The sequence below is a fragment of the Eurosta solidaginis genome, chromosome 2 (genome assembly GCF_040869045.1).
Source record: "Eurosta solidaginis isolate ZX-2024a chromosome 2, ASM4086904v1, whole genome shotgun sequence".
Taxonomy (NCBI): Eukaryota; Metazoa; Arthropoda; class Insecta; order Diptera; family Tephritidae; genus Eurosta; species Eurosta solidaginis.
Genome location: NC_090320.1, coordinates 198,058,680 through 199,212,112, shown reverse-complemented (window position 1 = coordinate 199,212,112; position 1,153,433 = coordinate 198,058,680). Strand labels below are relative to the sequence as shown.

General features: G+C 38.1%; 3 protein-coding genes, 1 long non-coding RNA gene and 1 pseudogene across 4 annotated transcripts; 2 read left to right on the top strand and 3 right to left on the bottom strand.

The window, feature by feature from the left end:
• Window positions 1-34,105: 34,105 nt before the first annotated feature.
• On the top strand, window positions 34,106-34,682 carry LOC137242545 (uncharacterized). The gene has a single exon (XM_067769817.1). The coding sequence runs from the start codon at window positions 34,141-34,143 to the stop codon at window positions 34,621-34,623; it is 483 nt and encodes a 160-aa protein (XP_067625918.1). The 5' UTR covers window positions 34,106-34,140; the 3' UTR covers window positions 34,624-34,682.
• A 13,304-nt stretch (window positions 34,683-47,986) lies between these two features.
• On the top strand, window positions 47,987-50,212 carry LOC137241788 (dynein regulatory complex protein 1 homolog). Its single transcript, XM_067769190.1, has one exon. The coding sequence runs from the start codon at window positions 47,987-47,989 to the stop codon at window positions 50,210-50,212; it is 2,226 nt and encodes a 741-aa protein (XP_067625291.1).
• A 389,747-nt stretch (window positions 50,213-439,959) lies between these two features.
• Window positions 439,960-1,049,087, bottom strand: ds (dachsous cadherin-related 1). The gene is made up of 13 exons (XM_067766860.1): window positions 1,048,789-1,049,087; window positions 978,489-980,654; window positions 572,089-572,269; window positions 569,655-570,140; window positions 567,203-567,381; window positions 566,382-567,050; window positions 548,930-549,449; window positions 528,293-528,795; window positions 478,902-480,123; window positions 463,160-463,624; window positions 462,655-463,024; window positions 449,933-451,296; window positions 439,960-449,404 (listed from the first exon to the last, which is right to left on the bottom strand). The coding sequence occupies exons 2-13, from the start codon at window positions 980,442-980,444 to the stop codon at window positions 445,902-445,904; spliced, it is 11,418 nt and encodes a 3,805-aa protein (XP_067622961.1). The 5' UTR covers window positions 980,445-980,654; window positions 1,048,789-1,049,087; the 3' UTR covers window positions 439,960-445,901.
• Window positions 1,049,088-1,107,664: 58,577 nt separating this feature from the next.
• LOC137242544 (uncharacterized) lies at window positions 1,107,665-1,110,344 on the bottom strand. Its single transcript, XR_010950284.1, has 3 exons — window positions 1,110,309-1,110,344; window positions 1,109,945-1,110,150; window positions 1,107,665-1,107,722 (listed from the first exon to the last, which is right to left on the bottom strand). It is a non-coding gene; the product is annotated as an uncharacterized lncRNA (long non-coding RNA).
• LOC137240091 (pancreatic lipase-related protein 2-like) lies at window positions 1,108,463-1,109,479 on the bottom strand (annotated as a pseudogene).
• Window positions 1,110,345-1,153,433: the final 43,089 nt, after the last annotated feature.

Here is a 1,153,433-nt window from a genome sequence, read left to right as displayed (position 1 = left end):
CTCGTGCCAGGAGCCATATAAAGGAAAGGGAAGTGCTGGGAAGGGCATCACTGCAAAAAACAGGGCAGAACGGGCTCGGGCATCCCAAGGAGGCGACCGAGTTTGATAGAAGGGTCCTTCAGTTGATGGCAGCAGTCGTTGTATCGGGAAACGACAACATTCAAGAAATGTTAAATTTTAAGGTAATATTAGCATTTAAATACTAACGTACTAAAAGCATAAGTATATGTCCTTGGGTTAAGTTCAGTACCCTCTATCAGCAAAAACTCAATTTTTCTGAAGCGCAACAGACAGTTTTGACATTCTATATTGAAAAGTGCTTTATTATAAACACGGTGAAGTATACCATTGAGTGATACAAATTACCGTCACGTGTTTAATCTACTTTTTTTAAGCTCAGTTGAATTTACTAGTTTTAAAACCAGATACAGCATTTCGCTATTCATATGAAAAATGTTTGCTTTTGAGGAGCAAAGAAAATATTATATCTGTGTCGAATTCTTCACACCATTACAACCCAACGTTATCCGATTAAAGCTATAAACCCCTGTGTGCGTATATATTAATACCATTTGAGCTACGTTTAAGAAAAAAAAATGTAAGGCGCGACGGGACCTACATGTTTTATGCCGACTCCGAACGGCATCTGCAAGGCAGATGAGTTTTCACTGAGAGCTTTTCATGGCTGAAATACACTCGGAGCGCTTGCCAAACACTGCCGAGGGGTGACACCGCTTACAAAACTTTTCTTCTAATTGAAAAATCTTATTTCTAAAATTTTGATGTCGCTTTTGCCCGGGGTGCGAACCCAGGGCATACGGTGTGGTAGGCGGAGCACGCTACCATCACACCACGGTGACCGCTAGTTTATGAGCTGGCATTAATGTCATACATATATGAAAGGTGAGTCAAAGGTAATTTTACAACTAAAAACTTATTTTGGTTAAATTGCTGATAGAGGATATTGAATAAAACCGACAATGTCTGCCTAAGCAATTGATAACCTAAGTACATTGCAAAGTGTAAAAATAAAATACTGTCAGATCTATAAAACTTTCTTAAAATTATAAGGTATACTGTTAAAAATCGGCAGTACACCTTTCCAATTGCCAACTATCTAAGATTTAGGTTGTTTTTGCTTGTGGTCACAGATATTATGTATTTTGCTAACGCTTGCTTGCAACTTTGCAGAACGACGAAAGTGTAATAGACTATCAGGAAGATGCGGAATATGTTGAATGTGTGGTGCAAATACCACAAACGACCCCACCCTCTCCTCCGCGGACATCAAATTCGACAAAGAAAAAAAAAACAAAAAAACGAAGGATATCTACTTTCGAAGAGAAGATGCTCGAATTTGAAGAACAAAAAATTTAACTCATAGAAGAAAATAATAAAATTTTAAGAGAAAAAAATGAACTTAAAAGGGAAAAACTTCGCGCAGATAAGGAGTGGAGGAAAACGAAGCACGAAGAAAATTGACCATTAAGGAGGCCCAGCGCTAGAATTTAATAAAAAAAAAACATCATTATAGGGACAACATGTTTAACGCGGGTCGCCTAAAACAAATTTTCTTGGATAACTTAAATAGTTACCTTGTTTGATAGAGGATCAAATATTTGGAGTTTCCCTATACTTTGGTTTTAAATTGCATACTTTACAAAAAATTGTTAATTTAAAGTGGAATTTCCATTTCTTGTCTTGTAAAGTTATGACCAACACAAGAAATGAATGTTTCGCTCTAAATTCGCAATTTTTTGTAAAGTATGCAATTTTTTTAAAACCAAAGTATAGGGAAACTCCAAATCTTTGATCCTCTATCAAACAAGGTAACTATTTAAGTTATCCAAGAAAATTTGTTTTACGTGACCCGTATTAAAAATGTTGTCGTTGTAGGTTATAATTAAAAATTCTTATATTTTGGATTATATTTTATTTTGATCTTTTTTCAATTCTTTTATAGCTGGTTACATGTTATCCATAGGTGTGGACGTGCCTTTAGATTCTTAAATATTAATTAGGTAGTTAGACTTTTAGATATTTTTAATGTTAAGGGCTTCTCAGCCACAGCCAAATGAGTAAGTCATATATTTATTTTTGTTATAGTTTAATAACACTGGCACACAAAAAAGAAGTGGTATGTTCATCGAACTAGAAAAATTTTACATACCTTTTTATCACCAAGTGGATGAAACTTGCAAATTTTGAAGATAATTCTGCTTATTATTATAAATTGAGCACGAATTCGAATCAAGAATCCAAAAGTAGACAAAAGCTTGCTTAAAATAATTGTGAAGTAAGCGGGAGAATGAATTACCTTCAAAATTCGGTAGTTTCGTGCACTTTGCGATAAAAAGGTATGTAAACAAACAATAATTCAAAAATTTTTATAGTTCGATGAACATACCACTTCTTTTTTGTGTGCCGGTGTTATTCAAATATTACTGTAATTGTTTAATTCAGTCTTTCCATAACTTATTGTTTACAGCTTTGGTCTCGAAAATAATTTGTTTGCATTAAATACTAACGTTGTTACATATGAATAAATAAATAATCCAGTATTATATCGTTCTACAAAAATAAACAAATTCTTATTATTTAAAGCGACAACAAGATACAAGTACATACTTATTTCCCCATGAATTCATAAAGATTTAAAAAGGTAATAATTAAATATAATTTAATAATCGTAATAAATTTATGAACTCTGAACAAGCATTTTGCCTATTTGAGCACTGTGAAGGACGCATCTCAGGCATTTTGTTAAAAAGGTCGTATCTCAACAAACTCGTTAAAAAAGTCAAATCTCTCTCTCTTACAGTATAAAAAAAATAAATTAATTTCAAATCGTGTCTGTAAAAAATGTTAGTTCAGTTACAGCCTTTAACAGTATTTTATTGACTATTTCGCTCAGATACGACCTTTGTAATAGCATGTCTGAAATATTCTCTGCTTAAGAAAACTGATAAGATATGAACTTTCTACAATATCTTTGTATACACATAAAATAACGTATTAAGGTAGGGTTGTATTAAAAATATAAATATATATATGTGTATATATCCATATATGGTTCGATAATTCAAACTCAGCGTGAAAGACTCAAACACTTACAGCAGTCAACACGAAAATAGCAGTCGAAATTTGGTATAAAATTTCTTCAATTAAACTACCTATTTTATTTTCGATAATTTTTGTCAAAACTTTTACGAGAAAATTCGAAATTTCCAGAAAATTTTACGTCAATTTCGAAGTTTTATTGAGATATTTCCGAATTAGCCTAGGATTGCTTGGGTTACAAACACACATACTCAAACAAATTCAGAAAAATTTTAATAAAAGTTCGAAATTATCGTTTGAGTTTTCGAGAGCGAGTTTGAGATTGGTTTGCATGGTTTAAATTTCAAAATTCATAGTTTTGTCATAAATTATCGAAAACAAATAAAGAGATTTTTTAACTAACGAAATCTTTAAATAGGCCCACTGTTATTTTTGTATTTGTTACTGTTTACTAAAATCGTTTTTTATTCTTTGGCCAAATTTGGTGTGGTCTTTTTCAATTTGCCTTATTTTGTTAGGTTTTTTTAGAATATCAATTTAAGAGGTAGATACTATGTTAAGATGTTTTAGAAGATTATTTGAGCAATCTTATGGAAATTGTCCTCAAAAAAATTTATTAAACATTGTAACCTTTTGCCGATCTCTAAAATATCATTTATTTTATTCGTGCTGTTCAAAAGGCAGTCTTTAGCAAAATAGGCAAATTGTTCCAAATTTAAAACGACCATAGAATGCATGATGATTTTGATGTTAACTGTATGGGTCTAGGTCTCTCATTCAGAGAAAAACCGCAGAGAAATACTCTAAGATACTTGTACAGGGTAATTAGAAGTGATAAAAACAAGATCCACTAACATATTTCAATTATATCAACGCCTAAAATATGTATTCACAATCTGCAGTCGAGTTGATCTGGTTTATAGAGTGTCCGCCCAAAAATGTTGGAATTTTAAATATTGACCATTATACATGATACAAAATACCTTTGCGACAATAATAAGCGCTTTCGATGGCGGCTTCTGGAGCAACAATCTTGATATGAGTACCATCCATCAGTCCCAAAATTCCGGGGAAACCACAGATTTCGTAGAACTGACTCTTAACTACGCTTTCTTCAGAGCCAGTAGGGAAGTTCACATAATCTTTTTGGACATGATTCAAAACTTTCGTTACCTCATCTACACAGCGACTTACAGAACTTTGAGAAGAACATGCGAGGAAGTCTTGCCCAATACATCTTTGATAACTTCCTGATGCGAAGAACCGTAAAGCTGCAAGTAGTTTTAATTGCGACAGAATCGCTGTGTTTCGTTGTGATTGTCCAATATAAGGCTTCAGTTTATCAAACAAATCTGTGAAAACTGTCTTTGGAAATCGATAAAGATCCTGAAACTGCCGGTCACTCACTTCGAAAGGATCTTGAGTATCGCGTAACATTCTCCGATTAACCATCATTGCATTCCTGTGTAAAGAGAAATAAAGAACTTAAGTTGGAATGCTAGGAACATAACGTACTCAAATGTGTAAAGCTTTGCCAAATTCGGAAGTGCGCCCGCAAACATGTTACACAAAACCCCTTTTAATGTCTAATAAACGCATTCGCTATTTTGGCATGCACATTGCGTGCGCTTTTTTGTTGTTGTAGCATTGTTCTATCAAATGCAACGGAAGTTGTAGTAGTGGTAAGCGGCGGTTGCGCTGAGGTTCAGTTTAGTTCGGTGCGAGCGCCAGTGGATCTCCTTGGACGCAAACAGCAAGCGACTACAAAAGTTTGGTAATAGTGCAGTTTACGCTACCCACCGAAATTTGGGCCAAAATTTTCGAGTGAGGTATAAAAAGACGCGCATTCACGTCTAGATCAAGAATCCGAAAGGGGAAGTTAACTTTTTTACCCGTTCAAAAGATATTAACGAAAAACCGAAAAAAGAGCCGCGGGTCCCTCCGAAATTCTGCGTTGGCGGCCTTCGGCCGCGCTTATAAAAAATAACCCTGGGCTACGCCATGCCAAGTCCGGGTGTGTGGTATAACCGTGGCTACCGCCACGGTGATGCACAATTTTTTTTGTGGGTACAAACACAACAACAACCACATTAAAATCGCCAACTTCAACTGCAAATATCTCCGGACAGAGATACAATTTTTCTTTTCCGCCTTCGGATTATTGTTCTCGAGATTAAGACACGTCTTTTGATACCTCACTAGAAAATCTTGGCCCAAATTTAGGGTGGGTACCGTACACTGCACTACTACCAAAAGTTTTTTCGGACTTGCCGTGGATTGCGAAAACGTATTCGGATCGGTTAACATTGTTTCCTTCAAATACTTTCGGCTGCGCCAGACGTAGTAAACCACAGCACAGCACATTTATTATTATAAATAAACATATTTTAACGAAAATATATTCTTTGTTGAAACCACCAAAGAAATTAAAACAAAAAACGCATGCACCATTGCATTTCCTTCTCTTTATTACCTCCCTCTTCTCTGCAATCGTCGCCACAGTGCTATATTTCTTTCCACAAATGAATTCTGCATTTTTTCACTATTTATCTAAAATATTATACTTTTCTACAATATTTTTCGTTTTCAATGTTTACGTTTTCAATGTTTACGTTTATTTTGCATTCCATCTGTCAACTCGCATTCAGCACTCATTCAGCAAAACAGTGTTCACTTCGCCTTACAGAATCGCATGATAAAATACAGTGAAAACTGGCAGTGCAAATGAGTTTTCAGTAAGTGTACATTTTTCAGTTTTTCACAGTTAGTGAATTGACCCCCTGATCTGGATCGCTCCAATGAGATTTGATCGTAATCCAGAGGTCGACAACTCAATGGAACGCTTCTATTGAATGTGCATTGTTTCTTAAGGCCTCCTGCGATTTACAACGAGATTGACTGAATTTTTGTATGCGCGCGTGTCGGCAGGGATGCACCTTAACGTTAAGCTAATCGTTTATCAAAAAATTTCCACCGTTTCCGTTGAAACACTTCGAAATATTATCGATAAAGAAATTATCAATAATCAACATAAACGATTTTATTTCGTTTTGATATGGCAGAAAACGAAACAAAATCATTTCGTTAATTTGACGTTCTTAACGTCAATGACTTTGTTTCGCTTATTAACGTTAATTATCTTAACGAAATGATATCGGTTCGTTGTATAAGCATGCCTGCGTTTCGGGTATTTGACGTTTGCCCCGCGACTATCAAATAAAAAGCCATCAATCAACATTTGCATTGCGAAGCCGTAGCGTTCGGACGTGAATATGTCGCCATCGGATGATGATTTTTTTTACTTGCAACTACAGCAGTTTTATTAAATAATAAAAAAATTAATAAAAATTTTATTAAATAATGATCAAAGCTTTAAATTCCATAAAGCTAGCAAACATTGATAATTTTCAATAAATTTTAATATGAATTGCTGTTCTTCGCCCACTTGTTCATTTTGAATGTCGACACAAACTAAATACAACACTGCTGTTTTGTCAATCACGCCCCGCGACTATCAAATAAGCAAGCGTCAAATGAAAAAACCAAAAATTTTTGATTTTCATCAACGTGTAGCCGACAACAAATACTTGTGCCACGAAGCCACCCGACTGCACAAAATTCAGTCTGGCTATCAGACCAGCTTTGGTGCTAATAGATGCTGTAGGAACGAAGGTGCGCTTAAACGCGGCGTGAATCGCTCTTGGTTGTGAACAGAAAGCAGCCGTACATGTTTTAAAGAAATCGCGTCGACAATAAGTATTAGGGGTTACCCTAAAACATCGCGTTTTGCATGTGACATATTGTTACGGTCTGCTGCTACGGTCTATGGCTGCGATCCACTTAGGAGCGAGTTCACGGGAACACGCCTAGCGGTGTGGCGAAGGTTGCGATAAATAAAAATATCGAAAAGAGAAAAAGATAGACCGGCCATCACTAGAAAAATTTTTTCTTGCCTACCATGAGTTTCCGCCGACCAGACACGAAAAATTAAGAAGAAAAAAAAAAAAAAGAAACCCACTACTAGAAGGAGCGAAGAAACAAACTACAATTGCTTGAGCCTAAGTTTTGGCGGCCCTGCGATTGCACAAAAATCACACACAGCTCAAATAGAAGCTCGAAACCCGGCTGAGAAGTGTGAAGAACGCGAGTGTGAATCAAAAAGATATCTCCTACACCTGCACAATTAGAGAAAAGCAGATATCACGAAAATTGTTGCAAGAAGAATTCTATCTGTGCGCAAATAAGTTACGTTCTAGTACTTAATGTTTTTTATACTACAACAAAAAGCTAGGAGGAATCGATAGCGCAAGTACCGGCACAGTCCATTCCGGCGAACCTCTTTTCGTTTCGTCTATTTTGGGTGGTAATATACATTACAACGGGTGTGTTGTATTGGCACAAACTCAACGTGTGGAATATCCTGTTGAAGTAGGTCGGCGGGTCACAGGCACACCTGGCGAGGAAAGTACTAGTGATTCCGATTCAGATTCAGACGGCACTAGACTAGTGGTGATGAGAATCCTTGGGGTCCGAAGATAAACCCCTCTCCCTACGGTTATGAAGTACACCACCACTTTTGGGAAAGCCTCCAACACCACCCCCGCCTACCGGGCCAGCAGTACGCAGCAGCATTACACAACGAACGCCAAAATTATCACCAAGTCATCAGGATCGTAAAGGTCAACACGGAGTTCCATTGCCACCAGGTTCACTTGATCACCTCAGACAGAGCGCAACAACCAAGGACAGTACCAACACCAACCTGCAACGACAACGTTTAAAGCAATGGGTGAGTTCGTTCCAAAACGAAAGTAATATTAATTCCCAAAATAAACGCTCGCTTTTAGGCACAATAAAATAAATTTTTAGATGATTACATATTTTCGGTAATACATTTATACTTAGAGTGTTTATAAGTTGTAACTAAACATTTAAATATGAATCTTAGTATTTAAGGAGTTGTGCTTTTTTGTTCTTTTAACACGCGCTCCCAGTAACATTAACGTTTAGTTTCACTACATTAGGAATTTGGTTATATAGATATATATAAAAGTAGTACATACATATAAAATTGTTGCACATTGACGCGCGTTGACGCATTTAGGATGCTACAGTCTTAACTCTACTAGAGCGCAGTTCCAGTTGATTTATTTATTTACATACATTTGTTTTGTGTTTTCCTACTGCTAAATATTGTTGTTAAATTTGCCGAAAGGAAAGACAAAGTTAGTAAATGTGCTAAATCTTAATACATTTTCACGTTTAGAATTTCAACTAAGTTTAGAAATGTTTAAAGGAATTTCAACACATATTAGAAATGTTCGAATGTAGTTTATTGTAGCGCATGCAAATGAAAATTTAAATCAGCTAGGAGCTTGCTGATACGAGAAAAGTATAATTAACGTAATTGGATACAATCGAATGAAATTATCGTAAATTGGAACTTAGAAAAGAAAAAAACAAAAATTTTTACTAAATACAATCCAAGGTAAATTGGAGTTTGGAAAACTATAATTTCAAATGGATATGACATAAGGAAATCTAATTAAATCCTAACCAAAAAGGAAAATTCTAAGTTAGAAATAAGAAAATGTAATTCAAAACCAAACAAAAAGAAAAAAAAAAGGAAATTAGGATTAGGAAAACCAGGCTTAGAAAACTAAAATTCCTGATAAATTAAAACACGCAACCTAAGATAACTTGAGGAACAAAAAGGAGAAAAAAAAAAAAGTATATATAGGCAATTTTTTTTCTGAAATAACAACATGCTATACACATACCTATGTAAAAGAACACCCAATAAACCAAATATACCAGAAATAAAAGGAACTATAATAAACTACAATGCAATTAAGCAAAATTTAATAAACTAAACGATTACAAATAATAAGAATACAAATAAATTAAATAAAATACAATAAAATAAGATAAACTAAAATAAACTAAAATAGAATAAAGTAAAATAAATAAAATAAAATGAAATAAACTGAAACAAAATAAAATAAAATCAATTTCAATAACATTAATCTAAATATATCAAAAACCAAAAGCAGCCTACGATCAAACAAAATATTTTTTTTCTCTTTTTGCTTAGGGCTATCCTTAAAGCGTGTCAAATAAGTTCTTAGACGTTTCGAATAAGTTCGTAGATAAGGGCAGCTTGGTTTGCAACAAGCACTTAAAATATAATATCGGAACGGTTGTAAGGAATATATAATGAATTGCTGTAAATAAATTTTGTAATAAAATGGGAATGCTGACGTCGCTATTTATTTAGAAGGCACTTAGGGAACCAGGTAAGAGGCCACCGAAATTTAGGTGCGTCGGTGGCCATGGTTTTTGAGGGTGGGCAAAGCACCGGGCGTCGCAACTACACCCGCGGCGCCCCTCTATATATTCGGCCCTTTATGTTTATTTTCCTTTTGGTTCTTTTATTTTATTTTCAGCAGTTTTTTTGAATTTTGATTTCAGAGTAGTAACCGGTCATGTCCGGTTCGGTAATTTTTTTTTGCGTCAGTTTTTTTTTGAATTTTTTTTGAATTTAGATTTTGAATGTCAACGGTCTGTCCGTGACATCCGGTTCGGCCGGATGTTGTTTTATTTTGAATTTTTAAGCGTTTTGAGTCGGTCTCTGCGCTTCTGTCGGTTTTGTTTTGAATTTGACAGCTGCTAGTTTTGATAGGCATGATAGGAACATTTTTCTGATTATGGCGCAGGAACAGTAAGGTTGGCAAGGACCCGCCCCAGCCGACAATGACTAGCCACTGTGCACCAACATATCATGCCGACCGCCTTCCTTACTGCTTCCATCGTAAATGCGATTCCATAACAGATGGCGCCCAACGTGGCACCTAAGGCGCTGGCCGCGGGGGTCAGTCGGGCCAACCTGTGAGGTTGACCATTCCACCAGTCCGAGTGCGCAGCCACAGAAGCTGCCACCTACGTTGCGGTGGGATGGTTAGACGGATCAGGTTGTCCGGGCTGGTCATCGGGGGCAGTGGCCGAAGGAGCCACGGACTTTACGTCAAGTCTCCAGATTTTTTTTTCCATTTCACCCGATGAGGCAGTGCTGCACGCACTTGATTTTTTTTTGTAGTTGGGATTTTGGTTTGCCGGATGTTTTGTCCGTTAGTCGGCCCTGGTAATAATATGTCCGCTAACTTGGGTTTTTTTTTTGTAAAGTAGTTTTTTTTTAGGTTCCTTTAGCCGAATTTGTGTTGTCCAGGGTGAATGTGTGTGTGCGGGTAGTGAGGACCCCAGCTCATCCCACGTCCCAGGTGGTAGCTTGGAATACCACCTGGAGGGTGATGGGTTGAGCTGGGATTCCGAGTGGCACTCCTTCCTGTCCCCACCAGACTGGGGAGCGGTTTCGAAACCGCTCCACCCATTGCGGCGGAGGCAGGAGGGGTGTCCAGGGAGAATGGACGGGAGGCCTCAACACCCCCAACCAGTCCCAGGGGCAAGCCCCTGGAGACTGCCCCTGTGTTGCGGCTGGGCGTGTTGAGACCAACCCGTGGGTGCCTGGAACGGACCCTAGTGGGCCCAACCTATCTCGGAGGGGGCCTTAAGACCCCCCCTCGATTGCGGTTGGGAGCACTAGGGCCAAGTATGAATGTGTTGTACCAAAAAATTTTTTTTTGCCTGGCCTACTGCCTTCTGATGATGGGATGTCAGCGTTCCCATCACCACCTACATTGTTCATATAAAATTTATATATAACTAACCGTTTCCTTTTCAGCTTTTGAAATTTTTTTCTATTTTGGTGCGATCATTGATAAATGATTGCATTAATTCTCGCACAATTTTTTTTATATATAGATATATAAATTTTTTTTTTCCTCTTTCAACAAACCATCTTCTGGGAACAGAAGTTTTTTTCGAATACTAGGATTTGACAAAGTAATTTTTTTTCTAACGGATTATGTCGCGTGACCAGTCCTACGGGCAAACGGGCCGGAACACTCCGTTCGGGAGTGCGGGCAGTTTTCGAGGGAACCAGCATCGGGGCGGTGCTAATAGGGGGGCTTTTTCGAAAGCTAGGCGTCCTTTGGTGGTGCATACCCCAGTAGGGGGGTCCTACGGAAATCCCGCGGGGACTCATATAGGCTCAAACCGGAACGACGACCGCGACAAATTGGACATACCTGTAAGCACCAGCAATTTGAATGCATCGTTGCTAAACACACATAACATCTCGGGGCTAATGACCAATGTGTCGAACTATGCACCAGATGGAGCTGGTGCCTTACCACCAAATCAAGAGGTTGGAAATTTTGGGGACGCTACCAGTGATCAGGCGAACACCCTAGGAATGCAGGACGAAGCCACTCGTGGAGGCTCGTGGGTGGACGTGCTACACCAACTGTTTCAGGCCTCGCAGGAGGAAATGCGGAGAGAGATGGGCTCAATTAGAGCCAACATGGCCCAGCTCAACGCCGCTCTCGAATCCACGCAGCAAGCACACCAGCAACACAGGAACGCAAGTAGGATGGACCGTAACCCATTGCCATCGGTAGTACCGCCAATGTACCCGACTCCAAGCAGCATAGCAGTAAAACCGCAGGAGTGGAAAATCGCATTCGACGGCACTGGCAGCGTAGCCGATTTTCCTTTCAAACTGAACACCTTGTGTGAGCGCACACAATGCACGGATGAACAAATAATGGCCAGCTTCCACTTGTTCCTTTCTGGACGAGCCGAAGAATGGTACTGGCTATTTACCAAACAAAACCCAAATGCGACTTACGCCTTTTTGTGCTACTCGTTAAAAAGAGAGTTTGGCACTTTGAAAACGGACCACGAGATCATGATGGAGATCTCCATGCGGAAGCAAAAGGCAAGTGAGTGTTATGACGTGTTTCACGCGGACATAATCTCCTTGAACGCGCGCTTAAGGGAGCCAATGTCAGAGCTTCTACTGATTGACATAATAAAAAGGAACGTCAACAGTAGCCTTAAGCTAATGCTTTTTAATGCGGACGTAAGGAACCTCCATGGTCTACGCGATGTAGCACGCAGAGGTGAACAAGTGCTGAAAGAGAGCAAGCTGCTGGGAGCCATTTACCCAGGACGGCATGTAAGCGAAGCACGCGTGACAACCCCGGACGCGAAGATGGACGGCGAGATAGATCCCCAGATAGAGGCGCTGGAATATAGACGCAGCAGAAGACCGGACTACTCGGGAATCCAGTGTTGGAATTGCCAGGGAATGGGGCACTCCTATATATATTGCGAGGAACCCATAAAAAGTCCTTTTTGTTTTAAATGTGGGTATAAGGGTGTATTCACTCCTAAATGCCCTAGGGACCATCGCAGGCAGGGAAACCAGTACCCGAGCGAGAAGGCGGGGGAACCTCGTTCGGCTTCATAGCTCCCACATCAGCCAGTGCTCGAGGCGTCGTCCCGTGCGCTGAACCAGAGGGCGAATCTCTGCATGGAGGTGGTGAGCTTCCGAGGTGCAGTAGTACCCTGGCAGAAGAACCCTCGACTGTAATAATAACCTTCCCCGATAGTACTGACGATTCGAATAGTTCTGAATCCGAGAGTCGAACGTCCTCTTTCACGATGGGCGAGCAAATCAAAATTCTGCGACGCCAGCATAGGGATGTCGCGTGCCAAACGCAACTTTCCCCAACCCTAGAAGGAAGGGAGCATAGGTATGAACAAATAAGACATACCATTTTTGACCAATATCCGGTATCGGACAATATTTTGAAGTGTAGGAAGAGATACCACCGGAGAGTACAGGAGCGTAGACTGCTGCAAGCCACCACGTTAACGCTGACAGAGGACGAAAGGCCTCTAGTAAAGGCTAAAATTAAAAATAGTTTTCTTGTAGGGTTGTTGGACTCGGGAGCCAACGTCTCCATCTTAGGGAAAAATGGATTAGAATTCCTAAAGGATAACAGCTTCGAATATCAGCCCTTACATGCGTTCGTATATACCGCAGGCGGCAACAAGCAAAAAATTTTAGGCTCAGTATCTCTACCGGTCACTTTTAAAAATATCACAAAGATTATTCGTTTTTACCTTGTTCCCTCATTGCTCCAAGAAGCATACTTCGGGGTAGATTTTTGGAGAGCATTTGCGTTAGCTCCCGAAATATTCCCGAGCGTAGAGTGTTTAGAGACTAGGCTGGAAAAGGAAGAGGAACTTAACCTCCATGAATTGTCACCAGAACAGAAATCAGAATTGCGAAAAGTCATCGAGACGTTTCCTTCGTACGAGAAGTTAGGCCTAGGGCAAACTAAATTAGTGGAGCATCACATCGACACCGGTGATGCTGTACCTATAAAAAGCAAGCATTTCCCCCTTTCGCCGCCGAGGCAAGCCGAAGCTTTTAGAGAACTAGACAGGTTACTACAGTTAGGAGTTATAGAAGAATCCAACTCCCCGTGGTGTAGTCCTGTAGTACTGGTCCGGAAACCAGGCAAAGTCAGGCTGTGCATAGATTCGAGAAAGGTCAACGCGGTGACTAAGAAGGATTCGTACCCCCTGCCTCATATCAACGGCTTATTGAGCAGACTCAAGGACACGCATTTTATTAGTGGCATTGATCTGAAAGACGCGTTCTTCCAGATCAAATTGACAGAGTCCTCTAAGGAAAAAACAGCATTCGCAGTTCCGGGGAGGCCTCTGTACCACTTCAAGGTGATGCCATTTGGTCTGTGCAATGGACCGCAGACTATGAGTAGGCTGATGGACAAGGCGATCCCTTCGCGTCTGCGAGAGAACGTCTTTGTCTACCTGGACGATCTGATGGTATGTAGCACTAATTTGAGGATCATCTAAAATTGCTAGCGGAAGTGGCGAACTGTTTGAGAGATGCAGGTCTGACAATAAATGTGGAAAAAAGTAAATTTTGTCAGAAGGAAATACGCTACTTAGGGTACTTGATAGGCAGCGGGTGTCTGAAAGTGGATCCGGGAAAAGTAGAAGCAATACAAAACTTCCCGATCCCTAAATCCCCTCGGCAAGTGCGTAGGTTTGTGGGCATGGCGAATTGGTACCGAGCATTTATTACCAATTTTGCTGACTTGGCAGGTCCCTTGACCGACTGTCTCCGCAAGTCAGCAGGCCCGTTTAAACTCACTCCTGAAGCTATAGAGGCGTTCGAAAAACTAAAAGTAGCCTTGAGTTCGGCGCCTGTCTTGGCCCAACCAGACTTTTCCAAAGAATTCGTAATACAATGCGACGCTTCCAAAATAGGTGTTGGCGGAGTGTTGTTCCAGGTCGATGATGACGGCGCTGAGCATCCAATCGCGTTCGTGTCGAAAAAGCTGAATAATGCTCAACGCAATTATACAGTAACCGAGCTGGAATGTCTTGCAGCCATAATTAGCGTGAAGCGTTTCCGACCCTATGTCGAAGGATTACCTTTTCGGATTGTTACGGACCACTCCAGTCTCAAGTGGTTGATAACACAAAAAGACTTGAGCGGGAGGTTGGCGAGATGGTCACTCTTACTGCAAAGATACGATTTTAGAATGGAACATCGTAAGGGCACCCTGAATGTAGTACCAGACGCGCTGTCGCGTTTTGATGTTGACGAGTTAACTTTCACTACCACGCCCGGAGAAATAGATTTAGTCTCTCCCGAATTTTGCAGCAACGAATATTTAGACTTAATTCGGACCGTCACCGAAAACGAGGAATCACTTTCGGATTTACGAGTGGTAGACGGTGTAATCTTCAAAAGAGTTAAGTTTCGTAAGGGGTTGGAAGGGGAAGAAGACTCGCTGTGGCGTTTATGGTTGCCAAAAGGGTTGACTGAGGAAGCAGTGAGATTAGCACATGACGCTAACCGGAGTTACCATGGCGGATGGCAGAAAACCTTAGAACGTGTTAGGCAGAAGTACTTCTGGCCGCAGCAGGCTAAGGACGTCAGGGACTACGTCCAGCGTTGTGACACCTGCAAAACGGTAAAACCCACCAATCAGCAGTCGAGACCACCTATAGGGAGTACCTTTGAATCCGAAAGGCCATTTCAGCGGTTGTATTGCGACTTTCTAGGGCCGTATCCGAGATCTAAACGGCGAAATCAATTTCTTTTCATAGTACTAGACCATTTTTATACTCAGTTGAGCAGAGCTCACAGAGTATATTAAGTTTGATTGGATAACGGTTGGTTGTACATATATAAAGGAATCGAGATAGATATAGACTTCCATATATCAAAATAATCAGGATCGAAAAAAAATTTGATTGAGCCATGTCCGTCCGTCCGTCCGTCCGTCCGTCCGTCCGTCCGTCCGTCCGTCCGTCCGTCCGTCCGTTAACACGATAACTTGAGTAAATTTTGAGGTATCTTGATGAAATTTGGTATGTAGGTTCCTTAGCACTCATCTCAGATCGCTATTTAAAATGAACGATATCGGACTATAACCACGCCCACTTTTTCGATATCGAAAATTTCGAAAAACCGAAAAAATGCGACAATTCATTGCCAAAGGCGGTTAAAGCGATGAAACTTGGTAGATGGGTTGACGTTATGACTCAGAATAGAAAACTAGTAAGATTTTGGATAATGGGCGTGGCACCGCCCACTTTTACAAGAAGGTAATTTAAAAGTTTTGCAAGCTGTAATTTGGCATTCGTTGAAGATATCATGATGAAATTTGGCAGGAACGTTACTACTATTACTATATATGTGCTAAATAAAAATTAGCAAAATAGGATGAAGAACACGCCCACTTTTTAAAAAAAATTTTTTTTAAATTCAAATTTTAACAAAAAAGTTAATATCTTTACTGTATATAAGTAAATTAAGTCAAAATTCAACTCCAGTAATGATATGATGCAACAAAATCCAAAAATAAAAGAAAATTTCAAAATGGGCGTGGCTCCGCCCATTTTCATTTAGTTTGTCTAGAATACTTTTAATGCCATAAGTCGAACAAAAATTTACCAATCCTTCTCAAATTTGGTAGGAGCATAGATTCTGTGACGGTAACTGTTCTCTGTGAAAATGGGCGAAATCGGTGGAAGCCACGCCCAGTTTTTATACACAGTCCACCGTCTGTCCTTCCGCTCGGCCGTTAACACAATAACTTGTGCAAAAACCGATATATCTTTACTAAACTTAGCCCACGTACTTATCTGAACTCACTTTATCTTGGTATAAAAAATGGTCGAAATCCGACCATAACCACGCCCACTTTATCGATATCGAAAATTACGAAAAATGAAAAAAATGCCATAATTCTATACCAACTACGAAAAAAGGGATGAAACATGGTAACTGGATTGCTTTATTGACGCAAAATATAACTTTTGAAAAAACTTTGTAAAATGGGTGTGACACCTACCATATTAAGTAGAAGAAAATGAAAAAGTTCTACAAGGCGAAATCAACAGCCCTTGGAATCTTGGCAGGAACACTGTTAGTGGTATTGCATACATAAATAAATTAGCAGTACCCGACAGATGATTTTCTGGATAACCTGGTCCACATTTTGGTCGATATCGCGAGAACGCCTTCACATATACATCTAAGGGCCACTCGCTTTTAAAACCCTCATTAATACTTTTAATTTGATATCCATATCGTACAAACACATTCTAGAATCACCCTGGCCCACCCTAATGGCGATATCTCGAAAAGGCGTCCACCTATAGACCTAATGCCCACTCCCTCTTAATATGCTCAGTAACACCTTTCGTTTGATACCCATATCGTACAAACATTCTAGAGTCACCCCTGGCCCACCCTAATGGCGATATCTCGAAAAGGCGTCCACCTATAGACCTAATGCCCACTCCCTCTTAAAATGCTCAGTAACACCTTTCGTTTGATACCCATATCGTACAAACATTCTAGAGTCACCCCTGGCCCACCCTAATGGCGATATCTCGAAAAGGCGTCCACATATAGACCTAATGCCCACTCCCTCTTAAAATGCTCAGTAACACCTTTCGTTTGATACCCATATCGTACAAACATTCTGGAGTCACCCTTGGTCCACATTTATGGCGATATCTCGAAAAGGCGTCCACCTATAGAACTAAGGATTACTCCCTTTTAAAATACTCATTACCACCTTTCATTTGATACCAATATCGTACAAACACATTCTAGAGTCACCCTGGCCCACCCTAATGGCGATATCTCGAAAAGGCGTCCACCTATAGACCTAATGCCCACTCCCTCTTAAAATGCTCAGTAACACCTTTCGTTTGATACCCATATCGTACAAACATTCTAGAGTCACCCCTGGCCCACCCTAATGGCGATATCTCGAAAAGGCGTCCACCTATAGACCTAATGCCCACTCCCTCTTAAAATGCTCAGTAACACCTTTCGTTTGATATCCATATCGTACAAACATTATAGAGTCACCCTTGGTCCACCTTTATGGCGATATCTCGAAAAGGCGTCCACCTATAGAACTAAGGATTACTCCCTTTTAAAATACTCATTACCACCTTTCATTTGATACCCATATCGTACAGAAACATTCTAGAGTCACCCCTGGCCCACCCTAATGGCGATATCTCGAAAAGGCGTCCACCTATAGACCTAATGCCCACTCCCTCTTAAAATGCTCAGTAACACCTTTCGTTTGATACCCATATCGTACAAACATTCTAGAGTCACCCCTGGCCCACCCTAATGGCGATATCTCGAAAAGGCGTCCACCTATAGACCTCATGCCCACTTCCTCTTAAAATGCTCAGTAGCACCTTTCTTTTGATACCCATATCGTACAAACATTCTAGAGTCACCCTTGGTCCACCTTTATGGCGATATCTCGAAAAGGCGTCCACCTATAGAACTAAGGATTACTCCCTTTTAAAATACTCATTACCATCTTTCATTTGATACCCATATCATACAAACACATTCTAGAGTCACCCCTGGCCCACCCTAATGGCGACATTTCGAAAAGGCGTGCACCTATAGACCTAATGCCCACTCCCTCTTAAAATGCTCAGTAACACCTTTCATTTGATTCCCATATCGTACAACTAGAGACACCCCTGGTCCACCTTTATGGCGATATCTCGAAACGGCGTCCACCTATGGAACTAAGGATCACTGCTTTTCAAAATACTCATTAACAGCTTTCATTTGATACCCATATCGTACAAACATATTCTAGAGTCAGCCTTGGTCCACCTTTATGGCGATTTCTCGAAAAGGCGTTCACCTATAGAACTAAAGCCCATTCCCTTTTAAAATACTCATTATCACCTTTCATTTGATACCCATATCGTACAAACACATTCTAGAGTCAGCCCTGGTCCACCTTTATGGCGATATCCCTAAATGGCGTCCATCCATAGAACTATGGCCTACTCTCTCTTAAAATACTCTTTAATACCTTCCATTTGATACACATGTCATACAACCACATTCCAGGGTTACCCCAGGTTCATTTTCCTACATGGTGATTTTCCTTATTTTGTCTCCATAGCTCGCAACTGAGTATGTAATGTTCGGTTACACCCGAACTTAGCCTTCCTTACTTGTTCAAAATATGTTTGGCTAAAGCCCATGCAGAGAGCTACCACTGTTAACGTTATAAATTACTTCGCGTCAGAAATTTTTCCGGCTGTAGGGGTCCCTGAGTTTATTCACAGTGACAATGGTAAACAGTTTGCCTCGAAGGAAATGAACCAATTTTTAGTAAATTACGGGGTGACGCACGTGAGGACGGGGCTATATTCTCCCCAAGCGAACGCATCCGAACGCGTCAATAGAGAAATTGTTTCTAAGATTAGGATTTTCCTGAAGGATAAACCTGACCACACTAATTGGGATAAGCATATACCCGAAATTTTATCAGTTTTGAGAAGTGATTTTCATACGGCGATTCAGTGTTCTCCATACTTTGCATTATATGGCCAAAACATGGTCCAGCATGCCTCAACGTACAACATTTTAGGGAAACTCGGCAGCCTTCGAGAAGACCAGGTTACGGTAGTAAGCCGAGCTGACAAGTTGACTAATATTCGTGAGCAGATCCGCAGAAATTTAGATCAGGCCAAAGATAGGGGAGTAACCACCTATAACAAGCGCTCTAGACACGTCAACTATAAGGAAGGTCAGGAAGTTTTTCGGAGAAACTTTGCCTTAAGTAATTTTAAACAGGGCATTAATACCAAATTCCTACCCAAATACCTGAAGTGTCGCGTGCTTCGAAAAATAGGCAACGCATTGTATGATCTCGAGGACCTAAACGGGAAATTGATAGGTCGCTTTCACGCTTCGGACATTCGTCCACAATGAACCAGCAAACGTCTCCTTGCTAAATTACAATTTGATTTTTTTTTATATATACCCACCAATTGGACCTTTTTTTTTGTCCGGGCGTTTTGGCGGTCGGGGACATCTCGCCCAGTATTCTCCCCGAGCACTGACCTCATAGGATGTTCACACGCGTACTCACCGAGGACCGTGAACACCCTGGCAGTTCACGCTTAAGGCGGACTAGCCTTTCGGAGTTTGGACGAGTTCTCCATAACAAATGTCTAATTGCCGCAAAGCCCTTTTAAACTAGGAAACAGAATTAATTCCCAAATTTGACTTAACTTTTTTTTGATGGACCTATGTTGCCCGGCTAGCTTCGGACTTTGAGACTCTTATCTCAGGGGTGAGTCGTGCCCCACGTTGCTTGTCGTCGAAGATCCCTGGCAGTAGCTTCCCACAGATGACCCGGTTTCCTGTTCGCTTCATCGTCAGGTCTCCAAAGCGAAGCCGGTTTGTTACGGTCTGCTGCTACGGTCTATGGCTGCGATCCACTTAGGAGCGAGTTCACGGGAACACGCCTAGCGGTGTGGCGAAGGTTGCGATAAATAAAAATATCGAAAAGAGAAAAAGATAGACCGGCCATCACTAGAAAAATTTTTTCTTGCCTACCATGAGTTTCCGCCGACCAGACACGAAAAATTAAGAAGAAAAAAAAAAAAAAGAAACCCACTACTAGAAGGAGCGAAGAAACAAACTACAATTGCTTGAGCCTAAGTTTTGGCGGCCCTGCGATTGCACAAAAATCACACACAGCTCAAATAGAAGCTCGAAACCCGGCTGAGAAGTGTGAAGAACGCGAGTGTGAATCAAAAAGATATCTCCTACACCTGCATAATTAGAGAAAAGCAGATATCACGAAAATTGTTGCAAGAAGAATTCTATCTGTGCGCAAATAAGTTACGTTCTAGTACTTAATGTTTTTTATACTACAACAAAAAGCTAGGAGGAATCGATAGCGCAAGTACCGGCACAGTCCATTCCGGCGAACCTCTTTTCGTTTCGTCTATTTTGGGTGGTAATATACATTACAACGGGTGTGTTGTATTGGCACAAACTCAACGTGTGGAATATCCTGTTGAAGTAGGTCGGCGGGTCACAGGCACACCTGGCGAGGAAAGTACTAGTGATTCCGATTCAGATTCAGACGGCACTAGACTAGTGGTGATGAGAATCCTTGGGGTCCGAAGATAAACCCCTCTCCCTACGGTTATGAAGTACACCACCACTTTTGGGAAAGCCTCCAACACCACCCCCGCCTACCGGGCCAGCAGTACGCAGCACCATTACACAACTAACGCCAAAATTATCACCAAGTCATCAGGATCGTAAAGGTCAACACGGAGTTATATTGCCACCAGGTTCACTTGATCACCTCAGACAGAGCGCAACAACCAAGGACAGTACCAACACCAACCTGCAACGACAACGTTTAAAGCAATGGGTGAGTTCGTTCCAAAACGAAAGTAATATTAATTCCCAAAATAAACGCTCGCTTTTAGGCACAATAAAATAAATTTTTAGATGATTACATATTTTCGGTAATACATTTATACTTAGAGTGTTTATAAGTTGTAACTAAACATTTAAATATGAATCTTAGTATTTAAGGAGTTGTGTTTTTTTGTTCTTTTAACACGCGCTCCCAGTAACATTAACGTTTAGTTTCACTACATTAGGAATTTGGTTATATAGATATATATAAAAGTAGTACATACATATAAAATTGTTGCACATTGGCGCGCGTTGACGCATTTAGGATGCTACAGTCTTAACTCTACTAGAGCGCAGTTCCAGTTGATTTATTTATTTACATACATTTGTTTTGCGTTTTCCTACTGCTAAATATTGTTGTTAAATTTGCCGAAAGGAAAGACAAAGTTAGTAAATGTGCTAAATCTTAATACATTTTCACGTTTAGAATTTCAACTAAGTTTAGAAATGTTTAAAGGAATTTCAACACATATTAGAAATGTTCGAATGTAGTTTATTGTAGCGCATGCAAATGAAAATTTAAATCAGCTAGGAGCTTGCTGATACGAGAAAAGTATAATTAACGTAATTGGATACAATCGAATGAAATTATCGTAAATTGGAACTTAGAAAAGAAAAAAACAAAAATTTTTACTAAATACAATCCAAGGTAAATTGGAGTTTGGAAAACTATAATTTCAAATGGATATGACATAAGGAAATCTAATTAAATCCTAACCAAAAAGGAAAATTCTAAGTTAGAAATAAGAAAATGTAATTCAAAACCAAACAAAAAGAAAAACAAGTAAGGAAGGCTAAGTTCGGGTGTAACCGAACATTACATACTCAGTTGCGAGCTATGGAGACAAAATAAGGAAAATCACCATGTAGGAAAATGAACCTGGGGTAACCCTGGAATGTGGTTGTATGACATGTGTATCAAATGGAAGGTATTAAAGAGTATTTTAAGAGAGAGTAGGCCATAGTTCTATGGATGGACGCCATTTAGGGATATCGCCATAAAGGTGGACCAGGGCTGACTCTAGAATGTGTTTGTACGATATGGGTATCAAATGAAAGGTGATAATGAGTATTTTAAAAGGGAATGGGCTTTAGTTCTATAGGTGAACGCCTTTTCGAGAAATCGCCATAAAGGTGGACCAAGGCTGACTCTAGAATATGTTTGTACGATATGGGTATCAAATGAAAGCTGTTAATGAGTATTTTGAAAAGCAGTGATCCTTAGTTCCATAGGTGGACGCCGTTTCGAGATATCGCCATAAAGGTGGACCAGGGGTGTCTCTAGTTGTACGATATGGGAATCAAATGAAAGGTGTTACTGAGCATTTTAAGAGGGAGTGGGCATTAGGTCTATAGGTGCACGCCTTTTCGAAATGTCGCCATTAGGGTGGGCCAGGGGTGACTCTAGAATGTGTTTGTATGATATGGGTATCAAATGAAAGATGGTAATGAGTATTTTAAAAGGGAGTAATCCTTAGTTCTATAGGTGGACGCCTTTTCGAGATATCGCCATAAAGGTGGACCAAGGGTGACTCTAGAATGTTTGTACGATATGGGTATCAAAAGAAAGGTGCTACTGAGCATTTTAAGAGGAAGTGGGCATGAGGTCTATAGGTGGACGCCTTTTCGAGATATCGCCATTAGGGTGGGCCAGGGGTGACTCTAGAATGTTTGTACGATATGGGTATCAAACGAAAGGTGTTACTGAGCATTTTAAGAGGGAGTGGGCATTAGGTCTATAGGTGGACGCCTTTTCGAGATATCGCCATTAGGGTGGGCCAGGGGTGACTCTAGAATGTTTCTGTACGATATGGGTATCAAATGAAAGGTGGTAATGAGTATTTTAAAAGGGAGTAATCCTTAGTTCTATAGGTGGACGCCTTTTCGAGATATCGCCATAAAGGTGGACCAAGGGTGACTCTATAATGTTTGTACGATATGGATATCAAACGAAAGGTGTTACTGAGCATTTTAAGAGGGAGTGGGCATTAGGTCTATAGGTGGACGCCTTTTCGAGATATCGCCATTAGGGTGGGCCAGGGGTGACTCTAGAATGTTTGTACGATATGGGTATCAAACGAAAGGTGTTACTGAGCATTTTAAGAGGGAGTGGGCATTAGGTCTATAGGTGGACGCCTTTTCGAGATATCGCCATTAGGGTGGGCCAGGGTGACTCTAGAATGTGTTTGTACGATATTGGTATCAAATGAAAGGTGGTAATGAGTATTTTAAAAGGGAGTAATCCTTAGTTCTATAGGTGGACGCCTTTTCGAGATATCGCCATAAATGTGGACCAAGGGTGACTCTAGAATGTTTGTACGATATGGGTATCAAACGAAAGGTGTTACTGAGCATTTTAAGAGGGAGTGGGCATTAGGTCTATATGTGGACGCCTTTTCGAGATATCGCCATTAGGGTGGGCCAGGGGTGACTCTAGAATGTTTGTACGATATGGGTATCAAACGAAAGGTGTTACTGAGCATTTTAAGAGGGAGTGGGCATTAGGTCTATAGGTGGACGCCTTTTCGAGATATCGCCATTAGGGTGGGCCAGGGGTGACTCTAGAATGTTTGTACGATATGGGTATCAAACGAAAGGTGTTACTGAGCATATTAAGAGGGAGTGGGCATTAGGTCTATAGGTGGACGCCTTTTCGAGATATCGCCATTAGGGTGGGCCAGGGTGATTCTAGAATGTGTTTGTACGATATGGATATCAAATTAAAAGTATTAATGAGGGTTTTAAAAGCGAGTGGCCCTTAGATGTATATGTGAAGGCGTTCTCGCGATATCGACCAAAATGTGGACCAGGTTATCCAGAAAATCATCTGTCGGGTACTGCTAATTTATTTATGTATGCAATACCACTAACAGTGTTCCTGCCAAGATTCCAAGGGCTGTTGATTTCGCCTTGTAGAACTTTTTCATTTTCTTCTACTTAATATGGTAGGTGTCACACCCATTTTACAAAGTTTTTTCAAAAGTTATATTTTGCGTCAATAAAGCAATCCAGTTACCATGTTTCATCCCTTTTTTCGTAGTTGGTATAGAATTATGGCATTTTTTTCATTTTTCGTAATTTTCGATATCGATAAAGTGGGCGTGGTTATGGTCGGATTTCGACCATTTTTTATACCAAGATAAAGTGAGTTCAGATAAGTACGTGGGCTAAGTTTAGTAAAGATATATCGGTTTTTGCACAAGTTATTGTGTTAACGGCCGAGCGGAAGGACAGACGGTGGACTGTGTATAAAAACTGGGCGTGGCTTCCACCGATTTCGCCCATTTTCACAGAGAACAGTTACCGTCACAGAATCTATGCTCCTACCAAATTTGAGAAGGATTGGTAAATTTTTGTTCGACTTATGGCATTAAAAGTATTCTAGACAAACTAAATGAAAATGGGCGGAGCCACGCCCATTTTGAAATTTTCTTTTATTTTTGGATTTTGTTGCATCATATCATTACTGGAGTTGAATTTTGACTTAATTTACTTATATACAGTAAAGATATTAACTTTTTTGTTAAAATTTGAATTTAAAAAAAATTTTTTTTAAAAAGTGGGCGTGTTCTTCATCCTATTTTGCTAATTTTTATTTAGCACATATATAGTAATAGTAGTAACGTTCCTGCCAAATTTCATCATGATATCTTCAACGAATGCCAAATTACAGCTTGCAAAACTTTTAAATTACCTTCTTGTAAAAGTGGGCGGTGCCACGCCCATTATCCAAAATCTTACTAGTTTTCTATTCTGAGTCATAACGTCAACCCATCTACCAAGTTTCATCGCTTTAACCGCCTTTGGCAATGAATTGTCGCATTTTTTCGGTTTTTCGAAATTTTCGATATCGAAAAAGTGGGCGTGGTTATAGTCCGATATCGTTCATTTTAAATAGCGATCTGAGATGAGTGCTAAGGAACCTACATACCAAATTTCATCAAGATACCTCAAAATTTACTCAAGTTATCGTGTTAACGGACGGACGGACGGACGGACGGACGGACGGACGGACGGACGGACGGACGGACGGACGGACATGGCTCAATCAAATTTTTTTTCGATCCTGATTATTTTGATATATGGAAGTCTATATCTATCTCGATTCCTTTATATATGTACAACCAACCGTTATCCAATCAAACTTAATATACTCTGTGAGCTCTGCTCAACTGAGTATAAAAAAAAGGAAATTAGGATTAGGAAAACCAGGCTTAGAAAACTAAAATTCCTGATAAATTAAAACACGCAACCTAAGATAACTTGAGGAACAAAAAGGAGAAAAAAAAAATTATATATAGGCAATTTTTTTTCTGAAATAACAACATGCTATACACATACCTATGTAAAAGAACACCCAATAAACCAAATATACCAGAAATAAAAGGAACTATAATAAACTACAATGCAATTAAGCAAAATTTAATAAACTAAACGATTACAAATAATAAGAATACAAATAAATTAAATAAAATACAATAAAATAAGATAAACTAAAATAAACTAAAATAGAATAAAGTAAAATAAATAAAATAAAATGAAATAAACTGAAACAAAATAAAATAAAATCAATTTCAATAACATTAATCTAAATATATCAAAAACCAAAAGCAGCCTACGATCAAACAAAATATTTTTTTTCTCTTTTTGCTTAGGGCTATCCTTAAAGCGTGTCAAATAAGTTCTTAGACGTTTCGAATAAGTTCGTAGATAAGGGCAGCTTGGTTTGCAACAAGCACTTAAAATATAATATCGGAACGGTTGTAAGGAATATATAATGAATTGCTGTAAATAAATTTTGTAATAAAATGGGAATGCTGACGTCGTTATTTATTTAGAAGGCACTTAGGGAACCAGGTAAGGGGCCACCGAAATTTAGATGCGTCGGTGGCCATGGTTTTTGAGGGTGGGCAAAGCACCGGGCGTCGCAACTACACCCCCGGCGCCCCTCTATATATTCGGCCCTTTATGTTTATTTTCCTTTTGGTTCTTTTATTTTATTTTCAGCAGTTTTTTTGAATTTTGATTTCAGAGTAGTAACCGGTCATGTCCGGTTCGGTAATTTTTTTTTGCGTCAGTTTTTTTTTGAATTTAGATTTTGAATGTCAACGGTCTGTCCGTGACATCCGGTTCGGCCGGATGTTGTTTTATTTTGAATTTTTAAGCGTTTTGAGTCGGTCTCTGCGCTTCTGTCGGTTTTGTTTTGAATTTGACAGCTGCTAGTTTTGATAGGCATGATAGGAACATTTTTCTGTTTATGGCGCAGGAACAGTAAGGTTGGCAAGGACCCGCCCCAGCCGACAATGACTAACCACTGTGCACCAACATATCATGCCGACCGCCTTCCTTACTGCTTCCATCGTAAATGCGATTCCATAACAATATATGTGCCCGTTTTATAAATATGTATATCTTCGGTAGGCGTGGCAGTGCTAGTCTCTAGGACCTAGAGTTGTGCTTTTTCGTTCTTTTCAGAGATTCGATTTTTTCGTTCTTTTTCTGATGAACGAAGAAGTTGTTCTTTTTGTTCATCTATTCCTTTTTTTTCAAGCAAATTTGCTCACTGCTGCTCACACCCACGAAAAAAGTCAGCAAGTATAGAGGGGGGTGTGTATACAGCAATGCTTTGTGTAGGTATTGTAAATATTATATAAGATTAGATTATGAACGTATAATAAGGTTAGATTGTAAACGTAGTATAAGGTTAGTTAAGGGTGGCGGAGCACTCCCGAGAGGAGAAAAGCGTCGACAACGTGGAAAACTAGAATCCAAATAAAACAAATAATAAAACCAACATCCACGCATTTTAAAGCTTCAGGTGTGGGGTTTGAACCAAAAGTAATTGTAAATCGCTTAAATTTTTCGAAAATGGCAAATACCAGACAAGATATAATAAATGCCCTTAATGACGCCGAGGTAGATTTTCCATCTACTGCTACCACGGGTCAACTTCGCAATCTGCTACGGAGTATTATAGGCGCACCAATATCAGTATTAGCTGAACTTGATGATACAACCGCTGTTGCAGACGCTGCTGTAAATTCTGACACCGCCGATGATGAAAATGCTGCCACAAATGCCGACGCTGCCGCTATTGTAAATTCCGAGAATGCCGACACTGCCGCTATTGTACATGTCGAGAATGCTGATACTGCCGCTACTGCAAATGCCGCCTATACTGCCGCTTTTGGAAATCTTGAGAATGCTGATACTGCCGCTACCGCAAATGCCGCTGCCACAAATGCCGATACTGCCCACGCCGCCATTGCCGTCGCCGAACGTATTCCGCGATCATTAGCTAAGACTGACCAAGAGGTTTTGGCCCTTCGAAAACGCCCAGAAATGATGCAGTTGATGCAACAAATTGAGCAGCTGGAAAACCGTAAATTGGATGGAAATCAACGCCGCTTGGACTTTGGTGGAATTGAGCACGCATTGCCAAAATTTAGCGGAGATGATGTTACCTACCCGGTTCACCATTTTATGCGAGATTTTGATGAAATTTTGGAGTCAACAGGTGCTAACAACCATTTTAAGCTTCTCGCTCTTGGCCGCTGATTAACTGGCACGGAACGGGTATTTTTAAATACTACAAAAGCATTAAACTACAACGATTTGAAAAAAGCCATTATTAAAGAATTTGACTTTGAGGTGTCCCGGCAGGAAATTTTTAAGATGTTAGCAGAGCGTTAGAAAGATGTTAGCGGTTAGCTTCATTCGGAAGTCAGACGTCCCAAAACACCTGCCAAAAGGAATAATGAGGGGAACAGTGTCTAAATACACGGCGATCGGAGGAAACAAATTGAATTTTCTTGGAAATATTATACTTCCTATAAAATTTAAAAATAAAATAAAAGCTGTTGAACTTAAAATAGTATCAGATGAATATATGTCTTTGCCAGTTATTTTGGGATGTGACTTTTTAGAATTGTTTAACATAAAATTGGTTAAAGTTAAGTTCGATGGGCCGGTTAAGAGAGAATTTGAGATGAAACCAAATGCCGAGGAAATAACTAATTTTGTAAGTGCGATTGAAAACCATGCCGCAGTTATCGAAGCCGAAAATGAGCCAAAAATATTTCCAAATTATGCAAATGATGGTACTGACATACCAGATGTTTTCTGTATAGACATAGCGTCCCATAACGATATCGAAGTAAATATAAAGTTATTGAAAAGTCGCCAGTTAGAGTTAAAACAAATTATTGACGAGACTTATTTAAATACCACTATTAAGGTAGAACCGTATAAGTATGAAATGAAGATACATTTCACAACTGATGTCCCATTTCATTGTAATCCCAGACGACTTTCTTATTCAGAACGAAGCGAGGGTCAATCAATGGTAGACGAGCTGTTAAAGGAAAATATAATTAGGCCTAGTAACTCTCCGTATGCCTCTTCAATCGTGCTGGTGAAAAAGAAAAAAAGGTAATACTCGTTTGTGCATTGACTATAGGGCCCTGAACAAGATAACAGTTAGGGATAACTACCCTTTACCTCTAATTGATGACTGCATTGAGTTCCTTGAAAATAAAATTTTTTTTTCGTCGTTAGATTTGAAGAGTGGTTTCCACCAAATACAAATGGAACCTGGTTCGATTCCGTATACTGCTTTCGTAACACCGAGTGGTCAATACGAGTATCTTAAAATGTCATTTGGACTAAAAAATGCCCCGCTGTCTTTCAACGCTTTATTAACAGCGTATTTCGTGACTTGATTGAAAATAGGACGCTTATAGTCTACATGGACGACATTCTTATTGCCAGCCAGGATTTTGAAGAGCACAAAGATGCACTTAAGACTGTTTTGTAACGGTTGTCTATGCGAGGACTAAAACTCAATCTTGTTAAATCGAAATTTGGATATTGTGAAATAGAATACTTGGGCTATGAAGTATAACAATCAGGTATCAGACCAAATTATTCGCATATTAAGAGTATACGCGATTTCCCAATACCTGTCGATCAGAAACAACTACAATCTTGATTAGGACTTTTTTCATATTTTCGGCGTTTGGTCCAGTCTTTTTAGCAAATAGCCAAGCCATTTCAAAACCTTCTTAAGAGAAACTCTGATTTCAATTTCGAGGGGGATTGCCTGAATGCCTTTAATGAACTAAAATCTCGACTGCCCAACAGTCCAGTCCTTGCAATATACAACCGTGATAGAGAAACAGAATTGCACTGTGATGCTAGTACAATTGGATTTGGTGCTGTCTTACTACAGAGGCAAGACGACAAAAAATTTCATCCAGTTTCTTATTTCTCAAAGACTGCGTCAAGCGTTGAATCCAGGTACCATAGTTTCGAACTCGAAACTTTGGCGATTATTTACGCCTTAACAAGATTCAGAACTTACTTGGAAGGTATGCCTTTTAAAATAATCACGGACTGCAACTCATTAGCCATGACTTTAGAAAGGAAGCAGCTGAGCTAAAGAATTGTTAGGTGGGCGCTTGAACTAGAGAACTACAATTATAAAATACAATATAGGAAAGGAGCCTCAATGGGACATGTTGATGCTTTAAGTAGGGCAGAGATAGCATTAATTATAGATACTAACGACGTAGAATTTCATATTCAAATAGCACAGGAGAGGGATGAGACTATAGCTGCAGACATTGGTGCTTTATCGGTAACCGTATAGGTAACCTTATAACAGCTGATTCGACCAACCTTATGGGAATCAATGCAATCGAATATTGGCGCCGCTAAGGTCGTAACCATATCGGAGCCAACCAATTGGTTTTTGGTTTTCCGTCGTAGCGATAATCAGCTGATTACGTTAGGATGACTACAGCGATACGACAAACGGCACCAATGACTAGTTGTTCTTTTTGTTCATCTGTTCTTTTTTTTCAAGCAAATTTGTTCAGTGATGCTCGCACCCACGAAAAAAGCCAACAAGTAGAGATGGGGGTGTGTATGCAGCAAAGCTTTCTGTAGGTATATTTAAATGTGTTATGAATAAATAAGTTAATATATATATGTATAATTAACTTCAAGAAAAGTTACAAATTTCGGAAGATCCAGGAAATTGAAAGAGTACAAACACAAATTGTAAATATGAAATTTTCAAGAATTCATGAGCTTAACACCGGCTTATAATAATTGAATTTCAATTATTATGTTTTTCTAAGAGAAACTGAAAAGAAAGAAACATTTACTGGCATATTGCGATGGACCCATTTCGAAAACCGCCAACGTAATCATTATCAGGCAATTTTGTAATGTTATCAAATGTTTCACAGGGAATCGAACCGTGAATCACATGGTGAAACTGCAGTAGCCTTTAACCACAAGGCCATCCTGCTGGTATTTGTTTTCATGCTTAATTCAGTTTTTCTCATTTCTACACTAACAACACAATTGAGACATTTTGTCTCTATATTAATTTGTGTGCCATGTATATTTGTTTTTGTAAAGTTCTTCTTCGTTGTGAATGAGAAGCTTTGTAAACTTGGGCTCAGTTGTACATATTTATGTATGTTTGTTTAATGGTGTGTTCAGTTTATACTTATATTTAAGAATTCATGAACTTACCACCGGCTTATAATAATTGAATTTCAATTATTATGTTTTTCTAAGAAAAACTGAAAAGAAACATTTACTGGCATATTGCGATGGACACATTTCGAAAACCGCCAACGTAATCACCATCAGGCAATTTTGTAATGTTATCAAAGGTTTCACCGGGATTCGAACCGTGAATCACATGGTGTAACTGCAGTAGCCTTTAACCACAAGGCCATCCTGCTGGTATTTGTTTTCATGCTTAATTCAGTTTTTCTCATTTCTACACTAACAACACAATTGAGACATTTTGTCTCTATATTAATTTGTGTGCCATGTATATTTGTTTTTGTAAAGTTCTTCTTCGTTGCGAATGAGAAGCTTTGTAAACTCGGGCTCAGTTGTACATATTTATGTATGTTTGTTTAATGGTGTGTTCAGTTTATACTTATATTTAAGAATTCATGAGCTTACCACCGGCTTATAATAATTGAATTTCAATTATTATGTTTTTCTAAGAGAAACTTTTACTGGCATATTGCGATGGACCCATTTCTAAAACCGCCAACGTAATCATCATCAGGCAATTTTGTAATGTTATCAAAGGTTTCACCCGGATTCGAACCGTGAATCACATGGTGAAACTGCAGTAGCCTTTAACCACTAGGCCATCCTGCTGGTATTTGTTTTCATGCTTAATTCAGTTTTTCTCATTTCTACACTAACAACACAATTGAGACATTTTGTCTCTATATTAATTTGTGTGCCATGTATATTTGTTTTTGTAAAGTTCTTCTTCGTTGCGAATGAGAAGCTTTGTAAACTCGGGCTCAGTTGTACATATTTATGTATGTTTGTTTAATGGTGTGTTCAGTTTATACTTATATTTAAGAATTCATGAGCTTACCACCGGCTTATAATAATTGAATTTCAATTATTATGTTTTTCTAAGAAAAACTGAAAAGAAAGAAACAATATGCCAGAAGGACATCACCGTGGCATGGCGTAGCCCAAGGTTATTTTTTATAAACGCGGCCGAAAATTGCCGAAGGCAGCCTATGCAGAAAGGTGTTCTACGCAGAATTAAAATTTAAAAAATTTCCACCAAAAAAGAGCTTTTAAACATTTTTGGTAAATAAAGATTAGAAAATTTAAAGATATATATACATGAGATGAAAGGTATTTTTATAAGTTATTTTTGGATTTTTTAATTTTTGAAATCCATCCACTAGTTTCGGAGATATTTTGATTTGAAAAATTCATAATTTCGCCTTTTGACATGGAATTACCCCCAAACCTTTCATTTGCACCAAACAAGAAATATACCGTTGGAATCAGCATAAAAATCTCTATAAAACCTTTTTTTATTTGTTTTTTGACAAATGTATGTATTCTGCACTTAAGCCTAAAAAATTTTAATATTTACTTAAAAATCTCGCGTTTCGCTAAATTAAATACATAATTTTAAAATTATTCAGAGAATAAAGCTGGAGACATTAGTGCTTTAACGGTAACCGTATCGTATCGGTAACCTTTTAACAGCTGATTCGAACAACCTTATGAGAATCACAGCTGATTACGTTAGGGATACGAATACAGCGATACGACATACGGCACCAATGACTCCCGCTTTACAAAAACAAAATACATTGATAGTGTATGTTTGTTTGCATTTATGTCGACGTGCCACCACCTTATAATGTTCTACCATGATAAAAATATATTGTTGCGGAGCTGGCAACACTATTCACCACCTTCATATGTTTTCGTTTGTTTAACTGCAACAACGAAAAAAGCGACAATAGTACCGACGGGTTTTCCGCGAATAACTTTTAAACAAGATGAACAATATAGTTTCTGCTTTCGGATTCGGAATCTTGACGCAAATACGCGTCTTTTGATACCGCTATCGGCATGTGCGACCCGAATTTTAATTCCGTCCTGGAAGTTGAAATTTTACTAAATTTGGAAATTAAAAAGCTTATATTTCCTAAACTAAGAGTTTTCTAGAGTTGCGGATGATAATTTTGTGATTTTTAGAAGCCCCGCCACCCCTCGAAAAAAAGTTGGAAAATCGTGGCACCTTATTCAAAATATTCCCCTTCTACGTACATATGTATGTATGAATTTACAATGTTCGCGAACGAGAAGAGAGAAAGAACTAAAAGAACAAATTGAACCGAAATCGAAGATCTAGTCTTGTTCAGTTGAGAGACCGGGTCAATTGAACAAGTTCAGAACGAAACGACCCAACTTTAATAGAACCGAATAAAGGACAGTCGCTCCACAAGGAGCTACTCATTGGATGACCATGCCATGCTTTCGTCCCGGAAAAAAAACCCCAAATGACTCCAGTACATATACCAAGCTACAGGTGGAGGTGCAGAGTTTGTACGTACGTATTTGTCTTTTTTTTATTCAGTAGAAGCATACGTATATGTATATGTCTGTCAGGTGTTAAAACAACATAAAAACAAGAAATACCAACTCATAGATGAAGGCTATTACGATCAATACATCGTACAATTGTTTGTATGTCCCTTTGAAAATCAAATATTTCTGCTGAAATGTTTAAAAAATTTACTTTTATTTATTTTCAGCAAGTAATTCAAAACCAGAATTTCGGCTGTTAAAAAACAGAAAAATGTTTACTTCAAAATAATTGATCATGAAATATTATAGCTTCAAATCACAGTAAAATATTCAAGTTTTTTTCTGTTGACGACGACAGCTCGCGTCCATTCAAGTTACATCTGAAGTAAAATGAAAAAAAAAAAAACAAATTTGTTTGCTTTGCTTTTTTCTGATGCTGAAATATTTTCAAATACAAATGTAAGCGTTATACAAAAATTCCAAACCGGCAATAAACTCATTGCGGTAATAGTGCAGTTTACGGTACCCACCGAAATTTGGGCCTAAATTTTCGAGTGCGATATCAAAAGACGCGCATTCACGTCTAGATCAAGAATCCGAAAGCGGAAGTTAACTTTTTTTACCCGTTCAAAAGATCGCGGGTTCGAATCGAGCTCAAGGCCTAACAACAATTTTTTATCATTATTATTGTTATGATAAATTTTTTCTTAATTGAAAAATTTTTTTTTTTTTTTAAATTAGAATAGAAGAAAGAAAAATATAACAACAAAAATCGTTGAAAAGATATTAACGAAAAACCGAAAAAAGACCCGCGGTCCCTCCGAAACCGGGGGTGGGATCCATAGTATTTTTGCGCAGAACACCATTCTGCGTTGGCGGCCTTCGGCCGCGCTTATAAAAAATAACCCTGGGCTATGCCATGCCAAGTCCAGGTGTGTGGTATAACCGCGGCTACCGCCACGGTGATGCACAATTTTTTTTTGGGTACAAACACAACAACAACCACATGAAAATTGCCAACTTCAACTGCAAATATCTCCGGACAGAGAAAACATTTTTCTTTTCCGCCTTCGGATTATTGTTCTCGAGATTAATACGCGTCTTTTGATACCTCACCGAAAATCTTAGCCCAACTTTACGGTGGATACCGTAAACTGCACTACTACCCTCATTGCTGGTAATGCCTAAAATTTGTAAATTTTACAATTTTTCAGTAAGCAATTCAAATCCTGGTAGTTATGTCCGATAAAAAAACGCAATGCGTTTTCATTTGTCACTGAATTGTTTTCATATATATCCGTAGCGAATAATTTTATTTCCAAAAAATTTGGACACGGCAACTTTGCCCTAAAAAAAATTCACAATAGTAAAATTGGCTCTCCATCGCACCCTGTGCAGAGCAGCTGATCTCTTTTTGTTTATTTATTATAAACAATAAAGAATTTGCTATGAAAACCAAAGCAGCTAAACGGCGTCAAAGAGTTAAAAAGCGTTCAAGGAAGAAAGCGATACAACCTAGTAATATTGAAAAGGATCCACAGACAGCGAAACCAAACGATGTACCAAATACACGCTATAATTCTGCAACTAACGTTTCAGCAATGTGGCGTGGAGTTTATGAGTCGCTTATATTTCGACAATGCGATGTCCAAATTGAATACTGGAAACAACGTGCGAAACGATTAGAAGAAGAAAACGAACAGCTGCGTCTTCAATTAAGAGCAACTGAAATACCAGCTTATGAGACTTCATCTGAAGAGGACGACGACGTCCAGGAGCGTTACCTAAATGGCGAAGGCGAAGAGTACGATGATGACGATATTTCACCGGAATACATGGAATTTAGAACTATAACACTTAAGCATAGAGAAGATTTACGAAAACAACGAGAAGAGGAAAGCCTGAAAAATAACGTATGCTTCCATGGCTGATGAAAGGTCACCAACTAATAACCAATAAAAAGTATAAGTAAACATTTTATAAAATATAACTTTTATGCCTTTAAATTTCAACCATATTAACCAGAGAGCAGCTATCCTTTGGGTTTAAGGCAGACTTTTTCTAAAGATTTCCTTCGTAATACCTCAAACGCTATACGTGCAATACCGCCGATCTACATGTCCTACGAGCGTAGCGAGAGATTCTGAAGACACTTTTTGTCTTGAAAGGTAAAGGGCCGGTACAAGGCATATACGATCTTTTTGAAGAAAATGTTTTCCGATATAGTTCAAAAGCGAAACCTTCTTCGGAAGATTTCCTAAGGGTTTGGGAGATATCGATATAAAAGATTTGAGTCTTTCAATACCTGTACCCGCTGGAAAGTATCATTATAGGCTTTTGGTTTGTTCACATGCTCTTGTTAATCGAGTTCTTGATCAATGCAGTGGAATCAACTAGAAGCAGTTCGCTGCCAAGAACTTTTCTGCGAGCCTCCCATGACGATAATACCGGATTGCGAATGAAGACGCCCTGATCGAGACTAAGAAGAAGTGATTGACTGCAAGTGTTACACTTACTTTTAAGAAACGGACAGTAAGGGAAACGTGAAAACGGAACAGCTTAGTTTCATGCTCATAAAGATGTGGTACGAATTGAATACATCGATTCAGCCGGATGGTACAATGGAGCAAAGTAAATAATGCGTACTGTTTAAGTGACTTAAACTATGAACATTTTTCTTTCGTTTTTTCATTAGCCATTGAGTGCGCTTGTAATTCTCACCTGGTTAGTGAAATATTCTAAAGACAAAGTTTAAAATTTTTATCCCAAGGGGGGGGGGGGGGGGGTTTTCAATGCAAAATAAGATGGCTCAACCTGCTGCCAATACCTTAGAGCCACCAGTGCTCGCCACCAATGAATACATACGAAAGTGTAACAGGTGCATAGCGGCGTCTGTTCTACAAGAACAAACAAATAAAATAAACATGTAAAATAACATAATATAGTTATAAAAACAAAAAAGCTATTCGCCCTGGGAATGACCAAGTTTCCTTCGACTTCCGTTAGACGATATCGATGACAATTTGTAAGTGATATAAACATTTAAAAAAATATAATTATAATTTATTAATATCAAAGTTAGTTCAATCACATCTAGGAGGAAGAATAATGCGCGGGGTATATTGTTGTATGTTGTAGGACAACAATTATCATATGCTCGCAGCAGGGGAGGAAAAAAACCTCGAGAACCTGATTTCAGCAGCACAACATGAAAACGAAGCAGAAATGGCGGAGATGGTGGAAGGCACAAAGAGCGCTACTATGTTGTGAGTATTACAGATAAACCTCGAACACAGCAAACGGGCATAGACCGAATTCCTCCCTTTGCTCTTGAGGAAGATCCGTACGATGTGGTGCTTAAAGAAGTCGTGGCTCTCATGTGTAAAAAAGGTTTCGAGACGATAGATTACCCAACATGCTCTAAGGCCTTGTGCAAGTCTTACATTATTTGACTAACAAAGTGCCTTCTGCTGTATCATGCTTACAAATTATGCCTCGCCACTGGCCGTACATGTGGTAAGTCCAGGCTGTAGGTGAAACATTCGTGCATAGTGCTCGCAAAGACTTCTAGTATTTGTCAACGAAGTTATTTTATAACACATGGTCTGGTATGTAGTTGGGAGTTTCCGTATGGTTGTCAAACATATTCTGGTAACACTATGGAAACATTCAGTATAGATGCGGGTCTAGCGCTGGATATGTAAGGCCTTGGCCTCGTCTGTCAAAGCGAAGCACTGGATCAAGCTTTTTTTCTGTTTTTCTGACTTCAGTCTGAGGTTTTGCCCGTCTTGAACTCGAACTAATCTTGAACCCGTATAAAATTGTTTGCCACTCGCCTCGTTTTATAATCCATATAAACCGTAACGGAAGGAGTCAGGTATGCTGTTCACTGTCGATCCAGAACTTACATCACACAGGCTGCCAGCTCCCCGCAGTGTCTTTCGGACGGAAATTGTTGCCGTGAAGAAAGTAGTAGAAATTGTGTAGGAAGCGTTGTAAAGCTGCAGTTGCGTCAATGTATACATACATATGTATAGATAGTCAGGCGGCCATTAAGACAAGTACTTCATTGGGAAGTGTTCTGGAATGCAAACGTACTCCTATCAGGCAGGACCATACATCTATACTGGGTTGGCGGTCATAAAGTGGCAGAAGGTAACGAAAAGGCCGATGAGTTGTCAAAGGAGGGTGGTGCACTTGATGAACTGACGATAGACGTCGCAATCCACTTGGGGGAAAAAATAAGGATACAGGGGTTGAATATGATCTCTCAAGCAGAACAGACGTGCAAAGATCCTCTGCACAAATTCTTAGATGTTGTTGTTGCTGTTGTTGTAGCAATGTTTCGCCCCACCTAATAGCTGCGACCGATCACAAATTGTCATCAATATCCTCTAACTGGAGTCCAAGGAAACTTGCTGTTTCAACAGGGGTGGACCATAATGAAAGGGGTGTTAGAGGCGTTGGTTCCACATTACAATTAAAGAGATGGTTGGTGTCATGTGGGGACACATTGCAAGCGGGGCATACATTTTGTATGTCGGGGTTGATTCTGGATATGTAAGAGTTTAACCTGTTACAGTTTCCAGAACGAAGTTGAGCCAGAGTGACTCACGTTTCCCTGGGGAGTATGTGTTCCTCTTCCGCAAGTTTTAGGTACTGTTCCCTGAGTACTGCATTCACCGGGCAATTCCCGGCATAAAGGTCCGACACCTGTTTGTGGAGTTCACCAAGGACCTGCTTGTGTTTTTTTGCTTCATACGGCTGAGTTCTCAGGTGCCGTATTTCCCCAAAAGGCTTACGGAGATGACTCCTTAAGTCCCTAGGCGGTGCTGGCTCATCAATCAGATGTCTGTTGGGGTGCCCAGGTTTCTGGGTATTCAACAGGAACTGTTTGGTTACCATCTCATTTTTCTCCCTGATGGGGAGTATTCTCGCCTCATTATGTAGATGTTGTTCTGGGGACATAAGAAGACAGCCCGTGGCGGTTCTGAGCGCAGTTTTTTGGCAGGCCTGTAGCTTCTTCCAGTGGGTAGTTTTTAGGCTTGGCGACCATATAAGGGACGCGTAGCACGCAAACGGCTGTTGTTGTTGTAGTAGCGATAAGGTTGCTCCACGAAGGCTTTGGGGAGTGCTATCGATGTGATGGTCCTTTGCCGGATACAGATCCGGTACGCTCCGGTAACACAGCACCATTAAGGTGCTAGCCCGACCATCTCGGGAACGATTTATGTGGCCACATTAAACTTTCAGGCCATTCCCTCCCTCCCCACCCCCAAGTTCCATGAGGAGCTTTGCAAGGAGGACGGATTTAATTTATATAACATAAGCCCTGGTACCTAATTGGAGTTTTTCCGTTTTGTCGTCAAAGAAATTCTGCAAGAACTATAGAACCATTCAGTCCATGTGAGATATTGATCAAATTAAAGATAAGTACTTAGACTTACTATATCAAATGATTTTTAGTGAGGTATGTAGCACCCTTTCAAGGGATTGTCTATGCATTGTATAGCTTATCCAACCCAATTGTCAACCTCACCTACCCATGGCGAATCCTGTGTCTTTAGCAGCAGAGGCTCTGCCGAACCCAAGTTCCTCATGGAACTAAGGGGCGGCGGTGGGATGGCCTGCAAGGTTATGTGGATACATTAAATCCTTCACAAAATGATCGGGTTTCTACCTTAATGGTGCCTGTTACCGGAACATACCGGCTTTATATCTGTCAAAGAACCATCAACAGCGATAACACTCCCCAAAACCGTCGAGGAGTGTTTATCGCACAGGTATTGTGGCAGTTTAATACAGAGCTATACGAGCTTCCCGCAGGCCATGTATGTATGTATGTATTTATTTGAAAATTTGTTCCTAGCACAACAATTTTGACAAATTATTTAACAGTGCTAGTCATGAATAGCATGAGCTATAAAAATTGAACATTTATAATAATAATAAATTACATTAATCAAATTAAATTAAATATAACGGACAATAGTGAAATATTTATGTATGTAAATGTAAATCTTAAAACTAAAGAAAAGTAGTTAATAAATATTAAAAGACAGCAGTAGTGATGATAACCTTTGGCTGGTTATAGATTGTTTTTATTTATAATAGTATTTAACAAATAAAGAAAGAAGACACAGAGAAAGGAAAAGGACTTAGAAATGAACATTTTAACAACAACAATTTGAGATCCAGTTTAAGAGTCGTTAAAAAATGATGTTAGCTCCTTTCTGAAGTGCAGAGCATTACTTAAGAGTCGAAGACTTGTAGGTAGCGAGTTCCAAAGACGTATTGCAGTAACAAAGAATTGGCGCTCAGAGGTTAGCGAGCGGTATCTGATGTGCTTAAGAAGAAGCACCGATCTTGATGATTGCAGAAAAATAAGCTTACGATATAGATAGTCAGGTTCCTTCGTGTGTATCAATTTATGGAGGAAGGACAGTGTTTTGACTTTTAAAAGATTTTCGAAAGAAATGTTTAGCAACCTTTCAGCATGTTGAGATACGTGGTCAAACCAAACATACCTTTTCAACCCATAAACATATCTAGCAATGTTGTTGTAAACAACATTTAGTTTGTTCTTGCACAGATAGTCACAGTTTGAGTAAATCACACAACCATGGAGTAGCGTAGGTATTAAGTACGCTTTAGCCAGAAGTAGTCTTATGTGCAAAGGCGTGAAATTCTGTGTTAACCATAGTGTTCTATACACTTTCCCAACCGTTCTAAAAATATGGTCTTTCCATGTCAATGTTTTGTTAAAAATTACACCTAAGTTTTTCGCCGTATCTACGTATTTTATCACGGAATTGTCGAACACTACATTCTCTAAATCATTAGTGGGAAAAGACCTATGAATAACAATACATTTTGACTTATTCGGGTCTGTACATAAGCCATTCATAGCAGCCCATGAAAATATTTGATTCAAATCGTGGTTTAAGTTACTTATGCACAAGCTAGTTTGATCACGAGGACAACACGTAAACAACTGCACATCATCAGCGTAGATATGAACATAACAATACTTAAGGACATCGGGTAAGTCATTGATGTACAGAACAAATAACACAGGACCCAGGATAGAGCCTTGAGGGACGCCTCTTAAGACATGAAGGAAGTCAGACTTTTCACCATCTATACATACTGCTTGAGTCCTATCGCCAAGATATGATCTTATAAGGGCAACTGCATGACCAGAGAAGTTAAATAGGTTTTCCAGCTTCCTACAGAGCAGTGTGGTCTACAGAATCGAAAGCTTTGGAGTGGTCAAGAAGTGTTAAGAAGGCAATGTAACTTTCATCCACTCGCTCACGAATTTCTTCTGTCACAGATAATAGTGCCGTTGTACAGCTCCGCTTTGACCTGAAACCGCACTGACTGTCTGACAGGAGCTTGTATTCATGTACATATGATACGATTTGCCCATTTAGAATACGTTCAACGACCTTAGAGAGGAAAGGGAGTATGGCTATTGGTCGATATTCATTATTTTGTTTACGGATTGGAATAACTTTTGCAGCTTTCCAGTATATTGGGAAGACACCGGTCGTCAAAATTGAGTTGACCAAGTAAGTAATGTGGGGAAGAATGACTTTTAAAAACTTTGAACATATACCATCAAGCCCCATTGCGTTAGACTTCACAGAAAGTATGGCTTGGACAACATCACAATTATCACACGCTTCGACTGTTTTGTACCTTTTCCACCGTGAGTAGGCTGGGTTACGAAGGTGGATAAGGTGTTTTAATGTAGCATTGATCATCGAATAACTTATTTATATTATCCTGCAGAAACTTTGTCTGGTCATCAACCGATGTTAACGTACGAATCAAGCTCCATTCAACCGACTCAACGGACTCAGCAAGAGAATAATAATCTATACTTCTGTAATCGCGATACGCGAACGAACTTGGCCTACATGATGTTTGGAAGTTGTAGTTTAGGAATATCAGGTCGTGTTTTGAGAAGCAGGAGGCGGATAGTTGCGTGTTGTGAATCATTTTATAAAGATCATTGACAAAAAATAAATCTAATAGAGAATAGTTAGTATTTGTGAAATGCGTTGGTGAATAGTAAAATTAAGGGAGCTCATTGAATGCATGTGAATAACCAGATATTGAGATGCAAGGGTAGCAGCAGTAGAAGATCTCCGTTACATTGCTAAGATCAATCGGAGAAGGAATTGGACTCCTTTTGTGTGGATGACTGAGTCAAAATTCAACAGGCTGTTAAGCTCCAACTAATAAAGAAGAAATAATTTTAGAGCAAAGTGAATGCAACTTAAGAGAGATATCGTAAACCCAAAAACAAATCGGAAACAAGTTTAGATGGGCGTTATGAAAAAATCGGTATCAGGGTTGACGGGATCGGTATTAAATATTTAGTCCCGCTCCCATCTCCAGTCTTCAGGTATGTACTTATGTGTGTAAGTAATATCGAATGCTATGCATTCGTGTGTGTGCGTATGTCATTGCAACTCTTCAAGCGTCTGTAGTTATGACAAATCACAAAACCGACACCGAAAGCTGTCAGGTGGGACAAGTTGCGTTAATGTCACACAAAAGAGTGTTACAAGAATGAAATAAGAGGGAATCGCAAAATTATTTTCATGTCATTCTTTCTTTTTTACACATGACTGACGCAATTTAATTAAACCTTCACATACAGACAGACAAACGTATTCATTTTTAAAAAAGTGGCAAGAAGGCGTGGTTATTTAGTCCGGTATTTTTTATAATACTTTGGCCACCATTTTATTAACACCTTTGCAGCTAGCAGCCATCTGTTAGATAGATAGGGACCTATGTATTTGCGAATACTTAGTGTGTTGAGCTTGAAATGTGCTAATGTGTTTTAAGAAGGTAGATAAGCAAAAGAACTTAATTATTCAAAATACTTATAATACCAGAAAAAGATGAATGAATATGAATCCACGAGGTAAATCGAAGCTTTATATAAGTGTTCGTATAGTGCCTATGGGTAAGTGGGCTTAAACATACACCCGGTAGGTATGCTTGCCGCACGTATCATGGACCACATCCGACCATGGTATTGTACCGGTTTCTTCAAAATTCTCCAGCATCGACTTTTTAGCAGAAATAACTGAACTTTGCCTAAGACAGATAAATATAGTTCCAAACATGTACGGGAGGGTACTTGATCTGGTATTTGTTGATGATACTTCAAAATCCATTCTTAGGAGGGGTGAACCTCTTACTGTACCTGAGGATCCTTACCATCCTTCGCTGGAAATAGTTTACGAATTGGAAGAAAGTTCTCGGAGTTGCACTACCACAGAAACCGACTCTAGTTTTAGATTCGAATTCGCGAAGGCTAATTTTAATAAACTCAACCAAATTTTATCTACAATAGTTTGGCCTAAATACGGTGCAGATATTGACAAAAACGTTTCTGACTTCAACGCCGTCATTCACGCTATTCTGGACAGACATGTGCCTAAGCGTAAACGTGTTTTCACTGAACTAGTCCAAATATGGTACACCAAAGAACTGAAATCTTTAAAAAACAAAAAAACGCGTTCCTTCAAGCTGTACAAGAAGACGGGGTCACACTCCGACTACTTGAAGTACTCTATATTGCGTCATAAATATTTTGAATTAAATAAAAAGTGTTACAATACCTATCTCTGTGCCATGAAAAAGAAAATAACTTGCAATCCGAAAGCTTTCTATAATTTCGTGAACTCTAAACGTAGGGTTAAAGGCTTTCCTTCTGGTATGAAATACCGTGATGATTTCTCTAGCGACGATCAAGTTATTGCTAATTTATTTGCACAATTTTTCAAATCTAACTATTCCGCTGAATTAATTTCTTTGTCTAGTGAATACCCGTATGAACTTGACTCACTTAACGCAATTAATATTCCATCAATATATCCAGAAGAGGTTCTTACATATTTAACTTCTTTGAAGGAATCTTATAAATACGGTCCTGATCTAATTCCCACATGTTTTCTCAAAAGATGTGCAGAACACATTTATCTGCCCCTAACTGATTTATTCAACATGTCCCTAAAACATGGAGTTTTTCCTTTTGCTTGGAAGGAATCTTTTCTAATACCCCTCCACAAAAACGGCAGTAGGTCATGTGTAGAAAATTATCGAGGAATTGCAAAATTGTCTGCCATCCCAAAGGTGTTTGAAGCCATTGTTACTAATCAGCTAACATTTTCCATTTCTGCATTGATTGCAAACTCTCAACATGGATTCTGTAGAGGCAAATCTACCATTACCAACCTACTTGAATTCACAACGCATGTTTCTAATGGATTTAGAGAAAATCTTCACACCGATGTTATTTACACTGATTTCAGTAAAGCATTTGACAAAGTTTCCCATTCATTGCTTATCCACAAGCTAGATCGACTTGGTTTCCAACCAGGTCTCACTCAGTGGATATCTTCTTATCTCTGCGGTAGAACGCAACAAGTAATTTTTAAAAATACTCTTTCAGAGGTCATTAAAGTTCCTTCTGGCGTCCCACAGGGCAGTCATCTCGGTCCAATTCTGTTCTTGCTATTTATTAATGATATTTGTACCATAATAAAATATTCCAAAATTTTAATGTATGCTGATGATGTAAAACTTTTTAGGTCTTATGAGTCTATTGAAGAACGTCCATTGCTTCAAGCGGATTTAAACTGCTTAGTTGCTTGGTGCAACGCGAATTCAATGCCGCTGAACATCAATAAATGTAAGTTCATGTGCTTCTCTCGGAGATCTTTGCCAGCAGCCTCTTACGTAATTGATAATTTTTGTCTTGCATCAGTAAATTATTTTGTTGACTTGGGAGTTACGATGGATGCTAAACTTAGTTTCAACCTTCATATTATGACTACTGCCAATAAGGCTAGAGGTGTTCTATCATTCGTGAAGAGATGGTCTAAAGAATTTAGTGACCCTTATGTAACCAAAGCCCTTTTTACCACATTGGTTAGGCCGATACTAGAATACGGATCAGTAGTCTGGAATCCGCGATATCAAGTTCATGCAGATAGACTTGAGTCAATACAGAAGCAATTTTTACTTTTTTCTTTAAGGAATTTTCATTGGGACTCTGCATATAATCTTCCACCTTATACTAGTCGGTTAAGGCTTATCAATCTTCCAACTCTCGCTAGCCGTAGAGAAATGCTAGGAGTATTATTTATGGCTAAACTACTGAATGGACTAATTTCTAGCCCCTTTCTTTTGAACGAAGTAAACTTCAATATCCCATCACGAGCGTCAAGACATTACAAACCTCTTCTTTTGAGGCAGTGTAGAACTAACTTCGAATTAAATGAACCTTTCCGGTGTTTGTGTTATGATTTTAACTCTCACTCGAATTCATTTGATATAACGGATTCACTTTTTACTATAAGGAAAACTGTCCTATCCTATCTTAACTCGTAACAAAATAAAAATAAAAATAAAAAATAAAAATCTTTATATGCTAAATCCTTAACTTATTTAACAATTTACTATATGTATAATTTTCTACTGTTATGTATATAATACTCAGCTGATGATTTTTATTCTGTAGCTGAGCAGTTTTAGATCTCGACGCTTAACAAACCTCCGCCTATCAACAACTCGGCAAAAACAAAAACAAATCCGTGCGTCATGCGGATGCGCCCCTCGTGTCGGTTGGGCGGGCTTTGGAGGGTATTAATCCGTTGGGTTTATTATTATAAGAGGCGACTAAATTCCAAATCCTATACATGAGTTGAGTTCTAGGATTGAAACCATTCCCAATGAAAAATAAAAACGAGGCGCGGATGAGAAATGGTTTTTTTGAAGACGACCACGGCAAAAGTTAAACGGACCTTAATTAAACGTTTCTTGGGGAGAAAAAAATTTCGCCGCCTGGAATTGTACGGTTCGCTGCGATCCACGTATTGGCGATAACTTTCAATATAACTTTTATAAGTGTATACGCACAGATATGCGAACGCCGAGGATAGGCACTCTTTCTATAAGAAACTATAAAGGACATGAGACGCACAGATATACGCACAGATATGCGGACGCCGAGGATAGGAACTCTTTCTATAAGAAACTATAAAAGACATGAGATAACCATCTGCGCCATGACATCAAAATCATGCTTTGCTACTTTAACGCCAAGGCGCAAGGAAGGCGTCCAACAGTCGGAAAACTCATCCTCACAGGGTTGAGGTTGATTGACGTCGGCTAGAAACATGATAACCTGCAGTACAAGGTTGCAACAAATCCCACATTTTGTACCGCCGCTGCTGGTATCATAAGTTTTCAGAGAGCCGGAAAATATTAACTGGTACGATAAGGAATGTCGCGCTACCTCGGAAAAAAGGACGCTGTGTACGGGTACAGAAATGCGCCATGTATTGGAGCTGCTTCCTGAAAAGAAGTAGAAAGAGACAGCATCGCGTATGTCACCATTCCCACCTTACCCGAATCTTCCACTATTGTGGCTTTATGGCCCTATCAAAGTGCAGACATGAATGAGGTATGGGGAATCTCCCGTTATACTTATCATTACTATCTGAAAACTGGGTTTGCGTTCCTTTTGTATAGCTGTCCACCACGCACACACTTTAAATATCTAATGAGACAACCCGCTCAACTCCAGTTAACTCTCTTACACATTGAGCTTCTACGATAACTTAGATACCCGCGGCAGATATGCTTGTCGTAAGAGGCGACTAAAGTACTCAAATGATTCAAGGATATGTGTAGCGCAACCCTTTCAAGGAGTTTCCAGCGCAATTTATAGGTTCTCCAACCTAATTGTCAACGTCGTCTATCCGTAGCGAATCCTGTTTCTTTGGCAGCCGGGGCTCTGGAGACCCAAGGTTCCATGGAACTAGAAGATTCTATGTGGTCATATTAAATCGTTCCCGAGATGGTCGGGCGTGTACAAGAACAGGAGCAGATCTGTCTTTTCCGCGTAGACGGCCAATCAGACGTCAGTTGGTGGGAGTGCGATTCATCCGAGAGGGAACACTGTAACGTTATCTGCCTACGCCGCGAGTTTGACGGACCCCTCATCATACCGCCTGGATAGCTGGTTGATGAACCTACGTCCATAGAAGTGGTGATTTATCCCTTTGTTTATAACAACACTATGCAGCGAGGTGCATACCGACATACTTTGATGAAAGCGGTTTGTGCATGTTCGGCTTTTTATAGATATATGTCTTTTAGCCTTTCATGGGCTTTGAGCAGAAAAATTTTTAGCAGTATGCTTACAGTCTTTTGAATACAAGTGATTGATTTTTAAACTTTTGAATTCGAAGAGACGCGAGCCGTTTTCTGGAAGGAATATGTGTGGCGATTTGCGCCATAAAGGCAAATTATTTTGTTATTAATTCCCCATTAACCCACTCTATCAGTCTCTGAATTGTTTCGTCCGAACATACATATGAGCTCGCTTAATTTTACTATTTCGCAACAGTTCGATGTCTGTACATCCGTTCTTCTAAACCGCTATATTTGTTTTGGCAATGTTTCCTTTGTTTATGATCCGCCATTTGAATCTCTTCGACGGCTGCCGTGGTGCGAAGGTAGCATGGTCCGGGAAAGGTTGCATTAGCCGGTCCGTGGGGAACTCACATAAACTGAATGACTCCATAGTGTGAATAGCCGTTACAACAACTTTTTTTCTAAGCGGGGTCGTGGATTGGCAAACACTCCGAATGTATTTTTTACCATGAAGGATTCTCAATGAAAACATATCTGCCTTAAAGCTGCCGCTCGGAGTCGGCATGAATTTGTAGTAAAGGTTAAACAGGAGCACGACATAAATTGGAAGAGAAGCTCGACCAATAGCTCATCGGAGATAAAACGCGCCAAGTATTACTTTTTAAGTCCATAGTAGATGCCTACATGCCAAGTGCTTTATCCGAAAAATGTGTAACGCAGACCGTTTATCCCACTCTATGGACCTTTTCAAAAAATTTAACATACTTCCCATTCGACACTTGTACTATTACAAAGTTTTGAAAATTTTTTTTATAAGGAGTGGGTATTCACAAAGCCCGATATATAACCCTTACATCCTTAGAAGTAGACCGTTATCAAGAGTAAAAATTCCTCGTTTTCGGACCACACTTTTCCGTAACTTTTACACAATCGTGTCATGTAAACTGTATAATAAATTACCTGCTGTAATACAACTCATTAGAAAACTTTCTAAGTTTATGAGGGAAGTGAAACGGTGGCTACTTAGTTTCAATCATGAGGGTGTAGAAATTCTGTTGCGACCCATCGTATAAATTCCGCTATGTAATATTTATGAAGTTTTTAGCTTTATATGTAAGTACTTTGTTATTTATAGTATTTTTTTTTATTTTTATTTAAAATAGTTATTCTCTGGTCGTTACTTTAACTAGAGATTGTAGCAATTATATCTTGTGATTATTATGCGCCCCACAAGCATTTATAATTATATTTAAAGGAAATGACATTTCCACTGCTTTTATAATTAGCATTTAATGTCATTAACTATTTTCTTATTTGAATTTGTTACTTTTTATATTGTACTACTTGGAAAATTGTACGTATTTATAAGAAAATAAAGAATATACAATACATACATACATACATACATTCCTTTTAGCACTCCTCGCGTTCTCCAAATTTCGAGAGCTTCAAACTATTCTTTACCCACTTCCGAAATATCGCCAGCTCTTCGCGCTACCACGGCAGATTTGCTTCGCCCGGGACAGGGTTTGTTGCACGCACTTAGCAATGTTTTTCGTCATGATGTTGTTTAATTCCCCCAACTTTTCTGCTGTGGTTAGTTTTGAATCTATTATATCTATAATTTCTGAAATTTTGTCCACTCCGTTGTTATATGGGTTCTAAAGGCGTTGCTGTTCTCCACCCTCTTTAAGGGGAGGCCGAAGGTGATATATGAATGGCCTGAAAAGGATGATATAACGGACACACGGACGGAAATATCTCAGCAGATTTTTTTTATAATGCTGATAAACTTGATATACAGTAGTCCGTTGCTATCTAAATCTATTGCAACTACAAATTTGATATTACACATCCTGCGGCTTCCTTTTCTGAATGATGCGCCCACATGGCAACCAATGTTTTTTGTTGACGTAGGCATTCAATAAAGTGCCATGGAAACAATAATTCAAATTGTTTGATTAAATAAATAAATAATTCAAATTGGCAAAGAAATATTTCAAAGATTTAAAAATTAGTTAATTTTACTGGGGCAATAACTTTATTTGCTAATTGTTTTATTTTTAATACATTAACCACTTTCACTAGCTCTTAACACTAAACATGGAAGCTGCCGCATCTCTTATGTCCATAGAACCTCCTTCAGGCAAATCCTCTATGCATGGTTCCGTATCTGAGGCAATGCATGCATCTTATGCCTCAGGCACCAGCAATTGGCATTTGGATAGAATGAAAAATCTACTAACTTCATCAGATCCAACACATGCTGCCAACGATTTGGATGAGAGACGCAAACAAATAAGGGAAGAATATAGAACGCGTATGAAAGCTGCACCGAAGACGCTAGTACAAAAGAGTACAGAAAAGAAAGATGCCATAGAACGGCAGCTGGAGGAGAGTGATCAAAAATTACAAGATTTGCTAGAATTTGGAGCAGAGCTAGTATCCAATATGAAAGTGGCCAACGAGAAACGTGAACAATTGCGACGTGAGCATGAACGTGAATGCGGACATTTATTGCAGAAAGATTTAGAAAAGGAATCCATAGAGTCAATTGCACGTTTTAATGAAATATCAGCTAAATGGTCAGAGTTGGAAGAGTTCAAAGAACCGATGGCATTATTCGAACATTTGGAAGAGCAAAAAGAAAAAGTGGCAGCATTAATGGCGAGCAAAGATAGTCTAATTGAACAGTGTCAGAAGGAGATCGATCGTATAAATGAAAAATACTATGCGGATCAAATGGCTCAAGCAAACGATGTGCGATGTTTGGTCGAACGTATTGATCGTCAGATCGATGTGATCAAAGCAGCCTATAAAAATCATTTGGATATATTGGAGAATACCATTAACGAGGAACGTCGGACAATTGCGCTCACAGAGGCTGATAAATGGAAAAAGTTCTATGATGAAATGGCTGAGAGTGAAAAGACGAAATTTGATATGGTCAAACAAAAGGAAGAATTTTATGCTGCAGAGATCGCACGTATAACGGCTGTGCAAGAAGAGCTCACTTGCAGCACGCGCATACGTCTTGAGAAGGAAGCAGAAATGCTCGAATGGGAGCTACGTAAGGTACGTAATACGGTGTTAATGAACTCGGAAAAGTTGGACTACAATTATCAGGTGCTACAAAAGCGTAACGAAGAGAATATTGTGATAAGTAATCAACAAAAGCGTCGTATAGCCAGGCTTAATGAGAGCATTGCAGCGTTAAAACTAAAAATTTCTACCGTCAATAAACAACATCAAACCAAGTTGCAACGCTCATCGGCCGACTTACAAAAGTTGCACGAGAGCAAAAGTGAGCTAGAAATGAAGGCGCACCAATTTCGTGCGAATAATAAACGCAAATTCGATCTCGTGTGGGAAATCAATTTTAATGAGTTGAAAGATGTAATCACAAAAATCTACGAAATCGATCGTATTTTACACGAACAACAGTTGGCTGTGCCATGGTCTAAGCCTGACCTTGATATGACCGACATAAATGAGACTTCAAGAAAAGAGTTGCAAAGTTATATCCAAACGATTAAGAAGAAACCAAGTGTAGTTCGTACACGTGAGACCGAGGTGGAACGGGGTTTGTTACGTAATATTTTGCGTAAAATAGCTGATCGTGCAGGTTTCCTAATCGAAGAGAAACTATTCCGTATACTCGAACCCTATTCAGAAAATGAACAATGTATTGTACGTCTCGATAATGTTTTTATAGCTTTGCGTGTCGAAAATGTACAAATGCTATCAACTTTAACCGAATGCTTTTTGCCTTATTCATACTGTCCGAATTGTTCCGATGGACTACCGAGAGAGACAATGCAAGATTTCTATAAAATAGGTCGGGAACTCGATGATTTGGTTTCTACAGATAATGATTCTACGACTTCAAAGAGTGAATTGACTACAAAAAATGAATCGATTCCGCCGAGCTCCTCTCGTCTTCGACCAGAGGAAAAGAATGCCAAATTGGAGGGACGCCCATCATGTCAAAATCATTATTTAGTTATAGAACCAGTATTTGTTTTGACAGCACTAAATGAATTCACAAAAAACCAAATGCAAAAACAAATTGATTACAAAGCCATACTTGAGGAAAACCAATTAAAATGTAATACAATTCCATTTAGTGATGATGAAATTAAAGAATTTTGGAGTAAATTTAAGGATTATTTCCCGAAAGAGAAACGAAAACTTTGGACAACTTTGGAACATGGTTTGAATCATTATGTGGAAGTGTTGAAACAGCGCACTAAACTCGATGAAGAATGCGTGTTTCTGCGTAGACAAAATATGGAACTAAAACATTTGCTACAGAAATTTAAGGTCTGATGAGATTTAGAATGGAAAATGCTGAAAAAAATTACAATTTGCATGAACAAAAACTTGAATTTTGCCTTAAAGTTGTGTTATATGTATGTACCTTTCTATGTACATTTATATTTGTTTATAAATAACGGCTTAGTCCCACAACAACGAAAAAAATAAATAAATAAAAATTGAGCAAAGAACTTACTTACTTACTTAATTGGCGCTTAACCGTCTAAACGGTTATGACCGTCCAACAAGGCACGCCAGTCGCTCCTTCGCTCCGAAAACCGGCGCCAATTGGTCACACAAAGGGAGTTTAAATCGTTTTCCACCTAGTCCTTCCAACGGAGTGGGGGCCGCCCTCTACCTCTGCTTCCATAGGCGGGTCCCGATAGAAACATTTTCTTGGCCGGAGCATCATCTTTCATTCGCATAACATGGCCTAGCCAGCGCAGCCGCTGCGTTTTAATTCGCTGGACTATGTTGATGTCTGCGTATAGCTCGTACAGCTCATCATTAAATCTTCTTCGGTATTCGCCATCGCCAACGCGTAGAGGTCCATAAATCTTTAGAAGAACTTTTCTCTCGAATACTCCCAAAGCCGGTTCATCTGCTGTTGTCATGGTCAATGCTTCTGCCCCAATGAACATATGAATGAAATATATCTTATTTTGTATGAGTTAATCGGGGATTGCCCGTATTGCTTTAAATGTATGAAAACATTTATTTGAAGCAATTTTTAATTTTATAATTTATTTAATAATTTGGGAAAAATTTAAACAACGTGCCTTGTCCGTCCTGATGTCACGTTGTTTAAATTTTTCCCAAATTATTAAATATATCTTATTTTGTTTAAATTTATTTTATTTTACTTTTTTCATATTTGATTTATTTTAATTTAATTTTTGACTATTTTTTATTTTATTTTATTTTCTTTTATTTATTTTTTTCTTTTATATTATTTTATAATTAATGTTAGAGAAAAAGTACAAAACACGGCGATGGTTGCCAGAACATGTTCCTGAATGCGGGGCATTCATATGCTTGAGTGGTAGAGTCATCTGCCTTCACACCAGTATAAAGTATGAGTGTTGGAGATTCCGAGTTCAATATTCAGCTAGATGATGAAGAAGTGAAGTTGTTTCGCAAATTAAATACACATGATATTATTTTATTTATTTCATTTCTTCAATTGAATTTAAAATTGGTTTTTTATTTAATTTAATTTTGTTATATTTTATTTTAATTTATTTTATTTTATTTTATATTGTTTGACATTATTTTATTTCATTTTAATTTATTTTTCTAATTTTATTCTATTTTATTTTATTTTTATATTTAATTTTGTTATATTTTATTTTATTGATAATAGAGAAAAGTTGCAAAGTTTACAAACGGCGATGGTTACTAGGACATGTTTCTGTATTTCACTTCTTCATCAGCTAGCTTGTCGGGAGCTGAGTATTGAACTCGAATCTCCAACATTCATATCAGTGGAAAGTCAGATGCCTTTAACCACTCAGCCATATGAATGTCCCGTTGTTCGCTATACAATTGGTCTCTAAGAATTGCCTTTCTGTTTCTATTCCTTTTATTCACCATTTAGGTACATACTAATTCTTTATGATATTTAAGCCTAATTGTGTGGAATGTTTTAGGCGCGCTTAAAAGCTCAGTAACAATGGATTTTTCAGTATTGCTTTTTTATTAGCAGAACTTCTGCTGTTAACTATTATATCAATATAATCATGTGTATTTAATAGCTAGACATGCTCAAATTGCTTTATACAATTGTTATTGATATTAGAGAAAACAACTTTGCAATTTTTCTCTAATATAAATAACAAAAACAATTGCATAAAGCAATATGAGTTTGCCTCGCTTATTAAATACAGATGATTATATTTTATTTTGTTTTACTTATTTATTATTATTTATAGGTCTGGAAGCACTGTGACCTTTGTGCAGATCTATTGTGGAAGACCTTTTAGCCTAATTTTGTATCTGGAGGCTTTTGATGTAGTACCGTTCCTCAGGCTTTTTACTACATATGACATAGGGATTAATAGTCTCACCACCTAGATGGGATAGTCTCTGCCTAGCTAGAGCGACGCATTCGCAGAGAATGTGAATCGGCGTTTCCTTATCCAGCTCACAGAAACGACAAATTTGGGTATCCGATAGATTTAATTTACTTAGGTGATATCGTAGACCGTAGTGCCCCGTATAGTACCCAGTAAGAGTTCTTAGGTCCTCCTTGCTTAAATTAATGAGTTTCGCTGATACTTTCGTTGTTGGAAGTATAAACAGTTTGGCCTGCCTTTGCCCTAGGCAGTCAATCTAGTGACATCTGGATTGTTTAGTTTCCCAGTTACTTATTGTTTCCCTGATGTGTGCGTTTTTAAGTCCACAAAAGGGCTCTGGACCATAGAATGCACCCCTGCTACATTTGGAGAAGGTGAGGGAATCTCAAAAGAAAAAAATCGTCTCCAAGCACATTATTTGTCTGATGGAATACAAAATGAGTTCATAGAAATCTATGCAAGTCAAGTAAATCGAAAGATAGAAGGCGAGAGAAAGTCCGTCAAGTATTACACAGTAATAGTGGATGCAACCCCTGATTCGGCGCATATTGAGCAAACTGTTTTTATATAGCGTTATGTTTTATTAGGACTCCGGAAAATGGAAAATCCAAGAACGCTTCTTAGAGTTTGTCGATTGTAACGCAAAAACAGGAGAAGCTATCGCTGAGTTGACTCGCAGCACTCTAAAAAAGCACAATATTCCACTGGATGACTGCCGTGGACAAGGATTTGATAATGGCAGTAATATGAGCGGTCATTAAAAAGGAGCGTAGAGTCATATCCTGAGAGATAACTCCCTGGCAATATTTGCACCTTGCGCTTGTCATAGATTAAATTTATTGGAGTGCAAGCTGCTGAATGTTGTGCAGAATTCATCACATTTTTCGGTATTATGCAGAAATTTTATAATATATTTAGCGCAAGCCTTCAGAGATGGGAAATTCTCAAGGAAAAAACTAATTGCTCCTTGCACAGCATGTCACAAACACGATGGTCTGTTCGTGTGGATAGTGTGAAACCTTTCGCAACTCACATTCCCCAAATATTGAAAGCTATTGATGAAATCAAACTTTTCAATCTGAGTTCAGAAGCAGTAACGGATTTGAAAGGCATTGAAGCATATATGGGGAAATTTGAGTGTATCCTCTTAGCCTCCATTTGGCTCAAAGTGTTGACGGTAATCAACCATCGACGTGGAAACAGAAAATATACTTAGCCTGATTGATGAGTTGAAGAAGTTCAGGGATCAATGGTCGATCATACTTCAGGAATGTAAGGTTCTGGCAGGGAGTATAGGAGTTGTGAACACCTTTGCAGAGAAAAGAAGGAAGATAAGAAAGCGCCAGTTCGATGAATTACCTGGCGAATTACCTGAGTGTGATTCCGAAACTCAATTCAAACAGCAAGTTTTTTACGTTCTTTTGGACTGCTTGTATGGTAACATGACAAGACGATTCGAAGCCGTAAATGACATTGCGATTAAATTTAGTTTTTTGTGGAAGTATCAGGATCTGACGGAAGAAGAGCTCAGAGAAAAGGCACCGGCATTCTGCACAATTTATGGTATCGATATTTCTACGGATCTAATAGATGAAATCATTCATCTCAAAGCCATCCACTTAGCAAATTTGGGATGCGATTCGCTGCTACCATTTCAATTTCTGAACAAATTTCATGACTTCAAGATGGAAGTATTATTTCCGAACATCTGCATAGCATTAAGAATATTTTGCACACTTCCAGTCAGTGTGGCGTTCTTTTAGTCTATTGTCTCGCGTGAAAAATTTTTTACGTTCTACTATGAGCCAAAATCGCTTGACAAGCCTTTGAACATTGGCGTTGGAGTCCAGCCTAGCTCGCAGCATTAGTTTTGAATCCCTAATTTTCATATTTGCAGACCAAAAAGCACGGAAGGTTTTCCTTGGCTGATTCAAGCTCTTAAAATGAACATATTTAGTATTTTTTTACTGTATTAAGTTTAGTTTTTAGGGGGGCCCGTAAACTGTGCCAGGGGCCCGGCTCGGCTCTCTGCGGCCCTGCTGGTCGGCAAACTGATTCCTAAACAGAGGGAGTTTATTTAGATTGGCCTCCCTGATATGCTGATCTAACATTTTCTCCATACCTCTTAGGAGAAACGAGCTCAGGCTTATTGGTCGATACGATGAGGGCAGTTGCTCGGGTTTCCCTGGCTTTGGTAAGAATACTACATTAACCTCTGCCCCACCTGGAAAGAGCTGGGGCTATATGTTTCATCCCTTGCTGTAACATAAAACAAATACCCCATCCGGTCCTGGTGACTTGAATGGACTGAAATTAGACAGATCCCATTGCACTCGTTTCACAGTGGTAAGCTTTGTTGCTAGGATTTTTCCTTTACCGCTGATGGTTGGCAAATCTGCCATTATGGGTGGTGACTGATAGCCTGCTGTGCAGACAGGAAAGTGTTTGGTTTTACTTTGTTTTCTTTAATTAAATTTTATATTTTTATTTTATTTTATTCCATTTTATGTTGTTTTATTTTACCTTATTTTATTTTGGGTTTTTTATTTAACTTTATTTTATAGTGTTTTATAAAATTTTTTTAAATTTAACTTAATTTTTTATTTTATTTTTTATTTTTGTACATTATTCTATTTCATCTTATTTTATTTGATTTTTGTACATTTTAAATTTTATTTTATTGTATTTTAAATAAAAAAAAATAAATAAATAAAATTAAAAAACATGTAATGCCCGATAACCTCCGAAAGGGTTTTAGGCCGAGCAACTCTTCCAGTTTGCGTGTGCTCCTTTTAATTTTTCCTACAAATTGGCCGGACGGGACCTACATGTTTTGTGCCTGCTCCGAACGGCATTTGCATTGCAGATGAGTATTCACTGAGAAGCTTTTCAAGGCAGAAGTACACTTGGAGTATTTGCCAAATCACTGCCCGATTATAAAAGCTTTCTTCTAATTGAAAACTTGCTTCTAATATTTAAATGTTGCTTTGCCCGGGGGGTGAACCCAGGATCTTCGGAGTGGTAGGCCAAGCAAGTTACCACCACACCACGGCGATCGCGATTAAGGTTATTAATTTTTCTTTAAATTAGTTATGTTTTATATTTCTTTATTTCATTATACTTTCCTTTAATTTAATTTAATTTAATTTTATTTTATATTAATTTATTTTATTTTATATAAATTTATTTTTTTCTATTTAATTTAATTTAATTTGTTTTAATTTAATTTAATTTAATTTAATTTAAATTAATTAAATTTAATTTAATTTAATTTAATTTTACTTTATTTCATTTTATTTTATTGTGTTTTGTTTTATTTTATTTTATTTTATTATATTATAAGTTTAATTTAATAAATTTTGTTTTACTTATTTTCTTTTGTTAATTTTCCGACAGGGTGGATAAAAGATGTATGTTGGAAGGATTTTCCATCATCCCTTGTCAAATTTGGTTTCGAGATCTCAGAAATCAGAAGAAAAATCGACACTGATGATGGCAGAACGCCGAAACCGGTTTGTCTCGAAACCAAATTTGAAAAAGGATGATGGAAAATCGTTGCAATATACATTATTTTGTTTTGTTTTATTTTTATTTTATTTTAGTTTTTCTTATAAAAATATATTTTATTTTATATTATTTTTTTTACTTTTAACTTAGTTTAATTTATTTTAAATAAATTAACTTAAATTAAACTAATTTAATTTAAATTTATTTTTTTTTAATGTATAATTAGTGCTGACTAAATCCAAATAAATGGCCAAGTCGTATTGAGTCCGGTATTATGTTTAGAAGTTCGCTCTAAGCTTATCTGCGAATTGTCATATATTACCAAAGGTTCGTTGCTTGTGATTTCTAATGAGACATTTTTTAGGAGCAGGATTAATTTGTACAAAAAATTTGCAGAGCAAGACCACCGTAAGGCACATACAAAGATATTTGTAAGTAATCTTTATGATATGGGACGAATTTTACTGGCTGTCATTTGAAAATCTCTATTATATTTTCATATATCAATGCATCATTTGCATATACAAGGAAGGCAATTGTTTTGGTCTTAAAAAACTCTTCGTTTTCTCTCTTTGGATGCATGTTTTGCAATTTTTCTCGTGCTCGATCTTTGTTCTAGCACATTCACATTTCAAAATGGATGACTTTTCAAGAGGCCAACAACAGGAGCCTAGTGATTTCGTATAAATGTCGCAGACGACAGGAAACATTTGCAACTGAAACTGCATAAGCGACATTGAATACAACAACAACAGCTATTAAAGTTATTAGATTTGTGTGATGCCATAGAATAGTTGCGGCTTCATCCGAAACCTTGGTGGCGACAACAACCTGGCCAATAGTCCATCAACTAGCATCGAATCGAACATTCTACATTGGCAATTGCACTTCTTGCTCTTCCCTTTTTATAAGGAATTTTGTCATTTGTTTTACGCTGAGTGAATGATAACTGACAGTTGAACAGGCAAAACAGTGAAAATTGTCAATGCAACCAAATAATAAAAATAAACTGCAACAACCACAACATTGGCCACTAGCGAACAAGCAAACTGAAATGTCCATGACAGGAGCAACAGACACAACAAGGAAGAAGGGTTACATTTCATGCATTTGAATGTAAATATAAACGACGAAAGACATCAGGCTCCTCTGTACATTTGTAGATCGCACGACACCGAAGGGGTATTTTTCCTATAGGAATTTTGTTGATGCTAACATTTCCACCGTCGCTTTCGTTGTGACACGTCGCCAACGTCTCATGTTCTTGCAACTTAAATGTCAATAAATACTGCCAATAACACCGAAAAAAAAACCCAATGGGAATTTAGAAGCGTCTAGTTTTTGTTTTCCTTGTTGCTGCAAGTAGTCGCTTCTACCCTAGATCGTAAATTTTTTCTAACTCAAAAACAATCTGTATACTTTTTTTTTTATAAATAACTTACAAGTTTCAAACATAATGTACACAATTTAAATGAGTAGTCGCGTTTCCTTCTTCACCAGTATCGATATTATTTTGGTATTTGGCGGGGAATTGAAACTTTCCGCCATTCGGCAGATTTTTTTGTAAATTTTTCGTGCATTTTTCCTATCGAACAGCATGCGAAATTCCTCTTTCCCTGAGTCACTATTTGACTCTTCTTTGCTGGACAGATGCGCGTCCAAAGCTTGGCTGCCACAAGGTGGGTCTCATAGTGCGTGGAGCAGGACACTGTCGCTATCATTTCCAACCCTTGCGTTAAAGTCGCCAAGTAAGATGTTGTTGAGATGGCGGTGCAATCATCGTAGGTCTTTTCCGGTTTCTCATAAAAAGAGTGCTTATATCGGTCAGCAGCATAATGGATTTATACGTAGGCGTAAATAAAAACCGTATTGAAAAGCCCTGCCTAATGTGAATCACGGTGAGATGCTCGTTAACAGCCGTGAACGACAGTACTAAGCGGTGAATGACTTTTTCCCACCGCAAAACCAACACCGTTGCTCTGAATTGCACTTCACTTTTCAAGGCAACTGCTGTAGATGTCGCAAGGTCGTTGTTCTGCCATATTCATTGACAATAATGACTCTTACTGTCTAGGGGTCTTTATTTAATGGACGCTCTGTTTCATAAGTATTTATGTCGAGACCGCATATGCCAGCTTAAATACTAGGTGGTCTCTATAGTGATAGGAAAAGTAATTGGCATTGTGTGCTTTATCCTTTAATATAATTCTCAGTTCAGTTTCTGAATAATGCTCGCTAGCTTCCTAACTTCATTATATCTTAAAATCCACAATCTATCTTGATAGCTAATAATGGGATGTGTGGGTCTTTTTGTCCAAAGTTTACCTTTAAAAGAGCTCAAAACATATGGAGGGACATACACATTAGGGTGGCCCTTCGTTGTATGGAGGGATAAAAAGTGCTTGGATTCTTGATCTCGCCCCCTGAAAATATGCGAATAGCTCAAAAATGAATATATACAAAGTTTTAGGTCAATCAAAAAAGATTTAGAGGTGGCGCAAATTTCGTGTTTCAGGCTTCCATATTTCTAAACCCTACGGAAATTTACTGCTTTTCCATATCGTAATAAGATCTCTATTTTATAACTTTTCTAAAGCGGCCACAATCTTCAAAATCGGTTGATGAATAACAGAGTTACAAGGCAAAATATATATTGCTTTCAACAAACAAATATGAAAAGTAAATTAAGTCTGCAAATGTGTATATCAGTGAATCGTGGTATGCGGGTAAAAACGCTCAAATAAACTTTTTTATACACAAATACATATATCCCTTGAAGCCAAACTTGAAGTTTATTTATTTAAAAAAGTATACACATATATTTTTTTATAAAATTTCTTTCGAAATGCATGATGCCACAACAAATTTAAGCCTGCACTGCAACTTGTCCTTGCAACAAGCACGTCGAAAGAAATTTAAAAAAAAAGTATAAAGAAATGAAAATATATATTTTAAAATTGCAAAACAACTACACAAAATTTTTTTGACGTTTTCTTATTAAAACTGTACTGCTCTTGAATGAAAAATTTTGAATAGTATGTTTTTTTAAATAGATAAATTGCGGAACTTTGCATTGGGATGGAAAACCACTTCCAGAAATAACAGGTCGTGAAAAGGTGAAACGACTTCCAGTCGTTGTTACTTACAGGAATGGCGAACAGTTAATAGGAGCTCCAAAATTATATGCTGCAACAGGCTCGGAAATAGCTGATACGTTGTATGAACTGTTATTTGAATGGGATTTGAAGGATGATATTGTGGCCTGTTGTTTTGATAGGACATCGCTTAACACAGGCGTTATAAAAGGAGCTGCAACGTTATTAGAAAAAAAAAAAATTGAGCGAAAACTTTTGTATCTACCTTGTCGTCATCATATTAATGAAGTTCTGATGAGAGTTATTTTCCATTAAATACTAGTAAGGACGTTCAGTTATTTCGGCGATTTCAAGAAAATTGCAAAAACATCGACAAAAATAGTTTTAGAGATTTGCTACAAAATAACGAATTGAAATTACTTTTAAGCGATAGCAAAGATACTATTTTAAAAAACCCTCTAAGGAATAGTTGAAAAACAAAATAGTAAAGGTTGGCTATAGGGAATTTTTGGAATTAACGTCTATATGTCTAGGAGCAAGTGATGGCATAAAGTTTCGTGTACCAAAGCCCACTCGATGGATGTCTGAGGCATTGTATTCCTTAAAAATCCATTTATTTCGTGAACAGTTTAAACTACCGGAGTATAAAGAGAATTCGATAGCAACCTCTTCAAAACTTATCTTTTATTAAAGAAATTTATAAATAGAGAAATGTTAATAAAATAATATCTGACATTGCAATAAAAAAGTTTTGTAACCACCTATGGTACCTGTCTGAAGAATGTATTGCATTGGCATTGTTCGATGATGACGTCTCTTGTACCATGAAGAAAAAGATTGTGGAAAAATCAAAAGCATAGACAACTGCGACAAGAAAACAGAAAATTTAAAGAGGTTACACTTAAGGTCCAGTGAAATCAACACATTTATAGAAAAAGAACTACACGATTTTGTAACAGGAAATACAATTGATTTTTTTGGTCGGATTGGGATATCATCTCAATTTCTGGAGGTAGATCCACTATACTGGGGGGATACAGGAACCTATAAAAAAGCTAAGGATACTATTATTAAAGTAGTTAACGAAACAGCAGAAAGGGGAGTAAAGCTTATGGAAGAATATAATAGAATACTTAAAAATGACGAACAAGAAAAACAATATTTTTTACAAGTTGTAATTAATTACAATAAATAATTTGAATCACATACTAAATCATCCTTAATTAGATCCTAGGAAATAATATCATATTATATACGTATCAGCTAAAGTTTCACAAGATATATGTATATGTTTTAAAAATGTATTTTCAAAAAAATGTATAATATACAAGTAAGGAAGGCTAAGTTCGGGTGTAACCGAACATTACATACTCAGTTGAGAGCTATGGAGACAAAATAAGGGAAAATCACCATGTAGGAAAATGAACCTAGGGTAACCCTGGCATGTGGTTGTCTGACATGTGTATCAAATGGAAGGTATTAAAGAGTATTTTAAGAGAGAGTAGGCCATATTTCTATGGATGGACGCCATTTAGGGATATCGCCATAAAGGTGGACCAGGGGTGACTCTAGAATGTGTTTGTACGATATGGGTATCAAATGAAAGGTGGTAATGAGTATTTTAAAAGGGAGTGATCCTTAGTTCTATAGGTGGACGCCTTTTCGAGATATCGCCATAAAGGTGGGCCAGGGGTGACTCTAGAATGTGCTTGTACGATATTGATATGAAATGAAAGGTGGTAATGAGTATTTTAAAAGGGTATGGGCCTTAGTTCTATAGGTGAACGCCTTTTCGAGATATCGCCATAAAGGTGGACCAGGGGTGACTCTAGAATGTGTTTGTACGATATGGGTGTCAAATGAAAGGTGTTAATGAGTATTTTAAAAGGGAGTGATCCTTAGTTCTATAGGTGGGCGCCTTTTCCAGATATCGCCGTAAAGGTGGTCCAGGGGTGACTCTAGAATGTGTTTGTACGATATGGGTATGAAATGAATGGTGTTAATGAGTATTTTAAAAGGGAGTGGGCCTTAGTTCTATATGTGGACGCCTTTTCCAGATATCGCCATAAAGGTGGACCAGGGGTGACTCTGTAATGTGTTTGTGCGATATGGGTATCAAATTAAAGGTATTAATGAGGGTTTTAACAGCGAGTGGCCCTTGTATGTATATGTGAAGGCGTTTTCGCGATATCGACCAAAATGTGGACCAGGGTGATCCAGAAAATCATCTGTCGGGTACTGCTAATTTATTTATATATGCAATACCACGAACAGTATTCCTGCCAAGATTCCAAGGGCTGTTGATTTCCCCCTGCATAACTTTTTCATTTTCTTCTACTTAATATGGTAGGTGTCACACCCATTTTACAAAGTTTTTTCCAAAGTTATATTTTGCGTCAATAAGCCAATCAAATTACCATGTTTCATCCCTTTTTTCGTATTTGGTATAGAATTATGGCATTTTTTTTTCATTTTTCGTAATTTTCAATATCGAAAAAGTGGGCGTGGTTATAGTCGGATTTCGGTCATCTTTTATACCAAGATAAAGTGAGTTCAGATAAGTACGTGGACTAAGTTTAGTAAAGATATATCGGTTTTTGCTCAAGTTATCGAAGCCACGCCCATTTTCAAATTTTTTTTTTTTTGTATTTTGTTGCACCATATCATTACTGGAGTTGAATGTTGACATAATTTACTTATATACAGTAAACATATACAATTTTTTGTTAAAATTTGACTTAAAAAAACAATTTTTTTTAAAAGTGGGCGTGTTCTTCAACCGATTTTGCTAATGTTTATTTAGAACATATATAGTAATAGTAGTAATGCTTCTGCCAAATTTCATGGTGATATCTTCAAAGACTGCCAAATTACAGCTTGCAAAACTTTTAAATTACCTTCTTTTAAAAGTGGGCCGTGCCACGCCCATTGGCCAAATTTTTTCTAATTTTCTATTTTGTGTCATAAGGTCAACGCACCTACTAAGTTTCATCGCTTTATCCGTCTTTGGTAATGAATTATCGCACTTTTTCGGTTTTTAGACATTTTCGATATCGAAAAAGTGGGCGTGGTTGTATTCCGATTTCGTTCATTTTATTTAGCGATCTGAGATATGCGCCCGGGAACCTACGTACCAAATTTCATCAAGATGCCTCAAAATTTACTCAAGTTATCGTGTTAACGGACAGACGGACGGACGGACGGACATGGCTCAAGCAAATTTTTTTCGATACTGATGATTTTGATATATGGAAGTCTATATCTATCTCGATTCCTTTATATCTGTACAACCAACCGTTATCCAATCAAAGTTAATATACTCTGTGAGCTCTGCTCAACTGAGTATAAAAAATTTAAAACAAACGCATTTACGTATACTCATTATATACACATTCTTGAAGTAATGACGCCGTGTTTCAGGCATAATTTATTTTATAACTTTATCATTATTTGACCAATTTTTGTTGTTTCAGATTTATTTAAAAGTCAAATATCTCTGGAACTTACTAATAACACGATAAATCACGTTTCGCCCATAACAAATGAAGTAGGGTTGACCAAATTTAAGAAATTGTAAAAATTCGTCATTTTTCAGTACTTCAAGCTCATTGCGCCACCTCTAACCCTTTTTCGATTGACCTAAAACTTTGTATATTTTAATTTATAGGCTATTCGCATATTTCTAGGGGGTGAGATCGAGAATCGGAACACTTTGGAAAATAAGGGCCACCGTAATACACATAGCCATTTAATCTTCGCCATTGCTTGTTTTTGATCAACGAAAGTATCTCAATATAAAATTTTAACTTTACTTTATTTTTACTTTTGTTGTTATTATCTACTGCCTTTGAAACGATGATTAACTTCTTACATTGAAACTCATCTCAGAGCACATCTGTTCATACATACATATGAACAAGAGATTTACGCCGATCATTTAATAATTGACGGCGGCGGAGAGGTTACTTGAGAGGGTAGTGGCCGCCGCCTGGCGTATGTGTCATTTTGATGTGCGAATAAAGGAATAAATATATCGACTGCTGAGTGAAATATAACCCTATTGTAGTAATTGAAAGCGTTTTTATTTTATTAAAAAAAACTTTTAAATTATATTTTTTAAAACGCATAAATGTGTGCGTCAAATTATTCTTTATTTTTCACAACCTAGAAAATTTTTGAAAATTGAAAATCAATATTGAAATTTAAAATATTGATAATACATTTAAAAATTAAAAAGTTCAAAGTAACTAAAATACAAAGTTAAATAAAGATAATAACAACCCTACATTACTCCCCCTTCAAGAAAATTTATCATTAAACAAATTGAATGTAACTCTCTTTTTATGTAAATTCTTGGTGTTGTTTGTGTCTGTTGTCTCAATTATTGCCGGTTTTAATCTATCAATAGGAATAGTTTTAATATTATTATCTATTTCAAGTTTAAAACATTTTTGGTCTTTTTCCACAATTTTGTAAGGTCCTTCATATGGTTGTTGTAATGAATGTTTATTAATGACTCGAACGAATGCAAATTTACAAGTTTGAAGATCTTTTGGAACATAAATTCCAGTATCAGCATCTTTATGATGACTTAAATTTGATCTAACATTTCGAAAATTTTCACGTAAATTACTTAAAACTTCAGTTGATGAGAAATTTTTAGCTGATGGCACAACAAGTTCCCCTGGCAAACGTAAATTCTGACCGAAAACCATTTCCGCTGGTGTAGCCGAAATATCTTCTTTGTAAATAGATCGCAAACCAAGTAATATGACAGGTAACTCGTCATACCAATTATTTGTGTCCTCTCTAGATATTATAGTAGTCTTTAATTGTCTATGAAACCTTTCAACCATACCATTTCCTTGAGGGTGATATGCGGATGTTGTAATTTGGTGACTACCAAGTAATTTAGTTAACTCTGAAAACAATTTCGATGTAAATTGGCTACCTTGATCAGTTGTTATCTTTAACGGAACTCCAAACCGAGAAATATATTCTCTAAAAAACTTATTTGCAATTGTAGTTGCTGAAATATCTTTTAATGCATATGCCTCAGGCCAACGAGTAAACCTTTCAATAATTGTTAAAATATAGCGATGTCCTTTTGAAATAGGTAATGGTCCAACTATATCTAAATGGATGTGTTCAAATCTATTCTTGGGAATTTGAATTTTGACAACAGGGGATTTTGTATGACGATAAACTTTAGACTTTTGACAATTAAGACACTCTTTTGACCAAATATTAATATCCTTATTCATATTAGGCCAATAATATTTTTTAACTATGAGCCGTCGTGTAGCTCTTGTACCCGGATGTGCTATTCCATGTAAAATATCAAATACTGTCTTTCGCAAATTACTCGGTACAAATGGTCTAGGAGTTTCTCCTGAAATTTCACACCAAATATTAAAATTTAAAATAGGAATATTAATTAACTTTAAATTTAGATATTGAGAATCAGATACAAGTTGATTTAAGTCATCATCTTTTTGTTGTTCAGTTTGTAAAATTTTAAAATTCAGTTCTGTATTATATATTGCATTAACCTCAAAAGCTCTAGATAGCGTATCTGCTACAACATTGGATTCTCCTTTAATGTATTGTATGTCATCAGTAAATTGTGCTATAAATTCCAAGTGTCTCGTTTGTCTAGGACTTCGTTCTGTTTTTATACTCAGTTGAGCAGAGCTCACAGAGTATATTAAGTTTGATTGGATAACGGTTGGTTGTACATATATAAAGGAATCGAGATAGATATAGACTTCCATATATCAAAATAATCAGGATCGAAAAAAAATTTGATTGAGCCATGTCCGTCCGTCCGTCCGTCCGTCCGTCCGTCCGTCCGTCCGTCCGTCCGTCCGTCCGTCCGTTAACACGATAACTTGAGTAAATTTTGAGGTATCTTGATGAAATTTGGTATGTAGGTTCCTTAGCACTCATCTCAGATCGCTATTTAAAATGAACGATATCGGACTATAACCACGCCCACTTTTTCGATATCGAAAATTTCGAAAAACCGAAAAAATGCGACAATTCATTGCCAAAGGCGGTTAAAGCGATGAAACTTGGTAGATGGGTTGACGTTATGACTCAGAATAGAAAACTAGTAAGATTTTGGATAATGGGCGTGGCACCGCCCACTTTTACAAGAAGGTAATTTAAAAGTTTTGCAAGCTGTAATTTGGCATTCGTTGAAGATATCATGATGAAATTTGGCAGGAACGTTACTACTATTACTATATATGTGCTAAATAAAAATTAGCAAAATAGGATGAAGAACACGCCCACTTTTTAAAAAAAATTTTTTTTAAATTCAAATTTTAACAAAAAAGTTAATATCTTTACTGTATATAAGTAAATTAAGTCAAAATTCAACTCCAGTAATGATATGATGCAACAAAATCCAAAAATAAAAGAAAATTTCAAAATGGGCGTGGCTCCGCCCATTTTCATTTAGTTTGTCTAGAATACTTTTAATGCCATAAGTCGAACAAAAATTTACCAATCCTTCTCAAATTTGGTAGGAGCATAGATTCTGTGACGGTAACTGTTCTCTGTGAAAATGGGCGAAATCGGTGGAAGCCACGCCCAGTTTTTATACACAGTCCACCGTCTGTCCTTCCGCTCGGCCGTTAACACAATAACTTGTGCAAAAACCGATATATCTTTACTAAACTTAGCCCACGTACTTATCTGAACTCACTTTATCTTGGTATAAAAAATGGTCGAAATCCGACCATAACCACGCCCACTTTATCGATATCGAAAATTACGAAAAATGAAAAAAATTCCATAATTCTATACCAACTACGAAAAAAGGGATGAAACATGGTAACTGGATTGCTTTATTGACGCAAAATATAACTTTTGAAAAAACTTTGTAAAATGGGTGTGACACCTACCATATTAAGTAGAAGAAAATGAAAAAGTTCTACAAGGCGAAATCAACAGCCCTTGGAATCTTGGCAGGAACACTGTTAGTGGTATTGCATACATAAATAAATTAGCAGTACCCGACAGATGATTTTCTGGATAACCTGGTCCACATTTTGGTCGATATCGCGAGAACGCCTTCACATATACATCTAAGGGCCACTCGCTTTTAAAACCCTCATTAATACTTTTAATTTGATATCCATATCGTACAAACACATTCTAGAATCACCCTGGCCCACCCTAATGGCGATATCTCGAAAAGGCGTCCACCTATAGACCTAATGCCCACTCCCTCTTAATATGCTCAGTAACACCTTTCGTTTGATACCCATATCGTACAAACATTCTAGAGTCACCCCTGGCCCACCCTAATGGCGATATCTCGAAAAGGCGTCCACCTATAGACCTAATGCCCACTCCCTCTTAAAATGCTCAGTAACACCTTTCGTTTGATACCCATATCGTACAAACATTCTAGAGTCACCCCTGGCCCACCCTAATGGCGATATCTCGAAAAGGCGTCCACATATAGACCTAATGCCCACTCCCTCTTAAAATGCTCAGTAACACCTTTCGTTTGATACCCATATCGTACAAACATTCTAGAGTCACCCTTGGTCCACATTTATGGCGATATCTCGAAAAGGCGTCCACCTATAGAACTAAGGATTACTCCCTTTTAAAATACTCATTACCACCTTTCATTTGATACCAATATCGTACAAACACATTCTAGAGTCACCCTGGCCCACCCTAATGGCGATATCTCGAAAAGGCGTCCACCTATAGACCTAATGCCCACTCCCTCTTAAAATGCTCAGTAACACCTTTCGTTTGATACCCATATCGTACAAACATTCTAGAGTCACCCCTGGCCCACCCTAATGGCGATATCTCGAAAAGGCGTCCACCTATAGACCTAATGCCCACTCCCTCTTAAAATGCTCAGTAACACCTTTCGTTTGATATCCATATCGTACAAACATTATAGAGTCACCCTTGGTCCACCTTTATGGCGATATCTCGAAAAGGCGTCCACCTATAGAACTAAGGATTACTCCCTTTTAAAATACTCATTACCACCTTTCATTTGATACCCATATCGTACAGAAACATTCTAGAGTCACCCCTGGCCCACCCTAATGGCGATATCTCGAAAAGGCGTCCACCTATAGACCTAATGCCCACTCCCTCTTAAAATGCTCAGTAACACCTTTCGTTTGATACCCATATCGTACAAACATTCTAGAGTCACCCCTGGCCCACCCTAATGGCGATATCTCGAAAAGGCGTCCACCTATAGACCTCATGCCCACTTCCTCTTAAAATGCTCAGTAGCACCTTTCTTTTGATACCCATATCGTACAAACATTCTAGAGTCACCCTTGGTCCACCTTTATGGCGATATCTCGAAAAGGCGTCCACCTATAGAACTAAGGATTACTCCCTTTTAAAATACTCATTACCATCTTTCATTTGATACCCATATCATACAAACACATTCTAGAGTCACCCCTGGCCCACCCTAATGGCGACATTTCGAAAAGGCGTGCACCTATAGACCTAATGCCCACTCCCTCTTAAAATGCTCAGTAACACCTTTCATTTGATTCCCATATCGTACAACTAGAGACACCCCTGGTCCACCTTTATGGCGATATCTCGAAACGGCGTCCACCTATGGAACTAAGGATCACTGCTTTTCAAAATACTCATTAACAGCTTTCATTTGATACCCATATCGTACAAACATATTCTAGAGTCAGCCTTGGTCCACCTTTATGGCGATTTCTCGAAAAGGCGTTCACCTATAGAACTAAAGCCCATTCCCTTTTAAAATACTCATTATCACCTTTCATTTGATACCCATATCGTACAAACACATTCTAGAGTCAGCCCTGGTCCACCTTTATGGCGATATCCCTAAATGGCGTCCATCCATAGAACTATGGCCTACTCTCTCTTAAAATACTCTTTAATACCTTCCATTTGATACACATGTCATACAACCACATTCCAGGGTTACCCCAGGTTCATTTTCCTACATGGTGATTTTCCTTATTTTGTCTCCATAGCTCGCAACTGAGTATGTAATGTTCGGTTACACCCGAACTTAGCCTTCCTTACTTGTTGAATTTAAAGCAGTAGTCAAAGGTTTATGGTCCGTATAAACTGTAAATTGTCGTCTTCCAAAAGATATTTAAAATGTTTTATATTTAAATAAATCGCCAATAATTCCCTATCAAAAGCACTATACTTAATTTCAGTTGGAGAAAGTTTTTTAGAAAAGAATGCAATGGGCTCAATTTTATTATTGTAATTTTGATGTATAACGCCCCCAATCGCTGTGTTAGATGCATCTACTGTTAAAGATAATTTAGCATCTTTGTTAAAATGATTTAACAATATCGTAGATGCAAATTTATCTTTAATGCATTCAAAAGCTTCATTCGAATTCTCATCCCATACCAAAGTTTTGTCACGTTTCTTATTTACTTTGTTAATTAGATCATAAATTTTGTTTGTAAATTCTGCTAGTTTTGGAATGTATCTATGATAATAATTTACCATACCAATAAATTTCTGTGCCTGCTTAACTGATTTTGGACGTTCGAAATTGCGAATAGCTGATACCTTTTCATCGAAAGGTCGAATACCTGTTCCAGAAATGTTATGTCCTAAAAAATCTATATTCGTTACACCAAAAGTACATTTACTTGGTTTAATGTTTAAACCGTACTCTGTAAGGCGTTGAAAAAGGATACGTAAATCTTTTAAATGTTGTTCTTCGTCTGTACTTGCAATAAGTAAGTCGTCGATGTAAGCATATACAAAATCTAAGTCACCTACTACCTCATTTATGAATCGTTGAAAGGTTTGTGCAGAATTTCTAAGTCCGAAAGGCATTCTCATGAATTCAAACATACCGAAAGGAGTTGTAATAGCAGTTTTATAAATATCTTCTTCAGCCATAGGAATTTGGTGATATGCCCTAACTAAATCTAATTTTGAAAATATATTTTTATTATGAAGGTTCATATTAAAATCTTGAATGTGAGGTAAGGGATAACGATCGGGAACAGTTACAATATTCAATCTTCTAAAATCACCACATGGAACGCCAATCATTCAACTCTTTTTTAGGTACAAGGTGAAGTGGTGATGCTACTGAAGAATTTGAAGGCCGACAAATGCCTGTTTTAACTAAGAAATCAAACTCCGTTTTCGCGACTATGTATTTAACGGGATCTAAGCGCCTGGGCTTAGAAAATGGAAGACTACCTTCTGTTACAAGTCGATGTACTGTTGTATGTTTAACAGGTTTAGTATAATCTGGCTCTGAAATAAGTGACGGAAACTCTTTTAATAATTTTGTAAATTTATTGTCAACCACAAATAATTTAGGTAATGGAATATCACAAAAGTAGGATACTGTATTAACTGAGAGATTGGTTAATGGATCTACTAAACGTTTATGTTTAATATCTATAAGAAGACCATATTTACAAAGAAAATCAGCGCCAATTATTGGCTTGGCTATATCCGCAATCAAAAATGTAAAGGGAAATTCACGTCTTAAACCCAAATTTACGTTTAAAAGCCTTTTCCCGTAAGTGGCAATTGTTGAGCCATTAGCTGCAGTGAGAATTATGTCGGAACGTTTCGTATGAGGAAATTTAGATGCGGGTAATACCGAAATTTCTGCTCCACTATCAATTAAAAAATTTTGTTTATTTTCTCTATCAAAAATAAATAAGCGACGCGTCGAAAATTCTAAATTTCCGCTGTTCGTCGCTGCAAGAACGGAAGAATTTAGTTTGTTGAATCTTTGTTTTTTGTTATAAGAACAAGGTTGTTCACAACTTCTAGCATTATTTCCAAATTTGTAGTGAAATCTACACAACCAATTTGGATTATTACGCGAGTTAGAACGACGCCTAAAAGAATTTCTAAAATTGTTCCTAGAATTGGAACGCGACCTAGATTGATTCCGATACATTTCTGCTTTAATTTCACCTAACTCCAAAGAAAGTTTCTGAAAATTTTCACTCACCAAAGAGGTGGTTTTAACCAAGTTTTCAACAACAGAATTTTGTGCTTTTGTATCCGAAAAATTATTAACCGAAAATACTTCATTTTTGTTTATCACTTCCCAAATATTATCTGCTAATTTTGTTAATTCGGTAATATTATTAGAACTCGAACTAGCTAAAATCATACTCAAATTTTTAGGAAGTTTACGCATCCAAATTTTCTTTAAAATATTTTCGCTAAAATTTGATCCGGCTAATATAATTAATGAGCGATAAAATTCTGATGGCTTACGATCACCCATCTCAGAATCGTTTAAAATTTTATCAAGTTTCGAATTTTCGCTAAGTGAGTGTCTTTCTATCAACACTTTTTTAAGTTCAGTAAATTTGTTATTAGTGGGGGGATTTTGGATAAAATCCAAAATAGTTATTATCACTTCCTGCGGAAGTGCTGTAATGATGTGTTCGTATTTAGTGTTTTCTTGTGTAATGTTTTTAGTACTAAATTGTGTTTCGGCATGAATAAACCATGCTTCCGGAAAATTAGTCCAAAATTGTGGAAGTTTTACTGAAACTGACAAAATTTCATTTTGAGTAACATTTGTATATGGATTTGTAATTTGTTGTTGAGGAGTGTCATTTGTTAAATCTATCAAAGAGTTATTTAAATTATTAGCAAATGTAGATGTTTGTGTATTATGTTGTGGTGAACGAAACATGTTAATTTAAATGAAAAGGAGTTTACGAACAAAAAAAAAAAAACTGTAAAATTAATCAGTAATTATATCGGAAAATGTATTAAATAGATAATTTAAAGAGAGATTTTACAACGATTAAATAAATTAAAAATATATCTATATATATTGTACTACTTGATGCGTTTAATATCACTCTAGCAGTTTGAATCACTTGATATTCATTCACCAGCAATATAAATTTTAATCAATTCACATACCTTAAACTTCTAGTTATTGTATTTAAATTATATAGAAAGCATCCTTGCAATGACATTTGTAATTTGCAATGGTATTTATTATTTTGCAATGTCATTAATGAATTTCTTTAAAAATACAGCAGCGTGTGATGATCTTGATTATAGTAATAAAATGATACTTTTTGTTGATGGTATGGTATTTGATCCCAACTTATAATACGATTTAAATTGATTGAGGAGTAGTTTAATCGAAAATTGTTGATTGTTGTTATTGGTAGATAATATGGAAATTTGATAGAAGAAAAATTTGTATTGCACAATGTTGAGGATTGTCGATATATGATAGAGTTTTAATTTTATAATTGTTTTATTTTTGTTCACTATTGTAGTAAAGTTTTTAAGATTCTTGATCAACTAATTTGTTGATGTTGAAGTGAAAGTTTTACATATAAACTATTTGTAAATAATAGTCTAGGTTTTAATCAAAACTCTCTTTAAATGTTTTTACACTATAAAAATTAGTTAGTATATTTTTGGAATATCTCTGTTATTTAAATTCTATAAAAATAGCCTTTGAATTTTAAAATAATCACTGCATTAATGGTTTGGCTTTTGTGCACGTTCAAGTAATTTAAATATTTTACATGTGTTTAGTATATTTGATAGTAGGCAGACACAAAATATGTTAGAAAAACTATCCACTGATTGACAACGACGCAGTCTTAAAGTCCGTTGGCAAGATCGCCAATGTAGTAATTGAAAGCGTTTTTATTTTATTAAAAAAAACTTTTAAATTATATTTTTTAAAACGCATAAATGTGTGCGTCAAATTATTCTTTATTTTTCACAACCTAGGAAATTTAAAATATTGATAATACATTTAAAAATTAAAAAGTTCAAAGTAACTAAAATACAAAGTTAAATAAAGATAATAAGAACCCTACACCTATCTCGGCTGCCGTTATTCAAACTTTTGTTCACAGATGCGGCGTTTTCGAAAAGGCACCGGGTGATATTCGAATCAGCGGTTGAAAATTTCTTCAAATAGGTGGCCGTAAAATTCCAGTCTAAATAATAATAAGTCCTGCCATGTACATATTGTGTATGCATATAAAAAATTGAAACCGAGACCGAGTTTTGAACACGGAACTTAAACCGAATCGAAAATCGGAGCCGAAAACAGAAAGGAGAGGTAAACCAAATCGAAACCCGAGCCTAAACCGATCAGTCACTGGAATTAGAACCCAAAACTATCAAAAGATGAGCAATGAAACCAAAATTGGAACCTGAAGCAAAATCAAAAGCAAATGTGAAACCATATGAAGTTATGGAACTGAGTACAAAACCGAAACGAGCCCGGGAGGAAACTGATACTTCATGCGGAAACGAAAAGTAAACTGCCAGTGGTGCAAATCGAAAACCTTAACCGAAAGCAGAAATATAAATAGTAGTAAAAATTAAACCGAAAGTGGATTCAGAGCTTAATGCGGGCCTAAAAAGAACTGGAGCTGATATTGAAACTTAAACTGAAACCGGAGCCGATTCAAAATTTCAGCCGCGAAAGCGTCTGGGAAGGATGGTTGCTAGCGAAAAAAACGGGGATACAGTCATTCCTTGCCAATTTGGTATGGAGATAAACTAGTTTCGGTTTTGTATTTTGGGAATTCATTCGTCTCCTACGACCTGTATGCAATACCGTACATATGTACATTCTAGCTAAGCCCGAACCAGCAACGTGAAATGTCACCCAACCTCGGCTGACAGTTCAAATACGGCCTATCTCAGAATTTTTTGAAGAACATCCAATATCAGATTGTTTTTCGAAAACTTCCAATCTTAGACCTAGGTTGAATCCTACTGATTAAATTTTTTTCGTTAACATCCTCCCTTAACTCAAAATGTATTGAATTTATGCTGAGATAGGCGTCTTTAAGACAAATTCTTATAAAGGTCTATTTTTTAAAGTTCGCAATGATAGAGCGTTCTCGAAACGGCAGCCCAGATTATGCCCCTATCAGCAGTCGAAATCATACCCAAAGAGTTTAAAACTGTTTCCGAGAAAAAAATGATCTTATGAGGAGTTTTGAAAATAATATTTTAACCTCCCTCTTATAGCCGGTGTTTTTGGTAGAAAACGTTACAGGCCGCCGAACGCCATTACTTACATAGTTCGTCAGGGGTGACATCGGCCGCCGGCATGAAAGTCTAAATCATACAAACTTATCTCTGCACATGCATAACAAACATTGTGGGCATTCAACACGACTTAGGCGAACTTGATTGAAAACCCATCGAAACAGTTAACTGATGAGGAAAACGACAACTGAACACCAAAAAGAGGAATAGCTAAAATCAAGAAATAGATAGACAGCTTAAGAAGGTGGAAGCTCAGGTGATTGGATGTTATTGGGGGAAAAGGTGGCACAGTGGCGATATTGATTTGGCCTCATTGATAATGATCAACCAAAGCCGCTAGCTGCCACCAAACACCGCAAGTATCATGAAAGAAAATGAGTGAAACAAAACTCGGGGTTCGGAGTCACTCTATTGTATTGTTTTGGATGAGTTCCATTAAAAGTTTACTTCTTTCTATACACACATGAAAATAAAATAAAAATAGTTTGGCGGTCCGCGCTGTGTATGGCTGAAAATATTACTACCAGAGCTGAGGAACACCTACGGCAACTACCGGCGGCTATTATGACTTTGTTTGCTGTAAATTTCAATGTGGTGTAAACATTCTAACCAAGGAAATTAATATTGCAGCTTATTATTATCCCGACTCTTAGGTCCCTGCTGGTGCACTTTTGGCAACCCATGTGTATGTTCGGGAAAGCTTCAGGGCGGGAAAATTAGTCTCCCTTTGTAAATTAGTACATAGTAAAATAGACGTAAACAAGGCGGACAACTTTGAACGACTAACATTAATGTCCACGACTTCAGACAAAACGACTAAAATGTATCTAATGCGATAGTCCCATGGAGATTAGGGATATAAATCTTTCGCTCGGCACACTCCGAGAGCATTCACAATGGACAAAAATGTCTCCGCGTGGAAGTTTGGGAAACTTCTACACCCTCTCAACGCAAACCAACTAAAAGCAAAATAAATCATCCTCTGCAAGCTCAGGATCTTTTCTTTTATTGCTTATCTGGGAGTCTAATGCAGAAATTTTTGTTTAGAGAGATGTATATAACCTCTGGTGAAATTTTGAGTCTTGAATCCACTTCATTTTGAGCTGTCTCACTGCGCTTTGCAGTATCTCGCTTAGATTTTGAAGTTATTTGATGCGTTTTTTTGTTAAAGCTGTGCCATAGTTTGGCAACCAGTCTTTTCTGGTTTCATAAGTATTTGGGTAATTGCTAGGTTCAATGTTTTGCTTGGTGCGATATAGTGCAGGAGTCTCCCGACTTGATTGGTTAGTTAGGCCTTATCGTTAGAATTTGATTCACAAATTCTTTAAGTAGCTATACGGCTATGCTCTCACTATGTCTACAAACACGTCTAAAAGGAGGGAAATTCTAAATCTATTAGCCTCTGGTTGCGTAGTGCTTTTGGCAGCTGCTTGGTTTTCCACTTACCCTGCGGATTGTTTGTTATCTTTCAGCCATGTGAAACCCTTGCTCGCGATGGGCCTGTAAGTTGGTACGAGTTGGTCTTTCCCTATGGGGGATTTGCCTTTTTCGATTCCAAGTGAATTTTTTTCTAGGGACTTGATTGGTTGCCGTGAATTCCGTACCCGAGGATGCAGACGCTTTTGCTGCTGACTAAACGCAAAATTGCGTAACATCTTGCGTAAGAGGGGAGGATATATTCGACATCCTTCAAGCCTAGATGTGTACCTTTCTGTACGAAAAGATCACGACCAATTGCGCTATTTTGAGGAGCACCTTCAATGCCGCATCAGCCAACAAAGTCCACTAAATGAGACAGTTAAGTCATACGCTACTATCTTGATGTTACAAAGGCTTTCAGTTTCACTTTGTGATAACTGATAAGCATCGGAATGTAAGCCACCGGGTTAGGGGTTTTGAATATTCCTGCGGTAGGCACGGCTGCCATAAGCAGTGGATAAAATCCACTCACACAAAGCTTCGAAAGCAAACAAAAAATTGTTCCCGACGTTGGTCTGGTACCAGAAGGTGCTACTACCGGAGAACATTCTGAAAAGGAGACGGCAACACTCCTTTAAATTTTCGTCGAGTGTTTTTGTGGCTACTATCGACATTCATGCTACGAGCTTGTGATTTAGTGGTTCTCATATTGTGGTATGAATAAAAACATGACAGTTATGGCAGACATGACAACCTAATTTAGCCTCCCAACTCGACTCGTTGTCCCATTGTGCAATGGTTATACAACAACCACAATAGCTCAAGCATGTACTAGTGCGCACATCAAAGTTAAAGCCAACTATTTATGTACATATTTGCAATGACCCTGGGGACGTCCGAGCTGTTAGATCTACGCTACGCTACGAGCTCTCTATGAGCACTTGCGGATTGCCAATTTATGTTTATGCAGACAAACACAACAGAACATAGAAGTGCGCGGTGGCAAGTGTCGTAAGTGGCGCAGTTGACAAGAGATTTTGGCGAAGTTCAGCAAAAGCCGCATAAATGTTTCGTTCCAATTGTTGCGCCCCATTTTGTGGTGTTTATCACCATTCAATGCCCGCCGCCTTTGCCGGCGTCGAGTCGATTGTTTATTACTGAGTGGTGTGTGTTGTTGTCCTATGAGAAAATGCGTCATAAATGCGTAATGTTGATGACAATGACTGTGAATATGATGCATGAGGCACATTCAAGCAGGCCGAGTTCACTGCGCAATTGCAATTGTTGTCCGTTGCTTGCCTTTACAGCCTGACTGGCTAAAACCCCAGCAGAACATTGGCTGGTACGGGTGTTTTTTTAATGACAAGGGACGGCAAGAGAATGATCATGTGGAAAACATTCATAGCCAAACATGATTGTGGCGACTATCATGGCCGTGAATGCTCCATCATCATCATAATCAAGCGTTGTTGCCTTTTGCGTGTGGCTAAGTAAAGTTTGCGGTTTAAGTTGAGTTGAGTATTCGTTGGAATGTCGATTCGGTGTATGCGGAAAATGCGCCGAGAATGGGGTATAAAGCAATTTAATGAAGTAAAAATTAAGCGTATACCTGAAGATTAAATGTTCATCATCTGGTGATCATCATAAGAACCAATGCGAATATGTGAGCTGAATAGCCAAAGGAAGTAAATAGCGGAGAGTTGTATTTTAAAACGAAAGCTAGAAAATGTTTTTAGCAAAATACCTCAAATTGCGGAAATAATTTTTTCAGTTAATTAAGTTTTTACTGTACATATAGGAAAAATGTATCAACATATTGTTTTTTTCTTGACGCTTAAACCATTGAGAATTAAACTCAGCGAAGAGACAAACCTATCTCCACTTGATCATTCCAACGTCGACGTGGTTTTTTGCTAATTCCGAGACAGACGAAATCTTTCTTAATCATTATTTGACGCTTATTTGCCTAGCGATTTTGGCCGTTTTGTAACAAGTCACGCCAGCTATCGCTGTTTCGGCATAATTGATGCCAATTGGAAGCACCAGGGGAGGTCAAGTCTTCCTACACTTGCATTTCCCCTTTCCTCTGATTCCAAATTACGGTGTCGACTGAAATACTTTCTTGGGCGGAATGTCTTTGTCCATTCGCATAACATGACCTATCCAGCGAAGCCTATTGGGTTTTATTATCGCCATATCTGCATAAAACTCATACTTACTTACTTAATTGGCGCTTAACCGTCTAAACGGTTATGGCCGTCGAACAAGGTGCGCGAGTCGCTCCTTCGCTCCGCCAACCGGCGCCAATTGGTCACACCAAGTTTTCCACCTGGTCCTTACAACGAAGTGGGGGTCGCCCTCTACCTCTGCTTCCATAGGCGGGTTCCGATAGAAACAATTTCTTGGCAGGATCATCATCTTTCATTCGCATAACATGGCCTAGCTAGCGCAGACGCTGCGTTTTAATTGGCTGGACTATGTGGTTGTCTGCGTATAGCTCGTACAGCTCATCATTAAATCTTCTTCGGTACTCGCCATCGCCATCGCGTAGAGGTCAATAAATCTTTCGAAGAACTTTTCTCTCGAACACTCCCAAAAGCCGCTTCATGTGCTATTGTCATGGTCCATGCTTCTGCCCCATATAGCAGGACGGGTACGATAAGTGACTTGTAGGGTATGATTTTCGTTCGCCGAGAGAGGACTTTACTCTTCAATTGCCTACCTAGTCCAAAGTAGCATTTATTGGCAAGATTGATTCTTCGCTGGATTTCAGTGCTGATATTGTTGCTAGTGTTGATGCTGGTTCCCAAATAAACGAAGTCTTTTACTATTTCGAAATTAAATTAAATGGGGTTACACTGAAATGACAGTCCTTGGTCAGGAAAAATCCCGAGTCGCTCCGGTACATAGAACCGACTGCCTCGCTAAACCTGGCATTATCACCGACTAAATCCTCCGCGACCATATTTACAACATGGACGTCACAAATGTCGACCATTTTGAACATCCACGTCAATGGCACTACGCTACCGACTGTCCTACACCCCAAAATCTTGGGTGTGACGTCTGATCAGGATCTACATTTTGGTGAGTACGCAGCCGCAATTGTTCCGAAAATCCATAGCCGTAATAAATTCCTCAAATCCCTTGCTGGCATTACTTGGGGAAAAGACAAAGAAACGCTCATTACCACATTCAAAACAATTGGCCAGCCGATTACATGCTAGGCGTCCCCGATATGGTCGCCAAGCCTAAAGATTACCCACTGGAAGAAGCTACAGGCCTGCCAAAATTCTGTTCTCAGAACCGCCACGGGCTGTCTCCTTATGTCCACGGAACACCATCTACATAATGAGGCGAGAATACTCCCCATCAGGGAGAGAAATGAGATGCTAACCAAACAGTTCCTGTTGAATACCCACAAACTTGGGCATCCCAACAGCCATCTGATTGATGAGCCAACACCGCCTAGGGACTTAAGGAGTCATCTCCGTAAGCATTTTGAGGAAATGCGGCACTTGAGAACTCAGCCGTATTAAGCAAAAAAACACAAGCAGGTCCTTGGTGAACTCCACAAACAGGCGTCGGACCTTTATGTCAGGAATTTCCCGGTGAATCCAGTACTCAAAGAACAGTACCCAAAACTTGCGGACGAGGAACGCACACCCCCAGGGAAACGCGAAACACTCTGGCTTAACTTCGTTCTGGATATTGTAGCAGGTTAAACTCTTACCTATCCAGAATGAACCCCGACATACAAAATGTATGCCCCGCTTGTTATGTGTCCCCACATGACACCAACCATCCCTTTAATTGTAATGTGGAACCAACGCCTCTAACACCCCTTCCATTATGGTCCACCCCTGTTGAAACAGCAAGTTTCCTTGGACTCCCGTTAGAGGATATTGATGACAATTTGTGATCGCTCGCAACTATTAGGTGGGGCGAAGCACTGCTACAACAACAACTATTTCGAAATTATGGCTGGCAACAGTAGGGTGGTTGCGAAGGCGCGTATGCGCTGACTCTTTGCTCGATGACAGCGGGTACTTCGTTTTGTCCTCATTCACATCAAACCCATCTTTACCTCTTCTTTTTCCAGTTTCGAGTAAGCAGAACTAACGGCGCGGGTGTTTAGGCCGATGATATCAATGTCATCAGCATATGCCAGTGATTGCACGCTTTTGTAGAATATTATTGCAGAGCGGTTAAGTTCTGCAGCTAGTATAATTTTCTCCAGCATTAAATATTAAAGAAATCGCACGGTAGGGGTCACCTTGTCTGTAACCTCGTTTAGTTTCTAACGGCTCGGAGAGGTCCCTCCCAATTCTGACTGAGCTGATGGTGTTGCTCAACATCATTTTGCACAGCCGTATATGTTTTGCGGGGAAACCAAATTCAGACATAGCTACATATAGGCAGCTCCTTTTCGTGCTGTTGAAAGTCGACGACGAGGTGATGTGTGTCGATTCTCTTTTCACGGGGTTTTTCCAAGATTTGGCGCATTGTGAAAATCTGGTCGATGGTAGATTTACCAGGTCTGAAGCCGCACTGATAAGGTCCAATCAGCCGGTTCACGGTGGGCTTCAATCTTTCGCACGATACACTTGAAAGGACCTTATATGCGATATTAAGAAGGCTGATTCCACGATAGTTGGTGCATTTTGCAGAATCCCCCTTCTTGTGGACTGGGCAAAGAACACTTAGATTCTAATCGTCGGGCATGCACTCGTTCCCCCATATTTTGCGAAGAAGCTGCTGCATGCGCCTTACCAACTCCTCGCCGCCGTACTTGAATAGCTCCGCAGGCAATCCATCAACGCCCACGGCCTTGTTGTTTTTCAATCTGCTTATTGCTATTCTAACTTCGTCATAATCGGGCGGGGGGACAAATATTCCATTATCATCTATTGCGGGATCGGGTTCGTCATCTCTGCGCGGTGAATCGCTGCCTCCATTTAGGAGAGCAGAGAAGTGTTCCCTCCATAATCTAAGCACTCTCTGGACATCAGTTGCAAGGTCGCCGTTTTCGTTCCTACAGGAGTTTGCCCCGGTCTTAAAACCTTCCGTCTGTCGCCGTATTTTTTGGTAAAATTTTCGGGCGTTATTCCTGGTGGCTAGCAGCTCAAGTTCCTCACACTCACGCCTTTCTGCTTCTGATTTTTTCTTCCTGAAAAGGCGTCTCGCTTCCCTTTTCACCTCATGATAGCGTTCACACACCCCTCTTGTTGCGCTCGCTTTTAACGTAGCCCTGTAGACAGCGTCTTTTCTTTCGGTTGCAACGCGGCATTCTTCATCGTACCAGTTGTTTTTTCGTGGCCGCCGGTACGAAGTGTTCTAGAGATATGCTCCCACTGCTCCTGTATTCCTTCAGGCTGAGTTGCGCTCTCAGAGAGCAGGTGTGAGAGTCGAGTTGCAAAATCATTGGCAGTCTGTAATGATTGAAGCTTTTCGACGTCTAGCTTTCCTTGTGTTTTTTGTTCTTTGGTTTTAGCCGCGCTGAGGCGGGTGCGTATTTTAGCTGCAACGAGATAATGGTCCGAGTCGATGTTAGGTCCTCGGATCGTGCGCACAAGCTCATACAGCTCATCATTATACCTCCATCGATAGTCGCCATCAGCATAACGGAAAGGACCATAAATCTTCCGGAGAATTTTCCCTCAGACACTATAAGAGCCATCTCATCATCTCTCAACACCGTTCATAATTCTGAGCCACACATCAGGACAGGTATGATGAGCGATTTGTAGAGCGTGATTTTTGTTCGTCGAGAGCGGATTTCACTTTTAAATTGCCTATTCAGTCCTAAGTAAAAGTAATTTTCCGTTGTTTTGTTTTTGCTGTTAATGTTGGCTCCCAAATAGATGAAATCCCTCACAGTCTCGAATTTATAGCCGTTGGCAGCCACCCAAAGGAAAAATGCGCCGATTCTTTCTTGGATAACAACAGTAAGTACTTCATCTTGTCCTAATTTACCGTAAGACCCACTTTTTTTGCTTCTTTACCCAATTCCGAGAAGGCAGAAATCCTTCACATTTTTTAATTTATATACGTCGATAGTGACTTGGCTTGTGTGGGCATTGAGTGTTCGCCTAGACCTCATTTACCGCAAGACCCACGTTTTTGGTCAATACGTATTAAAATGGCGACTCCTGATTAAAATATTTATAAGAGTTTATGATATATCGCTTTTTTTCGTGAATAAATTTCTTGCGAGTATCGACTTCTCGCGAGATTCTCAAAACTTGAAATTTTCCTAAGGCTCATCATCTTCTCGACATTAAATTCATTCGCTAAATTGGAAGCGAGAATTTGAAAGAAAAATCGTAAGTTCTGCACATAATACTGTCATGCGGCGACTAAATTGAAAGTCGAGTAGTTCTACGGCTTTACAAGTACCTTGAGATTCGGTAATCCTGCGAAAAGCCGAATTGTCGAATTCTCGCTTGCTCGAGTCTCAAGTCTTCGATTATATTTGAGAATATATCTTAAGCTCTGCATATAATATAGGCGATGTAGCGAATAAATTGAATGTAAAAGCCCACGAGCTTAACCAGTATTTCGAGGTACGAGAATATCAGGTGAAAGATAAGTTGATCTAACTTGATAGGGGTGCATTATATTCTATCTAAATTATTGTGCGAAAGGCCGAAGCTAAAATTCGACGAAATGGTTGGAAAACATCAGTGCCGCTTAAGACCTCGTAAACTTACTAGGGAAGAGTTCTCACTTTTGAGAGTGAAAAAGAAGTTGTTTGGTGTCTGCATTTAAGTTTCCTGCAAAGCTTATATGACTTTGTTGTTGTTGTTGTAGCGATAAGGTTTCTCCCCGAAGGCTTTGGGGAGTGTTATTGATGTGATGGTCCTTTGCCGGATACAGATCCGGTAGGCTCCGGTAACACAGCTAGCCCGACCATCTCGGGAACGATTTATACGGCCACGTTAAACCTTCAGGCCATCCCTGCCTCCCCATTCCTCATGGAACTTGGGGTCACCAGAGCCTCGTCTCTTAGTGAAACAGGATTCGCCGCGGATAGATGAGGTTAACAATTGGGTTTAGAGAAGCTATATATTGCGCTGGCAACTTGAAAGGGTTGCGCTAGACAGCTCTTACGACAGGCATACCTACCGCGGGTATATTCTGACCCCCTAACCCGCTGGGGTGCTTATATGACGTCGAATGAAGCTCCAGACCTGAGGAATCTTTTTTGCTCAATATATTTAACTTGATGGTCTAGAAGGTAGTTCTAACAGCATATCTAGGCTGCGAGGAAAAAATATTGATTACAGAGTAAAATTGTTGGCATTGGTTGGTATGTTGCTCTGCTGCCTGGTAAGCCTGGTGCCTAATTTTCATGCACATTCTCCTGGACCAATTACTTAATGTGCTTACCAGAACCATTTGGTTAAATAAAAAAACCTATCGACGTCCTTTATGTAGAGTTTTGACACCGCCCTAGATCGGGCTTAGTTCGGGACCTTATGTCCGGTAGGACTGGGTATTCATAGAGGAATTGGATGACGGTTGCTTCATAACAGCTCCCACACCTGCCATTGAATGAGGTTTCCATTATTTCCGCGAAGACGGCCAGTGCCCTGTAATAGTGGGTGATTTCACAGGTATTCGTGGAATACGAGTTACGGTTTTCTGGAGATTGAAAGAAAAAAATATGAATATAGCACCTTGTGCGCTGCTTAGCTGTCCTAGTATATGCATATCTAACTGTCGCTTACATAAATCTTTAAAAGGAAATTTACAGGCGCTGTCTACAACTAATAGCTCTGCTTGGAAGATACTGGTTGAATATGGAGGACGGATTGATCTTGTGGCGTTTGGCGGTTCATAGAGTGAGGTTACACCCCCTTTATAAAATATGCCGGCTGATCAATCCGTTCTTCGATAGGTAATCCGCTATCGCATCAACTATTGCTTCCCCTGCACATGCTGCCCACTGTATCTTAGTTCAATGTTGGTAGTAAATAATCTGGTCTAAGAGCTGTTTGGCGTATGTGGAGGTCCAATGGCAGCCTTCAACATTTAGTGCTTTCATTGGACTCGACCTAAGTGCTTCTGTAAGCCCTGCACACGCTGGCCACTGTATCTTATTTGGCGTTTAATGTTGTATTGAGCCTTTGTTCCTGCTAAGTATTCTTACACGAGTAGTGTGGAATGCAAGCCTTCTCTGCTCTTCTATCAACATTGACTTTGGAGTTTAGTTATTGTCTATTGGCTCTTGATGCTAGAGGGAGTTTATTGCCATTTACTGAAGGCAGTTAAAAGTAAGGTATTTTTGTTTGGCTACTGAATAGTACAAGTTCTGTGTTTTCACTAAGGGCACCCTGAAAGATTTCACTCAACATTGAGGGAAAAGAGGCCAAAACTGCGATGACTACGACGCCTGCATATGTCACTAACTTTGCTTCATTCTTATCAAGATACAGTAGTATCTCTCTCAGTGTTACAAGTGCTGGTATAAGAAAAATATGTTCTCCTGGAGGTTTACAGTACTGCCTGTGATAGCAACGGCGTGCACCGAATAAAAAATTTAACCAAATCAATCCGGACCAGAAAGTATTCTTTCGATACATATATGTGGAAGCCCTCGGAGGTGGTTGAAAGCCCATTCAGGTGTTGCTAAAAACTCAACTGTCTCAGCAGATTTCGTTCAGAAGGGCAAAACAAAAAAACTGTAGATACCACTCGAAATTTGCAGGAGTAGTTTGGTCTTAAACTGTTCGGAAATATATCGTTTTTCGCCTGACGGACTGTCTTATTTGAAATAAGTTTACAGATATCTTAATAATAATAACTTGTCCCAAAAATACAGGGGTTATCCCGCATTTCATTTGACTCGAGAACGTGGCCGCCACCAATGAGCTTGTGGAAGCATAAAAAAAAATCTAGTTAGTTTCCTCAACGCTTATTTCTGTAATAAAAAGTCGTATATTAAAATTTAATGCTTTCTACATACCGACAAACGATATAATAACAATAAAAATGCTCATGCTAGTAATACATACAAACATCAATACTTAGCAAGTAAATCTTTCATTGATTACATCTGGGACAAGAATGAAATAAATAAAAAGACTAGAAATAATCAACGAAACGATTTTTATGTTTTATTATATGGCGATTATTTTTATTGTCTCTTTATTATAGAATTTCATAGCACTCAAATAAAGAACGCTAGTGATTTCTTTTATTCATTTTTACAACAATTGTATTTTCTTTCCACCAGAAGCTCGTGAGCGAGATGTTTTTTGATGATAGTGAAATAGCTAAAATTAAATTTCCTGAATTAAAATTGTTCTTATAAACTATTGTGCAAAGCTTTCTATGTAAGTCTGGCATAAGAGATAGAATTAAGTATGATATCTGCTCTTATCTTAGTGATTGAATGCTTTAAGTCAGTTTAGGTCGGGTTGAACTGGCTGGCCCGTGAGGACCTGATGTAGACTGAATGAGTCCATAGTGTTACCAGAAGTTTGCTCAATGACTAAAGTGAATAACCCTATCAGAAACGAGAACCTGTTATAAAATACTTCCGTCCTTTTGGAAAACACTAGAACCCTTCTAGAACCTATGCTACTTGCTGCTTCTAGATCTGATAGCTGTGCCACACCTAATAGCTGGCACTAGCTAGCACTTCCTACATCTGCTATCACTGACCAGGCCTTATTTAAAAGCATGAGTAACTTTGTTAATCTGAGGTCATGGGACCTGCAGATGATGTTCGACGCTTTGCGGCCCGCTTTGATTTTACGCCTCTCTTGCTTGGTAGATCGTGTGGAACTTGTCCCTTATTTTGATCTCGCCCAATCTGATTAGAACATCTACAATACAAGGCTCGAAATTAGCTAGATCATTCGCTTTTTCATTTCCATCTATTTCCATATGCCCAGGGACCCAATATAGATGCATATATTTCCCCCATCCCGATTCTCTCTCGAGGGATTTCTTATACCTTATCACACTTTTAGATGTTGTGCTATAAGAGATGATAGGCTTAATTGCTGCTTGGCTGTCAATGTAAAAATTTACGCCGCTGCAGTTGAAGCTATTTTCCTGCAACATTTCTACTGCTTTAGTCATGTGTACTACCTCCGCGTAAAAAGCCATACAGCGACCTGGCAACTTGTAGGGTTTGTTGTTTTCTGGATCTGTGCAGTATACCGCATACCCTTCTCCTTCGATTACCTTGGAACCATCGGTATTAACGTGTATCGCGTCGTCTGGCATTTGAGCGCCCTCGCGCCAATCCTACTCCGATGTTGTGGCTCTAAGAGATCCATCGAAGCGCTGGTAGAGAACTTAGTAGGATGCATGCCCAATATTTGATGACGCTATACTACTATGGTCGCATGGTTGGCGCCCAAGCTGTCCCGAGGCATTGAGTATCGTTGCAGTTATGTTCTTCCCCACTAGTTCTACAAGTGGAATGTGCAGAATGGCTTACAGTATAGCCATAGCGGCTATTTTCATGGCTCCCGTTAAGTTAAGCATTCATATGCCTCTAATTTTTGGAGGTACGTTCTTTTTTCAGTGGCCGTACACCAAACAAGGACTCCATTGTATATGATAGGCTTTACAATCTCTGTCAATATTCAATGAGAGAGAGAGTGCGATAGACAACACCTACACCTCAACCTTCTTCCACATGCATAAAGTTCCATCGGGTCCTTCCTAACGTTCTCCTCCGCGTTGAACTTCCAAGCAAACTTACTGTTTAGAATGATTCCCGAATATTTGGTAGAAGGTTTCTCCTGTAGGGTGACGCCTACTAGATTAAGCCAAGACCAATTCGAGACCTTATACCTCTTAGTAGACAAAACCATATCCGTCTTCTCCGCGTTGGCGCTCAACCCGACAATAGATGCTCAGGTATGTATGCGCTCGATACATCAAAGAACTAATTGTTGGAACGCACTTTCCACCTTTGTAGTTATCAGACGTCATCTGGCTGCCAGGAAATTTAAAATAAAACACATTATTACAATTTAATTATTTTATTCAAAGTTAGTTTAAAGTTTTCTCGAGTCACACCCAATCGCTATAACTAAATGCAATGACAAAATATTTATTCGCAAAGTTGCACAATTAATAAAAATCGATTTTTAATGCAATTTTAATTGATTCAATTCGAATTTTAGCGATACTGACAAGTGTTCGTGTTCATTTATGCTATTTACCTTCTAACAACTGCCAAGCGCCAAAGCGTCTAAGCGACACAATTAACACCCGTTAAATACCAAAGCGCGCGAAATTCCAGTTCAATGCGATCAATTGTCAACTATCAACATTGCAGCGAAAAATCTTGCTAACAGCTCTCGTTTTGTTTCTAATAATTTTATTAATTTTTTTCGTTTTGTTAAATGCTACAATTAAGTGCTTCAATATGGAGAGATATACTATGTATTATCATATATATGTGTATTAGGGTGTTCCTTTTATATCAAATTCGAGAATTTTTCCGGCTCACTCCTTCCATCTCCTATTTGGAGATAGCTTAAGGGTGTCGCACCGGGGTCAAAGTTAAGATTTCTCTATAAAGACTGAAAAAATTAAAAAGCTTTTTTTTGTTTTCCGAGACCCAAAAAAAAGCAGGTCCTTGAGGTGGGTTTAGTCAAAGGCTGAGGTATGCTCAAGTCAATCCAGAGTCGGATGGAGGTCCCACTTCCCCCACCTAAATAAATACACAGTTAATTAGTGTTTTGATTTCGAACACACACACACACGCGGCTCTCGGGCTAAAATATCCACAACCTTGAATCCAGAAGAGAGAGAGAGAGAGAGAGAGAGATGTTCACTAAGTAGTATCGCTGATATTATAATCCAAGGACGACGGCTCTCCGCAGAGAGAGAGATAGAGTGCTAGCTAGCGGTGGCAGAGGTGGTGGAGACGACGGTGGCTCTCGCTAAGGGGTGCTAACGGCGGTAGTAATGACGGCGGTAGTAATGACGGCGGTAGTTAGGATCACGCCCAGAGAGAGAGTACTGGATGACGGTGGCTCTCACCAAATAGCTATGACAACGGGTGGCTAGGATTCGGGATGGGATGTCCGTGGATCGGGATCGCGATGATGATGGTACCCCTATGAGGTGGGTTTGGTCAAAGGCTGAGGTATGCTCAAGTCAATCCAGAGTCGGATGGAGGTCCCACTTCCCCCACCTAAATAAATACACAGTAAATTAGTGTTTTTATTTCGAACACACACACACACGCGGCTCTCAGGCTAAAATATCCACAACCTTTAATCCAGGAGAGAGAGAGAGAGATGTTCACTAGGTAGTGTCGCTGACAATATAGTGTAACCCAAGGACGACGGCTCTCCACAGATAGAGGGAGATAGAGTGCTAGCTAAGCGGTGGCTGAGATGGTGAAGACGACGGTGGCTCTCGCTAAGGGGTGCTAACGGCGGTAGTAATGACGGCGGTAGTTAGGATCACGCCCGAAGAGAGATTACTGGGTGACGGTGGCTCTCACCAAATAGCTATGATGACGGTGGTGGCTAGACTGCGGGATGGGATGTCCAAGGATCGGGATGGCGATGATGTTGTACCTACGGCTATGGAAGCGCATTTCCCACATTTCAATCATCGCCAAATTTTGGTTATAAGAAAAAAAAAATAAATGTAAGGCGCGATAACCTCCGAAGAGATCTAAGGCCGACCTTCTCTTCCAATTTGCGTCGTGCTCCTCTTGATTTTCCCTACAAATTGGTCGGACGGGACCAACATGTTTTATGCCGATTCCGAACGGCATCTGCAAGGCAGATTAGTTTTCAGTGAGAGTTTTTTATGGCCGAAATACACCCGGAGCGCTTGCCAAACACTGCTGGGGGGCGACCCCACTTTGAAAAATTTTCTTCTAATTGAAAAACCTTATTTCTAAAATTTTGATGTTGCTTTGCCCGGGGTGTGAACCCAGGGCATACGGTGTGGTAGGCGGAGGACGCTACCATCACACCACGGTGGCCGCCTAATTTTGGTTATAGGTTCCTTAGATCAACGGGAAGGTTTTAGGCTAAAAATAATTTCGATATATATAAGAGGCGTGGCACCTCCCATACAAATGGAATCTTTGGTACTGCATAACTTTGAAGCTATACATGCCGGGACATTGAAATTCAGTAAGGAGTTATATGAGGTCAATCCCTAACACCAGAATTGGGAAAAAGTGGGCGTGGCACCTCCCATAAAAATGGAATACATTATACTGCATATATCTGGATGTCGTAATGGTAGGATAATGAAAATTGGTAAGGAGCTATATGACGTTAAGTCCTAACACCTCCAGTAAAATGTGGAATGGGGAAAAACTATGACTCCCGTACAAACATTAGTTATTTTAACACCTAAAGTTTGACTGCATTGTTGAGTTTGGCTGTTATGCCTTTTGGACGTTTAGTAATCTGCCGCCGTTAAAAAAATTGTTTAGCTTCAGTCTATCTACATCTTCTATAAAAATCAAATTCTGTGTGTGTGTTCCCTATGAAAACGTGTTTGCCATACTTCAATCATCGCCAAATTTTGGCTCTAGGTTACTTCGATCAAGACGAAAGTTTTTCATATTTCGAATTAAGAATTTTAAATTTAAATGTTTTTGTTTTTTGGCTATGCGAACGAGCAATCTTAGCTCCCAAAAATGATCATGTTAACAAAATCAGTGATCGCATTCAAAACCAATTTCCTGGGAAAGTGACGAAATATAAATCGATCGACACAGTTACAGATGAAGATCGAATTGTGAATTATCCAAATGAATTTCTAAACTCCTTAGAACCAAATGGAATGCCTGCGCATATATCAACTTTGAAAATTGGCTTACCAATCATGCTTCTTCGGAATTTAAACCCACCAAAATTGTGCAATGGAACTAGATTTGCGTTTATAAATTAATGCCGAATGTAACCGAAGCAACAATCATCAGCGGTAAAGCAAAGGCGAAGATGTGCTCATACCACGGATCCCAATGATTCCTACAGATTTGCCATTCAATATTAAGCGCTTGCAGTTTCCTGTACGCCTTGTTTTTGCAATTACAATCAACAAAGCACAAGGATAATCGCTTACTGTAGCAGGATTAAATTTAAATTTTCCCATGGTCAGCTATATATTGCTTGCTCTAGAGTTGGAACACCAAAAAATCTGTTTATCTTTGCACCGAACGAATAAACCAAAACTATTATGCACCCACATGCATTACAATAAGATATAAGAATAAAATGTTTTAACAGAAAGTTTTACCAAATATGCGTACAAAATTAAATTCAATTTACAGAACAATAAATTAAATTAATAACAAACAAAACAGAAAAAATAGCGCAACATTCATTCGATCTCGGGCGTTACAACGTACGCCGGGTAAAGCTGGTAATATTATAGCAGGCGATATGGGGAAGATGTTAGAGAAATCTTACAAAATATAACGAAAATTTTAGTTGTTGTATCTATTTCGTTTTGTATGACGGTTTTTTCTTAATTTTTTATTTACGTATACATACAAAGGATTACTGGATGAAAATTCAAAATCAGTTCCGATTCAATAAAATACGAGTTTTAAAGATGTATTTAGATGTTATTGGTGTATTCAACAATTTCATATGAAGACACAAAAGAAAGCAGCACAAACTACCTTGCATTTTACTTTTCAATTTTATTTGCTTAAAAAATATATTTGTCGATCAGAAAGGGTCAAATGGGAATGCCTAAGCCAGATTTCGTGAGTTTTCGAACTCAAAATTATACATACCCGCATGGTTAATACTGCCGTTCATAGCAAAAAGGCAGTAACGTGCTCTTACTTAAGGAATTTCGATACCAATATATTTCTGCAACGCCAATTTATTCATTAATTTAAAAATAACCATTAATGATAAAGGAAGGTTTCAAATTTGATTTGGATTTCAAATAACTTTAATTTCTCAACAAAAAAAGCAATAAATTAATTTTTCAAGCCAGGAATGCAGTATAAAATAAATATTACTGCTTCTATTCTCTGAAAGTAGAAATGGTATAATTTAACATTAAAAAAACTATTTAATGCAATTTTACAGTAAGAATGATTCGAAAGCATAAAAGCAATGTAAGCCAAACTCTTGTGGAAAAAAAGAATAAAAAAGCAGTATAAAATTTCATTTTACATAGATTAACAAGACATGAAGGCAGTTCGCGTCTTATTTCTGGCTCCAAAAATAATTTTGTACTAGAATCACATGATAATGACTCTTCGTAAGGTCACTTAACAGGTCACATTCATTAATTTTTGTCGTGGACCCAAAAAACCTATTTCACTTTTTCCACTTTACTGCCTTTTTGCTATGGATGACAGAATACTCTTTTGTACTTAGTGATGAGCAAAATATTGAAGAAAACGGTTACCCAAAGTGCAAAAATTCGAGTTGTTATTTTGTAATATTTCTTAGATATTTCTGTCAATAAATATAATCATTAGCACAAAAACGTTCAATAGAGTACGTATTGTACAGTATGACCTAAAAATTGATCAAAGAATAAATGGATGGACAGTTACTCTTATTTGTCACCGCTTATGAAAAGATGGTTTTTGGCCGAATTCTCAGGGCGTGCTCGAAATTTCAGGTATATAGATTTTGTTTACTCGACTAGACCTAAAATCTTAGGTAGTATGTCTTGCTAAAAATATATTTTCAATGTCCTATAAAGTTATTCATTAAAAAAGAAAAAATGTCTCGTCCGTTATGTTGTTGTTGTTGTAGCGATAAGGACACTACCCAACGATCTTGGGAAGTGTTATTGATGTTGATGGCATATAATTAATAATAAGCACCATTAAGGGACTGGCCCGACCAACTCGCGTACGTTTTATTATAACCACATGAAAGCTTCTAGGCCATACCGCCCTCCCACCCGCTACATCCATGAGGAGCTTGGAGTCGGCAGACCCTCGGATGTTAAAGAAATAGGATTTGGCAAGGGTAGGTGAGCTTGAAAATTGGGTTGGAGAAGTTATAAATTACGCTGGCAGCCCCTTGAATCAATTTTGTATATTAATCGCCTCTTACCACAGGCATACCTGCAGCGAGTATATTCTAAGCCTCCAACCCGCTGGGGATTTGACACCTCCTATTTTGAAAAGGTTGGCCGCATCCTTTAATTGTGGCACTACAAGTCTGAAATTACAGGAGGGTTTAAAATGAAACTGACATTCGTTATGTAGCATCCGTAACCGTACTCAAGTTTATTTCCAGCATTTTAAAAAGATATTTGAGATTTCGTAAATCTACGGGCATAGGGTATTCTTTCACCTTTAGTCTCTCGTTTAAGGAATGTAAAATTTCCCCTCAGCTTCGCTAAGTTTTGCATACTTTCACAAGCATTAACAAAGTTGTTATATTTCTTGTCCCGGCCCTCATATATAATATATATGGCGGCCACCGTGTGATGGTAGCGTACTCCGCCTACCACACCGTATGCCCTGGGTTCACACCCCGGGCAAAGCAACATCAAAATTTTAGAAATAAGGTTTTTCAGCGTTCGCCCCTCGGCAGTGTTTGGCAAGCGCTCCGGGTGTATTTCTGCCATGAAAAGCTCTCCGCGAGAACTCATCTGCCTTGCAGGAGTAGGCATAAAACATGTAGGTCCCGTCCGGCCAATTTGTAGGGAAAAATCAAGAGGAGCTCGACGCAAATTCGAAGAAAGGCTCGGCCTTAGATCTCTTCGGAAGTTATCGCGCCTTTCATTTTTTATTGTTATATAAGTACTTAAATGTTTGAGGTACTCAACAATTTTATGGAATGAAGAATTCTGGTGGTTTTATCCAAACATTGAAATATCCGCTCAGTTCCCTTCTCATGTTCCCTTTTATGCAGGTTGAAATGCGAGCGAATGACGCGTCCGTTACGAGGACTTGCCCATATATGTAGGTAAGAAATATCACTATGTTTTTCAATGAAAACATTTCTGATTAGATTTGCCACCTGATCTTAACTAAAACTTCTATTTATTTAAGTCGCTTTAAAAATAATTTACAAACCTAATAAATGTGTGTACAAACGATTTGTTTGCTCTCATGTTTGTATCTATAAATGTGCACCACCGCTAATAAATGAATAAATATCGTTTATTAGTCAACACGATGTTTTGTGGCAATTGCAATTAGAATCCATGACACCAATAAGCATTTCAACGTGTATCAATTTTACTAGCCAATAACAACACATACGGCATTTAAGATCTAAGAATAGAAAGAGTAAAAATATAAGAATTGCATGGACACGGCCGCCTAGTTTTATTTGTGATATTGTTGTTATAGTCGGCGCTCTAAGTGAGCACGTGCGAATCGCGTACACTCGACAATGCGACATTTTTTTGTTTCTCCCATGCATTTAACCACTCCACTACCAATTATCATTTACTTAACTATCAACTATGTGCTCTTTTCCCCTTGCTTTCCAACAATATTGTGCACAATTGAAAATATGAAATAACATCAACAATTGCTAGATCAATAACAGCAACTGAGAAAATAGTAAGTAGAAAATATGTAGCATGAAGGAGGCGAGGAAAAGAATCACAAACGACAAATAAACCACCGATGACAAACAAACAATTTCTGCAATAATTATCACACACACCGAGTTAGGTAACAACAACAACGCTTGCAATGGGAAACATGTTGGCAACAATATCACGTAGTAAGCGATATCGGGCTATGCACACTGTGCAATGATCTTCAATTGAGCCCGTATGGAATCTCAAGATTGCAGAAGTATAAAAATATCATAAGTTACAGTTACATTCTTGCAACCAAACTGGCGTTGGAGAACAACTAATGGCACAGATGGTTGGTTTGTTGGAGTGGGGTGTAGCGCCTTCCGAAATTGATCTCTCAGAATAGCTGTGGGGTTTGTCTGTGATCTCCTGATTCTTATTCAAATTATACAAATTTTAAACAACACCGAGTTCTGTCTGATTTATCGGTGCTTCTTTGTACCATGGCGGAACAATACAAAGTGGCAGCATGGTAACATACCTACAAACATAGATAAAAGTTCCATGTACTTTGTTTTTGTAAATTCGATGGACAAATATCAAAATCGTACTGCGCCGGAAGTCGATGTATCAAATCAAATAAAAAAAGTTTTTAATCAGCTGTCCCGTACCGCCACCTTGTATCGTTAGACCATGCTTTGTACAAAAGAAATTATTTTTTCGGCAAATACGTATTTTAAATCTTACATAGTCTCCATTTAACCCGATATGTTCAGACCTGGGTTCTCCAATATTTTATTCGACCTTACCTTTCAAGCTTTCAGTGACCTATTTATTTGGTGCTAATCTACATAATTGAAAACTATGCCTGACGTCACTATTGACAAGATGGGTAAGGGAAATTCAGCCTGCACAATGAAGCATCTCTCAGCGGATTGAAACATGATCATCTGCAGTACAAGACTAAAGCATAAAAAGCTATATAAAGTTGTTGGGGGGTCTTTTGATGGGAGGATCCCAAGGAAAGTTAGTCGTCGAGAAGCTACCAACGAAACAGACAGCTGATGATAAGTCCACTCATCATATCATAACGATTTCACCGGATAGTGAGAGCCCATTTTTCAATCGCTTCGCAACGCAGCTGTAGGCATTAGAGGTTTCCGCGAACCTCGAAGAACAAACGGTACGATTAAGAATGTAGTGTAAACAAAGCAAGCAGCAGTATATGGTACCGTTATGTAAATTCTAAGAGGAAATAGCTGCGCCTACCTGAACGAAAGCAACCTACCTGAAGGCAAAGCAGCAAGAATGATAATATCTTCAGATGCTAGCTCATATGAATAATACCGAAAAATTTTACAAGAAACTCCTGGGTGGATAACGGAAGTCTGCAAGACTGGAGAATACTCCAGCAGGACTGATAATGGAGACCTGGCAATTGAAAATAGTATGACAAACCCGATATCACAACCCCTTACGGCGGAATATAAGTTATGTAATGAGCACCAAGTTCTCTAAACACTGAAAAGAGTTGTTGGTATAAAGCTGCATCAACTCCTATAAAAAATATGGCCGACCGAGTTCAGGCCTTTATATTGAGTTTTGCTCAATCCACACGGAAGACTATCTTGCACACAACACAATTACAGTATAATCAATCTATTTAATATCGTAAGGGAGAATCCATCTGATGTATTGTGCGAAATACTGTAGCCCAAAAGCTACGAACTGATTGGCCTTATCAGTGCGACTTCGCACCAGGCATATCTTTCGTTAAACATCTATTCGACTACACTCTTGGGCCCACTTGCATAACGGCAAGTTGACCTCATAAGTTTTTTAAAAGTTTTTCAATTAGCTCTGAGTTCAAAATATAACTTGCCTTTCCGCAAGTGGTCCTCAGAGACGTGTTTCAGTTCCCCTCAATGCTTATAAGCCATCTCCAAATAAAGTTTAGTTATTCGACACAAAACGGGGCTGCAGGAAAGGCGACTTTTTATCGTGCGGTTTTTAAACCAGATCTCGGAGAAGATAATTCTAGCAGCAGATATAAACCACGAGGGCACAAACTATTATAAGAATGTACAAATACTAGTGTATGCTACTGATACTTATATCATTGGAAAGTCGTGGGAACAAGAGCCGCGCTGAAAAGTATGATGGATCATGTGCTGGTCTTGTGACATCACTAAAAATACAGGACGATCGAGTCAATGATGGGCTTATAGGACAGCTCCTTTTGGAACCACAAGCAATTTAAGAGCCAGCTCACATAGACACTTTTGTTTGGTTCGTTGTATTATCCCACTATAGCGGCGAAACTGGCTTCCAGTTACAAAGTGAATCGCTGAGTGGAACCGATAAAGTTACGGCGCAAATTAGTCTGTTCTACCAGTCTAAGTGGGTTCCGACCTATTTATTCTAAACTGACCTGGTATTGGATTCTGGGATGGGCAGCTCTATCGCACATACATATATATTCACCTATAATACATACCTATTTGGACATACAAATTATATTGCGATGCCATAAACGAATGCCCAAATACACTGTCAATAATTATGATTAACACCAAAAGTAGCAGCTAAAAGAACTACGATTTCGGAAAAGAGCAACAAGAATCATATTTAAAACTTAACTTACAATATTAGTTGTTGTTGTCAAGTGGAAGAGACGACAAAGCGCGCAACAGCAGTAGCAGCCATATGAACCGCAAGTGGCAGCTACAACACACCAAGACCGGCAATCACACAATACCATGCCAAGCTAACAATATCAACAACAACAATACATGTTGACCACATAAAAGGGAAAAATTAACAAAGGCACGCAAGGCACCAAACTAATATGCCAGGTAGTCAATCAAAATGCTCCAGATCCGTTGATAGCTACATGGGAAGCAATAAGTAGATGATTGCCTCGTCGCAGCAGCGTTGATTGCTGCTAAGCAGCCAGAGTAGCCAAGGCATTCAACAGTCAACACTAGCTATATATATAAAAGAAGAGTGAATAGCAAAAAAAAAAAAAAAACCAACAAAAATGCAACATGTACACGCACAGTGCGAAATATGAAGTGGCATCATAATCACACACCGACTACAACAACAATACGCACAAAACAATAAAAGAAAATGGAAAGAGTCAGCAACTTCTGAATCTCAAACGAGCTTGTGGTAATTCAACATATGAATGTGTTGTTGTAGTTAGCTCGAAACTTTGCTACTCGTTGAGAATGCAACCAATAAAAATAACTTTCCACATTATGGCACTGTTTTTTGTTGTCCTATCAACCGCAATTGCTTCTTCATCCACTAGTTAACTTCCAGCCTATTTGGTCACTCTTCTATCTGTCGCCGAGAAATGACAGCGGCATTGCAAACACTCTACTCACCAAGCTCACACACACATATACATACATGCTTAAGGCGTTAAAGTTACATAGTTGGTAAGTGATGCTGTGAAGTGTTTTTGTTGGCATTGTAGTCATAGGATAATGGCATGTGTGTCGTCGACCATTTGGCAATCGTCCAGTGATTGCTGTTTGGATCTTAGATTACTGAGGAGAAGCTAGAGTTGATGTGACTGGAATGAAAAGTACAAATTCCATAATAACTGAAAGCTGAGGCCGATATGATTATCCAAATTACTTTATCCAAAGCAGTCCGATTAATATAAGCGATATTCACACCTGGCTCGTTAATCCGTTAGTGGTTAGTTGGTCGTTTTTTATGTTTAATTTGTACTTATAAATTTTTCAAATCCGCAATTAAAAATGTCTTCATAGTTATGCCGCGAAAGCTTCCCCACCTTTTGACTAACCTTTCCTATAACTTGGCTTTCAGCTTTCTTTGAGGTGAGGTTTTTAAAAGCTGATGTGATACTCAGTCAATCCAGGGTAAAATAGAAGTTCCGCAAATCCCTATTAAAAAAACAACACAATATTTTAATGTACCAAGAGTCGTAGAAAGCAGCGGAGAATATCGGGAGAGCAACAGTTGGTTACTAGCTGAGCGACAGTACTATATAGGGCGGCCGACGGTAGAGGCGCGAGTGAGAAGTAACGAGGCGGCAACAGGTTAGCCGAACAATAATGGCTCTGGGGAGACGGAGCGCCCGTGATGTAGATATGGTAGTGTAAATGATGACGCAGGAGTTTCGGGCTGACGTGAAGTGCTTGAATACTCGGGGTTGTCGAAGGTTTCGGTTGAGTTTCGGGCTTATGTTTAGTATTTGCTTGTCGGTGATGTACGAGGAAGAGGGATGAAGCAATCTATAAGTATAACTTGATCTGTACATTGCATTTTTTCAAAATGATGAGCTATCGCTTTGTTATGGGTGACAACAGCTATTAAAGGGTTATCGATTTGTAATCGGCGAGCAACGACTTGTTATCTTAAGCGCCAAATACACGACACATTCCGCAATCTTGTTCGCAGCTTTGGCCATACACCATACGAACTTTTGGCCGAACATTAGTTCTCTTTCAGACAGCGATGAATACGGACAACAATTGTGCTGCAGCAATATTGTGGCATCAGGATCTACTTCTTTTAATTTTTCGATTAAAGTCGCGTAATCATTATTCTTTTTAATTCTATTACAATAATCTTTGCTTTTTACTTGCCACTATGATGGCAAAGATTTATACATTTCAATAAATTCACTCAGAAATTTTTTATTGTCCATTTTACTTTTCCGCGCACGTCTGTTCCGTTCAGAAATTACTACGATTATGAGCTATTTCGCCATACACGCACGAACAGATCGCGCAAATATTTTGATTTTTGGCGAACATTTGCGCGAACTGGCAAACACCACCATACACGACAGAAAAGGTCGCAGAAACATGACATAACGGGAATGTTCGCGGAAATGTTCGTGTTGTGTATTTGGCGCTTTAGTGAGATCAATTTGTTATCGATAATAACCACCATCAATTAATTATTGGTTTTTTGTCGTGAATGTTGCGGAATGGTCAGTTTTTAAACCGTCAATTAAATCGGTACCCAATTTTTTAGGCTCGGCGGGTTTATTAGGTCTTCGGGATCGTTGTGGTATTTAAAAGCTTGGTAATAAGTTTAAGTACGCAAGTTAGGTTTCAGCAGTTCGTAAGTCTGTTTAAGTTCGTTCAAGCCATATAAGTCTCCGGGCCTGGATTGCATCATTCCTGGTCAACTTCAAAGGTCTTTAGGGATTCCCTGCCTCTGGTTGGCCATCATTTACACTAACTGCCTAAGGCTTAGCTATGTTCCGAAATCTTGGAACACAGTCAAGGTTATTTTTATTCCAAAGGCCGACAGAAGCTCTCATGTATCACCTAAGGATTTCAGGCCAACCAATCTCTAATTGTTTCTCCTTAAAACGTTTGAGCGGTTGATTGATCTGTACCTATGGGAAAGGATTCCTCGGGAGTTACTGTCGGCTTCGCAGAATGCTTATGGTAAAGGCAGATTAATGGAAACGGCTCTCCATTCAATTGTAAAGCAAATAGAGGAATCCTTAGAACACAAAGAGTTTGCTTTGGTGGCCTTCCTAGACATCGAGGGAGCTTTTAATAATGTCTTAACAGGAGCAATCGAAAAAGCTCTGGTAGGTTTAGGAGTCGAGGGGCTCTGGTTGATTTTATTAATAAACTTCTCTCCAGCAGAACTGTCGCAGCGGAGTGGGAGGAGCCATAATTGTGAGGAAGGTATGCAGGGGCACGCCACTGGGGTTGTTCTATCTCCTCAATGCAGATGGTCTGGATATACTAGTCAGGGGCAAATTTCTAGGCACCTGCCGCGATGTTCTGCAGGGCTACCTGGATATTGTGGCTAGGTGCGCTGAATCATGTCATCTGGTGGCCAACCCGAGAAAAAGGAACTAGTTCTTTTTACTAGGGGACATAAGACGTCCGATTTCAGAACTGCCTCGATTGTACAGCTATCGTTGGTTAATTCTGATAGTGTTAAATCTTTTATGATAGTTTTGGGAAAGAAACTGTCCTGCAGACCCAATGTGGAAGATAGGGCCAGGAAGGCCACGGTTGCCTTGCACCTTGCAAGGGGGGTTATCGGAAAGAGATGGTGGCTCTCACCTGGAATAGTACACTGGCTTTATCAGATGGTGGTCAAACCGATTCTGCTCTATGGGGTGCTGGTCTGGTGGAATGCACTGGACATGGTGAGCACTATCAAAATGCTAGTGTCAGTGCAACGAACGGAGCTGGTCGGTATCAGCGGCTCTCTTAGAACAACACCTACCCTGACATTGAATGTCATGCTGAACATAAATTCATTAGATATTGCGGGAAAGGCGGCCACGGCCCGGCCCGGACACGACTTCGAACACTCTAGCCTTTTTACAAGTTAGACTTTATTCTTGGCATAACGGATTATTGTATGCCGATAACTGCTCCCTATACGACCTTCACCCCAGTCATTGCCTCAAGAGAGGAATGGGGAAGAGGAATCATCTTGGGCAGGGGACCGGTTAAATTGTTCACAAATGTGTGGTAATTGGATGGAAAGTTTGGTGGGAGGGTATTTTGTCAAGAGCTAAATGTAAGCCGCAAGTTTAAGTTGGCTGATCGCTGCATCGTCTTCCAAGTGAAAATTGCTGCGATTAAGGATGCAGTGAATGAAATGCTATCCAGTGCTAATACGGTTGGGGAATTTAACATCTACTCTGATAGCCAAGCGGCCTGGAGTTCAACTGCAGTGCGATCGAAGGTGGTCTAAGAGTGCCTGACCTCGCCTGCGATTAGATCGAACTATTTCATAATTAAGGTTATGTAGGTCCCGGAAGATATTGATATCCCGAGCAGCTGTCAAGCTGATCCCTTAGCCCGCATCGGTACAGCTGAACCGGATGAAGATGGCTGTAGGGATTTCGGGATGCCGCTGGCCACCTGTGGTTTGCTCTTGCATAGATTGGCCCCGATTCAGCTCAGCCAACGTTGGGCGGACACTAACTCATGCAGGGTAGCAAGATCTTTCTTGCTGAAAGTGGATGGCAGGAGGTCTTCCGAAATAATTGGGCTCACCTATCAAAGGTCATTGGGGTTTTGACAGGGCACTGCCTCATGAGAATCCACGCGGTACATCTCAATATATTGGAAACCCTATCCTGCTGTAGCTGTACGGAGGAAGATGAGGGGGAATCATTGAATCACTTTATGCTTGTTTACGCAGCTTTTGCCAGAACTAGGCGAAAGTACTTCGGTCGCGATTTATTAAGGCTAGAAAAAGATTATATCTGTATAGCTACTCATTTGTTCTCGGAGTTTGTTGAGCTTTGGAATCGCATCAGAAGAAAGAAAGCGTAAATGTGTGACTCTAGCTGTTAAGAATGTTATTGCACCATGACATGAAAGCAAATTTGGAGTATTTGGGAAGATTTCGTTACATGGGGTATTGTACAATTTGCAAAGTTCGCCGTTTACAATACTTAAATTAAAAAAAAAAAAAACAGAAACGTGAAGATGTCTCACATTCATTCGATCACTAATACATCAGTTTAAATCAACTTATTCACTCATGGACCAATTGACTAGGGCTCTGATGTGGCATGCCATAAGGTGATTAATGCAACCAGATGCTACCACCGAGTTCCACACATATTTTTTGCCATTATTAGAAATATTCTCCAGTTAAGCGTTGAGGAATGAATAAAAAATGCGTGAACATAACAACAACACTTGTGTAAATTTCTCATGTAAGAGAGTGGCAAAAATACTAACTCACACGCACTTAATGGCCGAGTCACAATGAAGTTTTTCATATTACTGCGTTTAACGCAACCTTGTGGCTGTCAGTAATATCGCCACAATCATGGCACTTTAGCAATTTGACTATATGAACCACAATTAACTTTATGGTAATTCAAATTGATTTTAAGCTTGATTGACGTTATGACCGTTGAACTAGTGTCACCCTTCCTTTAAACTTAGACTAAATAAAATTAAAAAAGTAAAATAATTGGAAAACTCTTAATTCCAAATTAAAATTAAGTAAATAAATTGAAAACTTCCTAATTCCAACTTAGTACAAAAGAAAATTTGAATAAATGCTTAGGCCGATGTATGTCTAAAATTTAGACCCGAATTTTTAACTCGGCGTAGAATCACGAGTTGTAGTTATGTGCAACTCAGTGAAAGATTACTTACCAATTCTGATCTTATTTCATTTTAGATGGCACTGATAACTAAAAATCATACAAGAACTATGGAAAGCTGACCTAGATGGTACAATACGATCAATTGCGCAAAAGTCGGCATTTCATAAAATCAAAACGTAGCATAGGCTAGTTTGCAAGGTCTCGAAAGCAAAAAAGTAGCACACCGCAAATTGCAAAAAATGATTTACAATGCATCTGCTGTTTATTTTATTCTATAAAGTAACACTTTTTAAAACATTACCATTGTCATTCTAACCATCCCATCTCTCTTTACTGAATAGGTAGTGAATGACAAGTGATTGTTCGGCAAGCGTGTTCAATCTTTGTGACGATAATATGCGTCAACAATTGACAGCAAATTCGGTGTGAATTTTTTATATCTAAATGCCACACAAAATTATCAATGACAATAGTTGGTTAGCGTGCGAAAAGGCTATTATAAATGTAAATAATTCTAATAAACTACTTAACAGATGAACTGTGATTTGATGGACATATCATTTGATTGACAGCGGCTACCGCTATGAAATGGCAAGGATTTTAATCAAAAATATACAATTCATTGTTGCTGATGCCTGTTTTTTTATACTCAGTTGAGCAGAGCTCATAGAGTATATTAACTTTAATTGGATAACGGTTGGTTGTACAGGTATAAAGGAATCAAGATAGATATAGACTTCCATATATCAAAATCATCAGTATCGAAAAAAAAATTTGATTGAGCCATAACTTGAGTAAATTTTGAGGTATCTTTATGAAATTTGGTACGTACATTCCTGGGTACTCATCTCAGATTGCTGTTTAAAATGAACGATATCGGACTATAACCACGCCCACTTTTTCGATATCGAAAATTTCGAAAAATTGAAAAAGTGGGATAATTCATTACCAAAGACGGATAAAGCGATGAAACTTGGTACGTGAGTTGAAGTTATGACGCAGAATGGAAAATTTGAAAAATTTTGGACAATGGGCGTGGCACCGTTTACTTTTAAAAGAAGGTAATTTAGAAGTTTTGCAAGCTGTAATTTGGCAGAGGTTGAAGATATCATGATGAAATTTGGCAGGCACGTTACTCCTATTTCTCTATGTACGCTTAATAAAAATTAGCAAAATCGAAGAACGACAACGCCCACTTTAAAAAAAAATTTTTTAAAGTCAAATTAAAAAAAAAAAAACTTAATACCTTTACAGTATATAAGTAAATTATGTCAACATTCAACTCCAGTAATGATATGGTGCAACAAAATACAAAAATAAAAGAAATTATCAAAATGGGCGTGGCTCCGCCCTTTTTCATTTAATTTTTCTAGGATACTTTTAATGCCATAAGTCGAACAAAAATTTAGCAATCCAATTGGTAGGGGCATAGATTCTAGGACGATAACTGTTTTCTGTGAAAAAGGGAGAAACCGGTTGAAGCCACGCCCAGTTTTTAAACACAGTCGACCGTCTGTCCTTCCGCTCGGCCGTTAACACGATAACTTGAGCAAAAAACTATATATCTTTACTAAACTCAGTTCACGTAATTACCTGAAATCACTTTGTATTGGTATAAAAAATGGCCGAAATTCGACTATGACCACGCCCACCTTTTCGATATCGAAAATTACGAAAAATGAAAAAAAATGCCATAATTCTATACCAAATAGGAAAAAGGGGATGAAACATGGTAATTGGATTGGTTTATTGACGCAAAATATAACTTTAGAAAAAAACTTTGTAAAATGGGTGTGGCACCTTCAATATTAAGTAAAATATAAAATGATAAAAAAAAATTTTTAAAGTTAAACGGTTTTATTGAAATCAATAATTACATTAAGTAGTAATAATAATTAAAGATAGAAAATAATTAGGTAGGCCCTAGGTACTAGTCATCACACTCCTCATCAGTCTAGGGCGTTGATCAGACAATTAAATAAAATCGTTGGATGCGTCAAATTTCTATGGATAGTCATATACAAGACCAACTGAACCTTAATCAGGTTATGCTACGCCTCACATTTTTAGAAATTTCACACGCCCAAGGCTTTTGTTTAATTGTCCGATCAACGCCCTAGACTGATGAGGAGTGTGATGACTAGTACCTAGGACCTATCTAATTATTTTCTATTTTTTAAATATTATTACTACTTTATGTAAGTATTGTTTTCAATAAAACCGTTTAACTTAAAAAATTTTCTTTAATTATTTTATTTTCAAGTTTTTAGTCTTTATTTAATTGCCTATTATTTCTCATTCTATTTAGTTCATTTAGTGACTCATTATTACAAGGACTCTTTCCTGACAATTTGTTACGACCTGAGTCCTCAATACATAATCCTTCCAAAGGCTTTACTCGACTCTGCGCAACGTATGCTTTTCCCTCCTCCAACTCCAAAATATTTTGATGTCACTTCTACCGGACTGGATGCAATATTTGATCCAAATATGAGCCAAATCGGATCACAAATACGAGTTTTGTGAATACCTCGATCCATGCGCCACCTAGCGGCGATTTTTTCTTATTATTGCATTGTCATCGGGTTCTGAACTACATTCCAAGTTTCAAGCTTGTAGCTTATCGGGAAGTTACATAAATTTTAATTACAAGATTCGTTCACAACGGCCGTGCAGCCTGTCAACTCAAGCTAAACAAAACCGTTTAAAAATGAAAAAGTTCTGCAGGGCGAGATCAAAAGCCCTTGGAAGCTTGGCAGGAATATTGTTAGTGGCATTACATATATAAATAAATTGGCGGTACCCGACAGATGATGGTCTGGGTCACCCTGGTCCACATTTTGGTCGATATCTCGAAAACGCCTTCACATATACAACTACCACCACTCCCTTTTAAAACTCTTATTAATACCTTTAATTTGATACCCATATCGTACAAACAAATTCTAGAGTCAGCCCTGGTCCACGTTTATGGCGATATCTTGAAAAGGCGTCCACATATAGAACTAAGGCCCACGCTCTTTTAAAATACTCATTAATACCTTTCATTTGATACTCATATCGTACAAACAAATTCTAGAGTCAGCCCTGGTCCACCTTTATGGCGATATCCCTAAATGGCGTCCACCTATAGAACCATGGCCCTCTTAACGTACTCTTTAATACCTTCCATTTGATACACATGTCATACAAACACATTCCAGGGTTACCCTAGGTTCATTTTCCTACATGGTGATTTTCCCTTACTTTGTCTCCATAGCTCTCAACTGAGTATGTAATGTTCGGTAACACCCGAACTTAGCCTTCCTTACTTGTTTTTTGTATTTTTTGATTTGGAAACTAATACAGTTAGTTTGTGCAAGCATACATGAGTGTATGTGTGTGTCAAAAGTGGAAAACACTTGCATGCCATTGTTTACTGTTTAGCTAATGGAAGTTCGTTTCTTAATTCTTTCGTTCATCATAGCCATTGTGAGCAAGGCCATTAACAAAACAAGTAGGGAAGGCTAAGTTCGGGTGCAACCGAACATTACATACTCAGTTGAGAGCTATGGAGACAAAATAAGGAAAATCACCATGTAGGAAAATGAACCTAGGGAACCCTGGAATGTGGTTGTATGACATGTGTATCAAATGAAAGATGGTAATGAGTATTTTAAAAGGGAGTAATCCTTAGTTCTATATGTGGACACCTTTTCGAGATATCGCCATAAAGGTGGACCAAGGGTGACTCTAGAATGTTTGTACGATGTGGGTATCAAACGAAAGGTGTTACTGAGCATTTTAAGAGGGAGTGGGCATTAGGTCTATAAGTGGACGCCTTTTCGAGATATCGTCATTAGGGTGGGCCAGGGGTGACTCTAGAATGTGTTTGTACGATATGGGTATCAAACGAATGGTGTTACTGAGCATTTTAAGAGGGAGTGGGCATTAGGTCTATTGGTGGACGTCTTTTCGAGATATCGCCATTAGTGTGGGCCAGGGGTGACTCTATAATGTTTGTACGATATGGGTATCAAACGAAAGGTGTTACTGAGCATTTTAAGAGTGAGTGGGCATTAGGTCTATAAGTGGACGCCTTTTCGAGATATTGCCATTAGGGTGGGCCAGGGGTGACTCTAGAATGTGTTTGTACGATATGGGTATCAAATGAAAGGTGGTAATGAGTATTTTAAAAGGGAGTAATCCTTAGTTCTATATGTGGACACCTTTTCGAGATATCGCCATAAAGGTGGACCAAGGGTGACTCTAGAATGTTTGTACGATATGGGTATCAAACGAAAGGTGTTACTGAGCATTTTAAGAGGGAGTGGGCATTAGGTCTATAGGTGGACACCTTTTCGAGATATCGCCATTAGGGTGGGCCAGGGGTGACTCTAGAATGTTTGTACGATATGGGTATCAAAAGAAATGTGTTACTGAGCATTTTAAGAGGGAGTGGGCATTAGGTCTATAGGTGGAGGCCTTTTGGAGACATCGCCAATAGGGTGGGCCAGGGGTGACTCTAGAATGTTTGTACGATATGGGTATCAAACGAAAGGTGTTACTAAGCATTTTAAGAGGGAGTGGACATTAGGTCTATAGGTGGACGCCTTTTCGAGATATCGCCATTAGGGTGGGCCAGAGGTGACTCTAGAATGTTTGTACGATATGGGTATCAAACGAAAGGTGTTACTGAGCATTTTAAGAGGGAGTGGGCATTAGGTCTATAGGTGGACGCCTTTTCGAGATATCGCCATTAGGGTGGGCCAGGGGTGACTCTAGAATGTGTTTGTACGATATGGATATCAAATTAAAGGTATTAATGAGGGTTTTAAAAGCGAGTGGCCCTTAGATATATATGTGAAGGTGTTCTCGCGATATCGACCAAAATGTGGACCAGGTGATCCAGAAAATCATCTGTCGGGTACTGCTAATTTATTTATATATGCAATACCACTAACAGTATTCCTGCCAAGATTCCAAGGGCTGTTGATTTCGCCTTGTATAACTTTTTCATTTTCTTCTACTTAATATGGTAGGTGTCACACCCATTTTACAAAGTTTTTTCCAAAGTTATATTTTGCGTCAATAAACCAATCCAGTTACCATGTTTCATCCCTTTTTTCGTATTTGGTATAGAATTATGGCATTTTTTTCTTTTTTCGTAATTTGCGATATCGATAAAGTGGGCGTGGTTATGGTCGGATTTCGGCCATTTTTTATACCAAGATAAAGTGAGCTCAGATAAGTAGGTGGGCTAAGTTTAGTAAAGATATATCGTTGTTTGCTCAAGTTATTGTGTTAACGGCCGAGCGGAAGGACAGACGGTGGACTGTGTATAAAAACTGGGCGTGGCTTCCACCGATTTCGCCCATTTTCACAGAGAACAGTTACCGTCATAGAATCTATGTCCCTGCCAAATTTGAGAAGGATTGGTAAATTTTTGTTCGACTTATGGCATTAAAAGTATTCTAGACAAACTAAATGAAACTGGGCGGAGCCACGCCCATTTTGAAATTTTCTTTTATTTTTGTATTTTGTTGCATCATATTATTACAGGAGTTGAATTTTGACTTAATTTACTTATATACAGTAAAGATATTAAATTTTTTGTTAAAATTTGAATTTAAAAAAAATTTTTTTTAAAAAGTGGGCGTGTTCTTCATCCAATTTTGCTAATTTTTATTTAGCATATATATAGTAATAGTAGTAGCGTTCCTGCCAAATTTCATCATGATATCTTCAACGACTGCCAAATTACAGCTTGCAAAACTTTTAAATTACCTTCTTGTAAAAGTGGGCGGTGCCACGCCCATTGTCAAAAATCTTACTAATTTTCTATTCTGTGTCATAACGTCAACCCATCTACCAAGTTTCATCGCTTTAGCCGCCTTTGGCAATGAATTATCGAATTTTTTCGGTTTTTCGAAATTTTCGATATCGAAAAAGTGGGCGTGGTTATAGTCCGATATCGTTCATTTTAAATAGCGATCTGAGATGAGTGCCCAGAAATCTACATACCAAATTTCATCAAGATACCTCAAAATTTACTCAAGTTATCGTGTTAACGGACGGACGGACGGACGGACATGGCTCAATCAAATTTTTTTTCGAGCCTGATTATTTTGATATATGGAAGTCTATATCTATCTCGATTCCTTTATATATGTACAACCAACCGTTATCCAATCAAACTTAATATACTCTGTGAGCTCTGCTCAACTGAGTATAATAATGAATGAATGCTTGCTGACCCAATCGCTCGTCAAATTTACTAATTTTAACCAAAAAAATTGTTATTTTATTAGCACATTTGCAGATATATTGTAATTGCATTTCATGGTGTGTGTGAGTGTAATATTTAAGTATTTCGTGCGCTAATAAATGTTAAGTTTACTATATTTACCATATTTTTTTACATTTTCTGTTTGATTGTTTTATTGTAAAACGATTTTCATGTACTCAGAATTGTGTTATTGCTTTTAATTTTTAATCGTTTTTTTCTTTGCCGGCAATGTAAACCGCAATCTTTTGTTTATTTTAATGTATATACATGAATGCATTACATATATAGTGAGTTGTATGTATTTGTTCAAAAGAATTGCTATTTGTGTTCATTTGTTTTAATTCCTTTTGCCTTCAATTGATTACAAGCGCGGCACATTCTTTTTCAATTGGCCACAAAATGTTCGCTTGTCTCAACTGCTCCCTTTCTATGTGTACACCTTCGGTTGTATATGCTCAGTTGTCAAAGTCAGTAACTGCCGGCAGTTATGCTTCTTTGTTTAAGTTATTTATTTATATTTGTTGTTGTTTATCGTATTTTTTTTTTTGAAAATTTAAGTCATTTTAATTCAATTACACAAATTCTAAATGCTATCGATATCGGCCCTTGTTTCTTGTTTTGTTTGTGTTGTCCTACTATGTATGGTATGTGTGCATGTCAGTGTTATTGTGTCCTGCTATGTGCTTGTCCATCGCTTAATGACAACGTTGAACATATTTTTCGGGATTTAAGGAGTGTGAATTAGGCTGAGCTATGTATGTATTTTCTATAGGGGTTTTTGCGAATTCTTCGCAAATTTTGTAATCGTAGTTAAACGGCATTGTATTTAAAGCTCGAAATTTAAATAAATATAATCAAAAACCTAGGAAACGTATTTAATCAGTCCAATGTTCTATATACCCAACATATGAAAGCAATACTTCGGAAGACCAAACGTACCGAAATTGGGTCGAAGAAAAATATATAAACAAATACCGTCATTAACTTAATATGGGCGACCTCAGGTCAATGGCCGAAAGCTCAGTTAAAGTTATGACCTCTTCAAAAGATCAACTGGCTTGATTGCTTCTCTTAATTTGACCTTATGGTTACTTATTTTAATTTTTATACTTGAAGGTGCGAAAAAAATTGACTTAATGGCCACTTGAGAAAGAAAAAATTGAGGTTATGGTCATTTGAGAGAAGCAGGATGGTCATAATATCAATATTGTTGGCACTGTAACCATTTCAAATTGACGTTATGATCATTTCCTATGTGGCGTTGGTTCCACATTGGAATTAAATAGATTGTGTCATGCGGGGACACGTTGCATGCAGAACATACATTATGTACGTCGGGGTCGATTCTGGATATGTAAGAGTTGAAGTTGAACTAGAGTGAGGCGCGTCTCCAAAGGGAGAATGCTTTCCTTTTCTGAGAGTGCAGTGTATTTATTTGGAAGAACGGGGTTCACCGGGCAATTCCTGGCATGGAGGTCTGATGCTTTTTTGTGGATATTACTGACCGCTTTGTAAGTCTTTTTTACATATGGCTGAATTCTTAGGTGTCGTATTTCCTCATCATTCTTGTGGGGATGACCTCTTACGTACCTGGTAGATCGGGTATCTTCAATTAGATGTCTGTCGGTAATGGTAAGGTTTCTGGGTGTTCAACAGAAACTATTCGTTCAGCATTTCATTTCTCTCCCTAATGGAGAGTAATCTGGCCTCTGTGTAGATGATGTTCTGGGGACATAAGCACGTAGAGGTTCTGAGAGCGGCAGGCCGTGTATTTTATTCCAGTGAGTAATCTTTAGGCTCGACGACAATATTGGGGACGCGTAGCATGCAAGCGGTAAGTGGTAATGAGCGTCTCTTTATCTCTACCCCAAGTGCTATCCGCAAGATATTTTAGAATTTTATTACGGCTCTGGATTTAAGGTCCAATTGCGCATATATGCTCGCCAAAATATAGATCACATCCAGCATTTTTGATTGTAGAACAGTCGGTAGCACAATACCATCGACGTGAATGTCTAACATGGTCGACATTTGATTTGGTTATGTTTTAAATAAGTTCGCCGATGATTTGGTCGGTGAAAAAATCAGGTTTCACGAGGCGAAAAAACTGGAGAGATCAGGGAGATTGTTGGCCGTTGACCTTGTGTCCCTCTTCCAAAAGGAAACTGGCACATGGAACCATTCATGGAAGAAGTGTTTAAAACAATAACTGCACGGAAAGTCCCTATTCCCTCCGGCATCCTTCCGTTCACTTGAGGCATGATGAGCAATGCCGAAAAAATTATGAAGAACCTTCGGAACTGCTTCACCGAGAGCATGGATTTCCGAGAGGGTACTCCACAACAGATGCCAAAAAAGTTATAAAAGCACCAAGCAAGACCGATATCTTTGCTGATCATGTTGAACGTCAAAGATGCTTTGAGCTCCTTTTGGTGCGATGATATGCTCGAAGCACTAAACGGCTTTTCAAAGATACCGCATTCCAGCTAAATACACTTAAGGAACTTATGGGAAGACTGGTGTGTGAAATATCCTCACTTAACTTCAGGCACAGCAATTAAGGGTGCGGTCGAAGGCCTAGGTCTATAGAAAGTTACTCCCGACAGAATTTTTTACTTGAACATGCCTTTTGGCGGATGCCATAACATCATGAAAGTGCCGACTGGAATAGCTTCAAACAAATCGGGTTATGGGCTGCCTAAATTAATCGACAGAGGCGGAACAGAACAATCATTAATAAAAAGGTTGAACGAGGTACATATTTGGGGTAGGGATAGAAAGCTCATATTCTTAGAACACATTAGAAAAATCAGCGAAAGCACCCTTCTAATACAGCAAATATGAGTCGATTATTTATGAACAAAGGTGGTGTATGGACATACAAAGGAAAGCTGCGCGCATCTGTCTCGATCGGAGGCAATCAAATACCGAAAGTATTAAGCCACTATCCCCTGTTGTTGTTGTTGTTGTTGTAGCGATAAGGACACTCCCCGAAGGCCTTGGGAGTGTTATCGATGTTGATGGTCCTTTGCTGGATGCAGATCCGGTACGTTCCGTTAACAAGCACCATAAAGGTACTAGCCGGACCATCTCGGAAACGATTTGGTATGACCACATGTAACATTCTAGGCCAAAGCCGCCCTCCCACCCCCTAGATCGATCAGGAGTTCGGCGTCGCCAGATCCTCGGCTGTTAATGAAACAGGATTCGGCACGGGTAGGCGAGGTTGGCAATTGGGTTGGAGAAGCTATATATTGTCTTGGCATTTGCGGGAACCATAGCGATATTGCTTCGCTAAAGAAAGAGGGAGGAAATAAGTCATCGGCGCAGAGGTAAGTAAGAATAAGTCAGCCACAGAAACATAAGCCGAATCGATCGATCACTGGCAATGCAGGGAAGCAGCAATATCGCTGAAAAGAGGCTAGGACAACTTATTGTTAAACTTGGTTCATGGCTAGAGAAATTAATTTCAACGTGACAAAGTTTATAACTGAACACCGCTACACTGTAAATACCTTGACAGAATTCGCAAAGTTTCAATTTGAAAAATTTTGGCTCTGGACTTAGGTGGAACGTACCGAAAGCCTTAAGAAAAGTATAAATTCCTTTCTCGGCATCAAATTTGTCGGTCGGTGTAGTTATATTGGTGCTTATCCACCTAAGCGATTTTGGCCGTTTCGTAACCATTCAGGCCAACTAATTATGTTTCGTGGAAATTGACGGCAATTTGGAGCACAAAGCAAAGTCACGTCTTCCTCCACCTGCCTTTCTCTTCCTCTTCTTCAAAATGGCAGTGTCGATTAAAATACTTCCATGGCCGAAGCATTTTCTTCCATTTACATAACTTTACCTAGCCAGCGAAGAATTTTGATTTTACTCCTTGCACTATTTTCATATTTACGTTAGCCTCATACAGCTTATCATTATATCGCAGGCATCACGGTTAGGACCATAAATCTTGCGGATTACTTTTCTCCCGAACACTCCAAGGACCATTTTATCTTCTCTTTACACCTTCCGTGATTTCGGGCCACACATAAGATCAAATATTATGAGTGACTTCTGGAGCGTGATTTTTGTTCGTCGAGAAAGGACTTTACTTTTCAGTTGTCTTCTAAGCCCAAAGTAGATCTAGTTCGTAAGAGCTATTCTCTGTTTGATTTCTATGCTGTCATTGTTTTCGCTGTTAATGCTGGTTCTAAGACAGACGAAACTCTTCACAGTCGCAGTTATGTACGTTCCAAGCTACAAATCCGCTGACTCTCTGATAACAGCAAGTACTTTATTTTGTCCTCAATTACCGTAGGTTTTTGCCATTTTATTCAATCCAGAGAAGGCAGAACTTACAGAAAATTGTTAAAGCCAAAAATATCAATATAACCAGCATACGCCAATAATGATACGCTCTTAAAATAAATTGTGTCATTGTGGTTTAATTCTGCCGCTCGAACTATCTACTCCGTTATTAGGTTAAAGAAATTGCACGAAAGGAGATATCCTTTCAATTACTACGAAGCTGATGGTGTTGCTCAAAGTCATTTGACAGAGCTCTTAAGTCTAGACATAGCAGCACACAGGCAACTTCTTTCCGAATTAAATCAAAAGCTGCTTTGCTGTCGACTAAAATGTTGAGGAGCGCCAATACTCTTATAGTGGGTGTTATGAGCAAATGAAAATTTTATTTTAAATATCTTTTAAATAATGTAATGTAATATTAGTTATCAAAGTAATCAAAAATTTTCTTTCTTTGATATAACAATTCAAAAATAACTTAAATCTATATTTTTCTAATTTAACAAAATTGAAATAAGTAAAGTGGAATTATAAACCTACACTACTCCCCCTTCCGGAGAATTGTTGTTAAACAAATTAAAAGTAACTTTCTTTTTGGTTTTAGTGTGCAACACCAATAAATGCTGGATTTAAACGATCAACAGCAATATTTTTTATTTCATCATTTATTTCAACCTTGAAGTTTTTGATGTCTCTTTCAATATCTTTATAAGGACCCTCATAAGGTGGTTGTAAGGCACGTTTGTTTACAACACGCACAAATGCAAACTTACAATCTTTTAAGTCTTTTGGAATAAAAATATTAGAAGAATTTTGATGATGGACTAGATTCGATCTAAAATTTTAAAAGTGTTCACGGAAACTATTTAAGACATCTGATGAACTTAAGTTTTCATTAACCGAGACAAAAAGCTCACCAGGTAACCGTAAATTTTGACCATAAACCATTTCTGCAGGTATAGCCGAAACATCTTCTTTGAAAGTTGATCGCAAACCTAAAAGTATTATCGGCAACTCTTGATACCAATCTCTGAGCCCATTTCTAGCCATAATTGATGATTTTAACTGTATATGAAAACGTTCTACCATTCCATTAGCTTGAGAATGGTAGGCAGATGTTGTTATATGATGACTCCCAAGTAATTTAGTTAGTTCCGAGAACAAATTTGATGTGAATTGAGTGCCCTGATCTGTTGTTATTTCTAAAGGAATATTCATTAAAAAATTTCTTTGTAATAGTTGCAGCAGAAAAATCTTTTAATGGATATGCCTCCAGCCAACGAGTAAATCTATCAATTAAAGTAAAAGTATATCGATGTCCTTTTGATATAGGTAAAGGGCCTACAATATCCAAATGGATATGCTCAAATCTACTTTTTAGTATTTGAATTTTGAAAATAGGTTTTTTTGTATGACGATAAACCTTCGACTTTTGGCAACTGATACATTCTCGAGACCATAGATTAATTTGTTTGTTCATATTTGGCCAAAAATATTTTTTAATTATTAGTAGTAGCCTTTGTACCTGGATGTGATATTCCATGTAATATTTCAAAAATCGTCCGGGGATATTCACCCGAAATTTCACACCAAATATTAAAATTTAGTACAGGAATTTTGATTAATTTAAGGTTATTAAAATTTTGACTGTTCGTTAGTTCATTTAGTTAATTATCTTTCTGTTGTTCATTTTGTAAAACTTTAAAATTTATCTCTGAATTTTTAATGGAATCAACTTCAAAAACTCGTGACAATGTGTCAGCTACAACATTATCTTTTCCTTTTATATACTGTGTGCCATTAGTAAATTGCGCAATAAATTCGAGATGTCTTGTTTGCCTAGAGTTTGATGCATGTGTACGATATTTGTACACATACATACATTCATAAATAAATTAAATCACAAAGAAACGTTTTGTTTCTGTTAAATATTGTTTGTTTATTTAAAATTCACTTTTTAACGTTTTTTAACAGATATTTGATTTGCTTAAATTTTTGATTGTTACAAAACGATCCGCATAGGTTAAGAGTTAAACATTGATTCATTAGTGCTTGTTCTTAAAACTAAGGTAAGAGTTAAAACTATGTATTCATATTTGTTAAGCTGATTGAGAGTGAGATAAATATTAAAGCTAAGAAGAAAATGAATTTATAAGCAAAGTCTGATGAGAGGATAACGGTTATATAGTAAGTAAGTAATAAATGAGTAGTATATTAAGAAATTAGAAATTGTAGGGTAATGAATACAAAGACGGTAAGTAGGTAAATTATGTATTAGTACTGTAAGTATATGTAGGATTAGGGGTGTGGATACATTTATGTAACTTCCCCATCTTTGATTAACATTACTCCTGGAATGTTGAATATATACATTGTTTTTTTTTGCTCTATTTAGTAAACGATAAATATGTTTAAAACTAAAAATACTGCATTTGACGGAATTTAAAAACTTTGGTTAATTAAGTTACTTAGGTATATAAAATATTCTTAATAATAAATTTTATTTTCGCTTTGATCTATTTCTTCCAGTAATGTTTCTATCAAAATTTACATTTTCAACTTCATTTTGATGCTTATATTTTCTTTTAACAATTTGTCTGTCTCTTTTGAGCCCTTTTTCGTCGATAAAATTACTGACTCGTTTTTCCTTTACAGTCTTTATTATATACTTCGGTTTTTGTTTCAAATTTTGAAATCCCAAATTTTTTACAAGTTCGCGATCTCCAAATTCTATAGAGCCGGCTCTATTCTTGTTAATTTTGTCTATATATTTTTCTTTTTTAATATGAATAATTTCTTTTAACTCTTTCCAAGCAGATTTGTCAACGTGATTATGCAACAGATCGAATGGCTTTTGTTTAGTCGTCGAATGGATCGTGTTATTATATATATGAACAGCTTTTAACACAAGCGTTTTATCATCTAGATCGGTGTGGATTTTGCTCAATCTAAAAATACGTATCTGTTCATTGAGGGTTAGGTGAAACCTCTCAATGTCTGAATTTCCAGTATAAGTATTGGGTAATGTAAAGTGATATTCCACATTTTCAGAGCTAAGAAAATTTTTTATTAAAGCTGTGTTAAATTCATTGTCTGCAACAATTTTTTAGGCTTACCTAATATAGCAAATCTTTCATTAAGAGAGTCTACAATAGTTATCGAATTTCGATCAGAAAGGGTGTGAATAGAAACGTGTTTTGTTAGCTTGTCAATGCACGTTAAAAACATTTTAACTTTATTTAAATACCATATATCGATATGACATACTTCATTAGATTCAGATGGGGTCTCCGTAAGACATAATTTTAACTTATTGGGACTTCTATCAAATTTGCGCATATTACAAATTATACAATTATTAATAAATTTATGTATTTCTAGTTTTAAATTTGGATAGTATATTGTGTTTTTCATTTCCTCATATGTTTCCTCGATTCTTCTATGATTTTTTCCTCAATGATATCTTTCAATTTCTTCAAGAAGACGGTCTTTTTCACAAATGTCCGTTAAATATTTACAACATTTTAAAATACTCATGCCTGCAATATTTGAGAAATATTTAACTAAAGTCTTTTGAAGTAATTTAAAAACGTCGAAATCATCGCAAAATACCCCAACAGTTCTTTTATTGGGAATATATCTTTTAAAACGCTTAATACGCAGCACTCTTCGTAATTTTCGATTTTTATTATATGCCTAATTTTTCTTTGAAAAATAACATTTTTTAAATAGCTATTAGATTTTCCCTTTTCTATTATAATTTGGTGTTTATAAATATTTACTTGTGATTCGGTTATATAAACATGGTCATCAAGATTTTCATGCCCACTGTGGATAGTTGCTAAGTCACTTCGTACATCACAATCATTACCAAAAGCGTTTACTTCAATCCTGCTCAAACAATCTGCAACGCAATTGGATTTCCCTTTGATATATTGTATATCGAAATCATATTCATTCAAACTTATCTTCCATCGTTGCATTTTCATATTTGGTTCTTTCAGTGAGCTTAGCCAAACTAACGGACGGTGATCAGTTTGTATTTGAAACTTTCTGCCAAAGAGATACGGCCTAAAATATTTTGCTGACCAAACTATACTTAACAGCTCTTTCTCTATCGTGCTGTAATTACATTCGTGGTTATTTAAGGTACGCGAAGCGTATGCTATTGGACGACCATTTTGCGATAAAACAGCACCTAAAGCGGCGTTGCTTGCATCCGTGGTAAGGGTAAACATTTTATTAAAGTCGGGATAAGCCAAAACCGGACTTGAGCTTATTAGCTTTTTCAGCTTACAGAAAGATTCAACAAAGCTAGGGTCATTTATATTAATTTTAGATTTTTTATTTAAACAAGAAGTAAGGGGAAGTACAACTCTACTGTAGTCTTTTATAAATTTCCTATAAAAGCCAGTGAGCCCTAGAAACGAACGAATTTGCTTTATTGTTTTCGGCACAGGTATTTTCTGAATGGCATCTATTTTATTGGGATTAGGTTTAATACCATCAATCGAAATAATATGGCCTAAATATTCGGATTGTCTTTTGAAAAAATTACACTTATCTATCTGAACTTTCATATTGAATTCAGATAATCTAGTGAATATTTTTGTTAGTGAGTGGACATGTTCCTCTAGTGACGTTGAAAATATAAGTATATCATCTAGATAAACTACGCAAATCGTATTAATGTAATCATGTAAGACCTCGTTTATCATCCGCTGAAATGATGCCGGGGCGTTTTTTAAGCCGAAAGGCATTCTTGTAAATTCGAAGTGACCCGTTGAGGTTGAGAAAGCAGTTTTATGCCTATCTTCAAGAGCCATGGGGATTTGGTGGAACCCTTTAGCCAAGTCCAGGGTTGTAAAATACTGAGAATTGCCTAATTTGGAAAACAAATCCTCCATATTCGGCATTGGAAATTTGTCTTCAATTGTTACGGCATTGAGATTTCGATAATCAATAACCAAGCGCCATTTCTCGATTTTTGAATTATCTAATTTCTTGGATACAACCCAAATGGGGGCATTATAAGGACTGGAGGATTCTAAAATAATTCCAGAGTATAGCATCTCATTTATCTGCGTTTCTACTTCTTTTTTATGGACCTCTGCTACTCTATATATTTTCGAATAAATCGGGGTGTTATTAAAAGTTGGGATTTTATGCTGGTATTTACTGATAACAGATAATTTTTCACCCTCGTGATAAAACACTGAATTACATTTTTTTAACAACGCGGTAAGTTTTTCAATCTCTTCTTTATTCAGGTCATTTGTGATTAATTTCTCCTGTATTATTTGTATATCTGGCTTAATAAATTTTATATCTGCTACATTTGAACTAAAACTGAGAATATCCTCATTAGAAAGATATATAATTTCACTATTAGGGTTTGAAAAAATTAAATTAATTGTAGCATTCTTTATAATCAATTGTTGTTTATCAAAATCAATTTTAGCTTTTAAGGGGCTTAACATATTGCAACCAATTATGCCGTCGAAATCAGTATTTAAGTCTGCTTCTAGAATTTCTATTTTAATATTAGGGTTGTTAAACTCTTTGAATAGGGGAATAGTTACTTTACTGTTTAGAGTTGATTTTGAATTAATTGTTGTAACTGTAATAGGTTGATCTATTTTTGAACTAAAAGAAGAATGAAAAAGATTTTATTTTTTATCAATGATGTACCTGCATCGGAGTCAATTAAAAGTTTAAGTGGTATTGACTGACTTCTGACCACTATATGGGGAAGATTTCTGTGGCTGTTGATTGAAAATTGTGCTGCTTTTCGGTTTCAATGGTATCTATTTCTATTGGGGCGGTTCTGTTGGAAATACTAGACTGCCTAGTCATATTAGATGGCATGCGCGTACTACTATTGGTGCCTGTCGCTTGTGAGTTATAGCTTCTCATGTTGGTTTGCACAGAGCCTCTGGGATTACTTAAACATCGCTCCGTAAAAGTATGATTATTATTACTATTTCTCGCATAGTTATTAGTATTTGCTGTACTATTATATTTAATAATTGCTAAATTTTCCCTATTGTTGGCCAAATTCTGTTGGAAAGCATCAGAATTTTTGTATTTCTTAAATTTAAGTTTTTATAGAAATATTCGTTTTCAATTAACATTTCTTTAGCTTTCAGTAAATTACTGGGATTTCTAGCTTGAAGAACTAATTTTGCATCGCTGGGTAATTTACTAATAAATATTTTCAAAACCATTTTTTCATTGGTTTCGCATCTGTACCAACTATTTTCTTCGACTTGCCACTTTAAATTTAGCTTTGTTAAAAGATCTGTAACGTACTCAAACAAATCACTAATACTAGACCTTATTTCAGCCATTTTAATTTTATTAACAAGGGTTTCGAAGCTTTCATTTATATTGAAATTAGTTTGTAAAATAATTTTTATACTCTGCCAATCTACAGGGTTATTGTTATTAATAAGTACCACGTTTGCCCTATCCTTAATTTTAGATCTTACCCTTAAATCAAATAAACTTAAGACATTCGGATCAGCTGAAAATGTTATGGCACGCAACTCGTCAATGTTTTTGATAAAGAGAGACAGCTCTTCTGGTTTTCATCCGAATTCTTCAAAATCTGCTAATAAGTCAAATACTGTGAGTCGAGACATGTTGATTATTTCTGGTTCACTACCACAGCTCGTTGATGAATAATGCTTTACAAGTTTTTTGTAGTTTTGTTATTGCATATATATTGTTAACTATTGTTTTTATTTTAACTTTCTTTAATCACGCTCACAAAGTCTCTCTTGTTAATGCGAATTAAAAGTCACTCTTGTTAAAGATGGTGTTAGCAATAGTTTCCGCTTTCTTCATATGCGTGCGTTAGTATGTGGATGTATGTGAGCATAAAACGCAAGACCAACTTCCGCTCTTTGTTTGTGTTAATCTCATGAGTGAGTTGTGTTGAGTCATTCAGTGCAGCTATGAGTGTATTGCAACTACTTGATGCAAATATGTACCTAAGAGAAGATGACTGCTCAATTAAAATTTAGCACAAGTCACAAGTTATTTTGTTTGGTCTCTTAATTATTGTATAACAGTATATGGAAAAAATTGTATCCGTTACTTTTTTGCACAGATTTTCTTCAAAGAAAAAGTTAATGTTTCATATATGACAATGTTTTTTCATATTTTATATTAAAAAATATCTTATTTTTATATTTAACTACACATTAATGTTTGTATAAGTAGCAATATTTATTATTTTTTTGATGGTTTTCAATTTTCAAGGCTCAAGAACCGAGTGCGCCAGCTTGATGCAAGTGTACGATGTTTGTACACATACATACATTTATAAATAAATTAAATCACAAAGAAACGTTTTGTTTCTGTTAAATATTGCTTGTTTATTTGAAATTCACTTTTTAACGTTTTTTAACAGATATTTGATTTGCTTAAATTTTTTATTCTTACAAAACGATCCGCATAGGTTAAGAGTTAAACATTGATTCATTAGTGCTTGTTCTTAAAACTAAGGTAAGAGTTAAAACTATGTATTCATATTTGTTAAGCTAATTGAGAGTGAGATAAATATTAAAGCTAAGAAGAAAAGGAATTTATAAGCAAAGTCTGATGAGAGGATAACGGTTATATAGTAAGTAATAAATGAGTAGTATATTAAGAAATTAGAAATTGTAGGGTAATGAATGCAAAGACGGTAAGTAGGTAAATTATGTATTAGTACTGTAAGTATATGTAGGATTAGGGGTGTGGATACATTTATGTAACTCTAGGGCTGTGCTCCGTTTTTGAGCTTAAAGCAAAAGTTAATGGTTTGTGGTCCGTGTAAATCGTAAACTGTCGCCCTTATAAAAGGTATTAAAATGTTTGATATTTATATAAATGTCTAATAATTCTCGATCAAATGCGCTATACTCAGAATCGCCAAATGTTATGATCAAATGAAAATTTTATTTTAAATATCTTTTTAATAAATAAAGTTGTAGGGCCAAGTATTTTAGTTAAACTTTTTGTTGTTTTATTTGGAGAATTATGGCCGGTTTATCTCAATAAAATCTACTTTTTTATTTCAATCAACGCGTTTTGACGCATATTCACGTCTTCATCAGGATTAATATTGTCAAAATTAAATTCGGGCACATATAAACATATATACACATAACATTAACAAACAGATACATTTTCTAAAAAGTCAAACCGCACAGCACGTCTTTATTCGTCAATCTTTTGCATTGACTATAATGTAATATTAGCTATCAAAGTAATCAAAAAATTTTTTTCTTTGATATAAAAATTCAAAAATAACATAAATCTATATTTTTCTAATTTAACAAAGTTGAAATAAGTAAAGTAGAATTATAAACCCTACAGTGGCTATTTTCTAGGATTTGACGTATCGTGAAGATTTGGTTGATAGTAGCCAGTGGCAGTGAGCCAAGAATTCTGAGAAGCTTTCCGTGAAATTTTGTTGTTTTTAGAAGAGCGCTGGACACTTGTGCATATTGTATTGCAGTACTTTCTATGCCATGTAGGACAAAACTTCCAATACTTGGCGAATACCACAGTTAATATTTATATGGGAGAAAGCGCGCCCATCTTAATTTCTTCGATAAATACGGACAAAGTCTGATGAGTATCCAAATGATTTGCCAAAATGAGCGGATCACCGAAATTCGAAGACGAGGGGTTAATGGATTAGTCCATAGCTCTAAACCAGCGGTCGTACCTCATAAGCGCTTTCACGCAATTGTTTTAGTAAAACATTAGGCAAGCGTACCACACATCCCCACGCGGACGCATTCTATCCTCTCGCCTACAACCGAGTGTGCCCATTACGAACTAAACTGCTATAATTTCGTGTAAAATTACTTTTGAAGTAATATTTTTGGTTTACCTGTTTGATTTATTTAATTGCACGCAAGTAGCAGTATTTTTAAATGCATTCAAGAAAACAATGCAATATTTTAATTTTGAAAGCTACCAAGTCCGACTGGGCTTGTGTACGTGCCAGCGTCATCTTTGCTCGCTGATTGCTAGTCGTTATGTTTTCGAAAAATCAAAATGAAGAATACACATGCACTAACAAAAATTTAATAGAATATAATAAAACTTGATTAAGCGTTGATTGCTTTATCGTGATTTTTATGAGTGCGTAAATGCGCAGAACGTAAATTATTTCGTCCCTCTGTTGGCCAAATCCTGTGACGTATATGCGCAGACCGTATTTTTTTAATTTTGATGTAATAAAATAAACTTTGAATATTTCTAAAAATTAAAATATATATTTAGATTTTTTACAGTGTACTTTTTACTAGGTCCGTCGCCATTTTTTTATTTCTGGAAATCAATTTTTGTTTCAAAGTAGGTGTGGTCACAATTCCATAAGAAGTTTCTGAATTAAAGTGATTGCACTTCTTGTACTTGCAATTTGACTATTGTCATATTCGAGAAGTTGGGTTAATTGATTAACCGATTATTCCGAGCTCCCATATTACTTAACTAACATTTTAATAAAAAAAAAAAAACATTCAACAAAAAATTTTCTCAGAAAAAATCATTCTGTATTGTGAACGATAGCTCAGACGAACGAATCGCTATAAAGCCATTTGGTCTAGCAATTGTATTCGCTATCATTTTCGTTCAGCCTTTACTATTCTTACGTTATGTCAAACAGAAAAGCGAAAGAAATAGTCATATTGTACCGAATTTTTTAGGATTCCGACTATTTTGCACCTTCTGCTAACGTTCTAATCGCTGAACTGTTGAATAAATGACTCCAATATTGTACTGAAAAATGGTCTTTATTAGACTACTTTGGGAGTAGTACTTCACAACTAAAATTTACTTCAAAACTAATACCGTGATTAAATAAACTGATTAACTGATTCCTCAGATTGCTTTGCTTTCATACTCTCGGTTACTTCGTTCGCCCATATCTCTTAAGGTCTAATCGTTTCACGATCATGTGTTCTAAAACAGTTGTATCTCATGCTTGGTTGTTAGTTATATACAATATCTATCTATCTGTAGTTTATGAGTAACAATTTCTGCTCTTAGCTGCCTGCTACATATATGCAAAAAAATCTCTCTGCTTCAAGCTGCTGGTTATGTGTATTGAATATTCTTCGTTGACTTGTACATAAGTGTCGCTGTTTGCTTTAATGTGTACATGCACATAAGTGTGGCTTCTTACTGTTTTTGTTGTTGTGATTATTTACTAACAGCATAGTGATGCTAATATTCGCCACCATATGATATGTTGCCATCGTTTAACATAGCATTAACGATTCGTCTCTGAGGCGAAACGAATGTTCGTTTCGTAATAGAGAATGAGGCCCTTATTTACATAAAAAAGTTATCAAAACTGTATTGAACCTAATGTAACTGATGGGAAAGTAAAAATTAAATAGCCTTTAAATCGATTAAATTATACGGAACAAGAAATGTGAACTGAAACAGCAGGGTGTCCAGTAAAAACTTTGCGAATTATAGTTTTTTAACGATTTTTATGGCCGCCTCTTCATGTCGTGATTTAATGATAAAAAAGTAAGCTTAAAACATACAAACTCACACATGCCTAGTTTAAAAAACAACAAAAAATTTGCCAACCATAGTTATGAAATCCTAAAATAAAGCTTCATACTTGCATGTGAGTAATTGAAATTCAAGGACAACTGTAGAAGAAAAACCATCAGAAAACCTGATCGAGCGACATCAACGGCAAAACATTTCAGGTCTACGTCGAATGTTGGTGGTTGTAATTGACAGTAAAGACAGAAATTGAAGCTTATGTTAGCAGATATTTGGATATGTTTGGATATCAAATTTTTTCTTAACAAAGCCGAAAAATACATACTGTGATATCTTATATTATAACAATGTCGCAGCATCCTACCAAATTATTATTTTCTATATGCTAAGTGTTTTCTTACTTTTTGCCTAAGCAATTAAGAAAAATCTCACACTACACACTACCACACACAGCTAGATAGCGACCTATATAACAACCATGTGTTCTAATCCCTGACGACAGAATGTACGTTCCCCCACCAGAATTTGATAACGAGAGACGGGCACTATCACGGCTAAAGAAAAACAAAAATATACCCGCGGCAGGTATGCCTGTCATAAGAGTCGACTTAAATACCCAAAGGATTCAAGAGGTTTTTAGTGCAACCCCTTAGTGCAGGTCTCCTACTCGGCGCATGTGTTATGTTTCAATCAAATTTTATGTTGGAAACCATGGCAAACAAATGAGGAATTAAATTTACGAGAAGCTCCTGGCACTAGCCCTTCCCTTACGTCTCAATTTGCCTTACGTTGTATGCATTTAAAACTAAGGCTATGGTGAATGCAGCTCATCTCCAACATATATGTTTCTAAACTTTAGAAAGCCGCAAATCTCCGCTATATTTAACCTTCATGTTTAATGTAATTCGAGGCCTCGACAAATGTTCCGATCTCTTGAATAAAACAACCTTAATTGTTGTAAGGTTGGTTTCGTCAAAAGCTGGGGTAACACTAAGTCAACACAGAGTCGAGAAGACAATTATTTGCTTTCTAAATTAGCACATGTAGCTTCGTAGGTGGCATTTGATTCAGATGCACCAACACACACACCGTAGTGAAGAGTTGTACATAGTTGTGATATTGAAGGTTAACTGTTACCAACCGTCGAGTTATGGAAGAAGTGACAAGCCTAGGATCGATGAACAGCATCCGCCTGTCAGTGCGGGTTAACGGGGTATCAGCTGTACTTATTAACATATTATTTTTGTTATATACAATCTTAGTAAGAAAAGTTTGAATAGAACCAAACCGGAGGTTTCACTGCACCGAACCACATCGACCTCTAAGGCAGTTTGCTGACCTGATTCAAATACTCTTGCCACGCGAGTATTCAATATTTTATAGGAGTGAACAATTTGGTGTATGAAGGTTTATCGTATCTATGAACGTAAGTATTAGGGTGCCCGCCATTTAGCATTATAGTTTTTTACGAGATGCCCTCCAGAATTCGAATTTAAAGCACGGTGAAGAAATAAAAAAATGCATACGAAAAAACGCTGGCTCTGCTTTCTTTTTGTAGAGATTTAATAGCAAACGTGCACAAGGTTTCACCAAGAAATATATGTGCGTCTCATTATGGGCTTTCCAATGAACCATACAACTCTAAATCATGATCAAATCTCATTGGAACGATCCGGATCAATACTATGAGAGTTGGCAGCACTCAACTTATGTGTACACGAATGGGATTCCTGTTATTTACAACTTTCCTGAACCGCCCTGTAAAATTTAGCTTAAAAAGTTGAAACGAGTTATCACACTAATAACTGTTATTATTAGTTCCTTCAGCCATGCCACAAATGCGATACATTTTCCATATAAAATTGTAGGAAGCTTTGCACCTAAAAGAAGCTATGTATAGTACTAATACTTAACAAAGGGTCGGTAGTTAAAACACGTCCAAAAATGTAGGGAGAGTTATAAAAAGAACACGTTTTGAACTAGATAACAATCGTCCCAGGGCGTATATTAAAAGTTCAACTTCAGTCAAGAGATTTTTTGCAAAAAGCAATTGCACATTATGTTGCGGTTCTTGTATTTTTCATATTTTGTTGTAGATACGCAAAAATGTGTAGTTTTTCTATTAGGGTGTCAAATGAATATAATGTAAATATTTTATGGCCTTAATGATTTCTTTTTAGGCTTAAAGTAAAAAAGTATGGCTGGTCGAGTGGAAAAATTTGTTAAACATCGGATACCCTAGGGCATATGTCTATAAGTGCTACCAAGTAAAGGGCCAATTAATGATGACTTATAACCATAAAACCATAACCAGATAAAACAGCTGATCGAACCTACCTTATGGAAATCAATGTTGTCGAATAATGGTGCCATACCATAACGCCAACGCCATAACCATACCATAGCCAACCAATTGGATTTTGGTTTCTCGCCATATCCATAACCTAAAATATTTGAGTTGGTGAATTTAATAACTTTTTGTAGTTTTTATTCATTGTTTTGGATACGTTATGACTTATTTTTTTGTGGAATATGTTTGTAATTTTTTGCGTTTTCTTAATTTTTATGAAATTTTCACGATTTTTAGGTTAAGGCACCATTAATGGATCACATTGGAGATGGTTATGGATATGGGTATGGTTACGGCTTTGGCGTTAGGGTTAAGGAAGTTTAATTAGCCCTTAAAGAGAGTGAGCTGTCAAAAATTTTCCATAAAAACGAAACAAGCAGAGTCATCCTGTGGATACGAAATTGATCCAGATAGATATCAGGATCAAAAACGTCGTTGTTGCATTTGCATATCTAATTTTTATCGGAGTCTGAATCAGGCTCCATTGTAACGCGACTAATATTAATTGAGCTTCGACCCTGTACGAACACAGTCGGTTAAATATAAAAATTCGAACTATCATTTTAAATACTGTTTATTTTATGTTAAAATTTTTACATAGAAAATGTTTTTATTTTAATATCTCAACAATGAGGACCAAGCGCTTGCAAAAAGAGTTCAGCTTATACCATAGGCGTCGCAAAATTGAAAGTTATTGCCGCTTCGCATACGTGATGAGGGTACAATTGTGTTATGCTGGTTTAAGGCTTGGTTTCCTCGGAAAACGGTGCCGCTATATTATGACCGCTGAATAAATAAATAAAAAAATAAATGTAAGGCGCGAAAACCTCCTAAGAGATTTAAGGCCGGCTTCATTACCAATTTATGCAGTGCTCCTTTTAAATTTTTCCTACGAATTGGCGGAACTGGACCTGCATGTTTTATGCCGACTCCAAACGGCATCTGCTAGGCAGGTGAGTTTTCATTGAGAAGCTTTTCATGGCAGAAATACACTCGGAGTGCTTACCAAATCATTGCGGGAGGGGAGGGGACTTAGAAAACTTTTTTCTAATTGAAAAAACTTATTTCTAAAAGTTTGATGTTGCTTTGCCCGAGGCGTGAACACAGGATCTTAAGTGTGGTAGGCGGAGCACGCTGCCACCACGCCACTCTAAATAGAGGCCTTTATATTCACCGTCATCAGCGGCACCAAGCTTTTAGACCATCTTTTCAATGAGTAAGCTTAGAAAGTATTCATTGCAGGCTCATTCTCTGTGACAAAGGTAATCAATTTATCAAATTTTGCTATGCCAACTTAAACCGTTTCTGATTTTTGATCAACAAAATTGCCACGCCCTTATTTTGGGATCGTTATTTCAACCCACACATGAAAATCGGTTGTTGCAAGTATTATTTATTGAATGATCACGTTCTTGCTGCTTTCCAAAATTGTATATAAATAAAAAGTGGGTGTGGCTATCGTGGCTATCGTCCGATTCCGCTCATACTGGATTGGGAGATAAGTGCCGGACGGACAATGCTTTTCTTTATTCACCATGATCATTTTGATAGACGAAAATCTATATTTAATCGTCCCGATTAATTAAGCAGTAGCAAGCCATCGTTACGGGGCAAAAAGCGAAGAAGATACACGATTTGTTTTTTAAAGGAAAACTAAGAAACAAGCTAATTTTGGGGCAGAGCAACGTCAGCCAGATATGTTAGTAAGAAATAAAAAAATGACAACTTTTGTTATGTTTCAATGATAAACGAAACCGCGCTAAAAAGGCATGAAGTACCCATTAATACTCGTACTCGTCAAATTCGATGTGTAAACACACAATTGTATGTCTAAAAAATTAATTTTTTAAGTTTACTAAAGCCCGTTTAGAGACTGATGAGTCGTCGACAATAACTTTTATAGCAAATCGATTGCTTTTGGATATATATATTCTATAAATTTTCGATAAGAAATTCACATCTTTGTGATAGTGTATCGATAAATTTTAGATAAAAGATCGATAACATCTCGAAAACATATCAATAACTTTTTGATATTTAATCGAGAAATTTTTCATAAAAAAACGACAAGTTTTCAATAGAAATTCGATAATTATTTAATAAAATTAAGATAACTTTTCAATATATAATCAATAATTTTTCGAAAGTTAATCGATTACCTTTATTATCGATAGCAAATTTTAAACAATTCGATAACAAATCGACAACTCCTCCATACTTCGTCGATAATACACGAATAACATACTGATAACTTGTTGATATGAAATGGATAACACGCCCATAACTCGCCGATAACACATCGGTAAGAAATTGATAAAACGCCTTGCCTTGCGTTAATTTACTGAGAGAGATAGTAATTTATTATATTACAACAAAGAATTACAAAAGTAGAAATTGTAAGACTATACTTTAAAATAATAAATAGTGGATCTTAGACAATAACATTAATTGGTGTGTGTCTACATAGCACATATAGTTAAAAACAATAGTTTAGGCAATTTCTGTTACAATAAGTTCCCTATATTTAACGCAACTACTTATATAAGAGCGTAGCGAGTGATAGGTACCACCACTAAGAATAGTTAAAACCTTTTGCAGGTCCAAAACTTTCTCACAAAAGCATTGAAAATGGATATCTTTGTAGATAGGACATATCCCAATAAAATGTAAGGTGTCTTCAGCAGTACATAAGTTGCAAACCGAGCAGTTTACAGAAGTTACATTTTTAAAAGCTCTTGCATTGAGGTTTAGCAAGCCACCCCTAGCGCGAAAGATCAGAATTATGGTGTTGGCTGAAAACTCATCGGAGAAGTAAATAGCGTCCATAGCAATCAAGTACGGGTAAAGATCGTGTGACCTAGATTGCAGCGCACTCTCGGTGTAGCTAGCAAAAACTTTTGCAGCAATTTCTCTAGTACTACAGGAATTCGCAGTTTTAGCGCTGCAGGCGTGAAATCACGCTGAGGGTCCATATCAACACTTACATAAACATTTTCCCAGTTTTTCACCCAGTACGAGCCTTGACGCACTGTCTTCTCAGCTACAATGCGGGGCAGTCTATTTGGTGATAAACTAAAACAGCGCGCGATATAATACATGTATGTGCTTAAAGTATGGTAGTACAGCGAACATAAACCTGATTCGAGGTGCAACATATAGCTTGGAGTGTTAGATGGCAGAAATATTAGCTTTTTTATAAAGAACCGCAGGAGTTTCTCTACGGACTCAAACTTATCAATACCCCATAGTTGCGCACCATAAAACATGACAGACCTGGACGCCGCTTCGAAAATTTTCATCTTGCGAGATGGGAATTCTGGGATTATTTATATATTTGAGCCATGTAGCAACTATAGCAATTTTAAATTCTGGCAGTTTCGCATCTAAGTGCTTTGTAAAAGAAAGTTTATAATTTAAAAGCACGCCTAAGTATTTGTACAATCTCAATAGTGTCATTAGCATAATTCCAGCAACACCCCGCGGACATCCTGCTAGATTCCCTAAAAACTAATATTTTGGATTTAGAGAGATTAACTGTTAACCCCCACTGCTTACTGTAAAGGTACAGCGCATCTATCATTTTCTGTAAATCTGTCGCAGAGTCTGCCAGAAGCACAATATCGTCAGCGTACAAAAGAACTTTAACTACAACGTCAGCAACTTTTACACCACAGGGGAGAATGTCACTTAAGTCATTAATATATAAAGAGAACAGAGCTGGACTTAGCATGCACCCTTGCCGTACACCCTGTTTAACAGAAAATGGTTCCGAAAGCGCTCCATCCATCCAAACCTGACTAGTTGTATCTTCATAAATTAAGCGAAGTACCTAGTAAGCGTTAATTTACTGTCTGATTTCCCTCGTATCAACCCTACCACGTACATTGTTCTCACTTTTAAACGAAAGGGTATTGACTACACCTACGCTTACATTCTGTATTCCCCCATAAAGAATACCAATATCACATAACACAATTAACACAACAACAAAGCCTACACGCCACTATATAGCGTGCCACCTCCAAAGCCTACGCGAACGATTACACTTACTTTATGCTTACATTGTGGATTCCCCCATACCGTACGAAAAGTTGTTTACATATCAAAAATCAGCTTGAAAAACTACGGACACCCTTATAAGTATATTTAGTATGAGTTGTAATAAAAACATGTAATATTGATTACAGCAATTGTTGATTGCTGTTGTTAACGTTGTTGCTATTATTGTTTCTTCGCTCGTAGCTGCCACTGAGAAAATAACGATGCAGCACTCCCCTGTGCCCAGCACAATGAGCTCATTTGAAATTTTTACGTTTTACATTTACAGACGCTACCTCGGTTAAGGCTCACAATACTTACCTACAGTTTTTTGTTTTTGCTGTTGCCGCTGCAGCTGTTGCTACTGCCATTATCATCAGCTCCTCCACCAGCATCATCCCGTCAAACATATAAATAGTTTGTATTCTTTGAAGATGATTTAATGTTATCAAAGCGGCTACAAACGTTACATGCAACTAAAATTGCGAAATAAAAACCAAGTAAAATAAAAACAACAGCAACAACAATAATAGCAGCAACGGATATGCCAACGATGTGTGGACAGTAAAATCGCTACTGACAAATAATGAAGTCGGCCAATCTTTGGAAAAAATGTGTATGACTAGAAATGCTGTGCTGCACTGGAAAAAAATGAATCATTTTTAGGTTTTGCAATGCTGGAAAAAAACTTAAAGACGAACATTGCTGCTGCAAAAAATATGACAACAACAACAACGGTCGCAGCAAAATTATCATAAAAGCCCAGAGTTGTTTGTGTGAACAGCGGGAGCGTTTGCAATGATTTTATGTTGTCGTCGTCGGCAGTCAACGTGCCGGTAGTCAGTAGTCGGATGGTACCTGTTGTCTATTGTCACCGCCTGACTACTGTTGCTGCTGCAGCATTCACAGTCGCTGCCCAGACATTCGACGTCAACCAACAAATCGTGCTATCCACGTGGTCATCCGTACTTGTGTTGCTTTTATTGCAGTCTCGCTGCTATCTTGAACAATCACCAGCTCGTTCGGGTTGTTGCGTTGTAGCAGCTTTATACTGCATAGATCACAGCATTTGCTGGTAACGTCCCAGTGTCCAGCAACGCTAAGCAAAAACCTCAATTTGGCAAAATTGCGCCGGCGCAGCTGTTTTCATTATTCCTTTTTGCACTTTTTTGTAGTTGTCCCTTTTTGTGTGTTGCACTTGCGCGCCAACGTCAAAATTCTTGTCTTGAATGCTGCTGTTACCGTTGCTCCTGTCGATAGTTATACTCAGCTTGTTATTCTTGACAAATGTCACTGCTGATACGCCACCGGCGCCGCATCACGTTAGTGGTTACACAGCATCGCAGCCTATCAATTGATTTCCACTCTGAAATTGATCTACGTTTTTAATTATTCCAATGCCATCATACCGCCCATTTCTGATGCGGCTCGTTCGTCGTTTTCAGTTAATCATCTGTTTGTTTTACTGTCGTCTTCTCAAGAATCACAAGTTGGAGTAATAAGTAGGTATGTACTTGCAATCGGACATAAGAAGCCACTAATAAGTAGGTAGAAGTTGCTTTGTAAGGCTGTAACTTCAGATTCGGTGTTGCGGTTTTTTCTCTAAGCAACGAACTTGCTGCAATTACATCGAGCTAAATATATTTTACTTAATTCAGTTTGAGTTGCAGCGTTTCCCTTGTTTGGCTGTCTTTTGTGTTGATTCCTGACATTGGAGTCTGTAACGAGAAGTGTGTAATGTTCAATGAAAATGTAAGACAAAGAGAGTCGAACGAAAATATTCTTATAAACCCACCTCAATTCAAAGGTGTACCTTATCGTAGTCGATAGAATTTTTCCCTAAAAGTCTTAGTAGATGGCACTGGTTCCATACTTAAGCAATTGGAAGAAATGAGAAATTATAGTAATGAAATTCTTTAGCAGCACCGTCAAAGCATCTTGTATTGCAGGCGTACAGCAAACATGAACAAATTTAGGAATAGGTATTGTTGGGTAGCGTCGATGCATTCATTGCTTAAAAAATATTGTAGTTGTAGCGATAAAAACACTCCCCGAAGGTTTTGGGGAGTGTTGTCGATGTTGGCAGTCCTCTGCTGGATATAGATCCGGTACGTTCTGGTAACAAACACCATAAAGGTACAAGCCCGACCATCTCGAGACCGATTTAATATTACCACATTGAGTCTTCTAGGCCATTCCGTTCTCCACCCCTACTTTCATGAGGAATTTGGGGTCGCCCGAGTCTCGTCTGCTAAAGGAACAGGATTGGCCACGGGTAGTGAGGTTGAAAATAGAGCAGGAGAAGCTATAAATTACGCCACACAGCCCCTTAAACCATTTTAATGTTTTAGTCGCCTCTTACGACAGCCATGCTTGCCGCTGGTTGGATAAAAACACAGGAAGGGCTTTGTTGTAGTAAATTTTTCTGTCGTTATGTCATGAAACCATTTTTTATACTCAGTTGAGCAGAGCTCACAGAGTATATTAAGTTTGATTGGATAACGGTTGGTTGTACATATATAAAGGAATCGAGATAGATATAGACTTCCATATATCAAAATAATCAGGATCGAAAAAAAATTTGATTGAGTCATGTCCGTCCGTCCGTCCGTCCGTTAACACGATAACTTGAGTAAATTTTGAGCTATCTTGATGAAATTTGGTATGTAGGTTCCTGAGCGCTCATGTCAGATCGCTATTTAAAATGAACGATATCGGACTATAACCACGCCCACTTTTTCGATATCGAAAATTTCGAAAAACCGAAAAAGTGCGATAATTCATTACAAAAGACAGATAAAGCGACGAAACTTGGTAGATGAGTTGAACTTATGACGTAGAATAGAAAATTAGTAAAATTTTGGACAATGGGCGTGGCACCGCCCACTTTTAAAAGAAGGTAATTTAAAAGTTTTGCAAGCTGTAATTTGGCAGTCGTTGAAGATATCATGATGAAATTTGGCAGGAACGTTACTCCTATTACTATATGTACGCTTAATAAAAATTAGCATAATCGGAGAAGGACCACGCCCACTTTAAAAAAAAAAAATTTTTAAAGTAAAATTTTAACAAAAAATTTAAAATCTTTACAGTATATAAGTAAATTATGTCAACATTCAACTCCAGTAATGATGTGGTGCAACAAAATATAAAAATAAAAGAAAATTTCAAAATGGGCGTGGCTCCGCCCTTTTTCATTTAATTTGTCTAGGATACTTTTAACGCCATAAGTCGAACAAAAATTAACCAATCCTTTTGAAATTTGGTACGGGCATAGATTTTATGACGTTAACTGTTTTCTGTGAAAATGGGCGGAATCGGTTCATGCCACGCCCAGTTTTTATACACAGTCGTCCGTCTGTCCTTCCGCATGGCCGTTAACATGATAACTTGAGCAAAAATCGACATATCTTTAATGAACTTAGTTCACGTGTTTACTTGAACTCACTTTATCTTGGTATGAAAAATGAACGAAATCCGACTATGACCACGCCCACTTTTTCGATATCGAAAATTACGAAAAATGAAAAAAATGCCATAATTCTATACCAAATACGAAAAAAGGGATGAAACATGGTAATTGGATTGTTTTATTGACGCGAAATATGTATAACTTTAGAAAAAACTTTATAAAATGGTTGTGACACCTACCATATTATGTAGAAGAAAATGAAAAAGTTCTGCCGGGCGAAATAAAAAACCCTTAAAATCTTGGCAGGTATTACATATATAAATAAATTAGCGGTATCCAACAGATAATGTTCTGGGTCACCCTGGTCCACATTTTGGTCGATATCTGTAAAACGCCTTCACATATACAACTACCACCACTCCCTTTTAAAACTCTCATTAGTGCCTTTAATTTGATACCCATATCGTACAAACTCATTCTAGAGTCAGCCCTGGTCCACCTTTATGGCGATATCTCGAAAAGGCGTCCACCTATAGAACTAAGCCCCACGCCCTTTTAAAATTCTCATTAACACCTTTCTTTTGATACCCATTTGTACAAACAAATTCTAGGGTCACCCCTGCTCCACCTTTATGGCGATATCTCGAAACGGCGTCGACCTATGGAACTAAGGATTACTCCCTTTTAAAATACTCATTAACACCTTTCATTTGATACCCATATTGCACAAACAAAGTCTAGAGTCACCCCTGGTCCACCTTTATTGCGATACCTCGAAAAGGCGTCCACCTATAGAACTAAGGCCCACTCCTTTTTAAAACCCTCATTAATACCTTTAATTTGATACCCATATCGTAAAAACACATTCTAGAGTCACCCCTGGTCCACCTTTGTGGCGATATTTCGAAACGGCGTCTACCTATAGAACTAAGGCCCACTCCCTTTTAAAATACTCATTAACACCTTTCGTTTGATGCCCATATTGTACAAACATATTCTAGGGTCACCCCTGGTCCACCTTTATGGCGATATCTCGAAACGGCGTCCACCTATGGAACTAAGGATTACTCCCTTTTAAAATACTCATTAACACCTTTCATTTGATACCCATATCGTACAAACACATTCTAGAGTCACCCCTGGTCCACTTTTATGGCGATATTTCGAAACGGCATCCACCTATAGAACTAAGGCCCACTCCCTTTTAAAATACTCATTAACACCTTTCTTTTGATACCCATATTGTACAAACAAATTCTAGGGTCACCCCTGCTCTACCTTTATGGCGATATCTCGAAACTGCGTCCACCTATGGAACTAAGGATTACTCCCTTTTAAAATACTCATTAACACCTTTCGTTTGATACCCATATTGTGCAAACGCATTCTAGAGTCAACCCTGATCCACCTTTATGGCTATATCCCTAAATGGCGTCCATCTATATAACTATGGCCCACTCCGTCATAAAATACTCTTTAATGCCTTTCATTTGATACACATGTCATACAAACACATTCCAGGGTTTCCCTCGGTTCATTTCCTACATGGTTATTTTCCCTTATGTTGTCACCATAGCTCTCAACTGAGTATGTAATGTTCGATTACACCCGAACTTAACCTTCCTTACTTGTTTAAAATATTTTTTATGCCTGCCTTGATCACCCACCCAACTCCACTTCGCTCTGTGAAAAGCTTGCTCTGAAGTCAACAAAAATATGGTGCGGGTCGGTTCGCTCATCGGTAAGTAATCTCTAAGATTTGGCGCATCTGGTCGATAGTAAATTTACCAGGTTTGTAGCCGCACTGATAAAGTCCAATCAGTTCGCTGACTTTGGTTAGTTAGTCTTTCGCACTATTCGCCATATAAAACCTGCTACGTCATATTAAATAGGCCGTTTCGCCGGTGCCCACAGCTGCGGTATATAGCGAGTGAAAAATATTCTTCCACTGCTCGGATTCATCATCAAAAAGTGCTTTTCAACTGTATATTTTTTTAGCAGATTTTCGACAGAAAACTTTACTTTGGTCACTGCGAGCACTTTTTTCGCTAGGCAGAGGCACCATCATCATCAATAATTGCGTTTAATCCTTTTCGCGATAACAGGCATCAATTGAGAGTCGCAATGGATCTTAAGTCTTCTAACACCTGCCTCTTTCAACTCATTGGTCTCCCTCTTCCTCTGCTTCTAAACTGCGGTGTCGACTGAAATACTTTCTTGGCCAGAATGTGTTTGTCCTGCGCAGAGACGTTCGCGTACTTTTGCTGCAACAAGGCAAAAATCCGTGTTAGAGCTGAGAGTCGATTTCCCGGGTACCCTACTAAACGGGTATTATCAGGGTAATTCAATACTTTTCTTACCATAGATAGCATAGTAGCAAACACTTGTAAACATGCACATACATACATGCAAACAAGTACCCGGTTCTGAAAAAGTACCCGGTTCCAAAAAAGTAGCCGATTTAGTGAAAGAATATGGATCTGAAAAAGCACCAGGTTCCAAAAAAGCACCCGGTTTAGAAAAAGTACCCGGATCTGAAAAAGCATCTAGTTCCATAAACCTACCCGTTTCATAAAAAGTAACCGGTACCAAAAAAGGACGCGGTTGAACAAAAGAACAAGGTACCAAAAAGCATACGGTTCAAAAAAAGGACACGAGTATTATCCAGGTACATGAGTAATGTCAGGGTACTTCATTTCCCGGATAAAATCATTAGCTTTAATCTGTGTCGATATTTAAACCCCGCGTGCGCTCACCTAGGAAACTGGAGCTATGCGACCCGGCAATAGCAACGTGATCGATTTGGTTTCAGCTGTTTAGTTCAGCTGGTGTATCCTTTTTATGAGACCTGGCACTGAAGTCTGCAGATTACCATATTTTTGGTCGCGGCAAAGTCACCCAATCTCAACCTACTAGGTGATGTTACTCTAAGAGGCTGCACTTTCAGACTGTGTGATTAAATACACCTTTCTTTCCTACCCTGGAATTATCAAGATGGTATCATTCATCGTATGTCTTTTACAGCTTATAGGTAATTCTTATATATTTGACGAGGGCTTGGCAGTCAAAGTGGAAAACGGATCTGGTCTTATTAACTTATAAAATAAGGTCTTAAACTGTGCTAGGCATCAGTTATGAAAAGTCAAACTGTAGAAGAAACCTTGTACAATGTCAGCTCTGACACCATAGAAATTTCCTATAAAAATATAAGAGAAAAATTTCAAGTAAGAACCTTAAAATATAACTGAAGGAGTGCTGGAGATATTGAGATCATATACAATTTCTTCGACATTACTTAAGAAATGCTTGACTTAATTGGATATCTGGAAAAAAGACGAATACAGTTACTGCCTGATAAATATCCCTTTGTACGGCGAAGCATTTTTAAAATGCCGCTATGTGTGCCATACTAACGAGGGATGAGGAATGAGTCTACAGGATTTCCTAGGTAAATAATATAAGCAGTGTTCTTTTACGTGCTTATAGGTACATCTGCGAACGCCATGATGTGGCGTGCTCCGCCTACCACACCGAAGATCCTGCGTAATGCAGGAATGAGTGTATTTCTGCTATGAAAAGCTCTCAGTGAAAACTCATCTGCCTTGCAAATGTCGCAAAGGAGCAAATTGAAGGAGAAGAGAAGCTCGGTCTTAAATCTATTTGGAGGTTATAGCACCTTAAATTTATTTATTTATAGGTACACCTATGTACATTTGAAATTAAAAAAAAATAATGAGCATTTCCGGCACCAAACTTGATGGCATGAACCTTCTACAGATAGTGCTCCATTATTCCAAAAATAAAATTACAAAAGTAATTATAACAAGTAAGGAAGGCTAAGTTCGGGTGTAACCGAACATAACATACTCAGTTGAGAGCTATGGAGACAAAATAAGGAAAATCAATCTGGGGTAACCCTGGAATGTGGTTGTATAACATGTGTATCAAATGAAAGGTATTAAAGAGTATTTTAAGAGAGAGTAGGCCATAGTTCTATGGATGAACGCCATTTAGGGATATCGCCATAAAGGTGGACCAGGGCTGACTCTAGAATTTGTTTGTACGATATGGGTATCAAATGAAAGGTGTTACTGAGCATTTTAAGAGGGAGTGGGCCTTAGGTCTATCGGTGGACGCCTTTTCGAGATGTCCCCATTAAAGTGGACCAGGGGTGATTCTATAATGTGTTTGTACGATATGGGTATCAAATGAAAGGTGGTAATGAGTATTTTGAAAAGGAGTGATCCTTAGTTCCATAGGTGGACGCAGTTTCGAGATATCGCCATAAAGGTGGACCAGGGGTGTCTCTAGAATGTGTTTGTACGATATGGGAATCAAATGAAAGGTGTTACTGAGCATTTTAAGAGGGAGTGGGCATTAGGTCTATACGTGGACGCCTTTTCGAGATATCGCCATTAGGGTGGGCCAGGGGTGACTCTAGAATGTTTGTACGGTATGGGTATCAAACGAAAGGTGTTACTGAGCATTTTAAAAGGGAGTGGGCATGAGGTCTATAGGTGGACGCCTTTTCGAGATATCGTCATTAGGGTGGGCCAGGGGTGACTCTAGAATGTGTTTGTACGATATGTGCATCAAACGAAAGGTGTTACTGAGCATTTTACGAGGGAGTGGGCATTAGGTCTATAGGTGGACGCCCTTTCGAGATATCGCCATTAGGGTGGGCCAGGGGTGACTCTAGAATGTTTGTACGATATGGGTATCAAACGAAAGGTGTTACTGAGCATTTTAAGAGGGAGTGGGCATTAGGTCTATAGGTGGACGCCTTTTCGAGATATCGCCATTAGGGTGGGCCAGGGGTGACTCTAGAATGTGTTTGTACGATATGGGTATCAATTGAAAGGTGATAAGGAGTATTTTAAAAGGGAGTAATCCTTAGTTCTATAGGTGGACGCCTTTTCGAGATATCGCCATAAAGGTGGACCAAGGGTGACTCTAGAATGTTTGTACGATATGGGTATCAAACGAAAGGTGTTACTGAGCATTTTAAGAGGGAGTGGGCATTAGGTCTATAGGTGGACGCCTTTTCGAGATATCCACATTAGGGTGGGCCAGGGTGACTCTAGAATGTGTTTGTACGATATGGGTAGCAAATGAAAGGTGGTAATGAGTATTTTAAAAGGGAGTAATCCTTAGTTCTATAGGTGGACGCCTTTTCGAGATATCGCCATAAAGGTGGACCAAGGGTGACTCTAGAATGTTTGTACGGTATGGGTATCAAACGAAAGGTGTTACTGAGCATTTTAAGAGGGAGTGGGCATTAGGTCTATAGGTGGACGCCTTTTCGAGATATCGCCATTAGGGTGGGCCAGGGTGACTCTAGAATGTGTTTGTACGATATGGGTATCAAATGAAAGGTGGTAATGAGTATTTTAAAAGGGAGTAATCCTTAGTTCTATAGGTGGACGCCTTTTCGAGATATCGCCATTAGGGTGGGCCAGGTGTGACTCTAGAATGTTTGTACGATATGGGTATCAAACGAAAGGTGTTACTGAGCATTTTAAGAGGGAGTGGGCATTAGGTCTATAGGTGGACGCCTTTTCGAGATATCGCCATTAGGGTGGGACAGGGGTGACTCTAGAATGTTTGTACGATATGGGTATCAAACGAAAGGTGTTACTGAGCATTTTAAGAGGGAGTGGACATTAGGTCTATAGGTGGACGCCTTTTCGAGATATCGCCATTAGGGTGGGCCAGGGGTGACTCTAGAATGTTTGTACGATATGGGTATCAAACGAAAGGTGTTACTGAGCATTTTAAGAGGGAGTGGACATTAGGTCTATAGGTGGACGCCTTTTCGAGATATCGCCATTAGGGTGGGCCAGGGTGACTCTAGAATGTGTTTGTACGATATGGGTATCAAATGAAAGGTGGTAATGAGTATTTTAAAAGGGAGTAATCCTTAGTTCTATAGGTGGACGCCTTTTCGAAATATCGCCATTAGGGTGGGCCAGGTGTGACTCTAGAATGTTTGTACGATATGGGTATCAAACGAAAGGTGGACGCCTTTTCGAGATATCGCCATTAGGGTGGGCCAGGGGTGACTCTAGAATGTGTTTGTACGATATGGGTATCAAATGAAAGGTGATCAGGAGTATTTTAAAAGGGAGTAATCCTTAGTTCTATAGGTGGACGCCTTTTCGAGATATCGCCATAAAGGTGGACCAAGGGTGACTCTAGAATGTTTGTACGATATGGGTATCAAACGAAAGGTGTTACTGAGCATTTTAAGAGGGAGTGGGCATTAGGTCTATATGTGGACGCCTTTTCGAGATATCTCCATTAGGGTGGGCCAGGGTGACTCTAGAATGTGTTTGTACGATATGGGTATCAAATGAAAGGTGGTAATGAGTATTTTAAAAGGGAGTAATCCTTAGTTCTATAGGTGGACGCCTTTTCGAGATATCGCCATAAAGGTGGACCAAGGGTGACTCTAGAATGTTTGTACGGTATGGGTATCAAACGAAAGGTGTTACTGAGCATTTTAAGAGGGAGTGGGCATTAGGTCTATAGGTGGACGCCTTTTCGAGATATCGCCATTAGGGTGGGCCAGGGTGACTCTAGAATGTGTTTGTACGATATGGGTATCAAATGAAAGGTGGTAATGAGTATTTTAAAAGGGAGTAATCCTTAGTTCTATAGGTGGACGCCTTTTCGAGATATCGCCATTAGGGTGGGACAGGGGTGACTCTAGAATGTTTGTACGATATGGGTATCAAACGAAAGCTGTTACTGAGCATTTTAAGAGGGAGTGGACATTAGGTCTATAGGTGGACGCCTTTTCGAGATATCGCCATTAGGGTGGGCCAGGGGTGACTCTAGAATGTTTGTACGATATGGGTATCAAACGAAAGGTGTTACTGAGCATTTTAAGAGGGAGTGGACATTAGGTCTATAGGTGGACGCCTTTTCGGGATATCGCCATTAGGGTGGGCCAGGGTGACTCTAGAATGTGTTTGTACGATATGGGTATCAAATGAAAGGTGGTAATGAGTATTTTAAAAGGGAGTAATCCTTAGTTCTATAGGTGGACGCCTTTTCGAAATATCGCCATTAGGGTGGGCCAGGTGTGACTCTAGAATGTTTGTACGATATGGGTATCAAACGAAAGGTGTTACTGAGCATTTTAAGAGGGAGTGGGCATTAGGTCTATAGGTGGACGCCTTTTCGAGATATCGCCATTAGGGTGGGCCAGGGGTGACTCTAGAATGTTTGTACGATATGGGCATCAAACGAAAGGTGTTACTGAGCATTTTATGAGGGAGTGGACACTAGGTCTTCAGGTGGACGCCTTTTCGAGATATCGCCATTAGGGTGGGCCAGGGGTGACTCTAGAATGTTTGTACGATATGGGTATCAAACGAAAGGTGTTACTGAGCATTTTAAGAGGGAGTGGGCATTAGGTCTATAGGTGGACGCCTTTTCGAGATATCGCCATTAGGGTGGGACAGGGGTGACTCTGGTATGTGTTTGTACGATATGGATATCAAATTAAAGGTATTAATGAGGGTTTTAAAAGCGAGTGGCCCTTAGATGTATATGTGAAGGCGTTCTCGCGATATCGACCAAAATGTGGACCAGGTGATCCAGAAAATCATCTGTCGGGTACTGCTAATTTATTTATATATGCAATACCACTAACAGTATTCCTGCCAAGATTCCAAGGGCTGCTGATTTCGCCTTGTAGAACTTTTTCATTTTCTTCTGCTTAATATGGTAGGTGTCACACCAATTTTACAAAGTTTTTTCCAAAGTTATATTTTGCGTCAATAAACCAATCCAGTCACCATGTTTCATCCCTTTTTTCGTATTTGGTATAGAATTATGGCATTTTTTTCATTTTTCGTAATTTTCGATATAGATAAAGTGGGCGTGGTTATGGTCAGATTTCGCCCATTTTTTATACCAAGAAAAAGTGAGTTCAGGTAAGTACGTGGGCTAAGTTTAGTAAAGATATATCGGATTTTGCTCAAGTTATTGTGTTAACGGCCGAGCGGAAGGACAGACGGTGGACTGTGTATAAAAACTGGGCGTGGCTTCCACCGATTTCGCCCATTTTCACAGAGAACAGTTACCGTCATAGAATCTATGCTCCTACCAAATTCGAGAAGGATTGGTAAATTTTTGTTCGACTTATGGCAATAAAAGTATTCTAGACAAACTAAATGAAAATGGGCGGAGCCACGCCCATTTTGAAATTTTCTTTTATTTTTGTATTTTATTGCATCATATCATTACTGGAGTTGAATTTTGACTTAATTTACTTATATACAATAAAGATATTATATTTTTTGTTAAAATTTGAATTTAAAAAAATTTTTTTTTAAAAAGTGGGCGTGTTCTTCATCCAATTTTGCTAATTTTTATTTAGCACATGTAGAGTAATAGTAGTAACGTTCCTGCCAAATTTCAATATGATATCTTCAACGACTGCCAAATTACAGCTTGCAAAACTTTTAAATTACCTTCTTGTAAAAGTGGGCGGTGCCACGCCCATTGTCCAAAATCTTACTAATTTTCTATTCTGCGTCATAACGTCAACCCATTTACCAAGTTTCGTCGCTTTATCTGTCTTTTGTAATGAATTATCGCACTTTTTCGGTTTTTCGAAATTTTCGATATCGAAAAAGTGGGCGTGGTTATAGTCCGATATCGTTCATTTTAAATAGCGATCTGAGATGAGTGCTCCGGAACCTACATACCAAATTTCATCAAGATACCTCAAAATTTACTCAAGTTATCGTGTTAACGGACGGACGGACGGACGGACGGACGGACGGACGGACGGACGGACGGACGGACGGACGGACATGGCTCAATCAAATTTTTTTTCGATCCTGATTATTTTGATATATGGAAGTCTATATCTATCTCGATTCCTTTATATATGTACAACCAACCGTTATCCAATCAAACTTAATATACTCTGTGAGCTCTGCTCAACTGAGTATAAAAATTACACTCTTAATTGATTACTAGTTATTAAAGCATAATGAATGCAGCAATGGACCGAAATCGAAACCAAAATCAAGGTCAAGTCGTGCAAACTTCATCATAACCGATACTTGTACGAAATACATATAAGAAGATTAAGACATATCAGTGCTACTTAACACTGTTGTTGTTAAAATAAAGATAAAAGCTTCAACAATACCAATTAGCAGAACATCACTTTTGCTTCTAATCAGTTCCCTTTCTTCTCTACTAACAGTGTGTCCCATTTGGGCTAAAGCTTCTTTCTTCATTAGATTGAAATGACTTAACCACATTGCAACCAGTATGACTTTTTCTGTTAGCAACATGTGTATATGTCTTTATAAAGGTATTTACAAACTATCACTCCATTTTCATAGGTGTTATCTCATCAATATCCATGACTTATCATCGTTCTTGCTTGAGCACTATATAAGGAGGGCTTTGTTTCTCGGAGGTATATCGCGCTGTGTATTTATTTATTTTTATTATCTATGGTGGTTTGAACATAGTCTGGGAACTCATTTTATTTTAAACAAATTTTCGGAACTGAAGTGAAATATCTCTTATTTGACAGCTTACAAAATGCTAATAGTCACTTGTAGTACCAGGTTACAACAAAAAAGGCTTGCCGAGCTACTTGGGTGTCTCTTGATCAACGAGGACAAAACCAAATTGATCGTAATGTGATCGACAGTGGATATAGTTTTGGCATCCTGGCCGTGCTATATCGTTTCCCACTACCACCTAGTTTCAGCGAAGATTCCGTGGGCCTCTGCGCATCCAGGATGGAATTGTTGTCGAAGTTTGCTGACGAAGTGCTACTTACTGAAACCAACTTTCGACTTACTGAAGTAACCACGCAGTGGCGTATATTGACCTCCTATCCAGATTCCTCTTACGTTGGTCGGTTGATTTCCGGGCAATAAATGACCCACTTAGGTGCTCTTGCTCTAAAATTGTTTATTGTTTCCTGCCGTTAGATCACTCAACAATATGTACGAACTATTTGGTTAGGTCGATGAAACTGCTGATATACTTAGCGTAGCAATTTTGCAAGATATGGATCCCGATGACCTAATCCTTGACTACGAAATATATATTCTATCCCCTTGGTATGATAAAGTCCAATCCATTCGAAACCAGAGGAGTATTTGGAAATGGTTTATTCCTATCTTGTCACATTTCTCAACTGATGCTGAAGCAAGGGACAGGACTAAACTGCAAAGATACAAACCGTTTCAAAGTCACACAACTAATGCCGATCGCTGATGATATCACTGATCTCAAGATAAGTCCTGTTGTCCCTGACCTGTAAGAAGAGGACAAAAGTCGCTCTTGCGACAAAAAGGACAAGTTGAAGAACTTTGTTAATTTTCGAGCCAATGTTAACTGCGAAGAAAACATTTGCTTAGAAATCCTACGAAAATTACCGCTTACCTACAAATTGTCCATTAAACTAAGAGACAATTGAAAACTAAAGCCCTATATCTAAGTGAACTAGATGATTCCATAATCTTTCGTCATGCACAATGGATTTTACACAGCTGAAGTTCTCCAGATTACTGAGCTTCATCACACACATCAGACAGAAAGGACACTTTGCAAGGGGTGGAGTCATCCTAAAGCTTGCTTAGCTTATCCGCGGCCCACTTTTCTATGAAATGCAGCTAAAAGTATTTGAGGGTCCCTATTAGCATCCACCTGGTGTTAGCACGTATCTTCTCGGGCTATTCATATAACACTAGCTGCGGATGTCACATTACCCAGGAATCCAGATTTTCTCCACAAAAGAAGTAGTTCGATGCGACTACGAGTGAGCTAAGATAGAACTAAACACTGTACCAAATGCGTGAAGGTTTCAACTTCGGAGTATCTTAAAATTTTCTTGGGTCTCGCGGACTCCTTGTACCTTCCACGTTTTGCAGAGGCTTTTACAGGTTTCCAACGGACCTCTCCTTAATTCTGAGTTATAAACACCAGCTCCAACCTTGTGAAGCTCCCCGTCTGAGGCATTGCTGAAAAGCTGCCTTTTGGAAAAGTAAGGCCATCTAGTACTTCCCTCGACTACGGAGGTTCGCTGCTGTACTTGAAAATAACTAAAATATAAGCGGCTCATAATCAGTATCAAATATTTGTTAATGGCAGATCCGACATATACCGTCTCGGTTGAAAGCTGAGTTGATTGCAATCTCTCCTCTTCACTCTAATCTTGTTTCTCGCCCCTCACACTGTTCTGTTCAGTTGCTTCCCTCCTTATCATCCTATTATTTCCATATACTTTACAGTAAATGTATACGAGACACCATATACCTCAAATGAGATTAAAGCTTAGCATTTCTTCCAATTTGCTACTTTTTAAATTTTTCCTACAAATTGGTGGGACGCCGTTACCATTTGCTTTGCCTCACTATATTCCTTTTCTATTTTCATTTAATCAACGCTCTATACCATTTCTATTCTATCTTATTTCATAATGACCACACCTGGGGAACCAAGCCGCCAGTATATATCCAGGTTGGTATTTTTATCGGTCAACGAACCAACGGAAATTTTGTATACCGGGTCGCCTAAAATTATCGATTCCGATTCTTTTGATATACAACATAGACTTACTATTCAACCCTGGTTATTTGGTATCGGTGCACCATTCAGGCATCGGTGTACCATTCATAAATCCATTGGTCCATTTTGACATCGCCGATCCATTACTGATTCTCCGATTCCACTGGAAGCTAAGAACCTACTTATCGATATTACGTTAGCACCCCCTCCCGTTAGATAATGCTCCTTCTTTACATTGTGCGTCGGTCTGATTCATTTGGTGAGATTTAATACATCACTGGTTCCTTGATTCAATGGCAGTTTGGACCCTTTTAACTGATTTTGCGGCCGCATCTAAATACGTCCCATCAAGTACTCCGCGCCACATTGTTGGGAATAACAACAACCCTCTGCCGCGGTATATATATGTGTGTGTGTGTGACTCATTTGGCCACCTTTCATATTTATAAAAAAAGATAGCAGTTTTCCCATTATCACAAAAATATTTTTGGGTGCTTCCATAAACGGAACGTCTATGGACATCACACGAATGAGAAGTGTAGAGGAAAAATTGCGCACTAATGCCGTCTAAAGGCCAGCCTTGATCTTTAAGTACAAAATTGCATGATTTTTCAATTTTCTGTGAATAACTTGCAGGTTTGCACATACTCATATCGACCATGCCAGAGGTCCACATTAGCCGCATCAGGTGCATTTCACCAGCGGCCAAATATACCTTCACTGATGAAGCCAGTTGGTGTAACCGTACAACCTACATATTTCTATTTTTAATTCAATTTGATTCAGATTTCTTTCTTTCTATTTTTGATAATAGCAAAAGTAAATACCAGGTCAGTTCTTTGTACTGTTCAGAAGGAAAGAAAAATAAAAAACTAAATAAATAAATGCAGTGTTTTTAATGGAGTAGTCACGAAGATGATGCATTACAGATTAACTGTACAGAGCAAAATGGAAGAGTTTAGAGCAGCAGGGTGAAGGGAATTGGAGCTAGTTAGAATCACTGATATGAAATTGTATAAACTTGAAAAGATACTTCTTTGCTAACGAATTCAACGAGTTACAATCAACAGGCATGGAATCACTGGAGTCCAACCAGCAGCAGCAGCAACAACAATAATATAAGCTCTAAAGATTTTCTGATTTTTGTGAACTTCGAATTGTTGTTGAGTGCACAGATTGTGTAACACTCGCCTATGAGGAGGGTTCTGTAATGCGAGCTTAACTAGCCACAACGTGTGCCACACAGATATTGTGATTTACGATAAAAAGTCAAATGCTTACTGATACTACAGCCAAAAAATTATATAAACCTCACATAAAGCTTTAAACTAATTTAATATACTACGCTGTATGCCTTATATTTTAAAATCATTAAGATAATTTTTTGCTGGGTGTTTACAGCGGCGAACAGTAAAAAAGCAGTGGTAATTTTATCAAGTATCATCATTTCGTTTTTGATTTCCATGTTTTTATACCCGCTGTACTTGTTCACCAACAACGGTTGGTTGTACAGGTATAAAAGAATCGAGATAGATATAGACTTCCATATATCAAAATCACCAGTATCGAAATAAATTTGATTGACTTGAGTAAATATTGAGATATCTTCACCAAATTTGGCACACGAGCTTATCTGGGCCCAGAATAGATTGGTATTGAAAATGAGCGAAATTGGACGATAACCACGCCCACTTATTATATATATAACATTTTGGAAAACACATAAAACCTGATTATTTAGTAAATAATACACCTAGAATGTCGAAACTTGACGTGTGGACTGATATTGGTACTCTTGATAAACATTTGAAAAACATTTTTAAAATGGGCGTGGCACCGCCCACTTGTGATAAAATCAATTTTAAAAATATTATTAATCATAAATCAAAAACAGTTAAACCTATCGTTACAAAATTCGGCAGAGAGGTTGCCAAAAAATAGCTTTATATCAATGGTATTTCATTTCCCAAGTGGATTTATAACAACAAATGGGACAAATTTAAAATTAAAAAAATGGGCGTGGCCCCGCCGCTTTTATGACTAAGAAATTTTCTATGTTTCGGGAGCCATTACTCGAAGAAAAATTAGCGGATGGTAATAAAATTGGGTACACAAATTTTCCCTATAGCAGGAAATATTTCGAGAAAAAATGGACGAGATCGGTTAAAGATCACGCCCACTTTTATATAAAAGATTTTTAAAAGGGTCGTAGATGAAAATAATAAGCTACATCTTAGCGAAAAAGAGCTTTGTATCAATAGAATTTTACTTTCTAAATTGAATTGTAACATTAAATTGGAAAACACTAAAATTTTTGAAAATGGCACCGCCCCTTTTTTGTCTAAGCAATTTTCATTGTTTCGGGAGCCATAACTCGAAGAAAAATTAATATATCGTAACAAAATTGGATAAGGTTGGTTAAGGACCACGCCCACTTTTATATAAATGAGGCTCGTAGGCAAAAATAATAAGTTAAATTTTAGAGAAAAATAATTTTGTACCAATAGTATTTTTATTGTTCTTTTATATATTTATTTTAAAATAAACAGTAGGGAAATCCCCATACCTGAAGGAAAACTACATTATTACCCGCTCAAGGTCATTGGCGTTAGCCTCTGTATCCTTCTTGCTTCTTTTAAACGAAAATTAGTTCAGATTAGAACCATATGTATATGTATTATTGCGCAGCCTTGTAACACTATTAAGAACACAAAACAAACAACAGCAGCATTTAAAGTGTACAGCTGGGTATGTAATGTTCGGTTTCACCCGAACTTAGATTTCCTTACTTGTTTTTAAACGGTTTTATTGAGCTTGACTTGACAGGCTGGCTGGTGGCTGGTTGGCTGGACGGCTCGCATTTTGTAATTGAAATTTAAGTAGCTTTCCGATAAGCTACAAGCTTGAAACATGGAATATAGTTCAGAACAGGGATGATAAATGAATTTCTTCATTTTGTACCAAACGAGGAGAAAAAATGTACCAAATCATCCAAAAATGTACCAAAAGTCTTCGGATGTGAATTTGAACCAAACTAGAGCTATATTCCGCTTCTTTATCCAAAAAATGTTTTTAGTCAGGAAACTTTCTAACACAAATTAAAGGTAGTATAACAGGAAAATATGATTTATGAAGAAATACTTTTCCTGTAAAAATAATAAAAGAAGTTGTCGATTGAAACTTACAATTATGTACATATGTAAAATATTTCTTTATCCAGTACCAGTAAGGAACATATTATTGTAACGAATTTGCTTGCAAATCCTCTTATTTGCCTTTTTGCTAAGTTTGTATCACTAAACTGTTGAATAAATAACTCCAATATTGAATAAAGGAAAAATGGCCTTTATTAAAGTACTTCACAATAACACTTATACTTTGCAACTAACTGGCTTAATAACCAAACTGATAGCTTAAATGAAACTGACTTTCAAAATAATACCGCTATTGCTCGCTAGATATCGTCTTAATCGAAACTGATTGACAACTCAAATCAAACTGAACTCCAGCGCCTCTACAATTGTCGCCTTTTATACTCTTTGATTTCAACCTTCGCATCTTCTAGGCGCTTCCAGAATCTACTAGTCCAGCAGCTCTCAAACTTCTCAGCTGTAACTACAATTGCACAATTTTATAGTTTTTCTCATTGCATACTTATAGGAGTATCTCAGATATATACATGTGTTTGTGTATTGACTCTCCGCTGCTCGTATACGTACATGGTACATATGTGTAGACGCAATTATTGTTTCGTTTATGTAGATACATAATGATTGATCTATTGATGTGAATTCGCGTCACTGCTTAGCATCGGCTTAGAGATAGCAGCGCCCCTTAGTTTTGCTAATATTCGTAACAATATTACAGCTGCATTCAATGCAAAAACATTTCATAAAAACATTTTAGGAACAAAAGGTTTAGATTCAGGTATAAAAGCTGACAAATTGTCGCCTACATCTATACTAATAACTCATGTTTCAATCACTACATAGCAGTTCTTCTTATTTGAGTTCTTTAAATACCTCAGTTGACAAAAAGCTTTTTTTTTCGTATCTATATTATGACAACTATTATTAGTTGATTTCATCAAGTTTTTAGTTTTTATTAAATTCGAATCTGTGTTTGTTTCAATTCTATGTCTGCACTTAGTTTTAATTAAATTTTGTATAGAAAATATCCTTTCTACGTTTGTGGATGAATGTGGAATCGACAATATGCCTTGAACTATTCTATAAATATTGGAAAACATTTGCGCATTTAATTTACTTTTAACTGATCTTAATTCTTCCCAAAAGTGGCATATATTTAAACTCTTGAATTTTTTAAGGGTCTCATGCTCTTTTCCCTATTTTATCAAATGCAGATTTCGGAAACAAGTCCATAACTAAAGGCACACTACTATTTGTTTCACCGCTTAAAATACTTTCTGGTGAAAGCTTTGCAGCCCACAACAAAGTTCTATCATTCAAATTTACTTTCTTTAATAAAGTACTACAAAATTTTATATAAAATTGTTTAGTAGAGCTGGTAAATATGTGTACGTCATCTTTTTCGAAGAGGTTGTTTGATAGAATAATATCCACATTAACACCGCAGCAAACTTCATCTGGAGTTAAGTGATTTTCTTCTGAATCTATATTTAACACCCAAATAGGACTGGAGTTTAAATAAGATTTTTTTATAAAATTTTTAATTTAGCAATAGTAAATGTATGCGAATATCTTCAGACTGCATTTCTATATTCACGTTGTTTTTTTATTTAAAATATAAGAAAGAAATGTAAATACTTTATAAATCGGACTTTGAAAAATTTCAGATATAAGATTAATATTTTGAGTACTGCTTTTATTTTCAAATACATAAAGATTGAAATAATACTTGAGGGCATCCCATTGCTCAAGAATTCTATCTATGACTGCTTGTCTAGAAAGCCACCTTGTGGGGGCTTACTTTAGTGTAACATTCATTTCTGTACCGAAATGTTCTTGAAAACTCTGAAATTCTTCCCTCCCAAGGAGGCTGTTAGAAAAATGATAGTTTGCGTCTTTTAAAAATTTATCAATTTTGTTGGGAAATACATCACAAGCGGCCATTGAAGCTAAATTTAAAATGTGACAAACACATCGATTAATATGCAGATTTGGAACAACTTGCTTTCACTCCGCTTTTTGCTCCCATCATAACCGAGGAATTGTCGGCAGTGAATCCAATAATTTTTTCAGTGATATTGAATGGTCTTTCAAAGATTTAATAATGGCATTAGAAATACCCTTCGTGCTACTAGGGGTCAAAGGTATCAAATCTAAAAATCTATCAATGCACTTTTTATCAAAAATTCGAATCAAAACTGCCAAATTTTTTGATATTCATATATCAGTCGTTTCATCTATTATTAGAGAGTAATAATTCTTCTGACAAAACGCAATTATTGATTAAAAATTTTCCGGCCCTGTTATTTGAGTTCTTATTTTCTGTACTTTAATTCTATTGATGCAAAATTTGTTCACATTTTTTGAATCAGTTATGCTATTTTTCATAATCATATTTAAATGATCCCTAATTGCAAATGGCAAATTGTGCTCGGCAACAAAACAACTTAACCATATATTTTCTTCCAAAAATATAAAATTTTTTTGTACATTCAGTGCTGCTTTGCAAATGACTTGAGGTGTAGTGCTGTATTTTACAAAAATGTAACAAATATGTCAATGTGGTACCAACGTACTTTCGGGAAGCGAAATGTACCAAAAAAAGTACAAATGTACCATGATTATCATCACTGGTTCAGAACCCGATGACAATGTAATAATAAGAAAAAAACTCCGATAGGTGGCGCAAGGATCGATATATTCACACAAGTAAAGGTGTCTAAGTTCGGGTGTAACCGAACATTATATACTCAGCGTTATCTTCAATTGTACATTTCAATTCAGATAAATTACTTTTCTACATAACATGTGGCACCGCCCTTTTAAAAAAAAATGTCTCCCCATTTCCTCTTACAATAAAATTTGATAAGTGAAATATTATTGAATCAAAACTATTTTTTGCAAAGTTATATCTTAATATTTTAGTCTACGAAACTTTTAAATTTGTTTTGTATCTAAGTTGCCTTGGTCTTTAACCGATCCCGTCAATTTTTACTAGAAATATTTTCTGCTATAAGGAAAATATGTGTACACAATTTCATTACGATCCGTTAATTTTTCTTCGAGTTATGGCTCCCGAAACATAGAAAATTGCATAGTCATAAAAGGGGCGGTGCCACGCCCATTTTTTTAAATTTGAAGTTTTTCCTATTCCACTTGGGACATGAAATACCATTGATATAAAGCTCTTTTTTGCAAAGATATAGCTTATTTTATTCGTCCATGACCCTTTTAAAAATCTTTTATATAAAAGTGGGCGTGATCCATAATCGATTTCGTTAATTTTTTTCGAAGTATTCCTTATAGTAAAGGCAACCACTCTGAAAATTTTGTTACGATAGTTTTAACGATTTTTGATTTATGATTAATAATATTTGCAAAATTGATTTTTATCACAAGTGGGCAGTGCCATGGCCATTTTAAAAATTTTTTTTCAAATTTTTATCAAGAGTCTCAATATTAGTCCACGCGTCAAATTTCAACATTCTAGGTGTATTATTTACTAAATAATCAGGTTTTTTGTGGTTTCCAAAATGTTATATATATAAAAGTTGGGCGTGGTTATCATCCGATTTCGCTCATTTTCAGTACTAATCTATTCCGGGTCTAGATAAGCTCTTGTACCAAATTTGGTGAAGATATCTCAATATTTACTCAAGTTATCGTGGTAACGGACGGACGGTCATGGCTCAATCAAATTTTTTTTTCGGTACTGATGATTTTGATATATGGAAGTCTATATCTATCTCGATTCCTTTATACCTGTACAACCAACCGTTATCCAATCAAAGTTAATTTGATCTGTGTGCAAAGCACGCTGAGTATAAAAAAATTGTATTTGTGGTCAGATTTGGTCCATATTTGGAACACATAATACATACATGAATAGAAAGCGACCTATGATGTCCGATTTGGCTCATATTGGGAACAAATATTATATATAGTCCTGTAGAAGTGACGCGAAATTATTTTGGAGTTCGAGGAGGGACAAGTATACGTGGCGCAGAGTCGAGTAAATTATTTGGAAGGATTATGTATTGAGGGGCGGCCGCTGTGGTGTAATGGTAGCGTGCTCGGCCTATCACACCGAAGATCCTGGGTTCACGCCCCGGGCAAAGCTACGTCAAAAATTTAGAAACAAGTTTTTTCAATTAGAAGAAAATTTTTCTAAACGGGGTCGCCCCTTGGCAGTGTTTGGCAAGCACTCCGAGTGTGTTTCTGCCATGAAAAGCTCTCAGTGAAAACTCATCTGCGTTGCAGATGCCGTTCGGAGTCGGCATAAAACAAGTAGGTCCCATCCAGCCACTTTGTAGAAAAAAATTTGAGGAGCACGTCGCAACTTGGTAGAGAAGCTTGGCCTTACATCTCTCTTAAATTGTAACAAATTGTCAGGAAAGAGTCCTTCTAATAATGAGTCACTAAATGAACTAAATAGAATGAGAAATATTAGGCAATTAAATAAAGACTAAAAACTTGAAAAAAAAATAAAAATTTTAAGTTAAACGGTTTTATTGAAAACAATATTTACATGAAGTAATAATAATCCTAAAAGCTAGAAAATAATTAGGTAGGTCCTAGGTACTAGTCATCGCACTCCCCATCAATCTAGGGCGTTGATCTGACAATTAAATAAAAGCGTTGGACGCGTCAAATTTCTATTGATAGTCATATATAAGACCAACTGAACCTTTATCAGGTTATGCTACGCCTCACATTTTTAGAAATTTCACGAGCCCAACGCTTTTATTTAATTATCTGATCAACGCCCTAGATTGGTGAGGCGTGTGATGACTAGTACCTAGGACCTACCCAATTATTTTCTAGCCTTTAGTACATTATTATTTCATGCAATTATTGTTTTCAATAAAATCGTTTAACTTAATTTTTTTTATTTTATGTTTATATGAAGTTTGTTATGTAAATATGCAAACGAATATCAAAAACATTTTCGAAAAAACTCGAATATTTTAGAATTTTTACAAAAAGTTTCGATTTTTTTTTTTGAAATTCTCTAAATCCTTTTGATTAGGCAGTTTTGTGGTCCTATCAATTTCAGACCCACAAAGTACAAGTTATAGGTCTCTGAAAACACGCATTGATTTTTGAAAAATTTTTTCCGAAGGGTGTTTAGACTTTCTTCCATATAAAAATAATTCCCACTTTGTATGGGAGAAAATAGAAAATATTTTTCGTAAAAATAATTTTCGAAAACCAATGCCAATTCGGAGAGACCTATAATTTTATATTGTTAGCCTTAAATTATTAAGACTTCACAACTACAAACTAAAAACAGTTCAGGGAACTCAAAATAAAAAGTTTGAAATTTTCGTAAAATTTCTTCGAGTTATCGAACTTTTTAAAAATGTTTTTGAGATTGGTTTGCATAGTGTCAGTAAAAAAATAAAGAAAAGTTAAATTGGGGAAATTTGTTAAAAATTGCCACAGCTATTTTTCTGATCGCTGCTGTATATATGACAGTTTTTGTTTGTGCCCATACTAGCATACATTTCATTTAACGGTTCAAAACGAATGCTTATGCGCCTCTGCATCACCATTTTCTTAGATTTATAACGATTTTCGTTGATTATATATTGCCAATGCTCAACAGCACCAACGCACTACAGAAGTTACCTACCAAAAAATGGTGTAAGTTTATTTCAGTAGTAAGAACATACATTCTTACAATAACGCGCGGTATGCGTTCGAATACATTTGGGTCGAGCTTCTCTTTTAATCTGGGAGTTCTGATTTTTCTTTTTTCCTACAAATTTGCTCACCAGAATGTTATACTCACGCGTCGTTCGTGGGGAAGATGCTCCAAAGTAACGCAAAATAAACAGGAGCCAGCGATCTCATCGCAGATGCTATGAAGTTACTAAGAGTCTGAGAATGGTTGTCAAAATCATATATGAACCAAACAAGGAAAGTAACCGTAAAAGCATAGCTGCAGATTGAGGACAAGCTCTCTCCAACCCTAGAAATTACGTTGTCGGAGTAAAGATGCGATATCTCCATATGCAGTGATTATTTAAAAACTGGATGTAAGCCTCTTCTACCGGTGCAACTAGCTACATACATCGGAGTTCAAGAAATTAGCAAAATATTGAGGAAAAAGATAAATTCAAACCAAAACAAAAAAAGGGGGAAATTAGGAAAAAAATCCTACAGTGCAGAAAGACGAACCCACATTCCCTTCATTAGTGGGACTTTTAGAGAAGATAGGGTACGAATTAGAACCATGACCTCTTTAGTCTTCCAAAATAGCGGGAAGGGGGCTCAGTACGGTTAGAGTCCCGCACTGATTTTGAGACTTTTGATGTTTCCTTTTCTGGAAAAACAACACATCCCAACGTCATCTGCCTAGGCAGATGAATATTGCTCAGAAATTATTCGTGGCAGAGATACAATCGTATCAATCGAGCCATTTTAGAAAAGTCGGGGACCTTTGGTTAGTTAGGCCTCTACTACTCTGCAGTACTGCGGCAGTGTCTTACAAAAGCTTCATTTTTCATGACCAGTAGCATTACTTGACGTGGCTACTGAAGAAGATAAAAGGCCCGATACTTTAATCGATATCATAAAAAGAATAAGAACTTGGCCCGATTTAACTCCGATACTGTTTGAACAGAGCTTCTTTTCCAATTTGCGTTGAGTTCCTCTTTAATCTTACCCACAAATAGCCGTGGGGGTATACGTATATGTAATACTCCTATACTGCTAACAGAAAATTCTCGCAATCTGTTTTGAATTCGAAATCAAAACAAGACAGCCTATAAAATTTTTGTGATTGTAGCATAGCGGAACGATACAAGGTGGCACCATGGAGACATACCTACAAACATAAGTAAAAATTTCATGTACTTTGATTTTGTAAATTCGATGGACAAATGTCAAAATCATACTGCGCCGTATTTTGATGTATCAAATCAAATAAAAAAAAGCTTAAAATCAGCTGTCCCATGCTGCCACCTTGTATCGTTGCGCCATGGATTGTAGCAGCATAAGTGTGACAAGAAAATTTTTAAATTTAGGTACATTCGATTATTGAATATAAAAACAAAAACATTTAAACAGCAATATATCGGCACTCTGATGTTTGGGAATTTCCCCAGCCTTTTGTAGCAATATAGGAGTATTACATATATGCGTGGGGGACTCACATATTTTATGTCGATTTCCAACGGCAACTGCAAGAAAGGTGAGTTTTCACTGAGCAATTTTTCATTTTTCATTTTTACCACTGCCTAGGAGCGACTTTGCACAGAAAAGCTTTTTTCCTAAGTTTTTGATGTAGCTTTGCATGGGACATGAACCCAGGACCTTCGGTGTGGTAGGAAGAGAACGCTACTACCAGTCCACGACGGTCAAGGTCATCTAATCTGTCTCGGCAGTATAAGTGGCTTTTAAAAGATGCTCATTTGCAAATGGTATTTCATTGGAGCTTGTCGGTCGGTCGAAGGAATCTATTCTCAATTAATTAGAGGGGATGCGTTCTCAGGAATTTTCGATCCTCCACTTGATAAACACCAAACTATCACCCTGTTTCTTGGGTAGGTGATGTAGAGATGTCGGAGTATCCGAACTCATTCCAAAGAATTTGTAACAAAAATATACCAAAACTATTTCGGTTTCCGTATGGCTTTCTTTTCTCAATATTATTTCCGGTTCATCATGGCGTCGGTTTCAATTTCAGAAAGTAGTCCACTAGACACAGATGGACTTTGTCCTATTCTCACTGGCGGTGAGACACATCTGAATTCAGATATTATTGCCCTAGGATTACACTAGACAGGAAACTGCTTTGGCTCTTTTGTGTATTGTATATATTTGTAAGCTAATAATCTGTTGGTGTAACGATAAAGACACTCCCCGAAAGTTTTGGTGATCGTTATCGATGTTGTTGGTCCTTTGCTGGATATAGACGTTACTTTCTAGTAGCGATTCAAATTAATGTACAAGTCCGACCATCTCCGGAACGATTTTACATGATCACATTGAATGTTCTAGGCCATCCTGATACCCACCCCCTAGTTCCATGAGGAGCTTGGGGTGGCCAGAGCCTCGTTAGCAAAAAAACAGGATTCACAACGGAAAGGTGAGGTTGACGATTGGGTTAGAGAAGCTATAAATTGCGCTTGAATCATTTGGGTTGTTGACCCGGTTTGAAGCACTGAAAATTTAATGCTCCACCAAAACTCCATGCAGAGGGCGGCGGATGAACTTGCTTAAGACCAATGGGATACGTTGCACAGTATCTTCTCAGAGTCTATGATTACAAAAATGTTACAGACTAGATTCCATATGGATATATGTGTACATATATATATGGATAGTACTAAACTATTTAGCTTAAAACAGAAAATAACATATTTTTAAAGCAAGTTCGAGATATAGAAAAGTCAGTGCAATGGTTAGAATTAATAGGGTTGATTACACTTAGAGCGCATGTGATTGGAGCATTCATCGCATAATTAGATCTTAACTTTTCAATAGTAAACACATTATGTTGGCGTAAGTTACGTGGTGGCACATGAAAGTTCAATAATGCAAGAAGTATGGGACAATCGATAATGCAATTAATGATATCATAAATGAATATAATAGAAGAAATTACCCTTCTACTCTCTAATATATGCAGATTAATTAACTTAGACCTGGATGTATATGAAGGGATCGGCAGGTCAAAATTCAAGTTCAATCCTTTTATTTTGAACTTCATAATATGGACACCAGCCTTGATCTTACAAACGCATTATACAATAACTTTTTAGTATATGGTCCTCTAAACTCTGAGCCATTTCTTTTTATAAATGCCAATAAAGAATACGCTTTAGGGATTATAAAATTTAAGTGTTCAATGAACATAAATGGTGAATCAAATACGATACTTAAGTCTCGAATTTTATTGACCCTTACCAAAGGTATATCAGAAACGTGATAAGTTGAAATCAAATTCTTATTTAATTTAGAACACGTAGCACTTTAACATTTACTGACATTGAGAGCAAACCTATTCCTGTTGTACCAATCATTAAAAGCAACAAATTCTGTTTGAAGTACAAGAACATCAGACTCATTTTTTATTTTGAAAAAGATTTTCAAGTCATCAACGTAAATAAGATGACCGCACTTTTTAAAGCAAGCACTGAGATCATTAAAAAACATTATAAAGAAGAGCGGACCAAGGATGCTTTCTTGAGGCACACCCGAAGTAGCCACATATGGCGCTGACTTTACATTATCGATAACAACAAAATTGATTCTTTGGATAAATATGAACTTATCCATTGTAAGAAGGTGGAATAAACCCCCAATGCTGTAGCTTAGCCAATAATACTCGATGAGATACTCTACCAAAATCTTTGGATAAGTCAGTATATATGCAGTCGACTTGGCAACCATCTATGAACGCTGAAATGCAGTAATTGGAAAATACTGAGAGATTAGAAATTTTTGAACGTCCTGGAACAAATCCATGCTGATTTGGGGAGATATGCCGCTGAACTAACGACATTAACTTTCCCATAACCACTTTCTCAAAGAGTTTCGATATAACGGGCAATTTAGAAATTCGTCGATAATTTGAAACATCACTCTTATTACCATTCTTGTGAACTGGTTCAATATAAGTAAATTTCCAATCATCCAAAAAAATGCCTGACTTTAGGGACAAATTAAAAATGTACAACAAGGGTTCCGCAACCGAAACCATACATTTCTTTAGAAAAAAAGATGAAAATTGTTAATAGTCGCACTGCTTTGAGCTCTTGAAAGTCTTAATACTTATAATAATATCATCTATATCAAGAACTAATGTTGGGAAGTTAAGACAAGACGATATGTTATTTAGCATACCACTATTGTCACTCGGAGCATCACTAAAGTCGAAATTCGCTTTGAAAAACTCTGCGAAAAAATTTGCCGAGTCATAAGATGATGATAACACAAAATTTAATAATAATTTGCCCCCTAAAACGCTTTGGCAAAATCTTCGCTCGTTGGGAATATCTAATAACAGTAAAATTCAATGTAATTTTGATCCAAATGAAATGAACCAACATTTTTTGGGCAGTAGTTCTGATGGTAATACTAATGATAGTATCGATAATATGTCTTTCAGTGTAGGCAGTACACCAAATATCAAGCGCTTCGATTTCTCAGTGGTTACAGAGGCTGAAGTGTTAAACGCTATATTTGCTATTGAGTCGAATGCTGTAGGAATCGATGGAATTAGCATACGATTTATCAAACTGATCCTTCCTGTTTTTATCTCTCCGCTTACTCACATTTTTAATTTTTCTGTAACTAGCAGTAGTTTTCCTAGTCAATGGAAAATAGCCAATGTTGTCCCGGTCCCAAAAACTAAGTCTCCGAGCTCCTGCAATGAGTTTAGACCGATAAGTCTGTTGCCTTCTTTATCGAAGGTATATGGGAAGTTATTGGCAATGCAAATAACTGAACATATAACTACGAATAACTTGCTATCGGACGTCCAGTCGGGATTCAGAAGAGGGCACAGCTGTGCGTCATCCGTGTTAAAGATTCTTGAAGATATACGTCCAGCCTATGACAATAATGAACTTACTGTGTTAGTACTACTGGATTTCTCCAAAGCATTTGATACGGTTGATTTCAAAATACTTCTTTTCAAGCTCGAAGCCAGCTATAATTTCAGCCCTTTTGCAATCAAGTTAATGCGAAGTTATCTCCTCGAGCGATTTCAACAGGTTCAACGCGATAACCAAGTCTCTAGTCTAAAACCAATCACATCTGGTGTTCCACAGGGATCGATCCTAGGACCATTATTGTTTACACTCTTCATCAATAACATAGTTACTTGTTGCCACAATGCCTCCATACATTTATATGCAGACGATACCCAATTATACATGTCTCGACCTATCGGTCTTTCCGAAGACTTATTTGCTAGACTGAATGAAGACTTAAGACGTATAGCAAACTGGGCTAACCTAAATAAACTATCTCTCAATGCAGCTAAATCTAAGGCGATTGCGTTAGCAAATACATCAAATGACGTAAACAACTTTCCTGATATTATTCTCAATGGAGATAAAATCATTTTTCATAATGTGGTAACTAATTTAGGTTATAAAATCCACTCTAAACTGACTTGTGTTGACCATATCAACCTTGTGGTGAGGAAGATATATAATACCTTGCGTAATTTATACAGAACTGCCTATTTGTTACCACGAGACGCTAAGATGAAACTGTTCAAAGCTCTAATAATACCTCAAGTCTCTTATGGTGAACTAATATACGGTAACCTGGACTCAATGTCACTCAACAAATTGCAGCTGGCCTTTAACAATGTTGCCCGGTTTGTTTTTTCTAAAAGGAAATTTGATCACATATCTTCTTATGCAATGCAGATTCTTGGATGCGATATCTATAATTTCCTAAAAATGCGAAATCTCTGTTTTTTGCATAAGCTAATACACTCACAAAAGCCGCCGTACTTATTTAACAAACTAAGTTTCTGCCAATCTACACGGACTTTGAATCTAGTAGTCCCGAATTTTAAGTACACAACGTCATCCAGAATGTTCTTTGTCAGTACAATCCGTCTATGGAACTCACTCCCATACGCAACTAAAGCTATTAGAAAGCAGGATGTTTTAAGCAGGCAGTATTATCTTTTCTCAACTCTTAACCTACCTTTTAATTATATATCTTTATCCTTGTCACAAAAATCTTGAACTGAGGATTTTTAATTGTTAAAGAATAAGTTTATTTTATTATATTTTTAACTCTTGTATTTGCGTTATATTCTATTAGATTATATTATATTATATTACTCTACTTTTATTTTTGATAATGTGACACGATTGATGTACTATCTAAAAGACTATGTCTTACTTGTACAAAAACTCAAATAAATAAATGAAATGAAATGTTGAATTTATACCTTGGTAAGACACAGACCGCGGAATAGCTGAAGATGATCGCTTAAAACGAATAAAATTCCAAAACGACTTTGGATTGGATTTGATGTTATTCTCGAAGTTATTAATATACTGATTGTAGAAGAATTTATCAAGGCAATTGAACTCCTTAACGTACTTTTAGTATTCTTCCTTGTGTTGAAGGGAATTCGATTCCTTAAAAAGATTATAATATTTATTACGCTGGTTTTTAAGTTTCTTTAGGTTCTTTGTATACCAGGGTAACTTATAAACCCTTGCTGGAAGACGAAGAATATTATTTTCTACTATTCCCGAGATATTGCTTTTAAATAAATTAAAACAGCCCACAAGACTGCGGTGATGAAAAAGAAGTTGCCAGTCAACATTGGAAATTAAATTATTTATCAATCCAAAATCACACCGACTATAATTGAAACCAATCTCATTATTAAGTGCAACATTTGCATACTCTTAAAACTCAAGCTCTAATATTAGTGGTATATGATGCTTGTCAGTATTCGATAACGGAAAGCAAGAGCAAAGTAAATTACAATTTAGATCATTGCTAACAAAAATTAGATCTAGTATTTTATCGAGTGAGTTTACGAAGTTATTAATTTGAACTAACTTTTTAAAAGTTTCTTGATATAACTTTTTAAAAGGCTGAAAATAAAAATAAAAACAACATCAACTAATGAAATGTTAACTGTAAAAACTATCAACTAAATACATTTCATCAGTTGATGTTGTTTTATTTTTATTTTCGGCCTTTTAAAAAGTTATATCAAGAAGAATTTCCGAGCTCTAGGCCACACATATATATTACAAATAAAAATGCAATTAATTATACCATATACGTTGTATTTATTTATTTTGTCAATATTTCGATTTCAATTAGAAATATCGTCAAAATAAATAAATACAACATATATGGTATAATTAATTACATTTTTATTATTAATATATATGTGTGGCCTAGAGCTCGGAAATTCTTCTTGATATACATTTCATTAGCATAATTTACATTGGTTGGTATAAGAACATTTTCACCTGGAAGATAATTTCAAAGGATTCTATTTAAATTAAAATCACCTAATACACATAACTGCGAATTCAAATCGTCCCTCGACACATACATAATATTATTAACATGATCTTCATAAAGCTTCTCCGGACTATTTGGCGGGATATAAGATACACTAACGTGAAGAATACCGGTTTTGCTTTTATTGAAATTATTAGTTGGTCTATAGCAGTATCAGCTATATTAAGAGGAACCTGAGATGAATGTATTTCTTTCTTAACAGATATTAAGACTCCTCCTCCTCAAGAGAGACTAGTGCTTAAACTATTTCGATCTTTGCGAAACACATTGTACAGATTCTTATCAAAAAACTCCTTATCTTAAAAATCTTCGGTTAACCACGTTTCCACGAGAACAATTATATCATAAACACTCTTACAAGTAGCGGCATAAACAGTTGAAACTTTAGTCCTCATTCCCGATATATTTTGAAAATAAATAGTCAAAGATTTCTTTGTAGAGCGAGCACTACTATTCAAACATGGAATAGTTGACTCATTATTAGTACCTGAATTAACACTCACACATTCTTCTGCAGGGACACAGCCTTTTGAAAAAAACGAAACGGCCTCAATTTGACAGCAGACGGCCAAATTGATGCATCAAGAATCTTATTATAATTGGATGGGGATATACCAAATTTAAAATTCAAATGAATTAAAGAATTGGCATCGGCATACTTTTTAACAAGCTTTTGGCAACGCATTACAGACCATAATATTAATTGCATCAATATAACGAGTTCTTAATGTTTAAAACTGCAAGGCCTCTGATCAAATAGAATAAGCCTTATATAAGGTGTAAACGTTTTGATGGGGTTATTAAACGCACATTCATTCATATATCAACTAACATGCACTACAAATTCTCTAACCTGACCTACAAACAAATGTCTGTGTTTCTATTTCTTTCATATTTTGTTTTTGTAAGAAAATTGTTTGCCATTTTTCGTTGAAACACGTTCAGCCTCTAGGCGGGTGGCCGTGGTTCATTGCTCAATGAAATTATTGAGCTAGATCAAACGCAAAGGAGGAGGAGAAAAAAACATATTTGACCGATTACAATGAGAATTTCGGGTCAACTTTTTGAAAGTTTCTAAGGCTGAAGAGGTTACTCACAAAAATGTGTTTAATTTTAATTTAATGGGAATTTTATTGTTTTTCTTGCAAATTAGTGTGTGTGTGTGCATTTAATTCCAGTTACTGATAAGCGAAATTTTAATTGAGCTTGATGGTTTTACGTTAAGGGATGCAAGGACCTGTAACGTTTTCCTCTTATGTATGGGCTGAAGTCGTATAGAATAATAGAGAAAGATATAAGTGGATGGAAATCACAAATTAATCGTAATAACAGTTCAGCTTAGTACGCGGCAAGAAATTTGAGCCTAAATCCTAAACCATTCAAGGGTTTAAGCATTTTTTTAAACATTTTTCTACTAAATTGGAAACTTCTCAGTTGAATGCTAGGTTTTTTAATTTAATTCGTTTTCAATTTAAAACTTTTTTGAATAAGAAGTCTAAAATTTCAAATTTTTTTTAAACAAACCCAAAAAAGTTGCAAAAAATCTTAAAATAGAAATTTGTATACACGTCTGGTTTAAGAACAAACCCCAAGAGTTTAAATTTGCTGCTGAAAACTATTGCTTTATTTAGATATCATAATATTGATTTGAGGCGAAAGTAAATTAGCTTACTACGCAGAAGTTATTCTGCACTAACTTGGGTTTATCTGCATGATTTTTAGGAGGCTTTTATCTCTTGATCTCCCTCTATCTCACCCCGTTTACAGCTCCCTCTCCCTTTTCCCCCATCCGTTCTCTGCTTTTATTTACCGACCTAAGGTCATGGGTTCAACGCCAGGAAAAAACTTAGTAACTTTAAAATAAAAAAAAAAAGGTTTTTTCAGTAAAAAAGAAAAAAAAATCTAAGCGGGTTAGCGTCTTGGCAGTCGTTTGGCAAAAATACCAGGGAATATCTGCTTCTAGATGCCGTTTAGAGTCGGCATACAATATGTAGGTCCGTCCCACCAGACTGCAGCACGACGCAGGTTTGAAATATAACCTCAGCCTCGGAGGATTTATCTGGCCCTGTATGTAATCTATATTACTACCTCTGTCTCCAGGTCTCTGTCTTGCTCCTTCACCTTCTCATTCCCTCTATGCTATCTTCGTCTAACCCTACATCTTCCTGTGTCTCTCTGTTTTCTCTTCCCACGTTGTGTATATATATCAATTTTTTTTTATTTGTTATAAAAAGCTTAATATGTGCGTACAAACGTACAAGCTAATATATATGTTAACTTTCTTTTAAATTGATAGCGAATTGGACTGGAAAAGCTGCTTCATCCATTACGATGAGAAAATTGAAAGAGAAATAGGTCGACGATATTATTTTTTGGGTTGAAGTACTTCGACAGCTGTGTAGGTATGTATGCAGGTGCAAACTAAATATAGTAGAAACTTTCACCCCTTTTGCAGTCTTACCAAAACTCGCCTTCGGTTTGGAGAAATCTGAGCCAACAGCATTTTTATAGTACACTGCATTGATACCCGGCGTAGTTAAAAAAATGATCTGGGGTGTGACAATGCGCCATACTATGTTGACTTTGAGCAACATGTGGATAGTAATGACCCGCCTAAGCTATTACCATTCAAACCATGCAGACGTTCTATCCGCAAAGGACCGAGAAAAAGTAGAACAGCGATCACAGTACTTTGGAGAAAAGATGGAAATGTGTATTTTGATGATTTCTAAAAGTGATTCATACTGTGGCGAATAAAGGCACAACAACAATAAAGCTAGCTGCCACTCTAAAAAAATCAATCATCATTTACACACATACATACAAGGCAACGAAGAGATACTACTCACAAATACATGTAATCATCAGCCGAAGTAGTACTTACATATACACACGCATATGGCTACTAACTACAAATGTATATGGCTGGTAACCAAACATGAAGTTCGCGAAATTACTAGACCTTAGGAGAAATTGCTGAACGAGGAAACCGAGAGTATAAAAGAAGCGCAAGCTGAGGCATGACTAATCTGTTTTGATTTAAGGACGGTTGTGAAGTATAAGTGTTATTATGAAGTACTCTCAAAGTAGTATAATAAAGACCATTTTGCATTATTGAATATTGGAGTTATCAGAGCCCGGATACGAGAGCCAATGGAGTCGCCAGGAATTAATGTGGACGAGTATGTCTGTCATCCTGATGGGGGCGAGGCAACAACAAAAATGGAAGAGAAAAACGAAACATCGCTGACAGTTACGAGCACAGACTTTTGATATTGGCTGCTATATCTACACAAACATCGACAGTAACATCCAAGATGGAAGCACACGGGGCACGCATTTCAGAAATGTCGTCGCAAATGTCATCCCAACTGGAATCGCAGGAGACACGCATAACATCAAAGGTTGAAGCACAAGAAACGCGTATTTCAGAAATGTTGACACAGATTACATCCAAGATGGAAACACAACAAGAAGAACAGAAGACATATATGGCCGAGCAGTTGAAAGCAAAAGAGGCTCGCATATCCTCGCAGCTGTCACAACAGGAAGCAAGGGTATCATCAAAACTGGAAGCGCAAGATGCAAAAATCGCTCAATTTCAAGCAGAGGTCAGGATTTAAAAGGACGAGTGCAGGAGTTGCAGCTAAATCGCCCAGCACTTTCAGCGAGTAATCCAAAGGTAAAAACACCATCCTTTTACGAGTCTGTTCCTTTCCAAGTATTTAAGCTACAGTTTGAGCAGACCGAAGCAGTGAACAATTGTAATGCCAAAGCTAAAGTTGCTGCTCTATTAGTAGCATTGAAGGGGCCAGGAGCCGAAATCCTACAGACGATTCCCGAAGGAGAGCGGAATATCTCTGAAGCATTGATGGCTGCTGTAGAACGATGTTACGGAAGCGAACACAGGAAACAAATCTACCAAATAGAATTGAAAAAACGCTACCAAAAATCTAACGATACTTTGCAGGAGTTTGCTTCGGACATTGAAGGATTCTCTCATCTTGCAAATGCGGATGCACCAGTGGAATACACTGAAAGAGTAAAGATTCTGAGTTGTATAAATGGCATACGGGACGTCGAAAGGAAGGGAGCCACATACGCGAACCCAAAGCAAACATTAGCTGAAACGGTATCACAAGCACTGACACAGGAAACAGCCTCAGTTTTGAGTAAGCCTGCGTACAAAGCCCATCGTGTGGAAGTAGAAAGGCCAGATTGGGTAGACACAATTTTGCAAGCACTGAAGAAAAATTCTAGAGTTATGAAATGTTTCAAGTGCGGCAACCCAGGCCACATTGCACGTCATTGCAGCACCGGTCCTAATAGTTTCAACAATGTGGGTGGTCGTAAACGCAAAGCTGGAGGAGATAAGCAAGAGCGAGTCAGATGTATAGATCGAGAACTTGCCCCAGCTATTGAATGTCCTGTGATATCTATCTCGCAAATTTGAAGAAAATGGAGCAGTCTTACCGTCAAAGGAAATGTGGATGGCAAAGAGCGTGTACTGACTGTAGGTAAAGGGTGCATCTCACTCTTTAATCCGATCTGATTTGGTCAACAGGAGGGTAAAGCCATTACCTGGAGCAAGATTTCGTACGGTTACTGGTGAGTATAACCAAGTACAGGAGAAGTGGTATGTGAAGTCTTAATTGGGAAGGTCATGGTTCTGCACAACTTCGTTGCGGCAGAGATCGTTGATGAAGTCATATTGGAGGTGGATTTCTTATTTGACTATGACATCTGGATCGAATTGCAGAGAAGGATTATGCAGTATAAGAACAAGAATGTGCCACTTAACTTCAGTTTTGAGCAAGGGTTCAGCAGTAAGCGAGTCCTGGTGGAAGAGATTCGACAAAAAAGGGAAAGGGTTGATAGAACGAACGGGCAAAACAAATCAAAACCGAAGATACCTGCGAGAAAAACACTGGCATTGACAAACCCTAGTGGACGGACTAAAACAAAGGAAAGAATTTTCCAGAAAGAATTCAAGGGTGGTTTCAAGCCAGGGAACACTACTGTTGTGAAACGTCAAGAGGATACTGATGATTCAAATTCAATCCGTCAAGCTCAAGCTCTTCGAAGTAGTCCAGTGGCCAAACAACAGAGTGTGAGGCAGCGAACTAGGATAATGTGTTGCAAAATGCAACACAGGTTTGACAAGAACAACAATTCGGAAAGTTTCTTGGAAGGAGATTTGGTACTGTTATACAACCCTCACCGGCGGAAAGGTATTCCACTCACATTTTGGTGCAGTTGGGAAGGCCCGTACAAAGTTGTGAAGAGGATCAGTGATGCCATCTACCGCATACAAACAATTGGGGTACCACGAAATAGAAGGGTGGTTCATTTTGAGAGCCTAGCAGCGGTTGTATCCAGAGATTTGTCTGATCGGGACGATCAGACTTAGGTGGAGGGCAGTGTGACGAATATTAGCATCACTAGGCTGATACTAAGTAAATAAAGGCACAAAAACAATAAAGATAGCTGCGGCTCTAAACAATTCAATCGTCATTTGCACACATACAAACAAGGCAACACATGCAATCATCAGTCGAAGTAGTACTCACATATACACACGCATATGGCTACAAAATACAAATATACATGTATATGGCTGGTAACCAAGCATGAAGTTCGCGAAATTACTAGACCTTAGGAGAAATGGATGAACGAGGAAAGCGAGAATATAAAAGCAGCGCAAGCTGAGGCATGACTAATCAGTTTTGATTTCAGCACGCTATTGGTTGTGAAGTATAAGTGTTATTGTGAAGAACTCTCAAAGTAGTCTAATAAAGACCATTTTGCATTATTGAATATTGGAATTATTTACGCAACAGTTTAGCGATTCGAACGTTAGCAGAAGGGCCGGAATAAGTGGAATTCCCCAAAATTCGTTACAACACCTTTGGCGAAAAAAACTCACTGAATCGGATTTTTTAACCTTAAAGTGTGAGGATGCAAATATTTTAGCTTACGTAGAATCAACCGTAAGCCAAGATTTGTTTGTTTAGCGGAGAATACACTCTTCATTGGTTTTGGCCAGCGCTGATCGTGCCACAATAATTAGCCGGTTAAGAATACAGAAGACAGCTCCGGTAGTAGCACAGATTATTATAGCCCGACGGACGCATAAGCGTTTTGATTTTTTATGTCTAGTGTTCTTGGATATATAAACAGGCATGGCTGATCTCTAAAATGGAGTTTTGATTGGTGTCATAAGAATGAACATCGATAATACTCCCCAAAACCTACAGGAAGTGTTTTTATCGCTCAAGAAAAAAGATAAGAAGATGAACGGAAGCCCATCCTTTGGCGATCTCGCAGGGCAAGGCCATTTTCGCCATACGCCGCAGTTTTTTCTTAATAAAAGATGAAAGAAACGGCAATAACATATTTTTCACTTTTAACTTCTGCACTGTACTAGCTTGTGTATGTTATAATTTTCTTACCCACGCGCATTTCGTTGACAACAATGTTTAAAACTTGATTGCTGATTGAATATCATAAGTTGATCACGATTTTGATATTACCGTTAGAAGTGGGTGCACTAGCAACATTTAGCATTCCATACAATCACGCACTCAAATGTTTGTAGACGCTTGACAAATAAAAAACAAGTAAGGACGGGAATATCTTCGGCTGTGCCGAAGACTTCATACCTTTCATGAATGGGGCTGAGCAATAATCTTATGGATATATATATATATATATATATATGAATATATATCACCAAGTTTCACGTTTTTATATTGGAAACTAACGGAGAAATGGCCAAAAATCTTTCTATCTGAACGATCGGTTGTATGGGATATATATTATATATAGCTCCGATCGAAATAATTTTTTCAGGAAATCTTCTATGATATATTGCAATAAATATCACCAAGTTTAACGTTTTTATATTAGAAATTAAGGGAGAAATTGCCAAAAATCTTTCTATCGGAACGATCGGTTGTATGGGATATATACTATATATAGCTCCGATCAAAGTGATTTTTTCAGAAAATCTTCTATGATATATTAGAATATATATCACCGAGTTTCACGTTTATACTTTCTAAATTAAGGGAGAAATGGCCAAAAATCGTTCTATCTGAACGATCGGTTGTATGGGAGATATATGTTATAGTGGTCCGATCCTACCGAGTCTGAAAAATGTCTAATATAATACAAAAATACATCCTTGTGCCAAATTTCATGGAGATATCTCAAAATTTGAGGGACTAGTTTGCGTTCAAACAGACAGACGGACGGACAGACGGATGGACAGACGGACATGCCTATATCAACTCAGTTCGTCGCCCTGATCAATTCGGTATACTTAATGGTGAGTATATCTTCTATTTTTCTCAACGTTACAAACATCGGACCAAAGTTAATATACCATTTCATGTTCATGGAGGGTATAACAAAACTCGATACTTGTTTGTATATTAGATATGTAGAAACGATGATTTTATCAATATTGATGAATGTAATTACAGCTTGTATATTTGTAGTATCTATTCAAATGAGATAGCAAACTTTCAACCCGGAAGTGTATCTAAACCTCACCGATCTAAGCACCCAATTGCCGAGTATCGATTGGTTTGACTTACCTAAATTTCAATTACATTTTTGTCACATTCGATGATCGGAGTGATCGTTCTTATTTAGTTTTGTTTAATTTTTCCCCTCGGATTACTTCCGGGCTTTTTTTTTTGGACAAGAGGGAAGGGTTGAATTTTGTATATCTTGGAGTAGGAAAAGGCCGAAAACATTGTTTAGTTAAAGATGAAACAGAAGAGGAGGAAGAGATGAAACAGTATAATTACAATGTAGATTTTCATTTGGACGATAATAACGATGTAAGGCAAAGTAAGGAAGGGAAGGAAAAAATAAGAAAAGCTAAGATTAAAAGTCAAAACCGAAGCCTAAACCGAAGCCGGGCGGCGCTTATCAAATTGTTATCGAAATGTTGACAGCTTGTTATCGATGAGCTATCGGTTTGTTGTAGGTATGCATGCTATCGACGAGGTACTTACGGTTTATCGCAGTGTTTTACATTTGGTATCGATTAGTTACGTTTTTTTGTCGACGATTTATTGGCTTGTTATCAGGAATATATATACTTACTATCGAATAGTTATTATCGAAAATTGACCAATATGTTACCAAAAAGTTATCAATTATTTATAAAAAATGCTATCGATACTTTGTTGAAAAGTTATCGGTTTATTATTGAGAAGTAACCGATTTTTTAGCAAAAAGTCATCGATAAGTTATGAAAAGCTATAGATTTTTTATCGGACTGTTATCAATTTCTTTGTGAAGTGTAATCGATTACACATAGGTTCGTTGTGAAATAGATACCTATAAAATTCACTATAAAATCCATGACAAATCTGTAACCCGGCTATAACAAGCCGATAAGAAACCAATAAAAAACCGCTATCTCAACGATATTAATTAAATAATAAAATTAAAAAAAAAAATGTTTAAGTTAAACTGTCTTATTGAAACCAATACTTACATTAAGTAATAATAATACTAAAAGCTAGAAAATAATTAGGTAGGTCCTAGGTACTAGTCATCACACTCCTTACCAATCAAGGGCGTTGATCAGACAATTAAATAAAAGCGTTGGGCGCGTGAATTTTCTAAAAATGTGAGGCGTAGCATAGGTTAGGTTAGTTTAGGTTAGGTGGTAGCTGCCCTGATAAGGATAGCTCACTTCGACAACACGAAGGTCCGTTGTGATACCACATACACCAAAAATAACGGTGACTTAGATCTAGCTACTTAGAGAATCGTTGGGTAGCAACGATAAAGCTCCGAATGATACCGATCTCAACTTTGGATAAATCCTCGGGAGAGCCAAGTGAGTCGCAACCGATGTACTTTCGCCTAGTAGAGGCGTAGGATAAGTTTATTAAGGTTTAGTTGGTCTTATATATGACTATCAATATCGAACGCTTTTATTTAATTGTCTGATCAACGCCATAGATTTATGAGGAGTGTGATGACTAGTACCTTGGACCTACCTATTATTTTCTAGCTTTTACTATTATTATTACTTCATGTAAGTATTGTTTTCAATAAAACCGTTTAACTTAAATTTTATTTTATTATTTTATTTTCAAGTTTTTAGTCTTTATTTAATTGCCTATTATTTCTCATCCTATATAATTCATTTAGTGACTCATTATTACAAGGACTCTTTCCTGAAAATTTGTTACAATCTAAGTCCTCAACACATAATCCTTCCAAAGACTTTACTCGAACTCCAAAATATTTTGATGTCACTTCCACCAGACTATATGTAATATTTGTTCTAAATATGAGCCAAAGCGGACATTATAGGTCGCTTTCTATTCATGTATGTATTATGTGTTCCAAATATGAACCAAATCGGACCATAAATACGATTTTTTTAATATCTCGATCCTTGGGCCACCTGGCGACGATTTCTTTTGTTATTATTGCATTGTCATCGTGTTCTGAACTATATTCCAAGGGAAGTTACTTAAATTTCAATTACAAAATTCGACCCAGCCAGCCTGTCAAGTCAAGCTAAACCGTTTAAAAAACAACCATAAGGCGCGATAACCTCTGAAGAGATTTTAGACCGAGCATCTCACCCAGTTTGCGCGTTGCTTCTTTTAACTTTTCCCATATTGACTACAAGGGACGGACATGATTTACGCAGAGGCAAACGAGTTTACACTGAGAAGTCTTTCATGGCAAAAATATACTCGGAGTGTTTGCCATATCACTGTCAAGGGGCCACCCCGCTTGAAAACATTTTTCCTAATTGAAAAAACTTGTTTCTAAATTTTTTATGTTGCTTTTCCCGGGAATTGGACCTAGGATCTTCGGTGTGAAGAGACGCAGGTCCACTAACTTGGCGTTAATCACATTTCTTACAGATTTTTCGCCAGGGATCACATGAAACTTTCGACCAAGCCTTTGCCTAATAAATGGCGATCCGAAGCCTCTCCCTACTTTTATAACTTCTACACACTGCTTCATTCTCCAAAAGTTACTTTAATTTAATATATGTAACTTGAAAAAGGAATTAAGATTGTATTAACTTTGCGAAAAATTTACATAGACCATCCCAATTCTATACGTAGTAGACGCCATTGAAGTTTTAATACTCGTGCGCTTATTGAAAGTAAATTGAATTTAATTACGACCATAATAGAAATCAATTATGGTAAAGCTAAAGCCTGAAACTAAGTTCGGTTGCAGTGTGAGCACGTCGAGCTGAGCCGCTTTTTAACAGACACATACCAAAATATACCAACGAACTTATGTACGTTGAGAAGCAGACGTTAAGTGTTCACGCTAGTAGGTCTACATATGCAAGTAGCTAAGCATAGAAGTTAGCAAGTATGTAAGTACGTAAGGAGCTCAAAATGAGATCTTATCAGTGGAGCGCACATTTAATACCAAATTTGTTTTATGCAAATCTGTTGGCGTGCACATTTCAACGCACCAGCACAAGGTTTGTATCTGTACATTAGGATGGTTAAATACTGTGCAGCTTACTTTTTTTCGTGGGACTCTCTACTATTAGTGGGTCGTAAACATATGATATATGACTTATTTTGTTTTGTTGATTTTCCGACAGAGTGGATAAATGATGTATATTGGAACAATTTTCCGTCATCCCTTGTCAAATTTGGTTTCGAAACAAACCGGTTTCGGCATTGTTCGAGAACGAAAATCGACACTGATGATGGCACAACGCCGAAATCGGTTTGTCTCCAAGCAAGGGATGACGGAAAAATCGTTCCAGTATACATCATATATGTTTTTCCCAATAAAAATTACCGAAATTATAGAGACGCCGTCTGAAATGATTTTGATAATATCCTGAGAAGGTGTAGAATACGATTATCAGGTCATGTTCAAAGGGTTCTCCAACAAACTTGTGTAGTGTAGCTGCCTATCATATATGTAGAAGATACTTAGTTCAAATACTGGGACAAGTAACATAAAGATAGCTAGTTTTGGAAATACCACCGAGGTGTCTTAGGCAGAACCGATTTCGTCCATTTTTATTGTGTACCAAAATATGCCTCTATCTGCACCTGTGTTTCTCCCTTTTCTGGTCCGTCTCCACGTCCGTGCCCCCTTCCCATCCCTTTCAATATCATTTTATCAATACAGTAGACCCTGATTCAAGTATTCCCAATATAACTCAGGCAAAAAGCAAAACGCATCATAAATAATATTTTATCGAACAGGGCATTACCTGGTTCATATCTTGGAGCAAAGCAACCAAAATAATAACCTAGACACAAGAGTATCTTAGTACCAAACTCAAGCCAGAAAAAACAATGTCGTACAAAAAAGTACTCAAGTATGAACTTTCAAACAAATCGGATATAAAGTTTGGTATTGTTACGAATGGGAGGGCCCGGAAATTTCCAAATAAAAGATCTAAAAAGCCAAAATCGAAATAAATGGAAAACCCACCCGCACTATTTTTTCCAAATAAGAGATCTCCAAAGCCCAAATCGAAATAAGTGGGCCCGCACTCTTTTTATACTCAGTTGAGCAGAGCTCACAGAGTATATTAAGTTTGATTGGATAACGGTTGGTTGTACATATATAAAGGAATCGAGATAGATATAGACTTCCATATATCAAAATAATCAGGATCGAAAAAAAATTTGATTGAGCCATGTCCGTCCGTCCGTCCGTCCGTCCGTCCGTCCGTCCGTCCGTCCGTCCGTCCGTCCGTCCGTTAACACGATAACTTGAGTAAATTTTGAGGTATCTTGATGAAATTTGGTATGTATGTTCCTGAGCACTCATCTCAGATCGCTATTTAAAATGAACGATATCGGACTATAACCACGCCCACTTTTTCGATATCGAAAATTTCGAAAAACCGAAAAAGTGCGATAACTCATTACAAAATACAGATAAAGCGACGAAACTTGGTAGATGGGTTGACGTTATGACGCAGAATAGAAAATTAGTACGATTTTGGACAATGGGCGTGGCACCGCCCACTTTTACAAGAAGGTAATTTAAAAGTTTTGCAAGCTGTAATTTGGCAGTCGTTGAAGATATCATTATGAAATTTGGCAGGAACGTTACTACTATTACTCTATATGTGCTAAATAAAAATTAGCAAAATTGGATGAAGAACACGCCCACTTTTTAAAAAAAAAATTTTTTAAATTCAAATTTTAACAAAAAATTTAATATCTTTACTGTATATAAGTAAATTAAGTCAAAATTCAACTCCAGTAATGATATGATGCAACAAAATACAAAAATAAAAGAAAATTTCAAAATGGGCGTGGCTCCGCCCATTTTCATTTAGTTTGTCTAGAATACTTTTATTGCCATAAGTCGAACAAAAATTTACCAATCCTTCTCAAATTTGGTAGGAGCATAGATTCTATGACGGTAACTGTTCTCTGTGAAAATGGGCGAAATCGGCGGAAGCCACGCCCAGTTTTTATAGACAGTCCACCGTCTGTCCTTCCGCTCGGCCATTAACACAATAACTTGAGCAAAATCCGATATATCTTTACTAAACTTAGCCCACGTACTTACCTGAGCACACTTTTTCTTGGTATAAAAAATGGGCGCAATCTGACCATAACCACGCCCACTTTATCGATATCGAAAATTACGAAAAATGAAAAAAATGCCATAATTCTATACCAAATACGAAAAAAGTGATGAAACATGGTAACTGGATTGGTTTATTGACGCAAAATATAACTTTGGAAAAAACTTTGTAAAATGGGTGTGACACCTACCATATTAAGTAGAAGAAAATGAAAAAGTTCTACAAGGCGAAATCAACAGCCCTTGGAATCTTGGCAGGAATACTGTTAGTGGTATTGTATGTATAAATAAATTAGCAGTACCCGACATATGATTTTCTGGATCACCTGATCCACATTTGGTCGATATCGCGAGAACGCCTTCACATATACATCTAAGGGCCACTCGCTTTTAAAACCCTCATTAATACCTTTAATTTGATATCCATGTCGTACAAACACATTCTAGAGTCACCCCTGTCCCACCCTAATGGCGATATCTCGAAAAGGCGTCCACCTATAGACCTAATGCCCCCTCCCTCTTAAAATGCTCAGTAACACCTTTCGTTTGATACCCATATCGTACAAACATTCTAGAGTCACACCTGGCCCACCCTAATGGCGATATTTCGAAAAGGCGTCCACCTATAGAACTAAGGATTACTCCCTTTTAAAATACTCATTACCACCTTTCATTTGATACCCATATCGTACAAACACATTCTAGAGTCTCCCTGGCCCACCCTAATGGCGATAACTCGAAAAGGCGTCCACCTATAGACCTAATGCCCCCTCCCTCTTAAAATGCTCAGTAACACCTTTCGTTTGATACCCATATCGTACAAACATTCTAGAGTCACCCCTGGCCCACCCTAATGGTGATATCTCGAAAAGGCGTCCACCTATAGACCTAGTGTCCACTCCCTCTTAAAATGATCAGTAACACCTTTCGTTTGATACCCATATCGTACAAACATTCTAGAGTCACACCTGGCCCACCCTAATGGCGATATTTCGAAAAGGCGTCCACCTATAGAACTAAGGATTACTCCCTTTTAAAATACTCATTACCACCTTTCATTTGATACCCATATCGTACAAACACATTCTAGAGTCTCCCTGGCCCACCCTAATGGCGATAACTCGAAAAGGCGTCCACCTATAGACCTAATGTCCACTCCCTCTTAAAATGCTCAGTAACACCTTTCGTTTGATACCCATATCGTACAAACATTCTAGAGTCACCCCTGGCCCACCCTAATGGCGATATCTCGAAAAGGCGTCCACCTATAGACCTAATGTCCACTCCCTCTTAAAATGCTCAGTAACACCTTCCGTTTGATACCCATATCGTACAAACATTCTAGAGTCACCCCTGTCCCACCCTAATGGCGATATCTCGAAAAGGCGTCCACCTATAGACCTAATGCCCGCTCCCTCTTAAAATGCTCAGTAACACCTTTCGTTTGATACCCATATCGTACAAACATTCTAGAGTCACACAGGCGTCCACCTATAGAACTAAGGATTACTCCCTTTTAAAATACTCATTACCACCTTTCATTTGATACCCATATCGTACAAACACATTCTAGAGTCACCCTGGCCCACCCTAATGGCGATATCTCGAAAAGGCGTCCACCTATAGACCTAATGCCCACTCCCTCTTAAAATGCTCAGTAACACCTTTCGTTTGATACCCATACCGTACAAACATTCTAGAGTCACCCTTGGTCCAGCTTTATGGCGATATCTCGAAAAGGCGTCCACCTATAGAACTAAGGATTACTCCCTTTTAAAATACTCTTTACCACCTTTCATTTGATACCCATATCGTACAAACACATTCTAGAGTCACCCTGGCCCACCCTAATGGCGATATCTCGAAAAGGCGTCCACCTATAGATCTAATGCCCACTCCCTCTTAAAATGCTCAGTAACACCTTTCGTTTGATACCCATATCGTACAAACATTCTAGAGTCACCCATGGTCCACCTTTATGGCGATATATCGAAAAGGCGTCCACCTATAGAACTAAGGATTACTCCCTTTTAAAATACTCCTTACCACCTTTCATTTGATACCCATATCGTACAAACACATTCTAGAGTCACCCCTGGCCCACCCTAATGGCGATATCTCGAAAAGGCGTCCACCTATAGACCTAATGCCCACTCCCTCTTAAAATGCTCAGTAACACCTTTCGCTTGATACCCATATCGTACAAACATTCTAGAGTCACCCCTGGCCCACCCTAATGGCGATATCTCGAAAGGGCGTCCACCTATAGACCTAATGCCCACTCCCTCTTAAAATGCTCAGTAACACCTTTCGTTTGATGCACATATCGTACAAACACATCCTAGAGTCACCCCTGGCCCACCCTAATGACGATATCTCGAAAAGGCGTCCACCTATAGACCTCATGCCCACTCCCTCTTAAAATGCTCAGTAACACCTTTCGTTTGATACCCATACCGTACAAACATTCTAGAGTCACCCCTGGCCCACCCTAATGGCGATATCTCGAAAAGGCGTCCACCTATAGACCTAATGCCCACTCCCTCTTAAAATGCTCAGTAACACCTTTCATTTGATTCCCATATCGTACAAACACATTCTAGAGACACCCCTGGTCCACCTTTATGACGATATCTCGAAACGGCGTCCACCTATGGAACTAAGGATCACTCCTTTTCAAAATACTCATTAACAGCTTTCATTTGATACCCATATCGTACAAACACATTATAGAATCACCCCTGGTCCACCTTAATGGGGACATCTCGAAAAGGCGTCCACCGATAGACCTAAGGCCCACTCCCTCTTAAAATGCTCAGTAACACCTTTCATTTGATACCCATATCGTACAAACAAATTCTAGAGTCAGCCCTGGTCTACCTTTATGGCGATATCCCTAAATGGCATTCATCCATAGAACTATGGCCTACTCTCTCTTAAAATACTCTTTAATACCTTTCATTTGATACACATGTTATACAACCACATTCCAGGGTTACCCCAGATTGATTTTCCTTATTTTGTCTCCATAGCTCTCAACTGAGTATGTTATGTTCGGTTACACCCGAACTTAGCCTTCCTTACTTGTTTTTTTTGGATTAGTTCTACTATGCGTCACCTTACTCAAGTGCTTAACGAAATCCCTTGAATGGTTTGCGAGCATCACGCAATGCATTACTCTCGCGCTACAGGTTTGATGACTACCTCTGAGCTGAATGAATTTAAGTTAATCAAAGAAAGGCAGCGACTATTTCAGATCCTCCCACGACTGAACGCGTTTAAAACATTCGCCAAGGGGAACAATAGCCATTTCGTACGACATCACAATGTTAGAAGTGTTAGTTAAAAGCAATGGAAGGGAACAGACTTAAAACCAATATTGTCTCGCAATGTGATAGTTCTGCGTTAGTTCGGACCTTTTGCGATTTGCTGCAGGAATATTTTTCGTTTTGCGATGTCAAAGAGTTTGTCCGAAATACACAATGTGGTTCGCTGAAAATATCTCAGCAAGAACGGTTGAGTTCTCTCTCTCACCAACTAATCGGTACGAGAGAGGTTTGTTGCTGGCAATTTGTGAACGGCTGTGAACAGCGAGATAGATATGTTGCCGCCTACCACACCGAACATACTGTGTTCAAGTTCCGGGAAAGGGAGCATCAAAAATTTAGAAACAAGTTTTTCCATTTAGAAAAAAACTAAAAAAAAAAGTTTTTCTAAGCGAGGTCCCACCTCGGAAGTGATTTGGCAAACACTCCGATTGTATTTCTGCCATAAAAAGCTTTTCAGTCAAGGAGCACGAGGAAAGTGGAAGAGAAGTTCAACCTAACCATATTCGGAGGTATATCACGCCTTGTATTTACTTTATTTAATAACGATTCAACATGTTTCTTATTAAAATGACTATTAAAGAATACCGTTATATAAATATGTGGCAGACGTCAGTTGTTTCAAGACGTGAATTAGGAAAATCGGCCCGGTAGATCGGCTGTTTTGCTCGAAGGAAAAGATCTTTAATTCGTATGTAGTAAAGACTAAGATACCACCCTAGTGAAAACTGCTAATCAAGAATATATGTTCCTGAGTATGTATGTAAATAAATAAGTGAATAGGTAAGCGCATAGCATCGAGTAATACGATCGAATCAATGGGGTCGCCTGTTGCCAGCGACGGTGTTAGAATTACTGCAGCCAAGCGTACTACGTACTTAGTTACATATAAACACACCTATCCGAGGTATATGAATATGATCAAACAGCATACATATGCATAACCTTGAAGTATACAAACCGACAAGACTTTTGATATGCAATACGCATGCGAATTGACAAAATAAAATACAAGAGCACACGGGAATTGACGACAGCTTGCGCCTAATATGTGCTTTGCCAGCAACAAATTGCTAACCAAGATAGATAAGTCATTTTGTTTGTACCTAGTAAAGTTGTTGTTATAATTGTTTGTGTTGCAGGTATAGTTGCTGGTATAGCATTTGAAATGCAATACGAAGCAAACGCCGCATTAGGCGACCAATTGAGAGTCTAACAGCGCCACAACATTAACAATCATGGATAATAGCAACAAATACAACAACATTGACAGCAGTAGCTGCAGCGCCAGTAAATCTGTAAATACGAGAACGAGGCAGCAATTGCAGTCACACTTTTAATGTGTGAATTGATTGCCAATTGGTGTCTCGCGGTTGTCGTCACTACTAAAGCGCAAAGAAAATGAAAAAACGAAATATGCTGGTATTTTTTGACACCGCACCCCACTTGTCTCTCAGGAAGTGGTTGTTGTTTTTTGCCACATGCTACACATTTCCAACACATATGCAACCTTGTATGCCGCTTCTACCTCCAAACTCCTCCATAACCACCATTCGTAGCGGAAAGTTCGATATCAGTGTCAGTCCGCAATGAAACCCTCCAAAGGTGGTAGAGGTTTGCTTAGTCGCTGCTGAAAAATCTGGTCATGCGCAAGTTACAGATTTTCATCGGTTGATAAGCCAAATGCAACGCTTCCAATTGCAGCCGCGCAAATAAGTTTCTCAAATTATTTTAATAAGCTGCGCGTTCGCTTTCACGCAACTACTTTTAAACTTGAGGACAGTTTAGCGGGTTGGGAATGCAGCAAGCAACGTTTTGGGGTTTTTGCTTAACTATTTGTCATACGACTATATCAATTTATTACGCTGATATACCAAAGGTACATTAATGTGGCTAGTAGATTTCGTGTAGTTGTTGTTGTTTTATTTATTCTGACATGATATTGATTATTATGTGATTTTGGGTCAAATGACTAGCCCCGCTTCGCATTGATTTGAGCTAAATAAAAAAAATGTATTTATTTATTTTTGTAATTTTATAGATCGCGCAAGAAAATGCAAAGAAGCTAAACTTTTATTTTTTTAGTTTCCGAAGACTTATCATGAGTTTTGGTGAAGCATTTTAGTTTAGTATCGAGCGGCCACCGTGGTGTGATGGTAGCGTGCTCCGCCTATCACATCGTATGCCCTGGGTTCGCACCCCGGGCAAAGCAACATCAAAATTTTAGAAATATGGTTTTTCAATTAGAAGAAAATTTTCCTAAGCGGGGTCGCCCCTCGGCAGTGTTTGGCAAGCGCTCCGAGTGTATTTCTGCCATGTAAAGCTCTCAGTGGAAACTCATCTGCCTTGCAGATGCCGCTCGGAGTCGGTATAAAACATGTAGGTCCCGTCCGGCCAATTTATAGGGAAAATCAAAAGGAGCACGACGCAAATTGGAAGAGAAGCTCGGCATTAGATCTCTTCGGAGGTTATCGCGCCTTACATTTACTTATTTATTATCGAGCTAGCTTATGAACAAAATGCAGGACAGCTTCGGGGATTATTTCTGAAAACGATAGATAAAATTACATCGATATCTGCCAGACGATTTACGGATAGTTTTGATACAATTAGATGCCTTTTTATGAATAGTTTCAGTGGTAGGTATCTTTTCGATGGCATTTAGGACGCTTTCAGGCTGACCTTCATAACGTTTCGCGATATGTTGTGAATCTCTCAACCCGAAATAATTGAAAATCAGTCTCAAGGTTGTACCGAAATAAACCGAGCGGATTCTGACACAAAGCTATCTTAAAAAAAGTTTCATACGATATCTATCATAATTCATAAATCACCAACTGGTCCCCCGGACGCCACAAAAATGATCCCTGCGCAGCATGGAACCTTTTAAAGTAGACGGCCGCTATTCATAAGAAATCGGGTGTCTTAAATATAAAGTAGAAGGCAATTTTGTGAAAGTGGACGATGGCCCGCCCTTTTGTGGAAGTAGCGAAACCCGATTTTTTCTCAAATATGTGTCCAGTATACATATATCTAATACTTCATATAGTGCTCCTATATATGGCGGAGATGAGTAGAGGGATATTAAGTGAGGGAAAGGGATAATTGTTGGGAGATATAGGTGAGAGTTGAAGAAGAAAATGAGGGGAAAGAAGAGAGGGAAGGGAAACTAAAAAGATATAGAGAAGGAGAGATAAAAGAAAATGGAAGGGAAGGAGAAAGGTTAAAAAAAAGGATAGTTTGAGGGTAGAATGAAGGACAAGGAAGGGAAAGAAAGAGGAGTCAAAATGTGAAAGGGAAAAAAAGGAAAAGTGAAAGATTCAACGGCGTGTGCAGCGAGATTTATAGCTTTCCCAACCCAAATGTCAACGTCTCGAGCTAGTAACTGAGTAGTGCCAATTTGCGGAATGTACCGCATAAATATCCGGCAAAGAACCGTCATCTTCGATAATAAACCGAACACACGCCAAATGCGTAAAACTTTGGCAACAAATCGATAACTTTTCGATAAAAAATCGATAATACTTTGATAAAAAAACGTAAACTTTAATATTCATTATTTATAGCAAATCGTGGCATTTATGATAGTAAATCGATTATTTTTCGTTGACAAATTAAAAAAAAAATCGATAAATCGTCATCGGAAAACAAATCCAAAAAATTTGGCACCAAATAGAAAAAACGCCGATAGCAAATTGGTATAACTCCGATTGCAAATCGATAACTTAACGATAACTTTTAGGTAACAAATCGATCGTTTTGATAGCTCGTCGATAGCTTTTCAATGAATAATCGATAAGTCTTCGTTGATTCCAGACTATATGCCATAACGCTTTGATATTACAAAACTTTGAACGCGTACAAACGTTACAAGACACGTGTAGCATTATTTACAATTCCATACATTTTTTTCTCAGTTTTACTTAAATAGAATATTAACATTTATTTATTAATTTGCAACGTAAAAACGAAACTGTAAATACAAATACAGACATATATATGGGGTATTCCATTCCATTTCGACCAATTTTGATCCCTTTAGAATTGGCTGAAAGTTTTTCTTCTTTTTCTAGCTTACGAAAGACGTTTTTCAGAAGTTTTTCAAATTTTTTCATCCAACTCAAAAAAAGTTATTAATTTTATTCTGAGTTGGAAAACGGTGTTTTTTTCAAAATGCTATAAATTTTTCAAAAATTGACCGTTTGGGATCATTTTTTTTTTTTTTAAATATGTTTTTAAATGTACTTTTCGGAAAAAATACAAAAAAATTTTAAAGTTTTTTTTCAATTAAATAACAAAAAAAAAAAAAAAAAACAAGTAAGGAAGGTTAAGTTCGGATGTAACCGAACATTACATACTCAGTTGAGAGCTATGGAGACAAAATAAGGGAAAATAACCATGTAGGAAAATGAACCGAGGGTAACCCTGGAATGTGTTTGTATGACATGTGTATCAAATGAAAGGTATTAAAGAGTATTTTAAAAGGTAGTGGCCCATAGTTCTATAGGTGGACGCCATTTAAGGATATCGCCATAAAGGTGGATCAGGGTTGACTCTAGAATTTGTTTGTACGATATGGGTATCAAATGAAAGGTGTTAATGAGTATTTTAAAAGGGAGTGGGCCTTAGTTCCATAGGTGGATGCCTTTTCGATATATCGCCATAAAGGGGGGCCAGGGTTGACTCTAGAATTTGTTTGTACGATATGGGTATCAAATGAAAGGTGTTAATGAGTATTTTAAAAGGGAGTGATCCTTATTTCCATAGGTGGGCGCCGTTTCGTGATATCGCCATAAAGGGGACCAGGGGTGACTCTAGAATGCGTTTGTACTATATGGGTATCAAATGAAAGGTGTTAATGAGTATTTTAAGAGGGCGTGGGCCTTAGTTCTATATGTGGACGCCTTTTAGAGATATCGCCATAAAGGTGGACCAGGGGTGACTCTAGAATTTGTTTGTACGATATGGGTATCAAATGAAAGGTGTTAATGAGTATTTTAAAAGGGAGTGATCCTTATTTCCATAGGTGGGCGCCGTTTCGTGATATCGCCATAAAGGGGACCAGGGGTGACTCTAGTTGCGTTTGTACTATATGGGTATCAAATGAAAGGTGTTAATGAGTATTTTAAAAGGGAGTGGGCCTTAGTTCCATAGGTGAATGCCTTTTCGATATATCGCCATAAAGGTGGGCCAGGGTTGACTCTAGAATTTTTTTGTACGATATGGGTATCAAATGAAAGGTGTTAATGAGTATTTTAAAAGTGAGTGGGCCTTATTTCCATAGGTGGATGCCTTTTCGATATATCGCCATAAAGGTGGGCCAGGGTTGACTCTAGAATTTGTTTGTACGATATGGGTATCAAATGAAAGGTGTTAATGAGTATTTTAAAAGGGAGTGATCCTTATTTCCATAGGTGGGTGCCGTTTCGTGATATCGCCATAAAGGGGACCAGGGGTGACTCTAGAATGCGTTTGTACTATATGGGTATCAAATGAAAGGTGTTAATGAGTATTTTAAGAGGGCGTGGGCCTTAGTTCTATATGTGGACGCCTTTTAGAGATATCGCCATAAAGGTGGACCAGGGGTGACTCTAGAATTTGTTTGTACGATATGGGTATCAAATGAAAGGTGTTAATGAGTATTTTAAAAGGGAGTGATCCTTATTTCCATAGGTGGGCGCCGTTTCGTGATATCGCCATAAAGGGGACCAGGGGTGACTCTAGAATGCGTTTGTACTATATGGGTATCAAATGAAAGGTGTTAATGAGTATTTTAAAAGGGAGTGGGCCTTAGTTCTATATGTGGACGCCTTTTCGAGATATCGCCATAAAAGTGGACCAGTTCGGTTAATGAGTATTTTAAAAGAGCGTGGGCCTTAGTTCTATAGGTGGACGCCTTTTCAAGATATCGCCATAAAGGTGGACCAGGGGTGACTCTAGAATTTGTTTGTACGATATGGGTATCAAATGAAAGGTGTTAATGAGTATTTTAAAAGGGAGTGGGCCTTAGTTCCATAGGTGAATGCCTTTTCGATATATCGCCATAAAGGTGGGCCAGGGTTGACTCTAGAATTTTTTTGTACGATATGGGTATCAAATGAAAGGTGTTAATGAGTATTTTAAAAGGGAGTGGGCCTTAGTTCCATAGGTGGATGCCTTTTCGATATATCGCCATAAAGGTGGGCCAGGGTTGACTCTAGAATTTTTTTGTACGATATGGGTATCAAATGAAAGGTGTTAATGAGTATTTTAAAAAGGAGTGGTCCTTAGTTCTATATGTGGACGCCATTTCGGGATATCGCCATAAAGGTGGACCAGTTCGGTTAATGAGTATTTTAAAAGAGCGTGGGCCTTAGTTCTATAGGTGGACGCCTTTTCAAGATATCGCCATAAAGGTGGACCAGGGGTGACTCTAGAATTTGTTTGTACTATATGGGTATCAAAGGAAAGGTGTTAATGAGTATTTTAAAAGGGTGTGGGCCTTAGTTCCATAGGTGGATGCCTTTTCGATATATCGCCATAAAGGTGGGCCATGGGTGACTCTAGAATGTGTTTGTACTATATGGGTATCAAATTAAAGGTATTAATGAGGATTTTAAAAGGGAGTGGCCCTTAGCTGTATATGTGAAGGCGTTTTCGAGATATCGACCAAAATGTGGACCAGGGTGATCCAGAACTTCATCTGTCGGGTACCGCTAATTTATTTATATATGTAATACCACAAACAGTATTCCTTCCAAGATTCCAAGGGCTTTTGATTTCGCCCTGCAAAACTCTTTCATTTTCTTCTACTTAATATGGTAGGTTTCACACCCATTTTACCAAGTTTTTTTCTAAAGTTATATTTTGCGTCAACAGACCAATACAATTACCATGTTTCATCCCTTTTTTCGTATTTGATATATAATTATGGCATTTTTTTCATTTTTCGTAATTTTCGATATCGAGAAATTGGTCGTGGTCATAGTCGGATTTCGGCTATTTTTACACCAATACAAAGTTTGTTCAGATAAGTACGTGAACTGAGTTTAGTAAAGATATATCGATTTTTGCTCAAGTTATCATGTTAAAGGCCGAGCGGAAGGACAGACGTTCAACTGTGTATAAAAACTGGGCGCGGCTTCAACCGATTTCGCCCTTTTTCACAGAAAACAGTTATCGTCCTAGAATCTAAGCCTCTACCAAATTGCACAAGGATTGGTAAATTTTTGTTCGACTTATGGCATTAAAAGTATCCTAGACAAATTAAATGAAAAAGGGCGGAGCCACGCCCATTTTGAAATTTTCTTTTATTTTTGTATTTTGTTGCACCATATCATTACTGGATTTAAAGGTTGGCATAATTTACTTATATACTGTAAAGATATTAACTTTTCTTTTAAAATTTGAATTAAACATTTTTTTTTTTTAAAGTGGGCGTGGTCGTTCTCCGATTTTGCTAATTTTTATTAAGCAGACATACAGTAATAAGAGTAACGTTCCTGCCAAATTTCATCATGATATCTTGAACGACTGCCAAATAACAGCTTGCAAAACTTCTAAATTACCTTCTTTTAAAAGTGGGAGGTGCCACTCCCATTGTCCAAAATTTTACCATTTTTCTATTCTGCGTCATAAGGTGAACTAACTTACAAAGTTTCATCGCTTAATCCGTATTTGGTAATGAATTATCGTACTTTTTCGATTTTTCGAAATTTTCGATATCAAAAAAGTGGGAGTGGTTATTGTCCGATATCGTTTATTTTAAAAAGCGATCTGAGATGAGTGCCCAGGAATCTACATACCAAATTTCATCAAGATACCTCAAAATTTACTCAATTTATCGTGTTAACGGACAGACGGACGGACGGACGGACGGACGGACATGGCTCAATCGAATTTTTTTTCGATACTGATGATTTTGATATATGGAAGTCAATATCTATCTCGATTCCTTTATACCTGTACAACCAACCGTTATCCAATCAAAGTTAATATACTCTGTGAGCTCTGCTCAACTGAGTATAAAAATTCTCGGCCCATTCCGGGATTAGTGGGGATGATTGCAGAATTGATTGAGGATTTGTATGAGAAAAAAAAGGGCGAAATTCGAAACATCTCGAAAAACTGAAAAATTATAAAAAAAAACTTTAAAATTTGTTTTTGAATTTTTTCCGAAAAGTACATTTAAAAACAAATTTAAAAAAAAAAAGATCCCAAACGGTCAATTTTTGAAAAAGTTATAGCATTTTGAAAACAAAAACGGTGTTTTTTTTTTAAATTCATAACTTTTTTTGAGTTGGATGAAAAAATTTGAAAAACTTCTGAAAAACGTCTTTCGTATGCTAGAAAAAGAAGAACAACTTTCAGCCAATTCTAAAGGGATCAGGTTCAAAATTGGTCGAAATTGGATGGAATACACCACATGTATGCACACGTTCAATGTACCGTTTCATATGAACAAATACGTGTCCACATTTTTTCTTTCCGTTGAAATTTAATTGAATTTGTCATTTGTGTGTGCTCTGCGCCCGCTTCATTGGCGTTGTGTAGTTCGGCGTATGGCGGTGCGTTGCTTGTAATATGAACACCTCTTTGAGTTGCATTGCTGCATATCTGATCTGTGCCATATCTCTCAATTTTTCAATTACTTATTGATTGCGTCCATGGTTGCCACTTTGTAAAATTTGGACCAGAAATGGCCCTTTCCAACCCTATTTGGTTAGCTGGTCTCTTATTTTTTTCAATTATGATCCTTTTTAGGCTGTAGATTTTGGTACTTTTATTTTTTTCACTGAGGTAAAAAGGTTCAACACTGCACACAAAATTTTCCACACCATCACTAACACTCAGATAATTTTCAATTTACCTCAATGAATTTCTTACGAAAAAACTGCTGTCATTAAAATGAAGCAGAATAATTGCAATTCTGCTAGCAGATATTTTAGATAAATGTTGTTTTGAAGCAACTCAGTTTTCGCAAATTTTTGATGAAACAAGCGGCCAACCGGGAAATCTTGGTTTGATAGCTAAATATTTCGATGGGTTATAAAACACTTTTCCTGATAGATTTTTGCCACTCCTTGATCTTAAAGGAATATATTTGACGGACTTCGCCACTGATGAACCCATTCTTGAATTGAAAACTTAATCAAAGCATGAAACCAATTGATTTTATATTAAGAGCACCTACCACTGCCTTAATTTAAGTTCAAGTTATTCGTGTAAGCATACCAATAGGTACTAAGAGTTCGTTGTTGTTGTTGTCATGTTAACCACTCACAAATTGTCCTCAAAGTCCTCTAACGGGAGTCCTAGGAAATTGGCAGTTTCAACAGGAGCGGACCATAGAGGATTGGTGTTACATACGTAGGTTCCTCATTAAAATTAAAAAGATGTTTGGTGTCATGTGGGGACACATCGCAGGACATATATTACTTATATCGGGGTTGATTCTGGACAAGTAAGAGTTTAACTTATGACTGTATCCAGATAAAAGTTGGGCCAGGTTGACTCGAGTCTCCCTTGCTAGGGGGCTTTCTTCTTCTGCAAGAGTAGGATATTGTATATTAATAACAGGGTTGTGCTCTTTAATGTTGAGCTCTTTGGCCTCACTTTGTAGATGACAGGGTCGTGGCAGTTCTGATTCCATAGCAGTTCTGATTTCATCATTTTGACAGGCCTGCAGCCTTTTCCAGTATGTGCTTTTAAGACCAGGCGACCAAACTGGTAACGCGTTGCTCATCGTAGAGTTTGTGAATCAATATATCGACACGCAAAACAAAAAGTGACCTTTAAAAAGTTTTTACAAAGAAATTTAGGTAAAAATTTCGAAATTGTTACTTTTCTTTTGGGTTGTCTATGTTAAAATTTGTCTCACACAGCCCATAACAAATTGATGAGTTTAAGGAATTCCAAGACTATTGTGGAACGTGTCATCTTGCGCACGCCTGACACTGTGTCTGGAAGGTAACGCCGTTTCTACCATACACCTTTCAAATTCAATATCAGTTACTGCATTAAAGTTTTGTATAAACCGGCCTGCCGTAACGAGTTCAATCAGAAAAAGTATGTATGTCTATATTATACCATCAATATGAAGCACATTTTGAGTAATTTTAGGTACAATGATTATATCCAATTATTGGATATTTGCAAAATTTTAGTGTACATAATTTAGAATACTAAGTATCTTAACCCAAGGAATATTTTTATTGGATGTAAGGCAAAAATATTTTTTGAAAGTGATAACTTTATAAATGCTCAACGTAGATCTCATACAAACGCTTTGTGCCAAATTATTCACGTTGGAGAGCAGAGCCCCAGAAACTTCAATAATAGCTGTGTTCTTTTACATCTATGTACGTTTACGCTTAAACATTATATGAATTGCTAAGCGTTAAACTTTATCTACTCTTTTGAAATTGGAGCGCATAAAATTAGTACTACTAAATTTCAATACGCAAAATACTCAGATTCAACTGAAATATGTGTCTGTGTTTCACCTCTAAAAATGATGTGTGTCCACTATTCATCGCAACAGATTCAGCTATATGTTATACACTATGGCCACGAGAGGGTTGTGTCTGCGCTTTTCGGTACACAATGTTCTGTAGCTTGTTGCCGCTAGATGGGTCTCCTAAGCATTATCAAAGCGAGGATAAGCGTTTTTTTACGCGCAAACGTAAATGTATACGCGTGTAAAAAAAAAAACATTGCTAATAACATTGCTAACTAACTTCTTGTACCTAGTGAAATGTGATCAAATTTCCAATACAACTAAGTTGACACTTGTAAGACTGCTCAATGGTTAATTTGAGTACTGTGGCGAGATTCAATAAATGTGAGTTTCGAAATGTACATTTCTCTCTAACAAAAGTTATATAGAAACAAGTAAAGGTGCCTAAGTTCGGGTGTAACCGAAAATTATATACTCAGCGTGAGCTTCAATTGTACATTTCATTTCAGATAAATTATTTTTCTACATAACACGTGGCACCGCCCATTTAAAAAAAAAAAAACGTCTCCCCACTTGCTCTTACAGTAAAAATTGATAAGTGAAATAGCATTGATTCAAAATATTTTTTGCTAAGTTATAGCTTATTATTCTAGTCTACGACCCTTTTAAACTTGTTTTATATCTAAGTTGCCGTGGTCTTTAATCTTTTCTGCTATAAGGAACATATGTGTATACAATTTCTTTACGATATGTTAATTTTTCTTCGAGTTCTGGCTCTCGGATCATAGAAAATTGCTTAGTCATAAAAGGGGCGGAGCCACACCCATTTTAAAATTTTTTAATATTTTCCAATTTAATGTTGTAACTCAATTTAGAAAGTAAAATTCTAAAGCTCTTTTTTGCAAAGATATAGCTTATTTTATTCGTCCACGACCCTTTAAAAAATTTTTATATAAAAATGGGCGTGGTCCTTAACTGATTTCATCAATTTTTCTTCAAAGTATTCCTTATAGTAAAGGCAACCTCCCTGCCGAATTTTGTTACGATAGGTTTAACGATTTTTGATTTATGATCTATAATATTATAATAATATGATTTATAATATTTGTAAAATTGATTTTATCACAAGTTGGCGGTGCCAAGCCCATTTTAAAATTTTTTTCAAATTTTTATCAAGAGTCTCAATATCAGTCCACACGTCAAATTTCAACATTCGAGGTGTACAATTTACTAAATAATCAGGTTTTTTATGTTTTCCAAAATGTTATATATATAAAAAGTGGGCGTAGTTATCATCCGATTTCGCTTATTTTCAACACCAATCTATTCTGGGTCCAGATAAGCTCGTGTACCAAATTTGGTGAAGATATTTCAATATTTACTCAAGTTATAGTGTTAACGGACAGACGGACGGACATGGCTCAATAATTTTTTTTTTTGATACTGATGATTTTGATATATGGAAGTCTATATCTATCTCGATTTCTTTATACCTTCACAACCAACCGTTATCCAATCAAAGTTAATATACCCTGTGTGCAAAGCACGCTGAGTATAAAAAGGAGTACATATCAAAACTCGCACTTATTGAACCTAGGCCATAAATGGGAAAATTGAAGCGTGAAGGGGCATTGGTAAACGGAAGAGTAAAGAATTAAATAAAAAAAATTGGAACACCCAGCTATTGGAAACAATTGAGTTTAAAAATAAGATGTTTATGTAAAAAAGCAGAACTAGTTTGGCTTGTGGCATGAGTTTTCTTCTACGGTTTTTTCGTTAAAGCATATATTTATAAAAAACCCTTTGTTAAAATGAAAGTGTGCATAACTTTGTACTTTACCACAACCTGAAACTAAAGATTTTACAACGTAATCGACACATTTGTGAATTACCGAATTGTTTGTAAGCCAATTAAAAAATACAAAAATTTGGTCCATTTCTTTGAGATTTGGTCCTTTTTTGCGATGAATTTAGGTCCCAAATGAAAACATGGTCTGGCAGCTGTGATTGCGGCGTGCTGGTGCAATTTTATTTATTTGCTAGCATTGAACTCGTTAGCGTGTTTCAACTTCATTTAAAAAATAAAATAAATGTAAGGCGCGATAACCTCCGAAGAGATCTAAGGCCGAGCTTCTCTTCCAATTTGCGTCGTGCTCCTCTTGATTTTTCCCTACAAATTGGCCGGACGGGACCTACATGTTTTATGCCGACTCCGAATGGCATCTGCAAGGCAGATGAGTTTTCACTGAGAGCTTTTCATGGCAGAAATACAATCGGAGCGCTTGCCAGACACTGCCGAGGGGCGACCCCGCTTAGAAAAAATTTCTTCTAATTGAAAAATCTTATTTCTAAAATTTTGATGTTGCTTTGCCCGGGAGTTGAACCCAGGGCATACGGTGTGATAGGCGGAGCACGCTACCATCACACCACGGTGGCCGCAACTTCAACTTCATTTGCCGTTTTTTTATTTACAACTCCACTTTTATTACTGACAACTTTAATTTCATTAAAAAAGACATGGAAAATATTGTTTGGTGACATGCGTGAGAAAAGTATGTTGGGCATTTGAAGTGCGACCTTTTAGGTGATAATAATTATTTTTGGAGCTTGGGCTTTCAATATAATGCAAAATTCGGTGCTGAATAAGCGGAAAGGATCAGACAGGTAGAGAAAAGTTTGCCCTTTGAAGGCCTAGAATGTACTCGTGGTTACGGTGACATCAAAATCACACAAAAAATCTTCATAAAGCTGAGAATTTAAAAACTAAGCAAGACCAACTAAAACCTCGTCCTCTCAGTACGGTAGCAGGGACACAGTGGTCTCTGTAAGGAATATAGGCACAGTTGCTGCTGTGAAAACCCCAATTTTCATCTTCTACTTGTGACTGGGTGGTAGAGAAAACATTTTCGGGGGTCTATTTTGCTGTCAAAGCTACCTTTGGAGCAGAAGTTACTCTGATAAGTTTGCGTATTGCCTTCATATATCCAACGACTACACACAAGCCACTTACAGGTCGAGGTTGAGACGCTTATAGTTAATAAGGATGTATAATTGTATTACTTGGCTGGGGGCTGTGGTATTCTGCAACCTTAGTAGATTTAGATGAAACCCGAACGAAACAGTACCTGCAAAAACTTGGAAAGCTGCAATATATTCGGGAGGTTCAAACAAATTCGCTCAAGAATAATGCCTCTCTAGAGTATCTGAGGCTTGTTAGTGTTGCCTGGACTATGAGCTGCGAAGAATCTTGCATCTTCTGTTGGACAATAATTTCCTGATGACTCGGCTGCGCACGAAGCTTTACCTTCATCGGCGGTTATTGATGGCTCTGTAGAAATAATTGTCTTCCAACAGCGAGGAGGCTTATTATTCTTGAAGCCCTTCAAGTCTTTAGGCCCGCATATTCTGCATATTGGGCCCGAGTGTATTCTGCCATGATAATATGCAGATGCCGTTCGCAATCGGCATAAAACAAGTAGGTCCCGTCCCGCCAATTTGTAGGATAAATTAAAAGGAGCACGGCGCAAATTGGGCCTTAAATCTTTTCGGGGAACGTGGTGTCTTCAGTTTAGTCCTCAGGAGCAGTGTATGCCGTTTGAAAGCTGAAGGGGCGCGGTTAAGCACTCCGCTCTTAAGACAACGGGCATTCTACCGAGCTTAACGTTGACATTGCAAAGGATGTTAATTCCATTGCCACTATTGAAGGTCACTAGCTTAACCTTACCTTAGAATATAGTAGATATGCCAGATGAAACATTTATGCTTGTATTTGGTTCACTTTTCCCAAATCCAAGTAGAACGGCGCTCTGCCATTGACATGGCCCGGTTTCTTTCTTTCTAAGAACAAAATAATTTTTTTTGGTTTACTTTCGGTTTTGAAAAATGATACGGATTCGAGTGGTTACCTTTGCGGTTTCGGTTCCGTTCCATGAGATAAACAAACGTTCTCTTAGATTGTTATTGTTTATTGTTTTTTTTATTTAACGATATCGATAAAAATACTAGTACAAATACATTAGACATTCGAACAACTAAACAACTTGTAAATTTCATTATCGTGCCAAATTCAGAAGCCAATTAATTGCCAAACAAAAGTCAACGCGTCGATTATCTACAAAATCGTTTGAATAAAAAAAAAAATAATAATAAAAAAGTATATAAATGAAAACAGACAAACATCGAACGCTAAAATAAACAAAAATTAAGTGCAACGTTTGGCGGTTGCAGCGCCTAAATGTATGTTTGTATGTGTATTGCATTAGAATGGAGTCCAAGTTTTTCGTGCAAATATATTTTGTTATTGTAAGCTATAAAAACATTTAAAATTATTTGGTGGCTTGTTGAGAATTTTGTTGTTCTTTGGTTGTTGTACTTCAGCCTATTCGTTACAAATACTTTTTGACTCAATCACGTTTAATGTGTGCAAAATATTTAACACTTTGAAACGATTAAGACAACCAGTTGAGTATGAACCTTTTTTGTATTGACCATTTCTTATTGACAAGCTCTTGGTTTTGTTGTAGTTATGTAGGTGTTGTAATAGCGAGTAATAGACGAGTTATCGAAGTGGTCTAAATTTGCTATCGATAAATATGATAACTTTATGAGTTTCCGATTTTCTGTCGAAAAGAGTTTTGATATTGACCAGTTATCGATCTATAATCGAAAATTATCGACATCTTATTAAAAATTTATAGATTTGCTATCGAAGAATTATTTATATTTTATCAAAAAGTTATCGAAAAATTGTTGAGTTTGTGATCAAGGAGTTATCGACTACCAAAATGTTATCTATTTATTATCGAAAAGCTATCGTTTTTTAAAATAAAAGTTATGGATATGTTAACAAAAAGTTGCCGATATGTCTTGACAAAGTTATGCATTTTGATATTAACTTTATCGATTTGATAACAAAAATTTATGGAACTCTTATCTGAGTTATCAGCGCGTTATAGATTTGATATCGACATTAAGTTATAAAACAGATATCGATAAAACTTCAACACAAAATCTATGATCCATATCTGACCAGTCGACTTAAACGAAGTAGATAGTTTTGGCATTAGTCTTGTTAGTCCCAGCTACGTGGATGGATGACCTTGCCTAAGGTTGTATCTAGCACCATCACACAATGGACTTGACTAATGCATTACTATTATTATTACTATTATTATTATTAGGCCTGGAAGCACTGCGGCCTTTCCGTAGAACTATTGCGCATGACATTTCAGCCTAATTTTGTATGTGGAGGCTTTTGATGTATCTAAGTACCTCTTCAGGCCTTTTACTCCATATCACATAGGGATTGAGAGTCCCACCATCCAGATGGGAGATCATCTGCCTTGCCAGAGCGGCGCATTCGCAGAGAATGTGAACCGGCGTTTCATCCTCCAGCTCACAGGAACGACACATTTGATTATCGGATAGGTTTAACTTACTTACGTGATATCGTAGGACACAGCGTCCGGTGACTAGTGCAGTCACTGCAGTAGTTCCTTACTGAGAAAAAATACGCTCATGAACTTGCGGTTCACAACTCTCCAGCTTCTCTTTAGGTTGTATTCGGAGTGGAGGTAGGCAGTTTTTTTTGGTCCCCAAATATACGTGATGTTATGCCAGCTTTGGAGAAGAATAAAAAGAGCTATAGAGAAAAAACGTGAGAGTAAGAGAGATTGGGATAGATGGAGCAGGGGAGGGACAAGGAGAGGGATCTAGAGAGAAAAGAAGTGATGGGAAAGACGGAGGGAGAAAAAGACGCAGAGAGCGGAGTGAATAAAAGGATACAAAAATGGGAGAGTGGGGGAGGAATTGTAAGAGGTAAAAGTTTATTTAAAGTTAAGCAGCTAAGTAAAAGTTAGGGCAGATAAACGTCTGCCGGATCTGTTAAAAATGTTTGTATTTTTTCGAGATTTTTTATGGTTTATGTTTTGTCGAGTCGAGTCTGGGTTATGCTTTTCGGAATTTTCTAATACGAAGGTTTCGCCTATTTTGCCCTATAAGTCTGTAGTAAAAAGTTGGGAATTCTCCCCTGTTACAAACGAAAAGTAAGTAACGACGCTCCTCTCGTATTGGTTCCCGACAGTTTGGTGAGTATTCGCATCAACACCAAAAATCAAGCGTTCACTGTGGCACAAGTTTTACTCGGAAGGAGGGCTGTGGATGATCTATAAGGTTAAACGTGGTCACATCTAGTTGTTCCCAAGATAATCGGGCTAGTACCATAATGGCGCTTATTTCTGGAGCCATCAACATCTGAAATACTCCTCAAAACCGCGTAGAGTGTCCTTATTGCTACTACAAAAAAAATGAGGGCAGACTCCTCTCGTCCTTGCTTCGGCGGTGATCTCGACCAATAAAGCTGGAGGCGGCCATCGCTATGGGCAATATACTCAGAAAGCAACCCACCGAGGTTGATGGGCGTCACATCGTTTTTAGCTAAAATTTTAGAAAAAAGTGCTTTAATCTCGTTTTTGGCAAGCACACAGTTTATTGGCCTGCATCCATAATTGTGCATTAAAACGGCAATATTCGCCCATCCCTATACAGAAATCTATCCTCCCTGTATACTCAACCACGGACAAGGACTTTATCCAGTGCGCCGCGTTCAAGACAGAGCAGTATTATAGTGACCGCATTTTAGTGCTTAATATTGATCTTCTTTTTACGATCAGGAGACATCCCCGGTTATTGATCCGGCACATTCTGTAAAATAGCACCATTAAGTCACTATCCCCAGCATCGCGGGAATGACTTGATATGACCACGTTAAACCCTTAACGTCATTCAACTCCCTTCTAACGTGAAGATTTAGGTCGGCAGGGCCTCGCCTGCTAAATAAACAGAGTTCGCCACGGGTAGGTGTGGTTGGAAACTGCACTAGAGCATATTTAGATTGCACTGGTAACCCCCCGAAATTCATGCGCTGCTCAGTCCACTGAATTTGTTTTTTCTCTAAAAGAAGCTAAACGCTTCTCCATAGTCCTAAAAAACACATGACCGACACACGGAAAAGATGGCGCAATATACGAGACCCCTACCATGTATGCACTCTCAGGATTCAGCATCCACATCAGTGGTTGCTGGTATAAGAAGCCTGCTCCTCTTAAGCGTTGTGCTAGATCCTGAGAATTACACGCTTTAGACCACAAGAGGTAAACATTTTTCGTGTGAAAGAGCGGGTCGACGCTTATGAAATAGTATATACAGGTGGGTGTGAAAAGGGAGCATGGCAGCACAAAAAAGAAAAAGATAAATAACCTCGTAAAAACGAAAAAAGGGTTTTCAAGTAACTTGAAACCATGGTTCAATTATATGGTTGGCTCATCCCATCAGCTGAACCATGCTTGAAACACTTGAAACGCCAAAACACCGCGCGCTGCAACTGCAACAAATGAATTTATGTATGCAAAATAGCATTGTGTTTACCGACGTCTTAAACTGACTATAGACGAAGAAGGGAAACACCAAAATGTGGACACATTGATGCACAGTGAATAATAGAAGTTAAGGCAGAAGAAGATGAGTAAGTAAAAAGGTAGCAACCAACAACTGCGACTGACAGGACAAAGGAGATATTTTTCAAAAAGCTTTCCACCGTCGACGGTAGGTAGTGTGCATGATAGGCTAGTGGTGGTGGAGGGTAAGTGAATGCTAGATATGCAAAAACGGCAGCAGCCTAGTGTAGTAATACAGCCGAGGATGAAAAAAAAAAACAAATCGACGAGCACTGCTGAGCAGTGCAGTACTGGCAATTGCAATGGCATTGGCACTTGCAACGCTAACGAAATGGTGGTAGTGCTGCCAGAGTGTGGTAATGGCATTGGTAGTTGCTGCACATGTGGACGCCTTTCGTCTCAGCAGCTACAGCTGCGTACCGGAAAGGAAAAACAGTAGCCGATTTAAGGGGCGTATTATAGAATAAATTAGCAGCCATGGACGAACACTTGCACAACAATAGCAACAATAAGAACAAGAACAAAAAATGCCAATCGAATTGTTCCTACCGAAATGCTTGCTGCCTCAATTGAACTGAAAAGCGGTCTTGTTAAATACATTTGTAATGCCGGCAGTTATTGTTGTTGTTTTATAGAAAATAGTACAACGTCAGGGTTCACTTTAGCAGCAATTGAGAAATAAATAGATAAAAGTAATATTACAAAAAAAAAAAAAAAAAAAATGGTTCAAGTTCACAAAAGTAAAAGTAGTCGTGGTTGGGCTGTCGGCGGCTGGTACAAAAAGAGAAGAAAAAAAATTTGTGCTACCACTCAATATAAATTATCTTCGCGCTGCGGACAAATCTTGGAAGCTGTCAATTGCCATGCAATTTCGTTGTTGTACTTAAAACTATTTATGCTACGAGCTTTTATTGTTGTTTTGGTATTTTTCGCATTACCCACATGTCAGCAGTGGCGCGTTTAACATTTTTTTTGTTTGGAGCAAATTGAAGAATTTTCATTTCGTATTTTGCTTGCAGTCAGCTCGAGTTTATGCAAAACGGCTATGCCATGTATTGAGCCGATAATGCTTTGTGGGAAACGGCATATAGCGCTGATTCGACAACAATACGAGCAAATGCGACGCGAGGGATGGTCTGAAGTCGTAAGGGACGAACAAACAGATTTCGACTTTTGTTTTGAATTTTGAAATTGTTCGGCATGCCAGAGACAAGGATATCTAGAGCTTGTTAAAAAGAAATCTAAAAAAATGTATATGTATAAAAAAGAAAACAAAAACCAAGCTTGCAACATCCTCGCAGCGGCAATAGTCGAGACGTTTGTCATTGCAGATAGACGTGGAATCGACTAGGAAAGCAGGCAGGCAAGCAGGCGGTACTCATTATCGTACACATTGTGAGTGGCAGGCCGCTTCTACTTAGGCAGCTTTTCTGCGCGGCTGCTGGACAGGATGAGCTTTGCCAAAGGTAACACACATCTCAACACCAGCAGTAGCAGCAGCACAAAACATTGCGCAGGCCCTCTTTTTCTGTTGCAGATTTTTTTTTATACTTCTGTCATTTGCCGCGCTTTTGCTTTGTTAATGTCAAATGTCGGCGTTTGCATTTTCGTTGTCGTCCTCATCGTCAAATAAAGAACTTTTGATTAATTTATTGCCTCACCGAAATGGCATACGAACGAAATTGAATTTCGGCATTGAGCATCAGCGTTGAATTGAAAGTAAAATGCTGATGACAGTCGCGTTTATCGCAAGTGGACAAACAATTTTTATAATTTTTTTTTTGTTATTTCTGTTTTTAGCTGACATTCATCTTATTTATGTAGTGTATTTTGGAATTGTTTAAAGTAACAGCCGTATGCGACTGTGTGCATTTTTTTTGTACTGGTTATGAAATTTGCATTTATCCGTTTTTATATCGCGAAAGGTCGAAAAACTTTGAGTTGACAAACCTTAAAAATGCCAAAGAAAATACAACTGAAAGTATATTTTTCGTAGTTCACATCACATACTTACCTAAAAAAAAAAACAGAAAACGAAAGAAATCACATAACGAAGTTGGTTACTTAACATATTTTGAATGTATTTAAGAATAACATAAATGTAAGCCGCGACAACCTCCAAAGAGATTTTAGGCCGAGCTTCTCTTCCAGCTTGCGTCGTGTTCCTTTAATTTTCCTACAAATTTGCCGTACGGGACCTACATGTTTTATGCCGACTCCGAACGGCATCTGCAGATGAGTTTTCACTGAGAAGCTTTTCATGGCAGAAACACACCAGGATCTTCCATAATCGAATGAGCTAAGATCCCGCATTCCGGAATTGTTGTATTTGTAATCGAATTTGAAAAAAAGTTTGATGACGTAGCGCTTTTGAAATTTTTCGATTTATTACATTTCTCTCATGTTTCGCTACCAGTGCTCGGAGTATTTAAAACTGTTACTTGAGCAAACGACTACGACGGAGTAAAAATAAAATTTTCGGAGTATATTTTTTTTTCCTTTTTGAAAGCGGGCGAACAACTAACACCAAATTGAATTGGTGGCTTGGAAAACTTTTCGATTGTGTTTTTGCTATAAAATGTTTCTTAGCAAAAAAGTTATCTGCCTTATCAGATGCACATGGAGTCGGCCTAAAACGTGTAGGATGACTAATTAATGCTCCCATTAACACACCAGATTCTATATCCCCGGATATATATCGCGAAAAATTATAATTGTTATTATTTTCGGTCACCATACATATTTCATGCTCTTTTAATGACAGAAGGTTTCAAGACCGGGCAGATTCCAGTAGGAACGATAATGGCGACCTGTTAACTGGCGTACAGAGTGTGGGGGAAGGCAAACCCGATACCCCCATCGCCGATGATGAAAAACACTCCCCGGCATCCAATATCACTTCTAAAAAATCACAAGGTGCCAAGTAATGACGGGATACCCGCCGAACTGTTCAAACATGGAGGCGAAGATAAAGAAGCAAAAAAAATGGGTCTTGCCGTAAATTTGGACAAAACGAAGTACTTGCTGTCATCGTGGCACTGTGGACGGATATAAATTCGACACTGAAGGATTTCATTCATTTGAGAAGCAGCATTAAAAGCAAAAAAATGTCTGCCTAAAAATCAAACGGAGAATAATTCTTGCCAACAAGTGTTTTTTAGGCAATTGAAAAGTAAAGTCCTCTCTCGACGAACAAAATTCTTGCGCTATAAGTCACTCATAATACCTGTCCTGATGTATGGCTCGGAATCATCGAAGGTGTCGAGAGAAGATGAAATGGGCAATAAGGGATGCAGAAGAATGAGAAGAAATTGAAAGAAGAGAAACGAGAGAAGGAGATTGAGAAAGAGATAGAATGAGACGAAGATGGAGATAAATGAAGCGAAAAAGACGGAGAGAGGAGTGAATAAAAGGATTAGGAAAAAGTGAAGAGGGGGGGAGGGAAGAGTCAGACGGAAAACGCTTATTAAAATATATGCAGATAGGCTAAATTTAGGGCAGGAAAACATCTGCCGGGTCTTCTAGTTGTTAATAAAATGTTTTCTAGATGAGCGTAATATGAATTATTTTGTATTACAATATTAAGTAAATTACGTGAAAGATATGTCCAGTTGTTAACATCTATTTCCAAACGTGTTATAGAAAAAAATGTGACCCACTCTAACGTACACGTACAAGTAATACCACCTGTTTTTCTTTTTCATGGTTCCACATTTTGGTGGAACGATCGCATACACTACCTAAGGAGAGGGTGTATTCAGGCCAGGAGGCGCTATCAACGTGCCGGAGGGTGACCTGACTTCATAGAGTGCAGCTTTGCGATGACGTCGAGAATGACCCGTGAGGCACAGCTTATAAATTGGTGTTTAAGAAATTAAAACACAAAGGAGAGGCGATGCCAACATGCCCGTATTTTCTTAGAAACGTGGTAGATACTTTATTTCTCACGCAAAGGGAGCTAGTTTCTCCCACATCATGCGCAGAACTATACTCATTTGACGAGGTTGCCTTCGTCGAGGTCCTAGTCTCCTGGCCTAGATGGAGTACCAAACAGAGCACTCAAACTAGCTCTCACTTATAACACTCCAGCATTTGCGAAACTATTCAATGCATGCTTGGCTGAGGGGACATTTCCTATAATATGGAAACAACAAAAGTTGGTACTGCTTCTAAAGCCTGGTAAAAATACGGCGGAACAATCTAGCTATAGGCCCATCTGCCTGCCCGACTCCGCCGGTAAGATTCTGGAGCGAGTCCTCTATAATCGACTCGAAAAATAAATCGAAGATGTGGGGGGTATTTCCGATAACCAGTTTGGATTTAGGAAAGGAAGATCTACAAGAAGCCATAAGTGGCACTAGATGGCTCGAAGGTTCTAAGGAATATTGCCTTATCATAACTTTAGATGCGAAAGATTCCTTCAACACTGCCAATTGGGAAAAAATTCTAGACACGCTGGAGCAGAGAGGCATATCCCTTTATCGGCGTAGGATTATGCGCAGCTACTTTGAAGGTAGAGTGCTGGAATATGAAACGGCTGCTGGAGTAGAAAAGCTTCACGTCACAGGCGGCGTTCCTCAAGGCTCCGTGATCGGTCCACTACTTTGGAACATTATGTACGACGGAGTACTGCGCCTCAAGGTACACAATGGGGTGAGAATTATCGGCTTCGTGGACGATATCGCATTGGCAGTCACGGCCAAGCACCTAGGTGAAATATGCGCCAAATCTAATGCAAGCATAGCGATGGTTCAATCGTGGCTTACGGAAAATGGACTGCAGCTGGCGGAACAAAAAACAGAGGCTGTACTCATATCAAGTAGAAAGAGGGTGGAACAGGTCACTATAAGAATCGGCCGCCATGACATCGACACGCTGCCTGCAATAAAATATTTAGGGGTTGTGATAGACAGGAGGTTGTCAATCAAAACCCACTTAGAATATGCCAATGAAAAGGTAGCAAAAACCGTAGCAGCATTATCTAGGATAATGATAAATTCAAGAGGACCAAAGCAACGACGACGTCAACTTTTTGCTGGCGTTGTAAAAAGCCAAATACTTTACGGCGCCCCTGTTTGGCACCAGGCTACGGAGTTTAAATCATACTTCCGCTGGGTAAAGTCAACCTACCGCCTAAAAACTTTCTCTGACGACGCAGCACTAATCATCACAGGAATATGTCCTATAGACATATTAGCAAAAGAAGCAGCGACGATTTATCAGGGACGTTGGATGTACCGATGTATCCCAGATATTAATATATGCATATCGAGAAAGCACGACGAGGTAGATTTCTACCTAACACAGTTTCTGAGTGGTCACGGATGCTTTAAGGAATATCTGCACCGCTTCAACCACGAGCCTAACAATATATGCGATCACTGTGATGGCGATACAGTAGAAGATGTTTACCATTTATTTTTCGAGTGACCTAGGTTCCATAGCGCGAGATGCAAACTACGCAGCATTTTTGGTGAGGATTACACTCCTGGAACAATTGTTGGATGCATGCTACAAAGCAAGGTAAAATGGTCCGCGGAATGCGATGTAATGGCGGTAATTACGAAGTGTCTACGAAGTCTGGAAAGGCTCCGGCGCAGCAGCGAACATTGAACAATCGATTTTGTTGGTTGAGAACAAACTGCAAAGGTGGAGGGAATCGAGCTGAGCACGTATTGGATGCAAGGCCTTCGTACAATTAGCGGCGGCAGAATGATAAAATAAGAAAAGACCGGAATATATGTAGGTAATGTAATAGTAAACCAGGCGACGGATTGGAGACAAGGCTTCTTCACCCTTTGAATACTGCCCCAGGTGAAGGAATAAAGCACGGATTGGAGGCACCGCCTCTTCAACCGTGTGACCAAAGACAGTCAATATACACGTAACGACAAACCTAAGGATTGGAGACAAGGCCTCTCCAACTGTAGAAACGACGAATAGGAGTGTAAACGTCTCACATGTAATCAGGGTTTATACACGGATTGGAGACAAGGCCTCCCCAACCGGTGGAGGTACGAGAAAAGCCATCGACACGTATTGTGGAAAAAAAACTAATAAAATGTATTTATATATATACATATTGTAACGAATTTGCTTGCAAATCCTCTTATTTGCCCTTTTGCTAGGTTCGTATCGCTAAACTGTTGAATAAATAACTCCAATATTGAATAATGCAAAAATGGCCTTTATTAAAATGCTTCACAATAACACTCAAACTGTGCAACGAATAGCTTAATAACCAAACTGATAGCTCAAATGAAACTCCACTATTCAAAATAATACTGCTATTGCTCGCTAGATATCGTGTTAATCAAACTGCTTGACAACTCAAATCAAACTGAATTACATTTTACTCGCTTGTGCCGCTTTTATAGTTTACGCTGCATACATCTAGGCTCTTCTATTTCCAGAACTTACCAACTATTTCGAGTGTTTATAGTTCTCATATAGTTTCTACTTGTTTACAATTTTCTACTTTTCAGCGTCTCTCAGATGTATGTGAGTTTGTAGTTTACAGTCTCTCGCACACACATAGGCGTATAAGTAAATGCATTATATATGTGTATACATGATTTGATTATTGACGTGAACATCGCTTAGCATCGCCTTAGTGATGGTATAGCTTAGGGATGCTAATATCCGTGACACTGCCCTCCACCTAAGTCTGATCGTCCCGATCAGACAAATCTCTCGATCTAAACGCTGCTAGCATCGCCAAATGTACCACTCTTCTACTCCGTGGTTTCTCAATGCTTTGTATGCGGTAGATGGTATCACTGATCTTCTTCACAACCTTGTACGGGCCTTCCCAACTGCACCGAAATTTGGATGGAACACTTTTCCGCCGGTGAGGGTTGTATAACAGTACCAAATCTCCCGCCAAGAAACCTTTCGAATTATTTTCCTGTGTTTCATCTTACTACTCATTATCCTGGATCGTTCCCTCGCACTCTGTTGCTTGACCAATGAAGAACTACTTCGCAGAGCTTGCGCTGGACGGATTTCCTTTGCATAATCAGTATCGTTCCGACGCTTCACAACAGTAGTGTGCCTTGGCTTGAAACCACCCTTGCATTCTTTCTTCGTTTCAGTACGTCCGTTAGGCCTTTTCAATGCCAGTGTTTCTCTCACAGGTACCTTCGGTTTTGATTTGTTTGGCCCATTTGTTCCATCAACCTTTACCTTTGAATTCCGTGGCCTTCGTCGAGTCTTCTCCACCAGTACCCGACTACTGCTGAACCCTTTTTCCAAATTAAAGTTAAGTGGCACTTCTTGGTTCTCATAACACATCACCCTTCTCTGCATATCGATCTTGATGTCATGGTCAACCAAGAAATCCACTCCCAATATAACTTCATCAACAATCTCCGCCACAACAAATTTGTGTAGAACCATGACCTTCCCAATCAATACTTCACATATCACTTCTCCCTGAACTTGGTTATACTCGCCAGTGACCGTACGCAACTTTGCTCCAGGTAACGGTTTTACTCTCCTGTTGACCAAGTCAGATCGGATCAAGGAATGAGATGCGCCCGTATCTACAGTCAGTACTCTTTCTTTGCCATCCACATTCCCTCTGACGGTAAGACTGCTTGATTTCCTTCCAATTTGCGACACAGATATCACAGGGCATTCAATAGCTGGATCTAGCTCTCTACCTCTTACTCGCTCTTGCTCATCTCCTCCAGCTTTGCGTTTACGGCCACCCACATTGTTGGAACTATTAAGACCAAGATCGCAATGACGTGCTATGTGACCGGACTTCCCGCATTTGAAGCATTTGATAACTTTTTCACTTCGCTTTTGCGATCCTTTCAGTGCCTCCAATATTGCGTCTACCCACTCCGGCCTTTCTACTTCCACACGATGAGCTTTGTATGCTGGTTTACTCAATAATAACGCCGTTTCCTGAGTCAATGCATGGGATACCGTTTCAGAAAATGTTTGCTTTGGGTTCGCGTATGTGGCTCGCTTAGTTTCGACGTCCCTTATGCCATTTATAAAGCTCTGAATCTTCACTCTTTCCGTGTATTCCACGGGTGCATCCGCATTTGCAAGATGAGCCAGTCTTTCAATGTCCGAAGCAAACTCCTGCAAAGTCTCGTTAGCTTTTTGGTAGCGGTTTTGCAATTCTATTTGAAATATCTGTTTCCTGTGTTCGCTTCCGTATCGCCGTTCTACAGCAGCCATCAATGCGTCATAACTGTTCCGTTCGTACTCTGGAATAGTCTGTAAGATTTCGGCAGCTGGTCCTTTCAATGCTACGAAGAGTGCGGCAACTTTATCTTCCACATTCCAGTTGTTCACTGCTGCGGTCTTCTCAAACTGTAGCTTAAAGACCTGGAAAGGAACAGAACCGTCAAAGGATGGTGTTTTTACCTTTGAATTACTAGTTGAGACTGCTGGGCGATTCAGTTGCAACTGATCGATACGTCCTCTCAAAGCATCCACCTCGGCCTCGATTTTTTCTTCAAACTGTAAAATTTTTGTATCTTGCGCCTCCAACTTCGAGGAAATACGTCCTTCTTGCTCTTCTAGTTGAGCAGAGATTTGCGATGATATCTGTGCTGAAATTTGAGCCGACATTTCGGATATCCGTGCCTCTTGTGCTTCAATCTTCGCTGTAATCTGTGTCGACATTTCTGACATACGCGTTTCTTGTGATTCCATCTGGGATACCATATACGTCTTCTGTTCTTCTAGTTGAGATGACATATACGTTTTCTGTTCTTCTAGTTGTGATGACATATTTGTGGATATTTGTGATGACATTTCTGTTATACGTGCCTCTTGCGCTTCCAGTTGGGATGCCAATTGCGACGACATTGATGCTACTGTCGATGTTTGTGCAGATATTGCAGCCAATATCATGCTCAAGTCTGTGCTCGTAACTGTCTGCGATGTTTCGTTTTTCTCTTCAGTTTTTGTTGTTGTTTCGTCCCCATCAGGATAAAAGACAAACTCGTCCACATCAATTCCTTGCGACTCCATTACCTCTCGTAGCCGTGCTTGAATTTCGATCTTATTGCCGTTTGTATTTAATCCACGGTTCTCCAACTCCTTTTTCAGTTGCTGGATCTTCAATTCACCGAACTTTGCCATGTCCTTGTTGTCCTCTGGAATTTATTCAACAATCCCACTTCTGACACCAATTGTAACGAATTTGCTTGCAAATCCTCTTATTTGCCCTTTTGCTAGGTTCGTATCGCTAAACTGTTGAATAAATAACTCCAATATTGAATAATGCAAAAATGGCCTTTATTAAAATGCTTCACAATAACACTCAAACTGTGCAACGAATAGCTTAATAACCAAACTGATAGCTTAAATGAAACTCCACTATTCAAAATAATACTGCTATTGCTCGCTAGATATCGTGTTAATCAAACTGCTTGACAACTCAAATCAAACTGAATTACATTTTACTCGCTTGTGCCGCTTTTATAGTTTACGCTGCATACATCTAGGCTCTTCTATTTCCAGAACTTACCAACTATTTCGAGTGTTTATAGTTCTCATATAGTTTCTACTTGTTTACAATTTTCTACTTTTCAGCGTCTCTCAGATGTATGTGAGTTTGTAGTTTACAGTCTCTCGCACACACATAGGCGTATAAGTAAATGCATCTGTGTGTGACATCTCTCGGCTGCCTTATATATGTGTATACATGATTTGATTATTGACGTGAACATCGCTTAGCATCGCCTTAGTGATGGTATAGCTTAGGGATGCTAATATCCGTGACAATATAAAAAAATAAAATACAAAATAAAAATAAAGACAAAAAACCCTACAATACAAATAGTCGAACGCACAAACATGCCACAAGCACTGTATGCACAGTGTTTAAGGTATGCTTGGAAATATTCGTAGAAGTGGTTGTGTCAAGCACATTGAGGTAGTAAGCATGGCGTGCCAGTCCCAGCTTTAACTATACCGCGGGACTGTCAAAATACAGCAACGTGACCCCGACAGACTTAGAGCTTAGTGCTCAACCTACCTCCCGACGGAATACCTGACGGTAGTACCGGAGGGTAAATGGTACTCAGACGGTAGGAGGTTTAGTGCGATTAAAGTCCCACACTGACTATGAGACTTTCGATGCTTCCTCCTCGTAAAAAAAACCCCTTTTGCTCTATCTATGTAAATTACCCCAGCTAGCTCAGTGTGTGGTTAGTGATAGAAATTAAAAAAAAAAGTATCGATACCGGTACTCATATAAAATAGTCGGCTCAAAGTATCGATGCTAGTACTCATACTCAGTAAAAAGTATCGAGTATATTCGATCCAAGTGAATACTTCGGAAGGTTTACCAAAGGTGAAAGAACTTTTTTTTTTATATGAGATCTTATGTTTTGAATTTAGTAGAAAACAAGTAAAGAAGTTAAAGTTTGGCCGAAATCGAACACTATATACCTATATATATATGCTCTTACATATATTTTAAGGAAACGTCACGAACATGAAATGATTTAAACGATTTTTGATCGACTTATTGAATTTAAAAAAAATTTGTTATATGTTGTCCCCCCAATTTGTAAGGAAAATAAAAAATAGCACTACGCAAATTGGAAGAGAAGCTCGGTCTAGATCTCCTCGCAGGTAAATCGCGACAAGTATTTTTTCCACGGCACTAAACGATTTTTCGAGAAATTAACTAAATAGAAGGGGCTTATAACGATTTTTTTTTCTTTAACTTTTGTACTTTGTACTACCATATCTATACTGGAAGTATTGTTACGTACCAAATATATATATATATACATAACTTACTTTCTTAATTGGCGCTTAACCGTCTAAACGATTATGGCCGTCCAACAAGGCGCGCTAGTCGCTCCTTCGCTCCGCCAACCGGCGCCAATTGGTCACACCAAGGGAGTTTAAATCGTTTTCCACCTGGTCCTTCCAACGGAGTGGGGGCCGCCCTCTACCTCTGCTTCCATAGGCGGGTTCCGATAGAAACACTTTCTTGGCCGGAGCATCATCTTCCATTCGCATAACATGGCGTAGACAGCGCAGCCGCTGCGTTTTAATTCGCTGGACTATGTTGATGTTTGCGTATAGCTCGTACAGCTCATCACTAAATCTTCTTCGTTACTCGCCATCGCCAACGCGTAGAGGTCCATAAATCTTTCGAAGAACTTTTCTCTCGAACACTCCCAAAGCCGCTTCATCTGCTGTTGTCATGGTCCATGCTTCTGACTCATATAGCAGGACGGGTACGATAAGTGACTTGTAGAGTATGATTATCGTTCGCCGAGAGAGGACTTTACTTTTCAATTGCCTACCTAGTCCAATGTAGCATTTATTGCCAAGATTGATTCTTCGCTGGATTTTAGTGCTGATGTTGTTGCTAGTGTTGATGCTGGTTCCCAAATAAACGAAGTCTTTTACTCTTTCGAAATTATGGCTTCCAACAGTAGCGTGGTTGCCAAGACACGTATTCGCTGACTCTTTCCTCGATGACAGCAAGTACTTCGTTTTGTCCTCATTCACCATCAAACCCATCTTTACCGCTTCTTCTTCCAGTTTGGAGTAAGCAGAACTAACAGCGCGGGTGTTTAGGCCGATGATATCAATGTCATCAGCATATGCCAGTAATTGCACGTTTTTATAGTATATTGTTCCAGTGCGGTTAAGTTATGCAGTTAGTATAATTTTCTCCAGCATCAAATTAAAGAAATCGCATGATAGGGGGTCACCCTGTCTGAAACCTCGTTTAGTTTCTAACGGCTCGGAGAGGTCCCTCCCAATTCTGACTGAGCTGATGGTGTTGCTCAACGTCATTTTGCACAGCCGTATAAGTTTTGCGGGGAAACCAAATTCAGATATTCGTGCTGTCGAAGGCGGCTTTAAAGTCGACGAAGAGGTGATGTGTTTCGATTCTCTTTTCACGGTTTTTTCCAAGATTTGGCGCATTGTGAAAATCTGGTCGATGGTAGATTTGCTAGGTCTGAAGCCGCACTGATAAGGTCCAATCAGCTGGTTCACGGTGGGCTTCAATCTTTCGCACAATACATTTCAAAGGACCTTATATGCGATATTAAGAAGGCTGATTCCACGATAGTTGGTGCATTTTGCAGTATCCCCTTCTTGTGGACTGGGCAAACAACACTTAGATTCCAACCGTCGGGCATGCACTCGTCCGCCCATATTTTGCTAAGAAGCTGCTGCATGCGCCTTACCAACTTCTCGCCGCCGTACTTGAATAGCTCCGCAGGAAATCCATCAGCGCCCGCGGCCTTGTTGCTTTTAAATCTGATTATTGCTATTCTAACTTCGTCATAATGGGGCGGGGGACATATATTCCATCATCATCGATTGCGGCATCGGGTTCTTCATCTCTGCGCGGTGAATTGCTGCCTCCATTTAGGAGAGCATAGAAGTATTCCCTCCATAATCTAAGCACTCTCTGGACATCAGTTACAAGGTCGCCGTTTTCATTCCTACAGGAGTTTGCCCCGGTCATAAAACTTCCGTCTGTCGCCGTATTTTTTGGTAAAATTCTCGGGCGTTATTCCAGGTGGCTAGCAGCTCAAGCTCCCCGCACTCACGCCTTTCTGATTCTGCTTTTTTCTTCTTGAAAAGGCGTCTAGCTTCCCTTTTCAACTCACGATAGCGTTCACACACTCTTCTTGTCGCGCTCGCTTTTAACGTAGCCCTGTAGGCAGCGTCTTTTCTTTCGGTTACAACGCGGCATTCTTCATCGTACCAGCTGTTTTTTCGTGGCCGCCGTTAACCATGTTTTTTCTCGGCGGCAGTACGAAGTGCTTTGGAGATATGCTCCCACTGCTCCTGTATTCCTTCAGGATGAGTTGTGCTCTCAGAGAGCAGGTGTGAGAGTCGAGTTGCGAAATCATTGGCAGTCTGTTGTGATTGAAGCTTTTCGACGTCTAGCTTTCCTTGTGTTTTTTGTTCCTTGGTTTTAGCCGCGTTGAGGCGGGTGCGTATTTGGCTGCAACGAGGTAATGGTCCGAGTCGATGTTAGGTCCTCGGATCGTTCGCACATCTAAAACACTGGAGGCATGCCGTCCGTCTATCACAACGTGATCGATCTGATTGCGAGTATTTCGGTCAGGAGACTGCCATGTAGGTATATATATATATACATATGTATTGGAAATTTAAGATTAAAACTATAAGTTGATCTGATCAAGTACATATATATATATAAAACCAAGGACCACATTTCCGTCAAATTACAAAAAGATATCAATAGATTTTGATTTACGGTTTGCAACACATTTAAATTTTCTTCTGACAAGTTTCCCCACTTCATCAGTATTTGTTAGAGCTGTTGCCTTTTCCCAAAGTGGGCGTGGACAGAATATGATCTCGACCATTTTCAGTACCAATATATCGTCAACGATGCTGCAAAAGCTGCTAAGTCCATCCACCAAAGTTTCATAGAAGAGCGAAAAAGCTCTATTGCTTAAAAAGTTTAAATGTATTGAAATTTGATGAAGTTACCAGCTTTTCGTTATTTCGTTGGGGCTAGTGATCCCGGACAATAAACACGTTCTTTCTTTTTACCACCATATGCAGAAATCGTGTCCCATTCAACCATTATCAAAAAGTCAGTTTAAATTGAGTGCGGAGCTTTTACCGCACCGTCGACCATCTCATTTTATGCTCAAGTTATGGTGTTAATGGACTCAACTTTGTTGATCTTAAACCTGTAGACTATCGGCACTTGATAAAGTAACGGGGAAAATTATTGAGGTAAAGTATCGATATTTTACTCAGTACTTAGAAAAAAGTATAGAGTACGAAATAATCGAGTATTTTTGGAAAAGTATCGATACTACTTACACAGTACTCGTATCTTTCTATCACTATGTGTGGTATCGTGGTCCTTAACCCATGTCCACATCTATGCCGGACGGATGTTACGACCGTCTCAACAGTCCTTCTCTATTCCTATTATGATTGCTTGAAAGATATTAGTTGCGTTTGGATGACGGATTGAAAGTGTGACTTCCAGCTGTTCAAAGAAGACCCCTGCACGAATATCGTAGTCCATTTTGGTCCCGTCAGTGCATGGTGAGCTGACATCCTCCTTACTTACCATGTCGGCTGACCAATCCGTTATCGACGGTGACAAAATATAATCGGTTCTCGAATCTACATTGCGTAGCCTCCAAAGGGCACCGCTGTGGCCATACTGCTTTTTGTACCAGCATCCACACATTCTGAGTGTGATGGCAGAAGTAGTAGCTGTAAGGAATATGTGCTCCAGTGGCAACTGGTAAAGGATAACGTTAAAAGCGTCTGTTGGATACGACCCAAGTGCTCCTGTTACCCATGCATAGGCTTCCCGTTGTAATTTGTTTAGTTTTTTAAATTCATATAGCTTGTCCAGGCCACCATACTATCGCCTTATGATTGCTGTAGAAAGACATATCGTAAGTTTTGGTCTTAGGCCCCAGCTTCTGCTGACTATTCTCTTACACGAGTATAGTAGACGATATACGCCTTCTGTACACTTCTTTTAACATAAAGTTTTCATTGTGGCTTATTGTAGATTTCCATTCTACGGTAATTAACCCTAGTTGATAGCGAGAGCTCTGTGCTGTTTAGTGAAGGCAGATATAATTGAGGTTCTGTTCCCGAAGAGTATAAAGCCACCCGATGACGCCCAGCTACGTAGCCTGCTCAGCGCACCCTGTAGGATTTCGCTTAACCTTGTGGGAAAACCTCCCCAGAATGCTATATCAACATCGTCTGCAGATGCTACGACCTTTAAAATAAATCCAAGGCGCGGTAGCCTCCGAAGAAATTTTAGGCTTAGATTCTCCACCAATGTGCGCCGAGTTCCTTTTAGGTTTTCATACAAATTGGCGGGGCCGGTCCCACATGTTTTAAGCAGACTCCGAACAGTATCAGCACAACAGATGAGTTTTCATGGCCGAAATATACTCGGAGTGCTTGTCATATCCCTGCTGAGAGCGACCCCGCTTAGAAAAACTGGTCTCTAATTAAAAACAAGTAAGGAAGGCTAAGTTCGGGTGTAACCGAACATAACATACTCAGTTGAGAGCTATGGAGACAAAATAAGGAAAATCAATCTGGGGTAACCCTGGAATGTGGTTGTATAACATGTGTATCAAATGAAAGGTATTAAAGAGTATTTTAAGAGAGAGTAGGCCATAGTTCTATGGATGAATGCCATTTAGGGATATCGCCATAAAGGTAGACCAGGGCTGACTCTAGAATTTGTTTGTACGATATGGGTATCAAATGAAAGGTGTTACTGAGCATTTTAAGAGGGAGTGGGCCTTAGGTCTATCGGTGGACGCCTTTTCGAGATGTCCCCATTAAGGTGGACCAGGGGTGATTCTATAATGTGTTTGTACGATATGGGTATCAAATGAAAGCTGTTAATGAGTATTTTGAAAAGGAGTGATCCTTAGTTCCATAGGTGGACGCCGTTTCGAGATATCGTCATAAAGGTGGACCAGGGGTGTCTCTAGAATGTGTTTGTACGATATGGGAATCAAATGAAAGGTGTTACTGAGCATTTTAAGAGGGAGTGGGCATTAGGTCTATAGGTGGACGCCTTTTCGAGATATCGCCATTAGGGTGGGCCAGGGGTGACTCTAGAATGTTTGTACGGTATGGGTATCAAACGAAAGGTGTTACTGAGCATTTTAAGAGGGAGTGGGCATGAGGTCTATAGGTGGACGCCTTTTCGAGATATCGTCATTAGGGTGGGCCAGGGGTGACTCTAGGATGTGTTTGTACGATATGTGCATCAAACGAAAGGTGTTACTGAGCATTTTAAGAGGGAGTGGGCATTAGGTCTATAGGTGGACGCCCTTTCGAGATATCGCCATTAGGGTGGGCCAGGGGTGACTCTAGAATGTTTGTACGATATGGGTATCAAGCGAAAGGTGTTACTGAGCATTTTAAGAGGGAGTGGGCATTAGGTCTATAGGTGGACGCCTTTTCGAGATATCGCCATTAGGGTGGGCCAGGGGTGACTCTAGAATGTGTTTGTACGATATGGGTATCAAATGAAAGGTGGTAAGGAGTATTTTAAAAGGGAGTAATCCTTAGTTCTATAGGTGGACGCCTTTTCGATATATCGCCATAAAGGTGGACCATGGGTGACTCTAGAATGTTTGTACGATATGGGTATCAAACGAAAGGTGTTACTGAGCATTTTAAGAGGGAGTGGGCATTAGATCTATAGGTGGACGCCTTTTCGAGATATCGCCATTAGGGTGGGCCAGGGTGACTCTAGAATGTGTTTGTACGATATGGGTATCAAATGAAAGGTGGTAAAGAGTATTTTAAAAGGGAGTAATCCTTAGTTCTATAGGTGGACGCCTTTTCGAGATATCGCCATAAAGCTGGACCAAGGGTGACTCTAGAATGTTTGTACGGTATGGGTATCAAACGAAAGGTGTTACTGAGCATTTTAAGAGGGAGTGGGCATTAGGTCTATAGGTGGACGCCTTTTCGAGATATCGCCATTAGGGTGGGCCAGGGTGACTCTAGAATGTGTTTGTACGATATGGGTATCAAATGAAAGGTGGTAATGAGTATTTTAAAAGGGAGTAATCCTTAGTTCTATAGGTGGACGCCTGTGTGACTCTAGAATGTTTGTACGATATGGGTATCAAACGAAAGGTGTTACTGAGCATTTTAAGAGGGAGCGGGCATTAGGTCTATAGGTGGACGCCTTTTCGAGATATCGCCATTAGGGTGGGCCAGGGGTGACTCTAGAATGTTTGTACGATATGGGTATCAAACGAAAGGTGTTACTGAGCATTTTAAGAGGGAGTGGACATTAGGTCTATAGGTGGACGCCTTTTCGAGTTATCGCCATTAGGGTGGGCCAGGGAGACTCTAGAATGTGTTTGTACGATATGGGTATCAAATGAAAGGTGGTAATGAGTATTTTAAAAGGGAGTAATCCTTAGTTCTATAGGTGGACGCCTTTTCGAAATATCGCCATTAGGGTGGGCCAGGTGTGACTCTAGAATGTTTGTACGATATGGGTATCAAACGAAAGGTGTTACTGATCATTTTAAGAGGGAGTGGACACTAGGTCTATAGGTGGACGCCTTTTCGAGATATCACCATTAGGGTGGGCCAGGGGTGACTCTAGAATGTTTGTACGATATGGGTATCAAACGAAAGGTGTTACTGAGCATTTTAAGAGGGAGGGGGCATTAGGTCTATAGGTGGACGCCTTTTCGAGTTATCGCCATTAGGGTGGGCCAGGGAGACTCTAGAATGTGTTTGTACGATATGGGTATCAAATGAAAGGTGGTAATGAGTATTTTAAAAGGGAGTAATCCTTAGTTCTATAGGTGGACGCCTTTTCGAAATATCGCCATTAGGGTGGGCCAGGTGTGACTCTAGAATGTTTGTACGATATGGGTATCAAACGAAAGGTGTTACTGAGCATTTTAAGAGGGAGGGGGCATTAGGTCTATAGGTGGACGCCTTTTCGAGATATCGCCATTAGGGTGGGACAGGGGTGACTCTAGAATGTGTTTGTACGACATGGATATCAAATTAAAGGTATTAATGAGGGTTTTAAAAGCGAGTGGCCCTTAGATGTATATGTGAAGGCGTTCTCGCGATATCGACCAAATGTGGATCAGGTGATCCAGAAAATCATCTGTCGGGTACTGCTAATTTATTTATACATGCAATACCACTAACAGTATTCCTGCCAAGATTCCAAGGGCTGTTGATTTCGCCTTGTAGAACTTTTTCATTTTCTTCTACTTAATATGGTAGGTGTCACACCCATTTTACAAAGTTTTTTCCAAAGTTATATTTTGCGTCAATAAACCAATCCAGTTACCATGTTTCATCACTTTTTTCGTATTTGGTATAGAATTATGGCATTTTTTTCATTTTTCGTAATTTTCGATATCGATAAAGTGGGCGTGGTTATGGTCAGATTGCGCCCATTTTTTATACCAAGAAAAAGTGTGCTCAGGTAAGTACGTGGGCTAAGTTTAGTAAAGATATATCGGATTTTGCTCAAGTTATTGTGTTAATGGCCGAGCGGAAGGACAGACGGTGGACTGTCTATAAAAACTGGGCGTGGCTTCCGCCGATTTCGCCCATTTTCACAGAGAACAGTTACCGTCATAGAATCTATGCTCCTACCAAATTTGAGAAGGATTGGTAAATTTTTGTTCGACTTATGGCAATAAAAGTATTCTAGACAAACTAAATGAAAATGGGCGGAGCCACGCCCATTTTGAAATTTTCTTTTATTTTTGTATTTTGTTGCATCATATCATTACTGGAGTTGAATTTTGACTTAATTTACTTATATACAGTAAAGATATTAAATTTTTTGTTAAAATTTGAATTTAAAAAATTTTTTTTTTAAAAAGTGGGCGTGTTCTTCATCCAATTTTGCTAATTTTTATTTAGCACATATAGAGTAATAGTAGTAACGTTCCTGCCAAATTTCATAATGATATCTTCAACGACTGCCAAATTACAGCTTGCAAAACTTTTAAATTACCTTCTTGTAAAAGTGGGCGGTGCCACGCCCATTGTCCAAAATCGTACTAATTTTCTATTCTGCGTCATAACGTCAACCCATCTACCAAGTTTCGTCGCTTTATCTGTATTTTGTAATGAGTTATCGCACTTTTTCGGTTTTTCGAAATTTTCGATATCGAAAAAGTGGGCGTGGTTATAGTCCGATATCGTTCATTTTAAATAGCGATCTGAGATGAGTGCTCAGGAACATACATACCAAATTTCATCAAGATACCTCAAAATTTACTCAAGTTATCGTGTTAACGGACGGACGGACGGACGGACGGACGGACGGACGGACGGACGGACGGACGGACGGACGGACATGGCTCAATCAAATTTTTTTTCGATCCTGATTATTTTGATATATGGAAGTCTATATCTATCTCGATTCCTTTATATATGTACAACCAACCGTTATCCAATCAAACTTAATATACTCTGTGAGCTCTGCTCAACTGAGTATAAAAACTTGTTCCTAATTTTTTTATGTTGCTTTTGCTTTATGCTTAAGGTTCTTGAGAGGCTTTTGGACATCTATATTAGGGCAAGAATAACAGGGCCAAAACTTTCAAAGGCGCTGTTAGACGACGATAGGCTTATTGGTACCTAGTATTATCATTTTCGTGCGTTCGTCTGTCTCCCTTGTACAGAAGAGTTACTTTTGATTTCCTCCAGCTTTGTAGAATGTAGCTAAGGGAGATACACGCTTTGTACACTAGGGTGGAGTGAATTTATTTTTTTTCGAAATCGCTTTTGACTGACCTCCAGAAAGTTGCCTTTGTAGACCAGAAATAAGGTAGACAATTTTTATTTCACTCATCGTATGTTTGGAGGTGCCCCAACGTAACTGAACTTTGAAAAAGTCGGTAGGTACAAAATTTTTTTTTGTCATTCATTTACTTTCGCTTGTTGTTATTGTGCTCATTGAGTTCAAACCCTACTGATTTTCATGGCATAGTCTGTGCCAGTAAAACTTTTACTTATACACTTGATTAGAAACATACTATTATCAACAAAAAACTGTAAAACACCATTTAGACTTTGTCGTTTTTAGTTTTAATATGTAATTTTGCTAAAGTTATGTATATTAAAAAAGAAATAAATAAATATGTAAATAATAAGCTTTGTAAAATCGCGATTATTTTGCTCAACTTCTTGGGGCTGGGGGCACCTCAAAACGCCATCCTACGAAAATAATATTTGGAGGTTTTGGTTAACTCTTGTAAAGACAACTTTTCATTGCTAGGCCATTACAAAAAAAAAAAAAAAAACAAAAAAAATCCATAGGGTATCACTCCACCCTATTGTCCACCCTTTCCAGCCAGAGGGATAACGCCATCTAAGCAAAGAGATTTTAATAGGAAAAAACTGTTGACTGTGGAACTTATATTATTCCTGTGTGTTATCAAGTCCACGCGGAAGAGATCATTTCTGTTGAGTGCTCACATCTAGGGAAGCATGTATTTATGAGGGTGTTCGCATTAATTGAATAAAATTTACCTTATTTAAACCTATCCTTATCTTTAAATTTAAAATAAGGATTTTTTAGTTATCGAGTAAATTATAATCGTAGATATTTATTGGAATCAAAATTCTAAAAAGACAATAAGTGAACTTTATTGCTTTTAGCTACCAACGCACGGTGGGGTACTTGATCAATCTAACTGGCCAAAATTAAAACAGCGATTATTTCTGTTCAAAAAGTGATTCTCTCACTTCATTGTTATGAAAAAAAAATATTTGGCAGTAAATTCACGGTGTTCCGCGCAGAATTACTATGTAGGCGGTACCACGCCCACTGTCCAAAATTTTACTAATTTTCTATTCTGCGTCATAAGGTCAACCCACCTACCAAGTTTCATCGCTTTACCCGTCTTTGGTAATGAATTATCGCACTTTTTATGTTTTTCGAAATTTTCGATATCGAAAAAATGGGCGTAGCTATAGGCCGATTTCGTTCATTTTAAATAGCGATCTGAGATGAGTGCCGAGAAACCCACATACCAAATTTCATTAAGATACCTCAAAATTTACTGAAGTTATCGTGTTTACGGTCAGACGGGCGAACATGGCTAAATGAATTTCTTTTTTCGCCCAGATCATTTTGATATATAGAAGTCTATATCTATCTCGATTAGTTTATGCCGTTACGGGGTACCGTTATGCGAACAAAGTTAATATACTCTGTGAGCTCTGCTCAGCTGAGTATAATAATTTTATTCAGGATATTTTCAGACTAACCTCTTCTAAAGGGTGTGTTTCCTGTTATAAGGGAATCCGAGTTACCACAAGAAAGTATTCATGCGAATGTTCAACATACTCACACTTATGCAAAGTGGGAAATACGTTTGGGCTAATTTCTTTTGATCATGCGAATACATTAACATATATAAATATATGTATATATACAGATATGTGTACATGTTGGTAGGTATATTATAATGGTAAAACACTCGACGAAATGAAACTGCCGTCATGTTCACGACTAATTAACATGTCACTCAATGCATGATAAAGCAACAAAAAATTAAAACAGCAATACCCGACAACAACAACATCAACATGAGCACATTTGCCGTAGACATTAACCTGTTGCATTAAGCTGTGTTTGGTTGGGCTTTGTCTGGCATTTTGTCGGTGGTTGTCGTTTTGTTGGCTGTTGGTTGCCCAATTCACCAACGAAGGCATTAAATCATTTGTACTTTTCCAATGTGAGTTATAAATTGCATATCCACATATACATACATACATACATATATGTACATATATTGTACAATTGATGAGAGTAGCCAAGTTGCCACAGCATGAAGGCTAGTTCCAATAGTTGGTCCAAAGCTGCCTGAAAACATACTTTAGAGTTGGAGCATAAAGAAAAGGAGCTAGAGAGAGAAAATTGTTTTCAAACATAATCCAAATTTCTGAACCAAAGCTAAAATGCATTTGGTTTTAAAAACAAAATGATATCTTAGTATGATAAAGCTGCGATTCGTAAGTTTTCCATGTTCGGTGTCCTTCACAGAAATAAATCAAAATATTACGGGTATAGTCATTATAACAAATGTATGATATTTTCTATCGAACCATAATGGAGCCGAAAAAATAGACGGTCTTGAGGGGTTGCATATTATCATAACGGAATAGCATAATGGGATCCCTAAAGACCAGATCTAATGGCCATATATATCGCGTTGGCCACTGCAACGAGGCCTTGGGATAGCTTGATTGCAGGCGTATTGCCATTGCAGTATAGTGTCATCTAAAATCGGACAAAGGAAATGTATGGTCTCGTGCCTGAGCTTTGAAAGTGATGTTGGCGCCACAATTTAGCCGGAGGGTTAGCAGCAAGGTGCAGAAATGGCAGAACATTGTATACACGGGTATACTGATGGTTTCAAATTAAAGGAAGGGGTCGGGTCTGGTGCTTACTGCTTCAATTCAGAAATAAGTAGATCCTACAGGCTGCAAGATCACTGCAAAGTCTTTAAGGCGGAAATTGTAGCCTTGAAGAAAGCAGCAAAAATTCTGGAGGAAACATGCTTATGCTGCAGTCATGTCAATATATATATATTGATAGTCAGGTGGTGATTAAGGCATAACTATCACAAGGTACTTCATCAAGAAGTGTCCTGGAATGCAAAGAATCATTGGAAACACTTCTCTAAGGCCGGACCAAACATCTAAACTAGGTTCTTGGTCCTAAGGGATAAAAGGCAACGAAACGACCGAAGAGTGAGCATAGGAGGATGGATACAGCACTCGCTAAATCGACGGTTGACGCCATAATCCATTTGGGAGAAATCAAAAAGAGATAGGAGTTGCATATGATCCATCAAGCAGGAAAAGTGTGGACATAAGAATGCGGCTGCAAAATTTCTAAGTTCAAGTGCGTATCCTAAAATATTAGACTAACAACGTGGCTCACGATGGGCATACTAACTGGACACTGCCTTCTGGCGTGACATACTTATTAGTTAGGCCGTGTAAGTAAATGCAGATGTATGCAGTGAAAGCTGCAGGAACAAACGGCAGAGTAGCCAGATCTCGAAACAGCAGTTAAGCTAGGTCCTAGAAAACTTCTAGTATTTGCCAAGAGGACGCAGTTTTTCTATAACCTCGCACCTGATTGGGGTTCTCGTTAAACAAATTCTGTTACTACTATGGATACATTCAGTTAATGTGAGGTACTTATTGACCGGCTGGTTCAACCTAAACTAACTTACAAAATGCCTGAGAAAAGCTGGCTGGCAAAACTTAGGCGGTTCGGGCATAATTTTAGGTTTTAGAATTGAGCTTGATTTGAAATCTCCACAAAGCAAAAAACTGACTCTTAATTCCTGTCTTTTTAATTTTTTTATTTCATATTTTATCGATTCGAAGCCGTTTGGCAAGTTGGGTATAGACTTAGACCAATTTCATCGCCTTAATATTTATTATGTATGAATCCAGGTAAAGCATTATTTTTATTGTATGTTTGTATGTGTGTGTTAGCTTATAGCTCAAATGGACATGCCATTTGTATTAACTGGCAAAAAATAACGAATTAATCGAATTAAATGTACCGGAATTGCTATTTTTAACCACACTTATATGCCATAGAGCTCGGGAATAAAAAAGGATTTAACTTCAATTGGTTAGTATGGAGAATACGCAGAGACAATATTTTACTTAGGTTGACGGCAGAGTGCTTGAATTTAGCTTAGGTTGGCGCGAAGCGATATTTTTGTACGCAATCGATATTTTTATGTTCACGGAATCGATAAAGATATAATTTTCCTTATATCAAAATTGTCATGATCGAAAAATATTTTGTAATTTATTTAATGATTTCGGAAAAATTTAAACGGCTTTGAGAGATTTACAAGGTATAATCGAAACAGCTTTCACCTTGTCCGTCCTGATGTCACGTTGTTTAAATTTTTCCCAAATCATTAAATAAATTATAAAATTAAAAATTGCTTCAAATAAATGTTTTCCTACATTTAAAGCAATAAGGATAACCAATGCTTAAAACTCATACAAATAGACAACACTGGGTAATTCGTTGTAGTTCTATAAATAGAAACAAGTAAGGAAGGCTAAGTTCGGGTGTAACCGAACATAACATACTCAGTTGAGAGCTATGGAGACAAAATAAGGAAAATCAATCTGGGGTAACCCTGGAATGTGGTTGTATAACATGTGTATCAAATGAAAGGTATTAAAGAGTATTTTAAGAGAGAGTAGGCCATAGTTCTATGGATGAATGCCATTTAGGGATATCGCCATAAAGGTAGACCAGGGCTGACTCTAGAATTTGTTTGTACGATATGGGTATCAAATGAAAGGTGTTACTGAGCATTTTAAGAGGGAGTGGGCCTTAGGTCTATCGGTGGACGCCTTTTCGAGATGTCCCCATTAAGGTGGACCAGGGGTGATTCTATAATGTGTTTGTACGATATGGGTATCAAATGAAAGCTGTTAATGAGTATTTTGAAAAGGAGTGATCCTTAGTTCCATAGGTGGACGCCGTTTCGAGATATCGTCATAAAGGTGGACCAGGGGTGTCTCTAGAATGTGTTTGTACGATATGGGAATCAAATGAAAGGTGTTACTGAGCATTTTAAGAGGGAGTGGGCATTAGGTCTATAGGTGGACGCCTTTTCGAGATATCGCCATTAGGGTGGGCCAGGGGTGACTCTAGAATGTTTGTACGGTATGGGTATCAAACGAAAGGTGTTACTGAGCATTTTAAGAGGGAGTGGGCATGAGGTCTATAGGTGGACGCCTTTTCGAGATATCGTCATTAGGGTGGGCCAGGGGTGACTCTAGGATGTGTTTGTACGATATGTGCATCAAACGAAAGGTGTTACTGAGCATTTTAAGAGGGAGTGGGCATTAGGTCTATAGGTGGACGCCCTTTCGAGATATCGCCATTAGGGTGGGCCAGGGGTGACTCTAGAATGTTTGTACGATATGGGTATCAAGCGAAAGGTGTTACTGAGCATTTTAAGAGGGAGTGGGCATTAGGTCTATAGGTGGACGCCTTTTCGAGATATCGCCATTAGGGTGGGCCAGGGGTGACTCTAGAATGTGTTTGTACGATATGGGTATCAAATGAAAGGTGGTAAGGAGTATTTTAAAAGGGAGTAATCCTTAGTTCTATAGGTGGACGCCTTTTCGATATATCGCCATAAAGGTGGACCATGGGTGACTCTAGAATGTTTGTACGATATGGGTATCAAACGAAAGGTGTTACTGAGCATTTTAAGAGGGAGTGGGCATTAGATCTATAGGTGGACGCCTTTTCGAGATATCGCCATTAGGGTGGGCCAGGGTGACTCTAGAATGTGTTTGTACGATATGGGTATCAAATGAAAGGTGGTAAAGAGTATTTTAAAAGGGAGTAATCCTTAGTTCTATAGGTGGACGCCTTTTCGAGATATCGCCATAAAGCTGGACCAAGGGTGACTCTAGAATGTTTGTACGGTATGGGTATCAAACGAAAGGTGTTACTGAGCATTTTAAGAGGGAGTGGGCATTAGGTCTATAGGTGGACGCCTTTTCGAGATATCGCCATTAGGGTGGGCCAGGGTGACTCTAGAATGTGTTTGTACGATATGGGTATCAAATGAAAGGTGGTAATGAGTATTTTAAAAGGGAGTAATCCTTAGTTCTATAGGTGGACGCCTGTGTGACTCTAGAATGTTTGTACGATATGGGTATCAAACGAAAGGTGTTACTGAGCATTTTAAGAGGGAGCGGGCATTAGGTCTATAGGTGGACGCCTTTTCGAGATATCGCCATTAGGGTGGGCCAGGGGTGACTCTAGAATGTTTGTACGATATGGGTATCAAACGAAAGGTGTTACTGAGCATTTTAAGAGGGAGTGGACATTAGGTCTATAGGTGGACGCCTTTTCGAGTTATCGCCATTAGGGTGGGCCAGGGAGACTCTAGAATGTGTTTGTACGATATGGGTATCAAATGAAAGGTGGTAATGAGTATTTTAAAAGGGAGTAATCCTTAGTTCTATAGGTGGACGCCTTTTCGAAATATCGCCATTAGGGTGGGCCAGGTGTGACTCTAGAATGTTTGTACGATATGGGTATCAAACGAAAGGTGTTACTGATCATTTTAAGAGGGAGTGGACACTAGGTCTATAGGTGGACGCCTTTTCGAGATATCACCATTAGGGTGGGCCAGGGGTGACTCTAGAATGTTTGTACGATATGGGTATCAAACGAAAGGTGTTACTGAGCATTTTAAGAGGGAGGGGGCATTAGGTCTATAGGTGGACGCCTTTTCGAGTTATCGCCATTAGGGTGGGCCAGGGAGACTCTAGAATGTGTTTGTACGATATGGGTATCAAATGAAAGGTGGTAATGAGTATTTTAAAAGGGAGTAATCCTTAGTTCTATAGGTGGACGCCTTTTCGAAATATCGCCATTAGGGTGGGCCAGGTGTGACTCTAGAATGTTTGTACGATATGGGTATCAAACGAAAGGTGTTACTGAGCATTTTAAGAGGGAGGGGGCATTAGGTCTATAGGTGGACGCCTTTTCGAGATATCGCCATTAGGGTGGGACAGGGGTGACTCTAGAATGTGTTTGTACGACATGGATATCAAATTAAAGGTATTAATGAGGGTTTTAAAAGCGAGTGGCCCTTAGATGTATATGTGAAGGCGTTCTCGCGATATCGACCAAATGTGGATCAGGTGATCCAGAAAATCATCTGTCGGGTACTGCTAATTTATTTATACATGCAATACCACTAACAGTATTCCTGCCAAGATTCCAAGGGCTGTTGATTTCGCCTTGTAGAACTTTTTCATTTTCTTCTACTTAATATGGTAGGTGTCACACCCATTTTACAAAGTTTTTTCCAAAGTTATATTTTGCGTCAATAAACCAATCCAGTTACCATGTTTCATCACTTTTTTCGTATTTGGTATAGAATTATGGCATTTTTTTCATTTTTCGTAATTTTCGATATCGATAAAGTGGGCGTGGTTATGGTCAGATTGCGCCCATTTTTTATACCAAGAAAAAGTGTGCTCAGGTAAGTACGTGGGCTAAGTTTAGTAAAGATATATCGGATTTTGCTCAAGTTATTGTGTTAATGGCCGAGCGGAAGGACAGACGGTGGACTGTCTATAAAAACTGGGCGTGGCTTCCGCCGATTTCGCCCATTTTCACAGAGAACAGTTACCGTCATAGAATCTATGCTCCTACCAAATTTGAGAAGGATTGGTAAATTTTTGTTCGACTTATGGCAATAAAAGTATTCTAGACAAACTAAATGAAAATGGGCGGAGCCACGCCCATTTTGAAATTTTCTTTTATTTTTGTATTTTGTTGCATCATATCATTACTGGAGTTGAATTTTGACTTAATTTACTTATATACAGTAAAGATATTAAATTTTTTGTTAAAATTTGAATTTAAAAAATTTTTTTTTTAAAAAGTGGGCGTGTTCTTCATCCAATTTTGCTAATTTTTATTTAGCACATATAGAGTAATAGTAGTAACGTTCCTGCCAAATTTCATAATGATATCTTCAACGACTGCCAAATTACAGCTTGCAAAACTTTTAAATTACCTTCTTGTAAAAGTGGGCGGTGCCACGCCCATTGTCCAAAATCGTACTAATTTTCTATTCTGCGTCATAACGTCAACCCATCTACCAAGTTTCGTCGCTTTATCTGTATTTTGTAATGAGTTATCGCACTTTTTCGGTTTTTCGAAATTTTCGATATCGAAAAAGTGGGCGTGGTTATAGTCCGATATCGTTCATTTTAAATAGCGATCTGAGATGAGTGCTCAGGAACATACATACCAAATTTCATCAAGATACCTCAAAATTTACTCAAGTTATCGTGTTAACGGACGGACGGACGGACGGACGGACGGACGGACGGACGGACGGACGGACGGACGGACGGACATGGCTCAATCAAATTTTTTTTCGATCCTGATTATTTTGATATATGGAAGTCTATATCTATCTCGATTCCTTTATATATGTACAACCAACCGTTATCCAATCAAACTTAATATACTCTGTGAGCTCTGCTCAACTGAGTATAAAAAAGCAACAATACCTACAAGATGCAATACGAAGTATGGACTGCGAATAAAGAAAAATATGCAAAGAAGGCAACTGGGATAAGGTTTACAACAAATAAGGAAATACGTGCCCGAATGCGTTTGTAACACTTCAACCATCGTAGGAGTTCGGGTTCAAATCCCACTCCCGGGAAAAAGGCTGTGAAGAGATTTACAAGGTATAATCGAAACAGTTGTTGCCTTGTCCGTGCTGATTTCACGATGTTTAAATTTTTCCCAAATCACTAAATAAACAAAAAAAAAAGACGATAAAAAAATTTTAAGGACTACCTTTATATAAATGGACCAAAAAATAGAAGGCAATTTTTCCTTTTATACAGACATAATCTTGTTGAATTTTGACTAAAAAAATTTAACAATAGCTCTTGTAAAAGAATTTTGGGATTTAAAACTGTAAAGGTGGAGCGAAATCTTTCAATTTAAGGCAAACTATCTACTTTGGATTAACTAATTGATTATTTAAAATTTAAGCACGCGCTCTACCTTTATAATTATATCCCAGAATTCTTTTACAAGAGCTATTGTTAAATTTTTTTAGTCAAAATTCAACAAGATTATGTCTGTATTAAAGGAAAAATTGCCTTTTATTTTTTGGTCCATTTATATAAAGGTAGTCCTTAACATTTTTTTATCATCTTTTTATTTTCACTTTTTTAGTGCTGCCTACAAAAAGGCATTTGGAATTTTGGGTTCTGACTCACGGCCCGAGTTTCAAGTCTCTAGCTCACCGGGAAGTTCCTTAAAAATCGATTGCAAAATTCCCTTCGTCTTTCAAGGATTTGCAGTTATCTTGACCAGCGCGCCACATAGCGCAAATTTGTTTTCTATAAGTTGTATTGTCACTAGGCCTCTAACTAAGTGCCAAGTTTCAAGTCTCTAGGAAATCGGGAAGTTAGTTAAAAATGGATTGAAAAATTCACAAATCAAAATTAATTCTCTTAATATCTCGATCCATGCGCCACCTAACAGAATTTTTTTGATCAAATAGTGCATTGAACCGGGTTCTGACTCAAGGCCCGAATTTCAGGTCTCTAGCTCACCGGGAAGTTACTTAAAAATCGATCGCAGGATTTTCCCGTTTTTAAAGGATTTGCAGTTATCTTAACTAGCACGTCACCTAGCGGAACTTTGTTTTCTATAAGTTGTATTGTCAGCAAGCCTCTAACTAAGTGCCAAGTTTCAAGTCACTAAGTAACCGGGTAGTTAGTTAAATATGGATTGAAATATTCCCAAATTAAAATTTGTTTTCTTACCATCTCGATCCGCGTGCTCCACCTAGCGAATTTTTTTTTGACTAAATGTTGCACTGTCACTAGCTTCTGACCCATGGCCCAAGTTCCAAGTCTCTAGCTCACCGGAAAGTTACTTAAAAATCGATCGCATTGATTAAGTATTGCACTGTCACCGGGCTCTGACTCAAGGCCCAACTTTCAGGTCGCTAGCTCACCGGGAAGTTACTTAAAAATCGAGCGCAAGATTCCCTGCGTTTTTTCAGGGATTTTCGATTATCTCGATTCGTCTGCCACCTGGCGGCATTTTGTTTTCCACCAATTGTAGCGCCATCGACACGCAAACTATGTGCTAAGTTTGAAGTCTATGGATCACCGAGAAGTTAGTTAAAAGTCGATCGCAAAATTGCCATTTTAAAATAAATTTTCTGTATATCTCGATCCGTGCGCCACCTAGCGGATTTTTTTTCACCTGCATTGTAATGTCTTCCAGTAGGCCGATTCTGTAACTCTTAACAATAAGAAAATTTGTTAGCTTAGTCAAAAGCTTTTGCCGTTTGCACTAACAATTCATTGATTCTGTAACTCGGTCTAAACAATGGCATTGAGCTGATTATTCAAAGTAATGATATGTGGCATCTCCGGAGAAAAAATGCGAAAAACACAAAGAGGAAATGTCAAAATAAGTTTGTGCGCGCAAAATTAGTTTTACAAAAGTGGAATTAAAGGTAAGTACATAGTGCAGTGCACTTTTTGCTAATTGAAAGTGTTTAAACTATTTGTATTTTACTAGGATGTGTGATAAAGCAAAAAGGAGTCGTGCTTCGGGTGAGCAGTTGAGTGCAATGCTCGATTTTTTTATTTCCACCCCGAATCTTGCCAGCGGAAAGTTCCAAAAATTGTATGGAAAGTTGGAGAACAAAAAAAAGTGGACCGAAATGGCGGCGAAGCTGAATGCCATTGGAGGGGCGGTAAAGACGGTTGGGCAGTGGCAAAATGTAAGTTTATTTATTTTCAAACAAGAAAGGCGCCTTTTTGTCCCCACCTTTTCATGTTCGTTTGGACAATAGAGGCAAAACTTCGAAATACTTTTGCGTTTGTTTTATAAAATGTCCGATTTTAGAATGGTAAAAATGTCACTTTTTCTGCCCTGTGAAACCATTATTAATAAAATGTAGTTGTAACATTTCTTTTGTCATGGGAGAGTTCTTTCTTTCCATTAGCTTACAACTGCTAAGACACGTCTAAAAATGTCGGGAGAGAGGTATCAAAAGATGTGTTTTGACCTCGTTACCAAAACCCGAAAGTGGAAATTAAAAATTTAGTTCTGTATATACTTTTGAAATTGTTAAATAAACTAAAGCCAAAGCTCGGGCATAACAAAACAGAGTATGTGGGGTCCGCTTGTAACAAATAAAATATAAAAATATCTTTTTCTATATAGGTCTGGCGAGATTTAAAAAGTCGCACATCTACTCATGTGCGTGATCTGAAGAAGGAACAGAATATGACTGGAAACAGACCCCTTCAACAAACTGCTCTTACCAACTTGGAGAAAAAAGTCATAGATTTAGTAGGGATCCCCTACATGGAAGGAGAGTCAGATGTTAACGAGAATATTCTCATGCAAGAAGTAATTCGTTTTGTATCATCTTTTATGTGCTCATCAAATTTCATTTTAATCATGCGTTTATAGGATCTGCAATTGTTCATGGAACACGATGAAGATTTTCAACTGGTCGTAGATGACGATGAGACCCCTGAATTACCGTCATTAAATCTGCCCGAAGACGAATCGGAATGACGGTGCGAAACTCCAAGAACCCCAAGCCGTACACCACGTAGGGGAAGTAAGAGGAAGCGGTCTGAAGAATCACCCATCACAACAACATTTTTAAAGATTGCCGAAACACAAGCCGAAACACAAAGGGTATATACGCATATGGTAAAACACTGCATTTCTTTTCAAAAATTGTTTCTTTTATTAGATGCATGTAGAGTCCTCGCAGAACCAGATTGAGGCAATAAATAGAATGGCTGCTGCGACAGAAAAAATGGCAGACGCAATGATAGCATTTAGCGAATGCTTTCACGCAATTTACATATTCTTTGGGTCCTTCGCAGTAGATACTTAGTTAGTAAACAACTTTTTTTGCATACTAAAAATTTCGGAAATTTGGCCTCAAGATGATTTTTTTAAAACCACCGTATCTTTCTAAACTGTAACAATAACTTAAATATTAATCAGTATGTTTTATAAGCCCATTTTTATTTTATGAAAGGCATTGTACGCAAATCGAAACAAAAGCAAGCGAACGGGTAATATTTAAATTTTATTTAATTAGATTTTCTCTGATTCTCACAAAAAATAATAAAGAACTACTATCTCCACAGATTTTGAAACTTAAAAGATTTAGTCTAATTTCCGGCAATACAACGGACCTTTTTGGCTTAATGAACAAAATTCACTTTTTATGCATTTTGGCATGCAATAAAATATTTTGCAAGTGGGTTGCCTGAAAATCTCCTGGCAAGGATTTTTTCAATTAATTTTTTAAAAGTGCATTATTGCTTAAAATTTTGTACCCATTTACTTAATGAACAAATTATACACCAATCGAAATTAGAAAACCTATGGAACCCGAAGTGTTTAATAAATAAATTTTATTTCACTGCATAGAGGATATTATTACTGTATAATTTGTTCCTTAAGCAAATGGTTGCATTATTCGAAAAAATGTCCTTTAGAGAAAATAATGTAAAGTATCATTGCAAGGATATTTCCAGGCAACCAACCCTCAAAATATTTGCATGCATTCCAAAATGCATATAAAGTGCATTTTGTTCATTGAGCAGATGGGTCAATGTCGTTGTATATCTGGATCTCCTACTATTTGAGTACAGTTTTCATTGTACTGAGTTTCTTCGTTCTACTACACTTCACGCCTTTAATTGCTTTTGTTTTGGCCTTTTTGTGCAATGGTTTTCATTTGTCTTTTCTTAAAGTAAAATGATTTAGAAATGTAAAATGTAATACAAATGTAATACTTCTCCAACAGAAACAACAAGAAAATTTTTTAAAGTAAAATGTAATACAAATGTAATGCTTCTCCAACAGATATTACAAGAAAAATTTTTAAAGTAAAAATGACTAAAATAATGGTTGACGCATAATTTGAAAAAACAAGAACAGTTATTTAAAAATATTTAGGCTTAAATTTGATGTATTATATTTTTAAATAACTATTCTTTTTTTTTCAAATTATATGTCAACCATTATTTTAGTCATTTTTACAAATAAAATTTGGCATTGTATAAGTGGCATTTAAAGTAAAATAAATAGTTTGATCGCCTTTTATTATATGTATTGCAACAATACATGGCGAAAAAAAAGATTAATATTCAAAATTCATATTTCGAAAACAACGAGCGTTGGCCAATGGATATTTACCCAAGTTGAAATATAAACTGCTCACTCGATATAGAAAAAGTTTAAACAAAAAACAATAACCGTTTTTTTGAAATATTAATTTTTGAAAAAAGTCATAAATTTTTACTAAATACTAAAAAAATAATTTTTTTTGTAACTATATGCAATTGTTTATAAATTTATATAAAATTAAAAGTAATAACAAACATTTCAAAGAAAAAGTCATGAGAATCGGTTAATTTTCGACAAAGTTATTGTATGCTGTAATGTATTGCATCAATAAATGGGGGGGGGGGGAGATGTTCAAAAATTCATATCTCGAAAACAACAAGTTTCGGCTTATAGGCATTTAGCCAAGTTGTTGCAGTCAGTTGCAGGTTATATCGTTTTGAGTATTTTTATACTCAGTTGAGCAGAGCTCACAGAGTATATTAAGTTTGATTGGATAACGGTTGGTTGTATATATATAAAGGAATCGAGATAGATATATACTTCCATATATCAAAATAATCAGGATCGAAAAAAAATTTGATTGAGCCATGTCCGTCCGTCCGTCCGTCCGTTAACACGATAACTTGAGTAAATTTTGAGGTATCTTGATGAAATTTGGTACGTAGGTTTCTGAGCACTCATCTCAGATCGCTATTTAAAATGAACGATATTGGACTATAACCACGCCCACTTTTTCGATATCGAAAATTTCGAAAAACAGAAAAAGTGCGATAATTCATTACCAAAGAGAGATAAAGCGACGAAACTTGGTAGATGAGTTGAATTTATGACGCAGAATAGAAAATTAGTAAAATTTTGGACAATGGGCGTGGCACCGCCCACTTTTAAAAGAAGATAATTTAAAAGTTTTGCAAGCTGTAATTTGCCAGCTGTTGAAGATATCATGATGAAATTTGGCAGGGACGTTACTCCTATTACTATATGTACGCCTAATAAAACTAGCAAAATCGGAGAAGGACCACGCCCACTTTTAAAAAAAAAATTTTAACAAAAAATTTAATATCTTTACAGTATATAAGTAAATTATGTCAACATTCAACTCCAGTAATGATATGGTGCAACAAAATACAAAAATAAAAGAAAATTTCAAAATGGGCGTGGCTCCGCCCTTTTTCATTTAGTTTGTCTAGGATACTTTTAACTCCATAAGTCGAACAAAAATTAACCAATCCTTTTGAAATTTGGTAGGGGCATAGATTTTAGTTTGTTAACTGTTTTCTGTGAAAACGGGCGAAATCGGTTGATGCCACGCCCAGTTTTTATACGCAGTAGTTCGTCTGTCCTTCCGCATGGCCGCTAACACGATAACTTGAGCAAAAATCGACATATCTTTAATGAACTTAGTTCACGTACTTACTTGAACTCACTTTATCTTGGTATGAAAAATGAACGAAATCCGACAATAACCACGCCCACTTTTTCGATATCGAAAATTACGAAAAATGAAAAAAATGCCATAATTCTATACCAAATACGAATTCTAGAGTCACCCCTGGCCCACCTTTATGGCGATATCTCGAAACGGCGTCCACCTATAGAACTATGGCCCACTCCCTCATAAAATACTCTTTAATTCCTTTCATTTGATACACATGTCATACAAACACATTCCAGGGTTTCCCTCGGTTCATTTTCCTACATGGTTATTTTCCCTTATGTTGTCACCATAGCTCTCAACTGAGTATGTAATGTTCGGTTACACCCGAACTTAACCTTCCTTACTTGTTTTCCCTTATGTTGTCACCATAGCTCTCAACTGAGTATGTAATGTTCGGTTACACCCGAACTTAACCTTCCTTACTTGTTATACCTGAAAACACGTTTTTAAATATTAACATATTTCCATAAAGGCTTTTTTAAGAAAATCGAAATTCGAAAGCCAAATTTTATTTTGCTCAAAAAGTTTTTCGAAAGTGTTCACACGGTTTTTGGTCAGAAACTTAACTAATACAAATCCATTGTTTTTTTTTAAATTTACATGTTTTAGTGTAAGAAACGTTTTTTTTTTTTGTTACATATTGATATTACTTTTTTCTAATTCGATATCTAATTAGGAATTTAAGGCTTCGGAATGAAGAAAATTTTTTTCGAAATTTCGAAGTGATTTTTGTTTCCAATTTCCGGCTTAATATGTCTAAACTTCAAATAAAAAAATGTTTAAAAAACAAGAAACATATCGATCTACCCTATATAAAAAAAGGAGTAACTGGGCGGATATGTTTAAAACTTGTATCACGGAATTTCAGTAAAAAAAAAGTTTCTCAGCAAAATCATATCTCAGGTCAATATTATCCGTTTTTAAGGTCTCTTAATAGTAAAGGGAAAACATTGGGAATTCTTGGAGAATATCCAGCGAGTGTAAAAATAATATTACTTATAAAAAAAAGTTTGCAATTATCCGTTGTTGGACACGTTTTGCAATTGAACTTGGCACACCAGCATCGGAACCAACTTGTATTTGTATTTCGGGATCATAAACAATCCTATCGTCGAAGTCGGGTGTCTGATCGCTTAGCTGTATATTATGCAATGTTGCGCACGCATTAACTATTTTTCCGGCAAAACTAGGCTTATAGAGGAGTACTCTTTGGCGGGATAAACAACGCCATGTACTTTTAAGGACGCCAAAGAGTCTCTCGATAGGATTGCGTGCTTTGCACAGCGCCTCGTTGTACCGAAATTTAGGCGTTCCTTCAGTCTCGTCTGGTAGAGGTGTCATCAGCCATGGCTCCAACGGATATCCAGAATCGCCTGTAATTTGTTGCTTTTGATATTGCACAGTCAAACGGAATTAAAACAACTTACCTATCAAAAACGTGTTTAAATTTCCAGTTTCGTATGAGCGTTGCAATACCCGATGCACTGCAGAGGAGGTCCAAATAAACGAGTCATGTCTTGCTCCAGGAAATTTCGCATTCACGTTTAAAATTCTAAGGTGGGGATCGCATATCTGCAAATTTTAACAAGCAGGCACTATTGATAAAGTTCTTTCGGGTAAGTGTGTTATTCTTACCATTTACACGTTGATCGAATGGTACCCATGATGATTGACGTAATTCGATTCATTATCCTTTGGACCCAAAATTGACACGTGAGTGCAATCGATTGCACCGATAGTGCCCGGTACAAATGGTGAAGGCGCTGATGCAAAAATTTCCTTTGCCGCCTGGCGCTCTATTTGGGTCATAGGGAATTGTATGTGATTGAAAAACAGCGAATTGTTTATTGCATCAGTCACACGATGTACGCAACGGCTTATTGAGGTTTGGCTCATGGAAATTCCCCACTGCTCTCCCACCGGGCGCTGGTAGCATCCAGTGGCATAAAACCTTAACGCTGCTAGAACCTATCACCATTTTAAATATCACATATAATGCATGTATAAAAATAAGTTTATAGCCTTTAGGACCTATTACCTGCTTATCGGGTGATAGCGCTGTTATTCTTGATCCTTTTAACTGTATATTCAGCTGCGACACTATATCCTTAGCTATACCGGGACTCAATCTATACAATTTACGGAACTCCGTTGAAGTTAAATCGAATGGATCATCAACTTCCCGGAGCCGGCGCCGGTCAACAGTAGGCATATTTAGTTGCTCATTACGGGACAGATTCAATCCAATATACTCGAATGCCATTTTTCACGATATTCACAAAATTTGTAATTATTTATTTTATATCCTCAAAACTGTGTAAACAATACAAATGTTATTAACAACACAAAATGAAATGTCTTTAGGCTAGCCACAAAAATAAACAAAGAAAATCAGCTGATTGTTATTGTTGCCAATAAGCAAGTTCAAGTATTGTCTAAAATGTTACAGAATCACATAACAACAAAAAAAATTGCTAAACAGAGAAAACAACAAGAAATGTTGTTTAAATTTGTTACAGAATCGGCCTACAGGTCTGAACTATGTTCTAAGTATGAAGTGTCTAGCTCGACGGGAATTTACCGAAAAAGACTTTTCCGTGAGTCAAAAATTCGTATGGAAATGAGGGGACAAACAGGAAAGCGACTTAATATAAAGGTATAAAAAATTAAAAATTGCTTCAAATAAATGTTTTCATACATTTAAAGCAATAAAGGTAATTCCCGCTTAAAAGTCATACGAAAAAGATTTTGATTGAGAAAAGTCCGTTCGCTTATCCGTCCTTTAACACGATAACTTGAGTAACAATGGAAATATTTATATTTGGAACACTGGCATACCTTGGCCCAGAATAGACTGATATTGAAAATGGACCAAATCGAACGTCTACCAAACCACGCCTACTTTTTAATATCAAAACATTTGATAAATGGAAAATATGGATACCTTATTATCAAAGAGCACTAAAGAGATGCAACTTTATATTTGGGTTGATTTTATGACAGAAAATAAAAATTCGGTAGATGCGATATACCACATAGAGATGAAACTTTTGACTTTAAGGCAACCACTAAAACGAAAGAAAATTGAAAAGTTTTGCAAGCCTTAAATCAAAAGCAGCTAAAATTGTTTTGGTAAAGCTTGGCTTGGACTAGCAAGTAAGGAAGGCTAAGTTCAGTTGTAACCGAATATTACATACTCAGCTGCCAAATTACAGCTTGCAACACTTTTAAATTACCTACTTTTAAAAGTGGGCGGTGTCACGCCCATTGTTTAAATTTTACTAATTTTCTATTCTTCATTATAAGGTTAACGCACCTACCAAGTTCCATCGCTTTATCCGTCTTTGGTAAAGAATTATTGCAATTTTTCGGTTTTTAGAAATTTTCGTTATCGAAAAAGCGGGCGGTTATAGTCCGATTTCGTTCATCCTAAATAGCGATCTGAGATGAGTGCCCGGGAACTTACATACCAAATTTCGTTAAGATACCTCAAAATTTACTCAAGATATCGTGTTTACGGACAGACAGACGGACGAGCATGGCTTGATAAATTTCTTTTTTCACCCAGATTATTTTGATATATAGAAGTCTATATCTGTCTCGATTATTGTTTGTTGTTTAAGCATTTGGACTACAATCTTTATAGACTAAATTATAAAATTTACTTAAAATATTAAGAACAATCTACTTATGGTTCCGTATGAATCAAACTACTTATAGAACTGAATAAAATATTATCAAAAAATTAGCTGTAGGGAGCGACAAGTCCAGAGCAACTGTACTACTCAGGGAGTTGAACTCACGAATAGCGCGATTTATAAGGGCATTATTTGCATAGTTGGTTCTAAAGTTATCACCATAGGAAGGATAAAAATTCCGGAGAGTTCGTTGAGGGACATTGAAATGAATCTTTTCCAACAAATATGGACAGTCAATGGACCCATTAATAATGTCATACGCGAAAGATAAGCAAAGTATGGATCTACGACTTTCAAGAGACTTCAAATTTAAGAGCATAAGACGAGCCGAATAAGAAGGGATGGGTTCCGAGAAGTTTTACGACCGAAGGGGGTATTTGAGAAAAACTTTCTGTATTCTCTCAATTCTGTTTATAGCTGTAAGATTACTTGGTCTCCAGCAGCATATTCTAAATGAGACCCGATAAAAGATGTATAGGGTAGTTTCATAGTATAGGGATCGAAAATTGCGTCTAACAAAACCAAGCATGGAGTATCACTTGGAAGTTATGTAACTTATATGGTTGATAAAAGAAAACTTAGTATCAAAGATTACGCCAAGGTCCTTAATCTCACTAACGGACTGAAGATCACAATTAGATATACTCTATTTTTTATTCAAAATGTTAACGGACCTAGAAAAAGTCACTTGAAAACATTTAAACGTATTCAAAGAGAGACGAGATTTCTCGCACCACAGATGTAGCTTATTTATGTCGTTTTGTAACTTTACGGAATCTTCTGGTGCCCTAATTATTGAAAATAACTTTAAATCATCAGCATACAGTAAACACTTAGCAAATGAAAAACAACTAACAATATAATTAAAAATAAAACGAATAGTAAGGGACCTAAAATACTTCCCTGCGGGACACCAGATTTCACTTTGAAGGGACTGGAGGATATGCCGTAAATAGTAACAACACAATGCCTGTTGCATAAGTAGGGACTTATCCACAGCAGAAATGAAGAATGAAACCCGATATGGCGCAATTTGCTAATTAAATCACTATGAGACACTCTATCGAAAGCTTTTGAAAAATCTGTGTAAATGCAATCCACCTGGGAACCTGATGAAAAGGAGTCAATGCAGTATTCACTGAATACAGCTAGATTAGTTACTGTTGACCTATCAGCGATGAATCCATACAGATAGGGAGAAATGAGAGACTTAACCGCAAAGCTCAACTTTGCATTGACCGCATGTTCAAACAGTTTTGAGATCGTAGATTGCTTGGTTATAGGTCTATATTTTCGGACATCATTCTTGTTACAACACTTGAAAACGGGCATTATAAGTGTGCTTCCAATCATCAATGAAAGTCCCAGATACAAGAGACTTATTGAATATCAGTCTCAATGGATTAACCAAAGCCGGACAATTTTTTAGCAAGACGGGTGAAAACCCGTCGACATCTGTTTGAGAGGACGATTTAAGTTTATTAGCTTTGGCAATAAATTTTTAGTCCACTTTTATAGCTTGTAGGCTGGAGATTACTCCTTGCTACACGTTTTGTGGTTATTGTTGAGCCTTCCGAAAAAACTGGAAGTGTTTGACCGTTACGTTTGTCGGCCAAATATCGGAACAAATCAGTTTCTCGTAAGAATACTCAGGAACTCCCAATTTGAAATTAACTCTATGGAGAGTTGATACTGAGACATTTTTTTTTTACGAGTTTAGAGCATGATAAGGAAGATTTATCTAAATTAATTTGTCTAGCCACATAATCTCTGATATCATCTTCAGATACGGTCGGAGAAAAAGAAGCTAAACGTAGTCATGTATACCGTGCCGCAACAACAAGGTCGGTGCAAGAATTTGGATCCCTTATACGTACTTGTTTATTTTTATTCACAGTATTATTATACTCAGTTGAGCAGAGCTCACAGAGTATATTAACTTTGATTGCATAACGGTTGGTTGTACAGTTATAAAGGAATCGAGATAGATATAGACTTCCATATATCAAAATCATCAGTATCGAAAAAAAATTCGATTGAGCCATGTCCGTCCGTCCGTACGTCCGTCCGTCTGTCCGTTAACACGATAACTTGAGTAAATTTTGTGTATCTTGATGAAATTTGGTACGTAAGTTCCTGGGCACTCATCTCAGATCGCTATTTAAAATGAACGATATCGGACAATAACCACGCCCACTTTTTCGATATCGAAAATTTCGAAAAATTGAAAAAGTGCGATAATTCATTACCAAATACGCATTAAGCGATGAAACTTGGTAGGTGAGTTGAGCTTATGACGCAGAATAGAAAACTAGTAAAATTTTGGACAATGGGCGTGGCACCGCCCACTTTTAAATGAAGGTAATTTAGAAGTTTTGCAAGCTGTAATTTGGCAGTCGTTGAAGATATCATCATGAAATTTGGCAGGAACGTTACTCTTATTACTTTATGTCTGCTTAATAAAAATTAGCAAAATTGGAGAACGACCACGCCCACTTTTTAAAAATTTTTTTTTTTAAATTCAAATTTTAAAAGAAAAGTTAATAACTTTACAGCATATAAGTAAATTATGCCAACATTCAACTCCAGTAATAATATGGTGCAAAAAAATACAAAAATAAAAGAAAATTTCAAAATGGGCGTGGCTTCGCCCTTTTTCATTTAATTTGTCTAGGATGCTTGTAATGCCATAAGTCGAACTGTTTCTGTGAAAAAGGACGAAATCGGTTGAAGCCCAGGTTTTATACAAAGTCGACCGTCTGTCCTTCCGCTCGGCCGTTAACACGATAACTTGAGCAAAAATCGATATATCTTAATTAAACTCAGTTCATGTACTTATCTGAACTCACTTTGTATTGGTGTAAAAAATGGCCGAAATCCGACCATGACCACGCCCACTTTTTCGATATCGAAAATTACGAAAAATTAAAAAAATGCCATAATTATATACCAAATACGAAAAAATGGATGAAACATGGTAATTGTATTGGTCTATTGACGCAAAATATAAATTAGAAAAAGACTTGGTAAAATGCGTGTGACACCTACCATATTAAGTAGAAGAAAATGAAAAAGTTTTACAGGGCGAAATCAAAAGCCCTTGGAATCTTGGAAGGAATACTGTTCGTGGTATTACATATATAAATAAACTAGCGGTACCCGACAGATGATGTTCTGGATCACCCTTGTCCACATTTTGGTAGATATCTCGAAAACGCCTGCACTAATACAACTAAGGGCCACTCCCTTTTAAAACCCTCATTAATACCTTTAATTTGATACCCATATCGTACAAACAAATTCTAGAGTCACCCCTGGTCCACCTTTATGTCGATATCTCGAAAAGGCATCCACCTACAGAACTAAGGCCCACGGCCTTTTAAAATACTCATTAACACCTTTCATTTGATACCCATATCGTACAAACAAATTCTAGAGTCACCCCTGGCCCACCTTTATGGCGCTATCTCGAAAAGGCATCCACCTATAGAACTAAGGCCCACTCCCTTTTAAAATACTCATTAACACCTTTCATTTGATACCCATATCGTATAAACAAATTCTAGAGTCACCCCTGGTCCACCTTTATGTCGATATCTCGAAAAGGCATCCACCTACAGAACTAAGGCCCACGCCCTTTTAAAATACTCATTAACACCTTTCATTTGATACCCATATCGTACAAACAAATTCTAGAGTCACCCCTGGTCCACCTTTATGGCGATATCTCGAAAAGGTGTCCACCTATAGAACTAAGGCCCGCACCCTTTTAAAATACTCATTAACACCTTTCATTTGATACCCATATCGTACACAAAAGTTCTAGAGTCACCCCTGGCCCACCTCTATGGCGATATCTCGAAAAGGCATCCACCTATAGAACTAAGGCCCACTCCCTTTTAAAATACTCATTAACACCTTTCATTTGATACCCATATCGTACAAACAAATTCTAGAGTCACACCTGGTCCACCTTTATGGCGATATCTCGAAAAGGCGTCCACCTATAGAACTAAGGCTCACACCCTTTTAAAATACTCTTTAGCACCTTTCATTTGATACCCATATCGTACAAAATAAATTCTAGAGTCACCCCTGGTCCACCTTTATGTCGATATCTCGAAAAGGCATCCACCTACAGAACTAAGGCCCACGGCCTTTTAAAATACTCATTAACACCTTTCATTTGATACCCATATCGTACAAACAAATTCTAGAGTCACCCCTGGCCCACCTTTATGGCGCTATCTCGAAAAGGCATCCACCTATAGAACTAAGGCCCACTCCCTTTTAAAATACTCATTAACACCTTTCATTTGATACCCATATCGTATAAACAAATTCTAGAGTCACCCCTGGTCCACCTTTATGTCGATATCTCGAAAAGGCATCCACCTACAGAACTAAGGCCCACGCCCTTTTAAAATACTCATTAACACCTTTCATTTGATACCCATATCGTACAAACAAATTCTAGAGTCACCCCTGGTCCACCTTTATGGCGATATCTCGAAAAGGTGTCCACCTATAGAACTAAGGCCCGCACCCTTTTAAAATACTCATTAACACCTTTCATTTGATACCCATATCGTACACAAAAGTTCTAGAGTCACCCCTGGCCCACCTCTATGGCGATATCTCGAAAAGGCATCCACCTATAGAACTAAGGCCCACTCCCTTTTAAAATACTCATTAACACCTTTCATTTGATACCCATATCGTACAAACAAATTCTAGAGTCACACCTGGTCCACCTTTATGGCGATATCTCGAAAAGGCGTCCACCTATAGAACTAAGGCTCACACCCTTTTAAAATACTCTTTAGCACCTTTCATTTGATACCCATATCGTACAAACAAATTCTCGAGTCAGGTCTGGTCCTCCTTTATGGCGATATCCCTAAATGGCGTCCATCTATAGATCTATGGCCCACTTCCTCTTAAAACACTCTTTAATACCTTCCATTTGATACCCATGCCATACAAACACATTCCAGGGTTACCCTAGGTTCCGTTTACAACATGGTGATTTCCCTTACTTTGTCTCCACAGCTCTCAACTGAGTATGTAATGTTCAGTTACACCCGAACTTAGCCTTCCTTACTTGTTATTATTATTTCTGGCTCCTTCGCCCCCTGTCCATTATCAGCATTAACAACAGGCGCAGCTAAAACAGAAGAATATGTAGTGCCGGCAATAGCATTTACTTTACGGGCATAAAATTTAGCATCAGCTTCTGGCATCGACGACACAATGCATGAAGTCAACGAACTAGTGTCAGTGCAGGCACTAGCAGTTGACTCAAATTTTATATTGGAAATCATGGAAACAACTCAAACCTCAAAATTTAACATGAACGCGACAGTCTTGTGAATAGCCCATTTGGTAACAAAAAATTGTTTACGCTATAACTAAATTATATTAATATTTGTCCTCAGTAGTGAAATGGTCTAGCAAAGTAAATTTTTTAAATTTTGGATACGAGGCGTGGACCCTCCCTATTATACTAACAATGCTTTTGTTCAAACAAAAATCGACAAATCCTAACGAAAATTGGTATTAGACATATTTTTATGACAAAAAGTGTTTCTTTTTAAAGGAGGCGAAATCGCTTGAAAACCATGCCTACTTTTTATATCCAGTATTCCTTCTATCCTTCGATCTCTCCGTCACCATGACTACTTGTGCAAAAATTAAGTTATTTTCACCAAGTTTTATATGCGAGCAAATCTGAACTCAAAATATATTTATAATGGGGGTGGTATCGCCAATATTTAGTAGAAGAAAGCTTTAAAGTTTTGAAAGCTTTCAAAAGAAAAAAATCCAGCTAGTACCAGTTTGCAGGTTGGCAGAACTATGGTTCTTGGTATAATATCTAGATCTGGGTAAAATCGGTTGATAAGCACTCCCACTTAAAAAAATTGTCAAAGAATTAATCTTAACAAAACTTCCAATTATTTATGGTACGTAGCTGCATAACCAGTGGTAGCAACATTTTACTGCCATAAATGTAACAAAAATTGACAAAGTCTACCGAAATTTGGTAGTAACATCATCTTAAGGACGTCATCATCATTAATTGGTGCCTAACCACCAGCGATTTTGGCCGTTTGGTAAAAGTGCATGTCAACTATCCCTGTTTCGCGATAAGTAACGCCACATGGGAGTACCAACGGAGATGAAGTCTTCCCCTTTCTCTGATTTTAAACTGAGGTGACGACTGAAATACTTTCTTGACCAGAGCGTCTTCGTCTATTCACATAACATGGCCTTGCCTTCGAAGCTCATACAGCTCATCATTATACTTCCTTCAGTACTCGCCGTCGGCATCACGAACAGGACCATAAATCTTCGGGAGAACTTTTTTCTCGAATCGTTCAATAGCTATCTCATCCCCCCTGCGGAGCCTTTACAACTTTGCGGATAGAGAACTTTACTTTTCAATTGCCTACTCAGTTGTTGCCAAGAGTTACTCTCCGTTTTATTCCTAAGCTGCCTTTTTTATACTCAGCTGAGCAGAGTTCACAGAGTATCTATATTAATTTTGTTCGGATAACGGTACCCCGTAACGGCATAAACTAATCGAGATAGATATAGACTTCTATATATCAAAATGATCTTGGCGAAAAAGAAACTAATTTAGCCATGTCCGTCCGTCTGTCCGTAAACATGATAACTTGAGTAAATTTTGAGGTATCTTAATGAAATTTGGTATGTAAGTTCCTGGGAACTCTCTTCAGATCGCTATTTAAAATAAACGAAACCACGCTCACTTTAGCCTTCCTTACTTGTTTTTGCTGTTAATACTGGTTTCCAAATAGGCGAAAGCTTGCTGACTCCCTTGGTTTTATCCCAGTTATTTTTCTAATTTTGAAACATAATTTCAACTTTCTTATTATCTAGTAATGATACTTCATTCGCGTCTATAACTTGGACTTTTATGTAGGTGTGATGCATTGGCAATTTATTGACAAGAAAAGCAGGTACATCACAAATGTGTGTTGTAGAAAGCTTAGTAAGTATTTAACGTTCAACTATCGGAAGGCTAATTATCACCCTTAATGATGTTTTAACAGCGTTGAGTATCACTTGTAAGCCGCTGCAGCAGCTAATTCTGCCAAATGTTCCTTGGCAAACTGCTAACTACCGGCATCCGACATATTGCAAACAGAAAAGAGCAGGCATGTTCCAGCATCTCTTACTCCACCACAACTACTACATACAACAACACCAGCTCCATCAGCAGCACACCACAGTCGCAATAGCCAAACAATCATTGGAGAATACTAAAAACACACCCGTCCATCTCTGTTGGTGCGAATGAGTTATTTGACAATTTACTCCTCCGTTTCAGATGTTTCTTTGGTATTTTTGTTGTAAAAATTTTGTTTGTTGTTTGAATAACTATTTGCGTACTTATTCATTCACTGCAAAGTCGTTTTGTATATCCGTCTGACCGTCTGTGAAGCAATGAGGTGGCGGTTTGAATGTCTGCCGGCATTTCGTGTTGTTATTTTCTTTTTTTGTTACCTTAGGTGTTGTTGTTGTATTTCATTCGAATATGTTAATTGTATGGCTAATGACAGGACACTTGTCATATTTCAACTCATTTTATCATTTAACAATTTAACATAATCGTTTGTGGTATTTAGCATTGCATATATATATATATGTGTTTGGATAAACCCATACATATGCATTTAGGTACCTTCCATATTTGCTTGAGCGTATTTTGATTATTCATCTCCTTTTAATGAGCTCCTTTCATTGGCAAGAACAAGATCAGTTAAAGATAATAATACTGGGAATTTCAACTGTTTTGTGAAATTTGAAGCGTACAATAGATATTAATTGCTAAGAAAAAGTTTGTTACCAATAAAGAGTTAATTTGTATGACAAATGACGCATGCACTTGGTATTTTCTCGGTACTATTAGGATTCTGTCTTAACCATTTACATATATGTATGTATAAGCTACAGTGTGTGAACCCCTCTGGGGTATCTGAGAGATGATGATGTGGACTGGACAATCATTTTCCCGATGTCCCAGTTGCACAGAGATCTTCGCCTGCATGGTCGGCGGTCGCCGGCCGGCAAGGATACCTCGGGGGTTACTGTCGGCTTCACAGTATGCGTACTGCAAGGGCAGATCGACGGAAGCGGCCCTTCATTCGATTGTAAAGCAAATACGTAGAGGGGTCCCTAGAACACAAAGAGTTTGCTCTGGGTGCCTTTCTAGACATCGATGGATCTTTTAACAATGTCTTACCGGGGGCAATCGAAAGAGCTCTGGTGGGTTTAGGAGTCGAGGCAGCTCTGGTTGAATTTATGAGCAAACTTCTATTCGGCAGAATTGTCGCAGCGGAGTGGGGAGCGGCCATAATTGAGAGGAAGGTGTACAGGGGCACGCCACAGGGGGATGTCTATCTACTCTGCTTTGGACGGTCGTAGTCATCGAGCTTCTTGTGGAGCTGAAAGCCAATGGTTGTCGGGTGATTGCTTATGCAGATCTCCTCGCCATCCTAGTCAGAGGAAAATTTCTGGGCACCCTGCGTGATGTTCTGCGGGGCTACCTGGATACTGTGGCTAGGCGGGCTGAATCATGAGGATTGGCGATCAACCCGGGAAAAGCGGAATTGGTTCTTTTTACAAGGAGATATAAGATGCCCGATTTAAGAACTCCCTCGATTGGAGGAGCGCCGTTGATACTCGCGGTCGCGGTTGCCTTATATTGCTGCAGAGGGGCTATCGGAAGGAGATGTTGACTCTCGCCAGGAGTAGTACACTGGCTTTATTAGATGATGGTCAAACCGATTCTGCTATATGGGATGCTGGTCTGGTGGAAAGCACCTCCAAAATGTTAGTGTGAGTGCAACGGACGGCGCTTATCGGTATCAGTAGCGCTCTCCGAACAACACTTACCTTGGCACTGAACGTGATGCTGAACATATATCCAGTAGACATTGCAGGAAAGGCGGCCGCAGCCCGGTCGTTGGTCAGGCTTCGTGATATGGGCTATGGGCTTTCTGACTTCGGACACTCTAGCCTTCTTACCAGTTTCGACTTTATCCCGGACAGAACGGACTATTGTATGCCGATAACTTCTCCCTATACAACTGTTAGGTCCGTAGGTAAAGACTTTCAATTTTAATATATTTTAATTAAGTTTATTTACAATAACGAAATATACATTAATAAGTCGACTTACAATATTACAAATATATATTTTATTTAAAACTCAAATAGACTACGTGCGCCGGCAGAGACAAGTGGACTGGTTTGCTCGCCAAAGGTGTTTGTTTATAATGACAATCACTCGCTACAGTTTATGGGTGTTGCCACAGTGCATACAATGTGCCAATACCCAACAACAACTTTCATCCCAGTCCTTCCACCGTGAGAGGAGTGGTGAAGAGGAATTATATGGAGCCAGTTAACTTGTTCACAGATGGGTCGAAGTTGGGCGGAAAGGTTGGTGGGGGGTCCTTTGTCAAGAGCTAAATGTAAGCCGCGAGTTTATGTTGGCTGATCACTGCAGTGTATTCCAAGCGGAAGCTTCTTCGATTACGGATGCGGTGGATGAAATGGTATCCAGTGCTACTACGGTTAGGGAATTTAACATCTACTCTGATAGCCAAGCCGCTATCAAGGCCCTGAGCTCAACTACAGTGCGATCGAGGGTGGTCTGGGAGTGCCTGACCTCGCTTGCGATTACATCGAATTATTTTACACTTAAGATTATCTGGGTCCCGGGCCATAGTGATATCCCGGGTAACTGTCAAGCGGATCTCTTAGCCTGCATCGGTGCAACTAAACCGGATGAAGATGGCTGTATGGATTTCGGGATTTCGCTGGCCACCTGTAGATTGCTCCTCCATAGCTGGGCCTCGAGTCAACTCAGCAAACGTTGGGCGGACACCACGTCTTGCAGGGTAGCAAGATCTTTCTGGCCGAAAGTGGATGGGAGGAGGTCTGCTGAAATAATTGGGTTTAATAAGGCTCACCTATCAATGGTCATTGGGGTTTTGACAGGGCACTGTCCCATGGGTATCCATGCGGCACGTCTCAATATACTGGAAACTCCATCCTGCTGCAGCTGTATGGAGGATGATGAGGTGCAATCACAAAATTACTTTATGCTTGATTGCCCAGCTTTTGCCAGAGCTAGGCAAAGGTACTTCGGTAGTGACTCACTTGGATCTTCCGAGGATTTATCCAAAGTTGAGATCGGTATCATTCGGAGCTCTATCGTTGCTACCCAACGATTCTCTAAGTAGCTAGATCTAAGTCACCGTTATTTTTGTTATATGTGGTATCAAAACGCACCCCCGTGTTGTCCAAGTGAGCTTTCCTTATCAGGGCAGCTACCACCTAACCTAACCTACAGTGTGTGAAAGGAAAAACTTGGATACACTTATTGCGAGACCTTAAGTTGTACTAGGGTATACGTTAGATAAGTTGAGTACCTATACAAAACAGAGGACTTACAATATGTGAGCCCGATATTTTCCAAAAACACTATCTTAATTTTTCTTTGTAAATATATTAGTTGCGATACGGCATCTCTGAATGCAACCCTGGATGGGAACATCTGCAAAGTGCAGGAAAACTGCTTTAAAATGAACCCTTGCATATTGTCAATTGGAAATCGTGTGCGAAGATCGAGTTTCTATACGAGTTGATCTTCCTTTTTTGGTTCCTGATCGTCAACAAGTGAAGTTAATTATATATTCGGTCTCCTCCGCGAGTTTTACAAGTACAGATTAGTAAGAGTTTTAAAGTTAAAAAAAACTAAAGTTTTCTAAAACAATAATTAACAAATTCGATCGCGCAAAGCAAACTAAGATTTAACGGTGCATGGCAAGTGCAACAAGGTCTGTTTAAAAATAAAGTAAACGGGTAGTTCACATGGTTTCCTTCTACGCAGAGTCATCTTTAGTTTGAGCCCCGTGTTATACACTTTCGCCCTTTCCCTTCGAGATCAAAGTCAATACACTAAAAATCTGACGCCTTACCCAAGCTTTGCTACGCCCATATTAAGATGTGCATGAACTAACGGATATCCGTAAGCTACCGCTACCATCCTTGAATGTTTTCGCAACTTATAACGAAACAAAGTTGTGGAATATTTTTCAACGCGTGATATTTCACATACCACGCTATTGGTTACAACAAGAGGGTTTAATCGTGAGTTTATCATTTTGTAAAGAACAGCTGTCGCAATTTTTCTTCTTTGTTTTAGTTGTTGTTGTTGCTCTTCGGCACTTAGTAAATTCTCTTGTGTGGAGACAACGGTTTTCTGATTTTTGCAAAAATTTCTTATTTAGAAAAACTTTGTTAGGCGCTCGCACACCTTCCTTTGCTTGATTGTTCCTTTTTTCAGCATTTCCACGCTTTCAGTTTGACAATTTTGTTTCCATTTTTTCTTATTTCAATCAACTTTTTCTATGCACTTTAAAAATTTACTATGTTGATTTTTACGGATATTCTTTTATTTGCCTTTTTGCATTTTGTCGCTGCCTACCGAATTTATCGCTGGCATAAAAATGCAAATGAATGTCGATAATTCAAACGATAAGTTTGTCTTTTGGCTTGTTTCTGCTACTGTTTAACGCTGCTTGCAATAGCTGCCACATTTGCTTTGATGGTATTTTTGTTGTTGTATCTAAAGGTTTAGTTAGTTTTTTTGTCTTTCATAAGCTCTTTACAAACAATGCGCCTAGAGGGTCTGAGATTTAGCTACCGCTGGCAAAGCGCCTCAAAGGATATGAAAAACGTAAGCAAGCAGCAGTGTGGCAAGGTAACTACAACAACAATGACACCAACAGAAAAAAAAAAACATTGGCATCATTTACAAACAGAGTTGAATCATTGAAGTATGATCACGATTTTCAAGTTGAGACATTTGATGGCTACTTTTCTATTTACATATTTCTGTTTGGGTTGTTTTTTTATACAAATTGTTTATCATTTTCCATCGGACTGTTTCGTAGAGACATTAACTGCACACAAGTGGCCACATAACAGCACAGTTTTTTGTAAAGAGAATGTGAAGGGTTGTCAGGGTGACAAACAGAAGAAGTAAAAAGCCTCGTGAAACAATGAATGGCCAAAGTGAAAGCAGCCGGAATATCTTTTTCTAAGTAGTCCATTTAACTAAAATTTTACAGGTCAATATATATACATGTTCATATGTATGTGTGCATATAAATTTATATTTTTTTTGAAAGACGAAATTTTTATCAAAATTAGCCAATTAACAGAACTTGTCACGTATTCCTTAAGCCAAGACGAAAAAAATATGAGATACATTCTTTTGAGTTATACCATCATAAAATTTCAATATCTACAAATCGAAATATGTAATTAACAAAATTTCTTCAAAAAAAAAAAAAAAAAAAAATTGAAATTTGATTTTAAAAATCGAATAGTCGTTCAGTGTCGACTTTTCAAATAATCTAAGTAAATCAAATATTCGGGTAGTGAAATTCGATTAATAATCGACCAAAAATCTTAAATCGAATAATCCAACCAATACTCGATGAATCGAATTATTCAAATATTTTCAAGAGCCCTACTAATTTTATGCAAAAGTAGAAGTTGTTGTTGTTGTTGTAGCGATAAGGCTGCTCCCGAAAGCTTTGGGAGAAGCTATATATTGCGCTGGCAACCTGAAGGGTTGCGCTACACAGCCCATCGAATCTGGTATTTTAGTCGCCTCTTACGACAGGCATACATACCTACCGCGGGTATATTCTGACCCCCTAACTCGCTGGGGGTAGAAGTTAATATGCTTTAATTACAAACTTAATTAACATAATATATTTAGTTTTCTTTCCACTTTGCTGGCTCGAGGTCTATGTTTTTCTTGCAAAAACTAATAAAACACAAGTTTTTCGTTCTGCCAATATATTTCGAATTACCGTCGGTAATCGTCTTCAGGACCAACTAATAACAATATAAAGCATTAATATAATAAATAATTATCTCTACAACAAATTTATTCATATATGTACATACATTTATTTACACGTTTGTACTGCTTAACGTAGAGTATCATACTAACTCTTTTTTGATAACAAAAATCTGTCCGCCTGTGCTACGTTCTCTACATCAGATTTGTAATTTAATCTCTTGTCTGTCGGTATGTTGATTATGTGCAGCATTTCTAATGTGAATCTCTTCTTGTATTGTTTTTCTTGTTGGAGCACAGAAGCTTCATCAAAGTTTGGTGAGTGTTCATTGCTAAATCAGTTTTTTTATAATATATTTAGTTCCTCGTGTATGAGGTAGCGGGTAATAGCTAGTATAAAAATAAAATTATGCGCTTCATATATAAAATCTGAAACACCCTTCGAAAAAAAAGTTTTCAAAAATCAATGCGAATTTTAGGAGATCTAAAACTTGTATTTTGAAACTTATTGGGCTTCAAATGTGCATACTCGAAAAAATTCAAAAAGCTCTAAATAAACAGTTGGAAATTCTCGTACACTCTGTTTTAACTTGCGAAACATTTTTGAGATTGGTTTCCCAAGTTTACGTTACAGAGTTAATGTAAGTTTTTTATTCAATTATCAAAAGTAAAAAAAAGGAGTAATTAAACTATTGAAAGTTGGTAAAAATGGCCACTGCTATTTTCGTGTTCGCTGCGGTAGATCGCTGTTAAGCAGTAGCTTCGTTAATACTATGTACGCAAAATTCTAAAAATTAATTAGTTAAACATTAGCACTAACTAGAAAAGCAAGAGGTCCACTGACTATATGCGCAGACGGCAATGAGATGCCTCGTTTGAGAAGATACGTGAACGCTGTTGACTTGAGATGATGGCTTATGGGTGTCACTCATAAAAATGTGACCAATAAATTCAGCGTATGAAGGAAGGTTTGAAAACCGGTGTGAATTCATAATAGAAAAACTGGCGCTATAGAACACTTTAAATGCTCGAGTGAGGGTTATTATAAACTCTCAACCCCTTAAGTGGAGAAATATGAACGACTACGTCGATATACGGTCTACAAGCATGAACGACAATGCCTTGGTCAAAGCAAACACCACGCGTTTTCTCTTGCTCAGGCATCAGACTATAATTCGAACTTCGATATGTAGCATTTAATCAAACCGACGAGCTAGAAATTTCGCCTTTTATAGCCAGAATAGAGAGGCCAACGAAATTAGTGCCAGCATTAAATGGTCGGAAATGTAATGGAACACTTCTATTGTAAACAAGATATTATCTGGACTGAGTAGGCAGCTGACAATTAAAATCTTCTTTCGACGAATAAAACATATGCCCAATAAGTCTCTCAATCGAATGCTATAAAGCAGAATTTAGAATTTGCAGAAGACTCTGCAGGGATGCCAAAATAGATCAGTAGTTATTCTAAGATATTTGTATAGGAAGCTTGCTATACAACAACTAAGACGTAATTAGTTGTGATATGATGGTGTGAATATGACATTTCTATTTGAATTTAGAAAATAGGCGCAGTAGCTCGACTGTTTTGCTCTAAGGATTTCAGACATTTTCATTTTATATGAAGTTTTGTGTCAAATAACCACTTGTGTATGTATGTATGTATGTATATATATAATTTCCCCATATTTTCCAAACAAATCTTACCTTTCTAAAATTGCATTTTTCAACTTGTTTCACAAAACAAACCGAAAACCGTTAGAAAACTTACTTAAGAGACAAAAAAATGTACGGAATTTTCGTGTTTTGTTTGCTTGACAACATTTTGTTACTATTATTGTTGAATAATGCTATTTGTTTTTTAGCCTTTGTAATTGACGGTATATATATTGCAAATGTGGCTACCGAAAAAACGTGATCACTTTAGAATGTTCTAACTGCTAAATCGCTTTCTTACGTATATCTACTTCTTCTTAATTCAAGTTGTTGTTTTTTCGCCATTTGTTATTCTTGTAATTGCGTTAGAGCCTGCGCTTTTTCTTCGAACAATTGTAATGGTGTATTTTTACAATACAGAAAACAAGATTCCTTCCTTTTTGTGTTGCGCCATTATGGCTTAACTGTTTTATACACATACTATGGTTTTTGTTGTTGTTGCAGATGATTCTTGCAATAGCAGCAGCAGCTATTAAATCTCTGCATTCATTGCAACGGCTACTATTATTTACTAGCCAAGTGGTAGGTTTGCTTGCGGTATGCCACCTTTTGTTGTTATTGTTTTTAGTATTCTCACTCAAAGTTATGGGCAAACCGTGTCTATTCTCATGTTTTATCCCTCCTTCCCCTTCCCATCAGATAAACTAACTGCAAATCCCAATGTTTCAAATATCTTTCTAAGTTTATCTATTTCTTTCTATAGTTGAGCTAAAGACTGTGCTTTATTTTTGTTGTTGCAGTTACCCAAACCGTTCGTTACAATTGATCGATTGTGGGTGATCCTTTCCAATAGCGGTTTCTAAGGTCATTGTCAGTGTGTTCGCAGACCGTTTGTTGCAATTGCATGTACTCACACTACAAACAAAAGCTCACATAAATCTCGGAATCATGAAGTACACGTGTCTAACAATCTTGTGACTGCAGCTCTGCGATACCGATATTACATGGAAGAAAATGTGCAAGAATCACATGAAATCCTTATTTTCTTACATAAACTCGTGCTAATATGAAATACATACTTGATTTCATAATAATACTGTCCCATTAACCGTTACTATAACCGTAAATGAACCGTTATCGTAATTGAAAAAGTAACCATAACATTCACCGTAGACAGAACGAAAAAACTGTAATAACGAAAATAACCGTAGGCGCAACTGTAACTGTAACTGTATCTTTGACCATAACCGGAACCGTGATTGCAGCCGACATTATAGCGATAACCATAGCCGTAACCGAAACCCTGATTGTAACCAAAGTCCACACGGTATTCGCAAAACTTACAGTCCTTATAACAATGTTGGATCCGCGCCCTATTTAACGTAAACGTAAGAAAACCCGAAACGTAAACATAACCGCAAAAGTAACGATAACAACTACTATAATCCTTTTGGCATACGTTTGCCTAATTCGTAGTTCTTCTTCTTCTTCTAGCAGAGCAGAGATTTGCCCCCTCCAACAGATGCAATCGCTCACAAATTGCCATCAATATCACCCAATGAAAGCTCAAGGGATATTGCAGTTTACGCGGGGTTGGACCAAAGAGACATTGATAAAATTTAAAAGATGTTTGCTTTCCTGTGTATGCGTCCTTTTTTCGCTATATCTGACTAAGCGGTTTTAATAACGGCCACATAGTATAAGTGGGTACTTCGCAGGCTAGCATATATTGCTTTGGATCAAATGGCTGCGATAGATATGTGGCTGGATCTCCTAATAGAGCGTTTGAAGATGTTCCTTTTTACGTATTGGAGGTGCAGCCGTATCCAGCAGCTGTCTACTGGAATACATTGGAAATATTTGGTACAGCACTTTCGACGGTGTATTTTCTTTCCGCAAGTGCTGCCAGCAAGCGACTTGAGGATTTTGTTGCAACTCTCTATTGAGCAAGAGATCGGACGTCAAACTCGGAAATTTTGGGCTTTTAACAGATGGTAGCATAATTTCAGACACGTTTATGTCAATTCCTTGTGCCATCTGCGAGGTTCAATTATTGAACAATGTACCGGATGGGAATGTCACAAAAGAAGTAATACATTTTTACATGGAATGAGGAAGCTGAAATTTATAACACATTTGCTTCCAATGACATTTGTCCATCCGTTACAAGCTAAAATAGTCTTATAATTTTTCTTTTTCAAAAAGTTCAAATTGCTAGTTTATCTTATCTAGTTTATCTTAAAATCATGTGGTGCAGCCAGTTTTGAAAATATATGTAAATTTTGTCTGAAATTGGGATGTAACGTCGTTTGATATAGGCGATTCATTTCGATGTCCCACTCGTCACTCCTAGATAAAAGTCACTTCTCCTAAGCTTCATATTTAATTAGTCACTTATCAAACAAATATTCACATTTAAGTGATACAATTTTAAATCTTCTTAAATGAGTAGTCAAAGAGAAATTACTTAAAATTTGAATCAAAATCGGGCCAAAAGTTCCAAAATCCCGTGGTTGTTAATTTGCTGCGGGACTGCATGCTCTAATACTTAGTACCAATATTCTGTTGTTCAGTACTTTAAGTAAATATTGCCAATAATGTCTTTGTTATTATTTTAATTTTTTTGTTGCTCAGTCCAGTGCCTGTTATAATGTGTAGGCGGAGCCATAATGAAAGCAGTTGCAAGTTGCTGGTTGAAAATTGCTGGCTTGATTAGTACCAATATACTTATAATAGATTGTTTAACTGTGAAATGCGTACAAGAATAGAATTATGTACTCTCTTAATGGTCAAGAATCACTCACAAGAGGTTGATTAACTTTTTAGTAATGTAAGGATTTGTTTAAAATCAAATTTTACGCTGAGTTGCCTTTGTGTGACTTCACCTTTGGCTTGCTAATGTTATAGTCAAAGTATTATTGGAAATAATTTCTAAAAATTTCTGGAGAATGGATTCAATGCCTCAATACAGTTTAAGTAGTGAAATATAATCGCGAAAGCTCTGACTATATCCAAAGCGGTCGCAGGTCCGCTGTTAAACAATTAACACTCAAAACATTCTTTAATGAGGCTACAATAAGGAGCCATTCTTTTTGCAAGCAAGTAATCTTTAGAAAATGATTGATAAAGTTTATATACTCTGCAGACAAAAAAGACACGCAAATCAATAGGTTCGCACTCCAGGTTAATGACTACCTTCCAACTGGCGATGATCGCATACACAGGGGACAGCTGGCAGCCACTCTTGTGCCAACATCGCTTAAGTCTGAGCTATATGTTTTCATATTATTAACTAACCATGCATTTCAGAACTAGCCAGCAGTGAGTCGCACTAGTTCCGAAGCAGCGCAGAAATATAGCTTTAAGAGATAGTAGCAGTTCCATACTCTGTCCCCTCGCAGTGCTTCCAACGAACTCTTTTAACATTGTGATGTTGTATGAAATGGCATTTGCCACCCTTTGCGAACATTTCGAGCGTGTTGAACAGGAAGTGTAACTGCTGTAGAAGACGGCTTTCATCTGGCCCTTTTTCTTTGGTCTTGTCGGGCAAAGATGAATTACAGCAAAGATGATTTACTGAGACTTTTATGTAGGTAGGGAGGACTAGAAATCGAAAGTAACGGAGAGTTAATGGAAACCGTGATGGAAATGCGCATAACGCGGACGAAGAAGTAAAGTGAAGAAGGGTACGAATCAGAGTGACTAAGATAGCCTTTACATAGTACCGGGTAGCATTGTGAATTGCGCTCCGGATCAATGCTCGGCCCAATAGACCGGGATAGTAAGCATTTGACATAGGCCCATAAGATGGTAGAAGTAGATCGAAAACAGTGCAAGAATTTTAGAGCAAGAAATATTCGATACTGCACAGCCGTTATGCGGAGGAAAAAGAAGCTTCCGGCTGCAGAATGAATATGCTGTGAGGACCAAATATAACACCATTAATTTGGCCCACACAAAACGACCCCACATCATATTCGATACAGCACTAATACAACAGCCAGTCACAAAAGGCTATAGCAACAGACCAACCAACAAGTTCAATACAGCATACATCATATTCGATACAACACTAACACAACAGCCAGTCACAAAAGGCTATAGCAACAGACCAACCAACAAGTTCAATAGAGCATTGACACAACAGCCAGTCACAAAAGGCTATAGCAGCAGACCAACCAACAAGCCTCAGCAACACAACGGGCAAGCACAACACTTTAATGCCAACACAACAAACTAACAAATCTCAGCAACGCAACGAGCTTTCGCAACATCGAACAGCAAACATGGCAACGCAACCATTCGAGCCAGCAATACCAAACAAAGCAATAAAAGGAGCAACACAACAGGACAGAAGTTAGTTAGCACGGAGCTGTGGCCGTGACCAGAGCTACTTGTGGAGCGTCCCTTGAAGTTGTCGGTTCTACCAAGCGGACAGGTCGTTTCACAGGAGTAAGTCGTGGCCTCAAGTGGTGAATGTGTCGGTTATACCACTAAACACCGCTTGAGACTTCGCCAGCAACGGCACTACCACAGTAACGCGCACCCGCGAACAGGCAGCGTCCGCTCGCCTGCGCCGATAGTAACAGCGCCACAAACAGCGCTACGCAAGCATATACGTTGGCCGCAGCAACACTACGCAAACATACAACGCTAGCCGCAACAGCATCATAGCTAATATATACGCTGGCCATACCATTACGCCAATCTACTACGCTGGCCGCAACAGCACCATAGCTAATACACTACGTTGGCTTCAGTACTGCGCCGATCTACTACGCTGACCACGACAGCGCCCCGATAATATACTGCGTTGACACAGCAAAGTTACGCAAACCTACTACGTCAACTGTACCAGAGTTACCCTCGTGCCGAAGGACGGAGCTGTGGTCGTGACCAGAGCTACTTGTGGAGCGTCCCTTGAAGTTGTCGGTTCTACCATGCGGACAGGTGGCTTCACAGGAGTGAGTCGTAGCCTCAAGTGGTGAATGTGTCGGTTATACCACCAAACACCGCTTGAGACCTCGTGAGCAACGGCACCAACACAGTGACGTGCCCCGCGAGCAGGTCACATTCGCCAGCCAAACTACCACGCTGGTCACAATCGCAAACATACTACGTTGGCCATAGCATTACGCCAATCCACATATTACGTGGACCACATCACTACGCAAATATACGACGTTGGCCACAGCATTCCGCCAACCCACTACGCTGACCGCAAGCGCCAACATACGACGCGGGCCACAACAGCGCTACGCAAGCACATTACGTTGGTCACCGCACCACGCTGGCCACAACAGCACTACGCACACATACTACGGTGACCACAGCAGAGTCACGCAAATACACGACGTCAACCACACTAGGGTTGCGTACATACTCGCCAACGCAAGGCGTCACCGAAACACGTTTTAACGCACTCAGGCAACGACCAGCCGGGCGTCCTAACGGGACGTTCCTAACGGGACACGCACGCCGACGCAGGGCGTCACAAAACACATTTACACATACAAGCAACGACCATCGAGGCGTCATAACGGGACACGAGTACTGTTGGCCCACCACGCAGTATAGAGCAAGCATACAGTGAAACGAAAAGAACAAATATTTCTTCTTTTGATTACGTAAAATTTTTCATTTTAATTATAGTGTACATACATATATAGAATTAGAGAAATAAAGTGAATTTATATGAAAACGATTTGCACGGTGTCCCAAATTTACAAATCTATTGTAAGCGAACCTTGGACACGGCGAGTATACTCCTAGCACTTATTGAAGAAGCGCCGGGATGGAAAAAGCTTTTTTACAATTGGCGCCCGAGCAGGGACCCTGCGAATCGTTACCACGTCAGAAGAAACATTCCTTACGAGAAATCTAACCACAAAATGGTCGACCAGATCGATACCACGTGGTTAGACACAATTTCAAAGGAGCAGCTGATATCCATCACACAGGAATTGGGTATTGAGCAGACAGGTACCACCCGAGAAATCCGAAAGCGCATAGCAGCACTGGCCTCAAACACAAACACGGACTGGGAAATCCACGAAAAATGTTTATCTCTACAAGGAAACTACGCACATGAGCGAGGTAAATGAGGTTAAGACACCGACTCCATCGAACGGAGGAGGCACACCGAAGGTCGCCGTTACAACAGTAGAACAAACTCAATTCGCGTTTCCTCCTAGGAATACAGTACCCACACAACAGTACTTACCATCAGGAATAGCGGTACCACCCAACGGTACATCTCAGGCACCTCCCAGGAGTACAGTACCCACACAACAGCACATACCATCAGAAATTACGGCATCATCAACCGGCACATCTCAACCAACGCAACCGTACTTACCAGCGGGAATGACGGCACCAGCCATGAACTATACATGCCAGGTAACTCAAGCACCGACCGTGGTGTTCGCGCCCATCATCGACCAGGTAAGAAAGTGGTCCGTAAAGTATGAAGGTGGACGGGACCCGTTAGCGTTCATCGAACGGTTAGAGGAGTTAGCCGAAGTATACGCGTTAAACGTGGACCTCTGCCAAAAACCATGCCCGAGCTACTAGGGGGCGCCGCGCTACAATGGTACCGAAATAACAATGCGCACTGGGGAGAGTGAACAAGTTTCAAAAAGGATTTTTTACGTTTCTTCCTACCAGTCAGGTACTTCGAGCGGCTCGACGACGACATACGCCAACGAAGGCAGCACAACAAGGAGAGGTATAAGGACTACGTACTAGGAATCCAGAGCTTGATGAGACACGCAGGGTACACCAGCGAACAGCGGCTGGAACGAATTTTCCGTAACAGCCACCCCGATTACAAACTTTACATCCGTCGGAGGGACTTCACTAATCTCGCAGAGCTCCTGACACTTTCCGAAGAATACGAGAACATACGCGAGGACTATCGAAGATCATCAGGCGGACATCACCGCGAAGTTACGCGATACATCGCCAGTGACACAACCCGGGTGTCACCATCAAAACCTGTAACACAACCACCACCACCACCGAACCTAACGAACCGCACGCCTCCAGGCAATCAGAGATACGACCCCAATGGCGTATGCAGGAGATGCGGCGAACGAGGACATTACACCAATAGGTGCCGAAACCCACAGACAATTTTTTTGCTGGGAATGTGGCCGCAACGATATACGAACCATCGAATGCTGCCGCCGACGTCAGGGAAACGACAGAGGGCTCCACGAAGAAGAAGGCGCCGTGAGCCCAAGGGACCAAGCGCCGAAAAAGCAGTAAAGATACCCAAGGAACCTAGCGCTGAAACGGCAGTAACAATGTACCAAGAGCATGGTCGCCTCTACGCCGTAGCCAAGCTCGGCGCGGAATCAGCCGAGGCGGTCATCGACACAGGGGCATCAAGAAGTTTCGTCTCGAGCAGCTTAGCAGAACGTGTGGTGAACTCGGGAAGCGGAGAAATGGTGAGAGTGGCCATCAAAATAACGATGGCAAACGGGACTACCATCTCCGACGCCATAAGGACTGAGGTACGCCTCGGAGAAGCGTCACTCCACACAGTTTTACACGTCATGCCCGGAGCGGAGGAAGCATGGGAGCCACCATATCATGTGGAGAAGGCCACCTCGTGCTAACCAGACCCCTTGCCCAGCACACACCGAATCCTGGAGCCGCGCCAGAAACTATTCAGAGAACAACACCAGCAAGAACGAATATCGCCAGGTACGACAGCCCTGGGACTATTCAAAGTACACCATCAGCCAGAACGGATATCGCCAGGTACGACAGCCCTGGGACTATTCAAAATTCAACATCCTCAAGAACGGATATCGCCAGATACGACACCCCGGGGACTAATCAGAGCATAACACGAGCGAGAAAGGGTAACGCCGGGCACGAAACCCCTGGAGCCCCATCTGGAACCATTCAGAGTGTAACAGCACCGAGCAGTAGTAACTTCAAGCACGACGGCATTATGCAAAACACCGACGACGACATACAAGAAGAAGCGGAACGAGTGCGCGGTTTTCTGGCAAAGGATCTCCGAATATTCGAGAGCATGAGTGGAGTGACGACAATAGCCGAGCACAAGATTGTCCTGACGGACGAACGCCCCATCAAGCAACGTTAATTTCCACGCAACCCAGCCATGCAGACAATTATCAACAGCGAAGTTGGCGAATTGCTCCAGAAAGGATGCATCCAGCCATCCTGTAGCCCACACAGCGCACCGATCGTACTGGCCAAGAAGAAAAACGGGAAGTGGAGGTTATGCGTGGACTATCAGCAGCTCAACGCCCGATCCGTACCCGACGCATACCCCTTACCCAGAATACAACACATCCCGGACAAACTACGACGAGCGAAGTACATCAGCAGCTTGGACTTGAAGAACGGCTACTAGCAAATACCACTGGAGCCCAAGAGCCGACCCTACACAGCTTTCACAGTACCGGGACGCGGATTATTCCCGTGGCGCGTTAAGCCATTCGGCCTACACTCTGCACCCGCAACTTTTCAAAGAGCACTAGATCAGATTATTGGGCCTGAAATGGAACCCAACGCCTTCGCATACCTCGATAACATAATCGTCATAGGATCCACTGTCGAGGAGCACAACCGCAATCTGAGAGAAGTAATGCTACGACTACAGCGCGCCAACCTCAGAATAAATCCGGAGAAATGCGAATTCTTCAAGAAGGAAATCCGATACCTAGGACACCTAGTAAGCGACAAGGGAATTCACACCGACCCCGAGAAAGTCACAGCGATCAAAGACTTGAAGCCACCAACGAACGTGAAAGAGGTACGCCAATATCTCGGTATAGCATCCTGGTACCGACGTTTCGTACCCAAATTCGCCACGATCAGCCAACCACTCACAACCCTGCTGAAAAAGGGTAAACACTGGAAGTGGGGGGCCGAACAACAGGAGGCCTTCGAGGTCTTAAAGCAAAAGCTCACGGAAGGACCGATACTTGCCTGCCCGGACTTCACCAAGACCTTCACCTTACAAACGGACGCCAGCAATTTCGGGCTGGGTGCCGTTTTGACACAGGACCTGGAAGGCGGAGAACGCGTGATCGCCTACGCCAGCAGGAAACTCAACAAGGCGGAAACCAACTACTCACCCACCGAGAAGGAGTACCTCGCGATAGTCTGGGGAATACGCAAGATGAGGCCATACTTGGAAGGATAACGATTCAAGGTAATCACGTACCATATGTCTCTAAAGTGGTTAAACTCCATCGAAAGCCCTTCAGGCCGTATAGCACGATGGGCCTTGGAGCTTCAACAACACACTTTCGACATCGAGTACAGGAAAGAGAAGCTGAACCTGGTAGCGGACGCATTATCACGGCAGCCACTGGAGACCCTACGCCTAGCAACGACAACAGAGCCACAATGCAAGTGGTGGCACAAGCGCGTCGGCGAAGTACGCACTAACCCCGAGAAATTTTCTGACTACATGATACAAGATGGGCAACTGTACCGCCATATTCCCTGCCGATCACACGATGAGGAAACGGTCCCTTGGAAATTTTGTGTACCAACACCACTGCGACAACGAGTGTTAGAAGAAAACCACAACATCCCAAACGCTGGACACATGGGCATCCGCCGGACGGTAGCACGGATTGCGAACCGGTATTACTGGCCCGGCATTTTTCGGGACATCAGTCGATATGTACGGCAGTGCGAGTCTTGCCAGAAATACAAGGAGGCACAGCAAAAACCAGCAGGAAAGATGCTCACACAGGTGGCCCAAGAACCATTCGCCACGGTATGCGTCGATTTCGTCGGACCACTCCCACGATCCACACACGGGAACATGATGTTATTAGTATTTTTCGACCCCTTCAGCAAATGGGTGGAATTGGTCCCCATGAGGCGTGCGACAGCAGAGGGCCTTCGCCGCGCGTTCAGAGAACGCATCCTAGCAAGATTTAGTGCTCCCAAGATGCTGATATCGGACAACGGCGTTCAGTTCACCAGCACAATGTGGCAGCGTTACCTCAAGGAAATGGGGATACGACAACAATTCACGGCGCCCTACACACCGCAAGAAAACCTAACGGAGGAAAGGAAAAAACTGTCAACATCGCGGAACTAAAAGCATATCATACAGCAGAGAACATCGCGTGAAACCAAACAAATTCAGGGAGAAGAATTTTTTATATTATTAATTAATATCAAGGACAATCAAGCGCCGGTCATTCCAACGCAAACCACCGAGGTGACAACATCGTTTTCTTTTGCTACGAATTTTTTTCACAAACCAATAATCTACAATGCAGAGCTATAACGCTAGACTAACCAACAGCGTCAAGCGCATGCGCCAGCGCTACGAGGAGGAGGAAGCAAAACGCCCGAGGGCCGTATTGCTGGAAGGAGTTACAGGTGCCGAAGTCAGCCATACGCGTGCAACTATATGCGCAAACAGGTACGCTGACGTCGAGCACATCATTACACCATTAAACACTACTGGGGCCGACGTCAGCCACACGCGTGCAACTATACGCGCAAACAGGTACGCTGTCGTCGTACACGGCATTACACCATTAAATATTACAGGCGGCGACGTCAACAGCACTCGTGGAACTACACGCGCAAACAGGTACGCTGACGTCGCACGCATCATTAAACTACCACACATCGCGGGCACCAATGACAACACCACGAACACCGAACCAGTCACGGCCAAGGCCCTAAATAAGACCAGAGCATCGCCGATAACATTCACACATGGTAGGATAGAAGTGAAGGCAGGGCAGTTGCCGGCAGCCATCGAGTTCCCCTCCAATGAGGACACAGCTCCACCGGAAAAGCCACAGTCGCCGAAAATTATCGAGCTCTCCTCGGATGAGGACACAGCCCACCGCCGAGAGACACGACTAAAATAATATTCCCGGCAGGACCAGGCGGCATACCCCTCTATACGACTGACCTCGACACTCTCAGAGAATCGAAATGGTTGACCGACACCGTCATTGACGCTTGGGCAAAGGGATTGGAAGAGCAACATGAGCAACAAAATACGACTCTCAGCCCGTTCGTGATCTGGCAGCTGACCCAGAAGAGTAACACGGAGGAAGACTACCAACGCATACGCCGATGGGTTCGGAACGTCGACCTGTTTGGCAAGAGTGCGGTCCAAGCACCCCACAACACAGCTAACCACTGGTACCTGCCCGGTCTGGCAAACGCAGCAGTCACCCACCACGTCACCGACAGGGAATGCTGGCAGGAACGATATATATGGGTAGCAGACTCAATGCACAGTGCCAGAGTCCCCCACGCAACCCAGGTTTGGGCAGATTTCCTCCGGTGGGGATACATACAGCGGTACGGACACGACGGTTTTAAAGCGCAGGAACTAATACTCGAGGTGCCCCAACAACTCAACAACAACGACTGTGGCGTCTACGTAGCCGAGAATATGGAGCGGGTTTTACGATACACAGGGAGCGGAGAAGGAATGCCCGGACTGTGTAAACAGCCGTTCACGGAGGAAATGGCGAGCAAGAAGCGCACAGAAATGCTGGCACGGTTCCTACGAGACGGCCGAAAGCCCAAGGAAACCATACAAAACACTACCACCACATACCACTCTCACGGAGCTCCACAACCAAGTACCGAGGACAACACCCACCCCATAATATCGGACACCAAAACGAAGCCACACACGACAACAGAAGACCTCCAAGTAATAACCATCGCGGCTAAAGACGCAGATGGACCAATCTTGGATCGATACCCTGAGATAGCAGGGGAGGTACGGGACAAACTCCGACGCATCGCCAAAGGCAGAACCTACTCCCGAACACGATTCGTGACAGAGAAATACCGGGTAACCATAATGAAAAGCAAGGCGCGCATACGACTACTGAATAGCGGGGGCTCACTCTCCGGAGTGGGGGGGGGGGGGGGGGGTACTTACTTACTTAATTGGCGCTTAACCTTCTAAACGGTTATGGCCGTCCAACAAGGCGCGCCAGTCGCTCCTTCGCTCCGCCAACCGGCGCCAATTGGTCACACCACGGGAGTTTAAATCGTTTTCCACCTGGTCCTTCCAACGGAGTGGGGGCCCCCTCTACCTCTGCTTCCATAGGCGGGTTCCGATAGAAACACTTTCTTGGCCGGAGCATCATCTTTCATTCGCATAACATGGCCTAGCCAGCGCAGCCGCTGCGTTTTAATTCGCTGGACTATGTTGATGTCTGCGTATAGCTCGTACAGCTCATCATTAAATCTTCTTCGGTACTCGCCATCGCCAACGCGTAGAGGTCCATAAATCTTTCGAAGAACTTTTCTCTCGAACACTCCCAAAGCCGCTTCATCTGCTGTTGTCATGGTCCATGCTTCTGCCCCATATAGCAGGACGGGTACGATAAGTGACTTGTAGAGTATGATTTTCGTTGGCCGAGAGAGGACTTTACTTTTCAATTGCCTACCTAGTCCAAAGTAGCATTTATTGGCAAGATTGATTCTTCGCTGGATTTCAGTGCTGATGTTGTTCCTAGTGTTGATGCTGGTTCCCAAATAAACGAAGTCTTTTACTATTTCGAAATTATGGCTGCCAACAGTAGCGTGGTTGCCAAGGCGCATATGCGCTGACTCTTTGCTCGATGACAGCAGGTACTTCGTTTTGTCCTCATTCACCATCAAACCCATCTTTACCGCTTCTTTTTCCAGCTTGGAGTAAGCAGAACTAACAGCGCGGGTGTTTAGGCCGATGATATCAATGTCATCAGCATATGCCAGTAATTGCACGCTTTTATAGTATATTGTTCCAGTGCGGTTAAGTTCTGCAGCTAGTATAATTTTCTCCAGCATCAAATTAAACAAATCGCACGATAGGGGGTCACCCTGTCTGAAACCTCGTTTAGTTTCGAACGGCTCGGAGAGGTCCTTCCCAATTCTGACTGAGCTGATGGTGTTGCTCAACGTCATTTTGCACAGCCGTATAAGTTTTGCGGGGAAACCAAATTCAGACATAGCGGCATATAGGCAGCTCCTTTTCGTGCTGTCGAAGGCGGCTTTAAAGTCGACGAAGAGGTGATGTGTGTCGATTCTCTTTTCACGGGTTTTTTCCAAGATTTGGCGCATTGTGAAAATCTGGTCGATGGTAGATTTACCAGGTCTGAAGCCGCACTGATAAGGTCCAATCAGCCGGTTCACGGTGGGCTTCAATCTTTCGCACAATACACTTGAAAGGACCTTATATGCGATATTAAGAAGGCTGATTCCACGATAGTTGGTGCATTTTGCAGTATCCCCCTTCTTGTGGACTGGGCAAATATAACACCATTAATTTGGCCCACACAAAACGACCCCACATCATATTCGATACAGCACTAACACGACAGCCAGTCACAAAAGGCTATAGCAACAGACCCACCAACAAGTTCAATACAGCATACATCATATTTGATACAACACTAACACAACAGCCAGTCACAAAAGGCTATAGCAACAGACCAACCAACAAGTTCAATACAGCATTGACACAACAGCCAGTCACAAAAGGCTATAGCAGCAGACCAACCAACAAGCCTCAGCAACACAACGGGCAAGCACAACACTTTAATGCCAACACAACAAACTAACAAATCTCAGCAACGCAACGAGCGTCCGCAACATCGAACAGCAACCATGGCAACGCAACCATTCGAGCCAGCAATACCAAACAAAGCAATAAAAGGAGCAACACAGCAGGACAGAAGTTAGTTAGCACGGAGCTATGGCCGTGACCAGAGCTACTTGTGGAGCGTCCCTTGAAGTTGTCGGTTCTACCATGCGGACAGGTCGTTTCACAGGAGTAAGTCGTGGCCTCAAGTGGTGAATGTGTCGGTTATACCACCAAACACCGCTTGAGACTTCCCCAGCAACGGCACTACCACAGTAACGCGCACCCGCGAAAAGGCAGCGTCCGCCCGCCTGCGCCGACAGTAACAGCGCCACAAACAGTGCTACGCAAGCATATACGTTCACCGCAGCAACACTACGCAAACATACAACGCTAGCCGCAACAGCATCATAGCTAATATATACGCTGGCCATACTATTACGCTAATCTACTACGCTGGCCGCAACATCACCATAGCTAATACACTACGTTGGCTCCAGTACTGCGCCGATCTCCTACGCTGACCACGACAGCGCCCCGATAATATACTGCGTTGACACAGCAAAGTTACGCAAACCTACTACGTCAACTGTACCAGAGTTACCCTCGTGCCGAAGCACGGAGCTGTTGTCGTGACCAGAGCTACTTGTGGAGCGTCCCTTGAATTTGACCAGAGCTACTTGTGGAGCGTCCCTTGAAGTTGTCGGTTCTACCATGCGGACAGGTCGCTTCACAGGAGTGAGTCGTAGCCTCAAGTGGTGAATGTGTCGGTTATACCACCAAACACCGCTTGAGACCTCGTGAGCAACGGCACCACCACAGTGACGCGCCCCGCGAGCAGGTGACATTCGCCAGCCAAACTACCACGCTGGTCATAATCGCTAACATACTACGTTGGCCATAGCATTACGCCAATCCACTACGCCGGCCACAATAGCACACACACGACGTCGGCCACAGCATTACGCCAGCCACTACGCTGACCGCGACCACACCACGCTAACATATTACGTGGACCACATCACTACGCAAACATACGACGTTGGCCACAGCATTCCGCCAACCCACTACGCTGACCGCAAGCGCCAACATACGACGCGGGCCACAACAGCGCTACGCAAGCACATTACGTTGGTCACCGCACCACGCTGGCCACAACAGCACTACGCACACATACTACGGTGACCACAGCAGAGTCACGAAAATACACGACGTCAACCACACTAGGGTTGCGTACATACACGCCAACGCAAGGCGTCACCGAAACACGTTTTACACCCAATTAGCCACCGACCAGCCGGGCGTCCTAACGGGACGTTCCTAACGGGACATGCACGCCGACGCAGGGCGTCACAAAACACATTTACACACACACAAGCAACGACCATCGAGGCGTCATAACGGGACACGAGTACCGTTGGCCCACCACGCAGTATAGAGCAAGCATACAGTGAAACGAAAACAACAAATATTTCTTCTTTTGATTACGTAAAATTTTTCATTTTAATTATAGTGTACATACATATATAGAATTAGAGAAATAAAGTGAATTTATATGAAAACGATTTGCACGGTGTCCCAAATTTACAAATCTATTGTAAGCGAACCTTGGACACGGCGAGTATACCCCTAGCACTTATTGAAGAAGCGCCGGGACGGAAAAAGCTTCGTTACAATGCAAAGAGCAAATGGTGGTACGTTGATCCGCGATCTTGAAGTGGCTAGAGGAATTTGTTCGCAATTTCGAAAAGCAAGACTGAACGCGTGGATTAACGAAGTTAGTCGAATGCAGATCCCGACGATACCAAAGGCCATGACATGGTTCCCATATATAGTTAAATCAGAGGATACGCTGCGCCTTCCGCAGAACTTGTGAAAATGTACAGGCAGGATTTATCAGGGATAAAACTCCTTATATGCTACAAGCGGGAAAGGTGGAAAGGGACATCAAAATAAAATATCTTGGCTTAAAAAGGTAGCCAAAAGTGAAGAGTGTAAGGGCGTGTATAGGGATATGTTGAAAATATACAAGCACAAAATTTACAGGACGAAGAGAGTCTCATAGAATAATTTGAGGTCGGGAATCGATTGATCAGCGCGGTTGAGGAAAATTCTATCTTTAGCAGGCATCGTCTAGGGACTAGTAAGGTAAGTGGACCGGGAATGGCCGCTTAGCAATGAATAGTTCATTGAAGGGCTTTTGATACATTTTCCATTGAGAGATGTTGCGTAAGAGTCGGTAAGAAGTAGCAACCATCTTAGCAAACATCTAACAGTGTCATGTTTAAGGCCTGTTCCAAAGATCGAGTGGGAGATGAAGCCTTTTTCTATGTTTAAGTCGAGGTTAAATGCCTCAAACCAATAAACACCGCAATATGTGATAATTAAAAGGATCGCGTGATAGTTGGATGCTGATCATAAGATAGGCTGAGTAATCTTAATTATACTTTATAGATTTATATTGCGATTTTCTATTTCAAGGGCACTCCATACATGTTTTTTGTTTGGAGTACACACCCTTTAACCAATAACGCTGCCACATATTATCCTTAAGAGGACTGCATGATAATCGCATGATGATCATAAGATATATAGGTTAAATAATAGTATTATAAGACTTCTGTTGCTAATTTTGCTAATTAGCATTTAGGTGGCACCTCATTTATATGAGTTTTTTTTTGAAGCACTAACCCTTTACATAAATCTTTTAACGAATATTATTGCTAAAAGTGATGCCTGAGAGAATCGCATGATAATAGCAGGATAGTTACATGATGATCACGTGATGGGTAATGTTTAATGTGCTATTAAGATTGTATCGCTAATTTTTCATTTTCTTTTTAAAACTTATGTTATCGAAGCTCCAAGATCTAAATACACGACTATAAATGCGAAAAGCTTTTCTTTATCTTTCGATGACATCGACCTCAAGATCGTATGCAATAGCAACAAATGACATGAACCTTTCCAATTGGAGCCACCCCGCGTATTCACAATCTAATTTCATTCATTTCCCTACATTACGGTCGTCTTTTCTTTCACATCGCTCTGTATAAGTATAGGAAATTTTTGCGGAAATGTCAACATTGAATGATTCAATTTACATGCGCTTTCATTGCAGCGCCATCACCATCAACATCAGCATCAACATCAGCATCAGCAGCAGCAACGTCAACAGGCAAGCATTTTGTCTTCGACAAACCAACAAGCTAACGTCATCACTACTACATCTGCCATCACAGTTACCATCACCAGCGACAACAACTAGAACAACGACAGTAACATAAGTCAGCGACGACAAGTCGACGATACTAACAACAACCAAACAGTGAAATGTTGAAGACCAAACTGTTCCTCTTGTTTCGCAAATTTTTTTTAAACGCGTTTTTGTTTAAGCTTTTTCTTGTTGCTTCATATTTCGTGTGAGGCGGCGGCTTTTTTATTATGTTTTCGTTTATTTTTTTTTTTTGAAACGTTGTTGGTGTCTTACTGAATTGTTTTACGTGAGCTTCGTTAGAAACAATTACATCGCAAGCGCAGATTACACACAATCGCAAGCAACAATCACAACAACAGCTATAACAAAAATGACAATCATTTGAAGAAAAGCAGTGTACATCAAATACTTGTACAACAATTACAACAATAGCAAAATTTCGTTCATACTCTTACTAAGATTTTCAGTCATGTTGCCGATGAGATTTTGCTGCGCTGTTGTTCGACAAGTTGCTTGTAGAACATACACACATCCAATGATACACGTATGTATGTGTGGTAGTTGTTGCTGTTATGTCTTCTTAGGCTTTTGAAAAAATGTTTCTTCATCATTTTTTTTTTTTTCATACAGTTTTAATTTTTGTCATCATTGCCGACCCTTGTTCTATTTATGCAGTTTACCAACGTCTGTCATAATCCACCCACTCCCAAGTCAAATACCGAGAGCGATTTTTTCCGTTGATAGTGAACTGTAGATGAATAATAATAATACAAAGAGGTCGCAGAAGTGGAGCTTGTTGTGACACATATAAAAAGAGAATACGTAGTGTAGCAAAAGAAAAATGATTGCAATCACAGACGCGAGGAAAATGCGCTTTAATTAAAATTTTCGTTACAACGATCGATCACCTGGTGAAGTTTGGTTTCCGAAGAGGTTCTCAAAACATGACAAGCTTCAATTTGATTGAGTACTTAAATTAACTCGGCGAAATACAGAGCAGTGGGAGCATATCTCTTGAGTACTTCCATACCGCCGCCAAGAAAACAAATTGGTTACTGGAAATGACGAAAAAATACCTGGTACGACGAAGCACGAGGATTTGCCACCTCTTGTCAAATTCTGAAGTTTTCTAGAACTCTGTCGCTCCAAAAGCTGTAGCCTTCATTTTTTGAACGCAGGACAAATCTCTCTTTATGAGCCTTTGATCTTATATTAACTCCTGTCTCCTTTTAATTTCTCACAAGCGGATTGAGATATATATTTTGTATTTATCAAATGCTGTACCTGCATTAGTCAGCTCATCGGCCTTCTCAGTACCTTCTTCTAATAATGCATGCGAGGTTCTGACAAGAATATTGTGTGAACGATTGAAATCCAACGTGTACCGCTTAATGGGACCTTATCGGAGCGACTTTATAAATCTAAAAACTACCAAATTTTCACTGTGCGTCAAATCTTGGAGTAAAAAAAAAATAATTGAAAACCATCACCTCTACCACGAATTCCAGGCCGCCTTTGACACCATGATATGAAATAACCTTCTTGTAGGCTTACCGCTTTCAAATATTTTGATTTTTCTTAAGAGATGTTTTCCGGAAGATTTCCAGATAATATTCGAATTTTGTCTGGCGCTATGTCGTAATCATTTCAGAATTGTTCTAGCCTAAAGCCTTAAGGGTTATTTTTAAAGCTATTTTGGGATCATTTCGGGTTGCATAATTGTTTTCGGCATGATTCTGGGACTGTTTTTGGGAACCTTGGCACCGTTTATGGAATTTAGTCGTATTATTTCGGGTCTATTTCGAGATTGAAGTCTGGCTTCCGCTTAAGATGCCCAGAGGCATTAAGTCTCGTTGCAGTGGCTTAAGCTTCACCACCATGTATACAGGTGGCATGTGCAAAACGGCATTCAGTAAAGCCGTCGAGTTTCCGCCCGCCTCTAACACTAATTGTTACAAGCCAATTTCCACCTGTAACAATTACAACGTCACCTGTTTACACCGTAAGTTAAATTAGTTCCTCGTAGAGCCGTCTGAGCGGTTGGTTGACAACCAGCGACAGCAAAAGAGGTGAAAATACCCCAACCTGCGGCTTGCTTCTGTTCACTGATTTCGTAGCCACATACAGCCTTCACTGCGAAGTAAGAATGGAAACAATCAATCTACTTAGGGCTGAATTTACTTCAATTTAAATAACACCATCCATAATAGCGCATTAAGAAATATTGTTGAAAGCCCCGGCAATGTTCAAGAAGACTCCTGAGTCCTACTCATTATATACCAATGCTTTCGCTGTTTATTACCAACCTATGAAGTGCCGTGTCTACCGACTTGCTTTGTATGTACGCCTGCTATGTTGCGGAGAATATTTTTACCAATGTTGAACTTAATATACAAATCTATTAGCCTTTCATAGGTTTTGAACATACTTTCCTTTGGATTTTGGGATTATCTCGTTATTGTTTTTGAGGTCTGTAAAGAATAGCTCGGAATTGTTTTCGTTTAAGGACTATTTTGAGAATGTCATGCGATTGTATTTAGGATAATATAAATATTGGGCGACTAACGTGGGTGTGCTTAATAGTTTATCTGTTTATTGTTTTATAATTTTTATTCTATTGCAAAAAATCAACACATTCATGGTTACGTGAACAGCCCAGTTTCCTTTTTGGGGCTTATTTTCAGATGTGGCCTATTTCGGGGTGTATTGGGATCACTTAAGGATTATTCCGGGATAAAGGATCATTTCGAGATTACTTTGGGATGATTTCCCGATAATTAAGGGATAGTTTCGAGAATCATTTAGAGGCAGTTTCGGGATTAAGATCTAGATGATTTTGTTATTAACACGGGATTGTTTTCCGTTTTGGCACCATTTGAATATGGTATTCCGGATCACTCCAGGACTGTTTCGGGGCATTTCGACATCACTTCGGAACTATACCGGAACCGCTAAGTAATTATTTCGAGACTGCTTCCGGTAAATTTTGTAATAATTTTTGAATTGGTTTTGAAATAATTTACCGGTTGTTTTCGTGGAGTTTGAGGGGTGTAAATAATTTAGGAAAAGAAAGCAGGTTTCGAGAAAATTATAAGAGTCTGTACGAACTAATGTCTTCGCATAGTTTCCAGATTGCTTTTGGAATAATTTGGGGAACTATTTGATAACATTTCGGGACCATGTACTGATCATCGTCAGAGTCATTGGAAATCGTTTACGTTATAATTTGGAGAATACTTCTGGATAATTTCTGGACTGTTTCAGAATTGTATTCCGAACTTTTTGGGTACTGTTTAAGTATTATATTATACTATTTAAAGGGTCAAACATGACCTCGCTGAAGACAAATAAGATTTGTTCCTAACCATGCATGCTTCAACCCTTGCAAAAACAATTTTTTGGCCGGTAAATTTTTTTTTGTTTTTGACGCCTTACTTTAGTTTTGAAGGATTATCAAAAATTCTGAGTATGTAGCTTTTGTATAATCGACTTGAACTAAAACTTGATGTGTCGCAGAAATTATACTCATTCCTTTTTGTCATGCACTGGGCTCGAACCAAATATATCAACAGTTTGATTGTTGATCCCACAGATACGGCTGTTACCGAGTTTCAATAAGATGTATTTTATAAGTCTTGAGATATGATGCATATCATAGAATGTCTTTCGATTATATGCATCGGTCTGAGTTGTAAGTTCGTTACATACAAACATGCAGAGATATATAACTTCAGAAGTATATAGTAGATACAACACAGTTACAAAGTCAATGGAACTTCACTGTAACAAAAACAATTACTTAAGATATTAATAGACATCATAATATTTGTTTAAATATTCTCATTATATTTTTGAGTATATAAATATATGTATTTTTTTTGCACAAATCGAAAACATTCCAAAATATAGACCTTGAAGTAGCCAAAAATATGAAAAATAACTGTTGATGAACACACAATCAAACAAACACAAATATGTAATTTACACAGCAATCGCATTACTCGTATAATTTAAACCATAAAACTGACATTGTTTTTTTTGCCAAGTCAAAACATGAGAATTATGACTTGCGATAAAAATCTGCTCAATAAAATACTCAATAATTGGTGATTTTTTTCAGTTAATAAGCATTTATGTAAACGTTTGAATGCATTTAAGCCCAAACATAGTGCAGGTGTTTACGGCGACTTCCAACATAAAACTGTCTGAGCATAAAAAAATCAAATCAACATTCGGCTTTTAAAATTTTAATACACCTTTTTAAACGCTTAATAATCGAACGGCTTTGCTTTATCTCATGTAATGAAAAAAATAATAGTAATAATATATTTAGCACATAAAAACGTTTTTCTTGTACACTAAATCGACATACATACATACATACTAAATGTATATGTTTAAATATATTTATATGTACGTAATTACGAATTATTTATGAGCCTCTATATTAAACTTACATACAAGCAGACTAGCGTATATATACCTAGAAAAAAATTTTTATAGTGGTCAGAAATGAAACTACTTACTTTAGAAAGTATAAGAATGAAGGGACCTTCTTTTTCAATATAATTGTTCCGGAAAAACAACTTGCCCAGTACGACAACGAAGTACTTTATATAATATAATCTTGCGCGTCTCAAGAACTCAAGATTTAATTTCCTTTCAGTAATCATTCGAATCATTGATTTTTGGAATAAATAAACTCAAATGTTTTGTATACAAAATGCTATTTTTTTCACAATTTAATATATAAGCAAGCTTCATTTATAACGCCGCGTTCGCTCGCCTATTTCTCTGAATCACATATTCTCTGCTGCCTTCTATGTGATGAGTGCATATGAGTCGTTTATTTAGAAAGTGGTTTAAATCCATTTTTTCTTTTATTGACATATTTAAGGGCTTGTGTTTGATTTGTTTCAAGAATATTGTTAAGTAGCATTAACTTTTTTAATGTCTTGTAAACTTTACTATAAAAATAAGCTGTGTTTCAGAACCTAAAATGGACTTAAACCACTTTCAAAATTGATAAAATGACTTTTTTGTTTGTGAAAAGGAATAAGTCCACTTATACTTAAGAAATTAAATAAGAGAAATGGTAAATATTATATCTTTGATGTAGATGAATGTAATAGCTCTAAAATAAATAGGGAAGTTTTCAAGTTAGATACAGATTTTTATTTATGTAATTAAAAATGTTCTCAAAAATAAAAAATAATTCATTTATAAAAAAATTAGATTCACATTCATTTATTCATTAAGAAAAATGTTGAAGAGTTTGCCGTATTATTTCTCCTCATTTAGATTACGTGTGAGGTTGTTAAAATATTCATGGTGCATAGGTTGTGTATACCTTAGTAACTCCAACATATCCTTATACTTGGGAGTTGAAATGGGACGTACATTTTTGTACAATGGTGTTAATTTCATTTTGTTGAAGTTCCTTGGTCTTGCATAGATTCTTTATAAAGCATTTTATAGGCTGCATTTTTTATAAATCGCATCCAACGTATCCTTGACCAATTTACAGGTTCGCCACTAGAGTTTTTTAATCTTTTATGAATTGCTTTTTCCAAATAATAATTAATAATAATAAATTTTAAATAAATATTAAATAATAATTTTTATTTCAGTGGATTTAAACTAGTTTCAAAATAAATTTTTTGGATTTTGCTAGCTAAGTAACACCCGGTTAACAGCCAAAATGCACCAGAGACGCGCTTATGAAATTCCTATGTCAAATCACCCCCTGATTCCGAAAATCAAGGTTATTTTTAATTCTATGGTAACGCTTTGGAGATATTTACGAATAACCGTTTCAAAAAAAAAATTTTAATTGAGTTCACTTAATCATATATATCTCAAAAACGAATTGAGCAATTTCAAAACCGTTTGAAGGTTCTAAAATGCATAAAACTGTACATACAATACTTTATGCCCAGGTTAGGCCCTGCAGATTCAAATATAACGAACAATCATTACGGATTTTTCCAATTGTTGCTGTAATATTATAAAAAAATTGTTCTTTGCGAGGAAGGGGTCGAAAACTTTTTATTTTTTTGCAGATTTTTTTTTTCTCTCTACGCTCTGTTTTACTGCAAAAAAAAAAAGCTTTCGTTCAACAAAATCGATGAACCAGTACAATAGTTATAAGCACTCAAATAAATATATCCATACAGTAAAACTTAAGTACCCTCCAAATAATAGCATAAGTATATATGATTCTGTCTTAACTCTATGATCTTATTTTATAATTGAAAATTTATGTGTCTTGTTTGGACGCTCATTTAGATTAGAATCGGTTTCTCTTATGCGAAAACAACAGTAGTCACCCATCATAGCGACATCCCAGAATCCTTGATACTGACTTTCATTGATTTTCATTTGCTGGTGAAACCTTTCGCCATGCACGTCACTTTCGTCGCCAAGATTTTGCGGGAAAAAATTTAAATGGGAGTCTAGAAAATGAATTTTTAAAGACATATTTACTCCTGAAAGAAAATAAAAAATTATATTAGATAAATACATAAGTGACACATTAGTATATAATTTTCTTAGGCTGGATTTATCTTTCAATTCAGAAAAAAAATTTTGTTTACATCTTTCTCGTTTTTGTTTGTTGGGAAATGGACGATGAATTCAGATTTAGGGCTACATATTCGCATGTAAATTTTAAAATTTTCATACAAATTTTTTGTTTATCGGGAAGATAGGTTTTAAAGTTAACTGAGAAAACGGTCTTAAATATGTTTTTTTGCACATTTCCGCATAGTTTTTGAATGAAGTCGTTCACTATCATCTCGCAGTTAGTACTTTTGTGTTTGCCTAAAAAAGAAGTAGCGATCTTTTCAAAAGAATCCCACGCTGCTGCCTCCACTGGTGACAATAGTTCTTTGAAATAGTTATTGGTCATCATTTTCCTTATTTGAAGTCCCACAAAAATCCCTTCCTTTATTTTTGCTTCCGAAATCTCTGGAAAGATTGTCTTCGAATGATGAAAACCTCGCCTTCTTTGTCCAAAGCCTTGACATAGTTTTGATAAGGCCGAGCTCGATGTGGAGCGGAGGTAGAATAATTTTTTCCTTCTTTATAAGTGGGAAGTATTTTATGTTATACACCCCAACTTGAAACTCGATTTGTTCTTGCCAATCCTTTATTATGTAGTGGTCTTGACGAGCTCGGCAATCCCATTTGCATAGAAAGCAACAGTATTTTGTGTATCGACTTTGTAGATCACATAGCACACCAACGACTTTAAGATGGGTACATATGTATTTTCCAATCATGTTCTTCGTATTTAAATAATTTGAGCAATTTTTGCATTATCTCATATGTTTCCTTCCTATTTACTGCATGCGCGATCGCAAAGATGGCATTTGGTTGCCAATGTGCAATAATACGGCCTTTAAACTTAATTTATTGCCGTCTATGAACAATCGCCACTCTTTTGAATCATATGGTTCACCAAACTGTTTGAATAGATCAGCAATGTCTTTGCAGTAACAAACACTGTCCTCCTTAGTATAATACTTGGAAAATTGTTTGTGCCGAGTTCTATAATATGTTACCTTAACATCGGATGAAACAAATATAAATTGTTGCATACGAGAGGCGTGTAGTGGGGCCTTTTCCTTTGACAATTCCAAATCCCTTATCCAATCATTGAGTTGTGCTTGTGACAAAGAGTTTCTTTCGTTTTCCGTTTGAAATCCAGTACATCATGATGCCGTGTAATCAGATACTGCTGTTGACAATGAAATTGGAGCCGGAACTAAAGTTAAATTTTATTCCGGCAATGTAGCTTCCGTTGAATTTAGTTCTGGCAATGACACAGTAGATACGCTCGCATAGGTTACTTTTCTTGACTTTCCAACCCCAAATATTTTTTGTAGTACAAATATAGCAGTCCGTTGAAAGGCAAGTTGGTTTCCTCCACTTCATTGGTGTAATAAATTTCATATGTCGCCTAAATAGATAGTTTCAGAAATTAGTCAGCTATGCAAGAGGGAGCAAATTCCTAATTTTTACAACACACCTTTTTGTTCCGGTTTCCGAAAAAATCGATTCGACTCGACATGTGGTGTACACAGTATTTGGTTCCATAGGTTTTCATTGTTTTTAGGCTCAATTCCAAAATGTTTATAGTATGTAACTTTCAAGGATTTGAAAACGCACGTCGCATCCTTTTAACGATAAATTGACCGCAGATGAAACAGAACATATTTGGATCATTTGTACACTCAAACTCTCGCGCACTTTAATTCATATTATATTTTTAAGTAAATGACTATGAAATAAACTGCAATTATAAACTGAACAGTGTGCGGCGAGCTTTGCAGGTATGTATTATGAAGGAACAAGGCGCTACCACTATTATTTATATTTAGATCAAGTAAAAATTCAAGCCTACCTAGAAAAAAATGTTCCCTAGTTCTACAAAGAAAATACTACCTGCCTTAAAAATATGGTCTTGCTTAAAATGTACCTGGGTTTGAGAAAACGACACTAACAGTTTTTTGTATCTAATAACCCTTCGAAAATCTACCTACTAGCTAACTGATATACGAATACTAACACATACGTACCAGTAGGGTACTTAAGAATTAAATGGATATATTTAATTGAATGCTTACAACTTTTGTATTAGTCCATCGATTTTGTTGAATGAAAACTTATTTTTCTTGTAATAAAATAGAGCTTAGAGAGAAAAAAAATCTACAAAAATATAAATAGTTTTCGAAATCCTTCGTCGCCAAGTACAACATTTTTTATATTTTGACAAAAAAAATTAAAAAATCCGTAATGATTGATCGTTATCTTTGAATCTGCAGGTCCTAGCAAAAAGTGTTGTATGCGCAGTTTATAGCAAATTTTATTACCTTTTAAAAGCTAAAACCGTTTTGAGATTGCTGAATTCTCAAAAACTTTACCATAGAATTAAAAAAAATAACTTTGATTTTCAGGGTCAGGGGGTGATTTTACATAGGAATTTCATAATGGCGTCTCTGGTGCAGAAAAAGCTTAGAATTTGTGATCCACTGTAATTTTCAAGTCCCCAAAATCATAGCGATTTTAATAATACTAGACTTAAATTGTTTATAAAAAAAGATTATATAGGGTTGTGATTATTGTTATCATTAACTCCATTTTTTTTAAATGGACTTAAACCACTTTCAAAATAAACGACTCATATGCTTAATGTCGCCTGCGCTCTTTGTTGCTGAGTACATGTGTGCGTAGCTATTCGTTATATCATCTACTTACATTGCTGTTGTGTTGTTCAGCATTTTTTAGCTACTGGCATAGTGATTTTTCGGAATTGCTCATATTCGCTACATTAATATCAGATATGAGCACAGTTTTTTCTGGGAATTAAGCCCACCTTTTTTTTTCAATATTCCTACGCGATTTGAGTGCCCATTCAGCGAATTGAAAAGAGGATTCATGCAAAATCTTTATAGTAGGATAGCAGCTCAGATCCATCGGCTCATTTAAATTTTAAATTTCCATTAGCAATAACTAACCTCCTTGTTGAATCTAACGGTTAATAAATTTTTAAAATAAAATTGTTTATTTGTCATCGGTACTTTATTAGTCTGCTTCATTTAAACTTAATCTTATAGTACAAAGAAGGCGACCCACCAACTTTCAACATCTTCCCAACCTTTTCTCGCTGTGAAATTAACCTATCAATTTATTGTATTTATATATATCGGCCCTTGATAAGTTTACAATATTTGAATCAAATCTTGCAAAATATAACGTTATCTGAATATATGCTTCGCCCTATCCCAATTCTGTCCAGATCATTGCAGACACTAACACCATTTAACATATTGTGCTATCCGGGATTGTTGCTTTAATTGCTGCTTGGCTGGCAATATAAAAGCTTACGGCGTTTCGGCTTGGGCTATTTCCTTACAGTGCTTCTACTGCTTTGGTTGTGGCTACAACTTCCGCCTGAAAAACACTACCGTGATCTTGCAGCTTGCAAGTTCTGTTTATTTCCGCATATACCCTAATCCTTTTATTACTTTGCAACTATCGGTGTACATGTATATCGCCTCGTCTGCCATTTCTGCAAAGTTGCACTAACTATCCACTTCTGTTGTGGCTCTAAGAGCCCCTTTGAATCGCAGGTACGGTAAATCGTTCAGTAATTGATGCCGCTTTACTAGTGTAGCCGTATGATCTGCGTTCAAGCTGCCCCGAGACATTTAGTCTCGTTGCAGTTGTTAACGCTATGTTCTTCATCACCAGGTCTACTGGTGGAATGTGCATGTGTGGCTGTCCACCAAAAATTGTTGTAAATACCTAATGGGAGGAAAAGAGCGTACACCCTATTAATCTGGGTAACGAAGATTACTGAAAAATCTGCTTTGCAGACTTTCTCCGGTTATAACATTCATAGAAAAGATCGCACGAGGGTAAGCGGTGGCCGACTCGCATTTATCACCCTGGCATCTGCCACAGTGGTAATGTCCTGGAGCGTCAAGAAATATCTGTCCGGTTACTTACTTATTTACTTAGTTGGCGCTTAACTGTTTAAACGGTTATGGCCGCCAAACAAGGTGCGCCAGTCGCTCCTTCTCTCTGCCAACCGGCGCCAATTGTCCGGTTAGGCGAGGTAAATTTACAAATAATTAACATCTTCATCCCCCATGTTACTAGATGCACTAGTGGATATGACCCCGATATCAATGCTTTCTTCACTAAAGAAAGTCGAACTATTTTAGGCTATCTCAAAGCCTATCGCGATCTGTGGCATTTCCACCTTTAAGCCGACAGCAGGGGTGAGATATTGGTCGAACAAATAGACGACATGACATTCTGCATGATAATCGGGGCTGTCCCCTCATGGGTCGTTGGAAATTGTCAAAGCTCCTCAGACATAACCGTTGTTAGGGCAGCACTTGTCAACTGCGTCAACGGCAGTTGAAGCTAACATAAGCAACCGACAAACTACTCATATACCTCTCGCTGAAACGATCAGCTGAATTCATGACATCAGAGTGCCGCATTCTCATCAACTTCAAAAATAAGGAAGCTGGATTTTCGCAGGGTCATCTAATCCACGTTGGTTTGCTTTATTCTTTCTAGAAGAATTCCGGATCTCCGGCTTTGACGGGGGATCGTACAGGTTAGGGGCGGGAAGCTCCTGGTGACACTCAAATCAGAGACAGACATACATAAACAACACAGTCCGTCTTCTTCAACCGCCAAAGAGAAGTAGGTCCGAATGAGATTCCCATATTTTTTCTTAACATTTTTGGCAATAAGGGATTAAGTTAACTGGCGAATATCTTCAACCTGTCTGTGTATACGTTCGCCAACGATGAAAGATGGCGAGGGTAGTACAACTGTTCAAGCCTTGGAAACAAGTTAACGAAGGAGACTCATATGATCTGATATCCTTCCTATCGCCAGTGGTCAAGATACTTAAAGTCGTCCTGTTCCTTTATTTCAACGCAAGTCTGTGACTTTTTAAAGACCAGCATGGTTTCCGAAAATTACATAGCTACTCCAGGCGCCAAATTCCAAGAGTTAAAAAATAAACTGCAGTTTGAATCAAAAACCCCACCACAGCATAGTGCACCACCACTCATAGTGCTTGTGAAAAGCTTTTGACACAGTCAACCACAATACCTTGCTGCAAGAATTAGAAGGTTTATCATTTCCACCTCATCTTAAAAGGTGTATCGCAAACGATTTAAGTGGTCGGCATGCATTGGCCCAATTCAGGAACGAAGCGTCAAAACCAAGAAAAACTGTTATAGAGACAGAATGTCTCAATTATGGGTTTAGTGTAGAAATGAGATAAACTGAATTAAGCCAGGAAACAAATACAAGCAGTTACACGGTGTGATTCGCGGTTCGAATCGCGGTGAGTGAAACCGTTGATAACATTACGAAATTGCCTAATGATGATTACGTGGCGGTTTTCGAAATGGTACCATCGCAATATGCCAGCAAATTTTTCGTTCTTTCTTTCCAGCTTCTCTTAGAACAGCATATTAATTGAATATTCAATTATTATAAGCCGGTGTTAAGCTCATGAATTCTTAAATAATAAGGAAAAATTGTCTCCTAGGCAGGTGATTGCACGATAATCACAAGGAGGTCCTGGCCCAACCTTTGTAGAGATGTTCTGTAAAATTAACACGTATCTTCCTAGTCGCATCTTAATTTTAAATGTCACCTGTCGCGGGATTTCAACCAGTAGAGTTTAGGTAATAGTTGCTTGCATGGCAAAACAATTATTGTATGATTATTTTAATAAGGAGTGACTCTAGTTAAGGCTTAATTTGCAGCGAGTTGGTTTGACTACTGGTTAAGCATGTTTGTGTTTATGTTGTGCATGTATTTAATTGGACAATTGCAATATGCCGTTAGCAGGAAATTTATCTGCGTCGCTAATGTTGCTGTTGTTCTTAGGCAATTAACAGTACCAAGATTTCGACGTATAAATAATTTGCATAAAACTTATAAACATATATACATCCTTTGTACAAAGGAACATTTTTAAGAAAAGTAAACAAAAGAAAAGAATAGTTTTTCTTATAAACTAATAAATCTTGTCTGCCGTATCTTCTGGCCAAGAACAATAAGCAACGCCGATCTACTGTCACTCACGAACAACCCCCCAATCTACACTGAAATTAAAAAACGTAAGTGGGGTTGGATCGGTCATACTCTCCGCAGAGAAGATGACAACGTTGCCAAAATGGCCTTCCAATGGAACCCACAAGGAAGCCGGCGCAGGGGACGTCCTCGACAAACTTGGATGCGCACAATTTTCAATGAGAACTCTTCCACCGCCACCTGGAATGAAATAAGACGTTTAGCGACTGACAGAAGTCGGTGGGGAGCGTTCGTCTCTGCCCGATGCTCCGACTAGGAGCGATAAGTTGTGCTTCTGGATGGCTATGGTATTAGTTTTAACTTTTGCGATTGTCAACTAGATGTTCAATTCTATATAGGAATATAACTAACTAATAAACCTTTTAGTTGTCGGAATTTGTAAATAAACCACTGTTAATCCGGAGGACATATTCTGTGACAAGCCAGATACTCTTCCCCGGTTGATAACGGCTGATAACTACATACTTGAATTAAAAAATAAATAAATAAATAAAAGCCAAGATCGAAATATGCTGAGGGTAGGTAAAACTTAAGCACTGAGGGAAGGCACATTTTCACTGTGGCTTACGTTAATCGGCAGCTATTTTTTATAAACAACTAGCAGACCCCGCCGGCGTTGTTCTGCCAACTTCGTGATATCTGCGTAACTTTTAAAAAGCTTTTACCTGCTACTCATCCGCTTCCTTTTATGCACTCCTCCATCTGCTTTTTTCTCTCCGTCTCTTTCTCCTTCTTCGTCTTTTCCCTCACTTCTTTCCCGCTTCATCTATCCCTATCTTCGTCTAACTCTATTTCTTTCTCAGTCTCTTTCTCCGTCCCTCTTTTTTCTTCTCTCCAGTTCCTCTTATCCTTCTCTATCCCTTATTTCTAGTCCCAGCCCCAGTTAAAGTTTAAGTCACAGTGTCAATCCAAGTACAAGTACCAGTCCCAGTTACCGTCTCAGCGAAACACAAGTCTCAGCCTCATTCCTAGTCCCGGTTCAAGTTCCATTACAATCCCAGCCCAAGTACAAGTCCCAGTCCTAGTCCCAGTCCCAGTCCCAGTACTACTCCCAGTCCCAATCCCAGTTCCAATTCCGATCCCAGTTACAGTTACAGTCCCAGCCCACGTACAAGCCCCAGTCATAGTCCTAGTCCCAGTCCAAGTCTCAGTCCTAGTTAGTTACTAAGTATATGGCTTTACCTTACCTTCCCAACTTTGACCACAACTCCCAATTTTACTGCTATTCCCATTTATTCTACTCCTACTTCTATCCTTAATCCTTTTTTCTTTATTCCTTATGCCATTCCTTATCCTTTCTCGATTTAGTTCCCTTGGTGTTACCAATTCGCGCTAGTTAGCAGAGCGCAGAAACTTCTAAGCAAATCCGCCCACCTCCTAGTTTCATAAAACTTGGGGTCGCCAGGGCTTAGCTCGCTAAATATGTGTACGATACATTCATATTTGTAACAGGATTCGCCCCGCGTAGGAAGTTATAAATTAAGCTTATCAACCCTTTGAATCACTTTTGATAGTCCTTCGGTAATGCCTGTTCCGAATCCCAAAGTCACTGTGAGCTCGAAATGAAGTATGAAAGATGGTTTTATATTGTGTCCATGGTGAAGCGTTTGTGAAGCATGTCATGATTCGCTCTCAAAATTTTGTATGGAATTCGACGTAGTTCGGCAATTGAAGTTGAAAACCGAATGACGAATAGGATAATCAACAAATAATAAGTATGGGATGATCGATTTAAGTTTAGAAAAAGTCTCCAGTTCCCATTCGATCTTGGTATCAGTCACTAAGACCGGCACTACCCGCTCCGTAATCGAAGTGTAAATGTTGCCTGCTACCTCTCCTCAACATCTCCCGTTGGGAATGTGCTTCGAAAATCACTTCAGGGGACTCTTGACTCCTCCGGACCATTCCCTGTTCCCTTTTTTATTAGTCCCTGTACTATATTTCCCTTACCTAGAATTTTCTTCAACCAAGTTGATTCGCTAGAACACTCAATGACGTCGCATACAAATTTTTTCATAAAGCTATATTCACTCTCTGGTTTTTCGCGTTTGCAGATTCTATGCTAATGCGGCTTTGCTATTCCTCGGAATTTTCATAAGATACAAGTTCTGCTGTGCACAGTCATAAGCGTCTTTGATAGGAAGTTATTAGATTTCCTCAGTTTTTGTATAGATTTAATTTCTGTGGGTTGTCCCAGTTTTGTTTCTAAATGCTCCTGGAATTTGGTGCGGTCCGTTGAACTAGGGTTCTTTAAGGTTCCTCACTTACATAATCAAAAGTAAAATACTAAACTGTAACTTTTCCAATTACTTATGTAATAAGTAAGTGAACTTATTCAGTTAATAATTGGCTGACAAATGTCGCAACAAATCAAAACTAATATTAGCACACACAAATATATAAAATTACATATCTAAGCAATGCGAAATCTCAAATGTATAGCTGGATATGAAGTAAACATCAAAATTTAACATCAATTTCGCCTAGACCTTCTGTTATTATTTGTTTGTACATAAGTGAAAATTTCTTCTTTGTTCCATTTTTGCCAATTTCGACTCAAAACACGTGGGTGCCACCGTCTCGACCTTAAAACGTCCACTGAGAATTTCTCCATGATGTTGTTGTTGTGCTATTATGACTGCCTTTATTCTTTTGGGCGCTTTTCAGAAATAGCGTATGAACTCAAGCTGATATATTTTGTTCTTTAATGCTTGTACTTTATTGTTGGTATTGTTATTGTTTTCACTGTTGCTGCTGTTGTTGGCAAATATAAATCAACGTCAACAGACAGCGTTGAATGTTAAATGAGTGAATTACATGGCGCGCGGGCGCTGAGTCCAACTAACTTATGCGGAAGTTACCCACCGACGTGTGCCGTATGTACGGACGTTTGTCGTACGAAGCACGTTTGATCAAACTCTCAAGCCCGTAGGAATCAATGTGTGCGTCTGTGTACATGTACATAATATATTTGTGTGTGTATTGTTTACAGATAAGCACTGTTGCCATTGTCCATTTTACATGCATGCTTATGGAAACATCAACTTTTTATACTCAGTTGAGCAGAGCTCACAGAGTATATTAAGTTTGATTGGATAACGGTTGGTTGTACATATATAAAGGAATCGAGATAGATATAGACTTCCATATATCAAAATAATCAGGATCGAAAAAAAATTTGATTGAGCCATGTCCGTCCGTCCGTCCGTCCGTCCGTCCGTCCGTCCGTCCGTCCGTCCGTCCGTTAACACGATAACTTGAGTAAATTTTGAGGTATCTTGATGAAATTTGGTATGTATGTTCCTGAGCACTCATCTCAGATCGCTATTTAAAATGAACGATATCGGACTATAACCACGCCCACTTTTTCGATATCGAAAATTTCGAAAAACCGAAAAAGTGCGATAACTCATTACAAAATACAGATAAAGCGACGAAACTTGGTAGATGGGTTGACGTTATGACGCAGAATAGAAAATTAGTACGATTTTGGACAATGGGCGTGGCACCGCCCACTTTTACAAGAAGGTAATTTAAAAGTTTTGCAAGCTGTAATTTGGCAGTCGTTGAAGATATCATTATGAAATTTGGCAGGAACGTTACTACTATTACTCTATATGTGCTAAATAAAAATTAGCAAAATTGGATGAAGAACACGCCCACTTTTTAAAAAAAAAATTTTTTAAATTCAAATTTTAACAAAAAATTTAATATCTTTACTGTATATAAGTAAATTAAGTCAAAATTCAACTCCAGTAATGATATGATGCAACAAAATACAAAAATAAAAGAAAATTTCAAAATGGGCGTGGCTCCGCCCATTTTCATTTAGTTTGTCTAGAATACTTTTATTGCCATAAGTCGAACAAAAATTTACCAATCCTTCTCAAATTTGGTAGGAGCATAGATTCTATGACGGTAACTGTTCTCTGTGAAAATGGGCGAAATCGGCGGAAGCCACGCCCAGTTTTTATAGACAGTCCACCGTCTGTCCTTCCGCTCGGCCATTAACACAATAACTTGAGCAAAATCCGATATATCTTTACTAAACTTAGCCCACGTACTTACCTGAGCACACTTTTTCTTGGTATAAAAAATGGGCGCAATCTGACCATAACCACGCCCACTTTATCGATATCGAAAATTACGAAAAATGAAAAAAATGCCATAATTCTATACCAAATACGAAAAAAGTGATGAAACATGGTAACTGGATTGGTTTATTGACGCAAAATATAACTTTGGAAAAAACTTTGTAAAATGGGTGTGACACCTACCATATTAAGTAGAAGAAAATGAAAAAGTTCTACAAGGCGAAATCAACAGCCCTTGGAATCTTGGCAGGAATACTGTTAGTGGTATTGCATGTATAAATAAATTAGCAGTACCCGACAGATGATTTTCTGGATCACCTGATCCACATTTGGTCGATATCGCGAGAACGCCTTCACATATACATCTAAGGGCCACTCGCTTTTAAAACCCTCATTAATACCTTTAATTTGATATCCATGTCGTACAAACACATTCTAGAGTCACCCCTGTCCCACCCTAATGGCGATATCTCGAAAAGGCGTCCACCTATAGACCTAATGCCCCCTCCCTCTTAAAATGCTCAGTAACACCTTTCGTTTGATACCCATATCGTACAAACATTCTAGAGTCACACCTGGCCCACCCTAATGGCGATATTTCGAAAAGGCGTCCACCTATAGAACTAAGGATTACTCCCTTTTAAAATACTCATTACCACCTTTCATTTGATACCCATATCGTACAAACACATTCTAGAGTCTCCCTGGCCCACCCTAATGGCGATAACTCGAAAAGGCGTCCACCTATAGACCTAATGCCCCCTCCCTCTTAAAATGCTCAGTAACACCTTTCGTTTGATACCCATATCGTACAAACATTCTAGAGTCACCCCTGGCCCACCCTAATGGTGATATCTCGAAAAGGCGTCCACCTATAGACCTAGTGTCCACTCCCTCTTAAAATGATCAGTAACACCTTTCGTTTGATACCCATATCGTACAAACATTCTAGAGTCACACCTGGCCCACCCTAATGGCGATATTTCGAAAAGGCGTCCACCTATAGAACTAAGGATTACTCCCTTTTAAAATACTCATTACCACCTTTCATTTGATACCCATATCGTACAAACACATTCTAGAGTCTCCCTGGCCCACCCTAATGGCGATAACTCGAAAAGGCGTCCACCTATAGACCTAATGTCCACTCCCTCTTAAAATGCTCAGTAACACCTTTCGTTTGATACCCATATCGTACAAACATTCTAGAGTCACCCCTGGCCCACCCTAATGGCGATATCTCGAAAAGGCGTCCACCTATAGACCTAATGTCCACTCCCTCTTAAAATGCTCAGTAACACCTTCCGTTTGATACCCATATCGTACAAACATTCTAGAGTCACCCCTGTCCCACCCTAATGGCGATATCTCGAAAAGGCGTCCACCTATAGACCTAATGCCCGCTCCCTCTTAAAATGCTCAGTAACACCTTTCGTTTGATACCCATATCGTACAAACATTCTAGAGTCACACAGGCGTCCACCTATAGAACTAAGGATTACTCCCTTTTAAAATACTCATTACCACCTTTCATTTGATACCCATATCGTACAAACACATTCTAGAGTCACCCTGGCCCACCCTAATGGCGATATCTCGAAAAGGCGTCCACCTATAGACCTAATGCCCACTCCCTCTTAAAATGCTCAGTAACACCTTTCGTTTGATACCCATACCGTACAAACATTCTAGAGTCACCCTTGGTCCAGCTTTATGGCGATATCTCGAAAAGGCGTCCACCTATAGAACTAAGGATTACTCCCTTTTAAAATACTCTTTACCACCTTTCATTTGATACCCATATCGTACAAACACATTCTAGAGTCACCCTGGCCCACCCTAATGGCGATATCTCGAAAAGGCGTCCACCTATAGATCTAATGCCCACTCCCTCTTAAAATGCTCAGTAACACCTTTCGTTTGATACCCATATCGTACAAACATTCTAGAGTCACCCATGGTCCACCTTTATGGCGATATATCGAAAAGGCGTCCACCTATAGAACTAAGGATTACTCCCTTTTAAAATACTCCTTACCACCTTTCATTTGATACCCATATCGTACAAACACATTCTAGAGTCACCCCTGGCCCACCCTAATGGCGATATCTCGAAAAGGCGTCCACCTATAGACCTAATGCCCACTCCCTCTTAAAATGCTCAGTAACACCTTTCGCTTGATACCCATATCGTACAAACATTCTAGAGTCACCCCTGGCCCACCCTAATGGCGATATCTCGAAAGGGCGTCCACCTATAGACCTAATGCCCACTCCCTCTTAAAATGCTCAGTAACACCTTTCGTTTGATGCACATATCGTACAAACACATCCTAGAGTCACCCCTGGCCCACCCTAATGACGATATCTCGAAAAGGCGTCCACCTATAGACCTCATGCCCACTCCCTCTTAAAATGCTCAGTAACACCTTTCGTTTGATACCCATACCGTACAAACATTCTAGAGTCACCCCTGGCCCACCCTAATGGCGATATCTCGAAAAGGCGTCCACCTATAGACCTAATGCCCACTCCCTCTTAAAATGCTCAGTAACACCTTTCATTTGATTCCCATATCGTACAAACACATTCTAGAGACACCCCTGGTCCACCTTTATGACGATATCTCGAAACGGCGTCCACCTATGGAACTAAGGATCACTCCTTTTCAAAATACTCATTAACAGCTTTCATTTGATACCCATATCGTACAAACACATTATAGAATCACCCCTGGTCCACCTTAATGGGGACATCTCGAAAAGGCGTCCACCGATAGACCTAAGGCCCACTCCCTCTTAAAATGCTCAGTAACACCTTTCATTTGATACCCATATCGTACAAACAAATTCTAGAGTCAGCCCTGGTCTACCTTTATGGCGATATCCCTAAATGGCATTCATCCATAGAACTATGGCCTACTCTCTCTTAAAATACTCTTTAATACCTTTCATTTGATACACATGTTATACAACCACATTCCAGGGTTACCCCAGATTGATTTTCCTTATTTTGTCTCCATAGCTCTCAACTGAGTATGTTATGTTCGGTTACACCCGAACTTAGCCTTCCTTACTTGTTCCATTTTAATTTTTGATGTTGTAAAAGGCTGGAATTAATATTAAATAAATATAAATAGATTACACGTTTATAATCTGCACTTTTACATAATTATTTCGAATTATTTTCACAATTTTTCAAACTTTAATTAGGTGTTTTTGCAAAAAACTGCAAACGGTCAAAAATTAGCGCACAAAAGTCTGCTAGGCAACTCTGTCTAGTGAGAGAGCGATCAGCTGACACGTTCTTACGGAAAAAATCAAAATTGTTTTGATTTCTACGTTCCGGGCTACGTACGTACGGTCGTTGCACGTCGGTGAGTTTTCGTTTATATTGCACACTCATAAGATAGGTCGTGTCAGCTGACACGTTTTTGGTACGTACGTTCGTGAGTAACTGCCGCATTAGCCACCCCCATACTAAGTTGAACGGCGAATGCTTCTTGCCTCCTGCCTCATACCGCAAATGTTGTAATATTGCAAGTAAATTGATCCTACGCTAATACAAATGCTCGCTCTACTTGGTGAATTCTTTGTAAATAATGTTGTTGTAACCATTGCAACTGTTTGTTGTTGGCTAATATTTCAGTTCGTTTGCTACTCATCAATTGTTGTTGTAGACGCATTTTTGTCGGCTCGTCAGTTCTAATGAAGTTATTTTTTGAGTTTTCTTTCTAAATTTCTTCTTCTTCTCATGATACATTTCTGGGGGTGGCGTGGGTTCTTTGTGGTTTGGCTGGATTTCATTGCACTTGTGTTCTATGTTGTAGTAAAAGCCTTGTTTATTTCTTAGTTCTTGTTATTTTGAATCAAAAAAGGTCGAAAAATATTCGGAATGTGCATTGGCTAGCAAGAATGTGATGGAAATAAAAAATTTTGCGTTGATAATAACACCAAAGCGCAAGCAAATAGTTATAATGTATCTAAAGCCTTCAACTTTATCTATTCCCAATAGGAAAATCAAGACTTTCCCATCTTTATGTCAAAACTTGTCATAGGTCATTCTTTTGCTCTGAAATAATCTAGTCAGCGTAGCTTTTCGGACTTAACTCCTTTTCAGATTACAGCTCCTCATTAAAACTCCGTTGATACACATCGTTGTCATGTTATTGTTGTGTTAACAGTGCTTCGGCACATTTAATAGGTTCGACCACTCACAATGTGATATCAAAGTCCTCTAACGGCAGTCGAAGGAAACTAGCTGTTTCAACAAAGGTGAATCATAGGGAAGTTAGTGTTAGAGGCGAAGGTTCGACATTGCAATTGAAAAGATGGATGTCGTCATGTATGCCCCCCACACACAGGATACACGTTGCGTATGTCGGGGTTGATTTGGACAAGTAAGAGTTTAGCCTATTACAGCATCCAGAACGAAGTTGGGACAGAGTGACTTGTGCCTCCCTTAGGAGTGTGCTTTCTCCTTTTGCAAGAGTAGGATAGTGTATATTGATAACGGAGTTCACCGGGCGCATCCTGGCAAAGGTATTTACCGACTATGTGTGGATTTTGTCTAGGGTAAAGATATTCGCTTAACCCTCTTGGACGCAAGGCAAGATCAAGCAGTTGTTTTCTAGGATGACCAGTTTGTGACAATTAAGCACAAACTATATTGGCAGAAATGACTAGCTTAATAGTTTTTCTTTTGTAATTTGAATGAAATGAGTTCCAAAATTCGTAACGATGATGTGGAGTTATTGCAAGCTATCTGTTTATTTATTATCAAGACTCGATGCAATTCAACCTTTATTTTGATCTATTGATCTTGACTTTTGAGCCTATTACTGTATGGGGAGGTTTTTATTTATTTAAGTACTTTTTCATCACGTAGAGATTAAGGGTCACGCCACCTACATGGAAGACTTTTTGCTTTTCCAAAGCAACGCATTCACAAAGAATTTAAATCGGCGTTTAATCCTGCAGCTTACAAAAGCGACAGATTTGTTCTCGGATAGATTTAAATTACTTGGGTGATATCGTAGAATATAGTGTCCCAGTGAGAGTTCGCAAGTTCTCTCTGATTAGATTAATGAGTTTGGTTGCTACTCTTGCTGTTGCGAGTATAAAAAATTTGGCCTGCTTTTGCCCAGGGCACTCATTATTTATCTAAACTGCTTTGTTTCCCAGCTACATACCGTTTCACAAGTGTGTGGCTTTGTGAGTTCACAGAAGGGCTATGGACCAATGTGTAGCTGAGCTTAGGCCTGTGAACCCTCACTAGGGCAGCCACCTTGTCGTTGATGTGATGGCTTAGCCGAACTCCATAGAGCCCTACTATGAGGCGGATCTGTTTAGGACTGGCATCTACCCCATTTCGCCTCATAGGAGGGCGGCGGGATGCCGGTGACCAAGAACTGCCAACCCGCTAATCCAGGGTGTTATTAAGGTATGGATACCATGCGTGATGAAGTCGGAGGATACAGTGCGACTTCTGCAGAATCAGAATCCGAACATACCGACACAGGATTGGAAGGTATTTACTGTATCTCGGCTTACGGAGGAAGGTCCGTTCTACATCTTCGAAATAAACAAGTAGGCGGAGGATATATTGTACACGCAGCTTGGAAAAAATGTCCTTTGGTACAGGCAAAATTTTTATGCGACTCAATAAAAGAAGTAAATAAATAAATATAAAATGTAAGGCGCCGTATAACCTCCGAAGAGATCTAAGGCCGAGCTTCTCTTCTAATTTGCGTCGTGCTCCTCTTGATTTTCCTTACAATTTTATGCCAACCCAGAACGGCATCTGCAAGGCAGATGAGTTTTCACTGAGAACTTTTCATGGCAAAAATACACCCGGAGCGCTTGCCAAACACTGCCGAGGGGCGACCCCGCTTAGAAAAATTTTCTTCTAATTGAAAAACCTTATTTCTAAAATTTTGATGGGTGAATATTGGGCATACGATGTGGTAGGCGGAGCACCCTACAATCACACCACGGTGGTCGCCAGAAGTCCCGAGGCGACGAGCGAACTCCTCCTAACCCTTGAGGCGGATTCGTTTGACGTGACGCTGATCCAGGTGCCGTGGCTCTCATCGTTTAGTACGCGCAAACGGAAGGACGGTTGCGAGGTGTAGTAAGGTAAGGAAACAGCTGCATTCATATATGCTGCCTAATTACACTACTGAGGACCTCGTAGTGGTGGCCGTTGAGCAAAAGAATAAGCAGGCTTTTATTCTGGAATCCTCCTACATGAACCATGCTGCGGAGGTTCCACCGATAGAATGCAAGAGGCTACTATAGGACGAAGGGCGCAAAGCGCGGTTGGTCATAGACGCGGATGCAAATGTGCACCACAATGCGTGGGGAGGAGCAGATACGAATGAGAGAGGCGAATCTCTATTTTGTTACATCCTGCAAACCAATTTGCAGACAGCCAAATGGGGAAATGTCCCTCCATACATTGGTCCAACATCCAGCAATGCTTTGGATATTACATTGAGCTGTGAGCTTTATATATCAAGGTATGATTGGATGGTTCTTGATAGACCATCCTTCTCCGACCATGCATATATCAGCTTCAGCATATAAAGAGAATAGAGAAGGGAGGAAGCTTTAGAAACCCTAGGACAACGAACTGAACTAAATTCCAGAAAAAGGTAGAAACAAAACTGGGACAGCCCAAAGAGGTTGCCAATGTGGAGGGACTGGAGGAGTCTAATGAATTCCTAACAAGTACGCTTATGACTGCGTATAAAAAAGTTTGCCCTCTAAGGAAATTCAGAGGAAAAGCAAAGCCGCTATTGTGGAGCAATGAGCTGAGTCTTCTAAGAAGAGAGGTAAAATAAATGTTTAAGTTAGCAAAGACCGCGGAAAGTGAAACGAGTCGGGACGAGTTCAGGGATCTACTGAGGATATACAAGCGTGAAATTTCTAGGGCGAAGAGAACCTCGTGGAAAAGTTTCTGTACGTACAGTGAAACAGCACGGTTGGGAAAAGTCCTAGCAAAGGGAAACATAGTCCAGGGACTAATAATGAAAGAGAATGGTGAATGGTCACATAATAGTGAGGAATCCCTTCAGGTGCTCCTCGATACACATTTCCCATCGGGAGATGGTTCAGAAAAGCCAGCAGACAGCACTCACACTTCGATCACGGAGCGGGTAGTGCCGGGCATGGTGACTGGTACCAAGATCTAATGGGCAGTGGAGACGTGTTCTAAGTTTAAATCGCGGGGCCCAGATGGTATATTGCCGGCCATGCTACAAGTTTCAAGTAGAGCGGTCGTGGAATGGCTTAAAATAATAATCGATGGGTGCATAAGACTGAATCATGTACCGCACTCTTGCAGAACTGCTCGTGTAGCTTTCTTACTAAAGGCAGATAAGATCGGTCACGTGTATCCCAAAAACTATAGACCCATTAGCTTAACATCATTTCTGCTCAAAACTTTTGAGAGGCCGACAGATGTGTACATAAAGTCCAACGTGGATGAAAGGCTGATCTCCACAACACAACATGCGTACACCAAAGGCAAGTCGGTAGACACCGCATTGCGTAGGGTGGTAATAAGCATAGAGAAAGCCCTGGAATATAAGGAATATGCTCTAGGAGTCTTGCTAGACATTGCCGGGGCTTTCAATAATATTTCTAAATGGGCGATTATGGATGGTCTTAATTACATTAAAGTACATCCAGCCTTAACGAGATGGATCGGCTGCATGTAAAATTGCAGGAAGATCACATCACAATGGGGATTGTACGAGGCCACGAAATCAGTGGACAGGGGCACGCCGCAGGGAGGGGTGCTATCACCTCTGCTGTGGACGCTGATCATCAGCAAACTGCTCGGGCGATTCGATGAGGGACCCGTAAAACTTACGGCTTACGCAGATGACGTTGCAATTTTCATAAGTGGAAAGTGGCTTCCAACGACTAGCTCTTTGCTGGATCGGGCGCTTCGGGCTATTCATACCTAGGCATCAAATGTCGGGTTGGAAGTCATCGCGGAGAAGACGGATATGGTCTTGTTTACAAAGAGGCACAAGGTCCCAAGTTAGATCAGGCCTAAGTTAGGAGGGGTGGCCCTACAGGGGAGGTAGGTAGGTTGAACTGGCCGGTCCATGAGGACCTCACATAGACTGATTGAGTCCGTAGTGTTACCAGAAGTTTGTTTTAACGACGAAACTGAAGAATCCTATCAAAAACCAGGAACTATGTTATAAAATAACTCCGTCCTCTTGGCAAATACTAGAAGCTTCATAGGACTTAAGCCACTTGCTGCTTCTAGATCTGACAGCTGTATCACTCCTAATAGCTGGAGTATTAGCCTGGGAAGTGCAGGGCACTAGCACAGAACGTGCTCGATCGTTTCCTCCTCCAACCCGCACTTCCTATATCTGCTATCACTAACCAATCCTAATTTAAAGACATGTGATGCCAGAAGGCAGTCTCCAGTCAGAATACCCGTCATGAGTCTACAGTCCTCTCTTTTTAATGATAGAAGCAACTGTGTTAGTCTAAGGTTGTAAGACCTACACATAATCTTCGACACTTTACAGCCCCGCGCTTGAACCCACGCCTTTTCCGCTTGGTCGATCATGTGCACCTCTCGCCTTCGCTTAATCTCGCCCAATCTAACTGGGACATCTACGGAGCAAGCTTCAAGCGATGCGCCCTTTTTAGCTAGTTCGTCCGCTTTTTCATTCCCATCTATTCCCTTATGCCCTGGGACCCAATATAGATGTATGCTTCTCCCTGTCCCGATTCTCTCCAGAGATTGCTTACACTCTAACACGCATTTAGATGCTGTGCTATGCGAGATTATTGCCTTAATTGCTTCTTGACTGTCAATATAAAAGTTAACACGGTTGCAGCTTAAGCTATTCTCCTCCAGGGTTTCTACTGCTTTGGTTACGACTAATATTTCCGCTTGGTAATCCGGCTACAGTAATCCGGCAGCCTGTAGGATCTGCTTATTTCCGGATCAGCGCAGTATACCGCAGACCCTACTCCTTCCACTAATTTAGAACCATCGGTGTACACATGTATCGCCTCGTCCGCCATTTGCGCACCCTTGCGCCAACCGTCCACCTCTATTGTGGCCTTAAGATCTCCCTCGAGCCGCAGATAGGGAATCATGTAGTCTGTTCGTCTTGTGATAGATGACGCTATACTACTATGGCCATATGATCGGCGCTAAAGCTGCCCCGAAGCACCGCGCCTGGTTGCGGTCGTTAACGCTTTGTTCTTTGCTACCAGGTCTACAGGTGGGATGTGCAGAATGGTATACAGTGCAGCCGTCGGGGTTGTTTTCAGGGCTCCCGTAATGCTAAGCATCGATAGTCTGCATACCCCCTCTAATTTTTGAGGTATGTTGTTTTTTGTGTGGCTTTCCACCAAAAAAGAACTCCATAGTATAGAATAGGGCTTACAGTCGCTGTAAAAACCCAATGAGAAAGAGAGGGCGATAGGCCCCACGTACACCCCAGCATTCTTTTACATGCATAGAGTGCCGTTGAGGCCTTCTTGACCCTCTCCCACCCGTTGAGCTTCCATGACAGCTTACTGTCTAGGATGATTCCTAGATATTTTGTGCAAGGTTTCTCCTGTAAGGTCACCCCTCCTAACTTAGGCCTGGTCCAATTTGGGACCTCTTTGTAAATAAGACCATATCCGTCTTCTCCGCATTGACTTTCAATCCGACATTAGATGCCCAGGTATGAATATCCGGGAGCGCCCGATCCATCAAGGAGCTAATTGTTGGGAGGCACTTTCCACTTATGACAATTGCAACGCCATCTGCGTAAGCCGTAAATTTTACGGGAACCTCATCCAATCGCCGGAGCAGTTGGTTGATGAACAGCGTCCACAGCAGAGGTGATAGCACCCCTCCCTGCGGCGTGCCCCTGTCCACTGATTTCGTGGCCTCGTACAATCCCCATTGTGATGTAATTTTTCTGCATTTTAACATGCAGCCGATCCATCTCGTTAAGGCTGGATGTACTTTAATGTAATTAAGACCATCCATAATCGCCCATTTAGAAACATTATTGAGAGCCCCGGCAATGTCCAAGAAGACTCCTAGAGCATACTCTATTTCTCTATGCTTATTACCACCCTATGCAATTCGGTGTCTACCGACTTGCCTTTGGTGTACGCATGCTGTGTTGTGGAGAGCAGCTTTTCATCCACGTTGGACTTTATGTACACATCTATCAGCCACTCAAAGGTTTTGAGCAGAAATGATGTTAAGCTAATGGGTCTATAGTCTTTGGCATACACGTGACTGATCCTCTCCGCCTTTGGTAGGAAAGCTACACGAGCAGTTCCCCAAGAGTGCGGTACATGATTCAGCCTTATGCACCCATCGAATATTATTGTAAGCCATTCCACGACCGCCCTACTTGAGACTTGTAGTATTGCCGGGAATATACCATCTGGGCCCGGCGATTTAAACTTAGAAAACGTCTTCACTGCCCACTCGATCTTGGTATGGGTCACCAAGCCCGGCACTACAAGCTCCGTCATCGAAGTGTGAGTGATGTCTGCTGGCTCTTCTAAACCGTCTCCCGATGGGAAATGTGTATCGAGAAGCACCTCAAAGGATTCCTCACTATTACGTGACCATTCCACGTTCTCTTTCTTTATTAGTTCCTGGACTATGTTTCCCTTTGCTAGGACTTTTTTCAACCGTGCTGTTTCGCTGGAGCACTCTATTTCCGTACAGAAACTTTTCCATGAATTTCTCTTCGCCCTAGTAATTTCACGCTTGTAGATCCTTAGTAAGTCCCTGTACTCGTCCCGACGCGCTTCGCTTTCCGCGGTATTTGCGAGCTTAAACATTTCTTTTACCTGTCTTCTTAGAAGACTCAGCTCATTGCTCCCCCATGGCGGCTTTGCTTTTCCTCTAAATCTTCTTAGAGGGCAAGCTTTTTTATACGCAGTCATAAGCGTACTTGTTAGGAATTCATTAGACTCCTCCAGTCCCTCCACATTGGCAACCTCTTTGGGCTGTCCCAGTTTTGTTTCTACCTTTTTCTGGAATTTAGTTCAGTTCGTTGTCCTAGGGTTTCTAAAGCTTCCTCCCTTCTCTATTCTCTTTATATGCTGAAGCTGATATATGCATGGTCGGAGAAGGATGGTCTATCAAGAACCATCCAATCATACCTTGATATATCACGCTCGGAGCTCAATGTAATATCCAGAACATTGCTGGATGTTGGACCAAAGTATGTATGGACATTTCCCCTGTTGGCTATCTGCAAATTAGTTTGCAGGATGTAACAAAATAGAGATTCGCCTCTCTCGTTCGTATCTGCTCCTCCCCACGCATTGTGGTACGCATTTGCATCTGCGCCTATGACCAACCACCCTTTGCGCCCTTCCTCCTGTACTATCCTTTTGCACTCCATAGGTGGAACCTCCGCAGCATTGGCCATGTAGCAGGACGCCAGGATAAATGCCTGCTTATTCTTTTGCTCAACGGCCAACGCTACGAGATCCTCAGTGGTGTAATTAGGCAGCATATATGAATGCAGCTGTTTCCTTACCATTAGTACAGCTCGAACCCGTCCTTCCGTTCACGCGTAGTAAATGCCAAACCCGCGCGCGCTAAGTCCAAAAAACCTTTCCTCCCGATGAGAGCCACGGCTCCTGGATCAGCGCCACGTCAAACGAACCCTCCTCAAGGGTTAGGAGAAGTTCGCTCGACGCCACTTTACTGTGTTGGAAGTTTATCTGTAGGACTCGCACCACCTTTTGGGCTGTTTGTCCCCCTCCAGCACCTTCGTCTTGACGTCGTCGTCCTCCCCTTACCCTTTTGGTTTAGAGTATTCGAGGCCCCCTTCAGCCTCTCGTGACTGTTGTGCCGGGTGTTCCTCTGTGCGAGTCACAGCACAGCACCATTTAGCGGTTGGTCCTCTTCTAGCACGTTCATGGTGACGTCAGGGACCTCCACCTGTCTTTTTTCCCTTAGGCTTTTAAGGTCCTTTTCGAGTCGCATGTAGATTTTGCCAGTGCCAAAGGACATTTTGCCAAGCTGCCATTATCCTCCGCCTGCTTGTTTATTTGGAAGATGTAGAATTGACCACACTCGGTAGGCCGAGATACAGTAAGTACCTTCCAATCCTGTGTCGGTATGTTCGGATTCTGATTCTGCAGAAGCCGCAGTGTATCCTCCGACTTCATCACGCATGGTATCCATACCTTAACTTTTGGTACCGTGGGGACTTGCGCTTTATCCACCACCTCAAACCGCGCGTTCCTGCCTGGTTTTGGAGGTTTGGAATCACTTCCTCCAGCCACGCAAGCTCGCTATGTTGTCGCACGCTATCATCTTCACACCATTATACCATCCCCCGAATCAAAGGTTGGAAGGGGCTTAATTGGTTGTTCCCGCATCATCTTAAGCATTAAGCTAATAAGCTCCCTTTCCACAGATCTCCACCTTTCAGTAGCAATTTGTCCGAAAGGACTGCTACGATCAACCAGCGCCACAGTCAGTGACCGCTTTTCCACATCACTCATATTCTCGGGAAAAGCAGGAGTCTTAGTGTTATCTCCCTTTGGCACCTCCGAGAAAGCCGGAGTCTTAGCGTTAACGCCCTTTAGCGCCTCCGAGAAAGCCGGAGTCTTAGCGTTATCTCCCTTTAGCTTATCTCCTACTTCCGTAATTGGAACTTCCCTCTGACTCGCAGCTTTCGAGGTAGTTGCTACCTCGCTATTGGAGCCAATCTGTCTTATAGCTTTGGGCCTACTTGTCTTGTCTATGCAACTGCCCTGCCTCGCGGCTCTAGGACTGGGTCCTTTCTTCCTCTTGAGAGCAGGCTTGTCGCCTTCCGCCGAACGTTGTCTCTTCATTCTGCCATTCGACGCTTCTTCCTCCTCGTACCGGTTGCAGAACCGAGGGTTTCTCGCAGCAAACCTTTTGAACTGCCTTCGACCTACTTCTACCGCTTCATGGGGACATTCCAAGCGCTCCATCTCCACTTCTGTTGGGTCAACCACTGCTCCCAAGCGTTGTACAATTCTTAGCGCTGCACGGTACTGCGAGAGATCTCTTTTACTTCCTCTGCTCCGTACCCTTCTCCACTCTTCTACTCCGTTTTCATTTGTGTGCTTCTTCAACACGGAGTTCATTGAATCAGCACTACTCTCACTCCCAGAGTCCGACGCATCGCTTAATTCTTATTTGTCGTCCTTGGATTGCGACTCAGTTCTCCTCTTTACATCGTCCTTATTACCCTACAGGAGAAACCTTGCACAATATATCTGGTAATTATCCTAGACAGTAAGCTGTCGTGGAAGCTTAACGTGGAGGAGAGAGTGAAGAAGGCTCTAACGGCACTTTATGCATGTAAAAAAATGCTGGGTTGTACGTGGGTCTTATCGCTCTCTCTTTCTGATTGAGTTTTTACAGCGATTGTAAGCCCTATTATACACTATGGAGTTCTTGTCTGGTGGAAAGCCACACAAAAAACAACCTACCTCAAAAAATTAGAGGGGATATGCAGGCTATCAATGCATAGCATCACGGGAGCCCTGAAAACAACCCCGACGGTTGCACTGTGTGCCATTCAGCACATTCCACCTGTAGACCTGGTAGCAAATAACATAGCGTTAACAACTGCAACCAGGCTCGGTGCCGCGGGGAATCTTGAGCGCCGACCATACGGCCATAGTAGTAAAGCGTCATCAATCACAAGACGAACAGACTACCTTATTCCCTATCTGCGCTTCGAGGGCGAGTATAAGGCCACATTAGAGGTGGCCGATTGGCGCAAGGATGCTCAAATGGCGGTCGAGGCGATACAATTGTACACAGATATTTCCAGAGTAGTTGAAGGAGTAGGGTCTGCGGTATACCGTCCAGATCCTACAGGCTGTCGGATTACTGTAGTGCTTTCCAAGCGGAAATAGTAGCCGTAACCGAAGCGGTGGAAACTCTGGAAGAGAATAGCTTAAGCTGCAACCGTGCTGACTTTTATATTGACAGTCAAGCAGCAACTAAGGCAATAACCTCGCATAGCACAGCATCTAAATGCTTGTTAGAGAGTAAGCAGGAGAGAATCGCGAGAGTCTCTAAAATGGGCGCATCCCTTGAAGCTTGCTCCGTAAACGTGTCAATTAGACTGAGCTAAATTAAGCGAAGGCGAAAGGTGCACATGATCGACCAAGCAGGAAAGGCGTGGGTTCAAGCGCGGGGCTATAAACTGCCGAAGATTATGTGTAGGTTTTACAACCTTAGACTGGCGAATTTGCTTCTATCATTAAAAAGAGGGAACTAGAGTCATGACGGGTATTCTGACTGGACACTGCCTTCTGGCGTCACATACTTTTAAATTAGGCTTGGTCAGTGATAGCAAGTGTAGGAAGTGTGGGCTGGACGAGGAAACGATCGAGCACGTTCTGTGCTTATGCCCTGCGCTTGCCAGGCTAAGATTCCAGCTATTAGGAGGGATACATATGTCAGATCTAGAAGCAGCAAGTGGCTTAAGTCCTAGGAAACTTCTAGTATTTGCCAAGAGGACGGAGTTATTTTATAACATAGGTCTTGGTTTTTGAAAGGATTTTTCATTTTGGTCGTTAAAACAAACTTCTGGTAAAACTACGGACTTAGTTAGTCTATGTGAGGTCTTCATGGATCGGCCAGTTCAACCTAACCTAACTTTAGGCCTGTGAATATTTAAATATGCGCCGGTCCAAGAGTAAAATATTGACTCAAAACTAAATTTTACATACCACTTCATGGAGATGGGAGAGAAAGTTTCTAAAGTTAGTGGAGCCCTAATGCAAATAATTCCCAACATCACCTGGAGAAGCCAGCTGTCAGCTTTTGTCTAACTTAGCCACTTTGATTATATTATACGCAGCACCAGTGTAGCACGGATCGAAAATGATATACTAGCGGCTTACCAAATTACTGCTATAGGAATAGCAAGTTCTTATCGGACGGTGTTCGACGTCGCGAGCCTTGTTTAACTCGGAAAGTACCAGTTGATTATTTGTCAAGAAAAATCGTTGGTCTGTATGAAATTGGAATCGGGCGAACATCTGAATATACAAAGAAAAGCGGAAGATCACGAGCGTTAGATGGCAGGAACGGTAGAGATAAACGAGCAAAAGCCGCTGGACCTTTAAGTTAGTTTGGAATACAAAGAATGGTATGAGCGAAAGTATGATGAGCTTAATTACTACCTCACGCTGATATTGAGTTCACGCGGCTATTTCAAGGAGTGTTTACATAAGCGTAGGATAGAGGAAAACCCTTTATGGCCACACTGTCCCACCGAATTGGAAAATGCAGAACACATAATATTTCATTGCTTTCGCTTTTTTGGCAAGAAAACTCTGTAAACAGAGTTTTTGGAAAGAAGCCAACCATAATGAATTTAGTACCCGCTAATGTGCGGACACATATATTGTTGGACTGATGGGAGCAAATTGGCCTTTGTAGTTACGGCGCAACTGATGCACGCCGAAAGGGAGCACAGAGAAATGCGCAAGCGAAGCAGTGGCGAGGCTTGAATACATGAACAGGATTAGCATGGCTTCATTGGGCCACTTGAGGGTATTGTACTGCCCCAACGTACAAGAAGGAATAGGGCTCTACACCACAGAATGCTGCTATATCACACAGTTCAGCTAGGTGGTCTGCCTGTAACAAAGGTAAGGACAAAGTATTTGATATGGCTGGTAATCCAAAATATTTCGGCTGGCGTCTTCCTGTAGTCTTAACAGTGTCAATTAATGGTACATTGTTAAATGCGAAAATAACAAAAGTCATATTATTTATTATGAGTTTTTTCAACAAAACCCAAATCAGTAAAAAGTTCGTTGCTTAAGTCTTTTGTCAAACAAACAGAACATCCCACTTCAACACATTTTCAAGGCAAATAGCAACGCTGAAGGGCATTGACAACGATCAAAAGTGCATTAAATGCTAAAACACAGCAACAAAAACAACTTACGTTAATAGAAAATACAAAGACTTTGATCGCTGTCGACTAATTGAATTCATTATTCGCTTCTCATTCGCATTCAAACGCTTTTGCCTCCACGCAAAAGTCACAACAAAAAACGCCTTACTTTCTTCAACTCTATGTGTCAGTTGTTAGTGTTGCTCTTATATTTTTAATTTTCTATACATGTATTTGTTTAGTTGTGCGCTTATTCGTTCAAAGGTTATGACGTCGTCGTGTCAACATTTTATTATTTATCGTCCTCTAATAGAAGGGTTCGTTGGCGAATGCCAAATGGCATTTCCTGCATTTTTCGCCATTAATTCTATTCGGCTCTAACCTAATATAACGCAACTCTGAATACATACATACGTATATTTTACATACATATATATCTTTGTGTATAATCGATGCATTAATAATGTAGGCTTGCTATAAATACATATACATACATGCACACATTCAATATTACTTCTCTGTATGTAACACCCTGGCATGCTCAATGTGACTTAGACCCAAGAATCAAAACAAAGCACTCCTCTAAAACTTTTGTATCACAATTTAGTTAAATTTTTATACCCAGCTGTACTTGTAAACAGGGTACTATTACTTTGATTGGATTACGGTTGGTTGTACAGGTATAAAGGAATCGAAATAGATATAGACTTACATATATCAAAATCATCAGTACAGAAAAAAATTTGATTAAGCCATCTCCGTCCATCTGTCTGTTCTTCTGTCCATCCCTTAACATGATAACTTGAGCAAATATTGCGATCTTCACCAAATTCGGTATACGGGCTTATCTGAACCCAGAATAGATTGGTGTTGAAAATGAGCGAAATGGAACGACAACCACGCCCACTTTTTTGATATTGAAAATTAGCAACATGGAAAAAGAGGTAATTCCAAAACGGATATCGCGAAACTAATGAAATTTAGTAGGTGTATTAGCTTTATGACGCAAACTTTAAATTCCAAAACATTTTTGAATATAAGCGTAGCACCACCCACTTTTAGAAGAAGAAAATTTGGAAGTTTAACAAGCCGAAAAATATTAAAAAAGATATTACATTGAAATTTGGCAGAGACATTATCCTTTGCTAAATTATATAGACTGAGTGAAGATAATTATAATCGGTTAAAGACCACGCCCACTTTTCCTAAAGGTCTAATCTTAATAAAGCTTTCAACACCTGTATGGTATTTAACTATATTTGACTGATAATCCATCTCAGTAGTGGCGTTGTTGAGCTAAGAACAAAACTTAAACATATTCTCAAAATGGGCGTGACCCGCCTCTTTTTCTTTTACTCTTTCCAAAATACTTTTAATGCCATAAGTCGAAAATAAATCCCCCAGTCCGAATGAAGTATTGGCACACACATTTTTTTCATCGCTACAACTGTTTGCTCTGAAAATAAACGAATGCTCTATCATATCTTTATTTTGTAGGTAAATCTCTGCTGCATTTTTTTCGCTCAAGTTCACTACTGATAGCCTCTATTTGCTTTTTGCTTCTTTTCAACACGAAATATGCAAAAATATGTACAATAAGATATTGTAAGTATTTTCAGTGCACGCATCTGAAAACCGATACCGATATTTTTTGTATAGCTTAAATTTTAGAAGTTAACTACGCCTGAATATGGTCGGTTACGTTACACGATTTTGGAAGTAGATTTTGGATATGCTTCACATTATCGCAAAACTCTGCTCTTCTAGCAGACTATTTACCACGTCACACAGGTGCACAGTAACAAAAAAAAAAAAATTATTCGGTGAAACCCTGGAAATGTAATCTCTTTCTTTTCTTTTTTTACATCCGTGGCTTTATTGTCATCACTCTTTACAGCAGAAGTTGCAGCAGTTCTAAAGGGAGCATGTCATTATTCTGTATTACAAAATTCTGGGTGACAAAATTCTGTAAATTGCAGAAGGGTATACTACGCAGAAGGATATCACCGTGGCGGTAACCACGGTTATACCACACACCTGGACTTGGCATGGCGTAGCCCAGGGTTATTTTTTATAAGCGCGGCCGAAGACCGCCTATGCAGAAAGGCATTCTACGCAGAATTACTGTGCATGGCGCACTTTTTCAAAATAATTACATGACCTCTTTAACATTTTTAACATTATATTTTAATACAGAATTTTGTATAACAGAATTTTGAAAGCAGAATTTTAAAAAGCTGAATTTAAAAAAAGAAGAATTTTAAAAAGCAGAATTTTGTTTTTAGAATTTTGTACATGCACGTTCTAAACTGTGCTAGCATGCAATTTGATTAAGTGTTTTTTCTGTTCTCTCTCTCGAACTGCTTTGCCACGACTTTGAATAAAATTTTTCAATTTAATTACTGGCATTTAATCGTCTGCTACTTTTATTTTCTTTCGCCTTTCCTTCTGAAAATAAATATATTATATATATATTTTTATACTCAGTTGAGCAGAGCTCACAGAGTATATTAAGTTTGATTGGATAACGGTTGGTTGTACATATATAAAGGAATCGAGATAGATATAGACTTCCATATATCAAAATAATCAGGATCGAAAAAAAATTTGATTGAGCCATGTCCGTCCGTCCGTCCGTCCGTCCGTCCGTCCGTCCGTCCGTCCGTCCGTCCGTCCGTCCGTTAACACGATAACTTGAGTAAATTTTGAGGTATCTTGATGAAATTTGGTATGTAGGTTCCTTAGCACTCATCTCAGATCGCTATTTAAAATGAACGATATCGGACTATAACCACGCCCACTTTTTCGATATCGAAAATTTCGAAAAACCGAAAAAATGCGACAATTCATTGCCAAAGGCGGTTAAAGCGATGAAACTTGGTAGATGGGTTGACGTTATGACTCAGAATAGAAAACTAGTAAGATTTTGGATAATGGGCGTGGCACCGCCCACTTTTACAAGAAGGTAATTTAAAAGTTTTGCAAGCTGTAATTTGGCATTCGTTGAAGATATCATGATGAAATTTGGCAGGAACGTTACTACTATTACTATATATGTGCTAAATAAAAATTAGCAAAATAGGATGAAGAACACGCCCACTTTTTAAAAAAAATTTTTTTTAAATTCAAATTTTAACAAAAAAGTTAATATCTTTACTGTATATAAGTAAATTAAGTCAAAATTCAACTCCAGTAATGATATGATGCAACAAAATCCAAAAATAAAAGAAAATTTCAAAATGGGCGTGGCTCCGCCCATTTTCATTTAGTTTGTCTAGAATACTTTTAATGCCATAAGTCGAACAAAAATTTACCAATCCTTCTCAAATTTGGTAGGAGCATAGATTCTGTGACGGTAACTGTTCTCTGTGAAAATGGGCGAAATCGGTGGAAGCCACGCCCAGTTTTTATACACAGTCCACCGTCTGTCCTTCCGCTCGGCCGTTAACACAATAACTTGTGCAAAAACCGATATATCTTTACTAAACTTAGCCCACGTACTTATCTGAACTCACTTTATCTTGGTATAAAAAATGGTCGAAATCCGACCATAACCACGCCCACTTTATCGATATCGAAAATTACGAAAAATGAAAAAAATGCCATAATTCTATACCAACTACGAAAAAAGGGATGAAACATGGTAACTGGATTGCTTTATTGACGCAAAATATAACTTTTGAAAAAACTTTGTAAAATGGGTGTGACACCTACCATATTAAGTAGAAGAAAATGAAAAAGTTCTACAAGGCGAAATCAACAGCCCTTGGAATCTTGGCAGGAACACTGTTAGTGGTATTGCATACATAAATAAATTAGCAGTACCCGACAGATGATTTTCTGGATAACCTGGTCCACATTTTGGTCGATATCGCGAGAACGCCTTCACATATACATCTAAGGGCCACTCGCTTTTAAAACCCTCATTAATACTTTTAATTTGATATCCATATCGTACAAACACATTCTAGAATCACCCTGGCCCACCCTAATGGCGATATCTCGAAAAGGCGTCCACCTATAGACCTAATGCCCACTCCCTCTTAATATGCTCAGTAACACCTTTCGTTTGATACCCATATCGTACAAACATTCTAGAGTCACCCCTGGCCCACCCTAATGGCGATATCTCGAAAAGGCGTCCACCTATAGACCTAATGCCCACTCCCTCTTAAAATGCTCAGTAACACCTTTCGTTTGATACCCATATCGTACAAACATTCTAGAGTCACCCCTGGCCCACCCTAATGGCGATATCTCGAAAAGGCGTCCACATATAGACCTAATGCCCACTCCCTCTTAAAATGCTCAGTAACACCTTTCGTTTGATACCCATATCGTACAAACATTCTAGAGTCACCCTTGGTCCACATTTATGGCGATATCTCGAAAAGGCGTCCACCTATAGAACTAAGGATTACTCCCTTTTAAAATACTCATTACCACCTTTCATTTGATACCAATATCGTACAAACACATTCTAGAGTCACCCTGGCCCACCCTAATGGCGATATCTCGAAAAGGCGTCCACCTATAGACCTAATGCCCACTCCCTCTTAAAATGCTCAGTAACACCTTTCGTTTGATACCCATATCGTACAAACATTCTAGAGTCACCCCTGGCCCACCCTAATGGCGATATCTCGAAAAGGCGTCCACCTATAGACCTAATGCCCACTCCCTCTTAAAATGCTCAGTAACACCTTTCGTTTGATATCCATATCGTACAAACATTATAGAGTCACCCTTGGTCCACCTTTATGGCGATATCTCGAAAAGGCGTCCACCTATAGAACTAAGGATTACTCCCTTTTAAAATACTCATTACCACCTTTCATTTGATACCCATATCGTACAGAAACATTCTAGAGTCACCCCTGGCCCACCCTAATGGCGATATCTCGAAAAGGCGTCCACCTATAGACCTAATGCCCACTCCCTCTTAAAATGCTCAGTAACACCTTTCGTTTGATACCCATATCGTACAAACATTCTAGAGTCACCCCTGGCCCACCCTAATGGCGATATCTCGAAAAGGCGTCCACCTATAGACCTCATGCCCACTTCCTCTTAAAATGCTCAGTAGCACCTTTCTTTTGATACCCATATCGTACAAACATTCTAGAGTCACCCTTGGTCCACCTTTATGGCGATATCTCGAAAAGGCGTCCACCTATAGAACTAAGGATTACTCCCTTTTAAAATACTCATTACCATCTTTCATTTGATACCCATATCATACAAACACATTCTAGAGTCACCCCTGGCCCACCCTAATGGCGACATTTCGAAAAGGCGTGCACCTATAGACCTAATGCCCACTCCCTCTTAAAATGCTCAGTAACACCTTTCATTTGATTCCCATATCGTACAACTAGAGACACCCCTGGTCCACCTTTATGGCGATATCTCGAAACGGCGTCCACCTATGGAACTAAGGATCACTGCTTTTCAAAATACTCATTAACAGCTTTCATTTGATACCCATATCGTACAAACATATTCTAGAGTCAGCCTTGGTCCACCTTTATGGCGATTTCTCGAAAAGGCGTTCACCTATAGAACTAAAGCCCATTCCCTTTTAAAATACTCATTATCACCTTTCATTTGATACCCATATCGTACAAACACATTCTAGAGTCAGCCCTGGTCCACCTTTATGGCGATATCCCTAAATGGCGTCCATCCATAGAACTATGGCCTACTCTCTCTTAAAATACTCTTTAATACCTTCCATTTGATACACATGTCATACAACCACATTCCAGGGTTACCCCAGGTTCATTTTCCTACATGGTGATTTTCCTTATTTTGTCTCCATAGCTCGCAACTGAGTATGTAATGTTCGGTTACACCCGAACTTAGCCTTCCTTACTTGTTCAATGTAATTTTTGGTCTATTTGAGGTATTCAGGCACTAGAGACCTTAATGGGTTAAAACAAACCAACCGAAGAATCATTCGATCAACATTTTTGTTATTGTCGTTTGCCCTTGAATATTAGGCAAATTGTTTTCGTAACAACAGCGCAAAACTGTTCCTTTCTGCCTTCATAGGTACGTACAAAACATGCACATACGTTTGTACATACATACACCATCACTCATCGTAGCTGCAGCAACAAAATATGTCACCAAATCACGCCATTTCATCGTCTTCGCCACCCACACCGGTCATCATCGCTTTACATGTAACAGTTGCTATTGTCGTGACCGCAAAGACAATAATAACATGCAGTATCTTCGAAAAAGCTCACCTTGGTATACCACAGCATAACTTGAACTCCAATGAAATTATTGAAAAAGAAAAAAAGTCAGTTAATTAGCAATCAATATCACGAAAACATCATCGTCGTCGCTGGTACACAAAGTTTCGTTGTTCTTACAGTCCGCTTACGAAATATAAAGTTTTATAACAAATTTAGTTTTGCAAAATATTAACATTACATAAACAATTTAGAAAATAAGAAAGTTGTAAGAAGTGAAGTGAAAATTAATAAAATGAATTGAACATCCCAAAAGGGAGAGAAAAAAGCTTCTTTTCCTAACCATGAGGCTTAATTAGCTTTTCCTGAAAACTAAATAAAATATTTGAGGTTACGACACTATTATTGTATAATACTTTAATTATAAGGGGGAAAAATCAGTTAGGAAACAAAACGTGCTTTCCTAAATACACACATGTGCATGCAAAAAAGCTGATTTTGTGTTGTTCACAAATAACTGGCTAAAAATACTCGAAGAATATCGAGATTACAATTTGGATTATGTGAGAGACTTTGCGTTAAAAACGTTTTCGGATTCCGGTCGTTTACATTACATTAAAAAAGGCGGTCGATTAAGACTTTCTGAAATGATCTTCACACTTTTTTCCCCAAAAAGCTTACATTATCACTTTTTCTACACCTCAATCAAAGTGAGTAAAAAATACTACAAACTACGCACCTTTTTGGCAAGCGTTTGATTTTTGTCCATTGCGATCGATTCAAAAGTGCCAATGCAACGAATTCCAATTCTCAAAAAGTATAACGGGCCTCGCGTTGACATTTATGTTGTTCGATACAATGGGAGATAGATAACTACGTAGTAGTCAAGATCCCGCGAAATTTGAACTGGAAACGATTTTTCTCTGATCTGGTTTTCCGCGTTTTTGACCATATATATTATTGCCCAACCTTATATTAACCACTCAAGGCAAAGAACAACAGCGTTTCAAGTGCACAGCTGGGTATGTAATGTTCGGTTTCACACGAACTTAGACTTTCTTACTTGTTATACTCAGTTGAGCAGAGCTCACAGAGTATATTAAGTTTGATTGGATAACGGTTGGTTGTACATATATAAAGGAATCGAGATAGATATAGACTTCCATATATCAAAATAATCAGGATCGAAAAAAAATTTGATTGAGCCATGTCCGTCCGTCCGTCCGTCCGTCCGTCCGTTAACACGATAACTTGAGTAAATTTTGAGGTATCTTGATGAAATTTGGTATGTAGGTTCCTGAGCACTCATCTCAGATCGCTATTTAAAATGAACGATATCGGACTATAACCACGCCCACTTTTTCGATATCGAAAATTTCGAAAAACCGAAAAAGTGCGATAACTCATTACAAAAGACAGATAAAGCGACGAAACTTGGTAGATGAGTTGAACTTATGACGCAGAATAGAAAATTAGTAAAATTTTGGACAATGGGCGTGGAACCGCCCACTTTTAAAAGAAGGTAATTTAAAAGTTTTGCAAGCTGTAATTTGGCAGTCGTTGAAGATATCATGATGAAATTTGGCAGGAACGTTACTACTATTACTCTATATGTGCTAAATAAAAATTAGCAAAATTGGATGAAGAACACGCCCACTTTTTAAAAAAAAATTTTTTTAAATTCAAATTTTAACAAAAAATTTAATATCTTTACTGTATATAAGTAAATTAAGTCAAAATTCAACTCCAGTAATGACATGATGCAACAAAATACAAAAATAAAAGAAAATTTCAAAATGGGCGTTGTTCCGCCCATTTTCATTTAGTTTGTCTAGAATACTTTTATTGCCATAAGTCGAACAAAAATTTACCAATCCTTCTCAAATTTGGTAGGAGCATAGATTCTATGACGGTAACTGTTCTCTGTGAAAATGGGCGAAATCGGTGGAAGCCACGCCCAGTTTTTATACACAGTCCACCGTCTGTCCTTCCGCTCGGCCATTAACACAATAACTTGAGCAAAATCCGATATATCTTTACTAAACTTATCCCACGAACTTACCTGAGCTCACTTTTTCTTGGTATAAAAAATGGGCGAAATCTGACCATAACCACGCCCACTTTATCGATATCGAAAATTACGAAAAATGAAAAAAATGCCATAATTCTATACCAAACACGAAAAAAGGGATGAAACATGGTAACTGGATTGGTTTATTGACGCAAAATATAACTTTGGAAAAACCTTTGTAAAATGGGTGTGACACCTACCATATTAAGTAGAAGAAAATGAAAAAGTTCTACAAGGCGAAATCAACAGCCCTTGGAATCTTGGCAGGAATACTGTTAGTGGTATTGCATATATAAATAAATTAGCAGTACCCGACAGATGATTTTCTGGATCACCTGGTCCACATTTTGGTCGATATCGCGAGAACGCCTTCACATATACATCTAAGGGCCACTCGCTTTTAAAACCCTCATTAATACCTTTAATTTGATATCCATATCGTACAAACACATTCTAGAGTCACCCCTGGGCCACCCTAATGGCGATATCTCGAAAAGGCTTCCACCTATAGACCTAATGACCACTCCCTCTTAAAATGCTCAGTAACACCTTTCGTTTGATACCCATATCGTACAAACATTCTAGAGTCACCCCTGGCCCACCCTAATGGCGAAATCTCGAAAAGGCGTCCACCTATAGACCTAGTGTCCACTCCCTCTTAAAATGCTCAGTAACACCTTTCGTTTGATACCCATATCGTACAAACTTTCTAGAGTCACCCCTGGCCCACCCTAATGGCGATATCTCGAAAAGGCGTCCACCTATAGACCTAATGCCCACTCCCTCTTAAAATGCTCAGTAACAGCTTTCGTTTGATACCCATATCGTACAAACATTCTAGAGTCACACCTGGCCCACCCTAATGGCGATATTTCGAAAAGGCGTCCACCTATAGAACTAAGGATTACTCCCTTTTAAAATACTCATTACCACCTTTCATTTGATACCCATATCGTACAAACACATTCTAGAGTCACCCTGGCCCACCCTAATGGCGATATCTCGAAAAGGCGTCCGCCTATAGACCTAATGTCCACTCCCTCTTAAAATGCTCAGTAACACCTTTCGTTTGATACCCATATCGTACAAACATTCTAGAGTCACCCCTGGCCCACCCTAATGGCGATATCTCGAAAAGGCGTCCACCTATAGACCTAATGTCCACTCCCTCTTAAAATGCTCAGTAACACCTTTCGTTTGACACCCATATCGTACAAACATTCTAGAGTCACCCCTGTCCCACCCTAATGGCGATATCTCGAAAAGACGTCCACCTATAGACCTAATGCCCACTCCCTCTTAAAATGCTCAGTAACACCTTTCGTTTGATACCCATATCGTACAAACATTCTAGAGTCACACCTGGCCCACCCTAATGGCGATATCTCGAAAAGGCGTCCACCTATAGAACTAAGGATTACTCCCTTTTAAAATACTCATTACCACCTTTCATTTGATACCCATATCGTACAAACACATTCTAGAGTCACCCTGGCCCACCCTAATGGCGATATCTCGAAAAGGCGTCCACCTATAGACCTAATGCCCACTCCCTCTTAAAATGCTCAGTAACACCTTTCGTTTGATACCCATACCGTACAAACATTCTAGAGTCACCCTTGGTCCAGCTTTATGGCGATATCTCGAAAAGGCGTCCACCTATAGAACTAAGGATTACTCCCTTTTAAAATACTCATTACCACCTTTCATTTGATACCCATATCGTACAAACACATTCTAGAGTCACCCCTGGCCCACCCTAATGGCGATATCTCGAAAAGGCGTCCACCTATAGACCTAATGCCCACTCCCTCTTAAAATGCTCAGTAACACCTTTCGTTTGATACCCATATCGTACAAACATTCTAGAGTCACCCCTGGCCCACCCTAATGGCGATATCTCGAAAGGGCGTCCACCTATAGACCTAATGCCCACTCCCTCTTAAAATGCTCAGTAACACCTTTCGTTTGATGCACATATCGTACAGACACCCCTGGTGGAACACCCCCTATGGAACTAAGGATCACTCCTTTTCAAAATACTCATTAACAGCTTTCATTTGATACCCATATCGTACAAACACATTATAGAATCACCCCTGGTCCACCTTAATGGGGACATCTCGAAAAGGCGTCCACCGATAGACCTAAGGCCCACTCCCTCTTAAAATGCTCAGTAACACCTTTCATTTGATACCCATATCGTACAAACAAATTCTAGAGTCAGCCCTGGTCTACCTTTATGGCGATATCCCTAAATGGCGTTCATCCATAGAACTATGGCCTACTCTCTCTTAAAATACTCTTTAATACCTTTCATTTGATACACATGTTATACAACCACATTCCAGGGTTACCCCAGATTGATTTTCCTTATTTTGTCTCCATATCTCTCAACTGAGTATGTTATGTTCGGTTACACCCGAACTTAGCCTTCCTTACTTGTTTTTTTGCTGGTTTTGTAATGCCATGGATTATTAATGGTATCGGTAAATGTGTATGCATATGTATATGCATGTATTTGTGTATATATATTTTATTGTTGCTTATATTTATTGCGATCTATTGTGCGTTTTCCGTAAGTAAATGTGTGCGCACACACTTTTTTTGTCGATTTTTATTTTGCAACGGTATTTTGCATGAAATTAGCATTCAATACATTTTTGCCACACACAAGAGCTTGCAAATAAACGCTAATCAACGCCCTATATGCGCGCTATAAGTTTTGCAACTCACGTTCTTTTAAACATACATATACACACTCACATATATACTGCTAATGCAAAAAATATGCAAAAAAAAAACAACAATAATAAAAGGTTTTCTTGCAACATTTAAAGAGCAGCCTGCAAATATATTTGGTAAGTTACATCAGTTGTTGTTGTTATTTTGCGAATTTTTGATTGTTCGCTTCTTTAGTGAAGTTGGGTGCAATTTTTTTTTAATTTGTTGTTGTTTTTTGAATAGCAGTCAATTTGTATAGAAATTATTCGCTCCTTCTCACATTAAAGCTATTGTACTGAGCAAAGCAGTGAATGAGTTGTAATACCATGTAAGAGCTCATCGACGGATGCTCTGTCAGACGTTTGATGAAAACTTCAGTTGGAGTGGTAAACTTTTTTTTGGGTTTTATGCGTTTTTTACAATCTTAACTTTAAAACTCTCACAATTTTAATCTAATATCTAATCTAATATATATTATAAATGGGAAAGTTTGGATGTTAAGATGTTTGGATGTTTGGATGTTTAGATGTTTGGATGTTTGGATGTTTGGATGTTTGGATGTTTTGATGTTTGTCCAGACGTTTGTCTTTGTGACTCAATAACGCAAGAACGGCTGAACCGATTTGGATGAAATTTTGCACACATATAGCCAATAGTCTAGAAGGATCTACTAGCTATATATTTTTCAAAAGGGGCGTGGTCCCCGCCCCCTAGGAACAGTTATAATGTAATTATTATATTTTTTCGCCTTTGCGACTGAATCACGCCAGAATGGCTACACGGATGTTGATGAAATTTGGGACACAGACAGTAGTCTACTAGCGAAATTTTTTTCGAACATGGAAAGAGGGGTGGGGGTCCCACGACCCTTCGAGAAATTATTTTTCATAATTTTTACACATTATAACTTTACGTATACTGGCCTTCACCAATATCACAGACTCAAGGGGTCAAATAAGTCGAGGGCTTACAAAGTAAGCAGTGACACCCTCCGCCCGCCCCCCCTTTATCTCCCCCTCTGGTGTAAAATCCATAAATTGTTATAACTCAATATAAATTTTCACCTAAATCAATAGTTTTTGGTATCTGGCACATGCAGATCGAGATCTAGACAATTTTGGAGGAACGATCAGTGGTCCTCTCCTTTTACTCCCGCCATCCGCCCTCCTTCAATTGTTTTTATTAGCACGCTTTTATTAGCTTTACCTGTATGTTTCTATGTAACTTTTCATTCGCTCCTACGCCTGCTGCCTTATTAACATGGTTTTGTAATTAGCTTCACCTCATATGGAGACCCTTGCGGGGTCATTTCTGGACGGTTTTCGGGATTCGTCCGGGATCCCGCCGGGTAATTTCGGGACTTTTTCGGGATCATTTTGGGACCCTTCCGGGATCATTTCTGTAATGTTTTCGGGATCCTTCCGGGATCCCGTCGGGGTTATTTTGGGACATTTTCGGGACTATTCCGGAATCATTTCGGGATTATTTCGCGATCATTTGGGGACCCTTCCGGCATCATTTCTGGATGGTTTTCGGGATCAGTCCGGGAACCCGTCGGGGTACTTTCGGGATCATTTGCGTGCCTTCGAGAGATAAATTCTTTATGGTTGCCGGGATCATTACGGAACTTTTTCGGGGTTATTTTGGGTCCCTTTAGGCATCATTTCTGGATGGTCTTCGAGATTCGTCCGGCTTCCCGTCGGGGTCATTTCGGGACATTTTCGCGACTAATACGGGATCATCTGGGGACCCTTTCGGCATCATTTCTGGATGGTTTTCGGGATCCGTCCGGGATCTCGTCGGAGTAATTTGGGGACTTTTTCGGGATCATTTGGGGGCTCTTCCGGCATCATTTCTGGATGGTTTTCGGGATCCGTCCGAGATCTCGTCGGGGTCATTTGGGGACTTTTTCGGGATCATTTGGGGGCTCTTCCGGCATCATTTCTGGATCGTTTTCGGGATCCGTCCGGGATCCCGTCGGGGTCATTTCGGGACTTTTTCGCGACTAATATGGGTTCATTTGGGAACCCTTTCGGCATCATTTCTGGATGGTTTTCGGGATCCGTTTCGGATCTCGTCGGGGTCATTTGGGGACTTTTTCGGGATCATTTGGGGGCTCTTGCGGCATCATTTCTGGATGGTTTTCGGGATCCGTCCGGGATCTCGTCGGGATCATTTGGGGACTTTTTCGGGATCATTTGGGGGCTCTTCCGGCATCATTTCTGGATGGTTTTCGGGATCCGTCCGGGATCCCGTCGGGGTCATTTCGGGACTTTTTCGCGACTAATACGGGATCATTTGGGAACCCTTTCGGCATCATTTCTGGATGGTTTTCGGGATCCGTCCGGGATCCCGTCGGGGTCATTTCGGGACTTTTTCGCGACTAATACGGGATCATTTGGGAACCCTTTCGGCATGGTTTTCTGGATCCGTCCGGGATCCCATCAGGGTAATATCGGGACTATTAGGGGATCATTTGGGGACCTTTCCGGCATCATTTCTGGATAACTTTCGGGATGCCGACGAGGTAATTTCGGGACTATTTCGGGATCATTTGGGATACCTACCGGCATCATTTCTGAATGGTTTTTGGGATTCGTCCGGGATCCCGTCGAGGTCCTTTCGGGACTTTTTCTCGACTAATACGGGATCATTTGCGGACCCTTTCGGCATCATTTCTTGATAGTTGTCGGGATCCGTTCGGGATCCCGTCACGGTCATTTCGGGACTATTATGGGATCATTTGAGGACCTTTCCGGCATCATTTCTGGATAGTTTTCGGAATCCTTTCGGGATCCCGTCACGGTCATTTCGGGACTACTTCGGGATCATTTTGGGACCTTCCCAAGATCATTTCTGGATGGATTTCGGGATCTGTCCGGGATGCCGTCAGGGTCATTTGGGACTATTAGGTGATCATTTGAGGACCTTTCCGGCATCACTTCTGGATGGTTTTCGGTATCCGTTCAGGATCCCGTCGGAATAATTGCGGGACTTTTTCGGGATCATTTGGGGTCCGGGGGTTTCCGGCATCATTTCTGTATGGTTTTTGGGATTCGTCCGGCATCCCGTCGGGGTCATTTCGGGACTTTTACTCAACTAATACGGGATAATTTGCGGGCCCTTTCTGTATCATTTCTGGATGGTTGTCCCGAACGGATCCCGTCAGGGTCTTTTCGGAACTATTAGGAGATCATTTGAGGACCATCAGGGTCATTTCGGGACTTTTTCGGCAACAATTAAGATTGGTTTTCAGGATTCGTCCGGGATCCCGTCAGGTAATTTCTGGACTTTTCCGAGACTATTTCGGGATCATTTTGGGACCCTCCCAAGATCATTTCTGGATGGATTTTGAGATCTGTCCGGGATGCCGTCAGGATCATTTTGGGACTATTAGGTGATCATTTGAGGACCTTTCCGGCATCACTTCTACATGGTTTTCGGTATCCGTTCAGGATCCCGTCGGAATATTTGCGGGACTTTTTCGGGATCATTTGGGGTCCCTTCCGGCATCATTTCTGGATGGTTTTTGGGATTCATCCGGCATCCCGTCAGGGTCATTTCGGGACTTTTTCTCGACTAATACAGGATCATTTGCGGGCCCTTTCGGCATCATTTCTAGATAGTTATCGGGATCCGTTAGGGATTCCGTCAGTGTCTTTTCGGAACTATTAGGAGATCATTTAAGGACCTTTCCGACATCATTTCTGGATAGTTTTCGGGATCCTTTCGGGGTCCCGTCAGGGTCATTTCGGGACTTTTTCGGGATCATTTAAGGATGGCTTTCAGGATTCGTCCGGGAACCCGTCAGGGTCATTTCTGGACTTTTCCGAGACTATTTCGGGATAATTTTGGGACCTTCCCAAGATCATTTCTGGATGGATTTCGGGATCAGTCCGGGATGCCGTCAGGGTCATTTTGGGACTATTAGGTGATCATTTGAGGACCTTTCCGGCATCACTTCTGGATGGTTTTCGGTATCCGTTCAGGATCCCGTCGGATTCATTGCGGGATTTTTTCGGGATCATTTGGGGTCCCTCCCAAGATCATTTCTGGATGGATTTCGGGATCTGTTGGGGATCCCGTCAGGGTCATTTAGGGATGCGTTCGAGATCCCGTCAGGGTCATTTCGGGACTTCTTTGGGACTATATAGGGATCGTTTCTGGATGGTTTACGGGATCCGTAAAGGGCCCCTTAAGGCTAATTTCGGGACTATCAGGTGATCATTTGAGGACCTTTCCGGCATCACTTCTGGATGATTTTCGGTATCCGTTCGGGATCCCGTCGGAATCAATGCGGGACTTTGTCGGAATAATTTGGGATCCCTTCCGGCATTATTTCTGGATGGTTTTCGGAATTTGCTCGGGATCCCGTCGGGGTTATTACGGGACCTTTTCGGGGCTAATACGGGATCATTTGGGGATCCTCTAGGGGTCGTTTCGTGACTTTTTCTGTATTATTTCGGGATCATTTGGGGACCCTTCCGGCATAATTTCTTGATGGTTTGCCGTATCCATCAGGGTCGTTTCGGGACCATTTTGGGATCATTTGGGGACCCTTCCGAGATCATTTCTGGATCCGTCCGCGATGCCGTAGGAGCCATTTCGGGATTTTTTGTTACTTTTCCGGGATAGTTTTTGGACCCTTCCGGGATCATTTCTGGATCTGTGCGGGATCCCATTTGGGTCATTTCCGGACTATTTCGGGATCAATTTGGGACCCTTCCGGGTTCATTTCTGTATGGTTTTCGCGATCCGTCGTGGATCCCCTCGGAGCCATTTCGGAACTTTTTCTGGAGTATGTCGGGATAATTTAGGGACCCTTCCTGAATATTTTCTGGATGGTTTTTGAGATCCGCCCGGGAGCCCGTCATGGTCATTTCGGAACCTTTTCGGGATCATTTTGGAACACCTTCAGGGATCATTTCTGTGTGGTTCTCTGGATACGTCTAGAATCGTGTGGTTGTCATTTCTGGTTTTTTTGGGACTATTCCGGGAACTTTTGGAGACCCTTCCAGGGCATTTCTGGATGGTTTTAGGGATCCGTCCGCGATAGCGTGGGGGTCATTTCGTAGCTTTTTCTGGATAATTTCGGGATCATTTGGGATGCTATCAGGTTATCAACTCATTTAGTTCTTTTTTTTACTCAATTACAAAAATAAAATGCATTAGACAAAAAAAAATTTTTTTTAAACAGATAACTTGCTAAGTAGGCTAACGCGACTAGCCCATATATTTAAATTTCTCCTTGCGGACGGGGCCGCGGGTAAAGGCTAGTATATATTATAAATGGGAAAGTTTGGATGTTTGTATGTTTGTATGTTTGTCCAGACCTTTGCCTTTGTGACTCAATCACGCAAGAACGGCTGGCCCGATTTGGATGAAATTTTGCACACATATAGCCAATAGTCTAGAAGGATCTACTAGCTATATTTTTTTTGAAAAGGGGGGAGGTCCCCGCCCCCTAGGAACAGCTATAATTTAATTATTGCATTTTTTCGTCTTTGTGACTGAATCACGCCAGAACGGCTACACGGATTTTGATGAAATTTGGGACACAGACAATATTCTACTAGCGAAATTTTTTTCGAACATGGAAAGGGGGGTAGGGGACCCGCGACCCCTTCGAACAAATACTTTTTAATAATTTTTACACATTATAACTTTACCTATATTGACGTTCACCAATATTACAAACTCAATGGGTCAAACAAGTCGACGGCTTACAAAATGAGCAGTGACGCCCTACGTCCCCCTCCCCCTTTCTCTCACCCTCTGGTGTAAAATCTATAAATTGTTATAACTCAATATAAATGTTCTCCTAAATTAATAATTTTTGGTATCTGGCTCATAGAGATCGAGATCTAAACAATTTTGGAAAAACGATCGGTGGTGCTCTCCATCTCCTCCCGCCATCCGCCCTCTATCAATTGTTTTTATTAGCACGCTTTTATTAGCTTTACCTGTATGTTTCTCTGTAACTTTTACTTCGCTCCAACGCGCCTGCTGCCTTATTAACATGGTTTTATAATTAGGTAGGTAGGTTGAACTGGCCGGCCCATGAGGACCTCAAATAGACTAGTTGAGTCCGTAGTGTTACCAGACGTTTGTTTTAACGACCAAACTGAAAAACCCTATCAAAAACCAGGACTTATGTTATAAAATAACTCCGTCCTCTTGGCAAATACTAGAAGCTTCCTAGGACTTAAGCCACTTGCTGCTTCTAGATCTGACAGCTGTATCACTCTGGCAAGTGCAGGGCACGAGCACAAAACGTGCTCGATCGTTTCCTCCTCCAACCCGCACTTCCTACATCTGCTATCACTGACCAAGCCTAGTTTAAAAGCATGTGACGCCAGCAGGCAGTGTCCAGTGAGAATACCCGTCATGAGTCTACAGTCCTCTCTTTTTAATGATAGGAGCAACTGTGTTAATCTAAGGGTGTAAGACCTACACATAATCTTCGACACTTTACAGCCCCGCGCTTGAACCCACGCCTTTCCCGCTTGGTCGATCATGTGCACCTCTCGACTTCGCTTAATCTCGCCCAATATAATTGTGATATCTACGGAGCAAGCTTCAAGGGATGCGCCCTTTTTAGCTAGTTCGTCCGCTTTTTCATTCCCATCTATTCCCATATGCCCTGGAACCCAATATAGATGTATCCTTCTCCCTGTCCCGATTCTCTCCAGAGACTGCTTACACTCTAACACGCATTTAGATGCTGTGCTATGCGAGATTATTGCCTTAATTGCTGCTTGACTGTCAATATAAAAGTTAACACGGTTGCAGCTTAAGCTATTCTCCTCCAGGGTTTCTACTGCTTTGGTTACGGCTAATATTTCCGCTTGGAAACGCTACAGTAATCCGGCAGCCTGTAGGATCTGCTTATTTCCGGATCAGCGCAGTATACCGCAGACCCTACTCCTTCCACTACTTTGGAACCATCGGTGTACACATGTATCGCCTCGTCCGCCATTTGCGCACCCTTGCGCCAACCGTCCACTTCTATTGTGGCCTTAAGATCTCCCTCGAAGCGCAGATAGGGAATCATGTAGTCTGTTCGTCTTGTGATTGATGACGCTATACTACTATGGCCATATGGTCGGCGCTCAAGCTGCCCCGAAGCACCGAGCCTGGTTGCGGTCGTTTACGCTTTGTTCTTTGCTACCAGGTCTACAGGTGGGATGTGCAAAATGGCATACAGTGCAGCCGTCGCGGTTGTTTTCAGGGCTCCCGTAATGCTAAGCATCGATAGTCTGCATACCCCCTCTAATTTTTTGAGGTATGTTGTTTTTTGTGTGGCTTTCCACCAAACAAGAACTCCATAGTATAGAATAGGGCTTACAATCGCTGTAAAAACCCAATGAGAAAGAGAGGGCGATAGGCCCCACGTACACCCCAGCATTCTTTTACATGCACAGAGTGCCGTTGAGGCCTTCTTGACCCTCTCCTCCACGTTGAGCTTCCATGACAGCTTACTATCTAGGATGATTCCTAAATATTTTGTGCAAGGTTTCTCCTGTAAGGTCACCCCTCCTAACTTAGGCCTGGTCCAATTTGGGACCTTGTACCTCTTTGTAAACAAGATCATATCCGGCTTCTCCGCATTGACTTTTATAATTAGCTTCACCTTATTTGTAATCCCGTTAGGGTCATATCGAGACCCTTCCGGGATCATTTCTGGATGGTTTTCGGGATCCGTCCGGCATCCCACCGGGGTAATTTCGGGACTTTTTCGGGATCATTTTGGGATCATTACCGGATCATTTCTGTATAGTTTTCGAGATCCGTTCGGGATCCCGTCGGGGTTGTTTTGGGACATTTTTGGGACTATTCCGCGATCATTTCGGGACAATTTCGCGATCATTTGGGGACCCTTCCGGCATCATATCTGGATGGGTTTCGGGATCCGTCCGTCATCCCGTCGAGGTATTTTCGGGATCATTTGCGTACCTTCGAGAGATAAATTCTTGATGGTTTCCGGGATCATTATGGGACTTTTTCGGGGTCATTTTGGGTCTCTTCCGGCATCATTTCTGGATGGTTGTCGGCATCCGTCCGGGATCCCTTGGGGCCATTTCGGGGCTATTTTGGGATCATTTGGGGTATCTTCCGGCATCATTTCTGGATGGTTTTTGAGATCCGTCTAGGATCCCGTCGGGGTAATGTCGGGACTTTTTCTCTACTAATACGGGATCATTTGGGGACCCTTTCGCCATCATTTCTTGATGGTTTTCGGGATCCGTCCTGGATCCCGTCAGGGTCATTTGGGGACTATTAGGGGATCATTTAAGGACCTCTCCGGCATCATTTCTGGATAGTTTTCGGGATCCGTCCGGGATCCCGTCGGGGTCATTTCGGGACTTTTTCTGGATAATTTGGGGTCCCTTGCGGCACCATTTCTGGATGCTTTTCGGGATTCGTGTGGGATTCCGTCGGGGTCATTTCGGGCCTATTTCGGGATCATCTGGGCTACCTACCGGCGTCATTTCTGGATAGTTTTCGGGATTCGTCCGGTATCCGGACGTGGTAATTTCGAGACTATTTCGGGATTATTTGGGGTACCTACCGGCATCATTTCTGGATGGTTTTCTGTATCCGTCCGGGATCCCGTCGGGGTTATTTTGGAACATTTTCGGGACTATTCCAGGATCATTTCGGGACTATTTCGCGATCATTTGGGGACCCTTCCGGCATCATTTCTAGATGGGTTTCGTTAACCGTCCGGCATCCCGTCGTGGTATTTTCGGGATCATTTGCGTACCTTTGAGAGATAAATTCTTGATGGTTTCTGGGAACATTATGGGACTTTTTCGGGGTCATTTTGGGTCCCTTTCGGCATCATTTCTGGATGGTTTTTGACATCCGTCCGGGATCCCGTCGGGGCCATTTCGAGGCTATTTTGGGATCATTTGGGGTATCTTCCAGCATCATTTCTGGATGGTTTTCGAGATCCGTCCGGGATCCTGTCGGGGTAATTTCGGGAATTCATCTCGACTAATTCGGGATCATTTGGGGACCCTCTCGGCATCATTTCTGGATGGTTTTTGGGATCCGTCCGGGATCCCGTCAGCGTCATTTCGAGACTATTAAGGGATCATTTGAGGACCTTTCCGGTATCATGTCTGGATAGTTTTCGGGATCCGTCCGGCATCCCGAGGGGGTCATTTCGGTACTATTTCGGGATCATTTGGGGTACCTACCTGCATAATTTCTGGATGATTTTCGGGATCCGTCAGGGATCCCGTTAGCGTCATTTTGGGACTATTAGGGGATCATTTGGGGTACATACCGGCATCATTTCTGGATTGTTTTCGGTATCCGTCCGGGATGCCGTCGGGTTCATTTCGGGACATTTTCGGGAGCATTTGGGGTCCCTCCCGGCATCATTTTTGGATGGTTTTCGGGATTCGTCCGGGATCCCGTCGGGGTCATTTCAGGACTTTTTCGGGATCATTTGGGGTTCCTCCCAGCATCATTTCTAGATGGTTTTCGGCATCCGTCCGGGATGCCGTCGGGGTCATTTCGTGACTTTTTCGCTACTAATACGGGATCATTTGGGGACCCTTTCGCCATCATTTCTGGATGGTTTTCGGTATCCCGGGATCCCGTCAGGTTCATTTCGGAACTATTTGGGGATCATTTTGGAACCTTTCCGGCATCATTTCTGGATAGTTTCCGGGATCCGTCGGGGATCCCGTCGGGGTCATTTCAGGACCTTTTGGGGATCATTTGGGGTCCCTTACAAAATCATTTCTGGATGGTTTTCGGGATTCGTCCTGGATCCCGACGGGGTCATTTCGGGACTATATCGGGATCATTTTGGGGTAACCACCGGCATTATTTCTGGATGGTTTTCGGGATCCGTCCGGTATCCCGTCGGGGTCAATTCTGGACTTTTTCTCAACTAATACGGGATCATTTGGGACCCTTTTGGCATCATTTCTGGATGGTTTTCGGGATCCCGCCGGGGTAATTTCGGGACTTTTCGGGATTATTTGGTGTCTCATCCGGCAACATTTCTGTATAGTTTTCAGGATCCGTCCGATAACCCGTCGGGGTCAATTCTGGACTTATTCTCAACTAATACGGGATCATTTGGGACCTTTTTGGCATCATTTCTGGATGGTTTCCGGGATCCGTCGGTGATCCCGTCGGGGTAATTTCGTGACTTCTTCGGGATTATTTGGTGTCCCATCCGGCATCATTTCCGGATGGTTTTTGGGATTCGTCGTGGATCCCGACGGGGTCATTTCGGGACTATAAAGGCATCATTTGGGGACATTTTCGGCATCATTTCTGGATAGTTTTCGGGATCCCGTCGGGGTCATTTCGGGACTATTTCGAGATAATTTGGGGTACCATCCGGCATCATTTCTAGATGGTTTTTGGTATCCGCTCGGGACCTCGTCGGGGTCATTTCGGGACTTTTTTGGGGCTAATACGGGATCATTTGGGGAGCCTTTTGGCATCTTTTCTGGATAGTTTCCGGGATCCGCACGGGATCCCGTCAGAGTAATTTCGGGACTTTTTTGGGATCATTTAAGGATGGTTTTCAGGATTCGTCCGGGATCCCGTCAGAGGGTAATTTCTGGACTTTTCCGATACAATTTCGGGATCATTTTGGCACCCTTCCAAGATCAATCCTGGACGGATTTCGGGATCTGTCCGGGACACCGTCAGGGTCATTTAGGGATCCGTTAATACGGGAGCATTTGGGGACCCTTCCGGCATTACTTCTGGATGTATTTCGGGATCTGTACGGGAACACATCAGGGTAATTTCGGGACTATTTCGTGATCATTTGGGGACCCTTTAAGGGTCATTTCATGACTCTTTCTGTATTATTTCGGGATCATTTGGGGACCCTTCAGAAGCCATTTCTGGATCCTTCCGGGATGCCGTAGGAGTAATTTCGAAATTTTTTTGTTACTTTTTCGGGATAGTTATGGGACCCTTCCAGGATCATTTCTGGAGCCGTGCGGGATCCCATCGGGGTCATTTCCGGACTGTTTCGGGCTCATTTTGGGACCCTTCCGGAATCATTTCTGTATGGTTTTCGCGATCCGTGTGGATCCCCTCGGGGTCATTTCGGAACTTTTTCTGGACTATGTCGGGATAATTTGGGAACCCTTCCTGGATATTTTCTGGAAGGTTTTCGAGATCCGTCCGGGAGTCCGTCAGAGTCATTTCGGAAATTTTTCGGGACAATTTCGGGATCATTTTGAACACCTTCAGGGATCATTTCTGTGTGGTTCTCTGGATACGTCTAGAATCGTGTCGTTGTCATTTCGGGATTTTTTGGGACTATTCCGGGAAATTTGGAGACCCTTCCGGGGCATTTCTGGATGGTTTTCGGGATCCGTCCGCGATAGCGTGGGGGACATTTCGTAGCTTTTTCTGGATAATTTCGGGATCATTTGGGGTCCTTTCAGGTTATCAGCTCATTTAGTTCTTTTTTTACTCAATTGCAAAAATAAAATACATTAGACAGAAAACAAAATTTTAAACAGATAACTTGATATGTGAATAGCCCATATATTTAAATTTATTTTTGCGGACGGGGCCGCGGGTAAAGGCTAGTATATATATAAATAACTGACCCTGTCCTAGTTTTGGCCTTCATGTATCTGAGCTCACTTTCTGCACCCTTCTCTCTACCACTCCTCTGATTATCATTTCTACTTCCTCTTATTTCGCTTTCTCTTCCACTCCCACTGCCACCTCCACTCACACTACCACTCCAACTCCCTAACCCACTCCCACTGCCTATCTTTATGCTCAGAGAAAGTTAAATGTCCCATTGCTTAGCTTTCTCTCGTTTTATGCTCTTTTAGCAAGGCACCCAATATACACGCTTTGCTAGACTATTTAACATTCTAGACTTGGCTGTATGTGTGCATATATTTACCCAGCAAAAACATTCGGAGAGACACCCAAATTGAAGCGCTTCTATTCATTATGAACTCATTTAAGTTCTTTAATGAGTGTATTCCCCTTCTTGCAATAGTATGCAGATATGGACCTTTTTCATGCCTTATGTGAATTTAAATAATGACTCCTATTACACTCTTAATCAGCTCATAGTTTGGTTTTTATATGACTCTTTTAGTAGTCATTTATGTGCATTATTTAAGAGATTAGGTTTGGCCCGTTCCGGGCGGATTTTAGCCGATAGGCGTTAAAAAATGGAAAGCGAATCCGAAAACCTTGTTGAAAACAGAGCTGGGTGCTATGTATATATTTTCGTGGGGTGTTGTGATTATGTTTTCAACTATATTTAATTAATTAATTAATTATCTTTCCAAAAGTCACAGTTGCAAAAGGTGCCTACATGGAATGGATAAATGCGAGACAATTAAAAATGCCCTGCGAGTTACTCGCCACTCGTAGCAGACTGGTGGCTCTAATTATACTTATCCTCTTCGATGATAACATTATTAAGATTTTAGTAATAAATGATTATATTTTTGAGGCTCAAATTCCTCACACATTTCAGACTCCTTTGGGGCTCTTAAATTAGGATCGATCAAAAATGTATGAGGGGTCAATATTAATCCTTATGTTATATAAAAGATACAGTTCAGCTTCAGATAGGCTAGGATATAGATCCCGTACGTTGCAGTAACAAACCCCATTAATGTATAAGCCCAAGCATCTCGGGAACGTTTTAATATGACCAAATTGAACTTTCAGTGCAATCCCGCCTTCTACCTAGTTCAATGCGGAACTTGGTATCTCCAGAGTCGCAAGTGTGTGAGTGTACCTTTATGTTCATTGGAAGTCTATTGCCATTGAGGCCTTTCTACGTAACTTTCCATGTGCTTTTATTTAATTTTCATTTTGGCTGCGAAATGAAAGTGATCCGAGTCGATATTAGGTTCTCGTATTTTGCGCCATCTAAAACAATGTAAGCATGCCGCCCGTCTATCAGAACGAGGTCGATCTATATCGGCGTATACATATTTCAATCGGTGGACATCCATATATTTTGATATGACCATGTTTCGAGCACCTGCGAGCATCAGACCAATCCACGCATTGCTATTGTTACGAATGTTGGTGGCACTAAGGTGTACTGTCATCTCTAGGCCGATGCTAAGCAGTGACGTGAATCCACATCAATAATTCAACCATTATATCTACACATACGCGTGCACGCGGCGGAGAAGCAACGCACAAGCACATGCAGATATCTTATCTAAAATGCTCCTAAAGGTATGCAATTGTGATGGTGAAAGTGTCGCTCACCCATACAAGCGCATGGAGTATGAGAGAAGCTATAAAAATTATACATCTGTAGTTGTAGCTGAGAAATTTATAACTAACTAGTAAGTTCTGGAATTAGAAAAGCTTAGAAATATGCAACGAGGAGGTGGGACAATATAAAAGGGCGACAACAGTGGAGGCGAGGAATCAGTTTCATTTAAGCTATCAGTCAGTTTGGTTATTAAGCAAGCTAGTTACAAAGTATAAGTGTTATTGTGAAGTACTTTAATAAAGGCCATTTTGCAATATTACATATTGGAGTTATTTATTCAATAGTTTAGCTATACGAACGTTAGCAGAAGATTGCAAATAAGGGGAATTGCAGTAAATTCGTTACACTATGTTTTACCAGTTTAGGCCTTGGTCAAATTTTTTTTAGCTTGACTATGCTTGTTTTTATTTAATTGTCTGATCAACGCCCTAGATTGATGAGGAGTGTGATGACTAGTACCTAGGACCTACCTAATTACTTCTTAGCTTTTAGTATTATTATTACTTAATGTAAGTATTGTATTCAATGAAACCGTTTAACTTAAAAGTTTTTTTTATTTATTTTATATTTCAAATAAAATCAACTTTGCAGTAAAATTAAAGTAACTAAATTTAATTTCAACAAATTACATCTATGCAGAAAACATTGCTATTTTTTGGATTTGGATACCGCTATATCTTTAACTCATAATACCTGCAGGTGGAACCAGCGAAATTTGGAAAAATTTAAGTTGTCAATATATACAGTTCAAATTGGAAGATCCATCTTCTAGATGTGCATTCGCTTAGGTATAATGTTTTGTTTAAAACAAGTTCAAATGCCGAACGGATAATAACTTATTTTACGCCCTTTAAAACCTCCAGTTTTTGCAAAAATATTCAAATACAATTCGGTAAATTCAACGACCAGCTCAAAATCGTATGTGTTGGTTGTGGAAGCATCGAAGACTGTTTGAAACAATAAATAAAGAACATAAACAAAAAAATAATAATGCACGACAAAAAAAAAAAACGTTAACATGTCTACATAGCTATCAAAACATATGTAAAATGTGACAAACCAGAGTTTTGCATGTTATGATTAAAAATATGTCAGTATTAAACAAAGAAAAAACAAACAAAAAAATTAAATTAAATATAGGAGTTCATGTAAAATTCTTAAAAATAGCAATAAAATATCGTAACTCCAAAAGAAAGAAAGAACCGCGATAAATGTATATTCATTTATTATTTAAATATCTGCACCAACCCAATATACAAGTAAATTCCCACCAAAAAGTTTGTATCTTGCACCGCATTGCTAATCTATATATATAAAAATGAATTGCTGTTCGTTAGTCTCGCTAAAACTCGAGAACGGCTGAACGGATTTATCTTATCTTGGTCTTGAATTATTCGTGGAGGTCTAGGGAAGGTTTAAAAGGTGAGAAAAATTCGAATACTTGCCGGGAAATCTATATATATAAAAATGAATGTTTGTATGTATGTCATCGATTAACTCAAAAACTACTGGACCGATTATTATGAAAATTGGTATATATATGTATTTTTCCACAGGGAAGGTTTATATAATGAGTACTTTGATACCGGGTGACTAGGGTCTCGAGATATGGGCCAAAACATGGACCCGGTTAACTCCAGGAAGTGTTTGTACAATATGGGTATCAAATGGAAGCTGTGTATGAGTAATTTGACACTGGGTATTTTTCGTACCCCTGGGTGACTAGGGTCTTCGAGATATAGGCCAAAACATGGACCCGGGCACCCCTAAAACGTGTTTATACAATATGGATATCAAATGAAAGCTGTTGATGAGTGCTTTAGTACAGGGTAGTTTTCATACATATTGGTGACTACAGTCTCGAGATATAGGCCAAAACGTGGACCCGGGCACCCCTAGAATGTGTTTATACAATATGGATATCAAATGAAAGCTGCTGATGAGTGCTTTAGTACAGGGTGGTTTTCATACATATTGGTGACTACAGTCTCGAGATATAGGCCACAACGTGGACCCGGGTACCCCTAGAATGTGTTTATGCAATATGGATATCAAATGAAAGCTGCTGATGAGTGCTTTAGTACAGGGGAATTTTCATACCTATTGGTAACTAGGGTCTCGAGATATAGACCAAAACGTGGACACGGATACCTCGAGACAATGTTTATACAATATGGATATCAAAGGAAAACTGTTGATGAGTGCTTTACTACAGGGTAGTTTTCATACCTACTGGTGGCTAGGGTCTCGAGATATAGGCCAAAACGTGAACCCGGATACCCCTAGAATGTGTGTAATTTGGATATCAAATGAAAGCTGTTGCTGAGAGATTTTAAGTAATTTTCATTGTGATATTCGATTTAGTCGCATCAACCTGGCAAAACTGATAAATATGCATGCGAATCCTAAATAAAGTCATGTATTAATAATACCCACATACCTATTTACATACGTCCTATTCGATTTGCCTGAAATTTTGTATATAAATTTGCCTATATTAGTATTTACGATGCTTTTTTCTGGGAAGTAGACCAGAGACGGACTGGGACTGGGATTAGGACTGGGACTGAGACTTAGACTCGGAGAGGGACTGGGACTGGGACTGGAACAAAATACATACCACCCTCTGGGGCTGGCAATAAGATATGAAGAAAAATGAGAAAAACTTGAGAGAAGAGAAAAGAGAGAAGGACACTGAGAAAGAGATAGAATGAGACGAAGATGGAGATAGATGAAGCGAAAAATACGGAGGGTGGAGTGAATACAAAGATTAGGAAAAATTTAGAGGGGCAAGGGCAGATTTAGACGGAAAAAGCTTATTAAAACGTATGCAGATATACCAAATTTAGGGCAGAACAACGTCTGCCGGGTCTGCTAGTTCATTCAATAAAAAATTTTATAAGATCGCGGGTTTGAATCGAGCTCAAGGCCTAACAGTAATTTTTTTATCATTATTATTGTCATGACACAAATCAATTCAATTAAGAAAAAATGTGTCATAACAATAATAATAAAAAATAATAATTGTTAGGCCTTAAGCTCCATTCAAACCTGCGTCTTACAAATCAGTAGGCCGATATAACAACAAAAATTGCTAAAATTTTTATAACTCAATATTTTCCCTTTTTATACTGTTTTCACACAGAAACTTAATGATCTCATTTCACCTGCTAATGAAATCGTAAATTTTTTGCTTTCACACAGAAGTAACTGCTCGATTAGTATGAAGGATGAGACAGACAATCATGGCGGAACGATACATGGTGGGAGCATGGTGACATACCTACAAACAAAAAAATTCCATGCACTTGTAAATTCGATGGACAAATGTCAAAATCGTACTGCACCGGTAGTTGATGTATCAAATCAAATAAAAAAAGTTATAATCAGCTGTTCGATGCACCCACCTTGTATCGTTCCGCCATGCAGACAATGACATTTGCTTTGACAAATGACATTTTTAAGCACTGAACACACCAAAAACTAAGAAGCGGAAACGGAAGCGGAACGCTGCCAACAGAGTTGCATTGTGCTTTTGACTTCATTAGGTATTCGATTAGCTACTAATGAAATAATAATAGATTCGAATTTTGTAGGTAAGATTGAGCTCAATAAGCGTCTTAATGTAGAAAATTGCCTTTATTATTCAATAAGCCGTCTGTGTGAAAATAGTATTACGCAGCTCAGATATCTGAAATACATTTTATGCTTACTCTGACTTGTGTCGCTGTGGTCACGTATCTTTAGTTTGTTTTATTCGTCTTTAGGTGAGGTTGTAATTCGTAACCGGTTTATAAAATATTCTGAAGGCATAGTTAGGATTCCTATTCTAAGTGAAATGAGGTGTCTTAAATATTAGTGAATGCCTCCGAGCCACAAGCGCTACACCAACTGAAAAAATGCTTAGGCGTAACGGTGCTGTGAACTCGTAGGTGAACACCACTTGCAACACACTTGGTAGATGGTAGGTATGATAGCTTCGACCCAGGTTGTTCAAATAATTTTATGATATGGGTTTCGATATCATAAAACTTGCCTGCAGGTAACCTTCCCATTTCACAAACCCAGAGCCGGAAAAATTTTACCAGTTACACGTTTTTGCAGTTGCGAACTGATCATTCCACGGAACACTCAACTTTTCAGCATGCATGCCTAAGATAACCTGCGTAGGCCGCTATAAGTTTATGGTTGTTGGCTCTATACAGAACACTCCCTGGTTTATTTTTATTGATCTGCGACAGCAATAATTGCACCGGAGGCGGATCTGAACAATGTGCGGAGTGGATGACCCCCTATACTCACCTGACCATCTGACTGTAGTCATTTGAATTTATCCGGCACTTTAATGGCGGCGTCGATCTTCTCTAGGTTGTCCTATGTTACCGGTTGCTGCTGACATATTGTTTAGTATGGTGAGCATGACTCCTAACCTCAATTTAATTCTTCTGTCCACTAACTCACCCAAGGACTTATTGCAGTTAAATATTATTATTATTATTTTTTGTGTATGTTACGTGGAAGGAGGAAATGCTTTATCCACTAACCGGGTTGTTATGACAATCTGTCACTTCCGCAGGTCATTTTGTGGATGACAATGCCCGGGATTAGGTCGCCTAGTGTTACTTCCACTCTTCTTCGTTGCTGTGCGAAGTGATCGCATTCGAAAAAGGTGTGGCGTACGTCGTCTATGAGCCCATATTATAAGAAATACGGATATTCAACCTTACCCATCCTGTGGAGGTATCCCCGGAAGTAGCCGTGGCCACTTAAAACTGTATCAGGTAGAAGTCGGCCTCTCTATGTTGCCGTTCTAACCATGGCTCAAGCTCGGGAATCAGTTCCCTGCTCCACTTGCCTGCAGTACTGCAGCTCTATTGCTGTTGCCAGCCTCGGATAAAATCTTTTCGCGCCTGCGCGGTAGCAACATCTCTGCGTACTTCTCCTCGGAGGTAGTAAATTGATTTCTCCTCACCGAGAAGATGTATCGTTATGGTTCCGGAAATAATAAGAACTGCGTCTGCGGATACCGCACGGTAAGCTGAGGCAACTCGTAGCCCCCCTCTGTGTTGGAAAGAAGTAATAATTGCTCGGTACTTTCAGAATTTCATTGCATCCTCCCAAACATTTGCACAGTACAAGAGTATAGAATCCGAAGCGGAAGCAAGCAGCTTCCTTATATATGGCATTGGCCTGCCTCTGTTTGCCATTAATCGACTTAAGTATCCTATTATCTGTGCAGTTTTCTCGCAGGCTCCTTGAAAGTGTTCCGAGATGGTTAGCTTGCTATCTAGCATCTAGCATCATTATTCTTATTATTATTATTATTATTATTAAGGCATTCGCAGAGGATGTTAAACGACGTTCCATCCTCCAGCTTACAAAATCAACAGAATTGTGTATCGGGTAGAGTTATCTTACTACGGTGATATCGTAGACTACAGTGCCTCATATCCAGTACCCAGCGAGAGTTCGTAAGTCCACTCTGCCTAGATAAGTGACATTTTCTGATACTCTCGTTGCTAAGAGTGTAAACAATGTGGTTGGCCGTTGCCCTGAGCATTTAACAGAGTGCCATGTGAACTGCTTGGTTCTCCAGTTACCTGCGGTTTCCTTAATATGTGCTTTTGTGAGTCGACAGAAAGGATTTGGATAGTGGAATGCTGCTACACCACCCTTATTGTCGTAACAAAAGCTAGTTTTTGGCTCGCAGATCATTTGTGAATCCAATGCATACATACAGCTAAAAAGTCATTGTGTAAGACTACAAGACACGTGAACCAGACTTCTGTGTAAGGTTCAGTATTTTCTGCCTTCCAAAGTGTTCTGTCCACAATGAACACTTCGGAATTCCGTGAGGCTCTAGGCAGATAAGTAAAATTACGGGTTGGCGATTTCGGTAGTTGTTTCTCGATCTTTAGGACTATTCAGTCTTTCAAAAGGACGAGCGGATACTACAACTTCGGATATTGAATGAGCTTCAAACCATCGAGTTTTATTATAAGCAGCGAAATATGCCCCAGATGCCTTCTGGAGATGCAAAGAAGATGTTTAGAAAATTTTCAAATACGTTTCGGATCTCAGAAACGCGTCGGTGGAGAAATTCCCGCAAGAAGGGGTTTAGAGTTTGTTAGCCCTGCAATTGTGATAGACCTTTTTGAACTTAAAAGCTGAACTGCAGTTTGTTTCTCTTCATTTTCAATGGATTCAAACACTGCCCAAAGTTGCATTACACAAATTGATTCTTGCGTCCATCCGGCCAAACCTGGAGGTGATAACCGACCATCTCACCACTCGGGTGCTCAAGCTCTTTTGGAAGGTTTCTTCAATCTGCCTTTCTTGACATTGCCTTCGTATATCTCTTGCTTCAGATTCTGCTTTTTCGAACGTTGCGACTTGCGTTGCTGCTGTTGTTGCCGTCATGGCGTCTTGAATGTCGCTTGGTTTAGTATGTTAAGGATACTCCATTTGGAGGCAATGCCATCTTTTGTATTGACAATTTTCTAACTTTTTTTAGGAGATCGACCACCAAAAGCGTTCCCGGAAACCACACATTCTGTTTGTCTTAAATTACATTTTTTTATCTTCTATTGAATTTTGAGGTGTAAACTAAATAGACTGGCCTCTCAAACATAGACAATATACGAAAGTAAGGCACTTATTACAATACACAATACCTTGGTATGGTGTTGGTGCGGCGATTCGACATTATCCGCAGCACCGAATGCCAAATCATTACAACGGGATGTGATGATGTAAACTGTGGGAGGGGTAAAACCCCAGGGGTTCTGGTTGAGGGATATGACTGCCAGCAGTGCTTCCATTGCAACCAAGCGACTAAAATACCCAAATGATTCGGTAGCATGTGTAGTGACACCCTCTTAAGGGTTAGCCAGCGAAATTTATAGCTTTTCCAACCCAATTGTCAACCTTACATACCCGTTGCTAATCTTGTTTCTTTAGCAGGCGAGGCGCTGGCGACCTCAAGCTCCTCATGGAACAAGTAGGTGGAGACGGGATGGCCTAGAAGGTTCAGTGTGGTCTGTTGTGTATGCAAATAAATGTATTGTTATACGATTCAAAACGTGTTAATGTAGGTGTTTGTTTAAATATTTACATTTTGTTGCATTTAACAAATTAATAATTTTTCTTTTTTTCACCTTTGGTTATTTTGCACATGCCGGCGTTCGAATATTTTTGGGCACCTTGTGCATGCGCGTTTGCTTCAAACAGTGCATTGTGTAAATGCTTTGCGCAACTTTATTTACACTTTTCTTAATTCATACGACTTCTTTTGATCTTCACACTAAATAACTATATACGCTATTTTTCCATCGGAGCGTGCGCTTCTTGGTTGTTGCCTAAAAAAGTTGCTTGTTGTGGGCAAGCGTTATTGCAACAGCAGCATCATTCATCTTACACCATGCCACATGCAACCATTTGTGTCTCCTTTGTTATGCAGATTTAAAGCGTATCGCATACGAAAAGCATTTGTGTACAAAAAGTAGTAAAAAATTGTAAGAGAAAAATAAAATAATAAAAAAGAGAAATAACAAGTAAGGAAGGTTAAGTTCGGGTGTAACCGAACATTACATACTCAGTTGAGAGATATGCAGACAAAATAAGGGAAAATCACCATGTAGGAAAATGAACCTAGGGTAACCCTTGAATGCGTTTGTATGACATGTGTATCAAATGGAAGGTATTAAAGGGTATTTTAACAGGGAGTGGGCCTTAGTTCTATAGGTGAACGCCATTTAGGGATATAGCCATAAAGGTGGATCAGGGTTGACTCTAGAATGCGTTTGTACGATATGGGTATCAAATGAAAGGTGTTACTGAGCATTTTAAAAGGGAGTAATCCTTAGTTCCATAGGTGGAGGCCGTTTCGAGATATCGCCATAAACGTGGGCCAGGGGTGACACTAGAATTCGTTTGTGCAATATGGGTATCAAACGAAAGGAGTTAATGAGTATTTTAAGAGGGAGTGGGCCTTAGTTCTATAGGTGGACGTATTTTCGAGGTATCGCAATAAAGGTGGACCAGGGGTGACTCTAGACTTTGTTTGTACGATATGGGTATCAAATGAAAGGTGTTAATGAGTATTTTTAAAAGGGAGTGGGCCTTCGTTTTATAGGTGTTCGCCTTTTCGAGATATCGCCATAAAGGTGGACCAGGGGTGACTTTAGAATTTGTTTGTATGATATGGGTATCAAATGAAAGGTGTTAATGATTATTTTAAAAGGGCGTGGGGCTTAGTTCTATAGGTGGACCCCTTTTCGAGATATCGCCATAAAGGTCGACCAGGGGTGACTCTAGAATTCGTTTGTGCAATATGGGTATCAAACGAAAGGAGTTAATGAGTATTTTAAGAGGGAGTGGGCCTTTATTCTATAGGTGGACGCCTTTTCGAGATATCGCCATAAAGATGGACCAGGTGTGACTCTAGAATGCGTTTGTACGATATGGGTATCAAATGAAAGGTGTTAATGAGTATTTTAAGAGGGAGTGGGCCTTTCTGGACCAGGGGTGACTCTATACTTTGTTTGTAGGATATGGGTATCAAATGAAAGGTGTTAATGGGTATTTTTAAAAGGGAGTGGGCCTTCGTTCTATAGGTGTTCGCCTTTTCGAAATATCGCCATAAAGGTGGACCAGGGTGACTCTAGAATGAGTTTGTACGATATGGGTATCAATTGAAAGGTGTTAATAAATATTTTAAAAGGGCGTGGGGCTTAGTTCTATAAGTGTTCGCCTTTCGAGTTATTGCCATAAAGGTGGACCAGGGGCGACTTTAGAATTTGTTTGTATGATATGGGTATCAAATGAAAGGTGTTAATGAGAGTTTTAAAAGGGAGTGGTGGTAGTTGTATATGTGAAGGCGTTTTCCAGATATCGACCAAAATGTGGACCAGGGTGACCCAGAACATCATCTGTTGGATACCGCTAATTTATTTATATATGTAATACCTGCCAAGATTCCAAGGGTTTTTTATTTCGTCCTGCAGAACTTTTTCATTTTCTTCTACTTAATATGGTAGGTGTTACAACCATTTTATAAAGTTTTTTCTAAAGTTGTATTTCGCGTCAATAAAACAATCCAATTACCTTACCATGTTTCATCCTTTTTTTCGTATTTGGTATAGAATTATGGCATTTTTTCATTTTTCGTAATTTTCGATATCGAAAAAGTGGGCGTGGTCATAGTCGGATTTCGTTCATTCTTCATACCAAGATAAAGTGAGTTCAGATAAGTACGTGAACTGAGTTTAGTAAAGATATATCGATTTTTGCTCAAGTTATCGTGTTAACGGCCATGCGGAAGGACAGACGGACGACTGTGTATAAAAACTGGGCGTGGCATCAACCGATTTCGCCCATTTTCACAGAAAACAGTTAACGCCATAAAATCTATGCCCCTACTAAATTTCAAAAGGATTGGTGAATTTTTGTTCGACTTATGGCGTTAAAAGTATCCTAGACAAATTAAATGAAAAAGGGCGGAGCCACGCCCATTTTTAAATTTTCTTTTATTTTTGTATTTTGTTGCACCATATCATTACTGGAGTTGAATCTTGACATAATTTACTTATATACTGTAAAGATATTAAATTTTTTGTTAAAATTTTACTTTAAAAAATTTTTTTTTTAAAAGTGGGCGTGGTCCTTCTCCGATTTTGCTAATTTTTATTAAGCGTTCATATAGTAATAAGAGTAACGTTCGTGCCAAATTTCTTCATGATATCTTCAACGAATGCCAAATTACAGCTTGCAAAACTTTTAAATTACCTTCTTTTAAAAGTGGGCGGTGCCACGCCCGTTGTCCAAAATTTTACTAATTTTCTATTTTGCGTCATAAGTTCAACTCATTTACCAAGTTTCGTCGCTTTATCGGTCTTTTGTAATGAATTATCGCACTTTTTCGGTTTTTCGAAATTTTCGATATCGAAAAAGTGGGCGTGGTTATAGTCCGATATCGTTCATTTTAAATAGCGATCTGAGACGAGCGCTCAGGAACCCGCATACCAAATTTCATCAAGATACCTCAAAATTTACTCAAGTTATCGTGTTAACGGACGCAAGGACGGACGGACGGACATGGCTCAATCAAATTTTTTGTCGATCCTGATTATTTTGATATATGGAAGTCTATATCTATCTCGATTCCTTTATATATGTACAACCAACCGTTATCCAATCAAACTTAATATACTCTGTGAGCTCTGCTCAACTGAGTATAAAAAAGTTACTTATGCAAATTTTTTGGCATTTAAGCACTGAATTAAATTTTTTTTAATTAAAAAAAAAAAAAAAAACACATTTGGTCGAAAGATTGCTGTTGTTTACCAATTTTGCAAAGTTTAAGTGGTAATATTTAATTCCTGCCGCTTAGCTTACTTTCTGTCTAACACTGTTATGTTAGGTTAGTTTGGCCAACGGTGCGAGCACCAGTGCACTTAGGCCCATAAAGGTCCCATTGTGATACCACGTTACATGAGACCGATGCAAGCGCTTTTAATGCAGCCTGGCTGTCAGAGTAAATACAAATTTGGTTATAGCAGTGAACAGCATATCTCAGGTGTCCGACGGTCTCGTTAATAGCAGCCACCTCCATCTGAAAGACGCTGCAATGATCAGGTAGGCTAAAGGATAAATTCCACCCTAATTGAGGTGCAAAGACACCGCTATCCACCTTATTAAACAGTTTGGAGCCGTCAGTATATATCTGAAGCCTATCGCTCAGGTCAGGCGGCTCCCTCAACCAATAATCCCTGTCCGGGATAACAACCTCGTATTTCATATCGAAAAAGACAGTCGGAGCGCAATAGTCCGACGAAGGCGAATCCAGATTCTTAAGGATGACTGCATGGCCATCTACATTGTCCCTTCAACCGGATAACTCTAGCAGCGACAGAGCAGAAAATGCCGCACATTGCTTGGCCATTAAATCTATTGGCAACACATTAAAAAGGGTCTTAAGCGCCTCCGCAGGGGCGGTGCGCAGTGCACCCCCACGCAGATTAGGGCGCTTCTTTGTACCTCTTCGAGTGCCCGTAGGTTTGATTTAGTATCTAGGCTCGTCCATCAGACCAATGCCCCGTATAAAAGGATTTGTCTAACAACAGCAGTGTAGAGGCATAGGGTAATATCCGGTGATAGTCCCCATCTTCGCGCAACAGCAAACCTACAGCTGTACAGTGCCACCGTTGCTTTTTTCACACGCTCCTGAGCGTTTCCCTCCAGGATAGTTTCCTATCCAAAATTACTCCTAAGTATTTGGCAGGGTCCCTCAACGTCAGGGTTGTACCTACTAGCACCGGCAGCTGCCTCGCAGGTATCTTATATTTCCTAGTGAAAAGAACCAGTTCAGTTTTGGCTGAATTGACCTATAGACCTTTACTCCTGGTCCAGTTCTCTACCAGTCTAAGCTTAGTTTGCATTAGAGCATAGTGTCTGCGGAAACTTCCCGCTAACTAATAGCGCGAGGTCATCTGCATATGCGATTACCTTTCCGCAACCGTCCTGCTCAAGAAGAACCAAGAGCTCATTAAGTGTGGCAACTCATAGAAGTGGAGAAAGTACCCCACCCTGTGGGGTGCCTCTCCGTATTTGTTTGACAACCTTTGAACCTGCGAGGTCGGCATGCACCTTTCTTCGCAGCAGTAACTGCTGAACGAGTTTCACTAGATCCGAATCGGCCCCAAGCCGATTAGTGCTTCAGTTATCGCAGAGGGCGTAATGTTGTTGAATGCTCTCTCAATGTCGAGAAAAGCTATGAGTGTAAAGTTCTTATGCGCCAAGGATTTCACGGTCTGGGAGACGACCGCATGCAAGGCTATTTCCGTGGGCTTCCCTTTCATGTACGCATGCTGGGATGTCGACAACTTTCCCTCCAAGGACTCCCTTAGTGTAGAGTCCATTAATCTCTCGAGTGTCTTCAGCTGGAAGGATGTCAGACAAATCGGTCTGAAGTCTTTAGGGGTCACGTGACAAGTCCTTCCAGCTTTTGGTATAAAGGTGACCCTTGAATCGTTCCAACTATGTGGAATATGGTTCATAGCTAAAATTCCTTTGAAAATGTTATACAACCACAAAGAACCCAGCTCTATTGTTTGCTGGAGTTGTACCGGGGCCAACCCATCCGGCCCTGGTGCTTTGAAAGGCTTGAACGATATTATAGCCCATTTAATTATACTAAGTTGTGCAGAGCTCACAGAGTATAATAACTTTGATTGGAAAACGGTTGGTTGTACAGGTATATAGGAATCGAGATAGATATAGACTTTCATATATCAAAATCGTCAGTATCGAAAAAAAATTTGATTGAGCCATGTCCGTCCGTCCGTCCGTTAACACGATAACTTGAGTAAATTTTGAGGTATCTTGATGAAATTTGGTATGTGTGTTCCTGCGCACTCATCTCAGCTTGCTATTTAAAATGAACGAAATCGAACTATAACCACGCCCACTTTTTCGATATAGAAAATATCGAAAAACTCAGAAAGTGCGATAATTCATTACCAAAGACGGATAAAGCGATGAAACTTGGTAGGTGGGTTGACCTTATGACGTAGAATAGAAAATTAGTAAAGTCTTGGACAACGGGCGTGGCACCGCCCACTTTTGAAAGAAGGTAACTCAAAGTTTTGCAAGCCGTAATTTGGCAGTCGTTGAAGATATCATGATGAAATTTGGCAGGAACGTTACTCTTATTCCTATATGTGTGCTAAATAAATTAGCAAAATCGGATGAAGAACAGGCCCGCTTTATAAAAAAAGATTTTTAAAAGTCAAATTTTAATAAAAAATTGATTATTATAAGTAAATTATGTCCACATTCAGCTCCAGTAATGATATGGTGCAATAAAATACAAAAATAAAAGAAAATTTGAAAATGGGCGTGGCTCCGCCCATTTTCATTTAGGGTGTCTAGAATACTTTTAATGCCATAAGTCGATAATTGTTGAAGCCACGCCCAGTTTTTATACACAGTCGACCGTCTCTCCATCCGCTCGGCCCTTAACACGATAACTTGAGCAAAAATCGATATATCTTTACTAAACTCAGTTCACGTACTTATCTGAACTCACTTTATCTTGGCATAAAAATGGACGAGACCCGACTATGACCACGGCCACTTTTTCGAAATCGAAAATTACGAAAAATAAAAAAAAAAACAAGTAAGGAAGGCTAAGTTCGGGTCTAAGCGAACATTACATACTCAGTTGAGAGATATGCAGACAAAATTAGGGAAAATCACCATGTAGGAAAATGAACTTAGGGTAACCCTGGAATGCGTTTGTATGACATGTGTATCAAATGGAAGGTATTAAACGGTATTTTAGCAGGGAGTGGGCCTTAGTTCTATAGGTGAACGCGTTTTCAAGATATCGCCATAAAGGTGGACCAGGGGTGACTCTAGAATGCGTTTGCACAATATGGGTATCAAACGAAAGGTATTAATGATTATTTTAAAAGGGGGTGGGCCTTTGTTCTATAGGTGGACGCCTTTTTGAGATATCGCCATAAAGGTGGACCAGGGGTGACTCTAGAATTTGTTTGTTCGATAGGGGTATCAAATTAAAGGTATTAATGAGGCTTTTAAAAGGGAGTGGTGGTAGTTGTATATGTGAAGGCGTTTTCCCAGATATCGACCAAAATGTGGACCAGGGTGACCCAGAACATCATCTGTTGGATACCGCTAATTTATTTATATATGTAATACCTGCCAAGATTTTAAGGGTTTTTTATTTCGCCCTGCAGAACTTTTTCATTTTCTTCTACTTAATATGGTAGGTGTCACACCCATTTTAAAAAGTTTTTTCTAAAGTTATATTTTGCGTCAATAAACCAATCCAATTACCACGTTTCATCTCTTTTTTCGTATTTGGTATAGAACTATGGCATTTGTTTAATTTTTCGTAATTTTCGATATCGAAAAAGTGGGTATCGTCATAGTCGGATTTCGGCCATTTTTTAAACCAATACAAAGTGAGTTCATATAAGTACGTGAACTGAGTTTAGTAAAGATAAACAGGGCGTGGCTTCAACCGATTTCGCCCATTTTCACAGAAATAAGTTATCGTCCTAAAATCTAAGCTCCTGCCAAATTTCACAAGGATTGGTAAATTTTTGTACGATTTATCGCATTAAAAGTATCCTAGACAAACTAAATGAAAAAGGGCGGAGCCACGCCCATTTTAAAATTTTATTTTATATTTTTGTTTTGTTGAACCATATCATTACTGGAGTTGAATGTTGACATAATTTACTTATATACTGTAAAGATATTAAATTTTTTGTTAAAATTTGACTTAAAAAAAAATTTTTTTAAAGTGGGCGTGGTCGTTTTCCGATTTTGTTAATATTTATTAAGCATACATATAGTAATAGGAGTAATGTTCCTGCCAAATTTCATCATGATATCTTCAACGACTGCCAAATTACAGCTTGTAAAACTTTTAAATTACCTTCTTTTAAAAATGGGCGGTGCCACGCCCATTGTCCAAAATTTTACTAATTTTCGATTCTGCGTCATAGGTGCAACTCACCTACAAAGTTTCATCGCTTTATTCGTCTTTGGTCAAGATACCTCAAAATTTACTCAAGTTATCGTGTTAACGGACAGACGGACGGGTGGACGGGCGGAGGGGCGGACATGGCTCAATCAAATTTTTTTTCGATCCTGATGATTTTGATATATGGAAGTCTATATCTATCTCGATTCCTTTATACCTGTACAACCAACCGTTTTCCAATCAAAGGTATTATACTCTGTGAGCGCTGCTCAACTGAGTATAAAAAAGGGAAGAAACATTGTAATTCGATTGGTTTATTGAAGCAAAATATAACTTTAGGAAAAACTTTGTACAATGGGTGTGACACTTCCCATATTAAGTAGAACAGAACGAAAAAGTTCTGCAGGGCGAAATCAAGAGCCCTTGGATTCTTCACAGGAATACTCTTCGTAGTATTACATATAAAAATAAATTAGCGGTACCCGACAGATGAAATTCTGGGTCAACCTGGTCCACATTTTGGTCGATATTTCGAAAACGCCTTCACATATACAACTACCACCAACTTCCTTTTAAAACCCTCATTAATACCTTTAATTTGATACCCATATCGTACAAACAAATTCCAGAGTCACCCCTTGTCCACCGTTATGGCGATATCTCGAAAAGGCATCCACCTATAGAACTAAGGCCCACTCCGTTTCAAAATACTCGTTAACACCTTTCATTTGATACCCATATCGTACAAATATATTATAGGGTCACCCCTGGTCCACCTTTATGGCGATATCTCGAAAAGGCGTCCACCTATAAAACTACCACTCCCTCTTAAAATACTCTTTAATATCTTCGTTTGATACACATGTCATACAAACACATTCCAGGGTTACCCTAGGTTCATTTTCCTACGTGGTGATTTTCCCTTATTTTGTCTCCATAGCTCTCAGCTGAGTATGTAATGTCCGGTTACACCCGAACTTAGCCTTCCTTACTTGTTTTACAAATACTAATGAACTTTCCCTCATACGTTTCACCAGTATGAGTCTCCCTCCAGTTCATTACTTCATCACTAGCGCCCGGAAAGTGCGTACTCAGGAGCAGGCAAAGGGCGCTCTCGGCCGAATCCGTCCATGTCCAATCAGGCATCCCGGGACACTTTTTGGAGCACCAGAGAGCACCTTTCTGAGCATAGATCCCTCAGACACGGTCTCCATTTCGCTACAAAATTTCCGTCAAGACGTCCTCTTCGGCGACCTTAGCAGTTTCTTAGTTTCTAACATTGTTAGTTAATACAAATCTGGAAATCTGCAGGGCAGGAGGATATATGGTAGTCGCATACTCCGACGATTTGGTGATTCTGATAACCGGTAAATTCCTGCCAATAATCAGCGATTTCATGAAAACTGCACTGTGCAGCATTTAGCGAGGGGGGAATAAAATGGGCTGGAGTTTAATCCATCGAAAATTGGACTTACCCTGCTAGCAAGAAAAACCGAAAATTCCCTCATTCAACTTACCAGGCTAAACGGCACAACGATACAATTTTTTGTTGAAGCCAAATTCTTCGGCATGATTCTTGACTACATAAAGACCTGGAAAATTAAAACTGCCACACCAGCAAAGGGTGGCGGGGGGGGGGGGGGGGGGATTGGGGACTGTCACTACATATCGTGAATAGCAAATGCAACACAGTAATTCGACCGATATTAACGTGAGAGACTTTTGTTTGGTGAAGGGCGCTAGACAAAAAGGCCATCAACAGAGGCTTGGGAAGGTTTCATGGCGAGCATGCCTGAAAATATCAAGCGCACTGAGCAGCTCATGAAGGGTTAAATGTAACTTTTTACAATTTTTGTTCTTAGCAGGAATAATGAAGAAAAAACAACCGCTGTGATAGCAGCGGCGCCTAAACATTGCCGATGGAGCACGCAGTTCCCGAAATGGGCCTAATACAACGAGCTTTGCAGTTGTCTAAATTTTTTCTTTCTCCTATTCTAGTTTAAACCAATCTTTTCATTTAAGAAAAAATGTATCATAACAATAATAAGATACTGTAACGAATTTACTTGCAAATCCTCTTATTTGCAATCCTCTGCTAAGTTCGAATCACTAAACTGTTGAATAAATAACTCCAATATTGAATAATGGAAAAATGGCCTTTATTAAAGTACTTCACAATAACACTTATAATTTGCTCCTCGCTGGCTTAATAACCAAACTGATTGATAACTCAAATTAAACTCTACTATTGGCCGCCAGATCGCGTGCTTAATCAATAACTGATTGATTGCTCAACTCAAACTGAATTACTTTTTACTCGCTTGTGCCGCTTTTATAGTTTACGCTGCATACATCTAGGCTCTTCTATTTCCAGAACTTACCAACTATTCCGAGTATTTATAGTTCTCATATAGTTTCTACTTGTTTACAATTTTCTACTTTTCAGCGTCTCTCAGATATATGTGAGTTTGTAGTTTACAGTCTCTCGCCCACACATAGGCGTATAAGTAAATGCATCTGTGTGTGACATATCTCGGCTGCTTTATATATGTGTATAGATGATTTGATTATTGACGTAAACACTGCTTAGCATGGCATTAGTGATGGTATAGCTTAGTGATGCTAATATCCATGACACTGCCCTCCACCTAAGTCTGATCGTCCCGATCAGACAAATCTCTCGATCTAAACGCTGCTAGCATCGCCATATGTACCACTCTTCTACTCCGTGGTTTCTCAATGCTTTGTATGCGGTAGATGATATCACTGATCTTCTTCACAACCTTGTACGGGCCTTCCCAACTGCACCGAAATTTTGATGGAACACCTTTCCGCCGAAGAGGGTTGTATAACAGTACCAAATTTCCCTCCCGGAAACCTTCCGAATTATTTTCCTTGTCGTACCTGTGTTTCACCTTACTACTCATTATCCTCGATCGTTCCCTCGCACTCTGTTGCTCGGCCAATGAAGAACTACTTCGCAGAGCTTGCGCTGGACGGATTTGCTTTGCATAATCAGTATCGTTCCGACACTTCACAACAGTAGTGTGCCTTGGCTTGAAACCACCCTTGCATTCTTTCTTCGTTTTAGTACGTCCGTTAGGGCTTTTCAATGCCAGTGTTTCTCTCACAGGTACCTTCGGTTTTGATTTGTTTGGCCCATTTGTTCCATCAACCTTTACCTTTGAATTTCGTGGCCTTCGTCGAGTCTTCTCCACCAGTACCCGATTACTGCTGAACCCTTTTTCCAAACTAAAGTTAAGTGGCACATGTTGGTTCTCATAACGCATCACCCTTCTCTGCATATCGATCTTGATGTCATGGTCAACCAAGAAATCCACTCCCAATATAACTTCATCAACAATCTCCGCCACAACAAATTTGTGTAGAACCATGACCTTCCCAATCAATACTTCACATATCACTTCTCCCTGAACTTGGTTATACTCGCCAGTGACCGTACGCAACTTTGCTCCAGGTAACGGTTTTACTCTCCTGTTGACCAAGTCAGATCGGATCAAGGAATGACATGCGCCCGTATCTACAGTCAGTATTCGTTCGTTGCCATCCACATTCCCTCTGACGGTAAGACTGCTCGATTTTCTACCAATTTGCGACACAGATATCACAGGGCATTCAATAGCTGGATCTAGCTCTCTACCTCTTACTCGCTCTTGCTCATCTCCTCCAACTTTGCGTTTACTCCCACCCACATTGTTGGAACTATTAAGGCCAAGATCTCAATGACGTGCAATGTGACCGGACTTCCCGCATTTGAAGCATTTGATAACTTTTTCACTCCGCTTTTGCGATCCTTTCAGCGCCACCAATATTGCGTCTACCCACTCTGGCCTATCTACTTCCACACGGCGTGCTTTGAAAACTGGCTTACACAGAAGCGACGCTGTTTCCTGAATCAGGGCTTGTGACACCGTTTCTGCGAATGTTGGCTTTGGGTTTGCGTATGTAGCCCGCTTCGTTTCCACATCTCGTATGCGATTTATGAAGCTCTGGATTTTTACCCTTTCAGTGTATTCCACGGGTGCGTCCGCATTCGCTAAATGTGCTAGCCTTTCAATATCCGACGCAAACTCTTGCAATGTTTCACCAGGCCTCTGGAAGCGGTTCAGCAACTCCATTTGGTATATCTGTCTCCTATGCTCAGTTCCGTATCGCCTCCCTAGAGCGCCCATTAATGCTTCATAACAGTTCCGTTCACTCTCTGGAATGGTTTGTAAAATCTCAGCTGCAGGCCCTTTCAACGCCATGAACAGTGCAGCAACTTTATCTTCCACATTCCAGTTGTTCACTGCTGCGGTCTTCTCAAACTGTAGCTTAAAGACCTGGAAAGGAACAGAACAGTCAAAGGATGGTGTTTTTAATTTTGTATTGCTTGCTGAAACAGCTGGGCGGATTAATTGCAACTCTTGTATACGACCTCTCAAAGCATCCACCTCGGCTTCGATTTTTTCCTCAAAATGCGTTATTTTCTCGTCCATACGTGCTTCGAGTTTTGATGATATACGCGCCTCTTGCGCTTCGAGTTGTACTGTTATGCGTGCCTCTTGTTCTTTCAGTTGTGTCTCCATCTTTGATGTAATCTGTGTCGACATTTCTGCCATACGCGTTTCTTGTGCTTCAATCTTCGATGTAATCTGTGTCGACATTTCTGACATACGCGTTTCTTGTGCTTCAATCTTGGATGTTATGCGTGTCTCCTGCGATTCCAGCTGAGATGACAAATTGGTGGATATTTGTGATGACATTTCTGACATTTGTGCCGATATTGCAGCCAATATCATGTTCAGGTCTATGTTTGCCATTGTCTGCGGTGTTTCTTCCATTTTTGTTATTTCCTCGCCATCAAGATAAAAGTCATACTCTTCCACATCCATTCCTTCTGCTTCCATTGCCTCTCGTAGCCGGGCCTGAAGTTCAAGTTTAACGCCGCTTGTATTCAGTCCACGGCTCTCCAACTCCTTCTTTAATTGCTGGATCTTCAATTCACTGAACTTTGCCATGTCCTTGTTGTCCTCTGGAATTTATTCAACAATTCCTCTTCTGACACCAATTGTAACGAATTTACTTGCAAATCCTCTTATTTGCAATCCTCTGCTAAGTTCGAATCACTAAACTGTTGAATAAATAACTCCAATATTGAATAATGGAAAAATGGCCTTTATTAAAGTACTTCACAATAACACTTATAATTTGCTCCTCGCTGGCTTAATAACCAAACTGATTGATAACTCAAATTAAACTCTACTATTGGCCGCCAGATCGCGTGCTTAATCCATAACTGATTGATTGCTCAACTCAAACTGAATTACTTTTTACTCGCTTGTGCCGCTTTTATAGTTTACGCTGCATAGATCTAGGCTCTTCTATTTCCAGAACTTACCAACTATTTCGAGTGTTTATAGTTCTCATATAGTTTCTTCTTGTTTACAATTTTCTACTTTCCAGCGTCTCTCAGATATATGTGAGTTTATAGTTTACAGTCTCTCGCACACACATAGGCATATAAGTAAATGCATCTGTGTGTGACATATCTCGGCTGCCTTATATATGTGTATAGATGATTTGATTATTGACGTAAACACTGCTTAGCATGGCCTTAGTGATGGTATAGCTTAGTGATGCTAATATCCGTGACAATACGATAATCATGGCCTTGAGCTCGATTCGAACCCGCGATCTTGTAATTTTTTAATTGATACGACAATATTTAAGTCGGGAAATAAAAACGAAATCACAAATTATAGACCAATCTTTAAACTGTCAACTTTCTCCAAACTTTTCGAGAAAGTAGTTAAAGACAAGTTAGCTTTTTATATAAAGGGATAATCGATTCTTGCCAGTATGGGTTTATTGCAGGCCGTTCAACTATTACAAATCTGCTTGTCCTTTTTTCGCAGTTATGTACCTTCGAGGAGGGGTATCAAGTTGGTAACATATATAGCGATCTTTCCAAGGCTTTTGATACAGTCTCCAATAAATTACTTCTTTTAAAACTTAAAAATATAGGTTTCCATTCAACATTTCAATCTAGGCTGAAAACATACCTGTCAAATAAACGTCTTTTGTTGGAATTGAAAATATGAAGTCGTATGAGTTTCCTTTTTTTAATCTTCATCAATGACGTTGGTTTATGTGTAAAAAACTCAAAATACTTACATTATGTAGTTTACTTAAAACTGTATAGAAAGACAACATGTCCATCAGATACATTACTCTTGCAGGATTCTATTAATTCCTGGGCTCTCGATCTGCGCCTTTATATAAGTAAATGTTGCCATATGACATTTTCTAAATCTATGTGCGCTTTCGGCAATATACTGCATCTCAAGTATAGATCTTGTTTCGGTTAATGAATTTCGTGACCTTGGTATAATTTTTGAATCTCCTTCACTTTTGTTAACCATGTTAACTATATCATACCGAAGGCTTATGCTAACTTAGCTTTTTTAAGACTGTACTCGAAGGAATTTAAGGACCCATATACTAGGAAAATTTGTATAATTCTTTAGTGCAATCGAAGCTAGAGTATGGATCTGTCATTTGGAATCCAAGTTACTCTACACGCTCGGCGAGAACAGAAAGGGTTTAACGCAAATTAATTCGACTTGTTCTTAAACCTCTCTATTTTGATAATCCGTTGCCTCCATATATTGCTAGGTGCATGCTTATCAACATTTTGACGCTCGAACCCAGACGTTCTGTTCACAATTTAATGTTTATCTTCGACATTATCGCTGATATAATTGACTGCCTAGCTCTTTATGGACAAATTTGTTTCAATGTTCCTAATAGAACTCTCTATATTTGACATTGAAGTTCGGATATCTAATTATCTTAATTTTGTACCTCTCGTCAGACGACTTGAAAAGTTTAATCGGATCACTAGAAGGGTGGATCTTGACCTTACGATGTCAAGGCCTTTGTTTAAGTTATTGATTGTGTCTGACTACCGACCAAAAACAACCGTTTCTTGAACTCATTGTTATTTAGCTTTTAGTTAATTTATAATAATATATGTAGTCAGTAAGGTATTTTTCCATTGACTTAATAAAGGTATGAAAATGAATATATAATATATAATGTCTCGTGCAGGGTTTTGGGAGCGAAAATATCTTTACGTCTGAGATGTTGAAATGAACCTAATACTGGCACGTGGCGATACTAGGTAACGTGATATAGGAACGTCTAAACGGGATCATATAGCGACGGCTGCTGGCTTCCAGGTGCTGGCTTCGAGGTTTAGGGTGTACTTTGTGAATTTTGAATTGGAGTAATTGGTATTATCATGAAATGAAGTTAACTTCTAGTAGCATCTAAGACTTCTACAAAACATTGATATGATCTTAAACTTTACTGAAAAAATAAAGCTTTAACAACTTTTTCATGTCCACTTATCTATCTAACTATTGGATGTGGCTACTTAACTAACATTAAAAATCCCACAAAAGAGTTAAAATAATATTTTCTCCAAAGTGTTTTAAAATACCCAAGCTTTATAGTAATTGGAACAACAAAAATGTTTTTCTATGGCGTTTTCATAATAACAACCATCAGAATTTCACATTAACGCCCAAGAGAATATGAGCGACAACGCTGCAGCTATGATCGAGCTAAGATAACAATTGCCATCTGAATGTTGCCACAATTACATGCCATTATAACAACAAAGCACAAGAGCAAGTAATTGAGAAATTTTTCTTCATTATTACAATACCAACGATCAACCATTAACTAGTCAAAGTTGTCGGTTGCTCGTTTTGTATGCAACACAATTTAAATACCATTCTTAGATTCTTGCTCACACCTCTCACCAAAACAATCAGCATTAACTCAAGTGAATTTTCCAGCATTTTAAACAATAAACACAGAAAATAAACATTTCCCCCATTGCCTGCTCCAGGTGCACCAATTTAAATTTCCCGCACGGCGTAAAGAACGAAGGTGGCGATGGTGGCAATAAGCGGCTGAGTCAAGCTGATTCATTCTACTTCGGCACATAATATGGCACCTAATCCCCTAGGCACTTGTTTCGCACCTCTACGCACAATCAACGCTGGCAATCGCGAATTAAATAATAAAACGCTGATTGAGGCTGCCGCCAATGTTGCCGCCGTCAGTTGTCGTCGCGCTAAATGCTAGGTGAAGAGGATGGCTAAAAAAATATATATTTATATTCAATCAAACTAAATTCAATTCTAACGGTTATTGTCGTGGCAATCGTCTACTCATATAAATTATAGGAAAAGCAGCAATTGAGGGAAGAAGACTTCAAGCAAGGTAGGTTATAATTTGTCGTCTTTTTATACCCAATTGCATATTAAAAGAAAAACTGATGACAATTTTTTCTTTGACTACGCCAGTAATTTCCTCGAAGGCCCGGTTTTTCAGTACAAGTTCAATTCAGTTTGTCGATTAAACTACGCTTAAACTTACTCTGCAGTTTTTCAGTATACTTTAACTGTAGTTTAAGCTGAGCTTAAGTGGCTGATCTGGCAGGGTTAAACTGTAGTTAACCTATCGGTGAGTTGCGTTCGTTCGAAATGGCGTCGAATATACCCAACAAGCATTTGGGCTTGAGTAACATTACAGCTCATGTTGATAACTAGTATGCCTCTAAAATGTCAAGAGTTGTTACAAAACAGTGGCTCAACTTGAGAACCATAGTGTATTGAGCAAAAGAGGGAACTTTTTATAAAGCGAAAAATGCTAATTCTTACGGTGAAAAATGATAGTTCCCAACTTGTGCGTGGACTCAAATGTAGAATTCCAAAAGTACAGTATTTTAACGACAATTGAATATTGAATATTCATTTAGGAACTGTACATTTCACAAAAAATCTTCCAAAGGTTGGATAATAATTTGAAAATGCTAATGAAGTTGGAGATCAACTCGAGAACTATAAATTTTATAAAATAACTCAAAGATTGGATTGGAGGATGGATTTGGATACCAATTCGAGAACTATCTGGTTTAAGAATAACTAGATAATGATGTTGGATGTCACCTCCGGAACTAGACATATATATCGCTGGACAAATATCTATTAAATATTTGTTGGGCAAACAAAATCCAGATGTTGTCGTATCTATAAATTATCTAGATAATAAAAAACCAATGTTGCCATACAAAAAAGCATACTCCAAAGGCGGCCTTAAACTGTGACTGAAAAACTGGTCAGTAGTTTAACTGGAGCTTAAATTTGACTATAGTTTAAGCATACTTAGTTTAAGCTGAGCTTAACCAATTCCTGAAAGACCAGGCATTCTCCTCCTACATTGAAAATTTTCTTTTAAATTTCATAAAATAAAAATTTGTGAGGAAAAAAAATTTGGCCCACGCATCGTCAATAATGTTAAAGGATCGACTGGGTACAGTGCTTCCAGTAGTGGGAAGAAAGTCTTTCGTCCCCTGGGGCCAAATACTTAAGAAATGATCCATAGAACGTGCAGAATGGATCATTAAAAATATGGAGATAGTCCTGAAATCTTCCAAAAAAATCCGGAAAGTATCTCAAAATAGTTCTGATATGCTTCTCAAATAAATCCTGAAATGGCGCCAAAAAAAGTTGTAAATTATTTCGTAATAGTTTCAAAATGATTTCAAAATAATCCGAAATTATCGTAAACCAACAGCGAAATCATACCAAAAACTATACCGAAATATTCTTGCAAACAACCTCGAAAATATCCGGAAGTAGCCCAGAAAGAAGCTTGCAATAATGAGTAATCCTTGTAGCGGTGGCAAGAGATCCCGAAATGGTTCCAAAAACAGCCCCGAAAAAACCCAGATTAATAAAGAAGTGAATATTTCGGACAAATTTTCGTTATAGTACCAGAAGCGTTTCAGGATAGTCTAGGAATAATCCCTAAATTATTCACAAAATAGTTTCAAAATAGTTCCGAAAAGTACATCAAAACAATCAATATTGAAATGATACTGGAAGCAATCTCAAAATTAACCAAAAACAGTTTCGAGGTATTCTAATGATGATGCCGAAGAAATTTTTAAAAATTTTTAACAGAACCGACATAATCTATATCAGTTGAATAGTTCCGATATGAATCAGTGATAATTTATATCTAAACAGTTCCGAAATGACTCACAAACTATAACGCAAAATGTATACCCAAGTGATTCCAAAGTCGCCGCGAATAGAACGCTAGAAAAATCCTGAAATATGCGAAGATAGTCCCGAACCGAACTCGAACTCTAATTTAATTTATCATGAGCACCAGGTTGATGGCAGACATTCCGAAAATGAATCCTCACTCATGAGGTAGCAAGAGTGCCTCCATAAGTGGAGAAAATTTAAGTAGCTATCAGACAGAATCTGTTATGATTACACTTACTTTTTGCCCTCACTTTTCGTATTTTTCCCATTTTTCTTCAATCACTCACTCACACTTCATTATACTGCTGGGTTATTCCCAGTGGCGGTAAGGAGTGAGTGAGAAATAATTACGGTTCCATTTTTCAACAACGCATATCATCGGAGATTGTGCTTGTACGACAGGTGAGAGAATCGAGCGTAGCATTAAATATGCACTCCTTTGTAATTCTGCAAAAATATATGGATCTCTAAGTTTCATGAGCTATATTTTACGCCGATCTTGCCGTGATCGGGTTGATTGCACTATACTTCATCAGAGGGCAGCCAGTTTTACATTAAAAGCTTATTTTTATGTGTATTTCCTAAGCTCCCAAGAAACACTCTGAGCAGAGTCGTTCCAGCAAAGCCGCAGAGGAAGGTATTGAAAAACTTACCTCCCTAAAAAAGCAGGAAGTGTGAGATGTCTCATTAATAATACAAGCTTAACAACTCACAATATCTTTATGTTGAAAGCTGAAGTAGCATTCAGTCAATTCATGGTCAAGTCTAGGTCCCACAAATACAAGAGGACAGCAGCTTCTTTCACCATTAAAAAATGTAAGGCGGGATAATCTCCGAAGAGGCAGAGCTTAATTCTAATTTTCCTACAAATTGATGGGGCGGGACCTACATGATTTATGCCGACTCCAAACGGCATCTGCAAGGCGATTGAGTTTTCCCTGAGAAGCTTTTCATGGCAAAAATACACTCGGAGTGCTTTCCAAATCACTGCTGAGGGGCGACCCCGCTTAGAAAAACTTTCTTAAAATTGAAAGAACTTCTTTCTTAAATTTTTATGTTGCTGTGCACGAGGCGTGAACCCACGATCTTCGGTGTGGTATGCTGTGCACGCTACCACCATACCACGGTGCCCGCCGTACCATGAGAAGGGAAATTGGGAGCGAGGGGGCTTGGCATTTAAAATGGTATGCGAAAGGTGAACTAAGTCGGTGTCAGATATTATCCCAACGATGGGGCAATCGCTGTTCGACTACAGTTGGGCCAAAAACCTTGAAAGTAGCTGAAAGCTGAGGCGGCAGAGGACGGTAATAGGTGGCGGGATGGGTCAGCACGGCGATAGTTGGGCGGGGTGTCACCGGTTTGCAAACTGGCGGGATGAGACCGTCGCGGATGACGGACGGGGTTCCGATATTGCCGTTTACTTTCTAGCAGCGGCAGCTTTTTCAGGGGAAGTCTTCGATGAAAGATATTTTATTTGGAGGTGACTTAGAAAGAGATTGCAAAAACTGGAGTTATTGCTGAGCATACACGCCTCTATATAAGATATATACGTGTCTAAGGGAAATCCGTGTTAGGCCAGTCGAGACTTTGAATACCATTCCATGTGCTGAGATGAAATGGATCCTAAACACACAAGGGTAGCCCCTGTTGACCACACATCGATCCACCACCGGCGACGGAAATAAAGAGAACGGACCTTGCAATACCAAGCTTAGCAAGCCCCTCGTCCCATTATATGTTATCCGATTGCAAGCCAGAGCTGTGGGCAGGGTCATAAGCGAGCGAACCTTTCTCTACTCAGTTAGATGGGAAGATATATATGTGCGGAGGACACGTTTTATTTGTGAGAACCTCTTGATTTCATCTTTAGCTTGTTTTAGCAGTGCCTATAAGTCGACACATCCATTTGATATGACGTTAAGGACCACTATCATACCACTCTCCATTTTACTGTCCAGAGCAAAAGGCGCAGAACAGAGGCCCTGCGGAATAAGTAAGGAAGGCACTACTACCGCACCAAAGCTCTAATATTTTATTTACCGTCAACAACTGGGTATAACAATAAAGTTTTAGTAGAGATTGAAGTATAATACCAATATTTACCACCAATGAAGTCAACAGCAAATAGCCACCGACATACACACCTGAAACATTCAGCAACAACAACAACAATCACAATAATAAAGTAGAACTCAGTATCCCATATAGCTGCCGGCAATCGGCCACATCGAAGCACTGGTGTTCATCATAATCATAATCAACATTACCAATATTATCGTCATCAACAACAACAACCCCTTGGCTGCAACAAAGGAAAAAAGAAAACAGCAGCAACAACAGCAGTAGTGACTTTTAATGGCGTTATTGATTGTCGTCCACTGATGGGTAGTTACGAGTATGGCATATTTGTAGCCTTTCTTATTATTGTTGTTGTTGATGCACAATTCACCTACTTATTGGCCACATTTCATCGTCACCTCAACTTTCTTAGTGAGCGCCGTTGCAATTCCTTTGCATTTCTTCTTGTTTTACGCGCTCTTGTTGTTGCTTTGGGTTTTTGCGTTATTGATTTGAAATTGTTGTTGCACGAAGGTGTTAGCCATAAGATAGCCAACAAAAAATAACAACAACAAACATTCATGCGCCATTCAAGTACCTACCAAACAACAGTAGCAACATTGAAATCAACAATCTTGAACATTTGGCCGTTGGCTAAATTATAAAGCGTGCGTTGTGATGATAAAACCGTTGAGGCCAATGGTGACGAAGACATCGCGCTTTTCAAATTTACGCTCACTTGATTGATGCGGACGCGGCATGACAATTACTTACGTACAAGTGCTATCGTTCATCATGTTTTGATCGGCTGATCGGTTGTTGCTTTTGAGTTTGTTGGTTCGTTGGTTGGTGTGAAGATTTTGAAGGATATGCGTAAGTACAATTTTTAAGGTCTTCATTATTACTTGCTAAGATCGATCGGAATGGTTGCAGGCTATTCAAATTTATTGTTTGCATAAATTTGCTATAATTGATTATCCTTTACCTGAAGAGATATTGCTAATATATATATGAAAACAACAAATACGGTGTTTCACGTGAAAAATATGGTGGCATTGGTCGGGATGTTCTGTGCTAGAACCCAACATTTGTCGACCCGAAATTTTTACAAAACTTTTGTGACTATTTGTCGTTCGTGCGCAAGGTTATCCAGCGGCTCACACTTAAGCGTGACTCCAATACCTTTTAGCAGCAACGAAGCCAAGCAGGCCACACTAACTGACCGTTGTTGCTCGCGACAAACGGCACCTCCAGCTCACACGACCGCATCAGCCCATAACCACAATCTACATAGCATGGATAGAGGCAATGCCGAGCACAAGCCTCTGCTTTCGTCTCGCCCTTCATTTTCCGGCACACAAACTGACGTAAGAAGGAGCTGTTTACTCCTATTCCACCCACACAATGACATCAGTCCAATGCAGTTCATGCCTTGGCCGCTGCGACCTTCATAGATGTTTTGGGCTTAGCAATGTCAAACCCCCAAGCGGCGCATTTGTTGCACCGCGTTGCCAAAGTACAAGTACCAGTCCATCAATATCAGGTACACCAGCAGCAGGCCTACATCATATACGAAATTGCGTAAGTCCTTGAAAGCGCTTCCGCTCATCTCTAAACCGACGCAGGCAGACTTTGGAAAGTCAAGCCATGCCTATCCGGTAAAGTGATGATGACCAAGATATAATTAACATCTATGTTCCTCCTGCCACCTGTTGACCAAGTGATTATCGCTCTTCTTAGCAGCGAAAGCCGTCTTAGTTATTCTTGGCTATTTTAAATCACACTACGACCTTTGGCTTTCCAGCCTGTCAGTCGAAACAAGGGACAGAGAACAATAACAGCAAAAAGAAAATACAATACAATGCAACGATACAAAAATCTCATCACCTCTGAAAGGCAAACTTCCCCTAATTTCAAAAATGCTAACTGGGAAGACTATACAATCTCCATAAATCAATCTTAAGTTGCGCTCTCCATCCATACAAATTCCCGGAAAGGCGAGCGTGACTTCGCAAAGTCATTGTTTAAGTGACTTAAACTATGAACATTTCCGTTCGTTTGTTTCATTAGCCATTGAGTGTGCTTGTAATTCTCAACTGGTTAGTAAAATATTCTAAAGACATAGTATAAATTTTTTATCACAAACGGCGGTTTTTCAAAGCGAAATAAGGTGGTTCAACCCGCAGCCAATACCTTAGAGCCCCAGTGCTAGCCCCCAATGAATAAATACAAGGTGTAACAGGCGCATAGCGACCTCTCTCTAAAATAACACACAGTCAACTTAAATATATAGAAAAAAAAAACCTATTCGCCCATCGGATCACCAAAGCTTAAACAGTCATCATATCGGTTAAATCTAGCTTCATCCCGGCTGATTGAATCCCGGAAATCATACCACATTTTCCTGCCGAAATTGCAGCCATAGCAAGCAAACGTGACCTAGTGAGACAGCTCTATCCTAGAGACCCTCATATCTCGTATCCGAACATGGATATTATGCCGCTGAAGTAGACACAAACGTGCCAAGAAAGAGTATCCAAAGAACGGAAACCTCTCTGTGGGTGTCGTTGTAGTAAATCGTCAAGTTCTTGTCTAACCGGACAAACTCGGAATTGAAGAAATGCGCGAGCACTTTCTGCTGACAATTTGTAATGCATCGTTCAGTAGACAAGGTCAGCTGTTGTATAACAGGCGGACACATAACATAACATAAACGACGCGCCGGCAATTACCATACCTCAACCAATAGGCCCAGATGGTATAGCCGGGCCGATGCTTAAACACTTCGGCGATGAGGGATACCCAATTCACCTGAACAATAGAAAATGACAAGGATAGCTTCATTACTAAAGCCACAAAACAAGCTTACGAGGGTCAGTCAAATCACTCCTTTTGCTGGTAGTGAAGATGTTGAAAACCGTCCTACTCCCTCATTTCACTGAGAATCTTCGATTAGTCAACTTTCAGCATGGCTTCCTCAAAATACCCAGCACTACCACCGCGCTAAATGCCATAAACACCCAGATAAATTACGGCTTAATCAGGTAAACGCCCATCTTAGTACGGCGCTCGTAGCACTTCAACTTTCAAAACCTTTGGACACAATCAACCATGGCACACTACCCTAAGAAAGAAAAAAGTTCACTCCTTCACCTTTGTTTAAAAGGATTAAACGAAGTTTATCTGAATGGTCGGAAAGCCTCAGTTCAATTAAGGAGCAAATATCCAAAACCTAGAAGAAAGAAAATGGGATGCCGCAGGGTGGTTTCCTATTCTCACTTCTGTTTGATTTCTATATATCAAAACTGCCTATCCCGCTAAAAGGATTTAGCATTATTACCTATGCCAACGAACGAACAATAATGGCAAGAGGACTCTGAAAAGACAAATTAGTTTCCAAAAATATATAGTTGTTTCTCCTGTTTATGAGGTTTTCCACCTCGCGCTATGTGACACTACTACCTACCAAGTCCGCGGCCAATCTACTTACGACATCGAAGGAGCAGATTATGCAAATATTGGACATTTACGTCTACGGAATTCCGCTACCGACTGTCAGTCACCAGAAGTTCCTAGGTGCAATGTTCAACAGCACTTGGGAAAAGGATAAAGAAAAGCTGCTAACAACTTACAAAGCAATCGGTCGGCCGCTCATGTACGCCCGACTGCAAAAAAAAAAAAAACACTGTAATGGCCTGCAGTTAAAACTGCCGGGATATCTTCTTACTACACCAGAACACCACTTATCTAGTGGGGCAAACGAGCACAATATAAGAGAGCATAGTGAAGTGCTGAACATCTCAGGAAACAACTGCAAGGTCTACCCCCGTCTGCCAGAGAAATAAGGAAATATCTGTGTAAGCACTACGATGAGATCTGGCACTTAGCATCTCAGCCATTAAATCCAGATAAGCATAAGGAAGACTTAAGCCTAATCACAGATTAGGTGAGTACCTTCGTTAGGTCGCGCCTTGTGAACCCCATTATCAATATACGTTATTGCACTCTTGCAGAAGGCATAAGGAGACTACCTAGGGAGACACGATAAACTCTGGCCCAGCCTCATTGGAACAGGTTAAACTTTTACTTGTCTGACAAAAAACTCCACATAGGACCATTAGCAATAATATTGCAGCTCTAAACGAATCAATTTCTGATATGTTGATCCGCGCTGTGCAGGCCGAATACTTTACGAAGCAAGAAGTGAGCTATTTCGTCCCACAGTTTCATGTGGTGTGACCTACTTTAAGACTTTCCCCGGTAATCTCTACCCAAAGCTGACGGGATCTTGGGCACAACTGGAGAAGCGAGTAGATCATAAAGTAGTTGTGTGTGTATCGAAGTTTAGCGGATCATAAAGGCAAGACAAGACCGATGAGTCGTGGAGGGTGTTAAAAAGTGATCTGTTGGAAAGTAAGAATGATTTGGATTTCGCTTTGATGTAGGAACGCTACCCCAGTAAACTACCTGAAGAATACTCTGTAGTATACAGCAAAAAAAAAAAAAAATATTTCTATTGTTAATATCGTGTTATCTTCATATCCTGTCACGCGTATTCGCATCAGAGCATATGCCACACCCCTCTTTGAACCTCTCCAGATATGCCAGCCTTTTGAACTTTCTTGATAGAGCTTCCTTATTAAGGGCCATGCGGCAAGATGCCAGAATAAGGGATGACTCTTTTTGAACTCTTTTAGGATAACCATTGGATTGTCAGTGCTGGAGTTAGACGTACACGAGTATAGGTGCTTATTTAATAGCACTAGTAAGATGTTTTCCATCTTTGCGTAAGAAAAGGTGCGAATCCTCGCGCGCTAAGTTGAAAAACCCTTCCTCCAGATGAGAGCTATTGCTCAGCGCCACACCAAATGAACTCCCCTCAAGAATCAAGAGGACTATTTTTACTGATTTGGAAGTTTATCTGTAAGACTCCCAGTGTTATTAAGCAGTTTGTCTATTTTGCAATTCTACGTCACTGGCTTCATCCACCTCTTTCAACTCTTCTGCGACACTGGTGCAATTCATCCATCAGCTTAACCTCATTGTAACATCGTGGCTGTTTTCTTGGTTCATCAGGCACCATTGTGACCACGAGTTCAATCAGCTATGCTGTACGTATCTCCGCCTTACGGTAAATATCTGCAAATTATGATTGCTGCAATTTAGTCGCGGCACAGTCAGAACCTGCTCCTCAAGTTCGTTCATTTTCTTCTGGAGTAAGATCGTTACCTCCCTTTAGCTTATTAACCTTTTCGTCTTTCCTTCTTATGTCATTATTGTACTTTTCTTCCCACATTGCAGTTTTGCAGACCCAGAGATTTATTTCTTGTCATTCCGGATAGTTTGCCTCGTGGTTCTGGGACTCGGGCATTCGCTCTCCCATTCTGCCTTTTAAAAGCAGGCATATTAAGTTCCAGCTCGAGACATTTTCCTCGCCAGTCCGGTTGCAAAATTCAGGATTGTTCATAGCAACCTCATTTTTAATAATGTGTTGTTGATATTTTTCCATTGCCTCAGTGGCCCATGCTAAGTCGCCCGCTTTCGCGGTCCATTGGATCTACTACTACACGCAGGCGCTGCACAATTCTTAATGTTGCCTGGTATTGTGAGAAGGTTCTCTTGAACTACATTTCTCGTCCCGGTCCTAACGCAAACGCGGGCTCGGCGTAATAATGTTAATTATTGAAGAAAAGCGTGAGCTACAGCTGCGCACCTTGCTACGGTAAGGCCATCGTTACTTCCCTCTGCACGGTATCGGGAGGACGCCTCTCAAATACAGCCGAAAATAGCCACTGGCTGAAAATCATCCAACAGGCACGGTCCGCATAACCCTTGACGAGAAAGTTGTTGTACTTGGGCACCGACTTTCTTCCGTGTTCTTATGAAGCGAAACAGCGTAAATGCAGGCCTTAAACAGTCCAGCTACATAGTCAGATGATATGGAATTCGATTCGTACCAATGATAATGTGCCTTGTGCATGGAAAATTGGGAACAATTTAGGAAATTTTTTTTGGCGTAAGCGTATTTCTTATGGATTGAGAGCAGAACAGGTTGAATAGACGAGGGTGTACCATACCAACCACATCTCTGTATTTGAAACATAAAATTTATTTCTCTGAAAATTCCCTATGAACACTTTAAACGCTCTACTGATTTCTCTTGTAAAATATGTGGATCATGTTTCGACTAGCTTACATAGTCCTTAGTATGCACTCTTTTTCTTGCTCGCAGAATTTGTTCTCCTCCCTCCTGCCAGTATTCCTCTTGTACCTTCCGTAGACAGCGTTGCCCTGTGAGCAGTCTAAACCGCAGTCAATATAAACATATGTATTTAATTAGCGAGCTTTGCTCATATTGCTTTATACAATGGTTTTGTTATTGATATTAGAGAAAAATTGTAAGGTTTACAAACGGCGATGGTTACTAGGACATGTATCTGAATTTCACCTTTTCATCAGCTAGCTTTTCGGGAGCTGAGCGTTGAACTCGAATCTCCAACATTCATACTAGTGCAAAGGTAGATGGCTTTAGCTACTCAGCCATATGAATGTCCCACTGCTCGCTTTGCAATTGGTCTCTAAGTGTTGCCTTCCTGTTTCTATTCCTTTTATTCACCATTTAGGCACATACACTTATAGGTATTAAGTAAAATAAATAATAAATTTCTAAAAAAATTGGTCTTGGTTAACAATATTTACGAGATTATATATACCTTTGTATAAATAAAATGCCTTTACCCTTTAAGTAGCTATGGCTAAGATTTTAGTTACAAATTTGTAAGCTTAATTAAAAACAAGTAAGGACGGGACTGTCTTCGGCTGTGCCGAAGACTTCATACCTTTCATGAATGGGGCTGAACAATAATTTTATCCAATTCGTAACCTCCAAATAATCGGCTGTACAACATAAAAAATATATAGTGAACAGATGTACATACCTAAGCGATTTTTAAGATAAATATAAAATAAAAAAAATAGGTAGGTACTTTGTGTGAGAATGCAAAATTTCACGATTTTTGTGGTCTGCATGTAAAAACTATGACTACGAATAACGTATTTCAACAATATACGACGTAAACGTAAGCAATTGGTGAAATTTGAAGCTTATAGCTGTTGTTGTGTTGTGGGGATATATACTATATATACGACCGATCTCATAAATTTTTTCAGACAACAATATGTGCAATATATGAAAGTATATGGTGAAATTTGAAGTTTCAATCTGATAAATTGAGGAAGATATGACAAAAATCCTCTTTTTCTGAAAAATCGGTTGTGGTGGCTAGTGGTCCGATTCGGCCGGTTCCGACAAATGTCTAATCGGATACCCAAGTATACCCACTCACCAAATTTTATCAAAATGTTTCAAAAATTGAGGGACTTGTTTGCATACCAAAAGACATACGGACCGACGGACAGACGGAGATGGCTAAATCAACTCAGCTCTTCATCCTGGTTATTTCGGTATACTTAATGGTGGGTCTATCTATTTTCCTTTAAGGACTTACAATTTTGAGATTCGAGCCAAAGTTAATATACCATTTCATTTTCATGATAGCTATAAAAATTAATTTATTAATACGCCATTGCAGCCGAGTAGTGCACTGAGTAATTTTAAACATATTTTATCTTTATAAATCGAACAAATTAATCTTTACACACAACCGCTAAGCATTCTCAATTGGTAAGACATTGTAATTGCCGAAATGTCTGATTACATGGCAAATTCACAACTTAACAACTCCATATTTGCATTGTTGACTTTCTTCGTTTCGTTGTTGTTTCATTTGTGCGTTTCATCTTTCCAATTGCGTATTTACATAATTGCATGCTGCCAAAGAACTGTGCAAGAAGTTCCCCAAAGGTGACAGGCGGTAAAAATATGCACATGTGAGCATACATAAGCATTTGTATACTGATGCTAATGGCCAAGCAATGGAGCGCATGCGCATTCACATATGATATCGCATGGTATGCTCGGACTGTATGCATGTAGCATAACCCAGCGAACATTATTGTTTTGTATTCAATATAAATCTTAAAATGCAAGTTTAATTTTTTGTATTGTATATTTGAGTTATCCATATTGAGATATAACTTAGTTTCAAATTAATGGGACATTATCATCTGTGCATAGTTTCACTACGCTCAAGCAACGTTTTCTTTTTATACTCAGCGTAATTTGCACACAGAGTATATTAACTTTGGTTGGATAACGGTTGGTTGTACAGGTATAGAGGAATCGAGATAGGTATGGACTTCCATATATCAAAATCATCAGTGTCGAAAAAATTTTATTGAGCCATGTCGGTCTGTCCGTCCGTCCGTCTGTCCGTTAACACGATAACTTGAGTAAATATTGAGATATGTTCACCAAATCTGGTAAACGATCTTACACAACATTTTGGAAAACACAAAAAATCTGATTATTGACATTGAGACTCTTGATAAAAATTTGAAAATTTTTTTTAATGGGCCTGGCACCGCCCACTTGTGATAAAATCAATTTTACAAATATTTTTAACCATAAATCAAAAATCGTTAAACTTATAACAAAATTCGGCAGAAAGATTGCTTTTACTATAAGGAATGCTTTGAGGAAAAATTTAAAAAATCGGTTAGGGACCACGCCCACTTTTATATAAAAGGTTTTTAGAAGGGTCGTGAACTAATAAAATAAACTATATCTTTGGAAAAAGAGCTTTGTATGAATGGTATTTCATTTCCCAAGTAAGTTTATAACATTAAATAGGAAAAATTTCAAATTTAGAAAATGGGCGTGGCACCGCCCCTTTTATGACTTAGCAATTGTCTATGTTTCAGTGGCCATAACTCGAAGAAAAATTAAAATATCGTAATGAAATTGTATATATATATTTTCCTTACAACAGAAAATATGGACGGGATCGGTTAAAGACCACGGCAAATTAGATATAAAATAAGTTTAAAAGGGTCGTAGACTAGAATAATAAGCAATAACTTAGTAAGAAATAGTTTTGATCAATGATATTTCACTTATCAAGTTTTGCTATAAGAGGAAATGGGCAGACATTTTTTTTTTAACGGGCGGTGCCACGTGTTATGTAGAAAAGTAATTTATCTAAAATAAAATGTGCAATTGAAGCTCACGCTGAGTATAAAATGTGCGGTTATACCCGAATATAGACACCTTTGCTTGTTATTAAACGGTTTTATATAGCTTGAATTGACAGGCCGGCCGGCTGGGTGGCTGGCTGGCTGGCCGGCACGAATTTTTGTAATTGAAATTTAAGTAACTTTCCGATAAGATACAAGCTTGGATCTTGGAATATAGTTCACGACCCAATTTCTATGCAAAAATAATAAAAAAAACTCTGATAGGTGGCGCATGGATCGAAATATTTTAAAAAAATCGTATTTGTGGTCCGATTTGGTTCATATTTGGAACACATAATACGTGGCGCAGAGTCGACTAAAGTCTTTGGAAGTATTTACATAATCTGAGGACTTAGATTATACGCGCACTACGCTTTTATTTAATTGTCTGATCAACGCCCTAGATTGATGGGGATTGTGATGACTAGTACCTAGGTCCTGTCTAGTTATTGTCTAGCTTTTGTTATTATTAGTAATTCATGTTGGTAAAACCGTTTAACTGTTTATTTTTTGGCCGTAAATTTCAGTAAAACTGAAACTTGTAAATATGTACTTCAGAACTGGATGACAAGTAACATGAGGGGGAAAATAGTCTATAGGTGGCGTAGTCATAGTGCTAGCACATTTATGTATATGTATACATAGACATATATCAGCCGTAAAAAGGCTGCCCGGGAGGTCAAGAGGTGCTCTTGGAAAAATGTTTCTTTGTTGCAGAACTATATATGGCTCTTGACAAGTGAGAAGAATGAAGCAAATATAATTGTCATACACGGCTTTTGTCTTTTCTATTCCTTAGAGAGAATTTTGAGTGTACGCATCGAAAACAATTATTATATCTACAACCCCGTTTATTCTCAGCACGAGTACTTTCGCACATGTCACACGGTTTGGGGGCCACCACTTGGGAAGGAACAGAATAATCAGCGCCAATACTAGAGTGTAGGGGTTAGCAGTAATGCCTAAATCAGGGGCATTTCTCTCAACATCCACAGAAGATTTGGAACATGCGAGCATTCGAGGGATGGCTTTTATTTTAAAACCCTAAAAAAGCACGAGTGAGAGGTTTTATCTACTTAAGACCTTGACTTCTGGCACCGAATGGATCCGAATTCAATGGCAACATGGGCAGTGGTATATTCTGTGAGGAGCTTTACCTCGGCCCACTTGTGGGGCTGCTCGCTTTTCTCTCGTATTTTAGCGGGGTTCAAAGCCACAAAAGAGGGTGCTCGTTAGCTTTAATTCGAAATTGAAATTGAATGAAGCAGTATTCGAGTATACTTCTATCAGAAATATTCATCACCCTAAGCAGTTGTCAGCCGTAATCGCCAATGAATGTGCAAGTTGTTTGTAATTTTCTGTACACCGAAAAAATCTTAAACATAAATGATCTCCATTATACGATTTATAAAGTTAAGCCACCCAAATTCGTATTCTTCCGATATAAGAAGTTACCCTCTATCAAATACTTCAAATGGAACGATATAAGTCCAAGAAGATTGAGGTCTAGGCCGTCCCAGAAATTGACTGGAAATTCAAAGCAAATTAATTTTGGCTTTTCCCTCAAGTTTTTTTGTTTTTGTTACTTCACCTGGGATTTGAGCCTTGGACCTCTGTTATAAGAGCCCTTTGTTTGAAAGAAAATGCGGCTGTTCGCTTTTGCTACTGAAGCTTACACATCGAGTTTTTGTTCTGTCTGATACCCATTATTCTTTGTGTTTGTTGGACAAAGTCGAATTGTTGTTGTTGTCATTTGTTTGTGTATGAGTTCCATGGAGAAAACACAAATGCACTCCCGCTGCGTTGAAGCTGCACAAATCAATTTATAAATCAGTCCCGAAAACCGCTTTAAGGTCAAGAATATCAACACCAGTGCACAGCCAACAAAAACAATTCGGCCAACATAATGGTCATTGGCAGCAGCAACAACAAAAAAAAAGGGGCAGCGAACAATAACAGTGGATTTATGGGAAGAGAAATGTGGGGTGCATGGCAGCCGCTTCTAGATATTACGTAGCAATACAACAACTGTTTCTGTTGTTACCTTTCTACAACGAAACCAATAACAACAACAATGCACATGATGAGCAATTTATTGTGTCAAACTCAATTATACCCGTGTGATATTTTCCCAAAAATCTCCACATGCAAGTAAACAAAAACAGCACTAATTCAAAACGAGCGAACAACAAATATTGGACACAGATGGAATTAGGAATATTATACCCAGTTGCAATGTTGAACAAAATATAATACATTATTTGAAAATTGTGCAGGTGCAGCTACGATGAAATTCCTTCTACGGGATTCGGTGATATTTTGCCATCATCAAGGAGTCTTCCATGTTATACGAAAATATTTTTTTCTTTTTATTTACATTAGGTTCAAACTTTACCCACTTAACTCTTTTGGGTCGAGAAACATAAAAGCCAGATGAGTCAACCTAGGAGGCTAGACTTACTGCAATCAAACCCAACGCACTAATTTGGGGCTAGCAACTGAATCTACCCGACGACCTGAGCGTACTCTACTTTAATCTAGCAAAGAAACGTCAAGTAGGCAGCATTTCACAAAACCCTTGGTCCGCTAGAGAGCTTATCTTTGTCTTTGCTTGAAAGCTCTCAATTTCTTTTAGCTGAAACATTCGTATAATCACTATCAGCTAAGTAAAGATGGGCTAGGTAGCCACAGCTCACTTGAATGGTTGAATGGTCCGCTCTTTTATCACATTATCCGACAGAAACCTTCAGATTATTTAATGAATGGTTGCGTGGAAATGATAAAGTAATGGATAAGAGAGACGGAAGCGGGAAATAAGGCCAACGGCAATTACATCAATTAACCTTATGACCACTTTAAATGCCCACGAGGTCAATTGAAGTAAAGACACTGGGAAATGGTCACGACATAAAATTTCAAATGGTTACAGTATCAACGGTATTGACATCAACACGATTCTGATTTTCCGATATGGTCATAAAGTCAACTTGTATTTTTCGAACAGGTCAAAAGGTCTATTACTTTGTTCCGCACATACATGATCCGTCAAATATTCCATTGAAATAAGAAGGCCTTGTTAAACTAAACGTCTAGTTCATGTTGTAAAGCTTTTTTGCTTTTATGCTGGTCCCAATTCAGTAAAAATATCGTTATGGCCCTTTTCCCGAAACGGTCATACGATTAAATGGAAATTTTATGAATGTTTAATGTGGTCGTGAACCTTATGTCAGCCAACCAAGGCAGAATATTGAAGGGTTGAGCATAAAGTGAGGAATGAATCCGTCTGGTAATTCTCTTTAACACATCTAGGGTGGTTTGGGATATTAAAACAGACCGGCTGTGCCCCCCATGGGCAGTTGATAGTTAGTGACTATGGCAACAGTCCAGGGCATGCTTAGCTTACTCGAGACTCACCTATTTAGGAGCACAGAGCAAGAGCCCAGCCACGTTCAGCATAGATTCCGTGCCGCTTAGACCAAAGGACCGGAGTAATAGTTGCCAGGGATATAATAATGGCATGACATTGAGATACTTGTTTTTAAGAAAATGTAGTTAAATACAACTGCGAGTGAAGTCGAGCAAGCACTGACAGCCCTTGACCTAGTGAAAGCAGCATCAAATGGTAGCCGCTTGACTATCCGAATAATTATTTCATTCCACTACAGCGATCGGTAAGCCAAAATTTCATGATGACACCGACTTTCTGCAGATTATCAATGATGAGGATATCGGGAGCCGTAAAAACTACACCAACAGCAGTATTCTACACATCCCGTCTGCAGACCTAACTACCAAAGTCATCGCGTTAGAACTGCAACAAGGTTTGGGTACAGGCCTTTTGGCCTTACCAATAAAGCGCCATCTAATATCTAATATCGGGCAAACGGAACACATGGTCCCGTGCCTGAGTTTCAAAAGATATCTTGAGCTGGAGGATTGACGCAAGGGTAGAAAAATGGCGCAACATACTATAAACGTATATACCGATAATTCTAAATTAACAGAAGGGTTAGGGAAATAGGTAGATATTATAGGTTGCCAGATTACTACAGCGCCTTTAAGCGGAAATCATAGCCGTGAAAAAACCACCAGCGATTCTGGAGTAAGCATGCTTAAGCTGCAGTCACGTTAATACATATATTGATGGTCAAGCGGTGATCAAGGCGATAATACCACACAGTAATTTATTAAGAAGAGTCTTGGAATGCAAAGAAGCTTTGACTCAGGTCGGAACATACGTCTTTACTGCGCTTACTGGTCTTGTAATAAACGAATAGATGGTAACGAAAAGGTCGAAGAGGGTGCAGCACTCGCTGAATCGAGGGTGCAGAAATCCGATTGAAAGAGATCAAAAGGAGATAGGAACTGTATATGATCAACCAAAGAGGAAAGGCATGGACAGAAACGCAGGGCTGCAAAAATTTCTTAAATCATGTGCGAATCCTACGATATTAGGCTCACAAAGTGGCTTATATCTCTGAAGAAATAGAACTTTATGCTCACAAACTTACTGAGACACTGCCATATGGCGGTACATGCTTATAAGTCAGGTCTCATAAGTAACAACAGATGTAGGAAGCGCGAGCTGCAAGAAACGGTTTGACACGTTCTTAGGGTCGGCAGAGTTGCCAGCTCTTGAGGCACTAGTGAAGCTAGGTTCAAGAAAACTTCTAGCATTTGCCAGGAGGACGTAGTTATTCTATAACATATGTAAGTGCTGGAACCCGATTTGGGTTCTTCCGTTTGGCCTTCAAACAAATTCTGTATAAACTGTGAACACATTCAGCCTATGTGAGGTCTTTATTGACCAGCTCAACCTAACCTAACTTGACGACAATAACAACAGAACTGCATCATTCAGGAGTTTATCACAATTTTGTCTTTTGCTAACCTTGCAGTCTGTTAATTTTAAAACTCTCAGAACTTTCTTTCTTGATATCTCTAGAAGGAACCAGAGATAACAGAGACCAAAGGTGTAATTATAAACTAAATTATTGTGAATTAATTTATTTAAAAAAATATATTTATTTAGTTAACAAATAAACTATAAACTACATGAAGGGCGAAGGGAAGGCAGGCTCATCCGAAAATGTCACTGCCCCAGTTGTAAAAACTTTTTTTGTTAACATATTAAGATTTGCAGTTTTGGTTTAAACAAACAGTTGGGTATAAAAATTAGCCAAGAAACATGAGCAAAAAAATGTATAAAAAATTAAGGTAGCAAGAATTCTACAGAACGAAAATTTAGCCCAAACGTTGGCTAAAAGATAAATTGCCAAAATTGTGGTAACGTGCCTTGGTTAAATTGTGGAAGACGAGACTGTGGACACACATTGTTGTATTGAAGCCATATGCACCATACGACCTCCTCTATGCTGCCTTAAACGTTGGAATAATTCAGTTAAAAGTTTACTTTGAATACCCGAAAATAAATAAAGGGAATTAAACAAAAGCATTTCTCGTCATTTGGCAAGAGGCGTTGTATGTGGCATTGCACGCAGCAAATAAAAAAGAAATAATAAAAAAAATGAATTTAAGGATTTTAAAGAAATCTGCGGTTTGGGATTACCTTGAATGAATGTAGAAAAATTTTTGTTTTTAAATTTTTTATGTTTAAAATGCAAAGAATTTTGTGTTGACACACTCAATTGGATTGCTGGTACAAAACGAAAGCTGTGGTAATACGCATTATAGGCTCAACACAAAAACGACAACGTATGGGACTAGTTGCTAACTAGTATCAAATTTATAATTCTAGTTTTCTCAACAACGTCCCAAGTAATGAGAGTAATAAATATTTAGGCTATGCATGAAATGTGTGCCCAATTAATATTGCTCTATGACAAATAATTTACGGGCACAACTTATCATCACTTAATATGAATGTTTAGGAAACCCATCTAGCGGGAATTATTGAAGTTTCGCGGTAGTGCTAAATAACTCGCTAAAATGGATTGTACTGAATAGCGGAGATACCCAATTCAGTTGGCCATAGTGTATTACCTATAAATGTATTGATTGCGATGAAAGTAGACACCTATAATTTTTGGCAATAGAAGTGGAGAATAGTGAAGAGCTAAAATGGAGAGACACCTTTCAGTTGCAACTGAGTATAATGCATACGGAAATTTAGCAGTACTAATTTTCTGCCCAAAAATTTCATAATTTCAGATAAAGTTACACACTTAGCAGTCCATACAAAGTTTACGTGCATATGTATATATATGTAATAAAAAGTTTATATTGATAAGCGCCTCTTGCAAATACACTGAAAGAAATGGTACTAGTAAAATCAACAAATCGGTTCTATTGTTCTTGACTTAACGGAGATTCGGTGAAATTGATCGAATTTTGGTTAATTCGACCGAGTTCTTTGTCAGCCGAACAAATTCGTTTAGTCATTTCAACAGAAGAGAAATTTTCGCTCTTAAGTTAACAAAATTCTGTAAAATTGACAGATTCCTAATCAATCTAACTGAGGTTTTTGTTAACACAACTGATCTTACAGGTCATTTCAACGGCGAACAACTGTCAAATGAGCAAATTTCAAAGAGAATTTTACGCTCACTGCGCTCTCTACTTTGTACTTATGTATGCTGTTTACTATATGTATGCACATAGTTACGTATGTATATGGCAGCCGCCGTGGTGTGATGGTAGCGTGCTCCGCCTACCACACCGAAGACCCTGGGTTCACAACCCGGACAAAGCAACATAAAAATTTTAGAAATAAGGTTTGGCAATTAGAAGAAAATTTTCCTAAGCGGGGTCACCCCTCGGCACTGTTCGGCGAGCACTCCGAGTGTATTTCTGCCATGAAAAGCTCTCAGTGAAAAATCATCTGCCTTGCAAATGGCGCAACATAGCTACTTTCGTACAAAGCTATCGCAACAACTTTTTTTTGTTCATTTGACTACTCAAACGGTCAATTACGAATCAACGATTTGTGTGTAGTTGATTCAACATCTTGTTGCCCTGGATAAAAATTGACAGAAATTTCGGTTGAATTGACTCCTATTTCGGCTGATTTTACCAGTCTTTTTCTTTCAGTGTACTTATTTCTTGAAAATTAAGAGATTTTGTAAGCATTTTGACTTGTGTGATTGTACAAAAGGGCATTATAACTTTAAGTGGATAACGGTAGTACATAATGGCGTAAAGGAATCGAGATAGTAAAGACTTTTTACATCAAAATAATAAGCATCGATTTGATTTAGCCATGTCCGTTCGTTCGTCCGTTAAGAGGATAACATGAGTAAAATTTGAGATATCTTTAAAATATTTTGTACACTGGTTTATCTAGAGTCGGAATGGATTGGCATTGAAAATGTGCGAAAACGAACGATAACAACGCCCATTTTTTTATATCGAACATTTCGAAAAATTAAAAAAAAAAAACATGCGACAATTTATTACAAAAGACCGATAAAGGGATGAAACTTATGGGTTGATTTTAAGTTGTCGCCTACATTTAGAATAATAAGATTTAAAAGTTTTGTAAGCGATAAATCAAAAGCCATTGAAAGCAAATGAGCGAAATCTGTTGGCTACCACACCCACCTTAAAAGAAATCGATATACAATTTTCGAAATATCGAAAAAATTTGATCTTTTATTAGAAAATAGATGACTTGATGGAACTTTAAATGTGGGTTGACTTTATGAAGAAAAATTGGAGTTTAGTTAAATTTTGGAAAACGAGCGTGGCACCGTCCAAATTGAGAAGGTGAAGATGCTAAAGTTTTGCCAGCTGCAAATCCAAAGTCATTTCTAGTGGTGGGTGTCCTTGCTATTATACTTGCACATTGGTAAATTAACAAACTAGTATGGCGATTACGCCCACTTTCAAAAAAAAAAATGTATTCAAAGTGTAATAGTAACCAAAAATTTAACACCTTTGCGCTTTATAACAATGTATAAAAAATTATTCTGATGTTAAACCTGAGTAGTAAAATGGTGTAGTAAAGTATAGGAATTTAAATTTGGAGAAGAACATTTATTACTTACTTACTTAATTGGCGCTTAACCGTCTAAACGGTTATGGCCGTCCAACAAGGGGCGCCAGTCGCTCCTTCGCTCCGCCAACCGGCGCCAATGGGTCACACCAAGGAAGTTGAAATCGTTTTCCACCTGGTCCTTCCAACGGAGTGGGGGCCGCCCTCTACCTCTGCTTCCATAGACGGGTTCCAATAGAAACACTTTCTTGGCCGGAACATCATCTTTCATTCGCATAACATGGCCTAGCCAGTGCAGCCGCTGCGTCTTAATTCGCTGGACTATGTTGATGTCTGCGTATAACTCGTACAGCTCATCATTAAATCTTCTTCGGTACTCGCCATCGCCAACGCGTACAGGTCCATAAATCTTTCGAAGAACTCTTCTCTCGAACAATCCCAAAGCCGCTTCATCTGCTGTTGTCATGGTCCATGCTTCTGCACAGATAAGTGACTTGTAGAGTATGATTTTCGTTGGCCGAGAGAGGACTTTACTTTTCAATTGCCTACCTAGTCCAAAGTAGCATTTATTGGCAAGATTGATTCTTCGCTGGATTTTATTAAGAATTAAGTTCCAATATAGATATTCAGGAAAGATAGTATTTAAGTTTGAACAATATGAAGTTTTTTATTTAAATGATGTAAAGTAGAAAATTTCTGAAGTAGAAATTTTCAATACCTCAATGAAGATCTATGATCGTTTCGACAAGATCAAAGTATTATTATAGTTGAGTTGAATCAATAATATTTCTAACAAACTTCCACTCAACTCAAATATATGTATAAATATACTTATACATCAAAATTTAACATATTACACCATTTCTTATGTTTCTCTTTAGTCAAACATTTTGCAAACAAATCTGCAACATTTTCAGCTGTTTGTACATATTCAATCGAAATCTCATTGGCCTCGAATTTTTCCCGTATATAGTGATATTTGATATCGATGTGTTTGCTTCGCTTATGAGTTGTTGGATTCTTCACTAAGAACTCTGCACCTTGATTATCACATTTGATTAATGTAGGTTTCTTACATAAATTCTGCAAACCGATTTCGAGCAACACATTTCTCATAAATATAACCTCTCTTGTACCCTGGCACATTGCAATGTATTCAGCTTCCATTGAACTTAAAGAAATCGAATTTTGTCTTTTTGCCTCCCATGCCACAGGACCATTTGCCATAAATATTACGTATCCGCTATATGACTTCCTATCAATTGGATTTGAACCCCAATCTGCATCTGTAAAACATAAAAATGCATTTTAGGATTTTTTGTATTTAATTGTAAAATCTTGTGTTGCTTTAAGATATCGTAGAACATGTTTTTCTGCAATAAAATAATCTTTCTGAGGATGTGCATTGAATTGAGATAACTTGGATAATGTGTGTGTTATATCAGGTCGTGATATAACGGCTAAATACATTAACCCTCCTATTAATGACTGATACCTCTTTACATCAATCATATCAGAAGAATTCTCTTTGCAACACTTGTCTAAAACTACTCCGCTTGCAAACGGTGTTGATGCTGATTTACAATCTGCCATCCTCCAACTTTTTAGCAATTCTTGTATATATTTCTTTTGATGTAATAAAATATCTCCACGTTCTTCTCGATCTATTTACATTCCTAGAAAATATGATACTGTCCCACGATTTACCGCATCCAATTCTTTATTCAACTCGTTAAAAATTCATTCCATTGATTCTTCCAAAGAGCACGCAATCAATATGTCATCCACATAAACGGCAATTATATTCATTTCATTTCCTTTTTTCATAATATATAAACAATTATCCGATTTGCACCTCATAAATCCCATCTTTTCAAGTATTTCATTGAGTCTTCTATTCCATTCTCTTCCTGCTTGCTTTAAACCATAAAGTGATTTCTTTAATTTACATACTTTATTTGGTAATTCCGCATCTTTAAACACCTCGGGTTGTTTCATATAACCTTCTTCATTTAATTGTCCATTCTAATATGCTGACGTTATATCAACGTGATATATCAATAAACTATATTGCAACGCTGACGATAGTAACATTCTTATAGTAGAATGACGAATTACGGGTGCATGCGTATCAAAATAATCAATATTATACTTTTGGCTACACCCTTTTGCTACCAAATGAGCTTTAAGTTTCTCTATACTACCATCAGCTCCACGCTTAGTAAAAAACACCCATTTACTTCCAATAACATTTTTACCTTTCGGCTTATCTACAAGCTCCCAAGTTTTATTCTTACATAATGCATCATATTTTTTTTGCATCGCCTTCTTCCACTCTTCTGCATTCCTTTTATTCGTTGCCTCTTTCACTGTCAATGGATCTCTTCCCATGGCTGTTATCTCATTCACTTGGGGCAATTCCTCGGATTTGTAAATCTTTCTTGGTCTTCCAGGTAAACCATTTATTTCCAGTTGTGGTCTCCCTCGCTTTCATTTTAAACCAACATTGAATTCTACGGAAACATTATTGTCGTTATCGCAACTATCTGCTACTTGTTCATCTGCAACAGAAACATTATCATTTAACGGGTTATGGCCATCATTACTTGAATTAGTCGGATCTCTCTTTGCTAATTCAAAAGTAAATATATCGCAATCATTACATTTAGATATACTATCTTCACAACCATCCTCCTTATTTATAGTTGCCTTACTTTGAAATGAGTTTTCGAAAAATGTTACATCTCTAGAAGTTACAATTTGTTTTGTTTCCTCATTGTACAATCTGTATCCTTTACTTCTACTTGAATACCCAACAAAAATCATTTTCTCACCTTTAGGTTTTAACTTATTTTTATTTTTACGTTTATCCAAAACAAGAACATCGCATCCAAATGTTCTGAAATGTGATACCGCTGGTTTATATCCATTCCAGCATTCATATGGTGTTTTTCCCATAAGTATATTCAATGGTGAGCTCTTTCGTATATATGTTGCTGAATTTACCGCTTCGGCCCAAAATGAATAATGCAATTTCGATTCCTCCAACATGCACCTAGCCATTTCCATTAAAGTTCTGTTTGCTCTTTCTGCTACACCATTTTGTTGTGGTGTATAACAGGTAGTTGATTGATGCTTTATACCGTTTTCACGTAGAAAATTATCAAATTTTTTATTGAAATATTCTTTTCCATTTTCACTACGCAGTGTTTTAATTCTTTGTCCAGTTTCCAATTCTGCCTTTCGCTTGAAATATTTAAATGTATCCAGAACTTCCGACTTACGTTTCACAAAATATATCGATATATATCTAGAAAAATCATCAATGTATGTAACGAAGTATAATGACCGACCGTGAGATGCAATACGCATTGGTCCACATAAATCGCTATGCACAATATCCAAAATTCCCTTGCTAACTACATTATTGTATACTTGAAATGGCTTACAACTTATCTTGCATAACGCACAAGTCATACACTTGAAATCCTTTGGTATATTGATTGTTAGTCCTCTGACAAATTGCTTTCCAGACATTTCCTTCATATCATTTGCATTCAAATGCCCTAAACCTTTGTGCCAAATCACAAAATCTGGATTCTCCTTACTAAACATAGCAACCTTTTCTTATCTAAAATTAGCAACAAAAATTCCATTTGATAAGTTAGCATCAAATATCTTATTATTCTTTTTATCTGCAACTATTGCATAGTTTTTAAAGAAATTTATGCTATGGCCACGCTCTATTATCTTACTAACTGATAAGAAATTCGATTTTAATTCAGGTACAAAAATTACATTTGATAAGCAGATGTCTTTGTCTGCTAATTTAATCTTTACCTTACCAACACCTTTTGTCATGATACTTTCACCAGATGCCAAAATTATTCTGTGTTCGCATTCTTGGAAATAATCAAATATTTGTCTATTATTAGACATATGTAATGACGCACCACTGTCGAGAATCCATCCTGGTTCTTCATCTTTGTAACCATGTGCACTCAAAACGAAATTTTTATTATTTCTATTACGACAATTGGCACGAATATGGCCCACCATGCCACATGAAAAGCATTTCCTATCCTGTTTGCTTTTAAAATTTTTTCTTTTATTATTACCATTAGCAACTATACTTGTTCACCATCTCCAAAATTCTTTTTACCTCCACGTCTTTGTTCTTCTTCTAAAATTTAAATTTTTAGATGATCTAGTTTGGGAAGCTCGTCTCTCGTTTCAATTGCTATAACAAATCCTTCCATATCCTCCGGCAAACTGCATAACAACAGGATACTTAAAATATCGTCGGGGACTTCAATATCAATTTCCTTTAAATTATCCACAATCGAACAAAATTCGTTAAATAGCGTCTCATATTTCTTATCCCCTCTGAATTGAAATTTCACCAATTGTTTAAACAAATTTACCTTCCTACCAGGACCTTTATCCTTGTAAGTCCTTTCTAAATTCTGCCACGCCTCCTTTGCGCTCTTAAAATTTCTCATATAAATTAATTCAGAAGACCTTACGCATAAAGTAATGGTAGCTAGAGCCTTTCGATCCAGTTTATGCCATTGTTCCTTTTCAGCAACCGTTGCTTCAGCACTGCATGATAATTCGACTACGTCCCATAAGTCCAACTATAAAAATTGTTCCCACATAATTTGTCTATATTTGCGATAGCCGACATTCTTAACGTTGATTAAATTTCCATATAATAATTTTGATTTATCTATTCGCCAATCTATTGTCCTATATGAAAAGGCCCATAACCTTTATTGGGAATTAAGTTCCAATATAGATATTCAGGAAAGATAATATTTAAGTTTGAACAATATGAAGTTTTTTATTTGAATGATGTAAAATAGAAAATTTCTGAAGTAGAAATTTTCAATACCTCAATGAAGATCTATGATCGTTTCGACAAGATCAAAGTATTATTATAGTTGAGTTGAATCAATAATATTTCTAACAGATTTCAGTGCTGATGTTGGTGCTGGTGTTGATGCTGGTTCCCAAATAAACGAAGTCTTTTACTATTTCGAAATTATGGCTGCCAACAATAGCGTGGTTGCCAAGGCGCGTATGCGCTGACTCTTTGCTCGATGACAGCAGGTACTTCGTTTTGTCCTCATTCACCATCAAACCCATCTTTACCGCTCCTTTTTCCAGTTTGGAGTAAGCAGAACTAACGGTGCGGGTATTTAGGCCGATGATATCAATGTCATCAGCATATGCCAGTAATTGCACGCTTTTATAGTATATTGTTCCAGTGCGGTTAATTTCTGCAGCTAGTATAATTTTCTCCAGCATAAATTAAATAAATCGCACGACAGGGGGTCACCCTGTCTGAAACCTAGTTTAGTTTCGAACGGCTCGGAGAGGTCCTTCCCAATTCTGACTGAGCTGATAGTGTTGCTCAACGTCATTTTGCACAGCCGTATAAGTTTTGCGGGGAAACCAAATTCAGACATAGCGGCATATAGGCAGCTCCTTTTCGTGCTGTCGAAGGCGGCTTTAAAGTCGAAGAAGAGGTGATGTGTGTCTATTCTTTTTCACGGGTTTTTTCCAAGATTTGGCGCATTGTGAAAATCTGATCAATGGCAGATTAACCAGGTCTGATGCCGCACTGATAAGGTCCAATCAGCCGGTTCACCGTGGGCTTCAATCTTTCGCACAATACACTTGAAAGGTCCTTATTTGCGATATTAAGAAGGCTGATTCCACGATAGTTGGTGCATTTTGCAGTATCCCCCTTCTTGTGGACTGGGCAAAGAACACTTAGATTCCAACCGTCGGGCATGCACTCGCCCGCCCATATTTTGTTAAGAAGCTGCTGCATGTGCCTTACCAACTCCTCGCCGCCGTACTTGAATAGCTCCGCAGGCAATCCATCAGCGCCCACGGCCTTGTTGTTTTTAAATCTGGTTATTGCTATTCTGACTTCGTCATAATCGGGCGGGGGTACATATATTCCATCATCGTCGATTGCAGGATCGGGTTCTTCCTCTATGCGCGGTGAACTGCTGCCTCCATTTAGGAGAGCAGCGAAGTGTTCCCTCCATAATATAAGCACTTAGACAATTGGGTTTGGAGAAGCTATATATTGCGCTGTCAACCTGAAGGGTTGCACTACACAGCCCCTTGAATCTGGTATTTTAGTCGCCTCTTATGACAGGCATACCTACCGCGGGTATATTCTGATCCCCTAACCCACTGGAGTTGCAGAATTTTATCGCAGAGCATTATATTCAGATCTGATGAAAATTTCTTAACGACCACGCTCATTTTTTAAAAAAAGTTGTCTGAGGTTTTAACCATTATTCTTAATATATTTACATATATGTGACCCGGTGTATGAAAAGGTGGCTTATGACTCAAAAAAGGAATTGCAAGAAACAGCTGTTGAAGATAAATAATGCATTCTTCAGTTTCTTAGTAGTTTTTCTTTTGCATTATGAACAGTCATGCCCAAAGGGCAAAGCACAAACCAGTTTCTGACCGATATTTTGACTCCATTAAAAAAAAAAAAAAAAAAATTGCCATTGCCATCGAAAAAAATGCTATCAAAAAAATCTGAGGATGCTTCACCAGCCACTAAAGTGGCATCGAAGGAACCAAAGGCTTCATCGTTTTTCATTTGTGCTCTTCTTTTTCTACATTTTTCGTACACTTCTAATCAAGTTAGGTCTTTCTAGTTTTCACCACGTGAAAGAGCGTATCAAAAATTTTCGAAACCAGAAAAAATGGAAAAAATTTTTTTTAGTCAAAGCCACCTTTTCATAGACCGAGCCACATATATATTTCTTAATATATTTACAACACATATACAAAACGCCACTACAGATGTGTTAGTGCAAAGCACGAAAATGATCCTGATCCACACTTTTTGATTAAGCTCTTCACAAAAGTTTTAAAATCAAAGTCCAACAAAAAGCGACAAAATTTAACGAGATTTCGTAAGAAGATTATTAGTATGACAGTCACTGACTACGGAACAGTACGGATATTTGCATATGAATAGGCAGTGTGTTCCAGTTTTCGTATCATTTAATATTCATGATATTTCTCCTCAAATATATCCTAAATATACAAATGAGAAAACCAGACGCAGCATTGGTTTCGCCCGAACTAAGACTTCTTTACTTGTTTCACTTTGTCTTGGACTACTTTGTCAGTATAAGTTCCTAAGTGGATAGTGGACTAATGTGAGGTGCTCTGAAAGGAACTCGTGATGGGTTTCCAGGAAGTGGCGTGTGAGCCGGAAAGACCTCAACTAAACAATGTGTTCTTTGCCGCGATTAACATTATATGTTTAAGGCAGTCAGCTGATTTTTTTTTATTACGAGTCAGTTCAGGGCTTCCGTAATGCTAACCATTGATGGTCTGCATACCCCCTCTAATTTTTTGAGGTAGGTTGTATTTTGTGTTGCTTTCCACCAATCAAGAACCCTATAGTATAGAACAGGGTTTATAATATCTCTAAAAACACAATGAGAAAAAGAGGGCGATAAATCCCACGAAAACCTCAGCATTCTTTTACATGCATAAAGTACCGTTGAGGCCTTCTTCACCCTCTCCTCCACGTTGAGCTTCCGTCACAGCTTACTGTAGGGTAAACCCTCCTAACTTAGGCCAGGTCCAATTTGGGACCATTTTGCAAACAAGACCATATCCGTCTCCTCCGGGTTGGCTGTCAACCAGACATTAGATGCCCAGGTATGAATAAAGCGAAGCGTTTGATCCATCAAAGAGCTAATCGTTGGAAGTTACTTTAAACTTATGACAATTGCAACACCATCTGCGTAAGCCGTAAGTTATAGGGTCCCTCCTCGTACCGCCTGAGCAGTTGGTTAATGACCAGCGTCCACAGCAGAGGTGATAGCACCCCTCCCTGCGGCGTGCCCCTGTCCGCTGTTTTTGTCGCCTCGTACAATCCCCATTCTGATGTAATCCTCTTTCTCTATGCTTATTACTACCCTACGCAAAGCAGTGTCTACCGACTTGCCTTTAGTGTACGCATGTTGTGTTGTGGAGAGCAGCTTTTCATCCACGTTGGACTTTATGTACACATCTATCAGCCCCTCAAAGGTTTTGAGCAGCAATTATGTTAAGCTAATGGGTCTATAGTTTTTGATCCGCTTCGTGATCGAACTGCGAGTGCTGTCAGCTGGCTCTTCTAATCATCTCCCGATGGTAAATTTGTATGGAAAAGTACCTCAAGGGACTCCTCACTATTACGTGACCATTTCCCGTTCTCTTTCATTATTAGTCCCTGAACTATGTTTCCCAAAAAAAAAAAAAAAAAAAAAAAAAAATTATAATTAAAAAGGATAACATATTTTTAGGTGAATTCAATGAAGAGACTACTGCTGATCTTTACTTTTCGCCATATGTAAGTAACTTGTGATGGCATACCACCTGTGGTGATAGCGTGTTTATCAATCTAACTATGGGTCCTGGGTCAAATTGACGGGAAAAGATACATCGAAATATTTAGTAAACATTTTTTTAAATCGGGGTCACCCAGGTTTGGTTAACATTTTTCTATACTTCTGCCACACAAAGCTTCTTAGCTTCTTAGACATCTTACTTCTTCAAAATGGCGTCCAGCGACTCCGCTAGCTGCGAAAGGATTCCAGATGACCTCTCGCAGCCACTCAAACCCAAAAGAGGCTTAAGACATAGTGGCTACCTATCATCCGATTTCTTTAACCTGATGGTGGAAAAGATAATTATAGCAGCAGCGTCTAAGACCCGACAATATATAATAAAACCGTAAAACTGTTGGCGGATGCTGATTATGTCTGTATTGGATAAACTGGCAAAAATTCAATCTTGTGGCGAACAACGGCAAGGCGAAACACTTGCTGTCAGCAAAAAAAAAAAAAAAACAATTGGCGGATTCGAGCTTGATTGCGTGGTCTCCGTTGAGATATTTATCTTAGATACTGTGTGGAACTTCGTCCATCTGAGAATCTGTATAAATATCGAAAAGAATATTCGTCTAGACATCCCACAACCCAAGTGCTACTCCAGATATATCTGTCTCAATAAATGGCTCAATAAATGCCTCGTAAGATACTGTAGCGAAGGAAGGTTATTGCACAGGAAACTTCAAGAATGGGGTTTTAATAATCGATATTTGGCTCCGTAAGGAGTTTTTGCTTCTTTGGTATCTGTGCCAAATATCTGAATACCTTTTACTTAAATTTTCTTCTTAAATCAAAGCTTTTTGGAGCTGTACCAGCTTTTTATGCTCGGTCTGTATATTGACCGCGAGGTCTCCGTTGATAGCGAGGTCTCCGTTGAGAGATTTATATTAGAAACTGTGCGGGATTTCGTCCATCTGAGAATCACTATTAACATCGAAAAGAATATCAGTCTAGACATCCAACAAGACAAGTGTTACTCAAGAGGACGTAATCTCTCATCGTGTGTACCTGTCTAAATAAATGGCTCGTGCATGGCGTCGAAAAAGGTCGGATGACTTTTAAGGAATAAAGGACTGTATCGAAGGAAGGTTAGTGCACAGGAAACTTCAAGAATGGGGTTTTAATACTCGATATTTGGCTCCGTAAGGACTTGAGCTTCTTTAGTATCTGTGTCATACATCTGAATAGCTTGCAGATCACTTTGTTTTCTTAAATCAAAATTTTTTGGAGCAGTACCAACCTTTTATATTCGGTCGGTTTATTGACCGAGTTTAGACAATAAAATATATAAAAGGTAAAAAATATGCCTTTTACACGATTAATAATACCTGAAGAATTTAGGTGAAACTATAAAAGGACAAGAAAATTTCTGCGTAAAAATCCCCATCGGGGTCAAGTGTCTTGTGCATGATATGGCTTCTCTGTTGCATGCTTATCCAATATATACCCTTTGGCTTCCATGATTACACTCTCTTGTTCCAAATTGTAAAATTTTTCAAATACCACATTTTTGCACAAATAACCACAAAAATAACAAGAACAATAACAGAAGTCAAAAGTCATTAGTGAAATATTGTAAGACGATTTCAGAACATTCAGCGATTTTGTTCACATTTTCGGCGTCTTTCTGCTGCCGGTGTTGCCATGGATTTGGTAGGAATTAAGCAAATCGTTACAATTTCGAAACAATTTTAACTCTACAAGATTAAAATGAAAGCCGCTAAAAAAAGTTGAATAAAAAAATGTTATTGTATGTGTAATTTGGTTGAATGGCGAGCTTCGTAGCGATGGTGGCGGGAATGTGACAATTGTCATGCCTGAAGATAATTGCAATTCAATACAAACTAAAAAAAAGTTGTATGGATTTTTGTATGAAAAGAAATTTGCGACTGCATGTGGCATTCAAATATTCTGCGAGAAAACGATGAATTTGCTGTTTCAAAAGCTCTTTCAGCTCATTTCTTGCAATTAATGAAGCTGCTGCATCAGCGAACGAACCGCTGGCCACCGTGTCGCGAAACGGCATAAGCGTAGAAACCCACTTAAGTTGCAATAAATCAACAGAAAAAAAGGAAGTTTGGAGCAAGATTACACACAAAAATAGGTTAAAGGAATACAGAAAAAACTGAAGGGAATGTAGAAATAACTACAACAAATTCAGTAAAGGATTTGGCAAGTTTTGCGATTACTACACCGCACAGTGGGATTTCGGCTCAAAAACTAAAATATTTATTTTAGAAATAATTTTATAAATTTTAGGCAGTGTTCGTTCTTATATTTTAAAGCTCTCTGTCGATTTCCCTCACCATCTCTCTCGCATTCATATTTCTCCCTCTTTCTGACCCTCTCCATCAGTGTTGTCACTTCTAAAATCTATTTAGTGGTAGATTTTCAAAAGAAAGGTGGTAGATCTCCTAAAAATAGTTGTAAGATTTTCAAAAACATTAAAACCAATTTTTTTCAAATTATTATTATTCAACCATTAAAACGAACATAACAACTTCAAGTGCATTACAACATACATATAAACATCTGTAAATAGGTTGAATGTATACTGTATAGGCTTTAGACCTTATCAAATAAAAAAAATATAATTAAATAATAGTGGGGCTCTCACCTAGTTTTTAATTCTGAAGTTAGTAGTCGGCATTTTTTAGGCGTTTTTTTTAATAAACTATTTGAATAAGTATCAAAGAACTAGTCTTAAAAGTTTGGAAATTTGTTTACTACAAAAATCTTAACAGCTGAAATTGATAATCAAATGCGAACTACCGACCAAGAACTTTAACAAACCAAGTGTGGATACGACTAAAGTTAATTTACAGTCTCCAAATATTCCATTTTTCATAACACATAGTTCAAGCATATAATAATACTACTAAGAAACCTTAAATTAACAAATTATTTCAATGGTATCCAACGAATACCAATAGCCCGAATCTAATGAAACAGATTTGTGGATTAAACCAATTTATTTTTTATATCTTACAACTTACATCCGTGACATCGAAGGCATCCATAGGATATTGCAATCGACGGCTGAGTGGAATATTGCTCGTATCTCAGCTGCCAGTTCGAGGACGCCCTATCTGAGAATGTTTTTCAAAAACACCATATTTCAGTTTTTCTTTTGAAAACGACCTATCTCAGAACTCGTTTGAAGAACGCCCAAAATGTTTTTCATAAATGTCCCAGCTTATGTCACAAATTTATTAAATTTAAGCTGAGATAGAGAATTTTTGAAACAAGTTCTGAAATAGGGCGTTATTCCAAAATTTTCTGGAATAGGGCGTTTTCGAAACGGCGGCAGAGATACGACGATATTCCACTCAGCAGTTGAAAAATCAGTTTATTACAAAGTTTTGGCACAAATTTCCCATCAATAAAGTTAAATTATGCATAAAATTTTATATGTTCTTTCGAAGGTACGTAAGTATTATAAAAATCACACGTTTCTTTGGTGAAAATTTGAAAAATTTATACAGAATGTGCTTTACTTACAAACCTTAATTTTAGGTCATGGTGAGAAACTTAAAGAACATAGTCAAATGCAGGCAAATAAAAAAGTGGTAGATTTTTAAAGAAAGTGGTACGAGTGGTAGATCTGGATTTTAGCCTAAATAGTGGTAGATCTACCACTATAGTGGTAGAGTGACAACACTGCTCTCCATCTCTGTCTCGCTTTCCTTCTCCCTCTCCCTCTATTTCTCTCTATCTCCCTTTCTTTCCCCGTCTCCATCTCCTTCCCATCTCCTTTTCCTCCTTCTTCTTCTATTTTTCTTCTCCATCTTCTACTCCTTCTTGTTGTCATTCTAGTTCTCTCTCTCCTCCTCTTGCTGCTTCCCTATCGTCCTCTTCTATAGAGTGAGTATACTTTGAGGAAATAATTGTGAAAGATCTTAGAAAAATATTGGGTAAGTAAAACTTCTAGGTTGCTCTAGAGTAGAGCGACTCCATCAGCCAACATAACAATCTTTGTTGACGGCCAGGTTGCCTTAAAGGCATTCAAATCTTATTTTATGGAATCGAATATGGATCGGAAGTGTCGAGACATTCTTGTAGCCACAGGCCATGTCAGTTACCCTCTCTGAAAGGTACTTAGGAACAGAAAAATAGAAGGAAAGAACTTGCCGATGAGGTTGTCAGAACCGACTGCGGAATGAACAAAAATGAGGATTACAAAAATGTGCGACTACTATTGGACAATCTCATAAGAAAAATCGAAGGATGCACTATTAGGTTAACGAACTTTCAGTAGACTAATTTAAATGATTGCGAATTTCCTAAGACAATTTTTGTATAGAAAAAGACCGAATTCCTTCTCAAACTTCCACTACAGAAGCTGTCAGAAGAAGGGGTCAATGTCCTGGGCTATACAAAAATTTATCAGATTTGTAAGCCCATCTTTTTTCGGTTATTGCAGAGGTAAAAGGCGTGGAAGTTTTGATCCTGATTAAGTTCATACAGAAAAGCGAATGGTTGGATAAACATATTGATTGATTGACTGCAACCATTACGCCACCGTATCCCAAATTTTAACAATTACTATATCTGTGTAGGGATAATCATAACAGTCAAGATGACTGGGAACACAAAGGTCAGTATAACCCTAAGCTGTAATAGTTAGCCACAACCATACGCTTCACCCTAACCAGATATGTTACCATAGCCTTCAAAGTGACCGTTACAATAATCTCAGCAGTAACCGTAACTGTAGCTGTGGCATCAGATGCAACGATGAGAGCTAATGCCATGCAACAAATTCAAATCGTTTAGGATGAATCCGTGATGAATCGCAAAGGATAATGCGAGTATAGACAGTGTTGAATTCTTTATATGGGTTGAAGTGCTCTCTTTTGTTTAAGCCTTTTGGAGCGAAAGATTGCACCTTTTATGAATGAACAGGTAGAGTCGGAGGGGTCCTTCGCATACCACTACAGAAATGTCGGTCAGATTGATTTTTCTACTCTTCTTTACACCCTTACGGATACTGTTCAATAACTCACCTTGATACCCCTGCGGCTACTTGTTAAATTTGTTCTCGAAGAGATACAATATTTAAAATTTTTTTCGCATAAGTATTGTAGACTAATCCCATCTGTACTCAAAAGAAACTAGAGAGGATCAATAAAACCCTATATAGACAAAAGAGATCAATCGCAAACCACTCTCTTATGTGTATTGTAGACTAATCCCATCTGTACTCAAAAGAAACTAGAGAGGATCAATAAAACCCTATGTAGACAAAAGAGATCAATTGCAAACCACTCTCTTATGTGATTGATCGTATGACTTCTTGCAGGGTATAAGGCATAGGTCTCCGAAAGTTGAAAGCGGTTGCCATTTCGCATATGCGAAGAGAACATAAGTGTGCTATAAGGTCTGGTATAAGTGCACTTGGCTTCTATTTTTTGGACCTCGGATTCGTTTTGTCCTTATCATTTTCTTTATCATAATCAGTGCCATCTTACCATCGCCAACATCGCTATCGTAATCATAATTTTCTTCTATTTTTTCTTCCTCTTTGCGGTCATCTTTTTCCATTTTATTTCAGTTACCTCACCCTCTTCCTCGCTCCTAAACATTTGTCTGTTCATCCCATCTGCTCCCTTTAGCATTTTTTTCATACCTGTTTTCTTTTAATCATCCCTTCTCTCGTAATTTCTCCCCATCTTTGCTTTATTAGCTTTTCTTCAAAATTCTGAGTTTGTTTATGTCCCGCCTTAGATTAATTCGGCTCTTATGAACTTGAACATGCTACGGTAACAAGTTACTCTTAACACGTGGTGCTGCTCAAACAATTTTCGCATTGGGACAGTCGCTTAATTTTCGTCAGAGATGTTCATGAGAATGCAACACTGTGCGTCGTAATTGTCGAGAGTATACAAGTGTGTGTGTGTGTGCGGTTGTTGCTTTACCCGTGCATTGGTACTCGTAAAAAGTGTCAAATTTCATTTCCTGTTTTCTTCATACAACGAAGAAAACGAAAACTATTAAGAATATAAAATATGAGTTTAATAATGACAAATTCTCCAAAAACTAACCAAATATGTTCCCTGCACATTCAGGCACATCTATATGTGACTCTCGGCTTGGCCTATTACCCCAGCCAAGCACCGCCAACCTGCTAAGGGCATTCAAAATAAATACTTTTTCATTTCACTCCACAAACGATATGTCCATCAAAGCATTTTTGCTAACAACGTCCTCACTGGATGTGCAAAATATTTTTTTATTTTTCTGAAATCAGATCCTGACCAATCTGGTAGTTGTGATCGCAACGATTTCTCATTTTAATCAATTAAAAAGTCATCGACCACTCCTTTTTTGAGTGAACTTTTGTTGGTGTTTCTTGTTGTAATTGCTTTTTATTCACTTGCATTTTGTTTATGTGTGCAGTTGGTTTTGTTTTCGTTTTTTTTTTTCATTTGGCATAGCGGCATTTTTGTTAAAAAGGGCCTTTATTATTCGCGTTGCCTGACAAGTTGCCAAAATAAATATGTATACACTTTTTGTTAGATTAATGAGGTGAAATGTTGTGAAAAATATGAAAAGTTTGTCTTGAAATCAATACCTCACACAGTCTCGCAGATATGCAGCAAAGATACAAGCAACACCAAATGGGGTCGTTCAGCGCAGGTTTACAGCTATAAATAATATGGATAATAAAAGCTGTGGAAAAAATACGGTTACGGCAAAAAGATAAGCACTGTTATTGAGTAGATCGACAAACACAGATAAGACGACACATTCCTTAGGTTTTTATAGAGGGGGTGAATTGCATGAGAAGCTCGGGATTAGAGACCACTGGCGGAGGAAATATTTAGTTTCAATTCCTCTCATTTTAACAGTGAATTTTTTTATTCCCACAATCACAGCGGCTAGCCGATACCTACTTATAACACCCATATTTGTAAACAGGGGCCAAATCGTAACATCCATGATCGTATAACTCGTCACATAAAAACTTGATTTTTGGATTATAACATTCTTGAACGTGCTACTTCGATCGTAATTTTGGATCGTATCATACGTCACGAGTGACTGAACGTACATGTTACGTTCCACTTTCATTCGAATACAAACTGGCGATGGTATAAACATAAATTTCGTTTAAAACGTAAGTAAATTGTTAGAGTAGACGAATAAATAAAATACAAACACATACCTCAAACTCTTATTATTAAAAAAGGTCGAATTTAATCAAGCTTAATCCAAGCCAAAAGGAAATAGTGGCGAAATTCATGGCGAGGCACCCGCTTTGGCATAGGCTTGCTTCAACTGCAACTTCTCCAGAGGGTAACTAAAATTTTATTTAGTTAAGCGAAATTTCTTCAGTACACTGCATAAGACTTTAGTTATAAAGAAACAAGTAAAGGTGTCTAAGTCCGGGTGTAACTGAACATTATATACGCAGCGTGAGCTTCAATTGCACATTCCATTTCAGATAAATTACTTTTCTACATAACACGTGGCACCGCCCGTTTAAAAGAAATGTCTCCCCATTTCCCCTTACAATAAAACTTGATAAGTCGAATATCATTGATTCAAAACTATTTTTTGCTTAGTTGTAGATTATTATTCTAGTCTACGACCCTTTTAAACTTGTTTTATATCTAAGATGCCGTGGTCTTTAACCGATCCCTCCATTTTTATTAGAAACATTTTCTGCTATAAGGAAAATATATGTACAAAATTTCATTACGATCCGTTAATTTTTTTTCGAGTTATGGCTCCCGAAACATAGAAAATTGGTTAGTCATAAAAGGGGCGTTGCCACGCCCATTTTCTAAAATTTGAAGTTTTTCCTATTTATTGTTATAAATCCACTTGGGAAAAGATATCATTGATATAAAGATCTTTTTACAAAGATAAAGCTTATTTTATTCGTCCACGACCCTTTTAAAAATCTTTTATATAAAAGTGGGCGTGGTCCTAAACCGATTTCGTTAATTTTTCTTCAACGCATTCCTTATAGTAAAGGCAACCTTTCTGCTGAAGTTTGTTACGATAGGTTTAACGATTCTTGATTTATGATTAATAATATTTGTAAAATTGATTTTAAAATTTTTTTTTAAATTTCTATAAAGGGTCTCAATATCCGTCCACACGTCAAATTTCGACATTCTAGGTGTATTATTTAATAAATAATCAGGTTTTTTGTGTTTTCCTAAATGTTATATATATAAAAAGTGGGCGTTGTTATCATCCGATTTCACTCAATTTCAATACCAATCTTTTCTAGGTCCAGATAAGCTCGTTGAAGATATCTCAATATTTACTCAAGTTATCATGTTAATGGATAGACGGACGGACATGGCTAAATCAAATTTTTTTTCGAAACTGATGATTTTGGTATATGGAAGTCCATATCTATCTCGATTCCTTTATACCTGTACAACCCATCGTTATCCAATCAAAGTTAACCCTCTGTTGTGTGATGTGGCCTACGCAGGCCATTTTGATTTTTAAAGGGGTATATATGTATTTTTGTTTCGTTGATTAAAAAAAAAAAACGGCGCCAATATACCCTACATGTCAGTTGGCTGAAGTTTCTGGAAATTTTGTAATCATTTCAAGCGAAGTGATTAGGTAAAAAATATATTTTACACAAAAACTTCATATGCTAGGGTAAATGGCTTGCACCGGCCACCACTGCAATTTTGGTGAAGACATGTACCGTACTTTTCGACAGTTTTGCAAGGTTTAGTAAAAAAAGTACGAGAACAGGCGCCAGATATCTGCAGTTATATTAGAATTGAATTTGATTGCAAATTTTCGTTGTGTATGATTGATTTCGTTTTTTTTTTGAGTGGAGACAAGTTAGTATTTATTTACAATTGAAATAGTGATGAGTATTATTCATAAAGTGTTTTCTCTTATGTTGTGCCGGAACAGAAATATCACTTTTAGACGAAGTAGATAGGGCTCTATTAGCTATCTGTAGAAGCACTAATCATCTATCAAGTGAGCAAGTGCGCCATCACGAGGATGTGCTGAGCAAATTTACTGCACCGGAGGATGAAAAATACAATCCGCATGTCGCCGATGACAAAGGGTTAGGTGGTCAGAATATACCTGCGGTAGTTATGCCTGTCCTAAGGGGCGACTAAAATACCAGATTCAAGGGGTTGTGTAGTGCAACTATTTCAGGTTGCCAGCGCAATATATAGCTGCTCCAAACCCAATTGTCAACCTCACCTATCCGTGACGAATCCTGTTTCCTTAACAGCCGAGGCTCTGGCGACACCAAGCTCCTCATGGAACTTGAGGGTGGGGAGGGAGGGATGGGCTAAATGTCTAATGTGGCCATATAAATCGTTCCCGAGATGGTCGGGCTAGTACCTTAATGGTGCTGTGTTACCGGAGCTTAACGGATCTGTATCCGGCAAAGGGCCATTACATCGATAACACTCCCCAAAGCCTTCGGGGAGTAACCTTATCGTTACAACAACAACAAAATGAGGAATTTGTTCCTGTTGATGACGTACAGTTGTCTGATATTGAGAACGAACTTGAGGTCAAACAAGAATTGCCTAAAAACGAAGACATTTGTGACGTAGGATGGGATGAAGTAATCGAAAAAGAGCCTGCTGTCTAAAATCTTGCCAGTGGAGTGAATCGATTACTAAGTGAAAAAGAACAATATAAGGAGTGCAAGATTCACAATATGTATTGGAAAAAGGAACCGCCAGCACCTAGAGCACGAAATTGGAACTGGTTTAACAGTCCTTGCATCAGACCAGTGGGACATGCTCATAGATTTCTGCCGATTGCAGTGTCTATTTTTCGTGAAATAATGGATATAATTGTCCGTCAGACGAATTGGAAAGCAGTAGGAGTGATCAAGGCCTGGAATAAGGCTAATCCAATATGTAAGCCAAAAGAGTGGAAGCCCGCTGACGAAATGGAACTGTATGCTTGGTTTGAATTGATATTATTTTCCGGTACGCTCCACTGTAACAATATGAAAGCAATGGGTCTATGGAATTATCGGCATTTTGATATTTATAATGCAACGGTAGATCGATTCAAAATGTTGCTTCGGTTTGTTCGTTTTGATGTAGCTAACACTCGTACTGAACGTATGCTGTTGAGTAAATCTGGAACAATTAACGACATTTTGACTATGATGAATCAAAATCTTCAAGAAGCATATACCCTAACGCAGCAATAACAGTAGATGGGCAGCTATTTCCAAAGGGTTACTACACTCTCTGACCCGCCTTCGGGCTATCTTTTCGTCGTCTTCGCTATTACTGGAGCTCAAGGAAAACAATAAAATTGGGTCCGTCGCAGTTATTGACTTTTTTATATTTTTGATAACCAATTTGACAGTTCAAAATCTATTGTGAGCTAAAAATACAATCCATCATAATGGGGATGGTAAAATTTAGTGTGAATTGAACAAAAAAAAAAATAACGTTCCGTTTGCTATCGTATGTTATAATCCCATTTTGTTTATAGGTTTGAAGGATCACGTAATTTTCCTTCGTATGATTGTCGATCCATGATCGTATGTTACGATTCGAGCCCAGGTTATAATTCTTGTATCGTATTACGGTTAAAAATAACCTCGTGGTTTAAAGGAATCAATATATTGGTATGCATAAAGACATTTTTCTTGGACCAACAAGCCGTCCTAAAGGTCTTGGACTCATGTATCGACAACACAAAAGTCGATCACTGAATGCCGCACTTCACTAAATGAAATGTCCAATCACTTCAATATTAGTCTTGTATGGGTACCTGGGCACTGTTATAGCTGCTATAGCTCGACAGCAGTGTTTCGACCGTCGATACCCTTCCGGGAAATAACTCGGTTAATAAGCCTATGGCCTCGTTTAAATTCTAGCGAGCACGAAAACTAAAATAAGGGTAAATTCGTTCTGGTGTGCTCATCCTACATGCCAGTCTTCAAGGTTAGTTTACGTGCACGGAACTTAAACCCGGAAACTTCGGTGTGGTAGGCGGGGCACGCTATCACATGGTATGGTGGGGGCCAGTTAACAACTGAATTAAAAATATATGGAATGCGTCGAATGATCTGAAGATATAATAACTCATGAAGTTCTAATCCATACAATAAATAGTCCCACAACTACGGGTCAACGAGTTTTCCGAATTCAAATTATCTCAAATTATTTCTTTATTCGCTCTTCTATCATTTGGATTTACAGTAGGTATCGACTAATTATGCATTAATTGAAAATTGAAATGCCATAATATGTACAAATAACAAAAACAACAAATACAATGCAATAATAACTACAATAAACTGGAGATTTGTATGACAGTTGGACTGCCAAGTTACCCATAAAAATTGAAATGATTGTAGACTTGTTTTTTTAATGTTTGGCTTTAGCAAATTTGCATAGATCAATTGAATTAAGTGCTATTGTTTATATATTTCTTATATATTTATATGTATGAGTGCCGCTGCCTTGCACTTGTTAGCTGCTGCACATGAGCATAAACTGGTAAAGCGTGACTTCAACATTTGCGCATTTTGAGTGAATTTTCTTGTAAGTTCGTGCCTTAAGTCTTTTGTTCTTTGCAAACAAATTCAAGGAACATAAGGTATAGAGAAAGCAATCATATTGCTGTCAATTAAGGTTAATTAATTCCGCAAAAAGTTAAAAGTGTAATATAGTGTAGTGGGTATTACAGTTCTCTACCTACTCTTTATCTCTTACCTTCATGGCTATGGCTCTAACAATTCTATGCGAATATTTATGTGTATATGTTTTCATATATAACATAAACTTGAAACGTTTACCGTCCAGTATTTTGTTTTAATGCTAAATTTTGTAAATTTTGGCGCCGGATATTTGAACAAACAAAATGCTTATCCAACTTAAGTTTTGCATACAGGAGACTGCTGTCAAGCAATATTGCATGCATTTGAACCCCCAAGCAGCCACTTTAAATGCGAGCTAAGACTACAACGGATGAGGACATCATTGCAGTTTAACATCGCATGTATCGAATGTTTCATCATTTTGACAAGAGCACTCAACTGACAACAATGAATACAAAAACAAATATGCACACAATAGCTGCGGCGGTGGCAGGGCACATTGACAATGACAGCCAGGCGAGCAAAATGGCCTAAATGGTCAATAACAAAATAGGAGAGAACAAAAATATAAGCTTTTGACAAAGCGCGAAAAGAGCGAAAAAAAGTAAAAAAAAAATCTCCAAGTGCCTTTAGTGAAATTCTATTAAAAACATAACAAAATGCAAATATGCAGGAAGCCATTAGACAATGCCCAAATATTTTAGTTTCTCTGAGGAAAACAGTGGTAATCAACAATACCATCACATATTTGAATTATGACATATTGCATAGTTAAAATAATTTTGGGTTAGTTTTGGAGAGATAAACCATATTACTTAATTACTTAATTGGCGCTTAACCGCTTAAACGGTTAAGCCCGTCCAACAAGGCGCGCCAGTCGCTTCTTCGCTCTGCCAACTGGCGCTAATTGCTCACACCAAGGGAGTTTAAATCGTTTTCCACCTGTTCGTTCAAGCGAAATGGTATCCTCTTCCTCTGCTTCCATAGGCAGGTTCCGATACAAATATTTTTTTTGCCGGAGCGTCATCTTTCATTCGCATAACATGGCCTAGACAGCGCAGCCGCTGGGTTTTAATTCGCTGGACTATGTTGATGTTTGCGTATAGCTCGTACAGCTCATCATTAAATTTTCTAGCGTACTCACCATCGTCAATGCATAGATGTCCGTAAATCTTTCGAAGAATTTTTCTCTCAAACATCACAAGAGCCGCTTCATCTGACGTTGTCATGATCCATGCTTCTGGCACCATATAGCAGGCCGGGTACGATAAGTGACTTGTAGGGAATGAATTTCATTTGCCATGAGAGCAGTTTATTTTTCAAGTGCCTACCTAGTCCTAGGTAGCATTTATTGGTAAGGATTGTCCTTCGCTGGATTTCAGAGCTGATGTTAATGTTTGTATTAATGCTGGTTTTCAAATAAAGGAAGTCTTTTATTATTTCGAAATGATGACTGCCAACAGTAGCGTGGTTTCCAAGGCGCAAATGTGCTGACTCTTTGCTCGATGACAGCAGGTATTCCGTGCATCAACCATATTAAGTTGCCAAATTGTTTTCCCCTTCGATATCTCCAAAGTGATGAGACCTTCCTCTACCTCCCCTAGCCAGCATAGTACATGCGCTTTTTTTCATCGAACCATATTTCCGTCTATACTAAGCTAATACAGATAGCCTCAGTACTCGTCATGCTAAACTAGTACAAGCCACTAAATCTGTCAAAATACCGCACTAATAACTGCCACGGTATGTCCTTTAATACTCAAGAGCATTATATACTCCGTGAGGCACGAACTTTCCTTTAAATTGAGAAATTCTTGGTAGAACGATATAAATGCGCACGTGATATCTTTTTCATTTCGTATCTTGGTTGATGCGTTAGTTGACGTACAGCATCGTAAAGATAGATTCCCAGCAATTCAATATCCAGCGAGAGTTCGCGTTACCAAAACGTAGCAAAGTTAGGAAGATTAATTGTTGGAAAAAGTAAGTTAACCATGTGAAGGGCGCTAATACTGAAATATTTGGTAAATTTTCAAAGGCCTTAAATCAATAAAAACAAATCCTTCGAAAAACAAAAGCATTTTGGGCGCACTGTCATTCATAATAAAATGCAACTCCTACTAGGAGGTATATGATATGATTCGATATGGGAGTACCGCTGGTAGTTTCTTAATTGCTTGGATATTTTGCATGGGGTTTTATAGTGGCATAAACCTAGTCAGGCTGATTCTATTCTATGGGGTGCCAAAATATTGGTATCAGATAAACTGATTAAGCTGGTTGGTGTCAGCGACGCACTTGGAACGACACCTTCCTTCGTATTGAATGTGATAGTGAAAATGCAACCATTTAATATTGACGGAAATATGGCTGCAGTCATATTGTTAACCAAACTGTGGGCTTTTGTACATCTAGATTCTTAGTAGAGTTATAAAGTTGGCTGACAGGCGGTCTGCTGAGTCTCATTTACCAAGTATCATTTTTGAACGATAAATGGGAGTCAACATGGTGCATATTTATATAATCCAAAACAGCAATACGTAATTTTATTTAACATCACAACATACCTACATGCTGTCCAAGTTAACTTCACGTACCGGAGTAGACACCACTCAACCCAAGTACGTTATTAGTTATTACAACTCCATATAATAGAGGTTAGTCTAACCTGTGGTCTTCTCCTATAAAGATGGACATGGAATCAGCTGGACGTACACTATTTCCCTCAGGTTATCGACATTCTTTTGACCGAATGTGGATAGCAGGCATTCTTATGAAACTTTTGGGTTAAGCAAGGCTCATCTGTCAAAAGGGATTGTGGTTTTTAGGGGTCACTGGCAAATGGAAGTACATGCAGTACGTATCTACATACTAGAAAACACGTCTTGCTGCAGCTGCATGGAGGATATCGAGGGGGAATCATCGAGACATGCTTGACTGTCCAGCTTTTGCCAGAAGTAGGCGAAATAATTTCGAGATCTCCGAAGGACTTAACAAGGGTCGAGATCGGTCTTATTCGCAACCACATTCTTGCACCTTGTCTTTAACAGATTTTCATGTTGCCCAAGTACGTTTTCCACTCCACCTTACCTAGGAAGTATTTTTTTCATGTAGAATACAATCATACTTAATTTCCATCACGTGATATTTTTGGCATTTTTTGCAATTATCTTAATAAATCTTGAATAGATCGGCTCTAACAGTACTCAAATAATATGGACAGCGGTGGTCTCAGAAATCTAAAACAAATGCACCAAACTCAATCTCAAGTTAATCCGAGCTATCAAAAGCATACATAAATATACATCTAAGAATGTACATATATACAATCCATCATACAATATAGAGATATTCGGGTACGAGGGAAGGCTACAATAGTCGGTGCAGCATCAAACTAATCCTCATCAACATTTTTGCTTGTCGCCATTTATACCATCAATAGCACTACACAAACAATAACGAGACTAACAGCAGCAAAAACAAAAACATTAGCACAAGACTAACAATGGCAGCGCAGCAATAAAATGACGGTGGCGATGACGATGTTGCTGATGAGACGCAAACTACATAACAAAAAAAAAAAAAGAATAATGCATTAGCAACCGAAGTCAGTGGTTCTCAACAATTTCAACGGAGATGGACAACCACAATGTCACTAAGGAAGAAACAAAAATTTATTGGGAGTGTTCGGGAGCCAAAGCCATTCTTTGCGAGGAAGTAAACCTGTGAGGTATTGAATGAGCCTGACTGATCCAAAGAACAGCGAAAAACTAGCAACAGGGAAAATGAAGAACGAAAATATGGGAGCGAAAATAAACATAGAACCAAGACAGTCCCAAGTTACTAAAGCGATTTTATCAGCACAATAGGCAGGCATTTGAATACACATACAAATATACATACGAACATTAAAATTACCAGAAAAAAATTGTTTAAGGGATTATAGAAACTCGTTGCCCGCATAGCCTATTCAATCTAAGTGTTAGCCTTATTTTGGAAACAAATATACATAAATATTTCAGCCGAGGTTTCGAGAAGCTTGCAGTACTTGGAAAGGGAGGGGTTCCCATAAGATATAATTGAATACAACTATATACATAATCCATGAATAAGGTCATTAATGACTACCATTTTTCTTGTTGTTTTCGTGCCTGGTGACACTTATTAGCAAGACAAGAAGCCTAGAACAAAATGAAAATGATCCTGCCGTATTGGCTTACAATGGCTTTCTTAAGCGCATCCAAACTGGTATATTCTTTTGACCTCATCTTGTAGAATAGAGCAAATTAAATGCAAATATTTTAAAAATCCCGAAATGGCCGATAAATATAATGAAAACAATTCTATATGGTGTCCTGAAATGTTCAAGCCTTTGTTCCGAAAATGTTTCGAATTATAAACGTATGGGTTCAAAAAATATACCAGAATAAGAATCGAATTAACACTGGGATTCGAACCGGAACCGAAAACTAAACCCAATTAAGATCCGAATCTTCAGCTGAAACAGGTAGCTGATTGGAAACCGAAAACTAAACCGCTCCGGAACCGCAGCGGAAGTAAAATCGAAAGCGTAGAAAGCCTTTAACCGTAAATGGGGACCAAAGGGAGTTCAAATCTGAACTTGCAGCCGAAATCAAGACCGGATCCAGGACCGAAACTGTAGCTGAACCGAAGATAAAGCCGGAACCGGAAATAAAGCCGGAACCGAAACTGAGACCGAACTACTGCAGAAACCAGGACCAAAACCAGATCGGAACCCAAAACTAAACTGAAGTTGGACCAAAAGTGAAACCGAAGACCAAACCGGGATTTAAACCTGAATCAAGACCACAACTGAGTCCGGAACCGAATATAAAAATCGAACCGAAGCTGGATTAAAAGGGAGATCAAAATGGGAGCAGAAAGCAAAATCATAACAGACAGGAGATAATAAGCCATTATTGAATCCGCAACCGAATCCGTTAAAGAAAAATAAAAGAAATACTCGGCGCGATTTAACTCCGAGTAGCTCCTTTTAATTTTTTTTACAAATTGGCGGGACTTAACCTGATGTTGCAGGCCGATTTCGAACGGCAGCTTCAAGGCAGATGACTTTTCACTGAGAAGCTTTTCATGGCAGATATACATTCAAAATGTTTGCCAAACCACTGCCGAGGGCGACTCCGTTAGAGAAACTTTTTTTATTATTGAAACACTTTTTCCTTAGTTTTTGATGTAGCTTTTTCTGAGACTTCAATCCAGGACCTTCGATATGGTGTACTTCGAAATAAGTAATTTCAAAGATTTCACATTGGACTCATTCACATTTCGATAAACTTTCCCTGCAAGTGGGGATGGCCTAGGAGGTTCAATATGATCATATTAAATCGTTCTCGAGATGGTCGGGCCAGTACCTTGATAATGCCCAAAACCTTAGGGGAGTGTCCTATAGAACAGACAACATTTTTTCAAATATGAATTTTTTGGTTTCCTTTAGAGCTGCATACGGATTTTAACACACGTCGGTGGCCATTCGCTACATAAGCTGTTTTTTCAAATGAAATAAGCTTTGCATGAGGTGTACATTTTATGGTGAGTTCATACCAACATATTGTTCATACTTTTGTGTGCGCAGAGCGGCGCTTTAGCTATAGCATTTTGATTGTGCGGTCGATATTCATCAAAATGAATGATTCGTCGACTGACCATAACGACTGCGTTCTGCATAAATAAAATAGAAAGGAAATTAAATGTAAACCGAGCACAATTTTCAAAAGTTACTAAAAAACAAGTAAGGAAGGCTAAGTTCGGGTGTAACCGAACTTTACATACTCAGCTGAGAGCTTTGGAGACAAAATTTGAGAAAATCACCATGTAGGAAAATGAATTGTGTTTGTATGACATATTTATCAAATGGAAGGTATTAAATAGTATTTTAAAAGAGGTGGGCCATAGTTCTATAGGTGGACGCCTTTTCGAGATATCGCCATAAAGGTGGACCAGGGGTGACTCTAGAATGTGTTTGTACGATATGGTATCAAATTAAAAGTACTAATGAGGGTTTTAAAAGGGAGTGTCCCTTAGTTATATATGAGAAGGCGTTTTCGATATATCGACCAAAAGTGGACCAGGGTGACCCAGAACATCACCTGTCAGGTACCACTAATTTATTTATATATTTAATACCACGAACTGTATTCCTGCCAAGGTTCCAAGGATTTTGATTTCGCTCTGCAGAAATTTTTAATTTTCTTCTACTTAATATGGTAGGTGTCGCACGCACTTCACAATTTTTTTTCTAAAGTTATATTTTGTGTCAATAGACCAATCCAATTACCATGTTTCATCCCTTTTTTCGTATTTGGTATATTATTATGGCATTTTTTTCATTTTTCGTAATTTTCGATATCGAAAAACTGGGCGTGGTCATAGGATTTGGGCCATTTGTTATACCAAGATAAAGTGAGTTCAGATAAGTACGTGAACTGAGTTTAGTAAAGATATATCGATTTTTGCTCCAGTTATTATGTTAGCGGCCAAGCGGAAGGACATACGGTGGGCAATGTATAAAAACTGGGCGTGGCTTCAACCGATTTACCGATGCCCTTTTTCACAGAAAACAGTTATCGTCTTAGAATCTATGCCCCTACCAAATTTCACAAGGAATGCTAAATTTTTGTTCGACTTATGGCATTAAAAGTATTCTAGACGAATTAAATGAAAAAGGGCGGAGCTACGCCCATTTTGAAATTTTCTTTTATTTTTGTATTTTGTTGCGCCATGTCATTGCTGGAGTTGAATGTTGACATCATTTACTTGTAAAGATATTAAATTTTTTGTTAAAATTTGACTTAAAATATTTTTTTTTTTAAAGTGGGATGAAGAATCCGATTTTCCAAATTTTATTTAGTACGTATATGGTAATAGTAGTAAGGTTCCTGCCAAATTTCATCATGATATCTTCAACGATTGCCAAATTACAGCTTTTAAAACTTTTAAATTACCTTCTTTCAAAAGTGGGCGGTGCCACGCCCATTGTCCAAAATTTTACTAATTTTCTATACTGTGTCATAAGTTCAACTCACTTACCAAATTTCATCGCTTTATCCGTCTTTGGTAATGAATTATCGCACTTTTTCACATTTTCGAAATTTTCGATATCGAAAAAGTGGGCGTGGTTTATAGTCCGATATCGTTCATTTTAAATAGCGATCTGAGATGAGTGCCCAGGAACCTACACACCAAATTTCATCAAGATACCTCAAAATTTACTCAAGTTATCGTGTTAACGGACAGACGGATGGACGGACGGACGGACGGACATGTCTCAATCAAATTTTTTTTCGATACTGATGATTTTGATATATGGAAGTCTATATCTATCTCGATTCCTTTATACCTGTACAAACAACCGTTATCCAACTAAAGTTAAATTTTTCCTGTGCTTAATTACCTTTAAGCCCACAATTATGGAAATTGCAAGATTGGGAGCTACGACAATCAATAGTTTTACAGAGTTAGAGTCCCTTCTTATGAGCATCTTTCGATCTTCGATGGATAAACATTATTAAACATTTTTAAAATTTTCGAAGTGAATCAAATTTTGAATCGAAAAGAAGTTTACTGTCGACGCTGAATCAAATTAAAAAAAAAAAAACCGAATGCATTCTTGTAATCTGCGCTCAGTTAGGAGGATCCCTGAGTACAAAGTGTGAGAACTGTAGCCAATTTTAAAATATTTGGAATAGACTTGGCTTTTGTGCATTGCTGTAGGAGTTCATTTGTACTGGACAACAAGTCCATAAACGCTTATTTCTACTGTCTGGAATTTTGAATAAATGAAACAAAATTTATAACTGCAACACAATTAACAATTTATTTAGAAAGAATTCATGTTCAAATGATAGGAAGCATCCTTAAGCCGTTTTCTAAAAATGGCTAGTTCTATTAAGATTTACTTTTCATCTTACGAATAGTCGAACCAAAATTTCATCGTGGTTTATTTATTTTTATTTCATTTTATAGCTGATGGACGTTCACTATGGAACGACCGTCTAAACTTCGCCAGTGTTTTTATACTCAGCGTGCTTTGCACACAGAGTACATTAACTTTGATTGGATAACGGTTGGTTGTACAGGCATAAAGGAATCGAGATAGATATAGACTTCCATATATCAAAATCATCAGGATCGAAAAAAAATTTGATTAAGACATGTCCGTCCGTCCTTCGTCTGTCCGTCCTGTCCATGATAACTTGAGTAAATTTTGAGGTATCTCGATGAAATTTGGTGTGCAAGTTCCTGGGCACTCATCTCGGATCGTTATTTAAAATGAACGACATCGGAATATAACCACGCCCACTTTTTCGATATCGAATATTTCTAAAAACCGAAAAAATGCGATAATTCCTTACCAAAGACGGATAAAGCGATGAAACTCGGTAGGTTGGTTGAACTTATGACGCAGAATAGAAAATTATTAAAATTTTGGACAATGGGAGTGGCACCGCCCACTTTTGAAAGAAGGTAATTTAAAAGTCTTGCAAGCTGTAATTCGGCAGTCGTTGAAGATATCATAATGAAAATAGGCGAGAACGTTACCCCTATTACTATATGTATGCTTAATAAAAATTAGTAAAATCGGAGAACGACCATGCCCACTTAAAAAAAATAAAAAAATTTTTATAGTCAAATTTAAAAAAAAGTTAATATCTTTACAGTATATAAGTAAATTATATCAACATTCAACTCCAGTAAGTATATGGTGCAACAAAATACAAAAATAAAATAAAATTCCAAAATGGGCGTAGCTCCGCCCTTTTTCATTTAATTTGTCTAGAATACTTTTAATGCCATAAGTCGAACAAAAATTTACCAATCCTAGTGAAATTTGGTAGGGGCATAGATTCTAAGACGGTAACTGGTTTCTGTGAAAATGGGCGAAATCAGTTGAAGCCACGCCCAGTTTTTATACACAGTCGACCGTCTGTCCTTCCGCTCAGCCGTCAACACGATAACTTGAGCAAAAATCGATTTATCTTTACTAAACTTAGTTCACGTACTTATCTGATCTTGGTATAAAAAACGCCGAAATCCGACTATGACCAGTCCCACTTTTTCGATATCGAAAATTACGAAAAATGAAAAAAAAAATGCCATAATTCTATTCAAAATACGGAAAAAGGGATGAAACATGGTAATTGGATTGGTTTATAGACGCAAAATATAACTTTAGAAAAAACTTTGTAAAATTGGTGTGACACCTACCATATTGAGTAGAAGAAAATGAAAAAGTTCTGCAGGGCGAAATCAAAAGCCCTTGGAATATTGGCAGGAATACTGTTCGTGGTATGACATATATAAATAAAAGAGCGGTACCTGACAGATGATGTTATGGGTCACCCCGATCCACATTTGGGCGATATCTCGAAAACGCCTTCACATATACAACGAAGGGCCACTCCATTTTAAAATACTCATTAACACCATTCATGTCATACCCATATCTTACAAACACATTTAAGAGTCACGCCTGGTCCACCTTTATGACGATATCTCGAAAAGGCATCCACCTATAGAACGAAGGATCACCCCCTTTTAAAGTACTCATTACCACCTTTCCTTTGATATCCATGGCATACAAACACATTCCAGGGTTACCCTAGGTTCATTTTCCTACATGGTGATTTTCCCTTATTTTGTCTCCAAAGCTCTCAGATGAGTATGTAATGTTCGGTTACATCCGAACTTCCTTACTTGTTAAATGTACTTTTTAGCAAGGTAGACGACATTTCAAGCAACACAAATACAGCATGGGAGTACAGAACAAATCGGGGATTGGATGGGCACTATAATAAAGCATTTGGCATAATTGTGTGTGGTACATACGAGTTTTACACTTTACCCGACTAGAACGATCATACGCTCCAACGTGCGCCATTCTGACCTGCGCCGTTTAGTAAAAAGATATCCAGTACTTTAATGTCTAAGGCACTTATATATTATAATATCATTTTAGGAAAGAGATAGTGCTAAATATAGTTATTAAGGAACTCTAGGGCCCGTATCGTGTAATACAATCACGTATCGCAAACCAATCTAATGAGTTCTAGTAGCCACAATTTCACATGTTTCCCTAATCTGATCGCCCATTTCAGAGCTATTGCGATTTAAAGAATCTATTTCGATCACGGATCGTGTATGCCGATACGGATCCAGAGTGCGCAGTTATAAACGAAAGCATTTCGACGTTTTTTTTATGACTCTAGCGAAACTATAAAATAAAAAAATTTCGTTTTGTTTTTGTTTTACAAACTACCACTGCTGTGTATCTAAATGTTTAGCGTATCGTGCCTAAAGCGTACTGATGACGAAGGCTTAGCAACCTTCGAAATGGATCTATCTTCGCTGCTATGGCAGTTGTCTGAAAAGTTCTGTTTTCTATTCCAAATTAAATCATAATTTTTTAATTATAGAAATATAAAAAAAAGCAATAATTATTTTAAAAATTAGTGTTATAGGTCTTGAGCTCGAAATCGAACCAGGATTCCATAATAAAAAAATAGGTACAATGCACGATAACCTCAGGTCGAGCTTCTCTTCCAAATTTCGTCGTGCTATTTCTAATTTTTCCTGCAAATTACCGGGACAGTAGCCGAGACAGATGAGTATTCACTGAGAACCTTTTCATGGCAGAAATAAATTCGGAGTCTTACCAAATCACTGCCGAGGGGCGACCCCGCTTAAATGAATTTTTATAAATTTCGAATGTTGCCTTGCTCGTAAACTGAAGGCAAGATCTTCGGTGTGGTAGGCGGTGCACGCCACCACCACACAACGGCGGCCTTTATTAATAGGCCGATTGCAATTGTTAACAAACTTACTTCATTAAATATTCTAGAATCGAATCCGAAACCAATGAAATTTGTTAAAAACTTATATGAAGTAGATCTCTTACATCCTGCTGACGATGGTAATGGGATTGGAAGGGTGTGAGGAAGTTGAAATGTGAAAGATAAGGGTGGTTGAAGAAAAAGAGAAGAGGAGGAAAACATGGAGTGGTATAAGCAGGGGATCGGCGATGAAGAAGGAACATGAAAGAAAGGGCGTTGAGTTACTGAAGATATTAAATTGGCAATTTAATAAAGGACACTATCAGTAGAACAAATGACCGCAGCGGGCCAGGGGGTTAGAATATACCCGCGGTAGTTATGCCTGTCGTAAGAGGCGACTAAAATACCAGATTCAAGGGGTTGTGTAGCGCAACCTTTTCAGGTTGCCAGCGCAATATATAGCTTCTCCAAACCTAATTGTCAACCTCACCTATCCGTGCCTCCTCGTGAAATATGGGGCGGGGAGGGAGGGAAGGCCTGAAGGTTTAATGTGGCCATATAAATCGTTCCCGTGATGGTCGCGTTAGTACATTAATGGTGCTGTGTTACCGGAGCGTACCGGGTCTGTATCCGGAAAAGGACCATCACATCGATAACACTCCCCAAAGCCTTCGGGGAGCAACCCTATCGCTACAACAACAACAAGAGTAGAACAAATCATAATGCGTATGTGGAATGTAGAAAACAAAAAACTTGAAAGAAAGATTAATGACTTCTGCAAAAGGATTGAGCTCTGAGTTGTTAAAACTTAAATTTTTGGTTCGCAGTTTTTAAAGGGCTTTGAACATTTTTTTCATAATTTTAATAAGAGAGGACACTTTCGAAAATGATGGAAAGCTTATCGAATTTTTTTAAATGGGCTTTGATCAATAGATTTTTAGACAAAATCAAATACAACAAGTAAGGACGGGACTATCTTCGGCTATGCCGAAGACTTCATACCTTTCATGAATGGGGCTGAACAATAATCTTAACCCGTTTGTAATCTGCGAATAATCGGATGTATAAGATAAGAAATATCTAGTGAACAGATCTACATACCTAAACGATTTTTAAGATAAATATAAAATAAAAAATAGGTAGGTACTTTGTGTGAGGATGCAAAGTTTCAGGTTTTTTGTGGTCTTCGTGTAGAAACTATGACTACGAATCACGTGTTTCAACAATATATGACATACACGTAACTATTTGATGAAATGTTATGAATTTTGAAGCTTCTAGCCGTAAAAAAGGGGAAAAAAAATCCAGTTTATATTTGGTATATAATATATGTACCACCGATCTCAATGATTTTTTCAGACATCAATATATGCTACACAAGTAAGCATTTGGTGAAATTTGAAGCTTCTAGCTGTTAAAATGGGGCCGAAATCGCAAAAAAAATATATATACTATATATATATACTATATATACCATCATATATATATTATATATATCACCGATCTCTATGATTTTTTAACACAACAATAAATACTATATACGTAAGCGATCGTTGAAATTTGAAGCTCATAGCTGTTAAAATGGGGTAGAAATTACGAAAAGTTTCTTATCTGAACAATCGGTTGTGGGGGATATATACTATATATACGACCGATCTCATCAATTTTTTCAGGCAACAATATGTGCAATATGTGAAAGTATATGGTGAAGTTTGAAGCTTCAATCTGTTAAATTGAGTAAGATATTACAAAAATCCTCTTTTTCTGAAAAATCGGTTGTATGGAGGATATATGTTATAGTGGTCCGATCCGGCCGGTTCCGACAAATGTCTAATCGGACACCCAAATACACCCGCTCACCAAATTTTATCAAGATATCTCAAAAATTGAGGGACTAGTTTGCCTACAAACTGACAGACGGACAGACGGACATGGCTAAATCAACTCAGCTCTTCAACCTGATTATTTCGGTATACTTAATGGTGGGTCTATCTATTTTCCTTTAAGCACTTACAATTTTGGGTTTCGTGACGAAATTAATATACCATTTCATTTTCATGAAAGGTATAAAAAGAGTCCAAACAATAATTTTAAACTACATGACTAAATAGGTAGTGGATTTATTGGAGGCCCAGGTATCAGCACCTGGGAGAGGCAACATCAAAATTTTTTTCAATTGGAAAAAAAAAAACCGAAGCAGTGTCGCCCCTCGGTAGGTGTTTGGCAATAACTCCAAATGCTCAGCGGAAATTCATTTCCAGATGCCGGTCGGAGCATTTTATAGGTTCACAAGTAATGGCCGTGACACAATGAAATTTTTCATATCGATGCGTTCAACGCAAACTTATGCATGCCAATAACATCGCCACAATCAACCAAGATGTTGCGTTTGTAAATATGAAAGAAACTTCAGAATTGGCAATTGAAGTTTATTACGCCTTGCCATTCACATACAAAATTTCGCGAAGAACTGTTATGAACATTATCCCTATATAACAAAAATACTTGCTAACATATTGTGTATCGTATTGGATTGTTATATTGCAGTTTTTAATTTAATTGTGAAAAATGTTAGAAAATTTACCAACCAGTGGGAAAAATAATTTCACTTGCAAAGTGTGCCCACACCCTTAAGGAAATGTCAAATTCTTCTTCTTATGATTTTCTTGGAACAAAATTGAGGAGTTGGCTACTTTTCAATATCAGATGGCGCTAGTGTCGCTCATTCTACTGTTCTCCATAAAAATACGTGGATCTACTCATAATGCATAAACTTGTGTTAAACTTATCTATATGAAAAAATGCTTATGTGTCGGAGCTATAAAATATGTTTGTTTCCTTCTCTTTCTAACACACTGTCGTTCGACACTAACTGATAGTGTTGGGAACTATCGAATGAATTCAACTATCGATAGTTAGTTACTGAATGATTTTAACTATCGAACGAATTTTTTCATTCATTCATTCATTCATTTGATTTGCTCTTTAGCTTGCCAGAAGCCAAAAGAACAATTTCTGGATTGTTTTAGTTACCCCTCGAGCTAGCTAAAGAACAAACTTATATAAGACAAAAAACGTCATGTTCCAATGAAACGTGATCCAGATACGGCTAGAGATTTAACATGCAAATGCGACAACAATGTGAACCATATGGATCAATTTGTTGTTGCATTTGTATGTTAAATTTCTATCCGTATCTGGATCACGCTACATTGGAACGTAACAAAAACGTTAAATATGACTAAAATGGTGTAAATTTTGATTCAAGTAAATAATGAAAATATTCAATTTAAATGCCTTTGTTATGCAAAGCGCATGAATGATATGCAAATGACCTTGGTTCGCAACCCACTGAGTTTTTTGGTCTCCCCCAAACCTGTGGGGAGATTTTATGCCTCTACAACAACAAAATCAGGAAAGAAGGTTACTTAAAATGGATTTTTATCTGTATTATTGAAATCTGTTTCAGAGGCATTATTGATTGCCTTAACTTATACATAAGTTACTGTTTTTTTTTTCCAAAATTCAGGTCACGATTAATTAGTATAAAAATTGTACATTAAATTTCACTTATAAAAGAAACATAAAACAAATATTTCAAGCACTTAAATACTAAAAGTCGCTAGAACAACTATCCTAGCCAAAATCGGATAGTGCATGAGAGTATATATTAAATTTTCGCCGCAGAGAGGGCAACTGATTGTGTTATTAAACCCCTAAAAAAATTGACTGTAAAGTAAATAATACAAGTATGTACATCGAGTTGACATGAAAAATACCTTCAATGTTTAAATTGCTGTTCAAAAATATTATCATATCTAGTTTATCTCTTTTAAGTCGGTTTCTCCTCCCGTTAATTATTTGCCCTGTTTCGAGAAAACTCGTTCTGACGGAACCGATGTTGCGGGTATACATAAATATTTTTTCGAAAGCATATATAGTTCCGGAAATGTTGACTGGCTACGATTCCAATAGTATAGGGGATTATTTGAGCGATCAACAAAATTTTGCCTTAGATATTGCTCCAACTGAATATTTGCATTGACATTGGGCGCGTTTTGACAAATTGTTTTTGCTTCAGCAACTCTTTCATCGAGAAGGTCCCAGAGAGATACTTCGCTTTTATCGACCGATACTTCTCTTGGGGTGTTGGTAGAAACACTTGTGTTTTGTTGCCGTATTAGGGAAGTTACTTCTTCCACTAGCCATTTTGTTGTATTATTTGCATTAATTTCATTACCGAACGCAATTTTTTTAAACCTAGGATCTAGGAATGTTGATTTGGCGCACATTTTGTCAGACTCCAACTGCCCTAATCGTCTCCAAACTACCTCTAACAATATGCTCTTCAAACTTTCTCCCTCCACAGTTTTCATTTTGCGATATCGTACTGCGTATTGAAGACCTCTGATTAGGGGCACTACCAGTGACATCGTGGGATAATTTTCTCCTGACAATTCGGTTGTCATGGCCTCTACGGGCTTGAAAAGATTAGTGTAGTCCAACAATGTTTCCCATTCTGATGAATTGAGGAAATCAGGAGCATTTGGTAAAGAAGTTATTATGGCAGAGAGTGGTTCTTTTACCAAGCATATGCGCTCCATCATTATAAGGGTGGAATTCCACCGGGTAGGGACATCTTGTTTTAACCTCAGTTCAGTAACGCCCATTTGCTTTTGCATATTTTTTAATTTTTCCGTCGCTTGAGAACTATAGTTAAAGTAAGTGACTATGGCACGACACTTGGTTATGAGCACAGTAACTTGTGGAACAGCTTTGATGGCATCAATTACACATAAATTTAATGTGTGCGCTACACATGGGTGGTGGTGCTTCTGTAGTATTTCAATTATAGCCTTTTTAATATTAGCCCCTTTATCACTTACTACAGTAACTATTTTGTCAAAAACGGACCACTCATCAAATATTAACTTCAATTCTGTAGCTATATTTTGGGAGGTATGATTTCCTAAGATTTCCTTTGTTGATAAAACTGAAGAAATCATTTTGTTATCCCGAACGAAATGACTAGCAACTGACAAAAAAGATTTTTGACTATCAGAAGTCCACATATCAGTTGTAAGTCATGCAGTTTCTTTCTTACTTCATTGTATTTAAAGGGTAGCATTGTATTTGACAAAACTTTTCTGTTTGGCAAGGAATATAGTGGCTGAAGCTTTTTTGTATATTCTACAAATCCTACATTGTCAACGATGGAAAGCGGCTGCAAGTCTTTTGTAATCATTTTTAAAAGAGATTCTTCCATATTATTTTTTTCTTGCTCTGAGGGCTCAGAACGTGTGCTGGTAACAAATAATTTTGTTTGAACAGTCCTTCTCAAACATCCACTATTGGAAATGTCTTCGGTAGGTACTGTTAACGAACTGCGCGCTGCACTCCCTGCAGTAGTTGACGAAAGAGAAGTGGAACAACGTTCCTCTTCTGAAATTACTGGCGCTATTTCTCCTGAAGTTAGATTCCTATGTTCTGAGGAAGACGGATGCTTACGGCGTAGATGGTCATTTAAATTTGATGTATTGCCAGAAAATTTAAAAATTTGTTTGCATATATGGCATTTAACTTCATTGCCATTTTTGGTAAAAAAAACTCCCAAACGGAAGATCTCTTCAATCCAGGCCGCATTATAAATATCTACACAAATTAAATCGTTAAAATCACTTCCTCAGTTAAAAATATTTAATAATTACCACGCTTAAAACGTTTGTCGATTAGGTTGACGTATGCTAAATTTATTTTAATATCTTTTTAACACTGATATATGCACAGCAAAAATTTAAATAGAACGAACGATTCGAAAAAATAGTAATGAACGAATTTCAAATGACTATTGAATGAATGAAAATTAGTGAACTATCGAATAACTCGATAGTTTTCATTCGATAGTACCCAACTCTACTAACTGAAGTGTCAAACCAGTGAAGAGCGAGCGTTTGACACTGGACGAAGTGTCAAAATTACTGAGGATGCTGCTATGGGGATGAACGCAAGATAGAAGTAAAGTAGAATTTCAGATATGGATTGCTGTGATGGTACATTTTTCTGCACAAATTTAGAATGAAATGCATAGTAAAATAGTAAAATAAAAGGGACCTATCGAATACAAAAGTTTTAGAATGGGGTATGTCAATATTTAGAATCCAAACACGGAGGTAAAGTTTCTTCACTCGTTTAAAGGTGATTCGCGAAGAATAGTAAGTACTCAGTACTACGCCTACTACTACACTACAGCTTGTACACTATTTTGTACCTAAGAAGTACAACGCTGCCGGATAGCCTCCACAAAATAGGATATAGAGCAAGCATTATGATCAGGTGGGCGTAACTGAGAAGGCACAGGTGATACATATCGTACTTGTGGAATAAAAGATCGGCCTAAATCTCCTCGGAGGTATATCACGCCTTTTACATATTTTTTAATTTTTGTATTCCAAACGAAATTTTAGATAATAGTTTAGGGCAAGTCGGCTTTCATCCAAACTTGGATGAATATCTGTTGCGTTTGAGTATTTGTGTTGATTCCCATTCTTTCATCATTAGTTATAAGTAATTTTCAAAGGGAAATTTGTTCCAAGGAAATATAATAATTCCATCGCCTTTTTGTAAACTTAAAATTTGGTACTTTGAGATATAACAAAAGAAAGAAATGTTCATTTAAAATTTACTCGGAATACTTTAGTCAATTGTTCTATTGGGTAAATATTAAAGTTGTGAGTTATCTGAAATCCGGGCGGGAGCAAATTGAGTGAAGATGTCACAATTTACAACAGCGCTGCAGCCAACACAGTAAATTAGCACCACCACAACCGCCAACACCACAGACGGCATCTTAATACTTTTGTATTAGCCAAGCCAACAGCCGCGTGAGTAGCTTTGGAACAATCACCTGAAACGCCTTAATAACATTTCCATTAACCTTAATGTCTTCATTGAAAATGTCAGTTGAGACGATGGAATGGTGAGGCGACAACCACGGTTAAGGTGTAAAAGGTGTGAAAGTGGACATGCGCAGAATTGGATGAGCTAAAGTTGTTGCCGCTTAATATTCTAGCACTTAAGGATATATTGTTGTATGTACATACATATACACATAAAATTTGTAAGCATATCTATATGTGTGTATGTACTTTTTTTTTCGTTAGCGTCAGATTTTGCTTTTAAAACTGGCAGTTTTATGGATGTTTCCCTTATTTTCGCGTTTGTTGTTGTAATCACGGTCACTCAACACGCTGTTCACATTGACTTCTTTCTACACCACATGTCAGTTTCACACTTGGCAAGCGGCTATCTGAACTAATGCCTACCAGTTATTTTCCCTTTTATTAAGCTTGTAAAGTAAAGCTCTGGGATGGCTCAAAAGTTATAGGACTTGTTTCATCCTTTTTGGGATAATATTTGTGGATGGCTTGATGTGCTTTTGAATGCGTTGCATTTTGCGTTTCTTTGTGGTGATTATATGGCATCGGCCATTGTTGTTGCTGTTATTTGTTCTGATGGCTTATTGTTGTTGCACTAATAAGCTCAAATATTAGCCGCAACATGCCAAATGCGAAAATAATTGTTACCACATATGCCTGCCCCTCATTTGGGCGATTATGTATTTATATAAAAATGTTTGTAGATATGTATGTTTGTATGTATATATTTATGTATATGAATTTGCAGGCTCATGTTAATTGGACCTTATTCGTGCTAGCTTTATTGCCCCTATGTGTGTATGTGTGTGCGCATGTTAATAATGTCGGCAATTTCTTTAGAATTATCCACAATAAAGAAATTTTCTGCACAAGACAAATTTTATGCATGCACAAACAACAATAAAAGCAAATACAAATAGAGTCTGTGCGAACATTTGGCTTCGATTTGCCATTCATTCGTCCAAAACACGAATGAAGTATTTGCCGAAGCCGAAATGTTTGGTTGATTTGGTACAGTTGTTATCTAAAGTCTTTCTCCAACCTTTAGGCCCGGTTTTTCAGTAGTTGGTTAAGCTTAAACTAAGTTTACGTAAATTCTAGTCAAATTTAAACTCCAGTTAAACTACTGAGCAGTTTTTCAGTCACAGTTTAAGGCCGCCTTTGGGGTAGGCTTGTTTGTGCGGCAACATTGGTTTTTTATTATCTATATAATTTGTAGATACGGCAACAGCTGGATTGTGCTTACCCAACACACATGGAAAAAATATTTCTCCAGCGAAATATATAGCTAGTTTTATAGCTAGTTTTGGAGGTCATATTCAACATCATTATTAATTTATTCTTAAATCAGATAGTTCTCGAGTTGATATCCAACTTTTTTCTCCAATCACTATCCAACCTTTGAGGGATTTTGGGAAATGTACAGTTATCAATTGAATATCCAACATATTTCTCCAGTTGATATCCTACATTAGATATCGAGCGACGCTATAAAAAGCGCTCATAATACCTGTCTTGATGTATGGCCCGGAATCATGGACGATGTTGTAAGAAAATGGGATTGCGCTCAGAATATTCGAGAGAAAAGTTCTCTGGAAGATTTATGGTTGGAGGTGTAATGTTGAGCTGCATGATGAAATTTACGTAGATATGAAGATAGTGCTCCAATTTTAGGCTTAAAGTCTTGGCTGACTTGGTCCTGTTATCTAGCTGGACCAAGACTTCCCAGCCAATTAATTGTTTAATCTTTTACCCGTATTTGGAAGCAGAGGAAAGGGGGATAAGCGGGTAGAGGGGGGGGGGGTTTATATCTCTTGCTACTCCACCTACTTCTCTTAACGCAGTGGAAGTCTCCCTTCCCTGATTTCAAAACTGCGGTGTCGACTAAAATACTTTGTTGGCAGAAGCGCCTTCGTCCATTCGCATAAGATGACGTAGCCAGCGTAGCCTGTTGATTTTTATTAACTGCACTATCGTCATATCTGTGTTAACCTCATACAGCTCATCATTATATCTCCTTCCATACTCCCCGTAGACATTATAAATCTTCTAGAGTACTTTTCTTTCGAGCACTCCAAGAGCCATCTCTTATTCTCTCAAAATAGACGAATTTATATCCGTTAACTGTGACGGAGATGGCAAGGCGCGAAGCGCCGATATTTGTTGGATAACCGCAAGTATTTCGTGTTTCTTCATTTACCGCACCACCCACTTCTTTTGTTTCTTTATCTAATACAGAGAAGGCAGAACTCACAGTCCGTTTGTTAAGGCCAACAATATTAATACATATCATCCACATGCGCTCATATAAAGATTGTACCATCACTGTTTAGTTTTGCTTCTTCTTCTTCTACATCATTATGTTAAGGAAATCGTACGAAAGGAGTTCGCGTTATTCGAAGCCCCGTTTGGTCTCGAATCCCTCGGAGAGCTCCTGCTCAATCCTTGCTCAATGCTATTTAGCAGAGCATTTTATCTTTGCCTGGAACTTAAATTCAGACATAGCAGTAGTAGATAAGGTCGAATAAGTTTGTTGTCTATGGGTTTCAGTCTAAGCCATCCTTAATGAACTGTGTTGATATTCAATGCAAACAACTAAATGTGTTAGTAATTCAAGCGAAAAACTGATATCTGCTAGTATTCCACGAGAATAGGTGAATCGTGCTAGTCTTCCATCGGACCGACCTAACAAAAACTAGCCAGGCCCAGAAAGAGTTACCTATAATAGGGCATTACTATGCGGTCAGGGTCTTTAAATTGTCCCTTATATAATTATAGGAATACAAAGGCGTTTACATACTTAGAAGATTAAGTTTTAGACACTTCATGATGTCGGGATGGACGAGATTCCGAGCTCCATAATAGAGGTTTGTTGACAGGGTCGAAATTGTTCGTTTTCAAACTATCAGCAATTTCTAGTATTTAGAAAGGACAGAATTGTATTGTTGGTGTTAACGGAGTGATCGAAATTCGAACACCTTAGTAGAGGTTTGTTGATAAGTTCGAAATGATATTGTGACGAATATTAGCAACACTAAGGGATACTATCATCGCTAAGCCAATACTAAGCAGTGAATTGTATGTACTTCAACAAATCAATCTTTATGTCTATACATATGTACATACAAGCAGCGGAGAGAAACGCACAAACACATGCATATATCTGAGATACTCCCAAAAGTAGGCAATCATCTGTGGAAGTATCACTCACATATACATGCACATATGGCTATGCGAGAAGCTATAATAATGGTGCATCTGTAGTTATAGCTGAGAAATTTATAGCTTGTAAACTAGTAGTAAATTCTAGAAATAGAAACGCTTAGAAGTATGCGAACGAAACATTACAGAGTATAAAAGGAGTTAAAGCTGAGTATGCAGTAATAACTTTGAGCACGCTATCTGTTGAGAAGTAGAAGTGTTATTGTGAAAGTAGTCTAATAAAGACCATTTTGCATTATTGAATATTGGAGTTCTTTATTCAACAGTTTAGTGATTCGAACGTCAGCAGAAGGTTGCAAATAAAAGGAATTGCACTAAATTCGATCTGTCATCAAATTCTCGTATTTGGAAACTCTCAACACACAGGCAATAGCATACGTGATAAATTTTATTTAAAATTGTGTTATCATTAGCATAATTTTATTCACTAATTTATCGGGAAGGATCGGATGCCGATCAGCACTGAATCAAATTCAATTGATTAACAATTCTGTCGGAATGAATGTGATTTTGAGCAGAGGATGTACAATTATCACAACAATAATTAGGGATGCATTGCGTGGGAGGTTGTAAAGAACGTGTTTCCGAACCACTCGCCCGACATTTTGGTTTTTTATCATTTAGGGAAGAGGGAGTCAGCGGTATCAAAAGGACTGCTATGCTTATTGAAATCCTGACACAAGCAATTTGATCAATATGTGCCTTCGGTCGATCCCTAGATGCAGGCGTTTAACAGGTTTGTATGCATCTATGTAGATTCAAACTTAAATTCGCATAAAAACATATATAAAACATACTTAATTACTTAGAGCATTAAAACTTATTCATATGCATGTGCGAATACAAAAGAATTATATAATAATTTCGAATGGAGTTTTATGTTGATGAATAAATGAAAATAATTTAAAACGTTTGCATGCAATTGCGTTGCGTAATTTAAAGAAAACGAGAAATATTCTCTACTGCACATTTCAAATGTTTAATGCATATAAATACAACCCAGCATAGGGCTGATGTGAAGCTAAGTGAAAGCTTCTGATTGCCATTCACCAGGGAATGGCTAGGTTGATTCTTTTGCAAGTGGCTCAAGCAGCTCACTACTTCTGGTCGCTTGCCGCCAAGTATGCTCTGAGTCGCACATCCGTTTGGTGGTGAGCTAATGTGAGAAGGCGATAAACTAGCTAGACCACTATGGCATAATCGGTTTATGGGTTAGCTGGGGGACTTCATCAACAGCTTCTAATTACAATGAGGTGCGGCTGCAAGTGGTCTTCTGTTTTCGGACTAAGCGGCTCATTAATTCAACGTGTATCATAAGTAAATTACCCGCCACTTAAAATCACACCCCAATGAAAATACCAATAAAGCCTCGGATAAAGAGAAACCCCTTTTTTGATGATGACATCGGCAAACGTTAAAAGGCTTACAATTTGATGTCCGCGTGAAACAAAAGCCGATGTAATGCCTTCCAATAAATGCGATGGCTTGGCGACTTGAACGTCAGGGTGGTCAAAAACGATCGGAAAGTTCAGCCAACATAATGAAACCTCTTCTGAAATACCGAGACTGGCTGGCTTCACTGGTGCACATCAAGCTGCATGGCTTTCCCTCGTTCCTCACAATCAGATCGACCACGCTATAATATACGGACGGCATTCCTCTAGTGCTTTTAGATGATCATAGATTCGACCACTTAACATCGTCTCTGGTCATTATCATGTTGCAGCTAAAATAAGCGCCGGCCTATGCGTGGATAAAAGCAAGGAACAGAGAAAGAAAGGAAAGTTGAAGGCTAAAATCGACATTGGGCCTTCACACTTGCTCTCTAAGAATACAAGTACCGCCGTAGCTTAAAAATAACAAGGTGTGAGCGCTGATGGATTGCCAGCAGAGCTATTCAAATGCGTCGAAAAGGAGCAGGTAAGACGCATGCATCAACTTCTATGCAAAATATGGTCGAACGACTGCGCATCCGACGGTTGGAATCTAAGTGTTCTTTGCGCCTAATCTTGGGAAAAACCCGGCAAAAAGGTTTGGCACACATTACCTCTGCGGCGATCTTCGACAGTACGAAAAGGAGCTGTCTATATTCTTATGTCTGAATTTTGTTTCCCCAAAGCGTATACGGCTGTGCAAAATGACGTTGAGCAACACCATCAGCTCAGCCATAATTAGAAAGCACCTCGCAGACAGTCTGAACACCCTACGGCGCTGCTTACTCTAAATTGGAAAATTAAGTAGAATAGATGCATTCGATGATGAATGAGGTCAAAACAAAGTACCTGCTGTTATCGAGCATAGAGTCAGCGCGTTTGCGCCTTGGCAACCACCTCACAGTCGCCAGCCATAATTTCGAAATAGTAAAAGACTTCGTTTATTTGGGAACCAGCATCAATACTAATAACAACATCAGCTCTTAAAATTAAATCTAACAAAAAAATCAGCTCTGAAATCCAGCAAAATCACATTTGGCAATAAATGCTACTTTGGACCAGGTAGGCAATTGAAAAGTAAAGTCCTCTCTCGGCAAACGAAAATCTACAAGTCATTTATCGTATCCGTCCTGCTATATTGTGCAGAAGCATGGGCCATGAAAACATCAGATGAAGTGGCTCTGGATGTGTTCGAGAGAAAGGTTCTTCAAAAGATTTATGGACCTCTACTCGTTGGCGATAGTGAGTATCGAAACAGGTTTAATGATGAGCTGTATGACATCAACATAGCCTAGCGAATTAAAACGCAGCGGCTACGCAGGTTAGGTCATGATATGCGAATGAACAAGGATGCTCCGGCTTAAAAAATATTTTTATCGGCACCCACCTACGGAAGCAGAGGAAGAGGGCGGCCCCACTCCGCTGGAAAGACTAGGTGGAAAACGACTTAAGTTCACTTGGCGTTGCCAATACCCGACTGGCGCACCTTTCTGGACGGCCATAACCGTTTAAACGGTTAAGCGCCTACTAAGTAAGTAAGCGCATACATATATTATTTTTTTTTGTAAGCTCTTTAAATGTCTTTATGTATATAACAAAACTTCGAGTTCGATTGTAGAGTCGACTTTATTGCTACTATTAGTCACTTTTTAATTTAAATATATTTTAAGTTAAGGCGGAGAGGAACTCTTATTAAATTCAGGCTTATGAGAAGTTATAAAAAATTGCTTAACAAAAAAAAAAAAAATTGCTCTCTTGTAAGCATTTGTGAGATTTTTGCTTCTCGGTATCCTTTGAGATGTACCGCCTGACCGTTGCTCACATAGAGACTTAAATATTTATTGCTCTATTTACACAAAAAGTATAAAGATGACAAAAGTTTAGTTATAGAAATTTGAATTTTAAAATGAATAACTCCATTACACTTCAGTAGTTTTTGGCGACATTTAAATCAGTCAATATTCAAAACTTTAAAGGCATGAAACTCAATATTCTTGTGAATGGCATCTAGGCGCCGACTCCACGCGACCATTTGTAGCCACATGAGCTCATACTTGCGCACAAAGCGAGTTTGTTATTAAAGCTAAATAAGTTAACTTTCAAACTTTTTTGGATTTATTGGGATACTCTTTGTCATGTGTTTGCTCCTCTCTGTAGCGGATCTGGTAATCGAACCAGGGGAACGTCAAAAAATGTACTAGACATTTGGACGAGTTCAAACTAATGCAAATTTAGATTCCGACTAAAGTAGATGTTGGCCTATGTATGATCGGAGACTCGTTAAGCATTTACAGTTCCGCGAACATATCAATCTTGCTCTATTTTATTCCAACTTCCATAAAAAGTTTGAATTTTATCATAATACAAATAAAGATAGGTAGCTCCACTTCATCTTCTCGGCCGCCTTTTCCTCCATTTGACATAAACTCTGTATAAAAAAAAAATCCCAAATCTTATTTTTGATTGCGCTTCTCTTTGCCACTTTTTCATGTTCGACAAGCTGTCCCGGGCCGATATTGACCCGGTTCAAGAACATAAAAACGGTATTTGCTGGAAAATGTGATCATTGCTCGTTCGCATGCGATCCAACACAACTTTTGATGCGAGCTTGACCCCACAGCGAACGTACATCATAGTTTCTTTTCCACTATTAGCCATTGCTAGGGCAGGCAGCTTGTTACTAGGTTGAGGGCTTATACCGCCCTACTATGATACCCCATTTGAGTTTCTAATTAAGTGGCAACAACAACTTTTTTGTTGAGCACTAGCTACTACCCGCTATTTCGTATGCGTGAAACTTTGAAATAACAAGTAAAGGTATCTAAGTTCGGGTGTAACCGAATATTATATACTCAGCGTGAGCTTCAATTGTACACTTCATTTCAGATAAATTATATTTCTACATAACACGTGGCACCGCGCATTTAAAAAAATTGCTCCCCATTTTCTCTTCCAATAAAACTTGATTAGTGAAATATCATTGATTCAAAACTATTTTTTGCTAAGTTATGGGTTATTATTTTAGTCTACGGCCCTTATAAACTTATTTTGTATCTAAGTTGCCCTGGTCTTTAACCGATCCCGTCCATTTTTACTAGAAATATTTTCTGCTATAAGGAAAATATGTGTACCCAATTTTCTTACGATCCGTTAATTTTTCTTCGAGTTATGACTCGCGAAACATAAAAATTTGCTTAGTCATAACAGGGGAGGTGCCACGCCCATTTTTTTTTAATTTGAAGTTTTTCCTATTTATTGTTATAAATCCATTTGGGAAATGAAATACCATTGATATAAAGATCTTTTTGGCAAAGATATAGCTTATTTTATTCGTCCACGACCCTTTTAAAAATCTTTTGTATAAAAGTGGGCGTGGTCCTTAATCGATTTCGTTAATTTTTCTTCAAAGCATTCCTTATAGTCAAGGCAACCGCTCTGCCGAATTTTTTTACGACGGGTTTAACGGTTTTTGTTTTATGATTAATAATATTTGTAAAATTGATTTAATCACAACTGGGCGGTGCCACGCCCATTTTGAAGAATTTTCCAAATTTTTATCAAGAGTCTCAATATCAGTCCACGTGTCAAATTTCAACATTCTAGGTGTATCATTTACTAAATAATCAGGTTTTTGTGTTTTCCAAAACGTTTTATATATATAAAAAGTGGGCGTGGTTATCATCCGATTTTACTCATTTTCAATACCAATCTATTCTGGGTCCAGATAAGCTAGTGTAGTGTAGTTTGGTGAAGATGTCTCAATAATTACTCAAGTTATCGTGCTAACGGACGGACGAACGGACATGGCTCAATCAATTTTTTTTTTCGATACTGATGATTTTGATATATGGAAGTCTATATCTATCTCGATTCCTTTATACCTGTACAACCAACCGTTATCCAATCAAAGTTAATATACTCTGTGTGCAAAGCATACTGAGTATAAAAATGTTTACTTTTAATTTTGAATTGGATTTCATTTTTGGGTTGTATCAAAATATTTATAGTTTCAAGACTACAAATTACAAAAAAAAAAAAAAAGGAAGGAAGGCTAAATTCGGGTGTAATCGAACATTACATACTCAGCTGCCAAATTACAGATGGCAAAACTTTAAATTACCTTCTTTTAAAAGTGGGTGGTGCTACCCCAATTGTCCAAAATTTTATTAATTTTCCATTCTGCGTCATAACGTCAACCCACCTACCAAGTTTCATAGCTTTATCCGTCTTTGGTAATGAATTATCGCACTTTTTCGGTTTTTCGAAATTTTCGATATCGATCTCGTTCATTTTAAATAGCGATCTGAGATAAGTGCCCAGGAACTTACATACCAAATTTCATTAAGATACCTCAAAATTTACTCAAGTTATCGTGTTTATGGACAGACGGACGGACGGACGGACATGGCTAAATGAATTTCTTTTTTCGCCCAAATCATATTGATATATAGTCTAAGTCTATATCTATCTCGATTAGTTTATGCCGTTACGGAGTACGGTTATGCGAACAAAATTAATATACTCTGTGAGCTCTGCTCAACTGAGTATAAAAATTCGAAGATGTTAACCGGTGAAGCAGCAGTTTTCCGTGCACACGATCACGGAAAGTCCTCACATGTTCGTTAAATAGGATAGTTGCTTGGGAGTAAGGCTATTCCTGATATAAGAACTCCCCAACTATTAAAACCTTTTGCTTCTATGATAGTATTTTGCAGCTTTGTCCATCTAAGACTTGTTAGATCACGTATGCTCTATTCACATTTCCTATTAATCCATTTAGTAGTTATCTCTCCCCGACCGGACCATACATCTACACAGGGTTCCCGACCATAAAGGTTTAGAAGGTAACGAAAAGGCCGGTGATTTGGCAAAGGAGGTTGCAACACTCGATGAATCGACGGTAGATGTCTCAATCTGTGCAAATCCTACAACGTTAGACTCACACTCTCTGTGGCTCACTCTGAAGACAGAAGACCTAAGGTTCACGAAGGGCATACTAGCTGGGCACTACCTTCTGTCGTCACATGCTTATAAGTTAGACCTCGTCAGAAACAGCAGATGTAGGAAGTGCGAGCTGCAGGAAGAAGCGTTTCGGCACGTCATGTGTTCGTGTCCTGCGCTCGCCAGGTCAAGGTTCAGCTTTTAAGAGCGGCAGGGTTGCCAGATATCGAGTTAGCCATTAAGCTAGGTCCTAGAAAACTTTTAGTTTTCGCCATGAGGACAGAGTTGTTTTATAACATAAGTCCTGCGCTCTCGTTGGGGTTTCTAATGTTTGGCCGTCAAACTAATTCTGGTAATATTATGGACAGATTAAGTCTATGTGAGGTCTTTATTGACCGGCCAGTTCAACCTAACCTAACCCAAAAATGGAAAAGTATGAGTATGGTACTATGAGAGTTGGTTTTTGTTTTTCTATGACGAATTTCTGGTATTAGTACCAAAAAGATTTAAATTACCATAAAGCTTTTGATTCCGATTGGTAAAAAATTCTTTATGTTTGGATGAGCCGTTCCATAATTATAGGTCAGGACTGTTATTCTGCCTTTGAAAAATAAAAGTCATGACTTAAATCTTATTTTTGGACTTACCAGCGGTGAGCACCATAGCTAGCCTGCTGAGTTACGTGCGGGCACTGGACTACTCAGGGCTGGCCCCATGGCAGAAGATAGCTGCTATGGCAACGTTATTATTGCCACGCCTAGACTTTATTCTGTAAGGGGCAGACGTGGACAAAGAGAATCTTAGCGAAGCCTATAAGATAGTTAAGAGAACAGACAGGACATATTCAGCGCAACCCTTCCAAGGGGTTGCCAGCGTAATATATAGCTTCTCCAATCCAAATGTTAACCTCACTTATCCGTGGCGAATCCTGTTTCTTTAACAGTCGAGGCTCTGGTGGCCCCAAGTTCCTTATGGATCTAGGGGGTGGGAGGGCGGTATGGCCTAGAAGGTTTCAAGTGGTCATACCAAATTGTTACCGAGATGGTCGGGCTAGTACCTTAATGGTGCTTGTTACCGGAACGTACCGGATCTGCATTCGGCAAAGCACCATCAACAACGATGACACTCCCCAAGGCCTTCGGGAAGCGTCCTTATCGCTACAACAACAACAACAACTAAGTTTTCCCGGTATAAAAAAATGCAACACAAAAAATTTCTATTGTAAAGGAAAAATTAAGTTTGCACCTTTTGAAAAACATTTCAAAAACATTAAAACCGGTTTTACCCAAAATTGATAGAAGTGACTTTTTCGGTAATTCCGGGAAGCCAAAGAAATGTTTAAAGGAAAATAAAATTAATATACACAATCGGGTGACATATGTCTTACCCTTTTCGTTACACTTATGTAAAATCTATTCAATATTTAACAAGATTTTCTGTATATAGAAGTAGTAAAAACAATTCACATAGGAACATTCATAACAGCCGCGACCCTTCTAAATACAGCCAGAGGAAGTTGGTGGGCTTGGCTGACAGCTGTCACGGTGCTTGCAAAAAGCTGTCGAAGGCAATTTGACAGCGCACTCCATAATAAAAAAGGGTACACACAAAAATTTTACTTGAGATTTTGGAGGAGGAAAGATTAAAAGTAGCTTGAAAGGCGATTAAACTACATCAGCAATGAAATATTAGTGTGAGATGAGGGACGAAACGTGCAAAGTACTAAATGGGTGTACTTAAGAGAGGCTCATGGTAAAGCTTCATGTTGTTTATTCATTATTAGATGTTACATTGTGTGCTTTTAGTACGGCTATGTTTTTGTTGGAAAAGCAATAGAATGATGCTGAAAGGGCTTACAAGGCACAAATCACAAATGGTCTACCCTGGCACAAACAACTTAACTATGTGTAGCAGAAGCTTACCCAACCCTCATATAGAACTTCCCTCTCTTTCTTTAAAATAAAGACGAGAACGTGTACAAACGAAGATTATCGGATATAGCATTTTGGGAGGCTATCCGAAACGAAAATCCATCGTGGCAACCCATGCGGATGGCTCATTTTGAAACCGTTGCTAAAGATTTTGAGATTTTTAACTGATCTTCTATGACCAGTCATACGATAGGAATATTCATATTCCGCCTTCGTTTTAAAATTATTTGGTAGAAAATATCGACGAGAGAAAATATCGACTTGGGCTAAAATTTATAAACAGAATACTGTCCAAATATATTACCTCACAATGTAAAGAGGTTGCGAAATTTCACTGTATAAATTCCTGCAATTTTACGTCTGCAATTAGAAAGAGTAAGGGAAGGTAGAAAGAGGGACTCCTTCAGCACCTTACTTATTAAGCGATTTGCTTTAAATTTTGGAAGTAGGCATAGGTTAACATAAAGGAGCTTTGTTTCAGGAAAGTAGACCATCGGTTGATAGAAGAGTGGAGAAGGCATACATTGCATGCTACTCGTGTAAGAGAATGGTTAGCAAGAACTGTGATCTAAGGCCAAAGCTCTGATATGATGTGGCTCACAGCGGTCATAAGACCCATCTAATGACTGAAGCTAAAGTATTGGGACCAGCTCTGAACAAGAAATACAACATCAAGAAGCTAAAAAAGATACAGCCGGCAGCATGCGCGGAGGTAACATGAGCACTTACATAGGTCGTGTCCAACGTAGGCTAAATGTTATTCTTAGCCAGCTGCTATTGGATCTCTACATACGCTTGACTAGCAACTAGCTCAGCCAACAGACTAAGGAGGAGAAGCTGAAACGAAAAACAGTATGGTAATAGCGGTATTCGAAGAATGCTCCCCAAGGTGGATGCAATAACTGATTACATCTCACTCACATTGAACTTTGACAATAATTTTAAGGTAGGGTTTTCCTCAAGAACGGACTTGTTAGCCGAAAAAGTGTACTAAGGAGGCGGGACTTCACTCTACACTGACGGGTCCCAAATTGCCTGCGGTGTTGGTGCGAGGGTTTTCTCCGAACAGCTAAGAGTCGTAATATCCATCCGTCTTTTAAGCTAAGCAAGTATCTTTTCCTGTAAGAGAATCGAGTAAGCAACGTTCATATCAGCATATACTCGGACAGCCAAGCTGTGCACAAAGCATAAGATTCCCCATATACGTTATGTAATACCGTTGAGATTTGTAAGATGACGTTGCGCGAAGCAGAAAACCTTGCGCTCGTCATGCTTACTTGGGTTACAGAAACCTTGATCGCAATGAAAAATTGTATGCACTGGCATAGACCAGTGTCCGGCGCTAGTGGACAAGACGTTTTGTCGAAATGCCCCATAGAGTACGCAAGAATATTTATAGATCGAACCAAATGATATAAGTAAACACACTGGGTACATTGTGCAATTGCTTCCAGAAGAATTTGTATCAAAATGACGCCTAGTGCGCTACTTAGATACGGTCCAGACCAGCGACCTGCAAAAAAAAACCCCCAAATTAATACTTTTTTTGGAATAGATCGGTTTCTAGTCCACTTCCCGGAAAAAGTATCCAATATGGTATTTTAAACGAAGACGGAGATAGGGCATTTTCAAATTAAATTCTGTGATCAGGTGTTTTGAAATTGGAAGCAGTGATTATGTAGCACAACCCTTACAAGCGGTGGCCAGCGCAATTGAAAGGATCTTTAATCTAATATTCAACCTCACGAAGCCGCCGTGAATCTTTTTTATCTACTATGCCAGGCTCAGGCGACCACAAATTCCACACAGAACAACCTGAAAGGTTCACCGCGATCAGAACAAATCATTCCCAATGTCTTCGGGCTACTCCCCGAAACCTTCAGCGATTTACCTTTTCGTTACAAAAAGAAGAAAAAGAAAATATGGTGATGTTTGAAGTGGTTGGGTTAGTTAAGGTACTGTTACTATCTATCTAACGAATCAATGCTCGCAAAGGACCAACGGCATCGATGGAACTCCCGAAACCTTCGGCGAGCTTTCGTTTTGCTGCTATAAAAAGAAGAAGATGATTCGGTGATGTTTCACTCACTCGCCGACATAATTATCAAGTATATACAAGTTATCTTTTACAACAAATGCATATATCTGAATTTTTTTACAAAATTTATTTACAAAAGTGAAATAAAGTGCTTCAGTGAACCCACTGTATCATTCTTAATATTATTTTAATTTCAATTCTTTTTTTTTGTGCTGCATGATTTGGAGATTTTTCTTATTCATTTGCTTGCCTATTCTTCGCCACCTCCCCATTGGAAGTTCAACATTGAAGGGCATAAATAAAACCTTTTCACTTTCGGACATTCCTAAGCATTGTTCTTGCTTTATCGAACACACCCCATTTTTGTAGAGCTTAATACAACACAACATTGAATGCTATGTACAGACAGATTTGATTACACTAACAATTACAGCAAAAATAATAGTACAACAGACACATCATACAACAAATACTACAACAATAAATAAGACACAGAATGAAGAATAAAGTAATTGTAATTGCATCACAAAAAAAAATTAGCCACAAACATTTCGTTACGAATGTGAAACGGAAGCTTGTAGAGCACTGGGGCCATTTCAAGATGGTATGGAGGAGCAAAGGGAGCTAGCAATCATAGCAGCGCATGGGCGAGGGCATAGCCTATAATCAAGTGGCAACATAATGTTGCCACACTTGCGTTACAACGATAGCAATAGCGACGAGCTTACGTACAAGCACACAAACAAAGAAAAGTACAAATTCGCACATCATACAATTCGAGAATCAACCATTCTCAAAACAAATTTCATGTGTGACTAACTTTTGAAAATAACCGGATGGTTATCTCTTTGTTGGGTACAGTCGCGCATTCGTCGGGTACGAAGAGAAATCAAGAAGTCTGTTCACATTACTTACTCCCACAAGAGGAAAAACCCATATCCCGTTTCCCTCATAAAGCTCAATACTATTACAAAATCCAGTTTTTAACTTAAGTTATAACCCACTGTTTTAGCCAAATCGAAATGATTGCCATTGATATATTTCTTTATGAGCTCATTATATATATATACCAACGGCTCACCTATGGCCAATTGCTTGGAAAAACTATTACTTACTTTCTTACTTAAACGGTTATGGCCGTCCAACAAGGCGCGCGGTGTTTCTTCGTTCGAATTTAAATAGATTTTCAACTGTTCCTTCCACCGGAGTGAGGGCCGCTCTCCTTCCATAGGCGAGTTCCAATAATGTTAGCCGGAGCATCATCTTTCATTAGAGTTACTTGGCCTAGCCAATGCAGCCACTGGACTATGTTGATGTCTGTGTAAAACTCCTACAGGTCATTATTAAATCCGTTTTGGTACTCGCCGTCGCCAACGCGTAGAGATCCATACATCTTTAGAAGAACTTTTCTCTGGAATACTCCCAGAGCCGCACCATATATCAAGACGGGTACGATAAGTGAGTTGTAGAGCATGATTTCGCTTTCCTACCTAGTCCAAGGTAGCATTCATTACCAAGAGTTATTCTTCGCTGGATTTCCGATGTTGTTGTTAATGTTAACGCTCATTCCCAAATAAACGAAATATTTTAATATTTCCAAAATATGGCTGCCAACAATGACGTGATTGCCAAGGCGAATATATGCTTGGTATAATGTATTGGAATCAAAATCTCAGAACCCAATATTTCTGGGAATTTTCCATAGAGTCTTCACCCCAAGAAATAAATTATAAAATCTCAGAAGCAAAACTAAAAAGGTGTGAAAAAGTTGAATTTCTCATATGAAGTGTGTACTTAAGGTATCGTTCATAAGAGGTTTTCAATTAGAGAAAGTATTACGGAACCGAAGTCCCCTCAGTGCATATGTTCGTGCAATGCGACAATATAGACGTGCGACTTTCAACTCAAATTCAAACGTTTCGGCTCCACTTTCCGGAGATGTATGGGGCGTGCCACTTGCAATGTATGAAATTACATACAATTGCGTCCGCGTTTTCCCTTGCCATAGACGTTTCCTTTGCCTACGCCAAACTCTCGTGTGATTCTTTAGACTAATAATAGCCAAAGACGTTTAGAAACATTCAAGTATGTCGTCGTCTTTTACTGTCATCATTTCACTATCCAAACACATACATTCATAGGTATATTATTAACAAATAGCTGTATGGATATAAATCTGTATATGTGTATGTGTGTAACGTCAATAACAACAATAGCAAGTACATATGCAGTTACCTGTCAGCTATTAAATAAAAGCGAAAGGAGTCCCCAACCCATTTGTTTTCTTGTTGTACTAGTCTAGCCGTCTTACTGGTATAGGAGCCACCGACGCTGGTAAAATGTTCATACATGTGTATACACCAAAATAATGTATCTGTATACATATATATGAAACATTGATACACTCGCATGTCTGCACGATTCAGAGGTTAGTACTTCACCGTTCCTCACTTATTGATCCTAATTCTAGTAGTTGCACGTATTCCTAAATAATACTAAAATGTGCTGTCTTTACTACTTTTATTGTTATATCAGTGGGGCATCATAGTCAACTAAATATATATGTATAAGAAGCTAGAATGTACATATGTATGTATGTATGGATGTATGTAGTCGTAAAACATGGGGGACAAGCAACTGGACAGCACAATAAATTCCTAGGCGCTACCACAATTGAAGTTAAAGATTTTATTGCTACCAATTGCACGATATAGATACATACTTACCAATGATCTATGTATGTAGGTAGGGTGCACCGACATGGCGCGATGCTAGAGCCCTTCCATTTGACAAGTGGACTGCAAATGCCGCAGGCTTAAAGTTGATATAACTTACAAAATATTTTTACATGAAACTCATTTGGGGTGTTGTTGCCGCACGGAATCATACTAATTTACTAGACTATTGTACACACAAAGAAATGGGCGCAATAGCTTGTAAATGGACTTATAATTAGGTATAGTCTGTAGCCACTTTCAGTTAGTAAATAGGTAATTAATATTGTGGGGAATATATGCAGTTTCGACATGTCACCATACCGCTAGTAAATAAATGCTGAACAACCACAACAGCAATGTAAACGGAAGAGACAAGAAATAGATACGCACACATGAAAACAGCAGCTAAGAGCGTAGGCAACATTACACAACCATGCACACCGCAACAAAGAGCGCAGACGACATTACTCACACATACAAACAGAAGACAACAGCGAATTTGATATGCAGTAGATGAGAGAAATTATTAAGGAACTAATCGAAAAGGCTGTTGGCAAAAAGTCTAGACCCTGGGAGGAATAGGTAAACTGAGAGTATAAAAGCGGCGCAGCTCAAGTGTTGATTAATCAGTTTTATTTTAGCACGTTGTAAGTTAAGTACGCGATTCCTTTCAATTGTGAAATTCTACTAAGATAGTAATGCTGTAAAAAAAGAACATGATGAAGATTTCAGTTCTTAAGTATTCGATAGTTCAATGATACGAACGATAACAGAAGGAAGCAATAATAGAAAAATTTAGATTTGCTACAATATATATTAACTCATGTCTACTATGGCTGCCGTAGTGTGGTGGTAGCATGCTGCGCCTACCGCACCGAGGATTCTGGGTTCAATTGCCGGCAAAGCAACATCAAAAATTTGGGAAAAAGTTTCTCTAAGCGGTTTCACCCCCCAGGCAGTGATTTGGCAAACATTCCGAGTGTATTTCTGCCATGAAAAGCTTCTCAGTGAAAACTCATGCGTAAAACACGTAGGTTACGTCCCGTCAATCTGTAGGAAAAATTAAAAACGAGCATGACGCAAATTGGCAGAGAAGCTCGGCCTAAAATCACTTCGGAGGTTATCGTGCCTTGTATTTCATTTCATGTCTCCACAGCACCGAAAATAAGTTATATTTTGTATTTTGTGTTTCCAGCCCTTACCCGTGGCTCCGTCGGCACGAAGAAAATAAAACTAATATTTTGTTAAAAAGAAATTTTAAATTTAATTTCACGGTTGGTCATACATATCTGGGTATCTAATTCAGGTTTAACCGCCAAATCGGAGACGGCAGATCTGTCCTTGTTCAACAGGGGTTATAAGGTATCGAATTGCACTAGTCCTAAGCTAAGAGTGGCGACCCTGCAGGCGAAATCTTGTTCAAAATAATTAGGAATCATTCTAGACAGTAAGTTATCGCGACAGCGCAATATGGAGGAAAGAGGGAAGAAAGCCTCGATGGTCCTATGTGCGAGTAAAAGAATGCTGTGGTGTATGGGTGGCCTATCTACGTATTTCTCTAATTGGGTATTTGCAGCGATTGTGAGGCGTGTCCGATACTATGAAGGCCTTGCAGAAATACACAAAAAAAACCCACCTCAAAAAACTAGAGGTGATATGCAGGCTATCAGAACTGAGTATAACGGGAGGTTAAATTAGGTTAAAGCGGCTGGTTAATAAAGACCAAATATGTAAATAGTATTATTATAATTACTTTGAAGTTCATAAAGCAATATGAACCTGTCTCGCTTATCAGATACCTATAAATTATATGGATATAATAGTCAACAGCGGTAGCATTGTTCTGTTGAACATGCCGAAAACTGCTCCCCAAATTTTAGGATAAAAACATAGAGCATATAGGATTTATGGACCTCTACGCGTTGGCGATGGCAAGTACCGAAGAAGATTTAACGATGAGCTGTACGAGCTATACGCAGACATCAACATAGTCCAGCGAATTAAAACGCAGCGGCTGCGCTGGCTAGGCCATGTTATGCGAATGAAAGATGATGCTCCGGCCAAGAAAGTGTTTCTATCGGAACCCGCCTTTGAAGCAGAGGTAGAGGGCGGCCCCCACTCCGTTGGAAGGACCAGGTGGAAAACGATTTAAACTCCCTTGGTGTGAGCAATTGGCGCCGGTTGGCGGAGCGAAGGAGCGACTGGCGCGCCTTGTTGGACGGCCATAGCCATTTAGACGGTTAAGCGCCAATTAAGTAAGTAAGTAATATATGAACCTAATTACGTATAAAAGAAATTGCAAAAAACGACAATATTTAGAGACAAATTACAAAGCGTAAAGCGGGTCGTTCCTAATTGTAGAGACATCCGTCTTTACACCGGTATGAATGATGGTAAACTCGAGTTCAAGACTGAAGCGAAAATCAAGCTGATAATGAACCGAAATTATAAACATGTCCTATTAACCATTTTTGGCCAATATCAATAACAAAACGGAAAACTCCCAATTAGGTACAAGGACTTATGTTGTAGAATAACTCAATCCTCTTGGCAAAAACTAGAAGTTTTCTAGGACCTAGCTTAATTGCTGCCACGAGTTCTGGAAAGTCTGCCACCCCAAGTAGCTTAACCTTGTGAGCTTAACCTTGTGAGCGCAGTATGACTGATGTTGCTTACTGGGCTTAATTTTGCGTTCCAATATACTTCTTGATGAAGTACTGTGGAGGATTTTGCTTAAATCGCCGCCTGACTATCAATTTTTATATTGAATCGACTGCAGCTTAAACATGCTTTTATAGAATTTCTGCTGTTCTCTACATTGCAATAGTTTCCGTCTGAAAGGAACTGCCGTGATCTGGAAGCCTGTAGGATCTACTTGTATCTGCAACGAAACAGTAAACAGCAGACCCAAGCCCTTCCGTTAATTTTAATTGGTTTATACGTGTATAGGATGTTATACCATTTCTGCTCCCTGGCGCCAACCCTCCGGCTCTTTCATGACTCGTACGCTGCGCTCGCCATTCTAAGACTCTAACTATTAGCAGTGACACAGAATCAGCAAGTTTTGCCAAGGGGACATATTCAGCCAGTGTGCGGTCCTCATGGACTTATCACTTATTTGGGCAAGGTTCTTCTTCTTTTTATCCCGAAATGAATCTATGAATAGTACTGAAATTTTCCGAAAAAAGGTAAATTTTCCAAATAAATGGTTATCAGGCATATTATTGCCTCGTCAAGCCTACAGCACGCACCACTTTGGACTCAGTAGGCGATTAAGAAATAAAACCTTGTTTCTACAAAAAATTACCACGTTCTATAAATCTATGTAATAAAGCAATAGACGCCATGAAATTGTCTTTCAAAAGTAGAGTTATTGATAACCTGTATGGAAGGGTCGGTAAAGTCTTATACAGATTAATGCCAGGCAAACCCCGTTCTCCCAATACAAACCCGAAACTCGCAGCTAAGGGAAGCAGTTTTCTTAGCGAAACGTGCCGCACAACTTCGATACTACAATGGGATAAACTTTTACTTATCCAGATCCGACATACACAATGTATGCTTTGCATGTAATGGGTCTCCCATGACACCAACCACTGTTCAAATTGCCATTCGGAATCAATGCTTCTACCCATATCTTTTTCCAACCTGGTTGCCACGGCACGTTTTCTTAGACTTCCCTTGGGGATATCGATAATAATTTGCGAGTGATCGCATCTATTGTCTGGGACATAGCACTGCTGCAAGAAGAAGAAGAAGAACAGAGCCTAGTTAGCTGTTTCTGCCTCCAATCCGCACTGCCTATATATGTTTTCAGTGCCACATATGATGACAGAAGCAGTGTAAGTAAACCCAGCAGGAGAGTGAAGTCTTCTTATATTAAAATTTGTTTTTGTTTTAAAATGTTTAGAAACTGCTCCTAAAAGTAAAAAATATATGAGAAGAAATTTAAGTGTCCCATATTTATTTTTGTGATTTGTCAAAGGATTTTGTTGGTTTCATATGCATATTTGCTTTTTGGACCAAGTTATGGCCAACATGGCTTGTTCCGGCTAATATAATTTACATATTTCATATTACTTTTCATCGCATTCCTCAGGAATTGTGGAATTGTAAAATTTCCTGAAATCGATAACAGGCAAAAGGGATAAAATATTTAAATAAGTAAATAACTCATGACATTAAATAGTGAAACAATGGACTGAAACGAAGAAGATGAGACGAAGAGTGGCAAGGGGGTGGGGTTTGCCAATGTTAGCACATACGTGATAATATTGACATAAAAATAAAGAAAGTAAATAGTTACAGACACTTGTGAATTTTTTATAGTTATTGTCATAAGTGTGACCAACGTCGACGTCATAACTTCTTCCGTGGAAACACTGCACAAAGGAAGCGCGTAAATTCATTGCTGCAACGCGAATGCCATTTAAAATTTCTTCATCATCATTCATCCCAAGCAAAAAGTTCTACTTCAAGTTAGCTTATAGGGAACATCAATGAAATAAAAGCAGTAAGACTTGCGATTCACGTATTTATGTAGATAAGTATTACGTATGCTTGTACGTATTAGCACTGCTGTCAACACTAGCAGCCACAACAGCACCAAAGATCCACAACACCGTTGCCACCGTCTTTGCTGCTGCAGATGCTGTTTGGCATTTTCTCAAAGTAAACGTGCCCGATTCGCGATATCACAACAGCAAAATCAGTTTGTTAAATAAAAATTGTGTTATATACCAACTGGAAGATTTTTAAGTTCAACAAGCTGACGGCAGTTGTTCCCGAGGAGTAGAAAGATACTTCTGAAAACAAATAAATATACATATATAACTCGATGCTGGAGTAAGCCGAATACACCGAGTGTGCTTATGGTTGGCAGAAGTTCAAAAGTTCAAAAATGCACATTTTGGTATCAGAGTAAAAACAAGAGCTGTAATACATGCCGTAACAACAAACGAAATAAGAACATGTTGCAATGTTTTCACGCCGCTGGCACATGCCGTCACCAATGCTGTCGCTGACGGTAGGTGGATGCCTTATTGGTGTTGCTAAATGTGAGTAGATTTTCGTAAGAATATATACTAGAAAAGAAGCAAGAGAATGAAGGTGTTGTGAAAAGTAAAAAATTATCATCATTTTTGAAAAGGCGTGGGTAGAGTCGGGGACTATATTTAGGTAATGTTAGGTCAGGTGCTAGATGCCCTGATTGGGGAAACTCACTTGGACAGCATGAAAGCCCATTGTAATATCCGTAAAATAACGATGACGTAAGCTATAACTACTTAGAGAGTCGTTGCGAAGCATCGATATAATTTGAAATGAGATCGATATCAACCTTGATTAAATCCTCCGAAGATTCAAGTGAGTCGTGACCGAAATACTGAAATGCTATGAGAATACGCTAAGTTTTATATCATTAGTTAAATCGACAAAAAACCAGCTTAAAAAGAAGTAAAGGTGTCTAAGTTCGGGTGTAACCGAACATTATATACTCAGCGTGAGCTTCAATTGCACATTTTATTTCAGACAAATTACTTTTCTACATAACACATAAAATGTCTCCCGATTTCCTCTTACAACAAAAAATTGATAAGTCAAATATCATTGATTCAAAACTATTTTTTGCTAAGATATGGGTTATTATTTTAGTCTACGGCCCTTATAAACTTATTTTGTATCTAAGTTGCCGTGGTTGATCTCGTCCATTTTTTCTAGAAATATTTTCTGCTATAAGGAAAATCTGTGTACCCAATTTTTTTACGATCCGTTAATGTTTCTTCGAGTTATGTCTCCCGAAACATAGAAAATTTCTTAGTCATAAAAGGCACGGTGCCACGCCCATTTTTTTAAATTTGAAGTTTTTCCCATTTATTGTTATAAATTCACTTGAGAAATGAAATACCATTGATATAAAGCTCTTTTTTGCAAAGATATAGCTTATTTTATTCCTCCACGACCCTTTTCAAAATCTTTTATATAAAAGTGGGCGTGGTTCATAACCAATTTCGTTAATTTTTCTTCAAAGCACTCCTTATAATAAAGGCAACCTCTCTGCCGAATTTTGTTATAATAGGTTTAAAGATTTTTGATTTATGATTAATAATATTGGCAAAATTGACTTTATCACAAGTGGGCGGTGCCACTCCAATTCTAAACAAAATTTTCAAATTTTTATCAAGAGTCCAATATCAGACGGACGGACATGGCTCAATCAAATTTTTTTTTTCGACACTGATGATTTTGATATATGGAAATCTATATCTATCTCGATTCCTTTATACCTGTACAACCAATCGTTTTCCAATCAAAGTTAATATACTCTATGTGCAAAGCACGCTGAGTATAATAAAATAAAAACATGATCGCCAAGTACTCGTGAAGTTCGATATGTAAACATACAGGGGTACGTCTAGAAAGCGAATGTTATTAAATTAACTTAAGTTTTCTTTTCTGGCTAAAGTGTTACGCTTTTTGTACGCCGCGCAAGGGTTGTTGTTCTATTCTAACAAACAGGCAACGCCTTTAGGGTATTTCGTTCTTTTGTGAAAATTGTTGCCTGCTCGAAACGCAAAAGCGTTACACTTTTACCCTGTATAAAATGGCGGTGTGGCAGTGCAGCTCTGTGAAACTCTCAATTCGCTCTTAAGTTCAACATATACTCTGTTAATATGAGTGAATATGGTGAGCTGAAATGTTCTTTGTATGCACTATAAATGTTGAAAATTTTCTGGGGTAGGAGTAACTCTATTAAGACTTTACCATTTACTTAGGCAACAATTTATTTCAGAAAAGAAAACGCTATTAAGCTTACCCAGAGGTTGAAGTTAAACCGCAACAGAGGTAACTTATCTGTATTTTTTAAACGGTTTTCTTTAGCTTGACTTGACAGACCGGCCGGCTAGCTGGCTGGCACGATTTTTGTAATTGAAATTTAAGTACGCTCAGAGAAAAAATCGTTCTAAAGCGAACGAAACAAGTTCAAAATTAAGAACATTCGTTGACAAATGTCTGCTAAGTACGGTTTTTCTTAACTCGTAACCGATGGGCTTGTTTTAAGAACAGTTTTTCCAAGCACACCGTTCGTCTTTTATGACCACTTTGGTATTGACGTGTGAACCTTCTGGGCTCATTTCAAGAACAACTTGGGCTTGAGTTAAGAATTTTCATTCTCACGCTGCGAGAACGAATTGTGTTTGATTTAACATTTTTCCGTCTGAATTCAAGAACGGTTTGTGATTGATCTTTGGGGGAGTGGGAAGGAATTTTTTCAGTGGTACCCATTTATTTTTTTTTTGTTAATAATAATTTTTTTGTCACTAATACAAAATATTAATAACAAAAAAATTATTATAAAATTCTAAAAATGAAAAAAACGCATATTATAAATTTTTTTATGTATTATTGAGAAATTCTTATTTTTATTGATGCAATCTAAATATATGCTTAAAACATTTCATAACAAGTTTGAGAATTACCTGTGCGTATGTGAATGGAACTGAACGAAAAAGAAGATCTAAAAAAATAGAATATAAAAAAATCGTTTTAAAAAACTTCAGAGTTTGACGGTGATCGAACTCGCGCCACACGATCACAACCGGAACATCATAGCCGCTGGGCCACTACAACTGCCTAATAGATTGTACCAAATGTTGTATTTAACATTGTAGTGCACACGAGTTGTACCGTTTCTTTTTCCTTGAACTTAATTTAAAAACATTGTGCTTAATTTAAGGACATCTTTCTCATTAATAGAACATTTGTTCATATTTTAAGACCAGTTGTCCTCTTTTCAAGAAAATGGTATTAATTCAAGAACATGGTTCTTGTTTTAAGAACAGGTCGTTCGTTTTTCAAGAACAAAAAAGTAAGAACATGAAAAGCTTGAATTGAGTCCGGTGGTGCTGGATTTTAGAACGGCGTTGTTCTCTGAGTGTAACTTCCCGATAAGCTACAAGCTTCTTGAAGCTTGGAATATAGTTCAGAACCCGATGATAATGCAATAATAAGAAAAAAACTCCGATAGGTGGCGCATGGATCGAAATATTTCAAAAAATCGTATTTATGGTCCGATTTGGCTCATATTTGGAACACATAATTCGTATAAGGATAGGGAGCGACCTATGAAAAAAAATTGCCGCTAGGTGGCGCAAGGATCGAGATATTCAAAACAATCTTATTTGTGATTCGATTTGGCTCATATATTTGGAACACATAATACATACATGAATAGAAAGCGGCCTGTGCAAAAAATCGCCGCTAGGTGGCGCAAGGATTGAGATATTCAAAAAAATTTTATTTGTGGTCCGATTTGGCTCATATTTGAACAAATATTACATACAGTCGGATAGAAGTGACATCAAAATATTTTGGAACTCGAGGAGGGACAAGCATACGTGGCGCAGAGTCGAAAAGAGTCTTTGGAAGGATTATGTGTTGATGACTTAATAATGAGTCACTAAATGAACTAAATAGAATGGGAAATATAGGCAATTAAATAAATACTAAAAACTTGAAAATAAAATAATTAAAAAATGTTTGAGGTAAACGGTTTTATTGAAACCAATACTTACATGAAGTAATAATAATACTAAAAGCTAGAAAATAATTAGTTTGGTCCAAGGTACTAGTCACCACACTCCTCATTAATGTAGGGCATTGATCAGACAATTAAATAGAATCGTTCGACGCGTCAAATTTCTATTGATAATCATATATAAAACCAGCTGAACCTTAATATGGTTATGCTACGCCTCACATTTTTAGAAAATATACGCGCCCAAGACGTTTTATTTAATTGTCTGATCAATTATTGATATTTTTTTATATTATAATTATTTTTTTTATATGATGAGTCGTCGATAAGAAATCGATAACACTCCGATCGCAAATTAGCAAAAATCGAGAACATTTTCATTAAAGTGCGAAGGATTTCAAGGACCTATATACCAGGAAAATCCTGTATAATGGCTTATGCGTTCACATTTAGAGTATATTTCAGTCATCTGGAATCCGATATACTTTTCACACTCTTTTAGAATTGGAAGAGTTCAGCGCGAATTCATTCGATATGCTCTTCAATATCTACACTGTGATAATAATCTTCCACCCTACAATGCCAGATGTATGCTTATCAATGTCTTGGCCCTTGAAGTCAGGCGTTTTGTTCAAAACTTAATTTTTATTTTTGACATTATATCCGGCGCTATTGACTGTGCAGAACTTCTGGGCAGTTGACTTTCTGAGTCTCTGCTTTCACAATACATTCAGTGTTGAAGTGCTGCGTTCGAATTATTTCAGTTTTGCACCTCTCCTAAGAGGGCTCGTAGAATTTAATCTCTTATCCAGAAGTCTTGATGAGAATATTGTAGTGTTTTATTCAACAGTTTAGCGATACGAACGTTAGTAGAAGGAGTAAAATAAGCGGAGTTCACTAAATTCGTTACAATTGCTGTCAGAAGAGGAATTGTTGAATAAATCCCGAAGATTTCGAATACAACTTGGACATGGCACCGTTATGTGAATTAAGGATCCAGCAACTGAAAAAGGAGTTAGATATCCGTGTATTGAATACAACCGGCAATAAGATCGAACTTCAAGCACGGCTACGGGAGGCTATGGAGTTGGAAGGAATTAATGTGGATGATTATTTCTTTCATCCTGATGGGGATGAGACAACAACAAAAATTGAAGAGAAAAATGAGACATCGCAGCTAGTTACGAGCACAGACTTGAACATGATTTTGGCTGTAATATCTGCTCAAACATCGACAGTGTCATCTCAACTGGCAGAACAGAAGGCATATATGGAATCGCAGCAGACACGCATAACGTCCAAGATTGAAGCACAAGAAACGCGTATTTCAGAAATGTCGACACAGATAACAGCCAAGATTAAAACACAGAAAACACAAGTTTCATCACAGCTGGAAGAACAAAAGACATATATGGCAACTCAACTGAAAGAACAAGAGACACGCATAACAGTACAACTAGAAGCACAAGAGGCGCGTATATCATCAAAACTCGAAGCACGCATGGACGAACAAATCATGCAGTTTGAAGAGAAATTCGAGGAAGAGGTGGATGCTTTGAGAGGCCGTATGCAGGAATTGAAACTTAATCGCCCGGCTGCTTCAGCGAGTAATACGAAGGTAAAAACTCCATCTTTTGATGGTTCTGTTCCTTTCCAGGTCTTTAAGCTACAGTTTGAGAAGACCGCAGCAGTGAACAACTGGAATGCGGAAGATAAAGGTGCTGCACTGTTCGTTCCATTTAAAGGGTCGGCAGCGGAAATCTTACAGACGATTCCAGAGTACGAATGGAACAGTTATGAAGCACTGATGGGCGCTGTCGAGAGACGTTATGGAAGCGAGCATAGAAAACAGATATACCAAATTGAGTTGCAAAACCGTTACCAAAAAGCAAATGAGACATGGAGTTTGCTTCGGATGTTGAAAAGTTGGCTAATTTGGCAAATGCGGACGCACCCGTGGAATACACTGAAAGGGTAAAGATTCAGAGCTTTATAAATGGCATACGGGACGTCGAAACAAAGCGAGCTACATACGCAAACCCAAATCCAACATTTGCAAAAACGGTGTCACATGCATTGACTCAGGAAACTGCCTCACTATTAAGTAAACCAGCATACAAGGCTCATCGTGTGGAAGTGGAAATACCAGAGTGGGTAGACGCAATTTTGGAAGCTTTAAAGGGAACGCAACAGAAGAATAATGAGGCATACAAATGCTTTAAGTGTGGAAAGCCAGGCACATTGCACGTCATTGCAGCACCGGTCCTGGTAGTTCCAACTTGGCTGGTCGTAACAGCAAAGCTGGAGGGGATACGCAATACTGAGTCAGATGTAAAGATCGAGAGCTTGACACAGCTATTGAATGCCCTGTCGAGCAGTCTTACCGTCAGAGGAAATGTGGATGGCAAAGAACGTGTACTGACTGTAAATACGGGCGCATCTCATTCCTTGATCCGATCTGATTTGTTCAAGGGGAGAGTAAAGCCCTTACCTGGAGCAAGATTGCGTACGGTCACTGGCAAGTATAACAAAGTCCAAGGGGAAGTGATCTGTGAAGTCTTAATTGGGAGGATCATGGTTCTACACAAATTCGTTGTGGCGGAGATTGTTGATGAAGTCATATTGGGAGTGGACGTCTTAGTTGACCATGACATCAGGATCGATATGCAGAGAAGGATTATGCGTTATAAAAACCAGTATGTACCACCCAACTTCAGTTTTGAGAAAGGGTTCAGCAGTAAGCGATCGGGCATTGACAAAACCAAATGGACGCACGAAAACGAAAGAAAGAATTTCCCAGAAATAATGCGAGGGTAGTTTCAAGCCAGGCCGCACTACTGTTGTGAAACGTGGGAACTGATTATGCGAAGCCAATCCATCAAACACAAGCTCTACGAAGTAGTTCATTGGCCAAACAACAGAGTGTGAGGGAACGAATCAGGTTAATGAGTGCTAGGATGAAACACATGTACGACAAGAGCAATAATTCGGAAGGTCTCCATGAGGGAGATTTGGTACTGCTGTACAACTCTCACCGGCGGAAAGGTGTTTCATCCAAATTTTGGTTCAGTTGGGAAGGCCCGTACAAAGTTGTGAAGAAGATCAGTGATACCATCTACCGCATGCAAACCATTGGGAAACCACGAAATAGAAAGGTGGTTCATTTGGAGATGCGAGCGGCGTTTAGATCAGGAAAGTTTTCCGATCGGGATCATCAGACTTAGGTGGAGGGCAATGCGATGAATATTAGCAACACTAAGGGATACTATCATCTCTAAGCCGATACTAAGCAGTCATTTGTATGTACATACACAAATGAATCATTATGTATACACATATGTACAAACAAACAGCGGAGGTATACTCACAAAAGTATGCAATTATCAGCGAAGTATCACTCACATATACACGCGCATATGGCTATGCCAGAGACTTACTTACTTACTTACTTAATTGGCGCTTAACCGTCTAAACGGTTATGGCCGTCCAACAAGGCGCGCCAGTCGCTCCTTCGCTCCGCCAACCGGCGCCAATTGGTCACACCAAAGGAGTTTAAATCGTTTTCCACCTGGTCCTTCCAACGGAGTGGGGGCCGCCCTCTACCTCTGCTTCCATAGGCGGGTTCCGATAGAAATACTTTCTTGGCCGGAGCATCATCTTTCATTCGCATAACATGGCCTAGCCAGCGCAGCCGCTGCGTTTTAATTCGCTGGACTATGTTGATGTCTGCGTATAGCTCGTACAGCTCATCATTAAATCTTCTTCGGTACTCGCCATCGCCAACGCGTAGAGGTCCATAAATCTTTCGAAGAACTTTTCTCTCGAACACTCCCAAAGCCGCTTCATCTGCTGTTGTCATGGTCCATGCTTCTGCCCCATATAGCAGGACGGGTACGATAAGTGACTTGTAGAGTATGATTTTCGTTCGCCGAGAGAGGACTTTACTTTTCAATTGCCTACCTAGTCCAAAGTAGCATTTATTGGCAAGATTGATTCTTCGCTGGATTTCAGTGCTGATGTTGTTGCTAATGTTGATGCTGGTTCCCAAATAAACGAAGTCTTTTACTATTTCGAAATTATGGCTGCCAACAATAGCGTGGTTGCCAAGGCGCATATGCGCTGACTCTTTGCTCGATGACAGCAGGTACTTCGTTTTGTCCTCATTCACCATCAAACCCATCTTTACCGCTTCTTTTTCCAGCTTGGAGTAAGCAGAACTAACAGCGCGGGTGTTTAGGCCGATGATATCAATGTCATCAGCATATGCCAGTAATTGCACGCTTTTATAGTATATTGTTCCAGTGCGGTTAAGTTATGCAGTTAGTATAATTTTCTCCAGCATCAAATTAAAGAAATCGCATGATAGGGGGTCACCCTGTCTGAAACCTCGTTTAGTTTCGAACGGCTCGGAGAGGTCCTTCCCAATTCTGACTGAGCTGATGGTGTTGCTCAACGTCATTTTGCACAGCCGTATAAGTTTTGCGGGGAAACCAAATTCAGACATAGCGGCATATAGGCAGCTCCTTTTCGTGCTGTCGAAGGCGGCTTTAAAGTCGACGAAGAGGTGATGTGTGTCGATTCTCTTTTCACGGGTTTTTTCCAAGATTTGGTGATGGTAGATTTACCAGGTCTGAAGCCGCACTGATAAGGTCCAATCAGCCGGTTCACGGTGGGCTTCAATCTTTCGCACAATACACTTGAAAGGACCTTATATGCGATATTAAGAAGGCTGATTCCACGATAGTTGGTGCATTTTGCAGTATCCCCCTTCTTGTGGACTGGGCAAAGAACACTTAGATTCCAACCGTCGGGCATGCTTTCGTCCGCCCATATTTTGCTAAGAAGCTGCTGCATGCGCCTTACCAACTCCTCGCCGCCGAACTTGAATAGCTCCGCAGGCAATCCATCAGCGCCCACGGCCTTGTTGTTTTTCAATCTGGTTATTGCTATTCTAACTTCGTCATAATCGGGCGGGGGGACATATATTCCATCATCATCGATTGCGGGATCGGGTTCTTCATCTCTGCGCGGTGAATTGCTGCCTCCATTTAGGAGAGCAGAGAAGTGTTCCCTCCATAATCTAAGCACTCTCTGGACATCAGTTACAAGGTAGCCGTTTTCATTCCTACAGGAGTTTGCCCCGGTCTTAAAACCTTCCGTCTGTCGCCGTATTTTTTGGTAGAATTTTCGGGCGTTATTCCTGGTGGCTAGCAGCTCAAGCTCCTCGCACTCACGCCTTTCTGCTTCTGCTTTTTTCTTCCTGAAAAGGCGTCTCGCTTCCCTTTTCAACTCACGATAGCGTTCACACACTCGTCTTGTCGCGCTCGCTTTTAACGTAGCCCTGTAGGCAGCGTCTTTTCTTTCGGTTGCAACGCGGCATTCTTCATCATACCAGTTGTTTTTTCGTGGCCGCCGGTAACCAATTTTTTCCTCGGCGGCAGTATGAAGTGCTTTGGAGATATGCTCCCACTGCTCCTGTATTCCTTCAGGATGAGTTGTGCCCTCAGAGAGCAGGTGTGAGAGTCGAGTTGCGAAATCATTGGCAGTCTGTTGTGATTGAAGCTTTTCGACGTCTAGCTTTCCTTGTGTTTTTTGTTCCTTGTTTTTAGCCGCGTTGAGGCGGGTGCGTATTTTGGCTGCAACGAGATAATGGTCCGAATCGATGTTAGGTCCTCGGATCGTTCGCACATCTAAAACACTGGAGGCATGCCGTCCGTCTATCACAACGTGATCGATCTGATTGCGAGTACTTCGATCAGGAGACAGCCATGTAGCTTGATGTATCTTTTTATGCATGAACCTCGTGCTTGATATGACCATGTTTCGAGCACCGGCAAAGTCAATCAGCCTCAGTCCGTTAGGAGAAGTTTCATTGTGTAGGCTGAACTTTCCGACTGTAGGGCCAAAAACACCTTCTTTGCCCACCCTGGCGTTAAAGTCGCCAAGCACGACTTTTATATCATGACGGGGGCAGCGCTCGTATGTGCGTTCTAATTGTTCATAAAAAGTGTCTTTCACTTCATCGTCTTTCTCCTCTGTCGGCGCATGGGCGCAGATGAATGATATATTAAAAAATTTTGCTTTTATTCGAATAGCGGCGAGACGCTCGTCCACAGGCGTGAACGCCAGCACTTGGCGACAAAGTCTCTCTCCCACCACGAATCCGACGCCGAAACTGCGCTTATTCGCATGGCCACTCCAATATATGTCACAATTTTTGATCTTCTTTCTTCCTTGCTTCGTCCAACGCATTTCTTGGATGGCGGTGATGTCAGATTTTGCTTTGACGAGGACATCAACCAGCCGGGCATCTGCACCAATCCCATTCAGGGAGCGGACGTTCCAGGTGCATGCCCTCAATTCATTGTCCTTCAAACGTTTGCCATGGTCGTCATCAATAGAGAGTGTATTTATCCGAGGCTTGTTGTTATATTTCATTGGAGTATGGTTTTACGTGGCGGGTCCCAAGCCCAGCGCACAACCCGCTCAGCGGGGGTGAAAATATTACTTGACACGTTTATATAGCGAGCCGCTTGCTCCAAGACAGACGCCCGCTTGCAGCCGCACCTAGAGGTGTACAGACGCTGCCGATGAAATCTCCCCCGGCTAGCCTTTAAACCGATTATGTCAGAGTGGCCTAGCCAGGTTGTCGCCTTCTCACATTAGCTCACCGCTAAACGGGTGTTTAGCGGCTACCCAGAGGATACTTGGCCGCAAGCGACCGGCAGTAGTGAGCTGCTTGAACCGCATGCAAAAGAATCGCTCTGGCCATTCCCAGGTGAATGGCGGTCAGAAGTTTTCTCCACTTTCGTGGACTTCTACACACGGCCCCACCCTCCAGAGACTATAAACTAAAAATTTACATGCATATTTCTGAGATACTCACAAAAGTATGCAATCTTCAGCGAACTAATAAATTCTAGAAGGAGAAACACCTAGAAATATGCGAACGAGGTAATCGGAGAGTATAAAATCAGTACAAGCTGAGGCATGAGAATCAGTTTGTTTTGAATACGCTATCAGTCGCGAAGTGAAGTTTAATTGTGAAGTACTTTCAAAGCAGTCTAATAAAGACCGCTTTGCCATACAGAATATTGGACTGTTTTGTTCAACAGTTTAGCGATTCGAACGTTAGTAAAAGGTGTAAAATAAGCAATATATATAAGATATAAATTCATATATATAACATTTCGATAACTTTTCGATACAAAATCGATGACATTTCTACAAATAATCGACAACTTTCGCTATCAAATCGATATTAAAAAAAAAAACAAGTAAGAAAGGTTAAGTTCGGGTGTAACCGAACATTAGAAAGGTTAAGTTCGGGTGGAACCGAACATTACATACTCAGTTGAGAGCTATGGTGACAACATAAGGGAAAATAACCATGTAGGAAAATGAACCGAGGGTAACCCTATAATGTGTTTGTATAACATGTGTATCAAATTAAAGGCATTAAAGAGTATTTTATGAGGGAGTGGGCCATAGTTCTATAGGTGGACGCCGTTTCGAGATATCGCCATAAATGTGGACCAGGGGTGACCCTAGAATTTGTTTGTACGATATGGGTATCAAATGAAAGGTGTTAATAACTATTTTAAAAGGGCGTGGGGCTTAGTTCTATAGGTGGACGCCGTTTCGAGATATCGCCATAAAGGTGGACCAAGGGTGACTCTAGAATGTGTTTGTACGATATTGGTACCAAATTAAAGGTATTAATGAGAGTTTTAAAAGTTATATTTCGCGTCAATAAACCAATCCAATTACCATGTTTCATCCCTTTTTTCATATTTTACGCATTTTATTTTATTTTTCGTAATTTTCGATATCGAAAAAGTGGGCGTGGTCATAGTCGGATTTCGTTAATTTTTTATACCAACATAAAATGTGTTCAGATAAGTACGTGAACTAAGTTCAGTAAAGATATGTCGGTTTTGCTCAAGTTATCGTGCTAAGGGCCATGTGGAAGGACAGACGGACGACTGTGTATAAAAACTGGGCGTGGCTTCCATCGATTTCGCCCATTTTCACAGAAAACAGTTATCGTCATATAATCTATGCCTCTACCAAAAGGATTGGTAAATTTTTGTTCGATTTATGGCATTAAAAGTATCCTAGACAAATTAAATGAAAAAGGGCGGAGCCACGCCCATTTTGAAATTTTCTTTTATTTTTGTATTTTGTTGCACCATATCATTACTGGAGTTGAATTTTGACATAATTTACTTATATACTGTAAAGATATTAAATTTTTTGTTAAAATTTTACTTTAAAAAAAATTTTTTTTTAAAAGTGGGCATGATCCTTCTCCGATTTTGCTAATTTTTATTAAGCGTACATGTAGTAATAGGAGTAACGTTCCTGGCAAATTTCATCATGATATCTTCAACCACTGCCAAATTACAGCTTGCAAAAGTTTTAAATTACCTTCTTTTAAAGGTGGGCGGTGCCACGCCCATTGTCCAAAATTTTATTAATTTTCTATTCTGCGACATAAGTTCAACTCACCTACCAAGTTTCATCGCTTTATCTGTCTTTGATAATGAATTATCGCACTTTTCGGTTTTTCGAAATTTTCGATATCGAAAAAGTAGGCGTGGTTATAGTCCGATATCGTTCATTTTAAACAGCAATCTGAGATGAATGCTCAGGAACCTACATACCAAATTTCATCAAGATACCTTAAAATTTACTCAAGTTTTCGTGTTAACGGACGGACGGACATGGCTCAATCAAATTTTTTTTCGATCCTGATGATTTTGATTTATGGAATTCTATATCTATCTCGATTCCTTTATACCTGTACAACCAACCGTTATCCAATCAAACTTAATATACTCTGTGAGCTCTGCTCAACTGAGTATAAAAATCTGTAACTTTTCGATTAAAAACTGATAGCATGAATAGATCGTTTTCTAAGCAAACCTTTCTTAGTATAACCCAGAGTTTCAAACGCTTATTTTTGGCCTATGAGTGCAGAACCCTGCCGTTGGCGTCCCAGTTCAAGTTGATTTTAAAATGAAACAAACACTAAGAATGTTACTAGGTGTTGCTGCAATTGTTGCAAAAGAGGATTTTAATTTCATGGATATAAACAAAATCGGAAAAACTTTTGGTGAAGAGTTCCATTGTTAGCCTGATTGACCAAAAAAATTATTAGTGAGAAATTATTCAATAAGTAGCAAGTAAGCATAATTTCAATGTCCCTATGATTGAAATTAGGAAGCCTCTTTTTCATCTCTCTTAGGAGAATTGTTACTCCCCAAGAAATTTTTAATGCAGCATACAAGACATGGTGGTGTATCTTATATATTCGTGGCAAATCCTGCTTCTTTATGAGGAGGGGCTCTGGAGATTCCAAGTTCCTCATGGAAGTAGGAGGTGGGGTCCGGATTGTCCTAAAAAGTTCAGTGTGGTCATATGACATCGTTTTCGAGATGGCCGTGCTTGTACCGTGGTACCGCTTGTTACCGCAGCATACTGGATCTGTATCCGGTAAAGGAACGTCAACATCGATAACACTCCCCAGGAGGGGAGAGTGTCTTTGTTGCTACAAAAGCGACAACAATAAGAGTGGTTTAAAATGTAGCTAATGCCTTAAGTTGAGCTTGCCAGCCTCTTCTAGTTAAAATGTTTAAAGCTTTAAAATATGATAACTGTCCCAAATGGAGAACTTTAAGTTTCATGAAATGAGCGTCATAGACGTCCAGCATTACATATTCTTCATATAAGACACTTCTGAAGTCTTAAAAGCGAATAAATTTTACTGATGTAGGCACCTCCCCATCAACTCGGTCCGTATAGTAATTTAGAGTCGATTAGTCCATGATACACCAACGTTAATTATAACAAGTAAGGAAGTCTAAGTTTGGGTGAAACGGAACATTACATACCCAGCTGTTCACTTGAAGTGCTGTTGTTGTTTGTTTTGTTTGCTTAATAGTGTTAAAAGGCTGCACAATAATACATATACATATGTTTATATTCTGAACAAATTTTTCTTCGAGTTATGGCTCCCGAAATATAGAAAATTGCTTAGTCATAAAAGGGGGCGGTGAAATTTGAAGTTTTTTCTATGTATTTTTATAAATCCACGTGGTAAATGAAATACCATTGATATAAATCCCTTTTTTGCAAAGATATCGCTTATTTTATTCGTCCACGACCCTTTTAAAAATCTTTTATATAAAACTGGTCGTGGTCCTTAACCGATTTCGTTAATTTTTCTTCAAAGCATTCCTTATAGTAAAGGCAACCTCTCTGCCGAATTTTGTTACGATAGGTTTAACGATTTTTGATTTATGAATAATAATATTTGTAAAATTGATTTTATCACAAGTGGGCGGTGCCACGCCCATTTTAAAATTGTTTTTAAATTTTTATTGAGAGTCTCGATATCAGTCCACACGTCAAATTTCAACATACTAGGTGTATTATTTACTAAATAATCAGGTTTTCTGTGTTTTCCAAAAGTTATATATATAAAAAGTGGGCGTGGTTACCATCCGATTTCGCTCATTTTCAATACCAATCTATTCTGGGTACAGCTAAGCTCGTGTACCAAATTTGGTGAAGATATCTCAATATTTGCTCAAGTTATCGTGTTAACGGACAGACGGACGGACGGGCAAGGCTCAATCAAATTTTTTTTCGACACTGATGATTTTGATATATGGAAGTCTATATCTATCTCGATTCCTCTATACCTGTACAACCAACCGTTCACCAATCAAAGTTGTAGTACCCTGTGTACAAGTACCGCTGGGTATAAAAATATCGTACAGGTTATTACATGTTATACTTCATAGAAAAAATATTGAAGAAATGTGGGATGACCAATTATAACTCCCAAATACTTGAAATAAAAAACTACTTCAATTCCAAAGCAATTGCTGTTTTAACATGCTATCCGATCAAAAGTTACTGCTGAGTTATGCCTACGACAGAAGTATATCCTTTAGAACATAACAACCCAACCTTATACGATAAAAGCTTGTGTAACGAATTTTGGGAAACTCTCTGCACCTTTTATTTTCGTTCGAATCGCTGGGTCTTCGAATAATTAACTCAAATATTCCGTTTAGCAAAATGTTCTTTATTTACCACACTACTATGGTTTTCACAATAAATTACTCGCATACTTCACTTATGTGCAATGTTTTAAAATCAAAAGATTGATAACTAATTAGCTTGCGCTGCTTTTATACTCTCAGTTCGCCTATTTCTTCCAGCATTCTGACTTTTTCTTAACAGCCTTCTTGTTGCTTATTTATTTCTCGTTTATGTATCTCATATTCACTGTTGCTTTCTAGGCATATGCGTGTATATGAGTGAGTAATAGCTTTTGCGCTTTTAGCTGCTGTCTACACATGTGTAATAAGGTCTGAGCTCTTATTCGCTCCCACTGTTGCTTTCTTCGCATGTGTGTGTATGTGCTCAGTAAGAATAGTACGGGTTAATTTATTAGTTTCAAAATTGACATACTTAACTATAACCTTGGTTAACGGCCATATGGCAAAGTTGCTTAATTTTGTGAAAGGGTCGTACAAAATAACATCACCTCCGCAAGGAGAGCGCGCGCTCTCTCAATATTTGCGATATTTTCTCTCATTTCCACTTTCAATATTTTGAATAACAGTTTATATATGTATCTCCTTTACAGGTACAAATTAACGTGATTTACTGCGGGTTTGCCAGCTTCACTTTCAGTCAAGCTTTGCTAACATCGTGGCTGAGTAATACGCGCTGTTTATGTATGTGTGCCTGTTTTCTCTTTCAGCGAAATAGTGACGTATCGAAACTACTGATATTTGCCACATTATAATACCCTGAGTACAGGGATACGTCGTTATGAAAAACGGATTAACTAGCAATGTATCATCAATAAAAGGATTTTCAGATTCCGTTATTTATTTGTAAAAAAGTTAAAAGTTTTCCAGTTGGCATTGAAAATACCTCGAAACTTTTAAAATAGTTAAGAGAAAACTGTTCTGCTGAATGCTTCTCATTTAATTTGATTCATTGAATGAAAAAAAGATTTAGTCTCTGGGACACTTTATTTCGGTTTCCTTAACCTTTCGGTTTGAAGTCAAAATCTTTAAGTAACATTTAAATAAGTATGCATAATGGGTTGGGTCGATTTTTATGGACGAAAGTTAACCGATATCGCGCCATCGATTTTTCGAGAGGATTTGGGCTCAGAAAAAAAGTTCCAATACGCATATCAAACAAATAATTTTCGAGCCTGCGAAAAAAGTAGATTTTTCGACCACAATTCTTCTAAATCTCCATAAAAGAAATTTTTTTTCAAAAAACTGCATTTACCAATTTTGCATTTACCAATTGACACGAAAGAAAAAAATACAAAATCAAAAACGTTTTTGGGACGTTTTTTTGTTTCGTTTAATATACAACGTGAAATTTTCCGATTCAGTCGTTTCATTTAAATAATAATAAACCAATTTAAAATTAGAGAATATAAATGCATAAAAATCGATGAAATTTCGCAGGCTCGAAAATTATTTTTTTGGGTATGCGTATTGGAACTTTTTTTCCTGAGCCCATATCCTATCGAAAAATCTATGGCGCGATATCGGTTAATAAACCGACCCAGTCTAATGCATAAAGATGATACCTATGAGGCCGTTATGGTGTGATGGTAGAGTGCTCCGCCTACCACACCGAAGATCCTGGGTTCACGCCCAGGCTAAGCAACATCAAAAATTTAGAAAGAAAATGTTTCAATTAGAAGAAAATTTTTCTAAGCGGGGTCGCCCCTCGGCAGTGTTTGGCAAGCACTCCGAGTGTATTTGTGCTATGAAAAGCTGTCAGCAAAAACTCTTCCGCTGTGCAGATGCCGTTCGGAGTCGGCATAAAACATGTAGGTCCCGCCACGCCGATTTGTAGGAAAAATTAAAAGGAGCACGATGCAAATTGGAAGAGAGGCTCAGCCAAAAATCTCTTCGGAGGCTATCGCGCCTTACATATATTTTATTTATATAAGGATGGTACATATAAATCAAATTAAGTTCTTTTTTCTGGTCTTACTACCCAAAGGATCATTATAAGGTCAGAAATATCACATATAAGTTTTGGTCTCGTTTAAAAAGTGTCGCACAAGAATAAAAGTTAAGATTTTTCTATGGAAGCTGAAAAAGTTAAATAAATTTGTATTTAAATTTTTACCAAAAAAATTAAATTTAAAAATTAAAAATTTTAAATTTACCCAAAATCGATTATGTTTCAGGTTATAATGTCAAATATACATTTTTGGTAGCGATTGCCCACGGTTAAAGGGTGTCACACGGGGATCAAGATTAAGGAATTTCTATGGAGACTGAAAAACTTAAACTAATTTTTCTATTGTCTAATACATTAATCTCGATTCAAAATCTTTTAAGTTGAAGCAAAATCTTAACCTTGACCTCTGTGGGACAATATTTAACCGTGTTCAATCGGGACCAAAATTTAACATCCCACCAAGAGTATTATCGCTTTTTGGTATTAGATAAGAAAAAAAAATTTTTGATAGAAGTCTTGTATTATTACTACACCCTTTAACCTGCTTGAATCGGGAAGAGAATTTATATGTGATATTTCTGACCTTGGTATTCCGTAAGTTGGGAAAAAACGCTAATATGACTTATAGAGACCAGCCTTATACGCACATACTTAAGTTTATACGAACACATCTATATAGGATAAACGAAGAACAAACTAACAAACAACGTGCAATAGCCAACGAAAAAAAAAAGGATGGCAAACACCAAAGCTGCCACAACAGACAGATCACGGCCACAACAACCACTGCCTACATAGCAATAAAAACACAGGACGGGGTCGAGTGCACGGAAATCGCTTGAAAATTAATGAAGGCGTTCTACCTGCAATCCATTTAATTTTTATAAACGATCTTGTCTTAATGCCACTGTGCTAGTACGGTCATTATAAATTACAATGCCATAGCATCAACTACAATGTGATGTTGTGTGGTGTGCTGTGGTGGTGCAATGCTGCCATTCTTGGTTAGTTGGAGTTTGGCGGATATTATATTGGCTATATGTATGCATTTTCGAAGTTGTTGTTATTGGTAGTTCTTTTGATTCCTTTGCTGGGTTGTACGATTTTAACTTACACTCGATTACGTAGGTTTACGTAATTGTTGCTATTGTAGTTGTTGTTAAATGTTGAATACTTTCAATTTCATGATGGGCTATTGATCTTCTTTAAACAAATGAATATTAACAGTCCTCTACAATTCTTTGCCAATTCGAAAATCCGCCAATACCTTCTGTAACGATCGCAAGGCTAGAAGTACGCAGCTCCGTCCAATGCCTAGCTTCACTTATTTTTAACTCATATGGGTGTCATGCCTTGGACTGTATTTGCACTGTTTTAAATCGTTTTTTTCTTCTGACTTTAATTTGTAACTGCCAATTTTACTCTGCAGATTTTTGTTCCAGATGTTGCTGTGAAATTTTTCTTTTATACTATTAATAACTCATGCATAGCTTTGAGTTATAATAACCTAATATGCGAAATTAATCTTCCAGTTTCGAAAAGTCAAAGGCGTGTAAACATATTAAACTTAACTGTTGATACTGCATATGTTCGATGAGCAGAGGTGCGCAATTCTGGATTTCTACACAATTGAAAAGTAAAGTTATCTTTCGGTAAACGAAAAGCATGCTCTACAAGTCACTTATCGTACCCGTTCTGCAATATAGTGCAGAAGCGTGTAGCAAGAAAACATTAGATAACGCTGTTCTGCGAGTATTCGAGCGAAAAGTTATTCGAAAGATATACGGACTTCCATGCGTTAGCGACGGCGAGCATCGAAGAAGATTTAATGATAAGCTGAAGAGCTTTACGCAGACATCAAAAAAGTCCAGAGACTGGCAATGCCATGTTATATGAATTTAAGGTAATGCTCCGGGCAAGAAAGTATTTTTATCTGAACCCCCATATGGAAGTAGAGGAAGACGGCAGCCCCCACTCGGCTGGAAGTATTAGGTGGACAACGATTTAAATTCACTTGGTTTGACCAATTAAATAAGTAAGCAAGAAATAAAGCATCTCTGCATTGCAGGTGGTGTATTGAAATGTCTAAGGTTCTTACGGATCGTCCGCCGTGTGGTACCTAACCTTCGAAAATTGGTTTTCTGCTGAGAATGTTGCCATGGTTTGAAACTGTCATTGACATTATCATGCATTCAAACAACTAATTTCATGGGTAGAAAAGCCCATGATAACCTACGGGTCAACGTGCCAACCGCTGACAAATCTACAACGACAAGCAGGTGTATGCATTCCGGGGTCTATGCGCAAATACTCCACAACAGCGCTAGAGGGTATCGTTCACCTAACTAGAGCTACACTTTCATTTTGAAAAGGGTGAAATATACTGCAGTTTTGTAGTTTGAAAATTTACATATATGTGGAATAACTGTTAATGGTACTTACCAGTTAAAAAAATTCCCAAATATCAAATTAAATACATACAAACATATTATTATTTTTTCCTTCATATTTATTTTCTCGTTTGTCTCATGCATTTATTATAGGCTTAATTTATTACTACTTTAAATGCTAACATCCTACTAAGACTAACATTTATACAAAAATCTTAAAATAGATTCATAAATACAATATTTAATACTAATCTCTATAAAAAATATATATCCGATCGCTCTACAAATCTTAAAATAATTCCTTACGAAAGATTCACCAAAGCACTTGCATAAAAAGTGCCGAAGAAAGTTAACGATTAATTGTAATCACACACCTTCAACCGAGCTCAGCTTGTTACGTCAATATATACTATGTATATTGGAGCGGGTCAAATTGTATGGATGGATTTTTTCCCATCAGGAGTATAGCAAAAACGTAATCTACAGATGATTCTAAGAAACATTGCTGAATACACCATAGCTCTAAGTCCGATTTCGAGGTCCCCACTTTTGCAAAATAGATATTTTGCATTTGAATGTAGGGTTTAGACAAAAAATCTTCATTGCTTCAAATAGAATTATAGGAAAAATATCATATTGGGATTGCTTTAAAGGTATTTTACGAACATTTCGGAATCTGTATTAATATCTATAGTGTTTTTGAATTTTAGTAGAGATAACAGGCTTAAATTGTGAGAAATTAGCCTAAACTGAACTTGAATGAATTTTGAAAAAAAAACCTATATTTTCAAGTTATAAGCTACAATTTTTTTCTACAAAAACGAAAAAAAATTTCAAAAAAAAACCTATATTTTCAAGTTATAAGCAAAAGTTTTTTATACTAAAACGAATTCGAAAAAAGAAAAACTGTCTGAATGAAAGTTGTCAGCAATGTTCTGAACTTATTTTAGCTGTAAAGAAAAAAAAATGTTCCATAAGAAATTTGTTAAAAATGATAATATAGTATTTAAAATAATAAATGTAAGGCGCGATAACCTCCGAACAGATCTAAGGCCGAGCTTCTCTTCCAATTTGCGTCGTGCTCCTCTTGATTTTCCATAGAAATTGGCCGAACGGGACCTACATGTTTTATGCCGACTCCGAACGGCATCTGCAAGGCAGATGAGTTTTCACTGAAAGCTTTTCATGGCAGAAATACACCCGGAGCGCTTGCCAAACACTGCCGAGGGGCGACCCCGCTTAGAAAAATTTTCTTCTAATTTAAAAACCTTATTTCTAAAATTTTGATGTTGCTTTGCCCGGGGTTCGAACCCAGGGCATACGGTGTGGTAGGCGGAGCACGCTACCATCACACCACGGGGCCGCCATTTTAGGCTAATTCCCCATAATTTAAGCCCGATATCTCTACTAAAATTCTAAAACACTATAGATATTAATACAGATTCTGAAATGTTCGTAAAATACCTTTAAAGTAAATCCAATATGATATTTTTCCTATAATTTTATCAGAAGCTATGAAGATTTTTTGCACAAAGCCTGCATTCAAATGTAAAATATCTATTTTGCAAAAGTGGGGACCTCGAAATCGAGCTTAGAGCTATGGTGTATTCAGCAATTTTTCTTAGAATCATCTGTAGATTACGTTTTAGCTATACTCATGATAGGCAAAAAATTTGACCCGCTCTAATGTATATTTATACAGATATGTCATAAGTACAGTGGAGTGCAAAAAAAACATGTGCATATATATTAATGGTAAACTTAACATTTTGCAAAAAAATTAGAACAAGTATAATATATGCCGGAACCACACCTTTTTCAATTGTACTTCAGAAACCATAGAATGCTGTTCAAAAAACCGTAATATGTACTTCAGAATAATTAAAAATATTCAAAGTAGTAAAATATACTTCAGAGAAGTCAAGTGTACTTTATAAAGCATAATATGTATTTCAGAATAGTCAATTTCAATTCAGAAACCGGTAAATGTACTTCAGAATAGTAAATGTTACTTCAGACAGCGCTTGTTGTGCTTCAGTTGTATTTAAAAAGCTTTATACTTTACTTTAGAAACCATAAAATGCTGTTCAGAAATCGTTTGTTGTACCTTAGGGCAGTCAAGGGTATTTCAGAAAACGTAATATTTATATAAGAATTATTAAATGTGCCCAAAAAACAATTTATTGTGCTTCAGAGGCACTTCAAAGCTGTATACTTTACTTTAGAATCACAAAATGCTGTTCAGTTGACGGCAAGAAAATTATTTTGTACATTCATTCTGAAAATATTTTAGGTTTTATGAAGTACAATTTGCGGTTTATTAAATACAATTTCTCGTTTCTGAAGTACAAGTGACTATTCTGAAATCCATGTTACGTTTTCTAAAGTACGTTTGCTTATTGCGAAAAATAATTTAACTATTTTTAGGTAAAACTTATTATTCTGAAGAAATATTATACAGCTTCTGCAACAAAATTATTTACTTTGAAAATAACCTCAAGGTATCTGCAGCACATTTTACTATTCTGAAGTATAATATACGTTCTCTTAAGTACACCGGAAACATTTTCAGATTTTTAGCTGTCAAATTTTCGAAACCTCTAAAATTTTTACACAATTACTGATTACCATTACCGAAGAAAGCAATTTATATGGCAAAGTTCTTACAGTACTTTAGAAAATATCATATTGACTTTTGAAAGCATACATTTAATTTAAGAAAGCGTCATTTAAATTTAATAATGTCTAAAATAAACTTTAGAAAAAATCAACTCTATTGTAAAAAAGCACGAAAGATAATTTAGATAAGTATAGAAAGAATCAAATGTACTTCAGAAAGCATCAAATGGACTTTCGACTCAGTTTTGTTCTAAAGTACATTTGATATTTTCTGAAGTACATTTCATATATTCAGTACAGCTTTTGATTCTTTCTAATGAAGAAAGCATTGAAGAGGAAGGGATGCCACCATCTCAAGTTGAACAGGATGATGGGACTCACAATGGGTAATCCACAAATATTTTATTCTAAGGCGGCGGTGGGACGCTCAGAATAATGTGTAGACATTAGTCCACGTTTAAGCGAAGCTATTTGGAACAATCACTTTTAGGTTGAAAAGTTTGCTCAGAAAAATTCTAAATTTTTTATTTTGCACTGCTTTACCGACATCTGTCCAGTGACTTGGGCTTTTTCTCAGTGCAAATAATCTCTTTTATTGTAAACTAGGTCCAATAAATTAATGAATTTTCTAATATTAACAGCACATGACTCAAAAGTATTTTTATCTTGAACGTACACGACACGTTTTGTAAACATATGCGTATTTATTGCACCACACTGTATTTATTCCTACACCTTGTATGAGCATGAGCTGGCGTCACTATGCTGCCCAGTTATTTTATATTCTTTGATTTGCAGTTTAACTGCAACTCTAATTACTGATGCTAAAATTTTCTTTTTTTATGCACTCGATCAAACATTTCTAAAATATAAGGCACACAATCGCAAATCGCGCATTAAGTGGAATATAGAATATATTTATGTTATTTGTACAATATGCTAAATATAATTATTATTTTTATTCCATAATAATTTTCAATAATTACTGCGACTATAACTTATGGAAGATTTTGTGTTCGAACCATTGCCGACTACCTAAATATGTTGAATTAAATATATATAAATAAATATTATTTATACTTTAGTACATTGGTAATATCAACATAATTTTTTAATACATCTACGATGATAAATATAAATAAATTAAACTATTAGTGGATTTAAAAAAACTTACAAATTTGTTAAATTATACAAAAATTATTAATAACTTCTTTTTTTAAATGTTTTTTTATGGCTTTTTTATTACATTTTTCTGTTTTTTTTTGTCACTTGTTTATTTATTTATGCACTAAAAATCTATTAAAGAGTCTTTGTTGGCTTTGTAGTCTTTATTTAATGATTTATTTACATGATTTTTCATAAAAAGCGATGATTATGATTAAATTGAAATTATTATTTTGAATATGTGAAGTATATATTCGTGTGATGTGTGTATTTCAAAGACTGTTTGTGCATGAATCAAAGAGCTGGAGATTCGGCAGTAACACATTATCCACCAGAAATGTCAATTGAGTAAGACATATGAGAAAAAGGAGTCATGTTGAAACGTAAACAAAGAATTGTATACAAGCACAACACCGAACCTAACACGTATATATATAATAACAGCAAACACAAATTAATCAGCTGGCAGCTATGACGTCAGTGGTATTACTTTTTTCTCAAATACTAATCAAAATAGCTGCCATCCAATCGGCGTTATCTTGTACATCACTATATCATGCTGTTGATGGTAGTTAGTTAGCTTATTAGAACTACAGTCTTTAGCCAAAAAATAGGAGCATGCTGCAAATGTATAGCAAATTTGGTGCTAGTTATTTTTCGAAAGCCAATTGAAATTGAGGTATCTTAAAAACGTACAGAATTATTAATATAAAATTAAAGATAAAATCAGGTTCTATTATTTTTTTCTTTTGTTGCAATAAATAAATTGGAATATTACAGGTGAAACAAGGACACATCGATTTGTCCAATAAAACAGAAACGCAAAGTTTTTTTTTATACATTTCAATGAATTGTATATTAAGTTTGTCACGAATCTCAAAATTGAAAGTTCTTAAAGGAGAAGAGATAGACCCGCCAATAAGTATACCGAATTGTTCAAATTGAAAACTGGTCTTATTTAGCCATGTCCGCCTCTCCGCCTGCCTGTTTGAATACAAACTAATTTCTCAAATTTGGCGAGATTGATTGAGAATCTCTCATTTCTACAGAATATGCTATTTTGAGACTTAACGTTTTTTTCCCGATATAAATGACTATATAACATCTCTAAGATAAGTCAACTCTTATCAGATCTCATATAAATCAATCATTGCCAAGTTTCAATTTTGATTTTCAACGCATGATTCTAATATTTTGTTTAATATTAATATTAAAAAAATTGAATTGTATTCAACACTTACTATATGTGTTTGCATGTATGCACATCAGTGGTGCACAAAGCTAGCAGAGCTTCAAACGCAAACGCAACATTTTTTGCAGTAGAATGTGTGTATAAGAAGTATGGTGATCCAAATTTGAGCATATAGTTTACGCATAAGATATTTACTGCTTGAAGATCGCAAAAACTGATTCACTGCTGAATCTCAGTCGCTCCGCTCACACGATTTCATGGCGGAACCATACAAGGTGGCAGCACGTGGCTACCTACAAACATAAATAAAAGTTCCATATGCTTTGTTTTTGTAAATCGATGGACTAATGTCTAAATCGTACCGCGCCAGAAGTTGATGGTCAAATCCTATTAAAAAAGTACCAATCAGCTGATTTCCGGTAGTCACCTGTTACTGTTCCGCCATCTCTCAACTTTTAGGTGAACGCCGAATAAATGTCCGGCGCTCAACGAAGCTCTGATTCAGAGACTCTGAGCTTCATCGAGAACTTTGTGAGCTAACACACTTTCTAATTGTGAATTTATGTGTCTAGTGTAAGCATTTAAGTATGGTGAGTAGTGCGCACTGGGTGAAAATTTCGTATAATAATCTAATAACTTAAAAAATAATGGCAATCTTTGTAAAAACATATGTACACAAACGTATTTTATAAATCTAAATGTCTTTTTAACTAATTTCTTATCACTAACTGTACATTTGTTAAAAAATAAATTCGCACTTTAGTCAAGGCTTAAAATGTTTAATACCACAGCCGAGCGTGGTGAGTTTGAGCCAAGAACTTAATATCCCAACAATTAACCACAACACAAAAAACTCAAACTCATCAAACTCCAAAGTACTCTTTGTTTAACTAAATGCTTTTAAATAATAAAAATTTGTTTTCTTATAACCGCATGCGGTCTGTGCCTACTTACCTAACTAACTTGTATTGTATACGCTTAAAAAAATATACCACTTAAAGTCCAGCCTATGAAACTAATGATCACTTTGTTGGTTGCTATAATCTTTTTATCCTCTTTCTCCTGTTGAAAATCGAGCACTTTGCGATATGAGTTTTCATCACATTCTCACACGCATATCCTGCTCTACCATTAGCGCAGGCTTCCCTCGCTGCGTCGGTTGTGGCGCATGACGCGGCAGCGATACTAAATGATGTCCAGTTGTCACACCGGCGAGTGGTGATATCGATGGTGAACGTGTAGCTAGAGGTGAAAGTGATGGTGAAAACGATGGTGACATTGCAGTCGAGGTGCTGAATCCACCCGGAGTATCGTGACTGATTGGTGAGCGCGGCGCCATATATTGCCCGCTAGCATTCACTTGACCGCCAGCCGGTGGGCCACCTAAATTTGTGGTCGCAATATGATGTTGCGCCGCTTGCTGTAAACGTACACCACCACCAGATAATACGGCCATATTAATAGCGCGCGGTGCTACGTTTGTCAGCAGCGGTGGTGGTATATGTGTTTTCACTGTGCCTATTGAGTGTGCTTGCGATTGTTTACTTTTAGCGCTTGACGATGCACCACTATTGCCACTTTGTACCGACATATTGTCGTCTTTAAGTCGCGCTATTTCGGAGAAAACATGCGCTAAAGGTTGATATTGTGGTCCCCAGTCGAGTAAATAGTCCCAGTTATAGCTACCGGTCAGTTCTTCTTCACTATGCACAATGGAGCTGAGTGAACCGTTCATAGGTGGGCCTACATTGGAGGGATGCCCAACGTTGGGCACATGTCCTGCGGGCACATTTGTAAAGTTAATCACACGATCTACAGCAGCGCCAACACTACCCACTGTAGTGGCTGCCTCATCGGCGCTGCTCGCTTGATTTGATGCAGCACCTGCAACATCATTCAATTTGGCATAAATAAGATTTGTGATATCTGTTTGGGCAGTGGGATCTTCATCATACATATGCATTTGTAGTGGATGATGCATATGCCCATCCTTCTGTGATACGCTCATACCCTCTGAGCAACGATGTGAAGAATTTGACGCTGCACCAGCCGCATTCGCCTCGCGATCTACAATACCCAAACGCGCTAAATATTCTTGTGTATTCTGTACAGAAATATCAGATATGCGGCCATCTTCACCATTTCCACCGTTACGATGATGCAAGGGACCTTCATTAATCATGCGTATTTCTTCATCTTCACCATCATCTTCCGCCGAACCACGCCCACTTGAGCCAGACTGCTCAGAACCGGAAAGTTCGGATGTTGTTGCGGCACCTGAATTGGAACTTGCCGCGTGTGCACCATAAGGCGGTATCTCATCATATTTCGGTGGTGCGAATTGGCCAGCAGCAGCCGAAGCTACACCACCACTACCACTCGCACTAGCGAGCCCAGCATTTACACCGCTTCTTATGGGTATCGTATCGAATGCGCTTGGATCGACGTAACTGTTCGAGGCGCCTACAGTTTCAGTACTCAAGTGTGGTTTGGATACATTACGCGGCTTACGGCTGCGCATGCGCACGAAAAGGAGAATACCGGCAGCAGCACAAAACACCAGCAATATCGCAACAATGAGCCCGACAACCCAATCTGCTACACCACTTCCTCCACCGCCCACTGCACCACTACTGCTTGCCAAATTTGTGCCTGGATCGGCAAGTGGATCTAACGAAATTTCCACAACTGTCATGTTACTTAGCGAGCCTTGTCTTCCGGAGCTGGCTGCGATCACCAAGCTAATATCACGCCCATCATCGAAATTGTCGTCGAGTTTCTTTTTAATCAACACCGCGCCACTACTGCGGTTCACCTTAAAGTAAGCATGCTGTGAACTTAATTGGTATACAATACGTCCATCAGGTCCCTTATCGCGATCCGTTGCCGACACGTATCCCACAACAAAGCCCAGCGGCAGGTAGCCTGTTGACGGCGATGCCACCACAAAGCGATACGTGCGCTCTGTAAATTGCGGCGCATACTCGTCTTTCGACTCAATTTCAATACGAACTTTAACCCGTGTGGACTTTCCACCACTATCTGTGGCGCGCAAAGCAAAATCGTAGCGATGTCTTTGTTCGTAGTCAAATGCAGCATTTGAGGTGACAATACCAGTCTGCGCGTCGACGCGAAACAATTTCCACGACACATCATCCAATCCCACAGCCTCGTGATCGACGGTATAGTTGAGACGACCATAAATGCCGCGATCTAAATCGGTTGCACGAGCTGTAAACACGCTAGTGCCAACTGGCTCATTTTCACCCACAAATTCAATGTACTCAGTAACAGGAAAATGCGGCGCGTTATCATTTTCATCGCGCAAAGTCAAATGGAATGGCTGCAAACTACATAATGGTACTAGCGCGCTGTCACATGCGCGTATCACCAATGCATAACACATTGCTCCCGTATCGAAGTCCAATTTGTTGTTCACGAATAACACTCCAGACACGAGGTCGACAGTGAACATACCCTCATCATTGCCCGATGTTATATCGTACACCACTTCAGAGTTGGGTGTATTCTCTAGGTCAGCATCAGTCGCTATCAATTGCGCTATCGAATGGCGTAGCGGCGCAAGTTCGCTCACTTCTGCCTCATACTTGCCGTTGGCTTCAAATTGCGGCGCGTTATCATTGGCATCTTCAACATTGACAAACACATTAATTGCTGTGCTTGAATTATCGGCTGCTTGTGCTAAAAGTTGCATTGAAGAAGTATAAGCATCACTCACAACCAAACGTAGTTTGTACAAGTCATTGCGCTCACGATCAAGTGGCTTCACAAGCACAATAGCGCTCGATTGATATACTACGAAAGCATCATCCTCATTTCCAGACACAATTTTGAATAGTAGCGTACCAGCAGAGCGTTCAGCCTGCGCATTGAGCAAATCCTGGCTTAAATGTAATACAATAGTACCAGGCGGTGCAGCTTCATTAATTTGGGCGCGATATTGTGTCTGTAAAAATTGTAAGCGCCCACTATTTCCTTTGCTGGCCCGCACACGCAAAACAGTGCAACTTTTCATTGGTGGTGTACCGCCGTCCTGCGCTTGAATCATTACATACAAATCGTTGGCAACACTACCTAGGCGTGTCATATTTACAAACACCGCACCTGTTTGTTCATTTATGCTGAAACCGCGCAGTGGCGGATCAATGCTATAGTGTATCTGAGAGTTGCGACCCTCTGCGTCCGCGTCTGTGGCATTAACAACGACCAATTCTATATCTGTTGCAGCGGCTGATGAGCCAATCACTTGTTGATCAGGCAGCGTTGCAGCATAAGCAGGCGGCAGCTGAGCCTCGAATATAGGCGCGTTATCATTATCATCGCTTACGCGTACTGTCAGCGTAGTACGGACCTCATGCGCTGTATCCGAAGCAATTATTTCCATTTGGTATTCCTGATAGTCTTCATAGTCAAGATGACGCTTCAAAATAACCTTGCCGCTGTAGCGATCTAAGGCAAAGAGGGATTTGTGTATAAGCTGCTGTGTATCGGGTAGATCAGCGCCAAATCGGTATATGAGAGCAGGATATGTATCAACATCATTAGCGGAAACTGTGGCGATAACTGTACCCAATTCAGTACCTAAGGAGAGCGCGTTGAAGAAAGAGCAAAGGGAAGCAAGAAAATTTATGAAATGTTTGAATTTGTCAAAATAATGTTTGCAGATAGATAAATTTCTTGTTAAAGATTACAAATATTTAATCGATCAAATATAATTGTGAACGAATGAAATGTGTATGTGAGCGCACAGTGTTTGGCGGTAGCACGCGTTCTCTCTAAGTGGCATACCAAAAACCCCACTGGATTAATTTAAAAATATTTTAAATAGAATCAGTTCAATTAAGAACATGCGCTTATTTTCTTATCATTGTGGCAGCCCAACGTCCTCAACACGTCAGCGATTTGACCGACGTGCGTTCCTCCCCAGCGGCCATGCATCAAATTAAAATTCCATAACTCTGCAACAACGCGATAACACGAGCGCCGCCAACACCGCCCAACTGTGCGCACATTTATTATCTTTTGCAAAACTAGTTTATGTATCTATCTAGCGTAAGTGAAATATTTATATATATAGATATATGTGTGTATTGGAGGTGTTGCACTTACCTTCGCTCACGCTAATCACACTGTGCGGCGGAAAAGTCGGTTGATTGTCGTTTACATCGACTATGTGGACGCGTATTGTTGCCGTGCCCGTCATTTGTGGTACCCCCTCATCCGTTGCAATTACCTTCAACTTGTACATGTCACGAATTTCACGATCCAGCACGATATTTGTCTTAACAATGCCACTGAAGGCGGGCTCAATGATGAACGCATTATCATGATTGCCATCGACGATGTGATAGAGAATGCGCGCATTTGCGCCTGCATCCGCATCGAATGCCTGCACCTGCACCACAAATGTACCCTTATTGTTACCCTCCCACACCGTTGTGTAGTACTGCGATTGCGTAAATTGTGGATTATTGTCGTTTTCATCTTCAAGTTCTATGATCAACTCAGCATAACCGTAGAGTAGAGGTGCAGCATCAGTGCGTGCGACGAGTACCAAACGTAATTCGTGCGGTCGCATGCTAGCGGCAGTTGACGGCATATTTTCATCGTCATACGTCGTTTGTAGTCCGCGGTGATTGCGACGCGTCTGCTGCTGATTGTCCAATAGTTGTTGCTCATCTGAGTCAGCAGTTATATTGTCAAAGTTGATACCAAACTCATCATCACTATCATAGAACATGGCACGTCCACGATATGACCCACCGTTAGCTGATGTAACAGCATCGTATGCAGGACCTGCATAACGTTCGTAATCCAAATAAGCAGCATTGGCCACTTTTATTTCGCCGGTAGTTGAGTCTATTGTGAATAAGCCATCTTCATTACCAGCACCAATGGCATAGTGAATTTGCTGCCGACGCCCATCATTACGCACAGCGGACACCTGCAATACACGCATACCTGAAGCCATATTTTCACGCAGTTTCAATCGATAAGTGTCATTTTGAAAGCGCAGCACTGGTGTACCCATCGCTATGTCGCCGACGCGTAACTCTATGATACCTAGTGAATTGCGTGCTGGACTGCCTTTGTCGCGTGCCACCACTTCAATATGTAACAGACGGCCGGCATCACTGGCCAAACTCTGTGTGGCGCTTACTACGCCAGTATTGGGATTAATACGAAATTTATTACGTGTTGCCGCTTCAGCATTGTTACCCAGAGAGAAGAGCACTTCGCCGTTCAAGCCAGCATCAATGTCGGTGGCGCTTACTTGCAGTAGCATTTGACCAGGTTGTATGAGAGCCGGTACTTGTGCCCTAAAGGGGTAACGTTCAAAGACAGGTCGGTTGTCGTTGACATCATCAACGACTATTTGTACGGGTACACTCGCAGAACGTGCATCGTAACGACCGCCATCGGTGGCAACCACCAAAAAATTGTAAATATACTCGCGTTCGCGGTCTAGCGCTCTGAAAGAGAATAAAAGTGAAAATATTTGTTACCTATACTGTGTTCCTTTCAAAAAAAAAAAAAAAAACTTGTAGTACAAGAAACATAAACACACAAAAATAATTTGGAAAAATGAATTTTGGAGTCAACGCTGTTGCTCGTTGTATTTCGTTGTAGCAGATGTGATGGTAGCGTGATCCGCCTTTCATACCGAACGTCCTGGCTGCAAGTGCCAGCCGAAGCAACATCCAATTTATTTATTATTATCATAATATAAATCCTATTTTTAGAAAAGCCTTTTTCCAGCGTGTCTGGAGATGAAATTCACACTAAATTTGGGTTTTCGACCAAAATTTGTTTGTGTGTACATATATACATATATATATACGGGACATAGAAACAGCATAGCCATCCTATTTCGCGCAACGGAGGTTATTTGTTGCTCCCACACGAAACTCACATTTATTTAAATTGAAATGAGCTATGGGCTTGCTATCATCGTGTTATCTATTGGTTGTAAGCAAGTTTTCAGTTTTTAAGACATCGAAAACAGGTCGATAAATCGTCCGTAACAAACCAATAACATGCAGATAAAGGGTAAAAAACCGATAATCCGCGACAATGAAGAGATATTATTGAAATAGGTTCAGGTTAGGTTAGGTTGAACTGGCCTGTCCATGACGACCTCACATAGACTGAATGAATCCGTATTGTTACCAGAAATTTGTTTTAACGACCAAACTAAAAAAACCTATAAAAACCCAGAACCTATGTTATAAAATAACTCCGCCCTCTTGGCAAATACTAGAAGCTTCCTAGGACTTTAGCTTGCGGTGGCTGGAGGAAGTCGTTCCAAACCTCCAAAGGCAAGGCACGAATGCGCGGTTTGAGGTGGTGGATAAAGCGCAAATCCCCACGGTACCAAAAGTTAAGGTATGGATACCATGAGTGATGAAGTCGGAGGATACACTGCGACTTCTGCAGAATCAGAATCCGAACATACCGACACAGGATTGGAAGGTACTTACTGTATCTCGGCCTACCGAGGATGGTCAGTTCTACATCTTCCAAATAAACAAGCAGGCGGAGGATATTTTGTACACGCAGCTTGGCAAAATGTCCTTTGGCACTGGCAAAATTTACATGCGACTCAGGAAAAGAAGTCCCGAGGATAAAAATCCTAACACGCTGGAAGTGGGCGAAGTCGAAAAGGACCTCAGAAGCCTAAGGGAAAAAAGACAGGTGGAGGTCCCCGACGTCACCACGAACGTGCTAGAAGAGGACCAACCGCTAAATGGTGCTGTGACTCGCACAGAGGAACACACGGCACAACATTCACGAGGGGCTGAAGGGGGCCTCGAATACTCTAAACCAAAAGGGCAAGAGGAGGACGACGACGTCAAGACGAAGGTGCTGGAGGGGGACAAACAGCCCAATGGTGCTGCGAGTCCTACAGATAAACCTCCAACACAGTAAAGTGGCGTCGAGCGAACTCCTCCTAACCCTTGAGGAGGGTTCGTTTGACGTGGCGCTGATCCAGGAGCCGTGGCTCTCATCGGGAGGAAAGGTTTCTGGACTTAGCGCGCGCGGGTTTGGCGTTTACTACGCACAAACGGAAGGACGGGTGCGAGCTGTAGTAATGGTAAGGAAACAGCTGCATTCATATATGCTGCCTAATTACACCACCGAGGATCTCGTAGCGGTGGCCGTTGAGCAAAAGAATAAGCAGGCATTTATCCTGGCGTCCTGCTACATGGCCCATGCTGCGGAGGTTCCACCGATGGAGTGCAAAAGGCTAGTACAGGAGGAAGGGCGCAAAGGGCGGTTGGTCATAGGCGCAGATGCAAATGCGCACCACAATGCGTGGGGAGGAGCAGATACGAACGAGAGAGGCGAATCTCTATTTTGTTACATCCTGCAAACCAATTTGCAGATAGCCAACAGGGGAAATGTTCCTACATACATTGGTCCAACATCCAGCAATGTTCTGGATATTACATTGAGCTCCGAGCGTGATATATCAAGGTATGATTGGATGGTTCTCGATAGACCATCCTTCTCCGACCATGCGTATATAAGCTTCAGCATCCTACTAAAGAGGGTAGAGAAGGGAGGAACCTTTAGAAACCCTAGGCCAACGAATTGGACTAAATTCCAGAAACATGTAGAAACGAAACTGGGACAACCCAAAGAGGTTGCTAATGTAGAGGAACTGGAGGAGTCGAATGAATTCCTAACAAGGACGCTTATGGCTGCGTATAACAAAGCTTGCCCTCTAAGAAGATTCAGAGGAAAAGCAAAGCCGCTTGGTGGAGCAATGAGCTGAGTCTTCTAAGAAGACAGGTAAAAGAAATGTTTAAACTCGCAAAGACCGCGGAAAGCGAAGCGTGTCGGGACGAGTACAGGGATCTACTGAGGATCTACAAGCGTGAAATTACCAGGGCGAAGAGAAACTCATGGAAAAGTTTCTGTACGGACATAGAGTGCTCCAGTGAAACAGCACGGTTGAAAAAAGTCCTAGCAAAGGGAAACATAGTCCAGGGACTAATAAAGAAAGAGAACGGGGAATGGTCACGTGATAGTGAGGAATCCCTTGAGGTGCTTCTTGATACACATTTCCCATCGGGAGACGGTTTAGAAGAACCAGCAGACATCACTCACACTTCGATCACGGAGCTAGTGGTGCCGGGCTTGGTGACCGATACCAAGATCGAGTGGGCAGTGAAGACGTTTTCTAAGTTTAAATCGCCGGGCCCAGATGGTATATTCCCGGCCATGCTACAAGTCTCAAGTAGGGCGGTCGTGGAATGGCTTAAAATAATATTCGATGGGTGCATAAGACTGAATCATGTACCGCACTCTTGGAGAACTGCTCGTGTAGCTTTTCTACCAAAGGCGGGGAAGATCGGTCACGTGTATCCCAAAGACTATAGACCCATTAGCTTAACATCATTTCTGCTCAAAACCTTTGAGAGGCTGATAGATGTGTACATAAAGTCCAACGTGGATGAAAAGCTGCTCTCCACAACACAGCATGCGTACACCAAAGGCAAGTCGGTAGACACCGCATTGCATAGGGTGGTAATAAGCATAGAGAAATCCCTGGAATATAAGGAGTATGCTCTAGGAGTCTTCTTGGACATTGCCGGGGCTTTCAATAATGTTGCAAAATGGGCGATTATAGATGGTCTTAATTACATTAAAGTACATCCTGCCTTAATCAGATGGATCGGCTGCATGTTAAATTGCAGAAAGATTACATCACAATGGGGATTGTACGAGGCCACGAAATCAGTGGACAGGGGCACGCCGCAGGGAGGGGTGCTATCACCTCTGCTGTGGACACTGGTCATCAACCAACTGCTCAGGCAATTCGATGAGGGACCCGTAAAACTTACGGCTTACGCAGATGACGTTGCAATTGTCATAAGTGGAAAATGCCTTCCAACGATTAGTTCTTTGATGGATCGGGCGCTTCGGGATATTCATACCTGGGCATCTAATGTCGGGCTGAAAGTCAATGCGGAGAAGACGGATATGGTCTTGTTTACAAAGAGGTACAAGGTCCCAAATTGGACCAGGCCTAAGTTAGGAGCGGTGACCTTACAGGAGAAACCTTGCACAAAATATCTAGGAATCATCCTAGACAGTAAGCTGTCATGGAAGCTCAACTTGGAGGAGAGGGTCAAGAAGGCCTCAACGGCACTCTATGCGTGTAAAAGAATGCTGGGGTGTACGTGGGGCCTATCGCCCTCTCTTTCTCATTGGGTTTTTACAGCGATTGTAAGCCCTATTCTATACTATGGAGTTCTTGTTTGGTGGAAAGCCACACAAAAAACAACATACCTCAAAAAATTAGAGGGGGTATGCAGACTATCGATGCTTTGCATTACGGGAGCCCTGAAAACAACCCCGACGGCTGCACTGTATGCCATTCTGCACATTCCACCTGTAGACCTGGTAGCAAAGAACAAAGCGTTAACGACCGCAACCAGGCTCGATGTTTCGGGGCAGCTTGAGCGCCGACCATATGGCCATAGTAGTATAGCGTCCTCAGTCACAAGACGAACAGACTACATGATTCCCTACCTGCACTTTGAGGGAGATCTTAAGGCCACAATAGAGGTGGACGGTTGGCGCAAGGGTGCGCAAATGGCGGACGAGGCGATACATGTGTACACCGATGGTTCCAAAATAGTGGAAGGAGTAGGGTCTGCGGTATACTGCGCTGATCCGGAATTAAGCAGATCCTACAGGCTGCCGGATTACTGTAGCGTTTTCCAAGCGGAAATATTAGCCGTAACCAAAGCAGTAGAAACCCTGGAAGAGAATAGCTTAAGCTGCAACCGTGTTAACTTTTATATTGACAGTCAAGCAGCAATTAAGGCAATAATCTCGCATAGCACAGCATCTAAATGCGTGTTAGAGTGTAAGCAGTATCTGGAGAGAATCGGGACAGGGAGAAGCATACATCTATATTGGGTCCCAGGGCATATGGGAATAGATGGGAATGAAAAAGCGGACGAATTAGCTAAAAAGGGCGCATGCCTTGAAGCTTGCTCCGTAGACGTCCCAATTAGATTGGGCGAGATTAAGCGAATGCGAGAGGTGCACATGATCGACCAAGCAGAAAAGGCGTGGGTTCAAGCGCGGGGCTGTAAAGTGTCGAAGATTATGTGTAGGTCTTACAACCTTAGACTAACACAGTTGCTTCTATCATTAAAAAGAGAGGACTGTAGACTCATGACGGGTATTCTGACTGGACACTGCCTTCTGGCGTCGCATGCCTTTAAATTAGGCTTGGTCAGTGATAGCAGGTGTAGGAAGTGCGGGTTGGAGGAGGAAACGATCGAGCACGTTCTGTGCTCGTGCCCTGCACTTGCCAGGCTAAGACTCCAGCTATTAGGAGTGATACAGCTGTCAGATCTAGAAGCAGCAAGTGGCTTAAGTCCTAGGAAGCTTCTAGTATTTGCCAAGAGGACGGAGTTATTTTATAACATAGGTCCTGGTTTTTGATAGGGTTTTTCAGTTTGGTCGTTAAAACAAACTTCTGGTAACACTACGGACTCAATCAGTCTATGTGAGGTCCTCATGGACCGGCCAGTTCAACCTACCTACCTTCCTAGGACTTAAGCCACTTGCTGCTTCTAGATCTGACAGCTGTATCACTAAAGCTGGAGACTTAGCCTGGCAAGCGCAGGGCACGAGCACAGAATATGTTCGATCGTTTCCTCACCCAACCCGCACTTCCTACATCTGCTATCACATTTAAATGCTGTCCTATGCGAAATTATTGCCTTAATTGCTGCTTCACTGTCAATATAAAAGTTAACACAGTTGCAGCTTAAGCTATTCTCTTCCAGTGTTTCTACTGCTTTGGTTACAGCTAATATTTCCGCTTGGAAAACGCTACAGTAATCTGGCAACCTGTAGGATCGGTGTATTTCCGAATCAGCACAATATACCTTCCACTACTTTGGAACCATCTGTGGACACATGTATCGCCTCGTCCCCCTTTTGAGCACCCTTGCGCCGAACGTCCACCTCTATTGTGGCCTCAAAATCTCCCTCGAAGCACAGATAGGGAACCAGGTAGTCTGTTCGTCTTGTGATTGATAACGCTATACTACTATGGCCATATGGTCGGCGCTCAAGCTGACCCGAGACACTCAGCCTGGTTGCAATTGTTAACGCTATGTTCTTTGCTAGAAGTTTTACAAGTGGAATGTACAGAATGGCATACAGTGAGGCTGTAGCATTATGCGTCATACCCATCTATGTAATACACTTGCGGCAATACGCATCATGAACCTCCATGCCAAATATATTTTAATAGCAATCATATTACAATATTATACAACATAAATTATTGAACTAACCCAGACGGTTAACTAACATCAATGGAATGCCGAATATGAAACCCGTGTCCGTTCACCGCTAATAAATTTTGCTTATTATTTACATACAACCAATTATGGGAACTAACCAAGTTCCCGCATTGATCTGCTAAGGTTGCGAAACAGGCATACAAACTTACATGTATGCCTTACATTAACCAAAGTACTTGCATTGATCTGCTGACGTTGCTAACAATGTATGCAAACTTACATATATGCACACCCCATTACCAATGTACATATTTTTAGTTTATTATACCTTTCATGAAAATGAAATGGTATATTAATTTCGTCACGAAACCGAAAATTGTAAGTCCTTAAAGGAAAATAGATAGACCCACCATTAAGTATACCGAAATAGTCAGGTTGAAGAGCTGAGTTGATTTAGCCATGTCCATCTGTCCGTCTGTCCGTCTGTCTGTTTGTATGCAAACTAGTCCCTCAATTTTTGAGATATCTTGATAAAATTTGGTGAGCGGGTGTATTTGGGTGTCCGATTAGACATTTGTCGGAACCGACCGGATCGGACCACTATAGCATATATCCTCCATACAACCGATTTTTCAGAAAAAGAGGATTTTTGTAATATCTTACCCAATTTAACAGATTGAAGCTTCAAACTTGACCATATACTTTCGTATATTGCACATATTGTTGCCTGAAAAAATTGATGAGATCGGTCGTATATATAGTATATATCCCCCACAACCGATTGTTCAGATAAGGAACTTTTCGTAATTACTGCCCCATTTTAATAGCTAGAGGCTTCAAATTTCAAAGAATGCTTAGGTATATAGCATATATTGTTGTCTGAAAAAATCATAGATATCGGTTGTATATATAGTATATATCTCATACAACCGATTGTTCAGATAAGAAACTTTTCGCAATTTCTACCCCATTTTAACAGCTATAAGCTTCAAATTTCACCGATTGCTTACGTATATAGCATATATTGTTGTCTGAAAAAATCATATAGATCGGTGGTATATATATTATATACTTCATATAAACTGTCATTTTTGCCACTTTTTTACGGCTAGAAGCTTCAAAATTCATCAAATTTCATCAAATAGTTACGTTTACGTCATACATTTTTGAAATACGTGATTCGTAGTCATAGTTTTTACATGCAGACCACAAAAAACGTGAAGCTTTGCATCCTCACACAGATTACCTACCTATTTTTTATTTTATATTTATCTTAAAAATCGTTAAGGTATACAGATCTGTTCACTATATATTTCTTATCTTATATATCCGATTATTCGGAGATTACGAACGGGATAAGATTATTGTTCAGCCCCATTCATCAAAGGTATGAAGTCTTCGGCACAGCCGAAGACAGTCCCGTTCTTACTTGTTAGTATTAAGATTATTATGAATGTATAGGTTAAGTAAATTACTATAAAAGAGAAAGCAATTATTTAATAAAGAAGATTCATGTTTTGACTACGAACGTCTTAGCTTCTTTCATTTTTAAAATTAAACACTTTTCAAGGCCGTCGGGATTGTTTTCAGGGCTCCCGTAATGTTAAGCATTGATAGTCTGCATATCCCCTCTAATTTTTTGAGGTAGGTGGTTTTTGGCATGGCTTTCCATCAAACAAGAACTCCATAGTATAGAATAGGGTCTACAATCGCTGTAAAAACCCAATGAGAAATAGAGGGAGATAAGCCGCACGTACATCCCAGCATTCTTTTACATGCGTGAAGTGCCGTTGAGGTCTTCTTCACCCTCTCCTATACGTTGAGCTTCCATGAGCTTACTGTCTAGGATGATTCCTAGATATTTTGTGCAAGGTTTCTCATGTAGGGTAACCACTCCGAATTTAGGCCTGGTCCAATTTGGGACCTTGTACCTCTTTGTAAACAAGACCATATCCGTCTTCTCGGCGTTGACTTTCAACCTAACATAAGATGCCCAGGTATGAATATCCCGAAGCGCCCGATCCATCAAAGAGCTAATCGTTGGAAGGCACTTTCCACTTATGTCAATTGCAATGTCATCTGCGTAAGCCGTAAGTTGTATGGGTCCCTCACCGAGCAGTTGGTCGATGACCAGCATCCACAGCAGAGGTGATAGCATTTTGATGGATGTTGCACCAATGTATGTAGGGACATTTCCTCTGTTGGCTATCTGCAAATTTGTTTGCAGGATGTAACAAAAACGAGATTCGCCTCTCTCTTTCGTATCGGTGGAACCTCCGTAGCATGGGCCATGTAGTAGGATGCCAGGATAAATGCCTGCTTATTCTTTTGCTCAACGGCCACCACTACGAGATTATCAGTAGTGTAATTAGGCAGCATATACGAATGCAGCTGTTTCCTTACCATTACTTCAGCTCGCACCCTTCCTTCCGTTTTCGCGTAGTAAAGGCCAAATCCGCGCGCGCTCAGTCCAGCAACCTTTCCTCCCGATGAAAGCCATGGCTTCTGGATCAGCGTCATGTCAAAGGAACCCTCCCCACGGGATAGGAGAGCTGGCTCGACGGCACTTTACTGTGTTGGAGGTTTATCTGTAGGACTCGCAGCACCACTAACCTGTTTATCCCCCTCCAGTACCTTCGTCGTGATGTCGTCGTCCTCCCCAAGCCCTTTTGGTTTAGAGTATTCGAGGCCCCCTTCAGCCTCTCGTAACTGTTGTACCGGGTACTCCTCCCTGCGACTCGCAGCACCATTTGGCTGTTGGTCCTCTTCTAACACTTTCGTGGTGACGTCGGCTACCTCCAACTATCCTTTTTCTCTTAGACTTTTAAGGTCGTTTTCGATTTCGCCCACTTCTAGAGTGTTGGGATTCTTATCCTCGGGACTTCTCCGCCTGCTTATTTATTTGGAAGATGTAGAACTAACCTTCCTAGGTAGGCCGAGATACAGTAAGTACCTTCCACTCCTGTGTCGGTATGTACGGATTCTGATTCTGCAGAAGTCGCAGTGTATCCTCCGACTTCATCAGGCATGGTATCCATACCTTAACTTTTAGTACCGTGGGGATTTGCGCTTTATCCACCACCTCAAACCGCGCGTTCTTGCCTTGCGTTTGGAGCTTTGGAACCACTTCATCCAGCCCCCGAAAGCTCGCGACGTTGTCGCACGCTATCATCTTCACACCATTATACAAACCCCCGAATCGAAGGTTTGAAGGGGCTTACTTGGTTGTTCCGCATCACCCTAAGCATAAAGTAATAAGCTACCTTTCTACAGATCTCCATCTTTCAGTAGTCATCTGTCCGAAAGGACTGCTACGATCAACCAGCGCCACAGTCAGTACTGCTTTCCCACATCACTCATCTTCTCGGGAAAAGTTGGAGCCTTAGTGATATCTCCCTTTGGCTTGGCACCTTCGAGAAAGCCAGAGTCTTAGCGCTAACTCCCTTTGGCTTATCGTCTACTTCCGTAGTTAGAAATTCCCTATGACTCGCTGCGTTCGAGGTAGTTGCTACCTCGCTATTGAGGACCACCTGTTTTACAGCTTTGGGCCTACTTGTCTTGTCTATGCGACTGCCCTGCCTCGCGGCTCTGGGACTAGGTCCATTCTGCCTCTTGAAAGCAGGCTTGTCGTCTTCCGCCGAACGTTGCCTCTTCATTCTGCCGTTCGACGCGTCTTCCTCCTTGTACCGGTTGCAGAACCGACGGTTTCTCGCACCAATTTGAAATAGAGAATGTCGAAAACAATTGAAAACAAACTAGCGGTAGAGGTATATTATTTTTCTTTAAAACCTTGCAGGAACATGTAATATATATGACCCTGTAGGACTAGCGGTAACAGTGGGTTTTAGTTTTATATGTGAACCCATTACTTAGATATATACCGAAATGTGGATCATTGTGGATGTGGATGTGTTAATGAGGGTTTTAACACGGGGCGGCGGTTAAGAAGTGGAAAGGAGAGTTATACGAAAAGCCATATGCAGAAAAAGAGAAAAGTGAAAATAAGGGATAGTAATGGGAACTGGAGGGACGAAAATTGGAAGGAAAATGGAGAGATTTTGAGCAAGCGCAAAATCAACTAAAAGTAGAAAAAGGAAATAAAAATGGAGAAAGGAGATTAAGAAGAGTAGGAGTGAAAGTGGGATTGGGAATGGGAGCGGAAATATGTTTTGGAGTGTGAAGGAGATGAAAAATGGAAGAGAAAGTAAGAAGAATAATAGAGAGAGTAAATGAAGGCAGAGCTATTGCCTGTTGCTATAGTAGTTCAATAATTTCGTCCCAACTAAACTGAGAATCTGCCAATTGTTGTTCGGCATATGAGCCCATTTAAAAATAGGCGCAAAATTCCATCCCCATAGGCGATATAGTATAGGGTAAAGGTGGGTAGGTGTTGTTTTTTCACAAGAAAAGTTTTATTTGATGTGAAAAAAGTTTTATTTGACTTGAAGATGGACGAAAAAGCGCAAGAAGAGTTGCACTCAAGCAAACTAGAGTTGAAACTTTTTCCAGTCCAGTTGGTGGCTGGAACCTACAAAAAAATGTTGGTGTCAAAACTGCACTTTGTGGCGTTGGATTTTATCTACAAGATTAGCTGAAAAAAACTATTCTAAAAATAGATATTTTGGATGTTGCTTCAGCCGTCACATGAACCCAGGACGGTCGGTATGAAAGAGAGTCCCAAAATTGTTTTTGATATTAAAAGGTAATACTGTAAATTACACTAAGCTTTTTCACATTGCACCATTACTCCGAAAATTGTTAACACTGCAATTTTTTTTTTTGTTAATAATTCAGCAGTTTTAACGACTAAAGCTTTCAGTATTATTATTTTAACCACTTTTTGGTTACCGGATTTTTTGAGATTTTTTTTGTGATAACACTATATATTATAAATTTTTGTTAAAGGTGGCCTAACACATAATACATTTTTCTGAGCAAACTTAGGGTCCAACTAGTTTGGATTACTTTAAATTTGCAATTAAACGCTGAACTGATTACAAGGTGCCCTTTGGTAAAGTATGTCCTAATGAGTCTACGCTTTGGTTCCTAAGGAATATTATAACTTATAAAGCAAGCAACATTTCATACTTACACCTGAAAATTCCACCATTTCTCTTTCCACTACTTTTTTGCAACATGTTGCTGAAGACTTATTTAGTATTTTTAGTTCTGCGAAAAAAAAAAACTACGAAAGAACCGATCGCTGACAGTGTTAGTGTGAAATGTTAAGGAAACCAAAGTTGTAAATCTTACAAAATTTTTACGGCTTAACCAAATACTGTGAAGGAAAACGGTAAATACTTTAAACAAAAAAGCTTTGCCAGTTTTTGGTGACATTTTTTAGTAACCTATCGTTCGTTTAGGAACAGTGTGTATGTTCAGCGAAAATATTTTCTATAGAGTTCTTTTAATGAAAATTAACATGGTTACTCCGTTGCAAGAAAAAGTTCAAATTTTTTAGTACTGTAGATTTACATCAAATCACAAGCATTCGAATGTTAATTACTTATAAACTTAATACAGTAATAAGTAAATATCTGTCACACTTACCCCACTGTTGTGATCACACCCGTTTTGCTGTCAATAGCAAACAGCCATTGTGTCTCATTAGCTAGCGAGTAAACTAAGCGCGCATTTACACCCAAATCAGCATCTGACGCTTTGACGCGCAACACACTTGCGCCTATAGCCGCATTCTCGGCAATATTCGCTACATATTTCTTTTGCTCAAAACTTGGATCATTGTCATTTTGATCCTCGACGGCGACAGTGATGTTGCAGTGACCCTGATAACTGGGCTTGCCTTGATCTTGAGCCTGGATCTGTAGCAGATAGCGTGAATGTTGCTCACGATCGAGAGGACGCGCTGTTAACTCGCCAGTATGCATATCAATGCTAAACTTATTGCCAACATTGCCACCTAGAGTGATAAAAAGACGAAAAAAAAAAACAAAAAGGGAGCAATGTAAGTGTGATGCAAATAATAAGTCGATAATAAAGCTTTGACAATGTTAAACTTCTTTCAAATTTGGCGCATTATATTACTCATTCTTACCAATAATGCTGTAAATGATATCACCATTTGCACCCTCATCGAGATCGGTCGCTACAATTGTATGTATAATAGCCAATTCGTTACTTTCCGGCACAGAGAGTGGATAACAAGCACCCGGACGAAATTCAGGCGCATGATCATTAACATCGCTGATTGTGATGATTATTGTCGCAATGTCAAATAGTCCACTCGATGCAGTGGCTGTGGTTGGGAATGCTGCTAACGTTTCAGTTCCTACCGACAATGCGGTAGTGCTGCTTTTCGTTGTAATGCTTGCACTTGAGGTAGCGGACGCTGTGGCGGCGGCCGCTGCGATATTATTGGTGTCATATACGTAGATTGGTATCGTGTAGCGTGCTTTTGTTTCACGATCAAATTGTCCGCGTGTGGTGACAATGCCGCGCTGTCGATCAACATTGAAGTGATTATCGGCGACACCTGCTGGTATTTCGTAGCTAAGATTGCCTAGAAAAACGAAAGAAAAAACAAAGAAGAAGGCATATGTAAAAATGGCAGGTATGATATAGCGAAACGATAATGTTGTGTTTGTGTGTGTGTATGTATGAGAAAATAAATATTTGCGAGAAAATTATATTAACCGTTAATTTGACTTTGCATACTGGTGTGTGAGTAATTAGGATCGTATAAATATACATACATACAAAAATGCATAATATAGGTACCCATGAAGGTGAATGCAAGGTGCAAGCCTTAATTTGATTGCATGTATTTTGATGTTGATGAATCTGTCAGTGGAGTATCTGACAATCAGAAAGTGATTGGCGATCTTTGACAGTTTTGTCATGTCAATCAAAATCACTGATTGCGGAAGCACGAACAAGTGAACTATGTACATAAGTTCGTGAACCTTTAATGCATTCATTGTTTTCGTAGCTACAATAACGGTGAAGTGTTCAAAAAATGCTATTAAATGAAGTGAATGGATTCACATCAGAATTTTGTTTCCCTCATTTTGTCCTATCTAAAACGAAATTAGCTCTAAATTGCTTATAAGCTAAACGAACCTTACTTTCTTACTTAAGGAGTAACAATTTTTGTAAATGTAATTTTATCGGACTCATCGGACTCTCGTTATTCACGTTATGTGCTTATATGATCTCTAAATAGATTGGTAATAATTACCTGGTATTCGAGCTATATTCGGACTCGAGTGTTTCAGTTTTACAAAAGCATTCTTCTTAATTTTGAGCGCTTGACTTCCTTCAGGGTTTTTGTTTTGAACGAAACAAAACTTTGAAGATAGCACAACAACGATATCCGTTTGTCACCAAACCAAAATTGGGAAGGAGTGACAGATAATCGTTCCACAATTAATATTACTCTCGGGTTTAATAAGAAGTCAGGAGAGAAGCAATCACAAGTATTAGGGATAGCGCACAACAAGCCGCAGTGGCTAAAAAAATGCTCAGTTCCAAATATCAGAATTTCAGAGTTCCAGAAAATTCAGTTTAAGTTAGCAGAACGAGAGTGTATCGGAATCGGCAAAGTTTATCTATAGCAATTGCAGACATGGAACATTGGAACTCCCTTGATCATCTAATGGAGAAACAAACTTCAAACAATAAAAAGGACCTTGACGAAAATTGGAAGGGAAAATTTAGAGAGAAGTCGGGAAATTAAGAAAGAGGAGGGGTGTGAGTAAAAATAAGAATAACGGCAATGGTTTGAGAAAAAGTAGTAATAGGAGGGATAAAAATAACATTAGGATTAAGAGTAATAGTAAGAATGAGACTTAATAAGGGCAAGATAAGGAAAAGTGAGAGGAAACGGGAAGATATGCGGTAGAATGAAATGGATATGGAAACTGAGTGATCCGATCAATGTATACTAGAAGGAAGAAAAGGGTGAGACAGGGTAGAGGCTGGTGGGCAGATAAAGTCGGAACAACGTCTGTCAGGTTTAATCATATGGCTGGAAATATTTCATTTCGTCTAAAGTAACGATCTCGCAACCATAAAACTTATTTTTTTGCCATCGGGTAAGTCATTACGATCTAATTCTTTTAAGCATCGTTGCCATAAAGTTTTCCGTAATATATTTTTACGGAAGGGGGGAGCCGCGTGTAGAAGTTCACGTAAGTGGCGAAAGCTACTGATCGACATTCACCAGGGAATGACCATGGTGACTCTTTTGCATGCGGTTCAAGTAGCTCACTACTTCCGGTCAGTTGCCGTCAAGTATCTTCATCAGCAGCGTATGACCTCCATAAGGTGCGGCTGTAAGCGGGCGTCTGTCTTGGATCAAGCGGCGAGCTATATAAATGTGCAAGGAATACGTTCATCCCAGCTGAGCGCGTTGTGCGCTGGGCTTAGGATCCGTCACATAAAACCACACTCCAATGAAAACGAAAACCAGGCCTCGGATAAGAAGACAACCCTTTACTGACGACGAGCCCTGAAAACTTTTAAAGGACTATGATGCAGCTGGAATGTCCGTTCCCTTTATGTGATTGGTGCAGATGTCGGGTTGGTTCCTGTGCTCGTGAAAGCAAAAGCCGACATCACCGCCAATCAAGATGGACGAAGGAAGGAAGGAAAAATATACAAAAATTGTTATATTTTGTTGAGTGGCCATGCAAATAAGCATATTTTCGGCATCGTATTTGTGTTGCGGGAGAGACTTTGTCACGCCTGTGGACGAACGTCTCGCTTCTATTCGCACAACAGCAAATTGTTTTTAATACATCATTTATTTGCGCCCATTCAAAGTCGTGCTTGACGACTTTAACGCCAGTTGGGCAAAGAAGGTGTTTTTGTCCCCACGGTGGAAAAGTTTAGCCTACACAATAAGACCTCTTTTAATGGACTGAGGCCTATCGACTTCACCGGTACTCAAAACAGGTTCATATGTATCACGATTTACATGCATAAAAATATACATCGAGCTAGATGGCTATCGCCCAATGGAAATACACGCAATCAGAACGACCACATTTTGATAGACAGACGGCATGCCTTCAGTGTTAAGATGTGTGCAGTATACGAGGACCGTACATAGACTCGGATCACTATCCCGTTGGAGCCCAAACTACGCAAGGAACAAACATCCCAAAGAAAGCTAGAAGTCGAAAGGCTGTCAATAATTTCGCATCTCTACTCTCACGCCTGCTCTCAATTAGAAAAAAACAATTTTCTAAGTGGAGCCGCCTCTCGGCAGTGATTTGGCAAGCACTCCGAGAGTTTTTCTACCAAGAAAAGCTTCTCAGGAAAAACTCATCTGCCTTGCAGATGCCGGTCGGAGTCGGCGTAAAGCATGTAGCTCTCATTCCAATTTGTAGGAAAAACTAAAAGGAGCAGGACGCAAATTGGAAGAGAAGCTCGGCCTAAAATCTCTTCGGTGGTTATCGCGCCTTGCATTTATTTATTTCCATATTGATTCTCGCCTAGCACTGCTTATAGCGAGCACACGGTCGTCAACTACGACTTGCGGTCAGCACTATAACTTGAGGCTTCATCGCCCTCTCTGTCTTGTGGAAAAGGAGAAGTTCCTCAAAAGCAGGACTGTGGATTGTTTTACCGTTCGTGCCAATTAAATATAAATCGTATAAGTTTAAAAAGTCAACTCTCAATCGATTTTTTAGTTATGATGGGTAAAATATTATATTTTGTTTATATGTATTTATATGGGTAGGCATGTGAAGATAAAAAGTTATAGGAAGTTCACTAATCAATACAGGAAACTTCGATGATTAGTTTTTATTGCAACATTTTTTGCTACTGATGATGTCGGTGTTCGCGCTCATCACTGTGGTCCCTTTGTTGTTGTTGTTGTATTAAAGTTAAAGTACAACATCACTGTGGTTCTATCAGCGCGTATTTTACATAAGCGGGAAAGCGATAAATCTTTTAGTTTTAATTAATACTAAAATAAATAATAACATGTCCTTGAGAATAAAACATGTAATTAAAAACAAACAACATGACAACAACAACAGTGTAACAGCGGCGGCATTCAGGCAGGTAAACGATCAATAAGCAAAGAATTAAATCAAGAAATAAGCAAGAATTCTCAGGTAGATATATCTGTATGTGTGTATGTATGTAATGCTTATTTGCAGTTTAGTTTGTGCATCAGTAGCCGGGGACGGGGCAGCGGTTTGTATGTCTTATGGCTGCTTTGAAGGGGCTGAACATAAAATGAATGCCATAAACTGAATGCAAATAAAAAATCAAAGGAAACCGTCGTCTACTTAATTTAACAGTGGCGGTCATAAATTTAGCAACATAGTCACCAAAATGGCAGATGCAGCAAAAACAGTAGAAACAACAGCAATAACTACAAAACAAAAACAACAATACTTGCTTAAGTATTTTCATTGCCAGTCAGCCAGCCTAGTCGGGTAGTGGCTGCCTGAGTAAAGGAGTTGCGTAAATGGAATTGGGCGACGGGTGCAGGCTAACAGCAAATACATATGTACATTCATATGAAGTTTTACATTTATAGGGTAAATGCGTCACTGACGGATATCTGGAGTTGTGGACTTAAAAACTTTATAAATGTTTTTGAGAAATATATAAAACAAATCTCTTTTTTCTAAATTCGAAGCATTGTCTTAATTTTGTTAATCACTTAACCGCCTAAAGGATTTTGGCTGTTTCGTAACAAGTCACGCCAGCTATCCCTGATCACGACAACTGACGCCATATGAGGGCACGAAGGGAGAACAAATCTTCCTCTACCTGCATCTCCCAACTCAGTGGATTTCTCTGCTTCCAAACTGCGGTGTCGACTGAAATAATTTCTTGGCCGGAACGCCTCCTTCCTTTTGCATAGCATGACCTAGCCAGCGAAGACTTTGGGTTTTTTGGCACTATCGTCATATCTACGTAATGTTCATACAGCTGATCATTATACTTCTTCCGGATAACCTTTCTATCGAATACTCCAAGAGCTATCTCATCTTCTCTCGACCTACCATGTAGCAGGACAGGTATGATGAGCGTGATTTCGTCTTCGATTTTTTGTTGCCTACTCAGTCCAAAGTAGCACTTGTTGGCAATAGCTATTATCCGTTTAATTTCTAAGCTGAAATAGTTTTTGCTTTTAAGGCTGGTCCCCGAAATAACAAAATCCTTCACAGTTTCGAATGTATATCCGTCAACAGTGACGTAGGGGGGGGGGGGGACTGGTCGTGAATTGGCTGCTTCTTTCTTGGATGACAGTTAGTACCCCGTGTTTCCTCATTTACCACAAGACCCACTTCGTTTGCTTCTTTATCTAATCCACAGAAGGCAGAAATCACAGCGCCTTTGATAAGGTCAATAATATCAAAAGGGTGTCGCCTTTCTGAAGCCTCGCTTGGTCTCGAATGGCTCGGAGAGGTCTTTCCCAATCCTTGCGGAGTTGGTGGTGTTGCTCAACGTAATTTGGCAGAGCCTTATTTATTATACCCAGCCAGTGGCGTATCCAGGGGGGGGGGGGAGCGGGGAGGAAATTGTGGGGATAGATCCCCCCTTCGTCTCTCAACTTCTTATTTTACTTCGTGATTTATATTAAAATTAGCAATTTTCCTTCTGATTTAGCAAAAAAATACAAGAGAAAATCAAAATCTCTATATAAGTACCTACGTGGGGAGGTAATATTAATATTCAATTTTGTCATGGAGTATACAGTAGTCATGAAATTCCATATCGTCGGTCCCGAAGACTATTTCAGTTCGTTATTTGCGTCGAAGACTAGCTCAGTTCGCTTATTTGCGTCGAAGACTATCTCAGTTCGTTTTGATTTATTAAAAACTGACACTTTTCGCTTGTTTGCTAATTTTGTATTATTTTGTTTAATTTTACTTATTTTTGTATTATTTTACCTTATTTTAGTTTTTGTTTAGTTTATCTTATTTTATTTATTTTTAATTATAAAATTAATAAAAAAAACTAAGTAATTAACATAAAAATAAACAAAATAAAATAATACAAAAATAAGTAAAATTAAACTAAATAATACAAAATTAGCAAACAAGCAAAAGGTGTTAGTTTTTAAAAACAAAACGAACTGAGATAGTCTTCGACGCAATTTGAACTGAGATAATCTTCCGTGGAACCAACGGTATAATCACTTCAAAAATTTTAAAATATTTAAATCAAAAGTGCACATGATTTTAGCAAAAAAAGATTATTGTATGTAAATACTGGTAGTGAATTAAGATACGTGATTTTTGATACATAACAATACCTCACTTTTCAAAAGTTACCAAGTACATCTGGTATCCTCATATTTTGAAATACAACCCTGTAGCTGCTGTCAAATCTTTAAAAATTCAAATGTGATGTTTTCAGTTATTGCATGTTAATAGATATGCTCATTAAAATAATCAAAACGTGTGAAGGTGAGAAAAATAATTAAAAATGGATATTAGAAAGTTTTTTAAGCGGAGCAAAACCCCACTTAAAAGTGAACCTGATCCAAAAAAGAGTGTGAAGATTCAAACTGAAAATAGGTCGCAGCATTGCAGTGAAGCAGAGAGCACAGATGCCAATTGTGAACGTTGTGAACCCTCAACAAGCAGGCAAGCAACTAAAAATGATGTCAGTGAGTTTGCTGTTAAACGGTCTTATTTGTCGACTATGGAAAAATTGGAAGTATTGGACAATTTATGGACGCCCGATCATCGAACAGTGTTCCCAATTTTCGAAAAGCATGCCCAACGTAGCTTAAAGTTTCAGTTCAACTGGTTAAATCAATATCGTTGGCTGGCTTACTCAGGAGTGGAAAAAGGTGTTTTCTGCAAAATATGTGTGGCTTTTGCAAAGTCCGATGGTAGCCACGGCAGTAAGTATGGACAGTTTGTTGTATCAAACTTTGATAATTGGAAAAAATCTCAGGAGGTAAGTGGAGTTGATATACTAAAAGTAAATACTAAATGTCAGGTGATATTAGACGTTTAAAGAGCATGAGGGAAAAAAATACCACCAAAATGCAATAATCGATGCAAATTTATTCAGAGTGCAAACGTCTAATCCTTCCAATTCTATTGTGAAAAAAATCGATTTGTCTAGAAAACAACAAATAATGGAAAATCGGCTCAGGATAATACCCATGATAGAGGCCATAATTTGCTTAGAGCGGGCAGAAGTGCCTTCAAGAGCTCATCGTGACAGTGGCGACATATATGTAACATCCGCGATCGAGAACAAAGGTGACTTTGGAGTTGTAATAAGCTTTCTAAAACATAAATTTATTATTTCCATAATTTAATAAAGGGAACTTTAAAATGATGTTACAGAGCCTTAGGAGATGAAGCGCTTCGAAAAGTTTTAGATAATCCAATAGGAAATGCTAAATATACATCTAGTAATATACAAAACGAAATAATTAAATGTTGTAATGAAATTATTTCGAAAAAGATTGTAAATCGTGTTAACAAAGCTCAGTGCTTCTCAGTTTTGGCAGATGAATCAACGGATATATCAACAATCGAGCAGGGAATTCATAGTAAACAGCTTTTATATTTTCAAAATATGCTTAACTGGTAACAGCAACGAAAACAGCTGTTTATAAGCGCATACCCAATAGGAACAATATTGGTTAAATTGCGTGTGCACATTAAGCTGGGCTGATTTCATGGACCGTTTTCATCGGTAACACTTTTGCACATTTCTGAAGAAGCCCTTAAAAAATGGCGAAAAAATAATTTTTTTTCACCAAAACACTCCTCAAACCCCGAAAAATATTTTATTTTTTAAAAAACTGTTATAGCCAAAGTTGTTAGCGGACAATTTTGTGTCGGGCAGGGCATACATGAAAATTTTAAAATCAAATGAAAATTTTTTAAGTAGATCATGAAGAAAACCTTAAATACAAAAAAAAAAAAAAAAAGTCAAAATACTCAAACTTTGCAGGCTCGAAAATTATTTTTTTGGGTATGCTTAGTGGAACTTTTGTTTCTTGAGCCCAAAACCTATCGAAAAATCGATGGCGCGATATAGGTTAATAAATCGTCCCAGCTTAGTGCACATAAAAGCATACCTACTCACACAAGCGGTTAGATGTTATAAATTCGCATTCACTTATTGCGCTCCAACGCTTCAAACTTCATTTTTTTCTGAATCTAATTTTTTTGATAGTCGTAGTAATACAATTTTAAAATTTAAGGTTTCGATCTGTGTCCGATATGTTGATGAAGATGATGATGGAGAAATCAGATTAAGAGACGATTTCTTGCGTTTTGTTGAAGCAAAATACCTCCGTGGAAAGGATTTAGCAATGCTCATTCTAAACACCCTTGAAGAATGCAATATTGATTATCAATATCTTTTTGGTCAAGGATATGATGGCGCAAAGAATATGTCAGGTCAATTCAGCGGTGTTCAAAAATGTGTTCAGAAGGAGTGTCCTTTTGCTTGTTATATGCATTGCTCAGCACATGTGCTTAATTTAGCCATATCAAAAGCCAGCGTAATAGCACCAATAAGACATACTTTAGGCATTGTGGAAAAGTTGTACTCATTTTTTAATACTCCAAAGAGAAATTCATCTATTTTAAATTGCATAAAGCCGCAGATATAGCACCAAGCGTCAAAAGCCTTAAGTGATTAAGCGTTTCTAGATGGACTTCAAAATATAAGACTTCATTTCATTATTTCCATTTGTACATGCGGCATTGTCTGACATAAGTGAATGGGACGATGCCTCCTCAACTGACGCAATAATATACCAACGATGTATGACTTCGAATTTGTTGTAACTATTCATATAATAGGGGAAATGTTCTCCTACATTCAGCCTTTAAGTAATAAACTTCAACAAATAAACATAGATTTGGCATGTGTTGTAGATTTGGCAGATGCCTTAGTGGCAGAGCTGCAACGTATTCGCTCCGACGAGTATCACTTTAAAAACTTGTTCAAAAATTGTGGAAAGTGTGCAAATGACATAGGAATAGAAATCAAAAAGAAACGATTGAAATCTAACGAAGTTCTGCAATATCTAGCTGATTATTTCAAGGTATCGGTCTTTTACCCATTTATTGACCATATAATAATGGAAATTGATACTCGGTTCAATGAACATAAGACAATTTTCAAAGGATTTGCTTCAATTTTTTCGGCTAACCGTACTGATGTTAATGACGCGAACTTATTGAAACTAGGTCAGTTCTATGAGCCGTATATTGAAAGTAAAAATATTGTAGCAGAAACCAATATATGGAGGGCGTTTTTAAGGTGACAAAATCTTTCACCACAAACTGCGCTGGATGCACTTCAAAGCTGCGACCAAACGTCATTTAATAACTTGTTTCAATTGCTTAAAATTTTTGCAACACTCCCCGTTTCCACTTCCACATCAGAGCGTACATTTTCAACCCTTAAAAGATTAAAGACTTATCTTCGCAATTCTACTGGACAGGTATTTGAAATATCAGTACATTGCTTTGTATAGATAAATATTTTAGCTTTTTTTCATTTCCATGTAAGGAGCGGCTGAATGGTTTGCCAATGTTGGCGATTCATCGCGATGTACCAATAACACCGGAAGAAATTATTAAGAGATTGAGTGTTAAGGAGCGAAGACTAAATTTCGTTTTATAATAAACATAATTAAAGTTTTAAATAAAGCTTTTCAATTTAATTGAAATAAATGAATAATAACGCAATTTAATTGAAATAATGCAAGTATTTCCCTTGAAGTAAACGATTTTGCATAGGTGTATGAATGTATATATATGAAGGTAAGTATTGCTTATTTATAAATAAATACGCACAGATGGTAAATCTAGTTACAGTCTGTCTTAATTTCTATTTAACTTAAAATAAATTATTGCTCATCTTAAAATGGACGTGGCACCGCCCACTTGTGATAAAATCAATTTTACAAATATTATTTATCATAAATCAAAAATCGTTAAACCTATCATAACAAAATTCGGCAGAGAGGTCGCCTTTACTATAAGAAATGCTTTAAAGAAAAATTAACGAAATCATTTAAGGGCCACACCCACTTTTATATAAAAGATTTTTAAAAGGGTCGTGGATGAATAAAAAGAGCTATATCTTTGCAAAAGAGAGCTTTATATCAATGGTATTTCATTTTCCAAGTGGATTTATAACAATAAATAGGAAAAACCTCAAATTTGAGAAAATGGCCGAGGCACCGCCCCTTTTAAGACTAAGCAATATTCTATGTTTCGGGAGCGATAACTCGAAGAATAATTAACGGATCGTAATAAAATTGGGTACACAAATTTCCCTATAGCAGGAAATATTTCTAGAAAAAATGGACGAAATCGGGTAAAGACCACGCCCACTTTTATATAAAAGATTTTAAAAAGGGTCGTAGGCAAAAATAATAAGTTAAATCTTAGCGAAAAATATTTTTGTACCAATCGTATTTTGTGCCACTATAACAAGAAATGGGATGAAATGCAAATCTTGAAAAATGGGCGTGGCACTGCCCTTTTCTTACAATGCATTTCCCAACGTTTCTGGAGCCATAACTCGACGAAAAATTTGGTGCACGTTAGGACGGGTCGATTTGTGCGGAGGCAAAACAATCGCCCATTGCTCTGTGAAAATCATATTCTAGGGATCGAAATAAGAAGAAACTTTGCTGAAGGAACCATACCTCTAAAACGAATTCTGATGTCCCCTCCCCCCCCCCCCCCCCCTTTGGGTTGTAGGGGCAAATTTTGAAAAATCTCACATTGAAATTCCTATGTTTTTTCTTTTTGGAGTTTATTTTTCTCTTTAGAAATTTATTTAGTCAGAACATATGTGAATGAAAAAATGAATTTAACTTAGTAATAGAAAAGAAATTAAAAAAAAATTATTAGAAATTAGCGTTTTTACAACCCCCTTTTAAAACCAAGGCATCACTGTTATGCATTTGCATGTCGTAAAATTGCTTGTGTTGTTTTTTTTTAAGCCACCACAAGACACAGCAGGTAGAATTGAAATTGCCCCTACCCAAAAGTTCGATCCAAAGGGGGGGAGGGGGGACATCAGAATTCGTTTTAGAGGTATGGTTCCTTCGGCAAAGTTTCTTATTTTGATCCCTAGAATACGATTTTCACAAAGCAATGAGCGATTTTTAAATCGACCCGCCCTAGTGCACGTGTATGCCTTTTAACAGGAAATATTTTCAGTAAAAATGGACTAAATCGGTTAAATCGCCTTCTTGTGTATAAAAGATTTAGTAAAAGTTCGTAGATGCAGGTAATAAGCTATTTCTAGTAAAAGCTGGAAAATTTCGTTAATCCCTGCCTTTTTTTTGTAATAACGCTATTTATTACAATGGCACTTGTGTGTTTATGTTTATTGTTCTGTTATATCTTTATTTTAAAATAAACAGTAGGGAAATCCCCATATCTGAAGGAAAAATGCATTATTACCCGCTCAAGGTCATTGGGGTTAGCCTCTGTATCCTTTTTGCTTCCTTTAAACGAGAATTAGTTCAGAATAGGACCATATGTATATGTATTATTGCGCAGCCTTGTAACACTATTAAGCACACAAAACAAACAACAACAGCATTCCAAGTGTACAGCTGGGTATGTAATGTTTGGTTTCACCCGAACTTAGACTTACTTACCTGTTTTTATTTTAATGTTTCTTCTTCTCTTTCTTTGCGTTCCTCCTCTTTTTTGTCTTACTTACTTTTTTATTTATTTTTCCCTTCATATATCTTTTTCTTATTCTTTTTCTTTACATTTTATTTAATTTTTTAATTTTCTACTTCTTCTCTTTCTTTTTTTGTTCTTTTAACTTTTAAATTTCCTTTTTCTGTTCCTTTTTCCTTTGTTTCCAATTCTGGTTTCTTTCCCTCGACTTTTCTAGTAACATATTCCCATCCTTTACTTTTACCCTTAGAGTTAGAAAGGGAGATGTAGAGTAAAAAAGAGTTCCAGGGGGCGTAAAGGGGTGTTTTGTTTTTTAATAACGATAAACGACTTCTCCGTACTTTGATGTAGTTATATTTATTTATAGAAAAATTTCAAAAGGATTTCGAACTGGAATACTGAATCCTAAATGGACCCGCAGTCCAGTGTATGTATTTGCTCCATTCAGTGGTGAACATATTTCCCACACTTCAATCAACACCAAATTTTGGCTATAGGTTCCTTCGACCAAGGCGAAAGTTTTTCATATTTCAGAACTAATAATTTTAAATTAAAATTTTTTTTCAATTTCACGTGCGGAACTTTTGTTGGTCATAGCATTGAATTCACAAAAAGTTTGCGATTGCTTTGAGTGATTTAAATTTTTTATTAAATTTAAGCTTTCTAATATAAAAATAGCTGTCTATATGAGATGATAGACAAAAATTGTTCAGCTAAAATATTTTGGTTAAGTTATGATATTTTGAGTATGAATTGAGTGTGACAAAATAAATTTGAAAAATAAAGTAAAGAATGATAAATTAGAGGAATGAGGGATCTAAGAAAAAATAAGAGAGGTAGGGGGTGTAAAAAAAGAAGAGGCAGAGATAAGGAAATTTTAAAGGGTAAGAATGAGAAATCTTATATCCTGATTGCTTGACTTTGAATAACGGGAAGAAATGCATTAAAATACACCTTCTTATTAAGATTAGTATCTGCCAAACCCGAGCAATGGGAGGTACTCTGCTAGTACTGCTTGAAATTCAAGCTAAAACTGGTTCATTGCCTGCGTTACTGAATCCGAGGCGAACTGATGGCAAAGGGAATTCAACCAATTCGCCGTGCAGAAGAATGTCAAATAAAAACAAAATTTTCATTGATTTCGATTAACTGACATATTGTTGTACAAGGCGTTGTATAGAAAATAATCGAGAAGAAGCAATTATCTGTTGGGATTACAACACCTGGTATTGAATTCGCCTTGCCGAATAGCTTCCGAAGCTATACGAACCTCAGCACTAGTAAAGCAGAAATAGTATCGAAATAATAACGAAGGCTTATAACAATAGTCCCGAAACTGACAAAACAGAAATATATGTACGAAACTGTTTCGCTACCGGCCATGACACACTTACCCTATATAAAGGAGCAAATGCATATCGAATTTGCAATGAATATCTAAATGAAAAAAAAAGCAGCTACAATTTAGGGCTACGCAGATCGAATAAAACCCACACAAATTGTGTGTAGATTAGTAGAAGAAATGATTTTCAACTGAAATATATGAAAACCAATAAACCTTGCTTATTGACCATATTATGATAACTTTTCCTACACAAAGAGACATACTTAATTTATTTTCATGATTAAAACGCTATTTACTCTTATTTTTTGTAATTGCCTACATTCACACTTTACTATCAATTTTTTGTCAGAAAAGTCACGTTCAGCCATCATTTTGTCACTGACTGTCAACGGAATGCTGGCGATGACTTTTGACAACGCAGAGCTGGCTCCGGTGCTTTGCGCTCATTTCTGTCCACAGGATATTCATTTGACTACCATAATATGGTCATACCCTTTTTAATAGTATAAGTAAATGTGTGTGTGTGTTTGTTGTTATATATATGTACATAAGTATACAATAATAGTATGCATGCACATTTGCAGAAAGTTTCTGTTCAAAACAATGGCACAATATTTTATGAATTGTTGAAAGTTGCGCAATTTATCGCGTTACATGCCAGAACAGGTTGTCAGTTGGAGTGCTGTGGTAGTAGTTGTTGTTGTTGTTGCTGTGAACACTAAATGTTACTGACACTGTCACTGCCAATGGTTTGTAAGCGAAATATTTTCAAAACCATTTTTGGTTAACAATAAATTTAAAGAAAATAAATACACATAGAAAAAAATGTACCTTAAATTAAAAAAATATTTTCAGAAAAAAGTTCTTCTAATTTAAGGAAAATTTCAATTTAAGGAGTAGAAATTTCAAATAATTGTATAAAACTTTTCATTAGTTTGAGGGAAATATTTTATATTATATTCATATTCATATTCAAAATTATTTAATTTTTTTTTGAGTGAATGAACCTACCTTCTCCTTATCCGAGGAACAGGATCGTCCACTGCCCCGTATCTATAGGACTAGGCCCACTATATAAATTACCTGGATACCATCGACTGAATTCCATCGGTATCTACCAGTTCACCGATTTTTCAGCTGCGGCTCGCCGACTCCATCAATCATTAATAGGCAACAGGTTATCTTAATATTACAACTAGATACAATTCTCCGTCATGGCATGTGGGTTAGGAGCTTAGAATATACCCGCGGTAGGTATGCCTGTCGTAAGAGGCGACTAAAATACCAAACTGATTGAAGTGGTTGTGTAGCGCAACTCTTTCAAGGGGTTGCCAGCGCAATTTGTAGCTTCCCCAACCCAATTGTCAACCTCAGCTATCCGTGGCGAATCCTGTTTCTTTAGCAGTCGAGGCGCTGGCGACCCCAAGTACTTCACGAATGTAGCGGGTGGGAGGGCGGTATAGCTTAGAAGGTTCCATGTGGTCATACTAAATCGTACCCTAGTACATTAATTTTGCTTATAACCGAAACGTACCGGATCTATATCCGGCAAAGGACAAAAACTTCGAGGAGTATTCTTATCGCTTCAACAACAACAACAATGATATGTGTGTGTGTGTACGTTTTAACCAAATACTACCAACAAATTAATGTGTATTTATTAGAAAGGTAAAGGGTGCCATCTCGACTCCGGATCGGCTGAGTGCTACCACAGCCGTCGACGAGACCCACCTTACCGTTATTTTATTCGTTTTTAGGCATTTTTTTAGTGTAAGTGTAGTGTATGTATTTATTTATTTATTGTAAGTTCATGGAACGCCAGTATCTATGTAGTTACAAGTTTACGCAAAATAAAAAGTAACGATTTTCCTAAGTGCATTTCAGCGGGAGGAGGTTTTGTATGATAGCTAATCAATTGGGTTTTTTAATCAGAAGCGGTTTCAACAAACTAAGCTGAATATTTTTGTACTAATGTTATATAAGAGACAGACCGGCTGGTAAGCGCAATAAAGGTTCACAGCTTCCGACACCCAGTTGTCAACCTCGGAGCGGTGATATAAGGCATAATATAACGACCATGCCGATTCGGTGATATTCACTTTACTGGCCTTAGTAGGCCCAGTATGAGTGCCGCCTTAAATAGATAAAGACGCAACTATTGAATGTTGATCGTAATCACCAATCTGTCAGTCACGGCTAATTTATTGAAGCGCTATCGATGGCAGGCCGCAGTGGATACACTGGTGAGAAAAAACAAGTTGTAACCTAAAGGATTAACAGAAACCGTAGCTGAAAAACGTTAATTATTTTTCCAATTGATATAAAGCTGCTTAGACTTTTGATGTCTCTGCTCACGGTATGTTGGATTCCAGAGAGTTATCGACATGTTATCGTTTTTTTTATCGACGAGGTATAGACGAATTATCGATTTCTTTGTTATAAATTTCTCATAGCAAAAGTCAATATGAGCTATCGATTTGTGTCGGCAAGTTATCGGTATTTATTGAAAAATTATCAATTCCTTGTCATAGATTTGTTTTTGAAAAACAATCGATTCGTTATTGAAATGATACTGATATTTTATCGGAAAGTTATCAATTTGGCGCCGAAATTTTTTCGGTGTGCTATACAAAAATTATCTAATTTTTACCGATTTGTTATCGGCATATGATGAGCGGGAACGAGTTTTAAATATAAACCAATGTGGTTTCAATACCTAACCTTTTGTTGCTGGCTACTTTTGATTTTAAACCTTTTGATTCGATATTTTGATAAGTGTAATTATGTGTACTTGATATTAAAACATTTATTTTTAAACTTACCATTTTCGCCACCGTTGAATGATTTCGCAGCCACTTCCAGCACAAATGTGCCCGTTGGCACATTCTCTGAAATATTTGCATAGTAGACTGATTGGTGAAAACGTGGTGGATTGCTGCTCGTTCCTTGTATCAAAATCTGTAACTTTAATTGCGATTGCCGAGCGTTTGGTGTGCCGTGATCACTAGCGCTCACCACCAAATTATAACGAGTTTTTTGAACATTACCAATCTCTGACACTTCACCACCATCACCACTCACAGTTGCAGGAGGCAATAACTTAGCCAATTCCATATAACCTGTCTGCGAATTAATTCGAAAATGTCCCGCCTCATTGCCACTTACAATTGCATAAGTTATTTCTCCATTAGCGCCAGCATCTCGATCAATAGCTACAATATGAACCACCGACTCACCGATACGTAACGCACCACTGACTTGTATGCTAGCTGTGGGTAGCGTATGGAATCGCTGCTCTACTGGCGTACTGCTTGCAGCAGGTGACACGAATTTCGGAGAGTTGTCATTGATATCTGTCACTTGTAAAACTGCAGTGACTTTGGTATGTAAGCGTGAACTTATATTTGAAGATAGATCCATAGCCTCAACTATGAGCGTGTACTGCTGAGTAGACTCATAGTCTAGTGGTGCAAGTAAAGAGAGTGCACCGGTGAGAGCATCAACATAAAATAGAGGTTCTTGAATTTTATTTTCCGCAGATAGTTGTTCGATTGAAGCGTCATCATTGTTAGCAATGCTATTCATGGGCGTATAGCTCAAAAGCTTATATTTTAGATAGCTATTGGTTCCCGAGTCAGTATCTGTAGCAGTGAAATTGTATATTATAGCACCTACGTTGGTATCTTCACTCACTTCAAACTCAATAGGATCATTTAGCCATTTCGGTGGATTATCATTAACGTCGTCGATCTCTACCTTTACTGTGATGGCACTGCTTTGTGGGTTATTACTTGCGCTAGTATCCAGCGCTCGTATCTCTAAACGAAATTCTGCTTGAGTTTCACGATCCAACTGACGGGCAACAACCAACGAACCAGTGTGTCGATCAATATCAAATGCTCCTTCGATCGTGTCCTTGACGAGTGACGTAAGCGTATATGTGATGGAGAGATCGTTGTTGCTGTCGATCATGTTCTGTTGGTCCGGGCGATCATTGGGGCTCACGGAGCCTACCACATGACCAACTGGCACATCTTCGGGGACCTGTCGAAAAGAAAAGTTAGACAACAACAATAATTGAAAAATGTGTATAATAAAATAAGTTTAAAATAGCCTAGCAATTAATCTATCTATGAATCTTATAAAATAAAGTCGCTAAATGCCATGTATGCACATAACTTCACACAGAATACTCCGATTTTAAAACGGTTTTTTGCATTTGAAAGCTTAGCTACGTGAGATGGTACAGTTAATATAATTTGAAGATATATATTATAGGGGCGTGGCAAATTGCCAAAATGTAGCAAAAAATCATAAAATTTTTGTTTGCACAGCTATAACTCATAAACGGATAGATGGATTTAAAAAATTCTACTTTTCAGTAAAACTTTGAAATATTTACCTTCGATCTGCATCAAAAAAAAAATACTTGATTCCTTTCTTATATCAGCCAAATTGTTTAAACAAAAGTAACATTTTTATCAAAAAATGCGTATGTGTGTTTGTTCGCTGTGAACCGTCCGCGCTAATTGCTTTTGAGTGAGGTTTGATGCGACACATACATACGTACATATATAGCACATAACCAGCTTTTCATATAGATGAGTTTAACACAAGCCTATGCATTATGAGTAGATTGTACGCATTTTTATGGAGAACGGTAGAATGAGCGACACTGGCGCCATCTGATATTGAAAAATAACCATCTCCCAAATTTTGTTACAAGCAAATCATAAGAAGAAGAATGTCACATTTGTTTTGGTTAAGGGTGTTGACACACTTTGCAAGTGAAATTATTTTTCCAACTGGTTGGTAAATTTTCTAACATTTTTCGCAAGTAAAAACTGTAATATAACAAATGAATACGACACAAAATATGTTCGCAAGTATCTATGTTGTATAGGGGTAATGTTTATACCAGTGCTTTGCGAAATTTTTTATGTGAATGGGCAAGGCGAAATAAACTTCAATTGCCAAGTCTGAAGTTCTTTGATATTTACAAACGCAACATCTTGGTTGATTGTGGCGATATTATTGGAACGCATAAGCTTGTGTTAAGCCCATCTTTATGAAAAATGTCATTGTGTCACGGCCTTATGTCTCTTTGAATGCTTAAACCTTTAAAAATACGCAACGGATTTTGATGCGCTTTTTTTAATAGATAAAGAGTGATTGAAGAGGAAGTAACGGATGAACATATTTGGCTGAAAATTGGTGGAGGGGTAGCTTAGAACCAGGAGACAGGCATAGGCTAATTTTTATCCCGTTTTGGATAGGGTCTTGAGATCAAAACGTGGACGTGGGTAATCCTGGGATATGTTTGTACAATATGGGTATCGAATGAGTACTTTGATACGGGGTATTTTTCGCTCCCGCGGGTATCTAGGGTCTCGAGATATAAGCGAAAACGTGGACGCGGGTACCCCTAGAATTTGTTTATAGAATTTGGATAACGAATGAAAGCTGTTGATGAGTACTTTAGTACAGGGTAATTTTCATACCTATTTGTGAGGGGTCTCGAGATATAGGCCAAAACGTGCATCAGGGTAACACTAAGATGTGTTTTTACATTATGGGTATCAAATTGAAGCTGTTGATGGGTGCTTTAGTGCAGCGTAATTTTTATACCGCTGGGTGACTAGGGTCTCTAAATATGGACAAAATCTGGACCCGGATACCCCTAGAATGTGTGTGTAATATGGATATCAAATGAAAGTTGTTGCTGAGAGCTTTAAAGTAATTTTCATTGTGATATTCGATTTAGTTGCATTAACCTGGCAAAACTGATAAATGTGCATGCGAAGCCGAAATAAAGACATGAATTAATAATACCCACATAACTATTTACATACGTCCTATTCGATTTGCCTGGCAATAAGGGATGAAGAAGAATGGGAAAAACTTTAGAGAAGAGAAAAGAGAGAAGGAGACTGAGAAAGAGTGAGACGAAAATAGAGATAGATGTAGCGAAAATACAGAGGGAGGAGTGAATAAAAGGATTAAGAAAAAGTGAGGAGGGGGGAGGCCAAAGCTAGACGGAAAAAGCTTATTAAAATGTATGGAGATAGACCAAATTTAGGGCAGAACAACGTCTGACGGGTCTGCTAGTTATTAATTATTTATAAAAATTATAGGAAAATCTTGATTGTTAGTGTTACGGAATGGTCGAAATATCAGGGCATTCCCGACTTCCCTTCTTTTTTGTTTAAAAAAAAAAAACACTGCATTTTCACTAGTTTCACAAACTTCAACTTTTTTAACTAACTATTTTCGGAACCGTACGCAGAGACTGTATAAGAACGACTATATAAAATTTGATGAGCGCCTTTTTCTCAAGCCTAGTGCACATTTGCAAGTATATGTATAATAATTTTAAGTACATTCCAGTTGTGAAGCGGTAACTTAGCTACTTCTCCTACATAATACATTGTTAGAATTTTATAGCAAATTTACATATTTACAGGACGATGGTTTTCCATTTTATTTTATAACTGGCAGACCCGGCAGACGTTGTTCTGCCCTAAATTTGGTCTATCTGCATATATTTTAATAAGCGTTTTCCGTCTAACTCTGCCTCCCCCTCTTATATTTTTCTTAATCCTTTTATTCACTCCTCCCTCCGTCTTTTTTGATTCATCTATCTCTATTTCGTCTCACTCTATCTCTTTATCAGTCTCCTTCTCCTTCCCTCTTTTCTCTTCTCTCAATTTCTTCTCATTCTTCTTCATCCCTTATTGCCAGTCCCAGAGGGTGGTATGTATTTTGTTTCAGTCCCATTCCCACTCCGAGTCTCAGCCCCAGTCCTAGTCCTAATCCCAGTCCCAGTCCGTCTCTGGTCTAGTTCCCGGAAAAAAGGATCGTAAATTCTAATACAGGCAAATTAATACACCAAATTTCAGGCAAATCGAATAGGAAGTAGATATGTATATAGGGATGTGGGTATTATTAATTCATGTCTTTATTTCAGATTCGCGTGCATATTTATCAGTTTTGCGAGATTGATGCGACTAAATCGAATATCATAATGAACTTTAGAGCTCTTAGCAACAGCTTTCATTTGCTATCCATATTACACACACCTTCTAGGGGTATCCGGGTCCACGTTTTGGCCTATATCTCGAGACCCTAGTCACCCAGCGATATAAAAATTACTCTGCAATAAAGCACACGTCAACAGCTTCAATTTGATACTCATAATGTAAAAACACATCCTAGTGTTACTCTGATTCCCGTTTTGGCCTATATCTCGAGACCCTAGTAACCATTAGGTATGAAAATTACCCTGTACTAAAGCACTCATCAGCAGCCTTTATTTGATATCCATATTGTATAAACACATTCTAGGGGTGCTTGGGTCCACGTTTTGGCCTATATCTCGTGACCCCAGTCACCAATAAGTATGAAAACTACCCTGTACTAAAGCACTCATCAACAGCCTTCATTTGATATCCATATTGTATAAACACATTCTAGGGGTGCCCGGATCCACGTTTTGGCCTATATCTCGAGACCCTAGTCACCAATAGCTATGAAAACTACCATGTACTAAAGCACTCATCAACAGCCTTCATTTGATATCCATATTGAATGAACACATTCTAGGGGTGCCCGGGTCCACGTTTTGGTCTATATCTTGAGACCCTAATCATCCAGGGGTACGAAAAATACCCAGTATCAAAGTACTCATAAACAGCTTCCATTTGATACCCATATTGTACAAACACATTCTAGGGGTGCCCGGATCCACGTTTTGGCCTATATCTCGAGACCCTAGTCAGCAATAGGTATGAAAACTACCCTGTACTAAAGCACTCATCAACATCCTTCATTTGATATCCATATTGAATGAACACATTCTAGGGTTGCCCGGCGCCACGTTTTGGCCTATATCTTGAGACCCTAGTCACCCAGGGGTACGAAAAATACCCAGTATCAAAGTACTCATAAACAGCTTCCATTTGATACCCATATTGTACAAACACACCCCAGGAGTACCCAGGTCCACGTTTTGATCTCAATACCCTAGCCAGAATGGGATAAAAGGTAAACCATGCCCGTTCCCTGGCTCTAAGCTCTACACCAATTTTCAGCCAAATCGGTTCATCCGTTCTTGAGTTATGCGTAGTGTAACTAACACAACTTTCTTTTATATACATATATAGATAGTGTTTTAAGGTAAGTATTTTTAGGTAAGTATTTTCGAATAATCCAAGGGTAGGTAAGCATAATTAAGGTAAGTATATATATATTGGTAGCATGGAATATTCTAAGAATTCACGAATAAGTAACTAGGTTTTTTAAAAGTTTTCCATATAGGTAATAAGGGTAAGTATAAAGGGAAATATATATGTATATGAATAACTTATGATAAATCAATTAGATTTGAATCCCTATCCTCAACAGTTAGCCTTTAAAGAAATAATCAAAAATAATTGGAAATCTAGCAACTGTTTTAGATTCAAAACAAACGAATAATTAAAAATTATCAAATAATTAAAATCAATCAAACAATTCAAATTTATCTTATACAAATATAATTGTTTGATTATTTCCAATTATTACTATGAAAGAGAATCTCAGTTGAGGAATTGAGGAGGGTTGGGCAAATCTCCTGTGATCTTGCTGTAAGGTAGCTGGCCATAAGTTTAACAGCAATACCAGGAATTCCGTAAGAAAATTAAAGTTTTTTTCCAAGCAGGTCTTTCTACGAAACAAATCGAATTATGTATTTGGAAATGCAAACATGCAAAAAAGACTCAGATCTGAAATTTTAAATTTTGAAATGCCTGAAAATTCATTTTTATACTATGTCTCCACGGCACCAAAATTAAGTTGATTTCGGAAGATTCTTAATTTCAGCCGAAATTAGCTCGAAATTAACTAATTAACTAACGTTATGTGAAAACTGTCAAACGAAATTAAAAATCTGTGGTCGTTTACATTTTACACAAAATAATTGATGTTCTGCCCGCACTGTGAAATTTCAAAAACTAATGTTTATCTTGAACGTTTTAACCCTCCGATGAGTGAGGAGGTCCCTAGGGACGTTTTTGCCTTTTCAAACTGAAATTACTCCTACTATTCTTTTGTATGCTGGACTCACAAGATCAAACCATGAACCAGCTATGGAATTATGGGGCGCGACGCGTTGCCCAATATACAAATCTGCGTTGTCGTACGATCGCTTCATGTATATGAAGCAATTTATTCAATTCGACAATGGAAATACTCGACAACAGCGAGTCATCAACAGCAAAACTGCGGCTATTGACGATATTTGGCAAATGTTGCAACATAACTTGGCAGCAGCTTACACTCCTCATGAAGCACCAACAGTTGATGAGCAGTTGTTCCCTTACAGAGGCCGCACCCGCTTCACACAATATATTCCGTCAAAGCCAGCTAAGTATGGTGGTTATGCGACTCACAGAGTTATTATCCTTTGAAGGGAATGATATATTCTGGAAAACTGCCAAACCAACAACGGGAGATAAACCAAGGGCAGAACGTAGTGCAGGATCTTGTGGAAAAATATTTAGATGCTGGCTGTACTATATACGCGGATAATTTTTTTACCACTCTTGACTTGGCGCGTATTTTGATGAGGAGGAAGACCGCATATGTTGGTACAGTGCTCTACAACAAAACATTCATTCCACAGGAGTTCAAGAAGAACCCGAAGCGCACCATCAATAGTACATTATTTGGGTTCAACGAAGGGATATAGCGTTATGCTCATACGTGCCGAAAAAAATAAAGTTGTGAACGTACTCTCCACAATGCACTACACCTGCCGCGTTGACGAGCAACCGAGAATCGGAAGCCCTATGCCATATTAGATTACAACGCTAACAAATACGGTGTTGATACCATGGATAAAATGCTAGGCACTTACAGCTGCAAAAGAGCAACACAACGATGGCCGTTGGCCATGTTTTATAATATGCTGGACATCGCTGCATTGGCTGCTTTTATGATTTACAACGAAATGAAGCCCATAAAAAGGAGTGACAGACGGCGGTCGTTCTTGTTACTGCTAAAGAAACAAATGGCCACACCAAATATCGAAGAACGTGCCCTGAACAACCATATAACCTCATATCCAAGGATACGCAATGCGATGGAAGCATTCAATGTCAGGGTAAGAAAAACATCTTCAAATTCAAGAATAGAATATATATTTATTTGTTTTTTATTATACTCAGTTGAGCAGAGCTCACAGAGTATATTAAGTTTGATTGGATAACGGTTGGTTGTACATATATAAAGGAATCGAGATAGATATAGACTTCCATATATCAAAATAATCAGGATCCAGAAAAAATTTGATTGAGCCATGTCCGTCCGTCCGTCCGTCCGTCCGTCCGTTAACACGATAACTTGAGTAAATTTTGAGGTATCTTGATGAAATTTGGTATGTAGGTTCCTGAGCACTCATCCCAGATCGCTGTTTAAAATGAACGATATCGGACTATAACCACGCCCACTTTTTCGATATCGAAAATTTCGAAAAACCGAAAAAATGCGATAATTCATTGCCAAAGGCGGTTAAAGCGATGAAACTTGGTAGATGGGTTGACGTTATGACGCAGAATAGAAAATTAGTAAGATTTTGGACAATGGGCGTGGCACCGCCCACTTTTACAAGAAGGTAATTTAAAAGTTTTGCAAGCTGTAATTTGGCAGTCGTTGCAGATATCATGATGAAATTTGGCAGGAACGTTACTACTATTACTATATATGTGCTAAATAAAAATTAGCAAAATTGGATGAAGAACACGCCCACTTTTTAAAAAAAAATTTTTTTAAATTCAAATTTTAACAAAAAATTTAATATCTTTACAGTATATAAGTAAATTAAGTCAAAATTCAACTCCAGTAATGATATGATGCAACAAAATACAAAAATAAAAGAAAATTTCAAAATGGGTGTGGCTCCGCCCATTTTCATTTAGGTGTCTAGAATACTTTTAATGCCACAAGTCGAACAAAAATTTACCAATCCTTTTGAAATTTGGTAGGAGCATAGATTCTATGACGTTAATTGTTCTCTGTGAAAATGGGCGAAATCGGTGGAAGCCACGCCCAGTTTTTATACACAGTCCACCGTCTGTCCTTCCGCTCGGCCGTTAACACAATAACTTGAGCAAAAACCGATATATCTTTACTAAACTTAGCCCACGTACTTATCTGAACTCACTTTATCTTGGTATAAAAAATGGCCGAAATCCGACCATAACCACGCCCACTTTATCGATATCGAAAATTACGAAAAATTAAAAAAATGCCATAATTCTATACCAAATACGAAAAAAGGGATGAAACATGGTAACTGGATTGGTTTATTGACGCAAAATATAACTTTGGAAAAAACTTTGTAAAACGGGTGTGACACTTACCATATTAAGTAGAAGAAAATGAAAAAGTTCTACAAGGCGAAATCAACAGCCCTTGGAATCTTGGCAGGAATACTGTTAGTGTTATTGAATATATAAATAAATTAGCAGTACCCGACAGATGATTTTCTGGATCACCTGATCCACATTTGGTCGATATCGCGAGAACGCCTTCACATATACATCTAAGGGCCACTCGCTTTTAAAACCCTCATCAATACCTTTAATTTGATATCCATATCGTACAAACACATTCTAGAGTCAACCCTGGTCCACCCTAATGGCGATATCTCGAAAAGGCGTGCACATATAGACCTAATGCCCACTCCCTCTTAAAATGCTCAGTAACACCTTTCGTTTGATACCCATTTCGTAAAAACATTCTAGAGTCAGCCCTGGCCCACCCTAATGGCGATATCTCGAAAAGGCGTCCACCTATAGACCTAATGTCCACTCCCTCTTAAAACGCTCAGTAACACCTTTCATTTGATTCCCATATCGTACAACTAGAGACACCCCTGGTCCACCTTTATGGCGATATCTCGAAACGGCGTCCACCTAGGGAACTAAGGATCACTCCTTTTCAAAATACTCATTAACAGCTTTCATTTGATACCCATATCGTACAAACATATTCTAGAGTCACCCCTGGTCCACCTTTATGGGGATTTCTCGAAAAGGCGTTCACCTATAGAACTAAAGCCCATTCCCTTTTAAAATACGCATTATCACCTTTCATTTGATACCCATATCGTACAAACACATTCTAGAGTCAGCCCTGGTCCACCTTTATGGCGATATCCCTAAATGGCGTCCATCCATAGAACTATGGCCTACTCTCTCTTAAAATACTCTTTAATACCTTCCATTTGATACACATGTCATACAACCACATTCCAGGGTTACCCTATGTTCATTTTCCTACATGGTGATTTTCCTTATTTTGTCTCCATAGCTCTCAACTGAGTATGTGATGTTCGGTTACACCCGAACTTAGCCTTCCTTACTTGTTTTTATTTTTATTTTTGTTTTTATTTTTTTTTCAGGTATTACCAAGACCGATGGAAGGCAATGCACCGTCGTTTGCGGCTAGGTCAAGTAGACCGTCATGTCGCCTTTGCCGTTCTGAGTACTGGCGGCAGCGGAAAACGCGGGTATACTGCTTCGGCTGCGGCAACGCTGTTTGCGGAGAACATAGCACACTTTTACATCGCTGCAACACTTGCGCACAGGGCGGCGGACAAGAAGTACACCCTGAACAACAATAATTTTTAAACTTTTTTATAATAGTCTTAAGAAAATTCAAAAAAAAAGAAAAAAATTTTAAAAATTGAAAAATTATTTTGGTATGTAGAATTTAGTTATAAACAATAAAAAAAAAATAAAAAAAAATTTTTTATATAAAAAAAACATGATTTACAAATAAAAGGTCCGTAGGCACCTTTTCACACGGCCGTGAAATTCAGAACTGTCACTAATCGGAGGGTTAATTCGGCTGTGGGAAAAAGCGAAAACAAATGTCATTTGAAATTATGCAAAAGAGAAGCATAATCGTGTGGACAGGAATGTTGTTTACGAAATCATACTACCGAAATCGACTTAATTTTAATACCGTGTAGACATAGTATTAGTCGTCTTTGAAATGCCTGAAAATTCGTTTATTAGTTAACGAAAAAAACGGATCGCAGGAACCATGATAAAAATATTACCAGGTAAAATCGGTGAGAGGTAAATGACGTTTAAAAAAAAATTATAAAATTCTCACTGTTCTCACGTTTTCACTTTTTATACTCAGTTGAGCAGAGCTCACAGAGTATATTAACTTTGATTGGATAACGGTTGGTTGTACATATATAAAGGAATCGAGATAGATATAGACTTCCATATATCAAAATAATCAGGATCGAAAAAAAATTTGATTAAGCCATGTCCGTCCGTCCGTCCGTTAACACGATAACTTGAGTAAATTTTGAGGTATCTTGATGAAATTTGGTATGTAGATTCCTGGGCACTCATCTCAGATCGCTATTTAAAATGAACGATATCGGACTATAACCACGCCCACTTTTTCGATTTCGAAAATTTCGAAAAACCGAAAAAATGCGATAATTTATTGCCAAAGGCGGCTAAAGCGATGAAACTTGGTAGATGGGTTGACGTTATGACGCAGAATAGAAAATTAGTAAGATTTTGGACAACGGGCGTGGCACCGCCCACTTTTAAAAGAAGGTAATTTAGAAGTTTTGCAAGCTGTAATTTGGCAGTCGTTGAAGATATCATGATGAAATTTGGCAGAAAAGCTACTACTATTACTATATATGTGCTAAATAAAAATTAGCAAAATTGGATGAAGAACACGCCCACTTTTTAAAAAAAATTTTTTTTAATTCAAATTTTAACAAAAAATTAAATATCTTTACTGAATATAAGTAAATTAAGTCAAAAGTCAACTCCTGTAATGATATGATGGAACAAAATACAAAAATAAAATAAAATTTCAAAATGGGCGTGGCTCCGCCCATTTTCATTTAGTATGTCTAGAATACTTTTAATGCCATAATTCGAACAAAAATTTACCAATCCTTCTCAAATTTGGTAGTGGCATAGATTCTATGACGGTAACTGTTTTCTGTGAAAATGGGCGAAATCGGTGGAAGCCACGCCCAGTTTTTATACACAGTCCACCGTCTGTCCATCCGCTCGGCCGTTAACACAATAACTTGAGCAAAAACCGATATATCTTTACTAAACTTAGCCCGCCTACTTATCTTAACTCACTTTATCTTGGTATAAATAAAATTAAAGAAAAACAAGTAAGGAAGGCTAAGTTCGGGTGTAACCGAACATTACATACTCAGTTGCGAGCTATGGAGACAAAATAAGGAAAATCACCATGTAGGAAAATGAACCTGGGGTAACCCTGGAATGTGGTTGTATGACATGTGTATCAAATGGAAGGTATTAAAGAGTATTTTAAGAGAGAGTAGGCCATAGTTCTATGGATGGACGCCATTTAGGGATATCGCCATAAAGGTGGACCAGGGCTGACTCTAGAATGTGTTTGTACGATATGGGTATCAAATGAAAGGTGATAATGAGTATTTTAAAAGGGAATGGGCTTTAGTTCTATAGGTGAACGCCTTTTCGAGAAATCGCCATAAAGGTGGACCAAGGCTGACTCTAGAATATGTTTGTACGATATGGGTATCAAATGAAAGCTGTTAATGAGTATTTTGAAAAGCAGTGATCCTTAGTTCCATAGGTGGACGCCGTTTCGAGATATCGCCATAAAGGTGGACCAGGGGTGTCTCTAGTTGTACGATATGGGAATCAAATGAAAGGTGTTACTGAGCATTTTAAGAGGGAGTGGGCATTAGGTCTATAGGTGCACGCCTTTTCGAAATGTCGCCATTAGGGTGGGCCAGGGGTGACTCTAGAATGTGTTTGTATGATATGGGTATCAAATGAAAGATGGTAATGAGTATTTTAAAAGGGAGTAATCCTTAGTTCTATAGGTGGACGCCTTTTCGAGATATCGCCATAAAGGTGGACCAAGGGTGACTCTAGAATGTTTGTACGATATGGGTATCAAAAGAAAGGTGCTACTGAGCATTTTAAGAGGAAGTGGGCATGAGGTCTATAGGTGGACGCCTTTTCGAGATATCGCCATTAGGGTGGGCCAGGGGTGACTCTAGAATGTTTGTACGATATGGGTATCAAACGAAAGGTGTTACTGAGCATTTTAAGAGGGAGTGGGCATTAGGTCTATAGGTGGACGCCTTTTCGAGATATCGCCATTAGGGTGGGCCAGGGGTGACTCTAGAATGTTTCTGTACGATATGGGTATCAAATGAAAGGTGGTAATGAGTATTTTAAAAGGGAGTAATCCTTAGTTCTATAGGTGGACGCCTTTTCGAGATATCGCCATAAAGGTGGACCAAGGGTGACTCTATAATGTTTGTACGATATGGATATCAAACGAAAGGTGTTACTGAGCATTTTAAGAGGGAGTGGGCATTAGGTCTATAGGTGGACGCCTTTTCGAGATATCGCCATTAGGGTGGGCCAGGGGTGACTCTAGAATGTTTGTACGATATGGGTATCAAACGAAAGGTGTTACTGAGCATTTTAAGAGGGAGTGGGCATTAGGTCTATAGGTGGACGCCTTTTCGAGATATCGCCATTAGGGTGGGCCAGGGTGACTCTAGAATGTGTTTGTACGATATTGGTATCAAATGAAAGGTGGTAATGAGTATTTTAAAAGGGAGTAATCCTTAGTTCTATAGGTGGACGCCTTTTCGAGATATCGCCATAAATGTGGACCAAGGGTGACTCTAGAATGTTTGTACGATATGGGTATCAAACGAAAGGTGTTACTGAGCATTTTAAGAGGGAGTGGGCATTAGGTCTATATGTGGACGCCTTTTCGAGATATCGCCATTAGGGTGGGCCAGGGGTGACTCTAGAATGTTTGTACGATATGGGTATCAAACGAAAGGTGTTACTGAGCATTTTAAGAGGGAGTGGGCATTAGGTCTATAGGTGGACGCCTTTTCGAGATATCGCCATTAGGGTGGGCCAGGGGTGACTCTAGAATGTTTGTACGATATGGGTATCAAACGAAAGGTGTTACTGAGCATATTAAGAGGGAGTGGGCATTAGGTCTATAGGTGGACGCCTTTTCGAGATATCGCCATTAGGGTGGGCCAGGGTGATTCTAGAATGTGTTTGTACGATATGGATATCAAATTAAAAGTATTAATGAGGGTTTTAAAAGCGAGTGGCCCTTAGATGTATATGTGAAGGCGTTCTCGCGATATCGACCAAAATGTGGACCAGGTTATCCAGAAAATCATCTGTCGGGTACTGCTAATTTATTTATGTATGCAATACCACTAACAGTGTTCCTGCCAAGATTCCAAGGGCTGTTGATTTCGCCTTGTAGAACTTTTTCATTTTCTTCTACTTAATATGGTAGGTGTCACACCCATTTTACAAAGTTTTTTCAAAAGTTATATTTTGCGTCAATAAAGCAATCCAGTTACCATGTTTCATCCCTTTTTTCGTAGTTGGTATAGAATTATGGCATTTTTTTCATTTTTCGTAATTTTCGATATCGATAAAGTGGGCGTGGTTATGGTCGGATTTCGACCATTTTTTATACCAAGATAAAGTGAGTTCAGATAAGTACGTGGGCTAAGTTTAGTAAAGATATATCGGTTTTTGCACAAGTTATTGTGTTAACGGCCGAGCGGAAGGACAGACGGTGGACTGTGTATAAAAACTGGGCGTGGCTTCCACCGATTTCGCCCATTTTCACAGAGAACAGTTACCGTCACAGAATCTATGCTCCTACCAAATTTGAGAAGGATTGGTAAATTTTTGTTCGACTTATGGCATTAAAAGTATTCTAGACAAACTAAATGAAAATGGGCGGAGCCACGCCCATTTTGAAATTTTCTTTTATTTTTGGATTTTGTTGCATCATATCATTACTGGAGTTGAATTTTGACTTAATTTACTTATATACAGTAAAGATATTAACTTTTTTGTTAAAATTTGAATTTAAAAAAAATTTTTTTTAAAAAGTGGGCGTGTTCTTCATCCTATTTTGCTAATTTTTATTTAGCACATATATAGTAATAGTAGTAACGTTCCTGCCAAATTTCATCATGATATCTTCAACGAATGCCAAATTACAGCTTGCAAAACTTTTAAATTACCTTCTTGTAAAAGTGGGCGGTGCCACGCCCATTATCCAAAATCTTACTAGTTTTCTATTCTGAGTCATAACGTCAACCCATCTACCAAGTTTCATCGCTTTAACCGCCTTTGGCAATGAATTGTCGCATTTTTTCGGTTTTTCGAAATTTTCGATATCGAAAAAGTGGGCGTGGTTATAGTCCGATATCGTTCATTTTAAATAGCGATCTGAGATGAGTGCTAAGGAACCTACATACCAAATTTCATCAAGATACCTCAAAATTTACTCAAGTTATCGTGTTAACGGACGGACGGACGGACGGACGGACGGACGGACGGACGGACGGACGGACGGACGGACGGACATGGCTCAATCAAATTTTTTTTCGATCCTGATTATTTTGATATATGGAAGTCTATATCTATCTCGATTCCTTTATATATGTACAACCAACCGTTATCCAATCAAACTTAATATACTCTGTGAGCTCTGCTCAACTGAGTATAAAAAACTTTTTTAAAAATTTTTTATTTACGCATATTGTCACTTGCGAAGCGAATGAAAATTTTGTCGAATTTCGCGGTCTCGAATTGCGAGATGCGAATCGCTAGCGAATTCGCAAAAAAAAAAGTCGAATGAGTGACGAAGATGAATTTGTCGAATTGCCACAAGCGAAAAAATCATATTCGCTTCGCCAAATCTGTCAAAATTTGTCGAATGCTTATTTTGTTCGCGCTTGAAAATAGAAAAGGACGCATTGGCATTTATTTAAATGTTTTCAATTGAAAAAAGTAAATAAATTGAATAAATAAATAAAAGTGAGTAATTCATTTAATTAAATTGAGTTATTGGTTTGAATAAATGAAGTTTTCAGAATGAGAAGAACAACGCCGCAGCAATTCGAAAAGCTGGTCGAGCTGATGGAAAATAATCCAGACGTCGCCAGAGGCATGGGGAATTTTGGAGAGACCAGGAGGAGCAGGGCAGAATTGTGGGACCATTTCGCCACGGATCTTAACTCTATAGGTCCTCCAATCCGTAACGGGCGCGAGTGGAACAAGGTAAGAAGAATAGACATGCACGAATAATACAAAAGTATACATCGCAGAATCGTGGCATCGTAGCATTGTACGGTTACTGACTGGAGTTACTTTTGATACTTAAGGCTGTTTTATACGAGTCGAGTTACTGATGGTTTTTTTGACTCCCAACTCAATTCAACCATCATATACAAGTAGGCACTTTGTTTGAGAAAATTTACCAGGAAATCGATACTGGCATTGTGAAGGGTGCAGAGATGGGCCCTAGGTTTGGTTAGATCCTAGCTCCGAGCCACCGCCTACTATTTTTCTGATAATACCCAATAAGATACTTAAACAGTTAGTTTCAAAAGTAACCGTACGATATCACGATGCAAGTTTCCAAAGTAACTGACAACGTGATAATTGTCAGAAGCGTTACTTAGTTATATACCCGAACCATCGTATCCGTGCAGGCCTCTAGTAGTAACTGAATTGTATTCTGCGTGTCAGTTCATACTTACCAATATAGTTGTCCTAGGTTTGGTTAGATTATAAGTTGAAGCTTAAAAAAAAAGGTTTCTGCAAACCGCAGCGAGACCGTAGCCACTGGAGGAGGACCGTACGCCCAGCGAAGTTTATCTGCGCTAGAGAGATCCGTGGATGATCTACTGAACCTCCAAGAAGCCGCCAACACGACCGGACAGTCCTTTGGAACCAATAATCCGGGTGATAACTGGCGTGGAACCAATAATCCGGGTAATAACGGAAAAATGATCATCGTTATAAAACATTTTTAACTTTATTTATTACTATTTAATAAACTTGTTTTTTACATTTATGTTTGTGCACAAATAAATAATAAAAACAGATAACAGAAACGTCAAATTCGGATGAACTAATTAAATTTGTTTGAATGGTAATGACACATGGCTATCGAATAAGTTCATTCGCCACTCACAACGCAAATTTGATGTGAATTCGCCAATCTGTTCGACTCGCCAAATATATTCGCTTCGCAAGTGACAATATGCGTAATTATTTTGGTTAAGAAAATTAACTAAAAAGTAAACAATAAATTGACTCTAAAGAAATATAACACTTTACAAGTCCATTGTAAGCTTAAACGATAATTAGGCTTTTTCGTCTGCGACAAAAAAGTTCTATATCGTACATAATTATATATTTTTAACATTAAAACTTTACACCTAAATTATTAAAGCTTACAGTTTATATCAAAGTCCAAATTGTTCTAATAAAAAACGTGTTAAATTTTGATGGTATAATTAAGAACATTTAGGATCTAATTTTCTTGCTATCGTAATGTAACACGCTTTTATTAGAACAATTAGGACTGTGATATAAACTGTAAGCTTTAATAATTTAGGTGTAAAGTTTTAATGTTAAAAATATATAATTATGTACGGTATAGAATTTTTTTGTCGCAGACGAAAAAGCCTAATTATCGTTTAAGCTTACAATGGACTTGTAAAGTGTTATATTTCTTTAGAGTCAATTTATTGTTTACTTTTTAGTTAATTTTCTTAACCAAAATAATAAAAGCTTATTTTTAAAAAAGTTTTTTTTTCTTTAATTTTATTTTTTACTTTTTAGTTCGTTTTATTAACAAGTAATAGAAGCTTGTTCTTAGAAAAGCCTTTTTCTTAAATTTAATTTAAATATGAATTTTTATTTTTTTATTTTTAGTAGAGTAAAGTATTGTTTAAATTAGTTACGTAAACTTTACTTAGTTATTTGTAACGTTTCTAATTCTATCCATTTCTTTTAATGCATCAACATTACAGGGTTTCTTCGAAGTCAACTTTGAACAGTCAAGTTCTTCGATTCGAATACCTGCTAAAGACCTAACTCGGCTTTTGACAGAGAGCACATATAAAATTGTGTCAAACAGTGTTAACTAACTTAAAATCATATTTTATTGTGACTTGGCCTACGTGGCGTTCAGTTTACAACTACTCATTGCAGATCTCTGCTCTGTGTGTTAAATCTGTTTTAAAATAATAGCCGTATTTTTTTTTACACGTAAACGTCTATACGCTTATAATTTATATGGACTGCTAAGCGCCAAACTTTAAATACACCTCTGAAGTTGCTGCGCATAAAATGTATATACTAATAAGTTCCAATACGCATTATACGCAGATGTAACTGAAATATGTGTTTTTGTTTCACTCCTACACTTATTCTATGTATTCTATGTGTGTCCACAATTCATCGCAACTGATTAAGCTATATGTTATACACAGGCATACAACAGAGGGTCGTGTCTCCGCTTTTCGGTACACGCTGTAGCTGTAGCTAGTTGTTTAACCACTGCCGCTAGATGGGTCTCCTAAGCAATATGTAAGCGAGGATAGGCGTTTTTTTTTTCACGCGCAAACGTAAACCTATACGCGTGTATAAAAAAACACGGCTAATATTCCAACTTTCGCTTAGCTAAAATTCCATCGCCAAAAATCTGTAAAACAAAATCAAGTGCGCAGAAAAGTATGCAACACTTACCGATAAGAACCTAACCGCGTTAGCGTTCGATGTATCACAGAATTTTTACACTTTGAAAATGACGGCTGTTGTTTGCAAGGTTGCATTCCTTTGAGTGTTCGTTTTCACCATCTGGATTAACAAAGGCATGAGCCTGGGCATTCGCGCAATTTTAGTGATGTAAATTGCATGGCGCCAGCGCCAATGCGGTGCCAGCTCAATGGTAGCTCATTGACGAAATGACTCCAAGCGAATTTTTGACGCTACTTAGTAGTGAGTGCGTAGTACATTTTACTTGCGCTATTGAGTGAAACGACTTTTGTGTGTCAGGCACGAGTTTGGTGTTATTGGCGCTACTGGCAATGATGACACTGAGCTGTTGACGGTAGCGCTGGTAGTTCAAATTTTGAATCAGAGAAAAAATTGATGACCCGTGTAAATTATTATGGCTTTGGCCGTGTAAATTATTATGGTGTATTTGTATATTTTAGATTTAATGCACAATTAATATGTGTGTGTTTGAGCGGCCAAATAATAACAGTAGTATTGCTAAAGTGCTGCTTAGTTGATGGAATGTCGCTAATTTCCTAGCGATGATCAGCAGATTGTCAATTTTCGTTCAACGGACGCGCGAAATTGCCACATCCGCTCAAATTTTCCAAGATTTTCCATTCTTGATTTAACTTAAGCTGTTATGCCAATATTTTTCAGCCAGCTTTTTTCAAATAGGTAATTTTTCCAAAAGCAAAATAAATTACCGAAAAGATTACAGAGTTAAACAGCCTTAAAAATTCAGCTATGTTGGTTATACACAGAAATACAACAGAGGGTTGTGTCTCCGGTTTTCGCAAGCATTGAGATTCACCACGCGTGACACGCGTGATTCACCACGTCCAAATATCACAATTCACGGATAGGTACCGGCGGGTTTGTATGGGACTTAGGCTGTTATGCCAAAGTAAATACAAATCTTTACCGATAACTGTGTTATCGATTAATTTATCGAATTCTAACAAAGTAATATTGCATTGTCATCGGAGTTATACATGTGTGCAAAATTTCAGCTCAATCGGACACCGCGAAGTGTATCAAATTTAACTTGCAAGATTCCATTACAGACAACAAAAGTGAAACTAAACAAGTAAGGAAGGCTAAGTTCGGGTGTAACCGAACATTACATACTCAGTTGAGAGCTATGGAGACAAAATAAGGAAAATCACCATGTAGGAAAATGAACCTAGGGTAACCCTGGAATGTGGTTGTATGACATGTGTATCAAATGGAAGGTATTAAAGAGTATTTTAAGAGAGAGTAGGCCATAGTTCTATGGATGGACGCCATTTAGGGATATCGCCATAAAGGTGGACCAGGGCTGACTCTAGAATGTGTTTGTACGATATGGGTATCAAATGAAAGGTGATAATGAGTACTTTAAAAGGGAATGGGCTTTAGTTCTATAGGTGAACGCCTTTTCGAGAAATCGCCATAAAGGTGGACCAGGGGTGACTCTAGAATATGTTTGTACGATATGGGTATCAAATGAAAGCTGTTAATGAATATTTTGAAAAGCAGTGATCCTTAGTTCCATAGGTGGACGCCGTTTCGAGATATCGCCATAAAGGTGGACCAGGGGTGTCTCTAGTTGTACGATATGGGAATCAAATGAAAGGTGTTACTGAGCATTTTAAGAGGGAGTGGGCATTAGGTCTATAGGTGCACGCCTTTTCGAAATGTCGCCATTAGGGTGGGCCAGGGGTGACTCTAGAATGTGTTTGTATGATATGGGTATCAAATGAAAGATGGTAATGAGTATTTTAAAAGGGAGTAATCCTCAGTTCTATAGGTGGACGCCTTTTCGAGATATCGCCATAAAGGTGGACCAATGGCGACTCTAGAATGTTTGTACGATATGGGTATCAAACGAAAGGTGCTACTGAGCATTTTAAGAGGAAGTGGGCATGAGGTCTATAGGTGGACGCCTTTTCGAGGTATCGTCATTAGGGTGGGCCAGGGGTGACTCTAGAATGTGTTTGTACGATATGGGTATCAAACGAAAGGTGTTACTGATCATTTTAAGATGGAGTGGGCATTAGGTCTATAGGTGGACGCCTTTTCGAGATATCGCCATTAAGGTGGGCCAGGGGTGACTCTAGAATGTTTGTACGATATGGGTATCAAACGAAAGGTGTTACTGAGCATTTTAAGACGGAGTGGGCATTAGGTCTATAGGTGGACGCCTTTTCGAGATATCGCCATTAGGGTGGGAAAGGGGTGACTCTAGAATGTTTTTGTACGATATGGGTATCAAATGAAAGGTGGTAATGAGTATTTTAAAAGGGAGTAATCCCTAGTTCTATAGGTGGACGCCTTTTCGATATATCGCCATAAACGTGGACCAAGGGTGACTCTAGGATGTTTGTACGATATGGATATCAAACGAAAGGTGTTACTGAGCATTTTAAGAGGGAGTGGGCATTAGGTCTATAGGTGGACGCCTTTTCGAGATATCGCCATTAAGGTGGGCCAGGGGTGACTCTAGAATGTTTGTACGATATGGGTATCAAACGAAAGGTGTTACTGAGCATTTTAAGAGGGAGTGGGCATTAGGTCTATAGGTGGACGCCTTTTCGAGATATCGCCATTAGGGTGGGCCAGGGTGACTCTAGAATGTGTTTGTACGATATGGGTATCAAATGAAAGGTGGTAATGAGTATTTTAAAAGGGAGTAATCCTTAGTTCTATAGGTGGACGCCTTTTCGAGATATCGCCATAAAGGTGGACCAAGGGTGACTCTACAATGTTTGTACGATATGGGTATCAAACGAAAGGTGTTACTGAGCATTTTAAGAGGGAGTGGGCATTAGGTCTATATGTGGACGCCTTTTCGAGATATCGCCATTAGGGTGGGCCAGGGATGACTCTAGAATGTTTGTACGATATGGGTATCAAACGAAAGGTGTTACTGAGCATTTTAAGAGGGAGTGGGCATTAGGTCTATAGGTGGACGCCTTTTCGAGATATCGCCATTAGGGTGGGCCATGGGTGACTCTAGAATGTTTGTACGATATGGGTATCAAACGAAAGGTGTTACTGAACATTTTAAGAGGGAGTGGACATTAGGTATATAGGTGGTCGCCTTTTCGAGATATCGCCATTAGGGTGGGCCAGGGGTGACTCTAGAATGTTTGTACGATATGGGTATCAAACGAAAGGTGTTACTGAGCATTTTAAGAGGGAGTGGGCATTAGGTCTATAGGTGGACGCCTTTTCGAGATATCGCCATTAGGGTGGGCCAGGGTGATTCTAGAATGTGTTTGTACGATATGGATATCAAATTAAAAGTATTAATGAGGGTTTTAAAAGCGAGTGGCCCTTAGATATATATGTGAAGGCGTTCTCGCGATATCGACCAAAATGTGGACCAGGTGATCCAGAAAATCATCTGTCGGGTACTGCTAATTTATTTATGTATGCAATACCACTAACAGTATTCCTGCCAAGATTCCAAGGGCTGTTGATTTCGCCTTGTAGAACTTTTTCATTTTCTTCTACTTAATATGGTAGGTGTCACACCCATTTTACAAAGTTTTTTCCAAAGTTATATTTTGCGTCAATAAACCAATCCAGTTACCATGTTTCATCCCTTTTTTCGTAGTTGGTATAGAATTATGCAATTTTTTTCATTTTTCGTAATTTTCGATATCGATAAAGTGGGCGTGGTTATGGTCGGATTTCGGCCATTTTTTATACCAAGATAAAGTGAGTTCAGATAAGTACGTGGGCTAAGTTTAGTAAAGATATATCGGTTTTTGCTCAAGTTATTGTGTTAACGGCCGAGCGGAAGGACAGACGGTGGACTGTGTATAAAAACTGGGCGTGGCTTCCACCGATTTCGCCCATTTTCACAGAGAACAGTTACCGTCACAGAATCTATGCTCCTACCAAATTCGGGAAGGATTGGTAAATTTTTGTTCGACTTATGGCATTAAAAGTATTCTAGACAAACTAAATGAAAATGGGCGGAGCCACGCCCATTTTGAAATTTTCTTTTATTTTTAGATTTTGTTGCATCATATCATTACTGGAGTTGAATTTTGACTTAATTTACTTATATACAGTAAAGATATTAACTTTTTTGTTAAAATTTGAATTTAAAAAAAAATTTTTTTAAAAAGTGGGCGCGTTCTTCATCCAATTTTGCTAATTTTTATTTAGCACATATATAGTAATAGTAGTAACGGTCCTGCCAAATTTCATCATGATATCTTCAACGACTGCCAAATTACAGCTTGCAAAACTTTTAAATTACCTTCTTGTAAAAGTGGGCGGTGCCACGCCCATTGTCCAAAATCTTACTAGTTTTCTATTCTGCGTCATAACGTCAACCCATCTACCAAGTTTCATCGCTTTAGCCGCCTTTGGCAATGAATTATCGCATTTTTTCGGTTTTTCGAAATTTTCGATATCGAAAAAGTGGGCGTGGTTATAGTCCGATATCGTTCATTTTAAATAGCGATCTGAGATGAGTGCTCAGGAACCCACATACCAAATTTCATCAAGATACCTCAAAATTTACTCAAGTTATCGTGTTAACGGACGGACGGACGGACGGACGGACGGACATGGCTCAATCAAATTTTTTTTCGATCCTGATTATTTTGATATATGGAAGTCTATATCTATCTCGATTCCTTTATATATGTACAACCAACCGTTATCCAATCAAACTTAATATACTCTGTGAGCTCTGCTCAACTGAGTATAATAAAAGCTTATAAAAATGGCCGAAATCCGACCATAACCACGCCCACTTTATCGATATCGAAAATTACGAAAAATGAAAAAAATGCCATAATTCTATATCAAATACGAAAAAAGGGATGAAACATGGTAACTGGATTGGTTTATTGACGCAAAATATAACTTTGGAAAAAACTTTGTAAAATGGGTGTGACGCCTACCATATTAAGTAGAAGAAAATGAAAAAGTTCTACAAGGCGAAATCAACAGCCCTTGGAATCTTGGCAGGAATACTGTTAGTGGTATTGCATATATAAATAAATTAGCAGTACCCGACAGATGATTTTCTGGATCACCTGGTCCACATTTTGGTCGATATCGTGAGAACGCCTTCACATATACATCTAAGGGCCACTCGCTTTTAAAACCCTCATTAATACCTTTAATTTGATATCCATATCGTACAAACACATTCTAGAGTCACCCCTGGCCCACCCTAATGGAGATATCTGGAAAAGGCGTCCACCTATAGACCTAATGCCCACTCCCTCTTAAAATGCTCAGTAACACCTTTCGTTTGATACCCATATCGTACAACCATTCTAGAGTCACCTCTGGCCCACCCTAATGGCGATATCTCGAAAAGGCGTCCACCTATAGACCTAATGTCCACTCCCTCTTAAAATGCTCAGTAACACCTTTCGTTTGATACCCATATCGTACAAACATTCTAGAGTCAACCCTGGCCCACCCTATTGGCGGTATATCGAAAAGGCGTCCACCTATAGACCTAATGCCCACTCCCTCTTAAAATGCTCAGTAACACATTTCGTTTGATACCCATATCGTACAAACATTCTAGAGTCCACACTAATGGCGATATCCCTAAATGGCGTTCATCCATAGAACTATGGCCTACTCTCTCTTAAAATACTCTTTAATACCTTCCATTTGATACACATGTCATACAACCACATTCCAGGGTTACCCTAGGTTCATTTTCCTACATGGTGATTTTCCTTATTTTGTCTCCATAGCTCTCAACTGAGTATGTAATGTTCAGTTACACCCGAACTTAGCCTTCCTTACTTGTTTATTTTGATTTTGTTTTCATAACAAAAAACTTTGAATATTTTTTATATATGACAATTTTGTTAGTTTTTGCGGAAAAGAATTATTAATCGGTAAAAAAAGTCTACGCGACAAACAGAAAAGGACGACACGGCTCACCCCCTGATATCAATATTATACCTGCCGACTTACTGCCTAGGTGGCGATAAGAGGTGCCTACTAATAATAATTTGGCGCGGTAAATCCGCGAAGACACCAAGTTTTCCTTTTAATTTGGAGTTTTAGTTTTTCTATAATTTGGCGAACTTAAACTCATGTTTTATGCTGAACCATAACTTGATCTGCTGAGCCAGACGAACTTTTAGTGCCAAGGAAATGCCAAGGGACGATCGATCCAATTTATACATTTTTTGTTGTGAGTTGCCTCATCACTTGAACGTGGAGCTTTCGGTATGCTAGGCCAGCACAGTAACTCTATATCAAGGTGGCTGGATTTGGCCATAAAGCTGGAAAAATCAGCCTCCATGAACTAACAAACTTCAGATGGAGGATGAGATTCAGCTAAGCTGCGAGAAATAACAACATCTTTGGTGGCGTGGGCAAGTTATGCTGCCGTGAAGGACCTGTGTAACTCGAATAAAACAACGATTACGTTAATAGTAGCTTTGACTATTATGTCCTGCTGCGTCCATTACCCTTTTCTGTATTTTTTAATAAGCAGTTCATTTTTGGATCAGAAGGGACCACTTTGAGTCAGTTGAAACCAAAAGATTCTCCAGGCAAAGCGCCTACCTATCATGCTACTTCTTTCAACTTATCGGGAGAAATTAATTCTAGCTGTGATTATAAAAACATACAACTTTTGGCGTTGGCTGATGATATTGTTATCATTGGCCTTAGCAAACACGCCATAAGTTCTACCCTCTCTAGAATGGATGAAGAGCAGAAAAAGACTCCAAAATCCTCCAAGAAACAATCGTAAATTAGATATAGTGAAGAATTTCATCTAAACAGGAAGATCTCCACTGAGTTGGGGAGGCAGGTGGAGGAAGAATCAATCTTCTTTTGTGCTCCCAAAATTACCTTAAGCGATTAAGCGCCTATTAAAAACGAATGAGTATATCTTCCTCCCACCAAGATTATAGCCAAAAACAAATTAACGGGTAACTCCAACCAAGATGATTCCTTTAGCCAGGATACTTGAGATTACCCAACATTAAACACAATTTAGTGTAACGAGCCGGACCGTGTGCATCTTGCGCAACCAATATAAAAGTCTCTTATCAAATATCAACAGAAATCAGCTGTTCTATCAATCAATCAAAACTTACAGCCTGCGCTGCCATCTAGCATATAGTAGCAACTGCCGGTAATGCAGTGCAAATATTCATAATAGTGCCATAGTAGAAATAGATTTATTTGTGTGCCCACAGTCGTTTATTTTTAATAAATTATTTTAATAAAATATAGCTAAACAAAAGCACTATGACCAAAATTGCCCAAAGCCCGATCCCGAATCTTCATCTTTACAACCAAAACTTTATTTATAAATTTGGATTCCAAATAAGAGCGAAAAAGGGACCCGTACATAAAACAGCAATTAGAAATAATATACATATATGATTTATTTGGCATTTAAAAAAGTGAACGAAATCAAACAAAATTTATTTTGTGTTTTCTTTGGTTTGGCATTTCCAAAAAGTTATAGAGAGTTATTTTAAGAGAGAATGGTTTTACCCATGATGTAAAAAAGGCCAGGTGTTCTATCTAGTGACATCTCATTCAGAAAACTCCCATATAATAAGAATGATGAGAGAAAAGGGAACAACAGAAGAGGCCGATTTGGATGCAATTCGGTTTTTGGATAGAGTAGTATTTATATATGTAATACTCCCATATTTCTAGTAAAATATGCTCACAATGAGTTTGAAGGAGAATGATAGTTAAATGCTTAATATCCGTAACAAGATTTGAAATATCAAATTGAATATGCTCGATCGGTTTTCTCTAATAGACTACAGCTATGCTATATCTTCCTAGTATTTTCAAAATTGACATAAGTAACTTGCAAGACAATTATAAATTTTAAAATAAAGACTGTGTTCAACTGTGAAGGAGTCATTTCTTTCACACTGTACAACAATAACTAGCTCTTTAAAATTTTTTTCCATTGAACTCTTTTGTAAAAAATGTGGATAGTGCTTGATTTGGTAAGGCACGTCGATTTACAGAAAAATTCGAAAAATATCCCTTGTTATTAGAGTTTAAACTCTGTCGCCCGGTTTTTCAGTGCGACTTTAAGTTAACTAGAATCTAATGTTGTCATTTTGACCCTTTAACTGAGAGGAACAGTGAAACTCTAAAGCCTAGGGCCATATCAGCAGGGTTAGATGGAAATTAGTTCTCTGCCGAAGCTGCCCTGCCCTGCTCTGAATTGAGATCGACTGTTTCAATATGAGTGTGTGTGTTACCCACAAAATAGTCTAAGAAGTTCAGTGGCTTTTAATTGTCCAATTAATTTAGTTTAAAAGTTTCAATTTGTGTATTTAAGTTGTCTTTAAAATAATATTGTAACGAATTTGCTGCAAATCCTCTTATTTGCCCTTTTGCTAGGTTCGTATCACTAAACTGTTGAATAAATAACTCCAATATTGAAGAATGGAAAAATGGCCTTTATTAAAATACTTCACAATAACACTCAAACTGTGCAACGAATAGCTTAATAACCAAACTGATAGCTTGAATGAAATTGACTTTCAAAATAATACTGCCAGATATCGTCTTAGTCGTAACTGCTTGACAACTCAAATCAAACTGAATTCCAGCGCCTCTACATCTGCGGCCTTTTATACTCTCTGGTTTCCTCGTTCGCATCTTCTAGAATCTACTAGCATTGTCCATGAGCTCTCAACCTTCTCAGCTATAACTACAATTGCACAATTTTGTAGTTTTTCTCATTGCATACTTATAGGAGTATGTCAGATATATGCAAGTATTTGTGCATTGACTCCCCGCTGCTCGTATACGTACATGGTACATATATGTAGACGCAGTTATTGCTTCGTTTATGTAGATACATGATGATTAAATTATTGATGTGCATTCACGTCACTGCTTAGCATCGGCTTAGAGCTGGCAGCACACCTTAGTTTTGCTAATATTCGTAACACTGCCCTCCGCCTAAGTCTGATCGTCCCGATCAGACAAATCTCTCGATCAAAATGCTGGTAGCATCGCCAAATGTACCACTCTTCTACTCCGTTGTTTCTCAATGCTTTGTATGCGGTAGATGGTATCACTGATCTTCTTCACAACCTTGTACGGGCCTTCCCAACTGCACCGAAATTTGGATGGAACACCTTTCCGCCGGTGAGGGTTGTATAACAGTACCAAATCTCCCGCCAAGAAACCTTTCGAATTATTGTTCTCATGGTACCTGTGTTTCATCGTACCACTCAATACCCTGGTTCGTTCCTTCACACTCTGTTGTTTGGCCGATGAACGTAGAGCTTGCGCTGGACGGATTTGCTTTGCATAATCAGTATCGTTCCCACGTTTCCCCACAGTAGTGCGCTCTGGCTTGAAACTACCCTCCCATTTTTTTCTCGGAAATTCGTTGCTTCGTTTTCCTGCGTCTTTTAGGTTTTGTCAATGCCAGTGTTTCTCTCGCAGGTACTTTTGATTTTGATTTATTTGGCCCATTCGATCTATCAACCTTTGCCTTTGACTTTCGTGGTCTTTGCCGAGTCTTTTCCACCAGTACCCGATTACTGCTGAACCCTTTTTCCAAACTAAAGTTAAGTGGTATGTCCTGGTTCTTATAGCGCATAATTTTTCTCCGCATATCGATTCTGATGTCATGGTCAACCAAGAAGTCCACTCCCAATATGACTTCATCAACGATCTCCGCCACAACGAATTTGTGTACAACCATGACTTTTCCAATCAATACCTCACATACCACTTCGCCTTGGACTTGATTATACTCGCCTGTGACCGTACGCAACCTTGCTCCAGGTAATGACTTTACTCTCCTGTAGACCAATTCAGATCGAATCAAGGAATGATATGCCCCCGTATCTACAGTCAGTACACGTTCTTTACCATCCACATTCCCTCTGTTGGTAAGACTGCTTCCAATCTGCGACACAGATATCACAGGACATTCAATAGCCGGGGCAAGTTTTCGTTCTTTACATCCGACACGCTCTTGCTCATTTCCGCCAGCTTTGCGTTTACGGCCACCCACATTGTTGGAACTATTAGGACCAAGATCGCAATGACGTGCAATGTGACCTGGGTTGCCGCACTTGAAACATTTAATAACTCCAGCATTCTTCTGTTGAGATCCTTTCAGTGCTTCCAAAATTGTGTCTACCCACTCTGGCCTTTCTACTTCCACACGGCGTGCTTTGAAAACTGGCTTACACAGAAGCGACGCTGTTTCCTGAATCAGAGCATGCGATACCGTTTTAGCAAATGTTAGTATTGGATTCGTATATGTAGCCCGCTTCGTTTCCACATCTCGTATGCCATTTATAAAGCTCTGAATCTTTACCCTTTCAGTGTATTCCACGGGTGCATCCGCATTCGCTAAATGTGCTAGCCTTCAATATCCGACGCAAACTCTTGCAATGTTTCACCAGGCCTCTGGAAGCGGTTCAGCAACTCTATTTGGTATATCTGTTTCCTATGCTCAGTTCCGTATCGTCTCTCTAGAGCGGCCATCAATGCTTCATAATTGTTCCGCTCTCCTTCGGGAATCGTCTGTAGGATTTCCGCTGCTGGCCCCTTCAATGCCACGAACAGTGCAGCAACTTTATCTTCAGCATTGCAGTTGTTCGCTGACGTCTTCTCAAATTGGGGCTTAAATACCTGGAATGGAACAGAACCATCAAACGTTGGAGATTTTACCTTCAGAATTGACGTTGAAGTGATTGGACGATTCAATTGTAATTCCTGAATCCGATCTTTCAAAGCATCTATCTCGGCATCCATTTTATCTTGTCGACCACTGAACCCTTCCTGAAACTGCGTTAGTTTATCTTCCATACGCGATTCTAGTTGTGCAGAGATCTGCGATAATACCTGTGCTGAAATTTGTGTCGACATTTCTGATATACGTGCCTCTTGTGCTTCAATTTTAGATGTTATTTCTGACGACATTTCTGAGATACGTGTCTCTTGTGATTCAATCTTCGCTGTTATACGGTTCTCCTGTGATTCTAGTTGTTTTTCCATTTTGGATGTTATTTGTGTCGACATTTTTGAAATACGTGTTTCTTGTGCTTCAATTTTCGATGTTACTGTCGACGTTTGTGCAGATATTGCAGCCAATATCACGTTCAAGTCTGTGCTGGTAACTGTCTGCGATGTTTCATTTTCCTCTTCAATTTTTGTTGTCTCCTCGCCATCAAGAGGAAAGACATACTCTTCCACGTTAATTCCTTCTGCTTCCATTGCCTCTCGTAGTCGTCCTTGAAGTTCGATTTTAATGCCGCGTGTATTCAATCCACGGTTCTCCAACTCCTTCTTCAGCTGCTGGATCTTCAATTCACTCCACTTTGCCATGTCCAAGTTGTATTCGAAGTCTTCGGAATTTATTCAACAATTCCTCTTCTGACACCAATTATAACGAATTTACTTGCAAATCCTCTCATTTGCCCTTTTGCTAGGTTCGTATCGCTAAACTGTTGAATAAATAACTCCAATATTGAAGAACGGAAAAATGGCCTTTATTAAAATACTTCACAATAACACTCAAACTGTGCAACGAATAGCATAATAACCAAACTGATAGCTTGAATGAAACTGACTTTCAAAATAATACTGCTAGATATCGTCTTAGTCGTAACTACTTGACAACTCAAATCAAACTGAATTCCAGCGCCTCTACATCTGCGGCCTTTTATACTCTCTGGTTTCCCCGTTCGCATCTTCTAGAATCTACTAGCATTGTCCATGAGCTCTCAAACTTCTCAGCTGTAACTTCAATTGCACAATTTTATAGTTTTTCTCATTGCATACTTATAGGAGTGTCTCAGATATATGCATGTATTTATGCATTGACTCTCCGCTGCTCGTATACGTACATGGTACATATATGTAGACGCAGTTATTGCTTCGTTTATGTAGATACATGATGATTAAATTATTGATGTGCATTCACGTCACTGCTTAGCATCGGCTTAGAGCTGGCAGCACTCCTTAATTTTGCTAATATTCGTAACAATATTTACAATAATAATAAAAACAGATGCACAAATACACATTTAGTGATTACATTTCGCTATAAGATTTTGCTAGGATAAAATTTACAACAGACACAGTAAAAGATCCATACGAAGTCATTAGATGGTCATATATTAAAATTTATTATTTTCCTTTCCCCTCACCACTGTAAGTCAGCATTCAATTGCTTCATCATTACTACATTACTCTATGCGAACGATGTACTTTGCCTAGTAAAATTTTGTGTTTATATGTTGCACGTACAACGTATAAGTTTTCACCTAATTCTTAATAACCAACCACAGCTCTTTCCGGTACATGCCCATTTGAATCGGCCACCCATTTATGTATGTTTGAAATTATTTAGTAACTCGACCTTTTGACTAAGCCATTACCGATATGTGAAGCGTAGCGACACCTTTTGTCGTTGCATAGGCGGCAGGCAATAGATCTTGAAATAGACACATGCTATATATGTATTGTAACGAATTTACTTGCAAATCCTCTTATTTGCAATCCTCTGCTAAGTGCGAATCACTAAACTGTTGAATAAATAACTCCAATATTGAATAATGGAAAAATGGCCTTTATTAAAGTACTTCACAATAACACTTATACTTTGCTACTCGCTGGCTTAATAACCAAACTGACTGATAACTCAAATGAAACTCTACTATTGGCCGCCAGATCGCGTGCTTAATCAAACTTATTGATAGCTCAACTCAAACTGAATTACAGCGCCTCTTCATCTGTTGCCTTTTATACCCTTTGGTTTCCTCGGTCGCATTTTTCCAGAATGTACTAGCATTGTCCATGAGCTCTCAAACTTCTCAGCTATAACTAAAATTGCACAATTTTATACATCTTTTAGGCGCTTCCAGAATCTACTAGTCCAGTAGCTCTCAAACTTCTCAGATATATGCTTGTGTTTGCGCATTGACTCTCCGCTGCTCGTATTCGTACACGGTACATGTGTGTGGACGCAATTATTTATTCTTTTATGTAGATACATAAAGATTGAATTATTGATGTGAATGTTTGTAGTTTACAGTCTCTCGCGCGCACAAAGGCGTATAAGTAAATGCATCTGTGTGTGACATCTCTCTGGGCTGCTTTATATATGTGTATACTTGATTTGATTATTAATGTAAATACTGCTTGGCATGGCCTTAGCATCGCCTTAGTGATGGGATAACTTAGTGATGCTAATATCCGTGACAGTATGTTGGATTACCATCTGTATCTGTTTGTATAGCATCATATGGTTGAGGTGGGGCCATTGGTACATTTCTAGATCCATTTAATTCTAACTCGAAAAGTGGTGTCCGCATCGGCATATTGGTATATGTACATATCAGTCGCATCGGAATCATATAATTTCTTATCCAACTCTGACCGTTCTCCGTAGGGTGCACTCGGTTGCGTGTGCATAGTCGTCTACATTCTGGACAATATTTTGAATGATTTAATGCCGCGAACAAGCAAATAACAAATGACCACGAGTTATTAAGTATATTCGATCGGGTTTCTCATAGAACTAAAAACAACGTTTTGTTGATAAAAACATTTTTTTTTCTTGAGAATTGTCACTAGTTTGAGCGATAGAAAAGTCAACACAAAATAGAATTGGAAAAAAGTGATGCTGTTGCATACTTTTCCAGGAAAATTAATTTTTATCGTTTTTACTACTATTTTTCCCCTGAATGAAAAAGTAGTTTCGCAAAGAGGCAATTGAGTGGGAGTTAAAAATGGCAGATTAGAAAGAGAAGCTGCCAACGCCTTGTAATTTCATCGTGTTTTACTTTCTTATAGTTTTATCATGGCAGGAAAAACAAAAGGTTCTTAAAGTGCATTAAGTAATTTTCATACCAACCCACGAAAAAAACCAACAAAATTTATGATACTTGAGGCACCATCAGGGGCATAGCGAGGGGGGTGGGCGTTTAAACCCCTCCCCCCTTGCCTAAGGATCGTTTGATTTTTTAGGTCGTTAAAATTCAAATATTTGATGTTTTTATGTCTATGTTAATAAATTTCTTTATAATTCAGCTACGTATTTATCTACTTTGTTGGCGATATTATATTTTTAATATGCAAGCATATGTATGTACAAAGTGAACACTTATATTTTAATCATTTTCTGTTTCATAATAGTTCTGCAATTTATTAAATATACAAATGTGCATGTTAACTTTTACTATAATTTCATAAAGAAGTTTCCTTGTAAATTTGCCTAACGACCATCTACATACATATCAGAGAATAGCAAAAATCGAACACAACAACGTTCGGCAACAACGGCAACATGATCGTGTTCAACGATCCAACTTGCTTAAACGAACATAATCGACATTGATTTAAAATCAACCAACTTATTGCATGCGTGAATATAATCAATTCAGGCATTTGCTCGTTTGCCTCAACCGCGAATTCATTCATCGGAATCATAGTGTACAAGTACAAGTGTGTTGACTTCTTTCTGACAGGCACTCGCTGAAGTGAGCATAACGGGAAAATCTGGGTTGCCATTGTTGTTTCTGTTGAAAACGGTCAATTAGGGTTTTGTGCAGAGACGTAAAAGATTGAAAAAGGGTTTATGTAGTCACAAAAGTGTTGCTCCTGTTCCACAGCATTTTAATTTTATATCATGGCGAAAAGTGTTCAGTTCAAAGTTATTGATTTTCATTAAAAGTTTAATTTATTACGGAGGGTTAATCCTTAAGGTGTAAAAAGCAGAGAAAACGTAGAGTTTTTCAAATTATTGTGAAAAACTTTTTAATTTGAATTTCTGTACCCAGGTTCACTATATTTGTGTAACACAAGAATCTGGAGGTCAATTCCTTAACTATGAAAAACTGAAAAATGTACACTTATTGAAAACTCATTTGCACACACAATTTACACTTTGAATTTAGTTGTGTTTTTATGCACAAAATTTATAAACTAACAAAATTTTCATTTGTCAGAAAAAATAAAGGAAAAACGGCCTAATGTCAAAAAACCCTATTGAAATACAAACTGGCTTGTTTGTTTTTAATGAACTACGTTGTATTTTTCTTGTATTTCGTAAGTTTTTTTAAATATAGTTCACAAACTTACACCAGTACTGAAACCTTATTGGCTCCCTCGACAAAAAATATAAGAGAAAATACAAGAAAAATTAATAGAAAATAAAGTAGTGTCATATAGGAGTTTGATTTGTTTGCACTTACAGCACCATTTTATTTGCAGGAGGCTTTCACAGCTACAAAAATTAAGGCGGATTTACACAGACGCTGTGGTTGTGTTGCATTCATTAATTCATCTGTCGTTCGAAGTATCGAACAATTTACATAAATGCTTTGGTTGCGTGCCTATGCTTTGACAAGGCCATAGAAAAACAATGAAACGCCGTACGTTATTTTTGCTTTGTAACGACCACAGCGTTTATATAATTTTGCACTTATACATTTGTGTAAACAGCCTTAGAAGTGAAATTTTTCCATGTTAAACGTGTGACGCTTTATATTTTAACTCTAATTTAAATAAATTTTGCTTTCCGTATGTTTCCGCATTGTTGCAGGCTACAAATCTTCTAGTATTCTTATTTCCGCGGAAATATATGCAACTATTTCATCTGTAAATACTACAAAGTTTTATTAAACTATCAAATGCAACTCAGCTTGAAGTACTCTTACGTACCAAAAATGCAACTCTAGACCTGAGATTTGCATCAGGTGAGCGAGGCTGTTTGTAGTTTTGACGTTTATCGCTTAGTTGACACACTTGTATAGGTACACTATGATCGGAATGAAAAGACAAATATGAAAACTCCATGCGTCTTAATATTTTCATGATTCTTCTGCCCTTACGTCACGGCGACAAGCTACATATAAACATACATATAAACATTTCTTACCGTTCTGTTTGTTTGCCGAACTAAACGATACTAATAGCATTTTCTTTTCTGGCTTTAGCCGAAGTCATTGGTGCCGTATGTCGTATCGCTGTATCCGTATCGCTAACGTAATCAGCTGTTTATCGTTACGACGGTATACCAAAACCCAATTGGTTGGCTACGATACGGTTACGACCTTAGCGGCACCAAAAATCGATTGCATTGATTCTCATAAGGTTGGTCGAATCAGCTGTTATAAGGTTACCAATACGGTTACCGATAAAGCACCAATGTCTCCAGCTTTAAATGGCGGTACGGCAATGCAACTCTGTGAAACTCTCAATTCGCTCTTGAGTTCCACATATACTCTGTTAATATGAGTGCACATATCACCTACCAGATTGCGCATTCACGAGTTCAAAATTGCTTCGTTCTGCGCATCTACGTCACAGTTGACTGTTTGAGCGAATGAAAGAAAGAGAGAAAAAAACAAGAGCTAAAGGAAAATGACGTAAGAATTGCCCATAAAAAAGAGATGATCTAATGTTTACATGCGCAATGCGCAATCTTCTTGTGTGATTTGTGATATGAGTGAATGTGATGAGATGAAATGTTCTCTGTATGCACTATAAATGTTGACAATTCTCTGGGTAGGAGTTACACTGTTAAGGCTTTACTATTTACTTAGGCAACAATTTATTTCAGAAAAGAAAACGCTATAATTTTCGTGCTTTGATTTTATTCTCCACATTTAAATAATACTAAATTTACAGCAATTTTTTTGAAGTACACATTTCCTATTTGGAAAAATAATGCAAATTTGACATTATTTTCCATGTGGAAAACACATTATTATAATGTAATATCTATATTTTTTTCATTTCCAAAACAAATTTCAAAAATGTAAAATTAAAATTATTTGATAAATGAAAAAATAATTTTTTTTCACATTTTAAAATGTAAAAAACACATTAGTATTTTTTCCGTGTAGATATGACTTTTTAAATAAAATTTTTTTCTTATATTTATATATGGACCAATTCCTGATATTTGTGTTTGCTGGGTTGAGCACATATTGTCAAAAAATTAAAACACAGTTGTTGTTTTTTCCCGACGCGTTTCGACGTTCTTTTTTCTCACGTTATCTTCTGTGGATTTCTTTAATGCTAAATATGTAAAAATAATATACATATTAACATTTGATATTTTTTTCTAACAATAAACATGAAACTAACACTTCACACAAATTTTTTCCTTTTACTTACATTAATTATATTACAATTAAATTATAAATTGCACTTTATTTTAAACAAACATAAAGAGTTGGCACTTGCATTTTTTTGTTTACTTCAATTTGCATCTCTGAGTAACAGCTGAGTAGACGCTGTTGATGTTGTCAAAGTCTTCTTTAAAATTTAGTATGTTGTGTATTTGTTGTTGTATTCTTATGCTTTCTAGAGACATTCTCGTTTTTTCTCTTTTTATACTCAGCTGAGCAGAGCTCACAGAGTATATTAAGTTTGAATGGATAACGGTTGGTTGTACATATATAAAGGAATCGAGATAGATATAGACTTCCATATATCAAAATAATCAGGATCGAAAAAAAAATTTGATTGAGCCATGTCCGTCCGTCCGTCCGTCCGTCCGTCCGTTAACACGATAACTTGAGTAAATTTTGAGGTATCTTGATGAAATTTGGTATGTAGGTTCCTGAGCACTCATCCCAGATCGCTATTTAAAATGAACGATATCGGACTATAACCACGCCCACTTTTTCGATATCGAAAATTTCGAAAAACCGAAAAAATGCGATAATTCATTGCCAAAGGCGGTTAAAGCGATGAAACTTGGTAGATGGGTTGACGTTATGACGCAGAATAGAAAACTAGTAAAATTTTGGACAATGGGCGTGCCACCGCCCACTTAAATGAAGGTAATTTAGAAGTTTTGCAAGCTGTAATTTGGCAGTCGTTGAAGATATCATGAAGAAGTTTGGCAGGAACGTTACTCCTATTACTATATGTACACTTAATAAAAATTAGCAAAATCGGAGAAGGACCACGCCCACTTTAAAAAAAAATTTTTTTTAAAGTAAAATTTTAACAAAAAATTTAATATCTATACAGTATATAAGTAAATTATGTCAACATTCAACTCCAGTAATGATATGGTGCAACAAAATACAAAAATAAAAGAAAATTTCAAAATGGGCGTGGCTCCGCCCTTTTTCATTTAATTTGTCTAGGATACTTTTAACGCCATAAGTCGAAAAAATTAACCAATCTTTTTGAAATTTGGTGGGGCGTAGATTTTATGACGCTAACTGTTTTCTGTGAAAATGGGCGAAATCGGTTGATGCCACGCCCAGTTTTTATACACAGTCGTTCGTCTGTCCTTCCGCATGGCCGTTAACACGATAACTTGAGCAAAAATCGACATATCTTTAATGAACTTAGTTCACGTGCTCACTTGAACTCACTTTATCTTGGTATGAAAAATGAACGAAATCCGACTATGACCACGCCCAATTTTTCGATATCGAAAATTACGAAAAATGCCATAATTCTATACCAAATACGAAAAAAGGGATGAAACATGGTTAGGTAATTGGATTGTTTTATTGACGCGAAATATAACTTTAGAAAAAACTTTATAAAATGGTTGTAACACCTACCATATTAAGTAGAAGAAAATGAAAAAGTTCTGCAGGACGAAATAAAAAACCCTTAAAATCTTGGCAGATATTACATACATAAATAAATTAGCGGTATCCAACAGATGATGTTCTGGGTCACCCTGGTCCACATTTTGGTCGATATCTGGAAAACGCCTTCACATATACAACTACCACCACTACCTTTTAAAACTCTCATTAATACCTTTAATTTGATACCCATATCGTACAAACTCATTCTAGAGTCACCCCTGGTCCACCTTTATGGCGATATCTCGAAAAGGTGTCCACCTATAGAACTAAGCCCCACGCCCTTTTAAAATACTCATTAACACCTTTCATTTGATACCCGTATCGTACAAACATATTCTAAAGTCACCCCTGGTCCACCTTTATGGCGATATCTCGAAAAGGCGAACACCTATAGAACGAAGGCCCACTCCCTTTTAAAAATACTCATTAGCACCTTTCATTTGATACCCATATCGTACAAACAAAGTCTAGAGTCACCCCTGGTCCACCTTTATTGCGATACATCGAAAAGGCGTCCACCTATAGAACTAAGGCCCACTCCCTTTTAAAATACTCATTAGCTCCTTTCGTTTGATACCCATATTGCACAAACGAATTCTAGAGTCACCCCTGGCCCATCTTTATGGCGATATCTCGAAACGGCGTCCACCTATGGAACTAAGGATTACTCCCTTTTAAAATACTCATTAACACCTTTCTTTTGATACCCATATCGTACAAACGCATTCTAGAGTCACCCCTGGTCCACCTTTATGGCGATATCTCGAAAAGGCGACCACCTATACAACAACCACCACTCCCTTTTAAAACCCCCCTTAATACCTTTAATTTGATACCCATATCGTACAAACACATTCTAGAGTCACCCCTGGTCCACCTTTATGGCGATATTTCGAAACGGCATACACCTATAGAACTAAGGCCCACTCCCTTTTAAAATACTCATTAACACCATTCGTTTGATGCCCATATTGTACAAACAAATTCTAGGGTCACCCCTGGTCCACCTTTGTGGCGATATCTCGAAACGGCGTCCACCTATAGAACGAAGGCCCACTCCCTTTTAAAATACTCATTAACACCTTTCATTTGATACCCATATCGTACAAACGCATTCTAGAGTCACCCCTGGTCCACCTTTATGGCGATATCTCGAAACGGCGCCCACCTATGGAACTAAGGATTACTCCCTTTTAAAATACTCATTAACACCTTTCATTTGATACCCATATCGTACAAAAGCATTCTAGAGTCAACCCTGATCCACCTTTATGGCTATATCCCTAAATGGCGTCCACCTATAGAACTATGACCCACTCCCTCATAAAATACTCTTTAATGCCTTTCATTTGATACGCATGTCATACAAACACATTCTAGGGTTTCCCTCGGTTCATTTTTCTACATGGTTATTTTCCCTTATGTTGTCACCATAGCTCTCAACTGAGTATGTAATGTTCGGTTACACCCGAACTTAACCTTCCTTACTTGCTTCAATATCAAATATTTCGACATTTGAGAAGCCCGCTATATGGTTGCTCTTTGTTAAGTGATGAGATAAACCGCTGTTCGTTTTTTTGTTTGCTGCGTCTTTTTGGTGTTCATTAATACGTATACCCAGTTGTCGTTTAGTTGTTCCAATATAACATTTTCCACATTTATCATCATCGCGCCCATTGCATGTTATTTTATACACCACATCATTTTGTTGATCCTTTGGAATTTGATCTTTGATTTTAGTAAAAATATAATTAAGTGTGTTGTTTGGCTTATGCGCGTAGTTAATATTTTTGTTGTTTACTATTTTATGTAGTATTTGATTGTCAGTAAGACCCGGTATGTACGTTACACCGATGTACTTCTTATTAGTGTTGTCCGGCGGCATAGTGTACCTATACCAAGTGTGTTCACTAAGCGATAAACGTCAAAACTACAAACAGCCTCGCTCACCTGATGGAAATCTCAGGTCTAGAGTCGCATTTTTAGTCTCAACGACAACATTTTTGACTACCAATCGTATGGACTTTTTCAATTTTTCAATCATTCGGAGCATTCGGTAATGGTATCCATTTTGAATTCGCTGTCATTCCGAATCCAGCGAGTGCCTGTCAGAATGCTTGACAGATAAGTCAACACACTTGTACTTGTACACTATGTCCGGCGGTAAATTATCTCGGTTTTGACTAATTCTGTTTATTGTGTTATTAATTAGTCTATCAATAAAGGTGCTTGGATAGCTATTTTTGAATAATATATTCTTTATTTTCTTCATGTTTTCTTCAATGTACTCTTCATCACTGAGTAACGCTACCAAGGGTGGTTTGAATGATAGTTAATTAATGGGCCCGATGCGATGGATTTAGTGTGCCAATTCATTAATAACTGTTGGTTTTTTCTAATAATTTCTACATCTAGGAAGAAGAAATCCCCAGAATATGACGTGAGAAAAAATAACGTCGAAACGCGTCGGGAAAACAACAACAACTGTGTTTTAAAATTTTTTTCTATTCGATCAGTTTCTTTCTTTTGAATTTTATATACGTTAGATCTCATGCATAGGCTGAAAAAGCATGAGCTCTACTTATTCCTGAAGGAGGTACTTTGGTTTTTTTTATCAATTTATCTATGACTAATATTACAGGAATGCGATTTTGTGGCTTTTCCTAATGTTCACATGTTGAAAATCTTGTGTACGCTTCCAGTAACAACGGCAATGAACGAGAGATCTTTTTCAACTCTTAGGCTGATTAAAAACTATTTGAGAAACTCGATGAGTGAAAATCGATTGAATGGCTGTGCATCACTAAGCATCCACCGTGATCAAATTGTTACCGTTGATGAAGTTTTAGATGAAATGGCAAAGAAAAGCCGATCCATGCGCTTGAGTTTTTAATGTAACTTTTTCATATCATATTCTAAATCAGGGATGCACCTTAACGTTAAGCTAATCGTTTATCAAAAAATTTCTACCGTTTCCGTTGAAACAGTTCGAAATATTATCGATAAAGAAATTATTAAGATAAATTGTATCTCGTTTTTAACCGAAATGAAAAGCTTTCGCTAACGTTAAAAACTTTAACAAAAACGTGATACTTTATGTTTGAATTGTGCTGGCAATGCTATAGCCATGGCGAAGCCGTAAGGTGGTAACAGCGAGCGGACATACATAAAATTCGTACTGTCAAAATTCATGAGAAAAGTTGCAGTCAGCTTGGCTAATGCTTTCACTTTTAATGACTCCACCATCAATCAGCTCTGCCAGCATAGTTTGAAATTAATAATCAACATAAACGATTTGATTACGTTTTGATTTGGCATAAAACGAAACAAAAGCATTTCGTTATTTTGACGTTCTTAACGTTAATAAACGAAACGAAATGACTTTGTTTCCATGAGGTGAATGTTTTGGAAGAGCCTGAAACATCTTTGACGTACGTGACGATTTTCGGGCTTACCAAAAGAAAAATTACTGTAGATTTGAACAGAGTATAACCGCTGAACAATCTGGTCAATAAAGACCACACATAGACCGAATATGTCCATAAAGTTACCAGAATTTGTTTGACGACCAAACAGAAACCCTCAATTAGTTACCAGGACTTATGTTATGGAATAACACCATCCTCTTGGCAAAAACTAGATGTTTTCTAGGACCTAGCTCAATTGCTGCCTCGAGATCTGACAACTCTACATCGCGAGCAGAGGATACGAACACAGAACGAGACATAACTTATAAGCAAGTGATGCCAGAAGGCAGTGTCCAGTTAGTATGCCCATTGTGAGCCTTAAAATTTCTCTCTTTAGAGATATGGGCAATTTTGTGTGTCCAATGTCGTAGATTTGCGCATGATCCTAGAAATTTTGCGATCCCGTGCTTCTATTCTCCCATTCCCTGCTTGATGGATCATGTAATACCCCTGTCTCTGTTTGATTACTTCCACATGGATTGCGACGTCTGCCGCCGACTGTTGTTGTTGTAGCGATAAGGACACTCCCCGAAGATTTTGGGGAATCAATTTGGTATTTTATTCGCCTCTTACGACTGGCATACCTGCCGCGGATATATTCTAGGCCCCCTAACCAGCTGGGGGTTCTACTATGGACTCATTGTTTGCTGTACCCTCCATAGCCCACTCAGCGGCGTTTTCGTTAGATGAATGGGCCCACCTAAGCAATTGTCTCAAATGCTTTTTTGCATTACAGGGCGCTTCTTGATGAAGTACTGTGAGATTATTGCCTAGATCGTCGCCTGACTTGAGCAGTTATAACTACAAGAAATATTATTCAGCAAGATTCCCATATCGTTTTCCCTTATTTCTGTTTTAAGCCTAGACAGTTAACGTGTTTTAACAAAATAAGCAGCTATCATCATTTGCACTTAAACAAAGGGCTGCAGTCGGATTGAAAGAGATGCGTTCAAATTAATTTTAGAAATACACTCGAGATCACCGAAATTCGTCAATTTTAATAGCGACTGCGCGAATGATCAAGTGAAAAAACAACAAAGCGGCAAAAAGCTTAAAGATTAATGGTAAATGGGCGAAGGTTAAGGAGGAAGGGGATTACACGTAGTAAGAAAAGTAACTTTTCAAACCCAATTAAATGCATGTCAAAGCGTATGTTTCGGGGTGTCGCAAAAATAACTACACATAAGTATATGTACATACATGCAGATGCACGTGAACTGCAGTCACATACTTATACACACAATCGCATTCAAGAAGATTTTTTTTTCATCTAGTGCTCCAGTGCCAGAGCGTTACGTGAGTCGCGCGCATTGCACTTAACTGTGTAAGATTCCGCTTTAAGCTGGAGACATTGGTGCTTTATCGGTAACCGTATCGGTAACCTTTTAACAGCTGATTCGACCAACCTTATGAGAATCAATGCAATCGATTATTGGTGCCGCTAAGGTCGTAACCGTATCGTAGCCAACCAATTGGGTTTTGGTTTACCGTCGTAACGATAAACAGCTGATTACGTTAGGGATACGACTACAGCGATACGACAAACGTCACCAATGACTCCAGCTTTAAGTGCGTATACAAGCAACACTGTTTAGCTTATGCATGGATGTGAGGCAGAGCACATATATGTTGTTGTTGTTGTTTGCGGGCGCAAGAACGCTTTAAGGTATGCAAAACACGTGCGTTTCGAACGTGATGAAAATGTTTAGTGTGAAGCGGTTTTTGTTGTCATTTGTGTTGTTACGACGACGGCCACAAATGATTGCTGTTTTAAATTGTGCCAAATGACAGCAAAGTTTTGTATTTTTGTACTTTGACAAGCGAAACACACAATCACATGCAATTATGCATTCATATGTAAGAAATGGAACAGTAAAATCGTTTTAAGCCCAAAAATGTGCGGGGTTTTAAAAAAATAAGCTGAAGGAGTGTGAAAAAAGAAAATTACAAATGTAACAAGCAGGGATGTGAAAAAAAAAATGTCAAAGTGACAATAACAAGAATGTAATAATCATGACTGACTAAAGGCTCCATTACTGATACTTAAGGCTCCATTAATGATACTTAGCATAGACTTGACTTGGCTTGCGAACTGTCACTTACAGTTCTGTTAAATGAACATTGCATGTTACTGATTACTCAAAACTTAACTTGACTTAGAAGTCTGTTGAATTTTGATTTTCTATGTAAGTTCTAAGTGACGTTTACATTTTGAGATGCCATTTGTTTGTTTCCATTTCATTTTGACATTTTGTCATACAAATTGACATTTATTTAAAAATAAATTTCAACGCTGATTATGATGCCAGATTTTATGCGCCAAGTGGAGTATAATCGTGGCTAAGTTGCCAAGTTTACGCCAAGTCAAGTCAAGTCTATGCTAAGTATCAGTAATGGGGGCTTTAGCATAGACTTGACTTGACTGGAGAACTGTCACTTACAGATCTGTTCAATGAACATTGCATGTTACTGATTACTCAAAACTTAGCAACACTTAACTTGACTTAGAAGTCTGTTGAATTTTGATTTTCTATGTAAGTTCTAAGTGACGTTTATATTTTGAGATGCCATTTGTTTGTTTCCATTTCATTTTGACTTTTTGTCATACAAATTGACATTTATTGATTATGATGCCAGATTGTATGCGCTAAGTGGAGTATAATCGTGGCTAAGTTGCCAAGTTTACGCCAAGTCAAGTCAAGTCTATGCTAAGTATCAGTAATGGAGCCTTAACACTTGGTCTGCTGCGTTCAACATTAAGTAATTTTTTGTGCCACGTACTTAGTCCAAGTAACAGTGGAAGGCCGATAGGCTGAACATTGGGTTTTAATTGTTTAACTATCAGAATTTTGGTGACTTAAATTGTCAAAAAACGAGGTCGTATTTTTTCCGTGTACACGTTTATCACCTCGTCTGCCATTTGAGCGCCCTTGCGCCAACCTTCCACCTCTATCATTGAGTCTCGTTGCAGTTGTTTTAACGCTATGTTCTTCGCCACCAGGCCTATTGGTGAAATATACAGAAAGGCCTGCCGAATATGTGTATGATACATTTATATTTGTAACAGGATTTCCCGTGCATAGGTGAGGTTGACAATTGGGTTGTGGAAACTCTGAAGCTATAAAGCCTTTTATTGCGCTTAACAACCCCTAAAGTGCCGTCGATGCCTTCTCCACTCTCGCTGTTTTGATGTGTTATTGAAATCCCTGGAAATGCCTAAGAAGACTTCTAAGAAAAATGTCTTATATTCCAGGGCTTTCTCTATATTTGTAATCACCCTATGCAGTGCATGTACGCGTGTTATATTGTGGAGCGCAGTTTTTCACCCATGTTGGACTCTACATACACATCCATCAGCCCCTCAAAGGTTTTGAGCAAAAATAATTTTAAACTAATGGGCTTGTAGTCTTTGGTAGGAACAATTCTCCAAGAGTGCGGTACATGATTTAGTCTTATTTACCTTATGAATATTATTTAAAGCCATTCAACGAGCGCTCTTCTCGATATTTATATTATGACAGGGAATATACCATCTGGCACATCGATTGGGGGGATTGGGATTAAGTATTTGCAAAAGTTCTTTATCTGAGATCGGAAGAGCCAACTCTTGTCCCGTTTTTATCAATCAAGAACTAAATGTATATGAAAATTTCCTATATTTGAAACATCGAGTCTTTTAAAACTATCCTACTGTAACTCATTTATACTGACTGCTTATATGGCTTTGTACGGATACGAATATTTTGGAATGAATAAATCTCGACGTTTGCTCCCACGCTTTAATAATGAACTTCAGCACGCATACAAACAATGCGACAAACATAGATATGTAAATATGTTTGAACACAAAAAATCATACACAAAAGTGTCAGTAAAATGAAATAAAATATCTAGCAAATAAAATGTGTAAGTGTTCTTTTGAGAACAGAACAACAAACAATACAACAACAAGCAATGCGCTATCACAGATATTTCAATGCCGCAATTCTTCATTGCTACTTTACGTCATTTGTTTAACAATTCAGTACAACATAACAGACACACAATAGGTACTACATATTTAATTTTATTTTTTATATTGTAAGCAAGTCGTGTTTTCAACTTTTGTCACGTGACGCTACAAATCATCGTCACATACAAAATGGCAACAACAACATAGAAGTATATACAGAGAAACCTCTCCTAATAGACAACTCGATTAGAGAGGTACCTTCGAAATTTTTATGCACCCAGTTTTAGGTAAAATGTTTAGAACGAATTTCCCTCCGCTAAGAGGACACTAACTTGGCCGGACGCTGATAGTTATTTGCTATAACTTGGGATGAAAAACCTCTACTGAACGGACAGGAACATCTTTTCGGCAGACACTGAAACCTGTGTTCATAACAAATCAATCAAAAGCCTCTATTGGACGGATGCGAACTTCTTGACAAACGTCGTACTGGTTGCCGATATGTGCATTTGCCAAATAAAATAAGGCGCTCATCGAATTAACGAATTTAACTTTAAATAAATACTCAAGTTTAAGAAGTGTCATAGTGTGCTGCGCCTAAAACGAAATTTTCGTTAGATAAATTTTCAGATGGGTTGAATTAGGTTGAACTGACCGGTTAGCAAGGAGCTCACATTAAACAAATGTGTCCATAGTATTACCAGAAGCTTATTCGATGACCAAGCTGATAGATCACCTAAAGAACAATGTCCTTTATAGCACATTAACTGCGCTCTCTTTGAAAATGCTATACGTTTCAAAGGCATACCCTCTAGCTGCTTCTAGACCTGAAAATTTGCTTTCACATGAGTTTTGACACCTCGCAGTATAAGTTTGCTTGGTTGATCATGTCCGGGTGCTGCCTGCTTTCCTAGTTCATCCGCCTTTTCATAACCGTCTATGGCCCTTATGACCGGAGCCATATAGTGATTGTAAGCTTCTCCATGTTACCAAATACTTCTTCACAATCCAACACACTTCTTGCTGTTTTGAGTTATTATCGTTTTAATTAATGTCTTGTTGTCAGTACTAAAGCTCAGGCGACTCCAGTTTGTGCAGTTTTCTTTCAGTATTTTTGCTGCTTTGGTCACGGCTTCCACTTCTGCTTGAAAGACACTACCAGCTTGTAAAGTCTACGTATTACCCGATTGGTACAGTATACCATAAACCATCCCGTGGAGCAATGTCATATAAAAATTTGTCTTTAAAATAGAAGGTTTGGAGTGCAACATCTATTAAATAATTTAAAAAATTTTAAATAGCTACCCACTCCCTTGATCGATCTTTCTTGGGCGAAAAAAACTTTTGTGAGTGAGTGTTCGCCCAAGAGAGGTTTAACGTTATGAGATTTATATATAAAAATAACGTGGTTCTTGAGAAGCCGTTAAATAGTAACGACACTTACACACCTTCACAAGGTGAAACTTCTGAAACTTGTTAACTGGACAAAAGAGTGGGTGATGGAACAGCAGAGCAGCTCATTGTAGTATGACGGGGATATTTGTTTGCTAGCAGAGGCAAACCTTACAAACAACGCCGTTCATTGTCAGTTTTACAAGCGTAATAACAAAGGCGGAAAAGTAGCAACACTTATTGAAAACAACAACAAAAATGAAGAGAAAATTTCCCAAAAAAAATCAACAAACTACCAGATCACGAATTTATCTAAACGAACCTAAAAGTCTTTAAGGATGACTAAAATTTAACTTTGCCGACTGTCTATTTTGCAAAACGTCTTTTGTGTTATACGATGAATCACACACATAAAGTATATGTTTGAGTGTGTGTATGAATGTGATTTACGTATGCATAGAAGTAGGACTTGGAAAGGTAAAGGCGTGAAATATCGCTGAGAGTTTTCCAAGAACTTGCATTAGCAACTATGTATGTTGTATGTCATTTATATGGAAGAGGACGGCAGAGTTAAAATCACTGGGTTACTAGCTGCAGTGTAAAAGCTTTGCAGTAGGCAAATGAGGTCAGGTGTTCACAAACTATATTGGAAAAGGTTTATAAACGCGGCATTTATTAGTTGGTTAACTCAAGTGGCGTTGCTGGTAAAGTTACATTTACTGTTGGTGTTGTAGCAGTGTTTCGCCCCATCACATAACTCCGACCACTAACTAACTGTCGATGACCTCTAACGGGAGTTCGAGAAAAGTGCATTTTCAACAGGGTTGGGGCAGCGAGATCAAAGTGTTAGAGACGTTGGTTCTACATTGCAATTGAAAAGAGGGTTGAAGTCACATGGGGCACAATACAAGCGCGAAATACATTGCATATGTCGGGGTCGATTCTAGGATAAGTAAAAGTTTAACCTTTAACCTTAAAATTTAAAGTATCCAGATCGAAGTTAAGATAGAGTGACGTGCGTCTCCCTCGGTAGTTCGCTTTCCTCAACTACGAGTTTAGGGTATTTGTCTTTAAGAACGAGGTTCACCAAGCAGTCTCTGGCATAATAGTCCGATACATTTTTATAGATGTTTCTGAGGAACTTATCATGCCTCTTTATTCATACGGCTGAACTCTTCATATCTATCCCTAGTAGAGCGAACGTTGAATGGCTTAAAACAATATTCGACGGGTCCACAAGACCTAATCATGTACCCAACTCTCTCTGTCGTTTTCCTACCAAAGGTGGTAAAGATCAGTCAAATGTATCACAAAGACTGCAGACCCATTAGCCTACCATCACTTCTACTCAAAACCATTGAGAGGCAGATAGATGTGCAGCTAAAGTCCAACCTGGATGAAAAACTGTTCTGCAAAACACAACAGGCGTACACTACTAAAGATAACACTGTAGAGGGTGGTTATAAACATAGAGAAAGTTTTGGAATATAAGGAGTACTCCTCAGGAGTTTTCTTAGAAATATCCGAAGCTATCAATAGTGTCTCTAAACCAGGGCTCTTCATTTCATAGCACAATTGTGCCCTCTTTAAGCTGGAGTCATTGGTGACGTTTGTCGTATCGCTGTAGTCGTATCCCTAACGTAATCAGCTGTTTATCGTTACGACGGTAAACCAAAACCCAATTGGTTGGCTACGATACGGTTACGACCTTAGCGGCACCAATAATCGATTGCATTAATTATCATAAGGTTGGTCGAATCAGCTGTTAAAAGGTTACCGATACGGTTACCGATAAAGCACCAATGTCTCCAGCTTTATTCACACGCATATGATCCGCTCTGTCGTCGTTAATTGAGTTAGTCGCCGCTTGGCACTTGGCGTAGCAACATCAGTGATAGGTATCGGCTGATCGGTATAAAAAAATTTGTATGAATAATTCAGTTTATTCAAATAAATAACAGCGTTTGCTGTTAGCTCGTTGCTTTCTGGTAAGCGAATAAATGAAAATCAATTCACCCGCACGATCATCGCGACGATTGCGCTCTCACTAATACAGGCGCACTTTCAATTTTGAAGAGCCCTGCTCTAAACAGTACATTGAACTGCCGCCAGCCCTAGCCAGATGTATCCGTTGCATGCTTAATTGCAGGAAGATTACTTCGCAGTGGCGCCTGTATGAGGCCACAAATTCGGCGGACAGGGGTATTGTTACCTATGCTGCGGTCATCAAACAGGTGCTCAGGTGGTTCAACGTGGGATTCATCAAATCTACGGCGCACGCAGATGACGCTGCCCTTGTCATAAGTGTACAGCAAGTGGCTTCGAACAGTTACAGATTAAGCGCCTATGCGGAGAAGATGACTGTGGCCTTTTTTAACCTAGGAGGTTAGAAACCTTGTGCCAAATATCTTGGAATCACTCTAGACAATAAGTTGTCGTGAAAGCGCAACGTCACTTTATTCATGTAAACTAATGCTGATGTGTACGTGGGGTCTATCGTCCTCTTTCTCTGTCATTGGATATTTACAGAGCTTATCCTATACTATTAAATTTTTGTATGATGGACGGCCACTTAAAAAGAGCATACCTCATAGGCTATCAATGGTTAGCATAATAGGAGCCCTAAAAACAACCCCAGCGCCTACAATAAGACTCTATTCCCCGGGGCAGCTTGAGCGCGGACCATTCGGTCATAGGAATATAGAGTTTTCAAACATTGTACGAACATACTAGTTCACTACCCGTGCATCGATTGGCCCCTTTGAGCCACAATAGAGGTGGAAGGATAGAGAGAGGGTGCTCAAATGACAGACGATGCGATCCACGTGTATACCGATGGTTCCAAAATGATGGAAGTAGTAGGGTCTGAAGTGTACTTTGCTGATCCACACAAAAACGCTACTGATAGCCATGACCAAAACAGCAGAAACACTGAAGGAAAATAACTTAAACTGCAGCCGCGTAAATTTTTACTTTGACAGCCAAGCAGCAATTAAAGCTTTAATTTCTCATAACACAACGGTTAGAAGTGTGTAAGAGTGTTGTCAATCCCTGGAAAGAATTAGAGTAGGGGGAAATATACATCGATATTGGGTCCCTACGCATATGCGAGTGGCTGGAAATGAAAAAGCGGATAACCTATCTAAGCAGTGCGCATCGCTTAAAGTTTCTACCGTAGACGTTGCTGTCAGATTTGGCGAGCTTCAAGAATGCAAAAGTTGCACATAATGGACCCAGCGGGACAGGCCGGGAACCAAGCGCGGGGCTGCAAAGTGTCAAAGATGATGTGCAGGTCTTACTACCTTATGCTACGTTTCCACCAAACCCAAACTCCGTGTTTCCCAACTCTTTTATGCAAAATATCTCTTAGTAGAAATGCAACTTTTGATTTTTGCTTTCGCATTATTGATACCGAAGTTAAAACGCGTTTTTTGGTAGCTTTCACGATATTTTTAGACATGTTTTACCAGTCTTACGAAACTGGCAAACACGGAGTTTGGGTTTGGTGGAAACGTAGTATTAGACTAACAGATTTACTCTTATCATTGGAAGGATTGGACTGCGGGCCCGCCCATGATAAGTATTGTGACACTGCCTTCTGGTGTCACATACTTTGAAATTAGGCCTTGTCAGTGATTGCAGAAGTAGGAAGTTTAGGTTGAGCACGTTTTGTGCTCATGCCCTGGGCTTGATAAGCTAAGACTGCAGCTATAAGGAGTGGCACAGAAATCAAATGTAGAAGCAGCAAGAGGCATACATACTAGAAAGCTTCTAGTATTTTCCCAGAGGATGGAGTTATTTTATAACATTCTAATTGAAAAAAAAACTGTTTTCTAAGTTTTTGGTATACCTTTGTCTAGGGGTTGAACCCAGGACCTTCGATGTGGTAGGCGGAACACACTACCACTACACGTAGGTGATGAATTACATAACCCATTGCATGCACTTCTAACCAACATATTTTGAACAAAAAAAAACTGTTCCGCAAAAATTTAAACAATCATTTCTTATGTCTGAAAATTCTACCAATGCCTAAATATGTTAGTCTCAAAAAAGTTTGTGTACCTCTGCAATTTTTACTGACAAATTCGGAAATGCAAAAATTTGCAACTTTTTTTTACTCTCTATTTTTTTTTCTTTCTCTACACTTACCCGAAACACTAAGCTGGAACTGGTAAACGTCGGTCGATTGTCATTCAAATCCAACACCTCAACGCGCAACAAACGTATCGACTGTTTTGGTGGATTGCCACCGTCTGTAGCCGCTACCGCCAAACGATAAATACTTCGATCTTCATGATCCAGCACGACTCGTGTGCGAATTACACCCGTCGCTGTATCAATACTAAACAAACCGTAACCATCCGAATCACGACCTTTCAATATCGAGTAGGTGATCGACGCATTCTGGCCGTTATCACGATCAACAGCACGAATGCGCACAACCTCAGTGCCGGGCGGTTGTTCTTCGCGTACGCTGACCACATCCTCTTGTGGATCAACAATGTCCGGCGCATTGTCGTTGACATCGGTGATGTGTACTTTGACGGGTACGCGCGCACTGCGGTAGGGGGTACCTTGATCGCGTGCCTCAGCAACTAGATCGTAAACAGCGCGCAACTCTCGATCGAGCGGTTCGCGGGTGGTGATTTCGCCTGTAAGAAAACAAAAAACAAAATTGAAAATACAAAAGGAAATTAATTTTAATTTATTCAAAATAAAAGCAGATAACTGTATAAATGCTTGTGTGTGTGTGTATGCGAAGCTTAAGAAACGAAATGAATATTAGAATATATAAACAAACATTAACATTTTTATTTTATTTCTATTTACTTGACAAAGTGAAATTTTGTTGCAAAAGTAAAAATCCTTAAATAGCGCATTTTAACTGCTGAGAAAGAAGTGCCTTTTCAATTAGGCACAGATAAAAATGCCGGCGGACGTCTTATGATTTATTCTGCATTCGCTGATTCTATGTCAGATCGCGTAAATCATGCTTTCTCCTCCTCACGCCACACACCCATTTCCCAGCATTGTTCATGTCTTGCTATCGAAACTTGATGGGTTAAATATTTTTGTTTTAGTACTTTTTTTTTTGGTAAAATCAAATTGAATCAAATACCAACTGCCCAGTTAGTTTGCCAGACTATTCAATCAAGCGGAAACTGGGCAAATTAAGCGAGCATTGCACTGAATGAAAATTCGATATCCAGTCTACAAACGGGTGGGCAGCAAAGACAGCATGGTTGTAATTATTGAGCGGTCATTCTGCTAGTAGCTGGAGTGTCTTTTTCTTCAGTAAGAAGGTTCAAATGCATTCAATGCGACGTATCGAACTAAATGCTTTGACTTTCAGATTTAGGTCGCCACTCCCCGTCATAGAAATGATTAATGGGTTATACAATGTCAGCATTAACAAAAGTAAAATATATAAGTAATCTTAAAGAACTTTCTTATGTATTATATACATATGGATGTACGGATATGTAAGTGTTCCTACTTAACCATAACATAATAGTTGTGACTATGGAATTTTAGTTAAGCGTTATTATTGGAAGAAACATGAATAAAGGGTGTTCCATATTACGGGGTTTCAGGTATCTACATCACGGTATAGGTATACGACAGTGTGTACTTTTTGACAGGCAGCCATCTTAAAATTTCATGCTACCAGAGCGTTCGGTTAGGTTGAACTGACCGGTCAATAAACGCCTTACCTAGATTGAATGTGTCCATAGCGTTACCAGAATTGATTTGACAGCCAAATAGAAAAGCCGCAACACTTTTGTAACAGAATAACTCAGTCTTCTTGGCAAATACTAGACATTTTTTAGGACCTACATAGCTTAATTGCTGGCTTGAGATTTGGCAACTCCCTAGTAGCTGGAGTCCTGACCACGCTAGCACAAGACGTGAATACCTTTTTATCGTTTCTTCTAGCAGTTAGCCCTTCCTACATCTGCTTTTATTGACGAGGCCTTACTTTTAAGCATGTGATTCCAAAAGGCAGCGTCCAGTTGGAAAGCCCGTTGTGAGCCTTAAGTCTTGTCCCTTCAGAGATGTGAGCAGCATCGTGCGTCGTAGGATTTGTATATGAGGAATATTGAAGCCTCGCGCTTCTATTCACGTCTTTCCTGTTTGATGGATTATATTCAGCTCCTGTATCCGTTTGATTTCTGCTAAACGGATTAGTACGTCTGCAGTTGATTCACCGAGGAGGGCGTACCTTTGCCAACTCATCGATAGATAGAAGCTTGCAAGAAATCAGAGAGCAGAACGAGTTAGAGTGTCTTGGCTACTGACGACAAGAGGGACATCGGACGATATTATTATCCTTGGTTCTGGCATGCCAAACCCGTTTCGACCTACTGGTTTTAATAGTTGATCATGCTTGGTGGCTTCTCCAACCTTTTTGGCGGTGATAGTACTGGGAGTTATGTTTATATGCGCTTCTTTTTGTATGTCGTCTATGTTTGCTAACCGCGACAAGCGTTGCGTACTGCCGGCAGAAAGAGCTCTCACATTGCTTTGCGTCAGATGTAATAAATCCGCCTACCAGTACAGCGAGAGGAATATTGTCAAGTTGTCGGATGCTAGGGTTAGCATCGGCTGCCAACCAACGCAATTGATTAGTCCTTTGACGAATTTTGAAATGTTTGCCTAGCTATAGGAATTTCCACATGCGTGGTCTCGTTTTTGTTTACAGTGCAGGAACGTCCTGCTTTGGTTTTTGTTCCACCAACATCTCTCCCCAGCTATCTGCTGCAGGTTGGAATGGCACAGTTCGTGAAGGCTCCTTAAAACGTTTTAAATTTTGCGATTTTCGACGGTGAGTAGAGCACTTATATTAGAGCGGTAGCCACTAGAGAAGTATGTAACAAGGGGATGTAGATGCTTACGATTTCAAGATTTGTAATGGCTGGCGAGATAGCCGCTTGTCAGAAGCACTCTTCGGGGGAGTTATATTGCTGAGTCCATAACATAACGAAAGTGGCTTGCCTGAGACAGGAACTGCACTGTGCAGATCGAAAAAATGTATATATTCTGTCGGAAATCGATGCGCATGGCCACATGCACTAGAGGTCTATTTTCCTGACCTTATCATGCACTGCTATTGAAAAGGGGCTGGATAAACAGGAGAAAGGATTAATATCGATGAGGGCGGCCGTGTGAGCTGGAAACGGGTTTGACTCACTCTGGGATCTAGCTCAGAACAACCATCCTTTGCACGTGATATACTGACCGGACCTAAATATATAATTTTCCAGCAAATGCAGCAAACCACTGCTTTTCTGCTGCGACATTCGTAAAGAGTATGTGTTTTTCTAGTCTTCAGGTTAAATACCTGCCGAATTTTGGTTCAGTTACGCGAATTAAATTGTTAACATATTTTGAATTACAGTTACGTTTTCGCAAAATTTTTTATTCAGTCGAATGGAAAGATAATTTTTTTATTTGAAGTTTTCGGATACGACGCCTCCTTTCCTTTAATTTTGATTTTTTTGATTTTTCCAAAACCGGCACTTGAATAAGTGCTCCCCAAAATTTTTCAGTTTTTTCTCTTTTTTAAAATGCAGCCGTGCACCAAAAACGAATTTTTTTGTTGCTATTTGTTTTTTTTTTAATTTTTTTTTGTTTTGTTTTAATTTAAAACTTTTTCGCAAGTTTTAGAACTTGTTCAATTTTCTATTTGGGGTATGTTTGGTCTTCCAAAGTTTTTTTTTTTTTATTCATTAGTTTTTTTTGCTTCTTCCAATTTTTTTGTTTTTCCACTCAATTTATGTATATATATTTTTTTTTTTTGTATGTTTTGTATATAGGTAAATTTATTTTTAAACACCCATTATTTCACTTTTATGTTAAGTTTTTGGTTTTATTTCCTCTAAAAACTTTCAGAATTTGTTTTCCTTTAAATTATTTCAAACTTTGTTTTGATTATTTAAGTTTTTTGAGCACTCAAATTGTATATATGTGTATATATTTTCTCCAGCACTTCCTTCACTCAGTTTTCAATTTGTTGCATGTTTTTGTTTTAAATTTTTACTTAATTTTTGAAACGAGCGATAATTCGATTTAAATTTATAATTTTAGTTTATAATTTTTAGGGCTGGCCAAAGATGGCTGCGAAGAGCCATGGACATAGGGTGAAGGCGCATGCCATTGTGTTGCCGCAACTGACAAAAAATTTGCCAACATCCACCATTAGTCGCAAAATCTGGCAGCAGTTCAAACTCCTTGAGCTCGCTGATCCCAGTTGCCACATACCGGGTCAGACTGACATGGTCATTGGCAGCGACATACTTCCAAAAATTCTGCTGGAAGATATAAAAAAGGTGTGCGGTAGCATACTTGCGCAACAAACCATTTTTGGTTGGATTCTCAGTGGTATAATAACTGAAAATGTTGTGTCATTCTCGACGCAAGTCCAAGCGTCAAACGAGACACTCAGTTCTCAACTGAGAAAATTTTGGGAAGAGGAGGAAATTCCACAACCTCCACAGATAGCCCCCGAGGATCAAGCGTGTGAGCACGCAACAACCACGACACGTGCACCAAACGGTCGATACAAGGAAGAGTTTCCTGAAAAACTCTGCCTCGGCAAATCTCGCCCGGCTGCTCTGCAGCAGTTTTTCAGCATGGAGCGATCGCTTAAGAAAAAGGCGGAGTTAGGTACAATGTACAACAACGTGTTGCAAGAATATCTCGACCTTGATCACATGGAATCTGCCGACCCATGCGAAATAATTTCGAATGGCAAGGTCTTCTCATTTTACTTGCCACATCATGCGGTAGTCAAACCAGATAAGGTCACCACCAAAGTTCGTGTGGTTTTCAACGCCTCTAAAAAATCTGGGTCAGGAAAATCCCTGAATGACGTGCTATACATTGGTCCAACTCTCCAACCAGATCTCATGCTACTAATTCTACAGTGGCGTATGCATAAGTATGTGTTCAATGGAGACATTGAAAAAATGTACCGTCAGATCCTTATACACGAGGACGCCAAAGATTTTCAGCGAATTCTATTTCGCAAATCGGCCAACCCCATTGTTAGCGATTTCAATCTGAAAACGGTTACATTCGGCGTCAATTGTGCACCATATCTCGCTATTCTTACGTTGCATCAACTATCCGATGACACGAAAGCGACATTCCCGTTGGCTGCACCAATTCTCAAGACGCAAACGTATGTCGACGACATCCTATCCGGAAGTCATACCATCGATAACGCCACTGAATCACTCGTTCAAGTGATAAACGCCCTAAAATCAGCTGGTTTCATAATAAAGAAATTAACTGCTAATCACCCGGCCATATTAGAACAGTTTCCGAAGGAGGATCTTCTAGACTCCAACTTCTTGAAATTTGAGAGCACTTCCAATACCAAAACTCTTGGCATTCGATGGAACGCGCTCACGGACAAATTTTTATACACCATTCTGCCAGAACACACCCAAAATTCGGTCACAAAGCGACAAATTTTATCCTCTGTTGTAAAACTTTTTGACCCAGCAGGATGGCTGTCGCCAGTTATGATCCAAGCCAAGATGCTTCTCCAAGAAATCTGGCTGGATGGCAGCGATTGGGATGAAAGTGCCAAGCCCGCAACATTATCAAAATGGCAACATTTCGCAGAAAATCTGCCAGCCATTTGCCACATTGAAATACCTCGATGGGTTAATGTCGTTCCAGGGCAAGACACCCAAATCCACGGGTTCTGTGATGCTTCGGAAAAAGCATTTTGCGCAGCGATTTACATCCGTACACATGTGGGCAACCGAATAAAATCTTCTCTTTTGGTTGCGAAAGGCAAAGTTGCCCCCATAAAAACTGTAAGCTTACCCCGATTAGACCTATGTGGTGCAGTCCTACTCGCAAAACTGGCTTCAACTGTTCGAAAACAGCTCGACTTACAAGCATGCAACACATTCTTATGGTCAGATTCTGAGATTGTACTAGCCTGGATAGAAAAATCTCCATCGACCTAGAAAACTTATGTGGCCAACCGTACCTCTCAAATTCGAGAATATCTTCCAGCGGCACCTGGCGCTATGTATCTAGCCAAGACAACCCTGCTGATCTTGGCACACGTGGTTGCTAGCCGCATGATTTGATAGGCTCTTCACTTTGGTGGCACGGACCACAATGGCTTTCTTGCCACATTTCAGCATGGCCAAAGCCGAAAGCAGGTAGCGCTTCTCCACCCGAGAAACGCAAGGTCGAAGCATATCACGCACTCGAGGAATAGGACGATATTCTTCAACGATTCTCCTCATACTCTTGAGCTCTCCGTGTGATTGCATACGTTTTCCGCTTTGCGAACAATGCCTGCAACAAATCCAAATCGGTGGCAACAACACATAATCCCCATCTGACATACAAAGAGTTGCAACATGTGAAAACGCGGCTTGTAGCAATGGCACAATCTCGCCATTTCGGGGCGGAAAAGAACGCCTTACAAAACAAAATGCCAATAAGCAAAAATAGTTTCCTTCTGGCTCTTGATCCATTTATTGATGGATACGGACTCCTACGTATCGGTGGAAGATTGGAACATTCTACAATGCAATACAACGAGAAGCATCCAGTAATCCTTCCTCCGGATTCAAGGCTCTGCCAGTTGTATCTAGAGTTTTTACATCGCCTGCTTCTTCATGCAGAAATGCGGTTAATGCTCCAAATGGTGAGGCAAGAATATACGTACCAAAACTAAAGCCACTTATAAAGAAATGCATTTTTCAGTGCAAATCATGCACGCTTTTCAAACAGAAAACGCGCACGCAAATAATGGCACCGCTACCACCTGAGCGCTGCAATTTCTCGCTCCGCTTTTCCACCACAGGAGTAGACTTTGCAGGTCCATTCCAAATAAAAGCATCGGTTCTGAGGTCGACCACTATCATAAAAGGGTACGTGGCTGTATTCGTCTGTTTTTCCACAAAGGCAGTACACCTGGAGCTATGCTCGAACCTTACCACCGAAGCTTTTCGAGCAGCATTCGCCCGATTCGTTGGCAGACGAGGTTATCCCTCAAAAATGATGAGCGACAATGGTAAAACGTTCACTGGCGCTCAACGTGCACTCGAACGTGAGTTCGTTAAATTTCTTAACGAATGCTCCGCGGACATTGTGCAGAAATATGCCCCCCAGGGAATAAACTGGCAGTATATTCCACCCAGTGCCCCTCATATGGGCGGCTTGTGGGAATCCGCAGTAAAAAGTTTTAAAACCCACTTCAAAAAAACCGCTGCATCCCACAAGTTTACTTTCGAAGAATTAACGACGCTGTTGGTGCGTATTGAAGCAGTTCTCAATTCGAGGCCTATAACCTCACTATTCCAGGACCCAGCTGACTTCACAGCGCTCACTCCGGGTCACTTCCTCCGAGGTGCACCGCTACTAGCCATTCCTGAGCCAAACGCGGAAGACCTCTCCTGGATAAATCGATGGGGAAAGCTCAAATCACTTCATCACCAATTCAGTCGACGCTGGAAAGAGGATTATCTGAAGGACCTTCAGAAACGCTATAAATGGCAAACGCCCCAGCGAAATCCTCAACCAGGCGGCCTCGTCGTAATTAAAGAAGATTCGCTCCCACCCACCGAGTGGCGTCTGGGACGAATCGAGAACGTTCGCCTCGGCCCTGACAACCACGTTAGGGTTGTAGAGGTTCGCACCCAAAATGGGCTTGTCATGCGCCCCTTAGTTAAACTGTGCTTCCTTCCAATGGAGCACTCTTCGAGCACAGCGCTCTAACTTATATAAGTTTCCCCTGTATAATTAAATTTACGTTTATCATCCGCTGTATCCAACTATTTCTCGTTTCTCTGTCTGCTCTTGTAGTTTCAGGACGATACCATCATGGCATCTCGACCAGCATGCCCGCTGGCTCCCACAGCAGAAACCGATAACTGCCTCCAGTGTCGGCTCTGCCATCGCTACCACGCGCTGTGGACCTGCCCGGATTTTAAGGCGATGCGGTCACCGCAGCGTGCTACAGTGGCCAGGGCACAGGGCTACTGCTTAAATTGTCTGGCACTCACGCACACCACGGGAGAATGCGACTCCCGAGGGTCGTGCAAAATTTGCGGCCTGGCACATCACACCCTCCTGCACGAAAGGCTAAAAGGTCGACGTGGGCAGCGCAAAGCCCCTCGACGGAAAACCCCCCAAGCATCCCGCAAGCCGAAACCCAAGGCGAAGAAGGAAAAAGAAAGGACACCGACCTGCGCCTGCAGCGCCCAAAAGGCGCATCCTGCAATAAAACAGCGGCAACCCCCAAACTCGCGAAGACGGTCAAGCGCACGATCGCGCGCACCCCTCAAGGCCTGCAAATGGCGCAATGCCAACGGCGCAATACGAGTCGCGCCTTAGATACTACCATCCGCGCCCTACAGCAACTGCAGAAGGTGCTTACTAGCACCTCCCTGCAGGGCGGACAGGATGTTTAAGCCGCCTACATTACCAAATTAAACGGCGGCACACGCCACCCTCACGCGCAGCCGTATGCGGCGAATTGGAAGGCGCCAACACCGACGAGGGGCCATCACCATCAACCAATGCACGAATCAGCTAGTCAAGTACTAATAGTTGTATAGTTATATACACAACATTTATATTAAATTCTTTTAAACATACATATGTGTTTATTTCTGAAGTTTTGAAATTTAATTATGATAATTAAAGTAATAGAAGCTGTGTAAAGTGAATTTCGAAAATTATAACGTTTGGAGAAAAAACCTAAACTATAAACTCTTTTTATTTAAAAGGAAAGAGGTGCAATGCAGCGAAGAAAGACCACCTGTGTTCAGTCCCATTTTAGTCAGTGACCGGATAAAGAAAACAGTCCAATGAGGATCTCTCTGAGATTATTTCTCTTCAAAACGCAATAGGTTGAGAAATCTTAGAAGAAGAGAAGAAACGCTAGTACTACGAAATCCAAATTTTTACAATTTTACCAGAGCTGGAGGACAAACAGCGTAAGACGTATTTCTCATCTAGCTCTTTAAAATGTTCTATGAAATTTTAAAAGGATGTAGAAAGGTATGCGTTTCTATTAAATAAAAGATTACTTAAAACCAGGATATCTATAGTATCAGAAACTCGAAAAAACTACGAAAAGGAAATGACGACCTATTGACTAGTATTTCTTCTCTGAAATCAGATGACCTCCTCATTACTTAACGGTTGGGAAGGGAATATATAAATGAGTGCTTCCTGTTATGATACTGTGAATTACATTTATAATTTTTCACCATTGAGCGTTGAAAGATAGGAAGGACATGAATACACTTTGTAGAGAATCAGCGATACACCAAACTCCTAAGTAGTGAACAATTTTATTTACTACAGTTCGGTGGATGTTTTATTCAAATATATTTAGATATGTGTGGCATACGAGTCAAACGAAACTTCACATTTAAAACCAATCTCTACAACAATCTACTTCAGAAAGGATGGGACGACGATATTAGTTGTAGACTATATTGAAAATACTTTCATGCGCTTGCTCAAGGCGGCTAACTAAAGCAAGCTTAATAAGGGTTTTGATTACCCCGCGGTCTACCCTCAAACACTAGAAAATCTATGAATAAATGCATGCAACTGTGCAGCACATTCCAACAAGCCATGCCAAATGATTTACTTGTCATCTACTTAATTTTCAATTTGATTTACTATTCTATAAACTTTTATGTACCAATCTGACTCTGTTCTAGTTTTATCTGCACAAAGTAATTGGAAATATCATACATACGAGATAGCTTTTGAAATATGTACATACCTATATACTTTCAAACCACTTTTTTAACCACGTGTATGTATAGAAAAAAAGCTACAATATCGAGTATGTTGTCATCTTTTTGTGCATGTTGTTGCTGCACATATTTTTATTATATTGTGATGAATTAGAGATGGGTGCGGGACTAATTATTTGGTCCCGGTACTCTACATTTTTGTCTGTTTAGTGTGAAAGCAAACTATTTTCTAAGGAATATTTGTATAACGGGTTCCAAATATTTTGCTGTTATATCATCAAATGGATTAAAAAATCTGCGCATTTTATTTGATTTACAGTTATTGTTTATATGCTCATTTAGGTCTCCATATATACAGCACAAGGTATTGTGGCAAATATTGGTAGTTCTGACACCTCACTATGCCTTTAGTAAATAAATTCTGCTCAGCAACAACAGCAATGTAAGCAGATGGGATAGCAAATAGCTACTCACATATGAACACAGCAGCTTACAGCGAAGACGCAATTACACACGCTTATACGCAGTAACAAAAAGTGCAGGTGACATTACTCACACATATACATATAAGACAACAGCGAATATGCGATACAGCAGATGAGAGAAGTTAATAAGAAACTTATCGAGGAGACAGTTCGCGCAAAGTCTAAAGTTTAAACTCTAAACCCTGGAAGAAATGTACGAACAAAGCAACTGAGAGCATAAAGCGGCGCAGGCCAAGTGATGGTCATTCAATTTGATTTCAACATGCTATAAGTAAAGCGGGAGTCATTGGTCTGTATGTCGTATCGCTGTAGTCGTATCCCTAACGTAATCAGCGGTTTACCGTTACGACGGTAAACCAAAAACCATTTGGTTGGCTACGATACGGTTACGAATTTAGCGGCACCCGCTGAGCGGGTTGTGCGCTGGGCTTGGGACCCGTCACGTAAAACCATACTCCAATGAAATATAACAACAAGCCTCGGATAAATACACTCTCTATTGATGACGACCATGGCAAACGTTTGAAGGACAATGAATTGAGGGCATGCACCTGGAACGTCCGCTCCCTGAATGGGATTGGTGCAGATGCCCGGCTGGTTGATGTCCTCGTCAAAGCAAAATCTGACATCACCGCCATCCAAGAAATGCGTTGGACGAAGCAAGGAAGAAAGAAGATCAAAAATTGTGACATATATTGGAGTGGCCATGCGAATAAGCGCAGTTTCGGCGTCGGATTCGTGGTGGGAGAGAGACTTTGTCGCCAAGTGCTGGCGTTCACGCCTGTGGACGAGCGTCTCGCCGCTATTCGAATAAAAGCAAAATTTTTTAATATATCATTCATCTGCGCCCATGCGCCGACAGAGGAGAAAGACGGTGAGGTGAAAGACACTTTTTATGAACGATTAGAACGCACATACGAGCGCTGCCCCCGTCATGATATAAAAGTCGTGCTTGGCGACTTTAACGCCAGGGTGGGCAAAGAAGGTGTTTTTGGCCCTACAGTCGGAAAGTTCAGCCTACACAATGAAACTTCTCCTAACGGACTGAGGCTGATTGACTTTGCCGGTGCTCGAAACATGGTCATATCAAGCACGAGGTTCATGCATAAAAAGATACATCAAGCTACATGGCTGTCTCCTGATCGAAATACTCGCAATCAGATCGATCACGTTGTGATAGACGGACGGCATGCCTCCAGTGTTTTAGATGTGCGAACGATCCGAGGACCTAACATCGATTCGGACCATTATCTCGTTGCAGCCAAAATACGCACCCGCCTCAACGCGGCTAAAAACAAGGAACAAAAAACACAAGGAAAGCTAGACGTCGAAAAGCTTCAATCACAACAGACTGCCAATGATTTCGCAACTCGACTCTCACACCTGCTCTCTGAGGGCACAACTCATCCTGAAGGAATACAGGAGCAGTGGGAGCATATCTCCAAAGCACTTCATACTGCCGCCGAGGAAAAAATTGGTTACCGGCGGCCACGAAAAAACAACTGGTATGATGAAGAATGCCGCGTTGCAACCGAAAGAAAAGACGCTGCCTACAGGGCTACGTTAAAAGCGAGCGCGACAAGAGGAGTGTGTGAACGCTATCGTGAGTTGAAAAGGGAAGCGAGACGCCTTTTCAGGAAGAAAAAAGCAGAAGCAGAAAGGCGTGAGTGCGAGGAGCTTGAGCTGCTAGCCACCAGGAATAACGCCCGAAAATTCTACCAAAAAATACGGCGACAGACGGAAGGTTTTAAGACCGGGGCAAACTCCTGTAGGAATGAAAACGGCGACCTTGTAACTGATGTCCAGAGAGTGCTTAGATTATGGAGGGAACACTTCTCTGCTCTCCTAAATGGAGGCAGCAATTCACCGCGCAGAGATGAAGAACCCGATCCCGCAATCGATGATGATGGAATATATGTCCCCCCGCCCGATTATGACGAAGTTAGAATAGCAATAACCAGATTGAAAAACAACAAGGCCGTGGGCGCTGATGGATTGCCTGCGGAGCTATTCAAGTTCGGCGGCGAGGAGTTGGTAAGGCGCATGCAGCAGCTTCTTAACAAAATATGGGCGGACGAAAGCATGCCCGACGGTTGGAATCTAAGTGTTCTTTGCCCAGTCCACAAGAAGGGGGATACTGCAAAATGCACCAACTATCGTGGAATCAGCCTTCTTAATATCGCATATAAGGTCCTTTCAAGTGTATTGTGCGAAAGATTGAAGCCCACCGTGAACCGGCTGATTGGACCTTATCAGTGCGGCTTCAGACCTGGTAAATCTACCATCGACCAGATTTTCACAATGCGCCAAATCTTGGAAAAAACCCGTGAAAAGAGAATCGACACACATCACCTCTTCGTCGATTTTAAAGCCGCCTTCGACAGCACGAAAAGGAGCTGCCTATATGCCGCTATGTCTGAATTTGGTTTCCCCGCAAAACTTATACGGCTGTGCAAAATGACGTTGAGCAACACCATCAGCTCAGTCAGAATTGGGAAGGACCTCTCCGAGCCGTTCGAAACTAAACGAGGTTTCAGACAGGGTGACCCCCTTTCGTGCGATTTCTTTAATTTGATGCTGGAGAAAATTATACTAGCTGCAGAACTTAACCGCACTGGAACAATATACTATAAAAGCGTGCAATTACTGGCATATGCTGATGACATTGATATCATCGGCCTAAACACCCGCGCTGTTAGTTCTGCTTACTCCAAGCTGGAAAAAGAAGCGGTAAAGATGGGTTTGATGGTGAATGAGGACAAAACGAAGTACCTGCTGTCATCGAGCAAAGAGTCAGCGCATATGCGCCTTGGCAACCACGCTACTGTTGGCAGCCATAATTTCGAAATAGTAAAAGACTTCGTTTATTTGGGAACCAGCATCAACATTAGCAACAACATCAGCACTGAAATCCAGCGAAGAATCAATCTTGCCAATAAATGCTACTTTGGACTAGGTAGGCAATTGAAAAGTAAAGTCCTCTCTCGGCGAACGAAAATCATACTCTACAAGTCACTTATCGTACCCGTCCTGCTATATGGGGCAGAAGCATGGACCATGACAACAGCAGATGAAGCGGCTTTGGGAGTGTTCGAGAGAAAAGTTCTTCGAAAGATTTATGGACCTCTACGCGTTGGCGATGGCGAGTACCGAAGAAGATTTAATGATGAGCTGTACGAGCTATACGCAGACATCAACATAGTCCAGCGAATTAAAACGCAGCGGCTGCGCTGGCTAGGCCATGTTATGCGAATGAAAGATGATGCTCCGGCCAGGAAAGTGTTTCTATCGGAACCCGCCTATGGAAGCAGAGGTAGAGGGCGGCCCCCACTCCGTTGGAAGGACCAGGTGGAAAACGATTTAAACTCCCTTGGTGTGACCAATTGGCGCCGGTTGGCGGAGCGAAGGAGCGACTGGCGCGCCTTGTTGGACGGCCATAACCGTTTAGACGGTTAAGCGCCAATTAAGTAAGTAAGTAAGTAATAATCGATTGCATTGATTTCCATAAGATTGGTCAAATCAGCTGTTATAAGGTAACTGATACGGTTACCGATAAAGCACCAATGTCTCCAGCTTTAGTTGTAAAGATCCACAACCATAGCAGTGCTGTTAATAAAGAGCATTTCGTATATATACTGCGCCTCATTAGTTATGAGCACACATTTTTCTTCAGAGAACTAACTGGTGAGAAGTTTTGGTGATACTCTTAGAAATAAAAATAAATATATGGATAAGTACAGCTATTCATCCTCATTCATTTGAGCCACCAATTTTGCGAATATATCTCCTGAATTGAATTGACCGCTATACAAAAGCAAAACAATTCCTACATTGTGCTTATAAAATCGTTTTATAACTATAGCACTCAGTTCGAAAATTACTCTCTAAAGGAAAAGTAGCTTTTAAACGAACTTCATATTTTTTGTACGTATAAATCTAAGCCAGCGGTGATAAAAGTGCCACGTGGAACAAAATTAACTGAAAACGAAAGAGACATAATTTTGGTTTTGAAAGAACAAACTTAAAAAATGAGCGAAACTGCAAAAAAAAAATTGATCGGAGTCGCAAACTTGTGATCAACTTTTTATTAAATACAGCATAGTAAGATAACAACAGATTTGGAGGTCCAAAACAGAAGCTTTCGGATCCCGAAAGGCCAAAAATAATAACAAACTCTAGCAACTCCTCGCTGAGCTGTTCAAAATTGGCGACTCTCATGAGGACAAGCGTAAGCAAATCAACAATATGGAGGGTTCTCCAAGAAACTATAAATATTTGCCGCCAAAAATTGAAGATTGCTCCTTTTTTAACAGATCGAAAAGAAGAGAAAAATAGGAACAGAATATATGGGGATTATTAGCCCGTAAAGTCTTTGCCGAAAACCACCAATATAGCTCCACAAACGAACTAGAGTGTGCCATTTTGGATAGATGGGAGCAACTGGAGGATAATTTACTTTTAAATTTAGTAAATTCTGTCTATAATAGAATTTTTAAATGAATTCAACAAAATGAAAATCTAATCAATTAAAGATATCAATGAAAACATTGAAAGTTTAGACAATTCTTTAAATATTCTACAGTTATGAAACGATTTCCTATACCCAATAAGGTCACTATTTTGCTAAAGCGATTGAGGATAAACAGCTGTAATTTTCCAAATTTTTATTTTGTTTCTATTGCGTATCCCAAAAATTTTCCAGCACTTAGTTCTCTAAGGGAAAATGTGTGCTATAGTTATGAAACGCACTTTAGAAAATTTCATTTTATTTATTTGACAGTGCAGTGATTCGAACGATAACAGAAGTCGCAGACTTATCGAGACAATGCTATATGTAAATTTTAAGTTTCAGATTAAATAAAAAGTTGCCGAAAATTGTGTGGATGCACAAAACACCATTTTAGTGACCCAGTGAGGCACTTACTGTTACCAGCTGCTGCCCCGTTACCTTAGTCCCGTTTGAAATAAAACCTTAAGCTTTGCGGGTCCCGATGTTCTTTAACCATATCTAGTAGTTCTTAAATTTTCATGTGGCAGATTCCTTCACAACCACATTAGAATGCAAGCGCTAAAAGCAATGCGGAAAATGCAGTTTATTGACTGACTTTCAATCACGTGAATGAATATGTGTGCATACAAGGGCATATATGGACATATTAGGGTGGTCATTCTTTGGAGATATTATTTTTGTTAGAAAGCGTAACAGAGAGAAGAAATGGTAAGCAATTACATAGAGCATGATAAACAATAATTTCAGCTTTAGAGTTTTAATGCAGTAAGAGCCTAGAGATCCAAGGCAGAGTGAGTCTATGCAACAAATGCTACTTTGATATGATACTAAAAACTTAAAAGTGTTCTCGGAGTATTCACCATTTTATATAGCAGACATTTACCAAAAAATTAAAAGTGTTCTCGGAGTATTCATCGGTAGATTTATGGCTCCATTTTATATAGCAAACATTTTTTGACAATCCGGCCCAGACGGTTTTCCTAATGGATTTAGACGTGTGTTCACTGGTTTAACTTAGAGGATAAAGGCGGCCGCCGTGGTGTAGTGGTAGCGTTATCCGCCTACCACATCGAAGATCCTGGGTTCACGCCAAGGGCAAAGCAACATACAAATTTTAGAAACCAGTTGTTTCAATGAGAAGAAAGTTCCTCTTTACTTTGTGAGTAATGCTTGAGTCTTCCTGGCTTAGGTTTTCGCGATCGTCAAGGCCATATACTATGCGGTGGACAATTGCTGGAAAAGCGTGGTTACATTCATCTGCAGTGACAACCAACCTGCTTTAATGCGTTGGCTAGCCCACCAACTACTAAAAAAATCTTTAGGCAATGTAACTCGTACATAAAGAACTTACTAATTACACTCTAAGTACAGGGCAGAACGGAAGATCCTGGAAATGAGTGGACTAGCCATTGGGCCTGTGTGGACTCTGAGTAATCAAACAAGCACCTAGAATGTGGTGCTCTTCGGCCATCGAAGCCACTGTCTGAAACTATGCAGATATTTAACAAAGTCGAGAGCCAAAAATAACGAAGGTTTGGCGCAGACGAGGCTGCAGACAACTTGTGGGACTGCTGACAAATTACTTCACTTATATGACTGCGATTAGGTTAGAATTCATGTAAAGATAACCTGCATTCTTGCCTTGAGGGTTTTGTGATAGATGTGTAAGAAGAACACCTACGCTCTTTGCCACCCAGGAGTCTGTTTTATTTATTAGAAATTCAATATGTACGGTTTGGGTGCACCTGTTGTTCGTGTATTTTTGAGAACAAACTAGGAAAAACTTCTGAAAAACCACCGCCTAATTCAGCATTCGAAAAAGTAAGATAGTAAAACTCGTTTTATAAAAAAAACTTACTTATTTAATTGGCGCTTAACCGATAAAAAACTGGGCTTAACAAAATGAGCCAACCACCCTAACACAGTTATGTAAAGCCATTATAAGCTCGCTGATCTACCACACGAAATATGAAAGCAAACTAGTATAGTATGCAGCCATGGCATTAACATTGGCAGCTGTTCCCAATGTGTAGCCTTTGTGTGTGTGTCGGTATGAGCGCATGCGCAAAGTACTAAGAACACCGTAGCATACTGAGTTACACTTGCATACGATTACTTGGCGTACAGGATTACGAACCATACAAGATTTGCATATTTAATTTAAATAACAGCTAAGTTCCTGATCTGTGCCACAGCATACATATCGGCCTATATCCATATATAAATATGTATATAGAAATATATGCAGATGTAAATATACGCAGGGACACTAAACATGCTGCTGCCGCACACTCAGTGGCCACGAAATGTCAACCGTTGACATCCCATTGACGGATGAGCTGACAGCGTTAAAACTGTTGTTGCGCGCACACTAATGGTCACTCTGTTAGGCATCAAACACGCACAGACATACATAGGAATAGTCATACAACTGTGCATACTGCTAGGGACGATTCATAGCTGGTGTTTTGGCTGTGTTTGAAGTGGCATCTCAAGCTTCTACTCTCCAATTCAGCCAGTGCAGCGCCTATCGATTCCACGTATATGTACATCGAGATTATCAGATTGTAGTATGCGCCAACAGATTCGCCACCGTAAAGCTAGACGAACGAGACGAATGAATGACCGCTTTTGTGTGGAATAGCTGCTGCTAAGTTGGTAATTATTATCAACAATATCAGCAGTTTTTGTGCCAACAAAAAGAGTGAACAGTTTGGTTGAAGACAGCTTACATCTAGTCGTACATACATAAATATTGCGCTGGGATAGAGCCACCAGTTGACCAAATTCTGGCGACTCTTCCCCTTTCCATTGCCAACTGCTTCGCATATACGTTAAAGTGTTTATAAGTATTTTCCAATTTGATGGCCTGAGAGCCCAACATGAATCTGTCTATTTTGAAAAGTAGAACAGTAATGCTTGGCCACGGGTCATGGCTAAGAGCATGAATGTCGGCTCGCTGATTTGGTTTCTGTGCTGGCTGCGCTGCTCTGCACAGCTCCTATGGTCTACATAGTCTGGGTTCGTATGGAGTTGAAAAGCATGGTGTATGGCGTTAGCTATGGGTTGGCCTTCTTCCTTTACAATTCGCTTCGATCTTTGTTATTTGGTTTTTGTTTTTTTTTTGTGCAAGTATGCTGGCAACAAGTTGATGGAGATGTTAGAAATGTGAAGTAACTGTGGCGGCATTTTTTGTTTATACCATTCTTAGCTGAGCCAAAGTGACATTAATTTATGTTAAAAGGAAATTCTTAACTTTTACTGTGCGCAGTAAAATGGAAACATACATACATAGATAGTGTCGTCTGTTCCCTGTGGCAAACCAGGTGTTAGCCTTAGCTTTGCATGACCTGGAGAGCACGGAAGTTAAATTTAAGTGGTCATAAAGTATTTCTGCAAAGGGGAGTACGTTGGACCTATCATTTTACAACTGTTTTTCGGAATCTTTTTAATTTATTTCAGAAAAAGTCAACTGTATTTTAGATTTTCCAAATGTTTGCTGCACTGTTTTCAATGCTAGATCAGAAAATTGCAATTACAGTTCAGAAAATTATGAGTAAAGTTCAGTAAGTTACAACTTTGTTCAAAATTTTCATATCTGAACTGCAAATATAAGTTCTGAGCTATGTATATGCTCTGTTCACATCAAACCCAGCACTTTTGCTTTGTTCTGTCCTGAATCATAGGCACAGATGCAAATTTACACTTCAAATAAAAAAAATGTTTAAAGCACTGCCGTATAACCTCACATATAAATAAAATTCATATGGAAGTTTTTGATTTTCATATGTATGTAAGTGCAAAGCCAAAGCACTTTTATATGATGAACGAGCACTTCGGTATAAAAAAACAAATTTTAACTAACAAATTGACTACTAAAAATAATTCAAAAATATTAGGACACTTAAAAAAATTTTTATTCAAAATAGATTCATTAAGAAAATTAAAATGACTCCACCCGGGAGTTGACCGCGGAATTTGAGATACGATTTGAAAACTTGCATATGGCTTTATTTTTACATTATGTTAATGGTATTAAAAGTCATGATAAGTTGCATGTGCGCGTTTTGAGATATTCGAGACCCGAGGTCGCAAAATTTAGTAATTCGCAAATATCTCGCTTTCTATGTCTTGCTCGAGTTTCGCGCTTAATTTGAAGTTGACCATCACGAAATTCTCCACAGGTCCACAGCCTGAAGTACTTTTTCGTAGTCTCAACTATTTCTGCGTTAAGGCTCGAGTAGTTGGTGAAATGGGTGGCGGCCGCCGGGGTGTGGCTATAGCGTGCTCCGCCTACCACGCCGAAGATCCTGGCTTCGATCCCCGGACAAAGCAACTCAAAAATTTAGAAACAAGTTTTTTTCAATTAGAAGAAATGTTTTTTAGGTGGGGTCGCCCCTCGGCAGTGGTTTAGCAAACACTCAAGGCGATGAGTAGAAATACGCTTTCTATGAACGCTTAGAACGCACATACGAGCGCTGGCCCCGCCTTAATATAAAAGTCGTGCTTGATGACTTCAATGCCAGAGTGGGCAAATAAAGTGTTTTTGGCCCCACATACGGAAAGTTCAGCCTCCAAAATTAAACTTGTCCCAACGGACTTTGGATGATCGATGTCGTCGGCGCTCGAAGCATGGTCATATACAGCACAAGGTACGTGTATAAAAATATACATCAAGTTATATGGCTGTTCGCAGACCGAAATACATGAAATCAGATTGTCCTAGTTATGAGAGATCGACGTTATGCCTCCAGTATTTTAGATGTGCGCACGATCCGAGGACCTAACTTTGACACGGATCACTATCTCTGAACACAATTGGTGGGAATAAAACCAATTGTGTTTTGCGAAAAGAAATAAAAACAAGATAATTAGTGTTTATACATAGAAATATGTATAATAATTAAAATTGTCTTTATTTCGTCAATATTAATTTAGTATCACAATAGGAATTTAGGAACTTACGTTTTTGTTTGTATGAAATACTCCAAAAAAAAAAAAAAAACTCGGCAAACGGAGGAACAGCTGGTGACTTGTTGGCAGCAAACTAAATCAGAGCCGACGGCAACTTCCAAATCGCCACCGAACCTCGAATTTTTTCTCTTAACGAAAGAAAATACTGGATCAAGAGGACGATTGGAAGTTAGCCGTTGCTTGCTGACAAACGAAAAAATAGTTAAGTCGAGGGCGGCTACCCGGTAGGAAATTAATTAGGCCACTGGACTAAACAATCCCGTTGTCTAATACACGCCCGCCTTTGCGCGGCTAAACGCAAGGAACAAAAAACATGATGAAAGGTCGACGTCGAAAAGCTGAAATCGCAACAAACTGCCAATGACTCGCAATTCGACTGTCACACCTGTTCTTTGAGAGCCCAAGTTAACCCGACATTCCGCACTGGGAACATGTCTCTAAGGCACGGCGTACCGCCGCCGACAAAAAAATTTGTTACCGACGAGGAAACATTTCTCTGCTCTCCTTAATGGATACATCAAAGTATCGCCTAGAGATGATGAGCCAGATCCCGCAATCGATGATGATGGAATTGATGCCTTCGCGTAACTAGACTAAAAAACCACAAAGCCGGGGGCGCTAAATGATTGCATGCGGAGCTATTCAAACCAGGTGGCGAGGGGGATCCTGTAAAGTGCTTATATTCGTGCGACTTCAGGCCTGCTATTTTTACTATGTGTCAGGTCTTTGAAAAAACCCGCGATAAAGGAATTGACACACATCACTTCTTTGTCGATTTTAAAGCTGCCATCGGCAGCACGAAAAGGAGCTGCCTATATACCGCTATGTCTGAATTTGTCTTTTCCGCAAAACTTTTCCGGCTGTGCAAAATGACGTTGTGCACTCCATCAGTACTGTCAGAATTGGGAACGACCTTTGCGAGCCGTTCGAAACAAAGTGACGTTTTATACAGAGTGAACGCGAATTCTTTTCTTTGATGCTGGAGAAAATAATACTAGCTGCAGAACTTAACCGCTCTGGAACAATGTTGTATAAATAGGTTTAAATAAAATGCCAGACTCACCTGTTATGTAATTTACTTGAAAGCTCGTATTGGACGGTATTAAACCATAACGAATCTCTGCATTCTCAGCCAAATCCAAATCGGTGGCACCTACAACACCAACCAACGCACCACGACGCATATTTTCTTCGATGACAAACTCATAGGAACTACTCAAAAAGTGCGGATCATTATCATTGGCATCCAGTACTTCAACGATAACATGTGCCCGCGCATGGGCTGCCGGTGTACCATTATCGCTTGCCATTACGGTAAGATCATACCGATCACGTGATTCCCGATCCAATGAACAGCGCAAATATAACCAACCGCTATTAGGGAAAATACCAAATAGTTGCGCTAAATCAGCATCGACAGCAGAAAGAGTTTGTTTAGTCAGAGCAAAACCAGCGCCATTAGGGTGCAGTAGAGTTGGCGGTGATGCTTTGCCGAAAGAGCTAAGCGAGGCATTGCTTACTAAGCGATATGTGATGCGCGCATTATTGCCCGTATCCAGATCGATTGCTGTCACTTGTAGGATCTGTGGAGAGCGGAGAAGATCGAAAAGAATATAGTATAGTTTTATTGCTAATTAGTGGTATACGTTAACTGGTAAGCTATGTAGTTGAGATCGGGTTGATTGTGGGACTGACATTTACGTACAGACTTTCACTGTGTATTCAGATTGTATATTTTTTTCAATTTCCTTTTTTCCGAACTACTAATAAAAAAATTACTTTATAAGCAGTTATGTGTAGATGTAGTGTTTTTTTTTTTTTTAGTTTTACCGCTATACATTTACACTGTTATATTTATACTCAGGTGCCATAGTACACCTAAATTTGTTTGTCTAAAAGCTTTTCAAGCCTGAATATATAGTAGTAATAGGATACGGCATAGAGAAATCGAAGTAGATTCAGAAACCAATACACTGAATATATACTTCGGTCCCAAAATAAAAAAATTAAATTGTCCATGATTACTAACAGGACAGGAGAATCGACTTTTTGTAATTTTTTTAATGTATTTTAACTTTGCTCAAAAGCAATTTAAACAAAACAAACAAAAATTTAAAAAGTACCTGGTTTTGAAAAAAGACGCGGTTCAATAATGGAACCAGCTCTTTAGAATTACCCAGTTCCGAAAATTACCCTGTTCTAAAGAAGCATCAGATTCAGAAAAGTACGCGGTTTAAAAAAGTACCCGTTATGAAAAAGTACTTGGTTCGAAAAAGGACCAAGCTATCAAGATTACCCGGTTATAAAGTGCCATATATCTATTTCAAAACAGTTCCCCGTTTTAAGAGAGTATCTGGTTTTGAAAAGGTACACTGTTTTAAAAAAGTACCTGGTTTTGAATAAGTACCCTGTTCAAAAAAATACCGTTTTTTAAAAAAGTACACTGTTTTAAAGGCGATCTCGGTTTTTCAAAAGCACCTTGTTCAATAAAGCATTAAGCCCTAAAAAATACCCGGTTCTACAGAAGTCTCTATGGGGTTCAAAGCAGCACCTGGTTTTAAAAAAGAACCCAATTCAAAAAAGTACACGGTTTTAAAGAAGCTCCCGATTGGTAAAAAGTACCCGGTCCAAAAAAGGACTAAGCGCAAAAAATTACCCGGTTCTATAGAGGTCCCCATCCGGTACAAAGTAGAACCCGGTTTTAAAATGGTAACCGGTTTTAAAAAAGGAGCTGGTTCTAGAGAAATACTTTGTTGTAAAAAAGGACCCGACTTTACAAAAGTATGCGGTTTATAAAAGTACCATTTTAAATAAGTACCGGGTTCAACAGAGCAACCGTTTTAAAAAATGTACCCGGTTTTATTTATATACGCGGTTCTACAAAAGTACCTGGTTTAAAAAAGGATACGTTTTTTAAAAAGTTCCCTTTTCAAAAAAAAAAAGTACCCGATATTTTAATAAAAGTTTTAAGCTCGAAGGGGTGATATAGGGTCAACGGCCATAACGTCATTGACCTTTTCACCATTTTAAATTGCCACAAAGTCAATTGAAGCCACGACCAAATGAAATGGACACAACGTCAAAGTGTAGATGGTTGTAATGCCAACAATATTGACATTAAGGCCATCATGCTTTTCCGACTAATTTTTTTCTCAAGTCGCCATAAGGTCTATTATTTTATACATTTATAGTCACCCGCTTGGGTCATACGGTCTCGGTTTTTACTTGGTTCAGATTAGACACGCCACTCAGAGGAGGAAGCCAGCGGAATGTTGGTTTCAACGCGTACCAAAACCAATTATGACAGTCGAACCGCTCAACTACTCGCAGGGAGCATATCCAGGCAGCTCAGTTGGGCGTTATTAGGCGTTTTGAAAGCGACTCTCTCACGGTTAGTACCGGAAAGTTTAACCATGAGCTGCACGAGCTTTAAAGATACATCTTGTTTACTTACTTAATTGGATCTTGCCGGTTTAATCGGTTTTGGCCGTCCAGCAAGCCAAGGAGACATCAGTGTATAAAATAAGCGCTTCAACGCTGGCTAGGCCATGCTATGCGGACATAGAAAAATGCGCCTGACCGCAAGCTACTATTTTCGGAACCCGCCTTTGGTAGCCGAGAAGGAGAGCTGCTCGCACTCTGCTGTAAAGACTAGGCAGAAAATGAGAAAATAAGTTCCCAAGGTGTTACCAATCGCCACGAGTTAGCCCAGCGAGGAAGCGACTGACTCGACTTGTTCCACCCTTGCTACGATATCTCGCTCTTCAATATGTTTGCGTCTATGACCAATGGCAGTTTTTGCTCAATATTGCAGCTGAGTATAAAGTATTGGTCTAACAGTCGAATTTTCAGCTTTTTTTATTTGTTGCAGCTATTTTTTTATTGTAGAGCGGTTATTTTTTTGTGATGATAGTTGGGGTTGTTGCTGCTACTTTAAATCACAATTAACCCATTGACCGCCACGGTGCGGCTCCCATGCTGTCTTTGTTATACACGCACACATACATATATATTTTGTTTGTTGTATGCCATTTGTGTGGCAACTAGCAGCAACCGTTTGTTGCACGATAAAAATCGTGTCTTTTGACTGCTATGTGATTTTCCGCGAGATTTCAAGCGATTTCTTCGTGAGCGAGTGTGGCCCGTATTGTAGATTTTATATATTGCAGCTGTGGCCAAGTTGTAACTAACGTTGTTGTTGTTGTTGCTATTAACTTTTATCAGTTGCTTGTTTGTTTGTGTATGTAAGTACTTGTGACCGTGGCAGCAGTGAAAATTTGATCTGTTTCTGTTTTTATACTCAGCTGAGCAGAGCTCACAGAGTATATTAAATTTGTTCGCATAACGGTAATCCGTAACGGCATAAACTAATCGAGATAGATATAGACTTCTATATATCAAAATGATCTGGGCGAAAAAAGAAATTCATTTAGCCATGTCCGTCCGTTCGTCCGTCCGTCCGTAAACACGATAACTTGAGTAAATTTTGAGGTATCTTGGTAAAATGTGGCATGTAGGTTCCTGGGCACCCATCTCAGATCGCTATTTAAAATAAGCGAAATCGGACTACAACCACACCCACTTTTTCTATATTGAAAAACCGAAAAAGTGCGAAAATTAATTATCAAAGACGGCTAAAGCGTCGCAACTTGGTAGGTGGGTTGTAGAGGCTTACGCCGATAACTTTATCGGCGGCGGCAGCGTAGGCTCTATTGTATACCGGCGGCGGCGGCGTGGGCGGCGCGCCGGCGTACGCCGGTGTTCTTACTTTAAAAAGCTTGCTTTTTCTATTTAAAAAAATAAGATTTAGGAAAGGTTTTGTTATTATGTATTTAATGAAATCAACGTGTTGGCCATTTCGGGGGGCCATTCCGGGGGTTTTGCCTCAAGATCTCGCACACCGTTCAAAAAATTTCAGGAGTAGCTCCTTGCGGAGGGATTGTCCCTCGTTTGCTTACTCTAGAGAGGCTGCGAACCTAACCCCGGTCTTTGGAATTGGTACTGCTGCGTCTGGTACTGCTTGCGTTTCTTTAAATCATTTGTGGCTTCTTGGCGGTCACACACAAAGGCGACTTCCGGTTGCTATTAATGGTCTATTAATATTCATGATTCTCGTGGCACAGGGCGCCTCCAGTTTTCTCGGCTGTCTTTAAGAGCTGCAATTCCCGATGTGCGAACAGTAGCAATCGCGACCACCAGTCGCTACCACGCCTCCTGACCCTAACACCATATGCCAGTACAGAAGCTATAGGACTGCGACTTCGAACTCATACCTTCGTCGGCGTTACTTTCCTAGAACTAGGTGTAGCCCCGAAGACTTTCCAACGGATGCTTTTGTCGCGCTATGCTACCGAGCTGCACCAGAGAAAGACCTTGAAAAGTTAGGGAGTGACTATTCGGCCAAGGATGCCGCCCTCGAAATCATAAGCAGTCTAAGTGGATGTCATTGGGTAATGGGTGAAAATCGTATAATCCTCGGCGCATCTACATAATTAAAATTTTGCAAGAACTCTGGATAAAATTTTTAATATGTAGACCAAAGTTTGCAGATATTTGTGTCCACACCATTGATTTCAATAGTCTTCGTTAAATCAAAACGATATTTTAGAATTAATGTCGACCGGTTTTAAGTTGAAAGATGTTAACTGCTGTTTTCCGGCCTTATGATATAAGAGCTCATTATGGATGACCGCGTAGCTTTAGTTTTCAGACTAGTTCGACTGTCCACTACGTTAGGGTAGTAGCACATACGGTGATTAGTTCGACTGTCTTGGGAAAGTTTTTGCTTCCCCACTTTGAGTGTTATTGCTAAGGACAAAGCCTCACCTGGTAAATGTATTACTTACTTAATTGGCGCTTAACCGTTTAAACGGTAATGGTAAATATATGTACCTACGTATACATATTTTTAAAAGGAGCCGTAACGTGTAGGTGATATTTAAACTTGGGTGACAGGCTATTATCAATGTGATTCACTCCAAAGGACTAGTTTTGGATGGGGCCGCCAGCTATAGGAAATGTCAAACCAGGAGACTTTGGTGTTAAAGGATGAAGTGTGAAAATCAAAATTAACATTTCGGACGCTATTGTATGGTTTCACCAATAAACCACAGATGTTTGAATGTAAGCCCAAGTGATTTTTCAAACCCTTCTCATAGGTACATATATCCTCAACTTAAGTATGAGGTAAGAATGATATCAAAGGAGTGTTTACGCTCCCAGAACCTACCAAAGGATTTTGCATCCCTGATTTCGCTTATTCTTTCAGCCAATCGGAATATACAATTTTTTTTTTTAAATCGGCACCTTTTATGAGTAATTTGTTTTTTTTTTACAACTTGAGGACAATTTGAAAATATGTTCGCTTTGGGTCATTTTATTTGAAATCATTGTTCATTAAAAATTGTTTGAAAAGATATGCAAAGTGAACATATAAATTTATTATCAAACTTTTCTTTTAGCGTTTTGTTTTAATAACATGGTGAATTGGGTGATGAAAAGTCCGTGTTAAGCTAGCATTGAAGGTGCCTGTTTTTTAAAATAACTTTTGAACAGTTAGAAAGAGTTAAATTTCGCAATTAGTTTCTTAAAACTGGCAGTGATGTGCATTCGTTGATACCACTTTCGACCATATCCGACCATTTTTCGACATGAACAATAAATGGACTAAACAGCCGTAAACGAGTAGAAAATATAGTAACGCGCCGGACGCCGCCGCCGCCGCGCCGATATTTTTGACATTCGGCGGCGGCGTGCGAAAAACGACCAAAATCGGCGGCGGCGGCGTTTATCGGCGGCGTATATCTCAGGTGGGTTGACCTTATGACACAGAATAGAAAAATAGTAAAATTTTGGACAATAGGCGTGGCACCGCCCACTTTTAAAAGAAGGTAATTTCAAAGTTTTGCAAGCTGCAATTTGGCTGTCGTTGAAGATATCATGATGAAATTTTGCAGGAACGTTACTCCTATTATTATATGTGTGCTAAGGAAAAATTAGCAAAATCGGATTACGAACACGCCCACTTTTAAAAAAAATTTTTATTAAAAGTCAAATTTTAACAAAAAAGTTAATATCTTTACAGTATATAACTAAATTATGTCAACATTCAACTCCAGTAATGATATGTATGTATGTATGTATGTATTTATATATTTAATGATCAAAATTATTTGTACAATAAGATTTGAGGAAAATTTCTGAGATGTCAGCGTTAAGTTTAGAACAGAGATCATCGACGTCATCAATACGGCTAGAAAGGTAAAGCTGAACTTCGTCTGCATAAGCGTGCATAGTAACAGATTTACGGACTGTAAATGTCGTTGACAATAAGATAAACAGCAACGGCCCAAGAATTGACCCCAGAGGCACACCGCAGACTATTGCATTAAGTCGTGACATTGCAACAAATGGTGCAACAAAATACAAAACTAAAAGAAAATTTAAAAATGGGCGTGGCTCCGCCCTTTTTCATTTAATTCGTCTTGAATACTTTTCATGCCATAAATCGAATAAAAAGAGGCATAGATTTTATGACGTTAACATTTTTCTGTGAAAATGGGCGAAATCGGTTGAAGCCACGCCCAGTTTTTATACACAGTCATCCGTCTGTCCTTCCGCTCGGCCGTTAACACGATAATTTGAGCAAAAATCGACATATCTTTACTAAACTTAGTTCACGTACTTATCTGAACTCACTTTATCTTGGAAATCAAAAAAATGCCATGATTCTATACCAAATATGAAAAAAGAGACGAAACATGGTAATTGGATTGGTTTATTGGCGCAAAATATAACTTAAAAAAAACTTTGTAAAATGGGTGTGACACCTACCATATTAAGTAGAAGGAAATGAAAAAGTTCTGCAGGGCGAAATCAAAAGCCATTGGAATCTTGGCAGGATTACTTTTCATGGTATTACATATATAAATAAATTAGCGGTACCCAACAGAAGATGTTCTGGGTCACCCTGGTCCACATTTTGGTCGATATCTCGAAAACGCTTTCACATATACAACAAAGGGCCACTCCCTTTTAAAACCCTCATTAATACCTTTATTTGATACCCATATCGTACAAACACATTCTAGAGTCACCCCTGGTCCACCTTTATGGCTATATCTCGAAAATGGTCCACCTATAGCACTATGGCCCACTCCCTTTTAAAATACTCTTTAATACCTTCCATTTGAAACCCATGTCATACAAACACATTACCCTAGGTTAATTTTGCTAAATGGTGATTTTCCCTTATTTTGTCTCCAAAGCTGTCAGCTGAGTATATGATGTTCGGTTACACCCGAACTTAGCCTTCCTTACTTGTTTTAGTGAGATTTTGTGGGTGTTTGATGTTGCTGCTATAGTAACATTACAAAAACAATGTCGTTTCCAAGTCAACAAGCAATGACCAAAATTAGCCAGCCAAAGAAAGTTTGTTGACTGTCTAATAAGACAAAGTATTTTATAATGATTTTTAATATTTTTTTGTATTTTATTAAATGCAGCGATTGAGGTTAACTTTCGAGTGAGACTGGCATTAAATTGGAGGTTAGCGTGGATGAAGTATTTAAATAAAATTAAAAGCTTTGGAAAATAATGCAAAAGCTATATAAACACATAAACATAGTAAAAGCAATGCTAACAATGCGCACATTCACGTTTGTTGTTGTTTTTGTAGCACAGTTTCCAGAAGGCGTAATTTGCATAAATGCAAATCGGCATTTCGCATGCGAATCTCCTTCGCCTTTGGACTTCAACGTTCATTTAAACGAACGCATTTATGTTTTGTTAAATCGCAATTTCGACATAAAGGAGATGAAAAACAAAAAAAGAAACTTCCACAATGTAAAAGTCGTTAATTTTGGAAGTTTCGTTTTAACTGATTTTTAGACTTCAGCAGTTGCATTTTGCTTGCGCGAATGCCAATGCTTTTATTATTTTGCTTACTCTCTTTGTTTGTTATTTTATGATTAAAAACAAACAAACAAAAATCCCGAAAATGCTCGGTTGTCAAGTTATCCTACATAAATCACTCAATTCCGATTTAAAATGTCTTTGATTGACTTTAAGATGCTACAGTTTTCATTTCTTTTGTACTCTAATAAAGCGCTGATCTCTGTCTGTTGACATGGTCATTAAATACAAACGCACACACACATCTATACATTTTATAAAACAAAGTCGCTAAATACTTATTGTGGCAATTCCTGCACATCACTTTGCCGGTAATAAATAAATGCTGCACAACCAACACAGCAGTGTAAGCAGACAGTTACGCACACACGAACACAGCAAGAGCGCAGATAACTTTACTTAAACATATACGCAGTAAAACAGAGAGAAAATGACATCAATCACTCATATACATAGAAGAAAACAGCGAAAATGAGATGCAGCATACGAGAGAAGTTAATAGGGAACTAATCGAAAAGTTTGTTCGCGCAAAGTCTAGACCCTGGGAGAAATAGGCGAACGATGCATCTTAGAGTATAAAAGCGACGCATTCACTACCGGAGTCGTGCTATTAAAGAAGGGCATTTTATATACGAACATTTTCCACAGTTAGGTGATTCGAACGATAACAGTAAACGCAGAAGTGTGCAGAATTTCTTAAAATTCGCTACAATATTTATTAGTTATTACAATATTCACAAAAAACTACGATTTTTAATTGCAATTGAACATTGAAATATTTACAATCGCGGGCCCAAGAGCCCAAGACCTAACAATAATTATTTTATCATTTTTATTGTTATAATTAATATATCATTATTATTGTTATAATAAATTGCTGTTAGTCATTGGGCCCGATTCGAACCCGCGATCTTACAAATAAATTGTCTGAAAGAAAAAATTGCACTATTTAGTTTCGTTCTGCATCAAAAAATTGTTGATCCCTTACTGATATTACATTCATTTTGGAGTTTTGCAGTAGGGATTAAACACAGAGTTTATGGTGCAGTGGATATGTACTGTAATACAACCAAAATTCTTTAAAGAGAAATAAAATTAATCAGATTGTTTAGTGTGTTTGTTCGCAGTCAACCAAACTTTCGAAGGTTCTTCCAACAAAAGTATTTCACAATATCACATACAAACATGCTGAATTTGATCAAATGATGAATGAGGCCAAAATTTGTTTGTAAACTTTTCTATATACGTACAAATATAAAGATTTATACATCTTCATTTCGTTTTGATTTTGTCGTGTGTATGTATGTAAACACTTATGCAGCAAAGCCGCATATATCTTTTAAAACATACTTATAACAAGACTAAACTTTTCGATGTTTATACGTATATAAAAATAAATATGCCGAAGATATTTTATGCTTATTTAAATGCTGATTTGAAGAGACAAAATTTAGTTTTATGCTTCCTGACACCACTTGACCACTTTTGTTAAAACTTCCAAAAAGGCAGTAGGTTTTTCTCGTGAAGTGAACAAGCGACCAATCAATTCTGAAAAACCATATGTTGGATGAGATTACGTGTATTGGTTCCTTCTTGTCTATATTACTTTCCAAAGGAAAGGGGCTATAAAGAGATGAAGACACAAGGAGCGAAAGGGAGTGAAAACGACATAGGAAGAGAAGGGAACGCAGAGAGAGAGAGAGAGAGAGATTGGGACATAGTGTGTGCGCGGAAAGGATGGGAAGAGAGGAAACAATTTGTCATTAACCCTAGGATTAGCTTTGTGGTCTGATAGACCATTTTCAAAAATTTTAATAAAAATTTTTGGGTTTCCCAACATTTTTCGACAAACTGCCTTATGACTTTATAAAGTTCCATGAGGAGTTTCTATTCCAGTATAAAACAATGTCGTTTGTCACATTTTTGTGTAAAAAACATTGTTTTGTCTTATATGTGCGTTTTTCAAGGTTGTCTGTCAGACCACAGCGTAGAAACTGTGCCTTTAACGGTTGATGAGCAGCTGTTTGCTTATCGTTGAAGAACCAAGTTTATATAGAATATTCCATCGAAGCCTGAAAATTATGGAATCAACGTTTGGTGGGCTTGTGACTCAACATCCAATTATCCACTGAAGGTCCAAATTTATACTGGTAAACTAATCAATAATAAAGCAGGGAAATAAATCAAGGTCAACGGGTTGTGATGGACTTAGTTCAAAAATATTTCCGCACGGGACGAGCAATATACGCTGACAACTTTTTTTCATCACTAGAATTAGCTAGCGGTCTTATGTCGAAATACTTGGCTTTCGTTGGAACTGTTCGTAAGAATAAAAGATTCATTCCGAGAGAATTGCCTGTATCTTCTACTCGTCTACTGAACAGCAGCATCTTCTGTCTGCAAATGTTAGATTACAATAAGTATGAGGCGGGAGTAGATACCATGGATCAAATGATATCATTTTACTCTTGCAAACGCCAAACAAGTCGCTGGCCACTTGCTTTACAACATGCTGGACGTTTCAGCGCTATCTCCTTTCATCATATTTGATGAATTATCCCCAAAGAGGGGAACTGATAAACAACGGGAATTTTTGATTGACTTAGCACATAAATTGGTTAAACCCCACGCGGAGTTAAGAGCAGCTAAGCCGAATATATCGCGATTCCGGCATATCATAGATGCCATGTAATTTTTCAATGTTTTCGTAAGTTAATCGATTTTTTTTTTAACTTTATTAGTATTCTTATAAACAATTTCTCTTCAGCCTCCATCCTCAGTGCCAATACAAAATAATTTGCCTATATATGTCCCATCTACCTTTAACCGGCCTGTTTATCGTATTTGCTATAAGCAGGATAAAAGAAACAGGAAATCGCGTTTCCATTGCATGAAATGTAAATCTCGGGTTTGTGATTCGCACTCAAGTAAAGTGTGTTTCAAATGCATTGTTGAAGAAATACCAAGAGACTCCTCGAACTAAGGACTTGTACGAGCCTATTTTCATTCAGACTGGCATATTAATTAAAAAAAATTAACATTTATACATTGTTGGAACAATTCTTGACTATATTTTTAAATTAAATAAACACTGCAACACATTTGGTTTGTTCAATTACTTTTTTTGGGGTAGTGGCACGTATGTATAACCTTGTGGTCTGTCAGACCACAACATAGCGTTAACGACAATTTAAGTCATCAGTAGTCTAAGGGTTAAACATGAAGGTCCCACCCGTATATTTTTGGGAAAACAAAGAATTGCTATTCCGAAGTGTTTTCGAAATTATGATTACAACGAAAGAATTACATAAAATTGTATTAAAAATATTACCAAAGGGTCCCGGATGGATTTCAACCTATGTTTTATTCTGAGCTGACCAGAAGAATTACTTAGTAAAACCGTAATTAATCGATAGTAATACAGAATGATTTCAAAGCGATTCCAAGAAGGTTGCAAAAATTATCCAAAGTATTTACGGAAACATTCTCGAAATCTTTCCTAACTTATCAAAAATGACACCGAATTAATTCTGATGAGATCTCGAACTAATTTCTTTGTGATTTCGATTAGAGGTTTACGCCGATCACTTTATCGGCGGCGGCGCGACCGGCGTATGCCGGCGTTCTTACTTTAAAAAGCTTGATGTTTCTCTTTAAAAAAATAATATTTAGGAAAGGTTTTGTTTGTATGTATTTAAGGAAATCAACGTTTTGGCCATTTCGGAAAGATCCAGGGTTCATGGCTCAAAATCCCCCAAATCGTTCAAAAATTTTCAGTAGTAGCTCCTTGCGAAGGGAATATCCCTCGTTCACTTACTCCAGAGAAGCTTCGAAACTAACCCCGGTCTTTGGAATTGGTACTGCTGCGTCTGCTGAAAAGAAATAGAGATACATAAAATGGTCACACTTTTGTCTGTGTATCTCGGGCAAAGCGCAGTTTCACCTGGGGTTAACTCCTAATAATCGTCGCGAACACAACTTCTTCAAATCATTTGTGGCTCCTTAGCGTTCACGCACAAACACGTCTTACGGTTGCTATTATTGGTTTATTAATACTCATCACTCTCGTGGCACAGGGCGCCTCCAGCACAGAAGCTATAGGACTACGACTTCGAAATCATAGCTTCGTCGACGTCACTTTCCTAGAAGCTCTAGTTGTAGTTCCGAAGGCTTTCAAACGGATGCTTTTGTCGCGCTATGCTATCCAGTTACACCAGAGAAACACCTTGAAACGTTAGGGAGTGAATATTCCGCCAAGGACGCCGCCCTCGAAACCATAAGCAGTCTAAGTGGATGTCATTGCGTAACTCATGGGTGAAAATTATACAATCCTCGGCGCCCTACAAACTTACAATTTTGCAAGGACCCTGGATAAAGTTTTTAAAATTTAGACCAAATTTTGCAGACGTTTGTTTTCACAACATTGATTTCAATGGTCTTCGTTAAATCAAACCGATATTTTAGAATGAAAGTCGACCGGTTTTATGTCGAAAGATGTTAACTGCTGTTTTTCGGCCTCATGATATAAGAGCTCATTATGGATTACCGCATAGATTCAGTTTTCAGACTAGTTCGACTGTCCACTACATTAGGGTAGTAGCACACACGGTCATTAGTTCGACTGTTTTTGGAAAGCTTTTGCTTCACCACTTTGAGTATTCTTACGAAGGACAAAGCCTCACCTGGTAAATATCATATGTGCCTACGTATTCACATTTGTAAAAGGAGTCGTAACGTGTAGGTGATATTTAAACTTGATTGATAGGCTACAATCAATGTGATTCACTCCAAGGGACTAGTTTTGGATAGGGCCGCCAACTTTAGGAAATGTTAAACCGGGAGACTTGGGTGTTGCAGGATGAAGTGTGAAAATCAAAATTTACATTTCAGACGCATTTTCGCAGATAAAAAACAGATGTTTGAATGTAAGCCCAAGTGATTTTTCAAACCCTTCTCATACGTACATATATTCTCAACTTAAGAATGAGGTAAGAAACATTTCAAAGTAGTATTTAAGCCCCTACTAAAGGATTTTGCATCACTAATTTCGCTTATTATTTTAGCCAATCGCAATATAAAATTAAAAAAAAAAACCTAACAACAAAACAACTTGAGGAGCATTTGAAACCATGTTCGCCTTGGGTCCTTTTATTTGAATTCATTGTTCATTATTAATTTTTTTTAAAAATATCCAAAGTGAGCATATAATTTTATTATATATTTTCCTTTTAGTGTTTGTTTTAATAACTTGGTGGGTTGGGTAATGCAAAGTTCGTGTTAAGCTGACGTCGAAAGCGCCTGTATTTTAAATAACATTTGAACAGTTAGAAAGGGTTAAAATTCGCAATTAGTTTCTTATAACTGGCAGTGATCCGCATCCGCTGATAGCACTTTCGACCATATCCGACCAACTTTCGATAGTCTTAAACGAGTAGAAAATATTGTAACGAGCTGGACGAAGCCGCCGCCGCCGCGCCGATATTTTTGACATTCGGCGGCGGGGTGCGAAAAACGACAAAAATCGGCGGCGGCGCTTATCAGCGGCGTATATCTCTACTTTCGATACGTTTTTGTCATTCCAGAAAAGTTGATAACTGATTATAAAAAGTAGAGATTACCATTTTTTCGAATTTGTTCTAAAAAAAAATATCCAGTGTCGGCTGTTCGAGAGATTCTCGAATATCTAAATGCTCACAAGGCTCGCGAGCACCTCCACACACAATTTAATTGCTGCATTGGCTGCATTAAAAAATGTGATTTTTTTTCGCTTGTGTTCGACTAAAGTCTGTTGGAGAAGAAATGGTAACCTCTATATAAAACTGCCAATGTAGCGATTAAATTGAATGTCAAGTAGCTCGCGAGCTTTACGAGTATTTCGAGATCCGAGAATCTTGCGAAAGCCGGGTTTTCAAGCTTCGAAATTCCGGTTTCTGTTCGAGAAGTATTCGTCAGTTTCAATGCAAATTCATTTTGGTTTGGGAAAGATTTTTGAAACAGAACAAAACATGACACAAAAGATGGCACAAGGCCGAAATCGGTTGGTCTCCAAATCAAATTTTAAAAGAAATGACGGAATGTCTTTCCAGTTTACATCTTTAATATAAAGTTACTGAATGTATTCCTCAGAGTACCGACCCAACCAACTTTGTATTAAAGTAAAACTCAAACTCCTAAACGGTCTGCAACTACTTGCGGATAAGCCCTATCGCAAATACCAGTAAAAACTTGAAGCCTCTAAATCATATTTGCAAATGCCAACCTTAAATTAAAAAATAAATACAAGGCGCGATATACCTCGGAAGATATTTAGGCCGATCTTCTCATCCAATTTGCGTCGTGTTGCTTTTAACGTTCCTACAAATTGGCGGGACAAGACCTACACGTTTTACGCTGACTACGAACGGCATCTGCAATGCAGATGAGTTGCCATTGAACAACTCTTAATGTCAGAAATGCATTTGGATATATTCGGATTCTTTAACAAATCGCTGCCGAGGATCGAAAGCGCTTAGAAAATTGTTTTTATAATTGAAAAATTTGGTTTCTAAGTTTTTGATGTTGCTTTGTCCGGGACTTGAACCAAGGATCTTCGGTGTGAAGCGGGGCACACTACCACCACACCGCGGCGCCGGCTTAAAATCTCAGATCAATAGCTGTTCTTATCGGAAATAAAATTTTTCTTTTAAATCCAAAATTTCCATAATTCATTTAATAAGTTTTGTAGATGTAATGCCTTTGTGCACAGACTCTGTGTAAGTACATCAATGTAATGTGTGTATGGCAGCCACCTGCGCTCGGTAATGGTATTGTATTGATAGTTGAATAATGATTTTGTAGGTACGAAATGATTTGAAATAATGTCGCCACAAAACTAGTTTAACCACAGTGAAATTATTCTAAAGGAAATATGTTCACATATAAGTTAAGGACCGGTTTAAAGCAAATAAACACATACGCAAATAATTTTGATAAGCATATTTGTAAGGCGCGGCTTTTCAGTGCAACTTCATCTGAGTTTGGCTGATTCTCTCTTTGCTGGAACTATAAACAATTTGAGCTGCTTTGCAATGGGCATTCATTCCAATGTTGTTTGAACTATTTAATTTCCCAGTTACTATCGGTTTCCCTGATGTGCCCCGTTGTAAGTCCACAGTAGGGCTGTGGACCATGTAATGCTGCTATTTTAGGGTACTTGGCTTGGTTAGGTAGTCTGCATGTTAATGACCTTCATGTTCCCAATGCCCGGAAACCCATCGTAACAAAACCTCGTTTTTGGCTCCCAGATTATTTAGTACACATATGCCTTAATCCATTAACCAAAGCCTTGCTTGCCTTGCTGTCCGATATAATGAAGATACTTCTCGGAGATAAGCCCATTCGTAGACATTCTCTACCGGAAATTTATATTGCATGGATTTATGATTATTTAAAAAGAAGCGGGGTAGCGTTCTACTGGTATCGAGTTCAGCCCATAGATGCCAACTCGCCTTTTTCCGTCATAAATTTTTGATCCATCCGTGAATCAGACCTCGAAGTTCGGCTCAGTATATGGATTCCCTTTTTCCTAAAGAGTTCTACAAAGCACACCTCAATTGAGCATTCTAGCATATTTTAGCATTCAGGCGATGGCTGGAATCCGACTGCAGTTTTGCCGGACAAAAAATATTACCACAAAGGCAACCTTAAAGTTGACCGATAAACTGCTCTATAGTTTAAATGTAGTTTAAATTTGACTATACTTTAAGCAGACTTAGCTCAGTCGTAGCTTAAGCAACTACTGAAAACCCTGGCCTAAGTTAGAAAGATATCCAATAAACCTACGTCCATACGTAGATGTGTTTTAATTCTCAATAGCCTAATATTCGTTTTACATGTTATCTATATGTAAATATGTCCATATATCAGTGCATGGACTTATACTTTTACATACAAACATACATGTGTATATTAAATGTGTATAGATGTGCGTCCTTGTTAGGCTGGCATTCAAGCTCGCGTGACTTCTGTTCGCGGCTAATCGAATTAATGCAAGTTTATATATGTGAAAATTAGCATAGCTGTCAATGTTTGCCATAGATGAGATGACTACGGGTAAAACTACATAGCTAAAAATGCATCAACAGGGCAAATATAGCGATTTTTATGTTCGTACACCAGTGATGCACTCGAGAGCTTCGTAGAGCTACGAGAAACTACTCGGCGTTCACTTATATTTCGCGTAAGTAATTAGAAATCGGTTTTAGCTAGAACTTCAAGCAGTAAACATCACATGAGTCAATACTATGTTCAAACTTTCTTCACGTAAACGCGTACTACTACAAAATAAGATACGTTTATGTTCGAGGCTCTGGCGGCGTTGTACACCACTGTTGTAGACATTTGCAACCATATTGTTAGGAACAGTGGAGTGTATGTTTTTATGAAGGTTTTTATACCTTTCATGAACATGAAATGGTATATTAACTTTGGTCCGATGTTTGTAACGTTGAAAAATATAGAAGATAGACTCACCATTAAGTATACCGAATTGATCAGGGCGACGAACTGAGTTGATATAGCTATGTCCGTCTGTCCGTCTGCCCGTCCGTCTGTATGTTTGAACGCAAACTAGTCCGTCAAATTTTGAGATATCTCAATGAAATTTGGTACAAGGATGTATTTTTGTATTATATTAGACATTTGTCGGATCAGGTAAGATCGGACCACTATAACATATATCTCCTATGCAACCGATCGTTCAGATAAGACGATTTTGATCATTCCTGTCGCAATTTAGAAAGTAAAAACGTGAAACTCGGTGATATATATTCTAATATATCATAGAAGATTTTCTGAAAAAATCACTTTGATCGGAGCTATATATAGTATATATCCCATGCAACCGATCGTTCAGATAGAAAGGTTTTTGGCAATTTCTCCCTTAATTTCGGATATAAAAACGTTAAACTTGGTGATATTTGTTCTAATATATCATCGAAGATTTCATGAAAAAATCATTTCGATCGGAGCTATATATAATATACATCCCATACAACCGATCGTTCAGATAGGAGGATTTTTGGCCATTTCTCCCTTAATTTAGAAAGTATAAACGTGAAACTCGGTGATATATATTTTAATATATCATAGGAGATTTTTGAGAAAAAATCACTTTGATCGGAGCTATATATAGTATATATGCCTTACAACCGATCGTTCAGATAGAAAGGTTTTTGGCAATTTCTCCCTTAATTTCCTATACAAAACGTTAAACTTGGTGAAATTTATTCTAGTATATCATAGAAGATTTCCTGTAAAAATCATTTCGATCGGAGCTATATGTAATATATATCCCATGCAACCGATCGTTCAGATAAGGGGGTTTTTTGCCATTTTTTACTTTATATTTATGTTTTATTTTATATTTATTTTAAAAATCGTTTTGGTATGTACATCTGTTCACTATGTATTTCTTATTTTATACAATCGATTATTTGGAGATTACGAACGGGATAAGATTATTGTACAGCCCCATTCATTAAAGGTATGAAGTCTTCGGCACAGCCGAAGACAGTCCCGTCCTTAGTTGTTTTTATTTATTTTTGTTCAAACATGATGCTTACCTGCGAATTAATCGGCAATGATTCCAACACCTTCACTGAGTACTCGCTGCGTTCAAACATCGGTGGATTATCGTTGACATCCTGTACCTCCACCAATATTGTGAGGTTTGTTGATAGGGGCGGTTCACCTCCATCCGATGCAGTCACTATCAGTGCATGCCTTTGTGCCGTTTCATAGTCGAGGTGTCGTGACAATGTTAGGTGGCCAGAGCGTGCATCGATTGCGAAAAGATTTTGTCCAGTAACAATGCCAGCAATACGACTTGCAGCAGTAGCTGGAGATATGGCCATAGCTGCATTTGCACCTGGGAGAGCATTGGAGAGTGAACCAATATCTGTTGCATATGCAGATTGTCCATTAGCTGTTAAACGATTGCGTAGTTGTAACGCGTTTACTGCTCGATTCGATTGAATTTGCGTTGTTGAACTCATATTGCCATTGTATTGTTGTTGCTGTTGTTGCTGCTGCTGCTGTAGTGATGGCTCATAGTCGGTGGAGACCATATGTAGAGTGTAAGTGATCTCACCACTTTTACCAGAATCTTTATCGTGCGCATGCGCAGCATAGAGTGGCGTATCGAGATCAACATTTTCAGGTATGGATATGCGTACCAAGTTCGTTTCGAATTCAGGTGCATTGTCGTTGACGTCATCGATGTCGATGTTGACCTGCGTAGGAAGAAGAAACAAACAATGTGCATTGATTTAGATTTTTATGCAACTAGAATTTCTTATTCTGTTTTTTAAATATAATTAAAATTATAAAGTTTTACATTTCAAAATTGTAGTAGAAAATTTCGACTTGCTCTCATTGCACTCACCTGTGTATGCCCATAAGCTGGTGGATCTCCACTCATTGCTTGTATGTTAAGCAAAATCTGTGGTTTCGTTTCGTGATCCAAAGGATTTGCAATGCGTATGTTGCCAGTAACAGCATCAATGCTAAAATAGCTATCCGGATCACCAGAATATATTGAATAGCGCACCCCATTGCGATTAGCTGCGAAGAGAGAGAATAAAAGCATTCTATTAAGTGCAAATATAAAAAAATATTATTGTGCTTAATCAAAGCCGCAAATTAGGTAGGAACTAAAATTTAGTTGTAGCTTTTTGGATAAACACTTTTAAGTCTGAAATTGTAACTGTTCTTCACACAACACAATAAATTTACGTTTTGTGAAATATAGATTCTATGTCATAAGTTTGATTATTCCACAGGTATGTTGTTTAAGGGTGAGCCAAAAAAATGTTTTTTTTTTATGGTAAGGTAAAAGTATTGTTCAGAAAATCTAAAAAGATAGCCTCTAAAAAATGCAGCGTTTTGTTTTAATGTTTAGAGGTGCCTCATAGCGAACTAATTTTTCCGCAACAATCGTTTTTATAAAAAGCTTACCAGATGCGGCCACCGTGGTGTGATGGTAGCGTGCTCCGCCTATCACACCGTATGCCCTGGGTTCAACTCCCGGGCAAAGCAACATCAAAATTTTAGAAATAAGATTTTTCAATTAGAAGAAAATTTTTCTAAGCGGGGTCGCCCCTCGGCAGTGTTTGGCAAGCACTCCGGGTGTATTTCTGCCATGAAAAGCTCTCAGTGAAAACTCATCTGCTTTGCAGTTGCCGTTCGGAGTCGGCATAAAACATGTAGGGACCTCGGCCAATTTGTAGGGAAAATCAAGAGGAACACGACGCAAATTGGAAGATAAGCTCGGCCTTAGATCTCTTCGGAGGTTATCGCGCCTTACATTTATTTTTTTTTTTTTTTTTACCAGATTCAGAAAAGGAAGATTAATGCAATAATTTGTCAAGTGTTCTGCATCAAATCCCTTATTGAATGCAATCTTCCGTACAAAATACACTCGGAGTGTGCAAAAGAACTGCCGAGGCGCGACACCGCTTGACAAAAGGGGCCTTCGGTGTGATAGGCATATCACGCTACCACCAAACCACGGCACCCCAGCGGGTCAGGGGGCTTAGAATATACCAGCGACAGGTACGCCTGTCGTAAGAGGCGTCTAAACTACTAAATTTATTCAAGGGGTTGTGTAGCGCAACCCTTTCAAAGTGTTGCTAGCGCAACAAAATGTACCTTCTCCAACCCAATTGTCAACCTCGCCTACCCGTGGCGAATTTTGTTTCTTTAACAGCCGAGGCCATGACGACCCAAAGTTCCTCACGCATCTAGGGAGTGGGAGGGCGGGATGGCTTCGAAGGTTTCATGTGGTCATACTAAATCAATCCCGAGATGGTCGGGCTGGTGCCTTAATGGTGTTTGTTACCGGAACGTTCAGGATCTGCATCCGGCGAAGGACCATTAACATCGGTAACACTCCCCAAGGCCTTCGGGGAGTGTCCTTATCGCTATAACAACAACAACCACACCACGGCGGCTGCTAGAAAAGGCAACATAATGAACAAAAAGTGATTTTGACAAAACAATAAAATAATTAAATGCAAGGCGCGATAGCCTATGAAGAGAGTTTAGGCTGAGCTTCTCTTATAATTTGCGTCGTGCTCCTTTTAAATTTTTCCTAAAATTGGCGGGACGGGATGAACATATTTTATGCCGACTCAAACTGCATCTGCAAGGCAGGTGAGTTTTCACTCAGCAGCTTTTCATGCCAGAAATACACTCAGACTGCTTGCCAAATAAAAAAAAAAAAAACATGTTGTTATCTATTTTAATCAATACTTCGGTAACCATGAGTGGTACAGTATACTGAAGACCCTACTCCTTCCACTATTTTGGAGCCATCGGTGAACACGTGTATCGCCCCGTCCTCTATTTCGCCCTTTTGCCAACCATCCCCCTCTATTATTGTTCTAAAAGCCTCTTTGTAGGGCAAATATGGAATCACGAACTCTGTTTGTTCTGTAATTGTTGATGATATACCTATGGCGGTATGGTCAGCGATCAAGCTGCCCCGAGGCATTTAGCATCATTGCAGTTGTAAACGCTATGCTCTTTGCCACCAGGTCTACAAGGTTGAATGTGCAGAATGGCATACAGTGCAGCCATCGGGCAGTTTCAGGGCACCCGTAATGCTTACCACTGACAGCCTGCATATATTTATCTTATCTTTGATAGAAAAAAAATTTTATGAATAAAATTGGGTTCCTATAGAATATTTAAGTATATCTGTCGCAGTTATATTTTTTTTGCTTAATTCCAATTTTATACCCGAGCGGTCCTTTTGTAAAAAAAAAATTTTTTCTTATTTAAAAAAATTCATACTAATTTCTTAATTTTTCTGCCAAAAAAAAAAAAAAACTTACCCGCATCACTGCTGGTGGCCATCACCGATCCCACCACTGTGCCATGTGGCACATCCTCTTTTACATGATAACTGTAACGTGGCTTCTCGAAGATTGGTGGCCTTTGCGTCGCATCGATTATGCTCAAAAAGACCAACGCATCCGTTGTGCTACGCAAACCACCACCATCACTGGCGCTTATATTCAATACATGCATCGGTTGCGTGCGCACTGACAACATATTCGCGCGATTGATGAATATTTCGCCATTAGCACGATCGATACGAAAAATGCTCGCCTCATTACCGGCAACAATGCGATAACTCACCGCACCAAATCTCCCGGAATCAGCATCAGTAGCAACAACGGCAACAATTGGTGTAGTGGATGCGCTGGCGCTAGCGGTTTCACGCAACGACACATTATATTCTCGTGGATAGAAAACTGGGTGGTTGTCGTTGATGTCGGTGAGTTGAATTTTGATGCGTGCAATAGTGCTGAGACCGCCTAGTGGGAGAGAAAATAAATGGGAAGGAAACATGTGTTTTTATTTTGAAAATTTATAATTTAAATTAATTGAAATCATTAAATTATTCTAATGTTTTTTGACCTTTTTATAAGCTTTTATTTACTTTCACTTTTGTTGTCTGTAATGGAATCTTGCAAGTTAAATTTGATACACTTCCCGGTGTCCGATTGAGCTGAAATTTTGCACACATGTATAACTCCGATGACAATGCAATATTACTTTGTTAGAATTCGATAAATTAATCGATAACACAGTTATCGGTAAAGATTTGTATTTACTTTGGCATAACAGCCTAAGTCCCATACAAACACGCCGGTACCTATCCGTGGATTGTGATATTTGGACGTGGTGAATCACGTGTCACGCGTGGTGAATCTCATCGCTTGCGAAAAGCGGAGACACAACCCTCTGTTGTATTTCTGTGTATAACCAACATAGCTGAATTTTTAAGGCTGTTTAACCATGTAATCTTTTCTGTAATTTATTTTGCTTTTGGAAAAATTACCTATTTGAAAAAAGCTGGCTGAAAAATATTGGCATAACAGCTTAAGTTAAATCAAGAATGGAAAATCTTTGGAAAATTTGAGCAGATGTGGCAATTTCGCGCGTCCGTTGAACGAAATATTGACAATCTGCTGATCATCGCTAAGAAATTAGCGACATTCCATCAACTAAGCAGCACTTTAGCAATACTACTGTTATTATTTGGCCGCTCAAACACACAAATATTAATTGTGCATTAAATCTAAAATATACAAATACACCATAATAATTTACACGGCCAAAGCCATAATAATTCACACGGGTCATCAATTCTTTCTCTGATTCAAAATCTGAACTACCAGCGCTACCGTCAACAGCTCAGTGTCATCACTGCCAGTAGCGCCAATAACACCAAACTCGTGCCTGACACACAAAAGTCGTTTCACTCAATAGCGCAAGTAAAATGTACTACGCACTCACTACTAAGAAGCGTCAAAAATTCGCTTGGAGTAATTTCGTCAATGAGCTACCATTGAGCTGGCACCGCATTGGCGCTGGCGCCATGCAATTTACATCACTAAAATTGCGCGAATGCCCAGGCTCATGACTTCAATACTTATATTTACAATGCTTTAAACTTTAAATACACCTCTGAAGTTGCTGCGCATAAAATGTGTACTAATAAATTCCAATACGCATTATACGCAGATGTAACTGATATATGTGTTTTTGTTTCACCCGCTATACTTATATTTAAAGCTTTTATAAGAACAAGCTTCTATTACTTGTTAATAAAACGAACTAAAAAGTAAAAAATAAAATTAAAGAAAAAAAAACTTTTTTAAAAATAAGCTTTTATTATTTTGGTTAATAAAATTAACTAAAAAGTAAACAATAAATTGACTCTAAAGAAATATAACACTTTATAAGTTCATTGTAAGCTTAAACGATAATTAGGCTTTTTCGTCTGCGACAAAAAAATTCTATATTGTACATAATTATATATTTTTAACATTAAAACTTTACACCTAAATTATTAAATCTTACAGTTTATATCACAGTCCTAATTGTTCTAATAAAAGCGTGTTACATTGCGATAGCAAGAAAAGGAGATCCTAAATGTTCTTAATTATACCATCAAAATTTAACACGTTTTTTATTAGAACAATTAGGACTGTGATATAAACTGTAAGATTTAATAATTTAGGTGTAAAGTTTTAATGTTAAAAATATATAATTATGTACAATATAGAATTTTTTTGTCGCAGACGAAAAAGCCTAATTATCGTTTAAGCTTACAATGAACTTATAAAGTGTTATATTTCTTTAGAGTCAATTTATTGTTTACTTTTTAGTTAATTTTATTAACCAAAATAATAAAAGCTTATATTTAAAAAAGTTTTTTTTTCTTTAATTTTATTACTGTTGCAAACACACTCTTACCTCTATCTGTAGCTATTACAGGAAACTCATATGAACTGCGCTTTTCATAGTCCAACTCCCTGGCTATACAAATCTCACCAGTGGCAGAATGTACTTCGAAATCGGTTAATTGTTTGATGCTATCGCCAAGCGTGTAATTGACCATTGCATTGACACCACAATCTGGATCGCTGGCCGATACCTGGAAATTGATGTCAAACAAAAGAAAGATTTAAATAAGGTACGGTTTAAGTGTACTTTTGAGAAAAACATATAATTGCAAAAAATGCTTATCAATACATCTTAAGTCTCTTAAAAGTATTAAAGGCACAGTAGCAAATACGGCAGACAAACCTATGTATGTTCAACTCACATGTGTGGGTTAATACGTTTTGATAAAATTAACATTAGAGTGACCTCTCGCATGCCTATTAACTTGTTAGACTAGTTTTTATGGTGATGAATAATAGAAGAGGGTCCGATTGAGCAACGATTTTCATCGATTTGTTTAATCAATGAAATAAATATTTGGTGTTTAAACATCTTTGCTCGTGGTATGGGGATGTCCTGAATGCAAGCGTAAGGTGTAAAGTGTAAGCGCAAACGTAATTGTAGTCTTTGTAAGTTGCATGCTATATGGGAGATATATGTACAATGTAAATGTAGGCATAGTGTGGGGTATTGATCTACTGTATCAGAAGAATGTGAACGTGTTGTGTAGTGTAGGCCTAGTATGTGTGGCATATACAGCATGTTGTAGAGTATGTAAGCGTTTGTTAGGCACTATATAGCAGCGTAATGTGGGATCTGTGTACGTAGTAGAGATGATATGATATGATATGAGCGAAATCAGACAGCAACTAAAAGGCAAGGCGGGGAAAAGAAATGAAAGAAAATTAAATGAAATAAGGGATAGGAAAGGAAAGGAAAGGAAAAGAAAGGAAAAAATAAAAGAAAATAAAAGAAAGGAAATGGAATGGAAAGGAAAGGAAAGGAAAAGAAAGAAAACGAAAAAAGGAAAAGAAAGGAGGGAAATGGAAAAGAAAGGAAACGATAGAAAAGAAATGGAAAGGAAAGAAAAGGAAAGGAAATGAAACGAAACGAAACAAAAGGAAAGAAATGGAAATTAAACGAAACGAAACGAAAGGAAAGGAATGGAAAGGAAAGGAAAAGAAGGGAAAGGAAAGAAAAGGAAAGGAAAGGAAAGGAAAGGAAAGGAAAGGAAAGGAAAGGTAAGGAAATGAAAGGAAAGGAAAGGAAAGGAAAGGAAAGGAAAGGAAAGGAAAGGAGAGAAAGGGAAAGCAAAGTAAAGCAAATGAAAGAAAATGTTGAAAAAATAATCTGAGGCCTGTACCGACGGGTTATCGGTTCATTATTTGTGTGTTATAGACAAGGTATAGACAAGTTGTCCATTTATATCGAAATTTTATAACTTTTCCACCTATAAATTATCGCAAAGCTATCGACGTTTTAACAGAAAATTGTCGGTTTCTTATCGGAAAGAGATCGATTTGTTTCAAAAGGAGTTATCGACATGTTATCGAGTCGTAATATTTCATGAAAAATTTGTTGATTCGTTATCAAGAAGCTGTGAAAATGTTATGGATTTTTTATTGAAAAATTATCGTTTTATTACCAGAGTATTAGCAATTTGTAATAGGCGTGTAATCGACGACTCATCGGTTTATTCAAAAACAGATAACGACAAGTCTGTAAAATGAAATCGATGACGCATCTTAAAACTGGCGATAACAAGCCGATAAGAAGCCTATAAAATGCCGAAATCTCGACGAAAACAGGTGATACATAATTTGCTATCAATCGTAAGGCCCACTTGCACAACGACAAATTATTTTTTTAACAAAGAATTAACATGATATGAGGGATTTAACTCATACAATTTTAATAAATATTTCAAATTAACTCTGCGTTAACTTGCCGTTCTGTAAGTGAGCCTAAATCGATAATAAAATATTAGAAAATGATTTATTTTAGTTAACCAGAGCTCGCCTAGGGATTGAAGTTAAACCAAAACACAGCTAACTTAAACAGTAGCCAATAACTTCAGGCTTTTTGACAAAAGCTTTTTCGGCTGCTTATCGACAACAACCTATCGATATCGCTTCCTGCTAAAGTTACCTGTGTTTTGGTTTTATTTGTATCCCTCGGCGATCTCTGATTAACTAATACGATTCGTTTTCTACACCTGTACATCTGTTTATTTACACATCAAACTTCATAAGTAAGTACTTGGTATCCACGTCTATTTAAACCTTTCATGAAAATGAATCACAAATCTCAAATTATATGTCTGTGAAGGAGAAGAGATAGACCCATGAGAAAGTATACTGAAATGATCAGGAGTTGATTTAACCAAGTCCATCTGTCTGTCTATCGCCCCGTCCTTCTGTTCGTCCATCTGTCTGTTTGAACGCAAATTAGTCCCTAAATTTTTGGGATATCTTGATAAAATTTGATGAGCTGGTATATATTGGAACTACTATACGTATGTAATAAGATTATGTCTGAAAAAACGTAAATATCGGTAACACATATCATATATCCCATACAATCGATTGCTTAGATAAATTCTTAACGTAATTTCTTCCTCATTTTAATAGCCAGATGCTTGAAATTTCACTGAACCTTTACATATAAGGCGGACATTTTTGTCCTGAAAAAATCGTTAAGATCGGTCGTATATATAATATATATCAAACACAACTCATTGATTAGATTTTATGAATTTTTGAAATTTCAACACATTATTGTTCAGCTCCAATAATGAAAGGTATGCGGTCTTCGGCACTGTCGAAGTCAGTCTCGTCCTTACTTGTTTCTTTTAGCGATGGGGTTGTTTATTTGCTACGCAGAAAATAGACAATGAACATAATTTGACTTAACAAATCTTATATAAAAGTGTTTAGTATTTATATTTTATGTATCCACACAGCAAACAAATTATTCATTTTAGTAAACTGAACACGTGACACCTCAAAAATTACGCTATTTTATATATTCCAGAACATTAACACTAAGCATCCTCATAAAGTCTTAGCATTCAGAGACTTTGAATTTTTTGTGATTATTATTTTTTTAAATTTTGTGCGATATTTAAGAACTCATTTTTCCCTTTAAATTATTACACACAAGTGGATTTAAATTTCAACTTCAAGTCAACCCCGAAACCGTTAAACTCATCTGTCTTCTGTGGCAAAGCTCCAATTTTTCCCTGTCATCTTAATAAATTTGCCCTTACTTCTCTGTTGTAAATACGAGTATGTATATGTAAAAGGATGTATATACATATGTAATGGCTCGTGTATGGCATATGTGTGTGTGTGATTCTCTTTTTGAGCCTTTGTCATAAATCATTGTAATGACTTTGTAGCGACTGGTGCTTCAAAATAAGGAAACAAAAAACAATGAATTGAGAAAAAAATGCCAAAAAAACTAGCGAAGACGACCGACGTACGCGTGAACAATCCGCCAAGAATTTGTCGATGTGTGGTATTGTATGTGGGTTATTTATTTCACATTTAATCCAATTAAATTGCAAGCAATGCATTTTTAAGTTTGAAATTTTCAGCGGCAGTGGCGATGATTATCCGTACAGGGTTCGCTGCTTCAAGCTTAAGCTAGGTTGTGAAAAAAAAAAAATAAGAAAAAGGAGTTTGTTTGCGTGTATATATGTGTGCAGGTTGCAAATGTACAAAAGAATTTTCGGTAAATTCGCATTGAAGTCAAAAGAAAAATAGTTGCAACGAATTGCCATTTTCGGTAATTTGAAGAAATTGCCAAAGGCTAAAATGGAGAAATTAAATGGCAAACAAAAAAAAAAATAATTTTGATGATATAAATTTTTTGGGTTTGCTACTTTTTGCAATTTGGCTATGTGTGTAGATATGTATATAGATATATGTATACAAATATGGCTTTCTATATATAAGGAATAATAAAGGTAAACTATTTACAGCGATTTATGCCTTGTTGTAGTAGTGCTTCGACCCATCCAATAGGGCGTTCACTTACAAATTGCCAGCAGTATCCTCTAGCGGGAGTTCGCCTCTGTTGAAACAGCAAGTTTCTTGGACTCCCGTTAGAGGAAATTGATGACAATTTGTGATTGGTCGCACCTATTGAATGGGATGAAGCACTGCTACAACAACAACAACAACAGAGGAAACTTGCTTGTTCAAAAGGGTGGGACCAAAAATATACTGGTGTTAGGGGCGTAGAAAAGACGGCTAGTTTCATGTGGGGCCAAGCAGAACTTGCACTAGGTATGTCAGAGTTGATTCTCGATACATAAGAGTTTAACCTATTACAGTGTTCAGATCGAAGTTGAGCTTTAAAAACGTGGTTCACCGGGCAATTTCTGGAATAGTAGTCCGACGACCTTTTTTGGACGTCTCTGAGGGCCTTTAATGTTCCTTTTCTTCAAGTGACTAAATTCTTAAGTGCCGAATTTCTTCATAGTGCTTACGGTAATGTAAGGCGGGGCCTCTCAATCAGATGTAAGTAGTCGTTAATTTTATAGCATAGCTGATTAATGGATGGTCGGCAGCTGCTGCCATTATCGTGCACTCATCGGCGTATGACACAATGGTAACTCCTTCTGGTGAGGAAGGGAGCTCTGATATGTAAAAATTAAACAAAAATGGGAATGGGACACCACCCTGCAGTATATGCGTGCCTTAGCATTATTCCTTTCCTTTTTTTATTTTTCCGTTAAATCAAGTAAATAATTTAAATTATTTGTTCCATTTTTCATTACGCGTTTTGAATGCACATACAATTCTTAGATTTTTTTTTTTTTGTAATTAAGATGCCACTTTGTCCATGCCGCAAGCATCATACTCTTCCATACTTGGACTTAACGCAAGTATTCGCATATTTCATGCTCATCATCGCTTATTTAAATATAATCTGTTTCTGCCGGAAATTGCAAAAGCGTTACAAATTGAAATTAGTACACTGCGAAAAATTGTGTGACTAGTATCTAAAGAGAGAGATAACTAATAACTCTACTTAGCCTAAAGGTGAGTATTAAGTTCCTACTGAAGATAATAAAAAACAAAATCAATATCTATTATTTTTTTGGTAGGGTAAATAGTTGGAATATATCTGAAATCAACTGATGAACGCTCCGCTCTCTTTTCATAAATAATAATAATAATTTTTTTTTTTCAAGTTAGCACCGAATATCGTATATGCGTATGCAAATGGTTATTGTCTCTGCTCAGGCGCTGCTTGCAAATGTCCTTGCACCACCAATAATAAAACCACTTGTAGGTATGTCCATACTTATGTAGGTAATTCATATTTGCGCATGCGCACTGACAATGCGCAGCCGCATGAACGCATCACAATTCCAAAGTTGCAGCAAACTGGTGGAACCGGCCATGCTGTGCGAAGTCAAATATAAGCCACGTCAAATGTTATCAAAAGCGCTCACTCGATAAGTTGTAGCAACCGTTAGGTAGTGAGAGAAAGAAATATATTGAAAACTGTTTTCTGGCTGTGCCGTAGACCTCATACCTCTCTTGAATGGAGCTGAATAATAATGTGTTGAAAATTCATAAAATCTGAACAATCAGTTGTATGGGACTTATATAACCGGTTAGTTTTTTGAGACAATAAAGTTTGACATATACATGTGTAAGCATCAGACCTGTAAAGTACTGAGTACATATTTGTACTAGTACCAAATAAGTACAAGTACTCAAGTACTTCACATCTAAGTACGAAGTATTAGTACTACAGTACTTGTACTTCGAATCCGAAAGTAAAGTAGATATACTTTCGAAATACTTGCAAGTACACGAAAGTACTTTTTCTGATAAAATATGTCAGTTTGATTCATAAATGGAAAATTAAAATATGAGTAATATTTATATTAGAAAGCAACAAGAAGTAAAACAACATATTAAATAAGTATAAATTGTACAACAGCTAAAAATATTAAAGTAGTTATATGTTTGACTTCATTAGTACTAGTTTTTCAAGCGAAAAGTCCGTGATTTATTGCCTTCTAGGACTATAAACAATGCCTGCTAAGGAAAATAAACGCTCTACTGGGTCGGAGAAAGCTGAGGGCGTATTCATTTTGAGTGATAGGTCCTTCGTAAGAGGATAATTCTGAAGCATATTGAAATCTGTTGATGTATCATTAAAATATCTGTAAAACTCTTCTTCAACCATTTTGTCAAAGTTAGGTCATCGTAAGGGTGCTGGTTGATCCGCTTCAAAACCGTTCAATACTTATCAAAGTACTTCAAAAGTACTTACAAATACTTTACTTGTACTTCAACAATTCAAGTACAAGTACCTCGATACTTATACTTCTACTCATTTTTCGAAGTACTGAGGTACTGATACTTGTTCTTGTACTGGTACTTTTTCTTTGCAGGTCCGGTAAGCATCTTGTGAAATTTCAAGCTTCTATCTAGTAAAATTAGCACTAAATTACAAAAACCCGCTTTTCCGAAATATCGGTTGTAAGTAAGATATTTGCTATAGTTGTCTGATCTAGTCGGTTCCGACAAATGATTATTAGGATACTACGATACAAATACGCCTACCAAATTTCATCATGATATCTCAAAAACGTAGGGACTAGTTTGCGTTCAAACAGACATACGGAGAGACAGATATGTCTAAATCAGCTTAGATCGACATCCTGATCACATCGATATACTCATCGATCTCTTTTTCTTTAACTTTATATACCACTTCATTTTCATAAAAGTTATTAAAAGCAATAACCAGTGGAAAAACAAAAATGTAGTTGAAGAAAAAATACAAAAACCTTTTATAGATATATTAAAATTACATAAATCAATCAATAATACCTCGAACCACCATCTAGAAGCAAACAGACACGAAGCCTCGGAGCTGTGAAGGATGTTCCCTTTAAGCAACGGATCACTTAAGAGGGATCAGTTTCCACGCACGCTTGACCGATGTAACTCCGGAGAGCTAGCATATAACCCTGAACACAGATCTCAATGATGTCATTTGAATATTGTTCCTAGACCGCACCTTATAATCGACAGGGTTGGACATCCGCAGAGGAAATGGGTGACCGTTTCCTTGCACTCTCTTGGCTTGGAAAATTTTAGTAAATCCCCGGTTTTTTTGGCTGAATTCGTTGGTGATCCTACATGAGTCCGTAGACTGGCAATTTTGAAAAGCGATTTTACTGTTTTCTCTTTTTAATGATGGAAGTGGTCAATGCACTACGACTTTCTCAGCGATGCACCGGCCTTTGCTAGTTCAACAGCTTTTTTATTGCCACCAATGTTCCTGGGAGCTGGAACCCATGTCAGTGTCATAATCGCTAAGTTTGCTGCAATGCGCAACATCTTCTTAGAGCTATCGATGACATTGGAGGACGTAAATAGTGAATCCTACGCCACAAGCGTTGCTTGCCTGACTGAGCATTTTCATACCTCTATACCACTTGAAAGTCTTCAACAGACCCTTTTTAATTCTCGTAGCTCTGCTTGGAAGGTAGTAAATGATTTGGGAAGAGGGATGGATTGTGCGACTTCTAGCTGTTCAGAGAAGACACCTGCATCAACACTGAGTTTTGGATCCAGCATTGAAGACTGATGTGACACGCTCCTTACATACCTTATGGGCTGACTAATCCATTTTTGAGTGGACTTCATCTTAAAGCTTTTGTCAAAGCTTTATGTACGCGAAAGATAATCAGTTATCGAATCCACATCGGTAGGCTTCTAAGGTACTGATGCGGCCATACTGCTTCTCGCTCATGTTACGCAGGCACAGGCTGGCCGTTGTACTTCGTTTCGTTTGTTTTTAAATGTTGTATTGCTTCTCCGGGGCTGGAATTTTGCTCTGTGTGATAGGATGGGCCTTGTGACCACTTTCTGAAGTATTAGTCTTAAGTATCAGTTTCTGCTGACTATTATCTCACACGAGTATTAAGCCATGTAAGTCTTCATTTCTTCATTTTTTCTGATACCTTGTCTAGCTTCGAACGGCTCGGGGAGTTCCTTTTCAATTCTGACTGAGTTAATCGTATTGCTTAACGTAATTTTGCACAGCCGTATACATTTTTGGGAGAAACCAAATTCAGACATAGCGGCATATAGGCTGTCGAGCTGTCGAAGGTGGCTTTAAAATAGACGAAGAGGTTATGTTTACCGGTTTTTTTTCCAAGATTTTACGCATTGTGAAAATCTGGTCGATTTACCAGGTCTGAAGCCGCACTGATTAGGCCGAATCAGCCGATTTACGCTGGGTTTCAATCTTTGGCATTAACTCCACCATCATTTATTATGGGATCGGGTTCATCATACTTAGCTGGTGCATCGCAACCTCCATGTAGGAGAGCAGAGAAATTTTCCCTCCATTATCCAAGCAATCCCTGGGCATCGGTTACTAGGTAGCCGTTTTCGTTCTTACAGGAGTTTGCTCTGGACTTCAAGCCATCCGTCTATCACCGAAATTTTTGGTAAAATTTGTGGGCGTTATTACTGGAGGCAACAACAAAAACAACAAATTCAAAGAAAATTTTGCACTCTGTCCTTATCGGCATTTCCTGCAGGGTTATTTATTCGAAGTATTTTCTGTATTAGATAAATTTTTTTGATATGAACATTCAGAGCTTGTAATGATTTGCCTTGAAAGGAATTAAAGAACTCATTACTGTTTTCTGCACTAACAGTCAGCCTTTTTGTAGAATCGTTCTATATTTTTTGTTGTTGATCAAATTTATTTATTGCACGTTTAAGATGAAGTGAAATCAAACAAAGCCGTAGAGCTCAACTTAAAATAAATGAGAATGCAAATTTTGTTGTATGATGGCGGAAATTGGCAACTGATTGAACTCGAAATATAAAATCAAGAATAAAATGTTCTCTTTTGTTTTTGTTACTTATTTGTTAAAAATGACTCGTGTGTGTTGTCTTAACAAATACAAATACAAACAAAATATTTCTGTTGAATTTCGTGGTTGGTAAAAGTTCGTATAAAACGTAAAAATCAACAACAGCGACCCACATGCAACAATTGAATAACCCAAAACTGCGAAACCGACAAGCGGCAATCGGCAATCGACAACAAAAATAACACAGCAACAACAACAAATCTTGTTGAAGTGTTAATCACATTTATTTGGCGCTGATGAGCCATTGGCTTTACTTTTTACTGTGATGTTCGTCTTGTTGTTGTTTTGTTAATATTTGTGGTTGTTTGGCAGACAAAAGTGACTGCTGGTGACGTTGACCGTCGTGCAGTAAATTTGTTGCTGCATTTACCGTTGTTGTTGTAGCTGCACCTTTTTTAGTTTTAGCTGTTGCTGTTGATTGCGATTGCTTGTGATATTGACGTTTTTGCCTTTGTTGCTGCTTGTATTTTGCTTAGTTGTTGTTGTTTTTGCGGTAAGTATGTTGCATACCTTTTATGCTGTCAATATGTTGCTGCATTTTACACTTTGATTTTGGTTGTTTGTTCTCATTTAATTATTTGTGTGTTGTATTTGTTCAGATTTCTCCATATTTGAATGCCAAAAATACATAAATAGATTATATACACATGCGGGTAATTCCAACTCAACTTGATTTATGTTAAATTGTATTTAATTTCTTAAATTTTTTTATTTGTGAGGTGCTCCTGCAGAAACAAAACGGCGACCTGGAAACCGATGTCCAGAGATTCGTTTATTTTATAGACAGCTAAAAAAGGGAAAATAAAATGGCATCCATTATCGATATTCAATTATAAAACAAAAAAAAAAAAAAAAAAAGCCGCGGGCACTGAGAGATTGGCTGCGGGGCTATTCAAATACGGCGGCAAGTATTTCTTCAGGTACACGGATCAACTTCTATGGCACGTATGGTCTTACGATTGAAAGCTCTACGATTGGAATCCAAGTGTTCTTGATGCAATCCACTAGAAAGGCGATCCCATTTCGTTTACTTGGGAACCAACATTAACACAAGCAACAACGTCAGCATATAAATTCCTCTGCCGAGGAATGTTATTTTGGTCTGAGTAAGCGATCGAAAGCGAAGTAAAGTGTTCTTTCCTCAGAAGAAAATTATGTTCCAGAAGACGCTTACTGTATTCATACTGCTTTGTGGTGCAGACGCTCGAACCATGACAACAACAGATAAGTCGGCTCTGGGAGCTCTTCGAAAAATTTACGGACCTCTCCTTGTTGGCGACGACACGTACCGAAGAAGATGGAATGAAAAGCTGTACCAGCCTTATTCAGACAGCAATAGGAAGTATTATTTTCGTTCGGTCAATTTTTAATACTAGCATACATTTTTTATGGAAGTGTTAACGACTTGCTATCTGTAAGTTATCGATTTGTTACAGTCGTGATTGAGGTATCGATTTGTTATCGAAGTTTTATAAATTTCCTAACAAAGTTTATTAATGGGTAACCGATCTATCGGACTTTTATCGAAATTTTATCAAATTGCTATCGAAAATTTATTTTTTTGTTATCGAAAAGTTATATTTTTTTAGCGGAGTGTAATTTGTTTTTTATCAGCGTGTAATCGATTAGTTGTCAAAAAGTCATCGATTTGCTATGGAAAATAAATTGATGTGTTATTCAAAAGCTATCGAAAATAGTGTAAAGGATTTACTATCGGACTGATATAAAGACACCCTTCGAAGGTTTTGGGGAGTGTTATCGCTGGTGGTTCATTGCGGGATATAGACCCGTTACATTCCTGTAACAAGCACCCATAGGGAACTAGCCCGACCGCATTGAACGTTCCCGTACATCCATCCTCCCACCTCTAGCCCCATGGGGTCCCCAGAGGCTCGGCTGTTAAAGACACAGTCTTCGCCACGGGTAGGTTAGGTTGACAATTGTGTTAGAGAAGCTGTAAATTGCGCTACACAATCCCTTGAATCATTTAGTTATTTTAGTCGCCTCTTACGACAGGCATACATGCCGCGGGTATATTGTAAGCCATCTATCCAGCTGGGGTTAATTATAGACATGTTATTGATTTGCAGTCGAAAAAGTATCCATTTGTTATCGAAAATTTATGGATATGTAATCAAAAAAATACCGATTTTTTATCGAAAATTTATCAATATATCATCGGAATGCAACCAAACATATCGGCGTGATAACGATTTATTTTCGAAAATTTATCGATTTCATTTTAATCTACCGGCTTCCAGCTTACCATCGGCTTGATATTGATTTATTATCGACGTCTCATCGGTTTGTTATGACAAAGTTTCCGATACAAAAAATATCACTTTAAAATCGATGACAAATTTTCAGCCCATCGATAGAAAGCCGATAAAAATCAATAACAGTCATTGGCCTCAGCGATAATAATTCGCTTTCGCTAATAAGCCGATTTTCATCAGCTAGTTTTTCGGGGGCTGAGTGTTGAACTTGGAATCTTCTGCATTCGTACCCTTGTAAAGGCAGCTCCACTGTACACTTCGTAATTTGTGTCCTAGGATTTGTTTCTTTTTTTGCTATTCGTTTTATACACAGTTGGTTACATACATATGTATACTATATATAGGTCTTTCATCCAAATTGTGAGGAATATTTTTAGGCGCGTTCAACAGAACTTGATTAGTAATATATGTTGGTAGCATTAGGAAGCCGACGCTCTTCTCAAAAAGCTCAAAAATGTTTGTTACTGGTTAAGTTAGCTCTGTTGTAGTTTAAATTTTCACATATTATTTTCAATTTTTAGTGCCAGTCACCCGATTATATAACATGGAATAACCCACAAGCATATAAACAAATAACGCCTTCACATATTTACATTGTAGTTGCATACGCATGCCCACATTTTTCGCATCATTCGTAACTGTCGCTGTTTTTCATTCCACCACCACCTTCCTCTTGTTGCTGCTACGCATACCACATCATGTCTTAGTCATTCGCAGTTGCTGTTGCTGCTGCTGGTGCCAACCGTAAATCATGCAATATAAGCGCAAGTGTTGCAGCAACTTGACAGCAACACCGATAGTGACACTTTTACAGTTTCACAGCGCGTCGCCAAGTGATTAATGATGAGAATTAAACACACACAAAAAAATGTTTGCACACAAATATAGTCACCTCAAAATGTTAGCGGTGGGGTGCGGGGAACAACGCGCTTAAAGGCGTATTAAAGAGTCATTATTGATTATAAAAAGAGCTTATTAATCATAAATTCTATTGATTTAAGACAAACTTAGTGGGTGCGAGTTTTTTAAATTCATTTGCAAGTAGTGTAGTTAAAGTAAAACTTTCAACAAAAAAAGAAAAAAAGTAAATAATAATGCTGCCTGTACTACAACTGTAATTTTAACTACAATAAAAAATTATAATAATACTTTAACATGCTGCTTGCTGCTTGGTGCCTTTAAGCAATTTAGCTACTGCCTTTGATTGCAATTTAAATGTTACCAAACATAATTGACTTAAATTGCTATTGACAGCTCAATTTTTTCGCTTTCTTGGCCTTGCGGCGGAATTTGCGTTTTTTGCGTGATTTTCATGTTACCAACTGATTTTCGATCTCGTTAGTTGTTAATGTAATTTTAGACAACACTCATGGCAAAGCGCAATACTGCAAAAGGCAAAACATGCGAGATCAAACGGTACATAAAAGCTAACATTAACAAGGAAGGCTAAGTTCGGGTGTAACCGAATATTATATACTCAGCGTGAGCTTCAATTGCACATTTCATTTCAGATAAATTACTTTCATACATAACACGTGGCACCACCCGTTTAAAAAAAATATCTCCCCACTTCCTCTTACAATAAAACTTTATAAGTGAAATATCATTGACTGAAAACTATCTTTTGCTAAGATATAGCTTACTATTCTAGTAGACGACCCTTTTAAACTTCTTCTATATCTAAGTTGCCGTGGTCTTTAACCGATTCCGTCCATTTTTGCTAGAAATATTTTACATTATAGGGAAAATTTGTGTACCCAATGTTATTACGATCCGTTAATTTTTCATCGAGTTATGCCTTCCGAAACATAGAAAATTGATTAGTAATAAAAGGGGCGGTGCCACGATTATTTTTTAAAACTTGCATTTCTCTGCGCTCCTTCTCAGCCTCCATCAGGCGTGTCATGACTATAAATGCCACTTTGCTCACTGCAGTCCTGTTGCACATTTGTGATACCAAATTTGTCCTTGCTCTTTTCTTGGCTTCTTCAAATGGTCGCTCGATATTAGTGTTATACAGATCGGCCATTTCGCTTGCCAGTAAGTCCACTGGAATTTTTCGGGTTAGAACCAAGATCGCGTCGTCGGACACCGTCCGATAAGCACTTGCTATTCTTAAAAATGCAAGTTGGTAACCTGCTAATATATCTTTTTGATGGGTCAGTTTAGATCTATACAACACTGGTGCTGTGTTTAGCATTATTGAGCTGATTACTTTGGACAATAGCTGACGTGTAGCTTCGCTCGAACCACCTATGTTAGGCATTATGCGCATAAGTGCCCCATTAACTTTGGTAACTTTTTCTCCCACTTTGAAGCGATTTGATGATCCTCGATAGTTAAGACTAACTCGTTCGCCGACCGTTTGGAGCTTACTAATACCACTTCCGTCTTTTGGCTAGCCAACTCCAGTCCCGTATTGGTCAGCCATTCCTTTATCCTTCCTACGGCGTCATTGCATAATGCTCGAAGCAAGTCGAGTTTTTTGGCCGCTACTACCACTGCAATATCATCAGCATATCCCACAACTTGCGTGTTTTCTGGTAGATCAATCTTTAGCACCCCGTCATACATTATATTCCAAAGCGTTGGGCTGAGAACAGATCCCTGTGGGACGCCACCAGTGATTTTGTACTCTTTTGCTCCTTGATCCGTGTCAAAATGAAGTACTCTGTCTTTAAGATAGTCATAACTTCCACTCTTAGCTGCTGACTACATGTATGTATGGGATATATTCTCTTAGCTGTTAGCTTCGCTGTTTACATGTTTGTGTGGCTACTTGCTTTACTGTTGTTGTGCATTTATTTAGTAGCAGCATAGTGACGTTCGAAATGCTAATATTCTCCACACTATTGTTGATGTGTAATTTTACGAGGTTCGAATTTATACCCTTTAACCCTACACACAAGAGTTGTATTGTATTAATTTGGGACTAATCAAAGCTCTATCGAGACAAGTATGCGCTGCATATATCTCCTTTGAAGATTTGGCCGACTATGTGCGAATAATTCCGAAATTATTCTAAAGCCGACATAAAGAGGAGAGAAAATAGAGGGTAACATGACGTAAGCCGTTTGAAATATAAACAGGCGGTATTTTTTTTCCTATTGAACCATAATTTCAATCGTCGCAGGCAGCAACCGTGTGTCTGTTGACAACAAACCACCCCGTCACCTACATCAGGAGCAACTTCACATTTATTTAGGATGACGTTCCATATTTCTCGTGTTTGAAAAGCCTTTCTATTTTTCTTGCCTCCATGTCCCGATTTTTGCTCTGAATGTTGTTTCTACAAAGTTGCTGATTTATAGTCATTCTTAAGGGTCGCTTAGCATTTTTGCTATAAAATTATCGAGAGTGCTTATGAATCATCACGTATTTCAAATTTTGCATATGAGAACCAATAATTGATCCCTGTGCTGCTCCTCATGTAATTTTTATGGTATTTGGTCCGCTTGTGTTTAATACAAAAGGATGCGATCACTGAGATAGGTTCTGATGACGCGTTGTATTTAGAATAGTATTAGGAACAGCTGCTGCAGTGCGAGCCGCATTTTTGCTCATCTCGCGCTCTTTAAAGCGTTTCTTAGTTGCGTCTAAGGATGCAATGAGAAAAACTCGCTTGGACCTGGCATATCCTCTACGCTTGTAAACACGTCTTCGTTTGCGCCATAAGTGCATTTTCCCATTCTATAAAAAAGTTTTTCGGCTGCGATGAGCATGCATAACGGCCGGAATTTTGATGACAAACTCGGCTCCCCTTGCTTTACCAATAAACGCAAGCTGCTGTTTTTTCCACGTCTCGGGTAACAGTCCGTCCTTTAAACAGTTTCTTTAATGGATTCTGCTTGGATACCATCTCGCTTTGGTGCTTTATGATTTTTTAAGCTTTTTACTACAAGTTGTAACTCTGCTGAGGTAAATGTCTCTAAGCGTGCTAAGAAGATGTCACTATCTTCTTATTTCGTGGATAGGTAAGAGTGCTTTTACAATGTTATCCATTTCAATTGTATCCAGCTCCGGTATCAGCATAATGGCCCGAATATTTTAAAGTACTATTGTGTAACAACCTGGGTTCTTAATATCTTCTCAAAGCTCCTTTCATTGCCACATCTTGCTTAATAGTGGCTTTTTTGCATTTCTTCTATTTTTTGTAAGCCTCTGCTTCGGCAGTAGCTTATCCCAAGCATCAAATTCCCATACATTTGTTGCATGCTAGTTTGACGCTTCGTATGGTAGCTTTAACTTACTCTTCAGCAATGGATGAGACGAGATTGTTTAGCAAGTATTGATCGATGGCAGCAATTAGAGCTTCAGTGTTTAGCTTCGCTACGTTCCAACTGAGGTGGGTTCCAATTGTGTCGGATATAGGCGCGTTTCGTTACCATCCTAAGAAAGATATGTGATAGTCATTGCGCCAGTTCAGTCTTCAAGAACTTACCACTCTTGTATGGCTTCAAAAGTGCTCTCTGACGGAATCGTGATATCTGGTATTATTTCTTCGCAGCCTGGTCTCCAGCGGCCAGAGTTCACTACAGTTAGTCCCAGCCTTGCAGGCAGGTCCAGTGCCAATCTCGCCTTGGGTGCGTTGTTCCCCAATAATAGCCTTCAAGTTAAAGCAGCCTGCTATGATTACCCCTCCATTCACATCTGCGCCGTGTCCTCGATATCGTCAAGTTTTTGTTGGGACTCCAGTATACTATCGCTTGATGTCAGCTAGCAGCTGATTATTGATATGTACTGTAATTCGACCGAGACGTGGCAGAGACCGCTTCCTAATATTTAAAACTCTGTTTCCAGTCAAAAATTACTGAGCAGGCGGTATTGTTATGGATCGGGTACAGAAATGTATCTTGTAGATAAAGTAGTATACAATAAGAAATAGTGGGTGATTTAGTGCCTTTTCCCAGAAGAGGAATAATTTAAAGGAGAAATAGAAGTTTTAGTATTTAAACTGATTTATATTTCAATAGCTCGCAGGATAAATGCGATGCATTTAGATAGTGAAATAAAAAGAAGTTACGTATGATGCAATTTTTTGTTAATTTAACTATTGAGATGGTCAACCGCGATTCAATAGATTTTACTGACCTTTTTTTCGGTGCCTTGGTTAATATGGGCTTATATCGAGCTATAAAATGCATCTATATGCCATCGGAGGCCCATGAGCGAGTTTCTGGAAGCCAACGTTATAGAAATCGCTGATTTATTTAAGTGTAATTCTCCTCGGGCCCAAACAGCAATCCCTAAGTCCACCAAAAGTCAAGAAAGCTAACAAAAATGTCAAAAAAACTTACTCTGTTAAAAGCATGGCATCGATAAGTGGAAATTTCTTGTATGTCTGAATTTATGTCCGCCCTTGCAGTGTCAACTTTTAAAATGCTCATCCTGCTTACCCCACGCAGAGGTCGTTTGTTTGCCATCAACCAGAAAATAGTAAAACTTACCTTAATTAAGAGTATGTTGTTTTTAAGAACGGCAAAAAAAAGATTTCTTTTAAACGATATGACACAACAACAAAAAATTTAGCAACTCGTATTAAAAGTAAACAAAAAAGAATCATCAAAACCCTAAACACTCACTTCACTACAAAAGTCTTTCGTTACAAAGAAGATCTGCTGTTACTGCTGATTTTTAGTTTTGCTTTACCTTTTTGCCAGCTTTTATACTTAGCGGTTGCTGTTTTCTTGTAAAAATGCAAATTTTTTTCATTTATTTTACGTAACGTTAATTATACGCTTTTATATTTTTTTCGTTGTTTTAGATTTTCGTTCTTTTTATTGGCTGTATGTCAGCCCTTTTCAACTGATTAGCGATGCTATACAAAAAAAAAAAAAACAAACTTGCAAGGCTCTCCCTATTCCTATCCTTTGCTGGTGCTGTATGGCTTTTTTTTTTTGTTTTTATTGTACATAGTTCACGATTTCAATTGGCGAGTGGGCGAATTGTGTTAAACGTTCTCGCCTTTCGCTTAGTTACTAAAACATTCGAACAATATTTAAATGTTGTTGACAGATAAAATTGCCAACTGCTAGTGAAAAGGTGGCAACGATGTCAGGTTTGATCGAAATAAAAACAGAGAAAAGACTAAGGGAAGCTACTGCAAACGAATGCTGGAGACAATGTTGCGTTATTGCTGTCAATTGCTATTTGATAAAGGCTTTTTTTGTTCCTTTTTGTTGACTTAACTAAAGGGCAAATGTTGCGCCTGCCTGCCAGTTTGTTGGCTTTTTGCTTTTTCGCAACAAGTCTAAAAAGGGGCTTAAGACATTTTAGGGTGTAAATGCAATCAATTGCGATAAGGAGTTGCTGACAAAAATTTAACAAAATGAATAATTGGCATGTACTCGTAATTGCGCTATGTGACTTTTCTTTGATACACAGATTTATTGAAGATTTGTGCCAATAACTGGGAAATGTAAACGGTTTGTGAGTCATTTGTTGATGCATCAAATGTTAACATCAATGCGCCGTAACCTCTACATTGCAGCCATCAGGCAACTTAAACTTGCGGCTGAAATTGAGTTTCTGAGGAAAACCCTACTTCCAACCTTCCTGTCCAACTTATACCCATATCTGAACAAGTTAAGCACTCCACTGCGCTATATTAATTTCTTTCCCCACTCTCTCGAGGGGATGACTGCTCTAAAGCTTGCGCAGAGGTTAGTTGTTGGAACAGAAGGAACTGTCTTGTATGGGATGAAGGTTTGCGAGAATGCAAACGCGTTGAATAACAGCAATAAATAGAGAGGTAGAAACGAGGTCTGTTAACCGTAGACCTACGGAAAGAAAATACTTCATAATTCTACGTTTACGGTCGTTTTCGATCCGAATATATTTCATATTGGTAAAATGAATTAAATGCAATATTTGAAAGTTGATAACTTATTTTCAAACATTTATATTGCTATTAATGCATTAATACATTACGGTTGTGACTTCGTGTACAGACATTTTTTTTTCAAATGGCACATATCAATTCGGTTTTGTTTTCTGAACTAGCTTTTTTTTCAGTCACACAACCGTGGCACTGTGCTCGTTTCTTGGGCGGCTCCGGTTACTGTAATTGTGCGCTACTGGACTGTGGGTCAGCATTATTCTTGTCCAGGTCATTCAATCTACTTGGAGTTATTTCTCTTGTACCATGCTTCCGAGAGGCCATGTATGGTTTTGCCAAATCAAGCGCAAGGTCGCGTAAAAATATTTTACGTCGATTCTTTTTTTGGGCATCCACTCAATCCTCCTTTATACTCATCCAATTATTAAGGCATTTAAGGCCGAAATATCGACTATATTGGAAACACCGCCATTAGTTTTTCTTTTACAGCTGTAGTGGCTAGCATTTTGTCAACGGTATCAACGCCGCATTTAGTTTTGTTGTAGTACTCGATTACTTCCGGCAATTTTTTTGGTAGATATCCCGTATTGATAGTGTGATGCATTGTGCTCTGTACAACACTGCATTTGTCTTTTCGTTCAACATATGAAACTAACATAGTATTCTGCGTGAAAGCGAAGTTAGATGTATAAACGGGAAGTTTTTTGCATTCCAAAAGTTTTGCAGGAATACTACGTTTGTTCTTCCGCATTGTTTCTACCGTTGTTAAATTTTTTTCAAGAAGTTTCTGGCCAAGTTCAAATGAGCTAAAAAATTCTCAATTGTAACTTTGTGATCTTTCATTACAGTTGCAAAATCCAGTACAACGCGCTGTCTTTGATTCCCCTTCGGCTGATTTCCTGGCAGTTTGCCCAAGTATGGTTGCATGTTCCCTACATAGCAAGATTTTGAACATGCTAGAATCCAAAATTTGATGCTATACCTTTCCGTCTTGCTCGGCATATACTGACGAAAACTACATCTTCCATGGAATCCTAAAAGCTGCTCATCGATGGTAACACATTCGCTGGGATTATAATACATTGGCAGCAATTCCACCCATTTTGCGAATTGGCGTAAATTTGCCATAGTTGTCAGAGTGGTTTCGACGGGAAGTTGGGTCATCAAACCGTATGATTCTTGTAGTTTTTTGAAATGTTTCCTTGGACATTATAGATTGAACTACAGGTCTTCCACAGGTGAGACAAAAAGGTCTTCGACGTTCTCACTTTTTGATCTGAAAATAACAGAAAATAGGAATTAGTACTATGAAGATGGGAAAAGTAGCTGCGTATTCATTACTTATACACTCCCGCCAAGAGAAAAACTGCAAAGTAAGTATGCAACAAGTTGCGATTGATTTCTTTGTGGTCCCGACAAAATAGATGTTTTCCATAAGCGTTCATATTTTTCAAAATTATGTTTTCAATTGAAGTTGGAAAGAAAAGTATAAATGCATTTTTGATTCAATCCACACGAGCACTGGCGTATCTTGTTACTCCGGGCCGCAAGCTCAAAATATTGCAACTTCTTCCTCTTCCAGCTATATGAAAATATACTCATTCAGTTAGGAAAATAGACACAAATACGTTACTTTCAGTTGTACTCCAAGATGTTCCATCTTTCCATATCAGCAAATCAGCAGATTCCCCTTCTGATATATCCTCACTGTCGCTTTCATAGGACTCGGTCAGTCCAACATTGAGATTACCTTCTTCAGGGTCATACTCTGTATCACTTTTACTAAATAACTCAACATTGTCGCTTTGATCATTGTCACTATTTAGAAAACTCGCTATTTTTTCCACAGTAAGGTGCGACATTTTTATTTTTCTTTTTATCAATTGGCATTGAAACCGAATCGGGGACCTGTACCTGACCCCGGTCCAGATAAATGGAAGTCCTCGTAACTTTTATAAATCTTTTGTGACTCCTTGCGGTTTACGCCCAAGGGCGTACCGTAGTCTGCGCCTTATCACGATATAGTCGATTTCATGAAGCGGCATAACATCCGCATTGCAGTGATCCAAGATACCAAACACACAGAAAGATCTGCTCTGCACACCTGCTCTGGACATAACGTCCACAGAAAATCATGCGAGGGTGGAAATGGAGGCGGCCTCGTGTTAATCACCCACCACTCAGTGCAATATAATTCATTTGATTCCGACATCGGCATCACGCTACCGACTGCCTTACACCCTACAATCTTGGGTGTGACTTTCGATCAGGATCTATATTTTGGAGAGCATAAAACCGCAATTGTACCGAAAATACAGAGCCGTAATAAAATCCTAAAATATTTTGCCGGCAGCATTTGGGGTAAAGACAAAGAAGCGCTAATTACTACTTAAAAAGCAATTGGCCGGCTGATTGCATGCTACGCGTCCCCGATATGGTCCCCTAAAGCTTAAAGGTTACTCACCTAAATAAACCAAAACACAGACTGTCTTCTTATGTCCCCAGAACACCACGTACACAATTAGGCGATAGTACTCCTCACTAGGGAGATAAATGAAATGCTAAACAAAGAGTTTCTGTTGAATACACAGAAACCTGGCCATCCCAACAGACATCTGATTGATGAAGCTATATCTCCCAGGGACTTAAGGGGTCATCTCCGTAAGCATTATGAGGAAATACGGCACAAATTTCATACATTTCCCCCTACCGCCAAAAGCAGCTATTGCTTTAAAACGGCGCAAATATTTTATCACGTCCTAATTGGTTAAAATACTTGATCTTTTCCTTCACACACCAATAACATACTTTCCATAAAATATTTCAAAATACCAGAAATAAGTTTTTTTGATTTCCTGACAGTTACTGAAAAACACATAACAGTTTTTGTGAGCGCAGCGACGATATAAAATTATCAAAACTGGATACTTGAATTTGGGATTTTTTTGGAGAGTATTCCGGGATCATTTATGGATGGGTTTCGGGTCGCGTCGGGGTTATTTCGGCATCCTTTGGGGACTCTTCCGGTATAATTTCTGGGTGATTTTCGGGGATCCCGTTAGGCTAATTTCGGGACTATTTCGGCATCATTTCTGGATAGTTTTCGGAGATTTGTCCGGGATCCCGTCGGGGATCATTTCGGGACTATTTTGATGTCATTTTGGGACCCTTCCGGGATCTTTTAAGGACTATTCGAAACCCCTAGTTCAGCACACATGATTTTCTAAGTTATGAGCTCTTATAGCTACGGATTTGCTACAAATTATTCGTAATTAAAATTCGGTATGTTTTATTTTTAAATATCTAACACAGCTTTTTCGTTCTATGTATTTTTGATTTTTTAAATGAATCCTGTAACGAACTGTAATAACTATAATTACACTCTTTTTGTAATATTTAACCAACTAAATACCCGAAAAACAACACTATTTTCATTTAAAAAATTCTCTTTGGTTTTAGCTAATTCTAGTTTTACTCCTTTGTTCTATGAATAGTAATTCCTTCACCCCTGTCATATCAATTATTTAACTTAAAAACAAAATATATTTTTTTAATTCGAAAAAAACTGTATTGTACTATTCACGTAAGCGTACCTTTCAGGTTATCAGCTAATTTAGTTATGTTTTTTTACTCTATTACAAAAATAAAATACATTGACACAAATAATTTTTAAATAGATAACTTGATAAGCAGGCTAACGTGAACTGCCCATGTATTTTCATTTCTTCTTGCGGACGGGGTCGAGGGTAAAGGCTAGTATATACATAAATGCAACTATGTATATACATATTCACGTTACTTAGCAATGACTTTGGGAGGCGCTTTGGGTTCCTTTGATTTTCAAATAAACAAATAATTTTTTTTGTTTAATATAATACATTTTATAACACTGGGTGGGAACAGTTTCTAATTCCGGAAAGCGGAGAGTTTTTAATGTGAAATGTGACAACGATCACCTAACGAATATTACGAAAAATGTCTGGAATGAGTCCGCAAAAGGAGAGTGTCTGGCCTTTTCTATTTGGATCTCCAAGTGTCAACACCATAAATGTAAAAGTGTGTAATGGTGTCGGTAGCTAAAGTCGGCATCGCAGAAAAATATAACAAAGTATAATTAAAGTAAAATGAAATAAGCAGTGAATTTCATAAAAATATTGGATCCGAAAGCTTAAACTATAACATTTTCATCGCATGCGAGTGCCGACACCTACCTGAAGCCACATCTTCTGAAGACAACACCGATTCAAGGAAGGAAGCGAAGCTGCAACTCTCATACTGGAAATCTTTCTTGGAACCAAACTAAAGGCGATATCACGCAAGCCACATCAAGATTCTTGCGCAGTCCGGAATAAGAAATACATACATATTTTCTGCAGGGAGCTTTGCATGGCATTATTATATTTTTATAGGAAGACGGCCAGCTAGCTTGCCCACGTGGCAGATTATAAATCCATAAGTTTCATAGTGATTAGCTAGAATTCACTGTTTTTATATAGCGAATTAAGCTAATTTATTTAAATCCCTCACGAAAATCAATATCTTTTCGAAACAAAATTGTTTTTTGAGGGTTGAGAAGTGAATTTTTAATACTAATTTATTCTCAAAAAAAAAAAAAAAAAAAAAAAAAAACAAGTAAGGAAGGCTAAGTTCGGGTGTAACCGAACATTACATACTCAGTTGAGAGCTGTGGAGACAAAGTAAGGGAAATCACCATATTGTAAAAGGAACCTAGGGTAGCCCTGGAATTTGTTTGTATGATATGTGTATCAAATGGAAGGTATTAAAGAATATTTTAAGAGGAAGTGGGCCATAGATCTATAGATGGACGCCATTTAGGGATATCGCCATAAAGGTGGACCAGGCCTGACTCGAGAATTTGTTTTTACGATATGGGTATCAAATGAAATGTGTTAATGGGTATTTTAAAAGGGCGTGGGTCTTAGTTCTATAGGTGGACGCCTTTTCGAGATATCGCCATAAACGTGGACCAGGGGTGACTCTAGAATTTGTTTGTACTATATGGGTATCAAATGAAAGGTGTTAATGAGTATTTTAGAAGGGAGTTGGCCTTAGTTCTATAGGTGGACGCCTTTTCGGAATATCGTTATAAAAGTGGACCTGGGTTGACTCTAGAATGCGTTTGTACAATATGGGTATCAAATGAAAGTCGTTAATGAGTATTTTAAAAGGGCGTGGGTCTTAGTTCTATAGGTGGACGCCTTTTCGAGATATCGCCAGGTACACCAGGGGTGACTCTAGAATTTGTTTGTACGATATGGGTATCAAATGAAAGGTGTTAAAGAGTGTTTTAAAAGGGAGTGGGCCTTAGTTCTATATGTGGATGCCTTTTCGAGATATCGCCATAAACGTGGACCAGGGGTGACTCTAGAATTTGTTTATACGATATGGGTATCAAATGAAAGGTGTTAAAGAGTATTTTAAAATGGAGTGGGCCTTAGTTCTATATGTGGACGCCTTTTCGAGATATCGCCATAAACGTGGACCAGGGGTGACTCTAGAATGTGTTTGTACGATATGGGTATCAAATGAAAGGTGTTAAAGAGTATTTTAAAAGGGAGTGGGCCTTAGTTCTATATGTGGACGCCTTTTCGAGATATCGCCATAAACGTGGACCAGGGGTGACTCTAGAATGTGTTTGTACGATATGGGTATCAAATGAAAGGTGTTAATGAGTATTTTAGAAGGGAGTTGGCCTTAGTTCTATAGGTGGACGCCTTTTCGGAATATCGTTATAAAAGTGGACCTGGGTTGACTCTAGAATGCGTTTGTACAATATGGGTGTCAAACGAAAAGTGTAATAAGTGTTTTAAAAGGGAGTGGGCCTTTGTTCTATGGGTGGACGCCTTTTCGGGATATCGCCATAAACGTGGACCAGGGGTGACTCTAGAATGCGTTTGTACGATATGGGTAGCAAATGAAAGGTGTTAATGAGTATTTTAAAAGGGAGTGGGCCTTAGTTCTACAGGTGGATGCCTTTTCGAGATATCGCCATAAAGTGGGCCAGGGGTGACTCTAGAATTTGTTTGTACGATATGGGTATCAAATGAAAGTCGTTAATGAGTATTTTAAAAGGGCGTGGGTCTTAGTTCTATAGGTGGACGCCTTTTCGAGATATCGCCATAAAGGTGGACCAGGGGTGACACTAGAATTTGTTTGTACGATATGGGTATCAAATGAAAGGTGTTAATGAGTATTTTAAAAGGGCGTGGGTCTTAGTTCTATAGGTGGGCGCCTTTTCGAGATATCGCCATAAAGGTGGACCAGGGGTGACACTAGAATTTGTTTGTACGATATGGGTATCAAATGAAAGGTGTTAATGAGTATTTTAAAAGGGAGTGGGCCTTAGTTCTACAGGTGGATGCCTTTTCGAGATATCGCCATAAAGTGGACCAGGGGTGACTCTAGAATTTGTTTGTACGATATGGGTATCAAATGAAAGTCGTTAATGAGTATTTTAAAAGGGCGTGGGTCTTAGTTCTATAGGTGGACGTCTTTTCGAGATATCGCCAGGTACACCAGGGGTGACTCTAGAATTTGTTTGTACGATATGGGTATCAAATGAAAGGTGTTAAAGAGTATTTTAAAAGGGATTGGGCCTTAGTTCTATATGTGGACGCCTTTTCGAGATATCGCCATAAACGTGGACCAAGGGTGACTCTAGAATTTGTTTATACGATATGGGTATCAAATGAAAGGTGTTAAAGAGTATTTTAAAAGGGAGTGGGCCTTAGTTCTATATGTGGACGCCTTTTCGAGATATCGCCATAAACGTGGACCAGGGTGACTCTAGAATGTGTTTGTACGATATGGGTATCAAATTAAAGGTATTAATGAGGGTTTTAAAAGGGAGTGGCCCTTAGTTGTATATGTGAAGGCGTTTTCGAGATATCTACCAAAATGTGGACCAGGGTGATCCAGAACATCATCTGTCGGGTACCGCTAATATATTTATATATGTAATACCACGTACAGTATTCCTTCCAAGATTCCAAGGGCTTTTGATTTCGCCTTGCAAAACGTTTTCATTTTCTTCTACTTAATATGGTATGTGTCACACCCATTTTACCAAGTTTTTTTCTAAAGTTATATTTTGCGTCAATAGACCAATACAATTACCATGTTTCATCCCTTTTTTCGTATTTGGTATATAATTATGGCATTTTTTTCATTTTTCGTAATTTTCGATATCGAAAAAGTGGACGTGGTCATAGTCGGATTTCGGCCATTTTTTACACCAATACAAAGTGAGTTCAGGTAAGTACCTGAACTGAGTTTAGTAAAGATATATCGATTTTTGCTCAAGTTATCGTGTTAAAGGCCGAGCGGAAGGACAGACGGTGGACTATGTATAAAAACTTGGCGTGGCTTCAACCGATTTCGCCCTTTTTCACAGAAAACAGTTATCGTCCTATAGGCTAAGCCTCTACCAAATTTGACAAGGATTGGTTAATTTTTGTTTGACTTATGGCATTAAAAGCATCCTAGACAAATTAAATGAAAAAGGGCGGAGCCACGCCCATTTTGGAATTTTCTTTTATTTTTGTATTTTGTTGCACCATATCATTACTGGAGTTGAATGTTGGCATAATTTACTTATATGCTGTAAAGATATTAACTTTTCTTTTAAAATTTGAATTAAAAAAAAAATTTTTTTTAAAATGTGGGCGTGGTCGTTTTCCGATTTTGCTAATTTTTATTAAGCAGACATAAAGTAATAAGAGTAACGTTCCTGCCAAATTTCATCATGATGTCTTCAACGACTGCCAAATTACAGCTTGCAAAACTTCTAAATTACCTTCATTTAAAAGTGGGCGATGCCACACCCATTGTCCAAAATTTTACTAGTTTTCTATTCTTCGTCATAAGCTCAAGTCACCCACCAAGTTTCATCGCTTAGTGCGTATTTGGTAATGAATTATCGCACTTTATCGATTTCTCGAAATTTTCGATATCGAAAATGTGGGCGTGGTTATTGTCCGATATCGTTCGGTTTAAATAGCGATCTGAGATGAGTGCCCAGAAACCTACATACCAAATTTCATCAAGATACCTCAAAATTTACTCAAGTTATCGTGTTAACGGACGGACGGACGGACGGACATGGCTCAATCGAATTTTTTTTCGATACTGATGATTTTGATATATGGAAGTCTATATCTATCTCGATTCCTTTATACCTGTACAACCAACCGTTATGCAATCAAAGTTAATATACTCTGTGAGCTCTGCTCAACTGAGTATAAAAATCTGGAGAATTCCCTTTGTAAAACGAATCAATATATTTAAATATACAATCAGAATAAAAGGAACACATACACAAAGCTAGAAAGAAGATATTTTTTTTTTTTAAATTTGTGAATTTTCCAGATACGTAATTTATGTATGCCGAGGGATAGATTACGGAGAGACCCTAATGCAAAAGAAACTAAATGGTACTTTAGTAAACTAGAAGTTATCAGGCTTCTTATAACTATATAATTATGTAGGAATATAAACGGAAAAAATCAAATACCCATATACTACGCTAGTAGGTATATTTCGTAAACGTGTATTTTTTCCAATTTGTCAGGATTTTTGTATAAAAATATCAATAATTAACTATATTGTATTTTTTTATCAACTGATTGTCAGCTGAGTAAATTGGAAACAACCAAGCAATGTAGATTAGACTTTTGTTATCCGTTAATGGTTTTTCTTTAAATTCAAATTACATACCATATTACTTAAATTTTGGCTTGAAAGAAGATTGCGTTTAATATTTATACGTATAGGAAGATAAGCGAATTACATATCCACAACTGGTCATACTGATAGATACATGCAATTATGCATATTTATTTGAATTTTTACATACTTCATTTTAGCAGTTAAGAAAGGGCAACCCTTTCTTACATTTTATTAACGAAGCACTGGCGTGCGTAAATTTCTAGCGGTAGTAGGCATATATAAGTAAAGTTTGTAAAATAAGATAAGAGTAGGAAGCAGAGAATAAGTTTATATCTCCACGCATATATGTAAATATGTATGTTCACATATTTGTAGAGTAGGAGAAACCTTTTTTTTTGAAGTTTCCAGCTCTTCGACGCAGCTCATCAGGCGCCTGCTGACATCGTTCAAGACAATGTAAGTGCTCTTAATTTTAATACTCTTTACCTGATATATTGATATCAAGAGAAAGGCAATGCGATTGCAAAAAAATTGCATAACTATGTATATTTGTATATATGTTTGTTTACATTCTTAAATTAATCACTTCTTTCCTTATGATATCGTGTGGTTTTTCTTTTCGTTTTCCTCTCTAACACGAATATCGTTAGCTAAATGTGAAAATGTGCTAAGCCACTTTTTTTGAAAAATTGTATTTTAATGCACTTTTAAAACTGAATTCAAAATACAACGATCAAAAAAAAAATATTTTAGTTTTTAATATCGCGGGTTCGAATCGAGCTTAAGGCCTAACAATAATTTTTTATAATTATTATTGTTATGGTAAATTTTTTCTAATTTTTAAATTAGAATAGAAGAAACAATTTAGACAACTGCCAAAGCTCGTTGTATAGATCCATTTCGGGAACTGCAAAATCTTTTATCGGCAACGTTTAGGCGCCGCTGCTATAACCATTCAGCCATAACAGCGGTTTTTTTTGTCTTCATTAATTCATTATTGTTATGCCTTCAGCTCGATTCGAACCCGCGATCTTACAAATCAGTAGGCCGATATAACATCAAAAATTGTTAATTTTTAATTTTTACGTGCTATGGGCAATGATGTGTAAATGTGCTAAGTCGTCAGCTGTTCAAAAAAAATGTGCTAAGTCAACCAGTCAATAACATCAATCTGAATTACTAGTCATTTCTTTGTGCACGCATTTTATTTACTTATTTAATTCAATCAGTCTAAAAGTACATGCTTTGTTGTTGTTGTTGTATTAACGATAAAGAAACTCCCCGAAGGCTTTGGGCCGATGTTGATGGTCTTTTGCCAGTTGCCGACGATCTTGGGAACGATTTATATGACCACATTAAACCTTGCAGGCCACCCCGCCCTCCCCACCCCCTAGTTCCTTGAGGAACTTGGGGTCACCAGAGCCTCGGCTGTCAATGAAGCATGATTCGGCATGGGTAGGTGAGGTCGATAATTGGGTTGGAGAAGCTATATATTGCCCTGGCAACCCCTTAAAATTGGATTCACCAAATTGAGACATGCCTTCTGTGTTTGATAAATGCTTTGCGCTGACTTTTATCTACTTAAATTTTTACATGTTCATAACTACATGCTTTCTTACAGACTACGTAAAAATAGAAAATAATTCAAGTTTAAACCTACATAAGCTGTTATTTAAATTAATAACACTACCGAATCTATTTGCTATGTAGATGTATAGTCCTAGTTATAGGTTCATTCATAGCATAATTCGTTTTATGAATTATTTCGATAAATAACACAGGCCGACAAAGTTCAACCATCATTCAGACCCAGAAACTAAACTAGATATTTCCAAAAGTTTATGATGCGCTGAATCCAAGTCTGGCCTTGCTCTATCAGCTCTGGTTGTTGAGATTTTTGCCCATATTTGAGGTTATGTAGCCTTTCAGATGTTTTCTTTCACCAAAATTAAAGGATGACGTCTTTAAGTAAAAATATTCTTTTTTGAAATGGCGTTGAGTTAACTCAAATATCATTTTCTTTCGCATATCGCATTTTGAAATTTTCATTTTTCTAAATTTCGCTACACCTGAAAATCGACTGAGATAACATAGACATGATATAGTCGATTAATAATTTTCTTGAATTGAGTCTTATTTTTCTAAAATTTTGTCTCACACCATAAGTTTGCTAACTCACCACACCACTACACTATCTAACCTTCGGGTACCAAGTCACACATAGCTCTAGAAACCACCCCTATCATACCGCAAGCAGGCTACCCACTTAACCCTGGGGACAGCGTTTACTCGCATATTTTTCCTAAAATAAGTTTTATTTATCTAGATATTTCACATCACAAGTGGGCTAACTGTTAACCCATCAATTTCCGTATCCCCTAACTCCTAAAAACCACTCCTCATACCACAAAATTTCAAAATACGATATCTCAGCGAAAAAAAAAGATATTTGATCAAACTCAACGCCGTTTGAAAGAATAAGACCTGTATTCAAAGATGACATCCTTTAATTTTGGTGAAAGAAAACATATACAAGGCTACATAACCTCAAATATGGGCAAAGACGGTATTTTTTGTACTTTTAGGTTAGGATATCTCGAAAACCAGAGCTGACAGAACAATTTTGAGACCATATTTCGATTCATCGCATCAAAATCCCACGAAAATATATAGCCCGGTTCCTGGGTCTGAGATTCTGTCGGCCTGTGTAATATATTATGCCGAAGATCACGCAGTGGAATATATGGAATGAACAAATTAGATAAATCAGAGCAATTCGTGCTCAAGTTTATTACATTATAGGCAATCATGAGTGACATAAAAGTTCTTCTGTCATGCAAAGCCCGAAGGCCAAGCGCCTGCTGTTATTTGATGGGAGGCCGTCTGGCCAGTGAAGCATACGTAAAGCAATATTTGTAAAATTTTTTTGAACTCCCTCAATTTTATAGGAGTTAAATTAGTAGAAAGATTCCATATTATTGAGCAATATTCAAGACCACTTCTGACCAAAGATATATAAAGTGCCTTCAACGTCATAGGGTCCTTATAGTCACTGGTGTTACGTCTAGTGAACCCAGCCATTGCAACAAATTTTGAAACAATGAAGTCAATGTGATTAGAAAAGGAGAGTTTGGAGTCAAAAATTACACCCAAGTGTTTACTCTTGATAACGACTAAGAGATTTAGCATTTAGTTTTTAGATAAAGTATGTGGCATTTTTTGTTTTGGAGTAAGGCACAACACAGCATTTGTCTGAATTTAAAAATAAATTATTGTCTGCGCGGCATCCGCCAAAAGAGTCCAGATCAGAACCGTTAGAAATAGTTTGACTAATAAATAGTATTTTTTGTCAAATATATAGTTTTAGTGTTATATTTCAATCATTAATGGGGAGTAGTGATGTGAAAACATATTGAGTAAAAAGTGCTAAGTCAGGAGAAAAAATTTGTTTTGAGTGCGGAAATTATGCTAAGTCGTAAAATAGCTGCTGGGTTGGTATACATGATCTTTATTTATCTTTTTCAAAGCTTCTACACTCAAAAGCATTGCAATTAAGCTATCCTCATACACAGTTTTGAAAAAAGAATGGTATTTCAAAAATTATTCAGTTTTTTTCGTCTCCTGTAAAATTTGTAAAAGTTGACTTAGCACATTTTCACATTAAGCTAACGATATGCATATATATATATATATATAACTAAATTTACGTTCAAAAAAGAAAATATTAGATGCAACTCTGAATGAGATAACTTATGGTACATTGGGGTGTCCTAAAATGTTATGAAATAAATTGCTGCGGAATATACTTATGTTGCTTAAAAGAAAATTGTAGAATAGGGCTGATAAGCGTAATTAAGATTTGAAAAATGCATAAAAATTTTAATTTAATTAATAAATGAAATATTGTTAGCGTTTAATATGAGAGGATACAGTTGCTCTTTAGTGGGATGATTGCACCGTAAATCTGTGGATATGGTTGGGATTGGTGATACGGAAACTATCTCTATGGTTGGGTAGGGGAGATTGGAGAAGCGGCTACATTGCTTCTCAGATTTGAGCTTGGAGTTTTCTTTACTATGGAGCCCGTCTGTTAATAGAAAAAGTGTTGTTTTTTTTTGGGGAAATTTATTTCATTTTTTTGGTCTGGTTTTACTTACGTACATTGTGCGTGAATATTTTTTTATTGTACGGTCGTTTGTTTGCACAAAAGTAGTGAGCAAGAACCCAACGCTAATCCGACGAGCTTTTACCCCGGCTAAAGCCAGCATGCACAGCTCGAGTTCTAGCAAACTGGTTGATTGCATTAAGGCTAAAAATGGCGTCCAGATACGACTTTATGACAACTTCAAGTAGCCAGTTTTGATATTTTCCCTACAAAAAATATGATTAGTCCAAGCTGACTCCGGGATGAGTCGCAAAGGAGTAATCGATTAATGCCAGTTTTGATCTATTTGTATAAGCTGAACTGTTCCCTTTTGTTTGATAATATCCTATGAACAGACTAACTGTACCCATTTATACCCGAAAGGGATCAATAGGACCAATCCCCTTTATACCCATATGGGCCCATATGAAGACTAATCCCTCTTCGGTTCTATAAGGACTCAAATAGGGACCAGTCGCACTTTTCATGGCAGAAACAGAATCGAAAGGTTTGCCAAGCCACCAAATCTATTTGATATAAGTTGACCGCCCGCTTTTCAAAAAGGAATACAAAATATTTTCGGAAAATGTAACCCTAATTCCGACGTAGTTGTTAAGTCCTAGTAATTTACGTTCGGAATAGCGCTCCGCATTTTTCTTAAATAATTCGATTCAATCCCATCTTTCTTAATCTTTTTTATTTTTCTCAATTTGTTGCCGTTTTTAATTCGGATAAGCCGTTACTTTGTTATCAAGCCGGACTTTTATTTTGGCCTTAAAAAATAAAAGTCCGGAGTTAACTTTTATTTCCGGACTTTTATTTTTAAAAGTCCGAGTTTGACTAGATTTATCGGACTCAGGTTATAAAAATCCGAAAATAATTTTTATCTTGATTCAAATATACTAAAAGTCCAAAATTAATAGTTTTGCAAGAAATTATATCATAAAAGGAATAATAGTATCCGTCCCTGGAAACTTGGCAGACTGAAATTGATTGGGCGGGAAAGCTGCTTATTAAAAATAAAAAAAAATAAAAACTCTAAATAAGTAGTTTGACATTTTCGTAATATTTCGTAAAATTTTCTGGAATTTTCTAATTTTTGGGAAAACGTTTTAGAAATACGTTCACACAGTTTGTAGCTGAATTTTGGATTTTCCTAAATTATCGCATATAAAGAAATTTCATTGACACTGCTATTTTCTTGTTCGCTATCTGGCATAGACTTCTCCCAAATCTTCATTTACCTATCTTTACACATACGGTTCTACAACGATAAAAGTTGTTTCACTTATATATAAATCCTTAATGACCTAAAATTGTGCAGGTTTATTATTTTATAGCCAATTATGACTAATTACTTGCATTTATTCAGTACATCTGTGTACAAATACATCAAGTTCGTTGCTTAAGTCTTTAGTTATTTCCAAACAGTTATATTGCCACAGTTGAAATAGTTATGTAGTTATTTTAAAATATGATATGATCTTTGGGGGTGCAGTAATTTGCATAGATTTTTATCATTATTCATAGAAAAGGTCTTTTTCAATAAATGCAAGTCTCTAGTTCGTGTGTTGAGCTGAAAATTTGAGCTTTGTTGTTAGGTTGTTTAAATTAGCACTAAATGTCACGTAAAAAAATAAATAAATCAACGTAATAAAAAAACAAAACTCGGCGTAAAACAGCGAAAAATTTCTAAGTTTATGTTTTGTGTTTACGTTTCATTTATTACTGCCATTTTCTCATGCAAAATTACTGCGTTAGTATATTTCAATCTTAACTTGGCGCGTTTAAACGCATTTAACAAATGTTGCTGGCCGGTTCTTCCTTAAGCTAACTGGCGACAATTGGTGACACCAAGAGAACGGAGATTGTTTTCCGTCTAGTAATAATGTAGTAATGTAGGTGGGAGGCCGCTCTCTTGCTCTGCTTTTATAGGTGGTTCCGATAAGTCTATCTTTCAGGCCAGAACATCTGTTTACATTTTTAGCACCATTAACTTCAGCGCTAAAGTAGCGACAATTACTGCTAAGCTTGAGAAAAATACTAGTATGAATGAATATTAGTATTGTTTGCCACTGTGGAGAAACTGGTGTACCTAACCTTAGCTTGGATCAACTTGATGGAAAATGTAAAACACCATCATTGAAAAGCAAGACCATATAGATTTCATCAGAAGACACAAACTCAAAGTAGCTTTACCATTTTTATTTTACCACTAGGTTGCAGATTTATTACTGGCAGTTATGCTAGTTCCAAACATTCTCATAAACCTTCGGAAATAGTTTTTGAAACAAAAGCAATAAAAATGCCCTCGCATTTGTCTATATTTATTATTTCAATCGAAAGGGTAAGCCGAACACCAAAGCCTTCAATGGGTCTATTAAGATCTTCTATATGGTACGCCGTAGTTTGATGGTAGCGTGCTCCGCCTACCACACCGATGACCCTGGGTTCACGCCCCGGCCACAGCAACATCAAAATTTTAGAAACAAGTTTTTTCAATTAAAAGACAATTTTTCTAAGCGGGCCGCCCCTCGGCAGTGTTTTGGCAAGCACTCCGAGTGTATTTCTGCCATGAAAAGCTTCTCAGTGAAAACTCATCTGAATTGCTGTTCGTAGTCGGCATTAAACAAGTAGGTCCCGCCCCGCTAATTTTTAAGAAAAACCAACAAGGAGCACGACGCAAATTGGAAGAGAAGCTCTGCCTAAAATCTCTTCGGAGGTTATCGCGCCTTACATTTATTTTTATTTATATGGTACGTAATCCTCACTTGTCTATAAATTTAATTACTGCCCTTATTTAGATACCTTCGACCTTTTTTGCATACTTCCATAAGAAACAGCCGACCTCCTTCTACTTTGTCCTGGGCACGGCAAATGTTTCGTATTTTTCTACTCCTCAATAATGGTAGTAATCAATCCTCCAAACCAACCGATCCTGATCAGCCATGAGCTCTACATCCAAGCATTCAGGTACCCATATGAGGCTGATAATAAACTGCGGGACCATCTCATTCAGAAATCTACGGCATTAAAAAGTCGCCTTCGTATAGTCGACACATAAGTTCAAGGCCTTAAATAAAATAATCACCCCTCTCCTGTTTGAGGCACAGGTGCGAATAGTTTAGAGCACATTCTTTTTGCTAAAATTCCTACTTAATATACGATGTAATGGTTGCGAAGGCGATAGGAGATCTCTACTCCCGAGCCCGATGTAAAGATGTCATCCCAACCTCACCATGATGCATTGAGCCACCGATAAATGTGTTGATGGCATCGTGAACATAATTTTACCTGTTTGAGTGATATTTATAACAACTGAACACATTGATGAAATTGATTAAAATTTCAAAACAAAAATATTCGGCAAAAAATTTGGACCATCGATTAAAACTAGATCACGTATTAATGAAAAATACAAAAGTTAGGCACCTTTTATTCACCAGTTAGAACTGGGCTGGCCACTCACAAGAGCAGAGGAGAGGAGAGGAGAGGAGAGGAGAGGAGAGGAGAGGAGAGGAGAGGAGAGGAGAGGAGAGGAGAGGAGAGGAGAGGGGAGGAGAGGAGAGGAGAGGAGAGGAGAGGAGAGGAGAGGAGAGGAGAGGAGAGGAGAGGAGAGGAGAGGAGAGGAGAGGAGAGGAGAGGAGAGGAGAGGAGAGGAGAGGAGAGGAGAGGAGAGGAGAGGAGAGGAGAGGAGAGGAGCGGAGATCAATCACTAAGTTAATTCTAGTAAATGTTATTCATCAATGGATAGCGTTTGGGATGAGAGAAAACAATACTCAAAAAAACCTCCATACGTATGCAGTTGTCTCGTGCTTCCTACACATACAAATACATGCATCAATATAATTTGTTTGTTGTTCAACAAATCACTAAAAGTGTGAACTACATAATTTCACAAATACAATGCGTCACATATCAATAATACTATGCATAATGTGATTCTGCATATTGAACAAGATGATTTTTCTTAAAAAGGAATAATGAATGGTCTCACGCAGTTCAAGAGAAATAAAAAAAAAAGTATAATAATAATAAAAGCTTAAACATACCGGCATAAGAAAGCATTTTGTGTAATCTATCTGTAAGTGACCGTCTGGTGTGTGCGAACAGCCCCATGATTTTCGCCCCCTTTTAGCGCCTGTGCCGCCAGCACAAACACTCAAGTTTGGTACGCGAACGCTTAGAGATGCTTGCAGGCGCTTACATAAGTTTTTTTTGCACTTTTTTGTTGTGTTTTGTTATTGTATATATTCAACCGGCAACAATTACAACAAATAAACTAATGCATATATAGACAAACAATACCCATATAAATGCATAGATATGTAGCTACATGCAAATATGCTTTAAAGAAAAGGAAACCTTTGAAATAACAACAAACACAAACACAGTGTTTAAGCACGACTTTGAACAACCATTCATCACCGTTGCTGTTTCTGCAGACAACAACAGCAGCAGCAACAGCAGCAAAACCAAACAATCATAGACTACAAAAACAAATAGAAATTCGTATATCGTTATTTCTGTTGTAAAAGGTGCCAAGAAACAGCGCTCACGTTTAAGCAAACAACAACCAAAAAAACAGCAAAGAGCAATACGCGTTCATAATCAAATGCATATTTTACGCTGAATTTAAATACAAAACGCTCATGCAGCATGTCGGCCCAATCGGCGGCTGCACCGTAAAGAAACGGTGTTAAAAGCAGCCGCTTCAAAAAGTGGTTATACAAAAGCGCGCGATCCTTGTTTTTGTTTATTTATGCACACATTTTTTTAAAAGCTTTTAGGCTTTTTGATGCCACTGGCTCCACATTTTGTAACTCAGCTGCCGATGTTAAGGTCATCGAACGCAAATGCGAATTCCACTAGCACACCTTTTGTGTGCATTGTTGTTGTTGTATTGTTGTCATTGAATAAAGAGAGTGTAACTGGTATATGACGTTTGTTTTTATAGTTCGGTGGGCATCTTGGGTTCGCAAACCACAGCGCAACATCCAGCAAGTGGATACCAAGTTTTTAACATTACTTACGTCTTTCTAGCACTCCATTTGGATGCTGATACTTTGTTTGGCGGCTTTAAATTTACATATCGGTTTGTTGTTTTAAGCTGTTTTTTTTTTCTTTCCTTTTGCTCAAACAAATGCTTTTCCGGTGTTTCGCATGCCTTTGTAATGAATCAAATGCTACATTGTAATATGCAATTCCTCATACTTAGACTTTAACACGATTACATTCTCCCAAAGAAGTACTAATATATGTAGAACCACTGACGCGTTGGAGTTTTATTTTATAAATCAAAAGTTATTAAAAGTGATCGAAAGCTAAAGTTATTTTATGAAGATAAACAAAAGTTGTATCGGTTTTTTTTTTTGTAAGAATAACTACTTAAGTTCAACCTTTAAGACTTCTGAACTCGAATTTTAATTTTCTGAATTTGAGTTGGAAATTCTGAACTTGAATTACAATTTTCAGAAATTGAAATTCTGAATTTCTGAATCGAACTTAAATTGTAATTTTCTGAATATGAATTGCAACTTACTTGACCCAAAATCATATCTAGGATGTGACTGCATAAATAAATAGCTTCTCGCCTAGATCATAAGGTTAAGTTAGGTTAAACTGCCTGCAGAGAAGCTTTCTAGGTCCTATGCTACTCACTGCTTCTAGATCTGAAAGCTGTGCCGCTCCTTAAAACTGGAGTCTTAGCCTGGCGAGCGTAGGGCACGAAAACAAAACGTCAACCCCAGCGGAGAAGAGGAATATACCCGTAGCAGGTATGAATTTTCTATGAGGTGTATAAAATATCCAAATGATTCAAGGGGTTGTAAAGTGCAAAGGGGGATGACAGCGCAATTTATAGCTTCTCCAAACCAATTGTCAATCTCACCTTCCCGCGGTGATTCCAGTTTCTTTAGCAGGACTAAGGAGTGGAGGCGGGTCGGCCTAGAAGGTTTAATATGATCATATTAAATCGTATCCGAGATGGTCGTGCATATACATAGCTTGGTGGTGTTTGTTGCCGAAACGTACCGAATCTATATACGGCAAAGGACAATCAATATCTATAAAACTCTCCAAAACTTTCAGGGAGTATCTTTACCGCTACAACAACAACAATAGCATAAAACGTGCTCGATCGTTTCCTTCTCTAACCCGCACTAGATTATGAGGTCCGTAGGACAACTATTATCAGAGTAGTAGACTGGAGACCGATCATTGCAAAAACAATTTATTTATGATGCGGTTATTTGTAATTTTACTACCCTAATATATCTCATACTTTTTTAGGACCCGAACTGCTAGGAGTTTTCATAGAGAAAATTTGAGAAAAGGAAAACATATAAAGGAGGAACAGTTAGATTTATACGAAGACAGGGAGATAGAGATAGAGTGAGTGAAGGAGCGGGAAGCAGCTAGCGAGAGAAATGATTATATAGAGCAGTGGTCGGCGCGCAATAGCTTAATTAAGCCAGACTTGCTTCACACACATTCTTACTCTCCATCGTTCAGTCGTTAGCGAACTGACAACGAATAAACACTGCGCACTGCTGTCGCAAAAATGTTAAGATCCCCATGCGGAATATAACAATGTGGAAACGCGACTGTTAAGACGGCCCTTCCGTAATTAACTCATGGTCTAAATATGTTTAGTGTGGATGTTTCTACCTGTTTGGATTTGATATAGTTAATCGATATAAGCTTTTTAAAATATCTTAACAAAAGCTGTAGCAGTTTCCTTCAGGAATTACATTTTTTTTGAGCAAACAAAAAAAAAAAACAAAAAAAATCTGAGCAATCAAGTTTTCCAAAAAATTTGCTAAAACTGATTTTAATAAATGCAATTTTTGCCGACCACTGATATAGAGTGTGAAGAAGAGGAAAGGGAGAAAGAGAAGCATGGAGAGTATAAAAGGAAGGTAGGAGCGAGTAGAAGGGGAGGGTGTATAAGATAAATATTTCTTAAAAGTTATGAAGATGGACCCAAATTAGGGCAGAACAACGTTCGTCGGGCCTGCAAGTTTCTATAAAAAGGAGGTACCATGACATTAGTGGTGCAAAAGGTTTAAGTAAAGGTCGCTATCGGTAATAAGTGTCACAACTGACTGATCTTAGCTTTCTGGCTCAAAATATGCATCCGTATGCTGCAAGGGTTTGTTCGTCGTTTCTTGCTCTGTGGGCGTAATACTTTGAATTATTTGATACATATAAATTAAAGTAAGCCACGGGTACTCCCAAACATGCAGTAGTTTAAAATACAATCTATGGGATAGTTCACTCTGTGGTACATATAAACTTTTAGATACTCAAATAAATCTAAAATATAATACATACCCTGTTTCTTATGGTATTCCTATCCGAAAATTTGATTAAAATCGTGTGTGCAGCCTTGTAACGATTTTTTGTCACTATCACGCTCTGGCAACCCTTTTTTGTGTAAAAGTGTTAAGTACCAAGGTTCGATTCGACAAACAAAAACCAGTTTTAAGTACCGACAAAAAAACGATGATTTGTCAATGTGGCACATTTGGTGCGGGTAGCATGCCTCAAACCATACGAAGCGCTATGACAGACAAAAGCAATTTTCACTTTCTGTATTTCTAATAGCATTTGTTTTTTGTTCATTAAACGCTTATGCAACAGCAAGTTGTTTGTTGTTGTAAAGCGGGCAACCAATTTTTATCTTTAAGCCAAAGTAGGTACTTTAAGTTTGCCACTTCATGCTTATTAGTGCAAGAGGTGGGAGATGTGTCCAATTTTGTAATTTGATTTCGAATACAAATAAGAGTTTCGGCAATTGCAGGTATGTAGATGTGTGTGTTTGTAAAGCATTTCAAACACAGCAAGAAATAGTGTTAACGATCATACAGTAATAAGGAACACAGTTGCGAGGGACAATATACCTTCTATTGATGTAATAATACCCCTACCATCAGCCTATCAATATGGTTCCAGAAATAGTCCTTACATTGCTCCAAAAAAACTATATGGTCGGGGCAGAATGTGATTTATTCGGTTTTGATAATAACATAATGTAAAGTTTATATCATGTTATGTTATGTTCAACGAAACAAACAGAGTTGCAAGACTGTCGATGGTACTATCGAGAGTTTATTCCTTTGAAATTATCATGGACCATCGAGGGTTTTTCAAAACTTCTAGAACCATCTTTTAGACGCTATCGAAGACTGTCGATTCAAAGACTATCGATCGGTTTTTAACACGCTTTTATTAGCTTGGGCTGTATGTAGCGGAATCTTTGAGCTTAATTTTCACCGGTTTCTGGAAGTCTGATTAATTTGAAACTTTGCATACGTATCAAGGACCGATGACAATGCATTAATGTGATAGTGTGGTGACATAAGGTCAACGGCCATAAGGTCAATTGGTATTATTACCACTTTGAATGGCCATAAGTTTGATTGAAACTTTGCACACATATCAAGACTCGATGACAATGCATTAATATGATGGTGTGTTGACATGAGGTCAACGGCCATAAGGTCAATTAGCCTTATTACCACTTTGAATGGCCATAAGTTTGATTAAAACTTTGCACACATATCAAGGCTCGATGACAATGCATTAATATGATGGTGTGGTAACATAAGGTCAACGGCCATAAGGTCAATTGGCCTTATTACCACTTTGAATGGCCATAAGTTTGATTAAAAATTTGCACACATATCAAGGCTCGATGACAATGCATTAATGTGATAGTGTGGTGACACAAGGTCAACGGCCATAAGGTCAATTGGTCTTATTACCACTTTGAATGGCCATAAGTTTGATTGAAACTTTGCACACATATCAAGGCTCGATGACAATGCATTAATATGTTGGTGTGTTGACATGAGGTCAACGGCCATAAGGTCAATTGGCCTTATTACCACTTTGAATGGCCATAAGTTTGATTGAAACTTTGCACACATATCAAGGCTCGATGACAATGCATTAATATGATGGTGTGTTGACATGATGTCAACGGCCATAAGGTCAATTGGCCTTATTACCACTTTGAATGGCCATAAGTTTGATGGAAACTTTGCACACGTATCAAGGGTCGATGACAATGCATTAATGTGATGGTGTGGTAACATATGGTCAACGGCCATAAGGTCAATTGGCCTTATTACCACTTTGAATGGCCATAAGTTTGATTAAAACTTTGCACACATATCAAGGCTCGATGACAATGCATTAATATGATGGTGTGTTGATATAAGGTCAACGGCCATAAGGTCAATTGGCCTTATTACCACTTTGAATGGCCATAAGTTTGATTGAAACTTTGCACACATATCAAGGCTCGATGACAATGCATTAATATGATGGTGTGTTGACATGAGGTCAACGGCCATAAGGTCAATTGGCCTTATTACCACTTTGAATGGCCATATGTTTGATCTGCCGACCCTTGGTAATTTCGGTGAAAGACCGCGTCCAGCCTCCCTGCGTCTTGGCCCTTTTCGGTGCCGTGGGGTTGGATTCATCCATAAACCGTGGCGTTTCGAGGTTTCATCACTCTCGACTAAAAATTTTAAAATTATTTGAACTAAAAAATTAAAAATAAATAATAGTTTAAAAAAACTAAAAAAAAACACGCTTTTATAGCAAACCGAACTAAAAAATAGAAAATAAATTTCAATTAAAAAGAGTTTATATAACTGTAGTAGAAGGTTAAATAATCGTTTATAGTTAATCACCTCAAAATAAAATTATAATAAAATTTAAGTTATTAGCAGAATAATTTAATTCAGAGTAAAAAGCGTGGGGTGAATTTGACTACATTTCATATCTTTCTTCTCAGATAGTTGCCAACAGAATGATTGTAACATTCAATATCAAGCACCCCACGCTTTTTACTGTGAATTAAATTATTCTGTTAATAACTTAAATTTTATTATAATTTTATTTTGAGGTGATTAACTTTAAACGATTGTTCAACCTTCTACTACTGTTATATAAACTCTTTTTAATTGAAATTTATTTTCTATTTTTTAGTTCTGTTTGCTATAAAATCGTTTTTTTTTAGTTTTTTTAAACTATTATTTATTTAATACTATCGAAAACAATCGATGGTAGCACTAAATAAAGAGAGAGTGAGATGAAGTAAGAAATGATTTGTAGTGAAGAGAAAGGAGAGAGAAACGAATTGAAAGTAATGAAGTAAATATCGGTTTAATTATACGAGCTTCAGCCTATCGAAGAACCATGCAGGTGACGCACGAAATTAGCTGATTGGTACTTTTTAATAGGATTTGACACTTCAACTGTCGGCGCAGTACAATTTTGGCATTAGCTAATTGAATAAAAAGAACAAAGGACATGGAATTTATATTTATGTTTGTATGTACATATGTCCCTCATAGGCCTAAACCGAGCGACGACGGCTACTTTGCTAGTTTTAATGATAAGTAAATCCATGACCTCTACATTCGTTATTGGTATAAGTCAGGGGTCGCCAACTAGTAAAGTAATTGTCCGCACTCTTTCGTTGGTAGTTGCCCAATAAGCAGATTTGCAACATCGAAGGAGGCGGCTATTGTTTATGTGCACATTTCAAAAGACACGTTTAGCAAAAAAAAAAACAAGTAAGGAAGGTTAAGTTCGGGTGTAACCGAACATTACATACTCAGCTATGGTGACAACATATGGGAAAATAACCATGTAGGAAAATGAACCGATGGTAACCCTGGAATATGTTTGTATGACATGTGTATCAAATGGCAGGTATTAATGAGTATTTTAAAAGGGAGTGATCCTTAGTTCCATAGGTGGACGCCGTATCGAGATAGCGCCATAAAGGTGGACCAGCGGTGACCCTAGAATTTGTTTTTACGATATGGGTATCAAATGATAGGTGTTAATGAGTCTTTTTAAAAGGGAGTGGGCCTTAGTTATATAGGTGTTCACCTTTTCGAGATATCGCCATAAAGGTGGACCAGAGGTGACTCTTGAATATGTTTGTACGATATGGGTATCAAATTAAAGGTATTAATGAGAGTTTTAAAAGGGAGTGGTGGTAGTTGTATATGTGAAGGCGTTTTCCAGATATCGATCAAAATATGGACAAGGGTGACCCAGAACATCATCTGTTGGATACCGCTAATTTATTTATATATGTAATACCACGAACAGTATTCCTGCCAATATTTCAAGGGTTTTTTATTTCGCCCTGCAGAACTTTTTCATTTTCTTCTACTTAATATGGTAGGTGTCACAACCATTTTACAAAGTTTTATTCTAAAGTTATATTTTGCGTCAATTAACCAATCCAATTACCATGTTTCATCCCCTTTTTCGTATTTGGTATAGAATTATGGCATTTTTTCAATTTTAGTAATTTTCGATATCGAAAAAGTGGGCGTGGTCATAGCCGGATTTCTGCCATTTTTTACACCAATACAAAGTGAGTTGAGATAAGTACGAGAACTGAGTTTAGTAAATATATATCGATTTTTGCACAAGTTATCGTGTTAACGGCCGAGAGGAAGGACAGACGGTCGACTGTGTATAAAAACTGGGCGTGGCTTCAACCGATTTCGACCTTTTTCACAGAAATAAGTCACAGTCCCAGAGACTATGACCCTACCTAATTTGAAAAGGATTGGTAAATTTTTGTTCGAGTTATACCATTAAAAGTATCCTAAACATATTAAACGAAAAAGGCCGGAGTCAAGCCCATTTTGAAATTTTCTTTTATTTTTGTATTGAATGTTGACATAAGTTACTTATATACTGTAAAGATATTAAATTTTTTGTTAAAATTTTATTAAAAAAATTTTTTTTTCAAAAGTGGGCGTGGTTGTTCTCCGATTTTGCTAATTTTTATTAAGCGTACATATAGTAATAGGAGTAACGTTCCTGCCATATTTCATCATGATATCTTCAACGACTGCAAAATTACGGCTTGCAAAATTTTAAATTACCTTCTTTTAAAAGTGGGCGGTGCCACGCCCATTGTCCAAAATTTTACATAAGCTCAACTCACCTGCCAAGTTTCATCGCTTTATCCGTCTTTGGTAATGAATATCGCACTTTTTCGGTTTTTCGAAATTTTCGATATCGAAAAAGTGGGCGTGGTTATAGTCCGATATCGTTCATTTTAAATAGTTATCTGAGATGTATGCTCAGGAACCCACATACCAAATTTCATCAAGATACCTCAAAATTTACTCAAGGCATCGTGTTAACGGACGGACGGACGGACATGGCTCAATCAAATTTTTTTTCGATCCTTATGATTTTGATATATGGAAGTCTATATCTATCTCGATTCCTTTATACCTGTACAACCATTTTGTTTAAATTTTTTGTTTGAATCAATAAACTAATACTTATGTAGCACGAATATATATAACGAATTATATTTTGAGTATTAACAAATGCGTTAATAAACAAGAATCTCATCTGATGTTACTTCTCCTCTTGTACATTCAACATGCGAAGTAGCGAAGCAATCCGTGCGAATAGAATCTGCACAATTGTGTTACGAAATGACGACCCTTGGTCTAAAGCTACATAAAATAGCAAAAGTTGGTTCGGCTGAAGAAAATCAAAGCTTGCCGGGCACGGTTGCCACTTTGGGTCCATTTGGACCAAAAATGGTCTCTTCCAACCCCATTTGGTCCACTGGTCCATTTTCTTCAATTTTGGTCCTTTTTAGGCAGTTGCCACGATTTTGGTACTTTTCTTTCTTTTTCGCTCAGGTAAAAATTCACAATATTGTCCAACAAATTTGCAGCACATTCGTTAACCCACATATAATTTTGAATTTACTTGAATGGATATCTCACCACAAAAAATTGCTCAGTCAATAAAAATGTACGAGAACAGTGGCATTTCCCTTTAGGAAATAATTTAGGTGAGGCATTAAAAAGAAAAGTGTTGGCAAACACACTGTCGTTAATTGTTGATGAAACAGCCGAATTATGAAAAAAACTCTTGTTTAATATTTATAATAATAATGACTAGATATTTCCATCGGTTAATAAACACTTAGTGAAAGATTTTTGTCACTAGTAGAGCTAAAAGTATGTATTTCAAATTCACTTGCGCCTCTAAGAAATTTGGCAAGGCTTGCATCTGATGAAGCGTGGAGTTTAATGTATTGAAAACTAAGTAAAAGAATGAAACTAATTTATTTTATATTATGTGTACTTGCCACTTTCTTAATTCAAGCCTACCGAGAGATATTGAGAGTTTGTGAAGGCACGTCGATATTTAAATCTTTTTCACCCAGCACAAGATATATTTTAACTGGAAGGCAGAAATAATTCTTTAAGGCGAAAATAGAAGTACAAAGAATGCGATTAAAAAATTTTATTTAATAATTTGGGAAAAATTTAAACAACGTGACATCAGGACGGACAAGGCGACAGCCGTTTCGATTATTAAATAAATTATAAAATTAAAAATTGCTTGAAATAAATGTTCATATATTTAAAGCAATACGCACATTCCCCGATTAATTAATATAAAAAATTTTATTTTTATATTCAGCTTTTGAAGCAAATGCAAAAGAGATCTGATTTTGGAAGAAATATTTTTGTAAAATTATCCCCGTAGGTGCTAGCATTAACCCCTGATGCCAGGTATCAAAACTCACACTTACTGAAACTAGGCTATGATATAAAGTTTAAACGTTAAGAGAAAAAGTAAGCATCTATAGAAATAGAGCTAACAAAATTGCTTAGTTTCATTTATGCTCTACTGAGTTTTCCACATAGTTCGACCAGAACGCAAATTTTTAAACCCTTCCTTACTAAAACTTAACTGCGCTATAAATTTTTTTCATTGCAACCAATAACATAATGCTGGAACTAAAAGCTTTGTGAGCAAATCTAGGTTCACAACGTTAAGCTGGTTAACGACATACACCTATTCTAGAAATGTGAAAATATAATACCATGAACGACATTTTATTTTTGTTTGTTCCTTGAATTAAAGCAAAGTATTTATTATATCCAGTAAAATTTTATATGGGAAACCATGGAAACATCCACAAGTTTTGTATTCTACAACGAATACGACCTCCTTAAATACCAATAAAATAAAACAAAAATTTGGTCCTATTTTTGCAATTTGGTCCTTTTTTCCGTGAGTTTTGGTCCCAAATGAAAACATGGTGTGGCAACCGTGTTTCCGGGTGTACTTCCTACTGATACGACGGTTCTTGAAAAGAGCAGTTTTTATTTATTTAAAGGCTCCAAATGAAAATAATATATGTACATATATACATACATTTTCGCATTCACCGCCAGTAACAGTCTTGCGTGGCGATACAAATTGAATGAGAGCACTGTATATTCTACCCTCAGCAGCGGCAAGATAATTTTGGCACGCATCCAACGCAAAAAGATTTAGCGTTCGCTAAATCGAACGATTGAACCGACTCTTTATTGCCGTTACCCAACATTAAATTCAATGTAATAGACGGCAGCTGCTCACAGATAAATATTTCCCGTATGGTCTGCTGAAGATTTCGCACCTCTTTCCATTGATTAGTCATTGGTTTGATTTATTTTGACGCCTTATCAATTTCTTTCAAAATTTATTGCAATTTCCACAGCTGCGATTGGCCGCCAAGGCTGTGCGACGTTTTTTCTTATTCTCAATCATCCGTTAACGCTTGGCCATATTATTTGAGTTGGCAATTATAAGAAAGATTGCAAATATGTGTGTGTGTGTATGTGCGACCATTTACCTTAGGAGTGATGCGATTTTAATTTTATTTATTTGTTTTCTGCATTTTTTGTTTGTTTTTTGTATTTTTATGCTCCACAAGTGTGGCATCCAACGAAGCTAAAATTTATATGCGCAGATGATGCCGCTGATGAACCTGCGTTGCAACAATTTTCATATATTTTTTTTTTTTAATTTCTGTTTGTCTTTTATAGTTCCTTCCTTTTTGCTACAGATAATTTAGTTGTTGTTATTGTTGAAGTATTTCTTTATCTTGGTCGTGCTTTAATTTGAAAGCATAGAGGAAATGTCCGCTGGTCGTTTTTGTTTGTAGATATATGTTTATATATGTATGTATAACAACAACAACAACAACAACAACAAAAATAGCAATGAGATAGATCGAAGAATCTTGAAAGGCTTGTGTGAAATGCGAAGAGGATTCTGCATCACTTCGATTCCACTTTAAATCAAATTGATCAAAATGTAATTTTAAAATTCGCGTCATCGTAAGCGATGCTCGGTTGATATGAATGTACATATATTAGGGTGGTTCTAATTCCTTTAATGATTGATATAAGCCGATATCTCCACAGTAAACTGTAAACTTCTATACTCAGCATGCTGTGCACACAGATTATATTCACTTTGGCAACATAACGGTTCATTGTACAGGTACAAAGGTGTCGAGATAGATATAGACTTTCATATATCGAAATCATCAGTATCGAAAAAAAATTTGATTGATGAGCCATGTCCGTCCGTCCGTCCGTCTGTCCGCTAACATGATAACTTCAGCAAATATTGAGATATCTTCGCCTAAATCTGTATTCGTGTTTATCTGGACCCAGAATAGATTGGTATTGAAAATGAGTGAAATTTTTATATATATAACATTTTGGAAAACACAAAAAACCTGATTATTTAGTAAATGATACACCTAGAATATTGAAATTTGATGTGTGGACTGATATTTAAACTCTTGATAAAAATTTTAAAACATTTTTGTATTTTGGAAAATGGGCGTGGCACCGCCACTTTTTATAAAATACATTTTACAAATATTATTAATCATAAGTCAAAAACCGTTTAACTTTTCATGACAAAATTTAGAAGAGAGCTTGGTTTTACTATAAGGAATGCTTTGAAGAAAAATTAACGAGATCGGTTAAGGACCACGCCCACTTTTAAATAAAATATTTTTAAAAATATGCTATATCTTTTCAAAAAAGGGCTTTATCTATATATATAAGTAAGTAACAAAATTTCCATACAATCAATTGACAGGCTGTTTCGCATACTTAGCATACGTAAAATCATATAAAATTTTATGAATCGATTCGTATTGATCAGCCGCAGTGCATAGGCCTATTTTTGTTAACAAATATTACTATATTTGTTTATAATTAATAGAAACATTTTTTGTAAATTCGAAAATCTGTGCAACTATAGAAATTGCCATCAGTAGGGCGCATTATGTTCACAAACCCCCCTGAGTACATAGTTCCAAATTCTCAATTGTTGCGTTGCTCAAATGTTTCATCTCTACATATGTATATATTTGTACATGCCAAACGGTGAGAGAACTACTGCTTCGTTCATTTTCTGTTGAAATAAAATATTGTTTCCCATTGTTTCCAATTACCTATATTAGTTTGTACCAAAATCCTTAAAAACAGAAAAACTTTAAAGAGAAGTAATAACTTAACCGGCCTATTTTTTTGGACAAATTTTACTTACACGTAAAAGCATAGGCCTTTATTTAACAGATTCTTTGTTTTTCATTTTAGGTGCTTTAAAAAAAATGAAATCAAAAATAATGAGTCAACTTTTGTTCAAACTCACTAAATTTATTTATTTATAACAATTAATTGCAAAAAAGCGAAAGTTTCGGGAAGTGTTATCGATGTTGGTGATTCTTTGCACAAGGTACAATGGTCGTACCATTTCCTGATGGAATTTATGTGATCTCATTGAACCCTCTACGCCAACCCGCCAACGACTACTTTTTCCATGAGAAACTTGTGGTCACCAGAGCCTCGGTCGCTAAAGAAACCGAACTCGCCACCGGTAGGTGAGGTTGAAATATGGGGTGGAGAAGCCATAAATTGTAACCGTTGCCGAGGGTATTGTCTAAGGCCACTAATCCGAGGGGGGAAAGAATACATCTTTGTGTTGAGTAATTTTGTTAATTAGATTACTTGCAAAATAATGTGATGAATACAATTTTTTATTTTTCCGGCTTTAGGTCAATGTTAAATAAAACACATATGGTTTTGTTTGTCTCCAATATATTTCGGCTACACACCGGTAACCATCTTCAGGGCAGACTGTTGACAAACATAAAACATTTAAATTATAATTAAAATCACATTTTTAACACATAATATATTTAAATTTTAACAAATAATAAAAATCAACATTATAACAAAAATAATGTTTACATACATTTTATTTAAACGTCTGCACTGCGTGGCGTGGAGTTGTGTACTGTCTGTTTGTCAGTAAATGTTTGTATGAGTGAGCGGAATGATGATCGGACTCCGTTTTATAGTTTAATCGTCTATTAGTTGGAGTATTTATAATATGCAACATCTCGAGAATGAAGCGCTTGCTGTATTGTTGCTCTTGTTGTAGAATATTTGTGTTGTTGAAATCTGGCTCGTGCCGGCTGTTTGCACAGTGGGCCATAAGTGCTGTTTTGTGGTTGTTAGTTTGGTGACAATACTTATAGTCGGATTTATGTTGTGATATCCTGGTTTTTAGTTTGGACTTTGTTGTTCCTACGTATATACTTTGACAAGATTCGTCGTTATTACCGTTGCATGGAATTTCATACACCACATTGCATTTTTCTATTAATGGTACCGCTGATTTTGTTTGATTGAAAAAATTTTTTTTAAAGTATTCGTTGGTTTGTGTGCTATTTTTATTTTTTCTTTGTCATAACATTCCGATGCAGTTAGCCGCTCTGATAATTTGGGTATATATGATACCGACTTATAGATCATGGGGTTTCTTGGTATATTTTGACTGTTATTATTTTTATATTTCCTTAACAATGTTTTGATTATTTTAACTGGAAAGTCGTTGTTCCTTAATAAATCCATTATTTCCTTCTCTATTTCTTTATGGTAAATTTCATCTGAATTCTGCATCATCCTTCGTATACAGCCCGTTGCCGTATTCATTATCATCGACTTCGGGTGCTTGGAATTGAAGTTGATGATTCGTCCTGAGGACGTCGGCTTCTTATACCATTTTAATTTTAGTTGATTGCCATATCTATTTATTACAGAGTCCAAATATACCAATTTTCCATACTGTTCTTCCTCGATTGTGAATTTAATATGTCTATTAAAGGAGTTAAGCGCTTCGAGCGTGTTTTGAATATTATTTACGTTCACTATTGCGAATAAGTCATCGACATACTTTGTGACTAGTCGTAGTTTCTGGCCTAATTTTCTTAATGTAGTTTCTAAAAGTTTTTCCATTATTATGTCGGCTATCACTGGGGACGATGGTAACCCCATCGGTAGCCATTTTAATTGTGTGTAAATTGTATCCTTATATTTAAAATATCGGTTATACTTAATGCAAAAAGTAACTATTTCCATAAATAATTTCTTCGATATCTTCATATATTGTTGTATAATTGGCCATTTTTCTGATATAACATCTAGTGCTAACTGTACCGGTATGCTTGGAAAGAGTGAAACCACGTCAAAAGATATAAGTTTCTTCTCATCATTAATATAAGTGTTATTTATTCTTTCTTTTAAATTTAATGTGTTTTTGATGTTATAAGTGGACTTCGCCGTTATATTTTTCAGTATATCTACAATATATTTACACAGCCCGTACGATGGTGATCCAATTACTGAACATATTGGTCTAAGGGACGTTCCCTCCTTGTATGTTTTGGGTAGACCATATATTCTTGGGGGTAGTGCCGTTGTTGTGGTAAGCTTATTTCTTTCCGCCTGTGATGAATATTAAAAAGTTCGGCACATCTCTATGCTGCTAAAGTTAATGCTGTGCAACGGCAACAAAATTTTAAGTGGATGAAATACACACACATAACTGCACACAGTGAGTATGAGACACAGCAGAACGAAAATTAAATAAGCAACAATTCGGCATGGCTGTTCTCGAAAAGTCTAAGCCCTGGAAGAATCAAGAACTAGGCGACTGAGTGGATCAAAAGCGGTGCAGTCAAAGCGATGTTTGATTTTATAACGTCGTAAGTAAAATACGCGAAGACATTAAATTATGAAGTTCTACCACCATTGGTGTGTGCTGAATAAAAACTTTGTTTTTGTAAAGAGCTTTTCAGTTATTTATTTGACAGTTCAGTGAGACGAGCCAATTACAGTTTAATTAAAGTTGTAATGTAATATGTACAGAAAAAAGGAACATATACTAATTTGCATAAATTAGATACAAATTTAACGACAAAATTATAAAAACAGCTTTTGAAAGCTTTTATAAAAATTAGAAATTTTTTGAAGAGTATTATAAATCATTTTTTAATTAATATGAGTTTGGGAATGAGTAAAAGAAAACTAACTAGAAAGCCTAATACTGTTTTCACACAGAAACTTAATGATCTCATTTGACCTGCTAATTAAATCGTAAATATTTTGCTTTCACACAGAAGTAACTGCTCGATTAGTATGAAGGATGAAATGTCAAGCGAATAAAATGACAATGCTATATGACAGACAATCATGGCGGAACGATAAAAGGTGGTAGCATGGTGACATACCTACATACATAAATAAGAATTCCATGTACTTTGTTTTTGTAAATTCGATGGACAAATGTCAAAATCGTACTGCGCCGGAAGTTGATGTATCAAATCAATTAAAAAAAGGTTATAATCAGCTGTTCGATGCGGCCACCTTGTATCATTCCGCCATGCAGACAATGACATTTACTTTGACAAATGACATTTTTAAGCAGTGAACACACCAAAAACTAAGAAACTGAACGCTCCCAACAGAGTTGCATTGTGCTTTTGACTTCATTAAGCATTCGATTAGCTACTAATGAAATAATTATAGATTCGAATTTTGTAGGGAAGATTGAGCTCAATAAGCGTCTTAATGTAGAAAACTGCCAATATTTTTCAATAAGCCGTCTGTGTGAAAACAGTATAAGCTCATCAGTCGCTTACAGTGAAACAAAATTTCGTTTGCTCACATACACAAATAAACTATTTATGGGGTTTGTAAATGCTAATCGAACACGAACATTTGAGAAATATATGACTCTTGGCTTGCTGAGAATAAAATAGTTGAGAGGAAAATATATCTCGTTTGTTGATTTTCTCTAAGCATAAACGACACCGTGGCAGCCATTCCAGCATTGTTAAAAAATTAAACAATTTAATTGAGATTTTTTTAAAATTAAATTACAATTAGAAAGTATCCCTATGTTATTCTCCAAGGGTCAGATGTCAGTAAAATACTTGAATTTACAAAATGTGACCGATGGATCGGCCGTTTTGGTCTAAGGATACCAGATGCTATAATTTTATATTTATTAAAGATAAGAGATTAACCCCCTTATCATATAAATATTTAATAATATGAAATTTAAACGCGTATAATTTTAAAAGACCTTATAATGATTTTCTTTATTTTAGGAATAAGCGTATGGCACTCATACAATTACTCCTTCCGAAACAAAGTATGAAGTAAGCGAAAATAGTTTTTAGAGTGATTAATGGCTGGTATGATATAATCTCAAGTGGCTTAGTTCTATGGTTTTTGCTTGGAATCACCTCACCGCCATTGCAGTGATATAGCCCCAAGTTGTTTAACTCATAATCATAAGTGAGATAATGTCACTCCTGAGTCCAAAAAGAATAAGATTTGCATAAAAAACGCGAAAGCAGTAATCGCGGTGTTCACAGAAGCTTTCCTTGCTTGCCAAATACCTAGTTTCGAGATCCTCTGGAATTCATAAATTTCACGAATATTATCAAGGGCTTTAGGGCCAAAAGACAGCGTAAGTTTACTTTTGCCTTAAGGATTTTTTTTTAGCAGAAATACTTTTTTGTAGAAGATATAATCAGAATTAATGATTCAGAATTTCCTACTTAGTCTGCTCTAAAATTAATTTGCCAACATTAAAAAAATGAACGTCGTAACTCCTCTTGACCCTCTATACCATTCTCGTCTACTTTCCCCTCCATTTTTCGTATTCTTGTCCATCCATTATTCCATTTATCTTCCTCCCACTCTCACTCGCACTCCCACTAATACTCTCACACTCACACCTGCTCCTACTACCACTCCCATTCCCACTCCCACTTCCTATCTAGCTCACACCATCACCTCCGCTCATACTCCCACTCCAAATCTCATTCCCAATACGTCTTGAGTTCCCGCTCCAACCTACACTCACACTCTCACTCCAACTCCCACACCCACTACCACTCCATGTACCACACCCACCCAGCCTCCACCCCTCCTTCCACTCCCACTCTTACTCCAACTCTTGTAAACTTGAGCATATCGACTAGAAACTCACTGCCATGACAATTGCACGGCTCAAATTTTCTTTATGAAGTTTTCTCCCTTTCTATTCCTACAATAAAGGAGAAAGTAGTTCTAATTTTTGAGAAAATTAAAGAAAATTTTTAAGTACAACAAATGGAATATGCCCCACGACGTTATCCCAAAATATAAGGTGCGCCCTAGTGAAAAACATTTTTTATTACCAAACACATTTTCGTAATATTCTACAACACTTGTGTTAAGAAAACGCCTGTTATTTGTGGCATGTTATTGAGAATTTTAATTTTCCGGTATAGATTATTCAGTGCTGAACGCACTCCCATCATCACCAACATCATACACCGTGATTGCTAACAATGCCAGCAACACCAAATAGCTAGAACAAAGCCAAATTGGAAAAAAGTAGAAAAAAAAAGAATCAACAGCGTTTGCACAGCATTCCAGCATAAGAGTTCCTGTATCTTAAGTTGACTATCAACATATTGCTTATACCTTCATCATACACAATTAGCTACAAGTACTTATGTATATACATAAATGTATGTTTGTATATTAAGTTGTTTCTATTTTCTTTTGAACTTTTAGTCCATTCAAAACTTTTATTTTCGAAACAAAGCGGATAAACGGAAGGTCATGGAAACTGAGGATGAAAATTGCAGTTTATATTTTTATAAAACGGCAAGAGGTTCCCTGGTAAGTTTTTTTTGAACCAAGAAGTTTTTTGGATATATACTCTTTAAGAATATTTTTTATTCTATCTTATCTTGAAATTTTGTTTACTAAGCCTTACTCTCTCTTTCTCTCAACCGGGCCTAAATGCTTTGATGTATGTTAGATATAGTGCAATATATTTCTCTTTACGAAAGAATACGACTGCTTGTCCATGGAAAATTTTATTTTAAAATGAGCCTGAGAAATATTTAGAATTATTTTCGAAATTTAAATTATTAAGGCCATCCTCGTTAAACGATCGTCAAAATACGAATTGTCAAAATTTCGAGTGATTTTAATATTATACCACATCCAGGGCATACATTGTTATGTCGGTTTTGTTTGCAGGAGTAGTTTGTTCAGTCTGTGGCAATATCCAGATCGATAAGGTCGACCTCCAAGGGAGGTCAGGTTTAATTTTCTGAAATGATTGGAAATGTGGATGTGGTAACAGAATTCACTGGGCATGAGTCGAGTAGGAGCGGTTGCAGGTTCGCTTTTGTTTCTATAGATAAAACGTAAAAAGAAGGATAGAGGTTAGAAATATGCGTAAAACATCTGCCCCTCAAGGGAAAGGTCTTTTAGAATCAGTATGGTTTAGCCATAAAAGCCCAAGGCATTGGAATCTTGGCCTTTTGGATGGCATTCTAAATTTGTGTCATTGATGGTAACAGGCGCAACATTATTTTTATCTTTTTGCGTCTCTCTGTAGACTCGTCATCTTGTCTATCGAAGAAGACATGACAAATTGGTCGGTAAATACTTCAGGACACGGAAATAGCAATCCTTACCGACGAAGTTTCTCAGGTATGCGAACAACAAGCGATGAATGAAAATTTTTATAAATATGAAGAATTTTCTTCAAATATATCCGACATATGTTTATATATAACATAGGTACCGATTTCCATAGGATTATTGAACTAGAACTGGCAAGATGGCAACGTACAGGTACGAGGGGCATACAAGTCTTATGAGGTTCTCCATTTGAAAATATGTGTACGATGCGATAATGAGCCGATTCTTCTGCGGAGGGCCCAATATTTTATAAACATTATTTTTTATAAAGTACAGCCAAAGAAAATCTTTTGAAATTAAAACACCCTAATATACATATGTACTAGAGGTCTAAGCCGATCACTTTATCGGCGGCGGCGGCGTGGGCAGCGCGCCGGCGTACGCCGGTATTCTTACTTTAAAACGCTTAATTTTTCTTTAGTAAGGAAAGTTTAGGAAAGGTTTTGTTTGTATGTATTTAAGGAAATCAACGTTTTGGCAATTTCGGAAAGATCCGGGGTTTTTGCCTCAAAATCTCCCAGATCGTTCAACAATTTCTGGAGTAGCTCCTTGCGGAGGGATTGTCCCTCGTTCACTTACTCCAGAGAGGCTTCGAACCTAACCCCGGTCTTGGGAATTGGTACTGCTGCGTCTGCTGAAAAGAAGTCGAGATACATAAAATGGTCACACTTTTGTCTGTATATCTCGGGTTTCACCTGGGGTTAACTCCTAAAAATCGTGCCGAACACAACTTCTTCAAATCATTTGTGGCTCCTTAGCGTTCACGCACAAAGGCGTCTTACGGTTGCTATTAATGGTCTATTAATACTCATAAATCTCGTGGCACAGGGCGCCTCCAGTTTTTTCGACATTTTTTAAGAGCTACAATTCCATATTTGCGAACAGTAGCAATCCCTATCACCAGTCGCTACCACGCCTCTTGACCCTCACACAATATGCCAGCACAGAAGCTATAGGACTGCCACTTCGAACTCATAGCTTCGTCGACGTCACTTTCCTAGAAGCTCTAGGTGTAGCTCCGAAGACTTAATTCGCGCTATGCTGCCGAACTACACCAGAGAAACACCTTGAAACGTTAGGGAGTGACTATTCGGCCAAGGATGCCGCCCTCGAAATCATAAACAATCTAAGTGGATGCCATTGCGTAACTCATGAGTGAAAATCGTATAATCGCCGCATTTACATAATTAAAATTTTGCAAGAACGCTGGATAAAATTTTTAAAATGTAGACCAAAGTTTGCAGACGTTTGTGTCCACAACATTGATTTCAATAGTCTTCGTTAAATCAAAACGATATTTTAGAATGAATGTCGACCGGTTTTAAGTTGAAAGATGTTAACTGCTGTTTTCCGGCCTTATGATATAAGAGCTCATTATGGATGACCGCGTAGATTCAGTTTTCAGACTAGTTCGACTGTCCACTACATTAGGGTAGTAGCACACACGGTCATTAGTTCTACTGTCTTTGGAAAGCTTTTGCTTCACCACTTTGAGTGTTCTTACGAAGGACCTGGTAAATATACATATGTGCCTACGTATTCACATTTGTAAAAGGAGTCGTAACGTGTAGGTGATATTTAAACTTGATTGATAGGATATAATCAATGTGATTCACTCCAAGGGACTAGTTTTGGATAGAGCCGCCAACTTTAGGAAATTTCAAACTGGCGGACTTGGGTGTTGAAGGACGAAGTGTGAAAATCCATTCATTGTATAGTTTCGCAAATAAACAACAGATGTTTGAATGTAAGCCCAAGAGATTTTTCAAACCCTTCTCATACGTACATATATCCTCAACATAAGTATGAGGTAAGAAATATTTCAAAGGAGTGTTTATGCCCATAGAACATACTAAAGGGTTTTGCATCACTAATTTCGCTTATTATTTTAGCCAAACGCAATATAAAATTATTTAAAAAATCGGCACCTCTTTTGGGTAATTTGCTTTTTTAACAACTTTTGAGAAAAAAATATGAAAAGTGAGCATATAAATTTATTACAAACTATTCTTGTAATGTTTCGTTTTAATAACTTGGTGAATTGGGTGATGCAAATTCCGTGTTAAGATGACATCGAAAGCACTTGTTATTTTAACTCACTTTTGAACAGTTAGAAAGAGTTAAATTTCGCAATAAGTTTCTTATAAGTGGTAGAGATGCGCATCCGGTGATACCACTTACGACCATATCCGATCAATTTTCAATAGTCTTAAACTAGTAGCAAATATAGTAACACGTCGGACGCCGCCGCCGCCGCGCCGATGTTTTTAACATTCGGCGACGGCGTGCGAAAAACGACAAAAATCGGCGGCGGCGGCGGCGTATATCTCTAATATGTACATATATTAGCACATTTCTAATAATTTAAGCACATATGTAAGTGCGCTTGTATGTATATAATTGAAGCTTTAAGGCTGAGCTAGTATTTTCCATCTGTTGGTTTGTCTGTCCGTTGCTGTTTGTTGGTGTTGTTGTGGATTTTGCATTTTCGTAAATCATCTAACAAACGTGTTAGGTGTTAAATAAGCGTGTTCAAAAATTTATCTTGTAAATTTCTCATTTGATTTATGCTAGCTGTGCTTACGAAAAGCAATGTATGTTTGTTTGTTTGTATATTACGCAATATGTAATAGAACGCGTGCGCATGCGCATCTAAAACCTTCTTCTTGTTCTTTATTATTACATTTTATTTGTTGTTAGTTCTTGTTCTTTCTCAGCTGTTGTTGCATAAAAAAATATAGCTGGTCCTATTGATTTTCCTTTGATTCTTTGCTTGTCTTCCCGTACATGCCGTTTGACTTGCAAAGCTTCCACAGTTGAAGCAATTTTGCTGATAGCCAACTCTAACGCTGTTGTATGGCAAATTAGCCATTAATTTCCGGGCTAATAAATATGTGCTGACTTAAACTGATTTTGTTTTGTTTTATCTTGAAAAATTGTTCTGTAATATACGTACATATTTTCGGGACGTATTTACAACAGTTAATGATAACCCTGTTGATGTTGTTGTTGCAAAAAAAGCACTCCCCTAAGGTTTTGGGGAGTGTTACCGATGCTGATGGTCATTTGCCCGATATAGATCCAGTAACGGGTATCATTAATGTACAAGCCCGACCATCTGAGGAATGATTTAATTGTACCACATTAAACCTTCTAGGCATCCCGCCCATCGCCCTAATTCCATGTATAACTTAGGGTCGAATGCGCTACTTAACCCTTTGCGTGATTAGGGTATTTTAGTACTACAGGCCCCAGATATATTCTACGCCCCCTTAACTAGGGGGGACCAATGAGAACCCTATATCCAAAAAGCTTGAATGCAAGTCGCCATACAAAAGCTCATATGCCCTGGGACCCAACATAGATGTATGCTTGTACCTCCTTATGCTAATACTTCTGCTTGAAAAACGCTACAGTGACTTGACAGCTTGTAGAATCTGTTTATTTCCGGATCAGTACAGTATGCCGCAGACCCTACTCCTTCCACTACTTGGGAACCATCTGTGTACACATTTATCACCTCGTTCTTTTTTGTGTGGCTGTCCACCAAACAAGGACTCCAAAGTATAGGATGGGTTTTACAATCGCTGTAAATACCTAATGAGAGAGCGATAACGACAAACCCCACCCCACCATTCTTTTACATGCATAAATTTCCTCGAGGCCTTCTTCACTCTCTCATCCACGACGACTTACTATCTAGGATGATTCCTCGATATTTTGTGCAAGGTTTATCCTGTATGATCAAACCTCCGAACTTAGGCCTAGTCTAAATCGGGACTTTGTATGTCATCGATTTTATATTGAAATTTTATCGGTATATGTTTCATAAGAAGCCGATGAGTCATCGACAACAATATGATAACACGCCAATGAAATCTTGATGGCAAATCATCCACATTTCGATAACAAATCCATAAAGATCTAAAAAAAATCGATTAATTTTTGATAAGATATCGATATTTTTTCCATTGATAATCGTTAAATTTTCGATACAAAACCGATAACTGGTCGACAAAAAGTCAATATCTCAATGCTAAGATATGGATACGACGTTCATAACACTTGATTACCACACGAAAACAAACTGTTAACAGTTCGATAACCAACTGATATCAGCCCGTACCGTTCCGGTTCAGGATTCGATTTGACTACCAATATTTTCTTCCATTTCCGCTATTTTTTCTTTCCTTTCCTTTCCTTTCCCTTCTTTTTCCTTTCCTTTCCCTTTCCTTCCCCTTTCCATTCGTTTTCCTTCTTTTCATTTCTTTTACTTTCGTTGCTTTTCCTTGATTGCTGTATGATTTCGCTTATTTCAACTTTACAGCGTACCTTTTTTGTACACGTAGCGTAAGCCACTGCACTTTCGCTTACATTCTGGGTTCTTGCATACCGTGAGCAAAACTATTTACATGTTAATAATTGAACATGCGCCTAAACATAAGCACATTACAAAAACCTATTAAAATAGTAATAAAAACTGGGCTTATGGTCAAAATTTATAAATAACGAGAACATCAAAAATAAGGTTAAGAGTTTTAGATGAAGTGAGTAGCATGAAAGAAGTAAACTTTTAAGGGAGTGCACTGTAGGATATTGAGAATACTGAAGCGGCACCTAAAATCCGCCCACAGAATGAGCCAACCATTTTGCGACGCAATAAAACATTCTAATTGTGCGCATGCGTTGGTGGACGCTTACATATATGCACATACATATTTGGGTATTTGGCACTAAGCATGCGCCACTTGATCACGACCGTGACAATTATGCCCCATAACATAAAAAATTTACACCAATAAAAGTCATCGTAAAAGCAACCGGCTGTGTAGGAAGGAAATAACATATTTACAACATATGAAAAAATTTAACACTCGTCCTCAGAGATGGAAGTTGCTTTATACAGTATGGTATCAAACTATAGTCCTTAGTAGTACAATGCTATGTTAATGAGACAAACTTTGGCATTTCGCAGTGAGAAAAAATTTGATTTTGTAAGAATGAAAAAAAGTGAAAAATTGGATTCATAAACAAGACTTCGCAATATCAAAGAATTATCATAAGCAGCCACAAAATCCAAATGCGCATTTTATTACACTGCCTTTTCGATTAGATTTCCATTTGTTAGATATTTTAATTAGAAAATATTTTAGTATTGTGGCGCCTAATGTAGCTGCGTATATGCATATTCATACAAGTAGTATGTACATCTGTTTAATTAACAAATCAAAATGCAATAAAAACCACTCTCCAATCAAGCTTTTGCGCAGTCAGGCAGCACTCAGGAAATTCCCAACATCCAGCAGTCAAGCAGGCAGTGGCAGGCGGCGGCAATTATCGTAACATTATTTGCGCTTGTATCTATAGTTTTGCCTTTTTGTCTTAAAATTTCCGTGATAATATAATAAGCGTAAAAATGCAGTTGTACATTGCATACACAGTAAAATTATTGAAGCGGTTTCACTAATAAATACAAATTTCTTATTACTATTTGTACCTCGTTTGGTTTTCTTTGGGTGAACATTTCTGTTAAGGTTTAGAGCCAGGCCGACATAAAACGCACTAAGACATGGTAGGTATATAACAGAGCTTCGGTGCGGATTCCGAAACGTCGAAACTTTTGAGTGATTCATACCAGAGAAGCTCTCATGAGCTTGGGAGTGCTTTGGAAAGCTATTCGGCGTTCGTATACATGTCGTCTGAGCGCAGCGACGAACATATAGCAAAGCAAGCTGTCTATCAGTTTTGGCTTGTACTTCGAACAATGAACTTCTCGTGCAGAAATTCTAAGCTCAAACATTCTTCATACACACACACACTACTACATAAAAAGGCTTCCGTATTCGAGGCTCTGCTAGTGCTGTGCGCCTCTTATTAATAACCCCGATCCCGATTTCGGCTTCGGATGTGTAACAGAATTCTATCGGTAGAAATATTTAATTTTTTACTGACCTTGCGCTGAACGGGAACCGATGCTAATGGTAAACATCCAAACAGCATTTCTGTGTTCTTTTTCCGGTCGTAAAATTGCCGACGCAGCTAAGGCCAGGTTCGCTGAGTAATCTTTTTCTTCAAATATATGATTGAAGATGTAGATTTTCATGTAAAGCCGACTTTTTTTCCTTCTAATGCGTTAATTGATGGCAGCTTAATTGAACATTCTGAAAAAATACCGCATTTGACACCTGTTCGTTCATCGAGGCACTGAGTAGGCAGGGCACAATTGTAGGAAGCATTCGTTCATTCTTTCGTATTACAGTGGCGTATAATGGTATTTGGCTTTCTGTTATTTAGCTTGTCAATAGAATATAAAAACTTACACAAAACTTCTTTCACGGCCATACGGGGGTAAATAGTCACCTCAGGCCAATAAAACGAACGCTCAATGCGACATCCGTTCTTTGGCTCCTTATTAATGCCTTCACATTCCTTACTTCTCTACTATCCACATGGTTTAGTACCTGAACCAATATCGAATGTCTAAGATCACTTATTTTATTTTTTCTGAACCTGAGGTAAGAAGTTACCCGATGTGGCTGCTATGGACTACAAGCAATTGTATGATATATCTTAACCATATTCTCCTAGCAAATTCAAGTTAAACTTGTCTTGATGAAAACAGGAATATTCTGTCACCTTCAGGCTGGGGCACAGTGGTTTTTACTTCATCTGACAATGCAACATAATGGGAAAAAATTTCGCTATATTTATATTTTTTTTCTGACAAAATTTTTTACAACGGTTATGTTCAAATTTGAATATCAAAGTTTACAAGATTATGTCGATTTTAAAGAGACATTTTTCGTTTCTGAGGTCCATTTATAAGGAAGTACTAAAAATTTATTATTTTCTTTTAAATATGACTCATGTTATATATTCTACAACTTTGTTACTTTGCAGGAACTTTGCTAACGTTTATAATTAACATTTTTTTCCATCTGTTTTCATATTTGTGCCTTATTTTATTTCTATTGATGAGATCTATTAATATATATTTTTTTATTTTTTATTATTTTTTCAATTTCAGCTACTTACTTGGACTTTTTAACCGATACAATTATTGTGATTATCAGGGCAAAATACAATGGCTAGGAGTTGGTAAGGCGCGTGCATCAACTTCATTGCAAAATGTGGTCGGACGAGTGCATGCCCGGTGATTTGAGTCTAATTATTCTTTGCCCAGTCCACAAGAAGGGGATGCTGCAAACTGCGCCAACTTCTGCGGAATCAGCCTACTTAGTTTCGCATATAAGATCCTGTCGGGGTATTGTGCGAAAGATTTAAGCCCACCGTGATTCGGATGATTATAACTTATCGGTGCAACTTCAGACCTGGAAAATATACCATCGACCAGATTTTCAATACGCACCAAATCTTGGAAAAAAACCACAAAAAAAAAATAGTTGACACATATAAACCGTTAAAGCCGCCTTCGAAAGTATAAAAAAGAGCTGCATATATGCCGCTAATCCTGAATTTGGTTCGCGCATCTAAATTTTACGGCTGTGAAAATGGTGTTGAGCAATACCATCAGCTCAGTTAGAATTGAAAAGGACCCCATCGAACCGTTCGTAACTAAAGGAGGTTTCAGACAGGGTGATCCCTATTGTGCGATTTCTTCCATTTGATTCTGAAGACACTAAAACGACCTACAGATTTTAAACACTCTGGGACAATATTCTATGGAGCGTGCAACTATCGCCGTATGCTGACGACATTGATATCATCGGCCTGAACACCTACGCACCGTAAGTTTTGCTTACTCCAGACAGAAAAAAACCAAGTACCTGCTGTTATCAAGCAAAGTCTCAGCGAATTCACGCCTTGGCAAACACGGCACTGCTCCCAGTCACTATTTCGGAATATTAAAAGATTTCACTTATTTTTAAAGCAGCCTTAACACAAACAACAGGAACAGCTTTGAAATCTAAAAAATAATCACTCTTCCCAATGAATTCTACTTTGAGCTAGGTAGGCAATTGTAAAGTGAAGTCCTCTCTCGGCAAACAAAAATCATACTGTACAAGTCACTTATCATTCCCGTCCTGCTATATGGTGCAGAAGCATGTACCATGACAACATCAGATGAAGCGGCTCTCGGAGTGTTCGAGAGAAAACGAAAGATTTGTGGTCCTCTACGCATTGGTGAAGGCGATGTGTAGGAGCTTTACGCAGACATCAATTTATTCCAGCGTTTTAAGACAAAGTGGCTGGGCTGGGTACGGCATGTTATGCGAATGAAAGATGAAGCTGCGGCAAAAAATCATTCCTGTTGGAACCCGCCTACGGAGACATAAGAAGAAATCCATTGGAAGGATCAAATGGGAAACGATTTAAGTTCCCGTAGTGCTACTAATTGGCGTCAGTTAGCGAAGAAGCGACTGGCGCGCCTTGTTGGGCGGCCATAGCCATTTAAACGGTTCGGTGCTTATTAAGTAAGTCAGTAAGAATAAGGCAAAATATATCCGCTGCGGAGTAAAATATTTCAGCTGGCTCTCCACCTTACATCAGCAAACTATCAAAAAGCGTTCCATTCAAAAGTTTTCTATCTCAGAATTTTATTGTATAACTAAATATTTCACAATCCGGTTGTGGAACGTCCCAGCTGCAATTTGTTTCAACAAATGTCCTATCTCAGCGCAAGTACGTTTAAGTTTCGTTATTCAATAAAATTCTGAGATGGAGAGCCTTCGAACTGGTAATTTCTCAATAACAATTTGATATAGGACGTTTTTAAAAACTCTCTAGGATAAACCGATTTCGAAGTGTTATCTCATTTACTTCACGCAACTGTGAGCCCTTTTTGCACTCAATTGCAAAAAGTAAAGTCAAATATGAAATTCGTAATTTGGAGAATTTAAGGCTTCAGTTAAGTGAGTTATTCTTTTATAATATTATGTACATATGTACGTACATTCATATGTCGGTGTGTTAGGTAAACCGCAGAGCTGTTCAAATTCACACCTAATAAAACCGTTCAAAACGAATATGACCACAAATTTATGCAATAAAGCTAAAGGTCTGTATTCATATACCCATACATACAAATATATAAATGTAAATATCAAATTCAATGGAAATGTGCATAACAACTTGCAAAACGACTTAAGCGTCTACTTGCCACACTTGCCACAAAATTTGTTATTTTCAGATTAACCGTTAACATGCAATAATTCAGTGACGTGAAAATGTGCCATTGCATTTTGTCATTTTAATTGAATCGACCAAATAAAGTGCGGTGGAATTGAATTGCAATGAACATGAATTGAGCGACATAGCAATAAAAGCCAGCAAATCCTACACATACATGCATACATTCAATATAAATTTATATGCGTACATATATATCGTTGTACTCACTTTATTATGTTGTGAAATTTGATTAATTGACGTGGAAATTGGTAACATATTACATATTGTGGTTATCTGGTTATGACAAGCAGCTGCTCTAGCTGACGGCAACGAAAATTCAGCGTCGAAAATGTCACTTACAAACTAAATATTTAACGTCTCAAATGCACAGCATTATGATGCAATAAACACCGAGCGAGAGTGAGCCAAAAGCAACAAGTCGCTTTATTTACAATATCGTTTCGCATCAAAACGCCAAACTACACTAAAGACTCCAACAACAAACTTGATTTTTGATTTATGAGCGAAAATTTGCAATGAAAGGAAAATTACACTTTTCAAGTTTGCAAAAATTTAATTTTCCTGTTAAATTAATGGAACTGTGTTGCAAAGCTACACACATACACATACACAAGTATACTAAGAAGGCTTTTAATTTAGCTTATTGCTTTTTTTTTTCTTACAATTGCACTCATATTACTTTTCGCTAAGACTTTGCAAAACATCAATTGACTTCATTGCAGTTGTTGTTGTTGCCTTTGCGGCGCATCGCTGCCCCTCGTTGGATACAGCACAAGTGAAAGGTTTCAAATGCGGTTTTGGAAAGTATGAATAGTTGCATCGGAAAAATTGAAAGTACAAATTGCATTTTTTCGTTTGTGAAAAGTACTGCAAATTTAAAAAGTATTAATTGAAAGTTAAAAGCTCAACATCTGATTACAAAAATAAATTAAAATAATTTGTTATTCCCACATCTTCACCTAGCTGAACGTAGCGGTTTCAGTTATTTAAAAGGTATGCGTAAGATATATTGAAAAGTACCACTCTACCTCCCTCCCTAAAAATCTGGAAAATTAGTTTACTTAAAAATTAAATTATTTTTTTCTTGGTCATTAGAATAACTGTCTTAAAAATTGAGAAAATTTTATAAAAACTTATTAATAATTAAATAAAAAATAATTAGTTGCTTTCAGGGCTTCAGGGCAGCTCGTTATGGCCTCTTCTTAGAATACTAGTAGTAATGCATGAAACTTTATAAATCTTTGTGAAGGAAGGAACGAGTGTGGTCGCATACACCGACGATTTATAGATTCTGATCACAGGTGGATTCATTGAGCTCATGGATATGGAACTTTGCGACATTTTGCGATTGGGAATTCAACAAAAACGAAACTTGTTCTGTTCACAAATAAAAACAAAACTTTCCTTCTTTAGTTTACCGAGGCGAAACGTCTCAAACTATAAATCTCTCAAATTAAGCTGGAAAAGGAACTTTCAGGTGAGACCAAATAAAGCTCTGGCAGATATTACACCTGTAAAGGGGTTTCCGGGGTGAAACTGGGGACTGTCACAGCATATCATACATTGCATGTTTGGCACAGTCATCCGACAGATACTAACGTATGAAGATCTTCCCTGGTGGAAGGCTCTAGAAAAGAAGGGCAAAAACATGATGTTGGAAGGCACTAGGCAAGAAGAGCAAAAAAACGTGGGGTTGGGAAAGCGTAGTTAGCAGCGCACCTCAAGAAGGATAAACATAATTTTTCAGAGAGATGCCTCTTCATGTGTTTGTGCCGATATTGGTTGCGAAAGGGGCTCTACGACTAACACATCAAACACGACCACACCACGGCAATTTTTTGACTTCCAGCAACAAAACAGGATATTGTGCGAAGGTGTCAAGCCTTGCTGGCATCCATAAGGCACCTAAGGTTCCCCCTTTGGTGGGTTTCAAGGCACAGCGATATTGAAGGAAATAAATTTGCCAATTAGATGGCCAGAAAACGTTCCGAAATTGACATAAGCGAGGAGGAAAGCTCCGTTTGATTACTGCTGGTTTATCTCATGAGAAAACTCCAGGAATATGAGAACTATGCAACGCACTTACTGTGGACCAACAATATTGACTGCGAGGTTTAAAAGTTCTTGGGACCATGCTCCAACGGTGGCGCATACTAAAAATCCCCCTCTGCAGAATGAGAAAGAAGATACAAGAAGACAAACAAGAGGACTCAGACTGCTGGGCGCACGATTTTTCGGCAATGTAGCAGAGGTTGAGAAAATTAAAAGTATACTCCCACTTATGGTCATCAGAGAAAGTGAACGGTTTTTTGTGGTGCACTACCAAGTAATCTGGTTAGAAGAATATGCCGGTACGCGGCACTGAGTGATGGCACGCATATTTGACAAAAATGTTTCTTAATCTTAACCTTACTGTCACAGCCGTAGATTTCTAGTAGAGTGCTTTTATTCACTGAGCTAAGGCGTATTTGTAGATATTGTGAGAAATAGTCAACCAAGTACTTTGTTTAAAATTTTTCAGAAATACTTTACCCAAATTAATGATTTTTTTTTGAACAAATAAGGCTGTCTAAGTTCGGGTGTAACCGGTCATTATATACTCAGCGTGAGCTTCAATTGTACAGTTCACTTCAGATAAATTACTTTTCTACACAACACCGTCCATTTAAAAAAAAATGTCTCCCAATTTCCTCTTACAATAAAACTTGGTAAGTGAAATATCATTGATACAATACTATTTTTCGCTAAGTATAGTTTTTTTTATTTGTCCACGACCCTTTCAAAAATCTTGTGTATAAAAGTGGGCATGGTCCTTAACCGATTTCATTAATTTTTATTTGAAGCATTCCTTATAGTAAAGGCAGACTTCCTGTCGAATTTTGTTATGATAGGTTTAACGGTTTTTGATTAATAATATTTGAAAACTCATTTTATCACAAGTGGGCGGTGCCACACCTATTTTCAAAAATGTTTTCAAATTTGCATCAAGAGTCTCAATATCCGCCCACATATCAAATTTCAACATTCTTCTGGGCGTGGTTATCATCCGATTTCAATCATTTTCAATACCAATCTATTTTGAGGCCACATATGCCCGTAACCGAATTAGGTGAAGATTACTCAATATTTGCTCAAGTTGTCGTGTTAGCGGATGGAGAGACGGACCATCATGGCTTAATAAAACATTTTTCGATACTGATAATTTTGATATATTGCAGTGTATACCTATTTCGATTCCTTTATACATCTACAACCAACCGTTAGGTTACCAAAGTTAAAAAAAGTAAAAAATTAGTAATTCTTACTCAACTTTTCAAAATTCAATTTTTTTTCGGAAATCGTTTCCTCGTTTTAGTAATTGAAGAAAGTATGGCTGTGAAATAATTAATTGTGTGAAAATAATTGGAAGAGCAAAACATAACGCTGGCCACTACCAAATCATATAGAAGCAAAAAAAGTAACTAAAAACAAGTAAGGAAGGTTAAGTTCGGGTGTACCCGAACATTACATACTCAGTTGAGAGCTATGGTGACAACATAAGGGAAAATAACCATGTAGGAAAATGAACCGAGGGAAACCCGGGAATGTGTTTGTATGAAATGTGTATCAAATGAAAGGCATTAAAGAGTATTTTATGAGGGAGTGGACCATAGTTCTATAGGTGGACGCCATTTAGGGATATCGCCATAAAGGTGGATCAGGGTTGACTCTAGAATTTGTTTGTACGATATGGGTATCAAATGAAAGGTGTTAATGAGTATTTTAAAAGGGAGTAATCCTTAGTTCCATAGGTAGACGCCGTTTCGAGATATCGCCGTAAAGGTGGACCAGGGGTGACTCTAGAATGCGTTTGTACGATATGGGTATCAAATGAAAGATGTTAATGAGTATTTTAAAAGGGAGTAATCCTTAGTCCCATAGGTGGACGCCGTTTCGAGATATCGCCATAAAGGTGGACCAGGGGTGACCATAGAATTTGTTTGTACGATATTGGTACCAATTAAAGGTATTAATGAGAGCTTTAAAAGGGAGTGGTGGTAGTTGTATATGTGAAGGCGTTTTTCAGATATCGACCAAAATGTGGACCAGGGTGACCCAGAACATCATCTGTTGGATACCGCTAATTTATTTATATATGTAATACCTGACAAGATTTTAAGGGTTCTTAATTTCGCCCTGCAGAACTCTTCTACTTAATATGGTAGGTGTCACAACCATTTTACAAAGTTTTTTCTAGAGTTATATTTCGCGTCAATAAACCAATCCAATTACCATGTTTCATCCCTCTTTTCGTATTTGGTATAGAATTATGGCATTTTTTCATTTTTCGTAATTTTCGATATCGAAAAAGTGGGCGTGGTTACGGTCCGATTTCGTTAATTTTAAATAGCGATCTGAGATGAGTGCCCAGGAATCTACGTACCAAATTTCATCAAGATACCTCAAAATTTACTCAAGTTATCGTGTTAACGGCCATGCGGAAGGACAGGCGGACGACTGTGTATAAAAACTGGGCGTGGCATCAACCGATTTCGCCCATTTTTACAGAAACCAGTTAGCGTCATAAAATCTATGCCCCTACCAAATTTCAAAAGGATTGGTTAATGTTTGTTCGACTTATGGCGTTAAAAGTGAGCCACGCCCATTTTGAAATTTCCTTTTATTTTTGTATTTTGTTGCACCATATCATTACTGGAGTTGAATGTTGACATAATTTACTTATATACTGTAAAGATATTAAATTTTTTGTTAAAATTTTACTTTAAAAAATTTTTTTTAAAAGTGGGCGTGGTCCTTCTCCGATTTTGCTAATTTTTATTAAGCGTACATATAGTAATAGGAGTAACGTTCCTGCCAAATTTCATCATGATATCTTCAACGACTGCCAAATTACAGCTTGCAAAATTTTAAATTACCTTCTTTTAAAAGTGGGCGGTGCCACGCTCATTGTCCAAAATTTTACTAATTTTCTATTCTGCCTCATAAGTTCAACTCATCTACCAAGTTTCGTCGCTTTAGCTGTTTTTTGTAATGAATTATCGCACTTTTTCGGTTTTTCGTAATTTTCGATATCGAAAAAGTGGGCGTGGTTATATTCCGACATCGTTCATTTTAAATAGCGATCTGAGATGAGTGCTCAGGAACCTACATACCAAATTTCATCAAGATACCTCAAAAGTTACTCAAGTTATCGTGTTAACGGACGGACGGACGGACGGACGGACATGGCTCAATCAAATTTTTTTTCGATCCTGATTATTTTGATATATGGAAGTCTATATCTATCTCGATTCCTTTATATATGTACAACCAACCGTTATCCAATCAAACTTAATATACTATGTGAGCTCTGCTCAACTGAGTATAAAAAGGCGTGATGGCAGATTTGTTGGCGGCAGCTGTGCCGGTGGCCTTTTTGTGCTGCCGTGCTTAATTTTCATAACAATGCGCTCATGGTGCTAACTGTTTGTGGCAAAGAGTTGAAAATATAACTTAAAATACAATAGCAGCACAACAACAAAAGTACTGTATAGCCGGGCTAAAAATATGTAAATGCTTATTGTTGTTGATGGCGAACCTAAAAAAGTCAACTGATTAACAAAAAAATATGTAAGTATTTATTTTTTGTATGCTATGTATTTATTAAATTACATTTGAGCTACCACTAAAGTCGTATTTGTATGGAAAAGTTGAACACAAGCAGTATGCAGGTATATGCATTATGGTGCACCTTATTTATATGCTGAAACACACATTTTTCGTGAGCGAAAAGCAAATCCTGCGAAGATTTCAAATATCACGATCCGTGGGCCCAGTTTGCACTGTCATTGGCCTCTGAATTATAACTGTTATCAATTTCAAATTTCCAAATCTCCGGGAAAATTCCTAGTGGATTTTTTATAATTTTGTTGAAAAAGCCCTGTGCTCTGAACTCGGTGTGAGGTTTTTAGTGTTTGCCTCAATGCAAGCTACCTAAAAATTAAAGGAATGATTCTCTCTGGCCTGTATGTATTTTCAAAAGATCTTTAAATATCTCCATCTCTTCTTAATCTATAAGAACTGTTTATCCTAAAATTTTGCATCTTCATTTCACTCTTCAGTATGTTCAAAATTTCCGGAGGTGTTTAAATTTTACAGAACGAAGTCCGGAAGTTGTTTGAAACTCTTGAACAAGCTTCTCAAGTTCCGAAGTAGTTTTTCAAGTAGTTTCAAGCTCTGTGCGCTATCGTTCGATATTGCATTATCATAGGGGTTTGAAGTATGTTCAAAGTTTCAAAACACTATATCCGTGAGAATTTACTTAAAAATCGATTACAAGATTTCCTAAAATTTTCGGAAAAATATGAAAAGCAAGTAAAAATGATCGGTGAAAGTGATACCCTGTAGGTAAAATTTTGAAAAATTTGGCTTACCCTAATGTATCTATACTTAAGCGTACCAAACTTAATCATTATGCAGTAGTGCGTAAAATTCATAGTTGCTACATGCGCACCAACAACAACTGCAACTTATAATAACACTTAACTACTGGTGTTACAGTTTTGTCAAATAGAATATATTTGCTTGAAGCATAGCTAATGACGGAAGCGTGAAAGAAGGCGGAAGAGAACAGAGAATTTTAAAAAGAAAAAATTTAAATATTTAAGCCGGAATTTCGATCAAAGGGGCTAAATTCCAGTACAATATAAATTTTAATGGTTTTTATAATAATTTATGCGCAAAGTAAACCCTCTTTGTACAGTGTTCCTTACGCCCGCTAGCAAAAATTTTACTCAAAGTTAGTTTTTGGACCCACCAATAAGTATATCGAAATGATCAGGGTGATGAGTTGATCTGATTTAGCCATGTTCGTCTGTCTGTCTGTCCGTCAGTTCGTCTGTCTGTTTGAACGCAAACTTACTCCTTAAATTTTTATTTGGATGTCCGATAGATCATTTGTCGGAACCGACCGGATCGGATCATTAAAGCGTGTTCAACCGAGTTTTCGAAACAGGGTTTTTGTCATTTATTCATTCATTCATTTAAAAAGCTAGAAGATTGAAGTATCACAGGATGATTAAATATTAGGCATACATTGTTGTCTGAAAAAATTGTGAAGATCGATTTTTCATATAAGAGGATTAACGTAATTCCTTCCCCTTTTTAATCGCTTGTAAAATATCACGTGTTAATTGCGCAGCGAAATTTTATTGAATCGAGTAATACAAAATGAAGGTAAGATTCTATGATTAAAAGGAAAGGAAATATTACTTGTAAACGTGACGATGGTTGCAGCAAATATGTATGTTTGGCGTTGCCACATCACACCCTTCTTAATAACTTAATTGCAAATCATTAATGGTCGGAAGTAATGAGCACTAGCTCAAGCCGTTCTACAGAAAGCTGAACATCTTTTTTTCCGATCCTTTTGGTGAAAACTCGATCGGATGGTCTGGATATTACTTCATAGGGCCCAGTATATGATGGTTGCAATGGTGCATGCACTGAATCTGTTCGGATAATTACGTAGGAGCAGCTGCTTAAGTTTTTTGCTAAAAATGTGATGCTGGTACTGGAGGTAGTACTCCAATTTGCTCTCTCAGGCTGTTGATAAAATTGTGCGGGCTACTCGTAGACTCATGATGGTCTCAAAATTCATTGGGTAGGCGAAGATAGTTCCCGTAAACAAGCTCAGACGAAGAGGCTTGCAATCTGCTTTGAAACTCGTTCTGAGTGATCGATGCCAGCGAATATATTTGTTTGGCGTTGCCACAAGCTAAAAGCTTGATGTTTTACAAGATGCTTACACTTATGTCATACACTACTATCCGAAAAATCATTAATATCGGTCGTATATATAATATTAATCCCATGGAACTGATTTTTAAGATTCTATACATTTTTGAAACTCCAATATAAAACTGTTCATCGCCATTATTCCATTTAAATTACGTGAAAAGTATGCACTTTTTGTACAGTGTTCCTTAGGCTCGCTAGCAGGATTTTTAACCCATTTAGTTTTTGATTTGTCAAAATGGTGTGAGTTTCTTTAGGAGCTAACTCTGATTAAAAAATATTAATTTGCCGTTCTAGCAATGGTCCTCTCATATATTTTTCTAATTATTTTTTAACTATTTAAAATTATTTGAAACATTTTTGGTGTCATTCAAGAATATTGGAAAAAGTTTTTCAGAACTTCATTATGATTACAAAACTATTTTTTGCGAACTTTATGAGTTCAGAGAGTTTCGATCAGATTTGATGCGATTTCGGGATATTATAGGAAACACGGCTTATCTCAGAAAGGATCTTAAAATTGTACCGGCAATAGACCCAACACTAATAGGAAGGTTGTTGTGCGCTTTACATATCGAAGTTCTTAAACTCAAGTTCGGAGAAAGTAGGTTAGATAGGTTGGAAGGAAGTTGTCCAGTAAGGATTAGCTCATTTGGAAACTTTTTTGTTGGTCCGTTGTGTTGCCATGGGAAAAGGTACATCAAAGCACTTCAAATAGGAGTTTTTGCAGATGTTTTTGTCCTTCAGCAGTGATGGTACAAAATCTTCGAGTTTATTTCGGCATGCATATAAGTGCTCTGACAAAAAATTAATCTGCTCTGCAGATAACGCTCCTAACAAGCTCAAAGATGTGTAGAAAATTAAAATGTTTACAGACTTCAGACAAAATTTACCACAAGGAAATCAAAAAAGATATATTTTCAATGTTAAAAACCAATGATTTTCCAAAGAGTACGATTAAAACACTATTAAGAAGAGTAAGTTCCGCCAAGATTCAACTGAAAACAGGAAAATCATCAACTTTTAAATCAGTAGTCTATGTACCACAGTTGTCCGAACGGTTAGCAAAATCTGACCGCTACGATAAAGAAAACGTAAAAATTGCTCACAAACCTACGAACACATTGAAAAATATGTTCAATAAAACAAAATCGAGAATACCACTAACCGAAAAGAGTAATATTGTGTATGAAATTAAATGCGGAGGCAGTGTCGAAAACTCGTGCAATAGTGTATATGTGGGTACAACAAAGCTAAAATTAAAGACAAGATTATGACAACATATGTCCGATATTAAAAAATGTAACACTGTCGAAAACCATAAAACAGCACTCATGGCCCACTGTGCCATTAGACATTAGAATTAATTTTAAGAGTGATACAGATGATTGCGCGCATATTTACAAACACCTGTTAACAAGTAATCAGTATCAAACTCCACGCCACACAGGGAAGACGTAAAATAAAATGTATGTACTTTGTAGGATTTGATTTGTATGTTATATGTTTGAATTTAATTGTTAATTGGTTTTTATACTCAGTTGAGCAGAGCTCAAAGAGTATATTAAGTTTGATTGGATAACGGTTGGTTGTACATATATAAAGGAATCGAGATAGATATAGACTTCCATATATCAAAATAATCAGGATCGAAAAAAAATTTGATTGAGCCATGTCCGTCCGTCCGTCCGTCCGTTAACACGATAACTTGAATAAATTTTGAGGTATCTTGATGAAATTTGGTATGCAGGTTCCTGAGCACTCATCTCAGACCGCTATTTAAAATGAACGATATCGGACTATAACCACGCCCACAATTTCGAAAAACCGAAAAAGTGCGATAATTCATTACAAACGACAGCTAAAGCGAGGAAACTTGGTAAATGAGTTGAACTTATGACGCAGAATTGAAAATTAGTAAAATTTTGGACAATGGGCGTGGCACCGCCCACTTTTAAAAGAAGGTAATTTAGAAGTACTGCAAGCTGTAATTTGGCAGTCGTTGAAGATATCATGATAAAATTTGGCAGGAACGTTACACCTATTACTATATGTACGCTTAATAAAAATTAGCAAAATCGGAGAAGTACCACGCCCACTTTTAAAAAAAATTTTTTTGAAAGTCAAATTTTAACAAAAAATTTAATATCTTTACAGTATATAAGTAAATTATGTCAACATTCAACTCCAGTAATGATATGATGCAACAAAATACAAAAATAAAAGAAATTTTCAAAATGGGCGTGGCTCCGCCCTTTTTCATTTAATTTGTCTAGGATACTTTTAACGCCATAAGTCGAACAAAAATTAACCAATCGTTTTGAAATTTGGCAGGGGCATAGATTCTATGACGCTAACTGTTTTCTGTGAAAATGGGCGAAATCGGTTGATGCCACGCCCAGTTTTTATACACAGTCGTCCGTCTGTCCTTCCGCATGGCCGTTAACACGATAACTTGAGCAAAAACCGACATATTTTTAATGAACTTAGTTCACGTGCTTACTTGAACTCACTTTATCTTGGTAAGAAAAACGAACGAAATCCGACTATGACCACGCCCACTTTTTCGATATCGAAAATTACGAAAAATGAAAAAATGCCATAATTCTATACCAAATACGAAAAAAGGGATGAAACATGGTAAGGTAATTGGATTGTTTTATTGACGCGAAATATAACTTTAGAAAAAACTTTATAAAATGGTTGTAACACCTACCATATTAAGTAGAAGAAAATAAAAAAGTTTTGCAGGGCGAAATAAAAAACCCTTAAAATCTTGGCAGGTATTACATATATAAATAAATTAGCGGTATCCAGCAGATGATGTTCTGGGTCACCCCTGGTCCACCTTTATGGCGATATCTCTAAAATGCGACCACCTATACAACATCCACCACTCCCTTTTAAAACCCTTATTAATACCTTTAATTTGATACCCATATCGTACAAACGCATTCTAGAGTCAACCCTGATCCACCTTTATGGCTATATCCCTAAATGGCGTCCACCTATAGAACTATGGCCCACTCCCTCATAAAATACTCTTTAATGCCTTTCATTTGATACACATGTCATACAAACACATTCCAGGGTTTCCCTCGGTTCATTTTCCTACATGGTTATTTTCCCTTATGTTGTCACCATAGCTCTCAACTGAGTATGTAATGTTCGGTTACACCCGAACTTAACCTTCCTTACTTGTTATGTTTGTTATTAGTTTCAACCCTGAAGACGGTTACCGTAGAGTAACCGGAATATATTGGTATCCAAAAAAACAACATTTCGTTTTATTGTGAAAAACCTTACCTCGAGCCAGCCTAACAACATAATATTAAAATTTTACGCTATAATTTGGAGTAGAGGCTCGACTAGGTCTTTTATTCTTGAAATGGTCCCGAGGTAATAAAAGATGAACATATGAATGTAGAAGCGTACTGAGACTGGTTTTTCGAATACTTCAGAACGTATGTCGTTTGGACCTAGAATATGCAATGCTGAAATTAAAATGAAGACCATTTTGGTATATATGACTATTATTCAAAGTCTCACTGAATATATTTGTATATGTCAAAGGTGCCCCCCTCAAAAAGACGGAATGTATATATTATCTAAAACTTTCAAAGTCTTACTGCTATAAATTCATGTTAAATCTATATTTGTGACCCGGCCTATGAAAAGGTGGCTTATGACTAAAAAAAAAAAAAACAGCTGTTAACAGCTGTTTCTCGCAATTTCTTTTTTGAGTCAGAAGCCACATTTTCATAGGCCGGGTAACATATATAAAAACCTAATTTTGAGTGTATGTTCGCTATGGAAACTTATTTCCCACACTTCAATCATCACCAAATTGGTTATAGGTTCCTTCGATCAACGGGAAGGTCTTAGGCTAAAAATAATTTCGATATATAAAAGGGGCGTGGCACCTCCTATACAAATGGAGTCTTTGGTACTACATAACTTTGAAGGTAACTACATGCCAGATCATTCAAATTCAGTAAGGAGTTATAGGAGGTCAATCCCTAACACCTCCAGTAAAATGTGGAATTGGGAATAAAGGGCCTGGCACCTTCCCTACAAATGGGATTTTTCAGAACTATGGCTGCCGTACAAACCTAGATTATTTTAACACCTAAATTTTGACTGCATTGTTGAGTTTGGCTGTTATTCCTTTTGGACGTTTAGTAATCTGCCGCCGTTAAAAAATATTTGTTAGCTTCAGTATATCTACATCTTCTATAAAAATCTAATTCTGTGTGTGTTCTCCATGGAAACGTATTTCCCACACTTCAATCATCACCAAATTTTTGATATGGGTTCCTTCGATCAAGACGAAAGTTTTTCATATTTCTGAATTAAGAATTTTAAATTAAAAATTTTTTTTGGCTATGGGAACGAGCAATCTTAGTTCCCAAAATTGATCATGTATACAAAATCAATTATCGCATTCAAAACCAAATTCCTGTTGAATTGACGAAATACAAATCGATCGACACAGTTGCAGATGAAGATCGAATTGTGAGTTATCTAATTGCATTTTTAAACTCTTTACAACCACCTGGTATGCCTGCGCATATATCAACTTTGAAAATTGGCTCACCAATCATGCTTCTTCGGAATTTAGTCCCACCAAAATTGTGCAATGAAACCACACTTTGCGTTAAGAAATTAATGCCGAATGTAATCGAAGCAACAATCATCAGCGGTAAAAGCAAAGGTGAAGATGTGCTCATACCACGGATCCCAATGATTCCTACAAATTTTCTATTCAATTTTAAGCTCTTACAGTTTCCTGTACGCCTTGCTTTTGCAATTGCAATCAACAAGCACAAGGACAATCGCTTGCTGTTGCGGGATTAAATCTAGAGAGTCCGTGCTTTTCCCATGGTCAGCTATATGTTGCTTGCTCTAGAGTTGGAACGCCAGAAAATTTGTTTATCTTTGCACCGAACGAAAAAACCAAAAATATTGTGCACCCACATACATTACAATAACATGCAATAATAAAATGTTGTAAACGAAAATTTCACCAAATATGCGTACAAAATGCAATTCAATTTATAGAACAATAAACTAAATTATCAACAAACAAACCAGAAAAAATAACGCAATATTCAGTCGATCTCGGGCGTTAAAACGTACGCCGGGTAAATAAAAGCTCATATATTAAGGCGACATTTGTTTGTGTATAATTGAGTTTCTGCTTATTACTCATTTTAAAACTATTCAACTTTGTGTGCAAAATATTAGTAGTTAGAAAAAATAGTCTGACATTCCAAAAAAAAAAACCAAATGATAAATATAAATTTACATATGCAACAGGCGGGCATTCTGTGCAGCTAAGCTCTAGTCGAGCAAGAATTCAGCACTGTATCTATATAAAGTTAGTAGAGTCTTATATGCTCACCTCAGTCGACATATGCACTGTGGTACTACCCTGCAGTCAAACCTACTAGTCGTATACTAGGAGAATACTGGTTTGCCAAAATCCCAACTAGTTCGAGTTCTCTAATTTTTCCATATCCAGTCTCCGCATAAGCATCAAACCTCTTGACAAACTAGTTATTATATACACCAAAATCATGCGATACTAGTCTGTACATGCACCAGTGTAATACCAACTAAATACTAGTTAGTTCTGAGTGCAGTATCTTGGGGTTTCCGTGCGTATTTTTTGCTTTGTCAGTTGTGCCACTGACAAGCGACTTAAAGAATTTCAGAGGCATGTGCCTCAAAGGTAAAAGTGCTGTCGAGCATTACACCTAAGATCTTTGAGATCGATAAATTAACCCCGTCGACGTGTGTGTCAAATTTTTGCATCACCTATTCCTTCCACTTCTTAAGTAGAGTGGCCGTGAACTTGGTCGGCTATAATTTCAGATCGCGAAAGGTGGAAGAAACTCTCACTGGAAACTCATTCGTATATAAAGGGGTTATTATTGTGCAGTCGTAAGTATAGGAAATATTGGTCTACATTTCTAGACAAGGGGGAATGTTTGATTGAGCCTGGAGTAGTGTGCGGTGGCTGACTGTGTCGAAAGCTTTTGACAAATCGAGTGCTACGAGCATCGTCCTGCGATGGAGTTTTGGGTGTTTCAGCCCGAAATTTGTCTGGTTGCTTTTGGCATTTAGCACGGTGGTAATGCATTTTACGGAAGCCATGCTGATGGCTGGTTAGCTGAAGATTTGCATTTAAAGGAGGGAAGCAGAACGATTCCCAACATCTTAGCTACTGGCTAAAGGAATGACATTGGTAGATTTGACTAACCATCGTTACTGGATTTCAAGGCATTTGTAGTGAGATAATCTTTGCTATTTTCCATTATTTGGGAATGACAGAGGACAAGCTTTTGGTAGCTGATACCTCTATGTCAAAGGTATTTCAGCAACGACCTAGCTATTCCGTCACCGGCCTATTGATGTAGAATGCTTGTCCTTTTTACTGGCTTCTTTAATATGCAGAAGTAAAGGATAGATGCGTTGTGCCCGTGTTTGTGTTTATGTGCCCGTTGACTTCTACGACATCTAGCCTTATTAAATGAAGTATGCATTGCAAATTTCCGGCAAAACTCGTTCGCACATTTCATGGAGCCCGACAGACACAATTTTTGTCAATGATCTGTTCAAAAACTAACCAGAATACCTCCAAAAAAGTTTAGTCAATAAACTAGAACGTTTGCTGTCTGCCTTGGCTTTTGACTGCAGGGTAAGTATGTATGTACATTGTAGACAAATGATATCAATGCACCAATAAAGTATCGTGAAAACCGCAAAATGCCACTATTAGTGGCAGCACGCAAGGAGGAACCAGTTTGCAAAGCCTTAGAATATTTATGTGATTTTAAATATTGATTTTGTCGATTTAGCTGACATGGTCTTTGGCGAGATAAGCTAAATTAATTATGAATACAGCCAAATTGATTTTTCTATGTACTGCAAATTTTTCCTAACCATGCGAATAACAAGCAATGGATACTCATATAGACTTACATACATATATGTATATATGTGGAAATGTGTATCATATGCTACAAATGCATGCGTTAAAATGAAAATGTTATTGTAGGTTGAAAAACGTTCAGCTTCTTATGTATAGCCAGGTATACAGATTTGTATGTTCAAGCAAGTTTCGTACTCCATTTAACTTTTGCTTAGCGATTGGTGTGATTGACGAATGAAATATTGTGGGATATATCTGCACCAGCGTCTCAAGCTATGCAGTTTTACATTTTGTCCATAATATACAAAGTTGTTTGTATTGGTATGTAAATATGCGGAGTAATTATGGTATTTGAAAATATCAGGGAACCAAACTTATATTTCTTTTACAATCAAAGTCCTTCCGAAAAAATAATGTTTGGACTTTTAGTTTTTTAGTGCGAAAGAAATTATTGAATCCGAACTTTTATTTTATAAATCCGAAAATAAAAGTTAAGTCCGGACTTTTATTTTCTAAATACAAAACAAATGTTCCTCTCTATAACTTTGGAACGGCTCATACATAAAAGACGAATATTTTCGTACAGAATACTTCTTATTTCAACAGAAAGATTTGTATCAAATTTCAAGTCAGTTACTCAATTGGAGCAAATTTGATGCTGAAACAACAGGTGCAAGTTTACTATGGAAAAGTATAAGGGAGTGCCACGAAATCCCCCAAAAAAAATATCCAAACACAAAATCCTCATATTCAAAATCCCCAAAATCAATATCTACAAAATCAAAATCCCCAAAATCAAAATCCCCCAAAAAATCCCAGTGCTATGATAATCATCATGACCGTGTAAAAAATTGAAATATCTATTTCCTCTTTCATTGATATTTTTGTATGTATTACTACATATTCACGTTTTGGCAATACATATTTTTGCTTTTCCTTATATAGGACTGCTGGTCGCTCTAATTTGAACAAGCTAACAGAAGCGTGTACTACACAGAAGGACATAACCGTGGCGGTAGCCACAGTTATACCACACACCAGGACTTGGCATGGCGTAGCCCAGGGCTTTTTTTATAAGCGCGGCCGAAGGCCGCCTATGCAGAAAGTTGGTATGGATTATTAGCTGTTTTTGGTAGCGGCGATTTTAAATATAATTTGAATTTATTTCACACATAAAATGGGGATTTTGTGTTGGGGATTATGAGTTTGGGGATAACGTGGTAGACCCAAAGTATAAGTATGGTTTGTATTACTAACAAAATCTTTCAAACGGCGATATTGGTTTAAAATCTACACATTTAGAAGAATCTATCAGTAAAAAAATCGTTTAATTTGCATGAGCCCTTCTATAGTTATAGGGCGGACTTTTACTTGTTCTTAAAAAATAAAAGTCCGAATATAACTTTTATTTTCGTAATTATAAAATAAAAGTCCGAATTTTACTTTAATTTGTGGATTATTTTGAAAAAAGTCAAAATGATGCATGATTCATCATAAAAATGCTACTTGAATATCCGGGATCCTATTATCTTTTAACTAGGAGAATTTTTTGATTCCGGCTTTTTCGATTCAAAAAATAAAAAACTATTAAAAAGGGGCCCTGGCAAATATGTCTCTAATACTTTGCTTTTTTTAAATTTTTTTAAATATATTTTCGTAAATATTTAAGATTTCAGGTTGTCTACATATACATAATATCACAGTGGCATATTATCCATGTTGTATTCGCAAACTAGTTTTTTATGTTTTAACCAATAAATTGCTTTCGTGATTTTTTAGAATTCTAAATGTAAAGATCTTGGAAATATTTTTTTATAATATGAAGCTTTAAATACGTAGCATGCCTGAACTTAACCGCTCTGGAACAATATTCTATGAAAGCGGCCTGAATCACCGCGTAGTTGAAATCATATTAGTTCACGGTCAAAGTGAAAAAGAGGAAGGGAAACTGCAAGCTCTTATTATAATAACACGTGATATGTCCACAGTCCGAGGGAATTTCCTTCATTCACTTATTTCATGGAGGTTTCGCGCCTAACTCCAGTTGTTGTTGTTCTTGTAGCGATAAGGACATTCCCCGAAGGCTTTGGGGAGTGTTATCAATGTTGTTGATCCTTTGCCGGATGCAGAAGGTACGTTCCGGTACCTCGGGAACGATTTGATATGATCATATGCGAACTTATAGGCCATACCGCCCTCCCACCCCCTAGATCCATGAGGAGTTCGGGTTCGGCAGAGCCTCGATTGTTAACGAAAAAGGATTCGCCACGTATAGGTGAGGTTGAAAATTGGATTGGAGAAGCTATATATTGCGCTGGCCACCCCTTGAAAGGGTTGTGTTGCACAACCCCTTGAATCAGTTTGGTATTTTAGTCGCCTCTTACGACAGGCATACCTACCGCGGGTATATTTTAACTTGCTGGGGGACCTAACCCCGGTCTTAGGGGCTAGTATTACCGCGTCTGACGAAAAGCAAAATCTAAAACTAATACTCGTGGTCGAATCGATGTATTTAAGTCATTTGTGCGTCCTTGTATATTTACGACCGCTATTAAAGGTATTTTAATTGTCATGATTCTTGTGGCACAGTTTTAATGACTAGCATCAATGCTGGTCACGCCTCCTGGCCCTCACACCATATGTCAGAACAGAAGCTATAGCACTGCAACTTCGAACTCATATCTTCGGCGTCACTTTTCTAGAAGCTCTGGGTATAGCTCTGAAGACTTTCTGACGGATGCTACCGAGCTGCACCAGAGAAACACCTTGAACCGTTAGGGAGTAACTAACCCTCAAAATCACAAGGTGTACACTTAATATCATTACGTAACTCATGGGTGAAAATCGTAATATACTCGGTGCATCTACATATTTTCAATTTTACAAGGACCCTGGATAATATTTTTTAAATGAATGCAAAAATTTGCAGAATTTTGTGTTCGAAATATTGATTTCAATAGTCTTCGTTAAATTAAACCGATATTTTGGAATGAAATTCGACCGATTTAAAGTGGAAAGATGTTAGGTTTATATACTCAGTCCAAACTGTTGTTTTCCGGCCTAATGATAAAAGTATTCATGGTGGATGACCGTGTAGCTTCTGTTTTCCAACTAGTTCGACTGTCAACTGCGATAGCGTAGTAGCACAACCGGTCTTTTATTCGACTGTCTTGGGGAAGCTTATGGGTCATCACTTTGAATCTTCTTGCGAAGGACAAAGCCTCACCTGATAAATATATGTGCCTTCGTATTTACATTTTTAACGGGAGCCATAACGTGTAGATGATATTTAAACTTGGCTAATAAGCTATAAACTATGTGACTCACTCCAAGGTACTAGTTGGGGATAGATATGCCAACTTTAAGAAATGTCGAACCGGGAGATTTGGGTATTGAATCATGACGTGTGAAAATCAAAATTAACATTTCAGACGCTATTTTATACTTACGCAAATAAACACCAATAAGGCCAAGTGATTTTTCAAACCCTTCTCAAAGGTACACATATCTTCATCTTAAGTATGAGGTGAGAATCATTTCAAAGGAGAATTTAAACCACTGGAATCTACTTAAGGATTTTTATTCACCAATTTCACTTATTCTTTCAGCCAATCGAGATAAAGAATTTTTGAAAAAATCTGCACCTTTTTTGGATAACTTGCTTTTTTAATAGAGAAAAATTTAAAACATTTTCGACTTGGGTCTTTGTATTTGAACTCATTGTTCTTTATCAGTTTTCTGATAAAATTATGCAAAGTGAGCATTTGAATCTTTTATATAACTTTTCTTTTAGTGTTTTATTTTAATAACTTGGTGAATTCGGTGATATAAAATACGCGTTGAGCTGGCATGGAGCGCGTCTAATTTTTAAAAAATTTAAATTTCGCAAATGAATTCTTATAACTGGCAGTGATGCGCATTTGTTGATAACCTTTTCGACCATATCGGTCCAATTTTCGACATGAATAATACACGTCCTAGACAGTCTCAAATGAGTACAAAACATAGCAACGCGCCGGACGCCGCCGCGTCGCCTTTTTTGACATTCGGTGGCGGCGTGCGAAAAACGACGAAAATCGGCGGCGGCGGCGTATATCTCGTTTTACACAAGATATCAGGGTTCTCATTGAGTTCTGAATATGGCACCTGTGGCATGCCACATCGAACCTTAATAACCGACGTTTCCGTCTAAAATTGAAAGGATTATTTTAGCTTTGCAGGCGGTCAGAAAAAGCAGGTATGTTATAGCAATGAAAAAAAAAAAATATTATTAAAGTATTCCTACATACATATATACATAGAGTGTTCGGCATGCCCATACAGGGTCACAAATATATAATTGTCTATATACTGACAAATTATGTGTTGCTTGCACACCAATAATTTCCCATCATCTGCAACATATTGCATCAAAAATGTTATTTTGCAACTAAAACTGTGCTGCCAGCGCAACAACAACAAACCAATTCAAATATAAATAATAAACAACAACAACGAAGAGTTAGTCGCAACACAACATATGACGTAAAACTAAAACGCACACGCTCAACAACAACTACACACACACATTTCTACTCGTATGCCTGGAAGCCAATAACTGCAAAACCACCTTTTTCCTTGTGTCTAGCGCTGAGTGCCGCTGCCTTCAAGTTTATTTGAGCTAGAGCACTTGTAACATTTGCAGCAGCAGCAGAGGTGGCAGCAAATACTGCGCACTGTGCGCAAATGTAACTTAAAATAATTATTATCTGATCGAAAATGTTGCATTTCATTTTTATGCGCGACAAGGCGGAAAGGTGAGGCGGAGCGATTGCGCATGCGCAAATTTTTTTTTTTTGTTTTTTTCAACTTCTTATTTGCTGTCGTTTTGTAGTTTGCTGAGTATATTTACTTGTACTTTGTAGTGCCATATTATTTTGGTTGGTTGTATTTATTGTTGTTTTTTTAAGCTACGTGAGTATGCGCATTCGAAAATTTCGGTTTTGTAGTTTATAAATTCGTTAGTTTTGTTGTGTTTCCTTTTGTATCATGTAGCTGCAAATTTCTTAAAAGCTTTGACTAGCCATCCGGTCTGTCCTGTTGGCTGCTTGGTAGTTTTCATTTGCAGCTGCTGGTGGGCATAAATTGACTTAACTCTAATATTAATGCAAATAACTTTTGGCTGTTTTCATAAAATTGTTTAGTCTGAATTTTTTTTTATCGCAGCAGTCACAAGCGTTAATAAATATGTACCTATGTATGTATTCACGAAGCTTAATGTGTGTAGCAAGTAGTAGTGTATAAACACCTGTCATTTCTATGGGAAGTATTGGGCAGCAATTTTGAGGGGGTGGGGCGGGGAATAATAAGTGTTTATGAGGAAAAACATTTTGCACACAAACATTGACTCACACATTGTTTGTGCATTCATATTAATAAATATACATATATGTACATATATATGTATGTTATTTTGGCCGCACAGCACACACAATTACGATTGCCTAATATTTTGAGTTATTTATTAGCTGATAAGCGTTTGGAAATTACGACTTTAATGTGCCACAGTCACACAGTTAGTAATGGCGTGGCAGGTTACAATGCAATTTCAAAAAAAAAAAAAATAATAATAATAAAAAACAAGTAAGGAAGGTTAAGTTCGGGTGTAACCGAACATTACATACTCAGTTGAGAGCTATGGTGACAACATAAGGGAAAATAACCATGTAGGAAAATGAACCGAGGGAAACCCTGGAATGTGTTTGTATGACATGTGTATCAAATGAAAGGCATTAAAGAGTATTTTATGAGGGAGTGGGCCATAGTTCTATAGGTGGGCGCCATTTATGGATATAGCCATAAAGGTGGATCAGGGTTGACTCTAGAATGCGTTTGTACGATATGGGTATCAAATGAAATGTGTTAATGATAACTTTAAAAGGGAGTAATCCTTAGTCCCATAGGTGGACGCCGTTTCGAGATATCGCCATAAAGGTGGACCAGGGGTGACCCTAGAATTTGTTTGTACAATATGGGTATCAAAAGAAAGGTGCTAATAAGTATTTTAAAAGGGAGTAATCCTTAGTCCCATAGGTGGACGCCGTTTCGAGATATCGCCATAAAGGTGGACCAGGGGTGACCCTAGAATTTGTTTGTACAATATGGGCATCAAACGAAAGGTGTTAATGAGTATTTTAAAAGGGAGTAGGCCTTAGTTCTATAGGTGGACGCCGTTTCGAAACATCGCCATAAAGGTGGACCAGGGGTGACCCTAGAATTTGTTTGTACAATATGGGTATCAAACGAAAGGTGTTAATAAGTATTTTAAAAGGAGTAATCCTTAGTTCCATAGGTGAACGCCGTTTCGAGATATCGCTATAAAGGTGGACCAGGGGTGACCCTAGAATTTGTTTGTACAATATGGGTATCAAAAGAAAGGTGTTAATAAGTATTTTAAAAGGGAGTAATCCTTAGTCCCATAGGTGGACGCCGTTTCGAGATATCGCCATAAAGGTGGACCAGGGGTGACCCTAGAATTTGTTTGTACAATATGGGTATCAAAAGAAAGGTGTTAATAAGTATTTTAAAAGGGAGTAATCCTTAGTCCCATAGGTGGACGCCGTTTCGAGATATCGCCATAAAGGTGGACCAGGGGTGACCCTAGAATTTGTTTGTACAATATGGGCATCAAACGAAAGGTGTTAATGAGTATTTTAAAAGGGAGTAGGCCTTAGTTCTATAGGTGGACGCCGTTTCGAAACATCGCCATAAAGGTGGACCAGGGGTGACCCTAGAATTTGTTTGTACAATATGGGTATCAAACGAAAGGTGTTAATAAGTATTTTAAAAGGAGTAATCCTTAGTTCCATAGGTGAACGCCGTTTCGAGATATCGCTATAAAGGTGGACCAGGGGTGACCCTAGAATTTGTTTGTACAATATGGGTATCAAAAGAAAGGTGTTAATAAGTATTTTAAAAGGGAGTAATCCTTAGTCCCATAGGTGGACGCCGTTTCGAGATATCGCCATAAAGGTGGACCAGGGGTGACCCTAGAATTTGTTTGTACAATATGGGTATCAAAAGAAAGGTGCTAATAAGTATTTTAAAAGGGAGTAATCCTTAGTCCCATAGGTGGACGCCGTTTCGAGATATCGCCATAAAGGTGGACCAGGGGTGACCCTAGAATTTGTTTGTACAATATGGGTATCAAACGAAAGGTGTTAATAAGTATTTTAAAAGGGAGTAATCCTTAGTTCCATAGGTAGACGCCGTTTCGAGATATCGCTATAAAGGTGGACCAGGGGTGACCCTAGAATTTGTTTGTACAATATGGGTATCAAAAGAAAGGTGTTAATAAGTATTTTAAAAGGGAGTAATCCTTAGTCCCATAGGTGGACGCCGTTTCGAGATATCGCCATAAAGGTGGACCAGGGGTGACCCTAGAATTTGTTTGTGCAATATGGGTATCAAACGAAAGGTGTTAATAAGTATTTTAAAAGGGAGTAATCCTTAGTTCCATAGGTAGACGCCGTTTCGAGATATCGCTATAAAGGTGGACCAGGGGTGACCCTAGAATTTGTTTGTACAATATGGGTATCAAACGAAAGGTGTTAATAAGTATTTTAAAAGGGAGTAATCCTTAGTTCCATAGGTAGACGCCGTTTCGAGATATCGCTATAAAGGTGGACCAGGGGTGACCCTAGAATTTGTTTGTACAATATGGGTATCAAAAGAAAGGTGTTAATAAGTATTTTAAAAGGGAGTAATCCTTAGTCCCATAGGTGGACGCCGTTTCGAGATATCGCCATAAAGGTGGACCAGGGGTGACCCTAGAATTTGTTTGTACAATATGGGTATCAAAAGAAAGGTGTTAATAAGTATTTTAAAAGGGAGTAATCCTTAGTCCCATAGGTAGACGCCGTTTCGAGATATCGCTATAAAGGTGGACCAGGGGTGACCCTAGAATTTGTTTGTACAATATGGGTATCAAACGAAAGGTGTTAATAAGTATTTTAAAAGGGAGTAATCCTTAGTCCCATAGGTGGACGCCGTTTCGAGATATTGCCATAAAGGTGGAACAGGGGTGACCCTAGAATTTGTTTGTACAATATGGGTATCAAAAGAAAGGTCTTAATAAGTATTTTAAATGGGAGTAATCCTTAGTCCCATAGGTGGACGCCGTTTCGAGATATCGCCATAAAGGTGGACCAGGGGTGACCCTAGAATTTGTTTGTACAATATGGGTATCAAAAGAAAGGTGTTAATAAGTATTTTAAAAGGGAGTAATCCTTAGTCCCATAGGTAGACGCCGTTTCGAGATATCGCTATAAAGGTGGACCAGGGGTGACCCTAGAATTCGTTTGTACAATATGGGTATCAAACGAAAGGTGTTAATAAGTATTTTAAAAGGGAGTAATCCTTAGTTCCATAGGTAGACGCCGTTTCGAGATATCGCTATAAAGGTGGACCAGGGGTGACCCTAGAATTTGTTTGTACAATATGGGTATCAAACGAAAGGTGTTAATAAGTATTTTAAAAGGGAGTAATCCTTAGTTCCATAGGTAGACGCCGTTTCGAGATATCGCTATAAAGGTGGACCAGGGGTGACCCTAGAATTTGTTTGTACAATATGGGTATCAAAAGAAAGGTGTTAATAAGTATTTTAAAAGGGAGTAATCCTTAGTTCCATAGGTAGACGCCGTTTCGAGATATCGCTATAAAGGTGGACCAGGGGTGACCCTAGAATTTGTTTGTACAATATGGGTATCAAAAGAAAGGTCTTAATAAGTATTTTAAATGGGAGTAATCCTTAGTCCCATAGGTGGACGCCGTTTCGAGATATCGCCATAAAGGTGGACGAGGGGTGACCCTAGAATTTGTTTGTACAATATGGGTATCAAACGAAAGGTGTTAATTAGCATTTTAAAAGGGAGTAATCCTTAGTTCCATAGGTAGACGCCGTTTCGAGATAACGCTATAAAGGTGGACCAGGGGTGACCCTAGAATTTGTTTGTATAATATGGGTATCAAAAGAAAGGTGTTAATAAGTATTTTAAAAGTGAGTAATCCTTAGTTCCATAGGTGGACGCCGTTTCGAGATATCGCTATAAAGGTGGACCAGGGGTGACCCTAGAATTTGTTTGTACAATATGGGTATCAAAAGAAAGGTGTTAATAAGTATTTTAAAAGGGAGTAATCCTTAGTCCCATAGGTGGACGCCGTTTCGAGATATCGCCATAAAGGTGGACCAGGGGTGACCCTAGAATTTGTTTGTACAATATGGGTATCAAACGAAAGGTGTTAATAAGTATTTTAAATGGAAGTAATCCTTAGTCCCATAGGTGGACGCCGTTTCGAGATATCGCCATAAAGGAGGACCAGGGGTGACCCTAGAATTTGTTTGTACAATATGGGTATCAAACGAAAGGTGTTAATAAGTATTTTAAAAGGGAGTAATCCTTAATCCCATAGGTGGACGCCGTTTCGAGATATCGCTATAAAGGTGGACCAGGGGTGACCCTAGAATTTGTTTGTACAATATGGGTATCAAAAGAAAGGTGTTAATAAGTATTTTAAAAGGGAGTAATCCTTAGTTCCATAGGTGGACGCCGTTTCGAGATATCGCTATAAAGGTGGACCAGGGGTGACCCTAGAATTTGTTTGTACAATATGGGTATCAAAAGAAAGGTGTTAATAAGTATTTTAAAAGGGAGTAATCCTTAGTCCCATAGGTGGACGCCGTTTCGAGATATCGCCATAAAGGTGGACCAGGGGTGACCCTAGAATTTGTTTGTACAATATGGGTATCAAAAGAAAGGTGTTAATAAGTATTTTAAAAGGGAGTAATCCTTAGTCCCATAGGTGGACGCCGTTTCGAGATATCGCCATAAAGGTGGACCAGGGGTGACCCTAGAATTTGTTTGTACAATATGGGTATCAAACGAAAGGTGTTAATAAGTATTTTAAAAGGGAGTAATCCTTAGTCCCATAGGTGGACGCCGTTTCGAGATATCGCCATAAAGGTGGACCAGGGGTGACCCTAGAATTTGTTTGTACAATATGGGTATCAAACGAAAGGTGTTAATAAGTATTTTAAAAGGGAGTAATCCTTAGTTCCATAGGTGGACGCCGTTTCGAGATATCGCCATAAAGGTGGACCAGGGGTGACCCTAGAATTTGTTTGTACAATATGGGTATCAAACGAAAGGTGTTAATAAGTATTTTAAAAGGGAGTAATCATTAGTCCCATAGGTGGACGCCGTTTCGAGATATCGCTATAAAGGTGGACCAGGGGTGACCCTAGAATTTGTTTGTACAATATGGGTATCAAAAGAAAGGTGTTAATAAGTATTTTAAAAGGGAGTAATCCTTAGGTCCATAGGTGGACGCCGTTTCGAGATATCGCTATAAAGGTGGACCAGGGGTGACCCTAGAATTTGTTTGTACAATATGGGTATCAAAAGAAAGGTGTTAATAAGTATTTTAAAAGGGAGTAATCCTTAGTCCCATAGGTGGACGCCGTTTCGAGATATCGCCATAAAGGTGGACCAGGGGTGACCCTAGAATTTGTTTGTACAATATGGGTATCAAAAGAAAGGTGTTAATAAGTATTTTAAAAGGGAGTAATCCTTAGTCCCATAGGTGGACGCCGTTTCGAGATATCGCCATAAAGGTGGACCAGGGGTGACCCTAGAATTTGTTTGTACAATATGGGTATCAAACGAAAGGTGTTAATAAGTATTTTAAAAGGGAGTAATCCTTAGTCCCATAGGTGGACGCCGTTTCGAGATATCGCCATAAAGGTGGACCAGGGGTGACCCTAGAATTTGTTTGTACAATATGGGTATCAAACGAAAGGTGTTAATAAGTATTTTAAAAGGGAGTAATCCTTAGTTCCATAGGTGGACGCCGTTTCGAGATATCGCCATAAAGGTGGACCAGGGGTGACCCTAGAATTTGTTTGTACAATATGGGTATCAAACGAAAGGTGTTAATAAGTATTTTAAAAGGGAGTAATCCTTAGTCCCATAGGTGGACGCCGTTTCGAGATATCGCCATAAAGGTGGACCAGTGGTGACCCAAGAATTTGTTTGTACAATATGGGTATCAAAAGAAAGGTGTTAATAAGTATTTTAAAAGGGAGTAATCCATAGTCCCATAGGTGGACGCCGTTTCGAGATATCGCCATAAAGGTGGACCAGGGGTGACCCTAGAATTTGTTTGTACAATATGGGTATCAAACGAAAGGTGTTAATAAATATTTTAAAAGGGAGTAATCCTTAGTTCCATAGGTGGACGCCGTTTCGAGATATCGCCATAAAGGTGGACCAGGGGTGACCCTAGAATTTGTTTGTACAACATGGGTATCAAACGAAAGGTGTTAATAAGTATTTTAAAAGGGAGTAATCCTTAGTCCCATAGGTGGACGCCGTTTCGAGATATCGCCATAAAGGTGGACCAGGGGTGACCCTAGAATTTGTTTGTACAATATGGGTATCAAACGAAAGGTGTTAATAAGTATTTTAAAAGGGAGTAATCCATAGTCCCATAGGTGGACGCCGTTTCGAGATATCGCCATAAAGGTGGACCAGGGGTGACCCTAGAATTTGTTTGTACAATATGGGTATCAAACGAAAGGTGTTAATAAGTATTTGAAAAGGGAGTAATCCTTAGTTCCATATGTGGACGCCGTTTCGAGATATCGCCATAAAGGTGGACCAGGGGTGACCCTAGAATTTGTTTGTACAATATGGGTATCAAAAGAAAGGTGTTAATAAATATTTTAAAAGGGAGTAATCCTTAGTTCCATAGGTGGACGCCGTTTCGAGATATCGCTATAAAGGTGGACCAGGGGTGACCCTAGAATTTGTTTGTACAATATGGGTATCAAACGAAAGGTGTTAATAAGTATTTGAAAAGGGAGTAATCCTTAGTTCCATATGTGGACGCCGTTTCGAGATATCGCCATAAAGGTGGACCAGGGGTGACCCTAGAATTTGTTTGTACAATATGGGTATCAAAAGAAAGGTGTTAATAAGTATTTTAAAAGGGAGTAATCCTTAGTCCCATAGGTGGACGCCGTTTCGAGATATCGCCATAAAGGTGGACCAGGGGTGACCCTAGAATTTGTTTGTACAATATGGGCATCAAACGAAAGGTGTTAATGAGTAATTTAAAAATGAGTGGGCCTTAGTTCTATAGGTGGACGCCGTTTCGAAATATCGCCATAAAGGTGGACCAGGGGTGACTCTAGAATGTGTTTGTACGATATGGGTATCAAATGAAAGTTGTTAATGAGTATTTTAAAAGGGAGTGGGCCTTAGTTCTATAGGTGGACGCCGTTTCGAAATATCGCCATAAAGGTGGACCAGGGGTGACTCTAGAATGTGTTTGTAGGATATGGGTATCAAATTAAAGGTATTAATGAGGGTTTTAAAAGGGAGTGGTGGTTGTTGTATAGGTTGCCGCATTATCGAAATATCGCCATAAAGGTGGACCAGGGGTGACTATAGAATTTGTTTCTACAATATGGGTAACAAAAGAAAGGTGTTAATGAGTATTTTAAAAGGGAGTAATCCTTAGTTCCATAGGTGGACGCCGTTTCGAGATATCGCCATAAAGGTGGGCCAGGGGTGACTCTAGAATTCGTTTGTGCAATATGGGTATCAAACGAAAGGAGTTAATGAGTATTTTAAAAGGGAGTGGGCCTTAGTTCTGTAGGTGGACGCTTTTTCGAGTTATCGCAATAAAGGTGGACCAGGGGTGACTCTAGACTTTGTTAGTACGATATGGGTATCAAATGAAAGTTGTTAATGAGTATTTTAAAAGGGAGTGGGCCTTAGTTCTATAGGTGGACGCCGTTTCGAAATATCGCCATAAAGGTGGACCAGGGGTGACTCTAGAATGAGTTTGTACGATACTGGTATCAAATTAAAGGTATTAATGAGAGTTTTAAAAGGGAGTGGTGGTAGTTGTATATGTGAAGGGGTTTTCCAGATATCGACCAAAATGTGGACCAGGGTGACCCAGAACATCATCTGTTGGATTCCGCTAATTTATTTATATATGTAATACCTGCCAAGATTTTAAGGGTTTTTTATTTCGCCCTGCAGAACTTTTTCATTTTCTTCTACTTAATATGGTAGGTGTCACAACCATTTTATAAAGTTTTTTCTAAAGTTATATTTCGCTTCAATAAAATAATCCAATTACCTTACCATGTTTCATTCCTTTTTTCGTATTTGGTATAGAATTATGGCATTTTTTTAATTTTTCGTAATTTTCGATATCGAAAAAGTGGGCGTGGTCATAGTCGTATTACGTTCATTTTTCATACCAAGATAAAGTGAGTTCAGGTAAGCACGTGAACTATGTTCATTAAAGATATATCGATTTTTGCTCAAGTTATCGTGTTAACGGCCATGCGGAAGAACAGACGGACGACTGTGTATAAAAACTGGGCGTGGCATCAACCGATTTCGCCCATTTTCACAGAAAAGAGGTAACGTCATAAAATCTATGCCCCTACCAAATTTCAAAAGGATTGGTTAATTTTTGTTCGACTTATGGCGTTAAAAGTATCCTAGACAAATTAAATGAAAAAGGGCGGAGCCACGCCCATTTTGAAATTTTCTTTTATTTTTGTATTTTGTTGCATCATATCATTACTGGAGTTTAATGTTGACATAATTTACTTATATACTGTAAAGATACTAAATTTTTGTTAAAATTTTGCTTTAAAAAAAAATTTTTTTAAAAGTGGGCGTGGTACTTCTCCGATTTTGCTAATTTTTATTAAGCGTACATATAGTAATAGGAGTAACGTTCCTGCGAAATTTCATTATGATATCTTCAACGACTGCCAAATTACAGCTTGCAAAAGTTTTAAATTACCTTCTTTTAAAAGTGGGCGGTGCTACTCCCATTGTCCAAAATTTTACATATTTTCTATTCTGCTACATAAGCTCAACTCACCTGCCAAGTTTCATCGCTTTATCTGTCTTTGGTAATGAATTATCGCAATTTTTCGGTTTTTCGAAATTTTCGATATCGAAAAAGTGGGCGTGGTTATAGTCCGATATCGTTCATTTTAAATGGCGATCTGAGATGAGTGCTCAGGAACCTACATACCAAATTTCATCAAGATACCTCAAAATTTACTCAAGTTATCGTGTTAACGGCGGACGGACATGACTCAATCAAATTTTTTTTCGATCCTGATTATTTTGATATAGGGAAGTCTATATCTCTACATCTCTGTGAGCTCTGCTCAACTGAGTATAATAAACACGCAAAAACAACACACACTTAGCCATACCTAGTCATAGTCGAAAATTAAAATTTTTTTGCAATAAAATTAAAGAAAAAAAACTTTTTTAAAAATAAGCTTTTATTATTTTGGTTAATAAAATTAACTAAAAAGTAAACAATAAATTGACTCTAAAGAAATATAACACTTTATAAGTTCATTGTAAGCTTAAACGATAATTAGGCTTTTTCGTCTTCGACAAAAAAATTCTATATTGTACATAATTATATATTTTTAACATTAAAACTTTACACCTAAATTATTAAATCTTACAGTTTATATCACAGTCCTAATTGTTCTAATAAAAAACGTGTTAAATTTTGATGGTATAATTAAGAACATTTAGGATCTTTCTTGCTATCGCAATGTAACACGCTTTTATTAGAACAATTAGGACTGTGATATAAACTGTAAGATTTAATAATTTATGTGTAAAGTTTTAATGTTAAAAATATATAATTATGTACAATATAGAATTTTTTTGTCGCAGACGAAAAAGCCTAATTATCGTTTAAGCTTACAATGAACTTATAAAGTGTTATATTTCTTTAGAGTCAATTTATTGTTTACTTTTTAGTTAATTTTATTAACCAAAATAATAAAAGCTTATTTTTAAAAAAGTTTTTTTTTCTTTAATTTTATTTTTTACTTTTTAGTTCGTTTTATTAACAAGTAATAGAAGCTTGTTCTTATAAAAGCTTTAAATATAAGTATAGGGGGTGAAACAAAAACACATATATCAGTTACATCTGCGTATAATGCGTATTGGAATTTATTAGTACACATTTTATGCGCAGCAACTTCAGAGGTGTATTTAAAGTTTAAAGCATTGTAAATATAAGTATTGAAGTCATGAGCCTGGGCATTCGCGCAATTTTAGTGATGTAAATTGCATGGCGCCAGCGCCAATGCGGTGCCAGCTCAATGGTAGCTCATTGACGAAATTACTCCAAGCGAATTTTTGACGCTTCTTAGTAGTGAGTGCGTAGTACATTTTACTTGCGCTATTGAGTGAAACGACTTTTGTGTGTCAGGCACGAGTTTGGTGTTATTGGCGCTACTGGCAGTGATGACACTGAGCTGTTGACGGTAGCGCTTGTAGTTCAGATTTTGAATCAGAGAAAGAATTGATGACCCGTGTGAATTATTATGGCTTTGGCCGTGTAAATTATTATGGTGTATTTGTATATTTTAGATTTAATGCACAATTAATATTTGTGTGTTTGAGCGGCCAAATAATAACAGTAGTATTGCTAAAGTGCTGCTTAGTTGATGGAATGTCGCTAATTTCTTAGCGATGATCAGCAGATTGTCAATATTTCGTTCAACGGACGCGCGAAATTGCCACATCTGCTCAAATTTTCCAAAGATTTTCCATTCTTGATTTAACTTAAGCTGTTATGCCAATATTTTTCAGCCAGCTTTTTTCAAATAGGTAATTTTTCCAAAAGCAAAATAAATTACAGAAAAGATTACACGGTTAAACAGCCTTAAAAATTCAGCTATGTTGGTTATACACAGAAATACAACAGAGGGTTGTGTCTCCGCTTTTCGCAAGCGATGAGATTCACCACGTCCAAATATCACAATCCACGGATAGGTACCGGCGTGTTTGTATGGGACTTATGCTGTTATGCCAAAGTAAATACAAAGCTTTACCGATAACTGTGTTATCGATTAATTTATCGAATTCTAACAAAGTAATATTTCATTGTCATCGGAGTTATACATGTGTGAAAAATTTCAGCTCAATCGGACACCGGGAAGTGTATCAAATTTAACTTGCAAAATTCCATTACAGACAACAAAAGTGAAAGTAAATAAAAGCTTATAAAAAAGTGAAAACGTTTTTTCATAGACTCTCAACAAATGACTTAAGAAACGAACGCGAAACGAACTTTCTGGGCAAAATATTTTGTGCGCTTGTTTGTTGAGTGAATTATGTTGCATGTGGCAATTTTAATGTTGCTAATTAATTTTGAATTGTGTAAGTCTGAAAGAGAATGCAAAATATATTTTTTTGAAATAAAAGCACAAACATATTTTGGGTAGTGTTTTTTGATGTTTAAATAATTTGGCAAATTATAATTTAAAGAAGATTTATGTTTGGTTTAGAGTTTTGTTTCAAATGCAACAAAACTACAACTTACTAATCTTCCAAACTAAAGCACCCGCAAAACGTTGTCCGGCCCTATATTTGAAAAGTGGGCATCCCTTACATCTTTCACATCTCCTTCTCCCACTTTAATTCCCATTCCCACTCCACTCCCACTACATCTCACACATAAATAGCCAAATTTATGGACATATATACCCAATTATGGATACTTCCTTCAAACAGTCACGAATATATAGCAAATTTAAATATCTGTTTCACTTCCCCTCTCATTCCCCCTACTACTTTTTGTTTATAAGTAGACATGAAAGTTTGGATACTTGGATGACAAGGCATTTCTCTTTGGGACTCAATTGCTTAAGAACGGCTTAATCAACTTAGGTGAAATTTTGTTTGCAATTGGCCAGCTCTCAGCATGTGCTCCTTGAATAACTATTTAATAGTTTTGCGATGCAATAGCGCTAGAATGGCTGAATGTTCTCCTTTATGGAACAGTATCCAACAGTTCTACAGTTCTACCTCAACTTGTCCTATACCAATAATATTTGGTATATGGCTCATCCTTATTATCAAAAAATATCGATTGTTTGAAAAGTTATTCTTATGTTTTCAAAAAGTTATCGAAAAATGTCAGACTTCGATCGAAAACTTAACGATTATTTTTAAATTTATTGATTACGGTTTCGGCGTTATCAAAAAATTATCGGTTTGTTATAGAAATATTATCGATTTATATAGTATGATGGTTTGCAGAAACCCTCTCTTTAGTTCTGTTTAGCGAGCTTTTGGGTAATAATATTTCGATCGGCTTAGGGTTTTAGATATTATCAAAAAAATATCGGTCAGCTGTCGAAATTTTATCAATTTTATATCGCAAACAATCTATTTTTTAAAGTTTTCGATATATTATCGTTTGACTATCGAAAATGTATCGATTATCTACCGAAATGGATTGAATTATTCGCAAACTAAAATTAATTTTCCTAATATTCGATCTATGCGCCACCTAGCTGCATTTTCTTGATCAAATGTTGCATTGTCACCGGGTTTCAAGTCTCTAGCTCACCGGCAAGTTACTCAAATACCGACCGCAAGATTCCCCTCGTTTTTCAGGGATTTGTAGTTATCCCAATTAGCGCGCCACATAGCGGAATTTTGTTTTCTGTAAATTGTATTGTCACCGGGTCTCAAAAAGTTGCTGTTGTTATTGAAAAATGATCGATTATTTATCGAAAAGTTATAGAATTATTATTGAAATGCTATCAATTTGTTTCGAAGTTTTGTTTAGCAGTGGTTTCAATGATATAAGATTGTTTGCAGAAACCATCTTTTTTTGGTTCTGGTTAGTAAGCTTTTAGGCTAAGTTTATCAGCGTTAAGTTAGCCAAGGAAAAAATCTGACGTTGAAGAGAACAGTGGTTTCGAGAATACAACGGTGATTGAAAAGCAAAATTCGCGTTGTCTTCTGTGACAAAATTTGGACTCCATCGGCATTTTAAATTTTGAAAGATTGCTTGGATATTGATTTATTTTCAAATTTACTTGCATTTGCAAAAGTTATGACACATTAGCCCGCACGCTTTTATTACACTGCTCTAAACTTCACTTTTATAGCGCTCAATCCGCGCCCGCCATCAGCGCCTAATTTTTTAATGTAATTTGTGCAGTGAGAAAATAAATCAATTTGCAGCAAACTTTTAACCACAAAAACCACAAACAATTTTTGTTGTTATTTGCAGTAAAAGTAATTTCCGTACGAACTTCAAACACATAAACAAGAATTGACCGCAAAAAGAACATAATAAATTTTTACAAATATAATTTTATGCGAGAATACAAAAACAAATAAAGTAGAAGAGATTTGCGTTGAGAAAATGAAACAAAGAAAAGTTGTACAGATGAAGCACTAGGGGGATCCGCTATGACTTGCAAGCGATGCACGGATTTTATGGAGTAAAATCACAACATACACGAAAAAAAATTATATGCAATCCGTGCAAATTAAAGTATGCTCAAATTATTAAATGAATTATAAAATAAAAATTGATTCAAATAAATGTTTTCATACATTTACACATTAAAAGCAATGGGGGTAATCCCAGCTTAATTCATATAAATATATAACATTGGTTAATTCTTTGCAGTTCTATAAATACATCAAAACAAAAATACCAGTTTCTATGAAACCGCCAACAACAAGCACAGCTTTAACATATGATACCATACAAAGTATGTACTGTGCAAAAGAATAAAATATGCAAGGAAGGTAACTGGCATAATGTTTATTACAACTAACTTTGAAGAGATTTACAAGGTATAATCGAAACAGCTCCACAGCTGTCCGTCCTGATGTCACGTTGTTTAAATTTTTCCCAAATTATTAAATAAAGTATGCTCAAATCAATGAATATATATTAGCGTCAAAAGTGAAAATCAATGCTGCTTCAATGGTATTCCTCTCACGAAAAGAATGAGTAATTGTTTTTCATATTTTTTCTTCGTATTTTGTTATTTTAGATGTAAATTTTTTAACGCTGTTTACTGATGCTTGATATAAATTTCCAATGGGATGCGCTCGTAGTCTTGAAAATTTGGTCGTAGAATATAAACAATGCGTGCAATTTATGCACCTTGCAAGACAACGCGAATCACCTTAACGTGTTTGAAATTTGTTTAGTGTTGATCGTAGAAAAGTGATTATGGTTTATTATGTATGGAAAGTGCACTTCCTTATTTGTTGCTGAACGCTTTCGTACATAGATATATGAAGATTTTTGCATGCATGTAAGTTAAAATAAACATAAAACATAATTTAGCCTACAAACTCAACAAAAAAATACTAAACATATATGAGCACAAATATTGAAGTGCAAGAATATTATTTCGGTTTGAGAACATGTAACTTTTTGTGGCAAGTTAAGTACGTGCCAGGAAATTGCGGTGAGTACTTGTTAGCGCTGTTTGATGTTGATTGTTGGTGCTGCTACTGACTGATCGATCGCTCTGCATTGCTTGTTGTATGGGAAGCGTCTATATCTGCGCTATTGCTTTCGTTGAGGTGTTATGGTGCCATAAAGTAGTAGGAATTATTGTTATCGCTGGGAAACTATATATGGCAGAACTCTCCTTAGTTGGCACCCAAATCCGATTTTCAATGGAACACAAATACTTAGGGGTTATACCAGACAGATCACTCTTGTGGAATGCTACCTTAAACCTGTACTCAATTCTATGGCCAATAGTCAACTACGATGCCTTGTTTTGGTGGCAAAACTACGCAAAGAAAAGCAATAATAAAATTAAGTAAACTACATCGATTTGTTTGTATTGGCATAAAGGGTACGATAAGAATATCCCCTGAAGATCCACTTTGTGTTTTAGTGGGAACTCTACTCTTCAATATTCTAATAGAAGAAGGACAACGCTTGCTGCACTAAGACTTAAAAATATATTTTTGAGTTAAATATCGCAAAATCCATGATGTAATAGTCCCCTGCGCTCAGAATCTCACAGTACTTCATAGTGTCCATTGTGAACAGAAATCTGTGTGATACAGAGAATCCACATAATGAACCAGATTCGAAAATCTTGCTCTGAGACGGATCGAAATTGGATGAAGAAAAAGCGGGAATTTATATCTATGGGTTAATCTGAAAGAATTCGATAAAATTGGTTGCCACCCCACTATATTTCAAGCAGAAATCCATGCAATAGAAGTTTGTGGTACAGATCGCCTACAGAGAAGCTTATCCTCGAGGAGTATCTTAATTATGTCAGACAGTAATGCAGCCTGCATGCCTTGCAGTCTTACATAACTACGTCTAAGTTAGTGGATGCATGGATTGGACTGTTGAACAGTCTGCAAACTAAAAACATGGTTTTGTTAGGATGGGATCCCGGGCATCAGGGTAATGAAAGTAATTACCTCGCAAAACTTGATTCAATGACCGGCGCAAAAACAGACCAAATCTTGTATACTCCCAGCAACGAGAATATCAGCCAAAGTCAACAATCTATCCAGAGAGGACTTACAAGCTATCACTGTATGCTATAAGAGACGATAAAACCCAAGTAAATTAAATTTATGAGATACACAAATTTTTCGCTTTTGTTAGCTGGAGGATGGGACACCGAATGCGTCGCTCTGGAAAGGCAGATACTCTTCTTTCTAGGTGGCATGCCTCATAGGACCCTCGGGATAAGGAGAAGTAAGCCTGGAGAAGTACATAAATAGATCTAAATACAATGAATACACTCATACGCACACGGCTTGAGGTAATAGGAGATGTTTGCAGCTTTCAGAACAAGAACAATTTGAAGCGAACGAGTGAAGTGAAGTGGCTTATCGGTGTGCGATGAACATAGGATTTTAGGGGGACGGTATCACAAATTATTCCTACGGTGTGATGACTGGTGTTCGGCAACAGCTGAAGAGCAGCATTGCAACTGGGACGAACCCTGTAGTGGAAACAACGGCCGGTATGATAGGGGTGGCTACCGGTCGTAGAAGCAACGATTATTGTTAGGTGGCAAAAGCTAGGCGATGGTATGATATCGGAGGACTCAGTGTTCAACTTGCATAAGTCAGTGAATCCAAAAAATTAATAAAGTATGTGCTGAATCTCTTACTGATATCCGCATGCAAATGAATTGAGTGCTTTGGAAACCGAAAGTATGAACAGTAAGGTAGGACTTCCAGTATAAACTCCAAGATAATGCTAACTTAACAGGCACTCTTCGTAGCCTGAATTTAAGTGAGCATTTTACTCAATTTATTCCACTCAAAGCTACAAATATTTCTCACGCCTTTCAATTAATTGCGGACCCCACCACCACACCCCGATTTGAAGTAATTTTGAAGACAGAATGTCTTGTCCACTACCGCTTTGATTATTTTTAAGCGCATTCATACTGAACAATTTTTAAATATCAATTTTTAGCTGTCACTGACAAATTTTCTCAGTCAAAGGTGAATTCGTACGGCAGCTGCACTCTGTGCACTCTTTTGTTGGTGAGACAAGCTTTGCTTCGGCGATTTGTAGTGCAGCGACTGTTTTTCTGTTAAGGAACCTTTCACTTTTGCATAAGCTAAGAAATGAAATATTTGTCGATGCATTTTTTTAATAATTTAAATTTAGTTTAAATATACTTAAGGCTGACAGTGTTGGGTGTCTGTACAAAATATATGAAGCGCTTACTAAAGCGTTTTTGTTTTAATGTTTGATTAGAATTTTATAAATAATGAAATATGTTTCTCACAGTAAGTAAAAATTTTCTTGAGAGGTAAGATAGAAAAGTTCAGACTTACACAAAAATTGGTTTTTCGGTCCAAGATGGTTTACTTGCTCAGAATAGCAATGCCGTTCTGACTAAAGATAGAGGTAGAGTGCTTTTCGAAAGCTCTAAAACCCTTGAAGCTAGAACTATTAGGTGAACTGTGGACATAACAAATGTGCATGGCACTGGCAGAAGACTATCCATTGTAGATATCGCGTTTGCCAGTAACGAAATAGCGTGACGCACGAAGTCGTCCATCAAAAACGTCTACATACACAGCGAACACAAAGCTATTAGTTTAGATGCAGTGGAAACTTCACCAAGGATAGCTTCTTATCAAACTACAATGAAGGAGGTGGAAAAACACTGTTTTTAACCACAAACAATTGATGTTGTATTGAATCATGCCACATTACGAAGGACACACGCAGAATACCTGTCGGTTCAAATATCAAAGGCATTAAGTATAGCGTGTGATGCTGCTATGCCCAGATGTCGAGCAAAGTAAATCGGACTTCTGTATATTGATGAAACGAGCAAGTAGCGGTAGAGCCTAGAATATATCACAAAGCACAACGAAGAACACAGAGGGCAAGCACATCACCATGATATGAAAAGCTACACAATATCTACATAGCCCAAAGAACAGCGCATAAAAATGCTATAAAAAAGAGCAAGAAAGCATGCTTCAACAAACTAATGGAAAGTGCCAACACTAATCCTCGCGGATTGGCTTACAGAACGGGATAGCTAAAACTGAAGGACAGAAATCAGAGAAACCTGCATTCCCGATACGAATGAAAATTTCCGAAACTCTATGTCCGACGCAAATTTATTTGACCTGTCAAACCAAGGACCTCGAAGGTATGGAAGTTTCACGATTAGCAGAGCAGGAGGTGTTGGATGCAATACATAGCGTTGGCGTTAAAAAGTTCCCGATGGAATGCCAAATATCGGTCTTTAAGCAGCGATAAAGTATTGAACGTAAGTATTTACGGATCTTTTCAACGCCTGTACCCAAAAATTCGTCTTCTCCCGTTCATCAATATCAAAGATTTGTCCTTTTGCTGAAACCTGACCGGAGGTCAAGGCAAATGAAAGTTCTGTGCATTGACTATTTTGGTTATTAGAAATACTTTTAACACTGCGAAATGCATGCAGATAATGACAGCGCTAGGAAACTTTGGTATACCTATCTACCTGCGCAGAATAATTAGTACCTATTTTAGCGACAGAATACTCTTCTTTGATGCCGGCGGCATACCTCAACGACGTGTTCTAGGGTCAATGATATGAAATGCGATGTATGATGGCGTGCTAAAACTCAAGCTTCCTGGAGGCACGCAAATTGTCGGCTACGCAGATGATATTGTCACTGTACTAGTGGCCAAGAAACTGGATCTGATCCAAGCGTGAGGCCGTAAGAAAATAAAAGAATAGCTGACAAATAATGGGCTTCAGATGGCTAGCAATAAGACAGAAGTAGTTGTGATGAGCTCAAAGCGTACTGTGGATCAACTAGTCCCAGCCATAGGAGTTTATCAAGTAAATCAAAGTTTTACTAGAAATATTTAGTAGTAAACATTGACTCAAAATTAACTTTTAGGAACACTGCAGGGCGGTTGGTTCTAAAGTAAGTAGAGCCTTAATGCTAATTTTGCATAACCTCAGCGACCCAGGTGAAGCCACCCGTCTGCTATTATCTGACGTAAACAGATTGATAATATTATACGCACGGAACAAAAATGACCCACCAAAGAGATATACAGAAGCTTACCGAATAACTGCTACTAGTACTTATTAGACGGTTTCCGAACACGCGATTCTTGTTTTATATCGCAAAAACCCAGCTGATCTGCTGTCAAGAAAAATGTCCGATCTGTATGACATTGGAATCGGGCGATCATCTGAAGATGCCAAGAAAAGCGCAAAGCCACGAACAATATAGAGGAATAGTTTGAATGGAATCGGGGCAAAATAAACTATCATTTCATACAGATATTGAGTAGGCACGACGGTTTAAAGGAGTATTTGCATAAGCGCAGGAAAAGGGAGGATCCACGCCGAAGGAGAGGGAGAGAATCACGTATGCGAAGCATTGGCGTTTAGATTACCCCCCAACACATACATTAAACATAAGGGCATTCCAAAGGGGTGCGGACACATTCTCACCATCAGCATTGACATATTTAAGCGATAAATTGTCAAATGCAGCTATGGCAAAGGCTATTTAAAAAATTTATGAATGCACTTTATTGCACAGACGCACTAAGCTGCCTCATTGCCTGCCTCGAATTTATTGAATAAAGTGGCCAATCGCCTGCTTCACTGTCGTTTGCGTATCGTTTCATGTATTCATTCACTTACACTTAAATAATAAATAAAATATTTAGAAACTTTGTGCCAATAAAGAAATAAGTGCGTATAGCGCATGCGTGCGTGTCCGACTTTAAGTGAAGTGTTGACGTGACGCGTGGCATGGTGCATGAAATGTGGCTCAGTTTTAGCATAGCACGACTGGTGTCTGAAATTTTTGGTTTAGTGACCACCAAGACACCACTACCGGTGGTACCCCACCTGAAACTGTCACGACATATTATATTGCATAGCGGTGACATTAGATAATACACACACTTAAATATCTACATATGCAGGTTTATAAGGCACTTATTCGCAAATATGTTGGTTGAAACGTGTATAATGGTTGAGGATCAAAGTTGTGACTATGGGAAGCAATGGCAGGTGGTTTTTTGTGTGTTTGTTTCAATTAGTGATTTTTATGTCAAATTATGAAATTGTGCTTAAATTTGTATCGTGCGAGTCTCCGTTTTTAATGTTATCAATACCTTAAATTATATATGTGTGTGTGTGAAATTTTCACATAGAGTTTTCGTAGTCCTAGGTATTTTTACGACGATATTGAACCGTCGAAGATTGGGTCACGCCCACAGATGATATTTGTTTAAAAAAGAACTAAAAGCGGGAGTGTTGGTACCAAAGAGAGTGAGACTGGGAATAGGGGTGGGAGTGATATTGGTGGTTGGAAAATGCAATAAAGGCAGGAATTTGAATAAGAAATATAGGTCAGAGAAGATGATGATTGGTACGGGAGTGAGGATCATTTTCCAAATGTGAGCAAGCCTCTGACGAGGATGCTGGAATTCAACAATAACCTTCTAGCGAATTACGGTTTGAGTTTTATAAATTATCTATGAGTTGGAATCTGGTGTGTAAGATGTTTTTGCACTTGGTATTTTTCACAGTTAAAATCCATTCAATTATTTTTAAGTCGCTGGCAAGCAACCTCTTTGCTCGAACGAATAGGTCGAAGAAAAATGAAAGCAAGTTCTTCCTGCGCTGTATGTCTCACATACCTGCCAAGAAAGTCGTTTCGATTCCAAAAAAGCACAAAATTTGACATAAGGGAACAAGACCTGACCCCCATTTATGAGCTATGCACCAGAATAAACAGATATCTTTCTTATCTATTCAGGTTTTTCACCTTACATGATATTTCTACCGACCAAGCCAATTAAAGAATACAAACTCTTCAGAAGCATGTGTCTCACTCTGACACATCTTCGGTCTGGATACTGTAACGCATTAAAAGCTAACATATTGTAGCGAATCTTATGGCCCTTCGACAGTTCTGCGCCTTCGATTATCGTTCGAATCACTGAACTTTCGCAAAACTCAACGCAACTATTCTGTATATAAAATGTTCTTTGTTAACGGCACTACTATGGTAGTATATCTTCAAAATTTAATATATTCGCGTACTTCACTCAAAGCGTGTTAAAACCAAACTGGTTGCCCAACGCTCGGCTCTTGTGCTCTCGGATGCTTCCTCTACCTATTTCTTCCAGGATCTAGACTTTTCGCGAACCGCCTTCTCGATTATTTCTTTATTTTACTTCTCTCATATGCGCTCTTCATTGCTGTATACATGTGCTTGTAATGTCATCTGCGCTCTTTGCTGCTGTTTAGATGGATATTTGACTGTTCTATATTTCATCCGCTTGGCTTGCTGTTATTGTTGGGTCAACAAATGTCATTATGCAATGTATATTGACACGACGAAAATCATATTTTCTATTGTAATATTAAACATATCCCTGCAACAATAATTTCAATATGTTCCAACTTTGTTGAAACCGCGTGTTCAGTTAAAGAATTCTGATCGAAATTATTTAAGTGGTCCTGGCATTTGAAGGGGGAAGTGATGTTATAGCAATATAGGTAAAGTGGCATGTATTAATCCATATTACTCTAAAGTCAATTGGTGGCTCAAAAAGTTTTCCCTACAAGCAACAATCTCTGTTAGGTCTAATGTAAGCGATGGCTCAACTCTTTATCTCCAACCACCCCTTCGAGCGCGGAGTTCCGATCAGATGCATTCGATTGAATACGGAAAGAGGCTTAAGGTCACTGTCATATTTCTGGACATCTGTGTTCAAATGACTAAAGTCCATGACTATGGCATTACTATTTTCCACGCTATCCTTTTTGAAAACAATCATCAATAAATTGCAAATAAAAATGTCAAAAAGCATAGCATAGCCATGTGCACAGTTATTACGTTAGCCATTTCCAGGCATAGAGTCAATAGGAAAGTCAAATTCCACACGTACGCTTATGTAAGTCCAGAAACTAAGGCACCATTTATAGGAAGAAACGAAATGTTTGCAATTGCACAGCAGTGATCTAACTTGAGTATCCCCTTGAGTTGTTGCTCAATACTTACCCATACAGAAGATAGATATACGGTATATAGACATGTATGTATATTTGTATGTGTTATACAGTATCATCATTACATAGTCCGTGTTTATTGTGTTGAAAACGTAAATATTCAATCAACAGCAAATATTAGATGATTTACGACCACTCACAAGCGGTCATTGCAAGAGTTGCCATTTGGGAGCTAAATGTAGCTCTTTTTGGTAATTTAAGCCAAAAACTTATTTTCCTAGATTTTTAGCCTTCTAAAAATATTGCAACTGGAAATAAATAGTCCTTAAAAATGTATTCAGTTTCAAGCGGGTATTATATTGGCTGATTTCCTTTAGTTTGGTCAGTATGGTAATTATTACAGACTTTTCGTTCGATAGGTTCTTGTGGGTTATTAAAAAGCAATTCCCCGCGTTCCAAAGACTTGCAAAGACCAAAGAGTACGACAACTTCTGAGATGCGCTATACAAGAACTCACTAAATTTTAATTCAGTTTCTTTTCTTCAAAAGGACTTTGTAAAATTAGATTGATAATGAAATTTGGTTCTGATAAGATCTTGTAAAAATCCCTCAAGGGACAAAGGCGTAAATTTGTTTCTGAAGTATGCCAATGTTAATAAGGAGTTTCATATTTACTTTAAATGCAAGCTATTTCTCAAAAGGAAAGTACGATTTCACACCGTTTTGGAAAAGAGAGAGAAAGAGCGGAGGGAAAGAGGAACCTACAAAAAGAGTGAGAAATTTATATAAAGGACACTAATTCTACAAGTTTCACGAAAACTACTGTTTAATGGCTATGAACGCTTTGTATACACAAAAATATTCAACCGAACCATAAAAAGAGGCAAAGAATATTCTTTTCCACGAAATTCTTTTAAATTATAAATATATTTTTTTAATTTTATTTGGAAAAATTTGCTCCTTTTAGTACTTTTTATTCAAGCTTCAAGCTTCAGACAAAACTTTTATATGGCAACACTGCTCATTGCATAGCTGCACCTCAGATAATCGCCAAGTTGCAATGTCAATATCTAATGTCTCTAGTAGCGATTGGCTAATGAAGAGCAACAAGTAGAAACTTTTTTTATAGTATGTGCGTAAACATACACATACACATAAATACGTGTTTGATTGTGGTGCTGCGGAACAAGTCTGTTTATATGCCAAATATGCGAACGATGACGACATTGTCATTGCTGATGCCTGCGAAGAGTTAATGATAAACGATGAGCGTGGACAACGACTCGCATACCGCGAATAGCGCATCAACACTAGCGCTCAAGCTGTGCAAAGCATGAACATACGTACATACATTTAAGCAGATGTAAAATGAATGCGTTGAATGATGCAATTACCCAGTTGGAATGCATCCAACCAAAAGGAGGTAAAATTACTTACTTGGAAGTCATACAAAGGTTATTTTTCAGAGCAATATCGCCAGAAATGAGTTCTTTTGAGAATGTTTAATGAGAAAAAGTTGTTTGCATTCAAGGTGCTGTTAAGCACAGTACAAAGCTTTATAGCTTCACAGCTTCCAAAATCCAATTGTCTATCTCACCTAGCCGAGGCGAATCCTTTTACAAATGTGTACGTCTTATACACATGTTAAGAAGGTAAACTCTGGCGACTCCAAATTTCTCATGGAACCAGATGATGGTGCGGAATGGCCCAGATGGTTCAATGCATTCATATTAAACCAGTATCGAAATGGTCGGGCTAGTACCTAAATGCTTACCGGCTCTATGTGTGGCAAATTACCGCACTCCCCAAAACCATCTTAAAGTGTTCTTAATCCTTACAAGAAGAAGAAAATCGTTCTAAGAGCCCAGTGAAAGAAATGATAAGAACTAGTTCGAAATGGAATACAATAAGCACAATTTTGGAGAGATTTTGGAAAGTTTTCTGAAACCTCTCTGAGTCGGATTCTTTTCATTTGTTTTTGCAGCCAAGTTGAAACCTTTCTCATAATACCTTGTGAGGCTTTATTCAAATCTTTACAATTCAGCACCCGGCTTCCAATAAATAAATAAATTGAACTCTTAGAATTTTCTGAGATCTTGCTTTATTTCGATTTAATTTAATCGATTAGCACCAATTCGGATGTTTAACGTATAATGCGGTTTTCAGTTGCATCGAAAATATTGACCAGCATCACCAATCCACAATAAAATAGTTACTACTACATACTGCCCCACTGTAACAGCGATCAGCAAGCGAATGAGAATGTACAAAAAAATGCAAGCAATAACCTGTAAGCATTTAACTTGCACGACAGTTGCCTAATGCTTTAGCTGCGGATATCACCAGCGATTTACCAATCCTATCCACAGACATCCATCGATCCCCCGGTTGGTCAGCTGCGACGCGCTGACCATAGATTTCACCAACAACCGGTTGTTTGGAAGTCGATCACCGATTCACCAATTCTATCCACCAGCATCTACTGATCCAACGCTTCGTCAGCACTGACTAACTGGACTTCGATCTCACGAACCATCGGTTGATTGGAAGTCGATCATCCGACTCGTAATCTGTGCAAATCCAATTCACCAATCCTTCATCACTGGATGTCGATTCCACAAACCACCGGTTGCTAAGGAATCTGTCTACCGGTTCGCCATCACCGCCCTATTCGGTATCAAAGTCACCAACCGTCTGTCCATCCCTTGTAGTCGCCCTCTTGTGATCAGTAAAACACTAGTCCGCTGCAAATCAACCGATAACCGATTACACAAGCAATCGTAAGCTGTCTGTCAACCTATACATCGTTCACTGAAACCTAATAACCGTTCACCCATGACACCAACAACCGTAAGGTGTTCGTCAACCTTTTCACGCCTTGACACATTCCGCAGTCTGTCCACCTCCACCTTCGCAGCAAACAATTATTTAAGCGAAGTGTTCCCCGGAGCAAATTACCACGGTCCTTCTGTTCCAAAACTGTTGTTATAGAGTGTCGAGTTTACCACAAACTAGATTGACGTTAAGCTAACAACCAGATCAGTAGCTGCCCCAAGCACGCGGCTCTCTTTCTAATATGTACTCTGGAGAACTACTTTATGTAAATTTATTTGATACCGTCGTAGAATTCGGTTATATTATTTCTCACATGAAGTCTTTTTATTTCACCCTTCTCAGCATTGCTTTTAATTCCACATTATATTTGTAAAATGATTAACATATTTCAATTAACCAAATAACATACCACAGTTGAGGAACCCTAGTCCACAAAACGATGGCATTATAATTTGGTCGTATGCAACAACATGAAACTTCTTTCATTCAACATATGTACAGATCAGGGGTATCATCAAACTCTACCTTTATAGTGTGGTTGTGCCAACATGATTGGTTGGCTAATTTCACAGCACCCATTGGTTGGCTGTTTTTGAGGGGCAGCCCTTCTTCCTTTGGTGCTTAGACTGCACATTACCACAAACACTATCAACGCCATCACCACCACCAATATCACTACTTAAAATAAATATAAAAAAATAATAACTTCAATATCTTTGTGCAATTATCCATTTTAATGATAGGTTGTTGCCGCAACAACAACAAAATTGTACTGGCAATTCAACAACAGAAAGGGCAAAGGCAGCAGCAATAGAAATATTTACAAATAATTTCATTGCTTCAATTTTGCCAACAAAAGATCTTTTTTTATACGCCAAGCCACTTAATTTTCTCTCTGATGGCTTGTTGTCTTATCTATTTCGCAGTGTTTGATTTTGATTTTGTTGTTGTTTTTGAGTCATTGGTGCGACTGTTGTTGAAATTATGTTGCACCCACCATGTCCTTATCAGTGCGACGCGAATTTCGTTCAACATCTGCAAAATTGAACATCTGGCGTTGATTTTAATTATATCGTGCATAGCATACATCGTTCATTAAAGCACACAATCACACACACACACACACACAGGCAAGTTCATATGAGTATGCGTACGTAAGTATGTGTGTGTAGATATTGCGTTGAGCTGGGGAGCAATGTCTAAAATATAAAAAATCTTGATCGAGCACTGGTTTAATAGAAATAGACTTCGCTAGTTTATGGCATTCCATGAAAGGGGCGTGGCGCCAATAAATTGCATTGAATTCCTGTTTTCTGCTGGATTTTTTTAAAAGACAGGAAAAAGAACCCTTCGAAGGCATCTTCGCAAAGAATGTAGAATAGATTTAGAAAATCAGCACTGGATCAGTGGAAAATTTGTATTCATTACCTGATCCCAGAACAAACTTTGTTGCTCATTCTGTTTGAATATGGTTTGCAGCAAGTCGTAAGTCTTTAAGTATGGCTACAAGATTGTCTCTGAGAATCACTACCAGCTTTGCTAAAATTGTAATGGACTACAACGAGATAAAACTTAAACTGAAAAATATAGCAGTTGTTAGAATTACAGCTTGGGAGTATTAAATATTAATAGCAGACCCGGGTTACGTCGTTGTGCCCTAACTTTTAAGAAACTTTTCTCTTACGTCTTTTATCTCTGGCTCCCGTTCCATCTATCCCTCTCTTGATATCTTGGTCATCCTCAGTCTCTTTCTCATTCTCTCGTTTTACTTCTCCCCAGTTCCTCTTATGCTTCTCCAGTCCTTATTCCCATTCTCAGTCGCAAGTCCCAGTCCCATGCTAAACAAAAAAATTTGTCTAAAAAAAAGATGTTTGCCGATTTCTCAGACCTACTAAATATGCTCACATAATTCCACGAGAATCGGCCGAGCCATTTGGTAGCAGTTCAACGACAAAAACTGTGACACGGAAATTTTATATATAAAACAAGTAAGGAAGGCTAAGTTCGGGTGTAACCGAACATTACAAACTCAGTTGAGAGCTATGGAGACAAAATAAGGAAAATCACCATGTAGGAAAATGAACCTAGGGTAACCCTGGAATGTGGTTGTATGACATGTGTATCAAATGGAAGGTATTAAAGAGTATTTTAAGAGAGAGTAGGCTATAGTTCTATGGATGGACGCCATTTAGGGATATCGCCATAAAGGTGGACCAGGGCTGACTCTAGAATGTGTTTGTACGATACGGGTATCAAATGAAAGGTGATAATGAGTATTTTAAAAGGGAATGGGCTTTAGTTCTATAGGTGAACGCCTTTTCGAGAAATCCCCATAAAGGTGGACCAGGGGTGACTCTAGAATATGTTTGTACGATATGGGTATCAAATGAAAGCTGTTAATGAGTATTTTGAAAAGGAGTGATCCTTAGTTCCCTAGGTGGACGCCGTTTCGAGATATCGCCATAAAGGTGGACCAGGGGTGTCTCTAGTTGTACGATATGGGAATCAAATGAAAGGTGTTACTGAGCATTTTAGGAGGGAGTGGGCATTAGGTCTATAGGTGGACGCCTTTTCGAAATGTCGCCATTAGGGTGGGCCAGGGGTGACTCTAGAATGTGTTTGTATGATATGGGTATCAAATGAAAGATGGTAATGAGTATTTTAAAAGGGAGTAATCCATAGTTCTATAGGTGGACGCCTTTTCGAGATATCGCCATAAAGGTGGACCAAGGGTGACTCTAGAATGGTTGTACGATATGGGTATCAAACGAAAGGTGTTACTGAGCATTTTAAGAGGGAGTGGGCATTAGGTCTATAGGTGGACGCCTTTTCAAGATATCGTCATTAGGGTGGGCCAGGGGTGACTCTAGAATGTGTTTGTACGATATGGGTATCAAACGAAAGGTGTTACTGAGCATTTTAAGAGGGAGTGGGCATTAGGTCTATAGGTGGACGCCTTTTCGAGATATCGCCATTAGGGTGGGCCAGGGGTGACTCTAAAATGTTTGTACGATATGGGTAGCAAACGAAAGGTGCTACTGAGCATTTTAAGAGGGAGTGGGCATTACAGGGATGCACCTTAACGTTAAGCTAATCGTTTATCAAAAAATTTCCACCGTTTCCGTTGAAACACTTCGAAATATTATCGATAAAGAAATTATCAAGATAAATTGTATCTCGTTTTTAACCGAAACGAAAAGCTTTCGTTAACGTTAAAAACGTTAACAAAAACGTGATACTTTATGTTTGAATTGTGCTGGCAATGCTATAGCCATGGTGAAGCCGTAAGGTGGCAACAACGAGCGCACATACACACACAAACTCTATGTAATTTGTTTGTGTAATTCGTTGGTGGTAATGTCAAAAATACTCTGAGAAATGTTTGTACTGTCAAAATTCATGAGAAAAGTTGCAATCAGCTTGGCTAATGCTTTCACCTTTAATGACTCCGCCATCAATCAGCTTTGCCAGCATAGTTTGAAATTAATAATCAACATAAACGATTTGCTTTCGTTTTGATATGGCAGAAAACGAAACGAAATCATTTCGTTAATTTGACGATCTTAACGTTAATAAACGAAACGAAATGACTTCGTTTCGTTTATTAACGTTGATTATCGTAACGAAATGATATCGTTTCGTTGGTTAAGCATGCCTGGGGCATTAGGTCTATAGGTGGACGCCTTTTCGAGATATCGCCATTAGGGTGGGCCAGGGGTGACTCTAGAATGTTTGTACGATATGGGTATCAAACGAAAGGTGTTACTGAGCATTTTAAGAGGGAGTGGACATTAGGTCTATAGGTGGACGCCTTTTCGAGATATCGCCATTAGGGTGAGCCAGGGTGACTCTAGAATGTTTTTACGATATGGGTATCAAACGAAAGGTGTTACTGAGCATTTTAAGAGGGAGTGGGCATTAGGTCTATAGGTGGACGCCTTTTCGAGATATCGCCATTAGGGTGGGCCAGGGGTTACTCTAGAATGTTTGTACGATATGGGTATCAAACGAAAGGTGTTACTGAGCATTTTAAGAGGGAGTGGGCATTAGGTCTATAGGTGGACGCCTTTTCGAGATATCGCCATTAGGGTGGGCCAGGGGTGACTCTAGAATGTTTGTACGATATGGGTAGCAAACGAAAGGTGTTACTGAGCATTTTAAGAGGGAGTGGGCATTAGGTCTATTGGTGGACGCCTTTTCGAGATATCGCCATTAGGGTGGGCCAGGGGTGACTCTAGAATGTTTGTACGATATGGGTATCAAACGAAAGGTGTTACTGAGCATTTTAAGAGGGAGTGGGCATTAGGTCTATAGGTGGACGCCTTTTCGAGATATCGTCATTAGGGTGGGCCAGGGGTGACTCTAGAATGTGTTTGTACGATATGGGTATCAAACGAAAGGTGTTACTGAGCATTTTAAGAGGGAGTGGGCATTAGGTCTATAGGTGGACGCCTTTTCGAGATATCGCCATTAGGGTGGGCCAGGGGTGACTCTAGAATGTTTGTACGATATGGGTAGCAAACGAAAGGTGTTACTGAGCATTTTAAGAGGGAGTGGGCATTAGGTCTATAGGTGGACGCCTTTTCGAGATATCGCCATTAGGGTGGGCCAGGGGTGACTCTAGAATGTTTGTACGATATGGGTATCAAACGAAAGGTGTTACTGAGCATTTTAAGAGGGAGTGGACATTAGGTCTATAGGTGGACGCCTTTTCGAGATATCGTCATTAGGGTGAGCCAGGGGTGACTCTAGAATGTTTTTACGATATGGGTATCAAACGAAAGGTGTTACTGAGCATTTTAAGAGGGAGTGGGCATTAGGTCTATAGGTGGACGCCTTTTCGAGATATCGCCATTAGGGTGGGCCAGGGGTTACTCTAGAATGTTTGTACGATATGGGTATCAAACGAAAGGTGTTACTGAGCATTTTAAGAGGGAGTGGGCATTAGGTCTATAGGTGGACGCCTTTTCGAGATATCGCCATTAGGGTGGGCCAGGGGTGACTCTAGAATGTTTGTACGATATGGGTAGCAAACGAAAGGTGTTACTGAGCATTTTAAGAGGGAGTGGGCATTAGGTCTATTGGTGGACGCCTTTTCGAGATATCGCCATTAGGGTGGGCCAGGGGTGACTCTAGAATGTTTGTACGATATGGGTATCAAACGAAAGGTGTTACTGAGCATTTTAAGAGGGAGTGGACATTAGGTCTATAGGTGGACGCCTTTTCGAGATATCGCCATTAGGGTGAGCCAGGGGTGACTCTAGAATGTTTTTACGATATGGGTATCAAACGAAAGGTGTTACTGAGCATTTTAAGAGGGAGTAGGCATTATGTCTATAGGTGCACGCCTTTTCGAGATATCGCCATTAGGGTGGGCCAGGGGTGACTCTAGAATGTGTTTGTACGATATGGATATCAAATTAAAGGCATTAATGAGGGTTTTAAAAGCGAGTGGCCCTTAGATGTATATGTGAAGGCGTTCTCGCGATATCGACCAAATGTGGACCAGGTGATCCAGAAAATCATCTGTCGGGTAATACTAACAGTATTCCTGCCAATATTCCAAGGGCTGTTGATTACGCCTTGTAGAACTTTTTCATTTTCTTCTACTTAATATGGTAGGTGTCACACCCATTTTACAAAGTTTTTTCCAAAGTTATATTTTGCGTCAATAAACCAATCCAGTTACCATGTTTCATCCCTTTTTTCGTATTTGGTATAGAATTATGGCATTTTTTTCATTTTTCGTAATTTTCGATATCGATAAAGTGGGCGTGGTTATGGTCGGATTTCGGCCATTTTTTATACCAAGATAAAGTGAGTTCAGATAAGTACGTGGGCTAAGTTTAGTAAAGATATATCGGTTTTTGCTCAAGTTATTGTGTTAACGGCCGAGCGGAAGGACAGACGGTGGACTGTGTATAAAAACTGGGCGTGGCTTCCACCGATTTTGCCCATTTTCACAGAGAACAGTTACCGTCATAGAGTCTATGCTCCTACCAAATTTCAAAAGGATTGGTAAATTTTTGTTCGACTTATGGCATTAAAAGTATTCTAGACAAACTAAATGAAAATGGGCGGAGCCACGCCCATTTTGAAATTTTCTTTTATTTTTGTATTTTGTTGCATCATATCATTACTGGAGTTGAATTTTGACTTAATTTACTTATATACAGTAAAGATATTAAATTTTTTGTTAAAATTTGAATTTAAAAAAAAAATTTTTTAAAAAGTGGGCGTGTTCTTGATCCAATTTTGCTAATTTTTATTTAGCACATATATAGTAATAGTAGTAACGTTCCTGCCAAATTTCATCATGATATCTTCAACTACTGCCAAATTACAGCTTGCAAAACTTTTAAATTACCTTCTTGTAAAAGTGGGCGGTGCCACGCCCATTGTCCAAAATCTTACTAATTTTCTATTCTGCGTCATAAGTTCAACTCACCTGCCAAGTTTCGTCGCTTTATCGGTCTTTTGTAATGAATTATCGCACTTTTTAAGTTTTTCGAAATTTTCGATATCGAAAAAGTGGGCGTGGTTATAGTCCGATATCGTTCATTTTAAATAGCAATCTGAGATGAGTGCTCAGGAACCTACATACCAATTTTCATGAAGATACCTCAAAATTTACTCAAGTTATCGTGTTAACGGACGGACGGACGGACGGACGGACGGACATGGCTCAATCAAATTTTTTTTGGATCCTGATTATTTTGATATATGGAAGTCTATATCTATCTCGATTCCTTTATATATGGACAACCAACCGTTATCCAATCAAACTTAATATACTCTGTGAGCTCTGCTCAACTGAGTATAATGAGAAACTTGACTTGAGCACCGTATAAAAATGGAAAAAAAAACTTGGTGATTCTACGTTTAGGGTAGTTTTAGGCCCAAATAGATATATTTCATATAAATAAAACGCACTTATTATAATATTTGATAGGAGAGCACTTATTTTCAAGCATTTTAGCACATTTGTTTGTTATAATCATATTTTGGAAGTAAAATGGCATTGATATAAAGTAATTTTTAGCAAAGCTACTGGCTATTATAATTGTCAAAACAATTCTTTAAAAAAATCTTTTATAAAAAAGTGGGCGTAGTTCTCAACCAATTTCGTCCATATTTATCTAGAATTTTTGGGGTTATAAGAGAAATACAAGTACCGATACGCCAATTGGCCTTCGAGTAATGGCTTCCGAAACGTCAAAAAAACAAAAAAATAGTCAATAAAGGGGCGGTGCGACGCCGATTTTCAAACTTGGTTTTACAAATGCATTTGTCTGTTATAAATATAAAAACTTAAGCATGAAAATAGACATGACGCAAAGTTATTTTTCGCCAATACACTACTTTTTAAATTCACCTAACGTTTCTTTAAAGATATTTTATTCAAAAAAGGGCGTGGTTCTCTACCGATTTAGTTCCCACACAAGTATAACAAGTGTAATCCCTTCACTGGTTTTTGATATATGGTCAATAGTATTTGAAAAAATTATTAATATACTCTGTGAACTTTACTCAGCTGAGTATAAAAAGAGGCCAGCAGTGATAACACAACCCTGCCGCATACCATATCTATAATTGAATATGCAATTATTATAAACTGATGTTAAGCTCATGAGTTAAAAAATTTTATGTGAAAAAAGAAATAATAACCGTATTGTTTAGGATGTCGAGATGAACGGGACCTCGAGCATCATGTAAGGGGTTTGCTATTGATTAGAAATGATCGTTTTCAATCAATAATATTTTTCTTGTTATAACTGAGTATGTTTTCCAAATGAACGCATGCTAAGAAACCCAGAATCGCGTTTAATTTATTATTAGTGCTGTCGGGATGGATACGGTTTCGAGCCGCCGATGTACAATAATCATACAACAAATAGGACTGCACAGCATGGGAGGTTGAAAAGGACGTAGATGTAAACTTTTATATTTTAAAGTCTAGTTTTTCCAATTTCTCAATCAACACTTACTTGTTTTCTTCTCTGGTTTTTGCTAACTCCCTCAACATATCTTTGCTATCGCAACTACCGAAACGAAATATTTATATCAATATATAGTGGCGAATATTATTCGATACATCACTATGCAGCAACAACCGCAAGCCAAGGATATGAAATAAAGAGCGGAGTAATATGCGCATATGCACACACATCCACAGAAAGCACCAGTTAATATGAGATTAATAAGTAAGCAACTGTTCGAGAAGGCTGTTTGTGAAAAATCTACACAGTTAGATTTTAAAACTTTGTAAGTGAAGTGCGCGTGCCATTCATTTGGGAAGTACTACTACCATAGTTGTGCTGTAAATAAAAAACATTTTGCTATACTGAGCATTTCGATATTCCAGCAATTCGAACGATAACAAAAAGTCAGAATAATCAAGAATTTCTTAAGATTCCGTTCAATATTTTAAAGTCTACTTTCTCGCTATTTCTCAATCAACTATTACTGGCTCAAGCCTTTTGTTTGTGCAAAATTTCTCAACTTATCTCTTATCTTGACTATCGCAAGTACCGAAACCAAATATGAATATCAATATAGGGTTTCAAAATCTAGCCGTTAGGCAAGCAAAGTTTCAGCAGCTGAGTATAAATATTTCCAAAAAAAAAATAATCAATTTGTAATTATTGGATAAGCCAATTGGTGTTGAAAGCAATTTTAAAAATGATGAGTATGAGAAACTCATATTTCTTTGTTCGATTTTTTTATACCTCTGCCGCAAAGAAAAGTACAAAAGAAGTGCAAATGTATACTCGCATTCACCCAGTTATAAACTCGCACACAATTCAACATTTATGCTTATGTTTACGTAATAGTCTACACAGATAACAAAGCTCAGTGATGTTGAGTAAACTAAAAAGAATTTTAGTAAAGCAATTCTGCTTTAAGTGCCCTACCTGTTCCAGCTGCCTTTTTATTTGTATGTATGTATGTGTGTATATACAATGTTGATACTGTCCTGCCTTCGAAATAGTGTAGTAAACCTGCTGCAGTCTTCCATAAAAAGCCAATAAGCAGTTTTCTTTATCGCTTATTAAAAATCATTTCGCTCTTCGTATGAGTCAAGTATTATGTTGCCAGCCTTTGCTGCTGCTGTAGTTGCCGAAAAGTTCAACCACAACATTGATTGTTGGTGTTGGTGTGGCGTCCATAGTCTGCTGGTCGATTACCCGGTTGCAGTATCTACTACGTATGAGACGCATCGATTTCCGTAAACTAGATATGGGTGTGTGTAGTGCATACCACACAAAAAATTGCAAAATTTATCAGAAATATAGATTTATGTATATAGACGATGCGCTAATAGTCATTATTAGCTTTACTAAGATCCTACGAGGGTGAAGTGAAAATCGAAGAGTAACCTGGTCAGCTATCAAAAAATACCGATTTGTTATAGAAAAGTTATCGACTATTTATCGAAAATGTGTCAATATATTATAGAAAATTTGTAGATTTTTTATAAAAAAAAAGTTAGTGATTTACTATCGAAAATGTGTCGAGAATTTATCGAAAAGTTATCGGTTTTTTATTAAAAAGCTATCGATTTACTATCGGAGTTTTCAATTTGTTTACGATTTGTTAACGACGACTCGTCATTTTGTTCTGTTACTGATACCGACAAAGATACAATATCAAATCCTTGGCGATAACAAGCCACCAACTAACCGACAAGTCGACGAAAAATTTTAGTTTACAGATCGAACTTCACGAGTACTTGGTACTGGTGCTGTTTTTTTGTTATAAGGCTTACTGCTTAAGCCTGAGGTCTTTATAAAGTTCAAACCTCATGCTGCAAGCCTTTTGATCAAAAAAAATCAAACCCTAATAAGTTGCAAATTTTTGGGCGGTTATTTTCACTAATTTGAAACTATTTACAAGCACATACATATGTATTATTTTTAGTAAATGTATAAAAAAAATGTGCATCCTTTCGTGTGTTATGTGAAGCTTGCATTACAATTTTGTTGTACTTTCTTTTAGGTAGCTTTTTTATACTCAGTTGAGCAGAGCTCACAGAGTATATTAAGTTTGATTGGATAACGGTTGGTTGTACATATATAAAGGAATCGAGATAGATATAGACTTCCATATATCAAAATAATCAGGATCGAAAAAAAATTTGATTGAGCCATGTCCGTCCGTCCGTCCGTCCTTCCGTTAACACGATAACTTGAGTAAATTTTGAGGTATCTTGATGAAATTTGGTATGTAGATTCCTGGGCACTCATCTCAGATCGCTATTTAAAATGAACGATATCGGACTATAACCACGCCCACTTTTTCGATATCGAAAATTTCGAAAAACCGAAAAAATGCGATAATTCATTGCCAAAGGCGGTTAAAGCGATGAAACTTGGCAGATGGGTTGACGTTATGACACAGAATAGAAAATTAGTAAGATTTTGGACAACGGGCATGGCACCGCCCACTTTTACAAGAAGGTAATTTAAAAGTTTTGCAAGCTGTAATTTGGCAGTCGTTGAAGATATCATGATGAAATTTAGCAGGAACGCTACTACTATTACTATATATGTGCTAAATAAAAATTAGCAAAATTGGATGAAGAACACGCCCACTTTTTAAAAATTTTTTTTTTTAAATTCAAATTTTAACAAAAAATTTAATATCTTTACTGTATATAAGTAAATTAAGTCAAAATTCAACTCATGTAATGATATGATGCAACAAAATACAAAAATAAAAGAAAATTTCAAAATGGGCGTGGCTCCGCCCAGTTTCATTTAGTTTGTCTAGAATACTTTTAATGCCATAAGTCGAACAAAAATGTACCAATCCTTCTCAAATTTGGTAGGGACATAGACTCTATGACGGTAACTGTTCCCTGTGAAAATGGGCGAAATCGGTGGAAGCCACGCCCAGTTTTTATACACAGTCCACCGTCTGTCCTTCCGCTCGGCCGTTAACACAATAACTTGAGCAAACAACGATATATCTTTACTAAACTTAGCCCACCTACTTATCTGAACTCACTTTATCTTGGTATAAAAAATGGCCGAAATCCGACCATAACCACGCCCACTTTATCGATATCGAAAATTACGAAAAATGAAAAAATGCCATAATTCTATAGCAAATACGAAAAAAGGGATGAAACATGGTAAATGGATTGGTTTATTGACGCAAAATATAACTTTGGAAAAAAATTTGTAAAATGGGTGTGACACCTACCATATTAAGTAGAAGAAAATGAAAAAGTTCTACAAGGCGAAATCAACAGCCCTTGGAATCTTGGCAGGAATACTGTTAGTGGTATTGCATATATAAATAAATTAGCAGTACCCGACAGATGATTTTCTGGATCACCTGGTCCACATTTTGGTCGATATCGCGAGAACACCTTCACATATACATCTAAGGGCCACTCGCTTTTAAAACCCTCATTAATACCTTTAATTTGATATCCATATCGTACAAACACATTCTACAGTCACCCCTGGCCCACCCTAATGGCGATATCTCGAAAAGGCGTCCACCTATAGACCTAATTCCCACTCCCTCTTAAAATGCTCAGTAACACCTTACGTTTGATACCCATATCGTACAAACATTCTAGAGTCACCTCTGGCCCACCCTAATGGCGATATCTCGAAAAGGCGTCCACCTATAGACCTAATGTCCACTCCCTCTTAAAATGCTCAGTAACACCTTTCGTTTGATACCCATATCGTACAAACATTCTGGAGTCACCCCTGGCCCACCCTATTGGCGATGTCTCGAAAAGGCCTCCACCTATAGACCTAATGCCCACTCCCTCTTAAAATACTCAGTAACACATTTCGTTTGATGCCCATATCGTACAAACATTCTAGAGTCACCCCTGGCCCACCCTAATGGCGATATCTCGAAAAGGCGTCCACCTATAGACCTAATGCCCACTCCCTCTTAAAATGCTCAGTAACACCTTTCGTTTGATACCCATATCGTACAAACATCCTAGAGTCACCCTTGGTCCACCTTTATGGCGATATCTCGAAAAGGCGTCCACCTATAGAACTAAGGATTACTCCCTTTTAAAATACTCATTACCACTTTTCATTTAATACCCATATCGTACAAACACATTCTAGAATCACCCTGGCCCACCCTAATGGCGATATCTCTAAAAGGCGTCCACCTATAGACCTAATGCCCACTCCCTCTTAAAATGCTCAGTAACACCTTTCGTTTGATACCCATATCGTACAAACATTCTAGAGTCACCCTTGGTCCACCTTTATGGCGATATCACGAAAAGGCGTCCACATATAGAACTAAGGATTATTCCCTTTTAAAATACTCATTACCACCTTTCATTTGATACCCATATCGTACAAACACATTCTAGAGTCACCCCTGGCCCACCCTAATGGCGATATCTCGAAAAGGCGTCCACCTATAGACCTAATGCCCACTCACTCTTAAAATGCTCAGTAACACCTTTCGTTTGATACCCATATCGTACAAACATTATAGAGTCACCCCTGGCCCAAACTAATGGCGATATCTCGAAAAGACGTCCACCAATAGACCTAATGCCCACTCCCTCTTAAAATGCTCAGTAACACCTTTCGTTTGATACCCATATCGTACAAACACATTCTAGAGTCACCCCTGGCCCACCCTAATGACGATATCTCGAAAAGGCGTCCACTTATAGACCTAATGCCCACTCCCTCTTAAAATGCTCAGTAACACCTTTCGTTTGATACCCATATCGTACAAACATTCTAGAGTCACCCTTTGTCCACCTTTATGGCGATATCTCGAAAAGGCGTCCACCTATAGAACTAAGGATTACTCCCTTTTAAAATACTCATTACCATCTTTCATTTGATACCCATATCATACAAACACATTCTAGAGTCACCCCTGGCCCACCCTAATGGCGACATTTCGAAAAGGCGTCCACCTATAGACCTATTGCCCACTCCCTCTTAAAATGCTCAGTAACACTTTTCGTTTGATACCCATATCGTACAAACAAATTCTAGAGTCAGCCCTGGTCCACCTTTATGGCGATATCCCTAAATGGCGTCCATCCATAGAACTATGGCCTACTCTCTCTTAAAATACTCTTTAATACCTTCCATTTGATACACACGTCATACACAGGGTTCCCTAGGTTCATTTTCCTACATGGTGATTTTCCTTATTTTGTCTCCATAGCTCTCAACTGAGTATGTAATGTTCGGTTGCACCCGAACTTAGCCTTCCCTACTTGTTTCTTTTTTTTTTTTGATTGTTTTTATGATTTCAAGTTTGTTATTAACTTGGCTAAAATGTCGATCAATGCTGATGATTTCGTTCGATTTTATTACTGTTTCACAGCTGCAATTGACGTGGTGCATGAAAGTGTGCGTGTTGAGTAGTTTGTCCGCACTTCAATTGCATGGCGATCAAACGGTTAGCAGGGAGGAAATTTTTAGACGTATGAAACATTTTACTACAAAACCCAATTTTGTGAAGCACAACATAACATTTGGGAAGAGTTTTGAGATTAACGTGGTTTGGATATACTTGAAATTCAAGAATTTTTTGAGATTCATCTCAAGAGAACTTTTGGATATTTCTTGTTTGGACGTGGATCTTAATACTTGTTTTTTGAAAGCCCTTATCAGCTGTTAAAGATAGTACGCTGGAATGAATTCTAATTTGTTTGCTACATTTATCTCAGGTCTTTTCCTAGGTCTTTTGCTATTTATAATATTAATTTTTGGAAAGCAAAAAGTAAGACGGTTTATCATCACACACAAACAAATTCGAAATGATCCCGAGACAGCTCCGAAAATATCCGCAGAGAGTCTTGAATTGATGCGAAACAAGTAGCGATCTAATACCGAAACAGTTTCGAAATGGACCGGATATACTGAAATAATCCCGAAAACAGTCTTAAAATTTTTCCGAAAACTATCTAAAAACGATTCTGTAATGATCCCGAAATAGCGAAAACAATCCCGAAACAATTCTAAAGTGATGATAAATATTTTTATAAATCCTTAAACTACGGTACCCGGCAGAATTTGTCCTTTCCAAAAATTGCTTTGCCTTCATTCAAAACGAGAGCCCCTCCTTCCCTCTTCCCTCTCAATATCTTTCTCTTTGTTTTTATACCTTTCAAAAACATGAAATGGTATATTAACTATGATCCGATGTTTGTAACGTTGAGAAATATAGAAGACAGACTCAGCATTAAGTATACTGAATTGATCAGGGCGACGAATTGAGTTGATATAGCCATGTCCGTCTGTCCGTTCGTCCGTCTGTCTGTTTGAACGCAAAATAGTCCCCTCAAATTTTCAGATATCTCAATGAAATTTGGCACAAGGATGTATTTTTGTATTATATTAGACACTTGTCGGATCCGCTAGGATCGGACCACTATAACATATATCTCCCATACAACCGATCGTTCAGATAAGACGATTTTGATCATTTCTGCCGCAATTTAGAAAGTATAAACGTTATGTTCGGTGTTATATATTCATATAATCACTTTGATGGGAGCTACATATAGTTATATCCCATACAACCGATCGTTCAGATAGAAATATTTTTGGTAATTTCTCCCTTAATTTCCAATATAAAACGTTAAACTTGGTGATATTTATTCTAATATGTCATAGAAGATTTCATGAAAAAATCAATTCGATCGGAGCTATATATAATATATATCCCATAAATCCGATCGTTCAGATAAGGGGGTTTTTTGCCATTTTTTATTTTATATATCTTAAAAATCGTTTAGGTATGTACATCTGTTCACTATATATTTCTTATCTTATATATCCCATTATTTGGAGATTACGAACGGGATAAGATTATTGTTCAGCCCCATTCATGAAAGGTATGAAGTATTCGGCACAGCCGAAGACAGTCCCGTCCTTACTTGTTTCTTCTTATTCTTGTCTATCCTTTATTCCATATATCTCCCTTCATCTCCCACTCCAACTCTCACTCCCACTTCAACTCTCACTCCCGCTGGCACTCCAAATTTAGCTCCCACTCCATATCTCACTTCCACTATCACTCCCTTTTCATTTTTTCTATACTTTGCTTCAACCATAACGAATGAAACAAAACAATTATCGAAATAGGTCAAGCCGTTTACGAGCTTAAGCAACTCTAACACAGCAATTCATTTATATATAGATGATCCTGAAAACAATCCCTAATTATTCCCGAAATGTTCTATAAATAATACTAGAATGATTTCGAAAAATTACCGTAAACCATCCAAAGAAAATCTTGGTATAATACCGAGATAATCGAGATAAGAATGACCCGAAGTGATTAGCAGGCTTGCCAAATTGGGTAGATTTTTGTTTAAAAAATGCCTGCTTTGAAGATGTAGGTATATATTTGTATGCCGTTATCATCTGCTTGACGAGATAAAAGTTAAAACATTTCTCATACATTTTTTTCGATTTTATACTCAGTTGAGCAGAGCTCACAGAGTATATTAACTTTGATTGGATAACGGTTGGTTGTACAGGTATTAAGGAATCGAGATAGATATAGACTTCCATATATCAAAATCATCAGTATCGAAAAAAAATTCGATTGAGCCATGTCCGTCCGTCCGTCCGTCGGTCCGTCCGTCTTTCCGTCTGTCCGTTAACACGATAACTTGAGTAAATTTTGAGGTATATTGATTAAATTTGGTATGTAGGTTGCTGGGCACTCATCTCAGATCGCTATTTAAAATGAACAATATCGGACAATAACCACGCCCACTTTTTCGATATCGAAAATTTCGAAAAATCGAAAAAGTGCTATAATTCATTACCAAATACGGATTAAGCGATGGTAGGTGAGTTGAACACATGACGCAGAATAGAAAACTAGTAAAATTTTGGACAATGGGCGTGACACCGCCCACTTTTAAAAGAAGGTAATTTAGAAGATTTGCAAGCTGTAATATGGCAGTGGTTGAAGATATCATGATGAAATTTGGCAGGAACGTTACTCTTATTACTATATGTCTGCTTAATAAAAATTAGCAAACTCGGAGAACGACCACGCCCACTTTTTAAAAAAACAATTTTTTAATTTTAATTTTTAAAAGAAAAGTTAATATCTTTACAGTATATAAGTAAATTATGTCAACATTCAACTCCAGTAATGATTTGTTGCAACAAAATACAAAAATAAAAGAAAATTTCAAATTGGGCATGGCTCCGCCCTTTTTCATTAAATTTGTCTAGGATACTTTTAATGCCATAAGTCGAACAAAAATTTACCAATCCTTGTGAAATTTGGTAGAGGCTTAGATTCTAGGACGATAACTGTTTTCTGTGAAATCGGTTGAAGCCACGCCCAGTTTTTATACACAGTCGTCCGTCTGTCCTTCCGCTCGGCCGTTAACACGATAACTTGAGCAAAAATCGATATATCTTTACTAAACTCAGTTCACGTACTTATCTGAACTCACTTTGTATTGGTGTAAAAAATGGCCGAAATCCGACTATGACCACGCCCACTTTTTCGATATCGAAAATTACAAAAAATAAAAAAATGCCATAATTATATACCAAATACGAAAAAAGGGATGAAACATGGTAATTGTATTGGTCTATTGACGCAAAATATAACAATAGAAAAAAAATTTAGTAAAATGGGTGTGACACCTACCATATTAAGTATAAGAAAATGAAAAAGTTTTGCAGGGCGAAATCAAAAGCCCTTGGAATCTGGGAAGGAATACTGTTCGTGGTATTACATATATAAATAAATTAGCGGTACCTGACAGATGATGTTCTGGATCACCCTGTTCCACATTTTGGTCGATATCTCGAAAACGCCTTCACATATACAACTTAGGGCCACTTCCTTTTAAAGCCCTCTTTAATACCTTTAATTTGATACCCATATCGTACAAACACATTCTAGAGTCACCCCTGGTCCACGTTTATGGCGATATCCCGAAAACGCGTCCGCCCACCCATAGAACTAAGGCCCACCCCTTTTAAAACACTTATTAACACCTTTCGTTTGATACCCATATTGTACAAACGCATTCTAGAGTCAACCCTGGTCCACTTTTATAACGATATTCCTAAAAGGCGTCCACCTATAGAACTAAGGCCCACTCACTTTTAAAATACTCATTAACACCTTTCATTTGATACCCATATAGTACAAACAAATTCTAGAGTCACCCCTGGTCCACCTTTATGGCGATATCTCGAAAAGGCGTCCACCTATAGAACTAAGGCCCACGCCCTTTTAAAATACTCATTAACACCTTTCATTGGATACCCATATTGTACAAACGCATTTTAGAGTCACCCCTGGTCCACGTTTATGGCGATATCCCGAAAAGGCGTCCACCCATAGAACTAAGGCCAATCCTTTTAAAACACTTATTAACACCTTTCGTTTGATACCCATATTGTACAAACGCATTATAGAGTCAACCCTGGTCCACTTTTATAATGATATTCCGAAAAGGCGTCCACCTATAGAACTTAGGCCCACTCCCTTTTAAAATTATCATTAATACCTTTCATTTGATACCCATATCGTACAAACAAATTCTAGAGTCAGGCCTGGTCCACCTCTATGGCGATATCCCTAAATGGCGTCCATCTATAGAACTATGGCCCACTCCCTTTTAAAATTATCATTAACACATTTCATTTGATACCCATATCGTACAAACAAATTCTAGAGACAGGCCTGGTCCACCTTTATGGTGATATCCCTAAATGGCGTCCATCTATAGAACTATGGCCCACTTCCTCTTAAAATACTCTTTAATACCTTCCATTTGATACACATGTCATGCAAACACATTCCAGGGTTACCCTAGGTTCTTTTTACAACATGGTGATTTCCCCTTACTTTGTCTCCACAGTTCTCAACTGAGTAGGTAATGTTCGGGTTACACCCGAACTTAGCCTTCCTTACTTGTTTTTTTTTTTAAGTTAAGAAGTATTATGCTAAATTCATCCCATGGAGGAAAATATTAATTAAGTTCCAAAAATCGCAATGCAATCAAAAGCGGCGCTATTAAACACAAAATAGCTGAAACGCTCGAAGTTTCAAAGCCTTAATATCATCTCAACGATCATTTGTAACAATTTATATAGATAATAATGAGCTCTGTTCGATGCATGCAAAAACAACAAAATGTGCGTGCGTTGCAACTCGTCATTGAGTCAAGCAATCAGTCAGTCACACGGTCATTTATTTATTCAGTTGTTTTAAAAACTTTTTAGGTTTAACTGCATTGCCCGCCTTACCTTCACTGCCGCCACTATGGCGCACGCAAGTGAATGAGTGAATCAATCCAAATGGTACTGCCTCTCAGTTACATGCGTCTAAAAATATTTTGTGTGGTTGTTTATACGCCAAATATCTTATATTAGTTAGTTGTTGTAGATATTTGCTGCTTTAATATATTTGTTTTTTTTTTTTTTTTTGCCGTCTTGTGGCATATTTTACTCCTTCATCCACATCCGCATCTTCATTTAACAGCCTGCAAGCGCTGCCTTGCAGTTCTCTGCAAACATGTACGTCTACGCCAAAATATATATAAATTTAGCAACAACAAGGAAAGGTGTCTAAGTTGGGTGTAACCGAACAATATATACTCAGCGTGAGCTTCAATTGTACATCTCATTTCATATAAATAACTTTTCTACATAACACGTGGCACCGCCCGTTTCACCCTAGTGAGATAACGTACATCTGTGAGGCGTACGTCGTTTTAATTTTGCTCTCAGTCTCCCACAATCGTAAAGAGATAGCATTCTCAGTTTTCTAAGCTACCATTACCTGCTTGTCAATGGGGGGTGTTTTTCAGTAGTATTTTTTTTGTTTGCTGAAATATATACGATTGTTTTTTTTTTAAATACGTCTAAGAGACGTATCGTTATCTTTTACGTGACTACACATTTTATATGTAATTTTTGCCTAAAATGGTAATTTTAGCAAATTTTTTTTTAAGTATAGTTTAAAACAGTTAATTCATTCAATTGAAGTACAAAAAAAATGTATTTTATTTAAATTTTTTTGCTATAAGCTGAGGTCCTTCGAAAAAGACTGATTTTTGTAAGGACAAACTTAATTTTTAATATATTAAAAAAACAATATTTTTCTTTAGAAAACATTAAAAACAAGTGCATATATATCAAATAAATGATTAAAAAAAAAAAAAAAAAAAATAAATTTTAGTTTTTTTTAATATCTTTAGGTTTCCTAAACATGAATACGTCTCTCAGACTTACGTTATCTTTCTAGGGTAAAAAAATAACGTTATCTTTCTAGGGTTAAAAGAAAAATGTCTCCCCATTTTCTCTTTCAGTAAAACTTGATAAGTGAAATATCATTGGTTCAAAACTATTTTTTGTTAAGTTATCGCTTGTTATTTTCGTCTACGACCCTTTTAAACTTGTTTTATATCTAAGTTGCCGTGGTATTTAACCGATCCCGTCCATTTTTACTAGACAATTTTCTACTATAGGGAAAACTTGTGTACCCAGTTTCATTACGATATGTTAATTTTTCTTCTAGTTATGGCTCCCGAAACATAGAAAATTGCTTAGTCATAAAAGCAGCGGTGCCACGCCCATTTTTTAAAATTTGAAGTTTTTCCTATTTACTGTTATAAATACACGTGGGAAATGAAATACCATTGATATAAAGCCCTTTTTTGCAAACATATTGCTTATTTTATTCGTCCACAACCCTTTTTAAAATCTTTTATATAAAAGTGGGCGTGGTCCTTAATCCGTTTCGTTAATTTTTCTTCAAAGACTTCCTTATAGAAAGGCAATTTCTCTGCCGAATTATGTTACGATAGGTTTAACGATTTTTGATTTATGATTCATAATATTTGTAAAATTAATCTTATCACAAGTGGTCGGCGCCACACCCATTTTAAAAAATGTTTTCAAATTTTTATCAAGAGTGTCAGTATCAGTCCACACGTCAAATTTCAACATTCTAGGTCTATTATTTACTAAATAATAAGGGTTTTTGTGTTTTCCAAAATGTTACATTTATAAAAAAGTGGGCGTGGTTATCATCCGATTTCGCTCATTTTCAATACCAATCTATTCTGGGTCCAGATAAGCTCGTGTACCAAATTTGGTGAAGATATCTCAATATTTACTCAAGTTATCGTGTTAACGAACAGACGGATGGACGGAAGGACGGACTCAATGGCTCAATACATTTTTTTTCGATACTGATGATTTTGATATATGGAAGTCTATATCTATCTCGATTCCTTTATACCTGTACAACCAACCGCTATTCAATAAAGGTCAATATACTCTGTGTGCAAAATACGCTGCGTATAAAAATAAAGGTTAGTTAGCTTGATTGCCTCCACGTACTACATATACACATGTACTAAGGTAAGCTCGCTTTATTGCCCGCCCAATATGAGCCCCCGTCTGGTTTTCCCTGTTTATTTGCGGTGGCTGCTGTTTGCTGTGGGCTCTTACCGGCGCTGCTGCTGACGTTGTTGCATTTACATTGGCAAATTATGGCAAATACACACCTTTCCTGCCATTTCTACCCCAACATCACTCACTCAGTCATTCACTTATCAACCACTCATACCTGCATTCGTTAGTTCGTTCGTCTGTTCGGTTCGGCCAAACGTCTCTCTGTCCAATTGTGCTTGACTTGTTGCGCATAGCTCTCATTACCTACAACATCTTCTTTTGTTAGCTTTCAACCTTCAGCTGCTGAATTTACTTTTATTACTGATGAATATTTTTTGTTGTGAATATTATTGTGTTTGTTGTAAGCATTTCCATTATTTTTTCTTCATTATTTGATCACTTATCTTCTTTGGGGCGCTTTCATGTTGCTAACAATCATCAGATGAACGTGTGGACCTTGCATTGCTCATATCAGCCACTTGATTGTGCGTGTACACAACCACACCCAAATAAAAAAAAATAACTACCCAGCAGTAAAATTTTCGTGTTTGATATTCTAGTATTTATGGATTAATAATCATGCGATCAGAAATAGATTTTGGAATAACTGACGGACTCCGCGATTTCTTAGGAACAATGTGATGTGTAAGTGATAGTCACTGTGACTTTTTTCAATGACTGTGATTAAAAAATTATGTGATAGTAATATGATCACTTTTCTGTGCAAAATCCAACTTGTGTGGGCTATTAATTTATTCAAGTCCTCGAGGCCAACACCGAATAGCATTATTTCTGCACTTATACCAAAGTCTAAGGACATGGTCAAGAGGTCTTATTCATTCCAAAGTTTGGTAAGAGCTTTCGTTTGTCTCCAAACAGCTTCCAACCTACAGGTCGGGACAGGCATTCTCATCGCAAAATTACCATTGTAGGGATTGGTAAACGAAAACAACTATTCATTGCCCTAGGTCACAAATAGCTTTAACTGCGAACCTTTCTGGACATCCAACTCGTATTTATCAATGTTTTACCTACTTATACAGGTGTGGTTAGGTTAAGAGTCGAGCGGACTTTGATTGCATTTTAGTACGGACTTTGATTGTATTTTATTGCGGACTTTGATCGTATTTTTTTGCAACAGAATTATCATAGACTGGTGGAGCGGTACCACTCTAGAGAGTAAAGTAAGCAGAGGCTCCCAACTAGTGAATGCTGTATCTTCTCTACTTTTAGTGGCGGCAGTAAACGGATATCTGGTGTACCTCGAAGCTAGTGATAGATAGGCAAAGTACGTGTTGAATATCTAGTATGTTATATTTTCGGCGGATGCGGGTTGGCGGCTGCAGTCCGGTCGTTGCACAGGCTTCCTGATATCAACTTTGGGTTCTCTGTAATTACCGTTCTTTTTTTTAATGCCCTTGCTTCAATTTCTAGTATTGTTTTTTATTCGCATCATCAATCTAACTTTACAATACCAGTGTAACTCTGAAACTGCGACTGCTCTGTCTACTGCTACTAAGTTGCAGCATAAATCACAGATAGTTTAATTCATATTGAACCAGTTTTCGGGCTGTGATTGCGATCACATGGATGATGTCACATAGAGCTAGTCACGGCGATTTCTTCGAAGCGTCTGCTGCCATTTGCTGTGATTCGGTCACTGTGTCGGAATCGCAGGTATATTATAAAACCAAATTGTCTTTATTTTTTCTATTGGGTGCGGATATGTTAGTAAGAACATACATATTTAGTACATACCTTTATTTAAAATTGTATTTATTTATTTTTTTTGTTTTTTTAGCAACTGATTTTCATTATGCGATAACTGTGAAGGTTTTATTGTTTCCATGTCAACAACTCGAGCTGTATATAATGAAGTTAATTGTTTTTTGTAAATACGAATTGATGAATAATTTTATATCTATAACAGGTGTGGCAATCCCGGCATGACAAGCCAATAATCACGGTATTTTCTATCACTAATGTAAAATTTACAGAAAAATCACCTTTAGGGTAGAGTGGTATGGTCCACTTCATTAATCCAATTCATAGCTATAATTCGAGTTGGCACCCTCCACGAATATAGATAAGAAACGCGATATGCGTTTGTGTATTTTCATTCGCAGCGACTTTTATCTGAGTCTGTGACTGTGAACAGCAAACCAATATTTTCTAAATCTTATACATAATCACAGCTCTCATCACAGCGGAACAATTAATTGCATAAGTTTGAATCAAAGAATCCGAGATCCAAGCCAGGAACGAAGGCATTTGCGAAGTGGCTTATGTAGCAGGCTCCTGCGATATCTGCTACTTCTTAGCCGCAGCACAAATCGCAGTCGCTTCATTGGTTCATAATCAATTAAATTCCATTTGTGCTTAAAAATTGTTAAATTATAATGATTACTCAGATGGAGCGTTCTTAAACGAAATAATGATATAGGGCGTTTTGAAACAAATTCACAAATAGGGCGTTATTCGAAAGTTTTCTGAGATAATACGTTTTCGAATCGGCACGCAAGATAGTGTGATATTCCGCTCAACAATCAAAGCTTGCTCCGTAGACGTTCCAATCTTATTGGGCGAGATTAACAGAAGGTAAGAGTTGCACATGATCCACCAATCCGAAGAGGCGTGACCCAAGCGTGTGACTATAAAGTGTGTAGGTCTTACAACCTTGGACTAACAAAGTTACCTCAATCAATCAGAAGAGAGGACTGTAGAATTATGACGGGTACCCTGACTGGGCACTGCCTTCTGGCGTCACATGCTATTTAGTGAAAGAAGAAATAGGAAGCGCTAGTTGGAGGAGAAACGATCGAACACGTTTTTTACTCGTGCGCTGCGCTTGCCAGGCTGAGACTTCAGTTATTAGCAGTGACATAGCTATTGGATTTAAAAGCAGAATATGGCATAGGACCTAGAATGCTAAAAGGATGTTTTTGATAGAGGTTTTCAGTTTTGTCGTTAAACAAACTTCTTGTAACTCTACTGACTTATTCGGTCTATGTGAGGCCCTCACGGACCGCCCAGTTCATCCTTACCTAAGGACAGCCTCTACGCCGAATTCTCAATGGCTTCAGATTTACGGATTGCAAAGTGTTTAATTTTTGTCTTCCAAATGTGTGCGGTGCCACAACCATTTTTTTTTTTTTAAATTTTACAGTCACATTTCAGTCTTTGGTCATTAAGTCAACCACAATATCAAGTTCAAGCATCTCATCAACTTAGGTAACGAATTAACGCAAATTTCCCATTTTTCGAAATATCGATGTCGATTGCATAATGGTACGGCAAATATCTCTGCCAAATTCCAACATGATAGCTTCAATGGATTAGGATGTAGGCTTAGAAAACTTTGAAAATTTCTTCTTCTAAGACGGTGCCACGCCAATTTTCTTAAATTTAATTCAAATTTTTATTTGTTATTATGAGGTAAATCCGCTTTTAAAATTTTCATCAATTTATAAGTTTTTGGTAATTAATTAAAGCTTTTTTCCATTTTAAATTTTTTATATCGAAAAAGTTAGAGTGGCTACCGTACGATTTCGCCCATGTAAGCCAGTGTACCAAGTTTTCACTCATGTTATCGAGTTAACGAACGGACGGACATGGCTTAATCACATATTTTGATATATGGCAGTATATATCTATCTCGATTCCTTCATTCCATTACGTACTGCTCTTATCCAATCAAAGTTATAATACCATTGTATAAAAGTACACGTCGGGCTTACAAAATTTATTACATATTAAGAATTGTAAATAGCAGTTATGACTTAAAACATTCACAAATCATTATAAATCCTTTTATATGACCATAAAAATACCCTAATTTTTACAAATATGTGTAAAGCTGTTAACAAATTGCTTCATTTGTTATTCATATACTCGAACTATAAATCAGTTATAACCTCAAATAGTATTCGTACACACGTTGTTTATGCTGACGGTATCTAAGTTATATTTGGAAGCGCCCGATGTTGAACAGCGAAGCTTAGCTCAGTCAGATTTATTTACACACCATAAATTAAAATATTTAATTCTTAGTATTTGTTTTGAAACAAAGATGAAATTAATAGTTATTAAACATAATTTACTATATTTTAATTTATGGGTATGTAAATTTTCTACTATAAAAACAATTTGGATCAAGCTTTTGCATTTATTTAGGCCATGTTTTAACGATGCAAATAATATTTTGGTTGAAAGCATAAATCTTTGATGAATGTGTAACTTTGTGTAGAATAAATTATAATTTTTTTTTGAACTATGACCCATGAATGTTAATAGTGAACAGTGTGTGAAGAAATATATTTACGATTTAAAAATATTTATACATTTACTAGAGTACCCGGCAGACTTTGTTTTGCCCGAAATTGGACTTCCTACATTTAAAAAGTTAGCCTCCCTTCTGCTCTACACTCTCTATATCATGCTTTTCTATATTTTTTATACTCAGTTGAGCAGAGCTCAGAGAGTATATTAACTTTGATTGGATAACGGTTGGTTGTACAGGTATAAAGGAATCGAGATAGATATAGACTCCTATACATATATCAAAATCATCAATATCGAAAAAAAATTTGATTGAGCCATGTCCGTCCGTCTGTCCGTTAACACGATAACTTGAGTAAATTTTGTGATATCTTGATGAAATTTGGCACGTACGTTCCTCGGCACTCATCTCAGATCGCTATTTAAAATGAACGATATCGGACTATAACCACGCCCACCTTTTCGATATCGAAAATTTCGAAAAATCTAAAAAGTGCGATAATTCATTACCAAAGTCGGATAAACCGATAAAACTTGGTAGGTGGGTTGAGCATTTGACGCAGAATCGAAAATTAGTAAAATTTTGGACAAAGTGCATGGCACCGCCCACTTTTAAAAGAAGGTAATTTCAAAGTTTTGCAAGCTGTAATTTGGCAGTCGTTGAAGATACCATGATGAAGTTTGGCAGGAACATTACTCCTATCACTGTATGTGTGCTTAATAAAAATTATCACAATGGGATGAAGAACACGCCCACTTTTAAAAAAAAAATTTTTTAAGTCAAATTTTAAGAAAAAATTCAAAATCGTTACAGTATATAAGTAAATTATGTCAACATTCAACTCCAGTAATGATATAGTGCAACAAAGTACAAAAATAAAAGAAAATTTCAAAATGGGCGTGTCTCCGTCCTTTTTAATTAAATTTGTCTAGAATACTTTTAATGCCATAAGTCGAACAAAAATTTACCAATCCATGTGAAATTTGGTAAGGGCAAATCTTCTATGACGATTACTGTGAAAATGGGCGAAATCGGTTGAAGCCACGCCCAGCTTTTATACACAGTCGAACGTCTGAGCTTCCTCTCGGCCCTTAACACGATAACTTGAGCAAAAATCGATATATCTTTACTAAACTAAGTTCACGTACTTATCTGAACTCAATTTATCTTGGTGTTAAAAATGGGCGACATCCGACTATGATCACGCCCACTTTTTCGATATCGAAAATTTCCAAAAATGAAAAAATTGTCATAATTCTATACCAAATACGAAAAAAGGGATGAAACATTTTGATTGGATTGCTTTATTGACACCTTCACATATACAACTAAGGGCCACTCCCTTTCAAAACCTTCATTAATACCTTTAGTTTGATACCCGTATCGTACAAACACATTCTAGAGTCCACCTTTATGGCGATATCTCGAAAAGGCGTCCACCTATAGAATAAGGCCCACTCCCTTTTAAAATACTCATGACTACCTTTCATTTGATAACCATATCGTACAAACACATTCTACAGTCATCCCTGGTCCACCTTTTTGACGATATCTCGAAAAGACATCCACCTAGTGAACTAAGGCCCACTCCCTTTTAAAATACCCTTTAATACCTTTCATTGATATCCTTATCGTACAAACAAATTGTAGAGTCACCCCTGGTCCACCTTTCTGGCGATATCACCAAAAGGCGTCCACCTATGAAACTAAGGCCCACTTCCTTTTAAGATATTTATTAACACCTTTCATTTGATACCCATATCGTACAAACACATTCTAGAGTCACCCCTGGTCCACCTTTATGGCGATATCCCGAATTGGCTTCGATCTATAGATCTATGACCCACTCCCTTTTAAAATACTCTTTGATACCTTCCATTTGATACACATGTCATAAAAACGCATTCTAGGGTTACCCTAGGTTCAGTTTCCTACATGGTGATTTTCCATTATTTTTTCTCCAACGCTCTCAGCTGAGTATGTAATGTTCGGCTACACCCGAACTTAACTTTCCTTACTTGTTCTTCCTCATATAAGGAATTTCTATAACACCAATTTCAATATTTTTATTTTTATAAACCACTACGAAACTATATACATATATGAAACTAGGAGCGGGTACAATTTTTAAATTCGCTTTTATTCTTACATATTAGGTATTGATAGACAATTCAGATGTTCTGCTGCCCGAAAATATTCCTGTCTGCGATGTATCTTCTTTCTCAGTAAACAGAGCCATTTGTCATATGTCTTCTTGCCTCTCTCTCCTCCTCTCCATGTTTGATCCCTGTCTCCCTTCTGTATCTCTTCCAACTTTCCTCCACTTTCTTCATCGCCTTCCCTTCTCAAGTTTCCTCCTTTTCCTATCTTCCCCACATCCTTTCCTCTTCCTCACCTGCAATCTATTTTTCTTTCCCACAGGCTCCGATTCCCACTCATCATATTTTTTCGATTTTCTCTTTTTCAGCCTATGGCAATTTGTATAACTCTCCTTTTTTCTCTCACTTTTCTTTTGAACCATCACCCTCTATTAAACTTTCATTAACACATCCTATTTGAACGGTGGCAAAATGAAGAACAAGGTAGACGGACAGCGAAACTAAATTACAACATTACCCAAATGGTCTCCGAGCACGGCTACTTCAAAAAATATTTGCACAAAATAAAATAAGGCCATAAAGCCTAAGCGCATTTACGGCGATGCAGGTGAGGATGATACATTTTTCAAAAGCTCGTGATGGAGCCAAAACTGACTACTGATCAAGCAAAGAGTCGCTCAAATCACTGTCGATATTGTTACAGAAAGAAGAGTGGCAACAAATCATTGAAAACATTCTGAAGAAGTAAAAAACGTGGCCTGGACGCAAGAACTACATAAGGCTTTTAAAAATGAGAAACATGGAACGCCACCTTGAAATTATGCGAATCGGTCCGCTCCCGTTTTGGATGACACTTCTATATGGTTGGTTTTTAGTCCACGGATACATGGATCAGCATTTTAGAAGCACGTTTTTTTTTTCAATTAGAAGAAAGTTTTTCTAAGAAGGGGTCGCCCCTCAGCAGTGATTTGGTAAGCACTCCGAGTGCATTTCTGCCATGAAAAGCTTCTCAAATATGTAGGTCCAGTCCCGTCAATTCGTAGGAAAAATTTAAAAGGAGCACAACATAAAAATGAGGAGAGGTTATTGCGCCTTACATTTATTTATATTTTTCAATTTGGAAGTGCAAACAAAATGCGCCTGTGTATTCATAAGAGGTACCATATATACCCAAGGACTAGGTACGAATCAGCATTTGGTGTCCTATTGATTCTTGCGTAGTTTAGTGATGGTTTCAAATATCATGGCTTTATTGCTGGCGGAACAAGAATTTCATTCTTGATCATGATATCTGCAACCAAATCGGGCCATACTCCTCAGCACCCAGCTCTGCACTGAAATGAACTATGTGGGGCACACAGAACGTTAGTCACACCATAGGGTTCAGCCTGAGATGGTGGCATCCGTCTCTCTTCACGTGCTCGATGATGCCCGGAAAAAAACGATTTATAAGCTGGAGACACTAATTTTTTTTTTTGCATTTCTATCTATGGATGCTTTCCTTTCCTCGACCACTGCCCTGTAGAAACAAACATATATGAGGACATCCCAATAAACAAAAAAAAATTTAGTTGTCAAATTAACTCCCACAGTTTTAACAGCATTTTGTCTAAAATGTAGCAGTGCTGGAAAGTTCCAGAACACTCGTTTCGCCTCAGAGACGAATCGCTGGTGTATTTTCACTATATTAAAAGATCATATCATTTGACACGTGCTTTCGCCTTACGCTTTGATAAGGAACTCGCATGCAACCTTAAAATCTATTGAAAAGTTTGTTTATGGTTTTAAGAGTGAGTTATTTTAACGTATTTGTTAGACCTCATTACAGCTATGACGGACTTTAATCTCATCTCAGATTCTTCAGCTATTGATTTTTCATTTCCTAAATTTACTTTTAAAGCAATACTTACTGATATCTTCTCAAACTGATTAATGTTCTGGTCAATCTCTTTGTAGCCTGTAATTTTTATTGTATCTATACTCAACTGATGTACACTACTATTAAGTAATTATCTAATTTTATTTAAAAATTGTTATCTAGTCTGTAAGGGTTTTAAATGCCATAGACTGAAATAAAATAAATAAATAAATATTCAGTCTATATGAGGCTTTGTTGACCGGTAGTTGAACCTAAATTTCATGAGCTTAAAAATCTGTCAGTATAATTCATAATATCAGTTTACGTAGAAAAATGTTTCGTATCGCTTAAAGGTTTAAAGATTTGGATGCAATTTGGTACACAATTAGCCAATAGTCTGGAAGAATCCACTACCTTAATTTTTTAACAAAGATTGCTCCACACCACCTAGCAAGAATTTTCGTAGGAACATGAACCCGTTTAATTATTCGTGTGGAAAATCAACACCGTTCTTTTTAGTATCATTAAACATTTAACTATATTGACCTTGTCCATGGAGCCTAGAAATTTAGACTTTAACAATCCGGATATTTTAAAATAAACAAATATGTATATAGCCAATATTTAGCTTGTTTTCGGCTCTTCAGTAATGTCGCCGACAATAACCACAATAACGACAATAACGTACTGATGACACCGAACAGCTGTCGAATATTTGATTGACTGACAATTCGCAAAATACGAAATGCGTTCATGGTAAACGAGTATAACGATGATAGGGAGCAAGTCTTGTCAGATGACGGGGCCAGAGGTATTGCTTAGCCAATTGTTTAAAGGATGCGCGAAAAACTACGAAGACTGTTCTTAGAACGCGAGAAACACGCTGGAATCTAAACAATTGTTCCGCCACCCTAAAGACAACATCAAAATACAAACATGTGCACATATATTAACGTATGTGAATTTATTTATAAACACCCACCAAACAAAAATTGGATATTTGCAATCGCAATTTGTATAGAAAGTTCCATAAAATTCACTTTAAATTGCTCTGCGAATATCAAGGGAACTGGCTTTGTTACCTAAGGAAATTGACTTATTAGACAATCGTGAATAAATGACCAATAAATCTCTATAAATAATATTATTACTTGACTAGTATTCGAGAGCTCTTCGAATAGTTGTTGAATTCTTTTGATTTCGAAATTGTATTTGCGCACGTGCAATTCTATTTTCGAATAGTAATTTAGAACTTTTCTGCTTAGTTAGATTCTGCAGCTTATTTCGAATCATACTACCTCTATACAGATGCAAAAGAATGTTCGGAAACTTGAAATTTAGTTTCCGAATTTTCAAACTCGAACTTCGAACACAAATTTTAGGGATTGCATTTTCAAATTAACATTTTTGACACGGCATTTTCTGCAATAAAAATTTAGAAATATTTGTGAGTTTTGCTTAGAGCTTCTCTGACGACGCTCACATTTTTCAACTTGAATTTTTAACTAAAATTTCAGAAACGGGGTTTCCAATTTCGCATGTTTTTTATTCAAATTTTCGAAATGGATTTTTCCAAAAATTCGTAATGTTATGTGATTTTGCGTTTTTTTTGTTTTGTTTTAGAAATTTTCTGCTTTATTCAATACTGGAGCTAATACTGCAGAAGAATTAACGTTTTCAAAATCGTGTTGAACCTTAACTTGCGATAAGATATTTTTGGAATCTTTCTTTCAACTTCACATTTTTCACATTAAAAATTTTTCGAAATCAATTCGTATATTTTTAAAATCAATTCGAAAATTTCAAAACTGATATTTTGATAACATTGAAACGTTCGTAAATCTCATACATTTCAGCACACGGATAAGACCGTAAACTTCCGGAGAAATTTTCTATAGAACACTCCTAGAGGCATTTCATCTTCTCTCGACACCGTCCATGACGCCAACCCATACATCAGGACAAATATGATTGGTGACTAATAGAGCGTGATTTTTGTTCGCCGAGAGAGGTCTTTACTTTTAAATTTCCTACTCAGTCCAAAGTAGCACTTGTTAGCAGGAGCTATGTAATATTAAAAGAATCGATAAAAGAAGTGGAGACTGACTCGAGTTATTTTGGCTTAGGGACGAAAACAGTTTAAGTCTAACAAAATTCAAACTTTGCAAAAATATTCGGAACCTCAACTCAGTGACACATATTACTTATCATTGCTTACATTATTCTTTGCTGGGTATCTATGAACCTACAAATATAAATACAAGTAAACATAAATCGCAGGAAAAGTGGCAGCGTCAACAAAGAGAGGAGCTCATAGTTTTGCCACGAAAGGAAGCAGACAAGTGTCATCCCAATGAGCACAACGGATACGATCACATTGTAAATAAAAAGAGAAGAGTTGCTTCAAAAAGGACATAGAGGGTGAGTGAGAAAAACTACTTTCTAGAAAACATACCTGAGTTCGCCTCGAACTTGACACCACATCACCTTTTATCAAATTTTTTTACCATTCACGGATCGTTGGAAATTCGATTATACGCATGACCATCGGAAGTTCGAGTAATTTGACCTTCTTAATTATTTGGCTATTTGAGAATTTGATCTATTGGATGATCGAGACTTATGGGCTATCTTTGTAGCCGCCATTACACTTCGCGTCTATTGCACTAAAATTCACATTACCGTTTTTATCAAACCATTAAGGGCCAATTATCTTCTTCCTAAGGGTATGGACAAAATTTTGAATCAGCGCATTACAGCGTTCTTTTTAAAGAAATTTTCTCTGTCGGAATCAGTTTGCTTACCAGATAGGAAAGTACACGGATACTGCCATTCATAACCTTACGGGGAAAATTTATGATACTTTGAAGTCTAAATTTACAGCCCTTTATGCCTTAATTGACATTTTAAGAGAGTTCGATAACACGGTACATCAGGCTATTGGACAAGCTATGATTGGCTAGGGCATACGCCTTGTTATTATTCTACCGGTGCTGTCCATTCTAAAGAAAATAAAAATCAGTATGGCGATAGGAGGAACAACTGAGTCAAGTATGGTACTAGGGGATGCCCTAAAGGGTGTGTACTTCTTCTCCCTTATGGACGCTGGATGACCTTCTGACTAATAGATTTGGATATACAGGGGCACATAGATGAATTAGAAATCTTACAATGACTGAATTAAGCAAACAACATCGACTGGTTTGTATCGGCATAACTTGGCTTATGAGGCACTTAGTGCCATGGTGGGAATACCCCTTTCTCTATTCTGTCAGAGTATGAGGCAACACACACGATGTCTTACGACTTTGGCACAACTCTGAACTAAAGATCGGAGATGTGATACCACATATGAAGCTATTAAAAAATGTATAAATAATCCTAAGGTGGTATCTAAGGGCCGAAGTTCATTAAATCGATACTAATGAGATGCTGCCCATGCAGTAGAAGTTTGGGATAGAGAATACCTGCGTACACAAGCCATCTTGCCAAAAACGGTTCTACAGCGGCATTTTATGGTGGAAAGCCTTTCTGTGGGCTCAGAAAAGCTCTCATAAATGAAAACCTAAGTAACTGGAAAGCAAACAATTCTGGCAATACTTGATTTATTGCACACCGCAAAGACAGATCAATCTGTTTTTGTCGTCAATCAAAGAGAGTATCATCCGGATTCACTAATTTGAGAAGAGGCCCTGCAAACTCTCACGGGGCAATTTTCGGTACACTTAAGTCTATCGCCCTAGTGCGGCCGCTTTTTTGAACCAGACCGGAAAAGATCAACTCATATTCTCTGCAAACGCGTTGCCCTAGCAAGACAGAGGCTATCCTTTTTAAGTAGGCGTAAATCTTAATCATATCATGAATAGAGTGAAGATGTAGAGATATTAATGGTAAATCTAAATCCTACAGGGAGTTGACTCTAAATGACTTATTAGAGGGAAAATAAACAAAAAAGCTTTCGTGGAAATTGGCATTTCCAAGCTTACTTCGACACGAGTCCCACAAATTACATTCTAGAATATCTTTTTTTGGTAATCAGTCTAGAATTCGGTACGTTGCCTCGCTTTCATGTTTATTGGGATCCACACGCACGTACATACACAAATACATAGACATATCTATCGTAAGAGTAAGACAATAATAGCAACAGAAGCTTACAAATACAACAACGCTAACAATATCTCTAAGAAAAAAAATTTTGCTGAAAGTGAACTAACAGAAGTAGACATAGTTTAAGAATCTACAACAACAACAACAACAACAACAAACAACAGCAACAATGCAACAATGGAAAAGAATAAGAAAAATCGTTGTCAGAATTTATTGTGGCTAAGCGGCAAACTTGTTTGCACATAAATGCTTGTATTTGGTATTTGGGAGCTATGCGCAGTGGCATAACAATAACAACAACAACAACAACAAAAATAAAACGATTAACAATATCAACAAAAAAAACAAGAGTAGCAACATAAAAAAAAATTGTCTTCAACATCACAACCAATAGCCCAACAATCGCATACAACAGTTTTACTTTTAAATGTATTCATATAGATGGTAGGGTGGCTCGTATTTTCATGAATAAATTTGGATATTGTTTTTCTTTTGCCAGTTTTGACATCATAAATCGAAACTGTGATATATTTTGCTTTTGAACCCGATTTAAGTTAAATTTCACCGAATGAGCTAATTAACTCTTTTACGTAGGTAGCGTTACAATAACAGCGACCTACGCTGTAACATTAGCTGCGCCTAAAACCACACTTTTATATAGCAGATCAGCTGGACAATGAACATAAGTGACCAGCTGGCGACCAACAGTAAAGTGATCAATAAACATAGCTATTCCATGCCGCCTTACAATGATCAGCATATAAAAAAATCGGTTTGGTTAATGATATTGCGTTCATCGTCAAACCTAAGTGAGAGTGGGATCGCTGCCTTGTGACCATACAACCCTTACCCTCAGCAGCAGCTTCAGATATGAGCCGGTTCTAAAGTTTAACCATGCTTAGCTTCCAATTTGGTCTATGCAGATCTGGCAGCCCACAATCCCAGAACTTTATATTAGTATGCAATTAGTAACAACTTCTTCAGCTAGCAGGCTATGTCAAAGGGCTGCCTGGTCGGGGCGCAATCTTATAGGCTTTCTCACCCGTCGTCCAGATAAATGAATGGGCCTTTATCCTTTTAACTACAAAACCCCTTCCCCTCAGTTGTGGTTCTGGCCGTTGACTGATCTGTTAGCTAAAGAAGCTTCAACTGTGTCTTTAGCTTGCACTTCTTCTCAGCCATTACATCGGCCTACAAAGTTTCGGCTACAGCGTCTCTGTCTTCCATCCAGGCACCTTTCATATATCGTTCAGCTATGAAAGCGATGATGTAAATCGAAAGAACTAAAACTTTCCTGAGTTCACGTGTTCTCTTTGTAGATGACCATTCCGCCGAACACGACATTTACATACCACCTAAGAGTACTCCAGGCGGTGCTCAGCGGTAAATGGTAAAAGCTTAACTTATTTCTACAACCCCTTTTTCACCAGCGAAGGTTCGCAATTAGTTGCCCCCTATCATACCAGTGCCCAGCAGCTCCATCACGGTACAATGCTCGTTAGCCTCCCGCTATCAACAATCACATAAAATTTTTTTTCGATATCCTCTTATTCCTTGAATTAGATTGCCTTTGTCAACATATTCATCCCACCCTAATTCATAAGTACAAATATACATTCATACAGCAGAGCAAGGTCTTTAACTGGCGCAATTTAGTTTAGTTTGTGCGATACACATCCTGCCCTTCGTAGTGACAAACATTTATGCTGGCGATCTGCACAACTGTCGCCTTCGTTCGGTCAGTTGAGGCTATTTTGCATACCAACCGACCTGCTGCCATACACACACAACAACAATGGCAAATACAATTACTGCACCATTCAAAGTCGTAAGCCCAAAGCCCAAAAGCCTTTAACCAAATGCCAAACTCAATTGGGGACGGCAGCCAATTCCCTTCTACTTACTACTCTACCATCGTCCCCGCTTACCCCCAAGCCGATTGTTTATCGTAGTCGGCTGTCACGGTTGTGCCGTTGTATATAACCGCCGCACCGCCGATGCTATCCTTGCGATAAGAAATTAAATTAACGAGATATGTCAACGATGAATTCATTGCAATGGCTTAAGCCCAAAAGCCGCCATTCTTTAGCGTTTATCCTCTTTTTCGTGTGTGCGCGCGCTTAATGCGCCAATGCTATGCTTGAGTAGCTGACCGATAGTCGGGGAAATGGGAAGCAGAGTAATCGTAAGCGAAGCTATTCACTACATTGTGCTTTTCGTCACTAACTGCGTCTCGTTGGCTGAGACGAAAAGTTGGTACGACAGTGTTTAGCTCGTTTGGAATCTTGGCAAGTTCTGTGCGATTCTTACTCGCCTGCAGCTATACATTTGTATTTATATATATATGCATATTGTTGTTGTAGGGCTTCTACTTATTTATGCATGTAGCTGTTGTACTTTGGTAGCTATTAGCTGTCCTTTTATTTTTCCCATTTTTGATTGTCCATTTAGACATTTTTATACTCAGCTGAGCAGAGCTCAGAGAGTATACTAAATTTGTTCGCATAACGGTAATCCGTAACGGCATAAACTAATCGAGATAGATATAGACTTCTATATATCAAAATGATCTGGGCGAAAAAAGAAATTCATATAACCATGTCCGTCCGCCCGTAAACACGATAACTTGAGTAAATTTTGAGGTATCTAGATATAATTTGGTATGTAGGTTCCTGGGCACTCATCTCAGATTGATATTTAAAACGAACGAAATCGGACCATAACCACGCCCACTTTTTCGATATCGAAAATTCCGAAAAATCGAAAAAGTTCGATAATTCATTACCAAAGACAGCTAAAGCGATGAAACTCGGTAGGCGGGTTGACCTTATGACACATAACATAAAATTAGTAAAATTTTGGACAATGGGCGTGGCGCCGCCCACTTTTAAAAGAAGGTTATTTCAAAGTTTTGCAAGCTGTAATTTAGCAGTCGTTGAAGATACATAATGAAATTTGGCAGGCACGTTACCCCTGTTACTATATGTGTGCTAAGTAAAAATTAGCAAAATCGGATTACGAACACGCCCACTTTTAAAAAAAATTTGGTAGGGGCATAGATTTTAGGACGTTAACTGTTTTCTGTGAAAATGGGCCAAATCGGTTGAAGTCACCCCCATTTTTTATACACAGTCGACCGTCTGTCCTTCCACTCGGCCGTTAACACGATAACTTAGCAAAAATCGATATATCTTTACTAAACTTAGTTCACGTATTTATCTGAACTCACTTTATCTTGGTATAAAAAATGTCCGAAATACGACTGTGACCACGCCCACTTTTTCGATATCGAAAATTACGAAAAATGAAAAAATGCCACAATTCTATACCAAATATGAAAAAAGAGATGAAACATGGTAATTGGATTGGTTTATTGACGCAAAATATAACTTTAGAAAAGACTTTGAAAATGGTTGTGACACCTACCATATTAAGTAGAAGTAAATGAAAAAGTTCTGCAGGGCGAAATCAAACGCCCTTGGAATCTTGGCAGGAATACTGTTCGTGGTATTACATATACAAATAAATTAGCGGTTCCCGACAGATGATGTTCTGAGTCACCCTGGTCCACATTTTGGTCGATATCTCGAAAACGTCTTCACATATATAAAGCCCACTCCCTTTTAAAATACTCATTAGCACCTTTCATTTGAAACCCATGTCATACAAACACATTCCAGGGTTACCCTAGGTTAATTTTGCTAAATGGTGATTTTCCCTTATTTGGTCTCCAAAGCTCTCAACTGAGTATGTAATGTTCGGTTACACCCGACTTTGCCTTCCTTACTTGTTTCAATAGCAACTATTTTAAAGGAATAATGCAGTCGCAGACAAAGTCGATGAAATCAAGAGTGAACATTGACAGCCACAATATAACGAAGGAAAGGAGCGCAGTTGACAAGGATGAAAATGAATTAGAAGAGCTATGGTGCCGAATCTTCTTGAGGGTTTGCCAACAAATCATCCGAAATGAAATGGAAATGTTGTCAACTCACGGCTTTGAATCTTTTTAAAATGTGCGCGGGCTGGTAGATAGTTTAGTTGATTTTTTGATCATTGCGTTGGAGGGTCTACAAGTATTACACAAAAATTCAAAATTAAAGCAGGGTAAGTGGGCCTTCACTTCGTTGGAAAGATCAAGTCCAGCATTACTTTACACAGCCTGACGATTTTCTTACTTATTTTTCTTCTTCTTCTTCTTGTAGCAATATGGAGGCTTCTCGAAGGAAAATAGCAACATAAGGACACAAGCCGCACCATGTGGGTACCGATTTGGTATGACAAAATCGAACAATTTAGGCCATCCAACCACCTTATTCCGTGAGGACTTTGTGGTCACCATAGCTTTGCCTGCGAAATAGACAGGAGTCGCCACGGGTAGTTAAGATTGAAAGTTAGTTTGGAGTAGCTGTGAGTTGTGGAAAACAAGAGGTTAAGCAAATAGGTATCAGTGCTAATTCGGAAATAAGCAGATCCTAGAAGCTGCCAAATCACTGTAATGTTTTTCAGGTGGAAGCAGTAGCCGTAACCAAAGTAATACAAAGGCTGGAGGAAAACAAGCTTAAACTGCAGACGCGGCAAGTTTTATATTGACAGCCAAGCAGCACTTAAAGCAATAATCTTGCATAATATTACATCTAAAAGCGTGTTAGAGTGTAAGAAATCCCTGGAAAGAATCGAGATAGAGAATAGCGTACATCCATGGTGGGTCCCAGGGCATATGGAAAAAGATGGGAATGAAAAAGCGGATGAGCTTAAAAGGGCCCTCGGTCGAAGTTTGCTAGGTAGACATCCAAATCAAATGGGAATTAAAAGGAAGAGTTGCACATGATCGACCAAGCGGGAAAGGCGTGGACTTAAGCGCGGGCTATAAAGGCTCGAATATCATGTGTAGGTCTTACAGCCTCACACAAACAAAATTACTCTAATCATTAAAAAGAGATGAATGCAGACTCATGACGTGTATTCTAACTGGATACTGCCTTATGACGTCACATACCTTTAAAATAGCCCTATTCAGTGATAGCATATGTTGTAAGTGAGGTATGGAAGAGGAAACGATCATTTACGGTTTGTACTTGCACTTGGCAAGCTTAGACTCCAACTATAGAAGTGATAGAGCTATCAGATCTAGAAGCTGCAAGCGTCATATGTCCTAGAAAGCTTCTCTTATTTGCCAAGATGACGGAGTTATTTTATCATAGGTCCTGGTTTTTGATAGGGGTTTTCAGTTTGGTTATTAAAAAACTTCTGGTTACACTTTGGACTCACAATGTTTAAACTAATACCAAAAGTATAAAACGGCAAACATAGCCAGCACCATAGCTTTAGCAAAAGAATTAGAACATGTGATTTAAGTCATGTAGAGGCACTAGAAGAAATCGTATGCTGCATTGCGAAGAAGTCACATGGAAAAATATCAATATGGACACGAAGGAAAGGTTCATCATTTCATGAAGCCAATGGTGTTAAAATGTTATAAGCAGACGCTCCGGAAATTTGTTGAGTGCGGTGTTTGTTGCGACCCAGCATTTCTCCGATGTGTGCCATTTAAATCGTGTTACCAAGCTGGTGACGTGTACCACTTGATAGACCGATAAGTTGTTCCAGTGTTCCTTTATCTTCTCTCAAAGTGCTTCCAACTAGCTATTTCGGAGGCATTTGCGGTTGTTGTGAATTGAAGCAAGGACAACTTTCGTATGTCAAACCAAAGACATTAGAGTATACGCTAGGTGGAAATTTCTATATATAGAGGAGTTACCGCTCGATATGATTACCTTTCGTTACTTCTCCATGTTTCCATTTTTCAGGAATACCAAAGAATGTCTTTGGTTGACAACATGCATAAGGTAGCTGAGCTCCTCATCGCCAAGGTCTTTTAACCACGGAATTAGTATGCTTTTAGGGCAAACGGCTTGAAAGACTTGACCTCCATGGATTCGGCAATCTTTTTTGGTGTGATGGCAATTGGCCCAACATTGTTTTTATGTCTGCGCATATCTAATAATTCTTCGTCTGCCATTGTCTAGTTAAACACACGTCACAAGTTGTCGTTAAAAAGCGAAAAAAACTTCCGGAAAAACAATCAAAAGAAATCGATATGTTGCTATTATATATCTAAGCACTTTACACTGATTGGCTATAGCTTACCCGCACTAGTAGCGAGGTTTGCAGTTCCTTTGATACCATGCCTCGGCTTTTTTATGCAAGTGAATCTAACGTGTGGTTTTTTTGAGGATGCACTTTATTAAGCAATCCCGTGGACTGAAGCATCGTACCGGGGGATCCGAGTATTTCACGGTTTTTATATGCTGGTATGATGTAAGACAAGATGTATGATGTAAGGTAAGAGGTGTTAGGCATCAGCCGTAATGCGACTCCACTGCGCAGTTTCCTTGAGTAGTACATAGTTAGCTGTCGTTAAGTTAATAACTAAACTTAACCAACACTTTAGAGGAATATACCTAGGTGTTCAAATGATGGCGTGAATATCAGTCGCTGGTCAACGTTGTTGATAAGCACTGCTTTGACAATTGTGATGTGTGTCTGGCGAAAGTTTACTGTATTAAATATAAACGTCTTTTTGTATGAGTTTAGCGGGGGCTGCCCTTATTGCTTTAAATGTATGAAATCATTTATTTGAAGCAGCTTTTAAGCGTATTTTGTTTTTTCCTCTACCATCGGCTGGACAGTGTCAAAGGTCAAGAGGCCATCCGCAAATTTTCCCACTTTGGTCTCCAGCACTAATATAGGGCCCTGAACCACTTGGCAAGCTCAAGTATTGATCCTTATACATATTTAAATGCAGGGATTAATTGTTCCATCTGCATTTGCAAAAATTAATTTAATCTTAGAAAAAATTCAAATATTTGCTTTTTTTTTTTTTTAAACAATTATTTCATTAGAAAAATATAAACAAATTTGAAGTGGCAAATCTGTGCAACAGGAAGCATAATTGCACAAGTATGAGAAGCTTTCAGGTTATTATATCAATGGTTATTCAGGTTATTATATAAAATCTGCAGTTATGTGACTGGACGCACTTGCTGTAAGGGCAAGGTTATACTGTTTTTCAGCGTCTTTAGCTTGTTACGTTTTTCCTGATAGAAAAAAATAACGTGAATATTTTTTTGAATATTGTGGGAATTTAGGGATTTACGCTGAACTCCGTATCTCCCTCAAATCTCAAGTTATGCCAAGTATTGTTATGTAAATTGGTGTCAGTTTACAGCGACTGACATATGAATATTATTTCACTTATTCATTTTTATGGAATGGCTAGCAATTAACAAGAAGGACCATTTCATCAGCTATCCTGCAGCGACACTTTGTTCTTTTATGTTCAAATGAGGATGCCACTTTGAGGTAGAAAAAAGAATCAAATCAAAGTTGTTCCAAGAGGTAGGTTTCGACTCAATTGAATATTGTGACGAATATTAGTGACACTAAGGGATACTCACTTCACTAATTTGATACTAAGTAAATAAAACCAAAGCAACAATAAAACAAGCCGTCACTTGTATCTATATAAACGAATAAATCATTATGTCTACACATATGTACGTACATGCGGCGGAGAGAAACGCACAAACACATGCATATATCTTATATGAGATGCTCACAAAAGTAAGCAATCATTTGTGCAAGTAATTTTATAGCAGGTAACTTTGTTAAATTCTAGAAACGATTAGAAGTATGTGAAAGAGGAAATCACAGAGTATAAAAGGAGGAGCTGAGAATCAGGTTTCAGTTTGATTTGAGCATGCTATCTGTTGAGAAGTAGAAGTGTTATTGTGAAAGTAGTCTAATAAAGATCATTTTACATTATTGAATATTGGAGTTATTTATTCAACAGTTTAGTGATTCGAACGTTAGCAGAAGGTTGCAAATAAGAGGAATTTCCCAAAATTCGTTACAATTGGTGTCAGAAGAGGAATTGTTGAATTAATTCCGAAGATTGCGAATACAACTTGGACATGGCAAAGTTAAGTGAATTAAGGATACAGCAACTTAAAAAGGAGTTGGAAGCCTGTGGATTGAATACAACCGGCAATAAACTCGAACTTTTGGCACGACTACGAGAGGCAATTGAATCAGAAGGAATTAACGTGGAAGAGTATGTCTGTCATTTTAATGGCGATGAGACAACAAAATTGGAAGAGAAAAACGAAACACCGCAGACAATGGCGAACACAGACTTGAACATAATATTGGCTGCAATATCGGCACAAATGTCCGAAATGTCATCACGAATATCCACAAACATGTCATCGCAACTGCAATAATAGGAGACACGTTTAACATACAAGATGGACTCACAGGAGATACGTATATCCGAAATGTCGTGGCAAATCTCATCTCAGCTGGAGTTGCAGGAGAACTGTATAACAGCGATTATTGAAGCACAAGGGGCACGAACATCCGAAATGTCGGCGCAAATTTCAGCACAGATATCATCGCAGATCTCTGCTCAACTGGAAGAGCAAGAAAGACGTATTTCCTCGAAGTTGGAGGCGCAAGATACTCTTACGAATATTAGCAAAACTAAGGGATGCTGCCATCTCTAGGCTGACGCTAAGCAGTGCCAAGAATTCACATCAATAATTCAATCATTATGTATCTACATAAACGAATCAATAATTGCGTCTACACATATGTACGTATACGAGCAGCGGAGAAGCAATGCACAAACACATGCATATATCTTTTCTGAGTTGTCAAAAGAGAGGGCAATAATTTGTGCAAGTATTACTCAAATGAGAAATTATACATCTGTAGTTGTAGCTGAGAAATGTATAACTAACCAAGTAAAATTCTGGAAGCGCCTAGAAGATGCCACGAGGAAATCACAAAGTATAAAAGCATCAGCGGTAGAGGCGCTCTGGGCAGTTTTCAATTAAGACGCTATCTAGCGAGCAATAGCAGTATTATTTTGAAAGTCAGTTTCATTTAAGATATCAGTTTGGTTATTAAGCCAGCTAGTTGCAAAGTATAAGCGTTATTGTGAAATACTTTAATAAAGGCCATTTTTCCATTATTCAATATTGGAGTTATTTATTCAACAGTTTAGTGATACGAACTTGGAAAAAGGGCAAATAAGAGGATTTGCAAGTAAATTCGTTACGATACAAAAATTTTACAACTCGAAGACAAAACTGATGCCGAAATTGAAGCATTGAGAGGTTGTATACAGGAGTTGAAACTAAATCGCCCAGTAGTTTCAGCGAGTAATCCAAAGGTAAAAACACCATCCTTTGACGGTTCTGTTCCTTTCCAGCTCTTTAAGCAAAAAATTTTAGAAGACGTCAGCAGTGAACAACTGGAATGCGGATGATAAAGTTGCTGCACTCTTCATGGCATTGAAAGGACCTTCAGCTGAGATCTTACAAACCATTCCAGAGGGCGAACGAAACTGTGAAGCATTGATGGGCGCTCTAGAGAGACGATACGGAACCGAGCATAGGAGAGAGATATACCAAATAGAGTTACTGAAACGCTCCCAGAGGGCTGGCGAAACATTGCAAGAGTTTGCGTTGAAAGGCTGCCATATTTAGCGAATGCAGACGCACCCGTGGAATACACCGAAAGGGTAAAAATCCAAAGCTTTATTAATTGAATAAGGGATGTCGAAACGAATCGAGCAACATACGCAAACCCAAAACTTACATTCGTAGAAACGGCACCTGATTCAGGAAACAGCGTCGCTTCTGTGTAAGCCAGATTTCAAAGCACGCCGTGTGGAAGTGAAAAGGTCAAACTGGGTGAACACAATATTGGAGGCGCTGAAGGAATCACAACAGAAAAATGACGGAGTTATGAAGTGTTTCAATTGCGGTAACCCAGGTCACATTGCTCGTCATTGCAGAACCGGCCCTGGTAGTTCCAGCATAGGTGGTGTTAATAACAAAACTGGAGGAGATGGCCAAGAGCGAGTAAAATGTAGAGATCGAGAGCTAGCTCCAGCTATTGAATGTCCTGTGGTATCTCTGTCGCAAATTGGAAGGAAATCAAGCAGTCTTACCGTCAGAGCGAATGTGGATGGCAAAGAACGTGTACTCACAGTAGATACGGGCGCATCTCATTCCTTAGTCCGATCTGATTTGGTCAATAGGAGAGTAAAGCCATTACCTGGAGCAAGGTTCCGTACGGTCACTGGCTAGTACACCCAAGTCCAGGGAGAAGTGATCTGTGAAGTCTTAATTGGGAAGGTCATGGCTCTACATAAATTCATTGCGGCGGAGATTGTTGATGAAGTCATATTGGGAGTGGACTTCTTAATTGACCATGATATCAGGATCGACATGCAAAGAAGGATTATGCGTTATAAGAACCAGGATATACCACTTAACTTTAGTTTGGAGAAAGGGTTCAGCAGTAATACTGGTGGAGAAGGCTCGACAAAGACCACGAAAATCAAAGGTAAAAGTTGATTGAACGAATGTGCCAAATAAAGCGAAATAAAAGTACCTGCGATAGAAACACTGGCATTGACCAAAACAAATGGACGCACAAAAACGAAGGAAAGAATTTCCCAGAAGGAATGCGAGGGTAGTTTCAAGCCAGGGCGCACTACTGTTGTAAAACGTGGGAACGATACTGATTATGCAAAGCCAATCCATCAAGCGCAAGCTCTGCGAAGTAGTTCATTGGCCAAAGAACAGAGTGTGAGGGAACGGTCCAGTAGGATGAAACACAGGTACGACAAGAATTATAATTCGGAAGGTTTCTTGGAGGGAGATTTGGTACTGCTATACAACCCTCACCGGCGGAAAGGCGTTTCATTAAAATTTTGGTGCAGTTGGGAAGGCCCGTGCAGAGTTGTGAAGAGGATCAGTGATGTCATCTACTGCATACAAACAATTGGTAAACCACGAAATAGAAGGGTGGTTCATTTGGAGAGGCTAGCAGTGGTTAAATCAAGAGATTTGTCTGATCGGGACGATCAGACTTACGTGAAGTGCAGTGACCAATATTAGTGACACTAAGTGATACTTATTTATTCTTATTTTTAAGTGATACTCACATCACTAATCTGATACTAAGTAAATAAAGCCACAACAACAATAAAACAAGCAGTCACATGTATCTACATAAACGAATCAATCGTTATGTCTACACATATGTACGTACTCGCAGCGGAGAGAAACGCACAAACACATGCATATATCTTATCTGAATTACTCACAAAAATAGGCAATCATTTGTGCAGGTATCATTCACATATACACGCGGATATGAGAATCTATAACGTGCATCTGTAGTTATAGCTGGTAATTTAATAGCTGGTAACTTAATTAAATTCTAGAAACGCCTAGAAGTATGCGAACGAGGAAATCACAAAGTATAAAAGGAAGTAAAGCTGAGAATCAGGATTCAGTTTGATTTAAGCACGCTATCTATTGAGAAGTAGAAGTGTTATTGTGAAAGAAGTCTTATAAAGACCACTTTGCATTATTGAATATTGGAGTTATTTATTCAACAGTTAAGGACTCGGACGTATTCGTAAGCCGAATATAAATGTTGAGGGAAAACCTTCTGACCTTGCACTTATTTCGTGGATTCCTTGACAAAAGCTGGGGTTTCAGTTCAATGGAATGCGCTTACTTTATTATGTGGATGTGAAACCAATTATATTCTGTGGATTTAATATAGGTAATAAACTTGCGAACTATGGGAGTACCAGTGTTGCCATACATTTTGACTTCATCCCTTTCAAATTTGATCACCGGATTTTTTTCATTTGCCAATAACCTCTGAGGGAGGTGTGGCATGCTAAGCTCGTCTGATTACCTTGTTAAAAAAAAATATCAAGGATAGATGGCGATATCACAAAGTTGTCTTTCATTCATTGTGCAGAACTCCGGCTGTTGGTATAGGGTTGTCCCTTCCACAAGGGGTATAAGAATTCTAATGTCTAGTGGTAGCCCTCCAGATTTACAGGGATTTGAGTCTTATAAAGTTCTCCATTTAAAAATGCTATTAATCTAGAATATTTTAATAGCAGAGCAACACTTGAAGGGCTTTACAAACCTTTACTGAAGGACGACCTCGTTTAAAGAAGTGTTCTAAAGTATTTTAAATACCGGACCTTCACCAGAATATTAGATCTTCATATTGTATGTCACTACAGTGCGTCTATATCATAGCAGTTCTATGTGTTAGCAAGTATGTAGTAAATAACAACTGCTAGTCTAATATTTAAAATCACGACTAGTTCCGTAAATACATTTATGTGCGCAACTGCTTAAAAAGGCTAACCCGCTAGTCACGTCCATTCGCCTAAATTAATAAAACAACTTAAGGGCAAACGATATCATTAAAGCAAATTATTTCTAGTATACGAATGGGTCAAAAGCTCCAAGTTCGGTGCCAGGTGAGAGGTTCAAGTCGTATGCAAGCATTAAGTAGGCAGTGAGGGGAACAAAATGTAATAATATCATGATGCTTTTTAGCTTGGTGCCCTCTTGTACCATCTTATGAACTGACTAACAGAAACATTCAAATAATCTATGAAAAAATTATATGCAGCGTTTAAATTTAACTTAACATTAAGCGTAAGAATTGATACAGATCATAGCAAACTTTGGTAGTAAAACCTCCAAGAATGCCATTGATAACAAAGAAATTTAAAGCGGGAAGTGCCACCAAGCGCCATGCACAAACAATTTGCCACATGAGGGACGATCAGTGCAGATTTTTGACATTTAACGATTTTTCGGCGACACTATATTCGCATGAACAAATACATATGTACATATGTGTACTTCATAGACGTATGTATGTGTGTGTGTTGCGCAATAGCTCGCAACGAATTTTCGCCATTCAAGGTAGGATTCTTTGCGTTGCGTTGAGGTGCAATAATGATGTTAACCTTTTTGGCACCAACGTCAGCATAAACTCGCAATTGTTGCATGGGACTGCGTGCGATTGTCGACACGATTCCCATATATTTATATATACTCGTTTAAGCATGTGCATTGTAAGTAGATATTAGTAGATTGCATATTGGTACCCACCAAAAATATATTGCCTTTTTTTAAATTTTTATCGAACGAAAGACTCCATATCTAAGATCAATTTTTCAATTGTCCCCACAAGTGCAATACCTAGCGGAATCTCCCTTTTTGTATTACTTAAACCATTGCTGCCCTTGAGAAAGCTACTCGGCGCACCTCCATCCATGTCGTGAAAGCGCAGCGATAGAGATTCAGTGAAGCAAGCAGTCAACGAGTTTTATCTTGTACTTTAAGCCATTGTAAAGACAAGTAAGATATGTATCAGCTGTTCCTTTACAGCTACGCTCTTACTTACTTACTTAATTGGCGCTTAATCGCTTAAACGGTTATGGCCCTCCAACAAGGCTCGCCAGTCGCTCCTTCTTTCTGCCAAACTGGCGCCAATTGGTCACACCAAGGGAGTTTAAATCGTTTTCTACCTGGGCCTTCCAACGGAGTTGGCCGGAGCATCATCTTTCATTCGCATACCATGGCCTAGCCAACGCAGCCGCTGCGTTTTAATTCGCTGGACTATGTTGATGTCTGCGTATAGCTCGTACAGCTCATCGTTAAATCTTCCTCGGTACTCGCCATCGTCAACGCGCAGAGGTCCATAAATATTTCGAAGAACTTTTCTCTCGAACACTCCCAGAGCCGCTTCATCTGCTGTTGTCATGATCCATGGTTCTGTACCATATAACAGGACGGGTACGATAAGTGACTTGTAGAGTTGATTTTCGTTTGCCGAGAGGACTTTACTTTTCATTTGCCTACCTAGTCCAAGGTGGAATTTATTGCAAGAGTGATTCTTGTGTTGATGCTGATTCCCAAATAAACGAAGTCTTTTACTATTTCGAAATTATGGCTGCCAACAGTAGCGTGGTTGCCAAGACGCGTATTCGCTGACTCTTTCCTCGATGACAGCAAGTACTTCGTTTTGTCCTCATTCACCATCAAACCCATCTTTACCGCTTCTTCTTCTAGTTTGGAGTAAGCAGAACTAACACCGCGGGTGTTTAGGCCGATGATATCAATGTCATCAGCATATGCCATTAATAGCACGCTTTTATAGAATATTATTCAAGAGCGGTTAAGTTCTGCAGCTAGTATAATTTTTTCCAGCATCAAATTAAAGAAATCGCACGATAGGGGTCACCCTGTCTAAAACCTCGTTTAGTTTCGAACGGCTCGGAGAGGTCCTTCCCAATTCAGACTGAGCTGATAGTGTTGCTCAACGTTATTTTGTACAGCCATATAAGTTTTGCGGGGAAACCAAATTCAGACATAGCGGCATATAGGCAGCTCCTTTTCGCGCTGTCGAAGGCGGCTTTAAAATCGACGAAGAGGTGATGTGTGTTGATTCTTTTTCGCGGGTTTATTCCAAGATTTTGCGCATTGTGAAAATCTGGTCGCCGGTAGATTTACCAGGTCTGAAGCCGCACTGATAAGGTCCAATTAGTCGATTCACGGTGGGCTTCAATCTTTCGCACAATACACTTGTTAGGACCTTATATGCGATATTAAGAAGGCTGATTCCGCGATAGTTGGTGCAATTTGCAGTATCCCCCTGCTTTTGGACTGGGCAAAGAACACTTAGATTCCAATCGTCGTGCATGCACTTGTCCGCCCATATCTTGCGAAGGAGCTGATGCATGCACCTTACCAACTCCTCGCCGCCGTATTTGAATAGCTCCGCAGACAATCCATAAGCGTCCGCGGCCTGGTTGTTTTTCAATCTGGTTATTGCTATTCTGTCTTCGTCATAATCAGGTGGGGGATGTTTATTCCATCATCATCGATTGCAGGATCGGGTTAGTCATATCTGTGCGGTAAATCGTTATCTCCATTTAGGGAGCAGAGAGGTGTTCCCTCCATAAGCTAAGTACTCCCTGGACATCAGATAGAAGGTCATGGTTTTCGTTCTTACAGGAGTTTGCCCCGGTCTTAAAACCTTTCGTCTGTCGCCGAATTTTTTGGTAAAATTTTCGGGCGTTATTCTTGGTGGCTAGCAGCTCAAGCTACTCGCACTCACTCCTTTCTGCTTCTGCTTTTTTCTTCCTGAAAGACGTCTCGCTTCCCTGTTTAACTCGCGGTAGCGTTCACACGCTCTTGTTGCGCTCGCTTTTAACGTACCACTGTAGGTAGCGTCTTTTCTTTCGGTTGCAACGCGGCATTCTTCATCGTACGATTTGTTTTTCCGTGGCCGCCGGTAACCAATTTTTTCCTCGGCGGCAGTACGAAGTGCTTTGGAGATATGCTCCAACTGCTCCTGCATTCCTTCAGGCTGAGTTGTGCTCTCAGAGAGCAGGTGTGAGGGTCGAGTTGCGAAATCATTGGCAGTCTGTTACGATTGCAGCCTTTCGACGTCTAGCTTTCCTTGTGTTTTTTGTTCCTTGGTTTTAGCCGCGCTCAGGCGGGTTCGCATTTTGGCTGCGACGAGACAATGGTCCGAGTCGATGTTAGGTTTTCGGATCGTGTGCACATCTAAAACAATAGAGGCATACCGTCCGTCTATCACAACGTGATCGATCTGGTTGCGAGTATTTCGATTAGGGGAAAGCCATGTAGCTTGATGTATCTTTTTATGCATGAACCTCGTGCTGGATATCATCACGTTTCGAGCACCGGCAAAGTCAATCAGCCTCAGTCTATTAGGATAAGTTTCATTGTGTAGGCTGAACTTTCCGATTGTAGGGCCAAAACCACCTTCTTTGCCCACCATGGCGTTAAAGTCGCCAAGCACGACTTTTATATCATGGCGGGAGTAGCGCTCGTATGTGCGTTCTAATTTTTCACAAAAAGCGTCTTTCACCTCACCATCTTTCTCCTCTGTCGGCGCATGGGCGCAGATGAATGATATATTAAAAAATTTTGCTTTTATTCGTATAGCGGCGAGATATTCGTCCACAGGCGTGAACGCCAATACTTGGCGGCAAAGTCTCTCTCCCACCACGAATCCGACGCCGAAACTGCGCTTATTTGTATGACCACTCCAATAGATATCACAATTTTTAATCTTATTCCTTGCTTCGTCCAACGCATTTCTTGGATGGCGGTGATGTCAGATTTTGCTTTGACGAGGACATCAACCAGCCGGGCATCTGCACCAATCCCATTCAGGGAGCGGACGTTCCAGGTGCATGCCCTCAATTCATTGTCCTTCAAACGTTTTCCATGCTCGTCATGAATAGGGAGTGTTGTTTTTATCTGCGGCTTGTTGTTGCTTTTCATTGGAGTATGGTTTGACGTGGCGGGTCACAAGCCCAGCGCACAACCCGCTCAGCGGGGGTGAATTACTTGCACGTTTATATAGCGAGCCTCTTGCTCCAAGACAGATACCGGCTTGCAGCTTGAGATCCCTCGGCTAGCCCTTAAACCGATTATGTCAGAGTGGCCTAGCCAGGTTGTCGCCTTCTCACATTAGCTCACCACTAAACGAATGTTTAGTGGCTACCAAGAGGATACTTGGTCACAAGCGACCGGAAGTAGTGAGCTACTTGATCCGCATGCAAAAGAATCGCTCTGACCATTCCCAGGTTAATGGCGCCCAGAAGCTTTCCCCACTTTCGTGGACTTCTACACACGGCTCGACAATCAGCTATGCTCATCTGATAAAAATGCTTGTTCTTGTTCGGTTTTTGTGGAGGCTATTCTGCAGCGTTGTACTACTTTGGTACAAAATAGTGTAGTATCTGTAGTGTGTGTTGTAGTTGTAGTAGTTTTTTTCGCGAATCACTTATGAACGAATGGAAACATTTTTCGTCCTTGTTTAGATTCTTAATGTTGATATAACCACGCATTTTTCGATACCCCATTCTACGACTTTTGTAATATTTTTGATAGGTCCCATGAATGCACTATATTATTCTTATTAAATTTGTCGAAACAAATTTTCTACCACAGCAACCCATATATGAAATCAGGTCCATTTTACACTAATTAGTGCATCCCTGCGACGATTACGATGGCAGCAACCCCGGTTATTTTGACACTTGTGAACCCATACAATGCTTCAAGCAGTAAACATCTGAAGTGTGACTTCTATGCTGAAAATTGTCCAAGTAATACTACTAAAAAAAAACTTCGTTTTTAGTCGAAGCTATGCCGGCATTGAGCACCAGTGCTCTAAACTATGTATAAGATTTCAAATTTGTAGCTTATTGGAGAGTTTGATCGCAAGACTGATCCGTTTGGTACCACATTCGCTAAATATCTCAAACAGTGTTCCACCTTACGGAATTTTTCGTGTTAAATAATCAGCGGTGGGTATGGGCTTTGCACTTGCTAAGCGACCATATACGCATACAACAAAGGAGAGCGCAACGGGTGCTTCTTAAAAATCAACGAAAAAGGTACATTGAGTTCGATTTCGATGATCATACATTAAACAAATATCGCAAGCACTCTCAACACAGCGGATGGTCGAACAATACGTGCACTTGTCTGAAGAATTTTAAAGATTGAGGTAAAGTTGTGCTATTTTTTGTCACAAACAGATTTAGTAAACTTTTGAAGTGATTTTCACTTTATTTGACAGAATCTTCAGCTTAGATTTTTAACCCTGATGAAATATGATTTACTTCTTTTAATATATGTTTGGTTTTTTAATTTTCTTGGTTATATTCTTTGTTTTCGAAGCACTCCATAGCTTCTACAGCCAAAAATGTAATATCTTCGAATGGCATTCCTTTTTTTCTAAAGCATAGCTAGCCACGAAGAAGCATTAAATTTTGCTTGATCAAAATTTTCCTCCATTTCATAAATTTTTGAGCTTTTCAAAAAAGCATACTCACATAAGAAGAACTTAATAATTGTTGCCTCAGTGGTTAGATTATTTACGCTCCTGTGGACTGAATTGAAATGCCGACTTAAGCTTTGTTTGCAAACCTTATTTAATATATTTCCACAACATTGAGATTATTGGCACTATTTAAAACAAAACAAGTAAGGAACGCTAAGTTCGGGTGTAACCGAACATTACATATTCAGTTGAGAGCTGTGGAGACAAAATAAGGGAAAATCACCATGTAGTAAAAAGAACCAAGGATAACCCTGAAATGTGTTTGTATGACATGTGTATCAACTGGAAGGTATTAAAGAGTATTTTAAGAGGGAGTGGGCCATAGCTCTACAAATGGACGCCATTTAGGGATATCACCATAAAGGTGGTCCAGGGTGAGTCTAGAATTTGTTTGTACGATATGGGTATCAAATTAAAGGTGCTAAAAAGTATTTTAAAAGGGCGTGGGTCTTAGTTCTATAGGTGGACGCCTTTTCGGGATATCGCCATAAAGGTGGGCCAGGGGTGACTCTAGAATTTTTTTGTACGATATGGGTATCAAATGAAAGGTGTTAATGAGTATTTTAAAAGGGAGTGGGCCTTAGTTCTATAAGTGGACGCATTTTCGAGATATCGCCATAAACGTGGCCCAGGGGTGACTCTAGAATGTGTTTGTACGATATGGGTATCACAAAAAGGTATTAATGAGGGTTTTAAAAGGGAGTTGCTCTTAGTTGTATATGTGAAGTCGTTTTCGAGATATCGACCAAAATGTGGACCAGGGTGATCCAGAGCATCATCTATCGGGTACCGCTAATTTATTTATATATGTAATACCACGATCAGTATTCCTTCCAAGATTCCAAGGGCTTTTGATTTCGCCCTGCAAAACTTTTTAATTTTCTTGTACTTAATATGATATGTGTCACACCCATTTTACAAAGTTTTTTTCTAAAGTTATATTTTGCGTCAATAGACCAATACAATTACCATGTTTCATCCTTATTTTCGTATTTGGTATACAATTATGGCATTTTTTTCATTTTTCGTAATTTTCGATATCGAAAAAGTGGGCGTGGTCATAGTCGGATTTCGGCCATTTTTTACACCAATAAAAAGTGAGTTAAGATAAGTACGTTAACTGAGTTTAGAAAAGATATATCGATTTTTGCTCAAGTTATCATGTTAATGGCTGAACGGAAGGACAGACGGCCGACTGTGTATAAAAACTGGGCGTAGCTTCAACCGATTTCGCGCTTTTTCAAAGAAAACAGTTATCGTCGTAGAATCTAAGCCTCTACCAAATTTCACAAAAATTGGTAAATTTTTGTTCGACTTATAGCATTAAAAGTATCCTAGACAAATTAAATGAAAAATGGCGGAGCCACGCCCATTTTGAAATTTTCTTTTATTTTTGTATTTTGTTGCACCATATAATTACTGGATTTGAATGTTGACATAATTTACTTATATACTTTAAAGATATTAACTTTTCTTTTAAAATTTGACTTTAAAAAAATTTTTTTTAAAAGTGGGCGTGGTCGTTCTCCGATTTTGCTAATTTTTATTAAGCATACATATTAGGGCGGGTCAATTTAAAAATCGCCCATTGCTCTGTGAAAATCGTATTCTAGAGATCAAAATAAGAAACTTTGCCGAAGGAGCCATACCTCTAAAACGAATTCTGATGTCCCCCCATTTGGGTCGAACTTTTGGGTAGGGGAAATTTTTGAAAAATCCCAATTTGACCCATTTAGAGTGCTCCAATCGGTTCCAAATGTATGACCGACCCCCACTAACTTTGGAGGCCCGACACACCGATGCCAGTATTTGTATAGTGAACCCCCAGGGGCGTTACAGGGGGTGTGCCAATGGCATCGGTGGGTCGGGCCTCCAAAGTTAGTGGGGGTCGGTCATACATTTGGAACCGATTGGAGCACTCTAAATGGGTCAAAGTGGGGTTTTTCAAAATTTGCCCCTACCCATAAGTTCGACCCAAATTGGGGGGGGGGGGGGGCATCAGAATTCGTTTTAGAGGTATGGTTCCTTCGGCAAAGTTTCTTATTTTGATCCCTAGAATATGATTTTCAGAGAGCAATGGGCGATTTTTTTGCCTCCCTACAAATCGATCCGCCCTATTACATATAGTAATAAGAGTAACGTTCCTGCCAAATTTCATCGTGATATCTTCAAAGACTGCCAAATTACAGCTTGCAAAATTTCTAAATTACCTTCTTTTAAAAGTGGGCGGTGCCACGCCCATTGTCCTAATTTTACTAGTTTTCTATTCTGCGTCATAAGTTCAACTCACCTACCAAGTTTCATCGCTTAATGCGTATTTGGTAATGAACTATCACACTTTTTCAATTTTTTGAAATTTTCAATATCGAAAAAGTGGGCGTGGTTGTAGTCCGATAACGTTCATTTTAAACAGCAATCTGAGATGAGTGCCCAGGAATCTACATACCAAATTTCATTAAGATACCTCAAAATTTACTCAAGTTATTGTGTTAATGGACGGACGGACGGGCGGACGGACATGGCTCAATCGAATTTCGTTTCGATACTGATTATTTTGATATATGGAAGTCTATGTCTATCTCGATTCCTTTATACCTGTACAACCAACCGTTATCCAATCAAAGTTAATATACTCTGAGAGCTCTGCTCAACTGAGTATAAAAATAAGTCAATCTGCCTATCAACCTGAAACATTTTGCATTCCTATGAACGTTTTGTACGATCAGCCACTCTACCAAGGAGTTTGTTTGACCCGAGCTTTGTGTGCAAGCGCTGAAATCAGTCGTGTGCGATCTCAATTGAGCTTTCTGCGACAAAGCTTCACACAGAGATTACAAAAAGATTGTTTCCTCGCAAACAACTTTTGCTCACTTGTAGGTACTGAGCTTGCTAAAAGAAATGAAAATATATCAATCACTTCATCATCTAGTAGGATTTTTTATACTTCGTATTAAATTCTAATAGAGCTCTCAGCTCTTTCCAAAATTTAAACCGCTCTAGCTCACCGAAAAGTTACTTAAAACTCGAACGCGAGAATTTCCAATACAGAAAAATTCTTTAAATATCACGTTTCCGGTGTCGTCTAGTGATTGTTTTTATACTCAGTTGAGCAGAGCTCACAGAGTATATTAACTTTGATTGGATAACGGTTGGTTGTACAGATATAAAGGAATCGAGATAGATATAGACTTCCATATATCAAAATCATCAGGATCGAAAAAAATTTGATTGAGCCATGTCCGTCCGTCCGTCCGTCCGTCCGCCCGTTAACACGATAACTAGAGTAAATTTTGAGGTATCTTGATGAAATTTGGTATGTAGATTTCTGAGCACTCATCTCAGATCGCCATTTAAAATGAACGATATCGAACTATAACCACGCCCACTTTTTCGATATCGAAAATTTCGAAAAACAGAAAAAGTGCAATAATTCATTACCAAAGAGAGATAAAGCGATGAAATTTGGTAGGTGAGTTGAGCTTATGACGGAGAATTGAAAATTAGTAAAATTTTGGACAACGGGCGTGGCACCGCCCACTTTTAAAAGAAGGTAATTTAAAATTTTGCAAGCTGTAATTTGGCAGTCGTTGAAGATATCACGATGAAATTTGGCAGGAACATTACTCCTATTACTATATGTACGTTTAATAAAAATTAGCAAAATCGGAGAAGGAGCACGCCCACTTTAAAAAAAAATTTTTTAAAGTAAAATTTTAACAAAAAAATTAATATCTTTACAGTATATAAGTAAATTATGTCAACATTCAACTCCGGTAATGATATGGTGCAACAAAATACAAAAATAAAAGAAAATTTCAAAATGGGCGTGGTTCCGCCCTTTTTCATTTAATTTGTATAGGATACTTTTAATGCCATAAGTCGAACAAAAATTTACCAATCCTTTTGGTAGGGGCATAGATTTTATGACGCTAACTGTTTTCTGTGAAAATGGGCGAAATCGGTTGAAGCCGCGCCCAGTTTTTATACACAGTCGTCCGTCTGTCCTTCCGCATGGCCGTTAACACGATAACTAAAGCAAAAATCGCCATATCTTCACTGAACTTATTTCACATACTTATTTGAACGCACTTTATCTTGGTATAAAAAATAAACGAAATCCGACTATGACCACGCCCACTTTTTCTATATCGAAAATTACGAAAAATGAAAAAAATGCCATAATTCTATACCAAATACGAAAAAAGGGATGAAACGTGGTAATTGGATTGGTTTATTGACGCGAAATATAACTTTAGAAAAAAACTTTGTAAAATGGGTGTGATACCTACCATATTAAATAGAAGAAAATGAAAAAGTTCTGCAGGGCGAAATAAAAACCCTTGAAATCTTGGCAGGTATCACATATATAAATAAAATAGCGGTATCCAACAGATGATGTTCTGGGTCACCCTGGTACACATTTTGGTCGATATCTGGAAAACGCCTTCACATATACAACTACCACAACTTCCTTTTAAAACCCTCATTAATACCTTTAATTTGATACCCATATCGTTCAAACACATTCTAGAGTCACCCCTGGTCCACCTTTATGGCGATATCTCGAAAAGGCGTCCACCTATAGAACTAAGCCCCACGCCCTTTTAAAATACTCATTAACACCTTTCATTTGATACCCATATTGTACAAACAAATTCTAGAGTCACCTCTGGTCCACCTTTATGGCGATATCTCGAAAAGGTGACCACCTATAGGACGAAGGCCCAATCCCTTTTAAAAATACTCATTAACACTTTTCATTTGATACCCATATTGTACAAACAAATTCTAGAGTCACCTCTGGTCCACCTTTATGGCGATATCCTGAAATGGCGTCTACCTATAAAACTATGGCCCACGCCCTTTTAAAATATTCATTAACACCTTTCGTTTGATACCCATATTGTACAAACAAATTCTAGAGTCACCTCTGGTCCACCTTTATGGCGATATCCTGAAATGGCGTCCACCTATAAAACTATGGCCCACGCCCTTTTAAAATACTTATTAACACCTTTCATTTGATAACCATATCGTACACACATATTCTAGAGTCACCCCTGGTCCACCTTCATGGCGATATCTCGAAAAGGTGACCACTTATAGAACGAAGGCCCAATCCCTTTTAAAAATACTCATTAACACTTTTCATTTGATACCCATATTGTACAAACAAATTCTAGAGTCACCTCTGGTCCACCTTTATGGCGATATCCTGAAATGGCGTCTACCTATAAAACTATGGCCCATGCCCTTTTAAAATACTCATTAACACCTTTCGTTTGATACCCATATTGTACAAACAAATTCTAGAGTCACCTCTGGTCCACCTTTATGGCGATATCCTGAAATGGCGTCCACCTATAAAACTATGGCCCACGCCCTTTTAAAATACTCATTAACACCTTTCATTTGATAACCATATCGTACACACATATTCTAGAGTCACCCTTGGTCCACCCTTATGGCGATATCTCGAAAAGGCGACCACCTATAGAACGAAGGCCCAATCCCTTTTAAAAATACTCATTAACACTTTTCATTTGATACCCATATTGTACAAACAAATTCTAGAGTCACCTCTGGTCCACCTTTATGGCGATATCCTGAAATGGCGTCTACCTATAAAACTATGGCCCACGCCCTTTTAAAATACTCATTAACACCTTTCGTTTGATACCCATATTGTACAAACAAATTCTAGAGTCACCTCTGGTCCACCTTTATGGCGATATCCTGAAATGGCGTCCACCTATAAAACTATGGCCCACGCCCTTTTAAAATACTCATTAACACCTTTCATTTGATAACCATATCGTACACACATATTCTAGAGTCACCCTTGGTCCACCTTTATGGCGATATCTCGAAAAGGCGACCACCTATAGAACGAAGGCCCAATCCCTTTTAAAAATACTCACGAACACCTTTCATTTGATACCCATTTTGTACAAACAAATTCTAGAGTCACCTCTGGTCCACCTTTATTGCGATATCCTGAAATGGCGTCTACCTATAAAACTATGGCCCACGCCCTTTTAAAATACTCATTAACACCTTTCATTTGATAACCATACTGTACAAACAAATTCTAGAGTCACCCCTGTTCCACCTTTATGACGATATCCTGAAATGGCGTCTACCTATAAAACTATGGCCCACGCCCTTTTAAAATACTCATTAAAACCTTTCATTTGACACCCATATCGTACAAACACATTCTAGAGCCAACTCTGCTCCACCTTTATGGCGATATCCTGAAATGGCGTCCACCTATAAAACTATGGCCCATGCCCTTTTAAAATACTCATTAACACCTTTCATTTGATACCCATATCGTACAAACACATTCTAGAGTCAACTCTGCTCCACCTTTATGGCGATATCCTGAAATGGCGTCCACCTATAAAACTATGGCCCATGCCCTTTTAAAATACTCATTAAAACCTTTCATTTGATACGCATATCGTACAAACACATTCTAGAGGCAACTCTGCTCCACCTTTATGGCGATATCCTGAAATGGCGTCCACCTATAAAACTATGGCCCATGCCCTTTTAAAATACTCATTAACACCTTTCATTTGACACCCATATCGTACAAACACATTCTAGAGTCAACTCTGCTCCACCTTTATGGCGATATCCTGAAATGGCGTCCACCTATAAAACTATGGCCCATGCCCTTTTAAAATACTCATTAACACCTTTCATTTGATACCCATATCATACAAACACATTCTAGAGTCACCTCTGCTCCACCTTTATGGCGATATCCTGAAATGGCGTCCACCTATAAAACTATGGCCCACTCCCTTTTAAAATACTCATTAACACCTTTCATTTGATAACCATATTGTACAAACAAATTCTAGAGTCACCTCTGGTCCACCTTTATGGCAATATCCTGAAATGGCGTCCACCTATAAAACTATGGCCCACGCCCTTTTAAAATACTCATTAACACCTTTCATTTGATACCCATATCGTACAAACACATTCTAGAGTCACCTCTGCTCCACCTTTATGGCGATATCCTGAAATGGCGTCCACCTATAAAACTATGGCCCATGCCCTTTTAAAATACTCATTAACACCTTTCATTTGGTAACCATATTGTACAAACAAATTCTAGAGTCTCCCCTGGTCCACCTTTATGGCGATATCCTGAAATGGCGTCCACCTATAAAACTATGGCCCACGCCCTTTTAAAATACTCATTAACACCTTTCATTTGATACCCATATCGTACAAACACATTCTAGAGTCACCTCTGCTCCACCTTTATGGCGATATTCTGAAATGGCGTCCACCTATAAAACTATGGCCCACGCCCTTTTAAAATACTCATTAACACCTTTCATTTGATACCCATATCGTACAAACACATTCTAGAGTCACCTCTGCTCCACCTTTATGGGGATATCCTGAAATGGCGTCCACCTATAAAACTATGGCCCACGCCCTTTTAAAATATTCATTAACACCTTTCATTTGATACCCATATCGTACAAACACATTCTAGAGTCACCTCTGCTCCACCTTTATGGCGATATCCTGAAATGGCTTCCACCTATAAAACTATGGCCCGCGCCCTTTTAAAATACTCATTAACACCTTTCATTTGATACCCATATCGTACAAACACATTCTAGAGTCACCTCTGCTCCACCTTTATGGCGATATCCTGAAATGGCGTCCACCTATAAAACTATGGCCCACGCCCTTTTAAAATATTCATTAACACCTTTCATTTGATACCCATATCGTACAAACACATTCTAGAGTCACCTCTGCTCCACCTTTATGGCGATATCCTGAAATGGCGTCCACCTATAAAACTATGGCCCATGCCCTTTTAAAATACTCATTAACACCTTTCATTTGGTAACCATATTGTACAAACAAATTCTAGAGTCACCCCTGGTCCACCTTTATGACGATATCCTAAAATGGCGTCCACCTATAAAACTATGGCCCACGCCCTTTTAAAATATTCATTAACACCTTTCATTTGATACCCATATCGTACAAACACATTCTAGAGTCACCTCTGCTCCACCTTTATGGCGATATCCTGAAATGGCTTCCACCTATAAAACTATGGCCCGCGCCCTTTTAAAATACTCATTAACACCTTTCATTTGATACCCATATCGTACAAACACATTCTAGAGTCACCTCTGCTCCACCTTTATGGCGATATCCTCAAATGGCGTCCACCTATAAAACTATGGCCCACGCCCTTTTAAAATATTCATTAACACCTTTCATTTGATACCCATATCGTACAAACACATTCTAGAGTCACCTCTGCTCCACCTTTATGGCGATATCCTGAAATGGCGTCCACCTATAAAACTATGGCCCATGCCCTTTTAAAATACTCATTAACACCTTTCATTTGGTAACCATATTGTACAAACAAATTCTAGAGTCACCCCTGGTCCACCTTTATGACGATATCCTAAAATGGCGTCCACCTATAAAACTATGGCCCACGCCCTTTTAAAATATTCATTAACACCTTTCATTTGATACCCATATCGTACAAACACATTCTAGAGTCACCTCTGCTCCACCTTTATGGCGATATCCTGAAATGGCGTCCACCTATAAAACTATGGCCCACGCCCTTTTAAAATATTCATTAACACCTTTCATTTGATACCCATATCGTACAAACACATTCTAGAGTCACCTCTGCTCCACCTTTATGGCGATATCCTGAAATGGCTTCCACCTATAAAACTATGGCCCGCGCCCTTTTAAAATACTCATTAACACCTTTCATTTGATACCCATATCGTACAAACACATTCTAGAGTCACCTCTGCTCCACCTTTATGGCGATATCCTGAAATGGCGTCCACCTATAAAACTATGGCCCACGCCCTTTTAAAATATTCATTAACACCTTTCATTTGATACCCATATCGTACAAACACATTCTAGAGTCACCTCTGCTCCACCTTTATGGCGATATCCTGAAATGGCTTCCACCTATAAAACTATGGCCCGCGCCCTTTTAAAATACTCATTAACACCTTTCATTTGATACCCATATCGTACAAACACATTCTAGAGTCACCTCTGCTCCACCTTTATGGCGATATCCTGAAATGGCGTCCACCTATAAAACTATGGCCCATGCCCTTTTAAAATACTCATTAACACCTTTCATTTGACACCCATATCGTACAAACACATTCTAGAGTCAACTCTGCTCCACCTTTATGGCGATATCCTGAAATGGCGTCCACCTATAAAACTATGGCCCATGCCCTTTTAAAATACACATTAACCCCTTTCATTTGATACCCATATCATACAAACACATTCTAGAGTCACCTCTGCTCCACCTTTATGGCGATATCCTGAAATGGCGTCCACCTATAAAACTATGGCCCACTCCCTTTTAAAATACTCATTAACACCTTTCATTTGATAACCATATTGTACAAACAAATTCTAGAGTCACCTCTGGTCCACCTTTATGGCAATATCCTGAAATGGCGTCCACCTATAAAACTATGGCCCACGCCCTTTTAAAATACTCATTAACACCTTTCATTTGATACCCATATCGTACAAACACATTCTAGAGTCACCTCTGCTCCACCTTTATGGCGATATCCTGAAATGGCGTCCACCTATAAAACTATGGCCCATGCCCTTTTAAAATACTCATTAACACCTTTCATTTGGTAACCATATTGTACAAACAAATTCTAGAGTCTCCCCTGGTCCACCTTTATGGCGATATCCTGAAATGGCGTCCACCTATAAAACTATGGCCCACGCCCTTTTAAAATACTCATTAACACCTTTCATTTGATACCCATATCGTACAAACACATTCTAGAGTCACCTCTGCTCCACCTTTATGGCGATATTCTGAAATGGCGTCCACCTATAAAACTATGGCCCACGCCCTTTTAAAATACTCATTAACACCTTTCATTTGATACCCATATCGTACAAACACATTCTAGAGTCACCTCTGCTCCACCTTTATGGGGATATCCTGAAATGGCGTCCACTTATAAAACTATGGCCCACGCCCTTTTAAAATATTCATTAACACCTTTCATTTGATACCCATATCGTACAAACACATTATAGAGTCACCTCTGCTCCACCTTTATGGCGATATCCTGAAATGGCTTCCACCTATAAAACTATGGCCCGCGCCCTTTTAAAATACTCATTAACACCTTTCATTTGATACCCATATCGTACAAACACATTCTAGAGTCACCTCTGCTCCACCTTTATGGCGATATCCTGAAATGGCGTCCACCTATAAAACTATGGCCCACGCCCTTTTAAAATATTCATTAACACCTTTCATTTGATACCCATATCGTACAAACACATTCTAGAGTCACCTCTGCTCCACCTTTATGGCGATATCCTGAAATGGCGTCCACCTATAAAACTATGGCCCATGCCCTTTTAAAATACTCATTAACACCTTTCATTTGGTAACCATATTGTACAAACAAATTCTAGAGTCACCCCTGGTCCACCTTTATGACGATATCCTAAAATGGCGTCCACCTATAAAACTATGGCCCACGCCCTTTTAAAATATTCATTAACACCTTTCATTTGATACCCATATCGTACAAACACATTCTAGAGTCACCTCTGCTCCACCTTTATGGCGATATCCTGAAATGGCTTCCACCTATAAAACTATGGCCCGCGCCCTTTTAAAATACTCATTAACACCTTTCATTTGATACCCATATCGTACAAACACATTCTAGAGTCACCTCTGCTCCACCTTTATGGCGATATCCTGAAATGGCGTCCACCTATAAAACTATGGCCCACGCCCTTTTAAAATATTCATTAACACCTTTCATTTGATACCCATATCGTACAAACACATTCTAGAGTCACCTCTGCTCCACCTTTATGGCGATATCCTGAAATGGCGTCCACCTATAAAACTATGGCCCATGCCCTTTTAAAATACTCATTAACACCTTTCATTTGGTAACCATATTGTACAAACAAATTCTAGAGTCACCCCTGGTCCACCTTTATGGCGATATCCTAAAATGGCGTCCACCTATAAAACTATGGCCCACGCCCTTTTAAAATACTCATTAACACCTTTCATTTGATACCCATATCGTACAAACACATTCTAGAGTCACCTCTGCTCCACCTTTATGGCGATATCCTGAAATGGCGTCCACCTATAAAACTATGGCCCATGCCCTTTTAAAATACTCATTAACACCTTTCATTTGGTAACCATATTGTACAAACAAATTCTAGAGTCACCCCTGGTCCACCTTTATGACGATATCCTAAAATGGCGTCCACCTATAAAACTATGGCCCACGCCCTTTAAAAATACTCATTAACACCTTTCATTTGATACCCATATCGTACAAACACATTCTAGAGTCACCTCTGCTCCACCTTTATGGCGATATCCTGAAATGGCGTCCACCTATAAAACTATGGCCCACGCCCTTTTAAAATACTCATTAACACCTTTCATTTGATAACCATATTGTACAAACAAATTCTAGAGTCACCCCTGGTCCACCTTTATGGCGATATCCTGAAATGGCGTCCACCTATAAAACTATGGCCCACGCCCTTTTAAAATACTCATTAACACCTTTCATTTGATAACCATATTGTACAAACAAATTCTAGAGTCACCCCTGGTCCACCTTTATGGCGATGTCCTGAAATGGCGTCCACCTATAAAACTATGGCCCACGCCCTTTTAAAATACTCATTAACACCTTTCATTTGATAACCATATTGTACAAACAAATTCTAGAGTCACCCTTGGTCCACCTTTATGGCGATGTCCTGAAATGGCGTCCACCTATAAAACTATGGCCCACGCCCTTTTAAAATACTCATTAACACCTTTCATTTGATAACCATATTGTACAAACAAATTCTAGAGTCACCCCTGGTCCACCTTTATGGCGATGTCCTGAAATGGCGTCCACCTATAAAACTATGGCCCACGCCCTTTTAAAATACCCATTAACACCTTTCATTTGATAACCATATTGTACAAACAAATTCTAGAGTCACCCCTGGTCCACCTTTATGGCGATATCCTGAAATGGCGTCCACCTACAAAAGTATGGCCCACGCCCTTTTAAAATACTCATTAAGACCTTTCATTTGATAACCATATCGTACAAACACATTCTAGAGTCACCTCTGCTCCACCTTTATGGCGATATCCTGAAATGGCGTCCACCTATAAAACTATGGCCCACGCCCTTTTAAAATACTCATTAACACCTTTCATTTGATAACCATATTGTACAAACAAATTCTAGAGTCACCCCTGGTCCACCTTTATGGCGATATCCTGAAATGGCGTCCACCTTTAAAACTATGGCCCACGCCCTTTTAAAATACTCATTAACACCTTTCATTTGATACCCATATCGTACAAACAAATTCTAGAGTCACCCCTGGTCCACCTTTATGGCGATATCCTGAAATGGCGTCCACCTATAAAACTATGGCCCACGCCCTTTTAAAATACTCATTAACACCTTTCATTTGATAACCATGTTGTACAAACAAATTCTAGAGTCACCCCTGGTCCACCTTTATGGCGATATCCTGAAATGGCGTCCACCTATAAAACTATGGCCCACGCCCTTTTAAAATACTCATTAACACCTTTCATTTGATAACCATATTGTACAAACAAATTCTAGAGTCACCCCTGGTCCACCTTTATGGCGATATCCTGAAATGGCGTCCACCTATAAAACAATGGCCCACGCCCTTTTCAAATACTCATTAACACCTTTCATTTGATAACCATATTGTACAAACAAATTCTAGAGTCACCTCTGGTCCACCTTTATGGCGATATCCTGAAATGGCGTCCACCTATAAAACTATGGCCCACGCCTTTTTAAAGTACTCATTAACACCTTTCATTTGATAACCATATTGTACAAACAAATTCTAGAGTCACCTCTGGTCCACCTTTATGGCGATATCCTGAAATGGCGTCCACCTATAAAACTATGGCCCACGCCCTTTTAAAATACTCATTAACACCTTTCATTTGATAACCATATTGTACAAACAAATTCTAGAGTCACCCCTGGTCCACCTTTATGGCGATATCCTGAAATGGCGTCCACCTATAAAACTATGGCCCACGCCCTTTTAAAATACTCATTAACACCTTTCATTTGATACCCATATCGTACAAACACATTCTAGAGTCACCTCTGCTCCACCTTTATGGCGATATCCTGAAATGGCGTCCACCTATAAAACTATGGCCCACGCCCTTTTAAAATATTCATTAACACCTTTCATTTGATACCCATATCGTACAAACACATTCTAGAGTCACCTCTGCTCCACCTTTATGGCGATATCCTGAAATGGCGTCCACCTATAAAACTATGGCCCATGCCCTTTTAAAATACTCATTAACACCTTTCATTTGGTAACCATATTGTACAAACAAATTCTAGAGTCACCCCTGGTCCACCTTTATGGCGATATCCTAAACTGGCGTCCACCTATAAAACTATGGCCCACGCCCTTTTAAAATACTCATTAACACCTTTCATTTGATAACCATATCGTACAAACACATTCTAGAGTCACCTCTGCTCCACCTTTATGACGATATCCTGAAATGGCGTCCACCTATAAAACTATGGCCCACGCCCTTTTAAAATACTCATTAACACCTTTCATTTGATAACCATATCGTACACACATATTCTAGAGTCACCCTTGGTCCACCTTTATGGCGATATCTCGAAAAGGCGACCACCTATAGAACGAAGGCCCAATCCCTTTTAAAAATACTCACTAACACCTTTCATTTGATACCCATATCGTACAAACACATTCTAGAGTCACCTCTGCTCCACCTTTATGGCGATATCCTGAAATGGCGTCCACCTATAAAACTATGGCCCACGCCCTTTTAAAATACTCATTAACACCTTTCATTTGATAACCATATTGTACAAACAAATTCTAGGGTCACCTCTGGTCCACCTTTATGGCGATATCCTGAAATGGCGTCCACCTATAAAACTATGGCCCACGCCCTTTTAAAATACTCATTAACACCTTTCATTTGATAACCATATTGTACAAACAAATTCTAGAGTCACCCCTGGTCCACCTTTATGGCGATATCCTGAAATGGCGTCCACCTATAAAACTATGGCCCACGCCCTTTTAAAATACTCATTAACACCTTTCATTTGATAACCATATTGTACAAACAAATTCTAGAGTCACCCCTGGTCCACCTTTATGGCGATATCCTGAAATGGCGTCCACCTATAAAACTATGGCCCACGCCCTTTTAAAATACTCATTAACACCTTTCATTTGATAACCATATTGTACAAACCAATTCTAGGGTCACCTCTGGTCCACCTTTATGGCGATATCGTAAAATGGCGTCCACCTATAAAACTATGGCCCACGCCCTTTTAAAATACTCATTAACACCTTTCATTTGGTAACCATATTGTACAAACAAATTCTAGAGTCACCCCTGGTCCACCTTTATGGCGATATCGTAAAATGGCGTCCACCTATAAAACTATGGCCCACGCCCTTTTAAAATACTCATTAACACCTTTCATTTGATAACCATATTGTACAAACAAATTCTATAGTCACCCCTGGTCCACCTTTATGGCGATATCCTGAAATGGCGTCCACCTATAAAACTATGGCCCACGTCTTTTAAAATACTCATCAACACCTTTCATTTGATAACCATATCGTACAAACACATTCTAGAGTCACCTCTGCTCCACCTTTATGGCGATATCCTGAAATGGCGTCCACCTATAAAACTATGGCCCACGCCCTTTTAAAATACTCATTAACACCTTTCATTTGATAACCATATTGTACAAACAAATTCTAGGGTCACCTCTGGTCCACCTTTATGGCGATATCCTGAAATGGCGTCCACCTATAAAACTATGGCCCACGCCCTTTTAAAATACTCATTAACACCATTCATTTGATAACCATATTGTACAAACAAATTCTAGAGTCACCCCTGGTCCACCTTTATGGCGATATCCTGAAATGGCGTCCACCTATAAAACTATGGCCCACGCCCTTTTAAAATACTCATCAACACCTTTCATTTGATAACCATATTGTACAAACAAATTCTAGAGTCACCCCTGGTCCACCTTTATGGCGATATCCTGAAATGGCGTCCACCTATAAAACTATGGCCCACGCCCTTTTAAAATACTCATTAACACCTTTCATTTGATAACTATATTGTACAAACAAATTCTAGAGTCACCTCTGGTCCACCTTTATGGCGATATCCTGAAATGGCGTCCACCTATAAAACTATGGCCCACGCCCTTTTAAAATACTCATTAACACCTTTCATTTGATAACCATATTGTACAAACAAATTCTAGAGTCACCTCTGGTCCACCTTTATGGCGATATCCTGAAATGGGTTCCACCTATAAAACTATGGCCCACGCCCTTTTAAAATACTCATTAACACCTTTCATTTGATAACCATATTGTACAAACAAATTCTAGAGTCACCTCTGGTCCACCTTTATGGCGATATCCTGAAATGGGTTCCACCTATAAAACTATGGCCCACGCCCTTTTAAAATACTCATTAACACCTTTCATTTGATAACCATTTGTACAAACAAATTCTAGAGTCACCTCTGCTCTACCTTTATGGCGATATCCTGAAATGGCGTCCACCTATAAAACTATGGCCCACGCCCTTTTAAAATACTCATTAACACCTTTCATTTGATAACCATATTGTACAAACAAATTCTAGAGTCACCCCTGGTCCACCTTTATGGCGATATCCTGAAATGGCGTCCACCTATAAAACTATGGCCCACGCCCTTTTAAAATACTCATTAACACCTTTCATTTGATAACTATATTGTACAAACAAATTCTAGAGTCACCTCTGGTCCACCTTTATGGCGATATCCTGAAATGGCGTCCACCTATAAAACTATGGCCCACGCCCTTTTAAAATACTCATTAACACCTTTCATTTGATAACTATATTGTACAAACAAATTCTAGAGTCACCTCTGGTCCACCTTTATGGCGATATCCTGAAATGGCGTCCACCTATAAAACTATGGCCCACGCCCTTTTAAAATACTCATTAACACCTTTCATTTGATAACCATATTGTACAAACAAATTCTAGAGTCACCTCTGGTCCACCTTTATGGCGATATCCTGAAATGGCGTCCACTTATAAAACTATGGCCCACGCCCTTTTAAAATACTCATTAACACCTTTCATTTGATAACTATATTGTACAAACAAATTCTAGAGTCACCCCTGGTCCACCTTTATGGCGATATCCTGAAATGGCGTCCACCTATAAAACTATGGCCCACGCCCTTTTAAAATACTCATTAACACCTTTCATTTGATAACCATATTGTACAAACAAATTCTAGAGTCACCTCTGGTCCACCTTTATGGCGATATCCTGAAATGGCGTCCACCTATAAAACTATGGCCCACGCCCTTTTAAAATACTCATTAACACCTTTCGTTTGATAACCATATTGTACAAACAAATTCTAGAGTCACCCCTGGTCCACCTTTATGGCGATATCCTGAAATGGCGTCCACCTATAAAACTATGGCCCACGCCCTTTTAAAATACTCATTAACACCTTTCATTTGATAACTATATTGTACAAACAAATTCTAGAGTCACCTCTGCTCCACCTTTATGGCGATATCCTGAAATGGCGTCCACCTATAAAACTATGGCCCACGCCCTTTTAAAATACTCATTAACACCTTTCATTTGATAACTATATTGTACAAACAAATTCTAGAGTCACCTCTGGTCCACCTTTATGGCGATATCCTGAAATGGCGTCCACCTATAAAACTATGGCCCACGCCCTTTTAAAATACTCATTAACACCTTTCGTTTGATAACTATATTGTACAAACAAATTCTAGAGTCACCTCTGGTCCACCTTTATGGCGATATCCTGAAATGGCGTCCACTTATAAAACTATGGCCCACGCCCTTTTAAAATACTCATTAACAACTTTCATTTGATAACCATATTGTACAAACAAATTCTAGAGTCACCTCTGGTCCACCTTTATGGCGATATCCTGAAATGGCGTCCACCTATAAAACTATGGCCCACGCCCTTTTAAAATACTCATTAACACCTTTCATTTGATAACCATATTGTACAAACAAATTCTAGAGTCACCCCTGGTCCACCTTTATGGCGATATCCTGAAATGGCGTCCACCTATAAAGCTTTGGCCCACGCCCTTTTAAAATACTCATTAACACCTTTCATTTGATAACTATATTGTACAAACAAATTCTAGAGTCACCTCTGGTCCACCTTTATGGCGATATCCTGAAATGGCGTCCACCTATAAAACTATGGCCCACGCCCTTTTAAAATACTCATTAACACCTTTCATTTGATAACCATATTGTACAAACAAATTCTAGAGTCACCTCTGGTCCACCTTTATGGCGATATCCTGAAATGGCGTCCACCTATAAAACTATGGCCCACGCCCTTTTAAAATACTCATTAACACCTTTCATTTGATAACTATATTGTACAAACAAATTCTAGAGTCACCTCTGGTCCACCTTTATGGCGATATCCTGAAATGGCGTCCACTTATAAAACTATGGCCCACGCCCTTTTAAAATACTCATTAACACCTTTCATTTGATAACTATATTGTACAAACAAATTCTAGAGTCACCCCTGGTCCACCTTTATGGCGATATCCTGAAATGGCGTCCACCTATAAAACTATGGCCCACGCCCTTTTAAAATACTCATTAACACCTTTCATTTGATAACCATATTGTACAAACAAATTCTAGAGTCACCTCTGGTCCACCTTTATGGCGATATCCTGAAATGGCGTCCACCTATAAAACTATGGCCCACGTCCTTTTAAAATACTCATTAACACCTTTCATTTGATAACTATATTGTACAAACAAATTCTAGAGTCACCTCTGGTCCACCTTTATGGCGATATCCTGAAATGGCGTCCACTTATAAAACTATGGCCCACGCCCTTTTAAAATACTCATTAACACCTTTCATTTGATAACTATATTGTACAAACAAATTCTAGAGTCACCTCTGGTCCACCTTTATGGCGATATCCTGAAATGGCGTCCACCTATAAAACTATGGCCCACGCCCTTTTAAAATACTCATTAACACCTTTCATTTGATAACTATATTGTACAAACAAATTCTAGAGTCACCTCTGGTCCACCTTTAAGGCGATATCCTGAAATGGCGTCCACCTATAAAACTATGGCCCACGCCCTTTTAAAATACTCATTAACACCTTTCATTTGATAACTATATTGTAAAAACAAATTCTAGAGTCACCTCTGGTCCACCTTTATGGCGATATCCTGAAATGGCGTCCACCTATAAAACTATGGCCCACGCCCTTTTAAAATACTCATTAACACCTTTCATTTGATAACCATATTGTACAAACAAATTCTAGAGTCACCTCTGTTCCACCTTTATGGCGATATCCTGAAATGGCGTCCACCTATAAAACTATGGCCCACGCCCTTTTAAAATACTCATTAACACCTTTCATTTGATAACTATATTGTAAAAACAAATTCTAGAGTCACCTCTGGTCCACCTTTATGGCGATATCCTGAAATGGCGTCCACCTATAAAACTATGGCCCACGCCCTTTTAAAATACTCATTAACACCTTTCATTTGATAACTATATTGTACAAACAAATTCTAGAGTCACCTCTGGTCCACCTTTATGGCGATATCCTGAAATGGCGTCCACCTATAAAACTATGGCCCACGCCCTTTTAAAATACTCATTAACACCTTTCGTTTGATAACTATATTGTACAAACAAATTCTAGAGTCACCTCTGGTCCACCTTTATGGCGATATCCTGAAATGGCGTCCACCTATAAAACTATGGCCCACGCCCTTTTAAAATACTCATTAACACCTTTCGTTTGATAACTATATTGTACAAACAAATTCTAGAGTCACCTCTGGTCCACCTTTATGGCGATATCCTGAAATGGCGTCCACCTATAAAACTATGGCCCACGCCCTTTTAAAATACTCATTAACACCTTTCATTTGATAACCATATTGTACAAACAAATTCTATAGTCACCCCTGGTCCACCTTTATGGCGATATCCTGAAATGGCGTCCACCTATAAAACTATGGCCCACGCCCTTTTAAAATACTCATTAACACCTTTCGTTTGATAACTATATTGTACAAACAAATTCTAGAGTCACCTCTGGTCCACCTTTATGGCGATATCCTGAAATGGCGTCCACCTATAAAACTATGGCCCACGCCTTTTTAAAATACTCATTAACACCTTTCATTTGATAACCATATTGTACAAACAAATTCTAGAGTCACCTCTGGTCCACCTTTATGGCGATATCCTGAAATGGCGTCCACCTATAAAACTATGGCCCACGCCCTTTTAAAATACTCATTAACACCTTTCATTTGATAACCATATTGTACAAACAAATTCTAGAGTCACCTCTGGTCCACCTTTATGGCGATATCCTGAAATGGCGTCCACCTATAAAACTATGGCCCACGCCCTTTTAAAATACTCATTAACACCTTTCGTTTGATAACTATATTGTACAAACAAATTCTAGAGTCACCTCTGGTCCACCTTTATGGCGATATCCTGAAATGGCGTCCACCTATAAAACTATGGCCCACGCCCTTTTAAAATACACATTAACACCTTTCATTTGATAACCATATTGTACAAACAAATTCTAGAGTCACCTCTGGTCCACCTTTATGGCGATATCCTGAAATGGCGTCCACCTATAAAACTATGGCCCACGCCCTTTTAAAATACTCATTAACACCTTTCATTTGATAACTATATTGTACAAACAAATTCTAGAGTCACCTCTGGTCCACCTTTATGGCGATATCCTGAAATGGCGTCCACCTATAAAACTATGGCCCACGCCCTTTTAAAATACTCATTAACACCTTTCGTTTGATAACTATATTGTACAAACAAATTCTAGAGTCACCTCTGGTCCACCTTTATGGCGATATCCTGAAATGGCGTCCACCTATAAAACTATGGCCCACGCCCTTTTAAAATACTCATTAACACCTTTCGTTTGATAACTATATTGTACAAACAAATTCTAGAGTCACCTCTGGTCCACCTTTATGGCGATATCCTGAAATGGCGTCCACCTATAAAACTATGGCCCACGCCCTTTTAAAATACTCATTAACACCTTTCGTTTGATAACTATATTGTACAAACAAATTCTAGAGTCACCTCTGGTCCACCTTTATGGCGATATCCTGAAATGGCGTCCATCTATAAAACTATGGCCAACGCCCTTTTAAAATACTCATTAACACCTTTCATTTGATAACCATATTGTACAAACAAATTCTAGAGTCACCTCTGGTCCACCTTTATGGCGATATCCTGAAATGGCGTCCACCTATAAAACTATGGCCCACGCCCTTTTAAAATACTCATTAACACCTTTCATTTGATAACTATATTGTACAAACAAATTCTAGAGTCACCTCTGGTCCACCTTTATGGCGATATCCTGAAATGGCGTCCACCTATAAAACTATGGCCCACGCCCTTTTAAAATACTCATTAACACCTTTCGTTTGATAACTATATTGTACAAACAAATTCTAGAGTCACCTCTGGTCCACCTTTATGGCGATATCCTGAAATGGCGTCCACCTATAAAACTATGGCCCACGCCCTTTTAAAATACTCATTAACACCTTTCGTTTGATAACTATATTGTACAAACAAATTCTAGAGTCACCTCTGGTCCACCTTTATGGCGATATCCTGAAATGGCGTCCACCTATAAAACTATGGCCCACGCCCTTTTAAAATACTCATTAACACCTTTCATTTGATACCCATATCGTACAAACACATTCTAGAGTCACCTCTGCTCCACCTTTATGGCGATATCCTGAAATGGCGTCCACCTATAAAACTATGGCCCATGCCATTTTAAAATACTCATTAACACCTTTCATTTGGTAACCATATTGTACAAACAAATTCTAGAGTCACCCCTGGTCCACCTTTATGGCGATATCCTGAAATGGCGTCCACCTATAAAACTATGGCCCACGCCCTTTTAAAATACTCATTAACACCTTTCATTTGATAACTATATTGTACAAACAAATTCTAGAGTCACCTCTGGTCCACCTTTATGGCGATATCCTGAAATGGCGTCCACCTATAAAACTATGGCCCACGCCCTTTTAAAATACTCATTAACACCTTTCATTTGATAACTATATTGTACAAACAAATTCTAGAGTCACCTCTGGTCCACCTTTATGGCGATATCCTGAAATGGCGTCCACCTATAAAACTATGGCCCACGCCCTTTTAAAATACTCATTAACACCTTTCATTTGATAACTATATTGTACAAACAAATTCTAGAGTCACCTCTGGTCCACCTTTATGGCGATATCCTGAAATGGCGTCCACCTATAAAACTATGGCCCACGCCCTTTTAAAATACTCATTAACACCTTTCATTTGATAACTATATTGTACAAACAAATTCTAGAGTCACCTCTGGTCCACCTTTATGGCGATATCCTGAAATGGCGTCCACCTATAAAACTAGGGCCCACGCCCTTTTAAAATACTCATTAACACCTTTCATTTGATAACCATATTGTACAAACAAATTCTAGAGTCACCCCTGGTCCACCTTTATGGCGATATCCTGAAATGGCGTCCACCTATAAAACTATGGCCCACGCCCTTTTAAAATACTCATTAACACCTTTCATTTGATAACCATATTGTACAAACAAATTCTAGAGTCACCCCTGGTCCACCTTTATGGCGATATCCTGAAATGGCGTCCACCTATAAAACTATGGCCCACGCCCTTTTAAAATACTCATTAACACCTTTCATTTGATAACCATATTGTACAAACAAATTCTAGAGTCACCTCTGGTCCACCTTTATGGCGATATCCTGAAATGGCGTCCACCTATAAAACTATGGCCCACGCCCTTTTAAAATACTCATTAACACCTTTCATTTGATACCCATATCGTACAAACACATTCTAGAGTCACCTCTGCTCCACCTTTATGGCGATATCCTGAAATGGCGTCCACCTATAAAACTATGGCCCATGCCATTTTAAAATACTCATTAACACCTTTCATTTGATAACCATATTGTACAAACAAATTCTAGAGTCACCTCTGGTCCACCTTTATGGCGATATCCTGAAATGGCGTCCACCTATAAAACTATGGCCCACGCCCTTTTAAAATACTCATTAACACCTTTCATTTGATAACTATATTGTACAAACAAATTCTAGAGTCACCTCTGGTCCACCTTTATGGCGATATCCTGAAATGGCGTCCACCTATAAAACTATGGCCCACGCCCTTTTAAAATACTCATTAACACCTTTCATTTGATAACTATATTGTACAAACAAATTCTAGAGTCACCTCTGGTCCACCTTTATGGCGATATCCTGAAATGGCGTCCACCTATAAAACTAGGGCCCACGCCCTTTTAAAATACTCATTAACACCTTTCATTTGATAACCATATTGTACAAACAAATTCTAGAGTCACCCCTGGTCCACCTTTATGGCGATATCCTGAAATGGCGTCCACCTATAAAACTATGGCCCACGCCCTTTTAAAATACTCATTAACACCTTTCATTTGATAACCATATTGTACAAACAAATTCTAGAGTCACCCCTGGTCCACCTTTATGGCGATATCCTGAAATGGCGTCCACCTATAAAACTATGGCCCACGCCCTTTTAAAATACTCATTAACACCTTTCATTTGATAACCATATTGTACAAACAAATTCTAGAGTCACCTCTGGTCCACCTTTATGGCGATATCCTGAAATGGCGTCCACCTATAAAACTATGGCCCACGCCCTTTTAAAATACTCATTAACACCTTTCATTTGATAACTATATTGTACAAACAAATTCTAGAGTCACCCCTGGTCCACCTTTATGGCGATATCCTGAAATGGCTTCCACCTATAAAACTATGGCCCACGCCCTTTTAAAATACTCATTAACACCTTTCATTTGATAACTATATTGTACAAACAAATTCTAGAGTCACCCCTGGTCCACCTTTATGGCGATATCCTGAAATGGCGTCCACCTATAAAACTATGGCCCACGCCCTTTTAAAATACTCATTAACACCTTTCATTTGATAACTATATTGTACAAACAAATTCTAGAGTCACCTCTGGTCCACCTTTATGGCGATATCCTGAAATGGCGTCCACCTATAAAACTATGGCCCACGCCCTTTTAAAATACTCATTAACACCTTTCATTTGATAACTATATTGTACAAACAAATTCTAGAGTCACCCCTGGTCCACCTTTATGGCGATATCCTGAAATGGCGTCCACCTATAAAACTATGGCCCACGCCCTTTTAAAATACTCATTAACACCTTTCATTTGATAACCATATTGTACAAACAAATTCTAGAGTCACCCCTGGTCCACCTTTATGGCGATATCCTGAAATGGCGTCCACCTATAAAACTATGGCCCACGCCCTTTTAAAATACTCATTAACACCTTTCATTTGATAACCATATCGTACAAACACATTCTAGAGTCACCTCTGCTCCACCTTTATGGCGATATCCTGAAATGGCGTCCACCTATAAAACTATGGCCCACGCCCTTTTAAAATACTCATTAACACCTTTCATTTGATAACCATATTGTACAAACAAATTCTAGAGTCACCTCTGGTCCACCTTTATGGCGGTATCCTGAAATGGCGTCCACCTATAAAACTATGGCCCACGCCCTTTTAAAATACTCATTAACACCTTTCATTTGATAACTATATTGTACAAACAAATTCTAGAGTCACCTCTGGTCCACCTTTATGGCGATATCCTGAAATGGCGTCCACCTATAAAACTATGGCCCACGCCCTTTTAAAATACTCATTAACACCTTTCATTTGATAACCATATTGTACAAACAAATTCTAGAGTCACCTCTGCTCCACCTTTATGGCGATATCCTGAAATGGCGTCCACCTATAAAACTATGGCCCACGCCCTTTTAAAATACTCATTAACACCTTTCATTTGATAACCATATTGTACAAACAAATTCTAGAGTCACCTCTGGTCCACTTTTATGGCGATATCCTGAAATGGCGTCCACCTATAAAACTATGGCCCACGCCCTTTTAAAATACTCATTAACACCTTTCATTTGATAACCATATTGTACAAACAAATTCTAGAGTCACCTCTGGTCCACCTTTATGGCGATATCCTGAAATGGCGTCCACCTATAAAACTATGGCCCACGCCCTTTTAAATTACTCATTAACACCTTTCATTTGATAACCATATTGTACAAACAAATTCTAGAGTCACCTCTGGTCCACCTTTATGGCGATATCCTGAAATGGCGTCCACCTATAAAACTATGGCCCATGCCCTTTTAAAATACTCATTAACACCTTTCATTTGATAACTATATTGTACAAACAAATTCTAGAGTCACCTCTGGTCCACCTTTATGGCGATATCCTGAAATGGCGTCCACCTATAAAACTATGGCCCACGCCCTTTTAAAATACTCATTAACACCTTTCATTTGATAACCATATTGTACAAACAAATTCTAGAGTCACCTCTGGTCCACCTTTATGGCGATATCCTGAAATGGCGTCCACCTATAAAACTATGGCCCACGCCCTTTTAAAATACTCATTAACACCTTTCATTTGATAACCATATTGTACAAACAAATTTTAGAGTCACCTCTGGTCCACCTTTATGGCGATATCCTGAAATGGCGTCCACCTATAAAACTATGGCCCACGCCCTTTTAAAATACTCATTAACACCTTTCATTTGATAACCATATTGTACAAACAAATTCTAGAATCACCTCTGGTCCACCTTTATGGCGATATCCTGAAATGGCGTCCACCTATAAAACTATGGCCCACGCCCTTTTAAAATACTCATTAACACCTTTCATTTGATAACCATATTGTACAAACAAATTCTAGAGTCACCCCTGGTCCACCTTTATGGCGATATCCTGAAATGGCGTCCACCTATAAAACTATGGCCCACGCCCTTTTAAAATACTCATTAACACCTTTCATTTGATAACTATATTGTACAAACAAATTCTAGAGTCACCTCTGGTCCACCTTTATGGCGATATCCTGAAATGGCGTCCACCTATAAAACTATGGCCCACGCCCTTTTAAAATACTCATTAACACCTTTCATTTGATAACCATATTGTACAAACAAATTCTAGAGTCACCTCTGGTCCACCTTTATGGCGATATCCTGAAATGGCGTCCACCTATAAAACTATGGCCCACGCCCTTTCAAAATACTCATTAACACCTTTCATTTGATAACTATATTGTACAAACAAATTCTAGAGTCACCTCTGGTCCACCTTTATGGCGATATCCTGAAATGGCGTCCACCTATAAAACTATGGCCCACGCCCTTTTAAAATACTCATTAAAACCTTTCATTTGATAACCATATTGTACAAACAAATTCTAGAGTCACCTCTGGTCCACCTTTATGGCGATATCCTGAAATGGCGTCCACCTATAAAACTATGGCCCACGCCCTTTTAAAATACTCATTAACACCTTTCATTTGATAACCATATTGTACAAACAAATTCTAGAGTCACCCCTGGTCCACCTTTATGGCGATATCCTGAAATGGCGTCCACCTATAAAACTATGGCCCACGCCCTTTTAAAATACTCATTAACACCTTTCATTTGATACCCATATCGTACAAACAAATTCTAGAGTCACCCCTGGTCCACCTTTATGGCGATATCCTGAAATGGCGTCCACCTATAAAACTATGGCCCACGCCCTTTTAAAATACTCATTAACACCTTTCATTTGATAACCATATTGTACAAACAAATTCTAGAGTCACCCCTGGTCCACCTTTATGGCGATATCCTGAAATGGCGTCCACCTATAAAACTATGGCCCACGCCCTTTTAAAATACTCATTAACACCTTTCATTTGATAACCATATTGTACAAACAAATTCTAGAGTCACCCCTGGTCCACCTTTATGGCGATGTCCTGAAATGGCGTCCACCTATAAAACTATGGCCCACGCCCTTTTAAAATACTCATTAACACCTTTCATTTGATAACCATATTGTACAAACAAATTCTAGAGTCACCCCTGGTCCACCTTTATGGCGATATCCTGAAATGGCGTCCACCTATAAAACTATGGCCCACGCCCTTTTAAAATACTCATTAACACCTTTCATTTCATAACCATATTGTACAAACAAATTCTAGAGTCACCTCTGGTCCACCTTTATGGCGATATCCTGAAATGGCGTCCACCTATAAAACTATGGCCCACGCCCTTTTAAAATACTCATTAACACCTTTCATTTGATAACCATATTGTACAAACAAATTCTAGAGTCACCCCTGGTCCACCTTTATGGCGATATCCTGAAATGGCGTCCACCTATAAAACTATGGCCCACGCCCTTTTAAAATACTCATTAACACCTTTCATTTGATATCCATATCGTACAAACAAATTCTAGAGTCACCCCTGGTCCACCTTTATGGCGATATCCTGAAATGGCGTCCACCTATAAAACTATGGCCCACGCCCTTTTAAAATACTCATTAACACCTTTCATTTGATAACCATATTGTACAAACAAATTCTAGAGTCACCCCTGGTCCACCTTTATGGCGATGTCCTGAAATGGCGTCCACCTATAAAACTATGGCCCACGCCCTTTTAAAATACTCATTAACACCTTTCATTTGATAACCATATTGTACAAACAAATTCTAGAGTCACCTCTGGTCCACCTTTATGGCGATATCCTGAAATGGCGTCCACTTATAAAACTATGGCCCACGCCCTTTTAAAATACTCATTAACACCTTTCATTTGATAACCATATTGTACAAACAAATTCTAGAGTCACCCCTGGTCCACCTTTATGGCGATGTCCTGAAATGGCGTCCACCTATAAAACTATGGCCCACGCCCTTTTAAAATACTCATTAACACCTTTCATTTGATAACCATATTGTACAAACAAATTCTAGAGTCACCTCTGGTCCACCTTTATGGCGATATCCTGAAATGGCGTCCACCTATAAAACTATGGCCCACGCCCTTTTAAAATACTCATTAACACCTTTCATTTGATAACCATATTGTACAAACAAATTCTAGAGTCACCTCTGCTCCACCTTTATGGTGATATCCTGAAATGGCGTCCACCTATAAAACTATGGCCCACGCCCTTTTAAAATACTCATTAACACCTTTCATTTGATAACCATATTGTACAAACAAATTCTAGAGTCACCTCTGCTCCACCTTTATGGTGATATCCTGAAATGGCGTCCACCTATAAAACTATGGCCCACGCCCTTTTAAAATACTCATTAACACCTTTCATTTGATAACCATATTGTACAAACAAATTCTAGAGTCACCTCTGCTCCACCTTTATGGTGATATCCTGAAATGGCGTCCACCTATAAAACTATGGCCCACGCCCTTTTAAAATACTCATTAACACCTTTCATTTGATAACCATATTGTACAAACAAATTCTAGAGTCACCTCTGCTCCACCTTTATGGCGATATCCTGAAATGGCGTCCACCTATAAAACTATGGCCCACGCCCTTTTAAAATACTCATTAACACCTTTCATTTGATAACCATATTGTACAAACAAATTATAGAGTCACCTCTGGTCCACCTTTATGGCGATATCCTGAAATGGCGTCCACCTATAAAACTATGGCCCACGCCCTTTTAAAATACTCATTAATACCTTTCATTTGATAACCATATTATACAAACAAATTCTAAAGTCACCCCTATTCCACCTTTATGGCGATGTCCTGAAATGGCGTCCACCTATAAAACTATGGCCCACGCCCTTTTAAAATACTCATTAACACCTTTCATTTGATAACCATATTGTACAAACAAATTCTAGAGTCACCCCTGGTCCACCTTTATGGCGATATCCTGAAATGGCGTCCACCTATAAAACTATGGCCCACACCCTTTTAAAATACTCATTAACACCTTTCATTTGATAACCATATCGTACAAACACATTCTAGAGTCACCTCTGCTCCACCTTTATGGCGATATCCTGAAATGGCGTCCACCTATAAAACTATGGCCCACGCCCTTTTAAAATACTCATTAACACCTTTCATTTGATAACCATATTGTACAAACAAATTCTAGAGTCACCTCTGGTCCACCTCTATGGCGATATCCTGAAATGGCGTCCACCTATAAAACTATGGCCCACGCCCTTTTAAAATACTCATTAACACCTTTCATTTGATAACTATATTGTACAAACAAATTCTAGAGTCACCTCTGGTCCACCTTTATGGCGATATCCTGAAATGGCGTCCACCTATAAAACTATGGCCCACGCCCTTTTAAAATACTCATTAACACCTTTCATTTGATAACCATATTGTACAAACAAATTCTAGAGTCACCTCTGCTCCACCTTTATGGCGATATCCTGAAATGGCGTCCACCTATAAAACTATGGCCCACGCCCTTTTAAAATACTCATTAACACCTTTCATTTGATAACCATATTGTACAAACAAATTCTAGAGTCACCTCTGGTCCACCTTTATGGCGATATCCTGAAATGGCGTCCACCTATAAAACTATGGCCCACGCCCTTTTAAAATACTCATTAACACCTTTCATTTGATAACTATATTGTACAAACAAATTCTAGAGTCACCTCTGGTCCACCTTTATGGCGATATCCTGAAATGGCGTCCACCTATAAAACTATGGCCCACGCCCTTTTAAAATACTCATTAACACCTTTCATTTGATAACCATATTGTACAAACAAATTCTAGAGTCACCTCTGGTCCACCTTTATGGCGATATCCTGAAATGGCGTCCACCTATAAAACTATGGCCCACGCCCTTTTAAAATACTCATTAACACCTTTCATTTGACAACCATATCGTACAAACACATTCTAGAGTCACCTCTGCTCCACCTTTATGGCGATATCCTGAAATGGCGTCCACCTATAAAACTATGGCTCACGCCCTTTTAAAATACTCATTAACACCTTTCATTTGATAACCATATTGTACAAACAAATTCTAGAGTCACCCCTGGTCCACCTTTATGGCGATATCCTGAAATGGCGTCCACCTATAAAACTATGGCCCACGCCCTTTTAAAATACTCATTAACACCTTTCATTTGATAACCATATTGTACAAACAAATTCTAGAGTCACCTCTGGTCCACCTTTATGGCGATATCCTGAAATGGCGTCCACCTATAAAACTATGGCCCACGCCCTTTTAAAATACTCATTAACACCTTTCATTTGATAACTATATTGTACAAACAAATTCTAGAGTCACCTCTGGTCCACCTTTATGGCGATATCCTGAAATGGCGTCCACCTATAAAACTATGGCCCACGCCCTTTTAAAATACTCATTAACACCTTTCATTTGATAACCATATTGTACAAACAAATTCTAGAGTCACCCCTGGTCCACCTTTATGGCGATATCCTGAAATGGCGTCCACCTATAAAACTATGGCCCACGCCCTTTTAAAATACTCATTAACACCTTTCATTTGATAACCATATTGTACAAACAAATTCTAGAGTCACCTCTGGTCCACCTTTATGGCGATATCCTGAAATGGCGTCCACCTATAAAACTATGGCCCACGCCCTTTTAAAATACTCATTAACACCTTTCATTTGATAACCATATTGTACAAACAAATTCTAGAGTCACCCCTGGTCCACCTTTATGGCGATATCCTGAAATGGCGTCCACCTATAAAACTATGGCCCACGCCCTTTTAAAATACTCATTAACACCTTTCATTTGAAATCCATATCGTACAAACAAATTCTAGAGTCACCCCTGGTCCACCTTTATGGCGATATCCTGAAATGGCGTCCACCTATAAAACTATGGCCCACGCCCTTTTAAAATACTCATTAACACCTTTCATTTGATAACCATATTGTACAAACAAATTCTAGAGTCACCCCTGGTCCACCTTTATGGCGATGTCCTGAAATGGCGTCCACCTATAAAACTATGGCCCACGCCCTTTTAAAATACTCATTAACACCTTTCATTTGATAACCATATTGTACAAACAAATTCTAGAGTCACCTCTGGTCCACCTTTATGGCGATATCCTGAAATGGCGTCCACTTATAAAACTATGGCCCACGCCCTTTTAAAATACTCATTAACACCTTTCATTTGATAACCATATTGTACAAACAAATTCTAGAGTCACCCCTGGTCCACCTTTATGGCGATGTCCTGAAATGGCGTCCACCTATAAAACTATGGCCCACGCCCTTTTAAAATACTCACTAACACCTTTCATTTGATAACCATATTGTACAAACAAATTCTAGAGTCACCTCTGGTCCACCTTTATGGCGATATCCTGAAATGGCGTCCACCTATAAAACTATGGCCCACGCCCTTTTAAAATACTCATTAACACCTTTCATTTGATAACCATATTGTACAAACAAATTCTAGAGTCACCTCTGCTCCACCTTTATGGCGATATCCTGAAATGGCGTCCACCTATAAAACTATGGCCCACGCCCTTTTAAAATACTCATTAACACCTTTCATTTGATAACCATATTGTACAAACAAATTCTAGAGTCACCTCTGCTCCACCTTTATGGCGATATCCTGAAATGGCCCACGCCCTTTTAAAATACTCATTAACACCTTTCACTTGATAACCATATTGTACAAACAAATTCTAGAGTCACCTCTGGTCCACCTTTATGGCGATATCCTGAAATGGCGCCCACCTATAAAACTATGGCCCACGCCCTTTTAAAATACTAATTAACACCTTTCATTTGATAACCATATTGTACAAACAAATTCTAGAGTCACCCCTGGTCCACCTTTATGGCGATATCCTGAAATGGCTTCCACCTATAAAACTATGGCCCACGCCCTTTTAAAATACTCATTAACACCTTTCATTTGATACCCATATCGTACAAACAAATTCTAGAGTCACCCCTGGTCCACCTTTATGGCGATATCCTGAAATGGCGTCCACCTATAAAACTATGGCCCACGCCCTTTTAAAATACTCATTAACACCTTTCATTTGATAACCATATTGTACAAACAAATTCTAGAGTCACCTCTGGTCCACCTTTATGGCGATATCCTGAAATGGCGTCCACCTATAAAACTATGGCCCACGCCCTTTTAAAATACTCATTAGCACCTTTCATTTGATAACCATATTGTACAAACAAATTCTAGAGTCACCTCTGGTCCAGCTTTATGGCGATATCCTGAAATGGCGTCCACCTATAAAACTATGGCCCACGCCCTTTTAAAATACTCATTAACACCTTTCATTTGATAACCATATTGTACAAACAAATTCTAGAGTCACCCCTGGTCCACCTTTATGGCGATATCATGAAATGGCGTCCACCTATAAAACTATGGCCCACGCCCTTTTAAAATACTCATTAACACCTTTCATTTGATAACCATATCGTACAAACACATTCTAGAGTCACCTCTGCTCCACCTTTATGGCGATATCCTGAAATGGCGTCCACCTATAAAACTATGGCCCACGCCCTTTTAAAATACTCATTAACACCTTTCATTTGATACCCATATCGTACAAACACATTCTAGAGTCACCTCTGCTCCACCTTTATGGCGATATTCTGAAATGGCGTCCACCTATAAAACTATGGCCCACGCCCTTTTAAAATACTCATTAACACCTTTCATTTGATAACCATATTGTACAAACAAATTCTAGAGTCACCCCTGGTCCACCTTTATGGCGATATCCTGAAATGGCGTCCACCTATAAAACTATGGCCCACGCCCTTTTAAAATACTCATTAACACCTTTCATTTGATAACCATATTGTACAAACAAATTCTAGAGTCACCCCTGGTCCACCTTTATGGCGATATCCTGAAATGGCGTCCACCTATAAAACTATGGCCCACGCCCTTTTAAAATACTCATTAACACCTTTCATTTGATAACCATATTGTACAAACAAATTCGAGAGTCACCCTGGTCCACCTTTATGGCGATATCCTGAAATGGCGTCCACCTATAAAACTATGGCCCACGCCCTTTTAAAATACTCATTAACACCTTTCATTTGATAACCATATTGTACAAACAAATTCGAGAGTCACCCCTGGTCCACCTTTATGGCGATATCATGAAAACTATGGCCCACGCCCTTTTAAAATACTCATTAACACCTTTCATTTGATAACCATATTGTACAAACAAATTCTAGAGTCACCCCTGGTCCACCTTTATGGCGATATCCTGAAATGGCGTCCACCTATAAAACTATGGCCCACGCCCTTTTAAAATACTCATTAACACCTTTCATTTGATAACCATATTGTACAAACAAATTCGAGAGTCACCCCTGGTCCACCTTTATGGCGATATCCTGAAATGGCGTCCACCTATAAAACTATGGCCCACGCCCTTTTAAAATACTCATTAACACCTTTCATTTGATAACCATATTGTACAAGCAAATTCGAGAGTCACCCCTGGTCCACCTTTATGGCGATATCCTGAAATGGCGTCCACCTATAAAACTATGGCCCACGCCCTTTTAAAATACTCATTAACACCTTTCATTTGATAACCATATTGTACAAACAAATTCGAGAGTCACCCCTGGTCCACCTTTATGGCGATATCATGAAATGGCGTCCACCTATAAAACTATGGCCCACGCCCTTTTAAAATACTCATTAACACCTTTCATTTGATAACCATATTGTACAAACAAATTCTAGAGTCACCCCTGGTCCACCTTTATGGCGATATCCTGAAATGGCGTCCTCCTATAAAACTATGGCTCACGCCCTTTTAAAATACTCATTAACACCTTTCATTTGATAACCATATTGTACAAACAAATTCGAGAGTCACCCCTGGTCCACCTTTATGGCGATATCCTGAAATGGCGTCCACCTATAAAACTATGGCCCACGCCCTTTTAAAATACTCATTAACACCTTTCATTTGATAACCATATTGTACAAACAAATTCGAGAGTCACCCCTGGTCCACCTTTATGGCGATATCATGAAATGGCGTCCACCTATAAAACTATGGCCCACGCCCTTTTAAAATACTCATTAACACCTTTCGTTTGATAACCATATCGTACAAACACATTCTAGAGTCACCTCTGCTCCACCTTTATGGCGATATCCTGAAATGGCGTCCACCTATAAAACTATGGCCCACGCCCTTTTAAAATACTCATTAACACCTTTCATTTGATACCCATATCGTACAAACACATTCTAGAATCACCTCTGCTCCACCTTTATGGCGATATTCTGAAATGGCGTCCACCTATAAAACTATGGCCCACGCCCTTTTAAAATACTCATTAACACCTTTCATTTGATAACCATATCGTACAAACACATTCTAGAGTCACCTCTGCTCCACCTTTATGGCGATATCCTGAAATGGCGTCCACCTATAAAACTATGGCCCACGCCCTTTTAAAATACTCATTAACACCTTTCATTTGATAACCATATTGTACAAACACATTCTAGAGTCACCTCTGCTCCACCTTTATGGCGATATCCTGAAATGGCGTCCACCTATAAAACTATGGCCCACGCCCTTTTAAAATACTCATTAACACCTTTCATTTGATAACCATATCGTACAAACACATTCTAGAGTCACCTCTGCTCCACCTTTATGGCGATATCCTGAAATGGCGTCCACCTATAAAACTATGGCCCACGCCCTTTTAAAATACTCATTAACACCTTTCATTTGATAACCATATCGTACAAACACATTCTAGAGTCACCTCTGCTCCACCTTTATGGCGATATCCTGAAATGGCGTCCACCTATAAAACTATGGCCCACGCCCTTTTAAAATACTCATTAAGACCTTTCATTTGATACCCATATCGTACAAACACATTCTAGAATCACCTCTGCTCCACCTTTATGGCGATATTCTGAAATGGCGTCCACCTATAAAACTATGGCCCACGCCCTTTTAAAATACTCATTAACACCTTTCATTTGATAACCATATCGTACAAACACATTCTAGAGTCACCTCTGCTCCACCTTTATGGCGATATCCTGAAATGGCGTCCACCTATAAAACTATGGCCCACGCCCTTTTAAAATACTCATTAACACCTTTCATTTGATACCCATATCGTACAAACACATTCTAGAATCACCTCTGCTCCACCTTTATGGCGATATTCTGAAATGGCGTCCACCTATAAAACTATGGCCCACGCCCTTTTAAAATACTCATTAACACCTTTCATTTGATAACCATATCGTACAAACACATTCTAGAGTCACCTCTGCTCCACCTTTATGGCGATATCCTGAAATGGCGTCCACCTATAAAACTATGGCCCACGCCCTTTTAAAATACTCATTAACACCTTTCATTTGATACCCATATCGTACAAACACATTCTAGAATCACCTCTGCTCCACCTTTATGGCGATATTCTGAAATGGCGTCCACCTATAAAACTATGGCCCACGCCCTTTTAAAATACTCATTAACACCTTTCATTTGATAACCATATCGTACAAACACATTCTAGAGTCACCTCTGCTCCACCTTTATGGCGATATCCTGAAATGGCGTCCACCTATAAAACTATGGCCCACGCCCTTTTAAAATACTCATTAACACCTTTCATTTGATAACCATATCGTACAAACACATTCTAGAGTCACCTCTGCTCCACCTTTATGGCGATATCCTGAAATGGCGTCCACCTATAAAACTATGGCCCACGCCCTTTTAAAATACTCATTAACACCTTTCATTTGATAACCATATCGTACAAACACATTCTAGAGTCACCTCTGCTCCACCTTTATGGCGATATCCTGAAATGGCGTCCACCTATAAAACTATGGCCCACGCCCTTTTAAAATACTCATTAACACCTTTCATTTGATACCCATATCGTACAAACACATTCTAGAATCACCTCTGCTCCACCTTTATGGCGATATTCTGAAATGGCGTCCACCTATAAAACTATGGCCCACGCCCTTTTAAAATACTCATTAACACCTTTCATTTGATAACCATATTGTACAAACAAATTCTAGAGTCACCCCTGGTCCACCTTTATGGCGATATCCTGAAATGGCGTCCACCTATAAAACTATGGCCCACGCCCTTTTAAAATACTCATTAACACCTTTCATTTGATAACCATATTGTACAAACAAATTCTAGAGTCACCCCTGGTCCACCTTTATGGCGATATCATGAAAACTATGGCCCACGTCCTTTTAAAATACTCATTAACACCTTTCATTTGATAACCATATTGTACAAACAAATTCGAGAGTCACCCCTGGTCCACCTTTATGGCGATATCCTGAAATGGCGTCCACCTATAAAACTATGGCCCACGCCCTTTTAAAATACTCATTAACACCTTTCATTTGATAACCATATTGTACAAACAAATTCTAGAGTCACCCCTGGTCCACCTTTATGGCGATATCATGAAATGGCGTCCACCTATAAAACTATGGCCCACGCCCTTTTAAAATACTCATTAACACCTTTCATTTGATAACCATATTGTACAAACAAATTCTAGAGTCACCCCTGGTCCACCTTTATGGCGATATCCTGAAATGGCGTCCACCTATAAAACTATGGCCCACGCCCTTTTAAAATACTCATTAACACCTTTCATTTGATAACCATATTGTACAAACAAATTCGAGAGTCACCCCTGGTCCACCTTTATGGCGATATCATGAAATGGCGTCCACCTATAAAACTATGGCCCACGCCCTTTTAAAATACTCATTAACACCTTTCATTTGATAACCATATCGTACAAACACATTCTAGAGTCACCTCTGCTCCACCTTTATGGCGATATCCTGAAATGGCGTCCACCTATAAAACTATGGCCCACGCCCTTTTAAAATATTCATTAACACCTTTCATTTGATACCCATATCGTACAAACACATTCTAGAATCACCTCTGCTCCACCTTTATGGCGATATTCTGAAATGGCGTCCACCTATAAAACTATGGCCCACGCCCTTTTAAAATACTCATTAACACCTTTCATTTGATAACCATATCGTACAAACACATTCTAGAGTCACCTCTGCTCCACCTTTATGGCGATATCCTGAAATGGCGTCCACCTATAAAACTATGGCCCACGCCCTTTTAAAATACTCATTAACACCTTTCATTTGATAACCATATCGTACAAACACATTCTAGAGTCACCTCTGCTCCACCTTTATGGCGATATCCTGAAATGGCGTCCACCTATAAAACTATGGCCCACGCCCTTTTAAAATACTCATTAACACCTTTCATTTGATACCCATATCGTACAAACACATTCTAGAATCACCTCTGCTCCACCTTTATGGCGATATTCTGAAATGGCGTCCACCTATAAAACTATGGCCCACGCCCTTTTAAAATACTCATTAACACCTTTCATTTGATAACCATATTGTACAAACAAATTCGAGAGTCACCCCTGGTCCACCTTTATGGCGATATCATGAAAACTATGGCCCACGCCCTTTTAAAATACTCATTAACACCTTTCATTTGATAACCATATTGTACAAGCAAATTCTAGAGTCACCCCTGGTCCACCTTTATGGCGATATCCTGAAATGGCGTCCACCTATAAAACTATGGCCCACGCCCTTTTAAAATACTCATTAACACCTTTCATTTGATAACCATATTGTACAAACAAATTCGAGAGTCACCCCTGGTCCACCTTTATGGCGATATCCTGAAATGGCGTCCACCTATAAAACTATGGCCCACGCCCTTTTAAAATACTCATTAACACCTTTCATTTGATAACCATATTGTACAAACAAATTCGAGAGTCACCCCTGGTCCACCTTTATGGCGATATCCTGAAATGGCGTCCACCTATAAAACTATGGCCCACGCCCTTTTAAAATACTCATTAGCACCTTTCATTTGATACCCATATCGTACAAACACATTCTAGAATCACCTCTGCTCCACCTTTATGGCGATATTCTGAAATGGCGTCCACCTATAAAACTATGGCCCACGCCCTTTTAAAATACTCATTAACACCTTTCATTTGATAAACATATTGTACAAACAAATTCGAGAGTCACCGCTGGTCCACCTTTATGGCGATATCCTGAAATGGCGTCCACCTATAAAACTATGGCCCACGCCCTTTTAAAATACTCATTAACACCTTTCATTTGATAACCATATTATACAAACAAATTCTAGAGTCACCCCTGGTCCACCTTTATGGCGATGTCCTGAAATGGCGTCCACCTATAAAACTATGGCCCACGCCCTTTTAAAATACTCACTAACACCTTTCATTTGATAACCATATTGTACAAACAAATTCTAGAGTCACCCCTGGTCCACCTTTATGGCGATATCCTGAAATGGCGTCCACCTATAAAACTATGGCCCACGCCCTTTTAAAATACTCATTAACACCTTTCATTTGATAACCGTATCGTACAAACACATTCTAGAGTCACCTCTGCTCCACCTTTATGGCGATATCCTGAAATGGCGTCCACCTATAAAACTATGGCCCACGCCCTTTTAAAATACTCATTAACACCTTTCATTTGATAACCATATTGTACAAACAAATTCTAGAGTCACCCCTGGTCCACCTTTATGGCGATATCCTGAAATGGCGTCCACCTATAAAACTATGGCCCATGCCCTTTTAAAATACTCATTAACACCTTTCATTTGATACCCATATCGTACAAACACATTCTAGAGTCACCTCTGCTCCACCTTTATGGCGATATTCTGAAATGGCGTCCACCTATAAAACTATGGCCCACGCCCTTTTAAAATACTCATTAACACCTTTCATTTGATACCCATATCGTACAAACACATTCTAGAGTCACCTCTGCTCCACCTTTATGGCGATATCCTGAAATGGCGTCCACCTATAAAACTATGGCCCATGCCCTTTTAAAATACTCATTAACACCTTTCATTTGGTAACCATATTGTACAAACAAATTCTAGAGTCACCCCTGGTCCACCTTTATGGCGATGTCCTGAAATGGCGTCCACCTATAAAACTATGGCCCACGCCCTTTTAAAATACTCATTAACACCTTTCATTTGATAACCATATTGTACAAACAAATTCTAGAGTCACCCCTGGTCCACCTTTATGGCGATATCCTGAAATGGCGTCCACCTACAAAACTATGGCCCACGCCCTTTTAAAATACTCATTAACACCTTTCATTTGATAACCATATCGTACAAACACATTCTAGAGTCACCTCTGCTCCACCTTTATGGCGATATCCTGAAATGGCGTCCACCTATAAAACTATGGCCCACGCCCTTTTAAAATACTCATTAACACCTTTCATTTGATAACCATATTGTACAAACAAATTCTAGAGTCACCCCTGGTCCACCTTTATGGCGATATCCTGAAATGGCGTCCACCTATAAAACTATGGCCCATGCCCTTTTAAAATACTCATTAACACCTTTCATTTGATAACCATATTGTACAAACAAATTCTAGAGTCACCCCTGGTCCACCTTTATGGCGATATCCTGAAATGGCGTCACCCTATAAAACTATGGCCCACGCCCTTTTAAAATACTCATTAACACCTTTCATTTGATAACCATATTGTACAAACAAATTCTAGAGTCACCCCTGGTCCACCTTTATGGCGATATCCTGAAATGGCGTCCACCTATAAAACTATGGCCCATGCCCTTTTAAAATACTCATTAACACCTTTCATTTGATACCCATATCGTACAAACACATTCTAGAGTCACCTCTGCTCCACCTTTATGGCGATATTCTGAAATGGGGTCCACCTATAAAACTATGGCCCACGCCCTTTTAAAATACTCATTAACACCTTTCATTTGATACCCATATCGTACAAACACATTCTAGAGTCACCTCTGCTCCACCTTTATGGCGATATCCTGAAATGGCGTCCACCTATAAAACTATGGCCCACGCCCTTTTAAAATACTCATTAACACCTTTCATTTGATACCCATATCGTACAAACACATTCTAGAGTCACCTCTGTTCCACCTTTACGGCGATATCCTGAAATGGCGTCCACCTATAAAACTATGGCCCACTCCCTTTTAAAATATTCATTAACACCTTTCATTTGATACCCATATCGTACAAACACATTCTAGAGTCACCTCTGCTCCACCTTTATGGCGATATCCTGAAATGGCGTCCACCTATAAAACTATGGCCCATGCCCTTTTAAAATACTCATTAACACCTTTCATTTGGTAACCATATTGTACAAACAAATTCTAGAGTCACCCCTGGTCCACCTTTATGGCGATATCCTAAAATGGCGTCCACCTATAAAACTATGGCCCACGCCCTTTTAAAATACTCATTAACACCTTTCATTTGATACCCATATCGTACAAACACATTCCAGGGTTACCCTAGGTTCACTTTACTACGAGGTGATTTTCCCTTATTTTGTCTCCATAGCTCTCAACTGAGTATGTAATGTTCGGTTACACCCTTACTTGTTTATATTAGCATTTCTTGATTCTGTTGTTTTTGTACATTTTTGGTGTTGATTCAATTAGTAAATATCTGCTAAGCATACAAACTCGCTTAAGCAGCCGCCACCACAAAGCAACCGAAAGGTAAACAATAACGAAAATAACAACAACAAACACAAGCATTAAGTACGATTTGCCGCAATAGTCACAGCCAACATCACTAGTTAGTCAAGCAAAAAGGTACATGCAAAGTTGATTAGCTGCGTGTTTGTGCTGCAAGCAGCTATTGACCACCGAGATAAATCTCTTTTAAGGAAAATACAACCACCAAAGGTAACAGCAGCATCAGCAAGTCGATACTTATCGCTGCAGTAATGTTGCAGCAACATTCATTATGTTGGCGCAAATGTGTGTGTACAGTAAATGTTACTATTGTTAATATCGATAGAAAAATTAAGCGTGAGGGTAGAAAGAGACTTACTTTATCCCCTGAGGCTAGTGCTATTCACTTACTGTGTACTCATACAAATCCACAACTACACACACAATGTTAAAATTTGCACAAAAAAAGGCCGTCGCGGGTGATGAGATTCTGTGCGCTTAAGCAGAGATAGTGAAACTTTTGCACATGCAAATTTCTTTGCTATCACACGCGACGGCGCAGCCTCCACAATACTCTCTGCTTGCCTCTGTACAAAGCCGAGAGAATTGCAACTTCGCCTGTTTAGTAATGCACAGCGCACGCGCATTTGGTAGTTTACCCCACTATCTAACTGGTCTTGACTAAAAAGCCACGAATCAGTCCAACTAGCTAAACTAGCCTTCTAAGAGCTAGTAACTGACCGCTGGCGTTTAACTGCGTTTTGTGTAAGCATCAAAGTGTGTGTGCATTGAGAGTTCCATTCTTTTGTTGGCATTTTTTTATCAATAAGGTAATGTAAGTGAATTTGTGCTTTTGGAAACGTGCACATAAACTTTGCTTAAATTTGTAGAAGTTTAAGTTCATTTGCAAAACACAAAGCTAGGCATTTACCACCTGTAAGTTAGGGCGAATCGATTTAAAAATCGCTCATTGCTCTATGAAAATTGTATTCTAGGGATCAAAATAAGAAACTTTGCCGAAGGAACCATACCTCTAAAACGAATTCTGATGTCCCCCCCTTTGGGTCGAATTTTTGGGTAGGGGAAATTTCAATTCTACCTGCTGTGTCTTGTGGTGGATTAAAAAAAACAACACAAGCAATTTTACGACAAGCAAGTGCATCACAGTATGCCTTGGTTTTAAAAGGGGTTGTAAAAAAGCTAATTTCTAATAATTTTTTTAAATTTCTTTCTATTGCTAAGTTAAATTCATTTTTTCATTTACATATGTTCTGACTAAATAAATTTCTAAAGAGAAAAATAAACTCCAAAAAGAAAAAACATAGGCATTTCAAAGTGGGATTTTTCAAAATTTTCCCCTACGACCCAAGGGGGGGATACCAGAATTCGTTTTAGAGATATGGTTCTTTCGGCAAATTTTCTTATTTTGATCCCTAGAATATGATTTTCATAGAGCAATGGGCGATTTTTTTGCCTCCCTACAAATCGACCCGGCCTACGGTAGGTATATACATACATGCGTCTATATCAAAGACGGCGAATATCGGTCATATATATATCCCAAATACTATAGGCCCATTAGCTTAACATCATTTCCTCTCAAAGCCTATGAGATGTTTCAGAGATGTCTATATTAAGTTCAAAAATTATGAAAAACTGTTCTCAGCAACACAACATGCGTACACCAAAGGCATGTGGGCAGACAACGCACTGCAAAGTTTGGTCATAAATATAAAGAAAGACATTTCTGCGGCTTTAAAGAATGTCTCTAAACGGCGACCTGGTATGGCCTTAATAACATTAAATTACATACTTCCCTGACCAGACGAACCCGATGCATGCTAAATTGCAGGCAGTGGCGGATCCAGGCTGCTCTTTGAGGGGGGGGGGGGGGGGGAGGGGGCGATTTCAGCCAGTAATTCTTTCTCCCAATAGCTGATGTGTTTTGAACAAAGTTCACATCAATATACTTTATTCGTGAAAAGGCAAGACAAAACAACAAGCAGACCGTTATTTTTTAGGGGTAAATTTATTAGTATTTTTTTACATCGTTTAATAATTTCGTACACATATTTGATTTCATTTAGTTATTAATTTTAACAATAGTACATCCAATTTTTTGACATCATTTTATCTTCTGCATAGTTCATATTCACACAGTAAATTTAATTTTATGCTTCCCTTTTTTTTACATATTTTACAGATCAATATCAATATTAATATCGAAATGGGTATTTAAAAGTGCAAGGCCAGTGAGTCTGTTCTCGGACATTGTGGACCGTTACCACGTTTTCAACCGGCGAAGTGTCGAAAAACTCCTTTCAGCACAAGTATTGCTAGCTGGAAGCGTGGCTAGAATTTTGGTAAGAGCATTATTGATTGAAACGCATATTCATTGCAATCATTTAAAACTTTTTCAGCTGATAGTGGAATTAATTTTTTGTGTTGCTTATCAAACCATCTAGATTAATTTTGTTTCCTCCAATAAGAGATGCGTATCCTTTACCAAGATCTTGGACAAGCTCCTTAGACAAGTTCTTTTTTTGCAATGTATTATCTTTGATGATTCGCGATGGGAGTAGCAATTTAAAATTAAAAAACTTGCAATGTATCTTCAGGTAATCTACCTTGTAAATCAAGAATGATATGATCAAGAAGAGGTATATAAATTGCTTTTCTATAATGCTCTTCAGCGTCTGATGAAGCGTAATTCGCTCGATGTATTTGTTTTTTAGCAATTCGTGGGAGGACAATATCAAACTTCAACTCATCTGCTAAAGCGACTACTTTTTTGTAAAGTCCCGAGAAACGACTTTCTGCTTCAAGTCTATGGTTTTTTAATGTTCGCAAAGTGTCACTCAATGCTTCAGAAGCTTGATTCAAATTTATTGACGATGTTTGCAAAACTAAGCTTAGTGGTCGTGTAACAGAAACTACATTGCTAGAATAAATCAGTGAAATCACGAACTCTGTCTCGCAAATAGATTTCAACATAGAACGGGCCTCAGAACTTGTTGTTGAATTTTGCCAAGTAGAAATTTCTTGAAACGAAGCAACAATTTTGTTGAAGTTTTCTTCAAACTGATTTGAAAAAGTGATAATTTTTTTCATCAATGTAATACAATCCTTTGTTTGAAGAACTTTCGACGTTTTCGCAAGCGAGTTATATAAGACAGTAGTTGAAACATGGACAATGATTAGCATTAGTACATATTTTAGTAAGTTCCTGCGCAGCTGCCTTAACTTCTGATGTCATTACAGAACATCCATCCGTTCCAATTCGAACGCAATCTTCGAAGGGTAGTCCTAAATTATTATATCACAATGTTTGCCAAGGCTACACCTGTCAATTTTTTTTCTCCATTTATAACATCTTCTCGGATCGAATCGTACGCATCAAGGAAAGTTACAAAATCTTATCTTATATTGCCATCATATAGGAGTCTGAATAAACTTTATTCAAAAAAGTAAAGATTGATTCAGTATGTTATCAACAGCGCAGATATTTCTGAGCAATGGACTGATTTGCATGAGCATACTTACTGTTGAACGCTAAGGTTATTTGAAAATTGATACTCAATTAAAGCATGCATACAAAAACTGCATTATGAAAAGTAACGATCAAATATCCATCATTATATTTATACAAATACTGCATAAAAATAGAGGGTTTCTGGGACTTCGTGAAAAGTTTTGTTCCGAATAAATTTTGAAAAAAAAAAAATCTAGTCTGGGGGGGGGGGGGGGGGCGATCGCAAATTGTACCAGGCATAAGCTAGGACGGGAGATCTTGCATCAGAAACCGTGCGTAAAATATCTAGAAACAATAATAGAGAGTAAGTTGTCAAAGAACCTCAACGTAGAAGAGTGAGTGAGGAAGGCCTGCACGACACCTTATGCATGTTATGCTGGGGTGTACGTCTCGACTATAGCTCTCTCTCTCATTGGGTATTTAGAGCGATTGTAGGGCCTATCGTAGCTTGAGCGATCATACTGTTATAAAGTACTGCACGAACAGACAACCTACTGCAGTACCTACGCTTCGAGGAGACTATAAGAGCCACAATAGAGGTGGGTGGTTGGCACAAGGGTGACCAAATGGAAGAGGAGGCATCACACGCGTACATGGATTGCTTAAAAATAATGAAAAGAGTAGGATCTGCGGTATACTGTGCTGATCAAGAAACAAACAAACCCTACAAGCTGTCAAATCATTGGAAGAAAATAGTTTAAGCTGCTGCCGCGTCAACTTTATTAATGACAGCCAAGCAGCAGTAAAGGCAATAATCTTGCATAGCCCAACATTTAATAGTGTGTAAGAGTGTAAGCGGTAGGGCAAAGCATCAACCCTAATAAGACATCCATTGTGCCCTTCATCAGGAGAAGAAAACTGGAAGGGATTAGGGAAATCACAATGGATGGAGTACAGATGGAGTACACGTCTGAGGTGAAATGCTTGGGCGTCACGTTTGAGTCTAAGCTCTTATGGAAGAAACACGTTGACAACACCATATCAAAGGCCACAAGAGCAATAATGGTGTGCAGACGTATTGCAGGAAGATCCTGGGGATGCAGCCCAAAGATCCTAAGATGGATGTACACTATGATAGTGAGCATCAAGAACAACCATGGTGACCGTACAAAAATCGCTCACGAAGCTCCAACGCTTAGCGTGTGTCTGCATTACAGGAGCCATGCGAACATGCCCGATGGCAGCAATAGAAGTGCTGCTTGAGTTAACACCTCTACATATAATAATTGAGCAGGCAGCCAGGAGTACTTTAGTAAACATAGCTAAATAGGGATGTGGGAGAGGCAAAGTGACACAGTCACGGAGCATGGCGAAGCTGCAGGAGCAGATTCCACTTATCCAACTTCCCAGAGATGATACGAGGAAGATAATTAAGTTTGAGAAGCGTTTCAAAATAGAGCTGGGGAACAAATGTACGTGGGACACCTCCAGGATTGAAGCGCTTCACCAGGAACACACTATAATATGGTACACCGATGGCTCGAAGACACCGGAGGGCATAGGAGCGGGGATCTTCGGCCCCCGAACCAAAATATCCCTACCATTCGGAAAATATCCGAGCATCTTCCAAGCCGAGTTGTCGCCATAAGCCGGTGTGCAGAGATAGACTTACAGCGGGGATATACCAACGAGAAAATCGCTATACTCAACGACAGTGAAGCTGCACTCAAGGCATTCTCTTCAGTTGAGATTAAATCATCAACATTTCTTGAATGCGTGGAGAGGTGAAACAATCTAGGAGTCAATAACACCATCCTTCTGGCATGGGTACCTGAACACAGAGGAGTAGATGGTAACGAGCGAGCGGATGAGCTTACTAGGTTGGCAGCGGCCGGAAAGCCAATAGGACCCGAGCCTATGGTGCCTATATGGTCACATACAATAAGGGAGGATTTTAGACAAAAGGAGGCGTGCCTTAGAGAACAACACTGGCGCGAAAGTCCAGGACTTCGGCAGGCAAAGGCACTGATAGGAGGGTACAACTCGAAGCGATATAAGGCTCTGATTAACCTCCCAAAAAGTAGCCTTAGGATTTTAACATGTATACTCACAGGTCACTGTAGGCTAAAGAGCCGTATGCATAAATTGGGCATATCAGCTAGTAGCCTCTGTCGATTCTGTGATGTCGAAGATGAGTTTGCAGAACACATCCTGAAGGAATGTGAGGCAGTCGCGAGACGAAGACTTAGGATCCTAGGATCATCCGAACTAGAAAATAGTCACATATACTCTCTGAAGCCGAGAACCATTCTGGATTTTCTCAGAGAACTCGGCTTGGATGAAGTGTTGTAGAGAGAATGAGGGCACAATAGGCCAATAGGTCGCAGTGCTTAACCTCACAACATCTATCTATCTATCTAAGAGTGTAAGCAATCCGTGGAAATAATTGGGATGGGGAAAAGCATACATCTATGTTTAATTAAAAACGGATAAGGTAAATAAACAAGGTGTATCCTTGAAAGCTTCCTTCATACATTGGGCGAGACTAAGAGAAGGCGTTTAATGCAAAACTAAGATCTGAAATAAACTTCTGTGTTTAATTTCAGCTTATCACCTGCCAGTTCGAAGACGCTATACATCAAAATATTGCTTAAAAATTTACTATCTCAGAAGATGCTTGACCAAGCGGTGTTACTAAATTAAGTTCTAATGTAGGAAGTTCTTCAAACAAATGCTGAAATAGGACTTTTTCCAAAAGTTAGGTTAGGTTAGGTTGAACTGGCCGTTTCACGAGGATATCACATAGACTGAATGAGTCCGTAGTATCCAAAAGTTATTTCGAATAAAAAGTTTTCGAAACGGCAGCAGATATAAGGCGATATTCCAATCATAAGTCTAATTGGCACAGACAATTTGTCTGTGCTGCGATATTTGTGGAGGTTAAGTAAGGTTGAACTGGCCGGTCAATAAATATCTCACATAGACTGAATATGCCTATCTATAGATTGAACTGGCCGGTCCATGATGACCTCACATAGCTGAATGAGTCCATAGTATTACGCGAATTTGTTTGACTACCAAACGGTAAAACCGCAATTAGGTTCCAAGACTTATGTAATATAATAACACTGTCCTCTTGGAAAATACCAGAAGTTTTTTAAGGCCGTAGCTTTATTGCGGCCTCGAGATTTGGCAACTCTGCCGATCCTATTAGCTAGAGACTTGACATAGCGAGCGCAGGGCACAAACACGAAACGTTGTCAATAGCTTCGTCCCGCAGCTCGCACTTCCAAAATCTGCTGTTACTTACGGGGACTAACTTATAATCATGTAACGCCAGAAGGCAAGTCCAATTAGTATGGTCATCGTAGGCTGCAACTCTTCTGTCTTAAGATATATAAATAACTTCATGATCCTAATCTCTCCAATGTTCTTTTTTCATTCAAGGACACTTCTTGATGAAGCACTGCGTGGGATTGTTGCCGCAAGAAAATAACTAGAAATTTATTACAATACCCAAAACAAAAATTTAATAAATAAATCCTGCAACTGAAAATACTCTGAAATGGAATGCGGCGTTGTATTTACCAAGAGCACAATAAGTCAAATTTGCAATGAAATGCCAACAGCAAAGAAGAAAATGTCACACTGACAGCAATTTAACAAAGTTCGTTCAAGTCTCTTTCACCAAAATGGCTAACTCCAATTAAGAAATAAAGTTAAAAAAAAATACAAAATGAAAGTTTATCATATCGAAAATTTCAACCACAAATATAAAAAAAAATTATAATGAAGCAAAAAAGAGAGTCACTCAGCTTGAGATCAAGAATAAGGCGGTACATCAACGCACGAAGCCACCAACGACACTGACAATGGCAGTCACATAAAAACATTCTACAACTCATACTTCATAAAGCAAAGCAACAACAAAAATTATGATCAAAAAACAAAGCAACAGTAAAGAATAAAAAGCAAAAAAAGGAAAAGTATAGAATGAAGCCGATGTGTAAGGACAGTTTATGCTAACAAAAGCACAAAAAAAGACGAAAAAGTACAAAAACGCAAGTTTCAAGCAAACGTCCAGTCAAAACAAAAGACCCCAGCGACGAACTTGAGAAGCGTCTTAATATCAAAAAATTAAAATGGCTTCCATTTCTTGTTACTCCTTTGTATGTGCTTTTCTTTTCTTGCTTTTGCTGCTGCTACTGGTGCTGCAAGTGACGCCATGCTGTTCTTGTTGCTTTATTTGTTTTTTGGCTGCTACCTTTCAATGATACTCGCTCATAGTAGTTACTTTGGAGTTTTAAGTTCTTTACTGCAAGCAGCACATGCATGGGTGTGTGCGTGTGTGTGAGATTGTATTTGACTGCAGTTGGTGTCATGTTGTTGGGTAATTATGATTTGTGGTGATATAATGTATGCGGCCATATCTTTCGCTCGTACATTTACGACGAACTACCTCTCATGCTCCCCTATTCCTCTCGTTAGCTCCTTGTCTTATGTGGCATTGCTGTTTCTGTATTTGCCGCTATTGTTGCTGTTGTTGCCACTGCCATTGCGGCGTATATTTCTTTGTTTTTGTTTTTTTTTTTGTAAGTACTTTTTATGTGTGTGGTTTGTAGTTTTTCGCAATGTTACAGCAAATTAGCTGCCACCTTATCTTAAGCCATTCTAAAGACAAACACTTGCATCTACATACGCACACATTCAAACATATTCATATACCAGCTTGGTTTAGTATTTTGTTTATATAATACTTTGCATGAGTATGTGCTTTTTTTTGTGTTTGAGTATGTAGGTACACTTGTTCGTATTATTTTTAATGCTGAAATTCTTGAAGCAAATCGCAACTTCATTCAAGCCGACATTTTGTCAGCCATATTAATCTTGGTGAATTAAGCGTTCGCACGAAAATCATGAAATGTCCATCATATTAAATTAAAAAAAAGCAACAACATAATAATATAACATTCTATGTATAATCTGCGAGCATGTGAAAAAAGTCTCTTCCATATAAAAAAAGAAAGTCTAGTTTTGCAGACAATCACCATTTTATAAAAAGAAAGAGGTTGAGCTTAGCTTTCAGTGCTGAAGAATTGCATTCCTTTTTACTATGGCCTTAATTAAACGGCAATGGTCGCCAAATGGTTATCAGAATATTTGAATAAAGAAGTATTTTTAACAAGTTTTAGTTATTTAAATGTTACCGAAAATATGAAGTTCCAAAGAGCCAAGCGAAATCGTGAGCTTACCTGAAACAAAAGAAGAAAAAGTTTGAGGTTAGCAAGCTATAAAAAGTAAAAAAAAATTAACTAGATAGTCAAAATATATTAAAAGGAGGGTGAAATAAGCAAACAGTCTTAGTTAAATTTAATTGAACTTATGATCACTACAAACAGCCACAAACTCAATTGACGTTATGTAAATATTTCACATGTTAAATTGTAAAATGCCGCCGATATGGACATCATGGTTATACGGTTTTTCTGATATCGTTGGTTGCTGTGCTGCCGGCCGGCGAAACCGGACCCAAGTAGCGCTCTCAGCACCATTTTGGTGCACTTTTTCCTGGATTCTAAGTAATCATGTATGTACGAGATGTTGAAATTAAGTTTCGGGGGCTTAATTATAGTTTAAAAGCTGGCAACACTTTTCTATTCGTTATCATCTTTCTAAGAAGGGGCATCTTCTGTTTACTCAGAGTTCAAGGTTGAAGTAGATATCGCGTTTGCTTTGAAATTTATGCGTAATTTTTTGCTTGTAACTTTTTTAGTGGCGTAGTGAAAATGTGTGACGTACATTACAAGCTGCATGTTGCGAGGATCTGTTATTTCGCATTCAGAGCGGCGACAGAGATTGAATGAGTGAAGTATTCAATAAAGATGACAACTGAATATTTGAGTATGACCGTGAAATGGGTAAAAAAAGTCAACATATGAAGGCAATGCCAATTGTTTCCTTTCATATCTACGGCCTTATTCATAATGAGTATATCCCCGTTGGCGAGACAGTGGGTGTTAAATTCTATGTTGGCGTTTGGAGAGGCTGTGGGCACGGGTTATTCGTGTGCGACTACAACTCGCCAAGGTTGGCTAGAGCTTGCGTTACAATAATGCACCGGCCACTTCTCTTTCGTTGTGCAGGATTTTTTGACAAAAAAATGCATCTTAGCGTCCGTCGCCTTACCTCCTTATAGGCCCATATTGCTCTCTGTGACTTTTTTCCCTAAGATGATGTCGCACCTCAAAAAATCTCATCATGACGGCGTATAGGGGGTGCAAGAAGCTATAAACGTGGTGCTAGATTGGGTAATTTCGGAGGACTAAGAAGGGTGCTTCCAATTATGGGAGACCCGTTGGAATCATTGTGTAGATTTAGAGGGAGACTATTGCGAAGGTTGATAAAGAAATTTTTCATAAAACTTCATTTTGTTTGTTTGTTTTTTATACTCAGTTGAGCAGAGCTCACAGAGTATATTAAGTTTGATTGGATAACGGTTGGTTGTACATATATAAAGGAATCGAGATAGATATAGACTTCCATATATCAAAATAATCAGGATCCAGAAAAAATTTGATTGAGCAATGTCCGTCCGTCCGTCCGTCCGTCCGTCCGTCCATTAACACGATAACTTGAGTAAATTTTGAGGTATCTTGATGAAATTTGGTATGTAGGTTCCTGAGCAGTCATCTCAGATCGCTATTTAAAATGAACGATATCGGAATATAACCACGCCCACTTTTTCGATATCGAAAATTTCGAAAAACCGAAAAAATGCGATAATTAATTGCCAAAGGCGGTTAAAGCGATGAAACTTGGTAGATGGGTTGACGTTATGACGCAGAATAGAAAATTAGTAAGATTTTGGACAATGGGCGTGGCACCGCCCACTTTTACAAGAAGGTAATTTAAAAGTTTTGCAAGCTGTAATTTGGCAGTCGTTGAAGATATCAAGATGAAATTTGGCAGGAACGTTACTCATATTATTATATGTATTAGGGCGGATCGATTTGTAGGGAGGCAAAAAAATCGCCCATTGCTCTGTGAATCTATATATGTGCTTAATAAAAATTAGCAAAATTGGATGAAGAACATGCCCACTTTTTAAAAAAAAAATTTTTTAAATTCAAATTTTAACAAAAAATTTAAATCTTTACTGTATATATGTAAATTAAGTCAAAATTCAACTCCAGTAATGATATGATGCAACAAAATACAAAAATAAAAGAAAATTTCAAAATGGGCGTGGCTCCGCCCATTTTCATTTAGTGTGTCTAGAATACTTTTAATGCCATAAGTCGAACAAAAATTTACCAATCCTTTTGAAATTTGGTAGGAGCATAGATTCTCTGACGTTAACTGTTCTCTGTGAAAATGGGCGAAATCGGTGGAAGCCACGCCCAGTTTTTATACACAGTCCACCGTCTGTCCTTCCGCTCGGCCGTTAACACAATAACTTGAGCAAAAACCGATATATCTTTACTAAACTTAGCCCACGTACTTATCTGGACTCACTTTATCTTGGTATAAAAAACGGCCGAAATCCGACCATAACCACCCCCACTTTATCGATATCGAAAATTACGAAAAATTAAAAAAATGCCATAATTCTATACCAAATACGAAAAAAGGGATGAAACATGGTAACTGGATTGGTTTATTGACGCAAAATATAACTTTGGAAAAAACTTTGTAAAATGGTTGTGACACCTACCATATTAAGTAGAAGAAAATGAAAAAGTTCTACAAGGCGAAATCAACAGCCCTTGGAATCTTGGCAGGAATACTGTTGGTGTTACTGAATATATAAATAAATTAGCAGTACCCGACAGATGATTTTCTGGATCACCTGATCCACATTTGGTCGATATCGCGAGAACGCCTTCACATATACATCTAAGGGCCACTCGCTTTTAAAACCCTCATCAATACCTTTAATTTGATATCCATATCGTAAAAACACATTCTAGAGTCAACCCTGGTCCACCCTAATGGCGATATCTCGAAAAGGCGTGCACCTATAGACCTAATGCCCACTCCCTCTTAAAATGCTCAGTAACACCTTTCGTTTGATACCCATATCGTAAAAACATTCTAGAGTCACCCCTGGCCCACCCTAATGGCGATATCTCGAAAAGGCGTCCACCTATAGACCTAATGTCCACTTCCTCTTAAAATGCTCAGTAACACCTTTCCTTTGATACCCATATCGTACAAACATTCTAGAGTCACCCCTGGCCCACCCTAATGGCGATATCTCGAAAAGGCGTCCACCTATAGACCTAATGTCCACTCCCTCTTAAAATGCTCAGTAACACCTTTCGTTTGATACCCATATCGTACAAACATTCTAGAGTCACCCCTGGCCCACCCTAATGGCGATATCTCGAAAAGGCGTCCACCTATAGACCTAATGCCCACTCCCTCTTAAAATGCTCAGTAACACCTTTCGTTTGATACCCATATCGTACAAACACATTCAAGAGTCACCCCTGGCCCACCCTAATGGCGACATTTCGAAAAGGCGTCCACCTATAGACCCAATGCCCACTCCCTCTCAAAGCGCTCAGTAACACCTTTCATTTGATTCCCATATCGTACAACTAGAGACACCCCTGGTCCACCTTTATGGCGATATCTCGAAACGGCGTCCACCTAGAGAACTAAGGATAACTCCTTTTCAAAATACTCATTAACAGCTTTCATTTGATACCCATATCGTACAAACATATTCTAGAGTCACCCCTGGTCCACCTTTATGGGGATTTCTCGAAAAGGCGTTCACCTATAGACCTAATGCCCACTCCCTCTTAAAATACTCAGTAACACCTTTCATTTCATGCCCATATCGTACAAACAAATTCTAGAGTCAGCCCTGGTCCACCCTTATGGCGATATCCCTAAATGGCGTCCATCCATAGAACTATGGCCTACTCTCTCTTAAAATACTCTTTAATACCTTCCATTTGATACACATGTCATACAACCACATTCCAGGGTTACCCTAGGTTCATTTTCCTACATGGTGATTTTCCTTATTTTGTCTCCATAGCTCTCAACTGAGTATGTAATGTTCGGTTACACCCGAACTTAGTCTTCCTTACTTGTTTTTTATTGACAAATTCCCGGAACTTAATTCCCAAACTTTTTACTTGAACCTTTTGTTAGTTCAGTAAACCTGTTTATATCATTTGTGGAGCATTTGAAAACTTTTTTTAGATTGAGCAGCAGGAAACGTCCTTGATTTTGGTACCTAATTTTTTCCAAGCTAGGACATTCACAGAGGAAGTGGTTTCTTTACAACCTTCTTGGTTGCAACTATTGCTCATGTCGTTGAAGTGGATTCCAATTTTGTCTGCGTGTGCGCCAAATGATCAGAGCCCTGTAATTGTGGCTGTCATCCTAAATAATTTTTTCCTAGACATTTTTAGTGAATCCTCTTCTTTTATTTTGGAGTACTGATAGGGTCCTTTGATGATTCGATATTAGTCCGTGGACTAGCAATTTTGAATAGCGGTTTTCTTAAGATATTTAAGAATTTCACTTTTATTGATGTAAGCGTTCCACCTAACGCGACTGCCTCAATTATGCGTAACATTACATCGGCCTTTGCCAGTTCATCCACTTTTTCATTATCATCATTAATTGGCGCTTAATGGTGAAGTCTTACTCCACCTACCTCCTCTTTGCTCTGCTTGCAAACTACGCTGTCGACTGAAATTCATTATTGGCCGGAGCGTCTTCGTCCATTCGCCTAATATCACATAGCCAGCGAAGCCTTTGGATTTTTATTTGCTGTACTATCGTCATATCTGTATAAAGCTCATAGAGCTTCGGTTTTTCAGTGCGGTCTATATTTCTGCGCCCTTGTACGAGAATAATGGCCACTGAGTTCTTGTCAAAGTTTAATGTAAGTGAGAGATATTCTGTTTCGAATCTACATCGGGTAGCATTGTTAGGATACTCTTGTAGTCATTCTGCGCCTTGTTCCGGAATCTAGATTCCCCTAGTCTGATTGCCGAGGTAATGGCTGTAAGGCTGTGAAGTTCCAGTGTCTGGTGGTAAAGGATAATATTTCAAGCGTCTTTTGGGTGCTGGACCTGAGTGCTCCTGTTGCTCCTGCACAGGCTGCCCGTTGTACTTTGTTTAGCTTTTTAATGTTGCATTGCTTGTTCAGCTATTAAGCTAACTCGTTTTAACTCTAGAGGCCATAACATCAACTATTTTGTTTCGCATCTTCACGTTCTAAAATGTTAAATATTGATGAATTGGCAGCTACGTTTTACTACTCTTTCTATGCTTTTGTGCAGTGAGTGAAAATACTAATTAGTGCAGACTTCTAAATTTGCGCAAAATATTTAAGTGTTAAAGTTTTCGAATTTAATAGCAGAACAAAAACAAATTTTGTGTTCCTAATTCTCGCTTTCGGCGCCGGTTTTCCTATAATTTGTTTAATTTCAGCGAAGAATTGGATGAGAGCTATTTTGTTGAAATGGTCAATAGGTCAAACGAAATTTCTTAAATAGTCATTAAGTCCATATTGAGGCCATATTGACAGTGGTTATGCGGCGAATTGACGTTATGGCCATTTGAAGCGGAAGTAAGATCAGTTGAATAGCGGTGCATTCTCTGAGCTCCTGTTTTGCAAGCCCAGTGCTCCAACACTTGGATAATGTATACAATACAATTTTTGGATGCGCATACGCTCTAACTTGAGAAATACACTGATTTTTTGCAGTGGGAGAAGTTTTCGTTTTGAGATTAAAGGAACAACTTTTATGAAGACGGCTAAAATATTGTAACGTATTTAGGGAAATACCGCTTATTCCAAACCTTCTGCTAACGTTCCAATTGCTAAACTCTTGAATAAACTCCAATATTCAATAATGCAAAATTGGCTTTATTAGACTACTTTGAAAGTACTTCAATCAAAAGTGCTTATATCAAAAGTGATTAGTCATACCTCAGCCTGCGCTGCTTTTATACTCTCAGTTTCCTTGTTCCCCATTTCCCCTAAGGTCTAGTAATTTCTTGAACTTCATGCTTGGTTACAATATACATGTATATTTTTAGTTTATGTTCCTTTTATAGCCATATGCGGGTGTATGCGTGAGTACTACTTCGGCTGATGATTACATGTGTTTGCGAGTATCTCTTCGTTGCGTTTTATGTACAGTGAATGTGTGTAAATGATGATTGATTTCTTCATCACTTAGTGATGCTAATATTCGTCCCAGTACTATACCTACGGTCTTTATATACTACATCCACGCGTTGAAAAGCCTCTGCTTTATGAAGGATGAGGGCAACAGTGCCACAGTGGTCTCTATAGTATGACATTAAAACTCGAATAGAATTTACAGTTCGGATTTCTTGTTCGTCACGTGTATGTCATTGTATGCCCTAGCGGCCAGCGTCTACATTAAATCATTGTTGCTGTTGTATCAGTGCTTCACCCCATCCAATAGGTGCGACCGATTACAAAATGTCATCAATGTACTCTAACGGGTGTCCAAGGGAACTTGCAGTTGCGACAGGAGTGGACCATAGTTAGAGGAGTGTTAAAGGCCTTGGTTCCACATTAAAATCGAAGAGATGGTTGGTGTCATGTGTGGACACATTGCACGTAGGACACAAATTTTGTATGTCGGGGTTTATTCTGGATAGTTAAGATTTTAACCTGCTACAGTACCCAGATCGAAGTTGAGCTAGAGACACGCGCGTTTCCCTAGACAGGGTGCGTTCCTCCTCTGCGCGTTCTGGGTATTTTTCTTTAAGAACTGGATTCGGCAATTCCTGACATAGAGGTCCGACAAATGTTTGTGGATATCACTGAGAACCTGCTTGTGCTTTCTTTTCATACGGCTACATTCTCAGGCACCGTATTTCTTAATAATGCTTTCGGAGAAGACACCTTAAGCCTCTGTGTGGGGTTGGACACCACCCTGTGGTACATCTTTTTTAATTCTTCTGGGCTTAGATGTTACGTTCCTGAATTGCACGGATGCTTGCCGACCAGCCAGATAATTTTCGGTCCATCTTTTAAGACTTGGAGGAAGGGAGGACCCTTTCAGGTCTTTCAGTAGCGTGTCATGTTGACCGTATCAAAAAGCTTTTGATGGGTTTAGCGCTACGAGTACTGTCCTATTTTGGGGTTTTTGATTTAATCCGCAATTTATTTGCGTGTTAATGGCGTTTATGGCGGTGGTACTGCTATGTAGCTTTCGAAAGCCATGCTGATGGTTGGCAAGATGCAAACTTGTAGTGAAATAAGGAAGCAGAATGGCGTCAAGTGTCTTAAGTGTCCCGTATCGTGTTGTTCTCGTACGATTGCGTATAGAAAACAATTTGCACTAAAGCGATAAATATGAAACTGGCCAACAATTCAAAACAATGATAATAAATCATACTTTTAGAGCTTGAAAAACTTAAAAGATGCATATCTATGCATTGGCTGAGATTGGTTTTTCATCCCCGATCGTGTAACACGATACGGGTCTTGATTTCGATCACAAGCTCTTCTTTGTTATTAACGCACACATTAGTAGTACCGACAAATGATTTTTTAAAATTAATTATTCAAAACTCGGGAATTTTGAACAATCACTTGAGCAGTTCAGCAACGAACGAATTGCGAACGAGTATTAAGCTACCCAAACTGCTTAATATCCGGGTATCTAGAGCCCTTGTATACAAATAAGATACGATAACGCGCCCATTAAAAAAATCTTTTGTATAAAATACGTTGACACAACAACTAAGGCATTGTCCTAAGTGTAGTGATCAGTTTCATTAAAAATTGTAGAAATAGCGTGAATTTCAACTCGGAAAAATATTTTCGCATACATATATTTAAGTTGAAATTTATAATAAAAAGTTTTACCAATTAAAAATCAATTTAAAATCTGACATTTGACAAATAGTAATAGCATAAAATTATAACAAAAGTTATAATTTAATGAGCATTCAAATAATTTTTTTATTTGAATAAAAAGTGGAAAATTAATAATTATTATAATTCAACAAAAATCAGTAAAAAAAAACCCAGCTCAATACTGCCCAGTTATTTTATTATTTATGCATTAAAATGCCAGAAAATTTTTTCTTTGCTTTCTGTCAACGCAGCTTAAAAAGATTTCCGGCCATTGAGATGAAAGGAACGTTGAACTACTAAGCAAAGTAAAATGTCTTTATTTTTAATGCTTGAGCGGCATTCGAAACCTCTATTAATAATAATGTGCGTGTGCATACATTTCTCAAGTCTAATAATATTACCTAAGCTAAAGCAAACATGGGATATCATATACTAGAGCGAACAGCTGCTGCAATCATGCCAAACGTAAACGTTTACTGGAACATACATATAAACATTGCTATAAGTAGCATGTAAAAATATATTTCTATAAACGCACATGCATGTAAGTTTGTGTCTTTGTAAATTTCTGTGGAATTTAAAACCAAGTATTTCTATAAGATTTTACATCTATTTGGTTATATTACCTATTTTCAGTTGATATCGACATTGACCACCATCGTTGAAGTTGTATTTTGGCGTTGAGCTGACTATGATATTATTTTCTGTATTCTTTTGCTACCGTGTAATTTTTCATTTTATCGACAAATGAATTAAGTAACAACATTAAATTTGTTGCTATTATAGATATCAAAATGGCCACAGGCAATAAAAGTTATAGAAAATTCCACTTACCAAGAACTTTTAACAAAACAAGTTTGTTGCTTAAGTCTTTCGTTCATATGAAATACCATTTTAGCACAAGACATGGCGATTATTGTAGCATTAGGGTGCAACACACCCGCAATTAGTCATGTGTGATATCTTAATAACAAACTTACAGTTACATATGTATGTATGTATATACGAGTACAAGTGCAGCCTTTTTGTAAAAATGTTAGCAACGTTTGAAATTCTTGTGAATTGAAAGCTTTGCCGTTTGTCATGAACAAATAAACACAGTTGAGCACACAGTTCTGATAATGGTATATTGTGCTAACAAATTATCAAGGTTTGCGTAGCTTTCAGAAATTGTTTATTTTGACGCTCCGTGGTTTGGCGGTTGTGGTCTTTGTCTACTAATCCGAAGGCCCTGGGTTGTAATTCCGAGCAAAGCAACATCAAAAAAATAAGAAAAAAGTGGTTTCAATTAGAAAATAAGTTTAAAGCGATCACGGCGTCAATTGGAAGAAAAGCTCGGCCTAAATCTTGTTGGAGGAAAATCGCGCCAAGTATTTATTTATTTTTTACATAGTTTAAATTGTGGCGATTTTCGCGTTTCGTAACAAGTCATGCCAGCTATCCCTGGTTTGCAATAATTGACGCCAAATTAAAGCATAAAGTGATGCCAAGTTTTGCTCTACCTGCTTTTTACAACACAGTGGAGGTCTCTCCTTCCTCTGCTTCCTAAACGCGGTGTCCACTGAAATACTTTCTTGGTCGGAGCATCTTCGTCCATTCGGATTACATGACCTAGCCAGCGAAGCCTTTCGCAGCACTATCGTCATATCTGCGTAAAGGTTATACAGCTTATTATTATACCTCCTTCATACTCACCGTAGGCATCACGGACAGGACCATAAATCGCCCGGAGAACTTTTCTCTCGAACACACCCAGACTCCTCTCATCTTCTCTTGACACCGTCCATGATTCCGAGCCATAAATCAGTGCAGATATGATAAGCGACTTGTGGAGCTTGATTTTTCTTCGTTGAGAAGGAACATACTTTCCATTACCTACACCGTCTAAAGTAGCACTTATTTGCAAGAATTATTGCCTATTTGATTTCTTAGCTGACAGTGGTACTGCTGGTTTTCATAAAGATTAAATCATTCGTTTTATAAACTTCAACAGTGACGTGGCTGCCAACGCGCGAGTCTGATATTACTTTCTTGGATGCTAATAAGTATTTTTCCTCGTCTTTATTTGCCACAATACCCTTTTATATTGCATTTTTTCCTAATACAGAGAACACAGAACTAACGATGCATTAAAACCAATATAAATAACATCAACCCACGCCAGTAATGGTACGCTCTTCTAGATTGATTCTAGAATTATTTTCTGCGGCATTGCACGAAAGGAGTCGCCTTGGCTGAAGTCTCTTTTGGTTTCAAATTGCCCGAAAGGGTTCCTCGCAATCCTTACGGAGCTGGTGGTGTTGCACGACGTCCTAATGAAGGCAACTTAATGCTGCCTTATGAAGGAAACATTACAATGCAAGTTACAAAAAATCCGCTAGGTGACGCACGGATCGAGATATACAGAAAATTAATTTTAAAATGGAAATTTTGCCATCGTCTCTTAACTAACTTCTCGGTGATCCAGAGACTTGAAACTTTGCACATAGTTTGCGAGTCGATGGCACTACAATTCGTGGAAAACAAAATGCCACCAAGTGGCAGACGAATCGAGATAAACGAAAATCTCTGAAAATGCCTGAAAAAACACAGGTAATCTTGCGATCGATTTTTAAGTAACTTCCCGGTGAGCTAGAGACTTGAGACTTAGGCCGTGAGTCAGAACCCGGTGACAATGCAATATATGATCAAAAAAGATTCGCTAGGTGGCGCATGGATCGAGATATTAAGAAAATTAGTTTTGATTTGGTAATCTTTCAATCCATTTTTATCTAACTTTCCGGTGACCTAGAGAATTGAAACTTTGCACACCGTTCGTAGCTTGGCGACTATACAATCTGCAGAAAAATTCTGCTAGGTGGCGCGCTAAGTGAGATAACTACAAATCCTTGAAAAACGAGGGGATTTTGCAATCGATTTTTGAGTAACTTCCCGGTGAGCTGGAAATATGAAACTTGATCTGTAGGTCAGAACCCCGTGACAATATAATATTTTATAAAAAAAATTCCGCTAGGTGGCGCACGGGTCGAGATATTAGGAAAATTAATTTTAATTCAAGAATTTTTCAATCCATTTTTTACTAATTTTCCGACTACTTAGAGGCTTGTAAATTAGCACATACTTCGAGATCTAGTGACAATATAATTTACAGAAAACAAAATTCCGGTAGGTGGCGCGCTAAGTGAGATAACTACAAATCCTTGAAAAACGAGGGGAATCTTGCGATCGAGCTGGTGATATGAAACTTGATCTGTAGGTTAGAATCCCGTGACAATGAAATATTTTATCAAAAAAATTCCAAGAGGTGGCGCATGGATCGAAATATTGAGAAAACTAGTTTTTTTGGGAATTTTGCAATCGATTTTTAACTAACTTCCTGGATATCTAGAGACTTGAAACCTGAAATATAGTTTAGAACTTGGTGACAGTACAATGATTGATCAAAAAATTTGAGCTACGTAACGCACAAGTCGAACTATTTAGAAGATTAGGTCATACCTTTATGGCTAGCCTCTTGAGTGTTGCAGGCGTTGTAGAACTCCACCTCGTTGAAAGCACAACTCAATGCACGTCCTTGCATACTTTTAGGCGTACGCAACTTTAACCGCGATTCTTTTAGACTTTCAGGCGTATGCAAATTTCACCACGATGTTCGGCTGTGCAAATTAAGTATCTGACAAACGAGGTGGAATTCTCTTGTTATGATGCGAGGTGGAATTCTGTTGTTTTCACAAGTGCTGTCAGCGAAAATTCCACTAATTCTCTTATATCTTGCTATTTTGAACAAATAAATAAAGATAAGGATTTTCACTTAGGAATTACTTAAATTACTAATCAAAGTTGCAATTGCCGTTTTGTAGGCAGTACTAAAAAAAAGATGATGAAACATTTTAGGGATTACCTTTATATAAATGGACCAAAAAATAGAAGGCAATTTTTCTTTTAATACAGACATAGTTTTGTTGAATTTTGACTAAAAACTTTAACAATAGCTCTTGCAAAAAAATTTTGGGATTTAAAATTATAAAGGTAGGGAATATATGAACAACGTACGAATATATGAACATCAATGATGCACCCCGTAAGATACATTAGCAAAAAAAATGATTGCCTCCTTAGCTTAAATATCATCCCTATCAGCCAGCGCGTTAATCTTGTTTTATTCCCACAGTTCCCCCTTTTTTTGTTGCAAGGCGTCCCTCTTCCCAATTAACATCACTATAATGATCACATACACTGTTAGTTTAGGTTGAACTGGCTGATCCGTGAGGACTTCACATAGACCGAGTGAGTCAATAGTGTAACCAGACTCAGAGATCTGGTTCACGGACAGATCGAAATTCGATGACGGAAGAACGGGAGCTGGTATCTATGGGCCGAACTTCAAGAAGTCCGTACCAATGGGGTGTAGCATCCCGTCATATTTCAGGCAGAAATCCATGCAACAGAAGTCTACGGTAGAGAATGTCTGCAGAGAGGTTCATCATCGAATAGCATTTACATTATATCGGACAGCCAGGCGGCCCTTCGTGCCTTGAAATCTTACACTGTTAAGTCTAAGCTAGTGGATGACTGCAATGAAATAGTTAATGACTTGGGAGCAAAAAACAAGGTTTTGTTAGCATGGATTCCCGGATATCAGGGACATGAAGGCAATGAACATGCAGGTTACCCAGCAAAGCAGGGTGCTATAGCAGCAGTCTAAGGTCCAGAGTCCTTTTGTGGACACACAAAAGCACACACCAGGCAAACCATAAGTAACTAGGGAACAAACCAACTCAGGCGTCACTGGATTGAGTGCCCAGGCAAAGACAGGCCAAACTGTTTATACTTCCGGCAACGACAGTATCAACCAAACTCATTAATGTAACACTGGGTACCATACGGGACACTGTAGTCTACGATAGCATATACCGGTTCACATTATCTGCGAATGCGTCGCTCTGGCAATGGAGTAAAAGCCTGAAGAGGTACTTAGAAAGGTCATGCACAATAGATCTGCATAAAGGTCGCAGAGCTTCCAGGCCTAATAAAAATAATAATAATAATAATAATAATAGTAATAATTATAATAATAATAATAATAATAGTAGTAATAATACTAATAATAATATAGTGTAACCAGAAGTTTTCTAAACGACCAAACTAGAAAACATTATCAGAAAACAGGGTGAAGTGGCCGGTCCATTAGGACATCGCATAGACTAATGAGTCCGCACTGTTATCAGAAACCAGGACCTATGTTATAAACTAACTCCGTTCTCTTGGCCAACCCGCATATACTACATCTGCTATCACTGACAAGGCCCAAATAAAAGCATGTGACGCCAGAAGGCAGTGTCCGGTCAGAAGGCAGTACCCGTCATGAGTCTATAGCTCCTTTTTTCAATGATAAGAGTAAATTTGATGGTCTAAGCTTGTGTAACCCAAAACATAGCATAATATAATATAACATTACATAAAACAACAAATCATAACAAAACATAATATAACATAGCATGATATCCCATAACCTAAAACAATATTACAATAGCGTTATATAACAGATATACCGAAACAAATCAAACATAACACAAAATTAAATAACATAGTATTACGTAACGTATACTTACAAAACTTCACATAGATTTATAAAGTTTAAACAAATATAAAATTTAACAGCATAGCATAACATAACAGTTAACTATTTTTCTTTTCCCCTATTTGAATATAAAGGAATCTTTAATTTTAACTTCTTAATTTCATATGATTTTTCACAATTTGTTCCGTAATGTTCTTCTCCTTTGTGTAAATGCTCTTTTTGGCTTTTGCACTGTTTTCCATATTCTGGTTTTTTCACGGCACTTCTAGTTTTAGGCTAATTTACTGTTGACCGAATGGTCATCTACGCAACTCATTAACAAACCATTAAATAATCAGCCATGACCATAAAACAGGAAGTTGTCGAATGTTGGTTGCTTTGCGGCTTCAATGTTCTCTTACCGCCGTGCATACATACATATATATATGCAAATAAACATCTGTAAATGTGTGAATACTAATTCAACACATTTGTATTTGTATGTGAAAAACTAAGAAATACGAAGTAAATAGTTGTTGTATTTATGCATAAAATTCAAGTAGCTAATGTAATTTTTTCATCTTTGCTCGTTTATTCAATGACTCTTTTGGTGGCAACGTTGTTTAGCACAGGGACGCTACTGGCGCTCAAAAGTCATTAGCTGCTGGGCACTTTGTGTCTGCCATTTCGCAAAAATCATAAAATATACTAAATTATTTGCAATTTCGCTAAAATGATATTTCAGCAGATAATACAAAAGTAACTTATTAACAATGAAAGCAGAACGAGAATTACAAAGATGACCAAAGCCACCATGTCGTTGTTTGTTTGTTGTTGGTGGCTTTTAGGCTGCTGTTTGCCAACTTGTTGCCACTATGTAATGATGCAATATATGAGCATCCGAGCAGATGTTAAGAAGCTGCTGCAACAACAAATGCAACAGACATTGCAATTGCTCATTAGACTTGTATTGGCGAATCCAGGCACAATGAGCCATGGGTTATTCCGTTGTAAATTTTCTTCGGTTTTAGTATATGATTGTTAGGTATGTACTTTGGTTACTTATCTTAGACTTTTATAAACAAAGTTGTACAACCCACCCGAAATAGTTTGCTTGAAAATTCAGAACTCATTCATACTTTTGAGTAAAAGTAGAATCGAGCAGGGCCCGTATCGTGTTATACGATCATGTCAAGAAAACCACTTTCACTTAAACGATAAATACGGTTTAGCTCAAATATGTGATTAATCTGATCCAGTATTGTAGAGTTCTTTGGATTTACAAAATTTAATTCAATCACGGATCGTAAAATACGATACGGGCCTAGTTTCGAAAATTTAATAGCTTTAACAACGCTTTGACTTTTTTCAGGTTGCACTTTGTTACAAGAGCAAATGGCGTGAGCACCAAGTAATCGTTAAAGTCGATGTTTAAACATACGAGTGTATGTTTAGAAAACGAATATTTTCGAAAAGCTCTGAGCTTCCCAAAAACACAACAGTAACCACTATACCACACACGAACTTGCTTTATAGATCATTTTCGATTCGAACCTCAGTTTCAAAGTTTTTTGAATTTAAACCAATTAACTTTTGATTTGTAAATGTAATGTTTCTGTCAAGAATTTTATTTTGTTTTCGAAAGAAGAATAATTATTTACAATTTGCACTTCGATTTCGTTTAAACAGCTTCACTCCTGGGCGCGTATCATGTGTTTCGATTCGTATCGGAATCCATTCTTCACTCAATTTATAAATTTGAAACTGTCAAACTATTTATACAATTTATAAAAAATTATAAATCCAACTAGTATGCGAATTCTCTACTTCACATATGTCGTTAATCGGATCCATGATTTCAGAGCTGTTTAATGTTTGAGTGAAAGGTTGATTTCGATGCGAATCGTAACACACGATACGGGCCCTGGTTTTAAATTTGGTGTCTATTGCAGTGGTGGTTTCTGGTTCAGATTTGGCTTCGACTGCAATTCAGCTTTCAGCTCCAATCAGGTCGGGTTTGGTTTGTCTTTTATTTTTATTTTTCTTTTTTTGTTTTTTCTTCTTGTTTTCGTTTTTATTTTTGTTTCTGCTATACATTTTGTTTTCGTTATACATTTGGTTTTTTATTTTATTTTATTTTTTATTTTTTGTTATATATCTTGTTTTCGTTTTGATTTTACTTTTGGGGCTGGTTTGGTTTTGTTTGAGCTTTGGTTTTAATTTTGATTTGGTTTTGTTTTTGGTTTTCATTTAAGTTTTGGTTTTGGCTTTTGTTTTGATTTTGGTTTTGGCTTTCGTTCTCATTTTGGTTTGGTTTTTTTTCTGGTTTTGTTTTTGGCTTCCGAACTCGATCCAGTTTCTAGTCTGATTTTGGGTCTGGTTCCAGTTGTGGTTTCGATGCCATTCTTCAGATTTTGGGCCTTTTCCGAGTAACGTTACGATTCCAGTTTCAGTCTGCTTACAGTTTCAGTTCAGGTTCGGGTTTTGATTACAGTTTTGAACGAGGTGGGATTCCAGTTTCGATCGCGCTCACAATATTTTGCCAGCGGCTTTTGTACAATTTTCGGTCAGCTTGTGGGTTTTGTCTTGATTTCCGTTACTATTTGGATCAAGAATTGGGTGAGGATCAGGGTTCGGCGGCGGCTTCTGTTCCAGTTAAGAATTTTATTCGGTTTTTCGTTTGGTCTCGGTTGCGGGATCCCCATTCTGAATTTTCTCCACCTAACACTTATTCTGACTCTTACGCTTGCATTCTAGATTCATCAAAAGTGCTTTACTCATCAAAATGTATTAAGTTGACATTTGGGTTCTACATGGAATGTCCCTTTTACACACATACAGTTATAATGTATGTTGGTGCGCGCAGAGCAATGCATACGCCAATGTAATAAACTTTTATGCTTTATTTTTTATTTTTTTTTTCACAATTTTTTTTCGCGCAAGTTTTCTCTTCAACATGGGTGGCAACTAATTAAAAGACGGCAAACAGCCAAATTCCACTTCATACTTTTAGACGTTTAGGTAGTAGTCGGGTCTAAAGATTTTGCTGATTACATTAAAAGTTGCATTTTAAGCAGCTTACCATGAACTTGTTACTCGAAAGCAGACAAGTGTACATACATACATACCTACATAAGCACACGCTAAACGACATTGCAACAAAGTTTGCTAATCAGCAGCTGAGACTTTATTTCAACGCCATGTTTTGTGACTTTGACAACCGATCATAAAAATTGACAGCGTTAAATTTAACGCAAATAAAATTTAACGCCCACCAAACAAAAAAAGGAAAAATCACAATATTCGAAGAATATACACAAACAAATAAGAAATCTAATAAAAACAGTAATAAATATAAATCTTACAACTCATTTAAACCTAAGCTGCTATAAGAAAAACAAAAGAAGTTTTAAGATTCCAATATATTTGTGATTTATTTTTACAGTTTTACAAATCTTCATATTTTTTTCCTTTATTTATTTTTGTTGGGGGTTTTTTATTAATCTTTACATTTGTAAAAAAATTCATTAAAATTAAGTGCATTGTGACATAACCGTTAAGGTGTGCATTGCATTACACACACGCATAAATCATGTAAAGGCACCAAAGCACACAGCTACACACACACACACACACACAAACACACTCAGACACACTCATACATACACACTAATACGCTAAGAATAACATAGTTGCATTATTAATGCTTAAATAACCAGTATAATCGAGGTTTTACACCAAAAGCTGCCTCAGCAACTTTGGCGTTTCTCTACGCTATTAGAACATTTGGTTTTTATTGCTAAGCTCATAAAGTTGCTTTGAATTGATTTTTTTATTGAATTCTTATGCGCTATAAACAATAAAATCAACTCATTCCAAATCGTGCACACAAATTTCACAGCTTCGTATAAAAAACTCTGACGCGCCTCTCTACTAGTGGTGTTCCAATATCACCTTGTACTCGATACCTGTACTCATTACAAGAGATAGAGGAAAGTCATGATGAAATTAATATTCAGGTGTTCACATCCCGTTGACGTTTTCCCTTATTCTGACAAGTTCGGCGTGCATAATTTAGAGGGTTGTCTATCATACATAACTGCCTTTGAATTCTACTACGATCGGAGTAGATTTTACTATACGTTTAGAAATATAATAACTATGTATCAGAATTTTTTAGACGTAAACATAAACATAACTTTGTATTCCCCAAAAGATTATAGACAAAATTTTGCAGAAAACTTAATTTTTTGAGGAAATTTGTAGGAAAAATTTAGCAATAAACATTTAGTACTTTTGTAGTACAAGTAAATACTGGCAAATAGCGCTGCCGAAAAAGTGGGGTTATGGTGTTGACATCAAATTTATTATTTCATCATGGAGGAAAGTAATCGAAACCAAAAAAAATTTCACTGGAACAACATAAAGGTTCAAGCTAATTGCAGCTTAAGCTATAACTACTTGGCTATGATGTAATTTCGAGTAAGGTCGATTGCGACGCTGGATAAGTCCATATTCTTGTGAGCCGTGAATGAAATAATCTCACCCAGATCTGTCAAAAACTGGAGAGTCAATCATGAAGTTTTTCGATGATTCTCCATGCATCTGAAGTAAGAGGGGTTTACAGTATATTGATACGTAAAGCACGAACTTCATTGGACGGTCACCCATCAAAACGCCAAAAACTATATAACCTTTGGTAATTTAAGCAGAACGCCTGATATCCACTTCCCGCCTATAGAATCTCGCCCTTTACACGACTTAATTTCCGCGTTGCATTCGCTTTGATGCTATGGTGACTAATTTAATCGTAAAGCTTACATTGAGCTCATGACAAAAGTATAGCCAATCTTCGGTGCGACCTATAAACTGCACAATTGCCTTAGACTTCCACATTTTATTCTAAAATTAATTTAGGTCTGGGAAAATGTACGGACTACTTCTGTTATTGTATGATGATGTAAATTATTGAAATGGGCATAGAGATTTTCGCCGATTTTTGGTGCTCGCTATGATCGGAGTGCAATAATCTCGAAGTCGAACATATTTTGAGGCACAAAAATTTTATACTGAATTAGAACGCATGTACCTTTTCCTACAAACTCAACCATTTTGCAGAGCGCCAGGTCAAAGTAGCGACTTAAGAGTCCAGTTCTTTTTCAGAAAAGAAAACTCGATTAAAAAAAGACTTGGCGGCAGATGTTAGCGCAAAAGTTACTAAACCGCATGACGCGTTACTTTATATGGGTAATCGATATCTTGATACTATGCTCAAGTGCTTGATACCAAGGGAAGTACTTGTACTTGTCGACTACGGAAAACACTCAGTACTTGAGCAAAGTATTCGAGTATGTACTCGTAGTTACTCGCATTGTAACAACACTACTCTCTACTCACGAACTGCTCATCCAATGTGCGTTCACTTATTCTATTCATTGCTAAATTTCTTTTGCTCTATAAAGGCAGTCTTTCGATTTTTTAACAGACTTTTATGAGGTTTTGAGTTGCCATAAAGCTTTGTATCGCTATTTGGTCGTAACTTATTGGCATTCTCATATATACATACATAATACCGTGTGTGCCAATGTAAATATGTATGTATGTGCGCGCAACCCAATAGAGTAATGACTAGAGCATAAAATGAGTTGTGCCCCTTTTAACTTTTGTTAAATTCAAATATTGTTTTTATTCCATTCAGTAAATGATCAATGTGGTAGATATCATGCTAACATAAATTATATGGAGTGCCTTTATTTTTGTAGTCAATATAACACATATATTTTAGAAAATAGTGAATTGAACTATTTGGATTTGGAAAAAGTAAATAAATTTGTGAGTTATTAAGGGTACTATAAGTAAAATATTTTTATATAAAAACGTTTAGGTTTGGTAAATTATTCAACGTTATTTTGTAGAAATATTTCACAAAAAATACTAAATTTGAGTCACCTGACATAAAAGTAAACGCTAAGTAGCAGTGCAAGAAGGATGTGATAACTAGGGCAACCCAAAATATGCCTTTATAATCTGAATGTATGTCTAAAAACCCGTATTTGGCGTACTTATAAGCCAGTACCGGGTGGACGAAAAATAATGACGCTATTGGAAATCGCTGTGTCTTTTGCATATGGCGCCGAATGTCACTTCCGGTTTTATATTTTTGAAGTGAAGACACACATACTACAAATCAAAGCAAAATAAGGAACAAAGAGGAAAACGGCAATGTTAGCAACAATAAGACAAAGTGGATATGGCAATAGATAAACAAGGATTTTAGAATTTTTATGCGAACAATCCAGAGACGCGTAGATACGACATCGTACAGGAGACTGCAGCTAAGCAAACAATGAAAAAATTGCATTCATATCACAGAATGATTATTTTGATTTGCTATAAGAAATACTTGCTTTCTGAAGAAACAACCGAAAAAAGATATTCGAAAATAGGCAAACATCACATATTAATAGTCAAAATTTTCCCTCAACACATTATCACAAATCTATAGATTTTAGTTCCTGGTTCTCCCTCCTCCTAAAAAACTGCTTTGTGAATCCGCCCTCTGCGCACACTTCTACCCCTTCATTATATTTGCTCTTTCTATCCTAAAATTCTACTTCGCAGTAACTTATAAAATATTTCTATAATAAGTTCACCCTTTTTTTCTACTTTTTATTTTAATTTGTAACCGCCACTGCGAATTGAGAAGGCGTTGCAACACAATTGCGATACACGGTAGATTATTATAAATGTCTTGCTTGTCTTTTTCACTAAATATTGGCTTTTAAAGCGCAAAGAAGACATGCATGTCAGCACCTTCGATATAAAGGTGCCCAGCAAAAAACTGTGTAAGCTTTTATGAGAAAATAAGTGTGAAGTTTGATGAAAATAGCGTGCAAATATGAGTGAAAATTTTACGAAAATTTGCCCAATAGTTGTATATAAATTCGTTAGCAATGGTCGGCGGCGAATATCCTCGATTAGGAAATTTTACAATTAGTTTTTGGGGGAAAAGAATCTTGAAACTTGGACATATGCACCTCACAGTCTGATGAAAATGCAATAGAAAGAAAAATCTATCGATAGGCGGCGCCGTTAACGTGATATTTAAGAAACTCGTTTGAATAAGCAAATTTCGTTTTCAAGATTTAAGTAAACCAGGGACCTAAATATAGCTTTGAAGCCTTTAAAAACAGCATTTGGGTTAAAAATTCTACCAGGAGAGGAAGGAATAGCGATATTTAGAGATATTTAAAAATTCCATACGAAGTATTGATGTGGGATTTTTCGATAGATTTTTAAGTAACTTCCCACTCTCTCAAACCTTACACATAGTTCAAGGCATGGTGTCAATGCAACAAAAGGTGAACAAATTTCCGATAAATTGCTCATGGTTTGACATAAAGATAGAAAATTTATGCAAGTTTTCGAGTATTTCTTTCGGTTTTTAAGTAACTTTCCGGTAAGCTAGAGACTTGAAACTTTGAACGTAGCCTAGAGCTATAATTAAGTACAATATTTATTCTAAAATTACTTATGGATGTAGCAAAAAGATTGAGATATTTAGAGATGCATATAAAGCGGGGGGAATCTGGCCATCAATTTTGAAAGTAACCTTTTATTGAGTTCGAAACTTTACAGCTTACATTTAGTTCAAGGCACCGAGACAATGCACGGGTCGAGATATTAGAAAATTGATCCATAATCAAGACATTTGAGTTCTTTAGAAAATCCATACGGAACATGTAAAATTTTAAGACTTTCTTTTAAGCAACTTCTCATTGAGCTAGAACCTTAAACCTTACACATTTTTCAGCACAACAAGACAATGCAATGAAAGGAGAAATAATTATCGCTAGGTTATAATTAACGTCTTGGTGCGTCGAGCCCTATATGTCTCCTGATGCCGGCATGCCCTAATTTTAAAGGTCTTTTCCTAAGTATCTTGTTTCCAAACAAGTTTAGTGCCAAAAATGTGCCATATACCAGTAATATATAATGTAACGAATACCACGAAACTCTTGATATAACAATAATAAATAGCTCAAATATTCAGCATAAGAAAATGTTCTTGATTTACAACACTTTTATGGTAGTAGTACTTCACAATTAATTTACTCGCGTACTTCACTTATTACGTGTTAAAATAAAAATGATTCCCCAGCACCTGGACTGCGATAGTCTCAGTTCGCCTTGTTTACCATTTTCTCTAATGGTCCAGTCATTGAACAAACATCCATCTCGAACAGTTGCTTATCCGTTTCCCGTTTCTGTATCTCATAGGTGCTTATTTATTTCTGTGTACATTAAATATTCTCTTAGCTCTTAGCTGTTGTTTGCATGTGTGTGAAATATTCTCTGTTGCCTTCTATGTACGTGTGAGTATGAGTGTGCTGTTAGTGTTGTGCATTTATTACTAGCAGCATAATGACTTATAGGCATTGCTTAAGTTCTCCACTAAAGGTTTTGTCAGAGTAAATAATATTATAAAATATGTACAGACCTTTGAAATTCGTCATAGCAGAGTCCGAGGTGCTAATTAGGTCAACGGGTGTCATATATGACTTTTATTGCGGTTTATACCATGTATGAAATTAGGCTAATATTGGACGACCGTCGCAAGAAGGGATATTTATTCATTTCGAACTTCAAAAATAGTTCATAGTGGGCGTAAATGCTATGATTTAAGGCTCATCTCTGTCTCTTATCTAACGCCAAATGTTTGCTGGGAAGTTAGATTTAGGCGACAATTACAGTTTAAAATGTAGGACAAACAAGTGCTGGGTCACGCACAGATCTTAATATTAAAGAAAATGTTACGGATCGGATGGAATCTTGCAATCAATTTTTAAGAAAATTCCTTTAAAGCTAATCACTGGAAGCTACATATGCAAGTGCTTTTTTTTATTTTTGCCTGCGAGCTTGAGAGAAACGCTCCAACTAGCTAAACAGTTTCATTATGGCGAAACTATACAGCTAGGGGAAGACAATCATCTAATTGGTACTTATTTTAGCTGCTTTAATATTCCAATTTCTGGCGCAGTACGTTTTTGAAATTAAACCAGAGAATTACCAAAGCAAAATACGGGGAATATGTATGTTGGTTTGTATGTACATCACCTGTCGCCACGCTGTAATTTTGTTATTTTTCTTTACCTGCACATTCGTATGTATGTACATTTCATTTGCTCATTCACAATAATGCTCTATTTTGGTCGATTGTTGCAAACCGCTCAGCCAAGTCAACTAGCTTACTTTGTGTTCTTGTTGTCTATGTCTTTCGCAAATCTACCTAGTTTTTTATTTTCAGATCAATGTCGACGATGTCTTGTTGTCTATGTATGTATGTATGTGTTTAGGTGGGGAATTTTGTCATTGACGCAATCAATATACGAGATCCCTACACCCCATTTGTTGCTAGAAATTTGAAAACTGCTTGCAGGATTAACTCCTACGGAGTGATGACCGAGTCACAATCAACTTGTTCATATAGATGCGTTCAACGCAATCTTATGCATATCAGCAACATTGCCACAATCACGTAAGACGTTGCGTTCGAAAATATAAAGAAACTTCAGACTTGTAAATTCAAATTATTTCGCCTTGCCATTCACAAACAAAATTTCACGAAGCACATTCTCACTATATGTACGTTCAACTGTGCTAACATATTTTGTGCCCTATTGTGTCCACTTCTTAAATGAAGTATTTAACTGTGAAAAATGTTAGAAAAGTACCAGCAAGTAGGAAAACCAATTTCACTTACTAAGTGTAAAAGTACCCTTAGCCAAAGCAAATGTCAGATTCTTCCTCTTATGCTTTGTTTGCAACAAAACTTGCATACTTTTTCCTGTCAGACGGTGCCAGTGTCGCTCAATCTGCTGTTGTTCATAAAAATAAGTGCAATCTACACATAATGCATACGATTGCGTTAAGCGCATCAATATGAAAAACTGCTTATGTGACGGGGCCTTAAGCTTTTTGATCAAATGAAATCAGACTAACATAAGATGCACAATTTTTTTAGTGGGTAAACAGTGTACAGTTGAACGTACATAACAATGCAACACTTGAGGGCAAATGGCATACGTTCAAGTGCCAAGTTATTGATGTAAAATTTCATATCATATTTTGCGCATTGGCGTTACCAGCACATATCAGCGATATTACAAAACTGTAGCACAAACACATACATCATATGACCAAAAACAAAAAGCACGCACTTCAGGCATATGCTTTTCAACACTTTCAACCACATTTGGCTACGCGCTTACGCATCATTGAATGGCCGGGTGATCGGTTGATATTTCAAGAGCTAACCGATTGGTGAATTCAACTTTATATGCTTTCAACATGAGCTTTAACGATGCTTTTAGTGTTGTTGCACATTTTGTGCACTGCTTCATATTTATGTATTTTCTCATTGATCTTGCTTTTAATGAAATTCTTTAACGGCCCATCGCGATTGTAGCGATTTAGTTTTTTCCCTTATTTTATTTTATTTTTTTTTTGTTTGCTGACGTTTTTTATGCATTCACTTTTTTAATGCATTTCCTCATTTTTCGCGTTATGCGCAAATTAACCAGCAGCACTGTTTATAATCGTTGCTCCTAATCAATTATCTTTACCATCTTTAATTAATTTTATATAATTTGTGTATTCTTAGTACGAACATATGTGCATATGTAAATGTGTATGTGCATATAAGTATCCCACTGTGCTGGTCCATGTTGGCTATATGTAGGTAGTAAGGATGAAGATTTTCGGGATTTTTCATCTTCCAGGAGCCCGGGATTGTCCCGTAGTTTAGCCTATATATATATAGTTTTTGACACCTTCGCAAACATATGTATCCACATATTTAAAAATAATACTGACACATAAGTTATAGAAATCATATGTTTATTTTTAATTTTTAGTGAAATTTTCCGATGAGCATAAAATCAGCTGTTTTATCCAAGCAGTGACGCATAAAAATAACACTGCGCAACAGTCATTTCGTGTCAAGTTTGATTGAAATCAATTTCGTATTAAACGAATATCTTGAGTTCAAGCGTTTTGAGATATTCGTACCAATATGCCTTTTTTAAATTTATTTTTTTAACATCTTTATTCTACCTTAAATTATTACTATTATTAAAAAAATGCGTTTTGAGATATTCGTACCAAAATGTCATTCTTAAATTTATTTTTTAACATCTTTGTTCTACCTAAAATTATTACTGCTTTTCTCCAAAATCCATTTTGAGGTTATAGAAATCTTCTTTTGCTTCTGAGAAAGCATCCGTTGAGTTAACTGGGTTCCGCGCAGGGGCCGAGATATTGAAAAAAAAAATCCGATCGTTAACAAATTTTTAAAACTCAGTAAACTCAATGGAGGATTTCAAAGCATGGCCAATTATTTGGTTGGCTCATCTCATCAGCTGATTTTATTTATTTCATTGCATGGTCGATGGGATTGTCAAAAGGAGATGGCAAACTCAAAATGAAACCATCATATTGGCAACATTTTTTTACAACATACAAAAACTGTAAGTTTTATGTTTCCATTCTATACCATTTGCACCAACACAAACATGCAGATTTTGACAATCTGAACTAACATATTTTGTTTTTGTTCAGATGAGCTAACCAATTAATTGAACCATGATTGCAAAATAAGATTTTTTACAAACTCAAAAATGAGTTTTGGAGAGAAGCAGTAGTACTTTCAGATACAATTACGATTTTAAAACAAGTTTCTAGAAGTGATATGACCTAAAATGTATCTGAAAGAGTATTTAATGCACTTTAAGTTTCGAGCATCTCAAAAAGTTCAAGTGCTGGGACTTTCTTGACTGCAGATTCCAGTTCACCACGTCGAAACCCTCTAGAAAGTATAATCCTGTTTCTGGTTACAAAATTTGTTCCCATTTTTGCCGGCCTGTGATATAGCAGTAAAAGAAATTTAAACACGAATATATGGAGAACCTGAACGAATTTGAAAGCCATTAGCGAAAATCTTGTCACACATATTTTTTTTTTGTTCCCCAGTGTAAATTACGTAAATACGTATTAAAGATACTGTTTCAACCATTCCGGGATTTAAGTCTGTTAATCCCGGGATTTTAGGAACCTCAGAAAAGGCGCGATCACGCGCGTTCGTCATCCTTAGTAGGTAGGTATTTGTTGCACGTGTAAGTAGTTGTTGTTGGTTTTAGTATTGCTGTCGTTACCTCGTTGGCACATCTGCTATATTGATTTACAGTTGATTGAAAAAAATTACAATGCCAGTTGATAGACGCTTCTGATTAGAAATAAATAAGGAAAATAATCAGATACCATATTTATTGAGAAGGAATATATAAAATGAATGCAAGCTTTCACATTAATGAGCAGCCATTGAATTGAGATTGCTTTAATGAAAAATTAAATTAACAAGTAAGGAATTAAGAAAGCCCGATCGGAACCGAAGATTTAAAATGCGGCTGTGGTTTTTACTGCATCCACTTTTTAAACACTTTCGAAAATATTTGCATTAAAGTGATGGGTGTGAATTTTTACAACCCCTATGAACTCCAAGTTGTTTGTAAATGAAAGCTCACAGAATAACACCGTGCCCTCCGCAAATTAAGCTCAGAAACCAAACGGAGAATAACCTTTGCTAACATCTACTACTTTGGACTGAACAGTCAATTGAAAAGTAAAGCCCTCTCACGACAAACGAAGTCACATTCTACAAGCCGCTTATCATACCTGTCCTGATGTATGGCTCTTGGAGTGTTCAAGAGAAAAGTTCTTCGGAAGTATAATGATTAGATGAACGAGATATGAAGTAAGTTCAGCGAATAAAAACCCAAAGTCTTCGCTAGCTAAGTCCTGTTCTGCGAATGGACGAAGACGCTTCGGCCAAGAAAGTATTTAAGACTAGACCGAAACTGGAAAGCGAAGAAAAGGGCAGACCTTCTCTGAGTTATCGCGCAACAGGGATAGTTGCTTAGGCGATTAAGCGCCAATTAATGATTATGATGATGCTTACGGATACGACTTCTTCAGCGCCCTATATCAGAACTCGGTTGGAGAATGGATTTGTTTAAAAACATTGCATATAATGTTTAAGTGTTTTGAATTTACGCTCACAAAAGGCGTTTTTGAATTAAAAACTGAAGTAGTGTTTTCTTCACTGGAACAATATACTATAAAAGCGTGCAATTACTGGCATATGCTGATGACATTGATATCATCGGCCTAAACACCCACGCTGTTAATTCTGCTCACTCCAAACTGGAGGTAAAGATGGGTTTGATGGTGAATGAGGACAAAACGAAGTACCTGCTGTCATCGAGCAAAGAGTCAGCGCATACGCGCCTTGGCAACCACGCTACTGTTGGCAGCCATAATTTTGAAATAGTAAAAGACTTCTTTTATTTGGGAACCAGCATCAATACTAGCAACAACATCAGTACTGAAATCCACCGAAGAATCAATCTTGCCAATAAATGCAACTTTGGGCTAGATAGGCAATTGAAAAGTTAATTCCTCTCACGGCGAACGAAAATCATACTCTACAAGTCACTTATCGTACCCGTCCTGCTATATGGGGCAGAAGCATGGACCATGACAAGAGCAGATGAAGCGGCTTTGGGAGTGTTCGAGAGAAAAGTTCTTCGAAATATTTATGGACCTCTACGCGTTGGCGATGGCGAGTACCGAAGAAGATTTAATGATGAGCTGTACGAGCTATACGCAGACATCAACATAGTCCAGCGAATTAAAACGCATCGGCTGCGCTGGCTAGGCCATGTTATGCGAATGAAAGATGATGCTCCGGCCAAGAAAGTGTTTCTATCGGAACCCGCCTATGGAAGCAGAGGTAGAGGGCGGCCCCACTCCGTTGGTAGGACCAGGTGGAAAACGATTTAAACTCCCTTGGGGTGACCAATTGGCGCCGGTTGGCGGAGCGGAGGAGCGACTGGCGCGCCTTGTTGTACGGCCATAACCGTTTAGACGGTTAAGCGCCATTTAAGTAAGTAAGTAGTGTTTTCTTAAAAGTATCTTTGAAATATGGCGTTTATCATAAGTCGTATTTGATAGAGCATTTTTGAAATGGCAAGCAAGAAAAAATCATATTCCACTCAGTGATCGATAAGTAGATGTGTATAAAGCTTGCGAAATAAGCGACAGGCCTAAAGATAGGACGAAGTAGAATTCAGAGACATGTCTTCGTAACCATCACCGTGCGAAAATTTGGCAATTTTTCTCTAATATCAATAAAAAAAAAGAGTCGTGTTGAGCGATGTGAGCCTGTCTCGCTAATTAAATACGGAAAAAAATGTTTTCCCAGCCTAGAAACATGAATGGGTTTCTAATATGCATGCTGCTTTAATATGGATTTTTATTTTTATTTTTCACAAAGTCAAAGGTTTTAAAGATTTTGCTTAAGCGGTGAAATTATATTTTTTGTAAAAAAAAATTCTTTACATAAATAAGGTACACAGAAGTGGTTGAAATTACTGTCATGCTTCTGAAATAGCTATCGCTATCTACATACGTATGTATGTGTGCGTGTATATCTCTATGTACATAAAAGCTTATCTGAAAATTTTCCTCAATTGTGCAAAGTTAGATTCCTCCATTTGGGTTTATTATTGCATTCGCCTTGCATTTGGCTTTTAATGCTGCTTACGTTGGCAAAATTTAATTAACTTTCCGACATTTCATTAAAGACTTCCTCTAACGTGCAATTAATCAACTAACGAACGCACCAAAAATACTCAACAACAGTCAACTCAAAGTGTGGCTTAAACTAAATCTATGCTGCTTGGCACAATCTAAATTTTTCTTGGCACAAGCGATGGCGCATTTGAAGATGTGTGTTTGAATGTATGTATGTGAAAACTTGTATACGAATGTGCCCAACAAGAAACATAGTTTGCATAAATGAACTATGATGCACTTACCAACTTACCATTCGTCATATTCCATTTGCTTAAATTTGTAACCCAAAAATTCAAAAGGTCTTTAAAGCTTTTTAAATTTACATTTTCCTACAATTTTCGAATTATCAGAACATTTTTTTATGAATAAGGGGGTAGATAGATAGATTGTTGCGAGTTAATGCACTGCGACTTATAGGTCTATTGTGCCCTCATTCTCTTCACAGCAACTAATCTAAACCAAGCTCTCTGGGCAAATGCAGTATGGTGATGGGCTCAAAGGAGTGTATGCGCTTATTTTGCACGTCATCCAGATCCAGAAGGATGTGCTCTGCTGTCTCAAAGATTATTAAACCATATGTATAGTTTGTGCATGTGGCTATTTAGTCTGCAGTGACCTGTGAATATGTTTGTCAAAATTCTAAGACTGCTTTTTGGAAGGTTAATCATGGCTTTATATTGCTTCGTGTATATCCTTAGTACCCAAGCATGCCAGAGTTCTGGAATACCACGCCAGTGTTGTGCTTAATCCAGCTTGATTACTTGCTTCATGTGCGAGACCCCATTGTCATGATTGGCTTAGGCCCAAAAGGTCTTTCGGTCGCTGTCTTTTTGGTTAGTTCGCCTGCTTCTTCGTTTCCATCTATCCCCTTGTGGCTTGGTACCCAAGCCAAACTAATAGTGTTATTAGCCCCTCTACGATTGAAGCAGTCAATGACTGTAAATAACCTAGTCTCAACCGACTATATTGCATGGGCAATGTACAATGGCTTTGTTCTTGAACAAAAGATACCTGCTCCGGTGCGCTTCGGTTTACTATATGGCGGTGAGTTATCGGTAGAGCACTTCTGACTTTAAAGTGTAACTTTGTTGCCCAGCTTTAGATTAAGATACTTTTCAAACCTAAGCTACATCAGCACATCTCAGAAAAGCGGTATAGGTGCGTTTTATTCTTTTATTATATCTTTATTCCAGGAGTGTATAACTCTGCCAGAGCCCTCTTTAGAAATATTTACCAGGGGCGCCTGGCTGCTTGCTCAATAAATATGTGTACCGGCGTTAGCTCGAGAAGCACCTCCAACGCCGCCGTTGATCACGGTGCCCAAGCAAGTGCTCCCTACACGATGATGGGCCTTACTTTCAGTGTGTGCATCCACCTAAGGATCTTAGGGATACATCCCTAAGACTTTCCTTCAATGCGTATGCCCACCATTATTGCTCTCGTTGTCCATGATATTATACTATCGACGCGCTATCTATAACTATTTGCCTTATAATATCCAGTTTTCTTCTGCTGGTGAAAAGGACAATAACCATCTTATTACCTTCGTACACCATTTTTTTGGTACCCTCAGTGGCCGTTGCAATTTTTCACAAAGGGTGTTTTCAAATTTGTCTCTTGCAATAATGCCATTATCGTCCGCGCACCCCTTCCAGAGGATTCCATTCTCTGTGAGCCCCTGTAGAGGTTCGTCTACTACAAGGTTCAACAGGAGGGTTGACAGGACACCCCGTTTTGGGCATCCCCTTGTAGTCCTAATCTGCACTGTACCGTCGTCAATATTTGTACGTAATGGAGCGTTTATCTACATTATATTATATTCCTCAAACACACGACTCAAACTATTGGGGCCGTGTGTTGAAAGGCTTCTTTTATTTTCAAAAAGGCGCATAACACCACCTCTGCGCAATCGAGCGCACTTTAAACTTCCGTAGCCAGCTGATATAGTACGGTGTCTGTCGATATTCCTGTCCTATAGGCATTCGGACCTGGTTGCAGAGGTATTCTCTCGAGAGTGTTTTGATTTTATTTAATGGTTTTTTGATTTTATCGAATGCTTTTAGAGCAAAGGATGTCAGCAAAGGACTTCAGAATGGAGTATTTCTCTTTGGCCACCCTGGGTATGAAGATCACCTTCGATCTTCTCCACACCATCGGGATGAAAAGGGTCTTTATTTAAACCCAATTTTATATGACCTATCCAATTCATTCACCACTTAGGTAAAGACTAAAGCCTTACTTGATAAATCCACTTAAATTTCAGGCTTTCTGCCATAAGCCTTTTAACCAAATGAAACTAGACAAAAGTATAAGTTACAGATTTTTTTTGTTGTGTACTCATATCTAGTTGCATATACATATGTCGATACGTGTATACAAATACGTTTTTATTTTATGACCTGGAATGCAGTCGCTAAATATGAAACTCAAACTACTGCTACTCGTTTGAAGCAGCTGGTGAAAAATATAGATAAAGAATGTAAAAAAAAATGTTGATGACGGCAGTAGAAAAACACAACAATAACTTTAGCTTAATTGTGGATGGTGAAATGTGGGTGTAGATTTTACAAAGAAACAAGCAGGCAGTAATTACTAAGAAAATTAAGAACAAATTTTTCCTAAAATGTGGAAAACATCAACAAAATATGCAGGATTGTTGCATGTGTATATACATATATACAATGTATCTTGTAACTTCAAGCGAGCAATTCTTGTATATTTGTATAGCGGAACGATCTCGGGAACGGCTCAACCGATTTAAATGAAATTTGGCACAGAGATAATGTATCACCTTTAAGACTTTCCACCTAGGTGTTGCCACTCAGAATGTTTCACAAGGTTGCCACCTATTCGAAATTTAAAAAAATTGCATGAGATATGTCGATGTGGGTATCAAACGAAAGGTATTTCACTCCGCATTACGATAGCGACATTTTTGAGTAGGGTTGCCATTTAGGGTAGCCACCTATTTCAAATTAAAACAAGTACGGAAGGCTAAGTTCGGGTGTAACCGAAAGTTACATACTCAGCTGGGAGCTTTGGAGACAAAATAAGGGAAATCATCATGTAGGAAAATGAATCTAGAGTAACCCTTGAATGTGTTTGTATGACATGGATATCAAATGGAATGTATTAAAGGGTTTCTTAAAAGGGAGTGGGCCATAGTTCTATAGGTGGACGCCTTTTCGAGATATCGCCATAAAGGTGGACCAGGAGCGACTCTATAATGTGTTTGTACGATATGGGTATCAAATTAAAGGTATTAATGAGGGTTTTAAAAGGGAGTGGCCCTTAGTTTTATATGTGAAGGCGTTTTCGAGATATCGACCAAAATGTGGACCAGGGTGACCCAGAACATCATCTGTCGGGTACCGCTAATTTATTTATATATGTAATACCACGAACAGTATTTCTGCCATGATTCGAAAGGCTTTTGATTTCGCCCTGCAGAACTTTTTCATTTTCTTCTACTTGATATGGCAAGTTTTTTCTAAAGTTATATTTTGCGTCAAAAAACCAATCCAATCACCATGTTTCATCCCTTTTTTCGCATTTGGTATAGAATTATGGCATTTTTTTTTTTCATTTTTCGAAATTTTCGATATCGAAAAAGTGGGCGTGGTCATAGTCGGATTTCGCCCATTTTTAATACCAAGATAAAGTGAGTTCAGATAAGTACGTGAACTAGGTTCAATAAAGATATATAAATTTTTACTCAAGTTATCATGTTATCGGCCGAGAGGAAGGACAGACGGTCGACTGTCTATACAAACTGGGCGTGACTTCAACAAGTTTCGCCCATTTTAACAGAAAACTGTTACCGTCATAGAAGCTATGCCCTTACCAAATTTCATAAGAATTGGTAAATTTTTGTTCGACTTATGGCATTAAAAATATTCTAGACAAATTAAATGAAAAAGGGCGGAGCCACTCCCATTTTGCAATTTTCTTTTATTTTAGTATTTTGTTGCACCATATCATTACTGGAGTAATAATCTACTTATATACTGTAAAGATATTAAATGTTTTGTTAAAATTTGACTTGAAAAAAATTTTTTTTAGGGTGGCGTGTTCTTCAACCGATTTTGCTAATTTTTATTTAGCACACATATAGTAATAGGAGTATAATCAACCAACCGTTATCCAATCAAAGTTAATATACTCTGTGTGTAAAGCACGCTGGGTATAAAAAAATTTCATGTGATATGCCGATATGGGTATCAAACGAAAGGTATTTCACTCCGCATTACAATTGGGATATTTTTGAGTAGGGTTGCCATTTATGGTTGAGGTAGTTAAATGAAATATTACTCTACTTACTCATATCCTATTAAAAAATCTTACACACATGATTCGCCTTAATCTTCTTAATTTCACACATGCTAATAAAATTGAAATGCAATATCAAGGCACCGAGGCAAATTCTAGAAAAATATATTTAAATGCACATTTTTAGCAAATATGAAATGAATAATTGCAATTTCTCATAGATTACTATTAGAAAGATTTCTCACCATAGCAAAAAGATATATCATCATGGTAATTTGCTACCGTTGAACACTAGAGGCATATGTTCAATTTGAAAACGACAGCTAACCATTTAACTACTTACCAACAGAGGACGCTTAGGGAAGTAAATTGACGTTTAATTAAACTAACTGATAGTTATCATAACTGATAGTTGCCATTTAAAAGTTTTTGGAGTGTAATAAAATTGTGAGACTTTCATTTGAAACTAATAATTCAGCGCATGAAGATACTCGACCTAAATAACTTAGCTCTCGATTTCACTAATTGTCATAACAATCCCTTATACTATATGCTGGAATTACCCATTTCAAATTTCTCATTCCACTTCATTTTGCGGTTAGTGTTTGATATGTTTTTGAAATCTATTTTTAAGGAAATCAAATATTGGTAAGTAAAAATATATATAATATACCTATGTACATATAAAAAAAAGTAGAGTTTGATTAATGATGACATGTAGAACAAAGTGTGTTATGCGGCATACTCGAAGATTGCCGAGCAATGCTCGGTCGCCCAGGTACTATACATTTATATATAGTAGGAATAACCTCAACTCATGCGAGTGGCACACATTTTTTGATACAAGAAACTTGACAGTTTTTAAACAGGAATACAAAAGTTATACTAGGTTCAAACACACATCAAATTGGCAATTTATACTGTTTGGGCAATTTATTACGCAATTTGTCATATAATAAATTGTAATAATAAATTGCCAATTTAAAAAAAATTGCGTAATAAATTGTTTCAAACTGCAAATGCAACATTGTAAAGTGTGTTTATTGAGTATACTTAAACGTCAGTTACGCATGGCTGAACTATATGGTTGGCTCATCTCATCAGCTGATTTTATGTCTTTCATTTCACTGGAGTAGGGATTATCAAAAGAAGATGGCAAAAGCAAAATGAAACCAAAACATTGAACATATTTTCTTACAACACACAAAAATTTCAAAGTTTTATGTTTTCATTCCATTTCATTCGCCTAATAATGTGCGTGTTCATTTTGACAGTCTGAACAAAGGTATGTTCTTTCTGTAGCGATGAACCAACCAGCTTTGAAATTACTATTGTGTAAGCTAAATCGAGTTGTATGAACAGCACAAAATTCAAATCGAAATTTCCTCAATTTATTTTTCTGTTTGAACATAGTATTACAAAAGAAATTGGTTAATTCAATTTATGAAGGGTTAGGGTTGTTAAGAAAACCCATCCACATTTGTTATACAACTAGGTTGTGTTAAGTAAAGCTAGTCGGCCAATAAAAACCTCATATGGACAGAATGTTAGTGTAGAGTTGTCAGAATTTGTTAGACTAGCAAACGGAAAAACTCCAATACAGAACAGGAAATTATATTATGGAATAACTCCGTCGCCTTGGCAAATACTGTAAGTTTTCTAGAACCTAGCTTAATTGTTGCTCCAAGATCTGGCTTCTCTGCCCACCCTAGTAGGTGAAGCTATTATGCAGCTTACACTTCCTACGTCCTCTATTATCGCCGAGGTTTTACTTATAAGCACATAGAAGACAGTGTCCAGTTAGCATGCCTTAAGTGAGCCTTAAGCCTTTTCTCTTTAGTGTTGTGGGAAAATTCGTGAGTGCAACGTCGTTGGATTTGCACATGATCTTAGAAATGTTGCAGCTCCACACTGCTGTCCACGAATGCCCTGCTTGATGGTTCATATAAAAATCCTGTCTGCATTTGATTTCTCCCAAATGGGTTGGGATGTCTATGCTCGAAACACGCTCAATTGCGATACCAGGTTCCAGCATTAAAAGAAATAGCAAGTTACTTGGCTGCCTACTGATTCAATAACGCGAAACTAAATCCATAACGTCGTGTTGGACTACATGCATAGTCCCAGTGTGCTGGATCCCTTCCTTGTGGCAGCCAAGATACGTAAACGCCTCTGTTTAGTAAAGAAAGCGCTCGCAGTGATTCAAGGAAAGTTTGCCGTCGAAAAGCTGTCTTAAATCAGAGAGCTGATAATTATTTCACTCGGCTTTCATACCTGCTAACTGAGGGCAATCTTCGACGTGACGCTGTGACCGAGTAGTGACAACATATTTTTCCCTCCTTATGTACTGCTGCGATATTTAGAAGGAAAAAACGTCAGGCAGAGCGACATAAGTTCAAGCAGCTTCAAATGCTGGCTAATACGTATGCTTTATATCGCGGTTCTATCCAGCGTACTGTGTGGAAAACTGCAGCCTACAGTCAAAAAAATAAATGGACGTTATTTGTGCAGCTTCAGGCCTCGTAAATCTACTATCGGCTAGATTTTCGCTATGTGCCAGATCCTAGTGAAGACTCACGAAATCGGAATCTACACTAACATTCTTTTTGAAACAAAAGTGGTCATAATAGGCGGTTATGGAATTTCGGCTATAAATGGAAAACATACTTAAAGACAAATGTTAAGAAAATCGTAAAGAAGATGGTGAAAGATATATCCAAAGTAGACTTTAAAGGAGACAGGATGCTTTGGAGTTCACTTGCATTTAAAGGGAAGTTTTTCCAATACTTCGTAATTCGCACAACATTTTTTCACATCAGCATAATTATCACATAAAATCTGAATGTATGTATGTAGTCATAAAGAAATATATATTTATACACACAAACAAAAACTAATACAAATTCTTGAAAATATTGTAAAAAGGCCATTCAGCTGGTGTTAACAACCAATAAATCAAGTGGCTTTGTATTTTTTATTATGGGACTGATTATTGTCAAAGTTAAATGAAGTGCCAACACCCACAATTCTTCTAGTATAACAAACTCTATGTGGCCTGCCATGTTGAGCAAGCGGTTAGTTAAGTTTAGTTTGTAAATTCAATTAAATATCAGCTAAAGAAACTAAACAGTAACTGCTGAAGAGTTATGGCGTAACTAATATTTACCGTTACTTACATAAACAGCAATAATGCAAAATGTGAAAATAATGTTAAAGCGTTGCAAAAGTGACCTTACATATATGTATGCGAGTTAGTAATAATGTATTGCATATAATTAATTAATAAGCAACTAAGGAGATTACGCTGTGTTGTTGTTACGATATCTTTGTACAAGATGACACAATCACCTCCAAATTGATCATTTTAAAAGGACGAGTTAAGGCAATTTTTATATCTTGCGTTTGTTGCATTTAATTTCTGTAAAATCTAGTAGTGGTCAGGGACGATCGGTCTTATGTATTCCATTAGCTTAAAATTATTTCTCTCAGAACATTTGTGAGGCTGTTAGATGTGTCCAAAATGGACGAAGAATTGGTCTCCATAACACAAGATGGGTGCACTAAGACAAGTCGGTAGATAACGCACTGCATAGAGTGATTATAAACAAAGAGAAAGGCTTAGAATATAAGGAGTATGTTTTAGAAGTCTTTCGGTTCCTTGAATGTCTCCAAGCAGCCGATCATGTATGGCCTTGATGACATTGAAATATATCCAGACACAACCAAATCGATTAAATGTATGTTAAATTGCAGGGCGATAACTTCACCATTGGGGTAGGAAATCAAAGGGCTACCTTGCCCTTACCTCTGCTTTTGACGGTTGTTATCAACCGATCGATGGATCTGGCATTTCGGAAGTCATTCATTGCTGGACGAATATACTACATGATTCCTCTCCTACGCTTCAAATGAGCTCTTTGAACTACAATAGAGGTGAACGTTTGACGTAAGAGAGCCCATATGGCAGACGAGGTAGTACCCGGAAGCACCAATAGTTCCAAAGTAATGAAAGAAAATATAGCCGTAACTAAAGCAGTAGAAACACTGAAAGAAAATTTCATACGATCACATACCTATGCCATACTACCCCTACTCCCGATTTTCATGATAAACTTCTGGTCGACAGAACCTCGGCTGCTAAATATGTATATGATACATTTATATTTCTAACACAATTCGCCTCGCGTAGATGAGACTTATATTGGGGTTGCAGGAACTTTGAATTGCGCTTATCAACCCCCTGAATCCCAAGGCAATAATCTCATATAGAACAGCATTTGAAAGTGTAATAGAGTGTAAGCAATCGCTGGAAATAATCTGGATAGGGAGAAACATGCATATTTATTAAGTCCCAGGGCATGCGAGAATAAATGGAAATGAAAAAGCGGATGAGCTTGCTAAAAAGAGCACAGCTTGCTCGTATGCGTAGATGTTCCAATCAGATTGGGCGAGGTAGCAATTAGAATGTGGGAGATTGAGAGAAGGCGAGAGTTGCGCATGATTGAACAAGCGGAAAAAGCTTGGTACTGTAAAGTATCGAAGATCATGTGCAGGTTTTACTTAGAATAACAAAGTTACTCTCATCATAGAAGAGAAAGAACTGCAGGTTGATGACGGGTATTCTGGCTGGACACTGCATTCTTTAAAATTTCTAAGAAGGGGCCGAATATGTGAGTTCGTTCAGAAAAAGTTAAAAACAAATTTAGCACAGTTTTCATTGCAACAAAAAGCTAAGACATGTTTTGACTAAAAGATTCATTCTGAAAAAGAAAAGATAAACATCAAATATCTGTACCATAAATGGTAGCTAATTAGACAAAAATTCAATGTTACACAGCCTACAAAAATTTAGTCAGGCCAAAAAACTATGCACAACTCAATACACATAGGGACCGAATAATAGCGCACCAAAAACTTAAATCATTCAATTGGTTTTCGCTAAAAATTTATGAATGAAAATGAGACTTTGGAGCGTACAAGAGTGCGTCGATATAACGGCAAAATGGCCATGGCATATTCACGTAGCGCATTTAATGGCAAATCAACTTTTATGGGCAAGTATGCGTTAAAATTGCACAAAACAAAATGCCTGAACCTGCGACAGGGTAAAGCAAGTTGCCCCATTGCAACATTACAGCATCATTGCCTTCGTTAGTAATGTTGTTTGCAACTTCGAGATTGTCTTTTCAGAAAATTGCTAAAATGCTGCGTTATGTAAACGCATTCACTTTTACGTACATTAAGCGCAGTAGCGTCAGCAGAAGCAGCAGCAACCGACATTAATGTTGTCATATAAATGATGGAAAATTTATTATATTTTACTTAGCAAAAGCAAGCACCACCAAATCGCCACACCATCACGCAACAATAAATTTTGCTGCAGCAGCAGCGTCGCAATCAACAATGAGCGGCGGCAGCACAACGAAATTGTTTTTTGTTCGAAGTGCTTGCCGAATTGGTACTTAGTATTATCGATTACCATGTAAAGACTTTGTTCATTGCTGCTGCGACTCTATGTATGTATGTATCTACTATCCAAGCAACCGACAAACAAAAGACTTAAGACTGCAACTTGCTTTTTATGCGCTTTAATGTGATTACGTTTCATTCTTTTTTACGAGCGCATTATAAAAATCGATCGATTTGATTGCAGAGTTTTCTTACAAGCGATTAATTAAAATTGAAAACCATGCAATCATATTCATACATACACACATACAAACATTGCATTACATTTGAAACACTAATGAGTCACAATAACATCTGCAAATCAAACCACCAACACATTAAATTGGTTTCTATACAAGGCGTTAGAATTCATTGGCATGTTTAGACGGCAAGTGGAAGACCTTCAGACGCCAATTGAATGACAATTAAAAATGATATATAAACAAAAAAAATCTATGCCATATTAGTGATCGACATAGCTATTTAATTTGACTCAAACTTTATTGTAAGGAAATGTAAGCTGTTGACGGTTACGGCAAATTGCGGTCAGTGTTGCCTGAACTTTTTCAGAAAAAAAGCTAGATGGACAAAACCAAAAAGCTAAAAAAAGTTAAATACAAATTTTGAAATCTTAGGAAAGGAGCCAAAAGTTTAAGGCAACTTTCCATGCATTTTGTTAATTTTTTCATAAATGACACACCAGAATAAAAAATTTAAATTAGTTTTTAATCCAATTTCCCAAAAAATAAAAAATAAAAAGAACTTACAGATATTACCTGTGTTTTAACTTAAAAGCGTAGCATGATAAATAAAACCTACCAGTATTTTCTGTAAGTTTTTCTAACATTTTTGAGGAAACTGGTTTTTTATTTGCAAAGAACGCCGATAAAACTATTTTCAATAAGGAAATCTACTTTTTGCCCTTTCAAAGATCTCATGAAAGATGTAAATTCCATATCTCAGAACCTCTCTTGAAGTTTTTGGTATGTGTTTTACACCGACTCCAAACGATATTTGGGAAATAACATCTGTTAAATGAATTTTTGAAGAAAGTATTTTCATGACACATTCTGGCCTGCCGAACATCTGCCGATGAGTGACCCCTGGTTAAAAAAAGTTTTGAAATAGGTTATTATGAATATGGTTACATGAATTTTAAGTCAGATGTATCTTATAATAAGTTCAAGCAATTTTTTTTTGTGCAAATAATAATTAGGTTATACTGTGGTATACTAATCCTTATTCAACTTCTTATATAAGCCATATAATCTATTTTTATTTATTGTATTATCTTATTATAACACTTTATACAAGCCTGATTTTGGGTGGGCTATAAGCTGTAAATAGAAGGTCCTAATACAGAAAGTAGCATTTTTAATAATTCCTAATGTATTGTGACGAATATTAGTGACACTAAGTGATACTCACATCACTAGTCTGATGCTAAGTAAATGAAGCCACAACAACAATAAAGCAGGCAGTCACTTGTATTTACATAAACGAATCAATCATTATGGCTACACATATGTACGTACACGCAGCGGAGAGAGATGCACAAACACATGCATATATCTTACCCGAGATGCTCCCAAAAGTAGGCAATTATCTGTGGAAGTATCACTTACATATACACGCGCATATGAGAAGCTATAACGTGTATATGTAGTTATGTTATAGCTGGCAATTTTATAGCTGCTAGTAAATTCTAGAAATAGAAGCGCCTAGAAGTATGCGAACGAGAAATCACAGAGTATAAAAGGAGGTAAAGCTGAGAATCAGTATTCAGTTTGATATAAGCAAGCTATTAGTTGCGAAGTATAAGTGTTAATGTGAAGTACTTTAATAAAGGCCATTTTGCATTATTGAATAGTGGAGTTGTTTATTCAACAGTTTAGCGATACGAACGTTAGTCGAAGGTTGCAAATAAGAGGAATTGCACTAAGTTCGTTACAATATGTAGGTAAGCATTATTTTCTTTACTCCATAAGACTTATAATAAATTTGTTATATTCTACCTTATGGCTTACAATAATTCCACCTTCTTATTTTATATTGCCTATAAGCTTTACACATAACGGTATCCTTCAAATAAATTGTATGAAATAAGTCTAGAAAAATTGGGAGTTATCATTCGTGTGAACGCAATTTGCAACGGGTCATCTCCGTGTTTAGGGCAGCACTAATGTATTATTGCATAGCTCTTTTGTCTACATGCGGACTTAGAAATCTAATAAATTTTTTAATTCTGAAATAAAAAAACCCCATTTCGTTCGTAAGAAGTTTCGTAGCAAATGAAACAGCCAATCGAATCGAGTGGCAAACACACGGAACTAAACCAATATTAGGTTGAATACTTTAATAAAGTTACTGAGCCTCGATTTCTGCCTACCATAATGCTAGCATTATTTATCCCTTAGCCCCTAAAATTTTTAAAACTAGCCCCATATTCAATCAATGTCTTTGAATTATATCTACACCGAACTGTCTATCTAGATTTTGTAAAATTTTGAAATGAAGCTAAAAAGAGCTAAACAATTTTAGAATTTTTTAGATTTAAATATCAATTTTTCAAGCTAAGCGGAGAACAAAAAAGCTAAATCTGGCTAACCTAACCTGGCTTGGAAAAAGCAACAATGGCAACAGTGGTTGCGGTGCCTTCCATTCGCCCACCTGCATGTGACACTTGCTCTTACATATATAAATGATGCATTAAAAAATCATTAATGCATAAGAACAAGTAAACATACACTTTGTACAATAAAGTGTGGAGCAGCTTTTCAGCTCATTCACTATATGTAGCAAAATGAAGAAAAAAAGCAACAAAACGCCTTTAAAGATATCCACAAAAAGTCGCCGGATTTCTATGCCAACAATCCTCCCAGGCGAATACCCTGATTATAACGAATCCCCTCGCAATTGTTCCTTGCTTAATCATCAGCGAACTATATAGAGACAGAATTGAATGGCACATTTGCAACACTGGCACCCAGCGATTTGGATGGTGGGTGCTAACACTAATGTTTGGAACTGTGATGACGGACAATACTACGTCCTTATTACTGTGAACAAGTAAGCATGGCTAAGTTCGGGTGTAACCGAACATTACATACTCAGTTGAGAGCTATGGAGACAAAGTAAGGGAAAATCACCATGTAGGAAAACAAACCTAGGGTAACCCTGGAATGTGTTTGTATGACATGTGTATCAAATGGAAGTTACTAAGGAGTATTTTAAGAGGGCCATAGTTCTATAGGTGGACGCCATTTACGCTGACTCTAGAATGCGTTTGTACAATATGGGTATCAAACGAAAGGTGTTATTGAGTATTTTAAAAAGGAGTGGGCCTTAGTTCTATACGTGCACGCCCTTTGGAGATATCGCCATAGAAGTGGACCAGGGATGACCCTAGAATACATTTGTACGATATGGGCATCAAATGAAAGGTGCTAATGGGTATTTTAAAAGGACATGGGCCTTAGTTCTATAGGTGGACGCCTTTTCGGGATATCGCCATAAAGGTGGACCAGGGGTGACTCTATAATGTGTTTGTACGATATGGGCATCAAATTAAAGGTATGAATGAGGGTTTAAAACGGAGTGACCCTTGGTTGAATATGTAAAGGCGTTTCCGAAATATTGACCAAAATGTGGACCAGGGTGACCCAGACCATCATCTGTCGGGTATCGCTAATTTATTTATATATGTAATACCACGAACAGTATTCCTGCCAAGATTCCAAGAGCTTTTGATTTCGCTCTGCAGAACTTTTTCAGTTTCTTCTACCTAATATGGTGTCACACCCATTTTACAAAATTTTTTTCTAAAGTTATATTTTGCGTCAATAAACCAATCCAATTACCATGTTTCATCCCTTTTTTTCGTATTTGGTATAGAATTATGGCATTTTTTTCATTTTTCGTAATTTTCGATATCGAAAAAGTGGGCGTGGTCATAGTCGGATTTCGGCCATTTTTTATACCAATACAAAGCGAGTTCAGAAAATCACGTGAACTGAATTTAGTAAAGATTTTGTTCAAGTTATCGTGTTAACGGCCGAGCGGAAGGACAGACGGTCGACTGTGTATAAAAACTGGGCGTGGCTTCAACTGATTTCGCCCTTTTTCACAGAAAACAGTTATCGTCCTAGAAGTGGGCGTGGTCGTTCTCCGATTTTGCTAATTTTTTTTAAGCTTACATATACTAATAGGAGTAACGTTCCTGCCAAATTTCATCATGATATCTTCAGCGAGTGCCATTTTACAGCTTGTCAGACTTATAAATTACCTTCTTTTAAAAGTGGGCGGTGCCACGCCCATTGTCCAAAATTTTACTAATTTTCTATTCTGCGTCATAAGCTCAACTCACCTACCAAGATTCATCGCTTCATCCGTCTTTGGTAATGAATTATGGCACTTTTTCGATTTTTCGAAATATTCGATATCGAAAAAGTGGGCGTGGTTATAGTTCGATTTTGTTAATTTTAAATAGCGATCTGAGATGGGTGCCCAGGAACCTACGTACCAAATTTCATCAAGATACCTAAAAATTTAATCAAGTTATCGTGTTAACGGGCGGACGGAGGGACGGACATGGCTCAATCAAATTTTTTTCGGTACTAATGATTTTGATATATGGAAGCCTATATCTATATCTATTCCTTTATACCTGTACAACCAACCGTTATCCAATCAAAGTTAATATACTCTGTGAGCTTTGCTCAACTGAGTATAAAAATACCACCATAGTCAGCTGTTACTTTTCTCCGAATGGCCTTATTCAAAATGTTAAGGAGCAAGCTTGAACTTATTGAAGACAACCAGAGAGCTAACTGGTAACTTAGTCGTAGCGAGAGACTTTAATGCAAGAGCCGTTGAATGGGGATGCCGTACACTTATTTGAGTGGAAGATTTATCCTTGAGATAACAGTCAGGCTCGGTCTCATCAAACTAATCACCGCAAGGACCCAAACATACCAAAGTAGGGGCTTCGAACTCTCGATCCCTGATATTGCCTTGGCTTAAGAAAGCCTGCTTCCAACCGCTGCTGGATGGATATTCTAGGGGACCTAACTGACAGCGATCACAACTGCATCATTTGCCACCATAACCACCCCGATCAGTGACAGATACCGAATAGGTCACGTAAAACATTCACATGGGACGCCTCCACTGTCGATGCTACCATGTTTTCCCGCATTGGTATTGGAGGATAGCCTATGGCTAACTAGCAGTAACAACGCAGTGGATGAGATGGTTGAACAAACAATGCGTGGTCCGCGTCACGCTTGCAATATCTCTATTCCATGGAGAGGAAGGGAAAGAAGCAAGTATATTTGCGAAAGGTCAAAATTTCGCAGCCGCGGAAAATAATACACAAGATGCTAAGGCCGGCAAGTCACGCGCGTGTCATGCCTGAGACTGAAGGAAAAATTTAAAGCATAGAAAAGAGCCAAGGAAGCTCTCGGTTATGCCAAAAGTCAATGCAAGCTTAGATGCTGGAAACAGTTTTGCGAGGAATTTCATCGAGATCCCTGATGGCATGCATATAGAATAGTGGTGAAAAAATTCCGTCCACCAATCCAGATGAAGGACAGGGAAAATTTGAGACATATTTTCGACGTTCTTTTTCCCACCCAATTACACAAGTCCTGACGGAACATCAAGGAAGCAAATAAGGTTAGCTGCAAATATCTCGAAGCTAAAATTTCCCTCAACATAAAAGCTGATGGTGAGTATCCCGAAGTAAGGCATAACGAGAGAAATAGAGGGTGGGGGAGGACTGTCTCATCAACAGCATGGCTTTCGGAGAGGTCACTCTAAAATAGATGCCATTGCAGTAGTAATACACGCAGTCAACAAAGCCGAGACTGGTTGTCTGGCTGGTCACACTAGACGACAAAAATGCTTTTAACTCAGCCAGTTGGGACGACATGCTTGACGCATGGGAACGTTTTTTCAGATTACCTCAGTACGTGCTATAAAATCTGAGCGCCGTCTTGAGAGATCGGTATCTAACGTACGAAACTAACTACGGTCAAAGGAAGGCTGAGAAGTCAGGCGGAGCAGCCCAGGGTTTGTTACTAAACCCTGACTTCTCGGAACTTTACATAGTCTTCTTCGATTAAACATGTCAGAAATTAAATTCCTAGTTGCTTTCGCTGACTTAGCAGCTATCAATAAAGTGCGAAGCTGCGAGCTGGCACAGCTTAAAGTGAACCATGTCATGCGCAGTGTAAATAGGTGGATCGCGGACCACGATCTTCAGCTGAAATACCGGAGGAGCAAATCGCCCTCACCTCGTTCTAACCCGCAGGAAAGAAAGGAAATGCTTTTGCATTTCTAGTCGCGAGAAAACTCAATTCGACGATGGAAAGAACTGTGGGGTAACAACACCGTAAGAAAGTAAAAAAGGAAACTAATTCCTAAACTGAACTGAGGCGACCACACGGAGAGATCGACTTTACCTAACTAAATTTCTAACCAGACACGGCTACTACCACAAATATGTCACACCTTCTTTGAATACGAGCACTTCGCCAAACAGTGAAGGTGGGTAGAAGGGATGCTTGGCGACCTATCTCCGGGCAGTGTCATCAATAACATGACCTGCCGAAGCGTCGGATGGGACACGGCCAGGACATATGCGAGGCATATACTTCTCAGCAAAATTTCACGGGGATAGGTAGCCAAGAGTCACTCCTACTCCAATTCGATTCAAAAAGACATCTGCGAGATCACTTCAACCATCGGTTCAGTTCAGAAAATAGTTCCCTTGTTTAGTTCTACATACCGGCATCGCTTCGACTCTACCGGCGTCGCCTCTGCTACTCGGTTGCATATTGCTTTTCTTTCCTTTGCGAGAAGGTTTACTTAGTTTGTTTCGGTTTACTATACTTAAGTTAGTTTGATTTTTCTTTAGAAAATTTTTTACAACATGACATATCTAATATATAAAATTCTTCTGCACGGTTTTAGAGGCTGAACTCCTCCGAAACGGCTGAACCGATTCTCATGAAATTTTTTGAGCATATTAGGTAGGTCTGAGAATCGGCCAACGTCTACCTTTTTTTCGCTACGTGTCTAGGGTCTTGAGATCAAAACGTGGACCTGGCTACCGCTAGAATGTGTTTATACAATATGGATACCAAATGGTAACTGTAGGTGAGTGCTATAGTACCGGATAATTTTCATACAACTGGTAGGCTAGCGTCTCGAAATATAGCCCAACACGTGGACCCGGGTACCCCTAGAATGTGTTTATAAAATATGGATACCAAATGATAACTGTTGGTGAGTGCTATAGTACAGGATAATTTTCATACAACTGGGAGGATAGGGTCTCGAGATATAGCCCAACACGTGGACCCGGTACCCCTAGAATGTGTTTATACAATATGGATACCAAATGATGACTGTTGATAAGTGCTATAGTACAGGATAATTTTCATACAACTGGGAGGCTAGGGTCTCGAGATATAGCCCAAAACGTGGACCCGGATACACATAGAATGTGTTTTTACATTATGGGTATCAAATTGAATTTGTTGATGTGTGGTATAATACAGAGTAAGTTTTACACCGTGAGTGACTAGGGGCTCGAGATATAGGCCAAAAAATAGACCCGGATACTCCCGGAATGTGTGTGTATTATAGATATCAAATGAAAGCTGTTGCTGAGAGCTTTAAAGTAATTTTCATTGTGATATTCGACTTAGTCGCATCAACCTGGCAAAGCTGATAAATATGCATGCGAAGCCGAAATAAAGACATGAATTAATAATACCAGCGTACCTATTTACATATGTACGTCCTATTCGATTTGACTGAAATTTGGTATATAAATTTGCCTATATTAGTATTTACGATGCTTTTTTCCGGGAAGTATACCAGAGACGGACTGGGACTGGGATTAGAACTTGGACTAAGACTGAGACTGAGACTCGGAATGGGACTGGAACAAAATACATACCACCCTTTGGGACTGGCAATAAGAGATGAAGAAGAAGGAGAAAAACTTGAGAGAAGAGAAAAGAGAGAAGGAGGCTGAGAAAGAGATAGAATGAGACGAAGATAGAGATAGGTGAAGCGAAAAAGACGGAGGGAGGAGTGAATAAAATGCTTAGAAAAAAGTGAAGAGGGGTAGGCCAGAGTTAGACGGAAAAAGCTTATTAAAATGTATGCAGATAGGCCAAATTTAGGGCAGAACAACGTCTTCCGGGTCTGCTAGTATATGTATATATTTCTCCTATCTTATGCGACTTTAAAATTATTCATTCATTCAAATATGATTTGTTAGGTAAATTTGAAATAATGAATACGAGCGAAAAAGGTGTTATGTATTTTTAGTATCAGTTTCATTTGATTTACGGAAATGATATCAATGTCGATAAAAAATAAACCTATAAACACTCACATACACATAAATATAAAAGCACTTAAAAGTAAATTTATGCCACGGTTCCGCCCAAAGTAAAGTAAATCAGCATTAGCGTATATATTTGCTGTAATTTGTCTTTACATATACAAAATATGCCCCTCTATCAATACAAACTAGATAGGCTTATAAGGGGTTTTGTTAGATTAATTTGAACTGGCCGGTCTGTGAGGGCCTTATATAGGCTAAATGAAAGCATAGTGCTTCCGAAAGCTTGTTTTTCGACCAAACTCCATCAAGATCCAGTACATGTGTTAAAAAACAACTTCGTCATCTTGGAAAATACTAGAAGCTTTCTAGAACCTATGTCGCTTGCTGCTTCTAGATCTTATAGCTGTATTCATCCTATTAGCTGTAGCCTTAGTCCGACTTCCCCTAAACTAAACTCCGTGTAACCGCCACAAGGCAGTGTCCAGTCAAAATACCCGTAATGAGCCTACAGTCCTTTCACTTAACGATAAGCGTAACTTTGTTAGTTTAAGGTTGTAACAACTTCACATGATCTTCGACACTTTGCAGCCCCCGCTTGGATCCACGCCTTTACCGGTTGGCCGATCATTTGCAACTCTCGTCTTATCTTAATATCACCCACGGCTAGGAAGGAAACTTCGATAGATGCGCCCTTCTTAGCTAGCTTAGTCACTTTTTAATCCTATCTAGTCCCGTGTGTCCCATATTTTTTACCGACATGTTAAGCTATGAACCAGCCTTTATATATCTAGGCTTTGAACCATAAGTTCATAAATTCGCGTCAGTAGGTCCAGCGATTACTCGTGTAATTGGTTAAGAGTCAATTAAGTAAGTTCCGAAAACCCTTTCGAAAGAGTAACGAAATTATCCCGAAACCATGCTAGAATGATCCCGAAGTAGTTCCAAAACAATTCCGAAACTGTCCTGGAAAAAAATCCTGAAACGGTTCTAGAAAATCCCTAAAGTAGTCATGAATATAATCCTTAAATTATCCTGAAATCATCTCGTAGCTATCTAAAAACAGTCCCGAAATTATTATGCAAAAGTCTTGATATTATCCCGAAGTAGGCCAAAATTATATGGAAATATTCACACAATTGCGCCAATACGATACTGTAAAAAATTTGATGACGAAAGAACCCTGGGTTGATACCAAAACTGCTCCGAAAGGATTCTCCAACAATCCCTAAATTACGCAAACGTGTTGGGATCAAACAGTCGGGATATGATTCCAAAATAATCTGAAAAGATTTCCAAATAGTTCGGATTTTATTTTGTTAGACACGAGGCACCTTGCACGATATTCATATACATATAGGTTCAAATTTTGTTTTTATTTTATGATAAATAGAGATGGAAAGCGATAAATACCCAAATGGTAAATAGCCGGTAAATTGATTATATATGGTAAAATTGGGTTAATATCCAAATATTTACCTAAAAGAAGGGTAAAAATAATAATGGGAAATAATAATGGGAAACAAACACACAAATTCAATCCAAAATTTTACCCATTTGTAATATATTGGTGGGTAGTTATCCATTGCGCTATCGGTTAAATTAATTTTATTCTGAAATCCAGCGTTTTTAATAAATCCTTACTCAATGGTATACATTCCGTTGCCCAAATTTTAGTTAACCCAGCAAAAATTTAAAGTCAAACAAGTAAGGAGGGTTAAGTTCGGGTGTAACTGAACATTACATACTCAGCTGCCAAATTACAGCTTGCAAAACTTTTAAATTATCTTCTTTTAAAAGCAGGCGATGCCACACCCATTGTCCAAAATTTTACTAATTTTCTTCTCTGCGTCATAAGGTCAACCCACCTACCAAGTTTCTTCGCTTTATCTGTCTTTGGTAATGAATTATCACACTTTTTCGGTTTTTTTTTCGAAATTTTCGATATCGAAAAAGTGGGCGTGGTTATAGTCCGACTTCGTTAATTTTGAATAGCGATCTGAGAGGAGTGCCCAGAAACTTACGTACCAAATTTCATTATGATACCTCAAAATTTACTCAAGTTATCGTGTTCACGGACAGACGGACGGGCGGACATGGCTAAATGAATTTCTTTTTTCGCTCAGATAATATTCCGCGGCCACCGTGGTGTGATGGTAGCGTGCTCCGCCTATCACACCGTATGCCCTGGGTTCAACTCCCGGGCAAAGCAACATCAAAATTTTAGAAATAAGATTTTTCAATTAGAAGAAAATTTTTCTAAGCGGGGTCGCCCCTCGGCAGTGTCTGGCAAGCGCTCCGATTGTATTTCTGCCATGAAAAGCTCTCAGTGAAAACTCATCTGCCTTGCAGATGCCGTTCGGAGTCGGCATAAAACATGTAGGTCCCGTCCGGCCAATTTGTAGGGAAAAATCAAGAGGAGCACGACGCAAATTGGATAGAAGCTCGGCCTTAGATCTCTTCGGAGGTTATCGCGCCTTACATTTATTTTTTTTTAATATTGATATATAGAATTATATATCTATCTCGATTAGTTTATGCTGTTACATGGTACCGTTATGCGAACAGAATTAATATACTCTGTGAGCTCTGCTCAGCTGAGTATAAAAAGGGTCAGGAAATATATCTTAATTAGCAAAAATTAAATGTTCTTTTACACTCCTTCGCGTTTTGCCTCTTTTCTGATTCCTACATTGCCCACTTATTTTGGACTCGTTTCGGATTTTTAAATTATGAGCGTCGTGACATGCTTGGGGGGTAGCTTTGTTTGCGGAAATATGTGTGCCCTATAAACATTTTCGAAGCTTTTACTAGGCAGCTCCAGAATATTTTCTGCGATAATTTATTCTAAATAAAAATTTATTTCAACTAATACTAATTTCATTTCTATGTTATCCTTATACGAGTTTTATCACAGTAATTTTCTCCCTACGTTTTCCGCTTTGGATATGTGTCAAAAATTCTTCCTAAAATCCCTGAAATAGTGTCATTAAAGAACTCAAAATTTGCAGTATATGAGGCCAATAAGACTCATAAATCATATTCCGAATGTTTGCTGGGTTATTTGTTTAAAATCAAAACGAAATTTTTTTTATTTCAAACAACGTATAAAACATTGTGGATAAAACAAATGTGATATCTTAGCCGTCAACTGCTTACTGAACACCCTGTCAGTTCAAGATGTCTTCTTTTTAGCGTTTTGGCGGCGTTTTGACAGGATGTTCAATGTGGCGGCGTATAGGGCCGGCTATCTTCAGCGGGTGATAGAAAGAGATACAGAATGATCCCACGATAGTCAATTAAAAATCAGGTGATCGATTCTATTTGTAATTTTGAGGTCTATACAGAAGTTATCACATTTGTCTTATCCCCAATGGTATAAAAATTATCCAATTTTAATTCCAAGCAGCCTCGATTCAAATGACTTTTAAATATCCAAATAAAATACAAATAAGGAATATTCCGAATATTTTCATGGTATTTCATGCATATTTTTTGTGTACTGAACTTCCTTACTTATAATTTTTGAGATATCTCTTATTATAAAAATATATATATATATATATATATAAATGATTTCCGTTTGTGTGAGGCTTATAGAATCAAAAACTATACAGTCTATTTTATTAAAACTTTCACGTAAGTTGCGTATACCTCACGCAGTGGTTTGCACGTAGGTTTGGTTACGATCGACGCAAATGGTCTCGAGATATAGGCCAAAACGTGGACCCGGGTACCCCTATAATGTGTTTATAGAATATGGATATCAAATGAAAGCTGTTGATGAGTGATTTAGTACGGAGTAGTTAGGTAGGTAGTTTAGTAGGTATGAAACCTATTGGTGACTAGCGTCTCGAGATATAGGCCAAAACGTGGGCCTGTGAACGCCTGGACAGTGTATATACAATATGGATATCAAATGAAAGCTGTTGATGAGTGCTTTAGTACGGGACAGTTTTCAGACCTATTTGTGCCTAAGGCCTCGAGATATAGGGCAAAACGTGGATCAGGGTAACACTAGAATGTGTTTTTACATTATGGGCATCAATTTGAAGTTGTCGATGTGTGCTTTAGTACAGAGTAAGTTCTACACTGCTGGGAGACTAGGGTCTCGAGACATAGGCCAAACCGTGAACCCGGATACCCCTAGAATATGTGTGTATTATGGATACCAAATGAAAGCTGTTGCTGCGAGCTTTAAAGTAATTTTCATTGTGATACTCGATTTAGTTGCATCAACCTGGCAAAACTGATGCATGCGAAGCCGAAATAAAGACATGAATTAATAATACCCACATACCTATTTACATACGTCCTATTCGATTTCCTAAAATTTGGTATATAATTTTGCCTATATTATTATTTACGATCCTTTTTTCTTGGAAGTAGACCATAGAAGGACAGGGACTGAGGCTTGGAATGGGACTGGAACAAAACACATACCACCCTCTGGGACTGGCAATAAGGGATGAAGAAGAATATGAACTTGAGAGAAGAGAAAAGAGAGAAGGAGACTGAGAAAGGGATAGAATGAGACGAAGATGGAGATAGGTGAAGCGAAAAAGACGGAGGGAGGAGCGAATAAAATGCTTAGAAAAAAGTGAAGAGGGGGAGGGCAGAGATAGACGGAAAAAACGTATTAAAATATATGGAGATAGACCTAATTTAGGGTAGGACAACGTCTTCCGGGTCTGCTAGTTTTATATAAAATTTTAACTGTTTTTTTTTTTACTTTTATAATTTAATTTTTAGGCCGAGCTTCTCTTCCAATTTGCGTCGTGCTCCTTTTTATTTTTCCTACAAAATTGGCGTGACGGGACCTACTTGATTAATGCCGACTCCATACTGATAAGCTTTTCATGGCAGAAATACACTCGGAGAAAGATTTTCTTCTAATTGAAAAAACTTGTTTCTGAAATTTCGATATTGCCTTACCCGGGGCGTGTACCCAGGATCTTCGGTGTGGTAGACGGAGCACTCTGCCATCATACTACGGCTGCCGCCATTAAATTAAATTAATTATCTACTGTTGGGATTCTTAGTTCGAACGATCTTTGCAGTAAAAGCAAAAGTGCTTCCTGTGCACTGAACTTCTAGCACGGTAGCGTTATACACACACACATATACGTATGTACATGCATATGTTTCTTGAAGCACATACATATATATGTTGTCTGAGGGTAGCAACTAATTTGCAATAAATTTTTATATGCGTGTAATTAGTAGAAAAGCTGGTCTGCAAAGTTTTTATGTAGCGAAATTTGCTAGTCTGTTCACTTTGCATTATATTTTGAACATGCAGTTGTTCTTTTTTGTTTCTAATTTAAGGTCTTACACTTTTTCAATTTCAATAATCATTGGAAGTTGGCATAATAAAACCTTTTTAATTTACATAAACTGCCATTTAATGTAAAAAAAAAATGTCTACATTTTTTTAAAGGGAAGAGTAAATCGTTCGAAAAAGCTTGGGTTTAAAACTAATTTATTCACAAATTACTAAAATAGAAGAGGTGTGAGGCTTTTGGACAAACTACTCAGGTCGGATTAATACGCTCAATTCAAAGCTTGTACCGTAGACGTTCCAATCAATATTGTTTATATATATTGTAACGAATTTACTGCAATATTCCTTATTCGAAATCTTCTTCTAACGTTCGAATCACTAAACTGTTGAATAAATAACACCACTATTAAATAATGCAAATTAAAGTACTTTCAAAAATAACACTGCTACTACTCGACAGATGAAATGCTTAAATCAAACTGAATGCAGCGCCTCTACTGTTGCTGCCTTTTATACTCTTTGATTTCCTCGTTGCATCTTCTAGGCGCTTCCAGAATTCACTTAGTTACTGCCATATAAATATAACTACAGATGCACGTGTATAGCTTCTCATATGCGCGTGTTTTTGTGAGCGGCACTTCCACAATTATAATTGCATACTTTTGGGAGCATCTCAGATAATATATCTGCATGTGTTTATGCGTTGCTTCTCCGCTGCGTGTACGTACATATGTGTAGACATAATGATTTAATTAGTGATGTGCAACAAGTCACTGCTTAGCATCGGCTTAGAGAAGATAGTATCCCTTAGTGCTGCTAATATTCGTTGCAATATGTATTTAATTAGCAAGAAAAGCTCATAATGCTTCATATTTTTTTTTTTTTTGTTTTTTTTTTTTTTTGTTAATGATAGTAAAGATAAATTTAGAAAATTAGCAAAACGATTAGCAACAAAAAGCCAATTCTTATGACAAATTACATATAGGCATCTGTCTATACCAGTATGAAGTATAAATGTTTGAGATTACGAGTTTAAAACTCAGCTCCCGAAAAGCTAGCTAATGAGGACATAAAATACGCTGTTAGAAAATCTAATGTCACTAAGCAAGTGCCGTTAAATGAGCGTAAAATTATTCCACACAACTTATTTTTATTTTTTTTTGTTTTTTATTTTTATAGTTTTCTCCATTTTTAAAGGAATTTTTTCTATTACCAAGGAGAAAAATAGCTTTATTTATTGCGAAAAATTCTCATCCAAATTCAGGGCACGATTTCAGTGGCGAAATATCATATACCATTTTTTCATTATTTTGATTGCTATTTTCCTCCTTTTTGGGAAATTATTTTGAGTTCGTGAACCTATCTATTAGAAGCAAAAACGGCAAGGTGGTTATTAACGTTAACGTTTGACTTCTTTGAAGTTAGCACATAGGTAGGTTTATAAGCTTTGAGTAAGACTACGTACTTACTTTATTGGCGCCTAACCGTTTAAACGGTTATGGCCGTTCAACAAGGCGTGCCAGTCGCTTCTTCTCTCTGCCAACTGGCGGCAATTGGTCACACCAAAGGAGTTTGAATCGTTTTCCACCTGGTCCTCCTAGCGGAGTCGGGGCCGCCCACATCCTCTGCCTCCATAGGCGGGATCCGATAGACACAATTTCTTGGCCGGAGCATCATCTTTCATTCGAATAACATGGCCTAGCCAGCGCAGCCGCTGCATTTTAATTCGCTGGACTATGTTGATGTCTGCGTATAGCTCATACAGCTCATTGTTAAATCTTCTTCGGTACTTGCCATTGCCAACGTGTAGAGGTCCATAAACCTTTGGAAGAACTTTGCTCACGAACACTCCCAGAGCCGCTTCATCTGATGTTGTTTGAGTAAGATTATTAGTGAAATTAAAATTAAAACCACACTGCATTCAGCGCAAACCAGGTGGAATAAGGGATGTGACGACTGACTTTAGTGTACTATTTCGTCACTTAAGAGTAAATTATCTACAAACGCTATACATCAATATCTTCTCACTGTGAGAATTAATAATTTTTTCAAATTACCTACAGAAATATTACTTGAAAAAAAAAATTGTAGAGCTATGTTGCATTATAAATGCAGCTCTCAATTTTTATCCCTGGACATATTTAACATACACATACATATTTAATTACTAGTTTAAACTAATTTGGCATTATAGTATCCATTCGCCGTCAACTTCAAAAATTTCCCACTATTAATAAGCAGATTTTCCTCTTCAATTTTCATTTCATACATAATAATTACTCTTTGTAGACAAATACATAGCCAAGAAAATTTATGTACATTCATCTTAAAGGCAATTAAAATAAAATACTAACATGGTTTATAACAGGGACTGCAAATAATCACAATCTGAAACAAAATTTTACTAAGGATGAAATTCTGCCTGAGATAGAGTGATTTATATTTCTTCAATTTTCACCATAAAAGCTATGGTATAAAAAAGAAGGTAGTTCCACTCAAAATTTTTTCACGTATTCGGGGAATTTTGAATTTTCATAATGTGTGTTGTTTTGCTGCAAGCGTTGCCATACCGTTACCGGTTAAGGCGAAATTGCGGTTTTTCGGGATGGAAATTTCCATCAGGATGAAAACGCAATGGCCATCTGAGACAATAATAATATACTTTAGCGCGATTTCTGTGCAAACATATCGATTGAGAATACATTCAAACATACAATTTTATATTGAAAAATAGCAGGTAATGACTCATACATTGGTTAATTACTCATATCTTTATGACAGCTTGACCCCAAGACAGAAAAAAACAATTATGGACGGGACTGTCTTTGGGGCTGAACAATAACCTTACCCCGTTCGTAATCTCCAAATAATCGGATGTATAAAATAAGAAATATATAGTGAACAGATGTACATACCTAAATGATTTTTAAGATAAATATAAAATAAAATAAAATTAAAGAAAAAAAAACTTTTTTAAAAATAAGCTTTTATTATTTTGGTTAATAAAATTAACTAAAAAGTAAACAATAAATTGACTCTAAAGATATATAACACTTTATAAGTTCATTGTAAGCTTAAACGATAATTAGGCTTTTTCGTCTGCGACAAAAAAATTCTATATTGTACATAATTATATATTTTTAACATTAAAACTTTACACCTAAATTATTAAATCTTACAGTTTATATCACAATCCTAATTGTTCTAATAAAAAACGTGTTAAATTTTGATGGTATAATTAAGAACATTTAGGATCTTTCTTGCTATCGCAATGTAACACGCTTTTATTGGAACAGTTAGGACTGTGATATAAACTGTAAGATTTAATAATTTAGGTGTAAAGTTTTAATGTTAAAAATATATAATTATGTACAATATAGAATTTTTTTGTCGCAGACGAAAAAGCCTAATTACCGTTTAAGCTTACAATGAACTTATAAAGTGTTATATATCTTTAGAGTCAATTTATTGTTTACTTTTTAGTTAATTTTATTAACCAAAATAATAAAAGCTTATTTTTAAAAAAGTTTTTTTTTCTTTAATTTTATTTTTTACTTTTTAGTTCGTTTTATTAACAAGTAATAGAAGCTTGTTCTTATAAAAGCTTTAAATATAAGTATAGGGGGTGAAACAAAAACACATATATAAGTTACATCTGCGTATAATGCGTATTGGAATGTATTAGTACACATTTTATGCGCAGCAACTTCAGAGGTGTATTTAAAGTTTAAAGCATTGTAAATATAAGTATTGAAGTCATGAGCCTTGGCATTCGCGCAATTTTAGTGATGTAAATTGCATGGCGCCAGCGCCAATGCGGTGCCAGCTCAATGGTAGCTCATTGACGAAGTTACTCCAAGCGAATTTTTGACGCTTCTTAGTAGTGAGTGCGTAGTACATTTTACTTGCGCTATTGAGTGAAACGACTTTTGTGTGTCAGGCACGAGTTTGGTGTTATTGGCGCTACTGGCAGTGATGACACTGAGCTGTTGACGGTAGCGCTGGTAGTTCAGATTTTGAATCAGAGAAAGAATTGATGACCCGTGTGAATTATTATGGCTTTGGCCGTGTAAATTATTATGGTGTATTTGTATATTTTAGATTTAATGCACAATTAATATTTGTGTGTTTGAGCGGCCAAATAATAACAGTAGTATTGCTAAAGTGCTGCTTAGTTGATGGAATGTTGCTAATTTCTTAGCGAGGATCAGCAGATTGTCAATATTTCGTTCAACGGACGCGCGAAATTGCCACCTCTGCTCAAATTTTCCAAAGATTTTCTATTCTTGATTTAACTTAAGCTGTTATGCCAATATTTTTCAGCCAGCTTTTTTCAAATAGGTAATTTTTCCAAAAGCAAAATAAATTACAGAAAAGATTACAGCGTTAAACAGCCTTAAAAATTCAGCTATGTTGGTTATACACAGAAATACAACAGAGGGTTGTGTCTCCGCTTTTCGCAAGCGATGAGATTCACCACGCGTGATACGTGATTCACCACGTCCAAATATCACAATCCACGGATAGGTACCAGCGTTTTTGTATGGGACTTAGGCAGTTATGCCAAAGTAAATACAAATCTTTACCGATAACTGTGTTATCGATTAATTTATCGAATTCTAACAAAGTAATATTGCATTGTCATCGGAGTTATACATGTGTGCAAAATTTCAGCTCAATCGGACACCGGGAAGTGTATCAAATTTAACTTGCAAGATTCCATTACAGACAACAAAAGTGAAAGTAAATAAAAGCTTATAAAATGGGAAAAATCCTCCTTATCTGAACGATCAGTTGTATGGGATATATATTATATATAGCTCCGATCGAAATGTGTTTACAGGAAATCTTCTATGATATATTAGAATATGTATCACCGAGTTTCACGTTTATACTTTCTAAATTGCGGCAGGAATGACCAAAATCGTCTTATCTGAACGATCGGTTTTATGGGAGATATATTGTTACGAATATTAGCAAAACTAAGGAGTGCTGTTAGCTCTAAGCCGATGCTAAGCAGTGACGTGAATGCACATCAATAATTCAATCATCATGTATCTACATAAACGATACAATAACTGCGTCTACATATATGTACCATGTACGTATACGAGCAGCGGAGAGTCAATGCACAAATACATGCATATATCTGAGATACTTCTATAAGTATGCAATGAGAAAAACTATAAAATTGTGCAATTGTAGTTACAGCTGAGAAGTTTGAGAGCTACTGGACTAGTAGATTCTGGAAGCGTCTAGAAGATGCGAACGAGGAAACCAAAAGAGTATAAGAGGCGAAAGATGTAGAGGCGCTGTAATTCAGTTTGATTTGAGATTTCGATTAAGACGCTATCTAGCGAGCAAAAGCAGTATTATTTTGAATAGTAGAGTTTCATTTGAGCTATCAATCAGTTTGGTTATTAAGCAAGCTATTCGTTGCACAGTTTGAGCGTTATTGTGAAGTACTTTAATAAAGGCCATTTTGTATTATTACATATTGGAGTTATTTATTCAACAGTTTAGTGATTCGAACTTAGCAGAGGATTGCAAATAAGAGGATTTGCAGAAAATTCGTTACAATATATTATAGTGGTCCGATCCTACCGGATCCGACAAATGTCTAATATAATACAAAAACACATCCTTGTGTCAAATTTCATTGAGATATCTGAAAATTTGAGGGACTAGTTTGCGTTCAAATAGATAGACGAACAGACAGACGGACGGACGGACAAACGGACGGACGGCCAGACGGGCATGGCTATGTCAACTCAGTTCGTCACCCTGATCAATTCGGTATACTTAATGGTGAGTCTATCTTCTATATTTCACAACGTTACAAACACCAGACCAAAGTTAATATACCATTTCATGTTCATGAAAGGTATAAAAATACACGAGAGACTCTGCTGTTCTAGCATGGCCCTATTATCATGCTTCTTCAGTGGATATATTTCAAGGCATGTTGCGAAAAAGTGTACGTCAAAAGTCTGCTGTGAGTGATAAGTATTTAATTTGTTACGTTTGTGGGACGTCACATTCATTTCAGTGGTAAAAGGGCGCAGAATGTGTATCGGCGTGGCTTGCCCCAGGTGACCCCTGGTATAACGGCCAAAAGCACTCTTATAACTAGCGGCTAATCTGCATAGCTACAGGTCAATGTTCTCCCCCTAAAAAATGGTTTGTAGCCAATTTATCACCATTAAATTTCATAAAAATTGCATTTAAGTATGCTAAACTCTTTAGAAATTACGTTTTCGGTTTATAAAGACCTATTTTGAGCATTAAATTGATAAACGTGTATGTTTTGTCAACATGTTCTGAACAAATGTAGGGACACTTAAGAAGGTTATATTCCCTTGCTTTGTATACTTCGATCCATGTTTCTTCCACCACAGCAATTTTCGGCAGCTCGAAAATTGAAATAACTATGAAAGTAATTTAGTCGTATCCATTAATATTAAATCCATCAAAATTAGAAAGATTCGTAACATTTTTCAACCTGGCAGCTTGATTTTGGTGAAATTGGCATTGCTCCTTCAAAAGTCAAGTGGCTAACGTCACACTAAATGGAACTACCTCCGTTTTTTGTATTATGATAAAAACTATAAAATTTTATTTTTTTATCTTTTTTCTCGCTCAGTTAATAAAATTTATTTTTATGTAAATATCTTTTTCTGAGTAAATAAAAAGATTTTACAACTATCCATATTGAGATTTACACATTTTTACAAACGTAACCGCATCCGTATGAACATATATATACATAAATGTATATGTACATACAAAGTTGTTGTTGATTTAGCAACACACCCTCACTAAAACGCATATAAAAACTTTCATTAATATTTCAAACGTCAATATCAGATAACTCACGGCTTAGATACAATTATGCTTTGAAATGTAAGGCAAGAGGCGTAGCGTCATACAGGCGGACAAGATACGTGGAGCTGTTTTCAAACGTCTCTACAAAAAGCAAAAATTTATTGAAAAAATAAAAATGTTAAGAAAAATATGTAGCAAAAGTAAGGTTCATCCGATCCATTTTTAAAAATTATGAAAAGCAACTTTACACTACAACAGAGCCGGAGGGTACGTAAATGGTAAAAACTACTATACACGTGTATACCCATAGTTTCCAATGAACGGAAGGGGTCGGGTCTGCTACTGATTGCATGAATCCAAAAAAAGTGGATCATTTAGGCTGCTAGATAACTGCAGTATCCTACAGGCTTAAATTGTAGCGTGAAGCAGACAGCAGAAATTCTCGGTCAGCGTCGATCAAGGCTATAATCTCACACATTACTTCATCAAGAAGTGTCGTGGAATGCAAAGAAGCACTGGAAGTACTTCGCTCCGGACGAGTCATACATCTGTATTGGGTTCCCGGTCATAAAGGGATAGAAGGTAATGAGACAGCCGCTGAGTTGCATACGATCCATCAAGCAGGAAAGGCGCGAACAGAAGCGCGGGATTGCAAAATTTCTAAGATGGCATGGAAAAAATTTTAACAAACGCCTTGTTTTCACGATCAACATTTCTGACGTCTCGTCTGCAGATCACCATATAAATTCATGTGTTCGAAATGAAAGCGTAGAGATTTCGTAAGCAGTACTACTAGGCGCCCATAATGCTACGCCTCGTGTGCAACTTGCCTAAGTGTGTGTATAGTAAATATATTCATAGATATATGAATGAAGAGAGCTAAAGGCGTTTGCTGAAAACAATTAAACAACAACTTGCAATCAAACTGTCAAATAGCTGTCGGAAATATTTACGTTTTTGCTATTCCGTACTTTTGTACAAAGAGCCAAAATTTGTAGGGGTCCTACAATTATTCACTAAATTATTTTGTTCAAACAAAGCTTTGTACATAACAAATGGCGATTCAATCCAAATTACTCTTAAAAGACGAATTTTATACTAGTTTATTTAGCGAAAATTTGATTTTATTAAAAAAATCACTTCATTTTTGCTTTACTGCTTGAAAAAGTCCGTTTTCATGTTTAAAGCTAGATTATATGTCTTTATCTGTCGGTCGATGTCAAGCGTCCATTAAAATTTATTTACGCAGTTTTCTTATTATAAGGGCATGGTAGAAGGATTGAACTTTCTGTTTCAAAAGAACCTTCGGAGAGATTTTATACTATTACAACAATATCTAACGATAGAGGTAGAAAGGTAAAAGTGACAGCGCCAGATCGTCAACACCCCCGGCATACCGGCGGGTTAAGAGTATTTGAAATTAAATTCACAAAGGTTCGAAGGCTCAAAAAAATTATTTTCGTGGCAGTTGGGCTGGCACCAGAACGAGGTTGTACCAGAGAGTACCACATTCAATCTTTTGGAGAGTATTTTTGAATTTAAAATTTCTTTCGGCACAAAAACTAGCAAATAGTTCGACCGTTTAAAGGCATACTGAATTTAGCTTAGCTAGTTTGTATTTGTATATATTGGCGGCCACCGTGGTTTAATGGTAGCATGCTCCGCCTACCACACCGAATACCCTGGGTTTACACCCCAGGCAAAGTAACATCAAAATTTTAGAAATAAAGTTTTTCAATTAGAAGAAAATTTTTCTAAGCGGGGTCGGCCCTCGGAAGTCTTTGGCAAGCACTCAGAGTTTATTTCTGCCATGAAAAGCTCTCAGTGGAATCTCTTCCCGTCCCGCCAATTTGTAGGAAAAGTTTAAAAGGAGCACGACGCAAATTGGAAGAGAAGCTCGGCCTAAAATCTCTTCGGAGGTTATCGCGCCTTACATTTATTTTTTTTTTAGTTTGTATTTAAAAGTCATAGTAAGTTAAGGCTGTAATGTGCACCGAATATAGGACTTTCTCACACTTCCATTTGAAGATAGTTTTTTTCTATTACGAATGCCCGTGGTGTGTGTTGGATGAAGGTACATTCCTTTAAATAGGAAAGTTAGGAGAGGTTGGACTATGAGGTCAGCACAGCATGAATGTGTCTAGCTTTACGAGAATTTGTTAGACGACCAAAATAAAAATACCTATTAGTTGCACAGAACATTGTTTCTTCCTGCAGCCTGCACATCCTACATCTGCAGCTACTGACGAGGCCCAATTTGTAAGCAAGTAGCGCCAGAATGCAGTGTTAACTTGATATGCCCATCGCCAGTCTAAAGTCTTTCCTCTTTAGTGATATGAGCATCTTTATATGTCTAATATCACAGGACTTGCACATGATCTTAAATATTTTACATCCCACCGCTTCTACGAGTATCCATGCCTTTTGAGATTCTTGGATCAATAAGTAGGTAGTAGGATCGCAATAATCAGAAATGCGAGTGGTCTTGCCTGCAGTCCAGCTCATATGCCCAACAAGGGCATGTGGGCAAGTATTTGGCACCAGCAAAGCACAAAATCCGTTTTTGTTAAGTCTTAACAATTTCAGGCCAATCAGGCTGTAAGCGCAATGCGATATATTAGTCTCTGAGGCTTTACTGTTCTGGCACAGTCCAGCTGAGTAAGTATGTCTACTTTTAAATCATTATAAGGAGCATTCCGCGGTTGGTGCAAGACAAGTCACGCGTATTGTATATTGACAGAAACGAACATCCTGAAATTATTCAGGCATAATAAAAATGGTTGTGAGACCAACTAAGGTTGAAGTCCTGTTTTTAGATCTTTTTTTTCATAATAATTATTATAAATTTTTCCTTGCACATTTAAGTGTGATATATATTTAAAGTATAGATACTAGCCGGACCCGTGCGCATCTTGCCAACAAATATAAAAGTCTCATATCATACATCAACAGAAATCAGCTGTTCTATCAATCAATCAACTATCAATAAAAACTTACATGCGCTTGCGCTGCCATCTGGCGAATGTTAGCAACTGCCGGTAATGCAGTGCTAGTTCTAATCCAATATTCACAATAGTGCCATAGTACAAACAGATTTCTTTCTGCGCTCACAATCGTTTATTTTTAACAAATTATTTCAATAAAATTTAACTAAACAAAAGCAGTACGACCAATAATGCCCAAAGCTCGCTAATAGCACGAATCTTCACAACCAAAACTTTGTAAATTTGGATTCCAAATAAGAGCGAAAAAGAGACCGGCACATAAAAACAGCAATTAGAAATAATATATAAGATTGATATCAAGTACATATAAATAAATATATTAGAAAATCTGTCAAAACTACCTATTTTATGCGGAATGCTCCATTAGAAAAATATTGAACTAAAGCAATAAAATTAAATTGATATTGCAAAAGCAGCAAACGCTTCAACCCTGGCATGGCTGCTGTAAGTTTTACATACACGTTGCAACTGTTTACCGACTGTCATACCGTTAATATGAAAAACAACAACAACAATGAACCAATAGGTATTTTAAGTTATTTGGACTTTTAGTTTATTTAAGCGCAATGTGAGCAAAACTGGCAGAGCAAGCATAAATGTCCGCCCACCACAAGTTGGCTATTTTGTGTGGGATAGCGTCGGTTGGCCTTAAACACTTGCACATACATACATACATACATACGCAGTGTTTTAAACGTTTTCTTACCTATTTTATTTTAATTTTTTATTTCTTATTCCATTTTTTTTTGTTTTATTATTTCTGACCAAACAATTTGCGTCATGGGAATCTCTCAAACACAATTCGAATGAGGTTTCAAGTGTACGCCCCTGTTGTCTATATTATGACATTCGATTTGGCCAACCTGCATATACACGTACATGCATAAATTTTAAGAAATGTAAGCACATAAAAAAGTGGTGCAAAAAATTATTAGAAAAGTATTTACACTTTGCACTTAAGCGTGTTCGAGTGTTACTTATAGTGAATATTGGCCACCACATTTTGAGGTTTGCATTATTCTTATTTAACGTTGAGGTTACCGGAAGTCTTTTTTTCGACGTAGTTCGAGTGACTAGCATTTAATAACATTTTGACGCCTATGAGCTTTGTTTTGTTTATCTCTTAGTTTAGTTGTTGTTAGTTTTTTTTTTTTTTTTTTTTGAATTTCTTTAAATGTCAATATTGAATCATTTCCGCAAAGTTGAACTTAAACAGCTGCGCACTCATTAATGACAGTTAATCGAGCAAACAGTTAAACAATTCTCCTAAGTTAAATGCGTTATGTTTGCTAGGCCATAAATTTTTCTTGCTAAATTTTTTTTTTTCACTGCGTCAATATTTATGGCGCCTACGTGCTGTCGCCCACGACTGCTTGATTTTTATGTTTTAGAATTTTGTCCTTTTATGAAACAATTTCTCTTTTCTCTTTTTATTGAATTAGGACAAAGAACAAAAATTAAAGATAGACTATTAATATACCGTACATTATAACTGCGAAATATGATAGTCCACAAACAAAAGTATTGCTATGAATATCTGTCGAAAAAATCAAAACAAATGTTCTGTATATTCTTTACTAAGAGCACTACTATGATTTTAGTATAATTAAATGTTATTTGCGTAATTCACTTATAGCGCGTTAAACACAAACAGATTGACTATTCTTTAGCTTGAGCTGCTTTTATGCCCTCAGTTGCCTCGTTCGCCCTTTTCTTCCAGGATATAGAATTTTATCGAACAGCCTTCTCGGTTAGTTGTCTATTTACTATTCCAGTCTATATGCATCGCGCTATATTCGCTGTATTCATGTATATCTGTATTTTATGTAAGGTCATATGCGCTCTTTATTGCTTTGTACATATGTGTGGCTGCGCTCTAAGCTTCTGTTTAGATGTATATGTGGCTATTTTCTATACCATCTGATTGCTTTGTAGTTCTTGTTTTCCAGTATTTATTACACAAGCTAGTCCCTCAATCTTTGAGTAATTTGTCTAAAATTTGGTAAGGAACTATACACAATATATCTCCCATATAATCGGTTGTTCAGGTAAAGCGATTTTTGTCATTTCTACTGCATTTATCATTACAGTTAAAAGCTTATAATTTCAATAGCATCATCATTAATTGGAGCTTAACCGCCTAAGCGATTTTGGCTCTTTTGTTACAGGTCCCGCCAGCTTTCTCTGTTTCGCGATAACTGACGTCAATTGAAAGCACCAACTTTTCTTCCAACTGCCTCTCCCCTTTCAGTGGAGGTCTCCGCCTTCTTCTGCTTCCAAACTGTGGTGTAGAATGAAACACTATCTTGGCCGAAACGTCTTCATCCATTCGCATTACATGAGCTAGGCAGCGAAGCCTATGGATTTTTATTCGCTGCACTATCTTCATATCTGCATAAAGTTTATAAAGTTCATCAGTATACCTACTTCGATACTCTCCGACGGTATCACGAACAGGATCATTAATTTTCAGGAGAAGAGTACTCTCGAACACTCCAAGAGCCACCTAGTCTTCTCTTGACACCGTCCACGATGTTGAGACATGCATACGAACAGGTATGATGAGCGAGTTGTAGGGCATGATTTTTGGTTCGTCGAGAGAGGACTTTAATTTTTAATTGCCTTGTCCAAAGTCGCACTTGTTCGCAGGAGTTATCCTTGAATGTATTTCTAACCTGACATTGTTTTTTCTGTTAATTCTGGTTCACAAATAGATGAAATACTTTACAGTCTCAAATATATTGGTCAACAGGGACGTGGCTGCCAAGACATGATTGCGACGATTCTCTCTTGGATGACAGCAAGTACTTTGTTATTTACTCATTTACCAGAGGACCCAGTTAATTTGTTCTCTACCTTCTTAGCCGGAGATGCCAATAATATCAATATTTAGTTCTAGAATTATGTTAAAGAAATCGCATGAAAGGGAGTCGCCTTCTCTGAATCCTTATTTAGTTTCGAATGGCTCGGAGAGGCCCTTTAAAATTCTTACGAAATTGGTGGTGTTGCCTAACGTCATTTGGCAGAGCCGTACTAACTTTGCAGAGAGTTTAAATTTAGAATTAATAAGAAAATAAAATTTGAAGTCGATTGAAGGATGGCGCGTACCGCTTTTCTCATCGTGCGTCTTCTCCTTGATCTGGCGTATTGTGAAGATCTGGCCGGTAGTAGATTTACGAGTTCTGAAGTTGCACTGATAAGGTCTAATCAGTTCTTTGACTTAAACTTGAGTCTTTCGCATAGTATGTCTGATAAAACCGGCCACTTAAAATACCAATATAACTGAAAAATATATATTCCAAATTTTGTTACCTTGGGCTGGAAGTACTGGAGGATTGGAAACGCGTCCTTTCCAAGCACCCTTAAAAGGGTGGTTCCCAGACTCGTCCGTTTGTTATGCTAGTATATATGCTGATCGGAATTAGTTGTTATTCCGACATAATTTTCAATAGTATAAAGAAATTAATTGTAATAATGAATTTTATTAGGAAGTTTAAGTTTTAGACCTAAACGCCGTTATAATAAATAAATTAAAATTAAATTAAACCTTATACACGACGTAAGGTGGGCTGATTCTGCGGTACTTGGCATGGTTTGCGTGATAGCCTTTTTTTGCGGAATAGGCAGAGCACATTTAAATTCCAACCCGGAGGCATTCCATCCATGTTATTGCTATTTTTACTACGCCAGACTCTGCTCTTCATTGTGGTTTCTCTATAATATACATAAGTAGCACATGGTCTTATCACTCTCTTTCATAGGGGCAGAGGTGAAGCTGAGGGTTACGCATATTATCTTTACTTGATAATGAGCGCGGTGAAAAATTCTTATTTGAACAAACATAACTGAGTTCATTATTTTTCTCCTAAAAAAAAGTTCCAATTTTTGTTTTGCAAATTTTTTGTGAAATAATATACATTACCTATTACATATGTATACTTCGTTATCCATCCAACATACATATGTATACACATGGTAATAAGTGTTGAAAAAACGTTATGAATGAATAGCTGAAGTAGCAAAATGCCTAACCCACAGTTTATCTAAGAGCACATGAAACTAATGAGCAAATGCAAAAATTTTTTAAACTTTCGTATTTAGTTATTTGTAGTTGTTTATGCATGTAATTTGATGTAAAATCCAATGATGACTTGAGAATTAAATTACGCTGTCACAACAAAGCAGAAAACATGCAGAAACCAGGCAACAACAAATATTTCAGCAGACCATACAATGCAACTATCTAAGGGCCGGTTTTTCAGCAGTAGATTAAGCTTAAGTTTAAACTAAGTTTGCTTAAACTCTGGTCAAGTTTTAAATCCAGTTTTGAAATCTAGATAGTTTGTAGATACGGCAACAGGTGGATTTTAGTTTACCCAAAAAACAAGGCAAAATTATTTCTCCAGCCTTATAGAATATGTATGTCCACTTAGAGCTTTATTTGCGATTTAGGCATTTGAGAGGCTTTAACGTTGTATCTTACAAGTGTTGTCATACAAATTAAATCTCGACACGCAGAAGATTTAAGTTAAATCTCCATTAAATCTACAATCATTTGTTCAATCATTACAAATATTTCAGGCATGGCAACCTACAATTCATAAGTCACGTAAATTTTTGATAGGAAAATATTTAAAGTTTGGAGAAGTTTTTATGACGGATGATTTTAGAAGATTTTTAAGTTAAAATTTGTATAATAAAATATACCAAGATAGAATATTTGGATATGTTTTGCTATGAAATTGTATGTGTTTAATTCGAAAATGTGAAATTTTTTTTGTGGCTGAAAAACTTCACAAATGTTGAAAGTGTGCACGTGGCCCACTTTATAAATTTTCAATACTGTCACGGATATTAGCATCACTAAGTTATCCCATCACTAAGGCGATGCTTAGGCCATGCCAAGCAGTATTTACGTTAATAATCAAATCAAGTATACACATATATAAGGCAGCCCAGAGAGATGTCACACACAGATGCATTTACTTATACGCCTATGTGCGCGCGAGAGACTGTAAACTACAAACATTCACATCAATAATTCAATCTTTATGTATCTACATAAACGAATAAATAATTGCGTCTACACATATGTACCATGTACGAATACGAGCAGCGGAGCGGCAATGCACAAACACATGCATATATCTTATCTGAGTTGTCACAAGGGAGAGCAATAATTTGTGCACGTAGTTGTGGCTGGCGATTTTGTAGCCGAAACTAACTAGTAACTTCTGGAAATCGAAGAGCCTAGAAGTATGCAGCGTAAACTATAAAAGCGGGGCAGGCGAGTAAGAAGTAATTCAGTTTGAGTTGAGCTATCAATCAGTTTGATTAAGCACGCGATCTGGCGGCCAATAGTAGAGTTTCATTTGAGTTATCAATCAGTTTGGTTATTAAGCCAGCGAGTAGCAAAGTATACATAAGTGTTATTGTGAAGTACTTTAATAAAGGCCATTTTTCCATTATTCAATATTGGAGTTATTTATTCAACAGTTTAGTGATTCGAACTTAGCAGAGGATTGCAAATAAGAGGATTTGCGAGAAGATTCGTTACAATTGGTATCAGAAGAGGAATTGTTGAATAAATTCCGAAGATTGGGAATACAACTTGGACATGGCAAAGTTCAGTGAATTGAAGATCCAGCAGCTGAAAAAGGAGTTGGAGAACCGTGGATTAAATACAACTGGCAATAAGATCGAACTTCAAGCACGGCTACGAGAGGTAATGGTGTCGCAAGGAATTGATGTGGACGAGTTTGTCTTTTATCCTGATGGGGACGAAACAACAACACAAATTGAAGAGAAAAACGAAACATCGCAGACAGTTACGAGCACAGACTTGAACATGATATTGGCTGCAATAACTGCTCAATATCGACAGTGGCATCTCAGCTGGAATCGCAGGAAACACGTTTAACATCCAAGATGGAAGAACAGAAAACGTATATGTCATCTCAACTAGAAGAACAGAAAACGTATATGTCATCACAGATGGAATCCCAAGAGACACGAATAACATCGAAGATTGAAGCGCAAGAAACGCGAATGTCAGAAATGTCGACACAGATTACATCCAAGATGGAAACGCAATTGGAAGAACAGAAGACATATATGGCATCCCAACTGGAATCGCAGGAGACACGCATAACATCAAAGATGGAAGAACAAGAGGAGCGCTTATCATTGCAGGTGGCACAAATGTCTTCACAGTTAGAAGCACAGGAAGCAAGGGTAACATCAAAGCTGGAAGCGCAGGATGCAAAAATCGCTCAATTTCAGGCAGAAGTCGATGATTTGAAGGGTCGTATGGAGCAGTTACAATTAAATCGTCCAGCAGTTTCAGCGAGTAATCCGAAGGTAAAAACACCATCCTTTGACGGTTCTGTTCCTTTCCAGATCTTTAAGCTACAGTTTGAGAAGACCGCAGCAGTGAACAACTGGAATGTGGAAGATAAAGTTGCCGCACTCTTCGTAGCATTGAAAGACCAGCTGCCGAAATCTTACAGACTATTCCAGAGTACGAGCGGAACAGTTATGACGCATTGATGGCTGCTGTAGAACGGCGATACGGAATCGAACACAGGAAACAGATATTTAAAATAGAGTTGCTGAACCGCTTCCAGAGGCCTGGTGAAACATTGCAAGAGTTTGCGTCGGATATTGAAAGGCTAGCACATTTAGCGAATGCGGACGCACCCGTGGAATACACTGAAAGGGTAAAAATCCAGAGCTTCATAAATGGCATACGAGATGTGGAAACGAAGCGGGCTACATACGCAAACCCAAAGCCAACATTCGCAGAAACGGTGTCACAAGCCCTGATCTAGGAAACAGCGTCGCTTCTGTGTAAGCCAGTTTTCAAAGAACGCCGTGTGGAAGTAGAAAGACCAGCGTGGGTAGACGCAATATTGGAGGCGCTGAAAGGATCGCAAAAGCGGAGAGAAAAAGTTATCAAATGCTTCAAATGCTGGAAGTCCGGTCACATTGCACGTCATTGCGATCTTGGCCTTAATAGTTCCAACAATGTGGGTGGGCGTAAACGCAAAGCTGGAGGAGATGAGCAAGAGCGAGTAAGAGGTAGAGAGCTAGATTCAGCTATTGAATGCCCTGTGATATCTGTGTCGCAAATTGGTAGAAAATCGAGCAGTCTTACCGTCAGAGGGAATGTGGATGGCAACGAACGAATACTGACTGTAGATACGGGCGCATCTCATTCCCTGATCCGATCTGACTTGGTCAACAGGAGAGTAAAACCGTTACCTGGAGCAAAGTTGCGTACGGTCACTGGCGAGTATAACCAAGGTCAGGGAGAAGTGATATGTAAAGTATTGATTGGGAAGGTCATGGTTCTACACCAATTTGTTGTGGCGGAGATTGTTGATGAAGTTATATTGGGAGTGGATTTCTTGGTTGGCCATGACATCAAGATCGATATGCAGAGAAGGGTGATGCGTTATGAGAACCAACATGTGCCACTTAACTTTAGTTTGGAAAAAGGGTTCAGCAGTAATCGGGTACAGGTGGAGAAGACTCGACAAAGGCCAAGAAATTCAAAGGTAAAGGTTGATGGAACAAATGGGCCAAACAAATCAAAACCGAAGGTACCTGTGAGAGAAACACTGGCATTGAAAAGCCCTAACGGACGTACTAAAACGAAGAAAGAATGCAAGGGTGGTTTCAAGCCAAGGCACACTACTGTTGTGAAGCGTCGGAACGATACAAATTATGTAAAGCAAATCTGTTCAGCGCAAGCTCTGCGAAATAGTTCTTCATTGGCCGAGCAACAGAGTGCGAGGGAACGATCGAGGATAATGAGTAGTAAGATGAAACCCAGATATGATAAAGCACTTAATTCAGAAGGTTTTCAGGAAGGAGATTTGGTGCTGTTATACAACCCACAACGTAAAAAAGGTTTGTCCCCGAAATTGCAGTGTAATTGGGAAGGCCCATACAAAGTTGTAAAACGGATCAACGATGTAGTGTACCGCATACAAACCATCGGTAAACCACGAACCAAAATGAAAGTGGTCCATTTGGAAAGGCTGGCAACGTTTAGATCGAGAGATTTGTCTGATCGGCACGATCAGACTTAGGTGGAGGGCAGTGTCACGGATATTAGCATCACTAAGTTATCCCATCACTAAGGCGATGCTAAGGCCATGCCAAGCAGTATTTACGTTAATAATCAAATCAAGTATACACATATATAAGGCAGCCCAGAGAGATGTCACACACAGATGCATTTACTTATACGCCTATTTGCGCGCGAGAGACTGTAAACTACAAACATTCACATCAATAATTTAATATTTATGTATCTACATAAACGAATAAATAATTGCGTCTACACATATGTACCATGTACGAATACGAGCAGCGGAGCGGCAATGCACAAACACATGCATATATCTTATCTGAGTTGTCACAAAGGAGAGCAATAATTTGTGCACGTAGTTGTGGCTGGCGATTTTGTTGCTGAAACTAACTAGTAACTTCTGGAAATCGAAGAGCCTAGAAGTATGCAGCGTAAACTATAAAAGCGGGGCAGGCGAGTAAGAAGTAATTCAGTTTGAGTTGAGCTATCAATCAGTTTGATTAAGCACGCGATCTGGTGGCCAATAGTAGAGTTTCATTTGAGTTATCAATCAGTTTGGTTATTAAGCCAGCGAGTAGCAAAGTATACATAAGTGTTATTGTGAAGTACTTTAATAAAGGCCATTTTTCTATTATTCAATATTGGAGTTATTTATTCAACAGTTTAGTGATTCGAACTTAGCAGAGGATTGCAAATAAGAGGATCTGCAAGAAAATTCGTTACAATACGAAAAAATTAAACGTCAAATAAAACTACAGTGACAGTGGAGACAGAGCAGATTAAAATAGAGATTTATTAAATCTTCTCAGTTAAAGATCTAGGTGGAGATACCCTATTATAAGTATCGTGTAGATCTCAAACGTCATTCTTAAATCATTCTTCAACTTTTGGGAGATTTTGAGAAATTTATAGTTTTCGAATGAATATCCAGCATATTTCTCCAATTCTTATTCAATATTGTATATCGAGTTGAGGTGAAGTTGAAAAAAAAAAATCGATTTTAAGGTGGTACCACTAAGGCCAATGAAACGTCATAAACTGAAAAAAGAACATGTCCTAGTAACCATAACAAAACAATTGTGTAAAGCAATATGAGCAAGTCTCGCTAAGTAAATACAGATAAAAAAAAATATTTTACTTGTCTTATTTTATGTTCGTGAATTACTAAGATTCCAATACTATCCTACATTTGAGTCCAATTAGAGGACCACACTTGCATACAAGTGGGAACTATCTTTATACTCAGTTGGGCAGAGCTCACAGAGAATATTAACTTTGATTGGATAACGGTTGGTTGTACATGTATAAAGGAATCGAGATAGATATAGACTTCCATATATCAAAATCATCAGTATCGAAAAAAAATTTGATTGAGCCATGTCCGTCCGTCCGTCCGTCCGTCCGTCCGTCCTTTCGTTAACACGATAACTTGAGTAAATTTTGAGGTATCTTGATGAAATTTGGTATGTAGATTTCTGGGCACTCATCTCAGATCACTATTTAAAATGAACGATATCGGACTATAACCATGCCCACTTTTTCGATATCGAAAATTTCGAAAAACAGAAAAAATGCGATAATTCATTTCCAAAGACGGTTAAAGCGATGACGCTTGGTAGATGGGTTGACGCTATGACGCAGAATAGAAAATTAGTAAGATTTTGGACAATTGGCGTGGCACCGCCCACTTTTACAAGAAGGTAATTTAAAAGTTTTGCAAGCTGTAATTTGGCAGTCGTTGAAGATATCATGATGAAATTTGGCAAGAACGTTACTACTATTACTATATATGTGCTGAATAAAAATTAGCAAAATTGGATGAAGAACACGCCCACTTTTTAAAAAATTTTTTTTAAAATTCAAATTTTAACAAAAAATTTAATATCTTTACTGTATATAAGTAAATTAAGTCAAAATTCAACTCCAGTAATGATATAATGCAACAAAATACAAAAATAAATGAAAATTTCAAAATGGGCGTGGCTCCGTCCATTTTCATTTAGTTTGTTTAGAATACTTTTAATGCCATATGTCGAACAAAAATTTACCAATCCTTCTCAAATTTGGTAGGGGCATAGACTCTATTACGGTAACTGTTCTCTGTGAAAATGGACGAAATCCGTGGAAGCCACGCCCAGTTTTTATACACAGTCCACCATCTGTCCTTCCGCTCGGCCGTTAACACAATAACTTGAGCAAAAACCGATATATCTTTACTAAACTTAGCCCACGTACTTATCTGAGCTCACCTTATCTTAGTATAAAAAATGGCCGAAATCCGACCATAACCACGCCCACTTTATCGATATCGAAAATTACGAAAAATGAAAAAAATGCCATAATTCTATACCAAATACGAAAAAAGGGATGAAACATGGTAACTGGATTGGTTTATTGACGCAAAATATAACTTTGGAAAAAACTTTGTAAAATGGGTGTGACACCTACCATATTAAGTAGAAGAAAATGAAAAAGTTCTACAAGGCGAAATCAACAGCCCTTGGAATCTTGACAGGAATACTGTTAGTGGTATTGCATATATAAATAAATTAGCAGTACCCGACAGATGATTATCTGGATCACCTGGTCCACAGTTTGGTCGATATCACGAGAACGCCTTCACATATACATCTAAGGGCCACTCGCTTTTAAAACCCTCATTAATACCTTTAATTGGATATCCATATCGTACAAGCACATTCTAGAGTCACCCCTGGCCCACCCTAATGGCGATATCTCGAAAAGGCGTCCACCTATAGACCTAATGTCCACTCCCTCTTAAAATGCTCAGTAACACCTTTCGTTTGATACCCATATCGTACAAACATTCTAGAGTCACCCCTGGCCCACCCTAATGGCGATATCTCGAAAAGGCGTCCACTTATAGACCTAATGCCTACTCCCTCTTAAAATGCTCAGTAACACCTTTCGTTTGATACCCATATCGTACAAACATTCTAGAGTCACCCCTGGCCCACCCTAATGAAAAGGCGTCCACCTATAGACCTAATGTCCACTCCCTCTTAAAATGCTCAGTAACACTTTTCGTTTGATACCCATATCGTACAAACATTCTAGAGTCACCCCTGGCCCACCCTAATGGCGATATCTCGAAAATGCGTCCACCTATAGACCTAATGCCCACTCCCTCTTAAAATGCTCAGTAACACCTTTCGTTTGATACCCATATCGTACAAACATTCTAGAGTCACCCCTGGCCCACCCTAATGGCGATATCTCGAAAAGGCGTCCACCTATAGACCTAATGCCCACTCCCTCTTAAAATGCTCAGTAACACCTTTCGTTTGATACTCATATCGTACAAACATTGTAGAGTCACCCTTGGTCCACCTTTATGGCGATATCTCGAAAAGGCGTCCACCTATAGAACTAAGGATTACTCCCTTTTAAAATACTCATTACCACCTTTCATTTGATACCCATATCGTACAAACACATTCTAGAGTCACCCTGGCCCACCCTAATGGCGATATCTCGAAAAGGCGTCCACCTATAGACCTAATGCCCACTCTCTTTTAAAATGCTCAGTAACACCTTTCGTTTGATACCCATATCGTACAAACATTCTAGAGTCACCCTTGGTCCACTTTTATGGCGATATCTCGAAAAGGCGTCCACCTATAGAACTAATGCCCACTCCACCTATAGAACTAAGGATTACTCCCTTTTAAAATACTCATTACCATCTTTCATACAAACACATTCTAGAGTCACCCCTGGCCCACCCTAATGGCGACATTTCGAAAAGGCGTCCACCTATAGACCTAATGCCCACTCCCTCTTAAAATGCTCAGTAACACTTTTCGTTTGATACCCATATCGTGCAAACATTCTAGAGTCACCCCTGGCCCACCCTAATGGCGATATCTCGAAAAGGCGTCCACCTATAGACCTAATGCCCACTCCCTCTTAAAATGCTCGGTAACACCTTTCATTTGATTCCCATATCGTACAAACACATTCTAGAGACACCCCTGGTCCACCTTTATGACGATATCTCGAAACGGCGTCCACCTATGGAACTAAGGATCACTCCTTTTCAAAATACTCATTAACAGCTTTCATTTGATACCCATATCGTACAAACATATTCTAGAGTTGCCCCTTGTCCACCTTTATGGCGATTTTTCGAAAAGGCGTTCACCTATAGAACTAAAGCCCATTCCCTTTTAAAATACTCATTACCATCTTTCATACAAACACATTCTAGAGTCACCCCTGGTCCACCTTTATGGCGATATTTCGAAAAGGCGTCCACCTATAGAACTAAGGCCTACACCGTTTTAAAATACTCATTAACACCTTTCATTTGATACCCATATCGTACAAACAAATTCTAGAGTCACCCCTGGTCCACGTTTATGGCGATATCTCGCAAAGGCATCCGCCTATAGAACTAAGGCCCACGCCCTTTTAAAATACTCGTTAACACCTTTCATTTGATACCCATATCGTACAAACACATTCTAGAGTCACCCCTGGTCCACCTTAATGGCGATATCTCGAAAAGGCGTCCACCGATAGACCTAAGGCCCACTCCCTCTTAAAATGCCCAGTAGCACCTTTCATTTGATGCCAATATCGTACAAACAAATTCTAGAGTCAGCCCTGGTCCACCTTTATGGCGATATCCCTAAATGGCGTCCATCTATAGAACTGTGGCCTACTCTCTCTTAAAATACTCTTTAATACCTTCCATTTGATACACATGTCATACAACCACATTCCAGGGTTACCCTAGGTTCATTTTCCTACATGGTGATTTTCCTTATTTTGTCTCCATATCTCTCAACTGAGTATGTAATGTTCGGTTACACCCGAACTTAGCCTTCCTTACTTGTTTTTAACTAAAGTTGAGCCATTCTTTCCAAAAACCTTTTCAGATTTTTGAAGTATGGTAGGTGTCAAAATGGGCTGTTTTGCTTTTCAAATGCTTGTTGGGTAAATTCGGCGCCATTGCAAACGAACGTAAATAGCTTATAGGTTAACTACAGTTAAAGTAGATTGAAAAACTGTAGATTAAGTTTAAGCGTAGTTTAACTGACAAACTGAGTTGAAGTTGTGATGAAAAACCGAGCCTATATAGGAAACGGACAAACAGCTCATGGTTAGATAGACATATAGTTGGCATAGCCAAATAAAACAAGCACACGGATTGATGTAACAAAATACTTGTAAGTACGACAAATACAAAATATGCAAACAAAACCGTATTTGTTAAACAAAATGCCATAGCGCGCTCTCTACTTAACAATAATGCATATGAAGACGGCTATTGTTTCAGTATATTAGCTCAAATCGAAATGAAATGAAAATATTATTGTCTACGACTTTTCAAACATAAGTACATACACACAAAATCAAACAATGAAAGCGCATTTGACAATTACGAAGCCATTGCAAATATAAATTTACGTTTGCGTTTGGCCGACATTAACAACGTCTTGACATCAACTGGCATCGCAATCACAATGCGCCAGATCTGTCTGTAATAATCACACGCACACACATGCACATTATCAACCTTATATGGCATACCGCAGATCATAAGCATGCACATACATATTTATGTATTACACGTTTTACATGCACTTACTCAAGTTTGTAACTCAAATTGCTACGTGCCGCAATTCGCGGCAAACAACTTACCAAATTTAGTTTGGATTTCTTTTTTTTTTTTGGCTTAACTTCAGTGCAATTAATTTGATACCCCAAACCAAATATGACAAATCAATCAAAATCCAAATAGAAATCTATGAAAATCCTAAATTTGAAATTCTAACACTACTTGAGAAGTAATTTTGTGATTTAATTTTTTTCTGCAAATTATACTCGTAGTATAGAAGTTAAAGAAATTCTATATTGCGCAAATTTGTCAGGGTAGTAAAGTGCAATTTGTGCTTGTACTTTTTTTTGTTTTTTTTTGTCAACAAATTTGTTCGTATTTAACAAATTAATTGCTCAGATTTCTATGTCTGTTGTATGCTACATTAGCGTTTGCATTGGCATGCTGTTAAAGCAAATATGGTAAGCTTTGAATAGTAGATAGAAGCATTTAGTGTAAACAATTTTAAAAAGTTGCCTAGGCCCAGGAATGCCAGAAAGTGAGTTCGCTGCTTAAGTCTTTTGTAGAGATGGGATTGTGCCGGGTATTTACCATATTTTATGGGTAAATATAATAAAAATACCCGGAATATACCTTTTTTGTATATTTTTTTGGATATTTAAAATACATTGGAACCCAGGATGCTCGTATTTACAATTCGGCAATTAAATTTATATATAAAAACTTTTCGTTTTGATAAACAACCCAGAAAACATTCGGAGTCAACAATTAGTCTGAAAGTAGTCCAATCTTTGGATGGTTTGCACTCGTTATGAACTCATTTATGAGCCTGAAGTGAATTCTATATGACTTCTAGCACGCTCATAAGCGGCTCTAACATAAGTCCTTTCGATATCATTTATGAGCCTTATTATTTATTGCTAATTTTGAGTTCTTTAATGACACTATTTCAGGGCTCTTAGGAAGAATATTTTACACATATCCGAAGCGGAAAACATAGATGAGAAACTTGGTATGATGAAACTCCCATGAGGTTAACATAGTAAGGAAATTAGTGTTAGTTGAATTAAATTTTTATTTAGAATAAATTGTCGCAGAAAATTTTCTGAGCTTTTATTGTAGAGCTGCCAAGTTTTCTAATTTTAATATTTTTCGTTTGTTCATAATTTCGTTAAATTGGAGCCCTAAAAAACTCTTATGCGAAAAGATTTTTGAGGCTGATATTTCGGACCCGTATTGAACTCCATAACTGTAAGCGCTTCGAGAATGTTTATAGAGTACACATATTTACTCAAACAAAGCTACCCCGCAAACATGTCAGGACGCTCATAATTCAAAAATCCGAAATGAGGCCAAAATAAGTAGACAATGTAAGAATCGTAAAAGCGTCGAAACGCGAAGGAGGGTAAAAGAAAATTTAATTTTTGACAATTTAGACATTTTTTCTGACTCTTTTTTTGACTTAAAATTTTTGCTGGGTTAACTAAAATTTGGGCAACGGTATGCATTATTGGGTAAATATTTATTAAAAATGCTGGATTACAGATTAAAAATAATTCAACCGAAGGTGCAACGGATAACTACCCACCAATAAATTTCAAATATGGTACATTTTGGATGAGTTTTTGTGTTTGTTTTCAAAAGATTGTTTTTACCCTTCTTTTGGGTAAATATTTGGTATTTATCCATTTTTACCATACTTATATAACCAATTTAGGGGGTATTTACCTTTTTCCCATCTCTAGTCTTTTTGTTGAAATTCGATAAAAAATTCTAAGGCCCGCACGCATTCGACTTTTGCGTCATTTTGGCCCTGACGTCACTTTGAAAGAATGCACGTTTAAAGTTTTCTTGCCACAGAGAACTCAAAAGGAAAACTGAAACTTTGATTTTGCATCATTCAAATAATATAAATAACAATTTTTTTTATGAAGACAGAAACTATTTTTACGTATTTAACACAATTGATTGAAAACAAAATATATTTGAGCAAAATTGGAGTGCAAAGAAATAAATTGACAAAACTAGCATAATGTAAATTTTTAAGTTTATTTTGCATTGCTCTGACGGGACGCAAAAGTCGAATGTGTTTGGGCGTTTACAATTTCACTTGCCTCGGAGGTATGACACACAAAGTTTTTTATTTTAATTTTTTTGCTGTGGGGCATATACATAATATTATTCAACTTTTTTGACTCCTCAAGAAAAGAGGGATATTTTTAAAGGGTAAAAAATCGTCCGGTACCTAGTACACACATTATTATCTATACAACTATTAACTTTCTAGCTAATAAACTTTCAACTGACCAAAGTAACTGTCTAAGCGGCAAGATAAAGCTAAAGTTATAATGGAAGTCAATATATCCTCGCCGCTATTTATTTAAAAAAAATTCTATACCAATATTCGCAAGGTAGCAAGGGTAAGTAATATTCCATTTTAATAATATAATATGCGATAATCTCCGAAGTGATTCAAAGCCGAACTTCTGTACCAATTTGCGTCGTGCTCTTTTAATTTTTCTTAAAAAAGGGCATGTTTTACGCTGACTTTGAACGACATCTGCAAATGTCTTTTCACTCAGAAGCTTTTCATGGTAGAAGTACTCTCAGAGTGTTTGCCAAATTACTGTCATTGTATATCCATTTTAACTGAGTTTAAATTTGGAATGTGAGAGTAAGGGAACATACAACCATATATATAAGCATATGTAACAAATAACTTTGTTGCTGTACGCACTGCTGTCATTTTTTATGGAGCTGGTGTGCTTTTGTTCTACTGTTGATGACTGCGGATGCGGAGGCGGCCTATACCGCTGACAGGTGGGTGCTTATTTCTTGTGCTTATACACACATATAAACATATTCTATTGTGCGCTGCAACCACGAATGAAGCCGAATAAGTGTAGAGTATGTCACGGTGTGTAATAACATAAAAGCGAGTGAATATATTTCACGTGACACACAACTGACATTTAACATGAAAATTGCATAGCTTTTGTGGTTACTGTCTTAACTTACATATGGACATACAAAAATATTTACAAGGGAACTATAGCATTCTTTTGCGTTCAGGCAATTTGATTTCCATTCTATGATTCACAAAATGTTGTCCAACATACGCACATACCTGGAATGATAAGAAAAATAAATGAAATTTAATTAAGTTTCATAAATTATACAAACGACTAAATAAATATGAGAATTTTTCTTGGGGATCAATTATTTAGAGTGAGAACATACATAAGATGACATAAATTGTCTCATTATGGTGGCATTTCACAAGCTATTTTAATGAATTTTTAATTTGGTTGGTATGCTAATGTGAACTTTTTTTAAAATAGTGTTCTCGAATTATATACAATGCGGTTATTTTCACCGCTCCATTAATTTTATCCTTCCTCTCCGTCTCACTGTCCCAGTTCCTCTCATTCTCATTCTCACTCTTGATACACCTATCCCTCTGCCTCTCTCTCTTACAATCCCTATCCCTCTCAATCTCCCTATCATTTTCCGTCTACCTTCCCTGTCCAGATTATTATTATATATCATCGCATTCTTGCTACACTATTCTCTTCCTTCTCTTTTTAAACGGTTTTATTTAGGTTAAGTCGACAGGCCGCATGGCCGCATGCACGGCTGCATGGCCGTTGTGAACGAATCTTGTAATTGAAATTTAAGTAACTTCCCGATAAGCTACAAGCATGAAACTTGGAATATAGTTCAGAACCCGATGACAATGCAATAATAAGAAAAAAATCGCCGCTAGGTGGCGCATGGATCGAGATATTCGCAAAAATCGTATTTGTGGACCGATTTGGCTCATGTTTGGAACACTTAATACATACAAGAATAGAATCGACCTGTGAAAAAAATCGCCGCTAGGTGGCGCATGGATCGAGATATTCACAAAAATCGTATTTGTGGCCCGATTTGGCTCATATTTGGAGCACATAATACATACAAGAATAGAAAGCGACCTATGAAAAAAAAATCGCCGCTAGGTGGCGCATGGATCGAGATATTCGCAAAAATCGTATTTGTGGACCGATTCGGCTCATATTTGGAACACTTAATACATACAAGAATAGAAATCGACGTGTGAAAGAAAATCGCCGCTAGGTGGCGCATGGATCGAGATATTCACAAAAATCGTATTTGTGGCCCGATTTGGCTCATGTTTTTAAGATCAAAATTGTCTATTTTTCTTTAGGTTCCGCTGCTTTTTCTCAGTTCCCTCGTTAGCTTAATTCTTCCAGGGCATTTAAGTGGTCACATTTTTTTTTATCACAACAATTTTTCTGTACAAACTGTAAACTACATTAGACTTCGAATTTGGAATCACTTCTTAACTAGTTAGGTTTTATAAATTTGTTCGAAATTTGAGATGCAACGGATTTTTAGTCAGTCAAACTCTTAGTAGTGTGTGAAAGAGAGTATAAAGATTAACATTATACTGTAGTAATATTCAGTAATGTTGAAAAAGACGAATTGCATACCTGAGAAGTGCGCCCTCGTGCTGATGGAAAAACTTATTCGGAAGTACAAAATATCATTGGTTGCTCACCAAAAATGGTACGTTTTGCCATCAAATACCAACCAAGTGAAAAAAAACCTGGAACCATCCAGCAATGTCGATCAAGCAGTTTCCATTTGCGGCTGTTGTTGAGATCAAAGATGTCTTGAAAGTCTCTTAGAGCGTTGAGACTCTTCGTCGTCGTTTGCCTGACTACGACCTGTGTACCCAGGGTTCAAGAAAATTAGCGTTGTTGACTTAAACGCATACACAAAAGCTATTTCGGTTTGCCAAAGAACATTCGAATTGACCTTCGGCCAAATGGCGTAACATTTTATGATCGGACGAGTCAAAAAAGATTGTCATATATGGTGGAAAGAGATCACGCCAGTATGTAAGACGGCCACCTAACACCGAATACAATCCGAATTGTACAACAAAAAAGTGACCAGTATTATGGTCTGACCTCGCTTTTCTTGGCTAGGCGTTGGATCCACTAGCAAATTGTGACTGGCGCTTTATATGTTGATATACTCAAGGGAATCATGCTGCCATATGCCAGAGGCGAAATGCCACTAGTTTGGACGTTACAGCAAGACAACGACCCAAAATATATTAGCAACGTGCCAAAAAGATCTTTTGAGGAAATCCAGATCAACGTGATGAAATTGTCGCCACAGTCACAAAACAGAAACCCCTTTCAAATTTTGTTTGTTGGTGTCAAGCAGGAAGTAGCCCAAAGTAAGCCAACATCGAATACGGTTAAAGCACCATTAAAATTTTAGAAACAAGTTTTTTAATTAGAAGAAAATTTTTCTAAGCGAAGTTGCCTATCGGCAGTGTTTGGTAATAACTCCGATTATATTTATGCCATGAAAAGCTTTTCAGTGAAAACTCATCTGCCTTGTACATGCCCTTCGGAGTCGGCACTAAACAAGTAGGTACCGCCATTTAGAGGAAAAACTAAAATAGGAGCATGAAGCAAATTGGAGGAGAAGCCCGGGCAAAAATCTCTTCATAGGTTATTGCGGCTTACATTATAGCATCAGTTGCTTATTTATTTCATAAATTTCCTCACCTTTTTGCAAGAAAAAAGTTTCCTGAAGACTTGGGCGCAACGTTGAATGAGAGCTCTAGACCTTAGTTGCCTATACTCTAGATAATCAAATCATTGACAGTTTACGAATTTCATTTTTGATTTAACCTACGAGCATTGATGATCTGTTAATATTTGAGCCGTGCGGCGCCCAGCTAAAAAAAAATATTTTTAACATATGTATGTGCCTCGAGAGAAAAGTTCTTCGAAAGATTTAGGGACCTCTACGTGTTGGCGGTGGCGAGTACCGAAGATGATTTAACGATGAGCTGTACGAGCTATACGCAGACATCAACATAGTCCAGCGAATTAAAACGCAGCAGCTGCGCTGGCTAGGCCATGTTATGCGAATGAAAGATGACGCTTCGGCCAAGAAAGTGTTTCTATCGGAACCCGCCTATGGAAGCAGAGGTAGAGGGTGGCCCCAATCCGTTGGAAGGACCAGGTGGAAAACGATTTAAACTCCCTTGGTGTGACCAATTGGCGCCGGTTGGCAGAGAGAAGGAGCTACTGGTGCGCCTTGTTGGACGGCCATAACCGTTTAAACGGTTAATCGCCAATTAAGTAAGTAAGTAATGTGCCTCACGTTACGTTGAAGAGATCAAAGTTGTTGACTACGTTTTACATATTTATGTAAAATGATATATATTTGGTTTACCCTACTTTAAGTATTAACCTAGATTTGGATGTTTTCATGCATAAATTATCTTTTGCGTATCTCTATTTTTTAATCCGCAAACTATGCGAGAAAGCGCTGATTTAAGTTTTGTTAGCTATCCCAAGTTAATTTGTTTTGTAGTCAAATATAATTTGTTTACAGTAGTTTCGTGCACCAATTTGATTTTATCAAAACCAAATGATGCCAAAAAGGGAGAGAAAATGTACCTCTCGCCTTAAAAATAAAAAAGAGTTATAATGGCCACACAAGGAAAGTGTGAAAAGGAGCTAAAGAAAAAAAGTCGCCAAATAATTAAGCAAAATACTTTTTTCGTATGTGAAGAAGATGTGTGACACAAGTGTAAAAGACAAAGAACAATAGCATATTCAAATTTAGACAAAAGTAAATCAAAAGATTCGTCAGTCGTCGGAAGCAACAAAAACGTAATTCTTTTAATTTAAAATTTTGCCTTTTTAAGATATGGATAGTAAGGTTAGGTTAGGTTAGGTTCAAGTGGCTGCCGTCCACATTGGAGCGGCACACTTAGACCTTTATAGGGCCATTGTGAAACCACACGGATTTTTTCCTACTCTCCTAATCAAACCACTTTATTGAGTTTACGAAGCTAACTAAGCGTCGTGTGTTGACCTCAGCTATATCAGTCAGATCTACAATAAACATCTTGCCCGTGAAACGTTGCCTTTTTCTACCGAGCGCTGGAAATTCGCAAAGTAGGTGCCTAACAGTTTCAGGCTCTTCGTCGTTGCCGTACACTCAGAGAAAAAATCGTTCTAAAACGAACGAAACAAGTTCAAAATTAAGAACATTCGTTGACAAAAGTCTGTTAAGTACGTTTTTTCTTAAATCGTGACCGATGGGCTTGTTTTAAGAACAGTTTTTCCAAGCACACCGTTCGTATTTTGTGACCACATTGGTATTGATGTGTGAGCCTTCTGCGCTCATTTGGAGCACTACATGGGCTTGATTTAAGATTTTTCGTTCTCACGCATCGACAACGATTTGGGGTCGATTTAAAATTTTTCGGTCTCAATTCAAGAACGGTTTGTGCTTGATATTTGGGGGGAGTGGGAAAGGTAATTCTTTTAAGTAGTACCCATTTATTTATTTTTTTATTAATAAATAATTTTTTTGTCATTAATAAAAAATATTAATAACAAAAAACATTATTAAAATTCCAAAATATTAGAAAAAACGCATAATATGCATTTTCTCATATATTTCTCTTATTGAGAAATTGTTCTTTTATGATGATGCAATCTGAATATATATTTAAAACATTGGATAACAAGATTGAGAATTACCTGTGCATTTGTGAATGGAACTCAGCGAAAAATAAGAGTTAAAAAAATAGAATTTAAAGAAATTGTATAAAAAACTTTAGAGTTTGGCGGTGATCGAACTCGAGCCACACGATTACAACCGCAACATCGTAGCCGCTGGGCCACTTTAACTGTTTGAAAGCTTGTGCCAAATGTTGTATTTAACATTGTAGTCCACACGAATTATACCGTTTCTTTTTTCTTGAACTTAATTTAAAAACATTGTTCTTAATTTAAGTACATCGTTCTCATTAATAGAACATTTGTTCATATTTTAACACCAGCCGTTCTCTTTTCAAAAAAATGGTTGTCAGTTCAAGAACAAGGTTGTTGTTTTGAGAACAGGTCGTTCGTTTTTCAAGAACAAAAAAGTAAGAACATGAAAAGCTTGAATTGAGTCCGGTAGTGCTGGATTTTAGAACGGCGTTTTTCTCTGAGTGTAGCTTCTACAATAATCATTAAATGGAGCGTCAATCCTTTCCGCATTCGGTCCAATACAGACGTGACAAGTGAAAAGACCCACAACTAAGGAAAGATCCCTCTTACGGAGGATGAGAAGCTATCGCGATCTCTTCTCATTCCATTCCGGCCATGTGAGTTTTGCCGTGTGACATCCATCTTCCACCTAGCTCTCGCTTCCATCAGTAAAGCCTCCTTTATCTTGAGTTTGCAGGTGCCCAACCTCTTCCAGGATGGCAAAAGTGGAAGGGAGGTACCCTTTCTTGCAAGCTCACCCACCATCTCATTACCTGGTATGGCCCTATGCCCCGGAACCCATACCCGATGCAGAGTAAACTGTTCAACCAACACGTTAAGTGATCTGCGACAGCCTACTACAATTTCAGAATTTGTTGTGACAGAGTCAAGGGCTGCTTGACTGTCTGAGAAAATATAAGTGTGCCCCTGAGAGACCCTGGATAGTTAGTCATAGCAAGAATTTTATGACTTCAAGTTTACCCATTCAAAAATTAAATGCACCATGCCCAACTATGAGGCTGAACAAGAGTGTTAACATTATGTGAGGTTTTATTTCTGGAATTTGTTAGTATAACTTTAAGACAATTTGGGAGGCAGTTTCTGGAAAGGTAAATATTTTTGTTTGTGAGTATTTCGTTGATATTTTTATACGGGACTCCGAATTAATACTGGTTCTTCTCCGGAATTCGTTGAGGATTTTTTAAATAATTTCGTAATGTTTTGCGATTAGTTTGAGATGTTTTTGGAATTACTGTGGTACTATTCTGTAACAAATTATGCACCTTTGTGAAGTGTTTCTGGTGCTGCTGTGCGATAAGTTTGAATATCTGCATGGTTACTTCCGGTATACTTCGTGAGCTGTCTGGATTAATGCGGGATCGTGATAGAGCCTGTTTCGCTAGCACTTTTTTAAGTTACGGAGCTCCGATCCTTCGGCTCTGCTATGATGCTCCGGAAAAGCAGCCTATGGAAGTAGTGGAAGAGGGTAGCCCCACCGGACCAGGTGAAAACCATTTCGAATTCTCTTGGTGGTATTCCTTGGTGCCAGTTAGCACAGCGAAGAATCGATTGGCGCGAAAGGTAACTGAGTAAGTTCCTGCTCTGATTCGGACTGCTTTATTTAAGAACCACTTTGGTACACTATTTCGGCATTGTTAGGAGATCAATTGGGGTTGTTTAAGGTAAAGTTTTATTTGTTTCATCTACAGATTGATCAAGTCTTACCGCATATTTAAAGATATTTAGTATACAATCTAAACACAAACAAGTTTATAGAATTTTCAGATTAATTTTCAAGACACAACGTAGTTCGCTTAAATTCCGGAAATTTTGATGATGTGGGATTCCGTGCAGATCAGGTGACGATCTAAAAAGAAAAGACAGAACTGCATTGTTGATGGCGTCGGGATGGATGGGGCTCTGAACACCATAGTAGGAGTTTTTTCATATGTTCCAAGTGATAAATTTTCAAAAAATAATCCCTTTTATAATCGGTAGTACAGTATTGAATATTAATATTATTGAACATTGTATATAATATTTTATATGTTTTTGGAAAAGACGCTTTGCCGACGAACAGAGAATCACATTTAATTGATTAGAGAGCGTTTCGTAATAATTACAGGATACTATCGAACGTACTCTAGAAGTTTTGTGAAAACATGCATTTCAGATTAAAAAGCCATTTCGGCATATTTTCGGAACTATTTTTTATCACTCACAACCGATATTTGGTCTCGAAGTGATTTCGGCTTATTATCGATAACAAATGGTATTCAAAATTCTTCGTGATTATCGACGATTTCCAGTTTATTAACGAGCTGTTATTGAAAATGTATCGGTTTTTATGGGCGTTATTGACGTTCTATTTCATTTGTTACCTACTTCATTAAATTGGGGTATCAGATTTTATTTAATAAATATCGGTAACCATTCTGGCTTCAATTGGCACTTGTACATGTAGCAGCGAAGAATTTCTTAATGAAGTACTTTCATATATAAGCTCCTTTTAAATTGTTTGCATACGGTACATATTTTGGCGAGGGCGAATTGAAATACTACTGCAGTTTTTATTAGTTTTGAAAATAAATAAATAAAATGTTTAGAGGTTATGATTCCGGAAGTCTCAATGGAGTGGCTTTTTTGCAAATCACCACTCAAATCTTTTAAAAATCAAGTAAATGAGCTTAAGGAGGAGATTAGTTTTATATACAAAATATAAATATGATCATAAACAATTCAACCTGAGTGTAGTTTTCTTACAATCTATGTATAAAAGTCTTAATTATTCGATTTGAAAAAAGGCGTGGTAAGAAAATGACCAACTTTTCGATAACAACTCTATAACATTTTCGATGACATATTCATAAAAATCGATAACATGTCGATACACGCCGATAACAACTTGGTAAGGCTACAATAAAAAATCGATAATTTTTTAAAAGAAAATCTATAACTTTATGTAAAATAATGGATGTTTTTCGATTGGAAAGCAATAACTTTTCGATAACCTTGTTATCTGTAGAAAATATATACCACTTCGATAATATATTTCTACGAGTTTTAAAAAATAATCGATAACCCTAAGTCTTCTCTAATCGTTCGAATCACGGAGCTGTCTAATAAATAAACGCAAATCTTCTGCTGCTTTATTTAACAGCACTGCTATGGTAGTCACATATTGAATGTCACGTACTTCAAATAATTTTTTTTTTTTTTTTAATTTAAGGCGCACTAATCTCCGTAGAGATTTTATGCCGAGCTTCTCCTTCAATTTGCTTCGTGCTCCTTTTAATTTTCCTACGAATTTTCGGGATGGGAACTACGTTTTTCACGCCAACTCTGAACGATATCTCCAAAGCAGGAGAGTTCTCACTGAGAAGCTTTTCATGGCAGAAATACACTCGGAATGCTTGCCGAAGCGATCACACTCAGAAAAACTGTTTTCTAATTAAAAAAAAAAACATTTTCTAAATTTTCGATTTTGCTTTGCCCGCGACTTGAACCATGGATCTTGGGTGTGGTTGGCGGAGCGCGCTACCACCACACCATGCCGGCCACTAAAATAAAAAAGAAAACTGGTTGAATATTTCATAGCTTACGCTGCTTTTATAATCTCAGTTGCTTCTTTCGTCTATTTCTCAAAGAATCTAGGCTCTTCGTGAATAGCCTTCTGGAATAGTTGCTTATTCATTTCTCTCATACCTCTGTATCTCAGATTCATTGTTGCCTCATATTTGTATGTGTGTATGGCTTAATAATATGCGCTCTTTATTACTGTGTATATGTATATATTGCTAGTTTCTATTTCATCTGCTCGCCTTGAATTTGTTGTTGTCCAGCATTTATTACTAGCATAGAGACTGCTAATATTCTCCACAATATGGAAAACACGTCTATGGCTCGTCGAAAATATACCTGTAAAAAAGTGATAACTTACCGATAGCTAACCTTAAACACTTCGATAAGAAATTGGGTACAGGCTGTTCATTTTCTGTTCCGGCTTCGCGTTTGAATTCAGTTTTGACTTGTAAACTTTCCGATGCTCTCCTTTTTTCTTCTTTACTTACTTTATCTTGTTTACGCTCACGCTTACACTCTCAATTCCCACATACCGTGAGCAAAGACGTTTATGCATCAAAAATGTTCGTACACTAAGATAGCTGAAGACGGCCGCATACGCTGTATCTAAATTTAATATCAGATACAGTAGAGATAGCAAATATTTTATCACCGTTAAAATCATTAAATTAAATTAGTTTTAATCCAACCTCTTGATTAATAAACTAAGTCCACAGAGAGGAAATCGAACACGTGTCTAACAATGCACACATTTTTTTCTAAAATCAATGAACCCATAAAAAGTAGCAAATTTAAATAAAACAACTTGGTCTAACACTGACTAAAGAAATGGTTTGCTTTATAAAGAATTAGTTTCGTTTACTGATTGTTCAATTTTGTTTTTGTGGTTTACAGTAATAAAATTTCCAAATAAATAAGTTAACACATTAATCTACATTAGTTTTTATGCTAATTATTAATTAAATCAACTGTGTTTATTTAAATATTTTTTGTTATCTAAAACGGCTTTTAAAATTACTTAGCTGCTCAACTTGTTTCGCCAGATTTAATTTGCATTTTTTACATACAAACTCGATTGTATAATAAACTGTAGGCTTAAGTGAAAACTTTATATGGATTATTGAATATTAATTAGATGAAGATTTTCAACAGCATAACGCCAAATCATAATTAACTTCTGTCACATGCTGGGTTATTAAGTCTTTTGAACATTTTATGTGTTTTTAACTGCCAACGAAATAGCGATAAACAAAAACTTAAAATTTTGCACTTATCTTATTGGTAAATAAATAATTTAGACTATTTAAATTTTAGTGTCATCTTAGGATACTAAAAATATGCTTTTAATACAAATGTTTTCAGTGAATATTTGAGCTTTTTTAGCATCAATGGAAATGAGCAGCGCAAAGAGATTTTAATGCCACCCACGATCAGTGGCATTCTGATATACAAGCTGACAGACGAGGTGAGATGATGGCAGATCAAATTGACGACACGGCGGTGCACAATAAACGAGGAATGGTACACGAATGGTAGGAAATTTGTATAGCATTAACCAGATATTTCCATCGTGAGCGCAGGACTTGTAAACTGCGTCAGCTGGCAGCCGATTGTAACATTGGCATCCGACGACCTACCGATACTCCTCTTGCTTGAACGATCAGCCGAATTGTTTGCAAGACTTGGCAGAGTTCACTTTTGCTCTCAGTCTCAAAAGTTGGACTGCGAGTTACCTGTGTGGTCGGCAGGCATCGGTTTAATTCAGAAACGTAATATTCAAATCCAGAATAACTAAACAAGGGGTGTGTCATGGTATGTCTAAATTTTTACATATCGAAGCTCCATTCTCCACCAGAAGGAGTCATCATTGATAGATGAAAATTTTTCTACTTACTATTCCAAAAACAAAATACAATTTTTCAATTATAGAAAAATACAAAAAAAACAATAATTATCATTAGAAAAAAATTTATTGTTCTGGCCTTGAGCTCGAATCGAACCTTGAATCATTTATCAACAGGTCGATAAAACAAAAACAATTATTAATCAACCAAGCGCACTTGGGAATGTCAAACAAAGTAATTGACAATAAACAAATCCAGCATTATCAGCTATTTGCAACAGATGGCGCAACGCTGATTAAATACTGTTGTATAGCTGTATAGCTAAACGGTTAGCGCAGCGTGCCTAAAGCGTACTGATGGTGAAGGCTTAGCACCCTTCGAAATGGATCTATCTGCGCAGCTAGGGCAGGTTGTCTGAAAAATTTTCTGCTTACTATTCCAAAAACAAAATACACTTTTTCAATTATAGAAAAATTAAAAAAAAAAAAACAATAATTATCATTACAAAAAAATTATTGTTCTGGGCTTGAGCTTGAATCGAACCTTTAAAAAATTTTAGCAAATACAAAACCCCACTTTTGTAAAAATTAGGGCACTGTACCAAATAAATATTTTTGTTTTTCTAACAAACAATTTGTTTTAGCGTTTTTCGAAGTTAGCCTGCAAAGCATAGACATTAGCTTTCGAAGTTTGATTGAACCCATTCTACAATATTGCTTTTATTTAAAGAATTAAAAATACTTGGTACAATTTACCTCCGAGGAGATTAAGGCCGAGCTTCTCCTTTAATTTTATTCGTGCTTCTTTTTAAATTTGGCGGGACGGACTTACATTTTTATGCCGATTTCGAAAGGTATCTGCAAGGCAGATGAATTTTCACTGAGAAACTTTTCATGGTGAAAATGCACTCCTACGAGGGACGAACCTGATTAGAAAAGTTTGTTTCTAATTAAAAGGATGTTTTTTTAAATTTTGATGGTACTTTGCCCTTGGTGTGGTAGGCTGAACACGCGCCCCTTATTATATCTCCTTTTGTTAAATTGGCACGGTATCACGAACTCAGAGAAATATTTCAAGTTTCTAGCATAATAAAACGTAACTTGAAAATCTATCGCAAGATTCCATTTTCTCTGAATGATTTTCTTTACAGATGTAAAAATATATCTAACCCTGTCCATTTTTTTAATCTAAATATCATTTTTTAGTAGGACTCCCAACTAAATTTTTTCATAGCCTTTATTAAGCACGAAGCTACTTAAAACTCGAACGCAAAATTACCAAATCTGGACGGTTTTTTTTAAATATCACGACCCTGCTCTACGAAGCCAAAGGTTTTATCACTTATTGGCATAAGGTATGTTCTAAAATTCAATAATAAAGCTCCACGAACAAAAACTAAATGATTATAAGATTTGCCAATTTTGTACAGAAATTTAAGAACAAATATAAAAGAGACCCAGTTTAAAGCCCCCCAGCGGGTTAGGGGGTCAGAATATACCCGCGGTAGGTATGCCTGTCGTAAGAGGCGACTAAAATACCAGATTCAAGGGGCTGTGTAGCGCAACCCTTCAGGTTGCTAGCTCAATATATAGCTTCTACAAACCTAATTGTCAACCTCACCTATCCGCGGCGAATCCTGTTTCACTAACAGACGAGGCTCTGGCGATCCTAAGCTCATCATGAAACTTGGGATTGGGGAGGGAGGGGATGGCCTGAGGGTTTAATGTGACCACATAAATCGTTCCCGAGATGGTCGGGCTAGCACCTTAATGGTGCTGTGGTACCGGAGCGTACCGAATCTGTATCCGACAAAGGACCATCACATCGACAGCACTCCCCAAAGCCTTCGGAGAGCAACGTTGTCGCTACAACAACAACAACAACAAACCAGTTTAAAGGAGGTGAAAATAATGCTTTTGTGGTTTTGAAGTACCAGCTCCCAAAAAAAAAATATATATATGTATATCTGAATATGTCCCTTAAGGAGAAGCGCAGTACTCATTCCTATCTTATATCACAAAATTAATAAATTAACACGCCGCATGTTGTAAACGGGCTTGGCTACTTTACGAAAATAATTTCAGAATAAACGAACAATTCCTTGATCGATTGCCGTACGAATAATTTCCAGTAATTTGATAATAAGCTCCAAAAACCACATTTTCAGTTTCTTCTCAAGCTTCTTTTAGCATACGACTTTGCATTAAAAAAACTGGTGATCTTCTCAAACTCATTTGCACTCTGTCCTCGTCATCGCTGACAACTGTCATGTGTGACACCTGACAACCAGTACTGTAAGGTGTTCAATGTCCACATATATATTTTACATATATACCACTGTAATAAATATGAATGTGCCTAAACTCGTTTATACATACGTAAGTAAATTAGAGTGTATTGTTTTCCATCGAATTTATATAAATCACAATTGGGTATTTTAAGTTCTGAAAATTGCTTCGAAATGTTGGGATGTGGGACGTACATGTTATACGGCTTTTCCGAACGGCAACTGCAAGGCAGATAAGTTTTCACTAAGAATCTTTTTATGGCTGAAATACACGCGGAGTGTTTGCCAAATCACTGGCAATGGGCGATCCAGCTTAGACATATTTTGCTAATTGAAGAAACTTGTTTCTTAATTTTTTATGTTGCTTTGCTCGGGACTTGAACCCGGGTTCTTCATTGTGGTAGGCGGAGCATGTTACCACCAAACCACCACGGCTGTTATGTGCTATAATAAAATGATAAAATATTTTAAAACTTCCTTCATCAGTTTTTTATTGCTATTTTAAACTGCAGTGGTAGCGTGCTCCTCCTAACACACCGGGGTCCTGGGTTAAACTGCCGGGCAAAGTAACATCAAAAATTTAGAAAAAAAATTTGTTCAATTAGAAAAAGGGTTTTCTAATCGGTGTTTGCTTCTCTGAAGTGTTTGGCAAACACTCCGCACATATATCTCCCATGAAAAGCTTCTTAGTGAAAACTCATCTGCCTTGCAGATGCCGTTGGGAGTCGGCCAGACCCAAATTGGAAGAGAAGCTCGGCCTAAAATCATTTCGGAGGTTATTGCCACTTGCATTTATTTATCTTTAGTCTGTAGTAGGTAAGTCCAAAAAATTATAAATCTTATCACCTTAACTGCGTCACTTGCAGCAGTAGAAGGGGCTCTCATTTATATGGTTTCTTACGCCAGTATAAATGAGTTAACGAATTACATTCAAACATAATCTTAATTACCATTTAGTTGATCGGCAGAAAAGACCATTTACTTGCTAAAGGTGATTAGCACTTTGGCGAATGATCGAGGCGCATCGATTTCGCATCGAGAGAATCGATTGCAATTGCTGATATCCTCATGCGTCTAATTGAAGCAATGTTAAGATTAATTGTGTAAGGCAACTGTAAGCATACTTTCATATAAATAACTAAGATCTGTACTATTCACTTATAAGGCTTCCTTATGCATGTGCTTAAAGGCAAGTTCAAGGTCATGGTTATTTTAAAATACACACTTCAATACACATGAGTAGAGATATAGATAAACACTTAAGAGTAAAATTGAGTCAATAAGAAATAAAACTAGATTCTACAAAATATAAAAAATTTCGTTTAGCTAAATGCATGTTTCCTTGAAGTTGGTCTCTTAACGATAAAAATCTATAAACAGGAACTTAAGACTTTGGAAATGTATCCACCTAATTTTATTACAATAACTGAGTTTTATGGTGGTAAGTTTTATCTTTCCTCTTCTGCCCATTATAACTTCTTTCGAAATAGTTATTTCACTTGTTGCTTTTTGGATTTGGATAACCCCTAACTCCTGAGTCATTTTAAGTTCTGTGCTTTAGCGAGGCTGCGGCATACATCAAATGACAGTAGCTTCAACCTGTATTATTCAAACACCGATAACTCGTCGATAAAAATACAATGGAAAAACAGTATCAATAGATAAGAATACAACTGGATATCTCATCGATAGCAACGCGATTTATGTCGGTAACCAACTTATGACCCATCGATAACCAGCATTTGTCGCTTGGTATCGATAACGAGCCGCTTAGATGGCGATAACAAGCCAATAGCAAACCTATAACAAGCCGATGAACCGTGAATAATGATTGATATCAATGAAAATCTGAAAGTATTGCGATAACAAACTGATAACTCGTTAATATACGTTATCTATAACAAAACGATCAGAAAACCGTGTTACTCCTCTCACACCTACCAGAAATTTAACAGATGAAATTAGGCGCAAAAAAAGTTGTTCCGAAAGGGTTTTGAAATAATTCCGAAATGGTCGTGAAACTAGTTGCGAAAAAGGGCAAACAATGTCAAGAAATTGGTCCAAAATTACTCCAGTTGTTTTTGCAAAGTCGTTCCAAAATGGCCCTTTACTAATCCCAAAACGTTACGAAATTGTTTCGAAAATACAGATGCCTTCAGTGTGCAAGGAGATACTGAACTCACTATATTGATGGATTTCAGAAACGAACCCCTAAAATTGATATTTGATATTTTTGTCCCTGACTGAAGTGAAATTCTTGCTCCGATTGATTCACTGCTCGCTTTGCTGAATATCAGTGATTGGGATCGCACCACATATACTTCATGTAAATAAGACTTCCGAAGTTTTTCGAGGCTCTTAAGTACACCGCTGATGTGGATTAAGTGATCCAAGGACTGTGTAGCGCAACCAAATTCAACCCAAGCTACCAGTAGCGAATCCTAATTTTTTACCAAGTGGCGCTCTGGCGACCCCAAGTTTCTCACGGAGAGAGGGATGACCTCGTAGATTCAAACTGTTCATATCGAGTGGTTTCCACTTTGGTGGATCTACTACCTGAATGGTGCTGTTTTCGGAACAAGCTGGATAAACTTCCGCCAAAGGACCATTAACATGACATGACCCAAAACGCTATGAGAAGAAAGGTAAGATTTATATATTTACTGGGTTTATAGCCTTCTTTGAAATGCGAAAAATCTACATAGCTCGTGTAGTCGTGATTTCAATCTCTCACAATTAGAATTAATTTTTGACCCTATTTTTCCGAAGAACGTTTTGGATTTTCTTTCTTTTTACAATTTTTTCGCACGTAGGTATATACACATTTTTCTAACATTGTCAATTCAAGTAAATCGGCTTAGAAATTTTTGTGATTTATGCTTTCTAAATCTCCAATAATTTTTCTATCACCCCTCAATAGCGTTTAAAATAAGTAAGAGCAATTAAATAAAAAAATAATTGCCGCAAAAATATTTCGTATATGAACCGACCCACTCTAACATGCATACTCTACAAAAATAGTTCACGAGAAATTGATCAAATTCTTTAAAAAGCTTGTATTTATAGCAAACATGTATAATACATTTATGGTCCTTTTTTCATCATATTCCCAAAGGAATTATCCCCTGCCAAATATGGCTGTAATGAATGCGTGAATAAAAATCTGAAACATTTTTATGTATAGTACTTATTAATAACATAAAAGAACTATATTTAAATTGCTCCATAAATGATTAAGAGAATTGCTTAAAGAGTATTAATGCATAACAATGACGTAAAATACTTGACTACATACCAATGTACCTAAACTTGATGAGTAGAATTGTAAGTAATTAAAAATTTTACACAAAGTAAAAGCGAGTACTCTAATATCTATGTAAACTTCCAATTTTACTACAGTGATTTTGGTGCTGACTTGAACCCACTTTATGTAAGTAATTATATCGCACACCTGAAGCAAGACAAAGATCAATTTAAAATGTCACAATGCCCAAGAAAACCACGAAAAAACAGCGTGAGTATCAAGTACTCATGAGATGCGATATGTTAGCATGGAAGTGTACGTCTAGGAAACTAATTTTTTCAAGTTAACTAGAGCTTGCTTACGGGTTGAGGTTTTACCACTACAGAGGTAACTATACCAGAAAGAGATATTTATGGTCTTACTGAGAGGAGCTTGGTCGGCTTCTTATCTGTAACAACCTATATCGTCAATTAAATGTTTTACTATCGCTTTATTACTGAAAGCGAATGGTTCGAGTTTTCGATTCGTTATCAGCTTGTTATCGTTTTCTTGTTGTTTTTTGGGTTTCTTATCGAAGGGTTACATGTGTCATCGATTTTATATTGAAGCTTTATCGTTATTTCTTTCATATCAAACCCATGATTCGGCGTTAACAAATCGATAATCTTAATATATCGATAACTTTTCCGTAAGTAATCGGCAAATTTTTTGTAAGTAAGCGTTAATTTACAAAAAAGCAATGGTCGAAAAAATTCTAATTTCAACAACAAACCAAAAGTTTAGTTTGTTTTATAGGACTTCACAATATTTATTGCTTTTGTTATAGGTCTAAGTTTGGATTGGGTCCAGTGTGTATAGAGAGAATGCTAGTATCATGGGGAAATTGCTGACGAAGGACTGAATGCCTCTCTAAATAAGATTTAGTTTGATGTCTTTGCTCTTTCCAAAAAGTACCTCCTGACATGATGTGCTTTGGGAGCTTCGATGTGCTAGTGAAAACATTTTAGTATTAGTTACACAGACATGACTCTGGCTGACCTGTGAAAATCAAACTGAGTCAGCACATACACAAATGACTCGTGAGTCATCTATTAAAGTTAAGCAAGTTTCCAGATTGGTGGCGGCAAGGCCGCGATCCTCGTTGATGTTCAATTGAAATCGTGAACTGCGGCTTAGAATCTGAGCAACTTTAAAGGTTGGATATGTATGATGTATAAATATCGTGAGAGGTGACTAAAATGCCAAAATGATTCAAGAGGTTGTGTATAAATACTTGCAAGGAGTTTCCAGCGCAATTAATAGATTCCTCAACCCAATTGCCAAACTCACCCACTCGTGAAGAATATCTTCTCTATAGGTTTCTTTAGCTCTCTTTAGCTCTGCCTTTGATTTTATTATTAACAACAATCTAAGTATATGCAACTCTGGAGACAAACCAACTTTTATCACCTCAAATAGAAAGAAGGTTCTAGATATTACTATATTTTCAGGGCCATTCTCTGACCTTGTCAAAAATTGGAGAGTTTCCAACGAAAACTCCTACTCTGATCATATGTATATCACTTTTACTCTGCTTTTGCGTACACCGCCTAGGCTCGCTTACAGGAATAGGAGACGTATGGACTGGAATCTTTATTAAAAAGTCCTATCCTCTACTCTCCTAAGAAACGCTTCTTATGGTAGGTCGAGTCTACCGCTAAGAACTGATGAAGCGCTTTTTTAGACACAGATTTGCTTCTCTCGGTGAGCTAGAATCATCGTCAAAAATAGAAGAAGCAGTAGATCTTATCACCAAATCTTGTAACGTTGCCTTCACAGCAGCCTGCCCGGAGATTAAGGTAAGGGGCAAAAAGAAACCCTATTGGTGAAACCAAGAAATCTCCGAGCAGAGGAAAAACAGCAGAAACCTTTTAATGAGACTAAGCACACTGGAATCTGGTCCCATTATAGGGACACCTTAAAACCTTTTAAGAAGTCAATCCAGAAGGCCAAAAGATACTCCTGGAAGAACTTCACCAGTGACATCGAAGAAGTCTAATAGGCCAATCGCCTACGAAAGGTCCTCTCCAAAAACCCCATACCTCCCAGCTGCATTCGCCCAGCGAACAGAGAATGGGCCACTTCTAGTACGGAAATTCTAGATACCCTGATCAGCACTCAGTTTCCAGGCTGCACCTCTCAACCATACCTCTTAAATACGCAATCTAAGCCAGGGCCGCCCCTGGACCACACTGTAAGCGAAAAAGGAGTTATCTGGACAATCAAGTCTTTTAAACACTTCAAATCTCTGGGAATGGATGGAATATTTCCCACTGAATTACAAGCTGAAAGCGGTCTTATAAGCCCGCTGCTAACTAAAAATCTAAAAGGCTTGCCTCAACCTGATCTATATCCCCACAGAATGGACCAATCCAAATGTAGTCTTCATACCTAAAGGAGGCAGGATATCGTGCCACAGTCCAAAGGACTTCAGACCAATTAGTCTGACTCCTTCCTCCTAAAAGTTCTACAACTATTGCTGGACGCCTATATTAGACGATCGGCAAATCTAGCACTAATCTCCAACAAACAACACGCCTACTCTAAGGGAAAATCCGTAGAGACAGCTATACATGCTATCATTACTAAGATAGAGAAGGGATTTGCCTTTAAGGAATTCATGCAGGGTGTCTTTCTCGACATAGAAGGAGCCTTCAACAACGTTCTTCCAGAAGCGGTCACAACATCTCTACGCTTACTAGGGGCCTCTTGTGGAAATCGTCGCGCTCCTTCTAAACAAGAGAAGCATTATTTCTGAGCTGGGTAATTCCTCGTTAATAAGGTATACCAACAGAGGAACCCCCCAGGGGGGGCGTTCTTTCTCCTCTACTATGGAACCTGATGGTGAACGCTCTGTTATCTATACTACATCCCACCGGATGCCAAGTCATTGCATATGCCGATAACATAGCCTTGACAGTTACCGGCAAACACCTTCCGGTGCTTAGCGAACTCTTGCAATATGCTCTTAATCTAACAAATACTTGGTCTAGGAAATGCGATCAGCAGTAAAAAAACTTGGATGGTGCTTTTTACCCCCAAACGCATTATACCGGAATTTATCCTCCCGTCCCTAAATGGGAGGGAAATCAAACTCTCTACCGAGGTTAAATATATCGGAGTTATTCTGGACAGGTAGTTGGACTTGAAGCGAAATGTGGAGGAACGATCCCGCAAAGCCACAATGGCTCTCTACGCTTGTAAGTCGACAATAGGAAAAAGGAGGATCTCCAGCCCCGCAACATCCATTGGATCTACACGGCCATGGTGAAACCAATACTCTTCTACACCGTCACCGTATGGTGGACGGCACTAGATATCGAATCTAACAAGAGCTAAGTAACGAGAGTGGAGAGGATGGCGACAATGCTTACTAGCGGTGCCCTTCCCTCCACTCCCACCAAAGCTCTTGAAACCATATTATTCCTTCTCCCACTGATCTATATGGAAAATACTGTGCCTCCTGTAATGCGGCAAAGCTCAACGTTATCGAGCCATGGAGAGACTGCAGGTTTGGTCACAACCGTATCCTGAAGCAGGTCCCGGAAACCTTCTTAAAATTGGACCATACAATACCATCCCCTTGCTTGGACAACAAATTCTCCACAAGATTCCCAGAGAGGAACGAGTGGGCAAACGGCAGGGAGCCAGGAACTCACGAAATCTCCGTTTTTACAGATGACTCTAAACTGAACAACAGAGTCGGCAGCGAAATATGCTCAGAGAAGCTCAATCTAAGCGAAACCTTGCGCTTATCCAACCACTGCAGTGTTTTTCAGGCTGAACTTATGTGAAGCAGCCCTCTATCTTGCTAACCTGCAGGTGACCAATTCTATTTCAATTTTGTCGGACAGTCAGGCTGCCATAAAATCCCTGCAGTGCAGCAACGCCTCGTCACTAGTAGCGCTGAAGTGCAGAGAAACCCTCAACAAGCTAGTTGAAAAATTCGACCTGAGCATTATATGGGTTCCTGGCCACTGTAACATTTCAGGCAACTGCGCTGCGGACGAGCTGGCTAGGGTAGGCATAAATCTGCAATCAATAACCTCCGCTGGTTGGGTCAGCCCTCCTCTAAACACCTGCAAGCACTGCTTGCGATCTCTATTCTAAGCTAGATGAAAAGAGATCGCAATCGGTGGTGCTGTTAAACCGTATCTCTATAAGCCCACTAGTGGGCCTCCTCACAGGTCACCGTCACATGGGCACTCATGGTGCCTATATGAGCCTACAAAAAAATGACTTCTGCCGCATCTGCAGGGACGAGGAGGAGATAGAAAGCATAGGCACTATATGTGCCACTGTCCCGCACTGTCAGAAACCAGGTACCGATGCCTCCACAAACACTCCTTTGGGGGTCTTTTGGAGCTTGAATCTGCACACACAAACGACATCTTGCGTTTCATCAGGCAAACGCGCTGGTTTAGCTTCAGTGGGGTCTATACATTTTTCGGAAGTAGGGAAATAGGAAATAGGGGCCCCCGCATGGTAGCACAACGGACCACCATGAGACCTTTAACGTTGTTGCACTTGGTAATTTTCTTGCATTCCTTCACTTCGTTAATGCTCGAATGCACTCATCAGATGCAAATGCTAACGAGATCTCGCCAATATGTGTACGACAAAATGCATTGGCAATGAAAAATATGTCGAATGCCCACAACAGCTAAGCTAAAAAATCATAACAACATGAATCATTGTACATAAGCATTGTAAGACAACATGAAACAACAAACTTGATTACGCTACGCAAGCGTAGATGGTAATACAAATTGATTTCAACTTGCTTGAATGTCGCTACAACTTCAAGTTGCATTGTGTTAAAACGTTCAAAATCAAACGTGGTGGAAATTGGCGTGTTTTCAGGAACTTTTTTGTTGAAAGAAATGTGCTTAAAGTTCAAGGTTTAGAGCTTCGTAGTAAATCTAAAAACTGATTGATTACTACCAGGCTCTCTCCTTTCTCTTTTGAGAGAGACTACAAAGCCTTACTGTTCAAGTATATATCGGAGTGCAACTTAATATAGTGTTGGCAAACTATCGATTGTCCTGTCGATACTCCATACCAACATTCGAGAACTGTGATACTGTAAAAAAATGGCTGAAGCCCAATCAAACCGGAGCAATGATTTCACGGTAAATCACTTGACAGATACCTAACTATACTGGTGGATCGGAAAACGATAAGAGGATGGCTGATGCCAAAACTAACCTGTGTAAGGGGCCAATGTTGGCAAGGTAGGCAGATAATACTTACAAGATAGATGGATACCAATTTCCAGTTATAGGTGGATCAGTAAAACAGCCCTGACGTCCAAAATTACAGGTAGAATTAAGTGATGGCGAACATTCTGATGGTAGAAGTTCATAACGAACCGTTTAACAAGAGTTCTTTAAAGATAAATGGTGGATGATCGGCCGGTGAACGGTAGAAGTATGCGACTGAGTCGGTGCAAAACTAACAAGCATGTAGTTGTAGAATGACGGAGCAGGTGAACAAAACCAAGGGGAAAAAAATACTTGGCGCGATTTACCTACGAAGAGATTACCAAAAGAACGGCAGACACTTGAGAATATGGACTGGTAAATGATTGTTGAGGACTAGTGGATACTGTTATACATAAATAAGTAATAATAAAAGTCATTGGTGCAGGAACGACTGGTGTATTCTGAAACGGACGTACCTGTGTTTGAAAGGTGGGATTATCGAACCATTCCTTGAATTCACATTCAGTCTACCAAAAATACTTTTTTAAGAACGTTCGAATAGCAATATAAGAATATAGAGCGGATGAGGCTTGCGGAGAATAAGAGGTGGTTCGTTTACACCAGAGCTCCCAACATCTATAGCTCTTTTGTCAATTTGCTAAGCAAAAATCGATCTACTTAATTATAGGTCATTATAAAATCTTTGAAAAGTGTGCACATTCACGGTAAGTGATCATCTCGTTGATGTAATATAACTTGCGTTGTGCCGTTTTTGCCGATCGATTATTACAGTGGCGGTGGTGTGTAATGGTAACTAGAATTGTAACTGTTTGTGATGCTACTTAAGCAATGTAGTGACAAGGGGTGTTCTGAAAACTAAGTAACCGTCCATAAAGGAATATAGTATGGCTACTACTAGCAGTTTCGATACGTCGCTATGCCGTTATTAGTACATGATGGACAACAAGAACAGCAAGGAAAGCATTACTTACCTATACATGGATGAAAATAAATTAGATGCAGAGATGTATACAGCAATAAAAAGCGCACATTACTCAGCCATTTACACATATGTATATACATTGTAGGCAACATTGAATATGAGATGCAGAGCTATTAGAGTTTCAAGTTACAAAAACTCGAGACGGATGTTCGCGAAAGGTCGAGATCCTGGGAAAAAGGGGCAACTGTGAGCATTTAGGCAGTGCAAGCTAAGGAATATATAATCAGTTTGATTTTGACAAATATAAGTGAAGTACGCGAATACATTAAATTGTGAAGATCTACTACGATGATGGTGCTATTAATAAAGAATATTTAAGTTCGTTTATTCGACAGGTCAGTGATTCCAACGATATCAGAAGGCCCATAGTTATCGTGAATTCTCAAAATTCGCTACAATATATTAAGATAACAACAGCAGTAAACGATTAATTTCAAATAAAGGCTAATACTGCTGGCATCATTTCCTTGTCAATTAAACTTAAAATTATAATAAATATTGCTTAAATAAATTAAAATGCATTGTTTTTTGTGACTTAACTTATGTAGTGTTGTATGATTGCATTGTATTGTTTGAATTGAGTGGATTGTATGTTCCCTGTCAGTTTTGCACTTTTGTTGAATTACTTTGCTATGTAACATTTAGTACCACCAACACGCCAAAACAAGCAACAAATGACATAGCAACAGCTACAAACACAGCGGAACGCAAGTAATGTCAAATACAGTGTTGACATTGCCAATAGTAAAAAAACAATAGAACAATAAAACAAACTTACATATAAAACAACAAAGCAAAACAAGTCGCCTTAACAACAACACCAATACATTCCGACAGAAAATCACAAAGACAAAGTGTTAATGAATTATTTCGAGGACACTTCGAAATGTCTGCAACAATAAAATGTAAAAAAAAAAAAAAAACAAGTAAAGGTGTCTAAGTTCGGGTGTAACCGAAAATTATATACTCAGCGTCAGTGAGCTGCATTATTCATCTTTTAAGGTTATTAGTAGACTAACCAAAAATTTAGTATTAGTGCGTACACAAACAAAGAATATCAAGCACTTATATCCACTAAAACACATTTACATAGTCATGCTTCGTAAAATGAATAACCGCTCATAAGCCACGAAGCAGTTCAGTACTCAATTGACTTATTGAGCAACAAAGTCAACTGTGTTATACGAAAACACTACTTGGAATAAGTAATAATAATAATGCAATAAAATGAATATAGTCATATCAGTATTCTAACGCTAGCAACACAACGATATACACGAAACTAAACTGAATACAGCGTTAAAGAAAAACCGATAATAAACGAACTATACAGTGTATTACACACGAAACCAACGTGCTACTGAGTTAAAGCGACTATGATTTCAGTTTATGCTAAAAAATTACATATATGTATGGGACATATGTGTTGCGGGGCACTCGTATGTATTTTGTATTGTATGTGCTAATGACAAATAGTATTTTTCTGTACTTGACTACGTACACATTTAGAAACAATTTTTTGGCTCATGACTAAGTGCACTAATTTTATTAGTTCTCAAAGCTCATGTCTGCTCAGCGTGAGCTTCAATTACACATTTCATTTCAGATAAATTTCTTTTCTACATAACACGTGGCACCGCCCCCTTAAAAAAATGTCTCCACATTTCCTCCTACAGTAAAACTTGATAAGTGAAATATCTTTGATTCAAAACTATTTTTTTTTTCAAAGTTATAGCTTATTATTCTAGTCTACGACCCTTTTAAACTTGTTTTATATCTAAGTTGCCTTGGTCTTTAACCGATCCCGTCCATTTTTACTAGACATATTTTCTGCTATAAGGAAAATACGTGTTCACAATTTCATTAAGATATGTTAATTTTTCTTAGAGTTATGGCTCCCGAAACACAGAAAATTGCTTAGTCGTAAAAGGGGCGTTGCCACGCCCATTGGGAAATGAAATACCATTGATATAAAGCTCTTTTTTGCAAAGACATGGCTTATTATTTTCGTCCACGACCCATTTAAAAATCTTTTATATAAAATTGGGCGTGGTCCTTAACCAATTTCGTTAATTTTTCTTCAAAGCATTCCATATAGTAATGGTAAACTCTCTCTACGATAGGTTTAACTATTTTCGATTTATGATTAATAATATTTGTAAAATTGATTTTATCACAAGTGGGCGGTGCTACGCCCATTTTAATTTCAATTTCGTTAATTTTTCTTCAAAGCATTCCATATAGTAATGGTAAACTCTCTCTACGATAGGTTTAACTATTTTCGATTTATGATTAATAATATTTGTAAAATTGATTTTATCACAAGTGGGCGGTGCTACGCCCATTTTAAATAAATTTTCCAAATTTTTATCAAGAGTCCCAATATCAGTCCACATGGCAAATTTCAACATTCTAGGTGTATTATTTACTAAATTATCAGGTTTTTTGTGTTTTCCAAAATTTTATATATATAAAAAGTGGGCGTGGTTATCATCCGATTTCGCTCATTTTCAATACCAATATATTCTGGGTCCAGATAAGGTAGTGTATCAAATTAGGTGAAGACATCTTAATATTTGCTCAAGTTATCGTGCTAACGGACGAAAGGACGGATATGGCCCAATCAAATTTTTTTTCGATACTGATAATTTTGATATATGGAAGTCTATATCTATCCCGATTCCTTTATACCTGTAAAAGCAACCGTTATCCAATCAAAGTTAATATAATCTGTGTGCAAAGCACGCTGATTATAAAAAAATGGAACAAGAAGGTATGCAGTTAACTGAAAATGCATGCGCATTGGAACTTGTACATATATGAGGATGCAGCAACAGCCATACGAAAGATGCAAAAAACTGTTGACAGTTGAGATCTTTGAAGACGGGCTTTTGTTGGAACATTAAACTGGTGGGGAGCGAAAAGTGAATACGAATTGTCTGTGAGCAAACGACAAATGAAATGAAATAAATTTCATTAAATTACAACAAACATCGACATCAATTAAAAGCAAAAGGGAGCCCAGCGAATTAAGTTCCTAAGCAAGCTGAATACAAAGTAGAAGAAGTTAAATTAAATACAGAAACAACAAACACCAACAGAAATCAAGAACACCAAAACGTCGAGAATAGTCACCAGAGGGTTCTTTGTGCGTTGCTCTCAGAAAACAACCGAGCAAAGGGACCGATGCATTACCATTCGGTCCATACAACATCAAATCGATTCAATCAACATTGTCTCAAACAACGTAAAACGAGTTAGTCGATGTGGCAAGGTTATTTTTAGGACACATTTATGGTCTACAACTTGTTGCTGATATCGCAACTACAACAATATACTATGCACAAACACACAAATGCAACAACAATTATTCGCATAACATGAATTACAAAAACAATGTCGTTGACGTTGGAAGCAACTCGTTTTCGTTGCATATTGCAATGCTGTGCCGCATTGTTATGAGCTTTGAATGAAAGAACGAAACCGAAAGTAAAAATAATAAATACCCTACATTGCGTTCACGAACAAATCTCTAGAGCATTAGTGCTGGTAAAGGCAACAAAAGCAACACAACAAAAGTAATGCTTAATAATTGCTTAGCATCACAACATGCGGGTGTATACAGTCCGTCCGGTTTCGGTATTTTATTTGTTGTAATTGATTTATTTCACTTCTTCTATGACACTTGTTATAGGTACGTAGAGTATTTTTTTTTATTGCTTTAATCAAGCCAATTCTTTTGAAGTTGCTATTGATATACTGAAGTATGAAATAAATAGTAGTACATAGTTTGATGCACTCTTGAGTAAAAAAGAAGAGCGCGCAAAGGAATTGCTTACGACGTTTTCTACGTGGGTCTAAGAAGGAAAGGCCGGTATGCAACAACACGCCCATCACAAGATATCATTATACCATATATCATTATTAAACCCCAATTAATCTAACATTTATATGTTTTCATAGACGCCTGTTTTGTTAATGTGGAGTATAAATCCATAATTCTAGGAATTGTCAGAAACACTGAACCTGAATCTGCTGGCTTATCATAAAAGATGATTAAAAACTTTCCGAGTGGTTGATGGAGATTCGGAATATTTAAAAAGAGAACTATATATATCAGAGAAAATTCCAAAATTTACAAACGGCGATGGTTACAAAGACATGTTTCTGAATTTCACTTCTTCATCAGCTAGCTTCTCTGGAGCTGAGTATCGAAATCTTCAACATTCATACTTTACACTAGTATAAAGCCAAATGCCTTTAACCACTAAGCCATGTGAATGTAATACTAATTCCCTAGAAGCTGGCTGATGACGAAGTGAAATTCAGAAATATTTCCTAGTAACCATTGTCATTTGTAAACTTTGCAAATACTTAAAAGATTTATTATTTCATAAAAAGATTTGCAGTAACATAATTATTGAGACTAAAAATCGATCGGAGGTATTGGCACGAGCATTTTTCTGAGTGAAAATTTTGTGCAACAATCCGAATAATCTTGGGACCGCTTCCTAAACTAAACAAATTCGCCTAATTAGTTTCACTACAGTTCGCCCAGTGGTTGTGATTCAACCACTACAGACGGCATTATACCCCTGCTTTCCTTTCCTTTCTTTCCCTTCCTTTGCTTTTCCCTTCCTTACTTTTCCCTTCCTTTTTTACTCCTCCTTTCATTTCCTTCTGTTTACTCCTTTTTCCTTTTTTTCTTTTCCTTTCTTCCCCTGTCTTTTCATTATTTTGCTTTTCTTTTCTTCCTTTCTTTTCCATTAATTTCCTGTCCCTTAATTTATTCAATTTTATTTAATTATATTTTATTTAATTTCATAAACTAACCAAGTAGTACACAAAATTCTTGCAACCAACAGACCGAATAAAATCTTCAACTTGAATATTCTTGTTTGTTTTTGTAAACACTTTGAATATCAGCAAAGGAAATTACACATTTACTCATATTTGCTGACTCTTGCGCTCTATTTCTAACAAAACAATTCTGCACACACTCTTCATCAAATTTGATCTCGCTTGCATGAAGAATGCTTGTTTTCCCATTACAATAACATCAGACACATGTAGCGTTCGTAGTGTGAGCGTAAACATTCCCATGACTTAAACTAGTGTTTGACATTGGTAGTCGTGTCATTTTTAAATGAATACCTTAGCGCTTTAATTAATTTTTTTTTTAATTTTTTTAATGGACTCAACTGCTCCTTGCTATCTTAGAGTTAAAGTAAGACTGTAAACTGAGTGCGAATATTTCAACTTTATTGTTAAAAAAATTAGCATAGAAACATAAATCGATGTACATATAAATTTGATGTAATGCGTTTACTTACATACGTATATTTTAATAGCCGTGTGATTTTATATACGCGTATACGTTTACGTTTGCGCGTAAAAAAAAACGCCTATCCTCGCTTAGATAATGCTGAGGAGACCCATCTAGCGGCAGTGGTTAAATAACTAGCTGTAGCCACAGGGTGTACCGAAAGGCGGAGACACAACCCTCTGATGGCCATAGGGTATAACATATAGCTGAATCAGTTGCGATGAATTGTGGACATACATAGAATACATAGAATTAGTGTAGATGGTGAAACATATACACATATTTCAGTTACATCTGAGTATAATGCGTATTGAAATTTAGTAGTATATATTTTATGCGCAGCAATTTCAGAGGTTTATTTAAAGTTTGACCCTTAGCAGTCCATATAAAGGTTAAGCGTATACACGTTTACGTGTAAAAAAACACGGCTAATATTCGATATAGCGATTCACTGAAGCTTTCTGCAAACAACATACATGAAAAGAGCGTAAAGAATGTTGTAACGAATTTACTGCAATTCTCCATATTTGCAATCTTCTGCTAACGTTCGAATCACTAAACTCTTGAATAAATAACCCCCATATTGAATAATGGAAAAATGGTCTTTATTAAAGTACTTCACAATAAATAATACTGCTATTGCTCGCGAGAGGGCGTCTTAATCAAAACTGCTTGTAGCGCCTCTACCGCTGGTGCTTTTATACTCTGTGATTTCCTCGTGGCATCTTCTAGGCGCTTCCAGAATTTACTTAGGTACCGCCATATAATCATAACTACAGATGTACGTATATAGCTTCTCATATGCGTGTATTTGTGAGCGAAACTTCCAAAATTACAATTGCATACTTTTGGGAGCATCTCAGATAAGATATATGCATGTGTTTGTGCGTCTCTACTCTGCTGCGTGTACGTACATATGTGTAGACATAATGATTTATTCGTTTATGTAGATACATGATTGATTTATGGATGTGCATACAGTCGCTGCTTAGCATCGGCTTAGACATGGCAGTACCCCTAAGTGTTGTTTATATTCGTAACAATAGCCGTGTTTTTTAACACGCGCGTATACGTTTCGTTTGCGCGTGTTAAAAACGCCTATCTTCACTTAGATAATGCTTAGGAGACCCATCTAGCGGCTGTGGTAAAACAACTAGCTACAGCAACAGGGTGTACCGAAAAGCGGAGACGCAACGCTCTGATGGCCATAGGGTATAACATATAGCTGAATCAGTTGCGATGAATTGTGGACACACATAGAATACATAAAATTAGTGTAGAGGGCGAAACAAAGACACAAATTTCAGTTACATCTGAGTATAATGCATATTGAAATTTAGTAGGACAAAATTTATGCGCAGCAATTTCAGAGGTGTATTTATAGTTTGTCTCTTAGCAGTCAATATAAAGTTTAAGCGTAAACGGATATACGCGTGTTAAAAAACACGGCTAATATATATATAAGTTTTTTTTAACTATTTCAAAATGGCAATAATTTCATTAAACAATACAATACAAACAAATTCAGTTGATAGAATAGAATGCACTAGATAAGAATTTAAAAGATGTATTGAAAAAAGAATATAGCACAAATGAAGTAAAACAACAAATTAATAACAGTGCCTACTAATTCAATAGCACGACGAAAAAAAATTCCGCATTCTGTAAATATATTTTATACATCCTTTTTGTTATTTAGACATTCATGAAACTTGATCGCTGTCTCTAAAATATCCAACTTGCCAAGCTCAATACACTTTTATGTCCATCAAGTTTTTGTGAATTTTTTGTTGCCGAAAAAATCAAGTTTGATCGTTTCTCTTTCCACAGAAGGTACAGTTTGATTGAATTTATGCAACATGGTCGATAGTTAAAAAAAAGAACTTAATGTTGCACACTGACCTGGCTATTGCTTGTATAATATTTAAATGAATGCTTGCTGAATGTTTGGCCATACATACCCACCAAAAGATTAAGCTCCTCTTAACCCACTAAAAAACCCCTTAGGTAAAATGAGAAAAACAATACCAAAACAAGTTTTTCTTGAAATTGAGTAAAATTTCAGTTAAATGAGTAAACAATTATAATTTTTGTATAAAACTTTTCATTAATGTGAGAGAAACTTTTTCTTAAATTTTGTTCAATAAAGAAGACGTAATTGAATATTTCTCACAATATTTACATGCACGAGTTAGTTGAGAGCACAAGAGCACCCGATTTTAAATTTGAGCACTTAGACTATTTAATTTTTTCGCCACAATTTAATTTTCGGAGTCGGCATAAAATATGTGCGACTGTGTTGAGAGAGTATAATGATCGCAGTGGTAGTGGTTTAGTCGTTAATTAACGAGCAATAAAGCAAAGCGTACACGCACTAATAATAGCCGTGTTTTTGTTTACACGCGTATACGCTTCGTTTGCGCGTAAAAAAAAACGCCTATCCTCGCTTAGATAATGCTTAGGAGACCCATCTAGCGGCTGTGGTTAAACAACTAGCTACAGCAACAGGGTGTACCGAAAAGCGGAGACACAACGCTCTGATGGTCATAGGGTATAACATATAGCTGAATCAGTTGCGATGAATTGTGGACACACATAGAATACATAGAATTAGTGTAGAGGGCGAAACAAAGACACAAATTTCAGTTACATCTGAGTATAATGCGTATTGAAATTTAGTAGGACAAATTTTATGTGCAGCAATTTCAGAGGTGTATTTAAAGTTTGTCGTTTAGCAGTCCATATAAAGTTTAAGCGTAAACGGATATACGCGTGTTAAAAAACGCGGCTAATATTATTTTATTACATGATAATAGCAAAGATTTAAAAAAGAATATAATGCTTACTTTAACCCTCCGATATATTGTGTCGTCTGGCCAGAAGAGAAGGCTTTATTTTCGTGAATAACTTTATTCCTACCGACCCGATCATGAAAAGCTTTAGTGACTTTTTAAGTTTAGAAATCGATATTTTTTTCTTTTTATTTTATTTTTTTTTTGTACCAAAGTTGCCTATGTCACATTTTAGCGTTATCGTCTGGCTAGACGAATATATTTTTAGCCTATAAGACCTCATAGTTCGTATTCATTTCAAATATTATCTATGAAAAGTCAAACTTATTTCTGGGTAATCACAGTGTGCGACGAGATTTCTTCAAAATTTAAATAAAAATTCAAATAATTGTGGATTTCATTTCATCCTTTTTCTTGTACCCAAGTTCAGTGTTGCCGTTGGGGCGACTTTAGTCGCAATTTGACCCTTTCTGAAAGCCAATCCACCGGACACCGACTTTTTTAAAATATGCAATATTTGAGCATTTTTGAAAATGTTGGCGACTTTTGACACCTTTTCTCTTTCAAAACTATGATGCATTATTTTTAAGTTTTTACGTATTGCATATTGCATCGGCAACACTTAAGGAATCCAAATTATCACTCTCGTCATCACTGTAACTGCAACCCTGTAAAATTTGTTCACTTTGACATACGGCGGTAGTATAGAAACTTTCGCCTTTCGAAATCGTTTGCTAAGCATTTCGCATTTATAAGTGAGTACAAGTATATTTATAATGAAATAATCAATGTAAGAAACGAATTTGGACTTAACCCTCATTATTTTTTTCAGATACGTTATACACAGAAATCGTACGGAGGATTTGGATTCCTCTTCGGACGTAGCCGCGGGCACTTGTTCAGAAACCAGTGCAGATTTTGTCTCTGATTCAGACGTAGAACCATGTTCATCTTCAAAGAAATCAAAAGAAAAACAGCGAAACAATGAAAATCTACGTTTATTTGGCTCAAGTTGCATGCAGACACGAGGCGGCCGATTTGTATGGTATGCAATCAGCTCCTCATGAATCAAAAAAATCATTCAAATGCCACAAGAAAACTTAAAAGCATGTAAGGAACATAAAGGATATATGTATGTGAAGCTCAAAAAATGCAAATAAAACAATGTTTAGCCAGTGAATAAATATGCACATTTAGTTATGTAGATGATAGCATTAGTTTTACCAAAACAATGTTACTAAATGCATTGTTACTGAAATAAACTTTACTTTTTGTATGAATTTCTATTTTATCGAATAACTATCTTCGTACTTTAGTAATTTCCTTCAATTGCCACACATGAGAAATCTATGGGGGAACAAAATAAAGAAAAAGATGAGTTAAAGGCTATGCGATAACATTGCAAATGAAAAAAAAAGCTAGAGGCCCCTTTTTCAGTAAGCCCCTTTTCAGTGCGACCTTTTAAAAAATTTCAGCGGCAACACTGCCCAAGTTGACTATGTCACATTTAGCGTTGTCGTCTCGCTAGAAGAACGTATTTTAAGGCTATAAGACATCATATTTCGTATTCATTTCAAAATTTATCAATAAAAATTAAAATTTATTTTTGGGTAATCACAGTGTGCGATGAGATTTCTTCAAAGTTTAAATATTTGTGGCTAAAGTTCAAACTGTCAAATTTCGTATGCCAGACGACAACGCTAAGATGTGTTGAATTTATTCACCGCTAATCGGAGGGCTAAAAAAAATTTCGCGCTTGAGTTTTTGTATGGTAATTTATTGAAATGCGCAAATAAATAATGATTTATTCCGACAAGCAACTACTACCATTGTTCAGACACGACTAACACAATCAATCATGGTTTACTATACAATCAATAAACGAAGTACACTCAGAGAAAAACGCCGTTCTAAAATCCAGCACCACCAGACTTAATTCAAGCTTTTCATGTTCTCAGTTCTTTGTTCTTGAAAAACGAATGACCTGTTCTTAAAACAACAACCTTGTTCTTGAACTGACACCATTTTCTTGAAAAGAGAACGGCTGGTCTTAAAATGTGAACAAATGTTCTATTAATGAGAACGAATGTTCTTAAATTAAGAACAATGTTCTTAAATTAAGTTCAAGAAAAAAGAAACGGTTCAATTCGTGGTCTCTCCAGTGTTAAATGCAACATTTGGCACAAGCTATCAAGCAGTCGTAGTGTCCCAGCGGAAATGTTGCTGCGGTTGCGATCGTGTGGCGCGAGTTCGATCGCCGTAAAACTCTGAATTTTTTTAAAACAATTTTTTATGCTCTATTTTTTTTTAACTATTATTTTTCGTTCAGTTCCATTCACATATGCACAGCTAATTCTCAAACTTGTTATGAAATGTTTTAAATATATGTTCAGATTGCATCATCAAATAAGAAGAATTTCTCAATAAAAGAAATTTATGAAAAAATGCATATTATGTTTTTTTTTTCAAATCTTTTGGAATTTGATAATAATTTTTTTGTTATTAATATTTTTTTATTAGTTACAAAAAAAATATTTATTAATAAAAATAAATAAATGGTACCTTCCCCCTCCCACCAAAGATCAAGCCCAAACCGTTCTTGAATTGGGACCGAAAAATGTTAAATTGACCACAAATCGTTCTCGAATCGTGAGAACGAAAAATCTTAAATCAAGCCCAAGTAGTGCTTGAAATGAGCACAGAAGGTTCACACGTCAATATCAAACTGGTCATAAAATACGAACGGTGTGCTTGGAAAAACCGTTCTTAAAACAAGCACATCGGTCACGAATTAAGAAAAAACGTACTTAACAGACTTTTGTCAACGAATGTTCTTAATTTTGAACTTGTTTCGTTCTTTTTAGAACGATTTTTTCTCTGAGTGTAGCGGAGCAATCCAAATAAACTGAATCTACACAGCTGTGCAATGAAATGGCGACCCTTGGATAAATGTTTTCTTGCTCTGCTGAATCTCAGTCGCTGCGCTCCCGCGAAAAGCGAAGCTCTTCTCTACTTTGTCTTAGAAGTACTAAGTAATTGCTACTAAAATAGGGTTAACTCATCGGGTTTGCGTTGAAAACCTGTTATCAGTGATGGTGGAAATTAAGCCGTGCACCCGGAGAGTTGGACCCATCTTGCGGAATATATTGAAGACTCGCGGCAGTGGTTAAATAATTCGCTGCAAAACGATTTGTGCTTAATAGCGGAGAAACGAACCTCTGTGCTACGGTGCTATTAATATCAAATATCTAAGTGGATTGCAGATATCGAGACCGCACCATATTTGCATCTTTTTTAGTTTTTTAAAACTAAATTTATTATTACTGCATACGCCATTTTTTCGGGTGTTTGAATGCCTTGAGTAACTGCATGCAGCTTGCTATGTACTTTTGATTATTTCATTTTTGAAATTTGATATTTTTCATGTTTAATGAAACGTATGCACAAATTAACTAATTTGTGAGCAGGCGCAGATTTGTTAACATGTATTAATTACAGTCCTGGAAACAGCACTAACAACAACAAAAATATGTATAAATAATAAAAGATCAGCAACAAACAGGACATCACTAATTTAAATTTAGGCAAAGTTGGAAGGCATTGTGACCACTAAATCATGTTTTTTTTATGTCAGGATTTATCGTTTGCTGGTAGTTTGGTGTAAATGTAGGCCGTGTATACGGTTTTTATTTCTCAATTAATTCTGCGCTTTATTTACTTTTTTCGGGACCAAAACTAGGTATTATGTTATGACTTAAATTTTTCTGTTCAACTGTAATGAACACTTTAGTCAGCTCTGTTTTTCAGTTCAAAATAATTCTCATTCTTGGAAAACACCGAACACATTAACAGTTTTTTGTATAACAGAAAATTTCTTAGCGGCAAATAAAATTTGTTTTGTGGCAGAAGAATTTGAAGGCAAAAAAGCAAAGAGAATTAACCTGTTGCGCTAATTAAGTACATACATATAAAGAGTATTGACATAATAGTTAACGGCGAGGGCATTGCTTATAATGCACTGCTAGAAAATCCAATGTCACTGATCAAGTTCTATTGAACCAGCCTAAAACTATTCCCAAACTATGGGTTAAAAACATATACATAGTATATATACATGTACCTTATTGTGTACTAAAGGAATAGTAACACAATGCCAATAGTTAAAAGACAAAGTACGAAGCTCGCAGCGGGAGACATTCATAAGGCTGAGGAGATAGAGGCATCTATCTGCCTTTACTACTACTCCTTGTTGAAAAGTAATTTTCAGATTAAGGCCCGGTTGTTCAGTACAAGTTCAATTCAGTTTGTCAGCTAAACTACGCTTAAACTTATTCTGCAGTTTTTCAGTCTACTTTAACTGAAGTTTGAGCTATGCTTAAGCGGCCGATCTGCCAGGGTTAAACTCTAGTTAACCTATCAGTTATTTGCGTTCGTACGAAATGGCGTCGAATATACCCAACAAGTATTTGGGCTTGAGCACCATTAGAGCTCATGTAGATAACTAGGCATACTTCTAAAACTCAAGAGTTGTTTCGAAACAGTGGCTCAACTCGAGAATCATAGCGTACTTAGCAAAAGAGGGAATATTTTATAAAGCAAAATATGCTATTATTTAAGTTGAAAATTGTAATTAACAACTTGGTTCTCTCACTGGACTCAAATTTAAGATTCCATGGTGTTGATGTTGGATCTTCGGTGTCGTATGCGGAGCACGCTACCATCACACCACGGCGGCCGCTTATATGATTTATTCTTGATTAATTACGCTTCATTAATGCTATCAACCAGGTGTTTTGCAGATTTTTTCAACTCCACTTCAACTCGATATTTAATGTAAGATATCAACTATCAAATTAGGATAATAATTGGAAAATATTAATGTCGTTGGAGATCAATTGGAAAACTTTTAATTTTACAAAATTTCTCAAAGTTTGGATAGTGACTGGAGAACGAAGTTGGATATCAACTCGAGAACTATCTGGTTCAAGAATAATTAAATAATAATTTAATAAATTTTTTCCATGTTTGTTTGGTAAACAAAATCCAGCGGTTGCCGTATCTACAAATTATCTAGATAATAAAAAAACCAATGTTGCCGCACAAAAGAGTATACCCCAAAGGCGGCCTTAAACTGTGACTGAAAACTGCTCAGTAGTTTAACTGGAGTTTAAATTTGACTAGAGTTTAAGCAAACTTAGTTTAAGCTTAGCTTAAGCAATTACTGAAAAACCGCGCCTAACTGTCAAAAACATTGCCGACAATAAGTAATTTTTTTAAAGAGGATTTAGACTAAATATACTTAATTTCAATGATCTTCAGAACTATGAACGCAGAAAATTTGTAAAAATTTTTTGTAAAAATTTTAAAATATTAGTGAAGATTCGGGTGTTGAATTTGAATTTTGGCGAATTTCGCGTAAGATCCTTTAACTTTTGTTTATATAGATTTCTCAACATATTTGTACATGTTTAAATAAAAAAAAATATAGTAACTATTTTACTTAATCAAAGCTAAATTAAAACTGCAAAAAGCTCTTCTGCCAATACCTGCTGTTGTCATATGTCGTTCATTTATAATACGTGGGTTTATGAGCAGGTATTGTAAAAATGGTTGTTTTTGGATATGTGTGTGTTGTGTGTTCATAAAGAAGCGGAAGTAGTTTTTACTGATTAATATGCGTAGTTAGCTGAGACAGGTAGAAGTTAGGTATTTTAGTCGTTTGACTTATGTATCATGCTCAATTCTCACGGGAACACCCTGGATCACTAACAGTCGCCAGAACCAGGTTTGTTAATATATTTCCACTTATGAGATGATATTGGCCGATGACGTTGTTGTGTTCCGTTTCATATGTATGGGGCTAATTATATTAAATGACATCCCATTTTGCTTAGCAGTCACTGCACTTCCAATTTAGCACCACTAATAACCCAATATATTATTTTTATCAGATTTACTGAACTTTGTCTTAAGGATAAAAAAATAATTATTGCACCGTGTTCTACATAATTTGGCCCTCAATAGCTATTAGGAGAAAAAGCGAAATATATTAAAAAAAATTACATACTCATCTCTTACATAAATATTCTCATTTTAACAAATGTACGCATTAACTATTACCTACCGTACATATATACCGACACACAAATAAATTGGCCGCATACATATATATCTACCCAACAACCGTGCGAGCGATATGCATTTCGGTGATGATGCACAAGCAACAGGCTGTAAATTTCATTCGCTGTAACGCAATAAGAAGCAATTCTCAACTGATTTATAGTAGGAAATGTATAAGACGCCAAACTAAAACTCCATGGTTACACATACTCGTAGGTACAACCAACACCGCCTCCTCCGATCCTTCGGCATCCTATCCCCGAGCGGCACCGTTACTAATTTCACCGTCTTCATTCTCTGGTAAGAGGTAAAGCAGTTAATATCCTTGCCGAGCGTCACCGTTACTAGAACTACCATCATCGCTCGATGCTGACGGCCAACAGAGTTATGGCTTGAATAGATACAATACGTCATTTACTTGGTGGACAAGAAAAAACTGCCAGCATAGTTGGCTATGTTTATTTTAATGGCAACCGCCAGATAATCAAGATATCAGTCGTCGCATCTGTAACACTTTGCCAATTATCTACTTTTGACATACGTCAGCCATATGTTGCCCCTAATTTTTTAACTTTTATAGTAAGAGACTGTAAAAAATTTGTTTTTAAATTTAAGCAAAGCTATTAGTTGGCGCGTTTTAAAATTTTTAAATGAAATCTACAATTTTATTGCTAAATAAAAGTACGTGCTGTAAGTGGAAAATGGCGTACGTCGTGACTGTGACGCATTGTATCTGTTTAAATTTTAATTAATTAAATTAATTAATATCCGAGCATGATCACTACCGCTACTACTGTCATCACTCCCTAAAACCTTATTACTATATCCTTCTCCACAGAAAACCGTCACCGAACTTACATCGCAGCATACTCGGTGACATAATCTACAACAAGCCGCTCTCTTACTCTGTCGCTCTCCCGCTTCTGAAATTAAGGTTGTGGAGAATGCTGCTTGAGCGCGGCGTTGTTTGTGTGTGTTCGAAGTCAATACATGCATTTACTTTATATTTATTTAGGCGGAAGAAGTGGGACCTCAACCCAATTCTGGATTAACTGAACTTACTTCAGCCTTTGACCAACCCCACCTCATAAAGATATTTTCTGATTTTTTTTATGTTACTCGCATTTAAACCTGACCCTGAACTTTCGGTGTAGAAGACAAGTCCCCTACGTCCACACCACTGAGGAACAGCTTAGTTAGTTTATCTAAGAGAAAAACTGATTTCTTAAACTCTGTGGTGTTCCATTAAGATTGGAACACGGAGACAATGGCCTCATTCGCCTCAGGTTTAAAAGTATAAGACGCCACTGTTACATACATATATAATTTGAATAAAGCTGACATTAAAAATATTGTTATGCATCTCCATAAAATTAAAATATGCATCAATGCTGTGGATTGTGAAGTCCATGGCAACGATGAGATAATGTTCTGAAGAAACAAAAAACCTAAACTTCCCGTTGAAAGTCAAATTTAAGGAAGCAAATTCAAAAAGAGATTTAAGGGAAAAAATAAGTTTGAGAATTTATATGCAGCTGTGGGACAAAAAACCTATAAAATGCAAAAGTGAACTTCTTTCTCATATGCGAATACCAAATTAAGTGCCTAACTTTAAAATCGGAAAGCGATAAGAAAATACAAAAAAGGGAACAGAAAACAGTTAAACTTTAAATATAAAATAAACAAAAGTATTAAACATTGAAGTACTAAAGCCAAAATCGAATGCAAAGTCGATATTCATAAATTTCAACAGAACTCAAAAATTCTCATAAAACTTTATGATTTTTAACAGCAAAAAGGGTCTGAACCAAATTGTTGATGCTGCAAGAATGAGTTGTTGTTTGTGGCATTTGTTTGGCGAAAAGGAAACAGTTATTTTTAATCGGCTTTCGAACTGCTGTACCGCTCTCAACCAAAATAATTGCCAAAAATTGCTTCTTTCTTTAACTGTTCTGCTTGTCTGTTAGAATGGTTTTTGGCGGCGAGCTTGCTGGCGTCTTTAGCAATGCTTGCAACAAATGGACACCAGGCAGAGCAACGAATGCAATGTAGAGGAAACCCTCCGCTTGGTCACATGAGAATGTTTGTGTGTGTAGGTATATGTGTTGGCTGTGGAGCGTAGTCAGTAGACTGGCATTTTGGCATAGCCTGATTATGGTTTTTCGCTGGCTCGCTCACTCAACCATACTTTGTGGGTAATAAAAAACTCCAAATTAAAATGTTCTTTCAACTACGAACTTTCAGTCATAAATTTTTGTATGCAACAACCTGAAGCATAGCAGAATATCATATGAGTGTGAAAGATAGGGAGAGAGGAAAAGGACAATAATACCAATAAGTAATACGAAAAGTGTTGAAGGCAAAACGGCGAAAAAATCACATAAAAAACGCAGTCCCAGTGAAACCGTACTTTATGTACCCAGTAGTGATGACAAAGAGGAATAAAAGATAAGTTAACAATATTTTGGATTATTTACAATAGGACGAATGAATTTACTCATCATCCACCGAACTAGAAAGTCATGTTAGCTTAGACTAAACTAGCTCACGTTATTTCACCGTATAGAATAATGATGATATAGTCTCGAATGTGATTGAAATGAACCTTCGGAGATCCCAGCCAACTGAGGTCGAAAGCATTTTGACTAGTTCTGCCAAAAGCTGGACAGATAAGCTTTATTCGTTGCAAATGATTTGACAGCTCTAATTTATCATTCTGCCTGCAGCTGCAGCATAGTTTTTTTTGAGTTTATTAAAGAGTACTGCATGGACTTGCATTGAACAATGATCGAAATCTTCCCGGATGACTAATAACCGCTGCCACCCTCTTCCTGCCAAAAGGATTTCTCTAACCTGTACAAGGAATTGTCAGGCCATCTGTGCTTAGTTGTTTCGATATCCATCTGTACAAGATGTGGTCGTAGGAACACCGCATATCTCACAACCCATTTCAATTGCGCTCACTCGTACTTAAAAATCTGTGTGACAGCTGTCTTAAATATTTCTATGCTCCGCAACCAAGATGATCCTAATTTTAAAATAACTTGAAGCAATTGCAGGTGCAGTCAGGCTATTCCAACTCATTTTCGATCCCACCACAGACGACCTCAGAGCCATTATGTTAAATTCCGTATTACACTGTAAACCATCCCGCCCACTACATCCTTGACAACGTCGGCTTCTCTTTGGAAGACACTCAAGTTAACTTAAACTTTCAGTTTACAGCGGACTCCTAACATGAAATTCCTCTTACAAACTTCCATTTCAACAGTGACCCAACCGCTAACTGCAAAATTTCGAAGATCATGTGCAAATCCTACGATATTAGATTCAAAAAGTAGCTCATATCTCTGAAGATAGAAAAGTTCACGATGGGCATTCTTGCTTAACACTGCCTTTTGGAGTCACGTGCTTATAAGTTAGACCTCGTCAATAGCAGCAGATATAGGAAGTGCGAGCTGCAGGAAGAAACGGTTAAGGCTCCAGTTATTAGAGGCGGTAGAGTTGCCAGATCTCATGGCAGCAATTAAGCTAGGTCCTAGAAAATGTCTATTATTCGTCAATAAGACGGAGTTATTCTATAACATAAGTCCTGGCACCTGATTGGGCTCCTACGCTTGATGGTCCAACAAATTCTGGTAACACAATGGGAACGTGGGGTTTTTATTACCGGCCAGTTCAACCTAACCTACACATACACAAGTTGGGCCAAAACGGATCATACAATTTATAGAGACACGGAATACAGGATTATTTTGGTTTCTTTATTTGGCAATTCAGTGAAACGAACCGATATATCAAGAAGTCATCAGATCGTTACAATACAATTCACAAACACATCGGATCGGGTGTCAGCCTTATTTTAAAATGCGACCATTTTAGTGCCCCAATGAGTATGTAGTAATTGCTATGCAAACGTTATTTTAACACAATTGGGTTTATAAAAAAAGATGTAGCAATCATGAAGAGGCCGATCAATACAGTGGGAGGTGCGAATGAGTGAAGGTTCAAACCAGAAATAAATTGCTAATGCAAGAGAATTGGTCCTATCGATATGAGGCAATTGTTGCGCATGTGATAAGCTTAAAATTTGCAAAACTCTTGCTACATTTAACTACCACTGATGTCACCTTCGCCGTTATATGTATGAAGTACGAGACATTTGTCATGTCATTTGTGGTAACACATTTCGAAAATAATAGCAATGTGCAGCGAACTTACAAAAAATATACACACGAAGTACTAAAGTTTATTTGGCTTAGTCAATCGAGGTGTTGCAGCAAAGCCCACATGGTCACTAATCATTTTATGCATACAGCGTGCACTTTCGAGGCAACCGACACTACATCTTCCGATACAACAACAACTCGTAACTTAGCATTTCAATTGAACAACAAAAAGCTTAAAATAAGCCAACATTTTATCGATGTGAGCAGGAATATTTTTTTTTTTTTCAGTAGCAGCCATGGAGGGGCTTCCTAAAGCGGTGACCATTAACAAGCTACTACAACTCATAGAGGGGAAGGGCCATAAGTTAATTGCCAACGCAGACGATAATTGTGTTATTATCCTGGGAAAATTCACTAAAACTCTCAGCAATCTAAAAGGGGCGACATTTTCAACAATATGTTACTTGGTAAGAAGCTCGGGACTCGGGGTCAACTCGATAAAAACTGAAGTGGTCCTGTTAACAAGAAGGTACAAACGACGAATCTTATGCAACCCGTGATAGAATAAAAAAATTTAACTATTTTTGTGAACATTGTATGAAATTAGAGATTTACGTAGAAGTACATATCTCCTTCAAATGTCAAACTATTTTAAAGACGTTTATACTTTTGGATTGCCTAAACTCCAAAGTTTTTTATATATAGGGGGCTAACATTTTTGATTCCTAGTTTTGGATAAATTAACTAAAATGTAAAGTAAGACGCTTAGAAAATAACATGCTTTTAGCATTTCATAACTTGGACTTATGTTCTATGAAATTATTGCACCAAATTTTTGTTTCATACAGTTAAATTTGTTGTGCTTTAACAAAAAGACGTAACTTCAGATATTTTTAAAATGACGAGATTTCAGCGTCCATCACCGATTGGGCAATGAAACTTTTGGTGGAGTTTCTAAGAATATTGGCGAATTTGTATGTGGTAATTTTTTCTCCAAAAGTGCTATATGTGCAGTAATAACGGGGCTTCTTAAAAAGTTACTTGCTTTTGTCATGCAACCATATTAAGATTTTCATACATTTTAAGTTACATTGTTTTATTTTCGTTTCTAATAGATTTTTTCCTCGGGATTCCTAACATCCATATCAAGACAAAAGCGAGTAAGTCGAGTTACGTGTTTCTCTTCTACCAAGGGAGGCCTGGCTTTCAACAATAAATTGAGGTATCTGTTAGTCATTCTGAAAAGTAAACTACTTTGGTTTGAAAGTATAGTATAACGGATAAAAAAGCAACAACTGTATTATTCTCCTCTAAAAAGCGATTTGTGTCTCGTGGAACTACTTTGGGAGTTCATTGCATCTATACAGCCAATGTATGCTCAATTTTACTGTATGGTGTTCTAGTTTGCTGGCCGGCACTTATAAAGTCAAGTACCTTAAATGGTTACAAAAAGGTCACGCACTCCGACGGAGGCACTTAGCACTTTTCTGTACCTACTATAACTGGATTTTGTAGCGAGGGAAATAGCCCTGCGAATTAGAGAAACCGGAAGTTGGAATACAGCACCAATACCCCAGAATGGGCAAAAAGGCTACTCGATGTTCAGGGTGCCATCAGCATATTGATCGATGGATTTAAGCTTGCTGCGAAGGTGGCGTATCTCTTAAGCGCACATGGGACTAAAGATATCCTTTCCATTGTGGCGTATATCAGGCGCAAATGTTAACAGTACGCGGTGCTGTAAATCATTTGTTACCTGTGCCTTAAGACTGGAAAAAGGTGATAATTTCCTCGGACAGCCAGGCCGAGCTGAAGGCCTAGGACACATGATTCGACAACACTGAATGCCGCAGAACTCTAAATAAGATGGCGCAGTACTTCAGTATCAGCCTAATATGGGTATGGATACACGGACATAGAAGGCAACTGTAGACCTGGAAAAAAGGGATACCACCGCCCACTTCATTCCCGAAAATGATTCGGTAAGCATACCTATGTCTTCTTTTAATTTCTGTGCAAGCATGAACTATATGGCTACCGATTTGCACATACGAGACATCAAATTTAGTTTAGCCTTTCTATGACAAAAGATACACTAACCCTCTTTTGATCCTGAATAACTCAGTGCAATCGTTCCTGGTATGGGGCTCACTGGTCCTTGCATGATAGCCACTAAACGAACTAGGGTGGTCTTCAAATCTTACTATTACTACCAGCTGCAGATGGATTGAGGAGAAGAAAAGTGTACATCACCATTTGAGGTGTTTATTTTAAGCGTTTTAACCCGGCCTTGTTTTAGTTGTAGTTGTTTTTACATTATTTGACTTTGGAGCGATATTTTTTAGAGCAAGCTACTATTGCCCGAAAAAACACAACGATTCAAGTCAAACATAACTTACATAAAGTAACTTGCGTGCGTCTTTGGAATGAGTAATTCCAGATCAAAAAATTTAAACAAAAAAAATTATGCACAACAAACAGCCATTGTGGTACTTTTCTGTATCAATAATTTTTCGACTGCAATATTTTTGTTTGGAACACCAACAACGCCCCTTTGCGTGTGATGTTTAATTTCATCCGAATTTGCAACAATTCCTATATAGCTACGCACTGCTAGCTATACGAATTGCAGCATACATATGTACATACATACATATGCCAATAAATACCCTGCAAAAAATGCCATTAGTAAAGAATGAATCCGCGATGAGTCGCAAAGAAATAAGCGACTATAGCCAGTTTAGAACTCTTTGTAATGCTAAGAGTGATCCATTTAATCTGCCCTAGGCCATGGAGAAACCAATTTAACGTATTTTTGCCAGAACGGGTAATGTTGGAATGGTCCTCTTAATGCCTCTACGGATACTGGAGAGGCCCGTTTCGTAGCCCCCTTTATACCTTTGCGGGTATTGTTGGACACGCTCTTTGTACATCCACGGGTTCTGTCGGACAGGCCCTCTTCCCCATCCGGATACTATTGTAGAGATGCTATCCAAAGAGAACTAGAGGAAATCAAATCCTTTATCCAAATGCGACTATAGGAAATCAATTTAACCCCGACGTAGACAAAAGAGATCAATCACAGACCACTCTCTTTAGAGATTAGTTGCATTATTTCCTGCTGGGTATTTATGTATGTTGGTGTGAGTAGGAGAGCATACAAATGGAATGACAGGCAATCGTTTTTGTTCGACTTTAGCACCGCCCGCCGATATCAGTTCACAAATTAGCAATCAACTGCAATAAAAGGTGGCTGATTGTTTATTGCATCGTAGCGCAGAAATGCCGCCCCATCAAGTAAACGCATTCACACGCGATTACAATAATTTATGAGTTGTATATTTTTTTGTAAGTACACACATATTTACAGTTTGTTAAACTTGGCCGGTGTATTGACAAATATGAAAAATATCCTGTCATTTTATCTCGCGCCCTATTCAACACAATCTCCCTTTAACGGCTAACTGACATTTTTAATAAATTTAATTTAAATTTGAAGCGCTCCAGAACTAATATATCGGTTTTAAGGCCCTTTTTCGCCTTACTTTGATAGGCACCTTTTCTATGCTGTGGGAGCTTGGCCGAACACCATAGCGCCTGAATATGTGGCTGAGCAGTATAGGGGCTTCAATTAACGCCGTTCCGCATCAACGGAGAGTGGCGAGGTGTCGGTGACCAAGAACTGCCAACCCCCCTAATCCAATGTGTTATGTGGGTGTGCCTACTGGATGGTTTGCAGCCAGAGAATATATTACGCTGCAGTCCAACGGAGCCTTCCCAATACCGGGCCACCTCGGGAAGTATTGATTGCGCTACTGTGGCGGATGGTTCTATTGGTGACAAATGGATAACATTACCTTTGAAAATCCTCGCACAGATCCTAAACAACGGGGAAGTTGGTGCATTTCAAAATTTATTCTGCATTTGCTTAAGAATAGTGCCTGAAAATGTCTCGACTGAAGTGGACGTTGAACTTAACCTGCCTACACAAAAACGGGTAACTTATAAATATTCTTGCAAGTTTTACCATAAATAATCAGGCCTGTTCTGGATTCCGATTTCGATCAATTTTTTCGGAATCGAAATGGATTGGTGTTCTCAATTTCGATTCCGACCAAAAATTATCGGTTTGAAAAGTATTGCCTCTGAGCAGTCGGAATGAAAATTAATTGGCAGATTATACACAAATGTTGCGATATTTGTCTCTCAAATAATTTTTTTTAAATTCTTCATTTTATTTGGAAGAGTTGTGTGTATGTTTTGTTTAAATTTGAGTTAAATTGGCATAATAAATCTTTCTTTAAAAACTTCTATCAAGAAATCTATTAGGCAAACAAATCGATGCTGATCGAAATGAAGTCGACCTGTTCTGAATTCCGATCCAGCGCATTTTTACGATTCGCACGCACAATAGCACGTATTCTTGCGTCTGCGCATCAAAAACCATATCTGCAGGCATTTTTTAATTAAAATAAAATTTTATGATACTTAAACCAAAACACATAAACAAAAACAGCTGATTAAACTGGTTACCGAATCGGAATGAAAACGATTCGAAATAGACTTCGAATCGATTTTTTACAATCGGAATTGAGAACACCAAATAGAAACCGAGTCGAAATCAATGTCGTTTTACTTTTCATTCCGAGTCGGAATTCAGAACAGGCCTGAATATATTAGATATGCCTCTACGAGTCTGAAACATGGTCAACTGTATAAGATTTAAAGGCTATGGTACGGAGGAAGATTCCTTAGCGGATCTCATGATAAGTTTCGCAACGCGAAAAGCAAAAACTATTTTTGAACCGAATCCAATTTATCGCAATAACGCGTATTCCAGACCAGTGAAGCATATTATAGAAATGGTCTTACTAATGAGGTGAACAGCGTTTTGAGAAGCTAATGGGAAATGGCCTTTAGCTCAGTTTATACATCCTGCAATATGAAACTAAACTCCTCTTTTAGGATCCATTATAACACTGAAATCGTCTAAGCTTTAAGTCTGTTCAATAAAGTAGTGGCCAATGGTTTAGCTATGTATCTACTGGCAAAGCTCTCTTCGTGAAGTACATGAACTTACTTTTTTTATATTAAGTTGTATATTTTTCACATCGCATCACATAGCAAAATTTCAAATAAGCAGCAATCTGGCATCTGGAGTGCACATAGGTATAATTGTATTGACGCCATCGGCAAAAATTAAGGAGCTGCAATAAGTCAGAACAGTAGGAAGCTCATTAAAAAACGATACAAATGAAATAAAGCCAAATGGCTTCCTTGCGGCATACCAAGCGTGACATTTACCAAGCGAGATAAAAAATCTCTTTTCTAATTGAAAAAGAGTGTTGCTAAATTTTTGATGTTGCCTTGCCCGGGGCTCGAACCCAGAATATTAGGTTTGCGGGACACATTATCATTACACCACGGTGGCCGCAAGTTTTTTGCACGTACATGGGGAAACCCAGAAGATACATACATAAAGCAAAGATTCGCTGTCTTCAATAAATAACCGAAAGCTTCTGAAGGCTTTTGATAATATGATATCGTACCATTATAGCATCCAAATGTGAAATGTGCTTAGCTAAACATGGTTTCGCTGCTACCTAACCTTATCTGAATTAGGAAGTTAAATTCAAAATATTAGGTGGTTAGTTTTAATATGCTATGAAAGAATCTATAACACGTGGCGAATTGCTAACGTGTGGTGAAAAGTCTTGAAATTGTTGTTTACACAGCTTTAGGTTAAAAAGTATGCATTCGATTAAAGTATTTCTTATAAGCAATTAAACCTTGATAATTTTTCCAAAAAAAGCAATTTATGTGTTTGTTCGCTGCGAAACAAACGTTCAAAGACGCGTTCAGCGAGAGCCGTCCAACTGATCGGCAATAACTAGCATACCTACTTACTTACGTATTTTTTATTCAAACCGAATAACTTCTCATTATTCGCCTATTCTTAAAACTTCAACTAGATATCCTTCAACTTTATATCCATCTTCACTCCTCCTTATTACCCAGTCCCGAATCCTATAATCTTTACAACAAAATAATTTTTGTTCAACTACCTAAAAGTGGTAAATTTAGCACATTTGCTGGGTTTTTTGAAAATAGGTGAAACTAAGAAAAACTAATTTTAATTTATAGGTCAACACAGCTGTAAAAAAAACTGCATTTACACACTCACATTACAATGTAGTAATCATTTTACGAAAAAATCCAAAAAACGAGAAAGCTGAAAATACCCAAACTACAAATTAATTCAAATGAGAGAAAAAACAACTGAAATGCCTAAAGTTGAAAGAACAACGAAACTAAAACAAAAACTAAAGTCTGCAACAAAGTTGCTGATTAAGGTCAATAATATGGCAAATAATCAGTAAGTGCAAAAATTACATGGAACACTGATAGCTAAAGCAACAACAAATAGCAGTAAACTGCGTAATAATAACACCACCAATGATAAAAATTTGCCAGAATTCAGTGCTGAAGCGAAAACTTCCAAAACGGATTGTTGCAGGCAACTTTCGATATATAATTATGTATGCAAGTGTGTGTGTCCGCCGAAAGGGCGATATGTTTCAAAAAGTGGCAACAGTCAGAACGAAGTTATGTACATACAAATATATAAATAGATACTAGGGCGTATTACGAAGCTGGAAGTTAAATAAAATTATCTACCTAATTTTAATACATAGCAGGCGAGGTTCTGGCGACCCCAAGTTCCTCATGGTGCTGGTAACCGAAACGTACCGTATCTATATCCGACAAAGGACCATCAACACTGATAGCACTCCCCAAAACCTTTGAGAAGTGTCTTTACTGCTACAAGAACCATAACTAGAATCGTAAAGGGGTTAAATTGAATACAACCACAACAGAACTGATACCGAGAAGTTATTGGTTTTCTATCGGCTTTTTATCGGTAGCGAACTATCATCGTCGAATTATAGGTTTGTTATCGGCTTCTTATTGGGTTCATATCGGCTCGTTATCGAAGTATTATAGATGTGTCATTGATTTTATATTGGAACTTTATTTTTATCAATTTCAAAACAACCCCACAAGTCGTCGGGAACAAATCAATAACACGTGGATTAGAAATAAGTACCAATACGATAACGTTTCAATAAAAAATAAGTAACTTTTCGATAAAACGCGGTAACTTATTGATAACATATCCATAATATTTTGATAGTGTATCGATAACTTTTTCATATATAATCGAAATACATATTGTAACGAATATTAGCAACACTAAGGGATATTATCATATCTAAGCCGCTACTAAGCAGTGACTCGTATGCACATCAACAAATCAATCATTATGTCTACCCATATGTCCATACGAGTAGCGGAGAGTAACGCACAAACACATGTATATATCTGAGATACTCCCAAAAGTATGCAATCATTTGTGCAAGTATCACTCACATATACACGCGCATGGGGTATGAGAGAAGCTATAAAATCGTGCATCTGTAGTTATAGCTGAGAAATTTATAGCTGATAACTAACTAGTAAATTCTAGAAATAGAAGCACATAGAAGTATGTTAACGAGGAAACCAAACAGTATAAAACTCAAAAACAGTTGAGGCATGACAATCAGTTTGATTTAAGCAAGCTATCAGTTGCGAAGTATAAGTGTACTTTAGTAAAGGCCATTTTGCATTATTGAATAGTGGAGTTATTTATTCAACAGTTTAGTGATTCGAACGTTAGTAGAAGGTTGCAAATAAGAGGAATTGCACTAAATTCGTTACAATATGTATTTTTGGGAAACAAATCGATAACACAAAAACTCGAAATATAGGCGATAAAAAATTCGAAATTTATTTATAACATTTTTTATCGATAGATAACTTATAACACTTCGATAACAAATCAAAAGCTCGTCTTTATCTCGTCGATAACACGCCTATGCGCAGAAAACTGAAAACTCGTCAGTAAGAAATGGAACCTACACTACGCTCATAGCCTGTCAATAAATTCTTGGAAAACAAACCGCAAAGTCTATGAAAACAAATTGACAATAAGCCGTCCTGGTTTGACTCCGATGCGATTACAGTTTCTGTTCCGGTTTCGAGTTCTGCTCCAGTTCCGCGTTCGGTTCCTTTCCATTCATTTCTTTTCCTTGATTTACATTGTCTTGCAATGATTTGCTGTTTGATTTCGCTCATATTAACTGTACTACGTACATAGTTCACACATTACGCTACAGTGTAGTGACAATACTCACACTTACACTCTGTAGTACCACATACAGTATACAAATACCACATACTACGCCTGCAATTACATTCTACATACATATATACCCCATATAGCCCACCACTCTCACAGACTACGCTTTCGCTTTGAATTTACAACTAACGCGTACAATTCAAGATTCCACGATCAAAGATGCTTATCCATTCGAAATGTTTGGCACCCCATAAACAAAACGGAATTGGATTTTTTAATATTTCTCAATTTTTTTTAATTTCAAATTGAACTGTAGCAAGGTTAGGTTGATCTGGCCGGTCCGAATGAGTCCATAACAATACCAATAGTCTCAGCGACCAAACTGAAAACCCCTATCAAAACCGAACCTATGTATAACATCACTCCACCCACTTTTCAAATACTAGAGGCTTTATATATCTTCTTCTGCTGCTTGCTGCTCCTAAATATGATAGCTCTACCAATCCTTATAACTGGCGTTTTAGCCTGCCCAGTGCGGGATTTGACTGCAAAACGTGCTCGATCGCTTCCTTCTTCAACTCGCAATCAATATTTATCACTTACTATATTAAAAGCGTTTGTCGCCAGACGGCAGTGTCCAGTCAGGGTACCAATTATGAGCCATCTTTTTAATGATAACAGTAGCTTTGTTGGAATAAGGTTTTAAGACCTGCACATGATCTTCGTCACTTTCCATGTTTGGGCTTTTTTTCACGCCTTTCTGTTTGGTAGATGATTTGAAATTTTTGCCTTCTTTTAATCTCCCAAAAATTGAAGGTGTACAAGCCCTGATGCAAGAACCCTTTTTTGTTAGCTTTTCCACTTTTTCGTTCCAACTTTTGTGCTAAATATGCCGGGAACCCAATATCTGTATATGCATATTTCTCCGTATGCCGATACTTTTCAGGGATTGCTTGCTCCCTAAGACACCTTTAGATGTTGTGCTCTGACAGGTTATTACCTTAATTGCTATTTGGGCGTCAATGTTATATCCACCTGCAAAATGCTACATTGATCTGGCAGCTTGTGGGATCGGTTTGTTCACGGATCAACACAGTACACCCCAGATCCTTCCATTACTTTGGAACCTTCGATATACACGTGTGTCGCTTCGTCTACTATTTGAGCGCCAATGCGCCAACATTCCACCCCTATTGTGGCTCATAGACCTACATCGAAGCACAGTTATGACACTGGGTAGTCTGTTCGTCCAGTATTTTATAAAGCTTTACTACTATGACCGTATGGTCTGTGCTCAAGCTGTATCGTGCATTGAGTCTCTTTGCAGTTGTCAACACTTCGTCAACAGATATACAGGTGGAGAATGCAGAATGGCATATATTGCAGCTGTCGGGGTTGTTTTCAGGGCTCACGTTTGGCTAAGCATTGTTAACCTGTACACCTTTCTGTGTGGCTGTCCACCAAACAAGTGCTCAATGGTATCCCTGAAGGATAAATGATAAAAATTTCTAATTCGGAACTAGACATAAAGTGCCAAAAAAGTACTAGTTCGTTAGTAACTAGATTTTCTCCAGTTAAAATATCGACAATTTGGCTTTTTTTTATATTTAACATATATTTGAGAAATAGGCCACCAACAACAACACTGCTACCAGCTTTAAGGAGCTTCGACTAGGAGTATGGTGCGGATCGGAGCCAACCAAATAGTACCAAGAAAAGAACTAGTTCTAAATTGAAAATTTTTCTATAGTTCGCAACTATGGAACAAGTAATGTAGCGGGGACGATTCCCACCGCATAGGACATCGCCATGTTAACTTTGCCAGTTGAAAGCATGAAAAAGGGATAGAAGTAGTGATTCCTGATGTATTAGAAACGCATCAGTTTTGAACTAGAATTTCTCCTTACAAGGATAACATACACGTAAAATCGCTGTAGTTTCAAAAACAGGCTCTATAGAATATTAGATCTAATTTTTATTAGTAATAACATAAATTCTAATCTTTCTGAGTGCCATGCGCCATTCGCTCCGACGGATATGCACCATTCTGCTCTAATTCTTAAACTCGAATTTTATGAGTTTGGAGCTCGCTCTTTAATTGATGATTTTTCATTTAACTTTTCGAAGTGTGATTTTTCTAGACTCGATCAGGATCTAGCTGAAATAGACTGAGCCAATTTGCTTTCCATCTCTGATGTTGGTCATTGCTTTGACATATTTAAGTTGACTCTCTTTGATCTGTGTACGAGGCATGTACCAGTTGCGAAAAGGAAACCATATAGGTTGCCATGGTACACAACAAGGTTAAAAAAGTTGAAGAATTTAAGAAACAAGTTCTTCAAAAAGTTTAAAAGAACCAAAAACCCATTATTTCTTACCAAATATAAACATTATGTGAAGGATTTCAACTGTCTAGAGAAGTTTCTTTACAGAAACTACATTACAATCTTTGAGACGAATATAAAGTCTAGCCCGAAAGCATTCTGGAATTACGTTAATTCGAAGAAATCTCGCTCCTCGGTGCCTGCCACCGTCTTCTACAATGACATACCTGCTAACACTCCCCACAATGTGGCTAACGCGTTTGCTGAATTTTTTAGTTCTAATATTGTTAATCATGATGCTAATCTCTCGTCTGACTTCTCGTCTGAAATTTCTTCGTCCCTAAATTTTGGTTCAATGTCAATTTCATCTGAAGATATCTTCAGTGCTATCTCGAACTGAGCAACTCTACTAAAGCTGACATTGATGGTCTCTCGGCTGCCTTGCTAAAAGGATGCACTTCCCTAGTTGTCCCGTTAGAGATCATGTTCAATTTGTCACTTAGCTTTGGTGAGTTTATTGGTGCTTGGAAATTCGCCTCGATAACTCCTATTTATAAATCTGGCAGTAAGACTGATGTCTGCAATTGCAGGCCAATTTCAAAGCTTTCCACCGATTCTAAGCTATTTGAGTGCGTTGTCAAGGAAAAGATTTATTTTTCAGTGAGGCACTTGATCTGTCCGAGACAGCATGGGTTTGTTTCTGGTCGCTCTACCATTTCCAATCTTGTGGAGTTCAGTGAATATTGTATCTCTGCCTTTTCATCTGGTCTTCAGGTCGACTGTATTTACACCGACCTTTCCAAAGCTTTTGATAAGGTATCGCATGATGTTCTAATTCACAAACTGTACTGCCTTGGCTTTCATTCAACCTTTTTGCAGTGGCTAAAATTATATCTAAGTAATAGATGGTGTGCCGTCTCTATTGATGGGGTATCATCAGATCCCTTTTTGGCGACATCGGGCGTCCCGCAGGGTAGTATTTTGGGACCATTACTTTTTATCTTATTCATCAATGACATTAGCTCATGTTTCTCTTACGCTAGATTTCTGTTGTACGCCGATGATCTCAAAGTTTACTCTGTTGTAAATTCCGCAAACGATATGATTAATCTTCAAGCTGATATTGATAATCTTTACTCCTGGTACATTAGATCTCATCTTTCATTAAATATAAATAAATGCTTCCACGTAACCTACTCAAAATCTCGTTCAAATCTCAACAGTTCGTTTAGTATCGCTAACAGTACGTTGCAGTCTGTTGAAAAAACCAATGATCTTGAGGTTGTATTTGATACAAAATTTATGTTCGTGAACCATATTGATTGCATAGTTGCCAAGGCCTATGCTATGCTAGGCTTCATTCGGCGTAATAGTTCGGAGTTTTCTGACCCGTATACTTTAAAAGTACTCTACTCCTCATTCGTGCGTTCTCATCTTGATTATGCTACCATCATTTGGAGACCTTTCCAACAATTCTCAATCAACAGGCTTGAGCGAGTTCAAAAAGTTTTTCTTAAGTATGCTTTACGGTCATTAAGGTTTACATACCCTCTTCCTCCATATACTGCTCGTTTACATCTTTTCAATCTTAAATCCCTGGAAGCCAGGAGATCTATACTCTCCTTGACTTTCTTGTTTGGCATTATCCGCGGAGATGTAGACTGTGCTGACCTTCTTGTGGAAATTAATTTTAATGTTCCAAGGAGGGATCTTCGTAATGTTTGCCCGTTTTATGGTATCAATATTAGAACTAATTATGGAAGGAATGCGCCAATTGCACGTGCCCTGAACGAATTCAATAAGATTTCATCTTCTATTGAGATTGATTTTTCTATGTGTAGGGACGCTTTTATAAATATTTTAAAGTCAGCTATTTAATTGTTTTTAATTTGTTTGTTATAAGAACTTATTATTTATTGTAAACTATATATTTACATGTATATTTTGTTATCTTTGTGTTAATATTTTTTGTATCTACCATTATTGGCAGTCTGTAAGACCTGTATCTACATAGACTGAATAAATAAATAAATAAATAAATAAATATTCAGCATTATTTTAAATGCATTAAGTGTGCTCGAGGCATACTTTACACTCTCCTCCACGTTAAACGACAACTAACTCGCTTTTATGATTCCCAGATGTTTTGTACAAGGTTTCCCCTGCATGGACACTCCACCAGATATAAGGTACCTCTAAGTAAACAAAACCATATCCATCTTCCCAAAACCATATGCATCTACTTGAAGATCAGGTATGTACATCTCGCAGCGACCGATCAATCAAAGAGCTAATTGTTGAAAAGCAGTTTTTATTTATTACTACCGAAACGTTGCCTGCGTTTGCTGAAAGATAAACGGGTGCCTCGTCGAACCGCATCAACAGTTGTTTGATAAACAGCGTCCCCAGTAGAGTTTATAACACCCCACCCTGTGGCGTTCCCCTGTTAACTAATTCCGTGGTCTAATATATATATGCGAGGTATATGTACTTTAATTTATCATGCAGTTGACGAATGATTGAAGCCCACAAAATATCCACTATCCCGCGAAAAAAATTTACACACATCACCTGCATGTCGATTTCAAAGCCCTATTTGACAATTCAAAACAAGTAAGGAAGGTTAAGTTCGGGTGTAACCGAACATTACATACTCAGTTGAGAGCTATGGTGACAACATAAGGGAAAATAACCATGTAGGAAAATGAACCGAGGGAAACCCTGGAATGTGGTTGTATGACATGTGTATCAAATGAAAGGCATTAAAGAGTATTTTATGAGGGAGTGCGCCATAGTTCTATAGGTGGACGCCATTTAGGGATATAGCCATAAAGGTGGATCAGGTTGACTCTAGAATGCGTTTGTACGATATGGGTATCAAATGAAAGGTGTTAATGAGTATTTTAAAAGGGAGTAATCCTTAGTTCCATAGGTGGACGCCGTTTCGAGATACCGCCATAAAGGTGGACCAGGGGTGATCCTAGAATTTGTTTGTACAATATAGGTATCAAAAGAAAGGTGTTAATGAGTATTTTAAAAGGGAGTAATCCTTAGTTCCATAGGTGGACGCCGTTTCGAGATATCGCCACAAAGGTGGACCAGGGATGACCCTAGAATTTGTTTGTACAGTATGGGCATCAAACGAATGGTATTAATGAGTATTTTAAAAGGGAGTGCGCCTTAGTTCTATAGGTGGACGCCGTTTCGAAATATCGCCATAAAGGTGGACCATGGGTGACTCTAGAATGTGTTTGTACGATATGGGTATCAAATTAAAGGTATTAATGAGGGTTTTAAAAGAGAGTGGTGGTTGTTGCATAGGTGGTCGCCTTTTCGAGATATCGCCATAAAGGTGGACCAGGGTGACTCTAGAATGCGTTTGTACGATATGGGTATCAAATGAAAGGTGTTAAAGAGTATTTTATGAGGGAGTGGGCTATAGTTCTATAGGTGGACGCCATTTAGGGATATAGCCATAAAGGTGGATGAGGGTTGACTCTAGAATGCATTTGTACGATATGGGAATCAAATGAAAGGTGTTAATGAGTATTTTAAAAGGGAGTAATCCTTAGTTCTATAGGTGGACGCCGTTTTGAAATATCGCCATAAAGGTGGACCAGGGTGACTCTAGAATGTGTTTGTACGATATGGGTATCAAATTAAAGGTATTAATGAGAGTTTTAAAAGGGAGTGGTGGTAGTTGTATATGTGAAGGCGTTTTCCAGATCGCGACCAAAATGTGGACCAGGGTGACACAGAACATCATCTGTTGGATACCGCTAATTTATTTATATATGTAATACCTGCCAAGATTTTAAGGGTTTTTTATTTCGCCCTGCGGAACTTTTTCATTTTCTTCTACTTAATATGGTAGGTGTCACAACCATTTTATAAAGTTTTTTCTAAAGTTATATTTCGTGTCAATAAACCAATCCAATTTTTTTTTTTTAAATTATCTTCTTTTAAAAGTGGGCGTGGCACCGCCCATTGTCCAAAATTTTACTAATTTTCTATTCTGCGTCATAAATTCAACTCATCTACCAAGTTTCGTCGCTTTATCTGTCTTTGGTAATGAATTATCGCACTTTTTCGGTTTTACGAAATTTTCGATATCGAAAAAGTGGGCGTGGTTATAGTCCGATATTGTTCATTTTAAACAGTGATTTGAGATGAGTGCTCAGGAACCTACATACCAAATTTCATCAAGTTACCTCAAAATTTACTCAAGTTATCGTGTTAACGGCCATGCGGAAGGACAGACGGACGACTGTGTATAAAAACTGGGCGTGGCATCAACCGATTTCGCCCGTTTTCACAGAAAACAGTTAATATCATAAAATATATACCCCAACCAAATTTCAAAAGGATTGGTTAATTTTTTTTCGACTTATGGCGTTAAAAGTATCCTAGACAAATTGAATGAAAAAGGGCGGAGCCACGCCCATTTTGAAATTTTCTTTTATTTTTGTATTTTGTTGCACCATGTCATTACTGGAGTTGAATGTTGACATAATTTACTTATATACTGTAAAGATATTAAATTTTTTGTTAAAATTTACTTTAAAAAAAATTTTTTTTTAAAAGTGGGCGTGGTCCTTCTCCGCTTTTGCTAATTTTTATTAGGCGTACATATAGTAATAGGAGTAACGTGCCTGCCAAATTTCATCATGATATCTTCAACGACTGACAAATTACAGCTTGCAAAAATTATAAATTACCTTCTTTTAAAAGTGGGCGGTGCCACGCCCATTGTCCAAAATTTTACTAATTTTCTATTCTGCGTCATAAATTCAACTCATCTACCAAGTTTCGTCGCTTTATCTGTCTTTGGTAATGAATTATCGCACTTTTTCGGTTTTACGAAATTTTCGATATCGAAAAAGTGGGCGTGGTTATAGTCCGATATCGTTCATTTTAAATAGCGATCTGAGATGAGTGCTCAAGAACCTACGTGCCAAATTTCATCAAGTTACCTCAAAATTTACTCAAGTTATCGTGTTAACGGACGGACGGACGGACGGACGGACGGACATGGCTCAATCAAATTTTTTTTCGATCCTGATTATTTTGATATATGGAAGTCTATATCTATCTCGATTCCTTTATATATGTACAACCAACCGTTATCCAATCAAACTTAATATACTCTGTGAGCTCTGCTCAACTGAGTATAAAGATGCTGCTATATGACACAACGTCTGAATTTGGTTTCACCGCCAAACTTGTACTCCTGTACGAAAAGATGTTTAGCAACACCATCAGCTCAGTCAGAGTTGAAAAGGACCTCTCCGTACCATTCTAAGCAAGTAAAGGAAAGCTAAGTTCAGGTGTAACCGAACATTACATACTCAGCTGCCAAATTACAGCTTGCAAAACTTTTAAATCAATTAATTAATTTTCTATTCTGCGTCATAAGGTCAACCCACCTACCAAGTTTCATCGCTTTATCCGTTTCGGTAATGAATTTTCGCACTTTTTCGGTTGTTAGACATTTTCGATATCGAAAAAGTTGGCGTGATTATAGTCCGATTTCGCTCATTTTAAATACAGATCTGAGATGAGTGCCCAGGAACTCACGTACCAAATTTCATTAAGATAACTCAAAACTTACTCAATTTATCGTATTTACGGACAGACAGACGGACTGACGGAAAAGAATTTCTTTTTTCGACCAGGTCATATTTTCATATATAGAAATCTATATCTATATCGATTAGTTTATGCCTGTACCCCGTAAAGGCGTTATGCGAACAAAATTAATATAGTCTGTGAGCTCTGCTCAGCTGAGTATAATGAAGTGAGGTGCGTCATTTTGAATCATTTTTTTATCTTTACCCATACGAGTGTATTACCGGATTTTATTAAGTCTCTTTCTATGAAAACAAAAAGTGAAGCTGTTGTCATCTTGGCACAATAAAATTAGCTCATATAGCAATTAAAATTCGATGTTTTACTATTTTTTCTTTTTTTTTTGTATTTTTAAGTCTTCAAAGCCAAACTATGGCTAAGAGGCACAGCCGTTATCAATATATGTAAGCAATAAAAAAATTACAAGTAAGCTCAATGAAATTGGGTGCGTATGGCAAGCATAAAAAATTTGTGTAAGCCTAATTATTTTACGAATTGTTTTTGTATTTTGCTCTTGTCTATTTGCAGACGATAGACATAAATATGCAAAGTGACTCAAAGTTTTCATCGGACAGCTATATTTTAATTTTATAGCACCAAAACCATCTTAAGATGAACAATAATCACGCTCTATAACTCTCATAATACCTGTCCTGATGTATGGCTCGGAACAGTGTCTGGTGAGTGAATTTGGGTCGGTCCTATGAATATTCAATATAAAAGATTTCTGTTAGATTTATGGTTCTGACTTTGATGCCAGCAGTGCGCAAGAAGGAAATTTTATGATATCCTATATAAGCTTTTTGAAATATGGACATAGTGCAAGGAACAAAAGCTTAAAGGTCACGCTGGCGAGGTTATGTTATGCGAATGGAATTGAACACTTCTGCACAGAACGTATTCCTATCGACATCTATATTTAGAAGCAGAGGAATATCGTTAGACAGGTCAAAGAAAGAGGTGTTATAAGGCTTTAACTACCTTATGTTCCAAATAATTGTCAGCTATTGCAAAACAGAGATAACTGGTATGACTTGTAACCAACGGCTACAATCTTCTAGCAATTAAGTGATAATCAATGATTGGATAAATGGTGTTAATTTTACATAAATTTGTGTTAACTTAACATGAGTTGATGTTAGTTTAACAAAAGATAGTCACCCCTATTCTGCATTTCGATTACGTTCCCGTTCTACTCTCCGCTTTAATCGAAGTGGGGTATTCTGCATTATGACGGAATCGTAACGAGAAGAGGAAGAGCAAATGATTTTTCGAAATCAGCTGTTTGTACGGAATTTGTGAATACTGGAATAAAAAAATTAAAGAAAATTTGTAAAAAAGATTGAAAAACGTTTATATTTTATTATCCACGCCATTTTGTACAAAAAAAAAGAATATAATATATTGCCGTAGTGTTATATTTTTTTGAGTGAAGTACTTTCATAATTGTATGTGTGTTTTTGTCGTTCTTTTGGCCAATTCCCTACCGTGGCCACCAAGTTTTGTTAAATCGGATTCCTGCACGAATATAGTTGACATTTTCTGAATTTTATGGATGCTAATTTCATTTCATTTTCATTTTTTTTTTTTTTTTTAATTTCATTGTACTGGCCTAAAATACTTTATGAAGATTTATTTATTCTTTCCGCAAGGATTGTTTACGTTTTCGCTTCACCTTCTTCTACTCCGGCAGATTGCTTTGGCATATAACTGGACCCAACGAACGGACACAAATTATACTGTATATTATACTGGAATCAATAGCCGCGGCATTATTTGTGGAGTTGGAAAGCAACGCATACGAAAATGGCCAGGCGAGAATGGATAAGCAAATATTGCGAGATTTGTGTACTCTATTTGAGATGAGTGACGAATTGTAAGAAATTGAACTTAAAAGTGGTAACGTTTAATGACTTATTTTCTTATTTAGGTTCAAAAAAAATGTCGACTTAATAAGGATGCTTTCAAGTATGTGTTAAATACTTTTGCTGGGCAAATACGTCCAAGGACTTCGACATCCACATGTTGTTTTTGACCTGGGAACATATAAAAAACTATCATCAACAAACCCTTTACGTTTCTTAACAAGTTTTACTTACATTTTTGTTAAATTTCTGTTATAAATTAATAAAAAAATAAAAAGGAAATATTTTTCCGCCAACAAATTTGCAACTTAGAAAAACGAAACTACGATCGGAATGCAGAATAAACAAAATCGAACGATTCGAAGTTGGATCGGAAGAGATTGGAACACAGAATACCAAAATTGCCAAATTGAAAAAATTCCAATTCAAGTCGAATGCAGAATAGGGCTGAGTATTCGGTTTGCAATTAAGACATGTTATCTCAATCACTGTTTTCATGTCATTTCAGAGTGCATTTTAGTTAGTTTAACGAGGAGCCATTCTAGTTCATACATATTGATCATGTGAAACTCACACTGCTTGTCAATGTTGATTTGACGCCTTTAGAAGTGAGCCAAAGTGTAGAAAAACGACAAACGTTTTTTTAATATAAACACATAAATCATCAAATTTGATGACGTGTTTTTTTTTTTTTTTTTTGGGTAAGCTTAATACAATAAAAAAAGGCACAGACGAGTGTTTTTAAATTAAAACTTAAAAAGCGAATTACACAAAAAGTTAAGATTGCATAAAAAATTTAAAAGTGGAAGTGAAGGCTAAATTTCCGATATAAACGCAACAAAACAGTACTCCTAAATATCGAATTAAAAAAATAAGTTTTTCTAATGCAGTTTACAAAAACAAGATAAACAGATAATGAGCTCAAATTAGGTAAGATTGAACTAGCCGGTCAATAAAGAGCTCACCTAGACTGATTCGTCCATAATGTAATCAGAATTCGTTTGACGCTTAACAGGAAAACCGCAATTAGGCACCAGGGCTTATGTTGTAGAATCAATCCGACCTCTTAGCAAATACTAGTAGTATTCTAGCCTAATTGGTGCCTCGAGATTTGAAAACTCTGCCACCCCTCATAGCTGGAGCCTTGATCTTGAGAGCGCAAAATACGAACGCAAAACGTGCCCAATCGTTTCTTCCTGCATCTCGCACTTCCTCTATCTACGGTCACCGACATGTCCTAACTTATAAGCATGTGAAATATGAGCAACTTTGTAAGTCGCAGGATTCGCACATGATCTCAGAAATCTTAAAGCCACATGCTTCCTTCCACGCCTTCCTGCTGGTGGGTCACATGCAACCTCGTTTGATCTCTATCAAATAGATTGGGACGTCTACCATCGATTCATCGAGTACTGAATCCCCAATTGTCAATTAATTGGCCTTATATCACTTAATTAACTCCAATGATTCCTTGCATTCCAGGAAACTACTTGATAAAGTACTGTTTGAGATTATAGCCTCGATCATCGCCTCATTATTAATATATATATTGGCGCGATTACAGCTTAAGCTATCTTCCTCCAAAATTTCTGCTGCTTTCTTTACGGCTACAATTTTTTACTAGAAGAAACTGCTGTGATCTGGCAGCCTGAAGGATCAACTTATTTCTGGATCGACACAGTAAACAGCAGACCCGATCCATTTCGTTAATTTTGAACCATCGTATACACGTGAATTTTAAGTCCTGCCATTTTCGTAGCCTCAATCCAGCCCTCCGAATCTACTTTGCCACCAAGATCCCTTTTGGAGCTCAGGCGCGGGATCATGTAGTCCGTTCATCCTGGCGCAGGTGTGATGAGCAGAACGGTATGTAATGCTGCTGTCGGAGTAGTAGCGCTTTCGTTGTGCTAATCATTGATAACACAGGCCGACCAAATGAGACCGATTTTTTTGACCATAAATCAGACCATACTTTCCTAAAGGTTTTCGATGCGCTGAATTCAAATCTGGACGCAGAATTGCTCTATCACGTCAGGATTTTGAGATAGCCTAACCTAAATGTGCAAAATACACCGTTTTGCCTATTTTTGAGGTTATATATAAACAACAGATTTTTTTTTTTTAAAGTACACATAGCATCTTAAAGCAGCCATTCGTAAGGAAAGACTTCTTTTTGTGTTGCTGTCTGCCAAACTAGGACCGCATAATAAAGTGTGAGCTTCAAAATTGCCAATGTGAAAGTTTGGGTGATATGCCTCACATGCAACCGAGCATCCTCTTGCATGCTTACAATACGACGGCAACAAATTATCAAGCACCCTAGTACGCACCGATATTTATTTATTTATTTATTTATGTCTAAAAAATACAGCAGACACTTAAGATTAAAGTATATAAAACGATAGTTAAAGATTGCTTAAAAAATAAGTTTTTAGTTTTGAATGAATTACCGATTTAGAATAGGTTAAATCTAAATGTAAAAAATTTGAGAAACAGTTATATTCAGACAGCGTTCTGCACAACGGGGCATTGGAACCATAAACTTTCCGTTAACTCCAACACGAAAAACATCAGAATTTCGTAAGTTTCTGCACGGCACATTAAAGTTAATAATCTGAAGCATAGAAGCACAATCAATCTTGTCAGACACAAGTTTAACTGTAAAAGATATTGACAAGAGAGATCTTCTATCAGATAAAGATAATAAACCAATTAATCTGCAACGAGCAACGTACGACGGAATCGGTTCAGAAAAATTTAGAGAGCGTAATGCAAAACGAATAAAGCACTTCTGAACCCTCTCCAATCGATTTATATGGACTCCGTGGTATGGTATCCACATCTACGCTGCGTATTCCAGCTTGGAACGAACAAAGGCAGAATACAAAGTCTTGAAAGTATATGGATCTGAAAAGTTAGAACAGTGGCGCCTGAGAAAGGCCAGTGTTCCGAGGGAACTAGAAATTATATAATTTAAGTGTGTGTTGAAACTAAGTCTACTATCAAAGTACACTCCTAGATCCTTAATTTCACTAACCTCGGTTAGGCATGAGTCCGCTAAATAATAGCACGTCTCCAACGGTGTAATCATCTTCGAATAAGAGAGAATCTGTTCAAAACACGATAATCAAAAAAGTTATTAAGCTCCCCTTGGAGCACTAACGAGTCATGTGATCCACTTATCACGGAGTAAATTTTAAGATCATCTGCATATAAAAGATATTTAGACGTTTTGAACCAAGAAGAGATATCATTTATGAATAAGACGAATAATAAAGGCCCTAAGATACTACCTTGTGGTACACCAGATTTAGCACAGAATGGCTCTGAGAACACACCGTCTATAGCAACCGTGCAACTCCTGCAATGCAGGTAGGACTTGAGCCACTTAAGGAAACTAGAATGAAGACCCATTAAACTGAGTCTTTCAATGAGAATTCTATGAGATAAATAACGGATACTTAAAAATGTGTAAGAAAAAGTTATGAAAGATGAAATGGTCCATTTGCGCTGGAAAGCAATAATAAGAAGAAAAAAATACAAGCCTCTACAGTTTTCAACTACTAATTTGAATGCATGTTTGAAATTTAATTAATTTTTCCATAGCCTTCTCTCTTTCTCTCGCTTCTATGTTTCCGGTATGCCTTTGACTTTGATTAAATCTGAAATTTTAAGAAAAGGTATGTAACTTGGCATTTGAAAACACTGAATTTGTACCAGCGAACGTTGGACTATTTGAGGCTTTGTTTTTTACACATTAATTACAGTAAAGCTTTTAATATGAACAAAGAAAATAGAACAACTGCACTATCAGTTTAACAGCTAAACAAAACAAAGTACGTAATGACATTAATGATAAGCAAATAAAATGTCAAAGATTTATTTGTGAGGTTAATTAGAGTAACTGCCTTTTTCAGTGAGTCCCGTATATGATCTAAGAAAAAATACGCTTAAGTGATTTTCAATGTTTCTGTTTTTTTATCAACAAACACGGTTTAGACAGTGACATACCTGAACATTTTGTCCATAAAACTGTTCATTGACACCCACCTATGTATTAGTAATTCAAATATTCATATACACGGTCAAAAATTTTAGTTCATTGTTTAAACATAGTTTTTAAATAATACATTTAAAACCACTAAATAGTACTAAGCAATTTCTGAGGTATTTAGATTTTAATTTTAGTTCAGACACTGGAGAATTATAATTTTCAATGAAAAGTTTAAAGTTAAAAACAAAAAGTTAAACCCTCCCCTTGTTGGTCTATGTTATAAACTATTAGAGGATAACCCCAATTCCCTCTCCAAATATCGAAATTTACTTTCGTGCACAAAAGGGCACCATCTGTAGGACCAATTGTGTAAGTGCTCTAAGCCACAAACCTGAATTAGAAATTCGAAAAGCTGCGAAGTTGTGTTGCTCAAATGTTTCACCTACATAAATATGCGTACACGCCAGACGGTGAAAGAATAAAACATGGATTCCCTCCCATTGTTGCCACTTACATATAATACCAAAATCGTAAAAAATTGTTCCAAAATACTTTATTTAACAGATTTTTTGGTTTTTGTTTTATTTGGGCTCAAAAAGACATCAAATCACAAATAATGAGTTAACTTTTGTTGAAACTAACTAAATTTATATAAAACAATTAATGTCAAATTTGCCCGAAAATGTTTTTGCATTTGCAGATTTAACCCTAATTTTAGTTAAAGTATGTCTTATACTGAACAAAAAATAAATAAATTTGTTACAAAAATATAACATAAAATTTTTATATTGTCTTTTATGCTAATTTATTTTATTTCTTATTTTATTTTATTATATATTCTTTTATTTCATTTTGTTATTATTTAAATGCAACTTGACTGAATCGGAAAATTTCGCGTTGTATATTAAACGAAAAAAAAACGTCCCAAAAACGTTTTTGATTTTAGGTTAAAACGGCAACCGGCATCATAGCGGCCGTATTGCATAGGCGGTATATTACCTACAATCTTTGTATTATAACGCTAACAAAATTTCCATACAATCAATTGACAGGCTGTTTCGCATACTTAAATAAATAAATAAATAAATGTAAGGCGCGATAACCTCCGAAGAGATTTTAGGCCGAGCTTCTCTTCCAATTTGCGTCATGCTCCTTTAAATTTTTCCTACAAATTGGCGGACGGGACCTACTTGTTTTATGCCTACTCCGAACGGCATCTGCAAGGCAGATGACTTTTCACTGGGAGCTTTTCATTGCAGAAATGCAATCGGAGTGCTTGCCAAACACTGCCGAGGGGCGACCCCGCTTAGACAAATTTTCTTCTAATTGAAAAAACTTGTTTCTAAAATTTTGATGTTGCATTTTCCCGGGGCGTAAACCCAGGATCTGCGATGTGGTAGGCGGAGCACGCTACCATCACACCACGCCGTCGCATACTTAGCATGCGTAGAATCATATAAAAGTTATATGAATTCGAAATTCGAAAAGCTGCGTAGTTGTGTTGCTCAAATGTTTCACCTACATACATATGAGTACGGTGAAAGAATAAAACATGGTTTCCCTTTGTTGCCACTTACCTCAACTAAAATCCTAAAAAATTGTTCCAAAATATTTTATTTAACACATTTTATGTTTTTTATTTTATTTGGGCTCAAAAAGACATGAAATCACAAATAATGAGTTAACTTTTGTTGAAACTAACTGAATTTATTTAGAACAATTAATGGCAAATTTGCCCGAAAATGTTTTTGCATTTGCAGATTTAATCCTCGTTTTAGATAAAGTACGTCTCTCTGTTACAAAAACATAAACTTTTTATATTGTTTTTGATGCTAATTTATTTTATTTCTTATTTTATTTTATTATATATTCTTTTATTTCAACTTAGTTTATTATTATTTAAATGCAATTTGAATGAATCGGAAAATTTCACGTTGTCTATTAAACGAAAAAAAACGTCCCAAAAACGTTTTTGATTTTAGGTCAAAACGGCAACCGGCATCATAGCGGCCATATTGCATAGGTGGTTTATTACCCACTAAATTTATTATTAGGTTAACTTTGTTGGATTATATATCCATTAATCGGATGCTTAGATCCCTTAACCCTAATTTGTTTATGTCGCCTAAAGTTATGAAATTAGTTTTATTTTAGCAAATATGTTTTCGTGAATAATTTCAATGTTTTTTTTATTGGAGTGTTTACAAATTTAATATAAATTAATTACATACATGGATCTCAATGGGAATTCCAACATTAAATATCATAACATTAGAATCTTCATATTTCCACAATGATAACATTAAAACCAGCAAAAAAGTCTAAGTGCACTTATTGCGTTCTTATATTGAACTGTTTATTCACTTCACTTAATTTTTTCGCACTTTAAGTACTTGATTTTTTTCTTTCATTCTAAATTTTTTTAGTAAACTCTGCTTTCTTTTCCATTACATAATTTTTTTATATTTTTATTTTATTTTTTATGAAGGTATCCTCTATTCTATTAAAATGTTTCCTTTTGTGTCACACTTACATATTACATATCTTAATATATAAAAATCACGTGTCACTATGTTTGTTCCCGATGGACTCCTAAACTACTGAACCGATTTTGAATTTGTTTTGCACCCCGCATGGAATTCTATCTAACTTGAAATACAGGATAGTCTATATCTCAGTTTATAGTCACAATATTATTTTATTGCAAATTTTTTGATTAGTTTATACGTAATAATCAAATGTTACGTATACGCACCGACACTTACATTTTCAGGTGGTGCGGATATACTTCCGTGTAATTGGTTGGCGTTTAATTAAACAACCTGCTTATCAATAAAAAATATTATAGCGAATGATATCAAGCATAGCACATCACCAAGCCCGCCGAGAAGGTGGGGGGTATTAGCACCGGGCCCGGGGTTTCTGAGGGTGCCCGCGATTTAGAGATACTATGACATTTTGTTTAATTCAGGAGAGTCTTTAGTTGTTCCATGTGCAATTTTTAAACCGAATTTCAAAGCAACGAAAATCTGCATTTCGTTTTAATATTATAGTGAAGTGTTAAAAATAAAAATCTATATATATATATAAAGAAAGGCTAAGATGTGTGTTAGTTGGTCGCCGGTGTTTGAAGAGATGCGTCAGTCGATTTTGTTCAAACTTTCACACAAGTTGCGTAAACCTCACGCGGTGGTTACTACATGGGCTTGGTTGCGATCGACGTACAGAGTCTCGAGATATAGGACGAAACGTGGAACCGAGTACCCCTAGAATGTGTTTATAGAATATGGATATCAAATGAAAGCTGTTGATAAGTGCTTTGGAACAGAGTAATATATTATCCAGAGACGGACTGGGACTGGGATTAGGACTAGGACTGGGACTGGGACTCGGAGTGGGACTTGGACTCGGAGTGGGACTGGGACTGGGATTGGGACTGGGACTGGGACTGGGACTGGGACTGGGACTGGGACTGGGACTGGGACTGGGACTGGGACTGGGACTGGGACTGGGACTGGGACTGGGACTGGGACTGGGACTGGGACTGGGACTGGGACTGGGACTGGGACTGGGACTGGGACTGGGACTGGGACTGGGACTGGGACTGGAACTGGAACTGGAACTGGGACTGGGACTGGGACTGGGATTGGGACTGAGACTCGGAGTGGGACTGGGACTGAGACCCGGAGTGGGACTGGGACTGGAATAAAATACATACCACCCTCTGGGACAGGCAATAAGAGATGCACAAGAATGAGAAGAAATTAAGAGAAGAGAAAAGAGAGAAGGAAATTGAGAAAGAGAAAGAGATAGAATGAGACGAAGATGGAGATAAATGTAGCGAAAAAGACGGAGGGAGGAGTGAATAAAAGTATTAGGAAAAAGTGAATAGGGGGGGAGGGCAGAGTCAGACGGAGAAAGCTTATTAAAATGTATGCAGATAGGCCAAATTTAGGCAGAACAACGTCTGCCGGGTCTTCTAATGTATTTATACAAAACTAAACTAAGTATAGCGCCAGTTTCCAAAAGGAACTTCGGTAGCGCGCCAACGGGGACCTTCTGGGTGGTGTGGAAAAATCTAATTTTCAATTCAATTTCAAGTAATTTCACCATAATTCTATGTCAATTTCATTTGATTCTACATAATTTTTATATTTTTGTTTCAGGAGCTCCATTTCAAAACGTTATAATTACATTTGAAAAGTTTGTAGAAAATTTAAGAAAATGCAATCAAAAAGTATATCGTCTTAGATCAAATTCAAAATTTTAATGAAAAATTTAAGTAAGTTAGACCTGTTTGCTATATTTCCACTCACTGCTTAACTTCCAACGCATTATTGCACTACCCCCAATACTGGATGCATAGACTGAGTGGAACAAAATACAAGTTGGTCCAATTTCGACCACAGGCGATACTAGTATTATTTAAAAAGAGTGGTTTGAAATCTTAATCTAAAAGTCTTACACTCTGAACTAAGACTAATTTTGAATATTTTTTGGTTTACATTTTAGAGCAATGAGTGGCTTAAAATTAAAACCAACAAGTAAGGAAGGCTAAGTTCGGGTGTAACCGAACATTACATACTCAGTTGAGAGCTATGGAGACAAAATAAGGGAAATCACCATGTAGGAAAATGGACCTAGGGTAACCCTGGAATGTGGTTGTATGACATGTGTATCAAATGGAAGGTATTAAAGAGTATTTTAAGAGAGAGTAGGCCATAGTTCTATTGATGGACGCCATTTAGGGATATCGCCATAAAGGTGGACCAGGGCTGACTCTAGAATTTGTTTGTACGATATGGGTATCAAATGAAAGGTGTTACTGAGCATTTTAAGAGGGAGTGGGCCTTAGGTCTATCGGTGGACGCCTTTTCGAGATATCGCCATTAAGGTGGACTAGGGGTGACTCTAGAATGTGTTTGTACGATATGGGTATCAAATGAAAGGTGGTAATGATTATTTTAAAAGGGAATGGGCTTTAGTTCTATAGGTGAACGCCTTTTCGAGAAATCGCCATAAAGGTGGACCAGGGGTGACTCTAGAATATGTTTGTACGATATGGGTATCGAATGAAAGCTGTTAATGAGTATTTTGAAAAGGGGTGATCCTTAGTTCCATAGGTCGACGCCGTTTCGAGATATCGCCATATCAAACGAAAGGTGTTACTGAGCATTTTAAGAGGGAGTGGGCATGAGGTCTATAGGTGGACGCCTTTTCGAGATATCGTCATTAGGGTGGGCAGGGGTGACTCTAGAATGTGTTTGTACGATATGGGTATCAAACGAAAGGTGTTACTGAGCATTTTAAGAGGGAGTGGGCATTAGGTCTATAGGTGGACGCCTTTTCGAGAAATCGCCATTAGGGTGGGCCAGGGGTGACTCTAGAATGTTTGTACGATATGGGTATCAAACGAAAGGTGTTACTGAGCATTTTAAGAGGGAGTGGGCATTAGGTCTATAGGTGGACGCCTTTTCGAGATATCGCCATTAGGGTGGGCCAGAGGTGACTCTAGAATGTGTTTGTACGATATGGGTATCAAATGAAAGGTGGTAATGAGTATTTTAAAAGGGAGTAATCCTTAGTTCAATAGGTGGACGCCTTTTCGAGATATCGCCATAAAGGTGGACCAAGGGTCACTCTAGAATGTTTGTACGATATGGGTATCAAACGAAAGGTGTTACTGAGCATTTCAAGAGAGAGTGGGCATTAGGTCTATAGGTGGACGCCTTTTCGAGATATCGCCATTAGGGTGGGCCAGGGGTGACTCTAGAATGTTTGTACGATATGGGTATGAAACGAAAGGTGTTACTGAGCATTTTAAGAGGGAGTGGACATTAGGTCTATAGGTGGACGCCTTTTCGAGATATCGCCATTAGGGTGGGCCAGGGGTGACTCTAGAATGTTTGTACGATATGGGTATCAAACGAAAGGTGTTTCTGAGCATTTTAAGAGGGAGTGGACATTAGGTCTATAGGTGGACGCCTTTTCGAGATACCGCCATTAGGGTGGGCCAGGGGTGACTCTAGAATGTTTGTACGATATGGGTATCAAACGAAAGGTGTTACTGAGCATTTTAATAGGGAGTGGACATTAGGTCTATAGGTGGACGCCTTTTCGAGATATCGCTATTAGGGTGGGCCAGGGGTGACTCTAGAATGTTTGTACGATATGGGTATCAAACGAAAGGTGTTACTGAGCATTTTAATAGGGAGTGGGCATTAGGTCTATAGGTGGACGCCTATTCGAGATATCGCCATTAGGGTGGGCCAGGGGTGACTCTAGAATGTGTTTGTACGATATGGATATCCAATTAAAGGTATTAATGAGGGGTTTAAAAGCGAGTGGCCCTTAGATTTATATGTGAAGGCGTTCTCGGAATATCGACCAAAATGTGGACCAGGTGATCCAGAAAATCATCTGTCGGGTACTGCTAATTTATTTATATATGGAATACCACTAACAGTATTCCTGCCAAGATTCCAAGGGCTGTTGATTTCGCCTTGTAGAACTTTTTCATTTTCTTCTACTTAATATGGTAGGTGTCACACCCATTTTACAAAGTTTTTTCCAAAGTTATATTTTGCGTCAATAAACCAATCCAGTTACAATGTTTCATCCCTTTTTTCGTATTTGGTATAGAATTATGGCATTTTTTTATTTTTCGTAATTTTCGATATCGATAAAGTGGGCGTGGTTATGGTCGGATTTCGGCCATTTTTTACATCGAGATAAAGTGAGTTCAGATAAGTACGTGTGCTAAGTTTAGTAAAGATATATCGATTTTTGCTCAAGTTATTGTGTTAACGGCCGAGCGGAAGGACAGACGGTGGACTGTGTATAAAAACTGGGCGTGGCTTCAACCGATTTCGCCCTTTTTCACAGAAAACAGTTATCGTCCTAGGAGCCAAGCCTCTACCAAATTTCACAAGGATTGGTTAATTTTTGTTCGACTTATGGCATTAAAAGCATCCTAGACAAATTAAATGAAAAAGGGCGGAGCCACGCCCATTTTGAAATTTTCTTTTATTTTTGTAATTTGTTGCACCACATCAATACTGGAGTTGAATGTTGGCATAATTTACTTATATGCTGTAAAGATATTAACTCTTCTTTTAAAATTTTAATTAAAAAAAATTTTTTTTTAAAAAGTGGGCGTGGTCGTTCTCCGATTTTGCTAATTTTTATTAAGCAGACATAAAGTAATAAGGGTAATGTTCCTACCAAATTCCATCATGATATCTTTAACGACTGCCAGATTACAGCTTGCAAAACTTCTAAATTACCTTCATTTAAAAGTGGGCGGTGCCACGCCCAATGGCCAAAATTTTACTAGTTTTCTATTTTGCGTCATAAGCTCAACTCACCTACCAAGTTTCATCGCTTAATGCGTATTTGGTAATGAATTATCGCACTTTTTTGATTTTTCGAAATTTTCGATATCGAAAAATTGGGCGTGGTTATTGTCCGATATCGTTCATTTTAAACAGCGATCTGAGATGAGTGCCCAGGAACATATATACCAAATTTCATGAAGATACCTCAAAATTTACTCAAGTTATCGTGTTAACGGGCAGACGGACGGACGGACGGACGACTGTGTATAAAAACTGGGCGTGGCATCAACCGATTTCGCCTATTTTCACAGAAAACAGTTAGCGTCGTAAAATCTACTCCCCTACCAAATTTCAAAAGGATCGGTTAATTTTTGTTCGACTTATGGCGTTAAAAGTATCCTAGACAAATTAAATGAAAAAGGGCGGAGCCACGCCCATTTTGAAATTTTCTTTTATTTTTGTATTTTGTTGCACCATATCATTACTGGAGTTGAATGTTGACAGAATTTACTTATATACTGTAAAGATATTAAATTTTTTGTAAAAATTTTACTTTAAAAAAAAATTTTTTTTAAAAGTGGGCGTGGTCCTTCCCCGATTTTGCTAATTTTTATTAAGCGTACATATAGTAATAGTAGTAACGTTCCTGACAAATTTCATGATGATATCTTCAACGACTGCCAAATTACACCTTGCAGAAGTTTTAAATTACCTTCTTTTAAAAGTGGGCGGTGCCACGCCCATTGTCCAAAATTTTACTAATTTTCTATTCTGCGTCATAAGTTCAACTCATCTACCAAGTTTCGTCGCTTTATCGGTCTTTTGTAATGAATTATCGCACTTTTTCGGTTTTTCGAAATTTTCGATATCGAAAAAGTGGGCGTGGTTATAGTCCGATATCGTTCATTTTAAATAGCGATCTGAGATGAGTGCTCAGGAACCTACATACCAAATTTCATCAAGATACCTCAAAATTTACTCAAGTTATCGTGTTAACGGACGGACGGACGGACGGACGGACGGACGGACATGGCTCAATCAAATTTTTTTTCGATCCTGATTATTTTGATATATGGAAGTCTATATCTATCTCGATTCCTTTATATATGTACAACCAACCGTTATCCAATCAAACTTAATATACTCTGTGAGCTCTGCTCAACTGAGTATAAAAAGTTCTATCCTTATTACCTACATGGCAGTCTTACTTGAACATCTCGTGATTTCATGAAAAATTTAGCGAAGGCGTTTAAATTGTTGAAATTACTTTCTCAGAAATTTCGAAACTTTTTTGCGAAAAGTACGTTATTTGAAAGATATTAAATTGAAAAAACTAGTAAGTAAAATAATTTATAATTTTGTATTCTTAAAAAAACTTCAAATAACATCTGCTTTTCATTTTATTGGCAGATGCTTTTGGAATTCAAAGTGACGCAAAAGCTTTACGTACGGCGCGTGGCAAAAGAAAGCGCCACCAATTTTATTTTGAAATTTAGCGGTTGTACCTCTATACTGCTGGAAGTTTCAGATCCCTGTGTTGTCGCCTGTAAAATACAAGGCAAATCAACAGTGAAGTAATTCGAGTATTGTATTATTTTATTGAAAGAACTTAACTCGAAGTAATAACTACATGGTTATAAGTTCGGCCCCGAAGCAGAATCTTTTTTAAACTACATATCGCATACATAGATCAAAACAGCGATGAACTCAAAAAATCGCAATGTTCATAAAACGCGAAAACATATTACTGCTTCTCTTATGTGCGCCAATAAAATTTTAAATATTACAAAGTCTTTTCTCGTTGATTAGTGAAGGTATTAATTTATCGAGTACACAGTGCGGTAGCTATTGAATTAGCAAGTCCGAAAATACTCAAAGCTTTAAATTTCAGATGTGTGAGTCCCTATTGATAATGTAAGGTCATAGTCAAATCTGGCATCACAGTGGTAAATCTATATACATGCATCTCTACATAGAATGGATTTGTTGGGTATATATTACTGATTGCTCTCTTTTATCTTTTTAATGTACTAATGTGTTAAAATGAATTTCTATCTACTATGTTAATTTGAATGAAAATGAATAAATAGTGTTCATCTAACAGCCATCCTTACAGGTCAGAAGTGAGACCGAGACCTTTACGCGAAGTAATTGTTAATTGAAAAAAATTAAAAATTATAATCGGTTGAGCAATAAAAAAAACGTATTAAATTATCGGTGTGCGAAAATTGATAAAGAACAAAAGAAAAGCGCCGCGAAGTGAAGTTGCGGTATAGAAATCAATTTCTTCTATAACTTTTGAGAAAATTTAAATAAATGCTATAATTTTGTGATCGAATGCGCGTACGAATGGACGAGCATCGTATACATATATACAAGTGTTAAACGCTAAGTGTTAAGAGCGATAGTGTTGTTGTTGGTGTTGAATGCGCGTATGAATATCCGAGCATTGCACATACTGATATACATATAATCGAAATTGGTTTCGCGTTATTACATTTGTTGTGCATACATACAAACGTTTGTTAAGGGTGTAGAAAATAACATTGAGTGCGAAACATTTGGAGGTACATATAATCTGTGTATGCCAAATAAGTGTGTGCGTAGAAAATTCGCGAAATTTCTAGATCAATCGGGAAAAGACAGTGAGTTTGTATAATAATTCATTTTAGTGAGAAGTTCTAATAAGAATTAAAATGTCTTTGAGAGTAAAGATAAGTTCACTGAGAGTCGATGAACTCAAAGAGCAATTGCGTGCTCGTGATCTCTCAACAGTAGGAACGAAAGCTGAGTTGGTACTTCGTTTATCGGAATGTGTGAATGCCGATGAAATTGAAGATCAAAATAATGAATGTGGATTGCAAGAACAAGTGAACGATTTGCGTAGCATGGTGGAAAACATGGTGACAGCTGTTCGAAGCTTAACTGACCACATGCAAGCAAACAATAATAATAGCACCAGCGTAGAAAGACAAAGTGATAATGTTGGTAGAGAGAGAATAAATAACTCACCACACAGTTCGAATGTTACAGTGGGACGAAATGTTAGTGTGAAGGAAATTGCCGAAACAATTCCTGAATATAACCCCACTAGTGAGAATTCTTTGACAGTGTATCAATTTGTTGATCGTGTAAACAGTGCGATTAATGCATACCAATGGGACGAAAAGTGTTTACTGTTAGCTGTGTATAGTAAGATAAAAGGTGCTGCAAGAATGTGGCTTGATGCATCACCTCAATTTCACTCAAGTTGGGTTGAATTTGCAAACGATTTAATAAGTGAATTCGGGCATGAATTAAATGAGGCAGAAGTGCATTGTAAAATGGCAAGTGCAACACGTAAACAAAACGAAAACATTATGGACTATTGTTTTAGAGTGAGTGGACTTGGTCGTCGATACGGGTTGAGCGAAAATGCAATAATTAAATATTGTCGTGACGGGCTTAAGCATCGCGAGCTACAGTTGGCAATATCGGCGGTTCGGTTTAAATCGGTAAAAGAAATGCGTGAAACAATCGAGGACTATTTAGAAAATTCGGTGGTGACGAAGAATGTTATAAGTGATACTCGTGGCACCCCGCGTGGTAACAAACCGTATACGAGTAGAATTAAAAGCGAATATGAGAAAAGTGATATACAGAAGGAAAAAGTAAAATGCTTTAATTGCCAAGAACGAGGACATTACGCGCAGGAGTGTAAAAAGGCAAAACAGCCACGTCGTTGTAAAGATTGTACCAAATTCCACGGTAGCGGTGAACCAGAAAATTGTGGTAAAAAGAGTAGCGTTAAACTAACTCAAGTTAATCAGCAAATGAAATTCGGCGAGAAATATATCAAAATAAAAGGTAAGTCATTTTTGGCTTTTATTGATACCGGTAGCGAATGTAGCATGATAAAGCGGTCAATAGCAGATACTTTGCCGATACCACATCAAGAGTGTTCGATGGTAATTTATGGTATATGCGGCGGTAGAAAATGTTTAACGGAGAAACTGAAGGCATCAATTGATTTAGACAATGAGGTAGTCAACATAGATTTGTTTGTTGTTGACGATGGTGTTATATCAACTGAGATTCTTCTTGGGCAGGACGTATTTACAAATAAAGACGTAGTAGCAAGAATATCCAATAAAGATTTCGAGTTTTCATCACAAGTAGCAAAAGCAAACGTAGAAAAAACAGACAGAAAAGCGGATGATATTGTGAACAGGGGCGATGAGCAAATTAAAGATGAATTTCAAAAACTTTTAAATGATAATAGCGATATATTTTCTGAGGGCTTACGAAGCATTGGGTTAACTAATGCAATCGAAATGAAGATCGAGTTGACGACGAATGAAGCTATAGCACAAAAACCTTTTAGGGTTCCAGAGCCGAAGAAAGAAATTATAAGAAAAATTATTAATGAACTTTTAGAATGCGACATTATAACGAAATCTCAGTCGGAGTATGCTAGTCCAGTAGTCTTAGTAACCAAGAAGAATGGGGGCGAACGCCTCTGTGTAGACTTTAGGCGAATCAACAAATATACAGCGAAAGAGATTTATCCAACTCCAAACATCGAGGAGCGCTTGAGTGAAGCGATGAAGTTTAAGTATTTTTCAATACTTGATTTAAACAGCGGCTATTATCAAGTACCAATAAAAGAAGAGTGTAGGAAATTCACAGCGTTTATAACTACCGAGGGCTTGTACGAATTTAAGCGAATGCCTTTTGGGCTTAAAAATGCACCGGCGGTATTTCAACGGTTAATGCAGAATATTGCTGAGAAAACGAGACCCGGGGATATGATCCATTATATGGATGACATCTTAGTAGGGAGCAACAATATTCAAGAAATGAACGAGAAGTTAGCGAGAGTTTTCAAAGCATTGAGACAGCTAAACGTAACATTAAATAAAAACAAATGCCAGTTTTTCAAGCAGACTATCGAGTTTCTAGGCCATGAACTTCACCCTGATAGAGTAAGTCCAGGGAGTATGAAGACAGCAGCGATTGAGTGTTTCCCTTTTCCGAAGTCAGTTACAGATGTTAGAAAGTTTTTAGGACTGAGCGGATACTTCCGAAGATTTGTGGCGGGGTATTCAATTGTGAGCGAACCATTGCGAAATTTGTTGCGGAAAAATCAGCCATTTGAATGGGCTGAAAAACAAGAAACGGCTTTTTGTAAGTTAAAACAAGCTTTGACATCAAAACCAGTTATGACAGCGTATAGAGTTGAGGCAGAACATCAGATTCATACGGACGCTAGTTCAGTAGGAATCGCAGGCGTTTTAATGCAGAACGAAGATGGTGACTGGAAGCCAGTTGCCTACTACAGTAGATCCACTACGGAATGTGAGCGAAAGTTTCATAGCTACGAGCTTGAGGTTTTAGCTGTGGTTAGTAGCTTAGAACGGTTCAGATTTTACGTGCAAGGTAAGCATGTTGTCATAGTTACTGACTGCAGTGCGGTGACATCGACTATGAACAAAAGAGAACTAATACCAAGAATAGCGCGTTGGTGGTTACGTATACAAGATTTTGACGTAACATTTGAGCATCGGGTAGGTAAGCGTATGGAGCATGTTGATTTCCTGAGTAGAACACCATACGAAGAAAACGAAGAATTAGATACAGCATCCTTAAAAGTAGCGAAGACATCACTAGAAACCAACGATTGGGTTTATACGATGCAGCAGCAAGATACAAATTTACGGGATATCATCAAGAAAATAATGACTGGCGATAAAACATTGAATGACGAGTACAAGGTGGAAAATGGTAGATTTTATCGTAGGAATAAAGGTAAATTGTTATGGGTAGTTCCAAATTCGATGAGGTACAAAATTATACAAAATGTACATGAAAAAGTAAAGCACCTGAGTATAGAGAAGACTATAGAAGAGACCCAAAAATATTTTTGGTTCCCCAGAATGCGTTGTTTTGTGAAATCGTTTATCAAGTCATGCATAGAGTGTGCGTATAATAAGCAGCGTGGTGGTAAGCAGGAAGGCGAGTACCATTATAGCGATATGGAGCCAATACCCTTTAAGACAGTCCATCTAGATCATCTAGGGCCATTCCCTAAGAGTAAGAAACAGAATGAACACATATTAGTTTTTGTCGACGAATTTACAAAATTTACAATCGTGAGAGCAGTAAGAAGTACAGCGACGCGACATGTGGTGGCGATATTAAATGAGGTCAGCAGTTATTTTGGCATACCAGCGAGAATAGTGACTGATAGAGGGACAGCGTTTACGTCCAACGACTTTAAGAAATATTGTAGCGAAAATGACATAAAACATATTTTGAATGCAGTACGAACACCAAGAGCGAATGGACATGCTGAAAGGGCAAATCGAACGATTATGAGTATGTTATTGACATCAACAAGCGAGAATAGAGTGTGGGACGATGAACTTCGAGCAATACAATGGACATTAAATTCAACTAAGAATAAAACTACAGATCGATCTCCACAAGAATTACTTTTTAACTTTAAACCACGAGATATACTACAAAATAAACTAATACTAGCATTACATAAAGACGAAATGATAACCAGCGATGAACTAAAGGATATACAACTAAAAGCAGCAGAAAGAATACATAATGAACGAGTCAAAGCAAAGAAACGTTTCGATGAGCGACATAAGAAACCAATAATCTATAGCGTTGGTGATTTAGTCTTAGAAAACGAGCCTGCCAGTACCGGAAGTTCACGTAAATTAGAACCTCCGTACAAAGGGCCATTCATCATAACAAACGCCATTGGGAACGATCGATATTCAATTGAGGATGTGCCAGAATCGAGTCGTAAGAAGCGACACTATTCTTCGATATATGCATCTGACAAATTAAAACCATGGTGTATACTTCCAAATTTTGATGGGTACAGTGATGACAGCGGTGGATCCGAGGGCGAATCCAGTGATCAGGATTGGCCGAATGTAAGGTCATAGTCAAATCTGGCATCACAGTGGTAAATCTATATACATGCATCTCTACATAGAATGGATTTGTTGGCTATATATTACTGATTGCTCTCTTTTATCTTTTTAATGTACTAATGTGTTAAAATGAATTTCTATCTACTATGTTAATTTGAATGAAAATGAATAAATAGTGTTCATCTAACAGCCATCCTTACAATAAATGTATGCAATATGTGACTAAACCAAATTTAGTTTCAAACATAGATTATACAGGTCTTTTTGAAAATGAGTGCACAGAGCTGGGTTTTAATTCCAAACAAGAGAGGCGTACACTTGCAGCGGTTGCCTGGCATCAAACCGACGTGACAAGGGTTATCGTAGCTGGCTCTACCTACTGATCTCTTAAGTCTTTTGCAAGAAAATATATCATAAAACCTTATATATTTTACAAAATGTTTCGAAAAAAATCTATGACTTGCAGTAATTTTCACAAATGAAAATTTACGTTATTGATTTTTCAGCAACAAGTTTACACTCTTGACGTTGGTTTTAAAACTGGACGTGTACAGATGTTTATATTATTAGATTTTTTTTTAGTTTTTTGGATATGTTTTAAAACAATTTTAAGATTTTATACTTATCAAATAATTTTTTAATTTTAACTGAAAACGCAGTAGTGCATTGAGGCGTTACCAATTGAGTACAAAAAAATTGCTTAAACCAATAAATGGTTAAAATTTCTATCCGTGTACAACTTTTATCTAAAATATTTTCTACAATTAGAGTTTTCAAAATCTATTGATGTTTTAAGTAAACGAATTTTATAAACATACATAAATCAAAATATTTGATTATAGGTTTTTTATTTCCATACAAATTCAAATCGAAAAGTTTTAGCTTGAAGCTCTCCGGTTTAAAATAGGGACCATTTTTGGTCTTAAGTTTAAACAGAAATATTTGAACTCTGGTTTTTGAATTTTTCTAATATGCACTTAAGGGTTTCAAAAGTAAACAGAAATGTTTTAGTTCTAGAATATTTTTTGATTTCGCAAACAATTCAGTTTTCAATATAAGCCGAATTGTTTTAGTATTAGTGTTTCTAGGTTTGAAAAATGGAAATTTCCTGGACTAAAATTTTAACCAAAATAATTCATTTCAAAACCAGTCATATGAGCTCGTTTGCTTTAAACTTTGCAAGGTCTGCATATAAATCCACAATAAATTTGATCGTGTAGTTTAAGTTTAAAACCACAATTTTTTTCAGTGTACATTTATCTGAAAAATCTAAAAGCTGTTTGTCCCTGTAGCGCTGAGGCGCAATGGTCCCCCCTTTACTTAATTTGTTGAACTTTCACTGGTGCGCAATAACTCAACGACCGTTATCCGCATGACAAGCTGATGGATTAAGCGTAAAAGTTTACAGCTTTCTTATGAATTGATTGGCAACGGAGAGGCGTGAGCTGCTGCCCACAAATTGAAATAAAATATAATGATAATGATATGTGTTAGCAAATTGGTAGAAAAAACAAAAAAAAAAAAACAAAGCTAATCCTAATATTTAAACATATGTTAATATTAATAGCATATGTATGTACAAAGTGTTTTTGGTTTTTTAATTAACATGAATTAGCGTTACAAATTAATTAAATAATTTTTTTTTTTTGAACATATTAGAATTTTTTTTCTTTTTTAAGCTTTTTATCTTATAAAAAATTTTTCATGCAAGCATCGAATTATATATTTAGTTTTATTTTTTGTATAATGTACATAGATACTTGTGTATCCTTGTATTAGGCAGCGGAGCGGGGGTGTAAGCTAAGACTTTCTTCTGTCCGCTTTGGAAACTGAAAAACTACTTGAATTTTTCTAAATGTCCGTTTTTTTGTAGCAGAGCTTCCCCTCATCCATACGGCTGACTTATTTTCACACGGCTGACTACTTAAGTGCTGGATTTGTTCATAGTACTTAGTACGATGAATTCTTAACCTCATGGAAGGCGGGATTTTTTCAATCGGATGTCTGTTGTGATGCCTAGTTTTGTGGGTATTCAGCAGAATCTGTTTGTTCAGCTTTTCATTTTTCTTCTTTATGGGGAGTATTATCGCCTCTTTGTGTGGGTCCTTGCAGTTTTTTCACCTAGCGCGAAATCTAGCTCTGTCATCGACCAAATTCTCGACGGAATCAAATGTCGATCATACTGGACAAAAACGTCGATGGCATTACGCGACCGACTGTCCCACTCCCAAAAATACAAGGTGTCGCTTCTGATTAGCACCGCATTTTGGCGAGCATGCAGCTACATTTGTACCTTGAGTCTGAAGCCGTAACAAAACTGGAAGGTTTCTTCCCAGCAACTCTTTGGCAAATACAAAGAAAGAAACGCTTATAAAAACGTTTAAAGCCGCTTGTATGCTACGCGTCCACAGTATGGTCGTTAAGTCTAAAGAAACACATTGGACGAATTTGCAGTTCTGTAAAAATGCCGCGCTCAGATCTGATGCGGGATGCCTTCTTATACCTTTAAATCTTCGTAATTGGTATCGTGAAACAAAAATGACTTTTAATCTGTCCATTTGAAATAGTTAACAAATTTTATATCGTAAAACAGCAAACTTAAAATCTTTTTATAGTGGGCGAGCCAACGCCGAAAATGTAAAAAAGTTTCAGCAAGGCTAAATTTTTCTGATAAATTTTTTTTTCAGTTATAGAAACTATGTTTATAATCACCACAATCAGCAATCGGAAAATTAAACTGCTTCACAAAAGCTGGTCATTGGCACACTGACAAGAGGAATATTCGCCGTGTTGAGTTCGTACAAAAATTTGAATTGTTTCGAAAAAATGTTTTATTATTAAAGATTTGGTTTGTACAGTACGTACCACACACCCTTTATTGGGTTTATTTCTTATCGGCGCTATTTCAAAACTCTGTGGGACTATTTCACGACCGAGCTATTCTAAGGGCTGTTTCGTACCGGATTCTTTTTTGCTTTCGTTAAAATATCGCCGAGACCATTTCGTGGCTATTTATGGATTATCTCCATATAGATTCTAGATTGTTTTCGAGTTTATTTTGTAACTATTTCGGGAATGTTCTCGGAGCCATATGAAGCTGCTCAAGAATCATATCAAAAGAATTGCGGCGGTTTAAATTATTTTAACATATTTTATAATATAATTATTAGAAAAAACCTTATGTTATCATGTGGCAGAGGAATGCTATTCTAAAGGATGAGTTAAAGAAATCGGCCTAACCGATTAGTTGTTTTGCTCTAACAACTTCAGAGTCTTTCTTTTTATGGAAAGATATTGAAACACATATTTTTTGATAACAACATTTGCAAACAATTTAACTTAGTCGAATAACAAAAAATTATAAAATTAAAAAATTGCTTAAAATAAATGTTTTCATATTTTTAAAGCAATAAGGGGCAACCCCCGCTTAATTCATACAAAAAACATTTTAATAATGAGCACTCAGAAAAATGCTATAAAATCCGATATCAGTTACACAAGCAATTAATAAAAATGATATAAAAATGACTGTCATATTAATTTTTAGCCAAATATGCATTAAAGTGCTTTTACAATAACCTCTTACTTACTTACTTAATTGGCGCTTAACCATTTAGACCTCTTAGTGAGTGCAAATAAAAGCTTGTAGATATCCAAATTACTATGTATCCAAATACTCTGTAACAACAACAAAAAACATTCACATAAAAATATAAATTCATTATAAATCGTACCAAGTAGCGCATTTTACAGCCGATTTAACAAAATTAGCACAAACATACAAACATTACTCAGCTCCATATTAGAAAAATTGTTTAAAAACTCAAGTTTAATGATAAACAGATATTAACTTGGCAGTTTTGGAATATTATGCATTTATAACGCCATTTTTGTAGTCATAAAAATAAATTTCAGTTAATTTAAAAACGGTTGGGTAATTTTTTACATGTATGTATCTGTAATATTGATACAAATATTGAAGATTTTTTGATGCAATGCAACTCTGCTCCTCGTATTGTTCTTCATTCCGACCAATCGATTGCCTAATCTATATCCTTCAACTCGATTCGCTACATAACCTCATTTTAAGCTGCCAAACGAAATGGTAAACAATATAGCATATTACTCGATGTTTACTCAAAATAATCTCTGGTTTTTGTTTTGTTGTCAGATACAAAATTTGCCAGACTGACAAAAATGCCTTCTATATCATTGTTTACCATATAGTTTAACAGCTTAAATTGAGGTTATGTTGCTAATAGAGTGGAAGGCAGTAAAAGAGAGCAGTCGAATGGGGTGCAATGAAGAGCAGCAGGAAGAGCAGAGTTGCATTGCATCAATATAACTTAAATCTTAGTATCAATATTAAAGATAAATATAGACAAAAAAAAAAATTAATACTTGAATATAAGCAAACAGTTTCTCTTAATTTCTACAAGTAATACTATATTTTTAAAAATTATCTGTTAAAAATTTTTACTTGAACTTTCTTAAATTTTTTGCAATATGACCATTAATGTTGTTTATGTGTGTGTGCTAATTTTGAACGATCAACTATTAGTTGCGCTAGTTATTTTGGTAGTTTTGTTGTTGCCAAAGTTTCGAGTGATGGATCTTAACAAATAAAAACTCTTTGATAAAATGTAAAAAAATTTTAAGCATTTCTGAGTCAAAAAAGGAAATATACAAAGTAAATTTGTATACACACTTATTTCCTAAATTTAAAAAAATGTATTGGAATGCTTATGCAAATGTTGAACAAAAGGTGCGGAATTTTTACTAAATAAATTTAGGCAATATGAAAAGAAAGCTGTGTAAACTGCGGTGGCTGCATCCGAATACTCGCATTCAGTATACATATGTATGTATATGTATTTACCGTATTTATATGTAAAATATTTGAATGCTCTGAAAACAACAAATAACCAAAGAGAAATGCAAAGATGCACGTATGTTGATTTGGTTTGGCCCCTTTGGTTGAGCCTTTAGCGATGTGTCGCGCAATGAACTGAGATTGTTGTTGTGGTTAAAGACAAGACATCCAGCTATGTACAATAGAAGTAACAACAAAGAAAGCAACAATTTTAGCAGCAAGCAGCATGGCAACATTGTGGCACACCACCAAAAACTATGCAACTGGCAAAAATAATGCCAGAGATGCAAAATATCAGGTAATGAAGGATTTTTAGAAAAAAAACAAAAAAATCAAATAAAAAGTCGAGACAAGTGTTTCAGAGAAACGTCAATGTTGATCTCGACACATAGTGTTGTCCTTTTGCATTTTGTTAGCGCATAAAAAAGCACGTGTTTGTATGTGTATGTGTATGCAAGTACTTACTACGTAGACTAGATGATGTCAATGAACGTAAGAATATGGAGTGTAAATAAAGTGAAAAGAATAATTAACTAATTAAAAAGTGGCTTGTACCACGTTACCAAAAGGAAAACAAAAAAAATATATAAGTAAAATAAAATCGAGCTAGCAGCAAAAGCAATAAAAGTTGACAATAAAATCTGTAGTAAGAAATACTGTGGCACATTAGCAGCTATAAATTGATGACAGGAGTGAGTGCTTACCACTGGGAGTTAAGATACAACAAGAAAAAGCACAAAGTTTATAAAAAAAGAGCGAAATTCATTAAAAGCATATTAAAGTGTGACTATAATTCCTCTGAAAAAAGGAAGTACAGATTTGAGTTTAGGTCCCCATACTTGATGGAAGAATATCTACTAAAAAGAAAGTCTATAAGTGGTACTAGTGAGATATATTTGAAGAAACTCGAATAGAAGGATTCACCCCTGCAAGCATTTTCTATCGTGTAAGTCATTTCGACAAGACATACCTGAAGAAATGATCGCCGGTGACATCGCCGTTGCTCCAAATTCTTATGAGCCTTCGAGAATAACTGTACCCTCAAATTGAAAAGACATTTAGAAACTATTTCGATAGGAATGGAAGTTCCTAAAGCAATAAGACAAAAATTGTAGATGAGGATAGTATTTTTGTATCGCGATTATTTCGGTAAAGTATTTTGGGAAGTTCAAATTGGCAAAGAAGATTCATACTGATGTGAGCAAATCGTTCTGCAGTAGTGGTTAGAACATTAGAAGGCCATTTCTGAGGCAAATATCTTGTCAAAGTTGGGTTAATATGAAGCGCCTTTGGAAATCAAGTAATCCAAAATATAGAATTAATTCGTGCCCCTTAAATAAAAGTGCGAAACATATTTTTGCAAATAAATAGATTAGAGAGATTTTGGGTTTTGCTTAACTTTTTTAATATTTGCAAAAAATCTCTGTTTGGACTATTCACCACAATAAAATTTTTATCCAAGTGTAGGAAATTAAAAACATTTAATTGAAAAAATAGTTCTCAACAATTATTGAAATAAAGGGAAATTGATAACGTTACCGTTATTTATTGGCTAAATAATTGTCTAATTATGAACCATCTGCTAACGTACGAAACGCTGAACGTCGAATAAATAACTCCAATGTTCAGTATTGAAAAACAGTATTTACTTAGACTTTGTAGGGAGTATCAATTAACAATTATCCCGTACTTATCTAATAGCGTGTTTAAATCAAACTGGTTTTTGGTTCTTCAGCTTTCGCTGCTTTAATACTCTCTGTTACCTCGTTCGCATATTTCTTCTTAGGTCTATACGTTTCGGGCACATGCCTTCTAGAACAGTTGTATCTCATGCTTGGTTATTTAACTATATACATGTTTATCTGTAGTTTATGCTTTTCTTCCAGCCATATGCGTATGTAAATGTGAGTAACAACTTATGCTCAAATAATCTCTCTGCTTCAAACTGCTGGTTATATGTTGGAATATTCTTCGTTGTCATGTACATAAGTGTGGCTGCTTGCTTGAATGTGTACATGTACATAAGTGTGGCTACTTGTTGTTTTTGTTGTTGTGATTATTTACTAACAGCATAGAGATGCTTATATCTGCTACAGTATTAAATACACAAAGTTTATACTAGAGTATCCGTCAGACTTTGTTCTACCCGAAAATTGCACACCAATTTGTAAAGTGAGCCCCGCTTTCCCTCTTCACCTCATTTTTTCTACTCTATCTTTCATTTTTCTTATTATTATTATTTCCCCATATACCATTGTCTCATTCCCAACTCGAAACCCATTGTCAGTCCTACTGTTTTTCTAACTTTTACTTCCACTCCCACTCCCATTCCCAAGTTCACTCCTAGTCCCGCCCAACTTTGCAATCCAATACTGGAAAAAGAAGCGGTAAATTTGGGTTTGTTGGGTTTGTTGGTGATGGTTTGCTGTTATCAAGGAAAGAGTCAACGCATTTACGCCTGCGCAACCACGCAACTGTTTCAGTGCCAGCCGTAATAGTAAAATACTTTGTTTATTTTGGAACGAGCATTAACTCATCTTAAAAGTTAATTCCCCTCTCGGCAAACGTAAATCGTGCTCTACAAGTCACTAATCGAACCGTCCTGCTTTAAAATGCAGAAGCATGAACTATGACAAAATCAGATGTGGCGGCTCAGGGAGTGTTTGGAGAGAAACATTTTCGAACAATTTACGGAACTCTTCGCATTGGCGACGGCGAATACCGAAGGATATTTAATGATGAGCTGTAAGAACTTTATGCAGACAACAACATATTCCAACGAATTAAAACAATTTCTATCGGAACCCGCCTATGGAAGCAGAGGAAGAGGGCGGCCCCCAGGGGCCCTGGATGACTAAGGTGGATAAAGATTTTAATTTCCTTGGTATTATAAATTTTTGCTAGGCTAAGAGCTATTCTGTAGTTCTGACAAAAACACATATGCTCACCAATACACTCCACATATGCAAAAGCTTGAATATTTTTAGCAATAAACAATACTTAGAATGACAGCAGCTGCATTTTTCTTAGTTTTTATTGTTATTTGTGAGGTGTTTTTTTTTTTTTTTTTTTTTTGATATTTCATCCCATCACGTACGTCTTTGCTAAGTGTGCCATTTTCGGTCACAAACATTTGCCGTACACAAACCACTGCAAAACCAAAAGATTCTTGTCTACATTTTTTTTCTGGCTGTAAATGCTGATTTAAGAGTTGCACGTTTTTCAACAGAAATTGTTAGGCAGTTTAACAAAACCAAAACCACTGAGGCTTTACCTTAAGGGTATTTTCGGCTTTGAACATTAAAATAACGAAAGAAATCTTTGCCAGCTAACTAAGGAGCAAGCGGTTTTTATATTGGACTTCATACAATTTTGCAGTTTCAAAATTTGTGAGATATATGAAAAGGCGACACATATTGTTTTAAGAAAAAAAAAAAAAAATTGGCTAAATAATTCAAAATTAATTTTTCTTAGTAGCTATTTAAACATACCTCATCTATCTGTGATTTTATATAAAAGCTATTTACAAATTGTAGCTTCTACTCAAATGCAAGTTCGCTTCCTAAGTTTTTTGTTCAAAACAATTTTATACGTCAGCAACATCATCAATCATAACACTTTTGGTTTTCTTTTTCTTTAATATAACACGACCATACTTACATACACATACTTATATATATTTTATATCATACAAAAATATATATTTATCTAAACTTTATTTCAATTTAACCAAAAATCGAATGAAGGCAAAGGCAAATGCCACATAAACAATACAGATTGTTGTGTGGCGACGACTAAATTGCCACTACACATTTTGCCTTTTTTCTGGCTATGGGCAATACTTGTTTTTTGCTTTTGTTCGTCTTCTTCATCCCTTTAATTGTTATTATATTGCAAAACTTTAAAATATGCGTAGTATAATTTCATTTTGATTGATTTTCGCCGACTTATGATTTCAAATTATTACCATGACTGGTGTTGCCGTTGCTAAAATTATAGCTGCTGTGCTCGAAGTAACATACAGAGTTAAGATTGAAGCTTTATCGAAGTGCGGAAGTTTCAAAATATCAAAAGTTACAAAATTATCATATCATTATTTTCAAGGATGAGTTGACCTTTACGCCGCAGTTAATTTGACAAAATTTTTTTTGTGATTAATTTTATTTTGCGGCCGTCGTGGTGTGATTGTACAGTGCTCCGCCACCCACACCAAAGATCCTGGGTTCACGCCACGGGAAAAGCAACATCAAAATGTTTTCAAGCGGGGTCGCCCCTCGGCAATTTTGGCAATCAGTCCGGTATTTCTGCGATGAAAAGTTCTCAGTGAAAACTCATCTGCTCGTAGATGCCGTTCGGAGTCGGCATAAAATAAGTAGATCCTGCCCTCCCCCCCCCCCCCCCCCCAATTTGTAGAAAAGAATTTGGGCAATTTAAAATTTAATAGTCTCGTTTGTTAGTTGGTTGCTGAGCCGCCGGATACCAAGCATCCAAACAAAGTAACGCGTGGGTCGAAATTTTTTACGCACCTGGAACCATTTTCTGCTGTTTTAGTGGGGCTATTCGGTGTTCCGTTCAAACCACTTGGTGTGGACAATGAATATCCTAATACCTTTTCCTGATCTTCCGGCAGTACATAACTGCCTTCCTCTTAGCGTTCAACCCGAGTGGTTAGCGTCCCAAGATTGTGGAAGTGATCTTAATATTACTTTCCTTCCTAATATTCTTTTTTGGCCAGGTTTGCTTGGTGATTTTGCAGATGTTCGAGGAGTTGGGGCCGCCCACTCCTTGAATATATGCCATGTACGTTTCTTTTGATTAATGTTAGTGGATGATGCATCTGGACAGGCTCCGCAGCATCCAGCATGGCAACTGTCCTTGCAAGTTTATCTGCCCTTCTGGCTGCCCTAAATACTGTTGTGACCAGGTACTCATACCAGGGTATGTTTGTCAAGTTTGTTGCGGCTTGAAATAACCTCTTGCATAAGCTAAAATGTCTGATTGCCAAATATTTACTTAATCAGAACCGGGCATATTTTTTAAGCGTGAGACCTAGTAAAGCCGCTTACAACTTTTGCGTGGATTATGCTTTATGCCACTTATGCTTATATGGATCAAACTGCTGCGTAGTCACATGCTGCGTTGCATCCTAGTGCTTACCGATATGTTTATTAATCGCTCTTAGATTTAAGCTAGATCAAGCAGTTGTTTTCTGGGGTATCCAGCTTTGTGAAAATTTAGCACAAAATATCTTTTCAGCGTTTTTTTAGACATTTTTATATTGAGCTCCTTTGCCTCATTATGTAGATGATGCTCACAGGTCACAAAAAGACATCCTATTCCGGGTGCAGCATTTTGGTAGGCCTGTAGCCATTTCCAGTGTCTATTTTTTTAGACCTGGCAACGCGTTGCTCTTGGGCGACTGGTCATTTCCTTTGTAAGTTGTTTCTTATTCCATGCTGTGGGTGCTTACGCGAAGATTCGCAGTGAAATGAGGAAACAAGATGGTTCTAGGTTTTAGTAGTGAAATTATCCTTGCATTTTCCATTCAAGAATAACGAAGGACTTCAACGACAAGTTGAAAATGTGCGTAAGGTAGCGTACTCCCTGGTCGCAGTGGTGTTTCAGCATTGGTAAGACTATACCGTCAGGGCCTCTTAGTTAAGAGGGCTTGGGCTTTTTAAAGACTTCCTTAACCTCTGTGAGGGTTATGTTAATTGCATGGATATTCAATCATTGCATTTTGTTGGGTTAGTCAATGATTTGACGGCTGATCACAATTTACCGACATCCGAAGAGTGGTTACAGCTCTTTAGATGCTCTTCTCATTTGGCATGTCTGCGTTTTCTAGGGTCGGGATTGTTCGCTGGGTCACATTGTTAGCTTTGCAGCTTCAGTCGAGAAATTAGGTATCAATTCGGGTGTTCTACCAGCCGGGATAAGGTGAGTCGGAGGTGAAGTTATAGGCTTGCGGATCGAATGCTCGCTTTTCCGGACTTGGTCAGAATGGGGAGAGCAGCAAAAGATTGTTATCTGAAGGTTGTGTGGTCTTCCCAGTCAGCTTTTTTTCAATTTGAAGTTAAAGTACGCTTTTAAGAGGTGATCAAATTAGCTGACCACTGTATTGAAAGGAGTATGGACAGGTTGTCCGATGCTATTATTATTATTAATAGGTCTGGAAGCGCTGCGACCTTTGTGCAGGTCTATTGTGCAAGATCTTTCAGCCTAATTTTGTATCTGGAAGCTCTTGACGTATCTAATTACCTCTTCAGGCTTTTTACTCCATATCACATAGGGATTAAGAGTCCCACCACCTAGATGGGATAGTCTCTGCCTAGCTAGAGCGGCAAATTCGCAAGGAATGTGAACCGGCGTTTCATCATCCAGCTCACAGAAACGACATATTTGGGTATCAGATAGATTTAATTTACTTGGTGAGATCGTAGACCGCAGTGCCCCATGTAGTACCCAGTAAGAGTTCTTAGGTCCTCCCTGCTTAGGTTAATGAGTTTGGCTAATACTTTCGTTGTCGGAAGTATAAACAGTTTGGCCTGCCTTTGCCCTGCGAAATAAAGCCAGTGACGTCTGAATTGTTTAGTTTCCCAATTCCTTACAGTTTCCCTGGTGTGTGCTTTTGTGAGTCCGCAAAAGGGCTCTGGGCCATAGAATGCTGATGACGCTGCACTAAGTGCGTCAGCAGGGGCACTTCTCATCGCACCCGTTATGCCAACGCAAACTAATCGAAGCAGTTTGCTTAGTTTAGTCGTTGCCTTTCTTTGCGTGGCCTTCTGCCAACAAACTAGAGAAGCCTAGGTGACTATTGACCTTACGACAGTATTAAATTCCGATATACCATTTTTGGAAAAATCCCCCATGTTTTGCCGTAGAGACGACGATGCTGAGGTAAGTATCGGCTGTTATTCATCGCAGTTTATAGGTCCTGCGCTGACTATGGACATGTCTGATTGGGGAATCGCCATTTTATCTTGTAGAAATTCATGTTGTCTATATGTTATGAAAGCTTCCTGCCTCTGGTGTCGGCTAGTAGGGTAGCATGCCAGAGGTCGTGGTGTGCTTTCCAGAAAAAAGACGGTTTTCGCCACCAAGCTGTGCACTAATATCAGAGCAATATACTTTTGGACAGCAGTTGGCCAGAGAAAGGTAGATGCTAATTACTTCTAGATCAAATAGACTGTATTACATGGAGTGATGGGTGATAAAATTGAAGGTTCCACTATTACCCTTATGTGATCTTACCTATGGATGATGTAACCAAAAAAAGTTGGAAGGTACGATCTGTCTATTAGCATCTAATTTATTAATGTACCAAGGAGTTTTTGTTATTGATTTAGAGGAGCACTTAAGACGCGATTCGCACTTCGATCATGGGGAAGAGCTATCTAAAAAACACTCACTTTTTATTTCCGCAAACCGATTTCACCATACAACCATTTATAAAATGTTGATTGGGTTAACTTTACCACATTTTCTTTAGGTTGGTATGCAAATGCAGAAGCCAAAGCCCTGCGGTTGTTGTGATGCGCTGCATTTTTTTCTACTTCACGGACAAGCTTTTACTAGTCACAATATATTTACTAACGTTCATGTTTTCATGTTTATATATGTATATATACATATATATGTAGCTTTATAACACCGTTGTATTTATATGCGTATCGATTCGATCCGGTTCGTTGCAGCGCGGTGAGTTTTCTTTAGTTTGGACTACGGACAACGGTCTAGTTTATTGACCATGCGCGCATGCGTATCCATTTAACTACACAAAAACAAGACGCGTCAAAGCAACCACAATCAAGATGAAGAGAAAAATGACTACACGTAATGACCAAAAGCCACAGCCACAGCGGCATTAGTTTTATTAAAGAAACCCAGCCGTTAAACTGGGTATCTTCAAAAGAAGTAGTTTAAATTTCTATCTCAACTCGAGGGCTGTTATAATGCCATGAAAAAACACCATTACCTTTCCTTTTTAAATTATTTTGACCTTATAAAAGCAATCTGGTCCTTAATGTCATACATCAAGATCTGGCGCATATTATCCAGAATGGGAGATCCCAAAAAGCGCTGCTTTGCGCCACTTAGCGCCAGACATATGCAGATGAGGTGAATCATCGTTTCATCTTCCTCATTCTCTTTACAACTCCTGCGGCAACGGACGATTTTCTGCATAGCTACATCTAAGGCAGTGGCCAGTTAGTACTCGTACAGGTATGGAAAAAGTATTCTTACCTAGGGTGGATCTTTTAAGATCCCATTTAAACCAGGCTTTCTTTGATGTTCGGTTCTCCGATGTTTGTAGTAATTTTGCGTGATTTCGACGGTAATGTGCTCTCTTAGCATTAGTTTGAATGTGGCAAGGAATAAACCTGAGCGCCCCTTGACAGAAAGAATCTTTCTTGTCGTACCCTGCCTGGCGCATTAGTTTGCAATGCAGTTTCCCTCGGTGTGTTTGTTCCCGGAGGCCTATGTGAGGTTTACGCGGTTCTGTTAGGCCAACTGTTTAAGCGTTCGGCGAGTAAGAGGCAAGATATTTGATAGCAGCCTGTCGATTTTGTTTATTACTAGGCTAATTGCGGCTTCCATAATGGCTGATAATTCCACCTGGAAGACACTATAATCGTGGGGTAGTCTGAAAGAGATGTAGGTCTAAGTCCCTTCAGTAGACTCCCTTTCAAACTCTGCCGTTCAGCTTAGAACCGTCTGTGTATATGGATCTGCTACACAATCATCCCCACTGGGAATTTTCACAATAAAGTTGCTCTCCGGAACTGTTGTGGTCAGTGCAACGAGTGTCCTATGGTTTTATTGTTCCAATTGGACAGCTCGCTATAACGCATGGCGAACGTTGCCGCTACAAGATAATCAGCAAAGATGCAAAAGTAGGATGAATGTTCTAAAGAGCTTTAGTAGGCGTTGTTTTCAGAGCACCACCTATGCTGAGCATTGTTGATCTGTGGACTTTACCAAACAAGTTTGAGTTTACACCTTGCTCAAGTCTGCCCACCATACGAATTTCCCATAGAGCAGTATGGGTCGGAAATCAGAAAATTGCAACTGTAGTTTAGAATTTTTTTTTATTCAAAAACAAATGTCCTAAACCAGAATTTTAATTGTCGGACCTTCGGATGTAGTTTTATGAACTTCAATAGCAAGTTTCTAAACCAAATCTGGTAAGGATGGAGTTATCTGGAAATGCCCGGTTTGTAGTAGGTAAAAGCTTGAATTTTTTGGATCAGCACGGAATTATTGAAAAAATTAAAATTACACCTCCTTGACTATTTGAACGTTCCACTCAATACTCCCTGTGCTTGCACGTATGCGAGTTTACACCAACTTGCTTATGGTAGCAAAGTGGCAGCTTTCTTCGGTGCAATGCCATTTTTACAGCGATCTCCGTTGGGTTAGAACAGTAGTGCACTGAAGAGCTTCGTGGAGCTTTGGAAAGCTAATAATCTACATGTCGTGTGAACGCAACGACAGAGATTAAGTCCAGCAAGCAGCTCATCAGTTTTAGTTTGTACTTCAAGCAGTACCCATCTCATGCGGGAGATCTATGCTCAAAACTAACATATACTAGTACAAAAGAAATTGCTTTTATATTCGAAGCTCTGCCAGCATTGTGGCCACTTCGAAAGAACGATTTTCATTAGGCATATTGTTCTCGAAGAAAGGTGTTGCTGTGCTGTGGTGTCAGCGGCAGCAGTAGCAGCAGTTTCATATTTACTATACAAACTTATGTAACTCACATACCCAGCAAAAAAATATGTTCCTTTGAAAGTGACAATAACCTGAGATTGCATATAACATTTAAAAGGGAAAAGCAATAGGGGTTTTCACGGATTACAACCGACTTCGTTGTACAGAAAAAGCTTTCCCTTTGCTATTTGTTTTCCGGTGAAGTTTTTTGGGTTTTCACTGTGATTTATTTTTATTACGCAATTTTTTTCACACGTTCGGTGGACTTATTTATTGTGGTTTATTACCAATGGTCTGTTAGCAATTGCAGCAGACTGCAGGCAGAAATAGGTATCAGGAATGGTAAATCTCTTATCTGCTTTCTGAGACTTAGAATAAGGTTAACTTAACAGTATGTTTTCTTTAGGGTAGGCAAGTAAAAGTTATTTCTCAAAATTTAAACCAAAAAATCATACCTAGTCCCGCCCATTTATTTTTAAGGCTATGCAAGGAATATTTTCTGTACCATTTTGAAATCCATTTTGGACTGTTTTTTGGATGGCTGTAGACATTTTTCGGAATTGTTTTGCAATGAGCATTCGGAGACCTCAAAAGAGTTAGGAATTATATACGGTTCTATTTCGGGATTTTTTCATATACAATGCTGTTCTAGATCATATGGTTAATGTTCTGGACATCATTTCGGGAGAATTTCAAGTCTATTTATAATTAAATTTTGGAATATCTTTTTTGATTATTCCGGAGGTATTTGCAGATAATTTTGGAACTATTTGTCCCCCCCTCACCGATTTACGGTATCATTATGGTCAGACATATTGGTTTATAATTATTCACATCATCGTCAAATGCATATTTGAAATTTTTTTATTTTGATATTCGCGAGCGATGATATAAAACGAGATCAGGTCGTTCATGATCAATTTAATCCCAAAGACATGAGTTCATGCTCTTATGTGTTGCCGTTGTTGCTTTAGCAGTGCTTCGCCGCATCCAATAGGTGTGACCACTCACAAATTGTTGTTTTTGCTGTTAACAGGGTGTAAGAGGCGTTAGTTCCACAATGCAATTGAAAATATGATTGGTAAGAGTATAACCTATTACAGTATCCAAATCGAAGTTGAGCTAGAGGGAAGCACGTCTCCCTTGCGATGTTATTTTTATCAATTAATAGTTCAGAGTATTTATGTTTGAAAGCCTTTTTGTCTCTGAGGACCAGTTTGTGACCTTCTTCTTCATACGACACTGGCTTCTTGAGGTGCGGATTTCTTCGTAATGTCTACAATTATGACTTCTTAAGTTCCTGGCAATACCTCTCTGATTAAAAATGCCTTTGGATGACCTCTATCACTTGATATGCTTACACTTCCTTTTCTTCTTTTTAGCCAAGTCAATGGCTGTGTGGTATTATGTGGTATAGAAAAACTGTAGTGCTGGTTCCTTACAATATCTTCCGCGTCCCGATCCTTGAAGCATCTTTTATTTTAGTATGCAACCCCTAAAACCCTTTATGGAGTATGCATTTTTGATAGTAGAACCAAGGCCATAAAGAGCAAGTTTGTTGTTGCTGTCCTTCAAAAATACTTTCTAAAGACTAAGAGAATTATTACACATAGGGTAATACATCGACTGCCATGGTAACGATTTTTAGACTCCTGGCACCCCCGGATCAGTGGACTTTAGTTGCCTCCTACGACAGGCACGCATTACGATGAGTATTGAAACCCAATTAGCCATTGACTAAGGTGGACTTTACATTGTTGATTTCTATATTAGTGGAACAACGATCGATTTACACATAAATATACTGTAACGAATCTCAAGATTCTCTTTTATTTCATTACTTTCTGTTATCGTTTAAATCATTGAAATGTCGAATAAATAAACTGAAATATATGATATGCTAAATGATCACTATTTATAGTACAATTCTGGTAGTAGATCTTCACAATGAATGTGATAAAATCAAACTGGTTTATTATTTCCTAGACAGCCCTGTTTTGTCTTGTTCTCCCATTTCTCCTAGGGTCTAGACTTTTAGCGAACAGCCTTCTCGATAAGTTGGTTATATACTTCCCTCATACATCTGCATCTCTTATTCGCTGCCGTCTGCTATGTATTTGTGTAAGTAACGTCGTCTGCTCTCTTTGTTGCTGTGCACATGTGTGCGTAGCTATTTGCTGTTCTATCTGCTATTTTGATGTCGCATATGAAGCATTTATTTATTACAGGTATACTGATGTGTCGTAACTGCTAATATTCGATTTAATACTAAACGACCCCATGCTGCCAGAATATTCTTATTACTTCTTCGTTTTCGCTTATTCTTTGTTTGGTGGGTAGCTTTGATAATTACAACGAACAGAGTAAGTATGTATTTAGGTACCAATTTTTCGCTTGTGTAAGTAGATTGGCTATAATCGAATCTTGACTTGTGGCGCTCTGCAAAATATTCACAGTTGCTTTGACGCGCTACAAATATTGTTCTTGTAGTTTTTCAGTATTCATAATGTCGATATAAGCTAAGTTTATTGATGTTTTGATTGAAATCAATGCTTGTGGCTATTGTGGCTTTCCCGCAAAATCAACAGACACGTAGGCACAACTTACACTCATAGCATATGATGCCAAATATTTACATATATTTATGTAAGCTGATAAAAATATTGGTTGCACAAACATAGCTTTTAGCAAGTGTGAAGGTATGTATGTATGTATGTATATGTTTAAGACTGTCGTATGTTGAGGACTGATATATTATGGCACACATTGAGTCGCTTTTCATGTAATTTGTTTTTTATACTCAGCGTGCTTTGCACACAGAGTATATTAACTTTGATTGGATAACGGTTGTTTGTACAGGTATAAAGTAATCGAGTTAGATATGGATGGCTATATATATATCAAAATCATCAGTGTAGAAAACAAATGGGCGTGGCATAGTCAATTTTACAAATATTATTAATCATAAATCAAAAATCGTTAAACCTATCGTAACGAAATTCGGCAGAGAGGTTTCCTTTACTATAAGGAATAAAAAAATAAATAAATGTAAGGCGCGATAACCTCCGAAGAGATCTAAGGCCAAGCTTCTCTTCCAATTTGCGTCGTGCACCTCTTGATTTTTCCCTACAAATTGGCCGGACGGGACCTACATGTTTTATGCCGACTCCGAACGGCATCTGCAAGGCAGATGAGTTTTCACTGAGAGCTTTTCATGGCAGAAATACAATCGGAGCGCTTGCCAGACACTGCCGAGGGGCGACCCCGCTTAGAAAAATTTTCTTCTAATTGAAAAATCTTATTTCTAAAATTTTGATGTTGCTTTGCCCGGGAGTTGAACCCAGGGCATACGGTGTGATAGGCGGAGCACGCTACCATCACACCACGGTGGCCGGAATGCTGTGGTAAGGAATGCTGTGGAGAAAAGTTAACGAAATCGGTTAACGACCACGCCCACTTTTCTATAAAAGATTTTTAAAAGGGTCGTGGATGAATAAAATAAGCTATATCTTTGCCAAAACGATCTTTATATCAATAGTATTTCATTTCCCAAATGGATTTATAACAATAAATAGGAAAAAATTCAAATTTTAAAAAATGGACATGGCACCGCCCCTTTTATGACTAAGCAATTTTCTATGTTTCGTGAGCTTTAACTTGAAGAAAAATTAACGGATCGTAATAAAATTTGGGTACACAGATTTTCCCTATAGCAGGAAATATTTCTAGAAAAAATGGACGAGCTCGGTTAAAGACCGCGCCCAATTTTATATAAACGATTTTTAAACGGGTCGTAGACGAAAATAATAAGCTATAACTTAGCAAAAAATAGTTTCGAATCAATGATATTTCACTTATCAAGTTTTATTGTAAAAGGAAATGGGGAGACATTTTTTTAAACGGGCACTGCCACGTGTCATGTAGAAAAGTAATTTATCTGAAACGAAATGTACAATTGAAGCTCACGCTGAGTATATAATATTCGGTTACACCCGAACTTAGACACCTTTACTCGTTTTTTTTTTTATACTCAGCTGAGCAGAGCTCACAGAATATATTAACTTTGTTCGCATAACGGTAATCCGTATCGGCATAAAGTAATCGAGATAGATATAGACTTCTATATATCAAAATGATCTGGGTAAAAAAAGAAATTCATTTAGCCATGTCCGTCCGTCCGTCTGTAAACACGATAGCTTGAGTAAATTTTGAGGTACCTTGATGAAATTTGCTATGAAGATTCCTGGGCGCTCATCTCAGATCGCTATTTAAAATGAACGAAATCGGACTACAACCACGCCCACTTTTTTGATATCGAAAATTTAGAAAAGCCGAAAAAGTGCGATAATTCATAACCAAAGATGGATAAAGCAATGGAATTTGGCAGGTGCGTTCACCTTATGACGCACAATTGAAAACTAGAAATATTTTGGACAATGGGCGTGGAACCGCCCACTTTTAAAAGAAGGTAATTTAAAAGTTTTGCAAGCTGTAATTTGGCAGTCGTTGAAGATAACATGATGAAATTTGGTAGGCACATCACTCCTATTACTATATGTGCGCTAAATAAAAATTAGCGAAATCGGATGACGAACACGCCCACTTTAAAAAAAAAATTTTTTTAAGTCAAATTTTAACAAAAAATTTAATATCTTTAGAGTATAAAGGTAAATTATGTCAACATTCGACTCCAGTAATGATATGATGCAGCAAAATACAAAGATAAATGAAAATTTCAAAATGGGCGTAACTCCGCCATTTTTCATTTAATTCGTCTAGAATACTTTTAATGTCATAAGTCGAACAAATATTTACCGCTCCTTGTGAAATTTGGTAAGAACATAGATTCTATGACGATAACTGATTTCTGTGAAATTGAGCGAAATCGGTTGAAGCCACGCCCAGTTTTTATACACAGTCGGCCGTCTGTCCTTCCGCTCGGCCGTTAACCCGATAACTTGAACAAAAAACGATATATCTTAACTAAACTTAGTTCACGTACTTACCTTAACTCACTTTATCTTGGTATTAAAAATGGGCGAAATCCGACTTTGACCACGCCCATTTTTCGATATCGAAAATTTCAAAAAAATTAAAAATGCCATAATTCTATACCAAATACGAAAAAAGGGATGAAACATGGTGACTGGATTGGTTTTTTGACGCAAAATATAACTTTAGAAAAAACTTTGTATAATGGGTGTGACACCTACCATATTAAGTAGAAGAAAATGAAAAAGTTCTGCGGGGCGAAATCAAAAGCCCTTGGAATCATGGGAGGAATACAGTTCGTGGTAGTTCATATATAAATAAATTAGCGGTACCCGACAGACGATGTTCTGGGTCACCCTGATCCACATTTTGTTCAATATCTCGAAAACGCCTTCACATACACAACTACCGCCACTTTCTTTTAAAACCCTCATTAATACCTTTAATTTGACACCCATATTGTACAAACACATTATAGAGTCACCCCTGATCCACCCTTATTGCGATATCTCGAAAAGACGTCCACCTATATAACTAAGCCCCACGCCCTTTTAAAATACTCATTAACACCTTTCATTTGATACACATGTCATACAAACACATTTCAGGGTTACCTTAGGTTTATTTTGCTAAATGGTGATTTTCCCTTATTTTCTCTCCAAAGCTCTCAGCTGAGTATGTAATGTTCGATCACACCCGAACATGGCCTTCCTTACTTGCTTTTTTGTTTTTTTGTTTTTTGTTTTGTTGGGGTTTTTACAATGGGGCTGAGGTACAAACAAATATGGGTGAAGGCAAATAAATGTGACATATGCAAATGTATATGTAAATTATATAAACCATACACTTGCACAATGAAGACAGCTAACATAGAGAATGATGTGGGGAGTTGGTTGTTGAGCTGCTCGGTTAGCGAGACCGGGCCCAAGCAGCGCCCTAGGTGCCAGTTTGATGGACTTTCTCCTGGAACCAATTGTATATTAAGTAATTGTAAAATGAGCTTGATGAACTTTTTGTTAATTTAATATACCTGGTGGTGTCATTTATGGAGCATTTTGATACCTCTCTTAGATCGGAAAGCACGAAATCGCCCAGACTTAGGTACCTGTCGTAGAGAAAATGGGGGACCATTACCCTACAACCTTCTTGCTTATACCGCTTGCACATTTTGTTGAAGTTATTGTGACTGTAATCTTAGATACTTCTTTCCTACACAATTTTATTAAATCTCCAGTTATTTTATGGTTATAGTATGGCAAAATTCTTGTGGTGATTATACATGACGGGTTTTTGTTGATGTGAACGGTTGATGTACCGCGACTGCGCCAGTGATGGCTAACGGTAAACCGACCTTTGTCATTTCATCTGCTGTTTCATTGTCGTCTGTGTTCCTGTGGCGAGGTACCGATGTAAGAGTAATGACCGTTGGATTTGCTACATTTTTAAACATATTCTTACAGTTACAGACGGTCTTAGAGGGCGTAGGTCGTGAGTCCAATGACTTGAAAGCTGCTTGGTTGTCTGGTAATGTACATGCCTCCCGACCATATGCAGAGTTCTCCAACTGATAGCAACAGTCTTTTCTAATCTGAGTAGCTCTGAGTACCAGCTGAGTTTGGCAGATGGACTGAAGGTGCGACTTTTAGCCGCTCGGAGAACACCGCGGTCTATTTTGGACGCGGAAGTGAATAGTGAGCTTACATCGGCCTCACTCTCCATGTTACGTCTTATCTTTCATTTACTCTTATTTTTAATTTTAGAAGCCTGTACATTATGGTTGGTGCCACAAGCTTCTTTGGGTTGGAAGCTTGTCCCCGGGTACTATGATTGGTACCCAAAAGAACTCTTTTGATGTTGTGCTTCAGAAGTTGTGACGAGGTCCCGTTGAGGTTTGTGTTTAGTATGGTCAATGACGTCATCTTCAACACTGTTAGTGTAACTTCCGTCAGAGAGTCGTTTGTGTCCGATATCCTTATCTTTAATATTTTATCTTATCAGTTTCTTCCGATTTGTTTATTGTATTTTGATTTTAGTTTTTTTTATTTGTTACATTAATTTTATTTCTTTTCATAGTACACGTGGGACGTAAGCCGAATAGGATTGGTCACTCGTCCGCAGAGCCGGTATGCGTAGAAAATGCACTAACACAGCCGACCTTGCCTGGGCATCAGAAGGCTCCATTCGAGATCAGAAATTCAATTAACCACCCACTCACCATTCATCCATCTGCACGGGTACCTCAACACCTTGGAATAGGCTCGTGCTGGTGCGACGATCCCCTCATCACCTACAGTCGCATGAGAAAATTTACTAAGCGGTTCAAGCTTGTTTTCCCCTCGCAAGTTTGTAAGCAACAAGAGGCTTTCCTCTAATTTCACCACCGTCTGAGGTTCCCTACATGGAGGGGTGCCTTATTCAGTTACTAAATCCCCCATGCCCTTCAAGGGCTTTATAGCTTCAGTTATTTAAAAAGTTTGGTTTTAATTTCGTCCACTTTATTGTTCTCTCATGCTATTTAAAAGCCCAGATTTTGTAAAAAAAACTCTCAAAAGGTGTCAGTTAAATTTTCTTCCGTTACCCAGATATCACGTTTATTTTAATGACAAGATTACAAAAGAGTATAAAAACATCATTTTGTGAGTAATTGTATTTAGTATTTTTTCTCCAAGTAAAAGGTAATTTAATTGGCTATAAAACTAAAACTAAATCACCGAGCTTTTATTCTCAAAAACCATTAAGCTTGAACATTACATAATGGAAATAATGCAAACCCATAGGCAATGAAATTACACAAAAAAAATTAATAAAACGGTCAACGTTTCCCTGCATTAAAAAAAGGTGTATCTTCTATATCTGAGGTTAATAAAATTTACACATAAAAAATTTCTATTCCTGAGAAGAACTTTACTAAAACTAACGCACTGAGTATTTGGCGACATCTAATGTGCTTTTTAATGACTTAGTTCTTAACCTTAAAACTCATTTTCAAGAAAACAATAAAGATTGAAAGCAACGAGCAAATTAAAAGACTTAGGCAACAAACTTGCGCGCACACATTCAAATGCTATCTACATTTCCTACATATTTGGTGGGTTAAAAGGGTAAACTATTGTCGAGTTAATTGCTCTGCGCTGTTATTTTGCGTAGAATGTCGTTAGCTTATTATGTTCATGCTGTCGGAACTTTTTGGTGGACCATACAATACGAATAATTCGACGTTCATTCAGTGTTCATATGTAGATGCATGTATGTATATATGGTTGTTAGCGCTGTTGATTCAATCAACACCACAGCACCATCATCAGCAGCAGCGGCAGTAATATCCAACAGGGCGCAGCACTACCAGCGAATAACGTAAATGAGAAATAACAACTAATCGAGCAACAAAAACCGGCTTATTTTCATATACCAAAAGTTTGCGCTCAGCAGCTCGGCCTCTCAATCTGCCTAGCAATTTGCCAGCCCGCCGTGGTGTTGAAGTTTTGCTTTGAATATTGAGTAGAAAATATAAGTTGAAAACAAATAAAAGTGTCTAAGTTCGGGTGTAACCGAACATTGTATACTCAGCGTGAGCTTCAATTGTGCATTTCATTTCAGATAAATTACTTTTATATATAACACGTGGCACCGCCCGTTAAAAAAAATGTCTCCCCATTTCCTCTTACAATAAAATTTGATAAGTGAAATATCATTGATTCATAACCATTTTTTGCTAATATATGGACCAATTTCTGATATTTGTGTTTGCTGGGTTGAGCAGATATGGTCAAGAAATTAAAACACAGTTGTTGTTGTTTTCCCAACGCGTTTCGACGTTCTTTTTTCTCACGTCATCTTCTATAAATAATATACATATTAACATTTGATATTTTTTTCCAACAATAAACATGAAACTAACACTTCACACAAATTTTTTCCTTTTACTTACATTAATTATATTACAATTAAATTATAAATTGCACTTTATTTTAAACAAACATAAAGAGTTGGCACTTGCATTTTTTTTGTTTACTTCGATTTGCATCTCTGAATAACAGCTGAGTAGACGCTGTTGATGTTGTCAAAGTCTTCTTTAAAATTTAGTATGTTGTGTATATGTTGTTGTATTCTTATGCTTTCTAGAGACATTCTCGTTTTTTCTCTTTTTTCAATATCAAATATTTCGACATTTGAGAAGCCCGCTATATGGTTGCTCTTTGTTAAGTGATGAGCTAAACCGCTGTTCGTTTTTTTGTTTGCTGCGTCTTTTTGGTGTTCATTAATACGTATACCCAGTTGTCGTTTAGTTGTTCCAATATAACATTTTCCACATTTATCATCATCGCGCCCATTGCATGTTATTTTATACACCACATCATTTTGTTGATCTTTTGGAATTGGACCTTTGATTTTAGTAAAAATATAATTAAGTGTGTTGTTCGGCTTATGCGCGTAGTTAATATTTTTGTTGTTCATTATTTTATGTAGTATTTGATTGTGAGTAAGACCCGGTATGTACGTTACACCGATGTACTTTTTATTAATGTTGTCCGGCGGTAAATTATCGCGGTTTTGACTAATTCTGTTTATTGTGTTAGTCTATCAATAAAGGTGCTTGGATAGCTATTTTTGAATAATACATTCTTTATTTTCTTCATGTTTTCTTCAATGTACTCTTCATCACTGAGTAGCGCTACTTTTCTTATCATACTTGTTGCCGTGCCGAAACATAGGAAATTGCTTAGTCATAAAAGGGCGGCGCTACGCCCATTTTTTAAAATTTGAAGTTTTTCCTATTTACTGTTATAAATACAATTGGGAAATGAAATACCATTGATTTAAAGATCTTTTTGGCAAAGATATAGCTTATTTTATTCGTCCACGACCCTTTTTAAAATCCTTTATATAAAAGTGGGCGTGGTCCTTAACCGATTTCGTTAATTTTTCTTCAAAGCATTTAACGATTTTTGATTTATGATTAATAATATTTGTAAAAGTGATTTTGTCACATGTGGGCGGTGCCACGCCCATTTAAAATTTTTTTTTCAATATTCTAGGTGTATTATTTACTAAATATTCTGGTTATTTGTGTTTTCCAAAATGGTTGATTTATAAAAAGTGGGCGTGGTTATCATCCGATTTCGCTAATTTTCAATGCCAATCTATTCTGGGTCCAGATAAGTTCGTTTACCAAATTTGGTGAAGATATCTCAACATTTACTCAAGTTATCGTGTTAACGGGCAGACAGACGGACGGACATGGCTCAATCAAATTTTTTTTTCGATACTGATGATTTTGATATATGGAAGTCTATATCTATCTCGATTCTTTTATACCTGTACAACCAACCGTTATCCAATAAAATTTAATATACTCTGTGTGCACGCTGAGTATAATGAGTTGAATACTGTTCACTTAAGATGAGGGGTTTGAAGAGTAGCGGTGAAATAGTTGCGCTTTGTGATGTTGGAGGAAAAAGTAAAAGGTAAATGAAAACAAAAAAAAAACAACAATGTAAAACGAATACCAGTAGAAAATCAACTTGAAGCGACTGAAAATAAATCCAACCTAAGAGGCATACCTACATATGTATGATTACAACCATATGCTATACATGTATGTATGTATGTACATATGTATGCATTAGAAAATATAGGCGATGTATGCGCTGAGAAATAGTAAACCAACCTGTTCATGGCGCTGTATTTGGAAAAGGCACCTACATATGTAGCGCACAAGGAGCAATTTGCAAAGCTGGCGAGCGCAAAATGTATGAGATTACAAGATAAAGTAGTGAAAAAGTGAGTGAGAGAGGGAGAGATATTACCTCGGCATAATAATTTGCTTCTAAAGTGTGGTGAACTTCAATATATGTAAATAAATTTAAAAGTAAGAAATAGTTTGACTTATCTTGTTTGGTTGATTTTCCGACAGGGTGGATAAATGATGTATATTGGAACGATTTTCCGTCATCCCTTGTCAAATTTGGTTTTGAGACAAACCGGTTTCGGCGTTGTGCCATCATCAGTGTCGATTTTCGTTCTGATCTGTTGTTGTCATTTGTCCTGTATTTATAGTTCGTAGGTATATGAGCAGGTATTGTCAAATTGATGCTTGTGTATATTTAGTTATGTGTATGTGCTGTGTGTTCGTTCAGAACCGAGGGTGGTTTACTAATCGATTTGCGTGGCTGACTGGGGTAGGTAGAAATCTGTGATTTTAGTCGTTTGACCTTCTTTGTCGGTTTTTTGTTTTGGTGTGTTAATTGTTTTGTGTTTATTTGTTGTTGTGTGTTTGTCTGTTGTACCTGTGTGATTAAGTCGTTTCCTGTAAACAAGTTTTAAAGGCCCGAATATTGTGTCAGAAATTGTGTTTATCTGTTCGTTTATTATTCTACCGTCGAATGTTTTCTGTTTGTAGATTTCCATGTTTTCGAGAAAAATCCACAAGCCGGACACGCCAATGAGGCCCATCATTAATTTCAAATCGGCACCATGTTACAAACTGTCCAAATATTTAAAAACGATATTGATAGATACTCTGGAGCTAAGGAGCGAATATGCAATAGCTAACACAACAGAACTAATAGAGAGACTCGAGACCGTAGAGCTAACAAGAAACAGCAAATTGGTATCTTTTGATATAAAAGATTTATACCCATCTATACCACTATCGGAGACTTTGGACAAAGTTAGCTCAAAAATAGTTCATAACACAAAAAACAAAGTGAAAAGTATACAAATCACAAATACGCTAAGAACCACTTTACGTCAAAACTATTTTAAATTCAACAATAAAATATATAAACAAACAAACGGTCTTGGAATGGGAAGCCCCACATCAGCAATTCTTATGGAAGTGTTCATGCAAAATCTGGAAGAAAAGTACATACAGGAGCTGAAGTCCAAATTAGGCGTGTCATTTTATGCTAGATACGTGGATGACATAATATGCGTTTTAACTACTAATAACGAAGAGTTCGTACTGGAGTACCTCAACAAACAGCACGGCAATATAAAATTTACAATGGAAACCGAAAAATACGGAGGAATCAACTATCTAGACCTCACGATAAATATTGATAAAGAAGCCAAAAGATTTAACTATGACATATATAGAAAGTCAACGGCCACCGACACAATAATACACAATACCTCAAATCACCCTCAACATCATAAAAATGCAGCATTAAGGCACTTGGTACATAGACTTGAAAGAACACCTCTTACACAAGAGGCATATAAGAGAGAACTTGAGGTCATATATAATATCGCTGCAAACAACGGATATAAAAAAGCACTAGTAGATAAGCTCAGAAGGACAAATGGAGAACCAAAAAGAAATAATGAAAAGGAAAATAATAGCTGGACGACTATGACATATACTGGAAAAGCAACATATAAATTGGCAAACTTCTTTAAAAAATACAACATTAACACAGCATTCAAAACATCGAACAATCTAGGGCGAAAACTAAGAACTAACATTAACTCAGAGGATCCGTTTAGCAGCCACGGCGTATACAAGCTTACCTGCGGATGCCAGCATAGTTACATAGGACAAACAGGACGGCAAATAAGAACGAGGTTCAGAGAACATATTAGAGATTACAACAAAAAAATACGGAATCCAAACATTATACCCGAGTCTAACTTCGCGAATCACATGGTCGAGAATGAATGTTCCCCAGCAAACATCAATAAAACAGTTAGGGTTCTTCACATACAAGAAAAGGGCCGACGTCTCAACGTACTCGAAAACATGGAAATCTACAAACAGAAAACATTCGACGGTAGAATAATAAACGAACAGATAAACACAATTTCTGCCACAATATTCGAGCCTTTAAAACTTGTTTACAGGAAACGACTTAATCACACAGGTACAACAGACATACACACAACAACAAATAAACACAAAACAATTAACACACCAAAACAAAAAACCGACAAAGAAGGTCAAACGACTAAAATCACAGATTTCTACCTACCCCAGTCAGCCACGCAAATCGATTAGTAAACCACCCTCGGTTCTGAACGAACACACAGCACATACACATAACTAAATATACACAAGCATCAATTTGACAATACCTGCTCATATACCTACGAACTATAAATACAGGACAAATGACAACAACAGATCAGAACGAAAATCGACACTGATGATGGCACAATGCCGAAACCGGTTTGTCTCAAAACCAAATTTGACAAGGGATGACGGAAAATCGTTCCAATATACATCAAGAAATAGTTTCTTTAAAAGTTTTAAAGGACTGCAAATACTGAACCGCTGACAAAAGATCAATTTTTACAAAAAAAAATCTAGAGGTGGCAATTTTTTCGAATTTTATTTCATTCGTAAAACGGTTAATTTTCGAGTTTTTTAATTTGCTCAAAATATAACGGTAAATTTTCGAAGTTTTCAATTTGCTTAGAATATTACAGAGCCTGTATCGTGTTATACGATACGGGATCGAAATCCGTTTCTTAAAACACACAATGACCAAAAGGTTATATAAATTTTTATAAAAATTTGATAGTTTTATCATTTGAGTGAAATTGATTTTTCATCCGTAATCGTATAAAACGATACGGACCAATTTATTTTTTATATCACTCAGGAATTTAGAAGTATTTTCGAGTTATTAATTTCACACTGAATATAGCAGGAAATTTAGGTTTTTTTTTTTTATTTTGCTAAAAACAATTTCGGATTTTATATTTCGCTTAGAAAAGTTTTTTCTACTTCTTATCTCACTCGAAAAATAACGGAATTTTTATTTTGCCAAAATAAATATCTGGAGTATCACTCCGGTTTTATGTAACGGTAAATTTTTGAGCTTTAAATACAAAATTATAACGAATTTTTTTTTTTTTTTTTCAATAACAAGATCTTTCTTGGTCGTCCAGATTTAAGCAAAAGTATAAATTATTCTTCCTTTTTCTTTGACTTTTTTCTTTTTTCACAGATCTTAAAAGTTGTTCATACTATACAAAGCTTTGTTTATGAGATCGGTATTGATGTATTTATTATGGGCCACTCTTTTATCGCTTAAAATTTGTTTGCTTACTTTTGAAAAAAAAATTTAATTGAAAAGCAACAATAAATTAATCCACAGAATTTTGCTCACTACATTTGTTTTTGTTTCCAGTCATAAGAAGTGCGGGTGGGAAGAGGAAACTTGCCCGCCAAACTCAAACTATCAAATCAAGCGGGAGCAAGTAGGATGGGTCCTGTAAAGCTTATAGATAGTATTTTACAGAAAAATGGAGTTATTTTACAGTGAAGGTCATACAATTTGAAAGTTTCTTTTTTCAGCTTTTTCAGTTTGGTGGTCAAGTAAACCTTCTTCTTACAAAATGAAAATATTCAGTTTATGGGAATTCCTCACAAAGAGACCAGTTAAACCTTACTTTTCTATGTGTTTCCTAATTTGATTTTTTACACGTCGTTGTTTTATTTAACACTTCACTAACATGGAACCATGTTTTCCATAACCATGTATTCTTATAATGTAGTACGTAGATTAAGCCTTGTCTGTCTGTCTAAATATCAGATTGTTCTAACAAACGCTAGTTGTTTGAAATATATTAAATAATTTGTTGGAATCAAAATCATCGAACGGTACAGCATATAATAAGTTCTAGATAAAAAAATTTTAGAAAAAAAGAAAAATTTGTCATTAGGACAAATGAAATAATAAGCTTACGTACCATTTCTCAGGCAAATAGAAACTTGGCAGGTAACGGAATTAACAACTTAGCAAATATTAAATCTCAACGCCTTTCCATTTCATTTCATTCTAATATTTTTCGTTCCAAAAACATTACTTACTTACTTAATTGGCGCTTAACCGTTTAAACGGTTATGGCCTTCCAACAAGGCGAGCCAGTCGCTCCTTCTCTCTGGCAACCCGCCCCAATTGGTCACTCTAAGCGAGTTTAAATCGTTTTCTACCTTTTCCCTCCAACGGAGTAGGGGCCGCCCTCTACCTCTGCTTCCATAAGCGGGTTCTGATAGAAACACTTTCTTGGCCGGAGCGTCATCTTTCATTCGCATAACATGGCCTAGCCAGCGCAGCCCATGCATTTTAATTTGCTGGACTAGGTTGGTGTCTGCGTAGAGCTCGTACAGCTCATCGTTAAACCTTCTTCGGTACTTGCCATCGCCAACGCGTAGAGGTCCATAAATCTTTCGAAGGACAAACATTAGAGTACATATAAGCAAACAGAACCTGTTGTGTTCTTACTTTCGTTTATCAGCAAACCCACCAAAATAGTCCTAAGAACATTATAATTTGGAAAAGAAGCTACCAATATGTGCAATAGCATCCTTATAAATGTTTGGATCGCAGCGAACAAACAAACAAACTGCACTTTCTAAAAAATTGCAATATTTTTAAGACCATTCTGGTTGAACTAGAAATAAACCAAATATGTATATATATATTTTTTTTTGATGCACAACGATTTTTATATATAGTTGTGCAAACAATAATTTTATGATTTTTCACCACGCGCCCTTTTCTAATAATCTTACTAATTTTATAGAAAACTAAGCACACTTCATAGTTAGCTTTCATATTCACAAAACCGCTTTACATTAAATACGAATTTAGCGGATTTCTTTTGTAGAAACCTAGGCTGGCATACACATTGTGAAGCTAAAGTATGCATTTGTTTCGATTAATATGGATGGGCTATTCCATTGTGAATTGTCGGTTTTTAACGAAATTATCATTGAAGTTTGCATATTTCTATAACATAGGATATTGTGTTTCTACTACTCTGTCCACAACTGGCTTCTCAATGATTTGGGTCTACTATATTATATCGTACAACCGGGAATAATGTGAACATGAAATATGTACGTAAATATGATGGTGCTTGTATTGCATTGGTCTATAATCAGCAAGGAGAATTAAATCCCCACTCTTTTCTTCTTTTTGTTGTGGGAGTAAATTACAAATTACTCAAACAATGCGCACAACAACTGCAACGGTCGGTAGTAACATTCCTCACTAATATACTTGCAGCCCATTCATACACACACATACATGAATGTATCTACTTACATATATACATATGTTCATTTATATGCCAATAAGTGCTTCCCACATTTTTTTCTTTACAAAAACCTATACCGATAACAATGCTTAGAAGTAAGTCAATTGCAAAAGTGCCGACAACAACAAGAAAATTAACAGCAAAAGTTGTAAGCAATTCAGTAGAGTGACAGCAATAATACATACACACACATAGATATATGAGTATTCTATAAGCTTATATATGTTTGTATGTGCGCAAATCGGCTGTTGAAGACATAGCAGTGGGAGGGTGGTGCATTTCACGGTGCCGCAACACGTAATTCTATGTAATTTTGTAAACTCCACTGAACAAAATTGAGCTGAACTATTCCAAAAGGCAAATGCAAAGCAGCGGTTTAAGAGGGTTAAGACAATCAAGTTGTTGTAGTACTACTTTTGTTTGCAATTTTGGTTGAATTTGCCGTTAATGGAAGAGTTTTGCAAATAAACGGCCTTTTTTAAATTTACATAATGATTGGCTTTTAATTTTAGCTTTGGCGAATTATGCACTTCCTTCCAAAGAAGCTAAAGTAAATAGCTTTCAAGTTTCTCGCTTAAGTCTTGTGTGAAGCAATAATAGTGAAGAGCTAATAAGCATAGAAATTTAATAAAAATAATACAAAACGCAATTGGAAATTGGAAGAAAATTGCTTAATAGGGATGATAGCAGTTTCGATGCGTCACTATGTCGTTAGTAAATAAATACTGGACAACCACACAACCGCAACGGCAATGGAAGGTATTGAGACCACAACAACTTACGCACACATGAACACAGCAGCATACTACATTATACACATATTTACACAGCGACAAAGGGCGCAGATGGCATTACTACATAGGCATACATAAGGAAATATTGCACATGAGATGCAGCCAATGAGAGAATAAGCAACAAATCGGGAAGGCTGCTCGCGATTAGTTCTTACTCCAGTGCTACAGAATATATGAGTTTCGATAAAAAAAAAACAAGACGCGATATGCCTCCGCAGAGTCAAGTCGATTTTCTCTTCCAACTTGCTTCGTACTCGTTGCAATTTTTCATTCAAATCAGCTGAACGGGACCTTCATGTTTTATGCCGGCTTCAAACGGAATCTGCTAAGGAGATGAGTTTCCACTGAAAAGTATTTTATGCCGGAAATGCAATTGAAATGATGGCCAAACATCTGCCGAAGGAGGACCGGGCTCAGAAAAACTTTTTTCTAATTAAAAAAATTTGCTTCTTAATTTTTTATGTTGCTTGCCTGGAACTTGAACCCAGGATCATCGGTGTACTAAGGCGGAGCACGCCGCTGCTTCGATCAACCTGAAAAGTATAAACTGATTGCTGTCCTCTTTTGCAAGGGACGTAAGAATCTTGCAAGTGTAAAAGAGAGCACAACCATCTTCACAAAGCTTAATATCTAGAAGGAAATTTCTGCTAGCGGTTTGGCTATGTGCAGCGGTAAGTCTCCAACTCCACCTTAAAGTTTAATTTTGCCCCCCATTTCAATGAAAAAAATGAAATATTTACAGCATTTTTCAAATACCCTTAAAAAAATTGCAATCATACTTCCATCTGCTGAATCAATTTCTGTCAAATATGTCCAAGCTCCCGCGCAAAAATTTCACTACACTTATCACATGTACGAATATGTTTTAAAGAAGCAGGACATATACGTGAATAAATATTTTTTAACAAAAAGCTCACACATACATATCTGGCTCATTTCATACGGCTCGCACTTGAGCCTTGTGATCGAATTTGTTTTTTATTTTCTGTTCAAGTGCATGAGCAGTAAGTTTGTGAGTATTTATTTTCGACATATGTGTGTGCTGAACATGTGTTTGCAAACACGAACCCCGCTTATAACGATTGAAAAAGAAAACAGCGTAAACCAAATATTTTAGTTTTGGTTTTAACTGTGAGCAGCAAACATCTCATACGGGAACTCCGAGGTCAAATATTCTCCATGTAAACACATACTACCAAAGAGGATAAATTATGATAAGAGACGTCACTCGTTACTCGCAGCTATTTGTTCGACGTTTTCTAAGAGGTAGTCGCTGTTTTTTTTTTGCGAGATGTGCACAAAATGTCTTCTATGCACTTTCGTGGGGTATTTGTGTTTATTTTTCCGACTGTATTTAATTAATTAATTAATTATCTTTCCAAAGGTCACAGTTGAAAAGGTACCTACACCGCATGTATAAATGCGAGACAATTCAAAAATATCCCTCCTAGAAAACATTCGGCATGAATTTTTTGATTTCCATCGAGTTACTCGCCACTCGTAGCAGACTGGTGGCTCTTATTTTATTTATCCTCTTTGGTACTACAATAATGAAATTTGCGTTTGTATTCGAAGTTCTGCTGGTGTTGTACACCACCGCTGTATGCATATGATGACCATCGATCCATCTCTTTTCTTTTCAATTCAATACGTTCTTATTTACACACTAACTGAAATATTGCGTTAAAACTATGCTGGAACTTAAGATACTAAGATAAGATACTTGGCTTGGATATCATAAGTGGTTTCAGGCTCTGGATCAGGGACTGATATCAGTCTTAGACCGGCCATAGTGACGAATGTCACGCGTGATTAGTTATCACGTCCTGCACGAGGTGCCCCTGCTTCTACTGATAATGGCGGATCTAGAGAGGACAACTCGATAAAACCCGCACCCCTTGAGTCATTGTGCCGAGCTCAGGGGAGGGAGAGTCAAGATCGGTACACAACGGTGACGAACTGGACTGTTTTAGGACTTTGATTTCACATTACATTTTGACTTGATGACATTGGGCTGGTAGGTGCGGTATTCTGCCACTTTAGTAGGTCGGGGTGAAACCCTACCAAAATGGCTGGTAGGCTAATGCTGCACCTGCCCACGTCCCGTTAAAACCGTAGCGGGCCTCAAGGTACGTTCCGGCTCCGTCGCCGTTAAGTTGGTGGTGTAGGTGCGGTTGAAGATTTTCCCGCTTCGCGTCCGGTCGGGCTCTGAACGCATTACTCATAAGGTAATGCGTCAACCCTCGCGTGGCCTCCCTGCGTAGCATAGATAACCACGAGATCGTTAAAGGGCGACTACACAATCGGCTTCGGATAGCGGCCTTGAGGGGGGACTTTTTTAGAATGGACAATACTAATACGAATCCGCCAAGGATGGGGTGCGGAAGAAGAGCGCTTTTGATGGAAATCCGTCAAATCAATCTTCAGCACTCTAAGGCGGCTTCCGCAAATTTGGTGCTCTGCCTTGAAAAAGGCGGAGTGGATATAGTCCTTGTCCAGGAGCCGTGGCTGAGTAGTAACGGCAGTAAGATTTCTGGATTAAGGACTGGAAAATTCAACACCTTGGTGCATGGGGAGGCAAGTAGGCCTAGATCCTGTGTGCTTGTTAAAAAAGAGATTAAAGCTTTTATTCTCTCTAATTTCAGCAATGCTGACGTAACCACGGTCTGCCTCGAGCGAGGAAGTAATGAAATGTGGGTGGTCCCAGCGTACATGCACCACGGGGACGTAGTGGGACCACCGCCTGCGATACTGGGTGAAATCACCGCTGAAGCAAGGCGGAGAGGTGTTGGCGTGATCATCGGTGCCGATGCAAATGCCCATCATAGCATTTGGGGAAGCTCGGATATCAACACTAGAGGTGAGTCTTTATTTACTTTTATTGTAGATGAGGGACTTTGTATATGTAATAGGGGGAATGACCCGACTTTTATTACTGCGTTAAGGGAGGAGCTCCTGGACCTCACCCAGGTTAGTAGAGAACTGGAAGGTCGGATATCTGGATGGAGGGTTCTCAACGAGCACTCCTTCTCTGATCACCGATATATTCAGTTCTCAGTGAACGAAGAACGTCCCGGTAAAATATCTTTTAGGAACCCTAAAAGTACTAACTGGGACTTGTATTGTAGGAAGCTGGGAGAGCTACTGCCTGAGGTGCCTATCATTAGTTCGGGCCTGTCCGAATCTGAGATAGACGTTCTGGTGGAAAACATCACCTCGGCAAGCAATAGCGCCTTTCAGCTGTCCTGCCCATTGAAAACTTACAGGGGGAAGGGCAAGCCGCCCTGGTGGTCGGATTCTCTTGACGACCTAAGAGCGTCCAGTCAGCGGCTCTTCAACAGAGCCAGGAGGAGTAAATTACCCTCGGACTGGGAGCTCTATAAGGTGAGTCTGGGGATTTATAAATATGAAATAAGGATAGCAAAGCGAGATGCATGGCGAAGCTTCTTCGAAAACGTAGAAGGCTGCAATGAATCCGCGAGATTTAGAAAAATACTCTCTAGGAACCCCGCTCCTCTGGGGTATCTGAGAGATGATGGTGGGGACTGGTCGATGAGTAGCGAGGAGTCCCTAAGGCTTTTACTGGACAATCATTTTCCCGATGTCCCAGTTGCGCAGGGATCTTCGCCTGCATGGTCGGCGGTCGTTGGCCATGCAGAAGTACCTGCCATTCCAATACGGGAAAGTCAGATAACCTGGGCTATAGGGTCGTTCAAGCCCTATAAGTCTCCGGGCCCGGATGGAATCATTCCTGCGCAGCTTCAAAGGTCTTTGGGGATTTCCTGCCGCTGGTTGGCCATCATATATACTAACTGCCTCAGGTTTAACTATATCCCGAAGTCTTGGCACACAGTTAGGGTTATTTTCATTCCGAAGGCCGGCAGAAGCTCTCATGTATCACCTAAGGATTTCAGGCCAATTAGTCTCTCGTCGTTTCTTCTTAAGACGTTTGAGCGGTTGATTGACCTGTACCTACGGGAAGGGATACCTCGGGGGTTACTGTCGGCTTCACAACATGCGTACTGCAAGGGCAGATCGACGGAAACGGCTCTCCATTCGATTGTAAAGCAAATAGAGGGGTCCCTAGAACACAAAGAGTATGCTCTGGGTGCCTTTCTAGACATCGAGGGAGCTTTTAACAATGTCTTACCGGGGTCAATCGAAAGAGCTCTGGTGGGTTTAGGAGTCGAGGCGGCTCTGGTTGAATTTATTAGCAAACTTCTATGCGGCAGAATTGTCGCAGCGGAGTGGGGAGGGGCCATAATTAAGAGGAAGGTGTGCAGGGGCACGCCACAGGGGGGTGTCCTATCTCCTCTCCTCTGGGTTGTGGTAGTCAACGAGCTTCTTGTGGAGCTGGAAGTCAATGGTTGTCGGGTGGTTGCCTATGCAGATGACCTCGCTATCCTAGTCAGAGGCAAATTTCTGGGCGCCCTGCGAGATGTTCTTCAGGGCTACCTGGATACTGTGGCTAGGTGGGCTGATTCATGTGGGTTGGCGGTCAACCCGGGAAAAACGGAATTGGTCCTTTTCACAAGAAGATATAAGGTGCCCGATTTCAGAACTCCCTCGATTGGAGGGGTACCGTTGGTACTTTCTGATAGGGTTAAATATTTGGGGATTGTTTTGGACAAGAAACTGTCCTGGAGACCCAATGTGGAAGATCGGGCCAGGAAGGCCGCCATTGCCTTGTACTGCTGCAGAGGAGCTATCGGAAAGAGATGGGGACTCTCGCCAAGAATAGTACACTGGCTTTATGAGATGGTGGTCAAACCGATTCTGCTATATGGGGTGCTGGTCTGGTGGAAAGCACTGGACACGGCGAGCACCTCCAAAATGTTAGTGTCAGTGCAACGGACGGCGCTGATCGGTATCAGTGGCGCTCTCAGAACAACGCCTACCTTGGCACTGAACGTCATGCTGAACATATACCCAGTAGATATTGCGGGAAAGGCGGCCGCGGCAAGGTCGTTGGTCAGGCTTCGTGATATGGGATATAGACTTTCTGACCGCGGACACTCTAGCCTTCTTACCAGTTTCGACTTCATCCCGGACAGAACGGACTACTGTATGCCGATAACAGCTCCCTATACAACCTTCACCCCAGTTATTCCAGAGAGAGAGGATTGGGGAAGAGGAATTATCTGGGGCATGGGACCGGTTAACTTGTTCACGGATGGGTCAAAGCTGGATGGAAAGGTTGGTGGGGGGTCTTTTGTCAAGAGCTAAATTTAAGCCGCAAGTTTAAGTTGGCTGATCACTGCAGTGTATTCCAAGCGGAAATTGCTGCGATTAAGGATGCGGTGGATGGAATGCTATCCAGTGCTACCACGGTTAGGGAAGTTAACATCTACTCTGATAGCCAATCGGCTATCAAGGCCTTGAGCTCAACTACAGTGCGATCGAGGGTGGTCTGGGAGTGCCTGACCTCGCTTGCGATTGCATCGAATTATTTTACAATTAAGATTATCTGGGTCCCGGGCCATAGTGATATCCCGGGTAACTGTCAAGCGGATCTCTTAGCCCGCATCGGTACAACTGAACCGGATGAAGATGGCTGTAGGGACTTCGGGATCCCGCTGGCCACCTGTGGATTGCTCCTCCATAGCTGGGCCTCGAATCAGCTCAGCAAACGTTGGGCGTATACCACGTCTTGCAGGGTAGCAAGATCTTTCTGGCCGAAAGTGGATGGCAGGAGGTCTGCTGAAATAATTGGGTTCACTAAGGCTCACCTATCAATGGTCATTGAGGTTTTGACAGGGCACTGTCCCATGGGTATCTATGCGGTACGTCTCAATATACTGGAAACTCCATCCTGCTGCAGCTGTATGGAGGATGATGAGGTGGAATCACCAAATCACTTTATGCTTGATTGTCCAGCTTTTGCCAGAATTAGGCGAAAGTACTTCGGTCGCGACTCACTTGGATCTCCCGAGGATATATCCAAAGTTGAGATCGGTATCATTCGGAGCTTTATCGTTGCTACCCAACGATTCTCTAAGTAGCTGGATCTAGGTCACCGTTATTTTTGGTGTATGTGGTATCACAACGGACCTTCGTGTTGTCCAAGTGAGCTATCCTTATCAGGGCAGCTACCACCTAACCTATCCTATCCTATCCTATGCTGGAACTTAGCTGAAACCATAATATAAAGCACCAATTTCAAAAATCTTGATATGTTCAAATGCAATGAATCTATTATTATCCGCACCTTCAATCATGTTCCCTAAAATTATTGATTTCTGCACAAAAACAAAATCACCTAACATAAAAAGTAATAAGTAATCATATATGATAATAATTAGCAATCAGCACTGACCAACAGACAAATGTATAATAAAAACTTAAATTCAAATGCAAAATAATTGCAATACAAGTATAAAAGAAGTATAAAATTTATATCGGAAGCCATAATCAGCGGGATCAATTATCCTTCGAATTTGTTGAAAATTAACGTTAAAAGCAGACGCCCTAAGAAAAAACCAAACGTATTTTCAACAATCAGAAATCAACAAGCTGCCTGCAGAGATAAACATTTTTGAAATGAGCAATGTCTGCACGTAGCATCAGCAACACCAAGAACACTGCCAACAACAACACACACCACTCGGAAGCAAACGAAAAAATTGCACGAAAATGAAAATGGAATAACAGCACTTGATGCCAATGCAATTATCCTTATTCGCCGAAATTCCAATAGCAGCTGCCCAAAAGGTGAGCATAATTTGTATGCCCCTATGCCTCCTAGCAGCGCTACGCCCCAAAATGCTGCAATCGTCGTCATAGCCCCAAAAAAGCAAAGCAAAAAAAAAAAACGCAACTATAAAAATCGGCAATCGTATCGGCCAAATGCCAACGTGACGTCTGTTGGCAACTCGTCAGACTATCGCGCTGAGTGAGGCATTGCAACGATTTGAGCAGCAGCAGCAGTGATAGTCACAACAAAAACAGTAGCATACATAAACTCAAAATCAACAACAACAAATGACATAAACAGTAGCGTTATTTTATTATGTGGATTTGGGTTTGGCGCGTATGTTGCTTTAAGTTTTTGTTTTTTGAACTGTAAACAAATAAATGCGATTTTATTCTGAATGCAATATTCGGCTGTATTAAGACAGCAAGCCAAGAAGAGCAAATAACCTTAGCTTCATGAAAAACTCAAACAGAAGATGCACAAAAAACTTTGACAATGACAAGCAGTTGAAATATGTCTTTCGTTCTCACTCGACTGTGTTCGGTTTTTGCCCTCAGCGTGTTGGCCATTTATTTGAAAAATAAGTTAAATTTGAAATTTTCTGAGTTTTGGACTTTTTACATCTAAGCCGCACTATGGGACAGTAGAATTGCTTGTGTGACTTAAAGCAGTGAAAATTAAAAGGCTTGTGAATGATATAAAAAAAATATAAAAAAAGATTAGATTAAACTGGCCGGTCAATAAAGACCTCAACTATATTGAATGCATCGATGTGCTACCAGTATTTGTTTGACGCCCAAACGGTAAAACCACAATAAGGTACCAGAACTTACGTTATAAAATAACTCTGTCCATTTTTCGAGTACTAGAAGTTCTCTAGGACCTAAGCTCAATTGCGGCCTCGAGATCTAGCAACTCTGTCGACCCTAGTAGCTGGAGGCTTAAACCCGCGAGCGCACGACAGAAGCACTGAATATGCTCAACCGATTGTTCCTGCACTTCGCATTTCCTACATCTGCTGTGATCAACGTGGCCTAACGTATACGCATGTGAAGCCAGCAGGCAGTGCCTAGCCATATTGCCCATTGTGAGCCGTAGGTCGTATCTCTTTAGAAATATTAAGAACTTTTGTAATTCTAACATCACAGGATTGCGCATGCTCTTAGAAATTTTGCAGCCCTGCGCTTTTGTCCACGCCTTTCCTGCTTGATGGCTCATATGCAACTCCTTTCTCCTTTTGATTTCTTACAAACGGATTCGAACTTCTGCCATCGACTCATCATCCTTCGCCAATTCATCGGGCTTTTCGTTATGTTCTATCTCTTTTTGACCGGGAACACAGTATAGTTGTATGTTTCGACCCGAGTCAAGTCTCTCCAATGATTCTTTGCATACAAGGACAATTCTTGATGAAGAACTGCTTGAGATTATTGCCTAAATCGCCACCTTACTATCCATACATACATTGACATGACTCCAGCTTTTGCACGATTCCTCCAGGATCTCTGCTGATTTCTTCATATCTATAATTTCTACCTGAAAGATACTGCAGTGTCCACAGCATTACTGATAATACCCCACCCTGCAGCGTTCCTCTGTTTATCGATTTTGTGGCCTCCCCATTGCGACTTGATCATTCTGCACTTTAAGCTAATCCAACCACCAGGAGCTAATCCATTTCAGATGTGCTTCCTCAATCGAGTTAATGATGTCGGTGAGAGCCGCGGCAATGACGATAAAAACACTGAGAGCATATTCATGGTATTCATGACGTGGTTCAGTTTTACACAACCCTCAAATATTGTTCTAAGCCATTCTATAATCGTTTCATCTGCCATCTGCAACGTAGCAGGAAAAATTCTATCTGGACATGCTGATTGGAATTTGGTAATTTTTATCGCCCTTCAATATTGGTATTTGTCATCAATTCTGGTACTGCTTGTTCCATATTTGGTGTGAATACGAAATTCTTTAGAATCATCTCCTGATGGGAAGTGTGCGCTAAATAGCGTTTCAAGATACTCTTCTCTACTGTGTTAGCTTTCTCTTTTATCCTTTTTTATCAGTCCCTGGACTGTAACTCCCTAAGATAGGATTTTCCTCAATCTTGATGTTTCTAGTATTTTATGACAACACAGAAATTTTTCCATGAAACCCTTTTTAACGTTCTAATTTTGCGTTTATCCTCAACAGATCTCTATATTTTCCCCCAGCTCTCCTCGCTTTCCACAACATTTGCCAGCTTGCAAATATCGTTTGCCTGGCCTCTAAGAAGAGTCAGTTCCTTACTTCATCATTCATCTTTAAGTGCACACAAAATTCATATTTACTAAATATGTTGCAAGAAAAATTTCTAATTTCGTTGTACTATTGTGCAAATTTAGCATATCCATCATTCGCTCGATACGCACGTTTCACAGTATCAAATTAAATTTAATTTCAAATGAATTTTCGAATGCTTTTTTTTTTGCTGATCAAAAAGTTTCATCAAATGGTATGATTGTTTTATATTTTTTTGTTAGAAGTTGTTTGCACGACCCCAGCGGGGAGTATCAATAAAAATTACGTTTTCTATTGTGATTGTATTCTTAGTGTTCCTATTATTGACAGTTTGCCGCGCATTTTAATTTGGAATCTGATCGTCGTTCTCGTTTAGTCTCATATTCCAGCACACACATACATATATATATATATGTACATGCGTAAGCAGTCGTTGTTTCTGGTACCATTCATTTTTTAAGAGCCAATTTTTCAAATACTTTTTTTTACATTTCTCAACGGCCAATCAACTATGTCTTCGTTGGATACGCTTGAGCCCATTATGACCTTTTTTGTTGTATTAGATATTCTATGTATTATTATTATTATAATAATAATTATTATTTGCAATGCCTGAATAAATTTTATATGGATAATTTTGAGTTTATTCACAGAGACCTGCGTGTCTTTTTCGCATTCAATTATGGCAGCTAATATATTTTTTAGAAAGATGAAAGAAGTCAATGAAGCGTCAAGGGTTAAGTAGAGAAAACATTATTTTTCGAACTTTGAGCTTTGTGCAAAGAATCATTTTAATGAGTGGGACTTTAATTAACCTTTTTTTGGCCAGGTCAACGAAACTACATATTTGAGCTGTGTGAGTTATACAACAGAGTCGAAAAATAAGATGAATTGGCCATGTGACTAAGACACAAATTATGTATAACGAAACACGACGTAATGAGTAAATTTTTCTCATGTGAATCAAATTGCGTATGATATAAAAACAACCAGAGTGCCCTTGTGAAATGTTTGGTATTATATAAACGTGAGCTGTTTACCTATAAAGTTGTGCAATGCTAATTTATAGCATAGTCTCTGTGTACCGTCATATGGATGCCAAAAAACGCGGCAAAATCTTTGGCTACAGCTGGATGCGTTCTTAACCCTGATGAAAAAATATCCTCATTGTAAAACTCATAATGAGTTTTTATAGAGTTTTTCTTGTTCGCATAACGGTACCCCGTAACGTCATAAATTAATCGAGATAGATATAGACTTCTGTATATCAAAATGATCTGGTCGAAGGAAGAAATTCATTTAGCCATGTCCGTCCGTCCGTCTGTCTACACGTAAACACGAAAACTTGGGTAGGTTTTCAGGTATCTCAATGAAATTTAGTATGCAAGTTCCTGGGCACTAATCTCAGATCAATATTTAAAATGAACAACATCGGAATATAACACGCCCACTTTTTCGATATCGAAAATTTCGAAAAACCAAAGATGGATAAAGAGATGAAATTTGGTAGGTGCATTGACCTTATGACGCAGAATAGAAAATAAGTAAACTTTCACACAATGGGCGTGGCACTGCCCACTTTTGAAAGAAGGTAATTTAAAAGTTTTTCAAGCTGTAATTTGGCACTCGTTGAAGATATCATGATGAAATTTGGCAGGAACGTTACCCCTATTACTATATATATGCTTAATAAAAATTAGCAAATTCGGATAACGAATACGCCTACTTAGAATAAAAAAAAATTTGTATGTAAAAATTTTAACAAAAAATGTATATCTTTACGGTATATAAGTAACTTATGTCAATATTCAACTCCAGTAATGATATGGTGCAACAAAATACAAAAAAAAAAATTTCAAACGGGGCGTGGCTCTGCCTTTTTTCATTTAATTTGTCTAGAATACCTTTAATGCCATAAGTCGAACAAAAGTTTACCAAATTGTGAAATTTGGTAAGGGATTAGCTTCTATGACGATAACTGTTTTCTGTGAAAATGGGCGAAATCGTTTGAAGCCACGCCCAGTTTTTATACAAAGTCGATATTCTGTACTTCCGTTCGGCCGTTAACACGTCAACTTGAGCAAAGATCGATATATCTTTACTAAACTTAATTCAAGTACATACCTGAACTCACTTTATCTTGATATTAAAAATGGGAGAAATCCGACTAGCCACGAAAATTTCGAAAAATGAAAAAAATGCCGTAATTCTATGCCAAATACCATAAAGGGATTAAACATGGTGATTGGATTGGTTTTTTGACGCACAATATACATAACTTTAGAAAAAAATTTGTAAAATGGATGTGAGACCTACCATATTAAGTAGAAGAAAATGAAAAAGTTCTGCAGGGCGAAATCATGGCAGAATACTTTTCGTGGTATTACATATATAAATATATTAGCGGTACCCGACAGATGATGTTCTGGGTCACCCTGGTCCACATTTTGGTCGATATCTCGAAAACGCCTTCACATATACAACTAAGGGCCACTCCCTTTTAAAACCCTCATTAATACCTTTAATTTGATACCCTTATCGTACAAACACATTCTAGAGTCAGCCTGGTATATCGTACAAAATAAATTCTAGAGTCACCCTAGTCCACCTTTATGGCGATATCTCGAAAAGGCGTCCACCTATAGAACTTAGGCCCACTCCCTTTTAAAGTTATCATTAACACATTTCATTTGATACCCATATTGTACAAACACATTCTAGAGTCACCCCTGGTCCACCTTTATAGCGATATCTCGAAAAGACGTCCACCTATAGAACTAAGGCCCACTCCCTTTAAAATACTCTTTAATGCCTTTCATTGGATACCTATGTCACACAAACACATTCCAGGGTTACCCTAGGTTCATTTTCCTACATGGTGATTTCCCTTATTTGGCAAAGGATGAAGAAAGATCGTTCCAAAAAACGTCAGCCTTGGTCTACAATTTGGTCGATATTTCCTAAACGTATGCGATATGGAATTAAAACCACTTATAAACCATCTACGAAACCCTATGAAACCAACGCAGCTATAATTATACTCAGATGAGCAGAGCTCACAGAGTATATTAATTTTGTTGGCATAGCGGTATTACAACCGAATCAAACCGAATAAAAAAATGCCATGAAAAATTTCAAATTTTGTTTCGAAGTTGCTTTGCTAAAAATACATTCTTGCCATACGGCTGACAATTTCCACCTTATAGGAGTCATATATGAGTATTTTATGATTGTAGGTTTAGATTTTCACGAGGCTCATATTTCTCTCATATTTCGAACTCTTATCGGACTCATAATAAGAGCGCTTCGAAAATGTTTCAGGGGTGTTTTAAAAAAAACGATAAAGAAATGCGTTCAAATTTAACCAAATTTTCATATCTAAAAAAAAATAATATTCAAATAAAACGAATTGATAACGGAAGAAAAATAGCAAAGGCAAGTTGCTCCACTTTTTAGCATTACCATTTATATGTATCCATGAAAGAGACAGTTTTGTCTCCAAAGCTCTCAGCTGAGTATGTGATGTTCGGTTACAGCCGAACCTAGCCTTCCTTACTTGTTTTATTCTCGGCTTGTTATCGAAACACTATCGTTGAGCTTTTAATTGGTTCCTTTTTTTATATTTAAATTTTGTTGGTATCTATTTCATAACGAACCGTTGACAATCGATACGCGACAAACTTGTAATGATCCGGTAACAAATCAAAAACTTTTTGATACAAAAATCTAAAGCTTTTTGTTAAATAACACGATAACATTTTGATAAAATATTGGTAACTTGCCTATAAGAAACCGATAACACGCCGATAAAAAATTGGTTACATCCCGAGAACAAATCGAAAACTTTTCGCTAGTAAATCGATAACTTATTGGTAATATGTCAAAAACTTTTCCTTCTCTTTAACTTTAGATTTTACAACTTTTATTTAACTAACCGATAACCCGATTGTTATTCAGTAAGTTGAGAAAGTCCCTCCCGAAGGTTTTGGAGAGTGTTATTGATGCTGATGATCATTTGCCGGATATTATCCGGTTGGTTCCAGTAACAAGCCATTTAGTTATAAACGCGACCAACTCCGGAGCGATTAACTGACACTGCATTGAAGCTTCCCCAATAACCCCCCCCCCCCCCCCCCCTCCTTTGGGGGTGCGCTACAAAACCCCTCGGTTCATTTGGTCATTTTAGTCGCCTCTTATGAGAGGCTTGACTTGCTTCTGGTGTATTATAAACCCCTTTCCCTCTAATACCAATTGCTTTATAATTTGCTTTTCGAAACTTTTTCGATAACAGTCTTAAGTTCAATCAAAACGATTCGCATGCTGTGTTGGTGATTTTTTAAAGCTTAAAAATTGTGAAATTTTCACCAAACCTTAATCGGTTCCGGACCTTTCTTTCAAGTTTGCAGCTTAGATTATATCGATATTATCTCTTGAGCTATGTTTTTATTCTATTGAGTTTCAGTTAACCTTTGACTATGTACCATGTTTTGCTTGTAAGGAATGTTTTTTTTTTATTTGATCTTTGACTTCAGCCAAGATAAAACCAGATATACTTAACGGCTTTCCTAAATACCACCACCGCTGGTATGGTGATAAGGTGGTGGTTTAGCGGAATCAAGAAATGTCTCTTAGAAGCTTGTGGACAGTTATTTTATTCAGTTCCCGTCTTTCTAATTTTGGCTCCCATATATTTTCTTTTGAGATCTGTGTTTGACTTATTTCTAGGAGAAATATTTTCCTATAAAATGAATTAGGTACCCAAATATTAGTGTTCATGCATATCGCTAGAACGTCTCGGATTAGTACGAATGGTTCCGAGATTATGTGTATGAAATTGAGAAACATTTTTATATTGGAGGTGCAATGCACATAATTGCCACGGAATCCCCAAACAGAATATTATTATTAGACTTGGAAGCGCTACGACCTTTCTGTAGATCTATTGTGCATAACTTTCAGCCTAATTTTGTATGTTGAGGCTTTTAATATATCAAAGTACCGCTTCAGGATTTTTACTCCATATCACAAGGGGATTAAGAGTCACACCACCTAGATGGGAGAGTCTCTGTCATGCATGTGAACCGGCGTTTCATCCTCCAGCTCACAGAAAAGACAAATTTGTGTATTGGATAGATTTAACTTACTTAGAGGATATTGTAGACTACAGTGTCCGTATAGTACCCAGTGAGAGTTCGTTGGCCCTCCCTGCTTATATTGTTGAGTTTGGCTGATACCTTCGTTGCCGGAATTATAAACAGTTTGGCATGTCTTTGCCCCTTACGTCCGAATTGTTTTGTTTCCCAGTTACTTATGGTTTCCCTGGTATATGCTTTTGTGAGTCCACAGAAGGGCTCTGGACTATAGAATGCTGCTAGGTAATCTGCATGTTCCCCTAATATCCGGAACACATCCTAGCAAAAGGTTGTTTTTGGATCCCAGGTCTTTTTAGGATTTCAATGCAAAGACAATAACAAAAATCCCGCTTCAACAAAGAACTCAAAAACTAGATTAATATAAAAATTTATTAGAGAGTAACATGTCGTCTATTGATTTTCTGTAAGCATAAACAGTTGCATGGCAACAAGGCAATATGTAAAATTGTTGAAAAATCAATTTATTTAAACACATTTTTATAAAAATTATTTTCTAAAAACACTGCTATGTTATTCTCTGGCAGGTAAATGTAATTTTAAAACTTAAATATACGAAATCGGCCCAGTAGCTCCACTGTTTTTTTTTCTTGAGATTTCAAACGCTTTATTTTTATGTATAGCATAATCTCCAGCATAGTCTCAACGTTGATAAGAGACTACAAAGTTTTGCTCTCTCCCTTGCCCTGTCTTTAACAAAATGCAAAGTTTAGATTACTTACCTTTAAAATACACCGTCCAACAGCTTCATTTTCAGCAACAGAAACATTGTAAAAGCTCTGATCGAAAATCGGTTCATTATCATTGACATCGTGAATTGTGACAAGCACTTTGGCCGTCGATGAGAGCGGTGGATGGCCATTATCCTTAGCGATAACGGTCAGCTGTGGTACCGGCTCAATTTCACAATCAATATGAGCGCGCGTCGTTATCAAACCCGTATGTGGATCAATTTGGAACCATTCTGCATGTGTTTCTGGTGTGTTAGCAAGCGAATAAATTACCGCCGAATTATTACCCTCATCACGATCATAAGCAGATACCTGCAAAACGGATGTACCCGGATCGGCAACTTCCATAACATTGGCATGATAAAGGGCATGTTCAAATTCAGGTGCATTATCATTTATGTCTGTAACACGTAAGTAAATCGTTTTGGAAGCATGCAATGGCGGAGTGCCATTATCAGTGGCCACAACACTGAGCGTGTAATTTGACTGCGACTCACGATCAAGAGGCTGTGAAACAATCACCAAATAGATGATATTATCGCGTGTATTCAAACCAAAATGACCATCTCCACCATTTAGCGTAACATTAACATTTGAGTACTCAGCTTTGGAATCGGGATCATTAACAGAAATACGCGCCACAATTTCACCAGGTTTCGCTGACTCTGATATTTTGGGCGTCGCATCATCGCTTAAGAAAATCACGTTTATCGTGGGCAAATTGTCATTGACATCTGTGACACGTATCGACACAAATGCTGTGGTCTCAAGAGGTTGCTCGCCGTGATCTTTAGCCACAACAACGAGCTCATGCAGTTCTCTAGTTTCAAAATCTAGCGGCTTATTAACAGATATAAGACCCGTTTGTGCATCAATGCGAAACATTTGTTCTTTATCGCTTTGTCGTCGATTAATCGAGTATTCAACCAACCCATTTTCATCAGCGTCTGTGTCTGTAGCAAATACTTGTAGCACGATTGTGCCCAGGGTTGCGTTTTCGGGTACGGTAGCAAAGTAGCGACTTTGATTGAAAATTGGTTGATTGTCGTTAACATCTTGTATTGTAATGTTTACAGTCATCTGTCCACGCAACGGTGGACTGCCGCCATCCAAGGCTTCAATAACTAAACTGTATGCTGGCTCAGTTTCGCGATCGAGAAAACCATTTATTTGCAGATCCACATATAATACACCATCACGCTCGCGATGCGATGACAACCGAAACGCATTATTCACGTTACCCGACACGATATTATAACGTTGTGTATTATATTGACCCAAATCCAAATCACGCGCTGCATTCAACGTTCTTTTCACATCGCGTGGCGTATTCTCGGGAAATTCAATATTCATAACTGGTTGTGGAAAAGTTGGCGCATTATCATTTTCGTCCAAAACGCGCACAACCACACGCACATTTTCACCACTCAAAGGGATCGCAACCAAGCTATACGAAGCGCGTGTTTCACGATCCAAATACACTTTAGTCCGTATCTCACCAGTTGTATGATCAATAGCTAGATCGCTATCAACACCACTACCCGGTACCGGCACAATCAAATACGGCGGTCCACTATCAACACCATGCGAAAATTCACCAATAAAACCAATTTGATGTCCGATAGGAACACCTTCGGATACTTCGAGCTCCCGTACATGTTCGGCTCTGGCGATCGCAATCAGTAGTAAACAAAGCGTTAGCACTTGAGCGGTAATATTGAGTAATCGTTCGTTTGAATTTCGCAACGAGTTTAAAACGAATTTCTGAACGCGGGTTTTGTTGTAAGCATTCGTTTGTGTGCAATTTGAATCAGCGAGTGCTCTTCGGCAGCCGTGTGCACTTCTGCTGTGTCGTTCAAAGCACATCGCTAACGCCGTTACATTTCTAGAATTATATGTCATTTTCGGCGTGTTAGACATTTTTGTATTTTCTTTATGTTTGATCATTTTTCTGTATAAATTTTTAGTAGCGCATATGCGTCGTTTCCTTTAGACCGACCCAAAGAAGTTCGATAATGAATGAGGTGAACTTCTTGTAGCGCGAGTAGTCGGTTTTGGAGCTATACCGCTTCTTTAGTTGTTATGTTGCATTTTATATCCATTGTGATGATTCTTCAATATAGCCGGTCTCACACATATCATATTTATTTTTTTAAACTGTAAATAAAAAAGGCAACTTTTAGTAAAACTATATGATTTTTTTCATATAACAGTGTTATATAACGAAATAATTTACAAAATTCATAAAAAGATATTATTATTGCAGAGGAACTCAACTGATGTAGATAAACAAAGATATATAACTGCATAGTTCTTTTCTCCTCTTCCAAGACCTCCTCCCAATGTTTGCTACCAGATTAGGTTATGTCCAGGAGTGTCCTCTAATGGTTATATTTCGAGTATCCTAACGCTAGATTGGCTTAGAACAAACTTTGATGGTTACATAAAACTGAACCACGTGCCGTAAACTTGGAGAACGGCTCGAGTAGTCTTAATACCAAAAGCGGGAAAAACCCGTAATCTTCTGTCGAAGGATTACAGAGCTATAATTTGGACATATTTTGTGCGCAAACCCCTAGAGAGATTAATATATGTGTGTAATATCAAATATGAACGAGAAATTATTCTCTTTTGCAGAACATACTTACACCAAAGGAAAGCCTGTCGATACTGCATTGCATAGGTTGGCCATGAATATATAGAAAGCCCTGGAACACAAGGAATATGCTCTAGGTGTTTCTCTGCACATTTCCGAAGCTTTCAATAATGTCTAAAACCGAGAAATCATCGACAGCCTCAGTTCGATTGAAGTTCATCCGGACTCATGTTGAGCAGCAGAATGATAGCGTCGTAATGGGGTCTATGCGAGGCCATAAAATCTGTGAGCAAAGGAACGTCGCAAAGTGGAGTATTATCACCAACGCTGTGGACGGTACTTATGAAAAAATTACTTAGGCGATTTGACTGAGGGCCAGTCAAACTCATGTCGTATGCAGATGACGTTTCAGTCATCATAAACGGTAGATGCTTATCAAAAAACAGCTCTCTGATAGATCAGCCGCTTCGGGATGTACATGTCTGGGCATATGGATTCGGGTTAGTCGTCAACGAGGAAAAAACTGATTTTGTCAAATATACTAGAAAATATATGGGACCTTATTTTAAATGAACCTAAGTTTGGAGGAGTAACCCTACAAGAATATACGACACAAAATATAATTGAAACTTTATTTGGAGGGGGAGTATACTCAAGGGACCTTGACATCCAGCTCTCCTTCAGACTTCGCCGATCTCTTCAAGAGATGGCTCAACAGAACCGTGTACACCTCACATGGGTCCGTGGACAAAAGGACATCGAGGGAAACTGCATTGCAGAGCAGGCAGTTTCTTCCTGGCCAAGAATGCTTAGGTATGCCCATGTCCACATGCAAGCTAATGCTAAAATAGCACATCCACCGTCAAGCCGACGAAAGATGGCTACAAACACCGGGGTGTCGAACGTCGAAAGGAACCTGGCCTATATGGGATCCTAAAAGATCCCGACACGTGTACAACCTAAGAAGGGATACAATTTCCACACTTGTGGGGGCACTAACTGGCCATTGCCTTATAGGTCGGCATGCAAAAAGGTTAGGGGCACCTTATCGTCGATGTTGTAGGAGTTGTAAAGAGGATGAGGACGAGGAAACGGTGGTTCAACTCATTTGCAACTGCCCGGCACCAAGCGGAGCACGGCAGCGCTTTATGGGTGCTCCATTTCTTGATAATCTGGCTCAGGTTGTGGAGCATGACGTCAAGGACCTGGTAGCTTTCATCAGGTCCTCAAAATGGTTCGAAGAGGAAAGGTAACGGTATATTTTCGTGGTATCACAACGGGCCTAATACTAATGGCCTAAGTGTGCCCTCGGGCAGCCCCCTCAACCTTACCTAACCTACTTAACCTTATGTGGGGGAGAGAGCGAATACAAGAGTGTTCAACTGGGGTGTATCACCTAAACTACATCTTTGGGTTTTTACATTGGCAATTGTCAAATCTTTACTTTACTATACAAAAAATGAATCAATGATAACCATAACGGGAGCTCTGAAAATTATCCCGACAGCAGCATTGCACGCCATTATGCACACCCCACAGTTCACCTGCAACAAAGCTTAAGGCATCGGGTCAGCTTGATTGCAGAACGTATGGCCCTAGCAATAAATTGACATTATATATAGGACGAGCGGGCTACATGAACCCGTTCCTAAGCTTCAAAAGGGATATTGGGACCTCAATGGAGCCGAAGAGTTGGCGTTAGGGTGCAGTAATGTCTGAACATACATACGAATATATAACGATTGCTCCAAATTCACGGAAGGGGACAGGACTGTTATTTACTCTTTCGATCCAAAAAAGTAGATCCTACAGGCTGCGGGTTCACTGCAGTATCTGTCGGACAAAAAATTGTAGCCGTGAAGAAAGCAGCAGAAATTATGGAGGGAGCGGGCTTAATCTGCAGTTTGGTAAATATATATATTGATAGTAAGGCGCCAATCAAGGCATTAATCTCAGACAGTACTTCGCCAGGTCAGACCCAAAATCTCTACTGGATTCTCGGTTGCAAAGGCAGAGAAGGTGACGAAAAGACAGAAAAGTTAGTAAGAGAGGGTGAAGCACAATAGATGTCCCAATCCGTTCGGGAGAAATGTGATATAGGAAAGGAGTGGACAAAAGCGCGGAGCTGCGAAATGTCTTAGATTATGTAAAAATTCTATGCGCTTTATACACACAAAGTTTCTCATATCTCTTAAGAAAGAACAATGGGCACCCTGACTGTACACTGCCTTCTGACGCCACATGCTTATAAATAAGGCCTTGTCACTAACAATAAATATAGGACCGGCATGCAGCAGGAGTATATGCAGCAATGAAACTATGTCCTAGGGATCTTCTAGTATTTACCAAGAGGACGGAATTAGTTGTGGTACCTAATTGGGGGTTTTCGGTTAACACTATGGACACATTCAGCCTATGTGAAGCCTTTATTCTATCCTATATTTACATTCTGTGTGTTTCTTATGTACATATGTATGTATTACCAGTGATTATAAAATCATGATGTTTGTTGCAATGACTTAGAATGGTACTTAAGTAAAATGGTTTAATTGTATTACAATTCTACATTTGCCGGTTATATTCCATACCTACATAGGTAAGTAACGTTTTAAAAAAAACTTCTGTACTATACATGTGTACTTTTATATGTATGCAGGCAACTTTACGGCATATTAACAGTAAAAAATTTTCCCAGCAAACTTTCTTTGATGTTATCAGTCGAGTCAGTGGTTGGTTGTTGTCTTGCGAATAAATAAAAGTATAATTTTCGTTCAAATGTTTGTACAAGCATCAGATTAAATTCAAGCAAGCACATACAAGGCCCACATACATACTTACATATATACATAATTTTCCCTTTTTACAATGCGCTTTAGATTTCATTGTAATTAGATTAAGTAGAAAATAAAATGTAGTTTGTTCTTAGATTATTCGCTGGTTTTGTTCGACTGTGAGTGACTGGCAATCAGGCTGCCTGCCAACTTGAACAACCAAATATCTAAACAACCGCCCGCAGTGAGAAAAAACTCATTTATCAATTATAGAAATCAACAGTCCGACAGTTGAATAGCGGCAAAGAGTGACGGTGATGGTGGCATTGCAATTGTATTTGAAAACTTTTAATTTGTTTTTAATTTTAGATACACACACACACAGGCATAGACATAATCAACCATGGATAGCGAATGCATTCAACTAGCCATGGCCATGACTTTTCAATAAAAACTTTTTTTGTCTTTGCCGCCAGCCTGGTTTGTAACGCCTGTATTTTAACTGAAATATCTGTACGTAAGTGTGCGCGAAATAACTATGTATTTATTTTTTTATGTATAAAACATCCATATTTTTTGAAAAATACAGTGAATGTATGTATGTGTGCGTTCTTACAATTGTACAAAATACTCATCATTATTATTCTCACCATCATTATTCTCATCGTGCTTGTTGTAACTACAAATTTTTTCGAGGTTTGAGATCTTTATCAGCTTAAGCGCCAACACCAACCAAATACCTTTATTACGATACACACACATACACCATCTAGAATAACAATACCTAGGCTAAAAATTTGGTTATACTAACAAGTGATTCAAAATGCTATTCAAGAGTTCTGTAGAGGCATTCTTCATCTCGCATTTTACGAATCACAACAATCCGTGCACAAGTCATTCTGTAAAGTAAGAACACGGAAAAAAATTTAATTGAGTTGCTTTTACAATTTTTGCGGTTGTTGAAAAAAAGATGTGAAATTCTACTTTACAAAGTCCAATTAGAGTTTACTTATTCGGATATAAAAAGAAACAAATGATTTTGGTCTTTTTGAGAAGCGCTCTGTCGGATTTTAATGTATTACTATCGACTTAATATTGATCGAATTATTATCGTCAAGTAATCGGTTTGCTATCTTTTTGTTATCGGCTTGATATCGCCGCGTCACTGGCTTCTAATTGGCGTCGATTTTATTTTGAAGTTTCATCGGTAAATTTCTGTCTCATAACAAACCGATTTGTCCTCGATAGAAAATCGATATCACGCCTATGAAAATTTGGAAACACTCCAACAAGAAATCGATAGCTTTTTGGCAACCGAGCGATACCTATTTGATAAAAAATCGAACACTTTTCAAAAATGAAATGGTTAAGTTTCCGATACAAAAATTAAAATGGTTTGACAACTAATCGATAATTTTTCGATAAAAAGTTATAAACCGTCGATAATAAATTGGTTACATTACTACACCTTTTTAACATGTCAATAACTTTTCAATAACAAATCGATAGCATGCCTTTCCTTTCCTTTCCTTCCCTTTCCTTTCCTTTCCTTTCCTTTCCTTTCCTTTCCTTGCTTTTTCGTTCCTTTTCTGTCCATTCCTCTCTTTTCCTTTCATTTACTTTATTTTCCTTTCTTTCTCTTCCTTTCTTTTCCTTTCCTTTCCTTTCCTTTCCTTTCCTTTCCTTTCATTTCCTTTCCCTTCCTTTCCTTTTCTTTCATTTCCTTTTCTTTATTTTCCTTTCCTTACCCTTTCTTTCGTCTTCTTTCCTTACCATCCTATTTCACTGTTATATGAGGTTACTTCGGCATTACTTTACTAGAGGTTGCTCCAAAGTTTTTCACGCAGTCGTGGCATCACAGGGTTGAGACTAAAATCGATCCTAAAACCATACCGAAAATACTACGAAATCACCCAGAAATAGTTTTCAAAACCGTCCTGAAATCACTCCAAATCCAAAACCCTGGAATAGTCTTCAAATTATTTCGGTAGATCGCCGGAATAATCATCGAAGTGATGTAGAATGAATTTAAAATAATACCGAAATTACTGGTAAGTGGTGAATGTGACCTACTAGAATTTTGTGAAGCTTGCCTCACACGATTTTTCGTATATGCACTGTCTCTATATTATATCGTTTCTGGCTCAAATTGGCTGTCTCAGCCTATGTATATTTCAACAGCTGATATGACAGACGTCAAATGGAAACGCTTGGAAATGGAATAACAGAGTTACATTTTTTGGTACTTTTGGTTACGAATATATTAGGGTGACCGCAATAACTTGTGACTCTCGATGGGCATACTAACTGGACATTTCCTTCTGGCGTCACGTGCATATAAATTGAGCCTCGTTATTGACAGCAAATGTAGGAAATAGGAGCTGCCGTGCAAATCAATTGAGCATATTCTTTGTTCATATCCTGGGTCGCGGGGTCAAGGTTCCAGCTACTAGAAGCGGCGGAGTTTTCAGATCTCAAGCTAGAAATTCAGCTAGGTCCTAGTACCTGCCAAGAAGATGAAGTTATTCCATAACAAAAGTCCTTTAACCTGATTAGGATTTTTCCGTTTGGTCGTGAAACAAATTCTGGTAACACTATGGACACATACAGTTTATGCGAGGTTTTCATTGAAACGCTAGTTCAACACAACTGAACCTTACCTTAACCCCAAGAGGAACCCGAAGTAGTCGTGAAAATCATTCCCCAAAACGACTTTGAAACGATTCTGAAATGACTCTGTAATAGTCAGCGAATCCATCTCGATATGGCTTCGGAATTACAACAGAAGTTCGTTTAAGGCATCACGAAATTACAACGAAATATTGCTTAAAACCCTCCAGTTACTGAACTCGCCTACTCGAGGCGAGTCTTCATGAAGCAAGGGGTAGGGCGGGACAGCAACAAAAACAACCACAACAAATTAAAAAAAAATGACAAATTCAGGATTATTTTTTTTTTTTTTTGAGAAAATCTAAGTATACATATATGGCAGGTAAATGGATTTTGTCTTGAAAACCTTTAACTCCTAATAAAAAATATAAAATTATCTGAGCCTAATTGAAAGAGATTTTTTTTTCATCACAAGAACAAAGAAGAAGAACTACACCCAGAGTTACTATGAAAGACTAATTTTTCTTCAGCATTTTTTCTTAAGTAATTCAATTTGACCCAGTCATTTTATAGAATCAAAGCATATTGCCTAAGTTAACTTATTTTTCAAAAACAAAACAAAAAACGTTTTTCTATTTCGCCCTCTTCCCCTTCTTCTTTGTATATCCACACGCGTTCCACATAGCTTTTCTACTGTGACTTTTGTGATATGCGTAAGATTTTGCTGTTCTTTGTCAGTCTTTTTTTATATTCTGGTATTATTGGTATAATACCTACAAATGGAATTTTATATTTATTATTTTTTTTTTATTGGATGATTGCCAGTTAGTTGTTGTTTATATTCTGCTTATCTTCGCCGTTGCTCAGGTAGTTTTCTACAAACTTTTGGTATTATACGCTCAAATTTCTTCGTTGGGCTGTTGCTTTGCAGTAACCGATAGAATCGCCTTGTGTTTAATACCAGTGGTGCACTCGGGCGCTGCGTAGAGCTTTGGAAAACTATTCCTACATGTCGGGAGAGCGCATTCACAGAGATTCAGTGAAGCAAACAGTCAATCAATTTAAGCTTGCATTTCAAGCAGTAAATGTCTGATGCGTGAATTCTATGCTCAAACATTCTCCATGTAAAACCATACTCTGCCAGCGTTGTGCACTACTGGTTTATACAAATATGCCGTGATTTTGTAGCTGTTGATTGCAAAGGGTCAATATTCATTGTGTAGAATAAAAGAAGTATTTACAAGAGTACAATCAAGAAATTCGTATCAGTTAAATTATTTTTTATTTGATTTTTATTAGTATTTTGTATGCATTTCTAAGCTATTCTTAATTGTTGGTATAGTATTGAATGTGTACATTGTTTCTAAGATAAAAAGTTAGCTCTAGTCTCAGCACTGGTGTTAAAAATGTGCATTCATTTTCCCTTGAGTGATATTTTCTACCTTAATATTAAGTCGCTTTCATGTTTGTCCACTCATTTCCCTACGAATTTTTGACCCACGGAAAATTCTTTTTCGGTAACTTCCCGTTGAGCTAGACACTTTATACTTAGAACATAGTTCATATCTGGGAGACATTACAATGCATTTGGAAAAAAATCCACTAGGTGGAGCACGGATCGAAATATACAGAAAATTTATTTTAAAAAGGAAATTTTGCGATCCACTTTTAACTAACTTCGTGGAAAACAAAATGCAGCCAAGTGGCAGACGAATCGAAATAAACGAAAATCCCTGAAAATCCCTGAAAAAAACAAGGAACCTTGCGATCGATTTTTAAGTAACTTTCCGGTGAGCTGGGATTTGAAACTTGGGGCGTGAGACAGAACCCAGTGACAATACAATATTTGGCCAAAAAACATTCGCTAGGTGACGCATGTATCGAGATATTAAGAAAATTAATTTTCATTTGGGAATTTTTCAATCCATTTTTAACTAACTTTCGGGTGACCTAGAGACTTGAAACTTGGCAGACAGTTCGAGGTTTGGTGACAATACAATTTGCAGAAAACAAAATTCTGCTAGGTGGTGCACTGAATGAGATAACTACAAATCCTTGAAAAACGAGGGGAATATTGCAATCGATTTTTGAGTAACTTCCCGGTGAGCTGGAGATATGAAGCTTGAGCTGTAAGTCAAAACCCGCTGGCAATGCAATATTTGATCCAAAAAAAATCGCTAGGTGGCGCATGTATCGAGATATTAAGAAAATTAATTTTGATTTGGGAATTTTTCAATCCATTTTTAACTAACTTTCCGGTTACCTAGAGACTTGTAACTTGGCACACAGTTCGAGGCTTGGTGACAATACAACTTATAGAAAACAAAGTTCCGCTAGGTGGTGCGCTAATCAAGATAACTGCAAATCTTTTAAGAACGGGGGGAATGTTGCGATCGATTTTCGAATAACTTCCCGATGAGCCAGAGACATGAAACTTGGGCCGTAAATCAGAACCCGGTGACAATGCAATATTTTATCAATAATTTATAGGAAACAAAATTCCGCTAGGTGGCGCGCTAAGTGAAATAACTACAAATCCTTGAAAAATGAAGGGAATCTTGCAATCGAGTTTTGAGTTCCCGGTGAGCTGGATATGTGAAACTTGAGCCATAAGTCAGAACTCCGTGACAATGCTATATTTTATCAGATATGATAATTCACCGATTTATATGTAGCACACATACATATTTCTACAGTCACCTAAGCCGAATATAGATATAGACGTAGTACGGCCGAGCGACGCCAAACAAGGGGTATCTATTTTGAACAAATAAATAGAGATACAAAATTTCACTTGGGAATTACTTAAATTACTTATCAAAGTTGCAATAGTTTCCACCTTTATAATTTTAAATGCCAAATTTATTTTTCAAAAGCTATTGTTAAAGTTTTTTAGTCAAAATTCAATCAGACTACAGAAAAATTGCCTTCTATTTTTTGGTCCATTTATATAAAGGTAGTCCTTAAAATTTTTTTATCATCTTTTTATTCAGATTATTTTGCATTTAAGGAATATAAAGTTTGTGAAGATCCAGCGCTTTTTGATGGCGGGACATCTACGCACTTCACGCCTAGTGTTTGGGCATTCCTAAATTTTTTCTAAATTTAAACAATTTTATGAGTTGATGAATTTTGCTGCTAAGAAAAGCTTGGTATTATTAATATTTCTCTACTTTTTTTTATAAAGTGCGTGCCATGTTTATGACTTCCTTCATATGTAAATAATAAAGTCATAAGTACATATTTGTGGTCCAATTATTAATGTATTTGCGTGTTGGTTTTAACTACGACACTGCTGTAAAATAAGAAAGGCGTGAATACCACGTAAACGTGAGGCTCGGTGTGTAAACATAAAAGTGTACGTAAAGAAAGGTAATGTTTTTATTTAACTGGGCTCATCCCAATGATAATTCATCCAACGAACTATTAATCCCACGTACAAATCATCCCACCGACAATTCGTTTAACGGACAAAAATAAAAATTATAATTCATCCCTAGGACAATTCCACCCACGGAGAACTCACTTTAGGACATTTCATACCCCGAATAATTCATCCTAAGAACAATTAATCCCCAGGACGACTCATACCAAGGATAATTCATCCCACGGAAAAGTCACCTTAGGACATTTCAAACCAGGGATAATTCAGCCTAAGGACAATCATTCAACGAACGTGACTGTAGAAGATCTGCTGTAATTATTACATTCCTCACTGTGACATATAGCAGTAATTGGCAAGAGCTAGCGGCAATTTACTTGCGGCTTTTCTCCCCTCTATGATGTATTTGTAATTATATCATCTCTAATTTTTTTTATAATTGCAAAAATACTTAATTCCTTCGTGTAGAACCATGGACATGAAAGTGTGCGGAAATGTCAATATAAATGTTGTCATAATTTTATTGATTGGATAGTTTTGTTTGTATGTGTTTAATTCCCCTATTTCGGCTAGTTGCCGCATACATATAAGAATTTACAAAAGCTACAAGCAAAATGTATACCTTTTGTATTATTATTATAGCACTGCCGGAAATATATGGCTACATCACCCACTCTTATGGGCAGACATTATAAATATCTGTATTTAATTAGCGAGACATGCTCATATTGCTTTATAAATGTGTCGCTAATTAAATACAGATATGAGTATTGATATAATAGTCAACAGCGGAATTACTGCTTATAAAAGCAATGCTTTAACCCAATGTTACAATGCGACAAAAAAGGCAATATTTAGACACCAGATGCAAAGTGAGCGCAACGCCGAAACCGGGTTGTCTCGAAACCAAATTTGACAAGGGATGACGGAAAATCGTTCCAATATGCATCGAGCAGCGGGGCGTTCATATGGCAGAGTGGATAAAGGCATCTGTCTTTGCACTAGTATAAAGTATTAATGTTGGAGAATTCGAGTTCAATACCCAGCTCACGAAAAGCTAGCTGATGAAGAATTGAAATTCAGAAACATGTCCTAGTAACCATCGTCGTTTGTAAACTTTGTAATTTTTCTCCAACATAAATGACATAATAAAAATCAACAATAATTTCTCCTCGTTTGCGGGTAAAAAACCGTATCATCACTTAAATAATGTTTAGGAGACCCATCTATCGGCAAATTATTAAAGACTCGCGACAGTGGTTAAACAACTCGCAACAAAACGGGTTGTGCTTAATAGCGGAGACACGCACCTGTGTTGGTCAAATTTTATAACCTATAGCGAAATCGGTTGCGACGAGTCGTGGACAGAAAAGCTAGAAGTTGGCTACTTTTTCATGTCAGATAGTGCCAGTGTTGGTCGATCTGCCATAATCAAAAAAAATGAAAAATGAAATACGGGCAACTTTCTCATCGTACATCTATATGACAAAATTGCTCATGTTACGGGGCTTTAATTCTCTGCGCAACAAGTTCATAAGCGCAAATAAAGTTACACACTTAGCAGTTCAAATAAAGTTTAAGTGCATATGTATATACATGTAAATAATACAGCGTATATTTAGTAAAAATCTATAGTCCTTTACCGTCAACAAGTATTGAAACGCTATTGATGTCGTAATGATCAATCCAAAAAAGTGTTATCCATACAAACTATTTACGCAGATTTATAAAGACTATATTCATAAAACATCTCCCGTGCGAGCTCTAGTACTCTGTCTTGTAACCCAAGTGCCGTATCAATGGGTTTGAAAAATACAATACAGTTTTTAGTAAAATTTTAAATCATATGAAATTTTAAATCATTTTTCAATAATTGAACTATTTCAAATACTGAGAAAACGTTCGATAGGCTGCCGCGTTTGTTGGTCGCATTACTTTTTTCTCAAAAGATAGAGGAACAAGAGCAAGATACAAATGTCTCTTGCTAATATCTATTAGAATCGCCATAGTTAAAGATGACTTAAATTTTTGGTTACAAAATTCGTGGTTAACAATATTACCGTTAATGTTGGAATAAGATGAAACAATATGAAAATGCTGCGCAGCCGTAGTCACTTGTTAAACGATGTTGTTTGCAATAGAAATAAAATAGAGAAAAAACATGTAATTCCTAAGATAACACAGAGGAAACGATAAGATGGAGGGGGATTTCCAGAATGGAATAGAATTGTAGTAGACAAATTCACAAAGGCAACAAACAACAATTAGTAGTATAGAATGCACCCAAGAAATGCGTATGCAAGTATTTGCTATTGGTCCTTAACTTAAGTTCATTATATGTTTAATACTGTGCATAGTCTGTAAGGTGATTCTTTCACTACATTGGACTACTTGCTCAATATTGTAAAAAGGAAAGGTACAAATTGTCTATTTTGAAATAGGTGTTGACCAATTTGACTTATACATATACAAATATTTTCATGATTAGACTCTGCGTGACCTATGGTAGATAAAAATAGGAACGGCGCAATTTGGCAGATATTTTATTCACATTTTTAGAACGAAAGCATGCCCTATAATAAGGATAAGCTATAGGAAAACAAGCTAGGACGGGATTGTCTTCGGCTGTACCGACGACTTCATACCTTTCATGAATGAGGCTGACCAATAATCTTATCCCGTTTGTAATCTCCAAATAATCGGAAGTATAAGGTAAGAAATATATAGCGAGCAGATGTACATATCTAAACGATTTTTAAGATAAATATAAAATGAAAAATGGCAAAAAACCCCCTTATCTGAACGATCGGTTGTATGGGATATATATTATATATAGCTCCTATCAAAGTGATTCGATGATATATTAGAATATATATCACCAAATTTCACGTTTTTATATTGGAATAAATGGCCAAAAATCTTTCTATCTGAACGATCGGTTGTATGGGATATATACTATATATAGCTCCGACCAAAGTGATTTTTTCAGAAAATCTTCTATGATATATTAAAATATATATCACCTAGTTTCACGTTAATACTTTCTAAATTAAGGGAGAAATGGCCAAAAATCTTTCTATCTGAAAGATCGGTTGTATGGGATATAACTATATATAGCTCCGATCAAAGCGGCTTTTCAGGATATCTTCTACGATATATTAGAGTATATATCACTGATTTTCACGTTTCTAATTTCTAAATTGCGGCAGGAATGACCAAAATCGTCTTATCTGAATGATCGGTTGTATGGGAGATATATGTTATAGTGGTCCGATCCTACCAGATCCGACAAATGTCTTAAATGCCAAATTTCATTGAGATATCTCAAAATTTGAAGGACAAGATTGCGTTCAAACAGACAGACGGACGGACAAACGAACATGGCTATATCAACTCAGTTCGTCGCCCTGATCAATTCGGTATACTTAATGGAGAGTTTATCTTCTATATTTCTCAACGTTACAAACATCGTGCCAAAGTTAATATACCATTTCATATTCACGAAAGGTATAAAAGTATGGTAATTAACACAATTTGATTATTTTTAAAAGCACTCGTCAGATATTCAATATTAGGTGCATATTAGCTGTGTTTTTTTTTACAGTATGTACATATGCACTTAAAATTTATATGGACTGCTAAGCGTGTAAATTTATCAGCACTCGTGAAATGTTTGCGCAGAAAGTTAGTGCAGCTAAATTTCAGATGCATTATACTCAAATGCTACTGAAGTGTGTGTCTTTATTTTATCTCTCTATTATTCTCCACTTCTTTGACACAGAGTGTATGAGTCCACTAATTCAATTATCCAAGTGCAGGTAAGCATTTTTTACATGCGAGTGCAATTGTATATACATTTAAAAAAAAATCGGCTATTGAATAGGTCAAGGCTACCTTTTTAACTCATCGCATGATATGAGCATACTCGCGTGCATGAGGTTGAGTGCACTAGGCACATTTACATAAACGAGTGTGTTGTAATAAACAGCGCATACATGAGCCTGTGCATAAACATTTTGATATAAAAAGCACACTGTGCTTGATTTCACTTGTGTTGTTAGCTAAATTTTTATTTTATTTTTTTCAAATTTAGCGCAGCTCATGCGATAAGCACTGACTTCAGAAGGTATTTATTTTTCGCACATGTGTGTGTGCTGAGCATGTTTGTGCAATTACGCACTCTGGGATTTTTAAGCGGTGTTTAGATAAAAGTATTTTTATGTAAAGTTGCCACCAAATTCTATTATATTTATTTCGTTACATATCCGCTAGTATTACGAAAATTGCTTAATCAATTCGGATGGCAGTTTGTATATGCGCTAAATTCTACACTCTTTAATATAAGTACATAGGTGCTGCAACTTAAGACGTTTTCGCAAGGTTGCCAATTTTTTTTTTAATTTTTAAACAACACATTGAAAAGTTTTTAAGTATGGTTGCAACTTGTTGTTTAGCCGATTTCATCTCGAAATTGATTTGAGTCATTTGAATGAATTTTCGCATTCAGGTAACAAGTTAAATGCTTTAATATTTTTTTAAAGCGTTGCTACTAAACATATTTATACAACGTTGCCACATGTTTGAAACAATAATTATAATAATTTTTGTATGCAAAAATGAGTACTAAACGAAAGATATTTCACATTCTTTTCAACAAATATATTTTTGGGCAAGGTTGTTACTAGGGATGACGAATTTCGCGATTGTATGCCTCACGGGGTTTCCGCGATACAAAATTTGAATCCTGGGATAACGGAGTTGTCCCGAAATTTAGCCTATGTAGATTCCCTAAAGGGATTTGACAAAAAAAACAACAAACAAAAAATTTAATAAATAAGTTTGGCGAAAATACAGCTTCAGCATGAAATATATTTTTTGTACTGCTGCAGCATGCTGGTACAAAAGCTAGACGATTTCTCAGATGCAAAAAAAGATTTTCTAAAAAGTTGAAATAGAGTGGAACTTTCAGGTAGAATAATGATCTTAAAATAATTCTAGAAGTTATATGACCTCAAATGTACCGAAAAAACACACCTTTTGAACTTTTAGGTTCGAATATCTCAAAAACTTGAAGCGGCGCCGCTGTTTTAACACCAATTCTGGGTGCACCACGTCAAAATCTTCGAGAAAGTACAGTTGTGTATCCAGTTACAAAATTTAGTTGGCCTGTAGTATAGCAGAAAAAAGTGTATTTTGCAAGTTCAGACACGAATATCTCGAATACCTGAACCAGTTTAAAAAAACTGGATTAAGTTTTAGATTCTGTGCAATATAAGCCTTTAGAAACCATTAGCGAAAATCTTGCAGTTTTAAATTCTTATTCCTTCCCCAAAGTATGAGGTAAAATATATTCAAAATAATGAGAGCAATTCGAAAATTGAGGAAAATTAACGATTTTCCATTGAATGCTCGCCTACATATCTCAGGTTCCAAAAAGGTATGCGTGTTACATCGATGATAATTTTTCTCCTTCTTCCTTTTTGCAAGCAATAAGGACCCTCGCCGAAGGTTTTCGGAAGTATTATCGCTTTAAACATTATTGGTTATTGAATCAATCTAAATTTTAGTCGCCTCTTATGCAAGTCTACCGTGAGAATATTCTAAGCCTTTAACCCGTCGGCATTTCAAAAACAAATAAGTTTGTTCGTTCTATGTAATGGCCCAATATATTAGAAACAAGTAAGGAAGGCTAAGTTCGGGTGTAACCGAACATAACATACTCAGTTGAGAGCTATGGAGACAAAATAAGGAAAATCAATCTGGGGTAACCCTGGAATGTGGTTGTATAACATGTGTATCAAATGAAAGGTATTAAAGAGTATTTTAAGAGAGAGTAGGCCATAGTTCTATGGATGAATGCCATTTAGGGATATCGCCATAAAGGTAGACCAGGGCTGACTCTAGAATTTGTTTGTACGATATGGGTATCAAATGAAAGGTGTTACTGAGCATTTTAAGAGGGAGTGGGCCTTAGGTCTATCGGTGGACGCCTTTTCGAGATGTCCCCATTAAGGTGGACCAGGGGTGATTCTATAATGTGTTTGTACGATATGGGTATCAAATGAAAGCTGTTAATGAGTATTTTGAAAAGGAGTGATCCTTAGTTCCATAGGTGGACGCCGTTTCGAGATATCGTCATAAAGGTGGACCAGGGGTGTCTCTAGAATGTGTTTGTACGATATGGGAATCAAATGAAAGGTGTTACTGAGCATTTTAAGAGGGAGTGGGCATTAGGTCTATAGGTGGACGCCTTTTCGAGATATCGCCATTAGGGTGGGCCAGGGGTGACTCTAGAATGTTTGTACGGTATGGGTATCAAACGAAAGGTGTTACTGAGCATTTTAAGAGGGAGTGGGCATGAGGTCTATAGGTGGACGCCTTTTCGAGATATCGTCATTAGGGTGGGCCAGGGGTGACTCTAGGATGTGTTTGTACGATATGTGCATCAAACGAAAGGTGTTACTGAGCATTTTAAGAGGGAGTGGGCATTAGGTCTATAGGTGGACGCCCTTTCGAGATATCGCCATTAGGGTGGGCCAGGGGTGACTCTAGAATGTTTGTACGATATGGGTATCAAGCGAAAGGTGTTACTGAGCATTTTAAGAGGGAGTGGGCATTAGGTCTATAGGTGGACGCCTTTTCGAGATATCGCCATTAGGGTGGGCCAGGGGTGACTCTAGAATGTGTTTGTACGATATGGGTATCAAATGAAAGGTGGTAAGGAGTATTTTAAAAGGGAGTAATCCTTAGTTCTATAGGTGGACGCCTTTTCGATATATCGCCATAAAGGTGGACCATGGGTGACTCTAGAATGTTTGTACGATATGGGTATCAAACGAAAGGTGTTACTGAGCATTTTAAGAGGGAGTGGGCATTAGATCTATAGGTGGACGCCTTTTCGAGATATCGCCATTAGGGTGGGCCAGGGTGACTCTAGAATGTGTTTGTACGATATGGGTATCAAATGAAAGGTGGTAAAGAGTATTTTAAAAGGGAGTAATCCTTAGTTCTATAGGTGGACGCCTTTTCGAGATATCGCCATAAAGCTGGACCAAGGGTGACTCTAGAATGTTTGTACGGTATGGGTATCAAACGAAAGGTGTTACTGAGCATTTTAAGAGGGAGTGGGCATTAGGTCTATAGGTGGACGCCTTTTCGAGATATCGCCATTAGGGTGGGCCAGGGTGACTCTAGAATGTGTTTGTACGATATGGGTATCAAATGAAAGGTGGTAATGAGTATTTTAAAAGGGAGTAATCCTTAGTTCTATAGGTGGACGCCTGTGTGACTCTAGAATGTTTGTACGATATGGGTATCAAACGAAAGGTGTTACTGAGCATTTTAAGAGGGAGCGGGCATTAGGTCTATAGGTGGACGCCTTTTCGAGATATCGCCATTAGGGTGGGCCAGGGGTGACTCTAGAATGTTTGTACGATATGGGTATCAAACGAAAGGTGTTACTGAGCATTTTAAGAGGGAGTGGACATTAGGTCTATAGGTGGACGCCTTTTCGAGTTATCGCCATTAGGGTGGGCCAGGGAGACTCTAGAATGTGTTTGTACGATATGGGTATCAAATGAAAGGTGGTAATGAGTATTTTAAAAGGGAGTAATCCTTAGTTCTATAGGTGGACGCCTTTTCGAAATATCGCCATTAGGGTGGGCCAGGTGTGACTCTAGAATGTTTGTACGATATGGGTATCAAACGAAAGGTGTTACTGATCATTTTAAGAGGGAGTGGACACTAGGTCTATAGGTGGACGCCTTTTCGAGATATCACCATTAGGGTGGGCCAGGGGTGACTCTAGAATGTTTGTACGATATGGGTATCAAACGAAAGGTGTTACTGAGCATTTTAAGAGGGAGGGGGCATTAGGTCTATAGGTGGACGCCTTTTCGAGTTATCGCCATTAGGGTGGGCCAGGGAGACTCTAGAATGTGTTTGTACGATATGGGTATCAAATGAAAGGTGGTAATGAGTATTTTAAAAGGGAGTAATCCTTAGTTCTATAGGTGGACGCCTTTTCGAAATATCGCCATTAGGGTGGGCCAGGTGTGACTCTAGAATGTTTGTACGATATGGGTATCAAACGAAAGGTGTTACTGAGCATTTTAAGAGGGAGGGGGCATTAGGTCTATAGGTGGACGCCTTTTCGAGATATCGCCATTAGGGTGGGACAGGGGTGACTCTAGAATGTGTTTGTACGACATGGATATCAAATTAAAGGTATTAATGAGGGTTTTAAAAGCGAGTGGCCCTTAGATGTATATGTGAAGGCGTTCTCGCGATATCGACCAAATGTGGATCAGGTGATCCAGAAAATCATCTGTCGGGTACTGCTAATTTATTTATACATGCAATACCACTAACAGTATTCCTGCCAAGATTCCAAGGGCTGTTGATTTCGCCTTGTAGAACTTTTTCATTTTCTTCTACTTAATATGGTAGGTGTCACACCCATTTTACAAAGTTTTTTCCAAAGTTATATTTTGCGTCAATAAACCAATCCAGTTACCATGTTTCATCACTTTTTTCGTATTTGGTATAGAATTATGGCATTTTTTTCATTTTTCGTAATTTTCGATATCGATAAAGTGGGCGTGGTTATGGTCAGATTGCGCCCATTTTTTATACCAAGAAAAAGTGTGCTCAGGTAAGTACGTGGGCTAAGTTTAGTAAAGATATATCGGATTTTGCTCAAGTTATTGTGTTAATGGCCGAGCGGAAGGACAGACGGTGGACTGTCTATAAAAACTGGGCGTGGCTTCCGCCGATTTCGCCCATTTTCACAGAGAACAGTTACCGTCATAGAATCTATGCTCCTACCAAATTTGAGAAGGATTGGTAAATTTTTGTTCGACTTATGGCAATAAAAGTATTCTAGACAAACTAAATGAAAATGGGCGGAGCCACGCCCATTTTGAAATTTTCTTTTATTTTTGTATTTTGTTGCATCATATCATTACTGGAGTTGAATTTTGACTTAATTTACTTATATACAGTAAAGATATTAAATTTTTTGTTAAAATTTGAATTTAAAAAATTTTTTTTTTAAAAAGTGGGCGTGTTCTTCATCCAATTTTGCTAATTTTTATTTAGCACATATAGAGTAATAGTAGTAACGTTCCTGCCAAATTTCATAATGATATCTTCAACGACTGCCAAATTACAGCTTGCAAAACTTTTAAATTACCTTCTTGTAAAAGTGGGCGGTGCCACGCCCATTGTCCAAAATCGTACTAATTTTCTATTCTGCGTCATAACGTCAACCCATCTACCAAGTTTCGTCGCTTTATCTGTATTTTGTAATGAGTTATCGCACTTTTTCGGTTTTTCGAAATTTTCGATATCGAAAAAGTGGGCGTGGTTATAGTCCGATATCGTTCATTTTAAATAGCGATCTGAGATGAGTGCTCAGGAACATACATACCAAATTTCATCAAGATACCTCAAAATTTACTCAAGTTATCGTGTTAACGGACGGACGGACGGACGGACGGACGGACGGACGGACGGACGGACGGACGGACGGACGGACATGGCTCAATCAAATTTTTTTTCGATCCTGATTATTTTGATATATGGAAGTCTATATCTATCTCGATTCCTTTATATATGTACAACCAACCGTTATCCAATCAAACTTAATATACTCTGTGAGCTCTGCTCAACTGAGTATAAAAATAAATCAGAGTAAAATGTTTTTATTTTTTGATTTGGAGGAGCATTACGAACTTAACTGATTTTTTCCTGATCTTGTTGACCAAAAAAATTAATTTTTTTTTTCGTTGTCGTTAAATATTAAAAATATATACCCAAGAGCTTCTAAACAAAATTTACTAAACATTTCCTTCTCTTTGATTCTGCTTAACATTATCTCTCTTATCTAAAGATATATTGAATGAATTTGTGAGATAGGATGTCCTACAAAAAAACCTAAATGCGATGTTTTTCAAAACGGGCAGGGCATTTTCGAACCTACAACCGAGAACTGGTCGCATATAACTTATACATTTATGTAAATTGTTCCTTTTATTGGAAACTAGACACAAAAACTTGTTCAGTTGCTCCCCAGTAAGATCTCCCAGCAAAACTAGTTGGTAACTACACTTTTTGCGGCATATATCACTAGTTTAACTACGTACCTCATATGCATGTGTGTATGCTTGTATTTCGCATATTTCCAACAACATATTGCGCTAATGGCAGTATTTACAAGTAAATTGCAAAAACAAAAGTAAACCAACATAAGTAAAATAATTCATCTACGCTATGCATTTTTTTCACCTCCACTTTTGGTCTTCTTAAGTACACACGCACGCATAACGTGTTCTAATCATTAAAGCTGGCCAATTGTAATCTGACATCTGTGCTATGCTGGCACAACGACTTGAATGATTGAAGCAACCAACTACAATAGTAAAGAACAACAACTCAAACAAAATATGCATACAAAGGTTATTATAGCATCATAAGCGCTTGTTGTTTAGTTAAAAGTTAGCTAAAGCTAAAGGAAGCTAAGACAAATATGAACGTGCATTTCCATGGCAAATAAACCTCCTTTTGCATGCACACATAAACTGTTGATTAGGTCTATGCTGTATGAAAGCATTACAGTAGTGCTCACAAAAGTAGCATATGTTTTGATGTGAAAATATTTTTGCTCTTGACATTGGAGATTGCAGCGAGTAATTCTTTATTATATTTCAATTTTGAGAATGTGGTCGTGACATTTGGAGGGCTACTGCTATAAGATGACAAGATAAGAATAACTCTGGTTGTAAAAAATTATATGAATTGGAGAACAAGGGACAAAGCGAAAAAATTACAGAAATAAAGGGAAAAGAAAAAGAATTGGTGTAGACAGCAAGCGGTGAAATGAAAAGAAGAACGACAGAGAATAGGAAACGTTAGGTATGGCCGAAGTAAACAAGAAAAAGAAGGAGAAGGAGGTGGAATGAAATGATGATGGCTTTGGTAGTGCTCAAGGCTGCATATACAGTAGTTGCTGTTTTTGTTGACACCGCATAAATACTCCCCGAAGGTGTATTCGGGGTGTAACGTACATATGTTGGCATGTATTTCCGGATATGAATCCGATTTGCACCAATGCTATATCCTGCGACTCGTCGAACCTTTTGTGGTCTGTGGATTTGTGTTACCTCTTACTATAGGCATGCCTTGCCTCGGGAGTATTCTAGGCCCATTATACCCCTGGGAGCCACAAAAATTAGGTTATCCATTATGAGACGCTAAAGATTAAGATAATGGTTACTTTTACAGCAAAGGCTAGGTCCACGGTTATTTGAACGAACAAAGCTGACTTTTGAGGTTCCATTTACGATTTATTATAGGTATGGGTGCTCTTTGAGTTACGGATATATTATGGCATCGTTAATTGTTTTGTTTTTAACAACGGTAATGGCTTTTAGAATAATTACCAGTGCTGTTACACAAGTGTACTATTATAGTTCCAGTTATGGTACTGACAATTTTTGCGTTTATGGTAACTGTTATGGTATCGGTGATAGTTGGGGTTTTGGTTACGGCTTTGGTTATGGTTATGGTTACGGTTATGGTAAAGGTTATGGTTACAGTTATGGTTACCGTAATGGTTACGGTTATGGTTATGGTTACAGTTTTGGTTGCGGTAATGGTAACGGTTATGGCTATGTTTATGAATGCGGTCAAAGTTACGGTTATATTTTTGGTTATGTTTACGATTATGGCTAAGGCTATGAATACTGTTAGACAAGAAAAGCTTATAAATTCTTGGTACTAAACAAGCTGGTCGGAAAGAAAATCTTTAATCAATAATGGTTTCACGTATACAGAAATGCGTAGGTTATTGTTACGGTTATGGTATGGTTAAAAAAAAGTTATGCTTAGGTTAATAGTTATGATTATGGCTTCAACTATTGTTACTTATTTGATCAAGGTTATTGTGACAGTAATTGTTACGGTTATGGTAACTGTTATGTTGACGGTTATGGTTGCAGTTATGGTAACGGTTACGATTACAGTTATATTTTCAGCCGCAAGCACTTTACTTAAAAAAATAATGGATTAATAAAATACAAATCAATTACATAATGCAATTTGTGCAAATGAAGCATGCAAATTATTTCGACGTCACTGTTTATTAATCCCTACGTACGTAAATAGTTACAATGTTTGTGCATCCTAATATTACTACATGAAATCCTTGTTCGTTGCCCAAATGTGCGTGGCACGTTGAATAATTTCGTTTACTGCAACGACATTTTCCGTATTTCTCTTTACTTTCATTGCCATTTCTTTGCGTGTTGATAAATCATTCACTTCGCTATCCGGAATAGCCCAAAACTCGATACAAATATGTTATTCTATAGTTTTTTCTAACATTTTATTAGTATAAAACAAAATACTAAGTATAAAGCTTATAACAAAATAATCAAATTTTGCAAAAAATAGAGCTTTAAAAAATTTGATGTTTGTAGTTTTTCTAGACTTTTAGATAAGGACTGCGGAAGAAGTTTTAATATCATTTGACCTTAGACTATGATTTTATAAATTCTAACTACATAATTTAAAATACGACCAATTCCACCAACTAAGATATTCCGTAACTGAAAAAGAATTTAATATTTTAATAATGTTTTCACAGATTTATATGCTTGGTTTAATGAATTTAAGAATTACATTTAGTAACACCGTTAATAGCAAAGTGGAATGCACTTGCACCAAGGGCTCTTGGGACATTTAGTCATTAATGCCTAGAAGATTTACGATAGTTACATTAAATACCTTTATTGTGCAAAATGTTTTCTTGCATCTTATCAATTGAAATTTTCAACTAACCGCAGGCGGCACATTAAAGAACAAGAGATGTTACGAGGTTTGACTAACGGAATCGGAATAGAATTTTACAAATTTGCATTATCGAAATCAATCAGAAACATAATGTCATTGTCAACGACGGATATAAGGCCACAAATCAAACAAAATTATGTACAATTTTTTATAATATCTAACAATACGTTTTTACATGTCTAGCCGTAGCTGTCAAAATGACGTCAGCGTCAAATATCCGATTTGTCACATTTTTGATAGGAAGCGATAACCAATCATTATAAGTTAATATGTATGATCTGCCTGAGGCGTTATTGAATACAAGTATGGTTTTAAAGCTTTTCTCAATCAGTTAAACTTGCCTAGCTAGGTAGGCCGGGTCGCCCAAACAGGTAATGAAAAGTCGTTCTGATGCCATAAAACTTGTTTGAAGCTACTGAGTGCTACATCGGATATGTACTAAACCCATCCCGAGTTGCTCATAAAATCAAGAAAATTTGGAGTCCCTATTTCCGATAATCTTCCCGGGTGTTCCCAAAATAGGCTTTCAAAAGATCTTAGATGTATTCTAGCTAGGTTTTCAAAAGATCTTAATTGTGTTCTAGCTAGAGCAGTGCATTTGCTCAAGTAATGCTAAACAATTTGTTTTGCAGTTATGTCTTTAAAACTTCTGCATTGGTCGTTATGCTAAATACCAATCGCATGAGTGCCTAAAGCCGAATAGCCGGTGCAGACCGCTACAAATTTATGCGTGTTGGCTTGGATCTACCCAGTAGACTCCTCTTTTCATTGTAGCCTGGCCATGTGGTTCTTGAAATTGCACATCCCTTGGTGCTCTTCCAATTTTGCTGAGCTTTGTCTGAGCCCCTACGTGCCAGCTAATCAGCCATCTCATTTCCTACAACTTGCTCACGTTCCAGATAAAGGACATTTCCAGAGTGTCGGCTAACGCAGCTATAAGTTGCTTGCATGCCTCTACTAGCTTTGAGCTAGTGTATGGTGCAGCTAGGGCCTTTGTTGCTCTTTTGCTGTCAAAAAGTATAGATATTTTCCCAGTTGTATTTATATATATATAGTTATTATATTGAAACACACTACATTATTACAGCAGCTTGAATGACTTAAAAATATCTAGGGAATGAGAAAAGATTCCAGCCCCCACACCTGAGTTCACTTTCCAGCCGTCAGCGTAGATTAGTATGCCGTTATTAGCTGGAAAGATGCTTCTCTTCCAATCATTACTTCTTGAAGGGATATAAATCTATTTGGGAATATAAAATTCCGGGTGGAAGGAAATTAAGGATACTGCTATGCCCTTTTTGAGTATCCTTAAAACACCCTGGTTCCCTGAGTTTCAGTGCGCTTTGTGCCGACGTACGTAATACATGCATGTCTATCGGAAGCAGGTTTAGGATGGGGTCTATGGCCGATATGTGGCAAGTGCGGCAGGCTCCGGTATTTTTTTTTAATCAGAACCGACGCACCGTGCTATGCCTAAGATACAACTTTTCTTTAAAAGAGATAACATTTTCTAACCATTTTAATAGATACATTTGCATTACAGTCAGCATGCCTTGAAATCAAATTCTAAGGGCAGACTGGCTATTTAAGTTTAAGGGCTTCATTCTGTATTGCGAACGATAGCTTAGTCAAACGATTCGCATCCAAACGATTTCGGCTAGCAATGGTATTATCTATAATTTTCGTTCGGCCTTTACGTAACTTACTTAATGTCAAACGGGAAGGCAAAAGCAATTGTTAAGTGATATGTTGCCATCGTTTAGCATAGTGCAAACACATTACGGATTCGTCTCCGAGACGAAACTAACGTTCGTTTCGTAATAGAGAATGAGACCCTAAATATTTCAAATTCAATAAACCGAAAGTTTTGCGTTTGAAACTAGGTAAGACTTTTAAAGAAAACAAATAAGTACAAAGTGTGATGCACCTCCGTAGAGATTAAGGCCGAGTTTCTCTTCCGATTTTAGTCGTGCTTTTTTTAATTTTTCTTACAAATGGGCAGGACGGACCTGCAAGGTAGATTATGTCTCACTTTTAAGCTCTTAATGGCAGAAATACACTCGGAATGTTTGACAAATCACTGCCGAGGGGCGACCCCGGTTAGAAAAATTTTATTCAAATTGAAAAACCTTGCTTCCAAATGTTATATGTTGCTTTGTCCGGGAATTGAACACAGGACCTTCGGTGTGGTAGGCGGAACACGCTACCACCACACCATGACAGCTGCTTTTAGCGGTTAGACTCTTAACTGAGATTAAATTCAGCCGTAAATAAGCAAACGCATTATAGCCTCAGTCGCCTTTAAAAATTACCTGGCGGCAAGAAAAGCAATAAAAAGTGGGTTTGATAATAACTTTACTACGTTCTACATTTCAAATTTTCATTAAAAGTCCAATGGAGAAAAAAATAAAAACAACTATGTTTATTAATATTAAGGAAGTAGGCGAAGTTTTGCATTTAAAATACTCAGAATGTAATGAAATTATTCTAGAGGAATGTAGCTAATGTAGCAATGCAATAATGAGGGGAAAAATTAAGTAAATGATGGAGATGAAAAACACTTGGGGATTATTATAGTTTTGTTGCAAGTTATGCTAGCCGTCCATACTTCGGGTTAACTGACGTCGACTGGGAGCACTAAAGGAGATGAAGTCTTCGCAAAAATGTCTCCCCCAACTCAGTGGGCGTCTACCTGAACTCTGCTGGTGAATGCTGGAATTAATAAAATCTACTTCTACCCAGCTAAATTTTCCGTTGCACTATGCCCTGCTACGTATGCTACAAAATAGAAAGATCTTATAAAATTAAAGTTACTTGCTGCCTATTTTATTTAATAACTCCACATAGAAAGCTCGAATTTGAAAATGGTTTTTTTTTGCGATTTAAATCTTAACGATAAACAGTTAATTTCAATTGAATTAAAAAAAAAAAAATCTATAATGAAGGCGTGGGTGATTACTTTCTTATATAACCCAAATTGGTTAAACGAAACGACATTAAAAAAGTTTTTGTTTGTTCGCTGTAAGCCAAACGTTCAAACGTGGCGTTATGGTGAAACACCATAGGAGCGCGTACGTGTGTTTCTGAACGTTTTCGTGCGAAAAAACCGACCAAACCCAAAGCACTGTTAGCAAGAGTTAATTCCTGTTTGATTCCAGCTGAAATTGATTACACTGTTAATTTTGGTTACGAGACTTACCAATTCTCTCACAGTCTCGAATTTACAACCGTCAAAAGTGAATGAGAATGCGCCTATCCTTTCTATAGCAGTATTTCGTCTTCATCTCGTCCTCATTCGCCGCAATCTCTATCCAATCCAAGAAGGCAAAACTCACGGCGTGTTTCTTGAAATCAGTAATATTGAGATCATCAGCAATTGACTGCTCTTATAGAAGAGCGTAATTTCGCAGTTTAGATCTGCTGCTTCTATTATTTTCTCCAGAATTCCCTTAAATAAATCGTAGGGTAGGAAGCCTACTTCCCTGAACTTCATTTGGAAAGAGTCAGCTTTGCCGAGAACTTCAATGCAGACAATGACGCATTCAAGTTATTGGAGCCGGCAAATATATTGTAGGTGTCGGTTTTAAAATCGCTATCCTTCTGCAATATTTGGTACATGGTAAACATTTATCATTAGATGTGAAACCCGTCTGAAGCCGCACTGATAAATTGCAATCAGTTCGTTGAGTTTGGAGGCACAATAACTTAGATAACACCTTTTAAATGATATGAGGTATGCTGATGACGCTCTAGCTAGCGTTGTTTGCGGGATTATTTTTCTGGTAGATTAGGCAAAACACCCTATAACACCTGGAGGCATGCGCTCGTCCTACCATACGTTGCGCTAGCTTGCAATGAGGAGTAGTGATGCCTGTACGACAGTTATCAGATCACCAATATCGTTAATGCAGGAATCTGTCCCGTAATTGAAAACTTCCGTCATCTGCTGAATTTTTTGGTAGAAACTTCGGGCATTATTCCTATCAGCGAGCCTTTGAAGCTCCTCATACTCGCACCGTTCTGCTTCAAGTGCTTACTTTCCAAATGGGCACATTTTTCGTTCTTTGTGTCATGATAACGTCCCATGATACCGCACGTTACTGACCCGTACACAGCACAATAGGTAGCGTCTATATTTTCCGAGGCATCGCGACATTTTTCGTCATACCCGTGGTTTTTGCCAGCTCGCTGGTAACGTATGGTGTAAGCAGAAAAGGTACGTAATGAGACAAAAATATGCTCCGACGACTCGGCCACATTTTCAGGTCGACAACTGCTCTCAGTGAGCAAGTTTGAAAGCCGAGTGGAGTAATGATCAGCTGTCTTTTTCATAAGCAGCTTCTAGACGGCAAATTTTTCTTGTGTCTTTGCGCGCTATTTCTTTGCTACACAGAGGCGTTTCCGTATCTTGGCTTCAACAAGGTAGCTGTCCGAGTTGATATGTGGACGTTGTAGAGTGTGCAATTATGCCGCGGTGAATTTGGTTTCATGTTCTTCGATCAGAAATCAGCCAAGCAGCTTAACTTATGGCGATATCAATCAGCAGCTACCCGTTGGGAAATCTTACATCATGGAGTCTTAATTTTTTCGGCTGTATGACGAAAGGTCTTTCCTTTATTGCCCACACTGGCGTGTAAGTCACCCAGCATGATTTTAATTTCACCACGATACAACCACTTTGGCACCGAATTGCGTGTTTGTTTATATGGCCACTGTAGTTGGCGTCGCTAGGAGACCCTACCGCTCTCACTGTCCATTGTGCGTCTTATATGGCGGTGATGTAAGAATTTGGCTAGACCAACTGAAAAAGCTAGGGTTGGTACCTTTACCTTCCTATTCCAAGTAAATGCCCTTAAGTCATATCCTTTAAAATCAACGTGCGTTTACGGTTTGTCATGATCGTCATAGGAAAAAAGTGTTTTTGCCCTACGTTGTGCTTAGCGTAAAACCCAGAAATGGGATTATAAATATTTCGCAGACCTAATCTAGACATTAGCAAATAATTAATGAGCTAGAATGCAATACAATTAAGCACAATACTTCCTTACCATATTTCCAAACCTTTTAAATAAAGCTGCTGGGTTGCAGTACGACGAAACTGTTGACACTGCAAAATGATGCCAATGCAACGTCAACAAATGTAGCGAGTGTATCCGTCAACAGTTAATACTAACTATACGTCAAAATGCCTGACAGCTAGCAAGTTGTTAGGCTATGCGCCAGTCTCTCAGTCAAATTCATTAGTTGAAAATATTTCATTTCTTAAACAAAATTTACGAGCAAACTCTTAATTACAATGCTAAGTATATGCTTATCACACAATGGCTAAAGAAATATGAAACTAGACAACGCTAAACAAACGCTAACTATTTGCATACAAATTTACGTACCTAAATAAAATTAACTAACTGGCGGGCATACATACAAACATATATGTACATATTTAGATGTCTCGGTATGTATGAACAAGTTAACTTTTTGACGTCAGGGACATAAATCTGAGTACTGGAGAATTACGTTTTTAGAAGCGGAAATCTACTACGCCAATGAATGCTCAAATGGCGAGATTTTTTCGTCTTTGGTTGGCGTACTAATTTAAATAAAAGTTTTTCGTTTTCTTGTTGTAAGTTTTTAACTGCAAGAGTGTTAGAAATTTTGCGCCGAAAACTGAACAGCCACAGGGTTGGCAGGAGTGACTGCCATAAAAACCTGCAAGGATGCACCTACATAAATATGTATATATAACTGCATTAGGGTGTTACTTTTCTGTCGCAAAAAATATTTTTAAATGTCGCTTGCAGATACCAAGAAAGAACTGGTGGGAATAAATACCCCGAATCTATGTGCTTTTTCCTTAATTACAATGCTTTCTCTCCTGTTTATCTAAAAATCGTTTGCCTCTTCCGATCCCCCAAGTAAATCTTCTGCTCTCTTTTTTTGGCAAATTTATAAATACTATATAAACAAATATGTGTAGGGCGCGATAACCTCCGAAGAGATTTTAGGCCGAGCTTCTCTTCCAATTTGCTTCGTGCTCCTCTTGATTTTTTCCTACAAATTTGCGGGACGGGCCTACTTGTTTTATGCCGACGTCGAACGGCATCTGCAAGGCAGATGAGTTTTCACTGAGAGCTTTTTATGGCAGAAATACACTCGGAGTGCTTGCCAAACACTGCCGGGGACGACCCTGCTTATAAAAATTTTATTCTAATTAAAAAAACTTGTTTCTAAAATTTTGATGTTGCTTTTCCCGGGGCGTGAACCCAGGATCTTCGGTGTGGAGGTGGAGCACGCTACCATTACACCAAGGCGGCCGTCATAAATACTATATTCTTGACAGAAACCAGAAACCATTTTAGCGAAATTGCCATGATCAATATCTGCAAAATCATTAAAAATATCCAAATGAAAGAAACATCGATCCTGAAGTCATTGATAACGTCGCTGGACGGTTATGATCCACACACACTGCCTTTAACTGGGATACATACTAAGGTATTGGAACATGGTCAAAGACTATTCGCATATATCTCACAAGGACTACAGATGGATTATTCCATGTTTGCTTTTACTAAAACTGTTAAAGAGACTGAAGTCAACGGAAATGGCTCTTCGGCCGTAAATTAAACATACAGAGTTGTTCGTAAAAAACATGCAATTTATTAAGAAACTAGCAAACCCGGCAGACGTTTTTCTTCCCTAAATTTGATCTATCTGCATATATTTTAAAAAGTTTTTTCCGTCTAACTCTGCCCTCCCTCTTTTCACTTTTCCAATCTTTTATTCACTCCACCCTCCGTCTTTTTCGCTTCATCTATCTCTATCTTCGTCTCAATCCATCTCTTTCTCTACCTCAGTCTCTTTCTCTCTTTTCTCTTTTCTAAAGTTCTTCTCATTCTTCTTCATCCCTTATTGCCAGTCCCAGAGTGTGGTATGTATTTTGTTCCAGTCCTATTCCGAGTCCCAGTCCCAGTCCCACTCCGAGTCTCACTCCCAGTCCTAGTCCTAATCCCAGTCCCAGTCCGTCTCTGGTCTACTTCCTGGAAAAAAGGATCTTTAATACTAATATAGGCAAATTTATATACCAAATTTCAGACAAATCGAATATGACGTATGTAAATAGGTATGTGATATTATTAATTCATTTCTTAGTTTCGGCTTCGCATGCATATTTATCAGTTTTTCTAGGTTGATGCTACTAAATCGAATATCACAATGAAAATTACTTTAAAGCTCTCAGCAACAGCTTACATTTGATATCCATATTACACACATATTGCAGGGGTATCCAGGTCCACGTTTTGGCCTATATCTCGAGACCCTAGTCACCCAGCGGTATGAAAATTACCCTCTACTAAAACACTCATCAACAGCTTTCGTTTGATATCCATATTCTATAAACACATTCTAGGGGTACCCGGGCCCACGTTTTGGCCTATATCTCAGGACCCGAGTGCGTCGATCGCAACCAAACCTATAATCAGGTCTCGAGGTTGCTATTAATTTCGCAACCAAATTATCGTAGTGGATTGGGCTAGGACTACAATCGACGGAAAAATGTGAAGAAAATCTTCGCAGGTATTCGAAGTCAGTGTCTGCCGAGAGGTTGCGTACTGTAGATTGCGGAAGAAAACGAGCTTCTTGTGGATTTTAAAATCAGTGGCTGTCAACCCAAGCAAACCAGAGCTAGTTACTTTTAAGAGTAAACATACACCCTACATTCAAGCTTAACTCGATAAGGGTACTGGTGCTTTTTGAGGGTCTAGAAATTTTACTGCACAAAAATCTGTTTTAGGACCCTAATATGGAGAATATGCTTGGGTTGACATCAGTAATTTTGGACTGCCATAGAACCCCATCGGAAAGGGATGGAACTCTCTACAAGAGTCGCGCAATGGCTCTTCAAAGTGAAATTCAGTCCGCTACATCTGACAATCTCTCGAAAGAAAAAAATCTGGTCAAGGGCTTAGAGCAATCTGCCCGTAGGCATGCCTGTCATAATATATGACTTTAATATACAGAAATGAATGTTCAAGGAATCAAAACGTCTTATTTAATCAATGGTTCCCAAAGCCGTCGGTCTAGTACCAGACTGTGCTAGAACAAGAATATACCAAATTCATACGCGACAAAGAACTTCACACTTCCGCATGTAGTTATATAACAGTGGGTTGGTTATCCGAAGGCAGAAGTGTAAGAAGATGGTGGGATTTTCTGTCAGGAGGTCGATGTAAGCACCACGTTAAACTACCCAATCATTGTAGCATTTCCCAAATGAAAGTCACAGTCCGCCTGAGCTCTAGTGTAATACGATCGAGGGTGATTTTAGAATGCGTGACCTCAATTGGGATTGTTTAGTGCAATTTAAAGTTTAGAGTGAATGGACTTCCAGGGAAAACCCAATATTTAGGCAACTATTACGAAGATCCCTTAACCCACATTGATACTATGGAAATGAGGTGTTGATTTTCGCTGACCTCCTATATAGATAAGTGTAATGTCAGATAAACCAGCCTTTTAGTCCCCATTACTGCAGATATATCCATTAAGAGGAAATCCGGAGGAGAGCTTAGTTGCATATGATCCATCGAGCAGGAAAGAAGTGGACAGAAGCCTGGACCTGCAAAATTTCTAAGACCATATACAAATCGTACAACGTTAGACTCACAAAGTTACTAATATCTCTAAGGAGATAAGACTTAAGGTTTATTATGGGCATATTAAGTGAACACTAACTTCTGGTGGCGCATGCTCATATTTTGAACCTCATCAGTATCAGCAGATGTAGGAAGTGCGAGCTGTTGAAAGAAAGGACTGAGCACGTTCTGTGTTCGGGTCTTGCGATCGCGACAGAAATGAGACTAGATCCAAGAAAACTTCTAGTAATTGTCAAGAGGACAGAGTTATTCTATAACATAAGCTCTGGTGCCTAATAAGGGTTTCCCGTTTGGTCGTCAAAAAAATTCCGGTAACAATATGAACATGTTCAGTCCATGTGAGCTCTTTGTTGACCGGGCAGTGCAACCTAACCTAAGCTATGACGGATTTTCCTTACCACAGGCATTAGTCTAAGCCCCTTAACGCGATGGTAGTTCGTTAATGTTATTTGCTGTAACTTTTTTTCGAACAATCCTAAAACTCACACACATACACTCATACATAATTGCAGGAGCATAATAACAGCAGTGGCAATGATTCAATTGCCATCACTTGGCCACTCTTCAACGGTGTTTAGCTGCTGCAAAGCTGTAAAAATCTTAAAAAACATTTGCAATAAAACCGCAGTTGTGGCAGGAAATTAGCTAAAAGGTAATGACAACAACAATACGACTTCGTTTAAGCGAAGAGCGAAATTATTTCAACAAGAAACTAAAAAACATTCACTGTGTGCTGGCGCACTTGTTGAAAGAAGCTTATTTTCCAATTTGTTGCAGTTACATGTAGAGGAAGAAGAAGAAAAAGTTATTTCGTAGTACAAAAAAATCGATTGCAAAATCAATTTATTCTTCAATTATTTTCTTCTATTTCTTCATTTTCTGCATTTCTTTACCTTCCTTTTTTGTGCAAATATTTCTTGAATACATAAATTTCTTTGATGAGCGAACTCATTAAGAACATTTAGCAATAGTTAAATAAAAAAAATAAAAATAGCAACATATTTGCAAAATATATTTATGCAGTAATTTTGGTCTCTTTATTTACATTAAAAAAATTCCGTGCGCACTTCAACCGCACATTGCGTTTAAGCTTTGCATGCGAATCGAAAGAAAGTTGTAACGATTGTGTCCTACGTTGAATATTGCACGATAAGGGCAACAGGTCCTGGCCTATCAGCACTTGGGGCGAAAACAAAGAAACGCTCATAACCACTTACAAAGCAATTGACCGACCGCTTGTATGCTACGTGTCTCCAAGCCGGTCAAAACACAGCGCAAAAAGCTACTTTGGGATATTTTCTTGATTGTCAAAACTATGTGAAAAATATGAGCCTCAGAAACAGCGCTGTTCAAAAAATTTTATATTGAAGTGCAAATCACAATACACATACAACTTTTTATGTACACTAAAACTTTTTTAAATTTAAAAGAAAAAAATTATTTTAAATGATTGTTTTTGTTTTATCGGTTTATTGATAAAGGATTCAAGGTTCGAAACGAGCTCAAGGTCCGAACAATAATTTTTGTAATGATTATTGTTTATTTTTTTTTTTTTCTACAACTGAAAAATTGTATTTTGTTTTTGTAATAGTAAGTAGAAAATTTTTTAGACAACCTGCCATAGCTGCGCAGGTAGATCTATTTCGAAGTGTGCTAAGCCTTCATCTTCAGTACGCTTTAGGTACGCTGCGCTAGCCGTTTACCTATACAGCGGTGTTTTATTTTGACTGATAAATTGCTACTTCTATTCCTCTTAACCAACTATATTTGGTCAGCGTTGCGCCATCTATTGCAAGACACTGATAATGTTGGGTTTGTTTATTGTCAATTACTTTGTTTGACATTTCCCATGTGCTCTTGGTTTATTAACAATTATTTTTGTTTTATCGGCTATTGGAGGATCTATCTGCGCAGCTATGGCAGGATGTCTGAAAAACATTTTCTACTTACTATTCCCAAAAACAAAATACAATTTTTCAATTATAGAAAAATTAAAAAAAAAAAACAACAATCCTTACAAAAATTATTGCTCTGGCCTTGAGCTCGTTTCGAACCTTGAATCCTTATTTTAAATGTTGACAGAATTGTGACGGTCCCATTTTTGAATAAAATTTGAAATAATTTTTTTTTCAGTGCAAAAAAATTTGTTTTTGTTTGATTTTGACTCCAAAAAAAGTCACAAAAAAAGTAAATTTTGGGATTTTTATGAGTGTAATGCAAGTATGATCGGACTCCTTTTTAAGCTCACAAACTTAATCAGATAAGGCTCATACCAGACGAAAACCGCAAAAAGGAAAATACGTTCATTTCGGGCTCAAAACTTAGCACATAAAGAGAATAAACGCTGCCATTTTTGACTCCAGATGTTTGCCGGGATAAATCAAGTATATTATTTCCAAAGTAGCTTTGCTTAATATAAACTTTCGGGATGTGGCTCATAATTTTAATCAGACTCATAATTTTAAAGACTCTTATATGAACATAATTCTGAGGCTCAAATTTGAATATAATTTCGATCTCTTATCGGCTTCCTAAATTAAGAGCGCCTCGTGAATGTTTGAGATTGTCTATTATAATAAAATTTTATTATATAGAAGCTGTCATTCATCATTATTTACACCATTCCCGTGACAGCGGGAAGCAAATAACTAACACAATACTCTCCAGCGGCTTGCAGAAATTGCTATGAGTATCTTGCATACGAATGCCATGATTTTCAAAGCTATTATGGGTAATATACGCCTTACAGTTACAGTGTGAATTAACTAACTAGCTAATTACAATTAAATATTTACATAAAATAACTTTTAATTAAGCATACAATTATTAAACGCAAAAAGAAATTTGCGTTTTCACAGAGCTATTTTCTATGCATTTTTCGTGCTAGTTTTGTGCATAGAAATATATTAAATATACATGAAACATTACACACTTGATTAAGTGTATGGTATTTAAACAGTTAATTGCTATAATAAAGCTTACAAAACATTTAAACAAGCGTAATGAGCAGTAAACACGCACTTGTAGGTTTGTTGCTTAAATCTTTCGTTACGTGATGGCTGCAAGAGTATACCTGCAAAAATCGTTGGACCATGTGGTCCACTGGAGTACTTACCATTCTACTCCACTGTAATGCAGCGATGGACCAACTCATGTTTCTACACGAACATGTTGTAAGCCGATCATTCCTCGTTTTTAACGATTGTAATCACTACACAATGTTTATTGGACTGTGGGTACTCCATGGATTACTCTGATGTAATGCGGAGCTGGAGTATATGGTCCAGTACTAGGACATCGCAATGTTAATTGCATACATGCATGCATGGAGTACTCGCAATTTTTGCAGGGATATTCAATCTGTATGTTGGCTTACATGCACATATGTATATATGTATGTATACATATGTAATATTGTAGTGCTAGTTAAAGCTTTAATCCGGTTTAATATCTGTGGTAAATCACAATTTAATATGTTGTCTTGCCCTTTCTGGGGAAAAGCACACAATTGGCTTTAATTCAAAAATTAACCAACATTTCTGCACTATTTATCTGGATACTTGTGCCGCCGCCGTGGTGTGATGGTAGCGTACTCCGCCTACCACACCGAAGATGCTGGGTTCAAGGCCCGGGCAAAGCAACATCAAAATTTTAGAAACAAGTTCTCTCAATTAGAAGAAAATTCGGCAGTGACTTGGCAAGCACTCGGAGTGAATGAAAAGCTTCTCAGTGAAAATCCATGAGCCTTGCAGATGCCGTTCAGATTCGGCATAAAAACAAGTAGGTCCCGTCCCTCCAATTTGTAGGGAAAATTTAAAAAGGAGCACGACGTAAGTTGGAAGAGAATCTCGGCCTAAAATCTCTTCGGAGTTTATCGCGCATTACATTTATTTTTTTATTTACTTGTGCAAGATTTATATAAAGTATGGTTAATCAAAATAACTAGATGTGCATTTCAGATGTAATATTTTCAACAATTCTGCTAATTTAAGTTGTGCGGAATACATTCTGATATGAATTTCATTTTAAAACGTTTATTATACATGAGTAATTTTCACTTTGCAGTAATGAAAGTGCAAGTTTTTGCAAACACCTCAGCAACGTTAATGAGATCCAATGAAAGGTAGCTGTAGCGTAACTAAGCGCTTTACTTGTACTCTAAGTAACATATGCCTTAAGCACGAATCGTGTTAGTCTAACAGATCAGTAAAAATCGCATGTTTAAAGAAGAAATTTTAATAAAATTAGAAAGTGATTTTAAGAAGAGTTCACAATGCAATTATAGCCGATGGGTTGAGTTAATGAGTGAATAGAGACTAAAAATCTCTTTAAATTCTTGGTTTACTGCTTTTTTACTTTTTCCCACATTTTTAAACGGTTTTATTTAGCTTGAATTGACAGGCTGGTTGGTTGGCTGGCACGAATTTTGTAATTGAAATTTAAGTAACTTCCCGATACGCTACAAGCTTGAAACTTGGAATATATTTCAGAACCCGATGACAATGCAATAATAAGAAAAAAATCGCCGCTAGGTGGCGCAAGGATCGAAATATTCACGAAAATCGTATTTGTGGTCCGATTTGGCTCATATTTGGAACACATAATACATACAAGAATAGAAAGCGACGTATAAAAAAATCATCGCTATGTGGCGCAAGGATCGAGATATTCACAAAAATCGTATTTGTGGTCCGATTTGGCTCATATTTGGATCACATAATACATACAAGAATAGAAAGCGACGTATAAAAAAATCGTCGCTAGGTGGCGCAAGGATCGAGATATTCACAAAAATCGTATTTGTGGTCCGATTTGGCTCATATTTGGAACACATAATACATACAAGAATAGAAAGCGACGTATAAAAAAATCATCGCTAGGTGGCGCAAGGATCGAGATATGCACAAAAATCGTATTTGTGGTCCGATTTGGCTCATATTTGGATCACATAATACATACAAGAATAGAAAGCGACGTATAAAAAAATCGCCGCTAGGTGGCGCAAGGATCGATATATTCCAAAAATCGTAATTGTGGTCCGATTTGGCTCATATTTGGAACACATAATAAATACAGTCCGGTAGAAGTGACATCAAAATATTTTGAAGTTGGAGGAGGGACAAGCATACATGGCGCAGAGTCGAGTAAAGTCTTTGGAAGGATTATGTATTGAGGACATAGTTTGTAACAAATTGTCAGGAAAGATTCCTTGTAGTAATGAGGCACTAAATGAATTAAATAGAATGAGAACTAATAGGCAATTAAATAAAGACTAAAAACTTGAAAATAAAATAATTAAAAAAAATAATTTTAGTTAAACCGTTTTATTGAAAACAATATTTACATGAAGTAATAATAATACTAAAAGCTAAAAAATAATTACAGTAGGTCCTAGGTACTTGTCATCACCCTCCTCTTCAATCTAGGGCGTTGCTCAGACAATTAAATAAAGGCGTTGGACGCGTTCAATTTCTATTGATAGTCATATATAAAAGACCAACTGAACCTTAATCAGGTTATGCTATGCCTCACATTTTTAGAAATTTCACGCGCCCAACGCTTTTATTTAATTGTCTGATCAACGCCCTAGATTGGTGAGGAGTGTGATGACTGGTGCCTAGGACCTACCTAATTATTTTCTAGCTTTTAGTATTATTATTACTTCATGTAAGTATTGTTTTCAATAAAACCATTTAATTAAAAATTTTGTTTAATTATTGTATTTGTTTTTGAAATCGTAATTGAAATTGTTTTTGATAAGAAGCTTCTTATGGCAAAAATATTTCTAATATCTAATATTTTCCAAATTACTACTTTTGATTTAACTTTTTCCCTGCGGGTTAGGGGATAGAATATCGCCGCGGTAGGTATACCATGGCTTACCCAGTCTACAAGTGGCGTATTACTAGAAAGGGAGCAATCTGAATACGGCGTACCACTTGCGGAGGACCATTACGGTCGTTAAAAACTGTAACGTGCTGATTTGTATATATGGTATCATAGATACTTGTAGAAAGGACTCATATTCTGTCCTTGGCTTCGGCCCTCTAGTTGGAGGTGACAACAAAGCATATTCAATGGAGTTATGCAGTATCTCTTCCGCTAAAGTTGGCAATAAAGTATTCTCTTCGGAATAGTGCCGTCTCTTTGTTATAAAGTTGGCAACACATTTTATTTTCTAAGGCTATGTCGCGAAGTTCTGAACAGCTTCTTTACCTACTCTAAGATATGCATACATTTTTCAAATTTCATTATTCTGTGGAAGGTCAAAGAAAAGATTGATCACATTCCCTAATTGTGCGGAGATACCTGATGAGTAAAAGGTTGGCAAAGCAGATACCTATCATTTGTGGATACTAGTTTATAATTGAGAGTGTTTTGTATGTGCTTGCTCTTCTTTTTGAAATGTTTGAAGCGACTATGCGACTAACGATGGCATCGGGTCTATTATAAATGTGATAAGTAATTGAGATTTTATGTCGTAGAGCGAACCAACATTTGATTTGATGTGACGAAAAGAATTTAATCATATCCCTTAATTGTGGAATTTTATCTTGTATCTGATTAGCCAAAGGACCAGGTCACGGTGCAGCGAATTATTTATGCTTAGATTTCAATGGTGTTTTAATCCACGGTAGAGTTGCCGTGCAATCGGATGCCAATATTAATAAATGGGAAAAACGTCTAGATAGACGTTGTATCCAAGGAAATATCTAGTGATTTTGCGGAATATTACAACAACTAATTTTGATACGAACGATCGCGCACTGAATTGCTTGGCAAGGAAAATGGAGCCTTTGTTGGGCCGCTGGTCACGCAATTGAATCAGCTGTGCTTCTGATACCGTGAGGGTGAGATATAGGAAATGTAGGATCTTCTTGTTTCCTTATTGAAACCTTAAAAAACAAATCCTCTCCATTCGTATAGTATCGTATCTTCTACTATTCCTGATATATTGTGTTAAAAATCCACATTTACTGTGAATACCCTTTGAAAGGGAGACACAGAACCTTTCAGTTTGATGGCTCTATATTAAATGCCGATGTATGGCTACCGGAGTATACAGGAAGTGTATTTGTTTTACTAACGAAAGGACCTCTACGTCCTCTACTGAAGTCGCGAGCCAATTAACCTTTTGAGGAATCAAGAAAAAATTTTAAATAATTAAACTATATGCCCGAAAATATAAGACACCCTTCAGAAAAAAGTTTAAAAATCAACGCTACAAAGCCACATACCCCAAAAAATGTAAAACTTTAACAAAAACAAGTAAGAAAGGCTAAGTTCGGGTGTAACCGAACATTACATACTCAGCTGAGAGCTTTGGAGACAAAATAAGGAGAATCACCATGTAGGAAAATGAACCTAGGGTAACCCTGGAATGTGTTTGTATGCCATGGCTATCAAATGGAAGGTATTCAAGAGTATTTTAAAAGGCAGTGGGCCATAGTTCTATAGGTAGACGCCTTTTCGAGATATCGCCATAAAGGTGGACCAGGGGTGATTCTAGAATGTGTTTGTACCATACGGGTATCAAATGAAAGGTTGTAATGAGTATTTTAAAAGGGAGTGATCCTTAGTGCTATAGGTGGACGCCTTTTCGAGATATCGCCATAAGGGTGGACCAGGGGTGACTCTAGAATGCGTTTGTACCATACGGGTATCAAATGAAAGGTGGTAATGAGTATTTTAAAAGGGAGTGATCCTTAGTGCTATAGGTGGACGCCTTTTCGAGATATCGCCATAAGGGTGGACCAGGGGTGACTCTATAATGCGTCTGTACGATATGGGTATCACATTAAAAGGTATTAGTGAGGGTTTTAAAAGCGAGTGGCCGTTAGTTGTATATGTGAAGGCATTTTCGAGATATCGACCAAAATGTGGACCACGGTGACCCATAACATCATCTGTCGGGTATTGCTAATTTATTTTTATATACAATACCACCGTGGTGTGATGGTAGCGTGCTCCGCCTACCACACCGTATGCCCTGGGTTGACACCCCGGGCAAAGCAACGTCAAAATTTTAGAAATAAGGTTTTTCAATTAGAAGAAAATTTTTTTAAGCGGGGTCGCCCCTCGGCAGCGTTTGGCAAACGCTGCGGGTGTATTTCTGCCATGAGAAGCTCTCAGTGAAAACTCATCTGCCTTGCAGATGCCGTTCGGAGTCGGCATAAAACATGTAGGTCCCGTCCGGCCGATTTGTAGGGAAAATCAATAGGAGCACGACGCAAATTGGAAGAGAAGCTCGGCCTTAGATCTCTTCGGAGGTTATCGCGCCCTACATTTATTTTTATTTATAATACCACGAACAGTATTCCTGCCAATATTCCAAGGGCTGTTGATTTCTTCCTGCAGAACTTTTTCATTTTGTTCTACTTAATATGGTAAGTGTCACACCCATTTTATAAATTTTTTTTTGAAGTTATATTTTGTGTCTATAAACCAATCAAATTACCATGTTTCATCCCTTTTTTCGCATTTGGTATAGAATTATGACATTTTTTTCATTTTTCGTCATTTTCGATATCGAAAAAGTGGGCGTGGTTATTGTCGGATTTCGGCCATTTTTTATACCAAGATAAGGTGAGTTCAGATAAGTACGTGGACTAAGTTTAGTAAAGATGTATCGGTTTTTGCTCAAGTTATTGTGTTAACGGCCGAGCGGAAGGACAGACGGTGGACTGTGCATAAAAACTGGGCGTGGCTTCTACCGATTTCGCCCATTTTCACAGAATATGGTTGACGTCATAGAGTCTATGCCCCTACCAAATTTCAGAAGGATTGGTAAATTTTTGTTCGACTTATGGCATTAAAAGTATTCTAGACAAACTAAATGAAAAAGGGCGGAGCCACGCCCATTTTGAAATATTCTTTTATTTTTGTATTTTGTTGCACCATATCATTACTGGAATTGAATGTTGACATAATTTACTTATATACAGTAAAGATATTCAATTTTTTCTTAAAATTTGACTTAATAAAAATTTTTTTTTTAAAAGTGGGCGTCTTCTTCTTCCGATTTTGCTAATTTTTATTTAACATATATATAGTAATAGTAGTAACGTTCCTGCCAAATTTCATCATGATACCTTCAACGACTAGCAAATTACAGCTTGCAAAACTTTTAAATTACCTTCTTTTAAAAGTGGACGATGCCACGCCCATTGTACAAAATCTTACTAATTTTCCATTCTGCGTCATAAGCTCAACCCTCCTTCCAAGTTTCATCGCTTTATCCGTCTTTGGCAATGAATTATCGCATTTTTTCGGTTTTTCGAAATTTACGATATCGAAAAAGTGGGCGTGGTTATAGTCCGATATCGTTCATTTTAAACAGCGATCTAAGATGAGTGCCCGGGAACCTACATACCAAATTTCATCAAGATACCTCAAAATTTACTCAAATTATCGTGTTAACGGGCAGACGGACGGACGGACGGACATGGCTAAATCAAATTTTTTTTCGATCCTGATTATTTTGATATATGGAAGTCTATATCTATCTCGATTCCTTTATACCTTTACAACCAACCGTTATCCAATCAAAGTTAATATACTCTGTGAACTTTGCTCAACTGAGTATAAAAATAAATATTTTTGTGAAAACTTCTTGAATTTTAAAAATTATCAAACATAGAATACAAAAATATAATTGATGAAATTTGCTAAAAATTGCTATTACTATTTTCGTCTTCGCAGCTGTACATAGATAAAGAAAAAAAATTGAAAGAGAAAAATTGAAAAAATTGAAAAAATCGCAAAAATAATTTTACTAAAGCCAAACTTCGGAAAAGTTAAGAAAAGAAAAAATTTAATTAAACTAAGATTCAATTCAACAACTTCGGCATACCCAGATTATGGTATTGGTGTATCCAAAAGTGTGACGTCAGGTACGCGTCTTCCTTTTTATATATAGTGAACAGTGAGATTAAAATCGAGAAGCATTCGGCTCGACAGTGCAGGCATTCGCCCTACATAATCAACGTCTCTAAAGAGTAACAAACGATTTATTGTACCACCCAATATGCTGTCATTTGAAGGAAGAAGTTGCAATATTAAAAAGCTGATTAGCAGCATGTATAAACAAAAACAAGTAAAGAAGCTTAACTTCGGGTGTAACCGAATATTACATACTCAGCTGCCAAATTACAGCTTGCAAAACTTTTAAATTACCTTCTTTTGAAAGCGGGCGGTGCTGCCTACCAAATTTCGTCGCTATTCATGAGCTGTTCTATCCGGAGATAACCCGAAGTAAACCCAAAATGGTTTCCACATCTCACGAAATCAATCCCGAAGTGATCCGCAAAGGATTAAATAATGGTTAAGTATAGTGAGAAAGTTATCCCAAAAATCTTTTTTAAATATTCTTTCATTGTTCCAAGGAACCTGAGCAGCTCATGGGGGCTCTGGCTCCTTTTCCCAACTTGCTTTAATTTAAAAGTTTATGAAATAAACTGCATACTATACCAATTCATACAAAAATTACCATTGTGTGAAAAGAGAGGGAAGGGGACGTGGATCATTCTTTCATATTTGAGCACAATCGACAAATAATATATTTGTTTATATGAGAAAGCAAATAAGCCTTAGTTTTTTCTTTTATTATGCAAGTAATTTAAAATAACCGTAGTAAGATTTTGCAGGATTCGCATTACTTCATTGCAAAATTTACATTGAAGTGATGTTGGTTATATTTTTGAAACCTTTATATCAGCTTCGGTTGTATGTTTGCGAGTATGTAACTATTCTCTGAACTAGGACCTATGGCTTTTTACTAATTGTACATCGTTATACGAGTGACCTGCCCTCTCTTATAGATAATCGATTAAAAAGAGTGTGCGGTTCTTAAAAATTACCCGTTTTTTAAAAAGTACCCGGAACTCAAATAAGTACCCGGTTCAGATAACAAACCGGTTCAAAAAAGTATTCAGTTCTAATGGTATCGCGTTCTAAGGAAGTCGAAAAAAGTACCCGGTTCTGAGAAACCCCAATAAAGTAGACACCAGGTTTAAAGTAACCGGTTCTGAAAAAGAACACGTTCTAGAACGTAGCCGGTAATAACAAATACTTGTTTCTCAAAAAGGATCTTATTCTAAAAAGAACCCTTTCCTTATTAACTATCCAGTCTCGTAAATGTACTTCTGTAATCTTCTAATTGAAAAACCTTATTTCTAAAATGTTGATGTTGCTTTGCCCGTGGTGTGAACTCAGGGCATATGGTGTGGTAGGCGGAGCACGCTACCATCACAACACGGTCTTTTTGTTTACCTACAGAAAAATTATAGAATGTGTGTCTCAAGCGATTTATCTATAACAGTTGTTAGAGCTGTGCTTATCACAACTAATTTCTGACTCTTTACATAAGTTTACATATTTAAGATAGACTTCTGGTTTATGTTTATCGGCTTTGTTGCTAATTAGCCCCAGAATAATCTTTCTTCGCCATATAAATTTGTATCATCAGCGCCTTCAAGAGTCACAAGTCACTCGTCAAAATCTACCTACACATTTTAACATTAAAAAAAAGTTTTCAAATACAAGATATTCAGCAAACCAGGGCATAACAAAAATTTCTCCAACAACAATTACCTGCAGATGCAATATTTAAAGTAGAAAATTTGCCTCAAATGATAGACAATAATAAGAGTGTTATTTTCTGCGCCAAAGCATTCAGGTGGGAATGCATATGTATATACATACACACAAAAGCACATATCGCCAAGAGACATTCACTCAGCCACTCATCACATCGGTAGTCGGTGAGTCAATTGAACAACCAACCAAACAAACCATTCACAACACAAAGTAACAACGTGTTATTCTTATCACTTGCAACAACGACAAAAATGTAAATGTGTTCAATGTGGCAAGAAGCTGCTGAAAACTAGAGACAAAGTCAGTGTCAATTAAATGCGAGGACCAAAAAACACCACTCGATCAGCAAAAGTCACAATTGACACAGCGACATCGACGAGTTATGCGCTACACCTACTTGCGCTGTATAGACTTGTGTATGTGTGCGAATATACCTGTGTGTGTGTAGGAAAGAATTCAGGCAAGCAAGTGAACAGTAGCGTTCGTAGAAGTTGTCAAACAAGTTTGGCACATCGCATCATAATTTCAGAGATTTCCAACTAATTATTTTGAAAAAAAAAAAAAATCATAATAAAAATGCATAGCGAAGCCGGTTAGACTTTCTTGGATGAATACTTTTGGGTGCCAACATGCTGGCTAATTATTTTTTTTTTATCAATTAATATGACAGTAAAATGTCTGCGCAAAAATCAGTAGACATTTTTTTATAGATGTAAGTGCATTCGGATTATTCCACAATGACGTATGTGTATGATTGAAGCAAACGTGTGCGAGATCAGCCATCGAAATGGTTATATCAATGCAATTTTAAGCTTATTTTGTTAGTATTTTTTTTTTTTTTGTTTCTTTCGACACTTAGGTTGGGCTGGTCCGTGAAGACATCACAGACCAAACTGAAAAAATTTATCAGAAACCAAAACCTATGTTATAAAATAACACCGCCGTCTTGGCAGAATACCCATCATAAGACAACAGTACCCTCTTTACAATGATACGAGTAACTTATCTATCTCTTTGACACTTTGCAGCCCCGCGCTTGGTTCCACGCTTTTCCTGCTTGGTTGATCACTTGCAGCTCTCGCCTTCTTTGAATCTCGCCCAATCTGTTTGGAGCAGTTACTTTACAAGATCCGAGCGACGTTAGCTAGCTTATCCGACTTTTCATTTTAATCTCTTCCCATATGTTTAGGAACTGCAGTTTATGCTTTTTTATCCAGTAATTCTACTGGTTTAGTCACGACTAATAATTCCACCAGAAAAAAACTACAGGTTTCTGACAGCTTGTACGATTTCTTTGTTTCCAGATCTGCGCAGTATACCGCAGACTCTACTTTCTCCATAAATTAAGAAACATATATGTACAGTGTACCGCTCCGTTTGGCACTTGGGCCCCCCTGTGCCAAACATCAACCTCTATTGTGCCTCTAAGAGTTCTTTCGAAGCGCGCATACGGAATCAAGTAGTCTGTTCGTTCGTGATGACGATATCCTACTATGACCCCATGGTATTGCTTAAGTTTCTCCGAGGTACTGAGCCTCGTTGCAGTTTTTAGCGCTATGTTCTTTGCCACCGGGTCCTCAGGTGGAGTGTTTAGAATGACATACAGTGAAGCCGTCAGTGTTGTTTTCAAGATTCCCGAAATACAAAGCATTGATTTGAGTGGCCGTCCACCAAACAAGGAATCCGTAGTTTGGTAAAGGCTTAAAAATTGCTTTTCAAAATCCAATGAGAGAAAAGTAGAGGGCGATAGATCCCACTTGCACCACAGAATTCTTTCACATGCAAAAATAGCAATCGAAGCCTTCTTCGCTCCCTTCTGCACGTTGAGTTTTCTTAACAACTTACTAGCTACAATGAGCCCTAAATATTTGGAACAAGGCTTCCCTGCACGCTCACACCTCCTAACTTAAGTCTATAATAAGTAGGGACCTTATACTTCTTAGTAAGCACCATATCCATTTTCAACCCGACATTAGATGCCGACAGATGGTATATATATCCTTAAGCGTCCAAATCGTGAAAGAGCGTGCCCCTATCCACCGATTTTCTGACCTCATACAGCGCGCACTGCGAAGTTATCTTTCTGAAATTAAGCATGCAACCGATCCACCTGATTATTGCTGTATGAGCTTCAATGTTCTTAAGATCCCATAATTGCCTGTTTAGAGACATTGAAATCTCCTAAGTGTACACCTTATATTCCAAATCTTTCCCTATATTTATAGCACCATTCCCAGTTCCGTTATCACCAATCTACCTTTGATGTACGTCTGTTGTAATTTTGAAAACAGTTTCTCGGGATGCTCAACCAAAGAAAGATATCCCCGGAATCGGTTACGATATCGAGTTGTATGGTACATGTGATTTCAAATTTTGGTCGATATCAGCAAAACCACTAGAGGTATCTTTACTAACAGCTCTTTGCAGAAATCATTGCTTCTCACATCTTACAAAAAACTAGCTTTACCAGGCGCACGTTGTAACGCCCGAGATCGAATGGATGTTGCGTTATTTTTCTGTTTTGTTTGTTGATAATTTAATTTATTGTTCTGTAAATTGAATTGAATTTTGTACGCACATTTCGTGAAATTTTCTGTTAAAACATTTTATTCTTGTATCTTATTGTATCTTATTTTATATTATTGTATTGCTTTTACCGCTGATGATTGTTGCTTTGATTACATTCCGAAGAAGCACGACTGAATCAATTTACAAAGTTGATATATGCGCAGGCATTCCTTTTGGTTCTAAGGAGTATAGAAATTCATTTGGATAATTCACAATTTTATCTTCATCTATAACTGTGTCGATCGATTTATATTTCGTCACTTCACCAGGAAATTGATTTTGAAAGCGATCATCGATTTCGTTAACATGATCATTTTTGGGAGCTAAGATAGTTCTTTCGCATAGCCAAAAAACAAAAACATTTAAATTTAAAATTCTTAATTCTGAAATATGATCGAATTAACCTCGAGCCAAAATTTGGTGATGATCGAAGTATAGCAAACACGTTTTCATAGGGAACACACACACAGAATTTGATTTTTATAGGAGATGTATATAGACTGAAGCTATACAATTTTTTTAACAGCGGCAGATTACTAAACGTCCAAAAGGCATAACAGCTAAACTCAACAATGCAGTCAAACTTTAGGTGTTAAAATAACTTAAGTTTGCACGGCAGCCATAGTTTTTCCCCATTCCACATTTTACTGGAGGTGTTAGGACTTAACGTCACATTACTCCTTACCAATTTTAATTATCCTACCATTACGACATCCAGATATATGCAGTATAATATATTCCATTTGTATGGGAGGTGCCATGCCCCCTTTTTCCCAATTCCATATTTCCTTGGTGGTGTTAAGGATTGACCTCAAATAACTCCTTACTGGATTTCAATGTTCTGGCATGTATACCTTCAAAGTTATGCAGTACTAAAGAATCTATTTGTATGGCAGGTGGCACGCCCCCTTTCTCCAAATTCCGCATTTTCTTGGTGGTGTTAGGGATTGACCTCATGTAACTCCTCATTGAATTTCAATGTTCTGGCATGTATACCTTCAGAGGTGTGCAGTACCAAAGATTCCATTTGTATGGGAGGTGCCACGCCCCTTTTATACATCGAAATTATTTTTAGCGTAAAACCTTCCCGTTGATCGAAGGAACCCATAACCAAAATTTGGTGATGATTGATGTGTGGTAAATACGTTTCCATAGCGAACACACACACACACAGAATTTGATTTTTATATTCTTATGGCTAACCCGACTAACCATCATCTCTCCTTCCTGTATCTTTCCTAAAAATTTCATGGCAATCTGTCGAGCCGTTGTCGAGTTATGGAGTGACAATCAAAATGTACACTTCTTTTTATATCTATAGATGTTTCGGCTTCTTAGAATTCGTATTTTGTGCAACAACTGCGAAAGCAAGATATATATGCAAATAAAGGAAAACACTTATGAAGAACTTTCTTTCATATTTCAGCACCAATATATTTCAATACACAAGTAAGATAAGCTAAGTATCTTAATTCAAATTTATGCACATTTTTATATACATACATATACAACAATCGCATAGCTACATACATGTTTACTAGACGGTCCTAAAGAAGCATTTCCAAGAGACGGACATTAATTTACCTACTTCAGAAGCATCTGCGAGCAAAAACATTTTGTTAAATTACTTTTTAATTAGTTTTGCCTTTTGTTTGTTCGTCTCATCCACCTGCTGTTCATCAACTTATGCTATTCTTTTATATTTATAGCTAACTTGAAAAAACGAAAATCAATTAAAAACAGATTTGAGTTAAGAAAATTATTTGTCTACGAATAGTTTAAGTCAAAACAGGAAATTTAATTTTTTTTACTTTCAATTACAAAACATGGAAAAATTAGCATACAATGTTGTTCAGCCAATTATTCGACTCTCTTTTGTTCACGAAAACTGAATAATATGAAGAAGCTTAAGTTTTAAATTCCTCTTCTTTCTTTCTATTAAAAGGTAATTTTATAAGTCTGCGTTGATTGGTTTGTTGCTGTGCTGTCTGGCCAGAAATACTGGGGCCTGAAAAAGTTATGGCATTGTTCAAGTTAAATTTTCAAAATTTGCAACTTTTTTTTAACTGGTTAATTTTTGTAACCGGTTACCTTTTGGAAATGGTGACTGTTTTGAGACGGATTATTTTTTTGAAACCAGCTGCTGAAGACAGCTTCATTTTAGAAAACAGATATTTCTAAAAAAACAGCTGCTTTTTGGAAAACAGCCCCTTTTATGAAAACATTGACTTTTTGGAAAACAGTGTCTTTTTTGAAAGGAGTTTTTTTAAACCAGTCAGTTTTTTTAAACAAGATATTTTTTGAAACAAGTTCCTTCTTGAATTCAGCTACTTTTTGAAACCAGTACCTTTTTTGCTTTCAATAACTCTTTTGAAAGCCGTAAATTTTTTTAACCAGTTACTATTTTGAAAGCAGTGACTTTTTAAAATCATTTACTGAAGACAGCTTCTTAATTGAAAAGAAATACTTTTTGAAAACAACGCCTTTTTTAAAAGTAACTTTTTTGAGACCAATAAATTTTTTTAAACCAGTAAATAATTTTCAGCGTAGTATATTTTTGGAAATAATATTTTTTTGGAAACCAGTCACTTATTTGAAGACAGCATATTTTTTGGAAACAGCGACTTTTATGACTTTTTTTATCTTTTATATAACGAAGCCCTCTTTCACATAAGTAAGAGTTCATTTTGTCCTACGACGAGGACTGCACGATAATGACAAGGGGTCTCGTTCCACCTATTGATGAGCTATACTATAAAATCAACGACTATCTCCCTACCTTTCGAGTTTTCTCATTTAGGGAAAACCGAGACTATCGCCAATACAATTTTCGGGGACTTATTTATAACGTACACAAGGCTGATGTACTGGCTGTGACGTTCGATCTGGATCTAAAGTTTGGCGAGCATGTAGATGCAATTGTATCTAAAGTCCAGAGCAGCAACAAAATCCCCGGCAGCACTTGGGGAAATTATAAGGATTCGATCATAACCAACTTCAAAGCAATTGGCCGGCCGCATGTATGCTACGCATCCTCAACATGGTCCACGGGCCTAACAGAAAAAGCTTGTAGGAAACTGTAGGCCTGTCAGAACTGCCACGGGATGTAATCTTATGTCCCCATAATATAATTCACAGAATGAAGCGAGAATGCTCCCCACAAAGGAGAGAAATCAAATGCTGAGCAAGCAGTTCCTACTGAATACCCAGAAACCTGGGCATCCTAGCAGACCTTCCAGGTAGTATAGAAGCTACCTTCCTAAGCACTTCTAAGAAATCGAACACGCTAGAGCTGAGCCCTATGAAAAAAGGGAGCATGAAAAGGCCCTCAGAGAAATCCAAAAAAAGTTGTCGAAATACTATGCCAGTAATTGCCTGGTGAATTTCGTCCTCAAGGAGAAATACGCGGAACGCGCATTTAAGGAAAGAAACCTCTTCAGGGAGACGCGCGGTACTCTAGCACAACTTTGATCTGGATACTCTAATAGGTTTAACTCGTGCTTATCCCGAATTAACTGCGACTTACACAATTTATGTATGCGGCCACCATGGTGTGATGGTAGCGTGCTCCGCCTACCACACCGTATGCCCTGGGTTCACACCCCGGGCAAAGCAACATCAAAATTTTAGAAATAAGGTTTTTCAATTAGAAGAACATTTTTCTAAGCGGGGTCGCCCCTCGGCAGTGTTTGGCAAGCGCTCCGGGTGTGTTTCTGCCACGAAAACCTCTCAGTGAAAACTCATCCACCTTGCAGATGCCGTTCGGAGTCGGAATAAAACATGTAGGTCCCGTCCGGCCAATTTGTAGGGAAAATAAAGAGGAGCACGACGCAAATTGGAAGACAAGCTCGGCCTTAGATCCCTTCGGAGGTTATCGCGCCTTACATTGATTTATTTTTTTACACAATTTATGTCATGTGCATAGCATGTCCCCACATGACGCCAACCATTTTATCAACTGCAATGTTATTCCTTTGGTCCTACCCTGTTTAGACAGCAAGTCTCTTCAAACTTGCATTAGAGGATACTGATGAGAATTTGTGCATGGTCCCACCAATTGGATATTCTTTTGGAAATTGAATGATTGGAACACCGTTAAACGCCGTCGATTAAAATGAATCTCTTAAAAGGAAACTAGGCTTCAACGATAGTACAAACAGTGACTAATATTTATACAAATAGCAATAAAAAACAGGAAATCCTTTAAAGTTGTAGCTATGAATATCTGTAAATACAAAAATCGTCTTTTAATAATACTAATTAGTTCAATTTATGCGCGTCATAATTGCGATGTCTGTCATATCGTCATAAGTTAATATTGTTACTATTATAGCAGTTGTTAGCTTCGCTTAGTATGTATAGCTTTATATATATATATCCTATATAGTAGATGTGGCTTAATAACAACAAGCATTCCTGCAGTATGATGTGTACAAAAGGAAAAACTTCTTTAGCCAAGCAATAGTGGCGTAATCATGCAACGCATTACTGCAACACCAACTGACAGTATTCTCATATCTTATCACACTTGCAACAGCAACTTGCCAAACAGAAAAGTAACAAACAACAACAAGAAAAATGTATAAAGCTATCAGGAACCCGGCAATATAAACATTTGCTGTGTGCTGGTAGTCGTACCAAAGTGGATGTAGCTCCATGATGTGGTGAGAAAGTGGTGCAGGGCACATTGACACAATGTTGATGCGAAACTCTATATTTCAAAAATTTTCTACAAATAAAAAAAGCAAAGAACATTGTAAGACGCTCAAATGAATGTGCAATTACATACAGTGTAGCACACACAAATATATAGAATGAAATGAAATGGGTGCATAAAATGTTATTATTACTGTTGTTTTGTGTATAAAGATGGCAAAGGAAACCTGAAATGTTGCACTTGTTGCAAGTCATTCGCACACCCGGCATAATGGGTAATATTTTTTGAATTATCTGGGCAAATGCTTACTATACACATTTTTTGTTTTTTATAAACAGATGTGGAGTTGCAAAAGTAGTAGTGGAGACTTTAAAAATTTTAGGGAGTAATTTTTCACTTGTTTATTTAGTTAATTTAAGAAAAACTTCTACTAGTTGTGTAACTTCAACAACAGTAACATTACGCGCATCTCTTAACACGTTTGCAGTGCATTTATCACATGATGTATATGCAACTTAGAAAGCTACAGCACCAAACATCATAGACACACAGGTACAACAGACAACACACAACAATAAATAATCACAAACCGATAAACGCACCAAAGCAACAAACCCCCAGATAAGGTCAAAGGACTAGAATTACTGACTTTTACCCGCCTCAATCAGACATACAAATCGGTAAGTAAAAACCACCCACGGTTCTGAATGAACACATAGCACGTACAAATACATATACACACACCTCCATTATGGCAAAACCTGCTCATGTACCTACGAACTATAAATACAAGACAAACGACAACAACAGATGAAAACGAAAATCCACACTGATGATGGCACAACCCTGAAACCGGTTTTCTTGAAAAATAATTTGATAATGGATGACAGAAAATCATTCCAATATACATAAGTTCTAAAGTACATCGTCTGAAGATTTAGGAGGCTTCATTTTCGCCCAAGACTTGGTAAAGGAATTTCGTCTGCCAAAAATAAAATCGCACTGTTAATCCAAAGAAAGAATTAAGAAACGAACTTTACTTGCCAAATACGCCATAGTACTGTTCAGCTAACGAAAGACTTGAGAAACGAACTATATTAGCAAAAAATAAAACGCGCCTTCGAAAGACTTAGGTAACGAACTTAATTTGCCGAAAATAAGATCGCACAGTTAATCTAACGAAAAATTTAAAAACGAACTTTATTTGCTAAAAGTGAAATCGTACTGTTCAATTTACGAAAGACTTAGGAAACGAACTTTATTTGCTACAATCAATATTGCCCAGTCAATCCTAAGAAAGACTTAAGAAACGAACTTGATTTGCTAAAAGTGAAAACGTGCTGTTAAGTTAACGAAAGACTTAGTAAACGAACTTAATATTCCAAAAGCAAAATCGCACAGTAACCCACGAAATACTTTAAAACCAAAAGCTATATAACATAAATATAGTTTAAAAAACTAAACATCACGCCGTAGCACAGAGGTTCGTGTCTCCGCCATTAACTACAACTCGTTTTGTAGCGAGTTATTAAGCCAATGCCTTCTTGCCGCTAGATCGGTCTTTTTGCGCGCCCAGGATAGAGAGTTGCAAACAGCAGTGAAAACACTTTCAAAGAGATCACGCGCAGCCTACATTCAGTTCACGAAGTCATCCAAATCAAGTGTAATAAAGAGGTATGCTTGATTTCAAATTAATTTCAGCTCCTTGGTCTGTAATCGAAAGTCTGCGTTATGTTTTTTATAAAGTTGTTTTGTACAGTATTCGTTATAATACCATTCAAGCATCTGCTAGCTAAACACCTCTTCAATTTGTTTCAGTTTGTTAGAGTTAAATTGTTTAACAATAAAAGTATAATTGGTCATAAAAATCTACGCTTTCCATAAAAATCCCATGAAAGGGTTCGTTAAAATTATTATAAAAAGCTTATAATAGAGCATTTATTAAATATTAGAAACTACACCCAAGTTTTCATAGCGTGAGCATAAAATTTTGCAAATTCTTCTATAAACACTCATATAAAGTAGTTAAGAGCAAAAACTTAAATGCGAAATTCAATTGAAATGCAATGAAAATTAAATAATAATTTGGCAATAAAAGTCATAAAGATTTCTTAGTTGGCGCCCACATTCAAGCAATACAATTCTATTAAATGTCAATGCATTGATATTATGCTTAAGAAATCCACATACGCACACCAACAAATGCATACATATACATATAAAAACAAACAAGCTTAGCGCATCATAATTGAGTCTCTAGGAAAATCTTATTAAGAAAATGAATTAAAAGAGTAAAAATTCACGGCGTAAGGATTTGAAAGCTATTTTTATGAATATATTTTATAAACCAATGTGGGTGCATACATTCAAATATTTTTGTAGAGATTTCACCATTTTTACACGCTACATGAAAACATGTGCGGAAAATGGTGCGTTTAACAAAAAAAAAGTATTTTCTTTCAGTAGATATATAGTTCAGATATAGCAGACAGAGAGCACTTTACTTACACATTATTTAAGTGTTGGATTATCAGTTACATGCAAAGCTCATTGAACATAGCCGTAAGGGACCGTTCTCAAGTCAAGCCAAGTCTATGCTAAGTATGAGAAGCGGGCGCTTATAAATCGCGCATAATTTCTCAAAAAAAACGAATCGATCTGTACGAAATACTTAGGAAACAAACTTTATTCAACAAGCTTTGTTTACCTAAAACAAAACGCATAACTTAACAAAAGACTTAAGAAACAAACTCATTAAAAATCCGAATAGCACAGTTTTGATGGAAGACTTAAGATACAAACTTTATTCATCAAAATCTAAACCACACACTTAATGGCCGAGACACACTGAAGTTTTCCGAATAGATGAGTGTAACGCAATCTTATGCATTCCAGTAGCATCGCCACAATCAAACAAGTTGTTGCGTTTGTAAATATAAAGAAAATTCAGACTTTGGCAATTGAAGTTTATTTCACCTTGCACATTCACATACTAAATTTCGCGATGCACTGTTATAAACATTCTAACCATACAAGAAAAATACTTGCTTACATATTTTGTGTTTTATTCATTTGTTTAGTTGAAGTTTTTAACAGTGAAAAATTTTAGAAAAGTTGCAACAAGTGGGAAAAATAATTTCAGTTGCAAAGTGTGAAATCACCTTTTCCAAATTCTTCTTCTTATGCTTTGCTTGCAACAAAAGTTGCATGATGGCTGCTTTTTCATGTTACATGGCGCTAGTGCCGCTCGATCCGCCGTTCTCCATTAAAATACGTGCAATCTGCTCATAATACATAAGATTGTGTGAATCCCATCTATATGAAAAAGTGCTTGTGCGACGGGGCTTCAAGCTAACAAAATATTTAAGGTAAAAAATGTATTTTCCAAAAACCGAAACGCACAGTTAATCTAACGAAAGACTAAGAAAACTAACTTCATTTACAAAGGAGTGTATCGCATATAAATTTATTCTTAAAATACTTTTATAATCTGTGCTGTGAGTGCAGGAGTATATAAAAGAAACTTGCCGCTAGGGGACGCTTTGGGGAAATCATGCAAACACATACATAATACTGAATGAGTTTATTCTCTGTGTTACAAGATGGACTACGTCAACTACAGAATAAGCAAAAATTTGATACCTACTTATTTCTCAAGAAATTTTTAAAAACACATATTTAAAAATAGACCAAAGAAATGCCTTATTTGCATAGAGTTTTTCATAATGGCATATTAATTTAAAAAATTTAATCTTAAAAATACCAAGTTAAAATAAACAAGTAAAGGTGTCTAAGTACATTTCATTTCAGATAAATTACTTTTCTACATAACACGTGGCACCGCCCATTTAAAAAAAAAATTTCCTCAATAAAACTTGATAAGTGAAATATCATTGATTCAAAACTATTTTTTGCTAAGTTATGGGTTATTATTCTAGTCTACGACCCTTGTAAACTTGTTTTATATCTAAGTTTCCGTGGTTTTTAACCGATCGCGTCCATCTTTACTAGAAATATTTTCTGCTATAGGGAAAATTTGTTTACCCAATTTTATTACGATCCGTTAATTCTTCTTCGAGTTATGGCTCCCGAAATATTGAAAATTGCTCAGTCATAAAAGGGGCGGTGCCACGCCCGTTTTTTTAGATTTGAAGTTTTTCCTTTTTATTGTTATAAATCTACTTGGGAGATGAAATACCATTGATATAAAGCTCTTTTTTGCAAAGATATAACTTATTATTTTCGCCTACGATCCCTTCAAAAATCTTTTATATAAAAGTGGGCGAGGTCCTTAATGGATTTCGTTAATTTCCTTCAAAGCATTCCTTAGAGTAAAGGCAACCTCTCTGCCGAATTTTGTTACGATAGGTTTAACGATTTTTGATTTATGATTAAAAATATTTGTAAATTCGTTTTTATCACAAGTGGGCGGTGCCAAGGCCATTTAAATTTTTTTTTTAATTTTTATCAAGAGTTCTAATATCAGTCTACATGTCAAATTTCAACATTCTAGGTGTATTATTTACTAAATAATCAGGTTTTTTGTGTTTTCCAAAATATTATATATATAAAAAGTGAGCGTGGTTATTATCCGATTTCGCTCATTTTCAATATCAATCTTTTCTGGGCTCAGATAAGCTCGTGTACCAAATTTGGTGAAGATATCTCAATATTTACTCAAGTTTTAACGGATGGATGGACGGACGGACGGATGTACATGGCTCAGTCAAATTTTTTTACTGATGATTTTGATATATGGATATCTATATCTATCTCGATTCCTTTATACCTGTACAATCAACCGTTATCCAATCAAAGTTAATATACTCTGTGTGTACAGAAAGCTGAGTATAAAAACAATAGCTGATGTATTCACAAATATCAAAAATAAATAATACTGGGACCCTGCCAATATAACCTTAAATTAAGAGACACACTTTTACAAGTTTTTTTGACCCAACCTGGGATTTCTTCTAATTTGAAAATCAACACAATCACAACTTTTGTTCGTTCATGGGAGGTGTATGCCCAAAGGAGTGGGTACCTATTTAAACATTTTTGTAAATATTTTAAAGATTCAGTACTCACAACATTCTTTTTTATTCTTTTTTAAAAACAAATGTATATATTACATTGCCCCAGTAGAGTTGAATGTATTAGGGGCCGAATGTGCTAAGAAAGGAGACAACACAACTAAAAAAATTTTCAGATCTAGAATCATCTAGCGGTGTGGGGCCTAGAAAATTTCAAATATTTGCAAAGAGGACGTAGTTATTTTATACCTTCGGTCTTGGTCCCCAAGGGATTTTTTCAATATCGTCGTACAATAAACTTTTGGCTACGCCACTAACACATTTACTTTACTTTTATTTTACGTAAATGTGATACAAAGTATTGGGTTTCGTTGTGTGTGCTTCACACCATTCAATCGAACGTAAAATTGGTTTAACTCAGGTAATCCACTTATTTCAATTGGCTTATACATATATATGTATACGCAACCCCTACGACGTTTTTCGAAAGTCAGTATGCATCTTGGAAACATATCGTATGCCGTTAAGAGGTTCGTGTTTGCTCAGTAGATGTTTTTTATCTAATGTTATAACATACAACTTTCCATAAAACACATAAAACATAAAATCATAAACGTTCTGTTAAAAATCATTTTCTAAAAATAACGTGACAAAATGCCACACTAATCTTCAAAAAAATTTTAAAATTCAATTTCTATTTTAAAACATGCAAAGAATTTGTAATTAGCGGCCTCAAAACTGAAATGAAAAAACAAAAACTTACCTTAGGTAAGTTATCCCCAGAAATTTAATCTATAAAGTTTTCTTCTTTCACATTTTATAACATTCGTAAGAAACTGTGAAAACTGAAATGATTACAAAAAGAACACGCATTTAATTCAAACCATTATGGCACACATGTCACGATTACTCGATTAGATTTTCCCGCAACGAATATTACATTTACTTACATCGAAGACTTACACATAATAACGCGCATAATACTGATGTGTATTTTTTTAAGCACACGTTTTTTCTATGTATGTATATGTGTTTGTTTTTTGTTTGTTGGCACTTACATAAATCCATTGTATTGTATCTGTCGATTAAAATACTCCAAAATATAATACAATCAATTCCATGAATTGCATAAAAAAATACAATACACGAATTTTCCTTCCTTTCATATAACCAAGTAGTACAACAAAACACGCACGCATACATATAAATGTATATAGACCTTTTTTTTTGATATTTGTATGTGTGTACAATTGTTGATTTGTACCTTGCATTCATTCACCTCAAAAACGTTCAAATCGTTAGATCTACGATGCACACCATTTACTTGAACACTTCAATTTTGTAATTATTATTAGAGCGGAGAAGAAGGAAGGTGGCTTTTTCATCGAACATTACTACACGTACACATACATACAATGTTTGTTATACATACACATGTATTTGCAGTATATGGCTTGCATTAATAAAGTGGATTAATTAGGTAAGGTAGAACTAGTCCATGAGGACCTCACATAGCCTCAATGAGTCCATATTGTTACCAGAAGTTTGCCCAACGACCAAAAAACTGAAAACCCCCACCAAACGCCAGGTCTAATGTTATGAAATTTCTCCACTTGGCAACTAAAAGATGCTCTCTAGGAGATATGGCTGTGTCACCCCTTATTGCTGTAATCTTAGCCTGGCAAGTACAGGACACGAGCAAAAAACGTGCTCAATCGTTTCCTACTCCAAACCGCACTTTCTACATCATCTTTCCGTGACCTAGACTTGTGATGGGAGAAAGCTGTGTCCAGTCTGAATTCCCTCCCTGAATTTACGATACTCTCTTTTTAATGATAGTACTAGGTTTGTTAGTCTAAGGTTGTAAGACCTCCACACAGATCAGCCACACTTGAAAGTCCCTGCTGTCCCGCTTGATCAATGCAACTCTCGCCTTCTCTTAATATATCTCCAATCAAGCTTCGAGGCATGCGCCCATTTTAGCAAGCTAACCCGCTTCTTCATTCGCATCTAATACCATATTCCCTGGAACCCCATATATATTGTTACGAATATTAGCAACACAGTACCCGTCATCTCTAAGCGATGCTAAGCAGCGACTTGTATGCACATAACCAAATTAATCATTATGTCTACACATATGTACGTATACGCAGCGGAGAAGCAACGCATAAACACATGCAGATATCTTATCTGAGATATGCAGTTATAATTTTGGAAGTGTCGCTCACAAATAAACGCGCATGTGAGAGAAGCTATATAAATTGTGCTTCTGTAGTTATAGCTGAGAAACTTATAGCAGATAACCAACTAGTAGATTCTAGAACAGAACAGCCTAGAAATGTCAACGAGGAAACCAAACACTATAGAAGGCAGCAACAGGAGAGGCGCGACGATCATTTGGATTTAAGACGCTATCTAGCGAGCAATAGCAGTATTATCAGTTTCATTTAAGCAAGCTATTAGTTGCGAGTTATAAGTGTTATTGTGAAGTACTTTAATAAAGGCCATTTTGCATTATTAAATATTGGAGTTATTTATTCAACAGTTTAGCGATTCGAACGATAGCAGAAGATTTGGAATAAGCGGAATTGCAGTAATTCGTTACAAAATGATGTCAGAAGAGGAATTTTTGAATAAATTCCGAAGACTTCGAATACAACTTGGACATGGAAAAGTGGAGTGAATTGAAGATCCAGCAGCTGAAGAAGGAGTATGAGAGCCGTCGATTGAATACAGGCGGCTTTAAAATCGAACTTCAAGCACGTGGAAGAGTATGTATTTTCTCTTGATGGCGAGGAGACAACAAAAATTAAAGAGAACAAGTAAGGAAGGTTAAGTTCGGGTATAACCGAACATTACATACTCAGTTGAGAGCTATGGTGACAACATAAGGGAAAATAACCATGTAGGAAAATGAACCGAGGGAAACCCTGGAATATGTTTGTATGACATGTGTATCAAATGAAAGGCATTAAAGAGTATTTTATGAGGGAGTCGGCCATAGTTCTATAGGCGGACGCCATTTAGGGATATAGCCATAAAGGTGGATCAGGGTTGACTCTAGAATGCGTTTGTACGATATGGGTATCAAATGAAAGGTGTTAATGAGTATTTTAAAAGGGAGTAATCCTTAGTTCCATAGGTGGACGCCGTTTCGAGATATCGCCATAAAGGTGGACCAGGGGTGACCCTAGAATTTGTTTGTACAATATGGGAATCAAATGAAAGGTGTTAATGAGTATTTTAAAAGGGGGTGGGACTTAGTTCTATAGGTGGACGCCTTTTCGAGATATCGCCATAAAGGTGGACCAGGGGTGACTCTAGAATAAGTTTGTACGATATGGGTATCAAATTAAAGGTATTAATGAGAGTTTTAAAAGGGAGTGGTGGTAGTTGTTTATGTGAAGGCATTTTCCAGATATCGACCAAAATGTGGACCAGGGTGACCCAGAACATCATCTGTTGGATACCGCTAATTTATTTATATATGTAGTACCTGCCAAGATTTTAAGGGTTTTTTATTTCGCCCTGCAGAACTTTTTCATTTTCTTCTACTTAATATGGTAGGTGTCACAACCATTTTATAAAGTTTTTTCTAAAGTTATATTTCGCGTCAATAAAACAATCCAATTACCTTACCATGTTTCATCCCTTTTTTCGTATTTGGTATAGAATTATGGCATTTTTTTCATTTTTCGTAATTTTCGATATCGAAAAAGTGGGCGTGGTCATGGTCGGATTTCGTTCATTTTTCATACCAAGATAAAGTGAGTTCAAGTAAGCATGTGAACTAAGTTCAGTAAAAATATGTCGATTTTTGCTCAAGTTATCGTGTTAACGGCCATGCGGAAGGACAGACGGACGACTGTGTATAAAAACTGGGCGTGGCATCAACGGATTTCGCCCATTTTCACAGAAAACAGTTAACGTCATAAAATCTATGCCCCTACCAAATTTCAAAAGGATTGGTTAATTTTTGTTCGAATTATGGCGTTAAAAGTATCCTAGACAAATTAAATGAAAAAGGGCGGAGCCACGCCCATTTTGAAATTTTATTTTATTTTTGTATTTTGTTGCACCACATCATTACTGGAGTTGAATGTTGACATAATTTACTTATATACTGTAAAGATATTAAATTTTTTGTTAAAATTTTATTTAAAAAAAATTTTTTTTTTAAAGTAGGCGTGGTCCTTCTCCGATTTTGCTAATTTTTATTAAGCGTACATATAGTAATAGCAGTAACGTTCCTGCCAAAGTTCATCATCATATCTTCATCGACTGCCAAATTACAGCTTGCAAAACTTCTAAATTACCTTCTTTTAAAAGTAGGCGGTGCCACGCCCATTGTCCAAAATTTTACTAATTTTCTATTCTGCGTGATATGTTCAACTCATCTACCAAGTTTCGTCGCTTTATCTGTCTTTTGTAATGAATTATCGCACTTTTTCGGTTTTTCGAAATTTTCGATATCGAAAAAGTGGGCGTGTTTATAGTCCGATATCGTTCATTTTAAATAGCGATCTGAGATGAGTGCTCAGGAATCTACATACCAAATTTCATCAAGATACCTTGAAATTTACTCAAGTTATCGTGTTAACGGACGGACGGACGGACGGACATGGCTCAATCAAATTTTTTTTCGATCCTGATTATTTTGATATATGGAAGTCTATATCTATCTCGATTCCTTTATATATGTACAACCAACCGTTATCCAATCAAACTTAATATACTCTGTGAGCTCTGCTCAACTGAGTATAAAAATGAAACATCGCAGGCAGATACGAGCACAGACTTGAACACGATTTTGGCTGCAATATCTGCTCAAACATCGACAGTAACATCCAAGATGGAAGCACAGGAGGCACGCATTTCAGAAATGTCGTTGCAAATGGCATCTCAGCTGAAATCGCAAGAGAACCGTATAACATCTAAAATTGAAGCACAAGAGGCACATATATCAGAAATATCGACACAAATTTCAGCACAGAGAGAAACTAACGCAGTTTGAGGAAGGGTTCAGTGGTCGACAAGATAAAATGGAGGCCGAGATAATGCTTTAAAAGATGGTATTCAGGAGTTACAATTGAACCGTCCAATAACGTCAACGTCTACCCTGAAGGTAAAGTCTCTAACGTTTGATGGTTCTGTTCCTTCCCAGGTATTTAAGCTCCAATTTGAGAAGACGTCATCAGCGAACAACTGGAATGCCGAAGATAAAGTTGCTGCACTGTTCGTGGCTTTAAGAGGACCAGTTGCTGAGATTTTACAGACGATGCTAGAGTACGAACGGAACTGTTATGAAGCATTGATGGGCACTCTAGATAGGCGATACGGAACAGAGCATAGAAGACAGACATACCAAATGGAGTTGCTGAACCGCTTCCAGAGGCCCGGTGAAACATTGCAAGTGTTTGCGTCGGATGTTTAAAGGCTTGCACATTTAGCGAATGCGGATGCAACCGTGGAATACACTGAAAGGGTAAAGATTCAAAGCTTTATAAATGGCATACGGGACGTCGAAACAAAGCAACGTTTGCAGAAACGGTTCCACAAGCTCTGATTCAGGAAACAGCTTCGCTTTTTGTAAGCCAGTTTTCAAAATATGCCGTGTGGAAGTAGAAAGGTCAGAGTGGGTAGACGCAATATTGGAGGCGCTGAAAGATCGCAAAAGCGGAGTGAGAGAGTTTTCAAATGCTTCAAATGCGGAAAGCCCGGTCACATTGCACGTCATTGCGATCTTGATCCTAGTGGTTGCAACAGCATGAGTGGTTTTAATAAAAAAGCTGGAGGGGATGAGCAAGAGCGAGTAAGATGTAGAGTTCGAGATCTATCTCCAGCTATTGATTGTCCGGTGATATCTGTGTCCCAAATTGGAAGAAAATCAAACAGTCCTACCGTCAGAGGGAATTTCGATGGCAAGGAGCGTGTACTGACTGTAGATACGGGCGCATCTCCTTCCTTAATCCGATTTGACTTGGTCAACAGGAGAGTAAAACCTTTACCTGGAGCAAGGGTGCGTACGGTCACTGACGATTATAACCAAGTCCAGGGAGAAGTGATCTGTGAATTCTTAATTGGGAATGTCATGGTTCTACACAAATTCGTTGTGGCGGAGATCGTTGATGAGGTCATATTGGGAGTGGACTTCTTAGTTGACCATGACATCAGGATCGATATGCCGAGAAAGATTATGCGCTTTGGGAACCAGGATGTGCCACTTAACTTCAGTTTGGAAGAAGGGTTCAGCAGTAATCGAGTGCTGGTGAAAGAGATTCGACAAAAACCACAAAAGTCAAAGGCAGCACATCGGGCAAGGTTTGATGGAATGAATGGGCCAAACAAATCAAAACCAAAGGTACCTGCGAGGAAAACACTGACATTGACAAAACCTAATGGACGCACTAAAACGACTGAAGGCATTTTCCAGAAAGAATGCAAGGGTGATTTCAAGCAAGGGTGATTTCCAGCCAGCGCGCAGTACTGTTGTGAAACGTCAAGACGATACTGACGATACAAAGTCAATCCGTCAAGATCAAGTTCTGCGAAATAGTTCTTGATTGGCTAAAGAACAGAGTGTGAGGGAACGGCCCAGGTTAATGAGTAGTAAGATGAAGCACTGACATAACAAGAACTTTAATTCGGAAGGTTTCTTGGAGGGAGATTTGGTACTGCTATACAACCCTCACCGGCGGAAAAGTGTTTATTTCTACAGCTCTGATCACGGCTAGTGCTTTCACCGGAAAAGTGATACAGTGATCGCACAGCTTGTATGATCTGTTTATTTCCAGGTCAGCGCAGTATACCACAGATCTCACTCAATACACTAGTTTGGAGTAAAAATATATTTCTTCGTTGCTATCGCCTTCTTATCACCAAGGCATCGGTTTCTTATTGGCTCTTAATGGCTTGTTAAATACTGGTTAGAGATTTGTCGTCGGTCCCTGATCAAATGGATAGCTTTTTATTATTAATTATCGATACCTTTTCTATAACAAGTCAATAAACTTACGAAAAGGTTGCGGTAACACATACATAGATAAATTTTCTATTACAAATCTATAATTTAATAACATATCGATCACTTTTCCATATCAAATTGATAAATTTAAATAACAAATTAATAACTTTTTGACTACACTTCTATAACTTTTCTATGATATTATATTTCTTTTCGTTGATAAATCGATTACTTTGCGATAATGATCCAATAATTCTTGACAACAAATTTGAAACTCATTGATAAACTTTGTTATCTATGGTAAATTGAATACAGCACCTCGATAGCATTTCGCTAACCATTCGAAAAAAATTGATAACCGCCTTGCTTTGCAAAAATTTCTGGTCTGGTTTCGCTCATATTAATTTCATGTCCTGCTTGCAATGTGTCCCCACATGCCACCAACCATCTCTTCATTTGTAATGTGGAACCAACACCTCTAACACCACTCTCACTATGGTTCACACCTACTGAAACTGCAAGTTTTCTTGGACTCCCGTTAGAGGAAATTGATGACGATTTGTGAAAAGACGCACCTATTGGATGGGGAGAAGTACTGCTTCAACAACAACAACAATGACTCCTCAGGTCTCCGAATACCACACCGAAAATCCTGGATTTAAAGCCCGTGCAAAGCAACATAAAAATTTAAAAAACAAACTTTTTTAAATTAGAAGAAAGTTTTTCAAAGCGGGGTCGCCCCTTGGCAGAGAATGACAAGCACTCCGAGTTCATTTCTGTCATAAAAGCTTTTCACTGAAAATTGATTTGCCTTGCAGATGCCGTTCGGAGTCGGCATAAACCATACAGGTGCCGTCCCGCCAATTTGTAGGAAAAATTAAAAGGAGCATGACCCAAATTGCAGGAGAAGCTCGGCCTAAAATCCATTTGCAGGTTATCGCTCCTTGCATTTTTTACAAAAATTTTACAGATACAGCTGTTGATATAGAAATGGAATGATTAACGCAGCAAAGCCAAGCGTGTCTGACGAGTTGGACTTTAGCAACCTTCGAAATGTATATATCTCACCAGCTATGGCTGGTGACTGTAATTTTTTTTCTTTTAATCATTATTAAACATTTTTTTCATTTAAAAAGAAATATAACACCTTTACAATACTGACAAAAAATTATTGTTATGTCCTCGAGCTGGTTTCCAACTAACAGTAATGCAAATCGAATAGGCCGACAAATGAAAAACAACTGTTTATATTTTCGACATATTTTTATCCCGAAGCGAATACCAATATCTATACACTAAATACTTCAATGGGTCTTCACTTCTTATAGTTATATACTCCTTATTTATCACTTAAACGTTTTTTTAATTTAACTCAACTAACAGGAATGTGCTTTTCAAAGCCTCGTAAGACTTATGATATATTGTAACTTAAAAAAATGCCATCAAAGGTAAAGTTATTACGCGACATTTCTCATAGAAAATAAAAAAATAGATTCGCTTAGTTCAACTGGTCCTTTGAAACAACATTTTAAAAAAACTTTTTATTAGTTAATGCTCAGAAAATCCAATAACCTGCGCCAATTGACTGTATTTCAACATAACCTAAAATTCATTTTCGAACGGGATTAGTCAACTTGTGTTTACAAGAATATGTCTGAATTCATGGAATTGATAAAACATTCGTTTCTACAGTACAACGCTCATCATATTCTTAATATCGGATAGTGGAAAATCAATATTACATTTCGTTTACGTGATGTGTTGTCATCCATCAATAACGAAAAATCATATCGTATGATCTTTCAATTGAACAAACGCCATGCTGAAGCGTTAAAACCAGTTTTTTAGTGAGAACAGGGTTCCGAGGTAAAAAACTTAATTCTTTTTGTTTGCAATTTCATTTTTTTCTGTCGACACGTCGTACGGAGACCTCCCTGCACTAACCTAGAAAAGCGGTTGATGGCAGAAAACTTTGATTTATAAGAACGATTAAAGCAACCAATATTGGGCAAAAATTAAAAAAATCTGCAGTCTACGGTGCACATTATTGCGTTCAAGGTTTCGTCGATATGACCAATAATTCAAAAGGAATATCTTTGGGGTTTTCAAACGAAGCATGCCTATGCAATCGATCATATTGCAAATATATTCAACCTAAACTTCGGAAAATCGAATATTGTGTGCATCGATTCAAACTATCCACAACAATTCAAAGTTATGGAACGACCAGAAAGATGAAGAAAGGGATTGTTATGGGAATGATCACGTTTAATGAAGAGCATTTATAAAAAAAATGTGTGAGCGTATCGACTTTCATTCAAAGTGAATTGGCTTAACTTAAGTTATCCCTAAGTCAGCACATGACTGTGATGTTCAATTTAAGAACCCATTCACTCGAAAAGCTCACATCAGTCACAAGTCAGGACACGTATTGTGTTATACTACCACGAATCGGACCAATTTCACACAACGGCCGCGTTGCCGACGGCTAGTACCAAAGAAGGTATAATAATAAGCGAGGTAATTTTATGCGAATGGACAAAGACGCTCTGACCAAGAAAATATTTAAATCGTCACCGTTGTTTGGAATCAAAGGAAGTTAGAGACCTCAACTAAGTTTAAAGATGTAGGTGGAGATAGGCTTGCTCTCCTTTGGCGCTCCCAATTGACACTGTTACGAAGCGGCCAAACTTCATCCGAAAACTAGAAATCAAACATTGTAGAAATCAAACATTGTTCTTCAATCGAGTTTGGTTCTTAAGTCTTTTGAATTTTTATTCTGAATTTGGTCAAGCAGCGGGTCTAGCCACGAGTCGGGCAACTTTTCTTGAATTATTTAACTAAAATATTTAACATTAAAACTGATTTTTGAAAAATGTTTCCGTAGAATGTTTGATAAAAAAAGAGCTTTGCGCCCTACGTATGAAAGAAAATACAAGATACTTTTCGGAAAAAATCTGTCAAGAATCAATAAGAATTTGAGGGACCTATAACTTATATTTGGTTATACTAAAATTGACTGAGCTATAAAGCTGCAAACTCAAAAATGCAATAAATTCTAAATACAATATTTGAAATTTTCGTAGTTTCCCGCAAGGCGAATTTAGTACCAGGTGTTATTATCGCAAGAGCTGATTGCTTCTTCTTGATTATTTTCCATACAACGCCTTGTAAACAATGTGTCAATGTGTCACACGAAAGCAATAAAAACTTTCTTTTGAAAGAAAGTATAGGTTCGTCTTGGTTTTCCGCGAATTTTTAAATTTTTTTGAACACGATTTCAATTTTGCTTGGGATAGCTTTACTATCAAAGTTTTTGGAAGTATTTTCTTAAATTATCCAAAATAAAAAAGGAAACATTCAATTGAGGAAATTTGAAAATTGCCGGCGCTTCTTTTGTGTTCGATGTAAATATGTAAAATAAGGCGCTTCCGAAAAAACAATAGAGCAGTGACATAGTTATTATCAGTTTTATCGCATAAAAATTGTTTCATAATAATGTTTGAATTAAAGTGAAGTAAGGAAGATCTTTATAGTAATGGCGCTTATTGAAAAGCCCGCAAAGCAAGTTTTTATGTGTCTGTTTTTACAAATGCAGTGAAGACTTTTCAAAGAAGTTAATTATTATGAAATTCTGGCTAAGTGAGTTCATTTATGACTGTGTTAAGCTTTAAAATAAGCTAGGTTATCTGAGACAAGGCTTTTTTATATAAAGCCTTTATCCAACGAGTCATCAAAATTGCATCTTGCCTACCACGTTAATGTTCGTTGCCATAATTGAAAGGTAAAATCCCTTCTTGTCAAACAAAAATAAAGCTCCAACATTAAATGAAAGGTTCTTGTGATATTCGAGAGAAAAGTTCCATGAGAGGTGCGTTGGCGGCGGTAAGTACCGGGGAAGAGCAAAGTATTATTATACAGTTAATGTGAGTGGATATAAACAAATTCTCGTGATTACAGTGGAAGCGCTCCACTTTTTAAAAGGAAATATGCACACCAAATTCCATCACTATAGCTTCAACGGTTCTCGTGATATCGCTGCCGAAAAACGCCGCAAAGCTTTCTTGAAAGGTTTAGCTGTCTAAGTAAGCGTTGCAAAGCTCATTATTGCATTTGTACAATATGTATTTTAAATCATCCTCGCGAGATAGTTCATCAAAATTTAGTATTGTAACTTTATAATTTGCCGAAATATCACTACCATGCTTGACCGAAAAAAGTTATTTTCTTTTAGTTTTATATGGTAAGTGAGCATGGTTACTAACCGATTTTCGTAATTTTATCCAGAGCAGATAATCTTTTGATTAAAAATGTGCGTACCAAACTTCATCACTATATCTTTAAACGTTTTCAAGATATCGCTAACGAAAAAACTTTCAACACTCACTTACGCCACGCCCAATTTTAATATATTTTATGCAGATTTAGTCTGCAAAAACCGAAAAACTGCATCGCTGAGAAAAGTTTCATACATAAAAAGGAAGCCTTTTTACATTCAAATCATTCCCTTTTTTATGGGAAACATTACTCGTGATCAAAGTGAGTCGTGTACCAAATTTCATAACGATACATTTATTTCAAAGAAAGTGAAGTGAAAGAGCTACTGTCAGAAAATTCAGTCTCTTCGATTTAACGCTTCCCAAATTAGAGAGGTTGATTGCCTTCTTTGCGCCTTGTCTACGGATATCTGTATTATCAGGTAGAAGAATGGAAAGAACTCACCTAGCTTATTGGCTATCTAATGATCAAAACACACGAAAAAAATCTATGGCTGCGAGACACAGAGACCGCTTTTACGTACTTGTCAAGGTCCGAATACTGACTGGGCCCGTTTTATCTTGGGTATCAAAAACTCAAAAAACTTCTTCCGCATTAGCATGATTTGGAGGCTGGTGGGAATAATGAAAATGCAATGAAAAAATTCAGCTTATGACGGAGGGTTTTGAGAGCGCTGTACAGAGAAATGCACTTAGGTTATGGAGGTAACAAAATCCCTCACTGCTTAGCAGCAAGGGAGATGATGAGGCTGATTCTACAATTCCATCCAAATTCAACTTACCGTCGAACTTTAAAGAAATAAAATTATTGGTTTGGTCGGCAGATAATAATGGGCCAGAAAACTATGCAATACTTGCCAATGTGTCCAAACAGTGAGATAAACAGTTGGTAAAAAGCAAACCATAGGTCAGCATACTCAAATCTTGCCCACAACACCTTTATCTAGCAATAATAGTATGAACAATAGAAAAATTGAAATTATTTTAAAATTAAAAAAATAAACGTTGACTTTTAATTATTATTCAAAAATCTTTGTATTTGCTTGAAAATTATTACAAAGCAATAGGTGTACTATCTGTGCGTGGCAGTTTTTAAAGTTTTTGAATGCATACAATATATATATATACATTATATTTAACTGTTTTGAGTTACTGATAGAAATGATATTAATTGCGCAAGTGTTGTAAATTTGATCTAGAAAACCTTTCTTCGGACAACAATTTCAATTTGAAGATTAAAAAAAAAACAATTAAATTGGGTTTCTGTAATAGTGATTTATTTTGCATCAAGTGCGCTAACTTAAGGTAGTCACAGTCGTGTTATGCTCTGAAGTTTCTTCTCTTACATTGTTTAAATAAATCCGCAGCACGCTCAAGAAACTTCAAATATTTTACACGGAGTTAAAGCTTTTCTAAAGAATGTCAAATCTAAAGTAGAAGTTTTTTTTTGTCTCAATTTCAATAAGGGCATATTTTTCAACACAAATCACCTGCAACAAACTTGCACACATATTCACCATCTCTTATTACGTACATACACAAAACAAACACACACACATAAATATTATTTGAGAAAATCTAATATTTTTGCACACTGCCCCTTACAACATTCGATAATTCTCGAAATGTAAAACATCAAAACAATTTGGTAGGTAATTCTTTCTTTTTTCAACATACTACATCTAACTCAAAATCACCGTTTTGTATGCAATTGGAAAAACGGTTTTCTAACACATACATATACACGTTCGTTTCTGTGTGTATCTTAAGCAAGAAAATTAAAATTATTTCAGTAAGAGGTTAGCCATAATGGCATTTCTGCTGGCTGCTGCTGCTTCTATATGCTGCATATGCTGTACGCTGCTAACCGACCACTTTACGAAAAACAAAAAAAAAATTTACTGGACTTGCTTGGAGAGCACCAAAAACAACAGAGCGGCAGCAGTTGGCAGGGGCAGTGACAGGGCGTACAAACAGCAGTTGGAGCAGCGCAAAGAACTCGTTTGACTTGTTGAAAAATATTTCTTTTCACTTGTTTTTTTTTTTTTTTTTTGTAGTTGCTTTTGGTTGCTATGTTTCTTGTATTATTTTGTTTTATTTGTTGTTATATATTTTCTTTGCTATACACACTGTGAGCTGCTACTATTGAACGCTCAAATTCCTAAAGCGTGTATTTACATATGTTTGTTACATACAATCATACATACGTGACTAGTGAATATTTTTAGATATACACAATATTACATATGCAAATAAGAAGTTATAACTTTATTTTGATATTTATCAACTTCAAATATTTTAGCATAATGACATGAGATCTTACTTTTTTTTTTAGAAAACAGCGTAACGTACGCGTTTTTAGCGCTGGAAACTGCAACACTCAAACTTGCAGTTCTTCAAAATTGTATAGAATTCACGAGCTGTTTATTGTTATTTATGTAATTATACAACACAATTTTAACACGCGCACAACACGAAGAAAATTGCTTATTTTTCATAACAAATTATCATTCTAGCAGAAAAAAATCGCACTACACTTGCTAGATTTTTCAAATAATTTATTTTTATTTTTTTTTTTGTAATTCTTATAGTTGTTAGCATTTAAGCGCACTTTCGCATAACATTTTTTTTGTAATTAATTTTTGTGTAACAAAACGCACAATTTTTTGAAGATTTTTCCAAACTTTTATAAAAGCGCAATAAGTGCCCTAAGCTTTGCGCTGCATTAATGACCAAATCTCACATCATTTTTGTTTGTTGTAAAAACGCGCGGTTTTATTTCCAATTGGTTTGTAACTTCATAGCTACTTTTATATTTCCGACTGCTATTACTTCGTTTTTATATTTGTTGTTGCACTCATTAGATTTTCCAATTTAACAAAGCATACTTGTTGTTGCACTAAACTTATTTACATATCTAATGATATATGTATGCATACATATACATATGTATGATAGTAACTATTGTATTGTTGTATGTTTTAATATCACATTCATAGCGACAAACAAACAACAACAACAAAAAACGCGGCACCCGCACGTGAAATCCTCCGCTCACGTTAAACGTTCACTGATTTTACAACGAAAACACACGAAGAACTGAATTGGTGTTTTTCTTTTCTACCTGAGCATGCCATACCTGGGCAAAATGCTTCAAGCAAGTGTGGTGGCATTCAACAAACAATAAAAAGGCACAAACAAAAATGCTGCTGCTGTTGCAGCAAAGACAACCCAAAGAGAGAGAGGGAGCATACGAAACATAACAACAAATACCTTAACCAACACACGCGCCCTACCAACATAAACACGTTCATGAAAAAGCAAGCAAAAATATTAGAAAATCAAATTTCACCATAGCTGCACAAGAGCATGAAAAGTAAAGATCACCATGTTGAAGGTAGGCGCACAAAAAAAACTAATCAACACAAAACAAAAACAAGAAAGTAATCACAAATATAATACAAGCAACAATTTTGCCACAAAAAAAATCTCAAACAACCGGTGTACCGTGTTGCACATAGCACAAGTGTACGCTCTCACCGCATGCTCCCGCTGGTGGTGCAAATGCCTTGAAATTCACCACTGAGCGCATGCGAGTATAAGCATTACGTTTCTCAATTTTGTTTACTTTACATTTTGGTAGAACAACAATGTTGTTGTTGTTGCAATGTTGAATTGCCGCTAAGGTGTATGTTTCAATAAAAAGTGCAGATCTTTTGCTTGGTCAACACAACAACACAGCAAAGTACTATCGACAACAACAACACATCGTGTATATGAGAAATACTTGGGAGATCCCAACTAACAACAGAAGGAAAATACTCTAAAGTTAAGTCGACCATATTGGCCATCCACGTCGATAGCATCACGCAACCGACTGTCTTACACCCAAAAATACTGGCATGTCTTCTTATGTCTCCAGAACATCACCTACACAGTGAAATGAGAATACTCCCCATAAAGGAGAGAAAGGAAATGATGAACAAACAGTTTCTGCTGTGTACCCAGAAATGTGAGCATTCCAACAGATATCCGATTGAAGAACCCCGCCTACCAGGAACTTAACAGGTGATCTCCGTAAACACTATGAAGAAATCCAGCTTTTAGGAGTTCAGCTTAACGAAGAAAAGGAGTGAGAAAAGGCTCTCGAAGACATCCTCAAAAAGGCGTCCGACTATTATACCAGGGATTGCCCGGTGAGCCCCGTTCTTAAAGACAAAGAATCTTAACTCGTAATTGCGAAAAGCAAACTCCCAGGGGGAAACGCATTTCGCATTTTTTCAGCTAAACTTTGATCTGCATATTGTATTAGATATACAAAAATTTAGTTGCAAGTGTTGTTGTTGTAGCGATAAAAACACTCCCCTAAGTTTTTTGTAGAATGTTATCGATTTTTATGACCATTTACCGGAAAATATCCTGTAAGTTCTGGTTTTCTGATAACAGACACCATTAGGGGTACAGCACGATAAGGATAAAGAAATGTCTTCAATATTATCCTGGGAAAATAATAAAAGCTGCAGAACTTAGCCGCTCGGGAACAATGTTCAATAGGAGCGTGCGAGTATGGGCATACGCTGACGATGTTCAGATCAGCGGCATGAACACCTGCGTCGTAAATTTTGCTTACTCCAAACTAGAGAAAGAATCGGAAAATATATGTTTGAGGGTGAATGAGGACAAAACGAAGTATCTGGTGTCATCAAGCGAAGAGTGGCGCGCTTACTTCTTAGCAATCATGCCCCGCTATTGGCAGCCCTAATTTAGAAACACCAAAATACTTCGTTTATTTGGAAACCAGCATTAACACATGCAAAAAGGTAAACTTGGAAATAAATCAAAGAATCACTATTGCCAATTAATGCGACTTTCGACTTCGTAGGCAATTGAAAAGTAAAGGCCTCAGTCGAAAAACGAAAATCATGCTCTACAAGTCACTTCATGAGTCAGCATGAGCCACGACAACATCAGATCGGGGGGCTCTGGTAGTGTTCAAGCGAAAAGTACATCGAAAGACTTATGGACCTCTCAGCGTTGGCGACGGCGAGTTACAAAGGAGATTTAATGATGAGCTGTAGGAGCTTTGTACAGACATAAACATAGCTCAGCGTATTAAAACGCAGCGCGGATACGTTTTTGCGCAGTAAATTTCTTTTGAGTCGGTAACTTCTTTAGAGCGGTTTCTTCTTTGTAACGGCTTCTTTCTAGTGGCACGGACCCGCTTACTCCATTGTTCCTTTTCTTTTTTAAACTGGTTACAATTTTGACACCGGATTCTTTTTTGGGACGGGCTACTTTTTCCAACTGATTTGAACCGGCTACTATTTACGATACTGTTACTTTGTTCGAACTGGTAGATTATTTCGAAGCGGTTACTTTTTTCGAACTGGTTCGATTTTTGAACGTTCTTTCTTTTTAATCGGTTACTTTTTTTGAAACGGTTATTTTTTACGTTTTTGCAACAGGTTACTGCTTTTGGGTCGTAAAGTTCTTTGTATTGATTTCTTCTTTTTAGAGGTTACTTCTTACTAGCGGTAAGGATCCGCTTACTCTATTGATGCACTTAATTTTTTAAACTATTTACATTTTTTTAAAACCGGCTACTTTTTTCAAATTGGACGCTTTTTTTGAGCCATTTACTTTGTACTATCCGGCTACTTTGTTTGAACTAGTTGATATTTCAAACTGCTTGGGTAACTTCGAACCGGTTCCTTTTATTGAACCAGTTAAATTTTTCAAACTGGTGCCTTTTTTTTGAACCGATGCTTCATTTTTTTAAACCGGTTCCTCTTTTCGAAACGGTTATTTATTTTTGAACCGCTTACTGTTATCGGAACGAATCCTCTTTGAGCCAGTAAATTTTTGGAAATAGGTAATTTTTCTGAAATCTTTTAATTTTTGGTTTTTTTAAATTTTTCTTTTTTATAGTAGGAAACTTGTTTGAACATTTTACGTTTTTGGAAATGATACTTTTAGCTTTTATGTACATTTTGTCCTCATTTTACACGAACCAGTAAGGGCTGTCGGTTACACTTTACTACGGTTACATAATTAACCTCTGATTTATTTCCAAAATATCTTGAAATTTAATAAAAAATGCTTACTGGGTTAAAGCATTTACACACACGCTTTTGCTAAAAAAAATTGCACAAAGCAAAAAGAGAGCTATATTTGTGTGCGTTTGTATGTATGTGCCTCTATAAAAGAATTTAGAATTGTAAAAAAATCTCTTGATGTAGCACTGATGCCAACAACAATTATTCTAAAACACTGAACAAAATATTATACATCTATTATATTTATCCGTCCAAAAAGCGCTCGTAATTGAATATTTGTTCTAAAATTTTATTTACAAATGCTTTATAGACCTTTTGTAACTTTTACTAACATTGTTATTTATCAATATTGGATATAAAATGATCAGGTTTGATATCGGGGTCATGTGGCAAATGTTTCCGGAATCATACAGTAACGGTTTCGAGACGGCTATATAGCAAAATCAAAATCAAATAAAAATCAAGTTCAAATTAAAAATCGATATATAAATTAAAATCAAAATCAAAATCCGTCAGACAGGTCTTCCTTATTGTTCATTGGGATAACCTCATTTTTCCCACACTTCGTCTGAATAATAAGGGATTTTTCTTCCCTTGCTTAGAAGGAAAATCATAAGTAACTGGGAAACAAAACAATTCAGACGCCACTGTATTGACTGCACAATGCACAGAGAGGCAAACTATTTATACTCCCGGCAACGAAAGTATCAGCCAAACTCATTTATCTAAGCAGGGAAGACCTACGAACTCTCACTGGGTATCTACTATCCGTGATACTGTATTCTCCGATATCACCTAAGCAAGTTAAATCTATACGATACTCAAATTTGTCATTTTTGTGAGCTTGAGGATGAAACGCAAATACGTCGCTCTGGCAAGGCAGAGACTCACCCATCTGGGTGGTGTGACTTTTAATCCCTATGTGATATGAAGTAAAAAGACTGAAGAGGTATTTAAATACATTAAAAGCCTCAACATACAAAATTAGGCTTAAAGGTCAAGCACAATAGATCTACACACTTCCAGGCCTAATAATAATAATGGAAGGAATGTAATGCACATGCATTCTGCTACAAGAAGCCGCCATCCTACCCTGTCTCGCTCGTAACTGGACTTATAGTTGTTGGAATTCTGATTTGAAACCCGCGTTGTATGCGTGTGTTTGAAATCAATACATAATTAACTGAATAATTATTTAGGTAGGGGAAAGGGATCACAACCCAACTGTGGATCTACCTCAGTTAGAGGATCATCCTTTGACCATACCCACCTTATAATATATTTATCACATAATCAATAATTTTTTTACCATGTACCTAAAGCAAACACAGCGTGATGCCAATGTTCCTGCTGCTCATCTTATTGTCATGTTGCACTCAAACAAAATGGGCACCGAAATATCACAAAAGCATAAAGTTAAAGCCAAGCCAGCCAGTCATCCAGGCATTAAACGAGCTAGTCAGCCAGTCAAACAACCAAATAAACCATACTAAGGAACGAAACAATCAACTAAACAACCATACAGCCAAACAATCAAATGGTCAAAGGAGCCAACAATCTAGCTAACCACTCAACGACGACGACGACGACGAGGACCATCCATGAAGACAAACATACAACGAAGACAACGAGGCACATAAGCATATAAGCATAAGAATTTTAAAATGTACAAAAAGTGCTTTAAAATACAAAAAGAACTGACGACAGGTCCACAATTAGCCCCATATATACATACATACATATCAACATAACCAACGTAGCAATGCAGACGATATCAAGGAATACAAACATACGCACACAAGCAATTGAGTAAAGGCAGTGCTGCACAAGAATAACATCTACATGCAACAACAAAAACAACAGAAGCAGTAATGCTGTAGCAAAAATCTAAAATCCTCACTATCGCATACAAAATTGTGGTGAATGGTAAATATTAACTGGTGAATGGTGCATGGTGGGTTGCTATAGATGATTATTTGCCTACCGAATGCTGCCAAATAAACAGGAGTTGGTTCATATGTATGTTTGAGTATATGTGAGCATAGTATGAAAAAATGGAGAAAAAATTAAGACAAAAATTGTTAAGCAAGAACAAAAAGGAAGTGTAGAATTTTTATTGAAGCTACTGCAGTGTTGAAGCGCAAATGATATACCAAAGTAAATTTTCATAACATGGGCGTTTGAAGAGATCGGCGAGTGGGGTTGCTGGCCCAGATTTTTGCACTTACAACAACTCAAGTAGAGGTAGAGGCCGCAAAGTAGTAAAAACTGGTGTTGCAACAACTAAGAGTTGAATGTGTTGTTCGCTACCAGCACGTTCAATGGTAGAAATAAAGGAGTGGTGACACAAGGCCAACAGACATAACGCAAATCGACCTTATGACCATTTCAAATGGCCACAAAGTCAATTGAAGTGATGACAATATGGATCAAATTTCAAATGTGGGACAATTCAATAATATTGACATTATGACCATCCTACCTTTCCGAAATGGTCATAAAGTCAATTCATGTTTTTTTTTTTCAAGTGGCCATAAGGTCAATTACTTTTTATCGCACCTCCACGTATAAAAATGTTAACAACTGTTAAACTACAGCTACGTTTTATTGTTTTCGCAATATTTTTTTTCCGCCGAGTGGGAGGTAAAATTTCTTTACTTGGATTTCATTCAAGTGAAAAGTCGGTTAAAAAAATGGCTAAATTAGGGGCTCTTTGAGATAAGAGGAACAAATATAGAGACAATTCGAAATAAAAAATTGCGCTTGCAAAAAAATGTAATTAATTTCTCTTATATCGAACTAAATATTCAAGCAATCCTGAGTAAAGTCCTTTGCCCTTGCGTTGATCTTAAATTGCTGCATATGGTTATGGCCACGAGGTCAAGCAGAAATTTCCTAAATGCTCATAAATTCAAATTAAGAAAATCATAGAGTCTATTGACCTTTTGACCATCTAAACTAGCCAGAAGGCCAATTTATCTTATATCGATTTGAATTGGTTATTACGTAGATTGACTTTTGGCCGTTAACCTTATGTCACTCCACCGATATAAGCTGGCTGATTCTACTAGATCACATTAAAGATTTTATGCAGGAGATGTCGTAAACGCTGCACAAAGTAAATTCCCTCATAAGTAAATGATATACCAGAGGATTTGCCTCGAAAGCTTCAACGACCTTAATGTTTATCGAAATAAAATGGAGCTGGTATGGGTCAATAAAAGGAGCAAAACCCCAAGGTTTTGACTGCTCTCTCTAAATAGTATGACCCTCTCTACGAGAGCTAATTACACAGGCCGACAAAATGAGACCGATTTTTTTGACCATAAACCAGACCATACTTTCCTAAAAGTTTTCGATGCGCTGAATTCAAATCTGGACGCAGAATTGCTCTATCACGTCAGGATTTTGAGATATCCTAACCTAAATGTGCAAAAACCACCGTTGTGCCTATATTTGAGGTTATATATAAACGACAGATTTTTTTTTTTTTTGAAGCACACATAGCATCTTAAAGAAGAAGTTTTTCTCTTATTAATGGCGTTGAATTTGCTCAAATATCTTTTCTTTCGCTAAGATAGAGCAATTATCGTAAGACTTATCGTAAGAGGTATGGGTTCTACTGCATCATACCTACGTTAATTCAGTGGTATTTCAGCTATAGGAAAATTAGCAAATTTATGAACTTTAAAAAAATCTTTCGTTAATATATAATCTCAAATTCAGCGCATCGAAAACCTTTAGGAAAGTGTGGTCTGGTTTATGGTCAAATTTCTTGTCAGCCTGTGTTATCTAGGCATTGAGATAGACAGCTATTTTAGCTGGAAAACAAAAATGTAACATATGGTTAAAAAAGCATACATAGCCTACTACCCTCGGAGTCGTAACGCGAATACTAAACTGCTTATCTCTGTAGCTTCACATACGTGATTCTACAACTTATTTTCAAGTAAGACTTCGTATGTCTGAATGTTGAAACTTCAGACAGTATGGTCACATTGGTATCATCAATAGGTTACCCGATGTGATTTCGCCATCAGATTATCACACGCCCTTGATGAGTTTTTACAGGTGCTAAAAGGGAATTTTCTCTTCAAGAGCGGACTGGAGGGGGTAAGGAGCAAACATTAAAAACGCAGTCTTGATCTAAACCAACATCGTGGGATTGATGCTGATGTCTTCTTTAAGTAACTTTATTGTCGCTGTGGCATATAGTCAAGCAGCGCTCATCGTGGTGATAGGTTCAAGGTCTAAGGCAAGAGGTCGATTTTGGCGCAGCTGTTCTCTCAAATATCACGCTCGTATAGATTCTTGGCAGAGCAACATTTAGGGAAACGACTATGCAGACAACCTCTAAAAATCAGAGGCCTTGTTGGACATTGCGGAAATGGTCGAAGTGCATCCTGCACTCACACCAATTAGTAGAAAGATTCTTAGCCAATTCTAGGACAACTAAGTAAACATTCGAAAGTAAGTGAATACAGATCTGCTGCATAGGTCAAGGAAGGAATACTTTAAAACAAACTCCGCAATGGCGGCACGCTGATCGCTTTGTCTACAATTTAAAAGAATGGTACTGCTTAATCAACGCTACCAAAAACAATGCCCGAGAACTTACAAGGCATTCGCAGGATGTCAGGAAGTATAAAAACCAGAATAGACGCCTTAGGGGAGTACTTAAAGGCAATATGGCTATAACAGTATAAAGTGTACTTAAGCTTTTGTTTTTCTGTGAGGCGGACAGTCAAATTAGAATATAAATAAATAACTTTTTTGTCTTTAAATTCTTTGTCCATCCTCGATGGGAGCCTGGCTACGCCTCTGCTGCTCACCATGGGCATCGCGTATGTACACACGTATGTGAATAAGTAAACCCAAAAAATATGTGCATATTATATAAGGATTATTTTGTTCGATAAAAAAAATTACAAATTTGGAACAACATTGCTTATAACAAACACAAAAACGGTGTATGATTTGCTGACTGAGCGATATACTTCCTACTTATACACTTTTTGTTTGAACTTTTAGAAATTGGTGGAACCCAAATGAGAGTTTACCACACCTAAAGTCGGAGAAATTCGTCCAACCTTATTTCTTCCTAGTGGCCCTCAACGAACCACTTGCATTATCTTACAACTGAAAGTAGGACTGTCTAAAAACCGTGAGCTCCGCGTCGTTTGATATCTGAGTCGTTTTCTTTGCAGTGATCGATATCGGTAGAGAAATTGATGTACCGACTCTTTCCTCTCATCCTCAGCTTGACAGCTTCTATGAAGGGAGGTTGTTCGTACGAGCTCCAGTCGGTGAATTAGTGCAACAGCGCAAAGACCTGTGGTGAGACCCCACTGCACTCCCACTGCTGATTTGTTTGGCGGTGGTCGTACGGAGCTCTCTTCACCTAGCTTATATACATTTCTGAACCTTTTCTGGCCATCTCATCTGCAAATTCATTCCCTTCAATATCGCGGTGCCCAGAGACCCAGCAAAGATCGATACCTCCGCACGTTATCCGACTTTATCACGTTGGATTCTAATGCCGTTCAGGTGTTGGACGTTATGTCAAAGCTCCATACATTAGTATCATTTGGATGACTGTGTGATATGCTTTAGTAGTCCCCAGTTTCTTCCGAAATTAGAACTGATAGTCATTTTCCGGATGCAGATTCGACGCGTTCCGGTAACAAGCACCATTAAGGTAATAGCCCGACCATTCGGGAACGATTTAGTATGACCACATGTAACTTTCTAGGCAATCAGTTTGCAGAATTTACTTGTGATCAGAACTACAAGGTCGTCGACGTAAGCGACTACCCTCATTTGCCCTTGAGATTTCTAGAATTTCATTAACTACCAATTTACAAACTGTGATGCCAAGGTGTATTCTTTGCAGTTCAATGATTTATGGAGGAATCTGACTACCATAATTTGTTGTCGCCAGGTTCTAACAGTTTTGTTATCGTGACTTCTTTTTTGCTTCCTAATGCAGATTTTTAATTTGTTAAAGCGCATCTGTAGGTATTCTAGTCCTCTTCGAGTCGGATATGTTCAGCTTTGGCTTTGTTTAATAGTTGACTTGTCGTTGATCTTAGTTGGCCTAACTCTGTGCTCCGTCACATTGTCCTAGGTTAAGCGCTTGGCCTTGTTAGTGGACAGCAGTGTTCGGACGTGTTGACTTATTTACCATCTTTTTCGTCTGACTTCCTCTTCAGTGGCTGCCAGTTTTTGGGATATTTTCTCCAGAACATTTTGACCAGTTTGTATTTATCGATTTTTTAAACAGCCGCCGAGGGACCTCCAATTCAAAGTCAATGGTAAAGAGTATCCTCTCCAGTTATCGATTTTGGTTTTGGCAGATGTTACATACAATTAGGTTAGTAGTAAGTAAGTATTCAAATATGTACTCCCCTCTCTCATTTATATCGCTATTGCCCCAAAGTTCATTTTGTCCTTTGGCGCCGCAACCAATAATAAGGCCTATCCTGTGTGACTCGATAACGTGAGCTTGATTCGTCGAACTTGTATAGTCTGTGGCGTGTCCTCGTATGGAAATTACGCCGACGATAGCAGCAGTTTGCTCGCCGCTCTTGCTCTAATACTACCGTGATTTGCAGCGTATGTTGACTATAGCCGTCCAGCTCCAATCCGCAACCTATGTATCTTACCAGCCAGGGTTCTTGGATAAGGGCTTTATCCACACCATTGTCTGCTTTGAACTTCGTAGTCGTAGGGTCCAGCTAGATCTAAGCTAGATTCTTTCCTTAGTGGCACCTGACCTTTTCGAAGATAGCCCAGTCTGAACCTAACCACCGCACTGCTCTTTTTTATGACTTAATGAGCTGCGTCGGAACAATTGCGATCACTAAATCGTTTCCAGTTCTTGTCTTGGAGGCGATAATCAAAACCACCTGCCACTCATTTGCTTTTAGCTCCATATTTTGCTTCCCAGTTAGCTTCAGGATTCCGCTGTCATTACCAAAATCGTCATCCAAATTTAAACCATTGGCGGAGGTGGTAGCCTGAAGCGAGGCCAACAGGGCCGCTTTCGTTAAAAAATTCAGGGATTTCTGTAGCCGACGATATTGACGCCAACCTCCGAAGAATACTTCCTCGGTGTCAGCTTCCAGCACCTTCTCCATTAATTTTCCTCTCTACTAGGGGACACCTTTCCTGTGTATCTTCGCGTCAGATTCACTGGCTACTTGTAGGCCTGAAGGGGATTAGTTGGTTGCTTTATGGATTTTCTGTTCCTTCTCAGGTCCCTCTGACTACGAGATGTCCCTTAATTGTGCCAAGCAGAGCCTATATAATTTTTGGCTGGGAGCAGTTTTTTTGGTCTGTTGGTGCTCCCGCAAATTTATGTATGTATGTATACACATATATATATATATATATATATTAGGTCGGGTCGATTGGTGGGGAGGCAAAAAAATCGCCCATTGTGCCGTTGAAAATCATATTCTAGAGATCAAAATAAGAAACTTTTCCGAAGGAACCATACCTCTAAAATGAATTCTGATGTCCCCCCCCCCCCCCTTTGGGTCGTAGGGGCAAATTTCGAAAAATCCCACTTTGAAATGCCTATGTTTTTTTTTCTTTTTGGAGTTTATTTTTCTCTTTAGAAATTTATTTAGTCAGAACATATGTAAATGAAAAAATGAATTTAACTTAGTAATAGAAAAGAAATTTAAAAAAATTATTAGAAATTAGCGTTTTTACAACCCCCTTTTAAAACCAAGGCATCACTGTGATGTATTTGCATGTCGTAAACATAGTTGTGTGGGATTTTTATTCAACCGTTTTAAAAAATGAATGTAGCACTGTGACAAATTGCAGATCGTAAAATTGCTTGTGTTGTTTTTTTTAAGACACCACAAGACACAGCAGGTAGAGTTAAAATTGCCTCTACCCAAAAGTTCGACCCAAAGGGGGGGACATCAGAATTCGTTTTAGAGGTATGGTTCCTTCGGCAAAGTTTCTTATTTTGATCCCTAGAATACGATTTTCACAGAGCAGTGAGCGATTTTTAAATCGACCCGCCCTAATATATATATATATTGATACACTTTTATACTCGAAAATTGTCGTTGTGGTAGTTTTTTAAAGATTGCCTCCAAACTTTGCCGTGGTTTTTGATTCTGTTTTTAGTTTAGGTTTTGTTGATAGTACATCGCAGCGGCCACCGGTGCTAAAGGAGCCACAACAGTCAAGCAACCGAAGAATGATGACTCGTAAAGGTCGTCGTATGTAGATATGTATGTATGTATGTTATATGATCATATGCGCGCAGACACACCTCACGATACATATTTATGTTAGTATTTATGTAAGCGCCTGAACCAAGTGAGAGCGGTTGAGGGTGGTAAACGTTTTACAGTTGATTAGAGTTGCCTCAACTAGGCGCGCTATGTACTAGGCCTTGCATTGTATCGCATGAGCAACCTGAAAACCGTTTAGCGGAACAAATGGATTCGGCTAATATCGCTATGAATGCGCTTTTGTTGTTATTCGTGCACAGCCCCAGTCACACAGGGGCCCACATGCGCACCACAAAGTAAACAACAAAATCGTCTTGCTTATATGTAGGTAAGTATTTTTGTTGCAAAACTTTTGTATGGGAGCCCGAAAGCAAAAATTTAATGAATTTCGATGCAAGTGCTGTTAACTGTGCATTTCAATTATCTATCATATGTATATGTATGTAGTTTTGTGATGCAAGTGTGGATAATGCTCGAAAAATTTTGATATTTAATGGATATTAGCTGCCATTTACAAATTCGGTCTTTCTGTTATAAAGCAATTACCTGTTCATACAAAATAGCTTATCGTCATGAAGGCGCTTTCAAGCTAATCATTTATTCTGTTTTCAAAAAAAATCTTTTATATGTTCTGGCTTCTACATCACTCTTGATTATTTATATTGTGAAATACAAACACATTTCTGTATACATATGTTCCACATCTACGTATACATATGTGCATGATCATAAGTACGCATGCTGAATCAAGCACTCTTATAAATAAACCTTTAAAATCACATAACGGCACAGTGTAAGATTTTCAAAATGATGAGTTTACACATAGCCGAGGAAGGTATGCCTGTTGTAACGACTATAAGGGATATGGAGTCCAGACCAGGTTTTTTTGATGTGTAAACATCTTTGATTAGGGTATGGGGGATCCGGAATGTAAGCGTAAGGTGTAAAGTATAAGCGTAAGCATTTCATTTTTCTCCTTTATGCGGAGTATTCTTGCCTCACTGTGTTCTGGGGATATAATAATTCATCCCATGGCAGTTCTGAGCGCGGTGTTTCTCTTTCAATGTGTATCTTTTAGGCCCGTTGACCATATTGGGGACGCGCAGCAAACAAGCGACCGGCCAGTTGCTTCATAGGTAGTTATGAGCGTTTCCTTATCTTAGCCCCAAGTGCTGCCGGCAAGAGACTTGAGGATTTTTTTCGCCGCTTTGGACTTTAGGTACAGCTGCAGCTACATGCTCGCCAAAATGTGGATCCTGATCGAACGTCAAAGCTAGTGTTTTTGGAAATAAGACAGTCGGCAGCATTATGCCATCGGCGTGGATATCCAATATTGCCGACATTTGCTTTGTGTATGTTGTAAATAAAGTTGCCGGTGATTTGGTTTGTGACAATGTCAGATTTCGCTGGGAGAAAGAAAGAAAAAATTGAGGAGTTAGTCGTTGATTTTACAGCATGGCGCTTGATGGATGGGCAGAACCTGATGTCATTATCGTGCAGTCGTCGGCGTAGGACACAATAGTAACTCTTTCTGGTACGGAAGGAAGCTTCGTGCTTTCGGGACTGGGAGTAGGATCTCGATGAAAGAGAAAGAGAAGAAAGACACACCCAGCATTTCGTCGGCTTAGGCGTTCCCCATTTGTAAAAGAGCAGACTGCAGGTAGCCTCTGAGCACTGAACTCCATGCCGTCCACCATGCCTAGCTCAATTCTACTCAGAGAACTTAGAGAACGCCGTTATATTTGCACGTCAGGTTGTCCTCAGAATTGCTAAGGCCAAGTAAATAACATAAACTTTATAAGATATTTTGTCAATAAATTAGCATACTCGCCAGACGTTTTCCTGCATGAGAATTAGATTGTCAATATTTAAAAAACCATCTTTGCTAACCTCCAAATCATTCCCTCTCATTTTCTCTGCATTTTCTATCACCTCTTCCTCACTTATCTTTTATCCAACTCTTAATCTCACTCTTCGCATACCTCAAGTTTATATATTGGGTGTGAAAGCAAAATATTTTCGGCTGAAGATATTTTTGTTCAAATGAAAACTTATAAACGAGATGGAAACATTCACCTTATAAGAGCTATTGTTTTGAGATACAGTTTAGATCTGTATTATGAGTAACAAATTAAATAAACCAACCCATTGTGCTTTAATTCACCTAAACCCAAAAAAAAATAGATTCATACCTTACGCGAAACACTAACTCACCATCAAGTAAGTTGAGATCTCAAGCATGAGGTGCTCACGTTAGAGAGTAGAGAACAAGAATGCATGCGCGCCCATTTATAGGCAACAACTGGCCCAACACCATAAAAATAATTACAGCAAGAAACTGGTTTTCTTATAAATTTGGCCAAGAAAAATTGGCATCATGGTACCGGTGGTAATAAAGCAACAACAACTACCAATCTAGCTGCAGCATCAATGACAACTGCAAACTACAAAGTAATCCAATGTGAATGTATGAGGCATTCCGCGCAAAATCTTTTACATTTTTGGCATATGTAGCTCTTTTAAAGACAATTTTCCAAAAATTCAACCGATTCGATACCGTTTTTTTTTTAAGTGGGCGTGGTTGCCAACCGATTTTACAAATTTTCACAATGCGTATGTATAAAAAAGACAATCTATGTGTCAATGCTCTACATGATATCCTCAAGCTGTTTTGATTTATAGTTTAACAACTTTTTAATTTTTTCTTTTAAATGTGGGTGGTGCCACGCCCAAAGTTTTTAAAAATTTTTACAAATTCCCATCAATGTTAAAGACGTTTTTGGTAATGCATTGTAGTGTTGTTTTTTTGTTTTTTTGAATTTTTCGAAATTTCGATATCGATTTTTTTGAAGTGGGCTTGATCGCAAACTGAATTTATCAATTTTTACCATTTTTCAAAATTTTCACTATCGAGAAAGTAGGCGTGGTTGTCGTTCGTTTTCACCCATTTCCAATACCAATCTCTTCTGGGTCCAGGTAAGCCTGTTTACCAAATTATGTAAAGATAATCCATTTTTGGTAGGTAAACGTCTTAACGAACGAATGGACGGTCGCACGGATAATTTAGATAGGAAGTCTATATATATTTCGATTCCTCTATGGCATTACCTACTACTATTATCCAATTAAAATTATTTTAACGAATTCTGGGAATTTCTGATATTAATGCACCTTCGGCTAACGTTCGAATCGCTAAACTGTTGAATAAATCACTCCAATTTTGATTACTATGGGGTAGTAATTCACAATTCTACTTCACAACCAATAGCGTGTTTAAATCAAACCTGATTAGTTATTGCTCAGCTTGCGCTGCCTTTATACCCTCTGTTGCCTCGTCCGCACATTTCTCCAAATGTCTAGATGTTTCAGCTTCTAGAAATGTTGTATCTCCTCTGAAACTCTGGAATTTGTAATTTGGTAATTTAGATATATATGCGTTCGGCTGATGACTACATGTGTGTGTGAGATATCTCTTCATCGCCTTCTTTGTGTGTGTATAAATGATAACTGATGTGTTCATGTACACAAGAGTGTCTACTTCATGTTCTGTGGTTGCGTGGTTAGTTACTAACAGCCTAGTGATGTCTTGGGAGACAAGTTTGTAAAAAACTTAATTTATGGTTAGTAAGGCAGAGACTAGGAAAGAGAGGTGAAGTGAAAAAGAGTTTGCAAGAGCCTATCGGCTAAGATAGGGACAGGAAAAATTATAGGTAGGACCAGATGGAGGGGCGAAGATAGAGTAAGAGGACTGGCAGAGGGAGGAGGCATGGAAGAGGAAGGATTTGAGCAAGAAGAAGCGAAGAAGAAAATGTAGAGTTTAAGGATAAAAGAGATTTACGAGGATAGATTAAGAAGAAGAAGGGAAGCGGGAGAAAAAGAGAAGAGAGTTGTAAACGTGAGAGGTTCAAAATCAAATATGCACCATAAGTAATAACTAAAGAAAATAGTTTTTCAAAAAAACAGAAAATTCTGAAATGGTTTTTCTGCGGCAATAACGCGTCGGGTAAAAGCTTAGTATAATATTTAATTATTATGTATTACGTTTTACGATCCGCGATCGAAACTCATTTCTTTAGTCATAATAGCTGTGAAATGGTGCATCGGATTAATGACGTATGTGAATTTACAACAATAAGTACTCTTTAGTTTCATAGCCTATTATAATTTTGAGAAATAGTTTTACAGTTGCATCGTTATCGTTTGAGTGAAAACGATTTTCAGTCACTGATCCTAAAGAGAATACTGGCCCTGGGAACAGGATTATGGAGATTTTCTCTTCCAATTTTTGGCATGTGGCATGTCTCTTTTTGATTTTTTTACAAATGGAGAGACCTTAAAGAGAGGTTGCCAAACTACTGCTGATGTACGATCCCGTTATTTAACATTTAGAAATTTAGAAATAGATATAGAAAATAGAAATAGATTACCTTTCCATATATTTGGAGCGCGACAGTAAAACTTAAAAAAACTCCCATATGTGGTCAGAATGCCGCTTGTGTATTTATGTATTTGTAGCCACAAGGAGAGCACCTTTTGTGCTGCGTCCATGAGTAGCATATATATATATGTACAAACATATTCGGCAATCTTTTTCAATCGAGATTAACTGATTAAAAAATAAATATGAAAATTTAGTGCATGTGATATAAAGTACGTAACATAAACAGACACACATGTATAAAGTCAAAGCGGATATGAGATACAGAAACGAGAAGTTAATAAGCAACTATTCGAGGAAGCTGTTCGAGTAGTGTGTACATCCTAGGATAAGAGTTGTGACGAGAACAACTTGGCGTTATATAAGTAAAAGATCTTGGTATAAGTACTGAATATTTGGGTTTATTTATTTGACCGTTCAGTGATTCAAATGATAACACAAGGCAAATTTTAAGCGAGAACTTTTGAAATTCCCAACAGTTTGTGTCCTCTCGAATTGTTGAACAAATTTCAGAGTTTCAGAGTGCCACAAGGACATGGCCAAATTGAGTGAAATGAAGATTGAGCAGCTAAACTAAAAGTTGCAGACGCGCAAGTTGAGTAATGGAGGAAATAATTCCCAACCACAATCACTATAACGACAGGTTTTGGAATCAGAAGGTCTCAACATGGAAGAGTATTTCTTTTACCTAACATGGCGCTGAGACAACTACGAAAATTTAAAAAAAACCAAACAACACAGACAATAGCGGATTGAGACTTCAGCGCAATAAAAGCAATGTCAATTTTGTAGTGCTGCTTTTAATTTTTCCTACAAATGGGCGGGATGGGACCTACTTGTTTTACGCCAACTTCGAACGGCATTTGCAAGGCAGATGAGTTTTCACTGAGAAGCTTTTCATGGCAGAAATACACTCCGAGTGTTTGCCGAATCACTGCCGACGTCTACTCCGCTTAAATAATTTCTAATTGAATGTCACAAAGACCGTGTAATTAGGAATGCAAATCTGAGGCTAAAGGAGTTATTATAGATGTTTGATTTATGACAATAATAAGTTTGGATGAATGGGACTTAGAACAGCTTAGTAAGTGTCAGCTAGAAGATGCAGATCCGTCATATGTAATTTAGTGAAAAAGAGCGAACGATGTACTAGAGAGGAGATGTCAGCAGGAGTCCTGTTGCTTATACATATTGGGCACAGTGGAACGGTTTGCAATTTATAGCCGGCTACTTACATTGAATATGGGAGAGTAAGGAATAGTCAGCGTATGCTTGATAACTGATTGTTGTCGCGAAAAAAAATTTAAAGAATGTTTTGAGTATTACTCATCAAATACAAGCATTATTGTTTTGATATTAGATAAAAATTACAAAGTTTACAAACGGCGATGGCTAGGACATGTTTCTCAATTTCACGTCTTCATCAGCAAGTTTCTCGGGAGCTGAGTATTGAACTCGAAATCTCCAATATTCATACTTTATAATAGTCATTTTCATTTCATTTCATTTCATTTCATTTTTTATTCATTTTCTTTCAAAACAGCATATATGTTACAATAGCGACTTAAATTAAATTAACCATAATTACAGAAAGAAAAGTAAGGCATTCTGTAAAACTATATGTATTTTAGTATCGAATGCCATCTCCGAATAAAATTGAATTCAAAAACATGTAAAATAGTGCGTGGGGTGAAGTTTGATTAAAAATAATGAGTAATAAAATATATTAATACAATATGTACATATACTTTTTTAAGTGCTATGGTTCAGCAAAATTTTGATGTCTTCGTGTGATTTCTCTAGTAGAAAAGATTTAACCTTTCCCAAAAACTCATTCAGATTTCTAGTGACACGTATACATGCAGGCAACGCATTAAAAGCTTTACAAGAAACGATAGTAAAGAAGTTGTTGAAGCTGGTTGTTCGAGAGGTCGGGACATACACAAGTCCATATGAGTTTTGCCTCAAGTTATAACTATCCGATACCAGGCTATGTAAATACCCACAGCGAATGAAAAATATCTTTAACGTTTTATAGTAGTACATATGCTTAACAGGAAGAACTTTCAGATCCCTAAACAACTCCATAGAGTGGTGAAAACGATCAACATTACATATTTTTCTTATGACCCATTTTTGAATAGTTAGAAGCTGCTGGATTTTATTACCTGCAGCGCCACCCCAACAGGTTATACCATATTGGAGCTTGGAGTGGACTAAAGCGTAGTAAATAGTTTTAAGTGTTTCGTTTGAACAAACTTTTCTTAAATTGTAAAAATAACGAACGGAAGATCGCAAGTAGGACTTCAAACGAGAAATATGCGTAGACCAACTCAAGTTTTGGTCAACAATAACACCAAGATATTGGAAGTCGCTTACTTTTTCAATAGTGAAGCACTTATCGGAACAATTTACTTCAGCTTTAAACGATGCACAGAACAGAAAATTATTTAGTCTAAAGGCAGATGCCTTTATGTCCTAGCAACCATCGCCGTTTGTAAACTTTGTAATTTTTCTCTATTATCAATTATAAATACAATGGTATAAAGCAATATGGGCATGTCTCGATACTTAAATACAGATAATAAACACAAGCATTATTAAGTGAAGCTTATCCTCTTAGATAAGTTTCTGTTAAATAATTTTATTCACAATGTCGACTTGAAAAGTAAATCGAATTTTAAAATATTTTCCAACTTTTTTTCGGAGTTTTTCAAGACAAATTTCGGTACCGATGGAATTATTCAATATTATGAATTTTCTAAGAATCCTCTTTGGTAGTCGCAGTCAATATCGAGCTTTATACTATCTTCGAAGAACTCTTCTTTCGATTAATATAAGAGACGTATCATCTGATGTTGATACAGTGCATGATTAAGACCCATTTAGCAGAACCAGTACGGTATGCGGCTTTTATAAATTAAGTTTTTAATTTGTCCCACTGTTTATTAACCAAGAGATAAATAAATTTTTGCCAGTTTATTACAAAAGATTACGATTGAGCTTAGTCATTGGTATGCAATGGACCACTACGAGCTAGTGGAAGCTGAATTCCGCATGCTGTACGATAAGTGCTAGACAACGGCGTTTACCGGCTGCTGCTTTGGCTGCTTTTAGACAAGCTTAAAGTTGGTCGAGCAGTGAAAAGGGTAGGTGCACATTGCAGTAGCGAGCGACAAAGAGTGCGCGCACGTCACAGATCAACCACTCTATGGCTCGGAAGTCAGCAGGAACTTAAATTTCTGCGACAGCGACATCAGAAATTGTTGCAGCACATATATGCAACGGCTTGTGTTTACAACAAAAACATGCCAGGTTACGTTTAAGCGTGCATCAAAAAAACGATTTTGCTCTCTTCACCACATTTAGGAGCTGGAAATATGTGGCTAATTTATTTATTAGTTAAACCATTACTTTCTCTCTATTCTTTACTCTATGTCTCGCTAACCCTCTTTTTCGCACCCTCTCTCCCCTCTCTTTCTCCCTTTGCTTGGTTTCCCTTAATCAATTTACTACTTCTTCAATTTTGTTTTGTTTTTGGTGCGGCTTTTTGTGTTGCAGTGTTGATATGTGGACGGATGAAGCGACGTCTCTTGGTATTTGACCGTGTGCTTGAGGTGTGTTATCAAGCGTATAAGAATGCTTGCCCAAATTACTTTTTATTTTATGCTATCCCTTTTTTAAGCACCTCTACATGTTGCGCCGAACATCAGAGCTAAACAATGACGACATAAAGTACAACAACAGGCATACAGGAAGACGTCCGTATAAATGGGGAAAAAGGACGACTTAAAAGAAGAAACTAAAGAAAAATGCTTCAAGGAGAGAATTATAATTTAATATGTGCACCAGCGACTTTAGCTGTGTAAGTGTTGTTGTGTGGTTAAGCTTGTGCGAGTGCAATATTCGTATATATGTATGAAGTTGAAATATTTTGTGCGAGCGACTTTGGTTAGGTTAGGATAGGTAAAAAGGGCTATTCTGTAAGGACCTTACGTAGACTGAGGGACTCCATGGTATTTCAGAAAGTTTGTTTAATAACAAGATTGAAAGACCCTATCAAAAATCAGGACCTATGCCTTTTACTGGTTCTAGATCCGTTAGCTGTATCATTCCTAATAGCTGGAGTCATAGCCGGGTGAGTTCAAGGCAGGAGCACAAAACATTCTCGACCGTTTTCTACTCCAACTTTCACTTGCTATACCTGACATCATTAGTAAATCCTTATTTTAAAGCAAGTGACGCCAGAAGGCAGTGCCCAGTCAGAAAACTAGGCAGAGCCTACAGTCCTTTCTTATTGAAGATAAAAGTACATTTGTAAAGTTAAGGTTAAAGAGCACGCACTTTATCATCGAACCTTTACAGTTCAGCACTTGCATACAAGGTTGGTCAATCGCGTGCAGCTCACGCCTTTTTTTAATCTCGCCGAATTTTATTGAGACGTCCACGGTACAAGGTTTGGTGAATGGACCCTGTTTAGATAGCTCATCCAGTTTTTCGTTTTCATCTATTTCCATATTCCCAGGAACCCAAAATAGATGTATGCTTCTTAATATCCCGATTCTTCCCAAAGATTGCTTACATCTAACATACTTTAATGTGCTGTGATATACGAGATTATTGGATGAATTGCTGATTGGCTGTCATTATAAAAGTTGACTCGGCTGCAGTTTAAGCTAAATGTTTTTTTTTTCTATTCTTTCTACTGCTTTGGTTACGGTTACAACTTCCGCATGAAAAACGCTACAGTGATCTGGCAGCTTGTAGGATCTGTTCTTTTTCAAATCAGCTGAGTAAACCGGAGAACATACCCCTTCCATTAGTTTGGAACCATAGGTGTGCACGTGTATTGCATTATCTGCCACTTAAGCACACTGGCGTCAATCATCCATCTCTAATGTAGATTTTAGAGCCCATAAGAGCGTATTTACGGAGTAAGTGAGTCTCTTCGTCCCGTATTTGATGACGCTATACTACTATGGCCGCATGATCTGCGCTGAAGGCATTGATTCACGCTGCAGTTGCTAATTCTATGTCCTTCACCATCCGGTTTATATGTGGAATGTGCAGAACGACATACAGCACAGGCTTCGTTGTTGTTTTCAGCGCTCCCGTAATGCTAAGCATTGATAGCGTACATATCCCTCCATTTTTTAAGGTTAGTTCTTTTTTGCGTGGCTGTCCATCAAACGTAGTATAGGTTAGGTTAGGTTAAACCGGCCGGTCTGGGAGGGTATCAGAGAGGCTGAATGAGTATATAGTATTACCAAAAGTTTTTCTAATAACAAAAATGAAAAAAAAACGCCGAGACCTCTGTTATAAAATATCCTATCTCACAACAGGATAGGCTTAACTTACTTACTTACTTACTTAATTGGCGCTTAACCATCTAAACGGTTATGGCCGTCCAACAAGGCGCGCCAGTCGCTCTTTCGATCCGCCAACCGGCGCCAATTGGTCATACCACGGGAGTTTAAATCGTTTTCCACCTGGTCCTTACAACGAAGTGGGGGCCGCCCCCTACCTCTGCTTCCATAAGAGGGTTCCAATAGAAACACTTTCTTGGCCGGTGCATCATCTTTCATTCGCATAACATGACCTAGCCAGCGCAGCCGCTGCGTTTTAATTCGCTGGACTATGTTGATGTTTGTGTGTAGCTCGTACAGCTCATCATTAAATCTTCTTCGGTACTCGCCATCGCCAACGCGTAGAGGTCCATAAATCTTTCGAAGAACTTTTCTCTCGAACACTCCCAAAGCCGCTTCATCTGCTGTTGTCATGGTCCATGCTTCTGCCCCATATAGCAGGACGGGTACGATAAGTGACTTGTAGAGTATGATTTTCGTTCGCCGAGAGAGGACTTTACTTTTCAATTGCCTACCTAGTCCAAAGTAGCATTTATTGGCAAGATTGATTCTTCGCTGGATTTCAGTGCTGATGTTGTTGCTAGTATTGATGCTGGTTCCAAATAAACGAAGTGTTTTACTATTTCGAATAGGCTTAATAATTCATGTAAATACCCAATGAGGGAGGGAGGGCCATGGTCAACACGTTCACCGTAGTAGCCTAGTATTTTTTTACATTCGAACAATGCTGTCGACGCCCATTTTCCATTCTCTCCTCCACGTTGATCTTCCACGAAAATTTACTGTCTAGAATTATTCCTTGATATTCTATACAACGTTTCCCCTGCAGGGTAACCCCTTCAAGCTTAGGCCTTTTCCGACTTGGGACCTTATGTCTGTAAGTAAACAAGACCATATCCTTCTTTGCCACGTTGACGGCCAACCCGACATTATATGTCTAGCATGAATATCCCGAAGCACCCGCTCCACGAAAGAGCTAATTGTTGGAAGGCACTTTCCACTTATAACAACAGCAACGTCAGCTGCGGTCGCCGTAAGTTTGGCGGGTTCCTGCTCCAAGCGCCTAAGCAGCTGGTGGCTGAACAGTGTCCACTGATTTAGCGGCCTCATACAACCCCTATTATGAAGTAATTTTCCTGCAGCTGATTGGGGCTGCATGTACCTTAATGTAATTTATACCATCCATGATCACCCGCGTAGAGACATTGTTGAAAGCCCCGGATATGTTCAAGTGGTAGCCTTATATGAGCTGCTTATATTCCTCTGCCTCTTTATTTATAACCACCCTATGCAGTCCCATGTCCACCGACTTGTCTTTAGTGTACGAATGTTGTGCTGTGGTAAAGTAAGCAGTTTTTCATCCATGTTGGACTTTATACACACACCTATTAGCCTCTTGGCGGCTGCCGTGGTATGATGGTAGCGTGCTCCGCCTACCACACCGAAGATCCTGGGTTCACGCCCCGGGTAAAGCAACATCTAAATTTTTAAACAAGTTTTTTTCAATTAGAAGAAATTTTTTCTAAGCGGGGTCGCACCTCGACAGTGTTTGGCAAGCACTCCGATTGTATTTCTGCCATAAAAAGCTTCTCAGTGAAGCTCATCTGCACTGTAGATGCCGTTCGGAGTCAGCATAAATCAAGTAGGTCCCGTCCCGCCAATTTGTAGGCAAAACTAAAAGCAACACAACGCAAATTGGAAGAGAAGAGAAGCTCGGCCTAAAATATCCTCGGAGGTTATCGCACCTTACATTTTTTAATTTTTTATTTATCAACCTCTTAAAATCTTTGAGAATACTAAGCTAATAAGCCTGTAGTCTTTGGGACACATTTGACCAATTTTCTCTGCTTTTTTAGGAACACTGCACGAGCAGTTGTCTAAGAGCAGCGTACATAATTCAATCGTGCGCACCCATTGAATATTACTTTAAGCTTTTCGTCAATTGCTCCACTCGAAATGTGTAGCATGACAGGAAATAAACCATCTGGACCCGGCGATGAAAACTTAAGGAAAGTGTTCACCGACCATTCGATCTTGGTATCCGTTACCAAACCCGATACTATCAGTATATGATCGAAGTGTAAGTTTTGTCTGCTGGCTACTCTGAATCATCTTTCGATGGGAAATATGAGTCAAAAGCGCCTCAATGGACTCTACACTATCACGTGACCATTTTGCCCATTTGGGCTATATTTCCCTTTGCTAGGACATTCGTCAACAGCGATGTCAGTCATAAGACTCTCTTCGTCCTAAATATTTCACACTTGTAGATCCCCAACAGATCCTCAAATCCGTTCCTGCACGCTTCGCTTTCAACTATTTTTTTCAACTTAAACATTTCTTTTACATGTCTTCAAAGTAGACTCAGCAACATTTTTGGGATGTCACAGGTTTGTTTCTACATGTTTCCAGTTCGTCGAACTGAGACTTCCAAAGTCTACTCATTTTTCTATTCTCTTTAGTGGGATGCTGAAGCTGATATACTCACCATCAATAACCATCGAATTATACCTTGATATATCACGTTCAGAGCTCAAAATTATTGGATGTTGGACCAACTTACGGAGGTACACAACCCCTTGTACTACACTGGTGTTTTCTCCATAGTATAGGCCGTATAGCAGGATGCCTGGAAATATGCCTGCCCATTCTTCTGCTCAGCGGCCACCACTGCGAAGTCCTCAGTAGTGTAATAAGGAAGCATATATAACTGAAGCTATTATCGTACCATGACTGCAGCCCACACCCTTCCTTACGTTTGCGCGTAGTCAACGTCAAATGCACGCGCGCTCAGCCCATAAACCTTTCCTTCAGATTTTTTTTGTGGGGTCGCCCCTCGGCAGTGTTTGGCAAGCACTCCAAGTGCGTTTCTGCCATGAAAAGCTTCTCAGTGAAAACTCATCTGCCTTGCAGGTGCCGTTCGGAGTCGACATGGAGCAAGTAGATCCCGTCCCGCCAATTTGTAGGAAAAAACTAAAGGGAGCACCACGCAAATTAGAAGAAAAGGTCGGCCTTAAATCTCTTCGAAGGTTATCACACCTAACATTTATACCTATTTATAGTTGAAATTCGTTTTAGAGACTAAAATTTTATTTCGAAACCAAACATATTAAATGCTATAAATCCGAAACGTTAGAGGAAAGTCACATCTTAAATGTTCTCATAACTAATCAATGTAACGGCATTTTACAGCAAAGTAGGTTAATGCTTCAGTGTAAGGAAATCATGTTTCCATGCAAATCTAATTTCTTAGTAAACAATCGCAAATGTGTGCATATTTTTATATACATTCCTACGTACAAACATACATGCATATACACGTCGGCAAATCCCATACCTACTCATCTATGCCATCAAATGAAATTATTGCTTCCAAAGACTACGTCAACTTAGAGACCACAAATATGTGAAATGAATTTAGTATTTGGATGCGGTAGTAACAACAGCTACAGGGCGACACCAAACGGGACCATCAGAAACAACACGCAGTGACAGCATAACAGAATCATAAGCAACGACACGATGAGGCAAAAGGGTCACAAACTAATTAAAAATTCACAAGAACAAAGCATTGACTAAGATGGTGTGAGTCACTGGCAGCAACGGTCAATGTCCAAAGAGGCAGATTTTCTGCATAGCTTGCAGAGAATAAAATATATAGGAAGTTCTAACGAAGGTAAGGTTAGGTTAGGTTGAACTAGCCGTACCGAGAGGACATAAACTGAATGAGTACGTAGCGTTACCAGAAGTTTGTTTAAAAACAAACAGAAAAACCCCAAAACCAAACAGAACCCCCCAAAAACTGGGACCTATGTTATAAAATAACTCCGTCTTCTTGGCAAATACAAGAATCTTTCAATGACCTATGCCAATTGCTGCTTCTAGATCCAAAAGCATTATAATTCTTTATAGCTGGATTCCCTGACTGGAAAGCGCAGGGTACAAGCACAGAACGTGCTCGATGGTCTCCTCCTCCTGAATGCAGTGTCCATTCATAATACCCGTGATTGGCCTACAGCCTTTCTTTTTAATGATAGGAGTAACTTTGTAATTCTAAGGTTGTTTAACCTACGCATGATCTAGAGACTTTACATCTTTCCCGCTTAGTCGTTCGTGGTCTACTCTCGCATTTTCTTAATCTTTCCCAATCTGATTGGGACGTCTATGGAGCAAGTTTCGAGAGATTCGACCTTTTAAGCTAGCTCATCTGCTCTTTCATTCCCTTCTCTTCCCATATGCTCTTACTCAATATAGATGTATGCTTCTTCTCCCGTTCCGAAATTTTTCCAGGGACTTCTTCCAATCTAACGCACTTTTAGTTGTTTTGCTACGCGGAATTATTACCTTCATTTCTGAGCCTCAGTTCAGTTGTTAACGCTATGTTCTACTCCTTCAAGTCTACAGGTGGAATTCGCTAGATATTTTGTACAAGGTTTCTTCTGCAGGGTCCCCCATTCTAGCTTGGGCCTTGTCCTATTTCGGACCTTGTACCTCTATGTAAGTGAGACCAAAACTACCTCCTCAGTGTTGGCGGTCACCCCACATTAGATGCCCAGGTACGTATACTCCGAAGCGCCTGATAACTGCAACGTCAAGGAAGGGAAGGAAAAAAGAAAAGAGGGCGAGAGGAAATTAACGATTAGAAGTCTGAAGCCAGAACCATTATGAAAGCGTTATCGGGATGTTGTCGAAAAGCCGTAAAAAATTTTTATCAAAGTTATCGATTTTTATCGGGGATTTATCGATTTATTATCGAAATGCACTCGATTTTTTATCGAAAAGTAATCGATATCCCGGTATTTTTTATTTCCGTAAAAGTTTCCGTTGTTGTTTTTGTAATCAGGGAGTGCTCTTCATTGATTTTATGGTGTGAAAACATTTTTTCAAGCACTCCCCATTTTATAATCCAACACACAAATTTTTCATCTCTATATTGTTCATTCATTCCATCCTCACGTCAATCCCTTTCCAACTTCCATTGCACTCCGTCTCTTACTTCCTCACTCCCTCAACACCCCAATTATCTAACATATGGAATATATAGTCAAGATGGGTAGGGAATTTAGGGTGTAAAAAACCATAGTTGGATATCACATCCTAATTTTGATACCGGTAAGAAACAGTTAAGGGACATCGCATTGTGTTTACAGCTCAGATTTTAATTTAATAACTTTTCATCAGGATTTTAAAACCTGAAACTACTAAAAGGGACTTGAAATATTCAAATAAAATTTTTAAACTGCGATTTATCCACACTCATCAAGCAAATATATTCTACTGAGAAGATTTAGGTTTACATTTTTTAAAATTGGCTTTGCCTACTCTTAAAACATAAAGAGATTTAGTGAGAAATGACAACTGTGCTTGAAGGCTTCAGCATAAGATATATGAGAATATATAACCTTAAGCCAAGTTCACGTGTACGTTTATATGTACACATACACACATATGTATAAGTTACCCTTTAGTATGCATATTTAGACTACCGCACGCATTTTGTAACCAGTTACAAAATTACCAGAAAAACCAATGGCTTGGACTCAAAATAAAAAACAAGCAGCTGTCAATATTATTGTAAACTATGAGTAGTTTGATGTGATTGGAAAGAAATGTTTCGCATAAAATGTTTGCACTTCAAATATATGTACATACATTCATACATACATACATGTAAGTGTGTATGTATATGCATAGACGCATAAATGCATATGAGCATATGGCATGTCAGTGTTAACTTGGCTCTTTACCTTTACGTTAAATGTGGCTTAAGACAGAGCTAATCCTATTAGGTTGGCATTAGCCAACAATACGCCACGTTGGCCATTTATCTTGTCAGCGATATTTGCATTTTCGACCATTGGTGGCGGTCGTATGCAAAACAGGCAAAACTGACAACAAAAACTACAACAACAATAGCAATTACAATGAAATCACATATTGACAACAATATATTCTCAGGAAAATGCGGCAACATCATGTCAGTAATGTTGGAATAAGATTGACTGCGTCCAAAAATATGTTATAATCGATTATCATAGATTGTCAAAATTTATTAAAAATTATTTTGTGAAGCTTCCACGCTATGCTTAGTGTATAGGAACAGTGGGGCGAAGTGGAAATATTTTATTTACCAACAATTAAAATTAAAGGAATTGATAAATTTTATATTTTAAGCGACTCTATGACTAAGGGCTGGCACTTTGTCCATGGCGGCCGACTATGGGGTTAAGCGGTTTAGGGACTGCCAACTACTCATTTAGGTTGTTATACGAGGGTTTTTGGATTGTTTCGGCTGTTTTTTGAATGAAGCTTCCCAATACCCGGCCGCTTCGGGAAGTAATTATGGCCTTTCCACAGTAAGGGGAGCTGCTCTGGGGAACGGGTTTTTTAACCCCACATTTAACGCCAGTTGAGCGCGTCTTGTCAAGCTCGCACGATGATGCAAAAACTTCAACAGTAAAGAACGATGAGTTATTCGGGGAAGAGAAAATCGCTTACAGCCGTGTTGGAAGCGGATAGCGATGATAGTATGCAGTGAGTGCACTCGGTAAAGGAGTGGTGTGCCAACAAGGTCACAGCACTTATGTTAAGACGGGAATGAGAGAGGGAGTTTAGGAAAACCATCTCACAATGCGGAGCAGCATTAAAAATTTTGCTGCGCTTGGGTGCTGTGGTCGACCCGAATGACCGCGAAAGTGAACGTTTGGCATGGGCCCATGAAACAGGGAAATAATTTCGGACACAGTTCAATGACAAAGCCTTTGCTATGAATAATCCTCAATTTTGCAACCGCATCGAGGAGGAAGAAGCCCAGAGGGGAAAGAGGCAGCAATCGACTATACCTCCCAAGCCTGCTTTTAAAAGGCAGACTTAGAAGTCTGAGTACTGAAAAGCCATACACCTCAATAGCTGCAATGCAAAAAGAGGTGGAAAGTAATTGCATAAAATATAAAGACAAAAAGGTTAATAAGCTTAGGCTGCAGCTTACTCGGTGTTACTAAAGGGAGCTAACGCTTTCACCGGGAAGAAGAAGATTTAGTTGCGAGGTAGTCCCTGACTGCGGCACTAGTAGATTTCAGCCATCCCCGTGGGCAGATGTCAACCAAAAAGTTGAGATCCATAGAAGGGGAGCTGATTAATATCAAGATCAAAATGATGCATAATGTACCGAGTAAAGCGGTATAAATCTTCGAAACAGCTGTGTGAAGCAGGGAATTAAACCTACGCTGGCTAGGCCTTGAAAGATAATGTTACGACCAAAAATATTCTTATCGAGCCCATCTAAGGGAGCAGAGGTAGATTGCATCCCCCACTTCGCTGGAAGGACGTCGTGGGAACATTTTTAATTCACTTGTTGTGACCCTTGATTCCAGTTAGCCCAACGAAAAAGTAAGTATGTAAGCACGCATTTGCGTAATATCTAGTACATTGGGCAGGGCCTACTAGATATACGACCTGATATACGAATCAGCGAAGATTTTTTCTATTACCATGCCAAATCTCTAACAACAACAATAGCTTTAACCCTTGAGTTTTAGGCAATGGCATTTGACACCGCTTGCTTTGCTTGAGGGTTAAAGAAAAGCTTTTGAAGTTCTGAGGGCACAAGTTTCATCTCATGGTACGTCGAATATGTTACAACAAAAAATAAATTTAAATGGCTTTAGGCACACAATTTTCTGAATTGCTGCACTGCAAGTCGTCACATTGCCTGCAAGTGAAGAATGGAAGCCACCCACTCATGTTCAAATAAGTGCAGTGAAGTTACCGATCAAATAACTCAACCGGACGGACAAACAACAAAGTAAAGTTTAACGCCCAATATGCAAAAGTTTCATTCTACATTTTTAGTACAAAAAAATTTGAGATTGCAAAGGAGTAAGCAAATGTCTATGTGCAGATATGTAGGTCGGTTCGTTTAGTTGGAAAATATCTCCAAAATGCTGACATAATTTTGTACCAATTTGATGGATCAGCGAGCAGCGTGCAATTGCTGTCGAAACGCAAGTAATTGCCACTATTGTCCCCACTTTAGCTGCCAACAACAACAGCAACTCGTTCGGATGTTGACCATGACCGCCTCAACAAAAAAATTTTTCAAATAACAACAACGGGTATATATCTACATAGAAAATGTATGGTTCTATAATTTGGCATAGTCGATCTTTGTTTTATTTTTTTTTTTAATTTCATTTCAATGTTGTTATTTATGCAAGCACATAATCAAAATCGAAGCAAACGCCCACCGGTGCAGCTCAATTCTTAGCATTAAATACGACCAGCTGTGCTGTGATATATTCTATCAATTGTTTGTTGTTGTTTTTGTACTTCAATTTTTAAGGCAAAACGTCATTTGGAGCATTGCATAAATACGCTTTGCTGCAATAATTTAAATGTTCGTCAACTCAACGAAATCAATCAAATTCGAAAATTTGAAAATATTTTGTCATTTGGTTGTCGCAGCGTCATTCAAAAATATCAGACTTATGTTTGCTTCATTGTAGATATAGCTGTAGTATTATCTCAATCATAGGTGCTGCCCCTCCGATCCTCAGTTTGTGTTTCTCTCCCTTACTGTCGACATCCATAAAATTACCTACCATTGAAATTAAGCATGGGTTATATATACCCAGTAGCTCCATAGTTTCTGACTTCAGGCTCAAGTTACTCTGGAAGTACCAGACGAAGTGTAGGAGCGTGATTGCGAGAGAAAATAGGTGGTTATACAGAGGGTCCTGCAGCGAGGTAAACCCTGCTAAAATGTTCAACGTGGTCTTTTCAATTCATGCCCAAGATGGTCGGGACAGTACCTTAATGGTCCAGACCGTGCCGGATCAATATCTGACAAAGCTATGATCGTTAACACTCTTCAAACACTTTGGGCATCGTCTTTAGCGATATAAGAAGCAGTGGAAGAAGGAGGAGGGGATATTCAACCATTCAAGGAAAATAAGTTGCACAAAATCCTATGTTAAAGAATTGGTTTTTCTGAAAAATGAATTTCTTTTCCGCTACTACTCATCTAAAGGTACAAAAAACGGTATTCCGATTAGAAATCATCTGTTAACCCCTTATTGTGATCCTCACACTCTGCTTCGTGATGTAGAACGGCATGAGTTCCAGGAGCTTCAGATGCTGGCTGGAAGGGTTAAGGCCCGAAAATTCTACCGAAAACTTGGTGGAGGATAGAAGGTTTCAAGACAGGGACATATTTCTGCAGGAATTATAACGGAGACCTGGTAAATAAGGCACAGAATGTGCTTGAGTTATAGAGGGGTACTTCCCCTTATTGGTAGCTAGCAAGGGAGAAGTCAAGCCCGATACCCTTGTAACCGATTATGGGAGACACATGACTATGTCGAAGTGAGCTGTTGAAGTGAGAATGGCAATATCACGACTAAAGAATTACAAGGAGCTGGGTCGAGCTATTTAAACACGCAGGCGAAGACTTTGTACAGGGCATGCATCAACTCCAATGCAAAATAGGGTCAGATGAGCGAATACCCCCTGCTTGGAATTTGTGCCCTGCCGAAACCGCAAGAAAGGCGAACCCGTTAATTGCGCTTCAGACGTGGTAATAATACAATACGTCAGATATTTTAAATGCACCAGGTCATGGACAATCACGATAACAGAGAGAATTTGGTTATCCTCACAGAAATTTTCACGGTCCGTGCTATCTACATAATTTTCAATGAAATTAATATGCCTAGGAGTTACACTGGACAGACCCCTCAGGTGGAATGCTCATCGAGATGCTACCTTATACAAAGCAATCTATGTCGCAATATGTTGGCTTTCTCCCAAAATAGCATACTGGACATTTGATACTTTTGTGAAAACAGTAATCACCACGCAAAGAACAGCAATAACGAAATCAATAAAACTGCACCGTTAAGTTTGTATTTGCGTAACGGAAGTGTCCATGTATAGATATACGCTGATAGGTGAAGCACAGTAGATCCCAATAAAGGTCCCGGTGCATCGAGGTCTTATAATAAAAATAATCAACATCAGGACTATGATGATTGAAACTGGGACACAGACTCGGATTTTGACTCAGACTTGGACGTGGGTATGACATGAGAAATAGGAAGATATTTAGACGGACAGGAATTGGAAGGAGAGGTGCAAGATAGGACGGGGACGAGGGGTTATAAAATGTGGTAAGGAAGGACCATCTTTCAAATGTGTCCATGCCAATTTTCGAGCAGGAGAACTTTAGCCTCGTAGGATAGGATTATACGAAAATCGAAAAAGGTTTCTTACAAAGTCTTTCTTTCAATGTTTGAGAATCTATTTTCCTGGCGTCGTATTGTTTTAAGCCGTTATGTTGTCTCCTTGGACCGCCGCGCTATATGTAGTGTAGGAGTTCCAAACCCTTCTGTAATTTACCGGATTTTCTGGAAAGCATTTTAGGCACTATTCCTAACACAAGTATTTCAAATTCCTATCATTCACGTCTTTCAGACTTTTTATTTTTTTACTTACGAGATATTTCCCTTCCGTCGCAGTTTTAGCTCTTTCCGCCGAACTATATGACGCCTGACTATAAGGCTGAACGGCTTAGGGGCCTGCATCCGCACCTTTTCGAGTATGTGAGGGCAGCAAGATGTCGATGACCAAAAACTGCGACCCCTTAATCCAGGATATTATATAAACCGTGCATATTTAACGATTTGCAGCTAGGGGGTATTTGTGGCTGTATTTGAACGGACCCCTTCCGATAGCGAGCCGCCTCGGGAACTGATGATATGACGCTGCTGTGGCGGACGATTTTTTATAACCACATTTAACCTTTAGAGCGCTGAGTTCGGCTTGTCGGGCAAGTGGTCGTACGACCAAGCTCACAAACCAATGAGCTAACAAACTTCAACAATATGAATTGATGAGAAGGAAAAGGATCGGGGGTCGGGGAGGAGTATATCGCTATGGTAAAAGAGCGGTCTGCCAACCCGGAAAAAAACTAACGGCAGGGTGCTTAGGAGTACCGATCTATCTCACAATACCCATAAGCATTAAGAATTATACAGCGCCTGGGGATAGTGGTCGACCGAAACGACCGCGAAGCAAGAGTTTGGTATAATCCCGCGTGACAGTGGAAGAATGTCGTACACAGCTCACTCGCAAAGTTTTTGCTACAAGCGATCCTCAATAGACGAGAAAGAAGCCCCGAGGGGCAAGAGGTAGCAATCGGCTGCTCTTGACAATCCTGCTTTTAAAAGCCAGGAGGGGGAGGGGAACGCACTAGAGACAGAAGGTTAAATAGGCGGAAAATCAGGAACCACACCTCTAAATATTTAAAGCATAGCGACGTGGGAAGTCTATGTACTGAAAAGCCATGCACCTCAAAAGCTGCAATGCAAAAAGAGGACCACAATAGCGGCATGAAAAGTAAAGTCGAATAGATTTATTACCTAAAGGGAGGTAGGAAACCGACTACAGCTTTATCGGTGATACTAAAGGGAGCTAACGCTGAAGCTCCGGTTTTCACTGGGAAGAAGATGAACGAAGTTGTAACATATTCAGTAACATACATGATTACTTGTGCTTCTTAAATTTATTTCTAAATAGTATTCTACTCAAATTCATTACTGGGTATAGGACACTTTGTTTTACCCATACGTAATCTTCCTTATTTCTTTATTTGTTGGGGTTTGTTGCAGCGTCCTCGCTTGTCTGCGAGAACATCATAAATTGTTATTGCAACATGTTGTTTGTTGATTTCTTGTTGCTGATATATGCATTTTGGCAGGATGATGACATGTTGATGTTGTTGTTTCTCTGCATCTTCCTGCTGTTTAGCAAAAGTGCTGCTGTTGTTTAACTCTGTTGCTTCCATAGTTGTTGTTGCTACGGCTGTCAATACTTTTGTTGTTGTTATTTTTGCTGTATATGTTATTGTTGATAACAGATGCATACTCGTTTTGATTACTCTCATTGTCTCAATATTTAGCGTCTACAAACGATCCTGCCCCACACTAAACGCTGTTTTTCACCCATTTGCCACGTATTTTTGGGCGTTGTATGTTGTTTCTGCCATACTCGATTACTTTTTATTGTTTTGTACTTGTTTACTTATTTGAATCTCATTTGTTGGTGTAGGATTTTGCGTTGCTAAGCTAAGGTATTTATAACTTGCTGTTCTTAGTGCTTTTAACAGCTGGGTATAAAATGCTATGGTTTAACAGAATTTAGATTACTTGCTTATGTTGTATTTGTTGTTAACTGACAGTGATTTGTTTGTTTCAACAACATCATGTCGCATTGCCCTCAATTCGCAAATCATTTTTCTTGCTAAAGCTACGTTTCTCTCTTTCTCCATTTATCGTGGTCTTGCGCACGCTCTTCTTTGTATACATTTATTTGCATATATAATTCAGTAGACACCAAAATTGAAACTGAAGCTGTGTTGGTAAGCGTAAAATCATCGCAGCAGCAGTGGCAATCTTCCAACAATACCACCAACTCTGTATCAAATTGCAGATTATTTAAAGGACTTCGATATCGGTACCGTGAATAATGAGTTTGTGCGATCTGAAGAAGTCAACGAAATAATTCGTCGAGGTCATCAAAAGTGTACTGTTATTTTTCCACGTGATTGTCATGACGAGGCATTTCCTACCTCGTTGTTAAAAAGAATCTTGCCAAATGGAGAGAAAGTGGAGCGTGACTGGTTAGTGTGGAGTGCCCATAGCAATGCTTTTTATTGCCTACCATGTCGTCTGTTAAGCACCAATACTTTAAATCGACCTAAAATTTGTAGTCCTGGCGGATATTCGAAATTCCAGGTATGGAAGAAGCTATACGATAAACTGCCATCACATTAAATGTTATATTCAATGGCGATCTTTACGAAATCTAATTTGAAAGGAGGCTACAATTGATACACTTATCAATGAACAGCGAATCACTGAAAATCAAAAGTGGAAAGAAAAATTATATAGAATTTTGGACACTATTTTATTTTTGGTCGAAAGAGGCCTAGATTTCAAAGGCGAAAGTATATATCTTGGTGAACGAAACAATAGAAACTTTTTGGGCATCTAAGATCTCATGAGCCATTATGATCCGATACTTAGAGATCATTTGGAGAAAGTTAGGATTTCACAACAGCAGTACAAACGTTTACAAGTTGACTATCTTTCCCCAGACATTCAGAACGAGTTTAATGAAATTTGTGCAAAGCACGGGAGGGAAACTATATAAGACCAATGCAAGAAAGCCAAGTATTTTGCTATTATCGTTGATGCTATGCATATATATATATATGATTACTCGCCTTATGCAACCCACAGTCGCAATTTATGTGGCGTTGACGCTGCAGAATGTTTTACGGCTGCAATTACTTTCTTCGGAGTTGGACAAAAAGTTTTTACTATTTTCAGCATCACTCCACAATGATGGGATATTCTCAAAAAAATGTACCGAACTCTCTTCATAGTCTTTAAGCCAAAAGCCAAATTTGACTACGCAAGCATACGGAGATGTTACCGGCATTCTCAAGTACATCAACAAGTTCGAATGTATCTTGCTGTCCCCACTTTGGTTCAAAATACTGACTACCATTAATGAAAGAAACGTGGTCCTCCAAGCAAAACAGTTGCTATTCAATTGAGTATCTCGCCAAAGTTTCCGGACATTCGAAAGAGAAAACCCCAAGACGTTCTGAACGTAATTTAAACGAGATGATTACGGATGATTCAGAGTCTGATTTTAAAATCAATACATTCCTGATGATCGTTGATTCGGTAATCACTGGCATTACTGAACGATTTGCTGCTATGAGAAAATTGAGCAAGACGTTTTCCTTTTTGTGGCAATTTGAAGACATGGATGAAACTAAGGTTCGGGCGAGCGCAACAAAATTTGTCGAAAAATACAAGTCGAACATTTCTCAAAGCTAAGAGCGTGAAACAATTCACTTGAAACACATTTAGGAAGCAAATTTTGATAAAGATCTGTCACCATTGGAATTGCTAAATGCCATCTACATATGTTCAAAATCTGTATACGATTTTCCCCAATATTTGTGTTACTTTACTTATCTTTTCCACTACACCTGTCAGTGTAGCTAGTGCAGAACGTTCCTTCAGCATCCTTTGAAGAATCAAAAGTATTCATAGATCGTGTTCATCTCAAGAGCAAGTTTCAGGACTTGCCACGCTTTGTGTTGCATCCGTTTTGGCAAGAGAATTAAATTTTGGTATTATTATAAAAAATTTTGCAGCGAAAAAAGCAAGTAAAGCCACTCTTTGATATCCGAACCTTCTATATTGATTAATTAAAATTTATAATCATCATTAAAGTTATCAGAAATGTATTAAAATGTTACCAAATGACTAGATAAGATTACTTGAAACAATATGTGGCTGTTAAAATAGAATTTTGTTTCTACGTTACAATAAAACAGTATAAATAGTAAGTATTCTGTGTTAATTTTATTGTCAGCTCTTAGTCCAAAAGTCATTTAGTTGATGTGGCAAACATTTCTTTTTTTTATGTAATCCATCAATAATGATTCATGAATGAGACGTCATTATTTCAAGTTAATCAAATGTGTTATTGGATTTTTTATCGGGGGCCCGTAAATTGGCCTGGAATTTCTCTTTACGACCCTGCCTCTTCCGATTTTGTTACAGTCCTTGTTCAGCGACTACTAAACAAAACGGAATATAAACAATATGTGTAGTGAGTGCAAATATTTATTTCACTAGCCGACGAGCTACTCTTCTAAATAGAGACAGTGATGTACCGCACAGTTCTTTGCTTAGTACACAAAACGTGGGAAATATCCTTCTTAATATTGTATCCTGAATCGGTTGATTGGACAATATCAGTGCGGCTTCAGACCTGGTAAATCTACCATCGACCAGACTTTCAATGTGCGCCAAAACCCGCGATAAAGAATTGACACACATCACCTCTTCGTCGATTTTAAAGCCGCCTTCGATAGCTCAAAAAGGAGCTGCCTATATTCCGCTATGTCTAAATTTGCTTTGGCAAAATGACGTTGAGCAACACCAAATCAAATAACAAATTTACCTAGAATAATAATTTGGCTTTAATGTGTTCTATACAAAACTTCGTTTTTCTCTTCAATATACTTGCTTAATATGTAATGACTAAACCAGAAGAACTTTTCCCATTCATATTTACCCAGCAAAAAAAGTGTTTGGAGGGTATAATAAACAACGAAAGCAAAGGTGTTTGCTTCCATTGCTTTTAGAGTTAAGTGGAACTGCGCTCCCGTGATTGAACAAAATGACGTATCTAATTTATTGGACATTATGGGAAATTGAGCATTTGCGTAGAGATCTATATCCATATATACCCCAAATATTAAGTTCTTCTGAAGACCTTTATATTTGTAGGTAGCCTTAACTCTGAACTTCCTTATGAATATACTGACTTACTTCCTTGGGCCAATTAAAAAAAAAAAAAAAACAAAAAAAAAAAAAATATGTTGCTAATATTTTTCTTTCGCAGAAAGTGTCAGCCAAAAATTTAGATCTGTCATATGTGATGCAAAGTATCGAACAAAACGAACGACCAAATAAGGAGGAGATGTCAGCTGAAAGTCCTGTTACTAAGTCATATTGGGCACAGTGGAGCAGTTTACAATTGATATCTGGATGCTTTCATCGTATGCTGCAGAGTGAGAATGATCAATGTATGAGGAAACTAATACCTATTCCAAAGAAAAGGAGGTGATTATATTGCGTGGCTTGACATCAGTTGGTAATTAAGTGCATTGCCAACTGCGAGCTTTGCGTCAAAGCAAAAGGGCCTAAACCCCGAATTCATGGTCAGATGAAGAAATACATCTTAGGTACGCAATAGCTTACTTTTACTGGAAAATCATTTTTCCAATGTCACAGTTGCGCAGGGATCTTCGCCTGCCATTCCACTACGGGAAAGCCAAATTACCTGGGCTATAGGTTCGTTCAAGCCCTATAAGTCTCTGGGCCCGAATGGCATCATTCTGTTTGAATTTATAAGGAAACTTCTATGCAGCAGAGTTGTCGCAGCAGAGTGGGGAGGGGCCATAACTGAGAGGAAGGTGTACAGGGGCACGACACAGGGGGTGTCCTATCTCCTCTGCTCTGGGTTGTGGTAATCAACGAGCTTCTTGTGGAGCTGGAAGCCAATGGTTGTCGGGTGGTTGCCTATGCAGATGACCTGGCTATCCTAGTTAGAGGAAAATTTGTGGACATCCTGCGCGATGTTCTGCAGGGCTACCTGGATATTGTGGCTAGGTGGGCTGAATCATGTGGATTGGCGGTCAACCCGGCAAAAACGGAATTGGTTCTTTTACAGGGAGATATAAGATGCCCGATTTCAGAACTCCCTCGATTGGAGTGGTACCGTTGATACTTTCTGATAGGGTTAAATATTTTGGGATTGTTTTAGACAAAAAACTTTCCTGTAGACCCAATGTGGAAGATAGGACCACGAAGCCCGCGGTTCCCTTGTACTGCTACAGGGGGGCTATCGGAGAGATATTCGGACTCTCGCCAGGAGTAGTACACTGGCTTTATGAGATGGTGGTCAAACCGATTCTGCTCTATGGGGTGCAGGTCTGGTGGAAAGCACTGGATACGGCGAGCACCTCCAAAATGTTAGTGTCAGTGCAACGGACCGCACTGATCGGTATCAGTGGCGCTCTCAGAACAACACCCACCTTGGCACTGAACGTCATGCTGAACATATATCCAGTAGATATTGCAGGAAAGGCGGCCGCGGCCCGTTAGTCAGGCTTCGTGATATGTGCTTTCTGACTTCGGACACTCTTACCGGTTTCGACTTTATCCCGGACAGGACGGACTATTGTATGCCGATAACTGCTCCCTATATAACCTTCATCCCAGTCATTCCACCGACAGAGGAGTGGGGAAGAGAAATTATCTGGGGCATGGGACCGGTTAACTTGTTCACCAATGGGTCGAAGTTGGACGGAAAGGTTGGTGCGTGGTCTTTTGTTAAGAGCTAAATGTAAGCCGCAAATTTAAGTTGGCTGATCACTGCAGTGTATTCCAAGCGGAAGTTGCTGCGATTAAGAATGCGGTGGTTGAAATGCTATCCAGTGCTACTACGGTTAGGGAATTTAACATCTACTCTGATAGCCAAGCGGCTGTCGAGGCCTTGAGCTCAACTACGGGGTATCGAGGGTGGTCTGGCAATACCTGACCTCGCTTGCGATTGCATCGAATTATTTTAAAATTAAGATTATCTGGGTCCCATGCCGTAGTGATATCCCGGGTAACTGTCAAGCGGATCTCTTAGCCCGCATCGGTACAACTGAAATGGATGAAGGTAGCTGTAGGGATTTCGGGATTCCGCTAGCTACCTGTGGACTGCTCCTCCATAGCTGGGCCTCGAGTCAGCTCAGCAAGCGTTGGGCGGACACCACGTCTTGTAGAGTAGCAAGATTTTTCTGGCCGAAAGTGGATGGCAGGAGGTCTGCTGAAATAATTGGGTTCACTAAGGCTCACCTATCGATAGTAATTGGGGTTCTGACAGGGTACTGTACCATGGGTATCCATGCGGTACGTTTCAATATACTGCAAACTCCATCATGCTGCAGCTATATGGAGGATGATGAGGTGGAGTCATCACATCACTTTATGCTTGATTGCCGAGATTTTGCTAGAACAAGGCGAAGGTACTTTGGTCGCGACTCACTTGGATCTCCCGAGGGTTTATCCAAAGCTGAGATTGGTATTATTCGTAACTTTATCGTTGCTACCCAACGATTCTCTAAGTAGCTTTATCTACGTCACCGTTACTTTATTTAATTTTACTATATGTGGTATCAAAACGGACATTCATGTTGTCCAAGTGAGCTTCCCCCATCAAAGTAGCTACCACCAAACCTAACCTAACCTCACTACTTACTACACTGCTGTAGATAAAGTCTAGACCCTGAGAGAAATTGGCAAACGAGGCAACTGAGAGCGTATAAGCAGTGCTTTTCAAAGAACAGTGAGCCAGTTTGATTTTAACTCGTTATAAGTGAATTACGCAAATAACTTGAATTGTGAAATTCTACTACCAGAGTTGTGCTACAAATTAAGAACATACTTTACACAGAACATTTAAGTTTATTTCCTCGACTGTTCAATGATTCGAACGAGGAATGATCGAGAATATCGAGACTGGCAGCAGTACGAAATAAGTCTTGTTGAAGATTATTGTTGAGAACTATCGAATGATTCAACTATCAATAGCTAGTTAATGAATGACTTTAATTATCGAATGATTTTTTCATTCATTCATTCATTCATTTGATCTGCTCTTTAGCTAGCTCAAAGTTAGTACCAATGTTTTTTGCAATACATTTACTATACAAAAGAACAATTTCTGGATTGTTTTGGTTACCCCCCTGGGTAGAGAGAGAACAAACCTATATAAGACAATATGTTGAAAGTGACTAAAATGGGGTAAATTTTTCTTCAAGTAAATAATGCAAATATTCAATTTAAATGCCTTTGTTACATATTATGCAAAGCGCATCCATGATATGCAAAAGGTTTTGGTTCGCAAACTGAGTTTTTTGATCTTACTAATTCATGTGGCCAATATATTAGAACTCCCCCAAACTTTTGGGGAGATTTTATGCCGCTACAATCACAACAACAGGCAGAAGATAAGGGAAAATGAATTTATATCTGTATTGCTTAGCAACATAATTTGGTTTGAACAGTCCTTCTCAAACATCCACTATTGGATATATGTTCGACAGGTACTATTAGGGAACAGCTCGCTGTACTTACAGCAGTTGACGAAAGAGAAGTAGAACTACGTTCCTCCTCAGAAATTACAGGCGCTATTTCTCCTGAAGTTACATTCTTTTGTTTTGAGGAAGACGAATGCTTACGGCGTAAAAGGTCATTTAAATTTGATGTATTTCCAGAATCTTTTTGGATATATGGCATTTAAAGTTTTTTGGTGAAAAACTCCCCAACGGAAGATCTCTTCAACCCAGGCCGCATTATAAACATTTCTACCTAATTCAAATAGTTGTGGGCACTTCCTCAGATAAAAATTTGAAATAATTACCACGCTTTAAACGTTTGTCGATTAGGCTGAAATATGCTAAACGTTAAAATTTATTTTAATACCTTTTTAAGTGAGATCACTGATATATGCACAGTAAAAATTTAAATAGAACGGACGATTTGAAAAAGAAGGAATGAAGAAAATTAAGTAAGCAAGGCTAAGTTCGGGTGTAACCGAACATTACATACTCAGCTGAGAGCTTTGGAGACAAAATAAGGGAAAATAACCATTTAACAAAATGAACCTAGGGTAACCCTGGAATGTGTTTGTATGACATTGGTTTCAAATGGAAGGTATTAAAGAGTATTTTAAAAGGGAGTGCGCCATAGTTCTATAGGTGGACGCAATTTCAGGATATCGCCATAAAGGTGGACAAGGGGTGACTTTATAATGTGTTTGTACGATATGGGTATCAAATTATGGTGGTAGTTGTATATGTGAAGGCGTTTTCGAGATATCGACCAAAATGTGGACCGGGGTGGCCCAGACCATCATCTGTCGGGTACCGTTAATTTATTTATATATGTAATACCACGAACAATATTCGTGCCAAGATTTCAAGGGCTTTTGATTTCGCCCTGCAGAACTTTTTCATTTTCTTCTGTTTGATATGGTAGGTGTCACACCCATTTTACAAAGTTTTTTTCGAAAGTTATATTTCGCGTCAATAAACCTATCCAATTACCATGTTTCATCTCTTTTTTCATATCTGGTACAGAATTATGGCATTTTTTTCATTTTTCGTAATTTTCGATATCGCAAAAGTGGGCGTGGTCATAGTCGGATTTCGGCCATATTTTATACCACGATAAAGTGAGTTCAGATAAGTAGGTGAACTGAGTTTAGTTAAGATATATCGATTTTTGTTCAAGTTATCGTGTTAACGGCCGAGCGGAAGGACAGACGGTCGACTGTGTATAAAAACTGGGCGTGGCTTCAAACCAATTTCGCCCATTTTCACAGAAAACAGTTAACGTCATAAAATCAATGCCCATACCAAATTTCAAAAGGATTGGTAAATTTATGGTCGGTTTATGGCCTTAAAATTATTCTAGACGAATTAAATGGAAAAGGTCGGAGCCATGCCCATTCTGAAATTTTGTTTTATTTTTGTATTTGGTTGCACCATATCATTACTAGAGTTGAATGTTGGCATAATTTACTTATATACTGTAAAGATTTTTAATTTCTTGTTAAAATTTGACTTAAAAAATTTTTTTTTTAAAAGTGGGCGTGTTCGTCATCCGATTTTGCAAATTTTTATTTAGCGTATATATAGTAATAGGAGTTCTTGCCAAATTTCATTATGATATCTTCAACGACTGCGAAATTACAGTTTACAAAACTTTTAAATTACCTTCTTTTAAAAGTGGGCGGTGCCACGCTCATTGTCCAAAAATTTACTAATTTTCTGTTTTGCGTGTTAAGGTCAACGCACCTACCAAGTTTCATCGCTTTACCCGTCTTTGGTAATGAATTATCGCACTTTTTCGGTTTTTCGAAATTTTCGATATCGAAAAAGTGGGCGTGGTTGTAGTCCGATTTCTTTCATTTTAAATAGCGATCTGAGATGAGGGCCAGGAATCTACATACCAAATTTCATCAAGATACCTCAAAATTTACTCAACGTGTTTGCAGACGGACGGACGGACGGACATGGCTAAATGAATTTCTTTTTTCACCCAGATCATTTTGATATATAGAAGTCTATATCTATCTCGATTAGTTTATGCCGTTACGGATTACCGTTATGCGAACAAAGTTAATATACTCTGTGAGCTCTGCTCAGCTGAGTATAAAAAAATAATAAAAAAAAATTAGTAATTCGAAAAAATAGTAATGAACGAATTTCAAATGACTACCGAATGAATGAAAATGAGTAAACTATCGAATAACTAGATAGTTTTCATTCGATAGTTCCCAACACTATTAAGGCTAAGTTTATGATCGAGCGTAATCGCATCGCGCGATGCGACGAGAAACGCTCCATCGCTTTTAACATTTTCGCTAGCGTTATCTCTGGCGATTGAGTGTTTATAGTAGAGCGAAATCGCAAGCGATGGAATGCTCAACAATATAGCTCAACATCTTTTTATTCACGTTTTGGCAGTGTAGAGAGAGCAACATGCGTAAATTAACTCGTAAAATTTTATTATTAGAAAATAGCTATTTGTTACGAAAAAAATATTTAAAAAGTATACATAAGAAAATAGATATCAAGTGCATCTAATCGCGATTGTGGTAAACTGCATGACGTAAATTCCACATCACGTACCTTTTCAATAAAAATATCCATATTGTTTCGCTAATTTCGCTCAACTAAATCAAAATATTTTGGTTGCAAATTTTCGTCGCTTTTGTCGCTTGTAATCGCTCAATTCGCTTTACGCCAAATAGCTTTGTTATAAACATCTCCATATGTACTAATATAGTTAATCGCTAACAGCGATTCTCGTCGCATCGCGCGATGCGATTACGCTCGATCATAAACTTAGCCTAAAGGTGCACATTTTTTTTTTGGTTGGAAGATATGTTCATTATACGAATGCAAGTTTATATTCCAGCAGGTCGCATGCTTTAATCGAATTGTCGCTAAAATCGCAATTCTGTCAATACGCTTTGTATACATTCATAAATTTATAAGTTTACGACTATTCAAGCTACCGCAATATTGTGTTGACAAAGCAGCCGGTCAGCAACAAAACGTGCTAATCAACTATTTTGCAGGTAACCACAGCAGCCGTTAAATTATACGAATAGGTGTGTGTTTGCTCTAGTGGTAGCCACTACGAAAGTCAGAATATTTCTTTTTTCGATACCAGTGACGACAAAATTTGGGGGCAGGGAACAGTTACCTCTTAAACTCCTATATAAATATTTCAAGGTCGCTGGCCAAATTTCTTTAATTCTCACACAAACTTTATGGTGCGTGGTACACTTGAGAACTTCGTAAAGCTTCGAAAAACTATTCGGCGCTCACCTACATGTCGGGTGAGTGCAGCGACAGTGATTCAGTAAAGCAAGCGGTCAATCAGTTTTATGCTGTACTTCAAGCAGTAAACATTTCATGAGTGAGTTCTATGCTCCCCCATTCTCCATGTAAACACATACTACTACAAAAAAAGTTTCACTTGTATTCGAAGCTGTGGCGGCGGTGTGCACCACTGGTATGCGGATTGCAATAAAAGTATTGCTTCTTAGTGATGGACGATATTTCACTATCGATGATTGCATCGCCGCGAATGAAAAATCGCTAATAGTGATAGATATTGCTATCCAAATACATATATCATTGATAAGCAATTTTCCTTCATTCGATCCTTTTTAATGACAATCACCTCTGGTAGGATTTCGCCAATAGCGATATTTTTTCAAGAAGAATGAAGATCACCTCTGTAAACAGAAGTTTGAAGAAGTTGCTATATTTTTGCTCTACATTTTTCATTAAAAATTAATTCACTTTACTATAAAAACATCATGCCCCCAAATAAAACTTTCAGAATAAATTCACATGGAGTATTTGTGAATACATCGGTGTAGTATAAAAATAATAGTCAATAAATTATTTTTTTATGGTGTTACATATACAGATTTATTTCGGGTTGATTCATCTTTCATCTAAAAATCAAAGCATTTTCAATTAGCAAAATTTATAAAACAAATATGCATAGACATATATTTCAGCTAATTTCATCTCATTGAGTGTAATACGAGGCTGAAAATAATGTCGTCAGCCAGTTAATAATATTGTATCATAATATCTCAGAAAATTATAATTTCACATTACATCAGTTTACAATAAAAGATAGATATATTTTTCTTTTTAATCCAATATTGGTTCATATATTCTGTATACTAAATTAATTAATGTATAATATTCAATCTATTCCAGTAAACAAACTTTTTTATATCCATGTATACAAATTGCACATTCGCTTATTATATATAAATTAAAGCGATCGCTATAAATAAATAAAAAATAGCCGCGATTAAAAAATCGCCATCACTATTTTCACTGAGAGTTCAAAATCGCTGTATCGCCCATCACTACTGCTTCTTTACGGCATGAAGCCCCAGATACTAAGTCATTTTTTAAAAATCAAAGGAACCCTGATTCCAAGAAATCTGGGCTCGTATTACGTTTCACGATCGTTGATCGAAACTCATTTTTTAAATCACAATAGCTCTGAAATAGAGGATCGGATTAATGACGTATATGAACTAGCGACAAATAGTACGAGTTAGACCCATAATTGATTAAATTTTTTAGAAATAGTTTGACAGTAGCATGGTTATCGTTTGAATGAAAGAGGTTTTCGTTCACTGGTCGCAAAACGGGCCATATTTTCACCCCTTGGTTTACACTTTGTCCAACACAGATACTAAACTATTCTATAAAACAGTGCAATAAATTTTTAAAATTTATAGAGTCGCTGTCACAAATTTCTGTAAGAACGCCCAAGAAATTGCAGAATTATGTCCTTTGTCATCCTACAAAAAAATTTCATTACTACGTCCTTCCTCACTGATATTAAATTATGCGTTTGATTTTTCGTTATGGCTTAATGTTAATTAATGCTTCACATTATTTTAACTCAATATCAACTAACAATTAGCCAAGCACTTTTGTTAATATACACTGCTGGTGATTGCTACTTTGAAGAAATAGAAAAAAAGTAAAACAAGCGCCAATGACATTTCATGAAATGTGGATTCTGAGAATGTGTGCTTCTGGTTTGATTTCCAACATGAAGTAGACTTCAAATCTGCAACATGGGTGGCTTCACTTTTTATGCCAAATGTGTTTAATTCTTTGAGATATGTATTTTTTGTAAAAATATGTGAAAGTACAAAAAGAAACATAAACATATTGATAAAAAAAAGGAAAACTTGTTTAATTTTATGTCGATTAGTTGAACTAATTTATATCTAGAATTAATAAACTCTTTTGGTATCAATTAAAACTTAATAAACTGCGCTGGACGAAAAAACTGGTGAAACTAACCAAATTACGGGTCAATTCAACAGATATTTCTATCAATTTTTATCCATCGCAAATAGCTGCTGTATCAACTGATTCTGAACTAATCCTTTTAACAGCCAAATCACAAAAAAAAAAAAAACATGTAAGGAAGACTAACTTCCGATGTAACCGAGCATTACATACTCATGCATCATACACAGAACTTTGGACACAAAAAGGGAAAATCACCATGTAGGAAAGCGAACTTAGGGTAACCCTGGAATGTGTTTGTATGACATGCGTATCAAATGGAATGTATTAAAGAGTATTTTAAAAGGGAGTGGGCCATAGTTCTATAGGTGGACGCCTTTTCGAGATATCGCCATAAAGGTGGAGCAGGGGTAACTCTAGAACGTGTTTGTATATAAATGGGTATCAAATGAAAGGAGTTAATGAGTATTTTAAAGGGATTGGGCCTTAGATCTATAGGTGGAAGCCTTTTCGAGATATCGCCATTAAGGTGGATCAAGGGTGACTCTAGAATGTGTTTGTACGATATGGGTATCAAATTATGACTGAGGGTTTTAAAGGGAGTCGAGATATCGACCAAAATGTGGACCAGGGTGACCCAGAACATCATCTGTCGAGTACCGCGAATTTATTTATATATGTAATACCACTAACAGTATTCCTGCAAACATTCCAAGGGCTTTTGATTTCGCCCTGCAGAACTTTTTCATTTTCTTCTACTTAATGTGGTAGGTGTCACACAAATTTAACAAAGTTTTTCTAAAGTTATATTTTGCGTCAGTAAACCAATCCAATCACCATGTTTCATCCCTTTTTTATATTTTGTATAGAATTATGGCATCTTTTCCCTTTTCGTAATTTTCGATATCGAAAAAGTGGGCGTGGTCATAGTCGGATTTCGGCCATTTTTTACACCAAAACAAAGCGAGTTCAGATAAGCACGCGAACTGAGTTTAGTAAAGATACATCGATTTTCGCTCAAGTTATCGTGTTAACGGCCGAGCGGAAGGACAGACGGCCGGCTGTGTATAAAAACTGGGCATTGCTTCAACTAGTTTCGCCCATTTTCACAGAAAACAGTTACCGTCATAAAATCTATGCCCCCACTAAATTTCACAAGGATTGATAAATTTTTGTTCGACTTATGGCATTAAAAGTATTCTAGACAAATTAAATGAAAACGGCCCATTTTAAGATTTTCTTTTATTTTTGTGTTTTGTTGCACCATATCATTACTGGAGATGAATGTTCAGATAATTTACATATATACTGTAAAGATATTAAATTTTTTGTTAAAATTTTACTTAAAATTATTTTTTTTTTAAGTGGGTGTGTTCGTCATCAGATTTTGCGTATTTTTATTTAGCGTACATATAGTAATAGGAGTTCCTGCCAAATTTCATCATGATATCTTCAACGACTGCCTAATTACAGCTACCAAAACTTTTATATTTCCTTCTTTTAAAAGTGGGCGGTACCACGCCCATTGTCCCAAATTTTACTAATTTTCTATTCTGCGTCATAAGGTCAACCCACTTACCAAGTTTCATCGCTTTAAGCGTCTTTGGTAATGAATTATCGCACTTTTTTTGTTTTTCGAAATTTTCGATATCGAAAAAGTGGGCGTGGTTATAGTTCGATATCGTTCATTTTAAATAGTGATCTGAGATATGCGCCCAGGAACCTGCATACCAAATTTCATCAAGATACCTCAAAATTTACTCAAGTCATCGTGTTAACGGACAGACGGACGGACGGACATGGCTCAATCAAATTTTTTTTCGATACTGATGATTTTGATATATGGAAGTCTATATCTTACTCGATTCCTTTATACCTGTACAACCAACCGTTATCCAATCAAAGTTAATATGGTCTGTGTGCAAAGCACGCTGAGTATAAAAATGCATCTAATGTAAGCCACAGATCTGTTAAAAAACATACAAATAAACACGTTTTTCCAAAGATTTTGTTGTTGCTGTTTACAGGACTTGACCCCACGATTTTCGATGTGGTAGCACGGTGGCCGTCTGAACCTGCTGTGCTAATTAAAAGTAATTAATGCCACCCTAAAATACCAAAACAAAGAGGTTTTTCAGTTGCTGGATCTTTAATTCACTTAAATTTTAAACAATTTCTTTTCTGACTCCAATTGCAGCGGATTTTTTAGAAATTGTCGATAATTCTTCGGCCTTATATTATACTGTGTACAAACACACAACACATTAGCAATTTATACCATTTGGGCAATTTTTTAGGCAATTTATTATATAATAAATTGTGATATTAAATAACCAATTAAAAAAAAATCGTATCAAATTGTTTCAAACTGCAAATGCAACCTTATAAAGTGTGTTTATTGAACAGATTTAAACGTCAGCTACCCATGGCTCAACTATATGGTTGGCTCATCGCATCAGCTGATTTTAGTTTTTCCATTTCACTGGAGTAGGGATTGTCAAAGGAAGATGACAACCTCAAAATGAAACCAAAACATTGAACACATTTTCTTAAAACACACAAAAATTTCAAACATTTTGGTCGATATCTCGCCTTCACATATACAACTACCACCAATCCCTTTTAAATCTCTCATTAATACCTTTAATTTGATACCCATATCGTATAAACACTATATGAGTCACTCCTGGTCCACCTTTATGGCGATATTTTGAAAAGGCGTCCACCTAATCCCTTATAAAATACTCATTATCACCTTTCGTTAGATACCCATATTGTACAAACGCATTCTAGAGTCTACCCTGTTCTACCTTTATAACGATATCTCGAAAAGGCATCCACCTATAAAACTAAGGCCCAATCCCTTTTAAAATACTCATTAACACCTTTCATTTGACACCCATATCGTATAAACACATTCTAGAGTCACCCCTGGTCCACCTTTATGGCGATATCCCGAAATGGCGTCCACCTATAGAACTATGGCCTATTCCCTTTTAAAATACTCTTTAATACCTTCCATTTGATACACATGTCATACAAACACATTCCAGGGTTACCCGAGGTTCATTTTCCTACATGGTGGTTTTCCCTTATTTTGTCTCTATAGCTCTCAGCTGAGTATGTAATGTTCGGTTACACCCGAACTTAGCCTTTCTTACTTGTTATATATTGTTTTGTTGTTGTTGTATTAACGATAGATACCCTCCCATAAGGTTTTGGGGAGTGCTATCGATGTTGCCGGATATAGATCCCGTACGTTCCGTTAATAAAGCACCATAACGATACTAGCTTCGAAGTCTAGTCGAAGTCACTTTTAATCGCTCTAAACTTAAAAGAAAATTCAAGCAATTTTATATTGAAATCCGAAGACAAATTATTGAAAAAAATGTATTTTGTTTGCGGGAAAATGACAAATTGAGAATGACCATATCCCGGATAAAAAATCACAAGGCGCCAGGGAAAGAAGCACTACCCACCGACCTGTTCAAACTGTGAGGCGAAGAGTTGGTAGAGGGCATGCATCAACTCCTATGCAAAATATGGTCAGATGAGCATGCCTTCATATTGAATTTCCAATCCACAAGAAAAACGAGCTCGTAAACCACGCAATTACCACGGAATCAGCCTGCTTAATGTCGGGTATATGTTTACATCTAGCGTAATGTGCGAAAGACTGAAGCTCATAGTCAACGAACTAGTGGCTTCAGACCTTGTAAATCTATCATCGATCAGATCTTCATGATGAGCCAGATCCTGGAGAAGACTCACAATAAGTGAAGCTCTTTAAGCCTTTCGAAACCCAAAGAGACTCAGACAAGGCGACCCCCGTTCGTCCGACTTCTTCAACCTATTCCTGGCGTAAATCTAGCAGCAGAACTGAACCCTTAAAGAGTACAGTTACTGGCGTATGCTGATGATATTGATATTATTGGCCTTAACAAACATGCCGCGAGTTTTTTCTACTTAGGATTAGGATTAGGCCAAGAGGCAAAAAAGCGGTCTTTCCAAATCGAGGAAAAGATGAAGTACTTCCTGTCATCCAAGAAAGAATCGGCGCACTTGCACCTAGGCATCCACGTCATCATTGAAAATTTAAATTCGGGACTGTGAGGGATTCATCTTTCTAGGAACCAGCATTAACAGCGAAAACAATATCAGCTTAGAAACTAAACGGAGAATAACTCTATCCAACAAGTTTCTACAAGATGAGATGGCTCTTGGAGTGTTCGAGAGAAAAACGCGGCGAGAATCTAAAGAGGTATAATGATAACCTATTTGCAATTATGAAGATAGTGCAGCGAATGGACGAAGACGCTCCGACTAATAGAGTATTTCAGTGGGCAGCGCAGTTTGGAAGCAGAAGAAAGCGGAGACCTCCACTGAGTTGTCACATCGTCATGTAAACTCGTAAGATTTTATAGAAAATGTGTTACCCCTACAGTTGGCAAATAGCTGTTAGAGGAAATGAGCTGAGCGTCAGAAGTTTGGCAGGGTTTTTACGTTAGCTATGTAAAAAAAATAGTTTGAATTGATAAAAGCTAATTGTTTAGGCAGGATGCCTAACTTTTCCGCATCTGATTGGGACCCCCCCAATGCAACTCTGCAAATCGATACTCGATACTCGAATTAATTTATAACCACCCACACCATCACCCTCATGCATGTGCATGCATGTACATGCGCGTGTATGTGTGCTTTTTGTCAGCACTCATGCATATGCATGTCGGGGTTGATGTGTGGGTGCCTTTCCCCTCCAAAACGGAGGATTTTGCGGGTCAACGGTTGTAGCTTGCTATACAACCGGCCTCTTTGATTTCAACCGCCAACCAGCACGCATCTGCCGCCAACGATCTCCACTGTTTTCCAGAATATATTCAGGTAATATTGTAACCAGGTTATATATATCTATTCACATAATAAAGTTCACCCATTATAACGAGGAAAATCCTCCTGTGCTTCTTATTTGTCTCGTTTGAGTGAATCTTCTCTTCCCACTGAGATCGACCCGGTGCGCCCACCTCTCAAGGATTAGACGCACACCGGCCGAACATTTGGTCCATCTTCACCAGGAATTTGGAATACAGTACCTATATACAGTCCACATCACAAGATACCATAGCTGACCGCACACACTTCAGAATTCCTAACATAAAAAGTTATACGGAAAAATATTTGCCCATCAACAGCTATACCACAAAATTTGGATAGTATATTATTTAATACCATCGTGCAAAACACTGAGCAAACGACAGCTAGATTAAGCCATCAGCAACACCACAAGTCATCTTGCCACATCACCACCAGAACATACAAATCACCAAAAAGCCAGAGTAAGTGCAATATTTCTTGCCACATTTTTTTTGGTTGGTTAAAAACAATAAATAAAAAGTGCGAAAAATCATTTAAAGTGCCATACGTGATTGTAGTTAACCGCGAAAAGTGTGAAAAAACTGTGTAGTGCCAAAAAAGAAAATAAGTGCAAACGCGTTGCATTAACGTCGGTTAAGATTCCTTGTGACTATCTGGTCTGTCCCCCCACCAGCGGTAAGGCTCTCCAGACACAGCACAGGGAAGAGGTGTACATAACCTCACTTTCACAAAAAATTTCACGCCATTTGACTGCGGAAAAATTTAATTTCTTTTGCGTCACTATTATTTTCACTAATTTCCTTAATCAATCTTGTTACACAGTTTTTTGTTCTTTGTTGCATAAGATCTATTTCACGGTTTCACACTTTTCGTCGAGTTTATATCAACGCGCGCACTTAGTATACAATACAATTTAACTTGGAAGTGGCGAGTGGCCCCCTTTATTTACACAAAACACATTGGTGTTGCTTCCCCCGCTCCCTGTTTTACGGCACAATAATCTGCAAAGTCAGACAAAAATAAACAAATTAAAAGTAATAATCAATTCTGCGTAATTTTAATAGTTGTTGGTTGGGTGTTTCGCTCAGGTTTTTTCAAGTTTATATCCCTTGGTTAATTCGCTCTCCACTTTTCAACCATGAACATGGACTCCTACATTAGATTGGCCGATCGAATAATCGAATTCGAGGCCGATTTTAATGATATCAATGCGGCTCTGCACACTATACACACTCTTGCAATACAGCAAAAAGAGTTGCAAGCTAAGTGGGACAAAGCAGAGAACGCCCTAGAGGAGTTGCTTGGCTCTGACACGCTCGACGCAAAGAAAATTGCAGCGGTCAAGATCAAGCATAAAGCGGCATATGCCGTATTCCTAAGATGCATGTCAAACATGGCTGAACTTCAAGCCAAATTGAAGGAGGAAAAAGATAGGGCAGTCAAACCTGAGGGAGAACGTGCGCGCGAACATAGTATCCGCCTGCCAGCTTGTGATACTGAGGTGTTCAAGGGCGACTACCTATCTTGGCCAACGTTTCGTGACCTGTTCACGGCCATATACAAAAACAACAGTCGCCTAAGCCCGGTAGAAAAGTTGTTCCACCTCAATCAGAAAACTCAAGGTGAGGCAAAGGACATCGTCAAGAAATGTCCCTTGACAAATGAAGGCTTCGAAACAGCCTGGAAAAATCTATGTGAGAGATACGAGAATAAACGGATTCTCGTAAACTCACAACTACAAATTTTGTTCAATTTAAAAAAGATAGATAGCGAGTGCGGCAGCTCTATCAAAACCTTACAGCGCGACATAAATAATTGCTTGGCATCTTTAAAAACACATCAGATCGATGTTTCAAATTGGGATGCGATTATTACCTATTTATGTTCGACAAAATTACCTGAAAATACGTTGGCTCTATGGGAGCAGAGCATTGATCACAAGACGGACATATCCAAGTGGGAGGATATGGACAAATTCTTGTCAAATCGTTTCCAGACACTTGAAACCGTGTCTGGTTTTACAGGGAATGCCACTTCTAAAGTGCAAAAATCAAACACGTCGCGCCAGTCGACGGAAAACCCTACAAAAAGACTTGGTGCTTTTCAAACCAAAGTAACCAAGCAAACAACGAAACCAATATGTAAAATGTGCAAATCTACGGAGCACAGATTACGCAACTGTTCACGTTTTTGCGATTTAAACCCAGTAGAAAGGATTAAATTCGTCAAATCCACAAATGGCTGCCTGAATTGTTTATCCCCAGGACACACAGTGACGAGGTGCACCAGTTCATACAACTGTTCCAAATGCCACTCTCGTCACCACACGTTCCTGCATGCGGACACACTTCAGCAACCGGCGGGACGAAATCCCTTCAAAGATGCGGATAATGCCCCATCAACTTCGGCACAGGCAAGGAAAAGACAGGAATCGGGACAACCACCTTCCTCTGCAAATCAGAATGTCAAATCCTGCCATGCCAATTCCAGCACAGGCGTGCTATTAGGAACTGCTCGCGTACACATTCACCATAATGGTACCGACTTCTCCGCGCGGGCATTAATTGATTCTGGGTCTGAATGTTCCTTTATAACTGAAAGACTGAAACGCAGAATCAACTTGCCAGCGAGGAAAATGCATGCCCATGTTTCAGGCATCACAAATGCGGTGTCAGCTCAGGTGAAAGAAGCATCCAACATCGAACTACGTTCACCAGTGGATCCCTGCTTCAGCCTGACTACACCCGTACTAGTTCTAACGAAACTCACTGGTAATCTTCCATCCTGCCATATCAACGCAATGACTATGCAGGCATTCCCAGACTTGATTTTGGCAGACAAGAGGTTCTACGTCAACGAAGACGTAGACCTCATACTTGGCGGAGACATATATCCCCAAATTATAATGAGCGGTATAAAGAAGAATGTGCTAAACACCCTCTTAGCCCAAGAGACAGTGTTCGGTTGGATACTAACCGGTCGTATCGAAGCACCGAATCCAACGAAGAGCATTATGTCTTTTTACAACGAGGTTGCGTTAGACAACCAACTCAAAGCGTTCTGGGAGGTAGAAAATGTATCAAAAAACAAAATATTAACTGAAGATGAAAGGTATTGTGAACAACTATTTAAAGAAACAACGCAGCGAAGTGAGAATGGAAGGTACACCGTGTCACTACCATTCCGGCAGGATTACCCTAACAATATTAACTTAGGACCATCCCTGAAGCGTGCATGCTCTCAATTCTTCCGGAATGAGGGGCGGCTAATAAAAAACCCAGATTTAGGAAAAGAATATGTTCGAGTGTTGTCAGAATATGAAACGCTCGGACATATGAGAAAAATTGAAAAGAATATTCCATCCGACGATTCGGATAATTATTTCCTGCCCCACCACGCCGTTGTAAAAGCAGAAAGTACAACCACCAAGGTACGCGTAGTATTTAATGCCTCGAGCCCTACGGCCAACGGTAATAGCCTAAACGATATTCTCCTCCCAGGCCCAGTTCTACAAGCCGATCTACCCATACTTATCTTACGATGGAGACTATACCGCTTCGTATTCAATAGCGACATCGAAAAGATGTATCGACAAATTTGGGTGAACGAGAATCACACCAAATTTCAACGTATTGTGCATCGCACGTCCCCGAATGACCCTATTAGTCTTTATGAATTAAAGACGGTTACCTTCGGAGTGAATTGCGCTCCATATCTTGCGATAAGAACGCTCCTACAACTAGCAGACGACGTCGCAAGTTCACACCCTACAGCGGCTAACATACTACGAGAATACATGTATGTAGATGACGTGTTAGCGGGTGGACATACGATCACATCGACTATTAAAGCCAGAGATGAAATTCGTCAAGTCCTACACTCCGCGGGCTTTCCACTTCGCAAATGGACATCCAATTCAGAGGACATTCTAAGGGACATCCCCAAAGCAGACATGCTCAATGAAAACTTCCTGGCATTCGAAGATACCAGTTCAGTTAAAGCGTTAGGCATTCGATGGAATGCCCTCTCCGATTTATTTTATTTTAAAGCAGGGATGCTGGACAACGCGGAAAACATTACGAAGAGAGCGATACTATCAGCAATCGCCAAACTTTTCGATCCCTTGGGATGGCTGGCACCAATGGTCATTGTGGCAAAAATACTCATGCAGAGTATTTGGTTGGAAGGGACCGCTTGGGACGAACCAGTATCTACCAGTACGCTGGAAAGATGGAAAACCTTCACCGACCAATACAATGAAATCGATAAAATCGGGATACCTAGATGGGTCAACTTTTCCCCAGGAACCGACATCGAGATCCATGGATTTTGTGACGCATCCGAGAAGGCTTATGCAGCAGTCATTTACATGCGTGTCAAAACGGATGATAATGTCTGCACAAACCTACTTCTAGCCAAAACCCGAGTAGCCCCAGTGAAAACTCTTTCTCTTCCACGATTGGAGCTTTGCGGAGCCGTGCTGTTAGCGGAAATCACCGAATCAATTCTCAGGAATCTCAAGTTGGGACCAGTGAAAGTGCACCTGTGGACGGATTCAACGATCGTCCTCGCATGGATAAGGAAACCGCCCTGTTCCTGGTCAACCTTCGTCGCACATCGGATCACCAAGATCATCGACATGGTCGGACATAGGGACTGGCTGCACGTGAACTCAGAGTCCAACCCAGCAGATTTAGGTAGCAGAGGATTACCTGCGTCTGAATTGGTCAACAATTCGTTGTGGTGGCAGGGACCTTTTTGGCTGCAAGAAGACACTTCCCAATGGCCAGCACAAGAAAGTGACTACATCACCTCCGTAGAGGAAAAGAGGGCAAAGACCTGCGCAACAACAACCGTCAATCCTACCGATATTCTTCAACGCTTTTCCGACCTACCTAGGGCTCTACGGGTCTTATCATACGTTATGAGGTTCTACCGAAAAACCCACCCCGAAACAAAAAATTCATTCCAGGTCATGTCGCACCTAATCTCCCCTGATGAAATTAAGGCCACTACACGACTTTTAATTAAAATCTATCAGAAACAACATTATAGTTCCGAATATAATTATCTAAAGGCCGGAAAACCAATTGCAGGGAAAAGTGCAATACTCTCACTTAATCCCTATCTAGACCAACATGGCATCATTCGGGTAGGAGGGCGGCTCGGGGCGTCAAAGGACTTAGCTTTTAATGAACGCCACCCAATCCTCCTTCCATACAACTGCAGGTTATCCCGTCTTACAGTCCTAATGTTTCATCAACAAAGTTTGCATGGGGAGAACCAACTCATGTTGCGTCTGATACGCACCCAATACTGGATACCTAACATCAAAACCATGATTAGGGCTACAATTCACAATTGCAAAGTTTGCACTGTACACCGAAAGCGTGCTCAGACCCAACTTATGGGTATTCTCCCTCGCGAACGCACGACATTCAGCCGTGCATTCACGAATACTGGAGTCGACTTTGCCGGACCCTTCGACATTAAAAGTTACCGCGGCAGAGGGTGTCGACTATCCAAAGGCTATGTCTGCCTTTTCGTGTGTTTTTCCACACGAGCGATTAATCTGGAGGCCACTACTGACCTCAGCACCCCATCATTTCTTGCGGCTTTTGCCCGTTTTATATCTAGACGCGGATGTCCCAAAAACGTCTACTCCGACAACGGTACAAACTTTGTCGGAGCTTCACGATCCCTACGATCGGAATTCAAAACTTTCATGGCACAAGCCCGAGACAATGCTGTCTCGAAGTACAGCCACCAGTCACTCACTTGGCATTTCATCCCTGCGGGCGCTCCCCACATGGGAGGGCTGTGGGAGGCTGGAGTGAAAAGCTTCAAAAGCCACTTCAAAAAGATAGCCTCACCACACAAATTTACATTCGAGGAATTCCATACACTCTTGTGCCGCATCGAGGCATGCCTGAACTCGCGGCCCCTCAGCCCGGCATCCAATGACCCAACGGACCTTGAGCCGCTTACTCCAGGTCATTTCCTCACTGGCGGCCATCTACTGGCTCCGCCAGAGCCGGATGCTAGTGAGAGCCCTGCCTCGATGATCAATCGGTGGCAGAAACTCAAAGCCCTCCATCACACTTTCTGCAAGCGATGGAAAACCGAATATCTATCCGAACTTCAAAAAAGAGTGAAGTGGAAGCGTCCCAAACAAAATATAAAAGTGGGAGATCTCGCTGTCCTCAAAGAGGACCACTTATCTCCCAACGAATGGAGGTTAGGTCGAGTTGTCAACGTACACCCCGGCGAAGATGACCGAGTACGCGTAGTCGACCTCAAAACCGAGAAGGGTCAAGTCAGACGACCTTTGGTCAAACTGATCCTTCTTCCAACGGAAGAGACGGATTGCGAGAAGGCTAAGTGCTCCTCCTAACAATCCCTCCGTTCCTCCATACCTCTCCCTTCAAAAAAAATCAAACCCAAAACACCATTTCCCCCGACTACCTACAATTAGAGGCCCACGGTTGTAATAGCATAGAAAGCAAATTAAGGAACCTGCGTCTTCGTGTCTCTCTACCCCTAAGCCTGCGTTTCTCCCGAGCCATATATTATAATCAACCCCCCGGTCTCGTGATGGTGCGAGTCTACCGGAGGGGAATCCTAAAACGTACTACGCGATGGCAATGGGGAAAGGGAGCGCGGGACATGAAGACGCGTTTCAACCACGCGCCGTGATGCCCCGCTATCCCTAAGCTTGTGGCTATGCCCTAATCAACCCACCGGTCTCGTGATGGTGCGAGTCTACCGGAGGGCGATCCTACATCTTCTCTTTTTTTTCTCTACCTCCGGTCTCGTTTCGAGTCTGCCGGAGGGACTCCTACACCTGAATGCGGAGCGAGACGCACGAAGACGCGGGAGAGCGTACAAAAAGCTCGCAAACAAAAAAAAACATTTTTTTCGATCTAAGTTTTTTTAACAAGACTAACCGGGGGCCCCCTGAACAGAAAACCCCATAATTCACTCGCTCACCCAGAGCGAGGACACCAGAAAATCCCCGAATTCACTCGCCCGCCCCGAGCGAGGACACCAGAAACCATCCCATTCACTCGTTATCCCATAACGAGGACAACAGAAAAACCTACCGCAGAAGGGCGAACCGATCCGCCACAGAAAACGGAGGCATGCTCCGGCCCATTAATATTTTTAAAATTTTAAATTTTTTTTAAAAATCGAAAAATTAGCGAAAAGAAGAACTTTTGTGTGAAAAACTGGTAACAAATTATCAAACTAGTTAAAATGCAAACCTAGATGCGTATACATATCGTACTATGTGGGCATATACATTAGTAGTAAGTCAAGTTCTAAACTCACCCTCTTTTGTTCACTGATTGAGCGTTGCGTGTTGTGACTGGATGTGTACCTCGTTCCACCCCAGATAAATTTGGTACTTCCTGATCCATGATTTCATCAGTTTTCACTGGTTTCATAACGTCCGCAATGAATTGTGGATGCACATAAGCGGCACGTATTTTATTAGGAAGCAAAATGACCCCTAATTTTATTGAAAAGGAAATATGAGGTTTTCCATCGCACATATTCATTGATGTAAATACGTTACATCGCCTATGAAAGCTCAAACCACATATAAAAGGTGTGGAGGCGATTTGATATAATCACTTAAAAAATACAACGAATACAACATGAACAGTTGGTTGAACTTTCACCGACGATATATATTTTAGACTACAAATTATACTAACCGTGAGCTACTGTGCTTGACCTTGACATACGTGTACGTGAATCATTCCACATGCGTGAAATGTCCTCTGTTTGCGATTCACTGACACGACCCTTTTTAGTCGTACCATCTTTCTGGCGCTGTGTTGCAGATCATTCGGTCGACAAACGTTTACGATTAGCACAAACTGCGTTATTAAAATTGGTGGGTTATTCCATGGACTGGCGTTCACGCTTCAAAAAGTCCGTCTCTAAATACTGCGACAGTGCCGGACTGGCGTTCACGCTTCAAAAAGTCCGTATCTAAATACTGCGACATGCCGGCCCCCCCGCGACAGTGCTGGCGACCCCAAGTCCCTCATGCATCTGGGGGGTGGGAGGGTGTTGTGACCTTGAGGGTTCCAAGATGGTCGGGCTAGTACCTTGATGGTGCTTGTTACCGGAGGGACCATCAACATCGATAACACTCCCCAAGGCCTTCGCGGAGTAGTTTTCCGAAAATTAGATTCAAGGAATAATGGATACAGTTTCTTTGTCGGCATTGCGCATTTAACTGTAAAGGAAATAATATCAATGGTTTATAGTAGAAATTTTCCACCCATTGGGGTTGTAAATAAAGTAAAAATACAGTAAAAACAAGATATTCTCAAAATTTGCTGTGAAATCCTACGTCTTCCGTCCCGCCAACGTCAGGTCGTCTGAAATCGAAAACAAATGCTCCACTATCCCCGCCAAACGCGGAAACCCTACCTTACAGTAATTGGGATTGCAGACGAAAATATCAGTTCCAACCCCAAGTTACATTTTAAGCCTTAACGAGTGCGGCCAGTGGCTCTTTGGTCAATAGCGTTGTCAAAATCCGTCTGTCCAGCCTAAGCTAACACAATGTAGGTTTTAACCATAATTTGCCGTTCTCGAATTTTCAACGATCTTTTTAACCCAATACGTTCTTTCTATTTCCTTTAAAACTCATACAAAAGCTTGATTTCACTAGTTTATTTCATTTAATCGCGGTTGCCTACTTGAGTTTTTCTCCTCCGGCTCTGCTCGTGCAATATGAGGCACGTTAAAGATATCATCATCAATGGGACCATTTATCAAATTACGACGATGATATGCCATTCCACAGGTGTGTCATGGCCTTTTTCGGCTTTCTCTGCACTTTGATCATCTTCCACAGAATTCCGCACATAATCATTGCTATTTGGTATATCTCCCGTAACAGTTACACTAACGTAGGTCCAATCTTCGTCTGTGAGAACTCCATTGATGGCCGTTCTATGTTGTTAAAATTCATGTCCAATTTATTCCATTTATTAATTTGACGTAGCAAAGGATATATGAACTGCAAGCCCAACCCCAGAAGCCTTTGCGCGAACGTATTGATTTTTGAAGATACTCCACGGAACGTTGATGGCTGCAGGCAAATGGATTCATATAAAAGTCTGCATGGCCACAGCGTTCTACTCTGCCCTGAACAAACGCAGTCGTGTGCACGACATCGACAAAAGTAGCGTCGCGAGGGTCCAATTTATCATTCACTCCGGCGGTGATGAAGAGTGGCATGGCAGGATCAAGACCCGTTATTCTAGGCAGCTGAAAGGACCCCGAACTTCTTGCAATATAATTAGCCAACTGCGCAACCAAAGAGAAACCTATGACATGCATATCGGAACTGCCCATTTCCATAATACGCTCCACCAATTGTGCCACACAGGCTCCTACGTGTTTTGTATTATGTACCGCGCTCAAATAGCATGGACCTTGTGCCAAAATAGCCCAATCCACCTAAATGATGTTGTATTTATCACGCACCAAATATTCTTGACGCAATCGTTGCAATGGATTCATAAACATATCCGCATTATAGCCATGTATAATAATTTTTGTTGGATAACGTGGATTAAAGTTAGAGTTTGTTAAGTTCGATTTGTCCAACTGTTTCATCTATTAGCAAGCATTGTCGATCCATTGGATAACGTCGCGTATACAAAAAAAAGGGTATTTCCTGGTCCGGGCATTTCCCTCCAATAACCCAACGACAGGGTCCAATTATTATCTCGGGCAGTTCCGGCGCACTTGTTGTAGCTGGAGATTTCGTAGTAGATGGTTCACGCGGGGTGACATGTTGGCCATAATTAAAAAAAAAAAAAAGGATTTGGCATGACAATTGGGTAGTAGAGAATAGGCTATAATCCATAAGACCAGCATTAATCCCGGAATACTCGTGGTATATTTTCGTCTTTTTGATGTGCGGTACCTTTTTATTTTATTACTTAAGCTAAATATTTTTTGTAAGTACGCTTCAGAATTTCGGTATACAGTTTTCAGTTGTCACTATTTGGTTGGATCCATGTCGAATTTTACACTTTTTTCAACATCTTTCACGTATTTTAAAAATTTTCGTTATTTCAGGCCACCATGTAGTTTTGTACATCGATTAGAGATTATTGACCAACGTGGTCAATTTGACATGTAAAACAGGTTGAAAGTGCCTGAGAGCCAAAGAAATCGTATTCGGTATTCAAAAATGTTTGACCGATTTGAGAAAAAAATATGATACTTTAATCAGCTAGATGAAGGTTCTAAATTTTTAAAATGATTAAGAGGGAAAACAAATTGTGTACACTTATAGTCACAATAGTCATCATCGAGCGCCCATGTTCTCTTTTGCAATGATATTAATTTGTTCCATATTTCTATTTAATTTTAGATTAAAATTAGCCTAAAATTTAGCTAATGCTCTTGCTATCGCAGATGAATAAATATATGTACTTTCAATGTTACGTGGCGCCACACAAAGCGCATCAATATCGGCACCTTTGTGATGCACACCTAACCGATATGAACCGACGACATCGTTACGGACATATCTCAAATCATTGGGTTTACCACCAGCACGAACACATTTCTGGGTATTCGTGGCATGAACCCATTTCACGATCAGGATCTACTGTGCCCAAAAATATCCATGACAAAATCTGCAAAGAAAAAGAGAAAAAGCCATTAGTGCATACATCAATGGGCGTCGCAAAAGTGTGACAACTGACGGCGCGGCCGACGCCGCAGTTGGAGCACCCCCTTTGCGATGCCGGTAACCTGAAAAATACTAAAAACGGAACGATACCGGCATACTTACCCATCCACTGTTCTGGATCTCCACCACCACTCACCTGAAAAAGAAAAGAAAATGTATTAAAAATCTGAAATAACATAAGAAATATTTATTTCAGTAAAATTATTGAAAAATATTTTACCACTTACCTTCTTGTCCAGCAATGCGTAAAATTCCACATGAATTGAAGCAAAAACGGTAAAATAAATCTTTCGATTCATTTTTGTTTTTGCTTCATTCTCTATACTGGAAGGCATATTTGTAACCAACGTATGTACATATGTATGTATGTATGCCTACTTGGTTCGGCATATTCTATTAGTGCTGCATCAAATGACGCACACTGGTACCGAAAACCCGCAAAAGAAACAAAATCGGGATCGGCTTTTTTGACCCGGGCAGTCACAAAACATGCTTACGCAAAAAAAAAAAAAAAAAAAAAAAAAAAAAAAAAAAAAAATACAGGCAAACACCTCCTTCAAAATTAATTGCTCTCATTTACAAACAAAAAAAAAAAAATTTTTTTTTCTTTTTGATTTCTGATTTTTTTTGCCGTCGGTACTGTCTGCTTTTTGGCGGGGGGTAGGAATTGTTGTTTCTCAACAACAAACATCACAAACAGTCATTATAAGGGCTCGGTACAAAAACAATCCGAGCCCCGAAATTAAAGAATCCCGACAAGACAAAATCCCGAAATGGGAAAAGTGAACTGTTTCTACCGGCCTAGTGTGCTACTGCCCCAGTGACCTAGTTTCTTTTCAAGGGCAAGCAAGTACCTGTATGTATATATATACTCGTACACCACAAATTCACCATGCCAGCTGTCAGCTAACCAATAAATACACGACAGGGCTGCATGCAATCTAGTAATGATACGTGCAGATAGAACGCGTCGTGAAGAACGCATCGCCAATCTGCATGTAAGCACCGGCAGTTGGTACATGTTCCAATTTAATTACGATGTTCGCTATTCTTCATGAGCTTGCGCACAAAATTAAATACATACCTTCGTCAGCCTCTACGCTTCGGTTTAAACTCGGTTTATTCATACATTTTAACGTACGTTTGTTAATAAAACGCCACGCGTATCAAATTTAAATACATACCTTCGTCAGCCTCTACGCTTCGGTTTAAACTCGGTTTATTCATACATTTTAACGTACGTTTGTTAATAAAACGCCACGCGTATCACGAAAACAAGTAATTTTGCGCGGGTGGCGTGGAATCACGTCCGCTCCAACCTCCCACACACCGCAATCTTGCTGGTTTTTGTTGAAACACATAAGCTGCTCGAAATCACAGCACTAAATACTTTGCAAAAAACGCTCTCGTCACTCCACGTCATTTGACTAGTCATCTTACGGTGATGGGTTACCTTCGTAGTCACATTTGCATGGGCGTGGGTAGGGTTTGTGACCAGGTGTTTTGTAGGGTAATAATATAATACCCAACTGACGAAATGCATGCGCTGCAGCGAAAACGCGCATCACCCAACCAACCTCACGGCCACTCGCCCTGGCACATCCATAAAATGCCACAGTCGCCCTGAGAGCGACACGACACGTTATACGCTGGAACGGAGACCTCGGCCTCTTCGTCCAGCCCAGAAAAACCTCAAAACCCTCGAGTCTGGAACGGAGACCTCTGCCTCTTCGTCCAACCAACAAAAAAAAACCCGCAAATCTGGAATGGAGACCTCAGCCTCTCCATCCGGACCGAAAAAAAAAAAAAACCAAAGAATAACAAACAATGGTGCCACTCTGGAACGGAGACCTTGGCCTCTTCGTCCAGCCTTACTGGCCATCGACAATTCACATATTACATTCTGAATTTCTATATTTAAGAATTATGTACAATTCAATGGCAAGAAATATTCACTTCACTGTTCATAACCGCTAATTCTTTCATCTTAGCTCAGGTGGCATGCTAAGCACGTCGAAAGGGATTCCCGGCCATGTTGCGTCGCAGACGAACTCTTCACTTAGATTAAGTTTAGTGTGTAAGTCTTATAATAATTTTTCTCGTTTCAGCGGAGGTCATTGGCGGAAAACGATGTTGCGTATCGCAAGGGGGGCCGGCATGTTTAGGCAGGATGCCTAACTTTTCCGCATCTGATTGGGACCCCCCCAATGCAACTCTGCAAATCGATACTCGATACTCGAATTAATTTATAACCACCCACACCATCACCCTCATGCATGTGCATGCATGTACATGCGCGTGTATGTGTGCTTTTTGTCAGCACTCATGCATATGCATGTCGGGGTTGATGTGTGGGTGCCTTTCCCCTCCAAAACGGAGGATTTTGCGGGTCAACGGTTGTAGCTTGCTATACAACCGGCCTCTTTGATTTCAACCGCCAACCAGCACGCATCTGCCGCCAACGATCTCCACTGTTTTCCAGAATATATTCAGGTAATATTGTAACCAGGTTATATATATCTATTCACATAATAAAGTTCACCCATTATAACGAGGAAAATCCTCCTGTGCTTCTTATTTGTCTCGTTTGAGTGAATCTTCTCTTCCCACTGAGATCGACCCGGTGCGCCCACCTCTCAAGGATTAGACGCACACCGGCCGAACACTAATAATTCCTAATGTCTTCACAATAAGTTGTAATATTGTCATACCCTGAAGTTATGCAAAACAGTATTGACAACAACGTGGCATGGATTTCCTGAAAACTAACGACAAGATTTACATGCCTAGATGAATTAGAAAACGCTATTATCAATGCGTGCTCGCAATAGCAAATAACATTTCCCGACGAAAAAAAAATGTTGCTGCGAACATACATATTACATCAAGTTCGTGCAACATGTTGCACATTTAGTATGCATATACATTAGACTGGGCCGATTTATTAACCGATATCGTAATTTATGTATTCGTATGCCCATCAAATATACTTACATAGCTAGACAAAAAACTGTTCTGCTTTTCTATCCTTGCGGTGGTTAGGTTAGATTGAATTGGCTGGTCCGTGAGGACTTTACATAGACTGAATGATTCCATAGTGGTTCCAGAAGTTTGGTCGACGACCAAACTGAAAAACCATATAAGAAACCAGGACCTATGTTATGAAATACCTTCTTGCTCTTGGAAAATACTAAAAGCTTCTTAAACCTATGTGACTTCCTGCTTCTAGAACTGATAGTCGTGAAACTCCTAATAGCTGGAGCCTTAGATTTGCGGTCGCAGGGCCTGAGCACAATACGTTCTCGATCGTTTTCTTCCCAAGTCTCGTTGCAGTTGTAAACGTTATGCTCTTCGCCAAAAGTCTTCAGAATACAGGTGGAATGTGCAGAATATTGCAGCCGTTGGAATTGTTTTACCGACATGCTAGGCATTGCTGGCCTGCATAGTCATAGTAATTTTTCGAAGAAACTACTCTTTAATGTTGCCGTCCACCATGCAAAACTCCATAGTTTAGGATGGGCTTAAAACCCACTGTAAATTTCCAATAAGAGGGAGTGGGTGATAGACCCCACCTACACCCTGGCATTCTTTGCATACGTAAAGTCCCGTTGAGGCTATCTGCGTTCTATTATCCACATTGTGCTTCCACGACAACTTACTGTCTATAATGACTCCAAGATATTTTTGTACAACGTTTCTCTTGCGGAGTGACCCTCGTAGCTTAGGCCTAGTCCAATTCGGCACCTTATACTTCCCGTATCAATCGGTTCACAGGGAATCGCATATTCACTCATAGGCGCCGAATAGCCTTAAGCTACATTAAAAAAAATATATATTCATGGTAAATCAACCAATTTACATCAATCAATTAGGGTTTGATATACACCAATAAGTCAATAAGGATACGTAATACATTTTTTTACGATTCTGAGTATCTGATTGCAATCACATTTTGTTTACAATCGCTGATTGTAGAAAAATTAATTAAATACAAATTACAATCTACAATAATTTGTATTACTGTGATTGCAATCACTTTTCTGCTACAATCATTGAGGCTTAAATATCTCGGCTACAATCAATGACTGTGCAAATATCTTACAAAATCGATTATTTTATGTTTATTTGTAAAATTTATTTTAATAATTAAGGTACCACAATGGCGGTTAGCGCACCGTACCGGGTACAATGAATCACAAACTTATGTAATATTTACAAGTGAACGCTTATATAGAGTATTTTAACATTTGTTAATCGTAAGTATGCAGTAATATAGATGATCCATGTTTAAAATTATTTCATAGCACAGTATTTGATTACGTCACTTTAAGGTTGATTGTAATCGAAGTGCTTACCTTATTATAGCGATTAATCAGACAAGTCAAAGTCTGAAGAATGGTTGTTTGCCTCACTGCGTATGAAGATTTTTAGTTATCACACAATTTTTAATTTAATCTCTTTTTCTTTCTCACATAAATGAAGGTTTTTTATCTAAATGAGTCATTTGCCGCGCTTCCATTGGCCTTATTCGCATTTCGCTAAATCTTCCCTGCCAGACTCGACTGTCATGGCACCAATCCATCGCAAGTAAATGTTCTGACGTATTTGATTAAATAATAAAATGATAAAAAAAAGTATCGAAAACTGCTTTGTATACGGGCGCCGGGTGTGATGATAGCGTACTTCCCCATCCACACCGAAGATCTAGGGTTCCTGTCCCGGGAAAAGCAACATCACGTCGCTGCGGTAACGAAAACAGTTATGTGTTTTTTTTTTATATTTTTTTTTATTGCATATTTTGTTATCACTATAGAGCGCCCACATTTCATAGTACTAGAAGTACTCTGAAAACCGGTTATGTACTTACTTGCTGTCATTTCAGTGTAACCCCATTTAATTTTTTGCGTCCCTCCCACAAATTGTCATCCTCCCAGCAGATTCTTGCAGCGAGACTGCGCCATATTCTCCTGCGCCGGGAGGGTATCGAACCCAATCCGGGACCTGTAACTGACCCCGGTCGAGAGAAATGGTTTTGCTGAGTTTGCCAGAACATATCTTTTTAGGACGGTCACGCACTTGTCAGTGTGTCACGTGCAAGGGATGGTAGCATCGGACAGGATGTTTTGGGCTATACTCCAAAAGCCAACGTCCTCGTAACTTTTATAAATCTGTTGTGGATCCTTACTGTTCACGACCAAGGCCGTCCCGTAGTCTGCGCCTTAGCGCCCCCACTACTTTCAAGCAGCCCCCCTGCTTAGCAAGCTACAACAAGTACCCGCTACTGCTCGCGCCTCACGGCGCCACCAGCTCATACAGCCGCTCCTACTCATAACTACAATCTCCGCAATAGAGTCGGCAGCGATGCCAAGCATCAGCGTCCGTCTTCTTCTCTTCCTCTGCCCGCCACTAGCATTCGAGTAGGTCACGAAAACAGACTCTTAGTCTGTACCACGTTTTGCACCATCTGCCAGCATAGAATATATATGTTTGCGACATCTTGCCAATGCAGCGACGAAAAATGTACTGACGTAAATGATTTAACAATAGTATGGTAAAAAAAATATTAAATATACAAAGCAGTTTCTGGTACAATTGTCAAGTAAGCTTTGAAAACTTGTGGAAACTGCGATTTAGAACTCTGATACAGCACTAAGATTATCACACGTCGTTTAACCATTGTGATTTCGCCGGGTTTATTTTATTTAGAAAATTTGTGGATTGCTTTTGCTGACCAAATGCTATGAAGTGCGCTGAAATAAGTAATTTCGGCTATACTCTTTGTGTGAAGAAACGCGTCGCATTCGGAATTTTTTGCCCAAAATTACGTATTTAGTGTTGGCGCAGTGTAAATGTGATATCACACTCACATTCAACTCCCATATAACAGCGATGAGCACCAAATCACAAAGTCGCCACAAAATCTCCAAGTAACTGGCTTTAGGATACTATTTTGTCATTACAAAACTTTTCAAAACTCTTACGGTCAGCCAGTTCTAAACAATGCGTCGGCTGTTCGGTTTTGTGGCACAGCCGGCAAAACAAAAAAAGCCGCGAAAAAACCTCACTCTGAAGTGGTGTAAGATGCCCCCTTATGCCACCCAAATATTTAAGAAAAAAAACTATGAAATAATGCTCAGGGCTGTACAAGATTTGTGGAGCTATTGCTTTATACATTATTAGTGGTTCTTCCCTGTGTTTATCTTAGGTGCTGTCAGTAATAGACTTGAAGAATTTGCTGCGACTTTGGTCTGCATGAATTGTAGCTCTTACTGTTGTGTGGAATGTGTCCTATCTCAGCTGCTTTTTCGATTTGTTGGATTTGTTTCGAAATCCTCCGATCTCAGAACTCTTTGAACCTGATTCGAACCAACGATCTTACAAATTAGTACAAATGTCGTAGTTAGGTAATTGGGTATAAAGGGTTCGACGTAGGTCGTCCAAGAAGCTAATGAAAAGCCGTTTTTATTCCATAAAACTATGCCCAGGGACTTCCAAAAATCTTAAACGTGTTCCAGCTAGAATCGGGCATTTGCACATATATTCCGCATGCTTTCCCGGGGCCCAATAACCGGTGCAGACTGTTATAAGCTTGTAGGTGTCGGCCCTAGATGTACCCACTATACTCGTCGCCCGCCATTAGTTGTTGTCTAGCCATGTAGCCCTTAAAATGGCACAACCAATGGGGCTCTTCCACTTTTTCTGTGATTTTTTCCCGTTAAAATTCCGAATTACCCCCTTGGCTATAGCCCGAGGTATGCCTACCTCGACGCTGGCGGCTCTCTCACCTCCTTCTGCTAAGGCCTACCTATAAGCTCATCAGTGATCTCAGTTTCTTCGATTCCCGTATATCCCGAAACCCAAAAACAAATTTGTGGGACGGGACCCACTTGTTTTATGCCGACTGCGTTCAGCATCTCCAAGGCAGATGAGTTTTCGATGGGAAGCTTTTCATGGCAGAAATACACTCGGAGTGTTTGCTGAATCACTGCCGAGGGACAACCTCGTTAGAAAAATTTTCATCTAATAGAAAAACTTGGGATGAGAGTATTAACACCGCCCCAAGCTTTAGCTTGCGGAGTTGCTGTGCCCTTCCAGCATCCAGATTCCCCAAGTCTTACTGCGGTTTGTGCCGGTTTAAGATGGAATGTAAAGGCGCCATGTGGAAGAAGCAGCAGACTCCGGTGGCACCAACGCACGCCGTACGCTGAACTTCCTGTATTTCTTAGCATCATCTTTGGTTATACATGCATTCCAGTTAAGTTTAAAATTTATATTTAATTCCAGATATTTGTTACTTGGTATAGTTAGTTGCTGGCAGTTTAGCCTTGGTTATACAAAGGTGGGTAGTTTGAACTTCCTCATGAAGAGTAGAAGCTACGTCTTAAAGTAATCTGATTCTCTATAAACTTGGACTAGGCTTACAGCATTTCTTGCAACAAACACACAAGCCCTGGGAAAAGATGCTTAAATGTGACATTCAGGTGCAACCTCTTCACATATTTTCACGAAAAATTACAGGCATAAATATTTATGTACATATGTAGTACATGTAAAAAATAGGAAAATATAAATAATAGCAATGCCACTTCCGCTATTCTCTTAAAATCTAAAAACTAATATTTTCAATGTCAACGTCAAATATCAGCACTCAAGGAAATCCTCATAAGCCTTTGATGCGGCAGCGGACAAGCATATTAAACACGAATGCAAATGCGCGTGCGCACATGCGCATGTGCGAAACGCACCTCAGATTACTTATAGATACGTCCAACCATCAACAACTGCTCAAACCATAAGACCAACCGAGCAACTTATACTTGTGTGTTCATCCAAGCATTAGAGAGGTATGGTAACTAAACAAACCATATGCCCATTTGTTCAATCCACCCATTCATCCATCTATTCAATGCATCCGGCATATGCACACGCGCACAAGTACTCACACACATCAATCCAATCTCATAACATCCCAAAATCCATCCAATTGCATCATAACCAATCCATGACCATCTGATTCCCATTCAATCCTGAGCTTTTCACAACAGCCACATCGCTCAACTTAGTTTAGACTTTGTTGCGTCTGCGCGTGTGTGTATGTATGTGCATTCCGATGAAGCGACCAACTTAGCCATCCATCTATCTGCCCGAGAAGTGAGGTTGTTCGACAATTGCACCACTATAGTCCATCTGCTTGCTGGCCTCCTATGTTGTTGCCAGCTTTTGATATGATGTTGTGCGTCCACTCGTCATGCATTTGTATCTATTGCTTGAAATCTTCACTCCTGCTGCGCGCAATTCTGCGAAGCTGAAAAGCGGACATTTAGGCATGGTTATATAAATACGTTTATATGTAAAAACTGGTAGGTATAGTGTATGTACATACCTCGAAAAAATTTGATTAGACGACGATGAATGTGGGATGAGTCGTACTTACTCAATGATTTCCTTTAAACAAGGCAAACAGCAATGACAAAACAATGTAAGGTAAAAGATTTTGAAATTTAGCGGTCGAAATTTAACTAACTTCCTAATTTCTTGATTATCTTGAACTCTTAATGTAGTAAACAATACTCAAAAACTCTTCTATATGGGAGAGGCATCGAGATAGTTGATAAACCTTAAGAAACTTCATATTGAACGGCCGGAGTCTTGCAATCGAATTTTAAGTAACTCCCCATCAAGCTGGAATGAACTGGAAACCTTACCCCTGTTCCAGGGAATATTAGGATCGGTTGTAAACTAAATTTCCGGTGAGCTAGGTAATTGAAATTTAAAATGCAGTTTTAAAGCCACCGACAGTAAAACGCGTTAGATTGAGATAGGAGGATTAACTGTCATCCTAGCAAAATTAAACGGGTTTTGTTAACGCAGATGTAAAAGATTATATACTTAATTTTATTTCGATTATCGCTGGTGCTGACAGGGTCAAGTACCTTGTGATTATTCTTGACAGCAAGCCGTTAATGAAGCCTTACAAAGTCTTCGGTTGTTGGCGTGCAATTGACTACGCTACGGGCTCCACCAAAGGGTGATTGTACGGTACGGCGATCAATTCGATTCTATTTTATGTCGTTTTGGTCTGGTTGAGATCACTAGACATGTTTTCCATTATCGAAAAATGGAAGCAGTGCAGTGATTGGCGATGGTTAGGACGTATGTTGCCGTTAAACGCAATGCTGAATCAGTACCCCGTTGTAATCGTGGGCAAAATAGTTGGAGCATGGGCAGCCATATGGCATTGGGATGGGAAAATAAGCACTCCAGCACTCTGACCGTGTTCGACTTCATTCTTGGAAGCACAGATATCTGTTCGCCGGCTCCCACACCTGTTGCTACATTCAATACTCATATACCCTTAATTAATGCAGTAGGGAATTAATATGACAGGGTGGGTTGGTGAATTTGTTCGCGAATGGATCCAGGCTGGACGGGGGGTTGGAATGTAAAGTATTCTGCAATGAGCTCGGTGTTAGCCGAAAATGTAGGCTTACTTATTACTGCAGCGAATTCCATGCGGAGTTTGCCGCTTTTAAGGATGGAACAGATTAGATGCATACGCCTTTTCTTATTTTCAGGTGCCAGTGAAAGCACTAAGCTCTGTCGCCGCAGGGCCAATGTTTTGCTTGAGTTCACTCACAGCATGTTGTGGTTATTATTGTTGTAGCAGCTGAATCCAATATGTGCAATCACTCACTAACTGTCATCAGTTTTCTCTAACGGGAGTCTGAGAAAACTTGAAGTTTCAACAGTGTTGAACCAGAAAGTTAAGGGTGTTAGAGGTGTTGGTTCCACATTGCAATTGAAAACATGGTTGGTGTCATGTGGGGACATATTACAAGCGGGACAAGTATTGAGTATGTCGGGGTTGACGCTAAGTAGGAAAAAAAATATTACGTATTACCAATTGTTTTTGTTATTACCGGCCTATTGATAAATCATTCAAGGTTGTTAATAAACCATGAGCACTTGGGAATGTCAAACAAAGTAATTGACAATAAACAAAAATCCAGCATTATCAGTGATTTGCACCAGATGGCGCAACACTGAATAAATATAGTTGGTAAAAAGGAATAGAAGAAGCAAATTTGCCAGTCAAACAAACCACCGCTATATAGCTAAATGGTTAGCGCAGCATGCCTAAAGCGTACTGATGATGAAGCTTAGCACTAGGGTTGCCAGATTGGAACGACAGCAGACCCGGAGATTTTTTCTTGTTAAGGGGCCCCATTTCTACTACTGATCCACTAGTAAAATGAATATATGTATGTACATTTATTATTTTTATTTTTATTTGTTACATAGTTATTTCATATTGAGATCATACATTTTTTACCATATAGCGTATTCGTGTTTTTATAAAACAGTGTAATAAAATAAATAAACAAAAGAGAAACATAAATTTATAGTATGTTAGAAAAGTAAAACATCTATGTGCATATTGGAATTTGTACTGTAAATAGGGCCTTTGTGAATTAAGGTAACGATATATAAATATATTATCAAATGAATTCATTTAGGGCTTCATTCTGTATTGCGAACGATAGCTCAGACGAACCATTCGCCTCTAAACGATTTCGTCTAGCAATTGTATTTGCGATTATTTTCGTTCGGCCTACGTACGGCGTACGTTTCTAACTTTATGTCAATCAGGAAGGCGAAATCAATTGGCAAATGATATGTTGCCATCGTTTAACATAGTGCAAATACACTAGCGATTCTTCTCTGAGGCGAAACGAACGTTCGTTTCGTAATAGAGAATAAAGCCCTTAATTAACTTAAATTTTTTTTAAATCCATATCATTTTTTTGAAAATGAGTACTTTTCGTTATTAGATACTTTTTGCAGCAATTTGCGTTGTTGAGGCTCGTGTAAAAATTTTTCGAATTCATCACATGACATTTCATAATTTAACTTCGTAAATAATTCTGCTTTTACAAGTTCGACTCTCATCCGATTTCTCGAATCGGTCCATATGCTTGCCATTAAAGCAAATACCCTTTCGCAATATGCGTTGCTTACTGGTATAGAGAGGATTTTGCCAATTAGTTTCGGCAGTTCTTTGAATTCCGGAGATGATGCAAATATTTTTACCCATTTCATATCTAATGGGATATCAAGACCTTGAACTGATGAATACATTTTTGATGGCATCTGTAATTCCTCATACAAGTTGTCTTGGTTTATATCAAGTTTTACTGCGCATGCCGCTTTTAAAAATTCATCATATGAATCCAATTAATTTTTTAAATTAATTACAGCGAAATATTGAAATGGGCTGCTCTCAAAGTTATACCATTTCTCTAGGTACGAAATAGCTTTGGAATATACCTTAGTAACTTCAACTTCAAACTCGTGTCGTTTTTCGGGGTCAGGATGAGGCAAACTAACACTGGCTTTATAACCGAAGTATTTGTCTCGTAGCCTACTCTTAAGGTTATCCCGCAGTGAAGACATTATTAAATGAACATCTGAACTCAATACCGACTTTGACTCGAGTGGTTTAATGGCTCTTTCAAAAATTTGCATAAAGTTATGGGCAAAATATAAGTAGCATTCAGGCAAGGTAGCAGTCTCAGTTAATAGATTTAAATTAGCATCGATTTGGTACTCTACAAAACTCCAAATTATCTTATTTGTGTCATCTTGTCCCTGCTGGCGGAAGTATGTTTTTATAGCGGGCCAACAATTAATTATTCTTTCAACTGCAGGGAAAAGTGATAACCACCTCGTGACGGCATGGCGCAATACAGTTTCGTTCTTCATTTCTAAGAACTCAAAACATTCTTTTAATTTCTCTACTTTTTTTGAACTATTCGAAAACTCCGCGAATATTTTTAGAACCAAATTTCCAACATCGAAAGATAAAAGCTTGCATGCATTTCTGGCAGCATTATGAATTACGTGAGTTGCAGTTACTTTTAACGATATTGGAATTTAGCGTTGTAAGTTTTGATAAACTGATTTGTGTTGACCGTAATTTACTGCAGCATATCAAGGTCATATTTCGCTAGACAATTGAGGATCTGTTTCGTTCAAAAAAATCAATCAATTTTTCTCTAATGCCCTTCTTTGTATTAAAATATTTTATAGCAATCGGAAATAATTTGCGATTACCTTTATTTGAGGCATCAATGGCAATAGAAAAAAATACTTTAGAGTCTTTTGGTACTGAAATTTCATTAAGAACCAATTCAAGTGATTGAGGAGCTAATATATTTTCAACCAACGCCTCCGCCTTGGTTTTTCCACATTTCACTTTTTTTGCAATGCTGCTTTCCGAAAATAATTTGCAGTTCAATTTAACTCCGCAGTCAATACTAAAAAGTTAATTTAAAAAAAATTTTTTTTAAAAAGTGGGCGTGTTCTTCATCCAATTTTGCTAATTTTTATTTAGCACATATACAGTAACAGTAGTAAGGTTTCTGCCAAATTTCATCATGATATCTTCAACGACTGCCAAATTACAGCTTGCAAAACTTTTAAATTACCTTCTTGTAAAAGTGGGCGGTTCCATGCCCATTGTCCAAAATCTTACTAATTTTCTATTCTGCGTCATAACGTCAACCCATCTACCAAGTTTCATCGCTTTAACCGCCTTTGGCAATGAATTATCGCATTTTTGCGGTTTTTCGAAATTTTCGATATCGAAAAAATGGGCGTGGTTATAGTCCAATATCGTTCATTTTAAATAGCGATCTGAGATGAGTGCCCAGGAATCTACATACCAAATTTCATCAAGATACCTCAAAATTTACTCAAGTTATCGTGTTAACGGACAGACGGACGGACGGACGGACGGACATGGCTCATTCAAATTTTTTTTCGATACTGATGATTTTGATATATGGAAGTCTATATCTATCTGGATTCCTTTATACCTGTACAACCAACCGTTATCCAATCAAAGTTAATATACTCTGTGAGCTCTGCTGAACTGAGTATAATTATTGTTCTGGCCTTGAGCTCGATTCGAACCTTGAATATTACGTATTACAGTATCCAAATCGAAGTGGAGCAAGAGTAATGCGGCTGTTCCTGGGGAGGTTGCTTTCCTCAACTGCGAGTTTAGGGTTTTTTGTCTTTAAGAACGGGGTTGAACGGACAATCTTTAGCATAGTAGTACGACGCCTTTTTATGCATATTTCTGAATGCCATGCCCCTCTATTTGAAACGGCTGCGTTGCCAAATGCCAGGAGGCAGGGCCTCTTCAATCAGAAGTCAGTTAGAAGTCCCAGGTCTTTAGGTATTTGGCAGAAACATTTGTTCAGCATTTCATTTCTCCCCATTATGGGGAGTATTATCGCCTGACTGTGTAGGTGATGTTCTGGGGACATAAGAAGACAAGCAAGGTGAAAAAACTGGAAATATTAGGGGGATAGTCGTTTGTTTTATAGCATAGCAAATCTTATCCCAATTTAATTTGTTGTCAATCATGCCATCTAACTTCTTTAAAATTATCTGGGTGCCAGGTCAAAAGGATATTCCCAGCAACTGTCCGGCTGATATCTTGGTCCGGGCAGGTAGTGGGGAACTGAATGTGTTTTTCAGTGGTGACTTTGCCACTCCCTGGGCCACTTGCTCTCTTTTCTTAGCTGTTCAGCTTTAACAAGGCGCAAATACCTCTGTCCCGACTTTTTGCCTCCACGGACCTTTACAAAGTCGACGTTTGCCTTATTCGTAACTTTATCGTAGCAGCAGCGATTCGTTAAATAACTGAAAGACATTTACACTGTTAGAATATGTGGTAATACAACCTACCAATATTAAAGTATACAAGTCAATTGTTCATTAACTGGGCAGCTGCCACCTAGCCTAACTAAGACGAAAGTGACTAATAGCGGGCTACTATCTTAAAGAACCATTGACACAATTTTTTTGCAGGGTATCCTCAAGCATAAACAAGTATGTGCATATGTAGATATTTTAACGTAACTTGCGTTGTTGCATTATTCGTCGATCTCTAATAATGTATCTGTGACTTGTGTCTTTTCTACTTTGCTCGATTTCCCCTCTTTCCTGCTGCTACCCCCTTTTAGCCCATCACAAAATATTACCCCATCACCGTGCACTTGTCTTTCCTGGCGTCTTTATGGCAGTTGTTGTGATTTCCCATATTTACTGTCAACTAGGCAAATGCCAAGCATAACTCATGTGCCGATTTGTGGTTTTGCAATCATAGATTTGTACGAGTATGTCGATATGTAGTCGTATGCTCTTCGAGTCTAAGCTTTCTTAATAGTATGATTTTGTGTACCATATACATATTTATTTATTTATTTATTTATTTATTTATTTATTTATTTATTTATTATTTAAAGTCGACGACAAACTATGGTCGACTGCATAATATAAAAGATATATAAATATACAACTCAAAAGATAAAATTTAAGATATATCGAGCTTTCAACAATGTTATATTACAAACAAAGAAATATTAATGAACATTACTATTTAATTTCAGAATATAATAATAATAAGAAATATGAGCAGAAATAAGATCTTATGCCGAAATCTTATACTGGCGGAATGCATCAGATTCCGCTCAGCATGACTTCGGAATGCAGTGGATTCCAATCTCCCTGTTGGAATGCAACAAGATTCCAATCAGCATGTCATGGGAATCCGGCAGTGCTAAGAGTAGTGTAATGAGGATACGCCATCACAAGGCATAAAAAAGTAACATGACCTGTGTTGTTGGAATGCACCGGATTCCAATCAGCTCGATGCCTGACCCATAAGATTATACTGCCGGAATGCATACGATTCCGGTCAGTGACTCTTGAAAAAGCATGTTTTTTACGTTGTTGGAATGCACCAGATTCCAATCAACACAGTACTGTCTTGTTCCTTCTTAATGAGACATGTTGATAAATGTTCCTCCATCCTTAAGCGAGATAGTTCCTGTTTTTTATCGAAGGAATAAAATGCCGGCAAATTAAATTAGCTTGTATCTCTTAAATTAGATAGGCAAGTATTGCATTACGTATAGTGGCAAAAGTACATTCAAGACTGATGCAGCTATACAAGTCATTGTAGTGCGCGCACCAGATAAGAAGAGGATTATTTTTAGCAAAGTTTCGTCGACAAAGGGGTAAATAGAAAGGAACGTAGTGTCTGGATACTCTAGGGGGAACCGCAAAAAACAAGCGGCTGAGGAGGTCCGCGGAATCAATTTCTCCAATAATGAGCTTATGGATGAACAATACCCCCAGTAATATTCTCCGATTTTCCAGAGTGGGTAAGTTAATAAGAAGAAGTCTACTTCTGTATGGAGGAAGGTGGAGACTTGAGTCCCAATTAAGGCCGCGCAATGCAAATATCAAAAATTGCTTTTGAACTGACTCAAGACGCTTTATATGCTTTTGAGAAACAGGGGACCAAACGCATGAGCAATACTCGAGTATTGGACGAACCAGCGATGTGTAAAGAACCTTAGTGAGGTACGGATCATCGAACTCTTTAGCCCATCTTTTAACAAATCCAAGTAAACCCAACGCTTTGTTGGCTATAGATGAAATATGCATGTTAAAATTCAATTTCGGATCAAAAAGGACACCTAGATCATTTGCAATAGATATACGCTCCAAAGGCGTACCATCTATTACATAAGATTTCAATGCTGGCTTCACTCGGTGAAATGTCATATACTTACATTTAGAGCAATTTAAAGCTAATAAATTTGTTGTGCACCAACATTGGAACGAGTCCAAGTCGGCCTGAAGAAGATCCAAGGAACTCAAATCGGTAGGACAGTAAGTGTAGCAAAGTTTTACATCATCCGCATACATTATAGTATGGGAATATAATATTGTCTGTGGCAAGTCATTAATGAAAAGGGCAAAGAGCAAAGGGCCTAGATGACTTCCCTGGGGTACGCCAGAGGAAACTCCGAACGATTCCGACAGATTGCACTTGAACAGGACTTTTTGGGTCCGGTTAGAAAGATAGCTTTTCAGCCACATTAATAGGTGAAACGGAAAGCCCAGTAAATCAAGCTTATGAATAAGCAACTCGTGGTTGACAGTATCAAATGCTTTGCTGAAGTCCGTGTAGATGACATCCGTTTGCTTGTTCGCTAAAAATCCTTCCATAACTATAGAGGTGAATACAAGCAAATTTGTAGTGGTTGACCTTTGACGAATAAAACCGTGTTGGCATGGAGATAAAAGACTAGAACACTGATATTGCAGTTGATTGGTGACAATCTGTTCAAAGACTTTAGGAATGACTGAAAGTTTAGCAATACCCCTGTAGTTTTCAACTTTTGACCTACTACCTTTTTTATGCAGGGGTATAATAAAAGACTGTTTCCAAAGTGCCGGGAATGACGCAGATCCCAGAGATAGCTCAAATAATTTTAAAATAGGCTCATACATGTTTTCGGCGCAGTACCTAAGCACGCAGCTAGGAACACCGTCCGGTCCCGGAGAAAAGGTGGGCTTCAAAGATTGAAGACTCTGAAGAACAATATTACCATCAATAGCAGGATTCCTAATGTAATTCGAGCTATCTAAGCGATAGGGATATTGACCAGAATGAAAACCACTGGGTGAATACGTGGACTTAAAGAACTCAGAAAATAGTTCAGCAACGTCGTCATCAGTGCAAGCTTTTTTACCTCCAAAGGTTAATGAGGAAGGATACCCAGAAGTTTTCCGCTTTGAATTTACGAAACTGTAAAACTTTTTTGGATTTCTAAAAAAATGGGCTTTACAACAGCTCAAGTAATTTTTATAACAAAGCTGATTAAGACGGTGAAATTTAGAACGAGCTATTAGATATTTAGAGAGGTCAGCAGATGCTCCAGATTTCTTGAACCTCTTATAAAGCCTAGATTTGATGTTATTAAGTCTGATAAGTTGCCTTGAAAACCAAGGGGGCTTATTCGAACATAGGGTATAGCGAGTAGGAATGCAGGTATCAAAGAAGCTATCAAGCGTACTGTAAAATATAGAGATAGCCGAATCGACATCAGTGCAAGCATAGAGATCCGACCAATCATGGGAAGCCAACAGATCATTGAGCATAATGAAATTCGCTTTGTAGAAGCATCTAGATCGGGGACGAGACTGTACTTGAATCCTACGGGGTAGGCTGATATCAAGTGATATCTCTAGCGTAGGGTGAAGAGGGTCTTCTGGAAGGGATAAAGGTGGTATTTGCGTAAGGGCAGTACCCACCGAGCCATCCACAAATACTAAATCCAGCATTTTATTTCCACTATTTGGAACATTGTTAATCTGTAAAAGAGATGAGTCTAACAAGCAATTGAGAAACTCATGTTGAGCAGTGGGAGTTAAAAAGTTTGAATCACTTATATTAACCCAACTAACTGTTGGCAAGTTAAAGTCACCAACAACAACAAGTCGATCGTTATCTCCCAACTGCGAATGCAAATCACAGATGGCCGAGCTATGACTAGCATAAACATCCATATCCGAACGAGGTGGTATATACGAACAGCAAACAATTACGCTATAGCTACCGAATGAAAGCCTAACTGCTATGAATTCGATATGGGAGATATTGTCCAGCGAAATCAACTCAGACGATAGGTTAGATTCAACAGCAATAAGGACACCTCCCGCTCTAGAGATGCGATCACGCCGATAAACAGCATATTTATTTGAAAAAACCTCAGAATTGTAATTATCAGGCTTTAGCCAGGTCTCCGTAAAAGCTACAACTTGTGCAGAAAAGTTGAAAGAATTAAGGAAGAATGGAACAAGTTTTGATCGTAAACCACGAACATTTTGATAATTAATGAGAAGACGGGACAGATCAGCAATTACCTTTGTGTTGTTATTACTGTGTTCGTCATACCGTTTTTTGGCTGTAATAAAACAGGTTCGGCCCTCGCCTTTCTGGTGAACAAGTGAACCACAGTATGCTTGGGCCAAAAAGAGGAATCAAGTACCGTATCGAAATATTCATCTGAAAGGGATATTTTAAATGAGGAGATGTCTCTCTCATATTTAAAGTTAAATTTATACACATTGATGTTACTAGTGGGTGCAACACCAAGTTTAGAGCAAACGTAATGAGCAATGTCATTTTCGGTAAGTGAGGCGTGTAATCGGGACACAAATACAGCCCTACGAGGTGGCACGGCAGTCACCTGCAAAGGAGTAGCGGATAGCGCACCAGAGAGCTGGGAAGGTGCGGCCGTTATAGCGTTGGTTATCGAGCCCGTACTATTTTTTTCAGGTACACTTGTATCGCTAGCAACAACCCCAGTATCGGTAACTGTTATTGTTGGAGCTAAAAATACCGGTGGAGGTGTAGGATGAATTGGGGAGTCCAGCGAAATCAACATTGGTGACGTAGAACAAACAGCCGCAAAGGTACCACTATTAGTTCGTGCATCGTTTAATTTGCCAGAGATCGTCTCACTGGAAGTCTCGACACAACCTTGTGGAGATTCTTGTGGAGATTTCTGAGCTGCATTGTTCATAACGTCTTTGGTTAGCCTGTTCGTATTAGTCAACGCGGTTGAAGGGACATTCGTAGGAGGACAGCTTTGCCCCTGACTCGAAGACAAGTTGGAGTCATTGTTGGGCATACATTTCTTTCGTTTTGGGGATTCAGATATCACTTTCAATTTTTTAAAGTGAGCCTCCATCGTTTTGAATCTTTCGTTAAGGTCACGAAACCCAATAAAAATGTTGTTGAACTCTTTCTGAGTTTGCCTCATAAAAGCTCGCATGTCATTTTCTACGGAACATATGTACATATGTATGCGCTAATATGAGACTATTCCTTTTCAGAATTAACTTAAAATTTGCATAAGTTTATTTCAATCATAATATAATGTGTAAATGATCGCTCCCACGCCTATGTTTTGCTTATCAGAGTATTAGGAATAAAAATAAATTTCATAATAAGGGAGTTCAGGATTTTGTGCAAATGGCCTAGCGTCATTGCATTGCAAACTTCCGTAGCATATTTTTTACAGTACATTAACAAAACACACGGCTATGCATTTGCTATGTCATTGGAAAAACGTAACATCAAAAGCCGTAGTTTATTTTTTCAATATTGAATATCAAATCATCAACTGTCAAAACAAAACAAAAAGTCCAAAGAAAAAATTTAATATGAAAAAAGTTGTCACGATCCGTAGCGTTTATTTGCTAAAGCAACGTTTCCATCGTCAAATATGAAATACTCTGAACTCCCTTAATGTTTTATTAGAATGTTTAATTTAAAGTAGAGCTTACGATTTCGTCTCGAGCACAAGCGAAAATTTCGAGACTCGAGATCTGCCAGGCTCCTTGGGAGATTCTCGAATCTTAAAATATTAGTAAAGCTCGCAAATTAGTTGACATTGATTTTTGTAGCTGCATTGAGAGCATTATAAAGAGCTTACGATTTCTAGTCGAAGACAAGCGATAAGTAATCCTAAGCTCTATACATGATATATTAATAAAATAATGTAACGGTTAAATTGAATACTGAAAAGCTCACAGCCTTACACGTATTTCGAGAATCACACCAGAAGCCAATACTCGTGGGAAATTTCTTCTAACCCCAGAAATCGTGAGTTCTAATTTAAATAGCAAAAAATTTTAGTAGGTTATATTCTTAGCTTATTCGTAAAGTTAGTTTACTTTGGATAAAGCTTTCTGAGAGGGCACTGACTTTTGAAGAGTAACGAGACCCTGTTGGTCGGAAGCGGATAGCAAGCGGTCTGCTAAAATTATTGGAATCCTCGGGGCTCATATATGTATCTATGGTGAATACGACTTTGAAGGGCCGCTGTCTAATGGGTGTCCATGTGGTATATCTTAACATATTAGAAAATCCCTCTTGCTGCAACTGCATAGAAGAGGGGGAATTATGGAGATACTTTATTATTTACTGTGCTGCTTTTGCCGGGTCAACGTGAAATTATTTCGTTCCCAGCTCCTTAGGATTTTCGAATGACTCATTGCCACTTACGTCATCGTTATATGGTATTACAATGTACCTTTATGTTGGCCAAGTGAGCTTCCTCGACTAGGGTGGCTACCACACAACCTAACCTTTTAATGTTATCGAAGGCTGTCTTAAACTTAACGAATGGGTACAGTTGAGGCACTGAAATAATAATTTTATTTTTTCGATAACGCTATAGTTATTCGAAGATGTTACACGTAAATTTTGGTCTGGAAGGGAGGCGGATTAGTTTTGTTTTCATACGGTTGTCTAAATTTTGAAAGGCAACACGCCTTTGATGCCTACAATGGAGATTAAAACTGATACACGATATCTTCAACTATAGTAGTTTCAATTATGGATATTATACGAAAAAAAATTAAGCTTGTTTCAAAAAGTTCTGCAAACTAACCCTCATGTAACCGGCAGTCTACATTTTTAGCAAGTTTGCAAAAAGTGATTAAGTAAAATAACACATATTCTAAACAAAAGGCCCGAAGTGTTTCAGTAGCTTCCTTATTATCACCTCTTAGTCCATTTAGTGTATAGAATCATCCAAATTATAATTCTCCAGACTTCCAAACCTTTCTTGATAGAACCACCACCTCCCAGACATCATATACAATATATTGAAAATTTTATCATATTGTTGACTTCAAATTGTCGAAACATAATTTTTTCATCTGTTTTTACTAGCTCATTCAAAGCTTTCAGTAGAGTAGGCACGTTGTCGATAGCGTGATGGCTTAGCCGAACTCCATACCCATAGGGTAATTCATCTACGATATTCTGCCTCATAGAAGGGCGGTAGGATTTCGGTGTCCAAGAGCTGTATCTATGGTATTATTTTCCTCCAGAGATTATACCCGGCTGTATTTCAATGCAACCCTCGCGATATCTTGTGTTGATAACTAGGAGAGAGAGGGAGATTAGAGTCAAAAGCGAAAGCAGACAAAAGCTTTGCGATCGAAGCGTCGGACTCGGAGAACATAATTAAACTAATACAACGAGCTCCGTGAGGGAAGGGCAGGTGAATTCAATCAGAGAAGAAAGTTGTAGAAGTGTAGTACCGTGCAACATTACGAATTGCCTAGGGCCCAACAAACCTGAAGAGTAGGCGGTTTGCATGAACCCTGACATGGCAGTCGAAGTAAGCCGAATGTAGTTCAAGAGTTTTGCTGTGGGAAGTCCGCGGTAAAGCAACCAGTATGGGGAGAAAGAAGCTTAAAATGCAGAATGTAATAAATACTTATAACAATCGAAGCGACACAAGATCGATCCCTTTCTGCGACTTCTGGTATTCACAATGTCAAATCTTTAAGTTAACTAGAGTTCGACTCGGAATTTCGACGCTTTAACTAAGAGGAGAAGTAAAGCCAGACTAAACAGCCAAAGAGGCAAGGTTAAATTGAGCTCAGTTTTATCAGTAGTTTGTACTTGTATGGAAAACCTTGGCGGTAAATTTGTTTAACTAATTCAATTTTTATACTCAGTTGAGCAGAGCTCACAGAGTATATTAAGTTTGATTGGATAACGGTTGGTTGTACATATATAAAGGAATCGAGATAGATATAGACTTCCATATATCAAAATAATCAGGATCGAAAAAAAATTTGATTGAGCCATGTCCGTCCGTCCGTCCGTCCGTCCGTCCGTCCGTCCGTCCGTCCGTCCGTCCGTCCGTCCGTTAACACGATAACTTGAGTAAATTTTGAGGTATCTTGATGAAATTTGGTATGTGGGTTCCTGAGCACTCATCTCAGATCGCTATTTAAAATGAACGATATCGGACTATAACCACGCCCACTTTTTCGATATCGAAAATTTCGAAAAACCGAAAAAATGCGATAATTCATTGCCAAAGGCGGTTAAAGCGATGAAACTTGGTAGATGGGTTGACGTTATGACGCAGAATAGAAAACTAGTAAGATTTTGGACAATGGGCGTGGCACCGCCCACTTTTACAAGAAGGTAATTTAAAAGTTTTGCAAGCTGTAATTTGGCAGTCGTTGAAGATATCATGATGAAATTTGGCAGGACCGTTACTACTATTACTATATATGTGCTAAATAAAAATTAGCAAAATTGGATGAAGAACGCGCCCACTTTTTAAAAAAATTTTTTTTTAAATTCAAATTTTAACAAAAAAGTTAATATCTTTACTGTATATAAGTAAATTAAGTCAAAATTCAACTCCAGTAATGATATGATGCAACAAAATCTAAAAATAAAAGAAAATTTCAAAATGGGCGTGGCTCCGCCCATTTTCATTTAGTTTGTCTAGAATACTTTTAATGCCATAAGTCGAACAAAAATTTACCAATCCTTCCCGAATTTGGTAGGAGCATAGATTCTGTGACGGTAACTGTTCTCTGTGAAAATGGGCGAAATCGGTGGAAGCCACGCCCAGTTTTTATACACAGTCCACCGTCTGTCCTTCCGCTCGGCCGTTAACACAATAACTTGAGCAAAAACCGATATATCTTTACTAAACTTAGCCCACGTACTTATCTGAACTCACTTTATCTTGGTATAAAAAATGGCCGAAATCCGACCATAACCACGCCCACTTTATCGATATCGAAAATTACGAAAAATGAAAAAAATTGCATAATTCTATACCAACTACGAAAAAAGGGATGAAACATGGTAACTGGATTGGTTTATTGACGCAAAATATAACTTTGGAAAAAACTTTGTAAAATGGGTGTGACACCTACCATATTAAGTAGAAGAAAATGAAAAAGTTCTACAAGGCGAAATCAACAGCCCTTGGAATCTTGGCAGGAATACTGTTAGTGGTATTGCATACATAAATAAATTAGCAGTACCCGACAGATGATTTTCTGGATCACCTGGTCCACATTTTGGTCGATATCGCGAGAACGCCTTCACATATATATCTAAGGGCCACTCGCTTTTAAAACCCTCATTAATACTTTTAATTTGATATCCATATCGTACAAACACATTCTAGAATCACCCTGGCCCACCCTAATGGCGATATCTCGAAAAGGCGTCCACCTATAGACCTAATGCCCACTCCCTCTTAAAATGCTCAGTAACACCTTTCGTTTGATACCCATATCGTACAAACATTCTAGAGTCACCCCTGGCCCACCCTAATGGCGATATCTCGAAAAGGCGACCACCTATATACCTAATGTCCACTCCCTCTTAAAATGTTCAGTAACACCTTTCGTTTGATACCCATATCGTACAAACATTCTAGAGTCACCCATGGCCCACCCTAATGGCGATATCTCGAAAAGGCGTCCACCTATAGACCTAATGCCCACTCCCTCTTAAAATGCTCAGTAACACCTTTCGTTTGATACCCATATCGTACAAACATTCTAGAGTCATCCCTGGCCCACCCTAATGGCGATATCTCGAAAAGGCGTCCACATATAGACCTAATGCCCACTCCCTCTTAAAATGCTCAGTAACACCTTTCGTTTGATACCCATATCGTACAAACATTGTAGAGTCACCCTTGGTCCACCTTTATGGCGATATCTCGAAAAGGCGTCCACCTATAGAACTAAGGATTACTCCCTTTTAAAATACTCATTACCACCTTTCATTTGATACCCATATCGTACAAACACATTCTAGAGTCACCCTGGCCCACCCTAATGGCGATATCTCGAAAAGGCGTCCACCTATAGACCTAATGCCCACTCCCTCTTAAAATGCTCAGTAACACCTTTCGTTTGATACCCATATCGTACAAACATTCTAGAGTCACCCCTGGCCCACCTTAATGGCGATATCTCGAAAAGGCGTCCACCTATAGACCTAATGCCCACTCCCTCTTAAAATGCTCAGTAACACCTTTCGTTTGATATCCATATCGTACAAACATCCTAGAGTCACCCTTGGTCCACGTTTATGGCGATATATCGAAAAGGCGTCCACCTATAGAACTAGGGATTACTCCCTTTTAAAATACTCATTACCACCTTTCATTTGATACCCATATCGTACAAAAACATTCTAGAGTCACCCCTTTCCCACCCTAATGGCGATATCTCGAAAAGGCGTCCACCTATAGACCTAATGCCCACTCCGTCTTAAAATGCTCAGTAACACCTTTCGTTTGATACCCATATCGTACAAACATTCTAGAGTCACCCCTGGCCCACCTTAATGGCGATATCTCGAAAAGGCGTCCACCTATAGACCTAATGCCCACTCCATCTTAAAATGATCAGTAACACCTTTCGTTTGATACCCATATCGTACAAACACATTCTAGAGTCACCCCTGGCCCACCCTAATGACGATACCTCGAAAAGGCGTCCACCTATAGACCTCATGCCCACTTCCTCTTAAAATGCTCAGTAGCACCTTTCGTTTGATACCCATATCGTACAAACATTCTAGAGTCGCCATTGGTCCACCTTTATGGCGATATCTCGAAAAGGCGTCCACCTATAGAACTGAGGATTACTCCCTTTTAAAATACTCATTACCATCTTTCATTTGATACCCATATCATACAAACACATTCTAGAGTCACCCCTGGCCCACCCTAATGGCGACATTTCGAAAAGGCGTGCACCTATAGACCTAATGCCCACTCCCTCTTAAAATGCTCAGTAACACCTTTCATTTGATTCCCATATCGTACAACTAGAGACACCCCTGGTCCACCTTTATGGCGATATCTCGAAACGGCGTCCACCTATGGAACTAAGGATCACTGCTTTTCAAAATATTCATTAACAGCTTTCATTTGATACCCATATCGTACAAACATATTCTAGAGTCACCCCTGGTCCACCTTTATGGCGATTTCTCGAAAAGGCGTTCACCTATAGAACTAAAGCCCATTCCCTTTTAAAGTACTCATTATCACCTTTCATTTGATACCCATATCGTACAAACACATTCTAGAGTCAGCCCTGGTCCACCTTTATGGCGATATCCCTAAATGGCGTCCATCCATAGAACTATGGCCTACTCTCTCTTAAAATACTCTTTAATACCTTCCATTTGATACACATGTCATACAACCACATTCCAGGGTTACCCTAGGTTCATTTTCCTACATGGTGATTTTCCTTATTTTGTCTCCATAGCTCTCAACTGAGTATGTAATGTTCGGTTACACCCGAACTTAGCCTTCCTTACTTGTTAAATGTAAATTTAAGTTTTATTCACGAAGAAATAATACTATTAATGTACATATATTTTTTCTCAAACATCATCTTAGTTTTACTAGCAGTTGCTTGCTACAAATGTAGACCTACGGCAGCCTCCGTAAGTTTTACATCCCCGTTACATAAAGGATAATCTAATAACGAAACTTGAAAATGTGGGCCCTTTGCGGCACGGGTGCACTGTCTCCACCAGGGCTTCAATTTTTATGTTACACCTTCAATCATTATATAACCGTGTGAAGGGGTGCTAGTTTGAACTTTCGAGAAACACCCTATTGCACACAATCTTTTTTATTAGTGATGAAACTGAAAGTGAAATATTTACTATCGCCTTTTTCAGTTACCGTCAATGAATGTTGGCAATACGGTTGATGGCATAGTTTCGAATGTGGAAAAGTGAAACTTCAACTTTTTATGCAAAACTCAGTCCCACATAAGGTCATCGCTGGTCAGATGGAAACGAAAATACACAGAAAACTTTGACGTCCAGTGATTGAAATAAAGAAATGCCAACGCATATTATGAGTCTTTTCACTTGTTTCCCAAGCCAACTTGATACTTGGTGGAAGCTATTAAACAAAAAATAAGGTGGCCTACTCATTCAATGTACTTTTACATTTTTGCAGCACCACACGCTAAACAAAAAACTGTAAAGGCTTAGAGAAATTTTGGTTGAGCTATAAGAAGGCAAACAGAGCAGGGTGCGGCATAGCAAGCATATAGTACGTACATACATATGTATGTATGTACGGAGTGCGTCGATTTTACGATGCCATAAAAATGCAAGGCGAATTAAAATAGTCAAAACAACAAACCTTGTACGAGTTGCAAGTAAATATAAATAGTGAATGTAAATAAGCCCTGAGCAAACCCCGAAAATTACACCCTGACACTGACATGCACTTACCTACATACAAACATGCAAGTATGTAAACCACATATGTATCTAAGTATGTATGTATGTACATATATGCACAGTTCAAAAAAGTCAAAACGAAACCAAAACCTAAAACGCCTAAACCGATATAAAATTGCAATGGGTAATGAAAATTGAACTGGAATTGTAAATCGAAAACGAAATTGAAAATAAAAGCAACAAATAAGATACAAAATGAAATTGAAATCAAGTTCGCGAAATGAGCAGGTGAAGTAAACACCTAAATACATACATACGTAATACATACGTACGTGAGATAACCTAGCAGACCTCATTGAAAAAGATAAAATGAAGATGTATTACAATAAAACTTAGTAGCATCTTAGAATTTTTGAATTCAATTTCATTTGACGAAAATCAAGGTTAGAAAAAACGATGGCAAACCGCTAAAGCCGGTATGTGTTCAAACCAAATTTCAAAAGGAATGCCGAATTATATATAAAGGTAGGAAAGTTGAAAATTTTGCGCCCCTTTTTACGGCCCAACTTTAATCCTTAGATATAAGCAATTACAAATGTGTCGATAGGCCCTCTCAAGGAGCAGTGCAGGCCATTTAAAAAAAATTTTATATATCCCTAAAATATTAATTTAGAAATTACACCACGACAAATGTCAAACACGAGTATAAACTCTGAGAATTTTTTCACTCACACAACGCTACGTATGTATGTTTCATGCTAAGTTGAAAAAGCCAGAAGGCCTCACGCAAACGAACTCAGATTTGATCTCGCAAGCAAATGAAGGAAGAGTGTGTACTTGTGAGTGAATTTGGAATTTTCTTTGCTGATATTCAAAGTGTTTACAAAAGCAAACGAGAATATTAAAGTTGGATTACTTATTTTGTTTTGTTGGTTACAAAAAATTGATGTACTGTTATATTCAATAAAACAAAATAAAATCAAATAAAATAAAATGGAACAAAATGAAAAAAAAAATTAAATATAAAATAAATAAGAAAAGAAATAAAAATAATAAGGGAAATTTCGCGGGTTCCAATCGAGCTCAAGGCTTAACAATAATTACTATATCATTATTATTGTTATGATAATTTTTTTCTTAAAACGAAAAATTTTTGAATTAGAATAGAAGAAACAAAAAACTTGAACAACTGACAAAACTCGTTGTATAGATGCATTTCGGGAACTGCTAAATTCCTTCATCGGCAACGTTTAGGCGCCGCTAAATAAAAAAAAATGAAATAAAATAAAATAAAACAGGATAAAGTAAAAAAAGTGAAATATAACAAAAAAATAAAATATTATGAAATAAACGAATAAAATAAAAATATGAAATAAAATAAGATAAAGGAAACGAATAAAGCAAAAAAATAAAAACAAAATTAAAATATTATAACATAAATAAGTAAAATAACATATAAAAAAATAAAATAAAATTAGATAAAGTGAAACGAAGTAAAAAAAAAATTATAAATAAAATATTATAAAATAAATATGTAAAATAAAATATAATAAATAAAAAAAATAAATAAAATACGATGGTTGGAAACGCATTCAGCCACGTCATACACTAGTTGTTGTAAACTGGGACTTGGTCGTGTCGGGATTGTGAATGGATGGGATTTGATCCTGTCGGTATTATGTATTATCGGAATTCAATCGTGTCGAAATTTGTTCGAAATTTTGATTTATATGACTGTAAGACGGGGCTTTGGTACAAGCCCATTTCAAATAAACAATTGAAATTTGTTCACACATTGTTTGTTTTCAATGCAATCTATTCCACCGGTCACGAGAAAAGATTTTTATAGTATATCTGAAATTGGATAGGCGCGTGGTTTCATAGTCTCACCCGTCACTCTTGGAAAATGATAATTTTTGGTGCTATTTCATGTTTCGTAACAAATTAGCATTCGCCTTCGAGTGAGAATATTTCAAAACTTTTATAGTTACTAGCTATAGCGAAATTACTTATAAATTGAGTCAGAGCAGAGTCAAAATATCCCTATATAATGAGGTACGCAAATCCGGCTTCAAAATTGCTTTTTCGAAAAGAGATCGATTGCTATTTTTGATTTTAATTAGTAAATGCTTTCGTACAATTACAACAATCAATGAAATTGGGGAAACTCAACCTACGAAACCGTACAAAATCAGTATCGAAAAACGCAAAGCAGGCATTTTTGGCATTATTTATTAGACTTTTTCATATTTCGTATAGAATCTGCTTAAAAAATCTTTTTTGAAGTGTTTTCGGGATTAGGCTCATTATAAACCTATAACTTGCGATAACACAGTGTTAAAACCTCGATAATAAAGTGATGACTCTTCTATAAATAATCGATAACACCCCGACAATCAATTTATACGATTTTTTATCGATAACAAATTTATAACACTTCGATAGGAAATAGATAACTCGTCAGTACGTCTTCGATAACATATGGATAAAAATGAAAATTTTTGCAAACTTAGAAATAATCGCACTTTATAGACGCATTGTGCCTATGTTATATACTTTTGAATCGACCAGTTGACAAGTTATCATAAAAACTGGCATAAAATATTTTGGAACATTCCACCAGGCCTAGTGCTCAAAGATATGTGAGTACATAAATATATACCATTAGGATGGTTGATACCACCGTAGCCTTCTGCACCTGCCCCAAGGGCAAAAGCAGTATCCTTAATTTACTTCTGCCGGGAACTTTTAATCCCGATATAGATTATTATCCCGCCAACTGCAGTTGGAGGGTGGTTCTAACACTTTCATTTCAATTAGAAGTGATTGGTAATAACGGCAAATCAATCTATAATGATGGCTCCGAAATGAACTGAGGTCTGGGAGCTGGAATTTTTTTGCATTACGTCATTCCAACTGCCGTCATACTGCAGTGTGTTTCGTGTTTGAAGCAGAAATTCCCACTCAAGGTCGGAAACATAACTGTCAAAGTATTTGTCTTTTCTGACAGGCAAGCGGCAATTAAAGCGTTAGCTGCACCATACACTAACCAAAAGCTAGTAGGGGCATGCAACAACTTTAGCCGAGACTATGGGTTCCGAACCCGAGGAAAATCGAAACAAATGAGATGGCTGTGAGTTATCACGTAGGAGCTCAGAGGAAAAAGGTTAGGGAATCAGCGTCGAACTAGGCATATCCCAGGGGGCAGCTAATGGGAAATATTAGAATTTTTACGTGAACAAAGCTCAGCAAAATTGGAAGATCACATACTCAATTTCAAGAGCTTCATGGCCAGAACACAATAAAAGGAGGACAAGACGTCTGCTGGGTAGATTTATGGCCGACACCCATAAACTTACAATGGTATGCACCGCATATTTACCACTGCAAAACTGTAAAGACGTAACTGCAAAATAGGCTGTTGAAGGTTTTCTGTATAAGTGATCGACTCTAACTAGAACACCTTTAAGATGCTCCGGAATCCCCTTTAGGGAAATTCTGTGTCCATTGTCGGAAATTGAGTCTTTAATATTCCTGATTTTATAAATAACTCGGGCTGGTTTTAGTACATATCTGACGTAGCGCTCAGAAGGTTCAAACGAGGTTTATGGCATGCATAGAAACGGCTTTTCATTAGCTGCTTGGGTCGCACCCATTATAACCTCCTACATACGTACATAGATAGGTACGATAGTGAGTGCCTGCGTTTTTCACTTTGAGCTAATTCAACAATTGGATGTGGTAAAACTGGTCCCCCCCAAAAATTCAGAAACACATTTTTCAGAAAACATTAGTCAGAACTCCTTTTTTCAGAAAGCCAAAATTTAGAAGTCACAACTCAGAAACAAAAATTCAGAAATAACAATTCAGAAGTCAAATTTCAGAAGTCAAACATCAGAAGTCAAAATTCAGAAGTCAAAATTCAGAAAGTAATCAGAGAGCAAAAAATCCTTAAATTTTGCACAAAATTTCATATTTTTTTGCTCTCTGATTACTTTCTAAATTTTGAGTTAAGAAATTTAAGTTATGAATTTTTTTCAGCCGTCTGGTAACTTCCTGGAACACAGCAACGTCGAAAAGGACGTTATGACCAATCGACTTATGGATGTATTATTCTGAGATAGGGAGTTTTCGAAACAAATTCTGAAAAAGGCGTTATTCAACCAAATCCTGAGAGGGGATTATTTGAAACAATTTCTGTAATAGGGCGTTATTCAAACGACATTCCAGTCAGCGGTCGAATTACTATTGGTGTAGGATAATTACAGGAAGACCTAGAGCAATTTAAAAAACATCTTTCCTGGAAGGAGAGCTATGACCAATCGAATTATGGATGTATTATGTATAATAGCACCAAACTGAGTGAAGCCCGAACAAATAATTTTATTGATGGGTACAACTTAATTCGAAGTGCGTTTGGGACACACTATAACATATTTAATATAATTAATAAATAAAATAAAAAACGAACAGGCAGACAGAAATAAAATTTCAGCATTTTTCAGCTGGAGGCGATCTTTATCGAAAACGCAAAAAAAAATATAAAGACCTTAGCCAGCGCTTGTTTAAAATTGTAAATTCATTTTTTTTTATTGTTGTTATTGTTGTATTAACAATAAAGACACTCCCCGAACAACAAGTAAAATTTCTTAAAGATCGAGCCTTAAACACGCCCACAAAAATAAAAATGTTTTGGGAAAAATTGGATAATGCAATCTTTTAAAACGAAGTCTCATTCACATTCTTATTCGGTTTCAGTATGCATGCTACTAACGTTTATCCTTTTAAATTGGAAAAATTCAGTCTGCTTTAAAACTTATGAAATTTGTAATATGTGTAACAGAATTTGTAAACGTCATTTCTTTGAAAAAGAAAAACCACACGTCAAAAACATCGCCAACCGTAATAGCAGGTATCACTACAAAGATGATACGACAGAAAATACAAAACAACCAGCAGATGATAGCACTAACAACAACTCAGCTGTGCCAAATGTTCATTGTGCTATTGTTGACTTGTCTTCCTCACCCAGTTCTTTTAGTGGCGCTGCCGCTTGTTCTACTAGTGATGCAAATATCAGTTCTGCTGCACCTGCCAATAATAAAACTGGGTATTCCGGGGTTGTAGCCTTTGGCCGTCAGGGATCAGTCGCTACTAACCTAACATCTATTAATAATTCTAGCTTAGCATCTAACAATAAAAATAATACTTGAAATAAGTTCATAAAAGCACCCACAATTGTCGTAGGTAGCAATTCAAATGCAAATCTTAGCTTAGCTGTTCGATTGAAATGGTTGCATTTGTCGTCTTTTAAGCCGACGGTAAACGCTAGCGATATTGTCGACTATGTCTCACATAATGCAAACATCTCGCCTTCATTAATTCATTGTTTTAAATTAATAAAGAAAGATGCAGACTCGAGTTTGTTATCAAGATGTAATTTTAAACTTGGAGTCTCGTCTTCAATATATAATAAGCTTCTTGTGTCTTCGCTATGACCATCGGACGTCAAAATTAAACCATTCCGTTTTTTTCAAAAAGCAGAGGGCTCAACTGCAAAACCTTAGCTATATGCGGTAATATTAAAAAAAAGTATAAATATCTATTATCAGAATATATCTGGGTTGAGAACGAAATCTAAAGATATATTTTTAACCACTTCACGGTGCGACTATGATGTCTACGTCATTGTTGAGACTTGGCTTAATAATGACTTCTCTGACTCAGAATTTTTTGATCATAGTCTGTTTCAAACTTATCGAAAGGATAGAGACCCTATCAAAACAGGGCGTCTCAGAGGCGGGGGGGGGGGGGGGGGGGGGGGGGGGGGGTGTTAATTGCTATAAGGCGTTCTCTTCTCTCTTCTTTTGTGCCGCTTTCTAACGATGACTCTCTCTTGGACCAGCTTTGTGTCTGTATTACTGGGCCTTCTGGCAATTTATTTATCTGCGTTTCTTACATTCCGCCTTGCAGCACAGATTTGCTCTACTTTGCTCATGTTAATAATATATTTGACCTATATGAATATAATGTTGATAGTAATTTTTGCGTCCTGGGAGTTTTTAATCTCAGCAAGGTAGTTTGGTCGAAATTACTAGAAGATGATATCTTAACACCTACTAATGTTCATCATCCCCATGAGATTAATTTCTTAGACACCCTTTTTAGTGCCAATTTAATTCAGATTAACAGTTTCGTGAACCAGTTGAACAATATTTTGGACCTAATTTTTGTCGATGAGAACCTCATAACTCACTTGACTGAATGTTTGTTTCCTATATATAAATCAGATATGTAGCCCTATATTTATCTATTGAATTCTTCGACCTAGTGCCGAAAAACAATATAAATAATAATGAGCGCGCCTATAACTTTAAGGATGCAAATTACGAATCCTTAAACTCTCTCATATCTGAAATAGACTGGACATCTATTTTCTTTGCTAAAAATGCAACTGAATGTTTCGATATTTTTCTGGTAAAGATGGCTGACATATTCAGTAGGAATCTTTCTCTCTTACCAGTTAAAGTTCACAAACTACCCTGGTACAATACTAGGTTGAAAAAGTTGAAAAATCAAAGAAATAAGTACTTTAAATTATACAAGGATACCAGCGATACTGTTTTTAAATATAAGTATACTTCCTATATGACGCAGTTCAATGTTCTTGATAAGTTTTTGTACAACAAATACGTTTCTAGAGTTGAAGATGAGTTGAAAGTTAATCCTAAATCTTTTTGGAACTATGTTCGTTCAAAGAAAGGTTATTCTAATATACCTACCTGTGTCAAATTTAATGACATTTGCTCCAACAGTTTGGTCGATTCGGCAAATCTTTTTGCTGATTTTTTCAAATCTACGTTTGTTGTTGAGGCCGATAACTTTGATAACAGGTATCTTACTGATAGCCCCAAACCTTTAGACTTTGGGTCTCTGTCCTTGTCTGAGACCGATATTATCTTGGGTATATCCTCCTTATAGACCTCAATCAAAAATGATATTGATGGATTGTCCTCTTTTTTTTTAAGAAGTGTAGTATTTCTCTTTGTGTGCCACTGTGCCACATTTTCAATATTTCGCTATCGTCTGGAGTTTTTGTTGATCGCTGGAAGCTGGTGTCTATCACTTCTATCTTCAAGTCAGGCAATAAAAATTAAGTAAAGAATTATAGGCCAATATCCAAACTGTCAACATGTTCAAAACTTTTTGAAAAGGTAGTTAAAAACAAAGTATCATTTTCTATAAATAAAATAGTCGATCCATGTCAGCATGGTTTCATTGCGGGACGTTCGACTGCTACAAATCTGGCTGTTTTCTCTCAGTTTTGTGTCTCTGCGTTTAAGGATGGATGTCAAGTTGACACCATATATACGGATTTTTCCAAGGCTTTTGACACAGTTTCGCACAAATTACTTCTGTGAATACTTGAAAACATGGGCTTTCACTCAAGCTTTCTGTCGTGGATGAAGTCCTATTTGGAAAATAGAATATCTTTTGTTGAAATCGAGAGAACTAAGTCTTATGAATTCTCAGCAACTTCGGGTGTACCACAAGGTAGCATCCTTGGTCCTATTTTGTTCTTAATGTTTATTAATGATGTTGGCTCATGCATAAACAATTCGAATTATTTGCTTTATGCTGACGACTTAAAACTCTTTCGGAGAATCTCCTGTACTTCTAATGCATTGCGTCTGCAAGAAGATCTGAATGCTATAAATAATTGGGCCTGTCAAAATAAGCTGCGACTCAATATTAGTAAATGCTGCCACATGACGTATACTAAGTCTACGAATGTGGTTTCATTCGCGTACTCGATTTCAAATGTAACTCTTGCGTCAATTAATGAGTTTCGCGATCTTGGCGTAATTTTTGACTCATCTTTTACTTTTTGTAATCATGTAAACTTTCTCATACCAAAGGCTTATACCAACTTAGCTTTCTTGCGACGATATGCCAAGGATTTCAAGGACCCATATACCAGGAAAATCTTATACAATGCCTTAGTGCGTTCCAAGTTAGAGTATGCATCAGTCATCTGGAATCCCATATACTCCTCACACTCTTTAAGGATTGAAAGAATTCAGCGCAAGTTCATACGATTTGCTCTTCAACCTCTGCACTTTGTTAATCCCCTGCCACCCTACAATGCAAGATGCATGCTTATCAAAGTCTTGCCACTTGAAGTTGAACGTCTTGTTCAAAACGTAATGTTTATTTTTGACATAATATCCGGTGCCATTGACTGCTCAGAACTACTTGGGCAGTTGAATTTCAATGTCCCTAACAGAGCCCTCCGCTTTCACAGTACATTCCGCGTTGAAGTGCTGCGTTCGAATTACTTCAGTTTCGCACCTCTTATAAGAGGTCTTGTAGAATTTAATCGCCTATCCAGAAGCCTTGACCTGGACTTTGCCATGCTAAGGTCTCTGTTTAAGGCACGCATTGAGTCCTATTACTTATCTCAGTAAATCTTACTTTAAAATTGTTAAACTAGTACTAAGTTAACCTGTAATCTAGTCAGTAAGGTTGCTACCATTTGACTTAATAAAGATATGAAATATGAAAGTAAACAAGTAAGGTAGGCTAAGTTCGGGTGTAACCGAACATTACATACTCAGCTGAGCTTTGGAGGCAAAATAAGGGAAAATTACCATGTCGGAAAATGAACCTAGGGTAACCTGGAATGTGTTTGTATGACATGGGTATCAAATGGAAGGTATTAAAGGGTATTTTAAAATGGAGTGGGCCGTAGTTCTATAGGTGGACGCCTTTTCGAGATATCGCCATAAAGATGGACCAGGGGTGACTCTAGAGTTTATTTGTACGATTTGGGCATCAAATGAAAGGTGTTAATAAGTATTTTAAAAGGGAGTGGCCCTTAGTTCTATAGGTGGACGCCTTTTCGAGATATCGCCATAAAGGTGGACCAGGGGTGACTCGAAAATGTGTTTGTATGATATGGGTATCAAATTAAAGGTATTAATGAGGGTTTTAAAAGGGAGGCCCTTAGTTGTATATGTGAAGGCGTTTTCGAGATATCGACCAAAATGTGAACCAGGGTGACCCAGAACATCATCTGTCGGGTACCGCTAATTTATTTATATATGTAATACCACGAACAGTATTCCTGCCAAGATTCCAAGAACTTTTGATTTCGCCCTGCAGAACTTTTCCATTTTCTTCTACTTAATATGGTTGGTGTCACACCCATTTTAAAATTTGTTTTCTAAAGTTATATTTTGCGTCAATAAACCAATCCAATTATCATGTTTCATCCCTTTTTTCATATGTGGTATAGAATTATGGCATTTTTTTTAAATTTTTCGTAATTTTCGATATCGAAAAAGTGGGCGTGGTCATAGCCGGATTTCGCCCATTTTCTATACCAAGATAAAGTGAACACAGATAAGCACGTGAACTAACTTTAGTAAAGATACATCGATTTTTGCTCAAGTTATCGTGCTAACGGCCGAGCGAAAGGACAGACGGCCGACTGTATATAAAAACTGGGCGTGGCTTTAACCGATTTCGCCCATTTTCACAGAGAATAGTTATCGTCAGAGAATCTATATCCCAACGAAATTTCACAAAGATTGGTCAATTTTTGTTCGACTTATGGTATTAAAGGTATTCTAGACAAATTAAATGAAAGAGGGCGGAGCCACGCCCATTTTGAAATTTTCTTTTTTTTTTGTATTTTGTTGCACCATATCATCACTGGAGTTGAATGCTGACATAATTTATTTATATATTGTACAGATATTGAATTTTTTGTTAAAATTTGACTTAAAAAGATTTTTTTTAAAGTGGGCGCATTCGTAATCCGATTTTGATAGTTTTTATTTGTTACACATATAGTAGTAGGTGTAACGTTTCTGCCAAATTGCATCATGATATCTTCAACGACTGCCAAATTATAGCTTGCAAAACTTTTAAATTACCTTCTTTTAAAAGTGGGCGGTGCCACGCCCATTGTCCAAAATTTTACTAACTTTCTATTCTGCGTCATACAGTCAACCCACTTACTAAGTTTTATCGCTCTATCCGTCTTTGGTAATGAATTATCGCACTTTTTCTGTTTTTCGAAATTTTCGATATCGAAAAAGTGAGCGTGGTTATGGACCGATTTCGTTCATTTTAAACAGCGATCCGATATGAGTGCCCAGGAACCTACGTCCCAAATTTCATCAAGATACCTCAAAATTGACTCAAGTTATCGTGTTAACGTACAGCCGGTCGGACGGACGGACATGGATAAATGAATTTCTTTTCTCACCCAGATCATTTTGATATATAGAAGTCTATATCTATCTCGATTAGTTTATGCCGTTACGGATTACCGTTACGCGAACAAAATTAATATACTCTGTGAGCTTTGCTCAGCTGAAAAATTGTGATGGAGTTAGGATGAGTTTTTTTTAATTTCCTTTTAAACTTTTAAATTCGAATAAAAATTCACTTAATTTTTGCCACTTATACAAAGTAACGGTACTCTTCACCTGACTGTTGAATAAATAAGAAAGTAGGGTTGCTATGTATGGAAAACTTCCAAATATAATAAAAAAAATCATTTGAGATATTTACATTTACCAACGAGCTCTGAATTTAAGTTTGTTTCTGTGACCTTTTTCATAAAAAAGCATGGGCAAAATTATCAATTGACAAAATTCCAGGTTTCAGGAAGTCCCGATAAAAGCGTGCAAGTCTGTTATTAAAGATTATGTTCGAAATGATTTAACGGATGTATTCCCCATCGTTTGTCAAAGTTTTATAAAAATATCTATATGAACTTTTTGACTTTAGACCGCTTCGCGACACTGTGTCGCGTAGGTATAGTTGACAACTGGTTTGCGGAAAGTTAGGAGCTATAAAGCTGTGTATTGCTCTAATCAACCGCTTGAATCCCTGTAAATTCATTTACATAAACGCGAAAACGATTTAATTAGATACATGCTTGCCATTGCAATTAATCTAAAATTTTCGATTGTGCTACTTTTTCTTTATATGTACAAAATACCTTCCAAATAAATAAACGAAAGAAATTTAATATTTTTTCTGTCGTCTCATCACTTTATGAATTTTGCCTTCTAAAATTTGACTTCTGAATTTTACCTCTGAATTTTGTCTTTCTGAAAAAAAGGGTTCTGACTAATGTTTTCTGAAAAAACGTGTTTCTAAATTTCTGTTTTCTGAATTAATGGGGGCACCGGTAAAACTTCCTCCTGTAAGGCGTGTTCGAATGTTTGGTTCAAAGCAAATAAACACAAAATTTTATTTTTCGATTCCCAGCCCCAGTCTCATTCCCGCTCTCAGTCGTAGTCCCAGTCACAGTCGCAGTCCCAGTCGTAGTCCAAGTCTCAGTCCCAGTTCTGCTCCAAGTCGAAGTCCCAGTCTCGGTCCGAGTTCGAGTCCCGCTCCCAGTCGCAGTTCCAGTCTCAGTCTAATTACCAGTCCCAATCGGTCCTTGGTCTTTTTCCCGGAAAAAAGAGCGCCGTAAATACTTATCTAGGCAAAGGGCTACCTACGTACCATATTTCGGGCAAATAGAGCCATGAATAGAATTTCTTCGAATAGATCGGTCCCTGGTCCACTTCCCGGGAAAAAAAGTGTCGTAAATACTAACAAACAAACTTACACACAAAGTACACCCTGACCAAAAAAAGCTATGCAACAATGGCATTGCTTTGACTGAATGTATTTGTAACACTTCATCATCGCAGTAGAGTGACTCAAATCCCACTACCGGGAGAAAAGACTTTGAAAGATTTTTGAAAATTTTAGCGACTCTATTTTAAAAAGAGACCTCACAACCACCGAAAAATAGTTTTTATTGTTTGCTGGGTTAAAAAATTAATCAGGCAGGTGATGTTTATGCGTTGTTGTATGAGAGAGCGAGTATTTTGCGGCCACGCAGTAACAATGTATGGCAACAACAATAACAACAATAAGGAAGGCTAAGTTCGGGTGAAACCGAATATTACATACTCAGTTGAGAGCTATGGAAACAAAATAAGGGAAAATCACCAATGTTGGAAAATGAACCAAGGGTAACCCTGGAATATGTTCGTATGACATTTGTATCAAATGGTAGGTATTAAAGAGTATTTTAAGAGGGAGTGGGCCATAGTTCTATAGGTGGACGCCATTTAGGGATATTGCCATAAAGGCGGACCAGGGGTGACTCTAGAATGCTTTTATACAATATGGGTATCAAACGAAAGATGTTAATAAGTATTTTAAAAGGGAATGGGCCTTAGTTATATTCGTGTACGCCTTTTCGGGATATCAACATAAACGTGGACCAGGGGTGACTATAGAATGTGTTTGTACGATATGGGTATCAAATTAAAGGTATTAATGAGGGTTTCAAAAGGGAGTGGTGGTGGTAGAGATATCGACCAAAATGTGGACCAGGGTGACCCAGAATATCATCTTTCGGGTACCGCTAATTTATTTATATATGTAGTACCACGAACAGTTATCCTTTCAAGATTCCAAGGGCTTTTGATTTCGCCCTGCAAAACTTTTTCATTTTCTTCTACTTAATATGGTAGGTGTCACACCCATTTCACAAAGTTTTTTTCTAAAGTTATATTTTGCGTCAATAGACCAATCCCATTATCATGTTTCATCCCTTTTTTCGTATTTGGTATATTATTATGGCATTTTTTTCATATTTAGTAATTTTCGATATCGAAAAAGTGGGCGTGGTCATAGTCGGATTTCGGCCATTTTTTACGCCAATATAAAGTGAGTTCAGATAAGTACGTGAACTGAGTTTAGTAAAGATATATCAATTTTTGCTGAAGTTATCGTCTTCACGGCCGAGCGAAAAGACAGACGGTCGACTGTGTATAAAAACTGGGCGTGGCTTCAACCGATTTCGCCCTTTTTCACAGAAAACAGTTACCGTCCTAGAATCAAAGCCTCTACCAAATTTCACAAGGATTGGTAAATTTTTGTTCGTCTTATGGCATTAAAGGTATCCTAGACAAATTAAATGAAAATGGGCGGAGCCACACCCATTTTGAAAATTTATTTTATTTTTGTATTTGGTTGCACCATACCATTACTGGGGTTGAATGTTGACATAATTTACTTGTATACTGTAAAGATATTAACTTTTCTTTTAAAATTTGACTTTTAAAAAATTGTTTTTAAAAAGTGGGCGTGGTCTTTCTCCGATTTTGCTAATTTTTATTAAGCAGACATATAGTAATAAGAGTAACTTTCCTGCCAAATTTCATTATGATATCTTCAACGACTGCCAAATTACAGCTTGCAAAACTTCTAAATAACCTTCTTTTAAAAGTGGGCGGTGCCACGCCCATTTTCTAAAATTTTACTAGTTTTCTATTCTGCGTCATAAGTTCAACTCACCTACCAAGTTTCATCGCTTTATCCGTATTGGGTAATCAATTATCGCACTTTTTCAATTTTTCGAAATTTTCGAAATCGAAAAAGTGGGCGTGGTTATAGTCCAATATTATTCATTTTAAATAGCGATCTGAGATGAGTGCCCAGGAACCTACATATCAAATTTCATAAAGATACCTCAAAACTTACTCAAGTTATCGTGTTAACGGACGGACGGACGGACGGACATGGCTCAATCGAATTTTTTTTCGATACTGATGATTTTGATATATGGAAGTCTATATCTATCTCGATTCCTTTATACTTATACAACCAACCGTTATCCAATCAAAGGTGATATACTCTGTGAGCTCTGCTCAACTGAGTATAAAAATTGCTGCTCCACCAACAAAATTGTGCGATATAATCTCGTTGGTCAGGAAATGTACAGAAAACAAAGACAACACAAATCACATGCAACATGAACCATCCAACACACACAAACCCACACATGCATATCAACAACAGAAATTATTCAAATGTGATGGTTCGTACATAAATCTGTACGTAGTACAGACGTGGATGGATGTTGTTTGCTTTGTACGGCATGCGACTGAGATTGCCTGAAACAAATTGTTGTAGGAGTAGCGACAGCTCCACAATTGGAATTTCGCAGAAGCAACAAAAGGTTCATTCAAAATGTATACATGTGATACCACCAAGGGATAGCAAACGAAGATTACTTAGTATTACTTTTGAATACGAGGTTTTTGGCAAGTTCGTAAGATCATTGGAAGCACTACGATATGTCAACTTGGTAAGTTATATACTGTCGTAGTTTTATAATTATTATAGCACACAGAATAGATAGATCTAGTTGGAAACAATACAAAAATCATGAAACTTGCGAAAATTGGCCTCCCTTTAGAGGAATATGTCCGGAACTCAGGGTGTGAGTCATTTTGTGCCCGCTTTTTACTGGGTTAACAAAGTTCTGCTTTTCCGTTGGTACGCACCTGTCTCTCTCGCTGCATTTATTCGTTCATGAGTGTATTTATTTACAAGCCTGGCGCATTTTTTTTTGGCTGAGCACGATAAACTTTCACACGTCCCATTGCGGTTTCACCCGAAATCAAATAATCAACGACAAACAAAAAAAACAAGTAAGGAAGGCTAAGTTCGGGTGTAGCTGAGAGCTTTGGAGACAAAATATGGAAAATCAGCATGTAGGAAAATGAACCTAGGGTACCCCTGGAATGTGTTTGTACGATATGGGTATCAAATGGATAGTATTAAAGAGTATTTTAGAAGGGAGTGGGCCATAGTTCTATAGGTGGACACCTTTTCGAGATATTGTCATAAAGGTGGACCAGGGGTGACTCTAGAATGCGTTTTTACGATATGGGTATCAAATGAAAGGTGTTAACGATTATTTAAAAGGGAGTGGGCCTTAGTTTTTCAGGTGTCACACCCATTTTACAAACATTTTGCCAAAGTTATATTTTGCGTGAATAAACCAATCCAATTACCATGTTTCATCCCTTTTTTCGTAGTTGGTATAAAATTGAGGTATTTTTTTCATTTTTTTTAAATTTTCGATATCGAAAAAGTGGGTGTGGTCATAGTCGGATTTCGCCCATTTTTAATACCAAGATAAAGTGTGTTTAGATAAGTACGCGAACTAAGTTTAGTAAAGATATATCGATTTTTGCTCAAGTTATCGTGTTAACGGCGAAGAGGAAGGACACACGGTCGACTGTGTATAAAAACTGGGCGTGGCTCCAACCGATTTCGCCCGTTTTCACAGGAAACAGTTATCGGCATAAGAGCTATGCCCTTACCAAATTTCACAAGGATTGGTAAATCTTTGTTCGGCTTATGGCATTAAAAGTATTCTAGCAAATTAAATGAAAAAGGGCGGAGCCACGCCCATTTTGAAATTTCCTTTGTGCGTTTCTCTCAGCTGCGTGTACCTACATATGTGTAGACATAATGATTGATTCGTTTATGTAGATACATAATGATGGATCTATGGATGTGCATGCAAGGCACTGCTTAGCATCGGCTTAGAGATGGCAGCACCCCTTAGTTTTGCTAATATTCGTAACAATATAATGACTATAACAAAGAGGGAGTTGTATAAGATTTGGGTTGCAGAACGTGGCCAAAAGCAAAAGATAAAGCCGTTTGAGACCACGTGTGTACTGTTTTAGGGAGGGAGTAAATTGAGACGAGGGATTGTATGATGAATACTACAGTAAGGTTCGATTTTATTTATCAAAGCTTCGTATGGAATGGATTCAAGTGAATTACACCAAAGTTAATTTTCTTGGAAAGTTTGCTTCATGGCTTGCAGAATATAAGAAATTTAAATATGTTCAATTGTGAACAAAAGAACGAGATAAGGCTATATCAAGTTTTTGTTTTGGGTAAATTCAACGTCAATGCCAAATTTCAAACTGATATCTATAACAGTTTTCGATTTTAAAAAACTTTAAAATTTTATTCTTCTTATTGTGGGTCGTGCCACGCAAATTTTACCAAATTTCTATTTTTGTCATAAAGTCAACGCACATATCCAGTATACAGAATTTCGGAAAGATATATCAATTTTTGCTCAAGTTATGGTATTAATAGACGTATCGGCATGGCTCAGCCGAAATCGTTTGCTATGCTGTTAGTTTTGAAATAAGGAAGTTTATAACTTTCTCGATTCCTTTACGCCATTACGTGCAACCGTTATTCAATCAAAGTTAAAATACCCATGTGTATGTCCACATTGGGGATAAAAAGAACCCAAGTCAATAAGTTATTATGGACTTATAATAAATCTACCCAATGGGGGTTGAGATTTGATTAACAATTGGAGATATGCTCAGAGCTGAAAAGGTTTATTGAAAATCTCAGAATGTAGCAAGTTCCTCCACTACAATTTTACTAATACTATGGTTACCGGTACTGCTGCAATCAGCAACGACAAAATGTTGCAAGCTTATTGCATCGGTGATTATTGACTCAATTCAACTGAATTTTGCTAGCGTTCTCGTTATGGCAGCTATGGTTGCTGTTCATGTTGCCGCTATGATTACGAGGGATTTCACTCAAGTGCCTTGGGGGGTTCAGGATCCGATAAGGCAATACAAAAGGTGCATATATCTGCCAAATGACATTACCCTAGCATAATAAGCTTCAAAGATATATGATTTTTCCCATCTTGGTCAATATATCAGATTCCAGGCCTCCAGGCAGTGAAGGATTTCATTTCCTAGAGATTGGTGCTATTTCAAGTAAATCGGACAAGCGATGCTTACAAAAAGGAGTTGAATCAATGCGTGTGGTGTATTGTATTTATATAGACGATAGGTATGCTATTTAAAATTTTCACTTATATCTTAAAAACGAGACACCTGATCTTGAAAATATACAAATTGATTGGTACCAAATTTATTTATATAGACTTAAGGGTTCGTTTGTAATTTCAACGTGCCTTTTATTTTTGACTAAAAAATATTTGGAGTAGTTTAACTGATATTATCAGAGTGAAAAAATAAGTCAGAATTTACCAAATAGATGCATGACTATTCATGAGAAGGTCATGGGGACCCCTGTGACGTCAGTGATTTTTAGCTAGAACAATTTTTTGACAATGACTTGTTTTGACAAAAAAAACTGTTAAAAGTGGTTGGTGGTTGCAATTTGTTAACAACGGCTGCCTAGGCGTGGTGGTAGCATCTACCGCGCCAAAGATCCTGGGTTAACACCTCGGGCAAAGCAATATCAAAAATTTAAAAACAAGATTTAACAATTAGAAAAAAGTTTCCAAGGAGGGGTGCTCCTCGGCAGTGATCTGGCAAGCACTCCGAGTGTACTTTTGCCATGAAAAGCTTTTTAGGGAAAACTTATCTACCGTGCAGATGCCAATCGGAGTC

Coding starts and splice junctions, on each gene's coding strand:
- LOC137242545 (XM_067769817.1), top strand. CDS start 34,141: ATGAAAACCAAAGCAGCTAAACGGCGTCAAAGAGTTAAAAAGCGTTCA.
- LOC137241788 (XM_067769190.1), top strand. CDS start 47,987: ATGGAAGCTGCCGCATCTCTTATGTCCATAGAACCTCCTTCAGGCAAA.
- ds (XM_067766860.1), bottom strand. CDS start 980,444: ATGATCAAACATAAAGAAAATACAAAAATGTCTAACACGCCGAAAATG. Junction 570,141..572,088: donor TGTAATAGCTACAGATAGAG/GTAAGAGTGTGT, acceptor CTCTCCCACTAG/GCGGTCTCAGCACTATTGCA. Junction 549,450..566,381: donor CATTGCCGATTAATTCGCAG/GTAAGCATCATG, acceptor CGCTCTCCACAG/ATCCTACAAGTGACAGCAAT.